We start from the raw sequence: 1,147,148 nt of genomic DNA on the forward strand, positions 1-1,147,148 counted from the left end.
GGATGGCTCCAAAGAGTTCCCGGACCTGCTGTTGAGTGATGAGGCCAAGGGATTCTGGAACTTCCCTCAGGCAGAGTATCCCGAGGAAATGGAGCGACTCAAGGGACAAGGTACTCTAGGGAAAGGGGGGAAGGAAAGAGCCCAGGGGAGCCAGACACCCGTCCGGCTGCGTTATGGCCTCTAGCCGGGTCAGTGCTTTTCAGCTGGAGCCCTGCTGACCCAGCGACAGGACAACCCATCACAGCCAGGGCCCTGGGCTGGGACGCAGTGGAGTTGGGTGGGCCTGTGTCCCCCTCCCCTTTCCTACCTTGACCTAGGGGTGATCACCCTGCTGAGGGCTAGAGCCTGTTCCCTCCTGCCTGTCTTGCCCTGCCTAAGGGCCGGGACATTGAACTGTTTACTCTCCCTGCTGAGGGCTAAAGACTGTTACCCTTCTGTTAGAACGCCTCACAGTCTGCAGGCACCGGGAGGTGTAGCCCCCCCTCAGAGACTGATGTTGAGGGAGGGCTGCCGGCCCTGCCCATGACAGGGGACATTTACACTTGCCAAATGTGTTACTCAGGGCTTTAAACACAAAGTAGTGGTAACTTAACTGTTTCACTCCTGGCGGTGTCAGGAATAAATCAATGGGAACACAGCACTTCCAGCTGATGAAAGATTGATACAAACAGGGGCTCTTATCTAAAACTACTATTTATTAGATTTAAGCACAGACAGATATAAGCAATAGGTTTAGAACATCCCAAATAATTACCTACAATCTGAGATGATATCGTAATTAACAGCAGGTCAACGATGGCTGGTTGCTTCCCCACCCAGGAGTAATGTCTCAGGACAAAGCCTCTCAGGATAGCTTCAGAGACCAGCTCCAAAGTGCACTTTATTATCTAATCTTTTTATAAGTAGCTTTGACAAAACACATACTCACAATGCCCCTATTGAGTCATCACTTCCCCTAACTTCAATAAACTACTTGTCAATAAAACATTCCTAACAGTCTTAGCTATAATAAACGTCTGTATCAAAGGTGCCCAAACTCAAGTTCTCCTTCCACTTAGTTTCTTTCAATCTCATAATTTGTTGTCTCTTCTCTCCCCTACTCCCACGCTGATTAGCGGAAACGGCAAGCATGCAGCTAGTATTTAGCCTTGCCTCCAAAAGCTCTGCTCGTCCAAATTAATCCTTAACTAGGTGATGTTCTATTTATTAATTAATAGTGGCTGAATACACACAATATGGCTGCAATTAGCTTAATCAAATTCTGGGGTAACACACCCCTCAATTCTGGGGTAACACTCAGACCCTCTGAGGTTACCTACATGGCATTTCTACCTTGCTGGCATTATGTGAAGGCCTAGGTCCATAGACAAAAGGCAGCCAGGGATATCAGTGCAAAGTATTATTATAATAGCTTCTGTCAGCAGCCACTATAGCTAAGGCTGAATTTCAGCTATCAGTCTATACCAGGCCTTTTAGGATAAAACTCACTGAAAGCAAAGTGTGCTGTGCAAGTGCTAAATATCATTATCCCCTCTGTCTATCCCCCCGCCCCCCCAAAATCATGAGGTTTTTTTAAAAAGAGTATATTTGTGTCTTTGGTCTGGTCTTGATTTTTTGAACTCCCTCTGCTCCTCCTCAGTGTGTGTGACAACAAGTCATTGTCCACTCTCCCAAATGTCCTGGGAGAGGTGAGTTTGGCACTTGCTACAGGAGCTCTCATCCCCAAATCTGTCTGCTCCCTGCCCAGCAATTAATTCTCCCCTCCACTCCCCCACCCATCAGTTCAACCCCGCCCGCCCACCCCCTTCTGTTAAGCCCCCTGCCATCTCAGCCCCCATCAATTCTGCACACCCTAGCCTCACCTCTGCTCCTCCTGGGTTCTTCACACCCCTCTCCCAGGTCCGGGTAGGGCTGCAGCAGGGTTCTCCGTCCCTGGATGAGGAGGGGCGGCTCCAGGCGTGCTTCATCCCCCACTGCCCCTGCCCAGGAAGGTACTGCAGGGGGGAAGGGAGCAGAGGAACCATCCTGTCCCCCCCAAGTTGCTCATGGGGGGCACTCAGAGCAACTGAGTTCCCCCTGTGAGAATGGTTTTGGTGGCTTAGGGGAAGGAGAGCGGGAAAGAGAGAGCTTTCTTCCTGCCACAGCTCTGATTGGTTATTCTGCCCCAGGAGGTGGGCCACTGTGGCAGGCAGCCAATGAGAGGGCTCAAATTCACTAGCAGGCTGGAGCTTCTGGTACCATTGCCCAGGGCTCCAACCCAATCAAAATCACCTCACGAGAGTTGGCGAGGCTGGTTTCTGGGCCTCCATTCCTCACCCGCTGAGAGGGGATAATAATCCTATCCCTGCTGCCACCTCTGGTCTCTCTTGCCTACTTGGGTTATAAACTCTCCAGTGTGGGGACTGCCTCCTACTCCCAGACTGTGCAGAGCCTAGCGAAGTGGGGCCTTGAGGTACACCTATAGTGCAAAGAATGAATAACAATGCTCATCTACCCATCCTTAGATGGCCTGCATCACCCATGTTAGCAGCAGGTTGGCAACTATCGTCTGAGTTACTTGCTGTGGGGTTGGGACTCCTTGGACTGCAGAGCTTGCATATCAAAGGGGCAGCCTCATATCCCAGGGCACAGCATGCTCCCTCTGTGTACATCCACCTCTACTAGCCCAGGGAGTAAATTTGCAATCAGACAGCGGGTAGGACAGAGAGCAGTCATTATTCCAACAGTCCAGGTTTCACATAACTGAAGCCAGTGGATTTCTTTTCCTCATGGAGAACAAAACTCAAATTGTATATTGCAGGTAATGTTCTCTTGCTGAAAGCTAAACCCCCTGCATTAAATCAGATCAATACACATATGCAGGGGGAGTCAAATCATCAGATATTTTTCTTTTGTTTTGTGGTGGGAAGAATAAATAACCACACACAAAATGTTTGAACAAGCCTGAGGGCACTTTATAAACCAAATGGGCAGTGAGCAGGATTTCTGCAGTTCCTAACAATTCAGTTAGACCAGCAAGATAACGATGCAAGACATACATACAAGCTGCAGCAAGAATGCTTCTACTGCTGCTATTATCTCATGTTACCTGGAATGTGCATGAACCTTGCAGTTGTTTTTTTTACTAGGACAGAGACATAATGAAAAGAATTAACTGCTACTGTACAGTGCATGTCAGTTCATAAACACAAAGGAAACCGAAAGATGCCCCTTCTATCCTCCATTTTCTAGCTCTGTTCCAGGCAGGTGCAGAGATTGGAGAATATTTAACATATAATGATTCATGGTGCAGGCAAGAAAAGATAACAGACACAAGGCCTCCATTGACGTGAAGTTCACTGGATAACAAGTGATAACTGAACACAGCTTTAACTTGTTTGGGGATAAAGCAAAGCTGTACCATCTTCAAGTATAAATCCCTCTGGAGCCATCATCATGCAGCCCTAAACGCATGAGCCTGCTGGTTTTGTAAGGGCACAAAATGTGAAACAAAGTGTGTATCATTTTCAACATATTTAGGGCAAAATCGTAGTTTTGTTTTTACTCTTCAGTGTGTGTTGTTGGCCAGGAGATAGGGACCACTAGTCCCCAACAAGGGGAGGGAAGGATCCTCGTCTGAGGAGTAAGGGGATTGATCTCTTAGGCTGAAATTTATAGAGTAAAGGCAAAGAAATCCAATGCAAGAAGGCCCTGTCAATGCACTAGTCTAGTTGCACTTGTGCAAACCCCCAAAGTAGGCAAGCAAAGGTACAATAGCCTGTGACAGGCACCAATGCAGTTTACCCCAGCTTCCAGCAGCAGTCAGCTGCACCTGTGCCAATTACAGGCTGTAGTGTTTTACCCTGTCTACACCTGGAGTTTGCTCTGGGGCACCTACCCCTAACCAGTCTGAAATCCTCATTGTAGACAAGGCCTAAAAACAACCTGGTTTTCAGAGGCATGTAGCAGCTGAGCTCCCTGCTCAGCTTCTTTGACAGTCAGGACCTCAGTTGCAGATCCTGTGGCCTGGCCCCTTTGCACCACTAGGGAGTGGTAATAGCCGTTTTGTTCCTGAGTGCACCAATCAGGCCGGGGCTGTCGAAGAAGCTCTGATTACATTGTGATGAGTGAGGGGATTGTTGGAATCATGCCCTGCAGCACAGCCAGTCTCAGGGCTACCTAAAGAGTGCAGCTGGTCTATCGTAGACCGCCTGACTGGCTACGCCGCCTGTCTGTTAGGAAAAGCCAGCAGACAAACTCTTGAGCCCAGCAGCAACAGCGGTTTGAGGGTTGCTCCGAGCACTTGCTCATGGTCGTGGTAGTGTCTGTGTCTGCTGGTTCCCAGCCTGGCTCTGGCCTTACTTTGCTCTGTCCATTGCCTCCGATTCCTGACTTTGGTTCTGGCATCTGGCTTCTGACTCCAGCTCTGATCCTGGTTCTTGCATTCCTGGCTACCAATTCCTGCTCTAACCACTAGACAACACTTCCCACGCCCCAGTCCCTGATAGGGATAAAGAGATGAATTAGATTAGCTAAAATAGAAAACTTGTTTCCAGGGTTACCAGACTGGTACGTTTCAAGTGCACCACATTCAGGGAGAGAAATCGAGGCCTGTAGAACTGGCAGGAGCAGCAGCACACAAGCCAGAGAACAGGGACATCTGAGTGGAAATTCTGTTGCAGAAGGGAGGAGGCATGCCCCTGCTCCTTAGGGGCTGGGAGAGTGTTTTTGTGGGTTTTTTTTTTTTTTTCCAGTTTGCAGAGGCTGTGCTGGCAGAGAAGCCAGGGGATGGAGCTTCTCTGATTAGGGGGCCTATGAAGGCAGCCAAGCAGCCAGCCAATAGCACAGGAGCCAGTGAACAGAGGAGTCGGAGTGGGAGTCCTGCTGGAGAAGAAGGGAGGAGACATGCCACTGTTCCTCAGGCCTTGCCAGCACTACAGAGATACGTCGACCCGTGTTAGGTCGATTTCCAGCCTGGCATTACTTACTGTGGTGACTGATGTCCACACTCCCCTCCCCCCCACACACACACACCCGGGTCTGTGGTGTGCTTCCTCCCCAGGAGCAGTTCCGCCGACCTAAGAGGGGCCGTGTGGGGAGCTGACAGCCTGGACTCTCAGCTCCGCTGGCAGTTCCCTGCTGGGAGCCCGGTTGTCCCACAGGCTCCTGATGGGCTGCCTGCACCCACCCCCATTCCCTGAGAGGAGCCGGGGGAAGCTGCCCAGTGCTTCTCGCCACCTGGGAACAGGGTCCAGCTGCCCCAGTTTCTCACTCCCCCACCCACCTACTCCCCAGTAATTGACAAGGCTGCCCTGGCTCCTGGCAGGGAGCAAGCAGAGAAGCCGTCCGGGGCTTCTCCCATCTCTGTTCCCTGCTATTTCTTCCCTCCCGGTTCCCCACAGGGAGCTGGAGGAAGCCACCTGGAGCTTCTCCCCTCCCTACTCCCCATCAGGCACCAGGGAAGCCCAGTGTCTACACTGAGGCCTGGTCTACACTAGACTATTTTGCTGACCAAAGTCAGCTTTTTTCGACAAAACAGTAAACACTGCACACACCCCTTCCCCCCAACGACAAAACTGCTCTGTTTTTTTGACAAAATAAAACCACCGCGCTGAGAGGAGTAGAGCTTTTTTCACACAACTTAAATTGAAAAAGCATCTGTGTAGATGCTGTGGTTGGTTATGTCGTGGTAAACAGCCTCTGGAAGTGTCCCACAATGCCCATCCTGACCACTCTGGCCATCAATTTGAACTCCGCTGCTCTGCAGCCATCCACCTCTCCCCCTTTAAAGTCCACTTTGAATTCCACTTCCCTCTGGCTTGGCACGGAGAGCTCACATCTCATCTTCCCAGCTGACCATGGCGGCTCCACTCACCAAACACTCTCCACTTGGAGCACACCAGAGCTTCTGCATCGCATCGGCATTTGGGAAGAGTTGGCCATGCAGTCCCAAATCCGCTCCAGACTTCTACACGCCACAGTGGAGAAGGGCTTTGGTCAGGACACACTGCAGTGCCGAATGAAAATCAAAGAGCTGCGGCAGGGCTACCAAAATGCCAGAGAGGCAAACAGTTGCTCTGATACACAGCCAAACACCTGCCACTTCTGTAAGGAGCTGGAAGCCATCCTCAGTGGCGACCCCACCTCTACCCCCAAGACACCCAAGGATATCTCTGTGACCCCAGAGGCAGCAGACACTGGACTGGACCCTGACAAAGAAGTTGTTGACAAGGAAGTGGAGTTGGGTGAGGAACCGGAGCCGGGCACCAGGTCTTTTGGTGACGTGGGGAATCAGGATCTCTTTGCAACCCCGGAGGGTTCCAACCAGTTCAAGCCCTGCAGCTCTGGTGTATGGGATGCAGGTGAGGGGAGCTCTGGTAAGAGTTGACGCTGCTTGTTTACAAGAGGCACTGATGTCCTTTGCTTTACTAAATGATAGAAGTAGTTCAAAGGATAGAAATGCACAAGAGTAGCTATGTCTCCATGTGCTTCCCATCTCTTGCGCTGCTAGGCAGCACAGCTAAGAAGCATGTTAATGCACACTAAGATTTCACAGGTAGCCTCCAGTGAGATCTCTAGAAAATTTTCCTGGAGTTACTCAGCAGTCCTGTGCCTGTGATTCCTTGGTAGACTGGCTTTGTTTCTTCCCCTGTTGTAGGATACTTTCTTGCACCAATCGGCAATCACTTGTGTGGGGACCAAAGCGGTGCAAAGGTGAGCAGCATAGGAACCTGGTTTGAAGCTGCTTTCATAGAGGAGAGGCACCCTAGCAACCCTGTTTACTCAGGAGCAAGACATTGGCTTCTATGGACCCCGCCTGTGGAGAATGGTGGCACAATTTGAAATTTTGTCCCTATGTACTTGCATTTATGCCCCAAACAACCCCCCACCTAGAACCTCTTCCCCAGTATGATGGCCCACCCCCAGTCCCAGAAAAACTCACTATGCACAGGCTGATCATGGAGCTGTGCTCTTCCCAGGGAACAGTGAGAAAGAGATGTCTTTAACAGTAATGCATCTATAGTGTTAGGGCACCCACAATAATGCTTCTGTTCATTGTTTCCTGTGCTTCTACAGATGTGATATTTACAGCACAACCCCACACACCAGCGGAACACCTCTGGCTGATAAGGACGCGACCACAGAGAAGCAAAACGGAGATAATCCAAGAACAACTCCAGTCCTCTGAGGTGGCAAAAAGAGAAAGAAGGGCATGGAGACTGTAGTGAGGAGGTGTGGCCTCCCTCCATGACTGACGGGGACCAACAGGCTGGGCCTGTGGGGGTGGAGCCAGAGACTGCCTGTCTGCCAAACCGGAAGCAAGGGGGTGGGACAGGAAGTACAAAAGAGAGGCCCAGGCACTCAGTTGGTGGCCAGCTCCTGGAGGGGAAGGATGTCCCTCCTGGCTCTTCCTGCGGCCTGGTACCCAGGCTAGCTGACTGAGACTGGGTACCCAGGGAAGCGGACCAGGGCCAGCATCTGGGTGTCAACAAAGGAGCAGCAGGAGACCTGGGGCCTAGTGGTATCCCCGGATCCACCCACCCCGTAGGACCCGGTAATCCCGAGGGGCAAAGACCTGGAGGAATTGCCTGATGCGGAGGACGTGTCCCTATTGGGGCCAGACCTGGAGGGGCTGCCCCTGGAATTGGAGAAGGACAATGGTGAGGCGCGAGCACTGACCAGGCCAGACCTGCAGGAACAGCCCCCCGCAGATGGCCCTGAAGAGCTGCCTGACCTGCCACCCCCGACAAGAGCGAGGGGTTCTACAACCTGCCCCTGGGCACCTACCCTGACGAGGATGACTGGACGGCAGGATACCAGGTACCCGAGGGACAGGGGAAAGGTAGTAGCCCAGGGGAGGGGCCACATGCTCCAGGACCCGGGGAGCAGCATACCCTGCAGACCCTGTGGCCGACCCTTCGGCCACAGCTAGGGACCTGGGCTGGGTTGCAGTGGAGTTGGGTGGTCCTGTGTCCCCCTCCCCCTTCCCTGACCACCCTGGTGGCCTTTAGACTGTTTGCTGCCCCGCCCGGGGACCTTTTGAACCAGCTACAGCTCGGAGACTGTTACCCCAGCCCAGAGCTGGGACTACCCCTGCCGAAGCAGGGTAGTGAGGAGGTGTGGCCTCCCTCCAAGACTGACGGGGAGGGACGGCCAACCATACTACAGAGACAATCTATGTACAAAAGTCAGAAAATTGATAGACAGAAAAGGAGGGAAAATCCTGACCAGCTGCTAGCAGGTTGTGAGTGTAAGATCTAGGCCATGGAAGAGCACACAGAGCTGTTAAAGATAATCATGAACCTGCAAACAGAATTCATGCATGCTCACCCACCTCGCAGCCACTACAGAACTGCTTTGAATGCCCTCCACAAACTCCCCCCACACAGTCCTATCAAACTTCCAGCCCGGCTCATTACCCCTTACGCTCCACACCTTCAGACAGCTACGACAGCAACAGCTGGACTTATACCAACCTATCATAGCTCACACTGCCCCTCGATGCTTTTTTACCTTCTAGCCCAGTGTTTTGTTTGTGTTGTAAACTGTTTTCATTTAATAAAGCTGTGAGAATAATAAGCACTCTTTATTTGTGTGTTGCACACAGTACTTTCACCTGTCACTGATACACAGCTCAAACTGGATAGCAGTCATAGCATGGCATAGCGGTGTACACAAAAACATCTTATTGGTTCTCATTCTCAAAATGGGTCCTCCATGCCGCCCTGATCTGAATGGCCCCCTGTTGTGCCTCTCTAATACTTCTAGCATCTGGCAGTTCATATTCAGATGCAAGGCAATCTGCCTCACCAGTCCACTCAAGGGCAAACTTTTCACCTTTAGCTTCATATAAATTATGGAGCACACAACAGGTGGCAATAACCATGGGAATATTGTCCTCATTTAGGTCTAGCCTGCCATAAAAGCATCTCCGGCGAGCCTTTACTCTGCCAAATGCACACTCAATGGTCATTCGGCACTTGCTCAGCCAGTTATTGAAGCGCTTCTTGCTCCTATACAGGTTGCCCATATAAGGCTTCATGAGCCATGGCATTAAAGGGTAGGCTGGGTCTTGCAGGGTCACTATGGGTATCTCAACATCCCCCTTTGGAATCTTTTGATCTGGAAAGAAACTCCCTGCCTGCATCTTCCTGTACAGGCCAGTGCTCTTGAAGATGCATGCGTCATTCACCTTTCCTGACCAACCCGCTTTCTATGATGAGGTGACTGGCTCTGTGGATGTAGGGAAGGCGGTGGATGTGATATATCTTGACTTTAGCAAAGCTTTTGATACTGTCTCACACAGTATTCTTATCAGCAAGTTAAAGAAGTATGGGTTGGATGAATGGACTATAAAATGGATAGAGAACTGGCTAGAGCATAGGGCTCAACGAGTAGTGATCAATGGCTCCATGTCTAGCTGGCAACCGGTCACAAGCGGAGTGCCCCAGGGGTCGGTCCTGGGGCTGGTTTTGTTCAACATCTTTATTAATGATCTGGAGGATGGGGTAGATTGCACCCTCAGCAAGTTTGCGGACGACACTAAGCTGGGGGAGTGGTAGATACCCTGGAGGGTAGGGATAGGGTACAGAGTGACCTAAACAAACTGGAGGATTGGGCCAAAAGAAATCTAATGAGATTCAACAAGGACAAGTGCAGAGTCCTCCACTTAGGAAGGAAGAATCCCATGCACAGCTATAGACTGGGGACCGACGAGCTGGGCAGCAGCTCTGCAGAAAAGGACCTGGGGTAACGGTGGATAAAAAGCTGGATATGAGTCAGCAGTGTGCCCTGGTTGTCAAGAAGGCTAATGGCATATTGGGCTGCATTAGGAGGGGCATTGCCAGCAGGTCGCAGGAAGTGATTATTCCCCTCTATTCGGCATTGGTGAGGCCGCATTTAGAATATTGTGTCCAGTTTTGGGCCCCCCACTACAAAAAGGATGTGGACAAGTTGGAGAGAGTACAGCGGAGGGCAACCAAAATGATTAGGGGGCTGGAGCACAAGACTTATGAGGAGAGGCTGAGGGAACTCGGCTTGTTTAGTCTGCAAAAGAGAAGAGTGAGGGGGGATTTGATAGCGGCCTTTAACTACCTGAAAGGGGGTTCCAGGGAGGATGGGGCTAGGCTGTTCTCGGTGGTGGCAGATGACCGAACAAGGAGCAACGGTCTCAAGTTGCAGGGTGGGAGGTCTAAGTTGGACATTAGGAAAAAGTTTTTTACTAGGAGGGTGGTGAAGCACTGGAATGGGTTACCTAGGGAGGTGGTGGAATCTCCATCCTTAGAGGTTTTTAAGGTGAGGCTTGACAAAGCCCTGGTTGGGATGATATAGCTGAGGTTAGTCCTGCTTTGAGCAGGGGGTTGGACTAGATGACCTCCTGAGGTCCCTTCCAACTCTAATATTCTATGATTCTATGATTCTATGTCAGTGAAACACCCACGGTGATCCACAAGTGCCTGCAGTATCATAGAGAAATATCCCTTTCTATTGATGTACTTGGTCACAAGATGGTCCGGGGTCAAAATTGGGGTATGTGTGCCATCTATCGCCCTGCCAGTTAGGGAATCCCATCGCTGAGAAGCCATCCACTACTTCATGAACATTTCCCAGTGTCTCAGTCCTTCGTAGCAGAATGCGGTTAATGGCCCTGCACACTTGCAAGAACACAGTGCCAATGGTGGACTCCTTGACTCCAAACTGATTAGCGACCAACCGGTAGCAGTCTGGAGTTGCCAGCTTCCACACAGCAATCGCCACGCCCTTCTCCACCGAGAGAGCAGCTCTCATTTGTGTGTCATTGCGCTGCAGGGTAGGGGTGAGCTCCGCACAGAGTTCCATGAAGGTGGCTTTGTGTATTCGAAAGTTCTGCACCCACTGCTTGTCATCCCAGACCTGCATAATGATATGATTCTCCACTCTGTGCTTGATTCATGCACCCAAAAGATGTGGTGCACTGTGTGCAGATGCTCCGTGAGTGCAAACAGTAATCCAGCATTGTTTTTTTTCATGGCATACAGCCGGTCAGGCGCCTCAGATTCCAGTTCCGATTGTGAGCTCATGACATACTGCACGACCAGCTGCGATGTGTTCAGAGCACCGACAGCAAGTGTAGAGCACTGGAGAATCCATCCTTCCAGATAGAGATGGCCAACACTCAGAAAACAGGGGAAACAGGAAACGGGATTGTTGAAAAATGCTGCGAAACACAGTCAGGAATGATGGGACAGAAATCAATCCATCATGGGATGTTGAGCCTGCACCCATGATGCACTGTGAGCCTCTCCATCTTCCCACAACTCCTAGCGGCACAAGGTGGACAGAGGACAGTTCTCATGAGAGGACTCCACCTGAATAGGGAGGGAAATAGACTTCTGGGATGGAAGTTGGCACAACTCATTAAAAGAGTTTTAAAATAGGAACTCTCAGGAGATGGTTGGGAGATGCTCATGTAATCTCCATATCTGATCCTAACATTAAGCTGGAGGAAAATCAAGTCAGAGAGGATACAGCAATGGAAAGAGGAACAGCATTGGATAGGAGCATAGACATTAAGAGGAAAGATAGCTTCATTGGTATCGGCACCAACAGTCAGGTAGGCGACACTGGCAGTAGAATGACTGTGCCCAGTTGGGCGAGGAATATGGGTGAAGCCAAGCAAAAACAACTAAGATGTCTGTACACCAATGTAAGGATCCTGGGTAACAAAATGGAGGAACTTAAACTACTGGTGCAGGAAGTGAAACCAGATAGTATAGGGATAACAGCAACCTGATGGAATAGTAGTCATGACTGGAGTACAGGTATTGAAGGGTATGTGCTGTTCAGGAAAGACAGGAATAAAGGCAAAGGGGGTGCAGTAGCATTGTATTTTAATGATGAGGTAGAGAAATTAGAAGTGATGAAATGGATAAGACAGAGTCTGTTTGCGCCAAAATCACTTTGGGGAGGAAAGCTACCAGAGGTTCCTTGGGATAGCGCTTGGAGTGTGCTACAGACCACCAGGATCCAAATAGGATATGGATAGAAACCTCTTTAATGTTTTTAATGAAACCAATACTACTGGAAATTGTTGTAGGAGAGTAAAGCATTAAAAGCTGGACAAGTGTCCAGGCCTAAATTACAGGGAACGGGGTCAAGGCAAGGGCAAACTTTGTTTCTGTTAATTAGTGTGAATTTTAGCTAGAGTCTGTTATCTCTCTTCTTCTCCTCCCTTCCTGGCCATCTGCACAGGGGATGAGTCTATCACTATTTCTGTGCAAGGCCTTTTGGTGGGAAAAAAGTATTATCTTCCTTCTCCCCCAGGCATGCCTTTACTTCAAAGAACGTTAGTGTAAAATGTATAGGTTTTAAGGTGATGTGCCTGACCTCTGTATGGTAATCCTGTAAACAGCAAACAGGGGCAGGTATAATTATATTCATTAGGTAGTTGTTAATATTTATTTTATAGGTGTCAATGTAACCAAATAATGGTCTATGGGGAGTTGCTGGAAATGTATATGTTTGCATACTGTTATAAATAAAAGAATTATAAAGAAAGCTCTCATTGCTCACTTGCTGCATCGAGGTGGAACGAGCAGGCAATAAAGGGTTCCGTCTCCCCAATCCACCCCCGGGCCGACCTGTTTAGTTATTTCTAGCATCTGGCACCACGAACAGGATCGAGAAGTGTCTGATACCCATATCCATGGCGATGGATGGTGATGTTGGGTGGGCCCTTTATAGTAACCACGATTAGGGAATATATTAAGTTGGTAGGGAAGTTTGGGGGGCCGGATGGGGTGCTTCCCAGGGGAAGTCAGGACTGGCCAGCCATCCAGGGGTGAGTGGAAGCCTTCCTCCTGTCCAGGTTTTCCCAGGATAAGGAAAAGACTATTTTGGTGCAGGCTCTCTGGGAGAGCTTGACTGGGTTATGAGAAGTTAAAGTCTGAGAAACCTGGTTGAAACCTTGCAACAAACCATGGAGGAGCAGTGCACAGTGTGCTTGCGGTTAGCATGGCTGAGAGCCGTATGGAGGATTTTAACTATGTTAAGTCAGAGAACCTGGCCCTGAAGGGTCAAGAGGATGCCTTAAAGCAAACTTCTGTTACCCCGTCCCCTCTTTATCCTCCCCTTCCGTTTAGTCCCTGTGCCCCCCCAGCCTATGAGGATAAACTCGGTCACAATAACCCTGTTTGTCCTATCGTGATTGTTCCCGATACCCCCCCAATGCGGATCTTTTCCGCTGGTCTGGTATCCAACTTCCCACTGGTCCCCAATTGGACGGAGAAGAGGGTATTTCCAGTAGAGATAGGGAGGTGTTAGTACCATTATACAAGGCACTGGTGAGACTGCATCTGGAATACTGTGTGCAATTCTGGTCCCCCATGTTTAAGAAAGATTCATTCAAACGGGAACAGGTGCGGAGAAGGGCTATTAGGATGATCTGAGGAATGGAAAATCTCCTGCCCTAGTCCCTACCTTCCTCATAACTCCTGACTCTGACCATTGGTTTGTGTCCTGACCACGAGTCTGGCTCTGCCCTCTGAGTCTGCTCCATCCACTAGGCAAGACTCCTGTTCTGACTACTAGGTTACATTGCCTACACTCCACTGTTTGACAAGAACCAGAGTGAAACCTACCTGATGTGAGCATGCAAATCCCTGTCAAATCAGTTGCTTTATGAAGGTTATCCCCAGCCCAAGTACATACAGAGATACCATGGAGCAGTTTCTAAAGACTGTTACCTAACCACAGTTTTAGTTTTATGTGCTGCCTGCTCCAAATGATCAACGTTAATAGAGCATTGAGCACCTTGCTCACTTACAACCTGTTTCCACACACACTTTCTGTCCCCAAAGTCTGTGGTCCTTTAACCCAGAGATCCCTTGCTACATTCTGCTCCAATACTCTCTCTGCTGGTGCTGACATAACACTGCATCCCTGGATGGCTCATTAGCATCAGGCTGTGACATTCCCTCTGGATTGGTGTATTGCTGTGTCATCCCAATCCCTCACTCTTGGAGCCTGTCTTACTCTGCCCTGCCCTCTCCTGGGTCAGCCCATGCACAGCCTATAGCAAGCAAGCTGCTCTCAACTAAGTGAGTGAGTGCCTGTAGCCAGCCACTCTTGGGATTATGCAATGGTATGACCCCAGCCACCAACCCCCTGTCCCAGATGCAAACCTAGAAACTGCCATTTTACAATGTTCAGTGCTGCCCACTGAACCCTGCAAATTCATTGGTTCATCAATTTATCAAAGAAATTGATATGCACCAGTCTTGTCACATCAAACGGATTCTCTACAACACCTTAAACTATATGCAGTGCTGTAGATAAAACAAACAAACACATTTATTAAGTATAGAAAGATTTTAAGTGATTGTAAGTCAGAGGAAAGCAGGTCAGATTTGATCAAACGTAAATAAAAGGCAAATCGCATTCTAAACTACATTTAACACTTTCAGTAACCTTACAGTCTTAGATGGTTCTCACCCCAGGCTGGCTGGTCTGCCTCCAGCTAGGCTCCCCACTGGGTCAGTACTTCAGTTGCTTGGTGGTGTTTGTAGATGGAGGTGCGGGAGAGCGAGCGAGTGAGTGAGCAAGCAGCAAAATGTCCTTCCTTTTAAAAAAAGTTCCTTTGCCCCCCCTTCCCCTTCAGAGTCCATTGACAAACAATGTCCGTGTATAGTTCCCTCCATGCCTTGAGTCACTGTGGTCCTTTGTGGATTTGTTTGTTGATGTCTGGGCCAGTCCTTTTTTTCTGGAATGCTGAGCTGGGTCATTATATACAAGTCCTAATGCGGTGCGAATTGCTTCTCAGCTCTGTAGAGTTTTGCCTAGATCTGTCTCAAGCCCTGAGATGCATATTTGGGAATATTACATAGCGAAGCCTCATAACCATACCCATGACATTGCAACAGACATATTACTATAACAATAATGTTCAGTGTGCCATGAGCATTCCAAAAAACATCTTACATAACATACATTGCATTACACAATTACACTATAAGGGTGAACATGGGTGCAGTGTGTCACATAGGGATTAAACCAGAGACCAATGTATCAAAGCTCAACTGCCCGGGCTGGGAGATCTAGCTGTGTTAGCCTGGGCAGAAGCAAGTTCATTTATAGGGGGACAGCGTGCCCCCTTCACTCTTTTGTCAGGTAATGGATTTCATAATGTAGCATTCCAGCAGGTCCATAGGCAGGGCCAGACTTAGGGAAAATGGTGCACTGGGCAAATTTATAATTTGGCACCCTTTCTTTGAGTTTAAGCATGTTTACTGATCCACGTGCAATTAACAATATCTAGTATTAGTAAACAGTATATTACAGGTATGTGTTGCTCTACCAAAATTTTTTCTCTCTTCTTGTTATAGATTGCTCAAAGAAAAAATATGATTTCCATATTCCCCAATATTTGTACAGCTTTCCATTTTTTTAATGTAATGTTCATAGATTTGTTTTTAAATTTTCAATGGTAGTTTTCTCTGTTGTATTTCTTACCTTCATACTTGTCTTCAGATTGTACTGCCAATATTACTTGTATATTTAATAAAAAAAATGATCCAATTTTTTTTTAAATTTAGTTTCCTTTTTTCACTCTGTGCAGAATCAATCTTATAAGAAAGTGGGTGTAAAAAGTATTAATACACTTGTGCAATTATTTCACAGTATGACAGGAAATGTACCATTCAAATAAATTCACAATTTTCAACATATGCTTATAATTTTAATGATACACTTGATTATTTTTCCTAACAGTACGTAAATATCACTAGAAATTTAAATCAAACAATTTCCCATGTATATTTATTTTACTTAACAAAATATGGATTACATATTTTCCTTCAAAGTGCATAAGTATCATTTTTAAAAATTTAGAAAACAATATATCCAGTATATATTAAATTATTTAACCATGCACTGCATGCTAGATTTTCTTAGCAAATATGTTAATATTGCATCAATATCATCACTAGAAATGTATCAATCAAATAGATTTGCTGTGTATCATCAAAACAGCATGCCAATATCATCATTAGAAAATCAGCAATCAAATGGATCTGTAGGTGTTAACCATGTAACAAAGAACACAGAAAGACGTTCTTTAGCATAAGTTTATATTAGTTCATAATCACAAGAGCTATCTTGATACCATCTTTTACAGGAAAGCCTTTAAAATACTGTTTCTTTAAACACAATATGATACAAACCTTTTCTATAAACTCTAGTAATAGTGTATTAGGATTCATGAAAGTATCATAAAACCGTTTGTGAAACACTGATAGTATACTGCCTTTAACTGCACAGAATAAAGCTTTGATTTGGGAGTATTCTTAGTACTGTGTACACATATGCAATTATTTATGACTAGTTCCTCTTTTTGGTATAAATTATATAAAAGGTTTTTAAATACGGTCTCTATTTATTTTACCAAGCTTTACCCCCCATCGAAGCCGCCGCAGCCCTTGGGGCAACGAGTGGCCGGGCCCCGGGCCCCTGGACGCCCCATCCCCAACTGTGGGACGGCTGCCCCTCATCCACCACTGAGGGTGCCGGCTCGGCTGTTTCTTCACAGAGTCCCAGAGCCACAGGCACTGAGACTCCCGAGCCCAGCCCCATGGAGGACATCCCCACACTGCCTGCCTCTCTAGCTCCCGGCCCCGATCAGGAGGCACTGCACCCCGCTGACCCGGTCGCCAAGGCCCCGGACCCCACCCCCGATCCTGGCCCTGAGCCCTCCCCTGCTCCTTGCACTGACCCTTCCCCTGCCCCGGCTTCTACCCCTCTACCTGCTCCCAATCCCCTTCCAGTTCCCACCCCCGTCTCCGACCCTTCCTCTCCTCCCCTCGCCACCTGTACCTCTGCCTCCCGTGGAGTTGTCTCTTTCCCCCTTGAGAGCTCCCAGGAGGCAGCTTTTGTTTTCACCTCTCCCAGCCCACTCGGGGCTTCTGTCTTCCCTCCCCTGCCACCCCTAGCTCCCGTCCCATCTGGCCGCAGGGCTGCTGCAGGAGCCGAGATGGAGGATGACCCCCCAAAGCACTGCGCGATGAGCTGTGCGCCTTTCTCTGAGACACATGTGCCTGGACCAGGAGAAGGCATTCGACAGGATGGACCACGGGTATCTCCTGGGCACCCTGCAGGCGTTTGGCTTCGGGCCCCATTTTGTGGGTTTTCTCCAGGTGCTGTACGCTTCCGCAGAGTGCCTGGTCAAGCTCAACTGGACCCTGACCGAAGCGGTCAGCTTCGGGCGAGGAGTGCGCCAAGGCTGTCCGCTGTCAGGCCTGCTGCAGGTTCTGGCCATCGAGCCCTTCCTCTGTCTCCTTCGCCGGAGGTTGACGGGGTTGGTGCTCCATGAGCCAGATCTGAGGCTGGTCCTGTCAGCATACGCTGATGACGTACTCCTCGCAGTCCAAGACCCGGGCGACCTGGTGTGGCTGGAGGCCTGCCTGGCCGTCTACTCGGCCTCCTCCACCCGGGTCAACTGGGCCAAGAGCTCTGGCCTGATGGTAGGGGCCGGGTGGCAGGCGAGCTCCCTCCCACCCGCGCTTCAAGCCATCCGGTGGAGTGTGGGTCTGCTGCTCTATCTGGGCGTTTACCTTTCTGCCACCCATCCCTCCCTGGCGGAGAACTGGCAAGACTTGGAGGACATGGTGACTGCGCAGCTGCAGAGATGAACGGGACTGCTCTGGTGCCTCTCCTTTTGGGGGAGGGCACTGGTGCTACACCGACTGGTCCTGTCCATGCTCTGGCACCAGCTCAACACCCTGGTCCCGACCCCAAGCTTCCTGGCCCACCTCCAGAAGACAGTTCTGGAGTTCTTTTGGCCAGGACTGCACTGGGTCTCTGCAGGGATCCTGAGTCTCCCCCTGGAGGAGGGCGGGCAGGGCCTGTGCTATCTCCACAGCCAGGTCCACACCTTCCGCCTCCAGGCCCTGCAGAGACTCCTTTATAGTGCAGGTAGTCCGGCGTGGAATCACTTGGCGCACGCCTTCCTCCGCTGCCTCCGAGGGCTCTGAGAAGAGCTGCCGGTTGTATATCTCCATCCGAGAGGTCTTCCACGAGACCTCTCCGAGCTGCCGGTCTTCTAACAGGACATCCTCCGGACCTGGAGTCTGGTCTCGGCCTCCAGGCCCCTTGCAGTCACCGAGGGGGAGGATCTCCTCACGGATCCCCTGCTGCACAACCCCCAGCTCCGTGTGCAGTGGCAGAGACCCTCTCAGTGCGACGGAGTCTGGTCCTGGCAGAAGTCACCATGATCAGAGATCTCCTGGACTATGACCGGCGGGACTGGGCGGTTCCCCAAGCGCTGGCTTGGTGCATGGGGCTCTCCACCCTTCGAACCCCCGGGGTGTACGCCAGGAGGTGAGGGCAGCCTTGCCTCCCGCTGCTCAGGCTTATCTCGAGTGGGTCTTGGGAGAGGCCGCTCCCCACCCCGCCGTTCTCAGTCCCGGCCCTCCAGTGCTTTCCACTGGGCCCTGGCCCTGCAAACTCCTCTGGCCTCCCTCTTCCCGTGCATTGAGCTGGCTGCACGACCTGCAGCTGGTCCTCTTTCAAACCGCACCGAGGGACCATCTCTACACGCTGATGCTGCACACCCTTCACTTCCTCGCCCTCGTGTCCCGCCCTGACACCAAGTGGCGGGACCTGTTGCCACCTGCGGAGGGCGAGGGTCTCCAGTGGACCAGTCTTTACTCCACCTTGACCCCCACGGCCCGCAGAGGACATCAGTTGGCAGCTCCTCCATGGAGCCGTGAGCACGGATGTGTTCCTGGCGCGGTTCACCCCTCGCCCCGACACCTGCCCCTACTGCGGCATGAGGGAGACCCTGGCGCACATCTACCTTGAGTGCGCCAGGCTGCAGCCCCGTTCCAGCTCCGCCAGAACCTCCTGCTGAGGTTCTGGCTGCACTGTTCCCCACACTTGTTTTTATATGCGCACCCCGTCCATGGCCCCACAAAGTCGCGGGACCTCCTCGTCAACCTCCTCCTGGCCCTGGCCAAAGTGTCCATCTATAACACCAGGGAGAGGAGGTTGGTTGGGGGGCGCCCTGCAACTGTGGGGGCCTATCTCTGTTCCTCCGTCCGTTCACGCATCCGGATGGAGTTCCTCTGGGCGGCGTCCGCTGGCTCCCTTGACACCTTCTGGGAGCAGTGGGCACTGTCCGGGGTTCTCTGCTTGGTGTCCCCTTCCAATTCCCTCCATTTGACCCTTTGACCCTCACGCACCTTCCTGTTTTCTCATTTATTGTCCCACACAACCAGTTGAGGCCTGGATCCAGTGGCTCCTCCCCTTAGGCTGGGAGAGGGGCTTTAGCAGTGGGCGGGCTTGAGTCCGCCCACCCACCCTTGACTCAGATAGTAGTAGCACTCTCCTACCGCCCTCTGCCTTTGCTATATCACACAGCACATACCCTAAGAGGCATAAGTTACCAAAAGCTGTGAAAGACCTTCCCCTGTAGTCTGCGTCCAGTCTTACTTCCCCTATGATTTAGGGGCAGTTATACCTGCATTGTGCTTTTTAAGTGATTCTTCTTTTTGGTCCACTTCCTCTTATCTTAGGCTATTTCTGAAGTTTCCTGTTCTATTGCAATTTGTTTCATATTTTGGGCTAGTACACAAATACCTTCAACAACATTTTTCAGACTATGCTAAGGGCAACTGCTTCGTAAAATTCCACCCTCTAAAGTACCATGGAAATCTGGCTCCTCGGCAAGCATTAAAACCTTTTGTGGCTTATCTTAAGTGTCAACAGCAAAGCTAACTAACTAATCCTCACGACAACCCAGTAAATAAATATTGTCATAGTCACATCATAGAAGGGGAAACTGAGGCAGATAGGGTAAGTGACTTGTCCTAAACCACAACGACAATTGGTGCATGTGAGCACAAAGATTTAACTGAGGAGTCCCTAGTTTCCTAGCCCATGTTTACTCCGATAGACAATACTGCATCTTCTTACTACTGTTCTACTACAAGTAATGCTCATTGTAGGACGCACGCTGGCTAGTCTGTTAGTTGGATTCTAATCTCACACCTATCCTACACTGGCATAACTACTGACTTCCCTCGTCTTGCCCCTAACTTACATCTTTGAAAGAATGAGATCCTATGTGACTAACTACATATGTAATAAAAACAACCAGAGTCCTGTAGCACTTTAAAAACTAACACATTTAATTTCTGCAGGCATCAGCCTTCGTGGGCTGCAACCCACTGGGTCAGATGCAAGAAATAGAAATCAGACAGGGGGTCTATATATACATCCAAGGGTAAGGAAGAGCAATGGGGAGGGTAGGTGTTAGCAAAGTCCATTCAGTTTGAGTAGATGAGGCCTGTTCACAACCGTTGATTAGAAGGTGAGAATGTGTGAACGGTGACAATTACTTCTTGTCATGATAATGTCCTTTCAGCCCGGTGACTATGTCTACATGCAATTGGAGTCTTGTTGGTGACACACTCCAGTGAAGCAAATAGCTATCAAGGAGCAACATTATTATTTCTAAATAATGACTGGACGGGAGGGCAATAAGCCTCATGAGTTTAACTCCAGTGGCCCATTAGTTCCTAGGAAATGTCCAGTGCTGCAGTCGCTGCTAATATAAATTGGAAATTGAAGATGAATCCATCCCAGGTTTATGGATTCCATTGTGACTGCTGCAGTTCTGGGTTGTTGAGCTCAGCCCTCAACGTTTCAGGGGTAGCAATGAACTCAGGGTGTGGCAGGCAATTAGCCTGAGTGAATGAGATGCATTAGAGAACGTATCATCCCACTGAAATGAAGAGCCAAGCGAATGTATTATTGTTATTTGTATGACAGCAGAACCTAGACGCTCCAGCCAAGATCAGAGCCCTGCTGTGCTGGCCACGGACACACAGTAAGATACAATCCCTTCCCTGAAGAACTTACAGTCCAAACACACCAGCCAGCCAAAGGCAGGAAGAAAGAATTACCCTCCGCATTTGACAAATAAGGAACTGAGCCACAGAGGGGCTAAGGCTAGTTCTACAAAGGGATTTGGGCGCCTCACTTTCTGCCAGTGGGCATGCACAAAACATATGTGCTGACCCGCCAAGTTGCTCAGTGCCTAAGCTGTGGCAGGGTCCCCCGGACAGGTGTTCCCCTGAGTCCTCAGAGGCTGCTGTCCAGATTGCGCCCCACCCAGACCAGCAGAAGAGGAGGTACTCCCTCCATGTACACAGCAGCTCCCTGGTTAGGGTGTTCAGTGGGGGGGAACTGAATCCACACAGCGGGGGACTTGAACCCAGTCTAACCACTGGCCCCTAGGCTAAGAGAGGGACATCTACCACAGCCCTGGAGTCAGAAAGGGCTGACCTGGCTTCAGTGCTTAACTCCAGGAGAGGCTATGGGGGGGAGGAGGTTAGGGCACAACTCTCCCTTCTCCTTCGTGTTTCCTACTGGCTGATTTAGGCAGTTCCCCGCTCAGTGTGCTGGCTTTTGTGAGACCTCTCCCCTGGCATTGTACGGGGCGGCTGGGGATCCCACTCGGCAGCCAGGTGCCTAAGACTTAGGAATTACATCCCTGACTCTATGTACCCGTTTCCATATCTCGCCCCCAGGGACTTCCGCCCGTGCTGACCTCCCAGTGGACCCCAGGCTGGGGCAGCCACAAGTCTCCCCATCAGGGGTGTTACATGAGCTATTTGGCATGATTAGTGGCTGCTGAACGGGACCCAGGATGGAAACAGCAAAGCAGAGAGGGCGCTGCAGGTCCAGAGAGGGCGCTGCAGGTCAGGACAGAGGTGACCTGGCAGAACGCTGGGGAACAGCAAAGAGGGGCATTGGCAGGCCTGCGAGGGGAAGCTTGCATAGCCCTTGGCTGCGCTGTGCCTGGTTCCCATAGCGCAATAGCCCCTCGCTGGTGCCTGTGTTACGTTCACCCACCTTATTTCAACCCAGCAAGAATCAAAGAAAACAAACAGGTTCTAAGTCTCATTATAAACCTGTCAAAGAAATGGAGGGATGGGGGGGTTCTTCTGCAAATGATACTATTGTAAGCTGACATGCTCCAGAGAAATGTCATCACAGGCACAGAAAGAGACCTGCCTGTTAATAAACATACGGGGCAGGATATGCCAGAGAGGTGTGGCAGGCAGACTCTCTATGGCAAGTAAAGATATTGCAGTCAGCGAGACCATGGGAGGGGAGGAGGGGGGCTGATTGGCTGAGTAACTCTGGACGTGCGATCCACTTTGTCCAGCTGCAGAGTTAGATTAAAACTTCGCCGTGTTTACTTGCCAACAGATTCTCCAGCAGCGTGCTGTCAGCTCGTGGAGGGGGCATTGTGCTTCCCAGCACTGCTCTGCGAAGGCAAAGGTAAGCCGAGATCCTCCTTCTCTCTTGCTGAATTATATCTGTGGTGTTTTGCTATACTGCAGCGCAATAGAGAAGTGACCTGCTGTGTTCAGGTGCTTGAGCGTTGTGGGACTGGGTGCCCAAGGATCAAAGCACAGACCCAGCATCCCGCTGAGTTCTCACCTGTGGAGGGTAGGGGGGGGGGGGATTCTACAACACCAGGAAGCTGCATTTCATTGCCTATTTCTCATCCTAGGGCTCTGTAGCATGAATACAGTGGAACCCTCTTCTGGGGGAAGCCATTTTTATCTCCAGATAACTTCTAACCAAATAACGGAGATTCTCCCACAGCAGAATTTCAGTCTGTGTGGTGTGACACAGTGAAATAACTCCGGGCGTTTGTTTCCCTTCACTTACCCCATTCATGCTCCCAGAGAGCCTTTCCAGCAACTTGGAGATGCTGGGGTGTAGAAGTGTTTCTCTCCTTCCTGGAGCAAAGTGCTGTGTAAAGAAGTCTGTCCTCCCCGTGGTGTCCTCTTGTCTGGTCTCCAAGCTCACTTGACCGGGACAGTGCCCAGGTCACTCTCAGGGTGTAGGCTGGAGGTTTGAGGGGTAGTTACCATCAGCTCCAGTAAAGGGCTCTGGTTCCAGGGCAGAGCGCTCTGAGGCCAGAAGCTAGTTAACAGCCAGGTGAGGAGCAGACCACTTGCCTTGTTCTCGCTGCATCCTGAGATGTTAACAACTAAGGGTCAAATTCTGCTTGTGGGTGCCTGGCTGGCTCCCTGGGCCGTATGGGGGAGCTGCAACACACGTTGCCAAATAAATAAAAAATACAAGGGCTCAATTATGGTGTTTAGACACAACCCTGGGTAAGGGGCAGGGCAGAACCAAGCTGCCCCAGGGAAACATGGAGGGTTGTGCGTCAGCGACCTGCTTGCTGCCCAGGATGGCACATCCTGCACCGTCATAGTGCATCCTGCTCCCGTCACCCAGCACACTCCACAGGCTGCCGTGCAGGGGTGACTTCTCTGGGTCTCCACCCCTCTGAGAGAAGTTACACCCCACCCCTCTGTGCCTGGAGGTAGCAGCCCCTGGTCCCCATTGACTGTGATTGTCCCGGCACTCTCATCGAGTTTTGTAGGGCACGTGACAGGGACCCTGGCCCCTCATATCCACCTCAGGCCTGGGACCAGCAGCCCCACAGGAAGGAATGTGCTCTCCTGAGAGCAAGGTTGGGTTTTTTCACTCCGGCACTAGTGAAGTGAGCAGTTCCAGCTGTGAGCCCCCCCCAAACCAACCGCCACAACAGAGAACGGGGCCGTTAGTTTGTGCTAAGAGACAAATGCTGAACGGCTTGGCCCCGATCCCACATGACTCTCAGGTAGCAGTGGCAGAGCTGACTATTAAATCCTTTTTAAAGAGCCGCGATTTCTTTATCAGAATTCTTTATCGAAAGTGACCGTGTGTATCAAAGTGGCAGTGAACCAACGCAGGCGATTATAATGATGATCTTGTTACTCTCTATATCATCTGGTCATCTAGCTCGCCTCGCTTCCAGCAGCCTGCCTGTACATGCTGAGGCTGGGACCCAGACTAGAACTACTCTTACGCTGCCTGGGAATGTGGCCAGGCAGCGCCCAAATCCTCTTGCCCTAGAAGCTGGCACTTCCCTGGGAGATGCCCGCTGTTCGACGTGGCTGCACCGGGCTATGGTGGCCAAGTGCTAGGTCTGTTTCAGGGAAGGTGGGGGTCGGAGTTTGGGAGGGGAGGCGGCCAGACAAGGATCCTTAGCTGCTGACTCAGGTGCTCCCAGGGAATGTGTGTAATTATCTAAGACAGGCTGCGCCTCACCTCTCCGTACTTTCTGCTTCCTGACCCTCTAGACAGGCGCATCCCGGCCCTTGCTTGGCTTTCCCTGAGCTGGCGTTTGCAGTGGGTGCATGTGGCATGGGATAAAATGTCAGCTCCAAACACGTTATACTTCTTAACCTGGGGCTGCATTTGGTGTTCAGGGACCCATGGTTGGTGTAAGGTTACAGGGATGTGGCGGCTGAGGACAAGTCCAGTCCCCGAAGGGTTTCGTTACACAGTCTGAGTAGCCCCAGGACATCAAGCCCAAGAGGCAAGGGCTGCCCTGTGACCCCAGTGGTCATGCTGAGGTTCACGTACCGGGGGAGGGGCAGGAGCCATTACATTGTTAGAGGTTGGTTTTGCTGAACCCTCCTTTTCCACCCATTTCCCCACAGCCCGTGTGTGTTAGTAATCGGCCTGCGCCTGAAATCCAAAGATCCCTGATCTTTGCAGGGCACCAAAACCCAGGTGCTAACAGTGGGTGTTGGGCTGAGTTTAACCACAGGGAGAAATGTGCCCCCATGCCGGGCTGCCCAGTAAACCCCAGGGGGTGGAAGCCGCCTCTGAAGGGATGTCCCATGCAAACGGAACACGGTGGACCTGTTCCGACTGCTTTGCACCCTCTGCCGTCATCTCCATTTGCACAAAAGGGTGTAAGACACCAACCGCTGAAGAAAAACGGCAGCGTTTTACACTCACTGGGTGCTGCTGAAAATGATGACTTAGTCCAGACTCACGTCCAGTGTCTGTGGAAAATCTCTCGATTGCTGGAAAAGATTCAGCTTAACTAGATACTTCTTTGGCATCAGGCAGCGTCCTGCATCTCCAAGGGCTGGTCTGACTTGGGGGGGGGAGCTGGAACTCAAGCAGGGCTGGCAGAAAATCAGCCGCATTCCCCCCGCAGGCATGCATTAGAGAACAAGTCTCTTTGTCTCCTCCTGGAAATGTAACGTTAGCACTGAAAATACCCCTCTGCAGAGACGTTCCAGGGGGGCAGCCGTGTTAGTCTGTATACAGCAAAAACAACCAGAGTCCTGTAGCACCTTAAAGACTAACAAATTTCTGTGGGCATCAGCTTTCGTGGGGGGCGACCCACTTTGTCAGCTGCATGAAGACGAAGTGGGTCGGAGCCCACGAAAGCTTATGCCCACAGACATTTGTTAGTCTTTAAGGTGCTACAGGACTCTCCTTGTTTTTCCTCTGCAGAGATGTGAACAGGTTCCACTGTGCAGCGCAGCCCCAGTCAGCCCTGCTCACGCCAGGCTCATCCAGACAAAGCAGCTCTACATTCAGCCCTGCAGGGAACAATCTTGTGTGGGGTCGGAGGGGGGAGGGGGACTCAGTCAGTCTTGCCAGTTTCTGATGTCTATCATGCAGACCAAACCAACCAGCTAAGATGCAGCAACTTTCAGCCTCCTCGGAATCTTGATTCAGTGATTCCCTGTGTCTAGATGAAGGAGTGTTTAGCCCATTAGAAAGCTAGAAGGCAGCTATTACATTCGGATCAGGAACTGGGCTTGGATTTCAAATCTCATGGATGTTCCAGGGTTGGGGGTCGGGACTATTTTTATACAAATTGGTATCCCCTTCCACCACCAAAGAAACCCACTCAGCACCACGTTCCCCCACTCGGCACCACGTTCCCCCAGTCAGCACCACGGTCCCCCACTCAGCACCACGTTCCTCCTTCAGCACCACATCCCCCCCATCAGCACCACGTTCCCCCTCTCAGCACCACGTTCCCCCCATCAGCGCCATGTTCCCCCACTCAGCACCACGTTCCCCCCGTCAGCACCACGGTCCCCCACTCAGCGCCACGTTCCCCCCATCAGCGCCACGTTCCCCCAGTCAGCACCACGTTCCCCCCATCAGCGCCACGTTCCCCCACTCAGCGCCACGTTCCCCCCGTCAGCACCACGTTCCCCCCGTCAGCACCACGTTTCTCCTTCGGCACCACAGTCCCCCGCTCAGCACCACGTTTCCCCTCTCAGCACCACGTTCCCCCCATCAGCGCCATGTTCCCCCACTCAGCACCACGGTCCCCCACTCAGCACCACGGTCCCCCCCGTCTTCTCCGAGATCACATCGTAGCCCCCCCTTCACTTCCCCACCTCCCATAAAGTCAATCACGTCAAGTCAGTGGCTTATCAGGGAGCTGCAGTGAAGGCAGCTCACTTGCAGAGCCATCAGGACACGAGAGGTCAGCATCGCATCCCGTGGCCTGTGCCTGCCCTGCCCTGCCCTGCCCCGCAGGAGATGGCCTTTCAGTGTCAGATTAGACAAGACGCAAACTCACGACTTTCAGGAGCCTGAGAGGCTTTGGGCTAAAATTGCAGGTGGGCCTGAGCTACAGGTGGGGCACCTGAGGAGGAAAGGGACCTCGCTGCCTGTCAGCCACCACGCTGTCTCCTTGATGCCTGGGTCAGCAGGGGCCAGACTCACTGTCAGCCCGGCCCAGGGGGTAGCGTAGTGTAGTGCAAAGTGTACTGGCTCTTGCTAGCCAGAGAGATGCTCTCCAGAGATCAGACGTCTGTGGCTGAAGCAGACATACCTCCCATCCTGATGAGCAGAGGAAGCATCTGAGGGCACTGCTGGGACAGGCCTCAGGTCAGAGCCTGTCCCCATGGAGAGTTAAAAACCACCAGCAACGGGACACCAGAGATCAGCTTTCGAAAGGAAAGTCACTGAGGCTCCGTGAGGCCGTGCTTTATAATCAGCTACAAAGCAGCCTGACTGCCACTTCGCACATCCCCGGTCCTAGGGACCCCAGGCTGATTCAGCATTACTCATTCTGCTATAGCTACAGCATCAACTCCGATAGCTGGGTGTCTGCCTTACAGCCCACAAACTAGACCCCCAGGAGAGGGGGTGACTCTCCCCCTCTTCCTCTGGCTGGGGGAGGTGGGTGTGAGTGTGTCTCTGCATAGCCAGGGTCCGGGCCACATCGGAGAAGGACACCTGCTTTGGTTTATTATTTGTTTATGTGGATTTCTCCCACCAGCAAAACAGGCAGCCAACTGCTCAAATTACCCGCCCCTCAACAATTCCCGGCACTCACATGCTCCATCGTTTTCAAATGCCTAGCAAAAAAGAGCAGGACCGTAGTGTGCCTGGCAGGTTGTCAAATTCAGGCTGTTCCTGATGGGGGAGCTAATCCCTCTGCCATGGGTGCCCCACAAGAGTGTCCTGCAAATAGCACCTCTGGTTATACCAGCAGGGAACTCTCTTGCTACACAGTTCTGGGGTAGTCACTGCAATTGTTAAGAACCATGATCTGGCAGATGATGCCCTATGCAGAAACTCAGGAGCTCTGGGTTCGGTCACTTCCCTGTGACTTTGAGTGAGTTACTGAACTGCTGCTTCCTTTTGTCTGGTTAGACTGCAAGCTCTGCAGGACATGAACTGCCTCTTACCATGTGTTTGTACAGCTCCTAGCACGACAGAGACCTGATCTCAGTTGAGGCCTCAAGCTGCTCTCCTGATATGATTACAATAGCAAGGCCTGGGGAGAGAACGTGGTAGCCACATTAATTTACACATCATTACTGTGCACTCAGAACCTTAACTGATTAATGGTCATACAGAGCCCACAAGGATGCTCCATTAAGCACACCCATCTGGCAGATGGAGAAACTAAGGCAGGGAAAACTGATTTGTCCAAGGCCACGCAGGAAATCCATGGCAGAGTCTGGATCAATCTCAGGAGCTCCTGGCTGTTAGCTCTGTGCCTTCAAAAGCAGTGTTATTGAAACACACAACACCCACTAAGGGGCTGGCAGGCCTGGCCCCTCAGTGCCGGGGTTATGGAGGAGGCACCAATTGAGCTTGAAATGAGAAGAGGCTTTTCCTCTGGGTCCAGATTGCCAAGTACTCAGCACCTGTAATGGGGCCAGATTTTCATGTGATCTCAGCGCGAAACATGCACAGAGCATGCTGAGTGACTTGGATTCTGTGGTTGCAGGTGCAGGTGCAGAACCTGGCTGGAAATTCCTGACCCAGCGTACGGAGAGTTTCCTTGAATCTCAGTTTCCTTGTTCAGCATTGTTGTGGTTAAGAACATAAGAACGGCCAGACTGGGTCAGGCCAATGGTCCCGCTAGCCCAGTATCCTGTCTTCCAACAGTGGCCAGTGCCAGGTGTCCAAAGGGAATGAAGAGAGCAGGGCAATTATCAAGTGATCCATCCCCTGTCATCCAGTCCCAGCGTCTGGCAGTCAGAGGCTAGGGACACCCAGAGCCTGGGGTTGCCTCTCTGACCATCTTGGTTAATAGTCATTGATGGACCTGTCCTCCATGACCTAGCCTCCACTTCTGTTCATTTTAAACCTGCTGCTTATTAATTTCATTGGGTGACCCCTGGTTCTTGTGTTAAACTTTCTCCTTACCACTCATGATTGTATAGACCTTTATCGTATCCCCTCTTTGTCACCTCTTTTCCAAGATCAATAGTCCCAGTCTTTTTACTCTTTCCTCATCTGGAAGCTACTCCATACCCCAAATCATTTTGTTGCTCTTCTCTGGTTTGGCGTTGACAGTAACACACAGTGAGGCTGATATGGAAGGATAGCACTAAATTTGCCCCAGAATGAGAGGGAGGCATGTCTCGCTTCCTGGCTCAGTGCATGCAATCTTGGATCCCTCTAAAGCTGCTCCTAAATCAGCAAAGTCTCCTTGGTTAGCTCAGTAGGCGGGTTGTTGGTATAGGAGCTGAAAAGCTCTGGGTTGAGTCCATCCTACTGAATCGGTGCTTGTTATTTGTAGCAAATGCACATTTCCTGCCGTGATCATTTTGACTCCTGGAGCCCAGGTTCCATGTGGACCGTTTGGTGGGAACCGAGTCCGCCTTGTGCGTCTGTTTCAGGAATACAGTTTGTGACTCTCTGGCCTCTTGAGTTGCTGTTTGCAGAGGGTTAGTAACTCTGGCAGCTGCCCCATCGCCCTTGTTGAAAATGGAGGTGGGTTGTTTTGTTTGTTCTAGGTCGTTATTTTCTTTACACATGATAGAGAAAGCAAAGCAAAGCATGGGAAGATCTGTTTAACCCAGCAGTGGCCGCAATTTCCCGATTCAATGGGTGCACAATACTAAGGAGCAGGGGGCTCAATAGGTCAGAGAGGGCCCAGGCCTGTGGGATCATTGATCTCCCCTTGGGTATGGGGAGTCTGTGCCCTGCTTGTGGCTGGGGGCTGCTCCCTGTTCCACCTCTCCTGAGCTCTGGCCCCGCTGCCAGTGGGAGCATTATCCCCAACCCCACTCCTACCTCCAGGCTCTTGGCCTGTTGGGTCACCTCAGGCCAAGACAATGATGCCAGAGGCAGCAACGGTGGGATCTGAGCACAGCCAGGGCAGGCGTGTCACTCACCGCACTAGCAATGGCAGCACCTGATGTGAACGCACTGCAATCCCGTGCACCAGCCCGCCAGGTCTCTCACTCAGCTTTGGCTCAGCAGCCCTTGCATCACGAGGGATGGCTGGTCACACCTGCGGGATGCTGCGACCCTGCACCCCACACTGCAATATCCCACACTGCCGGGCCAAGCTAAATGGTGCTGTGTGTTCTGCTGGTGCAACTGAACCCATGCTACAGCCCCCAAGCGTCAACCTGGTATCGCTCTGAGTCATGAGAAGAGGATAATGTAACCCATATCAGTGTGTGCAGGAGGGGTTATTGGCATGGGTTATCTGCACCACTGATCAGTATCATCACTGTTCAACCCAGGCCTATCACCATGGATGGGTTGCTATTATCTACCAGATGCCTCCTTTTGCTACCAAATCCAGGCCAGGCCTCCTACCGTTCCTTTGCTGAGCACAGCTTGCACTTGCACAGTTAGACAGAAACAAATCTTTGGCTGAAGCAACGCCATCAAAGATCCTGTCTAATCTGCAGTAGGCAGGGTCAGGAAATTCATTCCCTACTAATTGCCTCCATTTCTCACATTCTGTCTGTGACTGTTGCAATCACACCTGCAATAACAAGGAGAGTCCTGTAGCACTTTAAAGACTAACATTTAATTTCTGCAAGCATCAGCTTTCGTGGGCTGTAACCCACTTTGTCAGATGTAAGGAATAGAAATCACATAGGAGGTATATATATATGCCTGCAAAAATTTAATGTGTTAGTCTCTAAAGTGCTACAGGACTCTCCTTGTTTTTGCTGTGTACCGACTAACATGGCTGCCCCTCTGGAACTTTACACCTGCAATGTTGCCCGCTCGTTCAGCAGTCCATGCTGTAACTGCTGTACCCCTCATGGGGCAGAGGAGACAGGACTGAGTTAGAATGAATATGAAGTGGATTTGCTATTGAGGCTGCTGGACTCAGACAGAGCCTGTGGGTCGCTCACTCCCAGACTAAATAAACCCACCTGGTGATGGTTAATGTTACCATAGCAGGTATTTTAAATCCTGGCCTGGATTTCCAGCCAGAGACGAGGTTTCTCACTGTGTTATGGTAACATTTAGCCTGAGTTGGGCTGGTTTCTTCCAAGGGCTCCCAGACCTTTTACTGAGGCGCCCCACCACCAGCACTGTCTGTTTGAAGGACCACTCTTCCACGTTGGAATGAAGTTGGCCATGTCCAGAGGGCCCCCATAGAGCCAGAGGTCACTCTGCAGCATCCCACCTCTCTTCAGGGGCTTCTCAAAGAGACTCCACACAGTCTTGTCCTGTCCCTTCACCATCCTTTCGCAGGGGTCCAAGATTATTCACATAAATAAAGCTCCAAAATAAAATTCAAAGTTCTACAACCCAGTCCCCTGTTTTACCCTTTCGTTCAGTCCCACCCAGGTTTTTCCTGCCTGTAGCCTCCGTAGGGAAACCCCACATGCCAGCCTGCTCACTCCAGCCATCTCACTGCTGCTTGCTAGGAGCTTCCAGGCTCCTGCAGTCCCAGCCAGCCCCTCCCACTGGGCTGTCCACTCTCCGCCTCTGGCCACTTCTCTGCACTGCTGCTGCCTGGATGCAGTTCCCTACACCCCTGCCTGCTGCCTGCTGCCCCAGACCAGTGGTCATGCTGCATTCCTTCTGGAAAATCTCAAGCTGATATTTGGGCTATTGCCTGCCATGTGTCCCACATTTTCAAAAGAATTTCTATTGCATGGTGTTTTTTCTCTCTCTCTCTCTCTCACTCTCTCTCTCTCTCTCTCGTACAGGGCATCATGTGCCAGTCAAACAAAACCAAGACTAGTTCCGATTTACATTATATTGATAACTTGCATGGAGTTGCACTGGGAAACAAACGCCAGCAAAGAATAGATTGATAGATTCCAAGGCCAGAAGGGACCATTGTAATCATCTCGTCTGACTCATGAATAATACAGGCCAGAGAACTTTCCCCAAATCATTCCTTTAGAACTAGAACATATCTTTTAAAAAACATCCAATCTTGAGATCCGATCAGATAACCACATCTGTTGTAGGGTCCTGTCCCCTTACTGGTGTATGGGCTCTGGAGTGTGTCCCAAATTCACATGAGCTCTAGCTTCATATCTCTGGATTAGCTGACAGATCTTTAGAATCATACAGCAGACAGACAGCTTCCTCAGGGCTATTATCTGCACAGGCTCCTACCCTTGGTTCACTCCAGCAGGTATTCAAAGTGGGGTAGGTTTATGAGAAGTTGCTCAGCTGACTCCAGTGGAACCAGCATTTCTGGCCAGCTGACTAAATGACCCCTAGGGCTGAAACCTCTCCACATCAGGGATACCACAGCCTTTTTTTTCCTTAGTATATTCTAGCAGAGATGCCTCGGACATGCTGCATCACAGTCCTAATGTGCCTTTTGGAATGCAGGCAGCCCCACTTTGGAGGCTGTTATGCCTGCATGAATCTGCGCTTAGAAAGGAGCCCGAGAACCGGACTGATATCACCAGTTTGTTTCGTACTACCCATCGCAAGGCAACCACTTTCATGGGCTACTGCATGGGTCAGCTTTGAAGCAGTGCCTTAGAAATGAAAAGCTCTGCATCTCCTTACCAGTCCCCATTGCTATCCATCCCCATCACCCTCTACTGGACTTTTCTCCCCTTTCTGTCTCTCACACATCTTTATTTTCTTTACCTCTCCCCCCCACCCATTATTATCTTTGGCAGTTTCAGTTCCAGAAACTAATGGAGAGGGAGGATTTTCCTGACTTCAATTAAAATATAAAAGTGGGCACTTCCTGAAGTCCCAGCTGAACCGCATCCTGAAATGATGGGTCAGTGGATGATCAGAACTGATCAAAGCGTTCAAGCCAAAGGAGAGAACCTGATAGTATAGATGTGTGCACCAAACAGAATCCTGACATGAGGCGTGGGGGCAATAGAGATTGGTTATCTTGGGTTAGAAACACTCCCTTATCCTGGTACACCCGCCTGGCTTCCTTTGCCTGGTCAGATCCTGCCATGCAAAAATAACACCTCTTCACCTGAACCAGGAACAGCAGATTAGCCAATAGCCTTTGTTTATCTTGTTGCAATCTACAGCATATTTAAAATTATTCGTGGTTGAGTCATGCTATGAAACCTGCAAGCCTGCCAAGAGCAACACCATAATCCTGTTTCTACAGAAGTAACCTCATGCAGTGCATGGTGACGTGTACAGCTGGATGTGGAGTCAAGCAGCCTGTGATGTCACTACAGCGGCAATAGCTTAGAGTTCATGATGCTCAACAACCGTGGAGACATCTCTGTCAGCTTCCCCAGAATTCTGCTCTCCATGTCCCTTTTCCATACTGTAATTTATCTTAATAAAATCCTGTCTCACAGACGTGGCTAATCTAGTTACGTGACACACGCACGTAGCTCACCCAAGCTGTTCAGGGTGTTGACATTGGGCAAAACTTTGTACTTTCACTTTGCAAAATGTTAAGGCTGAGATTTTCAAAGCTCGCTCGGGTATTTGCGTCTGTGATTGAAAAGGGAGCTGAAAAGCGACTAGGCATTTTCTTTTAAGTAGAACAAGACAAAAAGCCAAAATCTATTGGTTTCCCTTTACATCTGAAACTATTCCTAACACCTAAGCTACAAAAAATCAGAGACTGTAAATCCTTATCCAGTCACTGGTTCTCATTTTCCTCCCCAAAAGCGGCTGCATTTCAGGTGGTGGAGCTCAAGTAATTTTTTTTACATTAATAATTGATGCAGCAAGCCTTGGCTGGGATGATTTAGTTGTGGTTGGTCCTGTTTTGAGCAGGGGGTTTGACTAGATGACCTCCTGAGGTCCATTCCAACCCTAGTCTTCTATGAGTCTATGATTCTAAAGGAACTTTCTGTTACTTATTTTAAAGACCAGAAAGAGAAATACAGTCTCTGAAATGAAATCTCACACTTCTTCTCAGGCCTGCTAATCCTGGGATTGGGGAGAATCTGTCCATGTGGCTGGTCCAAGTGTCTGGTTACACTTCATGGGTTCAATAGCTTCTTTGATGGGTTCAGCAAATTCTGAGCTCCCCCATCATGATCTCAGTTTTAAACCTGGTTTCCAGGAAATGTTGGAGAAGGCAACCCTCTTATTTCTATGCATACTTGCCAGATGAGTTCCCAGATTTCTGTTCTCTTAATTTCAATGTTCAGTAGTTGGTGGCAGGGTTAACAAATTTCTCTGATAATTTTTTTATTGATGCTTTTTATGTGTTATTCATTTCAAGGATTATATTTCTCTATTAACTCCAACTATTCACTGGAATTCCCCTTTGTTAAGCAATTTCTTTTAATATTTCAAAGTTATACATCAGTTAGATGCTGTTATCTTTCAATATTCCTTTTCCTTCTGGTGCTGCACAATTCATATCCCTTCTAGAGTACAACAAACATTTAGAAAGAAAAACCAACCAAATCCTTTATCGTTCCTCTAAATTTAGTGGGCATAGTCCACAAATTCTTTGATTTTCATTGTACACCCGGCAGGGCTTAGAACAGGAGAAATTACAAATGCAGGAACAAGACTGATCACCCACATATGAGAAACATGTATCTGCTTTATAGGGCAAACAAATGTACAGTTACTAATTTGGGGTGAAAGATATATTGGAGATATATCTCTATATCTGTATACAGGGTCCCTTTATATAGGTATATCAGATATATACTTTTTGAGGGATGAGGGAGTTTGACCCATTTAATCTTCATCTTTCTGTACGTCACCCAACAAGTTATTCTTACCCAGTATGAATTTGTGGTTCTCTGCCCTTCTAAAACTTGATCAACTTACAGGAAACAATGGCTCACTCTGCGAAGGCAGACTGGATGTTGCCCTTATTTGCCAACCTCTGGGGTGTTCTTTTTAGCTAGACAGAGGGAGGGGAAGAGACCATAAATAAATCATCAGAGACTCTTGCCCAAGGCACTCACAATAACTTGAAGATTTTATTTGAACAGCCCATTTCCTATTCCTGGGGGAATAGCAGTGGGTAAACAAGGGTACATCTTATGATCTTGTCTGTGTCCGTATTAGGGGAATAGAGTGATAACTTTTTTGATTTAAGGGCCAGAAAGGGCTATAGTTATTAACAACAGATTCCAGGTGTATTTGATAGCTATGCATTTCACATAGGGAGTAGGAAAAAGAAAGAAGGTGAAGAGGAAAAGTCTCTGCTTGTCACTGGCCCAGCCATGATCCTCAGAGAGGCTTTGTAGGCATCACACTAAGGGCCTGATTCTCCTCTCAGCTACATTGATATAATTAGGACTAATTGAAATCACACTAGTGGAAAAGCCATGTTCAGAGAAGCGCCTCAGGCCCTCTTGCTCCAGACACTCGCTTGATATCTCGGCTTTCTCCCGCATAGCTTGGACTCTGCAGGCTAACAGGCATGAGTCACAGGGAATTCCTGGAACATTTATACTTTGGTAAAGTGTAAATACAAAGGGTCAAGCCTGGCAGGTCAAGCTGCTAGAGCTGTACTGAAGAGTAGCCACGACAGCACTGCCCTCATCAGCCTTTGGAGAAGAGTCTGATCCCAGAATGCTAACAGAGAATGCAAAATGCTGGGGGGTGCTGGAAGGACTTCAGAGCTTCAGGCCTGGAATGACCGTACTAGTCGCACATGGTGGAGAAATGAGCAAACTCTGCCGGCTGTTCCCAAAACCTCTGCAGCAGTCTGAGGGTTACGCCCAAATGCTGCACAATCCATCATTCCCTTTGCAGCTGGAGGTTGACCTGTTTTCCCTTAGGAACACTGAGATGAAACTTTAGCGGTCAGTGTTAGTACAGCTTGTGTACAGCTAAACTAACACTAAGATGATGCACATCCCTGCGTTTAATTACCCAAAATAATGCCAGTGCTTTGAGCTTTGTTTAGAAAAACAAAGCCCATTGGCTAGTATCATAGTTGGCAGATTCTTACTGGACAGTAGGAAAATTATTTAAGGTTGCATTTTCATCAGCATGATAATCACTACAGGTAAGTTTATATATTTTTAGAGACATCGGTAGGTTACATACCAAATATGTGTACACACACACACACACACACACACACACACACACACACACACACACACACACACACACACACACACACACACACACACACACACACACCAACACTCTGTTAAAAGAAAGTTATTTCTGTGGCAAAAATCAAGCATTCAGAATTTACCGTTGTCCATGCAACCTTAATTTGACTCCCTTTTGCATCCAACCTGCTCACTAAATTAGGCAGAAGTCCTGTGGAAAAAAATAACATGTGCTCATATAATGAAAGGCCGTAGCAGAATTCAGTACTCCAGCAGGCAGAATTAAGGTTCCTGGGACTACTCAAAATCTGGCGTTTCCTAAATTTCAAGTGCTTGACTTTGGCACCTCGCCAACCTAACATAGCAACTTTCTAGCGCCTTTTTGATGGAAAAGAATATGTACACCCACATCAGCACACTTTGAAACTTCAGAACAGATTGTGCTCACTTTAGCTACAGGCATAACACCATCAGCTAATGCCAAAAGGAGGCTGTTTTCTCAGGGGCGAGAATGGACTTCTGGGTCCAGTTGCTGGGACTCAGCGGAGTCCAACCTAGCTAATCACAACTGGCGTAGCAGCTAGCAAGGGACGTGAAGGATAACAAGAAGGGTTTCTACAGGTATGTTGGTAACAAGAAGTAGATCCGGGAAAGCGTGGGGCCCTTACAGAATGGGGGAGGCAACCTAGTGACAGATGATTTGGAAAAAGCTGAAGTACTCAATGTTTTTTTTGCCTCTGTCTTCACAGACAAGGTCAGCTCCCAGACTACTGCACTGGGCAGCACAGAATGGGGAGAAGGGAGCAGCCCTCAGTGCTGAAAGAACAGGCTGGACATGCACAAGTCCATGGGGCTGGATGCAATGCATCCGAGGGTGCTGAGGGAGTTGGCTGATGTGATTGCAGAGCCATTGGCCATTATCTAGGAAAATTTGTGGCGATTGGGGGAGGTCCCGGATGATTGGAAAAAGGCAAATATAGTGCCCATCTTCATATTCATATTCTGTAAGGGGCCCACACTTCCCCTGACCTTCTTCTTGTTGCGAACATACCTGTAGAAACCCTTCTTGTTACCCTTCATGTCTCTTGCTAGCTGCAACTCCACTTGCGCTTTGGTCATTCTGATTTCACTCCTGCATATTATAGCAGTATTTTTACACTCCTCCCTAGTCATCTGTCCAAGCTTCCACTTCTTCTAAGCTTCCTTTTTGTGTTTAAGCTCACCGAAGATTTCTTTGTTGAACCAAGCTGGCCACCTGCCATATTTGCTATTCTTTCTGCACATCGGGATGGTTTGTTCCTGTGCCCTCAGTAAGGTTTCTTTCTTTCTTGGACTCCTTTCCCCCTCATATTAGCCTCCCAGGGGATCCTGCCCATCAGCTCCCTGAAGGAGTCAAGTCCAGGGACTGTATCCTGCTGTTCTCCTTTCTTCCTTTGTCAGGATCCTGAACTCGACCATCTCATGGTCACTACTGCCCACGTTGCCACCCACTTCTACTTCCCCTACCAAATCTTCCCCATTTGTGAGCAGCCGGTCAAGAGCAGCACAGCCCCTAGTTGGTTGCTCCAGCACTTGCACCAGGAAGTTGTCCATAACGTCCTGGATTGTTTGTGCTCTGCTGTGTTGCTCTCCCAGCAGATGTCAGGGTGATTGAAGTCCCCGATGAGAATCAGGTCCTGTGTACTGGAAACTTTCCCTAGTTGACTGAAGAAAGCCTCATCTACCTCGTCCTCCTGGTCTGGTGGTCTGTAACAGACACCCACCATGACATCACCCTTGTTGCTCTCGCCTCTAAACTTAACTCAGAGACTCTCAACAGGCTTTTCTCCAGTTTCATATCTGAGCAGTCATAGTGCTCTCTTACATACAGTGCAACTCCTCCACCTATTCTCCCCTGCCTGTCCTTCCTGAACAGTTTATACCCATCCATGACAGTGCTCCAGTCATGTGAGTTACCCCACCAAGTCTCAGTTATTCCAATTACATCATAGCTCCCTGACCGTGCCAGGACTTCTGATTCCTTCTGCTTGTTTCCCAGACTTCTTGTGTTCGTGTACAGGCACCAGCAGCAGAAGTTGGAGAAGCTCCTGCCCCATGTGGAAACCCCCTGAGAGGTGCATGTGCCGCTGGTGCCATATGCTGAGTCTAGGAAGTGGCTCTGTTAGCTTGGTCCAGATGTTTCTCTCCCCCACACTTGGAAGTTATGACAGCTGGCACCATATGGTACCCCCAGGGCTGAATGAGGCTGCTGGACCAAGGGTGGTTTATGGGGATCCCAGCCCCGCCCTCTTTCCCTTCCTTTTCTGCTGCCACTCAGGCAGGTCCCTGGTGTGTCCTGGGCAGTGTGCGCTGCTGCTTTGTCCATAACCTGTGCCTGGCCTTCAAATGCTCGTGCTTTGTTATTCTGCTGGCAGGCTGCCAACATTTTGGTGAGGAACAGAAGTGAGAGAAGGGAAATGGTGATTTTTAACAGATTCTGTCTCAACAGAAACTGAACCGAATCCGATGGGCCAAAGCATAAGGCATTTCTTGAGTCCAGGGCGTTTTCCTCTTAACAATGGTGGTGTGAAAGCCTCTCAAAGAAAAGGCTGCTTTATAATGGAAAGTGTTAGCTAACCAAAGTATAGAGGTGCCAACCAGCTCCCCATCTTGTGTGTCTGTGTGTGTGTGTGTGTGTGTGCATGCGTATGTGAGTGTGTTGTTTTTTATTTGTAATTTTAGTAATATCAGAAACAGGAGAGCGGGACCCTTCAGTGTTTCTTTCTCTCTCTCTCTTCGATGAGCAGATGCTGCCATAGGCAATGATTTGACCTGGCAGGTCAAACCAGGCAGGGCTTGTCAGTACTTAGGAGAGTTTCAAGGAAAACCTGAAGGAAGCAGTGCGATAGAAGGTGGGTGAATCAGTACGTGGCTCTCTTATCTATGAGTCAGTGCTTAGCCAGTACACCAAAGCTTTAGGAGGTGCAGTGTGCTGCGGATGCTGATTTGCATCTGGGACATATCGCCTGATCCTAAATCACATGCTATTCTAAACCATCTATTCTATGCTGCATCGGTTCTTATACCACTCATCACCATAGTATCCAAGTGCCGTCCAGCAAAGCGACTTGACTAACACCTGTCTTGTGCTTGTTCTCTTATCCTCCTCATCCTTGGCAAAGGAGGAGAAGCGTATGCAGTGGAGTGTCTTGTTTTAGTAGGGTTGGGCTGGATTTTTTGGTTTGTTTTTTGCATGTATAAGTTGTTCTGTGTTTCTGTTTGAGAAGGCAGGACAAAGACATGCATGTTGCACTTGGAGTGGAATGTGGGGAGACCTCCTGCACATCACAGACCACAGAACCTCACCCACCCACTCCTGTAATAGGCCCATGACTTCTGGCTGAGTTACTGAAGTCCTCAAATCTCAATGTAAAGACTTCAAGTGACAGAGAATCCACCATTTAATTCTAGTTCAAACCAGAAAGTGACACATGATGCCTCATGCTGCAGAGAAAGGGGGAAAAAAACCAAGGTCTCTGCCATTTGACCTAGGGGAAATTTCTTCTCAACCCCAAAACTGGTGATCAGTTAGACCGTGAGCATGTGAGTGAGACCCACCAGCCAGACAGCTGGGCAAGAATTCTCTGTAGCAACACAGAGCCCTCCCCATCTAGTGTCCCGTCACCGGCCGTTGGGGATATTTAATAGCAGTCATAGATAGGCCATTTGCCATTGTAGGCAACTTCATCATACCATCCCCTCCATATACTTAGCAAGCTCAGGCTTGAAACAAGTTAGGTTTTTGCCGTCACTGCTCACCTTGGAAGGTGCTTCCAGAACTTCACTCCTCTAATTTCAAGCTTAAACTTAATCCTTAGTTCCAGTCCTGGTCCTTAGTTCCAGTCCCAGACCGGGACCCGAGAAAGGTCTGTCTTCCACATGGACAAGGTTTACCTTTATTGTAGAGAGGTCCCTTGTGCCAGAGGAAGAGAGTTGTTGCCCACAGGCTTCATTGTGGAACATTAGGTGGTCTTTTAGATATCCAGCAACACTGTTCACAAGCATGGTAATGCTGTGGCAAACTTGGGTAGAATAATTACTAGAGCATTCCCCTTATTGGTGTCAGTGCAGAGAAAGTCAGTGCCCTGACTGAGCCCACCTTTCGAGGCAGTGATATTCTTTCAGCGTCACAGAAGAAAGTGGAACTATGTACAAGTTTATAACTGGGTGTTAGGTGGTATAGGGGACTGTATGTTGGCTACTTGCAGAGGATAAGAAGTGAAAACATTGTGTTCTCGTTATTAGAATGTGAAAGTGGAATAGAAATGAGATAAGTGATCATGGGGAAATTATGGTATAACTAGATTATCAAGGGAGACTGAATTGGAGAAAGGTCTATGGTCAGACATGTAGCAAATATATCGTGGAAGGGTGGTTCTTGTAGAAGTCTGAGTTGGGTGTCATATCCTGGCAACTGAGCAGAGGTACAATGCATGGGTGATAGGGTCCCCCTGAATTAAATGGAGGGTTGGTGAGGGGTATCAGGGAGCTCAGGTTATTTGTGGGGCCATAATAGACTTTCAAATATTAGTGAGACAAGGTGTGTGACGTAATATCTTTTATTGGACCAACTTCAGTTGGTGAGAGATCCAATAAAAGATATTATGCCACCCACCTTGTCTCTCTAATATCCTGGGACTGACATGGCTACATCAGCACTGCATATTTTAGATATTTCACATTTCATTTTCACATAGAATTTCCTGGCTTTCAAACCACTTTCTTTTTAATATCTACAACTTCCTTATAAGATCATTTTCGCAGTACATTTTACAACCCTAAACCTTTTGTAACAAAGTTTTTGTCTGGGGGAATTATCATCCTAGAAAAATTATCAAGACATTTACTTGAGCCTGAATATACATTTAGAAGTTTTACCAGCATAGCTGTGTCAGTAAGAAGTATAAAAATATCACCGCCCATCTGACATAGTTATGCCATCAAAAATCTTAGTGTAGATGCAGTTATACCAGCAAAAAAGTCCTTTTGTTGGTATTGTTACCCAAATAACAAATGCCACAGGATCTTTTCAGGGGATAAGGCAACAAGCCACGTTTATTGTGAACACAGAAACTTGGTAAATAGTATTAAAGGAAAGAAAAGTATCAACACTGTAATAACATCAATATTGTGCTTTACTTAGTGAAATAGCATTAATAATAATGTAAACACTAGGAAAACAGTATTACCATTATATCAAATTACAGAGACACGTTTCAATTGATGCTTTCATTCACACTCACAGGCAAACACAGACAGGGAGACAGACAAACATACACAGGGATCTTCCAGATGTTATAGTTACCAGCCTCTTGGTGCTCATGATTGTCACTGGCCAGGTGACTAGAGCATGAGGATGAGGAGCATGGTTCTGCCGATGCACATCGGTATTCCTGGCTGATGTGATGATGTTGTAGACCCGAACCTCCAGCCTTTATCTTCTTTGTCCCATTTTATAGGGAAAGGGACCCCATGTAAGTCTATGGGTTTTGCATTGTCATGCTGCAACTGCATTCTTGGTGTGATTCTTAATCACCCACATTCTTGTAAGCCTGATCAGATTTTGTCCTTTGAAATGTGCTGGCTCCAAAGTTATCAGGGTGGGTTCCTTTTCAGCTATTTGATCATCTTTGCTCCTTTCTTCTTTCCTCAAGCGTTTTAGGTGAGGCTGGTGTTTTCTTCATGTCTGTTTCGATATCCCTTACTGAGACCAATTGTTCAATCACTCTTCCTGTCTACACCCAACTCAATTGTTCAGCCATTCACACTTCAATCACTCAGGGCCAACTGCTAGCTGAAGAACTTACATATTATTTTTAAAGCAAACCTTATTTCATTTTTGACAGTGTCTTTCACAATTGAAAGTGAGTAAAAATGAACAGATAAAATGGTTTTCAAACAAATAGACTTATAGAAGGTAAGTGAACATTTAAACGGGTAAAACAAGAAGAGTTAGTTGAGGTTTTAGCTCTTTATTAAAGTTACAGTGTGTCAGGCTGAAGTGCCTTTTGGTAGGAAGCAGGGGGGTGTTTTTGGCTCTGTTCTTTCATGTATTTCGCAAAAACAAGATTGGGCCAACATTCGCACTTCTTTAATTTGGGGAATTAATGTAAGCTGCATTTTCAGAAACTCATTTATGCAACAAAACTATGTTTTAAATGTCCTGCATTGCATTCAGATATCCAGTTTGTATTGTGTGTGTGTGTGTGTACTAGATAGATAGATATGGTAAAGTACCTGTCTCTAGTATCTCAGACACCCCAGTGCATCTTGAAATGAATAAATGGCAGAGTTCAGAGTTGGAATCATAGTGAAGGCAGATCACTGTAAGAAGCTACTGAGTAGACTGCCTTTCCATGTGCACGCTGAGATCAGCCTGGGAAACTCCCTGTCACATGGGCAAAGTGTCAGGTGATCTGACAGGCTTTTAAAAGAGGATGGGCTGACTGGCCAGCACTGGCATTGTTCTGTAGAGATGCAGAATGTGGTGTACTTCACCAGGGAGAAGCAATCACCAGTAGGTGTGTGGAAGGAATTCACCCCCCCTGCAAAACCAGCTAATACACTGTGAGGACTCTTTACTATCCTCTGACCCATCAGCGATCAGCCACGGCCAGAGTCAGGTTGCTGCTCTGCTGCAGGTGATCCAAGAGACGGATGAACGGTGGACTGCAAGCTCCCCTCACACACATCTCTCCGTCCCATGGCTTCATGCGCTCCCCTGGTGTGCACTTGCCACCCATCTGTAGGAGTTTCCTCAGGGATAGAGCAGCCAGAGGAGCCTGGTAAAACTGGTTCTGCTGCTTTCATCTATGTGAGTCTTTTTAACATGCAGAACCACGCCTTGATTTAAAGGAAGGGGGGCTGGGGGCTAGGGGCTGGGCTCCACACAGCAATGTCACTTGACCTCACTGTTCAGGCCAGAGCTGAGAACACTACCTGGGAAGCTGAACACCACTAACTCAGCTCCGTGGTGATGGGCTGCATGTGCTCAGAGGGTTAGTTTCCAGTAGCTACCTCTCCAGACTCTCACTCGGCGTGGCCAAGTCCCAATAGTGCATGTTACTGACTGGCTTGTCCATTGCCCAGAACTCTGCAAGGGACTGTCCCAGCCAGTGAGAATACCGGTGGGTTTTCAAAGCCATCCAGGGGATTTGGATGCCCAGTTCCCACTAGTGTTACTGGGAATTGGACATCCAGATCCCTTCAGTAGCTTTGAGAATCTCAGCCCGGATTTTTCCAAGGTTTGTTCAAGACAGGAAGGAGTTAAATGACTAAGCATCTCTATTCAGAATTACAACTCAACAGAGCTGGGACAAAGTGACAGTGATAACTCTGGGTGCAGCATCATGTGACCAAACACGTCGCTGGCTCTCAGGCCGCTCGGTGTTGCTTTGGTGCATTGGATGCTCATCCTGTCACTGTGCTTCACCTCAATGCTAGCAACATCAAAGGAGGCGAGTAAGTCCCTCCAAACCATCTCTCCCGCTCGCCCCCACCTTTAAGGAGATGGCACCTCGCGCTGTGATCTGATCAGCTCTCAAAAGCCAAACGGAGTTAGATCTTCCCAATACTTGAGTGGGAGAATTCCACAGAAACCCTTTAGGAAGGGGTATGGATGGGTGATTCAGTGGGTGGTACTCGTCCCAATGCCTCAGTGCTGAACCTCTGCCCCATACTGCTGGGGGATGCTGTGCTGCTGAGGACGAGTCACGGAATCTGGTTCCTCTAAGGGGCTGCTGAAAGCAGCCTCTCAGTCTGCAGGTAAATTGTGCCTAGCCAGGCTCTTGCATGTACTGAGCAGGCTTGTCCAGCATGTACTGTACTGGGCGTGGACTGGCCAGCACATCCAGGCCAAACAGGGGCCAGCTGCTCCAAAGCCCCCAACTGCGCAGTACCCAGGGGAAGTAGGAACAAAAAATGTAGGCCCACATACAGGCTGGGGGACTCTGTGACTCTGAAAAAGATTTTGGGCTTGAGACAGATAATCAGCTGCACATGAGCTCTCCAGTGCGACACTGCGGCCAAAAGGGCTAGTGCGATCCTGGGGTGCATGAACAGGGGAATCCCGATAGGAGCGGAGAGGTGGTTTTCCCTCTGTGTTTGGCACTGGTGTGACCGCTGCTGGAACCCCGTGTTGTGTCTGGTGTCCACAATTGAAGGAGGGTGCTGATAAACTGGAGAGGAGTCAGAGAAGAGCCACACGGATGATTCAAGGATTAGAAAGCCTGCCTTAGAGTGACAGATTCTAGGCGCTCAATCTATTTAGCTCAGCAGAGAGAAGGTGAAGGGGTGACTTGATCCCATTCTTTAAGTACCTACGTGTAGAACAAATATTTAATAATGGGCACATCAGTCAAGCAGAAAACGGTCTAACACACGCCCATGGCTGAAAGTTGAAGCTAGAAAAATTCAGCCTGGGGACTAGGTGTTCATTTTTAAAAGTCTGAGTAATTAACGACTGGAACAATTTACTAAGAGTTGTGGTGGATTCTCCATCACTGACAACTTTTAAATCAAGCCTGGATGTTTTTCTAGAAGTTCTGCTCTAGGAATGATTTGGGGGAAGTTCTATAGTCTGGGTTATCCAGGAGGTCAGACTAGAGGATCACAATGGTCCCTTCTGTCCTGGGAATCTATGAATGAGTCTATGAATCCCGAATATTGATCACAGAACAGCCCACCCTAATTCTGGAATTAGCCCATATTGTGCTAAGGTAAGTTTGTCCTGTCATAGAGCTGCCAGCTGATCACCAAACAAGCCCCTCAGGGCTGAGCCTGGCAAGTCTGGGAGCTGTAATAATCCAGAGATGGCATCTCCGAGCCTGCCGAGGGCAGAAAGGCTCTGGGTGATCCTGGCTGTGTCACACAGGACGTAAGCAGTGGGTCTCTCTGACATTTGAAAAATGCTGGCTGTCTGTACTAGAAAATTAAAGGTAATCATTACCTGCTTTTATCACCTGAGATGTAATTGAGATGTTATCATTTAACCTCTGGAATGTACAGCTCACTTTACAGGGACCCAAAGGGAGTTTATTGGAGGAAATGGAAAAAAAACCAAACAATTCCCATGTCTTCCCATGAAGTCATTATGCAAAAGTCAGTGGGTTCAGTACACAAGAAAGCTGCCCTTGCAGGAAGCTTCCCTCCCCATTGGCCTCTTTGGCCAAGGCCAAGTGCTGTAGCATAATCACAAACCCACTGGAGTTCAGGGTGAAGCTACATCCCTCCAGGTGATCCCTGGGACCAGCTCTCAGAGCAGCCAGGCATGGAAATTCCAAATCCCAGAGCTTGGCAAACTCTCACCCCCCTCCAGTGGCGACTGTGAGAGTCAAGGGAAGGGATGTTGACTGGGTGACAGTAATAAGACGGGGTGTTAAGGAGTCACCTGTAGTACACTGTAGGCAACACATTGCTCTGTGGCTGCAAAGACAAGTCGTGCAGGGAAGGGTGTGTCAGCCCAGGTGCCGGATGCCATGCATCCGAGGGTGCTGAGGGAGCTGGCTGATGTGATTGCAGAGCCATTGGCCGTTATCTTTGAAAGCTCGTGACAACCAGGGAAAGTCCCAGATGACTTCTGAGGAAAGGCTGAGGGAACGAGGCTTGTTTAGCCTGCAGAAGAGAAGAGTGAGGGGGGATTTGACAGCAGCCTTTAACTACCTGAAAGGGGGTTCCAGGGAGGATGGAGCTAGGCTGTTCTCAATGGTGGTAGATGACAGAACTAGGAGCAATGGTCTCAAGTTACAGGGGGGGAGGTCTAGGCTGGACATTAGGAAAAACCTTTTCCCTAGGAGGGTGGTGAAGCACTGGAATGGGTTACCTAGGGAGGTGGTGGAATCTCCATCTTTAGAGGTTTTTAAGCTGAGGCTTGACAAAGCCCTGGCTGGGATGATATAGCTGAGGTTAGTCCTGCTTTGAGCAAGGGGTTGGACTAGATGACCTCCTGAGGTCCCTTCCAACTCTAATATTCTATGATTCTATGATCAGCAGGGATTTGGCCACTTTAGAAAGAGCTCCGTACGTCTGTGTGCCCAGGCCCCATGCTGACTGTGAGACGTGGAATCCTGGATGCTCTGTCAGGTGGCCATGGCCCTTGCCCATCCTCCATCTGTTAGACTCTATGAGAGCAAAGTGTTATTCTCCTCCTGCCTGAAATGACATACGCCACACCATGGAAAACGCCCCTCGCTACCATGCCGGTGGTAATAAATAAATAAATGAAATATCTGCCATCACGAGGCCTCTGTAACAGTTCCCACTGGGGTCACCAAATTGTTCCCATAGATCCTCCATGGGTGACAATGGGCAAAATTTCACTCTGTTGCTATACAATTGCCTTTGTGCCGATGGCCTCCCCTGTGGCTTTCTCCTCGGAATAAACCCAGCTACTGTCATCAGCATCATCTGGCATTTGGGAGCGGATGGATTTACTCAGCACACTCTGTTTCATACCTGGAGTTCCTTGGACAACGTTACAGATCTTCTGCCCCTGTCTCAGTCTGGAAAAGCTCTGAGACCCTCACAAGACAATATCGCTGCCCTTCAGCCTTCAGCTGAGCTGCTTGCTTGTGGGTGCAGGGGAAGGTCTGAGTCTAGCCCTTCCTTTCAAGGTGTCTAACGAGGTTCCCTTAGGTGCATCTTTCTTCAGGCCACACTGTATTTGAGATAAGGTAGCTGGAAGCTGGGAAACCTTGGCCGCTCTTTCCATAGTATTAAGTCTTGTGATAGCTCTGGCTGTCCCTTTTGGGCACAGGAAATGAAGTGCTGCCATTTCATCTGAGAACAGATCCATGTCCTGGGCTGATAAGGCGTATTCAGGCTTCAAGCCGTTAAACCTTCTGAGAGATCATTTGCTGCCTTTAGTGCAGGTGGAGGCATGGGACAAACAGCCGTGAACACTGCCCCTTCCAGTACTGCGCACAAAACCTGCCACACGGGCAAGGGCAGCACAACCTTCACCCATGTCCCTCCCGCCCCAATCGCCAGGCCGCTGGCTACGTAGTCCATGGTCACAGGGGAAGGGGAAGTTTAGCCTCCATTGAAGCAGCCAGCTAGTGCCAGTTACAATGGTAGTTTCTGCAGGCATTGATTTGAGGTTAAAGTCCAACTTAGCAATGGCCGGGCAGATCACCGGGTTCGGGGCCAGGGATCAGATTGGACTTCTCAGCTGTATGTCTCCAAAATGTTCAGTTTCAAAAACCTCAAATGTAAAAACCGTCTACGGTAAATGGCAGTAATGACTACCTGGGTCTACAGCCTGCTTGGAAGAGACGTGTGAACAGCTGTCATTCATCTAAATAGAGGGTTGACTCTGAAACCTAATAATCTTTCCCCGAGTGAACATTCCAACAGGAACCTTTGCCGTATGAATTCCATAAACATCTGCCGAGACTGTTTAGGATTTTTGTCTATATTGATAAGAATGCAGCTAGCATACCTGACAGTAAATTCTAACCTTTCCCTACATCTTAGTGCATGATGGGGCCCCTGCAAAGGGTGAAGATACTGGACTGGTATTTGTCAATAACTGACATCTAATGGGGACTAAAATTATGGGAAAAACTTAATTATGGCTATCTGTAAATTACCTTTTGTAACCCTGGACAAAAAAACGTGGGGTGGATCTCACTTAGCAAGCAAGAACTGTCTGCTGAGCCAGGAAGTTAAGCATGTGACAGCAAGCTATTTAAGATGGGTTTTTTTCCAGCCTGAGACAATCTCCCTGAAGCTGGGAAGAAAGCAAATGTTGTCTGTCTGTCTTTAAAGGACCACTTGGGGTCGAGGCAGGACACACAGAAGGGCAGGGAAGATAATGAACTCTTGAAATTAAATCCTGGGTCAGGACTGCAAACCAGGGCCCAAGAGACACAGTGAGGGTGTGGGGAGCAGCAAGGGAGATGCTGACCTGTGAATGGCCAGAGGGGAACATTGCTGTTGAGAGACAATGACAATCCCGAGCTGTTCTACAGCACTTTGCATCAAAGCGATTTACAAAGCAGGTCAGTGTCATGATCCCCAGTTTGCAGATCGGGAACCCTAGCTGTCTGTTAAACAGTGATGATCCCCAGTCACCGCTTCCAACCAACCCTTTGAACTGCCCTTCTACTTTTCTGCATGTGTGTGTGTGTGTGTTTGCAGGTCACTTTTACAAAATGGGCATCGATGTGAGACGCTACATCCCTGCCATTCTGTTAGTGCTAGCTGTGTCTTCACTGATCGTCCTCATTCTCAGCCTGGTGAAGATCAAAAACGTTTCCTTGCCACCAGAGAACAAGGTGAGTCCCTGAGCTACAGAGCACAGGCCAGTCGCATTGTATGGGTGTTTGTTTACCAAAAACGTTATATGTTAATATGTTTTAGTTACAAGCAAAAGTGCAGTGCTAGAGCTTTGCAAGTATCGACTTCTCAGTCTCCCTGCACACCGAACAGAAAGTAAAATACAGGCAGTGTGAAAATCTGGGAGACTTCCTTTTCGGAGGCTGAGGGGGTATAGTTGCATACATCAGACAAAGCCCCAATAATATCGAGACATCTGTTCACCCTAAGCCCAGCAGGACTGCCTGGGTGTAAGCTACAGTAGAACATGACCATATCTACTCTGCTAGCACGTTAGGGGAGGTAGACATTCTGTGTGAGATCGTTTTCTTTCCCTCCAAGATTTCTCTCGCTTTCCACTTGATTCTAGAACAGCAATGCTCCAGCTGCCGACTGCAGAGACTTGCTGGTGGCTGGAGACAGCTGGCTGTCCATGTGGCTCTAAGTCCCCTTGTTTCCAGCCGCTACAGCTCGACATACATCAAAACTGGGACGTTGAGAGCTCTGCGGGAGCCGGGTGCCCAGCCGCCACTAACTTTCAGTGAGGTTTGGCCACCCGAGCCCCTTATGCCTCTTTGGAAATCCCAGCCTGAAGACTTTCCTAATGTTACTTTTTCATGCAAGCAATTGTCATAGTTGCCATAGAGCCATTATAGGCTCATGAATGGGAGGGGGCGTGGTCCCTGAGACAGCAAATGAGAGATCAGCTGGCCTGTGAGATTGTGAATCGGAGGATACGTGTCCCTGAGGCAGGCTTCCAGAGGGGCCAGTTGTAGCTTCTCAGGAGGAGGGAGAAAAAATCAAACGCACAATTCCAAATCAATTTAATCCAGTGGGTGCCACACTTTTTAAGTAGCGCCCTTCCTTACCCCAATGTAATCTGCCTGTGTCCCCCTGGGAGCAACGGTCGGGAGCCAGGGCTGGGAGCAGGGCCGCGGTCGGGGCCAGGGGCCAAGGCCAGGGCTGGAGCAGCGGCTGGGACTGGGAGAATGGCCAGGCTGCAGCCAGGAGCCACAGCCAGGCTGGGTCTGAGGCCAGGGGCGAGGCTGGAGCCAGGAGTCAAAGGCAGAGCCGGAGTTGAGCTGGAGGCAGAGCAGGGTGACATTCCCTCCCCACCCCCGTAGGGGCTGGCTCTGGCCCTGCTGCACCCCCCCCCAAAATTCCTCCGCACCCCCTTAGTGGGGTGTGTCCCATAGTTTGAGGATCCCTAGTTTAATATTTTGTGGTACTAAATATACTAAAATATCTTCATCATAATCCTATAGATAGTGCATGGTGTCACATAAAGGCAGAGTTAAGGTTGTGTGGGTTCCCTCATTGTGCATTTTCATACTTTAACATACCTTTAAGTGTATCCTTAACTCCGAACTTCCTGGATCTATAATGCTTGGATTCGGGAATAAATACACAGTCCCTGTCATGTACTTTACCCTAAAGTACTCATATGAATTCACAACCTTAACTCTGTCTTAGCACAGTGTTTGTCCGGAAATCTCTAGTAAGTTGTGACCCATGCTTTGAAAAGTTCTGAGAAACCCCAGCCCTACAGCAAAGTCCTAATGATGCAGCATAAAATCAGAGACTTGGAGGCCTGGAAGGGACCACGAGAGATCTTCTAGTCCAGTCCCCTGCACTTATGGCAGGACTAAGTGTATCTAGACCATCCCTGACAGGTGTTTGTCTAACCTGCTCTTAGAAATCTCCAGTGATGGGAGATTCCACAACCTCCCTAGGCAATTTATTCCAGTGTTTAATCACCCTTAGTTTGGAAGTTTTTCCTAACGTCCAACCTAAACTGCTCTTGCTGCAAATTAAGCCGATTGCTTCTTGTCCTATCCACCGAGGTTAAGGGTGCCTCTTTACATGCCACTGAGACAAGATTGCACAGGTTTGAGTTTGTGATGCTGAAAATCCTGCCTGATGGAAATGTTGGTGCAGTCACAGAAGGAAAGATGGATTGTTATGGTTGGATTCTGGTCTCAGTGCGCATATGCGTTTGTTCCCAATGAGCGCTCAACCCCCAGATATGTACAGGGTGGTGGCCCATGGAAAGGTAGCAGGGCAGGAAGCTTACGTCATCATAGGCTGTATTCTTGGAAGAGAACTCTTCAGGCCCTAGGACTGTCAATATGGCATCTTTAAACCACATTAAAGAGCATTAAACCAGCAAAGACAATAAAAGATCATTAAAACCGCAACAAAGAAAATGCAGTTGCTCAGATTTTATAAACTGGCTTCACTCTGTGGATCCGTGAATAAAACTATTGACCTCAGTTGAGTTATGCCAGTGTACGCCAGCTGAGGTGACATGCTCAAGGGACCTGCCTGTTTCTCCTTTACCTTCAACGGAGACCCAGTAGGCGAAGGAGCAGAAGCACGGATGGTGGAAGGGCCTAGTTCCTGCTCTGTCTTACCTGACCCGTCATGTCTTGGTTATTCCTTCCAGTACGGGATGGTGTTTGATGCAGGCTCCTCCCACACCTCACTGTTCGTCTACCAGTGGGCATCTGACAAAGAGAATGACACCGGAGTGGTCAGCCAGACACTATCCTGTAATGTCCAAGGTCAGTATTCCTGTCCCCTCTGCAAGGGGAACATCAGGGGCTCAGTGATCCCGTGAGTTTTCTTATGCAACAGGGCACCTGGGTGGTGGAAATGTTGGACAAAGCGTCAGAGTCTAGTGGACAAATCTCTTCTACAGAAGGAGATCGTGGCCTACTGACACTGGGGAAGCACAGTGGTCACAGCAAGAGTTTCTGCAGCTAGGTTGCCTGAAATCCAGGGATTCCTGTTTCCAGTTCCTCCTTGGCACCATGCACAGCCTTTGGCCACTGCAAACCAACCTGACCTTGGGCTCTGGGGGCACCTTTCTGGGCAGCCTCCAAAATCTCAGCACTTTGTGGGGCACCAGAGCTAGCGTTGCCAAGGTTCTACAGACACAGACAACTCACCCAGAGAGATGAGTCCACAGGGCTTGTCTCTCAGTCCTTGTCTGGATTCACTTCTAGCGGGAGGGACAACAGAACCCACCTCTAGTGACACTCCGTTTATTGTGCGTGGAAGCCCAGAGTGGCTTCATAGCATCTGTGTTTTCTCACGCCTCTTACAATGAAGGGGAACACCACCAGAGGCAAGACCCACTGCGACAACTGCCTTGGAGTGCAGGAATTATCACTGCGTGCTGCATTCCAAGAGGGTTCTCAGATCCCCATGCTCCACTGCTCTGACTGAGCAGGGGCTAGGAACATTGCCACTACCCATGAGGAAAGAGATAGGGAGGAATCCCTGGCTTGCACTCTCACTGGAAATGAAGCTCTGGCTCTCCAGAGGCCTCCAGTGGCTTCCCCCTGCTGTGTTCATGGCACACACACAGAGCATGGAAGGTTACTGGAAGGTTGCATGCAACACTACTTTGTTTCTTAGAATTCAGAACAGTAACACACAAGAACACCAGAACGAGAGGACGAAAGCAGGCTGATCCCTAAGGCAGAGACACGACTCACCCCACCTTTCTGGGAGGCTGAGTTTTTGCAGATACACTGCAGACCAGATTGCATACTTCCTTACAGAGCCCCCTAGGCTGCAAGCAGGACCAGGAAAACCCCGGAGGATTAGAAGTGATCGCTGACAATTTTAAAACAGCTTTCAATACACCACTCCATCAGTCCCATGGGCAACACGGCAAGATCTTTTGCCAGACAATCCCTCTCCTGTGTCAATGTAATTGGCAGAGCAGAGCTCACCCACTGCTTCAGGGCTGTTTAGTGACAAACCCCCTGCTCTGCAGTAGGACTCTCACTGTGCAATAATTTCCCAGGTTAAATGAGGTCTCGCTGATGTCAATTTTTGTTCAAGTGGCAGAAGGAAATGCAGTGGTGCTGGGGAGGGGGGCTGAGTCAAGCAGAAATCCCAGGCTTCGCTGCAGGCAGAGATAGGTCATGGGTTCTTTGCTTGCTCACCTGTTGCTGAACTTATCCCCCATGTTCTTGATAAACATAATTCAACAGGTTGTTCCGGGGGTGGATTGGGGAGACAGAACCCTTTACTGCCTGCTTGTTTTACCTCGATGTCCCGAGTGAGCAATGAGGGGGTCACTTTACAATCCTTTTATTTAGAACAGTATGTAATTGTATACATTTCCGGCACCTCCCCATAGACCCTTATTTGGTTACATTGACACCTATAAAATGAATATTAATAACTGCATGATGAATACAATTATACCCGCCCCGTTTGTTGTTTACAGGATTATTGCACAGAGCGCAGGCACATCACCTTGAAACTTACTAACATTCTTTAAAATATATTGTATGCAAAAGAGGGAAAGAAGATAATGTATTTCCACCAAAGACCTTGAACAGAAGGGAGAATAATTATGTATTAGTTTTATTTCTTGCGCAAATGGCCAGGAAGGGGGGAAAGAAGAGAGATAACAGACTCTAGCTAAAATTTACACCAATTAACAGAAACAATATTTGCCCATGCCTTGACCCCGTTCCCTGTAATTTAGGCCTGACCACTTGTTTAGCTTTTAATTTTTTACTCTCCTATACTTCCCCACTTTTTTTTAAAGAAAGGCCCAGGCGCCCATATTTCCCGCACACTGGCCAGTGCGGCACTGGTTCAGGAGGCCCTGGCTTTAATTAGCCCAATGTCTTGATTCACCAGTTATGCTACGGGGAGATGAGGGAGGTGGGTTACTGACTGGACAACATGCCTAAAATTACAGGTATGGCTTTCAGGGAGAGGCTAGGATGGTACAAAATTTTAAACATTTTATAAACATAATTAAAAAAACAACTATCGTATTTCCCCATCTATAAGATGCTCCCATGTATAAGACGCACCTTAATTTTGGGGCCCGAAATTTGAAAAAAAAAATGTATTACGGTACATCACCGGCAAAGCTTCGCAGGGGTGGGAGGAAGGGCCCATTCGGCGGCGGCGGCGCGCGTACCACCCGGCCCTGGGGTAAGTACCACTGTATAAGACACACCCAGTTTTTAGACCCCAAATTTTTCGAAAAAAGGTGTGTCTTATACATGGGGAAATACGGTAATATGAGTAATATTCCTAGAACATGAGTAATACGACCGAGGTGCAAAGGCGAGTCTGTTAAGCCTGTTCGAAGGGCACAGGCTACATTAGTTCAAACACAGTTAGCAGGCAGTTCAGCAACTAGTTGGAACACATTGGTTTTTTGGAGGGCCTGGGCTTTTAAAACCTGCATTCTGCATTGCTCAATTTGGAGTTGTTTTAAAGCTGTGTCAGGTGGTCCCAATTGATACAGGAGGGTTTTGGTACAGCCCTAGTCCAGTTCATTGGAATTGTTGGGTGTCCTGTTATATTGAGCTGTTTTATGGCCGGTATGCGGATTTGATAGGTGGAGTTTCCTAATTGCAGGGAAAAGTTTCCTGGTTTAAACCGCACCCGTTTTACACACCGTCCATCCTTTAGCCCCTGACCATTTAGCACAGCTGATTTCTCCCAGCAGATTTTATTTCCTTGTTTTACCCAGTGCTGAGGGGATACCGGTTTTATACATTGTAATAGTGGTGGGTTTTGTGACCATTCCTCTCAAGTGTTACTTTGTTCTTCCCAAATTAGTCCCATTTGTGGATAGTGTACCTCTGGCCCAACCAGAAACCGTGTGTCGTTTGTTTTAACTCGCACCTGCCACACCGGCTCTTGGGACCATTTCCATTTGTACTCACTTCCGAAACCTTCTTGCAGTAGGGTGGCAGAGGTCCAATTTCCTTTAGCTACTTCTTTTCCCCGAGGGTTGTTTGCCAAGTGGCTTTGAAAGGCCGAATGATTTTGACAAAATGATTTGTTAACAAAATGATTTGTTAAAGTTTGCTGACTCTGGTTACAAGCCTTTTTTTATAAAATAGTTTTGACACTTTCCACCAAATTTGTCATAAGGCTTTTGGTGAGGTTTTCAAGGGTTAAAATAACAGTTCCCAGCAGTTGGTTAGTGGAGCTCAGTGCAGATCTCTGCATATCCTTCCTCTGTTCAGCAGTCCCAGGACATGTTCCAGGCATTGGACTTGAGCTGCTGAGTTAGATTCCTGTAAAGAGTTTCACCCTTTCCCACAAATAGTTAACTACATCCTGTTGTTTTTTGGAGATTAACCCTGCTGAATTTGTAATTGCCCACAGCAGCCTTTTTTTTTTTTTACTTTGGTAAATTATGGTGCACCCTCCCCTTTACACACCGTACCCCTCCCTCCTGCAGCCACATGCCCTTTGAGGCTTTATACTTTAATCCCGGGGGGTTGGAGAGTAGCATTTGGGTAACTCCGCCCCTTCACCACCACTCCCCCCTACTTTTGTGGAATTGTGATTCCCAATACCAAGCAAAACGGAGTATATTATTACTCTGAATTACCAACCCCACCCTGCCCGATGATTTTTATTGTCCCCACCAGCCCTTTCCTTCCACTGCAATAACTGGGCAAATAGATCCCTTAGCCCCCCCAACACCTGTGAGAATTTCTATTTACAAACAGACATATCACATCCCCCTCCCAACATGGTCTATTTTGTTCTGTGTGAGTCTGTGATAGTTAGTCCATGGGAAGCTGAGTTCATGCGTATGAGAAAAGAGATCAATGTGGCCTGCATCAAGTGACAGTGGGCCATTGTTTGTGCTGTCACGGTGAGCTGTTTCACTTTAATGACTTCCTGGTGGGTTTTTACAGTGAGGTTGAAAATTGCTTGATGAAGTTGGTTGGCAATGTTGGTAGTATACTGAACAGCTTTACCTTCGAGATATAGTAATGAGTTTAATGCTTGCAGCAGAATTGGGGGTAGGAACTTTAGATACACAGACACTGTGCGCTTGGTCCGGAATGGGGTGTTTACGATAAACGTCCAAAGGCCTTTGGCATATTGGGGTTTCCAGGTTGCGCAGAGCGACACGGTATGATCCATGTTTCAGTTCTGGAGGTCTGAGCAGAAATTTGTTACTTGCTCTCTCCCCTCTATCTTTCCAGGTTCACGTTGCGAGCAGTTAATTACCCAGGGATGGTTCCCGTTTCTGGGCTGTGTAACTACAGCCAACTATTAGCCATATTAATTGTACAGCCCCGGAGAATTATAGCATTACAGAATATTAGAGTTGGAAGGGACCTTAGGAGGTTATTTAGTTTAACCCCCTGCTCAAAGCAGGACTAACCTCAGCTAAATAATCCCAGCGAGGGTTTTGTCAAGCCAAAGCTTAAAAATCTCTAAAGATGGAGATTCCCCCACCTCCCTAGGTAACCCATTCCAATGCTTCACCACCCTCCTAGTGAAAAACTTTTTCCTAACGTCCAACCTAGACCTCCCGCCCTGCAACTTGAGACCATTGCTCCTTGTTTTGTTATTTAGTACCATTGAGAACAGCCTGGCTTTATTTTACTTGGAACCCCCTTTTAGGTAATTAAAAGCTGCTATTAAATCCCCGCCCCCCTTTTTTTTTTGGCAGACTAAACAAACCTAGTTTTTTTAGCCTCTCATAAGTTTTGTGCTTCAGCCCCCTAATAAGTTTTGTTGCTCTTCACTGGACTTTTTTTTATCTTGTTTACATCCATTTTGTAGTAGGGGGCCCAAAACTGGACACCATACTCCAAATGCAGCCTCACCAGTGCTGAATAGAGGGGAATAATCACTTCCCTTAATTTGCTGACACTGCTTCCCACAATGTTAATAGTTAAATGGGGACCCACTGCCCGGGTACCATGGACACAGTGGCCCAAGGAAGCCTCCTTGAACCATGCCAGTATTAGCGTAGCACTTTGAGAAGCCCCTGCCAAAATTATGTTTTTTTGTTATTGAGGTATTTAAAAAAAATTAAATACTTAATAACAAAGCCAAGCAGCACTAGCTGTTTGTGTTTGCTTAATAATTTTACACTAACATTTTTTACACACTTATACTTAAATTTTTATTTTTTACATTTAGAAACAGTTAAATTTTAATGGAAATTCCTTTTTTTTGTTTTGTTAATTAGACCAATTGTTTAGTAAGTAAATGATTTAAATTAGATTGTTTCATTGCCTGCTGCCTACAGCAGTTATTTTCAATTAATTGTTTACAGACGATTCCTTTAGGAAAAGGGGCCATTTTCCTTCAGAATAGCTGTAAAGGCTCCTGGGGACAAAACATGGTGGTAGTCACTACCTGACCCCTTTGTGTAATTTGTTTAACTATTAGGTTTTTACGCAATGTGACTGTACCAAATTACACATATATTTACTTTATTGAACATTATTAAACTAAAACATTTGATAACACTATTACCCTTTTACCATTTTTACAACTATTACTTTTTAACAATTTTACAACTTCAAACTATTTAATTGTTCTTAACCCTTGTAGTCTTAATTTTTACAAAAGCTACCTTTATTTTTTTTTTTTCACTTACCCCTGCATTTAATTAACCATATTTTAGCTTTATTTTATTATTTTTTTACTGTCATAGCTTTAACACTTTACCGGCAACATAGTTCTGTGATTTAAAACCTTTTATTTTTTTACTATATTTATGAGACACTGTTTTTACTGAGCCTCATTTTTAAGGTGGCATATTGTACTTGTAAAATCTGTGCCACCAAGTACAATTTTTGCAACACAGCTACCTTAGTCTGTGCTTTATCAAAAACTTTTTACTTTCAAAGTATATTTAAAATTCCCTTCGCTAAAATTTTAGAGAAACAAAAGTGCAGAGGGGAGGGCGGGGGGTGAAAAGCAACCATTTAGTTTAGTGAAATTATTTTAAAGCACAGGCTAATCGCACTAATATTTCTTAACATTTTAACTGCGGCATTAGCCCTTAGCTCTTAAACAAGAAGAAAAAGTAACAGGAAGGGAAGTGGGGAGATGAAGCAGGGAAAAAGAGCGGGGGGGGGGGGGGGGGGGTGAGAAAGAAAAAACAGAGAGAGAGAGGAAGGGGAAGGAGGAGAAGAAGCAGGAAAAAAAAGTGGGGGCGAGAAAGAAAATGCAGAGAAAGACTTAGGAAGAAGAAAAACCTAAGCCAAAAAAAGGTACAGAAAGCAACAGAAATCAGTGGGGCCCCTTGGAAGTGGGGCTCCTTAGAAACTTACTCCCCTAAGCCTTTATTCTGGCTTTGAGAGATGAGTGGGAGTTACTGCCACAGCCACCGGAGTGAAACTGGGGGTGTCAGCGATCCTTTCCAGCCATCCCACGGCTGTGCTCCAGGATTTTTCTGCTAACATTTTTTGCTGATTTACTAGCTCCTCCAGATGAGACTGGCTGTCCCTGTTTTCACGGATGGTGGGGCCCTTTTTTTTGTCCAATTGGAGACCAATGGGAATTTGGATACCAGACCAGTGGAAAAGATCCACATCAGGGGGCAGTATTGGGAACAGTTACGATAGGACAAACAAGGTTATTGTGACTGAGTTTATTCTTATAGGCTGGGGGGGCACAGGGACTAGATGGAAGGGGAGGATAAAAAGGGGACGGAGTAACAGAAGTTTGCTTTAAGGTGTCCTCTTGACCCTTCAGGGCCAGGTTCTTTGACTTAACACAGTTAAAATCCTCCATATGGCTCTTAGTCATGCTAACTGCAAGCACACTGTGATGATTAACTGTGCACTGCTCCTCCGTGGTTTGTTGCAAGATTTTAATCAGGCTTTTAAGACTTGTAACTTCGTTCCATAACCCAGACAAGCTCTCCCAGACAGCCTGCACCAAAATAGCTTTTTCCTTATCCTGGGAAGACCTGGACATGAGGAAGGCTTCCACCCACCCCTGGATGGCTGGCCAGTCCTGACATCCCCCGGGAGGCACCCCATCCGGCCCTCCAAACTTCCCTACCAACTTAATATATTCCCTAACTGTGGTTAGTATAAAGGGCCCATCCAACATACCCATATCCATGGCGAGGAGTGGTGATCAGGCAATTCTCTACCCTGGGATCCTGTTCGTGATGCCAGATGCTAGAAATAATCAAGCAGGTTGTCCCGGGGGTGGATTGGGGAGACGGAACCCTTTATTGCCTGCTCGTTTTACCTCAATACCACGAGTGAGCAACGAGGGGTCACTTTACAATCCTTTTGTTTATAACAGTATGTAAATGTATACATTTCCGGCAACTCCCCATAGACCCTTATTTGGTTACACTGATACCTATAAAATGAATATTAATAACTACATGATGAATACTTATGAGGAGAGGCTGAGGGAACTGGGCTTGTTTAGTCTGCAAAAGAGAAGAGTGAGGGGGGATTTGATAGCGGCTTTTAACTACCTGAAAGGGGGTTCTAGGGAGGATGGGGCTAGGCTGTTCTCGGTGGTGGCAGATGACAGAACAAGGAGCAACGGTCTCAAGTTGCAGGGGGAGGTCTAGGTTGGACATTAGGAAAAAGTTTTTTACTAGGAGGGTGGTGAAGCATTGGAATGGGTTACCTAGGGAGGTGGTGGAATCTCCATCCTTACAGGTTTTTAAGCTGAGGCTTGACAAAGCCCTGGTTGGGATGATATAGCTGAGGTTAGTCCTGCTTTGAGCAGGGGGTTGGACTAGATGACCTCCTGAGGTCCCTTCCAACTCTAATATTCTATGATTCTATGATTCTATGAATACAATTATACCCACCCCTGTTTGTTGTTTACGGGATTATTGCAGAGCACAGGCACATCACCTTGAAACTTACTAACATTCTTTAAAATATACTGTATGCAAAGGAGGGAAAGAAGATAATGCTGTATTCCCACCAAAGACCTTGAACAGAAGGGAGAATAATTATTTATTAGTTTTATTCCTTGCACAAATGGCCAGGAAGGGAGGGAAAGAAGAGAGATAACAGACTCTAGCTAAAATTTACACAAATTAATAGAAACAAGGTTTGCCCGTGCCTTGACCCCATTCCCTGTAATTTAGGCTTAACCACTTGTCCAGCTTTTAATGCTTCACTCTCCTACAGTTCTCTTGGGGGTGACATACCCCGTTAGCTCTGCTTTCTTCTGGGCACATTTCCTCTTTCGGGCTCCATGAACAAAGGGCTGCAAAGGGAGCCCATGAAAGCAGTTGCCTGTGCTGAACTGTGACTCTGCAGCCTGTATCTCTACAGAGAGCTTCCTATGCAGGAGTTTGGGATGCAGGTTTGGGGACTGTGCTGGCATCACGAGAAGCACTGAAAGGTTGGGGTGCCATGAAGGCACAATATGGCCCCCTAGGATCTCACCTCCTGGTAGAGGAGAGTCAGGGCTAGTCTGGAATGGAAATAAAGAGGCTTCTGAACACAAGCAGGCCCCGTGATTCTGCCTGGCTGTCTAGCTCTCAGACTAGCCTGTGCTGCCTGGTGCCAACATGCAGGGGGTCCCTGTCTCCTGGCCTGGTATAAGTCGTCATTAAAGAGACAGCCCACGACAGTGCAGCCTGCAGGGCACCCGGCTCCTTACACCTCAGGATCGTGCCCCGAGCGTTGAAGCAGAGAGCTGAGTGACACGGTTACTGCGGGCTCCCGAGGGATTCACAGGCAGGTTACCCATATCGCTACCATGAGGTATCCGGCTTCTGCCCTAAGTCCTCTCATGTCACCCTCCCCCTCGCCTGCCACTCTTATCCCACACCTCTGTTCCAGGACCCGGGATATCAGGCTACGCCAATGACCCACCCAAAGCCGGCGAGTCCCTGCGCCAGTGTCTGGAGGAAGCATTGAAGGTCATTCCTGCTGAGAAGCAGAGGGGGTACCCACTTACCTTGGAGCTACCGCTGGCATGAGGCTGCTGAGGTAACGACACAGGGTGGCTGGGGTAAACAAAACACTGCCTGGGGTGAAACAGGACAACCCCAGCCCAGCCCAGCCAGGCTAGAACTGGCTCAGCCCTTCGCTCCTGTTCTGAGACCACATCCACACTGGGTGCGGAGCTCTCTGGGAAAGCTGACCCTGACTGGGGATGCTGAGCCCTTGGACCTCTAGCCCTGGCGGGAGAAGTTCCCTGGGCTCACTCAGGCACGACGCCTCTCAGAGCTGCTGCTGGGGGTGTGCAACTCCTCGCTGGCTTCAGCCTGGAACTCCGCTTTCACAGCCCCATAGAGCCCTCTGCCATCTCGCCTCCTGCACCTGCAGGGCCACGGGAGGGGCCAGAGATGTCCAACGGGTTCTTCTCTCACTGGAAAGTGGTCGTGATACCACCCATCAACACAAAGTCCCTCTCGCTGGACAGCCCCATACGGTGCTGGCAGGAACGGCAGGATAGAGGATTTTGTGGAACCTTAACTTTGAAGTTCTACTTTCAAAGCTTTGTCCTTAATTTTGAATATTGTACGTGACCCCCGTTCTGCACTATGTGAGCATCTCACAATCGTTAACGTATTTATCCCCACTAGGCAGGGCCATGCTATTTCTCCCATTGTACAGATGGGAAACTGAGGCCCAGAGAAACACGGTGACTTGCCCAAAGTCCCACAGGATAGCTGCTGTTGTGGAGTGGGAAATTGAACTGAGGTCTCCTACGTCCAAGGCGAGCACCCTAACCACTGGACCATCCATTCTCTCGTAGTCTTGTATAGCCAAAACGTTACAATGAGTTTGCTGTCTTTGCAGTCTGCCCTCTACCTTCATGATTTTGTCGGGGACTAGATAGCGTAATTATAGGCTTTAGCTAGTTCCCCTTCAGATGGACAGCACCCTAATAATAGTCCTGGTACTTCCTTCACACTGTTACTTTTGTCACAAAATCTAGGTCCGAACTGGGGAATAAGTGTCTGCTCCTGTGCGGCACCTTGGTTTAGCTTTGACACGTCAAGAACAATTCAGCAATTCTGGTAACGCACATTTTTACATGAAGACAGGATGTGTCATTACAGGATACGATCTAAGAATTTTTTCAGGCAAGTTCCAGGGCCTGTGTTAGAGAAGGTCATCCTATAACTGTAACTTGAAGTCTTTAAATCATGATTAGAGGGCTTCAGTAACTCAGCCAGAGGTTAGGGGTCTATGATGGACTGGGCGCAGGGCTGGCCTGAGGGAAAATGGCACCCTGGGCGAACCTGTATTTTGGTGCCCTTTCTGTGAAATAAATTCTGACTGCACTGCAACAGACATCACAGCCTAAAGACTGACAAATGATTCAACGCTGCAGCTGAAGTGGCTCCACGGACCCAGCGGGCCCCCCTCAAGGAGGGCTAGACACTGTCAATCAGGGAGCATGGGTAAAGTAACAGCAGTGGGCAGTTCCAGCTGACACTTCACTCCTGGCGGGGGCCATGTTTAATGTGGGATCGCGTGGGGAGCTGGGTAGTGCGCATCAGCCCGGGGCAGTGGCAGGGGCAGCGGGGCAGAGCAGAGCAGAGCAGAGCAGGCAGGTGGGCTCACAGCCCTTCTGCAGGGGCAGGCACAGCAACAGCTAGGCAGAGGCAGAGGGAGCCAGGCTGCCTTTGCTGGGAAGATTGGGGTCTGATGCAGGGCTCCTCTGGCAGGACCACCCCCACAGCCTGCAGCAGCGCCCAGCCCCTGCGTGGCTGCATTCCTCCTGCACGGACTAACGTTACTGAGGCCCTCCAGAGACACGCTTCACTGCCGTGGGGTGGGGAATGGGCAGCTTTCCGTAGCACGGACTCATTGAGGGCTTGAGCTCACTACGGGCTGTTCGCAGAGGGAGGGTGCATTTAACACCCTCTTGACCACATTGCCCACCCATGCGGCCGGCCCTGTGGCACCTCTGCTGGGGCAGATACATGGGAGTCCCTACACCCCTGACAAGATGGGTGTCAGGGGGCCCAGCCACTGGCCAGAATGAGTGGCTATGTATAGGGTGGGAGGCTGGAGTCTGCAAGAACAGATAAGTGGGAGTCCATCTTCTGGGCAGAGCACCACGGGTGGAGAGTGCCCTGGGGTGGGTGTACTGGGGTCTATAGTGTATCCCAGGGTCCCTGGGGCCTGCTAGGGTAGATTTCTTTAATCATGCCATGTGTCTGTTTGCTCTCCGGAAGCCCACTTCAGGGCTTTTACCTCCGTGACACTAGATGGCCAGCACTGGATCGTTGGATAATAATTGGATAATACCACTGGCGCTACCAGGACAGACCAAATCCTCCAAAGTCTGTTATTTGGTCACCAACTGAGATCAATGCTGGGTGTGTCAAAGGACGAAGGCAACAGATTGGGCTATTGAATACCAGGGACGGGAATTCATTCCTGACCAATTGGCACCCCCTGAAATGAGAATCCGGCGCTCCCTGGCATTTTATCCGAACTGCTGTCACAATTCTCTGACGCGCCGAGAGCCCCAGGAGCTGCCAACATAAAGCCCAGGTGTCTGGTCGGTCAGACACGCTCAGGTGGGGGCGATTTGATTCCCTTGCGGCGATTGATCGCTATGGGGATCGCTGCAGACGCTGTTGTCCTAAAGCTGGGAGTGACGGTGCAGTGTGAGCCCGGCTCCTTCCCAGGGACGGTGACTGGAAGCCCAGCGGGGCTCCCTGAGGTTGGCTGCATTGGCCTAGACTGCTCCGCGCCCCTCGCTTCTCCTTTCGCATTCCTCTTCTCCCTGCCGCAGGCCCGGAGAGCCTTGGGAATCGCTGGGCTGGGAGGCTGCTGTGCTGCCCTGAGCAGCACTGAGCCAGGTACCCCACTCCCTCTCTGGCCCCGTCTCTGTCCCCGTCACTGCTTTGATCTGAGCACCCCCTGCCCAGCCCCCACCCCAGCCGCGGTGGCGGCTCCGGAGCTGCCAGTGACTTGCCCTGACACTCAGTCCCTTGGGGCTCGGCGTGAGCTGCTCCACAGCGCCCTCTTGTGGTGCCTGGCGCTCGGCCAGCGGCTCAAGGCAGGCTCCAGGCTGAGGCTACTTCTTGCCTTGGCCATGGTCCTCCCTCAGCTCTATGGCCACTCCCGGCTCCCCGTGTGTACCGCCTTTGGTGCCTCTGCGGCGTGGAGTAAGCACGGCGCTCCTGCTGTCCCTCACTGCTCCGAGCACTCCCCTGCCCGCCAGCAGCATGCCCCTCTGCACTGACCATGGCACCTCCCTGTCCATGGGCAGCCTGGGCAGCCACCCACGTCACCCACCCCTAAGGCCAGCCCTGCATGGGTGGTGAGGTCCTGTGGCCTGCTATGTGCAGGAGGTCAGCCTAGGTGAGCACAATGGTCCCCCCTGGCCCTGGAATCCATGAATTTTCCATCACTTGGAGCCTTTAAACCAAGACAGGATGTCTTTCTAAAAGAGGCACTCTAGTTCAGATGCAAATTCCCAGCCTAGACGCAGGAACCGGTGAGGATGAAATGCTAGGACCTGTGCTATGCGAAAGGTCACGCTAGAGTATCATGAGTCTTTCTGGTCTTAAACTCTATGAAATACTTAAGGCAGATAAAGACAGAGATGGTATGAAACAAATATACAGAACCTGGGGTCAAGCTGCTATGAAGAAGGAGAGCAGTGATATTTTTACTACATGATTCCAAATCTAGACAAAAATGCCGTTTGGGGTCAGTTAGAGATGCGTCACACCACCAACCTCATTCAGTGTGGAATGTTTGCTGCAAAATCCAAAGTCTCCGAAAGTGAGTATCTTTGTGTGTTTTCAGTGCTTTTGATTCCTTTGTTCTGGTGACTCTTTCCCTTCGCACATCCTAGCATGGAAAACAAACCAGCTGCAGAGCAGGTGCTGAACGAAGTTGCTAAGACCATCCGCCAGTACCCTGTGAATTTCCATGGGGCTCGGATCATTACAGGTGAAGAGGAAGGAGCCTATGGCTGGATCACCATCAACTATCTGCTGGACTCCTTCACCAAGGTGGGGCCAACGAGAGATAGAAACACCCATACCTGAGCATGTTATTATTTTAGATTCTTCCATTTAAATTCAGGCCTGATCGAAGGTACTGGATTGACAGCAGCCCACAATTACAATGACTATTTCTCTGACATGGCCACAAGCCCAGGAAGGATTGGATAGAAACTATCAACTCACTTTGTATGGAGGCTACTGCACCAAGCAGCGGTCAGACGCGTTAGTGCTAGTAACAGTATCAGCCCCCAAGCCAGCCAGCTCCCTGTATTCCGGCGTAATGTATTATCATTCTCAAAGGTTGTTATTGTTTAAAAACCCCATGGCCAATAAGCCTATTGACTCCCTGGGACAGCAATCACCCCAGAGACAGTATCAGGTGACACAGACACAAACAAACATATCATTATTAAGCCTACAGATGAAAGAAGATAATTTATAAATCAATTTCCCTTTGAACGCGAAGAGGAAATCAAGGATCACTCATGGGTGAAAATAGATCAAATTTCAGTTCCAAACCTTTTCAAAGGCTATCTTTTCAGATTTTGTAGGCAAGCGAGCTTTGCTATGTAGTTAACCCCTTCTGTTTTAGTCTATTTGACTCAATTCCATTTGATTCTATACAGTTCTTATACAGCCCTCATCACTGCAGGATCTGAGCACTTTCCACTAATGAATTAATTAGCATGACTAGCATCTGCCTTGCGGTTTGTTCTCCCGCTCATCCTTGCCCCAGCAGGGAAGCTGTGAGAGCAAGCCAGTGTTTTGTTTTTGTAGGGCTATTTCTGCTTATAAATTATATGTACACTGTTTATATTAGAAGAACCAGGTGTAGAAATGCACCTTGCACTTGGAAAGGTCTAGTTTGTGGTGGTTATTCATTCCAGTGGGTGTTCATTTTACAGTCTTGGACTAACCCTACGAAAGCTCTGTCTCTTGCAGAATTGCTAATGCCTCAGGCCATAATTTTCACGCAAAGAACCACTCTGAATCCAGTTCCAACGAGTGACTCCTTCTTTTCATCCTCCTCAGTGAGCCACAACAAATGTTCCATCCCTCCGATGTAATAGTCGTGGGGGGTTATGGGCCCAATCCAGCTCCCTTTGAAGTCACCACTGGAAATTATTCCATTGACTTCAATAGGAGTTCGATCAAGACCTATATTTCTTCCCTATCCCGCGGCAGGAAACTACTGTTATGTGCTGAGCACTAGACAATTCATCGTAAAGAACAGTTTTTCTTTGGGGCAGGGAGAGAGACTAGAGAAACTAATGGGCCAAGCTATTCAACTTAAGACACCTTAAAAGGGTCCTGATTTTCAGGAAGAGCCAGTTCTCTGAAAGTTGGGCCCCTTTAAGGTGTGTCAAATTGGACACACAACAATTATAGGTATTAGTAGTCGCTTTGGAAAATCTTGGCCATTGGCCATTTCCATTTATAACCTCTGTGACGCTTTGAAATCAGATCGCTGGCCTGTTCTGCACAGATGCCAGTGATCCTGCACATAAAAAACAAACCCAGAGGAAACTCCTGGGTGAAATCCTGACCCCATCAAAGTCGAATCTCCTACTGATTTCAGTGGAAACAGGATTTCATCCCATATGAGTGAGTCAAGATGGGAGTTGTGATCCCTGGTTTGTCTTGGCAGTACTCTCCCAAACAACGCAGCTGGATCCATCCTCAATCAGCCAAGATCCTGGGAGCCCTGGACCTTGGAGGAGCATCAACCCAAATCAGCTTTATCCCCATCGGTCCAATTACCGACCAGACAAAAGCCTCTAAGTTCAGGCTCTATGGGTTTGACTACACTATCTACACACACAGCTACCTCTGCTATGGACAGAATCAGGCACTGAGGCAGGTGATCCAGAAAATAACGGAGGTGAGAGAACGTTTGGTGACAATTTGACTCTGCCCTCGTTCTGTCTATGGGGGCTCGGGGCCTGCAGCAGGCTCCCCAGTGTGTTGTATAAAGCAGGCCTTGTGAGGTGTATGGGAGGAAGCAGGGACCTGTTTCAAGGTATCCCTAGGAGGCAGGAGCAGTGGGGAGAACAGGAGGGGGTTGACTGATGCTGCCCTTCTGAGCTGTGGAAGGGAGGCGGGGCACACATGGCTGCAGAGATACCTACGCTCCACGGGAGCCCTGAGCCAGGGCCATGGGTGGCAGAGGCCCTGCACAGCTATGGGGCTTGCCCAGGCTGCAGGCACTGGCCGGTTCCAGGGACGCTAGCATGCCCCACCATTCGGCCTCCTGCTTTAGAAGGGCTCTGTGAGGCCCACGCTCGCCTTAGAGGCCATGTGGCCATGAGGGTTTGTGCGTGATGCCGATGGATCTGAATTGCTCTTCGCCAGAGGAGTAGGAGAGGCAGTGGGATCCTGGCAGCTCCTGTAGCACTGAGGAGCCCCTGTGCTCTTCTCCCAGGCAGCTGAGAGGTCAGACAGAGCCGCACGAGGGTTGCATTAGAGGGTGAGCAGGAGGCTGCAGACACAGAGCTAGGTCTGGGTCTGACAAAGCCAACAAAAATCTGATAACACAATTCCATGGGAGAAGCCCCCAGTGGCTGGACCAGTGGCCTCGAGAGGGAAAACTCTCCTTGAGCTGCCTGGAGTCCTGTCTGACTCCCAGCACGTTCCTACCCTTGTGCTGTGATGCCCCATGGGGTTTAATGAGGGCAGGGGATAGGAATGAGTTTGCACTCTGTGAATCACCATGTGATTTTGCTGTTCCCAGAGTATGAGCGCCCAGCGCTCTGTCAACCACCCCTGCTACCCCAAAGGTTACCAGGAAACCACCACAGCAGCTTCCATTCACGGAACCCCCTGCAAGACCTCTCCTGCACTGACCCCGTCCAATGCCACCTGGAACGTGACGCTGGAGGGCACGGGGAATGCCACGGAGTGCCGCATGGCCATCAAACAGATCTTCAACTTCACAGCGTGCGGCCAGAGACCGTCCTGCACATTCGATGGGATCTACCAGCCCCCAGTCAATGGGGAGTTCTTTGTAAGGCAAATCCTCTTCTGAACAACCTCTAAACCCTTCTTCTGTTTGGGTGACCCTTTGCGCCCCATCAGAGAGGCTGAGCATGCCTTCCTCCCAGCCCCGAATTGCCCTGGGAGCAAAGGGCTGAGCTCTGATGCAGCAAACCCCAATCCGCCCTTTCAAACAACTGTGTACAGCTGATACCAGGGTGAGAGGTGCGCGCTTCGCACCCAGCGGGATGTCAGGCTGGCTGCTGCCCTGAGTAAAGGGCATGTAACATCCCGTTTGCCAGCCAGATGGGTAATGTACATTGCAAGACAGAAACCATAAGGCTTTTCAGAGTGGAGCGGTGGTGACCTTTTATTAGCAGTGGTTGGAAAATGAAGGGGCTTTCCAGGAAAAGTTTCAACTTTGTGTTGAAAAACTCCCCGGGTTATGGGGCTTTTGTTGGTTTGGTTTATTTGACTTGTTGATCACAATGAAATGTTTTGTTTTAGTTTGTGGAAGCAAATTTAAGTATTTCATCTGGCTCGGTCAGCATTAAACCCCGTCCTCTGGCGGCAGCCACTCGTGCAAATTGCAGTTCAGGTGCCTCCTGCCCCATTCTCCTGTCTGAGCTGGGCACTCTGGCTGGACTACATTTCCCATCCTGCCATCTCCTCCCCTGGCTGGTGCATCATGGGAGTCCCAGGGAGGTATAGGCCAGCTGGATTGCATGGCCATGGAAGAGAAAGGGGATGAGGTATCTGAACTACGATTCCCATGAGGCACTGCAAATTTCCAAATCAAAATTGCCAGTTTGTGCGTGTTTGGTTTTTCAACAAAAAGTCAACCTTTTCCCTGGAAACCAAGGAAAAACCTTTTCATGAAAAACGGTGTTTAGTCAAAAACCCAATTTTCCATGGCAAAACATACAGAACGAAGATTTTCAACCACCTTTCATCACTGTGAATTCGGAACACAGCTCCTTCTCCTGCGGGCCCAGTAATATTTAGCACTTACAGAGCAGAGCTGCGAAAGCACTTTGCATACGAACACGTGCTCGGTCAGCCCCGCATTACCCACTGGGGGACAGGCACAAACAGGGATGGGCTTTGCCTGAGGTCGTTAAAGGGAGAAGTGGGGTTGCCAACTTTCTAATTGCTGAAAACCAAACATTCCTGCCCCACCCCCTTCCCCGCCTCTTCTCCTGAGGCCTCACCCCTTGTTCACTCCTCTCCACCCTCCCACCATCGCTCACCTCCACACCCCCCCATCACTCACTCCCCCACCCCCGGGACTCACACGCCACCTGAGAGCCAGGCTGTGGGGGGCACTGATGTGGAGCCTGCCTGCCTGCCCAACCAGGGCTGGGGCAATCGGGGCATGGTGAGCCGGGGAAGGGGGGCAGACAGGATTCCTCCGCCTCCCCCTCCCCCTGGGCGGCAGTGCTGGTACCTACCTCTTGGAGCCCGGTCTAGAAGCAGCCCCTGCTCTCCATCAGCTGCAGCTGAGCAGAGCCCCTCCCACAGGTAGCTCCAGCAGCAGCTGCTGCTCATCCTACCCCCAGTGGTGGAGGCCGGTTACTGCAGCTAAGAGGATGCTGTCCTTTTCGACCGGACTTTCCCATTGAAAACCGGACACCTGGTAACGCTAGGTGCAGAGCCAGGGCTAAAGCCCAGCTTGCAGGCCAATGCTTTGTGCACAGGCTCATACTCCCCAAAGTCAGCCCGACCATGGAGCCCAACCTCAAGCTTCCCAGTGACCTATTGGCCTCTTGGTTTTCAGGCCTTCTCTGCCTTTTACTACACCTTCAACTTCCTCAACCTGACCGATGGGCAGCCCCTGGCCGTCGTCGAGGACACCATCCAGCAGTTCTGTGCGAGAGACTGGACAGACGTACGTGCGGCGAGGTGGGGTGGAGGCTACAGGGAACAGACAGGGGCCATCGGTGGGGCCCAAGAGCGGAGGGGAAAGGGAACTCTCCCCAGAGAATCCCCACCAGACAAAGCAGGCCAGGATTATTGAAGAGATACTTTAGGTGGTATCATCAATCCCAGTGCTCTGCTAACAGCCAGGGGGCCAGTTATCTCTGCTCGGGGCTGCCCATGAGGGTGCAGGCTCAGTTCCTAGGTCAGCCGCTCTCCCCAGGATGGCAGGAACCCAAATCCCCATGGTGGAGCATGCTCCTACTCTGGTGGGAAGCAGCGCATCCTGTCACTCCATGGTACCTTTCCTGGCAGCCAGAGGCCGTGCTGATGGGCTCCCAGCTGGCCACTGTCAGGAATAAAATGGTCCCAAGTGATCAATTTAAATCAAGGGGAGGGGACACAACAGGCCAAAGCACCATCTCCCAGCCCCAGAAAATGTCCTGCAGCTTCCTCGGGGTGCCCACTGTCACCCGCACACCGGGCGTGGGAACGGCCCCATCAGCACCAGGGGAATTTTCTCTGCTGAGTCACACACGCCCAGCTGCTGTGCTGTAAAACGCTCCTGCCCCGACTTGGTGCCCAGAGATGATCCCAGCACAGACCCAGCCTACAGAAGGGGGGCGCTGTTGGGGGGGGTGCACTTCCCTCGCAGCACCATGGCTGGGGCGAGCAGGCAGTGCAGATGCAGAGGCAGAGGGGACATGAGACCCACTGGGGACAGTGAATCAGGTCAAGCCTCTCCACTAGCCGTGCTGTACATGCTGAACGTGGGGGGGGAGGAGACCCAGTTGCCCAATCACAGCTCGTTCGATGAGGAAATCTCTGCCCAGGCCATAAGCAAGCAGCTGGCTCTGTACCTTGGAGAGCCAAGGACCAGCGATCCCTCCCACCTCACCGGCCTGCGGGGAGCTGCCCTGCCCCTGCTGTAGGTTCAGAGCTGCCGTCTTGCCCTGCTGCGTTAACATCCCTTTTCTCTCTCCCGCTGATTGTTTACCCCCAGCTGAAATCCAGCTACCCCAAAGAGAAGGAGCAGTGGCTGCGGGAATACTGCGCCAACGCCAACTACATCCTGGTGCTGCTGCTCGACGCCTACAAATTCGACAAAACCAGCTGGGGCAGCATCACGTTCCAGATGAAGGTAAGCGAGGGGCCAAGTGCCGAGGCTGGGAGGAGGAATCGCACGTCCTGCTCTGGAGTCAGCCAGGCTCGGTTGGTGGCGCTCTCATCCCTGGGGCCAAAGGGCCAAACCCTGCTCCTCTGCAGCCGTAACGATGCATGGCAGTGACTCTGCCCCTGTTCTTCCAGCCCGCAGCTCTGCCAGGGCCCCTCAGTCCTGACCTGCCTGCACTTCTTGCCTTTCCGCCCAGTGAGTTCTGCCCATCCTCCTCCCTCCCTGCTACTCCAGTCCCTGCTGCGTGTCAGCGAGTGCTGACGGACTGTGCGCAGCGGTGGCAGACATCATGTGGTGGCTTTGGGACAAGAGGGGGGTTCAGACTCCTCCGGGCCTTGCAACCTAGGGCAGGGTTGGAAGCCAAGGTCTGGGAGGATGTTTTGCTGCCACAGTCTGTGTTCTGCTGTGGTGCGGAGAAAGGACAGCCTCAGCTTCTGTTCCTTGTGCCCCAGAAGTGCTTCTCAGGCCCTGCACGATCCAGGCAGCTCACCCTGCAGGTCAGGAATGCTGGGGCCCCTTGATTGCGGTGGGAGTTAAGGGTATTAGTTGCTCACCGCTTTTAGGGACTGGTCACCTCCTTAACAGCCAGGTGCTCTTCCCCTGGGCAGGCAGCGAACACGGACATCGGCTGGACCCTGGGCTACATGCTGAACCTCACCAACATGATCCCTGCTGAGGCTCCGGACCAAGTGAAAGGGCAACAGGATGGGCTCTGGGTTGCGGCCATCTTCTTCATCGTCCTGACTCTGGCTTTCTGCCTCGTCGCCTTGGTCATATACATCCTGTGGTAGGAGCCGTTCAGCGGGAGCCCACGGCTCCTCCGCTAACGAGTGGCCTTAGACAACCAAGTTCATACAGGCTTGAGGGGTGCGCACCCACGGAACAGAATGAGCCCACGGCAAGGTTAAACCCAGGCACTATAGCACTAGGAAAGGGAGCCGCTACCACCTGAGCTGCAGAACCAAGGGCTGGAGTTTTCAAGGTATTTAGACACCTGAAGATGCTGCTAGGCACCTAGTGAGATTTTTTTCAAAAGCATCCAAGTGCCTAACTCCCATTCATTTCAGTAGGAGTTAGGGGGTTTAGGCACTTTTGAAAATCCCATTAGATGCCAATTGCATCATCAGGTGCCTAAATACCTGTAAAAATCTGGCCCCAGTGCCCCTAGCTGCAACCAGTAGCAGGCTTACAAACCTCTTGCATGAACCGACCCCTAGAGGGAGCCAGAGCAGAGCTGGGCAATATTTCCCAGATGACTATCATTTATTCGCTGAAAAATCGATCCAAAACTATTCGTGAATTTGACAGAAATTTGCTGTATAATTTTGGCCAAAAAAAAAAAAAAATCAGGCTGGACCCGACTGGGCTGAAGCGCCATTTACAAAACCGCTGGCGAAGGTGGTACCCTCTTGACACCTTTGTAGTGAGTGGTTTGAGCACTCCCCTGCAACGTGGGAGCTGCAAGTTCAATTTCCCACACTGCCTGATGTGCAGTGGGGAAGGTACATGGAGCTCCCACCTCACTGATGAGCACCTTTACCACCAGGCCACAGGATACTCGGGGGTGGACCTTTCACAGTCTCTGCTGTTGAAACGCTTTCACTTTGTGTAACGTACTTGAATAGTCAATAGAGAGACACCACCGCAGAATGACTCCGGAGCCCTGGGGTTAGGGGACTCACCTGCGATGGGTAAAACCGACGTCTCTGCTCCAATAAATATTTATACACAATGGACAAGGTTCAGCATCTGCTACCTGGAGAACCATTGGCTGGTGGCTAGGGCCCTTTCCTGTAAAGGGGGAGCCCTGAGTTCAAATCTCTTTTCCCCTGCTCAGGTGGAGTGGGGGTGTCAGACACAGTCTCCGACATCCTAGCTGAGTGCCCTAGCTCCCGGGCTAACAGTTACACCACCGTGTTCTCCTCCTCCTCTGGCCACTTGGTGCATCTGGCCCGTTTAAAATGCCTGGAAACGACGCATGCTAGGTCGAGCAAAAAAGGACATTTTTTACTCCCTGAAATGTTTCCGAATTTTTGGATCCGGTCGGTCCAGAACTGACTTTTGGTTTTGTTTTGTATTAACTGTTTTGGAACGTCCAGAGCAGCTGGAAAAGAAAAACAGTTTTTCCCCGAGCGCTAAGACAGTGCCCCACCCTCTCCTGCAGCAGGCTACGTAAATATATTGTCCTGACTGGAGCCTTGAATGGCTCTAGCTGCTGGTTTTTAACAAACACTTTTGGGAGGGCCAGCCCTGAGAACCCATATCTTTCCCTCTGCTCCCACCTGTAGGGACTGGGGACTGCCTGAGGCTCTCCCGCTGCTAGCCTGCCCTTGCTTGATGAGTGCATCATTACAGGGTGCAGTTAGTCAGGCTAAAAACTACCCATCGCCATGCCAGGACTGACAGCTAGTGCAAACCCACCCTCACCCTTTGCAAGGCATCGCCTGAGTCTGCGGCTGGCCAGTGAGTTCCAGGAGCTGGTCTCTGGTAAACTGAGAGCGGCCAGCTGCCCAATCCTGCACTCGCTATACATTTACCATGTGGATTTAATCAATGGCATGTTAATGAAAAGGCTGAGTGAGTGGTAAAGCGCTGGTGAGGACTAGCAGCTATATCAGAATGCCAGCTGGCATCTCCCAAAGGGCAGCTGTTCCCATCTCAGTCCCCAGGGGGTTTTGCTGGGAGCCCATCTGCGGGAGAGGAGATGAGAGATGGGGTAATGGGGGGATCCTTTCTGTGGTCCCTCGACTTAGAATCAAGTAGTACTTGGTTCCACTCGTGTGCATGAGCCAAATCCCGTTCATCCCCAATAGCTTCACTCCCAGGCTCTGCTCTCTCCCCCAAGTGGAATGGTGAGGTGAGGACAACCCCCCCCCCCCCCCCGCCCCAAATCTTTAAATGAAGCAGTAATGCATGCCCTGGGATTATTGCTCTTGGGTGGGTATTTGAAGGCTAACCTGTTTGACAGTTCCAGTGGGAGAAATTCACACACATACACCCTTCCCCCCCCCCACACAAGGTTTCTGCACCCATGAAATCCACCCAGGGCTTAAGTGGGATACAAATCTTGCCCTGGCCCTAAGCACCAGAGTACATTTCATCCTATTTCCTCCGCCTGCAACACTGTCTCTATCCCTGTCTTCCATCCTCTTCCTTCATGGTCTTTGATTTGTTTCCTAATCAGTATTTCTACTGAGAATTCTAGGCACCTGGCAGTGAGCGCCTGGGTTTTACCTTCTCTGGAGAAAGCGCAGCGACTTTGCATTTATTCCTACTTTAGTTCATTGTCTAAGTAATTGTTACAAGACGCAGAGAAGAGAACCTGTGAACTGGTCGGTGAAAGCAAATGCCTGTCGTTCTGCGGTGTCAAAACGTGAACCAATGTATCTGAAAGCTGCGAGATGGCACCCCTGGCTCAGTCTGAAGTCTGGACCACAGGCACATAGCTGGGTGTCGTGAACTGCTGCTCTCACACAGACTAGCAAGTGTTGTGACTCCAAACCCACCCGGGCTAATCAGAAGTGGAAGCTTATCTTGCCAAGGTCCAGAAGCTGCATGTCTCCAGAGCACTGTACACAGCTGCAATGTGCCAACGGCTCAAAAGGAAGCCATCTCTGGAAACACCATCCAATGCCAGACTGGGTTACGTCATATGCTGTGTTACCTGGGCCAAGATATTGATTCCAAAATCATTTCAATGCCGAGAAAAGCTGCCCTGCTCCCTTGAGGAGGTCAGGGCCAGCTCCTTCTGGTTGACTACACTCCTTGCTAGAACATACACGCTGCTGCTACCATTGTATTTTGTCGTTTGTGTGGACAGTTGTTTGTTTGCAAGATTCCTTTGCAATTGCTGCACAGCCGTGTGCCGTTACAGTGTGTGTGTCCGCCATGCAGCACAGTTCAGTCTGTGCTCGATTGCTGGGAGCTAAACACGGGAGGTTGCTAAGACGCAATCCACTCAGTGCTAGCCCTTCTAGCAAGGCCAGCAATACTGCGCCACCACATTCAAATGAGAGAGGAGGTGCATGACCCCGGACAAAGAACACTGAATTCCTGGTGGGAGGCTGGCAGGCCGGGGCCCCTTGGTAGGTCACTACTTTGTATCAGCAGCACCCACTGGCTGACAGCTCCTGCTCCGCCACCCTAAGGTCACGGAGGTCTGGGGAAGTCACGGAATCCATGATGTCCGTGACATAATCTTATCCTTAGTCATGCTATTTACCCAGAAGGTGGCATGTAATATGCCATTGGGAAACTAAAAACTCACCCAATCCCTATCATTAATATTCTTGTATGTCTGTACGGTCAACTCACAAAAGCTTATATGGATGTGCTCGAATCATAACTCAAATGTGTTTAAACCAGGCGTGTCAGGGGGAGTTAATAAACAGGTCCCCTCCCCCCCGAAAAAGGAATGTGGTTCCACCCATCTGAATGGCTCTCCCATGTAAATGGAGCAAGGTGTGACCAAAGACACAGAACAGCACATCTGCATGGCAGGCAAACAAAGCCATCAGAACGCAAGTAACAATCTCAGTGGGAAATAGAGCCTGCACCCCCCAGGAAGCCATCTTGCCTCTGGAAGCAGGGTCCGTGTGCTGTGAGAAAGATACTTTTCAAAGGTTTACTGGCCTATAAAGAGAGGGGCAGGAACCCCTCAGTTAGCCTTCACCTGAGGTGCCAAGGAAAACCAGCACATGGCACTCTGGGAGATCCTGGTTCACAGCCAGTCACCCACTGCTGGAAAAGGAAGATTGGTCCGGAAATCACCTTGAACAAAGACCGTAGCTTGTTAAGACAAGGCTGAGCTGTTTGTGACGTTCTCTATCTTTATCCTTTATACTTGAACTCACTTAGAACCTCACTTTTTAATTGAATAAACTTGTTTTACTTTTTATCTAAACCAACCCAGTGCTTTGATTGAACTGACGGGATTCTGAACACCAGTTAAGATGACAAGCTGCTGGTTCTGTCTGTGTAGGAGCAGCAAATGTAAGAGCTGGGGTGAGTGATCCAGGGGAGGGCTGGACACCGCAGGGAAACGGGTTGGGAAAATTTAGGACTCTGCAAATACTAACTGAGCTGTGACCTCCATGCTTTGTTGTTGGGGGTCCAGGCTGTGAGCCACAGCAGCAGAGCATTGGAAGCACCCAGAGTTGCCAGGCAGGCAGTGACACAACCCGTCACTGGTCTGGGTTGAACCCCAAAACCTCACAGAGGCTGTGTTGGGAAAGACCCTGAGACGTCTACAGACTGTTGAGACAGTTAGCAGAAAACCCAGCCGTGCTTCTCAGTATTGCTGTAGCGCTCCAGGACTTGGGCATGCGGTGAGAACCTGATCACAAGGTACAGTGGAGCTGTCAGCAGGGGTGATGGGCTAGACGTGAGCTGAGCTATGCACCCAGCTTTGGGCATCCTCTGACCCCTCTCTGGTACTGGCAAGGAGGAAGGGGGCCCTTCCTGCCATCATGCTAAAAGCTGGGGTGCAAGGGAGAGTAGACACACCAGGGAACAACCTCAGCATCAGCCCCCTCCTCCCAGAAGAGCACTGGGATCTGCAAGGGGACCTGGGCCACTGGTTGTGAGTCTGGTTTTATCCTCAGCGTGGCATAAAACTTCCTCTCCATAGTGAAGGTGAGGGAGCAATGAGCATGTGCAGCTGCCCCTTTCATAGCACCCAAGCAGCAGCAGGAGAGGAGGAGATGCTGCTGCAGAAGTAAGCAAAGCCTCACGTTTCTGCTTCCTGGAGCCCGGGGAGGTTAATGACTCCACAGGCAGCAGCTGGAAACTGTAACACACTGTGCATGCATCAGCCATTACGGTCACACCTTAGCGGGCCACGGCCCAGAGCTTGGCAGACCCACCTGCACTAGGCCTACGCTGACAGCTGAACCCAAACTGCTCCAGCTCCCCCAAGTATCACCTCATCAGGCCGTCCCATCACTGCCAGCACCTAACCGACCCCGGCCCGTGACTCCCACTGGCACTGTTGGTTACCAGCTCCAAACACCTCAACCGTACAGTTCAGAGGTTCAACGCCAGGGCTTTGACACACGGCATCCCTGCTGCTTCAGCCTCCTGTGGGGCAGTACCCACACACCACAGCCACTGGGCTGAAAGTCCCTGCACCCCAGCCTTGGTGCGTATAACAGCATTTGGGGGACCCAGAAGGACTGAAGAGCGCAGGGGTTTGATTTTACTGACAATCAGGGTTAATGAGTTTCCAGCAGTGTGTCATGGGGGCCCGCCTGCCTGGAGCTTCCTGTGCAGAGCCATAATTACATCTCTGCCTCAGTTTCCCCTAGTGGGCTTTCAGCAAGGCTAAAGAGACTTATGTATACTGAGCAGTGCCCCTTCCGGGATCTAGTTAATAAGCAAAAGGCAAACCATTAACCACACAGGCCTGCAGGCAGCATCCTCGCTGTGGCAGGAAGGAGCGAGTCCAACAATCCCCCTCTGGTCCAGGTCCCTGGCTACTGATTCAGAGCACTCATGTGGAATCAGGGTCACTTGTCATCAGATGGGGGAGGGTCTCGATCCTCTTGGGTCCAGGGTCCCCACAGAGGTCAAAGCACAGTGCCCCGTCCTCGGAGCAGCATATAATTCCTCTGATCCGGGGCACCTGCTGCTACCTGGTAAAGTCCTTCCATGGACACAAGGCGTTGCTGAGACTTGGCATTCATCTCTCTTCTCTTGCAGAGCCTTTCCCACCTGGGAAAACTCTTCCTTGGTTTGGGTGGCCAACCCTCCGGGACTGTGCCGGAGTCTCCAGGAAGCAAAGATTATGTCATGTGATGAAAGCTCCAGGAAACACCCAGCTAAAACTGACAGCCCTACCCTTGGTTTCCTCTCCGGCTGCGCTCCCTCATCAGCTCCCCATCTCCCCCAGAAGCCCTCCCCTTAGGAGCTTCTCTTTCTGCACTCCTCTCCCCAGAGCCTCCCTTCCCTAGGAGATGCCACCAGGAGTCGCTTCCTCGCCAGCTCCCCGCAGTTCTTTCCCCAGGTGCTTCGTCTTGGTGTTCTCTGCTGCCTGAGCCCACCTCACCCTTTCTAATTAACGTGTCCTGCTACTTGGGCCATCACTTACCCCGAGCTGGATCTGGGCAGGGCCCCCACTTTAGCCGAGCCTGGCACAGATACCTGAGCGCCAGCTCTCCTGTCATCTGCCGGTCTGCCTGGGTCGGATGGGAAATGGAGCTCCTTGGGCAAAGCCCTTAAGCCGAGCAGATGACAACTTGCATCCAAGCCCCTTTATGCACAAAATTAAGTAACAGTAAAACGGTGCTGAACCTCCTTCGACTGGCATAAGACAGAGGGTGCTGCTTGTTCCACTAGCCACCGCCAGAGGACATCAGGAGAGGCGGTTTGCTACAAGTCTCCCCCTCTGAAGGGCAGGCAGGTCAGGATTTGCTCTGTAACTTTCCCGAGGGGCCCATCAGCTGGCATCACGCGTGATGGGTGCTTTGCCCTGGGAGGCACTAAGAAGTCAAGGTTATCCCTGGTTAGTGGCAGGGAGCAGATCTCTCACCCCCGCTGCTCCAGGCGCTCTAGTGTTAACACTGACGTTGGTACAGTAGCTTCTTGTGAGCTGGGTGAGGTCTTCAGATCCCCACCTGCCAATGAGGGAAACCAAGGCAGAGAGAACCTGGTTGACGTTTTCAGGAGCAGGCAGTGATTTGGGCTGCCTCCAGTTCTTGGAGCCTAACTCAGGCCACGTTGGTGTCTCCAATATCAATAAAAATGGATGCTCACAAGTAAGTGGCTGCTTTTGCAAGTTGTGCAGTTACTAACTCCAGGTCCCACAGGGAGTTTAGGTGCCCGGAGCAGAACTCGGGGCTCCTGATTCTGGCCTGGGCCCTACCTGCTGATCCACCATTCCTGTGTACCAGTGACAGGAGCCTCCCAAAATTATGCATGAATTCATCTCATCACAATGAACTGGAGGCCCCTTTCTGCACCTGCCAGTGTGTCCTGCACTGCCAGCCCACCTCATAAAAATCAAACCCTTCTACACGCCAGCTCAGAGCTGCTTCTGAATGGGCTCACTGCCTGGCGGCCTTGTTCCTGGATCCTTCGATCCAGGACGTCACATGTACAGGAAAAGGAGAGTGGGATAAATATCTTTGCCCCTCTGGGAGCCGTGCAACTGTGGCCTACCTCTGTGGAGAGTGAGAACCTTGTGCTGTAGATCTGGGACCTCCGGAGGGCTCGCTGGTTCTGTGCGGAGCTGGCGCACGGGCAAATAGCAGCACTGCCTCACTTGCCTGCCTGGGTGGATTTCCCACGCGGCACCCGTCCCTGCCGCTCCTCTCTCTTATGCACGGATCAGCGGGTGTAAGAGGAGATGCTGACCCCTGCCACGCTAAGATTTAGTGACCCTGCCCCGGGCGGGTGTCTGGAGTGAGCACCCAGTCAGTAACTGCCACTCCTGGGTGGCTCACCCAACCCCTCGTGTTCGTGAAGGCCAAAGGGGACGTCCCTGCCACCAGCAGGGCTGCTGCAGCTGCCTCTGCATCCAAGCAGCGCAGAACACGTTGGCTGGTGCTCCCCGGACCAGGAGGAGACTCAGTCACTCCCGTCCCCTCCGCCTCACTCTGGCTGGCCCTGGAGCCTTCCGGCACCCTCCCAGGCACTGCTTCCTGCTCCAGCAGCCCCAGCCCCAGCCCTGGTAACCCCCCTCCCACAAATCCCTCCCAGTCCCCTCCAGCTTCCCCCTCCCCCAAATCCAGCACGCCCCTCCCCCCACTTCCCCCCTCTGCCCCCCGTCACCTCCAGCTCAGACAGGCACAGCCGCTCCACCCCCTCCATTGCCACCCCCCAGCATCCAGGCTCTCCCCCGCCCAGCGCCTCCAGGCCATGCACTGCCCTCACTACAGACTAATCCCCCCACCCCCCGTTTGGGCCATTCCCACCGAATCGGTTGCAGCAGGGCCCTCCTCAGGATGGACCTTGTTTGCACAGGGGCCCTTGCTGACCAATGAGGGGTGGGGGCCGGGAAGAGAGCACAGCTCGCGGACTCAGATTTTACTGCCAGGCGCCGAGAGGCAGCGCTTGTTCTGCAGACCAGACATGCACACCCGACCCTGCCTCTGGCTGCGGTGGGGGGACACAGATGGGCCATGTGTGTGAATCCTCCTGGCAGCGCTGGCCGGTTACAACATAGTCTCGTAGTTGGCAAAGCGCCTCTGATGGCTCAGAGCTAGGAGTGTCCAGAGGATCATGGCCAGCGTGAGGCAGGCGGTGACCACGGCCACTGCCCACAGGTCCCACTGCAGCCCTTTCGCCCAGCCGGGAGCCTCCAAGGGGATCGTGTTGGTGAGGTTGAGCATGTAGCCCAGGCTCCAGCCCACATCCGCCTTAGCCACCTGCGAGGAGGGAGAGAAAGAGACGCGTTATGGATGGACAAAGGCTGGCTCCCAGGCAGGCATTGCTGGGCGGGGGAGGAACAGAATCAGAGCCTTCTTCCATGAATTGCAGCAATACAGAGCGCATTGGTTATTAGTCAGTACTCATTCTATGGGTCCCCAACCCCGGAGCCCCAGAACCCACCCCCGAGCCCTCGCCCAGCCCTGAAGCCTGTCCTGCGGCCTTTGCCCAAACCCAGAGCCCACCCATGAGCCCTCATCTGGCCTGGAGCCCACCCCGAAGCCATCGTCCGGCCCCAGAACCAGCCCCGGAGCCCTCACCCAGCCCCGAACACTCGCTCGGCCCTGGAGCCATTGCCTGACCCCGGAACCCACCTCAGAGCTTGCCCTGGAGCCTTCACCCGGCCCCAGAAACCACCTCAAAGTCCTTGCCAAACCCAGAGTCCTCTCCTGTCCCTGGAACCTGCCCTGCGGCCCTCGCCCGGCCCCAGAACCCGCCCCCACTCTCCAATGCTGTGGAATTGTGCTCTGAAATCGAAACTCGCAACTTTAACAACTAAAAGACGTTTGTCGCCCCCACAGTTGGAAGAAAACTGTGAGGCGTGTAACTGATGGTGGCTTTGAGCCCGCACACAGCCCACGATAACAGCTATGAGCCATGAATTGCCTCGTTCTTCTCAAGGAGGTTGTTCATTCTGAAACCTAAGGGTGGCACATTAAACGTCAGCAATTTCACCGTGGAGCATTTCAAGAAGCACCCAGCTAATGTGCTTCTCCTACAACACCCACGCCTCTCCCGCAGCCTCTGCTGCCGTGTGAAAACTCCCGCCCCGCCTGGCAGCTTCGAATGCAGCGCTGCCCTGGCCGGGCCAAACTGCGTGGCTCACTGAAAATGGAGCCAGCATCAAAGAAATGGAATGGAATCTAAACAGAGCCGGGGGGCGGGACTGAGTTACTGATTCTCAGCCTTCATTCGTACTGTCTCCAGGAAGCTGTCTCAGAACAGAGCACAGGACGTGCCAGACTGGATCAGCGTCAACGTCCACGTGGCCCAGTACTCTGTCTCCAGCAGTGGCCAGCACCCGACGGATCAGAGGAAGGGACAAGAGCCTGGCAGTAGGCAGCTGTGGGATATTGTGCCCTTTCCTCCAACACACACACAGTTCATCCTAGTCTCTAATCTGCCTGCAGGGAGGTTGCTGAACACCCCTTCCCTGCACTCGTTCATCGGGGCTGGGTTACTAACCCGATGGACAGTGCTCCTCCCATCAGCAGGGTCTTCAATCCAGACCGGCACGACTTGGAGTCCTGCAACCTGACTGCCTTGCGTCCTCGTGTGTTAATCTCACCCACCCCACGGCTGGATTTACGGGAAAGCGAGCGTAACTGAGGGACAGGCGCTGGGCTGCTGCACCAGACTGCACAAACAAGCTCCCATTGACGGGACAAACCTGCACTGGCTGCAGGGGAATTGGGGCAGGCAGAGTCACTCAAGTGCCCTTTTCAGTTCCTAATTTTTTTGGCTATGGGGAGAGAGACAGACCCAAAATGCCACTTCTTTCCAGACTGACACCATTGCATTTGGATTGTGCAATGTAGCGGGTCAGCCACTAGATGGCAGCAGTGCTGCAGTCCAGAGAACCCCAGCAGGCCACACTGCCCCAGTGGGAGTGAGGAAGGCGAGAACCTCTCCAGACTGTCCCTTTCCGGGGCCTGACCTGTCCTGCGTGCCCCAGGTTCCACCTCGCTGAAAAGCGACGGGTTTACAGAGTCAGACGCAGAAGCGTTCTGGCCACGGCTACCAAACCGTGGCTTCCTGTCTCATTTTGACGGCATCGTTCCAAAAGCAATCGGCCGGGATCTCGCGCTCAGACCTGCCCCTCCGTGCAGCCTGCAGAGCAGTGTGAACAAGTCCTGCCGTGGGACACGGTAGTTCGCACTGACTTCGCGAGTGCTTTTCAGGCAGCCTGTGGTGGAGCTGGGCAACCAGCTAGATACGCTGACCTCTGCGCACCCTGCCCCTGGCTGAGACCCACCGAGCTCTGCCATCGCCCACTCCTGGTGGGCTGGAGGAGCGGGGTGAAGACTGCACCCACCGGACCTTTGTCTCCACTTCCCCCATCTGAGCGCTGATGGAGCAGATGTCCCGCAGGGGCAGGGAGGGGGCGGCGGCAGGCTGGGGACAGAGCCGTTTCAGGGGCGCGTGACCCAGGCAGCGCGCGGTGGAGCGTGCCAGGGAAACGTCCTACCTGCTTGCGGAAGTGGATGTTGCTCCATGTCTGGCTGTCAAAGGAGTAGCCCTGCACCAGGAGGGTGAGGATGTAGACGCTGGCAGCGCAGTAATCCCGCAGGTGCGTCTTGTTCACCCCAGGAAACGTCTCCTCCACCTAGGGACATGCAGCAGGAGGGGGGTTGGCTCAGGGCAACCCTGTCGTTCCCGTGTCGGGAGCCTGCCCCTCGGTACCGTTACTCTAGCGAGTCACACGTCAGCGAGGCGCCGTGCCCCACCGGCCCTACCCACACACCTGCTAGTTCAGCCCCACGCCAGGCTCACAGCAGAGGCAGCCAGAATGCTCTAGACTCCAGTGGGGACAGATTTCAGTCACTGCCAGATCCAGGCTGGGGATTTCAGCAGGGGCAGCGCACGCACTGATCCCTAGGCATGCAGCCTGCCACCCTCGCAGCTCCACCCTGCACTCACTGGAAGGAGCCTCTGCTCTGCCCGCTGGCAAAACTGGCCGAGGCCCTCAGGCCTTGGGGCCCGGCAGAGTCTCCCCGTGGGAGGGCAGGGGAATGATCTGCTACCCAGGTTGTGTGTGAGGAGAAGCGCCAGGCCACAGGGCTTCTCCAGGGGAGGTCTCTCCTAGGGCTTGCTTACCCTCGCAGCTTCCAGCCACCAGCAGACAAATCTCTGCGGCAGTATCTCAGATCCCTTCACAACACAGAGACTCAGAGGGGCCTGCCCTCCTCCTTCCCCCAGCCCCCCACAGACCCTGCGCTACGGCATTGGGTCACCCACACAAGTAACCAGGCTCACGGAACGAGTCAAGGTGGAAAGTGGCTCCTTTTATGAAGCCAGCACAGTCACTGCCGGCGCCAGCTCTGTGGCCGTTGGCTTTCTGTCTCCTCTCCTTGCTATAGAAAGGGCTTTGCAATTTCCTCTCCTCTTGCTCTCTGCAGCTCCCGCTGCTCCGTCTTCTCCTGCCCTCCTCTCAGCTCACTGTCCCCCAGCAGCAAATCTGAGCAGGCTGAATTTACACCTGCGCCAGACAGTGCAAGAGGCACTGAGAGGAGCCGGGGTTTAAGCCTCTGGAAACCTAGTGAGAGGCATGACTGCTTGGAGAGGGAGAAATAATTCACCACTGCAGCAGGCGCAGGTGCACACACCATCGGGACATGCTCTGCAGACCACTGGTGAGCAACACGCCAGCTGGACTTCAGCAAACCCAGTGCTTGGGGTGAGAAATGCCAGCCCAATCTGGAAACCAGAAGCCTGCAGATTTGTCTCCCATCTTTCTGCCCAAGCGAAAGCTCCCACTGCCTTGCAGAATACTCCTGTGCTTGGGAGGGGTTACCCCAGTGCAAGGAGAACCCCAGCCTGCTAACGGTACCCTGGAGCATCTAGCTACCCTATTCAGGCCTGACACGACACCGCTGGCGACTGCTAATGGGGGTCTCACCTCCTTCCAGCTTTTAGCACAGAAGCGCTCGATGGTGGCATTGACGTCACCCAGGGGCTGCCCGCCCGTCAGGTTCAGAAAGTGGAAGATGGAAAAAAATCCGGAAAAGGCCTTGGGATGTTTAAAACAAGAAACAAAGTGGGTTAACCAAGAAGCCAGCCCTCGGCGACCCTGTACCGCAGGCTCCCTAAGCCAGCTTCCAGCTCTCCCAACCAAAAGGAGGCAGCAACAGAAAGTGATGCAGGGTGTCTGGGGGATTCTCCCACCCTCCTCTGGCCATGCAAATAGTGCCAGTGATGCAGAGCGATGGACCTGGGGACTCTCCAGCCCCAGCTGGCAGGTAACTAGCTGGGGATCTGAACACACTAGCTGAACCACTGTCCGGCTGTCCCAGGTAAACATGCTGTTCTCACCAAGAGCTGCTGGGCAGAGAGGACAGCGCAAGCTTCCTAGGGTCTCGCTTTGTGATTCTCTTGAGCTCAGAGAACTGAGCCCAGAGAACCCCACGAGTTCTCCAATTCTTTCAGCGGGTTCTCTTGCAACACCCAGAGCTGTAGGTAAAATCTAATGACAGGGGTTACGTGCATGCGATGCAGCCTCCACCTCACACAGGCAGTGCTGGACTAGAATCCAACGGGTGCGTGGGTGGGCAAGAGGAGAAATGGGCATGTGTCTGTCCAGCTCTTCCAGAATCTCTGAACAGCTCATGCTGCACGGGTCTGATCTGGGAGTGGGAGCTGGTGAGCGGGGCAGGAGGGGTTCAGCTGAGAGCAGGCAGGGACAGAGGCACCAAGCCACCGAGACGCCGAGCAGAGGGAACACTGGCATCCGGAAACACGCACTAGCCTCTCCCTAGGGGAGACCTGCAGATCAGAGAGGTTTGGGACTGGCGTGGAAGGGGGCAGTGGAGCCTGGCTTTCACGCACAGCAGCGTTCACACCGGGGGAGGGAGGGCTATTGGTCCACACCCTCTGGGTGGGAGCCATGTGAGCACCGTGCTTGGAAGCCTCCCAACAAGAGGGGCGCTGGGCCGTCGCTCAGGACAGGCGCCAGGCCAGAAACGTCCCTGGGACCTGCCTAGCCACACGCCCACACCACGTCTGGGTGGCACCAATGCTGCAAAGCGGGAGCCGCTTCCTTGCCTAGATGGGACCCATCACACGGTGGGAACTGAAACGGAGCTGGCTCAGGGGACACCGGCTGCAGGTTAAGAGACGATTCCTCATCAATGTAAGCTAAACTGAAAACCAGCCTGGTTTACCCACAGGGGATGCCGGAGGAGGGACCGGGGCTTAGGCAGGTTTACCCACACTAGCCTGGCTACAAACAGCAGTGTAGACGCAGCAGTGGGGTCCAGCGCAGGCCAGCAGCACAGACCCCAGGACCCTCATCTCCATTAGCACTAAGAGGAATTTCCCCAGGCAGCACCCTCCCCCAGGGTATCCGGGGCCCGCAGCCAGCATGAAGACTCAGAACATGGCTCCCGCCCTGCGGTAGCCGGCTAGAAGGGATGGGAACGCGCCCTTACAAAGAACTGCCCGTGCGCCGGCGGCTGGTAGACCCCGTTGAACCCGCACGTCCTGTTGGCCCCACAGGCTGTGAAGTTGAAGAGTTTCTGGACGGCGCTCCTGCACTCCGCTGGGGTCCCTGTGCCCCTCACCGAGAGGGTCTGACTGGGGCCGTGTGTAGCCGGCGCTGGGACGCAGGGACTGTCATACAGGGCAGCGGCGGTGATGTTCTCCTGGTAGCCACGCGGGTAGCACGGGTGGGATATCTGCTGAGAGGTGAGGTTCTCCTAGAGGGAGGGGAACCCATTAGCAGCGCTCAGGCTTGGGAAAACAGCCAACCCCCTTCCCCCTCACCTCACACACCAGCCAGACCTGTTAGTCTGGGACATCCCACAGAGGAGAAAGCAGAGGCTAGCGCCAAGGTGCTGCCTGTCCCTAGGTGCTCTGGCTTTTCTCCTGAATCCTGCTGGGGGGAACGTTCCCTTCCCGTTCTGGGCCCATTCAGAGCTGTGATCTCCCCTCCCGCAAGAGCACTATGCGGCTGCAGGAATTAGACTGTTGGATGAGGAGGAAAGAAATCAAGAAGGGTCTGAACAGCACCCCCTGCTCCGCTCTGCCCCTGTGGGTCTACGCACAGCAGGAGGAGGGCTGGCTTGGAACAGCCCCTCGACATGAATGCGCTGCATTCCTCCCCTTCTGCACCCACACAATCACTGCCCTGCACACCCCGGCCTGGCTCCGTGAGGAGACTGGGAAAGGCCGGGGCAGAGTTCCTGTGGTACTCTATGGGTGACCATGCAGCTTCAGGACCATCCAGACACTCCTCAACGGAGCGAGCAGCGCGGATCCTAAGGCAGGGGCAGCGCTGGCTTTGCCATGGATCCCGCGGTCTGTATGTGTGCAGTTGAATGGGCAGTCTCATGCAGGCGCCTCTGTCCTGTCAGGTCACTTAGTGCTAGAGTCGCTGACTCAAAGGGGGCAGCAGGGGGAGAAGGCGGAAGAGCCAAAAGCCAAGGGCAGGCCCGGATCCATTCAAACAGTATTCTGCACACTCCGACATTTTGCCCAGTGTTTCTCATGGTTTCTTCACCCAACTTGTCAGAGGAACAGAAGCCAGCAAGCCAGGCACAGCTCGTGGGCTGGCTGCGTCAGATAAAACCCACCAGCCGCAGAATTTCAGCATCACCTCAGCTGGCCGCATCCCACACAGACTCTGCCGCACCTTCCTGAAAGCGAGGGCCTGCTGGCAGTATCTCCTGCCGAGGCTCTAACCCAGCCCCTTCAGGGGTCCCCTGCAAGGCCTTTGGCTGCCGGCTGCTAAAAGCCCCTGCTCAGGCCCTCCCCGATCCGCTGTCTGTCCCCTGACCGAGCAGGCTTCCTCTTACAGGAAACGCTGCCGCTGAGCGGCCACAGGAGCTGTGGGCAGCCGGAGGCCAGACTAGATCACAATGATCCCTTCCGACCTCACAGACTGTCAGCTTCTGCTGCGCAACCGAAGCCGTGCCACGGGGCGCTGGGTCCCATGCACACGCCCCAGGGCCAGTCTCCAGTTACAGAGAGCCGCTGGTACAGACCGAAAGGACATCTAGTCTCCCTGCGCCTCTCCCCCATGCAGCGAGCCCGGCACAGGCTCCACGCGCCCTGCGGCCCGCAGACACTGCCTTGGAAGTTAAACCCCGCAGGGCCATACAGAGCCTGCCCCGCTGATGTTATCCACGGAGCTGGGTACAGCTCAGAGCTGCACACAAATCCCTGCCTAGAGTAAAGCGCCACGAGGACTCAAGCTCAGATCCCACCTCAGCCACTGGCTCCTCCAGGAGCGTAGGAGAAGCCGCTGGGAGCCGACACTCACACACAGCCCCTATGTTTGGGGCCCAACCTGAACCACCCTCCAGCCAGGCCTGCAGAGATGCCTGGCGCCCCCAGTCCTAGCTGAAGTCCAAGGGAGATGCAGGTGCCACTCATCTCTGAAAACGAGGCCAGAGGCACCTCCGGCTGGGTACTGCAAATCAGAGGGAATGTCTTCAGCTCTGCCCTTCCTCTCAACCTGTGTCCCTGCTGCATGCACAGGGCTCACACGTCCCTGCCCCGCGGGGAGCAAAGGGGAAAGCAGCCGACCGGCACAGCTGGGATTCTATGAAGGGCCAAGTTCTGACGAGGTTTGCTGGACTGCCGGCCAGCGGTGCCGTAGCCCTAACGGCCACGTGCAACCCATTGCAATCAGGGAGCCCACAGGGGTGGGGACGAGGGAATGGGCAGGTTAAGCAGAATACCTCTCTGAGGGAGGCCATCAGCTTCTTCAAGGCTTGGCTTGCTCCGTAGCAGAGGTAGCTGTGGGTGTAAACCGAGTAGTTGGTCCCATACAGCCTGAAGAGGACTTCAGTGTGGTTGTCCTCAATGGCACGACCGGGGTGAAAGGTTATTTGGGTCGAGGCTCCTCCGAGGTCCAGCGCTCCCACAACCTCAGCTGCCTCTGGGTGTATCCAGTGCCCTGTGAAGGAGAACTGCCCCCACCACAGGAGGAGTTAATTCACCACCGGCTCATGGATCTACGAACAGCAGCCGGGGAGAAGCGGGGGAGGCAGCATCACAGACTGAGCAAGGGAGTGTGTGTGTGTGAACAGGGTCCATGACTCTTGCGCTAGGATGGGGGGCCTGGGAGACCAGCTCCCATTCAGGGGGTCTTTTCCGCCAGGTATCTAGACTTCCTGTCTCATCCAAAGCAGACGGCTGGCATGGGACAAGGCCTCCTCCAGCCCCTCTCGCCATGGAAGTGCTGCTGACTGCAGCTGAAGCTACTGGAAGGATTCCCCAACAGGGAGAGACACCAGCGCGCCCCCAGGAAAAGAACCACCAGCTCTTCTTGCGAGGGATTTGGTCCCATGTCAGGGGTGTCAGGGACCCAAATTCCAGCTTCCAGAGCCCTGGATCCACCCCCTCCCCCCACAGCTGAGATGATAAGAGCCAGAGAAGGGAGCAGGTCAGGGGAATGAGCAGGGCTTCCCAGAGCCATCGTGTTGGCTCCGCATTGGACCCATTTCCCCTAGAAAAGGAGCAGCCCAGCCCGGCCAAGGTTATTCCTTCCCCTTTCCCTGTCTGGCTGACCTTGACGAGCGTCTCCAGCAGGTAGTTGATCGTGATCCAGCCAAAGGATCCTTCCTCATTCCCAGTGAGGATCCGAGCACCACGGAAATCTACAGGGTACTGCCGGATGGTCTTGGAGACCTCTGCAAAGAGCTGGTCGGCTTTTGTGCTGTTCTGCTCCCTGTGAATGGGAAGGCGAGAGATTCCACTGGGCCGCTGATGGATATGGCGCGGCATGGCACGAATCTAATCCCATCCCAGAGGCATAATAAAAAACCCTAAATGTGAGCCTCGTCCCGATAAGTGCGAATTGGGGGAGTGAAGGGACACGCCACCAACTCCGCAGCCAGCTCTGCCAGGAACAGAACAGGAACGTGGCTGATGCTTAATGACAGGTTTCTAGCGCTTACACTGAAAACGTCCACGGCATCTCCTCCCATCGCCCCGGTGAGAAGAGCCCTACAAGCACCTAGACAGGCTGATTCTGACAGACCCCCAGCACATGTATCGGTGCTTACACACCTCTGGCAGGCAGCCCACGCGGGGGTGAGGGAAGGCAGCAGGGGCACAGGCTGCAGGAGGGTGAGTTTAGCAGTGGGAAATGTTCCCATCTGTGCAGGGCAGTGGGCTGGGAGCTAAAGACTCCGCAGACAGAGCTGCGGTGCGTGACCTGGGCGGGGCGAGGCGCTAGGTCGGCCCTGCAGGGTTTGAACTTGTGCTGAACCTCAGGCTCAGCCCCCCAAGCCATTGCTGCTGTCACCAGTCAGCCCCGCAGGAGGCCCGTGCGGCTGTCACTAGAGAGCAGGCCTGTGCGCCGGGGGGAACCGGCCTCTCCCTGTGCGGAGCTGCCGTCCTCAGTCACGCCGGGTACCTCAGCAGCCGCATGCCCGCGGTAGCGCCGAGGTAGGTGGGCGTTTCTCTCTGGCGCTCGGCGGGGATGATCGTCATGGCCTTGTCCAGACAGGCCGTCAGGCTGGCTCCGGCCTTAGCGGGGTCGTCAGCATAACTGGAGATCCCAGGTCCTGGAACAAAGCACCCGGCCCAGTGAGAGCCAGATGGAGCCAGAGCCGTGAGCCAGCGACTGGAAACGCTCCCGGAGCCCTGGCCCGGCTCCCTGGGGCTGGAGAGCTCGGAGCGAAGCTCACGTCAGCACGCAGGGAAGAGGAGCAAGGAAACAGCTGCTAGTGCGGGGCTCTGATGCGGGGCAGCGACCAGACACCCGTGACCTGCTGCTGGCTCCCTGGGGGCTGGTCAGTCTTCAAGGGACCGTGCCGGGCTATGTCAATACTAACTCACTGGACCGCACTGCCCACTTGCAGGATGCCCTACGGCCAGAGCCAGGCACCTGCTGACCTGCAGCGGGGCCGGCACCTTCCAGGCACCTCTGCCCATTACACCTGCCTCTGTGCCCAGCTGTGGGGCCCTGTCAGCACCGGGACCACGCGTGGCGAGGTTCAGTTCTCGCGGCGGCCAGTTAATCAATCTCTTCTCTGCAACCCACGGAAAGATGCAAGCCTCCCAGAAGCTCACACTTCTCTCGGGACCAGGCCTGACATGTGGAAGTCATCGCCAGGGTGCACAGAGCACCCAGAGACACAGCCGGGCTGCAGACAGTCCGGGTGCCGCGCCATGCCACCAGTGCCCAGGTCTGGCCTCCCTTGGCCATCCCTCCTCCCTGCTCCAGGGCTTGCCTAAGGCAAAGACATCTGCCAGGGGCCCCGCAGCATTGGAGGCTGCCCCATTGTGCCTCCATGACTGAGCAGCCCCTTTCTGCCTCCTTTAAGCACCGTGCATCCCCCGCACGGCCTGCAAGCTGCCTCCCCCTCTGCAGCGACAGCGCCCAGGCTGGGCCGAGTGGAGGGGCAGGGCAGAGGGATAGTGGAAAGGAAGCTCCAGACACCAGAGTCTGCCAGAAGGGATCATGCTGGAGCTTTGCCGGGGGCCTCCTGTCACCTGGGGCCTGTTGTTGTCCATCCGCTTTCCCAGCTCTCCTCCCTTGCGCGTGCTGTCTCTCACTCCCAGCCTGGGGGAGCATGGAAGGTGTTTCACACAGCACAGGCACAAATCCCTGCCGGGCCCCAAAGCCTTGTCCTGGCCCACACCCAGGTCCCAGAGCGGCATGTTCCCAACCCTCCGCCCCACCCTGGGGAGTTCGGGGTCGCGGGAAGGGCCACAGAAACCAACCCAAATCTCATGCTGAGCCACTGAGACTTGTCATGGTGCCCCTACCTCTGTGTTTCCGGGCAGTGGCCAGGACTGGGTGCAGGTACCAGGGCAGGGGTGTCAGAGGGGTGGGGACACGGTTGTGTCAGCACAGAGAACATTACCTGTATACCCTGCAAAGTCGGGGGTGCGGGCAGTGAAGCGTACAGACCTAGGGAAAGTCGGTGAGGGGCAAAGCAAGGTCTGGGGGGGACTGTCCTCCTGGCCCCTTAGGAAATGACACCCCTACAGCAGAGCATGGTGAGAAAGGCTGTTCCTGCCTGACAGCTGGGCAACAGGACACCCGTCCCTCCTGGGCTTTGCCCACCACCACGACACAGAGCTTGAATGCAGCCAGGCCTTCCCCAAAGCCTGCGGCCGCGTTTGGGCACATCTCGCTCCCCTCTGCATTTTACAGCACAGCTGGGGTCACTCCTGCTCTCTGCCTAGCAGAGTCTAAGGGAGGGGGGAGGTGTCCCGGGCAATGGGGGAGCATCACACTCACTCCTGCCCTGTGGCACCATTTTGGATTTTGCAGGTCTGTCCAGGGCCCAGAGGTGTGGGGACAGTTCAGCCTCCACCTTGCAATCGTGGGTCCATGGCGCTTTATTGCAGGTAACTAACGGAGCAAAGTCCACCTGCAATAAATGAGTGAGTGCCCCACCTAGAACGTCAGTGATTAAATTCTCCCCTGGGGCAACTCACCAGGGATGAATGGGGCCCTGAGAACACAGAGGTGCAGACAGAAGGGTGTAGTGCTAGGTGTCAGGGCTAATCCAAGTGCCTGGCCGTAAACAGCACAGCAACCTTTGCCCCTGGCAGAAGGATTTCCACACACATTTCTCTACACACGAACACACAGCCAAGGGGAGGGCATAAGGGTGAGAGAGAGAGGGAGAGAAACAGCTGACTGACCTTGTACCGTGCAGGCCTCGACCTGGCTCACAATGCCAGTGCTGTTCTCCTTATCCGCCGGCCACTGGTAGATGTAGAGAGCCGTGTGCGAGGAGCCGGCGTCAAACACCATCCCGTACTGGAGGAGGAGTCAGGAGGCGACAGGGGTCAGAGCGCGCGCACGGCAGCACAAGGGTGCTGTATGTGTTCTTAGCTCTTGCGTACAAAGAACCGCACTGTCAGGCTTCAACTTCTAACCTGGCTTTAACCAGGCCTTTGTTTCTTTCCCTTGGGTTTTGCAGTTAGAGAAAGTTACAAGGTGGAAAGGGAAGTGAGCTGTGAAACAGCAAGTCTCACGCCCCTTCAGTGAAATTCAGGAGTTGGGAGACACCCGTGAAATGGCTCAAACCCGTGGACCTGTTCACAGATATTGGAGGCTGGAAAATCAGGAAGTGGTAGTTTTACAACAGTCATCGAAAAGCAGGGATGAAAGAGACAACTAGGAAGGAACGTGAAACCGCGGGAAGAAGAACAGAGGAGAGGAAACATACAAGATGCTCAAGAGTTCTGAAAAGAGAAAGGAGAAATAAAGGTCAAGAGAAACGAATTTAGTCACGCAGCAGAACCACTATAGACAGGATGACACAAAAAAGGCTGGGGGGATGCAAAAGGATGTGGCTTTATTTCTAACGGGCTATCAAAACCCACACAGCTAGCAGAGCTCTTTGTATCATTCACTGCAGACCATATACTCGAGTCTAGCAACTGCACCTACCTTGGTTCTTGCAGGTAGATAAACATCCTTCACTTGGACCAGGATGAGGATGAGGGTAACTATTCCTGAAGCTGCAGCCCCTGCGAGAAGGCACTTGGCATCCCACCTTAACGGGTGCTTTAACATTTCTGCGCCAATCTGTGAGCAAAGCAGAAGCTGTGTCAGGACAAACACCCCCCATCCTCCTGCTTTCCAGCCTGTTCCCAGAATTGTTCCTAGAGATAGTTCAGGACAAGGGTGGCTAAAGCATCCCATTAAGCCTATCACTGCTCCAGTGAGTCTGTTTCCAGCATCACAAGCATATATAATCATAGAATCACAGAATCGTAGGACTGGACGGGACCTCGAAAGGTCATCTAACCCAGTCGCCTGCACTCAAGACAAGACCATCCCTGACAGGTGTCTGTCCAGCCTGCTCTTAACCTCCAATCTCCACAGCCTCCGCAGGCAATGCAGTGCTTACCTACCCTGCCAGTCAGGAAGTCTTTCCTAATGTCCATCCTAAACCGCTCTGGCTGCAATGTTAGCCCATTGCTTCTTGTCCTGGCCTCAGAGGTTAAGGAGAACAATTCTACTCCTGCCTCCTTGTAACAACCTTTGATGGACCTGAATTATGTACCTACATATTATTTGAGCAATTGTACATCTGATGGCACAGAAAACAAGATGACCCTGGCTGTGTGCTTTGGTGCAGAGAGGAGCAGCGTAGTCTCAGAGAGGAAAGAGCTCCCATAACAATAAATAATATAATACACAGGCCCGGCCCGGCCCAGAGAGGCTGCACCGTGATTGCTACTTCTGCTCCATGCCACATGGTGCACAGCGGAGCTCAAGTGGCGTTCGGTCCTTGGCATAACAACTTGAGCAGACCAGCCAATCGCAATGCCACCCCACTCCCACTGTCCACCAATTTCATCATCTCTGGACCCTACTGCAGGTTCTGCTCTCCAGGTATCAGAGAGTCTCCACCCAGCCTGTAGCCCAAAGTCCAAGTGCAAGACCTTGCAACACTTCTAGATTCATTTTCCATGCCATAGCCCTCCCCCTCCCAGACCAGTAGAGCTGATGGGTCTGGTGAGAGAGAGGGCAAACACATGGGATCTTGGGCTATGAGCTGGGGAAGGGATTGATTTTTGTTTAAAATATATTAAATACAGAAAAAGAGAGAGGTTTGTAATGGCATACGTGCAAAGAAAGCATTTGACAACATTCATGACTTAAGACGCACACACAGGCAGTGTGGGGAGAAGGACCCTCATTTTACAAACGGATACAGAGATTAAGCATTCCAGGCCTCAGAAGGAACAGGTGAACCCAGGAGTTCCTGGCTCTCAGTCCTGTGCTCAGGTCAAAGAGTTTTCACATTAAGGATGTCAGGGGCTGTCTGGGTGGGTGAGAGCAGCAAGCTTCGCTTTGCCGTGTGACACTGTTTAGAACTGACTGGATTAATCGACAGCTGGGGGGGCTTTTCTTTTGAGATGTTATGCCCAAAGTAATTTTGTTATTACTCGACCCACTCTGGTCTTTTTGTTCTCTGCCCACGGCAACATGCCAACAGAGCAAAAGGGAGGTAAGGAGAGTACTGGAGAGGGATGTGATCAGGAAGGGAAGAGAGGGAACAAGCAATTACAGATGCATGAAGGGAATATTCATTATCTGAATCCAGAAGAAAATGAAAATGTTTTAGAACCAATTGTCCTTGTTCCTGCCATTTGTTTTCTAATGACCCCGCCTCCTCGCTATCAGCCACACCTCCCATGTCTACACTGCTATTTTTAGCAACTTTTTCCCACTGCCTCCCCCTGCTGGAGCCTTTCGCTCTTGCATGTGGCTATCCACCCCAGTGACAAGTGTGGACGCAGCCTGCTTTCACTGCCGCATGAAGCTACACATGTAGCGCCTGTACCCTACACATCACGGTAAGTGTAGACAAGGCACAAAAGTGGGCGGTTTCCTGGTCCTGCTTGGAGGTAGGAGGCTCTGTGGGGAAGCATGTGATCAGTCAGTCTGAAAAGAGAAAGGAGGGGTAAATTGTGCCTCGCTGCCCCAGGGAGCAGCCTGCTTTGTCTCTCTCTGTTTTAGGTTACTCTATGTTGGCCCTCTGGATTCTAAGAATAAAAGTTGTGCTATTCTGCAACCCTCCAGCAAGAGTATTTGATGTTTTTATTTAACTTCTCTATGTGTTCGCCTTGAACATAACAATGTCGAAGGCCAATTTCTCTTGGGGTAAGAAAGAGCAATCACATAAGATCCCTTCTTCCAAGGCCTTGCATATGAGAAAGTAAACAGATTTCAGATATGGACCTTAGCCAAAATCTTGGGTCCCAAATGTGACTGAATCCCTCTCTCCCACCTTCTGCGTGTCAATTGCCCTTGCAGGGTGTAAGATTTACAGGTCTTACACTTACATCTTCCTCTGTGTTTGTACAGTACCTGGCACAACGCAGCCCCAATCTGGACTGGGCCCTCCTAGCACTACCACAATCCAAATAAATATCCCCCAGACTTTGGGGGAATTCTGATTGCAGTCAGAGCTGTGTGACTCGGTCGTGTCACCAATCCCAGCTGGCAGCATTAGAAAGCCAACATTTACCACACTCATAGCACAGCAGATCCAAACCACTGCAATGGTCTCCCATCTAGTTAGACCCCTGGGCTTCCCGAGTTAAGGCTGAGCAGGAGCTATTGGGAGAAGTCACTTTTTCTCCAGCACCCACTGTGTGTGGGGCCTGGCAGAGGTATCGTACCAACTCACAACCCAGCAGCTTCCGTCAGCCTGACCCAAGCCCACGGGAGTGCCCCGGCGGCATTGCACGGGCCCTGGAGTCCCCAGCCATGGCCAGGAGTGTGAAGTGGCGGCTCAAGTCAACAGGAATGATGTCACTCACTCCCGGGCTGAGCTTGGCCCTTGCTCTGCTGAGGTGCTAGACAGCTGACGTACGTGGGAACAGGGCCGGTCCGAGATGTTTTACCGCCCAAAGAGGGGGAAAAAACCAAAACTGGCCAAACGATAGGGCAGCTCCAGATGTCGGCATCTGCCCTGGTTACCCACCCCAAAGCCAGGCCTTCCTGGGAACGGCAGCTCTCAGTGACGTGTCTGAGCCTGGCCCTGGTCTGAGGTAGGTTTGGCGTGTCCGAATCCTCCTCACCAAACCGACCCCCAGAGCTGGCAGCCGGAGGCAGCGCAAGCACAGGCAGAGTCTCCACGTGCTCCTCCCATCGCCCACCCTGCTAACCTCCCCCAGGAGGAAGTGAGATGCTGTGCAGGGAAACAAACCGGGACCCTGAAAACTCCTCTCCCCGTAACCGGAGCCGGAGCCTCCCTGGGCGCTAACGACGCCCCCTGTGACAGAGGGCAGGGCGTGGGTCGGCGAGCCTGCACACCCGTCAGCGAGAGGCTAAGCAGTGCCCCAGGAGAGGCTGGTGGGTAAGAACCCAACCGGCCCCATCAGCCCCGGGCTGGTAGAAGAGGCACCGGAAGGAGATGCAGGGGAGAGGGCAGGAGGGAGGAACAGGGCTAGCGCAGTCTAGCCGTAAGAAGCCTTAGGGTGGGGAGATCTGTTCCCTTCGGGTCCTGCTGAGAGGGCCTAAACCTCGGCAGTGAGCACAGGAGGCTGTGGTGATACTGGAGAAGGGAACTGAAATAAAGCGTCATGGAGAGCACACCCAGTGGAGTCCATGCAGCTTCTGCTGGGAAGAGGATGGAGGTGGAGACAGGACCCTGTGAAACGCCCAAAGCAAAGATGGCACCAGGAGAAGTGGTGTGGTGCCGTGGCCCAGCAGATCTGGGTTTGGGGTGTGATCTCAGGGAAGGAATCTGCTCCCACCCTGCGTCTGTCTGGTCTGTTCCGATTGTGAGCTCTCTGGGGCATGGATTGTCTGACTGTTTGTACAGCTCCTAGCACAACGGACTCCCTATCCTGGCTAAGGCCTTGAGGTGCTGCTGTGGTACCTACAGATAACAACAAACAACAGCCCTCTCTCCTTCCCACCCCACCCCTAGACATTTACCACTCGGGCAGTGACCTTGCAGGCTAGGAGACGCCTGACTCCAATCTTCGTTAGACAACCTGCAGGATGCTGGAGAGCCGGGGCTGCCTTTCACTGATGCCTCTGAGTGGTCAGAGGAGTTTAGGGTGAGAGGCAGGAGTGTGAACAAGTAGGGGTATGGGCCTCCCAACAATCCTCAGGGGCACAGAACTCCTCCGGGGCCACCGGGGGAGAGTGATTTCCTTCTGGGGCAGGGGCCAGGGCCAGGATGGAGGGAGAGCAAGCTCCTCTCGGGGTGTTGGGGGGGGGGGGGAAGAGCGAGAATGTGCCCCTCCAAAAGGGGTCAAATTTCAGTTCCTGCACACGCCCCTGAGGAGAGGTATAGATAGCGCTTTCCTACGTGGGGGAGTCCGTCTATTATTTCTTGGCAACATGGAACGGCAACGTCTCCGTGTCCTTTCCCTGCACAGCATGGCTTAGCACCCTCGCCCCTTGACCTGTCAACCCTGCATGTGCTGAATAGTTGTTTCTAATGGGTGCTGGGTTCGCCTTCACACTGCTGCTCCTGGAACCAGCTATTTCTTTCAGTCTCTGCACCCGTTGGTCCAAGCAAAGCTGTAAAGTCGCTGTGTGGATTCAGAACCAGAGAGGTCTCCCAAGGCAGCCCCACTTATTTTGAACTTTCAAAGTAGATAGGACAAGGCACTAAATGGTGAATTATCGAAACAACCCTGCACTGGCCCCAAGGAGATAGATGGGATGATCTAAAGAGATCCAGGCTTGAATGTTAAATTTAACATAGGCTAGGTTAAAAGGTGGCAAATTCAAAACAGACAGAAGCAAACACTTCTTCACACAGCTGGCCTGTGGAACTCACTGCCACAGGAAATTGACACGGCCAGGTTCCTTGGATTGTAAGCTCTCTAGGGCAGAGACTGCGTCCTTCTTCTCTATTTCCATAGGGCCAGGCACTCTGGGGCTCCTGGGTGCTAGCACAACTCAGACAACACCACCACACAATTCACAGGGGATCGGCCCTACACAGGCTAACACAACATTCCCGTTACAAGAGCGATGCAGCGCCGGCAGGACAGGACAGGACAGGACAGCCTGGGCGCCCCCGCCGGTCCGGAGACAGGCGGCCCGCTGTGGGGGCCGAGCACCCCGGCTGCCCACACACCCGGCGGGGTCCCGGTCCCGCCCCTCCGCTGGATGCAGCCGGGCCCCGGGCCGAGCCTGTCCGGCCGCCCCCACCCGACGGGGTGTGCGGGAGCCGAAGGGGGCCGGGCCCGCAGCTCGCCCCGCATCGCGCCGGGCTGCCCCGTCTGCTGAGATGCTGGGAAACGAGCGGCCCCAGGCACCGACCTGCCGCGCCGCACGCCTTACCTGCCGGCCACGTGCGACTGCGGAGCCGCCGCCTCGCCTCGCCTCGCCTCGCCTCCCGCGGGGATCCGCAGCGCCGCCGCCGGCCCCGCTCACCCGGCCCGGCCCGGCCCGGCCCGCCAGGGGCCCGCTGGAAATCTGCTGCAGCTCCGCTCCGCGCCGGGCCCGGCCCCCAGACAGCGGCGGCGGCTCCGAGCGGGCCTGGGCGGGGCAGGCGGCTTTGCGGACCGCCGAGGAGCGAGGGCTGGCCCGGCCCCGGCCCCCCTCCCTCGACCCGGCTCTGCTCCGCCGCTGCTTCCTGCCCTGCCGAAGCAAAGCGAAAGCGGAGCCGCTGCCAAGAGTCAGCCCCTGCCCGGGTTTCCGGGTCCAAACATCTGCACGGCCGGTTTTAGCCCGAGTCCATTGCCCCGGCCTGTGAGATGCAGCGCCGAGGGTTTTTCTGTGCAGTGTAAACGTGCCTGACCCGAGCCGCCAAGTTCTCTGCTCTTTTCCGCCTTCCCTTCCCCTCCCCCGCTCCTCCTTTTGTAACCATTGTCTAACAGTGAACAGAGCGTCCTCACTGGCAGAGAGCAGCGCAACGTTTGGGCCAAACGTCCTGGAGTTCGGTGCTGATGGTTCACTGGACAGCCTCAGAGAAACTCCCCAGCAAACACCCAGACCTTGTCCAGGCAGGAAAGGTTTGTCAGGCTGTATGGGCAAACCCTCCTCGGGCAGATAAAAGCCTAGTTTCCCTCGCAGCCTATTTCATTCGGGGAACTGGTGTGAGCTGTGCCAGCAAAGGGACTTCTTGGAGGCAGAGCTGTGTCTGCGCTAGGGCTTTTGCTGGCTGAGTTACACTGGCAAAACAATCATCATCATCACCCCGTCACCAACACAGCTATGCCAGCAAACGATGGGGCCTAACCCCAAGACAAGACACTTCTAGAGGGGAAAAAAAAGAACCCACCATAGGCACTGTCAGACACAACTAAAATCCAGAGCACCTTCAGTCAAATTCCCTACAGCTGAAACAGCAGCAGGGTGAGTGGCAGTGTGTCTTGTAGTGCACAGAAGTGTGTGATGTTGGGAACACCCCTTCACCTCTCCAGAGTTGTTCGCCTTCCCAGCCCTGGTCGGTTTTGTCTGCCTGGAGTAAGGTGACCAGATGTCCCGTTTTTATAGGAACAGTCCCAATATTGGGGGCTTTTTCTTACATAGGTGCCTATTACCCCCGACCTCCTGTCCCAGTGTTTCACACTTGCTATCTGGTCACGCTAACCTAGGGGAGGGACTTCTCTTACATATCCTGAGTGGGGCTGGTCAAAGGCATTTCAGCCAAGAGTGGCTTTTCCAGTGAAAGTAAAAATTGTATGGGAAATTTTTCTGTTTCTTTCTAAAATTTTCCAATTTTTCATCAAAATGAAACAATTTTTTAAATTGAATTTTAACAATTTCAGTTTCGCGGGTTTCCCTCCTCCTCATCCCTCTTTGCCAGGAGAAAAAAGGAGGGAGAAGGTATAAAAATCCTGGGAAGGGATGGAGTAGATCCAAACGACCACAACAGTTTCATTTTGCTTTCACAAAAAATGGGGAAACTTTGTTTACAAAATTGATAGCATTTCTTTCAAAAATGTTCACGGGAAATATTTATTTTCCAACCAGTCCTAGTCCTGAGAGCCAGGATTTTAGCCGGTTAAGGCTGCAGCATGCGCTGTCTACACGACCACTTACGTTGGTGTAACTTATATTGCGCAGGGGTGTGAAAAAGCCACCCCTTGAATGACGTAAGTTACACCGACCTAAGCACCGGTGTGGACTGCGCTGCTGGCAGGGGCTGGGTGGTTAAGCTGAGCTCTCTCCCGTTGGCTTAGCACGGCTACACGGGAGAACTTACAGTGGTGCAGCTGCATCACTACAGGTTCTCTAGTGTAGACATAGCCTTAGAAACATAGGACTGGCTAAGCTGCTGGCTTCATCTCTCATGGCTGGCAGCCAACCCTGGGAATTCGCACCCCACGAAGAGGCTGAACCCCACTTTCCATGCAAAACTCAGCCCAGGATCCACCCTGGTGCTACTTCCCGTGGAGCTGAGTGGCAGCGGGTGGGGCCTTCAACAGAGCTCTATCCACTCGAGTTGAAACACAGGCCTTCAAACTGGCTTGTTGTAAATTGCCCTAGACAATAACCCCTGCCATGAGCCAGGGCTGCACAGCCAGTCCCAGGGCGCTGCGCCAGCGTGGCTGCGTTTCGGATTCTGCCCGTGCAACGCTCACATGCACATACACTCCCACAAGGCAGGCAGTGAGACGGCAGCGAGCCTTCCTCCCGAGACATGGGGGATGAGGGAATCTCCCTCATTGGACCAACTTCTGTTGGTGAAAGAGACAAGCTTTCGAGCTGCATGGAGCTCTGCTTTCCCCCAGACCCAGCACAAGAGCAGCAGGGGTGGGACTCCCCCCCTTGGCATGTCTCACAGCTGAGTGGGTGTCGGGCTGGTTTTGCTGGTTCTCATCCCCGGCCTGAGGCAGGATTTGTAGACCCTAGCACAGGAGAGATCAGCACAGCACAGCACAGGAGAGATGAGCACAGCACAGCACAGGAGAGACCAGTGAAACTTTTTCAACACAACAGTTTTCTGACAAAAAAAGGCAGTTTTGTTGAAATCGTAACATTTTATGGGAGCATGTCAAACCTGACCCAAAAGTCTAACTGAATCCTTCTGACTCTTGGTAAGGTAAAGACGTTTAATTCTGATGTTGTCATTTAGACGTATTACATGAAAATATTAATGGTAATATGATAGTTAATATGTTACGGTATCTCTTTAATATTTTAATAGAATATAGAAGTCAAAATGAAACAAATCGAAGCAATAGAGTTAAAACAATATATGGGTTTACCTTGTTGAATGAAACATTTCAATAATCTCCAAAAACCAGAATTTTCATTTCACAGAAATGGCTTTTTGTTCCAATTTGGAACACAATTATAATCATAATAATTAATAAAGTCCCACCAAACGGGAATTCCGGTTTCTGATTAGTTCTGTTGCCGAGCTGGAATAGCATCTGAGAACTGAGTCCCCAGCTAGCAGCTTACTCTGCCAGTGAGCAGGGTCTGTAATGCGCCCTGAGGATGGTAAAAGGTGGTGGTTGCACACACACATCTGAGGTGTGGTGTGCTGAAAATGATAAGACATCGCTATACATTCTGTGTCATTTCCCTGGTCCTGCCTGCAGCTACGGAGCTCTGTAGAGGTGTGTGCAATCAGGGTCGTCCATCAGCAGTCTGTCTACAAACAGCCAACCTGGAGCGAGGAGGGGCAAGTGGTGCCTCTTTTCTACAGAGAGCAGCCTGCTTTCTCACTCACAGTTTTTGGTTCTTGTGTGTTTGGGTTCTGGACTCTAAGAAATAAAGCAGTGTTACACTGCAACTTCCAGAAGGAGTATTTGATGTTTTTAATACAGCTTCTCAGCTTGTCTGCTGTGAACAGAACATGAGGGTTAAAAGAATCCATGAGGACTGATAAAAGAGATTTAAGAGTTAGATCTAGTGCTGGTGCTCAGTCTTGTTTCTTATCTTTCCCTTTGTCAGCTCCTTAGCTCCCCCAGTAGAATGGCTGGGGCACCATGTGTTTCCCACAAGAATATGGGGGGTGATTCCTTTCCTTCCCCTCTGAATGCTACTAAAATAAACAATCAGCAACAAATGTCTGAGTGCTTAACTACACTACAGCACAATTTCACAGCAAAAAGGTCACTAAGCCATAGTGGAAGAGTTTGTCTAACCACAGAGTGTGAAGCGACATCTAGATTGTGTGTCTGAATGGCTACCAGAGAGAGGTTTAATACCAGCCACTGTTGGAAACACTTGCTGCTCACTAAATAGATTTTTTCCCCAGAGAAGTCTCAAATCTTTACATTTTTGCCAATTGTCTTTGAAACTTTTCAGGTTTTTGCTGGAAAACCATGAGGGTTTTAGAGACATTTTTTGTGCAACGTTTTGAAAAGCCATTTCCTGCCACACATTACAATGGAGAATCCTTGACCAGTTCATCTCTCCCCCCTACTTCCCCCCAAGGAGATTTCCTTTAAAATGTTGAGATTTTAAAAACAAACTTTTGTCCTTTTTATTTGCTTTCTGGCTTCTTAGCTTCCGGGGAGTGCTTGCTTCATGGTTTCAAGCTTTTCTCTGCAGCTGGCTGGGCTAGAAACCTTTTTTTTTTTTTTTTAACAATGAAAAGCTGAGATTCTGAGGTAGTGATGGATTGCAGAGTGAGAAACCCAAATAGCATGGGACTTGGCAGTGCTGTGTCTGGGAGTGGGAGCAGCGCTCTGCCTCAGAGTTGCTCACTATCAGAACTTTCTTACGAGCAGTTATAATACTGGGGGGGGGGGGGGGGAGAAGTGGGGGAGAGGGGCAGGATCCTCACAAATTGCTGATTTCTGCACTCAGGCTTGTGAAGTTTTGCCCTTATCCAGGATGGCCACCATCTCCCAGGAGTGTCAAAGTCAAAACCACAGGCTGTCCCAAGAACAAATGGCGACCACCATCCATTGTTCCCCTTGGGCTGAAGCTAGGTTGCCCTCAGGTGGCCATTTAGTCATGATGAAAGGGCCAGTCAAGAGGGGGCAAGGATGGGCGGGGGCAGTCAGAGAGGAAGCTGTGACGGATGGTGAGCAGGAGGCAGCCTGAGAGCAGCTGAGGAATGTGGTGTGGCAGAGGGGAAGAATGTGATGGGTAAGAAACAAAAGGAAGAGGCAGGTAATGCAGTGGTTGAAGACCTGACTTGGGAAACCTGCGTTCAATTCCCTGCTCTCCCCAGACTCCTGTCTGACCTTGGGCACCTCACTTTGGTCTGAATTTCAAAGGAAGTTAGAAGCCTGAACACCTTTGAGGTGCTGAGCCTTAGTCTCGCTGTGTGAAGGTCCCAGCTGTAACGAGGGGTCACAGCCCTGCTGCCCGGGGGTTGGAGTGGATGAAATATGAGACAGAATGTGAGGTGCTCAGATACTCTGGTCATGGGGCCATGTGACTATGAAAACATGGGGGTCAGGTATGGGGCAGGTGATTGGGAATGGACAGAGAATGGGAATGGGGCAGCTGTCCACTCTGTCTAGATCAGGGGGACAGGCTGGCATCTCCCTACCTCACCCCCGGTGCCAGGAGACCCCCTCTGAGCAGGGACACTGCATCGCTCCATGTGTTTAACTCCATGATCACAACCAGGGCTGGGCAGCTCGCCTCTAATGCGGCTTCCCTAGCAGGGCAGTCACAGGCATTCATTTTTTAACAATGCTGATTTTAAGATGCTCTCCTGCTTTTTGAATGCTTGGGTGCACAAGCGGGATCCCCACCCCAGGTCAAAGCCAGCCCAGCAGATTCCCCGGCCCTTTCGGAGACAGGTGTGAAATGCTCTGTGAGGCTGTGACCTGCACGGCCAGGAGGTGGCGCTCGAGTAGCCTTTATAAATAGCAGGTAATGGGGAAGGTGCATTCTGCCTGAGCACTCAGCCAGCCAGCCAGCCCTGCTGAAAGCCAGGCCCTTCCATAGGAAAGTAGCGCATTTGCTCACAGGGGCTCCCCGGGAAGGGGGGACGCCCACTTAGTACAGATTCAGCTCCACACCGGAGCTCTCCCTTGCGCTGAGACCTGCCCACCCTGGGCTCTCCGCACAGTGAACGGGATGTGATGCTACGTGCTTACCAGCACTTCCTGTCCCTGCTTCCTTCCCTGCAGGCTGCTGCCCACTGAGCTCCAGCTGCCGAGCAGGGCAGAGCAGGGCAGGGGCCAGGAGCCTGGTGGTGCCCCGTATCTCTGCTCTGCTCTGGAGGGCAGTCACTGGGTGGCACTGAGCAAGGTGCGGCTCCCGAAGGGACGGAGCGCTGGGACAGGCCTGCCGCCAGCTCTGAGGTTGCAGTTCTCTGCATGCCAAGCAGCGATGCCAGGCGGCTTGGGCCTGCCCTGCACAGCAGGGTCTGGGGCGGGAACGCCACCTCCAGCCCCCGACTCACCCCAGTGGGCCACCCAGCCTGTCTGGGTCAGGGAGGTGTAACCAAAAATTGCAGCGTCACTGCAGAAGAGAGATCTCCCCTTCCCATCAGAAGGGGCTGCCTCACAGCCACCGACTCCCCGAGCAGGCAGCAGCTAGCCAAGGAGACACCCACGGCTCTGCCCTGCTCCCCCAGCACGTCAGGGAGCAGTAAGGCGCAGGCACAGCCATCTTCCGCCTGGTACCTGGGAGCACTCCTCTCCGCTGTCGTAAAGCAGTGCTGACACACCTAGACTTTGTCAATCAGTTTCTCAGCTGGGGCTCCACGATCAACACTGCATTGGGAAAGGGGTCCGTCAGCAAAACATGGGCGAGCAGCTCCGCTCTAGGGGGAGGCAGCTGCTGGGGAGCTGTTCAGGCCAGCACCCCCTGTAACGATCTTGGGGACTCATTAAAGCCCACCACTGAATGGGTGAGGAACAGAACTTCAATAACACAGACAGGAGAGATTCCCAGGTGTGCAGCTGGGAGCAGCCATGGCAGCTCTGATGTAGGGCACGTCTCCCAATTCACACAACACTGTCCCAGGCTAGGGAGCGTCTCTAAATCGCAATCTTCTACAAGCATCTCTCTCCACTTAGAACCCGCTGGAGAAGCCAGGCCTGCCTAGGCTCCAATCCCAGGGTGACAGGGCTTCAGGGAAGATGATGGGTGTGCAAGCAGAACTGTGGTTTGAGATGGCCTGGTTCTCTATTCCCCAGTGGGCACAGACCCCTGAAGGGGAGAAGGGCAGGTGCCAAACCCGGTCAGACATGCCGGGGAAGCCCGGTTCCTATCCAGGGGACAGTAGCCCAGGGCCTGGTCTAAGAGTGGGAGAACAGGTACAGAGCCCAGTGAGGGGCAGAGGTGCAGCTGGCCATGTAACGAGGACAGGGAGAAGGAACGCGACGATATTTGACGTGCTCTGAGCATGCAAAGCACTAGCTGAGCAGAACTGTCATGTTTTAATCACTAGGCCCTGATGTGGGGAAGCCACCTCCCAACCTCGGCAGTGCCTGTGAGTCCCTCCCACGCCAGCTCCTCCAACCAGCTCTTCAGAGAAGCCAGAAGCTTTGCAGTTACGGCTCCCGCTCTGGGATTTTGTCTTCACTAGAAACGCTGCCTGCAGCGGCACCGCAGGGGCAGGAGGGGATCTCCCCTCACCTGCTGAGAGGCAGGAGCTTGGCCAGCAGAAGAATTCTTGCATTGACCTAGCGCTGTCTGCAGCAGGAGATAGGTCGGCTTGACTACCTCACCGGGGGGTGGATTTTTCACCCCCCCGAATGTGGCTGGGTGAAGGAAACGTTTTCCTGTCGACCCGGCCTGAGTCTGCCAGACGCAGCGAGGAAGAACCCCCGGCTGCCGTGGGAAACACAGCGGAGCTAAACTACCCGCCAGCAGCACAAGGCCCAGTGCTAAAAAGTGCAGCTCAGCCGGGCTCTGCACAAGCGCACCCACCACTGCTACGTTCACTAGGGCACAGAGCCAGAGCTCTGAGCGCAGCCACAGCGCCCGGGAGCGAGCAGCAAGACGATGGGCATGACACAGGGCATTAGAAAGCCGAGCTGGGCAGTGGGAGAGAGGTCAGCCCCTCTCCTCTTCCTGGCTGTGCAGAAGGACTGGTGGGACAATGCCCAGGAGAACAATGCTGGGCCGAGTGACACATTGACCATAGCTCCTGATATAGAGCAGGATTCAGCTAGGGCCCGAATGTCCTCACAGTTCCCTCCCTCTCCTTAAAGGCAGGCAGCAGGCTGGATTCAGGGCGACGCCTCCAGCCAGCAGAGCGACCCGCCTGGAGCCCAGTCGTTCAGTGGGCACAGCAAGCAGGGAGCCCAGGGGGCAGGGCATCTTGCTTGGCCGTGAGGCATGGGTACAGCTGCTGTGTGCATGCCCCTTGGCAAGGACTCTCTAAACTCTGATGGGGGGTCCGAGAATCAGGCCCCAGAGCCACAGCTACTGCACGGCTTTGAGCATGTCACAAGGTGCTGAAAGCCTTCTCAGAAAGTGAGACTGGAGAGTAGGAGGCGGCAGACCAAAGTGCCCAGAAAGGGGCCTGGGGAGACTGTGCGTGTGCGGCGCTGATCCCAGAGGAGCATCCTCTGAGCTTTTTCCTTGCAGCGGGAATCTCGGCCGGTTTTCGCAGCATCTCCTGGTCTGTCCAGCAGACGGCTCCCCTCTTGCTTCCAGCTCATTGTGTCTCTTTTCCTAAGAAACGTTGTTTACTGCACCCGGGCCTGGCGGGTCGGACGCTTGTTGGGGAATTCCAGGCCGCCACCCGGAGCAGTGAAGCCGCCACCCCAAGGACAGAGGTGCTGGTCGTCTGCACCGCTGGCCAACGCGCAGAGTCTGGGCCGAGACGGGGACTCCTCCACCCTGATCTCCTGGGCAGGCAGCCTCCGTGGCTGGGCTCCTGGAACCCAAATGTGCTTGGGCTGGGTTGTGCTTCCCGCGGAGTCACTTCTTCCAGTCAGACCCATGATGCCCACTGCAGCTGTGTGCCCAGCTTGTGCCCAGAACATGGCATCCAGCCCGGTACTCGCATGGCTCGCCCCATGCCCCAAAGCTGCCCTGTACCCCTCTGCCGTCCCAGCGCCTGGCGCTCCATGTAGCCCAGAGCAATGGAGCAGGGATATGGAGCCTGGCACTCCTGGAATGCTCAGAAATTTGCTCCAGAGCCGCCGCCACCCTCCCCGCCCACACACACATGCACTCAGCCAGCTCCCTTCCCCCCCACCCCACAGCTTTGTGGGCTGAGATGCACGGCTGTGAGAGAGACCAACGCCCACCACCTCCAAGCAACACTCTGCGTGCAACATGGCCCCGAGTCGTGCAGCCAGAGGTGACATTACAGCTCATGCGGCGTCAGTCAGCGTCACACCTATGGCTGAGCAGCGACAGCATTGAAAGCCTCTCGTGCTGGAAGTCTTACGGTGAGTGGAGGAACCTCTCCACCCTGCCAGGAGACAGGAGGGGTGAGAGCTGAACAGCAAGAGGTGCCAGGCCCCCTCTCTCCCAGCCCGGAAGTTTGCAGAAGGGCCCCATGGCAGTGATCAGATCTTTGCTACACCACAATCATCCTCACTGCCTGCAGATGTGCTGGGAACCGCTGGCAGAATGTTCCTGCAAACGCACCAGCATGGGCCAGGAAGTAGAATCCAGCAGTGGAGGGGTTAAATAAGCGGATTTTTGCAGGGTGGTGCTTGGTTCTAGCACAGCTTCCTCCCTCCTTCTTCCCCCCAGTAACTCAGAAGCAGGAGCTGCTGGGATGAAGCTGCCTCTTGAGTGGCTAGCAGCCAAGCCTGCAGGCTAATGGCCAGGTGAAGGGGCAATGACTGTATGCTCTAGGACAGGAGCTGCCGGGATTAGCAGTGACAGTGAGATGATGGCCCCATTGTGCCAGACTCTGCACAGACACAGACAGTCCCTGCCCCGAAGAACTTGGTGTAAATAGGCAGGAGAAGGCAGAGAAAACATGGCTTGCCCGGGTCACACAGCAGGTCCATTCCTTGAACCCAGGCCTCCTGAGTCTCAGTCAAGTGCCCTGCCCCCTGGGCCACACTGCCTCAACCCTCTAGCAGAGCCCCCGGGGAGATCTGTGCAGGGCTTGCCACCGAGAACGGCCCTGAGTGCAGCACGTGGTGCAATCTCTGAGCAAAGCCATGGAGTGGAAGAGCCAGGGAGCTGCAGGCTGGGGTGGTGGGGCGCTGACAGGACGCGTGTTGGGGGCGAGAACAGGAATGGGACGAGGGCTGCAGCCGGCAGCTCAGGACAGGAAGACATTGACCGGCCTGGAACAGCAGCTTGGGACTGAGGGCTCTGACTCCGGGTCCATCTCGCTATCTGCACTAGCAGCAGCAGCAGATCAGCTGGAGGGGGAAGCTGACCTGCCCCACAGGTCAGGAGGATGCCCTCGTTTAAAGCACTGAGCCTGCCAATTCATTTGGCCTGAAGAAGGCCCTGGAATCCCAAGCGAACGTTGTTCCCACGTGGTCTCCCTGCCCCTGTGGCTCTGGGATTCCTCTCGTTGGCTGCAGGGTGACCTCCCGCTCTGGCTAGCACATTTCCCACCCATCCAGGGGAGAGCGATGCTGTTAACCCTTTCACTGCTGTCGGAAAGTGCAGGGACCCAGGGAGCAGTTTCCGCAAGAACATCCCCGCTAGCGGCAGGGGAGGCTCTGGTCTGTATCAGGCATGGCAGCCTCCCAAGGACACAGTGAGGTTTTTGACCCTGCTGCCCGGCCCCTCCTCCGGCAGTGAAGCGGTTAACACCAAAGCCCCATGTCTGTGGGTAAGCCATCCAGGCACCCCCTCACCTGCTGCGTCACCTTGGCCTGACAGGGAGAGGCTGGCTGGGCCGCTGGCCTGCTTCCAGGGGCAGGTGATTGGTTGTGGGCCACAGGGAGGGGACTGTCCCTTGGGGTGTGCTGTGTGCCTTTGTCCCACCCACAGCTCTGTGCCTCCCCAGGATGGATTAACGCAAGCCAGGAGAGAAGCGCACTGTGAGCCCCAACGTCTCCCTGCCGGCGGGACCGGTGCAGGTGAGGGGGGTATTTTCTCTCAGAGTCGGGCGGCTTGGAAGGAAGCTGACATAAATGGCAGCTCTGGACTGAACAGTGCTTGTGTGCAAACCTCCCCTTCTAGCTCAGCCGACCTGCTTCCCGCGCGTTTGGGAGTCCGACCTTCGGGACTTTGCTCTCAGGCTAACAGCACAGAGCCAGCCGGGCTCGGGGGGAGTGCGCGTCCTGCTCCCTGTTGTGTGTTGTCGATGGGCTAGCGATACTAAGTGCGGTCAGTCCCCCTGTGCAAAGCGGCCCTCGCCCCATCGCCGGGTGTGGCCTGCAGAGCCCTGAGTGATGCGGAGGCTGTGAGAGATGGAAAGAGTCTAGGAAAGAACTCGGCTGACAAGTCAGCTGGGTAAAAGACCCTGCTGAAATGTGCCCGTTTACTCCAGGGGCTGTGCTCTGCACACACTGGTCCTTCCTGGCCTTAACATCTGAATTCTGGAGATCCATGCAATGGGAAAGGTCTGGCTAGTGACATCCTCTCTTTCCAAGAAGTCCACAGGAAAAACTGGCACCGGTACGCTGGTACTGACTGCATGTCACATATTTTAAGGCCATCCTCCTCCAGTAAAATAGCACAGCAGAATGCGCTGTGCTTCGCATCCTTTTGTGCAGTGAAATGTTGTGTGTGTTCAGTAAAGAGCTAACGCAAACCCACAAACCCGGTAGGAACAGCTGTGAACTGCCCAGTAACGCAACCTATTGGCAATCGCTACTTCTGGGCTGTGCAGTGTTAGATTTCACAGGGAGGCGGATCTGCCCTCACCATGGTCACTGAGCACCTTGCCATCAACGGGGGGCAGGGGGCACTAACCGCTTTGTACAGAGGCACAGGGTAGGCCCAGGGCATTTAGGAAGTCCGTGGTCAGCTGGGAACTGAACCGAGGGGTCCTATGGGCTAAGGCACCGTGCGCTCCACTAGAGCACCCATTTTGCTTGCTGGTGTTTCTGTTTCTTCCATCCCAACTCCTGATCAGACAGAACCTACCCAGCACTCTGGGGGGGGAGATGCATAACTGTGTCTTTACTCACCTGCTGCACGTGTAGGGTTGGCCATTGCACAGGTAAAACCAGACTCTGGCTTGTTTTCTCGCATTGGTTATACTGCTGTGATTTCTCACTGAGGTTTAGGTCCTGATCCGAAACCTGATCCTGAGCACCCCCTGCAGTCAGTGGGAGGTGCAGGTCCTTAAGATTTCCTGGGGGCTCTCAGCACCATGCTGGATTGGGCCCTGGATGTGTATGAAAAGTGTCTCGTCGCACAGGTCCAGGTGCACGGTTAACGTGACCGGGCAACCCTGCCCTTGTTACCGCACGTAGCGCTTGGTGAGCCATGAGGTGCCTGGGGGATGGGTGCTGATACCAGCCTGCAATTGTCTGAGGCATGTCACCCTCCAGGAGGGAGGAGGATTATCTTGGGAGGCATAAGGGAGAATGGGCCTAATTGTCTTCCAGTCTGACTCTTTCTAGTTACAGCCATGATCGTCCTCTTGAGGGTAACTCAGTGACCCAGACAGGGCCACCTTCCCAGGCTGGCTGGGGGACCAGCCAGGGGTTAGCTCACAGTCGAAGGAGCTCTGGCAAGGCTGGGGCCAGGCCATTCTCAAACCAGCCCTGCATCCGGAACATTTAAAGCTAGAGCAAGCAAAGCATTGCAAAGGGTTGCCGCATGGGCCCTGAGTGGAAGGGCAGGGCCATGATGGCCTAATGTGTCTCCTCCATTGCTCCCCGCTCTGATCCATTGGTTCTGCCAGGTGCACACGAGGCTGGGAACCCCAAAAGGCTTGGAGAGTAGCTCAGATGGGGGCTCGTACCCGGGCCCTGCTTCTCGGGGGGGTTCCTGGTTGATTGATAGAGCTGAAGTGAGAGGCTCTAGTCAGACGGTGCGGGAGGGGACGTGAAGGGGCAACAGGAGTGGGGGTGGGAAACACTGGCCTAGAAACATCAGACAGTGACGCTCCTGTGTCTGGTGGCCTGCGAAGTGGGAGGGAGGGTGCGTCTGCCCACACGCTGCACAGCCTGCAAGAGCAGCGTCTCCTAGGGAGAGCCAGTGCTTTGATGAGCTGCGGGTAGCGAGTTCAAGAGCATCTGGGGATGTCACCCTCGTGTGGAGCTGCGCACGCCTCTGCCTGGAAGGGCATGAGACACTAACAACAAGTCTGTGAGCAAGCAGTAGAAAGGCGACTGGGAGGTTGTCCAGCTGGGGCAATGCTGGGGGTACCTGCCAGGGCTGGGATTAAAGACGTGGCCGAGATCAGCCGGGCCATTCTCCTTGCAGGTCGCAATGGGAAGCCGTTCGAAGGCCGTTGCTATCGGGTGTCTCCTGGCAGTCATCGTCGTCTGCGGCCTCATTGCTCTCATCCTGGTGGTTGTGGGAGTGAAGGATGTTTACCTGCCTCCAGGCACCAAGGTAGGAGCAGTGCCTGCAGCTCAGGGACCCTGCCTGAGTGGCATCTGGGCCAACGCCACATCAAGAGTGAAGCTAAGGCCTTTACAGAAGGCCTGGGCACATGTGGTGTGTGCTGGTGAGCTGGGTACGATGCCTGTACGCCGCCCTCATGCCCGGTTTACAAAATCTTCCCCTGGCTGAGCACCCACGGAGGCTGCCCCGTTATCTCCCGCGGCAGGGGCCTAGCCAGGCGTCTCTGGCTTTTCTCTGCTGCTGCCTCCCGTGGGGTCTTTACGCCGCTGCTGCTGGCTAGTCTCTGCCCTCGGCCTCTGAACTGCTGCTCCCACAGCCCCTGCCGGCTGCCTGCATTCCCCTGCAAGGTGAAGCTGGGTCCCAGCTAACCATCCCCCTCACGCTGCCTCCCTGGGGACAGCTGGGCAGTCCCCAAAGCCTGTCTGTAGCACCCAGCGCGCTCTGACCCCTGTCGCCTCCTGACTCCTCCTCCAGTACGGGATGGTGTTTGACGCCGGCTCCTCGCACACAGCTCTCTACATCTACCAGTGGCCGGCGGATAAGGAGAACGGCACCGGCATTGTCAGCCAGGTCGAGGCCTGCACCGTGCAAGGTCAGCATGGATACGTTTCTCTGTCTCCTCCCTGAGCCCCCCTCAGGCTCTGTGCTGGGAGCATACGGAGGGAGGGGAGAGCTGGCTGGGAAGCCAGGCCGTGATTTGCTGCTGAGCTCTGGCCGTGACGCTGGAGAAGCCATCCTTATTGTCGGAGCGGCTAGAGCAAATGGAACGCTTTACCCCCGGTTATTTGCACACACACAGACACACGCGTGGAGGAGGGCAGCAGGACGGGCCTGGCTTTGCATGTGGCTGGGTTTATAAGTGGAAACGAGTTTGCTGGTTCTCAGTCCCAGCCTCATCAAGGTTTGTTCATACCCCAAACCCACTGTTCAGCGTTGACACAATAGTCAGTCTGGACTTGAGGGGCCGGGGCTGGAATTGCAGGGGGGCTGCAGATCAGGACGGAGTGAGGGGCATGTGCAAGGACCCAGCAGTTGCTGCTCGTTAGGACTGAGATGTGCCAAGCAGAGCTGGGTGGGGCAGAACTGGAAGAGGAGGTGCATTGCCATGCAGGGGTGAGGGGTTGCAGCACAGGAACCTGTGAGAAGCTTGGCGCCAACTTTGTCTTTAAAGAAGAAAAAAAGGTTGAGCATTAAACAGAAACCCTTGGGTGGGGAGGGGAGCGCGGGGGCGTTTGCCCAGCACTCTTGGCTGGCTGACTAGCTGCAATCAGCATGGATCATGCCTAGGGCGTGTGGAGGGAGCGACGTGTGGGCCTAGTGAAGCCCAGGCAAGCACTACTGAGATCAGTGAATTCTCTGTTCAGAGCCGTGGCTAAAAGATGACTGGGTGCTAAGACGAGGCTCCGAGGCCGCTGGGAGCCAAGCTATTGGTTCAGCGAGTATCAGACCAAACGTCTGTGGGTGAGAGTGAGCCTGAACCAGCGGGAGTGTTGACCTAGCCAGCTCCAGTCTCAGCCAGTGGGAGCGGCTGATCTATGGGCCTTGAGATGAAATGCCAGAAATCATGGAACTCTAAAACCAGAATGAGATTTTAATTGTAGCACGTGGTGCAGCCACGTACATCGTGAGCCCAGCGAGATGTGTCTGTGCGTGTTTACTCTGCACAGTGTTCCCTGCAGGGCTAACGCCTGCTCTTCTCCTCCCTATATAAACATGCAGACACCCCAACAAGTGCCTTCATCTACCGGAGCAGGAAGCAATGCAGCCAGTTGCCCAGGCCCCCAGTTCATGCGCAGGTTAATGAGCGTGATAATCCGTCCTAGTTTCACCCCCCCGGTCCCTCCTCCAGGGTGGGGAGCTCTGTTTTGTGCTCTTTTTGGTTACCTGAGGTCTTCTCAGGTGCCGGGACCTGCCACCCAATCAGCTTTGAAAACTGCCTCATTGAGCGCGTCCCTTGGGCAGGAGTGGTACCAGCTCAGAGCTTCGCCAGCCAGCGGGAGAGCTCGTTGGACTCACTTTGCCTGCTGGAGAGAACGGGACACAGGTGTCACCGCCAGGCAGTGCTCCTGCCTTGGTTACCCCAGAGCTGAATTCAGCCCCGCCACGGGAGGGGACAAGGCTGTTGCTGGCGGTCCAGCTCTGCTTGGGAGCTGTGCTGAACAATCCAGTGTTTCCAGGGTGTGAACCTCGCTCCGAGCTCTCCAGCCCCAGGGAGCCAGGCCAGGGCTCTGGGAGCGTTTCCAGTCGCTGGCTCACGGCTCTGGCTCCATCGGGCTCTCACTGGGCCGGGTGCTTTGTTCCAGGACCTGGGATCTCCAGTTATGCTGACGACCCCGCTAAGGCCGGAGCCAGCCTGACGGCCTGTCTGGACAAGGCCATGACGATCATCCCCGCCGAGCGCCAGAGAGAAACGCCCACCTACCTCGGCGCCACCGCGGGCATGCGGCTGCTGAGGTACCCGGCGTGACTGTGAGGAGGGCAGCTCCGCACAGGGAGAGGCCGGTTCCCCCCGGCACACAGGCCTGCTCTCTAGTGACCACAATAAATACACGCCAACCAGGGCAATGGAGCTGGGCGTGAGCGAGGGGCACTGGGAATTCCTGTTCCAGGGGTTCTCAGATGCGGGGTCGTGACCCCTCGGGGGGCCGTGAGATTATTATGGGGAGAAGGGGGTTGCGAGCTGTCAGTCCCCACACATGCCAGTAAGGGTGGCATGGCATGGGGGGGTCATCCCAGCCTGAAATATATTCAAAGGGGTCCCAGCGAAAAAAGGTGAGAACCCGTCCTGTTCCCATGCAGGGGTGGTTCTGGCAGAGGCCTTCCTCCGGGGCAACCAGCAGCTGTAGGAAAGGAGAATGGGGGATCAACAACGTAGAAGGGGCAGGGTACGGCAGTGAGCTTGAGGGAGGAGGTGGCCATGGTTGCTAGCTGGTAGATTGACCATTCCCCTCTTGATCCACGTACAAGCCAACACTGCTCAGTGGGCCTGTGAAGGGCATGCCCTGACCGCTCTATTGTCAGTGACGCGTGATTTGGTGGATGTTGCAGATACTCTCCCCCCCCGTGTTCCTCCTGTCCTCTTGAGCAGAGCCGTGACCAGATGGAGGCAGGGTCTCACCCTTCTCCTGAACATCCCGCTGCTTTGCGACAGCCATTCGCATCAGTAGCACTTCGAAACCGCAACGTGTGCCATATGAGATGAGCTGCTCTTCCGCCACTGCAGCCACCCTGCGTGCAGCACCGTATCGTCAGCGGCCAGTGGAATCTCTCGCCTTCCATTCGCAGGGAGCAGAACAGCACAAAAGCCGACCAGGTCTTTGCAGAGGTCTCCAAGACCATCCGGCAGTACCCCGTAGATTTCCGTGGCGCTCAGATCCTCACTGGGAATGAAGAAGGATCCTTTGGTTGGATCACGATCAACTACCTGCTGGAGACGCTCGTCAAGGTCAGCGACTTGGGCAGACGGGGGAGTGGAGGGAATGACCTTGGCTGCTCCTTTTCCAGGGGAAACGTGTCTAACGAGGAGCCAAAATGACAGCTTGTCTCAGCCCAGCTCAGTTCCCAGACATGGCTTGGCCCAGCTTGGCTCCAGCTGGGAATTCCTACACCACATGGTGAATCCAGGGCTCTGGAAGTTGGCTTCCTGACATGCCTGGCATGGGAGCAAACCTCTCACAAAGGAAGCTGGCATTTCATTTGACAGGAGGGCTTTGGTGTCTTGCCACAACAGGGAAACCTTCAAATACTATAGCGACAGCTGCAGTCAGCACTGCATCCATGGGGTGCTTGGACCCAGAAAGGTCCTGTCCTGTGCCAAGTCCTGGTCTGTGCGTAGGACAGAGACGGTTTAGCCAGATAACTGGAGGAAGGTAATGCCTCCTGAATAAACCCAGAACCCTGGTAGCTTTGCCTCCCACTCGGCCTAGTGCAGGCACCACGGTTTGCTCTTTACAGACATATGTAACACAATCATGCACTTTGTTTTCTTTTTAAACTTTAGACCCAGAGGTGCTTTTCCTCTCAGTCAGTTTTGAACCTCACAGATTTGGGGACGTAACATTTCTGCTCCTGCATGTAGCCTTTGCTGCTGCTTTTGCCTACAAAGAAACCATGCCAAGTGACTTATGTGGGTGCTTTCGTATGGCCAGATACCAGCTGGTGTAAACTGATTTTGCTCTTTGGGAGTCAGTGGATCTCAGTTGATGTACAGCAAGAGGAACTGGCCTGCAGCTGAGAACCTAGCCCTGTATCCCTTGGCTTTGCATTGAGATCAATGCCCTGTCATCGAAGGTGTGGCCCACATGTGGCTAAATAGGAACGTGGCAATCAGGGAGGTCAAAGCTGCTTTTACATGCAGAGTCTGTACTAAGTGATTATAACTTGGATTTTCTTTAGCCTGAATTAATTTGTGGTGTGTCTGTGGGGGCAGTTCTCCTTTGCAGGGGAATGGATACGGCCTCAGGCAGCTGAGGTTCTGGGAGCTCTGGACCTTGGAGGAGCCTCAACCCAAATAACCTTCCAACCCAGTGGTACCATTAAGGACAACAGCACATACGTCCTCTTCAGGCTGTATGGGACCAACTACTCGGTTTATAGCCACAGCTACCTCTGCTACGGCCGAGACCAAGCCCTGAAGATGCTGCTGGCAGCCCTAAGGAAGGTACAAAGAATTCTAATTCGAGGCACTCTCATTTTCCCCTTCACTTTCTGCAGGTCACTTTCTTATAGTCAACCCCAGAATAGACCCTAGGGTGCAATTTTCAATCAAAATACATTTTGTTGATGGAAAATGTCTTTTTGATTAAATGAAACATGAGCAAAAAAAAATTGCTTTTGTCAAAAAATTGGAGGCTTTGCTTAAAAAAACCCCAAACTGATTGTGGTCAGTTTTCGGCTGCTACAAACTGAATCAGTTTGGGGAGTTTGGTTTTTTTCAACCAAACCTGAAAAATATTCGTTTTCACTGAAATTTTTCACAGGCCAAAAATCGATCCCCAATCTGTTCTCTACCCCATAGGAGTCTTTCTCCAGTCAGGCACATGTGACACATGACTTCCTGCTTCAGGGCAGTAAGTCACCTGAAACATGAGTGGTAGCGGAGAATAGCTGAAGTGCCAGAAGAGTCTGCGAGGGAGGTGCACACCTGAGAGCTGTCAAACCTCCAGGTGTCCCTGTGAAATGCCCCGGAACTGTCTGGGTAGAGCAGAATGAAACACACATGCCATGTGGGTACAGACAACAGCTATGTCCCTGCAGCGCACACCGGCTCCACCCTGCAAATGGACTGCTAAATGCATGATGTCAACACAACAGGTGCAGGGCAGGCACTGCAGAGCCCTCCGTTCAATGTTTAAAAGTTGCAGGATGACATGTACTGAAGCTGGACTTATCAGACAATAGGTAACGTGCGACTAGTGTGTCGTGGCCTTGCCCTGCTGTTGTCTGTGGCTCACTTTATTCCTTGGCCCACTAGCTTATCCATGGAAATGTTTGGGAAATGCAGCAGTTTCTCAAATTTTAGCCACAATGATTATGCATCTGGACGTGTGAACCACAGACAGCCTTGTTGGTGATTCCCATTTTCTTATCTACCTGTTTTTAAATCTGTCATCCAGTCAGGGAGTTCGAAAAAAAATACCGTGGGACTGCCGTGACCAATCACAGACTGCAAACTGATTGTGATTAGCCCGTAGGCTGGAGTTTGTTTGCAGGAGCTGTTTGGTAAATACTTGTGCATAGCGAGCGCAGGGTGGAAATCGCAGTTGGTTTGCAAACTACTGGCAAACCGAAAGGAGGGGGAAGGGCCTGCTTCTGTGCAGTATTTACGCACATTCTGAAAGTTAAGCTTATGCTTAAGTCCCATTGATTTCAAACAGAATTTCAATACTTAAAGTTAAGCACATGCCTATGCACTTTGCTGAACTGGGGTCCAAATTTGCAATTAATATTATTCCCAGCAAATAACTGGACCAGCTACAAAGTGTTTTAAGTCAGGGCAGAGGAAAAGCCTATGTACTGGGAGAGAGTCTGTGCTTTTGTAATAAGTGGATATAGAATCATAGACTCATAGAAGATTAGGGTTGGAAGGGACCTCAGGAGGTCATCCAGTCCAATCCCCTGCTCAAAGCTGGACCAACCCCAACTCAAACCATCTCAGCCAGGGCTTTGTCAAGCTTGGATAACCAAATTATAAATGGCTCTGACCTGCCAGAGCAGAGTTTGAAAATCTCTGAGAGCATCAGAGGATCGTCAAGTTGGGTGGACAGGAATTCTTTGCTCACATCTTTTTTTAGGATATAGAGAAGGAAACTCTGATCAACTACTAGAGAAAAGCCCCAGAGAGGCCAAAGCAAGAGATGGTTTCCCTTCTTTCTTCTATGCCCTGGAATCTCCCAGAAATCACAGATGAGGGTGTGACTCTGAATTGCCAGCTCATATTTATTTGATTTATTACTCCTTCCCCCCCCCATCCCCCTTCTGGCTAGTCCTTGGACTTGACACTGCTAACAATCTCCAGCAGCACCCTGTGGCATGATGGGAAAGGGGATCAATAAGGGCGGCTCCTGTAATCCAGTCAGCTACACAACTATGCTCTCTAGGCCGTGAGATTTGCATTAACCCCTCACATGCCACAGTAGCTGCATGGTGCAGCCAGCAATGGGGAAACTATATGGGTTGCAGCAATGCGGGGTTGGATTTTCCACCGATACTCTGGAAGATGACAGCCCCACCGTGCGTCACCTTCCTACTGCTGAAGTCCTTTTCCTGACAGCCTGGCCCCATCCTGGAGTTTCAGATGAGAGCAGCGAGAAGCCATGGATGTTACTTTACTTCTTTTCTTGAAACTTCCCTGCTGGGGAGTGCACTGGTGTCGGGCTGTCCCATGCTCCCCCTTGCCCTGACGTCCAGGGCTGTGTCCAGCACAGGGCAGGTGAGGAAGGCTGTGCAGACACATCCACACAAGAAGTGACAAGCAGGGCAGCCCAGTCCTGCTGCTGGGTGGTTACCGGTTCCTGCTGCCTACCAGGAGTGAGGCCCAAGGAAGAGGCCTGACAATCAGGGCCCCAAGATGAGCATTGTGCTTTTCTTCTTACCCTGCGTAAGGGAGCTACTGTGCAAGGGGTGAAAACTCACCACTGCTCCGTGCACAGGCCCCAGCGAGGGTTAGCTGGCTTGCATTCACCCCACCCCTTTGCACTGAAGCACGACCGCCCTGAGCTCCCTCCTGTGTCCTGTTTGAGGACTCTGTGTCCTGACGTCTCACAGACATCTGGGAGGTTGTGTCCCAAAGAGGCATGGCCTTGGATGTGCTGGGGAGGGTTGGGGAGTGGAGGTGGGGGCCAAAGCTCAGCTTGGCGTGGGTGGGTGTGGGGGGGGGGGGGTGGGGGCTGCAGAGCTCCAGGAGGAGCATGTGACACAAGCAGAGTAGGGTGAGATGCCGAAGGGGCAGTAGCTTTCTCACCCTGTCTGTGTGACGTCTATCTCTGCAGCCAGGCAGTTACTGGCCTGACACTACTGGGGAGATGGTCAGATACCCAAACAACCCCAGAGTGGGGTTTGTATGGGCTTTGTGACCCCCCTACATCTTCTATACCACGGTAGGGTTTGCAGTCTCTAATGCAATGGAATGGATAAGAAAACTCCTAGGATAGTTCTTGTTTTCTTCTAAATCCCGTAAGACTTTCCTATAAGGGTTGAACAGCCCTCTCTCAGCAGCGCCAAGCTAATAGGCTGGTGGGGCTGGGGGTGAAGATGGGAGACGAAGGGGGTTGGCTGTTTTCCCAAGCCTGAGCGCTGCTAATGGGTTCCCCTCCCTCTAGGAGAACCTCACCTCTCAGCAGATATCCCACCCGTGCTACCCGCGTGGCTACCAGGAGAACATCACCGCCGCTGCCCTGTATGACAGTCCCTGCGTCCCAGCGCCGGCTACACACGACCCCAGTCAGACCCTCTCCGTGAGGGGCACAGGGACCCCAGCGGAGTGCAGGAGCGCCGTCCAGAAACTCTTCAACTTCACAGCCTGTGGGGCCAACAGGACGTGCGGGTTCAACGGGGTCTACCAGCCGCCGGTGCACGGGCAGTTCTTTGTAAGGGCGCGTTCCCATCCCTTCTAGCCGGCTACCGCAGGGCGGGAGTCACACTCTAATGCCTTGTCACAAGGGTACTGAGGAGATAGATAAAGCAACCGCTAAGTACCACCCATAAAACTGGGAGGGAGCTGCACCACTGTGTGTGCGCGCGCACGTAACCCCAGCTAAACCTGGCCTGGGATAAATGCCAAGATCCCACTAGGAACCATGACGCTATGGAGGAGATGTTTGAAAACCCTGCTCTGCTGGGCCTATGTGCAGTGGCTGTTCTCCCTGGGAGGGGAGGACAGGCAGAGTTAGACGTTGCCCCATCTCAGCTCTACGTGCCATTCCTGTCTGTTAACGTAGTAACGCTGCCTTCTCCCTTCCAGATGAATCCTCCCCAAGGGGAGTCACTCCTGTGACCTGCCCTGGGCAAGACTCATGCCCCTGAGGGGTGCCCAGGGAGCAGTGCCAGTGGCATGACATACGGGGGCTAGGCACTGCCAGCAGAGGAATGAGAGGCATGTTCAAAGGAAACGTGCAGCTGCCCCGGTTTTGTGCTAGTCAAGGCTACCTGCACATGCCTGTTTGAAGCTAACCATGTTGAAATAGATGCATCTCCACGTATGATAAGGACATCCAGGGCGCTCTGCGTATGCATCGGATACACCTTTAATTGTTACTGGGTTAGTTATTGTCACTGCATCTCCACAGTGCTCATCTCACCGGCACCTGAACGTGACACTGTTTTAATGTCCCATCACACTCTTGGGTGTGATACAGGGAGCATCGTTCGTGTCAGTGTGTGATCAGGCACAGCTCTTTTCGTTTTCTTTTTCCAAGTGAACAGCAGAAGCAAAAGCAAAGGAAATTCCATGCTAAGCGATGAGGATTATTGCAACTTAGTGCTTAGACCGGGGCAGGGAAGAGAGATCAAAATCAATTAACTTAATGGAATCGAAATCCCACAGCCTTCCCTGAAATCCAAATACTGCCTCTGGCTTTAGGCCAGCTCCGGTTGTAGATCCAATTGTGAACATTTAAATGCATTTAAACAGAAACCTGGCTCAAGCAATGTGATGGGCTAGTTTAACCCAAGATGCACATAGGCATGGGCAGCAGGAGGAAAGTTTGCACGTTGGCTTTCCGTTCTGTACCCGCCCTATGGCTACGAAGAGAACTCCAGTCTCTGGTGCTTTTGATCTCAGACTACATTCACAAATGCAAAAATAATTCAGCTGTGATGTAGCCCTTCCACTGAACCCTGCCATCCGACATGACCAGACTGCAGAAGCATTAACGTAGCTCTGCACCTACAAACACAGAATCCGTATGCATCTTAATACGTTGTACTGTAGATTACACACCGACGCCAATCCAGACCACAATGGCATTGCTGGGCAACTTTCCATTGACTACTGTAGGCACTGGGTCAGGTCCGGAGAGCCCAGTCCTGTGCGCTATCCTTGGTTCTGCCACTGACTCTCATTGTTACCTAGGCCAAGTCACTTCACCTCTCTCTGTGCTTCAGTTTCCTCGTTCGTTTGTGAAATGGAGAGAATAAAGCTGGCCTGCCTCAAATGGGGAGTGAGGATACATTCATTACTGCCCAGGAAGCACTTTGGGTTTCACCGTGGCTGAAGGGTTTTACAGAAGGGAAAGCTAATGATTGTTGTTCTCATCCTCTGCAGTGTCTTCTGGAAGGAGCCGGTTTTAATCCCTCCTCTTCTTTCATAGGCCTTTTCTGGATTTTACTACACCTTCCACTTTCTGAACCTGACCAGCGGGCAGCCCCTGAGTGCTGTCAATGCCACCATCTGGGACTTCTGCACCAAAGCTTGGAAGGAGGTGAGACGCTTGTTGATAGGCGCCAGGAGCTCAGCGCGTGTTTGCCTGCTATCCTGTGAAGCCCCAGAGTTGCATGACAAGGCGGGCAAAGCAGAGGAGCTCTGAAGGCCCAAGAGCAGGTGGGAGTCACACTCCTCGCACCCTGGCCGAAAGGCTCGTCCTCGCAGTGATGGGTTAGGAAGTGGGAGGGGAAGAAGCGCTGCGGGGCTCTCAGATCTGAACTGCAAAACGTCCAACTCAGCAAGCCAAGTCCCAGCACACTGCTAAAGAGGCTCTTGGTTCTGGGTTCCCTGCTCCAGCTGCGGTTTCTCCACCAGTAACTGGGGGCAGTGTGGGCTGCTGGGTAAGCAATGGGGAGACACACCAGCTGTTTCCTAGTTCCAGGGAAGGTGGGATTTTTGCAGGGCCCTTGCTAATTGCTGTCCGCATTGTCTGCCCCAATGACTCTCTCAGCTGGAGGCCAGTTTCCCGCAGGAGGAGAGAAACAGACGCCTACACAACTACTGCCCGTCAGCCTTTTACATCCTGACATTGCTACAGGAGGGCTATAAATTCGACTCGCAAACATGGAGCAACATCCATTTCCGCCAACAGGTAAAGAGCCTTGTTGCTCTGGCTTCTGCAGCTGCCTGGCAGTGGCTGGCTCTCTGGAAGCTAGCAGGCCATTCCTCCCAGGGCCACCGTCTCCAACCTTGGTGTCAGTGAGCACTGTGCAGTGTGAGAATTATGCCCAGTATTGTGCATGGCTATTCACCTGTGCCTGGTAACCAAGAATCTGACCTGCCAGGTCCTGAGTGCCCTCCTGGTTTGCCTGGGAGTCGCGGGCACTCAGCATCACATAGAAGGTGGTTGCATCTAGTAGGACTGGCTCCTGAAGTGGTGGATTCTGGCTACATCCTGCCTCCTGGCTGTGAGAGGCAGAGCAGATCTTCGGGTAGCAGCAGACGGCCGCGCACTGTTATGGGAAGGTTCTGCGCTGTCTAACTGCTGACACCTAGGGGCCACATGGCTTCACTGCATGCTCCTTAGAGACCTCAGGGCCACATCCTGTTTTCCTTTACACTGGCGTAACTCCAAAGGAACCTCCTCGACTTCACTGGAGTCACACAGGTGTAACAGAGCAGGCTTCTGCCCCAGAGCTGGCTGGTGTAGACCAGAGGCCACAGGAACATTGTGGGGGGATGGAAATATGGAGAATGAGGCAGATTTTTAAGGGGGAAATATAACTAAATCATCCACCAAAGGGGTTACTGCAGGGCCAGGTCTGCTTCCGAACACTGTAATGCTGCCAGTCCCAAGGAATGTCACTGCTGGGGGAGGTCATAGCTTGTGACCCCACGGCCCCGAGCCCCTAACGCTGATGAGGGCTGGCTGCCATTGCCAGTTCGGTGTACAGAACGGGGCGGTTGCGGGGCACTGGGCGAGCTGCACTGGGGCGCCAAAGCAATGAGTGTCTGCATAGGGCTGAATCTCTCCTGGGAGAGGCGCTTCTACTGGCCCGTAGGGGTAAGGGAGCCCGAAGGGGGTGCCCTGCTCCTGCTGGCTGCCTTTGCACAGGCCCCTCAACCTCCGGCACAGCCATGGGAACGGCACTCCTGCATGGGGATAAATCTTGGACATGCCTACCAGAGAAGCCAAGCTCCAAGTAGGCAGGCCAGGCTATACTGGTCTCAGGGCCCAGAACCTGCACTGAGCAGCACCAGAATTTCCCCCCCACCCACACACGCTGGAGGAGCAGGGCTCAAAGCACTTTGCCAGCACATTTCAGTGCTCTCTCGCTCTTTCCACAGGCTGCGAATACAGACATCGGCTGGACCCTGGGCTACGTGCTGAACTTCACCAACATGATCCCAGCAGAGGCCCCAGAACAAGTGAAAGGGCAGCAGGGCGGGCGCTGGGCGACTGCTGTCTTCTTTATTGTCCTGACCACGGCAGTGGGTTTGGTGGCCATTCTCATCCAGTGCCTCTGGAATCCCACTTAGCTGCTTGAATAATGGACGGAGAGCTCCTCTCAGCAGCTCAGGAAAGGGGACGTGGCATAAGTGATGGCAGGTGTGGGGAGGACTTCAAGTCATTCTCCATCTCTTCAGGATACCTGCCTGGTTTACCTCGGCAAACACCGCCCTCCAAAAGAAGGCTAATGGTGATTTGATCAGCATTTCTAAGCATCTCCATGCAGGAAAGAGCTCTGATAATAGACATCTCTTTATTCTAGGAGACAAAGGAGGAATGAGAGCCAATGGCTGGAAGCTGAAGCTAGACAAATTTGGACTAGAAATAAGGCATTTTTTTTAAACAGGGAGGTGACTAATCATTACCTAAATATATGGTGGATTTTTCCAGCTCTTGAAGTCTTTCAGTCGAGATTGGCTGTCTTTCTAGGCATGCTCTGGCTCAGCGAGGAGTGATGGGTACAGTGCTGGAGTCAATGAGTGTGGTGTGATGGCATGTGTTACACTGGAGGGCAGGCTGGATGATGATAATGCTGCCTCCTGGTCTCAACATCTACAATTGTCACTGCTGAATCGGAGACAGACTCCTTCAGGCGCAGAAGGAAGGCCAGCTACACATGTAAGCACAGATCTCTAGTGCGAGGAAGGCATGTGCTCTGCCAGATCGTGATAGTGCCCTGTACCTTCAAGTCACGCAGCCTGTTAGCCCTTGCAGGTCCGTGGCAGCTCTCTGGTGAGAAGACAGCAGCCTTCCCACGCCTTGGCCCTCCCCACGCTGTGGCATCAGCTATGCCTGCCTCCTTTGTAGGACAGAAGCCTATTTTCCTTGCATGTGTTAGGCAGTATCTTCCCACACCTGCAGAGGAGCTCTGTGCAAGCTCGAAAGCTTCTCTCTCACCAACAGAAGTTGGGGCGGGAAATATTTTTCATTGGACCACCTTGTCTCCCAGGATCGAAGAGTTGGTTATCTCAGAAATGTTTATTGGCATGTTACAGAAGAGAAAATAATAAGCGGCTGATCTGAACACTTCCTCCAGCCCTCTATTGATTACACATTTGATTTAAATACCCCCCCCACCCACGCACCAAAACCGCAGCTCTAGGTGCACGAAAACCCTTCACAAAAACACTCCCTCCACCAGTATCACTGGCCCCGGCACAACCAGACCAACCTGAAGAACCAGCCAGGAATTCCCAGCAACAGAGAACCTTGCCTCAGCCCAGCCAGCCGCCGGCTCAGCCCTCGTGTGCAGTGGGTTTTACAGCTCCTCCAAAGGTGGCTGGATTCAGGTTTTCGGTTTAGGGAGAGGAACAAGTGCTAGAGACAAGCAGCCCTTGTGGATAGGACCCTGCTGGCAGCTCGACTGCCTGGACTAGCCATGACTATGGCAGCAGGACATGGGCCAGACAGGCGATGGGCAGGCAGCGTACTGGCTGGCTATGCCTGCCCAGTGGCCCCGGGAGTGAGTAAGGGTTTGAGGCACCCACAGAGGCCTAGAACAAGGAAAGGCCCTGCAGGGTGGAGGGGAGGAGTGCCCTGCCCAGCCTATGCCAGGTAAGCACCCGGCAGTGCTGAAAGACTGTGTCAGCAAAGAGCCGGTGCCTTGCGGAGGCAGGGGCAGGAGACAGAGCCACTGCCCAGAGACCTGGGCCAGACAAGGGCTCCATGGGGATCCCAAAGCCTGTGCCAGCTGAGAGGCTGTGTGAGCTCACCGGGCCCTAAGCCAGGTGAAGACTCTGAAGGAGTAATGGGCTGAGCAATGCCCCAGCTGAGAGCCAGGCAGGCAGAAGGGCCAAGTGAGCTTCCTGAGGCCCATGCACCAGATGGCTGATGGACCAAGCGAGCCCCAGGGTCTGGTACCCAGGAACCACCCTGCAGTTACTGGAACCCATTTTGCAAAGCAGAGACCCTGGGCCACCGCCTCTCCCCCGCACAGTTATTTTTACCCCCTTCCATTAGTCCCATTTTCTCCATCTTCATCGCCTCCATTGCTCATTTCAGCTCCTTTTACCACTGCCAGCTCCTGGCCTCCATTCCCTGATCCCCCTGGGCTTTGCTGGGTCTGTTCTCTGGGTGCTTTCCCCACAACGCCTCAGCTCCTGGCACCTGCCATCTCCCCCTCCCAGTTTTTATCCGCAGTCCCTGCATTCCTTCCCTGCACCCCAGTTCTCAGCCCTCAAGGTCTATTTTCCCGCTGGGGCCCAGTTTCACTGAGCCGATGGGGACACAGGAGTGTTCACCTGAACAGGGACAATCCCCACCACCCGCAATGTCTCAGCACAGGGTCTGTGTATGAATGGCCCTTTGTCTCTGGCAGATCCATGGGGCTTGGAAGGGCCACACACCCTGTGCCTGGTTCAAGGGCACACATTTACAGCAGTGCAAAGTGGGCGTGAGAAGCTCCCACACCAGAACAGGGGTGTTTTTACACTGGGCAGGGCCCCAGAGAATCAGGCCTGCCTCCCTTTCCTTTGTCTCTTTGGATAGCATGTTGCCTCCCACAGTCTGGCCTCAATGGGTAGGTCACACTGCAGTTAGACAGCGGGGCAGGCCCATGTCAGCTGACTCAGGCTTGGGCTAAGGGGCTATTTAATTGCCCCGACCCAGACATCTATACTGCCATTAAACAGCCCAAGCCAACTCGCACGGAGCAGCCTGGGTTTTTAGCAGCAGTGTAGACATATCCAATGATGGCAAGGTCCAGCTTCCCCCACTTTTTATCCAAGCTGGTGGGAAGTGGGGATTAAGGCCTAACCCTAACTTCTTCCAGAGGAACCTGCTCTTCTTACTGCTTACGCTGCACCTTTCAATCCCAAGTTCTTGCTGCAGAAACAGCTGGTGGCTGGGTCTGAGACGGGAAAACTCCAACTGCTATGTCAGCACCTCTCACGGTGTCCTTCATCATTAGACACCCAGATCCCACCTCACCCCACTGCCCAGCCCATACCCGCTCTGTCTCTTTCATTACTGGGAAATAGTGAGGCCAGAAACAGGCCATAGAAAATGCTATTTCTGCTACAGACACAAATACTGCAGGGTTTCTGGATAATGGGGTCCCACACTGGGAAGCGCCCTTTGTAGGCAGCTGCATTAAATACCTAGCAGGACTGGCCATGGTCAGAAGCGAATGAACTGGTGCAAGCTTCTCTGTACTGTGGAAGACATGAGTAAGGTTAGGTGGGATCCAGAGCCCAGCAGGCTTCTTGCGGAGTCTGCCATGAAGAAGCTCTTCTTCTCTAATGGAGGGCAGCCCCATGGCCAGCCTGAGCAGCAAAGCATTTGGGGAAAATGCCAATGTTGCCATTGCACCGGCCTTCAAGCCATTCCTCGTTCACTGGGAAAACAGAAAGGAACAGGGTAAGGACCTAGATATCCCTTGAATTGTCTAACTGGGATTAGGCAGGCCTTGCTAAGAGGGACGTTCACCCCTACGCAAAGGTCCAGTGCAGGCCCATGCACATATCATCCCCCATAAGGCCTACTGGCGTGACTGTCAGGAGTCCTTCTCTCCTCCAGCTGCCCCGTCCCCTCCCTGCAAACAGACCCAGCGAAGAATTGCAGGTGGAGCTAGCGCGCTACCTTCAGAGAGAATGTCCAATGTGTCTCCTTCGTTGAATTCCAGATCCTCTGGCCTTTGCGCCGTGTAACCGTGGTGTGCTACCATCCTGTAGAGAACGGGTCTGTCTGAACAGGAACCGGTGTCCTATGGGACAAGGCCATTGTGTAAATTGCACGGCAGAGCAGAGATTATACCCGAATCGAGTGAGGCAGTACAGCATCCCAGAGAGGCACATACCTGGCACCAGAGCATCAGCCTCCCATCTGTCACCTGCTGCCACATCTTCCCAAGCGCCTCTTCTCCCGAAATCACAGTTAACTCTTTGCTGCCTGAAAGGCTGTAGCTGAAATGATTTGTAAGAGAGAATGTACCAGGGCCAACCTGAGACATGCTCCTACTACTTGCACCTTCTTCTGGCTCCCTACACATGTAAGTCGCAGGAACGCAAGAGTCTCTCTATGCCGCAATTCTCAGGTCAGGTACACACACCCACACCAGCCGTGATCGAGCTCGCATGCTAACAGTAAACGTGTAGATGCAGTGCCACAAGCGGAGGGAGGGGCTAGCTGCTCTGAATATGTAGCTCGGGTCTCAGACAGGATTGCACGCACAGCGTTTAGGCTCGCTCGTTCTGCCGCTTGCACCGCCATTGCTGCGCTGCTTCTTTTCCCACACACTAGCTCGATGTCTGCTCAGACTGGAAATCACCCCTCTAGCTCCAGTGGACAAAACCTCAGTCTCCTTTCGACTTACACAAGACCTCTAAATTGGACACTCAAAGTGCAGCGGAGTTGAGCCGGCTGTGCCTTAAATGTTGAGCTGGCTGGGAGAAAATCATATCTCGGTCAGAGGTGTCTACACTAGCATTCCTCTTTAATAACATTCCCCACTCTGTCACTACCACTGTTGGGAGAGGGGACACTGCACTCTCTTGTGAAATGCTGCTATGGCTTCCTGCGCCCTGCAAGGAGAGCAGCATGGATGGCAGACACAGCCTTAACACCTAAATCCTTGGGCAAACACCCCTTTGGGGAATTGCAATGACTTTCCTGCAATGGCTAGAGGAAAGCCGCAGCTCGCCGGAAAGGAGAAACTCCGACTCAGCCTTTGGCACCAGCTGAGTGTAGCCAGAGTCCAACCCTAGTTGCACGCTGTGACACAGCCTACCTCAGCTTCCCAAGCTCTGCCTGCTGGCTGAACTTCTCCCTCAGCAGAGACCTGAGATCTGACAGAGACAGGCCCTGGCTCACTTTAACTGTGTAGCCACAGTGGGCTTGTAGTAGGATGGAGCCGTTCAGGCTGGAGGATGCTTTGTCCTGAGCCAATGGGACCTGCTGACAAACAGAGAGCAAGGAGAATCTGCTTTGGTGGCTTGATTAGAACGATTTCACCAGCAAATAGTGGAATACTAACAAATATACAATTCTTATATAGTGCTTCTCCTCCCGAGCTCTCACAGCACATCACAGGCTTTTAATGTGTTAATCCTCAACATCCCTGTGAGGCAGGGAAACGTCATTATCCCCATTTTACAGCTGGGAAGTTGAGGCACAGAGACATTCAGTGACTTACCGAGGTCAACACAGGAAGTCCATAGTGGGGCAGGGAATTGAACACAGATCTCCCACATCCTCGGTCAGAGCTCCGACCACTAGCCCATCCTTCTTCACCCAGAGTCAAGAGGGGGCCTGAACCCAAATGCCAAACTCAGTGCCACCAAACTCCATGTGGAATAGAATCTGAGCCAGGATCCAGATGCAAATTTCACATGTGGAGCCCACTTCTCTAATGGGCAACTCAAAACCCTGGATCCAAACACCTCCTTTTCCCCCCCAACATAAGTCTGGATCTGAGTCCTCTAACTCAGACACATCTCTGCTCAGTGCGGGAAGGGAGTGTGTTATCATGGGTTAATAAAAACAGGTCCACACCGTGATGCTGCCAGGTCCCATCATTTCCTGTGGAAATTTCAGCTGGCAATCCATGCAGCCTGGCACAGCATTGACTCCAAAATCACAGGCAGTCTAGTGGCTGTGCCAAATGAAGTGGGGCTACTGGTGACCCGACCAGCAGCTGCCTCTGACAAAGAAGGGTTTTGTGGGCACACGTCCCACATGAGGTAGGAAAAGGATACAGAGGTGACTTCACTGACCCCACAAATGCACGCTCTCTGTGGTAGAACACAGTGGTTGTTAACAGCACACAGCAACAGTCTGGGCCAGAAAAGGCAAAAGAAGAGGAGGAAGATCAAGGACTCAGGAGTAATAGACAAAAGTCCATCTGAGAGCCCCAAAGTTTTGGGGTAGCTGTGGAGTTTTGGTGGAACTGGGCTGAATCCACCTTTACCTTTACCTTTGAATCAGTGATTTTATAGCTTTAATGGTTTGTGACATTGGGGAACATCGTACCTTCAAGTCCGCTTGGAGATCAGCATCGTGTGCAGTGCTGTCTTCTCCCTCAGCAGGTCCTGCAGAGCAAAACGTTTCCAGACAAAGTCGTCATGACCATGCCTGGCCAGCTGGGTTGGGCCTCTTTGGTGGAGATGTGTTTGGACAGCTTTGGTGGGGTGCCACTGATCCACATCTGGAAGGACTCCAGGCAGATTGTGGAGCCACAGGTTTTATTGCCTCAGCTGTCCACTCCTCCCAAAGTCAGCCAGGCTCTTCCTCGCCTCTCAGGGAGTGACATACAGAACCCCGTCTGTACTCTTCATAAGTCATAAATGGCCACAGCTGCATCTATTGGGCACCTGCTCTGAATCACAAAGCGCCACTGCTGCCAACCAGGTCATTTCTGTTTGGACCCCTGTGTCTGTTCAGAGCAGAACAAGTGGGCCACAGCTGAGCAAACAGTGGGTGCAGTCATCAGTGACACAAGAGATCTACCCTGCCACCAGGGTGCTCTTGGGTTATACAGTCAGTCCTTGCAGGGGAGCCACACGCTGCAAGTCAGGAGCTAGCCCTGCTCGCATTGTATGTTCCCCAGAGCAATGGTGTTTTGGAGCACTGGGGCGATCCCACACAACTCTAGGTAGGATCCTTACCCCCACATGCCCCTTCAGTCCCAGAAAGCAGAATTTACCTGGCTGCTGCTGGCCGATTCCCTTCAAGTGGGGTCGGTTGGGGGGCACTTTAACAGGTGGCAGGGGGATCCCATTACCAACTTTCTGCAAGAGAACAAAATGAAACGGAAACGATCAGACACTCGAGGAGAGACGGCCGAGGCCAATGTCAAGCAGAATAGTTCAAAGGAACTGGGGCTTTGGGAAATCATCTCCCCTGTTCCCCTCTGGCCAGAAGGGGCAGGTGGCAGCTGGTTTGCTTCACTGGGTAGATTGCAGGGTATGACTTTAAGGAGAGGCCCTGGGAGGGCAGAACCTCAGGGATAGCTGATTCATTAACTCACTGTATGAAGGGGAGCGCTCAGGCTCCTGAGGCTTTCCCAGAGGGTGGCTACATGGGTCTATTTTATTTGCTGCACTGTTCGCGCTGTTCCCCTCTCTGGGATCCTGACCCCACACTGGGTCTGGGGATTGCCCCCTCCCCACCTGAACAAAAATGGAATCAGCCCCCCTGGGATTTCCATGGCTGAACCCTCTGACTGAAGGCTCATCTCCCCCCACTCAGCTACAGGGTGCACCAGGCCAAGTGCCTGTGCGCCAATGGTGTAAAGCGGGGGACGCTACCAAACTCAGCGGGGGGAGGAGGGAGGTGGTGTTACATGAAATGGAATCAGGCCTAACGAGCCAGTTTCTCATTTGCTAGAGGCCACTAGGAATCTCAGAACTGACGAGAGCTCGGAAATTCCCTAACACTGCAGTGGGAATGAGGGCTTGAGTCACAGCTTGTCTGCTGGGGTATCAGGTGGAGACAGCCTTCAGACAGGACAAGCCATTAGAGCAAGGCTGCGTTGGTTACGATACGGAGGGTCCGAACAGTCAGGAGGAGGGGGCAAAAGAAATGGATTTTTTCCAAAATGGAAGCTTAGACTTTGCATGAAACAGATCAGAGCTATGGCAAAAATTCACCTTTTGCTTGGATTTCCCATTGTCCCTGGTTGAAAGCCCTTGACCTACTCTTGGGGTGTGTCTGAAGAGAGAGCCCACTGCCTCGCTTTGTCCTGGCTGTATTTTCTCTCCCTTCCCCATCCCGTAGTTACAAGATTGTCATCTTACCCACTTATCAGCCTTTGGGGCATGAACAGGCTCCAGGTAAGAGGTCGGTATACGCAGTTTCTGGGGAGAAACAAAGCAGAACAGAAAACAAGGTGAGATCTGTCTGCACTGAGCAAATACAGCCTCTTCTACCCAATGCAGGAGATTCTCTTCTCTGCCCTTGTCAATCCCACCTTGCCCCACTTAGTCATTCGAAACCTCGTGGCAGAGATCATTTCCTGGCATGCTGCTTTGACCATGTGGCTCCTCCCTAGACATCTCTGCTGGCTCAGCCTTCTCCATCATGACAAACACAAACTACTTGTCATCACTGTCAAGGCCCTTCACAGCCTATCCCCACCTACCTATCATCTCTCATGTGCTATCAGGGGGTTGAATCCCACCTCTGAGCTGCCCGTGATGCCAGCCTTCTTCACCCAGTTGTTCACTTTTAAAGAAGCACTTTGTGCTTCCTGCCATGCTGCCCCTCACGCAGAGGAGGTGCTCCCCGTCCATGCTCACTAAGCTACCTTTTTGCCTCCCTTCAGTTTCCTCTTTAGAACCCTCCCTTGCTGTGATGCCTACAAAAAACTGGACAATGGTTAGGCTGCTGATGTGCCAAGACCACTGCCCGTCTTACCTCACTGGTCTGTCTGTTGTGCTCCCCGTCTGTCTGTTGTACCCACCCATTTTCTCCTGCCTTATATTAGATGGGAAGCCCTTTGGGGCAGGCATGGTCTCTTTATTCTGAGTCAGTCCAGGTCATAGCACAAAATCCTGCTGCTGTGTGGAGCCACAGCAGCACGTCTCTCTCCCTTATGAGGATGCTGGTTTGCATGCAGCAGTCGCAGGCCGGCCACTGAATGACCTCTCGTCACATTCTCTGCACTGTGCTCTGCAGAAGGGGAGGCTGTCGCTGGTGCGAACTGTGCACCCGCTAGGGATTCCCACCGGACGTTTCTAGTTACATAATCCCCATGCAGGGTCCACGTGTGTTGGAAGGAAAAAGGATCAGAAAAATCTCAGGGCTGCAGTTTGCTAGCCAATGGAATTAGGGAGGTGATGGGGAAAAGTTAATGGGATCTGAACCGCCCTTAAAGGCTGCTGCTCTTAGTGGCCAGTCAATGGAAGTGAACTGACAGTTTCAGAGAAGGTGCCATCACATCCCACCCTCCTGGCTGCTCCAGCTCCTGACAGCTACCAACGGAACAGCCTATTAAAGCCTCACACGCCCCAGCTGGCAGGGAGACTCTACTTCCCATGCTGTGCTACAGGCAGGAGCGCGAGCCTGCCCGTTCCACATACCTGTCCGTCATAGATGGCTGTGGCCCAGCCGTCTGCCCCTTTCCTTAGTACAAAGAGGATAGTGCTGTCCTTCACTGCCATCTCTTCAGAGTCCTCAGGGTAATAGTGAGCCAGGACTCGATAGTAGCCTGAGTCGCGGTCTCTGGAGAGAAAGAAAAGGACAGTTTTACTAAGCACCCTTGGGGGTGGACACCACTGGGTTTAATGGGATTCCCTTCTCGTTGTCCCTTTGGTCACCCTTCTCAGAGACATTCAGGTTAGGAATGGGCACTGCCTCCATGTGCCTTTCCACGCTGGCTCTTCAGTCAAGGCTCTTTAAAACACAGCGACGGACCGGTCACACATTCCCTGCTCCTCAGATGCCAATGCACCCGGAACAATGCAATGCCACTTGTCTCTGGGGTGGAGTCCCCGCTGCATTTTGCTAGAGGACCCGTCTTTTTACTGGGGTCTGAGGAAAGCCAGGCCTTTTTACTCTGTCCATCTAGGTACTTACATGCCTCCCTCCCCAGAGTATCCAAGCAGCTCCAAAATATCAGTGACGGTCTCCTCCCCACACCCTTGTGCATGAGGGGAGTATCATTACACCCATTTTACAGGTGAGGACAGACAGCAGTAGCCATGGGCTGTGCCTCCATGGTGCAGTTACCATGTCTGTGGTCTGATGGGTGATAATCCACTGACATTTGAAGAACACCATCACAGGATGATGGGACGGACTGGTGCTTACCGAGGTCCATCTTTGCCTTCCAGCCACTTCTGAGAATTCCCACAGTTTATTGCAAAGCCCTGAAGCCATATCACTGTGCAAACTAGTAGCGTATAGCACTGAGTCATCCAGTCAGCACAGTTTTAACTGTCAGCATCACTTTCTAGTGTGTGAACACTAGAGCTGGATGGCAATTTCCTGATGCAGCATTCTTCCCCCAGAAAATCCCATTTCATCAAAATAAAAACTTTCCAGCAGAATGTGTTGATTTTGACAAAATTCTCTTTCAAAAGAATTTTGCTTAAAAATGTTTCAAATAAGGTCAACATGATCAGAAAGGAATATTTTGATTTTTCATTTTGAAATGGCTTTTCATTTAGAAAGGTATTTGAGTTTATAGTCTATTATAAATTGTAAAATATTGTAAAATAAAAGGTTGGAATCAGAATGAAACATTTCAATTTTATTTAAATGGAACTTTCTGACTGAGCCGAAACAAAACATTTTTGAAGATTTTGTTTCACAGGAAATTTAGATTTGGACTGAAAACCATTTTGAAATGTCGGTGTTTCCTGCTGAATGGAAAGGTCGAGTTTCGACTAGCTCCAGGAATCACCTTGTAGTTTTTCCCAAATGCAAACAATGGCGTATTGGCGGCACAAACCTGGTGAGGTCAATGGAACTGCACCTCCTTAGACCAGGGCTGAATTTGGTCCCAGGTACAGATCTGCAACAAGATCTGGCAGATCAGGTGAGTGGCCCTCCATATGAACAAAGTAATTAATCATTACTCTGCCAAAGAAAGGCACCCTGCAGCTGCGTCAAAACTACCGGACTATGAGTTTCATTAGCCATCCCAGCAAAGTGATGCTGAAAGTCACATTCAACAGGTTGAAGCCACAAGCGGAGAATATCATCACTGAAGATCAGGCTGGCTTTCGTGCTGGAAGAAGTACCATAGAACAGATTTCCAATCTTCGTGTTCTATGTGAAAAGTATTTACAACACCAGCAGGACATCTACCACGTCTCTGTTGACTTCAAGAAGGCATTTGCTAGAGTATGGCACGAAGCTCTCTAGGCAACCATGAAGCAGTGCAATACTGGTCGTAAGCTTATTTTTACCAATAAACAACTGTATGCCAAGGCCAACAGTTCTCATTAATTAACAGTTCTCATGAGTGGCACAATAGGAGAGTGCTTTTACACCACTGTTGGAGTCCAGCAAGGCTGCCTTCTTTCGACCACACTGTTTAACATCTACTTGGAACGCATAATGACTGATCACATATGCACACTCAGTACTGGAGGGCGAACAATCTCAAATCTTCGGTTCGCTGATGACATTGATGGCCTAGCAGGTAGCGAAGAGGAACTTGCTAACCTTACGAAACAATTGGATGAAACCTCTGCATTCATTTCCATGCCGTACTTTGCAGAGAAAACCATTTGATGACAAACAAATGTGGCGGGATCAGCTCATGCATCACTGTCAGTGGACAGGAGTTGGAGACAGTGAAACAGTTCAAGTATCTGGGGGCAATCATCACTGACGAGGGATCAAAGGCAGAAATTCTGGCAAGAACTGCACAAACAACAGCAACACTGGCAGATGTAAAGTCAATTTGGAGGAATAAGAACATCTCCTTGAAGTCCAAACTGAAACTGCTGCACGCACTGGTCATCTCCATTATTTTAGATGCATGCGAGACATGGACCCTTACAGCAGAACTTGAATGGAAAATACAGGCAGTGGAGATGAGATATTTCTGTAAAACCTTGGGCATATCCTACCTCGACCATGTCACTAATGAAGAGATTCGTATCATTATCACCCAACGTGTTGGGTCACATGAAGATCTCCTGATGACTGTGAAGATGTGCAAGCTGAAGTGGTAAAGCCATTTAACAAGATCATATGGCCTATCCAAGATCATCCTCTAAGGGACAGTACAGGGGAAGAGAAGAAGAGGTAGGCAGAAGAAGAGATGGACTGACGACATAAACGAGCGGACAGGAATGGACTTCGCGGAAACTCAGGCACTCACACACAATTGTCAGGAGTGGAGACAGGAGTGGACAGGAATGGACTGACAATTGGTTCATCAGTGATGGTGCCCCAATGACCAGTGCGATTCTGGGAGTGATAGCAGTAACAGCACTGCTGATAGGAGGCATCTGGAAGCCTTGTGTCCTGGGGGCTACAGCCAGGAGACTGGGTGTCCGTAGTTGTAGGTTTTAATATTGGCTCAGCCACTGACTCACTATGTGGCCTTGAACAGGTCACTCAACCTCTCTGCCTCTGTTTCCCAACCCATGACATGGTATTTATCTACCTCACAGGGTGGCTGTGAGGTTTAATCAATGTCTGCAAAGGGCTTTGAGATCCTTGCATGAAAGGTGCTAGAGAAGTGCCAGGTGTTATTATGGCTATCACTGCAATGGCTATGACAGTCACACAAGCCTTTCACACATGTAGCGTTTTCTCCACAATGATGGGTCCATGGGATTGGGATGCTAGAGTGTCTTCAAACCAAAACATTTGGGGACAAGACAAGATGCCATGAATAGAACTAGTGACAGAAGAGCAAAGCCAGCTGGGGTGGTCACTTACCGCACAGTATTGACGCTGGGTTCGTAAAAGCCCTGTCTCTGTGGAGAAACAACAGCATCTATGTCAGAGAACCAAAGATCACAAGCCAGAAAGGACTATTGTTATCCTCTAGTCCAGTGGTCCCCAAACTGCGTGGCGTGGAGGAACGTTGGGGGGGGGGGGTGCGTGGCCCGCACGGAGGGCAGGAAGGGAGCGCCGCCCAGCCCTGCTCTGCCCTCAGATCCAGCCCCAGCTGCAGCTCCACTCTGTCATCCCTCCTCCCCCCACCTGCTGTGCCCACTCCACCTCCAGCCCAGCTCTGCCCACCTCATTCCCTCTCTGCCCCCAGGCCAGCTCCACCTCTAGCCCCAGTTCTCTCCCATCCCCCACCTGCCCTCCCCCACTCCTCCCATCAGCCCAAGCTCTGCTGCTGAGCCAATTGTGCAGTAATGGGGGAGGGGTAGACAGATGGTGGGGGGCACAACAGGAAACGTTTGGGCACCACTGATCTAGTCTGACCTTGTGTATAACGCAGGCCACAGAACTTCCCCCAAATGATCTGTAATAGCTTGTAGCCAGGCAGCGATGCAGAGGGAGTTTCAGCCTCTGACATTTTCCCTCCTATTCCCCTGCCTGTGCTTGTCATGCAATCATCCAGGGATAGTCGACGGGGACAGAGACACGCCAACAGGGACAGTCACCAAGGCCACTCCATGCTGCGGAGCAACGCTGGCAGCCCCCTCTTCTGTGTCTGCCCCATCTGGTGCAGACCAAACTCCTCCCACTCTCCCACTCCCAACGTTGACATGACAGTGCAACCCACGGCCATGGAGGCACCAGGCTCACGGTGATAGGTCTGTCGCAGCGCTTGGCAAGTGAGTTAAACTTACAGAGACTCTGCTGCAGTGGCTTTAATTCAGTGAAAGGAATGCTCCTTTCAGGGGGAGAGACTCGTGTGCCTCATCTGAGCCTGCTCTGGCCAACGACAAAGCACTGCTGAGGGGGCCTGAAGGGTGGAGGGGTATCTGCTGTGATATGGCCTTTGAGGTAGGAATTGCTAGGTAGAGCGAGATGTGTGAGACTCAGAGCCGCAGGGAAACCTCTCAGCTACACTAAAACGTTGTGGAGGCCAGCAACAGGTTCTCATCCCGATGGACTCCTCGGCTGGGGACCCCACGCGGAGCTGCATGGCAGCGATGCCATTACATGAGCTTGGCATGCATAAATCAAGTTACCATCAGTTGTGGCGTTGTCTCACTCACCTGTGGCCTGAGAGGCTCAAACCCGATGTACTCATCATTGGGAATGACGGAGGAGATCACCTGCCAGAAGACAGATCAGATCAGACTCTAGACCACATGAAGGAAGAGCTGGACCCTGTTAAAACTGCCTATGGGAACCAGCCATTCACCCTGGTTTCCCCATGAACTCCCCAGCACCATAATGAAAAGTCACAGAACACACTGGAGAGTGCAGAGCAGAGTCCAGGCACTAACCCAAGCTACTCCAGAGGGTGCTTTTCTAGTTCTTGCCACGCTGGGTTCTCCACGTGTCTGAGAGTGAATCTGAGAGCACAACCATTCACTTGCTCTGCACACAAGAGGTTCCTGGCCTGAGAACTTACATAAAGGGTGAAGAGTCACAGAAATGAGAAGAGAAATCTTCTGATGACTTGCTAATATTCTCCTAAGGCATTAACCAATTAACAAAAAAGTCATCCCACAACAAGTGGGAATCTGCTACAGCTCCGAGTGTCAACCACTGTGGGAGTGGGTTAGGTGAACCCCCGTGTCTTGAAAGAGTCTTTTTTCAGCATAATGACAAATCAAAGGATTTCCAAAGTATTTGATGAGTGCTTTCAGAGGATTACAATCAGCAAAGACACAATGATATCAGCACATAGAGCACTGCTCTATTTATGGAGGGCTAGATCGTGCCCCTCACTGTGCACAGGTGCCAGGGGGGAAGGAAAGAGCCCCTTTGCTTGTTGCTCATATAGCAGGTAGCAATGTAGGAGGAAAGCAGTTCCCCTTTACACACAGGTGCGCAGGAGTGAGCGGGCAGGGGTGGGGAGTAGGCATCTCCCTGCAACATGCTGGCCAGTGCTGCAGAGCCAGGTCAAAGGAGGTAGTAAGCTGTGCCAGGGAAAAGGCTAGTGCAGCTCACTTTTCCCCCAAGAAGGGAGGGGGAAGCAGGGGCTGAATTGTGACTGAGGGCTTGTTTTCACTACAGTGCTACAGCATAACTCAAGTGTTGCCCCAGCCCAACTCTCACCCACACACCCTAATCTCCAGCGTGAGTTAAGGCAAATGGTTCTTTAAGTTTGAGTTCGTTGACCTGTCGGTGGGTGGGTTGAAACTGGAGTGCTACTGATGCTAGGGCTGGTAATGAAGTGGGGACACAGCAACTCGAATTACAACAACCCATTGACTGCTAATCCAGTCACTCCGCTAACCAGCAGGGTATATCTACACTAGGAAGACTATAATGGCATAGCTACAACAGCATAGCCCCCGAGTGTAAACACAGCCTGCGCTGACAGAAGAGATTCCTCTGTCAGTATAGGAGCCTTACCTCCGCAAACACAGTTAGTGATGTCAACAGAAGACCTCTTCCTTCGACATAGCTGTGTCTACACTGGGGGTTTTGTTGGCACAGCTGCATCAATCAGGGGTGTGCTTTTTTCATACCTCTGACTGACGGAGTCATTCAGCATAGACCAGGCTGTGCTGCTAATACATTCACCCTGTGCAACTTGAGTGTTGTTTTGTAGTGTGATCACTCTCACTCGGAAGAGGCTGGTCTGCACTACAGAATTTTGTCCACAAAATAGTGGTGGTGCACACACTGAAATGCTCCTCCCACCCATGTAACTCCCCTGCTATGCTGACATAATAAAACCACCTCAAGGAGAGGCTTAGGGCTCATGTCGGTGTAGTTAAGGCGATGCAGTGTCAGTGTAGATGCAGCGTCAGTGTAGATGCAGTGCAGTGTAGATGCAGTGTCAGTGTAGATGCAGCGTTCCTTACATCCGCTGTTGGCTGTCATTCAGCGGAGCCCTGAAATTGAAAAGGAAGCCCCCTGCTTCCCTGGAGAGCTGAGTGGCTGGGAGCTGGGGTGAGAAGCCCAGGTGGCTAGACCCTGCTTCCAGCTGGGAGCAGGCGAGAAGCCTGGGCTCTTCTCTGCCTGCTCCCTGCCAGGAGCTGGAGCAGCCTTGTCAATTTCACGGCTGAGCCTTGAAATTGACAAGGCTGCTGGGCTCCTGGCTGGAAGGGGTGGTGGGGAAGGGAACAAAAAGCCAGGGCAGCTAGATCCTGCTCCCTGCCCGCGAGAAGCCACTGGCACCTTCCTCCGGCTCCCGCCAGAAACGGGGAGGGAGGAAGCCCTGGGCAACTTCCCTCAGTTACCTTCGGGCAAGGAGAAGGGGGGGGAAGGGGCAGACCACTGGGAGCTTGTGGGGCAGCTGGGCCCTGGTGGGGAGCTGCCAGCAGAGCTGAGAGACCCGACACTCAGTTCCCCATGCTGCCTGTCTTAGGCTGGTGGAAGTGCTGGTGAGGACGCACACCAGACCCAAGGGGGAAGTGTGGACATCAGCCACCACAGGAATTAATGCACGGGCTGTAAATCGACCTAACATAGGTCAACTTCTCTTGGTAGTGTAGACAAGGCCTAGGCCAAGTGGAGTAATTGCACACACTAAATCAAGCTAAATGTTGCAGTGAAGACAAGACCTTAGTTACTATTTAGCCCCTGCTCTGCCTTTTACTAAGGGCAGATGGCAAGATTCCAATCTACCCATATTCCCTACAGCATCCTTCCACTCACAAACTGTCCTGCAACTTCAGTCCCATCAGTTTCCCTATCTGTAAAATGGAGAGGGGTAGAGAACTAATGTTTGTAAAGCACTTTGTGACATACTACATAAGGGCAAGATATTTATTTAGTATTTCATCTGAAGAGAAGTTTCTCCTGGATATAAAATACCCAACCAGTAAGGAGCACTTTCCTTATGGAAACAATGCTTCCAACAGATCCCTAACTATTCCTCTCTGCTTGTGACAGTCACCTTGCTCCAGGCTAAAGGACAGATGGTAGGAAACCACACAGAGCCAGAAAAATGACACAGGAAAACCTGAAGGACTGGTTCCTAACGACGGAGCCATTGCACTTATTGGCTAAAGAATCTCAGGTGGTATTTCCCAGGCACTGTGGCTGGCAGAGGGCCCTGGCAGTAATGCTCTCAGGAGCAACCAGTAACCATTGCTGACCTTAGTCATCAGGGCACCATGCCAATATTCCTACACCAGGATTGACCTTTGTGTGACCGCATTGGCCTTACCTTGGGTTTACCCAGGAAATCTTTTGAATCCAGCTGCTCAACTTCCTCTTTTCGTGGTCTGAAAAATTCCCTCAGGGGAACATGTATGGGCTCCAGGAAGAGATGATCCTACAGTGAGTGGGGAATGGGCGGGAAGATCAAGCCAAGGACACCAGACATCATTAACCACTGAACAGAGAAAAATAAATATTGCTTCCCCCATAGGGTGAGGTCAACCTGGGGAATGCAGTATGGCACAAATTATGTACTTAGACTTGAAAAGGTGTGACCTGGACTTGACTAATGCGTAGAAGCTACATTCATCGCACCCATAGTTCACACTTCTGGGCATAAGCCGATTTCTGGAGCTACCAGGGAGGGGTGAAAGAAGAGCATGAAATAAGATTTGTTAAATATATTTCTAATCTTCTAAGTTGATCTTCCTCAATTTTATTGTTCTCTGTAAACAGTAAGTAGGGCCAGCACTCAGATTCCAATACAAGCAAATAAAATTTTACAAAGCACAAAGAATGGGATGAAAATAATACTGAAAATAGCATAATGCCATTTTGTGAATCAATGGTGCAGCCTTCTCTGCAATATTAGGTTTACTTCTGGTCACTCTAACTCATACAGACCATGACAGAAATGAAGGTTCAGGAATAGGTGTGAAAAGTCATTAGCAGAATGGAGAAAGTTTTGTACAAGGAGAAATTGAAAAGACTGGGACTGTTTCCTTTAGAGAGCAGATGAGTCAAATGAGACACGACAGAGGTATACAAAATAATGAACAGTCTAGAGAAGGTAAATCAGGAGCTCCTATTCACTGTCTTTGATAATACAAGAGCAAGGTATGAAATCAAAAGGCAACACAGTTAAAACAGATACATACTGTAAAGCACGAAAGGATTCTTTCCCCAAGAATCAAGCCACACAGACAACACTGAAGGGAGAGATTTATTCACGATACCGGGAAGTCTGCTAAATCAGCTTCAGCTTTCTGATGTTACAGTGATAAATTATATACCCTTTCTTATCGATTACCTAATACAGTTTAAATTCTTTATCTATTCATTTACAAATACAGACATTGTCCCATCTACAGAGAACAACCGTGATAATGGTCGTTAAATACATACAGAGACACTTTTAATCACTCCACTTACATCCAGACTGCTAAGGTTACACTTGGTGGAGGGGGGTAGGGTGGAGGGAGAAGGGGGGGGGGGAATCTTTACAGATAGGTGGCAGACAGACAGAAACACAAAAAGCAAATGTGGTGTTCTTATCGAAATTAGAATCACAAGAGGACATCTGGCTTCCCTGATCATCGGATGTTTGCATGGGCCATTGTCCTTGAGGATTAGCCATTTACATAAGTTTTAATGTACAACTTGTTAGCTGAAAAGTCTCAAGTCTTACAATACAAATAAAGTGCTTAACTGGTGAATTAACCAGTAATTAACCTCTGGGGCTCATTGTCATAAGATATCACTAAAGTAAGATATCACTTAGTAAGAATCAAAAAAGGATTAACCATTTTTAAGGACAGCATGAAGGTCCAAAGTTGCATTAGACAGGGTTTTTCTAACCATTTTATAAGGGAGCTCACCATCGTGCTTTAGATCACAAGCAAATCCCTAACTGGCAGCAACTAGGAAGAAACTTTCCCTATGGCCAGATTATTCCATAACTGTCCACTATGGTATTTCTTGCCCCTTCCTCTGAAGCATTTGGTAGTGATGGAGACAGGATACTTGGTTAGATGACAATTGCTCTGATTTCTATGCTTCTCAGGGAAAGGCACCTTAGAAATGTCTGAAGTACTGTAGTGAGGTGAATAGGCAGGTTGGTAGACAGAAAAGCTGGAACGTTCCAATCTTGGCATGCTCATAGCCCAGTTGAAGACTTTTTAACTTGGGTTCAAGTTTAAATGTATCCCCAGGACTTAAATCCATGACATTTAACCCTGTGTAGTTAGTCTCACCTGCACCTGCTCAAGGGCAACACTCAGGCTTGTGGTTCTTCCTTCAGGCCTCTGTCTGATCGCCTCCTCCAGCGTTATTCTAGCTTCCTGCCACTGCCCAAGTCGGCACTGCACTGCTGCAGTGTTGTACAGAACCTAAGACAAGCAACAGGGCAATGAGGAAGAGTTCTCAAAGGAGGATCATCTCTGACAACATATGAGGCACTATAGTCTAGTCCAGTGGTTCCCAACCCATGGCCCCAGGGCCAAAAGTGGCCCGCAGGGTCTCTCAAAGTGGCCCGCAGCTCCCCTCCCACTGACTGCAGAAGGGAGCCGCTGCCTCAGGACCCAGGCAGAGCGTGTTGCCACTGGGCTGCAGGACCAGGGCAGGCTCCTTGCGGTACCCAAGGGGATGGGAGATCTGCGCTGCCATCCACTGGCTCCAGCAGGGAGCAAAGCAAAGGGCTCTGCCTGGGTCTCCAGGAGCTGGAGTTCCAGCTGGAGCCAGAGGCTGCAGATGGGAGCCACCCTGGTGGAGCGCACGGGGCTAAAGGACGCTTGCGGTTTCCCTGCTGTAGGGGGATGGGAGATCAGCGTGGAGGCAGACTCCTTGCTGAGCTCCTTCCGTCTGGCTGGCTGCAGTGAGGGGGGGAAAGGGGGCTGCTGGCAGAGCAGCCAGGACCTACCATGCTTGAGGAGAGGGGCAGGACTCTAAAAATCAGGGCCTTCCAGTTTGGCCTGCACTTAGCAGGGCACCACTGTGACTCAGCTGCCAGGCCATGTGCTTCAGTGTGTAGCGACAGTCACTCATCGACACTAGTGCTTTGACTGCGAGTGTGCGACATACTGTGAGTAATTTGTAGGTGTAAAATAGTGAATGTCAAAATGAGCACAGTAGCATCAAAATGTTTCCTTTAAATATGTAGTGATTTGTAGTCCTTCATGGTGTTATACACATCAATACATTTTTTATGAATTAATAGACTCATGGCCCTTCAGGGTTGTAAAAATGATATTTGTGGCCCTCAAGCCAAAAAGGTTGGGAACCCCTGGTTTAGTCCCTCTTTAGGCACCAGTGGGAGGGAGCTTAGGAGATGTCTGTGTGGCAGATGCTGGAGCGGTGAACTTGTGTGGGGAAGATAAGCACATAACCTGAGATGGGTCATGGTCTACTGGTCCACATGGTCTATAGGACTAGGAGCTAGGAGAGATGGGTCCTAATTCCTCATTGTTATTGACCCAGGGATAATAATACTTACCTAGCTCACAGAGGTGTTGTGGGGATTAATTAAGGCTTATGGGCCAATGGACTTCAGTGATAAAACTCTCATTAACTTGTGTGGGACCTGGGTTTAGCCCTTATGTTTGGAAAGTTCTTGGAGAGATTCAGATGAAAGCAGATTAGAGCATTTATCACAAATGATAACTGATCACCATCACCACTGCAGGGGACATGTACATGTGTGCTAATGGTGAAGTTCTACAATGGGATTTTGTTTTCGGATTTTGCAAAAGGTGACACCTCTTCAGAGGACATTATAGGGTCAGCACAGTGCGAACACACACCTTGCTATCTTCCAAAGAATGCTGTGTGAATAAATGTCTGTGCTTGCCAGTGTGTGCAGCAATCATTCCCCCAGCCACCCTTCAGACATGCCTGGGGACCTGCACCTTCAAAAGGCATACCCATTGTTTTCAAAGGCATGACAACAGAGGGGAAGGAAGTGCAGGGAGAGATCCATAAAGTCACACTACTGCCGTATAGAAGCTTTAGTGAATTGTATTTCTCAAGGCACCGAAGATGTTTAAAACCAGGTTTGAGGAATGCCAAGGACACTGAGTACAACCTCCCTGCATCAGATATAAGCAGCACATGGATGAACAAAGTTGCCTGACAGGTTCTGGGACATGCCTGACTGAAGAAACACAATGTCTCCTTTCACATTTAAGGGAGTCTAAGTATTAAACTGTCCCATTTCTCTACCTGATTTTCAGTGCATCCAAACAGACTCAGGACACAGGAAACAAAGTAATGTAAGGAGACTAGCTAAAATGTGCCCCTGTAGAACACCTGCATCTCTGTTCAAAAGGTTTTCACTTCTCAAAACCCCTTTGTCACAGACACTGGTCTGTGACCTCTGTCCCTTAATTCCCAAGAGAGGTGTAAACAGGAATTCACTGTACGTATGTGTGTGTGCACACAGCTGGGGGAAGTCACACCAACCCATCACATCTGACATATGGGACAGAAGCCCCATTATACAAATTATATACACTGAGTAAAGAACATACACAGATATTAAGATTATTTCCAGTGTTGTGTGTAAGTTGTCTTTCTTTTATATAGTGCAGCAGTAATTTCTGTTGTGCTTGCACTGTGAGTTTAAAAGGATGTGTCCAATAAAACTACCAATTGCAGACCAGGTCTTGTTCCCTATTACATGGGATTTGCTCACCGTTTGCATTCTTCGGGCCATGTCAGGCCCATGGGATGCATGAAGTGGGAATTTTCTGTCCTATTTTTGGAATCCTACGTGTGCCTCAGTTGCCTTCTGTACATTGCATTGCTACCCAGTGGGTGCAAAAAGGGTAACATTGCTAGTCCTGGAACAGTGCAGGAGATACGAGGTATGTGTGTCACTTCGCTCTCCAGGTGTAATGACGGGTCATTAAAGAAGTGGTTGAAATCAATCCAGGTCAACAATGGAGCTGAAGAGACAATGAAACCCTCCCCCTCCTGCCCCGCCCCAATGACTGAACAGTTGACATCCGCACAGGCAGGACACATGAACTCAGCTGGAGAACAAAGGTGAAAAGATGTCAGGTGGCTGGAATAAGGGCTACCCTTTGGAGGGACTCAACAGCTCTCACCTGGAATGAAGGCAAAGAGCCAGAGCCAGAAATGGAGTTGGTAACAGCTTTCATTGCATTGGCGTGGCCAGAATAGACTATGGCTTAACTTTTATTTTCCTGTGCCAACCTCAAAACTTTCAGATTCTGCAGCCAGGTGACTAATAAATCGTTACCTTGTTTTGAAAAGGCTGTCCGTGTCGCTGCAAATACTCACTGAAGGGATACAGCATCAGCCTCCCACAGAGGTCTGGCTTGGCTGGATTTGCTGAACACAGCCATGGAAAGAGACAGGGACCACTGGTACCTGAAGGCCCAGTTTCGGAGTCTGGGAGGCCACAGCCTGCCCTATGGAACAGTGTGGTTCCTGGGGGCCTGGCACACTGAAGGGGTCACTCTCAAGGGACTGGGTACAGGTTGGGGCATACACCAGACCCTGTGAATCCGTGACAGAGTGGGGCTGTGATAAGCAGCAGATAATGTGACATTTCTGTTGTGGTTTTTGCTCATACTTCCATTCTCAAAGTTTCTGCACAACGCAGGCATTGGCCTCAAGGGATCTCTCCATGGACTGTGTGACACTGAGCCAGCAAGGGTTAAGCAACCAGCTGAACTGAAAGCAACCTTTAAGGACATATTAGAAGAGCAATGATATGGTAAACAGGGCCATCCATTATAGATAGTTAGCAAAGTCACGTTAAATAGACTAGAGTTCAGGAAATGTAGGCCTGTGTTGTTAGAGGATTTAGAATAGATATTAACTGTTTTTGTTTGTGTTTACATATATCATGTTAGAAGTTAACAATGTAACCAGATTAGCTTGTGGATGCTAATTGCCTTTCATGTCTCAATTACATTATATTATGCATGCAGATGGTTCAGTTAACCTTAAGATCAAAGATGTGAGATACTGCAAGAAATAATATTACTTACATTGTCTTCAGCTTCAATTGTCTATGCCATAATGGAATACCTTGATAGTTTGAATGGCTAATTGCCTTATGTTAATTAATAATACTAGTGTACCTGTGTATACATAGGAAATAGAAGTTTAGCTTCAAAGCAACAAAATACACTGCCTATTCATCTGGGAAGGCCCCTGCTGGGATGTCTGCTTTCAAGATGCTATCAGCCTCCTAGAGAACTATAAAGGAAGCCTCAGGCCTGATCCTTACTATCTCAGATCTGCTTAAACTTTGTCAGGGAAAGTTTTAAATCACAATACTGAGGTCTCCAGGTCTACTCTGGATTACCCTGCAGATTCTCATGGAAGAATGTGTGAACACACTCTGCACATGGACTGCTGATTGGACTATAACCTATGGAACTGATTCTAGAAGGACTTTTACAAATCATCAGCCTCACCATCTCTGCTATGAAACTGACCTGAGAACTTTATTAATATCTGTATGTATAATGATCTTTTAATCACAGTAACTCTCTTTCTTTTCTTTTTTAAATAAATCTTAGATTTAGTTTATAAGGATTGGCTATAAGCATGTAGTTGGATAAGATCTGAGATATTCATTGACCTGGGGGGTAATGTGCCTGATCTTTTGGGATTGGTAGAACTTTATATATGGTGAATAAGGTTTTAAATAACCCTCATTATATAGACTTGGCTGCCTGAGCCAAATGCTGGATTGCTTACAGGGACCTTGATAACCAGTAAGGTAAGGTATTACAGAAGCTGTTTGGTTACTGGCTTCGTGAAATCTAATGATAGAATAAACCACCAGTTTTGGAGATTGTTTGCCCTATTCTCTGCAATTTGCCCTGGTTGAGCATTCTCAGAATAGCCCCTCCAGCGACCATGCTCACAGACTGTTATCTGGCCAAAGATGGCATCTTTAGCTCATTGCAACACTGATAAGGATTCTACAGGGATGAAATTTAAGGAAAAACCCACATCTTTCAGGAACCACTCTCTACTCTTTAACTGGATTAACTGCAACTCAACAACCTAAGCAGCACTAGAGAGAGGAAGTTGGGTGGTCTCATCTCTGTGCACATAGCCTGTACACATTTCTTTTCAGCTACTCACTCTCTCAGTATAAAAATACTGTTTGAATTTTGGAATTAGGCCACTTTCCCCAGGATAATGGGTAAGACTCAATGCATTGCAAGTTGGACTGGCAGCACATTGCTATGCTCACATAGCTCTGGATATCAGGGTTTTACTGTGAAACACAAAAGTCATGATGGACACAACTTGGAAAGCATCTGGTGGTTGGCTTTCTATTGCCAATAACCTAAGACATATCTCCTACCTACCCTCCCCACACACACACTCACCTCCCAGGCATAAAGCATGTGTCTCAGTCCCAGTTGTTTGTAGTCAATGAAGGGGTTTTGCCTTAGGTGAGTGAGGGCCATGCTGCAGTCAGACAGAGCTTCCTCGTACCTGCAGTGCAAAAGGGTACAGATGAAGATTAGAACTGAATTCCCAAATTTGCAAGGGAAAGCATCAAGTTCTGGAAGCAGACTAGCAAAGAGGATTCTCACGGGTTAACAGCCTGGGTTAGAGGAATCATAGAATATTAGAGTTGGAAGGGACCTCAGAGGTCATCTAGTCCAACCCCCTGCTCAAAGCAGGACTAACCTCAGCTATATCATCCCAGCCAGGGCTTTGTCAAGCCTCAGCTTAAAAACCTCTAAAGATGGAGATTCCACCACCTCCCTAGGTAACCCATTCCAGTGCTTCACCACCCGCCTAGTGAAAAACTTTTTCCTAATGTCCAACCTAGACCTCCCCAATTGCAAATTGAGACCGTTGCTCCTTGTTCTGTCATCTGCCACCACTGAGAACAGCCTAGCCCCATCCTCCCTGGAACCCCCTTTCAGGTAGTTAAAGGCCGCTATCAAATCCCCCCTCACTCTTCTTTTTTCCAGACTAAACAAGCCCAGTTTCCTTAGCTTCTCCTCATAAGTCCTGTGCTCCAGCCCCCTAATCATTTTTGTTGCCCTCCGCTGGACTCTCTCCAACTTGTCCACATCCTTTTTGTAGTGAGGAGCCCAAAACTGGACACAATACTCTAAATGCGGCCTCACCAATGCTGAATAGAGGGGAATAATCACTTCCCGTGACCTGCTGGCAATGCTCCTCCTAATGCAGCCCAATATGTTATTAGCCTTCTTGACAATCAGGGCACACTGCTGACTCATATCCAGCTTTTTATCCACTGTTACCCCAAGTCCTTTTCTGCAGAACTGCTGCCTAGTTCGTCGGTCCCCAGTCTATAGCTGTCTATAGCTGTGCATGGGATTCTTCCTTCGCTGAAGAAACATGTGGAATCTCTAAATTTAGATTATTGTTATCCTCTCCTCCATGGAGATCTGTTCTTATTACACAGTCTGAATCTGTTCATTTTTGACATCCAGCATGCAGTCATGATACCGAGGAGAACAGACGGGAGAAAGTAGAAAGGTTAACAGCTCCTTGTTAACTCTAGAAACTGTTCCCATGATGCTAGAATTATGGGAATTGGGATCCCCTGTCATTTTAACCGAGCTAGTATCATTGCAGACATTTCAGAGGAAAAGAAAGTGCTTAAGGATGGAATCATAGAACCATAGGCTTAGAAGAGACCACAAGGGTCATCTAGTCTAACCCCCTGTCAAGATGCAGGATTTGTTGTGTCTAAGCCATCCAAGATCGATGCCTATCCAGCCTTCTTTTGAAAACCTCCAGTCAAGGAGCTTCCAAACCTCCCTAGACAATCTGTTCTATTGTCCAACTGTTCTTACAGTTAGGCAGTTTTTCCTGAGATTTAATCTAAATCTGCCATGCTGCTGTTTGAACCCATTGCTTCTTGTGGCAATATTTCCCTGTGGCAAGAGAGAACAACTTTTCTCCATCTTTTTTATGGCAGCCTTTCAAGTATTTGAAAACTGCTATCATGTCCTCCCTTAATCTCCTCTTTTCCAAACTAAACATATCTAGTTCCTTTGTCGCTCACCTCTGGATCCTTTCTACATCCTTTCTATACATTGGTGACCAAAACTGGGCACAGTACTCCAGCTGAGGCCCAACTAGTGCCGAGTAGAGTGGTACTATCACCTCCCGTGACTTGCATGTTATGCCTCCATTAATGCAACCTAAAATTGCATTTGCTTTTTTTGCAACAGCACTGTATTGCTGATTCATGTTGAGGTTGTGATCCATCAAACTCCCAGGACCTTCTCAGCAGTGCTGCTGCCAAACCAGTTATTCCCCATTCTGTATTTGTGCATTTTTGGTTTTAATTCCCTAAGTGCAGCACCTTACATTTGTCTTTGTTGAATTTCATTTTGTTGTCTACAGCTCAGTTCTCCAATTTATCCAGGTCCCTCTGAATTTTAGCTCTGTCCTCCAAAGCGTTGGCAACCCCCCCAGCTTTGTGTCATCTGCAAATTGGATCCGTATGCTCTTTATTCCTAGATCCAGGTAATTAATAAAGATGTTAAACAACATCAGACCCAGAACAGATCCCTGTGGAGCCCCACTTGAGACCTCCCTCCATTAATAGTTACTCTTTGTTTGTGGTTGTTTAACCAATTACGTGTCCACTGAATGGTAGCTTCGCCAAGCCCACGTTTCTCCAGCTTACCTATCAGAATATCATGGGGACTGTGTCAAAAGCCTTGCTGAACTCCATTTATATTATGTCCATTGCATTCCCCCATCCACCAAATGAGTTACCCCGATAATATCATCAGGGTAAAGCTCATATTGGACAACAGTTTGAAACTAAAGGGAAAAAACCCCTGGCTGGGCCATGCCAGCTGATTTGGACTCATAGGTCTTGGGCTGCAGGGCTGTTTCACTGCTGTGTAGACTTCTAAACTCAGGCTGGAGCTTGGGCTCTAGGACCCTGTGGGATGGGAGGATCCCAGAGCTCAGGCTCCAGCTTGAGCCCAGAAGTTTCCATAGCAATGGAACAGCCGTGGATTTTTCTTTGCTGTGTAGACATGCCCTGAGAGTCAAAAATTGTGAACAATGTGTGTGTAAATCCAGAGGAACTCCACTGATGACATGGAATTACTCCGAATTACAGCTGTGAGGAGAATGGAAGCTCTGTTTGGAGAAGGAATTTGAGATCTAAATTTGGCTTCATTTGAATTTGAAATTCTCTGCAAAGGAATTTTTGTTTCATTTCAATTTGATTAAAATATTTCTAGACAAAATTTTAAAATTTACAAACATTTAAAAAAAAATCAGAATGAGTAGTCATTTCAAAATGAATTCAAACGCTTTGTTTTGACATTGTCTAAACTCCCCCCTGCCCTTTTTATTCTTCCTAAATGAAATTCTGGTGACATTGACCCAGCTTCATGAAGCATTTGGATGTCATTGGAACTGTAAATTCCAACAGGAGATGGTTCCATTTAAGTTCCTCCAGCCAGCTCTGTTCTGAATTTACCCCAATGCTGCTCAGAGCAGAACTTGGCTCAGTCAATTTAACCAACAGAAATGACAATGGACCCTCTTCAATAGAGGGGAGGAGCCATAGAGACACAAAGGTCACCTAAGTATGGGGGACAACCAACATCATAATAGGAACGGGGGGAGGGGAGTGAGGTCTATGACACTGGCAGGCCAGGTGCCAGCTCAAGTGAAGGCCCCAAGGCCCCACTGAACACTGACAAAGAAATGGTACAAATCATAGGACTGGAAGGAGCCTTGTGAGGTCATCTAATCCAGTCTCCTGCACGTACGGCAGGACCAAGCACCATCTATTCTAGACCATCCCTGACAAGTGTTTGTCCAACCTACTTTTAAAAATCTCCAATGATGGAGATTCCACAATCTCCCTAGGCAATTTATTCCAGTGCTTAATTACCCTGTGTAACATGCTGTATCCTATGTACACCCTTACGGTGTGGTTTGTGTATCATTCATGTTCACCCTTACCATGTAACTGTGTATTGTCTGATGCAAAGTATGCCATGTAAGGTGTTTTTGGAATGCTCATGGCATACTGAACATTATTGTTAGGGTAGCATGTTTCCTGCAATGACATACACATGTACAGATATCAAACTCTGCTGTGTCATATCCCCAAAGGTGTGTCTCACATGGTTTGAATAGAGGCAGACAAACACAAAGCTGTGTTTCCACACCCTGCAGAGGCATGCATACAGGAACAATGGAGCGGCCTAAGAACCCGTGGGCACTTTGGCCAAATGGAAGAAATCATGCCCATTGCCGAACAGGGCCGATCACCTGACCCCAGGGGGTGTTAGGGAAACTTGTTAAAAGCTGAGGTGTCTTTGTCTCTGGGCTCTCCCCTGGAATCCATCTTCTAAGCAACTCCAAAGACTGAGAATCTACCCACAGGGGGTGAGAGGAGCTGGTCACAAGAGGCATCACAACCAGCCTGTGTGGTAAGCTGAATACAGACTGACATGTTAATCTTAGGTTAAGATGCGAGTTATCTTTTAGTTAATTGTGATTAACTCCTTGACTTATTAATAATCTGACTTAGATTCACTTAAAATCTTGCTGTAGTCAATACACTTATTTGTTTGTTTTATCTAAAGCAGTGCATGTGGATTGAGTGTGTGCAGAGACCTCACTTAGAGTGACAGAGCTGGTGCACATCAATTTCTTTGATAAATCAACAGACAAGTGTAAATGACCTGGCAGTTCCTGGGACTGCATCTGGGACTGGGGGTTTTTGCTGGGGGTCTATCCCATGAGTGGCTGGCTGGACCGCTCCTTCATTAGGTGAGGGACCAATTACACGCAGGAGGCTGGGCGTGGGCCGACCCCAGGAGTGGGTGGTTCACACAGCAAAGTGGTCCCAGGAGTGAAGAATTGGGGTGACACAGCTACACACCAGTCTGGATTGCAGGGGGAGAACACCACATCCTGACAGTTAGGAAATTATTCCTAATGTCCAATCTAAAGCACCCTTGCTGCAATTTAAGCGCATTGCTTCTTGCCCTGTCCTCAGAGGTTAAGGAGAACAATTTTTCTCCCTCTTCCTTGTAATAACCTTTTATGTACTTTAAACTGTTATCATGTCCCCCCTCAGTCTGCTCTTCTCCAGACTAAACAAACCCAATTTTTTCAGTCTTTCCTCATAGCTCATGTTTTTTAGACCTTGCATCATTTTTGTTGCTTTTCTCTGGACTTTCTCCAATTTGTCCACATCTTTACTGAAATGTGGTGCCCAGAACTGGACACAATACTCCAGTTGGGGCCTAATTAGTGCAGAATAGAGTGGAAGAATTACTTGTTGTGCATCGCTAGAAATCAGTCTGGCTCACCTGTGGCTTAGTACTGTTAAAATAGACATTAGATTTATAAGAATGTGTTTAGACTTTATGAATGCCTGTAGAATGCTGCATGTATTAATCTTAGTTATAACAACATCTGTATCCCTTAAGGGTATAAGGTTATATTAGGTGTTTGCATTGTAATCCTCTGTAATTGTGTAAGGGCTGCTCTACACTAGAGAGCTTTGTCCACAAAAGTCAGCTTTTGTTGTCAAAATGTGGAGATGACATCGGTGGGAGGAGCATTTTAGTCTGTACATTTCCCTCAACGAGCAGCTTATGTTGGCTCAATTAGGGCGACGTAGTGAGAGTGGGGAGCAGGACAAGAAGCCCAGGCAGCTGGAGTGGGGTGAGAAGCTCCGGGTGGCTTCCCCTTGGGAACAGGTGGCTTCCCCTGGCTCCTGGTGGGGAACAGGGAGGGGGAGAAGCCTAGGGCTGGCTCTTGGCAGGGAATGGGGGAGGGGAAAAGGAGTAGCCCACCGGGAGCCTGGAAGCCCCTAGGGCACCCAGCAGGGAGTTGAGAGACCGGGCTGTAACCTCCCCATACTGCCCCCTGCCACTCTTAGGTCATTGGAAGTGCTCCTTGTGAGGACGCACTCCACCAGCCCAAGGAGGGTAGTGTGGACATCAGCCACCACAGTAATTACTATGTTAGGTTAAAACAACGAGAGTCCTGTAGCACTTTAAAGACTAACAAATTTAATTTCTGCAGGCATCAGCTTTCGTGGGCTGCAACCCACTTCGTCAGATGCAAGAAATAGAAATCAGACAGGGGGTCTATATATACATCCAAGGGTAAGGAACAACAATGGGGAGGGTAGGTGTTAGCAAAGTTCATTCAGTTAGAGTAGATGAGGCCTATTCACAACCATTGATTAAAAGATGAGAATGTGTGAACAGTGACAAATACTTCTTGTCATGAGAGAACCATTCCACGTCCCTATTCAGACCCAGTTTGATTGTGTCAAGTCTGCGTATGAGTTCCAGCTCTGCAGTTTCTCGCTGAAGTCTGTTTTTGAAGTTTTTTTTGTAGAAGTATGGCAACTTTCAAGTCAGCTTCAGAGTTTCCTGGGAGATTGAAGTGCTCTCCGACTGGTTTATGGATGTTACCATTTTTTATGTCTGATTTGTGTCCATTTATTCTTTTGCGTAGTGACAGTCCAGTTTGACCAATGTACATGGCAGAGGGACATTGCTGGCACATGATGGCATATATTACATTAGTAGATGTGCAGGTGAATGAGCTCCTGATGGTGTGGCTAATGTGGTTAGGACCTGTCATGGTGTCACTAGAGTCGATGTGCGGGCAGAGCTGGCAACGGGGTTTGTTGCAGGGATAGGTTCCTGGGTTAGTGTTCTTGTTGTATGGTGTACAGTTGCTGGTGAGTATTTGCTTCAAGTTGGGCCAGCTATACACTTAACCCAGCAGAAGAGTCCGTCTTATCTCGGAGACAATCTTTCTGCCCCAGAACCCCCACACACGATACAATTCTGTGGTGACCTGGAATCCTACTTTCGCTGTCTCTGACTCATCCCATTAGCTTGAACACTGGAGGAAGGGAATAAAAATCCCTGACAAGAAGGAAATGTAACTCTATGCTGCTTGAACTCTGGGGGGTGAAGATTTCTAAGCATAAGCAAGGGATCACAAGCATTTTGGCCTGAGTTAGACCTAGAGCACTTATAGAGATTGCATATTACAGCAGCTTCTATTATCTATTGGAACCTAAGACAGTTACTCCTTTGTGTGTGTATGTTTACCTGCTTTAACCTTATAAATAAGGCTCTTATTTTTTCTTAGTTAATAAATCTGTAGATAGTTTACTATAAGATTGGTTACAAGCATTGTCTTTGGTGAGAGATCTAGGGTGCAATTGACCTGGGGTAAGTAACTGGTCCTTTGGGACTGGGAGGAACATGCATATTGTTGTGATTTTTGGTGTAAGGGGCCATCTATCACAAAGGCAGGCTTGCCTGGGTGGCAAGATAGACTGGATTCTATGATTCTATGGAGTGCCCAAGAGGAATGTCTATGACTCCATGTTAAGGCTGTTATAGCGTCTGAGGAGTTCACACTTGATATTTGGTTGGTGAACTCCAAGTATAGAACTCACAAGTTTGGGGTCCATGCCCTGCTTCTTCACAGTCTGCCCTGAGGTTGGTACTCACAATCGTGAGCCACTCCAGACAGCTGGGCAAGGTCAAAGGGATAAAAGGAGAGATCCAGAAAGCAGATATCCAGGGAGTCGTGGACATTGCCCAGAGGAACTCTGTCCAGATGTCTAGCATTAAATATGTCCATGGAAAAGGGACCCACAGTCACAGAGGGGCCTGTCTCTCCCTAGACTGATGAATAGCCATTTTGGCTAGTATCTGGAGGAGACTGACAAGAAGGGCCACAGACAGGATGTGTGAAGAAAGAGAAGATGAGAAGGGCAGCCAGAACCTTATCAAGAATCAGAATTCAAGAACCAGGGACCCTCACCCTCAAATGGAGGTAGGAGATCATGCCAGTTAGTGGTGTTGTAAAACATGAGGACAAAGAAATACACAGTGTGGAAAATGAGCATGTATAAGCTATTCCCAGGGCACAGTTTGGAGGTAGACCAGTTGGATCTCATGCAGTCTACTTGGGTGGGGTATTGAAGGCAGCCTGAGGGGCTCACAGTGCAGGGGGCATGACATCTCACTCTGGAGGCCCCGAGGATGTGGGCAGGTGGCACATGCTCAAGATAAGGGAGAGAGGCAGCATGGCCTTCCCCTCCTCAAGGACACAGAAGACAGGAGTGGTAGGTAATCCCATCCACAGCGTGAGCCCAGTGTGGTCCATCTCTTTCTGCCAGCCATAGTTCAGGAGGTCTCAGCCATTGCTGAAACCAGCCACGACCAACCTCCAGAACACCAAGGGGGATTCTGCTGCCTTTGCATAAAGAAATTGTGGCTCTAAACAGGGGCTCTAAAATTAAGTCTTCACCCTTGACTGCCTGATGGCTGAGAACATTAGTCTCAGAACTGACTCACAGATAGCAGATTGCTTTTAACCTGTCCCATAATATGAGAACAAGAGGTTAATTTGTGAAATTAAGTACTGGAAAATATAGAACTAAAAGGAACCAAAATAATTGAAGTTGGAGGTGAAAAGACCTATGAGCTCATCCAGTCCCTCTAAAAACACAGTGCCCCACTCTAATCTCATTGATACTGGCGTGAATAAGGAGTAAATCCAGTGCGTGAGGTCAGTGGAGTTACACCCGTGTAAAACTGGTGAGATGACAATCAGGCCCAGAGCACAGCATCACCACCTCTGGAATTCACGGCCAGTGGAGGTCAGAAAGTCAAATACCATGTGTGGGTTTTAGAAAGGCCCAGATAGTTTTGTGACAGTCACATCTATAGGCATGCGAGCTATGTGTAATCAGATCTCCTCCTCCGGGACATAAACTGACTGGCACAGTCTCAGGGCTGATTTTTCTTCCAGGTGTACTGAATTGCACGACCGACTTAGTTAATTTTTCCTCACTTTACTTGGAAGCCTCATATGTAAATAGCCATTCCTAGGAAGATGGAATACCAGACTCGACAGATCAATTGTCTGATTTACTATGGTGACGTCTATGTTTCTGGTCTTTGCTCAGTGGCTGGAAGATCCCAGATGGACACAGATACAAGACTTTTAGAGAAGTTGTGTGCGCTATGGCTATGTGTTAAATGCCATTTACGTTTTTTAACTTTTTCCTTCGGGGTGTCTGAGTGCACATATAATGCAGTATGGTTATCAGAGTCTGTATTCTATTCCTTGCTTATGCCACTGATTTATTGAGAGTCCTTGGGGAATTCACTTCCCCTCTCTAAGCCTTGGTCTACACTTACCTGGCGATTAGGCAGCAGTCAACAGGAGTTACACAAGCTACGCCGAGTAGCTTGCATAACTCCCGTCGACTGCTGTGCTTCCCTTCTGTGCGGCGCCTTCACTGCACTGCGCCAATGGTAACCGCGTTCCCATCGATGCAGAGCTACACCACTTGAGGGGGTGGTTTTACTGCTTCAACTTCTGGATCAACTGAGCGAGTCTTCACTGACTGCTCAGTCGATCCAGATAGGTCGATTTGACGACGGCGACTTTGCCGCCATCAGTGCAGACATGCAGACATACCCGAAGCCTCAGCCTCCTCAGCTGTAACACGGAGATAATATTAACCTACCTGATCAAGATCTTTTGAGGGTTAACTGACGTTTACAAAGCGCATTGAGAACACTGGACAAAATGCACTTCAGAAGGATAAAGTGTCATTAAAGCAAGAGAGGCAAAGAGTGAAATGGACAAGCATTACACTTACATTTCTAACTGCAGACAGACAAACCCTCTTTGAAAGAAGCCAACAGCTAGACGGTTGTCCTTGATAACTGTTTTATCAAAGGCCTAAGGAGAAAAATACAGAGACATGCCACAAGTTAGTTAAACCACATAGTAGAGCTAGTGTATGACAGATATGATTGCAAGGCATTTGTTTGAGCTATGCAAGGGCATGGTGGCTAAAACCCAGGAGCAGTTTCTGTGTGGAGGGGAATAGAGCCCTGAGTGAGCACCTCAGGATTTGGCCTTTGTGAACCATCAGAGTGATATGTTGCTGATTAGAACCAGTACCAGGAGAAAGTGATGGAATGTCCCTAAAAATAACCCTGTTGGAAATTAGGATTGTGGAACACAACTCCAGGCACCTGCGATCTGAAGGACTATTTCCTGGAGCATAATTCACTCTTCACATCTGAAAGTGCTTTGAACAGCCTGTTGCTGGCCACTGCGAGCCAACACTGGTGAGCTATGGGAGAATCATGTTGGGTACCATTTGGTTGGAGAGGGGTTCATTGAAAGCAGGTGGCGATGGGGTGGAGAGTGGGGATACGAAGGAGAAAATGGAAGAATTCCTTACAATGCACATCAAAGTCAGTATTCCTGCTTATATTAAACCCACATATGGGTTTAAGGGATCCATTGCACAGATGTGATAAGCTTAGTTCAGGGCAGCGGGTGTGAAGCAGAACCATGCAGGAAGGTTATTTTAGTTAATATGTGGTTTTGGAAGGTAAGGGATGCATCTCCTTTACCATGATTATAAATAGGTGAAATGCAGATGGGAAGAGACAAGGCCAGAAATCTTGGATTTTCTACCCACTGTTTAGGCTTGAGCTGTGTGCATTTTAAAATGGAACACTATCAAGGCTGGTGAAAAGCACAGACCCAGGCCAGACTATGCCCTCACCCTACACAGAAATATAAGGGCAGGAAGGCTCCTTGTGCTCTCTCTCCCCTGAATTTGCATACCCATGTGGGGCTGTCAGAGGGTCACTGTGGTTCACCATGGAATGCAACTGCTGTGCCTCAGTTTTTCTTCCTGTGCCCTTGAGGTGATTCAATTAACATTCCACACATAGCTGTATTAAGCTACAAGAAGAAAATATCAGACATTCACTTGACCCACACAAAGTACAATCAGTCACTTCTGTGGACTGCAGGATTTCATGCCTCTATCCATCCACCCTTCCAGGACTCACACAGTCCTTCCAGCCTGGTTTCTCCCTTCGTTGGACTAAAATAGACCTTTGCCTCAAAGAGCATCACCTCACAGGCACTGTTCTCCCACTAGAATCATAGAAGATTAGGGTTGGAGGGGACCTCAGGAGGTCATCTAGTCCAAACCCCTGCTCAAAGGACCAACCCCAACTAAATCACCCCAGCCAGGGCTTTATCAAGCTAGGCCTTAGAAACCTCTAAGGATGGAGAGTCCACCACCTCCCTAGGTAACCCATTCCCGTGCTTCACCACCCTCCTAATGAAAAAGATTTTCCTAATGTCCAACCTCGACCTTCCCCACTGCAACTTGAGACCATTGCTCCTTGTTCTACACTACACTACACACCTCCTTCCTCTCTGCATTTTTCCCCAGCAACTGACTTTTTATAGAGAGTGGGAGGAGCCCACCCCTTCCTTCCAGTTGTCTCTACCCTATTGTGAGTGCTCTTGCAATCAATACAAACAGATGTGATCCTTCCTTGGGCAGAAGTCTAGATCCTTCTCCGCTAAACCAGGGACAGGGTCTGTCTGCGCATCCTGTCACAGGGGCAATTGACAACCACAAAAGGGAATGCAAACACACTGCTTGTCTAGACTCTCCATGACTTTCCCTTTTTACCTTGCATTGGCCTGACAAACTAAGTTCGCTCCAGGGAAGCGCACTGTTCACCTCCAAAGAGTGACAGAACCCCACTTCAGCTGCTTTTCTCAGAAGAAGTTTTGCTGAGTCAGGCAGAATTCTTTTTGGGACCTGTGCTGCTGCAGGGCTCCTTCTAAACACATCACTAACCATCCCAGAACTGCATACGCTTACACAGTTAGACATTTAGAACAAAATAAACTTGGTTGTGGCCAGGAGACCTAGAGAGAATCCTTCTAAAAATGCAATGTTCGTGAAATGATTCCACTGGAGAGCATAAAAGACAAACTAACATTACGGTGACACTGATAGATCAGCTAAGATCAGAGCCCTTGGGCAATTCACTGATGGGGGACTTCAAAGAAATGTTAAAAGGTACTGCTGTGTATCTAGACAATTCAATTTTAGAACAGATTAAAAGGAAATGTTAAGCTGCTAATATATGATTGTATTAGTCTTCATCTATCTACATCCTGATTTATGTATACTAGCGTAACTAAATTAACTTGTTGCTGCTATATTCTTTTTCATGTCCTGAACTCTGTAATTACCATGATATTATGTATGTGACTCTACTAACTAACATTAGGTCAAAAGGCCTGTATTTAATGTTTAGGTGTGAATTTAGACAATATAGAAGGTAATAAAGAGGTACTTCTGGCTATCCCATTATGTACTCTCCAGGAATTAGACAACCTTGGTTTAAAGTGTGTTAGTTTTAAGAATGTATTTGATGTGAAAACTTCATGAAAACTGCCTCAGAACTGTAACGGAGGAAACATCCTGATTTCAAACCAAGGGTTGTCAGTTTGACAATGGAGATTCACAAACGTTTACATTACCTATTTTTTGTTAAGAAATACACATGCTGTGATAAAAACACCTGCCAGATTGCTTTCTAGGGAAAACGGCTATAAAGAGAAAAACCTTGGGAGCGATCCTTCAACTCTAATCCATCCGAATGCTGACAGGGGGGTTCCTGATGCAAGACGGAGGTCCCCAAAAGCATCTTGGGAAACCCTAAGGAATTTATGGAAAACTAGCAGACATTACATTTCTGCATCATTTGGACTACAAACTAATTTACCTGTAATGTATTTTATCTGCCTTAACCTCTCAATAACTCATTTATTTTTCTTAACTAATACATCTTTAGTTATTTAACTCAAGTAATTGGCTATCAGTGTTGTCTTTGGTGAAATCTGGTGCATATCTTGACTTGCGGTACATGATTAGCCCTTTGAGCCTGGAAGTGTGCTGTGTGTAATGTGTGGTGAATATTGGTTGTAATAATTTTTCATCATTAAATCCAATTTGTCTGGGTGGTAAATTTGGCTAGAGAACCTAAGGGTGACTGCCTGTGGCTCCATGGTGAGACTAATACAGTAATCCAGGAGTACACATTTGTTACTGGCTTGGCGAAATCTAATTATAGAATATACCACCAGTTTGGGGTGTCTGCCCTGTTTTCTGACAGTTTCACCCAAGATTTGCCTCTCAGTTGTGACCCACTCAGGACACCATGACAATCACATATATTTACCATTAATGAGCCACTTTAAATTCCCAGTCACATCGGAAAAATCACCAGTATTTTACTTAGATGTGCTATCACACATAAATTTAAGACAGTTTTCAAAGATCAAGGTCTTTAGTGACTGAGGTAGGGGGAGAAAGAAAACGTAAGAGAAACTGGCATGCTTCAGACTCATAAGCAGGAACAGAACTAGTTTTGTCCAATATCAGGCAACCATAAATTCCTCTGAAATATGTACTATAAGCTTTGTTCAGTAGCAGAGTATCCTTCTCTGTTTCCCATTCTATCTGCGCTATAGTAGTACAAATAATAAATAAATAATAACAACTGGAAAATCTCCTAGGAAATAATATAATTGCAGATTTCCACATTCCATCCTGCATTTATCATCCTTTCTCTTCCCGAGATACAAGTAAATACAAAACACAAGATTCCCTTCCTATAATTTTGACTCGCTTTACTCTTCTTTCTCGTGCTCACCTGCAAGGCTCCCTCAAGGTTCCCTGTTAAGAGATGAACACAGCCTATGTTGAAATGGATCCTGGAGGACGGCTCTTCGATACTGGAGAAGATTTTCAAGGCAGAGTCCCAGTCTCCCTTTTCCATTGCCAGAATTCCTTCATGCCAGCCTCTCACTAAGTCTCGATATGCCATTGTCCCTCCGTATACACAAATAAAACTGGTTCCTCTCTAAACCTTTCAGGGTCTGATTATCTGGGCAGCTGCCTGAAGCCTCACACACTTCTTTACTAACAGACAGGTGCACCTGCCTGGAATTCAGGGCTAACAAGGAAGTTCTGCAGTCTCTAAATACTTTGCTAAAAGCTCCCTTCATTACTCAATGGTTCAGAAACAACAGATTTCAAGGAAATGAGCAAAAGTAGGAGGAGTCAACCTAAATATTGGCAGAGGAGACTGCTTAATCTCTGTAGGATACAATGGTGAGATTGCCAACTCAGCTGCACTTGTGTATAACTGAAACCAGGTCTGGCCTCAAATCCGTATAAAGCATATAAAACATAGATTTGTTCACCTATTGCACTATACTCTAAGTCAGTGGTTCTTAACCTTTCCAAACTACTGTACCCCTGAAGCCTGAGTCCCACCCCCACGGGGCTGAGGCATGTAACTTAGTTTCATGGCGCCCCTGTGGCTCCAGGCAATTGCCTTTCTTGCCACCCCCAATACCAGCTCTGCGCTTGAGACCCCTCTAAAACCCCAGGTTAAGAAACACTGCTCTAAGTATTTCACTGTATTTCACAAAGAAAAGGTAGAATACCTAAAATTAGATAGGAAGCACTTCTGGGCAGGTGTTCTGCCTTTCACTGTGTTCTGTGAAGAGGCTGGCAAGCTTTTAGGCACAGTCAAAAATAAAATAAATCATATTAATATAATACAAAAATGTTATGGCCAAATGACAACATAGGATCCTAAATTTCATCCACAAAATATGTTCAAACTCTGCATTTCACATGCAAATGTTGGATTTATATTCACAATGTAAACATTAGGATTTTGGCTGAAACCCAATAGAAATGCTTTCCATAGCCAGTTAAGGTTGTTAAATGACAACAGTATAGTTACCTATTACATAATTTAAGTGCCAAACACTTAAAAGCAAGAATCTGAATAGTTAAGGACTCTGAAATCTCATGCTGCCCACATAATAAAGGAATCTGTTATTCCTATCCAGTATAAAAAGATGTTGTATCACAACACAACAACCTCCTTCAGCAACATAAGGAGAGGCAGCTAAACAATTACTAAGCCAATTCAGCATAGGAGAGGTAACTCGCTACCCAATCTTCCTCTCTGGTACTTGGACCAGACTCCAGCAGATGACAAGTCATGGCTTCTTTGCTAGTTTGGAGTCCTTTTCTTACTTGGTGAGGCCCCCACAAATCCTAAGCCTGGCCGTGCTACATCCACCTGGAGTGTGTGGTCATAAAGTGTGGGTACATGCTCTGAGTAACGAAAAACCTATTGGATTAGGGACAAAGGAAGGGTACAAATAGGTGTCCCTGTTTGTGCACCTTTTTTGTATTGAATGGTGTAGCTTAGTGTACCAGTGGGTTCCTTTGCTTTGTGTTTTGGAATGACAGTCTAGTTCAGTGGTTCTGAACCTATTATCCACCATGAGGTGCATATGCAGCTCTCTGTGTTATGTGGGCTGCATCCACACCATGTATATACTACCTTATGGCCCTGAGGGTGGCCACGATCTCCTCCATGGGCTGCAACTGTGTGCTGACTGAGCCACAAGTGGCCCGTGGGGCCACAGTTTGAGAACCACTGGTCTAGTCCCTCTTTCTGGGGATATTAGGGTTGAATCGCAGTAACAAGGGCCTATCTACAATTAATAACCATCTCCATTTTCTTTTCAGGGAGAGGAAGAACAGCTCTCCTCACATGCCGCTTGGAAAGTTTCTTTCCTGTGTCAGTAGCAACAGGTTCTGTCAAACCCCGCCGCGGTGATTTTCAGAGCCTATAACCAATTGAGGGGGCTCAAACCAGCAATAGACATTCCCGCTGGGCTGGCATCTGCTCCGAGCCGCTGGCTTCTCTCCCAGCTGCAGCTGGGACCGTCTACACTGCTGCTTTCAGTCCAGAGGCAGGAGTCTGGCAAGCCCCAGGCAGTGGCCCTGGGCTCGGGGCCGGGCTGCGGTGGGGTTTCGGTGCAACCGAGATGCGCTGACTGAGCCGGGCAAGGCGGTGAAGAGGAGGGCAGAGTGAAAAGACCAGGCTGTGTCCAGAGGGGACGGGACGGGACGGGACAGGAGCCGGTACGAAGTGCACGGGGGGCGGGGCGGGGCTCTCCTTCCCCAGGCCGCACAGCAGGATACGGGGCTCCTGCGCCAAAGGCCGCCCCGCCTCAGCCCGGCTCGCTCGTGGCACCTGCCGCCCCCAGAGTTCGGCGCGGGCGGCCTCAGGCCAAAGCCCTCGGCGCCAGGGGGCGGGGCGGGGCGGGCGCACAGCGCCGCGGGGCAGGCTCTTCAGCCAGGCCGGCAGGGGCGGGGCGGGGCGCGGCGTGTCACAGGGAATCCGCCCCCGCCGCTACTGCTGCTGCCGGTTTCCAAGTTCCGCGTTGCCAGGTGAGTGAGGGAGTGAGGGAGGGAGGCCGGACACGCTGCGGAGCGATGTGATGAGATGCCGCCGGCCAGGGCAGCTGCCGTCCCCACAGGCGCGGGGCCATAGGCCGGCGGGGAGGGCCCGCGGGGGGCCAGGGGGACGCGGGGCCAGGCCTGGAGCCGGCGGCAGCGCACGGAGCGGATCGTGGCCACCCTCGTGTCTAATGCGGTGCCGGAGGCGAGGCCCGGCCCGGCCCGGCCCGGCCCGCGGTGGCTCGGAACAGCTCGCTGCACTACGAGACCCGGCGCGACCCTGCGCTTGCCGCGGGGCGATTCCAGGCGAGGCCGGGGCAGTGCTGGGCTCCGGCAGGGGAGGCTCCAGCCCCTCCGACGCCGCTGCCGTCTGCAGTGCCCGGGGTGCGGGCACCCGCTGGCTGCAAGGCCTGCCTGCGGCCGGGCCGGGCCGGGCATTGCCCGCCCCGGGGCTGCGTTGTGGGCCTGGCAGCCGGCTCCATCTTCAGCCTGGGCCGGGCCGGGTTGGCTACGCTGCAGCCTGCGCAACGTTCAGCACCTCACAGACTTTCCGCAATACAAACCCGAGACTCGCGGGGGGGGGGCGGCGGCAAACACGCACCCACCAGCCCGCCCGCCCGCCCGCCCGCTGTCTCTGAGCACGCCCCGGCGGCTGAATGAAATGTCCCTGGTATTCCTGGAGACAAAAAGCAGCTGCTCGGGAGACTCAGTAGGCGCCAACTTGTGCCTTTCTGGGGGTTTTGGGGGGTTTTGGTTCTACAGAAGTGAGACTCGGGATGCCTTCCTGGAACCGCCCAGGCACTGCTCTTTGCTAACAGGCTACCTCAGTTCGTGGCGTTTCCTATTCTCACAGAAAGCCCCTAATGGCGAATATTTTATGTCGTAATCTCTGGTTGGGTTTATTATGACCCGTCCTCTGTAAGGTGCTATTGAAATAAAATGATGGAAATATCTCTCTACCGTCAATCCCTGGCACCTTTCAGTTGTGGTGGGAATTTGCCCTGCTGTTAGATGTCAGTATGGGACTAAGGAGCTGGTAGAGTGAATGGAACATGCTGTAAGATCACATGCAATTCAGTGTTTATGTAGCATCCTTCATACACAGCATCACAAAATGCTTTAAGGAGAAGAGAAAAGGAAGATTTCCAGCTGGAGTTTAAAACAGAAATTGCCTCAGGTGAGAGCAGTCCAATTAGTTGAGGCAGAATAAGTAGGAGTTCATACAGGCAGTTTTATCAGAGGAATATTATTGTGCTAATCACAAACTGCAGGGGTTTAAACAAGAAAAAAGTAGAATTAATGACACATTGCAAGATTTAAAGGAGTGTCCAAGTGCTGAAATTGAGCAGTAGATGCAAAGAAGCTGTTCCGTGATAGAGCTTTTATGAACTATGTTGAAATCCCTCAAATAAACACATCTGCCCCTTTCTGATCAATGTATAAACAATGGTCATGACAAAATCCTGTCATTGCTGAAGAACAGTATGCAGTGTCGCACATTATCTTTTCTGTGCTATCATCTCCAAAACTGGGAATAACCACAGTCTCAGAGATAGAGGAATCTTGAATGAGGCATGTGGAAGTCTCTAAAAATTAAAACGTTGATTTTTTTTTAAAATGCCATTGGGCCAGACCTATGTTTTTTTTATTAAAAAAACATATTGGTTTCAGTGACTTTTATTAGTAATAATACTTTGTCCTTTTATATAGTATCTCATGTTTCAAAATGCTTCACACTTGTTCTGCCAGGTATTCTAGATAGTTCATGTTATCTGCTTTTTACTCTTTGGGAAGTGACTTGCCCATGGTCATACAACAGGTAACCTAGGACTTCTGATTCCCAGTGCTTTTTCTAACCAGTTTCTCACAGACAACAAGAAGATATTCCAATGTATAGTGATGTGCCCCCCAAAATCCAATGTATTCCTCAGTATGAGTCCCTCAGAAAATCTTTTATGGATGGGGCGACAGAATCAGCAGTAACTGGGTGCATAAGAAGCAGCCATATTGTTACAAAACTACCTGTGCAATCACTTTTTGTTGTAGTTTTGCACTTGCAACAATTTAAGAAAGGAAGCTATTAGTGTTTTTATTCTAAGCCATATTTAGTCACAGACTAATTTGAAACTTCATCAGACTAACGCATGACACACAGCTCATTTGTGAGTTCAGAGGAGCAAAACTAAAACCCCATAAAGTTTTGTTGTGTGGTTTGCTTATCTCTGTGCCACAAAGTTTCTTTTCCAAAGATAGTTAACAGTATTTGTTGGTCCTTAAGATGAACTATAAGGTGAACTACAAAGCTGAAATGAGCACAGCTCTGGAAAAAATGTTTCACTCCTACTCCAAAGAGGGTAGGGTAGAGGTGCTGTCATCTGCCTCCCTCTTTTTTACTTAGTGACTTTTGGGTTCTTTTTGTTACTGTGTAATTTCTCCAAGCTTTTCACAGTGTATATAACCAGATCACGATACAGAGATTCTCTGTAGATATCTTTTCTCTGATTCACAATTACATACAGTTATTCCACCTGTAAAAGGGACTGATAATACATGCATGTCTCATAAAATGTGTGTGATAGGATTAAGAAATATTAGATTTCTGAAATGTTAGCTCATGCTAAATAGTGGTCTTGTTAGCTGTAAAATAGGGCAGTTTGGGGGTTTACACAATCTTTCTTTTTAATTGCACTTTCATACAAAATCTGAAACCAAAGTTTCTCACTTCTCAATTTTATTTTCCCATTTAAGAAGGATTGATATCTCATCCTGAGTATCAGCTTTAGGAAATAAGTAGGCCCAGGTGTATAGCAAAACTAAAAGAAGATAGAACGTTTTGGAGTGAGTCTGGCTATATCAACATAAACTGAACCTCTTCCAGTCTCATTCCCACATAATTCTGTAAAGTATTCCCCCACCTGCATTAGTGTCTAAGACAGGCTTTGCCAAATATGGCTTGCAGATAACCCTCCTATTTAATCTGAAGATATGGCCTATGGAGACTACAAGTCACAGCAGGCAATGCTTTAGCATTTGGGCTTCTGCTAATGTGACTGTAAATGGCTCAAAGTTGGGGTGCCCCCCTTAAAACTGTAATAGTGTGTGTGATGGGAGGAGGTTTACGAAAAGCTCTCAACCAAATAACTTTGCATTCTCAATAAATGATAAAATGGTATCCTCTGTGCATAGGAAAGAATATGGTACTAGAAATTATTGCCTTATATAGGATGGATATTAGAGGCAGTAGAAGTACTATGTTCACTTAAAAACATGTCAGTGTGAATTGCCATCATAGATAAGCTGGGCCTGATTTTCTACTCTCACCCATTTTAAACCATTGTAATTCCATTGATTTCAGTGGAGTAACTCCAGTGAGATCAGAATCATACCTGCTGTTCTCCGTATATATCACATTAGAATTCTGATGATCATGATGCTTTTAGAGATTACCTAGAATAGAAAAGCGATAAGCTGGTATTTCACATATTTATACATATGCTCCTTGGCTTTTAATCAGCCCCTACCCTTCATTATGTAACTGTGCCAACAATGTAACCGGAATATTGACCACATTATAATGTAAATGTGTAGCTACTGACGTAGAGCAGTTCCTTTCTTGTTAACTTATGCTCTCATTGTCATGTTCTTTTCGACTCTTACAATGCAGTTTATTCTTGGACATTGTTGACATTTGTGTAAACCTAGCACAGAGTGCTTCATATCTGTGCAGGTATGTTCTATTGCTGTACTATAGAGTAACTAGGCTAGATGCATGCTCCATTGAACCTCCCTACTCTGAATTTCTTTCATGCATGCCTTGCTCTTTCATCAGTTTATCAGATGAGAGGAGCAGCTGGTAAATAACGGTCTCCAAAAACTCACCAGGAAATGGCGTGAGGCTGTGGTTTCTCTGGTAGTGACAGTTAAGGTTGCAAAATGTTTTTTTTATCATCCTGTGTTTTCTTTTGCTCATATTTTCCTCAAAATTCTCATTCTGGACTGAAACTTTCCATGCTTGGCATGTTCTAAGGTGATTACTTAAAAAAAAAAAGTTTCAAGTAAATTCCTTCAGTCATGTTTGAGTTATGTGTCTGTGAAAGAAAAATTCCCACTTTAAAAACATTTAGGAGATTGTCTTTCCACTGCTGAACTTTTAAAAGTAGTCATTCTTAAGGAAGGAGTAGTTAAGTCAGGAAAAGGAATTGGGTGGAAAATAACAAAATGAATGTGAGATTGAGCACAGTCGGAGTTTTGCACTGCTTGCAAAATGCACCATTTAAATGTTTGCTGGACACAACTAACTCACTTTGGTTTTTGTCAGATATAAAATTGTTTATAACTTTTGGGAATTTTGGGATTATTAATAATCATATTTATTATGGTAGGTCCTGAGGGCCAACCCAGTAATTGGGTCTCAGGCTAAGCACCAGACAAACACAAAGTAGGAGATGGTTGTATCCTTTTGGAATTGAAACCTCACGTTTTTAGGAAATAAAGAGGAATTTTCTTGGAAATAGATTGAATTAGCTTTTTGAGTTACGGGACAAAATTGCACTTTTTCACTTTCATCTCTGAAATTATCAGTGTTGCAAACTCTATGTAAGAGCATGTTATAGCTAGCCCTCAGAGGGAAACAGACCTGTGAGAAGTTGGATAAAAATTGGTCACATAACTGAAAATTATTTTTTCTGTTAAGCAATTGCTGCAGAGTGGCTAGAGGGACATTACCTGAGTGTGAATGGGAGGGGAGATGTCCTCAAAATGATCTGTGCTAAGTTGTGGTCCATGTGGGATGTGGAAATGTGGCACAGTTAACATTGCTTTTAAAATCCTTAATTTTTACATTTCTCACTCTTTTTAGTGATTTTAACTGGGCAACCCTAATGTTACATTAGTGGAGATTTTGCATTTAATGAGTAGTAGACATGTTAGCAAGTGTCTAAGATCCCATTTCCGGAAAGCAATTAAGCATGTGCTTAAGTTCATCTCTATTCTGGTTAATATTTAGGTACATGCTTAACATTATGCACCATTTAAATGTTTGTTGGGTACAACTGTATAACTTAACATTAAGCATGTGCTTAAATTCCATTGACCTCAGTAGGACTTGTGTACATGTGCTTAAGTGCTGTCCTGAATTAGGGACTAAACATATAAAGAAACGAGTAAACTCTAATTTAATTAAACTCTGTTTAATTCTTTTCAGTGGCATACAGAGGTGGAATTATTCTGTCATCACTGAACAGGCAACACATGCACTATCCTCCTTCTTTGGTAAGTTTGCTGGCCCACTAGACCCAAATCTATTTAAGTTAATGTTGCTGGGTAGTTCTGCATACTGGATGGCTCTGTTTTCACAGTTAGACATTGAAGTTTTAAAAATAAACTTAAACTCTGCTCTGAAGACAAATTGTATCATGACTTGTCCAGTGCAGAATTTGTTTGTGACCGGGACTGCACCAGATCAACAAGCATATGGAGCATGTTTGCAGGCTGCTGTACTAGCATATTCTGTGTATGCAGGTGCATTAAAGCAATCCTGAACATATGCAAAGTCCCAGCTGTGAAAGCTTGTAGCAAGAACTGGCTCACCACTGTTACTGCTTACATGGCCGTTCTTACTGGTGACACCCTTTCGAACAAGCCGTGCTTATAACATAGCAGTCATATATGGGAATAGATTTGGCGGGTCTCTTTACTTTTTGTTCCGTGGACTTCAGACGTAATCCCCATTGGAATTGGAAAGGTTGGATTCATCTGTGTCCCATGTCATGTCATTTCGTTTCATGGTCCAGAATGTTAGAGTGACTTTCCTTATTTAGTACATTCAGACTCCTTCAAATGGAGTAAGAGTCCAATTAGAGAAGACTAGAGGATCTCACGTGTCCTTGTGAAGCAAATAGGATATCAGTTTATAAGGCATCTTCTCAAAGACCACCTCACCCCAGTTCCTCATAGACATAATACATTATGTAGAACTCAGTTTATCTACCTAGGAAGGGTGGCACTGAACTATCTGAGCTTTGGTTTCAAGTGTGTATGTTTATGTGTGGTTCTAGGCGTTTTTAATCTGACATTTAGATAACAAAGCCATCCACTTAGTAGGGCCTGTGGATTAAAAAGTAACCTAAAGACATTTGCAAGGGAGTAATTCACAAATTAGCTCTATTTGATTTATTTTCCCCTGTTGTCCAGGTGGGAATGAATTGTGGCGTAGTTATTAGAAATGCCAAAAAAATTAATTCCCTTCTGAGCACAATCAACACTATACATGTTCTAAAACTTCACCTTTAATGTCACTAGGGGGCAGTCTTTCATAATAAAAATATTTGGATTGCCACATTGGCAAGATTATGTTTCTGTTAGTCAGAGAGAGAGATATTGATGTAAATGTAATTCTTAATTTGATGTTCTGCAAGGTAGAAAATTTAGGGTCTGGGATACATCAAACTTAATACATCATTCATAGTCCATGTGGGAGATACTAGCAGTCTACAAGCTATCACACTTTCCTAACTATGGATTTAATTACCTAAATAATATGCTTTCATCAGTGTTGTCACACCATGGATTGGCATGACCTATAAATGTGTTCATCTGAGTGCTGGTCCAGTCCCTTTTATATTTTTAATGCTCCAATAATAATTTCTTTAATTAAAAAATCCTCTTTAAAAATAGAGCACCAAAAAACACCCCAGGAACTCTTGGGTTCTAATCCCATTACTGACTCCCTCTGTGACCTTGGGCAAATTATTTAATGACTCTTCTTCAGATTCCCATCTATAATATGCAGGATAATAATTCCTACCTTACAAGAAGACTGTGAGAATGCATTAATTAATGTGCAGAAAGTGCGTTGAAATTGAAAAGTGTTTATATAAAGTGTTAAGTATTATTAAAGTGCTGAGAAAAGTGGCAGAAATCAGGAAAATCAAAAGTAAGACTGGTGCTCCCTGCTTAATTCTTACCACTGAGGGTTGTGATTTTGTTTCTTGTTCTGATAATACTTTAAATTAAAGGCAGGTTATCTGTTTTAGCTTTGAATTTCCTGGCTATTGTTAGTTTGTCTCATAAGACCAGCTTTATTTGCATTTAGGAGTCATGGCTTATCTGTGAATATACTCTTGAATTTAACTGACATACTGATGTTGATTTAAAAAAAAAAAAATAATGCCAACCCAGTTTAATTTGATACAGTTTCTGAATAATCACGTTGGATCATATCCAGATTGAGTAGTCTTACTTAAGTAAAGGACACTTAATTCATATACAGTTGATCGGCATGAGCAGAGAAGGGATGGAACTGTGTCCCTGTTCAACAGGCCAGCTGGACATCACTGCAAAATGGAATTCTCCTACTTCGGGCAATGGAAGGCCATGGCCAGGGCTTTAAAGCATGTGTTTCCTGCAGTTATTTTAAAGGCTTCGGCTTCTGAACTCATAAACAGTTTCTTAGCTTCATTCCAGAGGTGGCTGCTTGTCAGTGACAGGCAAAATGATTAATAATGTGTATATTGTTCTGAAATGCTTTGGGATGTTCCAGAATGAAAGGCAGTGTCGGCAAGTGAACGTTAGATGGTATTATCACAATCATCATTGTATCTTCATCTTCTAAAAGAAATATTCTTTTGTGCCAGAAGGGCAAAGGTGAAATGGAATAAGCATGGATTTTTCAGATAGGATTCTGAGTGACATTTTTTACAGCATATTCTCACTTAGAGGTGGGAAGGGGGTGGTTTTAACTCTTTTTGAAGGGCTTTACTCTCATGATTCATATCAGTGATAATAAAATTTGAATGACAAAAACTTGTATCTCAAAAATTCGCCCCTTCTTGCATACTATGCCATGCCACACTTACACTTGTCTCCTTCCTACTTACCACACACACAAGGTGGGCATTGTGGAATAAAATCTTGGAGCATGGTTCTCTGAATAAGCTGGTGAATGGAAGCCCCTGATACTTGTATGGAATCCTTTTCTTCTCAGTGGAGTACTGTCTCCTACAATTTTTTTCTCACAGTTCAGTTCCACAACCTAACTGGAAAGGCTAGTTTAGTTTTATGGCACAGTTTATATTTTAGTTTGCATCTTTCTTTGAAGATTCATCTGAGTTGTATAATGACATGTTTGCATTTGTTAGCCAATAACTTAACAATGACATATGGGTGTTAAATGTCATTATTACACGCCAGCATCCTCTTTGCTTGAGGACTGGAATTGGTTCCAGGTATCGTCTGATTTTTATTTAAACAGACTGCTGCAGCCTTAGGTCCCATTTGCAGTTACGTTTCAGTATTGTGCTTAGAGTGCTCTGCCAAGTCCTTCTCCTTATTTTTAGTGTACATCAGCAATGGTGCAACCTTTTAAGATCTAGAGAGCAGAGGGGATATTTTCTGGTGTTGTTCCAAGGATGGAGTAATGATGGTGACTTCTTGAGCACCTCTTTAAAGTTACTGGGAGAACCAGTGCCTAAGGATTTTGATTCTGATGTGATTTTTGTTGGTTTCAGTACAAACTGCATGTTAAGATGCTGTGCTGCTGTAGGCATGCAGTGAGTGGCAGCCACTGCACAAAGTTTTCTTTATAAATAAGAATGTATGTGTGAAAAGAAAACGTGCTAAAAGCTATTTGGAAGACGATAGGATGTGCTAATAAAAAAGGGGAAAAGAAGAACGAGAGAAAGAGAGGGATTGGCTGTTGGTTAGAAGAAAGCATGGACTTTAGGTCAGTCCTTCATCTGGATTAGTGCAGGAAAATGCAGTGTCTAATGTGATAATGCAAATGGAGTGAGCTTTCTTGTCACCAGCAATGCGCCTTTGGAGTGAGATCTAACCCCCGCATTGAGCAGAGAGGAGCTGTTTAGATAAGACCTCAATGGTATTGGCAGGCTGACATGGAGTAGATTAAATACCAAAGGGTAAATAGCTCTAAGCAGAGCAAATGCAAAACTTTTGGGAAATACTTTCAAAAAGTAAAATAAAGAAATAATTTTGTGTACAGTGTCCAGAGTGATTTTAAAACACTCTTGTTCCCTGTCCAAATAAATGCTTATTTCAGCCAAACAGAACTCTTTCCCTTTGATTTATTACACCAGTTTAGATATAAGCCCTGTGTGCAGAGCTGTCAGTTTAACAGAACAGCTTTCTTTCTCCTTTCAGATTTAATCCACATGTTGTTATATCAACAGAGCCTTTGTCTGTGCACAGTTATGACTTACCACTATTTTTTTAAAGCGAAAAATATGTGATTTTTAATAGTCCCATTTCAGAAAAGCTAAGGATGAGCTCTATGGCCGTGAATACCAAATTACAACTTCACTGCTTTGCTAACATGTAGGTTGTGATGCAAACTAATCAGTCAAAGACGGGCTTTTCAGCCTCTACTCTTTTTGCCATTGTGGTGAAAGGCCAACAACGTGACGTGAGGACACAGTGTTATCCTTAGCTTAGAATTTTCTAGCTTGTCCCAGCTTTTGGAGTGATTCTAAGCATAGCATTTTTACTTAAATCTGATTTCCTCCTTTTTACAAAAGGACCTTTTGTAGGAGCTTATAATTCACATTTCCTTCTTTCCTACTCCTCCCGAGGGAGGGGAACAGTCCCCATTTGCAGCCTTATTGCTTACCCAGAAGAGGAGAATTTATCAGTTGGATATTACTGATATTCTTTTTTCTTGAGTACATATATATTTAGGTAGCAAAGGTGCAGCTTCTTAAAACATCTGTGTGTGGATGCAAAACTGAAAATTAGAGAGAAACAGTACTCTCTAAATTAGCTGTGCCCGACCATTTGAAACCTAGAACTGGCCTTTCTCTCCAGCAGTGCGAGGGGTCACCCGATCAACCTCCTATAATGGGGTAGCATGGAGAAGTTCAGAAGTCCTGCTTCTCTCCTTTCCTCCCTCCTCCTCCCCAAGCTGTCAGCTTGATGGGGTAGATGCAGTCAAAGAAGGAACAGATGCAGTTTCTGTCTCAATGGTGTCAGCACCTTTCCTTCCACTTCGTGCTGTGCTATTGGCAGCCCTCAGCATTTCCTTTGTTTCTTCCTTTGATGGCAGTGCGGTGGATCCTGCCTAAAATGTTGAGATAAAGTGTGTGTGCTGATGTGTAGAGAGGCCAGAATTAGGCCTTGTTTACCCTAAAAATGTAAGTCGACATATGATATCATAGAACATTAGAGTTGGAAGGGACCTCAGGAGGTATCTAGTCCAACCCCCTACTCAAAGCAGGACTAACCTCAGCTAAATCATCCCAGCCAGGGCTTTGTCAAGCCGCAGCTTAAAAACCTCTAAAGATGGAGATTCCACCACTTCCCTAGGTAACCCATTCCAGTGCTTCACCACCCTCCTAGGGAAAATTTTTTGCCTAATATCCAACTTCGACCTCCCCCACGGCAACTTGAGACCATTGCTCCTTGTTCTATCATCTGCTACCACTGAGAAAAGCCTAGCTCCATCCTCCCTGGAACCCTCTTTCAGGTAGTTAAGGCTGTTATCAAATCCCCCCTCTTTCTTCTCTTTTGCAGACTAAACAAGCCTAGTTCCCTCAGCCTCTCCTCATACGTCTTGTGCTTCAGCCCCCTAAGCATTTCTATTGCCCTCTGCTGGACTCTCTCCAACTTGTCCACATCCTTTTTGTAGTGGGGGGCCCAAAACTGGACACAATACTCCAACTGCAGCCTTACTAATGCCGAATAGAGGGGAATAATCACTTCACTTGATCTGCTGGCAATGCTCCTACTAATGCAACCCAATATGCTATTAGCCTTCTTGGCAACCCGGGCAGACTGCTGACTCTCATCCAGCTTCTTATCCATTGTAACTCCCAGGTCCTTTTCTGCAGAACTGCTGCCTAGCCCATCGATCCCCAGTCTGTAGCTGTGCATGAGATTCTTTCGTCCTAAGTGCAGGATTCTGCACTTGTCCTTGTTGAACCTCATCAGATTTCTTTTGGCCCAATCCTCCAATTTGTCTAGGTCACTCTGTATCCTATCACTATCTACCACTCCCCCCAGCTTAGTGTCATCTGCAAACTTGCTGAGGGTGCAATCTACCGCATCCTCCAGATCATTGATGAAGATGTTGAACAAAACTGACCCCAGGACCGACCCCTGAGGTACTCTGCTTGTGATTGGCTGCCAGCTAGACATGGAGCCATTGATCACTACCTGTTGAGCCCGATGATCTAGCCAGCTCTCTATCCATTTTATAGTCCATTCATCCAACGTGTACTTCTTTAAGTTGCTGATAAGAATACTGTGGGAGACTGTATCAGAAACTTTGCTAAAGTCAAGGTATATCATGTCCACCACTTTCCGCACATCCACAGAGCCAGTCACCTCTTCATAGAAGGCAATCAGGTTGGTCAGGCATGACTTGCCCTTGGTAAATCCATGCTGACTGCTCCTGATCATCTTTGTCTCTTCCAAGTGCCTTAAAATGGATTCCTTGAGGACCTGCTCTGTGATTTTTCCAGGGATTGAAGTGAGGCTGAACGGTCTGTAGTTCCTTGGATCCTCTTTCTTCCTTTTCTTGAAGATGGGCACTAGATTTGCCTTTTCCCAATCATCGGGGACCTCCCCCAATTGCCACGAGCTTTCAAAGATAATAGCCAATGGCTCTGAAATCACCTCAGCCAACTCCCTCAGCACCCTCGGATGCAGTGCGTCTGGCCCCATAGACTTGTGTATGTCCAATCTTTCTAAATAGTCCTGAACCTGTTCCTTCAGCGCCTCCCCCTGTGTAATTGACATGGCTGCCCAGGTGGGGAGCAGGTGGAGAAACTCTCCGACTTCTGGCTCCGGCTCCCAGCTGGGACCAGGAACCAGCAGCCCTGGCTTCTCAGCAGTGAGCAGGGTGAAAAGCCTGGGGGCTGCTGCAAGGTAGGGTGGCTGGTTCTCAGTCCCGGCTGGGAGCAGGGCGAGAGGTCAGGTTGTTTCTACACCTGCTCCCCACTGGGGCAGCCATGTCAGTTGTCATGGCTGCCAGTTCTAGCCCGGACCAGGACTTTAAACAGCCCATGGCTTGCCCTCCAGGAGCCGGGTTCGCAACCGCCTGCGGCTTGCCTGGTCCCGGCTTGAAGCCAGGATCCATGCTCCAGCCACCTGTGCTTGCAGCAGCTGAGGCTTCTCACCATGCTCCCAGCTGGGAGCGGGAGTGGCGAAATTGACAAGAATGACAGCCCCTCCACTGATGTAAGGGGATGCAGGGTTAACATTGACACTGTGTCGCCCTAGCTATGCTGACAAAAACCCTACGCCTCTTGTTGAGGTGGTTTCATTTTGTTGAAAAAACAGGGCAGTTTTGTTGGCGGGGGGTAGGGAGTGATCGCAGTGCGTACACCAGCACTGTTTTATTGACAAAAGCTGACTTTTGTCGACAAAACTCTCTAGTGTAGACCAGGCCTTAGTATGGGTCCCAAACCACAAGGAGTCCCTCTGGTGTTTAAAGAATCTGAACTGCAGTCCAATTCCATATGGAAGGGTTATTCTAAACAGACCAAGAAAACGGCCTGTTTAGGGATTAGACAATCCATGGCAGGAAAAGCAAGAAGCTATTGTCCATCTACCTAAAGCAAATGCATGCATTTTAGGTCTGGCAAAATGCACTGTTGTCCCAATGGAAGGGGACATCTTCCCACAGATCAGACAAACTATGGGGCAGTATGCTTTTCAGGAAGAATACTGAGTCCTTGGCAGCAAGCATGCAAACATTAATCACAGAATTTACATGATCCAGTTACCTTCAGAGGACTGTTAAAAATACGCAAACAAGTGAAGTCTGTGCTAAAGGAAGCTGTTTCCTTCATTTCCAAGACATCACTGAACACTGTCAAATGCTTCTTGCACAGACCAACTGTAGTTGAGGATGTGAAAGGCAGAGAGCCAGGCCTGCTTTGTTTCTTCCCTTTATTTTCCTGAATTTTCCCATCTCTGCCTAGGCCCCTTTCCCACAAGCAAAGAGTATACCTTTAAAAAAAGTAATAAAACAGTGAATTTTGGAAAACTGTTCTCTTCAAACTCCCCAGACTTTCCATCAAGTCTTCCTTCTTTAGATCACCTCTTAACAAAATTACCTCCTCCAAACATGGTTAGTGGTGGATATTAAGATTAGATTCATTCATTTACCAGCTGGCCACTATTGTTATATGGCCATTATTATCTTTATCCAAACAAATAAAAAAATTACAACTCCCCAGAGCAACAATAAATGCAATGCTCCACTGAAAATGGTCCCCCTTCCTCTTTTAGTGTCTGCCCTAATGCCTAATTGCTTTCATTATCAGGAAGCGTTTCCTAAAGTCTAATCTGAATTTTTCCATTTCTTTCTTTAGGGCGAGGTCATTACTTCCTATGCCAGTACATTTAGATAATGGGAATAATCCACTTTTCTTTCTTGTAATACTTGACTGTCACAGTTCAGGGCAACTGCACCCATGTTCCCTCTCCATGGTTCAGCCTGGGTAGGCTTCTGGCTTCTCAGCCATCACTTCTCATGGGTGGAGACATGTGTCTCTCTCCCTCCTGATCAGGGTTTCTCCAGGCTGCACAGTTCTCTGCCTACACAGTGTGTTTCTCAGCAAGACAGGCCAGTGTCTCTGTTTTGCTTTCTCTTCTAAGACTACGAACGGGGTAATTGGCCATGCTTTTAAGTTACCACACAGCTTTTTCTAAGCAACCACATTTATTAAGGTAAAAGCACCACAGAAAAAAAATTAAAAACAATAAAAGAACCTACATGCATGCTAATAAAGTTACCAGAGATCACCCCTCATCTCCACAAGGGCTCTGGTTGTATCATCCTTCCAATCTTCCCTAAGGACTGTGGCCCTCCCCTCGACAGGTGGTCCTGTCTATTTGCTGGATCTGAAAGAAGGCCCTGAGTCAGTTTAAACTCAGTCTGTTTATCCAAAAGTCCTTTGTCTGTTGGTCTCTGGAGAACCCAGTTTGAACTAGTATAGGTGAGCCTTCCCAGCGTGTGGTACCCCTCTGAAGGTGTTACAACAACCCTGAGTAAATTAGGGGCTTAGGTTACTCTTCCCCCTAGCCTATAGTGATACAGAAACTTAATACATTAAAAACTCCCAAAGATATTGCAGGTAATTATCGTATCTTTCACACTGAAAACTCCTTTGTTCCCCACTATGGGCTTGATTCCCTTTGCTGCTTTAAAAACGTGTTATAATATAACCTTCAAGCATGCCTGTAGAGAGCTTAGGCATTAAGTGGTAATTACCTTTCACCAACATTGTTTTCAGGGACAGCTTACAGGATTAACTCTTAAAAGTTTATGATATTCCTCACAGATCTTCAAACCTGCTTTGGTTCTTCTAAAATCTCACTCTTCTTGTGGGGAAACATAAAGGGAAGAGGGACCTTTTTATCATCTAGAATTTATGTGGTTATATTAATTTATTTTATTTTGAGGAAGAGTGAAGGAAGAATACATTGAGATTAAAACAAAAAGGATTTAAAGCCTTTTGTGGCATTTGGCCCCTATTCATCAAACCACATTAACACATGTTTAACTTTAAGCACGTCTTTAAGTCAGAAAGATTTGAAATTAAGCACTTGCTTAAATGTCTTGCTGAATAGCAATGGACTTAACCACATCCTTAAGTGCTTTACCAGATCAGAACTAGTATGTATAAAGAGGGAACACTGAAAGTTTGTTTGCTTGTTCGGATTGTATTTTTATTTTGAAGGTGGGGGTAAGGTCTCTGTCTCTCTCTTTCACACACACTCACATAATGTAGCACATGTGTACTCATAACTGAAATTGACTAGCACATGTGTACTCATAACTGAAATTGACTAATTTTGTATTTCATGCCTGCCCTACCTTCAGGCTTTGACCTCTCTGTTTAGATTGTCAGCATGCTGCCAATTAGTGTGATTGTGATGTGGACACTAAAGAAGTCTAACTCATTTCATGTAGGTTACCAAACAGCTAGCAGATGTTAAGATAATGGTTTTGGGCCACTATCAACCTGGTTTGGATTTCAACTTAGAGGTGAAAGGATCTGTTTCTATCCCATTACCAATCCCGCCTGGGCCACACAGTTCCCAGCATCAAAAATTCTTTAAACTTACCCAAGAAGACGATGTAGAATTGTTCTCTTTCTTTAAATGTATTCTCACAGTGTCTTGTATCCATTTTTTTTAATGTTAACTTGTCCTCTTTTGTATTCAGTATTTTATATTGATGGAATTTCTTTTTAAATAAAATGAAATGCTTTAAATGTTAAATAAAGCACATATTTTGAGCAAGAGAGGACTTACATGGATACATGGGCAGGGCTCTAGTGCCATTCCTGTTCTGTACAGGCAGTTTGACGTCCGCAAAGCTCCTTGACAGAATTACTGCCCTGTATGCATCCCAGGACTAATTTTTACTCTTTCCATTGTGTTACCTCATAATAGAGGATATAAAATGTGGTAATCTTTGGCCTGCTTGGTATTTTTGTTTTCCTTTGTTCTCATTGCTGAATAATACATATCTCGTTTGTTGTACTCAACAAACATGTAGAACAATGTGCTGCTATAACAACATTGATAGAACTGGCAAAATGAATTAAAGTCACTCTGCAGTTCGCTGTTAAGTATTAATCACTTTACCTGGGCACTTTGCAACAGCAAATAGAAAGTTACAGCTCAGTGAACAAGAACAGAGTTTATCTTGGAATGAAAAGCAATTTTTCCCCCATGCCAAAACGTGTAGAGATCATTTAGAAACTCTTGGAGCCAAAATTCTTAATATTTGGATACATTATTTTAAGGCCACCATTCCCCTGTTGCTTTTGCCAAAACCATTCTGAATGTGCTTCGTATGTGCTCAGTCAGTGCTCAGCTGGCTGGACAGATGCACACATCTTTTAAAAATTGACAACATTTGAATTCTGTTTGTCCATTGTTTTCCTCCCTAGCTTTCCTACTGCTTTGATGCAACAAATTGTGATACAGCTTCCTTTAAAATATGTATTTTGGGTAAAATTCTGGATCTTTCAATTTTCCGTGATGGGAGAGAAGAAATGGACTGAGGGCTACATTCCATCAGCCATATGTTAGCCTCCTCCACCTGTTTGGGGCTCAGCCTACGGCCTTTGTATTTGAGATGAGTCATGTTGACTAAGAAATTGAAAGTTTTCATAGCTTCTTTGATTTATGTTTTGATTTTATCCTTGTGAGAGTCTTGTTCTGGTTGTTAATCAGACAAAGCCAGATTTCCACTGATACCATGACAATAGTCAGTTGGTAATTTCAAGCCTTTTCAGCGCTTCTTTCAATTGTTTTATAAGTTTAGTATCTCTGAAGAGTTCATTCCTTTTGAATTCTGTGTTTTCACAAATTCATTATTGTTCAAATGTCAACAGACTTTTATGGTAGTTAGCTATAAATGTAGAGACCTCATCTTTCTGAGAATTCCAACAAGTGTTACTGGGAATCTGGGGCCTCAATTCTACTTTTTATGTTAGCCAGCCATTAGGCTTAAAGGTAATTGTAGAAGTAGTTTTGAACTTGGCCAGTGTGTTCTAGGATGACAGGTGGTGCATCTTTCTCAGGGAGGTTTAAAGTTTAGGATGATCTACCTGAAAAGTTATTTAATCTTTTTCATTTTATTTTCAATGACCTAGCAGATAGCAAAGGCCTCTTTGCCATACTTTACTCTGTATTGTTAGATAGCACCTTCAGAAACTGGGGCAGAGAATATTCTGGGGTTTTTTTTTTTCAGATGGAAAAACAATAACATTAAATAGATACCTTTTTATTGATGCTTGTATCCATTATGGAATCATTTGCCATGTTCTGCCAACTAGCCTGTGTTAATATCAGGGTTGATTCTTTTAATTCTTCATTTACATTTCCTCTCTTCTTCTTTCATAGGCTCTCACAGTTGACCTGTGAGTTTGTCCTGTCTGGAAGAGTATATCCGGGACATAGTGTTTCAGTCATTTCTTTAAATGGCTAATCTTGTGCTACATTGAAAGCGACGTTGTTGGCATAACAGAAGGCTGCAAATTTCTTGTTAAGTGTATCTTTGTCTTGCAGTTATTGTCATGGCATGTTCGCAAAATGATCTTTGCTATTTTTGGGCATCAGAGATGATCGGAGACAGGGTGAAGAACTTATGGAAGGCTTTGAAGAGGGCCTAAAGTTCTCTCTTCGAGTGATTGCTCATATGCATTCCAATATAGGTGAGTGCGCGCCCCGTGCACGAGCCTCCGGAAGCTTTTCTGCCCCTAGCAACCCCCTGCGGGTCGGCTCCTGCGCCCCCTGGAGTGCCGCGCTCATGTCGCGGTATATAGGGACCCTGCCGACCCCGTGGCCCCCAGTTCCTTCTTTCCGCCCGTGACGGTCTTTTGGAACGCTGCCCCTTGCTCTTCGCAAGTAGCAATCTCCTTTATCTTTTTCCTTACTTGTAGTTAGCAGTTAGTTAGTTTTGTTGTTAAACGTTAATAGTTTAAAAAAAAAAAAAAAAAAAAAAGAGTTGTTGTAGTTCAGCGTAGTTAGTTAGCCCTTACGGGCTCCGGGCGCCATGCCGAGCACTTCGGGATTCAAAGCCTGCGCCGAGTGCTCAAAGGCTTTCCCAATCAGCGACCCGCATGATCGCTGTCTCCGCTGCCTGGGTGAACTTCATAGGAAGGACAAATGCCGCATTTGCAAGTCCTTCAAGCCCAGGACTCCCTTAAAGGACTCCCTTAAAGGACTCCCGGCACCGCTCTCCTTCTCAGCACCGATCTGGCTCGCCTCCGGAGCCGAGACACTTGGAGCATCCACGCGAGCGCCGCTCTCGATCTTCGGTGCACAGCTCCCGGCACCGAACACCGTCGCCTAGGGATGACCGGCACCGATCCGGCTCTCGGCACCGTTCAGGCTCTCGGCACCGATCCCAGTCAAAGCCCCGCCACCGGTCTAGATCCCCGGTCCGGGCCCGTGCGGATTCCCGGGACAGTCATCGTTCCCGATCCGCGGGTAGCCGTCGGGGTCCGGCTGATTTGGAGCCTTACTATCACCGCTCACCATCGGCGAGGACCTCCAAACACAGCCCGGCGCGGCCCTCGGCACCGCATGTTTCGGCACCGAGGGATTCTCCGGGGCAGCGGAGAGGACATAGCCGCGGGCGAGACCGCTCCAGGTCGCCGGCAGCTGACCGCCGTAGAGCCAGGAGGTCCCGGGGGAACTCGTCCAGCTCCAGCCGTCCGTCCCGTGTCTAGATCCCCCCCCCCCCCCCCCCCGGCCCGCCGTCATCGTAGACACCACCGCAGCCGCTCCCGCTCCTCCCGGAGCAGTTCATTGCCCGACCGTGGCAAGGATAAAGGGAAGTGTCCTAAATCGCGCAGCCCGGCACCTTGCGGGCCTGCAATAGCTGCGGCACCAGGACCGGTACCGACGTGGATGCAGGGGCCCTGGCAATGGCCCTATTGGGGGCCATGGCCTCAACAACCCACTCAGGGCACAGCGTCGGCTCATTCAGTGGCTGTCCAACCCCCGCCCCCACCTCCCAGTCAGGACAGACTGGACACCTCTGACGAGGAGTCTGACCCTCTGGAGGGTCCTTCCACGGGTCCCCTTCGCCAGTCCTCCTCCTCCTCCCCTCCGGACACTACATCCAGGGACCAGAGAACCCCCCTTCCTGATTTTAAGACCCATCAGGAACTGCTGAAGAGGTTAGCTGGTAACCTACAGCTCGACTTAAAAGAGCTTTCAGAGGAGGAGGATCCTCTTTTCGGGGTCTCAGGCTCAGCAGGCCCCTCCCGGGTCGCGCTGCCAGTCCATGACAGGGTGCTGAAGGTGGTCAAGCCCCTGTGGGAGACTCTGGCATCAGTGTCTGCCACCTCTAAAACGGCTGAGCGCAAGTATTATGTTCCCTCCCAAGGTTTCGAATACCTGTACAACACCCCCTCCCCCCCCCCGGGGTCGTTGGTTGTAGATGCCGTTAATCAACGGGACAGACAAGGGGCCCAGTCGAGTACTCCCAAAAATAAAGAAAACAAAAAATTAGATTTGTTTGGGAGGAAGATTTATTCGACTGCAGCGTTACAACTACAGATCGCAAACCACCAAGCGCTCCTTGGCAGGTACAATTTAAACCTGTGGACTTCCCTCCAGAGGTTCCTCCGTGCATTACCATCAGACATGGCAGAGGACTATAATACCATCTTGCAGGAGGGAGTGACGGTCGCTGGAGCGGCTCTCCAATCCGCGAGCGATGCCACCGACGCGGCGGGGAGAGCCATGGCATCGGGAATCGTGATGCGCCGGTCGGCGTGGCTGCAATCCTCCAGCCTGTCGTTGGAGGTGCAACAGGCCATCCAAGATCTGCCCTTTGATGGCATAGGCCTGTTTTCGGACAGGACAGACACTAAGTTACACGCCCTCAAGGATTCTCGGGCTACCCTTAAATCGTTAGGCCTCTATGTGCCACAGGCCACAAGGTGCCAGGGCAAGCAGCGACCCCAACGGCAGCAGCAACAACAGCCTGCCTCTAGACCGCCTCCTCGACCCCCTCCACCTAGGCGAGGTCGAGACTGTTTTCGGCAGTCGAACCGCCGAGACCGCCAAGGCCCTGCAGGGGGCTCCCAGCAAGGCCAGCAGAAAAACAATAAGCGGTCCTTTTGACGGGACGCTCGAGGGCAGCTCTCTGACATTCTCCATCCCACTGGATTCCACCCTACCCTTTACGGACAGACTGCATCCCTTCCTCCAAGAGTGGCAGGGGATAACCTCGGACCGCTGGGTGCTCAGCGTAGTGAAACGAGGCTATGCTCTTCAACTCTCGGCGTTCCCACCGGACTCTCCCCCTACCCCGTCCCTCTTCAGGGACCCATCTCACGAGCTACTCCTCGTCCAAGAGGTTCACTCTCTTCTCCACCTGGGGGCGGTAGAGGAAGTTCCTCCTTCGGAGAGGGGCAGGGGGTTCTATTCCCGGTATTTCCTTATCCCCAAGGCAAAGGGCGGCCTGCGGCCTATTCTAGACCTTCGCCGCCTGAACAGGTTTATCAGACGCCTCAAATTCCGTATGCTCTCCCTAGCCTCTATTATTCCCGCTCTGGATCCAGGGGATTGGTATGCTGCCCTCGACTTAAAGGACGCCTACTTCCATATTTCTATCCTCCCTGGGCACAGACGTTTTCTTCGTTTTATGGTAGCGGGTGCCCACTACCAGTTTTCGGCCCTACCCTTTGGCCTCTCCTCAGCACCCAGGGTTTTCACAAAATGCATGGCGGTGGTAGCTGCCCACCTCCGGCGCAGAGGCGTCCAGATCTTCCCCTACCTCGACGATTGGTTAATACGGGGAAGATCCAGGGTTCATGTACAGAACAGTCTAGCCCTAGCCTGCGCAACTTGCACCAGACTGGGCCTGCTCATCAACGAGCAGAAGTCCACACTTACCCCAGTGCAGCGGATAGACTTTATCGGGGCCACCCTAGATGCAGTCCAAGCCAGGGCCTTCCTCCCTCTGGCCCGATTCCAGACCATGACCGCCATCATTCGGGAGTTATTCAGGTTCCCCACGACGACAGCCAGGCGCTGCCTTCAGCTGTTGGGACACATGGCGGCATGTACATATGTGGTGAGATTAGCTCGCCTCAAACTCAGGCCTCTCCAAGGTTGGCTGACTTCGGTGTACACCCCATCCAGACATTCACTCTCCAAGGTGGTCACCATCCCAGCCCAGGTCCTAGCGTCCCTCAACTGGTGGACAGACCCGAGGGAGGTACTTCGGGGGGTTCCCTTTGCAGAATTAACCCCATCTGTGACGCTGATAACGGACGCTTCCGACGTGGGCTGGGGAGCCCACATGAGCCGAAACCTCAGCACGCAGGGTCTATGGTCGCCTCACGAGCTACACCTTCACATCAATGTCAGGGAGCTACGCGCAGTCCGTCTCGCCTGCAAGGTCTTCCTCAGGTTCCTAACGGGCAGAGTAGTGCATGTCCTCATGGACAATACAGCAGCCATGTTTTATATAAACAGGCGGGGGGGGCACGCTCCTCCACTCTGTGCCAGGAAGCCATACAGCTATGGGACCTTGCGGTGAGGCACGATTTTCACCTCTCTGCCTCTCACCTCCCCGGGGTCAGGAACGACGAGGCAGACCGCCCCAGCAGGTCGTTCTTACCCCGCCACGATTGGTCGCTCCACAAGGAGGAGGTGTCTTTTCTCTTCCACAAGTGGGGCACTCCCTAACTAGACCTGTTCGCCTCTGCGTGGAACAAGAAGTGCCCGAGGTTCTGCTCACTCCGGGGACGCGAGCAGGGCTCCCTCTCGGACGCCTTTCTAATAGACTGGACGGGGCCCCTAATGTATGCGTTTCCCCCCGTCCCATTACTCCCCAGAGTGCTCCTGAAAGTCAAGAGGGACAAAGCGAACGTTATTCTCATTGCACCAGCCTGGCCCCGGCAACACTGGTTCAGTATGCTACTGGACATGTCCATTGCCGAGCCAATACCGCTTCCGAGGCGTTACGACCTCCTCTCCCAGGATCGGGGCCGTCTTCTACACCCGGACCTGGACTCCCTCCACCTGACTGCATGGAGGCTATGTGGTTAACAGAGGGAGAGAGAGCCTGCTCAACACAAGTACAGCAGGTTCTCCTAGGGAGCAGGAAGCCTTCCACTCAGGTGCTGTATAAGGCTAAGTGGAAGCGCTTTACCTTTTGGGCGGAGTCCCGGGGGATCTTACCTAGCTCATCGCCCATACAGGCAATCCTAGAGTACCTCCTACACTTAAAGATGCAGGGCCTCGCACTAGCCTCCCTGAGGGTACACCTGGCGGCCATCTCGGCCTTCCACTGGCCGATGGAAGGGAGGTCTATCTTCTCTCATCCTATGTCCTGTAGGTTCCTGAAAGGGATAGAGAGATTATATCCGCAGGTTCGCGACCCGGTACCTCTCTGGGACCTGAACTTGGTTCTCTCCATGTTAACGGGACACCCATTTGAACCCATGGCTACATGCCCTTTGCTAGTCCTGTCCTGGAAGGTGGCCTTCCTAGTAGCCATTACTTCGGCCAGACGGGTCTCCGAGTTGACAGCGTTGACCTTGGAGCCCCCTTATACTGTCTTCTATAAAGACAAAGTGAGGCTGAGACCCCACCCAGCATTCTTACCTAAGGTGGTGTCTCAGTTTCACTATAACCAAGACATTTTCCTCCCCGTGTTCTTTCCCAAACCACACGGATCGGAGGCAGAGCAGAGATGGCACTCCCTAGACGTCAGGAGGGCCCTGGCCTTTTACATCGATCGTACAAGGCCATTCCGAAGGTCAACCCAACTGTTCGTCGCGGTTGCTGAGAGAATGAAAGGCTTACCTGTCTCTTCTCAACGCATCTCTGCGTGGATTACCGCCTGTATACGTACCTGTTACGATCAGGCAAAGGTGCCGCTTCCCGGAACAGTGACGGCACACTCGACCAGAGCCCAGGCCTCGTCAGCGGCCTTCCTGGAGCGGGTGCCCCTGACGGACATTTGCAGGGCAGTGACCTGGTCATCTGTCCATACCTTCTCATCTCATTACGCCATCGTACAACAGGCAAGAGACGACGCGGTTGTAGGCAGAGCCGTCCTAAGAAGGGCTACTCGACACTGACTCCTACCCGCCTCCATGGTATGGCTACGTAATCACCTATATTGGAATGCATATGAGCAATCACTCGAAGAGAGAAAACAAGGTTACTTACCAGTAACTGTTGTTCTTCGAGATGTGTTGCTCATATCCATTCCAAACCCACCCTCCGTCCCCGCTGTCGGAGTCAGCAGAAAGAAGGGACTGGGGGCCACGGGGTCGGCAGGGTCCCTATATACCGCGACATGAGCGCGGCACTCCAGGGGGCGCAGGAGCCGACCCGCAGGGGGTTGCTAGGGGCAGAAAAGCTTCCGGAGGCTCGTGCACGGGGCACGCACTCACCTATATTGGAATGGATATGAGCAACACATCTCGAAGAACAACAGTTACTGGTAAGTAACCTTGTTTTTTTGATATAACATATATTTGAAAATATTGTAAACTTCATGTAACAATTTCAGAGTTACACAGAGATTCAAAAAATGGGGGAAGAAAAAAGAAAAATCATTGGATTGGTTTTTCACCCAGGCAAAAGGGTGAAGAATTTCTTTCTCTTGTGCAGTGACTTGCTAGTAGAAGCGCTAAGGTATGTTTCCTATAAATCTTCTTTGTTATGTTATGCTGGCTAACTCCATTTATGATCCATTTGCTGGATAAAATAAGAGCTGAGAAACCCAGCGGGTAGTGAAAAAGAAACTAGAAGACCTGATGGAAGAGTTTATGAAGTGAGAAATTCTCCAAAGAACACATCACGGATCTTTTAAGTATACCTGCTAGTTTGTTTTATTGTTTTAATTTATAGCCAAGGTTTTTCCTTTGTTTGTGCAGGATTGTGCTTTCCTGAATTTTTCCCTCATATATGATGGATGGAGTTTGTTTCATTTTTTAGTTTACATGTACTTTGCTATTTCTTACCTGCCATAATGCAGCCAACTACTTTCAAAAGCTTCCTCCCTCCCTCCTTGCCCCCCCATGAAAGGGAGAAATGGACTTTGTTTATAAGCTAAATAAGCAACTTTTTGCTGACAGTCTTTGTGAAGTACACTGTGCTGCTATATATTTAGTTGAGTCTATTGTGTTTGACTGTAGACCACTTGGACAGAAAATGGAGACATTTCCTAAACATTTCCATATGTTGACAATAGTATCTTTGTCCACATAACATCATTAGTAACAATAAGAGTTTTAATGTTTTGATGTGTCAGTAAAGGGTTAGCACAGTAATGTACACAGGCTAGAAAATGCACAGAGTCAGTCTTTGTCTTCAAAGCTGTGTCATATTCCACTAGGTTCTAAGTAAACTATTCTAGAGCTTCGTCTCCATGGATTTGGTGCTCACTGAGTTGATCCCTCCAGAATACCTAGTTGAACACGGTCCTAATGACATTTGAACATTAAAGAAGACTTAAGAATGTTAGGAAATTTTCCATTTGTGAGTGAGTTGTTTGTTAAAAGTGCAAAGAACAATGTAAGCTTTGCCAAGTATATGCTAAGAGTATGCAGTCCAGCTGGCCTCAAACACAAATGTGTTGTCAATTTTGTTTTTATTTAGGGCAGATTTGCAAAGGCTGATATGCTGATAGAAACATAATGGGGTGTGTGATAAGTCTTGTCTGTGTAAACTCTGCATCCTATAAATGGTCCTGTACAGCTGGGACTGTTTTATACTATGGTTTTTAGTATGCACTTATAAACTGGAGTAACTGGGCTTGGGAAGCTGTGCTATATTAATTTAGTTACTGTGAAAGTCTAATACCTTATTAAAGTACATTTGCAGCCTTCAAGATGCAGTGGATTTAGGAAACAATGGATAATTACTTTTCCATTTCATGGTTTAAAAAGATAAATTAGGTTGACCCTTAGACTGTGGAAATCTGTTTTGCAGAGCCTAAAGAATTATTGCTAAACATATTCTGAGATTTGTTTTAAGTTTTGAGAGAATGACCACATTTTCATAATGAAGATACTTTTCACAAGGTGAGAAGGGAGGAAGGGAATTCAGGGGATGGCTTTGGTGGGCATCAACTGGTGTGTATGGAGTGTGAGTGAGAGAGAAGGGTGTTGACATCTCCTTCTCAACAGTGAAGTCACCGCACTCCTTCCACTTTCCTCCCACTCACAATATATGACAGTATCTACACTATTCCCACCATTGCTTCCACCAGTGGAGTGTATCACTCATTATCACAGGTAAGGCTTGAAGTCAGTGCTGGGATATTAAACGTCATCTCGTGTGAATAGATTTATACAATAGTTAACACTCAGGTGCCTGCTTTTGCCTTGTTTACACTTATGCTCCTACCATGGCTTCCACCAATGGAGCCGAGCAGAGTAGAAACAATGGGGGACAGAGTTTAGGAAATAATGCTAGTGTAGACGAGGCTTATGGCTCTTAAGTGCAGAGGGTGGGGGAATCGTTGGGTGCTCAGAAAGTCTGTTGTCAATTTCTGGTTAGGCTGGCCAGCAGCTCCATTAAATGGTTACAAAAACCACCTCTGCAGGGGTTACAAAACCAGAGCAAGAGACTGTTTTGTAAAACTGTCTTTGGCACAGGGGATGCTCTGAAAAGAGAGAGAATTCTGTTTTTCTGAGATATATGGTCACCCTATGTTTTTACTTTCAGAACATCAGTATGTCTAGGTTGGCTTCAGAGAACTGAGGTTGCAAATACTAGTACCAGATAATAATATAATAATAAATTGAGAACCACTGATCTAGATTGAGACCAAAGGCATGAGCTGTCTCAGCCTTATTGCTAACATCGACTGCCATTAACTATGTTTATTATGTCAGTTAGGTAAATTGAATAACACAAATTTGGAGATATAGAGGAACTTTCCAGAACTGAAATGAAAAATGTCCCTTAGTAATGTTTTTGGGAGGCCCTATAAGATTAGGCCCTGATTCTGCAAAGTTTAAGCATATGCATAAATGTGTGTAATTTAAGTGTATGTGTAAATTTTTGCAAGATTAGGTTTTAACTCATTTTTCTTTAAGTGGAGTGGTGAATGAAAGAGGTTAAATTGAAGCCCAACTATTTCAGATATAAGTATGTATTATATTAGACAAATCCATTCGCATGTTCTTGCTGTTATATGATAGGCAATAAAAATATTTCTAATCTAAAGTAATACCCATTTACTTGGAGATCACAATACATTCTAAGCAATCAACCCCGACAAATGAAACCTTGCTAAAGAGAAAAGCATTGCATATAGAACTTTGTGGAGATTTTGGGCTGAGTTCCTGGAGAACATATTTTTAGTTGATTTGCAAACCTGCTAAAAATAGAGAATTATACTGGCAGTATCTGCAGACCCTTCACTATGGCAGCCCCATCCTGCTATAATAAAAATGCTAACATAAGTCTCTATTAATTTTTTTACAGCGTTTCCTCCCAAGGGATAAAGTAAATCAACAATGGCAGCTAGGTGCTCGGATACTGTACTGATGGGAGTAGTAGAATGTTTTAGATAGATAGAATTACATACATTTGGTTTCTTTAGAGGAAGGGGATTTGGGTGGTTTGGAAGAACACCCAGAAAGGAAATATTACTTAAAAGCTGTTTATTAGACAGTAACAGAATAAGAACTCTGGCTCAGATGGCAGCACTCATATGCCAGAACTAAAAAGAAACAGGTTCAAGTTCTGTTTTTTCTTAGGACTTGCTGATACATGTGCTGCACTTCCAGTGGGGAGGAATAAGTTGGGTGATACTTTGTAAGAGTTGCCATCCTTTGACTGAGGCATAAAGTAGAGATCCCCTTTGCTCACTTACTGGTTTGAAGTCAGAGAGATGCAGCACATAAGGAAAAAAAGGTTAGCTTCAGTGTATGGCCAACATTCCCTCTTAATAAAAATGCTTCCAAAGTATGAGCTATTGCTGTGTAATGGCTGCCATGTTTCCCTGCAACCATCACTCCATGCTCAGTATCTAATCATTACTTTAAGCATTTTAGCATGCAGTATACAATTTGCATCAGGTAAAGCTTTACTATAGTGCTTACGCAATAGTGACTGCTATAGCTGAGGTTACAAATAGTTTCCAGGTTTTTTTCACATTTATAACTATGAAAAATTCACCTTTGGCCTTCCATTTTTCATGCTTAGACTTAGCTCAAACATGTAACTTTTTTTGGTGAGTTTTGAGCTAATCCTGCAGCTTTTTAGGGTGTTTAAAAAAAAAAAAAAAAATTAAATCTACACACTTTTTAGAGAGGCTTGCAGCAAAAATACCTGAAATTGGAAACTTGTCCTGGACTCAGCCCTCTGAGGGGATTACTGCCTTTGCTAGGTTTGAGGAATACTGCTTTGGATTTGAATAGATTCATAGATTTTAAGGCATCATTAAGATCATTCAGCCTGTCTGAGCTACAGTATGTGTTTTAGAAAGAGATTCTCTCTGGGTTTAAAGACTTACTTTTACTTGCTTATGATCATTTTAATTTTGTATGGTAAGCATGCACAAAAGCATGTTACGCCGCTGGAACTTGATCCACACTGGCTCTCTGTCCAGCTGGACCCAGTTCAGAGGTCTGGGGCTGATTTACAGAGCCCTAATAGAACCTGGCCACACTGTCTCATTGTCTCAAAGACTGTTTCTTCTTCTAGGGCTATGTCTACACTGACAGCGGCAAAGTCGCTGAAGTCAGATCGACTTTTCTGGATTGACTGAGCAGTCAGTGAAGACCCGCTCAGTTGATCAGGAAGTCAGCACTATTAAACCACCCCCGCAAGTGGCGTAGCGCTGCGTCAACGGGAATGTGGTTCCTGTTGGCACAGTGCAGTGAAGATGGCGCGCAGAAGAGAAGCGCAGAAGTCAACGGGAGTTATGCAAGTTCTTTGTGTACTTTGTGTAACTTCCATCGACTGCCGCCGAATCGCTAAGGTAAGTGTAGGCCAAGCCTAGGACCCACAACACTTTAATACATTATGTCTAGCTAGCATTATGTTTATTGCAGGCCAGGAGTAAACCCAAGGGAGCCAGAGGAAGAGTTGTTTCCATATGAGGTCCAGGATTCTAGGAGACCAGGAATAGTTCTTCCCTCACAATCTTCAGATTGTGCTGTAAATCTTCCCTCTCCAACAATCTCTAACAATGCCAGCTTCAAACACCCATTTGGCTACTACTTCTTCTAGTACCTTCAGCCTTTCTTCCATGCTGCCCATATGTAGAAAAGGCTCTCGCTCAACTACTCCATAAAGTTACTCCCCATCCTTTTAAAAATATGTATTCAAGATTAATACACTGACTGGAGACCTATAGTAAATTAGGAACAGATCAGGAACGTGGTCAGTAGTGATCACTGATTTAATAATATATTACACACAAAATAACCATGTTAAAAGAACATTATTAAAATTACAAAGTCAAGCACTCAGCAGTTAGGAAGTGCCAGCATTAAGGTGGTCCTCTAGCCCCACCTATAATTTGATTTATTTATTACTTAAAACTAAAATAAAATTGTGACTTGAAACCAACTAATTGTTCACACAGCTAGTCTATGTAACCACATTTCCCTGTCATCATTAGCCTCCTCCTTTCCCTCCATTTGTTTGTTATACATTCTTGTTGGGTCTTATCTGAAATTAGAGCCCAGTCCTGCAGTGTGCTCCAGTCTGGGCAGACCTCTGCACCTATGTGGACTTCAGTGGGTCTCTGTGGATGTAGGGGTTTGCCTGCCTGCAACTTGTTGAAGGATCAGGGCCTTAGATTCTAATCTCTTTGAGGCAAGGACAGTCTCTTTGTGCCTCTTTGTCTTCGTGCCCTGCCTAGCACAGTGCGGCCTAGATCCTGATAGGAGCTTCTGGGTGCTGCACTAATAGAAATAATAATAGTAAAGGACTAAATCAGAGAAGAAAATATTGCAACATAGTCCACACGAGAAGCCAATGACTAAATTCGAAAAGCAGAATGGAAATTTACTTATTCTATATGGACACAAAAATATTGCTACTGAATAATTCACCAAAGTGTTTTAAAGGGACAAAAATTCTTGAGACCATACTGATCTTCCCATATTTATTTCTTTTTATTGGCTTCTATTTCCTGTACAATTGTTATAGTTGTTTTCCCAATGGGGATTTAATGTGCTTTAAGGCACTTGTCAGAAAACCTATGGTCAAAAGGGGAATGTAAGGCAAACATTTTCCACTTCTCTTGTGGCCTCCTCCCACCAAAACCCACAAGGATGCATCTGTACAGTCCTGTACAGGAACCAGACAGCATCCCTGGATATTTCATTACATTTGAGAGTGGATGGGGGATACTCAAATAAAGCAAGATGCTGAAAATATGGTGAGTTAAGACCATTTTTGCTGGGGAAGCATGCATTGTCTAATAAATTGTTTTGCTGAAACTGGTCAGCAGGTGGACATTCTGGATCTGTTTAAATGAACCTACAAGCTTTTCCTGTTGAAGGATTCATTCCCCCCCCCCCGCCCACTCCTCTCCAGTGAATTTGTTAATACAGCTTTCAAGAGCTCTACATAAAATTCTGTGAAACTAATTAACAAATCCGAATCTTAGAGGAGGCTTGCTTTAGGCTGTTGGGTGCATTTCTGAGAAAAGGCTGTTGAATCAGGAAATGCATGTCAGGGATGCATAAAAACAGCTATGAAACACAACTTGTGCTACCAATCCTTTTCTTACCAGCCAGAAACCATTATGCATCTAAGTGCCAGAGAAATGTGTTTTTAAAAAAGCAAATACATTTCTCTCTTGCTACAGAGAATGGAAAGGCCTTTATCCATGCAAGGACTACATTAATCTGGTTTTATATGTATTGATCTTTTTTCTTAATTGCGCAATTTTTTTTGCATTCACAGAATAATGTTTCATTGGCTCATGCAGAGTTTGTAAATAAATATATAGAAAGTTTAAGACTGATGAGAACTGTACACCCTTCCAACATCCTTGGGGCTGGAAGAGAGGTCTAATGTTTTTTATTTCATCCCTTGGCTTAGTAACAAAACCTATGTAATTCTTCCTAAATCTTTCCTACTGTAGCAGGTGAGCCTGGCGTCCAGCAGATATATCCAGCTATATTATCACAGGTTAAAGAAAATCCAGTCTCTCTCTAAGCACAACAGTCCTACCTGTTTCCTTTGTCAAAGGTTATATAGAATACATTTGGGATGGGAATGAGAAGAGGGATTTAAAAACAAATTAATTACCACCTTAACGCAAAAGAGAGAAACCTTTAGGCCAGGTATACACTCAAATGTTAAGTCAAACCCAGATATGTCACTCAGGGATATTAAAAATCCACACCCTGGAGCAGTGTAGTTAAGCCGACCTAACCCCTGGTGTAGCCAGTGCTAGGTCAGTGGAAGAAATGTTCTGTCAACCTAGCTACTACCTCTCGGGGAGGTGAATTAACTATGCCAATGGGAGAACCCATCCAGTCGCTTCAGTAAGAGCCTACGCTAAAGTGCTATAGTGGCGCTTTCATTTACAGTGCTGTGCTGCTGTAACATTTCAAGTGTAGACTAGCCATTAAATCCTCTTAAAGGGACACTTAGGTTCTTTGGACCCCAACTTTGACCCAGTGAAATAGTTTTCTAATGAAGAATGTCATCTAGATTTGGGCCTTGATGTAGCAAAGCACTTAAACGTGCTTAACTTCAAGCATTGACATCAAGTTTAACTTAATAAGTTTAAAATTAAGCAAATGTTTTGCTGCACTGGGATCATAAAGAAACATTGGAGCAGTAAATGTTTGCCAGTGCCGTTTTTAAGTCAAGTGAAACTGTATGATAGCTACTAGCCAATACGTGCACGTTACCAAGTCTGTTTTGTATATTCCAGGTCAGTGGCTCTCAGCCTTTCTAAACTACTGTACCGCTTTCAGGAGGCTGATTTGTCTTGCGTACCCCAAGTTTCACCTCACTTAAAAACTACTTGCTTACAAAATCAGACATAAAATACAAAAGTGTCACAGCACACTGTTACTGAACAATTGCTTCCGTTCTCATTTTTACCATATAATTATAAAATAAATCAATTGGAATATAAATACTGTATTGTACTTATATTTCAGTGTGTAGTGTATAAAGCAATATAAACAAGTCATTGTCTGTATGAAATTTTAGTTTGCGCTGACTTCTCTAGTGCTTTTTATGTAGCCTGTTGTAAAACTAGGCAAATATCTAGATGAGTTGATGTACCTCCTGGAAGACCACTGCTTACCCCCAGGGATACATGTACCCCTGGTTGAGAACCACAGGTCCAGCTTTCCTAAACAATAAAGTGGAGAACACAAACCTACTTTCTTAACCCTTGGTTGCAGAAGATTAAATACATTCTTGAGTTTCTGTGACGAGGGAAATCTTGGAATAAGGCCTTTGTGTGATTCTTTATTCACAGAAATATTTATTCTTTCCCCATCCGTATTGCTGGATACATGTTAATGCAGCTTCCCCTGTTAATCTGTTTATCTCATTGTCCACTTCTCTGTAGAATTCTCTGGAGAGCCCTTGGCCAAACAGCTGAGGGAGGTTAAGAGTATTTCACTCCTCTAAATCCTTCCCAGGCACATGCTTCCATTGTTCTCTTAATTGGAAAGGATTTAAATGACAATCCATGTTGGTGGCATAGGCACAGCTCCTCTATTCATTTGGCATTTATTACCTCCTTTAGAAACAAGCATTCATTTTAGAGGAATCGGCACCAGCATGCACCTCAACATCATAGGCTGAGGACTCTTTTCCAAACTTTTTGGTAATGATTTAAAAGGAAGAATAAAAAGGTATACAGAGGCTCAACAGCTGTGCCCTCTTTGTACTAATGCTATCCAAATGCTTTCACCGTTCTCTTTCTTGACTGGAGCAGATGTCCTAGAGAGTAATGCTGTTAGTGATAGCTGCTAAGATAAAATGGTTAATGATAGCTAGCATTCTATCAGCAACTGAACCTTCTCCATCTGTTAAATAACTAGTGCTAAAATTAGCATTGTGGGGGATGGGGAGAGAGTGGCTGCAACCTGCACCTTATCTGGTTTCCCTTTCTGCAATCCTGTGAGCCAGGGAAACCTTCTTTGGAAATACAGATAACCTTCTCCCAAGCCAAACATCTGTGTGATTTGAGAACGCACACCAATTGTTTGGAGAGCTACCCAGGTCCAAATTTCATTCAGTCAGAAAGTCAGATTAATTTGCCCATTCAGAACTGTGCATACAATTTTACAAAGCTAACAGCAACATTTATTTATTTAATGTCACTAAATTGTGTATTTAATGTGCCCATTATATGTTTGAAGGCACGTGTACAAAATTTTCATAGATTTATAGATTCCAAGGCCAGGAGGGATCATTGTGGTTTAGGAAAAGCATTCCAATATCTTTTCTACTTTAGAAGCCTGAGGAAAGTAAAGGATGTTTCCAAAAAACCCCATCTACTTTCATAAAGCTGAACCTTTCACTGTGCCCTAAAGTGCCACAGACCAAGGCTCTGGTCCACCAAAGGGACCACTCAGAGAGATTCCCAGGAAATCGCTAGGGAAAGGTGTAGGCAAATGTACCCTGTCATTTTTTTCCCCTTTCTTAGTACATCAAACATTTATTGTTTTCATGAGACGCAATGAAGTTTCCCTGTCAATAGGAAGTCACCAAGTTGACCATGGAGGGGACAGGGTGACAAACTCCCAGGAACAGAATATACCTCAAAATACCTCCCTAATCATCCCCTTGCAGGATGTGATTGAGCAATCTCACTGCAACTAAAAAAACCCCAGTATTACAAAATATTTACATAAATCAATCAAAATGGAACATTAAAAACTTAATGACCAGGTGTAGGTGTGAAAATGTTGCCAACATATTTCTAGTACCTCAGGAGTTTATCCTAGCACCCTACCCAAAGCATTCAGGAGGTGAAAAGGTTCCAGTGGGGGTGCCAGACACACTCGTCTTTCAGTACCACTGTCCCACAAAATGGAAGAAAGAGCCAAGAAAGGTTCTATTGTAGCATCACTTCTGGTTTTTAGTCTCTTCCCACAAAGAAGACAGAAGTGACAATTCTGGATCTCAAATGAAGGCCCCATCAGAACCTGTGTGCAATGGTCTCTATTCTGAGCCTCTCGGTAAGTAGCCTGTGTGTAGGTGGAATATTCCATCACACAACCCTCCTCCCCCCATACACTGCAAATGGAGCACAGGGGTGGTCCATGCTAGGCAAGAACATAGCCTTTTGAAGTTTTGCTTTGAGGGAAGGGACCTTTGTCGGCTGATCACCTGTTACATGAGGTCAAGATCAGAAACCCAAACCGCATAAAGGAGTGACTCTCAGATTCGTGGGTGTGCTTGTTCTGAGCCCACGGCAGTTATCAACTTGTAACCACAGAAAAACTCCTTACTGGTGTTTGAAGGACTGACTCCTACCAGGCCCTTGCTGGAGTTGGGGTGATCTCTGGTAAGCCTATTAGCAGTGTGCAGATTCCTTTATTTTTTTAATGTTTTCTCTGTAATGCTTTTTGCCTTAAGAATCAACATGCTTGCTTAGAAAGAGCTGTATGGTAACTTAAAGTGTGGGCAATTACACTGCTAATAGCCTCTGGAGAGAAAGCAAAGCAGGTCTGACTTACTGGAGAATTCACAGTGGAGGCAGGGAATTGTGCAGCCTGGAAAAACAGCAGTCAGGAGCAAGGTGGATAAAAATGATTTTTTTTTTAAATTTAAATCGGATTTTTTAAATTTTTTTAAAAAATCATCAATAAAATACTAAATTTCTCTCTCATTTAAAAAATAACAGTTACAATTAAATCTCATCACAAACATGCTAAACCTACACTTACAGTCGCATAAAAATGAATTAATGGCTCTAGTCTATCCAGCCTAATTACCAGCTTTTGCTTCTTGAAAGTTCTGGGCTTTCAGTTTCAGTTTCAGTTTCTCAGCAGACTAAAGTCACATCTGCAAAGAAAGACATAGGCTGGATAGGATTGTTGTTGTTCTGTGCTTATGTGGTGGTGGAGCTGGGCCGAGCAAGGCAGAGGAGTTAGAGACTGTCTTAAAGACAGAAAGACAAAGGACAGAGGCAGAGTAGAAAGGAACTGAGACTTGGTGGAGTAACTCACACAACTGGAGCACTGTCATGGATGCGTATAAACTGTTTAGGAAGGACAGGCAGGGGCGAAAGGGAGGAGGAGTTGCACTGTATGTAAGAGAGCAATATGATTGCTCTGAGCTCCAGTATGAAACTGGAAATAAGCCAGTTGAGAGTCTCTGGGTTAAGCTTAAAAGCAAGAACAATAAGGGTGACGTCGTGGTGGGTGTCAGTTATAGACCACCAGACCAGGAGGACGAGGTAGATGAGGCTTTCTTCAGTCAACTAGGGAAAGTTTCCAGTTCACAAGACCTGATTCTCATGGGGGACTTCAATCACCCGGACATCTGCTGGAAGAGCAACACAGCAGAGCACAAACAATCCAGGAAGTTTTTGGAGAGTGTTGCAGACAACTTCTTGGTTCAAGTGGTGGAGCAACCAACTAGGGACCATACTTCTCTTGACCTGCTGCTCACAAACAGAGAAGATTTGGTAGGGAAAATAGAAGTGGGTGGCAACCTAGGCAGCAGTGACCATGAGATGGTCCCGTTCAGGATCCTGAGAAAAGGAAAAAAGGAGAACAGCAGGATACGGACCATGGAATTCAGAAAAGCAGACTTTGACTCCCTCAGGGAGCTGATGGGCAGGATCCCCTGGGAGGCTAAATATGAGGGGAAAGGAATCCAAGAGAACTGGCTGTATTTTAAAGAAACCTTATTGAGGGCACTGGAACAAACTATCACGATGTGCAGAAAGAATAGCAAATATGGTAGGTGTCCAGCTTGGCTTAAGAAAGAAGTCTTTGGCGAACTTAAACACAAAAAAGAAGCTTACAAAAAGTGGAAGCTTGGTCAGATGACTAGGGAGGATTATAAAAATACTGCTCGAACATGCAGGAATGAAATCAGGAAGGCCAAAGCACAATTGGAGTTGCAGCTAGCAAGGGACGTGAAGGGGAACAAGAAGGGTTTCTACAGGCATGTTACCAACAAGAGGAAGATTAGGGAAAGCGTGGGCCCCTTAGAGAATGAGGGAGGCAACCTAGTAACCGAGGATGTGGAGAAAGCTGAGGTACTCAATGCCTTTTTTGCCTCTGTCTTCACAGACAAGGTCAGCTCTCAGACTGCTGCACTGGGCGGCACAGTATGGGAAGGAGGTGAACATCCCGCAGTGCTCAAGGAACAGGTCCAAGACTATTTAGAAAGTTTGGACATACACAAGTCCATGGGGCCAGATGCAATGCACCCGAGGGTGCTGAGGGAGTTGGCTGATGTGATTTCAGAGCCATTGGCTATTATCTTTGAAAGCTCGTGGCAACGGGGACGTCCCTGATGACTGGAAAAAAGCAAATCTAGTGCCCATCTTTAAGAAAGGGAGGTAAGAGGAGCCAGGGAACTACAGACCGGTCAGCCTTACCTCAATCCCTGGAAAAATCATGGAGCAGGTCCTCAAGAAATCCATTTTAAGGCACTTGGAAGAGAGGAAGGTGATCAGGAGCAGTCAACGTGGATTCACCAAGGGAAAGTCATGCCTGACCAACCTGATTGCTTTCTATGAAGAGATGACTGGCTCTGTGGATGTGGGGAAAGCGGTGGACGTGATATACCTTGACTTTACCAAAGCTTTTGATACTATCTCTCTCAGTATTCTTATCAGCAAGTTAAAGAAGTATGGGTTGGATGAATGGACTATAAAATGGATCGAGAACTGGCTAGAGCATAGGGCTCAACGAGTAGTGATCAATGGCTCCATGTCTAGCTGGCAGCTGGTCACAAGTGGAGTGCCCCAGGGGTCGGTCCTGGGTCCGGTTTTGTTCAACATCTTCATTAATGATCTGGAGGATGGGGTGGATTGCACCCTCAGCAAGTTTGCAGATGACACTAAGGTAGGGGGAGTGGTAGATACCCTGGAAGGTAGGGATAGGATACAGAGTGACCCAGACAAATTAGAGGATTGGGCCAAAAGAAATCTGATGAGGTTCAACAAGGACAAGTGCAGAGTCCTGCACTTAGGACGGAAGAATCCGATGCACAGCTACAGACTGGGGACCGACGGGCTAGGCAGCAGTTCTGCAGAAAAGGACCTGGGAGTTACAATGGATAAAAAGCTGGATATGAGCCAGCAGTGTTCCCTGGTTGCCAAGAAGGCTAATGGCATATTGGGCTGCATTAGTAGGAGCATTGCCAGCAGATCGCGGGAAGTGATTATTCCCCTCTATTCAGCATTGGTGAGGCTGCATTTGGAGTATTGTGTCCAGTTTTGGGCCCCCCACTACAAAAAGGATGTGGACAAGTTGGAGAGAGTCCAGCGGAGGGCAACAAAAATGCTTAGGGGGCTGGAGCACAAGACGTATGAGGAGAGGCTGAGGGAACTAGGCTTGTTTAGTCTGCAGAAGAGAAGAATGAGGGGGGATGTGATAGCAGCCTTTAACTACCTGAAAGGGGATTCCAGGGAGGATGAGCTAGGCTGTTCTAAGTAGTGGCAGACGACAGAACAAGGAGCAATGGTCTCAAGTTGCGGGGGGGAGGTCTAGGCTGGACATTAGGAAAAAGTTTTTCACTAGGAGGTGGTGAAGCACTGGAATGGGTTACCTAGGGAAGTGGTGGAATCTCCATCTTTAGAGGTTTTTAAGCTGCGGCTTGACAAAGCCCTGGCTGGGATGATATAGCTGAGGTTAGTCCTGCTCTGAGCAGGGAGTTGGACTAGATGACCTCCTGAGGTCCCTTCCAACTCTATGATTCTATGAACAGTGGAATGGACTGGAAAGAAAAAGGGAAGACATTATTCAGTACACACACAACTTCCTGTATTCCCCCACACTATTGCTGCAGAAAAACTGTCATGGCTTCTGGGCATAAGAGAGACTCTATCTGGGAATATTTTGAAGAAATTCCTTCCCTGGGTAAAAAGGGAAAATGTGTCAAATGTAAGCAGTGCAAGAAGGAGATGCAGGGCCTAGTTGCAAGAATGAAACATCATAATGAAAACTGCTTATTGGGAGAAAATGATGTGGATGAAGATGTGGATATGTCTGAAGAACAATGTGGATCAACTGGTTAGTAACATAAATAATTCACTTTGCAGTTCATCATTCTTCAAGACTCTCTCTATGCAACTCAGGAGACTGCTGCAATTGCAAATGTGAAACGTTTATGTAACATTTAAGATTTAGTTTAATAAAATACAAGTGCTATTGTGTGTGTGTGTGATTTAGTTCTTACCGTTCCTAATGCACTGCTGCTGCATCTGCAGCTTGACACAGGTAATGAGTATTATGTACTATTTCCTAACTTGCTTTTTATTAATTTATCTAAAAAATTACACAGAGTGTACCCTCCTAGATGTTGTAAAATGCTGTACTGAGTTGTAAATTAACATGTTTTAGTGATCAGATTTGCCCCATTGTTTAAGAAATATGTGAAGAAGCATCAGTGGGAAACTTGATTTAAATCAATGATTTTTCTCTTGGTGATTTAAATCATGATTTAAATTGTCATGATTTAAATCAATTCACCCTGGTCAGGAGGAAGAGAGACATGCGTCTTTGCACAAGAGAGGTGGAGGCTGAGGAGTCGGGAGCCTAGAGTGGGAGCCTTTGCTGGACTGCAAGGGGGAAATACAGGTGCACTTGCCCTGAACTGTGACAGCATATTCACTCAAAGTCCAGAGCTGGCCTTATCAGCCAGGCAGCTGACTGGCATAGAGGTGAGCCTTAAACCCAGGACCTCAGCCATTTAATAATGTATATGCTGTAGTCACCACCGGGAAGCAAACAGGAAGTGAGTGCATTTCTTTGGAAACAGTGTAATTATGTTCTGTGGCTCATAGTATCTAACAGGTGAGCAGCTGCATTCTGGCTGTCTGTAGCTTCCAAGTGGTCTTCAAGTGTAGCCCCATACAATAGGTACAGTAGTGCAGTCTAGAAGTTGCCACAAAGGCATAGATAGATAAGGTGTGTATGCAAATAAAGAGATGACACATGCTTTGGTTACTGACATCAAGTGATAGGGGCTCATTATATTGGGTACTGGTATCTCTGGGTACGTCTACACTGCAGTTAGACAGCCGTGGCTGGCCTGCGTCAGCTGACTTGGCCTTACGGAGCTCGGGGCTGTTTCATTGCAGTGCAGACTTCCAGGGTCCTAGAGCCCAAGCCCAGACGTGTACACTGCAGTTAACTGCCCCGCAGCCTGAGAGCCCAAGTCACTGGCTCTGGCCAGCCGCAGGTTTTTCATTGCTGTGCAGACACACCTTTATCTAGCCCGGAGCTTTGGCACCAGCCTGGAGCAGCCAAATGAAGATATACACCTTTTTTTGAAAATCTCTCCTGGGCAAAGTTAATCTACTCCCTGCGCTTTCTGTGACGGACTGAGTTGCATTGGAGAGGCTGTTAAATTCAGTGCGATACAATCTGCCATGTTGGGACAAACATTCTTTAGAGATGCGGGTGGCAAGGGCACTTCAGATGGGATTGGATGCATGTTTAGGATGGGCTAATCTCCAGATTAAACAGTGTGTCTGTTTGTTGCACTCCTGTTTACTTGAATGCTGTGGCAACTCTCATAAGGTGACCAGTGAAATGGAAGCGCTTGGCCTTGCATGCTTTTCCTACACTTGTTTCTCACACAGCTGTTCTGAATTCAAAGTGCTAGGTACATAGCATACCTACAATCAAATCAGAGGCGGGGAGGAACAGACATTGTATTCCTGTGTTACAGCTTCTGGGGAATCCACCGACAGGAATGGCTGTTGGCACTCCTGCTATAGTTTGATTAATTGGACTCAGCATTACAGTTTGCGGTGTATTTTTCACACTGGAGTAAACTGGGAAAAGCTATGTACACTCAAAGCAATTTGCTCAGCCAGTCATTTTCAGTATTTTCTTTGCTGCCATTTCAGATATTTGTGCTTGGAGGAGAGTCTCCTCTCCCCATTTTGTTTTTCGAGTCCTCCACCCTCTTCCTGTCTGTATCAAATTCGGACTTCCTGTCTTCACCCACAAACTCAGATCCATCTCCCATTACCATTTTCATTGCTTACACTTCTTGATGCCACCAATGAATCCTACCTCAGGGTCCATGAATGTAAACTCACATAAGCCAGCCCATCATTATTAATGAAGAGATGCTCCTAGATGCCTCCTGTTGTATTGGGGTTGTCTGCCATGTTGGGGTTGTCTGCTATTAATCCTGCTTGTGAGGGACTCTGGGCTCATTAGGACCATGCCTATCAGAAATACCTCAGTTCCTCTGGATTCTGCACTGAAGTCATGATCTTTCTGCAAAAATTAGAACTGGAAATTGTTTTACTATGGAATCTAATCCATTTCCTTCCCTTTGTCTGAGTTTTTCCTGCAATACATGGCCTGGTGCTATTCCAGTCTCATTTCGAATAATCCAAGCAAAAGCACTTAGGCTATTTCCCTTGGGGATGAACCCACATAATAAACCTCACTCTTTAAGGTTTACCCAGATAGTCAGCCTACATATTCATGCTTTCTTAATTTCATCCCAATCACTCCTAGTTACCAATAGAGCCCTGTATATCACCTTACACAGATCTTCTTCCTCCCTTCATATCTCCACTTCCCGCAGACCTTCTTTAACCATTTTGTACACATTTATCCTCTTTAATCTTCCCTTATAATTCAATACATCCAGCCCTTTGGTCATTGCTGCAGGAGGTATTTGCTCAAGTCCTTCAAATGTGTCAATGTCTTGCTGAACTGAATGCAATGTTCCAGGTGTAGATGCACCATAACTAAAATAGAAAAGGGACTGTTACCTTCCTGCTCCATGAAATGATGTCTGCACATGCAGGCCAAAATCGCATGGCTGTTTTTATTGGATTATCTAAATTGTGGTGAACTGTGTGCAGCACCTCAGGTCTCTTTGTACATAACTGCTTTCTCATTTACTCTCACCCAGTGAAATCTGTGTAGTATTTTTCTCTAGATACGTAGCTATCCTGCTGTAAGAGCCTAGTAGAGACATGGCCCAGGTAGTTTTTACCACAAAGTAGCAAGGCGAGGTCAGGACTGTATCCCCTGCCCAGGGTTCACCTTGCCTGTACCTAGGATACATGGCACTAAAACTGCCTGTGCCATAGGCCCTTAAGATGAGATGTGATGTACACACACTTAGATGAGAAGCAACTCATCCAATCTAATGCTTCTCTCAGACGTGCCTCTGGCTGAATTTGTCTAAGCAGGTGGGCTACAGTCCCCGGCTGAGGATTTGGCGTGGGCTGAAAGCATGTGTGACTTAATTGAGAGCTGGGCATACAAGGACAATCCATTTTATTTAAACTAAACTATTAAGACTTTATTGGACCTTATTTTCCAGGCTGCCTACCTGTACAGGGAGAACATTGTCTGTCTCTGACTCGGATACACTGGTGTCTTCTGTGGAGTATCTAAAATGGTGATTAAATATAAACCACAGGGAGGAGGAACTTTCCTTTGACTCCTCAGTCAGTATGAGATGTGCTTCCTTGGTGCCCTGGACTGTGGCACTTATACAGGGAGGGTAGTGTGCCTGGTGTTTTTCAGATTGGAATTCTCCACTCAGAACTTATTGTCAAGATGGACATTTCTTTCCTGACTATGGTTTGGGTCAATCAGCTGCCATGGTGGCATCTTTAAAAGAGAACTGTAAAACGGGAAAAAAGTGCTTTTGCCTTTTACTGACCTGATCTGATATTGGGATAAAGATGTCTTCATAAAGTTCTAGACCATAAACACACCCTCTCCCCGCCGCTTGTTAATTAGAAATCGGGTGCTGATGGTCTTCCCCACTTTCCTCGATGCTGTCTTTAAAATGGTGATGATGGGCCCCCGCCACAGCCTTATTGCTTACTATAAACATTTGTGTTGAAACTGGGTACGTATTGCTCCTATCTATGAAACAATGCTAATTTGCTCCATTTTAAATAAATAGTTAGCAATTACTGTAGGACTGGGAGAGTCTCTAGCCTTTATTATGCATACAAATGCTGAACAGAACTTCCTTTGTCACAAATTGTATCTGCAGAACATTAAAATGGCTGTTTCTTGCTGCTTTAGGCCCCAATCCTGCAAAGAATTATGCATATGCATGACTTAAACTATGTGGAATGTTGCCAACTAAGAGCTTTCCAAAATCTCCAAAAGAGACTATTTGTCACACTCTTCCCAGGACCTGAAATAATTTTCTTCATAGCAAATCTTCAAAAAAAATTTCAGGTAACATGATGTTCCCTAAGCCTAGGTCAGTAGGTTTGTACAGTTTTCACCAACAATCTGAATAAGATCCTTAGAGGCCGTCACTGTCTGACAAATTTGAATTATCCAAAATGCTTTTCAAAACCCTGTCTGGAAAAATCATTTCAGGACACATTGGAATGTATAGTGTAGAGGGGTCTTCATGGATCTGGCATTAACAGAGGAAAAAATACTGGCCTCTTCTGAGCTAATGTCCTAGAGACCATAATGCTCTTTTTCAGAAGACGACCTTTTAAAGGACAGCTGTTTCCTGGCACCCCGTTATATGTTGAGCAAACTGTGAATTTTAAAATAAAAAAAAGATTCAAGTCACAATGCAAACCTATTCACCTCAGTGTTTAAACTGTCTTTCAATCCTAGTCAGAAGAACCAAGTAACGGAGCTGAACTGTTGACTAAAGAGGCATTTGACATCTCTTCTTTCACTAACCTCTTTTTCTTCTGAGTTACAATGTTTGCATTAAAAATTACCTTTGTCTCTGGAGGTATGCTGGTTATTGATGGATGGCTGTCTTTGCTCATCAGCACTGACATGACAAAAGTATCGAGGGGAAGGTCTCTTCCTGCCAGAGGTCTGGTGACAAAACTCCTTCATTTGTCCTTGTTCCATGTGTGTGGCAATTGCCTCTGTTACTAATGAGCTATTTGCATTTTTGAAGTTCTTTTCTATTCATCATAAAGTATAATGTAAATTCAGGGAAAACAAATCTGGAGGCTCAAACTAGATCAACACTTACTGCTTAGAAATCCTTCTGCAATTGCTGTACTTTTTTCTGATCTTTTAAAAACATTCTCCCCATAATCTGCCTCCAATCTGTAAAAGGTGTAAAATACAAGGTGGAACAGTGTGTTTAGCATAAGTAATTAATATCCTGGGACTGACACAGCTACAACAACATCTGTGTGAACCTTATGATGATAATGCTGACAAAAGCACTATCTATAGTCACCATTACATGCAGTGAAGGAATAATTTTCAGAGTAACTGGTACCAGATAATTCCCTCCTCCCAGCCGTTATAAATGTGTTTTGTTTTCACCATCATTATCATTAGTGTAGTAGTCAGGAGAAGGAGAAGAAACAGGCTAATGTCTGTACCGTTAGACAACTTCTTTCCTTCAGCAGGTGTGTGTGTGTGTTTTTTTTCCCCCCCATGCCTTATCCAAGTAACCTCTGGCTACCTGAGGGTTATATAGATCATGACTTCCCAGAACTTTACTCATGCTCCAGTTACATTAAATGAAATCTAAGTTGCTTGAATGCTTCATGGCTCTTTAAAACGGCCCTGCTGTTTAAGAATTTTCTTTTGTGCTGGAGGTTTAGAGGGATGCCATCCATTTGCATAATACAGTTGCAATTTATCTCAGTTAATGATTATTTGCCGCTGCTAACTCCATCTGGCAAGGAAGGAGAAGCAACCAGTATAATAACGTGTGGTCATGGTGATCTCTTGGAAGCACTTGGCAGTTTGCTGAGGACTCAAAAAGTTTGTACATTTCCTAGGTTTTTGGTTTCATTTCAGCTGCCTTTCTATTCTCCCTCCCCTTGTTAACATGATCTTGAGAGGGCCCTGTTATTGTCAGGGTAAGCTCATACTTTCTCTAGCATCATTGCCATTGTTTCCATTCAGTAAGGAATGTTTATAAGAACTGCACCAAGCTGCTGTCTGGGCAAACCGTATCTTGAAATAGCTGGTAATTACATTACATGCTGATTCCACTGGTGAAATTAAATCTCCAGATCTCTGGGATTCCTACTGCTTCCTTTTTGTTTGGGTACCCCAGTAACAGCCTTGAATTTATTTACTTGCTGTAGAATTGACCTTAGTCATGCTCAGTTTTTAGATGTTATTAGGTGGTAAATTAACAAAATAAGGCTGCGCTGAATCAATTGAAAGGGCCTGCATGCCTGCATTGGCGTTCACTCTGATTACACAATACATATAGTTCACTGACATTATGGACTCCGTGATGCAGATAAGGACGAAGGGTAACATTTTCAAAAGTGCCTTAGTGATTTGCGAGCCTAAATATCTTAAGTGCCTACTTTGCTTTTGAAAATGGGACTTTGGCTCATTTGAGAATTTTACCTTTGAACGATGAATTCTCTCTCATCACCCTTCAAACCACATTTCTACATCATAGTAAAGAAATACAGACTACATAAAAATAGTCACACATGATAAGGCTATAAATAATAGAAGTAAGATAAATGATCTAACCTAAACTACCTAATATTGCCATAATTGTCTAATCAAAATCTCACATATGCCACTATTAATAAAATACATTGAGTTCATGTGTTATCCATAATCTGCCTGACAGTTCACTGGATTGCTGAACTTCAGTCAATGCACATATAATTACTTCAAAGTTGGAAAGATAACAAAAAAGGCCATGTGTAATATGCAATGTACAAGTGTTACATTAAAACTAGAAATGTAAGTTATTTGTGTAAATAATTGTATTATACAATCATCATGATTACACAAATTAAATTTCTAGTCAACACCTAGAACTGATCACAGTAACGGAGCTGAGTATTTAATAGTTCTTTTCATCCAAAGCACAAACCCAACCTAACCTCCGGCACCTGCTAGTGATAGAAATATCCCCCTCACCCTTCGGTGTGTTGGTCCAAATTAAGAAAAAGAACAAATGTCTTTGCATCACATGCTAAAACTGGTCAAAATTGGGCTTTGGCAAATTTCCAGAGGGAGGTAATTTGAGGATGTGTAGGATGAGGGGTGCTATCCACCCTGAGAAGGCCAACTCTGGAGAAACACGTCAAGAGCATTGAGCCTGTGGTAGAGCACAGTGAGAGAGGCAGTCTGAGAGAGCCAGGTTCTAGGCTTTTTAGGGCTTTGTAGGTGATAGCCAACACCTGGAATTTCACCCAGTGCTGGAATTAGAGCCAGGCGTAAGCATTGAGCACAGGTAGTGCTGTCTCCCTGGCCCACTTAAAAGTTGATGTGTGTGTGTGTGTGGGGGGGGGTGCATTCTGTAAGTCGGTGCAATAGAAATAACGGTGATGATAGCTGAACATTATACGTCGTCTTCAAGGGTAGCGGTAGGCAGAGTGCTTTCTTTCAGAGAAATGTGGAGGATAAGAAGTAAAGTGTAAAGACATATACATATCAATGGCGTAAGGGAGAGTAAAACAGTAACGTTCTGACTGCAAAATCCAGACAGTGACAGTAAGATCATCCACAATGAAGATTGTTTCTCACAAGCTGTCTTCCTGTACCTGCCTCTCCGAAGCCTTGATGATGAAAAACAATGCATGTTGTTATACTCTATTAGAGCTGAACCATGACAGTGAGGAGAAACTGGAAATGTCCTTTTGTATAGTAGCTGCAATATTGCCAGCATTAGGGAAGTTGTAGACAGACTGCAAAGTTCATCCAGCGCCTCTTCCCTAAACTTGTTCACTCTCTGTGAACCAGCACATGCATCAGCGTACCCTCCCATTTGTTTCAGTGGACCATTCTTCAGTTATCAGCAGTATCCTGGAAAGGGGTACGTAGAATCATAGAGTTGGAAGGGACCTCAGGAGGTATCTAGTCCAACCCCCTGCTCAAAGCAGGACTAACCTCAGCTAAATCATCCCAGCCAGGGCTTTGTCTAGCTGGACCTTAAAAACCTCTAAAGATAGATGTTCCACCACCTCCCTAGGTAACCCATTCCAGTGCATTACCACCCTCCTAGTGAAAAACGTTTTCCTAATGTCCAACCTAGACCTCCCCCCCTGCAATTTGAGACTGTTGCTGGGTTCTGTCAACTGCCACCACTGAGAACAGCCTAGCTCTATCCTCCCTGGAACCCCCTTTCAGTTAGTTAAAGGCTGCTATCAAATCTCCCCTCATTCTTCTCTTCTGCAGACTAAACAAGCCTAGTTCCCTCAGCCTCTCCTCATACGTCTTGTGCTCCAGCCCCCTAATCATTTTTGTTACCCTCTGCTGGAATCTCTCCAACTTGTTCACATCCTTCCTGTAGTGGGGGGCCCAAAACTGGACACAATACTCCAATGTGACCTTAGGGTAGCCACCTGAAAATGCCAAGGTCAGGACAGGCTGTAAAAGGAGAGCAGATTCTTCCAGCACTGGTGGGTGACACTGAAGTCAAACTTCCCAACCAGCCACAAACAGTGCTTCTGATTTCCCACACTGGTTATCAAGAAGCCAAAATAAAAATATACACAACCCCCTTTACTGCATTCCAGTCTCTGGCTCCCAATCGGCCATTAGGTCCAGTAAAGAGATCAGTTATTTAGAGCTCTATGTTCTTTACCAAAAAGGTTTCTCCTAACCCCAAAGGGTCAGCCACAGCACCAGATCAATATAAGTTTGGATCTTACCTAAAATACCACGCTGCCAGCCAATCCTTTAGTAACTAAAAATATAATATAATATATATATATATTATATAAAAATAAAGAAACAAACAAACTATAAGAGAAATGTTAAAGGATTAAAGCAATCAGATACATACAAATGCTTTGAAAGTCCATATATATCAGGTTTCTAGAATAATTGTGGAGTTTGCAGGCTTGTACAGTCCCTCTGGTGTACATCCAGTACTTGGATAGGTCTCAGTTCTTGGTTTCACAGGTTCAGTTCAATTCAGTTGTAGATGAGTTGATCCAGAGGTAGACAGTAGACTAAAGACAGAGACTGAAAGACAAAATGGATGTTGTGCAGCTGCCTTTTTTGTCCTTTGGTCTTTGCCATGCTGCTTGTGGAATTTTACAGGAACCAGATGGAATCCAGAGTCACATGAGCAAGTCCCGGTGACTCATCACGTATATCCCTGGCTTCTCCCCCTGGCCTCCCTGTACCTGTGAATTTCTTAATTGGCCATTAAGCAGGCTAGTGTTACAGCCATCCTATCTGGGGTGTCGCCCAGACACAGCACAATTTGAATTACAGATAAATCAACCATATCCATAACTTCCATTACACATATAACACATGAACATAAACATCATCATCTTTCTTAGCACATTATAGCCTTTCTAACAGTACCTGACATGTCATATGAATTATTATGATTTTGACACACTGTTGTTAAATAATATAATAAATGCCGCCCCCCCTCCCCCTCCAAATCCGGCCAGCGTGACACCCCCAACGTGAGATTGGTGTAAAAGGGAGTAATCAAAGCTCCTGAATACACCTCAAGGGTTCCCCTCACTCCCCCCCAATCCAGCCAGCATCACAGGGTATTTAATGATGATTTTGTGCAGAAAAAGAGAACATTTGCTTACCAGCTGGGCTAAGGGAAGGCTTCTAAAAATTCTGAATAGGCATCACTTTACAAAAATAAAGTACAATGGATAAATAGATGCTATACTAATCATTTTAATAGCCATGTCCCCATAAAGAAAAGGAGTACTCAGCTCTGTTCAGAAGAACCATCATTGCAAAAGCTGTGGGTTTGGAGTGGCCAGAGGTGGCATTTGGTAATAGTACATGGCGGGGGGATTCTTACACCAATAAAAAAAATCCCATTGACTTCATTGGGCTTTGAGTCAAGCCAAGGAAAGCCTAAACTAATGGTGTTCCTCCAAAGCACATTTATTTATGCCTCCACCAAGCTGAGAAATATGTAGAGGAATTTATTGACTTGGTAGGGCTACAGCATTACTAATATTTAGTCATTTCTCACACCAGTGGTTGTTATGTCAGTACCTCCCTCATAGCGCTACTAAACTTTTACTGCTTCCTACATCCATGAAATGGGAGTAGAGTGAAACTCACTGTCTTAGTAAAAATATGGGTAATTTGTCTGGAAAACACACCTAATAGATTCGGTGGGAGATTTTGGTAGGAAAAGAAAAGTCTGCATGGAAGTAAGTGCCAACAAATGAGAAGAGGGAGAACATTGCCTCTTTCACAAATATGCTTCCTGAAGTACTGTTAAACTAAATCCCTCACACCATGACCACCTAACACAAGGGAGCCAACGTGTTGAACAGGCTGACACTGAGTTCTCATTGTTACAGCTATACATCATCTAGGGGTGCCACCTCCAAGGCACAGATAAAACAGCTGATCTGTGGGTGGAGCTGGAACGAGGACTCCGGGCTGGGGGCAACCACAGGGAGGAGCTCAGTTCTCAGAAAGTTATGTGGAGGGATTGAAGGACAGGACTAAGGTGCCACTTCCCCCTTGGCTGGTGTCTGCCCCTGGCATGTTGCACGCACACAGAGGAGGATCCAGGTGCCGGCCAGGTGGCTGCAGAGCACTCTCAACTGTGACATGCGCAGCTGACAGTTAAGATCACTGCATGCATGATCCATCTCGGACGGAAGCACGAGGTGAGTCAAGTTGCACTTTGTTTTCAGTTGCCGTGACTGAGTTATCTGGGCCGAGTATCAACCTTATGCTGAACTGTTCATGAAAATTTCAGCCAAACCAGTTCTCTGTTCCTGAGAACAGGGCTCGGGAAAAATATGTTGTTTTGCCTACATTAAAAAATTCTGGCAATCTTTTTTTGAAAAGCACTAGCACTCCCATGCTTTGGAGCAAGGATTTGATATTTGGCGTGGTCAGAGGGTGGGAGATGACCTTTGTGTCAGGGAAGTATCCTATGCCATACTGGTGAAAATCCATCCAGTTTTGGACAAGTGATAAGTCTCTCTGAAAAATCCCAGTTCACATATGCTCAGTAGAGACTTCTTAGAATTTAGTCGGTAAAATCTCGGAAAATTTCATCCTCACTTAGCAAGCTAAAGTCAATGGAATCATTCTTCTGTTGATCTAGCTATGCCTGTCAGTGAGGGTGGATTAAATACACCAATGGGAGAACCTGTCAGCTGACTGGGACAAGGGTAGATTAGCCTAGTAGTTGGAGCACGTCAGGCCTAGTGGTCATAGCAGGCACAAGAACCCAAGGACTAAGGTCAGAGCTGGAGTCAAAAGCCAAGTGTTGAACAGGGAGGACAGGAATTGGCATGAGCAGGGGAGCAGGCGAGGGGTTCAAGGTAGGGGCAGTACAGAGGCAAGGCTGGGTGCAAAGCAGGAGCAGCAGGAACAAGATAATGCAGGAGCAGGCACAGTGGTGGGCATGAGCATGGAGAAGCCACCGAGCTGCTGCTGCTGGGTTAGGAGTCAGCCTGATGGCCCCTCCAGCCAATCAGGTCAACTGTTTTGATGAGGCTGCCTGGATAATTAGCTCTGCTGCAGGCCCTGATTCCTAACAGTACCCTCCACCCCTGAAGAGCGCTGTCAAAGGGCTTCGAGGCCTGGTTTCTCAGGGCAAGCGTGGTGAAAGGTGTGCAGGAAATCCGGGGCATGGATGTGTTCTTCAGATTCCCATGAACATTCGTCTGGTCTGTACACATCCCAGACAATTAGATATTGAAGTTTTCCTTGGACCCAATGAGAGTCTAGAATCTCCCAAACTACATATTCTTCTTGGCCCCAAATAGTTATATGTAGAGGAGAGGGAGTAGTACGGAGTGGGAAGAGATTCTTCACCAATGCTTTTGGAAGAGAGATGTGGAAGACTTCATGAATCTTGAGGGAACCTGTTAGCTGTAACTTGAATGTAACCAGGTTTTTCTGCTTTATGATCTGGTAAGGTCCCAGGTACTTATGGTCCAGCTTTGCGGTGGGGCAAGTCAGATTCCAAGCAGACAACCAAACCTTATCCTACACCCCGAACCCAGGTATTGGCTGGCAGGACTGGTTGGCATAGCGTTTATAGGTTGCCTTGGTGACTTCTAACTACCTCTGGAGTCCTTGGCGCATTTGCTGGATGTGAGCCATGAGTTCAGTAACAGCGGGGAGTCAGCTGGATACAGGTGTGTGTGGCTTTGTTGTAAGCAAACTTGGTATGAGGAGTTAGGGACAGCCAATCATCTTGATGATAGTTTAGGAAGCAATGTACTTTTCAAGAACCTAGTTGACCTACTCTGCCTGCCCATTAGTGCTGAGTTGCTGTTGAAGTTAGGACCTTGACATTCAGATGGCATAGAAATTCCTAATAGAAGTGGGAAATAAACTGGGATCCTTGGTCAGATATCAAGACTTTAGGCAAGCCGTGGAGACAAACGATGTTCACAAGTAAGCGGGCCATCTCCTGAGCAGAGGGGAGGCCTTGACGTGGAACAGAATGTGCCATTTTGATTAAGTGATCAGCCACCACTAGAATGGTAGTGTGCCTTTGGGAGTGTGGTAATTCCACGATAAAGTCCCAGGCCGAGCTGGTGTGGTTAAGGGCTGGAGGAGACCCAACTCAGTGGTCTTTAATGGGGTGTCTTGGTTCAGGTGCAAAGGTCATAGGAACTTATGTAGGATGCAACAGAGGGGCGTATGGCAGGTCACCAAAAGTTCCTGGACACCAGGTCTTGGAATAGTCAAAGTGGCCTGCTCGGGAAGCGTTGTGGCAGAGTTGTAGGACTCGAAGCCAAGTGGATCTTTCAGGAACATAGATGCGTCCCTCATGTTATAGCAACAAGAGTCTCGTTGTTTTTGCTGTATACAGACTAACATGGCTAACCCTTTGGAACTTTTCCTCATGTTATAGGATATAGTCCTGGAACATGAAGATTGTAGAGGACTGGTCTTGGTTATGACCTAAGACGGATTTGGATGGCAAAGAGATTGTTAGGTAACTGAAAAAAGATGGAGGATAACAGATCAGAATCTGGGGTGCCAGAAATTAAAGTTTTGAGGGCTTGAGACTCAAGGATATAGTCTCCTCACCAGGTTTGTAGTATTCATCCTTTTGAGACAATACATCTGCTTTCCTGTTCCTTGTTCTCAACTGGTAGGTGACCATAAACTCAAATTACATGAAGAAAAGGGACCAGCATGTCTGCTGCTGGTTCAAGTGTCTGTCCATTTGTAGGTACTGTAAGTTTTTATGATTCAAGTTCTGAAGGATCAGGAACCTAGCACCATCCAGAAGATGATGCCATTCTTCAAAGGCTGCTTTGATGGCGTGCAGTTCCTTGTCCAGGATGTCATAATTCCTCTCAGTGAGAGTGAATTTTTATGAGTAAAAGTCACAGGGTGAAGCTGGATCATCAGGAGCCAGTGGTTTGGGAAAGGACTGTCCCTAGTATGAAGTGTCCACCTTGACTGTAAAAGTTTTGGCGGGGTCTGGGTGGATCAGGATGAATTTCTGTCTCAAATTATTAAAGGCAGCCTGTGATTGTGGGGACCATATAAACTAGGCTTCCTTTTGCAGCAAAACTGTGAAAACTGGCCAAAGCAAAGAATCTTGGGATAATCTGTCTATAAAAATTAGTAAAACCTCAGATGTGTTGGATTCCGTAGACATCCTTCAAGTGCCATCCAATCCGTGCTTGGTGTCCATTTCCAGTCCTTGGGGTGGGATGATATATCTAAGAAATTCAAGGGTGCCTTGGTCAAACTCATATTTCTCCATTTTGGCATATAGATAATTCTGGTGTAGTCTTGCAAGATGCTGGTCATGAAGAGCTGGGTCTTCAGAGAAAATCAGAATGTGATCAAAGTAGATAATGACAAAGTGCTCCAGCATATCTCAGAATATATCATTCATGAAGTGTTGAAAGGTTGTTGAAGCATTACATAGGCTGAATGGCATGACTAGATATTCATAGTGGCCATATTGAGTACAAAAGCTTTCTTCTATTCATCTCCTTCATGCACATGCAACAGATTATAGGACCTGCAGAGTTCTAACTTTGTGAAAATGTAGGCCGTGTGTAGTTGGTCAAAGAGCTTGATGATAAGGGGGAGTAGGGAGCGATTTTGTATCGTCACCTTGTTCAGGGTCTAGTTCAATCATAGAATCATAGAAGATTAGAGTTGGAAGGGACCTCAGGAGGTCATCTAGTCCAACCCTCTGCTCAAAGCAGGACTAACCTCAGCTAAATCATCCCAGCCAGGGCTTTGTCAAGCCGCAACTTAAAAACCTCTAGTCAATACATGGCTGTAAAGAGCTGTCTTTTTTCCTGAGAAAAAAGGTTGGAGTGCCTGCTGGGGATATGGATGGGCAGATTAAACCCTTCTGAAGATTCTCCCGCCAGTACAGGTGGAGAGCTTGAAGTTTGGGTTCAGAGAAGGTGTATATATGACCAAATAGGGCTCAGCTTTGGGCTGGAGATAGACTGGGCAATTTTAAGTCTGATACGGGGGCAGGATGTTTGCCTTCCCATGGTCAAAAACGTTGGAGAAATGATGGTATCTGTAGGGGAATCTTGGTCACGGCAGACAGAGCTGCAGGGGGCACTGAGGGTCCTAGTGGTCCTGCTGTCTCAGAGTTGGGATCTTCCAGTGGATGATGTGAACCACCGAGTGTACCAGTCTGTTTCTTGGATCCTGGGAGGCAAGATAGCGGGCAATGCCAAGAGTAAAAGTGTAGGGTTCCCTTCTGTCACTGAATGTGAGGCTCTTGGATGGTAAACCAGGGCATATTTAGGATGATGGAAGCATGAGGAGCCCAGATTAATCCAAAATGGAGGGTTTTCTTGTGCCTCCGAGGGTGATAATTGTTATTGGCAAAGTCTGGTGGGTTACTGGTCCTGAGGAGAGAAGAGAACCATCAATAATGATGATGAGATCTGGAGAGTCCTTGCATGTGGTGGGAACTGCATGGGTCTAAGCAAAGTTTAAGGCCATAAAACTTACCTGAGGCCCCCGAGACAACTAGGGCTCTTGGGGAATCTCAGAGCTTACCGGCAGTTGAATTAAAAGAGGTATTAGGAGTTGCAACAGAAATTGACTTGGGGGGTCCTGCTATGCCATGTGTGGCTCATGGGTATTGGGAACCACTGGAGGAGGAAGAAAACCAGCTTGGCCGAGACCCGTTCCTCAGGGCTGGTGACCTGGCATATACTGGCCCCAATTCCACTTGGACATATCAAGGTTCCCTTCAATATAAGCACAAGCCTAATACCTGGCATTGGTGCTTCTCTAAGTGTGGGCAAACCTGGCTGTCTTGTATGAGGTCTCATGCTAGAAAAGACCTGTGTGTTTGGGGTGTCATGGGTAAGATGAATGATGGACTCTGGAAAAATCAAAGTATATTCATGATGCCACTCCATGAGGTGATTGCCGATATTAATGCACAAATCAATCAGATTGTTCAAACTGGACAGAGGCTCCACCCATGCAAACTCGTCCTTTATATCCTTGTTTGACCCCAGGTGGAAATGGTGGCACTGAGCTACCTCAATCCACCTCACATCAGAAGCTGTATGGCAAAATTCAGCCATATACATGGCAATTGGCTAGCCTTGCTGTCGTAAGGTCTGAAGGGTTGCCTTGATAGTCCACACACGATAGAGGTCGTCAAAGATGACGGACATAGCTTGAATGAATTCCCCTAACTGTTGTAGGAAGGAGCTGGACGGTTCCAGGAGTGGGGAAGCCCAGGCCAAAGTTTCCCCAGTCAATAAACTTAAGATGAAACCCACACAGGCCTTGTCCGTGAAGAATGATTGAAGGTGTAGAAGGAACTGGAGCCGACATTGGTTCAGGAACCCCCAAAATTTGTTCCAATCTTCATCAGATTTGTTGGGCAGTGGAACCTTCAGCTCCAGGAAGGGTGGAATAGGAGGAGCCAACAGAGCAACCTGAGCCTACAGGGCCACGTTCTGTGATTGCAGGGCCTTTACTTGCACCTGCAGGTTCTGGATGGTGTCCACCAGTTTCGCTGCAGTCTTAGTAGGGACCATTCTAATGCTGAGGACCCTTCGCTCTAATTTTAAGGGTTTCTCAATCAGTCTAGGCAGGGGGAGGACAGAGGCAAGGTTGGGTGAAAGGCAGGAGCAGCAGGAAGAAGATAAAGCAGGAGCAGGCACAGTGATGGGCACGGGCATTGAGAAGCCAGCTAGCTGCTGGCTTACAAGCCAGCCTGCCGGCCCCCGCAGCCAGTCAGGTGGAGTGGTCAGTGAGGCAACCTTCTGGAGGCCAGCTGTATTGATTAGACTGCCTGGAGGTTAGTTCTGCTGAAGGCCCTGATTCCCAGTGGAACCTCTCCTGGAGCTGTGCCAGTGTGGCTTTTTAAGTGGAGACAGCCAGAGATGAGGGTGAGTTGGGCTGAGGGGTACTTATAAAAGCTGGCCAGGAAAGATTTATGTGTAAATGAGGCCTTTTATTGTTTTTACCTTTGTCTATGTGCTTCACACTTTTGGGTGATGAATAAATAGAGGCTGTGTTTTAAAGAGGTTGTTTTTGTGTTGCTTTAATCATAGAATCATAGAATATTAGAGTTGGAAGGGACCTCAGGAGGTCATCTAGTCCAACCCCCCGCTCAAAGCAGGACCAACCTCAGCTCTATCATCCCAACCAGGGCTTTGTCAAGCCTCAGCTTAAAAACCTCTAAGGATGGAGATTCCACCACCTCCCTAGGTAACCCATTCCAATGCTTCACCACCCTCCTAGTAAAAAACTTTTTCCTAATGTCCAACCTAGACCTCCCGCCCTGCAACTTGAGACCGTTGCTCCTTGTTCTGTCATCTGCCACCACCGAGAACAGCCTAGCCCCATCCTCCCTGGAACCCCCTTTCAGGTAGTTAAAAGCCGCTATCAAATCCCCCTCACTCTTCTCTTTTGCAGACTAAACAAGCCCAGTTCCCTCAGCCTCTCCTCATAAGTCCTGTGCTCCAGCCCCCTAATCATTTTGGTTGCCCTCCGCTGCACTCTCTCCAAATTGTCCACATCTTTTTTGTAGTGGGGGCCCCAAAACTGGACACAGTATTCTAAATGCGGCCTCACCAATGCCGAATAGAGGGGAATAATCACTTCCCGTGACCTGCTGGCAATGCCCCTCCTAATGCAGCCCAATATGCCATTAGCCTTCTTGACAACCAGGGCACACTGCTGACTCATATCCAGCTTTTTATCCACTGTTACCCCCAGGTCCTTTTCTGCAGAGCTGCTGCCCAGCTCGTCGGTCCCCAGTCTATAGCTGTGCATGGGATTCTTCCTTCCTAAGTGGAGGACTCTGCACTTGTCCTTGTTGAACCTCATTAGATTTCTTTTGGCCCAATCCTCCAGTTTGTTTAGGTCACTCTGTATCCTATCCCTACCCTCCAGGGTATTTACCACTCCCCCCAGCTTAGTGTCGTCCGCAAACTTGCTGAGGGTGCAATCTACCCCATCCTCCAGATCATTAATAAAGATGTTGAACAAAACCGGCCCCAGGACCGACCCCTGGGGAACTCCGCTTGTGACCGGTTGCCAGCTAGACATGGAGCCATTGATCACTACACGTTGAGCCCTATGCTCTAGCCAGTTCTCTATCCATTTTATAGTCCATTCATCCAACCCATACTTCTTTAACTTGCTGATAAGAATACTGTGCGAGACAGTATCAAAAGCTTTGCTAAAGTCAAGGTATATCACATCCACCGCCTTCCCTACATCCACAGAGCCAGTCACCTCATCATAGAAAGCAATCAGGTTGGTCAGGCATGACTTTCCCTTGGTGAATCCGTGTTGACTGTTCCTGATCACCTTCCTCTCCTCCAAGTGCCTTAAAATGGATTCCTTAAGGACCTGCTCCATGATTTTTCCAGGGATTGAGGTGAGGCTGACCGGTCTGTAGTTCCCTGGATCCTCTTTCCTCCCTTTTTTGAAGATGGGCACTATATTTGCTTTTTTCCAGTCATCAGGGACGTCCCTCTGTTGCCACGAGCTTTCAAAGATAATAGCCAACGGCTCTGAAATCACCTCAGCCAACTCCCTCAGCACCCTCGGGTGCATTGCATCCGGCCCCATGGACTTGTGTATGTCCAATCCTTCTAAATAGTCTTGGACCCGTTCCTTCAGCACTGTGGGATGTTCGCCTCCTTCCCATTCTGTGCCACCCAGTACAGCAGTCTGGGAGCTGATCTTGTCTGTGAAGACAGAGGCAAAAAAGGCATTGAGTACCTCAGCTTTCTCCACATCCTCACTTGTCATTGGACCCCAGAATGAAAGGACTTACAAGTGCCAAATGCAGCAGGGCCTGTTGTATTAAACATGGTTGGGAAGCAGGCGGACTGCAGACCAGAGACCCAGTGCAAGAGTAGTTGGACCACTGGGTTCTGCCCGAAGTGAGAGGCAGAGGCCAGGCCTATCACCTAACAGCTGCACTCAAGAGAGACTAAAAGGGGTCTAAAACTGCTGTTCACCCAGTAATCATGACACCAGTATATCCTACCAGTTGTCTGGTTCAGGCCCTCAGTTCCTTTTCTATTATTATTTGACTAATATTATTTAATTATACTATACTTTAATTATACTATACTGTATACATTCCTGTAGCTTCATCTTTATTTACTTATGCATCTTCTTGTTTCATCATTAAATATTTGTAAATGTTTTAATCAGCCAAAAGGGGCAATTAGGCTTTGCCATCTCCTGGATACTAAATACTCTCCCAGATACTAGATGGGGTGTCAAAGAAAAAACAAGCAAAGGTGGAGAAGGTACTCAAGGAATCCATTTTGAGGCACTTGGAAGAGAGGAAGGTGATCAGGAAAGTCAGCATGGTTTCACTAAGGGTAAATCATATCTGACCAACCTGATTGCTTTCTATGATGAGATGACTGACTCTGTGGATGTGGGGAAAGTAGTGGACGTGATATACCTTGACTTTAGCATAGCTTTTGATACAGTCTCTCAAAGTATTCTTATCATCAAGTTAAAGAAGTATACTTTGGAAGAATGGACTATAAGATGGATAGAAAGCTGGCCAGGTCATTGGGCTTAATGGGTAGTGATCAACGACTCGATGTCTAGTTGGCAGCTGATAACAATCAGTGTGCCCCAGGGGAACATGCTGGGGCTGGTTTTGTTCAACATCTTCATTAATGATCTGGAGGATGGGGTAGATTGCACCCTCAGCAAGTTTGCAGATGACACTAAGCTGGGGGGAGTGGTAGATACCCTGGAGGGCAGGGATAGGATACAGAGTGACTTACACAACTTAGAGGATTGGACCAAAAGAAATCTGATGAGGTTCAACAAGGACAAGTGCAGAGTCCTGCACTTAGGACGGAAGACTCTCCTTCACTGCTACAGACTGGGGACTGACTGGCTAGGCAGCAGTTCTGCAGAAAAGGACCTGGGGGTTACAGTGGACAACAAGCTGGATACGAGTGAACAGTGTGTCCTTATTGCCAAGAAGGCTAATGGCTATTGGGTTGAATTAGTAAGAGCGTTACAAGCAGATTGAGGGAAGTGATTATTTCCCTTTATTCGGCATTGGTGAGGCTGCAGTTGGAGTACTGTGTCCAGTTTTGGGCCCCCCACTACAGAAAGGATGTGGACAAGTTGGAGAGAGTACAGCGGAGGGCAACAAAAATGATTAGGGGGCTGGAGCACATGACTTATCAGGAGAGGCTGAGGGAACTAGACTTGTTTAGTCTGCAAAAGAGAAGAATGAGGGGGGATTTGAAAGCAGCCTTTAACTACCTGAAAGGGGGTTCCAGGGAGGATGGAGCTAGGCTGTTCTCAGTGTGGCAGATGACAGAGCTAGGTCTCAAGTTGCATGGGGGGAGGTCTATGTTGGATATTAGGAAAAAGTTTTTTACTAGAAGGGTAGTGATGCACTGGAATGGGTTACCTAGGGAGGTGGTGGAATCTCCATCCTTAGAGGTTTTTAAGATGCAGCTTGACAAAATGCTGTTTGGGATGGTTTAGTTGGGTTTGGTCCTGCTTGACGCAGGGGGTTGGACTAGATGACCTCCTGAGATCCCTTCCAACCCTAATCGTCTATGATTCTAGGCAGTGCTGTGCTGATGCTAGGAGGCTTGAGAGGAGTGATTACTTAAAATAGCTGCCACCACCTGGTGTTTTTCATTTTAAGGATTTGCAAATCGGAGATCTGATTTGCTGGAATACGAATGAGAAATTGTGACACTGATGTACAAATGAAATCCAGAGCAAATATTATTCACAGCTATATTTTAAAAAATTGATAAATATAGAAAGAGTTTCTTCCATCCTTCTTAAAAGCTAGTTTTTAAAAGTAGTCAAGTTTTTGATATACAAGATCTTGCCTAGCAGCCTTTATCTAAAAGGGAATTTTTAGGAATTCCCGATAAAGAAGTTGTTTGAACAACTAATTTGTGCAATTAGTGCACAAATGCTTGTTTCTCACGCACAGCTTTCTACAGAGGGTGGAGTCTACAGTGTATCATACGCTTCTGGAATTCATAAGATACAAATTGAAGAAACACACCAGGAGCTAAAATGAGTTTCTGAGAATAAAAACAGCTGGTAAAGAAACAAAAGCCAAAAATTCTTCCTGGCTGCTTGCTTGCCTTTTTAAAAAAATTTAACTTAAAACAAAATGAAAAAAATCTGCTTGGAACCCAACTCGTCTCTAACTAAAAATGTGGTGTCTAGCCTAAAAACAGAGGCTGCTGGACATCATGCCAATATGAACAGGATTCCCATGGACCTGGTGTTTCTCAAGCCGTTAATGTGGTTCAACTCAGGCAAGTGGTTTTAGGATTCCCAGTTAAAAATCTGCAATCTACATCTGCAATTCATTGGAGTTTCTTAATTTTTTTTTATTTCTTCAACCAATGCCAAATCATTTTCTGAGCCCATGCAATCCGGTAATAATCAGTTACTCATCCTGCAGGAGTCCCCATTTCCACTTCCTAAGAAGAGCTCCCTTGGCACTGGTTGTCAAGACGTGCATTTCATCAGCACTGGTTTGCCAGAATCAAACACTACCTGATAAAAGTAATGAAAATGCTTGGCAATCTAGCATACATAATTATGAGACATGGTCTGGGAAAGACAGGGACAGAACTTTTAGCTTGGTGTAGTACGAATCATCTCTCCAATTTCCTACGAGATTCTAGTCACATTATGTTTAGAGGGGGTTCTTATGTTAACAAGGTTATATAATTATCTGCTTCAAAGAGAGGTGGCTTAGAGCAAATGATTTTTAGTTTTATTTCAAAGAAGATGTGGAATTTTCATCTAGGTGCTGGGAAGAAATTGCTGTGTTTGAAGCAGCAATGGGAATAAACTTTCAGTTAAATGTACCAGTAATGAGGCACTCAATTGTCGGCATTACTTGTCACTGCACATCCAATCTGCTGGATGCAGTGCTAAGAATTTGTGCCAGTTTTGCTTGTAAATCTCAAAAATTATTTTGTGGGAGCAGGATAAGGTTTACTATTATTTAGTTCTCATAAAACACATTACACGATCAAAGTGGTGTAGCAAACAGAACCTTCACATCATTCCTATGAGGCAGGTAAATAATAATTCATGTCCCCGTGTTAACCATTCCAATCTTCCATTGTAATGGAAACCAAAGTTGTAACATTGTGAGAGTTAGAGGTATCCATTGCAAACTGTATATCTAAAAACAGAAGTCCCCCTAACACATTTAAAAGAGATACCTACACTGACTGGAGGATTAACCTTAATTTTTTAGGCATTTTTATGGTGCTTATCCCCTGAGCATCTACGTGACACAGAAGGAAACCCTGTTGTGTGGTATATAATGTGTCTTTACTGCGGGGCTCGACAAACCCCGGGTGCCAAGTCGCCATGGTGCCTAGTATTTCTTCCAGTGAAAGGCTGGGTCCCAGGGGGAGTGGCTGCTGCGCTCCGGCCAGGGCGTCCCACCTCTGGTCCCACGTTGTAGGAGAGGGGCGGGCCCAGGAGGGGAGAGCAGCTGCTGCTCTCCGGCCAGGGCGCCCCACTGCTGGGCCCATGTTGTCTGGCTCCTTAATTTCTGGGCTGGCTCCTAGCTACAAAGCAAAATTGTCAAGCCCTGCTTTACTGCCCTGTCCATCCTGTGTAGAAGGCAAGTTCCTTAGGGACGAGACCATGTCTTCCTAGATATTTTGTCTAGTGCCAAGTACACTGCTCTGGTTAAATAAATTGTCATAAGACTCATAACTAAAATACATTTGGGTAGGAGGTGAGAAGAGTCCCAGTAGTCAGAAAGATCAAGCTAAAGGAGACATTCCCTCCCCTTTGTCCCAGTTTAGACCAAGTCGTACCTTTATGGGAATTTTTTTAATTTCCTTATATTGCTTTGCTGCCATCACTCTTGACTTCCCTAGTAAGCGTCACTGTCCCAGCACACGATATAATCTCAACATGAATTCCACCATTGGGGCACTGTAAGATTTACAGGGCACGGATTGTGTTTTCTTATATATCTGTATAGCACTTAACCTATTTAGAGCTCTTCCATAATATACTGATGCCACCAGTCATGAAGTGTTGCTGACTCACCTATGAACCTTGGTGGGAGTGGATCGCACTGCCCTCCAGTGTCTTGGTTCTTTCCTCTTGGACAAATTGCAACGGGTAGCTGTGAGCATCTGCTCCTTTTCCGGAAGGGCTCTCCAGTCCAATGTACTATTCTGTCACTTCACGGGATGCAGTGATTTCTGTGGGATGATGGCACCTAACTGTATGTCTCTGATTCTGCACCTTGGACAACACTGCAGTTCAGCACTTCCACCAGTGTCTAGTTAAGACTGAGGCATGATTGAGAGCAAGCTGGCTGAAGCTCAACTCAGCAAGACTGAGGTGATGATAGGTTGGAGGAAACAGCCAGAGGAGATGGTGGAGGTAACATCAGCCCCTTTAACTGAGCCACTATTTCTCCATGGGTCACAAAAATTCTCAATTTAGGGATGATTTTAAATGGAACTAGTCAGGAATTTTCAGTCTGAATGATTTTCTAATAGAAAATGCAGTTTATACAAAATTTTGCCAAAAATTGTTGATGCACCCATCCTCTCTGGCACCCAGAGTTATATAATTCCTCTGATGCGTCACGTAGTTCAATCAGTGGCATCCATATTGCAGTGTGGGAGATGTAGTCCTCCAGGAAGGCCAGCCCGTGGAAGAGAATGGGGGAGACAATGGGCTTTATAATGGGTCAGTGGGGGCTCAAACTACACCTCCCATATGGTAAGAGAAAAGCAGTTTAATGCTGATTTGCTCTGAAACAAAGAATTTTTGATCAATTCAACAAAACAAAACAAAACATTTTGATTTTAGGAATGTCAAAATGTTTCATTTCAATCGAAAATGTTGAAATGAAACATTTTGACATTTCTGAATCAAAAACTTTTCAAATTTCTGTTCTGTGAAAGATCTCAAAATTTCAACTTTTCATCCTATTTCAGGACACACACAAATGTTGAAATGTCAGAAATTCCCACGGAATGGAAATTCCAAATTCTGCTCCGCTCTAGTTTTAAATAAGAACATAAGAACAGCCATAATGGGTCAGACCAATGGTCCATCTAGCCCAGTGTCCTGTCTTCCAAGAGAGGCCAATGCCAGGTTTTTCAGAGGGAATGAACAGGGCAGTTTAAAGTGATCCATTCCCTGTTGTCCAGTCCCAGCTTCTGGCAGTCAGAAGATTGGGGCACCCAGAGCACAGGGTTGTGTCTCTGCCCATCATGGCTAATAACCATTGATGGATCCATGAACTTACCTAATTATTTTTTCTGAACCCAGTTATAAAATCCAATTGCTGTTAGATGATCATATTACAGCAGTAACCATGACAGGTTTTTCCATCCATATCTGACTAGGAGAATGCGACCTTTTCTTTTGTAGATCTCCCTTGATGCTGTTCCCCATATCATAGTCACTTCAAGATTATGTGGTGCACTACTGCAATGCACTCTATAAAGCGCTACATTGTAAAACTGTTGGGAGATTGAAGCTGGTGCAGACTGCAGCATCTCGCTTATGGTGCAGGACATACCATGGAGAGTATATGGCACAGTGCACTGCCTGCTATTGGTCTCCAGGTGAAGTTTAAGGTGTTGGTTATGACTTATAAAACTGTAAATTGCCTAGAACTCATCTACCTGAGGGATCATTTCCCTCCCAGCATATTGCCACAGCTGCAGTCTGCAGAGATGGTCAAATTGGATCCTCTTATTATAGAAGATGATGGCAGGGCGTTCTCGGTGAGGGCTCTGAGATTGTGGAATCCTTCCTCCCCTCCTCCCCCGACCCCAACGCATGCACGAACACGTGATGACATTCTGGGCATGATGCAAAAGCTATTTATTCGACAGGGTTTGGGTGGTAAGAGTCAAATAAAAGGTATAATCCAAGAGGATTAAAAGGGATGTTTTGTATCTTGAATTATTTGCTGACTGAGTTTAATTTTTTATTTATATATGATTATTTAATGCTACTGGGTGGTTATGTGCATGTAACTCTGAACTATTAGGGCACATAGAGCAATTAGTATGATTGCGTTTAAGATTGCTACTTGTCTAGAGCCAAAATAAAAATGCTAGGTACCACAAGGGGGGCAAGTCAATACAGTTGAACTTTGATTCCCAAACTTCATATACCTGAAACCTCATTATTTGAAAGAGTCTCATCCCCTGATGTCAGCTAAGGACATGACTACTTCAGAACAGATGGTTTCTTTTCAAAGAGTTAATCACATAGTGTGTCCTGGAAATTATACTTCTGCTTCCAAGTACCACAGATGTTAGGTTTTGCCCTGGTGATGCTCCTAGGATCCACAACAGTGAAGCACTAGAGACACTCCCTCTTCCAGAAGCCATGCTCTTTGGCTGGCAACCTCTACCTCAGGTCTCATTACCCTCTTTCCTACAGAGAAATCAATTGGGAGACTCTGAAGTCTGGACTGAAATTTTTTCCCCAATTATCTAAATATTATGCATCTCCAGAGACCTTCAGATGATTGAGGTTACACTGTAATCATCCTGAAGTTTCAGACAATAGACTAAACAAAGTCATCACAAGAGGATGAGCGAGTTAATAAAAGATTCTCCAAGAATCCAGAGGATAAAAACAATAAAATGGCAATCACTTTGGTCTGGAATTTAAAATGCTGTTGGTTGAGTTAATCCCATACACAGAGGGAAGGGAGAAATTACTTTATTAAAATAGGATGTATATTAGTGAAACATGTGCAAGTCATCAGGAAGAGAGTTATCATTTGTGTATTCCCAAACTCTTCAAAGGAGAGATGGGTTAGAACTGGCCTGGGCCTTTGCAAGCAGATGTCTCCCTAAGGGAGCGTTGAAGATCATAGGCAAGTGCCAGAAGGAGACCGCTTTTGCTTTAAATGGAAAAGGTTCTCAGCCGTGCTTGGGAGGAGCTAACATGAAATATGCTGTCATTGCATTTGAGTGCTGCATCCTTAGGACTTTCCTTCAGTAATTTATTTATGTCAGATTCAACATCTTGTATTTTCTGGATGTTTTCTCTGTTGAATAATCCAAAGTGGTTGCCTTAGTTACTGTCTGACATCTTTGAGTACAGCAATGCCCCTGTCTCATCTACAGGTAGAAAAAGGTGATTTATGTGACAGATTGTTTATTGGTCACAAAAGAGAGAGACGAGGGGCAAAACTGAGAAGCCAGAAGACATAGCAGATGCAGTTATCATTAGGTACCACCACAGACTTAACTGACTTCCAGCTTGTTTAGTATCTCTCAAAGATCATAACAGCATCTACTCAATGTTTCAAGAAGGGAGGAATTTTAACCAGAAGAATGACACGTGAGCATGTCCCAGTGCACCCTCTTATTCACATATCAGAAACCTCAGCTATTCAAAAGTAAATCTGGCTTTAAGTTGGGAAAGCATGACCATCAAATAAAATGCATGATCAGTCAGAAGCACAGGAGGAGGTTAATCAATTTTCCTTTGGCTGGATCAGTGAAAACTTCATTACTGCAAACATGCACTTACATTCTGGGCTCAAGTTTGATGGCTTGTGCCTCTAGCATGGGTGTATCTTAGTTAACACGGACCACGTTAGAGCTTTGGGGACTGCTCATTTTCCACATCAGAATGTAGCAGACATGAGGCCTTGAAAGCCTTCCAACTGACTAATGGGTTGCGTGAGCTAGTGCACTATATTCAAAAGGTAGGCATACCCCAGGCTAGTCCTTTCCTCACTAGGGCTACCAGAGAGAGCACATTACTAAACAGAAACCCACAAGCCCTTTACAGAGTGACAATGATGGATTCCCTATGATGGATGTTATTGTGACATGGGATTTTTGGGGCAATAGAATCAAAGTCTATAGCTGGCAATAATTATGGGCAATTCTAAAGACTTATGTTTCTGGCTTGACAGGGTGGATAACCTGTTTCTATTTCACAGAAAGCTACAATGTTCAAGGGACCTTTGGGGAGAAAAATTGAAGGCTCCTATTTCTCTGTCTAGGTCATGTGACACAACTGATTTCCTAATGATACATCTGTTTTGGATTAGGAGCTCCTATCGAGCGCTGTCTACACCAGAAGTTTGGTCAGTATAACTGTTGATCAGGGGCGTGGAAAATCTCTGAGCGATGTAGTTATACCAACATAAGTCTGTAGTGTAGACCAAGTTTTATTTGCATAGGTTTTTAAAAAATCATTGCACTCTAAGGCATTAGTGCTTACAAAACTTGGATAAAATTGTGCATATTTTTAGAGCACAGGAGATGGAATTCATTCTGGATCTTTTTCTACGTAGTTTTAGTTTTGGTTTATGATTGCTTTTAAGTGCTATATTGCGTTCATATTACTCTAGCAGCCAAGAATGGTGAGGTATGAAAGGGGAAAAATGCACTACTAAAAATAAATCTCTAATAAGGCATGTCTTCATGATGGTTAGTTTATTAGAATTATTCTGTTCCCGTTGGTTATGTAACCTTCTTGTTGTTTATGTGTATAGTGGATTTTGATGAGATTTATTCTTCCTGGAGTACTTCAAGCTCTTTACCTTTTTAGCAAGTCATCTACTCCTGCTTTCTTTGTCCAAAATATCTTCTGTTTCATATTAGATCGCATCACATGGGAATAATTATTACTGAGAGAAGGGAAAATTTTGTTTGTTGGATGTCAGACAAGCCTGTTGTCAGTTTTTAACTTCAGATTCTTTATTCATTGTGAAAAACTTCCTCTGCCTGTAGAAAAAGTGTTCAAAATAGTTGAGACATTTCAGAAGGCACTAATGAAAATGTTCGATTTTTGTCTTAATACTCAGCCTGATGATTGCTTTTAACTACTAATTGGTTATTATTTACCTTTCCCTGGTGTTTGCTCAATATGCTGTTTAGGTGGATGGCTGCTTTTATGTTAAAAAGTATAGCAGTGTTCAAGAGAACATTTGCCAGACTGGGTATAGAGTGACTTCTCTGGTGAACCAGGCCACCACCTACATCAGAGTATGTTCAACTTCAGTGGAGTGCTGCAGCATTGTCCACTGAATGGATGATTGCTTCTGGGAAGCAGAATGATTTGGAGACGTGATTGGTTCTTTGTTTATAGAACTAATTTCAGTGCCTACCTAAAAATTCTGGTTTAGTGTTTCATTTATCACTGAATCTTTTGTATTGATGACTCAAGGTTCAAATGAGAGGTCTTCTGAGTGTTTCTGGACGGTGTTAATTATGTAAGAACACTGTCCAAAGTACATTGAGTATAAGAAAGCGCATTTAAAAAAAATCTTGTTTCTTATACGATATACATGAAATATAGCTGAGGACAGAGATTGTCAAATATCACTGTTCTTGTAACAATAATCATGGAATATTGTGGATGTGAAAAATGATCCTTGCCTCTACACTTGTCATTTAATTTCTGATTTCTGTGACCCCAGCATCATTTTCATACTAGTCTGAATCAGTTTTGTGCTTGAAATCTGCATTGGTCTGTGGAAGGTATATTTGGACAGTGTAAAAAGAAAATTGAACTTTTTGTATTTATATTACAGAAAAATATCTCTTTGTACAGAAAATTCAGCAAAGTTATGTGATGACCGCTCCTTCTCCCATCTCCCGCATGTCCAGCTCCCATGATTCAGAGCTGATTAGGTGGTTCAATGACAATTTCCTGAATTTGGGATAAGGAAGTGCAATTCATTATATATATGAATGAAGTCACTGGCCCTGAAAAGGCTGTAGTTGGATCAGAATACAGCTGCTTGCCTTCTAACCCTGGCAGGCCATTGAAAGCATATGACCCCAGTGCTACATTCTTTGGATCGTTTGCACTGGAAAATAAGCACAGCCTCCCTCTATTCAAGCGTGACAGTTCACAACAACTATTTTTCATTGGAACTATGAAACTCTTAGCCCCGAAGGTGTGACTCATGAGTGTGAGGGAGAGAGGATTCCTGGACCATGCTGGAATGAGAATGAATCCTGCCTTCCTCAGAACAAGACGCAAAGCTCACTTATCTGATTTACAATAGTAAAGGAAGGGGAGTGTGGCAGAGAAATTAAGATATATGATACTTGTAAAAAACAGATAGTGAAGGAAAGATCGCATGATAGGAGAACTGTGAGAGATGGAAGTGCTTTTCTCCTAACAAATACTAGACATTTACTTTTACTAGTTGTCAGTGGGCCAAGTTACCTGAGAATGTGTCTGTTTGCTGCTCGTTTTTACAAACTTGGGGCATACTCATTCAGTCTTTAATCAATGAGAGTTTTTCATAAGGGCTCTGGGACAAGGTCAGATGGTTAGATATTTCCTTTATTTATGCTTTCTGTTCTGTGTGCTTAACATGCCACTACTGTAAAAGGGACTCTAGCTTTTTACATGGCAGGTCACTTTTGTGAGGATCAGCTCATAGAGTGAGTGAGCGGTGCACCTTCTGTAAGTTTCTACAAAGCCTTCTGTATTTGTGTCAATTTTAAATAGATGTTGTGACCCGTCCATGCCTAGGGTAGCCACCTGAAAATGCCAAGGTCAGGGCAGGCTGTAAAAGGAGAGCAGATTCTCCCAGCACTGGTGGGTGACACTGAAGTCAGACTTCCCAACCAGCCACAAACAGTGCTTCTGATTCCCCACACTGGTTATCAAGAAGCCAAAATAAAAATATACATAGCCCCCTTTACTGTATTTCAGTCTCTGGCTCCCAATCAGCCACTAGATCCAATAGTGATCAGTTATTTAGAACTCTATGCTCTTTACCAAAAAGGTTTCTCCTGACCCCAAAGGGTCAACCACAGTACCAGATCAATATAAGTTTGGATCTTACTCAAAATACCACGCTGCCAGCCAATCCTTTAGTAACTAAAACTAAAGGTTTATTATAAAAGGAAAGAAACAAACTATAAGAGAAATGTTAAAGGATTAAAACAATCAGATACATACAAATGATTTGAAAGTCCATATATATCAGGTTTCTAGTAGAACTGTGGAGTTTGCAGGCTTGTATAGTCCCTCTGGTGCACATCCAGTACCTGGATGGGTCTCAGTCCTTTGTTTCACAGGTTTAGTTCAGTTCAGCTGTAGATGAATTGATCCAGAGGTAGACAAAATGGATGTCATTCAGCTGCCTTTTATGTCCTTTGACCTTGGCCATGCTGCTTGTGGAATTTTACAGGAATAAAATGGAGTCCAGAATCACATGAGTAAGTCCTGGTGACTCATCAGGTATATCCCTGGCTTCTCCCCCTGGGCCCCTTGTACCTGTGAATTTCTTAATGGGCCATTAAGCAGGCTAGTGCTGCAGCCATCCTATCTGGGGTGTTGCCGAGACACAGCACAATTTGAAATACAGATATATCAAACATATCCATAAGTTCCATTACACGCATAACAAATGAACATAAACATCATCATCTTTCTTAGCACATTATAGCCTTTCTAACAGTACCTGACATGGCATATGTCACATGAATTATTATGATTTTGACACACTGATGTTAAATAATATAATAAATGCTGCCCCCTCCCTTCCCCCCCAAATCCGGCCAGCGTGACAGATGTAATTTCTTTTTATGAGAAGAAAGAAAGGTGCAAAACATAGGGATCTATTGCACCCTCAAATGGGAGAGCACATCTTTCTGCTTTGCTCAAGAAGGAAACAATAACCTGATATTTCTGTTCGCATATAGAGCTTTCCCATAATTGGCATCTCCTTCAGTCTGCAACATAGAATTTGAACCACTGGGGCCAAATACATTTAATATATGCAGTTTGGGATGAATGCAAGTCTGTTTATAATCTGCTGTAATTTGAAATGAACTTTGATTTCTTACCATCTGGAAAATGTACATCAGGAAAAACAGATATTTGTTTAGGCAACAGTTTTTTGAGCATTTTGATACTTGCAAAAGTCCTCTGCTTTTTGCAAGAGATTTGTATTGTTCCATAAATCTTTAAATTTGGAGAGGAAAATGTATCTCTCTGTTTTTCCATAACTGTTTCATTCTTTCCACAACATGGATGTTCTTTTCTTTGGGCAGCAGGGGGGAAGAAGTTGACACACTAGCCAGTTTGAAATTTTTTACATTTTTTTAAAGCAGTACAGCCTGCACTAATAAGCATTTCGAACCCTTCCCTCCAGAGTGCCCTGGGATACCATGTGGCCTCATTAATTTAGCCATTCCAGGAACAGACTGAAAGCTGCTTTTCCATGTGTATTGTTTAAAACTTGGCTGTGGCGATGAGGCTGAGGCAGGGATGTGGAGGAGGGGAGAGAGCAGGAAAAATGGCTTTAAGGCTAATTTCATAGGCTGCTTTGTTAAAAATATGGACATTTTTGTAATTATGTTAGGATCACATCATGTTGACTTTTCTTTGGTAGATTTCTTTTGGGATGTCTTCTGTACACTTGTTGAGTTTAACTTGGATTGAGATGAGGAACATTTACTAATTGTAGCATAGCACTATAATCTCTCTCTTGATGACAGACTAAAATAAAAACGTTTACAGCACTTCTGCAATTTTTCCTGCAGCAGCCCTAGACTGGAAAGGGAAATACTGACTTTTTTACTTTACATATTTCCTTCTGGACTTCAGTCTGTCTTCAGTAAAAGACACATTTGTGCCGTGTCCTAGCACAATGCCACTGTATACATCCCTGGTACATCCTTGAATACTGTGTGCAGTTCTGGTCGTTCCATTTAAAAAAAGATATATTAGAATTAGAAAAGATACAGTGCAGGGCACAAAAATGATTTGAGGTATGGCACAGCTTCCATATGAGCAGAGATTAAAAAGACTGTGGCTGTTCATCTTAGAAAAGAGATAACTAAGAGGGAGCTATGATAGTAAAATCAAGAATGGTGTGGAGAAAGTGACTAGGGAAGTGTTTTTTACCCTTTCACATAGCACAAGAACCAGTCACACAATGAAATTAACAGGCAGCAGGTCTAAAACAAACAAAAGGAAGTGCTTCTTAGAATTATAGAATCATAGAATATTCGAGTTGGAGGGGACCTCGGGAGGTATCTAGTCCAAGCCCCTGCTCAAAACAGGACTAACCTCAGCTAAATCATCCCAGCCAGGGCTTTGTCTAGCTGGACCTTAAAAATCTCTAAAGATGGAGGTTCCACCACCTCCCTAGGTAACCCATTCCAGTGCTTCACCACCCTCCTAGTGAATTTTGTTCCCCTAATATCCAACCTCGACCTCCCCCACTGCTACTTGAGACCATTGCTCCTTGTTCTGTCATCTACTACAATTGAGAACAGCCTAAATCCATCCTCCCTGGAACCCCCTTTCAGGTAGTTAAAGGCTGCTCTCAAATCCCCCCTCATTCTTCTCTTCTGCAGACTAAACAAGCCTAGGTCTTCAGCCTCTCCTCATAAGTCTTGTGCTCAAGCCCCCTAATCATTTTTGTTGCCCTCCGCTGGGTTCTCTCCAACTTGTCCACATCCTTTTTGTAGTGGGGGGCCCAAAACTGGACACAATACTTCAAATGAGGCCTCACCAATGCTGAATAGAGGGGAATAATCTTCACACAATATACAGTTAACATGTGGAACTCATTGCCAGGGGATGTTATGAAGGCCAGAAATATAACTGGATTCAAAAAAGAAATAGTTATGTTCATGGAGGACAGGTCCTCAAGAACTATTAGCCAAAATGATCAGGGATTCAACCCCATGCTCTGGGTGTCCCTTAGCATCTGACAGCCAAAAGCTGTGACTGGATGGATCACTCATAATTGCTCTGTACTGTTCATTCTCTCTGAAGCATCTGCACTGGCCACTATCAGAAGACAGACTACTGGGCTAGATGGACCATTGGTCTGACCCAGTATGACCGTTTTTATGTGCTCTGTAGAGGATGTCATCGTACCTGGTATGGGTCAACACAGAGAATGCCAAATTCATGACAGCCTGCAAGAAACAGGGCAAACATCCCAAAACTGGTGGTTTAATCTATAATCAGATTTCACCAAGCCAGTAACAACAGTGAACTCCTGTATCATCACAATGGTTAACAAGAAGCCAAAACACAGTCCCCTTGCATTGCAGCATCTGGCTTACCTTCCAGACAACTTAACTTTTGTGATAAATGATTATAAAAACCAGAAATCACATATAAAATTCTTCCAATCCCAAAGGACCAGCCATTTCCCCAGGTCGATATATGCTTTCAGGATCTCACCAAATACCACGCTGCAGCCAATTCCTTTAGTAAACAAAAAATGAAAGGTGTATTAATCTAAAGAAAAGAAGAGGGTTGTTAAATGATTAAAGAGAATCGTATACATTACAAGTGATTTCAGAGTCTGTAGATCAGGATCACAGCAGTGCTGGTAATCTGCTAGCTTGCAAAAAGTCTCTCTGGATCACCCAAAAGATTGAGGGTCATCAGTCCTTTATTAAAAGCTTCCTTTTGTTAGAGATTGTAGTTCAGAGAAGTGGAGCAGGATTGAAAACAAAGAAGTGATGTCACAGTCTCCACTTTTATAGCCGCAGCCCATGTGCATGGAAAAGCACTGGGTCAAATATGGAGACTTGGATCACATGTCCTTACACGCCATGCTGAGTCATGAAGCATTCACTGCCTACATGCTGCCTGAAGAGACCTTGGAAGGGGTCCCTGGAAGAGCTGATTGTCCTTAATGGGTCATTGAGCAAGCTGGCTAGCCTGGATGTAAATTTGTTTTAGGGATGTGTGATCCATTCCATGCCTAGGATAGCCACCTGAGAATGCCAAGGTCAGGGCAGACTGTAAAAAGGGAGCAGATTCTCCCAGCACTGGTGGCTGGCACTGAAGCCAGACTTCCCAACCAGCCACAAACTGTGCTTTTGATTCCCCATACAGGTTATCAAGAAGCCAGTACACAAACACACACAGCCCCCTTTACTGCATTCCAGTCTCAGGCTCCCAATCAGCCCTAGGTCCATTAAAGAGACCAGTTATTTAAACTCTATGCTCTTTACTAAAAAGGTTTCTCCTGACCCCAAAGGGTCAACCACAGTACCAGATCAATATAAGTTTGGATCCTACCCAAAATACCACGCTGCCAGCCAATCCTTTAGTAACTAAAACTAAAGGTTTATTATAAAAAGAAAGAAACAAATTATAAGAGAAATGTTAAAGGATTAAAACAATCAGATACATACAAATGATTTGAAAGTCCATATATATCAAGTTTCTAGAAGAACTGTGGAGTTTGCAGGCCTGTATAGTCTCTGTGGTGTACATCCAGTAATTGGATGGGTCTCAGTCCTTTGTTGCACAGCTTCAGCTGCAGATGACTTGATCCAGAGGTAGATAGGTGCTGGAAGCTGAACAGGAATGATGACCAAAACGGATTCCAGGCTTTGCCTTATATACCCTCTGGTCCTTTCCATGCTGCTTGTGGAATTTCACAGGAACCCAAATGGAGTCCAGAGTCACATGAGCAAGTCCTGGTGACTCATCAAGTATATCCCTGGCTTCTCCCCCTGAGCCTCTTGCATCTGTGGATGTCTCAATGGGCCAATAAGCAGGCTATTGTCCTGCCGCCACCCTGTCTAGGGTGTGTCTCAGATAGCACAATTTGAAATACACATATATCAAATACATCCATAACTTCCATTACATATATAACACATGAACATAAGTATTATCATCTTACTTAGCGTGTCATAGCCTTTCTAACAGTACCTGACATGGCATATCTTACATGAATTATTATGATTTTGACATACTGATATCACATTATATAATAAATGCTTCCCTCCCCAATACAGCCAGCATGACACCCCCAACATGAGACTGGTGTAGAAGGGAGTAATCAGAGCTTCTGGATACACCACAAGGGCCCTCCGATCCAGCCAGTGTGACAGGGTGTTACCCAAGAACACAACAGTTTTGTGATACAAACACATAACTAATATTTATAACCAGAGACAATGATGATACATGGATTTACACAGGATAGCAGATTATAAATTTTCCATTGATACCTTACATTGATACCACCTGAATTCCTGGCTCATAAGGTTCTCTTGAATGAAATCATGGAAACCACCAACGTGGAGAGGCAGTCACTCTCTTAGGAGCCAAACTAGAACTGGATTTAATGCATCTGTGATGTTTTGGGGTTCAGCTTAGACAAGTCAGAGGTTGTGTCACTGCCCACCCTGAAACCATGGGTGCTTAAATGCTCTGCTGCTGTGTCTCACCGCCCGGACACCAACAGCCAGCAGACAAGCATGCAGTTCTCTGCGGATATGTGTACGCTGCAAAGAAAAATCCATGGCTGGCCTGTGCCAGCTGACTCGGTCTTGCAGGGTGCAGGCTGCAGGCTGCAGGACTGTTTCATTGCAGTGTAGACTTCCAGGCTCAGGCTGCAACGTGAGCTCTGGGGCCTTCTCTATCTCACAGGGTCCTAGAGCAGGGACTCCAGCCCGAGCCCAGAAATCTACACTGTAATGAAAAGTCCCACAGCCTGTGCCCCATGAGCCTGAGTCAGCTGACATGGGCCAGTCAAGGATGTCTAACTGCAGGTTAGACATACCCTGGTGTCTGCGTGCTGTGGAACCCGGTTCAACACCCTGACCCCAGCAGCCAGCCTACAACCCAAGAGCTCCAGCTTAGTCTTCACCACCTTGTTACTAAGTGCAAGCTGACTCCCGCGCACTGCCAGTTCCAAACGTTCCCAAACTGTCTGCCCTGGAGTGCCCAGCCCTCTCCTGGAACACACAGCTTTATACTTTCATTGGAGCTAACAGTCACTTCCATTCAAACACAGCACGGGGTTGGTTTTGATTAAAGTAAAACAAGCTTTTAACATAAAGCAGTGGTTTTCAAACTGAGCAGTGCGGGCTCTCGGCAGAGGGTATGGAGGAAAATCCTGTCATAGCGGACAATATCCCTTACAGACCTTTTCTTTCTGTTTTCTTGGGTGTATTATGGCCCTATCTCAGATGGGGGTATGCAGTAGACTACATTATTTGGAAAGGGGTACTCAGCTTAAAAAGTTCGAAAATCACTGACATAAAGGAGAGCTTTTAAGTGAGTTCAAGGGATAAAGATAAAAATGATTACAGCCAAACAAAAGTAAAAATAGGTCTTAGCCATTAGAAAGCCTATCTTAACAAGCTGCAGTCTTTGTTCAAGGTAGATTTCTAACCAATCTTTCTTCTCCAGTCATGGCTGACTTTCTGTCAGGACCTTCCACAGAAGTACACGATGCTGGTTTCCCTTGTCACCCCGCATCAAAGATGCCAAAATGGCTCTTTGTTTCCTGTTATGTGTCTCAGTGTTCATTGACCCTGCTTCAGATGATGCCTCATGCTGTTTTTGCTTCCTCTGGACTTTCCATCCACAGCTGATTCATATGTAAATTGGGCTGCCATTGTTTTGATTCCAAAATGCTTACTTTACATTGGAGATAGGGTAGATAGCTCCCTTTCCTCCTGTCTGGGGGAAAACCTGCTTCTCCATGTGTTTGGTCACAGACTTTAAGCATAGCATCAGTGAGTATTCATAATTCCTCATATAGTGTTAATGCATACATTTGACAATGATATTCGTTGTCAGACTGTCACAGGCTTTCATAACAGACATTACTCAATACACTTTACAATCCAGTAATATTGTATGCAATCAGTTGATTCAACTGCTTATCAATTAAGGGTCAGATCCCCTCAAGTGGCTTTCTCTCCCACTCACTAGATTGATGGCTTTGTTTACTTTTTATATAAAAGTACCTTCATTGTCTGTACCTGATGACCAGACTGGTCAGATAAACAAATACACACGCCTTTGTCTAGGGCAGACTGGGCTTGCACCCTGCTTGCCAAACGTATTTAAAAAACATAATTCTAGTACATATCCAGAACTCTTTGTACATACTGTGTACATACATCATGCAAAATATTAGTTTTCCAATAATATATTCTATGCCACCTTTTGGGTATATATCATGACAACAGTCTGTTAGGTGTACTGAGCATGTCAGGCCTGACAAGAGTGGCTGATACAGAGCAGTGAACTACCAGTGGGTCTCTGTGTCACAGCATCACAACTGTCAGGTGGCTTGGATAGCTCAGACTTGTCCTTCTAGTGGTATATTGGCATCAATGGATCTGTTATAGGATAAAGTTTTCTCCCTCCATTGCCTTACCCTTCAGATTAGTGTGCTAGTCACAAACTCAGCCTGTGGAGATAAAATATGTGCTTAGTTTGCTTGGCAGAGCACAGGGGTAACTTTTTGAAACTTGTCTGTCGTGAAGGTAGAGCGAGTCAGGTGAAGAAGGAATGAGCTGCAGGGTTGCACTAAACCTTTCTCTTCCAGCTTCTTAGGCAGTGACTACACTACGGTCACGACAGTGGCACAGCTATGGTGCTGTAGTGCCATAGTGTAGATGCTTCCTACAGCGACAGATGGGGTTTTCTGATTACTTTGTTTTGCTCACTCCAGGATGTTTTGCTCATCTCTTCAGATACTAATTGATCTCCCCTTCATTCTCTGTTTATTTTTCATACAGAAGTTTTGGCTCTTTTGCTATAATAAAACCTGCAGACATTGGAGTTGATATATCTTCTGGTTTCATATGCAACTATTCTGATTGCTAACAGAGACATATGTTGTCATCGATACTACTCTCTTGGGAGCTCTGCTGCAGCCGGCAAGTGGTGAGCAGAGGTTAGCTTTAAGAAAGAAATATGCAGACTTTGCACAATTCCTACTTCTGGAGCCTTGAGGAATGAGAGTCTGGGATTCAAAAGAAGGCTGTCCATCCCTGTTTTGGACCCCAGACTCATTCCCCAAGACTCTGGAGGTGATAGTTGTGCAAAGTCTGCATATTTTAAAAGTGATGTCATTTTGGTTTTGTAACACTGAGTTTGGATTTTCAAATTCCAGATACTTGTATACTTACATTTCTTGCTGGAAACTCAATCTGCTTTGCTCTTTATGTTATTACCTTGCTATAGTGAAATAGAAAACCAGAAACTTTCCTGAAAGCTGCTGTTAACCAGGACAGCTAATAGCTGTTACCATTATTATTTCTACATATGAGAAACAGTGGTAATTGAACTGTGACAGCTGGAAGCCAGTGGATTCCCTCAGCAAGAGTAACCAAAGGCAGAATTTTCACAGGATTTGCTGAAGAGGGAGGTGATCTGCCATGTGTAAGCAATGTGGTATGCAGTGCATCCTGGCAAATCTTTAAACTTTCAGGCTGCAAGGAAGTACTTTGGTTTGAAAAGAAATTTCCCAAAATGATCAGTAATTTTGAGTAATGTAAAATGGGCCCTGTTTTTCAGAGGTGCTGGACACCCAGAGTTCCTGGTGAAGCCAATTGGAATTGTGGATGATTAATGCTTCTAAAAATCAAGCTTGTGATGGCTGACATTGGGCACCCACAATTAGAGACCATCTTTCAAAATGTGGCTCTTTAAGTCTGTAACAGTTGGCTAGTGACCGTAATGTTGTAACAGCCAGCCATGCAGGTAGGACAGTGAGCCTGGAGCCATCACATGTAAAGGCTTTTGCATTTATCATTTTAAACTTTTTTCTTACTCCTTGATGGTAAAGTCAAAAGCATTTAATGGAAATGCTTGTATTTTGCACCCTCCCTTCCAATTTGTAGATCAATGCAGCCTTCATTCCGTTCCCCTTACGGGAACCACATCTTCTTTCCTGTTAATTGTTCTCTCAGCTCCTCAAAGACTGAGGAACTCTTTAGTGGCTTGGTAACAGATTGATGGCTTGTGTGTCCGAGGCGTTATTGTCTTCAGCTTGGCTTCTGATGCTGCTTGGAGCAACAGTGATCTGTTGGACAGAGAAGAGTAACAGATGAGTGGAGGCTTCTTGTTGGGCAGGGAGCGCATCACCCAGCTGTTTAGAGGAATTGGAGAGAAGGGAGAAAGGCAGATTATCCATTATGTTTACAGAGCCCTAGCCACACAAACAATGACTATCCCCTTTGACAAGAGGATTGTTTAATTAGTCAGGGATTTGATAAAGGGATGACTTAACACTGTGCTCTGAAGGCATCTGCTTTTTAATACTGTGTACAGTAGCATGGTTCTCTACTGTAGTGTTTTCTTTCCTCTGCTGTCTCCAGCGGACACTTCCATAGCTCTGTTCCAAATATCTGAGGTAGTTTACATGAATAATATTAACACTAGACAAAAACTGCCATCTGGAAAACAAAATTACGCCATTGCCTGAAAATTGGCTCTGAGCTCCCATGAGCACTCACTAGCTGTATAGCTATTTGAGAGCTGGGGTCTCCACCCCTCACTTCCCTTCCTCACAGTTAATAATAGATATTTCTTCAAATGATGGTCCCTATTCTGTTCCACGGAGGGTTATGTGCATGCACCAGAATAGTAGTGTCTGTCGGTCTGCACATGCGCGCTTGCATTGCTTCATGATTTCGTTCCAGGTGATAAAGGGCAGGGCGGACCCAACCGCCTCTTCAGTTCCTTCTCACTGCCACATGGTACGAGTTGGAGCGTCTGCCTTTACTCTCGTCCTTCGTGACACACTTTCTACATTTTCCAGTAAAACAGTTTTTATTCTTGTATATAGTTCAGATTTTATTGATTTTGTAGTAGTTTTAATGTTCTTCTTTGAGGCGGCCGCTCCACTTTAGGTGTCCCTGCGACTGTAATCAGAGATTTATGGTAGCAGTGCCTGGTTGGATCGCCTGCATTGTCGCTGTATCACGCTGCCTCAGGTGGTTACATAGCGCTAAGTGACCCACCGTCCCTCAGTTCCTTCTCTGTCACTTTTGGCTGGAGTTGGGGCTCTCAGCAGAACCTTTTCTCTCCACTTAGTATAAGATACATATAGTTACCAGCTAGTTAGCAGTTAGATAGTTATTTCTACCCTTCCTGTTCACCTTAATTTTTCTTTTCCTATGAAAAAAATGTTAATTACTATCTCATTAGGAAAATAGGTTTCAGTTTTTCCTTTCCCTCTTAGTATAGTTTTCCTTGTCTCTCCCCTCCACATCCCCTCAGTTTGGGGCAGAAAACTCTCTGGCATGCCCAGCTTTCCAGTATTCAAGCGCTGCCTGACATGCAGGGTGTCAATACATATTTCAGTCGGACACGCACTGTTGCCTCGGCGAGACACATCCCACAAAAGTGTTCGCATTGTTGTAATCTGAAGGCAAGAGATCTCCATCTTAAATCCCTTATGCTGTAGAAATCCCTGCGACACTGAGTCGAGGACCCCACCCTCCCACTCACCCCAGACCAATGGATGCCATTGGCAGCCTCTGATAGAGGTCCTGCCACAAAAGCTCCTACTAAGGAACTCTTGGCCAAAAAAGCTGTTTCAAACTTCGCTGCCAAGACAGCCACTAAGACCATATTGGTACCATCGGCACTGAGTGCGTCGTACTCCGAGATGCCAGAACCATCCAGTACCACTGGTACACAGGAAGCAAAAGACCTTAAGCAGGCAAACTCTGATAAAGGTTCAAAGAGAAAAGCAAAACCCTCAGCCTCAGTACCTACAGAACCAAAGGGACACTCAGCACCGCGCAGCTCAACCTCATGGCAGTCAGTGACGCCACCTGCTGTACCTACAGTGCATAGCACAAGACAGCACTGGTGACGACAGCTCATACGTTGGGTACCACCAGTTACACTGACATCGGAACCTTCCCTTCCAATACTACAGCAATTCCTGAGACAGAGAGACCTACTGGGCTCATCCACTCCAGAATCCCTGCTCATTGGTACCACCGTTACTCGAACCCGCTTGGTACCGAGTCGCCAGACCACTCCATCTACTTACCTGTGTTTTTTTCCAAAACCTCATTCAGACAAAAGAGACAGCACTCCACAGCTTGGACATCTGAAGAGCATTAGCCTTCTTTATGGAGAGAACATAAACCTTTAGAAAAATCACTGAAACTGTTCGTCTTTATAACAGAACAATCAAAGGGGAAGCTATTTCAAAACAGAGGCTATCCAAATGGATATCAGGATACATCCACTTCAGTCATCGAAAACATCAGTTACAAGCCCCAGCAAGGACCCACACACACTCTACTAAAGCACTTTTAACGCTTTCTCAACAATGTCCCCACTATGGACATTTGCAAAGCAGCCACTTTTGGCATCTGCCCACACTTTCACAAAGCACTACACTATAGAGCAACAGTCATCTTCAGATGCTCTGTTTGGACTCGTGGTTTTAGTAACCAGCATGAGCGTAACTCTGAAGCCCCTTCTTTCCACTGAGGGGCATTGCTCAGCAGTCATCTAAAGTGGAGTACCCACAGGGGCACGCCTCGAAGAAGAGAAGGTTACTCACCTTATGCAGTAACTCAGCTCATTCAGGATGATTGTCCCTGTGGGTGCTTCACTACCCTCCCTCCTTCCCTCTACTTCGGAGTTTATGCAACAGACATTCCGTGGTAGAGAAGGAACTGAGGGACAGTTGGTCGCACAGCACTATGTAACTGCCTAAGGTAGTGTGAGATGGTGACAACACGTGTGCAACCCAACCAGGCACAGCTACCATAAATCTCCGATTAAAGGCGCAGGGCTCACGGACACCCAAAGTGGAGCAGCCACAGGGATGACCATCTCGAAGAACCTCAGTCAACGTGAGTAATCTTGTCTTCATATTAATTTTTGTAGGATTAAGGACTTTGGGACGCCACTTTGTGGGTTTCCCCCCAAAACCCATATCTGTGTATTGGATTATGTCGAAGATACTGGGATTCAAGGTCTGGTGTGTATCCTGCCCTTGCTCATTTTTGCTCAGCGATGAGCACCAATGTTGTCTGTACTGCTTGGGGGAAGCCCACATCGTATCCAGGTGAAGTATCTGCCTCTCCTTCCCTGCCCATACCTGGAAAGGCTGCCTACACCTTAAGAAGCACCTCATGGAGGAAGCCATGGTGCTGTGGTTGGATCCTGGCTGGTGTTACCAGACTTGCCCCTCATCTTGGGGTATGCTCATTTATTAGGGTTACGTTCCTGGAAAGGGTGTGTGTGATTCTATTAATATACTGCTCATGTTACTTGTGTGTTCATATGGATACAAGTCCCCTCCCAATAGAGCTATCCTGCAGGACCTAAGGTTTTCAGGGCTGGGTTCTTCCAGCCCCAGATTCAAATAAACCCCCACAGATACACACACACACATTCCAGATTAACCGAGTGCGTCTGAGCGGACTGGGCTGTCAGCGCTCTCAGCTGACCCCTTATATGTCCCTGAACTCAGCAGGCTGGGTGACACAGCACTTTCAGCAGCCACCCTTATATGCCCCTTTGCACCGCACCAGAATAGAGTGCACTTCTGAGCAGGCTGGGTCAGACAGCACTTTCATCTGCTACCCTTATATGCCCCTGGACTCCGTAGGCGAGGCAGAGCAGCACTTCTCAGCTGCCTCCCCCCTCATGCTACTATTGTTCTAGCAGTAACCCCCTTGATGAGCAAACCCCATAGGATTTTTGGGCACTCCAGAGATCTTTGGCTTAGGTAAAAGAAGCGTTGCTGCAGAGCAAGATAGGGAAGCCAAGAACACAAAGGAGTAAATGAAGTTGGGAGAGAGAGACTGGCAACCAGCTTGATTATAACAGTTAGTTTCTTGCCAGGTATATAAAACTTATGATACTAATACTGATACCATACAAGGAGAGAAAAACAATCAAATGCTTACAATACTACACAATTACAGTTGGGGTATTGGAGAAAGCTATCCCAGGTTTGATAACAAAAGTAGAAAGTTATACCTGGACTAAAAGTGAGAGAGAGAGTGTGTTTGGGGGGAAAGATGAGGGGGTTTCACCACTCCGTGCAGCTCAGAGGTTCCCAGGAGACAGGCTGTTCAGCTTAGGGTCCAGAGCGCTTGAGACAGGCAGAGCCCCCAACATGATCAGTCAGGAAAAGTGGGAAGTTCCAGTGGAACTGATGCAGATTTTGGATCCAGGAATCAGAACCAGGGTTTGAACTTGGGTAGGAGTTTTTGTAGACCACTAGGTTTGTTTATGGGAAAACAATGTCTCAAGGAAGTATCCCAGAGTGGTTTTCTTTGTGCTGGACACTAGGAGCTGATCATTCCTGGCTATGGGCAATGTTTCTTGAGGGAGCTCACAATGCAATCAGGCAGATTCAGTGTTTTGCATATCAATAACTAGAATGGTCTGATAACTGCGGAGCTGGGTGTGTGCTGGTGTGGGTTCATTTACATCAGGAGCAGAGATCTCCCATCATGCAGTGCGTTCCTGCTTTGCCAATCCCAGAGTTCAGTGCGGTCCCTGCTTTGGAGTTTGGTTCTCCATACGCTAGGCTAATTCTTGTTCCATCTTTGATGTAGATGAGGCTTCTGTTCTTCATTCGATGTGTTAATTGAGATGCCTCCTTTTTACATCTTTGATGTAGATAAGGCTAGGGGAGTTGTCTTAATCCTATCACCCTTGTTTGGAGGGGTTTAGTTGTGTCTCCCACTGCCTTTTCATTGCTTTTGATTTCTGGTTCGAGGCGGGGGGGAGGAGGATTCAGGTGAGCCAGAGAGAGTAGGGGTTTTGTGCCCTGGTTCTCCAAGAACACAGAGCTGCCAGGTAACACTGGGGAACCCCCCCGTACATAGTCTTGGGAAGTCCAGAAGCACACCTCCTTCCGCAGAGTCCCAGTCTGGATCTGCCAGTACCAGCTTTATGGACTCCATGCTGGGGCTTAGCCATGAAACACAGACGCACACTCATAAGCATGGCAGTAAGTCTTCCTCCAGATCCAAGAAAGAGGCTGCACTGTCCATGAGTTCTGATCATGGAGACAAGAGCATCCCACGGGCCGCAAGAGTGAGAAGACGTCATATCGTTCACCAGATCCACCGGTCCCGTTTCCTGAACTGCACACCCCTCGTGCATCAGCTCCACTGGCACAGTGTGAATTGTTGGTACCGAGGCAGGGCCCCTTACTATCCTTGGGTTCATCTGTGGACTGGGGATCCCATTTCAGGGATCACTCTCACAACTGTGTTCTTACCTTAGAGGTGGACTCCCTTCTGCAGAGAGGAGCAGTGGAACTGGTTCCTGCAGCCTTTCAGGGCACAGGGTTCTATTCCAGATATTTTCTGGTGCTCAAAAAGAAAGAAGGACGGAAACCTGTCTTGGATCTCCGACACCTCAACTGTTCCATTCACAAACCGAAGTTGCGCATGGTCATGCTCATGGCCACCATACCCTCGCTAGAAAAGGGCATGTGGTTTATGGCTGTAGATATGCAGGATGCTTACTTCAACATTGACATCCACTCAACCCACAGATGGTTCCTGAGATTCATGGTGGGTCCACGACACTTCCAATACAGGGTCCTCCCATTTGGACTCACCACTGCTCCATGAGTCTTCACAAAAGTTTTCTCCATGGTAGTGGCTCACCACCTATGGCAAGGAGTCTTTGTCTTCCCTTACTTAGACGACTGGCTTCTGGTGGTGTGATCCAGAAAGGAAGCTCGGAACTCCTCCCTAGGGAAGAGTGAGAGTGTCGAAAAATCGACTTTGCACCTACACGGTCCCTGAAGTTCATCAGAGCGTGTATCGATGTGGCCTCCTCACGTGCTCACTTGCCGAAAGACATGTTCTGGTGTCTACTGGACCCGATCGCTTTTTCCTCCTTGGCCACATGGCAGTATGCATGTATGTCATGGCCTTTGCTTGCCTGTGCCTGTGCTTCCACGGTCTACAACCATGGCTGCAAGGAGCTTACTCCTCCATGTGTCAGCCGTTCTCACCATTCCAGCAGAGGTCATTGCCTCCCTCTGATGGGAGACATATCTGCTCCAAATCTGCTCTGGAATGCCCTTCCTCCAATCCTCACTGAGCATGACAATCATGACAGATGCCTTGCTCAATGGCTGGGGAGCACACATGGGAGATCACATGATGCAAGAATCTAGGACTGCTCGAGAATCCAAGATGCACATCGACATCCTGGAATTTTAGGAAGTACGTAAGGTATGCCATGTGTTTTTATCATCCATCCATTGTCATCATGTTGGACAACACCACTACAGTTTACTATGTAAACAAGCAAGAGGCACAAGGTCCCCAGTGCTATGCATGGAAGCCGTGTTCCTCTGGAAATGATGTATTGCACACTGTATCCTCTTGTTGGCAGCCTACCTCCCTGGGACCCAGAACATGATTGCCGATGCGCTCAGCAGGAACTTTGCAACCAACCATGAATGGGAACTGCACGACATGGTAGTCACGGAAATTTTTGATCAATGGGGAACTCCGATCAGGACCTCTTTGCATCTCACAGCAACACCAAATGCATTCAGACCTGCTCAGGGGAAAGACTTGGTGCCCATTTGCAGGGTGATGCTCTGGTCATTCATTGGTAGAACTTGGTCAACTACGTCTTCCCTCCCTTACCGCTCACTTCACAAACTCCGATGGGAGAGTGCAATGGTCATCCTGATCGCTTCATTCTGGCCTCGCCAGTTCTGACCCCTGTGCTTCTCTGCATGTCAAAACATCCTCCACTCCTGCTCCTGATATTCCCGGAAATGCTCACACAGCACAACAGCAGACTCAGACACCCCAATCCACATACGCGTCACCCAACAGCTTGGTTTTTGGATGGACACCTCCGCTAGTGTGAGAATGTTTGTCGGCAGTACAAGAGATCCTCTCCAATAGCAGGAAGGACTCCACAAGATGATCCTATTGAGCTAAGGGGCGCGCTTCATTTCCTGGGCCCAAAGGAAAGATCTTGCCCCTGAGGCTACTGGCATCCTGATACTCTTGGTGTATTTTCTCTGTCTGAAGGCATTGGGATTTGCTCTCAACTCCATCAGGGTGCATGCAGCAGCTATTAGCGCTTTCCACCTTCTGGTGGAGAGTCATTTATTTTTTACCCATCCTTTGATTGCCTGGTTCTGGAAGGGCCTTGTATATAAATATCCGCCCATCCAACCTATTGCTCCTCAGTGGGATCTCAGCCTAGTCCTTACGTCATTAATGAATTCTCCCTTTGAACCTTTAGCCTCCTGCTCCCTTTCTCTTCTTTCCAGGAAGGCAACCTTCCTGGTGGCTATCTCCTCTGCAAGGAGGGTTGGCAAACTGGGAGCCATGAGGGCAAATTCCCCTTTCACCACATTTCATAAAGGATGAAGTTTCTCTGTGCTTGCATCCCAAATTTCTACCAAAAGTGGTTTCCCACTCCCACCTCAACCAATCCGTATGTTTGCCAACCTTCTTTCCCAAACCACATGCCTCAAATGAGGAACAGTGGCTTCCCTCAATGTCCATAGGGCCCTGGCCTTTTAGCTACAGAGGCTGAAGCCCTTCTGGAAGTCTCTTAGACTATTTGTGGCCATAGTGGAGAGACTTCAGGGCCAGGCCACCCCCACCCAGAGAATCTTGAAGTGGGTCTCAGGGTGCATTTTGCTCCGCTATCAACTATCGGGACTGTCCCCACCTAATGAGGTTCAGGCCCATTCCATGAGAGTGCAGGCATCAGCTACCGCTGCGCACCATGACATGCCCCTTGCAGACATATGTAAGGCAGCCACGTGAAGTTCGGAACACACCTATTCTTCTCATTATGCGCTAGTGTATGATTCTGCAATGGACATCTCAGTTGGCACAGCAGTTCTCTGTTCGACGGTTCCTTGTAACCTCTGCCTATCTAGGTACTGTTTGTTAATTACCCTCAGTGGAATACAGTGGGGACCATCATTTGAAGAAGAAGGGGAGGTTACTTACCTGTAAGTGGAGGTTCTTCGAGATGTGTGGTCCCTATTTGTATTTCAATCCCACCCTCCTTCCCCTCTGCTGTGGATCCGGTAGATCTGTGGTGGAGACAGAACTGAAGATGCGGTCAATGCACTCCATCCTTTATTGCCTTGGGCGAAACCCCGAGGTAATGCAAGGGCGCATGCATGAACCAACGGACATTACTACTTTGAAAAGCTCCAGCTCAGGAGTATGGCACATGTGCATAACCCTCCGTGGAATACAGAGAGGGACCGCACATCTTGAAGAATCTCCAGTTACAGGTAAATAACCTCCCCTTTTGCAATGGTGGGGCTGTGAGTGCCACTTTCTCTCCTGCCTCTAGTTCTCAAATTTTCTAAGGCGTCTCAAGTTTTCCTCCTTGATTCTTTGCTGGTGCAGATTGGGCATATGTGCTTCTCTCCCACCCACCTCTGCCCCTGCCAGGTTCTTGCATTTGTGTGTATTCATTAGGCAGCCTCTGGCACTGCTGCTGCTATTGCCTTTATATGCATCAAAGGAGTAGTGTTATTTCAGGGCATGGAAAAGGACTCCACTCCCAAATCCAAGTGGGATCTTAGTTTAGTTGCTGAGCTTAGATTTAGACCTCCATTTCTCACTCCTAGATTGCCTAACGTACTCTGAAGCCCTGAATGAATGTACAAAGCACAAGCAATTCAGAAGGATGATGTAAAGTGACATAAATTAGCTAACTTTAATTGCATGCACAGTCACTTACCTATTTGTACAAGAGTCTAAGCGGGTGTAATTTACAGGTCAAGAAGTGAGGAGGAGGAAGTGTAGGTTAAAGCTGGGAGTGGTATTCTTTAATTTATGCATTCTAGCATCCTCCCTCCTTTTAGCTCTCTTTAGCTATTTTTCTAGCTGAATTTCTGACTTCTGGCCTTTTAATGTATGATTGATATCAGCTTAGATTGAACTCACTTAAACTCAGTGAGCTGGACCACATTGCGAGGTGCTGTGTACGTGGATAGTAAGTTGCACGTAGCTAAATGGGTGTGAGTCTAATGGTATGTTGATACTGTGATCATGGAGTGTGGTGCAGCTTGGGTAGACAAACCCAGCTAGCTTTAATCTAGCTAGCCTGGGTTCTGGAGCAGTGAAGCTGCAGCAGCATGCAGTGCCATGGAGGCTATATAAGCCTGCCCATCCCCAGGATAATTACACACAGGATTAGCTTGTGCTGAAGTGAACGCTGCCATAGCTCTACTGCTTTGGAGCTAGCTAGGTTGTGTCTACTTGAGTTGTAGTCACACTCCAGTCTAGGCATACCCTAAGGAGAGTCTCAGTATAACATTATACCTAGAGAATTCAGAAGAAGATGTAAATTACACCCAATTTCCTCTGAATTTTCCCAGGGATTCCATAAACCCTGGCGTGAAATTTGCAGGCCTGGTCTGGTCTGTTTAGTGCACGATGGAGGGATGTTCTTTTCAAACATCTCATTGCCCAGATGTATGCTTGCTGCAGAAATGAATTGAAATAGGACATCGAAATGGTGGCATTAACATAGATTTTAGTTCCTATGGCTTCTAGTAACAAGGAATACAGAGAAGAAGAACCCTTGTTCAAGAGTGCCATCTGAAAGCAGGACATTAAAAGCTTGTATTTTTTAATAAGTTTTTGTTTGTAAATTGCTGTCTTTTGGAGTCTGTTCATAATGCTAGTATTGGCTGGAGTAACATCCCTAATCTTGTGTTTTAAGAAATAATTTTGTAGCTGATATGAATACTGGATTTTTCATGAAAGTCTGCTAAATTCTTTTATGTTCTATGCATTGTTATATCTGATAGTCACACCATCTATATTAATTGTCATATTTTCTCCATCCTGTTGTTTTCTCTTGTATGCCTGTAGTTGTCATTTTATTGTTTATTTGTGACCACACTACACATACCTTTAAACTAATTACCAGAGAGTTTGTATCTCTTCAGATACTGTTCAAGGAAATAGGCAAAGCATTGTAGGTTTGGATCATGGTTGTAAATGGTGTGAATCATGTATTTTAATTCACTTCCTGTGCTGCATTTCAAGATTAGCTACTCCAATATTGGTGAGAAATTTTAACTTTCTTTCCCAGTTGTTAATCCTAGCATTTGTAAACTTCTTCTTTGTTTGCTGGAGTTGTACAAAGCAGCTCGTCCATGCCATGGTTCAGTGTCCTCCTTCATCCTAATGATGGACGAAAGTACATTTACCCATTGCATGCTGTTGGGGGAGTGGGCGGGAAACAGTGGTAAAACTCAAAGCATTGATTAAGTGTAGGTCAGAAATCCCTCTACTAAACATAATTGTTTATTTTCCCTCAACATTCTTTTTTAAAATTGCTCAGCAGAGGGGTTGCCAGTGTAATGTTTCCACCCTCCCAGAGAGTGGGTGACCAGCGGCCTTTTAAAAACTCACTTAAAAATAGCCTGCCCCATCTCCTTTTCTGTACCTCCTAAGACCATATTGGAACTTAGGACCCCATTACATGTGCCCTCCTACTTTTACACAGCAACTATGTGCTTGGTACTATACAAGACACAAAGTAGGGAGCTGAAAAAGGGTAGTGGAATGCTTAAAACTAATCATGGCTCCATGTGGTTCTTGAAGGAGCCTACACAATCCAATCCGGGGTCTCAGTTGCTAAGTGACTATAGCTGTATATATAGAGAGAGATTTTTGTAAAAGTCCACCCATTAAATGATCAACAACTCTTAAACTACTATTTTATCAGTGGTCAACTTTCACTCTAGCATTGTATGTGTGAGACTCAGAGATGGCCCATCACAGATTTTCCCCAATCTTTGTGTCTATATTTTTACCTTCAAGAAATTGATAGACTTTAAAAGATTGCAAAGAGAGCTTTGAGAGAGATTCAGATCCACTGATCTAACTAGCACAGTTTGCTGCTTCATGCTTACATACCAATGAAGATCAAGTATCTCTTGAGTTTTATTTGTAAAGTTGACCACCCAGAGCTTTGAAAAAGAACCTTGTTGCAGCCATATTTTAGAGATATCTGGAGCATTAGAGGAGATTACTAAATTATTAGGAAGTTGCAGCTTTCCATTTCCAGCATGTTGCCTTTGATTTCTCTTCCTCTCCTACGAGGCTGTTAGGCACCACAGAAATGTCTTGTGGAGGAAAGAATCAGAAGATTTATGAAGAAAATAATCTCTGCAACAGTTGCCCCCAGTGTTTCTGCTCAACTTTGAATTAGTTGCTAACTGTCCAGATGCCAGATAATTTGATGGAAATAACTCAACCTATCCCCACAGGAGTATAATATGGTTATATTAACTTTTTTTTTTTATTTTATTTTTTTTTATCATTTTATGGTTAAACTTATCATAACTTGAAGATCTTTCAGAAGGTAGTTAAACAGTAGACATAAAAATGTTATTCTCTCTGAAGATGTAACAACTACAACTGCAATTAATTAAATCCTACCTATCATCCAATTTTACAGGTAGGCTAGGCAATCTTATGGATTTTACAGGTAGGCTAGGCAATCTTATGGATGCATAATAATTCAGGCCATTAGAAGAATCTAAAATTAAAAGGACCTTCCAAATAGCCAAGATAACTGTGTTGTATGGCATGGAGTAAGTTTAGATAGTCAGATAGTTCCTTTCTGCCCAGTAAGCAGATGGAAATGGTGTCAGAGTTGCCAACCTGAAGCACTCAAAAATAGCGAGTTGAACAATAAAAATCATCAGTTTGACTTAGAATTTATCAGGTTTTTACAATAATAAATGTTTGTGTTCTTTATTTGCCTTCTGGTTTCTAAGAATTTAGATTTCATATTTTCCAGCTTTTTTCTATAAAGGCTAAAAACTTCTTTATTATTTAAAAAAAAAAAAAAAAAAAAGAATGCTGAGATTCTTGCATAATCACATGACATCAGGAAAAAATCCTATGCCTTTAAGGAAAAAAACCAAATATCGTTAGAAACTAATGATAAAATCCTTCTTTCACTAGCACTGCTTTGAAAGGCTGCTATCACTTGGAAAAGCATTCTCAGTATTAGCATGCAAATTGGCCTCCTCATACCCTCTTCATTACACCCCTATTGGACTATTGCGTTATGCTCTTGAGCCCCATCATTAAAAATGTGCCCGTGCTGGCCAGCCTCGCCTGGAAAATACCCTTGTTCATTTTAAATGGCGCTGTGCAGTGGAATAGCCAGGCAGCGTCTGAGGAAAAGCAGGGTGCTTTACACTCAATTCAGATGGGAGATATATGCAGTAAGGTACAAACAAGGACCCAGGGTAAAATAGGGTGTGTGACAAATAAAGCAGCCTTCTGGTCAGAAAATAGACATAGTTTTCTAAGGCTATGTCTACACTGGAGACCTTACAGCGGCACAGCTGTTCCGATGCTGTGAGATCTCCCCTGTAGCTGCTCTGTGCTGACGGGAGAGAGCTCAGCATAATTAAACCACTCCCAGCAAGTGGCAGTAACTGTGTGGGTGGGAAAGCACAGCACTGTCGACACCAGCATGTCTGTTGGTATAACTTATGTCGTTTGGGGGGTGTTTTCACATCTGTGAGCGACATAAGTTGTACCGACAAAAGTGGAAGTGTCGACATAGCCTGAATAAATCATGTTGTGTTGAACATTTTGACAAAGGAAAGATACTGATGAAGAGTGTAAGGAAAACCTCATCACAGGTGCCTAAAGAGAATCTTAGACACATCTGAAAACTGCCACTTTCTTATTCATGATGAGATCCACAGATTGGTGACATTGGGTCCTTTGCTCTATGCAAAGCTTTGGAGGCAGACCACACGTATCAATCAGAGGCAGGAGAGGTGTGGATGTGCATCAAGTTTTTTTTATGGAATCTTACTTGCTTCTCATTGCTATTACAGATGCTTTATTTGAACAACTTATAGGAGACTCTTTATGTTCTAACCATTAAAGTGGCCTTTTTGATAGCCATCTTGTCTGTTCACACGGTCTCTGAGTTGGGAGCTCTTTTTCTGGATCCTCGCTACTGCATGCTAAATAAGGCTAAGGTGATATTCAGAACCCGACCCTTTCTTTATACTACAGATTAACTCCAGATTCCATAAGCACAGAAAATTGTTCTTTTATCATTCTGCTCAGATCCATCATGTTCCAAAGATAAATCATGGCATTCATTGGATGTCTGCAAAGCTCTCAAAGCATTTTCACCACACAGCTCAGGTCAGAAAGACAAACGTGGTGTTTGTACTTTGTTATCCCATGTCAAATGGAAAGAAGGCTTCAAAATCCTCAATGTCCAGGTGGCTGAAGTCCTGCATCTCAGAAGCATCTATGTCAAATATAATAACTTCATCTTCCAATATCAGAACTCACTCCCTCAGAGCTGTGGCAGCTTCATGAGCAGAAAGATCATATGCGTCACACAAGAACATCTGTAAAGCTGCTACCTGATCATCTGTTCATAGCGCCTTCAAATTCTACAAGTTGGGCATCAATCGTCATCTGATGCTGCCTTCAGTAGACAGGTCCTCCCTGCTGTAGTATCCCAGTAACAGGCAGGAAAGAGTTATCCCCTTTTGCATCTGTACATAACTGTATATAGTTCCTGCCCGCACTGGATACTGGTGTAAAACTTGCAGTATCATGGATCTGTGGACCTCACCTTGAATAAGAATAGGAAATTCATATTTTATCTGAAAATTTCTTTCTTGGAGTAATGAGTTCTACAGATCTAACCCACCCTGAATTGGGTGTGAATTAGGAAAAATTACTGAATTATTTATTGGCGTTCAAAGTTTGGTATTCATTTAAACTTTGCTCTGCAGGAGGGTTGTTCTGTTTAGTCTTAATGCTTAATTTTCCTTACTGACAGAGTGCTTACTTTTTCCTAGGCCATGGATGTGTCTCACTTGGTGGTTTCTTAAAGGCAGAGCCCAAACTCCCCTGCCTTCGATTGACAGGTTTGGTCTGCCTCCAAGGCTGCAAAGAGCAGAATACCCAATGCCATGGATCTGTGGAACTCATTGCTCTAAGAAAGAAAGTTTTCAGATAAGACATGGATACATGTTCCTGTTCTCTTCTCTAGCCAGAGCCTTTTCTGAACATCATACTGGGGGAGTTTGCTATAAAGCCCTTCCCTGAGCAGATGGGCGTGATGTACTTCTGTTTAACTGATCCTTCCCACACCACCGCCTCTTTCAATTCAGTGTATTTGTGATAGTCTTAGTTTTGGAAGAAAATGTAAATATCTGGATAATTTCTGTATTAAATACAGTCCATTATGATAAGCGTATGTAAATAAATGTTTCAAGCATATGACAAAGGAGCATTAGGGACTCATATCCTAAGTGAGAAATTTGAAGAATAATGAAGGAAATCTAAATCAAGCCAGAAAAGATAATCCAGAAATCAAAATTCCAGGAGCATGGGACTTTGAGGAAAGTGATGAGAGAGGTATATTTACCAGATTATAATATTGAGAAAGGGACACAGAGATAACAGCAGACTGACATAAAACATGTGACACCTGTATAAACAACAGACCTGTTGCCTTCATGGCAAGAGTGGATAAACTCATGTCAATTCTGATCCAGGATGACGCTAGGGGATCACCTAGAAAGTTAGGAGCTGAGGGATGTTGTGGACTTACAAAAGGGAGATAATGTCCAATAACACTGAGAATGACCAAAGTAACAAATTATGTGAAATATTGCCAGCAAGAAGTCCATTGGACTTATTTTGCCTTGATTCTGGTAGCATTTTGCATAAAACAGTTATGTAGAAATCAGCATAGCCTGGAATGGGCTGCTTTTAATGGATGCAGCCCAGGGTGGACGTTAAGAGAGAAAAACGGAGTGGAAAAAGTTCAAGATGGAGAGCATTTATTACATATAGTAAGGATCCCTCTTGGGTCTAACCTTGAGCACTTTGGGAATGATCTTGTGAAGTGCTGAATACTCTCCCATTGAATTCCATGAAAGATGAGAGACCTTAGCATCTCCCAAGTGTATTGGTGATCTTAATATGTTAGAAATTCACTGATGCAAAGCTGTGCAGGCCAACTGCAGAGGCTTCATTAGAAATCTGAAAGAATCCTCAGATGTTCTTTTTTTTTAAATTACTGAGCAGAAAATTAATAGTGGATAAAACCTTGGACATATTGCTGAACATTTATGCCAAAACCTCTAACCACAATACTGGGGTGCAAACATAAAGATTCTAAACAGGTCAACGTGAAGCTATTCTGGCACTTTTTTAGGAAGTAGTAAGGTCACATTTGGAGTATCCAGTGCAGTTCTATTTACAGTATTATGTAAAAGTCAGGAAATGGAAATGAGAAATAAGAGAATAAACAAAGAGAAATCAGAAATGGAACTCCAAAGATCTTGAATTATCAGCATTTAAAGAAACTAGGTCTGTACCCATTAGTAAAAGAGGGATACACACCTTAACATTAAACACACATATTAGGTGGCTCTTGGGCTTCTTAAAGTTGTTTTCTGTTTAACATTTTATATACTGTTGTGATTGTCAGTAGCGACTACTAAACAGTAATTATGTTTGTAAAATGTTTTCTACTATGGCTCCTTATTTTCACTTGCTGAGAACTTTCAGAACATTTTTTATTTGAGCTAAACTTTTGCAGGCATGGTCTCTCTCCAGAGCTTAATTGTTTGTTTTTTAAAATGTCACTTTGAAAGTTAAAAATGTAGTCTGGACTGAAGCCTACGGCCTTTGATAGGCTAAATACTGTTTGATTTTGAGCTCATCAAGTTACAACTATTTGAAATGCCATTTGGAACATGCAAACAGAAACAATCCCTAAGCCTATAAGTCAAGTCGCATTCTGGCTGATTGGTGCATATTAACTGGAAAACTGTGGGCTTTATTTTTCTTTTTCCTTTCTCTCCCTAAACCAATAAAATAAAAATCAGTGAAAGTAACTTTAAAAAAAACGAGTAACAGTGTAAAGGCGGAAAAATCAAGCACTCCAAAGTAAGCAAATTCCAGAAGCTCAGGTTTCTATTGCACAATGGTGTGCACACAGTATATTCTCTGTATCCCTTGTTTAATGGAAACTTTAATGTATGATGTAAAATATTTAGGATGTACTATATTACTGAGTATTCCAGCAGAAACGTTCACTTTTGGTATCTGCTGACTGCTGAGTGCTTGATTTTTCCTCTTCACAGTGGTTATTGCTGGATGTTTGTATTGAATCATATTGTTGGTTGGTGTCCATGCTGTGTATTTTATGCTTAATAGTACTCTGCATCCTCAGAACTAATACTAAACGACGAGAACCCTTCCCTGATGTACACACATTTCTGAAAAGAAAGGAAGAGAATAGATGCCACAAGGGTTTTTTTTGAGCACAGGGGGTGAGTAAAAAAAGGGATAAGGGGGAAAAAAGGCATGAGGTGTAAGGCTAAAGAAGAGATGAGCACTGGATGAATCATAGAAATTTAGGGCTGGAAGGGACCTTAAGAGCTCAGGTCCAGTCCCTGCACTGAGGGAGGACCAAGTAACTCCAACCATCCCTTACAGGTGTTTGTCCCTCCTATTCTTAAACACTTCCAAAGATGAGGATTTTACAACCTCCTTTGAAAGCCTATTCCAGAACTCCACTGCCTTTATAGTTGGAAAATTTTTCCTGATATCTAATCTAAATCTCAGTTGCTGCAGATTAAGCCCATTACTTCTTGTCCTCCTTCAGTGGACCTGGAGAACAACTGAAAAGTCTAGCGAAAGGTTGAGCGATATAGTGTAGTGTAGTTAATCTATGGATTGAAACACCAAAGACAAGAAGGGCTATCTGTGATTATGTCAGTTTATAGGAACGGTTGGGCAAATATTTGAAGAAAACAACTTTGAGCGATGCAGCTGTTCAAAAAAGAACGGAAGGTGTGGGAAGGTTAAGGAGAGATGGGCCTTTCTATTCTAAAAGTTCTTGTACTCACTGTAGGTGTTGGTTTAATGGATTTTCTAATGTGAGCAGTGTCTGTGATATGTAGCCAGAAGAGGGTGCTGGAGACCAGCATACAAACACTGCCCCTCTGCCTCTTTCCTGAACAAAGAGAGATCTGTAATGCAGTTCTGCAGCTCGTGGTCCAGAGCTAGCATCCTTTCTCTGTGTTAACACAGGTTAAGAAATGGCTGCCTTGGACTCTGAGAAAACATCCTTTTGTGGTAAAAGTGAGATCCTGGAACATGAGGCCTAGTATAACAGGCCGGGGGTGAGGCCTGAGCTAAAGTGCTAGTTGGGCCCTGCTGTTAGAAAGCTAAGTTAGCAGAAATCAGGCTATGTACCTGCGGGCAAGTTCACAGAATCTGGCAAGAACAGAGCTGGTATTGCAAAAACACACACTTTAAAGAAGTACTCGGCACAGAACATTCAGATAAGCACATTCCAGAAAGATGGTGCCAGAACACCCCAAATACCAGGAATGGTACAGGCTCACTCCCCAAAGATAACAAGGACACACTGACCCCTCTTAAAGACAAGGTCAGGATGACAAGGTGTTGGATAGAGATGTCCTGTACAAGGTGAATGGTGGTGTCTCACCTCCTCAGAGGGGAACTACGTAACTTGTTCGTTTCTGCGTATAAAAGAAGTTCTCCGAGGGAGTGTCTTTGGCTAGCTTGGGGAGGAATGGAGAATCCCGCCGTTCACTGAGCTGCTCCACTGTCATGGGCATGGAGGCGTTAGTGTATCTGTAACCATTGAGCCAGGGCATTAGCACTGTGCTTCGTCAACAATAAACCTGACCAGGCGCCTTCGCTGCTGAATTGGGTCCGTGGATTTGTTGCGCAGTTCGATCAAGGTCTGCTATACTGGCTACTTGGTGAAAGCCAGCGCTGCACACTGGAACAACACACACACATAGCCAACTCTTGACAACATCTCTGACTTAGGAACATTTCTCTCTGTCTCAGCTGATCCCCTTCCCTCAGTTCTACTTGGTATTCCCAAAGCAAACGTGCCAAGGGACCAAGTCTGATTAACTTGAAAAAACAGCAAGATGAGCAAGATGGTCTTTGGAGTGTTCGGGGTGTATCTGCTTGTGCTGCTGGCAAAGTGCTTCACAGGTTCTCCAAGGAAAGGGAAAGGTAGAAGGCTGGGACCTGAGGCTGCATCATCATCTTTGCCTTTGTGGCAAGGCACAAAAATTTCATTAATTCAGCTGGGCGTATGCATCCCCCTGCCCTGATGCTGCAGAAGCCTCTGTATGGGAACTGGGCTCCCATGGCAGGGGAGGTGTTTCCTGAACAGGGACTGCCTCCATTTTGAGGTGACGCTAGGTGAAGGTCCTTCAAAATTAGCTCAAATTAAAACCTACATCTGAGGATGTAGAAGAGGTAGGTGTTCCCTGGCCAATGGCAACTTCCTTTTCCCTTGGTGCAAATGTCAGCTCTTAAAAATGAGTTCCAGGACATGAGCAATAAAACTCTCATAGGTAGCTCTAAAGCAGGGTAGTCAATTATTTTTTGTCAAAGTCCAAATTTCTTGGTCAAGGTACAGTCAGGACCCAGACTCCAGAGAAAATAATAAAAAAACCCAACAACAATAATAAATAAATAAATAGGATTTTGGGGTCCGTTCAAAGGCATCTGGCTGTTTGGCCTGTGGTCTGCCTATTGACTACCCCTGATCTAAAGATTGGTGTGTGACACGACTTGAAAGGCAGAGACAATGTCTGCTTCTTGCTCAATCACTGTATTTGGCTGTTCCTGGCTGCCGAGGAAAAAGGGCCTAAACTAATTTTGTCGAAAGATCTCAGGTAGAAGTTGCATGGGAGCAGATTTGCTGAGTGAGAGGGACAGCAGAAAGCATGCTGTGTGATACATGGTCTAGCGGGTCCTTCCATTACTCACTCATGCATCAGGAGCCAGAATTTACGTTGAACCATAGAGCTGATGAGGAAGAGATTGCTGAGGTTTCTATCCTTCCAGCCATGATGGCTCTTCCAGAAGTTGTCATTTTAGAGCATTTTCTGCTACTGGCGTCCCAGCTGGGAAAAGATTTATCTTTTGAGAGCAGGGCTTTTCTCATCTCAGAAAAATCTGCTGGGTCATCTTTATCAGTAACTCAACTGCTTGGAGTGGGTCATACAGCATTTGGCTGATGTCTTGTGATCTGCAAAGTTAATTACAGATTCTGAATGTCTGAATGGTCAGATGTGAACCTCTGCTAGACTATTAGGCAGTGGCATATGTAACTGAAGAAGTTGTTTCTGTAGATTTATTATTATTTGTTTATTATTGGTATTCTGTTGACACATGCTAGGCATTCTCCACACGGGCATGAAGACACAGTTGCTTTTCCAAAGAGCTTGCAGCAAAGTCTCAGATTTAATTTATTACCTTGATAGCACAATAATTTGTATATTCTTAATGAATGTTCCTTAGAGAGTGCATCAAAATGGTATAATTCCACTGACTTCCATCACACTTAGTCTGTTTAGTGCAGGCAAGACACAAGGAGTTCCACTGAATCCTGTCATAAATAACTGGTAATTTATGTTTCAAAACAATCCAAAACATAATTACTTAAAAAAAAAAAACAAAAAAAAACCCTGTATGTATAAAACAGAGACAGAGCGTGATGGATCTGTCCATTGGATCACTTTGTAATAAACTAAATTATATGTTTAATTGATACTGAAGTAGTCCTGCTCCATTTAGTTTTAACAGTTCTGGCATTGCATGCTCTCACTAATAGATCAAGTGCGTCAGACTCAGCTATGCTGCTGTGTTCTGGAATGCTCTGCAAGCTGGGTCCAGATGGGTCAGAGGTGAGCATCTCAGCCAATCCACTGTGGGCCAACGAAGTTCTGTGGGCAGACAAGTAATATTTCAGGCCATTGATAAAGAAGTGAAACTATCTGAGGCTCCTTCTGCACAGAATTCAGACCGTGTTGCTTTCAGACTTCTTTTTTTTTCTGGTGTTGATAGTTGCCCTTCTTCCTTGCTGTCAAGAAAGTAAGTGTAGGGTTTCTGTGTAGTTTGAAGATTTATGTATAGATGATATTGGCCAAGCGAGAAGAGTTTGAACTTGCCTTTTGCGTTTCATACCCTTTTTACAATGAAAGGCATAAATTATACACTCCCATATATTTCTGATGAATAAAAGTGACCGAAGCAATTGCCTGGAGACAGGCTTAATATACAGGTGACTAACTCTACTGACATACCAAAGGAATGTGATGACATTCGGAGAACTACAAGAATGAAGCACTATGACATAGGGCATGATCCCAGAACTATTGAAATCAATGGAAAGACCCCCATTGACTTCAGTGGACTTTGGATCAGACCCATAATGCCTTTGCCAGGACACTTAAAGACATGCACATGTGTTGCTTTAACCAAAATGGACTTCCCACCCTCCATATTTATGGTCCAGTGCTTTCTAGGATGTATTGAGTGGTGCTGGATGCCTCTCTTGCTCCATATCCTTCCTATGTTAGGTGGTGATGGAGCAGTTAAAGGGGAACTGAAATGACTATTAACAATTAAATGTTTAATTCCCAACATTGGTACTTGAGTTTACGTGTAGATGTAAAAAATGTCAAAGAAAAAGTAATACTTGTTTTTCTCTGCCTGTCTCCTGTATCCGTCTGGCTCCTGCTGGTGGCCCCACTTGCACTGATAGTATTGAAAAGAAAGCAGGGCCTTCAGTCTGCTGTATGGTGTTAGTTATGACCTCAGCTGCTACCACGGCCTGGTCTCCGCTACAGTTAGGTCGATGTAAGGCAGTTTAAGTTGACCTAACTCTTTAAGTGTCTACATTACAATGTAGCTCCCACCGATGTACGTCACCCACTAAGTTGCCTTAATAACTCCATCTCTGCAAGAGGCGTAGTGCTTAGGTTGATAGAGCTAGGGTGATGCAGTGTCAGGCCTTGTCTACACTAGTGTAACCCTTCTGCCAGGCAGAGCCGGCAGCAGCAAAGGGCCAGATTCTATATCTAGGGGTTCCTGTCAATGATACAACACCAAACCGGCTCGAGCCCTCACCCAGTCACCTGGGAAATCACACACTATCCCCTGGGTGCCCCCAAAAGGCAAAACTTCCCCTCTGGTTTGGGAAAACAGTGCAAACAGAATTCATGCACACAATGAGCTGAACCCACCCCACCCCAGAGTACGTGGGGCATGTCCTTAGCCTCTCCCTTCTTGCTTTCCCCTGCTTTCTCCTTGCTTTTTCCCTTCTTGCTTTCTCCCCCTCTCGGTTGTGGGGCTCTGCCAGTCATCTCTGCTAGCTCCTGCCACCGGCCAGATGCGGGCTTGACTGGTCCCCTCTGCTGCACCTGCCGCCTGCAGGCTCCAACCGCTGTGGGCTTCTGCCACCTGCAGGCCCCCTCCACTGCTGGCTCCTGCTTCAGGCTCCAATCACTGCTGGCTTCTACCACCTCTGGACCTCACCAAGTCCCCTCTGCTGGCTCCCAGCAGTTTCTCAAGGTTTGCCAGTTCCTTTAGTAATTTCAGCTCTTAGTGAGTTCAGTTGTCAGCTTTCTTTCATGGGAAAACCTTCTACTGACACAGTAGCAATGTCCCTGCTCTTTTAGCGAAACAAAAGATTCCAAAAGGAATAATTAATTCTACCTTTTAACAGTGGGAGGAGATACTCAATCCAGGCCTGAGGGCAGCCCTTTGTCAGGCTAGTGCAGCCTTAGCAGGGTGGTGACCCCATTCCTCTCTGCTTGATTTTTCAGTCTCTGGCATCCAAACACGTCCTTTGCTGAGTTCTGTTCAGGTGAGAGCGAAACTTTCATCAAACCAGACTAAGCACAGCTCTGCTGCCATTTGTTTATACAATAGGGAAACAACATTTCATTACCCCTGCAGTTAGCACTCCAGTGATTTGTAACCTCATAGCAGCCAAAACTGACCATTTCCCATCATGCTGCTCAGCACCTCGGTGTGTTTATGCAGATACAGAGCCCATACAAATAAAGTGCCCTCCTTTTCAGCTGGCTGAGCCAGGGGAGGGCCACTCAGCCCTTGCTTACACAAGCACTTGTGCCGGCAAAATGTGTGTTGCTCAAGGGGTGTTTTTTCACATCTCTGAGTGACAAAAGTTTTGCCAGCATAAGTGCTAATGTAGACAAGGCCTCAGTGCAGACGCTGCATTACTTACATCACCTGTTGGCTCAGCCCCGTGCAGCGCTCACAAGCGGTGCCCTGCTGCCCCGCCCTGACAGCTCGAGCTATCAGCTCTGTGCGGAGCTCACAGCTGGAGCCTCCCCCTCACCTGAGGGCTGTCAGTCCCCCACACTGTCTCACTTAAGTCGGTGCAAGAGCTCTTGCTGAGGACATGCACCACCGACAGAAGGAAAGTAGTGTGGACATGAAAAACTGCAGTAATTACCGTGGTGACTGTACATCAACCTAGCATAGGTTGACTTAATTTTGTAGCATAGACAAAGCCTGAGGAAATATGATCATGAATTCAAGGTTTATGAGGTTAAAAAGCCTTTCGATACACCTGAAACTTAGTTTAATTTTGAGGTTGTTATAAACAGTGAGATTAGTAGAGGGGTTGTGCTGTCAGAGGAGAACTAGACATTCATTCAGTTGACTTCAGGTCATTTGTATTCTGCGAACTGATTGCCATAATGAATTTCACAGTAATTTAACCATTTTGGTTTTTAAAAAACCCAGAACGAAACCTATGTCATTGGAGTGGTCTCACAACCATGAACTATAGGTCTCCCAGTACCAACAGAACTTCAGGGTAAGAGTTTCTTGGTAGCTGCCAGTGAGATACTTGTTGGAGAGGGAAATCATTGAAACTGAGGAAACTGTTTGTGGAACACTTTTCCTCTAACTGTCCCATATAGGTTTATTTATAGAGAACTTTTTGAAGACACTCGAACGCAGTATGTACAGGATGACATTAACCTGTTTCTAATGTGTCATTATTAACCACTGCAAAACTAGTGAAGTCTGTTGGAGCTGAGCTGTGTGGAGGACCAAAGACATAGACATTTTCCTCCTTTGGGCATACTAGGCTGAGATCTTGATTAGACTGACCCATTGTGCACAATAAAACTCAAGCCTGAATGTAAAAATAGCAGACATGCAGTGAGAAATGGGATAATACCTCTCTGCATGGAGGACAATTGAACTAAATTTAACATCCACTCCAAAGTTACTCTAATGTGATGTAAGAGAGAGAAGTTTTTTTAAAAAGTCTCAGGCTGAAAGAAACCACAAACAGAAGAGAAATTGTGATTTTTACCGTTCAACGAAAATAGAAGCAGAGCCTCAAGGTTCTTTGTTCTGCCAAGAAACTTTCACTGTAATGAATTACGGGACATGTCCGTTTAATGCCAATGACTTGAAAAACTGCAAACGGCTGCAGAGGGAAACTAAAAACAGGTATTGTACAAAAAGCAGTGTTCCCCACGCTAGCATGGTAGGGAAAAAGGAGGGCAGTGCCATTAACAGCATAGCTTCTTTGCACTAAAGGTAAAAATTGCAAACATCACATTATGTCTGGACACCTATTCTCACTGTGTGCAGCCTGAATGTGAAGAGTTTGTATGTTAAAAATAATTTCTTACATTATTGTTGTACTAGGCTAGATTCTCAGGGCTCTATGCAATAAAAATAGTCCAAGCAGAATATGTAGAATGACAAGTTCCATCCTAATTCACATAGTTTTGAGGCAGTAGCCAAAATGGAGCTATGAATTGCCTGCTCTTTTTGAAAGTATTCAAGGAAAAGGCACTTTCCACAAATCATCACATCCACTAGTTGTTAATGGCAATACCTGACCCACAGAACAATGGGATTTGATTTTGCTTAGTGCTAGTGCTCTGCATTGCTATACAGATGCCTGACTCAGTTCCCAGGCTGTTTCTTCACACACTGGCAATGCAGCAGAGGCAGCGTGGTCAACTCCCGAGTTAAAAGGAGAGACATGTTTTTCTCAGTAGCAGGCTATATGGCTATAAAGCAGCATCAGTATGAGTTTCCCTGGGGCCTTGGGAAGGGAGACGGAAGAATGTGAAGTGGAGGGCGGGGTATTCTCAGGGTTCTGATTAAAATAGAAGTAGTATTTGTGGGGAGCAGAAAATGAAAATGTCATTTTAAAAGCTATTCGGTAGATCTCTGAACGTGATTCCTGTCATTGTGTGCAATGGTCTTTCCTAAAATGGCTGCTCACTGAAAGAATATTGCCAATAGGTAAGAACTGTTACAGAATCGGCCTTCTGGAATTACCCAGCTAAATTCAAAAGGGAGTGTGAAAGAAATCTTGTTAAGAGTTCCGAAAATCTGCCCAAGTGTACGTGTTTGTGCCAGTGACTGTGGTCCGGATCTCATGAGTTAGCAATCTGAAAAGCTACTATTTACAAACAGAGAAGTTCTTCTCCTTTGCCTCTGACTGCTAAATATGGCCATATTCCTGGGAGGGTCCTGTGCCATTTCCGAGGGTGAGTTTGCTTGGACTGGTCAATAATATATGATGTCACTGGTTTCTAGAGAACATTAATGGGATGCTCGATTTGATAGGTTTAAAATCTTCCTCCCATCCTTGCATTCTTTTGCTGCCAACATATTTGGGGGTCACAGAACCACAGTAGGGAGGAGGAAGTCACATCTTAGTGACTTAGTGACTATTAATGCAGACCCATTAGAATAATAGAAATGTAAGACAGGAAGTGACCTTGATAGATCATCTAGTTCAGTCACCTACATGGAGGCAGGACTAAATATTATCTATTCCAGTTAGGTGTCTAACCCGTTCTTAAAAACCTCCAATGATGGAAACTCCACAACCTCCCTAGATTATTTGTTCCAGTGCTTAACTATCCAGACAGTTAGGAAAATTTTCCTGATGTCTAATCTGTATCTGCAATTTAAGCCCATTACTTCTTGTCCTGTCCTCAGTGGCTGAGAAGAACAATTTATCACTCTCCTTTTTATAACAACCTTTTACGTTCTTGAAGACTGTTAACATGTCTCCCCCCTCCATCTTCTCTTCTCCAGACTAAACAGTCCCAGTTTTTTCAGTCTTAACTCGTAGGTCATGTTTTCCAGACCTTTAATCATTTTTGTTGCTCTCCTCTGGACTTTCTCTAATTTGTCCACATTTTTCCTAAAGTGCGGTGCCCAGAACTGGACACAACTGAGGCCTTATTAGCGCTGAGTAGAGTGGAAGAATTACTTCTCATGTCTGTCTTGCAACATTCCTGATAACACATCCCAGAATAATGTTCACTTTTTTTTTTGACTCTCATTTAGCTTGTGATGCACTCTAACACCCAGGTCCTTTTCTGCAGTACTCCTTTTTTAGGCAGTCATTTCCCATTTTGTATTTGTGCAGTTGATTATTCCTTTCTAAGTGTAGTACCTTGCATTTATCCCTGTTGAATTTTATCCTATTTATTTCTGACCATTTCTCTGGTTTGTCAAGATCATTTTGAATTCTAAGCCTGCCCTTCAAAGTGCTTGCAAACCCTCCCAGCAGGGTATCATCTGCAAACATTATGAGTGTACTCTCTGTGTGTGCCATTATCTAAATCACTTATGAAGATATTGAATAAAACCACTCTGGACCAATTCCTGCGGAGCCCCTCTCAGCATGCCCTTCCAGTTGGACTGTGAACCATTGATAACTACTTTGTGAGTAGTTTTCCAACCAGTTGTGCACCCACCTTATGGTAGGTTCATCGCTAGTCTATATTTCCCTAGTTTGCAGATAAGAAGGTCATGTGAGACAGTATCGACAGTCTTACCAAAGTTGAGATATATCACATCTACCACTCTCCCACGCCCCCCTCCCCCCCATCCATGAGGCTTGTTATCCTGTCAAAGGAGGATATTAGGTTGATTTGACATGATTTGTTCATGTCAAATCCATGTTGACAGTTACTTATCATCTTATTATCTTCTAGATTTTTACACATTGATTGTTTGATTATATGCTTCATTATCTTTCCAGATACTGAAGTTAAGTTGACAGGTCTATAATTCCTGGTTATCCTTATGCCCCTTTTCATAGCTGGGTACTATATTTGCCCTTTTCCAGTCCTCTGGGATCTCTCCTGTCCTCCATGAGTTCTGAAAGATAATTGCTAATGCCTCAGAGGTCCCCTCAGCTGAACATTAAGTATTCTAGGATGTATTTCGTCAGGGCCTGCCAGCTTGAAGACATCTAGCCTGTCTTAGGCCTGGTCTACACTAGACTGTTTTGTTGACTAAAGTCAGCTTTTTTTTGACAAAACAGTGTTGGTGTACACACTGCAATCACCACCACCCCCTTCCTCCCTCCCTCCCACTGATAAAACTGCTCTGTTTTTTCAACAAAATAAAACCACCTTGGCTTGCAGTGTCAATGTAAAGTATTAAATTTCAGTGAAATTGACAAGAAAACCCACCAAGCAGCTGATCTCTGCTCCTGGCTGGGAGTGGGGTACAGAGAAACCCAGGCGCCTGAACCCCTGGATCCCTAAGCTGTGAAATTGACATGGCTGCCCGGTTCCCTGCAGAGAGTGGGGAACAGAGAAGCCCTGGGCAGCTTCCCATGGTTCCCTTCGAGGAATGGAAAGGGGACAGCTGTGAAAAAGCTCGGCTGTGAAATGGACAAGGCTGCTGGCTGGGGGGGAAGAGGCAAGAAGCCGGGTCAGCTAGACCCTACTCCCAGAGGCGAGACGCCCTTGGGAATGGGGAGGGGAGAAACCCCAGGCAGTTTCTCCTGCCCTGGAAGGGAGAGGGGAGAAGCTCGGGACTGGCTCCTGGCGGGGAACGGGGAGTGAGGTGGCAGGGGGCAGCCCACTGAGAGCCTGTGGGGCTCCCCACATGGCCCCTTTTAGGTCAGTGGAATTGCTCCTGGTGAGGATGCACACCACCGACCCAAGGAGGGCAGTGTGGACGGCAGCCACCACTGTAATTATTGCGCTGGCTCTGAGTCATCCTATGTTAGGTCGACTTATTTTTCTAGTGTAGACAAGGCCTAACTAATTCTTAATTTGTTCTTTCCCTATTTTAGCCTACAATCCTACCCCATTTACACTGATGTTCACTATGTTAGTTGTCCAATCACCACTAACATTTTTGTGACATCCGAAACAAAAAAGTCTTTTGACACTTCTATCATTGCTGGGTTTTCTGTTATTTTTCTGTTATTGTCTTTCCTTCTTCATTGAGTAATGTACCTACCGTGTCCTTGCTTGTCCTCTTGCTTCTAATGTATTTGTAAAATATTTTCTTGTTTCCTTTTATATCTCTAGCTAGTTTGATCTCATTTTGTGCCTTGGCCTTTGTAATTTTGTTCTTATGTGCTTGTGTTATTGTTTTTTAATATTCATTCTTCAATATTTGACCGAGTTACCATTTTTTGCATGATTCTTTTTGAGTTTCAGGTTGTTGAAGATCTCCTGGTTAAGCCAGGGTGGTCTCTTACCATACTTTCTATCTTTTCTGCACATTGGGATAGTTTGTTCTTGTGCCCTTGGTGATGTGTCTTTAAAAAACTGCTAACTCTTCTGAACTCTTTTTTCTCTTATATTTGCCTCCCATAGGCTCGTACCTACCAACTCTGAGTTTGCTAAAGCCTGCCTTCTTGAAGTCCACTGTCTTTATTCTGATGTTTTCCCTCCTACCATTCCTGAGAATCATGAACTCTATCATTTCATGATCACTTTCACCCAACCTGCCTTCCACCTTCAAATTCTCAACCAGTTCGTTCCTATTTTTCAGCATCAAATCTAGAACAGCCTTTCCTCTGGTCGCTTTCTCCATCTTCTGTACTAAAACTTGTCTCCAGTGCATTCCATGAACTTGTTGGATAATCTGTGCCCTGCTATATTATTTTCCAACAGATCTCTGAGCAGTTGAAGTCCCCCATCACCACCAAGTCCTGTGCTTTGGATGATTTTATTAGCTGTTTTAAAAAAGCTTCATCCACCTCTTCCTGGTGAGGTGGTCTACAGCTGACTCTGCCATGATATGATGGTTGTTTTTATTCCATTCACCCTTACCCAGAGACGTTCATCAGCTCTGCTTCCCACTTCTATCTTCATCCCTGTGCAAGTGTTTCCCTGTGTCCTTTCTTTGTGGACACGCTGTGTCCCTCTGTACCGATACTAAATCATGTGCATCATCCCACCAACTCTTCGTGAACACGGTGTCCCTCTATACCGATATTAAATCATGTGAATTACCCCACCAACTCTCCGTGAACAAGCTGTTCTCTCTGTACCGATATTAAATCATGTGAATCATCCCACCAACTCTCCGGGATGCCAGTTATGTCATCATTGTGATAATTCACTAGTATTTCTAGTTCTTGTTTTTTCCCCATCTTTCTTGCAATAGTGAACAGACATCTAAGATATTCATTAGATTTCCCTTTTATATTCCCTCTGGTCTCTCCGTGCTCCCTACTTTGATTGTCCATATTCTGACCCTTCACCCAGGTCTCCATGTTGTGGACTCACCCAGGGGCTTTTGTCTCCTGACCCTATAAACCTAGTTTAAAGCTCAGCTTACAAGCCAGTCTGTATCCAAAGATACTCTTCCTCTTCCTTGATGGGTGGATCCCATCTCTGCTCAGCAGTCCTTTTTGGAACAGCATCCCATGGAAGAGAATGCCAAAGCCTTTCTAGCGACACCATCTATGCAGCCAGGCATTCACTTCCAGAACGTGTTTGTCTCTGCCTGGACCCCTACCCTTGACTAGAAGGAATGATGAGAACACTACTTGCGCCTCCAGTTCCCTCATCCTAACTGGTAGTCACTTCTGATCTGACCTTGCATATAATCAATGCTCACATGGATGAGCAGCATGGGATAGTAGTCAGAGGGCCAGATGATCCTCAGCAATCGTTCAGTAACGTCTCAGATATGGGACCCTGGCAGGCAGCACACCTCCCGTGATGCCGAGTCAGACCTCTGTCCCCAGGTATAGAAGATATACTGTATCTGTTTGTGTGGAGTAGCTGAATCCATCTGTGCTATAGAAGGCTATAATTTTATTAACAGTTTCTGGTGCCCGTGTAAACTCTGTGAGTGACACCCTCAAAGTGATGTGTACATCTCACTAGAACCCTGGGGTAAGCCATCTTCTAGAGTTGCATATTGTCCTCTGAAGTGCACGTGAGACTACCATTCATTGGCATGGATCGTATTTATAGCACTCAAAAAGCGCACATACCTGAAGAAAGCCTTTAACATATTATCCAATAACTTAAATACCTTGTCTTTCCTAATAGATTTGTATTCTTCTGTGCATTGCTGTTAGCGAGAACATTAAATCTGGGTATTCTTGGGGGATTTCCTTCATGCCAAAAATCCTTTAATGGGACTCAGCAGGAAGGATGTGTGATTAAGGCACTGGACTGGGACTCAGGAGACCTGTGTTCTATTCCTATCTCTACCACAGCCAAAATGTAACACATGGGGAGGTGAGCAAACAAGGGGGTGGGGCAGTGTAACAATGAAGCAAACATGTTTTTGTATCAACAGTTGGCAAAATTGGAAGGTTATGTTGGTTTTTTTGTTTTTGTTAATGGGGCAAATAAACAGATAACATTCAAGATGAAGCTTTGATTTACACTGAGGTCTGTGAAATATGAACCTAAAAGTTAATGCTACATTGTTGTAGAAGTCATGCTGCGGTGTTGAATATGCAGGAATAATTGAGATGATGTGCTCCGGTGACATTGTGCTGTCTCCCACTGTGGGTTTAGTTGAACAGTTCCTCACACAGGGTGTGTCTCACATAGCTGCCGGAAGGTGTGATTCCCAGTGTGGCTAGACCACATGCACTGGCTCTGTTTGAGATAGTGCCTAAAAATAGCAGTCTGGTCAGGGGCGGCGCTGGCTAGCTGCCCGAGTTTGTACCAGGGATGTCAGGTCAGATGGTACCCAGGTGGCCAACCTGACATGCTGCTTGGGTCACTGTGGCCACACTACTATTTTTAGGTGCTAGCTTGAGCAGAAGTAGCATGAATATGTCTATGCAAGCAAGGAATTACATCTTCCAGTTGCAGTGTAGACATTCCCGTAGGGCCCCTTCAAGCTGTGTGCTGGAATTTCTATGAGAAATTAGATCCCAGAGCACTTTCTCCCCCGCTTTGCCGTGGGTCAAACACCCCTTGTGGAGTGCCAGCCTAGAATTTTCTCTGTCACACTTGGAAAGGTCTCACAGGGCAGTAACTCTGTATTTTTTCTTTCAGCCTTGAGAGCATTAACTACACCCGTTTAGCGCAACATTTAAAGTTGGTGTCCATCTAGAAAGGATGAATCAGGAGAGCAATGCAAGTGACTGCACTGGTGGTGAGTTTTTTGCCTGTCCAGGCATTCAGATCTATCTATTATGTTTTGGTCAGCAAGATTTGCTTTGTGCTTGTTTTACTAATTTTTGGAGTGTCAGAAAATTAAGCCACAAACAGGAACAACACAAAAACAGTGAATCAATTGCTGAACTAGTCAAATGAATCTTACAATATGCCATGACGGTGACTGGACCTTCAAGACGCTCTGTGACTGCTCAGCTGTCAGAACACTGGGAATTAGATGCTGATTTTAAATTTTTTTTATGACAGTTGTACTGTTTCAACAACTCTACTCACAAGAATATACGGTTTTAATTACAATGCATTACACAAGTGATCATTCAGTTTTATCCATCATCTAGTTTTTTCTATTATTCAGTCATATGTCAGCAATTATTATCTTCTAATAAAAGAGTTCCTATTTAAATTATGAAGTAATATGCAGCACATGTATCGATGTGTGTATGCATGTGTGTGCGTGCATGTGTAATAAAAAACCAGTGACATCATGTCCCAATTCTGTACGGCCCTAGTCTGGTACTCCTTGGAGCAGAGAGTGAATGAGCAGGAATTTACCACCTGCTGTACTTTGGACTTGCCACAAATCTGCTCTCGCTCATTATCATTTTACTTCTGTAAAGACTGCCAGAATGAAACCTGCTAAAGCTACATCTCCTAATGGTCTCTGCAGGAGAGAGGGACCTGAAAGCCATGTTAACTCATGAATAATTAAGCACTGCAACAGTTTACCAAGTGAATTTGCTGGAAATTTTAAAATCAAGATTGGATGTTTGTCTGAAAGATCTGCTCTCATTCAAACAGACATTTTTCAGGGCAGTTCTATGGCTTGTGCTATGCAGGCAGTCAGGCTAGATGATCACAGCGGCCTTTCTGGCATTGGAATCCATGAACCTAGAAGCAGTGTCTATAAAGTGCCAGGCTGCTATTCAGCTGTGCACTTATTTTGACGTGTGAAGAGCTGTTCTTATGCTGATGTGAGGGCTATTTTTTCATGGTTTCCATTGTTTCCTATTATTTGTGGATGAGGCTTTTTGTTTTTTTGGTCAGATTCCTTTTTCAAAGTAGAGGCTGTTGTGAGAGCTCAGTTTACTTGCTACTTTGGTTTTTCCTTGAGAGGAATAGTGACTCTGTTTCTTTCTGGATTTTGTTTAGGTGGGTTTGTCTGTCTCTAACTTTATCTAGATGAGGAAGTTTTGCTAAAGTTTTCCTATCATTCTGATATTGACAGTGAAAATTCTCATGTAGACGAGGAGCTGATGGCCACTACCAACACTACATCATGCAGACCTGCAAGGAGTAGGGGAAGTCAACATGGTGCTTAAAATTCTCGTGGCTGCCTGAGCCCTGTTTACATTAGTGCTCCCATATCACTGGAGCTGAACTGGTAGTGCAAGAGTGGGAAATTTTTGAAAAATTCCATATTGGTTGTGGAGGAATAGTGAGAGATCCCCTTCCCCTCTTTAGTATGCATCCAGTTTTTGATCTGGGTGAGTGAGTTTTCCCACTCTTGAGTGTCCTCGGTGTGTTTTTGTTGATGAGAAGGGAAGATGGCTCCATGGCAGGAAGTTATGAGGGAGGATGGATTAAGTGTGTGAGGGAGCACAGTTCAGTGTCTTTGACAATGCCTGTTGGGATGGCTCTGTGCAAGGGAAGGCTCCTGAGGCAACCCTTTTTTGGTCTCCATTGAGAGAGAAGTGGAACAGTTGGCCAGAATGCTCCTGCGTGGTTCATTGAGGCCAAAAGCTTAACAAGATTTAAAAGGGTGTGGATATTTATATGGATCTCAATAATGTCCAGAGTTGTTATAATTAATGACAACAAAAATTGGGAAGGGATATTGAACCTTGTGCTTCAGGGTTTAAGCCAATCTCTAACTAATAGAGACCAGGATGAATCCTTCATAGGCGGCATGATATCCACACTTGGGTGTTCTTATGTCTCCCTCTGAAGCATCTGGTGCAGCCACTGTTAGATACAGGATACTGGACTTGATGGACCTTGGGTCTGATCTATTTTGGAAATCCCTGTGTTCCTGTGGTTTACCAGCTGTGTTGCAAATTAGACTGACATTCTATGTGGAAATCTCTGAAATTTAATCTCCATTTGTTCAGTTTCCAACACCTGATTCTGCTTCTACAGCTGCCTTGCAACTTGTAGAACCTCAATACAATTCACTGTCTAAGCCCCACTGAGCCTACCACTTAGGTAGGAATTAGAGGAGAAGGATACTTTAATCTTTTGAAAGATTAAAATATTTTTACTGTAATCCAGATGGAATGGTAACACTTTTCTCATGGTCAGAGACAGCCAAGTTTTTTCCCTGTTCCCTCCTCCTTTCGTCGACAGGAAGGAAGTGCTGGCAAGGGCCCTCTCAGCTTCCTGTCGACTTCTGAGCACATTTCCAGACACAACCTTCTCTACCATCCATCACCCAGCTCAGCAAAACAATTACTGCAGTGCGACAGGAAAAACACACGTCTCACATAAACACTTCGGCGGCTGTATGATCCCAAACCACTGGAATTCACATACAAGCTAGATTTATCTGTGAGTTACATGTGACAGGAGATTATTCAGTACTTTCTTCATTTCCTTTTGTAACCAGATGTCTCAGTCACTAAAATTCTCCTTTAAAGGATACTTAAAAAAAAGAAATAATATTTGTTTAATAAACTAGTTGCTACATTGGCAAATGTCAATAGAATATATAAAGCCTTAGGCCAAGAAAATGTCAGAGTTTGGATTCTGGTCAGAGGCACGATGGAAATGGTGCATTTGGCCCCAGGGGTAGGAGGTGGCTGGTCAGTATCATCTTACTGGGGCAGATGTCCCTGCCAGGTGTTCAAGCAGTAATATTAATGGGTTCCAGGGCAGGGCAGTGATGAGACCCAGTGTGTGTAAGGCTGAAGTGTGGCATCTTAAAGGAAGAAGGAATAAATATGATGAAGAACCTCAAGTTCCGTCTCCTCCCTTTAATTTAACCTCACTCACGCTGGGTATGGGGGCAGTGGCTCTCTTTTAGAAAGAGAGGGGAGAGTCATTCATGAAACTCTGTGTCATAAAAGCTCCATATTTCTAATTTGGTCTAAAAAATTGCATTGCAACATTTAGCTACATTTCTATATACTATATCTTCTCTGTACTTGCCAACTTTATACTGGGAATTTCATCCCAGTTTTGATGTCCACCTCCTCATCCACAATGTTCTTTTGTGGAGATGTTAATAAGATAACACCAGCGACATCCTGCAAGGTTGTTGCATGACACTGTCACACACTGGTGTGTGTCAGGAAGTGTAAGTGCCATTGAAACAACGTAGAAAAGGTTTGTCACATAAGTATCCCTTTTGGGGCAATACAGGTCTCCAAATCAAGAGATGTGCTTAATCAAGCCAATGCTGGGGGCTGCTCAGGAAAATCAAGAGAGTTTGGGTAAGTCTAAGTTTAGGGGGAAAACTACTTTTAAAATATATTAAAATTTCAGCATCTGTTCTTAGTGTAGGAGAAAAGAATTCAACTAGAAGGGCCTAACTAATTACATCAACTACAGTGTCTTCCATATATTAATCAGTCTTTCCATGATACCACTGAATGTTAGTTGATCATCAGTCTTTGTTCTCTCTGAAAGAGCCATCATTACTTCAATTTTTCAGTACAGTTCTATTTACAATATTCCCAATGTTACTGTCAGCAGTAAAATCATCTGAAGGCTGAATTTGGCTAAATAAGGCTAAAAATGTGAATACATGCTGTAAACTCCAAGAATGGGGTCATCATTTTAATGAGACAGTTTCCAGGTTAGACTCATGGAAGGCAGCTCATGAAGGGTGTACATTAAAGCCTTTGTAAAGGTCCCCTGGCGTGGGTGGCTCACTGTCAATCTCTGAGGGAGGCCACACCTCCCAATGCTTGCGCCCTGTGGGGAGTTCTAACAAAAGGGGGGACAGTCTCCAGCCCTTAGTAGGGTGAACAAGCAGTTCAAGGCCCCGGCCCTTAGGCAGGGTGGGCCAAGCAAACGGGGACAGTCTCTAGCCCTCTGAGGGCGAGTAAACTGTCCAAAGCCCTGGCCCATAAGCAGGATGAGGCAGACAGCAGGGAACAGATCATTGCTAGGTTGGGCTAGGAAGGGGGAGCGAGGACACAGGCCCACCAGACTCAACTGTGTCCCAGTCCAGGGTCCTGGCAGTGACAGGTTGTCCCATCACTGGTCAGCGGAGCTCCAGCCAAAACATGCTGACCCGGCTACAGGCCATAACACAGCCGGACGGGTGTCTGGCTCCCCAGGGCTTCTTCCTTCACCCCTCTCCCTAGAGTACCTTGTTCTCCGAGTCACTCCCCATCTCCTCGGGATTCTCTGCCCGAGGGAAGTTCCAGAATCCTTCGGCCTCGTCACTAGACGGCAGGTCTGGGAACGCCTCAGAGCCGTCCGCGGAAGGCTGCTCCTCCAGGTCACAGGGTCCTGGGGTCTCCTCTGGCTCGCAGGGGGCTGGCAGCTTCGGTAACTCCTCCAAGTCACAAGGTCCAGGGGTCTCCTTTGGCTCGCTGGGCTCAGGTAGCTCCGGCAGGTCCTCAGGGCCCCAGGCAGTTGGCAGCTCCGGCAGCCTCTCCTCAGGGTAACGGTCTGGTCCAGACCCAGGCCCCGGCACCAAGGGAGAGATGTCCTTCTCCCTTGGCCGCCTTCCCCTTACTGAGCAGGAAGGCCTGCCTTTTATACTTCCGGCCCCGCCTTTCTGCTGCCAGTCAAGTGGGGTTGTACTTCCGGGCTCTGCTCCCCCAGAGTAGGTTTGGCTTTCCTTCGCCATCAATCTCCGAGGGAGGCCACGCCTCCCGGCTACAGCCTTGTTATGTATTATTGAAACCTGAGTAGTATAGGAGAATCCTGCCTCTTCTACTCACTTGCCTAGATAGAGTCATAGAGTTTAAGATGAGAAGAGACCATCAAATCACCTAGTCTCACCTCCTGTATTTCACAGGCCACCAACACCACTGAGCACCTGCGCAATAAACCCATCAACCAAAATTAGATCAAAGTATTGCAGCCCATTACGTTATAATTGTATGTATAAAGTGTCCATGCCACAGCTGAGGAGCTCAGGTGGTTGTACACAATAATAAACATATAATGAAAAGGCTCACGACTTTAAAAAGCAGTAACAGTAGCTCAATACCAACTTATGATATATCATCACTGCATAGTTCGCCTTGGCTAGCTAAGCAAGGCTAGTCTGGTACTGGTGGGGCATCTCCCTGTAAAGCTCTGCCCATGCCAGACCTGGATGGCCGCATCTCACAGTGATGCTGTACTAGCTGTGTGCTGGAATGGATTTCTAGCAGGATATCCCAGAGTTCTGAAGCGGTGCATAACTGGGCCACTCTGTAAGTTCATTTGCAGTGTATTGTGGGAGAACATGCCTGTCCTTCCTGAGCTCCAGTGCAGTGATATCACACCACAGCTTTACCAGAAGGCTGATGTCAGCTTCTGGCCAGCTGGCAGCATGGGCAAATGATTTCGTGGATTGCATTTCTTGGATGGCATCATATGCTGTGGAAGTGCAGCTGAAATAGAGCCCACAAATATGGAGATAACATACAGTGTGGAAAAAGGCAGGAATTAGATAAGAAAGTACAGCCCAGATGGAATTGTGGGATAGCATTGGAGGACTAACAGCACCTGGGCTTGACAAAGCAGGTGCGTTTTCAGCCCAGGCTGAAGCAAAACCTGAGCTCAAGCCTGTATCCTGCTAGTTCAAGCTTAAAGGACCCTCAAGCCTGGTTTAGAGGTTTCTATAGGTGGACAAGAGGAGAGTTAGGGATAACATCCATACCAGAGCGTGGGCTAACTCTGCAGTGAAGAAATACCCTAACTGTGCACCCAGCTAGCAATCTGTTCCTGTCACTGTTAATCTCATCCACTCTCCTGCATTCGTTTCTTTCATCTCCTTGTTGTGTTTGTCTTAGGGTATAAGCCCTTCGGGTCAGGGACTGTCTGCTACTTACATTGTGTCTGTACAGTGCCTAGCACAACAGAGCCCTTATGCCGATTACGGTCTCTAGGTGCTGCTGCAGAACAAATAATAACAATAATATATTTTTAAAAATCCTCTTAAAACACATACAGATAGTGCAGATTAAGAGAGTACAGTAAACAAAGAAGAGGCTAAATGGTTTCAGATAAGGAAGAAAGTGAAATATATCATCAAATAATTGTAATTTAAAAAAAGTTCTGAAATGCCAAAAGAATCTCGAGGTGTTTCTTTCTTTAGTGCAGGAAAATGAACTGAGACAGCTGTTTGGGTGGAAGAGCAGTGTCCACACCCTGGGGCCCTCAGCATCAACATCCTAATCATCTACTGGCCTGGAACATAGCAGTAAAATCCCTAATATATAGAGGCATCAGAGCATGGATAAGTGTGGATAGCCATGAGGATGAAGGTTGAGGAGGTGGTTAGAAAATAGCCAGAACCCTCACTGTAGAGTCTTCAGGGCTGTAAGGAACGCTGTGTCAGTTTGAAATCATGTCAGTTTAAAAACTGAGTAAAAAGTATTTTCGGGTCCTACTCGGTCCCAAGCCCCTTGTCAATTCATGTTGTTTTACTGTCCTGTTTCCCTGTTGTGTAAATGTTTTCATCTCCCTGCTTTATGAAGCTGCTTTCATAAAGGGGAAACTCTGAAAACAGACAATACACAAAATACTATAATTGCAGAAATCTGCCTGCTGTAGAGATTCTTAAACCTCACTCAGAAGTATCTGGTTCTGGCTAGTCTTGAAGACAGGATACTGGGCTAGATGGACCTCGAGTCCCATCGACTCTGGCAGTTCCTGTGTTCCTAAATAAAGTGAAAAAAAGTTTGTCTTCATTCCCTTTCAGGGACAGTTATCGAAGTATTACTTACGATAATAATGGGTAAAAAGAAGCCAGTCAGAAATGTAATTTATTGGCAGTGTCCCTTTAAAACAGCATTGCCAACTTGAAATCAGTCCACCACATTCTAGCTGAGCGATGTGAGGAACACAGGGCAGGAGTCGTATGATCATAATTTTTCAAACCACTGAGCCAAAGGACTGCTGGATTCTGAACAAACTGCAAGCAACAGAGATGCACTGCCTCAGGGGAATGACAGTCACCAGTTCTCATGGTCACAAAGTGAATGAAAGCAGTGGAGAGTTAAGCCCTTTTTAATAGCAGTTATGGGTCATCATCCTGTTTAGACAGGATGCCTCACACCAATAAGAAACCACTGAAATCCATGGGATTCGTTAGTCTCAGAGGCCTTGAAGAAATATACTAGCTGTTGTGCTAATGCTGATGTGCAATAGGCCATGCACTGAAACTCACCAAATGACCGTCAGTCTAGCCAAAAGGTCTGTCTGATTATGTTCAGAATGTGTCCAGAGACACAGAGCATAAACCACCTGTATCTGAGAATTCCCCCATGAATATCCTTACATTGCCTGGGGCTCTGCGCAGCAGCAGGACCATCAGCTGGCTACCTGGTGCATGGCAAAGGTAGCTAAGATGAAAGACCACAGCTGCTCTTCCCATTCTGATTCTTCTGCATAAGACTAGTGGATTTCAGAGTGCTTGGCTAAACCCAGCTGCAGCAAAAAGGCCTTGAGCAGCATCCAACTAGGTCCAAATTTACTCCCCTCTGGACTGGGAGAATGGACTGTAAATTGGGGTGATGCTGTGTGTGTCAGCGACACTTGCAGCAATAAACTGGACACAAGTAACTAAACAGTTAGAACAGTTGGTGCAGTTTGGTCATTACTGACAAGGGCCAAATTTGAACCAGAAACATATCCTTGTACCACACCCTGAGATTGTTAGTCCTCGTCAGTGGCTATTATCAGCACAATAGCTTAACAGTTAATATGTCTGCTGCTCTGCATCTCTCCCTGCTCCGTGGACCTACTCTACAAGATAGGCTGCAACTTGTTCAGTTTAAAAAGAATACGGGGCTCTTTGTGCTCTGTAGGAGCACCGGAAAGTGACTGTAGCAGCCAGTTTCAGATGTTTACATGTGAGGTATCTACACCCAAATAAAAGTGTAGTAGAATAGGAACACAGTCTCCATCTGTACTTGGAGCAAGGAGAATCATGCTGCTATAATGAAGTTTTATTTTGATTTTTGTAAAGAACTATGAGGCCATAGAAACACAACTAGTTCTGTCCAGGTTCTAAGCCAATGTTTGCTCTTTTGTGTGTATGTGATTATGGATTTTTTAAATGAAACTATTTTGCAAGCACTTCCTTCCTGCATTTCTGAGAAGGAGGGAGGGGAGTACGAAGAATGCTTAACTGCCTTTGACGGAGGAGGAAAAGCCGAAGAAAACAAGAGATGCAATCCTAAATAACTACTGACCTTTTACTTCAGACTGTTGATGTTTTTCAGTGGTAGAGCCTCCAGGGATTAACAGCATCCTCCTTGCTATTGTACTGCCTGCCCGAAAAGGGGGCTAAAGTTCAGTTTTTATGATGTTCTCACTCTGGGCTTGTGGGAAAAAAGGCCACATTCCATTTCCTAGGTCATATGAGTCCAAAAGATGACTGAGTTCTACAGTCTAACTTCAGGGCATTTGGCCAGATCAGAGTGAAATTGGGACAGGCAGACAATTTAGGTAAATATGCAGCCAAATCTTTCCCCTTACAGAGATTTGCAGCAGGTGGGAGGGTGAGGGTGCAGGGTAGTTTACACTGTTAAATAAAAAGTACTGATTTATTTTATGCTGGCATGTTGCTTTTTCATAAAAATGTGCTGCTTGTCATTACGCTCTCATGCTTTATTGTTCAAAGAGTCTTTTCCGTAGTGGACTGCACTTGCTGGAAATGAATGTGATTCCTCAAGACAAAAACCAATAAGCATCTCTAATGGTGATAGAGTTCTTCCAGTTAATATTCCCAAGTGAATCTTCCCCTCTGTCCTGCAAGTCACTCCTCTTCCGTTTGTTCTCTGATAGGGGCTGAATGGACTTTTGTCTCCCTGATTATTTGGGTGTGTTTCACTGGGCCAGCTAGGCGCCCTACGTGGACGGCCTTCTTTCACTGACTATTATGCCTGTGCTACAGCCATCTTTTCCATTGCTTCCACCACTGGGCAGTGAACCTTTTTTCCAGTAAAAATTCCCTTCATTCTCATTGTGTAAAAGTCACTAGATATAGCTGCTCAGTGTTTGTGAATATGATGATTCCTGCTATGATAAAATGGAAACATCACGTGATGGGGCCCCCAGGGTGCAACGTGGACTGTGGGGCTGCTGAGCCCTCTAAGCCCATCAGCCTAGGCTCCTTCTCAAACTGTGATGCTGATGTAGGGACACAGGTGACTGAGTTACATGAATGGTCTTCTAGCTACTCATGAGCCATCAACAGAGAGGCTCCAGCCAATTCCCCCAGCTCCAGCTCTATACCCCACAGATGTACCGTCTTACACTGCTTAAGGCTCCTGTGGGCACTGTAAGTTCATTAAATAGTTCGCCACTCCTTCAGTGGGGAATGGAACCACATCAGCCTTTGTAATCTGAGTTGAGATTTCCCAAGCCTTCAATCAAACACACTGTTTTAGGTAAAATATAAAACAGATTTATTAACTACAGAAAGAGAAATTTTAAGTGATTATAAGTAGCAGGCATACAGATCAAAGCAGGTCACCTCAGAAACAAAAATAAATTTGCAGTCCAGTTCTAACTTAAGCAGACAAAGCAAGATTTGAAACAAGCAGTGTCTCACCCTAACTGATGGTACAAGCAGATTAGTTACTCAATCCTCCAGCCTGGATCCCCTCACCAGTTCAAAGTCTTTGTCTTCCAGACACGCTTCCAGGTGTTGAGATGGGGATTGAGAGAAGTCAAGGGATGATGTCACTGTCTGTCTTTTATGCTTTCTTCCAGTTTGCTGGAAAGATCTTTGCTGTGATGTGGGTTAGTCCGCTCCAGTGGCATATATGCCTTTTCCGAGAAGTCTCTGGGATAGCGGACTGGGTGTTGATGAGCCATTAACACCCATCTGGCCGGTGATGGCTATGCCTTTGTTGTAACTGATCAGCTAATTGTGGGTGTTCCCAATCTCACAATATATTTCAGTAACACACATAGGCCTTGTCTACGCTAAGGGTGTTGTCGACACAAGTTACACCAATGATCAAAAAGCTCTATTATTACAATGCTTGTGCCTCTTCACACAGCACTCATTGTGTCGCTAAAGCGCGTCCATATTTGGTGCTCTAGCATTGACAGTGAGAACAGGGCACTGTGGGCAGCTATCCCACTGTGCAGCTCGCCACCTACTGCTACTAGGAGTTGTGGGAAGGCATGATGCAGTGATTTCCGTTCCGTCATTCCATGGGTTTCTGACTGCATTTTGCGGCATTTTTCAATGGCCTTCCGTTTCCTGTGCACCCGCCATCCGTATCTGAAAGGATGGATCCTACAATGCTGTCCACTGTTGCTGTCAGCGTCCTGAACACATCACGGCTGGTCATGCAGTATATCATGAGCTCCCAATCAGAACTGGAATCCAAGACACCTGACCTGTTGTGTGCCATGCAAAACAAATAACGTTGGATTACTGTTTGCATTCACGGAACATCTGCACATGGTGCACTGCCACGTTTGGGCATGTGAGACAAGCACTAAGTAGTGGGATCGCATCGTTATGCAGGTCTGGGATGTCGAGCAGTGGCTACAGAACTTTGAAATGTGCAAAGCCACCCTCATGGAACTCCGTGTGGAGCTCACCCCGACCTGTGGCACAAGGACACCAGAATGAGACTGCCTTCTTGGTGGAGAAGCGCGTGGCAATCGGCGAGTGGAAGCTGGCAACTCCAGACTGATACTGGTTGGTTGCTAATCAGTTTGGAGTCGGGAAGTCCACCATTGGTCCTGTGTTATTGCAAGTGTGCAGGGCCATTAATCGCATTCTGTTACGAAGGACTGAGTCTTGGAAATGTGCGTGAAATAGTGGATGGCTTCTCAGCGATGGGATTCCCTAATTGTGGTGGGGCGATAGATGGCACGCATATCCCAAATTTGGCCCCAGACCATCTTGCGACGGAGTACATCAGTAGAAAGGGGAACTTCTCTATGGTACTGCAGGTGGTTGTGGATCACTGTAAGTGTTTCACTGACATCAATGTGGGTTGGTAAGCAAAGGTGCATGACGCACGCACCTTCAGGAACACTGACCTGTACAGGCAGGGAGTTTCTTTCCAGACCAAAAGATTTCAATGGGGGATGTTGAAATCCCATAGTGATCCTGGGAGGTCCAGCCTATCCCTTACTATCATGGCTCATGAAGCCTTTTACAGGCAACCTGGATAGCATAGAATCATAGAAGATTATGGTAGGAAGGGATGTCATCTAGTCCAACCCCTTGCTCAAAGCAGGAACAACCCCCATCCCAGACAGAGCTTTGCCAAGCTGGGTCTTAAAAATCTCTAAACATGGAGATTCCACCACCTCCCTAGGTAACCCATTCCAGTGCTTCACCACCCTCCTAGTGAAAACATTTTCCTAATATCCAACCTAGACCTCCCCCACTGCAACTTGAGACCATTGCTCCTTGTTCCGTCAGCAGCAAGGAGCACTTCAGTAACAGGTTGAGCAGGTGCCAAATGACCGTTGAATATGTGTTTGGCAGATTAAAAGCTCACTGGTGATACCTTTATGGCAGGTTAGCTCTAAATGAGGAAAATATTCCCATGGTTATAGCCGCCTGCTGTGTGCTCCATAATATTTGCGAAGTTAAGGGTGAAAAGTTTTCACCTGGGTGGAGCACAGAGGTGGATTGCTTTGCAGCTGACTATGAAGAACCAGATGTCAGGGCTATTACAGTGGCACAATAGGAGGACCATTTGAATCAGGGAGGCCTGGAGGAACCATTTTGGCAATGAGCACCAATAAGGTGTCTTTGTAAACAGCACTGTGCTATGCTATGCCTGCTAGCCAGCTTGCACTGTGTATTAATGTAAGCTGCAACCACTGTTGCAAGAGACAAATAAAGATTGCTTATCCTTCACAGAGTATGTGAGTATGTGGTTGTTATTTAATAGACATACTCTCCAATTGGGAGAGCGTTTGGTGTGTGGAGTCGCCATGATCAGCTGGGAAGATGTGATGTGAGCAAACCTTCATAACTTCACATATAATGATTGTACATACAGTGGGAAGATGTACCATTGGACAAGATACATACATTGTGTGTACTGTGACAGGATCAGACTAGATGGCTACTGGAGAGTGCTACTATTTGAGTCCTGGGTGGGTAGGCGGGTGCAAGCCAGCCACCACTAAAGGCCCCTCCCCCAGCCTAAGGGGAGGAGCCACCGGATCCAGGACTCAACTGAATACGGGGGACAATAAATGAGAAAACAGGAAGGGGTGTGATGGTCAAAAGGTCAAACGGAGGGAACCAGAAGGGGACACCGAGCAGAGAGCCCCGGACAGCTGCCACTGCTCCTGGAAGGTGTCAAGGGAGCCAGTGGACGCCACCCAGAGGAACTCTGCCCGGATACGGGAGTGCACAAGGGAACAGAAGTAGGCCCCACAGTCGCAGAGCGCCCCCCCCCCCCCGCCAACCTCCTTACTGGAGAGTGCTAGCAGGCCAATATATCAGCCCCAGGATCGGCAAGTCCCTTGCCCCCTGGTAGCTGAGCAGGGGTTACTCCAGGTTAATTAACACGCCTGGAGCCAATCAAGGCCCTGCCCAGGGCTTGTTAAAAGCCTCCCCTCCATAGAAAGGGTGTGGCTGGAGTTGTGAGTGAGGTGAGCTCCCAGAGTGTGAGAGCAGGCAAGACGCTGTCAAGAGCCAGGAGGGTTACGGAGAAGGAGCAGAACGCTGGCAGGAGAAAGCCCGGCAGGTACAAAGACTGGGGGAGGGGAAACCCTGCATGAAGAGGGAAAGGATCTTTCCCAGGCCTGGAGGCCTAAGGGAAGAGACCTTGCCAGAAGGGGAAGTTTGAACTGGACATTTGGTTTGGACATTATCACGCACAGTGGGGCTGTCAGGGGTCAAGAGCCTTCCCTGGCAAGGAGGCCAGGAAGGGTGCCTGTCCGAGCAGGATGCGCACATTAAGTCAAGGGGCATGGGGCGGTAACCCAGGGAAGCCAGCAGCTTTCCTGAAGCCACAGCATGAGGCTGCTACTTGCAGGGTCTCTGGGTTGGGGCCTGGAATCGAGGGTGGGATCGGGCCTCCCACCCCCTACCAGCCATTCACTGGAGGAGCAAGAGCCTCAGCGAAGAAGCAAGGGCCTGTGAGAACCAGAGACAGGACCGGGAGCCAGCAGGGAGCGGCCATCTTAGAGTGGCTGTGTTACCCTCCCCACCACTAGCGGGTGGAAGAACATTAAAGGGTGAAGCAGTTCCCTGACCTACCGCTGGAAGGAAGCGCTGGACCCACCGAGGTAGAGGAAGAGCTTTGCCACCTTACATACATTGGAAAGATGCGATGTGAGTCATACTTCATAACTTCACATACCATGATAGCACATACAGTCCATCAGGATATTAATGTTCAACAGATCAAGCCTTTTAAAATGAAACCTCAGAAGGAATGCATTGTATAAAATATGTCATAATCATATGACAGTGGTGAATGTGAGGGTTCCAGTGTGCTACTTTCAGTTGCAGAGTGTCACGCATCTCTTCAGGGGGTGGGATAGCATTTTTGGGGCACCATTGTATGCAGAAGGGGCCCCCAACTTAAAGGGGGTTAATATTTTACAGCTGCTCAGAGTTTTCAAATTTTCTGAAACAAATAGCTAAAAACAAAAATGTGGATAACCTTTAAAAAAGGGAACCCATCAGTTTGCACCCTTCTGCAGTGCTTGTGACTTTTACTCCTGGTGTGAGTGCTTCAGCACTTTTGTACAGCCCTCTTGTGACCCGCACAACCTATTAAGCGGTGATACTGAATGCTGACCAGTACTGTGTAATGGGCCTATCTGGGGAAATAAGCTCCCTTTGCAGCTGGAATGTCCCTGTTGTATTGAGACGAGCCATTCACTTGAGTATGTTGTGTTTGAAAACTATTGTTAGCACATATGAGAGACCCTGTGCTCTGGACTGTAGAATACACAAATATAAAGATAGTCCCTGCCCTAACAGTTTACACCTAAAATATAGATACATGGAAGGCTTTACACAGTGGGAAATGCTGAAGTGAGGACAGCTTAGGTGTGCGGTTTTTTGGTTTGGTTTTTTTTGCGGGGGGTTGGTTGGGGGGGAAATGGTGATTAGTGCTGGCATGAGGAAAAAATTTCAGCCAGCAGCAAAGAGATTAAATATCTCCAAAGATGTTAGTTCAAACACACTTTGAAATATGTAACAGATGCATAAGCGTACCTCTGGATGAATGTTTTATGAATACAGGACTGCCAGCACTCCCCTAGCGATGACATTTCCACCTTCTCATGTGGTATACACCTGTGGCATGCCAGAAGTGCACATGGTTGTGGTGGGGAGATGGCCGGCTTCAAAACCACAGATTTGTTTCTTAATGTCAGTTTTTGTCCCAATATTTTTGTGGCTTTTCTGTGCTCCTAGTTCTATCATATCAGTAGCATCTTTACAGCAACTCACTTCCTCCCCCAACCCTCAGATTTGGTAAATACTGTGGAAGTAGAAATATAGAGTTGCTAGGGTGGCACGAGCAGAGGTTCCTACAGACTGTGTAAGTAGTGCACTTTGAAGAAGTCTGCACACTTAGTACTGAATTTTGTAGGTAAGAATTGAGAAACTCGCTGGGTCACTCAACCCTATGTCTGACATTTCCATTTTTCATAAAGAATTGATGCAGTGTTACTTAATGTCAGATGCATATGTTCAGAGGTGATGTGGAAATGGGAGTCAGTCATGTGACTTGGTTTGCTACAGTTCAAACCTTAAGTTTCTCCCAGAGAAGATAAACTGAAAGGGCCAGTGTACAGCTAGTCAGATTGCAGAATTCTGACAGCCACCTAGGACTTGCCCCCACCCCCTTTGTTCCACAATTTGATTTATTACCTGAAATAAATCCCATTACTCTCTTATATCCCTCTCCTCTGAGAGAAAAATGCATCCCTTCCAGCAAAGAATCATATTTCTCTTGGCTGGCTCAAGACTTGCTGTTTGCATATATTTACTTACATATTTACATGTTTTCTTCTTCCTGTATTTATAAGAGGAACCATTTTCCTTTGGGGGGGGGGGGGGGTGTGTGTGTGTGTGCGTGTGTGTGTGTGTGTGTGTGTGTGTGTGTGTGTGTGTTAGCATTTACCATGCTGACATTTCATACCACCGCTATAGCTACCATGTTCCAAAGATACACTTTAGGAGCAAGGGAAAAACCATGTGACTAGGCATGTGGTGATGACTTGGAGTCCATGGGCCAGAGCCTCAGGTGGGGTAAGTCCCTTGATTTAAATGGAGCTATGCCAATTTACACCATCTGAGAATCTGCTCTGTAATGCATTTCCCTCATTATATACTGGTGCATCTGATATTTTTAATTTTAGGAGGAGTAAAGAGCTAGGTATTATTATTATTATTATCCATTTCCATTCTGTTCTTGACACTCCTTTCAGTCAGCTAACCAGACATTATGAGCAAAACTTTTAAAACTATTTATTTTTCCTGGGCAAAATAAACTAAAATATGCATTATCATCTCTCTTCATTCTATATTGTTGTACCTCAGAAAAAATTTGCACAAGTTAGTTTTCAGGTTTTGCTGCAATGAATGGAGCAGGATCTTAGAAACATAGCACAACAGAAGTTCAGCCAGTTCAGAGTTTTCATGTTTACAGTGAAGCTTTCCTTGGGAATTTTTGAAACCTCCTAGTCAAAATTAAAAGAATTCCTCAGCAAAGAAGAGAGCAAGCTGGGGACTGTCCAACAGATGTAATCATTCAAGCAAAACTTTGTTTGGCTTGGCTGAGTCTCTGCTTCATTCTCCTGTCTTTCATCCGGCCGCCAGTCTTTGTCCTCTCTCTTTCTCTGTGTCTCTGTTCACCCCACATCCCGTTGTAGTATGGAGCAACCAGTACTAAACTGGCCACTTCCAAGACAAACAGCAAATCAGATTGAAAGAAGGGGCCTTTGGCTGTCATAAGGACTTGTGGCCACTCAGTTCCTAGAATTAAAGGCTGGGAATTGAGCTGTAACCGAGCCAAGCCACAGATATAGGTTTCCATTTTGTGCCTTTAATAAGAGACCTAAATACGTGATCCAAATGGGAAAACAAAGTCTATGGCAAAATAATAGAAATCCACTTTCTCGTATGGGTAGGTCCTTCCCTCTTGAGGTGCTTTTTCTCCTCTCACCAGTTACCGAAGCACATTTTGCTTCTTCATTAGTAATCCTGAGGTGAGGTCTATGCTGTGGAAGGTCAATTTGTAATCTGTCAAAGTAGTAACTAACTCTGTACTGTGTCTAGTGGTTACAGCAAGGAACTAGAAGCTGAGGTTCATGGGGCTTGATTGTGATCTCTCAGCTGAATCAGTAAGGAGTAACTCCATTGAAGTAAATACAGTTAACTCGTGCAAGTCTGGTGTGAGATCAGAATCAGGCACTGGTCACTCTTCTCATTTCTACACCTGATTTACTGCATGACCTTGAGCAAGTCACTTAATTTCCCAGGGCCTCAGTTTCCCCATTTGTAGAAGGGGAATAATGTTTACCTGCCTTGGAAAGTTGTTGTGAAGCCTAATTATTCTTTACTTCTTTTTGGATTTGTAAATTAAAATACGTGTGTAGTGTAATAACAAAAAACATAATTTACCTCAGGTTTTACCTCTTTAGAGGTCTATCATCCCCTCAGCAGGGGAAACCCAGAGCAAATGTAGGGATTGCTATCACAGTCTTCACAATAGTTTGTGTTGTTATCAAGTGTTGTGACATATCTTTTACTAAGTACAGAAACTTCTGGGAATTTCATAGTAATGATAGTGACCGGCCGAGAAAAAGTTTTAAGTGTTAATGACGATCACTGTAAAGGCATTGTGCCAAGAAGGTCAACAAATTCTAACTCAACATTATGCCGCAAGGGTCAGATCGGTTGGGAAATCAGGTTCCAAAACCCAGGACCTTCCAAACCCTCCCTCCTGCCAGTTAGAGTGACTGTGTAAGAGTGCTGGAAGTGATGCCTGCAGCATCTTATGGAGAGAGAAGAGAGAAAGGAGGTTTTCTCAGATAGCTTTTGTGTAGCGCTTTGTAAAGCTTGTCAGCTCCATGAGTTGGACCACAAAAGAAGCTAATATGGACTTCACGGAACTAATGTCATGCTCACTGCAGCAATAGCACTCACTATGACCTTCGTCCTATATTGTGTTCCCTCATGACAGTTCCCTGCATCCATGAGGAGTCTTTTGCGGGTTTGGGGCCTAAGCAGCTGCCTGGTTTTGCCCCGTCTAGAAATAATGCTCATGGGTGATTTGAGATCCTTGGATGGTAAGTTCTATAGAAGGGCAAAGGATTGTTACAGTCAAGTGTTACGATTTCAGTCTGTCCTCGCATACCACCTCCCTGTTGGGGATCCCACCATTGTGTTTTAGGATAGCAGGCACTTGGGTTAGGGCCTTTGTTCTGCTGATCCCTAGTATATGCAACTTGCTTCCCCTTGGGAGCTGCCTTAGTCCATCTTCCTCCTCTTCCACTGTCCAGCTGTTTTAGCTATCTCTATTGCTGGCTCCCCATTTATACCTGTTCCTTGTGACATATAGTTCTGTTAATTCTGGATTTTAAGAGGGTGTTTTTATGTTCTCCGTTATCATATTTTAATCGTGTACATCATTTGTCAAGTCCATGCAACAACGAACAAGTACTTTGGCAGTTGGTTCTTTATCAATCATATTACATGTTTAGATGAAGACTCAGTGCCTAATAGTATACAGTGAAAATATGGTGTGATGCTCCCCAGGGGTGTCAGGCATCTCCCCACAACCTGCTCTTAGCAGGAAGCAGTCTTGTCTGTTGCTTGAAACCACCAGCCTCTGGCAGCACAAGCACTGCCTTCCTGGCTTCCGCAGGCCTCGCGCTCTGTGTAAAAGTAGAGATAGGCACACTGCGGCCCCGGAGTCCTCGGAGCACGTCTTGCAGTGTCCTGCCCATTATGCACTGAACGCTCACAGAATTACCATGCCTTCTGTTCCCAAAAGAGCATACATATCAGCTTGTGAGATTCAAGTCAGGACTAGCACTTTGCTTAACACCACAGCACTGAGATATACTTATAGTGAAAACAAGAATAAGGTTTTTATCAAAGAACAGAGATTCAAGTAATAGTGAGTAAGAATATTGGAAACAAACGGTTACATATAAAAGAAAACCATAACACACTTTCCAGAGACTAAACTTTAACTAAGAAGTTACTTTCTAGTCTAAAGAAGCTTAGCTCACCCCAGATTCTCTTGAGCATTGTACCTCTCTTTCAGATTTCTCTTAGGAGATAGCTATCTCTGAGGTATCTGTGTTAATCTCATTCCCTGCCCTTGAGAAAGGCTTATTTCCTCTCTTTGACCATGACTAAATGAATTATGAGTTAATATTGGGTTAGATGAGGATAGTCCAAATTTAAATTAGCTGTTTTATCCACCTGCATTATTACTTCATATGCTACAAAGCCAGTTTTGTACCTTGGAGTTTCTAGCCAATAGTGTTGCCCATAAATCACATGAGCAGGTGAGGAGAACGTGGTTGCTAAGGGGTGGCCCAACGGTCCTGTACATCTGCTGTCAATTTATTTTCTTGGCACTGACAGCTTTGAATTTCAGCAGGTGAGCACCTGTCCCCAACAACAATACAAAGGAAAGAGATAAGGAGTAGTGTAGGGGAGGTGAGACATGGACGGTGAAGCATGTTCACTGCAAGTGGAAGCAAGCCATTATAAAAGCACCAGCACTGTAAGACTAAGTGTGAGCTCAAAGGGCTGTGGGTACCTAGTGTTCTAGGTTTGCTCAGAATGTCTTAAGATGATTTGTTTGTAATACTCAGTAAGCCGTGACCTGTGTGCAGTGTTATTTGCTTTAGGAAGATGCAAGTATCAGGAAAGCTGATCTGCCTCTGAGAAGTAGAACATCTAGGACAAGAGCAATATTTTTCAAAGCTAAGCCGTGTCAGTGCATATCTGCAGTGTTTATACATTAATGCTAAGCTGCCTAATTTATCGTTGAAATTATGGCTGAGATGGTAAGGGCTGTTCCCAGTACTGAAGTCTTTATAAAGTCTTATAAAGTCTTTATAAAGTTCCTGTGGTGGTTGCTCAGATTAAATGAAAGTTTCCCTGCTTCCCTCCCCTTTGGACCAGTTCCTGCAAACAGTATTGCGTGTACAATGGGCTTTGCTATCATGATAATCGTATTGGGGTGCTCTGGGCATTGAGCACAACAGCAGCAGTTTTGTGTCACCTTACTCCAGTGGTCCCCAAACTTTTACTGTCACGCCCCCCTCACCCATAATGGAATCTGTCTGTGCTCCCCTCAGGAGCTGCGGTTGGGAGCTGGAGCTGGGAGTGGGGCCGCAGTTGGGGCTAGGGGCGGGGACGGGAACGGAGTGGAGCTGGGGGCAGAGTGGACTGGGTGGCGCTCCCTCATGGGAGCTGACCCGGGCCCCACCACGCTGGGCACTGCCAGGCCCCCTGCAAACATTCCTCTGCACCCCCATAGGGGATGTACCTCACAGTTTGGGGACCACTGCCTTACTCACACTGGCTAATACCTTACTTCTCCAATAGTCCCACTGAAATCAATAAGACTTTTGGAGAAGCAAGGTACTACTCAGTCTGAGTCTGGCTATCACAATCTAATCTGGTGTTCGCACTTCGATAAGAGTCGCTTAATTCAGTGTCACAAATTTTCTTGTGAAGCAGTCTGTGCTGTGGGATATTGTGAGAGGCTTTGCCCAGTGTTACCACAGGGTCTAGGATTGTAATCTCCTCTAGAAGTGAAGTACATACAGACTTTGCTCTGAAAACCGATTTATTTTCTTAGAAAAACCCTTAATAAACAGGACTGGACCTTCCTGGAGAAAAATCTTAGAATATCTGCATATTATAGTCTAAACCAAAATGCTTTTATTTTGTAGTAACAGCCATGGTGCTCGTGGATCATATAACATTTACTGAAGAGTTTCTTGATAGTTAGTGGGGAAACTATGATTCCATGCTTTATTTAATAACACCAGAAAGTTTAGCGCTGGGGGAGGGAGCGTTACCCCATAAGTGACAGGGAGCTTGCTTATCTTGTTCATTCAGATAAACACCTCTCAACATCCTGTTTTTGTCATATGAACAGGAAAAGAACAATTGTTTGAGATGTGCGTCAGTCATAATTGTAACCAGGCAGTCACATAACCCTCCCCATTTACCATGGCAACCAACAATCCTCTTAGAAATGTGTCAGTGGTATGCTGACAGGTATCCTTTCTTTTGTACTTCAGCTTCCAGTACGTGGGCTGTAACTTGACGAGCGTCATGTGTAGTGTGCCCTTCAGAACTTTCCAATTTTACCTCAGATAAAGAGGTAGACATGTCAGTTTAGCTTTGCATAAATAAATGGATGTTGCCATTTTTACCTGACCTCAGTGTCCTGGGCCTTCTGAATACTCCCCTGTACCTATTATCAGGAATCCTGAAAATTCAGAAGCAAGTTATTTAGTCATCTAAGGCATTAGCAAGTTGGCAAATTTTAGCCTGAGTTATTTGTAATGCACACAACTCATATTAGAGAAGGGGTTGTTTGAGCCAACTGTTTGTGAAAATGAATTTGGCTGTTGGCTGAATTACTTGAAGGTGACCTGGAATGCTTTGTATCTGCGCAGATCAGCGTCAGGGTTCTCTGGGCTTCCTGTAGCAGTTGCTGACATTCCTACCACATAAAGGCGAGGTAGGTCCTCAACTCCCACTGCACTTTTGAAAATCCCACCCAGAAATGGCTCAGGCAGCAGTATTGCCCATAGCACCTGGTGTGCGGTGGTGTCATTCCTGGTTGCAGGGGAAGATGGCAATCTTGAAATAGCATTCTGGGTGCAAGGAAGTAGAGGAGGAAATAATTTTCCAATATTTTCTTTTAAAATACAATGATTTGTAGTGTCAGTCAGTGCTTCAAGGGCCTGATTCTCACTTATGCTGGTGTAACTCGAGGTAATTCCATTAGCAAAACAGAGAGGGAAACCAGGCCAGAATCTGGTAATAATTTGGGATTCTACTGTGGCAGGCAGATGGGCTGGGCAGCCTAGTAGGTCTTTTCTATCTTCAACTTTGGGGATTTTTAAATTCTTTTGTCTGACCCTTTTGGTTCCCCTTTCCCATTATGGAAATAAGAATCTGTAGCTTGTTGGGGGTTGAAAACCTTTCTTCCAATTAAATTCTTCCCTTAAAAGGAAATGTGGTGCTTGCTTGGGTAAGGCAACAGGACTCTCTGCAGGAGTGCAATGCCCTGACTGTCTGCAGATGTGCCTTCTCTGGGAGAGTGAAAACCTGCCACATTCTGACTATGGCGCTTTGGCTTGGGAAGGGGGAGAGCAGATTACCCACTGCTGTCTAGTTTGGCATTTGTCTCAAGGATGATGAGGGAGGGTGCTTTACACACATGGTGGAATGGTGTTGGTTAATGACAATCTGCAGTTCTGAAGGTTCAAGGAGTAAAATGGCAGCCTCCCAACAGACTTTTGGGAAAGCAGGCAGAGCAGTCTGTGGGGCACAGGCAGGCATGGTGAAGGAGATACTTTGATACCTGAGAACGAGAGATGCAACATTGCTGGTTATCTTATGTGCCCTCCTTTTATCCTCGCCCTCTGGTTTAGATCAAAGTCACTGAATAAATAAACAAAACATAATGTTTTCTGGGGAGAATGGTAATGCAGAAGCAGTTTGCCAAGTACCGGGCAGCAACATGCTTGAAAACCTAGCAGCACCACACCTCAGACATTCTGTTCAGCATCTCACCACAAAACTGGAGAAGAATAAACTGAAGTATCTTCCATTCCTAAAACTTCATTTGACACTAGTTAAAAATATGAGCCATATTTCCATAACCCCCATAACACTCCCCTATATTTCTGTTCCTATACATTTGTATTTAAAAAAGCCCATAAAGGTAAAGTACGAGGAATCATCCATTTAAGTTTTCCAAGACTTTTCCCATAGCAAATTTCCAAGCAAAAAGGTATCTTTGATGGACTGGAGTTAAGATTGTAAATATATTTCTTCTTCAAGTGTTTGCTCATGTTGATTCCAAGTAAGCATGTGTGGGCTGCGTGGACAGTTTGCTGGAAGGTTTTTCCCCTTGTAGTACCCATAGGGTTGGCTCTAGTCCCCTGGAGTCGTGCCTCCATGGCACTCTATATAGGGCCCTGCTGACCCTGTGCTGCTTCAGTTCCTTCTTGCCGTCAGGCTCCGACAGTAGTAGGGTAGGCGGCAGGGTAGGCGACAGAGTAAGTGGATGGGTCTTGGAATAGATGTGAGTTCCTTCTTACTACCCGTGACGGTCCCTGGAACATTGCTTCTCTTGCATTGCAAGCTCTTTTTCCATTGTTCTGTTAAATACCTGTAAATAGTTAATTAGTAGTTAATGTAGTTTTAGGTTAACAATAGTTTACTCCTGCTTATTGGTTTGTTTGTTTTCCCCCGGGGCATGCCTGGCTTCAAGACTTGTGGATCCTGCAAGAAGCCTATGCCCAGGGACGACCTGCACTCATCCTGCCTTAAGTGCCTAGGGGAGTCACGTCAGCGGGATTGTTGTAAAATTTGCAGAGGCTTCCATCCCAGAACACATAAAGAATGAAGGCAAAGACTGAAATTCCTATTGATGGAATCTGCCCTCCAACCGGTGGAGCAGAGGCTGTGCACCTCAGCATCAGTGCGGAGTGCACTGGTGTCGGTGAAGGAAGCGATGCCGAGGAAGGACTCTATACCTAGAGAACCTTGGCACTGGCACACTTTGCCACCACTGAAGGGCTTGGCATGCAGAGAGCAGTGGCATTGCTCCCACCCTCCGGTGCTACAGAAAAGACACAAGGAGATGGGCAGAGGGTGCTCATCGATGCCTAAGTCATCAGTGCACAAGGAAGTGAGCAAAGTGCGACTTGCACCGGACCACTTGAGCTCTGAGCCCACAATTACAGCACTGTTGACTCCGGCCCCGTGGAGGGGTTCATTGAGTCCAGGCCCCTTGGACTCCCTGCAGAGGGAGAGATAGGAGGAGGACTCCACGCCAGAGAATTTCCCCTGTATGCCAGAGAATTTCAAGGAGACGAAGGAGCTTATTGAGGACACGGCTCCACCACCCCACCTTGGCGCGACTGGGAACAAGAACCAACACCAAGAAGGGCAACGATGCCCATCCAAGGGCAAGCCTGCCATGATGGCCGGGTCTCACTCTCCTTGGCACCGCAGACTTTTTCTGTCTGGTCTTCACCATCCAGCACCACACCTCTGTGATCTCCAAGGAGCAAGCGGTTCTCCTCTGACTCAGAAGTGGAGTCATATGTTTCAAGAAGGAGCCGGCACTGCAGTAGACACCAGAGGGTAGATGTGGTGCACCCCCTCATGATGCCATGGCCCCCTCAATGGCAATTGCCATGGTAGTGGCCGTTCTGCATGGGCGCATCGCCAAGCACAGGGGTCTCACTCTGGGAGGTCATAATCACTCTGGGGACCTCAGGCCCTGTCCATCCCAAGCTGTCAGGAATGTACCGGAGATAAGCTCTGACATGGCACTGGAGATAAGCTCTGATCTCAGCATCAGGCCTGGCACCGAGGAGGAAGGACCGGCATTGCGTGACCCTTCGGGGCGGAGGGTCAGAATACGTTGTCGGTGCCAGTTAGGGTGTCACCCAATGAAGCTGTGGTGGGAGTTGTACCATAGCCTGTAGCAGATGATAGCAGAGCTCATCAAGAGCTGCTTCATAAGGTGGCTCAGAGTATGGGCCTCCAGGTGGAGGAGGCTATTGAGGGAACAGACCCTTTGGTTGACATTTTGGCCCCGGAAGGTCCCTCTAGAGTAAAGACCATTCGTGATAACACGATGGCATTATGGCAAACACCTTCCTCTCTATGTCCCACTGCCAAGAAGGTAGAGCGGAAGTACTTTGTACTTTCAAAGGACCATGAGTATTTTTACACTCACTCCCACCAGGGTCAGTCATGGTGGCAGCTGCCAATGAGTGTGAGCTCCAAGGACAACAGAACCCCATGCCAATGGTTAAACATGCTAAGAGGTTGGATCTCTTTGGCAGAAAGTTATATTCTACTGGGGGGCTTCAATATCGTATAGCAAATCAACAAGCCATCCTTATTAGGCATGCCTTCCATTCATGCATAGAGAAGTTTGCAGAGTCAGTACCATCGGACTCCAAATCTGAATTTACTGCCCTAGTAAAGGAGGGCAAGTCAGTAGCAAAGACCTTACTGCAGGCAGCCTTTGACGAAGCAGACGCCGCAGCTTGGACTATGTCTTCAGATGTAGTGGTGAGAAGAAGCTCCTGGCTCCAAGCATCAGGCCTCCCTCATGAAGTCCAGTTGACCATACAGGACCTTCCCTTTGAGGGTCCAGCCCTTTTCTCATCACAGATTGACTCAAAGTTACATAGTTTGAAAGACTCCCGGGCCACCCTAAAGTCCCTTAGTTTGCACACTCTGGCACTTCAAAGGACGCACTTTAAGCTGCAGCCTATGCTCTGTTTTTACGAAGGCACACCTAGAGAAGACACCAACTGGGGAATGGGCAGGAATAACAGAAGGAGATCTCCACAACCCTCCTTTAGCCAGGGCTCTGGGCAAACGAGGCAGACCTCAGGGACTAAGAAAAAATTTCCAAGGATGTGTCCGAGGATGGTACACCAATCATTACATCGGATTCACCCCTTTTTTTTTTGGATTGACTATCTTACTTCTACCATGTGTGATCCTAGGTCATCTCAGACCAATGGGTCCTAAGCATGGTGAGACTGGGATACTCCCTCCAGTTCTCATCTCTCCCACCTTCCCACTCCCTCTTCCCCTCCCCCTCCCTGTTCCTCTTCAGAGACCCCTCTCATTAACAACTTCTTCAGCAGGAGATGCAACCTCTCCTAAGAGTAGGAGCAGTGGAAGAGGTTCCCTGGGAGCTCAGCAGTAAGGGTTTCTACTCCCACTATTTCCTAAGTCTGAAAGCCCAGAGGCCCTTTGGCCTATTCTCAACCTGTGGAACCTCAACAGATTTATTAAGAAGCTGAGATTCCTCATGGTCTTTCTAGCCTCCATTATTTCCTCTCTAGACCTGGGCAATTGGTACAGTGCGCTCGACTTAAAGGATGCGTATTTCCATGTGGCTGTCTCCACGGGCCACAGGAGGTTCCTCTGATTCATAGTCAGACACATTACCAGTTCACAGTCTTGCCCTTTGGACTGTGTGCGGCTCCTCAGGTGTTCACCAAATCTATGGTGGTGATCGAGGCATTTCTGAGAAAGAGAAGAGTACAAGTGTATCCTTATCTCAATGACTGGTTGGTCAAAGGGTGCACCAGAGAGCAGGTGGAGGCAGACGTGAGCCTGATAAAGGCTACTTTTGACAGGTTAGGCCTTATGATCAATGATCAGAAGTCGATATTCAGACCCATCCAGAGGATAGAATTAATTGGGGCTGTGCTGGACTCTGGTCAGGCCAGGGCTTCCCTCCCAGAGCCTCATTTCCTGGTCCTTCGGGGCTTCATAGAGGACCTAAACATTATCCCCATACCATGGCCCGGAACTGCCTAAAGCTGCTGGGCATATGGCATACAGCAGTGGTTCCCAACCCAAGGCCTAGGGGCCAAATGTGGCCCATGGGGTCTTTCAAAGTAGCCAGCCACTCCCCTCCTGCTGGTTGCAGAAGGGAGCTGCTGCCTAAGGACCCAGACGGAGCGCGGTGCTGCGGGGCTACAAGACCAGTTCAGACTCCTTAGTGCAGCCAAAGGGACAAGAGATCAGCACTGCCCTCCCCTCGTTCCAGCAGGGAGCACGGCAAAGCGCTTTGCCTGGGTTCCTAAACACAGTGCTGCTGGAGTCCCCTGTTGGAGCCAGAGAGAGGGGAGCACTGATCTCCCTGGCTGCAGAAGGGAGCCACTTTCTAGGGATCCAGGTGGAGTGCACGGGTCTACAGGACGCGTGCGGTTTCCCTGCTGCAGCCAGGGGCATGGGAGATCAGCAAGGAGGCAGCCTCCTTGCTGAACTCCTTCCATTTGGCTGCAGTGAGGGTCGGGGGGTCAGAGCAGCCAGGATCCACCTTGCTTGGGAAGAGGGACAGGATTCTAAAAATCAGGGCCTTCCGATTTGTCCTGCACTTAGCTGGCCACTCACCATGACTTAGCTGTCAGGCCACGTGCTTCAATGTGTAGTGACAGTCACTCATCTACACTAGTGCTTTGTGAGTGTGTGACGTACTGTGAGTAATTTATAAGTGTAAAATAGTGAATGTAAAAATGAGCACAGTAGCATCAAAATGTTTCCTTTAAATATGTAGTGACTTGTAGTCCTTAATGGTATATATGTCAATACATGTTTTATGAGTTGATAGACTGGTGGCCCTTCAGGGTTGTAAAAATTATATTTCTGGCCCTCGAGCCAAAAAGGTTGGGAATCACTGGCGTACAGTATGCAAAGCTACGCCTCAGACCTCTACAAGCATGGCTAGCCTCAGTTTATGGTCCAGCTCAGGATGACATAGACAAGGTAGTCTTGACCCTCCTCTCCCCCAGTGTTAGAGACCCTAAACTGGTGGTGCAACCCTCACATTGTATGTGCAGGAGTTCCCTTTTTGGCCCCCCTCCCCTCACTATGTCTGTTGCTTCAGTGTTGGGTTGGGTAGCTCATCTAGGGAAACTAAAGACCCAGTGCCTTTGGTCTCATGCAGAACTCTTATACAACATCAACGTAAGAGAGCTGAGGACAGTATGTCTGGCCTGCCAGGCCTTCCAAGGTCACTTGAAAGGCAAGGTGGTATTGGTCTTAACAGACAATACAACAGTGATGTTTTGTATAAACAGACAGGGTGGAGCTCGCTCCTCTCCCCTGTGCCAGGAAGCCCTCAGACTATGGGACTTCTGCATTGCTCAATTGATACACCTGGAAGAATTCTACCTTCTGGGAGTTCAGAACACCTTGGCTGACAGTCTCAGAAGATGCTTTCTCAGTCACAAGTGGTCCATTTGCTTGGATGTGTTGAGCAGCGTCTTCCATTGGTGGGGTGTTCCCCAGGTGGACTTATTCACCACAAGTCTCAACAGAAAGTGCCTATGGTTCTGCTTCTACCAAAATCACAGTGCGGGGTCCATCACAGATGCCTTCCTCATCCTGTGGATGAAGCAGTTATTCTACATCTTCCCACCTACCCTGGTCATCCTCAACATCTTGCTGAAGACCAGTCAGAAAAAGTCCGTGGTGATTCTGATAGCCCTGCCTGGCCTCAGCAGCACTGGTACACCATGCTCCTCAACCTCTTGGTAGAGACCCCACTCACTCTCCTGCTACTCCTGGACCTGATCACTCAGGAGCACGGAACCTTCTGACATCCCAATCTGGAGTCACTTCATCTCATGGCAGGGAAGCTCCAAGGTTGAACCCCCTGGAACTGGCATGCTCAGAATCGGTCAGAGAGGTACTCCTTGGCAGTAGGAAACCCTTTATGAGAGCCACTTACCTAGCTAAGTGGAAGAGGTTTTCGTTTTGGGCTGTCCAGAAGGACATTCAGCCCACATCGACATCAATCCTGTCAATTCTGAACTATTTGGTACATCTCAAGCAACAAGGCCTATCTGGATCATCAGTCAAGGTCTATCTGGCAGCCATTTCAGTGTTCTATCCCACGGAAGCAGACTGCTTGGTCTTCGCTAACCCCTTGGTGGGGCACTTTCTGAAGGGCCTAGACAGATTGTACCCTTCTGCACACCAGCCAGTCCCCCAATGGGACCTCAATCTCATTCTGTTGAGACTGATGGAACACATTTAAGCCCTAATGACATGCTCCCTTCTCTATCTGTTGTGGAAGCTAGCCTTCCTGGTGGCTATAACTTTGGCCAGGAGGGTACCCGAACTCAAGGTGCTCATGTCAGAGCATCCGTATACAACTTTCTTTAAGGACAAGGTACAGATTTGTCCCCACCCAGCTTTTCTTCCGAAGGTGATTTCCCAGTTCCATGCAAACCAGGATATTTTCCTCCCGGTCTTCTACCTGAAGCCACACGATAACAGTCTGGATTGCATTTGCTGGATGTCAGGCATGCCTTGGCCTTTCATATCGAAAGAACCAAACCATTCAGGAAGACAATACAGCTCTTTGTAGCAGTGGTGGACAGGATGAAGGGGCTTCCGGTTTCCTCTCAAAAAATCTTTTTGTGGGTCACCTTGTGTTATGACTTATGACTTGTTATATCTGGTCTTGGTTATGACTCGGAGAATGTGCCTGCCCCAAAGTTAACGGACCATTCCACTAGAGCACAAACGTCATCTGCAGCTTTTCTAGCCCAGATACTGATTCAGGACATCTGTAGAGTGGCAACATGGTCAACTAATCACATCTTCGCCATCCACTGTACTATTACCCAGCATGGCAGAGATGATGCTGTATTTGGCAGAGCAGTGCTTCAATCTGTGTGACTCTAAGCTCCGACCCCACCTCCCACAAACTGGCTTGGGAGTCACCTACTTGGAATCGACATGAGCAAGCACTCAAAGAAGAAAAAATGGTTACTAACCTTCTGTAACTTGTTCTTCAAGATGTGTTGCTCATATCCATTCCAAGACCCACCCGCCTACTCCTCTGTCGGAGGCAGCCCGCAAGAAGGAACTGAAGAGGCAGAGGGTCAGCAGAGCCCTATATAAAGTGCCATAGAAGCGCGAATCCAGGGAGCACTAGAGCCGACCCTACAGGTACTACTAAGGGAAAAACCTGGCGAACTGTGCACGTGGCATGCACACAGCTACTTGGAATGGACATGAGTGAGACATCTCAAAGCAAAATGGTTACAGAAGGTTAGTAACCATTTTATCTGTTGCATAGTGGAATGAAATAATGAAGTACGTTGCAGTGGAAGGGCCTTGTGAAATCAGGCTTCAGCGAGCATTGAATCAGACTGTGAAAGGCGCAAAGCCCCACAAATACTGGAAAGCTGGGACATTCAAAGTTAGATTAATGTTTAACACACAACACAAGCAATAACTATGCAAGGTTAAAGTACCGCCAAACTAATTAACTCCTCTCCAGTAATCTACTGCCATGCATGCTCTCCATGACATGCATAGTAGATGGGATAGAAAAAACACCATGGTTTTTACTAGGAAATCTAGTTACAACCTTAACTCCAAAGTGATTAATGTCTCTCCCTAATATCTAATGTTAATGGGAGATTATTCTCACAGGTTACGGTTTTGGCCTTTGTTAGCCTACTAGTCTATGTATTAAGAAAAGGACAATAATTGTTATGATGATCTTTTTCCAGGAAGAACAAATACCAGAAAATCTAGAAATATTGCATGTCAGAATCAGAATGCTGCAAGTTTTCCATTTTTTAAAATGATAAAACATCTGGATCTGGCCAATTTACTAGAAACTATAAGACAATTTGTTTTTTAAAAACAAACCCCAGATTAGATGCTCATTATGCTGGTCATACAGGTGCAATGTGGATTCCCCCTCTCCCTTCACATAACTCCAAATGTCATCCTAGCCTGACTGTGCTTTCCAGTGGTACAACGGAGATTGTATGCTGGCAATGTTTTAAGTGAAGACAAACCCTTCAAAACAGAACCAAATAGCATCAAATCACTGATTAGGAGTCCTCACTATGGATAGTTTGTTTTACACAGAAAAATCAATATTTAGGTTAAACCAGTTAAAGGCTATTAGTGTTAGGATTTGGGCATTTCCAGAGATACTTGAAAGACAGGAACTTGGTAAACTGTTTTAGCTTTCTGAAGTTATTTTGCATTTGATCCTTCCCTCTGAACTCCAATGTGTTTAGGATACCTAACTGAAAGCCAGAAAACTTAGTTCCAGTCTACTGCTTTTCCTTCTGTCCCTTTATTGTGGTGTTCTCAGCACCATTGACTATGAAAAAATAATACGTTTAGGATAAGAAAGAAAACTTTTCATATATTAATTTCCTGATCTTTACCCGGCTTCACAGGCTTGCAGGAAGATACTGTTCGTTTTCTATAACTGGCCTGTGTTTTTCCCTTGTAGTTTTCTGTGAAACCATGATTAACGAAATAAAGGAACATTTATTTATATTGTGATTAGGATGACTTCTATATTCTTAGATTTTTGGAGACTCAACAAGGCTTAGCAAGACACAGTACTGCTGAGGTTAGATGTAGCTCTGGGTATTTGGATAGCCCATCCTTCAAACAAATAGCCCCATCTGTTATTTCAGAAGTATAATCGGCCATCCCACTCCTCCCTCGGTCAGCATTGTCATTCAAGGGGCATTTGCAGCAAGAGAAAAGTTTTCCCTTTTTATTTTCTATCACTTAAAAAGTATCATTGGAAAAAGTCACTAAACTCAGAGTTAAAATAAGTAAAAATGGCACTGCTATATTCTTGCTGGGACTTTCTGAAGCAACAGTGGGTGTTTTGGAAAGTGTAGTGCCTTTAAAAAAAGAGTTCTTACTGAGGCATTTTTTGGTAAGGTTGTTACCTTATGTAAAAAAAGATGAGTTTTGCAGTTTATTTATGAAAAGATTAAAGGTGTTTTTAGGGTAAAGAATGTCTGTTTCATTGTATTAATTTGGACTTTAAACATAAGAAACACTTCTCCAAAAGCTTGAGAGGCCCTTGAGCTTTGGTTTTTGTGTGGCTTTTAAAGGTTTGAAATTGTATGAAAAATAACTGTACTTTTCTTTGAAGGTATTCCCTTCATTGACAAAAATTTCATTTTGGGAGAGCAGTTCTGAATTAGCCTTTAATTTTATGTGAATAGATTTTATTTGAGCTATGTTTTTAAAAAAAAAAAAGAGTTTTAGCCATTTTGAAAAAAAAAGATAGTATTTTTAAAATCAGAAGCATATTTGTCTTTTATTATTTTATGTTTGCTATAAATATATATTTATTATTTAATAAATAACGTCTCCATTCCCTTTCCATTTAAAGTGCGGAGGTTTTTTATAACTGGGATGTTGCATTAGAAAAATGTGAAACTTCTGACTCACCAAGAACTAGACATTTATTTGCAAAATTCTGAGGTTTGCCATTTTACTTTCACAACTTGCATTTTTGAAGGGTGGAGTGTATTTTGCCTGAGTAATAGACAAGTTTTTCTTCCATTGATGAGGAATGGATTTTTTTCCCCAGGAAAGATGAATTTTGGTTTCAAATATGTGCTTTTAACAGCTTTGTCTTTATAAGAAGCTTCTCCCTTGACTCACTCTCCCATATTTTCTCCCCTTCTAGCCCCTCCTTCTTTTACTGATACTATGGCTATGTTCAGACTTTTGCCGCCGCCAGATCGATCTTTCAGAATCGATTGAGCGGTCAGTGAGACCTGCTCAATTGATCAGGAAGTTGACTGAGTAAGTCCACCCCTTCAAGTAGCGTAGCGCTGAGCCAACGGGAACAGCTCAGCGCAGTGAGAACAGCACGCAGAAGGGAAGCAGAGCAGTCGATGTCAGTTACGCAAACTACTCTGCGTAGTTTGCATAACTCCAGTCGACTGCCGCCAAATCCCGCAGTAAGTGTGAACCAGCCCTATGTTTGCCTTCTTCATGCTGTCTTTGTTGTTTTGCAGCTTATAATAAACATTTAGGGGCAAGATACAGCTATTCTGTACAATTCAAACTATTCAGGCTCCTAGTAACTAGCCTCTACTGACGTTGGGGAATTTGGAAATATTCCTTTAAAATTACCTGACACTCAGACCTGGCAAGCTACTGTGCATACGTTAGGTGATTATTACATTATAGACAGCAGAGGGTCTCCAGCTTTTGGTGTGTGGGCTACCTCTTTGTAGAAAGACTGACCCAGAGACCATCTTCTCTTTCATTCATGAATGCGTGGCCACCTCCTTTCCATCCCATTGTATCTACATAACACCTCCATGGCAATGAACCTTTATTGATGCCTTTTTAGCTGTGTGTGTGGTGGGGAGGCAGTTTTTGAAATATCCCAAACAATAGAAAGTGGGAAAAGGCGTTCACAGGAGGGGGGGGGAATGCATCGAAACCAAACTACAGACCAACCCTCATACACAACTATACCACATAATGCCCTGTTGTAGTCAGTAAAGCTCCCTGTGAGTTGTCTTTTCAGGATAACGAACAGAATGGAAATATTAAAATTAAAAATAACTGCACAGTTGTAGAAAATGAACAGTGGTGTTCTGTGAGCTATGCTGTTGTGTGTCAGTATGAATGCAAAATAAGCAGGGGTTGCATTTCACTGTGAATAAAGTAGGAAATGTGATCCTGGCACTGTTTGGAAAGTATGTGGAAATTATGGCTATACCATTAGATGTCATTTAAAACACATGTCCCTAGGAGGAGAACAGATAGTTGATTGGTATGAAGGAGATGGAATGGTAGTAAAAACCCACTTCTCAGTGCTGTAGATTCTCTTAAATCTTGTTGGGCTAAATCATTGCCTCTGAGAGATTGAATTCCGCCTGCTTCTATTGCCTGTTCTGATTTACTGATTGCCTGGCCCCATTCCTTCCTCTGCAGTCAAAGAAGCTTTAAACCCAAAGAGGGTTATTTTAGCTGTCCGTAAGTCTGATTTTTAATTGGATGCACCTAGTGCTGAAACATGACAAGTTTTGCAAAAGAAAAAGGAAAAAGCCAAAAGCAGTCCAGAATCCCCAGCTCTGGGGAACATGTTTCAGAGCTGTTGGACAGTGGGTGGTCTCCTTCCTTTGAATTTCTAGCTGTTTTCTGAGGGATTTCCGCATTTAGCTCCTAGATTACTCAGGGACCTCCTCTCATGCTCATACTGCAGCTAACAGAGGGTTAAATGAGTCTTTTGGGAGACAGTGAGTCTTCAGCATAAAGCAAGGGGTGTGTGGCAGGATCCAACAGTGTTGTAATAAGACCCTAATTTTATAAATCAAGGAATGATCCAAACTATGAGCCTTTTGGGGAAGTAGCCATAATCTCTAATTGATATGTATTTCCATGCTGGCAATGCTTTTTCTTTTTCCTACATGTCTCAGTAAAACCTAGTAGTAGTGAGTTGTTTAATAAGCCTCCTGTAAAGCACAGGAAGAGAAGCACTCCCTTCTGCATTCTTATATCCATATATTCGTACATTCATCTTTTCTCCGCAGTCTCTCAAACTATCTGAAATTCATCTACCACTTGTTTTGCCGCTTCTCTTAGTCAGTGTTTGCGTTCTCTTAGTGAGCTCTTAAAGTTAATTATGTTGTAGGGCTTCAAAATGCGTATTTGTGAAGTTCATTGCTGGTTCTTAAAAAATTGCCCAAATATTTTTAAAATGTCTTGCTTCAGGTGTTTGTTACATGGATTTATTTGATGAATGAATGAATATATAATTACAAAGAAATGTATATAATTCACAGTGGCAAGAGAAGTTCCCTGTAAAATCATATTCACAAGCTCAAAGAATCTCTTTTAACAGTGTATTAAGGCTAGAGAGGCTAATTATTCCAACCAGCATGTGGTTAAGTTGTTTATGTTAGATGTCCACATTAAGAATAGGCATGGCTGAAAACTTTAAGGTTGTAAATATTTACCAGTTATCTGTGGAGGAACTTTGTATCTATTTAAAAAAAATCCCTAAAATGTTAGTCTGGAAATTAATGGTACCTTAAAAAACAATATCTGATCATCAGAAAGGCTAGAAATTTACCTTTAACGTCACCCAAACAATATTAACATGGTCCCTGATCCCACTAACCTCCCATTCCATGTATCCAGGTCACCTTGCATGTCAGAATGCAAATATAGCGAGAGTCCTGTAGCACTTTAAAGACTAACACATTTAGTTTCTGCAGGCATCAGCTTTCGTGGACTGCAACCCACTTTGTCAGATGCGACAAAGTGGGTTGCAGCCCACGAAAGCTGATGGCTGCAGAAACTAAATGAGTTAGTCTTTAAAGTGCTACAGGACTCTCGTTGTTTTTGCTGTATACAGACTAACACGGCTACCCCTCTGGAATTTTTCATCAAGGATGCAGATGTTTTGCTGCTGGACTGTTGACAAATCAGGTTTTGATAAAGACTTCAATGAATCTAAACTGTTTATTACTTTGCATGTGGAATCAAGGCAGCTGAGACCTTGGTTTTGGTTTTGTACATTTGTGTCTGTGATACATGCAAGTAATTGCCCACAACCCTGTACCTCCTAGCTTGTTAGCTACCTCTTTCTTTCATTCTTAGCTGCAGATATGCTGCTTACATAGATGTTCAGCTTCACTGTATGATGATGTTCAAATATTTGAAACCCTTCTTTCTTTTATGGAATTGTCCCAAATGATCATTCTGATGCACTGAAAATGTCCATTGATAAGCTTGTTTCCTGGGTTTTAGTATTATTTTAGGCAAAAGCCACAGAGAGAGTTAAGCTTGTTTATGACTTAGATGATGGCTGGCTTTGGTTTGGCAATGATTATATTTATTATCTGCCAATTGTTAGACCTGGTAATAAAGAGTTAATATTTAAAAAATGAAAGCCTTCCCATTTTTCAGGCTAGAGACCTGAGCTAACATCACTTTAGAGAAGGCCTGAGCATTGACAAATAGAACTTGACCTTTTCCAGCTATAAAGTGCAGCTGTAATTGACTGTTTGGCTGATGCAATCCCAAGTTTCAATCACATTATCTTCTTTCTTTTACTTTCAGTTTCTTTTAATTAGCTGACCATAACTCTTCCAGGCCTCAGGCTGTGTGGCGTTTATTGGCTCTTGACACACACACACACAAAAAACTACCGAGAGATTTTTCACTGGCAAATTTCTCCTCTGGGATTTGATGTCGTATTTCCCCCTGCAAGATGCATGAGTGACTTTGGTTAGAAAATGGATTTCTGTTGCCAGTACATTTCAGCAAAATTGGTGAATAATATAATTGAATTTTGAAACGGCACAAGACCAAAACCATTATTTTACTTCACCAGCCTGTGTGTTCCAGTTTTGTTGTGATCACAATGTGTTCTGAATGATATGCAAAAAGTAAAAAGAGAATGAAGAGAGAGAAGTTTCTGGCTTTCTTCAGAGGCATTTTTCCAACTAAAAAATATAAACCCTGTGGTTTTCATGGTTTTTAAATGCAACCGCAGACATTGAGAACTGGAAAAGACTTGGTTTACAGTCACCCCCTTTTTATTACTGGACCAAAGAAAATGGTTTATTTTCTTAACTAAAAATGTTGAATGCTATTGAATTACTGTCAAAAAATTTTTTTAAACATGAATGTAGTGTTTGGGGAAGAGGCCAGGGGGTAAGCCAGGGCGTTTGTTACTGCAATAAGCAGGTGCAAAGTATGCTTTTTTCCTAGGGCTCTACCAAGGTATGTTAGTCTTCTTCTGAGGGCAGAGGGACCTCTTCTAGCGCTCAGAAGTTTTAGAGCTCTCTCAGACCTTGGCAGTTCTGCAGAGCCTGCCGATGAGGATACAGATCAGTACCTGTTGCAGTGATTTTTTTTATGTAATATGGACATCTCTGTCCTGGAAAGTGAAGTGAGATCACCAATCCAGTGCATGCTCAGGCTTTTGAGCACAAACTCACAAATTGTTGTTGTCACTGGTGCTGCCCACTTCTTTTATTGGGTGCATGGTTCAGAGGCTAAGAGTGCAGACCTCCTCCACACAATCTTCTCACACCTGTTTGTTGTAGGTCCATCCCTGTGTCATTTGTTTATCTACTTCCGGGCTAGAAAAACCCACTTGCCAGTTGTTAGTGGGGAGCTTTCCATGGAGAGCCATCAGTTTCTCTAGAATGTAACTTTTTGAAAAATGGTTCTAGCTCTTCTGGTTCTAAAGAAACCTGAGGTAATGCAATGCATCTTCCTGAGTTGGTAGACCACCAGCTCCAGTGCTCCTGCTCCCCTGGTGCTGCTTACAGCACATAGCAGAATGAAACTGACAAGACCCGGGATGGATAGTTACTGACAACCCCCTGGCAGTAGCAAAACTGTGAAGAATAGTGTTGATTTCATACTGCTGCTCGTAAAATCTACGGGCTGCCGCAGGGACAGGCACTGGAGTTATTTTCAGAGGAGAAGGGCCAAGCCATGGAAGGAGAGGGAACATATCAAAGACATTTTTCCATCCCCCACAGCAGCCAGGGAATGAGGGAGAGACCTGCCCCCCCACCCCGAGGTTCTGGTTGGGGAAGTGGAGACAGACAGCCTCCCTTCTACTAGCCAGAGAGGTTGGAGCTTCAAATTTATATCATGTTTCCTAGCCAAAAGCTGATAGGACAGATGAGTGTCCAAGTAGAGTTCAGTACAAACTCCAACCCTCTCCCCCTTTTCCTTGTGAACATTGCAGTGGGCCTGGGCAACACATGGGTATTGCCTGTAGCTTCATTGGTGCCCCCCAGCTCCCTACAAATCTGTGTTTGCATCTGCCCCTGGCTAGTGTATGTTATATTCACCAGACCCTGATCGGGTGTTCTCATAGACACCCCCAGGTCTGCATGAGGTTGTAAAGGGGACAGTAGAGGACTGCTGCTGAGAATTAGGATTTGTGTAGTTTACTTACTATTCCTGTACATGATGCCTTTATAAATGAATAAGGTAAAGTGTTTCTTTCTTGGATGTAGACAGGCCAGCAGCCAGGTGGGGTGTGGTTGCTTTCCAGGGGAGAATCTGTAATTTTGTTTCATTCTCACTGTTGTGCTCTCCCACATACACACACCCTGTTCATGCTTCTTTGTCTGATCCCCCTCCCCATTTTCCTTTCCTATCCGATTTGCCCTGCTCATTCCTTCTGCCCCATTGTTTTTCCCCAGTTCTTCCTGCAGCAGCCAGTGCTAGCCTCCACTGCCACTTCTTTTTTCTCTGTCAGCAGTGTGGAAAGACAGGACATGCAAGGAAAAATAGCCTGAGTGCCTTGAATTTTGTCTTAACAGCAGCCCTGGACAGCTAGGAGAACATAAGAACGGCCAGACTGGGTCAGACCAATGGCCCATCTAGCCCAGTATCCTGTCTTTCAACAGCGGCCAATGCCTGATGCTTCAGAGGGAATGTACAAAACAGGTCAATCATCGAGTGATCCATCCCGTCACTCAGTTGTAACTTCTGGCAGTTGGAGGTTTAGGGAGGGTTACATCCCTGATCATCTTGGCTAATAGCCATGGATGGACCTATTCTCCATTAGCTTATCTAATTTTTCTAAGGAGGAGTAATTGCTAGGTGCACGGGTTCCACCAGAGCTGTGGGAATGCAGGAGCAGGGTAGATGGGTAAATGTGGGAGTGATAGTGGGTGACACTTTGCTGTTGTATATGCCCCATTTAAAATTCATTAATTGTTTTGAAGTTGGTTTGCACTTATGATTGCATTGTGGCTTTTATCCTGCATCTGGGGAGATGAGCACATATCCTTCAGAAGAGCTGGTGACAATGCTGAGTCACTGGAAGTGGTGTGAAGAGAGAATTACTGTTCTATCCTTGTATTAAAACAGTTGTGAAATTTGGGTGGGATTTTCCTTCAACCATGGAAAGATTAGGGGGGAAAAAATCACCAAAGAAGGAACTTGTTTTGATGACAGAGGTCTAGAAAGCTTGTAACAGGTTTAACTATTGACCTTATGTGAAGTGATAACTTAGTTTTCCTATGTCACTCCAAAGTGTCCACACATTATTAATAGTTCAGATTTGCAATGAATTCTGTTAAACACTTTGGGCTAAATATTGACTTTTCATGTGTGCACAGCTCCCCTTCGAAATCAGTGAGAAAGGTGTGTGCGTGCGTGCATGTGTGTAAAAGATGCATTTTTATTTTTGCAAAAGGACAGGCAGTGACTCAAAATTGTTGGGGAGCTTGACTTCCTAATGAAGATGTAAAGTATTATGTAATGAATTGTAAATATGACTGAATCAAGCTGATTGTGGTAGTTCCTAGAGGGATGAGCATGGTAGAAACACCTGAACAGGTGATAGAATGCTGTTAGTTCAACATGCAATCTACTGGCTTCTGACAATATTCTATAATGATCACACTTTATATTGTAGCTGAGTTAAGGCAAAACTTTTGTACTTGAGGTTGCTTTTCTGTGGGCTGAAGTGGCATTCTTTTGAGGTCAGTTATCCATGTTTTATATATAGCATACAGGGGTAGTTTAATTGTGGATCTTTTTCAAGTTTAATTAATTAACCAATAACCTTGAGCCTATTTTTAATTAGACTACATTCTAGACTTCAGATGTTAGCAAAAAATCTGCCCCCTCCCCATTCTGACTGGTTTGATGCATAATAAGGGATATTAATTTAAGTTTTCAACTAGTTGCAAAATCTGCTTTTAAAACGTTCTGACGACTCTTTTTATCAAGATCGCTTGAAAAGTTGCTGTGATTATTGGTTTGGTTTGTAAAAGCAGTGAAGAAGCCCAGATGAATTCCCCATAATTTTGGTCTGTATTGAATTTGTGGGTTTTGTATGTATCATCCTCTCTCATCCTCCAATGAATTGTGCCTTGCCAGGATCACCGTAAACCCTGGGCCTAATCTAATAACACAAGCCAGTATAGCCGGAGCACAGCAGCCTGGCAATTACTGCCAACTGTCAGAGTGTCTCCTACAATTACCAGCGCGGTTTCCAAACAAATTCCCCCACTCCTGTCTCTCATTGAGTGCTGGGATGCGGTCCAAGCCCAGGTCTATTCCAGTGAAAGTTTCAGAAAGCATTGATAATCCTTTCTAAACCATGCAAGAAACTAACTCTTCTAGGACTGTACAGTTTTTTATTTCAAAAAAGGGAGAGACCAGCCCAGTCAGATTTGCTGAAGAGTGGTGACATGATTTAGTTGTAAATACACCCCGAGAGCTTTTCACCAAATAAGCACTTAAGTGTGTGGGGGTGTTTAGTTAAAGCTCTGCATTGATGATGTCTGTTGTGAGGGGTTTTAGCACTTTAATCCTGAATGACAGTTGGAAGGTTGGTGGTTTCAAACAGTGGCATGGAGGGGCCTATTTCTCTTCAGCAGAACAATGCCCCAGTGTATCTGGGCTGCCTAGACAGAGCACTAAATCTATTTTATTTTGTTTTTTTCCCACTTCCCTCTCTGTCCCTTTCCCCTCTCTCCTCTCCAGGCCCAGCCTCACTCCTATTGCTGAAAACCCTTCAGTCCCTCTGGACAAAGAAAGAGATGAACAAGGTAAGGCTATATAGTGAACCTCTCCTTCACACTGGAGCTAATAACGATATGCAGAGCATGTCCAGCCTCAGAGCGCTTGGGTCAGACCCGTAATTCTTCATGATTGCCTTCAATGCCAGTACCTAGGGGAAGGACTTACAGATCTGCAGTGTGAAGGGAAAATAAAAGGCAGCCCTGTCCAATGTGCAGCAGCCGTGAGACACACATACAAAGGCTGCAATACACAGGCTGAGTTGTTAAAAAAATTAAAGATCATCTTTTCTTTTAAACAATGTTTTGTCCAATAAATGTAGAGAGTGAGATATCTGAAGATTTGAAGTTCCCTGTCATCCTTAAACCTGGCAAGGAGATTGTTGAAATCGCCAGCACATCTTCCCATGGGGAGGGTGCTCTACCTAAGTGGATCAATATTTAAGCCTTCATATTTCATGGCGTCTTTTCCATTTTTTATGATGGGAGTAGTGTGTTGCAGTTTTTAAATTATTTGTATATTTTTAAACAGCCCTATGTTTTCTAGGTGTTATGTATAGATTTCTCAGAGGGAGCTATACATACTTCATCTAAATTTGGGAACTCAGAAATCTAAACAAAAATAACTAGACATAACTGCGTAGCGTTTAGCTTCCCATGCTTAGCAGTCTCTGTTTTTCAGGCAGGCTAATAGCATAAAAGTTTTCCTGAAAGATCTGGGAACTTGCAAAATATTCTATATGTATGGAATATGCCTGATTGACTGGAATTACTAGCATGCCCAAAGGACCTTAGTCTGCGTGCTGCATCCTAGTTGTCTGAATTGCTCATTCATCATACTTGACTGGTGCATTTAGACCTTCCGCTTGTCTGACTTTCAGTCCCCAGCTGTAATAATTAAACAGCTGGAAAGACAACAGTCAAGAGGTATCTTTCTGATCAATTACTGACACAGACTAGAACTCAGCAATTATGAAGTCTGGGCCTTTCTATCAAGTTAGGCTCTAGCAAGAGGAAAACATTAATTGGTAGGTTTTGAGAACAGTTCATTCCACCAAAACAACAACAGAGAAAAATAAACATCAAAATCCATACACCCTGCAAACTGGAATTAGGTGGATTGCAAACCAAAATATTATGAAAAAGAGAGAGCCTCTCATCAAAGTGTCCTGGGAGACTGTACCAGAGCTTTTTTATAGCAGAGGGAATAACTTAAGGGTCTTCTTGACTCACACCACCCTACAATGATTATTCAGCAAGTCTCTCACACTGCATCATCCCAGGAAAGCATGTGATTTCAGGTAATTTGCTACGAACTGCTCCTGAATTATTCTAAAGGGAGGCAGACCCCTTACAGAGTAAATGTTCATCATACACAATGTGCAGGTTCATTACAAGCATGCACTGCCACCAGGATCCCGTGCACTACACTGCTCTCCATATCTGCCAATGCAGGTGAACCACTTCTCTTTGAAACTGAAAGATGGGCCTTCAGACCAGTAGAAAAGTCATTTGCATAGATGAGGGCAAGGCCTGTGGGAGACAAGGAAACATGTCAGTGATAGCGAGGGGGTAAAATGACTCAATGATTCTAATGTGGGGACTGTACTCTTGATATCTGCACTGATGTATGATATACACATACTTTTGTCCCTCAGCTGTCATCAGATTGCTGCCAGGCAACTGTACCAATCGGTTTTTAGGGGTATTTCCAATCGTCAGATATGCAGTTGTGTCCCATGTTGATGCCAAGGAGAACTGCAGGCGTTCAGCTGAGAACAGAATAAGGCCCTGAATTTGTAGCTGATCACCCAAGCCCATGTGCCATTTAGCATCATCACTGTTCCAGACAAAATAATTTGAAGCAATGTGACCCTAATCTTGAATTTACAGTAAATGAGTAAAGTTAAAGGTTAAATACATTGATTTCGTTAGCGCATCTCTTACTTCAACCTGGTACAGGCCAGAATGATTTATGTATGTGTTTCCTGTTAATGCTAAAGTGAGTTAATCACTTCCATTAATCACCCCCACTTCTTCAACCGTTGAACGCTGATAGAAGAATAATCTCTAGAATCCCAATTCTGGAACACAGTTTTGAGTGTTCAATGACTTGTACAAAGAAGAGAAATAAGCTTAATTTTGGGGAGTAATGCAGCAGGATTAGCAGAAGGTTTTTGCATTATAACTTGGAATAATGGGCTAAAATAAGCAAAAGAAAATAGGCTGGACATCACCAAAACGTTTCATAACCACGAGGTTTATTAGGCTGTGCAATAGTCTCCCAAGGAAGCCCTGTCATGTGAATCATTGAAAACTAGACTTGCCATATAATGGCAAATATACTGCAGGGAAGAATCCTGCACTGGCAGAGTGATGAGCAAGGTGACCTAATAGGTATTTTCATCTCTGATTGAGGATATTCATTCAGGTACTACTTTCTGTACATTGCGTACCATGTATCACTCCCCTCGCTCGTTATCAGACTTTAAAGAGGGATTTTCCCACTGCTTAGAATATCTAAGTGATCCTTAATCAAAAATCAATCCAGACACATTGTCATTGCTGCGCTTGCCAGTTTTGCAACTGCTCTGAGACATGTGTGTGTTTGAACGAGGGCTTGCTCTCTCACAAGGCCATTGTGTTCTGTAGCGCATCCTGCCAAAGCTCGGGTTCTGACTCCAGCCAATGGAGATTCTGAGCTGTGTTCAGTCCCAAATGTGCTGAAGTAGGGCTTTGAAAAAAGAGACCATTTATGCATAGTGCAGTTTACTTGGCTAGTCGCTTTGTTTTCCTTTGTCTGATGTGTCAGATATTTGTGGTTGGGTAAGAGTTTGTTCCACTGTAGCCTGGCTTCTTCTGCTGAATTTTGCAGTGAGGTTAGAATCCTGTGTTTGACATCACGATCTCTTGCCACAGTGAAACATGCTTAGGGAGAGAGCAGACTTTTATCTAAACACACATCTTTGTTAGTCATCAGCATTGTTCTTGATGTCGTTGATAATCCAGTAAAGAGAAACAGATTTATATTTGTGCTAGGTCTCAAGATTTTCCCAACATTAAAGGAGATATGGAAAATTACTGGCAAATCACACTGTATTCCAGTACATACTTTAGAGGAATAAAAAGGAAAAAAACCTGATGCCTATTTTCTCTGTATGTTCTTTTGTTTTCCATCTCATTCTTCAATATTTTTTGTACTGTTTCCACTGGAAGTTGCAACTGGGACTATCATGTAAAGTAAATCTGTAAAGCTAGCTGCAAGCAGGAATCAGCATCCTTCAGATTCTGCTTCTTAGCCAGAAAAAAGAGAGCAGCTGCTTTACTGAATTCTTCTCTTCTGTCTCTGCTCTCCCATTGCTCCATGCCAGTATATGTTCCATGTGGTGAAAGGTACTTGTGGGGCTACTGAAGGATGCCACTTCTTCTCCTTGCCAACCCTCTGAGCTCCTTGGAAACTACCTTCTAATGCAAACATTATAAAGATATTGCCTAGCACTTCTAATTTATCACCTTTACCAGATGGGTAGTAAATTGCCTATTAACATTCACAAAGTGAGCGTTTAGTTCCTTCACTTTTCCAAACAGATCACCCTAAAATTTCTTAGATTTATAGCATATTTTTTCCACATTCCAAGCTTTTCAGCACTCCATCTTATAATTTTAATGAGATGTCCACTATAAAATGGCAATGGTTAGTCTAAACCAAGTACCTCGTCCTTCTTTGGAGAAGGGGAAATTGGATTTCAAGTAAGATAATTTGTGTTTTCAACAAGTCTGATGGTAAATGTTTTATTCTTGTGTTTAAAACTCTAACTGTTTTGTTCGAAGGGTTTACCACTGTAGTGTAAGGTGTTGCATAATTGTGGTTGCAGCAGTTATGTGATAAATGTGAAAGTTTGCCGTACAGGAATGGAGAGTTGGTCTTTATCTGTATTCTTATTTTTAGGTATGTTAGAAATGCAGATAACTGGGCTTGCCAACCTGCCTGCCTTTACCATCCCCGCTTCTCCAATAACCCCTCCCCCCCAAATCCTAAATCTCTTTGTCTGTGCTGCAGAACAACTTCTCTGTCTTTATGGGATAATTAGTGTGGACAATTGCTGCTTTCCCATTGGGTTTGAGGTGCAGTGGGCCATGAAGAAATCTGTAATGACATGAAAAGTCACTGGAAGCGCGGATGGTGGCTGAATAGCAGCAGTTACCTCTCTGAATAGATTACATTCAATAATAAAAACAAATCTTTGTGTTGAGCTGGGGGAAGGGAGGATTCACTCATTTATTTGTACATGACAAAGTGGTTTTGTCTCTCAGCAGCTCAAGGAAGAAACCAGGCGAGGCTTTGCAGTTCTGGAAGACCCATTGGCAGGACTCCTGGACATGCTGGAGAGCAGCAGTGATTGGAAGGGGAAAGGGCATTCCCTGGGGTATTACATCACCAATGAGCTGCAACTTTGGATAAAGGAACATCCTGGTGTTCAACAGGTTAGAGAAAGAGACAGAGACAGAGCCTGGAGAAAAGAGACAGAGCTTTTCATGCCCCCAAAGTGACTCCTCCTCCTCCACTCACTTTATTCCATAGTTCAATTCCTTTCCACTAGTGCACCCTGCGAGCACAATGTGACCTGCTGGCAGAATAGATACCGAGGCACTATGTTTCACTGAGGCTGGCCTGAAAGTGAAATGACACCAATGGTGCTAAAATACCTTCCCGTTTCCTCCCACAGCCTGAGATTTCCATCTTCCCACATCATGCTGCCTTGCTGGAATATGGACCTTTCAGTTTTTCCCCTGGCTGGAGGCTTTCCCATTGGAAATCCCTGCTGTCAGCATTAGTCCACTCGCTGTGTGCTCTTCCAGTTTTGCAAATAGAAGACAATTACTGTGTGATTGTTTAACTCTTGCCATACGGTAGGAGCTTCTATCACCCAGAGAGCTGAAAGTGGTAACAATATGATTCTTCCCAGTAGCTGAGTGATCAAGCTGAAATTGTAGGGTCCACAAATTAGATCCCTTAATTCATCCCATTTCCTATGAGCTTGAGATTTTCCTCTCTGTACGCTGCTCCCTATGAATTTTTAGATGACTTTGTCTTTGGACTGTTTTTTCATTTTTTTCCGAGTGCCTGTGTTTGAGAGTTCTTCTCCATTCAGAGCCCTCAGATCTTTGTTTTCTGCCATTACAGTCTCTTGTAGGGAATTAACATAGGACAGAGAATCAGGAACTCCAGAGTGTTAATAGAATGATCATGTAGGAATGTATGCATTAATTGTTGTGTTCCTGTGTCATGATGCTATCCTTTCGCCTCAAGGCCGCTCCAGGGCCTGGGAACAAGACTGGGAATGAAACTGCGTTATCATGCGTGACAGGGAAGGGCTCTCTGTGGAGAGCTGGTGGGTGCAAGAGCCAGGGGGTGATATTCTGCTGTTGGACCCCCTGTTACCTCTGTCAAACTCCCTTACTGAGCTGGAGGTGCAAATCCTGCAAGTAACTCTGTTCCAAAAGAGCCATTCCCCCATGCCCAGATACATTTTTGCACAGGCCCCACCAACTTTTAATGTGTTCTTAATTGGCCACTGTGAAGGGATGTGTGTAGTGTGTTGTCCTAATTTCTGTGTCAAAACTCCAAGGGGGAAATGGAGAACCCTTTCCCAAAGGTTTGGCTTGGCTGTTGTTTTCAAATGCTACATTTTGGACTGTCGTTGAATTCTATTGGTCCTTACGAAACCTGTGTTTGACTCTGATTTCTTAGTCTGGCTTGAGGCTGAAGAAACTCCAGGCCCGAGTGTTCAGAATACTAGCCCAGAGCCAAGTTAATCTCCTTGACCCACTGATCAACATTTATCAGCTACATACAGCAGACCGGAACTGTTTGCTTGGACATGTCAGTCATATTTACCACAAGGGCAAGTACAAAGAGGTGGGTCTTGACTTTCAGCTTGATTTGCACACTGAGAGCTCTGATGCTGTGTTAGTGTCTGGGCCTGGTTTTCATTATGATTTTGTATAAATTCCATTTCATAGCAGCAGCAAGGCCCTGTGTGTGGTGTAATTTAGCATGGTCATTGCATTTGGTGATACTTATTTACTCTTCCTTCAACCTCATGCCTCATAATGGGCGAACATGCAACTCCAGTCAGACCCAACCCCCTTTGTGAGCTTTGAAAGAATTGGTTAATTTTTTGGGTGCTTTATGTTAGGTGCTTAATAAAACAAAAAATTATCCCCTTCCACGTGTCCTTCAAGCATTTTGAATTGGAAAGCTCGAAATTATTTGTGAAGCTGTTTGTCTAGGGTCCTTTCCCTGACTTGAGCACCCCTTAGCAGGAAGAGTTAGCTCCGAATCTTTTTTCCTTAACAAGAAGAACCAAATAAGGCATTGTTTTCTCTCAGGGGATATCAGAGCTATTTGATTTCCATTACCCATATCTTCCTCCCAATTTTATTGCCATCAGATGAACAAGTGCAGGTCCTGGCCTGTGCATTCCAAGACAGACTGGGGGTAATGGCATGTGATAAAAGATCCTTTATTCCCATGAAGGTGAAATATTCCTGTGGACAACATACATAAAAACAACCGTGAAATAGGGCCTCGCAGTAGGACTGTGAGGCCTCTGCTGCAAGCCCTGGTGAGAATGTCTACATTGTGTTGACCTCTCATAGGCCTCCCTTTAGATGCGGCCATATTGAACATTCAGTTGTGAGCCTCTTGGTCCCCTTCTGTGTCCCACCTTGAGTCTTCAGACGGTTGAAATCCTTGTAAATGTTTGATATTATTCTTTGCTTTCTCTGTCCCACTTCTTTAAGCCCTGATAGTTATCTATAGAATGGGGCACCAACATTTCAGTCTTTACTCTAGAGAAATACACTCCCTTTAGCCCACTGGACATATTGATAGAGCCCTGCAAATCTGTGGATATCTGCTTTATATCCACGGACCATTTTTCCGGATTACAGATCAGAAGCAGATACAAATGTTGTATCTGCACAGGGCTCTGCATATTTAATATTCTCATCTGAACAATGCACAGTGCCTATGTGTCCCACCTCTCACAAATTGCGTAAGATAACAGTGACTCTGCAGACAATGAAGTCCCTGATGTTCCTAGAGACTGGTGTGCTTGTTATTTCATTTACTTCTAAAGCAGATCTGATCCCTCCCTCGGCCTTCAATGTTGGAGCCACTCAACGGCTGAGCCAATTTGTCAGTCAGAAGAACAGTAATTTATGCAGCTGAGCCAAGCATTCTCTTGGGATTTATGAATTTGTGTTGTCACCTCCAGTGCCAATAGACCCACTGACGTGAGCAGTGGGAAGATAAGTCTTGACTTCTTTGGAGATAGCACCTTTGTTGGCAGATGCCACTGGTGTGAATAATTCCTGCTACTTTTAAATAGTAGTGACAGGTAATAGATGCATTCTGTGAGGCACCCTAGATGGAGGGGAAGGTGAAATGAGCCTCGCTGGCCACTGGATGGCACTACTGCTCCCAAGACATAGAGCGGGAGCTTTGTTTTTCAAGGTGGCAGTTAAGTAAAACGGCAGAAGCGGCCATGTGGTAAGTGGCTGGATGTGGATCCATTCTGGTGTGAATGCAGTTGCTTGCAGCTGCTGGTGGAATACAGTACTGTAGTGTTGACAAAAATGGGTTTTAAAGCTGACAATTAGAGCGTACACTATTGTTTGGTAACGGGGCTAGTATCTAAGCAGAGGGATTTCAAATGCCTATTTATACAGTTCCAGCTGGGGTGCCTTCACGTATATTTCCTCTCTCACGAGCCAGGCATAGCTGCAAGGTGGGGTTCAGTAGTCATCCTAAACCATACATTGAGCTATCCAGTGTTAGTGTATTAGACGGTTTTGTGTTCAGGCTCAGCCTGGACAGAATGCTCTGCACACCATGTGTCGTGCAGGACTCCAAGGCGCTGAGCGTACTGTAGCCTTTCAGGGCTCTTTTTCTTGAGCTCTCCGTTTCGATGTTGGTGAATGGCTTTATGAAAACCAAGATGGCCGCTGGTACTTTTTAAACAATGATGGAATTCAGCAGACCAGAGGCTAATATAGTGCGATGCTATTCTGTGAAGAGACACTGAATAGGCCAGGCTGTGCTTTAGAAGAATGAGGGGTAGGCAGAAGGCAAGCTAGTGTTTCATGGTCATCTTATGTTACACTTCAGCCTTTCAAAGAGTGTCTGGGGCTGGTTGAATGAACCTCTCTTGCACTCCAAATGCAGGAATCTAAAGACAAAGGAGACTCTTGTCACTTGCAGGCCCCTTTAGCGAATAAAAGCCATTGTCACACGAACGGGGCAGTCTGGCAGGCTGTGCATGCTTCAGGGCCCCATGATATCGCTGAGTCTCAGCAGAAATCACATCCAGGGCCCTGTCAGCTTTGATTAGCGGGGTCTCATGACTTACTGTGCTGCGATATTTCATGTTTAAGGATGGCGGCCGTCTTCTGTGGGATGAATACCCTCTATTGTCCACTGAGTTATTTTATTTACATTTTTTTAAACAGCTTATAAAGGTAAAAAGATAGCTGTGCTCAAAAAAAAAAAAAAATCAAATTCCTTTGCTTGTGGATCCGTAGTAAGTGCTTCTAGGGTCATATACAGTGAAACTTGTTTTCACAATCACCATCAAAGTTCTGGTCTTGTTTAACAGCTTTATATTAAATTCTGAACAGGTGGCAGTGGAGCTGGGTTTAGGAAGGAAACAATAAATAATCTTTTTAGCCTCTGACAAGCAGAAATATTCCTGGGCTTGAGAGAACTCCGACTCAAAGCTCTATGCATTAGAAATCTAGGGACTTTTATTTTCTTCTGCTATTTTTTATACAAGAACATTGGGCCTAAAGTTTAGCGAGGATGGGGAGATCATTTGTTTTTGTTTTTAACAAATAAATGACATTCTGTTTCGATGTTTATATGTTTTCAAATATTAGCAAAGAGTTTCAGGGATTAATACATTTTTGTACAGAAAATTGATTTAATAAATATGTTGAATTGAGCTAATATTTGCTAGTTTTCAATAAAAAAGACAGATTTGTTAATTATCACTAGAGCTAATTGCTAAAATTAGAAATTAGGTAATAAAGGACTTAAAATATCCCATTTATTTATTTTAAATACGTCCATCTTAGAGTTTCCAAACAAAAACTGCATTAACATAGGGCTAGGGTACATATCAGTAATTTAGAGCAAAATACGTTAGTGGGATGGTTTAATTATTCAAAAAAAACAAGCATGAGAAACCCAGGAAATTCACAGTTAGGGTTAAACTGAAAAGAAATCCAAACATGCTAAAGTCTAGCAATTCACATTTCAGGCATGCAAGCTACCTTAACTCAACCCTCTAGTGATGCCTTGCACTAATATGATTATGGTTAAGGTGTGTTCATGTTTGTAGTCTGAAACTGATTAGATTCAACTGATGTTACACTATACATTGTATTGTTCTTTGGCTATGGTGTCACTGGAGCCGTATTAAAGCTGTGTGGGTTAAAGCTGTGTTAAGCTAACGGAATTTCCAGTTCTTAATATATTTGCAATACTTTTAAGTTTAACCTTAACTCTGAATTTCCTGGGTTGTACTGTGGACAATTAAAACATCCCTGTAATGTATTTTACCCTAACTCACTAATATGTAATCAATGTTAACTGCATTTCAATGTAGTTTTTGTATGGGAATTTCCTGGTTTTTTAATTGAAAAGTAATATGCGATTACTAAATAAGAAACTCAGAGGATGTTATGTGATAGTTCTAATTTGAAGAGGGTAATATCAACCTTAAATCTTTTTATTTTCTAATTGTATTTTTAGGGCCAGATTCATAGATACACTCTGGCTGCTTTATGCAACTCAGGCACATCACAAAGTAGCCTGGCCAGACCAACTGGCTAGTTAAACTGGGTTTAAAGCTGCATTGTGTCACCAGAACAGCACAGTGTTCAGTCCAGTTTCCCCCTTCCTCCTGTCTTCCACATGTCAACGTGCTTATGTGTATGCATACACACTTCCAATGCAAATTCCCTGTCCTTTCTGTCCTCCTGTTTCCTCTGCACACCCCCAAAATCCCCGCTTCCTGCCCCCCTTACTTTCCTCTGCACACACCCCTGATTCCCCTATCATGTTCTGCACAATTCCCTGCACATACACACACCTGTTTTCCTGTCCCTCCTGTACTTTGCTTTGCATTACCATGTGCAGGTGCTCACACACATGCATGCGCACATCTCAGTTCCCTGTCTCTTTGAGTAGATCTGGTATAACGGATAATATCTGAAGAGAAATGCTTGTACTTACTGGTAAATGTTTGCAATTTTTTTTAAGCTGGACGTTTTCCCATCAGTAAAGGCTAACACACAAAATCTTCGTCAGATAAATAAAAAAACTACCCTCTTCCAAAATGTCCCCCCACCTCTTATTATTCCTAATGGGGTGAAATCAAATTGTGTTCAGGGAAGATGCTTGCTCTCTTTAGGAGGTGGAGAAGAACACTATGAGGAGTAGGTAAAAAGAGTCATCTTTGCCTGTCATCCCAACCACAGAGAACCATAGAAGGTGGTAACCATTTTAAGAAGAGTATCTTAACTGAGGGCAAGTTGTGGCCTCAGTTGGATTGAAAGCAATAGAAGGTGGCCGCCATTTTCATGGACTCCAGTTCTCTGTGGAGTTCTTTGTTATAGAGCATTATTCTGTAGCTTCTGCTGAAGGAGAAACTTTCAGGTATGTAAGATAATAGCAGACATGACCAGTAATCCCAACCAAACTCACGGGACGGCGCCTGCACACACGATTTCAGTGAGTTAGAACCAAATGGAAATTTTAAGGCGTGTGTGTTATTCTGTTATTGAGATCACTGGGGACAAGAAAAAGGTCTGGTACAGGTTGCCAGATTTTTTAAAGGACCCATTTTAAATTAACTTTAACTCATAAACTAATTGATGGATTTATTTGTATATTCTCAGATAATTCATTCTGTTCTCAGAGTAAGTGATGTAACTTACTGTATTTTTCATATATAACCAAGATGTTGAATCCCTGTTTTAAATGCAAAACTCAACTCATTTGTAACTGTGGAGCATCAAAGGGTGCTTCCATAGCATCAACCCTGCTCTCCTTGGGAACCTGAGCCATTGCATCCAGCTGAGGGATAGTTACATGGTATTTTTTAATTTCTAGATTAACTTCTGTTGTTCTCCCTCACATTTAGATATATGTGCACACAGATTCATTCCTCCTGCCTCCCCCAATTACTTTCTGCCCCGAACTTTCCTTTCCAAGGTGTAATATCAGTCCAATTTCTGATACAGCCTCTGTTGGGGAACTGTATCCTGGCCTTGTCAGGCTGGTTCCGTGTTATAATAGCACTTTTGCCCTTTCAGTTCCCTGGATATGTCTGGCTAAAGCAGGCAAATTCCAGTTCAGGTGGTGCACCTGCTACTGGCAACTCTAAATAGTCCCCGTGCCAGACAGGAGAGCATGGTTAATGCTAGAATCCAGGCCAGAGGTGAAGGTCTGTCGGAACAAGCTTTGGACATGATCCATTGGGCCATGACATCTGGGCGGTTGTTGTTTCAGGATGGGATACGAGAAAGAAAGTGACGTGTGAGCAGGGTGGATTGATTTCAATCAAGGTGATTTAAATCTTCAAGAGAAAATCATTGATTGAAATCAAGTTTCCCATTGATCCTTCTTCACATATTTCTTAAAGAATGGTACAAATCTGATCACTAAAACATGTTAATTTACAACTCAGTACAGCATTTTACAACATCTAGGAGAGTACACTTTGTGTAACTTTTTAGATAACTTGAATTTAATTAATTTAGGAAATAGTACATAACACTCATTACCTGTGTCAAGCTGCAGAAGCAGCAGCAGAACATTAGGAATGGTAAGAACTAAATCACACACAATAGCACTTATATTTTATTAAACTAAATCTTAAATGTTACATAAATGTTTCACATTTGCAATTGCAGCAGTCTCCTGAGTTGCCAGCTGACAGCTGTCCTTAAACTTTTTTTTTTTTTAATTTTCAGATTTTATTAACTCTAACAGACAAGTCAGCACAACAGTAAACGTACACTGTCCTTAAAACTTCTACAACTAGCTTTCATCTTCCCCACTCCCACTGTCATTTTTATTCATAGACTGAAACAGAAATATGAGTGCTCCTGCTTTTTCAATTCCCAGTTGACTTCTTTGAGTGAATAATACTAAACGATGAAAATATTCTCTTTGTGCCTGCAAAGGAAGCTACTGCTCTGAAAAATTGGCTTAGCAACTCAAGGAACTCTGTTTCAAGGCTAATTATTTCCACCAATTCAGGAGAGCGACTTTGTTCAAAACATCATCAGTAAACATGTACTGTTTAAATGGTTCCACTCCAGCCCTGAAATTTCTTATGACTGGCATAACTGAGGAGTGATTTTGAGATGCCCATGCCATGGCAGCAGCATCTTCTTCAGAAGTTAGGCATCTACCTTTATATCTGGGGTTGAGAATGTTCGCAAGAAAACGAGGTGGAGTTAGTGCTTGATCTTTATTGCCTGCAGTTTAACTTTCTGGGGAGGTATTTCTTTCTTCAATGGCTCTTGAAGTGCCTTCCAGATTTCAAGAGCATCAGCAATGCAGCAACAATTTCTCTGAAGTTTGTGTAAGGCTATGGCTATATGTTTCAGTACACTGAGCATATCCTCTGCATTCCTCTTTAATCCAATGTTAGATACTCTGGACGAGATACTTCCATCTATTTTATCACGGTTTTCTTCACAAAGTTTTATGAGAATAGGCCAGTTCTTAATAAATTGTTCAAAACAATCAACCACAGAATTCCATCGAACATCTTGAGGGAGAATTAGTTTGGATCCTCCTGCTTTCTTCAGTGAAGCTTGAAGCAAAATGGTTGGTACGGAAGTATTTTGCGACTTCAACACCATTTTCTTTTATTCCTGGAGAAGACGTACTTAAGTCTTTGGCTAAAAGATGCATTAAATGGGCACTGCAACCATATGTTATTAAGGAGCATCCTTCTGTTTCTTCTTCTAAGTATCTTCTCATCTTTGTTATGTTTGAAGCATTGTCTGTGACAAAACTGCGCACGTGACAGTTGAACTTTTGTTCACAGTTTATTACAGCTTTCACTGCCACTTCTTTTAAATATTCTGTTGTGTGAGTATTTCCCGATGTATCTGTTGTTTCTGAAAGATATGCAACCCCATCTTCTGTTGTCTCACAGGCACATGTTACTGGATCATTGTGTACATTGCTCTACCCATCGAGGCTTAAACTGGCACATTTCCCCTCAGTATTTCTTGCACACTGTTCAAGTTCCTTCTCATACACTGTATCTAGCAACCTTCCACCAATGTCTGCTCTACCAGGTGGACTGTAGCCTGATTGTAAGGACTCAGCCATGTCAATGACAATGCGAAAAGGAGAATTTGTGGCATAAATGAATTGAGCAATCTTTTAATCTACGGTGTCTTGTTGGTATTTGCTGGTCCTTACTACAAACCCAGCCATGGTGGTGGTTTTACTGGATGATTGAAATCTTTTGCTTGCTACTAGAGCCATTAATTCATTTTTATGAGACTGTAAGTGTAGGTTTAACACGTTTGTGATGAGATTTAATTGTAACAGTTATTTTTAAATGAGAGAAATACAGTATTTTATTGATTTTTTTTTAAAATCAAAAACTGATTTAAATTAAAAAAAAAATCTGATTTTTTTTATTTAAAAAAAAATCATTGATTTTTATCCACCCTGTGTGCAAGTACAAACCCACTGAATGTCAGTGGGGCTTGTGCTTCTCTGTCATGTAGGCGCTTTTGAAATATGCCCCTTCCCCACCCCCGGGGCCCATCTCTGGAAATGAACTGCTCTGGGAAATCTTATTTTCGGCTGTTTTCCAAAGTCCAGCAATCTGCTGCTACTTTATGAAAACACTTGTGTGTGTGATGCACTCATTGAAGACAACAAAGGGCACAGCTTTAGGCCATGCAATGTGTGGTAAGGGCTCCCACTCTCTTAGGAGAAATTGCTTTTTCACATGTATGGAATTATAGTGATTACTGCAAACTGGGCCGAAGCGCTCAATGATTAGTAATTAGTCTCTGCCCCTTCAGACTGATGTTTATGTCTATTGTAATGCACATAACTTGGCTTGATTTCAAGTTTTGTTACTTTATTTTGAGGAACTAGTGATACTGTGCTCTCTAAAACACGTCCAGATGTGCGCTATGAAGCTATGCTTCTGGCCTTGCCTTACACTATGGATTTTCAGAAATTTCTCCTGCTGTTGGCCTGTTTCTGGAAATGCTACTGAAGACCAGGCATGCATAGTTCCCAGCTGGACATCTGACCTTTCTCAGGTCAGAGTTAGTGATGATAAATACCTGTGGCTGTTCTATTCTAGTGCTACCACCATTGCTAGTAGCAGTGGGAAAATTGCCTAAAACACTCAGTGTAGATACAGCCCGGGAGTGCGTGGCCCTGCAGATACAGTCTTTCTGAGCCTTCCTGCATTTCTTGCAGAGAGGAAGGGTGGTCCAGGGCAGCAGCCTAGGACTCGGGGGACATGGGTTCAATTCCCAGGTGACACAAACATTCAGTGTCACCTTGGGCAACTCAGTCTCTCTGTCCCTCAGTTATCCATCTGTCTAATGGGGATAACAGCACTGTTCTACCTCAGAGAGGTGTGTGAAGATAAATACATTATAGATGCGAGCTGCTCAGATCCTATGGTGGTGTGGGCTGGGTAACTACCTTAGAGATGGAAAGTGCACGTGGTATGGCAAATCTGGAGGCTGGGTGATAATATTTTGGTGTCAAAGGGACACTCAGAATGGGTGGCTGAGGGGCAAGGGGCAGTTGTTGGTGAAGGGCACTATAGGCTTGTGTGTCTGCCTCAAAACAGCTGCTGCTTTGCTGGTGGACACTGCCATTCCCATGATCCTGTGATGGTGCGTCTGGGTTCCCTGCTCAGCAGGCCTTCCCCCTTGCCTGCAGCTTGTTCAGAATGCAGCAGCCTATGGGCTCACAAGTCTGAGGAATCCTGACCATTTTAGGACCTGCTGCCACTCTTCACACTAGTTTTCTATGCAGTAAGTTTAAGTGGCTCTGCCAGGTTTTAAACTCTTACCCGCATGGACACTGAGGGCTGGTTCACAATGGCTCCATGTCTAGCTGGCAACCGGTCACAAGCGGAGTTCCCCAGGGGTCGGTCCTGGGGCCGGTTTTGTTCAACATCTTTATTAATGATCTGGAGGATGGGGTAGATTGCACCCTCAGCAAGTTTGCGGATGACACTAAGCTGGGGGGAGTGGTAGTTACCCTGGAGGGTAGGGATAGGATACAGAGTGACCTAAACAAACTGGAGGATTGGGCCAAAAGAAATCTAATGAGGTTCAACAAGGACAAGTGCAGAGTCCTCCACTTAGGAAGGAAGAATCCCATGCACAGCTATAGACTGGGGACCAACGAGCTGGGCAGCAGCTCTGCAGAAAAGGATCTGGGGGTAACGGTGGATAAAAAGCTGGATATGAATCAGCAGTGTGCCCTGGTTGTCAAGAAGGCTAATAGCATATTGGGCTGCATTAGGAGGGGCATTGCCAGCAGGTCGCAGGAAGTGATTATTCCCCTCTATTCGGCATTGGTGAGGCCGCATGTAGAATATTGTGTCCAGTTTTGGGCCCCCCATTACAAAAAGGATGTGGACAAGTTGGAGAGAGTACAGCGGAGGGCAACCAAAATGATTAGGGGGCTGGAGCACAGGATTATGAGGAGAGGCTGAGGGAACTGGGCTTGTTTAGTCTGCAAAAGAGAAGAGTGAGGGGGGATTTGATAGCGGCCTTTAACTACCTGAAAGGGGTTCCAGGGAGGAGGGGGCTAGGCTGTTCTCGGTGGTGGCAGATGACAGAACAAGGAGCAACGGTCTCAATTTGCAGTTAGGGAGGTCTAGGTTGGACATTAGGAAAAAGTTTTTTACTAGGAGGGTGGTGAAGCACTGGAATGGGTTACCTAGGGAGGTGGTGGAATCTCCATCCTTAGAGATTTTTAAGCTGAGGCTTGACAAAGCCCTGGTTGGGATGATATAGCTGAGGTTAGTCCTGCTTTGAGCAGGGGGTTGGACTAGATGACCTCCTGAGGTCCCTTCCAACTCTAATATTCTATGATTCTATGAGGTTGATTTAAAGTCCCCTATATCGATTTAAGTACTTCGACGTTCACACTGTCACCACTGTTAAGTCGACGTAAGGTGCTAGTAAAATCGATTTAATAAGACCACCTCTGCAAGTGGCGTAGTGCCTAAATCGACTTTGTAAATTCAAATTTGTGTTTGTGTGAACGTAATGGAGCTAATTAATTAATTAGAATTAATTAACCTCCGGAATGTATCCCATTATGCTCCATTTTCACCTCTCTGGCCAATCATAGAATCATAGAGTTGGAAGGGACCTCAGGAGGTCATCTATTCCAACCCCCTGCTCAAAGCAGGACCAACCTCAGCTAAACAAATCCCAGGCAGGGCTTTGTTAAGCCTCAGCTTAAAAACCTCTAAAGATGGAGATTCCACCACCTCCCTAGGTAACCCATTCCAGTGCTTCACCACCCTCCTAGTGAAAAACTTTTTCCTAATGTCCAACCTAGACCTCCCCCACTGCAATTTGAGACCGTTGCTCCTTGTTCTGTCATCTGCCCCCACTGAGAACAGCCTAGCTCCATCCTCCCTGGAACCCCCTTTCAGGTAGTTAAAGGCTGCTATCAAATCCCCCATTGCTCTTCTCTTCTGCAGACTAAACAAGCCTAGTTCCTTCAGCCTCTCCTCATAAGTCTTGTGCTCCAGCCCCCTGTGGTGCTCTGTGGTCACAATAGCAGGTAAAGTCCCCTCCTCTCAAGCCCCGGGAAGATTTGATTTTCCTGCTTGTTTGGGAGGGGGAAAGGCATGCTGGGGAAGGGACATCTGGTGAGTTCTCTTTCTTCAGTTCCAGTCTCTGTGTGTGTGCTGAATGCAAGCAGAGAAATCCAACACCCCCACAACCCCCGTCTTTCTATCTGTGAGGGTTTGGAATGCAACCAGAGAAAGCAACCCCCCCCACACCTTCCCCACCCCGATCCTGTGTGTGTGTGTAGAATGCAAACAGAGAAAGCAACCCCCCATTCCCCTCATCCCGATCCTGTCTGTGTGTGTGTTGAATGCAAGAAGACAAATCCAACTCCCCTACAACCCCCGTTTTTCCTATCTGTGTGTGTTTTGAATACAAGCTGAGAAATAACCCCCCCCCCAAAAAAAAAAACCAAACAAAAAACCGATCCTGTCTCTGTGTGTTTGTGTTGCCAGCCGATTACCCCCCAGCCCTCCATGCGATCTGCATTAGAAAGTCACTTGCTACATTGTATAAAATCATAATTATGACAACTGAAACATATGTCTCTTCTTACTGTTCAATACACAAACTAAAGGCAACATTGTATCACACCATCATTGCTGAAATTAATCAATAGATACATTCATCCTAACTTTAAAAACTGTGTCTACATTGTATCCAAGCATCATTAGTTCAAAATCTTACATATGTATATTGTTCTTCGCTAATTTGGCTGTGGCTATCTTGTTTTTTTTTTTTTCATTCTGAAGACACCTCGCCAGTGGCCGAACCATTAGTCAGTGCTGCACATAGACTGTCTCAGATTAGGAAAAGGAAGAAACTAAACACCCTACCCTACCCCTGGAGAGAGTGAAGAACCCTTCCCCCACCGCTTCACCCAAGACATAAATAAATACAATTTTGCATCTTTTCAAAATGTTTCTTTATTAAAGGAAATCTTGTTCATGAGAGATTTGCCGGGCACAGATCTGGCAAGCAACAAATGGGAGGGGGGGGAGGGGGTGCTGGGTGGATGAGAACAGGCAAGCAACATACAGGGGGGGCATGAGAAAAGGCAAGCAACATATGGGGTGATGCTGGGTGGATGAGAAAAGGCAAGCAACATGGCGGGGTGAGTGCATGAGAACAGGCAAGCAACGGGTGGGGGGTGGGGGGTGGATGAGAAAAGGCAAGCAAAATACAGAGGGGGGTGCATGAGAAAAGGCTGGCAACATACAGGGACAGAAATCACTTAATGCAGCACTCATTCATTGCCTGCAGCAACTGGGAATTGTTCTGCTGGATGTCTTGAAGCTGGGCAGCCGCAGCTGCTTCACCTTCTTCCTCTTTTTCTCAAGTACCCTATGCTAAGCCGCGAAAAGCAATGGCGAAATCAGGGAGCAAAAAAACCGGCTCAAAAATCCTTTTCCTGTTTGTTTGGGAGGGGGAAAGGGTGGGGGAAGCAGCGATGCATCCTGGGACGATGCTACAGCCTCCGTCGGTAGTTGCCCTGTGGGATAGCTACCCAGATTGCTCTGCTTTCTAATTCAAATTAAGGCTTGAATGTGTGAATGCAAGAGACCAGCTCAAATAGCATAGTGAGAACAGTCTGCTTTAAATCGGCTGCTGAAAGTCGATTTAAGCTAATTTGAATTAGCGCTGCAGTGTGAACATAGCCTGAGTGTATTTGAGACTTCCTCCTCTTTGAGCCTCACTCTTAAAGGCACACTTGTTTTTTTAGGGATGGTTCGTTTAGGTCGGCACTCAATCATGCTGTTGCTGTCATGTGCCCTCAGGTGTGGGATCTCTCTCTTGGGCATCTGTCCCCATGTGGACAATGCCTTTTTTGATTCTGTTTATTCTGAGCCCTGATTGAACTGTGAAAAGGACTCAGTGTCTTCAGTCGGCTTTGGATCAAATAATTGATTATCACCTTTTCTGCCTATCTTACCCTTTTTCCTGGAACAGGCACCCCTGTTAGCACACAGCTCTCATCACATACCTGCCCTCCACAGGCTTGAGAAGGGAAATGGAAGAAAAGCATAAACCTTTCCCATGCTTCTATTTTGTTCCACTTTGGAAGTAAGCAGGGCAGTAGGGAGTTAATTTAGCCCAAATGTTTTTCCGTGTTATTTCTTTGCTGTTATTTTTATTCATACTGGGAACTCTCTATATATGGGATGTGTTAGTAGGAGCCGAAGAGGCAGTGCATGCTACTACTCAGGACTGTGAGAGGCATTTTCACATGTGGGTTCTGTTGGTTTCAGGGTGTGTGTAGGGGCTTTCCTAATAAAGTGCACTGTGTGTGCATTGAAGTGTTCTTGGTTTCCTGGGTAATGTGCTGAGGGGAGATGATTTTTAAAATATCGTTTTTGGTGAAGGCAGCTGGGATTTGAGATTCCTATTGCCTTGCTGATCCAACTTTGATCTGAGGCTTCTAGAACTAAATTAACATGATTACTAGTTTCCAGTTACTCTGGCTAGTCTCCTGGTCCAGTGTAACGTATGCACAAAGCTGCGTGTTGGAGAAATACTCAGTTATTGTGGTGGGGTGTATCTTAATGTATCAGCTAAAGCATGTCATTATATATTCTAGTATTTGTTATCGGACAGCAAAATGAGTCTCTGAATGAGTTGTTGCATCCCTGGAGATCTTATCCTTTGTTAAAATAATATTAAAAATGGGGTCATTTTATAGAAATCTTTTTTGTGGGGTTGAACAATACCAAACATCACAATAACAAAATAAATATTAAAATAGATACAGCAGCCAAGTCAGTCTACTCTTTAGTTTCGTTAGGCTTATTTCTTCTTTAATTATTCATATTGTAAACATGCTGATACTGTCTAAAGTTGTCCTTTTTGTTCAAAGAGCTTGACTCTGTCCGTACGCCCTGCAGCATGGCCTTCTGTTTGTTTCCAACTCTGGTAGTGATAAAACGAAGAAAAGCATTTCAACAATGCTTCAACAGATCTTTTAAATATGTGCTTAATTTGAAACTTAACTCACTGAGACTTAAGTGCATGCTTAAGTGCTTTGCTGAACAGGGATGGGCTTAAGCACGTTTATGAACCTTGCTGAATCAGAGCCTTCAAGAGCATGTTTTCACAAAGCCCAGGCGGCATGGTATGTGTGTATTGATTTTGAAGTCATGAGCCACGATCACAGAAGTATAGGATTGGAAGGACCTCAAGAGGTCTTCTAGTCCAGTCCCGTGTCCATTGTTTTGTATCACCGTATTGTAGTAGGGTGGGAGTTGCACCTAGTACAGGAGGGACACTGAAGCCAGTGCGGAGGCAAGTTCTTGGGGTGATAACATAGGATGGAAAAGCAGAAGAACTTGGTTCTATTCCTGGCTCTGCTACTGACCACTTGCGTAACCTTCCTCAAATCATTTTGCCATGCTGTGGCTCACTTTTCTCATCTGCAAAATTAGGATATCGATTCTGATGAAAGGATTCTGTAGGGATTACAAGACTTCGTTCATCAAAGTTCAGAACACAGTGTAAAAGGGCACAAAATAATTATCGTCATTTTTTAATTTGTGATGAATGTGATTCATAGCATCTAGAATATGTGGAGTTCTACGCTGAAGTGATTGGAACTAAAAATCTGTTGATTTTAGTCGTATTCAGATTTATGAATGAGATGTCTTCACAAAATATAACTGCATAGCAAAATTTAAAAAACAGCAAGATTTGTGTTCAAGTTAACTCACAAATATCCTTTTATGTTCAGTTTTTAAATTTATATTCCTGGAGAAAATTAACTGTCTGTTGAGTCTTTCCAAACACTGGACTAGAGACTGCTTTTTCTCTCTACATTTTTTTTAACAGAATGCTTGATCTCAATATTTTTCTTCTGAGGTTGAATATGTTTAAAAGATGTAATGCCACTGCTGATGTTTTTGTGGATTTTTAAATGAAATCTGTGCTGCCAAATGCATTTCATTAGTATGTTTGATTCTTTTTATTGTTATATTTCTTTCTATGAAAAATGTGAATAAACTGTCTGTACTTCAGTTAGTAACACATATGTTTATAAGCTCTTCCAAACATACATTCTCCACTACAGCCAGAAATATTTTCTACCTTTTGTGTTTTTCTAGGCAGCCATTCTGAGTATAAAGCTAAAATTACAGCTGGATCTAGATGTGGAGAAGGTAAATCTGTTTCCCCTGTAGTTTTCTCTATCATCAGATGTACCCTTTGACAACCAAGACTCACAGTCTTCCACAAAAGTGGAAGTTATAAACCAGTACTATAAACCAATATCTCATTTGCAAGAAGTCGCTAGTGAACTGCTAAAAATGATGTTTCAGTCTATGAAGTGACTGAAAGATGTTTTTATACCACATTCTAGCTTAATAGAATATTTTTCTAGCTCTCACCGCTGGAATGTGAAACTCCAGCTGTGTTCATTCTGTTTTGCCTATTAATGTTTCTGTAATAAGGCTTATTACATTTTAAAATAATCCCATCTCCTCCCCTGCTCTCTTTGTTCAGAATAATGGGTGTAGGAAGATAACTGGGGTATTTTCTACCTAGGTGGTACTAAGAGATGGTCTGGGTTTAATAAATTCTAATGCCGAAGATTTGTAATATTATAGCGAATATTTATGATGAAAATGCGGTGTAAAAAATTCCCTCTAGGCACATTTGAATGTAGAAATATTTTTCTAATGTCTAAGTGATTAAGAACACTTTTCTCAAGCACTTACACACATCAGTCTAGCAGACTTCGAGCCAGAGTGTGGCCCATCCTGCGCACCCTGCAGAGATATAAGGCTCACTGCCCACATTCTGGGCAGCAGCAAAGTGGGACTGCTCCTGCTCCCATGCATGTAGGCTGGGAACGGATGGAGCCGAGGTGCTGCTTCTCCATTGCTCTGCCCAGTGCTGTTGAGCTAGTGGATTGGGAAGCAGTCTGCACCAGGTAGAGATCACAATGTCTCTGTAATGCTTTCCAAATGCAAAACTTTATTTTTCTTCCTAGATGTGCACTCCATTGCTACTTCAAGAGAAAACTAACCTTGTGGAGGCTTATGTGGCAGAATATCCTGATCTCCAGTGCAAACTCTTACAGACACTGGATATCTGGTGTGAACCCAGTTTTAATACTAAAGACATCTCAAGGTAGAAGATTATTCTATTTTCCAGTATTTTGTCCTCCTTATTTCCAAACAGCATACAATATTATATGACACTATGAGCAGGTGCTTAAATGGCTATCCGGTAAGGACAATATGTTCTCTAGTGTTCTTTTTACAATCAATAATAGCATGTTGAAGGCCATGGAGTAAATTACTAAATGTTGTATATTCAATTCCCATCAGAGAAGGGAAAAATTCTGGTAACTGAAATTTGGTCTTACCAGAGGACTTACCTTTGCAACACTGAGCACCTACCATTCCCATTGATGTCATTGGAAGTGGCAGGTGCTGAGCACTTTGCGTGGGAGGCTGAAAACAAAAACATTGCAGTAGATCTTATCCAGGAGACCTCAACAGCCTGACTCTGGTGCTTTGCTGTGGAAGGCAGTGAGTCGCAATATCCATTTTGCATATCTGGTAATGAGATGTGGGGATGGAAAGAAGGATCATCAGCTGGTAACCTTGGAACTGAAAATTCCCTTTCCATGAGCTTCAGATCGCAGTGCTAAGCCAGGAAATGATGTAGTTTTGAGGGAGCCATCTGCAAAGAGCCCTAGTCAAAGTAAAAAGTCTCTGCATGCAGTCACTCTATGCGTGTGTGTATGTGTCTAATATTCCCATGATACAATGGCAAAAAAACAAGAAATGTATCTGCTTATGATTCCTTTTCCAGTGAAATTATCGGGGCTCTTTTTAATTTATAAATCACTTCTCACCAAAGTGGCTTATGTCAAGTCAGCACTAGGGGTGCAATCAAAATATCAGCATACATTCAGCAGATATGATGCTAGTAAGAGCAGAAGAGCAGGGTGGGTCTCACTTACCAGGTTTCTGGAAGTCAGGTACCTAGGTGAACTCTTAAAGCCCGTGAATGGAGAATCAGGGACTCATAAAGACATGAACATCAACTGATGGACAGAACACCACTTACCTTCAAGTAACCTGTCCATCTTGCTGCTGTCTCAGAAGCTGTGTTTTGAAGGTTTAATTGGACAAGAAGATGGCTTTACTGGCTAGGGCTTTTCAGCCCTAGAATGATCAGACCAGTGGTCCATCTAACCCCAGTATCATGTCTTCTGGCAGTGGCTGATACCAGGAGCTTCAGAGAGAATGAGCAGAACAGGGCAATTGTTGAGTGATCCATCCCCTGTTGTCCACTCCCAGCATCTGGCAGTCAGAGGCTTAGGATGTCTAGAGCATGAGGTTGCATCCCTGATCATCCTGGCTAATAGCCATTGATGGACCTATATTCATGAACTTATCTAGTGCTCTTTTGAACCCAGTTATAGTTTTGGCCTTCACAACATCTCCTGGCAATGAGTTCCACAGGTTGACCGTGTGTTGTGTGAAGAAGAATTGCTTATGTTAGTTTTAAACCTGCTGCCTATTAATGTCATTGGGTGACCCCTGGTCCTTGTGTTATGTGAAGGAGTAAATAACACTTCCTGATTCACTTTCTCCATAGCATTCATGATTTTATAGACCTCGGTCATATCCCTACTTACTTGTCTCTTTTCCAAACTGAAAAGTCACATTCTTTTTAATCTCTCCTCATACGGAAGTGTTCCATAGCCCTAGTAATTGTTGTTGCCCTGATTTTTTTGAGATGAGGTGACCAGATCGGCAAACAGTATTCAAGGTGTGGACAGACCATGGATTTATATAGCGGCAGTATGATATTTTCTGAATTGTTATCTGTAGCTTTCCTAATGGTTCCTAACATTCTGTTAGCTTTTTTGATTGCTGCTGCACATTGAGTGGATGTTTTCAGAGAACTATCCACAATGACTCCAATATCTCTTACTTGAGTGGTAATAGCTAATTTAGACCCAGTTGGAGGAAAGAATGGTATCAGCTTAGCTGATGATGGAGGGAAAAGAAGTTGTCACCACCACACAGCAATAGACAACATCCCTACTATTAAAAGGAAGAAGTATCTTGTCTACTTGCATTATGTTTCTTTCTTGTTTTGTTTGTTTGGTTTACAGGCAGTATGAAGGCTTACGTCCTGACAAACTCAACCACAAAACGTTAAGCAAACTGGTGTTCAGGCTTCTAGAACAATATAACCTAGATCCAGGTATGTAATATTACACTAAATCATTTAATCACCTTCCCAGTGAACAACTGATAAAGCTAATCTGTTTTCCCCATGTCTATCACGGAATGTCTGCTGTAATTTGTCATTTGGAGATTAATTAATGTTGTATAAAGACAAAGGCCATAAACTATGGAAATTTTGTTGAAGAACTCAATGCTGGTGACTAATAGACTATTTCTTCCATGATATGACATAAATCTTGGCTTCAGAATGGTTCTACGTAAACATGTGATGGTCAGCTTTGAGTAATGGCTCCATCCTGCTCACACAAGAGGCCACATGATATTCATCTGGGGATTCTGGCTTTGAGAGTTACAAGCCCATCAGTTTGGAAGAGAGAACTCCTGGGAAGCAGGAGGCACAGAACCCCTTGCATTTTTCCTGTAAAATAGGGGTAGCTGCCATTAAGCAGCTTACTGCTGCTGCCATCCTGTCTGGGGAGTCGCCCAGAAACACAGCACAAATTGAAATACAGTTACATCCAACATACCCATAACTTCCAATGCAAACATGACACACACAAACAATATCATCATACTTAGCAAATTGTAACCTTTCTAACGGTACCTGACATGGCCTGTCTCATATGAATTATTGTAATTTTGAAACATTGATGTTAAATAATATCATAAATGGTCCCCTAATCCAGCCAGCGTCACATATGGTTTCCTCCATGTCCTGAACAGTGAGCATTATCTCACTGTGGCTCCAAAATGGCCAAGGGAAGGGAGGTGACTCCCTTGAGAGTCCCATTGATTCTCTGTTGAGGCCCAGGCCAGTCCTTTGTTCCTGGAAAGCTGAACTGGATTTGTCCTATACACACCTTGATGAGGTGTGATCTGCCCCTCCCCTCCTGGAGAGTTTTGCCTGGGTATGTTTCAAGCCCTGAGGACACATCTTTGGGAATATTACATAGCAAAGCCTCATAACCATACACATGATACTGCAACAGATATATTACTATAACAATAGTGCTCAGTACGTCATGAGCATTCCAGAAACATTTTATATGACATACTTTGCATTAAACAACACACGATTACACTGCAAAGGTGAATGTGGGGTTGCAGGGTGTCACGGTGACCTTGAAAAGAGGTTGTGAGGGTACAGCAGATAGGTGAAGGTGGATCAGGCCTTGAAAGAAACCTGCAGTTTGAAGGATTTGACCTTGTCTAATGGAACTTCCCATGTGGAAGATAGGAGATATCTCTGGAACCAGTGTGCGAGCTTTTGTACAGGTGGGACTTTAAATGCACTGTCCCAGTGTATGTTCATATTTCCAAAGGTTTTCCTCCATGTGGTACCTGTAATGTGAAAGGCATTTGGTCACCAACTTGATCTGTAACACTGTTATTTGTATTATTGTTAGTGCAGGATAATAAAAACAATGTCTCAGTTAAAAAATTCAGCTCCTGAATTTACCTGCTGGGTGTTTACATACAATGTATCTGCAGAATTAGTTTGAACCGTTGATCGACTTTCTTTTTATTGTAAATATCAGTACATCCTGAAATTCCACGTGTACGTTCAGGCTAATGTTGCAGAGAGAGCTCCTGCTGCAAGTTGGGACACATGTTGAAGGTGTTTGCTGTTTTTGAAGCTGTGATTCCATTTGGTATAAATATAAGACTCGATTCACCTCTACAAGTTGCATCAGCAGATACCTTTGCTCTCAGGAGGGCAGGCAGCTGTACCACCACTGCTAACTCAGACGTTCCACCTGCTGAAAACAACATTAAACTCCACTTGGCTGGGACTCCACAGGAGGCTCCCCATGGGAGGGTCTGTTGGAGACGTGTTGAATCAGAGCATCTCCTGCATGTCCTGCCCCCCTCTGCCAACCCAGTGTATTTTGTGCTGCTTGCATTTTTGCATCAGGCAGACCTCTCACTCCAGTGGCCCTCAGTCGTTCTGCTGATGGAACTGGATGGGGCCAATAGAAACAAACTCATTTTGAAGTTGTTGGTTGCCAAGCAAATGTGACATGCTTTTTCTGGAGAAAATCAGTCAAGACTGAGTGCTACGTTCTAGGATAGACAGTCTCTAGGAGGAAATGGAAATGGTTGTGTTTTCCCAATTTTCCCTGTAATTCAAGCCAGGATGTCATCATGTGCCAGATTACAGGGCCTGCTCTAATCACCTTCAGAATGGCTCTGATGGAGTTGAACACAAATGAAGATAATTTCACCATTAGAACCCTAATGCTGAGTCTGCTTGAATCTGAAGGGAGTTAACATTGGTTCCCATTTGCCTTCTCCCCTCTCTCCTGGGCGTTCCCTTCTGTCTCCCTTGCTGCCTTTAGAGCTGATCCAATTTCTTTTATTTTGATTTTTCAAAAAAATTTGGGGGGAAGGGGAGTCTTGTGACTTTTTGGGGTGTCTGTTTCTTTTTTTGACCAGCTCTAGGCTTGTGTAAAACTCTTGCACATTCCAGACAGGAGAATGAGGCCCACTTTCCTAGCCCCATGGCCTCATCCGCCTGCCTACTGGTCCTGCTCCACACCAGTCCCTCTGCTGCTGCCTGTTCCGTCCCATGCACACCACCTGTCCACTGCTGGTTCTCTGCCTGTGAAAGCGGCTGAGGCCAGAGCAGCTAAGGGAGGTTGTTTTTGGTAAGGAAGGCTGGAGGAGGATAGGGACTCCTGGCCTGGGAAAGCAGGGCCATCTGGGTCTCAGTTCTAGACTGGTCCCATTAGCTAGAAACTCACTCTTCTCCAAGTGCAGTGAACCCCACTGACCCCAAGCAAGATTTAGAAGCTGGCCTGTCCTTAAGGTGCAAAACTTCTTTTGTTGCTACTGAACCTAAGGTTTATGAGACACCAGAGAGGATTCAGTATATCAGCAGATAGGGGTCTAAGCAGCCACATGATAGTTCCATGTATGTTAGTTTGTTGTCTTCCTCCTCTGCCCTGTGCACGCTCCCTCTTCTTGACACACAACTGAGATGCACTCATGACTGGTGATTTTGTTCTGGGTCCCTTAGCTTTCCCAGTAAAGTGGCCAGTTTTGTTTAATTAGCTGTAGTGGGGAAGGAGGAAGAGGATGGGCATCTGCCTGAGAGAAGAAAAGCTATTTATTTGTATAGATCTGGTCCTCACACATAAAGGGAGGGTCAGTAAGATCTGGTGTAACAAGTCTGCTCACCATTGTGGGAGGTTAACTGAATAGCCTTTGGAGATCCTCTGAGACTGAATTAGCTGATTTACAGATATTGCTATTGAAAATTTCTGTGAAATCTTGTGTTTGGGTGTGAGAGAGCAGAGTGTAACTAGGTTTGAATTAGTTTATCTGCTCTGGTATTCCATCCTCTCCCCAAACAAAGAGTTCATATACGGAGGAATACGATATGGAAGCTGAGTAACACACACAAAGTAGAGCTAATCTCTCACATTGGACCTGATAGTCCATCTGTGGCAGTGAGGGATTCACTAAAGCAAATAATAATAATAATAACCATAGTGAGAATGAATATCCATTCCTGTTGCTGCTAACTAGCTAGGGAAGAGATGGAAATTGCTTGTACTGCCAGCTGAAAGAGGTTTATAGATTTTGCCCCCTTGCAGCATGATAAATTAACTGAAAAGCCTATCTGCTTAACACCTTAGCCATGAACTTTTACCTTATCCTGTTGAATGGTTTCTAAGCCTAAATAATAAGGGCTTATTTTTTTGTTAGTTTTGCTACCAGCTTTTCCCTTTGATTTAATCCTGAATTGTATTTTGTACAAACCTTTAAGCCCTAGAGATCACAGTATATAATATATATGGACAATTATTATTCTGAAGTATTTAAACAGTAGAGGGCAGAAGTGGGCTGCTCAGGAATCTGTGAATTAATTCAGGTATGTCACCATTATGCGTAGAAGCTGCGAGAATGCAGTGCATACCAGAGGACAGCCACCACAGGAAGCTCCACCAGTACTTCACAGGAGTTTTTGCGTTAAGTATTTTCAAAGGATGTTACTCTGGAGTCAGGTGAATGAATGTAATATTAGAACTAGAGAGAAAATGCCTAATCTTTTGGAAGATGATAAGCAAAGTAACTTTTAACATTTGTTCCCACAAATGTCATTCAGTCGTGTGAAGGCAGAGGAGAAGGATACTCTGTGACGTTACATTAGTTCACTTGGGGTTGTAAAGCATTTGTTCTTACCACTTTGCTGCTGATTTTCCTGCTGCACGTCTCAGCCCTATTGTCAAATATTGGTGCAACATTGTCTGTGAAAATTGCCTGTATGAATTCACATTGTTAGAAGATGTCAGCATCTGTCACACAAGGCCAGGAACTTCTACCTGGCAGTGACCACTGACTAGTGCACCCACCTTTCCCCCATGAGGATATAAAATATAGCATAGGCCAAATCATTACTTCAGGCTGCTGAAGGAGAGTTGGGCTTGGAACATGCCGGAGTCCATGGCCCTTCCCTTGCTATTGTCCCTGGTTTTCTAAAGAACTGTGTCTCTGCCCTGTGACGTCCAAGGCACTGCTGAAGATGACCCTTCAAAGGCCTTAGTTAATCTTGGAAGAAGACAGAAGTGTGACAACACTGGAGCAACCCAAAGGTCTCTGGGTTCTGTACTCTGTTGGGGCCAAGCCCACACTTCCCTTCTCGTTTTGAAGTGGAGTTTGCCACATCATCAGATGAGCCAGAAGCCCACCCTGTGACACTTGTTCTTTAGGCTCTTATCTAAGTGCTCACACCAGCATTGTGTCCCTGCCTTCTTGGGAGGCCCAGCTGGTGCTCTGCACTACAAATTTAATGGGATGGTCAAGAGCCTTCAGTCAATCTGTGGGGGTTTGCTCCTTTTCCTGTCTGGGGACTACTTTTCCTATTCCCTGGGGCCATGGAATGAAATTATGTAAAATCAGTGGGTCCTGGACATTACAATAAAAGGATATTCTATCCAGCTGCACTCTACACCACTTCACCCTAATCTGCATTAGGAACTCTTTTCTCATGAGGAAGTGCTACGGGTCTAAAATATTTCCCTCCTGTGAATAGACCATCAGTATTGCAGAGGGTAGAGGCTCTAGTTCTATTGCCTTACATCCAAAGATTCAGATTCGGGGGGGGGGGCTGATTCTCATTTACACTAAGGCCCCTTAACATTGCAAGAGCAGTGTGAACTGGAGTTAGTGCAAATAAGAATCGGGCTCGTGATGTAATGTAAAGACAGGATTGGTTGGGACTTAACTGTGAATCAGAAGAAATGCGGTGCATTATCAGAATTCTACAGTCAGTCACCTCATCTACGCAACTGAAGAACCATATCCCAAATGACACCCACAGACCATGTAACACCAGTGCAATGAGTGTGTCCATTTCAAACTCTGTAGGTGAAGAACACATCACATCTGTTTTTGCTTTCTGGCTGTTAGTACCAGGCTTCCTCCCTACCAAATCATTGTGATGGGTGGAATTCCTGGTTCCACTTCTGTGTCTTTTCCAAATGCAAAATCCAATCCAGACTAGATTCCATTACCGTGCTACTGCAAGATTTTGAAATAATACACATCCAGTGAGATGTTTAGAGCGAGGCCATCTCCTAGTACTATTATTGTTTATTAGAACCATAGAAGCACAGGGTATGAAGAGACCGCAAGGGTCATCCAGTCTAATCCCTGCCAGGATGCAGGATTTGCTTTGTGTTAGTGTGTAGGAGCTCCAGCCATGGACCATGCCCAGGACTGTACAAACATGTAATGAAAGAACAGCCCCTTTCGCAAAGCACGTACAGTAGATTGTCTTACATTATCATGAAGAGGACACTGGGAATCAGGAGACCCGAATTCAATTCCCTGCTCTGGCACTGATCTGTGTAACCGTGGGCAAGTCACTTCACCTTTCTGTGTCTCAGTGTCCTCATAAAATGGGGATAATGCTATTGACCTGCTTGACAATCTGCTGATGAAAAGTGCTGTATAACTACAGGGCAGCCATTTCAGACACATTTCTGAGCACCAGGGAGGAATTGGTTGCGAATCTGAAGATGAAAGGCAGTTTGCGTGAAAGTAATAATGAAATGATAGATTTCATGGTTCTAAAGAAAGGAAGGAGTGAGAAAAGCAGAATATAGACAATGGCCTTTAAAAAAGCACACTTTAACAAACTCAGAGAACTGGTAGGTAAGGTCCCATGGTAAGAAATTCTGAGGGAAAAGGGTATTCCGCAGAGCTGGCAGTTTCCCAAAGAGACACAAAGGCACAACTACAAACTATTGCTATGCAAAGGAAAGATAGCAATAATACTAAGAAGTCAATATGACTCCATCAGTAGCTCTATAATGTCCTGAAAATCGAAAAGGAATCCTACAAAAAGTGGAAATGTGGACAAGTTGCTAAGGAGGAGTACAAAAGAATAGCACAAGCATGTAGGGACAAAATCAGAAAGGCTAAGGTATAACAGGAGACATAAAAGGCAATATGGAGAGATTCTTTAAATACATTAGGAGCAAGAGAAAGATGAAGGAAAACATAGGTCCTCTAGTTAATGAGGAAGGAGAGCTAATGACTGATGAAATCAAGGAGGCTGAGGTATTTAATGCCAGTTTTGCTTCCATCTTCCCCAAAAAATTATTGATAACCAGATGCTAAACACAATTAATATTAGCAACAAGGGGGAAGGAACACAAGCCAAAATAGGGAAAGAACAGATTAAAGAATATTTTGATAAATTAGATTTATTCATGTCAGCAAGGCCTGATGAAATTCATCCTAAGGTACTTAAGGAACTAGCTGAATCTGAATCTCAGAACCGGTAGCAGTTATCTTCAAGAACTCCTGGAGGACGGGTGAGGTCCCAGTGGACTGGAGAAGGGCAAACACAGTACCTCTTTTTAAAAGGGGTAACAAATAGGACCAGTGAATTATAGACCACTCAGCCTAAAGTTACTGGAACAAATTATCAAACAATCGATTTGTAAGCACCTGGAGGATAATAGGGTTATAAGAAATAGCCAGCATGGATTTGTCAAGAAGAAATCATGCCAACCCAACCCAGTTGCCTTCTTTGCCAGGGTCGCTGGTCTAATGGATAAAGGGGAAGCAACGGATGTGATATATCTTGATTTTAGTAAGGTTTTTGGCAGTTCCATATGACATTCTCATAAGCAAATTAGGGAAATGTGATCTAGATGAAATTACTAAAATGGGTGCACAACTGGTTTAAGAAATGTACTCAAAGAGTAATTATCAATAGTTCTCAGTCAGATTGGGAAGGGCATATGTAGTGAGGTCCTCCAAGGATCAGTCCTGGGTCTGGTACTATTCAATATTATCATTCATGATATGGATAATTTAGTGGAGAGTAAGCTTATAAAATTTGTGGATGATACCAAGCGGGAGGGATTGCAAGCACTTTGGAGGACAGGCTTAGAATTCAAAATGAATTGACAAACTGGAGAATTGGTCTGAAATCAACAAGATGAAATTCAGTAAAGACAAGTGCAAAGTACTTCACTTAAGTAGGAAATATCAAATGCACAGCTATACAATGGGGAATAACTGGCTAGGCGGTAGTACTGCGTAAGAGGATCTAGAGGTTATAGTGGATCACTAATTGAATGAGCCACCAATGTGATGCAGGTATGAAAATGGCTAATATCATTCTGGATGTATTAACAGGAAGATCCTATGTAAGACATGAGAGGTAAATGTTCCACTCTACTGCGCACTGGTGAGGTCGTGGCTGGAGTACTGTGTTCAATTCTTGGGACCACATTTTTGGAAAGATGTGGACAAACTGGAAGGAGTCCAGAGAGGAGCAACAAAAATGATAAAACCTGTCCTGTCAGGAAAGGTTAAAAAAATGGGGCATGTTTAGTTTTGAGAAAAGATGGGGGTGGGGGGTGGGGGGAGAAGTGACAACAGTTTGCCAATATGGTAAGGGATGTTATAAGGAGGAGGCGGATTGGTTGTTCTCCATGTCCACTACAAGAAGTAATGGGCTTAATCTGCAGCAAAGGGGATTTAGATTAGATATTAGGAAAAGCTTTCTGAGTATAAGGGTAGTTAAATTCTGGATTAGGCTTCCAGGGGAGGTTGTGGAATCTCCCCATCTTCGGAAGTTTGTAAGAATAGGTTGGACAGACACCTGTTGGAGATGGTCTAGGTTTACTTGGTCCTGCCTCAGCCCTGGGGATGGACTAGATGGTCTCTCTAAGTCCTTTCCAGCTCTTCATTTCTGTGATTCTATGAGAGCTAGGTATTATTATTATTATTATTATTTTATTATTAATAATAATACTATGCTAACTTAGCAAAAAACATAAAGAGCCACCCTCACCAAATAAATTACCCTTTATGGATAAAATGTTTCAGCAGGAAAATTTGGCCCAAAATGCTGATCCTAGTTTAGATTCTGGATAACATTTTCAAAAGCGCTGTAGTGATTTAGGAGCCTAAGTCACATTGTCAAGGTGATTTATGACCCTAAATTTCATTGAAAGTCAGGCTCCTAAGTCACTTGGGTGCTTTTGAAAATGTACCTCTAGTCTTTACTGTTTTGTATTAGCTGGTTTTTGCTACTGGAAGCTGTCTGTAGTGTATCTACTGCAAATTAATGATTTTCTGCTTGGGGTGTTGGTAATTCTATTTTCTTTTGAATTTGTTCTTTGAATCTTTGCTCCCAGCTTTCAAATTCTTCTATATTTTCATATATATTGTAATGTGTCCTTGATATTTAGGATATATGTTATGTCCAATGTATATATCTCTAAGACTTAAATGATCTTTCTCATCAACCCCTCAAAAAAGAAGAAGAAAGCTGTGCCTATTGTAACACATGCCAAATTGCTTGTTTATACTACAAATGCTTATCTCATTTTTAAACACAATTAACAGTTTTAACATATAGGCAAAGCCAGGATGTGCCTGGCCCTCTTTGTTTCATGTTTGGATAATGTATCTCTGTGTGTGCATCATTTAAGTTAATTTTTATGTTGGGAGGAAAAAAGTACTGTCTAGAAAAGAAAACTTCAAGGAAGTTCAGATGTCATGTCTACTTAAAGGCCTTTCTTTTGTTTCAGCTCTCTGTCCGAATGTCATAAATCAGCGACACCTGGGCTCTCTGAAATATCTTTTTTACAAGAGGTTTGTTGAGGTATGTTTGGATGTGTGCGTGGATTTATTTTTGTTGTGATTTGAACAATATAATAGAGATACTGGAAATGTAAGCAGAGTGCAGTCATGCTTTAGTGATACAGAAAGTCACTGAGACTCAGAAATCTGTGCTGCGAGTACTTGAACTGAGTATCATAGACTGATAACTCTAGTTCAGAATTATGGGTATATTTTATTATACCATAATATTTATTATATGGACCAGTCCTGCAAAGCGCTGAATGCCTTCCACTCCCATTGACTTCAGTGGCAGCTGAAGGTGTTCAGTAACCTGCAGGAGATGCCCTCCTACTCAATGGGTTGGGTCCCAAGGAGGTCAGAGTTGATCCACTCTGTTTGCAAGAGCCAGTGCAATCATCTTAGGTTCGTTAACAAAGAGTATGTCTTCACTGGTGGCGGCAATCAGATCGATTTATCCGGATCGATTGAGCAGTCAGTGAAGACCCACTCAGTCGATCTGGAAGTCGACACAATAAAGCCACCCCCTCAAGTGGCATAGCGCTGCATTGACAGGGACGCATTTCCTGTCAGCGCAGCGCAGTGAAGATGCCACGTAGAAGAGGAGTTACAAAGTCGACGGGAGTTACACAAGGTACTCTGCGTAGCTTGCGTAACACCTCTCGATTGCCGCCGAATTTCCAGGTAAGTGTAGACCTGGCCAAAGACAAGGCTGGTGTTCAGGGGAAAAGTACCTTCCATTTGTCCCTGTGCAAAGCTCATTAGTTCCCTGATTATAAGCACACCCATGTTTTAGAGGGCCGCCTCTCCCTGGTACTAAAGTGAACATTTTTTGCAGTATTCAGTTGCTTACCAAAAGCCTACACAGGCATGGAAGCTTCTCCTGTGTTTCTGGGAGATCACATTGGTTGTGCTAAGGACATCATGAAATTGAAGTATTCTATTACATTAGACACTGGTTCTTTTCTGAGTTCAGCAGTGTCTCAGTTTTCAGCAGTCCTACCTGCCTGTTCAGTTGGAAGTTATCTGTAGTTTTGCACCCACTACAAAGTAGATCAAGTTGGATTATCTCTATTTTATAAAGTATATGAGAGCTTCAGTATGATCTGGATAGGATTCTGTGTGGCCTTCATATTGTAAGTGCAGATTGAGGTTTTGATAATAGTCTCATGTGCTGTACTCTAACATTTGTCTGAATTAACTAATCTAAGCAGTATTTTTCTAATGTGTCCTTCATGGTGATATATGAGAACCCAGAGATTTTCAGTGCATACCAGATTGCATTCCTGTGTCATAAATGCTGCCAAGGTGTAGGACTGTGTGTTAAATTTCTACTTGGTGTGTTTAATATGCTTTAAAAAACATATTTTAGAGAATTTTTTTTTTTGCTTTTCAGAAAACCATGACTCAGGAGAATTGGGTTGATCATGTTCAGGTGAGTGTGAAATATTCCCTTCTCAATTTTTTAGGTTTTGTCTGTGTGGGCCTCATTATAAGACTATTTAAAAATATCCCACTCTGGTGAGAAAAGAATTTGCAATATGTTACACTGTTGGAGCTTTTTCACTTGGTCAGAACAGCCTACACACGTGTGTCACAATTGTGCCTGTAGGGGTGTGTGTATGTGTCTATAATTACAGCATTGGCTCTTAAAAACTTACATTTTTACCTAGGGTAAATAGACAAGATTATTATGGTCTTCTCTTGTGATTCTCTGTACTTAACTGTAGGAAACACCTTGAACACTGCAAGTACTGAGGTTATCTCATTACAAATATTTATTTAATTATCTAATGCAACTATCAAGGGCCACCATTAAACATAGTCAGAAAATCATCTTCTTTGTCCTCAAAATTTTTAGTAGGTTTGCTATTTAATTGTAAGGTATTTGTGGTTCCTGTGTCCCGTGCTACAGCAGATAGTAATAATTCATTAGTATTGACGTACCATTATATGGGTTTATTATGCTGATACAGAGCTGAGTATCAATACTGAATGGGGCTTCTCTTTGGAGTGCAAACAGGAGCATTCAGGGACACGTTTTGACCTGATATTGTAATTAAATATATATATGTAATAGTGAAGTACTAGGAAATTCCGTGGTGCAAAACCACTGCTCGTATGATTTCTGATGTCCACAGAACATCCCTAGAGAAGTACAATGTTGCATTCATTGCTCACTCCAAGAGAAATCCTATCCTCTCTCTCTCTCTCTCTCTCTCTCTCTCTGTCCTGCTGTCATTAAGAAGCTGTGACTCTGCTTGCCGTGGTTTCCCCTAAAAATCCTACCTAAATGATCAGCACCGCCCTGCTGAGGGGTGCCAGAGGCAGATACTTAGGAGTGTAGACATCTAGCTGCTAAAACACTTCTCTGGTTTGCTCGGAGGTTGAAGGGAATAGGCTGGCAGTCACTTAACGAGCAATTAGCATGAGTTTGGTACATGTTTGTGTTTTAGGCATGAGAAGACAAACGGTGAACTCTTTCTTTCTTTCTTTCTTGGGTTGGCTCTCTTTGCTCATAGAGAAGCAGGAGAGGGGAGGAGCCTGGGGGGGGGGGGGAAGGGCATATAGTACCTTTTACACAGGGCTTTCTTCAGGATCAAAGACAGGACAAAGCAAACTGGTCAGCATCCCTCCTCGTTAACTGTTAAACACTACCTGTGTGTCTAAGATTACCGGTGTAGACTGTTGTCCATAGCCCTGAGAAGATCTGTTAGTATAACTAGTGCCCTAGGCCAAATTGTGTGGGGTGTAAAGATATGGTAGATGGAAAGGAGCAGCTAGAGTTTCCCTGCCTCCACCATTTCAGTGATCTTATCTTGTAATGCCCTCATTCAGCAAGGTACATAAGCACGCACCTAGTTTTAAACATCTAAGTGTTCCCCTTTATGTCAGTGGGCCTGCTCAGATGCTGAAAGTTAGACGCATGCTCAGATACCTTGCTGAATCAGGGCCTGATGAAAGATTAGCAATGGGTTGGTAATTGTCATCATTGCAACAACCTCTGAATGTACATTTGTATTTGAAATAAAGGTATCTTCAGTGATACTTGTTAAACCCGATATTATTTATCCTTTTGTTCCCATTATCTGACACTGACGTATAAAAAAAACTGGTATAAAATTACAGACTATATCAGCCAGTTCAATGAAGAACGCGTGCATTGTATATACAGTCTCATTGAAAGACTGTACCCACTCCAGGAACTGGGACACCTACCAGTACTAGAAACCATAGCAGCTTCTATCTCTGTATGTCAGGAGTTAAATAAGGCCTTAAATGATGAACGTAGCCAGAAGTTCCTTTGTATTTCCCTAAACTAGAGTGTGTGCAAACGCTGCAATGTCTGAATCTAGAAGGAAATGTATGCATTAGTGTCTGCAGCCAATTTACATCTTTCTGACAACTATATAATTTTCACAGCAGTACTGATTAAGCTTGCCTGTTATCAGCTCTGACTCTTACTGCTATCAGTGATTATTGTCTTTGGCATCACATTAAAGAAGCTAGAGTGTGTACCCGTACATCTGAAGGGAAACTTAAATAATCCCACATGTAGATATGCTCCTGCTTCACTGTGCCAGCAACATGACTGCACTAAACAAAGGAAAGGTCAAAGCAGCAATGTGCTCTGTGCAGGTTTCAGAAATCCTATTTTTTGTATTATTATTCGCAGGAGATTTTTCAGCACAAATTCTATAGTTGTCACTGGCCTCTTTTCTAAAAATTGGATTTTTGACTAAATGAATTTTTTCACCAAAAGTATCTGCTTTCCATGGAAAATTTTGACTTTTTGTTGAAAAAACAAACACACGCATACTGAAAATGTAAATTTGAGAATGTCTCTGCAGTGCTACATGGGACTTGTAGTTCAGGTGCCTCATGTTCCCATTCTCCCTTATTTTTCACTGAGAAGCTGAAAGTTTCCATGGGGTTAAAAGCCATTTTTTGACCAGTTCGATGCAATGGCCATGATCTAAACCGAGAGTCAGAACTGTGGAGCTCCCTGTCCTCATGGTGCTGACACTATATCATGTTTTTGTGGTCGGGTGACATAGCATTTCTATGCTGAATAGTTGAATTAGGTTTATGTTCAGCCAAAGAAGCACAATAGAGCTTCGTGTGCCTGCTCTGTAGGTTGAATCAAAGGTGTGACATTTGTAGCCTCTACTGAAGGCAGGGAACCTGTGGTTAATTAGGAAGGAGAGATACAGTTCTTCTCACCTTCCCCATACATAGATGCCTGGAGGGTGCAGGAAGGGGGAAGAAGTGCTGTTCTTGGTCAAGTGTAGTGCATCAGCTTGCCTTACTGATTCACAAGTAGCATGGAAAAAGACAAGGGAGAAAAATTGTGTCCTGTCTTTACAAATACATGGTAAAGTGTGCTTTGGTGTTGGATAGGCAGAAAAAAATAGGAACAAAGTCCAGTTGCCTGGGTTATTGCCCCTGCTCCTCCTCTGTGATAGAGCCAGACTGAAGGGAAATGTTGGTTTTTCTTCCCTTTGGCATAAGGAAGGACACACATGCATCATTAACTTGTTTTTAAAAATCACTTTGATCGAATGTGTATGGAAGAGGGAATGAGTAGTGGAACCAAAGTGGACTCATGGACTCTTCCAACCCTGATGTTTCCCACCCAGGAGGAGTGTCCCAGAAGCATACTATGGAAATTACTTTGCTGAGGTTGGAAAACATGCACTATAATTTTCAGCCATTTTACTGATTTTAAAAAGCGAACACATTAAAAACGTATGAAAATATTGTATAAACTGAAGGCACAATAGAAGGCTGTGTGATAAGGGACATTTTCACTTATTAGGGATGAGTGAGCCCTTCACTGTGAATCATGAAAGGTCATGGCTGACTTATAGAAATATTCCTGATGTCACACTCTCCCAGTCTCATGTAGGTTCATTATAATCGGAGTGCTAACAATAACTAATTCAGCTTGACCAGGTGTTTCTCTTGTGTTCAATGACCTATAACTTCAAACCTGGCCCAGCTCCACTGAACTAACTAGAACTGTGCCCGTTTACACCAGCTGTGAATTTGGCCAGGCCATGTTTGAGGCCTGGCTCTGCCCCCAGCTGAATATTTTTGTTATGTGAAAGTTTGGCTAAGAAAGGTTGAGCTGTTTTAAGTATGTAGAAAGTGAAGGGGGAAGAAAAAATAAAGCTATCCCCCATTAAAACCACAAAACCCTGTGTCTTTTTTTAAGCCATTCTAGCACGTAAGCAAGTGGGTGTAGAGAACTGAAACTTGGCTGGGGAGGTAGTTCTAGTGTCTTTAAGCATTCCAGCAACAAACAGCTTGCATTTGGCAGGACTGTGAGCTACATAGATGACATACTGCTATGTTCAGTGTGACTTTTTAAGCTGTGCATTGAATTAGTCCAGAGACTTCAGGAATATATGTGAGTGTCTATATAGATGTGTGTAAAAGTTTGTCATTTATCCATTCATGAAATCCCTTCATCTGTGGAGTAGAATGCTGTAAGTTGATATCAGTGCCCAGCAACACTACCTGTCTATTTAGGACAATACTAAAAAACAGCATTGTATGCAGCTGAAACTAATTAGTGTATTGAATGTTGATAGAATATAATTGTCCAATTTGGAATGTAGCCAGGCTGTCAAGGTTGCAAACAGTGTCCTTGCATGTTTTATGACCTCAGTTGATCAGGACTTTTTACATTACGTCAGAAAGATGTCCTGCACTGATTGCTAGAGAGATGTGTACATGGGAAAGGACATTCCCTAGTTTCTCAAAACCAAAACACCTGCAAAATTAATATTCAGACCATGAACTGGAATTTCTAAATTATTTCACTGATTTATTGGGCACCCATTGTGAAGCTGTAGTTCATCATCCTTTCCTCTCTTAGGTTAGCTAATGCTTGGCAGCGCTGTGTACTTCAGCTTGGTATGCACTGCTGTACTATCCCATTGTACCTACAAGAGTACATTTGTTCGATCTCTGATTTGCAGACATTCCGCCTACCCCAGCCTGGTGTTACAGTAATGCAGACTGGACTCTGGAGCCAGCTGTTAGCCAGGTTCAGCTCTGGAAGAAGCCGCAGCTAATCAGGTCTCCTTTTCCAGCTGTGACAATGAGAATTTATTTATTTATTTTAAAATTTCTGACCATGAAAATCAAACATTCTGAGCTCATAAGCCTTGTTCTCTGAGGGCCCTGGGGTCAGATGCTAGTAATCTGCTGCAGTTGTATAACTCTATTCCCACAAAAATTCTAGGCTTGTTACTAATGTCACTTTACAGATATAAGGTGACCACAAAATGTAAAACAAAACAAAACAGAATGAAAAACACCACCAAGAACACCAAGATCTAGACAATATGAAATGCTATTCCAAGAGAAGTCCTCAGATAACATTCAGAGAGACGCATGCACTATGCACCCTCCTTTATCTAAAACACTCTTTACTGATTGTCAGAATTTGACCATGGGCTTAAATTGTCTTAGATTATGGCTTGGTCTACACTTACCCCGGCGATTTGACGGCAGTCGACGGAAGTTATGTAAACTATGCAGAAAACTTGCATAACTCACATCGACTGCTGTGCTTCTCTTCTGCACGCCATCTTCACTGCACTGCGCCGATGGGAGCTGCGTTCCTGTCGACGCAGCGCTACACCAGTTGCGGGGGTGGATTAATAGCATCAACTTCTGGATCGACTGAGCAGGTCTTCACTGACCGCTCAGTTGATCCAGATAAGTCGATCTGATGGCAGCAACTTTGCTTCTGATGAAGTGGGTTGCAGCCCTCGAAGCTTATGCCTGCAGAAATTTGTTAGTCTCGTTGTTTTCATTCAGAGAATAGTTACCATGTTATATATTTGTCTTTCTATCCCTGTCTGTTTAGCTAATCTGTTTTTACTCTGTATTTGAGTGAACTATTTATCTAGAGACAAGGTAGATTCTCCATCACTTGAAGTCTTTAAATCAAGCTTGGGTGTCTTCCTGAAAGGTAGAAACCAAAACCAGCTCAAACTAGAGGTTGAGTGCTTGGTGCAGGAGTCACTTGGTGCAGTGTTATGACCTGTGCTATGCAGGAAGTCAGAGTAGATGATCAGAATGGTCCCTTCTGGCCTTAAAATAAATGGGATAGATCCTCCACTGGTGTAAAGTATGTAGCTGTGACTAGAGTGTGTCTATGTGACAGCTGTCAGTCACCTTCGACTGCCTTGCATACACTCTGCCTGTTAATCCATCTGCAGCACAACTGCTTTAACATTCCAAAACTTGGAGCAGCTTTTAAACAGCTGCCATTTTTAAAAAACACGTGGAAAAAGGGTTTTCTTTCTTCTTCTCCCCTCCCTTGCAAAAGAAATGACTCCACCGCATTGCAGAATGGACAAATAGTCAATCCTGGATCTGTGACAGGTTTAAAGTCCAAAATCTCATGAATTTAGGAATGAGGTAATTGTTCTATACCAATTGAGAGCTGGCAGTGTCTCCCCTTTCCCGGAGGCTGTGTTTCAGGTTTCCCCTTGCTGCTCCTACTACTCTTATCATTCTGCTTCCTGCCTTTCATGTCTGTCTTGTGACACTGTCATGAACTGACCAGAAGCCCAGTAGTGGAGGAAGTGTGGAAAGAGCCACAACCATGAAGATCTCTCTGCTTTTGTTTGTTGCCTCTCATTTTGCATACATTACTCAGTATGTATGGAGCTAGGAGCTAGACAGAAGTCAGTATGTAGGGAGTCAGGCACTAGAGAGAAGTCAGGGGAATGGAAGTAGCTGAAACTTTGGTATTATAGAGATTTCAGAAATAGTTTTCTTTCATTTTTCCAGTTAAATTTGGTGAGTAGTTTCATGTCTTTATTTATAGCTTACATAACATCACCGGCATTGAAAACTGACAAAACTTGCTGAGCATAGGGCCTAGAGCTGATCTGAAAAGCCAGCCCATCTGCAGATGCTGCACCCATACTAATGATGTTAGTGTTATTGGTCGAAAGGAAACTGGACCTTCTTATTCAACAAACATGAAGCTGTTTGGTGGAAAATACATGGAAAAATTTGGACATACAGCATATTCTGCCCACCGAAAAAAGATTGGGCAAAGCATGATTTGTGTCACCAAGTGTAAATACCAAAACATACCTGCTGTATGGCTTGATGGGGGATTGCTTATTAAAATAATTGGAGAGCTGGCAGTCCTAATTGTAATGGTTTATTTTTGACAGCAAAGTAGCCATTTGCAGAGCAGTCAGTTGTCATGAGGCGCAAATGAATTAATGACTTGACGTGACTTGAATTAATGACTTGACATAGGAGGTATCATTGAACATTTTAAGGGAAAATTGACCAACATTTTCAAAACTGAGTGTCAAAAGTTAGACTCCTGATTCCATTCTTTCAGGGACCTAAATAGGAGTGGGGTGATTCTCGGAACTGCTACAAACCCCATTGAAATTAATGAGAGCTGCAGCTGCACAGCATCTTTGAAAATCGACCCTCTTTTATTTAGAAGCTGGGATTTTCAATGGGAATTAAGCATCCAACTTGCATTTTGGGGGGATATTGGCACCTAACTCCCTTAGGCGCCTTGGAAAGTCTAAGCCTCAGCTTTGAAAACATTGGCCAAAGATCCTTAATCCATACATCCATTAGCACTTAAGAGTGAGAGAAAGGAGAGCTGGAGAGAATGTGCTGCAAATAAAAATCCCTTTAAATTGTTTCACAGTGTTTTTTTTTGTGAGGCAACATCAGCTTTCTAACCCTAAAACCTCTAACCTGACAGGGCTAGGTTGCTGCTAAAGTGTATTAAGGTTTTGATCTCTAAAAAATATTCGTTTGAAAGCACATCTTCATCAGAAAGAGATTTTGTACTGAATAAAGAAGAAGGTAATTGGCTTATGACTGCAGGTTCAGTAGGGTCAGTATTTAGATTAACAAATGGGATTGTAAGCAAACTGTTAAACTCTACAGCAAGGGCACATAGGAACTTGTTAGATAGCTAAAAATACAGAGCACAATTACTGTGAATTATACAGTACAAAGTACCCCAGGACTTTCAGGATGATGTGAAATAAGCTGAAACGTACTGAGGACCAAGGGCCATTAAAGCCAAATGTAGGATCTCATGAATGTATTAGTTTCCGCATTGCCTATCACCTCCTGCTAACTGCAATGGCTAGAGGAATGTGTCAGTTACAGTTATAACCAAAATATTAAAATTAATGGGCAAAAAACCCTAATAATCCCCCATTTTTGGGGTATAGGACTCTGCATTTTAAATAGTAACCTGTACTAGACATGGAAACTGGACTCCAACTAACCCGTGAAGACACAGCAGTCCACAGATAGCATGCCTGAAGAAGCCCAGTCTTTGTGCTCCCTTTGCACCAAGACTAAGGGAATCTAGAAGTCACAGTGATACCAGACTCCCCAAAGGAGGCAGGAAGATACACACAAGAGACTGGGGGACATGGGCCTGCTCAGCCTTCCATACTGGCCAATGCAGAGTAAAGAAAAAGTGTTCATTGAACCCTGTCAAAATGTGGAGCAGGGGCTACTGAGGCTTATGTTTGTCCCTGGAGCTCTGGAGGCATGTTGCACACCTCTTAAGCTACCTCCCAGTTTGGGGAGGGGCTTAATACTACACCTAGTCCTTTATAAATGTATAATATGTGCCCAAAAGAGGCACTCGGATATCAGAGCTACCTTTGCTCAATGTTATCTACGTTTTAAATCTCACGCACACACAAATCTCCCCTGCATTCTCTTTCATTCAGCAGTAAAACAATCCAGTCATCCAATAATCATCCTGGATTATTTCATAGCCCTGTAATGGATCACTACCTGTCTGAGTGCTGCTGCAAGAAATACATTGGATTGTGAAGGGACTGTGCAAATCATACGCATTTCACAAAGAGCTTGGGCTATTTGCAGTTGATAGTTTGGCTCTATTATACTTCTAGGCAAGATTACTTCACCAGTTTGATGCCAAGAAGAAAACCACATAAACAGATGATTGTTTAGAAGCAAGCAAAAAAAAAAAAGTTCCTCTTGACAGAAAAGTCATATAAGTGGGAAGAAACAGGAAACTAATCTTTACTTGTTCGCTCTGAAAGAATTCATGTCTCTGAGGAATGTTGTAATTATGGATTTAGGAAATCAGTCCAATTTGCCAGGGTGTGAATTTCAGAGTTCATTCAGTCTGCCCTCTCAAGCATTCCTTCCACAGAACAAAAAGCACCAGGAGTTTAAATGCACCAAGAGAGATTAAAGAAAAAAAAAAGCACTGCGGATCCTTCCATTTGCTAAAGATCCCACAAACTTACTTATTATAGCCCTGGCTTCCTGCCACGTGGGCTCCTTGACTGGTGAAATAAAAATGAGAAGTTGTAACCCAAGTCTTGGTCATTAACATAGGATTCTGTTTTTCATAGCCTGCCAGTGACAGGAGTCAGTGCTATTGGGTAAGTATTTTCCTCTTCATTATTTTATTTAAGCATTTTGAAGAATTTTCAAAATAGAAGATGTCATCCAGTGGGAATCCCATTTTAGCATATTCTTGGAAAGGAAAAAGTCTATAGCCAAGTCCCAAATAACATAAAGCATGAAAGGGGAATCACAGTGATAATATGAAATAAACATGCTGCCTAATACAAGTGTGAATTTAAGGACACCTGCTCTGTTGTCCAAATTCCACACTTTTTCACCATATAAAAATGAGTTCTCGCTAGGTGACTTTTCCATGAGCAGGGGCTGTAACACTCCCCATACACAAAGCTCTGTCGTGTCAGTGGGAGTGGTGGATGTGGATTGAAGAGACAATAGGGCCCTAAAGAATTAAGCAAATAGCATGTACTACACTCTACCAAAAACTACCTGGAGCAGAACCTTGCGAGGATTGAGCTTCAACTCTCAGAGGCCAGCTGAAGTGAGAGGCAGCTAATGAAGAAGACTGAATAAATGCTAGGAATGAAGGGAGCTTGGTCTGAATAGGGGCTAGCACCAAAAGGTGGTGGACCTCAGAAACAATACAAGAAGCACAAAATTAGCTGCTTTGGCAGCAGACAGAAGAGTTTTTGAATTAATTATACCTGAGAACTTACAGCTGTTTTTGTTGGGATAGTGGTAAGGGTGAGAACATGTTGCTTATTGAAATATTGCCAGTAGAATGCTGTAGCTTAAACGTCACCTCAGTTCTAGGGGCCTTTGCCATGTGTTATGAGAGTGACACTGCTGATGAAGGGCAGATTCTTCTATCTTTGGGAGTCGAGATCCCTGTTAGAAGGGGTTTCTGAATTTGTCAGCAGATAATTGTTGAAGTTCAGCTGCTGGTGGAAGATGCAGGGACCCACGATTGAGTTATATATAGTGTGATTCGTGGTCCCATCATTTGGTACCTGAGCTGAGAGAGTGGGGAAGGTGGACTCTGGAAATGGTACGGTGCCTGAAGAGAAAGGAGGCTGCCGAGCACAAGGGCCTACCCACATGCAGGTCCCCCTCTATGGTCCGTGGGTTAGAGTTCAGAAGGTCTGCACCTACTATGTAGAATAGACGGGGTCAAGACAGATAGCTGGGTTGTATTTAAATGGTGAGCTGTCTCATCTCTGTTGGGAGGGTCCCCTGAGTAAGCACAGTGGGGTTCCTAGTCTATTTGGAAGGCAGACTGAGTTGTGAAGGATGTGGGGCTGTGGTATATTGTTTATGAATACCATATGGAACTGGGTTGTGGGAATATTTCCTGTGTGACTATACTGGGTTAATACACTGTATGCATATGTTGGTTTCATTTAATAGCAGGGCTGTTAGGAAACAGGCAGGATGGTAACACAATGGCTCCAGATAAAACAGTTCCTGTTAAACAGGTCAGGAAGTTGAGAGAGAATACCTGAGCTGTTGGCTGTGAGGAGGAGACTTCTGGGCCCCAGCCAAAGGTACACATCAGTTTTGCCAAGTCTGGGACTGACTGTAAACAGGTAAAAGCTCTCTCTTTGTGAGGATCAGACGGCACAGACCCAGTGGGAGGGTCTGAGTCAGTTAGACCTTGCCTGCGTTTCCAGGGGGGTGGTAAGCCTTACGTAAGATAGACGTGTGTGCAGATGTTTTGTTAGTTTAAGACCCTTTTTTCTCTGTGCTGTGTTCCTACTGTTATATTTCAATAACACTGTTAACACAAAACACGGTGGGTTTATGTCACTGTATTCACCACTGGTCACAGCTCCCAAAGGACAGCTTGGCAGGTGTTGAACCCAAGTGGACCTGCTGAGAAATCTCAGCTGGTATACAAGGTGCTGTAGCTTGAGAGCCAGCCCAAGGGTGGGAGAAGTAGGGGATTCCACACTAAGAGAGGTGACGGCCTGACACTGGAGGGGGGACAGGACAGGACAGGACTGGCCCCTGCCAAGCTGGCCTTAGCCAAGCAGTAACTCCTGGCCTCTGCTTACCCAGTACCTATGCACGGTTCTGTGTATGCAGCCCTCTGTGCCTCCTTTAAGCATCTTTATACAGTAGTTTCAGTACCAGAGTTCTTTCCTATGCAATTATATTTGGGTCCAAGGACGTAATCATGGAACTTTATTTTCAGCTGGACCTCAGCATAGCCTCCTTTTGCTATAGGTGCAATGAACTCTGGACAAAAATCAGGTCTTTAGCCATCCGAATACCAAGGTTTGTGCACACAATTAACTTAAAGTGCAAAATACGCTGGCACAGGTCTTTGCAAGTGTAATTTCACCTGCAAAAAGTAGGTAACTACTGAACATTTGGAGCAGAATGTCCATGGAAAGCTCATAAAATATATGAAATATTTAGAGGATGTAATAACAAAGAACTTCTGAACATATGGGTTTGGGTGTATGTATTGGGGAGTGGTCCTATGAAAAATGCAAAAAATCAGTACAACCTCAGATCACTAATTTACACAAACAAGTTCTCTGGATTTTACATTCTGGGTTCCTCTGGTACTCAATAATATTTTACAGCACCTCCTGCAGTGGGTGAGTGGCACTTGAATGGCAGAAACACTGAATGGAGCAGTACCATTAGCAGAAATGTTTTTAACAATGTTACCAATTTATCTTACGCAGCAGAACAATTTAATTACAGCAGATTAACTGGTTCTAGGACTGGTTTTCAAACTCTCCTTTAGGTGTTCTGTAAGATAACTCTTTTCCTAGATTCATTCATAGAGATTAAGGCCAGATGGGACAATTAGATCATCTGGTCTGACCTCCTGTCTAACACAGGCCATTACATTTTATCCATTTACCCTGGTATTGAGCCCAGTCACTTGGCCCGGACCCTCAGTCAGTGTCAATCAGAGAAGCTCCACTGAAGCCAGGGCCATTCTATGAAGTCCAGGAGCTATGGCAATTTAAACAAGATGAGGATCTTGCCCACATTATCAGTTTATCACCTTCCAGCTCCAACTATCAACAGCCATCATTGCATCTGTGTCTGACCAGGAGGGGAGAAATGGCTGCCTGCTGTGAAGAGGAGCTATCAGCCCGTCTGTCCATGGGTCGGTCATGCTCTGACTCCAGTGATGTCAATTCCATAGAGACTAAGCATGGATATTTCACCCTATCTTCATTCCTGTTTGTTCTCAGTCTGGGAGGCATTTACACATCCCGATCAGTCCTAGCTGTCAGGCTCCTCTAGAACAGAAAAAGACAGTGGCCCAGTTCTCGCCTGCATTCACTCTCAGCACTGCCCAGCAGCATTGCTCTTTGACACCTTGGTATGGCAGTTATCACAGCACATTGCTGGGCCTTGGTAGATCAGGTGGACTTTCTGGAGCTGGTTCTTGTGGTAAAAATGTATGCTCCTTAAATATGTGATCAGCATGTTTTCTAGGTAGAGTCCCATATTCTGATATTAATCCTTCCAGAACTTTTAATGGGACAAAAAAGGTAACATTTTCCTTGTGAATACACCTCAGATCTCAAGACACAAAACAAAATCAAAGTATGTTGGGGTGATGTTTGTATTGTCATTTCTGAAGACACTTTAAAATGTTACCTGTGTCACTTCCCTTTCGTACAGTGTCGTAGTAAGAGAGTTGTTGTGCTTGGTCCATGTTTCAGGGTTTTGTGTCAACACATTGGGGTGCCACACAATACTCCTCCCTTTGAAATCTGGTCATTGAACAATGTATCAGCCAATGTATTAGTCTTCGTAAGCACTGTTCCAGGGGGGTAGCCGTCTTAGTCTGTATACAGCAAAAACAACGAGAGTCCTGTAGCACCTTTAAGACTGTTAAAGCACTTAAAGCACTGTTGCTCACGTTTTGCTAACTCCTTCCTTCTCCTGGATATGTGCTGGCCCGGGGAAGGGAGATGGTGTTGGGAACCTTATTCCCTCACACACAAGCAGGGTGGCTGGTTCTCTGATAAATACTCTGGTGAATACGGGAGGGCTGGCTAATGAACCATCTCACACATTGATCCCCTAGGGATGTGGTCTGCTGTTTGCGGGGCATGGTCTGGAGGAGAGTGCAGGCTAGGGAGGTGGTGTAATCTGGTGGAATCACAGAATCATAGGGTTAGAAGGGACCACAAGGGTCATCTAGTCTAACCCCCTGCCAAGATGCAGGATTTGCTGTGTCGAAACCATCCAAGACAGATGCCTATCCAGCCTCCTTTTGAAAACCTCCAGCGAAGGAGCTTCCAAACCTCCCTAGACAATCTGTTTCATTGTCCTACTGTTCTTACAGTTAGGAAGTTTTTTCTAAGATTTAATCTAAATCTGCCATGCTGCAGTTTGAACCTATTGCCTCTTGTCCTGCCCTCTATGGCAAGAGAGATCAACTTTTCTCCACCTTTTTTATGGCAGCCTTTCAAGTACTTGAAGACCATTATCATGTCGCCCCTTAACCTCCTCTTTTCCAAACTAAACATACCCAGTACCTTCAGCCTTTGCTCACATGGCTTGCATTCCATCCCTTTGAACATCTTTGTCTCTAGCCTCTGGATACTTTCCAGTTTCTCTAGATCCTTTTAATACAGCGGTGACCAAAGTTGGACACGGTACTTGGCTGTTCTCAATGGTAGTAGATGACAGAACAAGGAGCAATGGTCTCAATTTGCAGTGGGGGAGGTCTAGGTTGGATATTAGGAAAACGTTTTTCACTAAGAGAGTGGTGAAGCACTGGAATGGGTTACCTAGAGAGGTGGTGGAATCTCCATCTTTAGAGGTTTTTAAGCTGTGGCTTGACAAAGCCCTGGCTGGGATGATTTAGCTGAGGTTAGTCCTGCTTTGAGGAGAAGTTGGACTAGATGACCTCCTGAGGTCCCTTCCAACTCTAATGTTCTATGATGAGTCATCTATAAGAGCCCAAGCGTTGGCAACGGTCTTCCTGGTTCAGGTCCCGATACAGGACATCTGCAGAGCTACAACATGGTCGTCTCTCCATACCTTCGCTTCCCACTATACCATTACTCAACAGGCCCAGGACGATGCAGGCTTTGGCAGAGTGGTATTGCAATTGCCACGTCCATGAACTCCTGACTCACCTCCAGAGGCACTGCTGTGAGTCACCTAACATGGAATGGACGTGAGCAAGCACTCGAAGAAGAAAGTACGATTACTGACCTTCGTAGCTGTTGTTCTTTGAATTGTGTTGCTTATGTCCATTCCACAGCCCACCCTCCTTCCCTTCTCTCGGAGTCTCGGCAAGAAGGAACTGAGAGGAAGGGGGCTGGTGGCACCCTATTACCGCCACAGGTGTGCATAACTTCAGAGGGCGCTAGAGCTGGCCCTACAGATACCACTGAGGGAAAAATCTCCAGCATATGGCATATGCAGTGCATATGGCGCACACACACCTAACATGGAACGGACATGACCAACACATCTGGAAGAACAGCAGTTATGAATGTCAGTAACCATTCTTTCCTCGTCTACCTTAGTTTCCCCATTTGTGAAGTAAGGATACTAATGATGATGGATGTGCCCTCATTGGGGGGGGGTTATGAGGATTCCTTCGTTTGTTTACAAAGTACTTTGAACATGTGGAATTCTGTTTGTGAGCTGGGAGATTGCTGGTTCCTATTTCCAGCAGCAAAATATGCCCCAACAGTATCCCCTAGACCTGTGTGAAGGCTGCCCACAGCAGCAAATGTTTTGAAGAAACACACACTTCAGCCAGTGTTCTTGCGCCAGTCCCCAAGGGAGGACTGGGATCTTAGCTGTGAAAGTTAGGTGCCTGACCGAACTGAATGAATGAGAGTGGATACCCCTGGAATCATTCTGATGGGCGGTGCTACCATTTGAGTGGATTGTTTCTGAAATGACTTTGCCATACACTGATGTTATCAATTCCTGCTGTACTGTGGAACTCATTTGTGACCGTGAGATTTTGCAAGTGTGTGTGATTCCTAATGGCAAGAAGCAAAGAAATGAACACTACTGAATTCAGCTGGGAGCAGAGGGTTAGCCAGTTTGAGTTCAATGTGCTGTGTTATTGGGCTCAGACAAGCCATGTACTGAGAATTCATGTGTTACTTTGAGGTCTGAAAAGGTATGGCTAAATTCCCCCAACTCCTTCAATGCCATATTCACCAAGGGCTGGAATACCACTATAAAATCCTCTGCTCACTGCATCCTCTCCCTCATGCTACAGGCCCAAGAGGTGTGAAAGATTTGTATAAGTATCAACTTTGGGGGGCTTATTTATTCAGGGCAAGCTTTTGGTGTTTTGCTGATTACTGCTTTCTTTAAGGTCCAGTGATGCCAGAGCTAGCATGGGGTTTGGCTGGACTGAGGTCAAGGGATGCCTCGGATGATAATACCAGCAGGCGTTCGCAGGAAGAAGCACATGTCTTTGGAACAGAATTCACACTGAACTGGAACACCAGGCTGAGGAGGAAAAAAACTGAGAACAGGCATTAGAGATTGAGAGACAGCAGGGCCAGAAGGCAGCAGGAGGGTAATCCTGTTTGCGTTCCTGCCCACTGGTAAAGGCCCCTCCCCCAGCCTAAGGGGAGGAGTCACTGAATCCAGGACACAATTGAGTTCGTGGGGCAACTAATAAAAAAGCAGGAACAGGCGTGGAGGTCACAGGGTCAGCCGAAGGGAACCGGAAGGGGACACCGAGCAGAGAACCCCAGACAGCTCCCACTGCTCCCGGAGGGTATCTAGGGAGCCAGTGGACGCTGCCCAGAGGAACTCTGCCCAGATATGTGAATGGATGGACGAGTGGAAATAGGTCTCACAGTCACAGGGTGCCCTCCCAGCCAACCTCCTCTTCCTGGTGTTGTAGATGGCCACTTTAGCCAGGGCTAGGAGGAGCTTGACGAGGAGGTCCCACGACTTTATGGGGCCACGGATGGGGTATGCGTATAAAAGCAGGTGTGGGGAAAAATGCAGCCACAGCCTCAGCAGGAGGTTCTGGAGGAGCCGGAACAGGGGCTGCAGCCTGGCGCACTCGAGATAAATGTGTGCCAGGGTCTCCCTCACCCCGCAAAAGGGGCAGGTGTCGGGGAGGGGATGAACCGTGCCAAGTACACGCCTGTGCTCACGGCTCTGTAAAGGAGCCGCCAACTGATGTCCCCAGCGGGCTGTGGGGTCAAGGTGGAATAGAGACTGGCCCGCCGGGGGTCCTCGCCCATCGCAGGTGGCAGCAGGTCCAGCCACTTGGTGTCAGGGTGGGATGTGAGGGCGAGGAAATGAAGGGTGCGGAGCATGAGTGTGTAGAGATGGTCCCTCAGCGTGGTTCGAAAAAGGACCGGCTGCAAGTTGTGCAGCCGGCTCAGTGCGTGGGGAGAGGGCGGCCGGGGGGGCTCGCAGGGCCAGGGCTTGATGAAAAGGTCCGGAGGGCTGGGACTGAAGCAGGGGGTGGGGAGCACCCCTTGCAGTACCCACTTGAGGTAAACCTTAGGAGCGGGGGGGCAAGTCTGCCCTCACTTCCTGGAGTACGTGCCGGGAGGTTCGAAGGGTGGAGAGCCCCATGCGCCGAGCCAGTGCTTGTGGATCCACCCAGTCCCCCTGGTCGTAGTCCAGGAGATCTCCGATCTTGGTGACTTCTGCCAGAACCAGCCTCCATCACATCAAGGGTGCCTCCACCACCTGCACACGGAGCTGGGGGTTGTGTAGCAGGGGGTCTTCCTGGAGGAGGTCCTGGTAGAAGACGGGCAGCTCGGAGAGGTCTTGCGGAAAACCTCTCGGATAGAGATAAAGGAGCTGCCGGTCATATCGGAGCCCTCGGAGGCAGCGGAGGAAGGCGTGCGCCAAGTGGCTCCACGCCAGACTACCTGCACTGTAAAGGAGTCTCTGCAGGGCCTTGAGGCGGAAGGTGTGGACCTGGCTGTGGAGATAGAACAGGCCCTGCCCGCCTTCCTCCAGGGGGAGACTCAGGATCCCCGCAGAGACCCAGTGCAGTCCTGGCCAAAAAAACTCCAGAACTGTCTTCTGGAGGTGGGCCAGGAAGCTTGGGGTCGGGACCAGGGTGTTGAGCTGGTGCCAGAGCATGGACAGGACTTGCTGGTTGAGCACCAGCGCCCTCCCCCGAAGGGAGAGTCACAGGAGCAGTCCTGTCCATCTCCACAGCCGCTCAGACACCCTGCCCTCTAAATTGTGCCAGTTGTCTGCTGGGGAGGGATGGGTGGCGGAAAGATATACGCCCAGATACAGCATCAGACCCGCGCTCCACTGGATGACTTGAAGCGTGGGTGGGAGGGAGCTTGCCCGCTACCCGGCCCCTACCATCAGGCCAGAGCTCTTGGCCCAGTTGACCTGGGCAGAGGAGGCCGAGTAGACAGTCAGGCAGACCTCCAACCACTCCAGGTCGCCCAGGTCCTGGATCATGAGGAGTATGTCGTCGGCGTATGCTGAGAGGACCAGGCTGAGCTCTGGCTCATGGAGCACCAACCCCATCGACCTTCGGTGAAGGAGACAAAGGAAGGGCTCGATGGCCACAGTGTACAGCTGGCCTGACAGCGGACAGCCTTGATGCACTCCTCGCCCGAAGCTGACCGGTTCGGTCAGGGTCCAGTTGAGCCTGACCAGGCACTCTGCGGAGGTGTACAGCACCCGGAGAAAGCCCATGAAACAGGGACAGAAGGAAAATGCCTGCAGGGTGCCCAGGAGATACCCGTGGTCCATCTTGTTGAACCTTCTCCTGGTCCAGGGACAGGAGGGCGAACGACGGACCATCCCTACACCCAAGCTTGAAGGGAGAGATATAAGTCCCAGAATGATCAGTGCCTTGTTCCCTGTGGACTGAACAGGGGTTTCTACAGGTCAGTTAGGAGCACCTGAGGCCAATTAAAGCCCAGCCAGAGACCTGATAAAAACCCCTGTTCCAGAAAGACGGGAGAGAGGAAGGAGAGCTGGTGGGAATGTTGGAGGAGCGTGATGACTGAGGGCGAGACCAAAGAACTGGGTGAAGGGGAACGCTGGGTGTGAGGCTTCCCTGCCAAACCCCTGGCTTAAAGCTACAGAGGCCAGAGGGGGAAAGGACCCTGCCAAAAGGAGAGGAACGGGACTGAGAGATTCCCCCTGGCAGGAGGATTGGAGAAGTCCCTGCCCAAGAGGAGAGGGGATGCAGAACCCCAGAAGCTGAAAAGGCAGAGGGGGAAAGTAGCCCAGGGGAAAATTGCAGCCAGAAGCACTGAGAGCAGTGCCTAGCTGCTATTATTAGGGCCCCTGAGCTGGGACCCGAAGTAGAGAACAGGTCCAGGTCCCTTCTCTCTCCCCCTTGCCCCACTGGGCATTACCAGGCTGGCCAACGCCCAAAAATAGGAGCAACAGGCGGCACCCTGACCGTTTATGAGAAAGAAAGGTGCAGAACCGACGGCAGCAGAGCCGGCAATTTGACACAAGACTGAAACTCAAATCCTCCAGGTTTCGGGGTACAGGGATCCCAGCAACACAGTAGCACAGCAGTGCCTTGGCACACTTAAGAAAGAGATGGGCATGTCTTGAAAGTGATAAAACACTCCCTAAACTCCTGACCCTTCTGCTGAAAGTGCTGGTTTCAAATGGTTAAAGAAGTCTACCTGTCTGCAGACAAAAATCTGACATGGGAGAGGTGGCTAAGGGGAAGACACTTCCATGCTGTTCCCAATGCCAGAATATCGGCTTCATTTTTCTGCTGAAGCAGCCAGATAATCCCTTTCTATTTGGCAAATGAAAAACCTGAATGCAGAGTAACCCAGTCTTTTCATCTGTTGGTAGGCAGGAGGTTTTGCTCTCTTCCCACCCCAATTCACTCTGAAATCCAAAGATTACACCAAACACTGAAGATGCATCTCTGTGAGATTAAGTCTAAAGCACTTGATCAGAAACAAAGTATAAATGAATTAACAATGGAAATAATAATAATACAATTTATTTGGTGGATGTCTTTCACATAAATATAGTTAAAAGCTCTGTCATGGTTTTAAAGAGACTGCTGTTATCTCCCCATAGCTAAGGCTGAGACAATAGTAATTTTACATTCAAAGTCCAATTTTGACTTTATCCCCCCTTCCAAGGCTGGGTCTACACTACCAACTTGCATCGGCGTAGCTACACGGCACACAGATGTGAAAAATCCAAACCCGTGAGCAACACAGTTATATTGACCTAACCACTGATATAGACAGCGCTGTGCCAACGGGAGGGCTTTCCCCTTCACATAGCTACCGCCTCTCATGGAGATGGATTAATTAGTAGTGTCTTCACAAAGTGCTACAGTGGCACAGCTGCAGTGTTTTAAGTGTAAACCTGCCCTTAATTTGCCAAATCTCAATCTCCTTGACATTTCTTCTCTGCTGGCAGATAGGAATGTTTCTGGGGAACCGTGGAGAGCAGGAGGAATTGGCCAAGGCATTCATGAGCTAATTTATAGTCTGCTATTGCGAACACCCATTGCTTTACTTGCACAAATAACCCTGTTGGACAATTCTGCAAAAAAGGTGCCAGGGGAAAAGTGGGGAATTGTATTTAGCATTTAGCATTTAGTATTTAAACAGACAAATGAATGGACCAAAAATAGATAAAAGACAAAAGGAAACTAAGGTTGAAAGGAACAAACATACACTTGGTTCAAGAGGATAAATTGGATTTTATGCTCTTATTTGGGGTCCACTCTAAAGCTTGTTGATATTGAGGAAGGACCCTCATGGACTTCAGTGGGCTTTGGATTGGCGCTTTGCTGAGCTCCTGTCTGCTCTGGTTGTTCCCAGCACAGTAAAGCATTCATTTGAGGCAAGAATAGGATTTACCGGTATGTAACCTGCACTCACAGGTTACTGGTGGTGTAGGGAATTCTTGTGTGTAGCTGTGGGTTAAGGGTAGGATAATGTGTCTAGGATTCTGAAAGGGGTGTAAACCTGTCTTGCTGATGTACAATTTTCTCTGGCTCGGAGGAATAGTGAAGCAGGGTGTTGTTGACATTAATCAGAACAGAACCATTGTAGTCTGGTTTGCTAATAGACCCATGTGAAAATACCTGTTTTCTCTTCAAAAGTCTTCATTTACAGAAACTGAAATATTGGTGCGTAATGGCAAATGTCATTCGGGTGGTATGTTCCCATGTCCATCAAACATCCCCAATATAGTCTCCTGCAAAGTCATTCATTTGCAAGCCTTTGACCTATATGGAATTGTTAGTTTTGCCGCAAATGCATTTTTTTTTTCTGTTGACCAAAGCTACTTTCCATTTCATGCAGATTCAAAATGTAGCATCTCTGAGGAAATTTACCGTCTCTCACGAGCCGCTGTTGTTGCTAAAAGATTAATTCTGTTATCATTAAAAAATAACCCTCAACCCTCCCAGATATAAATCACTGAAACAGTAATGTTTATTCCTTAAGTACTGACTATGTGCAAAGTAAAGACAGTCCCTGGTCTGAAGAGCTTACTTTGTGAATGATGGACGGAAAGATGACAGGGCAGATGTTGGGAAACCCAGAGGAGGGACTGACTTTGTACAGGGCCCCCACATGGAGGTGTGGGGGGGAAAGGTACGCTTTACCAGGGCCCAGAGGCCAAGAGTGCAACCCCCATTACGTGTGTGGGAGGGGGCCCGTGTTACAAGTTTGTACTGAGCCCGAAAGAATTCTGCTTGGGCCCTGACTGTGTTCTTCCTGTGTCATTAATTCATTGCAAAAGAGGTGAGTCTTCAGGAGGTACTTCGAATGAGGATAAGGAAGTGGCTTGGCACACTGTGATGGGGAAGGGATTCAGGTCCTAATTCAGGAAAGTGCTGAAACCCGTGCTTTAATGTCTCCTGAAGCGGGCCTTCATTGCATAAGGTGCCATAGAAGAAGGCACAAAGATGGGTGATGGACAAAGCATCCAGACTAGCATGGTTAGTAGGGGAGGTGTGGAGAGGGAAATCAGTTATTAAAAATAGCTAAATCAGAAAGTCATGGCTATGAGGCTACAGAAATGATCGCTTTATGACAAGGTTGGTCTTCCACGTGGTGAATAGGAGCCAGATCCAGTACCTATGCTGGTCAGTGGAAAGACTCCTATTTACTTCAGTTGGTGCTGGAACAGGCCCTGTGTTCAGGCTAATCCCGCAGGGAGTTCCTGTTACACTCCGTCAGGTTCATTGCTGCTCTTTCCAGCTTTATTCAGAATTGTTTCCCATGTGCATGATCATTGCGGGATTGTTCTCTGCCTTCTGACCATGGCACCCCTATTTATCACCAAACAGCATTGCCTCTCCCAGCCACAACGATCCCCATTTTACCCATTTTTGCTCTCCTGGACATCCTGCCCGCTTTCTGTTCCCTCCTTCCTTTCTGTGCAGGAATATGCAGACATTTCAAAGAGAGGATTGACAAGACCTACTGTCATCTCCCATCTCCTCCATCACTCTACCCTCTAATGCCCTCTCCTCCTCCTTTCCCAGGACAGACACTAAGATTCCTTGCTTGCTAATACCCACACCTGCCCCTCCGATCTCCTGTTACACCAGTCTTGCGTCTGACTCTTCCTGCATGTTTCACCTTCACTTTAGCAACAGGGTTGGAAATAAAGACACCATCATGAGAACAGAAATGCTTCACCATTTGGCAGAGCCATGGAAATGCAACATTAGAGTTTAGTCAGTGATGCTTGCAATGAGGCTGGCTTCATGCAGCCTTTTCTGTCCTAACTCATGTGTGCCACCTGCAAACACTGTTCCTCCTTTTCTTTTTTTCCCAGTCTCTACCTCCTTTACATCTCTGTGTTTTTCTTTTTCTTAATTTGAGCCATCAGCAGATTTATTTCCTGACCTGAGCAGGTGTGTCTGTTTTGAAGACTTCTCACCTTTTTCTTGCTAAAAGAATCTCAAGAATGAGGCCTGATGGCCCCAGCAGCATTCCACATGTTCAGACTTTGTTTGCACATGTACTGGATGAAACAGCAAGGTACAGAAAATCCCTGGGAATGAATTCCGACCCTGCAGACACAGTTTAGGTGCAGCTGTGCTACTGGGCAGGGATCTTTGTTGTACGTGCAGAAGGAACATGGAGCTTTCTTATAAAATGCACATCTGTATGTTTAGCTCCTGTGGCCTTGTCTGCGCTAGAAAGGGTTTGCCAGTATAGCTAGTCCAACAAACCCTTCTGGTGGAAGTGCAGCTCTTTTGCCAGTATAGCTCATACCAGTTCCCCAAACAAAATAAGCTATACTGGCAAAACACTGTTTCAAAACACTAGGGCTTTTGCTGGCTTAGTTATTTGGTTGGGGGCATGATTTTTTCACACTCCTAACTGACATAGCTGTGCTGGCAAAACTTTGAAACACAGACCAGCTCTGTAGGATATGACCATTTGCACAGTATTTTAGTTCTTTGTTATAAGCACCATGTCTGCAGTTATGAAGAGAGCATCAGTTTGCAGACGACACTAAGCTGGGGGGAGTGGTAGATACCCTGCAAGGTAGGGATAGGATACAGAGTGACCTAAACAAACTGGAGGATTGGGCCAAAAGAAATCTAATGAGGTTCAAGAAAGAAAAGTGCAGAGTCCTCCACTTGGGAAGGAAGAATCCCATGCACAGCTATAGACTGGGGACCGACGAGCTAGGCAGCAGCTCTGCAGAAAAGGACCTGGGGTAACAGTGGATAAGAAGCTGGATATGAGTCAGCAGTCTGCCCGGGTTGCCAAGAAGGCTAATGGCATATTGGGCTGCATTAGTAGGAGCATTGCCAGCAGGTCGCAGGAAGTGATTATTCCCCTCTATTTGTCATTGGTGAGGCCACATTTAGAATATTGTGTCCAGTTTTGGGCCCCCCCCTACAAAAAGGATGTGGACAAGTTGGAGAGAGTCCAGCGGAGGGCAACAAAAATGATTAGAGGGCTGGAGCACAGGACTTGTGTGGAGAGGCTGAGGGAACTGGGCTTGTTTAGTTTGCAAAAGAGAAGAATGAGGGGGGATTTGATAGCGGCCTTTAACTACCTGAAAGGGGGTTCCAGGGAGGATGGAGCTAGGCTGTTCTCTGTGGTGGCAGATGACAGAACAAGGAGCAACGGTCTCAAGTTGCAGTGGGGGAGGTCTAGGTTTGGACATTAGGAAAAGCTTTTTCACTTGGGGGGGGGTGGTGGTGAAGCACTGGAATGGGTTACCTAGAGAGGTGGTGGAATCTGCATCTTTAGGGGTTTTTAAGCTGAGGCTTGACAAAGCCCTGGCTGGGATGATATAGCTGAGGTTAGTCCTGCTTTGAGCAGGGGGTTGGACTAGATACCTACTGAGGTCCCTTCCAACTCTAATATTCTATGATCAGTGTTACCGCATGTAATGTCACCACAATAAAGATGCCATTCCACTGATGTTGTCTCTGGGGTACTGATGCTATAAACCAAATGACACACCTTCAGGATGGCTCTGGTTCCAGCAGGGCGAGTGCAGGGTGACACAGTTGTCCTAACTGAAACTGTTCCCTTTTTGTTGTAGATGCCCAGTCTTGTTCTGAAGCACCAAGAGGTGCTGCCAGTCAGTAGCTGGATTCCCTTGGCAGTGCTTTGCTTGCATGTGCCTTAGTACGTAGTAAACCCTTTTAAACATCTGGGAATAGCAGATGTATGTGTGTCGCAGCTGTATGGGAACTCATAACAGCTGCGGCGCTGGGGATGTTGCACACATTGGTGTTAGGAAACGATATAAAATTTCAAATAATGGAAGAATTGAACACACCTCCTAACATACAGCAAATTAATCACTTTGGCTGTGGATAGTGGAGTGCAGAAAGGCACCCATAAACTTCCTAGTGTTTATGAAGACAGGCAGTTCCTTGCCAATGCCAGTTTAATTCAGAAATTAATTTACTGCATGCAGAATTGGGATTCATTATGTAATAGACATCTTTTGCTGTGAATCTCCATAATGAAATGTTACCGGGATTTTTAAACCAAGCTAGCCAGTTCTGTGTTGAGGACAGTTATCACAAACGGATAATGGAGGTTTATGAGCTGGGCTGGATAAGGCATTGACTCTATTGCTCCCTGCCAAGGGCCTCTGCTCCTGAAGTTGTGTGATTAGAACAGAATCACCATTTTCATTTGGTAAGTGAGTTTCTCGACCTGGTGATTTTAAAGAAAAGCTTGAAGACTTGAAGGGAGTAAAGATAATGCAGTGACATTTGCCTGAGTTTGCAGATAGCCTGAAACAATAGCTCTGAGAGGGGTGAATTGTTCCGTTCATCTCAGTGGGGTATTATTAACTCCAAGGCTCTTTGCTATAGGAGGGACCTTGCTGTCGCCTCCCAGCAGGACACTGTGTGTTGCAGGAGAAAAGTGCAGGCCCGTCCACTTAAACAGATGTTTCGAGGAGCCCCATCCTGCTATCCCTCCCTTTCTGGGATGGGAAGAGAGCCACCCTGCTATTGCCTTTGTCAGTGGGGGTAGGGTCATGGTGAGACCACAGTGGGCCCTATGTCATGGTGTGCCTAGGTCCAGATTGCCTTAATCCAATCCTGTTTCAAACAGCTAACAGACTCTAAAGGCCTTTGCTCTCTCTTTGGCCAGTTTTAAACTGACTTCACTTTATTTTGCCAGCCTGTGAGATGAACTGGACATGCTGCTCATCACCCAGTCTAAATTGCATTGTCCTTCAGTACACTGGTAGCATGTGCTCCTCTCTTTGCTCTGTCCATGGTGTTCAGATGAGGTTGAGTGCCCGGGTCAAATGCTTTCCAGGAGCAGTCCCTCTGCATGGGAGCCCAGTAGGCCTGAATGGCGGTAAGCCATATCAGTCTGACTCATTTGGGCCATCGTAGGCTCACTTGTACCAGATGGCCACGGACAGAAGAACTAGCAGCAGTAACTGGACTCAAAAAAAGTTACTTCTAAAGTGGGAAGGACATTTTCATTCTTGCTCCCTGCTTCGCCAAGCAGCAGGGAGTCAATTCAGGCTGCCAGTTCCTGTCCTGAGCTCTAGGGTTCCTCAGTTGGGACACCCTGTTGTTGGAAATGTGAAGTCATGTTCTGCAGATGGAACCTGCACCAACAGATTTTGTTACTCTTGGTTCCTTGCAGAACACAGTTGGGGAGAATCGATGGCTACAAGAACAGCTGGTCCAACTGCTAGTCAGTTACTGTGATCTGAACACAGCAGCCAGGTGGGCTCTCCGCTACAGCTTACCTGAGAAGACCCTGCCTTACGGAGTGGTGGATGAACTTCAGAATCTCAAGGTCCAGGAGAGGTAAATATCTTGGTTTATCATAGAATCATAGAAGTGTAGAACTGGAACAAACCTCCAGAGGTCTTCTAGTTCAGTCCCCTGCAGTCAAGGCAGGACTAAGTATTATTCTGTCACCCTGACAGCTGTTGGTCTAACCTGCTCTTAAAAACCTCCAATGATGGAGATTCCACGACCTCCCTAGGCAATTTATTCCAGTTCATAACTACCCTGACAGTTAGGAGGTTTTTCCAAATGTCCAATCTAAACCACCCTTGCTGCAATTTAAGTCTGTTACTTCTTGTTGGATCCTCAGAGGTTAAAGAGAACAAATTTTCTCCCTCCTCCTTGTAACAACCTTTTATGTAGTTGAAAACCGTTATCATGTCCCTCCCTCAGTCTTCTCAAATCCAATGTTTTCAATCTTCCCTCATAGCTCATGTTTGCTAGATCTTTAATCATTTTTGTTGCTCGTCTTTGGACTTTCTCTGATTTATCCACATTTTTCCTGAAATGTGGTGCCCAGAACTAGACACAATACTCCGGTTGAGGCCTTAACAGTGTGGAGTAGACGGAAGAATTACTTCTCATGTCTTGCTTACAACACTCCTGCTAATACATCCCAGAATGATATTTGGTTTTTTTGCAACAGTGTTACACTGTTGACTCCTATTTAGCTTCTGATCCACTATGAACTTCAGATCCCTTTCCTCAGAACTCCTTCCTAGGTAGTCATTTCCCATTTTGTATGTGTGCAACTGATTGTTCCTTCCTAATTAAGGTACTTTGCATTTGTCCTTATTGAATTTCATCCTATTTACATCAGACCATTTCTCCAGTTTGTCCAGATCATTTTGAATTCCAACCTTATCTTCCAAAGCACTTGCAACCCCTCCCAGCTTGGTATTATCCGCAAACTTTATAAGTGTGCTCTCTAGGCCATTATCTAAATCAGTGGTTCTCAACCTATTTACCAGTGTGGGTTACATATGCAGCTCTTTGTGTGTTATGTGGGACTGGTATGGCTCTGAGGATGTCACATGGGCTGCAGCTGTGTGCTGGTTGGGCTGCAAGTGGCCTGTGAGCTGTGGGTTGAGAACCACTGATCTAAATCATTGATGAAGATATTGAACAGAACCGGACCCAGAACTGATCCCTGCAGGACTCCACTCAATATGCCCTTCCAGCGTGGCTGTGAACCACTGATAACTACTCTCTGGGAACAGTTTTCCAGCCAGTTATGCACCCACCTTAGGCTAGGTTGTCTTTCCCTAGTTTATGAGTTCATGCAAGGAAATCCCAGCCTGTGGCTAGGGCATCCCACAATTGGATAAATGACCTACTGCAAGTGATTTACGGAGCTCCCGTACTTGTTAAATCCATAGTATAAAGTTAAATCCACCACACATGGTGAAGAATCCGTGTGCAAATGTCTGGGAACAAACTGCAGAGGAGCTAGTTAGTGTGGTGTTCTTCTTCGAGTGCTTGCTCATATCCATTCCCAATTAGGGGTGTGTATGCCACATGCACCGGTGCTGGAAATTTTTCCCCTAGTGTTACCCAGATGGCCAGCTCTAGCGCTCTCTGCTGCGGTGCGCCTGTGTATAGGACACTGCCGGTCCCCCTCTCTCTCAGTTTCTTCTTACCGCCTGTGACGGTGCTCCAACTTTCTCTTGCTTCTGCAAGTTCTCCTTCAACCTAGTGGTTTTTCGTTGTTCTAACTGTTTATAGTTAGTTTTAAGTTAGCAAATGACCCAGGGATGAGGCATGCCCCAGTCACCGGGTTTTGAACCCTGCGCTTCATGTAAGAAGCCTATGCCAGTGAATGACCTGCACCAGAGCTGCTTGAAGTGCTTAGGAGAGGCTCATGGAAGGGAGAGGTGCAGAATCTGGAAACATTTTCCGGCCTCATAGCACGAAGGATCGGGACATTCGATTAAGAGCCCTCTTGACGGAGTCGGCATTCAGGCCTCTGTGGTAGCCAGGTTAGTCGAACTCGGCGCCGAGTACGTTGGCTTCAGCACGGATGCTTTCCCAGCACCATTGTCTTCCTGGCATCAATCACCATCTCTGGTGCCAAAGAAGAGGCTAAAGAAGACGGGCACCAAACAGGGGCGCTCACCGGTGCTAAAGAGGGGTCCTCACCAGGGCTAAAGGGTTTGAATACCTTTGCACCCACCCCTCTCCGGGATTGTTGGTAGTTAAAGCGGCCAACCAAAAAGACAGGCAAGGCAGGTATGCCTCAGGCTATTGGGTCACATTGCGGCCTGCACTTACATGGTTCAGTATGCCAGGCTACACCTCAGCCCTCTGCAATATGGCTGGCGACTGTGTATTCCCCATCCAGACACCACTTGGATACGATCCTCATGGTTCCTCCACTGATACCGCTAGTTTCACATGTCTCGGAGCTAGGATGGGGAGCCCCCCTCAGTACCCTCAGGACCCAAGGTCGCTGGGCCAGAGACGAGCTAAAGCTACGTATCAATGTCAGGGAATTCAGGGCAATCCGACTAGCCTGAGAAGTGGTCCAGCTTTCCAGCAAGGTGGTTCAAGTGCTCATGGACAGTACGGCCTCAATGTACTATATCACTAGGCAAGTAGGGCCAGGTCCCCAGCCCTTTGTCAGGAAGCCATACATCTGTGGAACTTCTTTGATCTGTGGAACAACATCCCCCTGGAAGCGGTGCACCTCGCGGGGGTCAAGAATACATTAGTGGACCACCTCAGCAGATCCTTTTGCTCTCACCATGAGTGGTCATTGCACCTGGAAGTGGCCAGGCTTATCTTCCAGAGTTGAGGCAGTCCCCGAGTGGACCTCTTCACCACCAGGTGGAACAGGAAGTGCAATGATTCTGTTCCCTGCAGGGTCTTGGCGATGTCTTACTGACCAATGCTTTTCTCATGTCATGGTTGTGTGACCTCGTGTATGCCTTCCTGCCGATACCGCTGATCCACAAAGTCCTCATAAAAATCAAGAGAGACTGGGCACAGGTCATGCTGGTAGCCTGCATGGCCACGCCAGCATTGATTCGGGATGTTGCTTGGTCTGTCCGTAGCCCGGCCTTGGGCACTCCCATCGTGATCGGACCTTCTCTCCCAGGACCATGGTCACCTGCTTCATCCAGACCTGGCCTCCCTGCACCTGATGGCATGGATGCTCCATGGCTGAGCCTGAAAGAGCGCTCCTACTTGGCGCAGGTCCAGCAGGTCCTGTTGGGAAGCAGGAAGTCTCCCACTAGAGTGTCACACCTGGTTAAGTGGAAGCGCTTCACCTATTGAGCAGCTCACCGCAAGATCTCCCCAACTAAATCACCTATCCAGGCTATCTTGGACTACTTGCTCCATCTAAACAAGGAAAAGTTGGCCTTCTCGTCAGTTAAGGTACTCCTAGTGGCCACAGCAGCCTTTCATCCCTCTGTACAGTGAGGAATGGTCTTCTTGCATGAGCTGATAGCCAGATTCCTCAGAGGCCTGGAAAGACTCTTCCTGCCGGTACGGGACCCAATCCCTCAATGGAAACTGAATCTTGTCCTCTCACGGCTCACTGGGCCACCCTTTGAGCCCTTAGCTTCCTGCTCTCTTATGCATCTTCCTGGAAGGTCACGTTCCTAGTGGTAATCACGTCAGCGAGGCAGATCTTGGAGGTCTAGGCCCTGATCTCTGAGTCCCCCTTACACAGTCTTCTACAAGGACTTGGTCAAACTACGAGTGCACCTGGCTTTCCTGCCAAAGGTGATATCTCACTTCCATGTCAACCAAGATATTTTTCTACCAATCTTCTTTCTGAAACCTCCCAATTCCAACAAAGAGAGGTGTCTCTGCATTCTTGTCGTCAGGAGAGCTCTGGCTTTCTACATCGATAGGACTAAACCTTTCCGTCAATCCATGCAACTTTTCATTGCAGTGGCCAAGTGGATGAAAGGACTAGCGGTGTCATCCTAGCGAATCTCATCATGAATCATGTCCTGCATACAAGTTTGCTATGAGCAGGCGGGAATTGCGCCTCCAGCATCCCTGATGGCCCACTCAACAAGGGCCCACGCATCATCTGTGGCCTTACTGGCTCAGGTCCCAGTACAAGACATTTATAGAGCCGCCTCTTGGTCTTCAGTACATACCTTTGTGTCCCACTATGCCATTTCGCAGGAGGCCCAAGAAGATGCTGGCTTTGGCAGAATGCTGTTGCAAATGGAAAGTCTATGAACTCCTGCCCGCCTCCGGGGATACTGCTGATGAGTCACCTAATTGGGAATGGACGTCAGCAAGCACTTGAAGAAAGAACGGTTACTTACCTTCATAACTGTTGTTCTTCGAAATATGTTGCTTGTGTCCATTCCAGAACCCACCCTCCTTCCCCTCAGAGTTCTGGCAAGAAGGAACTGGGGGAGGGGGCGGCAGCGCCTTATATATTGGTGCATACGTGTGCTGTTGCAGAGGGTGCTAGAGCTGGCCCTACGGATACCACTAGGGGGAAAATTTTTGGGAGCAGTGCATGTTGCACACACACATCTAATTGGGAATGGACATGAGCAAAACATTTCAAAGAACAACAGTTATGAAAGTAAGTAGCCGTTCTTTCCTCCTCCTCTTGCTTCTTTCTTGAATCTTACTCTTCCTGTCCCAACTCATGCCTCAGAGTATATTTTAACCCCTTATTTCAGGTAATACATGAGGTATTTCATACATAGGCAATCAACAGAAAAAGTTCTACTAGCCAGATCTTAGGGTGGGGGCACTAAGATAAAGGTTCCAGAAGTTGCATGATGCTGGTAATATCACTTACTTGGGGGCACTCCCTGCCTGTTTCCTCTGGCATGTAGGATATAAGAGGCATTAGGATGGTGGGGTTATGCTCACAGGAGGGAAGCTTGCAGAGGATCCGTGCAGTGGTGTCCATGACTCCATTGGAAGTGAAAATGTGTCCAAGGGGGCTCAAGCCATGAGAACATTGGGAGATATTTTGGATATGAGCCAGGCTGGAGGAGGCACATGTGTATATGGCCAATGGATCCATACACTCCTATGCATGTCGCAGTGGTCATGGATGTTCACCAGCCAGATTCCTGCAGGAGTGCAGCGTCTCAGTGAAGTCTCTTGCAGTCTTCTGGTCTTGCAAGAAGCTGCTGGTGGCTCTACCAGCCCACTGCAGCCAAGGAAAGAGGTATTCTTTCTCTCATCAAGCACCCTGTGCAGAATCCAATTCCATGTACTTGGACTTTGCACAAGGAAGAGGATCTGGCCCTGCATGATTAATACAAAGCAGGAGAGCTCTGGGCTCTGTGGCTGAGTGCTCTGCAGGACAGAGCCGGATCATTCTGATGCTGACGCACATGGCAGGTAAATGGGTAAAGCGTGTGTCTCAACAGCTGCCATGAGGAACCAGGGGAACAGGAAGCAAAGCAAAAATGACAAAAAGAAAAAGAAACCAAACTGTTTTCTCTCAGACGCTGTGGAACCCTTACATTCAGATGCCTGCAAATCCCCTTTTTCCAGAGTGCCACACTTGCCGATACCTCCGCAGTTTCCTCCCTCACAGCTCTGCCATTGAAACACAGCTTTGCATTTGGTGATTGGCTTTTGTTGTTCAGAAATGGGTGGAGATCAGAGAAAAGTATTGGGAAAATCCTGGATACATCCGAGGCTTGTATGCCTCATGCCAGTTCTTTTTAAGATCTCAGTTGATGGCATAAACCCGAAGTTACTTCTGCTGTTAATGTTGCTTGGGTAATGTCTCTGAGGAGAGAAAATCCAGTGCTGATCCGCTAACTCTGCACTGCTCTGAGTTTTCCTACTGTAGAGATAGAGAATGCTATAGCACCAGCCTAGACTTGTGGCATTTCTTCATTCCTTTTTATGTAATGTATTCCTGCTGCAGCAACTCCCTGCTGTCAGTCACATACCACATTTCTGCACATTAAATTAAATATTGGGAAAGACCTGGCCCCTGCCTCTCTGAAAATATAGGTCTTGTCACAGCTAGATAGGAAAATCCATTTAAGAAGAGCAAAGCAGAGATCTAAGCGGCATTACCAACTCTCGCAGTTTCATCATGAGTGTTGAGGTGTTCAGTGGTGGTCTTAAAGCCCCAGTTCCTGGAGTCAGGTGATTACATGAGAATCTCAGCTTTCATTGAAAAAACAAGGTATGTTTTTAGCTATCATGGTTGTGGGAAAAGTTTGAAAATACAAATCCTAAAGCCACAAAAAAACAGAAAGCAAATAAGTCCCCCCACCCAATTTACCATCTTTGAAAATCTCATGACTTGAAGCCAATATCCTGTTTTGGGGGGCCTGACTGATGATTTTTGAATGGTTGGCTTGTGGAACACCGTTGACTTGATTCTGCCCCCATAGGAGACAACAGCAAACTCCCATTACCTTGAGTGAAACAGGATCAGGGAATGTGCTGTTACTCTCCCAATATTGCCTTCCCCCCCCGTGCCTGCTTGTGTTAGATGAGAGCTTTTCAAATTGTGGGGCGGAGCAGCAACATCAGGCAACTCAGGCTTCAGCCCGACACAGTGGGGCTCGTGCCACCTCTACCCCCAACTCACCTCTTCTTGTCTGGGTTGGGGGGCGCAGTGCAATCAAAATGTATAATTCAGAGGGAGGGGCTCAGCTCCCAAAAGTTTGAAAACGGCTGTTAGACAATGCATGGCTCCTTGCCTGGGGGTGGCTCATGCAGCAGAGGGAACACCAGCCCATCCAGCACATGATCCTGCCTGGCTCTCATGTGAGTGCATGTGGGGAGAGAGAGACTGGGCGCTATGGCATGCCTCGCACTTGGGATTATCAATCCTGCAGCCGCTAGCCTCTGCAAAGGGATACAGCCATCGCCGGCCCCATCTCCTCACCGGCCAGCAGAGGCACAGAGCCCAGTGGATGTAGCCCCGTTAGAAAAGGGAGCACAGCGGCTGTGCCCAGGAGACACTGAAGTCTGCGCCTCAGGAGACTGCCCCTAAGATGGGGCAGTGCCCTCAAGGCAACACGTGACCTTTAATGTCCAGACCATTCTTTGCATCCAACGTAAGCCCCCAAACAGTGGCAGGTGGAGACCATGCCTGCAAGAGAACCACACATTCTGGGCATGCACTGCGGTGGGAAATCAACAGCAGAGCACAACGTGTTAGTGACCTCACTTCATCTGCATGTGCCAGAGAGGGTGGAGCAAGGGATGGGGAGTCATGAAACCAAAGGTTTCTGCCAGCTCTGCCAGTCTCAGTGTATTTGGATGGGTAAATGAAGCCCTCTATACCTCAGTGTTCCCACCTGCAAAATGGCGATAAGTAATGTGGTCACGTGCTCTGCAGTCCATGTAGCCTGGATCCAAATGCAGCCATTTCTGTTTATTAGCAACTAAATAGTCTAGCAGCAGGTTCCCACAGAGGGCATTCACGCTGCAAGGGAAAGAGATGGTATCAGAGTGCAAATGATGACATCACCTCTGCTGCTGGTCACACCATATGCCCCTCTTGATCTGTGCAGATCACAATATTCCCAGAGACATGAGATTTCACACCTTCATTAAATATTTTACACAAATATTGACTTCGCCGTGCACACATACCGTCTGCACGGGAATGTTTGCACAGCACAAAGCTGCTATGCTACAAAATTAGTCACACAGTCCCTGAAACACAAGGTTAGTAAATATTTTCTCAAATAATAAACCATTTAAAGTCTCTGTGGGAAAGAGTCTGACCAGAAATTCAGGATACATACAAAATAGCTGGATTTTTTTATTACTCTTATTTTCCTCCGATTGCATCATCTGGATGGGACACAAGAGCAGAGCTGGCACAGCATTTACAAACCTATTTCGAGAGCCTCTGTTGCATTGTGGAAAGAACTTGTGCTGTGTGAGATCCTGCTCTACAAAATGAGGGATAACTCACAAAGCCCATCTCCCTCCCAGTGCCAGGGTGTTAATGCAGTCACATTACACCTCTCTGGGGCAATGTCTGAAGCCTAGAGTGGGAGAGTCACGCAAGTCAAGATCTCAGTCTGTGTGCGGGTTCAGCTTACCACCGTCCTTAACACCTATCCCCCAAAGTGCAGGGAGGAGGTGGAGTAGAGTTAAAACCTTCCAGGGGCTTTTTTCCTTCCAACTCCATGGAACGGAGGGACAGTATTCTTGTGCAGCACATGCAGATGCTGTACAGGAAAAGGGCTGGGCTTGGGGAAGCTGGCATAGCAAGGAGAGGTCAGTGAAGCCTTTATGAACCATTCCACTCTCAGCTCAATGCAGGAGGCCTTGTGAGCCAGAGGCAGTGGCCCCTAGGTGGTGGAAATCCTACTGTCGGTGGGGCAGCCTGTGATTCTCTGCATGTTCCTGTCTAATGAGAAAAACCTGAGCAGAGGCAGCCTGTCCAGGTGCATGGGACCCTATCAGCTAGAAGTTTCCTAGGTTCATGGTGAGGGGCTGGAATTCGAGTACTCACAATGTGCTATCCTTGAATCTGGAGCGCACTTGCTGGTCGTCAGGTCACATCAGTTCTGGGAATGGGAATGGAATGTGAGTCATGCATGATGGGAAGTTTGCGTTTGGGAGGCTTTCCTGGTCTGGAGGCTACTTCCAATGTGTATGTGTTATTAATTAAATGAACGTATGCGCTGAGCTTCCATTGCTATCTCTCATGCACTAGACATTTCTGTGGTGGATTGATGGGGGGAGGGATTCGGGAGAGAAGGTGGGTCAAGGTTGAAAGGGAAAGAGAGAAAGAGAAAGTGAGGAGAGGGTCAGAGAAGGTGGAGAGAGAAGAGATATCGAGTGAGATGAGGTGACAGAGGGATGTTGGGGCAGGCGGGTGAGGAGAGGGGCTTCAGGATTTTCTGTTGTCCCTTGGCCCCCGAAATTCCCAGGATGGCCCTGTTAAAAGCGGCTGACTCTTGTTCTATGCAGGGTAGAAGATGGTGAGAGAAGAGCAGATGATTATGAAGAAGATAGGAAGAAGGATTATTACCAGCTCCCCATTCCCAGGGAGAACATTCACTTCCTGCAGACCTGGGAAGCAATGCAGAGGTGTAGGGAGGCAGTGCTCCAGGTAAGCATTCCCTTGCGGTGGGGTTTTTAATGTCAACCATGTAACATGGGGTGGAATATTTGTGACTTTCATCATCAGATACATGTCAACCTGCCCCAGGAGCATCAAGAGCATGCTTGGCACTTCCTGTAGGGAATCCCTGAGCCCAAGAGGCTTGGAGATTGACTGGAATAGCTCTTGTGGAATAAGCTATTGGGAAAACTTCCCATGTGACACTTCTGGATACAAGCCACTTTATTCCACAGTAATTACAATACATTTCCAAAGCAGAGTCATTATTCTCAAATAAAGTCCCTCTTCGTCCGGAGTAGAGTAACCAGGGAGCTATTCCACAGTTGCCGTTCTAGTCTATTTTCCATGTAGACAAGCCCTGAGTAAAGAAAGCCTTTTGTGTGTGCTGCAGCCCGGCCAGGTTGTTGGCATTGACATGGAGTGGAGGCCTTCGTTTGGTGTGGTGGGAAAGCCACGTGTCTCGGTGCTGCAGATTGCTGTCAAGGAGCAGGTGTTCCTCCTGGATTTGCTGCAGCTCCTCAAGCCAGATGAGATGGAGGAGCTTTCTCATTTTGTCCAGACACTCTTCTCAGATCCAACCATCATTAAATTAGGTAACTGCAGCTTTCCCCTATGCTCTGCTTTCCACTGCAGCTAACCCCTGTCAGGAGCTGTTCACATACATAGAACAACAGGGACTTCGGTGCCAGAACCCATAGCTCTTTGGGTTAGTCTGTCCAGTACCAGAACCCATAGCTGTGTGGGTTAGCCTGCCTGGTACCAGAACCCATAGTTTTCTGGGTTAACCCACTGAGTACCAGAACCCAGAGCTGTCAGGTTAGTCTGCCTGGTACCAGAACCCATAGTTTTCTGGGTTAACCCACTGAGTATCAGAACCCAGAGCTCTCAGGTTAGCCTGCTCTGCAACAGAACACGGAACGTTTATTTTTCTATCTGTGTGATTTGAGGCTTTGTGTCTACAGGTTACGGGATGTCCGGAGACCTGCACAGCCTAGGTGCTACATGTTCTGCTTTTAAAGAAATGGAGAAGCAGGTGCAAGGCGTACGGGACCTGCTCGCAATAGATAAACAAGTGAGGATGGGAACCTGAAGATGTGTAAAATTCCTTCTCTTGACTGTGCTGGAAGATAACTGTCATTATTTCACAGCATTGTCTTTCTGCATCCTGTGTTGGCAGAGAGGCGGCTAGCTGACCTAATAGGTCTTTTCCATCTCTAGTTCCTAGGATGATGTGATTCTTTAGAGAGACACACAAGTATTTAGATTTGATTAGCTAAAAAGACATGGCTGGGCATTTTAATAGCTCTCCTCTTTACCTTTATAAAGTTTATAAAAGGAACTAATATGGAATCGGAGGTCCATTCACTTCAGGCTTTTTGAACGCAGCAATCACACATACGTGCTAAGAGCAAAGTCGTATAGAATGAGCTTTGACTTATAAAAGTTTCATTATTCTAGCATTTGGTAGCATCCATAGAGTTGTTATGGATTTAACAGACATAAAGAGCAGGGAGCTGTAGAGTCAGTGCAGTACAGGATTTTGATTCACCTGCTACTGAAATGTAGCTGGCTTTGGGTTAGAACTCAGTAGCAGTGTGCAGTAATTTTAGTAAGAAAATGAAAAGTTGCATCAGTTTGAAATTGCAAGGGGCATTTAAGGAGGTAGGTTGAGAATTAGCCAAACTCCTGGAGTCCTCACCTAACTTGAGGAGTGCTGGGGAATCTCTAGTGCCCACAAGTAGTCATGGTCTTACTTTTATCCAGACTGAGTGAGGCACTTCCAGAATTGTCATTGTTTGCTCTAATCCCCGGGCACCTTTTCTGTTCACACAGTAGCTCAGAAAACCAAATGGGGAGAAAGATGCTGGGGTGCTGATATTATTATTTATTTGTATTGTGTTAGTGCCCAGTGACCTCAGTTGGATGAGTGCCTCTCTGCTCTGGGTGCTCTGCAAACACATGAGAAGAGACAGTCCCTGACTCTAAGAGCCTTGCTAACATCTCAGAAAAATGCTCCAGGAGAAATTTGGTCACCATTTTAGCATGCTCAGAGGAGGAGGACTCCACAGTCAGCAAGCCAGATTTTTTTAGCCAGGTTCTTTGAAGATGGACTTGATCCTGACTTAGTCATAGGTAATGGACAATGTAGCATGGTAACATTTTAATGTAACTTGGCCTAATAAAAAATTTCAAATAAGAAATTTCAAAAAAGCACTCAAGGTATGATGCAGTCAAGCTAGGTTGTTGTTTCCCTTCCATGCTTCCGTGCTTTGAAACCAAGTTCCTTTCCAACAAGTGTGTCTGTCAAGCAAATATCCAGTATCTGTTTGGGAATCCAGTTAGCCCTTGTCTGAGATGGCAGGGCTGAGTGTACCTTTACTGAAATGAAAGGTGACTAATGTTACTCCCTGGCCACATTCCTTCATTGTACTTTCCACCCCGCTGCAACATGAGATATTTTCAGGCTCTGTTTTGAAATTTGTTTGTTTTGTATCTTTCTCTCCCCCGTCAGTTGCAGAAAAACCGCTGCGGCTGGAAGAAGAGTGGCCTTCGGGTTGACATGCTATCACAGGACAGCTGTGGAGACAGAGGGTTCAGGCAACCGGAAAAAGGGCTCAGTCTGCTGGTGCAGCATGTCCTGGGGAAACCGCTCGATAAAACCGAGCAGCTCTCCAACTGGGAGAAACGGCCGCTGCGGGAAGAACAAATCCTCTATGCAGGTCTGGTCATCACATTACTGTAAAGCAAGGTGCTATTGACAGCTCTGTCATGGGGCCACATTTGACTAAATGTGTAGATGTGGAAAAAATGTTAAGTAGCAGAGGGGAAAATGGCATTGCAGATTAGTTCCTGTTCAAAGAAGCTAGCACATGTTTTGTTTATCCTTTTATGGACCTAGTTTTAATGGCTGGAGCGTAATCTGTCCAATGAATCATTTCTCTGATAAAAGAATTTCTTTACCAATCAAATCCGTCTGATGAAAAGTAATCTCAAGGGAAACTCCTCTGAATAGTTGAAAAGGAAAAAAAGTCCACTTCCTTCTGCCTCATTTCACTGCACATGGCTTTTCTGGGAAACCACTGTCATGTCCAGCGTGTTACAAGGATGCACTCATTAGAGCAGAATTCAAAATGGGCATGGATGGCGTTGGGAGCTATACTACAGAGGCCTTGGTGGGGGTGGGTGTCAACGTGAACCATAAATATAAATCTATGGATGAGTCACAGTGAGACAGAGGAACTCCACAGGGTGATAAAACAGTCCAGCAACTCCCACTCAGGTCAGTGTTTGAGATTTGCATAACTGACTAGGAGAGATAGCCACACAACTCCCATTGAAATGAAGTTAGAATTGAACGTCTCAACCACTGGGAGTTGCAGCTCCTTTATGCCAAGGCTGAGCGGGCTCTGTGTCTTTGAATTCTGTGCGGGGAATGATAAAACATTGTGCTCATTCTGAATTGATGAAATGGCGTTCTGTGTGAAGCCTGTTTGATTATTATAGTTACTGAATCTATACAAGAGTATAAGATACAATGCTAGATACCTGCAGCTATCAAAGGCAATTGGATATAGTTGCATTTATATAGGTGAAGACCCTTTTCTTCCATCACAAAAGCCTCTCTTTCTATTTTGGTCAAAGCCAGGCTGATGGGCATATTTTGTTTTGTAGCTTCTGATGCATACTGTTTGCTGGAGGTGTATAAAAAACTATGTGAGGATCCGGCAAGCTTTGGTCTGAGTTCAGACCTCACTGAGAGCCTGGTGGGGAAACCTAGCACAAAACCCAGGGCAAAGAAGCAGCTGAACCAACAAGAAATGCCATTGCCTTCCAAGCAGGTTTGTAAACATCTTCAAAGAACTGTACATTGCTCCAAATCTCAAACTATCCATTGGCCTCACTTCTCAAGCAGACTATTACCCGAGCCTTTCTCTAGACCTGGGATAGCAAAAATCCTTCTCACTTTCCTGTTTTACTGGGCAAATGTGTTTAACCCCCTTGGTTTCAGTGCCCAGGGTTCTCTGCCTTTACTTTCTCTGCTGGAAAATGTCATTTAGCAACATGAAGGCCGTAGTTAAGCTGCCATTGCTGTTAGCACCTTTCCATGTGCACACGGGTTTTCAGCAGAATTTATTGGGCATCCTAAACTAATGAGAATATTGTAAATTTAAACATATCTGGGCTGCTGCTGTGGCGAAGGCTGCTACCATAAGTTCTACAGGCATGGACTTCCTTGTGAACTCAGGAGCCATCCTTGTCACCTCGACAATCCAATTAATTAGTCAAGTTACTGTTATTGATAATGCTGTTTATTATGGTAGTGCCCAGGGACCCACTGAGCCCAGGGCCCCATTGTGCTGGTACTGCATGAGTACAAAGTGGGAGAGGCCCTGCCCCAAAGAGCTTCAAATCTCTCTGAGCAAAAGCAGCAACACAGATTTAACGGTATAAATGTCTTCCTACTGTGTCCCCATTGAAAAGAGCATTTACCCCGAGCGACCGCCCGCTGGTGTCAAAGATACTGCAGCAATTCCTTGTTCTAAGTACAGTCACCACTTACAGACTGTAAATATGTCTTTCAAACGACCCAGCCTATTAACTTGAAAGTAACTAGAAGCAAAGCTGAGCAGTGGAGGCTGTTTTGGGGCTATAGTCCCAATTATCCTGAATAGGTTACCTGCTACATTAATACAGCTGCTCAACTCCTGGGAACCTCCCAAAGACGGGCTGGTATCTCCGGGGACTCTCCAGGCAGCAGACATTTGAAATAAAATAAACAAATATCAGTCATTCCTGAATGTCTGTTTTTTCTGTAGCAAGCCAAAGTGATTGGCAAGGAGACCTTGAGTCCCACTCCTTCCATCTCCCCCAAGGAGCTCAGCGTGGTCTGTGATAACATGCTGCAGGGACTTGGGCGTCACCTTCGCTGCCTTGGAGTGGACGTCCGCATGCTAGAGAACGATGACGACCATAGAAAAGCTGCTGAGGTCAGTGCGGGGTTGGATCGCTGTAGCTGTCTCCATGTAGGGAAAGCACAGTGTTTGCACGAATGTGATTTCAATTGGGATTAATCATTCCCTGGTGCCCAATGAGCCTGGGGAGCGTTGCCTCTACACACTTACCCACTGCCTGTGCCGACACACCATTGTCTGTCTCAGACCCCAAAGCCCAGTGCTGTTACAAGTGGTCCCCATAATCCTTGCCTTTATAATTTTAGCTATGCTTTCCACTTCCCGGAGAGAGCGAGTGGAGCTCTGTGACCTTGAGGCTTGTTCATAACTGTGCTTTTCTGTCATGGAGAGCAGGGCTGGGAGATACCAAGCAACTAAGAGAATAAAATTACACAAGATGGGACCAATAGTTTACAAGCATTTATAATGGTGCAGTATCATCATGGTTAGAGCAAAAGACTGGGTCCCGGAAGGCATTTGGTTTATAATGGGATAGAACCACATGGAGGGAAATAATTTGCCTGGCTTGTTCCTTAGCTTGTTCTTTGTTCCTTAGGAACATATCAAAGTAGGACTTTGCTGCTTGGGAGTGAAGACTTCCAGGATAAAATACCAGGAAACTTCCTAGCTAGCTAGCATGGGGCACATGCAGCCTGGCTAAATGACTCAAGGATGTCTAGAAATGAATCAGAATGAAACATTCAAAAAGGAAGAACCTGTAAAATGTAATGGAGTTGCTAGCTCTGAATCTGGACTCCCATAACCTCTCTATCTGACCCTTTGTGTCTAGAAGGAAAGAGACACATGCTCTTTCATTTCACACATATTTCTGCTATGACAGAAATGGATTAATCAAATATGCAGTGATGACCAGGCCTAGTGTACAGGATATTTCCTCTTCAGTTGTCTGCTTGGCTGGAATCCTGAGTGGTCCTTAACTTCTGCAAAAAGAATTAATATCTCATCCCTGATTTACAAAAGTCATTTAAACAAACTAGCTACCCTTCATTCCTCCCACACCCTGTCTCTTCTCATCCTGGTACCTTATCATGTTGTGGACAGGATGTTTCAGATTGCACTCTCTATGGTGACCGGACAAACATCCTTTCGCTATCAAAAGCTCTAGGAGAGTTACTGCATTGCAGAGGCTTTGATGTGTGCTTGGATAGTCCGAGATAAAAATGGATATCTTGGCTCCCTTTATAACTGAGAATCCTGATTTAATAGAAGTCTAATGCTGAACATTGCACACACAGAAAGTCAGCAAGCAACTCTCCCAGGGACAGGAGAAGGGTTTGAATAGTGATCAGGGTCTGGTGTGTTTGAAAGAGGCTATCACAATAACAAACCAGCGTCAGCAGGACACACAGCATGCACAGGCAAAATTAGATTCTGTTTCTCCATTACTTACTCCACTTACTTTAATTATATTGTTAATTACACATGCACACATGTTCATCTTTTCTTGCTCTCATGTTGCAGAGGTCACCCTAGCAACTCATCTGCCAAGCAAGGCCGCTTGAATAGCCTGGCATTTGCTTCCTACTGTTTTTCCAGCACCCGTTGCTAAAGCAACTGTGAATATCACTAAGTGGATGGTCTCACCTTTTGAATTTTATCTGAGATGTTGCTTAAAAGAAAGATGTAAGCCTGCAGCTATGGGTTTGCACTGTACCCTCTTAGAATAATGTGTATGCTACTGGTAGAGCAATAGCCCTCCTTTTGTTTGGGAAATACTGCTCCCAAAATCCACACCAAACTGTGTGTGTGCTGAGTGGTGCTTTGTAGTCTTCTGTAATTATCTGTGGAGTGTCTTTGGGATGGCTGCTATCCTGGCAAGACTTGTCTCATCAGACCTGTAGTTTCAAACCTGAGGTGCTGCGCTGAATGTGAGAGTGAATTGATTTGAACCCTTTATTCATAAAGAAAGAAGCAGTAAATCTTAAAAAATGTAGGGGAATTAGAATTTCTTGTATAAATCTTTTTTTCAATTGAATCTGCTCACCATGGGAAGAAAGGTTCTTCTTTGAGGAGTGTGCCTGTGGGTGCTTCACTTCAGGTGTCGGTGCGTCTCTGCACCTTTGATCGGAGAATTTCAGCAATGGTGGTCATGTATGAACTATGTAGCATTGCAGGACCAGAGCCCCCTCAGTTCCTTCTCAATCATCTTTGGCCTGAGACGTAGCTCCTGCAGTGTTAAGACTGACAGCTGTACTTAATGTATAAAATAGTTTAGAGTAGTTTGTAGTACCCTAGTTATGGTTACTTATCCCTTTCTCCCCTGGATTTTCTTAAAAAGAAAAAAAACTTTTTTTTCCTTTTCTCTTTATATTCCAAGTTTGAATACCCTTTAGCATAAATAGTGTTCACCATTAGATTTGAACTGCTATAACTTGTGCAATGCCCGGTTCACCAGGCTTCAAGCACTGTCTTTCCTGCTGAGAGGCAATCCCAGTCTCAGACAGACATTCTCAGTGCATCCGGTGCCTAGGGGAGACCCAAGTTCCTCAGAGGTGCTCTCACTACACCAGCCTAAAGCCTCATGCCAGGAAGGACAGAGACCTACGTCTCAAACTTCTGTTAATGGAGAAGCCTCTGTGCCCAGCATCCGAGCCCAGTCTGGGCAATGGTCTCTGGCAAATTCACCCAGCTCACAGCGGAAGGCTTATTCCTCCAGAAAGGTAGAAGAAAAGAGCTTCAACTTCTCCCCTCAAGGAGCTGCCAGAAAAGAAGCGATCTCCGTCCTGCTCTACATCCTCAGTACCAATCGCACCGCAGCTGAGTACTTACGAGGCCCCGGGATCCTCTGGTACTATGCATATCATCAAATGGGCACACCTGGAGTCAAGGGGCAAACAGAAACCTACCTCCTCTGCTACAGCACTGACAGAGCCACCTAAAGATGCGACACCAAGACAGTCCACACAGGGTCGGGCACCGCCTCTTGTTCCAATAGCGCAGAGCACTCAGATGTCGGCATCAACAGCCTCAATTACAACAGCATTATTGGCACTGACCACTGGCAGTGCACCTTTTTCTACATCATGCAGACCTGCATGTTTCATTGACACCGGAATCACCTCTCTTCAGCAATGATGTTTCTCTGACACGCACAGCACTGTCAGCACACTTCACCTCTGGCCGCTCCATTCTCTAGCAAGGAGGAAGATACTGAAAAGCAGGGTGACTTTTAACATAAGAACATAAGAATGGCCATATTGGGTCAGGCCAATGGTCCGTCCATATCCTGTCTTCCGACAGTGGCCAATACCAGGTGCTTCAGGGGGAATGAACAGAACAGGTAATCATTGAGTGATCCATCCCATCACCCATTCCCAGCTTCTAGCAAACTGCAATCCTTGCCCATCTGGCTACTAGCCATTGATGAACCTATCCTCTATGAAAGTATCTAGTTCATTTTTGAACCCTGATATAGTCTTGGCCTTCCCAATATCCTCTGGCAATGAGTTCCACAGGTGTGAAGAAATACTTCCTTTTGTTCGTTTTAAACTTGCTGCCTATTAATTTCATTTGGTGATCCCATAGGTTTTGTGTTATGAGAAGGAGTAAAGAACATTTCCTTATTTACTTTCTCCACATCAGTCATGATTTTATAGACCACTATTACATCCCCCCTTAGTCGTCTCTTTTCCAAGCTGAAAAGCCCCAGTCCTATTAATCTTTCTTCATATAAAAGTTTTCCATACCCCTAATCATTTTTGCTGCCCTTTTCTGTACCTTTTCCAATTCTGAAATATCTTTTTTGAGATGAGGTGACCACATCTGCATGCAATATTAAAGATGTTGGCATACCATGGATTTATATAGAGGCAATATGATATTTTCTGTCTTATCCCTTTCCTAATGATTCCCAATATTCCGTTAGCTTTTTTGACTGCTGCTGCACATGGAGTGGATGTTTTCAGAGAACTATCCACAATAACTCCAGGATCTCTTTCTTGAGAGCTAACAGCTAATTTAGAACCCATCATTTTATATGTATAGTTGGGGTGATGTTTTCCAGTGTGCATTACTTTGCATTTATCAGCACTGAATTTCAGCTGCCATTTTGTTGCCCAGTCACCCAGCTTTGTGAGATCCCTTTGTAACTCTTCGCAGTCTGCTTTTGACTTAACTATCTTGAGTAGTTTTGCACAATCTGTGAATTTTGCCACCTCACTATTTACCCCATTTTCCAGATCACTTATGAATATGTTGAACAGTACTGGTCCCAGTACTGACCCCTGGAGGATACCACTATTTACCTCTCTCCTGAAAACTGACCAGTTATTCTTACCCTTTATTTCCTATCTTTTAACCAGTTAGTGATTCAGGAGAGAATCTTCCCTCTGATCACATGATAGCTTACTTTGCTTGAGAGTTTTTGGTGAGGGACCTTGTCAAAGGCTTTCTGAAAATCTAAAGTACACTATGTCCACTGGATCACTCTTGTCCACATACTTGTTGACCCCCCTCACAGAATTCTAGTAGATTGGTGAGGCATAATTTCTTTTTACAAAAACCATGTTGGCTCTTCCCCATCAAATCGTGTTAGTTTATGTGTCTGATAATTCTGTTCTTTACTGGAGTTTCAACTAGTTTGTCTGGTAGTGAAGTTAGGCTTACTGGACAGTAATTGCCAGGATCGCCTCTGGAGTCTTCTTTAAAAATTAGCATCAAATTAGCTATCTTCCAGTTATCTGGTATAGAAGCTGATTTAAATGATAGATTACATACCACAGTTAGTAGTTCCGCAATTTCACATTTGAATTCCTTCATATCTCTTGGGTGAATACCATCTGGTCCTTGTGACTCATTACTGTTTAATTTATCAATTTGTTCCAAAATCTCTTCTAATGCCACCTCAATCTGAGACAGTTCCTCAGATTGTCACCTAAAAAGAATTTCTCAGGTTTTTCATCTCAGCACTCGTCTCCCATCTAATCTTCTGCAGTGTTGGTCCACCTGTGCAGCCTAAAGTTCATCACAGGGCTGACAGCTAGACTTGTTATGGCCATGGATGCCATCGCCTGTGCCATTCCCCACTCAGTGGTTCTACTGGGACCCCTGAGGGGCATATATAACTCAGTACCCCAGACCCTCAAGCCCATACAGGGAGAGGCTAAATCTCCCCCTTTTCCCTAAATGACTTCACCTTCAGAGCCTCCTGAGGAATGCTTTGAAGAAAAAGGGGAGGCCATGGAACAGGACACAACACCAGTAACCAACATTCCTTCCTCATCCCCACATGAGGTCATAATGCCACAGCCACCCACAGCGGTGCATGATTTCAAACATTTTCAATAACTTTCTAAAAGAATCACTGATACCCTAGAGATTCCTCTAGAGGAGGTCTCAGAGTCCCAACACAAGTTACTGGACATTCTCCATACATCCTCCTCCTCAAAATTTGTTCTTCCCATAAATGACACATGGAGCCAGCTAACAACGTAGCCCACCTGGAAGAGAGTGGATAAAAAGTACTATGTCCCCTCTAAAGGACTGGATTTCTTATTCTCTCACCCCACACCCAGCTCCTTAGTAGTTGATGCTCTCTACCAACAAGGGAGGCAATAACAACCCAGATCACCCCGTACGACAAAGAGTGGAAACAATTAGATCTCTCTTGCCGCAAGGCCTATTCATCAGCCACTCTAATATGACCACACAAATTACTCCAAACTTGCAGGATTTATTGACATCATACCAGAGGACAAAAGACACCAATTCAAGTTCATCATTTCGGTGGTGCCTTTAGATGCAGCTGATACAGCGGCATGCTGCATGGCCAATGCCATAATTATGCGCTGGGCTTCATGGCTCCACCTGTCTGGCTTCCTAAGGGAGGTACAATTCACCATGGAAGACCTCCCTTTTGATGGCCAGAAGCTGTTCGTGGCAAAAACTAATGTGTCCCTTCATACTCTGAAAGACTTGAGTGCAACACTTCGCTCCCTGGATATGTACAGACATGCATCAAAAAGAAAACAGGGTGAACAATGTACCACCCAGCATGCAAGGTCTATTCTGTACACCTGACAACAGAGGTGCTGCAACACGCAAAGGCAAAGACAGAGGCCTCCAAAGCGTCGCCAGCCTCTAACTCAATCATTGACATTCCACCAACCCTCTGCAAAACAACAATTTTGAGGGTTTGGTCAAGGGCCCAAGAGACCTCCCCCATTCTTCAGTGCTGACACCATCACTCACCATCCCCCGTTTTGGGTACGGCTGGCCCCTTCCTACCCAGCATGAAAAACTATCACCATGGACAAATGAGTTTTAGAAATAATCCATTCAGGCTATCCGATACCATTCATCTCCATCCCCCGCACTCATCCTCCCTCACCGCCCCTCTTCAGGGGCCACTCTCAGGGACCACCCTGAGGGTGCCGTGGAACCGGTACCATCACTACACAGGGGAAAGGGTTTTTACTCCCACTACTTCTTAACCCAGAAAAAGAATGGAGGATGGAGGCCTGTTCTAGACCTCAGAAAACTCAACAAATTCATAAGGGTCCAGTGGTTCAGGATGGTCACATTAGCATCAATAATACCAGCACTGGAACAGGGGGACTGGTTTTCAGCCCTCGACTTCCAAGATACCTATTTTCACATAACCATATATCCCATGCACAGGAGGTTCTTCAGATTTACTCTGGGGATGGAACGTTATCAATTCAAAGTTTTGCCTTTTGGCCTTTCAGTAGCACTGCACATGTTTTCCAAAGCTCTCATGATAGTGGTGGCACACCTCTGCAGAAAGACAATTCTTCCCTACTTGGATGATTGCCTATTAAACGTACCCACTGGGCAGATGCCATAGACATGACACCCAGGACAACTGCCCTCTTCTCATCGCTGGGATTACAATTATACATACAGAAATCAACACTGACACCTGTGCAAAAGCTGGACTTTATCGGGACACATCTAGACACTATATAGGCCAAAGCATCACTACAAACGAACAGATTCGTCACTATAGTCTATCTGATTTCCACTGCACTGGACAGTCCACAGATTATCATGGACCTGCCTCCCAACTATTAGGCCATATGGTGGCAACCACATGCATGGGATGACATGCACGTCTTCACATGCCTTCAGGGATGGCTAAGAAATATATACATACCACACAAACACAGCCTAAACAGTCACCTCATAATGCCGATAAAAATCAAGAACGAGCTACATTGGTGGATGCAACCGAACAATGTGTGCGGGGAGTTCCTTTTACACAAACTCCATCTTCAATTATTCTCACAACCCTCCTCCTTGAAAGGCTTGGGAATCCATCTCAAGCACCACACAATTCAGGGCAGATGATCTCTGTTACATATAAATCTCCTGGACTGTGTGCAGTTCGCAAATGTGCTTGCACTTCCTGCCGTTGATCAGGAACAAGACCAGATGGGTAATGCCGGACAACATTGCTTGCATGTTTTATGGGAGAGTCAAGGTCGCACTTCCTATGCACCAAAGCCATGAAACTATAGAACTGGTGTATCCAACACAATGTCAGCATATCAGCCTCATTTCTCCAAGGACATCAAAACATCACAGAGGATACACTGAGCAGGGAATTCTCTCAAGACCACAAGTGAGAGCTAAACAACATGGTCCTGCAAAGCATATTCACACAGGGGGTTCATCCATCCATAGACCTCTTTGCGAGATCTCAGAATTACAAATGCCCGCAATTCTGTTTGAGAGCAGGGTTGGGCTCCCAATCCTTGGGTGACGCTTTTCTCCTCAAATGGGATACGCTTCTGCTGTACGCACTTCCCCCATCTCCCTACTATCAAGAGTAACACACAAAATAAGAGACGACAAGGCCAAAGTAATCGTGATAGCCCCCACATGGCCCAGACAAAAGTGGTACTTGTACCTGTTGAGGATGGTGGTATGTGCACCATGCACACTTCCGCTCTTGCCAAATCTTTTATCGCTAGAAGCCGGACATGTTTACCACCCAAACCTGGAGAGATTTCACTTGAGGGTATGGTTCCTACATGGCTTCAACACAATGAACTCACTTACTTGGAACAGGTGAAAGACATATTAGTGAACAGTAGAAGGACAATCACATGTAATACTTACCTGCATAAATGGAAGAGATTTTCCATCTGGTGCCAAAACAAATAGCTTGGCCTGTTACTCCCCCTTACCGATGATTTTAGGATACATGCTAGAACTAAAGAAAGTTGCAGCTGAGATTGGCTCTGCTTTGAGCATGGGGTTGGACTGATTCTATGAACTCTGGCATATCCCTTAGCTTGCTTAGAGTACAATTCTCCGCTATTACTGCTTTTCACCACAAGGTGGATGGGATATCAATATTTGCCCATCCTATCACTACATGCTTTCTTAGGGGTATCAGAAATGTCTACCCTGAGATACAAGTACCTGCTCCGCCTTGGAACATGAAATTGGTACTATGTTGTCATACAGGGGCCCCATTCGAACCATTAACAACATGCTGTCTAACACATCTGTCAATGAAGGTGGCATTTTTAGTCGTTATTACGTTTGCCTGACAAGTGGGAGAGTTAGGGGCCCCGCACGGCACATGCACCATATACCAACTTTTTCAAGAACAAGGTCACTCTAAGACCTCATCCAAAATTTTTATTTAAAGTTCCCTCCTCTTTCCACTTGAAGCAGCCAATCCATCTTCCCTCATTCTTCCCCAAACCTCACGGGAGCAAACAAGACTCAATATTACACACTGTGGAGATCAGACGTGTATGAACATTCTACCTTGAGAGAATGAAAACGTTCAGAAAGTCACCAAGACTTTTCTTTCAACTTTGGAACGATCTAAAGCTTCCGCCATTTCCGAGCAGAGACTGTCCAAATGGATTTCTGGATGCATTCACCTTTTTTTACTAACAGCAGGGTATACAGTCCCCACCAGGGGTCTGAGCCTACCACACCAGATCATTATCAACCTCAGTAGCTTTTCTCAACATCATACCAGTCATGGACATATGTAAGGCAGCTGCCTGGACGTCTGCACACATGTTTACGCAACACTATGCGATAGAGCAGAGTTCAGGATGGGATGCATTGTAGGACTTACTGTACTGTCATCAATTACCCACGCAACGACAAAGCCCTTTCCATCCATCATGGGGCACTGTGTGACAGTCACCTGAAGTGGAGCACTTCACACTTCCCCACACACAGGAATGCTCCTTGAAGAAGAAGAGGTTACTCACTCTGTGTATTAACTGAAGTGCTTCGAATGGTGTCCCTGGGGTTGCTCCACTACCCACCCTTCTCCTTTCTGCTTCGGAGTTCAATATATGAACTCAGTGGTGAAGAAGGAACTGATGGGGGGGTCAGGTTGTGCAGTGCCAGATAGATGCTGACGACAGCATGCACAACCCAGATGAGCACTGCTGCTGAAATTCTCTGATCAAAGGCGCAGGGATGCACTGATACCTGAAGTGGAGCACCCATAGAGACAGGGTGAGTAACCTTCTCATCTCATAATCTGATTTTAAATGAATAAATCCTTTCCACCTTTCTTGGCTAAGCCATTAACTTGCATGGAAACAACTGTTTTGTGCTAGAGTGTGGGCATCAGATAATTTTGGAAATCCTCTAATTTTGTGGCTCTGCTGTGCAAGTGTTGGACAGTAGCAAATATCTCCAACAGCCAGCTGGTGATAGGACATTAGATGGGGAGGGTTTGAGTTACTACAGAGAATTCTTTCCCATATGTTTGGCTGGTGGGTCTTGCCCACATGCCCAATGTCTAAATGATCGCCATAGAAGGAATTTTCCCCGGGGTCAGATTGGCAGACTCCTGAAGTCTTTTGGCCTTCCACTGTAACATGGGGCACAGGTCACTTGCAGGTTTAAACCAGTGTAAATGGTGGATTCTCTGTAACTTGAAGTCTTTAAACCAGGGGTTCTCAAACCCCACAAGGAGGCCAGACTAGATGATCATGATGGTCCCTTCCGGCCTTAAAGTCTATGAATCTATGAGTGTGTTTATACTGTGTGTCTAGAGGTCTAAGCCCAGATCCTCAGCTGCTATAGAGCAGCCCACAATGCAGTTTGGCAGAATAGATTAAAATGTGGCTCTAATCTTTGCATGTCCTAATCCTAGGCGAGGTGTACGCTAGGTTGATCTCTTGGTTTAACATAGAGCAGCCTGGAGGCCCCGAGAAGTCTTCGAAAGCAGTTGGGAATTGATGAGGTGCAAAGAAGTCTTGACCACAAATGCCGTCTGTGTGAACTGGGTGGGAGAGCCCATTACACCAGTTCTGCACCACTGGTAGATCCCAGCTTCAGGAATGCTTGCACTAGTGGGCACAGAGCAACCCTTACACAAGGAAATCCGAGCCTCTGTATCGCTAAGGAATGCATAACACGGTAGAGATAGGAATACCAAAATGGGAATGCACCTCATTGGAAGGACTGCATGCTTTTGAATATTATTTAGGAGGCGGCTTTGAACTCTGTCTTGAGCCCAGTATTAATTTAAAATACATCTCCACGCCTCTTGGAATAATGCTCCTTTCCTCTGACTACATGGCCCTGGGCTCCACCCCCCTTTGAAAACCAGCTAGCCCACTTCTTCCCTGCCTGGGAACAGCTTACCTCAGATAAGTGGACTTTGGAGGTGATGGATGTAGGATGTTCTGTCCACTTCCATGCTATTTCCCCCTCGACCCTCCTTTCCCCATCCCTCTTCAGGGACCCCTCTCAGGAAGATTTCTCAAAACAAGAGGTTCAGTCTCTCTTACTCTTGGGGGTGGTCAGACTGGTTCCCCCAGAGTTCATTGGAAGAGGATTCCATTTCAACTACTTCCTATTTCCCAAGAGGGGCAAAGAATGGTGGCTGATCCTCGACCTCAGAAACCTGAACACCCTGTATCCTTTCACAGCACAGCACAGTGGTGACACTAGCAACTGTAATCCCATCCTTACATCTGGGAGATTGGTTTGCCACCCTCGACCTTCAGGATGCCTACTTTCATGTAGCTATTCACCCTTCCCACAAACATTTCCTACACATCATAGTAGGCTCAGAATACTACCAGTACAGCTGACAGTAAACCAGTCCTTGCTTTCAGCTTGGTTTTCAGTAAATGTGTTTTGTTCCTTGGTCTAGACACTCTAGTGTTGCCAAATTCCTGTTTCCCCAATATGTGGGTTGTACTATTTTTTCTGTTGCAAATTCTACTTTGCAGCCCATTAAAACTGGCTCCTGAGTGAAACTTGCCTCCTGATGCAGATCACCCCAGAATCTCTCTGATCCAGACAATGACCTTTGGTGGTTCATCCATCACCCTATTGTTGGCAGCACTTGCTATAGGTGTCACAGTGCGATCCATTTAAAATGGAGCAGGATCTCACAGGAAATTTCCATTTGTCCCCTGCAACTCCAGCATGTCAGGGGGATGGCCAGGATAGGTGGCTCTCTGTGGCTGACCTAGCTCTCAGCCAGATCCAGGATCAAGGGGCACAAAGGTAATCTCCTCTGTCACTGTGTTGAGTAGAAATTGGCCAGACCTGAGTATCAGATCTGTAAATCTGATCTTCAGCTTTGAATTTCTTGTCCTTTTTTGGTTTAAACCATACTCTTGGTAGTTAGACAATCTTTTCTCCATTGCACCAATCCAGGGAGAATATAAACAGAGCAGACCAGTGGAGAATTGAAATAAGGTCTGAATGTCAATGCTTAGCCTCTGGGTGTAGCTGGAGGGGACCCAGGAAGACCCTTTCATCTCTAGAAACCTTGGTACAAATGAGTTGGGTGGTTTTAGTCTGCTCAATAAGCCAGTGTTACAAAACCACTCTCATGATTTGCTGCATTTGGTCATTTTCAGGAATGTCTGCTTAGGAAAAGTCAAAGATTGGAATAGCAAGAATATAGCAAATACACAGCGGATCAGGACTAAAGAGTATTTATAGTTTAAGGCTCATGACTGTTGCTGGCCAGGATGAGATACAATTTCAGAGCTATGTTGTGATCCGGGCCTGCCATAGCAACCAGGTGCAGGTTTGGATTGAGATGCATGGACAAAGCATACAGAGAAGCCACCGCACCTAGGTTGTGTTTTCATATTGAAGAACACTGTACTTATTCCATAGCTAATGCCACTGACAGGAGCTCCACAGCAGGACAGGACAATGCCTTTGGAATGTTGTGCCCTTTTCAGTAATAAATAATAGTGACTATCACTATACAGCACTTTTCCTCCAGGGAGCTCAAAGCGCCTTGCAAAGACTGGTCAGTGTCATTATCCCTGCTCTACGGAGCAGGAGCTGAGGCTCAGAGAGGTGAAGTGACTTAGTCAAGGTCACCCCTCAGTTTCCTGGGAGAGCTGGGAACAGACCATTACCCCTGACTCCCAGACCAGTGTACTGGGTGCTGGCAACGCTCCAGCTTGCTGCTACAGTCTGGAGTTTGGTGTCTGTCATTTTACGTGACTCCTGGCCAGTTAGTACCAGAGTTACACTTGGTGATCTCTCTCTTAGAAATAGAGAGGAAAGAACATGCTCTTCTCCTTGAATTATGTTTCCCGTCGGTTTCCGGCTGATGTGTGCTATCTTACGTGGCTCCTCTGATTGTGCACTTCACCCGGGCATTGTTACAAAGGCCGACAAACATTTCAGGAAAAAATATTACTTCTCTTATTGTTATTTTATGTTACTTGCCTTGTCTTTCCATTGCCATTTAGATAAAGGGCTTTATCAAGCTTGAACTAATTAACCCTGGCAGCAGGATGCCTGAATGGAGTGTTCCAGCTGTGAAATCCTCAGACTTCTCTTGAAATACACTTAGGACTGAAGGAATTTAAGAGATTTCTTTTCCCTTGTTGGCAAATCCCTGTAATTTAATTGAGCAATAAAGATCCAGCAGGGCATGCACTAATGTGCCATAAACTCTAGCAGTGATTCACTAGCAGCCAGTTGCATTCTGGATTTCCTGGTGTTGGTTTGTAACACTCACTAAACAGAGCGAGTTGAAGCTGACCTGGTGATCTCACTGCCATGGCCCCAGTTCCTCTAGAGACATGTGCCTTACTAAGAGAGTAAGCTTGTCATTGGTGGTGAGAGCCATCATCCAGCGTGTTACAGGGTGACCTTGAGTTCTTCTTCGAGTGCTTGCTCATGTCCACACTGTCGCCGGAAGCTTTTTCCTAGTGGTATGTGCCAGGTCAGCTCTGGTGCCGCCTGGAGTGGCACCCTCATGATGCGGTATATAGTCAGCTGCCGCCTTGCTGCCACTTCAGTTCCTTCTTTCCGTAGGTGTTGGTCGCTGGAACGCTGTTCTCGTCTTGCTCTGCAAGTACTATTCTCAGTGGTTGTGCCTGTAATTAATTGTAAATAGTTAGCATTCGTGTGTAAATAGTTAGATAAGATTGATTAGGTACTTTGGGGTTATGTTCCCTGCCCTGCGGGGTTAGCCTGCCTGGAACATCAGGCATGCCGTGTTCCAGGGCTACAAACAGTGTACAACCTGCCATGGAAAAATACCAGTGAGCAACCCACATGATAGCTGTCTGAAATGCCTGGTAGAGGGGTGTATACCAGAGAAGTGCCGTCACTGCAGAAACTTCAGGCCTAGGACCAAAAAAGATAGGGACAGCAAGCTGAAGTTTCTTTTGATGGAGGCTGCACTTTGCCCAGCGTCGGAGCATCAACCGGACCAGGTGCCAAGCTCCTCCTCAATCAGGAGTGCACCAGCCTCGGTTACAGAACCACAAAGAGGCAGAGTGTCCCTGGCACCAAGACTCCCTCAGCACCATGATTCTTCTGACACCCAGATCGTCAGTACTGTGGGAGTGGTGCCGTTATTCATCTCCAGTGCCAAGGAAGGGATTGAAGAAGTTGGACCAGGGAAGATCTCCAGCTAAGAAGAGCATGGAGAAGGCGAGGCCGTTAATGGCCCCCTCTCAGGCAGTAAGCAGCCAACTTGTGCCATTGACTCCGGCCCAGCAAGGAGTACCATTGAGTCCAGCACACATGAACTCCCAGCCAAGGGTAAGTCAGGAAGGCGATTTGACTTTGGTAGAGCCATCCACGCCAAAGACGTTTGAGGCAGCGAGAGTCTCGTTCCACTCCCAGCACCTCGGCCTTCTCCATCTTGGGGCCTGCTACGCGCAGTCCAACCTGAGGTCACCATGCGGAGAATGACTCCCGCCCTGGGCACACCAACAATGATGGCTAGGCACCAAGCTCACCTGCCTGGGCTTATGAGCCTCGACACCCTGACACTCTCCTGCACAGCATAGGTTATAGTCCTGCCACTGACTGGAATCACGGCACCATTCGCTATCAACACAACGCGAGTCAGTGCTGCTCGAGATTCCAGTGCCGCTCAGGGTCAAGATACCGCTCATCATCTCGACGCCGCTCCCAATCCAGGCACCGCTCGTCACCACGATGCCGCTCACCATTGTGGCACCGATCTCCATCGTGGCACTGCTCATCCCCTTGGCACCGTTCAATTTCCCGACACCAGCATGCGGCACCGTGGTCACTCAGGAGTGATTCTTTGGCTCAGCATTCCAGGCAGACTCTCTGGGATTGCGATGGAGTAAATATTGTTTGGACCAGAGGCACGAGACATCAGCCCAAGGACAGGCTATCCCAGCATGGATCCCAGCACAGTGGCCAATGTGGGCACCTTGGATGTCCCAGACCCTCCAGAGCTCCCATGCAGCATCCCATGTGATGGCACACCCTTCCCCGCGACCCGTTTGGGAGGGGTTCAGTGCTGGGAGTGGAAGCAGCAGGGTGTAATGTGACGCAGCTCCAGGCTCCAGTTGTCTGGCTTGCCGTATGAGATGCAGACGACTGTACAGGACCTGCCATTTGAGGGGACATCTTTATTCTCTGAACAAATGGATGCACAGCTACCCAGCCTAAAAGACTCACGGGCCACCTTAAGGTCTCTGGGCCTGCACACACCGGCCCCAGCTCGGAAGCACTTTAAACCCCAGCCTTTGGGCTGCTTTTGCCCTCCTCATCAGAGGCTTGGCTCTGGGAGACAGCGTAATAAGGGCTTCAGGAGAAGATAGCCGCATCACTCTTCATCGGGCCCCACGTCTACGTCTGCTAGAGAGACATCAAGACCTAAGCAGAACTTTTGAAGGTGCGGTCGAGGACGATGCACCGGCCGGGACCTTGGATCCTTCTCAATGCTTTGGGGATCGTTTATCCCACTTTTACTGTGCATAGGCTGACGTCACATCAGACAGTTGGGTACTGCACACAGTGAAAGTGAGGTATGACCTCCACTTTACCTCTCTCCCTCCTTCCCACCCTCTCTCCCCATCCCTCTTCAGGTACCTTCTCACAAAAGACTTCTAGCACAGGAGGTGGAGTCCCTCTTATGAGTAGGAGTGGTGGAGGTTGTTCTGATGGACCAAGGGCTCTGGGCACCAGATGAGTTGGATCTCCATATCAATATCAGAGAATTAAGCATGTTCCGCTTAGTGTGCCAGGCTTTTCAACCCCATCTATGGGGCAAATGCATATCTGTACTCATAGACAACACTATGGCTATGTTTTACATAAAGAGGCAGGGGGCGCTTGCTCCTCTCCCCTCTTTCGGGAGGCGGTGCACCTATGGGACTACTGCATAGCCCAGTCCCTTCATCTGGAACCCTCCTACCTACTGGGCTCTCAGAACAAGCTGGTGGACTGCTTGTGTAGATTGTTCATCAACCATCATGAATGGTCCATCCATCCAGATGTTCTGGGCACTATTTTCCAGAAGTGGGGGTTTCCCCAAGTAGTTTGCCCCCAGGTACAACAGGAAATGTCCCCAGTTCGGTTCATACCTGGGATGCAGCCCAAGATCCCTAATGGACACTTTTCTCCTTCTGTGGGGAGGAGGCCTGATGTATGCTTTTCCTCCTATGGCTCTAATCCTCAGAGTGCTACTCAAAGTCAGGAGGGACAAAGCACAGATCCTTATAGCCCCAGTGTGGCCTTGGCAGCATTGGTTCTCAATCCTGCCACATCTCAGAGGACACGCCCACCAGCTGCTGTTACTCCCGGACCTAATTTCCTAGGATCACGGCCTCCTCCTTCACCCAAATCTCAGGTCTTTCCATATGATGGCTTAGAGACTCCATGACTGAGCGAGGCAGAACGGTGCTGCTCAGAACTGGTTCACGAAGTTCTCATGAATGTCAGAAAGCCATCAACCAGATCAGTGTACCTGGCTAAGTGGAAACAGTTTTCACTGTGGGCATCACAGAAAGGGGCATGACCGAGTGAGGCACCCCTTCCTCTTATTCTGGACTTTCTGCTCTATTTAAAGGATGAGGGCATCTGAGTTCACCTGGTGGCAGTTGTGGCTTTCCACCCAGCAGTCTCTAGCCATTCAGTCTTTGCAAATCCAGTTTGTTCTCAGTTTTTGAAAGGTCTGGAGCAATTGTACCCCCAGATGCTTCAGCCTCTGCTGCCCTGGGACCTCAGCCTGGTCCTGTCAAGGCTTACAGGTCCCCCATTTGAGCCTATGGCAATGTGCTCCCTGCTTCACCTTTCGTAGAAGGTGGTGGTCTTGGTTGCCATCATCTCTGCGAGAAAGGTATCAGAGATCAGGGTTCTTACCTCCTAACCACCATATATGGTTTTCTTTAAAGAGAAGGTGAGACTCTGTCTGTACCTGGCCTTCCTACCAAAGTTGGTTACGCATTTCCACAGCAATCAGGATATCTTTCTTCCGGTTTTCTATCCCAAGCTGCATGCTAACAGGGAGGACCAAAGGCTTCACTCTTTAAATATGATACAGGCCTTAGCATTGTACTTAGAGAGGACCAGACCATTCTGTAAGACCACCCAGCTCTTCGTGGCTATTGCGGAAAGGATGAAGGGGAGTCCATTCTCCACCCAGAGGATCTCCACTTGGATTACATCATGCATCTGTATGTGCTATGACTTGGCGACCATCCCACCTCCTCAACTGACAGCACACTCCACAAGAGTGCAGGCCTCAACAGCGGCATTCGTGGCACAAGTTCCGGCCTTAGACATTTGCAGGGCGGCAACCTGGTTGTCCATTCATACTTTTACTACTCATGATGCCATCACCCAACAGGCGAGAGGTGACGTGGCCCTCGGTCAGGCAGTCTTACAGTCTGTGTCCATACCAGCCCGGAGCTCTGACCCTGCCATTTAGAATACGACTTGTTAATCACCTACATGAGAATGGACATGAGCAAGCACTCCAAGAAAAAAAACCATTACTAACCTTTCTGGAACCCAGTGGTTCCCAACCTTTTTGGCTCAAGGGCCACAGATATAATTTTTACAACCCTGAAGGGCCACCAGTCTCCACCAGCAGGCCCCCTCCCACTGCAGCCAGACGGAAGGAGTTCAGCGAGGAAGCTGCCTCCTTGCTGATCTCCTGTCCCCCTGGCTTCAGCAGGGAAACTGCACATGTCCTGTAGCCCTGTGCACTCCACCTGAGTCCCTAGGCAGTGGCTCCCTTCTGCAGCCAGGGGGAACAAGATCAGTCCTCCCCTCCCTCTGGCTCCAGCTAGGATCCCAGTGCTTAGGGACCCAGGCAGAGCACTTTGCTGTGCTCCCTGCTACAGCCAGGGGGAAGGGAGCGTTGATCTTCCCTCCCCTTGGCTACAGCAAGGAGCCTGCACTGGTCTTTTAGCCCTGGGTCCTTAGGCAGCGGCTCCCTTCTGCAGTCAGCGGGAGGGGAGGCACGGGCCACTTTGAAAGCCCCCGCAGGCCACTCTTGGCCCCCAGGCCATAGGTTGGGAACCACTGTCGTAACTGTTGTTCTTTGAGATGTGTTGCTCATGTGCATTCCAAACCTGCCCACACCCGCCCACCTGCCCCTCCGTCAGACTAGCTGGCAAGAAGGTACTGAGGGGGTGGCGGGGCGGCAGCTGCCTATAAACCGCATCAGGAGGGTGGCACTCTAGGAGGCACCAGAGCTGACCCGGCATGTACCACTAGGAAAAAGCTTCCGGTGACAGTGCATGCGGCGTGTGCACACCCACATAGGAATGGACATGAGCAACACATCTCGAAGAAGAACTATTATGGAAAGGTTAGTAACCTGTTTTTTCTCTCTTAGCGTAGTGGTGGTTGCTAGTAATTGTACAAAAGTAAGAATAAAAAAGGCCCCCTTGGCAAGACAGATTCAGAACAAAGCTCTATATAGTCTACCCTTAGCATGCTCCATGTGAGGGGGAAGGTCCTGCTGATATAATAATAGTACCTAGCTAAATTGCACATGAATTAGCTGCAAAGGGAGAGTCTGACTTCAGGGAGTTCTCTCTCCTAGTGTGTTCCTTTAAGCTGGATGGGCCCAAGAAGAACATGCAGTGATTGTAGCTGAGAGAGATTTTAAGTGGTTTTAAGAAACACACAATTTAATTTCTAAATCTTTGCCATTCCTGTCTACACTTAGTGACAACCCAGCTCACTCTGGGGTGAAAGGAAAGAGACTGCACTGTATTGATTTTCAGGCATTTCCTCTTGCCAGCGTAAGGACTGTTGATAGGAACAAGAGGAAGCTTCCCAGACTCCTAACCAGAGGAGAGGCCCCAATGACATGAGGTTGGATACAGAGAGAGAGAGTAGGATCTCCAACAGAACACAGGTCAATGCATAGAGATAAGAAGTAATGCCATTCCTAGTTCGGAGTGCAGCCTCTCTTAGGAGTGAAACTTAAATCCATGTACATTAGCTAAGGGGGGGTGCTGGTTTTACATCGGAAGTCTTCTATCACTATAGCCCCCCAAATATTTACATCTACTAGAGTGGGGAATTGTGGGGATGCTGCCCTATCACAGAGAGATCAGGCACATTTTCATCTTTGTGGAGAATCTCGGTTCCAGATTCATTAGCCTGTTTTGCTACCAAACCATTCCAAAATAAACTTACCAAATCATGCAGATCAGGAGTATGGCCTGTGGACACCTCAATCATTCTGTGCAAATTCTGTGCTAGAATGGTGGTCTTGTGGTTAAGGAATTGGACTGGAAGTCATGAGATAAGCTATGCCACTGACTTCCAGTGTCAGCCTGGACAAGTCACAATTTTTCTGTGTCTTTGTTCCGTATCTATAAAATGGGGCTAATAGCTCTGCCCTACATCCCAAGGGTGTGCAGATCATTTCATTAATGTTTGAGGTGCTCATGAAATCTGTATAAGTGCTCTCCTAGAGAGAGACTCTGTGTCCCCAAATGTGTTTGTTTTATAATTTGATCTGTTCGGGAGGGAAAGTTTGAATTCATTGGTATTTTTACCCGTGTTAATTATGGCTTTTCCTTCATTTTCAGATTGCCAGGCAGGAAGGAAGGGTCATTTTAACCTCTGGACTCCCATATCAGACAGTAAGTGCAAAGTGGTTCTGGCATTTCTCTTGTGTTGTGGCATTTCACAGATTGGGATGCACAAAGTGGAAGAGAGGAAAAGTCAAATGTGAAAGCAACAGCTGGACTGACTTTTTCATCTGTTTCCTGTACTGAAAGCCATGGATGTGTAAAGGGTTTTGTGAGGCTTGTTCTAGCTCTGAATGTTAGAGGGTTGAGAATAAGTTTCCTTTACACTTTATTTTCAGCCAGAGGCGAGAGCAATTGCTCTGCATCTCAGAATGTAAAGTAAAGCAAACACATCCCTGAACAATGTGGCTCTGTGTGGCTTATCTGTCATGATGAAATGCAATTCACTTCCCATCCATTTCACCAAGGAGTAAAAAGAGATTCCTGTTTCTTGGCTGTATCAGTACTGACAACACTATCTGCTGTTTTAATGCTCTGAGGCTTTTCTTTGGGCCTGGAGGAGATAGGATGGAAATGCCAAACACAGGCCCAGTTGGAAGCTCGAGTTCCTATGTATGCATGGAAAAAATAAAACCAGCCCCTGCACTCAGCCCCATAGCAAATGCCCATATCCCTCAATGAAACAAAATGCAATTACCCTCCCAAATTCCATTAATGCAGTGTTGGAGGAATATATTTAACTATAGCAGTCAGTAATTGAAATGATGCAACACCTATTGTCGAAGGTCACATGCCCTGTCTTGTGACCCACAGATTCATTTAGAGCAGTAAAACCTGCTGGGAATCTTGAGGAACATGGGTCCTGCACCTTCCAGACTGCAGATACAAAAAGGTGCTAATTATCTTCACTGCCTGTTTGTAACTGGAGCTGGAGTGATCATAGAACCTACCTTGCGCATTAACTAATTAATAGGGTTTGTTTCTGAGTGTGAGAGAGAGCCTTTTAAATACTTAGGCCTGGTCTACACTACAGACTTTTGTTGAAAAAAAAAGTCAGCTTTTTGCACCAAAACAGTGGGGGGTACACACTGCAATCCCCTGATTTTGCAACAAAATAAAACCACATCAATGAGACACGTAGAGCTTTTTGCACCAAACTTTTAGTGACAAACTGTCAGTGTGGATAATGTGCTTGGCTATGTCGCGGTAAATGGCCTTCAGAACGTGTGCCACAATGCCTGTCCTGACCGCTCTGGCCGTTGGTTTGAACTTTGCTGCCCTGCAGCCAGACGCCTCTCCCCCTTTAAAGTCCCAGGAATTTTTTAAATTCTACATCCTGCTTGGTTGGCATGGAGAGCTCACATCTCATCTTCCCAGCTGACTATGGTGGCTCCACACACCAAACACTCTCCCGCTTGGAGCACACCGGAGCTTCTGGAACAGATCAGCGTTTGGGGAGAGTCGGTCGTGCAGTCCCAGCTCCGCTCCCAGCCAAAGGAACTTCGATACAGATGGTCAGATTTCTCATTTAATGGTGGAGAAAAGCTATGAACAGGAAACGCTGCAGTTTCATGTGAAAACCAAGGAGCTGTGGCAGGGGTACCAAAAAGCTGGAGAGTCAAACCATTGCTCTGGTGGAGAGCCAAAAACCTGCCACTTCTATACGGAGCTGGAAGCCATCCTCAACAGCAACCCCGTCTCCAACACCAAGAGACCCGTGGATACCTCCGCAGGCCTGGAGGCAGCGGATGCCAGACTCAACCCCAATGAAGATATCACGGACGAGGAGGATGATTTGGAGGATGATGTGGAGCAGGTGACCAGGTCATTTGCTGACATGGGGAGCCATGACCTCCTCTTGACCCAGGAAGTTTGAGCCAGTCCCAGCCCTCCAGCTCTGGTGTGCAGGATGTAGGAGAGGGGAGTTCGAATAAGTGATTTTTTTGAACTGATGCTGCTCATTTACATGAGGTACAGTTGTCCTTTGCTTGGTTGCATTATATAGCTGGTTGAAGGGATAGAAATGCACAAGAGTAGCTCACATGTGCTTCCCATTCTCCTGTTCAGCTAGGCAGCATGGTGGAAAAGTCTGTTAATGCACACCGAGATTTCATAGGAATCCTCCAGAGAGATCTTTAGGAAACTTTCCTGGAGGTACTTGCCAATCCTCTGCCAGAAATTCCGCGACATAGCTGCTTTGTTTCTTTCCCCGTTTTAGGAAACTTTCCCACGCCAATTGGCAATCACTTGTGCAGGGACCAAAGCAGCACACAGATGAGCAGCATAGGAATTGTGTTTGAAGCTGCTCGCATGGAGAAGATGCACCCTGCATCCCTGCTTACTCTCAGGAGTGAGATATCGGCTTCTATGGCTCCCGTCTGTGGAAAATGGTGTCACAATTTGAAATTTTGTCCTTAAGTACCTGTATCAATACTCCAAATAATAACCCAGAACCTTCTCCCCAGCTTGAGTACCCCCTCCCCATAGGCACAATTCACCATGCCCTGGGTGATTGTCGAGCTATGCACCTGCCAGGGGACAGTGAGAAAGAGGTGTATTTTACAGGAATGAATCAATGCTGTTATTACACTCACAATCATGCTTCTGTTCATTGTGTTCATTGTTCAGATGTGCCCTTCAAGGGAAACCCCTCCACACCTGCCGAGCACCTGTGGCTGATAAGAAAACGACCACGGAGAAACAAAGAGTCTATGTTCCAAGAATTCGTCCAGTCCTCTTAGACTTGGAAAAAAAGAAAAAAGGACATGGAGACACACTGTGTCCGAAAATCAGAAAATTGATAGGCAGGAGAAAAGGGAAAACCAGGAGCAAGTGATAGCAGGTCATGAGTGCATGATAAAAGCCATGGATGAGCAAATGGAGCTGCTAAAGTCACTAATAATGCTGCATACTGAATTCATGCATGCTTGCCCCCCCTTGCAACCAATACAGAACTGCTTTCCATCCCTTCCCCAAACTCCACCCACACATTCCTACCAAATTCAAACAGGTTCCAGAACCATAGCTGGACTTACACCCAGCTGTCATAGCTCACACTGCCCCTTGCTGCTTTCTCTCTTCCCGCCCATCTTTTTGTGTGTATTGTGAATAATTGTTATTTAGTAAAGACATACTTTGAAGAATAAGCAATCTTTATTTGTCTCTTGCACATGGTGGTTGCACCTCACAGTGATACACAGTGCAAGCTGGCTAGCAGGCATAGCATAGCACAGTGCTGTTTACAAAGACCTTATTGGTGCTCATTGTCAAAATGACTCCTCAAGGCCTCTGATACGAATGCCCCCCTGTTGTGCCCCTCTAATAGCCCTGACATCTGGTTCTTCATAGTTAGCCACAAGGCAATCTGCCTCTGTGCTCCATCCAGGGGGAAACTTTTCACCCTTAGCTTCACAAATATTATGGAGTATACAGCAGGTGGCTATAACCATGGGAAAATTTTCCTCATTTAGGTCTAACCTGCTATAAAGGCATCGCCAGCAAGCTTTTAATCTGCGAAATGCACATTCATGGTCATTCGGCATTTACTCAGCCTGTCATTGAAGCGCTCCTTGCTGCTATCCAGCTTGCCTGTATAAAGCTTCATGAATCAAGGCAGTAAGGAGTAGAGTGGGTCTCCCAGGATTACTATGGGATTTCAACATTCTCCACTTGAATGTTTTGGTCTGTAAAGAAAGTCCCTGCTTCCAGTTTTCTGCACAGGCCAGTGTTCCTGAAGATGTGTGCATCATGCACCTTCCTTGACCAACCCACGTTTATGTCAGTGAAATGCCCACAGTGATCCACAAGTACCTGCAGTGCCATAGAGAATTTCCCCTTTCTATTGATGTGCTCCGTCGCAAGATGGTCCAGGACCAAAACTGGGATATGCATGCCATCTATCACCCTGCCACAGTTAGGGAATCCCATTGCTGTGAAGCCATCTGTCACGCTGGCTGTATTGGGGTGGGGGGCATTTAGTATATTGTTTGACATCAGTATGTCAAAATCCTAATAATTTGTGTGAGATATGCCATGTTAGGTACTGTTAGAAAGGCTATAATATGCTAAATAAGATGATAATGTTCATGTGTTATGTGTGTAATGGAAGTTATGGACATGGTTGATATATCTGTATTTCAAATTGTGCTGTGTCTGGGTAACACCCCAGACAGAATGGCTGCAAGGATGGCCTGCTTAATGGCCCATTAAGACGTTCACAGGTGCAAGGGGCCCCGGGGGAGAAGCCAGGGATATACCTGATGAGTCACCAGGGCTTGCTCATGTGACTCAGGACTCCATTTTGGTTCCTGTGAAATTCCACAAACAGCATGGAAAGGGCCAGAGGACCAAAAAGGCAGGTGCCCAGGATCCATTTTGTCTTCAGTCTGTCTTTGTCTTTCCCTACCTCTGGATCATTTCATCTACAACTGAACTGAAGCTGTGAAACAAAGGACTGAGACCCATCCAGGTATTGGATGTACACCAGAGAGACTATACAAACCTGCAAACTCCACAATTCTACTAGAAACCTGATATATATGGACTTTCAAATCATTTGTATGTATCTGATTGATTTAATCCTTTAACACTTCTCTTATAGTTTGTTTCTTTCCTTTTATAATAAACCTTTGGTTTTAGTTACTAAAGGATTGGCTGGCAGCGTGGTATTTTGGGTAGGATCCAAACTTATATTGATCTGGTGCTGTGGCTGACCCTTTGGGGTCAGGAGAAACCTTTTTAGTAAAGAGCATAGAGTTTAAATAACTGATCTCTTCACTGGACCTAGTGGCTGATTGGGAGCCAGGGACTGAAATGCAGTAAAGGGGGCTGTGTGTATTTTTATTTTGGGCTTCTTGATAACCTGTGTGGGGAATCAGAAGCACTGTTTGTGACTGGTTGGGAAGTCCGACTTCAGTGTCACCCACCAGTGTTGGGAGAATTTGCTCTCCTTTTGCATCCTTCCCTGACCTTGGCATTATCAGGTAGCTACCCTAGGCACGGAAGGGTCACACCATCCACTCTTTCATGCACATTATCAGGACTCTCAGTTCTTCATAGCAGAATGCAGTTAATGGCCCTTCACACTTGTTATAACACAGCTCCGATGGTGGACTTCTCGATTCCAAACTGATTAGCAGCCGACCGGTAGCAGTCTGGAGTTGCCAGTTTCTACATAGCAATGGCCACGCGCTTCTCCACCGAGAGGGCAGCTCTCATTTGTGTGTCCTTGTGCTGCAGAGCAAGGGCGAGTTCTGCACAGAGTTTCTTGAAGTCAGCTTTGTGCATTCGAAAGTTCTGCAGCCGCTGCTCGTCATCCCAGACCTGCATAATGATATGATCCACCACTCTGTGCTTGTTTCATGTGCCCCAAAGTGGCGGTGCACTGTGTGCAGATGCTCCATGAATGTAAACAGTAATCCAGCATTGTTTGTTTGCATGGCACACAGCAAGTCAGGCGCCTCGGATGCCAGTTCCGATTGGGAGCTCATGATATACTGCACGACCAGCCGTGATGTGTTCAGAACGCTGACAGCAACGGTGGAAAGCAGTGCAGGATCCATCCTTTCAGATAGAGATGGCGGGTGCACAGAAAACTGGGGCTGTTGAAAAGTGTTGTGAAACACAGATGGAAACCCATGGAATGATGGGCCAGAAATCAGTGCATCATGGGATGTTGAGCCTGCACCCATGATGCACTGCGATCCTTTCTGCCTTCCCACAACTCCTAGCAGCACAAGGTGGCGAGTTGCACAGTGGGATAGCTGCCCACAATGCACGGTTCTCACTGTTGATGCTGGAGCAGCGAGTGTGGATGTGCTTCAGCGACACAATGAGTGCTGTGTGGACAGGCGCAAGTGTAATTATAGCGCCTTTTGATCGTTGCTGTAACTTGTGTCGACAGCACTTTCTAGTGTAGACAAGGCCTTAGCCTGGCTATTTAGGGCTCAATGCTGCAGTCATAAAAGAAGTAGATCTTCCATTGACTCTACTTTTAACACTTCTGTCTCTGTAGATACTTCACAATCAGACTGATTGGTAGGAGGCAGAGTGAGGGAACTGCAATAGGAAAATAACTACTTCAGGATGTAGAGTATTGTATTGGAAATTGGCTGCTACCATTTGATACATAGCGTTTGTACACCCCTTGTGTATGTTACAAAATGACAGCATACACTAGACTTGTTCACTAAAGTTAAATGATTGCCAATTATCTCAAAGTAGTTAACACATTTATAAAGGCTAGTCTGGACACTCCCCAGATGTGTGTTCCAGGATACAAACCTCTGTGCTAAATCTGTATGTGGAACACACATATGGGGAGTGTACACATTCACTACCCAAGCTAAATGGCAACCAGCTAACTCGAGGTAAAAAGGTGCAGTGCAGCTAAACCTAGAGAGAGTGAGTGGGGCCAGGCTATTGCCAAGTGTTAGCTCCTCATTTCTGAGCTTGGTTTTTCTCCTGTCATTGTACGATCTTCCAGCTGGGCTTGGTATGAGAGCAGTGTTTACATATAACCCCCCATTGTCATGCTAGAGAGCACCACTCCAGTTGCATATCTAAGTTAAAGGGGAATTCAAACTGGCTATCATATTTGGTATAGTCTGAACATTATATTCTTGACAAAGGTGACTAAGGACTTGTCTACACTAGCACTTATATCAGCAACTTTTTTGTCGCTCAGGAGTGTGAAAAAACACCCTTCTGAACAACATAAGTTTTGCTAGCATAAGCGCTCGTGTGGACAGCATAGCTACAGCTGCATATTGAGCTGTTTTATTATGTTGATAGGAGACCTCTCTCATGTTCATAACGTGGCTACACAAGTGCTTATGCTGGCAACATTTATGTCACGCGGGTGTGTTTTTTCACACCCCTGAGTGACAAGTTTTGCCAGCATAAGTGCTAGTGCAGACGATGACTGTGTGTTAAATTACCTTCTGTATTTTTAAATTTGAATTTAGTGAGTTAACCCAATAACATCAAACTTTGTTATTAAAACCAAACCTTACATATAAGAATGAGCCCAGATGCCAGCGGTGTGAGTGCATTTATTTGTCATCTCTTTGGTGTGTGATTTTGTCTTTTGAAGCTGCAGTCCCAGGTAGGAGAAGGAAGGTGTTTCTCTGTAGACTGCTCGGAAAAAGCAAAGGAGCAAGCCCTCCAGGTTCTGAAGCACTTCAATGTTCAAGTGACCCTAGCAGATGTCTTCAGCCGTTGTCAGGTAGGACACTTCCTTTCTGAATTATCAGTACTGCTTATTTGATATCTGTGCCCAGCAGACACCATTGTAGTACTCAGGTTTCATGTCAGTTGGTCTTGCTTTGAGTTCCCAGGATTCCCACCTGGACTTAGGAAAGGTTTCACAAAGGAGTGTATCTTTTGGAATGTGTTAATGTCCTTTAGAAATGTTGGTGAACAAGTCTGAATAGCACAGATGCCCATGAAGAGTGTTAGCATCTGGTTTGGGATCTTCTTTTAACCTTAATGCTCACAGATATAGTATTGTCTTTGTTCCGCCTTTCTCTGCCTAGCACGTGCTATTTTAATGATAAAGCATGGTTAATTATGACTCTGTTGTTCTGATAACTATTGATTACACTGATGGGGAAGGGTCTTTGGTTTTGAAGGCTAGGTTATTTTGTCTCAGAATCTGTTAGATTAGTTCACTTCCTTGCCAGCTGATAGATCCAGATTGTGTTTGCCACTGGATACTCTTGGATTTTTTTTTAAAAGTAATTCTTGATTGTGGCAGGTCTGAATCGTCTCCATACTCTGATCTCTTCCACTTACACTGTTTCAGTCATTACATTAACGCTGAAATCAATTCCTTTGAAAACTGTAATATAAGCCGTCTTGTGACTTGTAACATCTCTTACCTTATTAGGGTTTAAAAGAGAGGAAGAGAAGAAATATACAAACCTAAGTAGAAAGGGAGCATTCCTTGATGGGTAAATGAGCCAAGTCTAGCGTTTCAGTATCTTCTGTTTCATTCCCTCTAGTAAATAGCTAGCAGGGTCTCCCAGCACTGTGTAACTTGCAAATTTTGTCCCGAAGGCAATGAATATTGGGAAAGCACATCATTGTGTGCTTTCCTAGAATTCCACTTATATCTGATTTCAAAAACTGTTGAAACAGTATCTGTAAATCTCAGAAAATGAGTGGTCCGCAGATGGTGTGGACGTAATCTGGGTCAGCTACTGCATCAGGACAAATGGGGTATTCAGATATCCGATGATGTACTCGTTCCTGGGGTTTCATTTTTAGAATAGATTTTAGTATTTTTCTAAAAACAGAGGCAGGCTTCTTGGTTACTTTTCTTCTAACCAGCCTTGTAACCTCTAGCAGTGGGATTGCTGAGAATTCCATAAAACCTGGAACCTAGTAAAAAGCCATCAGAACAAATAAAGGCTATTAATGCTATTAAGGCTATTAATGCTGCAAACTCCTGTTAGATTATCTTTAATAACTGCAGTTGGGTATGTGGCTTATGGTATAAAACTGACCCCCGAGTTTATGAGAGAGACAAGGTGGGTGAGATAATAACTTTTATTGGGCCAACTACTGTTGGTGAGAGAGACCAGCTTTCAAGCTTACATAGAGCTCTTCTTCAGGTCTGGGAAAGGAACTCCCAGCATCACAGCTAAATGCAAGGTGGATAGCTCATATTCCAAGGGACCATTCAAGGCAGAGTGGCTCGTTAACACCTTTGCACCACCTAACCTGAACCGTCCCTTAGAATATGGTGCTAACTATTTATGCTAAACAATTGGTTTCACCTTGCATTTTGCTGTGACTCAGGGAGTACCTTTCCCAGATGTGAAGAAGAGCTCTGTGTGGCTCAAAAGCTTGTCTCTCTCACCAGCAGAAGTTGGTGCAATAAAAGATATGACCTCACCCACCTTGTCTCTCTAATATCCTGGGACCAATACGGCTACAACTACACCCCAGTTCCTGACACAGATGCTGGAGCTGCTTAACTTTTCAGTTCTGTAATTTGGGCTGCTCTTCAATCATGGTTATTTATGTTGTAAAAAGCAATGCATAATCCATGATGTATCCTTCTCGCTCCGGAAGAAATGCTGCCCCTGTATGTTATGAAGGTGAAAGAGCTGCATTTATACACACACATTTATGCCAGGGGACGGGCCCTGCTTTTGTGTCCAACTGGTTTGTATTTTTGAAAAGATATTTACAGGGAAGTGACCGGTAAATCTACATATAAAATCGCGAGGTGACATACAGGTAAGGACTCCAGCATGCGGAGATGCAGCATCGTTCTCTATAAAAGGCTGCCTAGATAATGTTGCGGTATCTTGTTATACACGGATATGTCTACAGGTTGTTATACATTGTTATCTTGTCATACATGGATATGTCTACATACATGGATATGTTATACTTTGATGTGTCTACAAGTAGTTGCTGAACTTGTGTAGTTTTAGCTCAAAATCTTCTTTGTTTGTTGGATGTTACAAGTAGCTTATTGGCTTACGCCCTACTGCTTCTCTGCTGCTGCCTTTCAGGCTGTCTAATCCACCCTGTCGATCTCGTCTATCTCTTGTGTTAGATTCAGCCATATTGTAAGGATGTGGTATTTCAGTGCTGACTTGTACACAGGACCGAGAAGATTCAGATGTCTCTGGGCTTGTATTATTAATTTAAATTTTATAGTATCTTTCCTCCCAATGGGAACCCAAACCCCTTTACAACTCTATGCCTGCAGGAATCACTTCATCACTAGCTATTGCCTGATTTCAGTGGGAATTGTGGGTGCTCAGGGCCTCTGAAATGTAGGCTACCAGTGCAGATCATGCTGCACAACAGTGTTGGTGGGGCATTTTTAACAATCCCCCTCTCAAAACACAAGGGCGCAAAACCCTGCTGTTCCTTGGGGTCTTTAATACGAACACAGAGTATTCAAAACTTCATTTTTAAGATGTTGTCTGAAAGGGCCCACAGCACTTCCCACAGCAAACTTAATGGCATTAATTGTGTTTACTCAGGATGAATGAAGGACAGACTAGATCTTAAACCATTCAGCCATCCCTCCATCCCCTCCACATTATGTACTCTCACTCTGTCTTGACAGGCTTAAGGACCATGGCCTTTGAATATGAGCTGGCTCTGGTGCTCCCCTGGCAGGAGAGCTGTCACTTCTGCAAGGAAGTATCTACTGCAGCTGGGCAATCGAAAGCTTTCTACTGTCCTTATAGCACAGAAATTCCCTTGGCAGCCTGGCCAAGGCTAGTGCAGAGATTTCCAAGTAACAAATGGCAAAGCCCAAACTCTGTATAGTGTTTATTCAGTAGGGTCAGCTGGGCAATATGGCTTTCTGACCTGTGTCACCCTCCTTCCTTGTCTTCATGGAGCTCAGCTTAATGGCCTCTGAACCACAGGCTCTTGGATGAAGAAAGTTTCTGTTCCACTGCCACAGAGCTGGAGGTTCATTATCAGCTGTGATAGTCAGTCACAGATAAGTATTGTCTGTGTGTTGCAGGAAGCAATGTGCCATCCTGCTTGACTCCCTGTCTTGCAGAGCAGGGGCTAGTTTTGTCTCTCAGATTCATATTCTGTAAATGATTTGATAAGTGTCAGCAAATAATGTCACTGTAACAATTAATGCATGTAATTCAGAATACATTAAAAATAGCCACTAGTTCACTTTGGTATCCAAGATTGTTATAAAGTGCACTTCTTCTTATCAGCTCCCTTGGCATGGATGGGGGATCTCTCTTTGGAGCTGAGAGGAATTGGACTTGCTTTGTTCCTGAGTCATGAGATCAAATCTTTCTCAGTTAAAACAAGTGCAAATGCTAGTTACCTCTGTGTGACTTCTCCCTGCAGGCTGAAGGAAAGGTTCACCAGCAAGCTCTTCTTCCTCTGCTCTGCTTTGTGTTTTGACTTCTAAAGGATTTATTGTTTTGTACAAATGATTGGACCTCATAAGGTGCAATTCACTAATTGCCCTGCTGTCTTTCCCAGTGTAACCATTGCATCTCTGTTGAGAACTGCATCTTCAGGCCTCTGTAGTAAGCCTGGATAACCATCAGCATTCAGTATTGTTAGTGAGGTCTGTTCTATGGAAGGCTCTGCCTCTGGAGGTGAAGGGATCTCCCTCAGTGAACTCCCCTTTAGAGAAGTCCAGATGGCTTCTACTCAAGGCCCATTCTTTATGCATGAACAGAGACCCGCAAGGATCTCCCCATTTTTCTGTTTTACTCCTGACGCCCCACTTCAGAACTGGAAACCAGATACCTTGCTTGTATAAGCAGAAGCAACTCCACTGGTTTCAGTTGAATTCCATGTGTTTACACCAAATAAGAACCCTTCTTCCTCAAAGCTCATTAGAGATAATCCACCAAAGGCAGCAGTAGTGCGGTTGGGGTTGGTCCTGCTTTGAGCAGGGGGTGGGACTAGATGACCTCCTGCGGTCCCTTCCAAACCTCATCTTCTGTGATTCTATGATTGCAGTTAAAATGTGCTATTTACATACATTTGAAAAGAGGCCATCTGCTGTACTCCATATTTCTGAGCAGTCCTGTCTGTACAGCTTGCTCTTCTCTCAGATACACATGTGCATCTGAAGTGAGTGGAAGTGGTGTGCATGTCTCTGAGATTAGAAGATGGACCTTAGATTATGTAATCCATATGTGGGTCCCTGTGCTCATCTCGAAAGGCCTAGAGAAGTCTTTAGGAGCTGCCTGGGGACTTCTAAGGTCAGTTACCAAACCAGCTTGATTGGGAGACTTTATGAAGCGCAGGTTGTAAACGTCTATCGGTTACTAAAGATATGGCTCAGCGGAGGCATTGTGTGTGGGGGGGTCTGTCTGTGTGTGTCTGTGTGTGTGTGGGTCTGTATACACACACATACATTAGGTTGAAATCCAGGAAATTCTAAAGTAATTTTAAAATTTGAGACCCCCCCATGTCAATACCCATCTCCACTTTTACCAGCACTTTTTGTTGGTGGGCTTCCCGAGCGCCTTGGTAGGTGAGATTATTGCCTGCTAGGCATGGAATGATCTCTAAAGGGAAGCAGAAGAACCCTACTGCTTGGACATTTAAAACTAGTCTGGCTACAGCACTAAATAGATAATGTAGGGAACAAGCCTGTGTTGGCAGAGGCTGATGATTTACTAGGCCCTGGTCTGCACTTACCTGGAGATTCGGCGGCAGTCGATGGGAGTTACGCAAACTGCTGTGCTTCTCTTCTGCGCACCGTCTTCACTGCACTGCGCCACGCTACTTGAGGGAGTTGTTTTACTCAGTCGACGTCCTAATCGATTGAATGGGTCTACACTGACTGCTCAATCGATCCAGAAAGACCGATCTGGCGGTGGCGACTTTGCCGCAGTTAGTATAGACATACCCTAGGTCTTTCTTCTCTGCCTCCTGTGGTTCTATGAAATCTCTCCCAATAAAATCTCATGTGAACTCTAGTGAAGCAGCCGGGGATAGTTCCATTTCCATTTCAAACAGGCGTTCTCAAACTTTTTTTGCTGGGACCCCCGTTGAAAATATTTCAGGCTGTGATGATCCCCGCAAAAAACATGATGACCCCCCCATGCCATGTCACTCTTACCATCATGTGTGGGGGTTAACAGCTCGCAACCCCCCAATAATAACCTGATGACCCCCTGAGAGGTCATGACCCCAGTTTGAGAACCCTGAACTATATAGTGCTGTGTTTGTTTATTTAATGTTCTTTTGCAATGGGACTGAGGTTCAGGACTCTCATTTCTTTTTTCTGGCTGGAGTATGATGTCTGGACTAATCACATTTTTGCCAGTGAAAAACCATTTGTGACAGTGGAGCTATATTCAGGACATGGAAATAGGAGCATTGCCAAGAGATCGAGGGAAGTGATTATGGCCCCTTATTTGGCACTGCTGAGGCCACATCTGCAGCACTGTGTCCAGTTTTGGGCCCCCCACTACAGGAAGGATGTAGACAAATGGGAGAGGGTCCAGTGGAGGGCAATGAAAATGATTAAGGGGCTAAAGCACATGACTTATGAGGCGAGGTTGAGAAAGCTGGGCTTGTTTAGTCCGCAGAAGAGAAGAGTGAGGGGGGATTTGATAGCAACCTTTAACTATCTGAAAGGGGGTTCCAGGGAGGATGGAGCTAGGCTGTTCTCAGTGGTGGCAGATGATAGAACAAGGAGCAAAGGTCTCAAGTTGCAGTGGAGGAGGTTTAGTTTGGACATTAGGAAAAAGTTTTTCACTAGGAGGGTGGTGAAGCACTGGAATGGGTTACCTAGGGAGGTGGTGGAATCTCTGTCCTTAGAGGTTTTTAAGGTGCAGCTTGACAAAGCCCTGGCTGGGATAATTTATTTGGAGTTGGTCCTGCTTTGAGCAGGGGGTTGGACTAGATACCTCCTGAGGTCCCTTCCAACCCTGATCTTCTCTGATTCTATGAGACCTTCCACTGAGAGTAATACTGCTGTATGCAATATCATATAGGCAATGTTACAGTTCCAGTGGTGATGAACTGAAGAGATATGCAATGCAAGATATTAGCTTCACAGCTCTGGTAACCTTTGTACTGCAAGTGCGTGGTCATTGTGATTGAAAGAGAAAACGGATGGCTAAAAAGTTATTCTTGTTATGCAAGAACACAGTCTTTATGGGCTTATAACTTGTCTGTAAAATTCTTGCTGGCCTGAGGGCCTGCAGACACATTCTGAGCCAGGAGTGCCTGTCCATCTCGAGATGTGCTTGGTTTTGTTCTACTTGGATACATAGTTCAAGCTTCAAACTGGAATGGCAAAGTGCTTGTGAGCTGATGTTTGAACATCTGGTGTGAAATGTCGCTCTTCCATTGAACCTAGAAAGACTTCTTCCCTACCTGCTTGGAAGGCAGGATTGTCCAGTGGATAAATCACTGCACAGAACTCAGGAGATCTGGATTCTATTCCTGAATCTACCACTGAGCTCCTGGGTCACCTTGAGCAAGTCACTTCCCCTCGTTGGGCCTCTGTTTCCTTTCCCACCCTTTGTCTGTTGTGTCTATTTAGCTTCAAAGCGATTTGGGTCCATGGCTATTTCCCGCAATGTGTTTGTACAGTGCCTAGCACAGCTGGGGCCCTGATCTCGGTTGAGGCTTGTAGGCACTACTGTATAACAAATGATGATAATACCCCCTCCAAAATCAAACATGCAGAAAAGAAAAACACATCTCTGAACCATTTCTTCATCTGAACCTCCCTCTGTTTCTTGTGACTATCTACATAAGTTCAGTTTCTTTCACTTCACTGAATCTTCTGATCCCCAGTGAGCAAATCATTTCATCTTTACTGATGTCCTATTTAACTTATAACCTCTGCCTAAGTCTTACAGGATGTGAGTTAGCTGCTATATTTCATTGTCTGGAGATCTGATATCTAACTTTCTTTACCCTTTCAGTTTCAAAGCCACTTCTCCAGCCTTTTTGAAAGACATTAGTGTGGGACTGGGGGTGAGAGGAAACCACCAAGTTAGAAGCTGAAATGCCACAGCAGTTTCAGCAAATGTTTCCATCTCTGTGCGGTTAAGGTAATAACCCTCATGGCTGTGAAGCTCATCATGTGAAAGCTCTGATTTTCTCAGAGTGAGCATGGCACGGAGCAAACCATTCAGCTGGGGCAAAGATAAAGGCTTTATGATTAGATGAAAAATTCTGTGCTTGGGGCACTTTGCAAGAAGCTTTGAAGCCAGCCTGGGAACTCCAGCAATATTAGTTGATAAATTAATAATATAGATCCTTCAAGCTGTTGTTTAGGTTGAAAATGTGCACGTCTCTCGTGAGCTTCTGTCAAAGCAAACTGATCAGCAGGCTTTTTTGTCCCTTTTATGTGGGTTGTGCTTTCGGTCCAGACGAGGATGAGAACTTCCAGCCATCTCCTTTCTCACAAACTTGTAAGCTGAGTAGTCGTCTCCTCGTTTTATCGTGTCTTGGAAGCGGGACCAGAGCAATTTTGTTTTGTGGTCCCTTTTCTGAGCTTGTGAAGGCCTGACAAAAATTTAACAAAAGAGCAATAATCATGGGGTTTTAATGTAACTGTTGTGCTTTCCATTATGCTCTGCACAAAACCTGGAAGATTAAAAAGGGCCGTATTGTATAAGGTCTTTCTTCTTCCCCAGAGACAGAGGGATTTTCCCACTGGGGCTGTGCCACCTCTTTGAAATAACATTTGTCACTCAGTTACCTTTTTAACTACAGCATGACTCACAAGATCAGCAGAGTGTAAAAAACTGAAATTCACAGGAGCCACAACATTGTAGCTATAAAAGACCATTGGGCCTGTAGCGTTGTGTCTCCAATTCCTACTTCTTGGCTCTGTAATCTCTCTGGGAAGGGATGTGTCTTGCTGTGTGTGTGTAAAGCAACTAGCGCTATGTACATAAAGAAATAACAAGGACCATATGCAGTGTTTTTTACCAGCTTCATTACTTTGCGAAACGTAATATCACTTTGAAACCCTCTGTGGTTTAATAAAAGGCTCATCCATTGGATGCAATTTGTCAGCACCTGCAGGTGAGGAAAGACCTATGATTAACAGCATTCATGGTTTTCCCAGATGTGAGTTAGCTGCTTATTGCTTCCACCCTCTCACCCTGAGATGAAAAATCAGTCTGATGCTTGTCCACTGTGGAGCTTTTGATTTCTTGCTTCGAAGTCCAATTGTTCAACACAAAGGGTAAAACCCTCTTAATCTTAGCGTTTATCCTGGGCCTTGCAATTTAGATATAATCTGCAATTTGTATCGCTTAGATTCTGACTGGGAAGTAGAGCTGGTATTATTCTCTCTTTCTAGGGAGCTGAAGGAGTGAATTGACCTCAAAAGATACTTGTCCATGGGATTGTTTTGAGTTTGAGCTGGCAGGCTTCATTAATGATTATACCTAGCAGTTACATAGTGTTTTCAGTTTCAAACTCCATATGGATGTCTGTAAGAGGTGAGTCTCCCTTCTAGTGTCAGCAATTTTGCACAACATTGTTTAATCATCAGCAGGGTTTGTACTAATTTATCAAGGGCAAATTGCACTTCTTTAGTATCTTAATTTGAGGTACTGTATTTTTTGTTCTCAAGTGGTTGACAATCCTTAAGTCTCATAACAGGCAGGTATTGTTCATATCCATTTTATAGATAGATCAACTCATGCATCCAGAAGATACAAGCCTTGTCCAGGGTCAGATATTGAGTTAGCTGCAGGAATAGAACCTAGAAGTCCTGACTCTCAGTCCCATTTTAACTACTAGAAACTGCCCAGTCATGAGTACAGATACCCTTGTTCACATGCTGTAGCATATCCGTCATTCTAATAGGAATCACTTTTGCCAGCTCTTCCAGAAATGGTGCTCACTTGAAGCTGAGTGAAGTCAGGGACAACTCAGCTTCTTTCTGGGATATTGGGAACATGTTCCAGTAATCTTTATATGTAATGAATAAAGATTCCAGTCAATGTAGCCCTATGACGAGTGTAAGAAAGCCACTTTGGCAGGGCCGGATATCTAGTTAGGCACAGTAGGCACGTGCCTGGGGGTGCTGGTGTTCTAGGGGTGCCTAAACAGTGGCAGATTACTACACAGAAGCTGGAGCCCAGGATCAGCATATTCCCCCCACCTGGAACTTGCCAAACCAGTCGTCCCAGCCTCTCTACCCCCCCACCCCTGTGCAGAGTTGACCCGGCCAGCCCCTCTCTGCCCCATCGCCCTCCCCTCTCACCTGTGTGGAAAACCTGAAGGTCAGCAGTAGGCTGGGGAGGAGAGGGCGGGGGTGCTGAAGATGCTGTACCTAGGAGAGTGTAAGGTGTAAATCCAGCCCTGCACTTGTGGTTCCTTGTTTATGTTACAAAATCTCACCTGAGTTGTAAGCAGCACACATGGCTTAAATGAACGACAATTAGACAATCTCCATTTAAAGGTTTCTTATTCCTCATCATTTATGAGCACGCTGCTAGAAAGGTGATGACATTCCAGTTGCGACTGGCTGTAAATAATAAGCTTCCATCCTGGGTAGAACCTGTTGGATCTAACAGCTCTGCGGTGGGTAGCAGTGTGCATGTCATAGGGTCAGCTCTGACTCAGTGGGAACTACTTCTTCAAGTGCTTGCTCCTGTCGATCACTTTAGGTGTGTGCACACCCACATGTACAGCTACTGGAGACTTTGCTGTAGGACTGGCTCTGGAGCCCCACGCTCATGCACTGGTATATCAGGCGCCGCTGGCCCTGCACCCTCTCAGTGCCCATTTCAGTTACTGGAACTCTCTCTCTCTCTTGCGGTTGCAACTGCTTTGTAGTTGCCTTATAGTTGTTGTAAATTAGTTTTTTGTATCTAGTTAAAAGTTAGAAAACTAGATATTAATGGTCCCGCTAGGGACGTTTGCCTTGGGATGGGGCATAACCTGGTCCCTGGGCTTCAAGCTGTTCTGTCTTCCACAAGCCCTTAGTTGCTTAAAGTGTTTAGGGGAGATGCACAGAAGAAGTAAGTGCAAGATCTGTAAGGGCTTCAGGCCATGGACTAAGAAAGATAGGGACATTCACCTGAAAGCCCTGTTGATGGAGGCAGCATTTAGACCAGCCTCAGAACCATCCCACTCCCGCTGAGTACATCAGCATTGGTTCAGACCACACCACTGGCACCAGGTCCTTTTTGACTTCACCCATACCGAAGAAACGGTAGAAGAGGTCATTCTCCCACGCCAAGAAAGTGGGGTCGGGCAAAGGACTCTTGTTGGGCCAATTGCCTGAATCAGAACGGCAGGAACCGGCTTCTCCACCTAGGATTTCAAGCCCGTTGAGGGAACCACCTCCGATTCCCGGGAGCGGAAGGGGGCCCCTCCAGCTAGTGGTGCTGTTGACGCCGGAGGTCTTTCAGGCAGCTAGGGACCTTATGGCCCTATCAGTGCCCCCCACCCAATGGGACCTTCCCTCCACACCGGGGTCGGTGAAGCCTTCTGTGTCCAGGGGAAAATCCATGATGGGACCACCACAGTGGACACTTGACAGGCGCTGCTCCCCTGAATCCTGGCACCGGTCCATAACGCCCTGGTCCCCTGCTTGATGAAGGTCTCCCCCTTTGTGGCACTGGTCTCTGGCAGTGCGCTCCCGGTCCCCAGCACCAAGCCACGTGTCTGCAGTGGGGCATCACTTATCTTGGTTGCACTGGTACTGGTCTTTCTCCTCTCAACACTGGTTGCCGATGATGTGGCAACAGGCACCGGCCTCCTGGCACCAATCCCCAGCACCCCATTTCCCGACGCGCCATTCACCACACTATCAGCGCTCCTCACTAGAGCAGCACCACTCCCAGGCCGCACTGCGCCGACTTCCCTCCCCGCGGCATCATTCCCTGGTACCACATTGTAGCCAGGTTGAAACACTGTCTTCTCCACGTTGGTCCCTGAGGGAAGATCCATCCTCCTCGGACTCAGAAGGGAAACCCAGCTCCCAACCCCAAGAGCACCGACCATTGGATGCACAAGATTTTGGTGTGGGTTCCACGGTGGCAGGCTGGCCCCAGAGACGATAGCCGGTCCAGTGGCCGTGCTGGAATTCATGGAGGATCCCCGTGGTACCAGGATTCTACTTGTACCAGTTGTCTGAGAAGTGGTCCATGGCACTGACTGCCCTGGTGCAGGGTCAAGATTCGGCTTCCAATCCCAGCACCGGACCAGAAGACACAGTGACAAGGGCAGTCCTCCTACAACAGGAGGAAATGCCACCCACTCCCCTGGTGTGCCATCATCTTCATTTTCCCTGGATGAGGTGGTTGCCGGCCTGCCCCCACAATCTGATTAAATGACTTTCAGGCCCATCAGGAACTCCTTAAAAGGGTTGCCTCAAATTTGGGCCTAGAGGCTGAGGAGCTAATGGAGCCTTCAGACAGCCTCTTCAGTGTGCTCCTGCTCTGGTGCCGGGTAGGGTTCCATTACCAGTACATGAAGGGGTGCTTAAGGTGGTCAAGGTCCTATGGCAGAGCCTGTCCTTCTTGCCACCAACACCAACTTAACGGGCTACACCCTGCAGTTTTCCTCAATCCCTCTCTCCCACCCCCATCCCTGTCCCTCTTCAGGAGCAACTTCTAGTGCAGGAGGTGGAAACCCTCCTGCGGTGGGAGCCATAAAGGAAGTCCCTCAAGACATGAAGGGGAATGGGTTTTACTCCCGTTACCCCCTTTTGCTTTCAGGGTAAGAAAGTATCAGACCTATCCTGGACTTGCACAGCCTCAACAAGTATCTCCAGACGTTGAAGTTCTGCATGGTCTCCCTAGCCTCCATCATCCCTTCCTTGGATCCAGGATACTGGTACACGGCCCTCGACTTAAGAGATGCATATTTCCACATCTCAATTTTCCCCAGCCACGGGAAATTCTTCCAGTTCATGGTAGACCAAAGCCATTACCCATTTATAGCGTTGCCCTTTGGCCTTTCATCCGCCCCAAGGGTCTTCACAAAATGTATGGCAGTAGTGGCTGCTTACTTGTCGTTGAGGGGTACAGATCTTACCAGGACAATGGGCTCATCAAGGGCAGGTCGCAGCCTTGATCTGGTAAGGGCCACATGTCAGCATCTGGGCCTACTCATAAACGAGCAGAAGTCAACTCTATCTCCAGTCCAGCGGATAGAGTTTATAGGTACAGTTCTCGACTCCACCCACTATCCTACTGGAGCCTCGGTTCCGAGCCATGACAAATCTCATCATGCACATTTGAGCCTACCCTCTCATGACCTCCCAGACATGCCTCAAGCTGCTGGGGTACCTGGCAGCCTGTACTTACATGATATGATATGTGCATCTCTATGCCTCAGATCTCTACAGTTGTGGCTGGCCTTGGTATACACCCTGAGCAGACACAGTTTGGACCGTTTGGTCACAGTCCTGCTGCATGTCTTGTTATCCCTGAATTGGTGGACAAGCCCACATTCAATGATGGAGGGCATACCCTTCAAGGGATTATCCCCCTCTGTGACACTGGCCTCAGATGCCTCAGACTTAGGTTGGGGAGCCCACCTGTACTATCTCAGCACACAAGGCATCTGGTCACAGGAGGATCGCTGCCTTCATATAAATGTCAGAGAGCTCAAGGAAATATGTCTGGCTTGTCGGTGTTCCTTCCCTATGTGACTGGCAGAGGTGTCCAAATCCTGACGGACAATACTGCCGCGGTGTTCTAGGTCAACCAGCAAGGCGGAGCCCATTCATCAGCCATATGCCAAAAAGCTCTCCGCTTGTGGAACTTCTGTGCTGTGATGTAGCGAGGGCAAAGGGCAGTAGGAGAGTGCTCGAAGGGAGGTGTGTAAGCCCCAGAATGCTCAGGGCTCTGTTCCTGGAAGACTAGCCAGAAGTCATTAGGGGGCAGTTAGGAGCAGCTCAGGCCAGTTAAGGCCCTGCCAGGTGCTTGATAAAAACCCTCTGGTCTAGATAGACAGTGCGTGAGCCGGGAGGAGTAGGAGTGCCGTGCCGTGCCGTGCGGAGGAGGAGGAGGAGGAGTAGAGCAGAAAGGAGTGCCGAGAAAGGTACTGGGCCTGGGAGGGGGAAGCCTGCCCCTGGCAGGACTGAGTTACTCCCTCAGGCACGGGGGCCTGGGTAAGGAAGCCCAGCCCTAGGTGGCAAGAGTGCAAGACTGGAGGAGCCAGAAGGACAGAAGGGGGAAATTAGCCCAGGGGAAAGACTGCAGCTCTGTATACGGTGCCAGCAGCACAAAACTGCTACTCATAGGGCCCCTGGGCTGGGACCCGGAGGAGCGGGCATGCCCGGGTCCCTACCCCCTTCCCTGGGGAGTCAGGAGAGCTGGTGATGCCCAGGCCCACTACGAGAGGCAAAAGCGTGAGACCCACTAGGGTGGAGCTGGCCATTTGCCACCGTGTGCAGAACGACATTCATGCAGTGGTTCCACATCTCCCAGGTCCCAGGATGACACTAGCAGACCTTCTCAGCAGGTCCTTTCCATCTTGCCGCAGGTTGTCACTCCACTCGGAGGTTGTGAGCATTATCTGCCAGAACTGGGGGACTCTCCGAGTGACCTTTTCATGTCCAAGCAGGACAGGAAGTGACACCAGTTCTGCTCAATCCATGGTCTTGACAAAGGCTCCCTATCCAATGCCTTCCTTCTTCCGGGATCACTCATGTAAGCCTTCCTGCTAATACCACTGATCCACAAGGTCCTGATAAAGATCAAGCGTGAAAAGGCGAACGTGATCCTGGTAGCTCCTACATGGCCACAACAATACTGGCTTGGCATGTTATTGAAGCTATCAACAGCAACCCCACTGGAACATCCACTATGGCCGGACTTCCTTTCCCAGAACCACACCCATCTTCTACATCCTGGCCTAGCGTCCCTGCACCAGACAGCACAGTGTTTGCATGGCTAAACACAGACGAGCGGACTTGCTCAGCTCAGATTCAGCAGGTCCTGGTGGGCAGCAGTGAATCCTCCACCACAGCGACATATCTGACCAAATGGAAGAGATTCGCCTGTTGGGCTTCAAACCAGATTCTCTCTCCTTACCAAGCTTCGATTCAGTCTATATTAAACTACTCATTGTATCTTGAACATCAGGGTCTGGCCCTCTCATCGTTAAAGGTTCACCTGGCGGTCATTTCGGTCTTCCACCCTCCGGTCCAAGGTAGATCAGTCTTTTCTTACGACATGACGATCAGGTTCCTAAAAGCCCTGGAAAGAGTTTACCCTCAAGTCAGGATCCTATACCTCCTTGGGACTTGAACCTAGTTCTGTCAAGACTCACGGGTCTCCCCTTCGAACATTTGGCTGCCTGTTCTCTGCTGCTGCTCTCCTGGAAAGTTTCCTTCTTCGAGTGCTTGCTCATGTCCATTCCCAACTTAGGTGTGTGTGCGCGCGCCACATGAACCAGTGCTGGAAAACTTTTTCCCCTAATGGTACCTGTATGAGCCGGTTCTAGCACCCCCTGCAGTGGCATGCACATGTGTCCGCATATAGGCACTGCCGGCTCCCCCTCCCTCCCTCTCAGTTCCTTCTTGCCGCCAGTGACAGTGCTGGAATGTCTCTTGCCTTTGCAAGTTCTCTCGCTAAACATAGTGGTTTATTCTCTTTTCTAGTGTACATAGTTTGTTTTCTTAGTTCTAGTTAGTTGTTAGAGTCCCAGGGTCGGGGCATGCCCCGTTCCCTGGGATTTAAACTCTGCGCTTCCTGTAAAAAGTCTATGCCACACAGCGACCTGCATCAGAGTTGTTTAAAGCGTTTGGGTGAAGCGCATGTTAGTGAGAAGTGTAAAATCTGCAAAAGTTTTCACCCATGGACTAAGAAAGACAGAGATATTCGTCTCTGGGCTATCCTGATGGAGTCGGCACTCAGACCAGTGTCAGAGCCCAGCAGATCGGACTCAGCACTGAGCACAAAGGCTTCGGTGCGCAGTGCGCCTCTGGTGTCATCTTCCTCCTCTTGGCACCTGTCATCATTTCCGGTACTGAAAAAGAGTCGGAAGAAGAGTCGTGCAGAACGCGGTCGCTCGCCCGTGGAGAAAGGCAAAGGGGATCAGGCGAGACCCATGTTGGGCCGCCACTCCTCCCTGCCTCAGAAGGGTCCCTCGCCACTGCAAGTATCGACCCCAGCACTGGGTCCTCCTCTGATTCCTGGTAGCGGTAGAGGCCCTCACCACTTAGTGGTGTCATTGACACCTTCCAGGCTGTGAAGGACCTGCTGACACTGCCCATGCCACCAATGGGTAATGTGTCAAGGGACAGATCAGCTCGACAGTCTCTGTCTTCGAGACACCATTTGCCGGTGCATACGCGCTCCCTGGAGTAAAAACCAAGCTCTCTGGGTCAGGATAGCGCCGGACCGGGCTCCCGCAGTCGGTTTCTGGAGACCAGGTACCAGGCTGAACACTGAAGGTCACCTGGTCCAAGACATGTTTCTCCGGCACCAGGGCCCTGCTCGTCTAGCACTTATAGGAAGCCTATGGGAGTGTGGCTGCAGGGACAATGGCCCGGTCTGTGGCCTTATTGGTGGGGTTTTTGTGTGGGCATGCCGCAAACCAGTTCCAGGAGAGGAACATCGGCGCCGCACTCCTCCATTCCCTAGATTTCGGCACTGCACCTGGATTCAGACTCTGACCGGGATGGCTCACATGCATTGAGCCTGGGGGGAACCACCACACCCAGGGCAGAGGTCCCTCCCCCAGCCCAGCTGCTGGCCTCTTACTCATCATCTCCAGACGAGGTGGTCGCAGGACCCTCGGCTGCAGTGCTGGTAGATGACTTCAAGGCACATCAGGACTTGTTGAAAAGGGTCGCCCCCAACTTGGGCCTCAAAATAGAGGAGGTGGATGAGCCAGTCAACAAGCTCCTTGGAATTTTGGCCTCGGCAGTCCCTAGCATGGTGGCCCTCCTGGTCCATGAGGGAGTTTTTCAACTGGCCAAGGCCCTGTGGCAAACTCCGGCCTCTCTGTCCCCCACCTCTGAGAGGGTAGAGAGAAAATATTATGTACTGGCTAAAGGGTTTGAATATTTTTATACCCACCCCGGGCCGGGGTCCCTGGTTGTCACATCCACCCTCCTTCCCCTCAGTCGGAGTTCCAGCAAGAAAGAACTGAGAGGACTGAGAAACTGGTGGCGCCTATATGGGGGCGCATGTGTGCGCTGCTGCAGGGGGTACTAGAGCTGGCTCATACGGATACCACTAGGGGAAAAAGTTTTCCGGCACTGGTGCATGTGATGTGCACACACACCTAAGTTGGGAATGGACATGAGCAACACATCTCGAAGAACAACAGTTACAGGTAAGTAACCATTCTTTCCTGGTGGTGGTGACTTCAGCAAGAAGGGTCTCCAAGATCAGAGTGCTCACTTTGGAACCGCTATATACAGTGTTCCATAAAGACAAGGTCCAGCTGTGACCCCACCCAGCCTTCTTACCAAAGATGGTGTCACAGTTTCACAACAACCAGGACATATTCCTCCCAGTGTTCTTCCCAAAACCACACAGATCTAGTGAGGAATGTTGGTTGCACACCCTGGATGTTAGACGAACCTTGGCCTTCTACTTCGAAAGGACTAAACCCTTCCACAGGTCAATGCAGCTCTTGGTTGCAATGGCAGAAAGGATGAAAGGCCTGCTGGTCTCCTCCCAGAGGATTTCCTCATGGATAGCCTCTTGCATCAAGTTCTGCTATGAACAGGCAAAGGTACCTCCACCAGAGATCATTACAGCCCACTCTACCAGGGCTCAAGCCTCATTGGCAGCCTTCCTGGCACAGCTGCCGATCCAAGACCTGTGAAGAGCAGTTACCTGGTCCTCGATCCACACCTTCACATCCCATTTCGCCATCACCCAGCAGGCCTGGGACAATGCCTGCTTCGGCAGAGCAGTATTGCAAACAGCACATCCATGAACTCTGAGCCCACCTCCAGGGATACTGCTTGCAAGTCACCTCACGTGGAATCGACATGAGCAAGCACTTGAAGAAGAAAAAACACTTACTAACCTTTCGTAACGGTTGTTCTTCGAGATGTGTTGTTCATGTCGATTCCATGACCTGCCCTCCATCCCCACTGTCGGAGTTGATAGCAAGAAGGAACTGAGGGGGTGCAGGGCTGGCAGCATCACATACACCGGTGCATGAGCTTGGAGCTCCAGAGGAGGCCACAGCCAGGCCTACGGATATCACTAAGGTAAAAATATCCGGTAGCCGTGCACATGGGCATGCACACACCTAACATAACATGGAATAGACATAAGCAACGCATCTCGAAGGCCAACAGTTACGAAAGGTTAGTAACCATGATTTGTTGTTGTTGGTATCTATTGCCAGCCTTCAGTGCTGGGTAACAGGTGCTATACTGGCGCAGTGCACATGGGCTCATTCTGCCGTCTTGATCCTGGTTGGAATTAACACCTGACGCTAGCACAGAAGGCAAAGAAAAAAGCATAATGTCCTGACCAGTTCTGCAGTGTGATATACAAGTAGAAAAAATGTCTTTCTGACCTCTGCAGCCAGTCAGCTTATGCCCTGGAGCACGAGGCCTGAATAATTTCCAGCATGAAACTAGCATTCCACTGCATTATCTTACATGTATAGCACAGGGCACACAAAAAAAAAAAAAAAAAAGGAAAGAAAGAAAAAAGCTTGACTGGGCCTAATTCTCAGCAGCGAGCCTGCACAGTTGTGCCTGGTTCCCACAGACTGTACACTTTCCTGCCAAGATTTCAGTATCTTCAGAAATCCAGTGGAGCATGAAGGTCACAGCAAGGGAAGAGTGACAGCCTGGGATTTTTTTCCCCTTTCACCAGCTAGGAGCAGACTGTTGTCTCTCTATCATGTTGACTGTTTTCATAGGGTTAGCGTGAAGTTTATATTTTACACAGACCAGAAGAAGTCAAATATGGGAATGCAGCTGATCAGCTGTGTTTCTTCAAGGAATACGATCTCATGTTGCAGATTTTCTTTTTCAGTGTCTGCAAAAGCTTCCCTTCAAATTTCCCATTCAAAATTTTGCCTGGAGATCCTTTTTGTGTGTGTGTGTGTGTGTGTATGTAAGAACTTCTCCAGGTTCTGGTTTGTGTACTGATATATCTTTTCTCATTTCACTTGCAAAGCTATAGGTGAATATTAAACTTTGAAAAAATAGCATTGGTTATGAAGTTTGCTGTATTTCACAGTGCCAAAACTGATAAAGCCAAATTAGCCATTAACATTCAATTGTCCTCAGCTTACAAAGCAAATGTTTTCATTTGAGGATTGTTGTCCTTATTTCTTGGAGCTGTACTAGTCCTGCTGCACTGAATGAAATCAAGGTATGGACGTGCATTTTTTTTCCTGGAGTGCAATACCAGCAAGCAATATGCTGGTTTTAGCCAATGGAAACAGAGGCAGCGAATAATATCCCAAAGTGAAAATGGCACTTGTATTTAGATTAGCATAGGAGAGAAGACACAATGTAACGCAAATTAAACTTCCTTTTATAGAGCTCTGTAGGAGGCTTTCCCCCTTCGCTTGGTTTTGGACTGATCAGTGAAGTGTATTAGTCAGCACTGATTCTGGTGCGCTGGGAGAAAGTAAGGAAAGGTCATAGGGTAGCAGTGATAGAGTAACTATACGGAAAATGTAGAATTCTCAGTAGAAGGCAGTGACACAGCTATAACTCCCATGTGTCCAAAAGAAACTGTCCCCATGTTTTCTCTCCAATGTCATGAGAAAACGGGATTTGTAGCCAATTTAAATTCTGTTGGTTTGTAGTCCCCTGTGCTTCTTAGGGGTCAGAGTTCAGTATGTTGACTATGTCAAGAAGTCACAATTTCTATTTCTCTTTCTGTTCAGTAAGATTTAGAGCTTTTCTTTTTTTGTCCATTGTTGCCCTTATCATGTTTATTATTCACACTCAGGTCATATTAATGATGCGGTGCTCAATTCTGCCAGTGTATATAGTACAGTGTATCATGCCTACTGATTCCAGTCGTAGCCTTTGTCAGATCCGTCATTTCTTGCCAACATCAAGTTTACATTTTACATTTGTTCTGCAGTGCTGCTACTTTGGACTTGCATAGCAATGTTCATCTGGGGATCTTAAACACTAACCCACACCTGTCCAGAAAGGGGACAATTTCTGCCATTTATATGGTTGGTAGTATGAAGTATATCACACCCAACATCAAAGAAACCCTTGTTGCTATGGCCAAGAATTCAGAGTAGTTCGTCTTTGGTGCGGGAGCAGTGCTGTTTCAGCTGTCGATAGGAAAGCATTCTCCGTCAAAATCTAATAGATGGGGAAGTTAGTGAGCAACATATACAGGACTTGCGCCTTTCAGGGAACTTTACTCCCCCGAAGGTGCATGTGCCTGATGACAGTAAAATAACATGTTGCACTTTTACAGCCCCTTTCATCCAAGGATCTCAGTGTGTTTAAGAAACAGAAACAGGTAAAGCCTCATAATACTCTGGTGAAATATGAGAAGAGTGGTCTATAGCATGTTAAATGACTTTCCCAAGGACGCACAGCAAGTCAGTAGCAGAGTCAATAATAGACTCCAGGCGTCCTGATAAAACCAAACTAGGTAACAATGCTTTAATGCAGAGCAGGTTTATATGTGACTAAACTGAAATGTTGTCTTGGAGTCAGTCGCTGGCAATAGTAGCTCAGGCTAAAAGTGTTGTTTCCCTCCCCACGCTTCCCAGCTCCTCTTTTATAACCAACTTGGCTGAAGCAGTGTGGGTCTAGAACAAAATCCCAGCAGAAACATAAGCTTCTGTTGAAACGGAAGAACATAAATAACCTCTGATTTCCCATGATGACATGAACGATGTGGCCAAGAGAGAAAAAAAATAGAGTGAGAGCACACGCATAAGAGTTTTGGCCAAAATGGAAATGAAAAGATCAGCTCATGGTTCTTGGGGATGATAGTGAGGTTTTAAGAAAATTGGATTTGGATAAATTTCCAGTCTAGATACAGTCTTTGTTGCCTATTTTAATTCAATTTGGAATTCACTGGAGTGTCGTGACTTGACATCTGGAACAATGGAGCCGTGGGGGAGAGAGTAGAGGAAGGCTACTGAGGATGGCAGAGAAGTCATGGACCTAAATCAGCTGGAGATCATGGAGGGCTAGTGGAAGGGAAGAAGATGGGTTGGTGGATGGACAGAGGGACCTCAGCAATGGAGAGATCAAGGGGCAATGTTTAGAGGAGACAAAGTCAAGTGAGTGGCCATCTTGATGAGAGGGAGTATTGATCGAGGTGGGAGAACAACAGGCAGGTGGGATGTCAAATGGAAGCAGAAGTCCTGAGAATGAGAGAGGGATGTTGTATGGAAAAGGACTGTAAAAAATCACTAAGGCCAAACATGGTGATGTTTTGTTTTGTTTTTGCACATTAGAGTAACCTGTGATTTTATTTAGTTTGCTGCTGCCGCCGTGTTTTCTCACACTCCTCCTGACTTTGACTATTTAAACAAGTTGGGTCATAAACCAAAAGTAAAAAAGCACAATGAATTTTTCACCATTCAAAGAAAAAGACTATTGAATGATCTAGCTTGCCCTCCCTATAGCAAACCCATGCGTTTACACCCTGCATTACCCCTTCCCTGTCTCTGGCAGATCTCACATTGCACCAAGTTCTGGCGTTAGGTCATTCCTCCCCAAAAGAAGGCCTTCCCTGTATCAGCAGCGGTTAGTGGCTTTTACTGGTAAGCTCATATTACCCCAGTGAAAATAATCGGTTATGCAAAGTTACGCCATTTAGATTAGGTTTCTTATTTGTGGCCAGTGAGGTGTGAAAGTGAAAGCTAATCTGCACTGCAAGCCCTGGGGTCATCTGGTGTATGCTAACTCGTCATGATACCTTTACATTTGGCTCATGGGGACAGAGCAGGCCCTGCAATACAATTCGAAGGAAAACAAAACACAGATAGTCAGTTTACATCAATGCACTGCAGCTTGGTATGTCAGCAGAATACTGCTCTGCAATCTTAACAGGTACAGAATGGTCTTAACAAAGAAGAAACTACCAAACAAAAGGAAGTGGTGAGGCGTGGGCCTGGCAGTTGGCCCAAGGACTTTCCTAGAGACTAATGCTTGTCGGACCATTATTCACGGGGCCCGGCACAGATTAGACCCCTGGGTCCAAAGCAGTGTTCACATCAGTATTACCTGACGGCCGATGGTTTCTCTTACAGGCTCCCCTGGCTGCCCACTTAGGTGAGCAGTACAAGCAGCAGGCATTGTTAAATGCTCCTCTTTAGCATGCAGATTCCATGCAGACAGACTGAGCGGGTTTGATTACAAAGGCTTCTTTCTTTCTTCCTTTCTTTCTTGTTATAACCTTCCCTATTGCCGCCACTTCACTGCCAACCTCAAGATTTTAGTGTGGGGTCAGAAAAGGTAGTCACTCTTCAGATCTGCCCCCCAATGTGTCTGCATCACATGGCTCATTTCTCTGACACTAACATGACTTTTCTTCTGTTACTCTGGTAGAGCCAGTAAGGTTATAGGCAAGAACGTGGCAGTCTGTTGTGCCTCAGGCATCCTCAGCAAAACAGTCAGCTCCCACACTTCACAGAAAACCTGTTTGAGCAATGTTTTAAAAACTATTTATTGTTTTCTTACCCCTCTAAAGCCAAGTTGCTTTAGTGCCATGAGTCAAAGAGGCTTCAAAGGGAGAGAGAAATGATAACAAATACATTTACAAGACTCAAAAAATTACTCAAAAGAGATTTCATATACACAGTGTCAAGACCTTAATGCCTGGTGTTGCGTAATCTGTTAGCGCTAGCAAAAGATCACCTTCTACCATAGGGCAGAAGGATTCCCAATTCCCCAAAAGCAGAAAGCCCCCATTTCTAGATCTGGCTGTTCTCAAAATACTTTACCTTAAACCTGTCACTAGTGCCCATCCTGTATCTCAAAGAGAGGAGAAAACAAATTATGTGGGTTTTCTGCTTCTTCAGTGGCAGATATTTGAGATGTTCAAAAGAGTGGCATGATAGTTGATGGATTATGGACAGAGTGCAGGTGATATGGTCAAAGGTGAAGGATATATGTAAGTTATCACATGGATGAAATCCAGACTAGCAAGACTTCACTGAACTGAGCTTTCCAACTCTTTGGAGAGCTTTCTGCCCCTTTAGCTTCGGGAATTGTTAGTAAAATATTTGTTCTGGTTTGTTATAGTGCTTAGAGCAGGGGACAGGAGTCTGGATTCCTGGGTTCTGCCTGTGTCTCAGCCATTCCTACACGGGGTGACTTTGGGCAGATCACTTCATCTCTCTGTGCCTCTGTTTCCTCTGGGAAGCGGGGTAACAAGAGTGATCAACCATCACAGGGACTGTTAGGCTAACCCATAGTAAATGCTTTAGGATCTCTTGATGATAGGTGCAAGGGAGGGGTCAAGTTCTGTTAGATGGTCACATAATTTCCAAACATGAAGAGCACAGTCATGGTAGTACAACAGGCATCACAACAGAAATAATAGACATATATTTGAAAGGCAGTAAAAGCTCATGCCTTCTGTGTTCTGTGCCTTTATAAAGTGTCATTCATGTTCAGTTTAGTGTCACAGACAATGCTTCTTATTTTTTAATAAAAAACACATCATCAGTGACCCTTTAAAGTCCTCACTGAGAATTCCAGTATTTTGTTATCGTTGATTTGAAGAATCCCTGCCTGTAACAGGAGCTTCTCCTGATAGCTACCTCTGCTGAGCTTTGTAAAACTCTGCAATTCAGACCCATGCTATAGATAGTTTTAAATGGCTAATGATGGGCCTCCTGGAAGATTTCTGCCACTCTTAAAGACCTCCCAGCTTTAAAAGTTGCAGGATGTCCTTTTTCAGTGCCCAAGGGCAGGAGGAATGTGCAGAGACAGATTCTCCAGCTGGATAAGGCTGGTTATTTTTTCAGTTACAAGCAAAGAATAATTCACGTGTCTATGCCTTATTACTTAGCAGAAGAGAGAGAGCTGTGTCAATAGGGGATATCAAATAAATGTACTGAGTTGCTAGAAAGCAGATTTGGGCAGAAATCCTTAGATGATTTGAAGTCATATTACTTTGAAAATGTGTCAGTGTTACGCTAAATCAAACAAACAAACAAAACCAAAAGAGCTTGAATAATTGGAGCTGTCGACTATTACTGAATGTATGTGAGAGCTACAACAATATTTATTTTTTCCAATGGTGTAACAATGGTGTGGCAATATCTATAGACTAAGAGTAACATTTTCAAATATGTCTGAGTGACATTTTTCAGAAGTGGTGTAAGCACTTAGGAGCCCAAGTCTTATTGAAAGTCAGTGACTAAATCACTTTGGAAAATGGGATCCAGGCTCCCAAGACACTGAAGCACTTTTGAAAACGTTACTCTCAGCTCAGTTTGTTCCTGTCATGGCTTTCACGAGAGAGGATTTTTTTCCTTCTGTTTGGGTCTCTTCTTTCCAATGTCTGTATTTTGGTGGCCCTTGGGGACAGTGAATATTGTCACTCTCTTGCCTAGCTCAGGTATTGTTCAGGAAATCCCTTAGATGTCAAACAGCCAGCATGAGAGCAGGCTGACTCCGAGCAGTTTCTGCAGCTTTAATTCGATGAGCATGGGGTGTCAGAAGCGTCGCGCCCCAGGCCAGTGTTTTAGTAAGTTAGTTAACGTGAAATATTTTTAAAACGTTAAAGAAAACATTTCATGGTTAAAGTTGTTTGTGCCTGACAGATCCGCATGTAAATATGGTGGGCCCTAGTTTGCAGTCATTTCCAAAGACCGTGTAGAGAATGGTGGGGCTCAGCGAGCACTACTCTTTCCTCCTATTTTTCCCTGTGCCAGACCTGTAAAGGGGTGCCCCTCCCCCCTGGACAGCTGGACCTATGCAGTACACCCCCTCCCCTGGGCCATGTGGGCTTGGGGGGAATTTTTGGGAGGAGCCAGAGAATCTAAGGGTACATCTACACTAACGGTGACATGTAGAGTAGAGACACTGCACAGCCAGCTAGCGCAGGTATAAATAGCCGTGTAGACAGTGAGGCACAGCTTAGGCGAGCTGAGTGCCCTGCATGCTTGAATCCTTGGCTTAGGGTGTGTGTCCCGCATGGCTCTCTACATGCCCAAACCTCCCCCCGCTGCCTCCCCTGCTAGAGCCTTTCCCTGATCCCTGCAGCTGTGCTTCGCCGTGACAAGTGTGGACACAGCCTGACTTACCCTGCCCTGCCTGGCTACACGAGTAATGCCTGTACCCCACAGGCTGCCCTAAGGGTAGAGATGCCTGCAGCATCCTCAGCAGGGATTGGTCCACATTCATGTGTCATCAGAGAGCTTAGCACAGTTTGATTCTTTCCCTGTGCTGATTGGCTGTTTGCTCCCGACCCGTCCTACACCATCCCTCACCGTCTCTTGACCGCCACCCGCCCTCTTTGCTCTCCTCCTATCTTCCTCCCCACTTCTGCCCTGCCCCGGTCCCCTCAATCCCCCTCCCTTCAGTGTCCCCTCTCCCCTCCTTTTCTCTCTGTTTAGCTCGTTGATCAGGCTGCTTGTGTGCTGTCTGCCCTTCATCACTGACTTCCTTTCTCTTTATATTGAAGCTTTTTACCATAGGGACTGTTTCTTACTTGTGTACAATGCCCTGCACCAGGAGCTATGCCCTTAGTCAGTCCTTGGCACTACTGTAACACAAATAATAATGGAGGAATGGCCCCCACAACGATAGGCTTGGAATGTCACCAGCTTACCAAGGTGGGCCAAATTCAGCCCCAAGTGTCCTGGGGTAAATGGAGGTAGCTCCCATGGGAGCCTGTTAACAGTGGTGTAACTTACTCATCATGTTGGTCAGAAGGCAGCTGTAAGTGGAATTAATGTAATTAGCATTGATTTGACAGTCAGTGGGTGTGCAAAATGAATGTAACTAACACACCATTGGTGGGAAGGAATTGCAGCTAATGTGGCTTAAAGATGAAGCAACTTACCTGCAATAACATCCATCGTACCTTCCCCAGCACTCAGAGGGACAAATTCAACGCTGGCATAAATCCGTCAGCTCCTATTGCATTGACATCTGATATCAGTGAGAGTTACACCAGCTTAAGCCAAGATGTGAAATCAATCCCCAAAGATTTATAAATTGGTGTAAATTCCACATGGGGAAGGGCTCCAGCAATGGCATACACACTGCGTGCCAAAAGTGGGTGGAAGTTAGGCTACCTTTCACATCTGTTTTCTGATAATCTGATGTGTAATTGATGTGTAATTTACAGAGACAAGGTGGGTGAGGTAATATCTTTTATTTGATCAACTTCTGTTGATGCGAGAGACAAGCTTTCGAGTTTACACAGAACTCTTCTCTTGGGCCACCTGAAGAAGCATTCTGTGTAAACTCAAAAGCTTAACTTTCTCACCAACATAAGTTAATTCAATAAAAGAAATTACCTTACCCACCTCATCTCTCTAGTATCCTGGGACCAACACGGCTACAAGAACACTGTGTAATTTGTAGCAACTTCTGCATCACTGGTGAATATGGTCAATAATCATTAAACACATTGCTCGGATGGTTCATGCTGAGAAGGAGTCGTCCCTTGGATTAGAATATGTATTCCCACAGGGAGCTGAAGGTTCCTTACTAGACCTTGTAGGAGACAACTATGCAGGATTTATTCACAAATACAATGGAAGTCCAATGGCCAGTATAAATCCTTGTCCCCATTTAACTAAAGAGTCACTCTTTCACTCCCAAAATCCAATAATTTAAATATTTATTCCTCATATGCAAAAAAAATTGTCATTAAAGAAAAAATGGTCAGTTACATCTAGGCACCCCTTTCCCTGTTCTGCTGTTGTACAAAGTAGTTAAAATTTTCACAACCTAAAGGTAAAACTTGATGTATGCAGATGGAGAGAGGAAGCTAGTGGTGGATGATTTACTTCAAATGCCCTACAGCTACCAGGTTATAAATGAGGAGGAAGAAAACCAAGAGCACACAGATCTGAACCAGAGGAAATGCATGAAGCCTTGACGTGACCTTATGTAAATTACAAATGATGGACATAACTGAGCCCCTTTTTGTAGGCGTTGTAAACACCAGGATAACAAAAAGCTAGAGCTGCAACGACCTCCAGATAGCACATATTGTTAAATGGCTACGTTCAGCTAAAAAGCAGGTTGGGATTCCGTGATCTGCCCAGCCCAGAAACCAGACATTGTGCTTCTTCAATCAAGATTTTGGTTTTGAAGTTGTGGATTCAAAACTCTAGAATTATTTTTTTCTCATTTAAATTGTGATTGTTACAGAAGGAGCCCAGCAGATTACAAAATGAAGGATTCCCCTCATTGTGGTTACTGTGCATTTGTATCCAGATTAGGGGCAACGTTACTAACCACAATTTGTTTTGTTTTTATTTTGCAGTTTACTTTCAGTTTCTTTTCGCTTGGCCTTGAGTCTTTTCTCTCTTTCAGTAGCGTTTATAGACCAGGCTCATACCCTTCCAACATAATTCCTGCAGACAGGACTTTCTGTTACCCCAATTTCACCCCTTTCCAGTGAGTCATCCTTGAAGTCTTTCACCTCCAGGTCATTGGTTTGTATCTGGATAGCCACTAGTGAATGACAGCCATTATCATTTGATGGTTCTTCAGTAGCGTGGTTTCAATGAGTTGTTGGTTTCAGTTTAGTTCCTAATGGACAAACGCCTCCTTTAAAATACCCCCACCAGACTTGGCATCCCTATCCAATGGCAGCTTTGGCAGAGAGGTCAAAGATTGAAGAATGTGTGAGTCCTCTTACCTCTTGAGATGGTTCCTGTACTGTGAAGAGCACGTGCTGCCCCGATACGTCTGTAATATAGATGAATGCCTTCACTACCTAGCGTGGTCACCCCAAGCCTATTCAGTGTTTGCTATTTGGCATGTTGATATTTTGTGTAAACGTTTCTTTTGACGGTACCATTGAGAATAAGGTTCACTGCCAGCAGCACATTTTCCTAGTGGAGGAAAAATGTTCATTTTTGCCATTTTTTAAACTAACGATGGTCTGGACCACAAATGTCATCTGTCGCAACAGGATGAATGGCATCTCCCAGCCCCAAGAGCTGCACAGAGCTGCAAATGTGACACTTTGAATGGAGCTGCTTCAGGACACAGCTACTGAATCTCTGAGCTCTCGCCACCAAAATATATTTTTCAAACTGGAAGCTAATGTATGTTTCTTGCAGCAACTTGAGGAAGTCTGATGTGCCTTCAGATATTAACAATGAGTGGACCATTTATGCCACCATACAGATGGGAGGAGACTGGCTCATGAAATGAGCACGTGATTTCAGCCCAGCTCCTACTGGGGAAATGTCCCTGTTGCACTTTCCGTGATCCTGGTATTACCAGTGAGTACAAGGAAATCAGCTCTCCCTGGGAGTCTCCAGCCCAAGCTAAATCCTTTCTTGAAGTTGGTTCCTGTCCTGGAAAGGGTAAAAAAGAAGGAGCCTCTTTCTTAGTGTGTTATACTGTGGCAGAATCCATCATTGAAACGAGGGCCTCGTGGGCAGAATTGCTGGGCCATTTTGACAAAATGAGATTACTCCTGCATTCCCTCCACAGTGTGTGCACCTCAAGCAGATACTTTCCTTCTTCACATTAATTTACTTCCAATAACAATATGAATACAGTGATTTATATCATAGAATCATAGAACATTAGAGTTGGAAGGGACCTCAGGAGGTGTCTAGTCCAACCCCCTGCTCAAAGCAGGACTAACCTCAGCTAAATCATCCCAGCCAGGGCTTTGTCAAGCTGCAGCTTAAAAACCTCTGAAGTTGGAGATTCCATCATATCCCTAGGTAACCCATTCCAGTGCTTCACTACCCTCCCAAGTGAAAAAGCTTTTCCTAATATCCAACCTAGACCTCCCCCACTGCAACTTGAGACCATTGCTCCTTGTTCTGTCATCTACCACCACTGAGAACAGCCTAGCTCCATACTCCCTGGAACCCCCTTTCAGGTAGTTAAAGGCTGCTATCAAATCCCTCCTCATTCTTCTCTTCTTCAGATTAAACAAGTCTAGTTCCCTTAGCCTCTCCTCATAAGTCTTGTGCTCCAGCCCCCTAATCATTTTTGTTGCCCTCCGCTGGACTCTCTCCAACTTGTCCTCATCCTTTTTGTAGTGGGGGGCCCAAAACTAGATACAATACTGCAAATGCAGCCTCAGCAATGCTGAATAGAGGGGAATAATCACTTCCCTCCATCTGCTGGCAATGCTCCTACTAATGCAGCCCAATATGCTATTAGCTTTCTTGGCAACTAGGGCACACTGCTGACTCATATCCAGTTTCTTATCCACTGTAACTCCCAGGTCCTTTTCTGCAGAACTTCTGCCTAGCCCATCGGTCCCCAGTCTGTAGCTGTGCATGGGATTCTTCTGTCCAAAGTGGAGGATTCTGCACTTGTCCTTGTTGAACCTCATCAGATTTATTTTGGCCCAATCCTCCAATTTGTCTGGGTCACTCTGCATCCTATCACTACCCTCCTCTGTATCTACCACTCCCCCTAGCTTAGTGTCATCTGCAAACCTGCTGAGAGTGCAATCTACCCCATCTTCCAGATCATTAATGAAGATGTTGAACAAAACTGGCCCCAGGACCGACCCCTGGGGCACTCTGCTTGTGACCGGCTGCCAGCTAGACATGGAGCCATTGATCACTGCTCGTTGAGCCCGATGATCTACCCAGCTCTCTATCCAATTTCTTCCCAATTTGTGATTGCTCCAACGAGAGATCATTATCATTCTTATAGGGCTGTCATTTTGTTTTTTCCAGTGTTAGTTATTTGATTTTGTTGGGCTGGGATTTTCCAAGAAGCCTACAAGAGTTAGGTGCCCAAGTCTCATTGAATTTCCATGGGAGTTGGGCACCTAAATCCCTTAGGCTCTGTTCAGAATCCCAGCCTTGTTTCCTTATTGTGATGTGTATAAAGAAGGGAAAGGAGGCCCAGATGCCAAAACCAGAAATGAGCAGCCAGCCACTGAAGATGAACCCCTCCCCCCAGCCTGGAATAATGCAAACACAGCTTTACACATTCAGCTGTTTGTTAGTCCAAGTGCAGCTCTTTGTCGTTGGAGTAGCCTGACCGAAGAAGTGCATTCTGAAGCAAAGGAGACAGTGCCTGTTTGCAAGTGGTGGAGCCCGGCTGAGCTGCTTTGTCAGAGGAACAGCCTGCTGCTGCAGAGGACAATCTGATGGCATCCTTTGGAGACTATTTGGGGGGATTTCCTACCTTAGACCAAAAGCCCTAACTTACCTGTACTCATTCAACAACAAAAGCAAGCAAGAAACCGAATGTCTATCCCTTTGAGAGAGGCTGGAAAATCTTCCGTGTATTTAAAGTTCCCATGGCTGCAGTTTGAAATTGGCACAGAGTTGGCCAGGGGTTATCTCAGGTCACGTACTCAAATAGTTGTAGATAAAACTAGGGCCTGTTTGGATTGCAAATCTCCAGAGGGCTTTTCCTCTGTGAGCGAGGTAATGATATTGCAAGAGGACATGAGCCAAAATAAAGATTCGACTCCATGTGCAGTAGCTTAGTAGAATAAAATGAGTGATGGGAAAAAAATGAGATTGTCTGTTTTCATTACATGTTATTTTTCTGAAGTTGCCATTGGGATGAAAGAATTACACTGAGGAGAGGGAATCATGCAATGAGTCCACATCCAAGACTCGGTTTATCATGCTGCCACTGGATGGAAATCATACTAGCTGAAAGAGGAGGAGAAGAGGGACCCAGTCTGGAGCTTGTAATAACCACTCTTTGCATCTATTTGTATGTCCCTGTGGGCTGATATCCGAAAGTGGACATGCGCACCATTTGTGGCAGTGCTGAGCTACTGCACTCCCATAATGCGAAGCTCTCTGAGCATCATGGAGCGGTAATCAAGTGCTCAGTGTTCTGGGTCCTGCTTGAAGGGGTTTTCCTTTGTCATCTGTTGACCCTCCATTTCCAATAAAACCTTATCAGTTGTGGCAAATACACAAAGAAAACCGTTACATGGTTTTTGGAGGCTAAAAAGGGACTATGACTCAGCCAAACCCTTCTGCAGACCCTTGGGGCTTTTATGGGAAACAATTTATTCACTATACAGGCCTGGACAATAGATAGAGCACATTAGTACAAAAAGTGCCTGCCAGTATTTTTCCGAGTTCCCATTAGTGAAAAATGTATGCTTGTAATAACAACTTTCTGCCTTACAGCTCAGCTGCTGCTGTGTTGTCTGCAGTTTCATAGTTGGTTATCAGGGAAATAAATGAAATTACAAACACAAGACGGCAAAGCAGGGAGGAAAGTTGGATGTTGGGGCTTCAGCTTCCTGGGGCGCTCTCAGACACCACAGCTGATGGGCACTGCTATACGAACATTAATGGACAGGTTGAGAATGAGCGAAGTAGAGAGCAAGAGGCAAGCAGCCCTCAACACATACGTTGTCACCCCTCCATATAGCATAGTGAGGGGTTCAGTGCTTTGAAGAGCTGTTTACTGAGCACCTGCACCAGAAGCGCTATCTTTTGGGAGACTGAATGGAATTCCTAATTTTGGCACATGAACTTCCAGCCTGTGTCCCTTCCCCCACCTGTGACAGCATGCAGTGAGATTAACAGCTGAGGCTGATGTGGCAGCGCTTCTCAGGCCTCAGAGGTGACCACTTTGGGATAATCTGCACAAGCAGGCTGTGGTGAGCCAGTCCTCTTGTACGTTGGTGGAGGCTCTTCCTATGTTGCTGCGTATTCATTACTTGAGCTTTTAGTTCCGGCATATAGTAAAGTGAGAGGAATCCGTCTGCCCCACCTTTAACATCTATATCCAGAGTGGCTGGGCAATCCTGCAGACCTGCAGGGTTGTGGTTGTGTACTTCAGATTTTCTTTGTGATGGGTGGCACATAGGCAGTGTTACATGTTTTATGATCAGAAAGGGGAGGAGGTTAGTGCTAAGTGATCCTATTTTAGTGCCATAAGGGATATTGTCTGACTTCCATAGGGACACCAAGAGTTCACCATAGACTTGCTCTATGTCCTTCAGGATGTTACACTGAAAATTAAAGTAAGCAAATAATATACTTTATGAATTTCTCTTCTGATTCTTGTCTGAAATTGCCTGCAAATTGCTTACAGTTTTCCTCCATTCAGTAATTTATTTCTGACTTGAAGTTACTTGCTGAAGAATTTCAGTCTGGGATCTTTGAAGGCATCTGAGAAAGTTCAGAGCTCAATTCACACTGCATTTCAATGGGATTTGTGCACAAAACTCCTTTAGGGTCTTTTGAAAATCCCAGTTTCAGTCAATAGTGCTTGGCGTGATATTAGCCCAAGAAGTTCATTGGAGTATTTTGAAATTTGACTTGCTGAATTGTTTGATTGGTATGTTTCTGTTCCCTTATTGGAAAAGGATGACTGTTCCCCGATTGGTTGAGAAGAACTGTTAGAACCAGGTTTCCAAGGCAGATTCTCATATTTACATCTTCAAAAGTCAATTTCTGTGAACATTCCCCAGAATTTTCTTAAAAAGTGAATTTTTTAAAAAAGGAAATCTCTATTCAGTATTCACACAACTCCTCTTGTTCTGCAGATCATCACCATAATGGCAACTCAGTACATGATCCAGCTTACACTTACATATAAAAGTATTGTAGAGGAATTCTTTACTAAGCTGGGAAAACAAACTTAGAATTTCCTGGTCACCTTGGTTAACGACTATCTGTTTCTCCTAGGGTTTTTCTAAGAACTCACTGCTACAAGATCTGAGTGCTGGACAGACATAACATTGCGTATTTCTTGATGTATTTGTTTTAATACTCTCATCTCAAAAGGCAAATTGCTAATAAAATATTTTAGATCTATAATCCTCCATCAAAAGTACTTATGGACCACTAAGGTTCTTTCCTTGAATGCGGGGGCATACTGAAAACAAATGCTAAATTATCACTAAGGAGGAGAGAGACTAAAAATAGAATACGTAACACTTGTAAAGTTCTTTATGTCTTCAAAGTGCTGTGCAAACCTTAGCCTTTTTTCATGGGAGACTTGTGTGAAAATCCTTCTCTAAGGCTTGGTCTACGCTTACCCCGGCGATTCGGTGGCAGTCAACAGGAGTTACGCAAACTACGCAGAAAACTTGCGTAATTCCCGTTGACTGCTGCGCTTCTCTTCTGCGCGCCATCTTCACTGCACTGTCCCGACAGGAACTATGTTCCCGTCGACGCAGCGCTACACCACTTGCAGGGGTGGATTAATAGCGTTGACTTCTAGATCGACTGTGCAGGTCTTCACTGACCGCTCAGTCAATCCAGATAAGTCGATCTGACGGCGGCAACTTTGCCGCCATCAGTGTAGACATAGCCTAAGTCACTGGAAGGGAGGAGTCTGAGTCCCATACTTATTTCCTTTTATTCCTCACTTTAGCACATTTGTTGGTCACTGCTCAAAAGGGACCGAGGAGTGGAACAAGAGTTGATGTCACAGGTCAAACTTGAGGTGGGAGAGATATTTTGCTATCTAAGGAAAAGAGTAATTAATTAATTAAACTTACAGCCTTTGAGTGGTTTAGTATGGAGGCATGTCCTGCTTGTTTCATGCCCAGTGTAAAGTAGAACTGATCAGAAATACTCTGAAAGCATGACTTGTTTATAACAATCATAAAGTTATACACCCACAGGAGAGGGAGGTCAGATACTGCGCCCGCCATCAGCTCAGCCTAATAGTTAATTTACTAACACATTCAACTGGCTTTTAACTTTTCACTGGAGACTTTCTGCATTTTTGCTTATGGGTGACTTGTGCTAATTTGGCATCTGCTCCCAGGGCAGTTTTAATTTTCCTTTCAGCACAAACACTTAGCTACAACAATAGGAAAACGCCTGTGCTTTTATGGGGGGTGCTGGTGAAAGTAGCTCAGGTAGGAGAAGTGTGAGTAGGGGCAGCTGTTGTCTTTGGCTCAGAACACATGCTGAAAATCTACCTCAATTAAACCCAGCTTCTAAAACCGCAGATAAATGGAAAGGCCAAATGTTCAGCTTGAGTTGGTTCAGTTCTTGCTAATAACTATGACTACAGAGCTATGGATGTGGGTGACATGCTTCCCAGCCTCAAGGGACTTTTAGGCAAACACAGGGTAGGTTCTAGTCTTGTATCACTCCACTGAGTTAGAAGATACTACACAAGATAGTTAGAACTTGGGGCGGTAAGAGCGCAGAGCTGACCACCTTTCATCCCTACATCTGAACTGGGAATGATGCTCCCTCTACTTGTAAAGAGGGTGAACTTCAGCCTATTCTAAAACCATTTGCATCAAGATTTGCTCCACAGTAACTGAGAGGGTTGTATAGCATAAATCCTAGTTTCCTGGCATCTGCCTTCTCGATTTGCCCCAGTTAGGGGTTTAGTCAATGCATTTGGTCCTACCCCATTGAGGTCAATGAGGGTTTTGCTATTGACTGAAAAGGGTGCAGGACTGGAACCAACATGTTGGAGCATCAAATATATCAAACAAACCTGAGCCCTGCTAGTGCATTGTGTACGACTGAGCCCAAAGAGCACACAAACATAACCACCCCAGAGAGACTAGCCCAGAATGAAGCACACCAGTGGGCCTAGAGGTACATTCCTGCTTGTGCAGAATGGGGAAAAGACCTGCATCCCCAGCACAGATACCGATGAAGGAGTTTTTAAGAACATAAGAACGGCCACACTGGCTCAGACCAATGGTCCATCTAGCCCGGTATCCTGTCTTCTGACAGTGGCCAGTGCTAGATGCTTCAGAGGAAGTGAACAGAATAGGGCAATTATCGGGTGATCCTTCTCCTGTCATCTAGTCCCCGTGTCTGATATTCAGAGGCTTAGAGAGCATAGGGTTGCATCCCTGATCATTTTGGCTGATTGTCATTGATGGCCCCATCCTCCATGAATTTACCTAGTTCTTTTTTTAACCGAGTTATACTTTTGGCCTTCACAACATCCCCTGGCAATGAGTTCCACAGGTTAACTGTGCGTTGTGTGAAGAAGTACTTCCTTTTCTTTGTTTTAAACTTGCTGCCTATTAATTTCATTGGGTGACCCTGGATTTATATAGTGGCATTACGATACTTGCTGTTATGTTGAATTCCTTTTAATTGCTCATATTCAGAGAGAGAAATCAGCACAGGATCACAGAGAGATGCAACACAGGGAGCATCTTTATTGAACTTAACACTAAAACCAGCCAGGACTGGCTGAGCTATCCACTAATAGTCTAACTCTATTGCTATGGCAACAAGCTAAGCTCTGTTGCTATGGCAACCTAGGCAATTAGGCAAGACACAAAATACACAACATACTCCTCCCCCCTTATTGAAAATGCCTATTTAACAGAACAATCATTAAACTAGGGAATGAGAGTACACTGCCCCATTTCCTGGCTGAACCCCGGGGATTATTCTGCCCCGTAACGTGGGTTTGCCGTAGCTAAAGATCCAGCCGTTGAGGAGGCCTTCTCTCTCTAGGTGGATTTTGGCAGACTTCTGGGTTCTTGCACTGGAAGGTGTTATTGGTGCGGGTCTAACAATGGGCTCAGGACTCGTAGCTCGAACAGGTGAGGATGTTGTATCTACTCAAATGGGAGGGGCTGTATCTGCTGCAGAGGTGGATGGAGAAGGGGAGTCAGGAACGGGTGACTCGACTCGAGGGTCTCACCTGTAATGGTGAGGTCAGGCACTTCAACTGCAGATGTGTACTTGGAACACGTATGACCTGGAACAACTGATCTACATGCCGCTGCCAGGTGAGATCATCTGCAGTCTGGACAGTGCAGGAAACAGGCCCTGTCTGGGCGATGACTGTAGCAGGGACCCATTTAGCTCCAGAAGCAGAGTTCTGAGCTAGGACAGGCTGTCCAGGACTAAAGGTTTGGTCTTTTGCTCTGGGTGCACGTCTGATGACTTGGTTTTGCTGTTGATGTTGCACAACTTGTGCTTGGTGGGTTTCAGCAGATCAAAGCAAGTGCACAACTGTCGTCCCATCATTAGAAAGGCCGGGGACACTTTGGTTGTAGCATGAGGTGTGTTTCTGTAGGATAGTAAGAAGATGTCCAGATGCTTCTGAATGGACGAATGTCCCCTGGCAGATCTTAAAGCTTGTTTTATGGTCTGCACAGACCTTTCAGATAATCCACTGGTGGATGGATGATATGGTGCTGAAGTGATGTGATGTATCCCATTTGCTTTCATAAAATTTTCAAACTCCTGAGAGACTCCTCAGTCTGTTGTCGCTCATAAGATGTTCTGGCAGACCGAAACAACTGAAGATTTCATGCAGTTTCTGGATAGTACTTTCAGCAGTCGTGGACAGCATAACAGAGACTTCTGGCCATTTAGAGCGGACATCTACAACAACCAGGAACATGCTTCCTTCAAATGGGCCAGCAAAATCAATGTGAATACACTGCCATGGGTTTTCAGGCCAGTCCCATGAGTGCAGGGGTGAGATCTGAGAGTCTCGTAGAGATGTTCCATGCATCACTAGGTCCATAACTTGGGACAGTACTGGGTCAACGTGAGTTGCCTTCCTTACTTGAGTAGCAGTGATGGCTGTGTTCTCTACCTGTTCAAAGTAGAAGATTTCTTTCTGGCCGATACCTTGATGTTAACTGGTAAAGGCAGCCTTGAGAGACCATGTGTGGGGATCTCCCCCACACCCTTTGCAGTGAAGACCAATGCAAAGAATTCTCAGTGGGGAAATGGGGAGTGGGTCTTAACTTTTCAGGTCTCTGCCTGGAAGACTGAGATCGTGATTCTCTGCTGCCTTGTGCCTAATATCATCATTTACACTGGGGCCCACGTGGGGTGAAACGTGACCAGGTCGCCAGGGTAGTATTTTACACCCATTTTGCACAGGAGTAAATGACAACACAGGGTGCAAGGTGTGGTAATCGGTGTGTTGGTCACCGATGTTTATCAGTGTAGGCTGCGTGCGTGTGTCCCTGTGTAGATGCTGTCCCAGCCTTGTCCAGGAAACTGAGACGGCTGTCACGATAGAATGAGTCGACACGACCACGGATTAGCTGAGCAACGAAGGCGCCCAGGCCAGGTTTATTGCGTGCGGCACAATGAGAAGTGACTTACAGAATATCTCTGGGTCAGTTTCGCATAGGAGGCGTTACAATGGTCTCGGCCCAACGGCGGGACTTTCCGTTATCCCCTAGACCGGACGCCGGTATTCCCTCTGACACCCTCTTCTATACACTGTTACGTACACTTTCGTTCTGCCCCCTTTGATGTAGGTAGTTGCCACCCTCCTGATGTAAGCTAATATCACCTTTTTCCGTTGATTGGCTGATTTGGGCACCACCACTCCATGTATCATTTCTATCCATAAAAGTGTCATTTCAGAGAGTTAGTATCTTGGTACCTCTTATACCTACTACATATTTTAGTAATATTTTGGCAGTCTTACAACCTTGCAGAATCAGTACTTTCCTATACCAGTCTCAGTTAACTTGAGTGACCCCTTATACTTCTGTTCACTCGGCTTTTTCCATTTAGGCCTTAGCCTGTTTTACAGGCCTTAAGCTCTCACTTCTTACTACATTCCCCCGCTTTTTGTCTTTTTATGGGGAGGATGTTTACCCATCGTCCCGGAAAAGCATAATGCATGGACTTAAAGGTAACCCAGTGGGCTAAACACTGTTATGTGGTCACCTCCTTTGTTGCTATCCAAACATTCATGCCCCATCTGTCCCTTAGTCTGCACATTCCCTCGTACGACTGATGGACAGATTTTATTCCCAATTGTTTTTGGTCCCTTATGGTGGGCCTGGGAATGTTAGGTCCGAGACCATTTTTATTTAGTGGGGTTCAGTAGTTCATGCTGTTGTTATAGTGCTGATACTTTGTGTTAAAATATACCTCTAATAGATATATTAATTACTATAACCATGAGTATATGAAATATGATATATATGATAATGTATGATTCTGAACCTTATGGCATTTGATATGATAATATTGTTATGACAATGAATATATGAACTATATGATATATGTGATAATATATGATTATGAACCTTATTGTATTTGATATGGCAATGTTGTTATGGCAGTATTGATAGCGAGTTCCATACCTCTTTCCACATGATTTTGGAGGATGGCTGTTTGGTGTCGCATATAGCAGCACATGCCCACCAAAGCAATGACTGTTAATCCCTGTATTACCATCAATAATACACTGAGTGTTCGGACTATCGGGTGTAGAGTAACGTTTTCTGGGATTGCCCACCAAGGTGTCTGTAATGCACTTTGTACACTATCTATCTCATCCATCTGTTGTTGAATGAGATTGGCTATTGGTATTAGAGATTCCTTACTTCTTGCCACTAAATCATGTATATCTAATTTCAAATGTTCTATTGGAGGGAACATTTCAATTAATAAGCTTTGGACATGTCCCGGAGGAGGAACAATTTCAGTCAGAGTGTTCACACTGCTGGTTGACCAAAAAGCATGAGTTCTAATTTGGATAGTGCTGGTTATTGGCACACAGAATCCTGTCTCCTTTCCAGGGCACGAGTACCCATGTATAGTGCATTAACCAGTTCCTTTTGTACCAATCGGGCCCAGCCTTTTTTGGTGTTATTGGTGTCAACTGTGGCATAACATTCACAGAGCCACCAGCCATTATGTTTGGTACAACAGGCCTGGTCAATTTCTAGACCTGTGTCAGTTACCAATCTTACAGTAGGGTAGTATTGTATATATGTATTGTTCATCAATGTTCCCACACTGTTGGCGTAATATACCTTGACTGGGGCCTGTATCCATTTTGGGATGGCCATCATGATGCTCAGGGTTTTCCTATCCTCGTGCTCCCGAGTTGGTACTCTTATCAAATTTAGCAAACTGTAAAAATACTGGATTTATGTGGTCCACTCCTTGCTTCAGTATTTGTTTTAGAATGGTTGTGTGACTTAATAATCATGGGCATTCCTGCAGTTTTAGTTGTAATAGACTTTGCTGAATTATTTCTAGCACATGATTTCCATAAGCCACACAAGCCATGGCCAAGGATCCATCATTTCGTTCTATGCTATTAATTATTGTAAGTATTGTTGCATTAAGATGTTCAAACCCTTGGCTATGAGATGCATATTATCAATAGTGATTGCATGTTGGTCCAACAGTAGGCTACTGATACCTCCTCCTGTTTTCACTGCCTTTCCTATTCCACTCACAATACTATTTATTTTTAAATTAAGATTTTCAATATCTGCTGAATTCCATATGGACATGCCAAGACCTGAGCCTCCCAGTATAGTTTTTGCAATTTCTCTTTTTTTTCCTTTGTTTCCATAAGGGATTTTGTGACCCTTTCCAAAATTGTATTTGCATTTCCAATTCTAAATTAAACCAATCTTTAGTCTGTGGAGGGCATTGTTTTGGCATGGTCATACCAGAAACATTTAACTTCAGGGGTACGTAACTAATTACTGTTTCCCCTCCTTTAAACCAATTAATCCAAACGTCTATTTTTTTCTTTAGTGTATGGGTGAATGTTACATTGCAAGGCCAAATGTTCTCCTTCTAATGCTGTAATATGGTGTTCCATTACTTGTTGGGTATTGGACAGAACTTGTGGTCAGTCCAGTACTTGTTCTTGGTCCCTGATTATCCTGGTCTTATTCTCCACTGATATTAGATTCTTGCTACTAGAACTGATGCTAGAAGGAACAATAAAAACAATAACTTAGTCACAATTAATAACCTCATCCACTTTCCAACAACAAGCATACTCCCCCTCTGTGTCTTTGGTTAATGTTAATGTCTTTTCAATTTTTTGTTGATTTGTCCCCATCTTCTCCACACGGACGTGTTTAGTCTGGCTTATTCCTGCAACAGTCCATCCCCATGCCATCTTTATAAGAAATGGTGAAACTTAGATGGTGTGTTGCCTTCCTTCTGATTGGCATACCAGTTTTACAACAGTTTTATATGGATGACTTTGTCTTCTTGCAGTCAGTGTATCAGAGGGGTTGTTGGAAATCTCTGGTGAGAGATTCCTTACCACAAGGTGTGTCTGGTTCAAATTTTTGGTATCCAACAACCCGATTACTTCTTGGGTTAGAACCGCCACAAGCAGCAATCTCCATATCCAGACCAGGTTTGGGTTCATAATCTATAAAAACAAAACACAAACAATCGCTTCTCTCTCTTTTTTTTTTTTTTAAAGCTTCTGAATCCTAAGGGCAGTGCTTCCAGCAATTCACCCTTTCACTCCTGTCTGGGTCTTTTTAAGACTTTTCAGTGCTTCTTCCAGTTTTGGGTGCCCCCACACAACAGAGCCATGAATCCACCTTAACAGAAAATTTGTAAACTGCTGAGGTATTACTGACACCCATTCACTATCAGATTTGGCTACGATCAAGCCCTTTTCTTTTTTTTTTGAGAGAGAGAAACTCCTTGCCAAGAGGAAGGACATTCCACAATCCACGGCTGGATTAACTCATCCTTTCCCTGTATCTCTTGTAACATTTGTAATTTTTCAGTTTTAACTTGGTGTTGTTTCATCTGTGCCTGGGTAGTTATTGCCATGGGCAGAATTTCCCAAAGGGTGCCAGTTATTGCTGCCTCTTTAGCCAATTTATCAGCTTGTTCATTTCCCCGCTGCAATGGTCCTTTTCCCTTGCGTGATTTTATTTTAACCATTCTGATTTTTTTTTAAATTTTGTTGCCAACTCCTCCATTCGTTGCCAGAGGACTTTGTGTTTAATTTCAGATCCATCTGTGCCCACGAAATGCACGGTAGCCCACCATGGCAAGTAAACGGTGGTGCCTTTATACACATAATCCGAATCAGTACCAATCACTATTTCAGACTGTTTGTTTTCCATTCTTTTTAATACCTCAACAACTGCTGATACTTCTGCTGCTTGAGTTCCTCCCTTTGTTAATTTAAATTGGAAGGAATACACAGCTTGCATGCTCCCTGTCAAACAAACTCCGGCAAAGCCTGTGACCCCTGTACCTTCTTCATAATATGAGCTTCCATCTACAAACCAAATTGTTTCTCCCAGCACTTGGTCTATCGGGGTTGCTTTAAAAATGGGGCGAGCTTTAGACTTTGTTTGGGGTTTACAGATACGTTCCTGACCTGGTATAGTTAGACCCCAAACAGATATTTCAGGCTCTTTCAGGATAATTAATTGAACATTCTCTGTCATGAGAGCAAAAATCTATTGAATAGCTTTGTCCACCCTTACAGTGCCTTTAAACAAATTTTCCTGACTCAATAGTTTTTCTAGGGCATGGTGGCTTTTAACAATCACCTTACTTGCCCCTTCCTGCTTATACTGCTCTCACTTCTTACTACACAAGGCAGCCCTGAAATGGTTAAGAATAGATCCCCCATCCACTTTCTGAACAGCCCAGGAGGGAGCTAGCATCACCCCTAGATACACTGCAGGGGAGGCAGGCAGTGTGCGCCACTAGGCCTTCCTCACAAAAGCAACAAGAGGAAGAGAAGACTGGACCTGGGCCTGGACTCCTGGAAACCTTTACAGGCCTCCTCCTCCAAGCTGCTGAGCCTGGCCACAGTTTCAGGTTTTCAATAAAAACTTGAATGTGGGCAAGTTTGTCTTGGCCTTAGGTTTCATCACCCCAAGTCTGCACAGCTCTTCTCCAGCAGGTAAACGTTAAAGATTTGTCAGCGTTCCCTACCTGCTGTCTCAGGTATCGGTCACTGCGGTAAAATTTCATCTCCACCTGCAAACTCACAGCTCCCTTCTGCTCCATGCTGCCTGTTGGTGCTGGTGGGAAACATATAGCCCAATAAGTACTGTGCCTGAGAGTCCTCACCTGTGTCTTTTGGAATATGGAGTCTTTTGATAAGGCCCTCTTATAGCATGCCTTAAAAAATAAATAAAGCTCAACTCCAGTAATGCTGCAGTAGGGGAGCAAAAGACAGATGCCACTGTGCTGATAAAGCCCTGCATTGCTATGCCCAGATCTGAGCATGGTATGCAGAGGGGCCTGCTTTCCTGCACGCTCATCCTTGCTTTCTTTTCTTTGCAGCAGGGCTGGTTTTGTAGGTTTGGGGGAAGAAGGGTGTCTGCATTTCTGTGGGTGTGCCCATTCCTCCTCCTTTTGAAAATTTGTTCCCAAGGCCTGTCCTAAACTGAAAAGAAGCAAGAAGCCTAGAGCGGTAGCCCCGAGTGCTCTGGCTGTAACACCTAGCAATGGCATGTTGGAGGCTGTTCGAAGTGCAGGCTGGTGCTGTATCGGCCAGGCAGCTCACAGTCTGAATTCTCCTGCACATCTCAGAAGGCCAACTTATTTGTGGGAGATGAATATCATTAATCAGCGACCCCCTCAAACATTCTCCTGGGTGTTCTGTTTTCAGTGCCTCTGCTATGGCATCTCAGCCTGGCTTGGTTGGGTGGGGTAAGCATTCAGGTGGCTGCCACTTGCTTTCGGAGTTGGTGGGCGAGTGCTTGTAGAAAGCATTTCCCAAGAAGAAAGCCTCCCCTCCCCCGCACATCTTTGTGTAGCCCACTTCTGTCACTTGTTTCCCATGGCAAGAAGTGTCTAGTTCAGAAAGCATCAGCCCCAAGCCTTTGATCTTTTTTTCTCTAGAGAAAAAGATTAAAAAGAGACAAGAAGTTAAGGATTTGCAAGGGGGACTGAAACATGAATAGCTAATTCTGCGGTGGAGGTCACCTCCCCCCTGCAGCATTCTTCCTGTGTGATCAGAGGGACAGTGGGGTGTGGAAAGGGCACCAGGGAGGCCTATTGGTGCATCACAAGGGGGTGGGGGGAGAGAATTGGGAGCAGAGGAGTGAGGGCTATAGTGGTGAGCCCTTCTAAAGGAACAATGGCTCCAAGCTTCTCCATTGTTAGGCAGCCTTTTACAGAGAGTGCCATGAATACAGGTTATAAATTCTTTTGCCATTGAGATAGCTATCCAAACCTGACTTCATCCTGCACTAAACCAGGCCATGGTATGCCTCAGCCCTATCAGTTGCATAGCAATGAATTCGTTTACATCTGGATAATTAATGTCCAATTCACTTGGCGGTTTATCTCACCCCTGGAAGAGTGAATGATGCAGCTCTATTGTGCTGAAGTCAGTCTGTAATCATCAGCTAGAGAAGCACTTTTCTGTGCACACCAGAGACGAGGAGGGTGGTTATAAGATATCTTGCTTCTGAAAGATGTAGTTATTAGATCGAGGCTTTCACCACGGCTTTACTTATTCTTTGATTTTGGGGGGTTTTACCATTTGCTTCCTCAGAGTCTGGAAAAGCTGTCTAACTATATCCCTTTTGTAGGTTCAGTCATTAAATATTGGCACAAGATGTTAGAACCTTGCTTAATATGTTCCCAATATAATTCGCAAATACAGAGTGATTTAATAGTCCACAGTAACATTAGAATAAATGGGTGTGCAAAATGTGCAGATGGGGCAGCAATGGGGAGAGGAGGATTAATGCTGCAGGGGAAGCGTGGGTCGGGATAACAGAAGGTGTGACCCATTTCAGGAGGTTGAGCAAGAGTAGAATACGGGTGGGGAAGGGATGGCCAGGGATGCAGAGGACAGAGTTAATGGTGAGAATTCCCTGGTTTATACTTTAAATCCCAACTTTAATTTCCCATTAACAGTATATGTATGTTTGATTTGGGTTGTGCATAATCCAAGGAAGGCCACTCTGGCCACAGTGTCCATCTGCTTTTATCTGGAGTGGATAAAAGCCTTTAGAAAGTTCTTTTATCTTTTGGTTTCCTTCAACTCCAATGCAATAGGTTCTGCTCTTACCAGAAATCATATCTGGATGGCTTTGTTCTGCCAAACCCAAACATTTAAAATTAATGAATCAGACTCAAAGAATCGGGAGATTTGCATAAAAAATCAAGAAATTTCAAAAATAATATTTTTGAGCTTTTACAGGCCATATTTTCAAGCTATTATCCATAATCACAAAGGCTGGAAACTTACTGTTTTTTTAAATGAAAACAGAGTATCATAAAGGACATGACTTTAGGAGTTGGAACTTTAAGAAAAATGCCAGATATTGTGAGACAGGCGTTATAACCGCAAGAGTTGGGGCTCTCTGATTACGTCACTCACTGCCATGGTCTGGCAGACCTGCGGTGTGAAGGTCATGTGAAGGCTCATCCTGCTTAGGGCAGAGCAGCTTTGGCTGCCTGTCTCACATCTCCCTCAGTCTAGGACTTTTGCAAAGCACCCACATAATCTTCTCGCTGGTGGTGGCACAAGCAGTGGGAGCGGGCTGCCCCAAGCATAAGCCTGTCAGAGACCCTATTTTCAGTTATTTATAATTTTACCAGGCTACAATCATCTGGGTGGAAATTTTCCATTCCAAAGTTGTGCTTCAGGTTGAATTTTCAGTAAAGTTTCAGCCAAAATGACTCAGCTCTTTCCAAAAACGAGGCTAGGAAGTAATACATTATTGTCCAATATAAAAAAAAATGGTGTGACCTTTTCTATGAGAAGCCCTAGTGCCCCCATGCTTTGGAGCAGGGATTGATATTAGTTAGGGGCTGTACTGTTTGCTCTTCCTGTGAAAATCCGCCCTAATTTGGGACTCTGGCAGGGATCCCAGAGGGGAAGATTAGGACTGTTGGTTGGACAAGGAGAATGGCATGGGCTGAAAAGCCTGAGAAGTGGAACTGGGTAGGCAAGGCGAGTGGGCCTGGGGCCATGTGTAGGGACAGTGAGAGGCTGGCAGGGACGAGCCAGAAGGGGTTAAGCTTGTGGGGAACAAGCAGAGGCAGGAACCCAAGATTCTTGAGTGTCGTCATTCCTCTGCTGCCAGCACAGAGGTTTGAAGCCCGTTGGCAAAGTGTGTATCTCTCCCCTTCTGTTGCTGGGCCACAGAGAGCATGGCAAGCTGTTACTGCTATACGTTATTACTCCATTCAGTCAACAGCAGAGGATCTACAGGGTCCAGGCCTGCTGATGACCCATGTGGATGTCAGTGTGATGCCACATGATGGAATTTCTGGCGGGGAGGGAGGTTTCTATTTGCATTTTTAACTACGTAGGAAATTACACACACAAAAACATGAAAATAAAATGATTAATGATGTAATTAAAGCATGTGCACAAGGGGGATGAAATAAGGTTGTACAGGTAACCTTCATTCTGGCATTTCCTAACTCCTGAGTGTTTGACTTTGCAATCGTAATAATATTTTTAATGTAGTTTTGTGTGTGTAATTTTTCTATGTAGCTTCAGAGAACAAGAGTGATAGGCAACTCCTTTTACTGGAATGAGTGTTGGGTTGGCAGAACCTCTCTACACATCAATATGCACATTGCCAGAGCAATTTAACATAGTATTTAACTGCTGAATGATGTCTGAGATACCAGCTTCTTCTGACAGAATGCATCTTCTGGTCTGCCTAGTGTCTCCTAGTTAACCCTACCCCCAGAAATGTCTAACTCTGGCTAAGTAGACACCCTGGCCTGGATCTGTGACTAAATAATCTGTCCCTAACTCCGTGGTGTTTAAGTGTATTGCTCTTGTCCACAGTCTGTTACTGCAGGTTTCTTCCCATTTAGGAGCTGACCCAATGATATGGGAGCAATGATGGGTTGTTCCCCCTATGATGGGTTGCAGTCACTTGTTATTCACTCCCTCTTTCCAGTAGGAGGTGGTGCAAGAGTTTAGCTGCTAATTGATCATTTCTTTGAGGCCTTTTTGCTCTCTCTTGGTATTATTCCCAGTGAGGCCTGTGAAACCAGCAGCCTAAACCAGTGTGGAGTATCTTTCCCCACACTGGGGAACTCACCCGTAATGGCCCTTCTCATTGACCCTCCGTAAAAGGTGGGAGCCCAAAATGACACTGCAAAGTCAGAGAACAATGCTGCCAATCAGGTTGCAGAGGAAGGGAATGCCCTTTGCCCAGGTTACTGCACATGCTGTCAGGAGCTGTGCGGCTTGTCCCCTGCTCCACAGAACACTTAGAAGCTAGGAAGATCCAACCTGCCACCCAGAAACATGCTAACAGTTGCTGAACTCCACCAGAGATCTCTGATCCTGGAACCTGATTGACAGAATGCTGAGTGTCCTGATTGGTCCACAGGTTCTGTATAAACCCAGCACAGGAACAGAAAGGTGTCTGTGCAACTAGGATTCACCCTGCTCTGGACTGTGTCCTTCCCGTTCCTGCGGCTTGACTTCCTGGCATCCAGTGCAGCTTGACTCTTGGGGTGCGGCTTGTGGTTCCGATTTCTGGTTCGTCTCATGCCTCTGACCCCCTGGTATTCTGACCTAGCCTGACTCTGGTTACTGATTTGTGGATCTGCTCTTAAGTTTTTCTCTTGCTTCTGATCTCTTGGTATCCTGACCCGGCCAACTCTTGACTCCCGTCCCATGACTTGTCCCCCGGATCTGACCACTGGATCTGGTTGCCCATGACCCGGCTGGGACACACTCACAACTCGCTGCTTTGAAAAGCAAACCACTCAGGCTTAACGATTGCAGGGCTTGCGTCAGTGTCCGAGCTACCAGCTGACCAGAATCTTCCATCTTCACGGAGAAAATCAAGTTCCCTTAATTCAAATGAAAACCTGCAGTCTGTGAAATGCAGCTTGGGTTTAGCTGGGGCTTGGAAGAAGGGAAGTTATAGTCTGGTGTGAAATCCTGCTAAAGTCCCTTTGCTGTTAGCCAACAGCCTCACCAAATGTAAAATAATCCGAACCTGGGACTTTACTGGCATTGCCCAGGGAAATAATAAGCAGTGCTTTCCCATAGCTGTATTACCCGGGCGAAGTGGTAATGTGAGTAACAGCTGTACCTCAGTCAAGGTTGAGTAATGCTTTTAACCCTGCCCCATTCCAAGACACAGGTCCCTGTGCCCTCAGGACCAAGGTCCGAGTTCACTAACAATGTCATGGAGTTGGAGCACTCTCCGTGCAGCCTGCTGTGGAATGTCATTCACCCATCCCTCTGCCGTTTGGCCAGGTGTGACTTGAGAAGTTGCTGCTGCCACTTCTGGGCTTCTGCTCCCAAAGAGACACAGGCAAGCAAACAAGGAGAAAAATCTCCCAAGAAATGATGATATGGGGAGGAACAGAGGGAATTTATAAAGGGAGAGAAAACAGAGGTCAGGAATTAGGTCCAGCTTGTTAAAGGTACAGGGTGAGTGAGAAGCAGTGATATGAGTCCAAAGGGAGGCCCCGCAGGACCTTCCATAAAGCAGCATGCTGAGCTTTATCATTGGATACCGGTTTCAGCACAAGAAAACGCAATGGCATGTTCCAGTGTTAGATAACAAAACTTCCACCCTCATTTACTTTTCTGTCCAGGGCACATTGCTGTCACTGATTGAACCTTGGCCATTAACTTACTTGAACCTGTGATCCTGATCACTTATGGATTATGCACACTCAGCGAAATGCCAGTGTTTTGTAGATTCATATTATTATCTCTGTGCTGCCCAGATCCATGTGCTATTCACTAATGGCAGCTCTGCGGCTATGCACTAGCAGGAGGCTGGGAACACAGGCTCACTCCAGTGAGCCGTCAAGTCCAGCACCCTGTCTCCGACACCCACCAGTAGCAGGTGCTCCAAAGGAAGGTGCATGAGAACCCCCTAACAGAAAGTGATGTGAAAGAGGAGGTCATTTCTTCCTTGCTCCTGCCAGTTCCTGGAGCAGGCTTTGCTGACTGACTGCGAGGGCTGCGTCTGTACTCAGCTGGTTCTGAACACTCCACTGAAGAGGAAGCCCCGGAGCAGCTTCCAGTGGTGTTAGGAAATGGGTGCAATTTTCAGAAGCTCCGTGCAGACAGGGCTAATATTTTTCTAAAGCAAACTGTTAAAGGGGACGTAAACAGAGACGGGCTACTCCTGCGGGAGACAATGGGGAGGTTCAAATGTGGGTTTAAAAAATCCCGTGAATAGCATTTGTGGCTCTTTTTTCAGGTTAAAAATCTATTTTGAAGATGGGGTTTGTGCTGGGGAGGGGCAGGCTGCAAGTTTTGAAGTTAATCATTTCTCCATGTTCACTTTTTAGTAAAACGAGCGGACAGGCATCGTCACATCAGTGTCTCAGCACAGGCTGTGAGCTCCGTAGGAGATCTGATGTTTTACTCCAGCGGGAGCAGATTCAAGCCCCAGAGTAGATTTTGTCACCTTGCTTCCTTCAGGGTCTTCACTAATTCTTAACAACGTTTACACACAGCTGGGGGGCAATCAGGAGCTGGCAACTCCTCATCAGTAAAAGCAACAGAAACTCAAATGGCTCCTTAGGCAACAATGTTTTTGTCAGTGGCAGCAGGTTCTGCAGTTGCAGAACCACTGCCATTTGCACTCTGGCAAACAGCAAACAGCAGGGCCCAAGCATAATGTTTTGGGGCCCAGGACAAACTTGTAACACGGGCCCCCTCCCACACACATCCCACAACCCCTCAGCCCAGACACACAATCTCATGAGCCATGAACATTTTTTTCCTCATGGCAATGTGGTTGCAGCCTGCGCCGGACTCCCCAGCGCCGCTAGGCCGGGTAAGGTGTACCCTTTTCCCCCCATGTGGGGGCCTAGAAAACAGCCCAGGGAAGATGGCACTGAGCCACACAGGGAAAATTTGAACTATCAGGGGGAGATTAATTTTGATACTTGGATTCAGGGGATACATCTTCTTTTTTTTTTAAAGGGGAAGGGACAAATCCTTCATTAACTTACTGTTGAAAAACCGCACTCTGCAAGGTGCTAAGTGCCTTGAGTTCTCATTGATTTCACTGGGAGATGGGTGCTCAGCACTTTTTGGGACTGGACCTTCAGACTGTAAACTCCCCTGAACAGGGACTGTGTATAGCACCAGGTCGTCCTATAGAAATGAGAGGTGGGTGTTGGTTGAGCATGGTTGCGGGGCTGAACCTAGGGTTCGCTGAGATAAGCAAATCTTGCTGTGAGGTGTGATATGGAAATGCTGAATACTGCTGTGCTCACTGTGCTAGCTGATTGTGGCCGCCTCTGATAGTTTGGTGTGTTCTGTACCTCTGTAACTATGTCAAATGTAGGGTCTTCTGAAATCAGTGGCCTGTTTGCATGAAGACAGCAGTCCCCATTTACTAATGCAGCCATCTCTGTTGAAGTTCCAAGACTTAGGGTTGCCAACTTTGTAATATTTAAAAACCGGACACTCCAGCAGGAGTGCTAGAACCTGCTCTGCCCCGCCTCTTCCCTCCCTTCCCCCTGATGCTCTGCCCCCACCGCACTTCACCTCTTCCCCCCAAGGTCCCTCCCCCATTCGCTCCTCTTCCCCCCGCCTCTCCTTGTTGCTAGCTGCTTTTCCCTTGCCCCCCACCCCCGGGTCAGGAGCGACTTGCCTGCGGAGCCAGGGCTGGGAGCTGAAGCCACCCAACGCAGGCTGGCACGGATGACGACCCGGTGCCTCCCCTGCTCGCAGGAACCAGACGTTGGGTGTCCAGTCAGTGAATCTGACCGGATGCTGTCATGTCCCCTTTTTGACCGGAAAACCGGACACCTGGCAACCCTTGATCATTCATGCACAACAGTGGCCTAACTATTAGCAGTTACTCTGCATTTTCATTGTGCTGCTGGAACCTGTTAGTCAGTGAGAGTGCTGTTTTGTCTGAAGTAATTTGTTCCTTCTTGCAGAGTACTGATCTTGGGTCACAATTCCTTTACCTTAGCTAGACTCCCGCTGCTGCGTGATCCACATATCAATTCTGCTTCCTGTTGCAATGGGATTAATGTGATGTCACCTGAGCCAACCAGCTCTGAGAAGCATGTGAGTCATTTACATACAGAATGAGCTCAGCAATCCAAGGCTCTGTGGCTTGATTTCCAAGGCTGTGCTATAGGCTTACAGAACATTCCCTTTCCCACGTCACCAGGGTATGGTTTCTAAAGGAATCAGCCACTAGGACTGGCATCATTCCTTCCTTATTGATCTATCATTATGTTACTTTATATAGACAATATCACCATTAATTATATATGCAAGAGGCCTCTTATAGAAGACCAACCTTTGCACACAGAATAAAACATGAAGAGGCCTATTTTTGTGTTCACGTCTTCAGTTCAGAAGAATTTCTCTGAGTGGTTTATCTTTCTCTTTTTATGTTCAGTCAACATCTGCTATTAGTGTTTCCACCTCTGCACCTTTGGTCAGTGGGTGCCTCAGACAGGGTGGAATTTGCTCTACTTGGCGCATTCAGGCACTTTAAAAATAAAGTTGTTTTAGTCATTGTTAATAACAATAAATTAGTTGTTACTTGCCAGCTCAGCTTTCTAATTCATTTACTTTTCACTGCACTGAGTGCTCTTTTCACTGGTTTCTTCCTGAGCTTGTTTTTCGTATTACAGAGATTCATTGCATTTCTCCACACATTTTGAGTTGGTGCACCATAAATGCATTATTTTAACTGACTATTTAATACCCCAAATCAGTGACAATAGGCTTTGAAAATTACAAAAAAAAGAGTAAACAAGACGTGTTCGTTTCTCTTTTCTTTACCTACCAGGACATGACTTGTGGATGCCATGTTTTCCTGATAGCATAGCTAATGCCAAGAATCATTTTTAGGTCTATGCATTTTGTACTGTACATTCTGTTACTGATTTAGGATCTTAAGTCTTTGTTTGTTGTCACATTAATAAATGTACCTTTCCACTTAGACACGTTGTAATATTGCAACCAAATACGGTCATTTAGGCTGCAGTTCAGCAAAGCATTTAAGCGCTTGCTTAAGTATCATTGACTTAAAGTTAAGCAAATGTTTAAGTGCTTTGTCTTGGAGAACAGACCTTTTATAGGAGTAAATCCGGCACAACTAAGAGTTTCCTGATGCAGTACCTTCTGTTCTCATATAACAACAAAGCATCCCAATGAACTTTACATACCTTATTGAACTGGATAAGTTATTGAGGAGGATAGATGTGTGGTGTTAAGGGAGAGAGGACTAACTCGGTTTGATCAAAGAAAGAACTGCAGATTGAAGGGGCACGACAGCTAAAGCTCAAAATCCAAGGGTTTAGAGCTTGTTTCTAGGAGTCCTCAAAAGACTAGCATTGCTGGAGCTCAGCGAAAATCATAATTGTTGTCAATGGACAGAAAGTCGCTAAGATACTCAGGTCAGGGAGCTTTCATGTTATCAAAACAATTTTCAGTGCAGTGTAAACTGTAATGGAAAGCCAGTGTAAATACAGTAATGTTGGCTAAATAAACTGATAAATCAGTGTGTGAGACTCTCTTGGGGCCAGTGCTTTGCACCTGCTAATGTCTGTGGAGTGTTTTGCCTGTTACTCCATAAAGTGAGTCCATAATCCAGCTCAGAGATTTTCTTAGCTCCGAAGGGTGGTTTCTCCTCTCTGCGTAGGTTACATACCGTGTGGGTGATGTTTCAGGGATGATAACAGGAGATGCCTACAACATCAGTATAATCTCTCTCTTTCCTCTGGTTGTCTAGATTTCCATTTGTGTGGTACAGTCGTGGGAGTATAACAAAGACTTAAAGATGTTAATTAATTAATACAGGTACTGCAGATACTTCCTCCAGGTTGAAAACTACACAGCAGGTGTGCCAGCTCCGCCTGACCTTTCCCGTTGTAAAACCACAAGGAGAGTATTAAAGAAGACACTTGGATGGCTTACAGGCCTACAATTACATCTCCCAGCTGAGGGTTGGTTTGTGTGCCCGCCTGCTCTCCATCAGCTCTGCAGAGATAAAACATCCTCATCAGAAAGCAGAGGCAGGTCTACTAGCCTGAACAAGCCAATCAGACATGATAGCTGTGGCATCACTCATCAAGGTCTGTTGTTGTGAGGCAAGCGACAGAGATGTTGATGTACTAGCAGATTTCCATCCTTTGTTTTTGAGATCTGCTAGCAGGTTCTTCTTCTGCATGATAGGCAGGCAGGTTTATGTCCTCCGGAGGTAGGATTACATATTGGGCATAGCAGCCTGTTAACAGTGTCTCTTTAAGAAGCGAGACAAATTCGGATGAGAAATAAGGCACACATTTTTAACAGGAAGGGTAATTACCCATTGGAGCAACTTAATTAGGGACGTGGTAGAGTCTCTCCACCCCTTGCAGTCTATAAATCAAGACTGGGTGTCCTTTTAAAAGAGAACTTCCGTTTCATCAGTAGGTGTGGACTCGATGAAGAAATTATTGGCTGATGATCTGTGTCCTGTATTATGCAGGAGGTTAGAGCATTTCTTGCCTTTAAATCTGTAAAGAATTTCAGAGTTTGGTGTGTGACTTCATTTGGTTTAAACAAGCAAGGTTGATTTGTTCAGTTGGGTTTAGTGTGCAGGTGCTGGGTGGGGTTGGTGGTCTGTGATGTGCAGAAGGTCCGACTAGATGATTTGGCAGTCCCTTCTGGCCCTAAACTCCATGGCTCTGTCAGAGTGTAATTGGGATCTGATACTTAACCCTGGCGATTCTTGCTCACGTGCACAAGTTTGGAATCCTCAGCCAATGGGGAGTTGGGAAGTGTGGCACGGACCATGGGATATTTCACCTACCCTTGGGAGCAATCGGTATGAATTGTCTATTGTTGTTAGGCTGTTTCCTCCCTTAAGACTGATATCCCTCAGTTATGGGGGTCTTGAGCATTGGTAGACCTTCTTGTTCTGTGACAAGTTTTTACTTTACAAGTCCTTCATGTCATTGTTTATCATAGGGGCAAATTCCTCCTTCTCCTGAACTTGAACCAACATCTGGGGACCCAAACAAAGAAAACTATGAATAAAAAAGGCATTTGCTAGCTATCTGATCTGGCCTGTAGTTTGTATTTTAAAAGCTCTCTGACACAATTTTTTTACTCTTTCCTTTGTATGTGCTTGAAATAGAAATACAATATATTAAATGCTAAAATAACATTAATGCAAACATTATGGTTAAGATTTAAAACACACACAAATCAGGAAATTCAAAATGGTATTTTCTACAACAGCTATAACTAGATACCCTCTTTTATGCTAGACTTTGTGTTACTTGATAAAGTGATAAATATGTGCAATGTGGTTTTGTTACAGCTCCTGTCAAAATCATAACTTGAATTTCTTGGCATTCATTCATTTAAAATCTTACTTATGATGTCACACTAACTTAGTTGCTTGGATTTAATTTCCTTAGATATTTTTTAATAAAAAAACCAATCTTTAACTGCACATTAAATAAATGCTTGAGTATTGAATTAAATAAACACAGCTGAGTCAGTATATAAGGCAGTTCACAGCCTGATAAAGGGTTAGAATTTAAACACTTATGTCATTATTTGTAAATGATATCAGACGTGTCAAAGGCTTGGTCTACACTGCCGGCAAAATTCAGCGACAGTCAACGGGAGATACACAGGCTACGCAGAGTATGCGCTACGTAGCTTGTGTATCTCCTGTCGACTTCCTAACTTCTACCTATCGTGGTGTCCCCACTACACCGCGCCAACGGGAAATAGCCTCCCGTCGATGCAGCGTTACTCTTTTTGTGGGGGTGGATTAATGGCGTCGACTTCCGGATCGATTGAGCGGGTCTCCGCTGCCGCTCAGTTGATATCGCAGAATCGATCGTCAGTATAGACATACCCAAGACTCCAATCCTTACTGAGGACTAACTCCATGCCAGGGTGGAAGGTTTATGTTTTGGGTGACACAAGGAGTTGCTTTTAGCTGTTTTTAAAGCAACTTTTAAGTTACTCAAGCACAAAGGATGCATCTGGAAAATGTCTTTGATGAGTAGGGCCGTCCCTCCCTGTCAATTGCAGAGGGATGCCACACCCATTCACTACCCTGCTCTGGCAGGTATTGGCCCCCAGTGGGGCAGCAAACAGTTCAGGCACTCCCGAGGTAGTTAGGGAAGGGGGAGGGGGACGCAGGCCCATCCGACTCCACTGCGTCCCAGCCCAGGTCCCTAGCCGTGGCAGAGGGGCATGCCACGGAGTCAGCGGGGTCCCAACTGCAATACACTGACTCACTTTCCGGTCCCCCAGTCCCTGGACCGGGTTTCCCCTCTCCTGGGCTACTTCCTGCCCCCTTTCCCTCGGGTACCTGGTGGGCCACGACTCATCGGGGTAGTCACCCAGGGGTAGGTTGTAGAGCCCCTCGATATCATTGGGGGGCGGTAGGTTGGGCAGCTCATTGAGGAAGTCCAGGCCTGTCAGGGCCCTTGCCCTGTCGTGGGCCTCTGGCAACTCCTCCAAGGGCAGCTCCTCCAAGTCTGGCCCAGTTAGGGACCCTCCTCGTCATCCATGTCCGGCAATTCCTCCAGATCCTGTCCCGTCTGGATCACCAGGTCCTCAGGAGTGCGCAGCTCTGGGGTTACCTCTGGGCCCCAGGCCGCCTGCTGCTCACTTACCAGCGCCCGGGTACCAGGCCCCGGTTTGCTCGCCCGGGTACCAGGCCCCAGTTTGCTCACCCGGGTACCAGGCCCCAGTTTGCTCGCCTAGGTACCAGGCCCCGCTCGCCTAGGTACCAGGCCATAGGCAGCTCTGGAGAGTGGGGAGAGACATCCTTCCCTTCCAGGAGCTTGCCCTGGACTGAGCTCCTGGGCCTTCCTTTTATACTTCGTGTCCTGCCCGGGTGGGCAGACAGGCAGTCTCTGGCTCTGCCCCAACAGGCTAGGCCTGTTCCTCCCTGTCGGTTTCAGAAGGAGGCCACACCCACTCACTACAGTCTTAATTAACTAGTGGAAAACACAGCATTTTTATGCTCTGCTGTCTCAAAAATAGTTATACAGGATTGTATCGAACACTCTCATCTGGATGCATGTTTGTCAGTGTTTAGGTACTGGTATTACTGTAATATTTACTCTTGAAATTGAGCCATTGCTCCTTCAGCATACAGTGACTTGGCAGTGTGTTGATTTGTATGGCTATTATCGTGCAATGCACTCGAATTTCTCTTTTATATTGTATGTACCCTGGCTGAGAGTTTTTGTGAATATTGTTATTTTGCGTGGCAAAAGCCAGATAAATAATGACTGTTTCTTCTGCTATTGAACTTTCCAAAAGAAATTCAGCCTGGGTTAAGAACAAGCACAACAAATTGCAGCCCAGAAGCGTTTGGGGTGTTTTAAGTTACAAGCCATTGAAAGTAGGGACTTCTAATGGAAAATGTCTCCGCTGCCATACTACTAGTTTTTGTCAGTGCCGCGCTGCAACAGTATATTCTGTACAACTGAAAAAAATTGAAACCTTGTTTATGCCTTTAGCTATTACAGCAATTATTCATACATAAGTGCCAGATGCCGCCTCTCTGTCTGTTTACTTGGTGTGGATTCAGCTACCAATCAATATAAAATAACATTCCTTTATGCTGGGGGGTGTAAAAAAAAAAAAAAAAAACCCCACAGGTGATCTTTAGACAGTAATTATGTGTAGTCACTTTTTTGAGAGAGGTGAAGTACAGGACACATGGCTAGAAGAAGCCACCAGCTTCTTCAAGGGCTTTAAATCTGAACTGAAACAAAACCAAAGAGATAAAATACACCTTCACCAGAGCAATTAAGATGGCTTTTCTTCCATCACTCTCTGTGTTTTGTATGTTCCCATGTACTCTTTGGAGGGCTACATAATGAGTGAGAGCAGCGCTGATCCAGAATGGAGATGTGCAAACAGCATGGAAAGTGTTTATTAACTGCTAACTCACCCATTCAGCAAGGTGGGCCAATTCATGTGGCCTTCTCTCACTTCTGAATGAGCCCCTGGGAAATAGCTTTTCTATAGCAGGCAGGGTAGGAGAGGAGAGGAGTTTGTCTAGGGGGTGAAAGTGGCCCCAGACGACGTACCCCTATCTATTCATTGATGTGGGCGTCTCTTTTTCTTTGCACTCCCCTCTCGTCTGTTCGATGTGGGTAGACCAGTGCCCTGCCCTGATGCCACAGACAGTGCATTCTCAAAGCCACCACAGGAATCCATCTGGATGTACTTTTTGTTGTTGTTGGAAACACGGTATCATTTTCCCAGAAAGCCCAGAGTTAGCCCTGACCTTCGTGCGAGACCATTATTTCTGCATGTTTCCCTGGAAGAGAGCCTCTATTCCCAGGAGGTGGGAGAGAGGCTGCTGTCTGGAATCCCAGCACTCACAACCAGCTGGGGAAAGTGGGGGGAAGAGATGATGATACGGGGATTGGTCACTCGGAATATGAGAATAATGGTGCCCTTGCTGAACCATAGCCAAGCAATGGCTACAGCTGTCTGTGGTCTAGGTCACGATACAGAGCCCAGCGTTATTGTGGGCAGAGGACCACAGAGCAGAGAGAATATGAGAAATGGGCAGAAGGCTGAAGAGAAGAGGACTTTTTTCTGTGCATCCTGGGAAGTCTTGATAGTAACAGAGGACTATTGGGCCACTTTGCTATTTTACAGTGTTTCTGAAAATGTAACGTGTGGTGTGTGTGTTTGCATGTGTTGCAAGGTATACTTGTCATTTCAATCTTTCAGAAAGTATAAAGTAGTGCTTTCTAGTATAAAAAAAAATAGAGCTAGCTCTGAAATGTTCTCCTCCCACTTTTAAATAGGAGGGAAATTGCTGACATTTTAAAGGAAAACAAAACAGTAAATGTCATGTACTAACTATTTGAGCTGCTTTTCCCCTCCAGGATCATTCCATTTTCTGACAAAAATTTCTCAGTCCGTCTCAAGGTGCATCTGTCAGTTTTGACTCATCAGTTCCTAAATCTTAGTAGTTGGAAAGGTATATGTAGCCCAGAGACAAGGCTTTGGTGGTGTGATGTTGTGAATGTCTCTCACTTCTCCATTCTTATTGACAGCCATCTGAGCTGCCATGTATGGCAAGTTAAGAAATATTAACTTTGTATGTGTGTGTTTTAACAGATGTACTGGCTTGGTGGTGGTGTTGCACTGATGCGTAGGAACTTGGGTATGGCCAGCGGATCAAACCCAAAGTCCCTGTAGCCCAGTGTCCTATCACTGACAGTGACCAGAACCAGCTGCTTCAGAGAAAGGGATAGGAACCCCACAGTAGAAGGCGTAGGAGAAACCCCCCATTAGGTTTCAGCCTGATCTCTAATAGTGAGAGACAGGCCTAAACCGGAAGCACGAGGTTTAAATTATTTTTGTTATCATTCAGCAGTTTGAAAGAGAGGGTAGCTAAAGAAAATAGAAGTAAACAGTAATTGGGATAAAACAACGTGGCTTTACAAAACATACATCATGTCAGACCATCCTAATCTTTTTTCTTTGAGAAGATTTTGTAGATAAAGGAAAAGCAGTAGAACTGACCTACTTGGATTTCAGTAGAGCATTTGATACAGTTCCACATGGGAAATTATTAGATAAATTGATGACAATGAGGATAAACATGAGAATCGAAAGGTGGATAAGGAACCGTTAAAAGGGAAACTACAATAGGTCATGCTGAAAAGTGAACAGTAAGGCTGGGGGGAGGCTACTCATGGAGTTCCTCAAGGATCAGTCTTGGGAGCAATGTTATTTAATATTTTCATTAATGACCTTGTGAGTATGTGCTAATGAAATTTGCAGATGACATAAAGTTGGGAGGTATTGCCAATATGGAGAAGGGTCGGAATATTATACAAGGAGATTTGGACAACTTTGAAAACTGGAGTAATAGAAATGGGATGAAATTTAATAGTGCAGTGTGCCAGGTCATGCATTTAGAGACTAACAAACAAGCATTTTTGTTACAAACGGGGGACTTATCGGTCGGAAGCGATTGAGGAGAAAGACCTGGTTGTGTTGGTCGATCACAGGATGACTATGAGATGCCAAAGTGATGTGGCCATGGAAAAAAGGCTAATGCACTCCTAGGATGCATCAGGTGAGTTATTTCCAGTAGTGATAGGGAAGTGTTATTACTATTGTACACGTAACTGGTGAAACCTCATCTGGAATACTGTGTGCAATTCTTGTTTCCCAAGTTTAAGAAAGAGGAATTCAATCTGGAACAAGTGCAGAGAAGGGTTACCAGGATGATCAGAGGAATGGAGAACCTGTCTTACAAGAGGAGACTTAAGGAGCTTGGCTTGTTTAGTGTAACGAAACAAAGGTTGAGGGGAGATATAATTGCTCTCTATAAATACATGAGAAGGACAAACTCCAGGGAGGAAGAGGAGTTATTTAAGTTATATCCAAGAACAAATGGATATAAACTGACCATAAACAAATTTAGGCTTGAAATCTAACAAGGTTTAGATGTAAAGTTCTGGAATGGTTTTCCAAAGGGAATGGGGGCAGAAACCTAACTTGTTTAAAGACAGAGCTTGGTAAGTTTATGGAGGGATGGTATGATGAGTTGCCTTCAGTGGCATATGACCCATCTGCCACTGCTATTAGCAGATATCTCCAGTAGCCAGAGATGGGACACTAGATGGGGAGGGCTCTGAGTTATTAGATCATTCTTTTCCAGGTGTCTGACTGGTGGGTCTCACCCACATGTGAGGGTCTAACTGATCACTACATTTGGAGTTGAAAAGGAGTTCTCCTGGTCAGACTGGCAGAGACCCTGGGGGTTTTTCGTCTTCCTCTGCAGCATGGGACACGGGCCACTTGCTGGTTTGAACTAGAGTGAATGGTGGATTTTTTGTAACTTGAAGTTCTTAAATCAAGATTTGAGAACTTCAGTAACTCAGCCTGAGTTACTATTACAGGAGTGGGTGGGTGAAGGTCTGTGACCTGTGATGTGCAGGAGGTCAGTGATGGTTATGATGGTTTAATCCTCATGCATCCCTGTGAGTAGGTCACTGTCATCCTCATTTTAAAGATGAGGAAACCAAGGCAGTGAAGTCAAATGACTTGTCCAACGTCCCATTAGAAAGTCAGCGACAGAGCCAGAATTAGGTCCTGGAATCCAGACTTGAACCACTGGTTGGACAAATGTAGTGCTGGACCAGTGTTGTAGTTCTAGTCTGAAGTAAACATCTGGACAGCAAGTCAGACAGCTGACAGTACAGAAGCCAGAACCCTAACATTGCCTACAAGTGCCTTAACTGCAACTCTGAGGAGATAAATCTTGGCTGATGAATCTCTTAAATGAGAATTCTCATCAAATAAGTTAGCTGCCTTCTCACTAATAATAGGCTGTTTTGAAAGTAACTTTGTGAAATGTATTGAGCTGGAAGTTATCAAAACATTCTTATCCAAAGGAGTCTCCTGCATTGAACTTTGATTTACAACGTATATTTTCTGATAATCACATTTGCTTTATCAAGAGTAGAAATAGAACATTCTATGTCTATCTGCCCCAGCATCAGGATAGCTCTACGTGATGGAGAGCCCTGAAGTTCTCCCATATCACTTTCCATTCATAGATGATATGGCCAAATGGGACCTTTGTGATTCCCTAGCCTGTCCTGCTGCATAACACAGGCCATAGGACGTCCCGGCATTGATTCCTGGCTGTACTGCAGCACATCTTTTAGAAAGCTATCCAATCCTAATTTAAAAATGCCAGTGATGGAGAATTGTTCCAGTGTTAATTACTTTCACCTAATCGGCTGAGGACTGGATAGGACACCCGTGACAGCCCATTAACAACTCTTTTAATGGCCTTGAGGGGTCCCTGCTGAGGGATAAAAGCTTCGCTTCCTGGGGCTGCCGTACTCCCTGCTCCTGTCACCCTCAGGAACCTGGGGGATCAGGAGACCTGCAAAGTGATGCAAATTGTACCACTGATTTAAGCTTCAGACACACGATTTGTCATTGAGATTTACAAACCTTATGGTTTTTATGCAACCAGTGTTTCCTGATATTTTAACAAGTTCTCCTAAGTAATTCCGATGTCCAGTCTCTAAATATAAACAAGATTAAAAGATAACTTTTCATAGGGTCATCATAAATGTTTGATCATAGTTCAACATCCTCTTCATTTCCCCCCTGATTTTTGTCCATGACTATTATGAAGAGTGTCCCTACCACCACCTCATCTTCCATAACTGGGTCCCTTTGTACAAATTCTGCTAAAAGTCATTGCTGGCTAATTGGCTAATTTCCTGCATGCTGGTGTTTGAGTGGATTCATTGTGCTGGCACACATCTCACTGTGCCTAAGAATCATCTCCACTGGTGAAGTGTGTCAGCTAAACCCCGGCATGTCTACAGGTCAGCCCTTGAAATACGCTTGCAAAAGCCAAATCTTCAAATGCACTGTGTTGTCAAACTACATTATTGTACTAACCCCATCCAGTAGAAAGGAAATGTGTGCCTCATTGATTTATGTAAAGACCATCCTTAGGGACGTCATTAGAAAAATTCCAGAAGTGGCTCAGATTAGATTGCTGGGTCCAGCATTAGGTAACCATGGAAAAATGCAAATTTGACTTGGAGTCCAATCTCCTGTATGTGGAGTCTTCTGGCACCTTACCTCTCCCTCCTGAAAAGCTGATATTTTTAGGTTTACGCTAGATTATTTTCACTGCTCAAGGCCATAAAGCTATTTTCAGGGAGGCTGGGCTTCTAGGTTCTGTTGATTTATGAAATTAAGACTATACTGAGAATTTGGTTTTGTAAGGTATTTTTATTAAAATTTGCTACATTTTAGTTCCAGTTCAGCACATAACTTAAGCACATTGGCTTAAAGAAAGCAAGTGGGCCAGAGGGAAGGTGAACAGGGTTTAAAGTGAATCCGAGAGTAGAAGTGGTCTGATTTGCAGCAGTGATGAGCGTTGTTGGCTTCCATTGATAATCCCTTTCAGCTAGCATTTGGAGGTCATTTCAAAAGCGGTTGCAGTGGATGTGCCAGTTGGCACCCAGCTGGGCTATAAATTCTCTCAAGTGCTACCAGGAACACAGAATCTGTATCTGCTCCTGATTTGGCTAAGAATTGTACACATCCAATTATTTTTGCTTTTGTTTCCCTGTTTTCCCTGCTTCCCACCCTGACCCACTTGCTTGTCTCATCCACCTGTTTGTCTTGTCTCTTAGACTGTGAGCTCTTTGGGGCAGGGCCTGTAACTGTCTGTGTTTGTACAGCACCTAATGCAGTGAGACCCTGAGCTGGGTGGTGTCAAGGCATGACTACAATATAAATGAGACACAGTGGGTGAGGTAATAACTTTTATTGGACCACCTTCTGTTGGTGAGAGAGACACGCTTTCGAGTTTATACAGCACTCTTCTTCAGATCTGTGTAAACTCAAAAGCTTGTCTCTCTGACAACAGAAGTTGGTTCAATAAAAGATATTACCCCACCCGTCTTGTTTCTCTAATACCCCAGGATCACCACAGCTACCAGAACACTGCATGCTACAGAATAAATGTTAAATTAATAATAATAATGATGTAGGATAAGTTACCAGGTGCTGAGGATAACGCTAAAACAATTTGGATTTGAGAAGGATGAACTTCAGAGTGGATGTGGTCCTGGCCTGGGATAGTTCTATAATAGGAGTGTCAAGAAAATTTGATTCCATCATTATGTTGCTCCAGATTCTTCACGATCCATACTTTCAGTCTAGATTTTCTCTCAGAAATTTCTCAGGGGCTATCTGGAGGGAAAGCTATTTCTTACCATAACAAACAACCAAAGCCTTCATGGTTAAAAAAAGGAAGTGCTAACATGGTCCTAAAACAAACCTCTTTATCAAGTCAGATCTGTTTAGATCACAAAAAATGATAAGCCCCCAATTTCTTTCTGTTCTCAGAGTAAGAAAATGGACTGTCAAACTCTTGGATAAAATCTGCATTCAAGCAAAGTTACTAAATATGCTTGTGACAGAAGCCTCCTGTGTTTTACAAAGATAAATTAGATTCAGTTGCTTATTTAGGCAAATCCTGAGCATGATTCTTCTCTCACTTATGGTGGCATGAGTCAGGGCTAACTCCACAGTCCAGCTGCACTGGTGTAAAAACAAGGTGAGCAGAGAAGGCGGCCTGCTAGCTAACAAAGGATTAATTTCAAGCTAGCCTACTCTACGGTGAAACTACGTTTCAGTAGTTAATTCCAGAACATAAACCCCTTTCCTAAAACAACCACACACCAGTAACTTTGACAAGTCACTCATGAAACCAAGAAGATTTACAAATAATAAAATTTGAAGCTTCTGTGGTGCTTTTAATGAGATAGTTGCAAAGCATTTTACAGTCTAGTAATAAAGGTAAGACCATAAGAACAGTCATATTGAGTCAGACCAATGGTCTATCTAGCCCAGTATACTGTCTTTTGACAGTGGTCAATGCCAGGTGCTTCAGAGGGAATGTACAGAACAGGTAATCATTGAGTGATCCATCCCATCACCCATTCCCAGCTTCTGGCAAACAGCAATCCCTGCCCATCTGACTAATAGCTATTGATGGACCTATTCTCCATTAACTTATCTAGTTCTTTTTTGAACCCCATTATAGTTTTGGCCTTCACAATGTTATCTGGCAAGGAGTTCCACAGGTTGCCTGTGTGTTGTGTGAAGAAATACTTCCTTTTGTTCATTTTAAACCTGCTGCCTATTAATGTCATTTGGTGACCCCTATCTTTTGTGTTACGAGAAGGAGTAAATTTCCTTATTTACTTTATCCACACCAGTAATGATTTTATAGACCTCTATTATAACCCCCTTAGTCATCTCTTTTCCAAGCTGAAAAGTCTGTCTTATTAATCTCTATTCATATGGAAGCTTTACCAGTCCCCTAATAATTTTTGTTGCCCTTTTCTGTACCTTTTCCAATTCTGAAATATCTTTTTTGAGATGGGGCGACCAGATCTGCATACAGTATTCAAAATGTGGGTGTACCATGGATTTATCAAGAGGCATTAAGATATTTTGTCTTATTATCTATCCCTTTCCTAATGATTCCCAATATTCTATTAGCTTTTTTGACTGCTGCTGCACATGGAGTGGATGTTTTCAGAGAACTATCCACAATGACTCCAAGATCTCTTTCTTGAGTGATAACTGCTAATTTATACCCCATCATTTTGTATGTATAGTTGGGCTTATGTTTTCCAATGTGCATTACTTTGCATTTATTAACGTTTTGCCATTTTGTTGCGCAGTCACCCACTTTTGCAAGATCCCTTTGTAACTCTGCTTTGGTCTTAACCATCTTGACTATTTTGTATCATCTACATATTTTGCCACCTCACTGTTCACCCCTTTTTCCAGATCATTCATGAATATGTTGAACAGTACTGATCCCAGTACAGGCCTCTGGAGGAACCACTATTTACCTCTTTCCATTCTGAAGAGTGACCATTTATTCCTACCCTTTGTTTCCTATCTTTTAATCATTTACTCATCCAGGAGAGGATCTTCCCTCTTATCCTATGACTGCTTACTTTGCTTAAGAGCCGTTGGTGAAGGACCTTGTCAAAGGCTTTCTGAGAATCTAAGTACACTATATCCACTGAATCACCCTTGTCCCCATGCTTCTTGACCCCCTCACAGAATTCTAGTAGATTGGTGAGGCATGATTTCCTTTTACAAAAATCATGTTGGCTTTTCCCCAGTAAGTTGTGTTCATCGATGTGTCGGAGAGTTCTGTTCTTTACTAGAATTTCAACCAATTTGCCTGGGACTGAAGTTAGGCTTGCCAGGCTTTCAATGCCAGGCCTGCTTCTGGAATCTTTTAAAAACCATTGTTCCATTAGCTACCCTGCAATCATCTCTACAGAGGCTGATTTAAGTGACAGTTTACATACCACAGTTTTAATTTATCAGTTTGTTCCAAAACCTCCTCAAATAGCACCTTAATCTGGGATAGTTCCTCAGATTTGTCATCTAAAAAGAATGGCTCATGTGTGGGAATCTCCTTCATATCCTCAGCTGTAAAGACTGATGCAAAGAACTTAATTGGTTTATCTGCAATGGCTTTATCTTCCTTGAGTGCACCTTTAGCATCTCAATCATCCAGTGGTCCCACTGGCTGTTTAGCAGGCTTCCTGCTTCTGATGTACTTAAAATATAATATATAATTATAATGCGCTCATTCTGTCACTTGCACACTGTATACTGTTATACACATTTTACAGATCCATAAACAGATGCACAGAGCAGATACCATAAGTGACTTGCTGAAAGCCACAGAATGAGTCAGTGGCAGAGCCAGGAATATGCACAAGCTGAGTCCAGGTTTGTAGAACAAACATTTTTAAGAGTAAAAACATTATGAGTGAAATCTTGGCCCCTTTGAAGTCCAGGGGAGTTTTGCCATTGACTTCAGTGTGGCCAGGATTTCATCCTGTATGTGGAAACAAATCTACTGCTCTTTTTTGGACATCATATCAAAAGGAGATCCTCTCTCTTCCTTTGCTCCTGATGCATGTTTCTCACTTGAAATTTTAACACTCTGTGGTGCACCATGGACCAATATTTCAAAAGTAAATTTCTGGAATATCCTCGGCTATTGATTCTGATTCAGACAGCAAATAAGCAGCAAGCACAGATATACTCAGAAGATATGAAACCGTATATTCATGCAAATCACTTTCCCTTGGAATAATGCGGAGAAGAGAGAAACAGACAAATATGTATCAGCAAACCGCTCTCTAATTACAATGCTCCTCAAAGGTCTCCAGGAGATGCTTTCAGTATCAGACTAGCACTCTGCCTTTATCAGAGGGGATGATAGTTCGTTGAAAATCATCAAATTACCCATGTGACTGGTTTTGAAATAACTGATCTCCTGGAGCAAATCTGAGAGAGTTGGTTTGGTAAGAAAAAGGTGCAGCCTCTGAGAAATGAGGCAGACGTATGGATGTAATTACAGTGATAGTTAATTTCAAGAATCATGGTACAGAAGAAAAATGAGAGTGGTTTGTGTAAACACATGCAGACAACTTGCTCAGAGTTAGTGTCACATTGGAGACCCAGGCACAGTGTAAATAACAAGGATACTGAAATATATTTAGCTACATCGGGGAACAGAGTAGACAGTTCCGGGGAAATATTTTAGGACAATGACTTATCACCTTTTTAATGTTAAATATCTCAAATACAGCAAAGCCTCTTTCAGTATATCCACACAGCTGCTGAGAGCAAGTCTCAGAACCTGGGTTGACAGACTCGAGCTAGCATGCTAAAAATAACCGTGTAGACATTGCTCTGATGTTTGGGCTTCAAAGCTTACCTCCCTTCCTAGACTTCAGAGCTCGAGCTCCAGCCTGAGCTAAAATGTTCACATTGCTATTTTTAGTATACTAGCACGAGCCTGTCTACCCGGGCTGCCAAATTTGCTCCCACCAGCTGTAAATGGAACCTACGCTCCCCAAGCACATAACTCTGCCAAGTGACTTTACTCACTCATGAATGTCCTTTGGACCTGATACTCTTGTCATATATGCACTTGCATGGACGAAATGTACAAGCAATTGAGTGCATGATTTTTGCATTCAGTTACCATGATGAGTTCACATGTGAATTAGGTATTTGCTCACACAAATGGGCAGAGGTGCACATTATCAGGGGGCTTCTGAATGCAGATACCCAGTTTATGCAATAAATCAAGGTAACTGTGTGTGTAAATGAAGTATGCACTTGTGTGTGCATTTTGAAGCTGTGTTTCTAAGGAATGTGGATATTTCTTGATGTGAAACCACTAAGCTCTTCTGAATTCCTTTTTTTAAAACTATAGTTCTGAGATTACTGGAAAAAGAATTACCCATTCCTCATTATCCTTTCTTATTTTGAACACCCATATATTCAATGTCATAAATCTCAGCCATACAAGGAAAAGAGGATGCAGAGAAGGAGATGAAAGTGCAAGAGAATCCACAAAACATGTGCTCTTATGGTGGGAAGGGGATGCTTTGTTCCAGGCCAGCCACAAACGGATTAAAAACACTATGGAAAATATCCATTCATTGTTCACCAGTAATCTTCAATCCTGTTTTTTGTGTCATCAATGTTTCAGACCATAAATTGGGTCCAAAGAGGCTGCAACTCTCAAGGCAATGACATTTAAGTCTTCTGAGCAATATTACAAGACTTTCACCCACCCTCCTCCCCTTGGGCTATCCCGCCAGCCTTTAAACTGCATGTATAGAACATTATCATGGGCGAGCCAACAATTTTTTCAGCTCAGGTGTCCATTAGAGGCTTAGAAACATAGGACTTCCTCTAAGACAATTGATCCATTCATTATGTCTGATATTCAACTTCTCGCAGTGGCCAATAGCTGATGCTTTAGAGAAAGGTGAAAATCCACACATTGCTCCAAGCCGATTGTGTAATGCTATGAGAAGGGGCAGGGGACCTTCCTGACCCTGTATGGTTATCAGTATAGCCCCTGGAACAAGGGAATTCATTATTAGCTTAGTCCCCTTCCCATCTTCAGGCCTACCTCAGTGAGTCTGCATGTGAGAACGAACTAAATGAAATTTTACAGAGCTGTGTCAGAGTGTTGGGCTCTGTGAGCAGAGTGTTGTGTGCGCATAGCATATTTTAGATGTCTTTGGGTTTCTCCATTTTCCCTCCTATTGCCCCAGGGTGTAGTGTAGCACTCCCGAGAAATTACTGTGGGAATGTCTCAAGGTAAAAACTGTTCTGGAATGATGTGCCTACCAGGCATAATGTAGCATTAGAAGAAAATATTGAACTCAAATATGTCACTTCTTGGTGACATGAGCTGTCAAAGCAAGAGAAGAAATGTTTCTGAGAGCAGCTGTTGTTGCAAAGAAGTTTTATTATGGCCTTTCAGAAGTGACAGAAAAGGAGATCTTACATCAGGTGAATAGGATATGGGAAGATGAGAAAATTTGACAACCCTTAGCTGATTTATGGTAGGCTATAGATTCTCATCCTCACCACCTCTTATCCAACAAAGCTTGGAGCCAGTGTGTTTCAATGGCCTTCTCTTGCTGGTATTTGGTATATTGATGTTGGGTTGGCTGGTTAATTTGTTTGTGGACTGTGTTATGTTTACCTGCCATGTTACATTTGTCTAGATGTTTCTCATCCTCCCATCAGAGCTAAGTGCTCAACATCCGTAGAGCACATAGAAGCTAACATCTACCAGCACGCGCATTGATTCATGTTTGTGGAGAACACACTAGTTAATATCTGTACAGCAATTATCTGCTATTTTGTGTTTTGCCTTCCATGTCTTAGTTTAATATCCAAGTGGAGAGCAACTGGTCCTCAAGGCTAGTGCACGCTTGGGTGCTGTCTCTGCACAATTGGAAGGCAAAAGCCATGTCTTTCCCCATGCAGCTGGCCAGACATGAAAGGGAATGTACACTGCACCCTTCAGAAAGTTGTACAGCACTCAGCACTACCACCGCTGCTCTGGGCTGGGCCTTAAGGGCACAAATGTGGGTGTTATGTAAAGCAAGGTTAGTATAAAGTGGGGAAGTTGTCATTTGTAGTCATGAAGCATCTGTGCATTTCAGCCTGACAGGAAAGGATCATAGAAGATTAGAGTTGGAAGGGATCTCAGGATGTATCTAGTCCAACGCCTGCCCAAAGTAGGACTAACCTCAGCTAAATCATCCCAGCCAGGGCTTTGTCTAGCCGGGCCTTAAAAACCTCTAAAGATGGAGGTTCCACCACCTCCCTAGGTAACCCATTCCAGTGCTTCACCACCCCCCTAGTGAAAAACTTTTTCCTAATATCCAACCTAGACCTCCCGCACTGCAATTTGAGACCATTGCTCCTTGTTCTGTCATCTGCCACCACTGAGAACAGCCTAGCTCCATCCTCCCTGGAACCCCCTTTCAGGTAGTTAAAGGCTGCTATCAAATCTCCCCTCATTCTTCTCTTTTGCAGACTAAACAAACCTAGTTCCCTCAGCCTCTCCTCATAAGTCTTGTGCTCCAGCCCCCTAATCATTTTTGTTGCCCTCCACTGGACTTTCTCCAACTTGTCCACATCCTTCCTGTAGTGGGGGGCCCAAAACTGGACACAATAGTCCTAATGTGGCCTCACCAATGCCGAATAGAGGGGAATAATCACTTCCCGCGATCTGCTTGCAATGCTCCTACTAATGCACCCCAATATGCTATTAGTCTTCTGGGCAACCTGGACACACTGCTGACTCATATCCAGCTTCTTGTCCACTATAACCCCCAGGTCCTTTTCTGCAGAACTGCTGCCTAGCTCATCGGTCCCCAGTCTGTAGCTGTGTATGGGGTTCTTCCGTCCTAAGTGCAGGACTCTGCACTTCTCCTTGTTGAATCTCATCAGATTTCTTTTGGCCCAATCCTCCAATTTGTCTGGGTCACTCTGTATCCTATCCCTACCCTCCAGGGTATCTACCACTCCCCCTATCTTAGTGTCACCTGCAAACTTGCTGAGGGTGCAATCTACCCCATCCTCCAGATCATTAATAAAGATGTTGAACAAAACCGGCCCCAGCACCGACCCCTGGGGCACTCTGCTTGTTACCAGCTGACAATTGGACATTGAGCCATTGATCACTACCTGTTGAGCTCGATGATCTAGCCAGCTCTCTATCCATTTTATAGTCCATTCATCCAACCCATACTTCTTTAACTTGCTGATAAGAATACTGTGAGAGACCGTATCAAAAGCTTTGCTAAAGTCAAGGTATATCATGTCCCCCGCTTTCCCCACATCCACAGAGCCAGTCACCTCTTCATAGAAGGCAATCAGGTTGGTCAGGCATTACTTGCCCTTGGTGAATCCATGTTGACTGTTCCTGATCACCTTCCTCTCTTCCAAGTGCCTTAAAATGGATTCCTTGAGGACCTATGCTCCCTGATTTTTCCAGGGATTGAGGTGAGGCTGACCGGTCTATGGCTTTTCTATGGCTGGGAAACCTGTGTCTGCACAAAGAAGAGAACCTGGTCAGAGTGTTCCAGAAATGGGAACACTGGAGTCCAGAAGTAAGAGTTAGACGCAGGCGGGCATGTCTTCCCCTTAGGCAGAGACATGCAGTATCATTACTTGTTTACAATCCTCCTTGTGATTTTGTCTCCCAGTTCAAATGGCTTGGTTGCTTTTCCAACAGACTGGCCATGCTCTTTGAATGGACTCACACCAATTCAGAAGGCTACTTTTTTTGGTTTGTTTTCATTTTAATTATTCTCATAAGAACACAGTGAAAAAAATCTCTGCCCTGATAACCCACTTTTCTATATACAGAAAAATGTCAAAGTCCAATGTCTCGGGATCCTGCAGGGCTATAAATGGGAGCTTTGTCCTGTGGAGAGAGGGCTGACTCCCAGTTCGTGCCAGAAAGGGCTTGGGATCCTGGAATTTAAAGGGATGACATCTTTAGGTCTAGAAAAACTATTTTAGTTTGTGCCGGGAAGTATATTGCATTTATTGGCTTTATCTGATTTCTCCCCCTTAGCCCTGCACAACTAACTAAGGCACTTAGCTTTATAGGTGGAAGGATACAAGAAATAGTCACAACAGAAGTTTATAAATACTTCTAAATGTTTTTTTTCCTGTAAATATGCAGCATATACACAGTGTGCAGGGCATAAAGGCTTTTGCTTAGATGATCTTCGTAATTCATGCGGCTTCACCATCTGTGCATAACTTGTCCCAGCCCAGCTCATGTTGATAAACCTCATCATACTCCACTCACTCTTGTTTATTCTAGACAGACACACAACACATGTAGCGGTTATATCCAGGGGACACAATGTATTTATTAGACCCCTTTTACCACCTCAACTCCCCTGTGTCCACTAATCTGCCCTTCCCAGCATTCCCAGTCTTGGAGCAGCCTTAGACGCAAACTCCTTTTAATTTGTGTTTTATTATTTAACTTAGGTAAATAAAGTTTTTGCGTCATTCTCTGAAGCAGTATCAAGCCTCATGTCTTGTAACCACCCAGAACATGCTCTGTAAAATCATGCAGCAAGCACCCAGCCTGCCGAGTCTTTGAACAGACTTTCTCTCTCTCATTAACCAGTGGATAGTCTGTTTCATTGCCGGGGATGGAAAAACTAACTCCTCAAAACTAAGATACATTCAGTATCTATCTAGGTATCCATATGGCGTTCATCCACATAGTATCTGAGCACCTCACAATCATTAGTGGACTTTGTTCTTAGCACTGCTGTGTGGTAGGATCCCCATTTTACAGATGGGAAGCTGAGGCACAGTTTAGTTTACCTGATTTGGTTTCACAAGAAGTCTGAGGCTGATCTAGGAATTGAATCCAGGTCCCCGGAGTTCCAGTTCACTGGCCTATTCACAAGACCATCCTTCCTACTTACACAAAGAGAAAAAGCCATCAGTAAAATCAACAGTATAGTAGATTGTTAATGGAGCTTCTGTCAGCCTGTTGCCCACAGTCATAACTTCCATGAGCCCTGGTTTCCAGAAGAGTGGCATAAAAATGTTTGTCAGTGCTAAGGGAGCCTCTCTTTGTTTATGTAAATGTATGTAGTCATCAGAAATTACTCTTACAACTGGTTAATAATGAGGGGGGTGGGGCATTTCCATGGTGTTTTGGCAGAAATCTGGATACCAAAAAATTTCATTCAAAAACGGAAATATTTTGATTTAGAAATGCTGCCATATTGTCTCATGGGAGTTGCATTCAGGTGCCTTATTCTCCCATTTTCCTCTACAGGTCAGGCTCCTTGGTTGTACTACATCTCTAGAGATAAGGTGTGGTCTCTCCTCTGGGAGACGGGAGGCAGTGCATCATGGGGTTCCTAACCGTGGTGCATCCTGGGAAATTTACTCAGGCCTGGGAGCCCAGCCCATAGAGGAGATTGGGAACATGAGGCAACTGAACTACAACTCCCATAAGGCACTGTAGCAAGTTTGCCAAATTGTAAAGGGCAGAGAGTCAGTCAGCTGTCTAACCGGGCTCCATATCAATTCCAGTTGACGTTAATGGGAGTCTTTTCCCTGACTTTAATGGGAGCTAGGTCAGGACGGAAGATCGGAATATTTCCCAGGGGGTGCATGTCCCACATGTCCTCTATCTGACCCCTGGAACAAAGTTAATGTCAAACAACCCCTTGCTCTCTTTTTCTTGTTACATGAGTTTGGATGCAAATCTGTAGATGTCATTGTTATTGCCAAGGAAGCTAATAGGTTTTTTTATAGTTCTGTACAGGCTGAGATACACAGTTGGGGTGGGTGAGTGGAGAGTAAGACTACTAGAAACCAGTAGAAATCAGTTCTTAGCCCATCTTAGGCACCATACCAGGAGCCTTAGCTGGAACTGAACCAGGAATGGTTAACCTACAGTACATGCTCTATGTCTCATGTAGAGTCCTAAACTATGTGAAATTAGATGTGAGTCTAAAACAGGTGACATTTTAGATTAAAGATAGTAAAATCACATGTAATGGGATAGCTTCCAAAATCTAATAATACCAATGCAGAGCAGATATTGGATGTCAAATCCTCCTTTGGAGGTTAGGACTCAAGTACATATGGTGGCCTGTTAATTCTTTACCATAATTTACATTTTAAAAGATGATAACTAAGCTGTATATCTATGGGAATTGATATAACTAGAGTATAAAGTACCAGGAGTGCACCACACTTTACATACCTTAAAAATGCTTCCAAGCTTTCCCCCAAAGTCCAAAGGAAAATTCATTCCCATGAAGCTTTCATATTCTACCTCAACCCATTCCCTCCCACCTTGCACGTTGTCTGAGATCCTATGATATCTTTATGTTCCACCAGTCTCCCACCTTTGGCTCATGCACTGAAACCCATTATCAAAATACTGAACTGTGACTTGGAGGCGTATGAATTTGAGGAGTTAATCACACAGAATTTCTGAAACCATGCCTATTGCATTCTCCAAGTATATATTACAAAACTTAAACAAGCCGTGAGATCATTTTAAAAGAAAAACAATTTTAAAAAGTAAGAAAGCATCCCAAATTCCAACACAAAGCTCTCCCACCAGCCTCTAGCCCTGCTATGACACAGAACTTTATGGCCTCTATTGTTGCCCTTGTTAAACTCTGCTTAGGGTTTATGGAAACTAATGCTGAGAGGCCATTGGCAAACAAACCAACCCTATCTCGAAAAGACCATGTCCTTGCGATAATTCATCAGTGGAGAACATAGTGCATTGTCCCAAATGTGTTGACCTGCAAAAAAACCCAACTCCCTTTTTTGAATGCAAAGCCTATTTCATGTTACTTAGAGAAGGAAAAACCTGAGGCTATTGAACTTCATCCATGAAATTGTGCAATTTACCATGGGTTCATTTACATATTTGGCAGCAAAAAGTAGAACAGGTAGTTTATAATCAAGGATATTCACACAAAAAATGGATTCCTTGAGTCTATAAACAGTATTAGATTTTGAGATGCCTTTTAAATTAGCATTTTAATAGTATGTTAGAATTACAGGAATTCCACCAACTTAAAATTCTTGCCTCTGTCTAATCATTTTTAACTACTTATTTTGATTTGTAACCCCTACGATATCTATAACTGAAAGAGATTAGAGAGGAATGTTTCTCTATTATTTATTTTTTAATTTAGGCATTTAACAGCACTTTGGGTGCAATCACTTTCACTGTTCCCCTTGATTAATGTTAGGCAGTTTCCCCTGTTCGTTTGAATGTTTCACACAGCACCAGGTTAGAGAAAAACATACTATAAATTAAATAGGAATATGTAAATGTAAAACAAAAAAAATCCGGCAAAGGGAGTTAGGACAGATGTAGTAGTTGATTTTTTACAATTAACTAGATTTCAAGTTCTCCCTGTCATTGTAAAGAATTATGCATTTGGTTGCTTTTAAATATTGATCTTAACTTAATATTCAGCAGTAGGAAATCCATGTACAAAACTACAAGTGTTTCTCTCTTTGCCTAAAGATTAGATACTGCATTTAGAGAAACAAAGCAATTACTGCAAATACATGTTATGCAAACACCTTGATAACACAAACAGCATAACTTGCCCACAAAAGACAACCAAAAACAACGAGAATTTTTTTTTTTAAAAAGCATTTTTATGAAAGTAGCAAATAATCACATGCTTTTCCAGACAGCTTAGTGTAGCAAAGAGAACCAGTTTTGCATTCCCTGAAAAGGAACCAGAAGGATATAAGGGAAGTGAAACTGTGATAATTCATTTAGTCCTAAACAGAGTTCTATGATTGGGCACAGCGTTGTCACATGACAGGCGTGGGAGAATGCTGAAAAGTTGGTTATGCTTGCATTTCTAGTGTCAAAAATAGCAAGAGAACCAGACAGTTACTTCATTACTGAGGAAGCTGCCATGAAACAAACTGACCAGAGGGGTCTGCAGAATTCCATTATGATCTTCTCAGGCAGCGTCCCACATAGTACAAAGGATCAGGACAATAAAAAGTAAGTCCTGCACCTCCCATAGAGAAATTGTCCATGACGACACATAGACCTGAAAGCCAGACAGTGAGGACTAACCACTTGGCTAGAATTACAAGTCAATGGAAGGCTATGGTCCAAGGCATCCAGATGAACAAGGTATTTGCCAATTACCTCATCCAAGACACCCAGGCAGTGCTGACTTTATCAATTAAATAAAACCAGACACTAATTACACTGATTCTAAGAATAAAGTTGAACAGGTGCACCCTGCTACAGTTACCCAGGTGTATTCTATTTACTGCCATAACCCCTACAAACTCTGAGCTGTAAACAGACCGTGTTATGGAAGGGACTGGTCTATAGATTTAACCACTGGTTGCAGGTACTTTACAGCTCTGTCTTACTTCCATTGCAGTCAATGGAAAACTGTCTTCAACAGGCAGCAGGATCTGGCCCTTAGCAATCCAGGAATCCCTACTTGCCAGTGGGGTAAAGCAGCTGTGTCTAGCCTGGATGGGTCACAACATTTTAGACTGGTAAGCCTGTCTCTGATTTAGAACTGAATATTGGCAGTTCTGCCCTTCAGCTGGAGCAGTTTCATTTGCAGAGAGGGAAATTCCATACTGGGGGGAAGGAAACATTTTACTGAAAGATAATGTCAGCTGTGGGAAGGCACACGGGGGCCACACTGTTGTTCGTGGGCCGTGTGGAGAACAGAGCGCTGGTGCCCTGCCACACATCATCAACTTGTAAAGCTGATGTCCAGCTCCTGACTGGTAACTGAGCCTTTCTGACATACGCACACATGCACAGCTGAGTGTCATTTCCTGTCTCAAGCAGCCCAGATTGTTCCTCCCTGGCACTTGGGCTTGAACAATCCGTTTCATTCTTATCTCTAGTTTATTTCCTTTGACTCTGGAGCTGTGCTTCGTAAATCTCCTTATCGCACAGCATATGAGAGACACTCAGCAGGTACTGCAGCTTTCTTTATTTGCTGACCGCCTATGGGGTGCGCTGATACAATCATGCGGAGGGGGTGTTCTGGGAGGGTCAGTGTTTGTGCCAAGCCTCCCAGAGCTCTGGGCAGCATGGTTCCAAACATTGGGAGCACCAGCCCCTCCATAAGCAGCCACGTCCATGGCTTAATTCGAAAACCAAGACAGGGGTGTGGAGAAAGGACCCCACAGGGCTAGAGAGCCTGGCCCATGACTAGGGCTCCTAGGTACTACAGAAATACACGTGATAAAGAACCTCTGCCTCTGAGGGGAGGATGACGTAAGTCACCAGCCTAGTCTGGGTGAACTGAAGCAAGTGGTTTAAAGGCTTAGTGGGAAGGGAAGGGAAGGGAAGTCCCTTTGCAGGTTGCTTGCTCCGATTCCAATTCCTAGCATCTTTGGGGCATGCTGAGTGAAAAATCAGTTGCAGCAGCAACAGCTACTGCTGGACTCAGCCAGCAGCAGCTGCAAACATTTCTGACCGGGAGTTTAGGCTGTCCAAACAGAGCCGCAGCTGCAGATGTTTCAAGCCAGCTCTGTCTGCTTGTGTTTCTGAAGGGAACTCTCCACTTCGAATCCTCTCCAAGGCAATTTGATATTAATTAGAAACTTCTGGCTTCACTATCTAACTCCTCTGTTTATCTTTTGTCTGAATTAGTTCTCTTCTCTTCCTGTTGTTCCTTCTTCCTGAGTGGGATGGGGACCTTGCAGACCCTCTCCCCACATCCAGCCCGGTCACCGTATTGTGCAGGGCCCATCCAGACTCCTTCCCACTCCATGTCCATAAGAACGGTCATACTGGGTCAGACCAATGATCCATCTAGCCCAGTATCCTGTCTTCTGACAGTGACCAGTGCCAAATGATGCTTCAAAGGGAATGAACAGAACAGGCCATCATCAAGTGATCCATCCTCTGTCATCCAGTCCCAGCATCTGCCACTCAGAGGTTTAGAGACACCCCAGAGCAGGGGTAGCATCCTTGACCATCTTGGCTAATAGCCACTGATGGACCTATCCTCCATGAACTTATCTAGTTCTTTTTTGAACCCACTTATAGTTTTGGCCTTCACAACATCCGTGGCAACGAGTTACACAGTTGACTATGTGCTGTGTTTGGCCTTTTCACTTCATAGATTCATAGAGTCCAAGATCAGAAATGAACATTGTTATCATCTTGTTTGATTTCCTGTGTAACGCGGACCACAGGACTTCCCCAAAATAATGTGTAGAGTAGATCTTTTAGAAAAACATCCAGTCTTGATTTAAAAATTGTCAGTGATGCAGAATCCACCAGGATGCTTGGGAAATTGTTCCCATTGTTAATTACTCCCATTGTTAAAAATTTACACTTTATTTCCAGTCTGAATTTGTCTAGCTTCACCTTCCCGCCATTGTATCATGTTATACGTTTCTCTGCTACAGTGAAAAGTCCAATAGTAAATATTTGTTCCTATGTAGGTACTTATAGACTGTGACCAAGTCACCCCTTAACCTTCTCTTTGTTAAGCTAAATAGATTGAGCTCTTTGAGTCTTTCATTCGAAGGCATGTTTTCTAATCCTTTATGTAGACTCACCAAAAGAAGTAGGTGCAATAAAAGATATTATCTCACCCACCTTGTCTTTCTAATCCTTTCATCATTCTCATGGCTCTTCTCTGCACACTCTCCAATTCATCAACATCCTCCTTCAATTGTGAACACCAGAACTGGACACAGTTTTCTAGCAGTGGTTGCACTAGTGCCAAATGCAAAGATAAAATACCACCTCTACTCCTATTTGAGATTCCCCTGTTTATGCACCCCAAAATTGCATTAACTCTTTTGGCCACAGCATCACAATGGGAACTCATGTTCCACTGATTATCTATAACCCTGAAATCTTTTTTCAGAGCATCCTTCCTAGGATAGAGTCCTTCATCCTATAAGTATGGCCGACATTCTTTGTTCCCAGGTGTCTGTATTTATATTTAGCTCTATTAAAATGCCTATTGTTTGCTTGTGCCCAGTTTACTAAGCAATTCAGATGGCTCTGAATCAGTGACCTGTCCCCTTCATTATTTAGCACTCCTCCAAGCTGTGTGACATCTACAAACTTTATCAGTGATAATTTTACATTTTCTTCCAGTTAACTATCTTAACTAGAGTATGGCCAAGAAATGATCCCTGGAAATATACCCTCTTGATCATGATTCCCTGTTTACAATTACATTTTCAGACCTATCAGTTAGCTAGCTTTTAATCCATTTAATGTGTGCCATGTTAATTTTACATCACTCTGGTTTTTTAATCAAAATATCATATGGTACCACACTGATTGCCTTACAGAAGTCTAAATATATTACATCAACACTTTTACCTTTTTCATCCAAGCCTATAATATCGTCCAAAAAATGATCTATTTTCTATAAGCCCATGTTGATTTGCATTACATTACTCTCCTTTAATTCTTTATTAATTGAGTCCCATATCAGCCATTCCATTATCTTTCCCAGGATCAATGTTAGGCTGACCAGCTTATAATTCCCCGGGCCATCCAATTTACCCTCAAAATTGGCACAACTTTATCTTCTTCCAGTCTTCTGCAACTTCCCTGGTGCTCCAAGACTTATTGAAAATCAACATTAACATCCAGCGTGTTCGTCAGCCAGCTATTTTAAAACCATTGGAGGCAAGTTACCTGGACCTACTGATTTAAAAATGTCTAACTTTAGTAGCTTCTGCTTAACATCCTCCAGAGTCACTAGTGGAATGGAAAGAGTATCATCACTGTGTGATGAGATTATATCATCTGTTTTTCCCCAAATAGAGACCAGAAATATGTATTATTTATTTATAACCCTTCTCTTCTGCCACCGTGTCTGTGTCTTCACTAGGGAAAAGGTGAGTTTTTAATTCTGGTGAGCTCCAGTGGATTATCTAACTTGCAGGACAATCCTAAGGAAGATAAGGCTGTAGATTTCACATGAGCTCACAGCTCGAGTTGAAAACAAGGGCAGAGCCTAGTCATTAACTCAGCCTGTTGACTTGGGTGAAAAGTGCCTTGTCTGCACTAGGTGTGGACTGTGGGTTAAGAACATACCTTTTTTCTTAGCAACAACAAGGCCTAAGTGCTTGGTCATTTCCTGATTTCACTCCCTTATATTATGCTGTCCCGACCTGATAACAGGTGTCTCCTTAAAGCATTGCTCCAGTTCTTTAGTGGATAGCTCTGTGCTCTGCATATACTGAAAACCGTGTGTGTGAGCAACCACTGTAATCAACCAACTCGGTAAAGCCCAGCTGCTGTTAACGTTGCTGGAGATGGGACAGCTAAACCCAGCCTACTGGGCCAAATTAATCCTTGAGATAAATCCCCAAACTTCAGGGAAGTTACACCCGCGATAAATATGGCCCACTCTGCTAAAACTACCCCAATTTAAAGCCAGCGGGTCTGCCTCAGTAAATGTATTATTTAAGCCCATACACACCAGGAAGCAGCAGTCATGAGTAGCATAGACACCTTTGCTCCCCTTGTGGAGAAGGTGAGAGGCTTGGTTTAGTCCAGCTTGCTGTGAGGCTGAGGGGTACCCACCTTTTCAGAAAGACAGTAGTACCCAGGGCCTCCCTCGTCGAGGCTCCAGTGGTTGTGCCCTGCCCAGGGACATCTCTAACTAGTGTTCAGCAGAGGACACAGCATAGAGAAGCCAGAGTGAAACTACTGGACATAACCTATCAATCCAGTAATCAAAGCACCTGCCGTTACAGGGCAGGTGAAATAAGATATTGAGCAAAGAAAGATCCTTGCTTTGCAGAGCAATTTATTCAGTTGAACGTGACCCCCAAATCCACGCAGACCTGTGCACTCAGCTGTTTCTTTTGGGATTTCCACCTCATGAATTAAACTGCCTACTCGCAACTGGGCAAAAAAAGTGCTCTGAGGCCCCCATGCAGAATCGGCAGCAAAGGGAGTCCTCAAGTTATAGTCAGATATTTGCTGGCGACTGTGTTTACAGGAATTGTTTCTTCTCTCATAATGCTTCTGTTCTGGTTCCTCTGTCTTGGTTCTTTCTTAACCCTTCCTCACAGAGGATGGAACACTCCCTCTACACACATCTGGGCTAGACTGGACTCAGTCTATATTAGTCTGTCTTGAAGTGATGGCTGCCCTAATAAAGTCTCCACCAAACCTTGGCTCCCTTTTGGCCAGTTCCTTGTGGAAATCCCTCCTGCTCTCCTCTGCCAGTTGTCCAGTGCAGCGTGCAAGCAGATGGTTTCTGTTGCAGCTGTCACGCTGCAGCTGTGCTGACTGAACCTCGGGAACTCTAAACAGTAGCACACGTAGCATCCTGCTCACTCAGCGCTGTGTCATGTTTCCAGGATGACTCTTTCCATTTTCCCAATCTGGCCATCACACAGGTGCCATGGGCTCTTCAAGCTAAAAGCCTGAATAAACAGGATGGGCCAGATTCTCCTCTCCTTTACACTGGAGTCTTTCATGGAGTTACTCCAAATTTACACCTGCATAGCAGAGATTGGAATCTGGCCTGATGTGTGCAGATTAGTTTATAAAATCTAAACCCCTCACCCATGATTTTAATCTTCAAGTCATTTTGTATCATGCTTTGTAGCTCTCTGCCACTCATGCCTTTCTCTAGTGACTGATGAGACACTGACCCCTGGCCCTGTGGATAGGTTTGCCACCCTTCAAGATTTCATGGGGCTGTCCCACAGACTGAGCATTCTAAAGGGCCTGAAGCGTATTCGATGTGATGATGGTATGGCATGGAAGGGGAGAAAGGAGGACAATGTCTCAGGGAACCTTCTCTCTTCCTCCAGGGAAAAAGCAGATTTAGAAATACCCAGCCTCAGTGTGTAATGGATCTACTGGAAAAGGCAGCAACCTGATAAAGAAGTCGGTTTGATTCCTGTAGCCAATCATCTGGGTCATATATAGGGGCAGGAGTCTGTCTGTGAAACTAATGTTTTCCCCACCACCCAGGGTTTCAGGTCAAATGCTGCCTCAGAAATAGACCTCTGTTCTCTTTCTTTTTCCTTTTGCTTTTTTGTGTTAACACTTTTTGGGGTGATCCAGAATTTCCTTTTCTCATTGCAGGCCTGTAAAATGCAGAGGACAAAATTATAGCCATTGAGGATTGTTTGAGATTCCTTAATTAAGTTCCTCACTGTTTCTGATCCAATCCTGAGCACACAAACAGGAATGTGCATGTCGCTGTCATCCAGCTAAATCATTGGAGAGTAACTCACTGAAACCTTCCCAGTCCAGGGTTTTCCTGCTCTCATGACAGAGGATGCCCCACATCTTCCCTGCAGGGAGAGAGAAGCATGGCTATTCCTGTGTTATAAACATGGAACAGGTTCCATCTCTGTAGAGGGGACTACAATCATCCTGAAAACTGGAGCACTGGAAAGCATTCCAGCCAAACCAGGACACTGACCTGAACCTGGTCCCATGGCAGATGCCCCTGCACTAAGTGGATTGTGTGTCCTGGCCTCTTGGAAAGTGATGAGCAGAGAGAAAGGGGGACCTGCATGATCCTTACAGAGGAGCCAGTCCACATTAACCCTTAGTTCTCTCTATTGAGGGCTGGATCTGGATTTACTTTTCTCTAGCTCCTCTCCCTTCTCACTTGCAGGAATCTAGCCACATAACCTTCAATCATACAGGCCTTTTCCACATTCCTGGCTCCTCTGCCAAGTGTGAGGACAAGCCCTTCTTCCCTGAACTGGACCACAGCCTTGCACTTAAATCATCACTGGTGATAAAAGGGTTGAAATGGCCCCATCCCTGGCAATTGTGTTGATGATGCACAGAGCAGTTCAAACGCAGCTCACCTTCTCCCCATTGGATCATTTCTGCCTACTGAAGAGGACACAGGCCTGGCTATAGCCAGTAAAGGCTTCGGTTAGGGCTCAAGGACACGCAGAGGGCCTGTGGTGACAGGTGCCATCTCTGCAGTTACATTTCTGACTGTAACTGTTGTCTAGAATCATCAGTACTCATTGTAGGGTCATCTGGCTCAAATAAAAGGATAGGTTAAGAAAAGGGAAGGACAACTTGCCAAGATGTGTCATTTTTGACCTGAGCTTTAATGTGTGCACCAGGCTAATAAACAAGCAGTGAAAAAAATAATTACAGGGCTGAAGCCATAAATCTGGCAGGATTGATGTGTGAAGCTAAAGCCTTCAGACAGCTCGGTCATTATCTTTCTTGCCTTTCTGATTTGTCCAAGAATCTCTTTCCCTCAGTCAGGTTTCTCACCCTTTGGAAGGCTTAGCTTTGTCCATTGCATCCAGAAAGTTACCCAGCAATAGCTGCTGGAAGACAGTGTAATCCAGTGGTTAGAGCTTGGACTTAAGGGTTCTGGCCCAAGATTTACCACTGACTCACTAGTTGACCGTGGGTAAGTCACCTCTCTGTGCCTCAGTTTCTCCATTTCTAAGATGGATGTCATACTATTTTCCTATTTACTGTTGTGACACTTGATTAACTTTTATCCATACCATTGAAATCTTTGGTTGAAAGACACTGCCAGTGACCTTGGCATTTTATTAGGATTCATTCATTCAAATGTATTTTTCATTCCTACACTGTTGCAATTACTTTTGTGCAAATCAGAAGTCTCACTGCAGCAGTTTGCAAGAAGCCCGGAGATTTGGCATTTTGTTCTCATCCTGAAGGCTGGTATCCCACACACAGGTGTGAAGAAAATAAAGCAAACCTTGTAAGAGAAAATGCGGAGCTGGCTCTTGACACAGCCCTCCCGCTATGGCTTCATCTAGCAAACTGTTACCTATGATTAAGGGCCCGTATCAATCTTAATGTCACGAAAATCCCACAGACCATGAAATCCTCATGTTCAGTGTGGAACTAGAACATTGGATGCATTTTTGTCTGAAATGCGTTAAATCTGAGTTTGGGAGGGGTGCCCCAGGCCCTCTCAGCCCAGAGGAATAATGTTGTTTCACTCCCTTTCAAAGCAGAAATCTCAGATTCACAGTAATTTACAACATTTTCACCCCCGTTCATCCATGACAAACTGTAAACACTGGGGAAATTTTGCCATGACCAGCCTATGAAATCAACCTCCTCTTCTAGGGATTAAGAAGGGTCTCTCGCCATGCTACAATGGGCAGTTCGCTGATGTACCGAGCTGTGATGCGCCCCTCTCTTGTCAGCTGCTGGCAATAGCCTCAGTGGGCAAGGTGGCGGTTTTCTTACCCCAGCTATCACAGCACACGGTGTCCTGTTGGTCATGGGGACACAAAACCAAAGAACAATCATTGAGTAGAAGAGCAATGTGTCTCCTATTCTACTAAAAAGCCATTGGTTAACGGGAAGGAACTTCAACGTCTCATGGCCTTGTACCACCTAATCAGTTGGATCATTGAAACTAAGGTCAGCCAGAAGCTCCTTTCCATTTTCTAGGCCAGAGCCACAGCTGGCGTAAACCAGTGTAGCTCCATTGAAGTCAATAAAATGACACCGATACACACCAACTGAGCCAAGGGGCTCTTCCAACAGCCAGCGATTTCCAAGGTCAGGGATGCTTTGCCCCATCCTCCTTTCTCTGGGAAGACCACCTTGTATCTGGCTGGGAGGGTGAGAGAGATAGGAATCATTACTGGAGCTCTTCATCACTGAGGAGCCTGCAGTGTACAGGGGTCTGCAGCTTTGCTGGCTTTACCGCTGCTTTGTTCTACTGGAGTGGGGCTCAGGACCTGGCCCAAAGACTTTTTATCTGGCTCAGTTGCCTACAGGAGATGCTACAAGTACTCCCAGGTTTGGGACCCTGGTTTAAATCTCTCAGGAGTGTTTTTCCCCTGCCTTCCCACATGTGCCCCAAACACAGCTAGTTCTCTAGTGTTTCCCACGAAGGGAGCTGAGATTGGGATTGTCTGAAAAGGGGCATTTAGATGAGTGCAGAACTGGATCCATTTCTGAGCGCAGCAGCCTGGCAGCATTTGTTTGTGCGAGGTAGGATTCTCACGCTATAAATATACAGTCTGTGATAAGGGAAGGGAAAAAGCCCAGCATGGAAATATTCCTTCTGTAAGAGAAATAATTTTGCTGCTGCTAAAAATATATGTCCATATTATTCCTCCCTTGGTCTCTAGCGTGATGGGAGAGAGTGCACGCACATTGCCCTCAGGGGATTCGAGTACACTGCACATACCTAAAGCATTCAGAAAGAGGCCATGTGTCCGCAGGGGATGGAGGAGGTAGAGAGAGAGGGAGGGAGCAAGGGGGCTGGTCCCTTTCTCTGGCTTCCTCCCCTCTGCTCTGTGTTATCATCCTCATCTCTTTCAAGGCAGTAAAGTCTTGGTACCGGGTTACCCACTAAGGTCACAGAAAGCGACCTCTAAGCAGGTGCTGACAGTGGGAAAGGAAAGTTATCTGTTGTGTTCTCACAGCAGCTGGGAAATCCTTTCCCAGCCCTGGCTGTGCAAAGAGCCGCAGATGGCTTTGTTCAGAGGAGCACACAGTTGGAGAGGAAGGGTTTGTGTGATATGTCTAATTCCCTCCTATCTCATCCCCAACCATTCTGGGCCTGATATTTCCTTCTTGATTGACTCTTCTGGTATCTTAATTCTGATGTGCGGTGCTCTCCTGGCTTTCTTGGGAGGATGGTGCAGAGCCAGATGTTCCGGGTGACTGCTGTGAAGCCAGTGAGATGGTAAAGGTAACTTGTGCTCACCTTTTCTCAACTCTCCATCCTTAAATAGAAAACCAGTGGGGTTTCTGCTAATCCATAATCTGAGAGCTAGATCCTCAAGTATGACTCAGCATAGCTCCACTGATGTCAAAGAAGCCATGCCAATTACACCAATGGAGGGTCTCTCCTCCTGCCCTCAGTGGAGCTATGGCACTCTGGACCAGAGAGGGATCAAGCCCTGGGTAGTTTTTGTGAGGATAATCCCATCACTGCTGGCCACTGTTGCACCTTCTTTGAAAAATCTCTGGTGGTTAATTTTGCATCATGTGCCTGGTAACCCGCATAACAGTAGGTCTGGGTGTTGGGAATGGGCTTTGTTCCATTTAGCGCTGGGTGTGAAATCTCAGGGATAGAAACATCTGGAAATCATGACTTATCCAGGTAGTTGTCTGCCAGGTGGTACACACACACACACCACTGTTATGACGCTGGGCAAAACCTTGAGGAGGTATTTCTTGTGTATTGGCAAAATGACATTATTGGATATTCAGGGCAGAGATATTCAGAGCAGATCCATTTTCTTCTGAACCTCTGTTTATGTCCAGGAAGTTGAGGGCATCTTTCATGAGGATCCTTGGCACCCAAAGTGACTGTTTTTTCTCTCCTGTATTCCCAATGTAAATCACCATGTCCTTCTTCTCCTAGGAAAGCCCTGGTTCAATAAACTGGCCTGTTAGAAAGGGTCTTAAATATTGGGGAGTTGTCAGAGCTGTCAGACTGTAAAGCATAACTTTCCCCGTGTTTTCTAACATCCCTCTCTTCCCCCTCCCCTCATTGCCTTATGGACTAGTTCTAAGCCAGTCCCCTCTAGCTGCTTGATCCTGGAGTGAAATCACGATAGTGTATTTGTGATTCTGCATTCACTTGTGATGGAAAACGGCGAGGAACGAATTCAGCTCTGGATCCAGCAGGTAGAGTAGCTGGACTGGGAGGATGTGATAAATAGTAACAAAGACAAATATAAAAGATTCTTTTCTCGTGTATATTCTCTTCTCAGGACTCTGTGCAGCTTAAACATTCAAATAAAGGCAAAGTAGCCTTTACTAACCATGCTCAGTAGAAGAAGGAAAGGAGACAGATCCATACTGCTGGAAGACAAAGGCATCAGGCTAATGCCATGATTTTTAGCTGATTAAATGTATTTCTTGAACCACTCCTGCTGTGGCCTGGTGAAGCTGATGGAGAGCAAGGTACAACACTGTCTCCAAGGGGAGCTCAGAACCCTGACTGGGTTTCCACCAGGGCAGCCGGATCCAATGGACCTCCGTACGTGCTTCCTTCATACAGTGTGCCAGTGTGACAGAATTTGTCAGAGAGCATCTGGCATACGCTAAAGAGAAAGGGAAGATTTGTATTCTTTTTAAATAGAGTAAACATTATCTGGGAGGAAGGTGCTGGACTGACAGCCCTGAGGACCACAGTCCTCTAGTTAGCCACCCCACATGGGCAGTAGCAGTGCAGGGGGGACCGTTTTATGAAGAAACTGCCTGTTTGGCTAATGCTGGGTGACTGAGTCAGTGCCTTGTATCGATCTTAGCAGCAAGCCTGTCAGTTTCCTTCTGGTCTCTGAGCAGCGTGCTGTTAGGACTTCGCCTTCTCCCAGGTGGGACATTCGCTCTGCTCTGCTATGCCATGGTTCGATTTGTCTAATGTCCAGCCTGGTGCAGTGACAAGAATGTCTGGGTGGTGGGAGGGAGTGGAGAATTGCTGCAGAAAGGAAAGGGAAAAGCTGCCTCCTTGTTTTTCCAACTCCAGACCCTCTCCCATTTCCATTGCTGGGAAAGGCAGGGTTCGGCCCAGCTCAAGGTTACATCCTTCTGCTGCCTGGCCCCGGTTCAAAAAGCGTGAGAGAGAGCTAGGCACAATAACAAATATGTCAAACGTGCAATCACTTCCTCTCAAGGGTTTTTGTGCAAGTGTATGGGGGAGGGAGGGTGGAAAAGGATTAATGGAATCAAACAGGAACTGTGCTGGCAGTAGGGTTAGAGTGTGTCGAAAATATTTGCCCAAAGAGCCTAAACCGCAGGGAAACAAGATTCATAGAATCATAGAATATTAGAGTTGGAAGGGACCTCAGGAGGTCATCTAGTCCAACCCCCTGCTCAAATTCCGGGGCTTTGTGTGTTTGTGGTGGCGAGAAAAAAGGACCATTCTTAGATTCCCACCTGTTACGTTTCTCGGTGGCTATCAGTTGTTTTCCATGGAGAAGCTGTTTTGAATAGTGCTGGATTTAGGAATAATTGAACCTTTCTCTAGTTTTGCTTTCAGGTATGTTTGTTATAAGTCTGGCAGGCAGGAAAAGCCCCTTAGAGAACTGGTCAGAATTTTTCAATTTTTGAATCACATCAGGGCAAAAAGGGAACAAAATTTCCTGACCAGTTTTGTAGAAAGCATTTCCTGCGACTCTCAGCTATGCTCTGAATTCCGCAGCCACCAAGAATAGCTCCCTGAATAGATAGATGTGTAAAGCCCATTGGCATGTCTGGTCCGTTACCAGGGACAGTTTGCATTTGGGAACCATCCCTTGTTTCCTGCAATAGGCATTGGTGCAATGGACAGGCAATTGTTTTTATTTAACTCACTTTTCCTCGGATGTGAGACTGATCTGTCAGAATTTAACCTTATGGGCCCATAAGAGATTTAATTCCTTCAAACACCCTGACCCAGGCTGTGTCCAACCCAGACCATGCTGCTGAGTGCTCCAGCTAATGTCTGTTTGAGACTGAGACATGGGTGAAGGCAAGCTGTCCAGACAAGACTGATGAGTGATAAATTGAAGAAAGCAGCCAGAAGAGGTGGCAGAGGCTGTATCTGCACCTTTGGTGAAGTGTGTTTGTCATTGGCCAGCTGAACTCACCACTTAGCAGTGTCCGTGGATGTTGGTATCGAAGCAGTAGCTAGGGTTTCTCCATCTTGATTAGGAGCTTGTGGTTGTTTCCCTCAGCTTTGGAACTCATTATTTGTCTCCATACCCTTTGTCCCCTCAAGATCACACTAATGCTGTGTGACCTGCATGGGGTTGCACCTTAAATCCCCTGGATTAGAACTGCTGTGGAAGGTGGCTGCTTGCATTTTACACTGTGGATTGTGCGCAGAGCACTTGACCCTTGTGCTCTGGGACCTGCATTGGCTGCCTGCTGGTATCTGGGTGACGCTTAACGTGTTTTTGACTTATAAAGGAGCCTTTAATCATTAAAGGGTTGGGATTTGCCTACCCGAAAGATGACTCTCTCTGTGCCATACTGCCACAGCTGGAGCTGTATAAAAGAGAAGGGGCTGCTGGTAGGTCTATGAAGATCCCTTGCTCTGCAAATCACTGCTTCCAGGCCAGAATTCCATGAATACGTTCATCTTCCGGACACTCTGCAATGACTGTTGGTTTGGGCTCTGCGGAGGCCTGGCAGAATTGGGGTGGATTTGATTTTTTCTTTGCTGGGGTAGGATATTTTTATGTTATTGTTATTACTGTAGACAGGGCCCCATTGTGTTACGCACTGTCCTGACATATAACAGAGACACTCCCTGCCCCAAAGAGCTTGCAGGGTAAGACCAGGGCAGCAAACATGTGAGGACAACAAAGTAACAGTGGAGGTATATTTTGCTGCTGTGGCTTACTGCCAGGTCTTGTTAATTTTGATGTGTGTGTGGTTGGAGAGGGCTGCTGGATGGATATCCGGGTAAAGATGCTTCTTTAAATAGTACCAGGGATCCCCATCAAGCACTGGTGCCTGACTCAGTAATATGGCTGAACTTGCAGCTAACAAATGACAGGCATTCGGCAGAGGGGAATGCCTGAAAAATTCAAAGCAATTAGAGGTCTGTGATATTAATGTAGACCCTGAAAATAGACATGTCGCTTCCCTTCCTCTGCCTTTTTCCTAACCCTCTTTACTTACTTGGTGTATTATGATGAATCTGGTATTTTGGTATATTGGTTGTATTTGAAAAAATAATAAAACAAATTTAAAAAAAAATATTGCCAGGGCCCTCGAGCTACAGAGAGGGCTCCTGTTTTGCAATTAAATTCAAAGACATCTAATGAAGAAGCAACATGAACAACACCGTTACCCATTTCCATCAGATGCTCACTTTAAAAGGGGCTCCCTTGCATCTCTACATGGTCTTGTTTTTAATGCACAAGAGATTTTGTTCTTTGAAAAGGCTCCTGTTGTTCACTACTGTAAGATGGAAATAAATGGGAAGTGGACCTAGGCCTTGTCTACACTACAGAGATCAGTCAACCTATGCTAGGTTGACTTACAGCCACGGCATTAATTCGTGAGGTGGCTGAGGTGCACACTCCCCTCCTTGGGTCTGTGGTGTGCGTCCTCTCCAGGAGCACTTCCACCCACCTAAGAGACGCAGTGCAGGGGGAGCTGAGGTCTGGTCCCTCAGCTCCGCTGGCAGCTCCCTGCTGGGAGCCCGGCTGCCCCACAGCCTCCTGGTGGGCTTCTTCCCCTCCCCCTCGCTTCCCCCTTCCCCACCAGAAATGGGGTCCAGCTGCCCACGTTTCTCCTCCCAGCTCCCAGCTGCCCAGCTCTCCAGGGCCGCGGAGCCTTGAAATTGACAAGAATGACAGCCAACAGCCAATGTAAGGAACACAGTGTCTGCACTGACATTGTGTCACCCTCACTACACCGACACAAGCCCTACGCCTCTCGTTGAGGTGGCTTTACCATGTCGGCATAGCAAGGACATTAGATCGGTGGGAGGAGCATTTCAGTGCTTTGTCAACAAAATTCTGTAGTGTAGCCCAGGCCCTAGGTTTAAAATGCAAATGTTGCCAAGTTTAAGGGCCATACAGGTATACAGTTGGATTAAAATAGTTCCTAAGAAGGTTCAATATTGCCCTCAGCCTTTGGCTCCAGACAATTCAGCACCATCAAAGGAACATTATCTTGCTCTCCTTCTCAATCCCAGTCCGTATTTGCCTTTTGGATATTTTGATTTAATGAAAAGTTTGGAGCTCTGTGAAGGACCCCAACACAATCAGAACATGTGTGGCAAACTCTTAACCTCTGCACCTGAACTGCTGGCTAGCACGCCAGCCCCAGGGCTATAACACACTAACACACACTGAACTGCTGGCTAGCACGCCAGCCCCGGGGCTATAACACACTAGCACACACTGGTTTTGGTCATTCGACCATATGTCCATTTTTTAAAATACTCCTATCTTGTTTTACACACAGGGAATGTATCTGAATGTATGGCAGTGCAGAAAGAGCTGTTTATTGGCACCCCTTTATCATTACCTCATTACTTGCCTCATCACAGAATTTATCAGAGAGAAGAGCTTCTGTAGGGGTTCAGAAACCAAGTGAACTTGATTGTTGCTCCCGTTTCCTTCTCCCTCCGGTAAAGTCTTGCTGCCTGAGATGCTATGACAAAATGTTATAATGTCTTATTGGGGTGGAGCTTGGGTTTAGGGGGTGGGGCTTGAGAAGAATACAGCCATTTCTCCCCCACCCGTTCCATTCCGACCATGTGTATGGATAAATCAGTATTGTACCTGGATGACTCATTTCCAACATTATCAAAAAGAAGGCAAGGAGACAAGATGGCAGGTGTTCAGGCAGCAGGAAGTCGGAGATGTTTGGTAGGTGAGGTAACTGGCAGAAGATAGTGGAGTAGGTGAGTGAAGTGAGGGTTTTAGGGCAAGAAATTTCTAGAGATTTCTGCCATCTCAAATTCTGCTGAAAAGCATTTTTAGAGAATAATGTTTTTGTTAATGTTATTCGTGCTGTTTTTGTCTTTCTGCTCCTATGAAATTTTGTTTCCTTAATTACCACGAGTTATAGAAATAACCTGTGGTCTGCCCACAATCCCACAGTAGCTGGTTGATCTGCTAAAATGATCAGCAGTAAAATAGGTGTCAGTTGACATCATTGGTCTTCAGAGTTAACAGCCAACTGAGATGAATGTGTCAGTTCACACCTCTCATAATGCTTAGTGTTTTACTATGTCTATCTGCAGACTCCGGCAGGTCACAAATAGATGGTTTCCTTCACAGCCATATGAGTTAGAAATTTAAATCAAATGTTAAATGCTGTAGATTCTGGTGGAGTCACCACAGCAGGGCTGGGGACTTACCAGCCCAATGGGTGTAATTACACTGTACATTGTTTCTTTGTGGTGTGTTTGAAATAGCGCTCACTGAGTACAGTATGTACCATACTGACGAGCACAGAGTCAGAACGGTTGTTTTTGGAAAAACTGGTACTTTCCAGGGTATTTCTGAGTCTCATCCTAGAGTAAAAGTCACCACGAAGAAGACTTTACGCTTCAAAACTGGTGCTTTCTGCACTGCGTACTGTTTCTAAAGATTTGCACCCTGCCTTGCTGACAGTTTGACATATTTTGTGTGTGCAGCTCTAGCTCAAAGGCAATAGCGACAAAACGTGCTTTCTCCAATACATCATTTTATATTTACTAGTATTTGCATTGTGGTAGTGCCTAGAAGCCCCAGCCAAGATTGGGGACCCAGTGTGTGATGTGCTAGACACATAATAAGAGATAGGACCTGCCACAAAGACCTTACAATCTAAATAGATAAGGCAGCCAATGGGTAGGAGAAAGGGACAATTAATATCCCCATTTTACAGATGGGAACCAAAGCCCAGAGAAATTAAGCGACACAGGAAAGCTGTGACAGGGGCAAGGATTAAACCCTGATCTTCTGAGTCCCAGTCTAGTGCCTGAGCCGGCAGGCTACCCTTCCTCCCTGGCAGTGAGCTAGAGGATTAAATTTCATTCATCTCTTTCACAGCTTTTAAAAACTCTTTTGTCAGAATGTTTTCATATCAATCCAGCTTGAACTGGAAGATCTTACTCTGCTGACTGTCTCAGTGCTTTACTCCTGACTCGCAGCACCCAGCTACTCCAGTCGTGGGTCTCTTTCGAACAGTGGCTATCAATAGCACCACACAGTGTGGTGGTTTTGTGATTGCAATAATTCAGGGAGTAAGGCAAGATCTAGCAAGTACACGTGACATAAGGAGGATTTAAACCCCGGTCCCTAGCCCTGTTCACTGATCAGTCTTTATCACTGGGTGGATTCAGTCAGATTTGGTATAACAATGTCACTTTCAGCAACACTCAGTGAAGTTAAAGTTCTGACGCTGATAACTAAAGACTGCTATTGGGAATGCTTCCCCCAGGTGCATGTCTTCATTACAGCAAGGGGGGCTAAAGTTCTTTTGTCCTGGAGTAATCCTGGCCCCAGGGCAGAGTAGTTGGAGCCTAGGTAAAGCAGAGTTAATGTCAGCGATGTGATGCAGTGCGTTTCCTGGCCCAGCGGTTCGTGTCCGGTCGTTAAGGCTGCTTGGCAGTTGAGCAGAGAGGAAGGCTGTAAATAAACATGGCACTCTTGGATCAGCGGCTGGGAAAACCAGCGAGGGGCTGCATGGGATTGCCGTCTCCAAAGCCTTCTTGTTTCCTCACCTCTCAGACACATGGCTGCCTGTCAGGGAAGGCGCACACTGCTGAGCTCCAGGGACAGCGCTGTCACCAGAGCAGCTCTCTCCCTCTGGGCCAGCGCTGCTGACAGCCATTCCTTCCCTGGGCTCTCCTGCCCTTTGCTTGCTGTTCTTCATCCCCCTTGATTCTGGCAGGGTTTTCCAAGAATCCCAGGGGAGCTGGAATCCCAACTCCAATTCAATTTCAGTGGCATTGGTGCACCTAACTCCCATAGGCCCCTTGCAAAACCCCAGCCTGTATTAATTAATTAATTAGACCTTAAATACACAATAGCGAATGAATACAGAAGCAAGGCTTTGTCCTTGTGTGTGGCCATGGATGGGGTGATCTGTCCTCCCCAGACTGTGCCTGCCTTCCATTGGTTTCAGTCCTTACTGTTCGGTCCTCATCATCTGTACATGTTGAGGCATGGATTGTTCTGATTGTGTTTGGTTTCCAATGTCCATGTTTCTCATCTTTCCCATCTCCTCCCATTTGAGCCTGAGATTTGCTGTGAGCAATTCCTGGGGTTCCTTGGAATCAATCAGGTTCTTCCCTGGGGTCAGAGCAGCAGGAGAAGAAAATGCATTTCTGGATCCCAGACTTTTGGGGGTCTGGTAGGGAGAAGTCATCCCCAGTTTTTTAAATAGCTCAGTGCAGTCATTGAAGATGATTTGATGTTTGCTGGGCTAAATAAGCAGAAGAAGCACTAACAGGCCCTTAATCCCCATCTCCTCACCCCTCCATAGGACTGTCCCTATGAGAAAGAGGATAGGAGCAACACTGGCTGTACAGTGTGGAGATGTCTGCACTTGATCTGTATATATGGTGCCTATCGCAAACTATCTAGGCGCTCAGTGCACCTATGCAGTCATGATCCCTCATTGAGGTTTTGTTCTGCTTTTACTGTAAAATGGGAAGGCATGTGTTTCTAGTGGTTTCTGTCTGGATTTATGCAAACATGCAAGCTCCTGGTTCAATTCTGGAGAATCAAAGGTATTAGTACAAGTAACAGGAAAATACATAACAAATGGGGGAGGGGATGTTCAGTGTGCTAGATGGCTGAGCCACAAAGATCCCCAAATCATGAATCTATTGGTCTGATTCTGCTGTGCTTTATCTGGGTAGAAATCAGGTGTGTACGACAGAGGAGAGAAGGTGGCATTTTTTAAAAGGCTCAGTTTTGAAGTGGAGTAGCTAGCTCTGTACTATGGAAAAATTAAAGAAAACTTTGCATTAGTCTTCTTCTGCCTCTCTCCCTTGAGGCCTGGCTGAGGCTCACATCCTTAGCCCAGAGCTGTTGTTCACACTGCCCGAGTGGCTGTAAAGAGAAGGAAGGCAGTCACTCAGTCTGACTCATTGGAAACACACTTAGTTCCATGGAAGCATGAGATAAAAGTTAGAAACCTGTTTCCTCAGCCCAGGCTTTCAAATACAAGGTCACTGAATGCAAAGTGCATCAGATAGGATGGCCCCGGGATCCCACTCACAATATTTTCCACTTCACAGTGTTGTTTTGAAGCATTTCTGTAGCTGTGGCAATCACTGGGCTAATACCAAATTGAAATTGATCATGGCATCACTGATCTGCAGCGTGGTCTCAGACTGCTGTTTAAACATTATCCAGAAGGTGAGCTCACATTCGATTCCTGTCGTGCCTCACTTGGGTTTCGCGTCTCAGTGGAGAAGAGTGGTTGGCTGGCTCCATATCCCAAGTGTCTTCACTCTTTTTGTTTCCCCAGAATTTTCCAGGCTTTCCTTGAAGACATGTTCAGTATGCCAGGCTCACCCTCTCATTTCCTGCTTGCACCGTGTCTCTCTCAGTTCACTGCTAGATGTGTGAGAAGCCATTTCACATTCCTCTGTAAACAAGCTGGAAGCTTAGAATTAGGGCTTCAACTCTGGAGTCTGCGACTGTAGGACACGAGACACCATGATGATGGGTGCCCTAGAAATGTCTCATAATTATCAGCCCAGAAAAGCTGGCACCTGAACCGCTCAGAATCCACATCTAAAGCGGGCAATATGTAGCCTGCCGAACACTGGTGTGTCAGGTTATCCACAGCATTTCTGGTTAGTTATTGTTCAAAGAAGGGGCTGGTTTATTTTCCCTAGGGCTGAGATGTCCAGCATGGCCAGAGGAAATTATGCTCTGGTAAAAACTGAGCTCTGATTCTGCCAATCACATTAAAGGGATTTGTTTTGTGTTTGGGCTCTGCTATTGACATATGTTGGTGGTTCTCCCATTTAAGCACCCTTAGATTTTCACCATGCTAGAGGGATTTCTCCTTCACGACTAGGCACTGCATGTGAAATGGCAACACCTGCTCTACTCACCTAGTGTCTCAACCCTAACAGAACTGCAAGCATGGAGGGTCTGGGGGCATCCAGGATCCAGTGGCTGGAAGTTAAAGATAGATAAATTCAACTAGAAATAAGGCACCTGTTCTTCTTCGAGTGCTGTTCTCTGTGTTTATTCCTCTAAGAGAAACATGTGCTCCATGTGCCCGGAGCCAGAGAATTTTGAAAGCTGTGTCCATTGATCTGTCCTTACCCCTGCACAGATTTTAGATTTCCACAGCACGTCCCTAAATTCAATCAAGGCAAGGGCTTGTCTTCCATGGACATGTTCCAGGTGATGAATGACCTCATAGACCAAGTCATAAGCAATCCTTGAGCACCTATCAATATCTGCCTTTCCCTCCTGGATCATATGTTTTCATGCACTTACGTCATGCCACTTGCCCAGACTCCATTTTCGTTGCCTATAGGTGTGGCTTAAACACTGTACTCTCCAGGCCAACAGTCCATGAACGCCATAGTAACTCTTCCTGCCAAAGTAATATCTCTGTATGGTGGAGGGATCCCAACCAGGTATGCATGGGCATTCCCTTTCTTCTCTCCACACTGGACAAGGCAATCATTATAGACATCTTCCTCCTAGGTTAGGGAGCTCACATGGACAACAACATGCACAGGACAGCACTCTTAGACATTATGAGAGTCCAGAATGCACATCAATATTTTGGAATTGTGGGCAGTCCAAAAGGATTGCAAGGCCTTTCTCCCGTTCATTCAAGTTCCCCATACCTTCAGAATGTTGGACAATATCATGACCACCTTCTACACCAACAAACGGACGAGTGAGATCCATCCCCCTGTGTGCAGAAGTGCTCAGTCTGTGGAACTGGTGCATCAACGATCAAGTTGGAGCAACCAGCTAGGGGCCGTGCTTCTCTTGACCTGCTGCTCATAAACAGGGAAGATTTGGTAGGGGAAATAGAAGTGGGTGGCAACCTAGGCAGCAGTGACCATGAGATTGTCAAATTCAGGATCCTGACAAAAGGAAGAAAGGAGAACAGCAGGATACGGACCATGGACTTCAGAAAAGCAGACTTTGACTCCCTCAGGGAGCTGATGGGCAGGATCCCCTGGGAGGCTAATATGAGGGGGAAAGGAATCCAAGAGAGCTGGTTGTATTTTAAAGAAACCTTATTGAGGGCACAGGAACAAACCATCCCGATGTGCAGAAAGAATAGCAAATATGGTAGGCACCCAGCTTGGCTTAACAAAGAAGTCTTTGGTGAACTTAAACACAAAAAAGAAGCTTACAAGAAGTGGAAGCTTGGTCAGATGACTAGGAAGGATTATAAAAATACTGCTCGAGCATGCCGGAATGAAATCAGGAAGGCCAAAGCACAACTGGAGTTGCAGCTAGCAAGGGACGTGAAAGGGAACAAGAAGGGTTTCTACAGGTATATTACCAACAAGAGGAAGATCAGGGAAAGTGTGGGCCCCTCACAGAATGGGGGAGGCAACCTAGTGACAGAGGCTGTGGAGAAAGCTGAGGTACTCAATGCCTTTTTTGCCTCTGTCTTCACAGACAAGGTCAGCTCCCAGACTGCTGCACTGGGCGGCACAGAATGGGAAGGAGGTGAACAACCTGCAGTGCTGAAGGAACAGGTCCAAGACTATTTAGAAAGATTGGACATACACAAGTCCATGGGGCCAGATGCAATGCACCCGAGGGTGCTGAGGGAGTTGGCTGAGGTGATTTCAGAGCCATTGAAAGCTCATGGCAATTGGGGGAGGTCCCTGAGGATTGGAAAAAAGCAAATCTAGTGCCCATCTTCAAGAAAGGGAGGAAAGAGGATCCAGGGAACTACAGACCGGTCAGCCTCACCTCAATCCCTGGAAAAATCACAGAGGAGGTCCTCAAGGAATCCATTTTAAGGCATTTGGAAGAGAGGAAGGTGATCAGGAACAGTCAACATGGATTCACCAAGGGAAAGTCATGCCTGACCAACCTGATTGCTTTCTATGAAGAGATGACTGGCTCTGTGGATGTGGGGAAAGCGGTGGATATGATAGACCTTGACTTCAGCAAAGCTTTTGATACTGTCCCTCACAGTATTCTTATCAGCAAGTTAAAAAAGTATGGGTTGGATGAATGGACTATAAAATGGATAGAGAACTGGCTAGAGCATAGGACTCAACGAGGCTCCATGTCTAGCTGGCAGCCGGTCACAAGCAGAGTGCTCCAGGGGTCAGTTCTGGGGCCGGTTTTGTTCAACATCTTCATTAATGATCTGAAGGATGGGGTAGATTGCACCCTGAGCAAGTTTGCAGATGACACTAAGCTAGGGGGAATGGTAGATACCCTGGAAGGTAGGGATAGGATACAGAAGAACCTAAACAAACTGGAGGATTGGGCCAAAAGAAATCTGATGAGGTTCAAGAAGGACAAGTGCAGAGTCTTGCACTTAGGCCGGAAGAATCCCATACACAGCTACAGACTGGGGACCAATGAGCTAGGCAGCAGTTCTGCAGAAAAGGACCTGGGGGTAACAGTGGATAAAAATCTGGATATGAGTCAGCAGTGTGCCCTGGTTGCCAAGAAGGCTAATAGCATATTGGGCTGCATTAGTAGGAGCATTGCCAGCAGATCGCGGGAAGTGATTATTCCCCTCTATTTGGCATTGGTCAGGCCGCATTTGGAGTATTGTGTCCAGTTTTGGGCCCCCCACTACAAAAAGGATGTGGAGAAGTTGGAGACAGTCCAGTGGAGGGCAACAAAAATGATTAGGGGGCTGGAGCACAAGACTTATCATAGAATCATAGAATCATAGAATCATAGAATATTAGAGTTGGAAGGGACCTCAGGAGGTCATCTAGTCCAACCCCCTGCTCAAAGCAGGACTAACTTATGAGGAGAGGCTGAGGGAACTAGGCTTGCTTAGTCTGCAGAAGAGAAGAGTGAGGGGAGATTTGATAGCAACCTTTAACTATCTGAAAAGGGGTTCCAGGGAGGATGGAGCTAGGCTGTTCTCAGTGGTGGCAGACGACAGAACAAGGAACAATGGTCTCAAATTGCAGTGGGGAAGGTCTAGGTTGGACATTAGGAAAAAGTTTTTCATTAGGAGGGTGGTGAAGCACTGGAATGGGTTACCTAGAGAGGTGGTGAAATCTCCATCTTTAGAGGTTTTTAAGCTGCGGCTTGACAAAACCCTGGCTGGGATGATTTAGCTGAGGTTAGTCCTACGTTGAGCAGGGGGTTGGACTAGATGACCTCCTGAGGTCCCTTCCAACTCTATTATTCTAAGTCACCCTGCTGGCACTTTACCTTCCAGGGAAGCAGAACTTGCTAAGGGATTTCCTCAGCAGCCATTTTGCTATCTACCACGAGTCAGAGTTACCCGACTCTGTGTTGAACAATGTTTTTGCCTTTAAAGGGACGCCCACAAGGGACTTGTTCACCTGTGCGATGAACAGAAAATGGAGTGTATACTGCTCCAGAGAAACCCTAGGACATCACACTCAGGGCAATGCTCTACTTATTCAAGTGCTCAGATTATCTGAACTACGCCTTCTATCCATTACCACTCCTATCTCAGATCTTACAGAATATTCCTCAGGACAGGGCATGAGTCATCCTCATCGCCCCCAACTGCCCAGGCAATTTTAGTTCCTGAGCCGTCTCCACATAGCATCGTGACCACTGATCATCATTCAGCCCTTTTCCAATCTCCTGACCCAGAATCAAACCTCCCCACCCCTCACCACTCCATCTCAGAGTGTAGTTTTTGGATGGGCAGCACCCTACAGTGGTCATGTTCTGAAGCTATAGGAAGCATTTTTACTGGTCTTAGAAAGGAATCCACTAGAATATGTTGTTGAGCCAAGTGGAGGCATTTCTTTGCTGGGCAGAGCTGTGGAGGTTATTTTGGACTATCTCCAGTTACTATAAGGTAAGGAAGTTTCTCTTTTTAACAGTGAGGGGATTAACGACTGGAACAACTTACCTCTGGGTGTGATGGGTTCTCTATCCCATGAGGTCATTTTCTCTAGGATCTGCTCTTCAACTGGAAGTTACGACTTGATTCAGGAATCACTGGGTGAAATCCTTTTGTTATGTGTTATGCAGGAGGTCAGAGTAGATGATCATAATGGTCTCTTCTAGCCTTAAAATCTGTTAGTCAGCGGTAGTTTCCCTGTGTGTGATCCATTTGCTTATTGCACATAGACTATCGTACAGCAAAGCTTTTTGGTCCCTAAATGTCTAGCCCTCATGTGACTTGGTGGCTTAGAGAGAGTGAAGGATTCTGCCGTCTGTGACCCAAAGCCCTGAGTCAGTCAGGCCCTCAGCTTTGTCTGTTGCATTTCTGTTTAGCATCACTGCAAGAAACAGTTTGAAAGAAAAAAAGACAAAAAAAATCCCACCCAGAATCCTGAAGGTGCTTCTCCAAAGAAGGGCCCCCCTGGCAAGGGACTGTAGGGAGCCCGGTGAGCTGGAGCAGGCAGACTCCCTTTCTTCTGGTGAGCAGCTACAACCAGATATTCAAAGCCTTCATGTGGCAAGGGTGCAGGGCAGATTCAGATCCATTCCTGTGGTTTTGATCGAGTTTGAGTCCTGCTAGTAGTGATGTGCATGCAACAGATGCCTCGCAAGAGCAGCCGTTCGTGTCACGGAAATACTCTGGGAACGGCTGAGCTCTGCAATTTGTCAGGAGTCTGCTCGAACCGGAATCTGTAGTTCTGAGTTGTCGGAAAGGTCAGCCTTACCTGTATCAGTGTCTGAGCCCCACCTTCTGGGCCCATCCAGTCCAAGCCAAGTGTGTTTTGCTGGGAATCTTGCCAGGCATGTGACGTTTAAATGAAATGTCTGGAGACATTTGTTTTTCATCGAGGTGCATTAAGCTTGTTTTCTGAATCTGCTCATAAAAGTCTCCACAGGTGTCTGCCAGGCAGTTTCCTTCTTGTTGCAACGCGCACACACTCGCATGGATTCACGTGTCTAAATGCTTACTACCAACTCAGGGACACACAGCACTGGGTCTTTCTCTGCAGATTAGAATGGGCGGACAGTGGAGTGACCAGTACTGAACAGTTTCTATGTGACCCACTTTGGAGGGAGAAGCTTGTGTGTGTGTGTTTGGGTGGTGGGTCTTCTGCTTCCTTTGCTCAGAAAATGGAGGGAGGAATGTCAGTAGCAAAGCAGCTTTCAGGCTGTGCTGTTTAGATCTTTAATTGCAGTGGATTTCAGTCCCTTCCCTCTTCATTAAACACCAATTAGCTGGAAAGCATCTCTCAACAGGGTCAGTAAGTGGAGCCTGAAACCTTCTGTGGCTGGGCCAGGAAAATACACCGCTGATCTGTGTCCCTCTCATCCCCTTCACACATTTCTTTGCATATTGTTCCCCCCGTTGCAGAGCCCTGGGGTTAAGGGAAATCCGGAGAGAAAACAGCTGTAATGTGAGTGCCGTTCCAAAATGTACTCATCCGGCACACTGTTTGCTGTGCTAAGTGTTAACTAACTTAGCTGATCATTGGGTACCAAACCTTAGCCTTTCTCTGGTACCTTCCATCCGAGGAAACTACTTTCCTAACATCAATCAATCATCTCTCACAACACCCCTGTGAAGCACATGATTCTGTATAATCCCCATTTTGGAATGGGGGAAACTGAGACATATACAAGATAAACCATCTGAGATCACACACCAGGTCTTTAACAGTGCCAAGGTTACAACCAATATCTCTTGACTGTTAATCCTGAGTTTTACCCATTAGACCATAACTGTTTACTAAGAGGGTGAACCTGATTGCTTTGGGTAATCATCACAATAAAAATAATATATTGTCAGACTTTCTAGTTCTTTCCTACCCATCCTTGTGAATTCTCCCTTTGCATGTTGCAGAATAGCTGCTTTGCTCAGCCAACCCACCAGAGTAGGCCTCTGAATTTAGGATCAAACTATCTCAAAGGCCACTGAGATTTGGTAGTCCTAGCTGAACTGCAAGGTGAAATGCATGGCACTAGGTTACTCACAAAGTAAACATTTTGCTAACTGGGCAGAGGGCTCGGGCAGTGGGTCTAGAAGAAGGCCTCCCTCCCATGAATGGGGAACCATGGAATGAAAATATCGGAAGAGAATGGGTGGATTAAGGATTTTCTGCAAATATCAATGCTTTTCCATCTGCCTATATAACTGTGCTGCTAGTGTTTAGCTGGTTTCCTTTGGAAAGCATTTTGAGCAAGGACATTCCTATATTGATCCCATTGATTTGATTCTGAGAGAAATGGCTTAGAGCAGCAGAAGCGGTGTGGAAAATGATCAGTATTGGCTGACAAGCAAAGGAAATGAAAATGACGTGTGCTTGTCACCAGCTACGTAGGGGAGGAGTTCCTCTCCTGAGCACCCGAGAAAGGAAACCAGCCAGCCATTAAACACAGTGTACCTCTCCTGAAGAATACCCATTTGGTGCAAGCTGTCAACACCTGGGCCATGGCAGTACTGCTGATGTTCCCCACCCTGACTCCCTACCTGGCCTGCTGGCACTGCCAAGCCAAGAGATGGAAGACTGTTCCAATGTACAGAGGCACTGGGGAAAAGGGAAAGGCTGGAGTGCAGTTACTGAGGCTAAGTGTGTGTGAATAACACAACTGCTTGATCCATGGGCCATCAGGCCAGGCTCCATGGGAGCACTGGTGGCCTCTGGAGAACCATCACCTTTATCGTTTAAACAGAAAGAGCTTTTCAAAGACAGGCTTTCTTCCTGCTTTGCAGGCTGGTTTTGCTTCAGTATGTCAGTAGCACCTGGAATGTGCCTCTCCTAAGACGGCACAGCCCTTAGCAGATGAAATCCCTCTATTGTTACATTGGTCTGGCCTGTTCTTGGCTGCGGTGGGAGTTGGGAAACACTCCCACTATCTGCCACTCATCCAGCATGCTTCTGTTCCACAAACTGTTGGAGAATGCTGTTCTGCTCCCCACCCTCTTCCCCTCAGAGCCCCCCAGCTCTGTCTGCTTCCTGTGGCCCTGGTTCCCAGCCGCTGGCACGGAATCTGTCATGTGCAGGGAGTGAGGGACACTCTCTGATTTGGCTGTAATTGTAAATAGAAGGAAGTAGCAGAGACTTGAAATCTCTGAATATCTTCCAAGGGGACTCCCATCCCTCCAAGGTATGTCTCAACTTCCCAGCAAAGGTTGGATAGTTTCCAAGAGTTGGGATGTTTTATGTCTTCTTCTGAAGCACATGCTTTCCTTTTCTACCCTTCACTGCAAATCTTCCAAGGGAGCAAAGCATAGAATCCTGGGCCCCATCTGACAGCCTGTGGCTAAGCATTCTCATGCTGTGCTATAGCTGACTAATAAGCTCCTGTGGTGTGTTACTGCTGTAAGGAATAAATGGTCTACAGCCGTGCATGCTAAAAGATGTTCCAGGAGTGACCGTATGCAGAGTTAAAGGGTTCTGAGTCCTGACAACCCCGGTTTGCACACTACTCAGGATGAGTCTTTTGAATCTGTGAGCCAAAGAAGGAACTGTAGTGTGTAACCATCTGGCACCCTCTCTGTACTGTGGTGGTTGTGGCACTCTGCACACCCTTCCTCCAGATAAGCTATGCTAATGGAGGAACAGATTCCTACTGGTCAGCTCTGGGGAGCTCTCTGGATCTGCCCAGGATTTGTGGATGTGCGTTTTATTCCCTGAATTGTGGAGCCAAATGAAACCCTAATGTGCTTAGATATTTCCTGCAAGGGAAAGAAGGGTCTAAATGGTGTTATTATCCCAGAGTCTAAGTCCCATTTAGCTCCAAGAATCTCATCTCTCACTGGACACTGCATCAGTGCAGCCAGAGAGCAGAAACCTGACTGACCTGATCCATACACCTGTCCAAGTTACTCACTGTGAGGGAACAGGCTTAGAGGGCTAGGAGATGCAGGGTGTGAAGGGGCTGGGAGGCTTTGGTTATGGAGCACATTTTTTTTAAAGGGGGCCACTGATATATCTGCCATTCTCATTGGCAGATCCTGTCTGTATTCCCTTTGCTTGGACAATAAGATCTGAGTTTGAATAAGGCCTTTCTCTTTCCCCTCCCAGCTCCGAGGTAATATTGACATTACCAGAGGAATCCTCACAGCCCCTTGGGAGCTAGGTAGGACAGTACCATGGTGCAGCGAATCTGGGTGTGTAGCATTCCCCCATCTCCCTGAATGTGAATATGAATTCAGTTTTCAACGTCCTATAGGACTAAGTCAGGGAAGGAGTCAGTTGGTGAGGAAACGCCTTGTTTAAATATTTAGTTCCCCAGCTGCAGGCCTGGCTTTGAATCCAGACTCAGGAGTGAAAATGAGTTAAGGGCCAGTGCAGGAGCACAGCACAGCAAAGCCTGTGCACTCTTGTGCAGCCACCCCGCCCCTTACAGTAAGTCCACGGTGCAATTACACCCGGGGATGGCCCGTCCCAGCTGATTCGGACTGGCTGGGCTCAGGCTAAGGGGCTGTGTAATTCTGGTGTAGACGTTCAGCCTGCAAGCAGCCTGAGCCGGAACTGCAATTAAACAGCTCTGCGTGCCCGAGTCAGCTGGCAAGGGCCAGCCTTCAGTTTTTAATTGCAGTGTAGACGTCCCCCTTGTCTCACGCTCCTTTGGCAAAACAAGATTGTCCTGCTGAAGCCTCATCACCAGCATCCAGGGGATCATGCTGATTCAACAGCATCCCCCTCCAGCCAGTGAAAATCTCTGTCCCATTTTCCATGGCTGTATTGCAGAGCCTCAGAATCTGTCCATTCCATGGAGTGGTTAGTATGTCAACAGAAGGGATACAGAGGGTACTGGTTTCATGCATGTCACCACCAAATCCTAGATAAGGGAGAATGAAGTCTGCCCACTGTCTTTAACTTTGCTCTTGTGAGTCAAGGCATCATGGCACATCTGAATGCCCTGCAACATTTGAACATCATGGGGAGAACACAGGCGCTCTGATACCTTAGTGATGGGCATGGAATGAAACCCTTGATGGATGGATAGTCAAGGATGGAGAGTGCCTTAATTCCAAATTTTCTTTTGCTTTGTCATTAAAATTAGAGCTTTATGCTTGTGAATTCATGTTTGCTGCATACTGATGTGGGGTTCCGCAGACACAGAGCACATTTCTGTGAATTTGTGCATTGCTTAGATTGGAAGCTCTTTGAGGCAGCAACCAACTTTTTGTTCTGTCTGTACAGCGCTGAGCACAGTGGGTTCCTGACCCAAGTCTTGGACTCCAAGGCACTATGGTAATACAAACAATAAATAGTAATAATATATCCCTCCTTTCTTGGAAAATATGCCCTGACTGCTATATTGAACTGAGGTTTTGTGATTTGTTTAATATAACAGCAGTTCGCGCCAAGCCCCCAGCAGCTATGTGCGCTGGCAGAGTATGGTAGAAAATTGACAGTTTGAACATTTTTTTTTTTTTACAGTGAATAATCCCATAAAGGATTATTTTGTGTTGCAACACTGTGGATCACCAGAGGCTGCAGAATGGTGAGAAAATCTGATGATTAAAATGTTCAAGCTTATTTAATTTACAGACAACCTCAGATGACAGTTAGGGAGTGTTAGGTCTGAGTCATGCTGTCCTGCGTGTTTGTCGCAGCTCATTGCAGCAGTGTTTGACTGAAATGAAACCACGTCGATATAATTGGAGGAGATAGATTCATTTTTAGTAAAGTGTAATGCTTCTTACCTGAAACATCAAAGGGTCGGTGACCTGGCAACCTCTGATTTGAGAGTGTTCGTGAGAAACCCAAGTCCAGCCCCTTGATTTTAAACACAAAAATCAGTGTTTGATTGTATGTGGAAAAAACATTAAGGAATTGCCAGAGTCCCTTTTATCTGCAGTGGGAGATATGAAGCTTTTTAATATCCAATTTATCATTATTCGGTGTAAATAAGAACAGATATTAGCAGTGTTTGCATCCTCTCCTATCTAAAGTACTGGTGAAAACCCAGTCCCTTCCTAGTAAAATATTGGGAAATTAGCCCATTCATCATAAACCACTGTCAAGGATTTTTTCAATCTGTTCTTGTTCAAGCAGCGTGATATCAAGGGGATAATTGCTGTTTGGATTTGATCCCAGAAGAAAAATCATTCAGTTCTTTCTTATCAGGTCTTCCCTGCAGAGTTAGATACCCACAGCCTTCATCTCCCCCTTCAGCATTGGCCTCTAATTACTATTTAAACAGCTCATTAGAAAACCTTCATTAAAGTGTGATAGCTGAGGCTGGGAATAAATTAAGGATTATGCTGCTGTAAACTGCTGCCCTCCTACACACAGATTGGTGCCATGGTCATGCCTCATGTGGATGTAAAGAAGGGGTTATAGCATTGTAGGCACCATAGGGTCACACAAGCTTGTAATGTCTCATTATGCAGAAGGGGGTCAGTTCTTTCTGAAGCACATACTGACACCAGGGTTCCTTGTCTAAAAGCCAGCTACACTCTTAACTGTTCTGGTTGCATCATGGCATGACTCCAGTATGTGCTGGAAATATACTAGGACTATAACTACAAATTCAGCCCCTTTCCATGCATAACACACTATTTCAACAGCTGTGAAGCATTGCACAGTTATGACTAGAGTGTAGAGAAAATTAAAAACCATAGCAATCCCATTTTAAAGAAAAAACTATGTACATGGGAAGTGTTTTATATTAATTTGGTGCTGGTGGAATGTTCCTGAATGGCTCTGTTTATCTCTAGACTAGGGAGAGTCAGTGTCAGTGTAAGTTTCCCCCCACAAATGCATTTCAGTCCTGACTTGGAGGGATCACAGTGATAATAAAGGAATGGACATGCAGTCTCTCTGTTTTCACAAATTCTGGATTCTTGTCAGTTTCACCCAAGAGTCACTCTTTGGCATTGCTCTTTTGCAGGGTTTTTTTATCAGGAAATCCACAAATGTTTAATAAATATCATTGCAAAGAGTATGGCAGCCAGCAAGCATGTGTGTATGCACTCTGGAATGTTGTATGGACTTGGCAGAATTTGGTCCTGCAAATATTTTCACAAAATTCATAACATTTTAAGAAATGTTTTTCATTTCCTGCCAACTTGATTCCATAAAATGAGAAGCCCAGAAATTGTGTACAGCTCTGCCCCCTACCTAAGGCAGCAGTTTCATGCATCCTTTGCACAATGTAACAGAGGGCTTGTCTACATGGAGACATCCAGGAAAATTAATCCAAATTAATTTAAAGTGTGAATTTGAAGTGCTTTAGTTAATCCTCATTAAATCCTTGTTTGGATGCTATTATTCAGAATTAAAGTGGCCGTAATTCAGTTTAGTTTAATTCATATTAGAAGGTAACTCTATTTCTGAATGAAGGTGTTCACACAAGGATTTAATGCAGTTTAAATAAACCACTTCAAATTCACATCTTTAGTTAATTTGGATTAATTTTCCTGGATGTCCCCATGTACACAGGCCCAGAATGATCTGTTCCTTAAGTGAATTTGCTGCTGGCCCTTGAACAGCACAGAACAGCTATAGCATGGGCTGCTGCTTTGCAAGATTCCCCACAGTACTTCATCTGTGGGCCTGACCCGTGACCTTTTTAGCATCCATTTTGTGAGCACTGCAGAATTACTACAAACACCAAATGTGTCACGGCTGAGTTGGACCCACCAATCACCAGAGTTACTAGTAATAACCTGCCATAGCGGCTGTTAAAGTAATAAACTTGCTATATAAGCACCTTTATATGGGAATAAGTATGGCTATCCTAGGGAGATGCACAGATTTATCTACAGCAGTTTCCAAACTGTGCAAGTTTTCTACAACCTCACTTCTGAGACTTCTGAGATTCATTTGGCCCAGACAGTTTTGGTTCCCAAATCACCTATGACTGTCATCTCATCTGATAAGCATCCAGTTCTTTCCCAATCTCTTGACACAGAAGAAGGGCATGATCAATCATCCCAACCCCAAAGCCCTTCATCTCATGGCTTGGTTTTCAGATGGGTATCAACACTAGAACGTTCTTGCTCCGAAGCTGTACAAACCATCCTTAATAATAGTAGAAAAGATTCCACTAGGAAATGCTATTCAGACAAGTGGAAGAATTTTTCAATCTGGGCACAGAAGCACATGTATCTCCTGAGTCCACAGATATTCCCTTTATTTTGGACCAGCTTCTTTCTCTCAAAATGGCTGGACTTTCCCTTAATTCTATATATGTCCACCTGGCAGCCATCAGTGAATGCCATCCACCATCAGAGGGTCATTCAGTTGTCACTCACCCATTGACTATCATATTCTTGATGAGCCTACTCAGAACCTTACTGCCAGTAAGGAAACCTACCCCTCATTGGGACTAAAACCTTGTACTTTGGCACTCACTATCCCTCCCTTCGAACCATTAGCTACATGTTCCATGTCTCACTTCTCAATGAAAGTTGCATTCCTTGTGGTCATTGCCTCCACCAGCAGAGAAGGTGAGCTGGGTGACCTAATGGCAGATCCAGAAGGACAAAGTCTCTATATCGCTACATCCAGAATTCACTCCTAGAGTAGTTTAGGAGTTTCACGTAACCCAGCCTATCCACTGATTTTTTCCCCCGAAGCCACATGCATCGCAGGAGAAGAGACTTAATTCCCTCGACATGCAACATGATCTCACCTTCTACCTGCAAAGGACAAGGTCAATCAGAAAAATCACTGATACTGTTTCTTTCTGTAGCAGAGTGAGTCCAAGATCAAGCTATTTCCTCCCAGAGTATCTCTAAACTGATCTTGGGCTGTATCCTCTGTTACCACTTGCTGCATCTTCCTCCACCTCATGGTGTGAGAGCTTATTCTACAAAAGCTCAAGCAACTCAGTGGCATCACTTCAGGAAGTACCTTTACCTAACCTTTTCAGGGCAGCAACATGGACTTGCAACCACACGTTCATGAGACGTTATGCTATAGTGCAGAACTCCTCTGCTGACAAGTCCTTTGGTGCTGCCATCTGCATCTTCGCACTCTCCTCCTACATGAGAACTGCTTGTCAGTCACCCACCATGGAATACACAGAGGGACTGGCATTCGAAGAAGAGGCAGTTACTTACCTTGTGGTTGGAAGTTCTTCCCTTTTTCTTCAGATCTTTACTGGATTTCTGGGTAGCGAAGGAACTGGGGAAGTGGTTGGTCCACTGCTCTTTATGCCCTCAGCTGGAAACATGAGGCAGGCAGTGGTGCACGCATGGACAACAGACACTCTTTGCAAGAGTTCTCTGGCTCCGTGTGCATGGAGTGCTTGCAGGCACCCACAGTGGAACACAGAGAGGGACCCTGCATCTCGAAGAGGCTCCACTTACCACAGAGTAAGTCACTGCTTCTTTCTGTGGAAAGCAGCTTTTTGACATGGAGTTTTTTGTGGAAAAAAATCTGTTTTTGTCCAGAAATGTGGGTTGCCGTCAAAAAAACAAACCTCCCCAAACTGAAAAAAAAAAAGTATTTGATAATTTAGTTTGTCAACAATATCCCCAAAACATTCTGAGGAAAAATATAAACAAAATTGAAAAAATGTATAATTTTAGTCAAAATGTTTCAAACAGAAAAAGTATCATTTCCTAACCAGTTTTGGACATCACACAGTTCATCACTAATGAATAAAGTATCTCTCTGAGCTAAAACTCCAGAGCACCGTCTGAGATCCCATATCTAAGAGGCTTCCAGCCCCAGTATTCTCTCAAAAGTACATTTCTGGGGCAATATATCTATTTATACTTTGTATTATGTGATTGATTGATTTATTATTTATTATATTAGGAGCAATTTAAACAAGAAATGAGTAATTTCCGAGTGCTAATTCTATGCCATCAGCATCATGAAACAGCGTTCGGCAGTTGCATCAGAAAGAGAGGATCTTTTTCTCCCATTGAACTTTCTCTGTTATTCTTAGGGCAGCTGACCAAGGTCATCCACAGCCAGAGAAATGAAGTCTGGGTCTTGTGGAAAACTGGGACCCCAGCGCCACCTCCTATTATATAGATATAAATGGAATGGAAAATTGTTTCAAATAAAAGTGCACTGCCCTCTGCGAAATGTTCTCACAGAACCGCTTCTGAGAGCTTCGGAGCTGTTTGTCATTGTAGAGAACCTTGCCTTGGGGAGGGGGCTCTCATACAGCAGCGACTAGATGCTGAGTTCCAGGCAGAGAGCAAAGGGTATTCCTGAAGGGCTGCCCAGTGCAGCTTGCCCTGTTTGTACAGCGTGTACTGTATCACTCACAGACCAGCCTAAACACCAAACTAGGCTTGGTGGGCCTGGCTGTCCTCTCCCACCCCTGGTGACTTTAGTGTCACTCCTGATGTACACCAGCGTCACAAAGAGGAGATCAGACCCACTGGCGTCCCGCCTGGCGTATGTTGTGCTGAATGAGAGGACAGTCCATTCCACTGGTTGTAGTTTTCTGTGCAAAACGTGATTCCCATTTCCTTAATCCACACCCAAATTATTTTTATTCCAAACAGACAGACAGACGGACAAAAAGCACTTTAAAAGGAAGCCACAGGCTCACTCCTTGGCGAGGTGTAAGTAAACTGAGACACTAACCATAGGGCCACACTAAATACACTATTCTGCATTCACTCATCCATTCATCAGCAGTTACCCTGCTCAACCAACTCATGGGTTCACCTCATTGCACATGAGGGTTAAGTGATCATCCAAAGTGACAAACACAGAGAAACAGCATCATTCTCCTCTCAGAATCACATGGCCTATCTTGACTCCAGTACATTTGTCACAGTTCAGGGCAACTGCACCTGCATTCCCCCTCTGTTATCCTACCAGGGCACCTACTTTAGGCTCTGGCTTCTCAGCCATCACCTCTCTTGGGCTGAGACATGCGTCTTTCTCCCTCTGGACCAAGATATTTCCAGGTTGTCCAGCTCCCTGCCTACACTGTGATATCCCCAGCAGAAGTCAGGCTGCCGAAGCCGGCTTGTTTTGCCTTTTCTTCAGAGACAATTGACAGTGTGATTACCACAGTCACTCTACCACACGGTTCTTTCTAAGCAAGCATGTTTTATTCTTAAGGTAAAAACAATACAGAGACAACACGATACAATCAGTAAAAGAACCGACACACATGCTAATAAGTTTACCAAAGATCACCCCAACTCCAGTGTGGGCTCTGGCAGGTGAGCAGTCCTACAGACCCCACACGGGGTTTTCCACTGGTTTCAAGTTAATAAAACCCTTTTCTCAGAACAAGAACTCTCATTACAAAGTTTAGTCCACCCTTTATACAGTTTGGGGGTCTTTGATCCCAAGTTTCCAGGAGCAGGTAATCAGTAGACAATGTGTTTCTCTCCCCAGGGCTTAGTTTCTAAAGGCTTCCCAATTACCTCCTAGGAAACTCACTTCACACGTGTTGTCCCAAACAGTGCTTTGATGTTCATAATGCTCCCAGAGATTGCATTAATCATGTCTTCCTCCTAAAGAAGTTCCATACAATTCCACAAGAATACTTAAACATTTGCATTTTGAATACAGTGAACTCCTAAACTATTTAAACTCAATTCAGTAAGGCTTAACTTAATTCAATGAAATCTGTCCAGACGGTTGCAGTAGATTGCCCTGCTCGTCACAGCGTTGCTGTGTGTATGAATGTGGAGCTGAGTGCTGGAAACAGAATGTTCCTGTTGAGATGTGCTGTGCTTCCCAGAGATGGTGTAGTGGCTAACGAGGATGGAAGTGAAAGAGAGAAGGTGGCCAGTGCAATACTCGGTTGGCCTTTGACTCTGTGACTTGGCCTGTGGAAACATTTCTCTATAGGAAGATTGAATTCAGGAGAATGAGAGGAAAGGCTGAGTTGTGTGTCAGTCCCACCGCTGGGGAAGGCATGTGGGAAGGGAGGAAAAGCATCCCAGAGATAAGGGAGGCTTTGTCTTTGTTTGAGAGTCTACAGGAATTCAGTAAGACGCTGACGTGCTTATCTGCATGATCCAAACTACACATGGTCTCTCAGACTGCATCCCAGCATTGCTCCTTGAAGTTGTGCTACAAAGAGAGGAGCCTGTCCTCGTTTAGATATTTTAAAGGCAGATGCATCATTTGGTGATCAGTGATACCCGCAGTAGCTATGAAGGCTACGATTAGCACACTCAGGTCTCATGTTGCAGCACTAGTCAAGAAGCTCACACACATCCATACAGCCGGGCACAATCAATCATGTATTATTGTGTTCTGTTATTTTTTGTCTGTCTTCCTCTGACATTCCAAGCTTAGGCTTCCATCAGAGGCAGGATACCGGACTTAATGGGCCATTCGTCCAATCTTTTGTGCCATATCCCATAGGCCTACTAATCTATGTTCTTCTTAAAATGGATGGTGTGTGCTGTATCTCCCCAGGAAAAAAATTCGTGGTGGTGAGTTTTGATAGAGGAGTTTAATCGTGTAGATAAAATGGCTTGTTATTCTGGATCACTTACTCGGGTGACAGTTTGGCTTCTCTGGAGTCATTGGTGAAAAACAATGGTGCAAGAAAGAAAACAAAATGCCTCTTCCTAGGCTTCTTTGTGTCTCCTTTGGCAGAGGTTGGCACTCCTTTGGGGAGGCCAGCCTGACAGTATGAGAAGCACTGATCTATACAGCTGGGATTTTCAAAGGGAGTTAGGCACCCAGGTCCTGAGAGTCAGTGGGAATCTTCCACTGAAAGTCAATGGAAGTTGGGTGCTTAACGCCTTAGGCCCATTTGACAACGCCAGTTTAGGTGTCCATTCTGTCAATCAGGCCTTCTGAGTCATAGGTGGAAGCAGAGAAACCATGCTCTGAAGCTATATAAGTAGCCCAGAGTCTTCCAGGCTCATTAGGCATTTGACTAGCCCAAGGCACACATGGTGAGCACCTAGACTTTGTCTCTAAGTATTTATTGTATGTTCCTTTCAGTTCTGAAGAGGAGAATAGATCATTCCAAACATGGGCAGCTCTGTGAGTTAAGAAACACCTCTCACCTTAGATCTGTGGGCATGTTAGCATGTGATGTGTGCTCCTGTTACTGCTTTCTGAGATGGCTCACGTGCTAAGGCAAAGAAGCAGCATACCGTAATGATTCATGTTAAGTGGTGGTGATTTTATCACTGGAATTGTTTTTAAGTTTTAATTGTTATTAAGCATATATTTATTTATTAAACATTAGAAAGGAGGATTTTAAATAAATAAAAAGCAATTATTCAAAAATACAAGTACTAAAATTAAAAATGAATATCCTTAAACTCAGCATGGAGGCTACTTGAGAAATTCTAACAGAGGCCCAGAAAGCGTACGTACGCTGACCCAAAGAAAGAACCAGGAAGGAAAGAAAATACAGGTTGATTACAGGTAAGGTTCAAGAGGGTTAACCAAGCCAAACAGGGAGCCTGCAGAAAATGGAGATCCAAGCCTAGTGAAGCCAATAGAAAGAAGCATAAATAATGGTTGAAATGTAAGAAGGAACATGAAGACAGTGACATTATAAGAATCATGTGTATTAGAAACAGAAAACCTGTAGGAGATTCAGCAGGTCTGCTGGATTCATAGGGAGGAAAGGAGTAATTGAAGACCATAAGGAAATTCCAGGGAAATGAAATTATTTCTTTGCATCAGTCTTTATCAAAGAGGATGCTCATTCCAGTAACAAAGACCAGGCACTGTCAAATTCCAGATTTGTATCTACACAGGGTGTAGGTACCTAGCATAAAAATTGGGCTATAATGAACAATAGCTCCATCAGAGGTATTTTTCCACTTCCTCTCCCCACCAAAGGACTTCATGCTTCAGACCATCTTTGCTGGGTAGTTTAAATTCTTGGAAAGAAAGTGAGCCAATACCTGCCTGGCAATGAGCCAATGGTATAATCGTGATAGGATCAGTCTAAATAACTGTAGTAGACAGATAATGCCACAGAAAGTCAATGTTCATCATGAATGATTTGTCAGAGATCGAGGAAGCACAGGGGCATGCCCCCTCAGTAAATATCTTGTTAAATACAGTACCTGCTGTTTTGGCACCCTCCAAAGCATTTATGCTTCAGCAGCATATTTATGAGTCAGAGATAAAGTCCCCCACTAAAATCTTTATCTCCCACCCCAAGACTGCTGAATTTTCAGAGCAGTCTCTTGTGAGGGCCTCTTTGACAAAACCTTTTGGGAAGTATGAATACATTGTATCAGCTGCTATTTTGTTGACATGTTTGAAGAATTGTAGACTAAAGAGGCATGAGTTTCATGTGGAAGCCATGCTGACTTGTTCCTGTCAAATTACACTGAAACTGAACAGTAAAAAAGTGTTTGCATTTTGCAGATCAGTGCATGTGTAAGTGATGAACATCAAACAGTGACAGGTAACGCGCTTTTTCTTCAGGAGGAGGTGCTAAAGCTCAGAGCCTCTGGGTAACTAGTCTCTCTTAATGAAATGTGCCCAAGAATGGAGGGCCCAAGCATTTTAGAGATCATGGTGCCAAGCGGGCTGTTATATCAGGTTGGATTACTGTATGTACTAAATACATTGTCCTGAAGTGGAGTCCAACTGTATTCAGAGGGCAGTGAGGTAACAGTGATTCCTCTTACTCTTTTACTGTTTGTCAAGTGCCAACAGTGCTGGACCCTGTAAAAGACTCAGTGTGGTCCCTTCCTTGAGTTAATTTGCACTGGATGGCATAGGGCATGGGCCTGTCTTAATGTTTTGGGAAAAAATCAACCAAAAATGGTGTCGTGTAGCATTTTGGCTGATGTGGATGAGCCATGAAGGCTTGGAGCGAGAGTGGATTTTAAGGAGAGATTCGAATGAAAACTAGTTGGTTCCTGGCAGACTGAGAGAAGGGAGTTCCAGGAGCAGGTCAGTGGTCTGCTTTTGTCTGCTCCGAAAGAGCCCAGTGCAGTTCTGGTTCGCTCCAGGTTTAACTGCTTACCGCCATTGTTCTCCCTCCATGGGGATGTTATTGCATGTTCAGCTATCACACTTGCCTCTGAATGAAGCAGCTGGTCACTGTCAGAGACAAAGAGGCAAGATATATGGGCCATAGATCTGATCCAGTTTGTGAGTTCTAATGTTCTGTGCAACTAGATGATCAGAAGCAGCACAGGGTTTGCTTTATGGTGCAGCTGCTTGGTAAGTTTTGTCATGCAAGTCTCAGTTAGTTTTCTGATCCCATGGCTAGCTGGTTTAATATAGCATGTAATGCAGAAAGGCAGTGGTTGGAAATGTGTCTATAATGTGTGTCAAAGCCAGTCATAGGCTTTGAACCTGGAGCATCTCCTGAGGACTACTAGCCAGTACGCTTAGGGAAAGCAATACCATGCTATGAGAAAGTGACACTGACGGTGGTTGTCTTTATCTCACAGAAGGGTGGCTCTGGGGGAGGTTTTCCCAGTCAGCTGGTTTTTATGCCTGTTTTTATTTTACATTTTTTTTAAAAGTATAACTCCCATTGCCTTTCCCTTTGGTCATTAACATCGACTCCTGGAAATGGTCCCTGCTCTGCAGTCAACTTAATGTGCTCAGCTTTGCTATGAGAGATTAACAGCAGCTGGTTGCCTACTGACCAGTTAGTACAAAACAAAATCTAAGAGTGGCCCAGTGGCTGGAAAAATGCAGGGCCACAAGGAAGGCCTGCATGCCAAATCAACCCTGGGAGCTCACTTCTCTTCCAGCCTATAACCCAGAGCACGGACGGTCCAATCCCTTGGGTCCCTGTGGTCCCTGAGGGCGGCTGGGCACTAATCCGAGTATATTGCGCACACAGAGACACACCAGCAAGTGACGAAGAGTATCCCAAGAGGAGTTCTGTCCTCCCACTCTGCTAGGTGAGTGCAAGCAGCAGCTCTGGAGAAGAAGATAACATGGTGTAAAAGAAGAAGAGGTGTGACAGAGAGGGTTCAGGATTTCCCAGTGGTACTGGCTACATTTTCTGAATCATGGCCTAAGGTTGGGACAGGGAGGAGCCTTGGTTCAGATGCTTAAGGGTTTTTCTGATAACATCTTTCTAAACCCTCCTGCTACGTTCATCTTTTCCTGTGTATAAACACAGTATGTGACAGTGCAGGAACCAAACAGGTGAGCCTGCACTGACCACTCAGATGTTAGAGTTCCCCTTGAGAAAGCTGACAGAGGTCATTCGACAGTCAGGTTGGCTGGATGGATGCGATAAGGAGCCAATTAACCCATCAGCCCAAGGCTGATAAGGAGGCAGAAAGGAAATCCCGTGGGGGAGAGAGAGGGGATTAAGGCTGAGTGAGCCCAGTTACACAGAGGCCTTAGGAGAGGAAGACCTCTGTTCCCCTCAGGTCCTGGGGAGAGGGCCAAAAAGCACTGTTGGTGAGCCCTCCATTAGCACCCTATTTGGCAGAAGAAGCTCAAGTGGCCTACATGGCCTTGGGTGACAAACAAGCCAAGGGCTAAGATGCGGTTAAGGCAGCCGTACTAGACTGAGTGGGCCTGTCCATGAGAAATATCAGCGGAAGCATTGGGCTGTTAGATGGGCTGGAGATGTACAGCTCAGGGCGTATGCCCAAAGGTTAACTGATAGGATTACCCACTGGTTAAAACCAGGTATGCAGACTGTGGGCAAAATCATGGACTCCATAATCCTGGAGCAATTTCTACAAGGCCTCCCGGAGAACACCCATGACACAATAGTGCTGGGATAGTACATGCAGCTCCTCTTTGAGGCAAAGGGATGCACTCCACATGTTAATGATATAATGGCTGAGTAGGCACCCACTTCTCTTCTCAGCAGTCTGAAGCGTGTCTTGGAATGTCACCTACGGCCTTGCACTTCTAATGCAGTTCTCTGAGTAATGCAACAAAAGGTGCAGTATAAATGCAGGGAGTGTTGTCCAGTGGTTAGCACACAAGGCTGGTGGTCGAGATTCCTAGGTTCTGTTCCCAGGTCAGCCACGTCTTCAGTGCTTTGTGAAATGCTAGTCTTTTGGAGCAATGAATTCTAACACGTGGAAGACAAACTCCATGTAGGGTCCTGTGTGTAATGCCCAGAATCTGTATGCGAAAGCAAGAGCTGCTTTTCTAAGGGTTGGTCTACACTGCCATCGATGGGAGATACTTTATCTCCCATCAACGTACTTATGTGGATGTACCGTAGCATCTACACAGACTGTTGACGGGAGATGCCCTTCTATCGATGCAGCCTTACTTTCAGGGAGGTGGACTAATGGCGACCTGCTCAATCGATCCCGCTGCATCCGTTGCTGCGAAGCCCGCAGTGTAGACAAGCCCTTAGACACACAGCCGTGCGTGCTCACACACTGGAGAGGACTTTCAGCCTTTGGCCATTATCATAGCTTTTCTTCTTTCAAAGGCCATCCCCAGTCTCAGAACTTCCACTGATGTGAATAGGAGAGTCTGGGTCCAATTGAAATAAGACTGTGATAGAAATACTGAGGAAGCAGTTTGCTCTTCCCCCTTCATGTTAATCTGAACTACTCTGAGCTGTGACAATCAAATGGACTGGCTGCCGAATGCAGTTGAAAGTGCTCTTTTCCCAAGAGGATTACGCAGCCTTTTACATTTTGATTCCTCCCCCACCACCTCTCCCTTTCCTCTGATATTTTAGTGCCATTCCCTAAGGGAAACCTACTTAGCTTGTACAGTGTTCCCACCAGAAATGCTAAACATCCCCCCCCTTTATTGCGGGAGGGGGGGGGGGGTTAATGGTAACATGTCCCATGACAAAAGAAACATCAATCTCTACGCTGTCTCCTTAGAGAGTCCTTCTCCAGGGCTAGTGCAGACTCTCAGGCTGCTCTGACTTAGGGCCAGATTCTGTCATAGTTCAATGATGTCTCCACAGATGGAAGGGAGGGTAGAATTTGACCGTTTCTGTTCCAGATAAATTCCAGCTCTGCCTCTGTCATGGCAGTGGGCTAATCTAGTAATGACATTTGTTCCTGTGTGTGGGTGGTTGAGGGAAGGAAGGCAATTTGTATAGGTACCAGAGGCCTAGTATTAGAAGCACAAGTTGCCATCTAGAATTGGTTGCTTACCATGTTCCACAGAAGAGGAAAATCTTACCTGCATACATACTCGCGCCCATCCACATATGTGTATATTTGGAGATGCTAGTCATGGCTCCATATTTACAGTCGTGTTCTGAAATTAGCTTAAAATGGAATATAAATCCCTACCATTCCCCACATGTAGCTGACATTTTTAGTGTGAACTTTCACACAATTTTAGTTTTCAAGCCTCCAAGTTTCTTCTGTCATTTTTGTTTGGTACGGTGTTAAAAATGTTTGCTTGGAAGTGTTAATTAGAAGATGCCAATGCATCTGCCTGAAATTCATCAGGCTTTCTCATGTTTTATTGCCAGTGTGTACCTTTAAGATTGCAGAGGCAAATCTCAGGTAGATCTAATACAATTATTTATTTAAAAAGAAATATTTATGATTAAGCATCATTTTGCCATTCTTCACAACTTACCATTTTGCCTTCTCCAGAAGTGGAGGCATAAAATCGTCTCCTTCTCAGAAACTAGCATAGAATGAGGCTGTCTGCATGATTGCCATTTCCCTACAACCTGTACTGAAGGAAGCTTAGGCTGCCCTTAGCAAAGATGGCCTCCATCTCTTATTGTCCCAATCGGAGTGAAGCCAAGGAAAGATGACACCCTCGATGCTGTCAGGAGTCAGAGAAGGGCACTGTAAGGAGCAAGTGAATAAATGGTGGATGGGGGAAAATATGTGTGGGTGTGTAGAGGAATGTAAGGGGATGCAGGAGAGAGCATGAGGGGGCAAGAGGGCAGCAGAGGCAAGTAGGGCAAATATTGGGCATTGGTTCACACGGAAGACAGGAGACGATGCAGGGAGAATATGAGTGAGATGGAGATTTGAGACAGGGAGGGGAAGGGGACAGAAGTAGACTAGTGATAGCAGAGGGAGATGGTGGGAGAGAGAATGTTGTGGCAATACGACCTGTCAATCCAGCCCTAAATTCACTTAAAATTACTGTGGTCACCATTAAAAAGTCAGTTCACCAACAACTGCTGGACAGTGATGTCTGAGAGACCACAGCTATTTTTTGGTCGCAGTAGCAGGGGAATCGGCAGTTTTTCACAAACTACTAATTGGCAGCTGTTGGCAAGAGTTGATTTTTCAATGGCAATCCTTATATGAAAACATTAGAAAACAAATAAAATGCCTAGTAACCAATGGGGTTGAATTATATCAAAAGGATCTATACCAACAGGAACAAAAAGAATGGGTACATGTAGAGGCAGTATATTTGCTCATTCGCAGAAGATGTGCATTGCTGTATGGCTTATTATTTATTATTTGTATTACAACAACTATGGGCCCCGGTAGAAGTGGTTAAAATGTTTTGACCAAAATGTTTTCCTGATGAAAAATGGGGTTTCATTAAAAACTTTTTCCACAGGAAAACAGTATTTTTTTCCTATGGGAAATTGCTAAACAAAGCAAAACAAAATGTTTGTTTAATTTAATTTCAAATTGAAATTTTCATTTTATTTTGGTTTTTGAAACCCAATTTTTTTTCTACATTTAGAAATTTTGAATGTGTTTTCCCCTTCCCCTCTCTTTTTCCTTATTTGCCACTGAACACAGTAGAATGAAAGACATGCAGACTTCAGGCTTAGGGGTGTTTTCCCATTTGTTTCCTTTTTTAATTTTTCCTTTTCCCGCTCAGTAACTTTTCAAAGTGGAATGCTATCACTTTACCATTCTGTAACTTTTCCCAAATTGGAGAAGTGTTAAAAAGTTACCAAGTGGGAAAAAGAAAGACAAAAAAAGAAAAGGTGGTTGAAAAAGCTGAACCCGAGACATCGTTTATTCTAAGAAGAAGGGGAGGGGAGCAACAAATATTCAATAAATAAATAATGTTTTCTTTAAAAAAACAAAAAAAAATTATTTGAAAAGAATCAAAACCCAACTTTTGTTTTGTTTCAAAATTGTCCCTTGAAAAATAGAACATTTCAAATGAAAATATCTTGTTCAACCTTTTTCATAGAAAATCTTTTTTGACCAACTTTGACCCTCAACTGAGTTTGAGTCCCCATGTGCTAGGTGCTGTAAACCCACCTAGTAAGAGCTAGTCCTGGCCCAGATTGCTTACAGTCTAAGCAGAAGAGGCAGACAAAGGATGGGACTAGGGATACAACATACTAGCAGAAAATTGGAAATGGTGGATTGTGGTGGATATTTTGAAAGGGAGAAAGGACAGTTGGGCAACCAACTTCCACTGAAAGTGAAAGGCATTTATGCCTTTAAAAATCTCCCTGTAAGCCAACTAGAAGTCAGTGATGGAGGCAAGAATAGAACCCAGATCTTCTGGGTCTCAGTCCAGTGCTTTAACTACAAACCATCATCCTTCCTTCCCCATTTATTTCCAAAATGGCATTTTTACCATAAGGGGAACCCCTCCTATCCAGTACATCTTAATATATGACTTTCTCAGCTCTAAGGTGTGCATGTGGGAGTGAGAATTCTGGAGCATGGGGAATACAATTTTGCTGGCATGCAATCTGTTGAGAGCCTGGATCATCTATCAGGAATGCCATTGTGAAGGGGACATTCCAAGTGTTTTTCAGCATGGGAAAATATGTTATCAAAGAAACTTGGAATAAAAAAAAAATCTAAACATGAACCCTTGACACAATGCCACATGCTGGCTATTTTTAATTTGCTTCTTGATCATTCCACTTGTTCTCATCATGGTCAACTCTTAGAATGATGGAATTAGTCACCATATATGAGATGAAGTAAACAGATAGTTCATGGCTGCAAACTGAGCATGAAGTTAACTCTTCAAGGGGAATTGAAAGTCATGGTGGAAAAACACTGAGAGCCACATGGATTCACTATAGAAAAAGCAAGATGGATCATGGCTGTGTTTCCATAGAGTCTGTTCTTCTAACCATGGCCACTGGGATATAGAGAGGCCACATCTGCAACAGTCTATTGCAGACAGAAATCTGGAAGACATTTATTACTATTACTTACGTTTTTGTAGCAATAGTACCCATGCTCCAGGATAGATTCATAGATTCCAGACGGAACCACTGTGGTCATCTATTCTGATCTCCTGCATAGCATAGGCCATGGAACTTTCCTGAAATACTTCCTGTCGTGTTTAGAGCAGATCTTTTAGAAAAACTTCCCATCGTGACTTTAAAATGACCATTGATGTGGCTGGTGGGACTGGGTGCTGTGCAGACACACAAGAAGACACAGTTTGTCCCCAAAAACCTCACAACATAATTTGCAGCACGGTACATGAAGTAAGCAACAGTGGAAAGAGAGGGGAGTGCCCTTATGGGTTAGTTCAGGGAAGGTATTTCATGTGTAAGGACCAGCACAGAAGAAAGCCCAAAGATGTTGATGGGAGTAGCCAATGAACTGCACTCTACCTCATGATGATTTCAAGTTTCAGAGCAGGTAAATGCCAAGCCGTACTACTCATGAGTGGCAGGTCCCATATGGTGGGACACCGGTGGAAAAGACTGGGTTTTAGAGAAGAATTAAATTCCAAGTCATGAATTATGTGCAATAAGGCACATGGAATGTGTGCTCCTGTTAAATCAGGCTGGAGTTGTGTGCTGCCCTGTGCTATGCCCAGACTGCAGAAGCTGGTGATACAGTAACTGCTGTAACTACACTAATTAGAAACATTGCAAGTGTGCAAATTCCATTCACTTTAAAAGAAGTAGCGACTCTGGAACTGCAGATTACTTAGTAACTTTCCTCCAAACTCTCTGGCTCCTGAGTTTCTTCTCATTATACTTACCTGCACTATTAATATATGAGATGGTCCAATGTGTTGCTGGGTCTGTATTTGCTGGTTTTGCTGGACAGAAGGAAAGTTAGCTGGCCGATGTCTTGGCTGTAAAATATTCAGCAATATTTTCCCTGATGTGCAAACCATAATTTTCCGATAACAATAATGACAGTAGTTATAATAATAAAAAATAATACATACCATTTACGCAGCACTTCACATTTTCAGAGCACTGTACAAACATCAGATAATCTCTATTACTAATCTCTTAAATGTATCCCTTGAAGTTCATGGAAGTTCGTGGAAAGCATTAAAGAGGCATGTTTACCCCCGAAAAACCTTCAGAGTTGGTTTTGGATAACACCTGTTTACTGAAGAGTGGCATTGTATTTCTTGGGTTTTAGACAACATCTGATTAATATAAAATATGATGATGTTGTTTGTAATTTAACCCCCTAGGTCTGTTACATGACTCGCCTGCTATCCTCAGAGCTATAATAACGAATGGTTCCCATTTGCTGAAATGCTAAATTAAACAATTTAATATCCAATTAGGGCACTTATTCTAATTATGGCATTGGCCGTTACTTTGGAAACATAAAAAAGCAATGTTTAGGTAAGTCAAAGGAGAGTTACGCGAATACAATTTTTTGATGAATACCCTAAATATCTATTGGCAAAATCCAGTGGAAAGGAAAAGAATAAACCCATTGATTATGGAGAAGTTTGTCTGAAAAAGTGGCAGAGCTCCATTCCAAATGGCTTTGTGTTCTGTTTTTTTGAATGGAAGATCTGTGGTGGGAGGACTCGGGTTTCAATAGCACTGAAAAGTGTAACTTCCATTTCTTGATAAAGAAAGCAGCTACTAAAATCCTGGCAATCGGATTTCTGGAGCCTTGCTCCAATTCTGAGGCGGCCTGTCCTGGAATTTTATAAAGAATGATTAAATTAGCATCAGATTATTTAAAAAGACCAAAACAACCTATTGCACATAAGGAGCATGTCCTCCAGTCAGCAGCACGAAATCCCACACAGGCCTACGAAGCTGCAAACCATGACAGATCACTCTTTTTTCAGAGAGTGTCATTGTAAGGCCTTTGCATCTCTCTACGTTTCTAGTGCAATGGCAGTTTGGTGGGGAAATATTCATCATGATCTCCTGGCAGAGTCCGGTCTGAACCAAAGAAGCTGTTTAAAAATGGGGAAAATTAGCACCATTTGCTGCTAGGGTGGAATTCACTTCACCCGCATTTGCAGTCTATGCTGGGGAAGTGCAGGGCAGTTGGGAAAATGAAAGTCCTCAGGGGCCAGGCACAGGCCACCCCCTACAACTGTTTCCAGTCTGTGGGATGAGTAGGTACTGCCCCTTCAAGCAGATTGTATCAGCTACTGGGTCACTGGATCCACATACATGTGGTGTTCACCCTGGAACACCCCCAGTATGATTTTCGACACTGGCGTGCATGGGGCCGTCACGGAGATTCTCAGAACAGGCCCTATGCAGAGCTTAAGTCATGTGGACGGTTTTCATCAGCCCTCTTCCCTGCTGTGCTGCTGATCTGATGCGTGCCCTTGGGCGAATCACTTGACCCCTCTGTTCTGCTGTTTGTCTATTTAGATTGAGAGCTCATTAGAGTAGGGTCTGTCTCTCGCTCTGTGTCTGTACAGCACCCAGCACAGTTATTTATTATCGTTATCGCGGTACCAGCTAGAAGCTCTAAGCCTGGCCCAGTGCCCAAAGGGCAGTGCAGTACAGAGAGACAGTCTTTGCCCCAAGGGGCTTGCAGTCTAAAATAGGACAAGAGAGACCAGATGGAGACGGATAGGGGAATGCAAATAAACAATGAGACAGTATTGGTCAGTATGACAGGTAATGGCCCCTGCCCACCAGCAGCCTAATTGTTGTCAGGTTTGATATAGGCACCATGGCAAAGGAGAGCTCTGAGGAGAGATCAGGAGGTGGCTAAGGAGGTCATTTGGCAGAGGTTTACAGGGAGCACCTCCCAAGCCTGGGGGTGGTATGGGAGAAAGCACCAAGGTCCTTGTTTGAAAATGTTACAAGTCAGCAATGGAGGTGGGCATCATGGGCCAATTGGAGACAAGCGCCAGTAGCAATCTCTCAACTGAGACCTCTGGGTTCTGCCATAATATTACTAATAATAAGTACAAAACTCAACTCATGCTTACCTATGGGGCTGCAACCAGCACTTATTCTGCAAGGCAAGGCAGGGCAATCTATGCTATGAAGAGCCTGCCAGTCACAAAGGGCTATGTGAACAAAAGATTTCATGAGCTGCATTGTGCCTTGTTCTCATTGCTCCTGACTACTCCAATGGAAATAAAGTGTGGAGTGTTGGATCTGCATCTTCTAGCAGCAGCTGGGGCTATGCCATCCCTCAGCCTGTGTGGCATAGGGTACGTCTACACTTTGAGCTGAGGCACTCAAGGAGACATGTCTGCGCTAGCTCTGATTGAGCTAGTGCACTAAAAATAGAACAGTGGGCAGGGCTAGCTGCCTGACTGTGTGCTAAGCATCTCCAACAAGTATGTAGTTGAGGCACTTGGCCCCTCCCCATGTTTGTCTTGAGCTGGGAACTGCACCCTCAACTCAACATGTAGACATACCCAAAGAAGCATTACACATCTGGGTCTGCTGAGAGGAGATGGGAAAAGAAAGTATGCTGGATTTTATCTGGACGGAGTGAGAGCTAAACTGAGACACTTCATTGCATACAGTTTTATGTGATGAAATCCAGTGCTTTCAGGAATCTGTATTGCTTTTAATATACCTTTACACCAGTATTTTAAAGGCATTTTCTAGACTAGAAAATGAGTTTAACTTAGTAGTACATGTATTAGAGTAAGTAATCTACACACTAGAAAATAATACATACTAAGAATGCTACAGCTGAGAAATGCAAAGCATTAAAAATATGGAAATGATCAATTAAAACTCTATAAATACAGGTTTGGCCTTACTTTATGCCCATTGGAGGCAGCGTTAGGCCACTGCTGCACTCTTTTAAAAATACTCCCCAAAGTTTCTCATGCCTTTGCAGCTCCTGCATTCCAAAAATGCAGACGTATGAAAACTCACATACCGCATATTGCAGTAACAGCCTTAACTCTGACCTTCCAGCTGGGTCTGACATCCTTAGGTCCTTTTGGATAAAAGAGACAGATCCTGAATACCATTTTAAGAAATACCTTAAGGCCAGATGTGTAAGGATATTTAGGCACCTAAAGATGAAGACAGAATGGGAGTTAGGTGCTGAACTTACTGAGGTGCTTATTGAAAATCTCATTAGACACCTGTCTGCATCTTTATGCTCCTAAATACCTTTGAAAATCTGGTCTTTATGCACTTAGGCCCCGATCCTCGAAGGTATTTAGGCACCTAACTCCCATGGAGGATCTGGGTAAAAGGTGTTTGAGTCCCTTTGGCTTTAAAATGAGGTTCCTAAGTGCTCAGGTCATTTTTGGAAATGGGCTTTGGTAACTTGGGCTTCTCTGTCACAAAGGTGCTCTTGAAAACGTTAGCACCAGTGTCTAAATGTAAGCCGTCGTTCTGTTACTTGGTGTAGTACATCGGGATGTTCACTACATTTCAGCAGTTGGTTCTTTATTAAGCGTCAAAGTCAAACTTTACTGAGTGTCACAGGAAAGGTTTGAGCTCAGATTTTGCATTGTGGTACCCAGGTCTTGGGTGGTAAAATTGGGTTTCACCACTAGGGCTGCAGTGCTGCAGAGACACCCATTTACCTTTGTGCACATGAGCAGCACCTGTGACTGCAACCGGCCTGCTCACGTGAACAAAGCTGCGCAAGGCACAGGTCTGCGTGGGATCGAGGCTTAGGACTGTTGGCTGCTGCAGGAAGGATCGTCCCAGTTTGGTCCGTGTATTATAGGTGCTACATTTTAGGAATTAACAGAGAGAAGCTGAGATTATCAAAGCCAAATGAATGGGAATTGGGTGTCCCAGTCCCTAAGCACCTTCAAAATTTTCAGCCAGAGTGACCACGGCAACTGCCATGAGAGCACTTTGTATTTAAATATATTCTTCAGACTCCCCTGATGTTACCGAGCCTTGTTGGGATAGGATTATATTCATCTTTGATTCTTCGATTTAGTGTGTCTGTTTGTTTACTAATCTATGTCAGACCTGTGTGTTCCACGGTATTTCAAGTGTGCAAGGAGTTGCATCCAGAGCAGAACTGCCTTTGAAACTTGTCTGAGGTGTGTTGGCCATGTTTAATGGGTATGTCATGAGAGGTGACCAGTGTCAGCCCTTATGGGAATGGCTTCTGTTTGGATGTTTCAGGAGGGAGAGAAAACACTATCTTTATTTTTACTATTTGTAACTCTGATCTATGCCCCAAATGGAAAAGCAAGTGAGAGGAAGGAGCTAAAAGCAAGCAATATTCCAGCAACCCCTCTGTCTTCCCAGCCCCCGCTCCTCCTCTCGAAAAACTCAAGCTTGAACTGTTTTCACATTGGCTTTTTTTTCCCAGACTTGTTCTCTCTTTTGTCAGATACCAAGGCCCGCAGAACAGTGCAGGGTTCCCTGATAGACTTCGTTCCCACACTCATAATTACTGGGTCACAGGAGACACAAAAGGCGCTGCTGTGCTCCTGGGACTTGGGGAGGGGAGGGAGGAGGAGAGGGGGAGGAGCACAAGACTTTTTTTTTAAGCTGGCTCTGCTGGCGTTACCTCATTTCGTTCTCACTGAAGATGACCTTCCATTTCTCCATGGCTAATCCCCCTCCCTTTAATCCCACTCCCCTCTCCTTTTCCAGGTCAGGGTCTTTATCATATTTTTCCTCCTAAGTGACTCTGTTCCTCCTGGTGGTTTTGAAGTTGAGACCCAAGGTCCAGCTGTCTCCATCATCCACACAAAGTAGCACCTTCCTGGGAGGCAGGGGCCAAAAAGTGTTGTCTGAACTTTAAAGGTGCTGCCAGGAATTCAGGGCTCTGCTCTTCTGTGGCATGTGTGTATAGATAGGTTAATGTGAATTATACACACACACATACAGGGACTTCTGAACCCCTTAAGGAGGGGGGTATGAACAGAAACACAACTATAGGATAGGTTACATCACCTATATTTGTACAGACAAATATTCATGCAGGCTGGTTAACCAGCCCGTGTTAGAATTAACCAGCTCTGATTGCTGCCTAGCATCAATTGGGGCTGATTAACACCAGAGTACTGTTTGTAACCTGGGAAGTGGGCGGGCTGCTAAAGGCCCCTCCCCCAGCCTAAGGGGAGGAGTCACTGAGCCCAGGATACAACTGATTAGGGGGGACAACTAATGAAAAAAATCAGGCAGGGGTGTGGGGGGTCACAGGTTTAAACGAAGGGAACTAGAAAGGGACACCAAGCAGAGAGCCCCAGACAGCGCCCACTGCCCCCGGAAGGTGTCAAGGGAGCCAGCGGATGCTGCCCAGAGGAACTCTGCCTGGATGTGTGCGTGCACAAGGGAAGGGAAGTAGGCCCCACAATCGCAGAGCGCCCCCCCTTCCCCCACCAACCTCCTCTCCCTGGTCTTGTAGATGGCCATTTTGGCCAGGGCTAGGAGGAAGTTGACGAGGAGTCCTTCTGCAGCAGTGTGCTGTATATGATTTCTTATTTTCATGAGCAATTCTTGTTCTGTGGTGTTAATTGCAGAAGGGTGTATGCTCAGCTAACTGGCCAGCAGAACAAAGCAATCACCCTCACTGGATAAATGCTGAAATCACAGCTGGGACCAAGCCAGAACTTCCGTCTGAACTTCTCTCCATGTATTTTGTTGGCCTGGATGAAGTGCCCTGAACCACTCTTGACTTTGGTTTAGTAATATTCAAACCTGATTCATGAGGTTTGCTTATATTCAACCCCTCTGGCCTGCCCAGTACAGGACTGGACAAAACCTGCAATGTAAGCGTGCACACACCCTGAGTTTGGGGGTTGGATACAGTGGGATCCTGATCTGAACCATTCTTGGTTGCAGGTCTCTAGACTTCAGCCCCTCTCTAACTGAAAGGAAAAGACTTAAAAAAACCACAATTCCATGCACTGCTACTGTAACTATAACTGCCTTGCGTCATGTGATGTGAACAATACCCAGAAGATCTAGTGCACACACCTATCTACCTGCAGATTACTAACATTGTGACTATTGAATTACATGTGATCAGACAACAAAGAATGCGGCTAGGCATCTAAGGCTGATACAAAACTAAAACATTCCTTCAGTGACTCTTTAGGTCAAAACTTTCAACTTTGGCTGTCCAAAGTTAGGGATCTAAACCTGGGATTCTCAAAAGAATTAGGCACCCATTATTTCTACTTAGGTTGGAAGCGCTTTGTTCTGTGTTTGTCCGGCACCTAGCACACCGAGGTCCTTGTCCATGACCAGGGCTCCTAGGTGCTAATAAATAATTAATAAATGAATAATAATATCTAGCCACTTTAATTAGAATGATCTGATTTTCAGGGTAGTTAGTGCCTGCAGTTAAAATTGACTTCAGTGGGAGCGCCTGGTGCTCAACACCTTTGCAAAACAGCATACTTTTATTTGGGTGACTAAATATGGATTTAGTTGCCTGACTTTAGATACTGAAATTTGAAAACTTTGGCCATAATACCTAAAATACAGCACTACTTACATTATTAATCATCTTTATGCAACTGACTTTTTGTTCTATATCAGAACTATAGACAGAAGACTCAGCAACTGTGGTACATAAAGGAAAAAGGGGGTCCGAATTGTTACTGGACATCTAATATTAGTGTTCACGTGTCTAGATTATTATTAGCAAATTTATGAACTGTAAGGATAGTCAAATATGCATACACATAACCTTTATGCATTTGCATTCTTCTTAATGGTTATGTTTTGGTGGGGTTTTTAACCCGTAATGAAATTCTGATAGTACTTACTGTCGCAATCTTAGGTATGTTAACAATTTTTGTCTGGGTTTCAATATTTATAGTTCTGATGGGCTATCATTCAGCATATATATTTATAGTTATTAAAATGGTTTATTAGCTGGTCGAAAACTGATTGCTGTCCTACCGTTGTTACTCAGGCTTGCCTCCTGAGTCCATGAAAGGCTGGGGGAGCTGAAAAGTACTGACAGCCCCTGGCAATCTGAATGCAAATATCTCTGGGCTTTTAAGAGGTGTTTGTAAAGCTGCCTATACGTTTACTCTAGCGAGATCCTGTCACTTCATGGTCTTTTGTGGCACACACAGAAGGAGCTATCAGAGGCTTGATCACAATGCACAAACACAAAGCACCTCAGCCTAGTGCCTATCTTTTTATATCAAACAAGCCAGTGGGGAAAAAAAAGAGAGAGGCTATGATAGCGCCAGGGATGGGAGATAAATTCTTCCTGTTTTCCAGAACACGCTAGTGTTCTTATCTGCTCGTCAGCAAATATAAAACCTGGAGTTGGAGAGTCTGAGGGCCACAGAACTTGGAGGGCTCTTCAGCATCTGTTTTCACTGCAGCTCCATTTTGTGTAGAGGGAGATGCTAAGAAACCACCACAGGGCACTGGCCCTATGAACCCTGAAGGGTTAAATGTCAAAGTGTCATGCAGAGAGTTAGGGGCACAGCTCACACTGAAGTCACTCACACTGCTTCCTCACAACATTTCTCATGCAGGGCTTTGAAAGTGTCCCCTACATTACAGGACTCAAGAGAAGAATGCAGGAGGGGTGGGAAATGATCTACCACTGTGCAAGAGTGCTCTCGGCTAGGATTCTAACTAGCCATTTTGGATGATGCTGCATCTGAAAAACCCTACGCTGTTCAGGAGGTGCTATTGCTCTGTTATTTCATCCACTCGTTGATCAAATCCCTCCTGGTTTTATTTTTTTCTCCATCTTCTGGATGCTGAGGAGACACGTACACACAGCCAGGTTCTATACAAATCAAAATCCAGAGTAACTCCATGGACTCCAGTTCAGATACTCCAAATTTACACTAGCATCATTGAGATCAGAATCTGGCCTGCAGCCTCTTAAAGCCTTTTGCTGGCTGACAGTCTGGAAAATACCAGCATCCTCGAGGTTAAAAGACACTGTAAAGTTATCTGATTGAATTGGTTTGACCTATATTCATTCTCTTCTGTCTCTGAGTTTTCATGCAGCAGTAGCAGCAATGGCACTTCTAGAGTATCCTAATGCGTAACCAGCACTACCAGCCCCATGTGTTCAAACATCATGAGTCAGACCTCAAAATATCATGAGATGGGCTTAAAAATCATAAGGGGTTTTTTTGGTTAAATTTTAAGTGTTTTTTAAACCAGAAGACAAAAAAATGTCTTCTGGTTTCTGACCCTTTAGAACACAGATGGCTCATGTTCTCAGGCTTTTCTCTGCAACCAAAGAGACTAGAAACTTACTTTTTTTATTTTCAGTGGAAGCTGAGGTTCTCGGGTAGTTAGTTACTTGACTCCAGGAGCTAGGCTTTAAAAAAGACACCAATATCACAAGACTTGTGATACAATCGTGAGGCTTGACAATATTGCATAATCTTTGTGCTTGCTGCTTTGCTCAGTTGCAGTAACTGGACAAACACACCCAGAATGCATGACAAAAATGGGGGGGCATGTGTTTTCTATGTAAACCCATCAGAAATTATTTGTTTTCATCTTCACTATTACCCTGTCCCGGCAGTATGTAACTGTACCTTACCAGGAACCTGTGTGGTTTGTTGTCACTTCTCAACCGAGTGACTGTTAATTAACAACTGAAATGGGCAAAAAGTCAGGGTGCTTTTGGTGTTGCAAAATCTCACCAGACGGGTTGGTTTGTAAATCCCAGGGGCAGTTTGAATCCAGGTTTTATTTTATCTGAACCTCTAAAGGTCCTGGGGAGGAGGTTCAGATAAATGGCTCCCGGATTGACTAGTCTGCCATTAGCTGTGATTAGCATCTCAGTGCAGTTAGCCCTGAACTATGCTCAGTAGTGCAAATGTAAAATACTAATGAGATCCACAAATTAAAGGGTTGTCACCGTAACTGAGTTAGGTTTTACGCCAATGAGGAATTGGCAGGGGAGAAAAGGTGATCGTGTTTGAGTGGCCTGATTTTACAAGGGGAGAGCATTACTACAAGCTTATTTTTTTCTGTCCCTTTTATCCCACCATGTTAGAGCTTTTAAGTGTAACAGTGCAGAAATCTCGAAGCAGCTGTGCAGACTTTAAAGGTATCAAACCTTTGACTTGTGTGAAAGAAGCAGGGAAGGAACTATTCCCTTTTCCACTGGACTCAGTCCAGCTTGGCACTCCCTGCCCCATTAGCAGCAAAAGCCAGTAAAGATGCAGCATGTGCAGCTGGGGCTTCGCAGTGTTCTCAAAGACCCCATCAACTCTGCTGGTATTTTCCTTTCAGTCACCATTCACTAGCAAACTAAACACGCTTGATTCTCTCTCCCAGTAGAAATAAACTTGGGTGGAATCGGAACCATTTCAGAAGGGAAAGGTCGGCTGTTGGGTCTGTCCTACATCCTGCTCGTGAATGGCAGGGAACGTGCCTGGAACACAGCTGCTGAGATTTGTCTGTAGGCTCCCAAAGTGCTTCAGCAGGAGGGTTGGTCCATATTAAATCTACCCAGACCTGAAGACCCAATTGCATCATCTTCTGTGATGGGAGTTAGATTTTTCTTCATTCAGCATCAAAGGAAATGAGGAATGTAGGTCTTCAGACTGGGCTGCTTGCACCTGGTGTTGAAATTGCTCAGGCAAGGGGTAACCGCAGCTGGGTGTGTCTGTCTGGTTGTCTCTTTAATAGATAAAATACATTCTTTATGAATAACAGAGAATGTTGCTCCTGGACTGTTGCTTTCAAAGTAGTGTATTGATTCTGACTCTCGGTGAAAGCCACAATGCTGGGGGTGGGATGGTGCAGTCTATCCATTTGGGGTCAGGGTCTGATGCTCTAACTCACGTTTGAACATCATCTTTCTTCCAGAATAGTCCCACTGAAGTCAATGGGGCTGGAGCAGGGTGCTGCTGATTCTGATTAAAGTTCCAGAATCAAGCCTTTATTGTTCAAATACAAGCAGTGCGAAGCCTTCTCTCATCCATGGCTGACTCCTCCGCACAGAGACTGGTTCCTTCTTATGAAAGATCTAGTCTTCCTCCTGTCTCTGGTGGGTTATTAATTGTCTGCTACCTATCCTGCAATGTCCTCCCTCCCTTGTCTTTTCCCAAGATAAGATACCGGGTAGAACGTCTAAGGATTTATCACTTCTCTTGGGCCTTTTATCATTAGTTTAGGTGAATCTCCTTTGTTCTCTGGCCAGAGGATGGATGTGATGATCTAGTGGGTCTTTTCTCTCTCTAATGGGTATGAATTTCTCAGTGATCAGCCAACACCTGAGCATTGCTCAGTTTCAGGGCCTCATTGTGCTATGTGCTGTACATACACTTAACAGAAAGTTGGTTCCTTCTCTAGAGACTTTTCAGTGTAAGAAAGAAGGGAGCTCTGGATACACGTCTAGCACTATGAGGTCCTGATCCCAGTGGCATGTCTCTAAGAGCTTCTGTGAAGCAAATATTATCTAATCACCTGGGGGGCAGGATCTTGGGGATTTTCTTTTTTCAACACAATACAAAAGAGCTCCCAATGGTCTGATCCGTCTTGGGGCATGAGAACAAGGGATCAGCCCAGCCCAGCTCAGCCCCACCTGGGACTATGGGCCTAAGCCAGAGTCCCAGGTCATTAGTGTGGCAGCAAGAGCAAAGCTTGCTGGGCCAACACTCGAGCTATACCTGATCCATACAGAAATGAAGTCAGCTCCCTACCCAGAGCTGACGGTCAGGCACTGACCACCAGCACTACCAGGCACTAGAGACAGTGATTTCTTCTGCGTAAGAATGAGTGTAGAGTTAAATGCTGGAAGCTCTGGAGCGCTGCTGACGCTAGTGACAGTGCTTTGGAGCTGCGTTTCCCTCCTGGGAGCCCTGCAGAGATAACACAGCTTTGGAAAAGAGAGCTGGAATCTGTCCCTTCTCAAGTGTCAACAGGATTGTTTGCTAAGTTCCAGTGAATTAGCAAAGGCCGTGGGGTTGTACAGGTGTTGCTGAGGGCAGGGTTTGACCTGCAGAGCCTTTGAATTAATGATGTTGCTCAGGTGTGAGAAGAAGAGAATTCTTAGAGCCCCGTCTGGCACTGACTGCTTCCCTTGGAGTGCTGGGCCTCTCCCTGCTCTTTGCTGGATGAGTTGCCCCTCAGAGCAAGCAAAGACCAACCAGTCTTTGCTCACAAAGGCTGCTACTGTGCCCTGGCCTTGTATTGGCTGTGGCAAGGGCAGAGAAATTTCTTGCATCTCCTTCCTCTCTTTGACTCCCCACTCCGCATACCTGCAGAAGGACAGATCACAGTCTGGCCTGTGGAAGCATGGGGAATTTTTCCAGTGTCCAATAGAATCCCAAGATACCATCCATGCTTTAATGACATGGGCCCTGGAATAACTGCCAGTGGAACCATACCTTTAAATCATAGAATCATAGAATGGTAGGTCTGGCAGAGACCTCAAGAGATCATCTAGTCTAATCCACCACACTGAGACAGGATTAAGTATACCTAGACCAACCCGGAACCCAAATGGTCAATTTCACTAGCATCAGTAACGTCTCAGCAAATGCCTGGTAAGGAAACAACATCTACTTCCTATTACACACCCATAGTAACTCTCGGAAGTGAAGGGGAGGTGAAGCAGCCCATTAGCAAACTCCTAGCACTCAGTGTGAAGGTCATTGACACTGAGAAACGATTCAGTCTACTGAGTCCCATGGTGTGCTGGAGCTGGTACAACTGATCAGATCCCTGAGTCAGGCTGTGATGTGAGCCACTGGCTATGCTGCGTGCCACACGCTGAACCAGAGAGGGACAGGACTGCAGAACATACCCCATTGCACACCAGTGCTGTGTGTGGCAACGGGCACGCGCCGTGCCCAGCATACAGACCTGTCATCTCCTGGGAGCAGCATTCCTTAGGGCAAACAACAAGGATGATTTCTTTTTGGTTCTTCATTGAACCCTGATCCACCTACCTCACTGCACCTGCTGTGTGCAGGATGGTGGGTGATGTCCCATTTTACCCTGGGAGGAGAAACGTTTAGTGCAGTTGAGGGCACATGCTTCCCCTAGCTAGCTAATAGCTCGGCATTATATCCCCAATCAATAATGCCATCAGTTCAAGGACTCTGCTATGTGTTTCTGACCTGCAAAGGACTTTTTAAAATATATTTTTCATGCAGTCTAACTGTCTGGTAGGGCTAAGTCATTATTACATGAAGAGGCCCACACAACTCTTTTGCTTAAGGTTGTAAAACTGTGAAAGCTGCTAAAAGTAGAGATAAAAAGACAAATTATTTGCTCGTTAAAAAAAATCCCCAATAAATCCTTTTAAGATGATCCCATAAATCCCTCTAAGCATAATTAAGGTCATTTGCCTTCAACTCTTATCTTTCCCCCAGGGAGGTTTTTATGGGTCTACAAACACCATGTTTTCAGGATTTGTATCTCAAATAAAATGAAGGTTTGATGAGGGCATCTATCAAAGGTGACCCACTGTCTCCGATGGCAATAATCAGAGAGCAGCAGACCCATGCTGGGGGAACAGATAAAGCCAATGCCTTTCAATCTCCCATAATACAGGGAAAGAAAGGACTCCGTTCTCACATCTTCGGCAGTGATCACTATTATCAAGCCAGGCTTCCTAGAGGACATGTCAACACCCAAGGATGGCTGGCTCAACGTGCTGCAGAAGGATTGCATTGAGCTTGTACAAATGTTTGAGTTCAGTTTGACTCTGCATGCAGCCAGAACTGGTCTCCTGAACTGTACCAGTACAATGGCACTTTGTGCACAGGTCCCGTGATATTTGCATATGAGCAATATTTGCATGCATGAGGGTTCTCCATGCGTATGACGTGCACTGTATTTTGTAAATGAAGTGGGATTTGCATGCATATGTGTTGGGCAGAGGAAAGTTATACCATGCATATCAGCATAACAGATGAGAGGCATGGTTTCCTGACAAGGTTAGTTTAACAAAAGCTGACTTCTCCTAGCACTTCAACTTCCCCAGTTCTTCTCTTTCTGTCAACTTACACTGAGGTCCAGGTAAGGGAAAAAGCAAATATCTGAATAAGTGTTCTACTGGTTAATTCTGCGAGGGCAAAGCAAGGCCTGTGAATGATCTCTCAAAGGAAAATGAAACATTACCATCACCATATTAGTCCTATTTATTCAGGTCCAGACCAAGATGAAGGCTTCATTGTGCGACACTGTACCTACGCACACAGCTCACTGTCTGAATACACAGGACAGACAAAGGGTGGGAGAACTGAAAATGGGGAGGGATCCGAGGCACAGAGTTGCTAAGGGCATGCCTTCAGTGCAAGCTTCGCTTAGGTGACTGAGCTGGCCTAGCCAGGGGTGAGCAGCCACACTGTAAATCTCTCTCTGAATTACTTTGTCCTGATTGGTGCTGTGCTCCCTGTCTGTGTTGCTGGGATGTCTGGGGGATATCCCATGATTCTTTGTGATGCAGTGAGCTGCACCACTCTATGATTCCTTCCCAGTTAACGGTGGGCTGTCTTTCTGGGCACATGGAGGACTTATGGGAAGGCAGAGGAAGACACTGTGCTCTGGAGTTGGTTCGCCTGCAGCCTCGCTGCAAGGTATGCCAGCCTGAGTGAAAACAGCACCTGCACCCCAAGGCCAGCCCAGCTAGCCTGGGTTTAAATCACCACCAGACTCAGATGAGCGGGTTTGTGTGTGGACGGAGGAGGTTAGGAGCAGCATCTGAGTAAGAACCTGAGTTAATTCTGCAGTGAAGACAGGCCTTTTGGGTATATCTACACAGCAATAATAACCCATGGCAGTGAGTCTCAGCACCTGGGTCTACACACTCAGGCTCATGGGTCTTGTGCAACAGCACTAAAGATAGCCAGGGGGATGCTGGGCTGGGCTGGAGCTCAGGCTGTGAAGCCTGGGGTGGGGGTAGGTTTCACATCTCAAAAGTCATCACGGCTATTTTTAGCTCAGTAGCACGAGGCTATGTTGGTAGACCCAGCCTCTGAGACTCCCTGTTGCTGGCGCAGTTTTGCCATGTCGACATCCCCTAAGTGACTTGGCGATGGTCACACAGGGATACTGTGGCAGTGCAGGAAAGTGGTGTCAGCTCTCCTGAGTCCTCATCCATGGCTTGACCATGCACCAGTCACATCAGAGGGAGTTGTCCATTGACTTGAGCGAAAGCAGGATCAAGCCCATAGACCCTTAAACATAAACCTGCCCTTCCTGTCATATTCAGATCTGCATTTTAAGTGCTGTCTGGGTCAATACAGGCCCTTCACAGGTGAGTCACGCCACCATTAGCCACATAGCCCTCCTTCCATACTGTAGCTGTGAGGAGGGAGGGCTGGGGGACTCCAAGTGCAAGATTTGACTCCCCAGAAGTTGCAGACAAGATTTCAGTCGTTTTACCAAAATACCCGATGTCCCTATTTCAAGGTAGTTGGAAAAGTACTAAACAGGGAGCAGAGACGGCAAGCCTGGAAATGTGCCGCTGTCAATGCAGACCCCTCGCCTGGGTGCTTTCTAGAGAGCTTAGATCTGTGGTGAAAAAGGCTTTTAGGCTCTTGGATCTTGGTGGCTGGGGCGTTGCTCAAGGTGACTCTGTTTCAAGTGCTTGTTTTCATGTCACGCCCCACAGAGGGAATGTTTTATTTTGCTTTGCTTTGTTTTGTTTTTACTTGCAACCTTCTCTTTACCTGGCAGCTAGCCCTGCCTTGTTCTGTCTCTCTCCAAAACAGCTCGCTGCCATTCAGAAGAGCCAGTAGCAAAGTGAGAACTGGCACCCCCAGAACCGGCCCTGTTAGCAGAACAGGGCTGATTTTAACCAGCCAGTTGGGCAGAGCTAGGTGGATTATTTGTATCTATCTCTACTAGCAATGCAGGCTTCAGCTCCCATTTGTCAGATTCTCCAACAAGCACCTTTATCATGTTGTTACATTAGTGCCTAGGGATCGGCCAAAATTGGGGCCATGTTGAGTTAGGTTCGGTACATACACTGAGTAGGAGATGGTCTTTACCCTAAAGGGCTGCCAATTGAAATGAAATAAATAATCTTTATGCTTTCTCTCACGTCACCCCTTTTGTGTGGGAGGAACTCCCTGTAAAAATCTGCAGGGCCATTACATTACCCTCCTTTAAATCTCTTCTCATAGCCCACCTGCGCCACGATGCCTACGGCACACTCGATGTGGTGTGATCTTTGCTTATCACACTAACCATAACACGCTCACTGATTCATTGTGCTCCCCCCGTCTGGTTGTGGTAGCCACATGTAGTCTCTTGTCTCATACTGAGAGTGTAAACTCTTTGGAGGCAGAGCACATCTTTTCATTATGTGTGTGTGCAGCACCTAGCACTGTGGAGCCAGGGCCCTTGACACTACTGCAGTACAAATCATAACTAATAATGGTTCATGTTTCTGGCAATCAGATCTGCAGGGAGGAAGGTAGGCTCAGTGCTTAAGGAACTAGCCTAGGACTTGAGGCCCTGATTCAGATACCTGTTCTGCCACTGACTTCCTGTGTGACCTTGAGCAAATCACTGGTCTCTCTGTGCCTCAGTTCTCCATCGATAAAATGGAGCTCATAGCACTGCTCTACTTCACAGTTTAAAATATAGCCAGGTATGCCTCAATCCAGCCAACTGATCCATGTGGGAGGACCTCTGTGGAGCCCTGCTAACATTAACAGGACCATTCTGAGCGCCTGTAATATGATTCTTAGAGACCATCTGCCCACTGGGCTGGTACCAAGTACTGGGGAGGATGGGATCTGGAGGGCAAAGAGCCCTGGGACCTGGGCTGGTACCAGGTGTTGGTGAGCGGGCTGAGAGGTGCAGAGCCTTGGCTACTACCAGGGAGAGGGGAGAATGTAGGGAGGTTCCTCCTCTGAGGCTGAAGGGTCTCCATGGGAAGTGGGGGTCAGTGTGAGGCCCTGGGCTTGCCCTCTTCCCCAGGCTCTCTCCTGAGTTCCCTGTCCCATGCATTCCCACCAGCTCCTGAGGATCACAGCAGCCCTTCTCAGGGAACCTCAGTGAGTGTGGAGGGGGGACAAAGCCCTTCTCACTCCCTGGGGGGAGCATGCACCTGGGCCTGCCCGGGGGAGGAGCTGTCTGGCTGGTGGCAGGAGCTTCACAGTGTCTCTGTGGTGACATTCCCCAGGGGGTGGCATTAGGCAAGTCCCTCCTCTGTAACCCTTGTTTGATATGCGGGGAGATGCCTGGGGAGCTTTGAACCCAAGTGGTTAATTCTGCTAGGAAGGGAGAAAAGAAACCCGTTGTGGGACCAACGGATATTACGGATTTTGAGTTTTTCTCTACAGCTGTGAGGGCTAGAAGCTATTTTTTAAATGGAACAGCTGGCTCTAACAGAAGCCATGTGAGACTCATGATAAAATCATGACAATTTGCAACCCTGTGAATAAGGGAGTGTGTGTATGCCAGAAGTTAGTGCCCCAGAACACATGCCGCCTTCACTATGGAGCAGTGACTGGCATCTCCATAGTAAATAAGCTAGGACTGGACCAACTTTTAGAAGTAATGACATTGTGGTAATTGACTTTCTGTTCCAACCCAGTGTAATGCCACATTTTAGGCAGTGTCGCCTAGTGGACAGAGCACTGGACTAGGACTCAGAAGACCAGGGTTCTGCTCCTGGATCTGCCAATGGCCTGCTGGGTGACCTCGGGCAAGTCACTTCACTGCTCTGTGCCTTAGTTTCTCCAAGTGTAAAATGGAGATAATAATCATGACCTCCTTCGTGAAGCACTTTGAGATGTACTGGTGAAAAGTGCAAGGTAAGAGCTAGGTGGTATTGATTGATTGATTGATTATTTAGGTTAGGGGGAGATTTTCAAAGCACATGTGGCAGACAGATACCATTGATTTCCAATGGGAGTTGGATGCTGTTTGTCCCTTCATCTGCAGGTTCCGATTTAAAACCCAACAGACACTAAATGAAAAGCTCCTGCGTTTGGTGCCCGGGTTTTGTTATGTGATAGGCACTCTGGGAGGAAACCCATTGGAATCCCAAGTGCTGAAGGAGGCACTGCAGCCAAAGGAGTCTGTTTGCAGCATTCAGTTTCCTGAGTGCCATTCCTTGCTGAGAAGTGCCTTGATGAGATGCCCCTGTCTGCAGAGTTCAGGGGAGCCGTCAGCAGTATTTAAAAGGTGGTGTTAGTTCCTCGATTACTGTAGCGCTCTGCAAAGGAGAGACCTGTGTTGTCTCTCATCACAGCCCCACGGTCTCCTCTCCCCCATGTAAATGATGATGATTATTTTATTGTATGTAATACTTACTACCTGAGCTGCCTGCACTGCAGGAGGCCTGGCAGTCACGCTGCCTGATTTCCCAGAGATCTTAGGGCACCGTTTCTGTTGACTTTCATCTGGATGTTTGTTCTGACTCCTAGAGCTGGAGATGCTAAGATCAAGCAAGATGTTTGTCTTTTGGAATCCAGCTCCAGTGAGCTGGGCATTTTGCCCCTGGCAGAATGCATGGAGATGGAATCGCGTTAGAGCTGCTGTCTTCTCCAACTATGACTGTACCCTCCGAAGCTGCTGCCATTAAGAGGCAGTGGCTGTGAGCATTTCCACTGTAAAACCTCATTAGCACCCTGATTTGAAACTGACAAAAGGGAGATTCAGATTTAAGGCTGAGGATGTCCTTGGCTTACCCCCTTCTTTCCTGCTCAACCTGTAGACACAGACATGTTAAGTACTGTGCTGAGGCAATCTTCAGGAAGTGCAAAGGGAGATGGGGATGGACTCTGAATGTTCTTGTTCTTACTGAGCTGAATGCGTCCCATGGTTAGAAGTTAGCATTTGCACAGCTAATGTGCTTTCTCTATATGAGATTCCCAGCTTCCCTTGGTACAGAAACACAGTCAGAGCATTTCAGCCATTGCAACTCTTGTATGCCCCTAGCATTGAGAATCCGTATCAACGGACTCCTTTCGAGTGTCATCACTCCATCCAAAAACATGCAGATGCCAAGAAATTGTTTATATTGCATCTCAGCACATCCAGAGCCCTAAGGCTGGGCAAGGATGTAGGCAACCTTTGATGTTCTGAAGGACTGTAACGGACTCTTCTCTTGCCCCCAAAGTACTCCAGCCAATAACACCACTCCAATAGGAACGCAAAACGTATTTTTGTACTGGGGGTGATAGGAAATTGTAGGAGTGAGAGGAGACCAGACTGGAAAGATCCGTTCCCTGTTATGCGAGCACTAGTGCAGTAGGCTGGGCGTCCAGACTCCTGGGTTCTGAGAAGGAGTGTTGTTCAGTGGTGAGAGCAAGTAGCGTGGAGTCAGGAGTTCTGCATCTGCCAGGGATTCTCTGTGAGATCTTGAATAAGTCACTTCCCCTCTCCGTGCCTCAATTTCCTCATCTGGAACATGGGCAGAATATGGGCCTACACCACAGGAGTGGGTGGGGGCTTAGCTAATGTCCACAAAGCTCTGTAAACTCCTCAGGCCAGAGAAGTGCTGGCCATTGTTGTAAGCAGACTGGTCCCAGTGACAATCATGCCAAAGCTTTCGTATTTAAACTAAAATAAAACCTCCTCAACCTTGGCCCACAGCAGCCCCCTTCCCCAGTACAGAGATAGAAGCACCCCCAGTGCCAGTGGCAGCTGCTTTTCATCAACGGTGTTGCAGTGCTGGAGGAACCCTTCTCTGGTGAGAGGCTGAGCTCCTGCAGCCACGCCGAGGAGCGCTCTCTCTCTCTCTCTCTCACACGCGTGCGCTCGCTCTCACTCTCTGTCTGTGATGTGGCTGCTAAAGGATGTGGTGGCAATAAAAGTGTTAATATGATGAGGTGCTGATGTATGTGAAGCAGTTGGTTTCCTGTTAGCACCAGCTCGACTTTGAGTGAATTGGTTCCCATCGGTCTCTCTCCATCCTGTTCCCTGCACCGCAAGCTCCATTTACAGTCATTTACTAAAACAACACAGTGTGTGAACTCCCTTTGGGCCAAAACTAACTGCTGTCCCATTAGCTCCAACTGTTTGTTTGTAGATGAGCTGTCCTCCTATCTCAGCCTGTGTCCGGGGAGGCTGAGCAATGGGAACTCTCACCAAGATTGCTCTTAGCTGCCTTAGCTGCCTTTCCCCCGTCTGAGTAACAGCACTGCGACTGGCCGATGAAATACTGTCTGTTCCTGGGCCACCCGGGTTTTAATCCGGTATGAACCAAGTGAGCTCCTTTCTGTTTGTCTTGGGGAAAGACTTTTTTGTGATGAGTGAAATGTACAAAATAATTGCAGCCAAATAACACCCAGCACCTCCTCTTCAATATGCATGACCTGCCCCGTCCTTTCTTTGCCCTTTGACTCCCTTGCCTTCTGGTAGAATGGCTGGTGCATTAATTGTAACATTGCCTCATCTTGTTGTCTGGCCCCCTCGGCTGAAATATGATTTGTACAGCCATGCTCAGGGAATCACAGCTAAGATCCCAGTGCCTCCAGTAGCTATGAAACCTTAAGGGAACACGACCAGCAATCACAACTGTTAGGTGTTAAGCTGTACCTAGATGACGCTAAGGGGAGTTTCCAGTCCTGTTAAACTAACTCAGTTGAGCTAATTTCATTTTTAAAAGCACTTTTTCTCCTTGTGTAAACAGGGCTTCTGAAGCCTGGATAGTTGGACTCGTAGGTTTACAGGAATTTTGCTGGAGGAAGGATACAAAAATGAATGCCAATAAGATTTTCAAAACTCAGACCTTTCTAAAATACTGCCACTGTGACAGATGTGGCATACAGAGCACAGGATGCTGTGCTGTGATGGAAGGGTTATAATGACTTTCATGTGGAACGTCCAGCATATGGCTCCCTCCCGAGTATTCCCGCCATCTCACACTGCTTCTGCAATGCTCTCAATTGCATACTCCTGGAGTGGAAGTCACTAACATATGTGCATCCTGGCTGTGCCTCCTAGATACAGAAATACAACTGAGATGGAGCTACTATACGGTGGGTGCATAACTAGTTGGAAAACTGTTCCCAGAGAGTAATCATCAGTGGTTCACAGTCAAGCTGGAAGGGCATATCAAGTCGGGTCCTGCAGGGATCAGCCCTGAGTCCCGTTCTGTTCAATATCTTCATCAATGATTTAGATAAGTCAGAGAGAGTATGCTTATGAAGCTTGCAGTCAATAATAGAATCATAGAATCACAGAGTTGGAAGGGACCTCAGGAGGTCATCTAGTCCAACCCGCTGCTCAAAGCAGGACTAACCAGGACTAACCTCAGCTAAATAATCCCAGCCAGGGCTTTGTCAAGCCACAGTTTAAAAACCTCCAAAGATGGAGATTCCACCACCTCCCTAGGTAACCCAATCCAGTGCTTCACCACCCGCCTAGTGAAAAACTTTTTCCTAATGTCCAACCTAGACCTCCCCCACTGAAGCTTGAGACCGTTGCTCCTTGTTCTGTCATCTGCCACCACTGAGAACAACCTAGCTCCATCCTCCCTGGAACCCCCTTTCAGGTAGTTAAAGGCTGCTATCAAATCCACCCTCATTCTTCTCTTCTGCAGACTAAACAAGCCTAGTTCCCTCAGCCTATCCTCATAAGTCTTGTGCTCCAGCCCCTAATAATTTTTGTTGCCCTCTGCTGGACTCTCTCAACCAGGGCACACTGCTGACTCATATCCAGCTTCTTATCCACTGTAACCCCCAGGTCCTTTTCTGCAAAACTGCTGCCTAGCTCATCGGTCCCCAGTCTGTAACTGTGCATGGGATTCCTCCATCATAAGTGCAGGACTCTACACTTGTCCTTTTTGAACCTCATCAGATTTCTTTTGGCCCAATCCTCCAGTTTGTTTAGGTCCTTCTGTATCCTATCCCTACCTTCCAGGGTATCTACCACTCCCCCCAGCTTAGTGTCATCTGCAGACTTGCTGAGGGTGCAATCCACCCCATCCTCCAGATCATCAGTGAAGATGTTGAACAAAACCAGCCCCAGGACCGACCCCTGGGGCACTCCGCTTGTGACCGGCTGCCAGCTAGACATGGAGCCATTGATCATTACTCGTTGAGTCCTATGCTCTAGCCAGTTCTCTGTCCATTTTATAGTCCATTCATCCAATCCATACTTCTTTAACTTGCTGATAAGAATACTGTGAGAGACCGTATCAAAAGCTTTGCTAAAGTCAAGGTATATCCATGGTCTGTATCCTGCCGTTCTCCTTTCTTCCTTTTGTCAGGATCCTGAACTCGACCATCTCATGGTCACTGCCGCCCACGTTACCACCCACTTCTACCTCCCCTACCAATTCTTCCCCGTTTGTGAGTAGCAGGTCAAGAGAAGCACGGCCCTTAGTTGGTTGCTCCAGCACTTGCACCAGGAAGTTGTCTGCAACACTCTCCAAAAACTTCCTGGATTGTTTGTGCTCTGCTGTATTGCTCTTCCAGCAGATGTCAGGGTGATTGAAGTCCCCCATGAGAACCAGGTCCTGTGATACCAAGGTGGGAAGGATTGCAAGTGCTTTGGAGGATAGGACTAGAATTCAAAATGATCTGGACAAGCTGCAGAAATGGTCAATAAAGACAAATGCAGAGTCCTCCACTTAGGAAGGAACAATCAATTACACACAAACAAAATGGGAAATGACTCCCTAGGAAGGAGTACAGCTGAAAGGGAGCTGGGGGTTATAGCGGCTCACAGGCTAAATATGAGTAAATCGTGTAACATTGTTACAATAAAAGCAAACATCATTGTGGGATGTATTAGCAGGAGTGTTGTAAGCAAGACACGAGAAGTAATTCTTCTGCTCTACTCCATGCTGATAAGGTCTCAACTGCAGTATTGTGTTCAGCTCTGGGCGCCACATTTCAGGAAAGATGTGGACAAATTCAAGAAAGTCCAGAGAAGAGCAACATGGCCTATGAAACATGGCCTGTGAGGAAAGATTGAAAGAACTGAGTTTGTTTTGCTTGGAGAAGTGAAGACTGAGGGGGGACATGATACCAGTTTTCAGGTACATAAAAGGTTGTTACAAGAAAGAGGGAGTAGAATTGTTCTCTTTAACGTCTGAGGACAGGACAAGAAGCAATGGGTTTAAATTACAGCAAGGGCGGTTTAGGTTGGGCATTAGGAAAAACTTCCTGTCAGGGTAGTTAAGCAGTGGAATAAATTGCCTCAGGAGGTTGGGGAATCTCCCATCATTGGAGATTTTAAGAGCAGATTAGACAAACACCTGTCAGGGATGGTCTAGATAACACTTAATCCTGCCTTGAGTGCCCGGGTTCGATTATAAGACCTCTCAAGGTTCCTTCCAGTCCTATGGTTCTATATGGTGCTTTAAAGTATGCAGTCTGCATTGGAGAAATACACTTAGTAAATATAGACCAACAGTCATCCTTTTGTACATAAAAAAGCAATCAGAGATGTTTGTAGCACAGTCATAATTGCTCTGCGTGTCATCAAGCAAGTCTGCTTTCACTTCTCTATTGCACCGGCTCCTTGTGATGATTGCTCACTGGAGTGCTGCTGCCAGCCATGCCAATCCCATCTAAGCCGTTTTTTATTTCTGGTTTGTTTGTTTTTTAAATCGCACTTTATAGCATGTCAGGAGGTAGCGGCTGGGTCCCTGTGCACCGTACAAGTATGCAGCACAGAGGAATGCTGTCATCAGGAATGTTTTGTCTTAGCAAAGGCCAGTCTGAGGCTCTGAGTCTGCAATAAGATCTGTGTGGGTGGAGCTCTCTTAACTTCAGTGGGCTTAGGCACAGGTTCCACCCATTTGAGGCTCATTGGGGGATCAGGGCCACTGTTCCAACAAGAGAGACCACCAGGAAATAGCATACACATTGGAGTAACCTACAGCTGCAAGGAAGGTGTGTTTTTACATCAAGACAGCTATCGTGATGCAAAATCCTAGTGGAGACAAGTCAAAGGTAGTTTTTCCCTTGATGTATGCAGTTGAAATCAAGCTTATATCCCTCCCGTGGGATTTTCCTCTACTAGCTAAAAACTACAATACCATATCTCAGTGGGAATTTATTGAAAAAAAAGAAAAGACTGATTGTCTCATGATGTAGCCAACTCTCCACGTATATTTCACTGACAAACACCGATAGCAGAACTGGTCAAAATAGTCGGTATTTACGTTTTTCATCATTTTTGGTCATTCAGTGAAAAAAAACCACAATGGATTTTTCACAGTTTTCATGAAAAATTCATCCTGCTTTTCAGTCTGCTCTGGAGTTGGTGGAAAAATGTCATGGGCATGTGCAGGGGGGAAGCAAGGGGATGAATGTTCTGCAACAAAATGTCCCATTTTCCCCCAGCACTACTGCCTTTGTGATGGGGTTTGTAGTCAAGTGATACTGATGACCTCTGGATGGCCAACAGCAACAGGTTGTCCAACCACTGCAGTAAATGCCATCGGTATTTGTCACTAAGGGGGCAAGTTAACTTACCCGTAATCCATATGGAGGGAGCTCTTTGTCCATTCAGTCTCTCTGGGAAGAGTACTCCTTTTCCAAGTTCTGCTGATATAAAATGGCTGTGAAGGCAGTGAATCTTAGGAATTTGAGGCAAATGTGTAAACAAGAAGTAGGTGAAGAGAGAGGAAGAAAGTGTCTTTATTCTGTCATTGTTTTGACTTTCTTACTGAGATAACTACACATTGTCCTTTGGGTTAGACACTTTCTTGGGTGATCATTTTGATTCTAGAGAGACAAGGTAGGCGAGGCAATATCTTTTACTGGAGCAACTTCTGTTGGTGAGAGAGACAAGCTTTCACGCTTACAGAGCTCTTCCTCGGGTCAGCTCTGTGTAAGCTGGACAGCTTGTCTCCAAATGAAGTTGGTCCTGTAAAAGATATTACTTCATCCACCTTGTCTCTCTAATATTGTGGGACCATCATAGCTATAACAATAGTGCATACAAACGTTTGATTCTGACATGTTTTCCTCAATTATCTGGGAGCATCAGCGAAACCTTATGAGGCTCATTTGTTTAATCTCTTTAGATACACAGGCAATGGCATGCCAACTGATGAGATTCTGATTCCCACTGTAGCCCTTTCCTGCCTGGATCTTTGTGTCAGCCTCTCCCCTGGAGTCTGCCATACTTTTATACTCTGTTCACAGCTCTGGTGTGCATTTCGGCTGAGATTTTCAAAGCCACTGAGGGGATTTGGGCACCCAGTTCCAATTAATTTTAATGTGGGCATCAGAATCTCTCCCGCACCTTTGAAAATCTCAGATTTAATTCCTTCCTTTCCCACAATTCTCAAGTTACTGCCCACTCCAGGATTCCAGTGCACCTGAGAATTACAGGAGTTCTGTGCTGTGCCTTCAAAGAACTATATTTCACACTTCAGTATCTTTATGTCTGTGTTCCACTTTTCCCTCTTTGCTTGCTGTCTAATTTGCTATTAGTAATGTTGTCTACACTGTAGGCCATTTCCTGAGACCAGCTCTCCAAGCATTCTTAGCCCCTAGTGCATGTCCTCCATATGGTGCCACATTTATATAAGCAAACCTCTCTTTTTATAACTGATTTGAATTCTTCTCTGCTTTCATGTTATGGCAAAGATGCAGATGTAAGAAAAACATGGGCAGAACTTGAATTAAAAATATGGGGAAGCCACATCCCATTCAACAGTCCATTGAGAAGAGATTCCTTTTGTCTACCGTAATTTGGGTGTAGTCTGCATTTGTGTTTGCTTTACAGCTCCTTGAACGTTTTCAGTTCCGTTCCAAAGGGATTTGCAGCATGTTTCAGATTGGATATGGGATGCATGTGGTCACAGGCCCACAAGTTTGTAAAGCCTCATTCTCCTGCGGTTGAATCCCTCTGTTAGCCCACAGGCCATCCTAGACCTGCTGGATTGCTCTACCTCCAGCCGGCACTAGCAGATATACAGGAAAATCCTACATGACTTGCCTTATGTGGCAGCTTTTCGCTCTAAACACAGTTAAAATTCTGCATGCAGTGGCAAAGAGAACCCACACAATAGGGCAGATGATTTTGAGCCTTGGAGCTTCCATTGCCATCCAGCTCTTGGCCTCTCTCCTGGGACTGCCAACCCGGGGGCCATAATGGTCTGTGCAATAGAGATGTTTGTCCACTACGAACAGACTGAAAACAACCAAACTCATTTCATTCTGACTGCTGAATAGCTGTCAAATGGTAATTTTTGATTGCTGACATCCTTAGTTATATTTGAGCCAGTGATCTAGAGATGGAAGACTCTGTATCCCATTTCCGTGCCCTAAAACATTCAGGGCTAGATTCTCAACTAGTGGAAATCAGCTTCTCTCCATCACAATCAGTAGAACTTCATCGATTTACAACTGCTACAAGTATGTCCTTGGTCTCTGAGATATTGTGTCTCAGTCTTTGTGTGGTTCCCCTTCCTGGTAACCCATCTGCACGCCCCAACATACATTTCATCAACTAAACAAGGGAGCAGGGTTTTTCTGCTGGCATTAATATACTTTTTATAATATCTGGCTGTCCACAGGGCTGGACCTCTTTGTCTAATGTTGCTTGGCAGGACTGGAAGCTGTCCACACCTGGGTGCACAATTCCTGGTTTCAGATGCCTAGATTATGAATTAGATTGATTAACTAACATCATGCTAGGTAGCGGTAGAGTACAGTGGTTTGTGGGTGTCTCATACGTTTTTCGTACTTTTGCAATATATTGGATCACATATATGGGGAATGCTTGTTATTTTCCATAAAGCCAATTTTAATATTTCAGATACAGTGTTCATGAGTCTGTGTAGGTTGGTGGCATGGTCAGCCAGCGGCATCACGATCCTTCCTCAGGCCCAGGCTCCGAGGAAGGCCACAGCGCTTTTGTCGAGGGGAATAAGCTCCTTGTTTATGAGTCTGTAGCCCTGGCCCCCAGGTGGGGCGGGCTTCCCTGGCAGTCTGTGGCCCCCTGCCCCTCACGTAGGCAGAGCTGGTAACAGGTCTATGGTTCCCCAGCCTATCCAGTCACTAGGGTCCAGCGGCCCTTTCCAGTCACATGTGCCCAGCAATCCAGGCAGGCTTTGGGGGCTCCGGTCAGTGGGGCAGTTGCTCCAGACAGCTGCAGAGCCTGGATCAGGCCTAGACCGTAGCCTCTAGGAAGACACGTCTGCCTCCAGCAGCAGCTTCCCCTTGACTGAGCTGCTGGGCCTGCCCTTTATACTTCCCTCCCTGGCTCTGGCTCCGCCCCTCTGCTTCCGGGTGGCTTGGCCTGCACGGCTCGGTTCTGTCCAGCAGGGGTGTCATGTGACCCTTTCTCGGGCCCAGGCTCCGATACGACTGGCAGCTCCTTTATCTCCATCCGAGAGGTCTTCCGCGAGACCTCTCCGAGCTGCCGGTCTTCTACCAGGACCTCCTCCGGGCCTGGAGGCTGATCTTGGCCTCCAGGCCCCTTGTGGCCACTGAGGGGGAGGATCTCCTCGCAGAACCCCTGCTACACAACGCCCAGCTCTGTGTGCAGGTGGCAGAGGCCCCCTCGGTGCGACGGAGGTTGGTCTTGGCAGGAGTCACCAAGGTCAGAGATCTCTGGGGAGACTCGGCGCATGGGGATCTCCACCCTTCGAACTCCCCCGGCCCATACTCCAGGAGGTGAGGGCAGCCTTGCCCCCCACTGTGCAGGTATTGCAAGAGGGCTCTCCCTGCACCCTCCACCCCCCCGTCCCAGCCCTCCAGCGCTTTCCATTGGACCCCAGCCCTGCGAGCCCCCCCGGCTGCCCTCTCCCCCCGCCCCTCCTGTCCCAGCCCTCCAGCACTTTCCATTGGACCCCAGCCCTGCGAGCCCCCCCCCGGCCGCCCTCTCCCCACGCACCGAGCCGGCTGCACGACTTGCAGCCGGTCCTTTTCCGAACCATGCCGAGGGCCAATCTGTATATGCTCGTCTCCACACTCTCCATTTCCTCGTCCTTCCGTCCTGCCCTGACACCAAGTGGCGGGACCTGCTAGCACCTGTGACGGGCGAGGACCCCCGGTGGGCCAGTCTCTATTCCACCTTGACCCCACAGCCCACCGGAGACATCAGTTGGCGGCTCCTTCACGGAGCCGTGAGCACAGGCGTGTACTTGGCGCAGTTCACCCCTCTCCCCGACACCTGCCCCTTCTGCGGCACAAGGGAGACCCTGGCGCACGTGTACCTTGAGTGCGCCAGGCTGCAGCCCCTGTTCCAGCTCCTCCAGAACCTCCTGCTGAGGTTCTGGCTGCACTTCTCCCCGCACCTGTTCATCTATGCACACTCCATCCATGGCCCCATAAAGTCGTGGGACCTCCTCGTCAACCTCCTCCTAGCCCTGGCCAAAGTGGCCATGTATAACACCAGGGAGAGGAGGTTGGCTGGGGGGCGCCCTGCAACTGTGGGGCCTACTTCTGTTCCTCTGTCCGTTCACGCATCAGGGCAGAGTTCCTCTGGGCGGTGTCCGCTGGCTCCCTTGACACCTTCCGGGAGCAGTGGGCACTGTCTGGGGTTCTCTGCTCAGTGTCCCCTTCTGGTTCCCTTCATTTAAACCTGTGAGCCCCACACCCACTCCTTTTTTCATTGGTTGTCCCACGCACTTAGTTGTTTCCTGGGTCCAGTGACTCCTCCCCTTCAGGGGGAGGGGCCTTTAGCAGTGGGCGGGTTAGCACCCGCCCACTTCCCAGGTTACAAATAGTGCAGTCTGTCTATCACTGAATTGAGTCTCAGGGTTAGAGCAAAATACTGGGATTCAGGATTAATGAGTTCTAGCCCAGGCTCTGCCATTGACTCACTGTATAACCTCACAAGTCTCTTCATCCGTCTGTCCCTCCTTTCTGTAAAGTTGGATGACATTATTTATTGTGCAGAGTTATTAAGAGACCGTGTTTGCAAAGCACATTGGAATCTTTTGATGGAAGTTGCTGCGTAAGTGTTGTTGTTATTTTATTAATAATTCACCTTAAATGCAAGTCCGGTTCAGAATTATCCACTCCAGAGTGCAATTTTTTATTCATAGGGTTAACAGTTGGACTTGGCTGAGAATTTATATTTTAATGCACAAGAGATGTGTACCAAGAAATCACTTTTTTGGAACCGTGAGCTGTGAAAGGATTTGGAGGTAATTGTACGACAGATCCCCAGGAAGATTAATTGACATGACTGATGCCCTGCTGCAGTCTATTCATGTTTTCTATTCTGCAAGGCACAGAAATATATAATATTTCTTTTATATTCAGAGGAATTTTCTTTTAGTCAGTTTCACTTACTCTTGAAACTCAATGCGGATCTCAGCCTTTTCTTCTTTCTCTCTCTTTAACTCAGCCCTGCACTTGAAGCTGTAGGGTTGGATTTTCAAAATTGAGCAGCACTGGTCTAGCACTGCTCCTGTTCAAGCTGAAGGGAGCTGAGTTTAGCCAGTGCTGATTGCTTTTGAGAATCCAGCCCATACTGCTCAGTCTGTGACACCTCAGACATCCCTCAGAGCAGACACTAATGCTATGAACACAGCATCTGGGCTTCACTACAGGAAAGCAGCAGGACTGTTGGGGCAGCACGTTCTACCCAAGTACAAATATCTCAGATAGTACTGAACAGAGATCGTTACAGGCCAAGTGACCAGTTGTGCTGTAAATGTTCCCTGCTTTGCAACTCCACCACAGCCAGAAAGTCCCTGTTTGCCCTGTTCCGTGGTTAAAGAGAACAAAGAAAGGTAAGTATTTTACAAAGAGGAAGGGAATATTTTGTTGGTTTGGTCAACTCTTAGCTGGAACCATCAGAACACTTCTGCAGCGTGGGCTATTCTCAACCACACCTACGTGAAGTCTCTCCACCTCCCCAGACCACGCAGTCTTGATCTTTTCAAAGCCTTCTCACAGTACGTGCAATGGATTTGATAGACTGATTGGTAAAAATCAAACTCCTTCAACATTACTGAGTTTATTTAGATCTCTGTGTGTGCATGATTACATTAAAACGAGCGAGTTGGGTTCTGCCAGGAAATGTGGTACAAGCAGTAATATTCTGTGTTTCTACAACATCTGTCAACTGGGGATTCCCAAAGCATGTTACACCTCGAATGGGGAGAAGTGGTATATATACAGTCAGGAGGGTCTAATTCTGCCCAGTTGTGCATCTGTGTGTACGTTGTTGGAAAGGCGTTTTTGATCATTGGAGGAAAGGTATCAGTTCTTTGGAATGCTCTGAGGGTCTGTCTGCACTGCAGCTGGGAGCATGCTTCTCAGCAAAGGTAGACAGACGTGTACTAGCTCTGTTCAAGCCAATGTGTTAAGTGCAGTGTGGCTGGGGCAGCTTGGGTGGCGGCTTGGGCTAGCCATCTGAATACAAACCTGTCTGGTCCCCCTGGGTACGCAGGCAGCTAGCCCACGCTGCCTCTGGCTGCATTGCTATTTGTAGCACATTAGCTCGAGCAGGGCTAGTGTGTCTGTCTATCCCAGCTGGCTGACAGACTCCCAGGAGCTACAGACATGCCATGAGAGAAGGGTCAGGCCATGTGTCTAGATGATACTTTCTGGAGGCGGATACTGCTGCCAGTGTCAAACAGCCTCGACCAAAACCCTCCCACACCATTTGAGATCCACTTTGTAACCAACATAAAGCATCGTTTCAAACTCCTGTTGTTTTAATAACTGTCTTGATGCATTGCCCTTCGTAAAGCAAGGGTAGCAGCTCTGTCTGGGAATGCAATGGACCTGGAAGAAATGTTGGGCAGTGCGTTGTTCAGGTCCTGTAAGTGGAAAGATGCAGTATCAAATGGTTAGCCTTCTCCTGGCAATGGTGAGCGGAGGTAGTCAAAGCATTTCCTTATTGTTACCTGTTCCTCTGTGGCCAGAAAGGTTAGAGAAACATCTGCTAGGAATGGTCTAGCTATGCTTCAACCTGCCTCAGTATGGGGGAGAGGGGATCCTAACCGGCCCTTTCCAGCCCTATAGTTCTCTGACTCTGGGACTGAAATGGCGCAGGCTGCCTGTGCTGTGAATTGGTGTTCAGGAGCATTCCGTTTCCACTGGAGTGTTTGAAGGAGGAGGCTGTAAAGGTGCCAGAACCAGAAACTGAACTCCCGGTTCCATAGCGGGCAGCAAGAAAACCGAGATGTTCTCTTTCTGTTTGGTGTAGCTGGAAGACTCTGTGGTTTGGGTGCTCATTTGTGCAGATACAGCAAACATGGTTCAGACATTTTTCACTTGACCTTGCTGAAATGTTTATAGTTGTCACCAAAGTGACTTCCAGTTTCAGAGGGTTAGTTCCAATATTTCTCTCCTCTTCTGACAGTTCAACATTTTTCCCACCAAGCCAGCTTCCTCTTACATGATAGATGATGATGATTTCTTACTGCAGATGGGAACTCCTCACCTTTTTATTTTACAGACTGTAACCTTCTCTGGTTTTAATTCGGCAAGTCTCATTCTTTTTCTTTGCAGTGAGATGCAAAACTCTTTCAAACCATGAAAAAAATTATTTCTAACTTCTTTTAGGTCCAACTGAGACCTAGCAGAGAACTTTAATAATAATTAAAAAAAAAAAAAAAAAAAAAAAGCATCCCATTTGGAAACAATCCTGCCTATATTGTAAAATGTGAAATCTACACCAAATCTGTACCGGTCTTCCCTAACAACAGGCTGAATAGAGCAAATTGCATTTCACAGTCATAACTTTCATAACCTCTTTCTGAATGATGTCACTCATTTGAATCCCAAAATTCTTACATGATATTATACGTTTACGAACGGGGTGATATCATGGGGTTGTCTGCACTTGACTCAGTGACCAGCAGAGCCTTTCCAGCGTATGTTCCTATTTTCTACACACATTTGGTGTCTCCCTCACTTTTATTGTCAAAAGTGGTTTGGGTCAGAAATCTAATAGAAAGTTCTTTACACTAAAGTAATATGATTTTAAATTTTCTATATGAATAATATTTGGTGTCCCTCATTTTTGTCTTTGTTACATATTGTAACACACATTTGAGCCTTGGCAAATTCAGAGATAATTCACAGGATCCATAATCCAGATTTTATGGCTGATGGTTGAGTCTACATTTGCTCTATTAGTTCAGTGGGAGAATATAACACAATGTCTTTCCTGCATTTTCCCCAATATATCATGGAGTCTATCTTACATGGAGTCTCACGCTTGCTTTTATGTTTTTTAGAACAATACTGGAATATTTGCATGAAAACAGGATCTTTAGGAATTAGTTCTTCTGTGGCTCTTGCTCCATGTTTCCATCATCCACTCTGATGTCATTATCAGCCCCACAGCAGGTAGCAGTGATGCACTATTACAGACAGGATGGTAACTATTCCCTGGGATTAAGCAGTTGGCGCCAGTGAATTATTAGCATCAGCAATCATGTTTTCATGCAACTCTTTCAGATCTCCATGAAGTTATCTGCCACATCTTGAATGCCCAGTTTCTGGGATGACTATGGTGGGCTCGTTACCAATGTTGTATCAATAATGATCAGTGGCTTTTGAATTGCATTTAATTTACAACCTGAGCAATCCTACCAGGGCTATAATATAATGCTCTATTTGGTATGGATCACAGGAATTGGTTAGCCAGTTCTGTCTTTTCATTAGGAGCACGCCCTGCCTAGTACCATTATGATTCCAGCAGCCAGACAAGACATAATTCCAAATGCTGCATATTATCAACTGGCTTCTTGGCTCAGCCAGAACTTGTTATAGAGTAGGAGCTCAGGAATGGACCTGAGCTCCTACGCCAAGTGACGACAGAAGCCAGGTCTCTTTCATAGATTTGGTGTGGGCCTGTGGGATAATGGTACAAATACAAAGGTTCCATGGTGTCTTACTGGCTCTTAGAACTGCAGTGGCAACAACTATACAGAGTTACTCATTGACCACAGATCAAAAGGAGAGGAATCCAGGTGGTAAACAGTGGAAGAATGGAGCAAAAATAGGTCATCTGCATCGATTGATTATGTTTTTGACTATAGAAGGAGACAGAGTATTTCAGTGTGATCCACTGAGGATGCATCCAAGAAAAAAATCTGGTTTGGTTTGTCAGAGCTGCCTTTTTATTTTTTCCGGCCAGTCTGTATAAGCTGCTCGGAGGGAAACAGTTTATGGATTTTGTTTCTCTTCCCCTTGATAATGTTGGCAAAGGTGAAATCAGCCTGGTGGCATCAGCATGGGCCATCACTGCTGCACCGGATGCCTTATCTGTGTGCAATGTGTGTAGTTCAGTCACAATTCTCCATCTAGCCCTCTCACTTGTTCACTTTCTGTTGGAGAAAACGGGTTCTTGTTTTGCTCTGTTTTTTCCATGAAGGCTCATCAGCTGATGAGGTCAAGCCCACAAGTCTGTGATTGGTGTTTATTTTAGAAAGGCGTTGTGGGATCTGTCACATGATATTTTAAATCACCTTTGATAGCTTCAATAAACAAAACATTGCTTTTCTCTGTTCCCTCCCCCCACCCTCCAAAAAAAAAAAAAGAAAGAAGGAGAAATTCTCGTTGGCTGTTATTTATTATTTTTGTTCTGTGAGAATTTTCCCAGCCGGGAAAGCAGAAGTGGCCTTTTTGAAAACAACGTTGACGAACGGCTTCTGAACAGGAGAGAAGCGCATCGGCAGGCAGCCTCTCTGCAAAGACTAATGCAATGTGGCTTTAGGAATGGGGCAAACAACGATTCTTTGGTCCAGTTTGACTCAACAGAGTCCAGTCAAGGAAGTCCAGTCCAGCTACCCCACAGGGATTCTTTGTAATGTCCACATATCTTTGACATGCTCTTGAAGAGGGGCTGGCTAGCTCATAACTGTGCTCATAGAATACAGAGCCAGGACAAGTGCATCCCATGCTGGCAATGGCTCTATGTTATTACTGTAAGATGACTACTTGGTGGCCTGTGTAAAATGACTTGGTGGTCTCCATGCAGTCCCCAGTGGGAAACTCTTCCCATTAGAACAAGTGCCGTTCTAACGCTGCCCCTCAATGGCATTCCCAGCAGAGAGGCCAAGACTGAGTGAAGCATGGAGGGCAACCTCTCAGCTCTGCAGCTGGCTTTTCTAGGATGGGTGTGAGATACCTTAGCTTGGTGAAGAAGCTGGCCTGGCCACTGCCTGTGCTGTATTTGTGTTGAGGATATAGGCCCTTCACTACTGAGGCTGTCAGTGGTATACCTTTGTACAAAAACTTTATTACAAAGAATTGTAGCCACTGAATTTCCTGTTGCTGCAAGCAGGAGTCCACAGACAAGTCTGAAGGTCTGAGACCCTCATAGTGGGCAAAGGAAGTACTGGGGCATGTAGTTTTTATGAGACCTGCTGTGTATAATTATTCCAGGCACATGGGAGTACCTTAATTGTCCTGTAAAACACAGCAAGCCAATGAAGATATTTGCTGAGCATCAGCATTAGCTAGGATTCAGGAGCTTTTGGAACAGTTGTTTGCTTTTTTCCCAATTGAAGGGTTGTGTGACAGCAGCAGAGGGTTGTTGTGTTAGTACAAATGCTGCTCGTGCTGTTTAAAATGATGAAGATCAGCATTTATCCAGAATCAAGGCCAGTCAAGCAAAGATGATTAACAGAGGATTTCTTGATCAATAAATAGACAGAGAGCTGATTACAAAGTAGCATGTTCATTATTCGTTTCATTGGCCATATGGCTAGTTAAGTAAGGTCATAGGCCCCAAGAATCCATGCATATTTAAGGTGTAGTGACTGATACTTTGTTTCTGTAACAAAGCAGTAATAATACAGCATCATATATGTAAAAAGGCAAAGTACTCAGATTGGATGGATGAAACGTCTCATTTGACTCCTCCTGTAACTTGCTGCCAGTGGTTGGGATACTTTGGATGACAGCAACGACTGAACAGCATTGCTCACAGTCGGGATCCTGGCGACATTTCAGGTCCCTAAGATCACATGAGCCAAGCTTTACCAGTCAGCCAACATTTCATTCTCCCAAGACTCAAATGCAGCGATTATTGCACTCCGCTTCCTCTCTCCCAACGTGTGTTGAGCTCCCTACGAAACAGGTTCCAGCTGCTCAGGAGGGTGATTTGCTGGAAAGTTCAGTCTCCCTTTGTATAAAGACTAGCAGCCCTGTGTCCGGAATGGTGCGCCCGCTGTCAGTGAAACAGACACCCTCACTCCAAGAGCCACCCCATCACCACGTCTAATGCTCCATGGCCTGATCTCACCAGGCTATGCATGGGAGCTTCTGTTGATGCTAGGAAGCTGGGTGCTGGTGGGATTGGGTGCCACGTTTGTTCCTGGGCAGATAGGGTTTTTAAAGAGATTTCATTCGTTTGATAGTGTGCTTTGTAGAACAAGTCCTCTGCCCTGATCGTGGCCCTTTATGCAGCCCCACCCCGTGTCTTTGAGGAGGATGGCTGATCCCGTTCATCCCCTGACCCACCCATGTCCTGCTCATACCTATGGAACTGATCTCGGTGATGCATCAGGAAAACCCGACACGGTCCCGGCTTCTTGCCTTCAGTCCCCATTCTGCCATATCAGCACCTCTTCTATGGAGTCTCTGTGTGTTCTGCCCTAAATGCAGGACCTCTTGGTATGAGTGGCCAACTAGTGCAGTCTGGTGAGTGTTCGTCTGCTGGAGAATGAAGGCATGTAGCTGCCCAGGGAGGCAGGAAGCTAGGGACAGTACAGATGGTTACACAAGAACCTTCCAGTGCAAGAGTCAGAGGCACAGCACAAGCAGCATGCAGTCTGATGATTATTTGGTCTCCTCTTTTTACCAAGACTCCCACAGTTTCCTGTTCAAGGCAAGAGAAAGAATAATAATCAGTGTCAGCAGAAAATGAATCTGATTCCGCATCGCTGGATCTGTTTCTATTTGTCTGTGAGCGAGCTCATTGCTGTGAGGGGTGTTGGACTGGCAGCCCCGGAAATGGAGGCCAACCACTTAACAGGCAGGGCCCGGCTGGCAGCCGTGCACCACCGATGTGACTAACCCATGACCCAAAGGAGAATCTGTGCAACCAATCTCATCAGTCTGCCGTTCTGCACCCACCAGCTATGCTGTGCGTTGTGAGGATGGCATTTTGTGATGTCACCTGCCGTGACATGGGCTGAGAGCTCCAAAATCACCTCACATGTGGTACTGAAAAGCCAGTGGGTGGCAACAAAGCTGGTTTACCTCCCCGACAAATCTGGGCTGGACTCTCACAGGCAGTGTAGACATGAAAGACGCCCTATCCCACTAGCATTCTCCTGAGCCAGCTAGTCAACCTTGAAAAGCCTTTTAATACACAAATTATAAAACACATATCACAAACTGCTCTTTTCTTAACAGAAATGCATTGATTGAAACAGCGCCCAGTGATGGAGTCCAACATCTTCACACTTGAGTGCCCAATATTAGCCTCCTTGGTCCATATTTAAGTGTTTAACTGATGCCATCGAGGCATGGGAAATTTGGTCTCCATGCACATAACATCCCTGGTAATTATCATCCTCCTTTTTTGCTTTGTAGGGTAGCTGGTGACAGTTCTCCTTTTTATGATGCTCTCACACCAGCGAGGTTCTCCAGAAGGTCACTTCTGCTTTCCCCTCTGGGAAAATGTTCACAGACAGAAAAATAATCAATTAAAGAAGACATGATTTCTATGTTTTAGAGCTCAGAGGAAAAGGCAGTGTTCTGTTTATTAAAGATAACGTAGGTGATGGAAATTTATCATGTGGAACAGGCCACACCTGATTTGATCACAAATGTATCGTTTCCATGGCCTCCAACATTTCACGGACAGTGAGGCAGAGAAATCGGAAATGTTGGAGTGGTGTTTATAGCAGAAATGGGCCCAACCCAAATCCTGGGATCCCGCACTCCTGGCCTTTGCGCAGCCCCTAATTCTGTAACGGGCCAGACCAAAACCACTGACCCAAACCTCCTGCTGAACGTCTTTTTAATGCAGAGGAAGTTTGAAATCTGAACTGGAATTGTGTTGCTCGGGCAGTGTACGGGCCTCAAGTTGGTTCTTTGCATTCGAAGCTGCAGACCCCTGTGTGGATGAAGGAAATTACCCCTTTATGGGCCTAATCCTGCTGCAGTTATTATCAATGATAAATTCCCAGTCACATCAGGGCAGCAGGACTGGCCCCTGTGGGTTGGAACTTCTACTGAATCTTCTTGTTTCATTGTATCTCATGCATTCAAAGCAGCGGTGAGAATTTTGTCTGTAGAAAAGCATATTTTAAAGACAATGTAATACGGAATAGGTCGTTTAAAGATGCTGGTCTCCAGGAAGTGTGTGTGCGTGCACCTACTCATGTGTGCACATTTGGTGGGTATATGTGCATAGGGTCATGTGGGTGTGTAAAAATAAAACCACGTGGAAGTGTGTGTATATCCATACCTATGTGTATATCCACACACACATACAATTGTAGCCTTCGAACTCCAGCTTCCCTTATCTGTTCAGCTCATCACACATCTGATAAGAATTCTTGATAAATATTTTTCGCTTGATTCCTGCTTCCCATGAGCTGCCTCCATAATGGACTTGTGGTTTGGTGCCTCCACAGCGTGGTGGAAGGTCAGTGATATAATGGGTGGACGCAGGCATACCCACTCTGCCTGGGAATAAATGCTACCTTTTGTAGCCTGTCCTACTGACATAGTTTCAGGTGTTCTGAAAAAGTGGAAAAAGTCAATTATTTCTGCCCACAACATGAATGCAAATATATAATGCAGTGTCTAGTCTCTGGCTGTGATCTCATCAGAGCCGTTGCCTGGAATGGAAAATTTCTAACCAGTGTGGCTCCCGCCTGCGTGTTCATATACTTCTTGTGGCAAAACTGGTCTGCAAAGATAAGGGCATATCTTACCATTTAGTGAGGCTTCTGTACTGCTGGAAAACGAAATGCAGTGGCACGACTTCACATACGTTCCAGGCATCGAAGACTCCTCTGGGTGCGTGTGCGGAGCTTTTATCAGTGTGAACTGAGGTTAAATGAAGACTAGATCTCTCAGCGGCGTGGGCTTGCTCAGAGTGCAGATGCATGGAGGCTCACTGATTTGAGCTACTGTGTTGTGATTCTCCTACACCTGTCCTGGCTCCTTACAGTGGTTGGCTTTAAGGAAGATCTTTAATAGTGCTGACGCTAACTTCATTTTCAGTCTGCTCCTTGTGCCTGGCCCTGGAGAATGTCTGAGCTCACACCACTGAACTGCATTTATTACCGTACTCTCCAGTCTCTTTCTTTGCATTTTAAACTTTGAACCCTTGGTTTGTTTTGATAGGTTGTGCTTTAAGAGGCTGCAACTCTCTCGTGTTTGTTTCCGTTGTGTTGTTTGGCCTCCTAGGCCCCCTGGCAGGGTGTAGAGAGGATGATAAATATATACACACACCATGACTATTAGTTATTTATTGTTATAACCCTGTAGGCCCCAGCCCAGGTTCTTGGCACTCCACCCACTGAATCTCTCCATTTCGTTGTTCACACATCTCTCTGGACACAGCAGAGGAGACGCTGCTTTTTTACATCTCTGTTTGTTTTGAATGACGAGGGAGACTGTCAGATCCCAGCCGAGACCACGCTGTGACTGCTGCTTGGAGGTGCAAGACAGTGTAGTGTCAGTGACTGGTGAGAAAAACTCACGCTGCAGCAGCAAAGCCAGACATCTGCAACCACCAAACCATTCCTGTGGTCGCAACTGCTGCTGGTGCTGAGAGAAAAATATGAAGCAAAGTGGGACTGCAGCACTAGCCCAGTGAGTGCGCAGTGCTTCAGAACCCAGCTCCCAGCGCAGACGGAGACCAAATGGACAGGAACAAAATGAACAGAGATATTTTTAGCTATGCAGACCTCCTGACTCCTGCAATTCTGCTGAGCCAATCACGATGGAGTCTCATATGTAATGCCAAGGACAGAAAGGCCAGTGATTTATACATTTGATTCTGCAGCACTAGAATAATGGCAGTTCTGCAGATCTGAGCAGCTAGAAGGGCTCACAAGAGGCATGGGGAACAGTGCCGGATTTGTGAATGCAGTTGATCTCAGAACAATTTGATGTTGGTTAAATTGATGGCTGGCAATTCACCAGGCTCTTCTAATGCCATAGAACTCAGCCACCACACAACCGTCTGCTCTAGGCACATTTGTAAACCTTCACCATCAAAACTGTGCGGTGTCTGTTTTTGGCATGCCAGTGAGATGAGCCATGGTCTCCGAATAGGAGGTGTTGTGAAAAGAAATTGAGACCCATTATTTTGGAGCCCTGGGTAGGTGTTAGGATGGAGTAGCCAGAGAAGAGAACTGAGCATGGGAGAATGGAAGATGTCCATTCTTTTGTAGTTCTCAGTATACATCATTTCTGATTCATTCAGGTATTGAGTGAATTCAGCCCTGACTTAAACTAGGTTTCAGTGGTAGCTGTACAACAGGCATGGATTGTGTCACTGAATTTCATTCTCTGGCATGTTCTAGATGACTTTAAATCAGCCTGGAAGATCAGTTCTGGGCAAGCCTCATCAGCCCCTTGCTCAGAGAAACACGGCAGCATCTTTTACTCTTTGTTTTACAGTCACACCAGGGAATTCAATGCCAAGCACAGGGGCAACCACACATTATTTTCCTGTGTCTTGTAACCAGCATAGAGCACCCCTCAAAATCTCTGTCTGAGCGTGTGAGCACTCGCCTCTCACCTGATGTCTCTGGAGCCAATGGTTGCCCATGGCAGGTGCTCTGGTCTCCGTTCCTGTGATCCTTTAGCACCGGCTTGCAGGCTGGGCATATTCAGTGAAGGCTACTTGGCATGGAACACCTTCATAAAGCGGATCTCCTAGAACCCCTGGTTGCTCAGCAAACCCTGTATCTCCCAGCTGGCCTTTCCTTGGCCATTTCTAGGGCCCCCTCCCTTTCCATTCCCAGTTCTTTGTATATCATTTGGAAACAGACCCCATTTGTAGGTGTACCCTACACGCTGTCTAACTGGCTGTATATTTAAGATGGTTGGTTTTTTGACTGATTCTTAGCGGTTTCTGCTTTGTTCTGTATTGCTCATGAACTGAGCTGCTTTGTCACAGGTTCCCTCTACATCAATCCAACAATAAATAGAAATAACACAGGGCTGAGAATGTGCCGCAGATACAAAAGGCAGGAAATTCAAGGCTGTGACTCCTTCCACAACTGTAACATGGGCAGCGTGCCCAGATAGCAGCACTTTGCCCTGCTACAGCAGCATCCATCTAAGGATCTCAAAGTGCCTTACAATCATTCATTATTTAAACTTCTCTTCTTCAGCAAGAGGCAGGCTTGTTTAGTCGACAGAGCACGGGGCTCAGATTCAGGAGAACTGGGTTCTGTTCCCAGCTCTGCCACTGACTTCTTGTGTGAGCTCAGGCAAGTCGCTTCCACTTTCTGTGCACCTGTTTCCCCTCCCACCATTTGTCTGTCTTGTCTACTTAGAATGCAAGCTCTTTGGGGCAGGGACTATGGCTATGTATTTATACAGCACCTGACACAGTGGGGCTCTGATCTCACTTGGCGACTCTAAGCACTACTATAGTACAACTGATCAGTAACAGTACATATTATCCCCATCGTATGGAAGGGGAAACTGAGGCATGGAGAGGTGACTTTCCCAAAGTGACACAGGAAAATGTTTAGAACCAAAGGTCTCCTGACACAGTCTTGGGCATTAACCACATCCTTACTCTCAGGTATCCATTTCACAGTATGTGCAGAATATACACAGGAGAGGAAGTTACAGCTGCGTGGGAATCATAGCTTTGAGTATTTAAATGATCAGTCATAATTATGCTTTCACCTGTTTTCTCCATGGATACATTCCCACACTCACATGAGCTCAGAGATTACATTGACACTGGTGGATGAGTCAATGAGAGTAGCTGAGGAGCACCCCAGGCAATGACAGCTCCTCAGGGGCTCATCGTCACAACCCAGGCTGCTGAATAGCGCTTGCCTCTGACCCCGTCGCTTGTTCTCTCTGGCTGAGATCGAAAGAGCAGTGGAGGCTGGAGCTCCCTGCAGGTACCATGCAGGAAATGCAATCCCTTTTGTCCCCAGAGCAGGTACCAAGATGAGGAAGGGAAACTTAATGCCCGTTGCAGCTGCCTGCCACTGCTAACCCAGCATCAGTTACTGTGGCGTTGTCTGTAGTGTGTCTCTACACGCCGGTAACTTCAGTGGAGCTAAGCCAATAGGCCCCAGCTGAGGTGTATCAGCCCAGTCCCCTAGGCCTGGCCCTCTGACTGCAGCTGAGCTGGGGGTTACACCATGTTTGTCTCCTGAACTGGTTCTAACCCAGTTAATGGTTGTTGTGTAAACAGAGTCTAACTGTGTCCCAATACTGGGGTTAAACCCTGCATAGTCCAAGGCTTTACCCCTCACGGGGACATGGGTTGGGTCCCGTCTACACTCCATCTTTGTTCTGGAACTCGGTCAGGTCACACTTGGGTCCGCTGAGTCTTGTAGAGCTGCCGTGTGGAGGACATGATGGTGCCCAGGGCAGGCGCTCCTTACAGCTTGCTAGAGGCAAGGGGAAGAAAGGGGCTGAGCGACGAGGGGCGGAGATGTGTGTGGCTAGGAAGGGGTTCCATTGGATTTGGTGAAGTGAACTGAAAACCAGCAATGGGATTGGTAGAGTGAGAGAAAAACCAGAGGGATTTAAAGTAAAGCCAGTGGCTCTTCGTTACTCCCTGTGGGGTCCCAGAGTCTGAAATCACACCGCTAGGGAGTCCCCCAGGGTCCTAATGTCTCTCATTAGCTAGCAGTGCTTCTGTCACTTTCACAGTGTTCCTTCTTAGCCCCAGGCTGGGCTCATAGCTGTTTCGATTCCCAGCACAGGCTTGAGTCGCTAACAAGCTGAGGGAGAAAAAACAATTCCTTATTTCTCCCACTCCCAAATTACCGGTGTGGTGAAGCGCAATCACGCGTGGCTGTGTGTGCACACGGAGACATTGGGAGCAAGGAGTAGGCGCTGCAGTTAGGAGGCAGTGCCAGCCCTGCCTTGTAGCATCATCAGGTTTCACTCTTCCCCGCCTGCTGACTAACCTGCCCTTGTCCTTCCCACCAGAGCTGAACGGAGCTGCTGTGTGGGGCAGGAAAACCCAGCCCAGCACCTTTCCTATATAGATCCGGGCAGAAAAGTAAAAGCCACAGAAGGTGCCCACATTCTTTAACTGGTATTAGCACAGTCTCCCCTCCAAGGCATCCTTTGTCAGCCAAGATGACAGATGGACAGCTGTCAGGGGTGTCATGCTACAGGTGCCAATTCCACTCTCCCCGTGGACGCTGCCCAGATAGCAGTGTCAAAGTCGAAATAGTGTCGGAAACTCTTGAAAACGTTTCGCACCAGCACACTAGGTTTGCAGGACTCCTAGGGATCCTCTGGACTGTAATCCAGCCTTTGAAGGCCAGGGTTCAGAAGGGGAAAAACAGCATTTTATAGCCAAAGAGCTGTAATATTTGTCAGCTAAAACACAAAGAACAAGTGGCTTAGCAATACTGCCCAAGCAAGATTTCTTCTGGGATCATTTGCTCCCCCGTCTAGTTCATATCGGAGCGGAGCTGGCTAGAGCCTTCATTGCAAAGGGGAGAAAGACAGTAAGCCCTGCAGTATCTTCTGCAATGGGGCATGTCGTCCATGTCAGCCTGTGGACACTTAGATCAACAGGAAACATTGCGTGCTGAGACCTCTAGCTTCCATGGCTGTGATTCCCTAGTAAAGATGAGGGCAACTGCAGTCTAGTTCCGCAGCTCGCCCTGGGTACCATGCTGCCCTCCAGCTCCTGGCACCTTTCCAGTGCGGCTTTCAGGTGGGCAAGATTTGCGCTCCCTGCATGTCAGCTGGGGAGTGGGTTATAGTCTCTGCTGCGGGGAGGGGGGGCGGGGAAGGGAATTGAATGGTGCCGCGTTACAGGCTGTTCCTAGGCACAAAGGTGTTGAATCACCGAGGCAGAGCTCCTGCCTCAGATTTTACTCAGCCCTCACTCCCATTGGCTCCAGGGCGAGTGTGCCTGCATAGGGACCAGTCAGGACCTCAGGATTTGGCCTTAATATTTGAATGTCAGTTGTAAAACTGAGTCACTTGGGTAAGATCAGCCAGGTCACTTCACGTCAGACGCTTGGATTACCATGGCGATGGCTGCAGTGAGATCTGAACTGAACAGGGCACAGCCAGGTGAGTGCAGGAGACTGGAAAGGAGCCACGGTCATGGGCACCTGTTGGCGTTAGCAAAGCAAAACAAAAGCCCTAGTAACACGAGAGCCTGGTGTTCCCCTTGGAAGCCTGTCTCAATGTGAAACATCAGAATCCTACCACCTTCGACGGCATCTCCTTAATAGCCATTGATTGGGGGGCTGGAGGGCTGTATGCTGAGATATGCTGGGGTCATTGTGTCCCATGCTGCCCAGGGGCTGTGGTATATTGTAGTACACAACAGGGACCGACTAGAGCCTAAAAGCCATTTTCTAGCAACACCTATTTGTTTTTAGGGAATCAGAAATAAAAATGCTGCTTATATGCTGGTCATCTGATGCCTTGGCAGTGCCGGAGTCAGACTCATCAGAGGCTGTCTCGTACTGGAGCATTGAACAGAGAGAGCTCCCCAGGTTCTGTGAGTGAAGTGGTGCTGCGTCCCTTCCAGTGAGCGGCAGAGGAGTTGTTTCCTTCTGAATCTCTTGATTGCTCTGATTTGATCTGAGTCCCCCCTCTCCCAGCTACTATGACTCACATGCTCTGATGTAGTGCTGCGCGCGCACAAACAAATTCCCAGCCTCAGCCACTCCTTCCTGCTCTCTCAGGCTGTTTGTTTCCCACTGCCTTTACTGTGACTAAAGCCAGTCTGCTTGGCCTGCCCATCCTCCCACTTTCCCACACTGCTTAGCAATCAGCAGGTTCTCACACTCGGCTCCCATGGGGCCACGTCTGCTCTCAGGCAGGCATGTCCGCCTAGCCTATAACTTCCCCTGAATCTGGGAACTGGGCCTCACTTTCTCTCAGTGTAGGACAGAGCTGACACTTTGCTTTTCTGTCCCTCCCGATGAAAAAGCAAGAGAGAAATAATCGGAGCAGCAGCTTGAGCCCTTTATGAATGTCTCCAAACTTCAGGATTCAAGGGACTGGGGATGGGGCAGAGAAGACACGATGTGCTTCTGCTTCTGTTTGTAAAAAAAAACTCAAAGCCTTTGGGGCGTGGGAGGGCTGTGGGATGCAGCCCATGACACCGAATTAGAGGCTGCTTGCCTAGCCAGGTGGGTTTTTCTCTTGCAGTCATAATCAAGTGCAGGAGAGGCAGGGAGTGGAGCCTTCTGCATAAGAGACACACCCGCTGTCCCCTAGTTCAGGAGCACAGCAGCAGAGTTACCGATTGTTTGCAAAGTGCATTCAATTCCACTGATGGCTGGACCTAAAATCCCCAGACAGGAGCAGTCCAAACTTTGTGGCTCAGACTGGACACTAAGATTTTCTAAGTTAAACACCAAAATAAGTGGCTTGATTTTTAGAGCAGAGCTCTGGTAGCTCCCATGTGAGCTCGGGGCCATTTAAAATCAGGCCAGCTCTGCAGGTGCCGATATATGGATTTAGGTACCGACGTGCAGGCGCCCACATTTCAGTATTTGTCTCTGAGAATCCATTAGGAACTCAGTGTTGCTACGTCCTTCAAGGGACACTTCTGAGGCTGGTCCTGGCAGGGCCTGGGATTCCAGGCAATGGACATTCCCATGCAGGTGTCACTCCATGGGAGCACAGGATTCTTCGAGCATCCTTATGGCTGGAGCGGGCCGAGTAGAGGTGTCTGCATTTGCTAGCTCACCTGGTGTCCCTGCAAGGCAGTTGGTGCCGCCTCTCGCTGAGCAGGTGGAAAAGTAACACACTCGCAGGAAGGACTGGCAGGTTGTTCAGGAGGTGCTCAGGCTGTTTGCTGCTCTTCTAGGGCCTTCGGGGCTTGGGCCTGTCGCCCTGGGCTAAGGGTTGCCATTATCACAGGCTTGTCTGGTGAGACAAACTATGAGTCAGGATGTTTGTGGGTCACTGCAGTGGCCTGGCAGGTTATAGGATCGCCGTCCACAGTCAGAACAACTCTGCAAATCCTGGGCTGGGCTGGGCAGTTGCCCTGGCTCGGCTCTTTATGCGAACACGGCATCCATTGCGAACCTCACCCTTGGCTTTGTCTGTCGGTTCCTGGGACAAGCTTGATGCTGCTCTGACCCAGCAGCGTTTCCTGGGATGAGAGCATCACAGGGCTGTGATCACCTGTGAACAGGCCGCATGCGGCGTTGGTGTAGCCCTGTCGGTCCCAGGATGTGAGAGAGGCAAGTCGGGTGGGGTAATATCTTGTATTGGACCAACTAGTAAAAGTTATTCCCTCCCCCGCCCTGTCTGTCAGACGGTCCGGACTAAGCATATCCTCCGTGTGGCTGGGTTTATTGCCTTGTAGCCTCTCACATGCTGGGCCAGGCTCCCCTCTGCCTTACACAAATGGGCCTGCATGTCATAGCCAGCTCTGGGAGAGAGTGGCACGCTGCTGGCCTGAGCAGTGGCCTGGACACCAGGAACCAGGAGACCCACTGGGTGTGTCTGCACAGCAAGCAGGGCCCCGAGGCAGAGAGTCTCAGAGCCCGGGTCCATGGACTTGGGCTCGTGCTACAGCACTTAAACCTGCATTAAAACCTCTGGGCTCGGCTCCGAACCCCAGGGAGGGAGGTGGCTTCACAGCCTGAGCGCCAGCCCAGGTGCCGACACAGCCGTTTTTGCCTGTCACGTGAGCCCCTGAGCCCGGGCGGGGCAGGAGACCCATGGTCTGAGCTCGCTGCTGCAGGATGCTGTGCTGTGTGGATGTACCCAGTGTGGCCATGGGTAAGTCGGGTGACTTCACACTCCGGAGCCAGGGGCAGTTACAGCCCCGCTACTCTCCTGAGAACCAAAACTGCTCCCTGCTGTCACCTTTGGAGGGCAAAGCAGACACACTGGGGGGAGGGGGAAGGTGGCCAGCACTGGGCGCTCTAGAAGAGTCCTTGCAGCAGGCAGACTCCCCAAGGCCTGTGCCTTAAAAGGAGAGACTGGCTCTTTGTCTTCTCCCACCTCCCCAACGGGCAGCTCCTGCCACCTTCGCTGCAGATCCGGCTTGCCCCCTCCTCTGAGCCCACTGGCGTCCCCACCTCTCCCAGAGCCAGGCACCCACGTTAGTCTTCCCGTGCTGGGGAGCAAGGTGCTGAAGATTTCTGCCCCCATGCTGGCTCACTCCTGCAGGAGACACTGTGTGTGTAAAGAACTAGACTCAGACTCAAGAGGCCTGGATTCTATTCCCAACTCCACCGCTGGCCTGCTGGGTAACTTGGGCAATTCGGTTCCCCGTTCAGTGCCTCAGTTTTCCCCTCTGTACAATGGGGATAAGGATACTGACCACCTGTGTACAGGAGCTTTCCGATCTACTGGTGAAAAGCCCTGGATAACAGCTAGGTATTATTGGTCTCCATCTGGACGGCAAACCTAAGGGACTCCTTTGGGGAGTGGCCCTTTGGAGAAGGATGCTGTCCCTGAAGGGCTCAGCACTTTGTGAGAGAATGGCAGGGCATGGGGGCCCGCCCACAGCATGAGAGCTGAGTGGCCTGGAAGGCCAAGAGGAAGATGTGGCTGAAGGATAATCGCTGTTCTCCTTGTGGTTCTGCAGCTCTCAGCATCCTCTGCCGGCTGTTTGCCGTGAGCTGGCTGAGTTTGGGAAGTAGTGAGGGATCAATGAACCGATCAGGGGAAAGTCCAACACCCCCCTCCCCTCCCCCGCCCCAAACTAACCCTTTCTGAGCTGCCTTTCACTTCTGCCTTGGGCCAGGCCGAGAAGTGAATGCACTGACACAGAGGCCTTTCTCACGCCTCGACCACCCCGGTGGAGCAGCCGTGCTGCAGATCTAATGTGAGGGCCTGTCTCACTGCAGAGTCGGCTGGGCTCACCTTACCCAACAGACTCTGACTCACTTCTGAACTGTAGGCTGGGATTTTCCAAGCCTCCTAGGGAAGTTAGGTGCACTGGTCCTATTAACATGAATTCATGGGAATTGTGTGTCCAGATCCCCTTTGAAAATTGCAGTCTTAAGGGGCCTGTAGGAATTCAGTTTCTGAGCACAAGGAGATGCAGATTGCACCTCCCTGTGCTCCTCAGGGGAGCTGCACCCTTGGCATGGGGGTACCCTAGGACCCTCCCCCTGAGGCTCCTCCCAGGGGAGTGGCTTTAAAACTGGCTGGAGTCCCCCAGAAGCCCTGCCTGTGGAGACATCTCCCAGCCTGCCTTGTGTCATCCCCACCAGCAAGGCTGGGGACAAGGCAGGGTGGGGGTTATTGGCACTTTGTGCTTCAACCAGCAGCCTGCAACCCCTGTCCGGCTGGCAGGATCCAGGCCAGGAGCTGGGCCCACGTGTAGTAAAGCAGTTTGCCTTTCATGAAGGTTTTGCCTGCATGCGGTCGGTGGGATTTGCCCCGTTATATTACCTGAGTAAGGCTGCATGCGGGCAAGCGCCATTTGCTTGTCCTGGGAGCTGCAGGCTGTGTTGAACTGGTGCTGGCCCTGTGCTGCTGAGGCTTTGCGCGCGTGGCTCTCAAACAGGGTTGGTCTCATACTAAATCAGCAGCAGCATGTTTGTCATCTCAGGGCCTGGCCATCCCCTCTGTACACCAGCACAACTCCTTAACAGAGCTAGTCTCGATGTAATCCCGGGCACAGGAGAGCCACGGCAAATCCTAACTAGGGTGGATTATTTTGGTGGCTCTCCAGCCAGGCCCTCCCCACTCACGGCCAGTCCCGGTGGCCAGCCCTACCCTGTAACGGGAAAGGCACTCTCCATCTGGTGAACCGCACTCCTTGAGCAAGGTATATTTGCGGAGTTCTTTGCTGAAATGAGCCTCTGGCTTTTTTTAACCGAGTCTTCATCCCACGGTGCCCTTCATTCAGTACATTGGTCTCCCAGTGTTACTTTTACTGGACCTTGCTGGAAATGGGACCTGGAGTCATGGCACACGGTAGCTTTATTCTGGAGAGGAAATTACAGCAGTAAGTAAATCCCTAGCCAGCGTCTCAGATCCCCACATAAGGGTCTGAGCTCGGAGCATTTGTTCTAACTCGACTTTCTGCTCGCTTTTGTAACACAAAGACCGAAGCTGCCAGTTTGCCCGGAATGACCTCTGGTGCCCTGCAAATCTAACCCCTTCCCAGAAAAGACAAAAATCCCATTGCCTTATAGCTCCATCTGTTTAGAGAACAGTGGAACCTAACAAGATTAGCATTTGGGATTGTCTCTTCCTCTTTTACTTTTTTTCCCCTGCCGTTTGCAAAGAAAACAGCACTGGATTTAGGACAATGATTGAAAACCACTCATTTGTAAGTAGCACAACCCATGGAAACTGTTTTGTTCCCAAGTTATCTTGGGAAGGGCTCAAAGATCCTCTGTTAATGCCAAGGAGTCAGCAGAGGGGTTGAAGTGCGGGAAGGAATGGGGCTAGTTGGAAACTAACATGGGCAGTGTCAAATCAAGCATCTGGCTGTGGGTCAGTCTGCATGCGGAAAGCCTTTTCTGGGGGCAGTTGTCCTGGCTTCTGAAGCAAGAAATGTGCTCAGCAGAGATTGTGTTAGCAAGGCTGGGCTGTGGTCTAGTGATGAGAATGGGAATGAGAGCTAGGCACCTGAATCCACATTTATGTACCCGGGTACAAGAGGCGTGATTTTTCAGAGATGCTGAAGCACATCATTGGGAGTTAAAATATGCTGGGCTCTGAAAAGACACAAAAGAGATTCTGAACTGGATGAACCTGTGAGAAAGCAGCTAGCATTGTTTGTTAAACACAGCCTGGAGTCCAGCCACCGGCTGCTTAGATTCCTCCTGGCTTTGTTCGCACAGGTTAGCTCTACAAACAAAGGTAAGGGCCTGAGAGTCCGGCAGGGAATACCCAGGGAAAGGTAAAGGGTTTTAATTCCTTCTCTGGGACTGGCTCTCCTCCCCCCTCCCTTTTTTGCTACATTGTACTGAGCTTGAATCAGACCTTCACAAAAGGGATTAGAGGATCGTTGCTGATAAATAGAGGAGCAGGTTGGAATCCGTGGGAACCAGTCATGGCACACAGTGTAAAGGGACATTCTTCCTCCAGAGGGCCAGGCAGTAGCAACAGTCCAGGCTAACCCCAGGTCACGCTGGGGACCCCAGCGCCTGAGAAGATTTGTTCGGACACTGGCTTTTGTTGTGCAGAGTTCCGTGTCAGCGCAGCGTGTATCTCGATCTCTATTGAGGATGGGGAAAGCGCTATTGTCACACTTGAAAGGGCCCCTCTTTCACTCCTCTCTCTTGGGTTCTCCCAGCTACGTCATGGCAGTACATGGGAACCAGCATCCCAGAACACAGCACTGGCCTGGGCCAGGGGCCACGTAGGAACTGTCACTGGGATCCTCACAGGCGCAAGCTGAGATTCCCATTCGGCTTAGGGTCCGGCTGACAGACGTTGTGCTTCATCAGTCCCACCTGAGGCTGGAGTGTTTGCTGATTTACAGTCTGTACGCAGAGTAGCCTGTTGGGCATCAGGCAGAAGCCTGGTGAGACACGGCCTATAGCGCTGGTGAGAAGCCAGCCTATAATGCACTGTACAAAAGCAATCGGGAGTGGGAAAGGCTGGAGGAGCAACCCCAGAGCAGTGAAGGGAACCTGCCGAAGTCAGAGGTTCCATTCCATGTGGATGAGGACTTGAATTTGGGGTGCTGATCCACATCTCTAGGGGCAGCCTGGGCTGGGAATCGCACGTTCTTGCTTCTGGCCCCGGCAGAGTTCTTCCCAGAACAGCCTTCCTGGTGGCCTCTCCATTGGACACCCTGGAAGCAGGAAGCACAGATTGAAGCAAGTGAAATGAAAAACAAGTGACTCAGACTTTAGCAGCCCTCCAGGAAAGGCCTGAGGGAAGATTTGATCAGAGGCTTTGTCTTTTATCCTGGCTGTTTGACACATCCTGGGTGCAGTAACATTTCCCAGACAGAGAGGATGGGGCAGGTTCACTCCCTGACAGGTGTTGTTTTCCTTTTCCTTTACAGCAGGTCCTCAGAAACGCTCGCTCAGACAGACCTGCCTGGATCTGGAGCTGTCACTGTCTAGTAGTGCTTCCAGTTCAAGCCAAGGGAATACCTCGGAAACCTGTGCTCTCTACAACCAGAGCGGGCGGGGGAGGGATCAGCACTGACTCCTCCATCTGCAGGGTTCAAGCCACAGCACAACACAGACTTGGAAGGGAAATGATTTATTTTCAGCCTGCTGCCTTTGTGGGGGAATATTAGAGAAATGCCCGAGAGGTTGCACAGCTCAGGTCAGGATCTCAGTTTAATCAAACTCCAGGTTCTGATTTTGCCCATTCTGGGGATCGGAAGCAGGCAGAAAGTTCAGATGCAGATCAGAGTTTCCCTAACTCTCTTAACTTAGCAATGAGGTACCACAGACATAGAAAGTGCACATCACACAAAGTCAGGCAGCATTAAAACCCCGTGTGCATTTGTCTAACTAACCAACCAAATAAAACCCCAAATCAGAGTGAAGTTAAATCGAATTCAGCTACCTTTGCATCAGACTGTGATGATTGCTAGGATCTAGCAAAGCACCCAGGGCAGCAAAGTCCCTTAACTAAGTCCTGCCACCAGTCATGGAGTGTTTAATCCCCCGAGGAGCAAGAACCCCACAAGCAAACTTAAACTCTGCACAGAGTTCTAGGGCTAATAATGGAGGGATGCTTAAACATTTCTGTTAGGAATATTGTGTTTATTGTGTTTCATCCAAAAGGATACAGTTTTCTGTGTGTGTGTGTGTGTGTGTGTATACACATACACTTATGTACACAAAGGGATTACTTCATCAGCATTGAAATGCATCCATCTTTGGAGTGGAACACAGCCAATGTTTGCAGCTTGCAGCAGCACTTCACGGCAGTGGGACAGAAAGTGAAGAACATTGTATCCCTTTGAAGCCACAGAGGGAGTTCAGTGAGGCAGAACATACCTGGGCACCAGGACCAACTACTCAGACAAAAACCGCCTTGGGTCCTGGATTTATATCTCAGTCAACAGGTGACTCTGTAGGAGACGGGTCCTGTCTCTCACCTTTGCTTGTACTCCTGTTGTGGGGGGCTGAGTCATTCTGATTAGTTATATTGCAAAGACTTGCCTAGATGTGAGATGCAAGCTTGCTTCAGAGCCGCTCACTCTCCGGATCAGCTTGGTGGCTCTCAGCACAGCTCCCAGTAATGTCTCACTCCACGGTCTTGCCCAGCTGAAGCTGCAGTACAATGAAAGCTCAAATGGATTAATACCTAGGTCAGGTGCGTGTGTGACCCCAGGGCTTTGTGGTAGCTTTCCAGCAGTGAGATAGATGAGGGGGGGAGTGACAAACACGTTTGCTGCTGCCCACCCTCTGAGTGTGCTTCTCCAGGTCAGAAATGTCAGGAATGAAAAACAAAAGCTACATCCAAGAGTCAGGATTACCCTGGAGAAACACGGCAACTTGGTATCGCAACTGGGACAGCAGGGAATGCGGTCGTCACTGAGACGCCCAGCACAGCACAGTTCACTAAGGAGACACGTTACCCTCTCTGAGAAATCTGTGTGGGCAGCAGTCTAAATATTCTTAGAGGCCACTTGGGAGTCTAGGAGCTGAAGAGGCAGCTTAGATCCATTATGGCTGGGCAACAGCCAGTTCTCTAAAAGAGCTGTGAAAGAATCGGGCTAGACTTCCGAGAAGCAGGATTTCAGCTCGCTGGTGGGTGGAATAGAGAGTCACCACCTGTCCTGATTTTCAGGGCAGCTCAAAAGCTGAGTCAGGGCTTCTGGGGGCCATAAAGTGCCCCCCTGGGTTGCAATTTGGAAGGGGAGAAGCCAGCCTTCTGAACCGAGAGTGACCGGACTCATTTGCTGTGTGCCACCACCAGTGACTCGGGAGAGATGACAGAGCAGGGAGCGTGATAGGTGAGGAGTCAGCACTTGGCAAGCGTAGGAGGTGCCTAGTGAGCTGCTGAGTCATGGGAGCAGAGGAGCACTCAAACTGCTCCACTCACTGAGAGCAGCCGAGCTGGGGCAGAGGGCGGCACAAAACTTACTAGTCAGTTTAGCTGAGTTGCTGGAGCTGGCCGGGATGCAGGAGCTGGGATTCTGCATGTGCTAGCAGCTGATGCTTCAGTCAGGCGTCCACCCTCTGCTTTAGGTACAGCATGGTGCAGCAGGGCAGCCAAGAGGTGGCGGGGACATGACTGACCTCAGCTCAGGCTGCACCTACTCCAGGGAAGGTGTTCCTGGGCATTGTAGCTATCTGGGTGCTCAGGAGTGTGAGGATTCCAGTAGGGCCATCTAGGCACCATCTGGGGGTTGCTGGACAGGTGCCCTCACTAGTGGGTGGGGCCCAGCTTTCTGCCATTTCCTCAAAGTGCTTCCTCCCAGGCAGTCTGCGGGGTGAGGGCACCAACCCTGGGTGTCAGTCACACCTGCTGGAAGGGCCTCCACTGTCTAAGCACATCACGTTCTGCCTGTATCACCCAGCCACTGAACCACACAGGCCCTGGCATCTCCCCACAGCTCAGCTGACCTCTGGATTAACCACATGGTATTGGACTGCCTCTCAACCCCCTGCTGCTCCGAGGCCTCCCTGCAGACCCTCCCAGGGGAGGGAAGGAGGGAGGGAAACGTTGGCTCCCTCACCACATCACCGGAGTGTTTACTTTCTGTTTGATTTTCTATAGGAAATAAATTGTGCTGGAGCAGGAACTTTTTTTCCCAGGCTATCGGAGTCACAAATTAGTCCGAGCTAATCGAACACAGCTGTTTCCTGCTCGCTCAATAACAGCTAATGCTCCCCTCTCCTCCTGCAGTGTTTATTTAAGTAGGTAAGATCTGGGTTTCCAGAGCGAAAAAACAGCATCGACCCTCCTTAACCAGTTCAGCTCTGGCTGTCTCCAGGCCTCGCCCCCGTCAGCCCTCCCATCCTTTCCTTTAAGGCTCTTCTGCCGATGACTCACTGTGGCGTTAGGATACGGAGTAACAAAAATCCCAGGCCCTTGCAGGGGTATCCATGGCGGCAGATAACTGTGTGGTCTATTTCACACCTTTATTCCCTTCCTTGCACGTGCCACATGCACACCCACCCACCCCTCCATCCACACACACCTTGATCTCCATCCAAGAGATGTGCAGACTTGTCACTCTAAAGCTGGGGCAGCTCTGCTGTTCCTCACAGCCAGAAGAATGAACCTTTTAACAGTGTCTCATTCAGAATCTGCTGCGCTGGGGATAAACAACGGAAACTGGTTTCAGATAAAGGCGGAAGCAGGAGCCAAACTGGAAATGGATTGAAAAAGTGCAGGCGTCCCAAGTGACCCTCTCCAAGAGGGGGAACTCCCTGCTTTGTTTGTTTTCTTTAATTCACTCCATCCCTCCACAAAGTTCATGGAGCCCAGTGCATACCAGTGGCAAACAAAGGCAGGTTTCTCCTCTTCCCCAACCACTCCCCCCAAATATGTCCCTGCCTCGTCCTCTGCTCCCTGATTGTCCTGGATAATTACTCTGGAACTTGTGGAACTTGGGGCGGGGGGAAGGGTGAAATGACGGGGACCTCTGACTGGTCAAGTGGGACAGCTCTAGCATTGCCCCAGTGGCTTGGAGTTTCTTGAACTGCTGTTCGTTTACTTCAACAGCGCGAGTCATCATCTAGCGCGCACATTCGCGTGTGTGTGTCCGCGTTGTGGGGGAGGAATCTCGGAATAAGCTGGCCAGGCCAACTCACTCAGCTAGCAGTCAGAGAGGTTGCAGTGAGAAAACTGAGTCAGAACCTGAGCTTCAGTGACTTGGCAGGTTACCCAGACTCTGCGTAAACTAGACTTTCTTCTTCAAATTCCCCACATGGCAGTCACCAGTCGGGAGAGCGCTAGTAAATTCCAGCTGCTGGAATCTCAGCTTACGTGCCACTGACCCTGTCTGCGCAGGGCTAGATGAACTGGCAGTTAAAACACCAGGGCTTCCTAATGCCCTGTTCACAAATGCACTCCCACCAGTGCCTCCCCCAGTGAACTGAGCTGCTGGGCCCAACAGTGCAAAGACTACAGTCTTCTGCAGTACGTGCGTGGTGGAGGTGGGAAGAGAACGTGGGCAGGGGAACTGGCACGAGGGGAAGAGGTATGTCAAGTTGAGGATGGAACGAGAGAGGGTGACAGGGAAAGGACTGAGAGAGAAGGAGAAATAAAGGGAAGAAAGAATGGTGGAGCAAAGTGTAAGGAAGAAGAGAGAGCCATTGTCCCGGGTAAAAAGAGCGAGAAAGAGGCAGGCCAGCTGAGAAAGCAAAGAGATGCTATGAGGAAAGCAAGTGGGGGTGGGGCAAAATGGGGAAGGCCCCCCATCTCCCCTTACAGAAGGATGAAAACTGTTGGGAGATTAGCCTGCTGGAAACAACCAGAAGGAGTGGAGAAGAAGCTTGCCGGAAAAAGTAGAGGGCAAGGTGAAGAGCAGAGAGCAGAGGCACTGCCCCGTGTGATAGAGAAGGAGGCTGGCAGGAGACGGTGTCAGTCACTGATTTGGTTGACGAGAGCTTGGCTCATCATTGCTTTGAGTCTGTTCTTGGCTAAAAGGTTGGGTATTTGCAGCAAAAGCACCCAAGCAGCAGCACTGGCTCAGCAGATCAGACCCTGGTACAAAGTGGTCTCCAAGTTTCTTCCCAAGCCCCCTGCATTTGCAGTGTTGGATTGGGCCCTCTGCTGTAAACGAAGGCAGCAATTGATTGGTCACAAACTGTTTTTGTCTAACCTGTTTGCGTTCCCTCCTGCCTGCTCCGGTGTGCCTACAGCCCAGTGACACAGCCCACTCTCCTGCTCACCGTGGGGTCAGCCATTGTGCCTTGCACAGTTACATCCATCCCATCCACTCCCTGTCGCGCTACTGACGCCCAGCTAACTTCACATAGTGGGGGTACCAGATTGTTCCGATGGACAACATTAAACACCTGCCTTATGCTTGGTAACTGGGCTGGGTAAAACTGGACTGGATCTGCTGCATCACACTGATGATGCCAGGTCTGAGCCAGCCCAGCCCAGTGCAGCATTCGTGTTTAACAAGGTCTATAGGATGGGGACAGTAAGGGCTTGTTGTCAGACTTCGTTACTAAAATACTGCTGCCCCTGGGGAGAGCGGCACGGTCTGTTACTCAGGGCACATTCTCAACTCCGTGATGTCTCCGGTATCTGCACTAGCTCCACTGAGTTATTCTAGTTTGACACTGGTGTAAATGAGATGAGAATCTGGCCGTGATGTGTGTTGCAGAGGCAGGTTGACTTACACTTTATAAAGACAAGCTGGAAGCGATTGTGGAGGCTAAGTGATTGAGGAGCACAAATCCCATTGACTTTCATTGAGGCTCCTAAGTCACTTAGGTGCTGTTGAAATCCCATCCATTGCATTTTCCCCAGAGTCGGGGGGTCTGGAACCATCAGTCGCACACACCCTCACACACAGCCTGTCATGGGATCCAGCCAGGTGTATGTTTTGCATTCTGTCGCAATCCCTCATCTCCCTCTTGCTTGCCATTGGATTATAAAGGGTTTCATCCCTATTTTAAGAGCTCATAGTATTCTGTTGACCGTGTGTTCTCTTCCCACCTCTCTGGTGGTAGCTGTGGTATCTTCTGTTCTTAGATCTGTGAGGGTCCAGCCTGCGCTGGATCCTGCTTTGTCATCCCAGCCTACATTTTGATTGTGGTTTGAGTTTGAGTTTGGGGCCCCTTGGGGTTTTCATGCCTCCAGTGTGACTGTTTGATCTTGGATACTGGCCAGGGAGCCCTCGCTGCTGCGGTGAGACTGTGCTGCTGGCACGTGCTGCCTATGTTTGCATCATTGACTCTTGCAGCCTTGGTCCTGCCTTGTGCTGAACCAGCATCTCCCCCCGTCATCACTGCTTCGGCACCCCTGTGCAGACCTGCTCCAATGTCCTGCTCTGCGTCTAACCATGTGCACCGTTCCCATGGCTTTCCTCTCCCATCTGCCTTTCCCCTTCCCGTCTCCTTGTTATGCTCCCACCAACTCTGCCTTCTCCAGTTTTCCCAACACATCCCCTCTTGTTAGGGCGGGGCCCTCATCTTACTGCGCTGAGTTTGGTATAGTCCTATATAGATCATGAGAAATGGTCGCACTCACTGGGGGAGTCTCCCCTTCCTAAAGGAGGCAAGTGCAGTCGCCGACGCCTTTGGTCTTTCACATGTGGCTGATCAAGAAGCAGTTCTCCCTTCCCACCAGCTGCAGCACAGCATGGTGTCTGAGAGACCTTAGCCCTGGAGCGTAGAGAATGGATGACATGCAAGGGTATAGCAAGAGCAGATAGGCAGGTGATAATACGGTACCTGCCCTCCCTTCTCTAGCCTCTTCCTTTGGAGGATCTCAAAGCACGTTGTGAGTATTGACTACTTTAGCCTTACAATACTGCCATTGTGTGGGGAAGTATAATACAGCCAGGGAGACTGAGGCACAGGGAAGCCGATGGTCACATAGGGAATTATCAGAGAGCAAAGAGTAGAATGCAGGAATTCTTACTTCCAGTACTTTTCATTATGCACAAGATCATTCTGTGTCTCTTCAAGGTGCAGCAAAGGTAACACGTTGAATTCAAGTCACCACACACTGTGCTAGCAAGCTCCCAGCAGCTGGCTGTGAATTAATACCCTGTGCTGCCCACCAGTTCAGAGTCCCTTACGCTGCTAAAGAGTATCAACATGTGGAAATGCTCTGCTGGTGGAAGATGTAGAGTTTCAGACTGTTTGCTGAGTCGTTGTTAATTTTATTCTTATTTATGCGGGTAGATGTAAGAGCTAATGAGAATTCTGGCTTCTTGTTAAAGAACTGGCAGCTTCCTGTGGCTAGTGATTTGAAGACTTTACTGCAGAAAGGCTGACGTTTTAAGACTGGGTTCTAATTCTCCAGGAATTGTTGGGCACTGGAAGGAATTACTGGTGAAATGATCTGCCCTGTCTTATGCAGGAGGTCAGACTAGATGATTATAATGGTCTCTTCTAGTGTGAAAATCTGTGCATCACCTGATAATTCTCATTGAAAGTGGCCTTCCAAATCTATCAGCCCAGGTGCTGGTCCTGCTCTTACTTAGGTTGGGTTTTACATCAGCGTAACTCCATCCACATACGTGGAATTATTAATGATTTACAATGGTCTAGGTGAATCCAGAACCAAATCCGGCGTCTTCTTATACTTCACAACAGCAGTGATGGAAAGAAAGGCCAAATGTCCTTAGCTAGAGCTCGGCACCTGAGCCTGTCTGTGAGCACCACAGGAAGAGGGCCAGATTCTTGGTGTCTGAGCACCTTAAGCTTATGTTGACTATGCTGAATATAGGCCCATGGTTGGTTTCAGGCGCTGGCTCTGGCCTGTGATACGTTCATTCCTCACACTTCGGAAGCTGTTCCTTGCAGATGAGCAGTTTCGCGGAGTGACCCAGACTGAGGAGAACAAATGGGGAAAGTGGTGGTGTTTTGACTACAAGCCATTTGGTCCCAGAGGTTGTTCTTCAATTAGCCACCAAGGTAAGGTGGAAATCACAGGGGCTGTTTACAAAGAGTGAAATGTTGCTGCAATCAGAGAGACGCTGCTGTGTGGATTCTCACCTCCTTACAGTTCGTTCAAGATAAAAGGGCCACTTGCTCTTTCACATGAAAGAGTCGGCAGGCAGCAGGGCTGAGAAGTGCAGAGGGGATGAGAGAGGGCGAAGCTCAGCAATCTCCGCCCTGGGGCTCTCAGCACAGTGTGAAGGTAGCGCCTGAACTTTGTACTTTCCCAGGGTAGCAGAAGTGGCTTCCTCACTGTGTGTAGCACACTTGCTGCTCATACCGAGACAGGCAGGGAGCAAACTGCACCAAACCTACTGAGGCTGACACTCCGCTTCAGCTACCACAAGCAGCAAGATACAAAGTTGTGATAGCTCAGAATAGTTCTTTCGGCTGCAGAAGGAGGCCTGTGACATGCAGGCCTGGCCCTGTAGCGCAGTCATGTGTTGGCTGAAAGGGTGTAAATCCCCAGAGTTGTTCATTCTGTACAGCACAGAGGCGGGTTGGTGCAGAGCAGAGCTCCTGCATGAAGGGGTCAGATGGGCCCCATGTTTCTTTGGCAGTACTCCATGGGGGTCCCTGCAGGGTGGGTTTTCTGCACATTTTATAAACCCAAATCACCTTTACTGGGCTTTTTTTGGAGAGAAACATACCTAAAATTCCTGTAGCAGCCCCATGACTACATAGGATTCTGCATACTGCACTCTGCTGCATGCCATGGCCACTCAGCACATCACGGTGGCAGGTGGGAGAGAGAGAACTCAGGTTCTCCTGCCCCAGCAGCACAGGCCAGGATCACTTGAAGTAGGAGACTCTTCCCTAGCTATTAACAGTGTACAGACTACAAGCAGAGAGGAGTGATACACACACGTGCATGCACGCACACACAGAGTACAGTCAGGAAAAGGTTTGTGTGTTGCAAACAGATTATAATGAAATCTTGCCTTAAGATATTGGTGAAAGGAATTTATACAGCAGTTATTGTGACCTGATGTGAGCCTTGGGTAAAGTTCTAGCCATTCATTTCAGCAGGAGGGTGTGGTCACAAGGGTTTGCTGATCTCCAGCAGAGCTGTACAGAGCAGTGTTTCCCAACCGCTGTGCCGCAACACACTTGTGCGCCGTCAGGCCTGAACAGGTGTGCCACAGAATTTTTTGGAAAACTACATGAAGAGTTCTAAATTGGCTCATGAAGGCTGCGAGATAACTCTTCCAAGATAACTCTTACGAGATAACTCTTCCAAGCCCTCCCTCCTATTTCAAACTCAGATTCGCTCAACAAAACACATTCTCCCAGTGGCTTTTCCCCTGGTGACTCCACTCCCCTCTGTTGTTTAATCAAATTCCTGCTCCGTATTTGACTGCCATGCCCTGCCGCTGCCTTTACCGCTAGTGCATTATGGGGGAGGGTTTGCCCTGGTGGTAAATGGTGTCCCAGAAGCACTGCACCCCACCAGTTATCCCTGGGGTGCTGGATCTCTCTCGTGTCTGGTTGGCTCAACAGCAAGAGTGCCCGGAGTTTCATAAAGCAGATTGGAGGCCCTAATCAGAAGGGTCTGTGCAGGGAATCTGAGTGGGTGAAGGAAGAGAGGTCACGTTGGATGAGAGGAAGAAAAATCCAGGTGGGCCAAAAAGGAAGGAGAAGATGTGAATGTTGGTTGCTTTCCTGTTCTCTAAAATGGAAATGGGAAGACTGGCTGGCTCGTGGATTAGTCGGGGGATACAGACCCTTTTACCCATCCAGCTCTAAGACCCCAACTCGTCTTGCCCAGGGTAGTAGTGCCTATAAGATGTTATTATCTGGTGGCTGTTTAAAGGCTGATGTGAAATCCGCTGGTGATATCAGCCCAGTTCTCAGTGAACATTAGAATGGCCAGACTAGGTCAGACCAATGGCCCATCTAGCCCAGTATCCTGTCTTTCAACAGCGGCCAATGCCAGATGCTTCAGAGGGAATGTACAGAACAGGTCAATCATCGAGTGATCCATCCCCTGTTGTCCACTCCCAGCTTTTGGCAGTTAGAGGCAAGGGATACCCAGAGCAGGTGTTACCTCCCTGACCATCATGGCTAATAACCATTGATGGATCTGTCCTCAATGAACTATCTAGTTCTTTTTTTAACTCCATTATAGTTTTGGCTTTCACAACATCCCCTGGCAAAGAGTTCCACAAGTTGACTGTGAAGAAATACTTCCTTTTGTTTGTTTTAAACCTGCTGCCTATTCATTTCATTGGGTGATCCCTGGTTCTTGTGTTATATGAAGGAGTAAATAACACTTCCTGATTCACTTTCTCCACACCAGGCATGATTTTATAGACCCGTATCATATCCCCCTGAGTCATCCCTTTTCCAACCTGAAATGTCCCAATCTAAACTCCCAGATTAAAAATCTGTCTTCATATGGAAGCTGTTCCATACTCTGTTCCATTTTTGTTGCCCTTCTCTGTATCTTTTCCAATTCTAATATATCTTTTTTGAGATAGTGTGACCAGCACTGCTCACAGTATTCAAGGTGTGGGCGTACCATGGATTTATATAGTGGCATTATGATATTTTCTGTTTTATTATCTACCTCTTTCTTAATGGTACCTAACAGTCTGGTAGCTTTTTTCAGTGCCGCTGCACAGTGAGTGGATGTTTTCAGAGAACTATCCACAGTGACTCCAAGGTCTTTTTCTTGAGTGGTAACAGCTAAGCTAGACCCCATCATTTTGTATGTATAGTTGAGATTATGTTTTCCCATGGGCATTACTTTGCATTTATCAACATTGAATTTCATCTGCCATTTTGTTGCCCAGTCACCCAGCTTTGTGAGATCCCTTTGTAACCTTCGCAGTCTGCTTTGGACTGAACTATCTTGAGTAATCTTGTATCGTCTGCAAATTTTGCCACTTTACTGTTTACCCCTTTTCCCAGAACGTCATAAAACCACACTCAAATGTTGGCCCTTTGTTGGCATTCTCCACAGAGAGGCCAGGCCAAAAGCAGACAGGATCCTGTACACTGAATTTCTCTTTCCCTCAAGAAGTTGTTCCTCCTTCCCCAGATTATACTTGCGGTGGGGTAAAATGAGGAAAGCTCGCACTGCCCCAACCGCCACCATTTCTGTTCTACAGAGAAATGCAGGGCTTCATTCTCCACAGCCATTAACATGCAGCACCTTTCACCAGGTTTCAGGTTTAAATAACAACAATAACTCAACACTGTCCTTTAATGGCCCACTGGAGAATCTTGGAAGCTGCATGGGGAGTTTTACAGCTGTAATTTTTGCCTTTTACTCAGCACTGCGCGTACATTTTATATGCTCAGTTAACAATGCAGAGGCTTTTTTCTCAGTGAATCACTTTATTCATTATGAAGGCTTCTCTGCCTTCATTTCTTCCTTGCTTCCAGGTTGGAAGCACCCCAGAATCTCCTGTGTAGAGAATGGCTGCAGTCAAGTTAATGGAGCTACCTGGGGTGATGTCTTGCCTGAGATACTTGTGAGGCATCCCAACAGGGCAAGTCACGTGTGCTGGTTGGAAGGGGCTTGACAATCAGAACTGGTGCCTAGACGCTGCATGGGCAGCTGATTAGCAGAGCCAAACCTTGACTGTATTTAGACTGCTTTTGCTAGTTTTCCCAGTGTTGTTCTCACCGGTTCAACTCCACCAATGGTAACACAGCTTCGGCGCGCTAGCATAGGCAAGGGATCAGTAGCCAGCTGTGTGTGCAGCTCTGTGTCATGTAGTGCTGCTGGGAGTAGTGTTCGGTGGTTAAGTAGTGTTAAGATAGGGCTGACCAAACAATATTCTGTAGTCTGTTTTCAATGAAAAACCAGCTTTGTGGCTAAATGAAATTTTTCATGGAAAATGTCTGCTTTCTATGGGGAAAAACTGATTTTTTTTTGTTGTTGTGAAACAAACACCTGAAAACCAAACGGCTTGATTTGGAAATGCCCCTGATGTGCCTGATGGATGTTGTAGTTCAGGTGCCTCAGGCTCCAATCCTCCCCCAGCCAGACTACATCTCCCATGATGCACCACAGCAGTTCTGCAAGATGGGAGACATCAGTGCATCCTGGGAGATGTAGTCCAGCTAGGGTCTCCAGCCCATAAAAGAGAATGAGTGCATGAGACACCCAAATTACAGTTCCCATGAGGCATCACAGCAACTCAGAAAGACACAGTGTCATAGAGCATTGCTGCCCCGTAATGTCCCTGTTGGCTAAGCATGGTGTGTCTGCCACTCCCTGCCTCAGTTTTCCAGACACTGATCTGTGCTGTAGATGTAGCTTAGCCCTCTGGCCAAGAGATAAACAAACATAACCCCTTTCAGGGTAGCAAAAGTCCAACTAACAAATCCCAAACAAACAAAAAGGTTCCTCTGCCCTTCAGGTCTTTCCTCCAGCTTGCTTTCTGGGCCTGTGGCCAGCCCCTGCTGGGCTACCTTTGAGAGTCTTTCTCCTGCTCTGGTATAGAGTACTTTCTAGGCTCCGTTTCTTGCATCCCTGCTCTGGTATAGAGCACGGGGCCCCCAAACTGGCTCCCCTTGAGCAACCAGCCAGCAGCAGAGTTGTCTACTCCCTTGGCCCACACTCAGACTGTGCTCTCTCGTCCTTAGTGCTGCCCAGTCAGACGGGGAAGCATCTAATTAATTATGGCATAGCTGTGGCTAGCCCCATTGCCCTGTGACACACAGTGTAACGGTGAACAAAGTCAGAACTAACCAATATTTCTGTTTGGTTCCAGATGCTGCAATGAGCCATTTCTATGCAGTGTCATTTAGAGAGAAAATTTCTGAACCAAAAGTTTCAGGTTTTGGTTTATCTATAAAAAGTGCAGTTTTCTCACAAAAAATAGGTTGTGTATTTTTCTGACCAGCTGTAGTTGAGGCTGCCCTGTCTACACTAGCAGACCCATCGTGGCACCACTGCTGGAGCAGAAGCGAATAATCATCTGGCTGTGGAACGGGAAGCCCAGCCTGACTATTGTACACATCAGATTTCTGTAGCCGGGTCACAAGCACCGCAGAAGAAAAGGAAAAACGCACCCGAGTGTGATATGTAGTGGTTGCAGCTCCTATTAGTGAGGAGGTTTGGTTCACTTTGCGAGGACCCTAGAATTTCAGATGTGTATGTGAATTTAAGATCTGCTGGGGCTGGGGATGTGAGACTGAGGCTTTCCCACCTGGTGTTCTCAGGGCTAGGACTCGATACTCTCGCTAGAGCCTTTCTGTGCCTCAGCTTCCCTTCATGGCCCAAACCAGGAAGTGGGGAGTGTGTGAACCCTTAAAATCAGCGGGACTTTTTCAAGCTTTGTGACAAACCACTTGCTAGAGTGTGGCAGGGGGGAGAGATGCCGGCTCTGAGGCTGGGATTCCTGTGCTCTAACTAGTCATTAAGGAAATAAGTGACTACAGGGCAGCCTCACAACCACATGAATGTTCACTGGGAGACAGGCAAAACTTGTGTTTCATTCCAGATGCAGAACCTAGCCCAAGCTCATCAAGAGGCCAGGCAGTTTCAAGGCAATCTGGGCCAGTGTGTGGCTCCATGTTGACAGTGAGAGAACCTCGCAGCCTTGCTTAGTTGTGAGAGCAGGCAAAACTTGGCAGGTTGGGCTGAGCTGGGCTGTGGATTCACACCTCAGTCAGAGGGGAAGGGAGAGACTGGAACCCCCTGTGTGGATCATGATCCAAGAACCGCAGTGGCCAAAAACCACCAAATTTCCCACGGCCCTGTCATCATTCAGAGCCAGGGAGAGCTCAGTGCCCAGGAATGAAACCACATGCCTTGGCCCCAATATATGCCGAAGCCTAAGCAGCAGCATGTGCAAAAGTCTTTAGATTGAAGGGCTTTGAGCATGGGCCAGACAGCAGCTCTGGGAATGTGCATTGGATATAAGGGCATATTTAAATCAGTGTTGCTTGGCTGCTGAACTGTGTTGAGACAATCTGATATTGGAGATGATATTGTCTAAACTAACCGATCAGGTCAATGGGCCCATGTAACTGGTGAGCGGTGCAAACTGTGCATGCATCCACTGCACCAGCATAGCCCCACGTTTGCACATATAGATCAGGTAACTACCGGTGCAGCCACATGAAATGATTGATTTCCCTGCACAACCATGGGACTTTCTGGAAATAATATATGACTACCTGGCATTTCTGTAGCCCTTCTCTTCCATAGAGCTCCAGGTACTTTACAGAGGTGGGTCACTATCATTATTCCCATTTTACAGATGGAGAAACCAAGCCAATGGAAAGTTAAGTGAGCTGCCCAAAGTTACACAAGTCAGTGGCAGAGCCGGGGTAGATTACAGGGCTTTTGATGCCAGCAGGGTAGCTTATGTTGGCCATAAAGGGCATCTGTGCATTTTGTCAGGCACACCCATTGCACAAGGCACTGAAAGCTTTCCCCAAGCATCAGGGAAGTGGATAAAGTTTTCGCTAAGATTTTTCTTGTTGTCACTCTCCTAGAAAGAGTTTTGAGTTTGTTTCTGCTAATGTCAGGTCACCAGCAGAGGAAATTGCAAATCTGACTTTGTGGAATTAAATGCCAAAGTATATTATACTGCAAGGTTACCAGCATTGTTATTTATGTAAGGGGTTTTTCGAGTCCCAGAGCATGAGCAAAGAGGTGTCTTGGCAGCTGAGCAGCAATGAAAATTCACAGTTGGCAGCAGTTGCAGATGGAGTTTTGGCTGCAGTGCGCCATCTGGTCTTAGTGACTTATTGCTGTTTAATTTATCAATTTGTTCCAGACCCTCCTCTCTTGACACCTCAATCTGGGACAGTTCCTCAGATTTGTCACCTAAAAGGAATGACTCAGGTGTGGGAATCTCGCTCACATCCTCTGCAGTGAAGACTGATGTAAAGAATTCATTTAGCTTCTCCACAAAGGCCTTATCTTCCTCAAGTGCTCTTTTAGCACCTCGATTGTCCAGTGGCCCCCCTGATTGTTCAGCAGGCTTCCTGCTTCTGATGTTCTTAAAAAACATGTAGCGCTAAGTTTTTGTGTCTTTGGCTAGTTGCTCTTCAAATTTTTTTTTGGCCTGCCTGATTATACTTTTATACATGACTTACCAGAGTTTATTCTCCTCTCTGTTTTCCTCAGTAGGATTTAACTTCCAATTTTTAAAAGATGCCTTTTTGCCTCTAACTGCTTCTTTTACTGTGTTGTTTAGCCATGGTGGGACTTAGACGCACAGACTTTAAGGCCAGAAGGGACCATCGTTATCATCTAGCCTAACCTCCTGCACAACGCAGGCCACAGAACCTCACCCACCCACTCCTGTAATAGACCCCTAACCTAAGGCTGAGTTAGTGAAGTCCTCAAATCATGGTTTAAAGTCTTCAAGTTACAGAGAATCCACCATTTACACTAGTTTAAACCTGCAAGTGACCAGGCCCCGTATTGCAGAGGAAGGCGAAAAAACCGCAGGGTCTCTGCCAATCTGACCTGGGGGAAAATTCCTTCCCGACCCAAAATATGGGGATCAGTTAGACGCTGAGCATGTGGGCAAGACTCACCAGCCAGACACCTGGGAAAGAATTCTCTGTAGTAACTCAGAGCCCTCCCCATCTGGTGTCCCCTCTCTGGCCATTGGAGACATTTGGTGCTAGCTGTCACAGATCAGCTACATGCCGTTGTAGGCTGTCCCATCAGACCATCCCCTCCATAAACTTCTCAAGCTCAGTCTTGAAGCCAGTTAGGTTTCTTGCCCCCACTGCTCCCCTTGGAAGGCTGTCACAGAACTTTACTCCTCTGATGGTTAGAAACCTTGGTCTAATTTCAAGTCTAAACTTCCTGATGGCCAGTTAATACCCATTTGTTCTTGTGTCCACATTGGTGCTTAATTTAAATAACTCCTCTCCCTCCCTGGTATTTATCCCTCTGATGTATTTATAGAGAGCAATCATATCTCCCCTCAGCCTCCGTTTGGTTAGGATAAACAAGCCAAGCTCTTTGAGTCTCCTCTCATAAGGTAGGTTTCCCATTCCACTTTTTTGGTCCTCTTACTATGTGTTTTAATTTGGGTATACATTTAATTTGAGCCTGTATAATGGTGGTTTTTTAAAGTCTCCATGCAGCTTGCAGGCATTTCACTTTTGTGACTGTACTTTTTACTTTCCATTTAACTAGCTTCCTTGTTTTGGTGTAGTTCCATTTTCTGAGCTTAAATTCTACTGTGGTGGGCTTCTTTGGTGTTTTCCTCCCCACAAGGATGTTATGCTATGGTCACTGTTACGAAGCGGTTCAGCTATAGTCACCTCTTGGACCAGATCTGTGCGGCATTTAGGCAAGAATTGCCTCTCCCTTTGGGGGTTCCAGGATTAGCTGCTCCAAGAAACAATCATTTATGGTGTCAAGATACTTTGTCTCTGCATCCTGTTCTGAGGTGACACATGCCCAGTCAATATGGGGTTAGTTGAAATCCCCCATTATTACTGAGTTTTCTATTTTTGTAGCCTCTCCAATTTCCTGGAGCATTTCTCAGTCACCATCACCATCCTGGTCCGGTGGTCGGTAGTCCGTCTCTAGTGCGAGGGCTCTGTGGCTGTTGCTGTGCGGTGCGTGAGAGACTAATTCCGAGGCCCCTGTGTTTGGGAAACAGGCTGAGAGTTCCCTGAGGGTGCATTTGTGTCTGCTGGCTCTCGGTAGGTAGCGTACTTCGAGGATTGGACAGTGGTTTTCTCTCTCTGATGCCCTTTCACAGACAGCTTGTCTTTGCTTCACTCCCCTCGGTCAAATCGGTGACTCGGCTGGGAGGTGTGGGGGGAGTTTTCCAGGTCCCGTCACCAGCCCTTCCCTCCCCCCAATGCCCTGCAGCCCCACAGCGGAGCAGCATTCACCAGCCGGGTAGACAGTATGTGACTCTCTCAGCAGCCATGTTGCATCCAGGGTAAAAGCCGCCAGCCCCTGGCTCTTCCTCCCCAGATCTCCACTGAGTCAGCAGGGCTAGCCTGATGCGGGCAGAACTCTGATCATGGCACTCAGGGACTTGGCGGTGTGACCGTGAGCAACTCCCTTCGCCTCCTTTTCCTTCCTCATCAGCCCCATGGGGATGATGCTAGCTACCTGCCAGGGGCCTGTGACGTGTAGTGCAGTCACGTCTGTCAGGCACTTCAGATCCTTGTGCAAAGACACTGGAGCTGGGCTGAGCGTAATATTAGTTATAGTTAGCAGTGGAGTCCATCTGAGCCGTCTGCATTGCCCAGGCTGATCCTGCTGAACTGCTTGGAGATTCTCAGAGATTCTCCAGAATGCCTTGAGCATAAATGGCTGCCGTATCCGCTCCTGAGCAATGAGCCAGTCTCTGCTTGAGGGTGCAGGTGTTGGGCTCGCTCCTTGATCCTCCCAGCACACGTGTGCAGCTGAAGTTACGGCATGTGCTTGGACTGAGTGCATCCCTCCGAGGGCTGGTTCGCACTGACCGCGCCATTCGGCGGCAGTCGACGGGAGTTACGCAAACCACGCAGACGGCTCTGCTTCCCTTCTGCGCGCTGTTCTCACTGCGCTGAGCCGACGGGAACACGCAGCGCGGCGCTACTTGCGGGGCTGGGCTCACTCAGTCAACTTCCTGATCGATTGAGCGGGTCTCGCTGACCGCTCAATGGATCCTGAAAGATCGATCTGGCGCCGGCAATTTTGCCGCCGTCAGTGTAAACGTAGCCTCAGCCACTGCAGCCTTCGCAATCACGACCCAGGAGGCCACTTGTCGAGCTGCCCCTTTGGAGCTAGGCTGTCAACAGCTGCAGCCACGTCTAAGGCCACGAGCCATGGCCAGAAGCCAGTCTTCAGGACCAGGCCCCAGTGCGGCCAGTGAGGGACCACATTTAAATGCCTGGGGTTGGGGCAGCGGTACAAGACAAATATTTGTGTCCGTACCATGCACATGTACATTCCAGGACGCCTGGCCGGATAAAGAGCAGCAGGAAATTGGGATCCCTGGTGGACTAGCCTCAAATAAGGACATTTTGCTCAATCCACTCATATACAGAAGGCATGAACAGTTCGGACCCCAGCGGGGCTGCGGGATCCGGTCTATGGGCTTTCAGCACTACGGGTTATGTCAGCATAACTTATGTCACTCCGGGTGTGAATCAGCCGCTCCTGAGTGAGGTGAGTTACACCCACCTAAGTGCAGGAGTGGACCGCACTATGTTGGTGGGAGAGCCAGGGTTGCATCTCACTTGTGGTGGGTGTCCTAGCCACTGCCTCTTCTGTGCAGGGTGTAGCGTGGCCTGCGTCCCTCCCACAATGCAAGCTTGTGCGTCGCTGCCTGTTCCCCTGAATTCCTCGGCTGCATGGTTGATTAGCTAGTGCAGGAAGGCACAGCATCTACCCATAGGTGGGGCCCTGTTACGCATCCCCATGAAACCCCTGGACAGAGCAGGGAGTAGGAGAGAGGAATCTCAGCTGGTGTTGTGCCCAGCCAGCTTCTGGAGCTTGCCTCTGCTCTGACTTACATCAGCATAAATCAGAGGGGTGCTAGCGAGGTCAACAGAGGCCCATGGTCTGCATGGCTGACAGTTCCCAAGAAAAGCTCCCGCCACCCTACCCCTGTTGGAGTTAGAACTGGGGTTCAACTCTGCCAGACAGACACGTGTCTGAGCTTCCCCAGGGGCCTCGCTGCTGTCACTCCCAAACTGCTGTCTCTGCTTTAGGCTGTACCACCACACTCGCCTGGCTCAATGATTGAGCTAGCCTGAGCCCAGTCAGTACAGCCCAGCGTGGGCTCCTGCTCTGGCCAGGGCTGGTGTCAGGGGTGGCGCTCCCCTATAAGGAGGCATCACACAGTGCTTGGCACTGGATGAGGGAACTGGAGGGCGCCCGTCAGCACTTGGCCATTGATCTCAGCAGAATGCTGAGCGGGAAAACCTGCCTTTCCCGGAGCCCCAGCTCAGGATTGTTGGTCTTCCTGGGAACTGGTGCCTGGGAACTAACTCTCAGCTTTTGTTGGAGGACAGACTGTTGCTTTCATGTGAAAAGGTTAGTGCAGTGTGTTGGTGCCTAGGGAGGAGATAATAGGGTCTGATTCCCATACCCCAGGGCCTGCAAGGTGACAGCAGCCCATGGAGAGAAGGGTTTGAACATCTACTCCCTGGGAACCCTTCCTTTCCAGCCAGCATTCCTCCTTCCACATCCACAGGACAGGAGGGCAGGACATTTCAGGGCCTTTGTCTCAGTTTCCTTTTCTTTCTTATCCCCGATACTCTCTTATCAGGCGGGAGCTTCCTCAAGACGGGAGAGAGGGGGCACATGGGCAGGCTGGGGAAAAGCCTGAGAAACAATTGGCAAGTAAGTCAGCGATCCGCCTGCTGTCACCTGATCTCCCGAGGCCTGCGGCAGGACTGTTAAAAACAACCAGCGCTAGGATGAGGTGTGCAGAGAGAAATACATGAGTGAAGTCACTGGGTTTTGCCGCATGGCCACCAGGGCAAGCTGCCCCGAGCGGGAATGCTGACACATCCGCCCACCATGTGCTCTCCACCTAGCTGGTGGGTACCTGGCACCTGTCGGCGCTTGACATTCAGCCAGTGCAGCTGCACACATGGACATTGCCTTCTCTCGACCCCAGTTGCACTCCAGCACGGCCAGGGGATTCTGACCCTCCCTGTTTGCTCCCCAGCATCTCAGTCAGCTTGTGACTAATGGGTGCAGAGGAGGGGAGAGTGACTCTTCGACACTGGGAAGGTAACCGAGTAGACAATAGGCTCCCCTACATTTGCCTGGACTGCTAGCACGAGCTTACAGAGTCAGAGATTCTGTGATCAGCTAGTCTGACCTCCCGCATGGCACCGGCTTCCCTAAACGCATCCAGTTTGTACCAGAGCAGATCTTTTACACCCTGTTAACAGTGGAACAATGGAGGGTCCCTTGGGACTGCTCCTGACCCATGGCAGAGGGAAAAGGGGGAGTCAGGCACAGCTGGGACCATTTGCAACAATAACACTGCCACTTAGCACTTAACAATTGCCTTTTTATCTGAGGACCTCAAAGCGCTTAAGAGAGGCAGATAAATGTCCCTAGCTGTTTTGTACAGGTGGGGAAACTGAGGCACAAAGATCACCCAAGGTCAGTCAGCAAGTGTGTGATAAAGCTGGGAACCAGCTCCCTTGATTCCCATCGCTAGGCCCCAGCCACACAACTGCAGTAACTGCCCTGTGCTTTCAGGCCCTGGCCGAGGTGAGATATTCTTCTGCAGCTCAGTCCAGAGCATGTTGAAACAGTAGAGTTAGAAACCTCCGACCCCTGAGGAATGGGATTCAGGGTAGAAGCTGCATCTCGCTGTCCCTGCAGGCCTGAGGGGATGCAAATTAACACAGAATACTAGAAGCCAGCCTTGGGGGAGATCTGTTAGGTTCTGTATGGTCCATTCTCCAGGGCTGTGCCAACCGTTCATCCTCCAATGATTTGCATAATCTAGTTCTCAGTGGCCCATGCATGGGGCGTCCATCTCCCTTCTCTGGGGAGAATGTTCCAAAGCCCTGATTTGTGTGTGACAACGTCTCTACGGGTGAGGTTGAAATTAATCATTATCCACTGCTTTCCAGTGAGGCCCACGTTGGTTTGGTCACCTTGACAGTCTGAATGAAGGATATGCACAGAGCTGCATAGTGAGAGAAATGACACCTGCAAAGACAGAACTTGCAGCTTCCAAATAAAGATCTGGCCGGTGGCTCTCCACACTGCATTGTTATTGCCAGCCATTTCTGCCGTAGCAGCTTATTAAGAACATAAGGAGCCCTGTGACCCCTTGTGCAACTGCAAGGAACCACTCCACGGGCTGTTTGCAATGATTTCTTTCTGCTGCCCACACAGCTTGTCATGGATTTAGGTTTGTTTTTCTCTTTTTCTTATGTGAATCCAGCACTGGTGAAAGATGTCAGATTACTAGTGCCATAGACTGCAGTTTTGAGTGCACAGAACAGGTAGAGCGTGGATATCAGCAGTGCAAGAATCCTCCAGTCCCTCAACAAGTGTGTCTCAACTCTGAACGGGATGGAGCCTCTCTGTGGGAGGGGAAGTTCTGCTGCACCTGGCCTGGCCTGTTGTGCCTGGGCTGCTGCTGTGTGTTGAAGCAATAGTTAAAAAGTCAAAAGGTGAAATAGAAAAGAACAACTGTGTGTATTAGGGGAGTTTAAATCCAGCTACACAAGCAAGGAGGATGGAATGTTCTCAGAGCTGGAGAGACCAGTTCCACAGAATTCCACCCACCCAGGACACTAAATTAAAAGCATTGCATCCCCAGAACAGACTGTCACTGTCTGATCTATGACCCACGGGGCAGGACAGTGTTCCAGTGCCTAGCAATTTTGGAACAATGGATTTACATAGTAACTCTTTCCAGGGGGGTGCTGGATTAGCTGTAATGGTGGTTTTTATGACATGGACATCTGTGCATGAGGGTATGGACTGAGACCTGCAGTTTATTTCACGTTGGCTAGCAAAGAACTGTCTAGTGAGAATTACTTTGGTTTGCAAGCTGGTCCAGAGCTGATCCAGTCATCTGCAGATAAAGGGCACCATACCACATCCTAGGATTAGTGGAAGGTTTCAAGGATTTTCCTCATTTTTTGGTGGGTTTAGTTTTCATAGAGAAGAGTTCCAGAGGGGTAGCCGTGCTAGTCTGTATACAGCAAAAACAATGAGAGTTCTGTAGCACTTTAAAGACTAAAAAAATTTCAGTAGCCATAAGCTTTCGTGGGCTTCAGCCCATTTCCTCAGATGCAGTTGGTAGAAATAATACAGCAAATATTGGCAACATATATAGGAGGCAACATATACCTATTTCTACCAACTGCATCTGAGGAAGTGGGCTGAAGCCCTCGAAAGCTGATGCCTGCTGAAATTAAGTGTGTTAGTCTTTAAAGTGCTACAGGACTCCGGTTGTTGTAGTTTTCATGCTTTCTCATCACATTGCAGTGGTCACTTGTGTCATATCATTGGGAGCCACCAGATGGCGATATCACAAATAGTCTTAGGACTTCTCTTCCCTGCTGCGTTAGCTCCAGGTTTCTACGCTTTAGTTAACGTCTCTTGAGTTAGCCTCGCTGGAGTGAGAGCGCCACCTGCAAAGCAGCCCTGGAGCTGCACTGGGGATTGGATTAGCAGCACAGAGCAGTGGGGTCCCCAATGCGTTAGTAGCGCTAGCGTCAGTGGCACCACCCTGCCCCCAATGAGCCAGCCAGCTTGAGTTTAAACCACCCTTAACTCCAGCGAAGGTTGTTGTGTGGACAGGAGTTGGGTTGGGGCAACATTCAGGTTTTACCCGGAGCTGCACTGCAGGGAAGACAAGCCCTGAACAGTTCTGCTTACCTCAAGCGACCTCCACACTTAGAGCTGGGGTATGATTCCCAGCGTGCGCAGACGTCCTTGCTGTCTCATCCACCAGTGCACTAAACACAGCCATGGTAGCACAGGCAGTGGTGAGCGATAGCACGGGCTGGCTGCCCCGTGTACAAACCCGCCTGGACTCTGGGGCACACACTTGAGGTCACAGCTTCGCTAGTATAGCATGAGAGCTTGATGAGCGCTAGCGTGCCGCCAGCCCGTCTGTGCGAGCTGGGAATCCCACCTCCCGCTTGCAGTACATAGGCACGTACAGCTCTTGGAGAATGTGGTGCTGTCATGGAAGCCGTGCGGCAGCTCTCTTCCAGAGGTGGTAAAGTTCAGTACAGTTGGCTCTCTTTGCCACAGCCTCTTTGACTGAAACACGCCTTAGGTGCAAAGCTGCTCCCTTCAGAATACACCCAGGCAAACAAGAACATTACGTAGTGCCAAAACATTACAGCTCACAGCTACTTACCCAAGGCAGGTCAGTGGAATGTTATTGTCTTTTTAAAATGGCAAGAACAGGTACTGGAAACTCAGGCAAAAATTAGCTCAGCAAAACAGCAGTTTGGGGGCACAGCTACTTTGGCCAACAAAGTGGAGATGCAATTTTTTATGTGGATTCAGCCTGTTATTCTTTACAAGAGGACTTTTCGAGACATGCTTTGCATAGTATTATAATTTAATCCAGTAAAAAAGTGAGTAATATAGACACAATATGGACATGTGAATTTAGCTGAAGTCCATGTGAGTTTTTGTGTTTTTATTGTCTCTAAGTGCCTGGGAATAGGTACAGTGATATATTATTGCAACTAATATTCAAGCCCCCACCTGTGTTTAATAAATCTAGAGAGCTGTACAAAAAACATCTGGAGAGTTGGCAGTTAGATAGGTGATGGTTTCTCAGATGTTTTGACTCTTCTTTTCCCATGTGTTAAAGGTGACCTCCAAATCAAATTAAAAGTATTGGGGCTTCGCCATTTTTTTGTTTCCTTGTGGATAAAAAAGCACTGACCCCTTTCCTCCCTTGCATTTTTGTTTTGTTTTTTCTGCTTGTTTTTTTTTTAACCTTAAAAACATCAGGTATGTCAGCTTTGCTCTTGCCTGGTTTTTATGAAATACTTGCCTAAGGTTGTATGTTCTTAGCAATCACACCTTGATTAGAAAGTGGAATTAAATCTTTAGCAAAGACTTCCTTTCTTCAAAGTGATAAGTAGTTGTTGAAGTAACACAGGCATTAAAAACAGAGGTTTGAACAGTGTGAGTCAAACCCCAGCTCATTGTTATCTCATCTTTCACCTCTTGCTGTGCGATCATTTCACTGGTTCTCCAGTCAATGTGATCTTAAAGTCTAGATGAGACCTAAGGTGACATTTTTCAGAATTGACTCATTGTTGGCCTAACTCTGTCCCCATTCAATGCGCAGTTCTGCACATCACCGTAAATGGCAGGCAGTCTCTCCCACTCCGCTGAGCCGGGGGCATTTTTGGTTAAAAAACCACACCCTACCTTTCAGGGTCCCTCTGTCCGCCCTGAAGAGCAGAAAAGGGGCACTTTGTTTTATCTGAACTTGTCAGGAAATGGTGAAAGGAGGTTGCAAAGGGCGTGCGAAAGTGGTCATGGAAACTGTTTGCTCACCATTAACACTTTGTTTTGAATGAAAGGCTCTAATTTATTATTATGATGATGATGATTGTTATTATTTGTTATAAATAACCCAGAATTGCCTAGAAGTCAGGGCCTCACATGTCAAGGGCTGCAAACACTACAATTATATCACAGATCTCATGCTATTTGCTGCTTCCCTTGAAACCCCAGCTTCTGGAGTCTTGTGATTATGTGAGAATCTCAGTTTTCATTTTAAAAATATCCAGTAAGTTCCAGCCCTCCTGGTTATGGAGAAAAGTTCGACAATAAGACTCCTAACGGCTCCAGCTCCAGAAGGCAAAGACAAAGAACCCAACGCTGATTTAAAAAAAAAATCTTATGATTTTAATGTCAGTCAGATGATTGAGGAGGGGCCGACTCGTGATTTTTTAACATTGGAGGTTGGTGATGCAAGGGTCAGGACAAGGTACAGGCCTTGTGACTACACAGTCTACAAATGATTTGTTCACTAGTTTGTATCAGCAGTTCAAAGAAAGTATCTTTTTGTTCTGTGTTTGTACAGTGCCACAGAATCAGAGAAGATTAGGGTTCGGAGGGACCTCAGGAGGTCACTAGTCCCACCCCTGCTCAAAGCAGGACTAACCCCAACTAAACCATCCCAGCCAGGGCTTTGTCAAACTGGGCCTTAAAAACTTCTAAGGATGGAGGTTCCACCACCTCCCTAGGTAACCCATTCCAGTGCTTCACCACCCTCCTAGGGAAAAACTTTTTCCTAATATCCAACCTAGGCCTCCCCCACTGCAACTTGAGACCATTGCTCCTAGTTCTGTCATCTGCCACCACTGAGAACAGCCTAGCTCCATCCTCCCTGGAACCCCCTTTCAGGTAGTTAAAGGCTGCTATCAGATCCCCCTTCACTCTTCTCTTCTGCAGACTAAGCCTAGTTCTCTCAGCTTCTTTTCATAAACCATTTGCCCCAACCCCTAATCATTTTATTGCCCTCTGCTGGATTCTCTCCAATTTATCCACATCCTTCCTGTAGTGGGGGGCCCAAAACTGGACGCAATACTCCAGATGTGGCCTCACCAATGCCGAATAGAGGGGAATAATCACTTCCCTCGATCTGTTAGCAATGCTCCTACTAATGCAGCCCAATATGCTATTAGCCTTCTTGACAACCAGGGCACACTGCTGACTCATATCCAGCTTCTTATCCACTGTTACCCCCAGGTCCGTTTCTGCAGAACTGCTGCCTAGCCCGTCGGTCCCCAGTCTGTAGCTGTGCATGGGATTCCTCTGTCCTAGGTGCAGGACTCTGCACTTGTCCTTGTTGAACCTCAGTGCCAAGCACAATGGGGCTCTGGTCCATGCCCAGGGCTGCTAGCTGCTCTCGTAACACACCTCTGGCAGAGTGCCGGGAGACAGCAGCTCTGCTCATTTTGGCACTGTTGGTTTTCCCAGAGCAGTCAGATCAGGAATGGAGTGTAACTAACTGATCAGGCTGGGTGACCTGAAGAGCCCATCAGCTGAACACTGCTCAGGAGGGCAGAGGATGAAGTGAGGGCCAGAGGAGCAGGGCTGGCTGAACCCAGTCTCAAGACATCTCTGTTCCTCCCAGGCTCTGGGGAAAGAGCCAGAAGCTCACGGGAAGCTGTAGACAGCAGTGCTGCCCAGGACTGTGAGGGGAACAAAAGGAAGGGCCAGGTGTGATACCCAGCCAGTGGAGTCGGAGCGCTGTCTGTGGGGCTAGCAGGCAGGATCCTGCTGCACAGCCTGATAAGAAATGTACAGGCGCCCTGGGCCAGGACTGGGGCTCGGGCCAGGGTTTGCCAAGAGTCCAGCTGAAACGGGAACCTGGCAGCGTCCGCTCACGCTGAAAGTCCAGTTACACGACGTCACCAGCCTCTGCCACCGGGGGCCAGGGAGAGCAGCCGCCGGAGCCTGGAACACGGAAGTGCTCAGCTCCAGTGGGGAGAGGTAACGGCGGCTCCCCCATCCTGCCCCACTCACCCCCAGAGCGTGGCTCCCCCTCGCCCACCCTTCCCCCGTTACCCCCTCCAGCATCCAATTTTCCCAATTTTGAAAGTTGGCCACCCTACTCTGGGGTGCTACCGTAATACACCTAATAAACCATGTACAGCGCCTAGAGCAGTGGGGTGGTACACATCAATAACACGCCCTAGTGCAGCTGCTAAAGCTCTGTTGTATAAATGGTTACAGGTGTCGATTGGATAACCAGGAGCAGAGCTTGTCTTGGCATTTGTTACCCCCTCCCCCAGCACGACAGGTTCCCACCCATCCCCCGATCATTCCTCTGTGCACAGGCCCCGTGGAGGACTCGCTGAGTTTAGTGTTTGGGTCAGATCAGTGCCGAAAGGCCCCATGGCCCCATTGCGCTAGGTGCTGCACAAACACCGAGCGAGGCAGACCCTGCCTCGGGTTGCTCACAGTCGGAACAGACCAGAGAGGCAGTGTCATTCGCCCCGTTTCACAGAGGGGACCCGAGGCCTGTGGGTCGGGGTTCACGGAACCAGCTACCACACCGCTGCCTTTGTCCACACTAAGACATTTTCTACCCGGTGCTTTTTCCAGGACAGACAAAGACTCAGTGAGTCCAGGCCAGAGAAGACGTGTGTGTAGGTGTGAGCCTAGAGGAGGCTGGCGTCATCTCCGTGCGGAGGGGGGCAGGAGATGTGCACGGCACCTTGTTAGGCTGCGTTAGTCCCCTGGGAACGTGGCCTGAGAGCTGGGCTAAGCTCAGGCCTGGTGCCCGTTCCTTCTCTGGGGTCTCCTCTCACAGAGGCCGATGCCCTGCCGTTGCGGGTGGAGGGACCCGGCTATTCTCTCTCCACCTGCCTGGCGGCGTCCCAGGTGGGGGTGTCGGAAGCAGAGCTGGGGAGTGGGCGTGTGCGGGGAGCTGGGGGAGCCTTAGAGAAGGGTGTACAGCAGGGTTGGTGGGAGAGCCACTCCTCCCGCTCGCCTTCCCTTCAGCCTGGGGTGGCTGGTGTGAGCATGGGCCGGGAGGATGGAGGGGCACTGTCAGGAGAGCACCTTGCCTGGCAATGACGGGGCTGCTCCTTCTCCTCTGCCCCTCAGCTGCCGCCCTACCAAGCATCTCGCAGCCGGTGGCAGGTGCCGCCCTCTCCGGGGGCTGCTGCGACGGCGTTCCCTCCTGCCGCCCGGGCGCAAAATCCCCCCATTCCCTTCTCTGCACCGGGCATGTCCTTGCTCCCTGGAAACATGCACGAGACATGGCAATGGCGTGGAGCTGGGAAAAGGCTGCTCTCTCTTCCAGCCCCGTGTCAGCCCCGGGCTGAAAGGGCCGCATCTATCTGGCCCAGTGTCCATGCGAGCGCCTCTCCAGCTGAGAGCGTCTGGGGGAGACGCAGACGCCCGTCGGCTTGCGCGTGCTGAAATGGTTCATTCAAATGTAACAGCAGCCTGGGAAAGAGGTGTCTCGGCATATTTCTGGGCTGTGTTTGTGTTTTGACTACTAGCCCGAGAGGGCCCAGCCGCACAGTGAGTCCTTTATGTGCCTATTCCCATTGCCCTGCCCACCCCCTGCACGTTCCCATGAGTTGCTGTCCCTGTGCTGGATCTGCCCCGGAGCGCGCATTGCTCTGGAGCCGGGATGGGTGGGAGGCGTTGCTGTTGAGTGGTATTGTGGGGAGGGCCCCGTTGGTCGAATAGGAGCGCCACTGTCTCCCACTGCAGGAGCTACAGGCCCAGAGATCCCATTAGTCTGCAAAATCCCCTCCTTCAGAGCAACGCATGGGGCGGGGTGACAGAACCCCCGTAGCCCATCGATCCTCCCCACCGCTGCCTGGGGACAGCGCTCCAGGAACGCTGCTGCTGGGCCTGCCCCACCAGCCATGCTGCGGGATGGGGACTCAGTGAGGGGTGCTCTTCTCTCCGAGCTGCCTTTCGGGGAAGGGGGAGGCCAGTGTCCCCGTTCCCTCCTGGCCAGTGAGGAGCCTGCAGAGCTGCGTGGCCAGGGAACGGGTGCTGGCTCTAGTGCCTGGCCAAACTCCACTCCTAGCAGTCGGTCCTTCCTGCCTGAAATTCTCAGGTGGTTCCCATTGGCACTTGCTGCCTTAAAGCTCTGTGTGAGTCGCTGTGTCACAGCCGCTGAGCAGTGCGGGAGAGGTTTCCTCCAAACCGAGGTGCGTAGCGCCCACTCCACAGGGTAGCTATAGCAGCTTCGTAACCTGGTTCCCAGACATAATCCCTGCCTACACTGGTCAGGAACACTGGGCCAGAAGCCAAGCGTGTTTGAGCGAGGTCACTGCTAGCGCAGAGCAGCTCCCCGGGGGTGACATTGCTGGGCTCTCCCGATGGTGGGAGCACGGGCTGTCAGCAAGCCCTGGGGCTGCCTTTAGGGCAAACGAAGTGCCAGGCTTCGGCTCTCTCAGAGGGACTTAGCCGTCCCAGCGGAGCAGAGATTCTCTTCCGGGAAGGGGGACCCAGAGGTCAGCACCAGCAGCCAGCCCCTGCCTTGCCCCGAGCGGTTTAACTGGAGCCAGGCAATTGCAGAGAAACATTTAACGGGGTGGAAGCAGGACGTCAGGCCACTTCCTAATGGCTGCCCAGTGCTGCTCTGTCCTGTGCAGCTGGGCAAACCCATGCCGGCCATTGCCTGGCTTCCTGCCGCAGAGCCCCAGCCTCCCCACGGCAGGGCCTGTGACAGTGCCCGCACAGCGTGTGCCTGCATGGCCAGCCTTGGGTGGGCCGGGACAAGGAGCAGGGAGCCAGGCAGCTGCTGGCGTGGCCTCTGCCAGCTGCATGACACGTAGGCTGTGGCGGAGCTTTATGCGGACGAATACATTGCCACGGTGAGCACAGAGGCTCACTGGAGCACCCTGGCGTTTCAGGGGGTTGACATCTCTGAATTGGACCTGGAGCCTGTGTCCTCGCTGTGATTCCAGCCATGATTGTGACGGACTCCGCACCCAGGTCGGAAAGCTGCGCTTGCTGGGCTGAGTCCTGCGGCTGCTAGGTCTGCAAGCCAGCAAAGTTCCCTTTGAGTGCAGTGTGTCACCTCTGGGGGGCCTGCAGGGGTGGGGCTGATTTGCTCCCCCTGCCGGCCTTGATCGTCTTCCATCCCTCCTCTTGCTGCACAGGCTGTGCTCCCAGCCCCTCCCTCCCTGTTACCCACCTTACGCTCTCCAATGCCATGTGGGACCCAAGTACCCGCGGGATGCAGAGTGCCCGGGGCTGGTGGAAATGCAAACACGTTCCTCACTGCCTGTATCCAGGCGCTGGTTGACATTTTTCATTTGAAACTTTCCGGTAACAATAAATGGGATTTTCGCAGAAAGATTTTGTGTTTTTCAAAAAATTCCGATTCTTCAATGGAAATATGAAAACTAAGAAAAATGAGGTTTGGCTTTTTTCTCCTTTCCCACATTCCTTTTTTCCAGTTTGCCACTGAAAAGGGGCAGGAGAAGGAAGAATGGGGGAAACACTGAAAGCTAAAGACATGTAGTTTTCAATTTTTGTCCGATCAAAAAAATGTCAACAGGTGCAGAGAAGGGCGGCTAGGCTGCTCCGCGGAATGGAAAACCTGCCTTATGCAAGGAGACTCACAGAGCTTGGCTTGTTTAGCCTGACCAAAAGAAGGCTGAGGGGAGATAGGATTGCTCTCTATAAATACATCAGAGGGATAAATACCAGGGAGGGAGAGGAATTATTTAAGTTCAGCACCAGTTTGGACACAAGAATTAATGGATATAAACTGGCCATCAGGGAGTTTAGACTTGAAATTAGATACAGGTTTCTAACCATCAGAGGAGTGAAGTTCTGCAATAGCCTTCCAAGGGGAGCAGTGGGGGCAAAAAAACCTAACTGGCTTCAAAACTGAGCTTGATAAGTTTATGGAGGAGATGTTCTGATGGACAGCCTAGTTTGGCAATTGATTGATCTTTGACTACTAGCGGTAAATATGCCCAATGGTCTGTGAAGGGATGTTAGATGGGTGGGTTCTGAGTTACTACAGAAAATGCTTTCTTGGGTGTCTGGCTGGTGAGTCTTGCCCACATGCTCAGGGTTTAACTGATCGCCATATTTGAGGTGGAGAAGGAATTTTCCCCCAGGGCAGATTGGCAAAGGCTCTGAGGGTTTTTCGCCTTCATCTGTAGCATGGGGCATGGCTCAGTTACTGGTGGATTCTCTGTGCCTTAAAGTCTAAACCATGATTTGAGGACTTTCGTAACTCAGTCATAGGTTAGAGGCTTATTACAGGAGTGGGTGGGTGAGGTTCTGTGGCCTGCGTTGTGCAGGAGGTCAGACTAGATGGTCATATTGATCCCTTCTGACTTTAGAGTCTATGAGACACCAGCAGAATAAGCTTGCCAGCTGTTGTGTATTTAGCCATCACGAAACCCCAGAGGTAAGGGGGGATCCAAATAACTGTTTATTCACTCTACACAGCATGCCAGGCCTAGCTACACACACTGCCTCGCTGCTGGGCTCCACAACACAGATCACAGTGAGCACCACTAGAGACTCTCAGACTATTTAAAGAGATACCACACAATTGCTATACACTACGCTGATAGTGCCCCACCATTGTGACTTAGCCCTCACCAAGAGCAGTTCAGTCTCCAAAGCCTGATCAGGATCTCTGATGAAGGTGTCACCAGTTAGTGCTAGCTATGGTGGTGTTTTGTGCTACGGACACCAACCATCAGTGACACTGGAGTCACCAGCTCTTTCCACCACACAGCTGGACAGGGGGTCATAATGTTTGGTTACTGCCAACCTGGGCTTGATTTGAATAAGTCCTTATTGCACTCCTGATCCCTGGAGCCATTCAATGCTCCTTTGCCTGGAATCTGATCTCCACTAAAACTGATTGTCCATAGGGTTAAAAAGAACAACAACAAATCCACCCCGCTGTCTCTGAATTAAAAACAAGGCAACAAGCACTGTTTCTGGATGACCTGCATTGCTCTGTGCCTGACGCCTGCCATGCCAGCATAGGGACAGCACGTTAACTCTCCTCTCCCTATTGCCAGGTGCAGGGCGAGGCAGGTTTCAAAATGTTCCTGGCAAGATAAGCACCAAGGCAGGGCCAAGCCAGGCAATTGGGAGGCCTGCAGCCAGCCTGAGTTGCCATGTGTTCCCTCTCTTCCAGGAACCAATCATCTGCCTCCTCTGAGTCCTGTAGAAAATGGTTGATTGCTAAAGCTTTTTAAAGCCTTTCGGAGGCTGTTGTTTTTCCCAGTGAAGCACATTTACCCCCTCACAGGAGGCACAAGCATAGCTTCAGGTAGAGCCTCCAGGAGCTTGTGCATCTCAGAAGGGGTGCCGGTACCAACGCTCTTCTTCTATACCAAGCACTCTCCCCTCTCACCGTCCTCTTACTGTTAAGGGCAGCATTAGCTCAGCTCTCTGGAGCTTCCGAGAGCTGCTTGGCATTAGACGTTCCTGCTTGAAGTCTCTGCGTTTTCTAAGGGTTTCTCAGCAGAAACATTTGACAGTTCCTGGCACCTGGGCCTTCGGTTCAGCATGGGCCCTAGAGACGGCTCCAGTCAGAGCCATCCCAGGAGGTGTGCAAGCACATCTCCAACCCAGCAGCTGTCAGCAGGCTGCATACGATGGAGAGCTCCTTTGGCTGCCTGACTGACAAGTGCTGCCCCACTTGAGGCAGCTCCTCCAAGCGCTGTGCCCGAAGCAGGAGGTTGATCTGCCTGGGGAAATGCTGGGGACTCCTGGAGCGGGAGCCGTGGCATGTGAGCAAGCCCAGGAAATGCGGAAGGAAGGAATTTGGTTTCTTCCCTGCAGAATCCTTTTCACTTACAATTGTGCCTGGTCAAAGGTCTCCACAGGTCTGAATGGGATTAGACACGTGTGAATTGAGCAGCACGTGATGGGAGCTGAGAGACATTTTCTCCATGGCTCGTTGGCAGGGGGCGTGAAGGTTTCGGTGACTTTGCAGTGCTGAGCAGGGATGAGTGTCTGCTCGGGCTATCAGGGCCTAGCGACCCGGTACATTCCCTGTGTCTGCCGGGGATGGGGAGGAGGCACCTGGGTCCTTTTTTTCACTGCAGTCAAAATCTTTGATGATTTGATGGTGGGACATCCTGTTACCCAGTTTGGGTGGTTCACTAAAGCATTGGTGAAGCCATAGTGAGCAGCAGCACCATACTGTGCAATAGTCCCCTCATCTGACAGCTGCCCAATCCCAGACTGGATCTGCGGTGCAGACATTACCTTTTCAGACGGGGTTATGCAGAGCATTTTCCGAACAGTGGAAGATCTGTTACTAGAACTTGGATCCCTTTGAATTTTTCTTGCTAAAAGTTCAAGCTGCCATTTGTCTGCCTTGCTTGAAATGGTGTTTACACAGTGCTGCTTACAAACCAGTGTATGGCGTAGTGGTCGAGCAGGCTAGCCAAAGGCTGCCTTGGATAGCCTCTCAGTAACTCCCATGTATTATCAGACAAGCACATTGCCAGGGAGAGTTGTTTGCCCCGATTTCTGCCTGCAGCCTAGTTCCGAGTCACTGCTGCTGACTCCAGAGTGCGCTGAGCGGGTCTCGCTGGGTGCTGGGTGCTTTGCTCACTCACCCTTGCACAGCGCACGGCAGGGCTTGCAGAGGCAGGCATGCCCCAGGAGGCGACCTTTTTCAGTGGCCCGGGGAAATCTCTTTTCTCATTAGTCAAGCAGTCAGTGAACCGTTCTGAACACTCCCTGGCACAAGTGAACCCAGCCAGGGTGGAAAAGCTGGGCTGGAACTGGAGCGTGCTGGGAATTGTAGACTCCTGCTGCCGGCCATTTCCAAGGAGAAGTTGCTCAACCTGTCATTACATTAGTCCTGTTATTATGTACGCATCTGTATTGCCACAGCACCTCAGGGCCTCAGCCATGGCCCAGTCCCCACAGCGCTGAGCACAGACACAGACAGCCCTTGCCCCAAAGAAATGACAGTCTAAGTATCAGACAAGAGAAAAGGGGGCGGGGGGAGCACAAGGAAGCAATGAGAGGCCATCCATCACCGCTCCCTCCTGCTGCTCTCCACCAGCTACCCTGCTTACCGGCACTTCCCACGCTGCCCGGCCAGAGCAGGAGCTGAGCGCTGGGGAAGGTTCCCCTCCTTGCGCTGGTTGACACCTAGGAGCGCTCCTCCTGTCAGTCCTTGGCCTCCTGCTCTGTCCATGCCTCCCAGGCTCTAACAAACCACGCTGCTAAGGCCTGCAGCCATGTGTGCATGTCTCTGGAGTCAGTGGGGGAGGGAACAGGCTGGCCGGATACCTGGGAAACGCAGATCATGGAAGGGAGGCAAACAGGGCAGAGAGACTAATGCACGTCTCTCCAGAATTGCAATAGCGCTGAGCAGGGCAGCAGTGCATCGCTGACGTTCCTGGGGCAGGTCGATTCTTTTCTCCCAAATGGCTGCTGTGTGGCGTTGGGAAGTAGGATGTAGTGCTGGTGGAGTCGGCGTGGTGGGCAGAGTGCAGGTGATCACAGTATATCACACGGATACCAGCGTCACGCAGACGGGCTGTGTGATGTTAGGGGCCTGCTCTCAGTTCTTGGTTCGCTGACAGAAGCGGAAGTCCAGAGTTTAGCAGCAGGGGTTTATTGGGATAATTACGCAAGCATTAATTCCAATTCTTCACACCAATAATTCCTTCCTCCCATCCCCCCTCCCCCCCCTTTCTGTTTGAACTCAGTTTTTATAGTGTATTTTAATGAATTATTTTCTTTAAAATATTACAAGGTAATTTTTTAACCAATTCTAACATATTGTAACATAATTTTTAACCAATTATATCCCACCACCTTAATTGATTACAGTTAGTTATGGGACAGTCAGCAGTGCCAATTAAAGAATCAGACAAATTATCAGCTACCATAATGTCCGAACAATCCGAAGTGCAGATTTTACAATGAGAACTGTTGGCAAGTGTTTAAAACCCAGACCGAATGCTAGCAAACACCGTTTTCTTTACGCATTCTAGAGCCTTTTCTTCATCTGGAGGCTAACATTAGACTGTGTCACCTTCTAAACAGCCTGGGATTACTTGGTTTTAATGTCATTGGTTTAAAATGTGTGGATGTGACTGCACGCTTGCCAGTTTGCTTTTGCTTCTGCTGCTTTTGGTTTTGCTTAGCCAAAGTACCAGGCCCCAGACTGTCACAGTGAGAGAAGGCCCATAGCCAGGCAGCCTGTGCTTTTCATTTTTTTGTTTTATATCCCTGTAACTAGCTAAGTGATAAGAATATATTTAGAAATTATAGGCCTTTACAGGCAGGCTTGACTATCTGTATCTAATGTGTATCTGCAGACACTCCACCGGCTTTCTCTGGCTCAGGGATTAAAGAGCAAGGACCTAATGGAACCATCATTTTTACAGGGTCATTGAGGGGTTAGTGGCTTCAGTGCACTAGCCTCAAGTGAAAGCCACTTCCGGTGTGTGGGAGGCAGGTGCCGATAAACAGAGAGCAAGGAAAGGGGGTTAGCAAATAGGACACCACACAGCAAATGCCAAATTCTAGGCTCCCAATCGACACGTCTTGTCTTTGTTACAGTCTATTGCACGTCTCTTGAGGCATGGCCAGGGTAAAGCTGCTCCAAGGGGAAGGAGGGTAGATTTTGAAATGTCTTGGGAGAGGGTTTTTAGCGTAAAAGTAGCTCAGGGGCTTCGCAAAGTGATCACAACATTCCTCCTCTGCTGATGGCTTTATAGAAAGCTCAGAAATTCGTCTCTTGCCTCTCACCGGATCCCTTTACCTTTGGCGTTCGCTGCACGGGGGTGCCCACACACCGCACCCATCAGTGCTCTGGCAGTGAATGAGGAAGGAAGTTTTGCCCGGCTCATGGTGGCACCTCCAAGAAGAGTGGGGGCTGAACCGGAGAACACTTCCTTCCTTCTCAGCCAAGCCACAAAAACCCCCAGAAAGTTCGGCTAATAGTTGTTGGCAAACTGTGAGCTTTGATCTCCCTCACTCCAGGTCAGTTACTGCAAACTCCTCCGCTCACTAATTAGTGTGTGTAGGTGTGTGGGGGGATGTTTACACAAAGGTAGCCAATCTAATGAGATTAACAGCCCTTGTCCTGTCTGGGATAAACCTCCTGTTGCAAGTATAATGTGTAGTGAAAGGAGTCGTGCTGAAGTGTCTGAATGGTTAAAATAACCATTTTTATGGAGCAGAGAAAGGGCTCGATCCTGCAAGGAGCTGAGCACCATGGCCCCAATCTAGCAAAGTGCTTTAGCAGGGTCCTAACTTGAAGCACCTGAAGAGTCCCATTCTGCACATGCACGTGTGAGTGTGAATGAGTCCCGTGCGAGCCCATGTGTGCGCCTACGAATGTGAGTGCGCCTGGAGAGATTAGATAAGAAGGGAGAAAGCGCTAACGGACCGACAGCCTGAGCCTCTTCCCAGAGCAGGGCTGGGGAGGCAACCCCCCCAGGGCATAATCCCCCCCCCCCATGGTCATAGCCTCATTCTCACCCCACAGATCCAAGGGGTCAGTTGCGCCTTGTGCTCTTGTCTCTATATGGGATCTACAGGGCATGGAGGTGGCCCTAGGTAATAGCCCCTGTGTGAGGGAGTCTCCACCACTCCCAGCCTTGCTCCTAGCCTTGCACTGGGACTGGGCAGTGACATGACTGGGGCACATTGTATTGTCCAAGGCTGCTCTGACTGATGCTGGCCGACAGGCAAACCTCAGACAGTCCCAGAATCCGGGCGATTTCAAGCCATCTTCCAACCCACTCTAACTCCTTCATCCATCACAGGGACGGGGAACTTGAATCTCAGGCTGATATTGCTCCTGTCTTAGTCTCAAAGACCTTGGAGGTGGAAATATCCCTCCTAGGCCCCATGTAATCCACCCGCTGGTCGTCCCTTGGAGAACGTTTCTCAGTGCATCGTGATGCCTAGATTTAAATGCCCTTAGGAATGGCACTTGCCCCATTCCTGCCGGGTAACTTTAATGCCCAGCTGGTGGGCTCCAGCCTGGAGCTCTGCCCCCAAGCAGGTGGGAATGTGTCACAAGATCATCCCGGCCAGGCGTCGGCAAATCACACACACACCAGCGGGCTGCCCTGGGGAGCTCTGCAGCTCTTTGGTCCAGTGCCGATTTGGTCCCCATCTTGTGGAAGATCCCAGGTGTGGGAAGAAAAGTGAGACCTTTAACTTCTGCAGCTGGATGAGCCCAGGACATCGGCTCCATCTAAAGTGTCACAAATCCTGAGTGCTGAGCTGTTTGTCTCTGCATTGTCCCAGCCCTGCCAGACGCGCCGTCCGTTTACAAACAGACAGTCGGTTTTACTAGCTTTCCAGACGGCTGTTTAAATGGGCAAATGAACCGCCTTCTTGTCAGGACAAATTGGCAAGTGTGCTTCTGTTTTGTGAGTAAATAGCATTCTCCCCATGGGCCCAGCTCCTGGGCGTGGGGAGGAGGTTGGGGCCAGTGGGGAGCATCATGAGAAGAGGGTAAATAAGCAGGGGGAGAGAGTCATTCACTCGCATGAAATCTGTTGTTTGCAGTCCCTGAGTTAGCACCGAGAGTGTGCGCGTTTGGATGGGGAAAGGGAAATGTACAGTAATGAGCCTGATGGACATGCCAGATCGCAGAGAAATTCTCCTTTTATTGAGCTGACCTCTGCTGCTTTGCTGGGGGAAATGACAGTAAGGGGAACAGAGTGTAAAAACAGTCCCCGTAAAAATCAGGGCCAGTCCAGTGCACAGGAAGAACTTTGCCTTTAACACATAAACCAAAACCGTGCCCAGCCTCTGGTGCTGGCCTGTGCGGTGGGTGAGAAATCACGTCGTTTGCTGAGCCCCTGCCATGCTGCACAAGGTTCCAAGCCTGTTCTTCTTCGAGGGCTCGCTCGCGCCAATTCCATTCTAGGGGTGTGTGCGCCTCCGTGCATGGTTACCAGAATTCCTTTCCCCTTAGCAGTACCGGTAGGGCCAGCCCTGGTGCCCCCTGGAGTCCCACGCGCATGCTGCGGTACATGAGGCGCTGCCAGCCCTACGCCCCCTCAGTTCCTTTTTTCCACCACTGACACTTGCTGGAACCTTGCTTCTCTTGTGATGGCAAATACTTCAGTTCCCCTGTTCTGTTGGAAAAACAAGGAGAGTCCTGTAGCACTTTAAAGACTAACACATTTAATTTCTGCAGGCATCAGCCTTCATGGGCTGTAACCCACTTCGTCAGATGGTACAGCCCACGAAAGCTGATGCCTGCAGAAATTAAATGTGTTAGTCTTTAAAGTGCTACAGGACTCGCCTTGTTTTTGCTGAATACAGACTAACAGGGCTACCCCTCTGGATCCGTTCTTCTGTGGTTAGTGACTGGGTTAATGAAGTGGTTCTTTGGTCGTTAAGTGCTGTTGTTAGTAGTTAGTTAGTTTTTAAGTGTTAGCCTCCCGTAGGGACTTCGACTTGGGAGCGGGGCATGGGCTTCAAGCGCTGCACAGTTTGCAGCAAGCCTGTCCCGCACAGTGACCCCCATGAGAGTCGTCTGAATGCTTGGGGGAGTCACACCAAGGGACAAGTGTCAGATCTGCAAGGGCTTCAGGCCGAGGACTCCAAAATAAAGGGAGATCTGCCTGAAAGCCCTTCCCATGGAGGCGGTGTTGAGACCAGTCTCGGAGCTGCCACGTTCTGCCTCGGTGCCGAGCACGTCATCGGTGCCGAGCACCTCACCAGCACTGGAAGCATCTTGGCACCGGCCTTCTTCTCCCCCATGAACGAGGCAGAAGAAGCAGCGCGTGGACAAGGATTGCTCCCCTGAACTGAAGAAGAGCAGAGACGCAGGGTCGAGCGAGGGCACCGCTTCGTTCCAGCTGGCTGTGCTGGGGCATTAGGAGCAGGACTCACCCTTTAGGGCTCCGAGCCCTCTGAGGGAGCCACCCCTGTCTCCAGGGAGCAGAAGGGGATCCCTCCAGCTCACGGTGTCATCAACGCCGGAGGCGCTCCAGGCAGCGAGGGAGTCTGTAGCTCTCTCCCTGCTGCCCACTCCTAAGCCCACCCCAGTGCCAGGAAGAGATAAGGCGCCAGTCTCAAGGGGGAAGCCCGCAATGGGACCCCCTCACTGGCTGCACCGGTCACCTGAGCCCTGGAGGGTGTCACCTCAGGACAGGTCACTGAGGAGAAGGTCCCCGCCGTCGAGACGCAGGTCCCTAGGGTCTCGTTCCCTGGCACCGGTACGGGTTGATTGCTGACGGTTGAGCAGCACCACGCGCGTCGGTCTCTGGCCAGAGGATGTGGCAGACCCCGATTGCCGGCACTGAACCCGCTCTCCGACACCGAGATCTCCGAGGGAGCGGTGCCGTTTCACCTCCCCAGCACCGAGTGTCTCCCCCTCGATGACCAGGCGTCGAAGCCAGTCGCCATCGGCAACGGTTTCACCTAGACGCGGCTGGCACCACCACAGTTCCCTGGCACCAGCGCTCTTCCACCTCCTGGTGGGAGGCCCCACAGTGCCGCACTGCACAGTTGGGGCACCTGTCCTCGAGGTCGCGCTCCCTGATGCCCCGCGCAAGCTGCCATGCTGCTGACTGTGATAGGCCCAATGCATCGAGGCACCGGTCACCGTCCCCCAGACGCCAGCGAGAATCACCAGAGGACAGCAGGAGAGAGGTGGAAGCAGCCCCTCTGTGGTCCTCAGCTAGTGACTCTTATTCGTCGGAGGAGGACAGATCGGCTGCCCACTCCAGCCACCGCTGTGTCTCAACAACCCGGGAACAAGGACCAGGACCCTCCCCTTCGGGTTGGCCCCAGGGGCGATGGCCGTATAGGAACCCATGGGGGTTCCCTATGGTGGCAGGCCCTCATTCCGTCCAGTCATCGGGAAAGAGATCAGCAGCCCCAGCAGCGCCAGAAAGGGTCTGGGACTCGGGGTCAGATGTGGATTCAGACCCAGTGGAGCCGCGGGAAGGAATGCAGCCGTCCACCGTCCCGGTGCAGTCATCCACCTCATCTCCGGACGAGGCAACTGCTGCAGGCCTGTCCGTCCATCCCACTGGACAACTTTAGAGCCCACCAGGAGCTCCTGAAGAGAGTGGCGTCTAATCTGGGGCTAGAGGCAGAGGAGTTCAAAGAGACCTCGGATAACCTCTTCGATGTCCTGGCAGCCGCGGCACCGGCCCGGGTCGCCCTGCCAGTGCGCGGTGGGGTTCTCAGGCTGGTTAAGAGCCTGTGGCAAACCCCGTCATTGCTGCCACCAATCTCCAAAAGGGCAGAGAAGAAATAGTATGTGAGTTTCTCTTCACGCACCCATCACCAGGCTCCTTAGTAGTGGCAGCTGCAAATGAGCGGGACAGGCAAGGCCAGTCCAGCTCCATGCCAAAAAATAAGGACTACAAGAAGCTAGACTTATTCAGCAGAAAGATTTATTCCATGGCTAGCCTGCAATGTAGCATTGCCAACAGCAGGCGCTGTTAGGAGATATCATTGCAATCTCTGGGACTCCCATAAGCACTTTGGTGAGGCGCTACCCCAGGAGCAGGCACTGGATCTAACAACAGTCCTGCAGAAAGGAAGGACAGGGCCAGGGCAGCCCTGCAGGCAGCCTCAGACGCAGCTGATTCGGTGGCAAGAGCTATGTCTCCGGTGGTGGCCATGTGGCGGTGTTCGTGGCTGCAGTCCTCAGATCTGTCCCAAGAAGTGCAGCAATCCATCCAGCACCTGCTGTTCGAGGGGTCTGCACTCTTTTCGCACCAGACGGACGCCAGGCTGCACGGTCTGAAGGACACTAGGGCCGCCCTCTGTTCGCTGGGTCTCTACATGCCTCAGGCCTCGAGGCGGCAGTTCCGCCCTCAGCAGCAGCAGCCCAGATATCAGACCCCGCGTTTCGGTGCCTGTAGGAGGAGGGACAGAGACGGGAGTTTCAGGAGGCGTCGACCCACCTCCTCGTCAGGCCAGCAGTAGGGCCCCTCGCAGCGCTCCGGCGGGCAGCACCAGACGTTTTGATGGTGCGCCCAAGGACAACCTACCAGCCTCCAATCAGGATCCTCCCCCCTGCAGTTCATGAACCGCCTCGCCCACTTCCTTCCCGAGTGGACTCGTATTACATCGGCCCGTTGGGTCCTCGGGATCATCACAAGGGGCTATTCCCTGCAGTTCTCTTCCCCCCTCCTTCAACCTGCCTTCCCCATCCCTCTTCAGGGGCCCCTCTCATGAGCAACTTCTCGGGCAAGAGGTGGAGAGCCTCCTCATTGGGGGCAGTGGAGGAAGTTCCGCCAGACAGGAGGGGGAAAGGCTTTTACTCCTGGTACTTCCTCATCCCAAGGCAAAGGGGGGCCTCAGACCCATTTGAGACCTACGAGGGTTGAACAATACCTCAAAAGGCTCAAGTTCCGCATGGTCTCCCTAGCCTCCATCATTCCCTTCCTGGAGACGGGGGTGCCGCCCTCCACCTGAAGGACGCATATTTTCATGTTGCAGTCTTTCCTGGGCACACAAGGTTTCTCCAATTCGTAGTGGGCCGTTCCCATTTCTAGTTTATGGCCCTCCCCTTTGGCCTTTCTTCCGCCCCAAGGGTGTTCACGAAGTGCGTGGCGGTCGTAGTCGCTCATCTCAGACGACAGGGCGTACAAATCTACCCGTATCTGGATGACTGGCTAATCAAAGGCAGGTCCCGGTCTCAGGTCCAGACCAGCCTCAACCTAGCGAGGGCCACCTGTCGTCGCCTAGGCCTAGTGGTGAATGAGCAAAAGTCCACACTCGTGCCAGTGCAGAGAATAGAGTTCATTGGGGCCATTCTCGACTCTACACAATCCGGGGCTTTGCTACCACAGCCTCGCTTCGAAGCCATGTGGAGCCTTATCAGACACCTCTGTGCCTATCCCCTTACAATGGGCCAGGCCTGCTTGCAGCTGACGGGACACATGGCAGCCTGCACGTACGTGGTACGCCATGCATGCCTAAGGCTCAGACCGCTCCAGTCATGGCTGGCTCGGTGTATGCCCCAAGGAGACCCTCCCTGGACAGAGTGCTCACAATGCCCCCACAAGTCCTCTCCTCTCTAGACTGGTGGCTGGACCCCTGGGCGGTCATGCAGGGGTGAGGATCTGGTTCCCTCGATCACACTGATGTCGGACGCCTCGGACCTGGGGTGGGGGGCGCATATCAGCTCCAACCATGGTATACAAGGGACCTGGTCGGAGGGGGAACGGGGACTGCACATAACATCAAGGAGCTCAGGGTGGTGCGGTTGGCATGTGGGTGTTCCTCCCCCTTCTGAAGGGCAGGATGGTCCACATTTTGACAGACAACATGGCCACGATGTATTACATCAACAAGCCGGGGGGCCTGCTCGCCAGCCCTGTGCCGGGGGGCAGTGTACCTGTGGGACTTTGCCATGCAATATGGTATGCAACTGGTAGCTTCCCACCTTCCCAGTATAAAGAACGCCACAGCGGAGCATCTCAGCAGGTCCTTCTTACCCCGCCACGAATGGTCGCTTCACCCGAAGGGGGTCGACATGCTCCTCCAGTGGTGGAGGTCCCTAAGTGAAGCTCTCCGCATCCGCGCTGAACAGGAAGTGCCCTCACTTCTGCTCCGTTCGCGGGCTGGACAAAGGGGCTCTGTCCCATGCCTGCCTTCTTTCGTGGTCGGGCACTTACATACGCCTTCCCGCCCATACCGTTAACCCACAAGGTTCTGCTGAAATTCAAGAGGGACAAGGCGGACGTTATTCTCCTAGCGCCCGCCTGGCCACGGCAGCATTGGGTCACGACACTGCTGGAGCTGTCGATTGCCCCCCGCTAGAGTTACCACGCTGGCACCATCTCCTCTCCCAGGACCGGGGACAGTTACTGCATCCGGACCTGGAGTCTCTGCACCAGATGGCGGGTAGGCTCCATGGGTAAAGCCAGAGGAACAAGCCTGTTCATCTCAGGTGCAGCAGGTTCGAACAGGTAGCAGGAAACCTTCCACTGGAGCATCGTACCTGGCCAAGTGGACACGGTTCACCTGCTGGGCGGCGTCCCAGGGAGTCTCAGCCCAGCAGACCTCAATCCAAGCGACTTTAGTCTGCCTGCAACACCTTTAGCTGCAGGGCCTAGCTATTGCCTCCCTGTTTCCACCATTCCCCGACCCCCGGGCAGTCGGTTTTTCCCATGATAGGGCAGTCAGGGTCCTGAAGGGCATTGAGAGGCTCTACCCTCAGGTGAGGGATCCACTTCCTCCCTGGGACCTACATTTGGTGCTCGCTAGGCTTTCGGAGGCCCTGTTCGAGCCGTTAGCTACCTGTCCCTTGTCGCTATCCTGGAAGGTGCCTTCCTGGCAGCGCTCACCTCGGCTAGAAGGTGTCTGAAGTTAGGGCACTTACCTGAGGGGAACCAGGTGCTTTGCTACACTGGGCAGGGGTGGCCGCAGGAAAGGCGGCTGAAGTGAGACCGCGGGACATGAGAGGTGCCTGCAGAGAAGACCCTGAGCGCTGGGGAATGGCTCCCGCTAGGTAGGGCGGGGAAGGACTCAGACAGGGGAGTTGGGCTGCGCCCGGTGAAGGCTGAAGGGAAGATGTTTGTGTTTAGTTCTGAGCTTTAAGTTAATAAATCTGCCCTTTAGGAAGGCTGCTGAGACTGGACTGGAAAATTCCTGTGAGGAATTTATTTGGGGGTCCCAAATAAGAAGGGAAACTGAGGTGGAGGGCTGTCCTGGGGCCACTAGGGGGCACAGTGAGCAGCCACACATCTGCAGGCCTGAGATGAGGGCCCAGTTCTGCCAGTTGCTGGGTGCTGTGAGTCAAGGGTGCTGAGCTCCCGGCAGGACCTCAGGCTGCACTAACCTTTATTTAGGTGCCTGCAGGAAAGTGGCCGGATTCTGAGAGGTGCTGCGCATCCCCAGGCTGGGCTCTGCAGTGAGTCTGACTGGGCCCACGCAGCGGGTAAGGGGACAGGAACCCCTTCCCCTGTGCAGGCTGTCTGCATCACCGGACCCTGCGTGGAGGGAGAGCTGCCGCCTCTGTGCTGTCACCCCTTTCCTGGTGACACTGGACAGGGAGCTGGCTCTGCCTGCCCCAGGCACCCGCTGACAGGACAAGACAGCCGAGCTGGCACAGAGCGGGCAGTAAGCACCAAAGGGCTGGTGCAGGCCCCGGAGCAGATTGAGCCCCTCAGAGTCACCGTATGGTTGCTGCGCTGCTCCTTGGTGAACCTTATTTCCATTATAGCCAGCGGTAGCTGCACAGCACCTCAGAAAATCAGCCACTTGTATTCAGGTGCTTAAATATGGATGCAAGTGCCTAACTCCAGTGTGAAAACGTTGGCAGGATCGGGCCCTGCGGGACTTGGTTTTCAAAGCTGCTGTGCACCCACATCTCCTACAGCGTGGGAACCTCGCTAGGCACCCGCATCACAGACCTTCCCTGGCCGTGTGAGTAACAACAGCCTTGATTATCCCAACTGGAAAAGTGCTGCCACGCGAGCATGCGTCGGTGCGGCCCTGCTGCTCCTGGCTCTGTGGCTTTCTTTCAGCTGGAGGGGAGAAGCAGCCCCGATCGGTTTGCAATCTGTTGAGTTTCACTCTATGTCTGTTGTCAGTTTCGGGCGTGGGTCTCAGTGTTGTGGGGTTTGCCTTCCCAATCTGCAAGGGGCTGTTTCAATCCCAGGGAAAGCCCCATCCTAAGCCCATGCAGAACACTGCTGTGCAGATCCTTGTGTGGGGAAGAGGCACAGATGGGAGTTAAGTGCTCTGTGCCCAGTGACCTCCAGCAGGAATGAGACAGCTGCCTGCCTGGGCTGTGTCTCAACCCAGCCTTCACGTGGCAGCCACTCAACCCAGGCTAGTCCTGCTCCATCCATTCATCGGCAAGTGGAGTGCAGCATCTCCACTCTGCTCTCAGCTGGGAGCCAGTGACACTGGCAAGGGGTGTCTTGATCACAGTCCACATGGGGAACAGCTATCTAATACTGGGCTCCTCAGGCTAGCAGAGAACGGTGTAACTCACTCCAGGGCTGGCAGTTGAAGCTACACACATTCAGACTGGAAATAAGGCGTCATTTTTTAACCTTGAGAGTACGGAGGCACTGGAACATTTTACCAAAGATTATGGAGGATTCTCCATCACTGCCCATTGTTAAATCAGGACTGGATGTTTTTCTGAAAGATCTGCCCGAGGAATTATTTTGGGGAGGTCTGGCCTGTGCGGTGCAGGTCAGACTGTGATCGCAGTGGTCCCTTCTGGCCTGTGACTACACCCTCCCTTCCTCCTGCCTCCCTATGCTGCCCACCAGCTTTCTACTGTGTCCTTATTTAATGTGGGGGCGAGGTGCAATGTGCAGGTGGTGGATGCTTGTGTGTGAGAGAGACAAGAGCAGTCAGAACTGAACTGTGCTTGGTGGAAACCACATACAGACTTGACATAAAAGGAGCCAAAGGGCTCTTTTCTGCTCTCCACGGTGAATCCGGAGCGACCCCTCTGCAGGCAGTGGCGTGACACTGGGGTAAAAGTGATGTCAGAGAGAGCAGAATCAGACCATGGAAGTGAATCCTTCTCTCCCAGCCGAGGTAGCAGTCCTAGCATGAGCAAACAAGTAGAGTCCCAGAGAGGTGGCTCCATCCCTAGATAGGTCCTGGGGACAGGTATAAAAAGCTCTGTTGGTGTGGTTCTCCCCTGGCTAGGTCTCAAGGCAGGGGAGGGCCCCAGGAGATGATGGCTTTGCAGCACCGTGGTGGTGTACTTTGTTGCGATATGCTCCAGGCTCCAGCGCACAGGGACAGACCCAACATCTTCCCATTAACTTCAATGGCATTCGCATCAGGTCATGGGTTGGTCCCTGAGCAAGGCCAAGCCCAGCAGGTCTGTTTGGCAGAGGTTTGCTGGAGACCAGGGTCTCAGTTCCCTTCCCCAGCCTAAATCCCTCCATATTCCTACTCCCAAGTCCAGCCCCAGCCTATGCAGGGCTGTGACCAGACACTGCCCTCTTCTTCACCCACCTACAGCAGCCCAAAATGCAGATAGCACGAAGCAAGCGGAAAGCTGCTTTTTCCCCTGCTCCTCCCAGGCTCTACCTTCTGTGCCACGGCTCACAAAAGCTGGCTCCGGCATGGAAAGCAGGGATGTGAGCTGCATGGCGTCAGCCCTAGAGAAGTCAGAGGTTCCCAGGAACCCAGCAGGCAGAGAGGCGGATGGTGACTGAGTGTCCAGGCCACGGGGTAGATTTTGGCTTCGTTGATTGCACAATCAGAGCTGTATGGTTGGGTCAGCAAGACAGAGAAACAACATGTTTGTGTTGAGCCTTCAGCTTTTGCAGACATGTCTGCTGCTATTGTCATGGATTGCAGCCATGACCTCATCAGCTGAGCATCCCTGCCTCTAGAACAGCTCCTGCCCTGAGAAAGGACAGCCGGACGCCAGGGATTCCCAAACATTGTCAAACCAAGGGCTGGAACAGCAACCTCTGCAGGCAGCGTACACTGGCCCTGCCATGGGGCACAGAGGTATGAGCCTTGACCTGGGTCATGTGGCTGTGGGTAGGAAGCCAAGACCGGTCTGCAGTACCAGCATTCCTGTGTTACAGCAATGTTACACGGCATCACGTGTAAACGACATCTCTGACAAAAGTGAAGCAAAGGAAGCCAGTCGAATCTCTGTCTGGAAGGGAACCTGGCAGAGAATGGGAGCCCGTGGCTGCAGCCCAGCCAGAGTAGCATTGAAGGGAAATCCAGTATCGAGAACTGCACCAGTTCACAGATCACAGCAGGCTCACAAAACCGACAAGATTTTGAAAAAGTCACACGTTTAGGTTCTGCTCATTTGCCTCCTGGGTTTGAGCCTTCAGGCCTCATGTTTCTAAGCTTTTCTCCACAACCAAGGGAGCGACAAACTTTTTTCTAATGAAAATGGAGATTCTTGGGTAAACATCTAACTCCACCAGAAAATGCCAAATGTCATGATAACATAATGTGAATTGGCAGCTCTGGATTGGAGAGGGTGAACTTCTCTGCAGTGCCACAGATAGCAGGTCCAGAGGCGTTGGAGAGCGTAGCACATCCATGGGGGCAGGAAGGACTCTGCAGGCTGGCTGGCAGAGTCATTCAGAAGCCTGAAAAGTCCTGAGATCCACACAAGGATGTCACGTGGAAAAGGCCTGTTTTCTTCACAAGAAACAAGGTGGTAGGTAAGAATGTTACAAACCTACGGAGTAACGAGAAGTGATGTGAGTTTGAACAGTTCACAGAAGGTCTGATGGGAGAACTAATTTTGTTGTGGCATACCCGATCAACAAGGTCTAAGGAAGGTTGTCATGAGAAAGAGGACATGGCTTTGGAAAGAAGAGTGAATATTTGGAGAACTTGGGAAAACGGCTTCTTAAGTGAAAGCGTCAACGAGCAGCAAGAGAACTGACGTGTATCTCATTGAAAATGCATCCCCAGGCACAGCGATAACATAAGGGGAAACAAATGGTAGAGAAAAGATTAGCTTGCACCAACTGTGAAGATGATCACAATATAACACAAAGCTCTGTAGCACACGGGGCTGAGGTGAGATATACAGTAAAAGCAGCCCTTTTGCAAGAGTGTCACTCACACAACACATTGCAAAGAAATCCCATCCTGAAGTGTAGTTCTCTGATCCAAAAGTTCTGGTCACTTGATTAAGGGGAAGGATTGCACGCTCGAAGCTGTAATCTCCGTGCATTAAAGTTGAGGTTGGCCATTTGGCCTGACCGGCACGCTTTAGCCAACACCATCTTAAGGAAACTAGGAGCATTTGATCACTGTAAGTAAAAGAGGCTTTTGAAATGGAGATTCCAAACTGAGATACAAGGGTCAGTAAATGGGAAGCACTCCATGTTAGGGCTAGTCTATCCTTAAAACTTACAGCGGCACAGCTGTGTCGCTGTAAGAGCGCTTGTGTAGCCACGTTATGTCGACGGGAGAGAGCTCTCCCGCCGACATGATAAACCACCTAGACGAGCCGGTGGTAGCTATGTCTCCCACCGACATAGCGCTGGCCACACAAGTGCTTGTGCTGGCAAAACGTCTGTTGCTCAGGGGGGTGGTTTTTCTCACACTCCTAAGCGACAAAAGTTTTGCCAGCATCAGTGCTAGTGTAGACAAGGCCATAGGGTAGCCAGCACCGTTCTCTGAAATGTGATTGCATGCAAATGACATCTGCTCACTCAGTTGGCTCCTTGTCGGAATCAGGGCTGTCTGCTGGCTTTCCTACCTGCAGCAGCTTTGAACCCCTCTTAGCACTGCAGAGACAATAGCTCGGTTTTGGGAGAGGAAGGTGGGTTTAATTCCAGCTCACTGAGCAAGACGTTCCGATTGGAGACTCTTTATTGTTGAGGATGCGTGAGCCGGAAAGAGCCCAGCTTGTCTCAGATCCCCGGCTCAGTTTGGAGGAGGAGCAAGTAGAAAACCCACGAGCTGAGCAGAGCTGACCTGGGGTCACTGACCAATACGCATCGAACCCCCAATGCCAGTGATGCAGTGACACTTTTCAGAGGAAAACTCCATTTTAAGGCCTCTCTGTGAATTGTTCCCAGCCCCCAGCGTTTTCTTGTTGGCCTTTTATTCTCCTTTTGATGGGCTGCCTAGAGTGCATCTGCAACCCCTTCACTCCGCCTCCGTCTTTAGAGAGCCAAGGCATCCCACTTGATAGTGGCACCACGAGTCCACAGTGCCCTGCTGAGAAAGAACGCCCCAAAGAGCAGGTGAGATGGATCACGTACCCCATCCCACACAAGCACCGTTACCCCCGTCATCTGTAATGGCCACTTGGGTTTACTTCGGGTGTAGACCTCATGCACGTTAACATGCACATGAGTGTGCAAAATACATGGCACTAGCAGGCTGCCGGCAAGCTGCCTATGGAGCCCACAGTGTTGCAAATTTGGGATCCCTGCCCTTGGATATTTGTTCCTTCAGTAGCGGAAGGGCTGAATTCGGATGTCAGGTACCCAGGTCAGGTATCTGCATGTGTCTTGGACATGCTGCAGACACACAACAGCTGATTTACACACTCAAGGTCTGCGTGGCCAAGATTTCAAGCCCGCTGTAAGTTATCTGTAAGCACTAAGGTGGGCAGGTTGGGATCAACAAGAATATGCAACCATGGAAACTTCAGGCTATCAAGATGCTGGTGCCAATTATTTAAAAACAACCACCCACTCTGGACAGTCGTTTTGCTGTTGTATTCAGACAGGTATTTCGAGAATCCAGGGCCCCCTTTGTTGGTCTCTGAGAGCGAGAGAGTTCTGCCTCCTGGAAAGCCGACTCAGCATGATGGGAAGCAGCAGCCCAGCTGCAGTGCTCGGAGTGCTCCCAGCGTGTCAAAGCAGAAGAATCTGCAGGGAAGAGAGCTACAGCCTCACCCTCTCCTGAGCCTCAGCAAAACCGGAGCAGTGAGTGTGGAAGAAGAAGCAAACCCCGCTGTGTGCAGAGAGCTCTGCCTCCTGGCTACTGCGGGGTTACTGTCCCAGAGAGGCGAGGTGGGTGAGGTAACAGAAGTTGGTCCAATAAAAGATATTACCTCACCCACCTTGTCTCTCTGATGTCCTGGGGCTGACACGGCTGCAACAACGCTGCATGCTGTTTGTGTGGCAGAAGGATTTTTGGGTAGTGCTGAACTCTTGCTTTGCCTGGAACAGACAGAAGGAAGGATTAGGACTGTCCCTTCCTGTGCTGATTATATCAGCTCACTGTACATGCAGTGCATGGGGACCCGAAGGGCAAACTCAGCTCAGCCTACGGAAACATGATGTCATTTCACTGTCTGCAGATTGATCTGACTACCCATGAATTGTCTTTACCTACCTGAACCAATCCTGGAAAGGGACGCAGATCCCAGGGCTCTGCCTTAGAACCAAGGAAGAAACATTCATGAATACCGCGAGTGATGGCCACCGCTCGAATGCAGGAGGACCCAAAGGCTGGATGCTAATGGCCAACGGCCATTGAAATCAACAGGATCAGAAAAGTCCCTGCAGAATTTTGCAGATTGTAATGTTTTGTACAGAGTCTGAGCTTCTCTTCTGAAAACGAAAGTCTCTACCCCTTCTGGTTGCTGAGATACCATAGCGTACATGAACCAATGACATTTGGCTTCACTCTGGACTGAAAGGCAGAGGCCATGAGATGTAGTGGTTAGCACAGGGGGCTGTGAGTCAGCACGCATGGGTTCTGTTCTCAGCTCGCCCAGTGACACCCTGTGCAACCTAATGTAACTCCTCTCTCCTCTCTGGGCTGCAGGTTCCCTATAAAAGCCGGGATAGTAATGCTAACAACTGCCTAGGAATCTCAGTGTGAGGGCCAGGGCTGATCTGCTGTGGAAACTGCTGTAGCAGAGGGGCACATGATTGCTCCTGGCTCCTCCTCAAGACTGTATAAGCACTGAGTGAGCAAGCCGTGGTGCGCACTGCCTGCTGGAGAGAATCCCAGGCCTAGTCAGCCAGCCAGGACTGTGGAGAACTAGGGGATCCGTTGATCTGACTTTCTCAGGCGTCTATAGAGCACCAGACCTCACGGTCTGTAAGTGCCAGCTGGCCTGTAAACTCACCACTGCTGGCATGGCCTGGCATTGGAATTAGAGCAGAGAGTGGCGATATTTGATGTCTGGCTAGAGGAATCCTCTCTTCTCTCTTGCTTTTTTGACTGCTTCCTCCTCACCATGTGCTAGAAATCCCTATGGCAGCCAGCTATCCCCCTGCGTTATGGACCCCAGAGCTGAATTGGCGATGGTATTGGCGGGGAAGTATCCCTAGCACAGACATGGCCAAACAGCATCCACTTGCTATATGAGTTCCTGGTGAGTGCTGATGAGACAATGCCAGGGAGGAAGGCATTTCGCACGGCTCCCATTTATTGGAGCAGTGGGAATCCTGGCGTAATAACCGGCAGCCTGGATCTGAAGAGGAGGTTGAGACATTTCAGGGCACAATCCGCCCTCCAGTAATACAGATGGCATCAAAAGAGCCAGTCCTTCCTCTAGCCCCGCCATTGGCGCTCCGATCCCAGGGTTCTGGTGGTCAGTTGTCTGGTTGATCTTCTCAGGTTCGTGGCTGGTATCACAACAAAGAGGGAATCTGGGCTTTACTCATGCAACAGATTCTTCCTTGGGGACCTGTTGCCTCCTTGTGTTAGAGACGAGGGCACCTGCACCGGGCTCCGTTGCAGCCTTCGGGCTCTGCAGAGTTAGCGGTGCCCTCGGTGACTGGGCGACGCTCGGGCAGTGCTCCTGGATGAACAGCAAGGCCCCCTGGGGAAGGGTAGTTAGTTCCCTGGTGTGAGGCATTTGTTACAGCCCAGCTTGCTAGGCCGTCACGCTGCACTCAGCACACGCCACGGGAGCTCCTCAAGGTGGTGTCTGTGAACGGGAGCGACTGTTAGCCAATCCGTGGGGCTGATTGGCTGGTACCCTAAGTATATATTAACGGCAGACATAGTCTGTGTCCTGACTGAGCCGTGAAGAAAAAACAGACCAAGTAGGTAAACCCAGTCACTGAGCTGGCAAACAGTTTATCCTCTGCTGCCTGCTGTTCCAAGAGGACCCTGTTGGCTTATGTGTCATGGAGGGACAGTGGACAGAAGGCCTGTGTAGTTTGTTGGTGGTGATTTCTGAAACGTGCTGAAGAGAAGACACGCCTCGCCCCGACAGTCCAAACCCCCCTCATCCATCGGAACTCAGCGGTGTTAGAAGGCGTCTCCCTTTCCATCTCCCCAAAGGCTCATGCTAGGAGTTAGTTGTTAATTCAGTCAAGCAGCAGATAATCTGCCTTGCCTGGAAATCCATCCCAAGATGGGGCCAGATGCTCAAAGGGGGCCAGCTCCTATTTAGGCTCCTAAATCAGAGCAACCTTTTCAATGGTGCTCAATGCCCGACACATGCACGCACACACATGCACACAGACACACAAGCACATATTCACACACACACATACATGTACACACACTCTCCCCAGGAGCCCCTGAAACTCTGATCCCTTATATAGGTTCCTAAATGGGAGCTGAGCTCTTTTGACAGTCTGGGCAGGCAGGGACTGTCAGTGTCTAGCCCCTGCCTACCAGCCGTTTCAGGTCAGACTCCCATGACAAGTGGCGTAGGAGACGTCTACACAGCGAAAGAAAACCCGCAGCAGCAAGCCTCAGAGCTGGGCCATCTGACTGGAGCTCGCGGGGCTCGTGCTGCAGGGCTAAAATAGCAGTGTAGCCATTCTGGGGTGGGTTGGAGTCCAGACTCCATCCTGAGCCCAAATGGCTACTGCAGCTGAGCCAGGCTCTGAGACTCACTGTGCAGCGTTTTTCCGCTGGGCAGACCTACCCTTCAACACGGGGAAGCCTGAGGAGCACCCCTTCTCGCGGCTGCTGCCTGACACCCCAGCTGCGTAGCCAGTTTGGGAAGTGGCTGGGGGCGCCCCTCAGTTCTGCCGTCTGGAAGGCACATTCGCCATGCTACCCATCTTGATTTCACATGGGCCCCCGGGGACGGGGCGGGGGGGAAAGCGTTGCCCTTAGCAGCTTGCAGGCTAATAATCGTCTTGTTGTTTTGCAGTGCTTGAAAGTGCACTGGGTTTGCCTCTCTATGCCCTCCCCCCTCCCTCTGCCTGCCTATTCTACCTTGTGTGTAGGAACTGGTTTTTCTTCCCGGGCTATTGTTTCTGCTGGATTGGTTACATCGCTTCGGGCCTGGCTCAGATTTCCTTTCTCACGCTTTTTTTTTTTTTTTGTAATTCCCATTTTCTGCTGCAGCTTCTGTTTAAGTCTCACTAAAAAATGCAGAAGCTGAAACATACCTATGTATCCTGGAGCTCGGGGTAGGTGCGGTTCCTTGCTCTGCCCTGATGCCATCCATCCCGGGAGAGCCGAAGGCAAATGGTTACAGGGTCACCAAACTGCAAGCCTTCAAAGCTCATGAGATTGGCTTTAAAATTGTGAGATCATAAAAATAATCAATGTTGGGTGCTTGTTTGCCTTCCATTTAGTCGCAGTAGCAGTATTTGTAGTGCGGGAGTAACTGGGTGCTAGATGCTGTACAAACCCAGAACAAAAGAACTGTCAGTCTGGGAGAGCGTCTGGGCTTTGAGCCTTTACGGTTTATGTCACTATGTTCGGGACACAGGGGGTGAGTGTGGGTGTTGCCTAAACTTTGCCCAGCTAAGAGCCAGGATCCAGAGGGCTGCACTTAATTTACCTAGTAGCTGTCCTCATCTTGGCTACAGCCGATGGAGACTGTACGTCCCAGCATGTCTTGCTCTCTCTGGTTCCTGTCTGGGGCAGCACCTCCTGAATAAAGAGGAGGGTGGCCACGGAGTGCACTGCTGGAATACAGTGGCCTGTGCTTTGAGCCGTCTCTGTGTTGGAGTGAAGGGCTCTGAGCACTGTTGGAGGCCTGCCAGAGCTGAGCAGAGCTGATACTTCAGATCAGGGGCACTGAGCATGGCTGGATCTGGCTGTTAGACTCCAGCACCGATGGGTGCCGCCTAATCCATGGCCTGCCCTACGTATTGTTGTAGGCTCCTCTGCCTTGCCTGGAAGGATTTTCAGTTTGCTCCTTGTTTGCAGCCTGATTCCCCATTGCCCTGCACCTTGAATAGTCATTCACACCCGTGTAAAGTGGGGGTGAAACGCTGCCAGTCTGATCTGGGCTCAGCCCCTAATGTCACACCAGAAATGATGGTGGGAGAGGGGACATGCGCGGGATAGCAATGCTGCTCCTCAGCAGCAGCTGCCATCACCAGGGAGCGTGCCGGCTGAGGTGGAAAGGTGAGCCTGGGGAGAGCTCAGCTGGTATGCAGCTCCAAACACGGGGGCAGAGCTTCCCCTCGGACTCCATGTTGCACCACACAGGAGCTTGGGTTCTCAGCTAAAAACAACATCTGAAACATGGCTGCTCCTCAGCCAGCCAGCACCTGCGCCTTGCTGTCCCTCCAGACAGGTGGCTGAGCCAGCAGGGACGCGGCTGTGATGACTCAGGTCGAAAGGCAGCTGGGCTCTTCTGGCAGGTCCACAGCACAGGAGCATTGTGTAACTTCGCAGATAAAAGCCATTTGCCGGTGGGCAGCTGAGACCCTGTTCAAACAGGAAGCTCTGAACTCCGCTGGGCAGTGCCTGTCTAAAGAGAGCGTTAAGAGGGGCCGATGGGAGGACCAGGTGCCTTTCTGGAAGACACAAGTCACTGGCTCTGTACTGGGGTCCTGGGTGACATTCTCCTGCCGGGCCTGGGCAGGAGGCGCGACTAGTTTTGAGTTATTCAAGTCTGACAAAAATCAGGGGTCTGCCCTCAGCTCCCATTGGAAACGTTCCGCCCCGAAAACTAAAACACAACCTAAGCCCTCACGAAAAGCATTGAGGTTAGCTTGTTCTGCAGATCTTCCTGCGACCACACGTTCGAGACGGCTGGGTGCAGGGGTGCACCAAGGCAGAAATTCCAACCGTGAAACTTGTGAGTGCTGAGAAGCAACAAAGCTCTGTGTTTTATGTCTTAAAAAACAAGAAAAAGACAAAAAGAAACTCCCCCGTATTATTAATATTAATAATATGTATTTATTGATACAACAACAACACTGCAAAGTTCAGGACATGAACTGGAAATATCCGATAATTCTAAAAATGAAGACTGAATTATCATCCTTAACTCTGGTTCATCAAACAACACAACCCATGATACAAACAGAAATCGAATTTCCAGGCTGCACCCGCATTGCTGATGACCATGTATACAGACTGTGCCTGTGCAAACAGTCCCAAAAGCCAGGCCTCTTTGTGGGCAAGAGGTGGCAGAGGTGTAGGATTATCCCACGGGGAAGCTGTTCACAAAGCCGGGGTGTCTCCAGTGCAGGCACTGGATCAGCCCTTGGAATTGTGGGGTTTTAGAAGGCAGAGTTGTCTTTGGTGCTGCATTGTTTGCAATGGCTAGCTCCCTCATGGACAGCAGAGTGATCTTTCTCTATTAAAACAATTTGTATCCTTGGTTCTGCTCCTGCTCCTCTCAGGCTACGTCTTCACTGACAGTGGCAAATTCACCGCCGTCTGATCGATTTCTCTGGATCGACTGAGCGGTCAGTGAAGACCCGCTCAGTCGATCCAGAAATGGGCGTATTAAGAGCACCTTCTCAAGTGGCGTAGCGCTACATCGAGGGGAATGCAGCTCCCGTCGGTGCAGTGCAGTGAAGACGATGCGCAGAACAGAAGCAGAGAAGTCAACGGGAGTTATGCAAGTTTTTTGCATAGCTTGCATAACTCTGGTCGACTGCTGCTGAATCGCGGAGATAAGTGTAGACAAGCCCTCAGTTTCCTCTTTACACTGCTTTCCAGCATGCCTGCCTGCGGCCTCCCTCTGTGTGGAAGGGCTGAGACAGCCGGGAGCTATCATGGATTCTTGGCTCTTTAAGGGCCCATTAGATCATCTAGTCCAGTGGTTCCCAACCTTTTTGGCTTGAAGGCCACAAATATAATTTTTACAACCCTGAAGGGCCACCAGTCTCTGTCAGCAAACTCCCTAGCCCACCTTTGCTCCTGCAGACAGAGGGAAGGAGTTCGGCGAGGAGGATTTCCCATCCATCTGGCTGCAGCAGGGAAATCATGCACTCCACCTGGGTCCCTAGGCAGCGGCTCCCTTCTGCAGCTAGGGGACGGGAGACCAGTGCTCCGCTCCCTTTGGCTCCAGCAGCGAGCAAAGCGCTCTGCCTGGATCCCAGCATTGGATGGTGTCATGTTGTGCATTCACACACAGAGGAAGGGTCCATCCTGTCCTGGGAGGTGTATGGCATCATGAAGGTGCCTCACTGACCGCAGCATGAAAGCGACATGCTGAGCTGGTGCAAGGCATGTCATGTGCCTGGGCAGGGTGCAGCCAGCTGCAGCAGGAATGAGAATGAAAATAGGCTGGTTTCTTTTTCTCTAACCAACTGCTGGTTCTGGAGGGTTAACTGCTTCATTGCTGATGGCTGTGCCGCCAGGCCTGTCCAACAAAGCCCTGAGTGCCAGGTCCATCACTGCATTCTCTTAGGAGCCAAGGGGATGTTGGCCCATCCATGGATTGCAGCGTGGCATTGTTGGGGATGTGTGGGTCAGGCTGTGTGTGACGTCACAGGCTGTAGATGAGCATTGGCAGTGCACGCTGGGGATGTGCCTGGCTGGTGCAGTCTGTGGGTCCAGGTGTGGGTGGCCTGCACTGTAAGCCCAGGAATGTGCTGCACACACGTGACGCATGCAGCTGGTGCATGCTGGAAATGGGATGTGCGGCAAGCGCCTGCCGTTGTGCGTTCATGGTGCACACTGAAGCAGTGGGTGTGTGCCACAGAAAAGGAAGTGCAGTGCGTCCCGCTTGCCTGTCCAAGAGCAGGTGCTCCCAGCTCAGGGGGTGGGGCAGCACCTTGGGGCTACAGAGGGTCGGTGAAGGTGAGCGTAGGAGAGTCAGTGAAATAGAGGCCAGGGGGAGGTCCCAGGGCGTCAGCACAGACTGATTCAGCCAGGAGGGGCAGGTGAAAGCCGGCGGAGACCAGGGGACTGGAAGAAGATGGATCCTGGGGGAAGACAGGCAAGCAGCAAGAGGGGTCTGCCGGCTGGCGTCCCCAAGCCAAACAGCCAGGGCTGGAGAGGGCTAAGCAGAAGCAGCAGCAGCAGGAGTTGCCCGCTGGCAGTAAGCTGGAGAGCTGGTGCCAAGGGCCAAGGAGGGTGAAGACACAGGAGCAGTGGGGGAACTTACCCACTGCCATCTCCAGGGCCAGAGAGCTGGACCAGGGGAACAGCAGGAAGCCAGGGAGATCAGAGGCTGTGGGGACTCAGGCTGGGAAGAGCCAGCTTGCGCCTCAGTTGAAAGGGCTGGGGTGACTGCACTGGTACCAGGACAGGGGAGGACTGACAGCAAGTCTGGGGGTGGTCAAGGCGCTGGTGTGTGGTAGGTAGGGCATTGAGGGACGAGATGCCTGGTGTTCTATTGACTACTTGCACTGGGGTGAGGAATGGACTACAGCTTTTGTTGTGGACTGTTTGGACTATGCTGTTGTAATAAGCAGCCCCAAAGAGGGGTAGTAATAAGACAAGAAAGCTGAAGTGAAGTTATTGGGTCACCAGAGAGGGGAAACCGAGGCAGGTGTGCCTGTCATGCTGCAGCCTGCTGCAGGAGGGTGCGCCTGGCAGGGCTGCCCTATGACAGCGTGTATCCCAGGCGGTGTGCACGCTGAGCAAGGACTGTACATGTGTGTCACAAGGTAGGGACAGATGTGTGGGTGTCACGGATCTAGAGTATGCAAAGAGCGCTACGCTCCCCTGAGGGCTCAATACCACTCCCTGCCCTCTCGGAGCACTGGAATATTTTGTCATTGAAAGCAAAGTTCGCTGATGTATTTCTAAAGCTACCAGAATCAACCTCACGAATGACAGTAGCATGGGCGACACTAACTGAGGGTGGGATCCAAGTAGCTGCTCTGAGCGTCTCCTTTAGCACGTGCAGCTATACCTAGAATAACAGAGGTGTGCTGGAATTTATATCGATTGTCAAACACCAATAACTCAGCAAGTGAATGAACCAGCTGCCTTGGCCACTGGATTCTCATAGCACAGCTGACTATGGCAGCCATCACTGCCAAATACTGCAAGGGGTTGAGCACTTTCTGGGTGGCGCTTAATGCCCTCAACTCCCAGAGGTCATTTCTGGTCTGTTCTACCCAGGTTCGTACACGTGGCCATCCCCGTGGTATCTGAGCTCCTGGGGGCTGTAGGGCCCAGAATATTAACTTCTTGGTACGGGCAGCTGTAAGAAATGTCTGCACAAAGCAGGAGGTGCCTGCATAGGGGCAATTCTTCAGTGGCTGAAAGTAACATGCAGCTGGGCCTGGTGCCTTAAAGTCACCCAGCATGTCTTGCCTTCAGTTCTCGCCAGTTTTACTCTGACCGTCAGTGACCTCCCTCCACTGTATCTCCCCAGTCTTGGGGTCCCAGAAGCTCCTTGCTAATCTGCTGGCTTTGAATGCACTATGATTCGTGTTTCATGCTCCAACCAAATGAGGCCCTTCTAGCTGTCAGATGAGCCTCTCCCACTGCTATGCAAATGAGACTAATTAAAGACATTCCTTATCTGTTTGATTTCCCACACCTTTTGCCTCCAAGGGGGATAGAAAACGTCATGTTTCAACTCTGTATCTCACAGTAGCTGGATTCGCAGCCTAGGGAAAGCACCGGGAAATGCTAACAGTGGGTCACTCACAATAGGAGTACTTGGCTGATATAAGGGTTGAAACACTTTGTCATGCCTGAGAAACCTTCCAGAAACCTATGACTAATAGCAGAGCAGGAGCAGCAAAAGTAGTGGGAATGCTGTGTTGTCCTGGGCTGTGATCCCGTGAAGTTTACCGGCTGAGCAGAATTGGGCTAGGTCAGTACTTGCAAGAGAGACCTCAAAGGAACACCTGGGTGTTGATGGGGGAAGTGACGCTGATGATCAGGGAGGGATGTTCTTCCTTCTTAGTAAATAGCGTGCCACGGCCCCAGCACGATTCCAGGGCTGCTGTCCTGCTGGACGCCCCATTTCCCAGTGACGGGCAAGGACCTACCTCTTATGGCTGTAAAAATACCAGAGTTCCTTGAATAAATGGGGGGGGGGGGGGTTAGACTCTGAGTCCTGGCCAAATTCCAGCTTAAGACATTACATTCTGCCTCCCTAAATCCCCCCTGCAGATTTAATTTAGGACTAGAAGGGTCCTCCTGGGTCACTGAGTCATGGCCCCTGCTCTCACAGGCCTAACTAGCGTTGTTGTGTGCCATCAAAACCTTTGCTGCTTTTCCGTGGTGGGCTAGCAGAGCCTGGTGTGTGACTTGCTGATCAGTTAGATGGAGGTGTAGGGCGCATAGGGATCCTTCGGGGGTAGTGGCTGGCAAGATGTAAGATCACTTAAAAAGCAGCAAGAGAAAACAAGAACAAAGAGCAGCATCCCTTTACTGCCCCACCCTTGCCTACAGTGAGTGGTACTAAATCTTGCCTGCGTGCCATACGCTGACACCAGCCGTCGAATGCCCAGCGACCTGCATGTCAGTAGCTCAAGATAAAAGTTGCCTCGTGCAAAGGGGAAATAGAAACATCCCAAGCTGCTCAGAAACGTGTTGTTCTCTGAAACCAGGGCTGAGTGCTGGCGATTCTCTCCAAGGGAAGGCGTGGCTGTCCATAGGGCTGACTATCCCTCCTTTGCCCCTGCAGGTGTCATTTACACTGGTGTAAATGAGACCACAAGGTGCACGGTAGCAGAGAATCAGGCCCGGTCAGCTCACAAGAGCAAGCTGGAGTGTCTGTGGGTCAGAACTGTCTATGTCACAAGGAGGAGCCAGAGACTTGGGAACAGAGTGATGAAAGATATAAATGTACACACAGGTACACACAGAGACACACACTGACCCAAACACACACACAGGCTGGGCAAACCGATCCAGAGCAAAGAAAACCAGGCACAAACCTTCAACCCAAACTGAGACCCCATCACAACAGAAACCTTCGTTTGAACTTTGTTAATGCTCATTACCCTTCTTTTGACTTTGAATTTGTTCTCACATCTCTTCACTTCTTACTTTTGGCCACATCTCAAGAGAAAGCCTTCCTCTCCCGATATCTCTCTGGTGGTGGAGGGCAGTCTGCTCTGGGAAGTCAGTAGGAGGAGGAAGCTTAGCCATGCTTTTCAGGGCCATTTCATTTCCATTCTGGTGAACTTTCTAATCTGGATACACAACTGGATTAAACATCTGGATGCCCAGGGCCATGTGTTTAGTGGCAGGCCCATTGATTGTAACCCAGCTGAAATGAGACCCGCAGTCTGCATTCAGCAGAGAGTGGCCCTTTCATGGTGTCGCCACCAGGTGATACCTGTCACAGCCAGATAGTGATGATGGGGAAGGAAAAGAATGGAAGAGGCTGATTGGAAGGTGAGTAGCAAGAGACATGCTGAGTAAAAGATGCCTGTTGTGTTGACTTACTGAGGGTTTTCCCAGGCCTGAAAGCCCCAAGGGAGCAAGGAAGTGACACTTCACCTGTGTAGACGCAGCCAAACCAGGTTCTCACATTCAGCTCGCGTTCCATATGATGGCTTAAACAGGCAGCATGAGATAACGAAACCACCTCTGCAATCATTGGGCCAAAGAGAGGTGAATTTTCTTTTGGACATTTTTATAGCCACCTAAATTACTGTGTTCAGAGCCTAAATACCAGGGTCGTGGCCCTTTTAGGAATACCCAGGGGGGCAGATAAAGGGCTGAGAAAAAATGTTTTTGTTTAAAATATGAACCGCCAGAACCTTCACCTAAATCTGAACCGGCCCTTCCGCCAAGCTGGTCCTTGCCCCGAGAGTTTTGCAGAGTTCCAGAGAGTTTGGCTGTTACAGCTGTGCATCATACGCTTTTCATTAAGCCTCCTGGGCTGGAGCTGGGAGGGAAGCCCAGAAAGAGGAGCAGTGCCCCTGTGAGTCTGACAGGAGCTGGAGAACTCACTGAAACACGCTCCGAATTCCAGCTCCGAGCATCCAAAGCCGGGAGCCCTTTGAGGTTCATCTGTCACTGGCTCAGGCATTTAGCTCTGGAAAGGGAGGGATGTCATGTGGTTTGCATCACTTCCCCTATCTGAAATACCCAGTGTGGTAATTCCCCACCCAGGTGGGAGAGAGAAGATAACTATTGTTCTGCACAAACAAGATCCAAAAGAGCCACCACTGAACCAGCTCCCTAGCTGGCCCTGCTGTTCCAAAGGCTCACTCACCTGCAAGCTCCTCCCTGTCCAGTATAGTCAGGGCAAAGCTGACCATTGGGTGTTTCCCCGGCTCAGTTTGGCTGATTAATTCCCTTGGGCTGTGTCATGTTCAGTATGCACTAACCGGGGCAGTCCCTGCACTCAGCTCAGCCTGAGTCTGCTCAGTCTTCTGGAGCTGTCTAGGTTTGCACTGGCCATGCTTGCAACTTGATCCCTGCCCGTACAGATTTCAGGGAGCTCACAGCAGTGAGCACGGGGCCGTGGCCTTCTGGAACCTCCAACATGCTCCAGCCAGCCTAGGCAAGGATGCGAACCGCATGACACATGCCAGGTGTAAGACAGCCGCTCCTCCTGCATGACTCACTCTGTGATGTCACAATCCAGCGCTGGGGACATCACACTCACCAGCACCCCAGTGTCCTAACCTCCGAACTGGGACATCCTGGAGCAAGCAGGTTTGGTTGGAAAAGGGAGAGATTCTACAGGAGGAGGCTGACAGGCGGTGGTGGGGCAGAGGAGAAGCCTTTCATACTCTGGCAGGAGAGGGAGAATGGAAGGCTTTGGAGGGCAGGAGAGAAATAGCCATTGCCCCATTAGGGACGTATGTCCCCAGCCTGCTCCACTTCCCTCCCAACCCTCCTTCCCATTAAATGCACCCCAGAGTGAGGGTCCTGCTGCCAAAACGTCCCACACCCCTAAGCCTAGAATATGGCGCGGCTGTTCAGAACCAGGAGGGGAGAACAGTGGGAGAGTTAGGAGGGCAGAGCATAGGGTACCCGGGCTGGACTTGGCTTTGGACATGGGGGCTAACCCTATGGTTCCTGCAGGAAGTGCCCAGGAGATCTTGAATGGGGATAAGTGGCCAGGACAGCAACTTTCCATTTCAGCCAAAGGACACGGGGCCAGCATCATGCAACACCACAGAATTGTAGACACGTCAGGACACTGGAAGGGACCTTGAGAGGCCATCAAGGCAGGACCAAGTAACCCTAGACCATCCCTGGCAGTGTTTGTCCCACCTGTTGTTAAAAACCTCCAATGACGGGGATTCCACAACCTGCCTGGGAAGCCTGAGAGTTAGAAAGATTTTCCTAATATTGAACCTAAATCTCCTTTGCCACAGATGAAGCCCATTACTTCTTGTCCTCCCTTCAGTGCACCTGGAGAACAACTGATCACTGTCCTCTTTGTAACAGCCCTTATCCTATTTGAACACTGTGATCAGGTCTCCCCTGAATCTTCGTTTCTTGAGACTAAACATGCCCAGGTTCTTTAACCTTTCCTCATAGCTCAGGTTTTCTAAACCTTTGATCATTTTTGTTGAACACATTTGTTCACATCTTTCATAAATGTGGTGCTAAGAACTGAACAGAGTACTCAATCTGATGCCTCACCAGAGCCAAACAGAGCAGGACAATTATCTCCTGTGTCTTATGTAGGACACTCCTGGTCATGCAGTCCAGGATGATATTAGCCTTGTTTGCAACTGCATCACATTGTTGACTCGTATCCAATTCGTGACTCACTATAATAACCGCCAGACCTTTTTCAGCAGTACTACCAGCTACCAAGGCATTCCTCATTTTGTAGTTGATTGTTCCTTCCCAAGTGAAGTGCTTTACACTTGTTTTTATGGAATTTCATTTTGATGATTTCAGATAAATTCTCCAATTCATCAAGGTTGTTTTGAATTCTGATTATGTCCTCCAAAGTGCTTGCAACCCCTCCCAGCGTGGTGTCATCCACAGATTTTATAAGCATACTGTCCACTCCATTATCCAAGTCATTAATGAAAATATGGAATAGTTTCAGACCCAGGACTGGCCCCTGTTTGACCTCACTAGATACACCCTCCCAGTTTGACAGAGAACCATTGATAACAACTCTTTGAGAATGGTCTTCCAACCATCTGGGCATCCACCATATAGTAATTTCATCTAGATCACATTTCTTAGTGTGCTCATGAGAATGTCATGTGGGACTGTGTCAGAAGCCTTCCTGAAATCAAGATACATCACAACTCCTGTTCCCCAGCCACTAGGCCAGTACCCCGTCAAAGAATCACCTCCTGGGCTGCTGGCTCAGCATGGACGTTCAGGAAAGCCTGCCAGCTCATGGATCGGCCACGCTTTCAGAGCTGTGCCCTGTGTCCTGTAGGTCTCAAGAACACATTTCTTTCCCCGAGTGATTTCCCACGCCATCTCACTCTGCCTACTCTCAGCAGGATGCTGTCACAGACCACAGGGTTCACCTGTTGTGCACGTCCGTGCTCGTAGACGTCGCTGCTGGCCATTCCTCTGTGTCCTCCCATCAACAGCTTGAAAGTCAAAGCCACTCCTGCTAGGCAGGCCCTTTTCTGAGCTGCTTCTCAGACCGTTTGCTCCAAGTGGCTGTTCAGCTTTGAAGGCATGGGCTGATGCGGACAGGTGGCATGGCGCACACCACACCACCTCCCCAAGTAGCTCTGCCGAGGAAGACTCCGAATGTGCTTTGCCCTCCAGTTAATGTGGAGAGCATTTCAGTCCAGTCTTGTCTTCATCGGGGGGTCCTTTCGTTGAAGCCTTTGCCCCCTCGCTCACAATGTTATTCTCGTACTTGTCGTTCACATCCCCTGCCCAGCCACAGAATCAAAGCACTGGCCAAAGATGAGGCGTTTTGTCCCCATTTAAACTAAGGCCTGGCAGGTAATGAGACTTGCTGATGGTCTGACGGTGAGTCAGTGGCAGAGTCAGGAGTAGGAACTGGAGTCCTGGCCACCAGCTCTCTCCTCTAAACACCGTTGCCTCCAGCTGCCAGGCACCCCTGTTTTAGCTCTTTCTAATGAGCTGGAAAGTTATTCATTCCCCCAGTCAGCCTCCCAGCCAGGAAACTTGGCTCTCCTGGCTTTTGATCCAGCCCTTGTCAGGCAGCCGGGCCATGCATGAGATGCCTCTTTCTGTGCCCCATGGAACTAGCGCCGTGCACTCTGCCTGGCCTTTGTGCCTAGGAATTGGCAGCTGGGAGCAGGGCTGCCGTGGGAACACACACCTGCCACGGCTCCCGAGGTCTGGGATTGCCTCAGCAGGGGCGCAGCCAAGATCCATTGCACAGGGGGCAGAGCGAAGCTAGTCTGGGATTTGCCGGTGACTAAGCATGAGCTGGCAAGGTCTGCCCTAGCGTGAGAAAGGGAGGGCTCCTCCTCTGCTCTGTGCTCACCTGGAATAAAGACTCTGTGGTGACCTGCATTTCTCTGCCCATGCTTGGTGCCAGCCCGCTCTCTAGGTCCTTCTCTGCCCTACTCACTCACATCCCAGACCCAGAGGCCTGTGCTCCTGGGCAGCTGCGGGCTTTGAGGCAGAGCTTTTCCCCGCTGGCCCCAGCTGGCAATCGCAGAGACTGAGCCAACCCAAGCATGGAGCAGGGGCTGGGGCACCTGGGGCGCCTTTCCCTGCTCTACGGGGAAATCCAGGGGCTTGTCTTTATGGGGCATTAACTGCCCTTGAGATGCTTGGCATGGAGGGAGAGGTGAGCCATTGTCTGCTCTGCTCCTGCCCATTCGCTGGGCATGTGCCGGGGTTTGGAGTCAGCAGGTCGGCTCATCGCTGGGTGCTTTCTGCACGGCTGCTGCTGAGGCTCCCTGCACCCTCCTGAAGCAGCTGCAAGCTGAAGCAGGTGTCTCGTGCACCGACCGGGAAGCCCAGCAGCCCCTTCCCATCACTGTCACATGCCCAGGCAGCTCTGATGGACGCCCTCTTGCTGCTGCTCCAAAAGAGACGTTGTCTCTCCCTTTGCTACCTGCTGAACTGCTTGCCTGCCCCTGTTCAAATGCAAGCCCTTCCCAGTCCCATTGGCTGTGGGAAGTCACGTGGCTGAGCAGTTGTAGCTGTCTCAGCCCCTCTGAATATTTTCCCATAGGAACTGCAGGTCTCGTGCTAGCTGTGTCATCATCATTACAGGCTGAAGAATGTTCCCATGAATTTTGGCTTTAATTATATCTGCACCACCTTTTCTATGCCCTGGTTTTTTCCTAATCCTAACACACCAGGTCCAGGGAAAACAGACGTCACCTCTGCGAGGAGGGGATCAGTCCTTTTCCCGTCAGGGAGGCTCATTCCTTCGCCACCAATATGCTCTGTAAAAAATCCACATTACAGAGCTCAGGCTGAGAAGGCTGCTTTGGGAGAACCTTGCCAGCACAGCTGTCTGCCCCTCCACACCCCCTGGGCAGGGCAGAGGCCATTGGTCCGAACTCAACTCGCCTGGCCCCTTTGCGGGAGATGGCTGGCACCGCTCTGGTCAGGAAGGCATTCCTGGGGGCAGGCTGCCTCAGCCATCGGATTTGTTCCACCTTGTTTTGGCGGGATATTCAAAACCGTTTTTAACTGAAAGTTTTATGATGACTCCCTGGCTTTGCCACGAAGTGGTCATCTGTCTGCTGTGTCCATGCCACTCCGCTGGGAGCCGGAGCCTGGGCATGGCTCTGTTGGCCATGATGTTACGGGCCCAGGAGGCGAGAGGGTGTTGCAGGAAGCAAGAGAGGGTCCAGGGCTAGGAGATAAACCTTATAAACCTTATTATTAAACAAGGGCATCCAGTTGGTCTGTGTCCGAGCTGGGGAGAGAACCCAGGAGTCCTGATCCTGTGGCCTGCCCACTGGAGCACGCTGCCACACAGCAAGTAGAGATTTGGCTTGATTTTGTGTGCTGGCATATCCCCACAACAGGAACAGCGTCAGCCCCTCCTCCCACCAGCATGCTTCAGGTCTGACCACATCTTGGGGCTGGAGGGCAGTTATGCCCCCATGGCCCATCCAGCCCTTGGCCTCTTGTTGAGACTATTAAGAATGGGGAGCAGCAAGTGCTGGTTTGAGTCAATAGACAGTGCACTGGACTGGGAGCCAGGAGATCTGGCCTCTTCCCGATACTTTCCCCTTATTCCTCCTTCGTCTCCTCTTCCCATCGTCAGATCTGTGACTACCTCCTCCTGCAAGACTCACTCATCTGCCAAGAGCCTTTTTCTCTCCTGCTCTCTGAGCACCCAGTCTCCTTTTTTCTAGACCTTCAGCATCAGTCCCTCTCCTGAGCTCTTCACCTGTGGAATGGCTGAGGCTTGCTTGTCTTATTTACACTGTCAGCTCTTCGGGGCAGGGAGCCTTTCCTTATCTGTGTTTGTACAGGGCTGTGTGCACTTGTGACATTACATCATGTACTGATGATGGAAAACACACCCAAAGGCCTGACTGTTTGCTCTCCCAGGAGCAGAGCTGGGTCAATCACCTTCTAATCCCTTCTGAACAAATACAACAAGGTGCTTTTCCTTCTGGAAGGAGCTGGGCGCTGTACAGTGAGGGAGGCTGCCTCATGCAGACTTTGGCACAAGCTTCCCATTGTGTGACAAGGGAGGGAATGCAATAAACGCTGCCAGTTCACCTTTGTCTGCCGTGTTGCAATCCAATAAAATGCATAAGGCACCTTCCATGCCAGACGTCCCAGGGCATCTCGTGAGACAAACAAGGACTTTGGGTAGGTCACAGGTGCACGGCAGAGCAACCCGGTTAGCTCTGTTCAGCATCACGTGCGAATCTTGCCCAGGAGAAAATTTCTCAGCCTACAGGGGGCAACGTGACCCAGCAGAGGCCTCGCTCCAACAGGTGCAAGTGGAGTGTGCAAAGGCAGGAGAGGCACACGTGAGAAGGCATAGACCCGTCCCAAAAGGGGTCTGCTCTCCCACTGCAGGGAGGAGCCAGTTACAGCCTAACTCCCAGGAACCCGAATGGGAATTGGGAGAGGACCAGTGTCTAACCCATCAGTGGGAGAAGAGGTCTCCATTAGATGTGATCTGACCCCGTGTTATATCCAGGAGTGTCAGAGCGATGCGGAGGGTAAAGAGGGGTGAACTGCTTTGAAGAGCTCCTGAACGTCTCAGGAAAGAATCGGTAGGTCTCTGCCCTCGGCGACTCAGGAGATTATCCTCAGCCCTGAACCTCCTCAGGAGCTGAGCTTCAGACAGTAAAACCCTTACTGACCATCAGTCAACCCAGAGCATCTGTCATCCAGAGCTTGTAACTCAGCACTTCAGCTGGGCTCCGAGCACCAGTACAGAGATGTGCAACATTGACGGGAATCCATGTGGCCTCCCAGCTGTGCAGACAGAGCTAGTGATCAGTGAAAGGAGAAACAGTCAAAACGTGTGCCTGTCTTTCTCAAACATTGTTCAGGGCATTTCAGTAAATAGGTCCCATCTCAAACCCACCTGAAAATCACGCAGAAGCATTTCTAAGTTTCTTTCTAAAGTCCTAGCAGGGTTACACCTAGAGAGATGCAGTTAAAATGCAGGAGTGGCACGGCAAATAAAAAGTGAGACAATCATAAGATTTCAGTTCCTTGTTTATTCAAGACAGTTAAACCCTGAGAAGATCAGATCAGATAACCTCCTTAAGTTATAATTTAACCCTGCCTTTTATTTGGTTCCTAGGGAAATCAGAAGTGACATCTCCCTTATGATTATTCCTGGCTTCTTGGAGAATTCTGGTTCTCCCAGCTAGGTTTTCCCCTGAGTTTCAGACAAGCGTATTCAGTGTCACTTTTTCATTGGTTACATCTTTTTTTTAAAAGGGATTGAAGGAGGAATGTTTGTTTTCAGTGGGGCAGATGTGGTTCCTTGGAACTCAGGCGTTCACTGGAATGGGAGATTTGCAGTGATTTCTCATGTGACGCAGAGCTGGATGCAGATTTGACTCCTGTTGGTAATCATGAGCATGCTCAGCTCTGGGGCTCCCCATGCATTTGCTGATGCCTGAGATGGCCGACATTTCTTGAAATGTCAAGGAAGAAAAGACAAAGAAATATCGACTCGGGAACGTTTTCAAAAGCGCCTAGGGCCCAGATTGGCCCATTGAAATCAGTAGAAGTTAGGAGCATAAATACCTTTGAGGATCCGAGTCTAAGTTACCTAGAAGCCTAAGCACCACTCTCAGAAGTGACATAGGCATTTGGTGCCTAAGTCTCATTGACAATCAGCGGGGTTTGGGTCGCGAGTGCCTAAATCACTTAGGCCCCTACATCATTTAGGCTAATTTGAAAATGTTGCCCTACATTTTTTGCAAAGATCTTTTGCCCTTTTGACCCAGCTGCCTCTGCACCGCTCCCTCCCTGGGCTGTGTGTGTTTCCCAGACTGTGGCAGGAGCTCTGTGTCCTCAGAGGAATGGAACGTCTGAACGTTTGTGTTCCTACCGCTTGGGCACCATCCACCGCACCAAATTCATCACATTAAAATGTCCAAAACACCCAGTGAGCAGTTGCAGATTTTTCAGGAAACGAATGCTTGGGAAAGGAACAAAAGCTGAATCTGGCCTCGTTTCTGCAGCATCAGAGAACTGGAATGATTGGGAAGCCTCATGTTTTAATACAGAGCAAATAACAAAACGTGAGGAATCACATTGCAGGGTCCCTTCTTCCCACATGTGCTGACAGCTTGCAAATCATGTGGCATCAAAAAGCGACCATGGCATGGTTGATTAGAACTTGTGCTTAGGAGGGGAGCAGGCCTCTGAATCTATCTAATTATCTGTCTGTCTATCTGTCTATCACCATGTTGCTCTCTCGCTCGCTCGCTAATGAAGTACTGTGTGTAGGCTACGAATACTTAGTGACATCAGCCTGCAGAGGTCTCTTCCGTCCCCTACTCTTGGAATCACATGCCATTACTTAGATTTCCTTCTTTCACTTCTTCTGTCTCCTTTCTCCATCCTCAAAGCCAAGCCAGTGCTAGCTGTGGGGGTCAGGTTGTGTGAAAAGGGAGGTCTTACACTGGGTGTTAAGTGGGGTCTGGTTTGAGTCCAGTCTGATTTCCACTGGTGGGAAGCTGCACAGCTGAGGGCCTTTCCCTGAGAATGTTCTGCCCCACAAACCCGACAGTTTCACTGTGGGCTGTGGTCTGGAGAACAGCTGGCTCGCAGATGTGGAGGCATCCCAGAGATGCTGTAGCTAGGGATGTAAAGCTTCAGAAAATTCTAAAGGCCTGGGAAAAAATGTGGGTTTTGGGGGGTTTTGAAAAAAAAACAAAATTTGAGGAAAAATGGAAATATCTGCAGTAGTTACTTGCTTATCAAAACTAAACTTTCTTTACTTCTTTTACTGTACAGTTTAAAAGTACCTTCCTTTTAAATGCTTATTCTATTAGAAGGGCAGAAGTAGGAACATTGTTTTAAACACTATTCTAAAAGTTTTCACTGTTCATTCTGAGAGAAAATATTTTATATAACAGTTTCTTTTCAATTTGTCCCCAAATTTCCAATTCTTCCATACCGGGCCTCGGAAAAAAATGAGGGGGAAATGTTTTTTTCCCCCACAGAGTTTCTGTTTTTTCCCTGACCCCTCACATAGAATCACAGAAGATCAGGGTTGGAAGGGACCTCAGAAGATATCTAGTCCAACCCCCTGTTTAAAGCAGGATTAACCTCAGCTAAATCATCCCAGCCAGGGCTTTGTCAAACCGCAGCTTAAAAACCTCTAAAGATGGAGATTCCACCACCTCCCTAGGTAACCCATTCCAGTGCTTCACCACCCTCCTAGTGAAAAACTTTTTCCTAATGTCCAACGTAGACCTCCCACCCTGCAACTTGAGACCGTTGCTCCTTGTTCTGTCATCTGCCACCACTGAGAACAGCCTAGCCCCATCCTCCCTGGAACCCCCTTTCAGGTAGTTAAAGGCTACTATCAAATCCACCCTCACTGTTCTCTTCTCAAGACTAAACAAGCCTAGTTTAGAGCAGGTCCTTAAGGAATCCATTTTAAGGCACTTGGAAGAGAGGAAGGTGATCAGGAACAGTCAACACGGATTCACCAAGGGAAAGTCATGCCTGACCAACCTGATTGCTTTCTATGATGAGGTGACTGGCTCTGTGGATGTAGGGAAGGCGGTGGATGTGATATACCTTGACTTTAGCAAAGCTTTTGATACGGTCTCTCACGATATTCTTATCGGCAAGTTAAAGAAGTATGGGTTGGATGAATGGACTATAAAATGGACAGAGAACTGGCTAGAGCATAGGGCTCAACGAGTAGTGATCAATGGCTCCGTGTCTAGCTGGCAACCGGTCACAAGTGGAGTTCCCCAGGGGTCGGTCCTGGGGCCAGTTTTGTTCAACATCTTTATTAATGATCTGGAGGATGGGGTAGATTGCATTCTCAGCAAGTTTGCGGACGACACTAAGCTGGGGGGAGTGGTAGATACCCTGGAAGGTAGGGATAGGATACAGAGTGACCTAAACAAACTGGAGGATTGGGCCAAAAGAAATCTAATGAGGTTCAACAAGGACAAGTGCAGAGTCCTGCACTTAGGAAGGAAGAATCCCATGCACAGCTATAGACTGGGGACCGACGAGCTGGGCAGCAGTTCTGCAGAAAAGGTCCTGGGGGTAACAGTGGATAAAAAGCTGGATATGAGTCAGCAGTGTGCCCTGGTTGTCAAGAAGGCTAATGGCATATTGGGCTGCATTAGGAGGGGCATTGCCAGCAGGTCGCAGGAAGTGATTATTCCCCTCTATTCGGCATTGGTGAGGCCGCATTTAGAATATTGTGTCCAGTTTTGGGCCCCCCACTACAAAAAGGATGTGGACAAGTTGGAGAGAGTCCAGCGGAGGGCAACAAAAATGATTAGGGGGCTGGAGCACAGGACTTATGAGGAGAGGCTGAGGGAACTGGGCTTGTTTAGTCTGCAGAAGAGAAGAATGAGGGGGTATTTGATAGCAGCCTTTAACTACCTGAAAGGGGGTTCCAGGGAGGATGGGGCTAGGCTGTTCTCGGTGGTGGCAGATGACAGAACAAGGAGCAACGGTCTCAAGTTGCAGGGTGGGAGGTCTACGTTGGACATTAGGAAAAAGTTTTTCACCAGGAGGGTGGTGAAGCACTGGAATGGGTTACCTAGGGAGGTGGTGGAATCTCCATCCTTAGAGGTTTTTAAGCTGAGGCTTGACAAAGCCCTGGCTGGGATGATATAGCTGAGGTTAGTCCTGCTTTGAGCAGGGGGTTGGACTAGATACCTCCTGAGGTCCCTTCCAACTCGAATATTCTATGATTCTATGATTCTAGTTCCCTCAGTTTCTCCTCATAAGTCTTGTGCTCCAGCCCCCTAATCATTTTTGTTGCCCTCCACTGGACTCTCTCCAACTTCTCCACATCCTTTCTGTAGTGGGGGGCCTAAAACTGGACACAATACTCCAAATGCAGCCTCGCCGATGCCAAATAGAGGGGAATAATTACTTCCCTCAATTTGCTGGCAATGCTCCTATAAATGCAGCCCAATATGCCATCAGCCTTCTTGGCAACCAGGGTACGCTGTTGACTCATATCCAGCTTCTTATCCACTGTAACCCCCAAGTCCTTTTCTGCAGAACTGCTGCCTAGCCCATCGGTCTCCAGTCTATAGCTGTGCATGGGTTTCTTCCGTCCTAAGTGCAGGACTCTGCACTTGTCCTTTTTGAACCTCATCTGATTTCTTTTGGCCCAATCCTCCAATTTGTCTGGGTCACTCTGTATCCTATCCTTACCTTCCAGGGTATCTACCATTCCCCCAGCTTAGTGTCATCTGCAAACGTGCTGAGGGTGCAATCTACCCCATCCTCCAGATCATGAATGAAGATATTGAACAAAACTGGCACCAGCACCGACCCTGGGTTATGCCTGCGCCACCCATGTACTTCTCTCTCAGGCCCTGTGACCGCCTGGACGACAGCCTTGTCTGAGGCTGCTGAGAAGGAGAGGTGGAGCTGCAGGGCACCGGCAGTCTGTGTGCACTGGACTGCACACAAGGCCTCAAGTAACCAGAGCGCTCGCCCGTCGTGCTGCTCTGTGATCTGCCCACAAGGAGCCAGTGAAGCCAGCCTGGCGCTGCATTGTGCCTTTCCCACAGCTCTGGGACATGGGTCGCTTTGCAAACCAAGGCAATTATCGTGATCTGTAGAGCCATTGCCATGGTAGGGAGATGTTTGGGGAGCCCTCATCGTCAGTGGATGGGAGGTTCCCTGCACCGGGCCTCCAGGGCACAGAGGTGTGGTTCCTACATGCCTTTTTTGAGCCACCAGCTGGTGGAGAAAGGGGTGTGGTCATGGGCCACCCTTACTCAGCCACCCTGCCTTGGGGTGTCCAACTTCAGTGGCTGTGCAGTGCTCCCCCAGTGCACTCACTTGGGGTGAAATCCTGGACCTGTTGAAGTCAGTGGCAGCTTTGCCACGGACTAGGTGTGCAAGGGAGCTCCCTGCTCTCCCCCCCACCCCCCAACCGGGAGAATCCCAGAATCCCGCCTAATCAGCTTTCCTACTGAAGGGTATAATCTGGGTCCAAAGGGCAGCTTCCCCTCCTTCTTCAGCACTGTTCAATGGACCAGCAACCCTGGGGGCATTCGCCTTCCTTTGCAAAGGTTTTGGTCACTGCCGGATTCCAAATCAATCTGATCTGATCATGCACTCAGGAGGCAAGGGGGGAAATGGATGTTATTGCATTCAGGCATCTCGTACTCTGCAAAACAGCCGTGCAGGGCTGGAAGGAAGTGGCTGATCAGAGAACTCAAAGCATTTGCCACAGTGCGTGGAAAGCGAGTTCTCGTCCCTGATTGCACGACCATCTCTGAGGCTTTCCATTTCACCCACCGTCTCAGGCTTTGCTGGAGGTGCAGCTCCAGAGAGCGGAAGACAGAGGCCTTTTACAGTCTGAGTCATTTGCAGGCTGGGGTTTTTTGCCTCGTTTCTTGGAGTGCCTGGCTGCCGAGTTAGTGTCCAGGCTGGGGACAGTTCTGCCACAACTCTGCGTGTGGTTTGGGGTGTGGGTGTCTGAGCTGTGATTGTGTTTTTTTTCCTAACAAATAATTGTCCCACTTTCCTGTCTGATTCTCCCACTTGAGGGGAGGGGAGCCATTGCGATGTCTCTGCCACTTCCAGTTAGTGCTCCACAAACATTTCCGAAGCACTAAAGACCTGATCTGAAGCCCATTGAAGTCAGTGAGACTTGGGATCAGACTCCAACCAGATGACGTGCTACATTTAAAACGTATGCACCATCCGAATCGCTTTGCTTGGCTGCAACTCTTTCGAGGAACTGGTCACTTTGAAATCTAGTCCTCTGAGGGTTTTTTAATGCATTTCAGGTCACTTTGGGTATCACACCTGAGTCCCCCTGTACATTTTTGTGGCATTCGTCACATCCTCTCATGTTTTTTACATAGCTTTTCTCTCCCCTGTTGCTGTGTGAAAGACGTACGCTAACAACAGGGAACTTGCCCATACGAGGGAGAACAGTGAAACGATGGAACGGAGGGCCATGCCCTGGGTGAAATCCTGGCTCCACTGAGGTTAGTGGGACATTGACCAGACTTCAGTGGGGCCAGGATGTTTGCTCACAGTCTCAGCCAACTGCAAAAAAGAGAGAAATCTTTTTTTCTCCAGTCTCAGTGCTAGGAGTCTTGGCCTACATTTTCCAAAGTGCAGAGTGACCTGGTGGTGGCCAGTTCTTGAGGGCCCAACCTGGGCACACCGTGAAGGGTTGAGATTTTCATAGGCCTCCGCACTTCCTGAAAACCAGGCTCCTTTATGGTGTCTGAGGCTGGGACCCCAAATCACTAGTCATTCTGGAAGATGTAGGCCCTCTTGTGTTATGTGTGGTAAGTAAAACCTGCCCCAGAGAAGTGATTTGTAAGGCAACAGTGCAAAAGCTCATTACCTCAGCGAGCTTTTCAGTTCTGTGCGTATTTATGCAAATAGGAAGAGCCGCAGAGTGAGTTTCAAAGCAGTAACTCAGTCTCTTGGGGTCTGCTGACATTTACAGACAGTCTCAGCTTCTGGTGCTTTATGGCAGCATCCAGGTCCCAGCTGAGCCAGCTGTACCCGGTAACGAAGCAGCAGGTGTCTGTCCTCCCACTGCGGGGCTGGGCTGGAGTTGGCTGGCCATGAAAGGTTTTTATTTGGGGGTGGGATGGGGATTCCTAGAGAGCACTGCTGGATTTGCCACATTAAATTATGGGCTCTTAATGAATGAGCCTTATCATGGGCTTTTAATGGGCATCTCCGTTGCCATTGTGCTTTATGGGAGCATTACACAGGAAAGCTGGGCAGCTAGTTTTTCTCTTGAGACTCTGACCCAGGGTTCAAGCTACAAACTGGGTTTGCCAAGGAGTGGATCAGATGCTGTAAGTGACTAGCTGTGGAAGAGCCCCTCCCCCAGCAGCCTCTCTCCAGACCCACATATAACCCCCACTCTTCGGTTCGAGCTGGCTGGCATCTGGGCCCTTGAAATCCCTGGGGCTGCGCTGTCAGATGAGTCAAGGGTTTGCATTCCACCTAGCCAGCTGGCTGCGGAGCCCATGGCAGAACCCAGCAGGGCGCAGGGCACAGCTCAGCTCTGTGCCTGGCGCTAGTCTGGGCATGCGATGTCTGCAGGGAGGGGTGTGTCGCAGCCCTGTGGCCCGGTCAACAGGCTGGGGGTGCCACCCCAGCTGCGTAGCCAGCGTGAGCAGCAATGAGTTGGGGTGGGGCGTTGCTTTTTTCCCCTTGATCTCATATCTCTCTTGTGGGTTTTTATCACCCCCTACTACAGGAAGGAGGGTCAAGGCCTGGGACTCCAGAGGTCAGTGTCCTACCCCAGGGCTGTCACTGCATCACTCTGCGAGCTTGGGCAACTCATGTTTCCCTGTGCCTCAGTTTCCCCAGCTGTAACATGCTGATGACGCTGACCAACTTCAGAGGGCCATTGTGAGGCTGAATTCATTGGTTTGCGAAATGCTTGGACAGAAGATGCTGTAGATGGGTAGAGGATTCAGCTAGCACCTCTTTCCAATTCCCCTCTCTTTTCCTTTTGCCAGGTGTGTAATTGTGACAAGTACCTGAAGGTCTCCAGAGAGCAGATGAGGCAACTGATGCAACTCAGCGGACTCTCAACAGATGAAGATGATGCAGGTAACAGACTGGGCACCTACCAGGTTAATGCAGCCTGGCCAGAGATTTGCATTCCTGCCTGAGTGGCTGGGAGGACTCTGCTCCTGTACTGGGAGCACCTTTTCACTCTGGTGATGGGATTTGCAGTAGCTGCCCAGGTACCAAGTTCTAATTAGTAAAATGTCTCAGGATCCGGACGATCTGTGGGCCCGGCCTGTGGGTGGTGTAAATCAGTGTAGCTCCATCAGCTGCAGGGCACTGATGTCAGTACGCACCAGCTGAGAATCCAGCCCTGTAATGACTGATGGAGGAGGACTGTGCTTAAAGCTGGCATTTTATAGCAACTTTTTGTGTGTGTGATTTGTTGGTCATTTGACTTCAGTGCAAAAATAAGTTACAATGATTTAGAGCATTGGTGCGTAGATGGTGTTCAGGTCTGGAGGTGCCACAGGTGAATTCAGCAGCATGTTGCAATGACTGTAACATCTTTTGCACCGTTGTTTGTCCCCAGAGATTTCCATGCAACTGATATTGCAAAGATAATAGTAATAGCTGCTCCTAAAACACATTCTTTGTATTGCCTTTTTAATTGAAGGGCTCATTTCCAGATTCCTGTTACAGAGATTACTGCTCCATAACATGTAAACATTGCAGCTAGTACTACTGCTGGGATTTCCAAAAGAAGTTAGGGACCCAACTCAAAGGCAACGGGAACTGGGGGGGCTAATTCCCCCTTTGGAAAAACCCAGCCACAGACAATCCTAGCCCTTCCTAGACATGAAGGGTCTGATTCTCCATTCTGCACCTTGTGGTGTGGAGTGTAAAATATTCCCAGGTGAGATCAGAGTCTCTCACATCTCCTCTGCGCTGGTGTGCCTGAGTGCACAAGGTGCAGGGCGATGAGGATCAGACTCAAACAGCAAAGCGCATTTTCAGATCTACTGCAGGTTTGCCAAGGACTTGCCTCAAAGACAAGGCCCTTCTTCTAAGCTTGCAAACAAAGGTCCTGATAAGCAAAACGCTGGGACCTGTAAGCACAGCTGTGATAGTCCTGTAATAGTCCTGTAATAGGCCTGTAATAGTCCTGTAATAGACCTGTAAGCACAGCTGTGATAGTCCAGCCACACTGATTCTTTTCATTTGCACTATGATTTAGAAGACCTTGTCCACTGTATTGGGAGAGGATTCGCCACGTTGGGTGGAGTGGGCTATGTTTTGAATGCTGGGTGCAGTGACTTCCCAGCAGGTGGTTTAGTTACAGTCTAAGGACTTTCCCACCTAACTCTCTGCAAATTATGTCAACCACATGCTTCACAGTGGCTACTCATTGCTACTGTCTCTAATGCACCGGAAGCTGCCTCCATGGTAACTCCTAAACTGGGTCAGATTGTAGTTGGAGTAATTACATTCTGCCGAGCGAGAAGTGCTCTTACAGACATGGTGGGGAAGGTGTTCTTCATTTCCTGACTTAAACTGCTCTCTCATGGTGTTGTCTACCACTGCTGGGCTTCACCCCAGTCATGGCAGCATTTCAGTGAGCCACACAGAAGCAGTTTGTCATGAGAGACAGTGTGGTCCAGTGGGCAATGCATTAGAACAGAGAGCTGGGTCTCAGATCCATCGCTGGCTCTGCCACTAACCCACTGCACAGCCTTAGGCAAGTCACTTAACCGTGTGTTGCCTCAGTTTCCCCGTCTCTGCAGTGTGTGGACAATGATCATCGCTTTACTTTGTGAAGCACTTTGAGCTCTCATCTGGAAAGCATTCTCGGTGTTTACGAGGGATGCAGTAGGTGTGCGACTGTCCTTCCCATTCCTCTGCCTGGCTGCGGGAATTGTCTTTTTATCAGTGCCTTCCCTGCTGAGAGCTGTTCCTCTTTGACTGCAGCCCTGGCTGGCCCAGCCTGCTCAGCCGGTTTCCACAGGATTGGATTGGAGAACAGAAACGCCGTGTGATAGGTGCCCCCTTCCCCCCAGACCGGAAAGCACTGGACGTGCGATGTGACTAGCGGGTCTCACACTTCATTGCTTCTGCCAGCCGAGCTCATTGCACAGCCCTGGGCTTACTGCATTCCCCCTCTCCCCGACAAACTGCCTGCGTCCCACCCTCCCCTTCCCCTCTTTCAGGGACTCGCTGCCACCACCCCCACCCCACCCCTCATGCCAGAGGCTCTGTGTGTCCTCCATGTTCTCCACCCCATAGCCGGTGCCCCCCTTCCCTCCATTCTTCTTTTATTTCTTTCTGTCTGGGAGATCAGCCAGTCAGGGTGGCCCCGTTTCTCCCTTCTGCTTTCCTGTCTTTTATCAAAATCAATGGGGTTCTGCCCACTGGTTCCCAAAACACTCCCTGAAATGCTGGAGTTGATCAGATGCAGCGTCCACAAGTCATTGCATTGCATCCAGGCAGGCAGAGAAATGCCACCCCTCACGCAGCAGTCTGAGCCGTATGCCAGCAATTCTGGCTGAGAGATTTTAGGGGAGCATCGATTCATGGACTGCAGGGCCAGAGAAGGCATGAGGCACCAGCTCGGCGCCACGGCAAGGTCACCTTTCAACTGGGGCAATGCTCCCTGGGTTGCATTTGTGGCCAGATTATGCCGGCAGCGCGTCATAAAGCAGCCGCTCCGCACTGCAGGAGCCAGCCCTTTGCATCCCACCGTCACTTGGAAGGAGAACCATCTCCACAATGCCCGTGCATCTCCTCCGGCCTCGCCGAGCTAGGCTGGGGCCTGTCTCCTCAGATGTTTTCAGCGATCGCCTTTGCAGGGTGTTTGGGAGGACACCTGTGACTACTTGGGAGTGAACAGCGAGGTAACGGTGTATGTGATGCCAAAGCAGCTGTCTCTCTGACTCACACATGGATGGAGACCACGCCTGAGGGACTGAAATGCAGCTAACGGCTGCAGCCAGCACGGTTCAGACACTCTGCACCCAGATGGGCCTGAAGCTGAAAGAGCCATTTGCTAAGGCTGATCCCTTTGCGGGGAGGCCGGGGTGGTGAATGACAAGAAGCACATGGAGCTTGCCATGTTGGAAATGTCTCGAGTACGGTATTTTTCTGTGCCGTTCTGTTTGACTTGTTTCCATTCCTTTTTATGGCTGGGCTTGTATGTTATTAAAGGACGATTAATCCTTGTATAATAACTCATTTGAATTTTTACCTAGGGCCTTGTACAGGTTTCCCAGGGTTTGGGCACATTTTCCAACCCAGTCTGTTTCGGGCTTATCCAGATTTGCCAGAAATTGCTCACAAGCCCAGACAGATCTGCCCTGGGATGGAATCCCAGCATGGGGGGAGTTTCCCAGGGGTAGTTGTGCACCCCTGGCAGGGACAGAAATGAGCAAGGCAGTTTTGGGCTGGTGAGTTGGTGTCACATGGAGCCGTAACCTGCTCTGAGCTGGGCGCTGCACACTCCCACCATGGCTGCGGAGGATTCTGCTGCAAAAATGAGTTTGCAAAATCAAGACTGAAATTCCGACACCTACAAATTATATGGGATGTAACATGATCCTTACCGGGACGACGTGGTCCAGGCAGCACACACTCACACCTAGCTCGCCACATTTCCAGGGATGTCACAGAAGAGCATGGGCTCTTAAATGCCACCAGCTGGCCAACCTAGTTTCAGCCACAGTGTGGAATTGGAGACCATCGCATACGTTGTTCTAACCAGGACAAGGACATAAAAAATATTGCTTTCTGGACTCACTGTAATGGGGGCCAGCCCTGAGGCTGTGACAGAGGAATCAGGCAGTGTGAGAACCCAGACACAAGCCAGGCTTGGGCACCTTAGATTCAAAATTTGAATTTTTTTTTTTTTTTTGTGAAAAATTGTCACCATTTTGGCTGACTTTTGTAGACACGCCTGGCTGTGTCCATTCTATGCCATGCACTCAGATGCATTCGTGTCTGACTGCCTTCATCCTGGCAAGCTCTGGTAATGGCTTGACAACAGATCAGGAGAAATCCTAAATAGCCAGCCTTGTTCTGCCTCCCAGCAGCATCTTTTCATGGGCTTCGATATTTTTCTTCCTTTGAAAACATGCTCTAGCTCCACTGGGAGTTATCTCACCTTGTTACAGGAATTGATGTGGGAAATTCTAGGTCCTATGTTATGTAGTTGGTCAGACTAGATGATCAACAGATCGCTTTTGACCTTAAAATGTATGAGTCAACTTTCCTTACTGCCCCTGTGATTTTCCTATGCACGCTCTGGCTCCTTTTGCCATTCCAAGCTAGGGAATGGCAGAGGATCAGATCTATGAAGCTAGGACATATGAGGAGGGACCAGCCGGTTACCTTGGGATGCCCTGCTGTGCACAGTGCTGCAGAGCTTTGCACTGTGGCTGAGCCAGGCAGTGGGCACTCTGGGATGGATGTGTTGTGCGTTACTTTGGATATCAGGCTCGTAGCGCTTTCATATCACGCAGAGCTGGTATCCTAGATCTCAGAGCAGAGTGCAAATACTTGAGCATGCTGGCGTGTGCAGAAGTTTGGTCTCACATGGTAGCTGATGTGCAGTTTCCAACTCGCATTACAATCTTCATCACAAGAGGTTGCCACATTCAGAATTTGCAGTGGCTCATATGAGATGTGTGGTCACATGGCTTAGCCAGGGGACTGGGAATCTGGAGCCAGCTGCAGATTCAAGCTCTGATGCCGGCTACCTTTAGGTAAATCACTTGACATCTCTGTGCCTCCATTTCCTTGTCTCAGAAATGGGTATAATAATGGCCTGCCTCACAGCGGCTGGGAGGTCCGGTGAGCCAAGATTTGCAAAGCATGCTGTAGATGTAATTAACCATTGGAACAAATTACCCAGACTCATAGTGGATTTTCCATCCCTGGCAATTTTTGTATCAAGATTGGATGTTTTTCTAAAAGCTCTGCTCTAGCTCACAAGGAGTGGTTTGGGGATGGTCTCTGGCCTGTTCTATGCAGGAGCTCAGCCCAGATGATCATCGTGGTCCTTTCTGGCCTTGGAATCTATGAGTTTCTGGATCTATGTGACACGCTCGTCTAAGCAAACTGTGAAGGATTTGTAACAATAACTTACTGTGTGACCTTTTCACTGTCTTGCCTTGTGACTGGATCGCTTCAATCCCAGCTAATCATGGGAGTGAAACGGGTGAGAACTTTCTAGGAGACCCACCTACACCCCCAAGCTCATCCAGCTGGACTAGAACAGTCTTGGCAGCAACCGTTGGATTTCTGCCTATCACACCAAAGCGATGCGACTCTCGCCTTGCTGGCCAGGTGACGGATCTGACCTTACCGCCATGGTTGGCCCTGCCAGGGATGGCTGGCCTCGGCTAGCTCATCCGCCCGTGTCTCTGAGCCCTGTGGCTGTGACATAAGGCGCGTCACTCACTGTCGGGTGTGCCCCAGAGAGAAAAGTCAGTCGGGGCAATGTGGGGCCTCGTTCTGGGGGCTGCAAGTGCAGGGGGAGGAAGAGGAGATGGCAGAACATGGCTCTTTCCCTCTCCCTGGGATGGCGACCCCAACAGGAAGGGGAAGATTGCGGCTAAGGCTCTCGGCCCTGGGATTTGCTCCTGACAGGTGGGATTTGCTCCTGACGGCCCTGGGATTTGCTCCTCTCTAGGGCAGTAGCAACACAAGCTTGTTGCCCTCGTCTCTAGCAGGTGTTTCTCCACCTCGCCTGCATGTGCCATGGTTCCTGCGGCAGGGAGGGACCCTTTGCTGGCGGCTCGTCCAGGCGTGGAACAGCTGGGGCGGCAGGGGAGACAGAGAAGTGGGGCAGAGCTGGCAGAGGCGGGCAGTTGCAGGTCAGGATGGCAGGCACGGACAGAGCTCCGGGTAGCCCAGGTCCGAAGTGCATTGGCGGAGGCTGTGGCGCTCTGACACGAGACAAACAGGGATATTTCATCTCAAGATTGAGGCGCAATTTATGGGGCCCCAGGGCTGGACTAGCAGAGGACGCCGCAGGTCGAGACTGAGATTCCTGCACTGAGCCTGACTCAAGCTGGTGCTGTGGATCCTCTCTGAGCACTAAGTTCACCCACACGTTTCCTTCCAGTCTTCCCAGAGTGCACCATGCGGCAGCAGAGCTGGGGAGACTCCCTGGAGAGACCCAGGGCTGTTGGCTGACAGGCCGGCTGGCTGTGAACACAGCGCTGGGCAGTGCGGCGGTACAGAGCTGGTACGCCCCAGAGGCACCGCACCCTCGGCGTGTGTGGGACAGTGCAGACAGCAGGAGGAGGGATGGAGGAGCTCGTCTGTGTCACACGAGCGGCGTGGAGGAGAGGAATGGTGAGAGGGGCTGCTGTGGCTGTGTGTGCAGCCCGGGAGGCTGTGACCCTGGACACCTGTTTCTCAGCTCATTTCCCACTCGCTTGCCTGCAGAAGTGACTCAGTCTTTCTTTCCCTTCCTCCCCACAGCTTCATTCTTAAGGTCACTCTTCACTGCGCCGCGGCTGATTACAGCGTGAGAACTTTCTCAGCCCTGCACGCTGCGGTGCGGCCTGTGATCTCGGTCAGGGGGAGGAAACAGCCAAACGGAAAGCTTCGCAGCGACCAATTGTTCTGTGCCGAGGTTTAAGCCCCATGTGTCCCAGAGCAGAGCTGGGGGCTTTCTACTCCCCTCCCTTCACCACCAGAGCTCTCTGGGGCTGGGAGGTTGCCAGGGCAAGGCACAAAACCTACCGGCACTTCCTCACCACTTGGGGAGCCCCACACCCTCCTCAGGTCTGCAGCCAGGAGGCACCGTCTGGTTCAAGCCAGCACACAGTTCACCTTGAAGCTGGGATGGAGCTGTCACTTTCAAACAAGGCAGGCTTGAGATCTCACGAGAGGGCTGCAGAATCTCCTGCCTGCCCCTTGCACGCTACTTCGGCTCACTCCACTGCAAGGCTCAGGACCCAGCACTTCGGCCCGTACTGAATGTGGTGCCAGTGCTATTGCCACATAAGGATGGACATGCAGTTAACACAACCCAGACTTCCCCGAGCACGGACAGTGGGCTGAGGGTGGTGACTCCACGGGCCAGTGCTCAGGAACGGCTCTTCCTTGCAGGCATCTAGCTCTTTTCACCTGTCGTTTGCAAATAGGAGTGAGCATTATTATCCCTACTTTCCATGGGGAAACTGAGGCACACCTAGGCGATGGGGCTTCCATGAGGTCTGGCAGCAAGTGAGTGGCAGAGCCCGGGGTAGAAGCCAAAACTCCTGATTTTCACTCCCATACTCAACCATTGGACAACACTGCCCCAGAAAGATGAGCAGTTAGTGCAAGGTTGAGTTGTACACTGGGAAGAGCAACACCACAACCCTAATGCGTTGTTCTTAATTAATATTATTTATTACAGTCTCACCTAGAGGCTCCAGTTGAGACTGTGATCCCATTTTTTCTATTTGTTTTGTACAGCCCCTAGCACAATGTGGTCCAGACCTGTTTTAGGCCTCTAGGCACTACCACAATATAAATATCAAATAGTAATGGCAATAAACTGTGCCGGACACTGTACACAGACAGTGAGAGAGTCCCTGCCCTGAAAAGCTTGCAATCGAAATAGACAAGCAGACAAAGAGTGGGAGGGTAAACAAAAGGGAAGTGACTTGCCGAGATCACGTAGGAGGTCGGGGCAAAGCTGGGGGGTCCTGAGTCTCGGTGACAATGTCTTCTAGAGGCTGGAGGGTCATTAGAAATGTCAGCCACCTTGTTTATTTGCTCCAGTCCCCCATGTGGCTCAGATACCCTGACAGGTAGTAGCCGTGGGTTCCCCGAGCTGTGCAGATAGCTGCTGACATCAGTGTTATACAGACGGTGCACAGAGAATAAGCAAGAGTCAACTGAGTTCTTTGCTGATGCAAGAGTAAAACCCAGCAAAACAAAACGTTGTGCTCACTTGTGGGAGATAGCTAGGGGGCCATGCAGGGGTTTGGGGCAGGGCTGGAGGGAAAGCAGAGAATGCAGCAGGATTCCCTTTCCATGAAACCCCCTAGGGAGCAAGGAGTGTCTTTGACAGCCTTGTGTCAGTTTTGGCCTCGTTGCTCTGCACCAGCAAGGCAAAGGGGGGGCGCAAGGCTTAGCTCCCAACCTCTGTCCTACCCAGCTCCGAGAAAGCCCTAAGAACTTGGCCGCTCCTGCGTTGCCCTGGTTGCATAATCCAGAGTCCTTTGTCCTTTGCTTATCACGGTTATCTGGAAGGAAAAGATAACCAGGCATCTTCAGGTCCCTGCAATCGAGTGTGTTTCTCAGGCTCAGAACTCCTTATCAGGAGCGATCTCTCACCAAGGGAAGGTTTCCCAGGGACCTTTGTCCTCCAAGAATGCTCCCGGGTGTGTTTTCAGACTTGGGCAAAGTCTTTATGACAAGTGCTTTCTTATTTGCCACTGTAGCGAGTGTGAGTGAAGTGCTCACAACGAGCGCTGTGAGAGCCGGGCGTGGCTGGGACCGGCAGAACTTGGGGTGGCTCAGGATATAGCAGATGGCCGTCATTCCTCGAGGGGTGAGCGTAGAGGATCTCACTTCCACAGGGACCTGCTGCTGCTCCCCAGCTGTACAGACACAAGAGCATGGGCCCGAGGTCTAGGCTCTGCCCTCCCCTGTGGGAATGCACGCTGTCTGCCACGGAGTGGCAGTGTGCCAGGAGCTGGACCCCTTGTTGGGCTGGTGTTAGCATTCCTGCATCCCAAGTGGGACGAGGTTAATAGCCTCTGACTAGATCTGAGATGGAGGATCCGCCTGCCCTGTCTGGAACTCACACAGCTCTGGCACTGTCTGGCCTAAGAAAATGTTAGGGGGTCGGGGCTCCCCAAGTGCCCATGGGCTCAAGGGCCCCAAGCCCCAGTAAAAAATCCCACCCTGGAATACCACCTTCCCTGCACCTGGTCCCTTGCTCACCCCACCTGCACCAGGCATTGCCCGGCCCCGCGTCCAGCTCAGGGCTGCCGGGCGGGGCGGGGGATCCCGCTGACCTGCTGACAAAGGAACCCACCCAGCTGTGCAGAGAGCCCCGTAGTGCATAAAGGACATTGGGGTCACCACTGTGGGGACCAGTCAGCTCATGCCTTCCACTCCCCGAAGCTGCTGACTCCCCTTAACGAGGCTGGGGAGAACGTCCCACGTTTGTATTTCTGCCGGGAGAATTCATTGCTTCTGGTCACCAGCCCTTCCCTGCCAGGCTCTGTCTCCCAAACAAACCCCTCCCGCTGGGCCAGCCTCCACTCTGGGCCTCATTAGCCACCGCTTGACACGGAGGGCAAAGAGCATGGGATGTGAGCCTGGGGCTTTGGGGTCTGCTCCCAACCTGACACTGCTGTGCCATATTCCTTTGGCAGGATACTTAACCTGACAGGGCCCTGGCTCCCCGTCGGTGCAGTGGAGTGACTGACTCTGCCCCGCTGTGGCAGAGAGCTCTGTAGATGGAGAGTGAGAGGGGTGGGTTATTTATGTGTTTGTCGGGGGGGGAGCCTTCATTCAGGGAGACAGCAGCTCCGAGGGGCGCTCCCTCACTCCACCCTGGTGAGCAGGACAGCTGGACTTCCACCACCATTGTTTCCCCTGCTTTGGATTTTTTTCTGTTTGGGGGGGGCCTTGTTTCCCCAATAATGACTCTGATCGATATCAGAACAGCAATCACCTTTTCTCTGTAATCAGAGCTGCCTGGGCATTCAGTTGTCCTCACAAGGTATAAAGACGTTCCTCTCTCCAGAGCCCCGACTTCTCTTCCTGAAGATTAGTTGACTCCACACAACAGTGGATTTATCTCAACAGGCAAGAGGTCCCATTTCACCCCGAGTAGCACAGCGTTACGCACTGCTGCCGGTGTGAAAGGGAGGCGCTGGAACAGGCCATGAAAGTTGTTACCGTGGGACCTAGGAAACCAGCCTGCCACCGTCTCTTCCTGCGCCACGTACCTCCTGTTGACTGGCTCCCAATATCAGAACCATCCCAGCAGCTTGACTCATCGGGCTTCTATTCACTAGCTACAGCTGCTGTCGTGGAGACTGTCCCGTCATTCCAGTGCCACCCTCAAATGCATATTTACTGCTTCTTCTAAGGGACAGGGCAGCTGCTGCAGCTGCATTTGCATCCTGGAACCCAAGCCTCAAGTTGCAGCCCTGGCAGAGATCGCCACCACTGACATCAGCTAGTCGGTTGGGTGGGAGAAGCTCTTAGCTAGGGAGTAGAGGGAAGGAGGCTTCTGGTCTTGTCAGTGCCTCTTTTTTCACGGGCATAGGACAGGCCATTGCTTGGCTTCTCTGGTTTCCTAGGTTGAGCCAGCACTATCAACAGATGTTTGCATGGTGTGTGCGGTGGGGCAATGAGACCCCCACCACTGGGTGTGCATGAAGGAGTCTGCTAGAGTCCAAGCATCTCCGGAAGTAACCTGCATCCTGAGGGGGGAAGGTCAACGGTGCCTCTGAAGTTGCGGCACAGGGAGCATGGGGGAGGGGCGTGCATATTGCGTATGAAGTGTGGGTTGGATGAATGGACTATAAGATGGATAGAGAGCTGGCTAGATCATCGGACTCAACGGCTAGTGATCAATGGCTCCATGTCTAGCTGGCAGCTGGACACAAGCGGAGTGCCCCAGGGGTCAGTCCTGGGGCCGGTTTTGTTCAACATCTTCATTGATGATCTATAGGATGGGGTGGATTGCACCCTCAACAAGTTTACAGATGACACTAAGCTGGGGGGAGTGGTAGATACCCTGGAGGCAGGGATAGGATCCAGAGTGACCTAGACAAATTGGAGGATTGGGCCAAAAGAAATCTGATGAAGTTCAACAAGGACAAGTGCAGAGTCCTCCACTTAGGACCAGTGGAGGGCAACAAAAATTATTAGGGGGCTGGAGCACAAGACGTATGAGAAGAGGCTGAGGGAACTAGGCTTGTTTAGTCTGCAGAAGAGAAGAATGAGGGGAGATTTGATAGCAGCCTTTAACTACCTGAAAGGAGGTCCAGGGAGGATGGGGCTAGGCTGTTCTCGGTGGTGGCAGATGACAGAACAAGGAGCAATGGTCTCAAGTTGCAGTGGAGGAGGCCTAGGTTGGACATTAGGAAAAAGTTTTTCACTAGGAGGGTGGTGAAGCACTGGAATGGGTTACCTAGGGAGGTGGTGGAATCTCCATCCTTAGAGGTTTTTAAGGCCTGGCTAGACAGAGCCTTGGCTGGGATGATTTAGCTGAGGTTAGTCCTGCTTTGAGCAGGAGATTGGACCAGATACCTCCTGAGGTCCCTTCCAACTCGAATATTCTATGATTCTATCTTGTGAAGATCTGTGCAACCTGCTGCATGTAGCATCTCGTTTTGGCAGCTCCAATGGGCGGAGCTTGGTTTGTGGGAGGAGTTTGGAAGAATGCCTCTGCTTGTTACTCCCCGGTTCCACCCCTGCTTTTAGCATCCTTCTTAGATATTTAAAAGCAGGGAGATATCTTCTGCCCAGCAAACCCTTGGTTGGCTATCAGTCATACCCAGAATAAAACTGCAAAAATCCCTTTGCACAAAAGCTGTTGGACTCTGTGACCCAAGCAGTGGGGGGGAGGACAAGGGCTGTTTCATTGAAAGCTGTTTTGTAACGGGGTTGTTGGTTCCAAAGAGGGCTTTCCAACTGATTTGCTAGGGAACGGAATTCATTTCGGCCCTTGAGAGGGCTCCAGTGGCAATCCAGGCACTGGCATGACTGCCCACAGCTTCTTGAGAATGCAGCTCTGCGCCCCGCCGGCACCGTTGTAATGCCCCTCTCACGCCCTTCGGCCTCATCCTGCCCCATTCCCAGCCTTGCCTGCGCTCCCTGAGGTGGGATTTCATTCGTGTGACGACAGCTGTCTCACATCCATTAAGGGCACTGCCCCCGCAGCCCACTGCTGCACCCCTCCCCCCCGGCCGTGTCTGCGGGTCAGGCTTGCCACACTGCCCGCGTGCTGCCCTGCCTGGGCTGTGCCAGCCTGTGCACAGACACAGCAATTGCACGGTACCAAGCAGCTTGTAACACCTAAGACTTCAGATGGGTTCACCCAGCAAAGGAGCTCATGGTTAGCTTTCGTCTCCCTTTGAACTAGGAAAGGTGTGTGCACCGTGCCCAGCCCAGTTTGCCTTGCAGTGAAGGTGTGGCGCTTTGTTTCTGTGCGTTCCAGGAGCCGCAGTGCAGCGGCCCGTGGTCACAGGGGACCCAGAACTCTCTCGTGCGGGGCGCCCCTGGCTTAGCTCGCTCACAAGAGAAGGCAGCCCTATTTACCCTGCTTGAGGAAAGGAGGGGGAGACAAATCCCTCCTTAAAGAAATCTTCCTCTCTCCTCCCCAGCCCCTTCCAAATGCAGCCCTTTCTCTCCAGAGCCACCACGGAGATGACCTTTTCCCAGCGCCTTTTTTCGAAGGTTGTTTGCCGAGTTGGCACCCTGCTTTCTGGCTCCCAGTGGCCTTTTCAGCCAGGCTGCCACAGGGACAGGCATCCTCAGAAGCCTTTGAAACGAATTCCTCAGAGGATGGCGGGGAAGCTTTACAAACTCCCATTCAAAAATCGTTACTTTGAAGTGATGTTGCATTTTCATCCCTTTGAAGTGCCACAATTAAGAGGGGGCCGGGGCCGATCTAAAGGCAAAACGCTGGGTGTCACAAGCCTTTCTCTCCTTCTCTTTGTAACGATGACACCCCCCCCCCCACCAGCTACATCCCACGAGGGGGGCAGGGGAGTGGCGAGCAGTGGGGAGCTGGTGACTTCACGCTTTACAGGCTGCGTTGAGGAATTTTTTTAAACTCCACACCCCGTCCGCTGTGCCGGTGGGAGGGTTGTGAGAGCTCCAGGGCTGGCCATAGCGTATAGACAGGGAGGTTTCCGAGGAGAGGGGGGATGCCAGGCATTCCTGGAAGAGCACAAAAGCTCAGCAAACTATCAATAAAGCCCACATGACAGTTGGGTCCCCGCTTATATTTAACCAGTTCAGGGCCGAACCTGCATTTTCAAAGACAGAAGAGGGGCGCCAGCCCCAGCACTGGAGCAGGGTGAATTTGGGGGCAGATAGGACATTCTGAAACGTTGCCTTGTTCAGCCCAAATGAACCTTTTGTGGGGTTTCATTTCAGTGAGACAAACTGACTAAAATTCTGTGTCAGTCATTTTGTTGGATTTTCCAGGTTAGCCACGCAACTGAAGAGTCCCCAGCCCAGGGTGATCACTGCTGCGGGCACCACACTGCTGCGTTTGACGTCATCATTATTACTGATCATTATTAGAACTAAGAATGGCCACACTGGGCCAGAGCAATGGCCATCTAGCCCAGTGTCCTGTCTTCCAACAGTGGCCAATGCCAGGTGCTGCAGAAGGAAGTGAAAAGAACGGGGCAATTATCGAGTGATCCATCTGGCACTCAGAGGCTTAGGAAACCCAGAGCGTGGGGTAGCATCTCTGAGCATCTTGGCTAATAGCCATTGATGGACCTATCCTCCCTGAACTTCGCTGCTGTTTTAACCCAGTTAACACTTTTGGCCTTTACAACATCTCTGAGGAGTGTCACAGGGTGACTGTGTGTTGTGTGGAGTACTTCCTTTTGTTTGTTTCAAACCTGCTGCCTGTTAATTGTCATTGGGTGACCCCTGACTATTTGTATTACAGAGCTTAGAGGCTCCTCCCAGGGTCCAAGGCCCTGCTGTGCTGGGCACTGCACAGACACATCGTGAGAACCAGTCTCTGCCCGTAGGAGCTTACAGTCTAAATAGGCAGGACAGAAGAAAGCTGGGCAGGAGAAAGGAAGGATTATTCTCTCCATTCTGCAGAAGTGGAACTGAGGCCCAGAGAGAGTAATCACTTGCCCTGGGTCACACAGCTACTCTGTGTTAGAAGTTTAGCTGTCAGACTGGAAATAAGACATATGTGTTTAACCGTCAGAGTAACTAACCACTGGAGCCACTTACCAAGGTCCTGGTAGATTCTCCATCACTGGCAATTGTCAGATCCAGACTGGATCTTTTTCTAAAAGTTCTGCTCTAGGACGTACTTTCAGGAAGTTCTGTACCCTGTGTTACACAGGAGCTCAGCCAGATGACCACAATGGTCCCTTTGGCCTGCGAATGCCTCCCTCGGCTTTGTCTGTCAAACAGGCAAAATAAACCACAAATTCCCTCCCTAGATTTGCAGATTTTAAAGCCAGAAGGGACCGTTGTGATCATCTAGGCTGAGCTCCTGCATGGCACAGGTCCGAGACCCTCCCCGCTGACTCCTGCACTGGACTTACCAGCGCGCGGCTCCCTTAGAAAGACATTCAGCCTTGATTTAAAGCCTCCAGGGGCTGGAGAACCCACCTATCTCTGACTCAATGTGAAAATAGGGGTGACAACGATGTGCTGCCTTAAAATGTCCCATGTGGTGCCTCCGCAGTGCGAGTGTCGACAGCAGCTGCAGGGGTCGTTCCAAACCTTGAGGGTCCAACAAAAATCACCAAACTTTTAAATTGGCATAACTGTGTCCATGCAGCCGGCTGCCTTCACTGGAAAGGCCGCGCTAGTTAGAAATGTGCAGCCTTCAGATGTTTCATGATCCATTAGCAGTCAAGGAGTTAACAAAGCTTGACCAAAGGACCGTTTACTTAATCCTTACTCAGGCAAAACTCCCATTCAAGTCAGTGCCTGAGACAGGCCTTCAGGCTTGGCCAGTAGTTCCTATGGGCTGAGTAAATTGGATCTGTCTCATTGTGTGGAGTTGGCACATTTGTACATATGAACTGAGCATCTGAACCATTTGAGGTTCTCCACTTCAGGTCAGATAAACACCCAAGCCAAGATTCTCTGAAGTGACTACTGATTTTGAGAGCCCTACCTGAGACTTTCCTTCAGGGACCTCATTTTTCACAGGGGAGGCGCTCAGCTTTTTGAATTCTCAGCCCAGCAGTTTTGCTGCCCACCCCAATCTGCTGCAATGCACAGGGTAGGCTGTCTCACACGACTTCCTGATTCAGAATGGGCCAGAAATCCTACAAGGAGAGCCTTCCTTGTGGCCTTTCGCTCATCCCATTCCAGCCCTGGTCCAACCCCAGAAGAGTAAATGTGGAAGAGAATGGGAAAATTGAGTTAAAAACAAATACACTCTCTTAAAAAATGTCTTGTTAATTTCTAAAAACATTCCAAAATGTATAGGCCAGAGCTGGCCGTGGGTTATCATTGGTCAGATGCTGATGTGGTGTCCAGCTGCTGGTGGGATCCATCTCTTTGTTGTTTTGCCTGTGAAATATCCCCGTTGTCTTGGATGGATTTCTGAGAGGTTAAACTTTTCGTTGCTGATGGAAGGTTCTTCACTAGCGTTATTTCAGATGTATACCAGAGTAACAGACAGCAACCTTAACCACTCAGACTTCAGCCTTAACTGATCTGCTTGTGGGAAGGGAAGATCAGAAAGTGCTGCAAGTTGAGAGTGGAGTGGGACACAAATGGACATGACCACAACAAGCTAGGGACAGAGTTTGTCATAAACCAGCCGTGAATTGTGCCCTGAAATCTTCCTGGGTGTTATTGGTTTGAGTGACAGTTTACATTTTGGTCAGGGTCTGTCATCCCTTTTACCCAGTTCTTTGTTTCATTTCTGTGGTGCTCTTCGAGTTTAGAAAAGAGATCCCAGATGGCATGTTAAAAAGGCATATGAGACATTCACAGGGTGTTCCCATCTTACTGGTCAGCCTGGGTTGGATCTTGTAACAGTGTGCTTAGACATGGTAAAATGTATCAGCTAACATGGTAGCTGTGTCCATGGAGGCTCTCACACACCTTGGGGTCAGGATTATGGACACGTGCTGAGCAATCCATGTTATTTCAGAGTAATCCTACATGAGCCTTCTACAGTACCTTCCATCGCACAATGAGCATGTACTTTATACGTTCATTTGTTAAGCCACTGAGTGCCACAGTGAGATAGGGAGGGAGGGATTTTACAGATGGGGAAACTGAGGCACAAGAGAGGAAGCGGCTTGTCCAAGATCAGCTATATCAGAGCTGGAACCAGGCGCCTGGTCCCTTGAGTGCCAGGCCTGTGCTTTGACCACACGGCCCCCTTCCTCTGGTTTGATAGCAATTCACAGCCTCTCAGCAGAGGTGTAAATGAGCACCCATGGTGCAGGCACTGCATAGCCAGGTGCTCAGCATGTGCTTCACAGCGCCCTTGGGTTGGGAATACACCTCTAGTGGGTGGGGCCTGAGCACAGCACAGTGGAAGCTGAAACACAGAATGTGGGGCTCAGTTTTGCAGGGTCACAGAGCGCTGTGGGGGAGTCAGTCGAGGACTCTCCCCCTGCCATGGAATGAGACCAACCCGAAGCAAGGCCCAAGGGCTGGTTCTGCTCCAGCTCCTGTGTCCTGTCTGCGGATTTCCTGGGCACAGGGGGAGCAGGAAGTGGCAGGGGTAAGATTCCTTCAGCACAGGAGCCGTGCAAGACCCCCGCAGCTTGTGGCTTAGGGCACGCTGGCCCCAGCAGGGGCGTAGCCTAGCGCTGCGTGCCAAGGAGGCGTCTGGGGCTGCTCTGATTTACAGGGGCCCCACAGCAGCACAGAACCTGGAGAGTGTGAACATGGTTTAAAGCTCCTCATCTTCCCGTCCCCTCCCCTGGGCTGTGCCTCCCAGGAGGATTTCAGAGCCATTTCTACAGAAACACATTACATACGTTGGTTTCAACCCTAGGATATTTCCCCAATGACACCCCCTGTGTGTCTCCATCCACGCGGGGCGGTGTGGTCCAGTGGCGGAGTCACTGGCCTGGGAGTCAGTCCTGGCTCTGCTTTGTGACCTCCATCACTTGCCTCAGGTCCTGGGTAACGGTATGGACCTTTCTGTGCAGAGTGCTTGGAGATCTAGGATGAAGAGCTACGTGGGATTACTGTATTATTCCATTTCACTCCCTGGAGCACTGAGGCTCCTCCTGATTGAGCTCTCTTCTGCCTTGGAGAGGAACAGCTTCGAAGCCCCACTGATGTCCTGAACCTGTTCTTTCACCACTGAGGCCTACTCACTGCTCTGCCTCTGTCTTCACAGACAAGGTCAGCTCCCAGACTACTGCACTGGGCAGCACAGAATGGGGAGGCAGTGAGTACTGCATCTTTTTCCACATCATCTGTCACTAGGTTGTCTGCCGCATTGTGTAAGTGGCGAAAGAACAGGGTCAGGATTATTTAGAAAGGCTGGACATACACAAGTCCATGGGGCCAGATGCAATGCATCCGACGGTGCTGAGGGAGTTGGCTGATGTGACTGCAGAGCCATTGGCTATTATCTTTGAAAGCTTGTGGTGACTGGGGGAGGTCCCAGATGATTGGAAGAAGGCAAATCTAGTGCCTGTCTTCAAAAAAGGGAAGAAGGAGCATCCAGGGAACTACAGACCGGTCAGCCTCACCTCAGTCCCCGGAAAAATCATGGAGCAGGTCCTCAGGGAATCCATTTTGAGGCACTTGGAAGAGAGGAAGGTGATCAGGAACAGTCAGCATAGATTCACCAAGGGTAAGTCATGCCTGACCAACCTGATTGCTTTCTATGAAGAGGTGACTGGCTCTGTATATGTGGGGAAAGCGGGGGACATGATATACCTTGACTTTAGCAAAGTTTTTGATACAGTCTCCCACAGTATTCTTATCAGCAAGTTAAAGAAGTATGGGTTGGATGAATGGACTATAAGATGGATAGAGAGCTGGCTAGATTGTCGGGCTCAACGGGTAGTGATCAATGGCTCCATGTCTAGCTGGCAGCCGGTAACAAGCGGAGTACCCGAGGGATCGGTCCTGGTGCCGGTTTTGTTCAACATCTTTATTAATGATCTGGAGGATGGGGTGGATTGCACCCTCAGCAAGTTTGCAGATGACACTAAGTTGGGGGGAGTGGTAGATACCCTGGAGGCAGGGATAGGATACAGAGTGACCTAGACAAATTGGAGGATTGGGCCAAAAGAAATCTGATGAAGTTCAACAAGGACAAATCTAGAGTCCTTCACTTAGGACAGAAGAATCCCATGCACAGCTACAGACTGGGGACCATGGGCTAGGCAGCAGTTCTGCAGAAAAAGACCTGAGAGTTACAGTGGACAAGACACTTGTCATGAGTCAGCAGTGTGTCCTTGTTGCCACGACGGCTAACGGCATATTGGGCTGTATTAGTAGAAGCATTGCTAACAGATCGAGGGAAGTGATTATTCCCTTCTATTCGGCATTGGCGAGGCTGCATTTGGAGTATTGTGTCCAGTTTTGGGCCCCCACTACAGAAAGGATGTGGACAAATTGGAGAGAATCCAGTGGAGGGCAATGAAAATGATTAGGGGGCTGGAGCACAAGACTTATGAGGAGAGGCTGAGGGAACTGGACTTGTTTAGTCTGCAGCAGAGAAGAGCGATGGGGGATTTGATAGCAGCCTTTAACTACCTGAAAGGGGGTTCCAGGGAGGATGGAGCTAGGCTGTTCTCAGTGGTGGCAGATGACAGAACAAGGAGCAATGGTCTCAAGTTGCAGTGGGGGAGGTCTAGGTTGGACATTAGGAAAGTTTTTCACTAGGAGGGTGGTGAAGCACTGGAATGGGTTACCTAGGGAGGTGGTGGAATCTCCATCCTTAGATGCTTTTAAGGTGCGGCTTGACAAAGCCCTGGCTGGGATGGTTTAGTTTAGGTTGGTCCTGCTTTGATAACCTCCCGAGGTCCCTTCCAACTCTCACCTTCTGGGGCATGGCAGACACACCCTACACTGCCTTCTGTCCCGCCAAGCCCCTGGCTAGGAGCAGGGGGGGGCAGTGGAGCCAGGGCCTGGGCAGCTGTGCACACGGCTGCGGCTGTTCTGCTTCGCGGCACCAGCGAGGCTGCTGTAACGGGGACCCTGGGTGAGTCACGATTTATTATTTGAGAAAATTCACGATAGTGTAAATGGCAAAAGTCTTGAATTTCACAGAGGTTCCAGAATGGAACGAAGTTTACAACTGACGTTAATCAATTTCAAAGCATGTGCATGGAACGAATTTTACAACTGACTGCAAATGGGTTTTTACAGCTAAAATGTGCAGCAAACACCAGCGTCTGCAATCCCTTGAACGCTCACCTATTTCTCTTCCTATTTGTGATTTAAAGTTAAGCATCGTTAGTCGCGTCCCTGTTTCTCGTTCGTGGATTGCCTGCACACGTCACCTCTTGAGTTAGATACTTTATTATAGACATTTTCCTTTAAAAATATCTTGTAACTATCCCGGTTTGGGGGCATTATCACACTTCTTGTGCCCTCCACGAAATCGTGATTTACACATAAGGTGTGTCTCAGAGACTCAGAGACTCTAAGGTCAGAAGGGACCAATATGATCATCTACTCTGACCTCCTGCACAACGCAGGCCACAGAACCTCACCCGCCCACTCCTGTAATAGACCCTGACCTATGACTGAGTTATGCAAGTCCTCAAATCATGGTTTAAAGACTTCAAGGCACAGAGAACCCACCAGTAACTGAGCCGTGCCCCATGCTGCAGAGGAAGGTGAAAAACCCCCAGATCCTTTGCCAATCTGCCCTGGGGGAAAATTCCTTCCTGACCCCAAATATGGCGATCAGTTAAACCCTGAGCACATGGGCAAGACTCACCAGCCAGACACCCGGAAAGAATTCTCTGTACTAACACAGAACCCACCATCTAACATCCCTTCACAGGCCATTGGGCATAGCTACCACCAGGAGTCAAATGCAAGGGAAGGTGTGATGTAGCACAGGTCATCTCAGCCAGGCTAGCGTTAGTCTAGCTAGCACTGGTGGCCAGGGCAGTGGCATGGGCTGGCAACCAGTGCACAAGCCTGCTAGCCAGCTGGGTACGTACATGGGTTTCTAGCCTCCTCTGGAGTGTGTGTCACTGTGTCTTCACTGCTGTATTTACCCACGTCAGTTAGATTCAATCTAGTGTGGTTATGTGTACCTGCACATCAGCCATAGCTTACCTGGCAATGTGGACAGGCCGAGCCAGGACCCTGGCTATTCAAGCGGCTAGTCCTTGCTGCTGCGGCTTCCCTGCTGTTATCAGAGCTAGCGGGAGTCCACACCTCTGACTGCACTACAGGCATTCCTGGAGCTTAGCGCAACCTGCAGGTGCCACGCTGGCCTCTTACAGTCTTCTCAGCCCTCCACCTCTGGCTCAGCCCTGGCTCCTTGGGTGGCTGATGAACCAAGAGCAAAGGTCACATGGCGGGGCTGAGGTTGCTGAGCACTAGCCCAGCTCATCACACCTGGTACTCAATATTCAGGGTCTGTTTTTTCTCTCCTGTTTCCACAGCTTGCCTGGCCAAGTCTGAAGAGAAACCGGAGACAAACCCAACATCTGACACCTCCGAATCTGACTCCCTGCAGCCAGTTTACAATCCACACTGCCAGTGGCTACAGGAGTCTGACCTCAACGTGGAGACCCTGACGCTGGCCACGGGCACCGCCCTGCAGCTGGCAGCCATCCCGCCTGGGGTGCTGGCCAAAGCAGACCTGGCTTTCTTCTACTGTTGCACCCAGTGTGGCAAAGTCTTCTGGGAGGGGTCGCACTTTGGGCGAGTGGTGTCTCAGTTTAAGGAGGCTTTGGGCCCCACTGAGGGAAGCCAAAGTTTCTACAACCTGAGCTGAGGCAGGGCAGGGTAACCAGCAAGGGCTGGGAATCTCGGCTGGATCCTAACTCCCCAATGAGTGGCTGTGGTTCAGCTGGAACTGGACTTTGGGTTGCTGTTAAGGGCTGGGAGTTTGACTCCTGGGGGGAGCCGTGGTCCAGGGTTTGGGGCAAAGGATGCTCGCGATTGATACTGTAATGGGCCGTGATTCGTACCGGCCTGAGATCAAATGGCCTCCAAAGAGATCATTAAATCTGAGACGTTCTGGGATCGATCCCTGGCCTCTGTGATACTGGTGTTGCTGCGGGAGGTGTGTCACGCACTAGCAGCCATGGAGGCACTTTCACTCCTCCCACGAGGAACCTCCATCCTCACAGCCCTCCTGCCACAGTGCAGCTCCCGACAGGGGCGCTTGAGTGTGGCCTGAGGATCTCCAGTGCCTCCAACACCTCCCAGCGTGGCGGGCTCCGAGCCTGCTGCCCCCTCAGTCCCCAGGCTTCAGCTGCCTCTCTCCTTGGGCCTGATCCTGAGAGGCACCAAGTGCCTGCTGCAGCCAGGAGGCACTGAGCGCCCCCCATGAGGTACAGAGCATCCCCCTGCTCCCAGGAAGTGCTGAGTGTAATTCTTTGTCTCCCCGCAGCAGGCATAATGCCCAGGCCCTGCCCAGCCAAGGACCCCTTTGGCAAATTGCCAGGGCCCCCGGGCTTCGCCTAGCTCATGTGAAATGCAGACAGTTGTGTCATCTGTGTCCGAGGCTGGCAGCGCAGCTAAGAGTGGGGCGCAGATGCTGAGCCTCCCAGGTGTGTGGGCAGGACCAGGGCTGAGCCTCTGGGGCTCCTGGCGAGGCTGTTCATCAGGGCGGGGGAGAGGTCAGGCAGCAGCACACCCGACTGGCCCACATTAAATCTGGGCATCGCCCCAAACCGGGCAGCACCGGTGCCAAGTGTGACGCTGTCTGGAGGGATCACAGCTGTGAGAGCCGACCTCGGGGCAGACTGTCAGCAACAGCAGCCCCCCCACACCCCCCAGCGCTGCTGGTGTGCTCTATAATTAGCTCTCACCAAGCCAGCACCAAATGGGAGCTCTTGGATCACTGTGCCAGGCCCCTCGGGTTCTCCCAGCCGTCCTGCCACCCAGGCAAGCTGAACTTCATGATAAAAGGTTCTTTAGATCCAAAATCACACCCCAGCAGGTTGCTCCAAGTCCCAAGAGTCACATACCCCAGATCAGTTGGTGCTCCAGATCTTACACAAAGACGACGCTGGAGCCAATGCTATAGTAAACGAACTAAAGGTTTATTAGCTAAGAAAAGAAAATGAGCGTTAACTGAGAGGTTAAAGCAGGTCAAACATATGTACAGGTGAGTCACAGTTTGTAACTCCAAATGCTGTTAGACCTGCCAATCTCCCAAAGGTCCGCAGATTGTCTCTGGGGATCTCTGCTTTACAGCTGGTCCCCTTCCCTGTAGGTCAGAGATGGAGGATCTTTCTTTGAATCCATTTGTATATCTTCTTCTGACAGAAACCAAGCTGACAGTGTCTCTGCCCACATGGGTTTTTCCTCTGATGACGGTGAGTGAGGAATGCACTGAGGGCTGGTCTACACTGGCACTTATGCCAGCAAAACTTTTGTTGCTCAGGGGTGTGAAAAAAATACCCAGCTGAGCGACATACATTTTGCCGGCATAAGCATGAGTGTAGCCAGCGCTAAGGCTGCAGACGAGCGCTCTTCTGCTGACATAGCTACTGCCCCTCATTTAGGTGCTTTTATTATGTCGGCGGAGGAGCTCTCTCCTGCTGACAAAGCACAGCTACACTGGCGCTTATGCTGGCAAAACTGATGTCGCTCAACGAGGTGTTTTTTTCATACCCCTAAGCGACAAATGTTTTGCCAATATAAGCGCCAATGTAGACAAGCCCTGAGTCTTTGTCATCCGACCATCACACAATGGCCATTTGCTTTGAAACTAGCACTTTTCTGTTAAAGTATTTATGTCCTTCATTAGCTTGTCACAAAATTTCTTTGCTGGGCTATTTAATTCCACGGGTCAACACACTGTACATGTTTGCTATTACATTATACCAGGAACAGCTAAGTGAAAACAATAGCAGTAACATGCCACTAGATTCCATGAAGTTTAAGCACCTGACTACACTCTCACAGTCACACTCGTTTCAGTCTATACCAGGACACAAATGACGGGGCCTGTGGCCCTGATCTGCCCTGCTCTGCCACTGTCACACCAATAGTCAACTGTGGCCAGACGCTGTGTGGTGCCAGGGCTCCTGCGCTACCTTACCCAACAGAGTGGCCCATTTGATCCTGCCCCCTGGCAGAACTGGGCTCCTGGGAGTCAGGGCAGGGCATGGTGGAAAGCAGGTCCACAGGGCAGCCAGGCAGTGCAAGTGGATGTGTGGAGATGGAGGTGATGGTCGTAAGCAGGGGTGGTTAATACCCACTCCAGAATTGAAGGGCAGGCCCCCATATCCCCTGTCCCCCTGCTGGCTCCTCCCGTGTCTGAGAGATGGGTGGGATGAGGGGCATGTGATTCGCACCAGCTGCTAGACGAGGGACTCCAGCTTTCCCCCCAGCCTGTGTGGTGGTGAGGTTCTCGGTGACTGCGCCCTCCTGCCTTGTTGGAGGGGGGTGTCAGCCTCTCGGAATGGCTCCCACCCAGCATGGAGCAAAAGGCTCCTGGCACAGCCATTTGGGGCCCAGCTCCCGTTGTTCTCAGGCTTGTCTACCTTCAACGGCCATGCAGAACAATTGACCCCAGGCCTCTGTGTAACAGCTCTTACCGTATTTGACGCTTGTTGTCAGGTTCCCCTCCCCCGCCCCCCCAAGTCGTCTGGTCACAAAACTAAATATACCTGGGTTTGTTTGTTTGTTTAAATCTTTCCTCATTGATCCAAGTTTTCTGAACCTTTTCTCATTTTTGTTGCTCCCCTCTGCCCCCCCCCCCTCCAGTTGAGCCACAGCTTTCCTAAATTGTGGCAATGGTACGCCAGCTGGGCCTCATCAGCACGGAGTAGCCTGGGCCAGTCACCTCCCACGGCTTACACACGACACTCCTAACACGCCCCAGACTGATGTTAGCCTCTTTCCCAACTGGTGACTCATAGTCACTTTGTGCGCCACAAGAACCCCCAGATCCTTGCCAGCAGCTCTACCGCCTAGCCAGTGATTCCCCAGTCTGTAGCTGTGCATTTGAGTTTTTCCTTCCTAAGTGACGCACTTTGCACTTGTCATTATTGAATTGCACTTTGCAGAGCAAGTCTCCAATTTGTCTAGGTCATTTTGCATTCTAAGCCTGCCCGCCAAAGTGCTTGCAACCCCTCCCAGCTTGGTGTCAGCTGCAAATTTCATAGCAAACTCGCCTCTCCTCTCCGCTCTGCAGTCGGTAATGAAAACAGTGACTAGCACTGGCCCAGGACTGAGCTGCCCAGTTTGACAGCAAACCATCTAGCCAGTCTTTGAAAGTGGGGGCTTGGGGGTGCCAATCCCACACATGAGAGGGTGGATCCCCAGAGCAGCATGCTCCCAAATCCACTGCACTCAGGGCCCTGGGAGCCCCCTGGTCCTGTGCTAGTCTGAGTGGAGAGACATATGGCCAGCAGTCTGCTCAGCTTTGCAACATGGAGAGTTACAGGGGCCCTGATAATGGCTGCTCAGCTTCCCAGCGAAACCCTGCAGCCGGAGACGCTGCACAGCCAGCGCGAACGGTGGGCGTTGGAGCGCTCCCTACACACGAGGAGGTGCGGGGACCCCATTCCCAGGCGGCTTTGCAGATGTTTGGCCTCTGGCTCTCCCATCCCAAACTGGATGAGTAGCAGCCAGAGCCTTCGCCTGCACCAGCCGGTGCCGGCTGGCCAAACAGGTGCGATTGGAGGGGGCATGGGGCTGGGCAGCTGAATGGGAGGTGGCCAGTGGACTGGGCCACATTACAGAGCAGGACTGGGGGGGGGGGAGGAGGAGGAGAAAGGCAGCGGCACCATGGCAGGCCCCTTGTGCGCTCATCCCCGTTGTGGGGGGGGGGGCGGCTGTGCAGGAGCTCTGCTCCATGGGGCTGGACTGCGGGGACGCAGCCATTTAACGCAGCACGGCCCGCTTGCCGGGCTGGCTGCGGAGTGCCAGCGCTCCGGGGCTGTCAGACGGGCAGGTGGGAGGCACCGGCTACACAGCCAGCGGCAGCGAGTCTCCCGGTGCAGAGCCCCAGCCAGGCTCCCGCGACCCTGCTAAAACTAGCTGTGCAGCGAGTGTGTTGCCGTAGCGGGTCGGGGGCTGAAGCCCACAGCGTGGGAGGGGCTCCAGAGCCCATGCTCCAGCCCAAGCCGCGATGGCTACACAACTGTAGCATGTCCCGCGAGCCCTCGGCTGTTGACCTGGGCTTGGAGGCTCGCGGCTGCAGGCTGTGTAAACATCCCCTTAATGGCTGCATGGTGACCCCTTAGAGCTCTGCCCAGCTGGGGGAACACTGGGGCAAAGGGCACTCTGCGTTGGGCCCCCTGGGACTCTAGGGGACTCAGCCCTCCTGGGTTTTGGAGGCCTGAACCCCAGCTGCTCTGCAGTAGCTCGGCCCCACTCGTCAAAGGGCAAGAGGCAGTGGATGTGCAAGGCGGTGAAAGCCACTGGCTGTCTCTGATGAGCTCCCCCCGCTCCCACCCGTGCTCTTTTTCCAGCAGGGCTGGCTGACGTGGGGCTGCGGGACAGGGACTCATGCACCGCGCTACAGCCCCTTGCGGGCCCATGCAGGTGCCCAGAGCAGACACGGCGCCACTGGCCTGGAGTCGAGCAGCAGATTGCGAAACCAGCCTCAAAGCCAGATGGAAACCACGTCGCAGGTTCTGACATTCACCTTCTGGACATTGCAACCTCCCCACGTGTGCCCATTCCAGTTAGAGTATTCTAGGAGATATCTGAGCCATTAATCTTCAAAAAGTCACGGAAGATGGGCGAGATTCCAGAGGACTGGAAAAGGCAAATATAGTGCCAATCAACTTAACTTCAGTACTTGGAAAGATAATGGAGCAAATAATTAAGCAATCAATTTGCAAACACCTAGAAGATAATAAGGAACAGTAAGCATGGATTTGTCAAGACCAAATTGTGTCAAACCAACCTGGATAACAAGCCTTGTGGATGGGGGAAGTGGTAGATGTGCTATATCGCGAGTTTAGTAAGACTTCTGATACTGTCTCGCATGACCTTCTCATAAACAAACTAGGGAAAGACAACCTAGATGGAGCTACTATAAGGTGGGTGCATAACTGGCTGGAAAACCGTTCTAGAGAGTAGGTATCAGTGGTTCACATTCAAGTTGGCAGGGCATATTGAGTGTGGTCCCACAAGGATTGGTTCTGGGTCCGGTTCTGTTCAATATCTTCCTCAATGATTTAGATAATGGCAAAGAGAGCACACTTATAAAGTTTGCGGATGACACAAAGCAGGGCAGAGTTACAAGTGCTTTGGAGGATAGGATTAACATTCAAAATGATCTGGACAAACTGGAGCAATGGTCTGAAGGAAATAGGATGAAATTTAATAATGACAAATGCCAAGTGCTCCACTTCGGAAGAAACAATCAGTTCTCCACTTAGTTCAAAGTACTCCCCGTGCACCTGCAAACTACTCCACACAGGAAGGAACAATCACACATACAAAATGGGCAATGACTCCCTAGGAAGGAGTACTGCAGAAAGGGAGCTGGGGGTCATAGTGGATCACAAGCTAAATATGAATCAACAGTACAACACGGTAGCAAAAAAAGGCATCACTCCGGACTATATTAGCAGGAGTGTTGTAAGCAAGACATGAGATGTAATTATTCCACACTACTCCACGCTGACACGGTCGCAACTGGAGTGTTGTCCAGTTCTGGGTGCCACATTTCAGGAAAGATGTGGACAAATAGGAGAAAGTCCAGGGAAGAGCAGCAAAAATGATTAAAGGTCTAGTAAACATGAGCTATGAGGGAAGATTGGAAAAGCAGGGTTTGTTCAGGCTGGAGAAGAGCAGACAGAGGGGACAGGAGAACCATAAAAGGTTGTTACAAGGAGGAGGGAGAAAAATTGTTCTCCTTAACCTCTGAGGATAGGACAAGAAGCAATGTGCTTAACTTGAGCCAGGGCAGTTTAGTTTGGACATTAAGAAAGACTCCCTAACATCAGGGTAGTTAAGCAGTGGAATACATTGCCTGGGGAGGTTGTGGAATCATGACTGGAGATTTCTAATAGCAGGTTAGGCAAACACCTGTCAGGGATGGTCTAGATAATGCTTGGTCCTGCCAGGAGTGCAGGGCACTGGACTAGATGACCTCGCACGGTCCCTTCCAGCCCTATGATTTTATAACAGTTATGCAGATATGAAAACCAAGGTTGAATGAGATAAGATAGATCACTGAAGAATTAGAAAATGTTTAACCAAGACTTTGTGAGGGCATCATGCTCCACTCCTAAGGAAGTTGAACCAAAGCTTGCCAGCTCTTGGACGAGTGCAGGAACTGAAGCCATTTCATTGTTTAATTGTTTTGCGTTTAATGTTAGAGAAGGAGCTGACTAGGAGTTTGGCTTTAAAAAAATTGCGGCATTCTATTTACCCAAAAGAGATGCTGCATTGGAAGGATTTCAGTGTCACACACGAGAGGTTAGCAGCCAGAGGTTACAGGTCTATTACAAGAGTGGGTCGGGTGGATGAGGGGCTGTGGCCTGCAACGTGCAGGTGGTCAGACCAGATGATCATGATGCTCCCTTCTGACCTTCAAGTCTATGAGGCTATAAAAGCTTTGCCATACCAGGTCCTAGGGGAGGGGTGGGTGAACAGGTATTCAAACCGCTTGGCTGGGTCATAATATTGCTTCTTGGCTCCTTTGGCTGTCGGGGCTACAGAAGAGGAAGTTTGCCACAAGGCCTTCACTATTTTGAGCACCCTTCATGCACAGGGAGGGCCACCCGAGCCGGGGCAGCCGCTGGTAGGACATTAAAGAGGAGACACCAGCCACCCCCCAAGTTCCTGCTCAGCCCCTCAGCAAGGGTCACCTCGGCGGTCAGGCAATCAAAGGAGGCCCTTTTGATGGTGCGCCCTGTTTCCTGGATCCCTCTCACCCCTTTTTAAACCACCTAGCTCCCTTCCGATCCGAGTGGGCCAAAATTACTTCGGACCACTGGGTCCTTGGCATAGTTTCAGCGGGCTATGCCCTCCAGTTTGTTTCTTCCCCTCCCAACAACCCTCCCCCTCCATAGGGACCCCTCTAACGAGCAACTCCTCATTCAAGCGGTGGAGACCCTCCTCAGCCTGAGTGCGGTGGGAAAGGTCCCTCAGGGCATGGTGCGAAGAGGGTTCTACTCGAGGTACTGCCTCATTCCCAAAGCAAAGGGGGGTCTAAGGCCCATACTAGATCTGCATCACCTCAACAACTACCTCAAGAGACTCAAGTTTCACATGGTCTCCCTAGCTTCCATAATCCCTCCCCTGGATCCAGGAGACTGGTATGCTGCCCTCGATCTCAAGGACGCGTATTTTCATATATCTACCGTCCCCCGCCACAGGCGCTTCCTTCGCTTCCTGGTGGCCGGCTCCCCTACCAATTCACAACTTTACCCTTTGGCCTGTCCTCAGCCCCGAGGATGTTTACCAAATGCATGGCAGTGGTGGCTGCACACCTGAGGCAAAAGGCGGTACAATTTTCCCTTACCTGGACGATTAGCTAACCAGAGGCAGGCCCAGGTCCCAAGCTCAGAACAGCGTGAGCCTGACATGCGCCGCTTGCTGCCGGCGGGGCCTGCTGATAAACAAGCAGAAGTCCACGTTAACGCCTGTGCAGCGCATAGAATTCACCAGCGCAATCCTGGCCGCATCCCAGGCCAGAGCCTTCCTGCCGCCCCCCCCCCCCCCCGCTTCAAGGCGATGTCCTCCATTACTGCCCGCCTGCACCAATGCCCTACGACAACAGCCAGGCATTGCCTACAGCTGTTCAGACACATGGCGGCCGGCGCCAATGTGCTGAGGCTGGCTCGCCTGAAGCTCAGGCTGCTTCAAGCCTGGCTGGCCTTGGTCTACGTTCCAAGCAGGCACCTTCTGGATCGGGTGGTCACACATCCCAGCCACCTTGGACTGGTGGAGGACCCCTCAGGCAGTGTTAGGGGGCGTTCCATTCGAGGAGCTAGTTCCCGCCGTTACCCTGATAGCAGATGCCTGGGACATAGGGTTGGGGGGGGCCCATATTAGCGCCGACCTCAGCACACAGGGGGTCTGGTCGAGGGAAGAGAGGCACCTGCACATCAGTGTGAAGGAGCTGTGGGCCATTCGCCTGGCGTGCAGAGTGCTCCTCTGCTTCATTGCGGGCAGGGTGGTGCAGGTGCTGACAGATAACACATCGACAGGCGGGGGGAGCCGCTCCTCAGCCCTCTGCAGGGAAGCTATCCGCCTGTGGGACTTTGCAGTGAAACACGATTTCCACATGATCGCCTGTCACCTCTCCGGTGTGAGGAACGATGAGGCGGACCGCCTCAGCAGGTCGTTTCTACCCCACCACGACTGGTCATTACACCCAGAGGTGGTGTCTGTGATCTTCCGGAGGTGGGGCTCTGCCTAGGTGGACCTGTTTGCATCAGTATGGAACAAGACGAGCCCACAGTTCTGCTCTCTCCGTGGCCGAGAAGCCAGGTCAATCTCCGGCGCTTTCCTCTTGCAGTGGTCAGGGAGCTTCATGTACGCGTTCCCGCCCATTCCCCTCCTGCTCAGAGCCCTGCTGAAGTTCAAGAGGGACAAAGCAAACGTTATCTTGATCACTCCAGCCTGGCTGCTACAGCACTGGTTCAGCATGCTGCTGGACCTCTCAATTGCCCCTGTTCTGGAGCTCCCGAGACGGCACGACCTCCTGTCCCAGGATCACAGTCGCCTGTTGCACCCGGAGCTGGACTCCCTGCACCTCACGGCGTGGAGGCTCTGTGGCTGACCAAGAACGAGCGAGCCTGCTCGGCACAGGTCCAACAAGTCCTACTGGATAGCAGGAAGCCTTCTACACAGGTCGTGTATCAGGCTAAATGGAGACAGTTTACCTGCTGGGCGGAGTCCCGGGGTATCCCGCCTAGTCTTTTGAGTATTTACTACACCTAAAGCTCCAGGGTCTGGCGCTGGCCTCCCTGAAGGTTCACCTAGCAGCTATATCGGCCTGCCAGCAGCCGCTAGAGGGGAGATCCCTGTTCTCCCACCCAATGACGATTACGTTCCTGAAAGGGGTGGAGAGGCTCTATCCGCAGGTCCGTGACCCGGTGCCTCCCTGGGATCTCAGACTGGTCCTTTCATGTCTCACAAGGCCCCCTTTGAACCCATGGCTTCATGCCCTCTGCTCCTCCTTTCCTGGAAGGTGGCCTTTCTGGTGGCCATTACCTTGGCAAGGAGGATCTCCAAGATTAGGGCACTGACCTCAGAGCCCCCCCTATACCGTGTTCTGTAAAGATAAGGTTCAGTTGAGGCCACACCCGGCCTTCCTGCCCAAGGTGGTTTCTCAATTTCATTATAACCAAGATATTTTTCTCCTCGTGTTTTTTCCCAAACCGCACGGTTCAGAGGAGGAGAGAAGGTGGCACTCGCTAGATGGAAGATGGGCCCTGACTTTCTACAAAGAGCAAACAAAACCGTTCCGGAGGTCGACGCAGCTCTTTGTCGCAGCGGCCAACCAGATGAAAGGCTCACCTGTCTCTGCCCAGCGCATCTCCGCGTGGATAACTTCCTGCATCAAGTTCTGCCCATGCAAGACATCTGCAGAGCTACCACTGGTCATCAGTACACACCTTCATGTCCCACTACGCCATTGTCCAGCAGGTGCAGGAAGACACAGGCTTCAGCAGAGCCATGTTGCGGGCAACTCATCGGTAACTCCAACCCACCTCCAAGGTACTGCTTGTGAGTCACCTACAATGGAATGGACATGAGCAACACACCTGGAAGAACAGCAGTCACTGGTGAGTAACCCCCTTTCATAGAACACTGCCATTACAACAAGGCTTATCACCGGCACCGTTGCTATTTAACAGAACGTTTAGAAACAGATGAGCTCGGTTTTTTTCAAGAAGGCTATAAGGAAAGGACTGACTCTCAGTTAAGTTCATATCAACAGAATTATGGAGATAGAGGATCACATAAAGGGCCTTATTGGAAACCGGATGATGGCGGGGGTGTCTGTACTGGTAGAAATGGGCTCAGAGAGCCACGTTCAGAAAAGAAATAGCAGCTCTAGCGCATGAGGTCATGGCTACTAATGGCCAAGTGTACAGATGAAATCAGAGACATTGGGGATTGTCACCTCAAGGCTAGATGCAGCGGAAAGAAGAACTGACACAGCAGAGCTCAAAGGGCAGCAAGAACTGAAAACGCCGCCATTCCTCCAAGTGCTGAGAACAGCTTCAGTAACACAGCGAATAGAAAAGTGAGCTGGGCAGTGTGGCAAAGACAACTCGTAACAAGACTTACAGCGAGCGGTTCAGAGAATTCTATCGATCTGAATAAATGAAACACAGGAGCTGTGGAGTTACTGTAGCTTTAAGTGAATGACTAGATTCTCCAGGGTGTGGGAGCTGACCGTGGGAGGAAGCTGTTGGGTTGAGATCCCGGAGTTAAGAAGCTCTGTCTAGATCTAATAAAGACTGTCAAGTTGCTAGCAATGGATTACTAGTAAGACTAATGGATTACTTGACTAGAAAACACACACCAGCATTTCCCACAGTGCGGGGCATGCCAAGCCGGCGTAGGACGTGCAGGCCTTTAACCACATGTGGCAGGACTGAAGGGCAGCACAATTTTCTGAAGCAGGGCTCAGCTTGGGAAACACTGACTAAGACAACCTGAACACTGAATGTCCCTTTGCGTGCTGCTCTACTCCTAGAGCTCACAGGATGCACCAAATCACACTGGCCAGGCCTTGCGTGGAACCACCAAGAAACACCCAAGGTGCTGCAACGAGCGGAGTTCATGGTACGGCAGAACAGGCTGCAGGTAGTTGTGATGCTGGAGGTGCCATTTTGGAGATAAGACGCAAGCTCCAGGACCTGACCGGTTGTGATAATGGAAATCTCCTGGCACTTTTCAGGACGGTAGAGGTGTGCCTCAGCGTCCTGGCTGAATTCTCACCCTGTAATTCCATTCGCTCTCCCAGCAGTATCAAATGCATATAAGATTTGTCTTCGCTTCCAGCCCACCACTGACCTATTATGTAGTGTTGCCATGTGCTGTTAAGCAGCTGCTGTGCTCCACCCCTGAGATGGCGGCTTTTCAAATGGTGGGTGAAGTAATCCCTACCAGTAATACACACTTCAGCTTGCTGGGTTTGAAAAAGGCGTTAGAATGAAAAGTGCTTGTCGGCTGGTGGCACGGTCCAGCCGGGGCTTCGCAACCCTTCCAAGGAAGGCCACAGCGCCTTGGTCTAGGGGAATAAGTGATGCCGATTACAAGTCTTTAGCCCCAGCCCCTGGTGGATCGGGCTTCCTCCCCAGTCTGTAGCCCTCTGGCCCTCACATAGGGCAGGGCTGATAAGGAATCTATAGCCCCGGCCTTCCAACAGGCGGGGCAGGCAAAGCAAGCCCCCGGCCCTCAGGCAGGGCGGGGCAGGCAAAGCAGTCTATAGCCCCTGGCCCACAAGCCAGGCAGAGCTATGAGGCAGGCAGCAGCCCATGGCCCTCCAGCAGGTGGGGCGGGTGAAATAGTCTGGAGCCCTCAGCCTTGCAGGCAGGCGGGGGTAGCAAGGCTCGGTGTCCTCTGGGATGCAAGCTCCGAAGAAGCCCCCAGCACCTCACCACAGTGCTAAAGAAATAATCATCATCCCTAGCTCTTACAGAGTGCGTTATTCAGTCGCTGTCACAGCGCATCACAATCTTTCATGTCTTTAGCCTCCCTACACCCTGAGAGATAAGGGAGTCTTATTATCCCCATTCCTGCAGATGGGGAAATGAGGCACAGAGAGGCTAAGTGACTTGTCCCAGGACACACAGAAAGTCTGTGGCAGGAGAGGGGACTGAATGGAGTTTCCCAGGTCCTAGGAGGTGCCCTAGCCTTCTGAGAAGGACTGCCACAGCCCTGTCTGACACTCGCCTGGGTTTCCTTGGAAGAGCTCACCAAATGCCCAGGCTAGCCCTGGCATGCCATGGCCAGTGGGAAATGATGCATACCAGCAACCAGCTGTGATAAATCAGTTGCCTGGGCGAAAGGTACGCACAGCACATGCCTCCCCAGCAGAGTCCATGGAGGCCAGCCTGACCCTGCTACAGTTTGTTGAAGAGTTGAAAATCGCAGGGTTGAATTTGTCCCGTTGCATGAACGGGTGGGATAAACACTGGGACTCCCTCCAGTGCCTGCTGATCAGGCAGGACGCCGCCCATCTCTGCCAGCTGGCCAGATAATTCATCCTCTCTGCCGTGCCCCTGAAGGAGAGCTGGTAGCAAACGGGTCTCCCTTGCTTCCTCTGCCTACACCGAGCGTAGTGGGCCGAGTGCTGTTTGCACGCAGCGTTCTGACGTGAGCTGAGTGGACGTGCAGTGGCACCCAAGGAGCTGGCCCGGAAATCTCCACGAAGCTAGTTTTTATAGGGGGCAATTCTTGGCCCCTCCACGTGCTCTGCAGCAGAGCTGTTGGTCTGGCTACCCTGGGGCAGTCTACAGGCTCCTGGGGAGGGGGCGGGGGCTATTATCCACGCTGAGCAGCCTTTGGTCTAAAAAAACCCTCCGGGCGCTTTCACCCTGCAGCCTGTTGTGTGACCCTGGCCAGAACTGGGGGCAAGAGGTTTGTAGCTGCCACCCCTGCTGGGCCTCCCAGGCAGTGCGACGGTGCTTTCGGTGCAGAGCCCTACGTGTGGCTTTTCTGCTTCCCAGAGCCCCCGCAGTGGGATGGGGTGGTTGTATCCCAGCCATTCTCTAAGCCTTCTTATCTGAGGCTAGGTCCTGGAGGTGATTATGGGATTGCCCTCAGCGCACGTGCAGACTGCCCAGCCGTTTGACCGCATCGTCATCAGCCAGGGGCAGCCGGCAGCCCGCCATCGAAGCAAGTCGGGGCACGGGGTCAAGGATCTGCAACAGTTTGCAGGTGACCGCAACTCCACAGCGGGTCGGCAGAGAAACCCCATTTACAGGCTTGGCCGCACAGTTGCCCTGTCCTGTTCAAAACCAGGGGTGAACACAGGCGCCTCAGCAGATTGAACCGGGTGGGCGGTGGTGGAGTCAGTGACGAGGAGTGTGATTAACGAGGGTCGTCGCTGCCCACTCGTTACGCCAAGCAAACTCCACCCTCGTGTCCCACGGTGACATAAGTGACCCCACCGGGCAGCTAGCGGCCAGGCCAGCCGGTGGGGATTGAAGAGGTCTGCCTACAATGGCAGGGCGCTGTTCTCACGGATCTTGGCGAATAGGGGGCGGGACCACGTTACTCAGTATCGGTAGCCATGGCAACGGAACTGCCCATGAAGTCCCGGTAACGATGCGCATCGCCTCACGTGAGTCGAGCGGCACCCGGCAGGCGCGCTGTGCTCTGTGCTGACTCGCAGAGGGCAAGGGCTGATGTTCTGCGCCGCCCGCCAGGTTTCTGAGCAGGTTGTTCTGGGTTGTTCTGACTTCGGCCGCCGTCTTCCTCCCGTGGCTGCGGGGCGGCAGTGGCCTCTCCAAAGTCACGCCGAGATGCCCGGCATTGGGTCGTGCTGACCTTGGCAGCTTCAGAAAATAGTTAACTTGTGGCTGGGGCGGGGGGGGGCGGGGAGGCTGCACTGGCAGCAGAAAGTTTATGATGCTCAGCTTTGGGGTTCCAGAGGGTAGGACTCTCGTTTGGGGTTGGGGTTTTCACACAAGCCTAAGGGAATTAGGTGCCCAATGCCCACAAACTCCTAGTGGAACTTGGGCATCCCATGCCCTTTGGCTCCTTTGAAAGTCCCCCCACCCAACCCCACTGCACCATGGCTCCTGAGCCTGGGGCCCTGGCTGACTGGGCCTGCGGGGCGCATCCCGTGCAGGCTGCATGTCACTTGCCTGTCCCGCAGGCGTTCCCAGCGCTGCCACTCACGAGTATCCACAGAGCAGAGGTGACGCGCGACGCCTGAGTGATGCCCTGGAAACTGCGCCACACTCCTGATCCAGCCCTCACCAGAGATGGGTCGGCCCCTGAGTGGCTCAGGGAGAGCTGGGCCGGGCAGGGCCTGCACAGTGAATCTGCCGTGGTTCCCAACCCTGCCCAGCTGGTCCGTCAGGCGAGAGCGTGCGCAGGGCTGCTGCCTGCGGCCAGAGATGGTGAGCTGGGGCTTGACCCCTGGCCAGCAGCTGAGCGTGAGTCCTCGGGGCTGGCAGGTGGCTCGTGTGAGTGACTCCACAGGGTGGGCGGTGGCAGCTCTCCCAGCCTGGGACTGGGCAGGCCTTTGCTCAGAGCTGAAAGCCTTGACTGGCCGACTCGTCTCATTGCCTCCAGGCCTGGCTGCAGCTGGGTATTGTAAAGGGTTAACCACCAGTCACTGCGCCATGTGCGCGCCAGGGGCAGCACAGCTGGGCCAGACTAGCCACTGCCCACGTGACTGCACTGTCTGAGCCCCCTCCAGTCGTGCATTAACCAGCGTGACTCCATGTGCTCGGTGCTGTACAACCACACAAGTGCGCACACTGCAATAAGCAAGCTGGACGCCGGGGAAAGAGGCAGCACACACAGGCAGCGTGGAGCCACTTCTGGCACCTAACGAACAACACAGGATGACAATCAGCCCCTAGTTTATATTCCAAGATAAGTACATCCACACGTGGACTGGCCCCAAAATAACTGTGTAGGCCGGTGGTCCTGTCCGGCCGAGTCGCTGCGGCCCTTCCTCGGGTCCAGACTCTGGGGGGAGGTCACAGCGCCTTCCTGAACGGGGAACGGTTAGTGCTTGTGCACGAGTCTTAGCTCCAGGCCTCGGGCAGGGCGGGCAGACCCAAAGTCTATAGCCTTCCAACCCCAGGTGGGGTGAGACACGCAAAGAGTCTATGGCCCCGGCCCTTAGGCAGGGCGAGGCAGGCAGTGGGTTCGCTGTTGGTAGGGGCAGGGGAGAGCACGTTCTCCCAGGGTGGCTAGGGGAGGGAGGAGGGGGACACAGGCCCACCCATCTCCACTGCGTCCCAGCCCAGGGCCCTAGCAGTGGCAGAGACGTTTGCCACTGAGTCGGCGGGGCTCCCGCTGCAACACGCCGACGGGGCCTGGCCCCTGACTCAGCCACGGCCTATGGCTGTCCCTGGGCCACTTCCTCCCCGTATCCCCAGGTACCTGCATCCTCCGTGTCCTCGGGGTCGCTGGCGTACGTGGCACGCGGCAGGCTCACCAGTCCCTCTTTGTCAACTGGCGGCAAGGCGGGGGGCAGCTCCTCTAGGTCACAGGGCTCCTGGGGTGCTTTGGCATCAGGCAGCTCTTCCAGGTCCCGCCCAGTCTCAGGGGGTACCTCCCATCCAGGGGGCTCAGGATGCTCAGTCCAGTCACCGGAGCCTAGTGTCCTGGTCCAGTCACCGGGGCCCGTGTAGGTCGGGGAACTCTCGGGGCCTCTGCTCTGGGAGGCGAGCGCCCCTAGCATCAGCTCAGCTCCAAGCCGGCCTAGGCCTCAGCCAGCATGGCAGCACATCTGCCTCCAGCAGTCTTCTCCCTACTGACCTACGGGGCCTGTCCTTTATACTGCCCCTTCCTGCAGTGGCTCCGCCCCTCTTGCTGAGTGGGCTGGTCGGTCGGTCCTATCACGGTCCAGCTTTTCGGTTGCCGGGCAGACTGGCCTGCTGGGTCTGTTTCTGTCCGGCCGGGCTGCTGCGGCCCTTCCTCGGGTCCAGACTCCGGGGGGGGCCACAGCACCTTCCTACAAACAGGGTTCGTCTGGCGTACACTAAAGTGCAAGAGGATACTCTGGCCCAAAATACACGTGTCCACACCCAGCCTGGCACTGAACTGACGGCAGATGTGACGTGCCCTGGGGGTGTTACTGAAGTGCCTCTCTGCTTGCACACTGGCCCTTCGCTCAGTCCTTCCAAGCTGCTCGTTTGCGGTAACAAAGCAAAGCCTTGGATGAGGAGCTGCCAGGCACAGACCCCAGCGTTCGGCCCCGGGCACGGGGCAGGCACCTGCATCTGTAAGAGTCAGGGACCCTGTTTCCTGCAGACAAGCTTTGTCTTCATTAGGGCAAGAAGGGAGGGAAGACACATCCCCAGAGGGAAGTCGGTCGTGGAAGTGCTGGAAGACTTGCTTGGCAAACCAGCTTGGTGATTCTGGAAGGAAATGCTCTTCATCTTCCTCAGGACAGAGAGCTGCATGGCAGGGCCGGATCCTGGCCTCAGAGCCCTTGCTGGGAATCCAGAGGAACCTTCTAACTTGACTGCAGTTGCTCCAGACTTACACCAGCAGAACTAGGGGTCAGAATCGCTCCTACAGGCTTTTAGAGGCAGTTTTTACTGGTCTCTTGTTGAGGCTGATCAGGCCCAGGGCTGAATTAAGGTCCCCTGGGACTCTAGGCATGCCATGACACAGGGCCCCACCCCCACCTCATGGTCCCATCCCCCTCTTGAAGCGGCAGGGGGCTCCCCTTTTCTCCCCAGTCATGAGAGCAGGTACCCTCTCCTCAGCAGCCACAGCAGGAGTCCTCTCTCCATCCCCAGAAGCAGGGATGGCAACAGGGACCCCCAGTACTTACCCCAGCATAATAGCCAGCGCACAATCTGGGTGATGGTACAACATCCACAAAGGGGATGGCAGCATATTTTCCCATCACCAGTTATACCAATAGCTGAAGTGGACGCGGCCCAGGCTGTGATCTGCAGGTCGCGGGTGTGCACCATCTGAAAGAGCATGTAGAGAAGGGTTAGTGTAAAGACCCTGGAGGTAGCATTGCTGTGTGTGGACATGAGTTCTGCTTTAGAAGTGAACTGGGGTGTGTTTGACTAGACTCCTGCTGGTTGGAGTGAAAGAATTCAGTGGGGTGAACGGGCTACGTGCAGCGCCTCTGCTGGCCTGGTTTGTTACTGCAGGGTCACTTGGAGCTGGCTGTGTACCAGATAACTTGGCTTCGCATCCCCAAACGAACACTGAGACGCATGGCATTTGTCAGCTGTCAGAACAGAGCAGTGGAAATGGGGAGGCAGGTCACATGTCTGGCCTCCCTAGGGAGGAGCATGGGATGCAATTCCCCTGGGCACTGCTAAGTCCCCCTGAGAGCTGAGTGGGAGTTGGATGGTGCCCAAGCCTTGGGCTTGCCCCCTGCATCTGTTGAGTTTAGGAGCCTGATTGAATCATGATGCCAAACCTGCTGGCCTTGCCCAAGGCCCATGGGCCCTTGTCTGCTGCTTCAGGCTCTGGCTTCTTCTGTCCCATGCTGTTCAGTTCAGTCACCTTTGTGGGAAAGCCCCAGGGCTTGGGTGTGCCCTGGCTGAACTCCACGCCCAGGCCCACTTGCAGTTCCTGGTTCCCTTCAGGTTGGGGGTTCATGGGTCTGGCTTTGTTTGTTCCCCATCCAGCCATTCCACAAAGCTGCTGGAGCCAGAGCCAGCTCTACTGCAGGCCGGCTGTGTGCAAACGGGCCCTCCCGTAGCGCTGCCTAGAGTGTTTATAAGACCGGCCATACCAGAGCAGGCACTGGCCCAGCGATTCTGGGTCCTTCCTCCAGCAGATGCTTTAGCGGAAGCTGAAAAGTCCCTATAATACATCTAGCCAACCAGACCTGGGAAACATTCCTTCCACCAGAGATCGAGCCACCAGCACGGCACTGTCCTTTGGAAGAGGGATGAGTCAGGTGCCTGGATTAACTTGTCAGTGTGAATTCATTTCAGCCAGCTCATCGTCCTTCCCGCTGGCTTTGAAAGAAGGTGTTTATGTGGGAGGAGGAATCAGTCACTCCGGGTACGTCTGCACCGCAGCTGTGCGGAGCGATTCCCAGCACGGGCAGCCAGCGTCACACTAGCTCTGTCCACGCTAGCACACAGAACTGATCGGCAGGGACATTGCTGCATGAGTGCTGGCTCCCACGAGCCGCCCACGCTCAGCCCCAGGTGGTCAGGGGCAGGCTTGTACTCGGCTGGCTAGCCCAAGCCACTGCATGCGCAGCAATGGCCACACTGCTGGTGAACCTGTTAGCACCTGCAGAGCCAGCGTGAGGCTGGCTGCCTGCACGGGGCGTCACACCCCCCAGTTGCAGGATGGACACACTCTAAGGTCTGAGCCAAAACCCACTGACGGCAACTGGAAGATCCCACTGGGTGTCAACGGGCTCTGACTTCGTGCCCAGCGGACGGCCGATGCAGCAGCAGCAGGGGTCCCTGCCAATGCCTGTTCCCTGCCCAAGCACCCGTGCGCGTGCTCCCCGGGGCTTGCTTCCACTCGGCCGCCAGCTCCACGTTGCTGTGCACCAGGGCGAGGCTGCAGACGTAATCTGCGTGCCAAGCTTATCTCGAGCAGTAAAGGTGGATTCAAAGCCAAGCTCCTTGCGGATCCGGCCTTGAGCAACAGCCAGGAAGTCATAAATTGTCCTGTTTGAATGGCGGGGAAACATCAAAGCGAATTAAACCCAGCGTCTTAATCAGACAGAAGTATGGCTTGCCTAATCGGCGGCTTTCTTTAAAGCCATTGTCGCTGCCATACTAACGTTTAACAGTTATTAGCACAGTACCGAGCCCTTCCTCGCGCTGCTTGAGCCCATGTGCCAAGGGCTGCCCGGGCGTGCTAGGCAAACGTGGCTCAGAAATGAAGGCGCAAGGTGTCAGGAACTCGGCTGAGAGCCGTGGGATGCCCTGGGACTTTTCCCTTGCTGGCGCCGCTCTTCGGCCTGGGAACTGAGGATGTTTTCCTTGAAAGGCCCCTTTGTAAAAGCTCCAGTTCACACTCCTGCTTGGTCCTCCCCCCCCCCCCGGCGAGCAGCAGTTCCAAGAATAGCCTCCCCTCCTGTAGAGCCTTTTGTGCAAATAGCTCAAGGCACTTTCCAGTCCAGGCACCCAGGACTGGCCGACCCGGTTCAGCTGCTCCCACAGCCCGGCTCTGCCTGTGCTTAGCGCTGGGGGGAAGATGCAAGGACTGTGCAGGAGGCAGTGATGAGCTAAGCTGCCTCTGAGGGACTCGCTTTGCCCCCCGCCCCCGGGTGAGGGCAGTTCAGTCCCTGAAGTAGGAGGCTGGATAGCCACTCCAAAGAGCGAGGCTCCTGTCGTGCTGTGCAGCAGGGCAGCCTGCGGAGCTCGACGGGCCTCTGAGACGCTCTGGTTCCACCATTCTGCTGCTGGACAGGCTTGCCAGCCAATGGCCACTCTGGTTTGGAAAGCTGCTGACGTCTTGGCTCAGTGGCGTGCTGGCAGTGAGCTCCCCGGGCTAGCTGTGTGCTAGTGCCGCTGCAGGGAAGAGAGAGCTATGCAATGCTATTTGTTACCGACGGGGAAACACAAGCCCAGAAATGGGACACAATTTACCCAAAGACACAGCCAGCAGAGAACCAGTGTCAGCGCATCCCAGGCCTGCGCTGGATCCACCTGATCGCATGCTCTCCTTGGCATGCACCGAGCGTGCAGCTTGATTGCTCAGACATCCCCTTCGGCCTGGCTGGTTTTCAGTCCAGTGGGGCAGCGGCACCAGGAGAGTTAAGGCTCACACTAGCTTACTGTGGAGCTGCTGATTATTCGAAGTGCTCTGAAATCCACATGCTGCCATGGGTTGTCGGGCTCTGGGCAGGGTTTGTGGTCCGGGTTTGTTTTAGAACTAAACTCGGTTGTGTAGCACTCAATGCTGTCACTGAGCGCGCCATAGCTGGATCCCTTGCTTTGATGACTACAGTCTGCCCAGCTGAACTGCAAACATGGAGCAGTGCATGCTCCTTCTTACATTGTTCGAGTGCCATTTCCCCTGGTGTGTTCCTTGCATAGCCTTGGGAAGTTGATGGGGACAAGGTGTTTGGCACTCCAGCTAACTTCAGTTTACAAATGAATATATAAACACTATTCCTCACCAGCCAGGAATGTGTTTCCCTCTCCTCTCCCCCCCACCTCAGCCCCATCCCCTTCCGAGCTGACTTCCTTCCTGGGGTAATCTGGAGCGGAAACCATGTTGCATATTTGACTGGCTCAGCGAGCAAGCGGCTTAGCTGTCCATGGTGTGACTTTGTGGCTTGAATTAAAAGCAGGCTGCAGGGAGGTCAGCCCCAATGCACTCAGACCCATACTGGGGGGACAGGTTTACGGAGCAAAGGCTTCAACTAAGCCCTGTTGTCAGGAGCCTTCTCTGGGTTCAGAGCGCAGAGCAGAGGCAGCGCATATAGCTACTGAATTCTGCTTCCTTTTCTCGGGCTCACGGCTGAGTGGCTAGCTTCAGGGCTGCCCTTCGGGGGCTGTGAAGGGGGATTGGTTACACCCAGAGTACAGGAGACAGCCTGACCTTACGCAATGACATAGACACACCACAAGCCTGGCCTGGACTTCCTGAGCATGCCCCTGGTGCAGACTAAACTCCCCAAGTCAGCCCCAGCATGCACTGGGCTTACGGCAGAGCCTGGGCTAGAGATTTCAGGGGAGACCGGCCTGGCCAGGAGTCGAGATGAGGCCCATGAAACGGATTCTGGCCAGGCAGGAATTGTAAAATATGGAACTAACTAAGCAGTCTGTGTATGAAATGAACAATGTCTGGGGCGTGGATGGCTCAGAAGACCACCCGGTGGTAGGGATACAGAGCCCAGGCTTGCATTTGACTCCAGCCCTGGTGGGTAGTGACAGAAAGTTGTTACCATTTGATGTCCATAGAATAGCCCCTTGAACATGTGTCCCAGGCAGCAGAGAGTTGCTGGAGGCTCCACTGAACACAGCTCCTAGCCAAGGAATGAGGGGGAAGATTTCATCATTTGTAAGTGTCTTAAAACCGTGAAACCCGCGCACCCATTTCCTTGGCAGTATTTTCCTGCTGTCAGATCGCAGGTTGCCATTATCAACCTTTACCATTAGGGACTGAGTATTAAACAGGCCATAAAATTCTCCTCAAACTAAAAATCTGGCATAAACTCCAGCGCAAATAAAAACACGAGTCAGGAACCTTTGCTCTTAAATTTATCCTGGTGCAAATTGTCCCTTTTTACCATTTTTGACAAATGTCTTGGACTGCATTGTTTGCCCGAGCAGGCTCGTCGCATGGCCTGGCGACTTTGGATTTGTGAAGGAAATGGAAACAGCTGCTGTACTAATGGAACGTCAGACTGCGGTGCTCCTCTCTGGGGCTGGGGGAGGTAGTTTGTACCTAAGGCGGCAATATGGCGGCGGGAGCTGCACAGCCATGCTCTGTGCTCTGCAGACACCTGCCTGAGCTTCATGGGATCCCGTGTAGGCCTAAGGGCTTCCGGCATGGAGCCCACTGCAGGATCAGGACCTGTGGCACCTGCTTATCTTTATGCCCTGTGACTAATCGCACTGATGGCAGTGGGCGAGGGAGTGTGAAGCAAGTGCATGAGTCTTCCCAGGCTCAGGGCCTGTCTTTGAACAGGCTCTCTATGGGTTCTGGGTAAACAGGAACGTGCAGTTGCTCATTTTCCATGACACTTTCAAGGGCTGAAGTTCCATTCAGGCAGCACATCCGAACAAAGCTGCCATGTGCTCCCCTCCCACCTCTGTGTGCATGAAGGGGTTAACAGCAGGAGTGTCAGCCTGACTCCAACACACCAGCTTGCTGATTGCCTCTCCCTGATTTCTCCAAGCACTTGTTAGGCTTGTAAGGTGCTGAGCATCCCTCAGCTCCCGCCAAAGTTAAGCACGTGCAGAAGTTCTGCGCTGAACTGGGACCTAACGCACCCCCGCCCTGGTTCTGAACTCGCACTCCCTGACTCAGTCACCAAATCCCGAACCTGGGGATTGGTCCTGAAAATTCTTCCTCCTGTGAATTGTCTTTCCTCCCTGAGTGGCCCCATCTGCTCCCATGGGCCCTCGTAGGTAAAGATTTGCTGAAAGGCGAATGGTTTCCCTTCCCTGTCCACTCTCTAAAATCTGCCTTTGGCAGTGGTTATTTGGGGCTGCCCCAGCTAGAATAGGCTTTTGTGCAGCAGGACGCACTGTGCATTTCCCTGCAGGGCTGCGAGATGATTGGTTTATAGGCTGGTGAAGGCACGTTGGGTGGTGTGTAAATGTGATGCTTGGATTGAGACCATGGCAGCCATTACCCTTCTTGGTATTCACCTTTTCAGGCTCCATTGGAACCACTGGGCATTGGGGGCCCTTGGCAACTTGCAGGGTAAACCCCTGGGTTTCTAAAGCCATAGCCAGCACTTGTCTGTCTCCCCTCATGCTCCCCATCTCTCGTTAGTTATATTGTAAGGGTGCAAACTGCCAGTATTACTCGGGAATCCGGATCTGGTTTCTGCAGCTAACAATGATAATTTTTTGCATTTTTTTTTTTTTTTGTAATCACAAGAAAAAAAACAGAAGCAAAAGAAAATGCCCAAGAGCTCAGCCCAGGGCAGCCAAAACTGCCTCACCCCCTGTGCCAGGCCGTCCCACTCAGAATAGGTCTTCAGTCACAAGTTCTGATTTATTATAATGTGGCTGCTTTAACGACTGATTGGCTGTGAAGGCCAACGCCAAAGGCCCATCCTGCCCAGTGCTTGTCTGTGGCAGTTCCTGCGCTAGGCCCAGCGCTTCCTCTCCGCTTGCCCCAGCCCAGCATGTTTGTTGTTTGATCGCTATCCTCTCTCCCTCTCTTTCTCCTCTTGCGCTGGGAAGAAAAGCTCTCCTCTTTCCCACGCTCTCTGACACATTTTAATGAATTAACGGGGGGCCACGCCCCCTCCCTCCTTGTATCTGGCCCCGCCCCCTTGGTTCCTCGGCTCCCTTTAAGGAGGCGTCTGAGGGTTGCTGGGCTCTCTTGTGCCTGTCCTGTGCTGCTTTCCCCAAAGGACACTGACTGGCTGCTTCTCTTTGCTAACCAAAATCCAGCCGGCCCAGTCCAAAGCGCTGAGTGCTGTAAAGCACATTTAATCCCAGTGATTCAACACATTCTCATTCAGTGCAACTGGGGACTAAGGAGCAGCCAGGGGAACATCGGCCTCTGATCTCTGGCACTAAACTTTTCTAACCAGGGGAAATATTTTCTTCATCTCGCTCCCTTTCTTGTCTTTGCTGTTGGTTTGCATGATCATTTGCTAAACATATTACGGTTCACCCCTTGCCCTCCATTCCCCCATTCCTAGACCATAACTGATCAATCACTGGGGGCGACTACTGGTTTTGCAAGGAAAACCCAAGCACTGGGGGAGGTGGAAGGTCTGTTGGGGCTTTTGAAAAAGTTATTGCCACCAGTTTCTCTACACTCCTAGCTCTCAACCTCAGGCTGTTAGCTCCTGAACCGTGAACTGGGGCCAAAAGCTGACCTGGAGTTGGGCAAGACACAGAAACACACGCCCGTTTGGCTGTAATTAAAAACATCGACATTTCAAATACAGCTTTGTGTTAAACTGGAGTTTTTTCCTGCCTCCTCTCCCAGTAATTAATATTGTTGTACTTCTCTTTCCCTGCCTGATCTGTTCTGTTGCTCACCAGGGTAACCAGTGAATGCAGTAATACTCCTACAGTCAGGGCCCAATCCAGCAAGGTGCTAAGCACCCCCTACTCCATTGTTCACCATGGAAATTTGAGAGTGGTCAGCACTTCACAGGATTGGGCCCCTAATAGGTGCCCGGCTTAATTGTAGCAAAATCAGCTGATCTGGCTTATTTAAGGATGGGGCAGAAAAATAACAAAATGGGGTAAGGTCAGTAGATGATTGGCACAGGCCTAGAAAGGAGCTTATCGTGGGCTCGATTCTGCAACCTTTGGGCCAGATCTCAGCCACCCTGACTCGAGTAATGCTTTACCCTATGAATGGCTTCAAGGGGACTGTTTGAGCAGTCGGGTGCTACTCAGCCAGAGAAACGGGGCAGAATTGGCCCCTTGCGGAGCAGAGGGTCTCCTTGTGCTGGGGAATTCACAGCTTCAGTGGTTAAACTCCAGCTCACAGCCGCTGCAGCAGGAAGAGGACAGTGATTTAATATGTGAGGTTTGTGGAATTAGCAGGTCCACTTTTCCCACACCGGGTGTCACAGAACGGCCTTTGTTTGCTCACCCTGGGGCTGTCACAGCGCAGAGGTGCACAACAAAGCCATCTTTCCCACTTTGTCCAGCTGTTGCTTGCTGCCTCCTGAAAGAATGGAGCCACGTTTCTGCTGGGTAAAACCTTCCTGGGCAATTTGCTGTTTCGAGGAGTTCCCTTTAGCAGCCGATCTGCCTTGAGAGCGGCAACGCGCTGCGCGCACTGCTGGGTAGGCAGAGACGCGCTGAGAGCCACAGTTCAATGATGCAGCACTTCAAAGGCGGAGCTGAAGCACTGCCAGTGCCAGGCAGCTCTGCCTCCATTAGCCGGCACTGTGGGCTGGCTCGCTCCATGGCTTGCCTGGTTTCATGGACTCCTGTGGGCTAAAGACTCGGTCCAAACATTGCAGTTTGGTTTGTTGCAGAGGTTGGGTAGGAAGCCTGTAAACAGCCCCAAGGCAGGGCTAGCTTGGCCTGACCCAGGAGACGTGAGTCAGAGACGACACCCCCCCCCCCCCCCCCCCCCCCCCCCCCCCCAGCAGCAATTTCCTCCCTGGGGCAGGGGAAGGGAGATCAAATTTGCTGCTGGCCTGTACCGTCAGCACATGAGAGCAGCCAGCCCATGCTCCGAGAGGCTGAGTCTCAGCTGCTCTGCGCTCCACCACGTCGTTCGCCTGCGCCTGAGCTTCCGCTGGGGCACCAAGTCACAAGGTCCAGCTAGTCCACAGCAAGGTGTCCTGGGAATGCTTCTTCCCCATTATTCCTGTGCAGAGGCATATAGTCCAGGTCACAGTCTAGCCCTAATCATCTTGGCTCTTTCCAGTGGTGGTGGGACCCTGCGTGGCCAAAGGGAGCTCGTTCCAAACACTGCTATGCACACTGGGGGGGCCTGGGATTCATCCAGGTCCAGACGTGCATGTCGTCAATTCTGCGCATGTGGCATTAGGTCACGTATTTTACAAGTCTTCAGGGAAAGCTCCTGTGCGGAGGCACCGGTGGGAAGGGCACAACCTGAAATATCTTTTTACGGGCTTGTGTGTGTGCACGCAAAGGAGCTCGGGTGCTTGTGCCGACACGGGTCAGCCATGCTGCACGTTCTGTGCTGGAGAAGGAGAGCGTTTGCTAAGGGCTCGTCTACGCCTGCCCTGGCACTGACAGCACCAAACTGGCTGTAATTCACACCTTTGCCAACATGCTGAATCAGTCACGCCTTAACTCGTTGCAGTTACATCGAAACAGAAAATCCGGACAGAGTCCACACTCAGGCTGGCGCTGAAATCACAGATCTGATGTACTCAGTTTGTTCTTTCAGTGCCCGGCTGTGTAAGCTGTGTCGTTCTATTACACACAAAAACCACATTCAAAGAACGTTATTAAGGTTACAAAACTGAACACTCAAAAGTGAGGTAAGGCCAGTGTTAAGGTTGCCTGTGTTGCCTTCATGTGCTCCCCTTTGTGTGTGTGCATTATGATACAGCCTTTAATTATATGATCACATGCTATTTTTGTCCACGGGTTCTCGGCCCCATTCTCTGCACAGGCTGGACGGTGCTCACTTAAAGAGCAACTATTTAATGTTTCATTTTCTCCTCATTGTTCAGTGGATGGCCCCAAGACTCGTTTACTGCCCACTCTTCAACCCATCCTCTCAAGACAGATTTCCTCACGGACTTTGCTCTGGTGCTCACCACGATGGTATTGGAGTGCTTCGCAAGCGTTAATGAATGTGCTTTCACAACACCACTGTCAGATGAGTGGCTATGATAAATGGGGAGCTGAGAGATGTAGGTAAAAAAGCATCCACAGGTTTTGGTTGCTCAATTTGAGACGTCCAGGACCTGATTTTTCAGAGTCCTTCGCATTCCGTAGCACTGCCTAGGTTCACGGCCCCAGCTCCCAGCACGGCAAGTGCTCAGCACTTCTGCAATCAGATCCCAGGGTCTTAGCCTGGGTACCCAGAAAACTGAGGAACACACAATCAGTGACCACCTGGGAACAATCTGGTATAAGAGACTTGCCCAACATCACACAGACGCTCTAGGGCAGCGGCAGAACCAGATTCTCCAGCGTGGCTATTAAATGCCTTAACCATGAAACCATCCTCTTTCTTCATGCACTCCCCTGCTTCATTCACCAGCTGTCTAACTTCTGCAACAAATGAAACCAGAGGTCCTACATGCACCAGCTACCCTCAGTACTCAACCCTGTGCCACCGCCAGAGCAGGTGGAAAATAATGTGTGTGATTGTGTAACTAGACTGTCCCATAATGCATACACACAAAGGGGGGGAATTAAAGCTGCCCAGGCAACCTTAATTGTGTCATTTCCTAATTTTTGAGTGCTTGACCTTGCAACCTTAATAATGTTCTTTTCAAGTCCTTTTCCGGTGTCATTTCTGAGGTTTTTAAAAAAGCAAACTGAAAAAATCAGAAATTCCATCATGTGGCATCGTAGTGACACCACCGTGGGTCACCAGCAGGGCTGCACCCTTAGCTCCACTGCAGAGATCTCTGCCACTTGAGCGAACGTAAGACCAGCCAGACGGGGTCAGACCAATGGTCCATCTAGCCAGGTGCTTCAGAAGGAATGAACAGAACAGGTAATCAAGTACCTCATAGCAGTAGTAGATTGTTATCCTCTCTGTGGACCTTAGAGGGGGATGGGACACTTTGCTAGCGGGTTTCACAAACATGTGCTGACAGCACTGCAGAGGAATGGGTTTCATTCCAGGCTCTGGAAGGGAGCAGCGGGCAGAGACTCTTTTGCCCATTCCCTCACAGGGTGACTCTGTCCCCTGCAACCTGTCCCTGTCCCAGTCCTGTCTCTTCTCCACCTCTGGATCCTCATCCCAGTCCCATTCTCCTCACTTAGCCAGTCCCAGGATCCACCCCTCAGGCTTCTCATCCCAGGCTCATCTCCCTTCCCCCCCTCATCTCCCCCCCGTCTCCTTTTCCAGCTTGAGGCAGAGATCCAGCATAGAACATTTCCGCTTAAACAGTTAAAGTTGGCCAAGTTATAAGCAGTTTATGATGGGAAATGTCCAGCGACCTTACCAGTAGGTGGCCCTGCCAGCCCTTGTCCCAGCCAGTCCTGCGGGATGGGATCAAAGGGTCCTGGGGCTACTCCACCCCTTATTTCTATCTCCTTCCTCTTGCTGTCCATTGCATTTTCTCTCCTCCTCTCTCTCCTCCTGTCTCTTTTCACACCCAGTGAGGGAGAGGCCGTGTGGAATGGGCAGAGGGAGTGTGGGACACAGCAGATGGGGAGATAAAGGGGCTGGGGCCACGGTGGGAAGGAGACAGGAGTGGATGAGGCTAACCCTAATTGTTCTTGCTCCATAAAGTGTTGCTGTTTCTAAAGTTGGTGGCTATCCTGCTCAGACGACTATGGCACTGGGAACACTCACATTCTTTGCTACTTAGTGGGCCCCATTACTGAAGTATCTGAGCACCCCACAACCTTTAACACACTTAGCCTCACAGCACCCCTGTGAAGTAGACAAGCGCAATTACCCCCATTGTACAGATGGGCACAGGGACTCTAAGTGACTTTCCCACGGTCACACAGACCAAAGCCCCTATGTCCTAACCAGAGCCTCAACCACAAGAGCATCCTCCCGTCCATGCACCTTTAGCTGTGGAAGGATGACTCTTGTCTTCATGCAGATCCTGGGGCTCATTCAGCTCCTATAATTCCTACATCTTCCAAAATGGACTGGCCAGGCTCCTCCTGAAATCCTGAGATTGGTGGAAACTCACCCTCTGGCCAAGCTTTATGAAGCCGCAATGAAAGGAATCGTTTCTCGTGCATTAGCCTCACACGGGGGACCCTGCCGCTGTGGGCAGCCTGGCATCTTGGAGCTGAGAACAATATTGTCAGCCTCAAACCAGGCTGGAGAAATCATGTCTCAGTCTCTCCTGAGCTAGACACAGGTCTTCTGGGAACCCGAATGCCTTCCGGAAGTATTTCTGACTTGGTGTGTGTGACGCTGGCTGGATTAGGGGGGCCCTTGAGGTGTATTTGGGAGCTCTGATTACTTCCTTCTACACCAGTCTCGCGTTGGGGGTGTCACGCTGGCTGGATTGCTGGGGGGGGAGGGGAGATTTACTATATTATTTAACATCAGTGTATCAAAATCATAACGATTCATGTGAGATATGCCGTGTCAGGTACTGTTAGAAAGGCTCTAATGTGCTAAGTAAGATGATGATGTTTATGTTCATTTGTTATGCGTGTAATGGAAGTTATGGATATGTTTGATATATCTGTAATTCAAATTGTGCTGTGTCTGGGCGACACCCCAGACAGGATGGCTGCAGCACTAGCCTGCTTAATGGCCCATTAAGAAATTCACAGGTACAAGGGGTCCAGGGGGAGAAGCCAGGGATATACCTGATGAGTCACCAGGACTTACTCATGTGACTCTGGACTCCATTTTATTCCTGTAAATTTCCACAAGCAGCATGGCAAAGCCCAAAGGACATAAAAGGCAGCTGAACTACATCCATTTTGTCTTTAGTCTCCAGCCTACCTCTGGATCAACTCATCTACAACTGAACTGAACTTAAGCTATGAACAAAGGACTGAGACCCATCCAGGTACTGGATGTGCACCAGAGGGACTATACAAGCCTGCAAACTCCACAATTCTACTAGAAACCTGATATATATGGACTTCCAAATCATTTGTATGTATCTGATTGATTTAATCATTTAACATTTCTCTTATAGTTTGTTTCTTTCCTTTTATAATAACCCTTTAGTTTTAGTTACTAAAGGATTGTCTGGCAGCGTGGTATTTTGGGTAAGATCCAAACTTATATTGATCTGGTACTGTGGCTGACCCTTTGGGGTCAGGAGAAACCTTTTTGGTAAAGAGCATAGAGTTTAAATAACTGATCTCTACTGGACCTAGTGGCTGATTGGGGGCCGGAGACTGAAATGCAGTAAAGGGGGCTGTGTATATTTTTATTTTGGCTTCTTGATAACCTGTTTGGGGAATCAGAAGCACTGTTTGTGGCTGGTTGGGAAGTCTGACTTCAGTGTCACCCACCAGTGCTGGGAGAATCTGCTCTCCTTTTACAGCCTGCCCTGACCTTAGCATTTTCAGGTGGCTACCCGAGGCATGGACGGACCACAGCATGTACATAGAATCATACACATACATGGCCTGTAGTGGGACAGGGATCATATGGACCAACTTGGAGAGGTGCTGTCTGTATCTCAGTGGATGCAGAATCCTATTTCTTGGCTTGCACCTGATCTGCTACTATCTTCCCAACTCACGGAACTCCTTTTCTGGGTGGTTTTGTAGACAGCCCCTCCCAGGCCGTATCATTGTATAGGACGTCTGTTCTGAGTAGCACACTGTCATCAAAAGCTCAGTATTGGCAGGTCCAGCTTATAGGAATTTCACTGCAGAGCTTCCCTTCCCAAGAGGGCATAGCTAGTGGAAATCCTGCTCTAGGGACCTGGAGCATAGAGAATCCACATTGCAACTGTGCCCATGTCACCCAGTGCCCACTCTGGGTAGTTTTAGGTCACAGAAAAATAACGTCAACTGGTTCCGTCTTGTGAAAAGCCCATTCTGGGTGGCTTGGGGGAATGGAAAGGCAGTTTGAAGTGTGTTCTTGTCTTTGGAGTGGTGATATAGCATCAGCCTGTGGTTTCTAGGTGCCAGTATATTTTGTCCAAGAGATTTTGTTTGGTTCATTCAGGCTGGGGTTTGATGTGGTTTTTACTGTACCTCCCTTACCCACAGAACCTCAGCAGAGCATTGAAAAATGCCCTCTCTGACAGCAAGCTGCAGGGAAGCAGGCTCACCTCACTCAGTGCTGTCTCTGCACTGATGCCAGAACAGGAAAAGCAGTAGGGTTAGCGCTATGCTATCTTTCCTGGTATGATTTTATTGTGTATTCCTGCATTTGGATGGATGTATTTTTATGCTGCATGCTTCAGTGGACACACGTGCCATGAAAACGTCACACCCAGCATTACTAATCTGGTGGCCAGTTTTACATTTCCCACCCAGGTTTTACCATTTGCTGTAGGCCTGGGCCAAATGGAACACATTAGACTATCTGATCCACAGCACAGCGGCCAGATGGAAAGACACAAGGTGGTGTTTTGGGTGAAGCAGTCATTAGTCGTCAGAGGTGAATAACGCTGGGAATCAGAGGAGCTTGGGGTGTTTTGTTTTGGGAAGTGACATGGTGAGAACAGGGACAGCCTTTGTAAACCAGAGATACATGCCAAATGAATGAAATGCCAACACACTCAGACATAGTTTTGTTATCCAATATGATGTAATATTTTAGGTACATTTCCCCCATGCTTTCCGTCCATGTTCAGTTTCCATTCTTGCAGGTTGTCCCAAGAAATATTTATAGTCCACAATTCCTGCACTTTTCTCCTCAGCAATTCAATCATTTGCTTTGAAAGAGATTTGATTCTAGATAGAACAGGTTGTGATGGTCCTGAGCAGGCAGCTCTGGGCAGGGTGGTGGTCTGGGTCAGCCACCATGTTCACCGGAGAAGACAAGCAGCCTCTAAAGTGAGTTTAGACCATCTCTGCACAATATAAATCACACTCGCAGCTTTCAGACAGGCCCAGAACACACTTAACCAGCAATTAACATTCCCGAAGGGGAGGCAAGATTCCACTGGGCTAAAGTATTCCTGGTTTCTGAGCCCACTGCCTGCCTGTGAGTCTTTCTCACTTGTTCAAAACAGTGGACACGATAATCCAAAGCATCCAGTTGTGCAGCTTTGCTGGCCCTGGAGCCCAAACAGCGGCAGATATACAAGGAAGGATCATTCACCCAGAAATAGTCCACACTTAATGCCGGGTTCTCCTCTGTGCAGCCAGGCAATGGTCTCTAGTTCACCCAGTGCTATAACGAAAAGGCTGTGTCTGCCCTGGGCACTGTCCACACTGCACAGCCTTTAGTAGGTCAGTTACCACCATCGTGTCTAGCTGTGTTCAGAGCAAATTCAATCACCTCGGTGGTGAAAAAGCCAGCCCGTTCTCTACACTCACATACCCCCACCATTGCTACCAGCCAAGGAGCTGATCTGGTGGCAGCAGAAAGCTCAGTGTAGACAAGTACACCTAAGTGCACCCATGTTTTCCAGCTTACTCCCTTTCCTTCCCACCTGGCAGCACTTCCCTGTCCACTAGCAGCTCTCACAGGACTAGTAGAATCTGCCTCCCATCAACCCCAATGAGCCAGAAAGCCAGTAGCCACTGTAATGTGTACGATGTTCCCTTGCAAGCACAGACAGATTCCAGGTCCACTACCCTCCCCAGGGGCCCTTTACAGTTAGAGATCTAGAAGGAGCTGCCAAGGAGCTCCGGGACAGATACATATGAATGTATTCATGTTATGTTCACTGCACACACATAGAGAAAGTAGATAAAAACATAAAATACTCTCTGGAAGTTGCAACGTAACACAAATTTATGTCTTCAAATTCAGAACTCTAACGCACAAGAAGCAAAAACAGAGAGACACAAAGCAGGCTGCACCCTACGGCAGAGAGACACAACCCACTCTAGGCTAAATCTTTGCAGCTATGCAGTGCATGCTTCTCTACAGAATCCCCTACACTAGAAGCAGACCCAGGAAACTCCTTATAACCTGAAGTGAGAGCTTGTAATTTTAACAGTTTTCAGTACACCACAATACACATTATCAAAGCTGGATTCCAGGGTATTTAGCCACTTGCCAATTATTTCAGATACATCCAGGGAGAACTCAGCCGCTGTGCAGCTAAACATTCTGCGTATGTCAAGGCACCTATTTATTTAAAGATATTACCTGTTCTTTTCTTACAGTGTGGGCGGGGGACTGGATTTAACCACACACTGTGACATCAGCTACCTGAAAACCCAAGGGGGTTTCCACATACTTTCTCCCACTCTGTGCTGAGCCAGCCCAACTGAAGGGGTTTGTGGCCTTATGGAGAGACACAAGGTGTTGTTTTGGATGAAGCAGTCACCAGAGGTGAATGATGCTGGGAATCAGAGGAGTTTGGGGTGTTTTGTTTTGGGAAGTGACATGGTAAGAACAGGGACAGCCTTCATAAACTAGAGGTAAAGTCCCAGAATAGTCTTACTAAGTATTATAAACTTGGAGGGGCTAACTTTCAAAAAGAATGTAAACACTCAAAGCAGGGTCACCCAATGAAATGAGCAGGCAGCAGGTTTAAAACAAACATAAGGAAGTACTTCACACAATGCACAGTTAACCTGTGGACCTTGCCAGGGGATGTTGTGAAGGCCAAAACTATAACTGGGTTTAAAAAAAAATTCAGAGTATCCCCGTCCGGCGGGGCGGACAGCCAGAGCCCAAGTCCTGCCGTCCAGGGCTGAAGTAGTGGAGATCACCTAAAATCAGGGAATCCATTACCTCCCCATGATCAACTCGCAGCCTTACTTATTATCTGTCCCTTTCCTAATGGTTCCTAACACTTGGTTAGCTTTTTTGATTGCCACTGCACATTGAGCTGCTGTTTACAGAGTGACTCCAATGACTCTTTCTTGAGTGGTAACAGTTAGCTTAGACCCCACGGTTTTGTACGTATAGCTGGGATTATTTATGAAAACTGACCATTTATTTCTACCCTTTGTTTCCTGTCTTTTAACCAGTTACCGATCCAGCAGAGGACCTTCCCTCTTAACCCATGACTGCTCACTTTGCTTAAGAGCCTTTGTCAAAGGCTTTCTGAAAGCTAAAGTACACTATATCTGTGTGATCAACCTTATTCACAGGTTTGTCGACCCCCTCAGAGAATCTTAATAGATTGGTAATGCCTGATTTCCCTTTACAAAAGCTGTGTTGACTGTTCCCCAACACAGTGTGTTCATCTACGCCTCTGATAATTCTGTTCTTTCCTAGAGTTTCAATCAGTTCGCCTGGTACTGAAGTTAGGCTTATCACCCTGTAATTGCCAGGATCGCCGCTGAAGCCTTTTTTTAAAATGGGCTTTACATTTTAAAGGCATGTTACAGAGGCTGATTTAAATGATAGGTTGCATACCACAGTTCATAGTTCTGCAATTTCATATCTGAGTTCCTTCACAACTCTTGGGTGAATCCCATCTGGTCCTGGTGACGTATCACTGTTTCATTTATCAGTTTGTTCTGAAACCACCTCTCTTGACATGGGACTGTTCCTCAGATTTGCTACCTAAAAGGACTGGCTCAGGTGTGGGGATCTCCCCCATACCCTCTGCAGCAAAGACCGATGGAAAGAATTCATTTAGCTTCTCTACAAACAGCCTTGTGTTTCTTGGTGCTCCTCTAACACCTGAATCGTCCAGTGGGGCACTGATTATGTGGCAGGCTTCCTGCTTCTGATGTACCTTTTTAGAAACTTACTGCTAGCTTTTGGGTCTTTTGCTACTTGCTCTTGGAATTCTTTTTTGGCCTGTCTAATACTTCCCTTTTACAATGAAGCAAAATCCTAATAAACTTGCATTACGTTAAAGAAAATCCTCTGCAGCAACATTTCGCCTACTGAAAGCCCCATATAAAATACCCTACCTAGATTAGTCTCACATGAGCCCACCAATATAGCTCCACGGCAGGCCTGGCCTGTGCCTCCTGAATTATGTTTGCTGTAAGCTATGTCTGCATAGAAATGCCATATGACCGTCAGGTTTTGTTCACTGACTCTATGTTAACTAGCACGGTTGCAGGCTGCTAGCCCATATTATCCACCTGGCTCTAAAGCATTGAGGGAAGCATGGTCAATGTCCTGCATGTATCTGTCTTGTCTCCAGCTCCTGGCTTTACTGGTGCTGTTCATTTGTGGGAGGCTCTGAATGGAGAGCCATGCTTGCAGGCTGCTCAGAAGTGTATGCAATCATCAATGTTCTTCCCCTTTCCCTGGCTGCAGCCCCACACTGGAAGCTGAGAGAATTCCCTCACCAAGTTGAATTCCAGCAGGATTGTTTCAAAGGGGACACAAGTTGTAACATGCCATTCAATGTGAGGATGTGTATCTTGCGCTATAAACTATCAAGATTTTTTTTTTTTTAATTTCCAGCAACCAAAGGACAGGCCATAAATGATAAAAAAAACCTAACAAGGAAACCTGATGGTGGCTAGAGCTTGCTGCTGAAAACTGTATTTGAAAAGGAGCAGTCATCAATTTAAAAATAGGAGGCTAGATTCTGCTCTCGGCTACACAGGAAGTTCATTGAGTGTTCCTACAAATCTTGATCCTTGCCCACAATGGGAGTTTGGAGAGCGTAGTATCTCCCAGGACCAGGCACTTACCCAATCTTACCACAGTCTGGGTGCAGAACTTGACCCAGGTTTAAGACAAAGGTACCTCTCAAAATTGCCTTTGCATGATAAACGGAGAAGTGTAATCTTTTATTTGTAGAGAAGGAATGAGACTTTTTAAAGCATTAAACAAATTGGTATCTAGCGAGCTGTCTGTCATTGTCAGAAGAAATGAGGACATGGCTTTCTCACATTTGTGCTAGCCTGCTGAGGTCTTCCTCAAACTAGCTGCATAATCTCCTGTTTCCCCACCCCCAACACCTCTTCAGTACCATATTCTTAAGGCATTTTTGCTTTTATTAATATGATCAGAGACCTCACAATCTCCAAGGAAACCAGAGTAATCAGGGGATGCTACTGTATCTTGTGCAACAGCCTATCCAGACTTTTCTGGGACTGAGAGTTTCATTACTTTTAGTCTCCTTGATGACAAAACTTCAGCTTTCAAGAGATTGTTGGCTTTGCAGGGTTGGGAAGTATTTGTAGTAAATTGGCAGCGATTCCCTAGTTTTATTCAAGTCCCTGGTTTGAATCTGACTGGTAGTCAAGGCAGCCTCCCCTTTCAGAAAAGACTGGTGGTTTTTGACTGTTCTGGAGGTTATGACAGGCAACAGAAAGAAGCAGCAATCCCCCCTCTCCTCTCCCAAAGACAGAGTAAAAGCAAAGGTCTGTGGTGAAAAGGAGCCCATCGCCTGCAGTGATCAGCAGAGGAGTGGAAAGAACAGATTGTCGTTTTCTAAATAAATGCCCCACCCCATTTCTGTATGTTGCAAACTGTAGACCTCATTTAGAACCGATGTTGTGTGTCACTTACAAATCTGCCCTATATTTATTTAGCACTGGGAGTGGGGAGGGGTGGGGAGAAATATTACAAAGCCTCTCGATGCTTTACAAAGGAAGAAAAGCAGTTCGGGGTCCTGGTCCTAGTCCCAGTCTTTCGCCTTTTCACACTGTAGAGAACTGACACCGAGTTACACTGCTTATCCATTTCACCCTTCGGAGGCTGTTTCCGAGAGGCACAGAAATCTAGAGCCCCTTGGTTTGCATTTTTGTCCACTAGCGACCCCTGCCTCTAGAAAATGCAATGACCATACACGGCTGGAGCAGTTCTTTGCAGGCTTGCTTCAGATCGAGTTGTACCGGGCAGTTTCCAGTACATTAAACAACGGACCCTTGGCATGAGGGGCACAGCACTAGACGGAGAGCACGGCGCGCCGATCCGAACCCTAACGGGGCTGCGCTCTGCACCTGATGGCTACACGCTTCCCTTCCAGCGCCGCGCACATGGAGCCGAGCGAGACGAGGGATGTCCTGCGCTGTGTTTCTGTCCCAGCCGGCATCTCCGGCTGGTCCCAAGCGGCCACGGCAGCGAGTGGACAAGACAGGAGCATTGCACAGAACCGTGTGCACCCGACCAACGCCTGCCCTCCCCCATCTCAGCTCCCGCCGGGGTCCTCGGAACTGGGGGGCGGGGGGGGGGGGGCTTGAAATGTATCAACATTCCACGACTGATCGCCGCCCTTCCCCCAGCGTGGTCGGGGAAGGGGTGGGCTCCGCCCCCTTGCAATGTATCACGTCCCGTCGCCTATTCCCCCCCTTCCCCGCTGGATGCAATCCAATCACCGTCCTCCCTCCCCGCCCCCGTGGGTACGGGGAAGCGTCACAGACGTGCTATTGTTATGCAAATAAAAGGCTGCCTAAAAGGAGCTGCCCAGCGCATCCTGCACTCCAGAGACGCCCAGGGAAGTGGCCGTGGGGGGTTAGCCCCGAGGGACCGCCGCGGAAAGGGGGCGGGCGATCTGCCGCCAGACAAGCGCCCCTCTCTGGGCTAAGCGCGCAGCGGCTTCTCCCCTCGGCTGCGGGCACAGCGGCAGGGACGGACCCCGGAGTCCAGCGCCACCTCTCCCCGCCAGCGCCGCCGCTCCCGGGACCCTGCAGAGACGGGCCTGCCGCTGGATGCGCCGCCGGGGAGGGTAGCGGCAGCAGCGGCCGCGGCAGGGCGCTTTGCCCGCCTCCAGCCTCTCGCACCCTGGGCGCCGCACGGAAGGTGCCGGAGCGCGCTGCGCGGGGGGCGCCGGGGGTCGCGCAGCCGTGCCGCGGGGCAGCTCCGCTCCCAGGGGGTCTCTTCACCCGGCCCGGCCTGACCGGATCCGCCAGCCGCCGAGCTGCCCCGGTGCCCGGCCCCCTGCCGCCGCCGCCGCCCTCGGATACTTGCTGCTTCCCATGAGCATCCGCGCCCAGGGCCTGGTCCGCAGGCTGCGCTCCCCGCCGCAGGGCGCACCGCTCGCGCACCGGGCCGCCTGCCCCTAGCTCCGGCCTCTCGGCGGCGCCCGTGCCGCGCTGGGGCCGGCCCCGCGGAGCCCGCCCCCCTGCGCCCGCCCGGGCTCGCCGCGCCCGGACCCCGCTGCCCGGCCGCAGCCATGAGCCAGACGGAGCTGTCCACCTGCTCGGCCCCGCAGAGCCAGCGCATCTTCCAGGAGGCGGTGCGCAAGGGCAACACCAAGGAGCTGCAGTCGCTGCTGCAGAACATGACGAACTGCGAGTTCAACGTGAACTCCTTCGGGCCCGAGGGGCAGACGGCGCTGCACCAGTCCGTCATCGACGGCAACCTGGAGCTCGTCAAGCTGCTGGTCAAGTTCGGCGCGGACATCCGCCTGGCCAACCGCGACGGCTGGAGCGCCCTGCACATCGCCGCCTTCGGGGGCCACCAGGACATCGTGCTCTACCTGATCACCAAGGCCAAGTACTCCTCGGCCAGCCGGTGATGGCGCCGCGCCCGGGCCGGGCCGGCGCTCCGTGGCGGCGGGCGAGCAGTGCACTTTCCCGGCGGCGGCGTGCGGGGCCGGCCCGCCGCCTCTGCCCGCGCTGGGAGCGGATACCAGCCCAGCCCCCGCAGAAGGGGCCAGACCGGGCCGCTGCCCCCCGCTGCTCCCGGGCGGCTGCTCCGGGGGAGTCCGGCAGGCAGAGCCGGCCCGCCCGCCCGCCAGGAGAGGGGGCACCCGCCCTTCCCGAGTGGAGGCCGCTAAGACGGGCTGAGCCCCGGCTCTGCGCGCCCTCGGCGAGGGGCCCGGCTCCGGCCCCGAGGAGGGACTGAGCCGCCGGGGGAGCCGCGGGCGGGGCTGGGTGGGTTTGCGTGTGTGTTTGTGTTTAAATGACAAAGCTGCTTGGACTCCATGTTTTTGCAAAGAAATCTGGGGCCCCACAAAGATACTGACCCCCTGTAACTGCCCGGAGGGCTCCTTCCCGAGGGTTTCCCCGCGGTGACTGGCTCTCCGGTCTGTGTTGCCATCTACCTCGGCTGCGCTCAGTGTTCACGGCTCCAGTCAGACCTGCTCCATGCTTTAAAGTGCTCGCCCGGCCCGGCCCGGCCCGGCCCGGCCGACGGGGGCTCGTCCCTCCCGGGGGCTGCCCTGATCGCAGCGCGCTGGCTCGGAGTGAATCGTGTCCGCACTTCTGGGCAGATCGAAATGTTACTTTACAACCAACCGGTGCTTCGCTTCGCTTCGCTTCTTGGTGCACGTTCTGCCCGCCTGGAGCCGGAGCAGGCTCTGCCTTGGGGGGGGGAGGGAAGAGGGGGACGCTGAACCACATTCCCCATAGCAGAGTGTAAACCTGTTTCTCTTGCAGGCTCCTCCCCTTGTTCTGCACAGTGACTGATCTTGATTTGTGAGCCGTCTGTCTGTCTGTCTGTCTGGGAATAGGACAGACACTGCCCCTCTCCGGCTCTCGGCGGGCGGGGCGGGGCACTTACACTTCTCCCCAGCTCTGACCCGGCCGAGGCTGGCTGCCCACCCGATCCAGCACGCTGAAATCACAGGCGAGACGTCGGATCCGCTCCGATGTGTCTGTTCAGTGCGATGCTGGCGGGACTAGCGAACCGAATTAACCCGACCCAATGCAGTGACATGAGACTCGAGAGCAGAGGAATTGCTTTTGCACAGAAACAGAGTGTGAGCGCCCCCTGCAGTCTAGGAGGAAAGTTTCAAGAACAACCTGAAAACTACTGAGAAATAGTTTGGGATTGTGTGTGTGTGTGTGTGTGTGTGTGTGTGTGTGTGTGTGTGTGGTGTGTGTGTGATAGGAGAGAGAGAGATTTGGATAACCCTTCTTAATGCAGAATGATTCCATCTGACTTCATATAAATGAAAGGGAGGAAGAGGAGGAACCCACCTTAAACTGCATTTGGAAGTGACTGCACGTATAATTGCAATGCTGCTTTTTATGGCCATGGCACAATAACATCCATTTAAAAAAAAAAATACAGAAAATTTCAGAAGTCTCTCTTCCACAGTTGATCTTCTATCCCTCTGTTTGTCTGCACTAAACCCTTATCACTGCCATCTCCTTGCTAGCCTCTTATTCCCCTTATCCAAACCATTACAATTAAAAAAAAGTTATCTACTGTTTTTGGTTGTGTTATAACTATTTATCATATATGTATATATTTGTGGGTGACATTTGTGTGCCTGGTTTTATTTGAAGCTATTTGTGAGTGGTTCAAGATACGGTTTGGAAAATATGCATTTTTTTCTAGTCTTAAAACTAAAAACTTGAGTCTGCCATGTTTTTTTTTCATTGCACTGAATATTCTGCTTTGTCTATGATGGTTTCACCTGCAGTCTTTTCTCTCTCAAACAATTGATATGATTAAAAAGCTCCAGATTTTTTTTAAAAAAAAGCCCTTTTGAAAGTGTCTATTGTTAATGCTGTAATTTACAAGGAACGTCTTGTTTGCAAACTTTCTCTGTGAGCATTGAGGTTGGTGTTAAGCACTTTTGTTGGTGCTTCTCTGTTATAGTTATAAGGGGGAACAATATCTTTTCTAGTGAGGTTTTATTATAGTTACCAGATGGTTGCACATTTTTTTAAATAAATGGATTTGCCACAATGATATGTCATAACATTTATGACATAATATTAAAAAAGTTAGTGTATTTTAAAGCCAAGTTCTAGATTGATTTTTTTAAAAGAAATCTTGGTTATAACCCAGTTCTAAAGGGAGTTCTGTCCAGTGTTGTAAAGACAACATAATGTAACCCATATTTATATTTTTATAAAATGCCTATTAAGACTGTGAATCTCTTGTGTGAATTGCTGAGTGAGTTTGAGAAGTATTGTTCCTCTTCAGCTTCTTGGAGCTTTAGGCATGATTAGAATTTGAAAACTGTACATTGGGGAAGGGGGTTTGCTCTGAAATTGTGAGTTGATGTATTTTTGCATCACTTTTTTTTTTTTTTTTAAAAAAAAATTTATTTTACTGAAAAGCTGCTGCCCTTCCTAGTCCCTATAGTTTCAATTTTCTATGCAACCCCACAAACCCCATATATATATCTATCTATTTTGTGATCCTGAGAAATAAAAGGGATGCTGATTTATTCAAATTTAAATGTTTTTCCCCTGACCCCCCCCCCCCCTCTTGTTTGGCTCATAGTGCTGCTGACCCTTCATGCCAAAATGGGGAGTACAAGAAGAGACAGGATGGGGGAGGCTCTTTTGTGCATGACTGGTCACCTTTTGGCAGTCATCTTTTCTTATTATTTTTGTAAGAAGAATATATTGATAATGTCAGTGAAATAAGCAGACATTGAAGCTGATGCACAGATTGCTCCAGAAAGGAGTTTTTCTGTAGATTTTTTTTCTCTAGATGCAAATACCTTTTTTAATTATGTTAATTAATGTTAAGAATTTTTAGGCTTATATTGAAGCTGTATGTGGGTCACTATATGATCATTTCTAACTGGATAAAGTCTGTACAGTACAACATATTCCTGAGTGTATGATATAGACTTGTAGCCCCGGAGTGAGAAATTTATAAATAAATTTTTCATTGATCTTTTTATAAAAAAAAAAAAAAAAAAAGTGGCTTTTTGGTTTGTTTCCCCTCTGTACATCAATGAAATTACAGCCCTGGGAGCATGACAACTCCTCAGGGGCCTGGGACAAGAAAGCAGTTGGCTGCATTGCAAAGGTATTGCTCCTGTCTAACGTTAAAATGTTGATGAGGAGCTTGTGTTATCCATTGCCTTTCATCCAAGTGTCCTTGAATGTATTTGAAAATGTGGAACAGGGAAAGCCACCACATCTGTTGAACTCTGGAGTAAATAAAGATTTGTGAAGTGTTTCCAAGCAACACGGAGTGGAATAAGTCTCAGGCTTGTAAATGCCAGAGGACTGTACTCCCAGTGTCTGACACTCAGCTAGTCTTTCCCTTTTAATCACGTTGCATTTTCCTCTCTGCTAATCATTCCTTGAATATGCTGGTTTAGATCAGGATGATGAGCAACTGCTGTCTTCCTTTAGCTGTGGCTTCAATACAGTTATAGACAGGGGAGTTTACATCCGTAGGCTAAGTTAGTAGACTTCTGTTTCTTCATTTGTATAGAAAAATAAATACAGCAGCCTTTTTGCATCAAACAAACCCACACGGTTCAGTCACTGGGTTTCAAGGCAGTGTTGTTCAATCCCAGCCTGGAGGCTGTGAGCCTGCGAGGTGCCACTGCTGGGCATCCTTAGCTCCCACTGTGAAGTCTGGGGGAGGTGCGGCTAACTGGCACTGATTTTCCCCATCACGCACCCAGGATCACAGACACCATGGCACCCCAGGCTGAGTTGCTGAGGATGCTCTAGGTTACACGTTGAGTTGCTCGGTTTGGGGACTTGATGTCACTTTCTGACTAGAGAGTTTGAGGTTTAGTGGGCTGAAACTAAAATGAAATCATAGCACCCTAGGGGTGGGAGAGACCTCAGGAGGTATCTAGTCCAACCCCTGCCCAAAGCAGGACCAACCCCAACTAAACCAGTCCGGGCAGGGCCTTGTCAGTGCAAATGGGAAAACAAAAGCTCTGTGGCAATGTGGGACCTGTCTGGCCCCTCTGGCTCAGCCCTCCCTAGCAGGGCCCTGGGCCGTTCTGGAACACTTCTAGTTACAGGCTCTTGTGACATCAGCTGTGTTCTCCGAGCTTACACCCAGTGCCGGCTGGATGTTTTGCTGTGGATTTCGATGGGAGCAGGATCAGGCCCTACTTCATGCAGCACACAGGAGCTTAGTCTGAACATTGCTGTGCATGGGTGGAGATTAGCTCCGGGGCATAACTGCCCAATTCTGCTCCTGTCCAGGGGAGCTGTGCTGTTGGCTTCAGGGGGGGCCCAGGTAACAACACGCAGGCTGGGGAGAGAGCTGAGCTCTTCCTGAGGTGCTTTGCCGAGCCCCTGGCATGGTTTGCCAGAAAGCTAATGCACACGTGTATTTACTGCAGCAAGCTGCCTGCTCAGCTGCACTGGGAACCATTCGGCGTGGTCTGGTTCATGTCGGTGATTGCAGGGTGGGGGTGATACCAGCCTGGGCTGATCTGCCTGATGGACTGTGTGTTGTCTTTAGAAATAGATTTCAGTTCAATGCCAGGATGGGGCTGAAGCTCCCCAGCTCTCCCTAGACCGATGCCCAGCCCTTGACTGCAACAATGGAATGATTTTTATTTTGAAAGCTGCTGAAAACGTATTGCAGCCCAGGCTTCAGCCTGGAGCAAATGCAAACACTTATGAACCCCTGAAACCAGTCAGCCCTTTAACCCCACTGCTTCGCTCCCAATAATATGGGGGGCTCCTCGTAGGCTGTGATGGTGTGGGGCTGGGTCTTCTTTGGGCAGTAGGTGTGGAGAGAGCAGCAGTCATTTCAGGTCAAAGTTGCTGGGCTTTATTCCCGAAGCCCCAGCACGTGGGAGGCAGGACCCTACGCTGCTCGTGCTGTGTGCTCTTGGAGCTTTGCTCAGGCAATGTTCAGAGGAAGCTGAGGGCAGGTTTGGCTCCATCAGGAACAGGCCTTTGCTTTTTGAGCATTTTTTGTTTTATCATAATTTTAGTGGCACTGAAAATGCCCAGTTACAAACCTCTCAACCCTTACAGGAGGAAACTAGCTGTGTCCACAGGTAACGAATTTCAGCCAGAGCTTCTGTTCTTGCATTGGCTCCAGCGGGGTATCATCTCCCGAGCTCTTGGGAAACGGAGAGATGCTGGAGAGCAGCAGAGAAAAATGCCACAGCTGATTCCAGCTGGGGACCTGGAGTCATCTACAAACTATTAGGGCCCACTCCTGCTTCCATTGAAGCCACCGGGAGTTTAGCCAACAAAGTCAGTCGATGGTGGGGCAAGACTCTAGCCAACTGCAGCCTGCAACAGCCTGGGAAGCAGTAGGTGAGGCGGGCATGCCGGTGTGACAGCCGTTGCAGCTGCTGTATGTTGTTTGCACACACGCTGCCTGCGGATACAGCCCTTGTGTACAGCTTGGATGGAGGAGCAGCACATTAATAACTCCTCTGTTTTTAGCAGGAAAAGTCCTGCCAAAAACATCAGTCATAACATTGGTCTTAGTTATTACATGGGGCTCCGCGCAGCAGCCGGGAGTGGGTGGAAAGGCCAAGTCTGTGGGGTCAGTGTTTACAGACGGTAACTGGAGCGTGAGTGCGTGGGAGGCAGCAGCAGTGGCTAGACTCAGGCGCTGCGCTGCTCTCAAACAACATGTCCAGCAAACTGCCACTACCAGCAGCCCCTCCACCTCCCCTAGCAAAGAGACAGAGGCTGGGCTTGTGCGGCCAAGCCTAGGCGCTCCAGGACAGAGCCGTCTCCAGCTCCAGCCTTCTAGGGGCAAAATGCTAAAGACTCCAAGCCCCTGGGGGTCGTGTGCGGGAGACGCAAGTGGCGTGTGGCAAAGCAGAGGCCAGGCCGGATGATCTGATGGCCTCCTCTGGCCTTAAACCCTATGACTCTGACCCGAGTCCCCGTGTGATTTTGAAACTTCAACAAATCCAGATCCCTAAGGGAGCCACTATCACTAGAGCAGCCTTGTCTGTGGGAACAGGCCTGCCGCCCTCCAGCCCAGAGCTCCCACAGACTTCACCCACACTGCCAGGGCTGCAGCCCCTGCCCAGTGGCTGCTGTCTTTGGTCTTAGGTGAGCCGCTTTCTGCGAGAGAGCCCGAGACCTTGCCCCAGAGTCTATGCAATGGGTAGAGCCTGTTCAAATCCTGACACCAGTGACACAAAGGGTGTCTCTCAACGAACAGTCCCCCGTGGAGGCACAAGGGGCATCTTCCCCGTTACAGCTGGGGAACCAGCGGCACCCAGAGGCTCAGGCTCTGAGCACCCTCAGCCCACCCTGTAGTAAAGACTCTAAATAACAAATCCAACTATGAGACGCCTTCACTTCTGACAGACCATTTAGAATGCAAAAGGCCAACGCGCTGGTGTCCCTTGCGCAGTGAAGGCATGTGCCTGGTCTGGGAGCGTATCTGAACCTGCCACGGTCACTATCCGGTGCCAGCCAGAAACTGACTGTGAGTGCCATAGCTAGGGTCTAGCGCCATGCTGTTCAACCCTTGTTCATTAGCAGACCCTGAAACATTCACTGGAGGTGCGGGCCCCTTTGGAAATCTCAGACGGGCCCGCAGAGCACGAGCTGAAAACCAGTGCTCTGGTGTGCTGATAATAGGACCAGCTCGAATCCAGTCCTGAGCTCCCTCTGCAGCCTAGGGCACCACTACCTGTCCAGGTTCTTTAGCCTGGCTTCTCGTTACCAGCTATGGTCACTAACCCATCTCCTTTGCTCTGCCCTTACTTGTTCCTCTCTGAGTGGCACAGCTGGCCTGGGTACACTCGGGCAAGTCCATCAGAAAAATCATTTTACAAACCAATGCATCCGATAAAACCAAACACTTGGGGCCAAACCCAGCAGTGGAGTTATTGACACATTGGTGGGGAGTCTCCGCTGCGGTCTTTTCTATGCTGAGCAGCCAGAAGGTGTTGCTAGTGCAAGCAATGGGTGGCCTATTTTACCTTCCACCTTCCTACTAGTTGCTTTTCCTGCAGTTCCCCCGCTTCTCAGGTCCCTTGGGAGTTACTCTGTCAACTGTAATGGGGAATGGATTGGGCTCGAGATTCCCCTGCACCACATAACTCATACAACCTTAAATATCGCCTCTGAAGCCAGCACCTTATAGCTCTACAGCCGAATCAAGATGGTAACGCTCAGCTGTTCGGTGTTGTAGTGTGTCCGATCCTGCAGCCCTTACTCACCCAACAGCGCGAAACAGGCGAGCAGGATGTGACCATGGACATAAAAAATCTTTTCGGGGGAACACTATTAGGCAACGAATATGAACCTGGCCCAAGTCTGGCTCCAGGCTCAGTACATGATAAACGATGTCACATCTGCATTTGCATGGGCAAGAATTTCCAGAGAAACTCACACGGCTTCGAGAATGTTTGCATCTTGCTGTAGAGATGGCGATAGAAGAGAATTCAATGTTATCACAATTGCAAGAGAGTGAAGGAAATGGAGGTTGTTTTCTGGCCTACATTGCACCACTTTAAGGAAAAACATGAGCGGGTGTCATAAAAGATTTGCCTCCAGCAGAATGATTAGCAGAGGTTTCACACGGCTACATTGCTCTGTAGCTCTCTGCTCCACAGAATCCAAAGCCAAGAAATCTAGGAACTCCAAAAGGGTTTTTTTGCTTTTCTATTTTTGTTCCAAAATGTCTTTGTTTTGTGTCGTAAGCACATTCTTCTGACATTGTTGTGCTTCCCTGGCTGCATGTTATTGTCCGCTGGCCACATTACGTAGGTTCTGCTGTTCCAAGAGAAACCAAAGAAAGAATTTGAACTTTCAAGTGTTTCCTGCCATTGTCTCTTGCTTTTGTTTGTACTACCGACTCCAAAACAGATGGAGCAGTCTCCCCTCAGTCCACAGGGGTGATGAGAAGTCAACATAGCCCAGAGAAGTCTGACAGCTTTGTCTTCTGTTAGATTCCCTTTCATTCGTCAAGCTTAGACATCAGGGTTGAATCAAACAACACATATGGAGGTGGGGGAAAGGGAGGTGGGATTGTATTTGAATTTCAGGGAGCTTAACACAGTAAGTAATGAATGAGAAAGAAAGACTGTGAGCAAGAGAGGAAGGTCTGTAATCAAAATTCAGCACGTTTTAAATAGCGGCTTTGTTGGGAGTTTGTCTGACTATGATAATGCACCAGCCTGAAGCACAGAATAGGAGTTACCTTTTTGAAAACACAATTGCCTACTGTTCAGGGCTGGGGGAGGAAGCGGGTTTAAGTCGAGAAGTTCAAGGCAGCTATGTTGCCAGGCTCAGTTTTTTGCCTCTGCTTTGCTGTGCCGTCAGCAGTTAATCCCAGTGCCTGGGGAAGTACCGGCCATGTGCTCCTAGTGGGAAATGTGATGGTTTGCCAGGGAGCTGATATTAAAGGGAGCCCTACGGCTCAGGGGCTGGGACATTCCACTTGGCGCGCCCAAGGATGGGTTCAGAGTCCGTGTCAGGACCTCAGTGAGCTGAGCTGGGCTGGGTTCATCGTAGGCCTCGTTTGCACAGAGCCTACAATCAATTCCGAACGGGGCCCTAGCTTTCAGCGCTGCTGCAGACTCCTCCCTGAGAAAGGCCCAAGACCAAACTAGGCCGTGAGTCCTGCGAGGAGGAACACCCACCGGGACGCCCTTGCCAGTTGCTAACCTCACCAAAACATGGAAACCCAGCTGCAGACAGTCCAAGAGACGCCTGGCATCAGAACGTCCCTGACACCCAGGCCTGCCCAGTGGGACATCCCATGCTGCCCCCCAGTGCATGGACCCCCCTCGCAGTACCAGGTTGCCACACCACAGCCTGCTCCTCATTCAAAACGTCTGTGCTGATACAAGGCCATCCACAAGTTTAGACTTGAAATTAGACCAAGGTTTCTAACCATCAGAGGAGTGAAGTTCTGTGACAGCCTTCCAAGGGGTGCAGTGGGGGCAAGAAACCTAGCTGGCTTCAAGACTGAGCTTGAGAAGTTAATGGAGGGGATGGTCTGATGGGACAGCCTACAAGGGCATGTAGCTGATCTGTGACAGCTAGCACCAAACGTCTCCAATGTCCAGAGACGGGACACCAGATGGGGAGGGTGCCGAGTTACTACAGAGAATTATTTCCCAGGTGTCTGGCTGGTGGGTCTTACCCACATGCTCAGGGTCTAACTGCTCACCAGATTTGGAGTCAGGAAAGATTTTCCCCCAGGTCAGATTGGCAATGATGCTGGGAGTTTTTCGCCTTCCTCTGCAGCGTGGGGCACGGGTCACTAGCTGGTTTGAACTAGAGTAAATGGTGAAGTGCGTCTCTGTAACTTGACGTTGTTAAATCAAGATTTGAAGATCTCAGTAACTCAGCTGGAGGTTATGGGTCTATTACAGGGGTGGGTGGGCGAGGTTCTGTGCTCTGCGATGTGCAGGGGTCAGACTAGATGGTCCCTTCTGGTCTGTGAGTTTCAACAGTGAGCTCATTTACCGTTAGCTTCAGTGTGCCTCGAAACGTGCACCACCTCAGCTATGTGACCATGTCCATCTGAACGCCCCTGTGCTGCCTCGCCCCAGGCTGGCATTCTCACCCCTGGCTGCATAGCTCAGGTTAGACTGGAAGCTCCTTGGGGCAGAGATCAGGCTCCAGGCTTGTTCTGGGATGGGTACAGCACCTTGTCAGGATCTGTCTGAACAAGAGAGAGATGATGGTGCCGTGAGGCTAGGCTGGGCTTCCCAGGCTGGGAGTGAGAGCTGGGAATGAATTTGGAGCCCAAGAGCCGCAGTTATTTCTCTGCCCCCTCTTGCTCCATCAAGAGAATGGAAACATAAACGCTGCTTGGCACCCTTTTCATTCTTTGTCATTCAAGGTCAAAGTTTCCCTTCCTGGCCAGGTTTTCAAGGTATCGTCTCAGAGATGGGTTAGCTGGATGTTTCCCAGGGGATCTGGTCTAAAACAACCGACGTGGTGATGTGTGAAAACAAAGCACTGGGGCTCTGAGCACATGGGCATGCTGCGAAATGACCTGCTTGGGAAAGAGGTGCAGGAGGCTCCAAAGCAGGGACCATTCAGAACCAAGCAAGACCCAGGTTTACAAAACCAGGCATCTCAGCCCAGCTCAGATTTTTCCAGGCAGGTGTGTGCAGTGTCTATGTCTGGTTCGAAATACCCTGCTAGGCTACTGCTCGTTCTTAGGCCTTTTCCATCGGTCTGGCCCCAAGCCTAGGTAGTTAGGGCCATGCAGCTCTTGGCTGTCTGGAGCCGTGAAATTGACAAGCTTCAGGCAGGCGCACAGCATCTCTCCATAGCCAGGAATGGTTCCAGAGGGTCTAGTGTGAACACGCACATTTCCCTAGCACCTGCTATTGCAGCTCTCGGAGCAGCTCCCTGCAGGGTCTGTGCCCTGGTGGTGCTGGAGTGGCTGGTGCTGTGTTTCTGGGCAGGCCCTGTCTGTCACTCAATGCCCTTGCTTGTAGGCATGCTCTGGAAGTTGCAAACCCTTTCCCCACTGCACATGCTTGTTCTTTAGCACCTGGCCTTTCCCTCCGATACAAGTGACTGATCCAGCAAGTCTCAGGTGTGCTGAGCAGAGTTCATGCTTCTTGTGAGAGCTGGACTAAGAAACATAGACAAGTCCCGGCTATCTGCACTCTCTTGTGTTGGCACAGTGCCAGCATGTAGGGCCAGATTCCCTGCCGGGCCAAGTTTTGCCATAGTATAACAGTGGGAACTGGGGACGTTGGGGAGCCAGTTACAGCTCCCAGGTTCTCTGCACATTTTAGAATAGCCGGGGAGGGAGATGGGGAGAGGATCCTCCAAAGGAGCAGCTGCCACCTGAGAATAGGTGGAACGCAGCATGCCCCACCCGGGCCTCCACACCGCTGGGCTGTGGCCCTGGTGACCCCTGCACCAGGGGCGCTGGGGAGGGAGGTGCAGGTGCCAACTATGCCAGCTTGCCATCCTTGAGGCACTTCAGTGCAGTTAGCCCTGAGTTGCACTGGTGTCCGTGAGAGGACAAGCAGGCCGTGATCCCAGGCTGCTTGTCCGCATGCAGTATTGTACTGCCCCAGGGAGGTTCTTCTTGGAAAGGTGCCTAACCAGTGTGCGTCTGCGGCTGCTTTCTGTTTGCATGTACATATTGCAACTCAAGCTGTTTGCCGCTGCAGCTAGCTATGTATCAGTGGGCTAGGGTGGCACCTGCTCTCTGGATCTGCAGACTCTGCGCCGACCAAACGTGGCCTGGGGCTCCACCGCCAAGCCGAAATCGAACAATACGAGCAGTGCCCCAAGCACGTCCATGCTCTGCAGCTGGGAGCTGGCTGGGGCACTCAGGCCCTACTCATCTAGAATCATGCACAAGAAAACTGTAAGCTGTGGTCAGTAGGGTCCAGAGTTAGTGCAAACATGATTAACTATTTCAGTGCTGTTCATTGCAACAGAAACACCCAGCAGATGTGCTTATCCCACGGTTTCTAGCTGCCTCTCTCGCCAGCCCATCTACCAAACGCTCCATCTGGCCCTTCCCAGCTGCCCCAGTTCAATGATGCAGTTATAGAATCATAGAACATTAGAGTTGGAGGGACCTCAGGAGGTATCGAGTCCAACCCCCTGCTCAAAGCAGGACTAACCTCAGCTATATCATCCCAGCCAGGGCTTTGTCAAGCCTCAGCTTAAAAACCTCTAAAGATGGAGATTCCACCACCTCCCTAGGTAACCCATTCCAGTGCTTCACCACCCTCCTAGTGAAAAACTTTTTCCTAATGTCCAACCTAGACCTCCCCCTGCAACTTGAGACCGTTGGTCCTTGTTCTGTCATCTGCCACCACTGAGAACAGCCTAGCCCCATCCTCCCTAGAACCCCCTTTCAGGTAGTTAAAGGCCGCTATCAAATCCCCCCTCATTCTTCTCTTCTGCAGACTAAACAAGCCCAGTTCTCTTAGCCTCTCCTCATAAGTCCTGTGCTCCAGCCCCCTAATCATTTTTGTTGCCCTCCGCTGTACTCTCTCCAACTTGTCCACATCCTTTTTGTAGTGGGGGGCCTAAAACTGGACACAATATTCTAAATGCGGCCTCACCAATGCTGAATAGAGGGGAATAATCACTTCCCACGACCTGCTGGCAATGCTCCTACTAATGCAGCCCAATATGCCATTAGCCTTCTTGACAACCAGGGCACACTGCTGACTCATAACCAGCTTTTTATCCACTGTTACCCCCAGGTCCTTTTCTGCAGAGCTGCTGCCTAGCTAGTCGGTCCCCAGTCTATAGCTGTGCATGGGATTTTCTACCTAAGTGGAGGACTCTGCACTTTTCTTTGTTGAACCTCATGAGATTTCTTTTGGCCCAATCCTCCAGTTTGTTTAGGTCCTTCTGTATCCTATCCCTACCTTCCAGGGTATCTACCACTCCCCCCAGCTTAGTGTCCTCCGCAAACTTGCTGAGGGTACAATCTACCCCATCCTCGAGATCATTAATAAAGATGTTGAACAAAAACCGGCCCCAGGACTGACCCCTGGGGAACTCCGCTTGTGACTGGTTGCCAGCTAGACATGGAGCCATTGATCACTACTCATTGAGCACTATGCTCTAGCCAGTTCTCTATCCATTTTATAGTCCATTCATCCAACCCATACTTCTTTAACTTGCTGATAAGAATGCTGTGAGAGACCATATCAAAAGCTTTGCTAAAGTCAAGGTATATCACATCCACCGCCTTCCCTACATCCACAGAGCCAGTCACCTCATCATAGAAAGCAATCAGGTTGGTCAGGCATGACTTTCCCTCGGTGAATCCGTGTTGACTGTTCCTGATCACCTTTCTCTCTTCCAAGTGCCTCAAAATGGATTTCTTAAGGACCTGCCCCATGATTTTTCCAGGGATTGAAGTGAGGCTGACTGGTCTGTAGTTCCCTGCATCCTCTTTCCTCTCTTTTTTGAAGGTGGGCACTATATTTGCTTTTTTCCAGTCCTCAGGGACCTCCCCCTGTTGCCACGAGCTTGCAAAGATAATAGCCAATGGCTCTGAAATCACCTCAGCCAACTCCCTCAGCACCCTCGGGTGCATTGCATCCGGCCCCATGGACTTGTGAATGTCCAATCCTTCTAAATAGTCTTGGACCTGTTCCTTCAGCACTGCGGGATGTTCGCCTCCTTCCCATTCTGTGCCGCCCAGTGCAGCAGTCTGGGCGCTGATCTTGTCTGTGAAGACAGAGGCAAAAAAGGCATTGAGTACCTCAGCTTTCTCCACAGCCTCCGTCACTAGGTCGCCTCCCTCATTCTCTAAGGGGCCCACACTTTCCCTAATCTTCCTCTTGTTGGCAACATGCCTGTAGAAACCCTTCTTGTTCCCCTTCATGTCCCTTGCTAGCTGCAACTCCAGTTGGTCTTTGGCCTTCCTGATTTCATTCCTGCGTGTTCGACCAGTGTTTTTATAATCCTCCCTAGTCATCTGACCAAGCTTCCACTTCTTATAAGCTTCTTTTTTGTGTTTAAGTTCACCAAAGACTTCTTTGTTAAGCCAAGCTGGACGCCTACCATATTTGCTATTCTTTCTGCACATCGGGATGGTTTGCTCCTGTGCCCTCAATAAGGTTTCTTTAAAATACAGCCAGCTCTGTTATATACTGTCAGTGCAGAAATCTGCCTCTTGATTACTGAGAACACGGGCACAGCACTCAATCAAGGGGCCCGAATGTCAGACTAACCGGCCCTGCAGCCATTGTCCTGAGCACAGGCTCATCTTCATATTTAGTCTGTTCCCAGCCTCCACTTTGACACCGGAAACGACCCTCCTGCACAATTTCCCATTGGCCATTCTAGGGCATCCCACACCACAGTGACCGGTGGGAGATCTCAGTCCAGCGTGCCACCGAGTATGCAGGCCTGGACCGTGCAGGTCTGGGCCCAGTGGAGCAATGGCCAGGAAAGTCCCGCTGGTGCACGATCTCTTCACCCACTGAATGCTGGCAGACTGCAGAGACATTGCTCCCTGTCCCCTGTTGCTCGCTACCACGGGCAACCTTCTCTGAGTCACAGCTGCTCCCGTGCAGAGGAAGCCCCTGGATGAAATGCTACAGAACTTGCACGGTGGATCCCGGCAGCGCCTGCGCCCCTGCAGGGCTCGGTCTGCCTGGCGACGCCTTTCCTGCGGCACGCTCCGGAATGTGTGTGCTCCGTCCCCAGGAAACATGCCCGGTTTTAGAGCTGGCCTTCCCCAGAGACCCGCCCCGCGTCGCGCTGCCTGCGTAGCCGCCGTCGTTAACAGGCAGCCCTCGTTCTGGCTGAATGGCCCTGCGGCTCCTTGCCCTGTTCCTGCTTCCGCGGGGAGGCTGCTTTCACCTGCCGGACGCCTGGGCCTGGTCAGGAAGCAGGGCCAGGTGGGGTGAGCCAGGCACAAAGCGTGTCCTGGCAGCTCCACAAGGGGCGGGGGGAAGGGAGGGGACCTGGTGCCGGGGCACACATGCTGCAACCTTTGTGGTGCTCGTATAGAGCCTGCACTCCCCAGGTGCGCTAGGAGCACCTGCTGGGACAGTGCATCTACTTGCTAGAAGACACCCATCAGCACTGCCATCGCCCTCTTCCTCCTCCAGTGTGGGCTCAGAGGGAGACACGTGGTGAGTGGCCTGATCCCCAGCCAGCTGGCCGTGTCTTTCAGGCGTGCCAGGCACCATGCTCCCGGGAGATGCTGGCGTGGGGAGTCTGGTAGAGAGCTGTCCCCTTCGGAGTGGACAGAGCTGAGACAGGCCAAGGGGCTGGGGCTGGTACTGTGACGTGTGCAGTAGAAATATCTCAGGGCTGGGCTCCTCTATCAAATTAGGTCATCTTAGCCACAGACCCTGAGCCATGTGAGTACGTTGATGAAAGCTCCGGCGTAGGCAGCAATAGGTCAATGGACAAATTCTTCTTTTGACCCTGAGCCTGCCCCTCTGAGAGGTGGAGTCACACCAATGATGGAAGGGCCCCTCCCGTCACTGGAGTAAGAGTCTGCACCATAGCGCAGCAGCATTTCTAGCATGCACATCCCCCAGGGCTGATACAGAGACATGTGCAAATCAACGCAGGGCCCACGCAGAGACGTCATCACCAGCTTTATTATGATGATTATTATTCCTGCAGCACCACAGGTGTTGCATTTTACACACACTTGTCATTCCTGGGCGTATTTTATACACAAATACCAGAAGCCTCAGTGACGGGTGTTTTAGAAATATGATAGAGTAGATTCAATTCGATTCTCTTTGCACTGAAATCTATCCACGTCAGCAGGTGCAGGATTTGGTATGTATTCTCTCTTCATGCCATAAACATCAAGCTGCTCCAGTCTGACATTTCACCCACGAAACTCTTCTCCCGAGCCCCAGGACTCCACTAGCTCATCACTTTGTTTTCGTCAGCCAAGGAACAGCTCCCCACCAAGTACTATTAAAAAGTAGCACAGTCAGATACAATGGCGTCGGATTAAACAGGCCCATTGAAGGCCCCACCTGCTCAACTGGATCCGCGTGGGCAGAGCCTTGAGTCCCACACAGGAGCCAAACTCTGCCCACATGGCTTTGTTTGCAGGATTGGTAGGGATCTAACGTGGGAATCACCTTTGATACAAATACGCCCTCTCACTCCTTCTGCGTCCTGCCAGCCCCAAACGCCGCCTAGGTTCCATGCAGCCTTCCCCAGCTGAAACTTTGGTGATTTGTTTAATTTATTTATTCATTGGTTTCACTTGAGATTTAAACCCACCAGCATTTCATTCTGTGAACTCTGTTAGTTAACATTCTGTTAATCGCCATTTCTCTCTCCCAAGAAATCTCAGTAAAAAGCCAATGACAAAAATAGACAAAAGAGAGACAATATATTTTTCTGTAATATGTTAAAGGGACAATATCAAGATTAAAATAAACCATAATATTAAAAACAAAATCCTACCTTGTGTTGCTAACACGTGAGTTAAGACCAAACAGATTTTACTAATCTCCTCCACTTTCCACCATTTACTTTTAGGGGATTTCACTCAATCTGGACAGTGAACGAGATTGGTCAGGCAGTCAGGTCATTTTCATGTTCTGCATTTCCTCCATTGCATTTTCCGTATTTCGGGATGCAGTTGTGTTTAGGTTGCAGACAAAGGATTAAACAGCGTGCGGAGAGGGGGACGGGTTAGACCTATCTTCACTCAAAACTTATATTTATTTACTGAAAATATTCAGATGAGGTTCTCCAAACTCCAGACTAGCTTTGTGGCTGGTGTAACTCAGCCTAGCTCTGTTCACACCAACCCAGGCCCTGGCCCCTGTTATTTTGGTTTAGTTACAAAAAATAAATAAAAAATAAAAGAAAGAAAGACGACAAAGACAACGACGTGACAGTATCCTCCTTAATAAAGGGGAGCTCAGCCAGGCTGGCGTTGGTATGCTATAAATACCCAATGGACAGACAGACAAACAGATAGCTTAGCTGGAAGAATTTCATGAAGCTATATTGAAAATGTACATGACTGTGGAGAAGACACGCCCTGGAATGATTCCCTCGGCTGATGCCCCCTTGTTCACACCCCCACCAGGAAAGAGGAGATGAGGCCAGGCTTTCCCAAGAGCTCAGAGCCAGATTTCCAAGGGCTCAGCAGCCCCCGTCAGGGCCCAGGTTTTGGCGAGCTCAGCACGGACGGGCACGCTTTGAGAAGCTGGCCCTTGGTGGCAGTAAAACCTGCCAGGAGGCACTCTGCTGCCACAGAGCTCCGCAGAGCAGTGCTAGTGAGAGCACAGGACGCGTGGGGCACCTTCCATCCCGGCCCCAGCTGTACAGGGCAGGGAGTGATGGGAGCAGCAGCTCATTGGTTACGGAATCATGTGACAAACCTCCCCTTCCCATGAAAATACCCTGTAAATGTCCCATGGAGAGAGCCTGTTCTCCACTGCAGCCCAGCCCAGCCAGCACACACAGCGAGAAAGAAAGCCGAGCCCTTGCAACCTTCCAGCTGGATTCTTTCCTCCACATTCACTACCCTCTCTCATCAAGCACTTCCCGAGAATGAATTCTCTACGTTCCGAGACCTGACCCTACAGATAGTCACACTAGAGTGCTTCCTACCGGGCAACCAGTTACTGACTATAACATCCCTTTTATCACATTCATATGAGAAAGCAAAATTAGAAATGAATACCATAACCTGCTTAACTTTCAATTATATCCCCATAAAGAGAGAGGGGGGAGTGTGTGCACGGGCATATAACATTTACCACAACTTAACACCAACTGTTTTTTTAAATGAACTAAACCTTGACTTTCTTGGAAACCAAGGTATTGTCCTCTGGGCCTGGCTGGGTTATTCTTTCATGTCTTTGTATTATACAGTCTTGAATGTAACTTGCAGACAGTTTAACATTAGGTGGGACATTAGGAAAAACTTCCTAACTCTCAGGGTAGTTAAGCACTGGAATAAATGGCCTGGGGAGGTTGTGGGCTCTCCGTCACTGGAGATTGTTAAGAACAGTTTAGACAAACAGCTGTCAGGGATGGTCTAGTTAATACTTAGTCCTGCTTGGAGTGCAAGGGACTGGACTAGATGGTCTCGCAAAGTTTCTTCCAGCCCTATCGTTCTTTGCTGGAGCAAGCATGAGTCTTTCTTCCGATGCTTTGCACTGCTTTCTCCTGACGGGGTGGTGTGCTGACAATCTGTTCCAATATTTGTCAGTCCATCGTCTGCCCGGGTTCCTTCTGGGCCCAGCTGATCAAGTCTCAGCGGAAGACGTATGTCATGGTCTTGTGTTCAGAGTGGGTGTGGATATTTGTGGACTCTGTAATACATGCCCTTCCTCTGTTGCATTATATAAACCAGGGTTAATCTGTTCAACACATGGAGCTTGCTTCCGAGTGCAGGATTTGTCCTGAGGAAATAGTTTGATACCGACAGGGTCTCCCCGTAGTTCTGGGAGGGTTTCAGCTCGTCAGTCACAGGCATTGGTCTTTGTGTTCCTCTCTGCTTTTTGTCTGGTGCGCTGACCACCGCGGTCACTCACAGTCATGCTGGGGCGATTGGCACAATACTAAGGTGGGAAAAAGCAACCGCCCCAAACCCAGAGGCAACCTGTGCCTCTTGACATCAAGCATTGTACTGGCTATTCATGCCTTCTCTAGGAGTGTTTCTCCATTCAAGGATGGCCATGCATTTTCTTGCTTTTTGCAGCTTTAAGAGAATCTTAGCCATTTTCCATTTGGCATTGCCATTTCATTGGCCATGGTATGGTGAGGAAGGGATAGAACTGACTTCCCATCCTAAGGTAAATTGTACAAACTCACTGCAAGTCAGCTGGGGTCCGTTGTCTGAAACAACACAGTTTGGGACACCAAGCCTGCTGATATGCTGCGTTGCTTTGTGCTGCAGTAGTGTGACAGTGCGTCTAGTCACCAGAAGTCTGAATGGTCATCTACAGTGATGAGATAGTCCCTGTGGCTTGTGGGGGAAAGGCTGAGGATCTAATATTCTTGTTCAGTTGCTGTATTTTCATGCAACAGCGCTGCTCTGGCTAAGATGTCAGCTATGTACATTTCAGTCCCTTCCTTGTAGCATACAGATAAGATGTAGCATTGCAGTTTCAGTAGCATGCACTGAAGATGCTCTGGGGTTACTAGCCGTAGTTTTGTGGTTTATTGGCACTATCTACTCGAATAGTTTCCCATCCTGGCCTGGCTGAACTGGTCACATCCAAACACTGTTGCACGACATTCCTTTTCCAGTTGGGTGTTTCTTCGTTCCATTGGTGACAGTGACTTTGATGAGAAAGCTACCAGCTGTCCCTTTCATAGGAATGATGCCCCAAGCCCCGTCATCCTGGCATCACATTGTATCAGTTGCCACTTCATTCGTACTGCAATATTTCAGGACGAGATAGTTTGTCACCAACTTCTTGATATGTGTGAGGCTGCGTCATTTTGAAGTAACCATGTCCACGCTGCATCTTTGTCCAGTGGTCACCTCAGGAATTCGCACACATCTGAGAGCCTTGGAAGAAATTTTGTCAGAGAGTTTAAAAATCCTAATAGTGTCTGAACTGATTTAATATCTCTAAGTATGGGCATCTGCTGTATTGCTGTTATCTTTGCAGGGTCAGGTCATAGCACGTGGAAGGTAGCAAGTGTCCCACGTATGGGACTGCAGCCCATCGCGATTTCATCTTGTTTTCGTTCCATTTGAGATATACTTCTCCGGCTCTTTCTAGCAGACAGAGGAGGTTGTGGTCGTGATTTGCCATCGCTTGCACCATGCTGCCTCCACATCCATACACCAAAGTGTCATGAGCTATGAGGCCAATCCCTGCAAGTCCTGTTCGCACATCTTGTTGGTGTTGTTGATATTCTTCCAACACAGGCTGGATCCCACATGGCATTCTCGGTCACCTGTTCTACCTGCTGGTGTCTAGAATGTGGTGAGACAGCTGCTTTCTTTATTCAGTTGCACTTGCCAATATCTGTCTTTGGCTTCAGAGCTGACAAGTCAGGTAATAGTTCTTCAATTGTAGGCATTTGGTAGTGATCACCTTTCTGCGCTTGGTTTAAATTGCTTGAGTCCATGCAAATACACAACTTGCTGGGCTTCTCAATAGCTACTATGTTGTTTATCCAGCTTGTGGGCTCTGTGACTTCTTTTTCCATTTGCTTTATTGCTCCCATTCTTTTTTGCTCTTAATGCAAACTCTGCACGGCAGGTTTTGTCCTAGCTGGGTAGTTTTATCTATTTCTACATTAATGTTATTAATGTAACATTACTGGAAGGCATCCCAGTCCTTCAAGACATCATGGTAATCTTTTAGCAGCTTTGCTGCAGGATGCCAAAGTGCATCGTCTGATCTGAGTATCTATTTGTTTTGCTTGTGTGTCTATAATACAACCACAAACAGAGTAACTATGAATGGAATGATGTCAGATTGGAGGGGGGTCTCAAGTGGGGTTCCACAAGGGTCTGTTCTAGGTCCGGTGTTGTTTAACCTCTCTATTAAATACCTGGATCTAGGAATAAAGAGCATACAAATCCAAGCTGCAGATGACACAAACTGGGGGGGTGGTTGCCAACACTTTGGAGGACAGAGCTAAAATTCAGAGGGACCTGGATAAATTGGAGAACTGGGCTGTAGACAACAAATGAAATTCAACAAAGACAAATGTAAGGTGCCGCACTTAGGGAATTAAAACCTAATGGACAATTATAAAATGAGGGGTAACTGGCTTGGCAGCAGCACCGTTGAGAAGGATCTGGGAGTTGTGGTGGATCACAGCCTCAAGATGAGTCAGCAATGCCATGCTGTTGCAAAACAAGCAAATGCAATTTTAGGTTGCAGTGACAGAGGCAGAGCATGCAAGTCATGGGAGGTGATAGAGCCACTCTTCTCGGCGCTGGTTAGGCCTCAGCTGGAGTACGGTGTCAGTTTGGGTCACCAATGTATAGAAAGGCTGTAGAGAAACTGGAAAGGATCCAGAGGTGAGTGACAAAGATGATCAAAGGGATGGAATGCAAGCCGTGTGAGCAAAGGCTGAAGGCACTGGGTATGCTGAGTTTGGAAAGGAGGACGTTGAGGGGGACACAATAGAGGTCTTCAGAAACGTGAAAGGCTGCCTTCAAAAAAGATGGAGAAGAGTTGATCTCTCCTGCCACAAAGGGCAGACAAGAGGCGATGGGTTCAAACTGCAGCATGGCAGGTTTAGATTAAATATCAAGAAAAACTTCCAAACTGTAAGAAGAGCAGGACAATGGAACAGCCTGCCTCGGAAGGTGTGGAAGCTCCTTCTCTGGAGGTTTTCTACAGGAGACTGGGTGGCCATCTGTCGTGGATGGTTTAGACACAACAAATCCTGCATTTTGGCAGGGGCTTTGGACTAGCTGATCTTTGTGGTGTCTTCTAACCCTATGATTCTCTGATTCTATTGTAAGAATTGTCTGTCCAAAGTTTAGTAATTGCTTTAGCTGAATGCGGTGTCTTCTGTGTTGTCTGTGGTACCTGACATTTCAGCCTGTATACTTTGCCTTGATATTCTGCTTCTCATGTACATTCTCTCTTAATGGCATTCCAATCATTCCACCGTCTAATTTCAATTTGGCTTTGCTTGGTTGCAATTTTGCTTTCTCCTCTTGCTGAGGAAGTCTTTGTAGCCTCACACATTCCTGGATGCCCCGCTATCTGTATGGCATTCAATTTCCTGTTTGTTGTGGACTGCTGCCTTGTCTTTGCATTTGGTGCTAATTCTGAACTTTACAAGCCATTTCTTTTGGCTTTTTTGTACTCTATTAATGTCATACACATGCAAAATCTCATCCTTTGAGTCACCATTTGCATCCTCAGTTTGGCGCATTTTTTCTTTGCTTTACTTGTCTGTAAGCTTTAGCATAATGATTTCTCTTGTCACAATAAGTACATATGACCCCATACGCTGGGCATTTGCCAGTATCATATTTTTCTCCACAGCACACCCAGGTCTTTCTTTGCATTTTGTTTATTTTTGTGCATTTGCTTTTGCACATCTTTTGGAGTATTTTTATGCTTTCTTTGTGCTATTTGGTGAATTCTTTCTGTCACCCTCCATTTATGCTTTGCATTGGGATGGGAGTTTGTTCACGAGCTATGCATGTCTATTGCTCTTGACAGAGTTAGAGTGGGTTTTCTAAGCATTCTTATTTCAGCACCTGCATCTTTCGTCCCTATTACTAATCTGTCCCGAATCAGTTCTTCTTTTAAGATTTGATAATCACATGAGTCAGCCATTTCACACAGTTTGGCAGTACACTGCTCTGTTGTTTCTCCAGATTCCTGATTACAATTATTAAAAATGTCCCTTTTGTACATGACATCTTTTGTGGGTTGAAAATGGTTTTGGTGCACTTCTAGGATTTGACATGGGTCCTCCCGATCTGCCACTGACATCGCCAGTTGCTTCTGGAGCACGTGACAGCCTTTGCCCATCCTTGCTAACAGTGCGGCTGCTCTTATTTTCTTTTCCTTTTTAGCCAGCCTTATTGCAGGTTTGTAGTTTTCCCTTTGTACTCTAAATACTGTCCAGTTGCTGAACACATCCTCTTTCCTGTCCATCTGCTCAGGGACAGGGATCTGGTTTGCCAGCAGGATCATTGTTTGCTTTTGGGGGATATTTTGTTGTTGTTGCAATATTGCTAGTTTCACATGCCCACAAGAGCCGACTCTGTGTGTGAGCGAAGACAGTGCAGCATTCTACCTTTATCCCTGCCCGCCACAGGTACCAGGGTCCTAGACGTGACCCTCCACAAAAGAACACGATAGCGCCCTCTGCTGTGAAGCTGCCTGGCGTAACAGCACACCGCTTTAGGGGGAATTGGGGCAGGAGCAGGCTGGGGGGAGCTGAGGGACGGAGGTGGCCAAAGGACACTGGCTAAGGGTGCTGAGAGAGGAGGATGCCATGCAGGCACACTCCTGTCCAGCCAGGTTTCAACACCTTCCCCAGCTGTGCAAACCCTAAACTGTGCAGGAATGGAGCCCGGGCTGGGCCTGCAGGTGCGCCTGTTGTGATCCCCACGCTCTGCTCCCCAGGGTCAGAGCCCCTCCATTCTGCCCCCACATGCTGTTCCACGGGCCCTGATGCCCCCTCCCACTGCTCTCTAGCTGCTATTCCTGCTTTCCCCTGCCCTCCAGGAGCAGTCCCTCTGAGGGGGAGGGGGCACCGGCCCCCCATCCATGGCTGTCCCTTTGAGAGCGCCCTCTCATTTCGCTCCGAACAAATTCAAAGCTACAGCGACATCTTTCAGTCCCCCCCCTCCCCCCCCATTCAAAGCTTCTGTCCTTTTAAGATATTTTCCCCCTATTCATTCCCAGGACGCCTCGTCCTTTTCTCTTGACTACCCCCTCTCATGGAGCAGCTGCTATGCTAATGAGCGCGAGGCAGAAAGGAAGAGAGCCTCTGCGAGGGGGAGAGAGAGACCCCGAGCCCTCCAAAAGCTAAATAAATCCATGGCTGGGACGGCATTCCCGAACAAAGGGGACAGCCCCCTCCTTCTCCGCTCGCCCTCTCCCCAATCTCCCCACCTTTTCACATTCAAATCCATTAAACAGTGAGCAGAAAGGCCCTGGGTATTCATAGCACTGCATAAAAAACAAACCAAACCAAGCCACGCCGCACATCTCCACCCCAAATAAGGCAAAAGGAAGGGCTCCCAGACGCCGGGCTTCATGGCGCTGGGGCTGTGTCTGCAGCAGGATTTGTAAATGCCACACTTCCCAGCCCCTCAGCCGAGCAGGAGGGGAACAAAGGGCCCCTGGCAGCCCCCAGGGAGATTATTCTCTTTCACCTGTGTTGCTAATTTCATTTTTCTTTTGTGGCTGAGATCTTTACTCCTCCACGGAAATTTTGTCCTTCCCAGCGTTCAGGTTTCCGCAGAGCGGCGTGGGCAGCTGCTGGTTTTGTTAGCAAATCAGATGTAAAAACTCAGGCTTTGCGCTGGCTGGAGCAGAGTGAGCAGAGGAGCTGGCATCTGTGACAGAGCTCGTTAACAAGCTCCCCATCGCCTGCACGCTGGAAGAGTCACTGCAGTGAGGGGCTCCGTTCTGTGCTCGTCAGGCACCAGCTGAAGTGTCTGTCTGTCTGTCTGTCTATTGTTCAGAGCTTTCAGTGGGCCAAATGGGGAACAAGCAGCCCCAGAATGGGGAACCAAGACCCAAACTAGCAGAGCAGAAAGGCTGACGGGCACGAGAGATGTTAAGGCCAGAAAGGACCATTGTGATCATCTAGTCTGAGCTCCTGCATGTAGTACTGGCCACAGAACCTCGCCCGCCTTGTCCAACAACCACTGAACTAGGCCTGGTTTACCCCATGTTTGTCCTGGTAGAACTGCGGCGGTTCGGGCTGGGATTTCTTCCAGCACTACTTACACTAGCAGAGTTAGAGATCTAGAACAACCCTTAGGGTGGATTCCGTTGCTCCAGGATAAATGTGCTTTACACTGGGATAAACTTGTCTACTGGTCCAACCAGGGCCCACGCTAGGGCTGGTCTGCACTTACAATGTTAGTGGCACAGCTGTGTCGAGGAGGGGGATGTTTTACTACCCTAGCTGTGTGGCTGAGATGCCGCTGGTGAAATGCAGGTATAACAGGGTTGCACCAGTAGCTAGAGCTGGGTGAGGGAACGGGTAGAATAATTTTTAGGTCTGGTCTACACCTAAGACTTAGGTGGCCCTACTCACATCGCTCGGGGCTGAGAAAACCGTTCCGCCCTTTGTGCCGTAGTGAGGGTGACCTACTCTCCCGCGTAGACACAGCGAGGTTGATGGAAGAAATCCGTTAACCAAACTACTGCCTCTCGAGCGATGGATGACCGACATTGACAGAAAACCCCCGTGTCGACTTAAGAACAGCTACACAATAGCACTTTGCTATCTACATTGGGGCGCCATAGCTGTATTTGCTGGAACGGAGACATAACCGTGTCCTGACAGAACTAGGTCCACAGTCGAAGTTTTGCTGGTTTAACTGCATCGGTATAACTATAGCAGCAAAAGCCTCTCCGTTTTGGCAACGCCTCGGGGAGGGATTGCTTTTTTAACTCTGTCCATACGCATGCTCGCAGACAGGCACATGGACTTCACTTCTTGAATAACAGAGGGGCTAAAACCAGAACTGCAAATCCAGCTGCTCCCAACACCCAAATAAAATTCCTTCTCACTTCCGAGTTAGCTTTGCTCTCAAGTTCTCCTACAGTAGGCCAATCCTGCAACGTGCCGATTGCAGATTGCAGGACAAAGCTCAGATGCATATGAAATGCTTTATCCACTGGAGAACAAACCGACGCATGGAAACACTGACGTTCGTGTATGTTTTGAAAATCTTTTTCCCCCAGCGAAGCCTTGTTTGTGAACACCAGCTCCCTGGCAGTGTCTCTTTAAGAGCCAGATGTTCACAAGTGATCAGCACACGAGGTGCTGCTCTTAGAAAGCTGATTGTCGGCGCCACGCACTTGAACATCTGGCTTGGAGCTCTGCTGAAAATCGGGCCCCATGTGACTTGCCCACGTGCACGCATCCATCGGCAGAACTGCACTTCAGAGGCAAGCGTCCTGATTCCCAGGGCGCTTCGTGAGGCCCCCGTTCAGCAAGATTTGTAAGCGGAGGCACCACTTTAAGCATGCGAATAGCTGCAAAGACTCATATGCTTAAAGTTGCGCACATGCTTAAGGGTCATGCTGAATGGGAGCCTTCCGCACTGCCTCGCTCCCCTGAGGCTGTATGTTCCCGGGCACAAGGAAACTGAGCAGCCGGGTTTTCTTATGTAAGTAATTTCTGCAATGGAGTGGGATAACACCCGGTTTGTGTGTGAGAGACGTGGATGTGTGGGGGGTGTAGACGAGATGGGGGTGTGCAGGAGACACGTATATGTTGTGCACCTACACAAAATGTGTTCTCTGCCTTCGGCTTTAGAGACATCGCACAGCTCTGTGCCCGCAGCCAGCCCTGGATGGAAATCCTGCTGCGAGAGGGGAGAAGTGACCGTAACCTCTCCTTCGCCAACAGCCAGGGGCCTGCTCACGAGACCGGGACGAAGCTATCAGGCTCTTGTCAGGGACTGGGATGGCTCCCCTTGCTCCAGCCTTATTACCTTTGACGACTGCGTCTGCGAGGTGCCCAGCTGGGCGTCTGCCCCTCACTCAGTGCACATTCCAGGGCAGCAGAGTGGGTGCTAGGCCCCAGCAGGACAGTGTCTCCTCTCCTGATCACGTGGCGTGTCCATAGGCTGCATCCTAGCCATCAGCTAGCGCACAGACGAGAACATGTGACCTCAGCACCCGAGGCTGGCCACGTTAGCACCTGGCCCTGACATGGGCCATACGTCGGCTTTGTAGCTCTCAGTCACCACAGGCACCGCGCCCACACGCAGGGGAGAAATTCTGATCCCACCCAGCCGAGGGCAGGCGCGCACATTACGCCCGTCCAGCCACTCTCTTCCCAGCTGCTGCCGAAATTTTCAAAAGTGGCTAATGGGGTTGGGCCCAACCTGAGACACTGGCTCTGGGGTCCAGAAGCGCTGAGCACTCGCCCTTTCACTACAACTCACTCATCAGTCTGGCACCATTGCTTGTGACTTTTTCTCCATTCTTCACTGGTGGCCCGGCAGTGTAGGCCTGGAGTCCAGCCACGGGCCACCAGGGCCTCCTCTGAGCTCCACAAAAAGGAACATGCAGCCAGTCCTGCTAGTGAGATTCCCAGGAGAACCATCCCCAGAGGATGATGAGCTGAGATTCGCAGTTACTGAAGGGCCGAGCACACCCAGTTCCCACTAGCGATTAATATGAACAGAGCAGCTAAACCTGTAAGGCCGCTTCAACCGTTATCTAGCGTGTGTGGGACAGCGTGCGCGTACGCCTGTGTGTTTACAGCTCTACAGGAACCCGCCTCACGTTAAAAACCATGTAACTCACATGGGATCTGTCGCTCTCCCCTCTGCTCCGTTTGCCTTCTATGTTGTATCCTTGCCCTGCCCCTCCCCCTCAGCCTTTTTTCTTTAGCTGATAAACTCTCAGGGGAAAAGGGAGGGGGGGCTCTCTGACCATGTACACCAAGCACTTGGCACCAGAGGGCCCTGATCCCAGCTGGCTTGAATGGGCGCTACCACGACACAGAGTAACTGGGCCATTGGCCTTGGGTTCCAGCCACTCACTGGGTGTGTTGGGTTCCCGGGTTTGTTGTTGGTGCTACCTGTCTCAGAGGGTCTTACTGAGTCAGTGCTACCTTCCCAGCGTTTGCTGAGCTTTGTGGGATATTTCAATGCTCATGTTTCTAACCCGCCATTTCCCTGCCAGCTAGGCTGGTCAAAAAGTCTTGGGGCTAAAACACGGCCTTTTCTGGCAATGGAATTTCTCATGAGAAGCGATCGACGCCCACAGTCCTCGGTTTTTGATACCATCGTTGGGCCTTTTTTCACTACAGTTTACAAAAAGTTTAGGAACATTTTCATTTGCCAAAACCCCAGGTCTGGTCACGTTTGCGGTAAAAACCCTGGGGGGAAGAAACTGAACGAAAAGATTAAAAAAGCAAAAAGGGGGAAATGGGCTTGTTTGGAAACCCAGGAAACCGAAACGACTTTGAAATGACAAAACCTTGTGTGAAACCAGTTCTCCATTTCTCAGCCAGCTCGTCGGTTCAGCCAGCAAAGCGCACCCCACCCTAGAGAGGCTGCATGGCAATGGAGGGGTGATTGCAGACTATAGTCGCTTGACTCTAGCTAGTGGGGCTAAAGGCAGCAGCCAAGTCCCAGCAGCACAAACGGCACAAGTCCCCACTCACACTGCTCGCCTATGCAGCTGCATATGTAGCAGCACCAGCTCGATCCCAGCCAGCCCGAGTCAGTCTCACCCTACCTGCAGTGCAGCTCCCCTCTCAACGCACGTACTCCACCTCTGGCGTCCCCTGGGCACTTGGTGAAACCCGGGGCCGTTAGCATGTGAATCACGAGCTCTTCAACCCTGGAACATCACAACTGGAGCTGGGCAAGCAAGTGTCCCCAGCCAGTTGCTTCAGATTAGGGACTTGAAAATGGGCCTTCTCCATTACAGGTGCTGTCTCTAAGCACCGGCCTACTGGCAAGTCTGGGGTGGCTCCGTCTGTCTGTCTGTCTGAGGTTTTGACCAAAAAGCTCAGCCCTGAGAAACCTTCCTGCTGCAAGTTTAGCTGAACTGATCCCCTCCCACAAGGCGTTTCAGTTGAGAGGACTTACTCGGCATTTCCCGACCAGCACCCTGGACTCTGCCCGCTCTGTGGGGCTGCGGGCTGTGCAGAGCCCAAAGAGCTGTGGACTGCAACTCGTTTTCGCCAGCCTTTGGGGGTACTTTCCTTCAAGGAGTTAACGAAGGGCTCGTCTGCATGGTGGCAGCTGGGCTTGCTGGCCACACAGATGCACCTGCGCTGGCTGCCATCTAGCTCGCCTGGCTCCCGGGAGCAGCAGAGCTGTGACGTCCAGTCTGCAGCGCGGGCTAGTTCTGTGCGTCATTTCCCAGGCGTGGGCAGGCGTGTCCAGCCTGCGCTGAAACCCAGGCTGACCCAGCATGGCCAGGAGACCAGCTGAAATCTAGTCTGGGGGGCACCTCCTCGAGCTGCACCACGCCTGTGGTTGCAGTGCAGACACACCCTGCCATCGGGAGACCGGCGTGCAGGCTGCTTTTGCCACAGCGGGCGCTCTGGCACTGGGGAGGGCGGCTGGCTGCCCTTGGGTGCACAGCTCTGGCCCAGCTTTTCACATCGCTTTGGGCTGAACCCTCAGGCTGGGATTTTCACAGGAGTTGGGGAAGGCTGGTGGGAGTTGGGGGTCTGGCGCTGAGCCCCCTTGGATAGTCCCAGCCCTGGCCTGGGCGCTTTCCCCGTCTATCATGGGGGACATACTTGCCCCCAGTCCGGGGTGTGTTCGTGGAGGCTTGAGCGCACAGGGCACCACAGAAAGGCAAAGCATGGTCACTGCTGCCCAGGAATGGCTCCTTCACCTCAAAACCAGCCGGCGAGTGATGCGAATGCCCGTGGCCCGGCCGCTGAGTGGGCGCTGTGGCCTCCGGCAGGGCCTGGCACCTGCAGACACCAGCGTGGGAGGGGGGCTGTTAATGTGGGCGCCGCGCTGAGAGGACCTCGGCGCACCGGGGAGCCAGAGCCGGATCCTGCTGGTGGGCAGCTGAGCTCCTCGGGGGGGGAGGTGGGCAGAAGGGGGCTCGTGCCCAGCCTCAGCCTCTTTGTGCCCCGTTGGGGGGCAGGTGTGAGCACACACAGGCAGGCTTCACCTCTCGCTCTGGGCACAAGAACAGGGGCGCCCCGCTTTCCCCACCATGAAGGCTTCGGGGGCTGGGCCGGGGTGGGGACAGGGCCCTGCTGCTCAGGCCCAGGCAGGTGACCAAGGTGCAGCCCGGACCAGCCACAAGCGCCAGCCGTGCGGGACCAGGGCTCAGAGTCAGGGGAGCCCAGGCACTGTAGGGCTCGGAGGCTGAAGGTCTGGCTGCCTGCGCACACGTGGACACCAGCGCTGGAGGTTGCAGAGACTCAGCACTAGTGTCGCAGTGGGAGCCACTGAGCTCTGGGGAACCTGGCGCCTTGTGATGGGTCCTGTAAGAGCCCAGCCTGAGCTCCTGGCTCCCAGCCTGCCGGAGCACACGGCCTCCCGCTTCCCAGGTAACAGCACAGCAGCACGGGGGTCGTCTGCAGACGCCATCACTCCCGTTCCCGAGCTGAGACCTACAGGCAAGGCCTCCCTTGGCATCGCTGATGGATCCAGAGTCCAGCAAAGGCAGCGCCATCCCCTGGGCCACGTGTCTCCTCCTGGCCCATGCTGGCTCCCACCACGGCGCTGGGCTCCCACGGCAGAGCCCCGGCGACAGCACTGGTCTTTACTGAATTTCATCTGGTCGATTTCAGACCCTTCTCCACTCTGACAAGGTCTGTTCTTGCCCCCACAGTGGTAGCAACCCCTCCCAGCACGGGGTCAGCTGCAAATGTTCTAGGCCTCCTCTGCCATCCACTATCCAGCTCACTGAATAGCACAGACCGACCGCACGGTCTGCCCAGCCGCCGGCGCAGAGCTCCTGCTGGGCAAGGCCGCTAGGCTTCCCCTGCCCCACCCGAAGCAGAGTGACTGCCCGCAGGCAGGGGGTGCGGCCCCACACCGAGGGGTCACCGTCTGAGCAATGGGGAGGGCAGCTATTCCTAGCCAAATTTCTTTGCTCCTTTTCTTCCTTCCCCTGCTCCCGCTGACGTCTCCCCAGCACCCACCGTGCCTGGCACCGACAGCTAGACCCAACCCCAATGGGCCCAGGTGCAGTCAGAGCAGAAAGGAGCCCTGCCCCCACCCTACCTGCCATGGCAGGTGCACTACAGGGCAGTCCTGGAGCTCGCCGGCCTGGCTGTCGGGAGAAAAGGCCCTGCTTAGCGATGCAGGAATGCAGGCAGGGCTGAATGGGGGGAGGCGAGCTGATCTGGTGCCCCACTGAGCCCCCATTCTTTCCCAGCCGGTGCATCTTGCATTCAGGCTGCCTGTTACTAACCAATGGGCCTTTAATCCTGCCCTTGTCTCCTCTGTTCCCTTTCAGGCCCTGGCCAATGGCGGAGGGGCTGAGCACTGCTGCCCAGGCAGCGCTGAAAGCGGGAAGGAGGGGCAGGCAGGGGAGGGATGGAAGGGGAGACAATCCCCGAGTGGAGGTGCCAGTCCTGGGCTCTGAATGGCCCCATTCACCCTGCCCAGCCACACAGAAAATCAGGGTCACCAGGATCCAGGCCCTGCCTGCAGACAACTGTTGCTTTATTCTTTTTAATTGCTGGAAAATGCAGCGAAGTTCCCTTGTGTGTGGTTTGATTGAGTGGGGGCTGGGGGCTGGGGGCGAGGGCGGCGCAGAAGGAAAGGCAGCAGGGTTAGAGCTCAGCCTGGGACGGGAGGCTGGGCCGGAGCCATCTGTAGGGCCAGGGCAGGAGAGCAGCGCTTCGGCTTAGGGCTCTGCCCAGCCTGGGGGGGCGGGGGGTCAGGCAGTGCTCAGACAATACGTGCAGTGGGGCTCTGCACGGGGGGCGCAGAACAAGGAGCGCCTCGGCCTCCTTAACAGCCAGACAAAGAGTCACCCACACACACGCAGACACAGAGAGGGGCACTCACACACACACGCAGCCAGACATGCAATGACACACACACGCAGCCACACAAAGCACTGACTGACACACACTAACAGACTTACACTGACACACACCAGCACACCAGACAAAAAGATGCACACACACACACTAACACCTGTGGACAGACAGCCACTGACACACAAACACACCCAGACAGACATGCTCACTCTCTCTCACACACACACACACACACACACACATGCTCCAAGAGACGAATGACACAGACATACACCAACACACACAAATGCACCCAGACAAAGAGACGTACTCACATTCTCTCTGTCTCTGTCTCTGTCTCTCTCTCTCACACACACACACACACACACACACACACACACACACAGAGCAGCAGGCCAACAGACTGACACAGCAGGTAGGTGTACACTCGGCTCTGAGGGTGGCTCCTCTCAGCACACGCTGGCTCTGGCCACGCTAGCGCACTACCGGTGGCCACGTTGCGGGGGTGGCAGGATGTACTGGCCCCTGACTAAGCACCTTGGGGCCCAGTTGAGCTCGTACGTGGGGTGATGCATGTACAGCTGCCCACGCTGGGAACTGCACTTCCGGTGCCAAGTGTAGACAGACCAAACCAGACACACACACACACACACACACCACCCTTGCCTTCTACAACCTGCCGAGTCTCTTGCTGCTCTCCTGTCAGCTCCGGGCGCCAGCGTGGCAGGGGCTCCCCTGGTTGCACCGGGCTGTGGGCAGGTCACGCTCCTAGTGGTCAGGAAAGGCGATCCCCAGAGACAGTTTCTCCCTGTTCCTCTCACTGCTGTTTTAGCCGCTCTGTCTCCCACTGGCCCCAGCCACACATGGGAGTGGGCTCAGAGGTGGGTTCTGGCCCCATTCCTCTGTGTCACTTGTGGGCCTCTGGCGTTGAATCCCTCACACTCCTGAGCCCCTCCTGTCAACCTGTGAGCGCTGTGGGGCAGGGAGAGCGTGTGGCAGAGGAGCCCTGGCAGGGTGCAAGGAATAGCCCCTCTGGTGTGAGTGCGACTGTCCCTGGCACAGGGCTGGGGCTGTTCTCACTACCCCAAGAGCTTGGACTGAACAATGAAGTGACGCCCTCGGCCAGACGTCAGAACACGGCAGTGGGACGCTGCTGCCCGGTGCCCTCTGCAGTGCATGGCTACAAATAGGTATCGAAGCGTGTAACTTCCCTGGCAGCTGTTGGGAGAATGTCACAGCAAAACATACCACGTCCAGCGAATTTTCAGCATGTGCTGGGACACCTTTCTGTTTCCCTCAACTTTCTGAATCAACGTGGGGTTCTTCCATTTGGGATCCGGTTTTGACCGCCAGGGATGAATTCGTTGTGAATATGAAGGTGGCTGGGAAATTGGGAGGAAGTGATTATAATCTGATAGAATTCAAGAGAAGGAAAGGAAGAAAGAAAGGAAGACATGGGAACAGCAAAACCAGGACAATGGAGCTCAGAAAGGCGGATTCCAGCCGACTCAGAGAAACAGTAGGCAAGGTCCCATGGAGAGACCAATTAGGAGGAAAAGGAACCCAAGGGGGCTGGCAGTTCCTGAGATGTGATCCTGGAGGCTCAGCAGTCAGCTACTGCGACGCACAGGAGAGAGAAGAAGGGCCAATGTGGCTGCACAAGGAGCTTTTTGGCTCTCTAAAAACCAGAAGGGAAACATACGGGGATGGAATACAGGAGTGTCAGGTCTCCACGAAAGCACAACGCGAGGGTGTAGGGACCAAGCCGGGAAAGCCAGGGCAGGAATGAGTTACAGCTGGCAAGGAACGTTAGAAGCGCTTCTTCAAATACGTCAGACAAAAAGGCAAGCCGAGGGCCGGTGTGGGTGCTCTGCTCGCGGAGAAGGGGCTGGTAATGGAAGACGTTAGGACGGCAGAGCTGCTCAGCGCCTACTTTGCTGCAGTCTTCTCATAAAACGAAGTTATCGTAGACGATACGGGGGAAGGGCTGCAGATCTGGATAAGTAAATGTAACCCTTCGGCCAATCCGAGTCAGCAGCAAAAAGGGCCGGGTTCCATATCTAGGGTTTTCTTTCCAACACTACAACACAAAACCGGCTCGAGCCCCTGCCCAGGAACCTGGAACAATTACACATCACCTTCCAGAGGCAATACTTCCCCTATCGCAAGCACAGAGACACAGGCCTGGTCTACGCTGCTGTCGACTGTTGCTCACGTATCTCCCGTCACCTTACTTACATTCCCTGACCGCGGCGTCTCCACTGCGCTGCGTTGATGGGAGACGCCCTTCGCTTGACACAGCCTCGCTCTTTTCGGGGGCTGGATTGACGGCGTCGGCTGGAGAGCGCTTCCGGGATCGACTGAGCACAACTCCCCAGCCCACTGAATCGATTCGTGCAGCCCCAGCAGTGTAAACATACCCTGAATGTAGAAAAGATACTTTTATTAAAAAGGGGAAAGGGATCCTGGAGTCACTGTGGATAGTTCTCTGAAAACATCCACTCAATGTGCAGCGGCAGTCAAAAAACCCAACGATCATAGAATCACAGAAGATTAGAGTTGGAAGGGTCCTCAGGAGGTATCTAGTCCAATACCCTGCAGAACCAACCCAACTAAACCACCCCAGCCAGAACTTTGTCAAGCTGGGCCTTAAAAACCTCTAAGGATGGAGATTCTACAACCTCCCTAGGTAACCCATTCCAGTGCTTCACCATCTGCCTAGTGAAAAGGTTTTCCCTAATATGCAACCTAGACCTCCCCCACTGCAACTTGAGACCATTGCTCCTTGTTCTGTCATCTGCTACCACTGAGAACAGCCTAGCTCCATCCTCCCTGGAACCCCCTTTCAGGTAGTTAAATGCTGCTATCAAATCCCCCCTCATTCTTCTCTTCTGCAGACTAAACACGCCTAGTTCCCTCAGCCTCTCCTCCATGTGCTCCAGCCCACTAATCATTTTTGTTGCCTTCCACTGCACTGTCTCCCATTTCTCCACATCCTTTCTGTAGTGGAGGGCCCAAAACTGGACACAATACTCTAAATGTGGCCTCACCAATGCCGAATAGAGAGAAATAATCACTTCCCTCGGTCTGCTGGCAATGATCCTACTAATGCAGCCCAATATGCTATTAGCCTCCTTGGCAACCAGGGCACACTGCTGACTCATATCCAGCTTCTTCTCCATTGTAACTCCCAGGTCCTTTTCTGCAGAACTGCGGCTTAGCCAGTTGGCCCCCAGTCTGTAGCAGTGCATGGGATTCTTCCATCCTGAGTGCAGGACTCTGCACTTGTCCTTGTTGAACCTCATCAGATTTATTTTGGCCCAATCCTCCAATTTGTCTGGGTCACTCTGTATCCTATCCCTACCTTCCAGGGTATCTACCACTCCCCTTAGCTTAGTGTCAGCTGAAAACGTGCTGAGGGTGCAATCCACCCCATCCTCCAGATCATTAATGAAGATGTTGAACAAAACTGGTCCCAGGATCAACCCTTGGGGCACTCCACTCCATACCAACTGCCAACTAGACATTGATCACTACCCACTTGAGCTCAACGATTCAGCCAGCTCTCTATCCACCTTATAGTCCGTTCATCGAACCCATACTTTAACTTGCTGATAAGAACTGTGGGAGACCATATCAAAAGTTTTGCTAAAATCAAGATATATCACGTCCACTGCTTTCCCCACATATACAGAGCCAGTCACCTCTTCATAGAAGGCAATCAGGTTGGTCAGGCATGACTTGCCCTTGGTGAATCCATGTTGACTGTTCCTGATCACCTTCCTCTCTTCCAAGTGCTTCAAAATGGATTCCTTGAGGACCTGCTCCATGATTTTTCCAGGGACTGAGGTGAGGCTGACGAGTCTGCAGTTCCCTGGATCCTCCTCTTTCCCCTTTGTGAAGATGGGCACTAGATTTACCTTTTTCCAGTCATCTGGGACCTCCCCCAGTCACGAGTTTTAAAAAATAATGGCCAATGGTTCTGCAATCACATCAGCCAACTCCCTCAGCACCCTCGGATGCATTGCATCCGGCCCCATGGACTTGTGCATGTCCAGCCTTTCTAATGACTCCTGAACCTGTTCTTTCAGCACTGAGGGCTGCTCACCTCCTCCCCACACTCTGCTGCCCAGTGCAGTAGTCTGGGAGCTGACCTTGTCTGTGAAGACAGAGGCAAAAAAACACTGAGAACTTCAGCTTTTTCCACATCCTCTGTCACTAGGTTACCTCCCCCATTCTGTGAGGGGCCCACACTTTCCCTGACCTTCTTCTTGTTGCTAACATGCCTGTAGAAACCCTTCTTGTTACTTTTTACGTCCCTTGCTAGCTGCAACTCCAATTGTGCTTTGGCCTTTCTGATTTCACTCCTGCATGCTCGAGCAGTATTTTTATACTCCTCACTAGTCATCTGTCCAAGCTTCCACTTCCTGTAAGCTTCCTTTTTGTGTTTAAGCTCACTGAAGATTTCTCTGTTAAGCCAAGCTGGTCACCTGCCATATTTACTATTCTTTCTGCACATCGGGATGGTTTGTTCCTGCGCCCTCAATAAGGTTTTTTAAAATACAGCCAGCTCTCTTGGGTTCCTTTCCCCTCATATTAGCCTCTCAGGGAATCCTGCCCATCAGCTCCCTGAGGGAGTCAAAGTCCGCTTTTCTGAAGTCCATGGTCCGTATCCTGCTGTTCTCCTTTCTTCCTTTTGTCAGGATCCTGAACTCGATTATCTCATGGTCACTGCTGCCTAGGTTACCACCCACTTCTACTTCCCCTATGAAATCTTCCCTGTTTGTGAGCAGCAGGTCTAGAGAAGCATGGCCCCTAGTTGGTTGCTCCAGCACTTGCACCAGGAAGTTGTCTGCAACACTCTCCAAAAACTTCCTGGATTGTTTGTGCTCTGCTGTATTGCTCTCCCAGCAGATGTCAGGATGATTGAAGTCCCCCATGAGAACCAGGTCCTGTGAACTGGAAACTTTGCCTAGTTGTCTGAAGAAAGCTGCGTCTACCTCGTCCTCCTGGTCTGGTGGTCTATAACAGACACCCACCACGACGTCACCCTTGTTGTTCTTGCTTCTAAGCTTAACCCAGACACTCTTGACTGGCTTTTCTCCAGTGTCATACTGGAGCTTTGAGCAGTCATAGTGCTCTCTTACATACAGTGCAACTCCTCCACCCTTTCGCCCCTGCCTGTCTTTCCTGAACAGCTTATACCCCTCCATGACAGTGCTCCAGTCGTGTGAGTTACCCCACGAAGGCTCAGTTATTCCAATTACATCATAGTTCCTTGACTGTGCCAGGACTTCCAATTCCTCCTGCTTGTGTATCAGGCTTCTTACGTTTGTGTACAGGCACCTAAGACAATCAGCTGTTGCACCCTTCTCCTGTGCTTCCTTCCGGTATCTCATTTCCCCACGTATCTCCATACTAAGGTCCCTGTCCCCTGGCGAACCTAGTTTAAAGCCCTCCTCACGAGGTTAGGAAGCCTGCCTGCGAAGATGCTCTTCCCTCTCTTTGTTAGGTGGATCCCATTTCTTCCTAGCCATCCTTCTTGGAACAACGTCCCATGGTTGAAGAACCCAAAGCCCTCTCCCGACACCAGCTGCGTAACCAGGCATTTAATTCTGCAATGTGACGGTCGCTACCTGGGCCTTTTCCTTCAACAGGAAGGATGGATAAGAACTTGCGCTTCAGCCTCCTTTATCCTTCTTCCCAGAGCCACATCTTCTGCAGTGATCCGCTCAAGGTCATTCTGGGCAGTGTCATTGGTGCCCACGTTATAGATGTTATAGATATGGCCACCAGCTTGCTGAGTTCATGCTAGTCTTTGCAATCCCAATGAACAAAATATTTTGCTGCAGCATCTTGTGTCTTTTAGCCTGGGCCTCTTTTCCACAATTTCGTCAGGACGTTGGCCTTCCGTATTAATTAAATGGCAATGGACTAAATTCTCCAATAACACCCACCTAAGGAAATCAGGGTGAAAGCCATATTGTTTTTAATGAATACGATTTATTTGATTCCTGCGGTTTTGATCAGATCTGTTGGAGAGGGGGTAAGTGTAAACCCTGGAATAGAACTTGATTAATATTAATGGCTATATCTTATAAAGTGGTGCTAATAGAAATGTGCTGATTTGTACATCCCCCCCCCCCCCCCCCCATCTAACACCTTTAAAGCAAAACTGGGTGTCATTCTAAAAGACTTGCTATCACCCAGAAGTTCTGGGCTGGATGCAGGGTATACAGAGGGATTGGTCTAGATGATCATAATGTTCCTTTCTGGCCTTGAAGTCTATGAACCCCTATCAGCATGGTATGCAAGCAGCAAGCCATGAAAAGGCAATAAACGGGCAAACCTTTGTCAATAAAACACCAAACATGCTGTTAGTGCTACATAAATACTAAATAATTATCCTTAACTCTGCCCCCGTGTGTACAGCCAGGGCCACCTAGTGGCTTCTTGAATACAGAATGCGGGGTGCATAGACAAGGGTGCCTAGGTGGCTTCAGTTTTCTGCCCATCCTTCTGAAAGATTCAGGCAGCTGAGGAATAAAGAGGTAGCTGGCTGCTGCTCAGTATTTGAACTCCTGTTGGGGGTGCCCTACGGGGCTTGTCACAGCCAGCACTGCAGCACACTCGTTCATTAATACACAATCACAGGCTCATTTGCAGCTAAACTCATCAGGGCAGAGGCTGTAATTTATTATACCACTGTACAGCACTTAGCACAATGGGAGTTGGGGCTGTCTGGCCTCTTGGTGCTATCAGAATATTCTGTTGCTAATAATACACGATTCCGAGGACTCACCCAGATCACAAACCTGGGGGTTATTTTAACTTGCCACAGAACTGTGCTCCAGAACATGATTTCATGACAAATTAAAAGGCCACTTTCTCAGGTGCCACTGCAGTGGATTCATGCCAATGGTCCTAGATTTCTAGCCCTTACCCTTGCAAAGATAACACCCCAACTCTGAACCCAACGTAAACAGTGAAATAATGGCTGCCTGAGTCTGCAGCCAGGCTGAAACAATAGCTCTGGGAGCTGTGAACTGCCTCATTCAGCTCATGGGGAATCTGAAGTCTCATGGCTTATGTTAACTGCTATTACTGCTGCTGTTGACCATGGATGCAGAAACACCAGCTAGCAGTCTGCTCACTGCTGGACACCAAGACCTAGCCGGTCTGGGCACTGTGCCTCTCAGGATCCTTGAGTTGGGGAACAAGGAATCCCTCACAGGGAGAAGGGAAGCAGAGAGGGATCAACTGCCTCCTCCATACCAACCCCCCAAACCATCTCCCATGGTTCCCCAGCTGCCTCCAGACAGGATACCTAGACCTCCAGCCTCCCCTCCCCTGCAACCCAGTGCCAACATCTGCATGGCCATCGCTTGTTTGTGCAAAACGTTGCAGCACGTTGAACATTTAGAATTTGGCAGCGGCATCCGATAATTGCATGTAATACTGAAAACACCGACCAGCAGAATCCTGCGCCGGTTGGCCTGCAGGGGGTGCTGCGAGGAGGGGGCGAGTGGACAAGGCAGTAATTCTGGCAGCCCTGCGGCATGACATCAATGCATTGTCTCACATGGACACAGGACTCTGACCAGACCTGGGTCGTACAGAAGGAAACTGTTGGCAGATGTTCGCGGCAAGGAGGGGTCCCAGAGAGGACACCAGGGAGCTGTCTAAGGGGCCAGCCTGCAATGCCATGGAAGCTCTGCCCTCAGAGGAGACAGTTGATGCCCCATGCTGAGATTTGGCCACCTTCCTCAGGCGCATTTCTCTCTTCCTGCTGCTGTTCCTGGGCCTGCCACTGCTCCTGGCTGCAGGGACTGAGAAGCCAGGGATCAGGGCCATCTGGTCTGCAGCTGATGAACATGCTTCAGCCCAGGCTACTCCTTGGGTGGGGTCCCTGGAGCTACTCTGCTGGAATCCTTCTCTTCTCCCCCCGTAACGATCTTGGGGCTCATTGAAGCCCACCACTGAATGGGTGAGGAACAGAACTTCAATAACACAGACGGGAGAGATTCCCAGGTGTGCAGCTGGGAGCAGCCACGGCAGATCTGATGTAGGGCACGTCTCCCAATTCACACAACACTGTCCCAGGCTAGGGAGCGTCTCTAAATCGCAATCTTCTACAAGCATCTCTCTCCACCCCTCTTTATGGCAGGCGGTTACATAGACTCTGAGACCCTACTCTCTGCTAGGCCAGCAGTGACAGAGGCAGGTGGATGTCCCTTCCCTGCAGACGTGCACCTTGTGGTTGCTTGGGGTGCAGTGCAGTTGTCGTTTTCTTCTGGACGTGCAGCCCGGTGCCGGGGCCACTGCAGTCTCACAGCTGCTCTGCATCCCACTCAGACTGACCCGTGTCCTGGGGATGCAGAACCAGGAAGGGAAACCAGCCATCAGAGCCCCGGCAAGTCCTGCAGAAGCTCAGAGCGAGGCCAGGTTTGTAGTTTGGCAAAGGACTTCTGGGTTTCATTCCTGACCCTACCGCAGCCTCACTCTGTGGCCTTGGGCAAGTCACCTAATCAGTGGGCCTCAGTTCCCCTTCTCTAAAATGGAGACTATTGTATCCCTGCAGTGAAACTGCAAGCTATTAATAAATAATCAACTGCAAGGAAGCCAGAGAATCCCGCCAGTGTTCCTGTGCACACCGCTTCCTTCGCTGGCACGGCGTGCGCTGCAGTCTCAGGAGCAGACACACACCCCCCCGGAGAAGGTAAAGTTGGCTAGCTAGTCACTCTGTGCCACAGAAACCGTTTGGAAAAACAAAACCAGTGAGACACGGCCGGGGCGGGGAGGAAGGGAAGGGAAGGGAGAGGCAGGGCTGCTCTAAAAGGAAGGCCATACAGTGACTTGGGGATCTCATGAAAACGTCTCCTTCAGCCCCGCTGGGCAGAGGAGCCTGCAGCTAGCCTGTCGTTAGGGCCCAGTTCTCCACAGACCCGCCCAGTGAGCATGGGGCTTGTTGCCGGTAGGAGCAGGGCCTGGCCCTGGGCTCCCTCAGCTGTGGGGCGTTTGGAACCCTTTGGATTTTCCGCAGCTTTGGTTTAGTTTCTCGCTCTCTCTTTCTAAGAGGAAGGGTTTGGATTTGGGCTCCTGGGCAGCCCAGCCTTTCCCTGCCTCCCAACACAGACCCAGACAATCGGGAGGAAAAAGAATCCAAGGGGGCTGGCAGTTCCTGAGATGTGATCCTGGCGGCTCAGCAGCCAGCTACTGCGACGCACAGGAGAGAGAAGAAGGGCCAATGTGGCTGCACAAGGAGCTCTTTGGCTCTCTAAAAACCAGAAGGGAAACATACGGGGATGGAATACAGGAGTGGCAGGTCCCCACGAAAGTATACGTGGCACAACGCGAGGGTGCAGGGACCAAGCCGGGAAAGCCAGGGCAGGAATGAGTTACAGCTGGCAAGGAACGTTAGAAGCGCTTCTTCAAATACGTCAGACAAAAAGGCAAGCCGAGGGCCGGTGTGGGTGCTCTGCTCGCGGAGAAGGGGCTGGTAATGGAAGACGTTAGGGAGGCCGAGCTGCTCAGCGCCTACTTTGCTGCAGTCTTCTCACAAAACTGACGTGACCGGACGACTAGCGAAGTGAGCACAGACAATAATGGGGAAGGGAGGCAGATGAGGGTAATTAAAGAACGTCTTAGAAATCTTGTGACCAACTTGAATGAATTCAAATCAGCAGAGCCAGATGCTGTTCACCCAGGGTTCTGAAGGAATTAGCTGGAGAAATCTCAGAGCCACCGGCACTAATATTTGCAAACGCATGGATGACAGGAAACTTCCTGGAAGACTGGAGAAGAGCTTTAAAAGGGGGGAAAGGAGGAGCTGGGGAACTATAGACCTGTCAGCCTGACCTTGATACCTGGGAAGCTACTAGAGCAATGAATCATAAAATCAGAGAATATTCGAGTTGGAAGGGACCTCAGGAGGTATCTAGTCCAACCCCCTGCTCAGAGCAGGACCAACCCCAGCTAAATCATCCCAGCCAGGGCTTTGTCAGGCTGGGTCTTAAAGACCTCCAAGGATGGAGATTCCACCACCTCCCTAGGTAACCCATTCCAGTGCTTCATCACCCTCCTAGGGAAAAACTTTTTCCTAATATCCAACCAAGACCTCCCCCACTGCAACTTGAGACCGTTGCTCCTTGTGCTGTCATCTGCTACCACTGAGAACAGCCTGGCTCCATCCTCCCTGGAACCCCCTTTCAGGTAATTGAAGGCTGCTATCAAGTCCCCCCTCATTCTTCTCTTCTGCAGATTAAACAAGCCCAGTTCCCTCAGCCTCTCCTCATAAATCTTGTGCTCCAGCCCTCTCATCATTTTTGTTGCCCTCCATTGGACTCTCTCCAACTTGTCCACATCCTTTCTGTTGTAGGAGGCCCAAAACTGGACACAATACTCGAAATGCGGCCTCACCAATGCCAAATAGAGGGGAATAATCACTTCCCTCGATCTGCTGGCAATTCTCCTACTAATGCATCTCAATATGCCATTAGCCTCCTTGGCAACCAGGGCACACTGCTGACTCATATCCAGCTTCTTATTCACTGTCACCCCCAGGTCCTTTTCTGCAGAACTGCTGCCTAGCCAGTCGGTCCCCAGTCTGTAGCTGTGCATGGGATTCTTCCGTCCTAAGTGGAGGACTCTGCACTTGTCCTTGTTGAACCTCATCAGATTTATTTTGGCCCAATCCTCCAATTTGTCTAGGTCACTCTTTATCCTATCCCTACCCTCCATGCTATCTACTGCTCCCCCTAGTTTAGTGTCATCTGCAAACGTGCTGAGGGTGAAATCCACCCGATCCTCCAGATCATTGATGAAGATGTTGAACAAAACTGGCCCCAGGACCGACCTCTGGATAAAACATTTAATTTGCAATTACCTGGCGGATGAAGGGGTGATCACTAGAAGCCAGCATGGATTTACCAAGAACAAATTATGGAAACCAGCTTGATTTCCTTCTTTGATTAGGTAAGGGGTTTGGTGAATCGGAGGAATACACAGGAGATAATATACCTGGACTTCATCCCACATGACATTCTCATACGTAAACTGGAGAAATGCAGGCTTGGTGGAACTACCATTAAGTGGATACACAGTTGATTAAACAATTGCAGAGAGTTAAATAAATATGAATGACAGAATGTTGGATATCGATGCTGAAGTAGACTGTAAAGAAATTAGAAATGATGCAATGGATAAGACAGAGTCTATCTGAGCAAAAATCACTTTGGGGAAGAAACTACTAGCACTTCCCCTGGGATAGTGCTTGGGGTGTGCTGCAGACCACCGGGATCTGATTTGGATATGGATAGAGACCTCCTTAATGTTTTTAATGAAATACATACTACTGGGAATTGTGTGATTATGGGAAACTTTAATTTCCCAGATATAGACTGGAGGACAAATGCTAGTAATGATAATAGGGCCCAGATTTTCCTGGATGTAACAGCTGACGGATTCCTTCACCAAATAGTTACTGAACCAACAAGAGGGGATGCCATTTTAGATTTAGTATTGGTGAGTAGTGAGGACCTCATAGAAGAACTGGTTGTAGGGGACAACCTTGGTTCGAGTGACCATGAGCTAATTCAGTTCAAACTAAATGGAAGGATAAACAAAAATAGATCTGTGACTAGGATCTTTGGTTTCAAAAGGGCTAACTTTAAAAAACTAAGGGAATTAGTTAGGGAAGTGGACTGGACTGAAGAACTCCTGGATCTAACAGTGGAGGAGGCTTGGAATTATTTCAAGTCAAAGTTGCAGGAACTATCTGAAGCCTGCATCCCAAGGAAGGGGAAAAAATTCATAGGCAAGAGCTGTACACCAAGCTGGATGAGTAAGCATCTCCGACAGGCGATTAAGAGAAAGCAGAAAGCCTACAAGGAGCGGAAGATGGGGGGATCAGCAAGGAAAGCTGCTTCTTGGCGGTCAGAACATGTAGCGAGAAAGTGAGAAAGGCCAAAAGCCAGGCAGAGTTGGACCTTGCAAAGGGAATTAAAACCAATAGTGCAAGGTTCTCTAGCCAGATAGGCAGGAAGAAAACAAAGACAGAAGAAGTGGGACCGCTGAGCACTGAGGATGGGGTGGAGGTTAAGGATAATCTAGGCGTGGCCCAATATCTAAACAAATTCTTTGCCTCCGTTTTTAATGAGGCTAATGAAGAGCTTAGGGATAGTGGTAGGGGGCTAACAGGTTTGAGGATATGGAGGTAGAAATGACCATATCCGAAGTAGAAGCCAAACTCGAACTGCTTAATGGGTCTAAATCAGGGAGCCCGGATAATCTCCATCCAAGCATATTAAAGGAACTGGCACATGAAATTGCAAGCCCATTAGCAAGGGTTTTGAATGAATCTGTAAACTCAGGGCTGTACCGTATGACAGGAGAATTGCTAACATACTTCCTATTTTTAAGAAAGGGAAAAAAAACAATCCGGGTAATTACAGGACTGTTAGTTTGGCCTCAGTAGTATGCAAGGTGTTGGAAAAAGTTTTGAAAGAGAAAGTAGTTAAGAACATGGAGGTTAATGGTAATTGGGACAAAATACAACATGGCTTTACAAAAGGTAGATCCTGCCAGATCAACCTGATCTCTTTTGAGAAGAGAACAGACTTTTTAGACAGTTGATCTAATTTACTTAGATTTCAGTAAGATATCTGATACGGTCCCACATGGGGAATTATTAGTTAAATTGGAAAATATGGGGATTAATATGAAAATTGAAATGTGGATAAGGAACTGGTTAAAAGGGAGACTACAACAGGTCATACTGAAAGGTGAACTGTCAGGCTGGAGGGAGGTTACTAGTGGAGTTCCTCAGGGATCGGTCTTGGGACCAATCTTATTTAACTTTGGCACAAAAAGTGGGAGTGTGCTAATAAAGTTTGCAGATGATACAAGTTGGGAGGTATTGCCAATGCAGAGAAAGACCAGGATATCATACAAGATCTGGATGACCTTGTAAACTGGAGTAATAGAAATAGGATGAAATTTAACAGTGGAAAGTGAAAGGTCATGCATTTAGGGACTAATAACAGAACTTTTGCTATAAGCTGGAGACGCATCAGTTGGAAGTGACAGAGCAGATGAAGGACCTGAGAGTATTGGCTGATCACACAATGACTGTGAGCTGCCACATGATGATGAGCTATGTGATGTGACTGTGAAAAAAGCTAATACGGTCCTAGGATGCAACAGGTGAGGTATTTCCAGTAGAGATAGGGAGCTGTTAGTACCGTTATGCAAGGTGCTGGTCAGACCTCATCTGGAATACTGTGTGCAGTTCTGGTGCCCCATGTTTAAGAATGATGAATTCAACTGGAACAGGTGCAGAGAAGGGCTACTAGGATGATCCGCGGAATGGAAAACCTGCCTTATGAGAGGAGACTCACAGAGCTTGGCTTGTTTAGCCTAACGAAAAAAAGTTGAGGGGAGATATGATTGCGTTCTATAAATACATCAGAGGGATAAATACCAGGGAGGGAGACAAATTATTTAAGATCAGCGCCGATGTGGACACAAGGACTAATGGATATAAATCAGCCATCAGGAAGTTTAGACTTGAAATTAGATGCAGGTTTCTAACCATCAGAGGAGTGAAGTTCTGTGACAGCCTTCCAAGGGAAGCAGTGGGGTCAAGAAACCTAGCTGGCTTCAAAACTGAGCTTGATAAGTTTATGGAGGGGATGGTCTGATGGACAGCCTAGTTTGGCAATTGACTGATCTTTGACTACTAGCGGTAAATATGCCCAATGGGATGTTAGATGGGTGGGTTCTGAGTTACTACAGAGAATTCTTTCTGGGTGTCTGGCTGGTGAGTCTTACCCACATGTTCAGGGTTTAGCTGATCGCCATATTTGAGGTGGAGAAGGAATTTTCCCCCAGAGCAATTTGGCAGAGGCCCTGGTGGTTTTTCACCTTCTTCTGCAACATGGGGCACAGCTCAGTTACTGGTGGATTCTCTGTAACTTGGAGTCTTTAAATCATTATTTGAGGACTTCAGTAACTCAGTCCTAGGTCAGGGTCTATTACAGGAGTGGGTGGGTGAGGTTCTGTGGCCTGCGTTGTGCGGAAGGTCAGGCTAGATGGTCACGATGGTCCCTTCTGGCCTTAGAGTCTATGAGTCTATGATGTCGGAGTGGAGGGAGGTCTCAAGCAGGGCTCCACAGGGATCTGTTCTGGGTCCGGTGTTGCTTAACACCTTTATTAATGCCCTGGATCTAGGAATAAAGAGCATACGGATCCAATCTGCAGATGACACAAACAGGGGGGGAGATGGGGTTACCAACACTTTGGAGGACAGAACTAAAATTCAGAGGGACCTGGATAAATTGGAGAACTGAGCTGTAGACAACAAAATGAAATTCAACAGAGACAAATGTAAGGTGCTGCACTTAGGGAATTAAAACCTAATGGACAATTATAAAATGAGGGGTAACTGGCTTGGCAGCAGCACCGTTGAGAAGGATCTGGGAGTTGTGGTGGATCACAGCCTCAAGATGAGTCAGCCATGCGATGCTGTTGCAAAACAAGCAAATGCAATTTTAGGTTGCATTGACAGAGGCAGAGCATGCAAGTCATGGGAGGTGACAGAGCCGCTCTACTTAGCGCTGGTTAGACCTCAGCTGGAGTACGGTGTCAGTTTTGGTCACCAATGTATAGAAAGGATGTAGGGAAACTGGAAAGGATCCAAAGGCAAGCGACAAAGATGATCAAAGGGATGGAATGCAAGCCGTGTGAGCGAAGGCTGAAGGCACTGGGTATGCTGAGTTTGGAAAAGAGGACATTCATGGGGGACACGATAGAGGTCTTCAATCAAACAATTGAAAGGCTGCCATAAAAAAGATGGAGAAGAGTTGATCTCTCTTGTCACAGACGGCAGGACAAGAGGCGATGGGTTCAAACTACAGCATGAAATCTCAGGAAAAAAACTTCCTAACTGTAAGAAGAGTAGGACAATGGAACAGACGGCCTTGGGACTTTTGGAAGCTTCTTTCCTGGAGGTTTTCAATCAGAGTCAGGATAGCCATCTGTCTTGGATAGTTAGACACAGCCATCATGTGCCAGCAATGCCCCTCTGCCATGTACATTGGCCAAACTGGACTGTCACTACACAAAAGAATAAATGAATAAATGATCTGGAAGATGGGGTAGAGTGCACCCTCAGCAAGTTTGCAGATGACACTAAGATGGGGGGAGTGGTAGATACCCTGGAAGGTAGGGATAGGATACAGAAGGACCTAAACAAACTGGAGGATTGGACCAAAAGAAATCTGATGAGGTTCAACAAGGACAAGACAGAGTCCTGCACTTTGGACGGAAGAATCCGATGCACAGCTACAGACTGGGGACCGACGAGCTAGGCAGCAGTTCTGCAGAAAAGGACCTGGGGGTAACAGTGGATAAGAAGCTGCATATGAGTCAGCAGTGTGCCCTGGTTGTCAAGAAGGCTAATAGCATATTGGGCTGCATTAGTAGGAGCATTGCCAGCAGATCGCAGGATGTGATTATTCCCCTCTATTCGGCATTGGTGAGGCTGCATTTGGAGTATTGTGTCCAGTTTTTGGCCCTCCACTACAAAAAGGATGTGGACAAGTTGGAGAGAGTCCAGCGGAGGGCAACAAAAATGATTAGGGGGCTGGAGCAAAGACATATGAGGAGAGGCTGAGGGAACTAGGTTTGTTTAGTCTGCAGAAGAGAAGAATGAGGGGGGATTTGATAGCAGCCTTTAACTACCTGAAAGGGGGTTCCAGGGAGGATGGAGCTAGGCTGTTCTTGGTGGTGGCAGACGACAGAACAAGGAGCAATGGTCTCAAGTTGCAGTGGGGGAGGTCTAGGTTGGACATTAGGAAAAGGTTTTTCACTAGGAGGGTGGTGAAGCGCTGGAATGGGTTACCTAGGGAGGTGGTGGAATCTCCATCTTTAGAGGTTTTTAAACTGCAGCTTGACAAAACCCTCACTGGGATTATTTAGCTGAGGTTAGTCCTGCTTTGAGCAGGGGGTTGGACTAGATACCTCCTGAGGTCCCTTCCAACTCTAATGTTCTATGATTCTATGACACAAATCAGACATAAAAAATGGTAACATCCATAAACCAGTCGGAGAGCACTTCAATCTCCCAGGACACTCTGTAGCTGACTTGAAAGTTGCCATACTTCTACAAAAAAACTTCAAAAACGGACTTCAGCGAGAAACTGCAGAGCTGGAACTCATACGCAAACTTGACACAATCAGCCTGGGTCTGAACAGGGACATGGAATGGTTCTCTCATGACAAGAAGTAATTGTCACTGTTCACACATTCTCACCTCCTAATCAATGGCTGTGAATAGACAGGCCTCAACTACTTCCCCATTGTTGTTCCTTACCCCTGGCTGTATATCTATACCTGCCATTTGATTTCTATTTCTTGCATCTGACGAAGTGGGTTGCAGCCCACGAAAGCTGATGCCTGCAGACATTAAATGTGTTAGTCTCTCAAGTGCTACAGGACTCTCCTCGTTTTAACAAATCCTGCATCTTCGCTAGCTCTGCTTGTTGAACTTGGAGCGCTGCAGAAGTGACTGGCTCACACCTTAGCCTATTTCACCATCTAGTGGTTTTGAGGGGTATTTATCATTTTTTATTTTCTCCAAACCCACAGATATCCCAAAATACCAGTTCATCATGATACACAGACTAAGCAAAGAGGGTTACGATAAAGGGAGGGGAGGGGAAGCGATATGTCTATCTTCAGGGTCCACATTAATCCTAACCCTATAAAAGGCAGCCCAAATCGCTTTGAATGTTTCCGGGACTCCCCTTCTGCAGCAGGGCAGTGGTTCGTTAGCTGCGTGGTGAGCCATCACTGCGCCAGGCATCAGTGTTGGGTGCAGACCAACTTTGCCAGTCGTGCAGGATTACTTTTAGTCACCAAAGCGGCACATTGGAACCAGGTCACCACCAGGTAATCAGGAGGGCGCCATCTAGTGTTGACCACAAGCAAGTGGAGAGAGAGAGCACGGCTCAGAAGGCTACGACCCTCTTGTGAGCTGCAGCTTCTGGGGGCAGGGCAGGGGATGGATTCCATGATTCTAAGTAAAGGAAGGAGCAAGCAGCAAAATAAGGACAATGGAGTTCAAAAAAAGCAGACTTCAGCAAACTCAGAGGGGCCGGGGAGGTCTGAGAATCTGAGGGATAAAGGAGTTCAGGAGAGGTGGGTTGCTCAAGGAGACAATATTAAAGGCACAACTGGAAACTAACCCAATGTGAAGGAGAGAGAAGAAGAAGAGGAAGGCCAAGATGGCTCCATCAGGAGCTCTGTATTGACCTGAGCATCAAAGAGGAATGATGCAAAAAGCGGAAAGGAGGGAGGCTAATAGAACAGCACAAACCCAGAAAGGCTAAGGCACAAAATGAGCTACACGTGGCAAGGGCTAGAAAGGCGATCAGAGGGTCTCTGAATACATTCGGAGCCAGAGAAAGATGAAGAAAACGTAGATCCTCTACTTAGTGGCAAAGCAGAACTAATAACTGTGAAATCAAGAAGGCGGAGGGGTTTAATGGATGGTTTGCATCAGTCATCACTAAAAGGGTTACCAGTGGGCAGACACTCAACCAATAATATTGACAAGGGGGAAGGAGCACAAGCCAAGACAGGGAAAGAGCAGGTTGAAGACTATTTGGACAAGGTTAGATGTAGTCAAGACAGCAGGGCCTGGTTAAATTCATCCTAGGTACTTAAGGACCTAGTTGAAGCTGAGCTTTGGGACCACTTGGGGAATTCCTGGAAGATGGATGAGGCCCCGGAGGGAGGAGTGGAGAAGGGCAAACATAGTGCCTAGCTTTGAAGAGGGGAACAAAGAGGACCTGGGAATGATAGACCAGTCAGCCTAACTTCTATGCTGGAAAGATATTGGAGCAAATGATTAAAGTCAATTTGCAAGCACCTAAAGGATAATAAGGAATAGCCAGCATAGATTTGTCAAGAACAAATCATACCAAACCAACCTAATTTCCTTCTTTGACGGGGTTACTGGACCTCTGGGTAGAGGGCAAGCAGTAGATGTGATATATCTTTATTTTAGTAAGACTTTTGACAGTCACAGTTTACATTCTCATAAGCAAACTAGGAAAATGTGGTCTAGATGAAGTTACTATAAGGTGAGTGCACAACTGGTTGAAAGATCGTACTGAAAGGGTAGTTATCAATGGTTCACTATCAAATTGGGAGGGCGTATCTAGTGGGGTCCTGCAGGGGTCAGTGCTGGGCCTGGTACTATTCAATATTTTCATTAATGACCTGGATAATGGAGTGGAGAGTGTGCTTATAAAATTTGCAGAGGACACCAAGATGGAGGGGTTGCAAGCACTTTGGAGGGCAGGATTAGAATTCAAAATCATCTTGACAAATCAGAGAAATCGGTCTGAAAACAACAAGGTGAAATTCAATAAAGACAAGTGCCAAGTACTTCACTTAGGAAGGAAAAAAATCTAATGGGCAAGTACAGAATGGGGAATAAGTAGGTAGTGCTGGTAAACCAGTCTGGGGGCTATAGCGGATCACAAACTGAATATGAGTCAATGTGATCCAGTTGCAAAAACCAAGAAGGTAACATCATTCTGAGATGCATTCACAGGAGTGTCATGTGTAGACATGGGAGGTAATTGTCCCACTCTGCTCAGCGCTGGTGAGGCCTTAGCTGGAGTCCTGGGTCCAGTTTTGGGCACCGCACTTTAAGAATGATGTGGACAGACTGGAGAGAGTCCAGAGCAGGGCACCAAAATTGATAAGATTTCGAAAGGCTGACCTATGAGGAAAGGTTAAAAAACTGAGCATGTTCAGTCTTTAGAAAAGAAGGCTGGATGGGGTTCTGATATCTGTCTGCAAACCTGTGAAGGGCTGTTCCAAAGAGCACAAGGATCAGTTGTTCTCCATGTGCATTGAAAGCAGGACAGGATAAATAGGCATAATCTGCAGCGAAGGAGAGTTCGGTTAGACAGGAGGGACAACTTTCTAGCTTTCAGAGTAGTTAACAGGAGGCTGTGGAATCCCCATCACGGGAGGTTTGTAAGAACAAGTGGGACAAACCCCTGCCAGGCACGGTCTAGGTTTACTCCTTTTACAATGTAGAGCAGGCCCCACTGTGTGAAAACGCAGCTGCAACCCTAGAGGGTCGAGGGGAAATGGAAGAGAATTGCCACGGGGGGCGTCCCTTCCCTGTGGGCTGACTGCTGCGGACAAGGTTTTGGGGAGAGTGTGAAGGATTATGGGAGTTTTGAAATAACTCTGGGGTGCTCTACAACCAAACAAGAGCTGAGTAAACAGCTCTGTGAGCAAGCCGAGAGTGTTGCGGGGCACCCCAGCGAACGGGCCGGCGGGTAAGAAACAAACACTACTTCGGCACTTGGCAGCTTGTCCCTGGTTGTGTAAATCAACAATAAAAGGTTTAACGAGGTGGGTGGTGATTAAGGAGTTAAGCCTTAGTCCATGAGAGAGCTCGGAGGTTTTAGCCCTCGCTGTGGGGTGCCCGCAGTAACACTGAATTATCCCATTAACCACAACACCCCCCTGTGGGCTGTTCTCAGGATCACTCCAGGGTTCAGAGGAACTCCCGCTCCTGGACTAATCGTTCGATTCCATGGAGTGGACGCGCCCCTGCCCCTACTGTACTCCAGGTCCCTTTCCCTTTGACCCTGTGGCTCATTCTTGCTGATTGCCGAGACTGGCGATGCCTGGCCTTGCTCTGCCGTGACAGAGCACAGACACCAGGTGAGCAGCTTGGAGCCACGCAAAACGGATCCCAGGAGTCTCAGCGCCTGGCCCTGGGCTCAGGAGGCAGTCTGAGGCTGCCCAGTGACGTGGGCACAGGTGGGGAAGGCAGATTGCCCAGGGCAGCATCCACTGAGTACCCAGGTGATTAGGGAACAATGGAAGCAGGGACCAGTGTTCTGCCTCTTTTCACGCCGGGAGGAGCCATGTTCTCTAGGATCACATCTTACAGTGATGATTAATGAGAACGCGCGTAGGCAGCCGGGCAAGTGGGGCAGTGACGCGGAGTCACCAGCAAATCATTTCCATTAGCCACTGACTCAATGGCTGCTAAAGACAACCCCCCGCCCCCCGCCGTGCAGAGATTGGGTGGGAAGCTGAGGGCTGGGGCTCAGGTCTGCCTTGGCCAGCAGAGACCAGCCTTGTTAACCCTGTGGCCATGCTGCAACGTGCAGTGAGGAGAAGTAAACAATGAGCTTGGAGTCAGGGCTGAGATTAGATAGGTTTCTAAAGAGAGCATTTTCCCCGGGAGCTGGGTGAAAGCCTGCACATGCCAGGGAGCACAGCCGGCTGGCTGTGGCAGGCCCATATTTCACCTCTCAGCCCCACGCTCACGTCACACAGCCCAGCCAGTTCCGACCTTAACCCTCACCCACAGCACAGGCTCAGCTGAAGAAGGAATCGAAATCTGTGACTGTCGTGGGTTCACAGGAATACCTGGCTAGGTGGCAGTACTGCTAAAAACCATCTGGAGATGACAGTGGATCACGTATGGAACATGAGTCAACAATGTGATGCAGTTACAAAAAAAACCTCCTATCACTGTGGGGTGCATTAAGAGGAACGCTGTGTGTAAGACACGGGGGTGATTGTCCTGTTCTACTCAGCACCGGGGAGCCTCAGCTGGAGTCCTGTGTCCAGTTCTGGGCACCACAGTTTGAGAATGATGTGGACAAACTGAGCCCAGAGGAGAGCAACAAAAATGATGGGAGGTTCAGAAAACCTGAGCAATGAGGAAAGGTTAAAAAATGGGGCCTGTTTAGTCTTGAGAAAAGAAGACTGAGCGGGGACCCAAGAACAGTCGGCAAATCTGAGCACAGGGATCGACTGTTCCGCATGTCCGCTGAGGATAGGACAAGACGGAATCAGCTTGGTTTGCAGGAAGGCGGATTTAGGTCAGATATTTGGAAAAACTTTCCAGCTCTCAGGGCAGTTCAGCTCTGGACCAGGCTTCCCAGGGCCGTCGTGGAGTCCCCGTCACTGGAGGTTTAAGAACAGGCTGGACAAACACCTGTCCCGGCTGGTCTACGTTTACCTGGTCCTGCTCGGTGCGGGGAGGGCAGACTCAATGGCCCCTTGAGATGCGACTTCTCAGGCCTAGCACCTTTCAGCTGGCCATGGAGCTGCTCTTCATGGAGCTCCCTGCTCTGCACTGCTCTGCTGCCAGCGCTGCAGGCAGACTGCTCAGTCCCACCTTTCCTTCCTCCCTGAGGAACCCACCTCCGGCTGCTCCCGGGTCAGCGTCTTGAGGCTGGGTGGAGGAACCCACCTGTCCGGCTGGCTGTCTGTGCCCGACCCTGGTTTATAGAATCATAGAATCATAGAATCTTGAGGCTGGGTGCTCAAAGCAGGGAGGCTCAAGGGAAGGATGGGCCATGGTAACCCATTCCAATCACTGTAAAAAACTCCTCTGTGCCCATGGCTGCTCTGGCTGTCTGTGCCTTTCGACTATCAGCCCTGCAGACTAAACAAGCCCAGCAGCCTCTCCTCATAACTGTGCTTAATCATTTTGGTTGCCCTCCGCTGCACTCTCTCCAAATTGTCCACATCTTTTTTGTAGTCTGGACACAGTATTCTAAATGCGGCCTCACCAATGCCGAATAGAGAGGAATAGAGAGAATAGAGAGGAATAGCCTGGCTCTGCCCCGTCCCTCCTCGTCATGGTCAGTGGGGCTGTATCCAGGGGCTGGGGCTGTGTGGGTGGGGACGGAGGCAAGGGGTCTGGGCAGGAGGGGTCATAGTGCCAGCGCAGTAGATTTGGAGGGACCCTTTAGCACCCTGGCAGGCTGCCTGCTTTCTAGAGGTTCAAGGAGTCTTGGAATCTGCTGGCTGGGACAAACTTTGCCCACTTTGTTCTAATGGGAAATTCATCTCTCACCATTTTTCCAGCATCTGTTTCTACAGCTGCATTCCCAACAGGTGGAGACTGCCCCGCTGAAATCCTGTGCCCCTGCTGTCTTCTCAGGTGGTCTTAGGAGTAACTTTGGGTGTAGTCCTGGGACCCGACTGTATCCTCTACACCACTTCTTTTATTCGAGTCTGTACCATATGGGGTCCCTCCCATGGGCTCCTACGCCTACGATTGGGGAACCTGACCAAATCCCCGCTTTTAAAAACTTCCCCATCTGGCCTTGCACCATAAAGTGTTTTCATTTGACCACAGACTATCCTCAAATGTTCTCTAGCAAAGGTATGTGCACCTTCCGTGTGGGAGTGTAGGGTTCCCATGTAGCCCAGATTCTCTTATTCCTCTGCTGGAAGCCCGTGTGCGAGGTTTGCTGGGGTCCATGGCTCATGCCCAGACATGAGGAACGCTGCAGTTCTCTTTGCACTGCATGGGATAGGTTCTTTGGTGCTACAAAGGCAGCCAGCTCAACCTCCAGATCCTGCCGAGCCTTCCCACCATCCCACCATCGGAGGTGTGCTGGGCTGGGGTAGGGTTTGTTCCTCCACAGACTCTCAGAAACCTGCTGAAACACTTTGGAGTCAAGGTTTTTCCCTTGATCTGTGTGTGGACCCCAAATCTGGTGAAGAATTCAGTTCCCAGGACCCCTGCTACTGTCACAGCCTCGGGGTTTCCTAGTGGCTAAGCCTCAGGCCATTGGTAAAGCAGTCCATGGCCACCAACAAATATTGATTTCCAGCCTGAAGCCCAGGGAAAGGCCCCTTCCGAGCTGTGCAAGCGTGATGTCTCCTGCACCAGTTTGCTGCATCCTGCCCGGACCTGACCCCATAGAAATTCTCTCCTTGCTTGGCCAGGGCCTGTGTAATCCCAAATGTCCTGCAGCCTTCAGCTCAGTTTACAACCTCAGAACCTCCTTTTCCAATGTGTCGGGTACAACCTGGTACCTGTGCCCACCACCCGCTGGGCACCGCCATCTCCTCTACAATAGTTCATCTTGAAGTCTAAAGCCATCATGACCAGGAAGCTTTTCCTGTGATATTCTGTGGGGATACCACACTCCAGGGTGGCGGGGTTTGCCACCTGGTTTTCCAGGCACACATTATTCTGGTGTCAGGACACTTTCTTTCCCTTTTTCACGCTGTCTTTCAATTTCTCTGCCATCTCTCTACCAAAGACGTGGATACTGCACACGCCAGTGGAGCTCTCTTGACCTATTTTAAGGACAGGGCAACGGATTCTCTTGTATGTGAGGAACCACCCCATCTACAACATGGCTGGACACATAACAAGGGCACCGAGGATCCAGGGGAGGAATGGATGAGACAGGCAGTGAATGGGACTGGCCAACTGCTGCAGATATTCCCTGCGCCATCGCAAACTCTGGAGTGGCAATGCGGGGCCCGTGAAATAAGTACCAAGATGTGAGATCGGATTGTGATGCAAACGTGGGCTGACCAGCTGGGGCTACAGCGCTTCTGGAGGTGTGCGCTGAGCGTGCCCCGACCCTGCCACGTAAGAGCGGCTCTGCTGGTGGAGTATGGGCTGTGATTGGAAGCTGGCAGCCGTCTGTGTGCTGCTCCATCTGTGTGCAATCAGTTTGGTCTTGGAAAACCTACAGCGAGGTATCCATGTCTTTGGTAGAGAGATGGCAGAGAAATTGAAAGATAGCATGAAAAAGGGAAAGAAAGTGTCCTGATACCAGAATAATGTGTGCCTGGAAAACCAGGTGGCAAACCCCGCCACCCTGGAGTGTGGTATCCCCACAGAATGTCATCCAGGTGTGCAAGGCCAGGAGACTGCACGGCACTGGGACACTGGGCAATGCAGAAGATAATGGACAGCCCGAATTAAATGGGCTTCCCTCACTGAGGGGGGCTGATAGAGGGGATGCGTACCTTGATTCTGCCCTCCACCCCCACCCCACCTTGCCTCTGAGGGCGTAATCAGAAAGGGGTGCTTCTGGCTGTGTTGGCGGATCACTCTGGACGTTTCACTGACTGGTCAGGCCGGGCACGTCCCTGGTGCTGCACCTGCAGGGCGACAGGACTTTTTGACAAGCTGCCGTCAGGGAGATTGTTTCCAGACTGTCCTATTGACATTGGTGGGATTGCGACGCCCTTGAGCCTCAGGAACCCAGCCTGCCCTTTGCTCTCTGGCTTAGGAAGCCGTACACTGGGCAGCTAGACATCAGCAAGGAAAGATGTCGCTCTCACTTCAGCAGATGCAGGATGACCATGGAGTGTGCCTCCGGCAGGCTGGAGGGCAGGTAGAGATGTCTCGCAACGAGGGTCAGGCTCTGCGAGCCAGATATTCCTGGGGTTGTTGCTGCATGTGGTGTTTGGCACAGCTTCTGTGAAGCCAGGAGGGACAAACTGCCCCTCGCGGGGAGGGGAGAGGTGGACAGCTGGCTGCTGGTTTTCATGGCCTGACACAAGGGCAGTTCCTGGAGCCCATCGCAGTTGCAGGCCGCGGGGGGAAGCCTTACGAGCACACTTTGCCGAGGCCAGCATGTTGCGCTGTGTTATTTCACACATAGAGATGGGCTGGTTTACTCGCTGGGTTTTGGAGAGGGGGCTATGGATTCGGGGGCCTGCATCTCTGTCTTGTAAGGCAAAGAAACAATCCTGGTTTTCACAAAATCGAACTTCATTGTGCAGCAGTAAACGACAAGGCATGCTACCAAGGCAAGTGCAAGGGCTGGCTGCTCTGAGCTGCGGGACAGGTCCGTGTGCTGGGCTCAGAGCAGTTCTCCTGATGGGGATGTGTGGAAGGGGCACTGCAGCCAGGAGTGCTGGGGTCTGGCCCCGTGAAGAGAGTTTTGCTGTCCACACATTGTATTGGCTCTGCAGTGTTGCTCTTTGGGGGCTGCATTCCTTGATGCATTCACGCACCCGTGTTTGTTGTCTGAGGATGTCTTGTTGCACCGCTCAGACCTTCTGTCTTTCATCTCAGTCTATCATCCCACTATTCCTAGGTCTCATAGGCTCCAGAGGCAGCAGCCTGAACCAGTTTTCTGAGTATGTCTTCTCCTATCCATTTCTAATTTCCTCCTCATCACACTACGTCTCTCAGCAGATGAACAAGAGACAGTCCTCCAAGATACCCCAGGCAAGGTCACTGTGACACTACCAGACAGAGCCATTTTTTATTTTAGAGGTTAGAGATGGATGCTGGCATATATATCATAGAATCATGGAGTTGGAAGGGACCTCAGGAGGTCATCTAGTCCAACCCCCCTGCTCCAAGCAGGACCAACCTCCGCTAAATCATCCCAGCCATCATATCGCCCAGGAGGGTATCAAAGTCCCAGGGAATGCAGCTATCTGAGAAGACACATGATCACCCAAGGCATCTGCTGCTGGCTTCTTGGCAGCCAGGCCCTGATAGAGTTTCATGGGAGGTGTCCTACCATGGCTGAATAACACAAGCTGCTGTGCTTAGAAATGTCCCGGCAAAGATCAGACACAACTTGCTCCATCAGTTTGGTGAAACTGTCCCTGCGGACTGGAAAGCAGAGAGCGGAGAGCCCCTCTACCTACCATACAGCGAGGTAAGTTTGTCCAAATCAATCCCCCGCCTAATCTCGCCACACACCCTGCTTGGAAACCTGCATCCAGATTACAGTGCGTTTTCTGCAGAATCGAGTAGTTTGAAACTTCACTTATTGGTTTGTGTGTAGCTTATGTAGCGCCCCTCCACCCTGTTACCTTCTTTAATGCAATCTGCTTCTAGGTTTTGATGGACAGGCCTGGCTTCTTATGGATCCTGCCACCCACTCGGCAGGGTGTAGCTGCTTTATTTTTTTTCCCTGTGAATTTAAATTGGCAGTGCCTCCACCCCCTCGCTCCTTCCTGGCAGGGTCACCGGGGCAGCTTGGGAAGAAAATGCTAATACAGGAAAACTCCTACGGACTTGCCAGATAGTTGGAGACTCCCAAGGAAGAACTCCAACACGTACAACAGATTCCACACGGCCATTGTGTTAGACAGGAGATAAATAGAACATGACAGGGTACAACACGATACTTAGCATCACCAGTCACAAGACCCGAAGTAGCACTGGTAAAGTTACTGTCCCGTTGGTAGGTACTTCGATGGGGCCCTTGGGGACCTGTGGCCACAATCTCTTCTGGGCAGCGGTTTAGCATGTGGCTGACTGGGTCCAGCACCGCCCAAAGGCTCACAGTTAGGACATGGTGGCCAGTCCCTCTGCAGCAGATGATCAGAATCCCCAAATCCTCACGCCCTGGCTTGTGGACGCCGTGCAGGGAGTAGGGGTCCCCCAAACAATTTCCCTGACTACCTAACGACCTTTGTACGGGCAGTCGTGGCTCAGCGATCTACTAGAATTCTTTGAAGGGCTCAAACCCACGTGGCTGAGGGCGAGCCAGTGGCCATCGTGTACTTGGCCTTTCAAACAGACTTTGAAAGGTCTCTCCCCAAAGGCCCTTAAGCAAAGTGAGCAGTCATGGGACAGGAGGAAAGGTCCTCTCCGGATCGGTGACGGCTTACAAGGCAGGAAACAAGGGTGGGAATAAATGGTCAGTTTTCACAATGGAGAGAGGTAAATAGTGGGGTCCTGCATGGGCAGCACGTGACTCCTGCCTTTGGGGAGGCTGGATGGGGGCACCAGCATTTGGACCATGGCCCCGCCCCTGCTCTGCCCCCTCCCCAGACACCCGCCCATGCTCCCACTCCAGTTTGGCCTCTTTCCCCAAGGTCCCCCCCACCCACTGCTCGCGCCTCTTCGCCCCTGCCTGCCCGCCGCTTGCGCCTTGGGAGAAAGGTGAAGAGGAGCAAGAGGCAGGTGGGAAGGGGACAAGGGGAAGGGGCCATTGAGGAGTGAGGCCTGGGGCAGAGGGGGTGGAGTGTGGGCAGGGTGGAGAGGCGGAGCAGGAGCTGTAAGGTCCTGCAAGGGTCTGTACTGGGATCTGTGCTGCTCAATGTATTCATAAATGAGCTGGGAAAGGAGTAAATGGAGAGGTGGCAACATTTGCAGATGATACAAAACTACTCAAGATAGTTCGGTCCAAAGCAGACTGCGAAGGTTACGAGGGATCTCACCAAGCTGGGTGACTGGGCAACAAAATGGCAGCTGAAATTCAATGCTGATAAATGCAAAGTGATGCCCATTGGAAAACATCATCCCAACTACATTCTAAAATGATGGGCTCTAATTTAGCTGTTACCTCTCACTGAAAAGATCTTGGAGTCACTGTGGATAGTCCTCTGAAAACATCAGCTCCATGTGCGGCGGCAATCAGAAAAGCTACCAGACTGCTGGGAATCCTTAGGAAAAGGATTGATAAGACAGAAAACGCCTCTATATAAAGCCATGGTACGCCCACACCTTGAATACTGTGTGCAGTTCTGGTTGCCCCATCTTATAACAGATATATTAGAGCTGGAAAAAGTACGGGGAAGGTCAACCAAAAGACCAGGGGTATAGAACAGCTTCCATGTGAGGAGAGATTAAAAAGACTGGGACTGTTCAGCTTGGAAAAAAGACAACTGAGAGGGGATAAGATAGAGGTCTATAAAATCATGCCTGGTGTGGAGAAAGTGAATAGGGAAGTGTTATTTACTCCTTCATATAACACAAGAACCAGGGGTCACCCAATGAAATTAATAGGCAGCAGGTTTAAAACTAACATAAGCAAGTATTTCTTCACACAACGCATAGTCAACCTGTGGAACGCCTTGCCAGGGGATGTTGGGGAGGCCAAAAGTATAACAAGGTTCAAAAAGGAAGTAGATAAGTTCATGAAGGATAGGTCCATCAATGGCTATTAGCCAAGATAGTCAGGGACACGACCCAAGCTCTGGGTGTCCCTAGCCTCTGACGGCCAGAAGCTGGGACTGGATGATAGGGGATGGATCACTCGACAAATGCCCTTCTTTGGTTCGCTCCCTCTGAAGCACCTGGCACCAGCCACTGTCGTAAGACAGGCTATGGGCTAGATGGACCATTGGTCTGACCCAACATGGCCGATCCTAGGTTCCATTCCCACTCCAGGTTCACCCGCCTGTGTAGACCAGCTTTGGGGATGCTGCCCTTTGGGTCAGAGCCTGAACCAAACTGCTGGTTGCCAGTGGGCATCATGTGGAAGTTAAAGGCCCCAAACACTTACCGCTGGGGCCTACCACTCTCTCCCCTCTAATGCACCTGCTTCACAGCTGTTTGCCAGCTATTGCTGTGCTGACCGGGGTGACTCCATTTCATTACAGGCATCGAGCCCTGGTCTTCGTCAAACACCTCCAGACCTGCAGGTGTAACAGGCTAGGAAGGCCAGGCTCCAGCAATGGTGTCCTGTCTCCGAGGCCTCCATCAGGCTGAATTGGCCCGTGCGTCAGGACAGAGCTTATCTGAACGTGGCCACGCAGTGGCCTGCCATTGCAAGCAGCCACTTGTTAACCCAGGCCTGGGAGAGACGCTCTCAAACGTTTGTGGCTGCTGTCCCAGGCCCGAACACCATGTCAACGCAGCGTCTCTCTGCGGACAGCCACGCTCAGGCTCGCTGGTCTTCTGGCCCACTCTTGGCAACACCCAGGACATGCCCAGCTTTACTGTCCAGCCACATTCTCCCAGGTGGGGGAAGCCCCTCTGCTTCTCCAATGCGAGGCTGTGACTGTGTGGGAAGGGGCAGCCCTCTAACCCTGCACACCACAGGGGGCTGCGCGGGCTCCCAGGCACAAAGCTGCATGTCTCCCTCTGGCATTGCCGGCCTGGCCAAGTGAAATCCAGGAAGCCAGCAAACAGCATGCCAGGTGAAGGCTGAATTCAGGGTTTCAACATCCTTTCAGCTTTCGCCTGCCCAGGTGCTGGCGGTTACAAAGGTGAGGGGCTGTTTACTCTTTCCTCACTCAGGCAGAACGCCCGTTAGCTTGGAGAGTGGCAAATTCTGCAGGGGGAGGGCACGGCAGTACGGGGTTTGCAGCCGCTCTCTTGGTTCTGCGCCTCTATTTACGGATTTTGATTTTGCCCTTTGCTCTGTTTGCAGTTTCCCTCTGACTGTTTGGTTTGGTTAATCAGTCTTTGAACACAAACAGGCCTGGGGAGCAGCCAGGGGAACATGGCCTTGCACGACTGGTCTGGTTAAACCCTTTTCCTTAGTACTCTAGGACAGCGAAAGAGCCTCTGTGGGGCTGGAGGTTAATGGTTCGCTGTCAGTCGCTAAGATTTATTGTGCTGTGGCCATGCTGACAGCAGGAGCGAAGCAGAGAGAATTAGCTACACTATGGCTTCCAGGTGAGTCAGAGAACAGACTGCAGCGGGAAGGGAATTAACGCAAACACGTTTGTTGCAGCCTCTGATTTGTATCTGTGGAGGAGGAAACAGGAAGTTCAGCCTCTTGTTGATCACAGAAACCTATCAAATCAAATCTGAGTATAGCTCCGTGGCCACGCTGTCTGTCTGTCCATTCCCTACGGCTTCTAGTAACCAAGGGAGAGAGCAGTGACTTGTCTTCTGCTCTGATGATTCCTTTGTTCACTGGATGCTGGGTTAGTCCTGTGGATTAGTCCTGGAGAAGGAAAGTCTCATAGTTAAACCTCAGGATGGAGGATTAAAAGACCCCGAGATCTGTTCCCGGCTTTGCCACAGACTCACTCTGCGACCTTAGACAAATCACTTCACCACACTGAGCCTCAGTTTCCCCATCCAAAAAGCAGACACTCTGCTGTTTCCCTGCTGTCATAACATACAGAGCCCCAAACCTTCTTAAACGATGGGCCTTTAGCTGGGAGCAATGAGCCACAGACAAAACGAGAGGGCTTCTGGCATCATTCCTGGAGACATCTCCCTTTTCCGGAACCCCAGGACGGCACTGAGGCATAGAACAGCTGAACGGCGTCGCTGCACACCTGTCCTGGGGCAGGGTCATTTGTCTGAGGCCGTGCTCAGGCTTCTGGCGGGCGAACGCAGTGTTATTCTGCACCAGCCTCTTACGTCAGCACTTGGACATTTATATTCTGTCTCAGGGCTCAAACCTAAATAACACTGAGGTTCTCCTTCTAGCCTCTAGTGGATAGCGGTTCAAATCCCCGACGTTTAACATGTGGCAGAGGGCATGTCTACACTACACCCGGAGTCACCCTCGCTTAGGTTGACTTACAGCCACCCGGTGATGTCTACACTATCCTCCTGCTGTCAGTGGAGCACGTCCTCACCCTTAGAGCCAGGGCTGTCAGCTCTGTGCAGCTCCCTGCTGGGACCCCAGCTGCCCCCGACTTCTCGCCTCCAGTGGGGAGATCCACACCTGGCGGGGAACTGAGAGCCTGGGGGCAGCCAGGCTCCGAACTGGGAGCTGGGGGGAAGTTGCCTGGGGCATCTCGCCTCTGGCAGGGAGATCCACACCTGGCGGGGAACTGAGAGCCTGGGGGCAGCCAGGCCCAGAGCTGAGAGCCTCGGTACAGCTAGGCTTCCCTGCTGGCCTTGGGAGCCAGGACTCCGGGGGGCAGCCCAAGCCAGGAGCTGGATGGTGCTCCAGCTTGGAGCGGGACCTGCAGCAGCCTGGCTGGGGAGCTGGGTTTTCATCTCAATGTCATGGCTCCAGCCAACAGGCGATGTAAGTAACCCGCACTGTCTACACTGACACCGCGTCGCCCTGACTACACCGACACACGCCCTCTGCCTCTCGGGGAGCTGGGGTTACGATGCTGGTGTCGTGGGGAACTCACTTGGGCAGGAGCAAGACTCTGACATAGTGAGGTCAACATGAGCTGCCTGGCATCAACCGAACTGTGCAGTGCAGAGCAGAGCCCAGTCTGTCAGACAGGCCCAGCGCTGGATGGTGGTGGGAAGGGGCTGGCTGTGGGTCAGGGCTGGCTGTGGGTCAGGGTTGGCTGTGGGGCACTGGCGGAGCTGGGTGTGTAGAGATCCCAGGGCTGGAAGGAAGGGCACCGGCAGAGCTGGGAGGAGAAAGCTTTGTTCTAGGCAGGATCACCAGTCCCTCCTTCTCACAACACTTGCATTCGCACAACGCGGCTGGAAAGCGACTGCTGCGGACAATGCTGCTGGCTGTCCTGCCCTCACTGCTGCTCTGCCAGGGAAACCAGCCCATTGCCACTTTGCAGCAAAATATCCTGCCCCGCAATGGGAACGGCTCGGCCCCCTGCAGGCACAAGCAGTTCTGTGATGCCGCGAGTCCCAGCGTGGTCCAGCAGTGCCCGGCCCCCAGCCCCGCACTGTCAGGATTGGCTGCCTGTGATGTACTCAGCCAAGCTCTGCCCACCCAAGGCCGTTCACCTCCCGCCGTGCCCAGGGGCTCGGAGTTCACAGTTCCCCACAGCCAGGAGAAAAGCAGCGTTCACGTTCCAGGGTTGAGTCCGTCATTCTGAAGCTGAAGGGCACAACCGACCTCGGGGCCATGAAGTTCCAGGGGTTCCTCTTTCTTCCCTTTCTCGCCCTTCTGCTCACGGCCAGAGGGAGCCCGACTGGGAGCCACACCCAGGACATCCAAGTGCAAGAGAATTTCGACCCTGACCGGGTAACGACTGGCCAGCGCTCACATTAACACTCGGGAGCCGGTTAGAAAAGTGAAGAGCGTTTTGTCAATTGTCGTCTCGGGTTCTCTCCCAGCGAGAGATGGGCAGAGCTGGAAGGGTCCCACTCAGACCATGTCAGTTCGGGGCGTACAGAGCCAGGGTTCTAGTGAAGGCTCAGCTGTGCTGAATACCTACTGTGATCTCGCTGCGAATACCCTGATAAGAAGAGCTTAAGTGTGTGAGGGGGGAAGTGAACGAGTGAGTTGTGTGTGTGACATCTGTGATCCCTAACCTAACAGACGCAGAGCGCCCAGGCACATGGCTGTGGGAGTGTGGGGCTGTAGGAGTGGTACCAGACAGGGAACAACTGGGGAGGTGGAAAAGAATCAGCATAGGGTGCAGTGGGAACAACCAGCCAAGAGAATTTGGGGGGATATCTGGGGACAGAGCTGGTGCAGGTCAAGGGGCTTCTCGTCAGATTACTTTTAGTGGCGTTTAATAGAGGAGCCTTTGAAAATGAAGGAATCCGATTGCTGAGCAGCGGGCAGGATTTTAGTAACTGTGCATTGCTGTCCTTGCATGCAGAGTCCCAGGACATTGGAGAGATAAGGTGGGGGGGGGTCATGTTGTTTATCAAACCAACTCCTGTTGGGGGAGAGAGAAGCTTTCGAAGCACAGAGCTCTTCTGCAGGGCTGGGAGAGGCACTCCCAGCGTCTCAGCTAATGCCAGCTGGATTGTTTAGCGTAGGCAGGTAACTCATGTTTGAGGTGAAGAGGGAGAAATGCTGGGGGAGGAGCGGGGGCTTGTGGGCTCTCGACTGCCCTCGTGAGCCCGTGTCTGGATCAGTCCGTGGTCGCTGTCCTTGGCATTCCTGGCACCCATGATCTAACTGCCCAGTAGCCATCACAACCAGTGTTTCCAAAGCGCGGAGTTAAACAGGTATAGCCGGCGCTCTGCAGAGCACCCGGAAACGCTAACGATGTGGAATCCATCCCCGGCAGGGCCTATCCCACGGAATTTGTCTCTTTAGTTGATAGACTTCTTCCCTCTTTCTTTGACAGAGCGCCCCTGACTGCCGTCTTTTCCTAAGAATACTAAATTAGCACTTATCCGCCACGTCTACCTGCTCTGTCTAACTAGGCTTCTCAGCGCCACTTCCGACGTGTCTCGCTAGGCTCTGCACCGTGCAGTAACTACTTCGTCTTCTGCTTTCTTCAGCCAGAGATGTGGCTGTTGGCCTGGCCCAGCTGGGCAGTGTGCAGCGATGTGACAATACTGGTTTGGGGCTGAGTGCGGCGGGGAAGGAGCAGCTGGCATTCAGCAGCAACTTGCCCTGCTGCCCCCCAGCAGAGTCAGGAGGTAGCAGAAGTGCATTAGCCAGGTGTCTCTGGACAGCCAGCAGTGAAATCGTTAACGATGTTAACATTTCAATGGCAATCATTAGGGTTCAGAATTCCTACCCCTTGGAGATGAATGGGGTAGCTCACCCACCTCGGCATTGTCATTGGTTCAGGCTGTCTGAAGACTCAGGCAGCTCCGGCCTGGCTCCCGCTCACAAAGCTGGCTGTGCAGCCAGAAGAGTTGGGACCTGAGGTTGACAGGCCTGCTGAAGTCAGTGGGATTTGTAGGGCTCAGGCCCAGTCCCGCAGAGGTATTTCAGCACCTGACCTGACCCTCGGAGCGCTGTAAGATCAGGCTCAGCATTATTTTGCAATGAAAGTTGAAACTCTGCAGAAAACCCTGAAAATTCCCCAAATCCTCAGGAGAGGTGGAATGTCCCTGGTCCGTATTTCCAGGGCACAGGGCGGGGCACTCACAGGCTGTGCTTTCCTTTCTCCTAGATATACGGCAAATGGTATGACATTGCCATCGGCACAACATGCAAATGGATGAAGCAATACAAGGATAAATTCAACATGGGCACGCTGGTGCTGGGACCGGGGCTGTCTAGTGATCAGATCAGCACCACCACCACCAGCACCAGACTCAGGTAGGATCCCAGGAACTTGTGCCCCACTTATCCGAAACGCAGGAATACAACACTGTGAACCCAGGAAACTCAGAGCTGCACTCCCGCTGCCCCTCCGTGGGCCTGATATCAGAGCTGTTTGTTGCCCCCTGCAGGTCCCACTGGCTTCGTTCAGCTGGCCAGGCCTGAAAATGAGGCCCATTGTGATTCAGCATCGCAGGGGGTTCTCTTACATGCCGCCTGCTGCAATGCTGGGCACGTCACTCTCCCGTCTGTGCCTGACATTCGCCATCTGCAAAATGGCAAGATCAATAAAGAGCCTCTTCCCTGAAAGCCTTTGAGATCTGGGAGTGAAATGAGTGAGATTCTGGGCAGAGCGGGAAGCAGAAATTCCCTGTGAATCCCAGGCATCTCTTGGTTGGAATTACAACCGGGAAGGAGGGGACGGATTGAAATGGAAACAGAAACATTCAAAACCCACCCAAATGATTGCAGGGTGGTCCCTGAACAGCCCCACAGACCTGCTTACCCTACTCAAGCAGAGGAGCAATTCCAGGTTTTGTTACTGGAGGTGCCTGGGACATTCCGACCTCGCAGCATCAAAAGATATTTGCATTGGCTCCTCCCTGCTCCCAGCACCAAAGACTAAAAGCCATAAAATGACACTACAAAATAAAAGGCCGAAAATTGCTCGGTACTGTCCCACTATACTAGTCATGCAGGGCCACAGCCTCATCTGTGGAGGGCCCAGGTCCAGAAAGTGGGGAGAGTTGGCAGTGTCTTGTGGTGGATGTTGGGGAGGGGGGATAGGGCCTATGCATCCACAGCCATGGGGAGCTCCAGGGCATCCCCTGGCAATGACTAAAGAACTCCGGTGGCCCGTGGCTGGCCCTGGATTTTAAAATACTTAATAAGTGGACTGGGTATAGCTGCATTTATTAGAGATTTTCTCTCCCCTTCCCAGGCAAGGTGTCTGCACGCAGGTTTCTGGAGAGTACCAAAACACCGACATACCTGGAAAATACACCTACTATAACCCCAGTAAGTGTGGGAGGGACAACTCTGCTTTCCTCATAAGGGTGCATTTGCGGAGAACCATTGGATGCCGAACTTGATGTGAAAAGGGAAGGGATGCCAACGCAGCTAGGAGTAATGGGAAGGAAGGAAGGGAAGGAAAATGCACCCAGCAATCTGGGAAGCCAAGTCTAAGCTGGAAATCTAGTAGAGGCTGTGGAACAGTCCCCCAGTGGAAGTGGTAGAAGGTTGGTGGCTTAGGATATTTAAATCCAGGCTTTGGGATAAAGGCCTGGAGAAAATAGTGCAGGGGACAATCCTGCACTAGATCTCTTCCACCTCTAACTAGGAAGATCCTAGGGCTCTGATCCTCCAGCAGCAGTGGTGATTAAAAGAGCCCTGTCCGCTTCTCTTTTGAATCGGTTTAAGTTGTTTGTTTATCGTCCATTGTTTTGGCAGGTTCTTAGACACAGTGAAGTTAGACGGGTATAAAATGAGAGTAATGCAATGGCGACTCCTGCCCAGCGTTCAGGTCATGTCTAGCGGTGCTACAGATGGATTGCTGTCCTGCCCTCGGTATTAAAGGTGGCCAATGAGTGCTGGGCCAGGGCATGCACTGTGAGGGAGCCACGGGCTCTGCACCGCTGGCACGTTCTCCCTGCAGTGAGGCCAGTTTAGCTCACGCGGTTTAGGCAGAAGCAGCCAGTTTCAGCAAATACCACAGGCGGGGACCCTGGCCTCGCTGGCTCACTTCAGCTAGTCCGTTTTCAAGTGCCGGGTTATCCCCTATTCACACCCCTTTAGAACCCCCCTCCCCCCCAGCGGTTGTGGCCGTGATGTTCTGTGCGTTTCCTTTGATACAGGTTGGAACGTGACCATCGACTCCTATGTGGTGCGCACCAACTACGAGGAATACGCCATCATTCTAATGCAGAAGAAAAGCAGCTTTGGACTGACCATTACAGCCAAACTCTACGGTATGTGTGCCGGTGGCAGTCGCCAAGCACTCAGTCCCTGCGTCCCCCACCCTGTTGCGTGAGCTGAGCTGTGCGGGGCTCACCACCTGTTCTGACCGGGAAGCTGTGAGCTCTGGAGGGCCAAGCCCAGCCAAGCTTTGGGCACAAAGAGGCCACGCCAGACAATTGTCACCCAAATTGGGGTCATTTGATCTGGCTGGGGCAGCGTCTGCTCAGGGGAGACCCGGGGCGAGGCTGGGCTGGCAGGACTGAGCTGGTCCTGATGAGCACTAGGACACCGCTGGACAGGACAGTGGAGCGAAGGTCTGACCCGGTTTGCTACCCGGGGTGCTCCACACACACACACAGCCGTGGGGGAAGCTTGCACAGCGTGCGCCTGCCCCAGACCTGGCTCCAGCTGCAGGAGCTTTGTGGGAGGGAGGTGGGGGGGCGAGTTCAGACCCTCTCCCCAACCACGCCCCGCACACACGCCTGCTGAAGGCCCGTTCTCTCCTTCCACTGGCCAGGGAGGAGCCCGGAGCTGCGAGAAGGCCTCCTTGTGGATTTCAGGCAGTTTGCTCAGGAGATGGGGATTCCGGACGACTCCATCTTCATCATGATAAACAAAGGTAACCCGGCAGTGATCTCTGCCCCTGGGACGCCTTGTTCTGGGGCCTCCCGCTCTGCCTCTCTCGCACTGTCCCCTCCACCCAGCCGCGGGGAGGGAGGGGGGCTGCAGCATGGCTGGTTGGAGGGGCAGGGCAGAGCGGAGCCGTCAGCCAGGGGCTGGAAGGGAACAGGAGAGAGCACAAGGAAGGGAGAGATCAGTGGAGGGTAAGAAGTGGCGGAGAGGAGCTGTGTGGGGACAAGGCGATTGGGCCATCTCTGAATGGCTCAGGTCCCAGGCCTGGGCTCTCGTGAGCCCCATTCACCTTCAGTTCCAGTCCAGAACAGAGCCACAGCGATGGGCTCTAAGGTGCCGGATGCCGCGGGGCCAGGCATAGTGCACCCACCGACAGCGGGAACCCCGTCACCGCCCCTGGCCCTCCACGGCAGGTGTGTCATCGCCCCCACGCTCTGCAGCTGTGTCATCGCCCCCACTCGCTGCCCGGCTCCTGAATGCCAGCGGGAGTTCCTCCCACGCCCCCCGTGTGATGCTCCGTCCCAGGGAGGTCTCGTGCCTTTCACTGACGGACAAAGGAGGCAGAACGCCCTCCGCGACCTCATGTTCTGACTGGCCAGAGAGTCCCAGGAATGACAGATGCTGCCCACACCCCTCACTGGCTTAGCTCATAGCACAGCAGTGCTGAGCACCTGGGCTGGCCGAGGAAAGGGGCAAGAACCAGGGACCGAGCTGCCCACCCGGCTGTAGAGTGCGGCTCACCCTGAAGGACTGGAGAGCTGGGGCTAGCCGCTGGTTGCAGGGCGGGGAGGGCGAATGCCTGAGGAGCAGCAGGAGGCTGCAATGGGGGAAGCTGTGGGCATGTGATGAAGGGCTTCTGCACAGAGGAGCTTCGGAGCAGGGCAGTTGCCCTAGGCAGGGAGCCTGGGACAGGCCTTGACTGCAAAGGGCCCAGGCAGGAAGGCCTGGGAGGAGGAAGAGAACCTTGGCTTGTGTGGCCGAGGCAGGGACTTTGCTGTGGATTGTTTCATTTTACATCTGTGAACCCAGGCCCAAGGAGGGGCACTTCTGGCGAGGGAAAGCCTCGGTGACATTTGATTTGAACGCCCCAAGAGGGAAAGCTGAGGCGGCCGTGTGTGGTGTGATCCTAGGCCACGCTGCCACCTCCAGTGCCAGGCTGCTCCTGTGGCACATGGTGTGCAGGGCGGGCCTTGCGGGAAGAGGCAGGGCAGCGGGTGGAGCCCTGCGGGTCCCGTTACAGCCATTGCAAAGGCGGCAGCCCAGTCCCTCGCTGACAGTCACGGGCTGGGACGCTCCTGGAGACGCAGAGGGTCACTGCCTGCTCTGCGCAGCGCTGGGAGCGCCCAGCTGGAGTGCTGCGTCCAGCTCTGGGCACTGCACTCTAACAATGATGTGGACCAACTTGAAAGAGTCCAGAAGAGAGCAACAGAAATGATGCCAGGTTAAAAAGAAGTGGGCCTGCTTGGTGCTGAGAAAAGAAGAGTGAGGGGGAAGCGGTGGCAGACTTCAGCTGTGCTGGGCTGTCGTAAAGATCGCAGTGCCTGCAATGGTCGGACAAGAAGTAATGGGCTAAATCCGCAGTCCCGGGGGTGGAGGTTTGACGTTTGGGAAATCTTTCTAACGCTTCGGCTAGCTAAGCGCTAGCCCGGGCTACCAGGGGTGGCTGTGGAATCCCTGCCTGCCTTTGAAGGTTTGTAAGAAGAGGTTGGACAACCCCTGCCAGGGCTGGTCTAGGGCTATGTGGTCCTGCTCAGCGCAGGAGGCTGGACTGGATGGCCGCTTGAGGTCCCTGCCAGCCGGACGTCTCGACGGTTCTCTAAGCTGAACCGCCCCCGCCTGGCCCTGCACAGCTGTGGCCCTGCGGATGGGTTTGCAATTTCAGGGTGATGTGATGCGAACAAAGTGTAAGAAAGTCAGGTGACTGATGGGTGAGAAAAGGCCAGGAGAGGAGCGGGAGGAAAGCCTAGCCTGATGGAGGAGGGCAGGGGAGGTCTCAGACTTTCTGTTCGTGTGTAATATGGGGACAGGGCCGTCTCCAGGGTGGGATGGTCCAAGGCAGCCCTGCTAGCCCATTCCCTAGCCATGCATGGTAATACAACCCTGGACGGCCTGAATGTCTGGCCCTCAGGGTTGGTGGTGGTGGAAGAGAATCCAAGGGCCTGACCAGCTACACCTACCCATTCCTCCTGCCACCAGCTCCATGGAGTTCAGACCCAGCAGAGCCCCCCAAGGGGCATGGTATAGGGGGCGGGATTCCCAGGCTTGGCTCTGCATGCAGACATGGGGGGGAGTGTGGAGCCTCCTATTGGGTAGTGTTTATCCCGGCAGATGGAGTGCACGAGCGTGTGTGCGTGCAAGCACGAGTGTGTGTGCGTGTGCAAGCGCACGCTGTCTCAGGAGATGAGAGAGGCACACTGGCTATAGCTGGGCAGGCCCGCTAGGAGCTGCCTTTCTCTGACAGCAGCTTCCGACTCCCCTCTCCACCCTGCTAACACTCATTGCCTGTCCCTTGGCGCAGGTGAATGTGTTCCCAGCGAGACCCAGACTGAACCCAAGGTGAGTTGCTGGGGCTGGAACCTCATGAGCTGACTTTCCTGGGTCTCCGAGTGCCGCGTCCCCTCCAGACAGCGCTGGCTGGATCACCATGGCCCTGCTGGTATCTGGGATGCTGGATTAAGGGGGTGTGCGCTGTCCTGAAGGGCCCAGCCTGGCTTTCTCAGCCACCCGGGAGATGCACCTTCACTGCGCGGGTGTCTCTGACGAGCTTGTGTCCGCGGTGACAGCAAACCGTGGAAGGGGCTGAGGGTTCAGTGGAAAAACATGGGCACAATGGCTTTGCTTCTAAGCAGAGGCAAGATCCCAGAAAGACGCCCGTTTGTTCCGTTTGATTTTACTTTAATGCTCCATGATTGGTGCAAGTAGCCAGCTCTGGAGGTGGGAGTCCTCTCTGCTCCCAGTACAAGCTCCCCCTCCACCCCCCAGCTGCCCGTCTACCCCATCTGGACTCAGAGGACCCCCTTCGAGGAGGGAGAAGCCATGTCAGTATCTATCTCCTGTTCAAACCTTAGGGCCAAGCCCTCTGCTGGGGTAAATTGGTGCCAACAATTAGTGTCAGTTGTGGTGGAGGTTATTTGTGAGACACTTGCTCACTAGGAAGTGGTCTGAGACCACCAAACTCATGACATACAGGGGCTATCAAATGGCCTTAACTTTTAGATGACACAGAGGTGAAAGGCCCCATGTCCCATTACCTGTCCCAGGAGTCCAGTTCCTGCCAAGGTTCAGGATGACCTAGCACACTTTTTCACACAACACATACTTAGCCTGTGGAACTCACTGCCACAAGATATCGTGGAGGCCAAGAGCTGAGCCAAACTTCAGTGAATAGCACTGTGATGCCAGGTCATTCCACTTGGTTTGGGGGCCCTCTCAAATGGGGCACCCAGCACACACTGCAGCTTCCTCCTCCCACCACAGCCCTGGCAATCCTGGTGTTCCTTGGGGTGCACATGCTCCTGTGCCTGATGGATGACAGTGCATCCGAGTGATAGCCGTTCACTCCCTCGCTGACCGGTGCCCTTCGGGTTTGCTGGGAGAAGTGGGTACCTCCATGCAGCACACCCTCCGTGCTAGCCCGGCTTGAGCCGAGAATAGCAGTGTGGCCACTGTGGCAGGGACTAGCCGCCCGATCCCTCGGGTATGTACTCAGCCAGCTAGCTGGAGCCCCCCAGCCCTGAGCAAAGCTAGCACTGGGACACCTTCCCTGTGGGGATGACCCCCCGCTGCGGTGTAGATGTTCTCAGGGTGTGAAGAGGAAGTGGAGCTTCACACCGCTGCAGGTTTGGAAAAGCAGAAACTCCGTTCGAAATCACAATGATTTCACTGGCCCCTCCTCCACTTGGGAGAACGTGTTACACCCTCTTGGGCCTGCTCCTGCTCCTGGGAGGGGCTTTGGGCGTCCCTCATATTGCAGGCCTGGAGCGTCTCTGTGTTCTCTGCCATCTCCCACCAGTTAGGAGAGAGGCTGGAATTTGTGGCCCACAGCTGTTCACTGCATTATGGATGGTGACAAGGCGACTAGTTCACCTAACCGGCGGCTCTTTCTCTGTGCAGAGGGATCGGAGAGCTGTCCTGCCCGAGCCAGAGGGCTCAGCGGCAGGCCCCCTGCCGACACATGGTGGCAAAAAGGAAGGTACGTGCTAAGATGGGATCACCACGGGGTGGGATGGGGCGAAGAAAGTTGTTATCACCAGGCTCTTGGTGATCTTGGGTCCTCCTGACCCCTCTCCCTGGAAAACAAATGACCAGACGGTGCACAGACCTCAGCGGGGGCAGAAAAGTATAACGCATTCCTGGTGAAAAGCTCGACTTTTACCTACAGCAGCTTTTCTACGGATCCTTCTGCCTTGGGACCTTCCAGGGCTAGTGGTGACTGCTCGGTGTCCCGTCAGAGAGCTGGGACTCTGCCTGTTCCTGCGGGACACAGCTCCCTGCCAGGCCGGCAGGGGTGTAAGATGTTATGCTGCAAATCTGCCCCTCGGCCAGGACGGACCATTGCTCCTCCTGCCCCACAGCGCTGGGTGACCTCCACAGGAAATCCACTGCTCCTCCTGCCCCACAGAGCTGGGTGACCTCCACAGGAAATCCCACAGGTGGGGGACAGAAGCACATGGCTCTCAGCCGAGAGGGTTGCTGGAAATGGCAGCGGTTTGAACCCTTTGGCGGTTTGGGGGTTCGGCCGTGCTGGGCACATGGCCATGCAGCCCCTGGATGTCACCACCACCCGCACTGTGGTTCTGTGGGTGTAAAATGCAGCTCACTAGGATCGACCCGCTTGATGTCCGCAGATTTCTGCCGGCTGAATAAAGCTGTGGGCCCCTGCATGGGGATGAACATTCGGTTCTTCTACAACTCCTCGTCTATGGCCTGCGAATCCTTCCACTACGGTGGCTGTATGGGGAATGGGAACAACTTCCGCTCCGAAAAGGAGTGTCTTCAGACCTGCCGCACTGAAGGTAAGGTGGGCGGGCAGCCCCTTAAAATCCACGCAGCTTCCTGTGCCTCGCACGCCCACATTTTGCTGTCCCTCTGATCTGGGCACCCTCGGCTTCTTATGCCTGGTCGAGGCTTCCTGCTTCAGGGCTCTGTCCTGGGGGGCGGTGGGAAGGTGACACGGTCACGCCCAGCCCCTGTGGAGGGAGAAGGGCGCAGCGGGGACGGCCCTGAGAAATCAGCCAGGTGCCAGAATGAGACACGGCGCGTCCATGCCCAAGGCCTGACTGCATGAGGTGACGTGAAAACGGAGGGCGGCTGCAACTGGCTGAGTCACTGACATTTTTGATTTAGGGGCCAAAGCAAAACCAATTGGTTTTGGGTCCAACAAAACGATTCCTTTGACCCAAAATGACATTATTTTTGGCGTTTCATTGTGGGTCATTTGGGGGCTTTTTCACCTTTTTTTAAAGTAATAGCTACGTTTCTGAATGAAACACCGTTTGGCAACAGACGTCGAAATGTTTCATATTGAAACGACTGAAACAAATTGTTTGAATGTTTTCCAAAAAATGTCCTTGTTCTTTTCTTTTGGCTGAAACTATTCACTGAGTTCAACCCAAATTTGCAAGTTTCAGTGCCCCCCAACATGCATTTTTCAGTGAAATTTACTGTTTGCCAAAAAACTGTCACCCAACTTTATGTCTGTTTGCCATAGAAGAACGGAGCCAGTGAACCCCTCCGCTCACTTCTCTGCCGTTATCCCGGACACTCAGCCAAAGCTAACACAAACAAGCAATAGCAAATCCTGGGCTTGGTGCGGGGAGCAGCAGATTTGTGTCTGGGCAGTTGGCACAAAAGTCCTAACCACAACAAGCCCAGGTGCGAGCCTGTCGAATGGCGGACTGCACGCAGCAATTTCTGGGCTCACTGTGCTTTTTCTGCCTCTCCAGCCATAGCTCTGCATTTCAATGCCCCGCTGCTGCCCTGCTGGGGTGTCTTTGTACCCTTCCCTCCTCTCTGCCCTGAGCTGCTGTGCTTGTCTTGGAGCCACTGCGGGGAAATCAGTTTAGTTCTCTCTGGAGTGAAATGAGGGGTGGAGAGAACATGCCTAGATACTACGGTGACAGGATCTCTGGAAGGGCTCAGGTCTGGTCTCCACTCAGCGTTTGCCCCGCTAGAACTATGTTGCTCAGGGGCGGCTTTTCTTACTGGTATTGGTACCACCCATAGTCAAGGCCGTTTTAAGACCTTCGTAGGCCCTAGGCACACTTGCCTTCGTAGGCCCCCCAACCAAAATAACTCATTTGATTTTAAGCTATTAATTTAAGCACATTCACTGCGAGGTTTTGTGGCCCCTAGTTTTGCCACTCTGAGCAAAATGTCAAATAAAAATTGTTCAGAATTGAAACCTGCATGTCCTGCATTCCCTTTGGCTAATATTGTGACCATATTCCTTCAAAGCTTAGAAAATTGTAAATCTTGTCACAGAATTAAATTTACACTGGATATATGTGATAATAGAATAGTCATTTGTACCTTAGATAAATAGATTGAATTTAAGAAGATATGGATTTTGATTTCATCGTTTGCTTTTCAAATTTTCGGATACATTTTATTTTAGTTCACAACATTTTTCGTAGGCCCTGAAAGGTTCGTAGGCCCCAGGCACTGCCCCTATTGTGCCTAATGGATAATACGGCCCTGCCCATAGCGTGGCTGGCGTTACAGGGAGATAATGTGCTATGCACTGGTACCGTGAGTCCCATTCCCAGACCACGTTTACGCTACTGATGTTGCCAGCAGAGCTATGTCCGTTAGCAGGGGCACGCGCAGAAACGTCACTTTGACCCCTTGTGGGGGGCACGTTCTGTGACCCCGCCCTGGGAGGAGCTCACACTCTCCCCCCCTGCTCCAGCCATGGGAGGAGCAGCTTGCTTCCCCCCCCACCCACCGAGCCCCCAACGATTACTGGGGAGGCCTGTGCCCCTTTGCTCCCCCGTTGTGCACACCCCGTCCGTCAGGGGTGTGGATGCAACCCTTCTGGGCAACAGAACCCTTTGGCCACTCTAAGCTCTACCAGGAGCTTTGCTGGGCTGGTAAATTCCTCACACAGGAGCAGCTACGCCAGGACAAACACACGTAAACCCGGATAACTGCTTCCTCGGGGAGCAGGGGGTATTGTACTGGTGGAGTTACAGCGCCACCCCTTGGTGCAGACAAGCCTTTATGGATGGGGATTTCTGGACAGAGCTCAGAGAGCGACTCCACACCGAGCTGCCCCGGCAGCCCCGCTCCCTTCCTCCACCCAGCAGCTATTCCAGGGTGCCGCTGCCCACCCGCTCACCTGCCTGCCTGCCCAGCGGGGCAGGTTGCTGTGCGCACATTGCACCTATCCTTTCCCTTCCACTGGCTCCCAGTGCATCGCTGGGGGGTGGCTCCAGACCTGGGGCCTGGGAAGAAAGATACTCCAGTTTCTCCCCTCTTGTCTTTCTCCCAGCGGCCTGCAGGTTACCCATAGTGCCAGGGCCCTGTCGGCAGCTAGTGACGCTCTGGGCCTTCGACGCAACCCAGGGCAAGTGCACCGCCTTCAAGTATGGAGGCTGCCAGGGCAACGGGAACAAATTCTACACGGAGAAGGAGTGCAAGGAGTACTGCGGGGTCCCGGCAGACGGTACGGCTCGCCCGCTGCCATCACAGACCTAACCTGCCTTCAGCATCCAGCCGCTCCGGCCCTCTCGTCCCACCCGCGTTTGCAGCTCGGGGGCGTTGGTGACGTGACCCCACAGCAGACACCCTGTCTCTCTCCCCTCGACCCTGCCCCCAGGTCCTCTCGCTCCCGCACGAGTCTCCCCTGGGGTGAAAGTCCCCCCACTGGGACCCCCTTTTCTCCTGTCAGTCCCCTGGTGTCTCTTGCTGTGCCTGTCCCCTGCTGGTGAGTGAGCAGAGACAATCCTTCCAAACCATCACAAAGCACGGCGTTTTGCACGAATCTTGTGTCGGTGACCAGGACCGGGCGGGATGTGAGCGATCGGACCCTTTGTTTAGCGCGGGAGTCAAGCCTAGTGGTTAGCGCAGGAGTTGGCGCCCAGGGTCACAGCCAGCGGGCAGGGGCCAGAGCCGAAGTCGGAAGTCAGGAATCGGAGCTGAGTCAGGTTCGGGGTACCTGGAGTGAGAAAGGCAGGAGCAGGGTTGGGAATGCACAGGACCTGTCACAGCCGGCAGCGAATGCCAGTATCTCCCGGCTGAGCTGGATGGGAGAAGGACTAGCTCTGGGTTACAGCCGGCTCTGTCAAAGCAGCACCATTGAAATGAGCTGGGTGGGTCACGGTTTAATGAAGCCGTGTGTGTGATGGAGGGGAGGGGCCTGCAGCTCACCGGTTCCCCACTGAGTGCACCTGGGGCCGGATGAGGGTTGCAGCCACTGGAGAGCGGCTGTGCTATTGCTCAGGAGTCTCACATGCAGAGTGGCTGTCAGCCTCTGTTGCTGTTGCCTTTCTGCAGGGAAGGCCCAGCCACTCAGGCCTCCCACCGCTGAGCTCAGAGCGTCTGTCTGAGCAGGGAATGTAGAATCCCTGCGCTGGTACCTGGGGAGGGGCCCGCTGGGAGCTCCGTAGACAGATACAACGATGAAGACGTTCCAAAGAGTCCAAGAAGCAAACTCTGGGCCAATGGTCAGGCTGTCCTCGCTAGGCAGGAGTATTATACTCAGGGTACGTCTACACTGCAGCTGCAACCGTGTTCCCCGCACGGGCAGCAGACGTGTGCTAGGTCTGATAAGAGCAGTAGATCCGGGGTAGTGGCTTGGCCTTGCCGCCCGTGCACGTCGCCGGGCTCCGGGCAGGTTTGCAGTCAGGTGGTTAGCCCGAGCTGCTGCCCGCACCACCCCTGGCGACGCTGCGAGGGAGCCCGCCAGCCTGAGCCGAGCTAGTGCGTCTGTCTACCCAGGCGGGGACGCGCTCCCAGCTGCGTGCAGACATCCTTCGGACAGGTGACCCGCTTCCTGGCAGCGAGGTCATCTTGCTGCTGCTGAACTAAATGGTTTCCTAGTTCTACATCTGTGTTAGTTGAACAGCTCTGGTGTTTGTGAGACTGCCGTCCGTGCCATCTCCCTGGCTGTCCGTCCCACTGTCATCTCAGCACTCCCACCATGCCCATCGCCATGGCCTCTGGGTGCCTCACACTCCACGGGACGCCTGCGTGCCCAGCTGCATGCACGGCCTGTGTGACACGTCTTCTCTTTTCTTCCAGGAGATGAGGAGTTTCTGGGTTTGTCGAACTGAAGGCTGCTCTGGGCGTGACAGCTGGAATGTAAGCCAGCCCCAGCCGGGACCCCTGCTCGGAGAGCATTTGAATAACATTTGTGCTGATCTGTGCACATCGGTTTCAGTAAAGGTCTTTCAGATGAGCAGTGATACATGAGTGGAGTGTGTGTGCACATGGCCCCGGGCTTTCTTTGTTTTCTTCCCCTTATCTCATTATCAGGGTGCACAAGCATCCGCCACCTTCACCTGTCCGAGGCAGCACTAAGTTCCACCACTCACCATCTTCTCTGGTGCATCCATCCTCCCTTCCCCGGCTTTCCATGGGGTCTCTTTCCCACCATGCTCTTTTCACCAGGTCCCTGCATGCATCTGAGCCAGCAAAGTCACGCTTCCTGGTCTTTGTCTAACTAGGCCTGGTTTGTTCTCCTGCCCTGCGCAGCACTTGATGCGTCCTGGAGAGTTGGGGTAAGATTTTGTTTCCTGTGTCTCTTCTCTCACCCTGATGGAACTGGGAACATTAGCATGAAACCAGGAGCTGTGTTTCTGAACAGGGCCTGTGCCCTTCTGGATTCTGGCTTCTCCTGGAACCCTATTCCCCTGGTCCCTCACTGGGATGTTCTAGGCAGACCGTTCTGATTTAATAGGCCCCAAGACCCCACAATATTGGTTTTGGAGAGAACTCTGATTAGACACTTGACGAACTAACAGAAATGGAGAAAAACACAGAAAATGTGGATCAGAAGCTGAAATTTTGGAGCAAAAAGTCTTGGATCCCCCAGTTCACCAGCTCCTCCTGAGTGCAGCTTGGGTGGTGTGAGGTGCTCAGGAGGGCCAGGTGCACAAGGAGAGTCACCCTGAGCCATTAACTCTCCATGCTTAGTGCCACTGTGCGGCTGAGCCCCGCCGTGTGGGCCTTGCTATGGGACCGGAGACGTGGCCCCGCGTACGGGATGTGGAACGTTTCCCACGCCATGGGGAGCAATCCTCTGGACTACGAAGCAATATCTTCTCAAGCTACTGCGGAAGGAGAGACTGGGGGCCAGATCCCCACAGGGACTTTAGGGCCCTAATAGCCAGCTAAGCCCAGCATTACCTGCCGCTGGCGTTCAGGCACCTGTCGCTGTCCTGGGAGGTTTAAGAACAGGCTGGACGGACTCTTGTCAGGGCTGCTCTTGGTTTACTTGGCCCTGCCTCAGCATGGGGGGTGGGACTGGATACATGCTCAGGTTCCTTCCAGCCCTTTCTGGGGTTCTCAAAACCGCCTCACCCTGCAGGCCCCTGAGTTTCCACTGGCGGACATGCACAAAGCGCCCAACTCCTGCCGCTGCCCCAGCCAGCTCGCAGCCCCCGGACTCACTGGCGCCCCAGCGGCCCCGAAGCAGGATTCTGACCCTCTGTGTGGGAATGCAACTCTTCTGGCAGGGCCCGGGTTTGCAGAGCTGTGATGACTCTAGGGGGACAACAGACCTCTCGGCTCAGCCCCTGGAGAGGTCTGAGCCAGGCCAGTGAAGCCAGTCATGAGGGCCAGGCTCTCAAAGTCTGATACTGAGGGAGACAGGACCAGGGTTAGGAGCAGACCGTCGCAGTGGCATGTGAAGACATGGGTTTGTGTTCTGTGACGGAGGTGTGGCTTGCAGAACGATTGTTCCCAGCGCCCATTGGTGGCTTTTCACCTAGACCCCCCAGCGTGATGTCCGGGGAGGAGTGAGCATTGTCACCCAACTGTCACAGCGAGGCCCAGCGAGGGAGAGACTGGCCCAGCATCACACAGTGAGCCAGTGACAGGCAGTCTTGGAGCCCAGGGACCCCCATTCCCACTCCCAGAGCTGGGAATAGAACCCAGGAGTCCTGACTCCCAGCCCATGGGGGAGGGGGGTGGGTTGGGGATAGGGATGGAGCCAGGGTTTGGGCTGGAGAAGGCAATAGGACTGGATGGGTTTGTGGATGGTGATGGCCCCGGAGGAGGCGGGGGGGAAGGCTGGGGATGGAATCGGGGCAAGCAGGGGTTGGGAGGGCGGTGGAAGGGGGCTAGGATTGGGGTTGCCGGGTGGGTAGTTCCTGGTTTTCAGAAGCTTGTGGAGCTGCGCTAATGTGCTGAGGGGCACACGGTGCTGCCATTCAACTCGGTCTCTGTGTTAATGAAGTTTTGGGCAGTGAATTTTAGCTCTGGCCCCCAGCCCCGGCTGCCTGGCTCCTGGGAACCCAGCCCGGAGTATGCAGTGTAAACCAGTTAACGCCCCCTGGTGGCGAAATCTGGAAAGGCAGCAGCAGGCAGATCCTGGCAAGGGAGGGAGCTGGGAAAGCAAACCCAGGCACCCGGTGCCACAGGGACAAAAATGTTGCTTTTCGTGGCATCTTGGACTAATCCCCACCTCAGCGGACACAGAATCCCAGAGTCCTCAGGGCAGGTGACACCACAGCTATTGCTCCAGGCGCCCTGCGCACACAGCAGGTCTTACCCCCGCGGCCCCTCAGCAAGGGTATTTGTACCCAGGACGCTGAGAATGCCATGGGCAAAGGCCCCAAGAAGAGGGAGGAGAGTGGCTCTGTGGCGCGGGTAGCTGCGGTGGGCGATGGGCAGGATGTGGAGCACGGACTGGCAGCCCTGTGTGGACACAGTTGAATCAGTTCAAGCGTGCTGTGCAGCGATCTAGCTCGCCAGGCCTGGGAAGTGCTCCATCCTCACATTAAACAGGTTTGTTCTTTTCAGCGAGCAGCGCTGGGCTGGGTGCCAATCGCCTCCCAGCAGGGAGAGCAGAGATTTCGCTGCAGGCCTCCTTTCTGTTTTCACTCCAGCCATGCTGTCTTCTGTCCTTCCGTGGCCAGCAGCAGGGCATTACCGTGCCCAGCGCCTGTCTCTCGGGGCTGAGCGTCACTCTCCAGGCCTGGCCAGTCAGCGCCTTTCGCCAGCGCTATGGGTGCTTCCAGACAGACGTGCATTGCACCGTGGGGCCACAGCCACTGCCGGGCCACTAGAGCACTAATGGGAGGAGGGCAGGGGCTCAGTCAGACACAGGGGAGCAGCAGAGAGGAGGAATTCAAGACAAAAGAGAGGAAAAGGCCGCACGGGAGGCAATCCTGAGCAGAAATAAGGGGCAGGTGCCCACCCAAAAGGCCTTGTCAGTAACAAATAGGCGCAGCACTGAGGGTGGCAGAGGTGGTGACAGATCAAACCTGCCTGGAGACAGTGGCGAGGTGTCCCTGGGGTGTGTTGTACACCGGGGACACCTGCTCCTGTCAGTCAAAGAGGCAGTGCTAGGGCTTCATCTGAGACAGGCATGGTGGGAAATGAGGCTTGGGGAATTGCAGGTTTCTTTTCCCACCGTGCTGTTCCTGGACGAAGCACTCGCCCTGCCGCTACGCTGCACACGTGGCAGGACAACGAGGCTCAGGAGATCAGGGACAACAGGAGTCCAGGCTCATCCGCGCAGACGGCAGCCGAACTGACGCCCCTGACTGAAAGTGACATGAACTAGGAGACGCTCAGGCTGAGACAGGAGCAGCCACACACTGACTGGCAGGGGCGTGACTGTGCAGGTGACGCTCCCAGGAGCTGATCAGGTGAAGACAAGCTGGAGCTGGGCCACACCCATGAGCTCACCATTAATTCTACCCCCTTGCCAGGCCTCGCTGGCTACTGCCTTGTCTCCAGCCTTTGCTGGATCTGCCTTTCAATGACCCTCGCCCCACACCGCGTTCCTGGAGACCATGCCACCCTCCACAGCAGACAGGGGAGCTCCCAGCTGTTCACCTTACCTTTCCGTCTGTCCACTTCCTTACAGCTCCCCCTGCTCCGTGCGGGACCAGAGGAGCTGCCACTTGGGTTTCAAAATCAACCCGTTTGGTTTGGGTCTGGGCTCTGCTGGGTCCAGCCCATGGACGCTCCGAGGGAGTGGAAATGGGGGTGTGAATGTGGTAACCGCGTTGGTGCCATCTCTGTAATGCGCAGACTGGGGCAACCTGGGCTTCAGTTTTGCAAATTACTAATACTTCTACGGGGCTTTCCAGCAGAGGCTCTCCCAGCGCACCCTGAAGGATGCCCTGTGACAGGTACAGCAAACTAGGGCCCAGTGCAGGGACGAGAACCTGCCAGCTGAGTACAGGGGCTGGGCCAGACGGGAAAGACCCCACAGCCTGGGACCAGCTAACAAAGGCAACAGGTTTCTCAGTGACTCTCTCACCCCTTGTCCCTGGATTCATCCCAAAGGGGAGCACGCAGGACTCAAGGGGTCTCTGCTCTCTAGTGCCTGGCTCCCCTGCCTGGCTCACCCGGCAGCCTCTGCTAAAACACAGTGGCCAGCCCAGCAGTGGGCTGTGTGCGCCCAGCCCAGAGCAACAGGAGCCAGCTGCTCCTCCAGCAGGAGCAGTGCATGTGTAAATGGCAAATGGGCGAAGGCAGCTGTTTTGTTTTTTCCCAAACCCAACCCAGAGCATCTTGGGAGGCAGGTTCCCTTGCATCAGAGCCCCCCAGGTTGTGGCTGGAGGGCCAGGAGGGCAGGGACAATTTGGGCAGAGGGTTTTTAACCCAACCTTAATATTTCTAAAGCTCTTTCCATGGGAGGGTGTCAAAGAGCTTTATAAAGGGTGGAGTTAGCTCCCATCTCACAAACGGGGAAACTGAGGCATAGAGAAGTGGCGTTCTTTCCCCACGGTGACAGAGTGAGTCAGTGGCAGAGGTGAAAACAGAAAGGGTCTCAACGCCCAGTCCTGTTCATCAACCTCTGAACCACCCGGCCTGCCTCTTTCCCCCAAAATCCCATTGGTCTGATTTTGCAAAATCATGCTGGGGTGATTTGGTGCTGGCTGCTGTTTTATCCAGAGCCCGTCATTTGGAACTGGGGGGGCAGGATACAATGCTCGGGGGTTGGCAGTTCTCAGACTGGCTGGATGGGTCCTTGCAGGGGCTGCAGAAGGGAAACTTTGGCTCCCCAAGCAGCGAGACGGCGGGGGCGGGGCGAGACGGCTCTAGGAGATGATGGTCTCACTCTCTCTCTCATCTCCAGCGTTGAAAGGCTGGAGGCACTTTGGTTTCCAGGACATGCCAGGGATGTTCAGAGCAGTTCAGAGCCTGCAGCGACCCTGCCTGCCCTGCCTGCCCTGTGGAGCTCAGCTAAGCCAGGTGGATTCGAGGTACAGGCCCATGGCGCCGGTGCAAGTGTAAGCGGGGGAATGGGCCCGCTACTGTTCCTGGCCCACACGCTACCCCGGTGCAGTTGGCTAGCGACATGATCTGAGTCCTCGCCCCCACTCCAGTTACCCAGAGGCCGGCCTGACCTCGAGGGCTCCCCTCCCACTCTCCTGCGTGGCGAGATCCCTGTAACCCCGACCAGGCTGGACCCAGGATTCCTGGGGCTCAACGCCCAATCCTGCCGTGGTCCCATAGGACAGGGCTGGGGTGTCCCCACTGCGGGGGGCTCTCTCCACACTGGGGGCTTCCCTGACCCACTGATGGATGCAGACAGCGCAAAGCAGAAACGATTTAATGAACAACAATCCATCTTAAAAAATACAGAAAAGAGGAGAAATGTTAGAAGAAAACACCCAACACTGCCCCCTGCTCCGGGCCCCCCCAGCGTCTGTGGAAGGGAAGGTCAGTCTGCTTTCCACCCCACACTGCCCCCTGCTCCGGGCCCCCCAGCTTCTGTGGGGTATAAGGGAAGGTCAGTCTGCTTTCCACCCCCGCAGGCCCTGCCCAGGCCTGGCTGCGCTGCAGAGATGCAGAGTCAGACACTGGCTCTGGCGGTGGCCACACGCCCCAGGCTCTGGGGGGCAGGGCCCTTCTCCCCCATGTCTGCCCCCAGTGTCTGGGTCACGATCCCCTCCAAGGGCTCTTGGTTGGTGGCATCTCCCTGCAGTAAGGGTCCCCCTCGCACTCCCCAGCTGCTCACCGCACCCAGCCCCAGCCCCACTTTCATCAGTGTGGTACGGCTCAGCTCTGCTCTCTGGGATGCTCCTCGGGCCGCTCTGGCTCTGCTGCCGTGGCTCGGCTCGGCTCAGCTCGGCTCCCTGGCCTGGGCTTCTTCTCTCACCTCCCAGCCGCCGGCTGCTCTGTCCTTAGCTCGGCCCCGCTCTGGGCAGCTCCAGCTCACATGGAGATCTCCAGATCCCCCTGCTCTGCCTGCTGCTCGCCCCGCTCTCAGCCCAGGACCCCTGCCCTCCTGGCTCCCTCGTTGGCCTGCCCGCCCTGTCAAACACACAAGGATGATTGTTGCTGACGCGGGGCTCAGCAGGGTTTGCAGGAAGGAAGGGAGCTGGGTGCACGGCCGGGGCTGTTCCTAGGCATGCCCAAGCCGTCAAGGTGGAGATGGAGGGATCACTGGAGTGTGTAGGAAGGACTAAATCTGCAGGAGCAGAGCTGCTTGCTGAGCCAGACAAGACCAAATGTGGCAGGGCTGAGCTACCAAGAGCCATTCTCCCAGACCCAGAAACCAACTCTGTAGGGCCCAGCACTGTCTGCACGGAAAGCTGCCAGAGGCGTAAGCAGTGTCACAGCCGCTGAGGCGCTCCGCTGCGGGTATATTGCACCTCCCCTCAGCACTGGTGTGCAGGGAAACCTGCAGCAGGTAACAGAGTGATAACAAGGCCACCTAGCTCTTATCCAGGGCTTCTCATGCATACATCTCAAAGTGCTTAACTCGGGAGGGTGGTATCAGGATCCTCATTGGACAGCTGGGGAAACTGAGGCACCCAGTAAGTCAGTGGCAGACCCAGGAACAGAATCCAGCTATGCTTAGTCCCAGTGCACTGCTCCACCCACTAGAAGCTTGGGAAGGTTTGCTGTTTTTAGTAGGAAAAAGAATCTGAATGGGGACAGGCAGGGGGCTCCGGGCAGACAGGCATAAGAACACAAGAACGGCCAGTCTGGGTCAGACCAATGGCCCATCTAGCCCAGTATCCTGCCTTCCAACAGCGGCCAATTCCAGGTGCTTCAGAGGCAATGTACAGTACAGAACAGGAGATCCACCCCTTGTTGTCCACTCCCAGATTCTGGTGGTCAGAGGCTAGGGACACCCAGAGCAGGGGTTACATCCCTGCCCATCTTCGCTAATAGCCACTGATGGACCTGTCCTCCGTGAACGGATCTAGTTCTTTTTTGAACCCCGGTATAGTTCTGGCCTTTACAACATCCCCTGGCAAGGAGTTCCACAGGGTGACTGTGCATTGGGTGAAGGCGTACTTCCTTATGTTCATTTTAAACCTGCTGCCTATTCATTTCATTGGGTGACCCCCTGGTTCGTGTGTTATGAGAAGGAATAAATGACACTTCCTGATTCACTTTCTCCACCCCAGGCATGATTTTATAGACCTCTATCCTATCCCCCCTCACTCGTCTCTTTCTAAGCTAAACCACTCCAGTCTTTTTAATCTCTCCTCACATAGAAGCTGTTCCCTACCCCTAATCATTTTTGTTGCCCTTCTCTGGATCTTTTCCAATTCCAATATATCTTTTTTGAGATGGGGCAACCAGAACTGCGCACAGAATTCAAGGCATGGGCATACCATAGATTTATACAGTGATATGTTTGTCGTATTATCTATTCCTTGGCTTTCCTAATGGTTCCCAACAGTCTGGTAGCTTTTTGGACTGCTGCTGCACATTGAGTGGATGTTTTCAGAGAACTATCCACAGTGACGCCAAGGTCTCTTTCCTGAGTAGTAACAGCTAAGTTAGAGCCCATCGTTTTGTATGCGTAGTTGGGATGACTTTTTCCAATGGGCATTACTTTGCATTTGTCAACACTGAATTTCAGTTACCATTTTGTTGCCCAGTCCCCCGCTTTGGTGAGATCCTTTGTAACCTTCGCCGTCTGCTTTCAGCTGCACTATCTTGAGTAGTTTTGTATCGTCTGCAAACCTTGCTACCTCGCTGCTCATCCCCCTTTTCCAGATCATTCATGAACATATTGAACTGTTCTGGTCTCAGCAGAGATCCCTGGGGGACACCACTATTCACCTCTCGCCTTTGTGAAAACTGACCATTTAGTCCCACCCTTTCTTTCCTGCCTTGTAAGCAGTCACCGATCCGGAGAGGATCTTCCCTCTCCTCCCATGGCCATTTACTTTGCTGAAGAGCCTTTGGGGAGAGACTTTGTCAAAGGCTGTTTGAAAGGCCAAGTACATGATAGCCACTGGATCGCCCTTGTGCACATGCTTGTCGACCCCCCTCTGTAGCAGGTTCACACCAACCCCCCCTGCTGCTCAGGTCCTCTGCCCCCCACGCCGTGTGCAGATCACAGCTTCATGTGCCCCTAGTGCTCTTTAGTCATGGGCTTTTCCCACCACCAATTATTGACAGGCATAGTCCAGGCTCAGCCCCTCACGCAGCGCAGCCCCCCCTACAACCGCAGCGCAGCACTGTGCTCTGGTAAATCCCTGCCAGGGGCCTGTCTGTGAGCTTTTCTAGGGCTGGATTAATGAGGGTAAACAGCTGCTCCCTGTTAGCCCAGTCCCCGCAGGCTCACTCAGCTGGCTCCACTCCCCCTTTGATTAAGGTTCCGGGGCAGAAGGTGTGGTGCTGTCTGAATGAGGGGGGCCCTTGGGGTGTATTCAGGAGCTCCGATTGCTCCCTTCTACACCAGTCTCGCGTTGGGGGTGTCACGCTGGGTAGATGGGGGGGGGAGCATTTGTTATATTGTTTGACATCAATATGTCAAAATCATATTAATTCATGTGAGAGATGCCATGCCAGGTACTGCTCGGAAGGTTATAACATGCTAAGTCAGATGATAGTACTTATCTTCATGTGTAATATGTGAAATGGAAGTTATGGATGTATTTGGTATATCTGTATTTCAAGTGGTGCTGTCTGACTAACACCCCAGACAGGAGGGCTGCAGAACAATAGCCTGCTTAATGGCCCATTAAGACATTCCCAGGTGCAAGGGCCCCAGGGGGAGAAGCCGGAGATACACCTGATGTGGCACCAGGACTGGCCCATGTGGCTCTGGACTCCATTTTAGTTCCTGTAAAACTCTACAAACTGCATGGCCAGGGGGTATATAAGACAGAGGCCTTGGGAATCCATTTGGTCTTTAGTCACCAGTCTTTCAGTTGGGACTCCCCTTCAAACACCTGTCTACCTCTGGACCAAGTCAACTGCAACTGAAGCTGTGAACAAAGGACTGAGACCCATCCAATTACTGGATGTGCACCAGAGGAACTATGCAAGCCTGCAACTCCACAATTCTTCTAGAAACCTGATGTGTATGGACTTTCAATCATCTGTATGTATCTGATTGCTCTAATCCTTTCACATTTCTCTCATGGTTTATTTCTTTCTTTTTACAATAAACCTTTAGTTTTAGTTACTAAAGGATTGGCCGGCAGCGTGGTATTTTGGGTAGGATCCAAACTTGTATTGAACTGGTGCTGTGGTTGACCCCTTGGGGTCAGAGGGAACCTTTTTAGTAAAGAGCAGAGAGTTTAAATAACTGGTCTCTTTACTGGACCTAGTGCTGATTTGGGAGCCTGGAGCTGAAATGCAGTAAAGGGGGCTGTGTGTAATTGTGTACTGGCTTCTGTAGGGATTCAGAAGCGCAGTTTGTGGCTGGTTGGGAAGTCTGGCTTCAGTTCCACCCTCCAGTGCTGGGAGAATCTGCTCTCCTTTTACAGCCTGCCCTGACCTTGGCATTTTCAGGTGGCTACCCTGGGCACGGAAGGGTCACAGAGGGCTGGCTCAACCTTCAGTTCTCAGCCAACCCCCGTCACACCCTCAGAGAATTCTAGTAGGTTGGTGAGGCATGATTTCCCTTTGCAAAAGCCACAATAACTCTCCCCAACTAATCCTATTCATCGATGTGTCTGATAATTCTGCTCTTCACTATCGCTTCAGCCAGTGAGCCTGGCACTGATGTTAGGCTACTGGTCTGGCATTGCCAGGCGAGCCTCTGGAGCCGCAGGAGGCAGGCAGGGGTGCAGAGGCAGCAGGAACTGCTGAGTGGAGAAGAGAGCCTGGAGCAGGGGCCTGGTGCAGTGGTGTACCGAGGGGGGGCCAGGTCCCCGGGCACCGGCCTGTGGGGGGGTGCCGGGCCATCCCTTCACGATGCGCAGGGGGTGGGGGGCGCAGGAGGCTCTGAGAGGCAGCTGAATGGCAGCCGCCCCTCACAGCCTCCTGCACCCCCCGACCCCTGCACGTCGTGAAGGGCCGGCCCAGCACACCCCCCCTCAGGCTGAGGGAGAAGCCACCCCACCTGAGCCAGAGAGAGGTGAGTGGGGGGATGGCCCTGCAATGAGCAGCAGAAAGATCCCCCCTCAGGAGGAGGTAAGCGGTGTGCCCCCCTGCAGGTACAGACCCCCGCCTCCCCAGGGCAGCTGGGGGGTGGCGCCTTCTGGTGGGAGCTGGGGACCTTTCCTGCCCTGCATGCGGGGGGCGCAAATGCAGTCTTGGCCCCTGGGTGCCGGAGACCCACAGTACACCACTGGCCTGGTGTAGGGCCTGTGGCCTGAACCAAACTCAGCAAAAGCCAGGCTGCGAGCAAAGGCAGGCCCTGTCCTAAACCAGACGCTTGCTTAGAAGTTCACTGTCCCGTCCTTGAACTCGGCAACGTCCAGCTAGCATTGCTAAGACACAGGCACTCCTGGGAAGTCCTAGGCACTGGGTATTCATGCAAACACCTTCCAGAAGGTGAGCAGAGGTCCACCCCAGCCTGGTATATAAACACAGTCCTGGAGCTGGTCCAGGAGTCAGGGACACACCGAGCCCCGTGAGACAAGGGGGGGAGAGAACAGGGTAAAGGATGGGGCTGTTTTGTTCAAATCAGCAGGTACAAGGTATAGGGTTGGAACTGATGTCAGGCGCGTGACACTGAGCTGTGTGGACATGTCTTAGTGCACCTGTAATTACAGAGCCAGGGTGCTAGGGCCGTGCTTCATCGACAATAAACCTGGTCGAGCGCCTTCGCCACCAAACCGAGTCTGCAGCGTTCTTGAGGTTTGCTGGGCCGGCCGGGGCCAGCACACACACACCCAACTGCCAGCTCCCAGAACCCAGCGATGTAGGCTGGCATCACAAAGACCCTCCTGACCTCACAGTGCAAGGCCAATGGAAAAGCTGATTCCAAAGGCAGATCTCTCTCCTTCCCAGCGGCTGGTGGGAGGGCAAGGGCTCCGAGCGTCTCCAGGCAGGGACCCAACGTCTGCGTGGCTGGGGCGGGATATTCTGCCACCATGAAGTTCCAGAGGAAGAGGGACATCAAGCAGCAGATCCGGGAGCTGCGCTCCATCATCGCACTGCAAGGTGCTGCTCTCTCTCGGCTGGGCCGGGACAGGCTGAAGTGAAAAGCTTTCCTGAGCTGCTGGGACCCGGGACCAAGCACAATCCCAGGCAGCGGGGCCGCTGAGGGTGTAGCTGTTTGCAGCAGACTCCAGAGGAGGATTTAGCTGAGATGGGGGAAGGAAACCCACTGCCATTGATGGGGGATGGGCATAGAGTTCTAGTGACCAGCAACTCTCAATGATTCCTGGCATTGGAAGCCTTTAGAAATAGGGGTCCAGTCCTAGCTGCCTGGCACTTACGGGCACACGCCAGGAGTCTCCGGGGCAGCGGGAGGGCTAAACTTCCCAGAGAGGCTGCATGGCTGGCCCTCAGTGACAGGATCGATCAAAGGGCGCCCCAGAGTGGAGCCACCTGCCCACAGTTGGGCAGGGGCCGGTGCATGAGGCCGTCGAGCAGCAGCAGCGTAGGCAGTCGGGGACACAGAATTTGGCCTCTGCAATAGAAACCCCCAGACAGATCATATCCCTGGGGGGAGGGAGACGTGGAGCCAGAGCCTCAGCTGGTCACATCAGGGACAGGCCATGGGCACCAGTGATGAGACGGTGAGGGCAGAGAGCAGCCCTAGGCCTGCCCTGTCAGAGCCCTGTCAGCGGGGGAATGACCGGTTCTGCCCTTGGCCTGAAATCCCCATCTTACCTCTAGAGCAAGGGAAGAAGCTTTTTGCTCATTCGACGGAGGAGAAGCTCAGTCAGAACAAAGGGCTGATCAGCTTCCTGCGCGGGAATGTGCACGGCGAGATGTGCACGCTGGGCGTGGCTCAGAAGGTACCTGCTCCCCGGGCCGGGCCATTGCGCTGGCCTGTCTGCCAGTGTCTGGCTCTGCCTCCCACAAACCCTGCCCCACACAGCACTCAGGGGGCCCCAGGCTAGTCTTTCATTTACCCCCTCAGTCTCCGCCCTCCCACGCCTGGCCTGCTGCACACAGGGTTAACGAAGTTGGTCCATGTCAGCCTAGGGGGAATTGAATCCCTGCCAGCCCCCGGCCCCCTTTCAGAGGGGCTATTTACCCACCCAGTCAGCAGTGACTCCGTCTCGCTGTCCACTTGGCTGGGTCAGCGCCCGGGCAGCCTACGCTGCGTTCTCAGGCCTCGTTACTGTATTGGGGGAAGGTTCCCAAGACTAACGAAGGAGAGGCTGTTGCAGGCCAGGATTAAGGTGAGAGCATCAGACAGCGGGTGCCTGGCCTCTAGCCGGGCTGGGGTTATACACAGAAGTTCTCTCTTAGCTGCCGTTCAGACGGATTGATCCGGAGGGAAACGCTACCCATTTGTGATGCACGGGGCCCGGCACATCCAGCACTGTTTGTGCCTCCCCTCAGAAGGTCACGCATCCTTCAGTTCACCCGTTACTGGTTTTCCAAAGCAGGAGGAGGGGGAGGGGACCCGGGGATCAGGGAGCTGAACAGAAAATGTTCCCGGTTGAGTGTAAGTGCTTTGGGGCAGGGACCATATCTGTTCAGTGGCTCACAGTGCATAGCGCATTGGAGTCCTGGGCCATGACCAGGGCTGCTAGAGGCTGCCAGGGCGAGTTACGAGACACCAACCCTCTGGTGGCTGTTGCTAGGCACTGGGGACAGCAGCAAGCTCCAGCCAGGGACCCACAGCAGCGGAGCGGCCTGCTGCAGCGGGGTGGTGGGAGGGCTGGGATGCAGGCCTGAGCCCCAGTGCCCCAGTGCCCCACGCTGTGCGGGTCCGAGGGGATTTACCTGCCGGTGCTGCCCCGGGGCCAGCAGGAGAGCAAGGGACACATCATCCAATACTGGATCCCTCCTACCCCACCCCCCAGCTGTGCAGCCTCCATGTCGCCTCCGACCCCCTCCCCCCCCACCTGCTCTCCAGCCTCCCCAGATCCTGCTCCCAGCCTTGGACTCCCTCAGCTGCCTCGCTCCTCTCGGCCCAGCCAGCACTGCTGCTAACCCCGCCCCGCCCGTCCATGGCACTGGCTTCCCCAGCCCCCAGCATTGCCTGCCCGGCTCTCCTCCTGCACCCCCCCCCCTTGCCCCTTGTCACGTTTGTGCTGCCTTGCAGCCCCCTGCGCCCCGTGCTGCCGCCCCAGCAGTGGCCCCTGCCCTGTGTGCTCCCTGGGTCTGAGCTGCTCCCCCGGCTCTGCTCTGCCATGTAAGCTCCGTGGGGCAGGGCCTGTTTTCTCATGGGCCAGTTCTGCTCTGTGGGCCAAACAGCTCGGCCACTTGGCCACTGAAAACCGGCTGCTAGTCCGAACAGAGCTGGCTTGTGAGGGGCAGTCTGGCCTAGCGGTTTGAGTAAAGACGGGGCCCAGGAATTCCTGAGTCCTGATCCTAGCCCTACCATGCTCACTTGCTGTGAGACCTTGGACAAGAAACCATGGCATCGTTTGGAGCACCTGCGTTTTGAGCCCTGAGGTGAGACATGCTGGGCCCGGTTTCCAGAGCTCTGAGTGCTGAGAACCCCCCTCCAGTAGGCCAGGGTCATGGAAGCTCAGCCCCTCTGAAAGGCAGGGCCCAGCTGGCTCTGGATGGGACGCCAAGACTGGAGGCTCCCAAACTGTGTGGACACCTTTGCCTCCCCCTGCCTCGCTTTGTGCAGTGAGCGAATGAGGAGGGGTCAGCCGGTGACTGGGGAAATGCATGAACGATCACCGTGTGCAGATGCAGCCCCAGATTAGTAGTAGCAGAACTTGGATCCCATCACAGGTTTCTCTCTGTCCTCTCCTGCCCGCAGTACGACCAGGTGACGATTTCCCAGGCGTGCTGGGAGCAAAAGCACTTGAAGATGCATTTAGCCAGGAGCACCGTGGAGGTAAGTGGCAGAGCACACACCCAGCCTCTCTCGCACTTCCTGCCCAGAGGCAGAGCAGAGAAAAGGGGGGTGGAGCGGCTGGAGGGGGCCCTAAAGGAAATTCTCCCCCTCAGGGATATGTCAGCAAATCTCAGCTCCAGGAGTCTGTGCTGTAGTGAGTTGGGTAGCATGTGCATGTGTCTCCCCCACTGCCCAGTGTTGGATGGAATAAAAACTGCTCAGCTGTGTGCCATAGGCCCCATATTGCTAAAGATTAGTGGAGAGTCTCCTCTAGCTCAATTGGCAGGGCCTTTGTTTCTTGAGCAGGAGGGTCTGTGCTGTTGTCGCCGAGAAGATCTGACCCGTGGCAGTGTGCAGCAAGAGACACCAGGGCAGGCTCATGTGGGTGGGTCTGTCAGTCACACCAGCTGCTAGCAGTTGCAAGTCTGGTCCCTGGGCAGAACTGCCCCAGTGTTGTCCTCTCCCGAACTGGCCCTTCCCTTCCTGCTGGATTCAGGACATGTCCAAGTTTCACATGGGAGAAGCAGGGCTCTGCCATGCAGGGCATCAGGAATTGCCTTCCAGCTCCAGTCGCCCTGGTTTCCCTGGGCAAGGGCAGCCCCAAGGAAAAGGGGGGGGGGGTCTGTGGGCACAGGCACATGCCCCTGGTTTCCAGGCTTGGCTGGGATTAGAGCATTCGACTCTTTCACTGATGTCGCCCCAGAGCAGCATTCTGCAAAGCGCTGGTGTTAATAGCAGAGCTTACATGGACTGCAGTGACTGAGACATGCTGAGGGTGGCACTGTTTACACTGGACCAAACTCACACCCCAGAGCCCCAATCTGCCAGCCTGCACCCCCAGCACTGTGGCTGGAGTCTCTGTCTGACTGTCTGTCTTAGGGTTTACCCTGCTGCCTGTCACCGTGGTATCTGGGCACCTGCCATGTAAAATCAGCAGCTCTCGTGGCATCACCTCGTCCCTGGCTCCTCCCTGTAGGGTGTCTCTGCCTACTGACAGGCTGTCTCTGGGCTGGCTGAGTGGGGTGGTCCAGAAGCTCACTTAGGGCCATGCCCTCTGCAGTGAGCCCAGCCCCGTGCCCCTGGAATGCCGCTGTGTCCCTTTCAGGCCGCCCGAGAGAAGCTGCAAAACTACATCTTTGACCGAATGAACGTGCACAACGTGCTCCTGTACGAGGTGAAGAGACGGGGCGGGATGCTGGAAGGGCTGCAGAGGAAGCTGCAACACCTGGCAGACATGGAAGGAGCAGACAAACAGGGCCAGATACAGCTGCAGGTGACAAGGGCTCAGCTCCAGCAGAAGTCTGAGCATGCCAGAAATCGGTGTTAGCAGCAACGGGCCAGGTCCTGGGAAGGGCTGAGAACTTGCTCTCTAACTGACCTCAGCAGGACCTGCGGGGCATGGCCATCTCTGGAACTGGCCCAAGACGTAGTGTGTTTGGAGCAGGGTAGCTCCAGATGGTCCCCGTGTCTTTCCCAGTTTGCACGGACACTCGTGTACACTCAGACACGCTCATGCACGTGTACACTCAGCCCATCAATGCCCATGCACGCACCTGTCTGTGCACCTTTGCATCCTGAAGGCCCCACACCACAGGGACCTTGTTCCAACTGCAGAGGACTGGTGAGCGCCCCCTTCTCCAGTGCTCGTTCAGCCAGACGGGGGGCCACAGAGTGACCCCCAGACCCACCCTGCCTGCAGAGACTGACCCCACTCCTTCCCTGCACCCCTGGAGCTCTGCAGAGGAAGAGAACCTGGGCCCAGTACAAACCAACCTACTCAGGCTATTGGGCAGGAGCAGCAACAGAGCACATGAGAGGCAGGTCTGAATTCGGAAACCCCATTTCCTGGGCCCATGGACCCAGGAGTTCATGGGCTAGCTGCCCTGTACCGCACATCAGCAGCACAGGGCCTCCCCACCGCCGCCCCTAGCGCAGGGCTCGACAAATTTGCTTTGTAGCAGGAGCCAGCCCAAAAATGAAGGAGCCAGACAACATGGGCCCAGCGGCGGGGCGCCCTGGCTGGAGCACAGCGGCTGCTCTCCCCTCCCAGCCCCGCCCCTTCCCCCTGCCCCTCTCCCAGAACATGGGCCCAGCGGCGGGGCGCCCTGGTCACAGCGTGGCAGCCGCTCCCCCGGGACCCAGTCTTTCACTGTGAGAAATACTAGGCACCAGAAATACATTCCTAGGTGCCATGGCGACCTGGCGCCCAGGGTTTGTCAAGCCCTGCTCTAGCGGGGATCCCCGATCAGCATCACTCCCCTCCCCCTCTGCTCTCCGGGAGAAAAGAGCTAACAGGCAGTGGCCAGGCATGGGGAGATGCTGGGCTTCAAACCCATGGTGATGGGTTATGCAGCCTGGAGGAACCCTGGTCTGCCGGGAGCCCTGGGGCTGTGTCACACACATTTGAAAGGAATGTAAATGTCACTGGAGCACCAAGCTAACCGGCCCTCCCATTGCCCAGGAGCCCCAGCCTGCCAGCCCCAGGGCTCTGGTTGGCCCATCTGACTCCAGGAGCATTCTCATGGCCCAGGCAGCACAGCCAGCTACACAAGAGCCTTCTCTGTTGCAGGTGATTCGTCAGCTGGAGAATAACATAGAGAAAATGCTGATGAAAATCAGAACTGGTGAAAAGATCTATTACCTGTACCTGAAGATGGTGGATTTCCTGAAGGATGTGAGCCTCCTCCCCCGTATGATCTCCCGAGGCTAACCGTCTGCCTCATGCACCAAATCATAGAATCATAGAAGATTAGGGTTGGGAGGGACCGCAGGAGGTATCTAGTCCAACCCCCTGCTCAAAGCAGGACCAATCCCAACCAAACCATCCCAGCCAGGGCTTTATAAAGTCAGGTCTTAAAAACCTCCAAGGATGGAGACTCCACCACCTCCCTAAGTAACCTGAATCTGCAGTGTGTGTTATTGCAACATGGGTCAGGCAATGCTGCAGTGAGAAAGCCAGGGGTTGTTGGGGGTGTGATTTGCAGTCTGGTGGCCAGTGAGAAACCTGTGGCAGGTGGGACGGAACAGCGGATGACTGTCCTCTTCTGTTCATTCCCGGTGAAGCACCTGTCATTGGTCTGACCCAGTCTGGCCGTTCTTATGTGGTGTGCAGTGCTGCGGGGGAGAATGCTCCAAAGAGAAGGCAACAAAGCATGCTGTGTGGGCTGTCTGGAAACCACAACTGTATTTTGCAGATCCTTGGGCTAGTATCTCAGCTCCAGTTCTGTCCCCTTTGCACCACTGCCGGGCAGAGACAGCTTATTTATTTGGAGAGCGATGGAGAAGGATTAGAGCTAAAAATAATAAAATCATAGCTGGCGATTCTCACTCTGACATGATCCCATTATTGTAGCAGGGCTGCCCTGAGCACTCAGTCTGCTCTCTGGAGTCCAGGAGGGACTCTGAGGATTGCTGGATGTCCCTTTTCCCCATGGGGTGTCAGCTAGCTCTTGCAGTCAGGAATGGGGAAGGTTTCTCCTACATAGAATCATAGAATATTCGAGTTGGAAGGGACCTCAGGAGGCCATCTAGTCCAACCCCCTGCTCAAAGCAGAACTAACCTCAGCTAAACCATCCCAGGCAGGGCTCTGTCTAGCCAGGCCATAAAAACCTCTAAGGATGGAGATTCCACCACCTCCCTAGGTAACCCATTCCAGTGCTTCACCACCCTCCTAGTGAAAACGTTTTCCTAATATCCAACCTAGACCTCCCCCACTGCAACTTGGGACCATTGCTCCTTGTTCTGTCATCTGCTACCACTGAGAACAGCCTAGCTCCATCCTCCCTGGGAACCCCCTTTCAGGTAGTTAAAGGCTGCTATCAAATCTCCCCTCATTCTTCTCTTCTGCAGACTAAACAAGCCCAGTTCCCTCAGCCCCTCCTCATAAGTCTTGTGCTCCAGCCCACTAATGATTTTTGTTGCCCTCCACTGGACTCTCTCCAACTTTTCCACATCCTTCTTGTAGTAAGGGGCCCAAAACTGGACACAATACTCCAAATGCAGCCTCGCCAATGCTGAATAGAGGGGAATGATCACTTCCCGTGACCTGCTGGCAATGCTCCTACTAATGCAGCCCAATATGCTATTAGCCTTCTTGGCAACCAGGGCACACGGTTGACTCATATCCAACTTCTTATCCACTGGAACCCCCAGGTCCTTTTCTGCAGAACTGCTGCCTACCTCGTTGGTCCCCAGTCTATAGCTGTGCATGGGATTCTTCCTTCCCAAGTGGAGGACTCTGCACTTGTCCTTGTTGAACCTCATCAGATTTCTTTTGGCCCAATCCTCCAATTTGTCTAGGTCACTCTGTATCCTGTCCCTACCTTCCAGGGTATCTACCACTCCCCCCAGCTTAGTGTCATCTGCAAACGTGCTGAGGGTGCAATCCACCCCATTCTCCAGATCATTAATGAAGATGTTGAACAAAACCGGCCCCAGCACTGGCCCCTGGGGCACTCCGCTTGTTACCGGCTGCCAGCTAGACATGGAGCCATTGATCACTACCCATTGAGCGTGATGATCTATCCATCTTATAGTCTATTCATCTACCCCAGGCTCTGGCTCCTTTCTGGCTGGGAAATGGCTCAGCAAGCAGGGCCTCCTCTTTTTGGGAGGGGGACTTCTGAGTGCCTGGGTGAGCCCCCCTGTCTGTGCTTCTCCCCCTCTCCCTGCAGCCGGGCTGGCACTTTCCTTCCTTCTCTCTCCTTCAGTGCACAAGGGCTTCGCATCCTCTCTCAGAAACAGGTCCAGCTAGTGGCCATTCCCAGAGCCTCCTGACTGGCTCTTCTCTGCTTCCCTCCCTGCGCAGAGTGGCATGTGCTCGTTTCACAAAGGGATGGGGGAGGCTAGGCCAGACGTCGTAGTGCCCACGATCCTTCGCCTGTCCTTGTGCAGCCCTGGCCAGGTCCCATCATGCCTGGGGCACAAAGGGCTCCAGCTGCCTTCTTGTCACAGGTTCTGGCGGAGGGTCACGGGAAGAGACCGAAAATGGCGCTGGGTTTGTAGAGGAGCGGGGCAGCAGTACTGGGCCGAGAAGGCCTTGGACCCCCTCCCCCCCCAGCTGCTGGGCATGCTCCCTGCGGAGACACAGCTGGGCAGGGCGCCCTGGCAGCCGGGCAGGGGAGCGTGCGTAGGCGTGAGACTGGCTGCCAGAGAGCAGAGCCAGTGCCGGGAAGGACGGGGAGTGCAAGTCAGACTCACCCTGCTCCCCTCACCCGCTAAGGGGGGCAGCTGGACTGCAAGGGTGAGCCGAGACACATCCCTGCCCCCGCACCCCAGCTCAACCCTTGCTGTTGTGTATTTTGTGTCTTACCTAATTGCCTAGGTTGCCGTAGCAACAGAGCTTCGCTTGTTGCCATAGCAATAGAGTTGGACTATTAGGGGATAGCTCAGCCAGTCCTGGCTGGTTTGGCTGGTTTTAGTGCTAGTTCAATAAAGACGCTCCCTGCCTTGCATCTCTCCGTGTTCCTGTGCTGGTTTCTCTCTCTGAATACAAGCAATTAAAAGGAATTCAACGTAACAAAAGTGGCGATGGAGGCTGGGATCGACCAGTGCTGCACCAGCAAAAAAGTAAAAGTCAGTGTAAGAAAAAACCTGTTTGCTGTTTTGGGGGCTGGGCTGTTTACACTGACGGTTCAAACTGAAACTACAACAGGCTCTGCTTTGTTCTGACTGAAGTGAAGCAGACAGAAACAAAGCAGTGCTAGTGAATGGAAATCACCAGCAATTGTGTGTGAACGACCCCAACACCCATGAAAAAACGACTCTAAAAGACAAGAGAAAGAAAAAGAAAAAAAAAGAGGGGCAGCAATGGCTACACTTACGGAGCCCCTGGGACCTTTCGATGAGACTCTAGAGGAATGGAACTTATGTACTGAGCGTTTTCAGCTTTTTGTTATTGCAGATGACATTACAGATGCAAAGAAGGTTCCCGTTTTCTTACGTGTTGTAGGAGCTAAAACCTATGCTGTATTGCGCAGCTTAGTGCACCCTGATAAGCCAGAGACAAAATCTTACAGTGACACTCTGAAAATCCTGGAGGCACATTTTTCTCCAAAACCACTGGTAATTGCAGAGATTTAGGTTCCACAAAAGGAATCAAGAAGGTGAAACAATTGTGCGATTTGTCACAGCTCTGAAGAAGCTTGCTGAGCACTGTGAATTTAATGATGTGTTAAACGACACCCTATGTGACAGGTTAGTGTGTGGTCTGCACAATGAAGCAATACAAAAGCGCCTATTGACAGAGGCCCAGCTCACCTGGCAGAAGGCCATTGAAATTGCAATCTCCATGGAGCTGGCCGCAAAGGAAGCCCAATAGCTGAGTGCATCGACCAGAGTGCATAAAGCCTCACAAGAACCTACCCAGAAGACAGCAGGGAGCTGGGAATGTTACCACTGTGGAAAGCCGGGTCACTGTGCATCTGAATGCTGGTGCAAAGGCCTAGTGTGTCAACAGTGTGGCAAAAAGGGACACAATGAGTGTGCCTGCAAACAAAAGAAAGACGAGTCCAGCAGAACACTCGCTACCGAGGCTGTGCAGGCAGAAGGCTGGGGCCATGCCCCAAAGTGAAGGGAAGAGGGAAGTGGCCCAGGGAGGCTGAGCGGGAGTGGCAGCCAGACGGGACTGAGCCACTCCTGGCCTCCCCCTTGGGCCCTCGGCCGGGAATGGGGGAGAGGGAGGGACCAGGTTCCTTTGTCCTTCCTTCCTGCTTCCCCGGGCCTCCTGGGATGTGGGGTGACAAACAGTGCCATGAGGTGGGTCTCTGGCGCCTGGGGGCCAGTACTTACATTTGTGTCCCCCACCCCCGTCGGCGCAGCTCCCCGCGAGGTGGGGGTGTGCAGGCCATTTCCTGCTCTCCTCCACTCCCAGCCCCCGCTGTGGGGCTGGCAAGGATGGCAGGGAGCAGGAGTGGGGGAGAGAGAGAAACGGGCCCGCAGACCTCCCCGCCCCCCACAGGGCAGTCCTGCCGACGGGGGAGGGCACAGATGTAAGGATAAGGGGCTGTCCAGCGGTGGTGGGGGAGTGATGGGCTCTGTCCTGGACCCCGCCTTTGTCTGCCTGGCCCCTGCATGGCTGGGATCCCCACAGCTCCCTCCTTGCACCCAGCACAGGGGCGGAGGAGCTGGGTCTACGCGGCCGCCAGGCATGTCAGCAGGGGGTGGCTTCTCTGAGGAAGGCCCAGCCGGCGTCCGGGGGCATGGCCCCCCCGCTTTCCCCCTCGGTACGCCACTGGTGACAAACTGTGGCTGGAAGAGCTGCCTCAAGGCTCAGAGAGACGCTTTGGCTGCTGCCTAACCACTAGGCCTGCTGGCCCCTGAGCGAAGCCTCTACAGCAGTGTTTCTTAACCTGGAGTTTTAGAGGGGTCGCAAGTGCAGAGCTGGTATTGGGGGTGGCAAGAAAGGTAATTGCCTGGAGCCACAGGGGCGCCATGAAACTAAGTTACATGCCTCAGCCCTGTGGGGGTGGGACTCAGGCTTCAGGGGTACAGTAGTTTGGAAAGGTTAAGAACCACTGCTCTACAGTAACCAACAGATCAGGTGCAGGCTTTTTCCTTCTTCCGCCTGCTTCCTTCTAGACTGGTCTCTAGCATGCAGTGACTCTGAGACTAAGAGGTCAGCTAAAGGTTTCATTTTTCCAGAGGAGATTGTGGCTTTGTCTGCACTAGCACTTTTGTTGCTCAGGAGTGTCAAAAAAACACCCCAAGCGACATAAGTTTCGCCGGCTTATGCACTTGCGTGGACAGCGCTGTGTCGGCGGGAGACACTCTCCCAGCAGCATAGCTATCGCCGCTCGTCTAGCTGGTTCTATCGTGTTGGCGGGAGCGCTTTCTCCCGTTGACATAACACGGCTACACAAGTTCTTATGATGGCAAAATTTATGTTGCTCAGGGGTGTGTTTTTTCACACTCCTGAGCAACAAAAGTTTTGCCGGCATAAGTGCTAATGTAAACAAAGGCTTTTGTGGGTGTGTTTCAATTTTGCAGGCCTGTGCATTCTCACTAAGTGAGCGGTGACCGCGTGAAGTGCAAAAACAAAGTGGATATTTTCAAGGCTGAAATGAAATCACCTAAACCAGGAGGAAACTACGCTTCCAGCCACAAGGGAATCAGCTCCTTCTGGTTGTAGAACTAAGCTGTCTCGCTATCATCTGGAACACAAACCAAATGCCAGTCGCTTGAGGCTGTTAGCATCAGCCATAACATAAGTCTTCCCTGCAGATCACTTTGGGAAAACAAGCCATTCTCTCTGCTCTGGCTGAATGATTTTCAGTGGCTGGCTCAGTTGACATTCTTGGTTGATGTTCTTCCGAAGCTCCCAAAGAATGCTGGGTCATGCAAAGTTTTCAGCACTCGCAGAAGAAAGAATAAAACAGAAGGATCCTAATAGAAATACTAAGCTGTACATGGTATTTTGCCAGACAAGGACTTTCATTGCAAGACCAGCATACTGAGCAAGCTGAAAAGGGGCCTTTACCTGGAGAGTTCAACTGTGGCTTTAGTCAGCTGCTTTGCTTGCAGGCAGACTGTGATCCTGGTATTTCAAAGGGGCTGAAAAAGAGTCAAGACAAATTCCCAAGCCCAGTTATTCAAAATGAGATAATGAACATGGCGGCTCTTCAAGTCACGAGGGACGTTTCTGAGAGGCTTTCTGGGCAGTGGAACACAACGATGATGGATGAAATAATAGATTCTCCGACAAAGAGCAAGTGGTTTTACGCCTACAGTATGTGCGTGATGAGACCAATGAGCATGAAGAGTTCAGTGGATTGTACAATGTAGCCTATACATTGGCAGAGGTAATGGAATCAGTTATTAGAGGTATTATTGTGCCTAAATCGGATGATCAACAGCTGTCATTGTGATGCTGCCATTAATATGGCAGGTTGTGTCAGGTGCTGCAACCAGATTGCAACAGGAGGAATCCCAAGCATGCCAGGATGCTATTTAAAATAATACTTGTTGCAGTTTCAGGGGTAACTGCACCCGTGTTCCCCCTCGAGGGCATCCACTTAAGGTTTCAGGCTCACAGCCATCACCTGTCTCTGGGCAGGGACCTTGGTCCAACTCTCTCTGCCTGGGGGATTTTAATGCTGCACAGTTTCCTGCCTTATGCTGGGATATCCCCAGCAAGCCAGTCTGCCTAGAAGCCAGTGCCTGTGCTTTGCTTTGTCTCTGAGGGCTGTGACCAGTGTATTGCCAGCAGATACAAGTCACCACGCAGCTCTTTCTAAGCAAGCACCTTTGTTCTTGAGGAAAAAGCATCACAGAGAAAACGTATAAAAACAATGAACGTATGTAAAGACTCACTGAACATACCAGGAGTCACCCGCCAGTCTTATGGGGCCCTAGCAGGCCAAAGTCCTCCCAACCCCCCAGCAGGATTGGGGCCCCTTGGACCAAAGTTCACATCCATTTGCTGGATCGGAAAGAAGGCCCAGGTCAGTTCAAGCTCATCCTTTCATACCAAAAGTTCTTTCTTTGTTTTCTATTCTGTAGAAAATCCAGCTTGAGCCAGTCTATTCAAACCACCCCAGTGGGGTGCTTCTCTGGGGTTGTTTCCAGTCCGCAGAGTAATTACCCCCGCTGTTTTTAGTTCCTGGAGAAGCCAGGGTCACCCTCCCTCGGCGTAGGACACAATCATACAGAAACCATTTGTACGTTGAACACAATGGGCCCCAAAGATACTGCATGGAGTTGCAAGGTCTGTCACAATCCTGTCCTACAAGATACTCTTGAAACTGTTGACAAAATCACAAAATGAAGTAAAAAATCACTCCTGCAAGATGCTGTACTTCAGGACATAAAACATGAAGTATTCATACATCACCAAGCATCTGTGTCCTGTGTCCAGTGACAGATTATTTGTGCAGAAGCATTGGCTTCATCGGACAGCTACCTTTCACTGTGGGCAATGTGAGAGGTTGCGAAGGATGCAATGAAAGATCCTGAAATTAGAGCTCACATTGGTGGCACAGTAGCTCAAATGGAAAAGTTAAATTTCCTCTTGGTATTGAGCTAGGTTAAGAGGTCCTGAACACAGTAAACAATGTGTCACACCCTGCAAGGGTCAGATGTTTCAGCAAGAGAAGGTCAATCTCATATGAAAATGACACAGTCCATCCAACCGGCTGAAAGCTACAATTTATTCTGGGAACAAATCTGCCAGAGAAGTTTGAAATTGGAGATGGAAGGCCTGAGCTTCCAAGGAAAAGTTTCTAAGAAAATGTAACTTGGAGCTGATGAACCAAATACAGCAAAGGAATTTGATAAGCACATCTACTTCAAAGTAATTTATTTTACAATGTCTAGGGTTCAATCAAGATTTGAATAGAGAGGCTACAAAATTATTTAAAATATTGAAATGCTCACAACAACTCAAAATGTAACAGAAATGCAATTTCAAGACATGCTTCAGGTGTACGGTTCCAATTTCGACCATGATCAACTGGTTACTCAGCCTCACCTGTTTCAAGCCATCTGTCAGCTTACAGAAAGATCAGTGAAAGCTGTTAATAAATATCTCAGCTTGCTCTGACAGACCGAAGTGGTGAAGTTGATATACACGATTTTGGTGGAACAGCAACCAACCGTGTAAGTGAAGTAGTTTCAGCACTCTTCAGCATATTGAACCATGGCTTTGTCCACAATGGGACAATCACTGCTCAACTGATGTGTGATTTGTTACATGTACACAAGGACAAAGCTGTTGACTTACAGAAGTTGCAGAAGAAGTCACTGCAAGCAACACAGGGAGATGATCCTTGTTTGTAACTTTTTCACATTTGTAAGCTGTACTTGTTTACTTCTGTTTCATGCTTTCATGAGCAGTTTTGTGCCAACACTAAATTTGTGAGCTAAGTGAGCTCCTGTTCCAAACTCCGGGCCACCTGAATTTATTAACGCAATCCCTAAATTCTGGGGAGCTAAAAACACCCCAAGGCCCTGTTCTCTATACGCAAGACCTGAGTGGTACCAGGGGGGGTATGATCTGGCCAGCTGAGAATTTCTTTGGAGCTGGCTCTGCCCAACCAACATAGGGGGTGTGTCAGGAGAGAGAGGAGATGTAATGGGAGAGGGGGAAGGCAGAGTAGGATGAGGTGAAACTCTGCTCTCCTACAGTTGTTCTTAACTGGCCTATGGTCCCTTAGAATCCAGTGCTCCCCGCACCTCACTTTGAGCAGATCTTTGTGCAGGAGAGAATCTGGCCCAGGATTTTTGCCATTGAGTTCCTTGTTGATCCAGAGGTGTTTCCCCCTTTCTCCATTATGCTGCATCTCGCTGGGGAAGGGGGTGGCACAGGGTTGTACTGCACCAGAATGTCCTGTAGGTGATGAGAATTGCTGTCTGTGTCTCTGTGCCCTAGGAACTAGCCCAGCTCCCTTTGCAACTGAACGTCCTTCAGCACATGGTAGAAGTCTACCAGGTGGAGCTGAAGGGCATGAGACTGATGGCTGTGGATGCCACCGAAGCGACAGAAGCAGCCAAGGTGAGAACCCTGCTTGGGAATCAGGTACTGGGCTTGTTGGGAGAGGTCCTGGCTCAAGAGCTGCTGTGTCTGTTGCATGCAGGGACCTTCCAGGAAGGACCTAGGCCCCTGCTCTGGTTCATTTTCTTGCCATAAAGAGCAGAACAAACTGTGCTGGAGATTCCAGTGCCCACCAGGCTGCCCTGCTCCTGGAACCCCCCCACACCTGGGTGCTGGGGGCAGCCTGCTGAAAGCACTAGGTGGGAAATACTCAGGTTCAAATCCTGACTGCTTCAGCATCCCAGGCAGTTTATTTTGTGTAGGGTCTTTTGGAAAAGACCTTAAAAGCTGAGGCTCTGCCTGCTCTGCATAGACACTACAGATCCCAGGGCACAATTCATAGGGTGTAGAGGCTTGCCTAGGCATCCTTGGCCAACATTTCCTTCTCCCCCCACTGCTGTGCAGTGCCCTATGGGCCAGTCGTCTGCCATCCTCTGCCCCAGAGATGGCTGCATTGCAGCAGTGCTGGGGGATTGCAGCTTGTGCAGTGCTTTGGTGTGGAAGGGGCTTTCTGGGGGTGCTGATTGTTCTTCCCTTTCCCGGCTGTGCCGCGCTGCAGGCGGACATGAGCACTATGGAAACCGAGTTCATTGCCGAGAGAAAGTTCCGGGAGAATTCCCTGACCTTCCAAAAGAAGCAGATCGACAGGATCCGGGTCAAGGACGCAAGCGAGCGGCACAGGAGAGTGGTGAGTCCAAGTGAGCTGTGGGCGGGCGCAGAGGGGCGAGGGAGCTCAAGCTGCGTGCCTGGCTCGGGGATCATGAATGGGAAGTTCGCCCCAGCAGGGGAATGCTGACCTTCTCGACCCCACAGCCCCTAGCACGGGACGCCGTTGGGGCAGCCACAGCTGTGCAGTGCTCATCAGTTCCTGTGGCTTGGTTTGTGAATCCAGGGCAAAGTGCAGCCTTCCGCTTTGGGCCAGGTTCTTGTCGTCTCCCAGAAGCCAAGCACAGCCAGTGCTCGGGTGGCAGAGCGATCGCCACGGAGGCCGAGGTGCTCCGGGAGCAGGGGGTGATTTAGTGCCTGCCCTGACTCCAGCCGCTGCAGATGGGCTGGGCTCTCACAGGCAATGCTCTCCTTTGGAGTCACTGGAAGTGGCTGTTTGGATGAGCCATAAACCCCAGGCCTGGCTATTTGTTACAATCATCCTTTGCCCCCATCACTCCTTCCAGCCCAGCGTCTCCAGACACTTTACAAACATGAACAACTGAAGCCTCTCAATCTCCCATGAGGTAGATCAGTACCATCCCCATTTTACAGGTGGGGAAACTGAGGCACAGAGAGGGGCCGTGACTTGTGCCAGATCACAAAAAGAACCTGTGGCAGAGCTGGGAATAGAACCCAGGAGTCCTAGCATTGTACTATAACTGCATGACCATCCTCTTCCTCAGACAAGAGATGAGCTGTTATTCTTCGGTGCCAGCCAGGCCCCAGATGGGGAATGACATTCACCCCCTTGAGGCTCCCCTTCGGGGTCACTTGGAGAAATTGTCCTTCTTTCCCTAACCAGAAAGCTGTAGGAGGTCGCTGGTGCAGGATGGGTGCTGTGTCCCACCCCAGAGCTGGCCGCATGACAGCATTGGCTCAGTGAGTGATGGCCACGTGTGCTGGGCCTGATCCCTGTGACCCTACACCTGTGTCATGGCTGAAGCTGGGTGGAGTGGGTGTGAAACACAACAGTGGTGTTTTACCCCACTCTGCCCTGGCTGCTCTGCCCTGGTGTCAGCGACCATGCAAGGTGCAAGGCTGGGGCATCAGGCCTGGAGGCGTCGGTGGAGTTACTCTGGAGTTACGCTGATGGACATGAGATCAGTTCAGAAGGGAAGGATCATCCAGTGGTCTGGGTGCTAACCTAGGACTTGGAAGGCCTTCATTCACCTGCCTGCTCCTCTAGACATCCCCTGGGCCTCAGCTGTACAATGGGGACAAGAGCCCTGCCCTCCTGCACAGAGGTGCTGGGAAGGTAAATACATTAGACTGTGAGGGGGCCATATATGGTGGTGATGGATGGGGGCCAGCTAAGCATCTAATCTAGCCAGAACCTGGCCCCTGTGTGTAAAGTGCTTTGGGGCCTACCTCAGCAGAGGGGGGCCACATTACTCTTGGGTTGGCTATGCCCTGAGGCCAGCCTGGCTTGGTGCCTGATTTCCTCCCATGCTTTTCTCTGACTCATTTGGTTGCTTCTAATTGCCTTACAGCAGGCCAGGCGAGAGCTCAACGTGGATTTCCCAGGCCTGATATCGCGCGAGTCACTGAAAGGTGAGCCTGCATTTTGGCCAGGGCCTGCTACCGGAAGCTTCCTCCGCTGTGTGTGTGCGGATGGGGATGAGGGACTGGAGCCCGGCATTTGTAACTCTGGGAGCCTGCTGAGCGCTCAGACAGCATCCCATGTCCTCTGCAGCAACGGGCGTTGTTGCTGCCTGAATGTCCGACTTGGAGATGGGCTGTCCTGGTTCCTGAGTGTGGCTATATCTCTCCTGCCTGGGGGCTGCTGCTTTTCCCAGAGAACACACTCAGTGAGCACTCACCACTGCCAGCTCCCCGTGGGTGGCGTCTGCTCCCATGTGGCCTGATCCTGCTCTTGTGGAGGACAATGCAGACAGCACTGACCCCAAGCGCGGGTGAAATTCAGCCCTTCCCTAGGCTGCCTGCACCACTTAAGCCTCTTGGTGAGGCAGCACTGTGTGGGGGTGTTATGCTCATGGAGCACACACGGAGAAGTTAGATAAAACCCATCAGTGCTCTTGCTGGAAGTTGTAACATCACACGACTTTATTTCTTAAACTCCAGAACAATAACACACCAGAGCCAAAAGCAGAGAGAGATAAAGCAGGCTGCTCCCTGGTGTTACCAGGTTTGTCCATCACCTTGGGGTGCACTCATTTATTAAGGTTACATTCTGGGGTCTCTGTAACTTTATCCATGTGCTGCTTGTGTCACTTGCGTTTCTATATGGAGCTCTATTTCTCCCTTCTGCAAGTCCCTGCCTCCCAGTGGAGCTACCCTGCAGGGCTTAGTTCAACAGGGCTGGGTTCCTCCAGCCCCAGAATCAGTTGAACACACACACACACACACAAAGTGCACGTCTGAGCAGGCAGGGTCAGTCAGCACTTCCAAGCTGATACCCTCATAGGCCACGGACTCCGCACAGAACTTAGTTCAGCAGGGCAACAATAAAACACAGTCCGACACCCACACACAGATTAACAGAGCATCTGAGCAGGTAAAGTCAATCAGCACCTTCAAGCTGACACCCTCATATGCCCAGACTCAGCACCCTTCCCCCACCCTTATGTCACACTTGTCCTAGTAGTAACTCCTTTGATGAGCAGCCCCCCCAGGATTTGTGGGCGTTGACTTAGGTGAGAGGAGCAGATAGGGAAGGGCAGAACACTGAAGAGTCAATGAAGTTAGGAGAGAGTCTGGCAACCAGTGTGACCATAAAAGTTGTTTTATTGCCAGGTTTATAAAACTTATGGCACTAGGAGTAATAGCCATACACGGAGAGACAAACAAACCAAACAGTTACAATATTACACCATTGCAACTGGGGACTGGGGAAATCTAGCCCAAATTTGATTACAAAAGTCAGGTTTAGAAAGTTATACCTGGAGTGAGAGAGAGAGAGATCCAATTAGGTCTGAGGGGGAAAAGGTGGGCTTAACCAAAGAGAGAGAGAGAGAGTTGGGGGTCTCACCACTCAGTGCAGCTTGAACCAGTCGAAGGTTCCCAGGAGACAGGCTGTTCAGCGTAGGATCCAGACTGCTTGAGACAGGCAGAGCCCCCAGCATGATCAGTGAAGGTATTTCAGTCAGAAAAAGGTGAAGTCCCAGTGGAACTGGTGCAGGTTTTGGATCCCAGCACCAGACCAGGATTTTGAACTGGGGTAGGGGTTTTTAGGGAAGCAGCAATGGTTCAAGGGAGATCACTAGATTTGTTGATGGGTAAACGATGGCTCAAGGGAGTATCCCAGAGTTATTTTATTTAGGCTGAACAATAGGAACTGATCATTCCTGGCTATGGGCAATGTTACTCCAAGGGAGCTCACAATGCAATCATGCAGATTCAGTATTTTGGATACCCAAAAAGGATTCATGACTAGAATTAGTCTGATAAATGCTGAGCTGGGTGTGTGCAGGCATGGGTCCATTAGCATCTGGAGCAGAGATCCCCCCTCATGCTTCTCTGCTCTCAGAGTTCAGTGCGGTCCCTGTCTTGGAACCTCTGTTCTCTGCTCTGAATGCTAATTGAGGTGCCTTCCTATCCCATCGTTGATGCAAATGAGACTAGGGGAGTTGCTGTAATCCTGTCACCCTTGTCCAGAGGGGTTTAGGGTGTGTCTCCTACTGCATTTTCATTGCTTTTTATAAGTCTTTCTTTTGATCAGTTCTGGTTCAGGCAGAGGTGGGGGGAGTCCTTCATGAGTCAGACAGGCTGGGCACTGTACCAGGGTTTCCCAGGAACACAGTGCTGACAGGTAACACTAGGGCAGAGAGGCACAATTTACTCCATCTCACTCTAGGCTGGCTGGCTGAGTATTGACTGCTCAGGGGCCAGATTGCACACTTCCCTTGTTCAGAGCCCACTTAGCCTAGCCTGCAAGCAGAACCAGGAAAGACCATACAACTTTAAAGTAATACTCTGTCCTTTTGACACAGTTGTCAATACATCTCAGGGAGCTGCTGGCAGAGCCTGTATTTGTGGCGCTACCTGTGGGCCTATGCCCATCAGGAAGGGATTTTCTGCACTGGCCCTACATGGGGACGGCGTGGAAAGATCTGGCTCCGTGGTGGCGCTAATGTGGGAGGCAGGTCAAGTGGGTCCCCTGCCATCCTGCTGTAGAGTTTGGGGGGGGCGCTTTAGGGAATGTCTCTCTTGCACCTCGGGTTCAGCGCAGCTCTTAACAGAGTAGTTCAGCTGTTATTTTATACCTTGCCCATAGATCTTCATTCCTGCTGCACCAGCCCCTGGCTGATGCTTGCATGTCATTCCGTAACCGCCTGCATGGCCTCCTTGGGCCACCAGGCCTGCCCCAGGTTGGGGAATCTAACTCTGGGCTTCTCTCTGCTGCTTCTTCTCCACGCTTAGGTGCAAGGCTGGAGGCCTCAAAAGCCCAGATTGAGTATCAGGCCCAAGTGACGTCTGAGGTGGACAAGATCAAGTGTGCAGTGCAGTGCTCACACCTCTGGGTAATGCACTCGGGGCTGTGTGCCTTAGGGCGGTTGCTTCTAGGGAGGTAATGCCGGATTGTCAGCCTCGAGACCGAAAGTTCCTGTCCCACATGGACAGCTTCCCCCATGCTCTGTCCATGTGCCCGTCCTGTCCTGGAGGGAGCCCTTCTGCAGGCCAGAGATCTGCTAGGAGCGTGGGTATGCCTGTGCTAAGGACATGATGTAATATTCATACCAGCATGACTCTGCTTATGCCCGTCAAGGGGTCAGCATCCCCAGAAGCCTTAGCAGACTCGCATTGAGCTGAGTGCTTGCCTGTCCTAACAGCCCTGACTACTGAGGGCATCCCGATGACTCCTTCAGGCCATCCTGCATGCTGGGAGTTGCTGTCTGAGTCCCCGGCTGCCACGCCATGGGGGGACTGGATGGATGCTTCAGCCTGGAAGATGCTCCTCTTCCTTCCCCATTGGCTCCAGCCCACCAGAACATTCTGATTTGCAGAGCTAAAGAAGCAGCAGACTCGGTGTCGTGAGGGGCCGAGACCCTGGGGGTGTCTGTGCGCCAAGGGAAAGGCGGCACCAGGGAGACGGAGCTGAGCACCTGAGAGCTCTTTATTGGAGCTTCTGCCTGATTAAGGACTGAGTGAGTCCAGTGCTCAGGATCTGGCCCCTGGTGCCGGGCCCCAGTAGGCAGGGATGGCCTTAGATGTGGTTAAGGAGCAGCTGGCACATCTAAGGGGCTTTGCTGAGGTCTAATGTGGGACCCCAGGTCACAGCCTGATGCTGCACTGCTTCTCCTGAGGAGTCCTTTCCTGTGCCCATCCCCCCAGTGAGCCCCCAAGTCAGTAGGAATATCCCTGTAACTGGGCACAGGTGTGAGCCTGTACAAGTGCCGGGGGTGGAGCTGGGATCTCATAGGTCCTGTGTTTTCCTGGTCTGATGCATTTTGTTTTGATGCCTCCTCCTCCTCCTCCTTCCTGCCAGGACATTGCTGGGAGGTTCCTAGCCCAGCAGAAGACGGGGGAGAACTTGCAGCAGCAGATCGTGGAGTGTGAGCAGAAGCGCCAGGAGCTAGAGGCCAATCTGAAGATGCTGGAATTGGAACGTGCTGAGCTGAAATTCCACCAGACCCCAAGCTCCATAAGGTACGGATTTACCCCACACTGCCCTGGGTGGGCTCCGGGCTGCCACCATCTGCTCCTGGGGTTTCACCCTGATGACAGGAGGGCATGTGTTGCAATTCAGGCTCATAGGGTGCATTTTCCACCATGGTTGGTGCCAGCCCCGTATCTACTGGTGCCTCGAGTGTGAGGATGGAATCTGATGTCCCCTAATGCATCACAGCCTGCTCCCTTCCATCCAGCCCAGCTGCTTTCCTACTGGAGTCACTTCCTCCTCTGCATTTTTGCAGGGCACATCTTTAATTCCCCTAGACTCCTGTGCACTGTTTGCAGCAGTGCTTCAAAGGAGATGACACGGCATCCGGGCCAAAGATCGGAGACCCAAAAGTGCCACTGCACAGAGCTGTGCAGAACCAGGGTCCCTCTTGGAGGCGGCAGGGCATTCTCAGCAGCAGGCCTTCACTTCTGCAATTTGCCCCTCCTGGAAACACATCAAAGCCAGGCATTGTAGGTTGCATTTCAGGGCCCAGGCTGCCCACCAGCTGTGGCTCCAGAACCCCGGGCATGGGGCCTGCTGGGTTGATTTCCCCATTCCTGCCCTTTAGTGTTGCCATGCTGCAGGGAGCTGCGGCGTGTGTGCTCCCATACAGCAGGGCCCAAGCATAATGTTTACGGGCCTAGTGCAAACATGTAACATGGACCCCCTCCTACACACATCCACAACCCCTCGGTCCAGACGTACAATCTCATGAGCCATGACAAATTTTCTTCCTCCTGGTAATGGGGGTTGCAGCCTGGGCCGGGCCCCCCAGGACCTCTGGGCCCCGGTAAAGTGTACCCTTCTCCCCATGTGTGGGCCCTGCCATACAGCGTTTGGGAACGGTTGTTAGCACTCACCTCAGCCATGCAAAGAGCATCCAGATGCTGTGCAGATGGGCTTCCATAAGTGCCTACAATAATGATATAATCCACATGACTGACAGCCTCCCCTGGGCTCTGTGTGTGTGTGCATGCACCCTGCTAGCTCTCGGAAACTGGAGGAAGAACTGAAGAAGACTCTGGAGGAGGAAGAGGTCCGACTGGACCAGGTGCACACCCAGATGCTGAAGAATCAGGAACTTCTGCTCAGCTTTGAAAATGGCGTTGACAACCTCCTCATTCGCCTGTGCGGAATCACTGTAGCTGGCCATGTATGTGCCCCAAATCCCACCTTCCTGCCCTTCCTGTCACAGCACAGAGCAGAACTGAGCCGGAGAGGGTGCACTCTGCTCCTACCTCTTCAGCAGCATGTCACTGGCCTTGGGAGCTTTTACGGGGCTCACCACCCAAACCCACTGCATCATCGCCGCCGTGTCATTCCCACAGCGAAGCACGGCTTGCTCTCACTCACGGGCACTGCATTGCACGCTCTCTCTGGGGGAATCCAAGGCCTGCTGCTAGAGCAGCCTTCAGAAAGCTGCTGCCACTCCTGGCCCAGCTCTCAGCATCAGCCTGGTGTGCCGTGCCCATGCCTTCCCCCTTTCCTGGGCTCCCACTGTTCCTCCACTGGGAACAGGCTCTGCCCCCGTTGCAGAGTGGGCCATCCCTAGCCCAGCATTGCTCTGCTCCCAGCCCAGTTCAGGGTGGGGCCTATAGACCCCGCCACACTCCCTCACTCCGACGCAGCATATTGTGTGCTCTCGCCATTTCCAAAGGCCAAAACTATAGCAGGGTTCAAAGTTCCTGGTAAATATATGGAGGACAGGTGCAGCAATGGCTATTAGCCAAGATGGGCAGGGATGTAACCTCATGCTCTGGGTGTCCCTAGCCTCTGTTTGCCAGAAGTTGGGAGTGGATGGCAGGGGTGGGTCATTCGATGATTGCCTGTTCTGTTCAGTCCTTCCCAAGCTCCTGGCTTTCGCTCCACCACTGCTACTGTGGGTACCCCGCTATTGATCTGTGTGCTGGCTCCATGAGAGCTAGCCTGAGAACGTGTACACACCGCTCGCTCGTAGTGCAGACATAGCCTAAATGGGCTTGCTTCCCGCCCCTCAGATAGAAATTACCCCTCCTCTCAGAGCGCCGGCTTCATGCTGGCTGGCTGCAGACTCAGGCAGACCTCACTGCGTCAGTTTATGTTTGGTTCATCCACAGAAGGGTTTCTCTGCAGCCGGGAGGGCGACAAGCCTCCTGTGTTTTATCTGGAGGCTGAGGCTCTGGAATGCAGTCGTGGCAGCTGCAGACACTCCCCAGAGAAGGCACTGCAACCTTTGCATGGCCACATAATCTCACTGTACGTAGCCATGGCAGAATGAGCTTTCATTTCCCCTCTGAACAAACAGGCGAGGCCAAAGGTCCTGGAGCGTCAAGGATCTCAGCAGAGCCTAATGCTGGAGCTGGGCGGCAAGTACCCCATTCCCCTTCTCCAACATGCTAGTCTAAACACACTGGGAAAGACACTTTATAAATGCTTCCAGCCTGGGCAGGCAGTTCCCCAACCAGCCCCTCCCAATTGCCGGTGCCTCCTCATCCCCTGTGCTGAACCTCATTGGTCTTTGTTCCCACTTGCTGGCTCTTTCCCTGCCCCACACACTGGCCCTGGAATGCGTCCCTGGAGGCGGGGCCATCTTCATCGCTTTGTCTCCTTGCCCCTAGGGTGACATTCGCGTGGACACCAGCGACACGTACGACAAGCTGCAGTTCTGTGAGGCGAAGCTGCTGCACTTGACAAAGGTCATGACCAACCTCCCATCCTACAACTTCAGCAGGGAGGAGAACAATGAGGTGTGCTATTCCTCGCTGCAGGCCTGGAAGGGAGCCTTTCCCCGCAGGCTAGGCCCAGGCAGCAGGACAGCTGGGAGCAGGTAGCAGGTCTCCTCTCTCTAACGCCCGGAGGAGGCCACAGAATGCAGTCATGCTGATGGTTTAGAGAGGCCCAAGCTCTGCCCAGCCATAGGGGCTGCACTGGAGCTGCCCTCACTTGTTCCATGTGTGTATAAACCCTTGTCCAGCAGCATCTGAGCAGTAAAATAGTGCAAAACAGTGAAGCCAAGCCGTTGTATCTAACAACTAGAGACCACTTGTCCCAGCGTGGATTGCTCCACCTTGATCCCAACAGCCGCCTGGAACTCTCACAAATCTCTCAGCTGAGTTTAGTGGGGCTTTACCCCCAGGTTAGCTGACCCCGCCTGGGGTACAGGCTAACGCTAGCCACGCTGAGTACACGCCTCATGTCTCGCATGGGACTGTGCTGCTGTGGCTGGCCTCGCCCACTGCTTGCGCCCCTGTGGCTTCGCTCCATTTTGAGCACGCTAGCTTGATCAGAGCAAATATGGGTATGTCTCCTGGGGCTGGAAAGGACATCTTCAGCTGGAAATGTAGACACACCCCTTGTCCACGGCCCCTCCACCGCGGTAGTTAACCAGAAGTGATTTTTGCAGACCTATGTGAAAGTTAGGAATTTCCTGGAGGAAAGTACAAGGAATGAGCATCAGAATCTGAAGATTTCTTTTGAGGATGAAGAAGATGCCGTTAGAGGTAGGAAGATCTTGGAAATGAAACTGAGGACCTGTAGTTAGAATGGGGATCCCAGCCAGCTGCTGGAGGGAGCTTTCAGCAACATTCACAATGGCTGCTCCACCTTCTGTAACTTCGGGGTCCCATCAACTGCATTCCACTGAAGGGTCAGGATGGATGCCGATTGGCTGACACAAATCCAGTGCTGGTCTAGACATCAGGAGTTGCAAGTCACTCCACTGGCTCACAGGGAGTGTGCATGGAGCCACATCCATCCCTCCATGGCCAAGGCTTCTCACTTCAGTCTGGGGACTCTCAGGTTGGCAGGGGAGTAAAAACTGTGGGCTGCTCCTCTGAACCCTCCATCAGCAACCTGCAGTCAAGAGGGTTTCTCTCACCTTTTATGTCTGTCCATCCTCACTCTATGTGATTCTCCCACCCATGTACAGCACAGCCATCCCCATCTGCCTGCCAAATCAAGAGTCAAGCCTCCAAAGACAGCAGATTGGCTTAAACCTCATGCAATTTTAAAGACTAAGCCATGTTGAAGTCTGTGTATTCACCCTCTGCTGTTAGAGCCTCAGGTTTCTGGGCTTTATTCTGCAACCACCACAGCTAGAAATTTAGGTTTCTTTTAAATAAAAGCTGAGATTCACCCATAATCCCCTGGCTCTGGGAGCTGGAGCTTTATAAAAAACACCAAGTGGCAAGACAGTTGGCAACACTGCAGCTGAGTTCTAACAGCTCTGAGGCCCTGGGAATGGTAATGCATCTTGCAATGAATGTACTGGCTTGTGAGCACCACTGTGCTCTGCTGGGTAGCACCAGATTTCCTCAAGCAGGTGTGATTATGCTGCCTGCTGCTGTCTTGAGGCCTACATAGATGCTATAAGCCCCAATACTAGTGACCTTTCCTGGGGATTGAGCCCCCATGTTTACCACTGAAAAGCAGCAGCTGCTCCAGCTAGGTGCTTTTTCTGTCTGCTTTGTTTCTTTTGCAGATGCCTTTGATTTTGCTGACATTGACCACAGCTACGTGCCCAACCGGGATGAGATCAAAAAGCAGAGTGCACGCCTCATCGAAACCATGACCAAGGCTGCCAAGAAGAAGCAGCGAGGAGGCCGGAAAGGCGCTTGAGGCTGCAGTGCTGCCATCTCACGTCAAAAGCGACTTTATTTCAGACTCAATAAAGCGTATCACTTTCCTTGGCTGGCCCTGCACTATCCTGAGCCACCGGAAGGCATCGGGCTGAGCTCTGTCATGCACTGGCCCGGCCCGGCCCGCTACAACCTGGTCTAATGGGGGGGAGTGGTGGCCATCAAGCCCCCAGCCCTCCCTCCTACAGGGGACCGCTGGGCGGGGCTGGGGCACTTCGAGGGGCGGAGCTAGTGGGGGTAGGGGTGGAGCGTGCAGGGCTGGACAGTTCGGTGGGTGGGGAGTGGGGAGCTGGGCTGAGCGCGCGCTTAACTTTCTTGTCCCGCGCGAGTTCCTGTAGCGGCGCTCTCAGCGTCCCCCTCCCCCTCCCTTGAAGCGAAAGAACCAAGATGGCGGTGACGTGGGGGGCTGAGCGGTGCTTCTTGCCTCAGCGGCCGGCGGCACCTGGGAGGGCTTGAGCCCGACCCCGACCCAGGGGAGCGTGGAGACCCGGACACGTCGCTCTCTGTCCCGGGGCCGGGCAATGCCGCGTTAACTCCCCGGGTCCCCCCGCACCGGGCCCCCAGCGCCGCCCCCCCCCCCCCCGGCTCAGCGCCGGCCCCCCCCCCCGCCCCCCACCCGGTCCGTGAGGGGAGCGAGCCCGGAGCAGGGCGGCAGGTGCTGGGAGTCGTGCCGGGGTTGGGCAGATCGCTCCCCGGGAGGGACGCGGGATTGTGTCTGGTGCGCTCAGCGCCCCATGGCCACGTAAACGGGCCCCGGGCCTGGGCGCTGCCCTCCGCGGGGCTGCTGCGGAGCGCCGGCGGGAGGCGCTTTTCTCGGCGCTGCGTCCAGGTCTGCGCCCCGCGGGAGGGGCCGGCGAGGAAGATGTTCTCGGCCCTGAAGAAGCTGGTGGGCTCGGAGCAGGCTCCGGTCCGCGACAAGAACATCCCCGCAGGGCTGCAGTCCATGAACCAGGCTCTGCAGCGGAGGTTCGCCAAGGGGGTCCAGTACAACAGTGAGTAGGGGCGGGACGGTTTGCGGGCGCAGAGGTGCCGGGGTGGGCAGCAACCTCTCGGGGTGAACCGTGCGTGCCTGGTCCTGCCGGGGTGCGGAGGAATGCAGTGACCGGACGGTGCGAGCCCTTGGTCTGTGCGCTGTTGCTCTGGCAGTCTGTTCCTGAAACAGTGACATAGCTCCGCTAGAGAGAGAGCGACGGAGCTGGGGGGTAGGCAAGGGAGAGAAATCTCTAGTTGAAAGATAGGAGGGAACTCAAATCCTTAACGCTTGGTTTGAAAACTTTTCCTGTTTTAGGGGCTGGGTTGTTCTGAATGGCTGCATCCCCCCACTGACTTCATGGGGAGTTGTGGGAATGCAACACTTCTCTAGATCACTCCATTACAATGATAGGAAAATTTCTCTTTTCTCCCACGCACCCAATCTTTGGATGGTCTTTGCCACGTCTGAGGAAAATGGTACTTTCCCATTCAGTGCTAGTGGCTGTTTGTTAGGAGGTGAATATTGTGGAATTCTGCCTTCCTAAATGTTAGTGAAAGGTGGAGAAGGTACTGTACTTAGTTTTATTAGGTCCGTTGGTCTCACACTGGATATCAGTGTATGCAGGTACATTTTTTAAAATTATTTTTCAGTAGGCATTTTAATGATTTTTTCTCCTGTGATAATTGGGCTGTTTCTTTCTTAAATCAGCATCTCTGCATCTAATTTCAATTTTAATTAAAATTTTAATTTCAAGCTTAGACTTGTTTAGAATGTCAAGTCTAAACTCCCTGATGGCCAGTTTATGTCCATTAGTTCTTGTGTCCACAGTGGCACTGAACTTAAATAATTCCTCTCCCTCCCTGGTATTTATCCCTCTGATGTATTTATAGAGAGCAATCATATCTCCCCTCAGCCTTCTTTTGGTTATCCTCTAAGGCAGGTTTTCCATTCTGCAGATCATCTTAGTAGCCCTACTCTGCACCTGTTCCAGTTGAATTCATCTTTCTTAAACATGGGGCACCAGAACTGTACACAGTATTCCAGATGCGATCTCACCAGCGCTTTGTATGATGGTACTAACACCTCCCTATCTCTACTGGAAATGCCTTGTCTGATACATCCAAGGACTGCATTAGCTTTTTTCATGGTCGTATCACATTGGCAGCTCATAGTCATCCTGTGATCAACCAATACGCTCAGATCCTTCATCTGCTCTGTCACTTCCAACTGATGTGTCCCCAGCTTATAGCAAAAGTTCTTGTTGTTAGTCCCTAAATGCATGACCTTGCACTTTCCACTATTAAATTTCATCCTATTTCTATTACTCCAGTTTACAAGGTCATCCAGATCTTGTTGTATGATATCCCGGTCTTTTTCTGTATTGGCAATATCTCCCAACTTTGTCATCCGCAAACTTTATTTGCACATTCCCACTTCTTGTGTCAAGGTCATTAATAAAAATGTTACATAAGATTGGTCCCAAGACCGAGCCCTGAGGAACTCCACTAGCAACCTCTCCCTAGCCTGACAGTTCACCTTTCAGTATGACCTGTTGTAGTCTCCCCTTTAACCAGTTCCTTATCCCCCTTTCAATTTTGATATTAATCCCTGTCTTTTCCAATTTAACTAATAATTCCCCATGGCACTGACGACCTGCAGCAAAACCACTTCTGCCCTGGCACTGCAACCCTAATTCCAGTGCAGAGGAGAGGGCATTCAGGGATATTGGAGACCGAGCCTGTGCCACACTTACCCCCACAGCAGCAGTCCTGTCCCGTGGGGCTGGACTTGGCTCTTTGCTCCAGGCATTGTGACCTGGTGCATGGGATTGCAGTGCCATTCAGGTTTGGTCCAGCTGTGGAGGAGTGGCAGGGCCAAACCTGAGGTGCTGCAATGCCATGTACCAGGTCACAATGTCCAGAGTGGGAAGCTGGGCCCAGCCCTACGGGATGGGAGCCACCACTGTGGGGTGAGTTCAGGGCACGCTTTCCTATCAGCCCCCGCCCCTCCACACCAGGCCTGCAACCCACCTAAACCTTCAAGTGACTCAGTGGTGGGTTGAGACTCACTTTTGGGAAGCAGTGACATAGGGTGATAGTTATATCATCCTTTCTGAAAACAGACACACACCAGCTCATCTGTATGGGTCTGTGTAGGTATTACGTCAGTGTGCGGAAGGCTGAGAGGAGATCAGCAGTATGGAATAATAGGTCTGATTTGTAGATGTTGGACTTGAATAATTTTCTCTATAGGTATGCACATCTGGGGAGATGAGGGGGAATAGAACCCAAATCACATCTTAATTTGAAGGCACAGTTGAGAGGAAGGAAGATTAGAAATGTAGAAAGGGTATTATTGTGGTCAACAGCGCTTCTGAGCTGATATGTGTGTGAAATTCTTTTTAGCAGAGAAAGCATTTGGTTCATTTATCCTGATCACATCAGTTAGACATACTAAGAATAGTGCATAATTCAGAATGTGTAGCAATTGTGTGGAGCTATATCCATTTTTAAGATGAAGACAGCTGGGCCAAAAATTCAGATACTAAAGCTACTAAGCATAGTCCTATTGATTCCTTAGCAAGTATTTCCATTTTAACTTTGTCACATTGCTAAAAACCTGCGGAATGTTTTTGTTTGGTACCTTGACTTGACAGTACTTGTGTTCCAGTTGCTGTTTTAATATTGATGATAAAACTGCAGCTTTCTGTCACTGCCTTGGGGGAAGCTTTCCAATCTCCATAGTAACTCTGCTCTCAGTATTGCTGTTATATAATATTTACAGAAGATGCAGACCAGCTTGTGAAAGGGCTTGGGAGGCAGCCCACTAAGACATGCATAGTGTATTTATTTTTGAACATCATGCATGTGTGGCCCTTTACAGGTTGGACAGGTCTTGGCATGAGGAGTTTATAATTTGAGTTGAATATAGTAAGGGATGTCGACAGAAAGGGTGTTACTGTGGGGAAGATGAGGCTGTATCTCTTGCTTTATTTCCACAATGCTCAATGCACAATGTAAGTAGTACAAAGATGAAATTCAAGGGGGAAATATAAAAATGCTTTTCAGAGCAGTTGTATACAAATAAATGTCATGCCTTTAACTCCCTTTTTTCCTACAAATCTAAATTTAGGGCATGCTGTCATGGCTGTTTTTACAAAAATGGACACTCACTTTTTTGCTGATCCATTCAAAACATGAAACTGAAATCTGTTTCCTTACCCCACATTTATTTAGCTCATAGACTGACTTCTTGAAGGACTTAAGAGTTACAGCGAATGGACTGGGAGCCAGGAATTCCTCTGTTCTAAATCTGGCTCTGACACTAATTTGTATAATTTTGGGTGAATCATTTCATCTTTGTGCCAGTTTCCTTATCTGTGTAGTATATTTAAGAAAAGAAAACCCTCAGATGGATAGTATTTGAACTATAGTAAGTGTTAAGTGTTGTTCTTATGAATTCTGGGCAACTGGCATCTGTTAGAAAAAATGCATTGATGCACTTTGTTGAGGGAACCCGCCCCTCTCCCTGCCAAATCATACAAAATTTTCAAACAGAAAAGAAGAGGTTGGGGTCTTTGTAGGGTATGATTTCAGAAGAGAGCAAGGCCTAATAGCAGTCTTAGCAGCAACCGCTAGCATTCAATGGAGAATCATATTTCAAAATATATTTTCATACTTTTATCTTACCGCACGTGGTTTTTCACAATACTCCTCATCCACACTGTCCCTTGTGGCCCCACCATCATACTTGGCTGTTTAGTACCAGAAAAGAAAATAAGCTCTAAGCACTGACATACTACAAACAAAGTTTATATAAGGTGGTGATAGGCTGAGAGGGGATTGTGGCTGAAGGCCTTTCTGAGATTATATGTCTAAGAGGATTCCCTTGAAGCTACCCATTGATGGCAACTGATCAGAGCAAAAGATGTGGGGCTGTTTGAAATATCCAGTTGTCATGTTCTCTTTCTTGCCTGGAGATGGTGGGAGCCTGTTGTGCTGCCATCCTCAAAACTGTTTGACAGGGCAGGCACATCACAAAACAAAGAAGCCTGTGTGTTTCTTTCAGATGATTTTGGACGTAAGTCAGTATAATACTAGCAAATGCATGCTGTGTGGTCACTGCCTAAAAATCACCCGCTAGTAGGAAATATCAAGGCCAGTGGTGGCCCTGGGAATCAAATATTCTGTCCATCTTTTGCTTTTCTCCCCTTGAAAGTAGAAAAATGGTCTCATGGATATATTGTATCCTTTTATGAAGTGTTGAAACCTGTTTTTTGTTATGACGATTTATTATTTGTATTACTCTTGCACCTAGGAACCCACCTCATTTTGGTATTCTGGGTGTTGCTTTAATTTAAACCAATGTTTACGACCAAATTAAAGCTGCAAGCCTTTATCATAGGTGGTAGTACCTGTATGTATCTTACTGATGCTCGTCATTTCAAATTTAGGAGCATCCAAAAGGTTGTTGGCCAGGGACAGTCAGGTAATCATGAGTGGCTTGTAGTGGGTGTTGAGTTACTGGTCATATTGCATGTCATTTTTTTTTAATGATACCTAGGACCTTATGGGAGTTGCATTGCAGCAGTAGCAAGAGTGTTTGACATATGATAAATGAAGTACTAGAGCAGCCTTTGCATATAAAATCCTACCTTATAATGAGAGTGTGACTGTAATTAAAAAAACAAAGGCAGTGTTAAATTCACCCTATTGTTACTTGCGTGGTCATTCTGTGTGTGTTGGCACAAGTTGTATAGCATAAGAATGGCTGTACTGGGCTAGACCAACGGGCTAGACAAGTATCGTATCTGGCCTCAGCCACTGTCAGAAGACATTTCAGAGGGAATGAATAAAACAGGGCAATTTTTCAGTGATCTATCCCCTACTGTTACAAGCAGTAGGCACCACAAGAGAGATAGGAATGAAGTGATTGCCCTTACCTTAACCAGCCAGTGCCAGATATTTTTACATAAAGGTGTCCTCCTCAACTTAGTGTAGGTTTCAGATGTAGGTTTTTGTGTTTTGTTTCAGAAATGGCTCAGAAAACCTGACTTCTAATAGTTTAGTTCCAAAAGCTTTTTTTCTGTTTTAACATACCTCTGAAGAGTTAACTCAAACACAGCAGCATAGTTCAAGAGAAGCAGAAATTGACACAGATTATAAGCAAAAGTGAAACTGACCAATGTAATTATCTTGTTCAAAGGGAGAGAAATGTGGGAGCAGCATAAATGGTGAAAGACACATCTGACTTAGAATCATAGAGTTGGAAGGGACCTCATTCCAGTGCTTCACCACCCTCCTAGTAAAAAACTTTTTCCTAATGTCCAACCTAGACCTCCCCCACTGAAACCTGAGACTGTTGCTCCTTGTTCTGTCATCTGCCACCACTGGGAACAGCCTAGCCCCATCCTCCCTGGGAACCCCCTTTCAAGTAGTTAAAGGCTGCTATCAAATCTCCCCTCATTCTTCTCTTTTGCAGACTAAACAAGCCTAGTTCCGTAGCCTCTCCTCATAAGTCTTGTACTCCAGCCTCCTAATCATTTTTGTTGCCCTCCGTTGGACTCTCTCCAACTTGTCCACATCCTTTTTGTAGTGGGGGGACCCAAAACTGGACACAATACTCCAAATGTGGCCTCACCAATGCCGAATAGAGGGGAATAATCACTTCCCGTGACCTGCTGGCAATGCCCCTCCTAATGCAGCCCAATATGCTATTATCCTTCTTGGCAACCAGGGCACACTGCTGACTCATATCCAGCTTCTTATGCACTGTAACTCCCAGGTCCTTTTCTACAGAGCTGCTGCCTAGCCCGTTGGTCCCCAGTCTGTAACTGTGTATGGGATTCTTCTGTCCAAAGTGCAGGACTCTGCACTTGTCCTTGTTGAACCTCATCAGATTTCTTTTGGCCCAATCCTCTAGTTTGTTTAGGTCCTTCTGTATCCTATCCCTACCTTCCAGGGTATCTACCACTCCCCCCAGCTTAGTGTCGTCTGCAAACTTGTTGAGGGTGCAATCTACCCCATCCTCTAGATCATTAATGAAGATGTTGAACAAAACCGGCCCCAGGACCAACCCCTGGGGCACTCCGCTTGTGACCGGTTGCCAGCTAGACATGGAGCCATTGATCACTACTCATTGAGCCCTATGCTCTAGCCAGTTCTCTATCCATTTTATAGTCCATTCATCCAACCCGTACTTCTTTAACTTGCTGATAAGAATACTGTGAGAGACCATATCAAAAGCTTTGCTAAAGTCAAGGTATATCATGTCCACCACTTTCCCCACATCCACAGAGCCAGTCATCTCTTCATAGAAAGCAATCAGGTTGGTCAGGCATGACTTTCCCTTGGTGAATCCATGTTGACTGTTCCTGATCACCTTCCTCTCTTCCAAGTGCCTTAAAATGGATTCCTTGAGGACCTACTCCATGATTTTTCCAGGGATTGAGGTGAGGCTGGACCGGTTTGTAGTTCCCTGGATCCTCTTTCCTCCCTTTCTTGAAGGTGGGCACTAGATTTGCTTTTTTCCAGTCCTCAGGGACCTCCCCCAATTGCCACGAGCTTTCAAAGATAATAACCAATGGCTCTGAAATCACATCAGGCAACTCCCTCAGCACCCTCGGGTGCATTGCATCTGGCCCCATGGACTTGTGTATGTCCAATCTTTTTAAATAGTCTTGGACGTGTTCCTTCAGCACTGCGGGTTGTTCACCTCCTTCCCATTCTGTGCCGCCCAGTGCAGCAGTCTGGGAGCTGACCTTGTCTGTGAAGACAGAGGCAAAAAAGGCATTGAGTACCTCAGCTTTCTCTACATCTTGTCACTAGGTTGCCACCCCCATTCTTTGAGGGGCCCACACTTTCCCTAGTCTTCCTCTTGTTGGTAACATACCTGTAGAAACCCTTCTTGTTCCCCTTCACGTCCCTTGCTAGCTGCAACTCCAGTTGTGCTTTGGCCTTCCTGATTTCATTCCTGCATGTTGGAGCAGCATTTTTATACTCCTCCCTAGTCATCTGACCAAGCTTCCACTTCTTGTAAGCTTCTTTTTTGCGTTTAAGTTCACCAAAGACTTATTTGTTAAGCCAAGCTGGATGCCTACCATATTTACTATTCTTTCTGCACATCGGGGTGGTTTGTTCCTGTGTCCTCAATAAGGTTTCTTTAAAATACAGCCAGCTCTCTTGGATTCCTTTTCCCCCTCATATTAGCCTCCCAGGGGATCCTGCCCATCCGCTCCCTGAGGGAGTCAAAGTCCGCTTTTCTGAAGTCCATGGTCTGTATCCTGCTTTTCTCCTTTCTTCCTTTTGTCAGGATCTTGAACTCGACCATTCTTAAATTCTCTCTTCTTTCTAATAACCTAAACTTTAATTTAATAATGGACATGGATTTTTAAATGACTCTTTGGGTATGGCCTAGCTCTGAGACAGGAAACCTGGGCTTCTGTCCCAGCCCTACTGCTGACTTGGTGCATGATTTAAGTAAAATAGGCTAATTTTTTTTTTTTTTAAGATAAAGCATTCACCTCTCTGTATATGTTACTCCATCTGAAAATGGGGATAATAATAATCTGTAAGGATTCTGTCACATCTATGGCTGAAAAACACTATAAGTACTACAAATTATTTTAACCTTATTTTTGATCTTTTAAAGTTATTTATTATATAAACATTAATACCTCTCAGGAAATACTCCAAAAAGAATAGCAACTACTAAGAACTATAATTTTTTACTAACTTTTTTTAATGGCTGCTTGTATATTGTACTCTATTTAAAATATTTAAGTGAATGGTACAGACATCTTGAAACCAAGCAATAGCAGTACTCTACTTGTCTCCCTTTGTTTTAGATACACTAAGAATATCGCTGAGTTTAGATGGCAGGCTGCCTTTTGTTATTAGTCTACTTTGGCTAAGTGACACAGAATTTAATGTTAGTCAGTTGTTTCACTTTGAGGGGTCAGAAATCAGAGCAATCCATTTCCTAATGAGGAAGACGTTCTCAGTCTCAAACATGATCTGTGAAATCCTGGCCTCACTGAAGTCAATGGCAAAACTCCCATTAAAGAATCATCTGGTATAAAAATTAAAAAACCAGATTTGGCAAATGTCTAAAAGAAGAAGGCCATGATGCTGAAGGTGAGAGCAGGCCTCTAGAAATAACACCGTTCATTGCAGCATAGTTTACTTATCTTTCAGTTGTTACGGTCATGTGCTGGATGAAGCTGTGGTGAATCCCACTTATATTATTAGTTAGCTTTTCTGCACAATGTTTTGAACACTTCCTATCCTTATGAAGTATGTGGGTTTTTTCTTCACACACAGTTAGAGAGAGTGTGCGCGCGCGTGTTAACTACCTGAAAGGGGGTTCCAGGGAGGATGGAGCTAGGCTGTTCTCAATGGTGGTAGATGACAGAACAAAGGGCAATGGTCTCAAGTTGCAGTGGGGGAAGGTCTAGGTTGGATATTAGGAAAAAGTTTTTCACTAGGAGGGTGGTGAAGCACTGGAATGGGTTACCTAGGGAGGTGGTGGAATCTCCATCTTTAGAGGTTTTTAAGCTGCGGATTAACAAAGCCCTGGCTGGGATGATTTAGCTGAGGTTAGTCCTGCTTTGAGCAGGGGATTAGACTAGATGACCTCCTGAGGTCCCTTCCAACTCTAATCTTCTATGATTCTATGTGGTCTCAGTCTGCACTAGGGCAGCACCTGGTAGTCTATGCAGTTGGTTACCAGTTATTACAAATGCATTTGAGTATATTTGGATTTGTCTCTTTCAGGCACATATATCTTCCACAGTGAGTCCAGACTGTCACAACTTGGCTGCCAGTTTTTCTGTATTACTTTGCTGAGCACCATTGCTATGCTCTGTCCCTAGTAAGAGTATAATAGAAGATATGGTCCCTACTGCAAGGCATTGCACTCAAAATGAGAGATGAGACAGGGCTTGACTACACAAGTAAGCTGTGCTGATTTAATTTAAATCAGTGCAAATCCCTGTGTGGTATGCTTGTTTTTAGTTTAAACCTGTTCCTAATCAATTTAAGTTAAATCAAAATAGGCCATGCTTAAACTAAAATGTCCACACAGCCTTTTGCACCAGTGTACTTCTATCAGTTTAAATGCACACCTTTAATTAAACTGGAGCAACCTTCTAATGTAGGCAAGCCCTCAGACAGTATAGTTCAGATATCCAAGCTGATGGGCCAGTTTCACGGTGATTCAGATAGCTTCAGGAGATCATTATTTTTTGAGGATAGGAAAACTATTTAAGGAGAAACTTGAATAGTAGGGGAGAGCATTTGGCATGTGAGGAGGAGCAGGAGGAGGATGCAAGCTCAAAGATAAGTGTAGAAGACTTGCTTAAATGTGAGCTGGCGTTAAGGTAATCTAGGGTGCTGAGGAGGGACTGCAGCAGAATGGGAACTAGGCAGAAATGAGAGCAGAGGCACAGACAGAGTGAAGTTGTATAAGGCCCCGAGGGCAAGGATAAGTGGCTTGATCTTGATGTTGGTGCTTCCTGCTAAACTAGATTGTGCAGCTGAGTATGCAGGAATGTGAATGACTGTTGCTCATATCTTGTAATGAAATACCATGCATGTGTAACACAAGAGCTAATTGCATCAGAATAACACTTTCAAAATATTAACACTGTTCCCAATATTCCCAGAATTTGTTTTAATCAACTTTATTTTTGTAATTGCTCTTCTCCCCCAGTGAAAATTGTTATCCGAGGGGACAGGAACACAGGGAAAACCACGCTCTGGCACCGACTCCAGGGGAAGAAGTTTATTGAGGAATATATACCTACTCAAGAGATCCAAGTCACCAGCATCCACTGGAACTATAAAAGTAAGAAGGGAGAAGGAATGAAGGGTGTCTGGGGGAAGGAATAGTCTTTCACTCAGTAATTACGTTACCAACCATTTAAACAGATGTCCTCAGTAGTTAAAAATGAAAGGAAGAAATTTTTTAACAAAACATGAATATGAATTGAAATGTTCATGATTTTTTCTTGCTGTTTCAGTGAAAACAGATTTTATTATTGAAATGTGCCCCTGCAGGGCTGGAAAGTGAAACACAACAGTACTGGGTTAGTACATTGAGTACTAGCAGTGAAATGGATCATTCTAGTCTCACTGTGCAATCGGAGTGTAAATCCATATTGGACATGGTGAAAAGTGAATTACATTTTTAAAATGCTTGTAGTTCTAATAATCTTAGGTGGAGACAGTGATATGCTGTCTAGAATTTAAAAGGTCTGGTCTTTCCAGCTGTTACTCCTGGGAGAATTCTGCACCACTGCGCAATGCAGAATTTGTGCAGAAAAAAGTTCTGTACAGAATTTCATTTTTTCCTGCAGAATTGGTGCTGCAGAGCTGCTGGCCGCCACTAGGGGCTGCTCCCCAGTTTGCAGTGCGCTGCGGTTCCCAGGTTTGCTGGCCCCACTCGATCACATGGTGCGGCTGGGCCCCCTCCTTGTTCAGCTGCTGCGCACTTGGAGAGGCAGGAGCAACAGCTAGCTGGGAGCTGGAGGGAAGGGCTGCTGCTTTACGAGAGGGGGGGCTGCCAGGGATGAGGTGTGACTCAAGCTGTTCTGGGGACAGCTGACCTTTTAAATTGTGCCCCCCACTATCAACAGGTATGAGTCATCTCTGCCTGATGGGACAGTAATGAAGTTGTCTTCCCCATTGTTAGACGTAACTGCTGATAGGAATTTTGAAATAAATTACTCAAATAATTGAAACTAGTTGATTATATTGTGGTGTTGTGACAAAATATGCAGAACTTTAAAATATTGCTTGCAGAATTTTTAATTTTTTGGCACAGAATTCCCCCAGGAGTAAGCTGTACAGGGATGAGGAACCATTCCCTTCACTGTTGGTAGTGTAGTTACAAACAGGTGTGGTGAATAGCTGTAATTCATTGTGGACATAAAACAAACTAGGTGTGTTCCTGGTACCGTGCCAGCAGATATGCTTATTTCTGGCAGTTGTTATTATTACACAGGATCTGAGGCTTAGCTGATCCTTTTGAATAGATGTATTGCATATTTTAAGATGATCTTTGAAGTGGATTCTCTTTGTATTTGTCCATGATTCAAAGACTAATCTAGACTAGTGTCCTCTAGGTTTTCTTCTGTTTTCCCTAAGCACCTTTAGTTTGGGGGATCATCTTTCTTTTTATCCTGCATCAGCTGGCACAGGGTATTTACAACACAGCTGTGCAACTTACACTGTCCTGCAGCTTCTGCAATGCATGTAGGCTCTGCTGGCACCTTATTTGTGTCAGGTAGAGACCTGCCATTTAGCTCTCTTCCCTCTCTGACTTCTTGGATGGTCAGTCTTATTGTGGAGTGCGATAGACTTCTTAAGTTTTTGGGATATGGAAATTTTGTCCAAAATTAATTTTGAGTGCTGCCCACTAGGTTACTAGCAGTGCTAGAAGAGATCAAAATAAGAAACAGAGAAATTCTTTTTTCCATGGTAGGGGGCAAACCTGAAGACAGTTAACATTCAGATGGTGGCTACATCTGTTGATGCAGTTATTTTCAGTGTTTTGGGTAAACAGTGTGTGATTTTTAGCCTTCACTCTAAGCAAAAGGGATAATGCATGTACTATTCATAAATACAGCAATGGAAACTGAAGTCTGACTTTAGAAACAAAAACAGCCTAATTTATACCACCAGTTACTTGCTTTGTGCATATAGTGGCACTAATTAGGCAGTCAAATTACATGCACAAAGATGTTTGGACACTGCTCCACAAATAGAGAGAGATCAGGCAGGCTGACTGTGCTGTTTGCAAATATTGGATTGCATCTATACTTGACCAGTTGGATCTCAGGTTCCATTTTTTTCCAGTATATAGGCAGTCCATCTAGCAGGCATCTTTTGCTGGTAATTTAATTTTTGCATAAGAGACAGAGCATACAACTTGTCAGCTCTTTGTAATTATTCTGAAGTCTCAGACTGCTGGCAAAGACTTGACCTTATTAGAGGGATGTAGGTTTTTTCTTCTGAGAATGAAACAACCTGTTTCTCTGATTCATTGTTCTCCTGTCTGTGGAATTAGTAAGCTTTAATCATGAGTTTGTGGGGTTTTTTTTAAGGAAGTTAAACAATCCTAACGATCGACTTTCTGGATTCTACTGTACAATTATTAAGATTACGTGATCCTCATCAGATTCATTCTGCTCCTGACAGTGCCACAAAGAAGCCCACATGTAATATTAACAAATACTGCAAGATCTTTGTTAGAGAAGCTTGAGTATTCATGCATATTTGGGGTAACAGAGCCACCGTGCTTTGTAGATTTTACAGTCCAAAGCATGTGAAGTAGCTTGTCTGGGGTGTATAAGTCAGTCTGTCTGTCTGTCGTAGACTGGGAGTCCTAGGTGATGAAGTCAATCAGTAAATGGGTTATTCTTTATAATCAGAGGCCTTAATGACTTCCCCTCTACCCTTTCTCTGGGAGTGAACAATGACACTGCTGTGGAAATGGCTGCAGAATGCTATGCCGAATAGCTTCTTGAACAGAGATATTTGAGTAGGTTTGAGCCACGCTACGCTTAGGTTTGAAATACAGGACTATTAGTTTCAAATTTGTGATTTGGATTAACCTGTGATCTGACACTATTGATCAGATACTTGCCTTCAGAAGCAGTTTAGGTGGAGCACTGCCCATAATGTCTTGTGTGTCATAAAGGCTAACCCAGCAGCGTTAAGAGCTAATCATCTGCTGGTATATTCATGATACAGTCAGGAATGCAGTTACTGATTAAAAAATAGACTACTTGTTGGGTGTAACAATTGGTATAACTACTGTTCATTTTTAGCATAAGAAAATAACATCTAACCTAGTAAGTACAAGGGAAAATGATTTTCCCTTGGATCATCTGTATCCCAAATGCTTTTCCATTTCCCTTTTGGTTCTAGGTACCATGCCATTCTTTCCCTACTGCTTCCAAGGCCCCATCAAAAAGGATTGAAAGTTTCTCTCCTTTCTAGACCAGTTGGCTTGCTCTTACCCTAGCTTGAAGGGTTAATGTTGACTTTGAACAGGACTTGAGCAATTAATGCTAGGTGACTTAACCTTGCTAGCTGGAGGTAAGTACATGATAAGAGTAGGAGAGTGGGGCTCATTGGTACCCAGGGACAGCGTCTTGTTGAGAAGTCCAGCCCCATTGATACTTTAGTTAATGAGAAGCAGAAGGGCACTGGGATTTGTACCTGGATCCTGCTGGGGTTGGGGGGTTCCATCTTGCGTTTAGCCTCTGGCTAGTAGTTGGCTATGAAGCTCAATTCCCTCCAGCTCAGTGGTTCTCAACCTGCAGCCCACAGGCTGCTTACTACCCAATCAGCACCCTGCTGCGGCCCATGTGACATCCTCAGGGCCATACAGGGTAGTAGTGGATGCGACCCACAATGGTACATTGGTTGGGAATCACTGGTTGCTGGAAGTGCAGTTTCCTCTCTGCCCTCCCTCCCCCCAGAGCCTCTTGCCTGTTGAGCGGGTGGTGGGTCTCACTAGCTTTACCCCTCTGGCAAAGCATCTTGGCTGCTGCATGAGGCAGAGGCTCTCTTTCCTCTCCGTCTTCTGGCTGCTGGAAGAGTGTTTCTGGAGACAGATTTATGCTGTGTTCCTCCTAACTCTGGGCAAGTCTTGTGTGTTTTCTCTAAATCACTCCACTGACTCCATAGCCTTCTACAGGAGTGTGAAATTGACACAATTATATGCAGGCTGGGGATTCTGGTATTAAAACTGATCAGTCTTGTTAATTTCACTCTGGTGCTGGTTGGCTGTAACAGGAACAGAGTCTAGCTCTGTCTGCAGGCTCAAGACAGTACCGTGTTAGTCTACATTTGTTTTGTGTCTGCAAGTTTATTTTGCTAAATGTAAGGACATGGGGCCAGATTTTCAAAATCATAGGCCATGGAACCAGGGGGACCACCTGGACCATTGTCCAACTGCTTTTTTGCCTGGGCCAAACCTTTATGGCACCATGACCACACGTGCCAGGTTGCATCACCACTCCCTAAAATTCCATCCAGTTTCCCCTCCATAATGATGGAGGAGCAAATGGACCAAATTTGAGTGAGCAGTGTTGCAACCTGGTAGGGTTACAGCAACACTCAGGTTTGGCCCGGTGGCCCCTTCATTGTGATGGAGGGATAGATTAGCCAATTTTGTGTGAGTAGTGTTGCAGCCCTCTGAGCCAGGTCATGGCGCCATTCACTCACATTTGAAGGAGTTGGATGTGGGGGCTATTGGGTTGGGGCGGTCAGGCTGCTGGGGGGTTTAGGAGAGGCCTAGAGTGGGAAAAAGGACAGTCAGGTGGTGGTGGGGAATCTATGCCCTTCCCCGCCACCACACTTTAAATGGTGCTCCACAGCCCCTGTTAAAAGGTATTTAGGTACCTAAAGATGCAGATAGGTAACTCCCATGGAAAATCAGTGGGAGTTGGGCATTTAAGCTGCTTAGGCACTTCTGAAGAGCTCACTAAGTATCTGTCTGCATCTTTAGGTGTCTAAATACCTTTAAAAATCTGCCTCGAGTTCCTTTTTAAAAAGTGCAATATTACCTTAAAAATGTCTTTCTCTGATTCCACATCAGTTTGTTCAGTTTACAAGTGCAAAGATTATTTTTATTTATAACTGTCAATTTTGTGAACTCACCCTAGGCTCTTAATCAGGTTGGGTTCTTTTCATCATGTGCCTCAAAAAGAAGAAGTTCTGCAAGTTATACCCTCACTGACACCTCTGAAACATCCCTGTCTTTGCTTTATGCCCCCAGTAAGGGTTTGCACAAGTGTCCCTGCTGACTTAATTTGGCCTGCAGACCTCTTCATACTGGTGATGGTGTGCAAGGTTGAAAGAGCCTGGATTGACTGAGACTCCAGGGTGAGTTCACAGAGCTGATGATTTATATAAAAAAAATCTTTTTCCAGAAACCTCAACTGAGTTGATGTGGAGCCATTGAGACCATGAATGTGGAAATCCATGGTGGTATTGCTTCTCCGGGTAGAGATGCACTTTATGTGAGCTTAAGTTATGTAAAATTTAAATGGCCTTAGATCTCCCACCTCGACACTCCAGAGGATACTTCCCTCTCGCCACTAGCAAGCAGAAGTTTCAAGTACCAGCTGCCTAGGTGACACTGCCAGTACTAGTTATGGTTAAGAATTTGGGACCTGAAATTGAGCTGGGTTCTCTGGTGCTCGCCATAAGCTTACTGTCTGGTTATTTTTACCATTCTTTCTCAAAGGCATGATTCTTTTGTGTATGTGTGGGGTGAAGGGGGGGGGTAGAGTATGTACTTGAGCAGGCCCCCAGCACAATGCAGATGGTGAGACATGGCTTACTTGAGTAGAGTACAGATACATGTGAATGGTGTGAGTATGTACCTGAGAACCTACTCTACACAGCTCTCTACTCATCCAAGCCTGCCTCCCCATCTGCACTGCTGCTTTTAGCTTTGTAGTGTCCTTCAGCCTTCTTGCTGCTGGAGCCTTTCTGTGCTTCAGGGAAAGGCTCTGGCAGCAGGAAAAGGCGCTGCCAGCTCCCTGCTGCAGGAGCCTTTCCCCATTGCAGATAAGGACCGCAGCAGTGGGGAAAGACTCTCTGGTAAGGGAGAGACAGTGAGGAGAGGCTAAACATGGGTAAGGTAAGCCTTTCCCCACTGCCTCCCCCTGGCAGAGCCTTTCACTGACACATCTAGCTACACACTGCAGTGTAGACAGCTTGTTTTTCACTGCAGCAAGTAGCTGAATAGCCTACATGCTGCTGAAAGGAGAGCGTAGTCTAGATGTAGCCACAGTGTGCAGTAGCTTACTCTGCAAGTAGACTTGTTGATTTGAGTTGAACTAATTGTGGAGTAAGAGTGGAAGAATGTGGCCTTATGAATGGATGACTTCAGAAACGTTCTGTGATGGAGACGAAGGACTGTATTTTCTAGTGGCCCAAGTAAAAGGCTCACAGCTCAGAAGATTGTGGTTTTTTAGTCCAGCTGAACCTGTGACACATTGACTTTCCTGAGGACTGGAAAAAAGCAAATCTAGTGCCCATCTTCAAAAAAGGGAGGAAAGAGGATCCAGGGAACTACACACTGGTCAGCCTCACTTCAATTCCTGGAAAAATCATGGCGCAGGTCCTTAAGGAATCCATTTTAAGGCACTTGGAAGAGAGGAAGGTGATCAGGAACAGTCAACATGGATTCACCAAGAGAAAGTCATGCCTGACCAACCTGATTGCTTTCTATGATGAGGTGACTGGCTCTGTAGATGTAGGGAAGGAGGTGGATGTGATATACTTTGACTATAGCAAAGCTTTTGATACTGTCTCTCACAGTATTCTTATCAGCAAGTTAAAGAAGTATGGGTTGGATGAATGGACTATAAAATGGATAGAGAACTGGCTAGAGCATAGGGCTCAACGAGTAGTGATCAATGGCTCCATGTCTAGCTGGCAACCAGTCACAAGCAGAGTGCCCCAGGGGTCGGTCCTGGGGCCGGTTTTGTTCAACATCTTCATTAACGATCTGGAAGATGGGGTAGATAGCACCCTCGGCAAGTTTGCGGATGACACTAAGCTGGGGGGAGTGGTAGATACCCTGGAAGGTAGGGATTGGATACAGAAGGACCTAGACAAACTGGAGGATTGGGCCAAAAGAAATCTGATGAGGTTCAACAAGGACAAGTGCAGAGTCCTGCACTTAGGAAGGAAGAATCCCATGCACAGCTATAGACTGGGGACCGACGAGCTAGGCAGCAGTTCTGTAGAAAAGGACCTGGGGGTAACAGTGGATAAAAAACTGGATATTAGTCAGCAGTGTGCCCTGGTTGTTAAGAAGGCAAATAGCATATTGGGCTGCATTAGAAGGGGCATTGCCAGCAGGTCACGGGAAGTGATTATTCCCCTCTATTCGGCATTGGTAAGGCCGCATTTAGAATATTGTGTCCAGTTTTGGGCCCCCCACTACAAAAAGGATGTGGACAAATTGGAGAGAGTCCAGTGGAGGGCAACAAAAATGATGAGGGGGCTGGAGCTCAGGACTTATGAGGAGAGGCTAAGGAAACTGGGCTTGTTTAGTCTGCAAAAGAGAAGAATGAGGGGGGATTTGATAGCAGCCTTTAACTACCTGGGAGGATGGGGCTAGGCTGTTCTCGGTGGTGGCAGATGACAGAACAAGGAGCAACGGTCTCAAGTTGCAGTTGGGGAGGTCTAGGTTGGACATTAGGAAAAAGTTTTTCACTAGGAGGGTGGTGAAGCACTGGAATGGGTTACCTAGGGAGGTGGTGGAATCTCCATCCTTAGAGGTTTTTAAGCTGCAGCCTGACAAAGCCCTGGCTGGGATGATTTAGCTGAGGTTAGTCCTGCTTTGAGCAGGGGATTAGACTAGATGACCTCCTGAGGTCCCTTCCAACTCTAATCTTCTATGATTCTATGACTTTGGGCAAGTCACTTGATTGCCTTGTGCCTCAGTCAGCCAAGCTGGAAAAATGGATGTAGAGCAGGAATTGCTTTAAAAAACCAGACTCTGCATCTGATCTTTGGTTATCTGCATAAGTTGAAAGAAACCTCTCAGGAAAGCAGATAATCAAAAAAAAATTTCTTTATTTGCACTGGTTACTCTTTTTATAGGATTTTCACACTTACTAGCTAAACCAACAGTGCATGGTTTCCTGGAATGAGAATCCTAGTTGGTTAAATTCAATCACTGTGTGAGAGGAGAATATTTTTTACTTTAGCCCATTATCTTCCCATTCAATTGCTGTGTGCTCGCAGGTGTTGCCAGTACAAATGATTGTTTCAGTACTTAGTTTGTCACTACTCTGAAAAGCAACTCTCTAACAGAGGCATTGTGGGGCATCTGTGTTACATATGGTATCAGATCACTTACTCAGAATGAGTAAAAATATGGCTTTCTAACTGCAACTGCTTAGCCTACATTATGAAGCTGAGCTGAGCTGTTTCTGTCTCCTGCATGATCAGTAATAAAGTTTCTGCAGTTGGAACTTAGTTACTAAATATGAGGCAGACTAAAATCCAATTTACTCTCCTATAGCTATTGGCTCTGCAGTGCTTTTGGGAGTAAAAATCTTATTTTTTTCCTCCGAGTAAGCCAATGTGACTTGGAATTCACACAGGAACAGACCTTGTGTATGACTTGTAGGGTGATACATGTTTCAATTCCTTTTTGGTGCATTTGTGTGAGTGTTTTTAAAATGTTAACAAAGTTGATCTCCCTTTGAATAGCGTTACTCTGATGTTTTCAGTCACAAAGATGTTGGTTACAAATCAATCTTTATTCTCAGTATTTAATGAACTTCTAGTCTTAAAAAACAATGTGGCAGCTCTCTGTAGGATACAGAAAGGAATCCAAAATGGGGGTTTTGAAGAGCTCATGAAATAATGTTTTCCAAATCTGTAACTTAATTTAAAAAATTGTCCATACCTTTCACTTCTATTACCAGGGATTTTCAAGGGATTCTTTAAAGCGTGCAGCATTTGAAGTACATCTGAGAGAGGGAATGCTATGGGGGTTTTAAGGCTTTTTATGATATTCTGGGTTTTTTTCTTTTTGGCTTTGTAACAGATTTGCTTTGGGTTAGGTTTTTTTTTTTTTCTTTTTTTTCCTTTCCAAATCTGTCTAAAGTTGTGCATCCTTCTTCCACTTCTAGCCACTGATGATATCGTAAAGGTTGAAGTCTGGGACGTAGTAGACAAAGGTAAAGATTTACTGTTTCCTTTCTAATGCTACTTACTTCCTTTTAAAAAAACAAAAACCTTAAATGAGAATTTATGTGAAATTCAGAAATTATTTTTTTTTCTTTTCTTTGGTAGAAATGTTTGTGTTCATTTCCTGAAGTAACCTGGCAGGGCTGGGAATTCTGTCTCATTACCAGAGCTCAGATTTGCCATCTTTAACTGCAGGGTGAACAGAGACTTTAGAAGTAGTTGCAAGAAGCCTATACTTCTTACCAAGTTGGCTTCATTCATTCAATGATGGACCAAATGATTGGGTTTCTTATGTGTTTGGGAAATTTCATTTCCTCTGCCTTTCCAAAGCCACTAGTTTTTTCTATTTATAGTAGTACCAACTAATGTATCTTTTTGAAGGAATAATCTTGTTAAAATGGTAATTTCACTGTACAAAGTAGTGGTGGGTTTTGTTTTTTTTTGTTAAGTGTCTTAAATCCTCTTAAATGATTACATTTTCTGTGCGCTAATCCAAAACCTTTTTATAAAATGCCTACTAGGAAATCAGCATATGTTTAAAAAATATTTACATTTTTTGACAGTCTTTGGGAGCCAGATATTTACATCTGATGACAAAATGTAGCTTTTAAAACATCATAGCATATCAGAAAAAGAACTGTATATTTTTGGTTCTTAGGAAGTCAAAAACTGTACCAAACACCAAGTTGGAAGCTGTTGGCAGAAAAGAATGGAATTCATATGTAAATCTCAACAGCACGTTCTTTTGTATGAACTGAAGTTGTTTTTGGCGTAGGTGTTTTCTTTGAGAAAATGACTTGGACATATATCCTGTTTATGGTTAGAAAAATGACTTTGTAAATATAGCACCCCCTTACTTTGCAGGTTTGCCCTTTGTGAAAGGTGATCCGGGTCAGATATGGTGACTAATGATGGAAATTTACACTTTATCATCTTACTCCTGTTTCCCTTTCTGCAGAGCCCTTAGAGACTTGAAAGACTCAACTGGAATCTGTTCTGGCTTTGGTACCCTCAGCAGAACCATGAACTTAATCCCAAGAGCCCTGTCTTTTATTTAAAAGTACACAGAATTGTGCAACTCACATGTACTTTAACATCATCTTTATTAGAGCTCAGTTGGATCAGGGATACTGGTGAAGTGCCAGCCGGATTCCAGCTTGACTTTCGATAACTTACCCTAAGCATGCAGGGCTGGCATCCAGGAGGTCCATCTTTTTACTTACCAGTAGACAAATCTGGTATCAAGTAACTGAGACCATGAATGAGTGACCCTGTGATACCAGTATTTTATTTCATTTTAGTTACTTCTCAGAGCAGAGCTGCACTTTATGCTCCAGAGATTTGTCATCCTATTGGCAAAATAGGCTGTCAACTTGGCATTTGCAGAAGTTAATAAGAATTCAATCTTCTGGGTGGAGTGTGCCTGAAATTTAAAGGGACTGTCCTCTTCCATCCCACTCCCAGAGGAGGAAACATGTTGTTCTGTTAGAAATCCTGTTTATGGAACAAACAAAATCAAGTCTCTTATGTAGTTACAGATTTATGGGCCTACTTAGTGCAGTGGAATGAAGTCCAGATCAGTATGATGATGTACCAAAACCAAGTCCTCTTTCAACTCTGATATTAGTGCAATTCTGTGATAAATGCACCTCAAGAAAAAATGCAACTAGCCTTTAAGATTTGTTCATATCTCACTGTTTCATCCTTAACATGATCTCATTTAATTTTTTTTTTCTTTTGTGCTCAGGCCAAAAAATCCTCCTGCGTGATGCTTTGGGTGAGAGTGACCTTAGTGTAGACTGTAGTCTTTTATTAGCAAAGCATCCAGTGCTTTTGCAGTTTAATACTGATAGTATCAGATCCTTGCTTCACCTTCTCTAAGAAGATCCTATCTAATGTGCAGACGTAGAGTTGTGCATTGTGCTGCATTTGAAACTGCCACCAACTCATACATTCTGAATGTGGCATTTCAAAGTTGTATGTTGCTTCCCACCTATAATTATAACTTGCACCCCCAAGCCTGAAAGAAAGAAGTCTGTCTGCTTTCTAGGGGACAATCACACACAAGATTAACACGTTAACAAATCTCAGCTGAGCAATGGGGATGATGGAAAATATGGTCTTTTCTTCCTTCTAATGGTCTGTGGGCTCTTCAGATAGGCAGACAAACTGTGTATTGTATCTGTAAGTAATGTGAACTCTCACTAGCACTAATGTTTTGCACAGCATGGGCTGCACCCCTGAAGGAGTGGGGAGGGACAGGTACAGGCGTCTCAGGATGTGTGTATACTAGAATTTTTAACTTGAGTTAATTGATTGCCTTTTTATTCAAATTAGCTAGCCCACTTCTCCATGCTAGTTTGGACATTCCACACCTTTGTGGTTTATAAGAATGTTAGCTAAATTGAGTTAATTGCAGTCTGTTCACTAGAGTTTAACTCAAACGTAGATAAATGCTCAATTCTTCTCCAGCATCTCAGCTTTCATTTGTCTCTAGCTGCTGTGATTGTAGAGCAAAATTGTAACCAAGACAGTTGGAATTTGCAGAGGACCTGAAACAATAGCTCTGAGATGTGAGCTGAACCATACATTTGAGTGGGTGCTAAATCAGATGCCAGTGGTGATGCTTTAAATGTCAGCATTAATGGAAGAAAGGAGAGAAAGAATCATAACCTAAAGCTCTCCACAATCTGTTCTGAGTGACCCTTCATTTTGGTGCCACGAGTCGGAGGGTTTGGAAGATACTACTTACTCTTTCCCTTAGTCAAGAAGGCGCCAAACCCAGCAAGGCATCCAAACCCCACAGATAGCAGCTAAGCCCAAGGACCCAGGCGAGTGAGATGTTTTGTTAATGAAAAAATTAATGTTGCCACTTAGCTATAATTATTTTTTAAAAAGCATTGTTAAGAAATATGACTGTAATCTTGCAGCGCAATGTGCTATTTCAAACCTTTCTTAACATCCAGTATGAATATACAGTGTTCCTAATAATTTTGACACATTTTAAAATACAAATTAATTTCATTTAATAATTCTAAAAGTTATCCAGAATTTAACACCACATGGTGAGGTTGAAGGGTAGCACGCTTAGTTTAATTTTCCTGAAGGAGAATTCAGCTTTCAAATGTGGGGGTAATATTGGTTTAACTAGGAACATTACAGGTACTTTCTCTCTCCCTAACAATAAATGCCTTTCTCTCAGTATACCTCTCAGTGTAGAATAGAATCCAGTGTAGAATAGCTTTTCTGCCTTAAATTCACACACTGGCTTATTTTGCAATAGTGTCCATGTGTAGACAAGCCCTAATGCTCACATTCCTCTCAGGATACATGCAGCAGTTTTAAAAACATTTTTTTAAAGTGAATATTGAGAGGGTGGAAAGGGGTAAATTCCTGTAAGGACCTTTTGTGCATTATCCAAGACAGAAAGAAGCAAAAAGTGTATTTCAGCAGTACTCTCTAACTTCTCTGACCTTCAAAAAGAAGATTGTTGGATCATCTAGATTAGCATTTTGCCAAAGGACTGAAGGACTGGCTTTTGGTAGTACATTTTCTAGTTTTTTGTCCAGTCGAATTCTGAAATGTCTCGAGTTCTGGGTCTTCCCTTCTCTTATGAGATGATCCCACAGTCCAATAGATCTTTGGTCTTGTCTAAACTCAAAATTAAGTTGACCTAAGTTATGTTGATGTACAGTTTCATGTCCACACTGCCCTCTTTCTGCTAGAGGTGCGTGTCTTCACCGGGGGTGCTTGCATTACCTTAACTACATCAACCTAAGCGCTACGCCTCTCGCGGAGGTGGAGTTATTGGGTCGGTGTAGTGGGTGACTTACATCAGTGGGAGCAACATTGTAGTGTAGACACTTACAGAGTTAGGTCAATGTAAGCTGCCTTACATGGACCTAACTCTGTAGTGTAGATCAGGCCTTGCTGTTAAACCTTTTCTGCTTTGTAGCTTAAATGGACTGTGCATGCTTCTAGAGTGTGTTCGTGTGTCCAGAGCTTATAAATTGCCATAAGATTCCCTTTGTGTAAACAGTCTCTCCCCAGCCTTCTCTTCACATATTGTGGGATGTTTCTCCTTCTCCCTCTCCCCACCACAATCATCCTTTCGCTGAATTGCATGGTTTCAGCTTTTGTCTTTCCTTTCTTCCATTTGCCTCCTAGTCATTATGATTTGTTAAATTCACTTACAGAAGTTCAAATCAAAGCACTTAATGGACTCACTAAAACCACATAATACTGTTTGCTTCAGGTTTATGCACTAGAACTGAGCTTTCATAGACCTGGTCTGTACTAGAGAGTTTTGCTGACCAAAGTCAGTGAGAAGCCTGAGTGGCTGGTTCCGGCTCAGGGCTGGAACAGGCAGCCATGCCAATTTCACCGCTCAGCCCTGTAAATGACAAGGCTGCCCTGGTGGGGAGGGCTTTCTGCAGCCCAGACTTCTGGTTCGGGCTCCCAGCTGGGGACAGCTGTGCAGCAGCTGTGCTTCTCGCCCCGGCTCCTAGCTAGGAGTGGGGCGAGAAGCCCAGGTGCTGGTCTCTGTTCTCGGCTGGGAGCCAGGGCCAGAAGTCTAGGTGCTTCTCCACCTGCTCCCCGCTGGGACAGCCTTGTGAACCGTGAAATTGATATGGCTTCCCAGGCTCTCAGCTAGGAGTGGGGGGCAGCCCGCTCTCAGCTCCCCACACTGCCCCTTAAGTCAATGGAAGTGCTCCTGGTGTGGACATCAGCCATCACTGTAATGCGGTGGCTGTAATTGACCTATATTAGGACAACTTATTTTTAAGTGTAGACAAGGCCATTGTCTCTCCTGGGAAGGTGGCATGCTGAAATATTTGCCTTTTTGCAGTTTGCTATCTTGTGCAATTCAGTTGTCAAGTATTGTTGCACTGTGCTTCTCCAGTGCTAGCAGGAACAAAAGGTGGAACAGTCAGAGCCACTCTTCCTTTCTTTATAGAGAACAGACCCCAGGCGTTGTTCTTTTGTTACTGTTCGTTTACCACTAATGGCTGCAGCAGGCTTTCCTTCTGTTGACCTTCCTGTTAAACAGACCTGATGGTATTTCCCCTCAAGGTCCACTGACTCCTGCTCTTCCAAGCTTATCAAATGAAGTGGGGCGGTTTTAAATGTAGGATGCAAAACACTGTGTTCTGTCCAAGGACACCTCCACCTCGGGAAATCATCAGATGCACTTAGTCTACTGAGGCTGCCTTCACTGGAAATGCTGCAGCTGCGCAGCCGTAGTGCCTCAGTGTAGACACTCACTACATCAACAGGAAGTGTTCTCCTGTCGCAGTGAATTCTCCCTTGACTTAACACTGTCTACACTGGGGGTCAGGTTGGCTTAACTGCGTTGCTCAGAGATGGATTTTACACACCCTGAGCGACATAGCTGGGTTGACCTAACTCTTAATGGAGTCCTGGCCTGAGGACCATTACACCAGTCAGAGTGACTAGGTGATGCATCCTACCGTGCATCAGAGTGCAGTTCCCAGATCTGGCTCAGTCTTGCAAATCCATGAATCTCTGGGGGGGGCCCCATGAGTGACACGAGGGTCAAGAGTCAACTGGGGAATGCTCTACCCAATTTAGTGCATTTCTTCCATAACTCTCTTCTTTCTCAGGAAAATGCAAAAAACGTGGAGATGGTTTGAAACTGGAGAACGACCCTCAAGAGGTGAGCCACCTTTGAGATGCAAATATCTCCCTGTTGTTCTTGTTAAGTCATTGCATTTTGTCAGCTGTCAGTCTCTTGTGTATAAGTTCTGATGTAGTTTGCACTCATATCTGCATTTGGGTAATAAGGCTGCCCCAGCATATTTTTTTCTGTCATTGCATTGCACTGTTAGTCTGACCACTACAGCAATTCTGCTACTTTCCACCCTCTCTTTTAGGGGTGAAATTCTTCCATTGTTCACCGTGTGGCCTTGTATCTGCTCGGTTATGGTGAGGAGGGAGGTAGTACCAGAACAGGGAGGACAAGGCTCCTTTCCAGGGTTCATCATTACTCACTGTGTGATTTGAGGCAAATCATTTAGTGCGATGCCTTAGCTGATTATCTATACAACGGCGATATGATCACTCACTTTTTTAAAGCATTTTGAAATCTCCAGGTGAAAAGGGGAATAGTACTACCAAATATTATAGTGGGAGCTCATTGAAGGGAATATGTGCCCGCTTGACTGCAGCATTGTTTTGTGTACAGACGTGTATACACACATGAAGTTTCTGTTGTAGAACAAAGACAGAACATGTGACGTCTTCCTTCCCAGACTGCATTTTTGACCCCAGATGCACTTACAGAGCTTCTTTTACAAAAATCCCATTGTATTCCCCCTTCAGGAAAGAATGGTTTGAAGTCTCTTTCTCTTTTGTAATTCTTTAAGTGCTTCGTTGCACTTGGTCATGTGATGGTGCTCCTGCAGGGCCCAGTTAATGAGCAGTATCCCACTTCATGCTCTGTAATGTGCAGGGCTTCTCAATGTAATGTAATGAACAGGGATTCTCAAACTTTTTTTGCTGGGACCCCCTTTGAAAATATTTCAGGCTGTGATGATCCCCCAAAAATGAGGACCCCCCCAAACCATGTCACTATTACTTCTGTTCTGGGGCATCACTGCTTTCAGAACTGGGCACCAATCCAGTGGCTCTTTGGCCACCCAGCTCTGAAGGGCTCAGGCTGTCAGCCACACGCATAGCTGACAGCCGGAGCCCCGGCATGCGTGGGAGCCAACAGCTCGCAATCCCCCTATAATAACCTGCCGACCCCCTGTTTGAGAGCCCCTGCTGTACCCATTCTGTTGAAATCAATGGACCAATCTGGTTGGTGTACAGAGGGGCTTAATTCTTTCCCACTCTAGTGACTTTTTCCTGCTAGCACATAGGTAAAGAGACTCCTGATTCAGGTGCTTCTCCCATGAAATGCCCAGTCATAAATTCTGAGCCCACTTTCCAGTGTGGAGCTACATGTGGAAGCACACCGTACAGCTGCGGTGCCATTAGAGTGGAAGGTAATTGCATGTTCAAATGTAGCCATGCTGCAGGTACCAAATTGCAATGGGACCCTGCAAAGTTACAATTAGGACTGGGGCCCTCTGTAAATACTGAATTTTGCAAACAGTCTAATGTACTATTGACAAAAATCAGGACTGCTGCTAGAAAATGCTAGCATCACTATGTGACGGGAGGGACATTCGGCAGAATAGAATATAGAATATTAGAGTTGGAAGGGACCTCAGGAGGTCATCTAGTCCAACCCCCTGCTCAAAGCAGGACTAAGCAAGACATTCCCTGGCTATGCAGATCAGCAGTGCACAGCACAGCAAATATTCAGGTTTGGAAAGGAGCAAAGAAAGGGACTTGTTTTACTCTAGATATGTTTTGCCTGTTGTATCAGGAATCAGCTTGTCGAGGGGATCAGGGTGGTGGAGGGGAGAGGAGAATGAGATTGCAAGTGCTAAAATACTCTTGCCTTTTTTAATCAAAATTTGGCTTTCCGCAGAACACTGGCAGCTTTCAGATCCTGCTCACGCAGGCAGTGTAAACAGTGAACTATTTGAGAAACCTTGTAAAATCCAGTCCGTGCTCTTTTGTGTGGAAATGCTCCCACTGCAAACTTTGCAGCAACTCATTGTACCAGTTGTTTCCCTTACAAATGTGAAGCTGTGAGAGCTCAAGTATTTACGGTTTGTGTACCTTTCCCTTCCCAGGCAGAGTCAGAGATGGCTCTGGATGCGGAGTTTCTTGATGTGTATAAAAACTGCAATGGAGTAGTGATGATGTTCGACATCACCAAGCAGTGGTAAGAGGAGCAATGACACATGCAGCTTGAGTCTCATTTGTTGAATCAAAACAAATGATCTTTAGATCCTGTGATTCCTATACACATAACAGTCCAATGAGCTGAAACAGGTTCCTGACACCTAAAATAATGGTTCTTTATTTTCTGGCCTGTTTTTAATCTAATCCTCTGTTAAACACAGTGTAGATCTGTTCTAAAGTAGCTACAACCCCTCATGTCCACTGACCTGTAATTCCTGCTGTGCAGCAGTCTGACAGAAACAACTAGAAAATGCCTTTTGCAGAAGTTTGCAGGGTATGGTGGGTACCTCACAAAGTAGATGACAAAGTCCCTGTTCCAGAGAGCTTCCAGGCTAAGTCTAGGCACAATATCTAATGGAGAGGTGAAAGCCACAAGCAGTGGAGAACGGGAAAAGAGCCCAAGGGGAATGGTGAAATGTGGGATTGTAAGTGCTCCATGGACACAGCTTGGGGGCCTCGTTTGTTGGACTGTTTTTATCCCCTCTGCTTGGGGAGTGGAAACATGGAAGCAAGGATGGGCAGGGAATATGAAATTGAGATGTGCAGGGGTGGAAGGGAACTGGGGAGAGGAAAACAAATAGAATAGTCCTGGTGTGTCAGGGACTTGGAGTGGCCCAAACAGCAGCCACTGGTGCTTCAGCTTATAAGGGAGAATTGCTGCCCTTTGGCTGAAAAGGTGCGATGAACCTCTATAGGCAGTAATACATGAAGCCCCCAGTGGGGAGGGAGTTACCAATGGCTGGAACTCTGAGAAGCCTCTCTTCTATAGGCCTCACGTCTAGATGCAGTGTTGTTTGCTCTTGGCAGACTACTGCACTCCAGCACTTCAAAATAAATGAAAGACCGGCTCTAAAGCTATCTTATTCATCAGTATAATGGATCAGCCTGTCGAGATTGGGATATAGACCATGCAACTTTAGCCACTCTGTGTTAGTGCAGCATGTACTGGCTTGTATGTCTGCAAGGCAGGGATACTTAACACAATTTCCTTAGTAGGACTAGACAAGGTGGGCCCAGAGTTAAAATGATAACTCTCAAGTGGATCAAAGGAAATATTTCTATATGCAGCATATAACCTGTGGAACTCTCTACCACAGGAATTGTCAAGGCAGATAGCTTAGCAAGCTTGTTGGTTCTACATATAAGAATTGCGCTTATACTAGCTTGGATGGAAATAAGGGCTATAAGGGCATTACTCCAATCACCAACTGGGGGGAGGAGAGTATTCTCCTTCCTGTCCCCACACAACAGTGAAGAGCTTAGCCTTCTCCTAGAATGTTTTACATGGGTTCCTGCTGGAGGTACGGTACTGAGTTGGTTGGACTGTTTGCTTCTGAATGACAGTCTCTACGAAAAAACAATATTATCTCACAGAATGCCTCTCAGCGTTGGCTGTATGTGGGCTTCACAGAGGGAATGCCCTTGTGAGAGTCATACTTTGGATTTTTCTTCTTGCTTTGCAACTTTTCTGGCTTCTATTTGATAGTTTCCATTGTGTACATGTAAACTGTAAATATAGTAATATTGCTTATAGTATAACTAACCCATCAGGTCTGCTCATGCTATTTGTTTTGCCTCTTATTTGGTAAAGGACATTTAACTACATATTGAGGGAGCTTCCTAAAGTGCCCACCCATGTTCCAGTGTGTGTGCTTGGGAATTACCGAGATATGGGGGAGCACCGGGTCATCCTGCCCGATGATGTGCGGGAGTTCATTGATAATCTCAACAGGTAAACAGGGCTGGCACCACACTGGCTTTATGGGAGAGAAGTACTCCCCTTGTTTTGTATTCAATCCATACCCAGGTAACGGCATTGCTGTTCTCTTCCAGACATGTGTACCATTGAATTGCTCCCTTCCCTGACCCCCCAAACCCCTTCTCATTCAGTTAGTTTTAATGTCCCTGTATATTGTCGCTTTGTATTGGAGTTTCTGCTCATACGATGGTATTCCTACTGACTCTAAAAAGCCTGTATTGAGAGGGCGGGGATCAGGTCCCAGAGGCAGCGAATAGCAGAGAGAGCCCCTGTGGTGCAGGACTTTCAGAACTGCTCTATCCAAGTGGAATTCTACAGCCCTTCCTTTTGGGCTGCCTCTTTTTCTTATCTGTTACTTCCCCCAACACAACTGTTCCATGAGCACCCGTGCTCCAAGAAACCAGCTTAGTACTGCTAGCTTTCTCTCCCCCTCTCCTGCACCCTAGAAATGGAGAAGCCTGGTCCCTGCCAACCTGCATTCTCCCCACTGCCTGGATCAGGCCAGGAGGTGCTCTCTCTAATTGCGGATGTTGCCCTTGCTGGTCAGGGATCAATAGATCCACCACATCCTGCCTTTCTCCTGCTGAAAGTGGTTTTTACAAAAGCATTTTTGTGTAACAGGTTTTCTTGCCAAGCCTCTCTCACTCATGCCTGCATCAGATCTGTAGAAGTGAAATCGATCACAAGGAATGGCTTAATACCAGTGCTTTTACAGCCATCTTTACTCATGTTATAGACAACATTATCCAAGGTGAACTCATGTAATTTTAATTCCCAGTGCTGAGGTTTTTAATAGCTTAATTTAGATCCATTTGTGGTGTTAAAAATAAAAATCCTGTCCAAGAAATGCACTTGTACAGCTATGAAATACTCAGTTCAGTAAGCCATTGGCCCAGTGTCCCAGCAGAGCAGCTCAGACTGTCAGTTGCATGAGACTATAGCACAGCAGCTTCACTCAAGCCTTTCTCCATCAGCATTCAAAAGGGGAGAAGAGTTAATTTGGCTCCTTTAGAGCAGTAAACAAAGTAATGAGCCCCTAATGGGATGAACTGTCAGCCTAAATCTTGGGGTTGAAGATTTGCCTTGGAGATGAGGATTGCTCATGGTATATAAGTCAGTATGTGCCTCTGCTATACATGTAGTCAGTCTCCTCTGTGTAATTCTCTTCTCTGCCCATCTGATTTGGAACAGACCTCCTGGCTCATCTTATTTTCGCTATGCTGAGTCTTCCATGAAGAACAGTTTTGGGCTCAAGTACCTGCACAAATTCTTCAACATCCCATTCTTACAGCTGCAGGTAAGAGCTAGGGGATTTACATGGGGCAGAGTATGGGGGTGGGGAGAACTACCCTTTCTATCGGAACTCAGGTGGGGATCCTTTCCTCTGATGTTCTGCTTTTCATTCATTGAAGGAACCTGGACAGATGGTTGCTTTCAGGAGAGTGTAGTTAACAAAAGTGACTGTGCATTTTGTTTCCCTTGATTGAAACGTGTCACTGTTTGTGAAATGGGTGCTGTTCCTTATCTACCTAAGCATCCCCTTATCTGTGTATGAAGGTCCAAGGGTCAGTACCGTGCAATGAACAGGATGTGCAGAAGTAACTGTACGTTGCCGTGGTAATAGGTCAACGAGTCAGAATGGTATCTAAACTGTTACACATGTATGTATTTTGTTAAGATATAAACTTTTCTTAAATGCAGCCACTTAATTAAAGCTCAAGTAAGAACATATCCACCAGGAACTGAATGGCTGATGGGGAAGGGCTGAAGAGTTGTTTGTTTCCTGGTTATCAATTGAAATTAAGGCCACTTTGGTGGTAGCTACAGCTCTTGATCCCATGGCCCGTCTGGTTCCTTTCAACAGTACCCACATCTCAGAAATCTCCCCTGTTCCCCAGCTGCTCCCCCTTGTTGGCAATCTCATCAGAGAGGCAAGGACTAAATGGGCCATGGTGGGTGAAATACCTTGTATTACACAGGGACTGTGGCCCTGCTGGCATAGTGAGGGGAAGTGTGTGGTATGGGTGCACTGCCTGTGCTGGACCCTCTCCATGGTCTGAGGTCTTCAGATCGCACTCTAGCATCTTTCATCAGCACTAAATTCACTTAAAGAACCCATTTTGTGCACGTGTGTTTTTTAGAAGAACAATCATAGCTCAAATGCTATGGTCCAGACTGACTAAAGCTCAATTAAGATGTCTGTCACCAACTCAGTGGTCCATAAAGCAAACAGAGCAAGGAAAGAGAGTCCTTGGTATAAAAACGCACTGAAATCCAGCTAAATAGTAAATTCTTCAAGCAGAAGCTATACAAATCTAACACCTGCACTCATCTCTGCACTCAGTAGACAATGTCCAAATCCCTAAATCTACTGGTTGGGTGTTACAGATATTTAGGGTTTACAGTCTCAGTTTCTACAATAAAGTCATCCTGCAGAAAACCACACAGGATAACCTGTCCCCACGTTATTGCTGGAGATGCACTCTTACAGGTCTCCCCTTTCTCCTCAGGAAGATATGGAACACCAGCACGGGCTTCCTGCTAGCCGCACTGGGCTTCTGATCACAGTTTATAATGATGCTCTTCACTGTCAATATGGCTTTACCAGAAAGTACTCAAGTGTTTCGTGGCTTTGTGTCTGTGATTAGCAGCAGCTTTAGTGAGAGAGGATCTTAAAGGATCTTTCATTTAAATATGCTGAGAATAAACAAACCCAATGTACATGATTTATGTAACTGAGAATTAAAGTAAATAAGACTGCTTAATAATCATCTTTAAACAATCCAGTGCAGTGGTTCTCAATCTGTTTACCATTGTGGGCCCCATATACAGTTATGTGGGCCGCATCCACACAATATATATACCATCAGTATGGCTCTGAGGATGTCACATGGGCTGCAGCTGTGTGCTGATTGGGCCACCAGTGGGGCCGCTGCTGATTCAGTGTAATAAAATAACTGAACCAAGATGCCAGGTAACTTCACAAAAAGGCAATTAATGTCTGTTTACATGGAAGCTCAAAGAATGTGACTTAGTCAGAGTCCCTGTGGTGGTAAGATTGAGTGGCCATTGTTCAGATGGGTGATGTACCTGAAATGACCTACTTGTGTTCAGAGTCTCTTCTGTTCACTAGAGATGTCATCCAGTACAGTTCAGTGAATGTGGTGCTAAGTGCAGTTGGCTGAAGCACTACCTTAAACACAAAACCAGCACTAATGTATGAAGAGATGAAACAAGCTGATGCTTTACCAGCTACTCTGGGCTCTTAAGCTGTTAGGTTCCTGTAGTGGGCAGGAGGGATTTCAAACAAGAGCCTGCTCTGTCACATGGGCCCTGCAGGGGCAGTAGTTTGACTGGCATACACACTTGCATCATTGTTAAGCAAAAATGCATGCAGATATGTTTTCATCCTGCAATAAAAATCTGCAAGCTGATGAGCTGTGACCTCTCCCTATCATTAAAAGGCTAAAGTGGACAGACTCCAGCAGATACAATGATACAAAATACTTGGAATGTCATTTCCCTTAGCCTTGAATTTGCTTCTTAGTGCTTGTCAGAAACTGTCAGGCCATTGACATGCTCTCCAGCCACCTCTCAAACATATGCAGGCTTTTTAGTGTGGCACTTCCTGTCCCAGAGCTCAGAAGCCACACAGTGAATGTTTCTTGTGTCCTCTGTATTTGTAACCAGATCTCTTGGGAAAGCGTGGAATCATTCCAAAACACCACTAAATTGTGCAGTTCAGTCACTGTGGGCCTCTGCCTTCTCCTGCTGTAGTCTTGCTCTTGGATTCAGTGGGAGCAGGAGTTAGCCCTTTGGGGCTCACTACAGAGAGGAAGTACAGCATGCTGAAGAACAGTGCACGGTGAGTGTGCGCTAGCCGTAACCCTCAGTGATGCTGCTCTTGCTTTCATAGGGACTTATTTTATTAGTGACTTTGAATACTAACTGCCCTTTCTCCACATACCATTTAGTCACCATCAGACAGATTGGCTGACTAGTTTCTCCATGTATGTAAACACAACATCGCCCAGCTCTTGGTGGGTTGGTTAACTGTATCTGAGATCCCAGGTTACTCTGTCACAGTGCCAGTGTTCTCCATCCAATCTGTGGTGGTGTGGTTTAGTTTTAAGTTACACATCCCTGTCTTCATCTTACTCATGAATCTTGCATCAAGAGAGCGGAGGATGAAACTCATACTCAGAATATAATGTAATTCCCCTCCAGCAGCTCAGTCTCCTCACTTATTTATCAGCTGTCTGCCATGGGCTGGGCTGATTAACAGTATCTATATCTACAGTCCCTGGCACAAGTGGGCCCTTATCCATAGGGCTACTACCATGATACAAGTAATAATCAGGCCATGTTTGTGCTTAGGCATAGATGGCCACTTTCTGCATCTCTTGGTCCCTAGCTGATGGGAGATGTGGGTGGTTCCATTCCCGAATATCGTGGCTCTTGTTGTCATCATAAATCTGTGTAGTTTGTTGCGTGAATTCCTGCTCACTCTGAGCCTTCCCAGGAGGCCTGACTGTATATCAGAAAGCTACTTATGAAGCCCATGTTTGAACAGTCACTATCAAAATCTAGCCCAGTATAGTGTGCTTTTGGTTGATTTTTGTTTTTATTTATTTTGTGAGGAGAAGCGAGCAGGTGGTAGAATTTTGCCATACGGTATGAGTCAGAAGCTGAAGGTTTTAGCATCTAGGTATGGGACCGTTGAGGCTTTATCCCCTGCGGAGGCAGTCTAGGATTGTTCACCAAGCACATTAGCGAGATATTTCTTCTAAGAAGTCAGCAGTGAAATAGTTAATATGACAATTTAAAATGTCGGCTTTCTGTTTCAGTGCTAAAAACCATTGGGTTAAGTGGTGCTGTTCACACCTCCAAGCCACTGTCTCAGGCTGTCTACAGTCAGGAAGACATTCCATTGGTTTAGCCTATTGCCAACCCCAAATGTTCAAAATGTGAACCAGGCCTCAACATTCATGACTGGATTAAAAATCATGAGAATTTTTAATACATACATGTTTGGTTCTTTTTTCTTTGCCCTCTGGTTCTTGAGGTCACAGTTTCAATCTTTTATCTGCATCCATGGGGGCTAGATACTTTTTATCCTTTTTCGAGTGCTTACTTATGTCGATTCCATGTTAGGTGTGTGCGTGCGTGTGTGCGCGCGCCTACGTGTATGGCTGCCGGAGATTTTTTTGCCTTAGCAGTATCTGTAGGGCCAGCTCTGGCACCCTCTGGAGCCCTGGGTTCATGCACTGGTATATGAGGCGCTGCCACCCCCATGCCTCCTCAGTTCCTTCTTTCCGCCAGCGACTGTTGGACTACCTATTACACCTCAAGCAGCAAGATTAGCCCTCTCATCTCTGAAAGTCCTCTTGAAAGCCATTTTTGCTTTCCATCCTCTAATCCAAGGTAAATCAGTCTTTTCCCATATTATGGTGATCCAGTTCCTGAAAGGACTGGAGAGTCTTTACATTTAGGTCAGGGATCCTGTACCATCTTGGGACCTGAATTAGTGCTATCAGGGCTCATGGGCCCTCCTTTGAGCCGTTAGCTTCCTGCTCCTCTCCTGGAAGGTTTCCTTCCTGGTGGCAGTTACTTCAGCACAAAGGGTTTCAGAGATCAGGGCCCTCCCCTCAGAACCACCTTACATGATGTTCCATAAGGACAAGGTCCAGCTGCATCCCCACCCAGCCTTCTTATCAAAGGTGGTGTCACAGTTCCACAATAACCAGCACATATTCCTGCCTGTGTTCTGAAACTGTACAAATCCAGTGAGGAGCGGAGGTTGCATGCTCTGGATGATAGATGAGCCTTGGCCTTCTACATGGAAAGGACTAAACCTTTACTCAAGTCTACGCAGTTTTTTGTTGCAGTGGCAGATAGGATGATGGGCCTGCCGTCTCCTCCCAGAGGATCTCCTGGTGGATAACCTCTTGCATTAGGTTCTGCTATGAGCAAACAAAGGTGCCTCCACCAACAATAACAGCCGACTCTACCAGAGCACAAGCTTGGGTGGCAGCCTTCCTGTCACAGGTGTCGATGTAAGACATCTGGAGAGCCGCTACCTGGTCTTCTGTCCATACCTTCGTGACTCATTTACGCCATCACTCAGCAGGCCCAGGACAACACTGGCTTCGGCAGAACAGTGTTGCAAGCAACACATCCATGAAGTCCGAGCCCACCGCCAAGGATACTGCTTGAGTCACCTAACATGGAATCAACATGAGCAAGCACTTGAAGAAAAAATGGTTACTAACCTTTCATAACCATTGTTCTTCAAGATGTGGTGTTCATGTCCATTCCATGACCCACCTTCTGTCCCTGTTGTTGGAGTTGATGGCAAGAAGGAACCAAGGAGGCACAGGGCCATCGGCATCTCATATACCAACACGTTGGTGTGGGGCTCCACAAGGCACCAGAGCCAGTCCTAGGGATACTACTAAGGCAAAAACTCTCCAGCAACTGTGCGCGTGAGCACACACACCTAGCATGGAATAGACATGAGCAACACATCTTGAAGAACAGCAGCTATGAAAGGTTAGTAGTAACCATTTTTTCAATGAAAGCTGAAATTCTTAAGTAACTTGATTCCAGGAGCTGGGGCTTTAAGTAAAACATCAAATATTGTGACTCTTGTGATTAAAATATCAAGAGTTGGCCACACTGGTTTACACTCAGTTTGTGTTTACAGGGTTATCTTAACAGCCATGTTGATTAGAAACATACCTTTCTAAAATCTGAGCTTTGATTCTGAAGCACTGTTCTGTGGCAAGGGTTGGAGTCTGTGGCAGTTTGCTCGGCTGCGAAATACATAGGGCCCTGACTAGAAAACAGAAAGGCCAGATAGATGCTGGTATGGCTTAGAAATGAGCCTTTCCTTAGGCAGCCGTTATGTCTGTTGTAAAGGCAAATAAATTCCTTGGTGTCAGTATCTTCAGTGTGTCTATAAACTAATCAGAGCAACGTTCTTTTATACTCATCCATTTGGATAACTGACAAGTCCCATTAGAAAGAAAATGTGTCCCCCACTTCACTAGCTGAGTGCTGCCTCATGGTGATCATGTGAGACTTCTTGTATCCAGAGAATCTACAAACCGTATTGGTGCAAAGTAGTGATGTCACTGATGTCCACAATTTTTTGTGAATTTTTCTCAAAAGGGTCTTCTCAGCAGTCTTTTATTTGGAATTATTACATTCTTGTTCTGTAGCCTGTGAACGGTGCTCATTTGTGAACAGCACTTTTCTACACACAGTGCTGTTCATGTCACACACACATCCTTGCAACAGAGGATGCTGACTTTCAGAATTAACACCTGGTCTCTGCCCCTCGGCTTTCCATTGTATTTTTTTAAGTTCAACACCATGCTGGGCGCCTTCGTTGCTGTTTAATTCATTACAGTGGGTGGAGTGGTGACAAGTGTGCTGATACAAGATCTCACTGTACCTGAAAGTTCCCAGAGATCTAGTACAGTGACCTTTCCGGGTCAGACCTCTGTTTTATTTTCCTTTCTTCAGAGGGAGACGTTGCTACGACAGCTGGAGACGAATCAGCTAGATATTGATGCGACGTTGGAGGAGCTCTCGGTGCAGCAGGAGACAGAGGACCAAAACTACGAAATGTATGTCATGGAGTCCTCTTTTCTAACCTCTTTGCTGAAATCTGTATCTTTTGCCTGTTAAGCAGCACTACACTTTCCATGGGCCCTGGGAAGTCCAAGGGATATCATTTAGTATTTGTTTGGATCGTTCATTTAGAACCTCATGTAAAATAGGAGTTTCTTCAAAGCAAAGCTTGCTCTTTGGATTCCCAGCTGTGGCTCTTGTGCCTTCAAACACGTGACCTATGGGAGAGGAGGAAAATGGAGGTGGAGCTGAGTAAGATGAACTGGCAGAGCACTACTGAGGTGGGCAGCACGTGCTGCAATGATTATAAAGGAGTATGTCACAGCCTCTAATGGTGCAAGGGACTACTTACAATGCACTCTAGCGCTGCAGCAGGGAAATGATCACATTCTTTTGGCTGTAATCTTGTTGTGTGTGTCTTCTGGTTAATTTCTTTAGCTGACACTTTGTCTTTGAGAGACTAGGATATTGATCTTTTAAATAGTCCTAGAAACTTATTAAAGTGTGATCATACTTCAGAGTACGGTTACCTGCACCTGGTGCCTGTGTATTCACTGCCATAGCCACTTATTTCACTGCCTGGAGTGAGTTTCTTCTCCTGCTGGCCTTGTAGAGCCAGTACAGCTCTGAGGGAATGAGCTGGATTTTGTTCTGATTTGGGCATATCAACTGTTGTGTTCAGTAACTTCCAAATGCAGGATGTTTATTGTGGTGATGTGCAAGCCAGACAGAACCCAGCTTGGCTTTCAGGTTCTGGAATGAATTTGAAGCCCTGGTAGTCAGGAAAAATCTCTTGTAAAACAAGCAGATTTATTTGGAAATCCTGGAGACAATAACTATGGAACCTTCCACTATGCCACTTGACAGCTGTTTCTCACAATAGACCCAAGATTTAAGTTCCATAACCTTGTTCAATGTTTTTTGTTCCTGCTTGTAAAGCACTTCGAGTCACCTGTATGCTTATAAAACAATATTATTTCCCAAATACTGCATTCCTGTCACAGGAAAAACCCGTGATGCTGAATGACTGTACCCTTCGTCAGTGTAATTATAGGTAATGTGACTTTGAAATGTTTTAACCAATAACTGGGATTTCTCAGCAGTTTTTAGTGGCTCCTCGTGTGAATAAAATACTAAAAGTAAAATAATCTCTTGCTATGATTCTGGATTAGCAGGTAAATGTATATGTAGCTGGCCAAACACTGCTTTCATTGATATGGGTGTAAATCCAGAGTAATCCACTGACTTTAGTTATTCTAGATTTACACCTGCGTGCTGTGAACAGGATTTAACCCTTCACTCTTCGCTTTGGGAAAGTGCCCCTTCTTTTAAACTAGGGTTTTGAAAATGTCCTTCGTTGCTGCTGGTTAGAGATGCTGAGCTACTGATCCCGAAGTGCAAACATTATGGCAGCCCATGCCTGAATGCTTCTACCCTGCTAATAAAAGTGTAGCAATGTTGTAGGATTTGTCTGGGCTTTCTCTGTACTGTAGCTGTGACACTGAGGCCCCTGCCACTGAATCTCTTGTTGCATCAGTGGCTCATATGGTGATGGTACAGGAGGAGCCACAGTACCTTCAGTCCTAGGAATATGAATTTCAGAGGCTGATTTCTGTTAACTTGCTGTCAGCATTTGCTTACTCTGTGCAGTATTGGGCGCTGGAGTAATTTATTCTTAGTTCTGTGTCAGATAAGTGTGACCAGTTTTGCATGGCAGGGACTCTCAGCCAATCAGATTGTTCTCCATTTCAAAGTATTTTATAATAAAGTACTTTCAAGCAGCTAATTCTTGCCTTGTATAGTTCCTAACTTCACAACCATCTGTGACATGGGAAGCTGAACAGATCAGCACTGCTACTGATGTGGCTCCTCGGAATCCTTACAGAATCTCATTCAGCAGCTCTCCTCTTGTGTCACTTTCAGCACATTACCACTAACCCCTTTTGTTAAAAGTGGGCTCTTGGTGTGTTGTCCTTTCCATAGCTGCCTTGTTAAAATAAACAAAGCTGGCACAATGCAGCTGACACTTGGCAGATGTAGACACATCATACTGGTAACTTGAATGCAGTAGGTGCATGAATTTCTACAAGGTCATTTGAGTTGAAAGCTGACAGTGAACTTGGCTGGCTATTGAAATTGACATGACTAAGGCTGTTCACTGAGAGATGTTGCCAGGTACTGAAATTGATGCAGAGGTTCTATTACTATTAGTGTGTCTCTGCAGTTGGATAGCACCGAGTTGACTTCCTTTCACCTTTCTACTTCCACGGTGTAGATGCTGTGGATGAACAGGTGTCTTTGTCTCTAAAGAGTCAATCTGTATATCATAGTCAGAGCCACAATGGTAGCAGTGTTTGCTGAAATCTCTTAAGTGGCCACATCCCAGCTGATTTTCCCCCCTCTATGTGGTGGGTATAAGCTATGGGATCAAGAGAGCTGAAAATGTGTCCCTTCCAAAGTGCACAGGGCCCAATGGTACTAAGTAACTAAGTTTTGTCTGTATTGATGCACTTCATGTGATTGGGGACAAAACAAATGACCCCTGCTCAGGATGATGCAGCTATTACTCCAAAGAGAACACAAGGTGGAACACAACAGACTTATTCTGCTCCTGACACCGAATGGCTGTGACTTATCTGATAAATGTGTATTTGCATGTCTCCCACTGTCCTGTTGTTAGTGCAACAACAGACAGAAAAGGGACTTTCTCCCCACCGTGCTACCTCTTCATTGCTTTCTGACTTTACGCTGCCCCGTACTATAGGGGGTGGATTTAGCCCCTTTTTCTGTTCCTAAATTATCTTCAAAAAGAAGATTATTCTAAATTTGTTAAATTGAATAATAATGCAACATGATCTGCATATATTTCAGCCTATGGAGTGCTTGTGGACTATTTGCTGAGTCTTTGAGAATTGGCTATTTGCATTGTGATTAGCCACTTAAGAAACATGGATTGTCTGCTCCTTCATTGGATGACTCAAACACCAAAGAACTTTCAAGATGACGGTCAAACATGTTCAGAAGAAATTTCACATCCCGTTTCTCTTTCTGTGAACAGTTTGCTCACATGAGCATTTGCAGAAAGCAAGAAGAGGGGTTGCAAACACCATCCAATCAAATCTGACATTGGCATTATGTTAGACTACTTTTATGCTGTATTCACCCAGCTTTTCTCACAGGGAACAGAATTTAATTATAAAGAGTAGAGGAAAATCCAAACGGTCTGAATTAGGCCTATATCAAGTTAACTTTTCTGATGATTAAATATAAATATTCCATATGTGGAATATTTAGGATGATTTTTGTGGTGACCCCCTTCTCCTCCCAACACAAAGTTATGGGGACTATAATAATAATTCCTAGCTCTTATCTAGTACTTTTCATCAGTAAATGAAGACCAGGAGATTCATAATTTTGGGGCACAGTGACTGAATTAACCTCCAGATTTAAAACTGAAGAATGGCAAAGCCACCAGTCTGGATGACATTCTTACTGAGCAAATCAAACACTTTAGACCAGCAACAAAGAATTAGTTACCCAAGTTGTTTAACACATGCTCAGCCACAACAAAGTACCTGAGTTCTGGCAATAAGCATGTGTTACAGCATTCTGGAAGCTGGGGAAGGACACAGTGGAGCCAAAGAACCTCAGGCTTATCACTGCAGTGTCACCTCTGCAATCTGTACGAGCGTCCAGTCTTAAACTACCTATCACCACTCACTGAAAAGCTACGCCACTTGTGGGGGTGAATTAATAACGTCGACTTCTAGATCGTCTGAGCAGGTCTTCACTGACCATTCAGTCGATCCAGATAAGTCGATCTGACAGCAGTGACTTTGCTGCCGTCAATGTAGACATAGCCCTAGATAAACGATGGTGCTGTAGAGTATTGTACCAGAATTCATGCCAGGTTGCATATTAATATGATTCTCCTTTTTAACAATTGTAAAAAAAGCACTTCTCACCATGAAAAATCTGTTTGAAAAACAGCTCATGATATGTTAGAACCAAAGAGCAGAAAAGCCTGACTACTCTCCTATTCAACTGTGAATAAACAATTTACAATTGGAAGTTTTAGGAGGAGGGTGTTAGGCCCTTCTGTTCTGCTCTTAGCTTGCTCTGGACTTAACTGTTGCTTTGCTGGCAAAGTCCTGTTGCATTTCTGTTCCCTGCAGAGACCGCTCCTCTTTAAAGTTGCATAAAAGCCCAAATTTCTCATCAGGCCTAATGAACAGTGAGTTATTCAGGACCAGCTTTTTGTTGGAAGATGTGGACGTGTTTATCCAGGCCAAAACGGAAGGCTTGAAATACAGAAGAGGAACCCACGGAAGAGCACAAGGAATTTGACAGATATATCATGTACTAGAGAGAATCTCTCCCTTGCCAAGTCACATCTCAAATAGAGCAAATGTACTTCAAATCCTAGTTTGTATTCACTCTGTTAAGATATCTTGTCTTTACTTTACTTCTAGATAGTTTGATGTTAGGGTTTTATGAGCATAACTTCAGGACAGCTGCTTGAGTGAGAAAGGAGAGTGAGAAGAGAAGCAAGGGCATTGTGGTGATGTTGCAAGCAAAACCAAAGGGGAGTGGTGGGGTTTTTGGCTCCCTGTAGCTCTGAAACAGACAGGTTTACACATCTACAAGGAGCATGTGCAGAGCTGTAGAGAGACAATCATCCATGGTGCAGCTTCTTAAAAATAGGGACAAGAAATGCCTTGTTGAGTGTCTCCACCCTGGAAGCTGGTGCTGACAGTCTAGTGCCTACACACTGGTGTGGAAAGTTATCCCGATCAGAACTCTGGCATGGAGAGCTTTTCTCACCAGTGTAATGACCGGAAACACCTTCTGCGCATACTGACTCTTCCAGCTGCCACTCTTCTCCCCAGACAGACCCATGTCCTGCTTCCTGGTCTGCATCCCAGTTGTCCCAAGTATTTTCTGCATGTCTCATATCCTAGGGGCTGATTATCCAACTTGAAAGCTCAGCAGACCCAGTCTGTGCAGTGCTTGTAAGGCGAATGTGAGACCATGCCTGGCTTTCAAGCAATGCATGGCTCTCAGCTTTACATTTGCTTTGTGGTGGGGAGGCCTGTGTGAAGTGGGATGGTGGAGGACCAGGCACCATTCAGTTCATGCGCATAAGCTCTCAGGGTGAGATAGCAGCACCTCAGTGAGCTAGGAGCACAAGTCCCATTGACTTTGTTCATACTGTGTCTTTCACATCTGTGTGCTGAAAATAACGTATGCATATACTCTTGGTATAGTGAAAAGACTTCAACTATATATATGTGAACAGTCACAAGCGTGACCTATCCCCTCTATAGCCAGGGAACAGACAAAAGTGAGTCTTATACTTAACATCGTCTAGCTTTTTGTGCTGCTTTTAACATTCTTGTGTTTGTGGAGCAGAAACAGATGATGATTTCAATCCCTCCTCTCTGATGTCCCTCTGGAATTGGCCTCTTGCCCAGAATGAAGCCGGCTGATTCCAAAATTGGCAGCTTTAGCAGTACAACATAGGGTTTTATATACCCAGGAAGCATAGACAGCGTCCTGTTCTTTCTCTGGCATATCATCTTTTTTAAAGTTCTAATTGATTCTAATGTTCTGGATCCTCAAATGACTCTAGTTTCTCTGAATGATGCTTGTAACGTCTTAGATTCTTCAGCAGCCTGGCACAGAAACTTCCAACTTTCCTGATGTGTGGGGCCAGTCACCTGATCAAAGGCTCTCAGATTTTTCATTGCTGTTGCTCATGGTGCTTTGGAGGTGTTCCAGGTGCTTATGCAGACAATATATGCTCTGCTTAACTGTTCCAGAGACTCTTCTTCTCAGAGGCTGTCAGAATGCAGAGATCCCAGCCTTCACCTCTAATACAGTTCCAGCCCTAGTCTTCAAGCCCTTCCCAGAATTACTGATTTTTACTCCTGAGAGAATTCTGTGCCAAAAAATTAAAAATTCTGCGCACAGTGTTTTAAAATGCTGCATATTGTATTTGTAAGAATAACAATATAATCACGCCAGCTTCAATTATTTTGGTAATTTGTTTCAAAATATCTGGCAGCAAATATGTCTGTAACAATACAGACAACAAAAAAGATTCAGGACATTTTTTTGACAAGTCGATTCCTCATTTGGTAACTAATACCCTGCATTTCAGTTATAATCCTGGATTTTCATTGTTTCAAAGTTGATTTCAGTAATGTAAATGCAGAGGTGCATTCCATCCTAGAGGGCTCACCCTCAGAAGTGTTCGGGGAGAGCCCAGAGAGTGCTGGACCAAGGCGCAAAGGGAGGAGATGGAAGTGGTCAAAGTGGAGTGCCTCTAACATGGAACTGCCAGGCTTCTGATCTTGCAGTGTTGACAGCAAGATTTTTAATGGGTCTCACAACCTGCTGTGGGGTGCTGCTCTTTGATGGCTCCACTGCCCACAGGGGAATTGTGCGCATCTTTGTGGAAGTAACAGGATGTGAATTCAAGTGTTTGTTTCGTTTGGCTGGCTCTGGGATAGGTTCCCGCAACCCATCACCCCATCCTCACTCCCTGCATTTCATAGATACCATACCCTGTGATGCTGAATTGCATTTGTTGGGACTCCTCCCATTAGGGAGGGAGGGTGTCCATAACGACTTGGTGCCTTTGGAGCAGTAGGGGAGCTCTAGCTAAAATATGTTACATTATTGTTGTGTCCACAGCACGCTATATATGCACTGTCCAAGCAGAAGGTGTGATCCCTGCTTAGCCTTGGATGTTGCGCTTCTGTGTCTGGGAGGGGCTGTTAAATTCTGTTTAGTTTTTAATTCTGGTGGGTCCACATGAAGTGTAACTCCTTTATTTCATAACTGTATTGTTTTCACAGTTTATCCAAGTGGTTCTGAGGGGAGAAAAATGCCCCTAGAATCAGAGCTCAGTTCTAAGCTCTAAACTCCCCTATGATTAAAGGAGTGACGTATCCATTTCAGAATCTACTTCTTTCTCTCCAGAGGCTCATGTGAAATGAGTGAGCTGGCCTTGTCCCAGCTCATAAGAGGTATCCAAACAGCCACCACAGAGTGACACTAATTAGCCTCCTTGACATCAGGCTCAGCAGAGGCAATGGATTTCTGAGCTCAGGTGACCAGCCTGCCTTTTCACCTCCAGAGGGGTGGTTCTGCTCAAGGAAAGGTGGAGAGACACTAGCAAGGCACTGGGGGATCTTGCCCTGGTGCTGCCTTGTGGGGTGCCTGCTCTCGGGCTAAATGGAGAATGTCAATCTTCAGGTCTATCACCCCAGCACCTTTTGCCTAAGCAAAATTTGTGTATGCCATAGAATCCTTCCACCTTGCAATGTAGGTTTGTGTTTTGGTGCTGCCTGTGGTTATGTACCTCTCCACCCACCTCTGAGATTGGGAGCACTTCTCTTATTGCTTAGAAATAGACCTCATTATATATGAGGTTAGTGGCACTTTATACCTCCCATGGGACGTACAGTGATTGCCTTACCAGAGGGTTTCTGAATGTTCTTTTATACCCCAGATAGCCAGCTGCCTGGGCCATATGGGGCGGGGCCGGGCAGGTGCATGTGTTTGCATGCACAGGATTTTTAGAGGGCATCAGTTTCCTTTAAGTCAGATAGTGAGGTGTCTCTTATGTTTCTTTTAAGGAATCCCCGCCCTGCCCCAGGTTTGTTGTGGGGCCCAACTGCACAGGTTGCTGTTGTACATGTCAGAGGAGCCCCCTGCTTACTGGATTAGTTTCATAACTGCGGGAGGCTGTCCGTGCCGAGCTGCCCAGCTCCTGGAGATGAAGCGCTCTTGCTCTAGCACAAGCTGGAGTGGTGCTCCCTCGTGAGGCAAGCCTGTCCTTTGCTGGTCAGTAAGGCTGCACAGCCGCTGGTCAGAAAGCACGGGCTCTCGCTCTTGACACCACTAAATCCTCCCTTCAAAGGGGCCTGGAGAGATTTTACATCAAGCTGCTCTTTCAGAGCTGGGAATATCTCCACTGGAGAAGGCAAGCTGGTTTGGGTCTCCCAAAAGACATGGTGATACTGCTGTGTCAGGTGGTGTGCGCTGACTGACTGTCTGCACGGAGTTATCGCTCATGTTCAAAGGAACGCATTTAAATTCATAGCTTCTGCACGTGAGACCTAGCTAAAACTTAGTGAAAAATCCGCAGTGCCCATAGCATCTCCTGGAACTCCCAGGTGGGAGTTCTCATTCAGGGATCCTGTTTGCATCTTTCTGGTTTACATGGTGTTTGCTGCTCTATCTTATTCTGAGACCGTTTCACAGGGGAGCAGGAGCTATTGCCATTTCTGTTAACATCGTGTGTTTTGATGTCTGTGTGAACTGAAGGAGTCAATAACCAGCCTGACTGTGGAGCAAAAGTACAGCAAAAAATTGGCATTTGCTTTGTCCCTTTTCTACAGGGGGTGAGGCTACAGCTTCTCTGATGCTAAGAGCTTTAGGGTTCTGCTGCCGGAGACCCAAGTAGGACAGCAGTTTCTTTACGGCTTCTGCTCCTCAACGCCAAGGGGTGGGGGAAGGACTGCATTGTATCTGGTGTCTTATGGATGGGGGTGAAGGGAGGACAGTTCCAAAGAGCCTCTGTGTGAGTGCCCTGTGCTGGCTCTTATCCTTAGGTGAACATTCAAATGTTCCCCTCCCAGGCGTGCTTGGTGCTGCAAATGGAGGCACTTTATGCAGTGTACAGATGAGGGTGTGGGGGTATCCCACTGTCCTAGCGCAGTGTTGCCTGACTGGTGTGCCACCAGGCCCCAACAGGTGTGCTGCAGAGTAGGGAGGAGGTAGGAAGCTGCCTTCTGTCTCACTGCTCCGCCTCCTCCAGGGGCAGAGCAACCAATCAGAGTTCAATCTCCCTCTCCTCCTGTGAGCATCCTTCTGCAGTCACCCGCTAGGGGTGGGGTGAGGAGCCTGGAAGGGGAGCGGGGACCCTGCTGCAGCCCCCAGGGTTGGGAGGTGGGAAGAACCTTGGGAGAAGCAAAGGTGAGGTGGGGGCGGTGGAGGAGCTGGGGGGCAGAAGTGGGGTGAGGTGGGATCTGGACTAGTGGAGGGTGGAGATAGTTGATGGGGGGCTAGAGAACTGGTTTGAAGACTAGAGTCACAGGATTGATTTGGAGGTGGGGGGGGGGGCAGAATTCATTACTGGGCAGGGGACGGGCAGATGTGGGGGTGAGAACTCCTGCAGAAGGGCCAAAATCCTTGTACCCAATTCATTTGTGAGTGTGCATGGGCAGCACACTCACTGTCTCTGTCTGCCCCCAGGGGCAGTTCACCAATCGTTCGACAGACTTAAAAAACAATATCATCTCTTCGGCCCCCAAAACATTATTTACAGTCTTCTGATTTGTTGAGATCCGACTCATTTATTTTTTGATCTCCTGAGGTTGGCACACTCTGGGACTTAATTAATTATATTGCATTTAAAAACAGTGGAGAAAATTAGACACCCTTGGAAAGACTATATTTTGGCAATGAGAAGAAATGATTAATTATTGTTTGTCATCCCAAAATATTATTCTGAAGTGCATGTCACATTCTCCACTGAGCATGCTTTTGTCCAGAGTTCTTATATTTAGCTTTAATGTTAGTTTCCACTGTTGAAAACGTTAATTCAGGCACAAAAGACAGATCGCAATCTACTGTTAACCACCATGGTGGTTTTGATTTTTAATCCTACTAGCCTCATTTTGGATTGACTCGTGAATATTCATGAGTTAATTTGAAGACTCTGGTGGTGTGCTTCAAAATAATTAAAGGTATCAAGGTGTGCCATGGCAGAGAAAAGATTGGGAACCGCTGTCTGAGAGTGATGTGACTGTTGGAGTTGCTGTATAGGGCTCCCTCCTGGAAACTCGTGCCAAAGAACTTCCTGTACAAACATGGACTGATGACCAGCAGATACTAACCCTTTGCCTACATTGGTGCCTTCCACCCAAGCAGCTCACTGTATTTTCTCAAACACTGATTAAGCCCTGGTCCCCATTGTGAGCTAGATTTGCATTTGGGGTAAGTTAAGCACAGAGAGGTAAAGTGACTTGTCTAAGGTTGCCCAGGAAGTCATTGGCAGCACTGGGCCTGGAACCCTCCTCTCCTGGCTCCTGGTGCTGTGCTGTAGCAGAGAAGCACCGTGGTGTTCGTTAGAGGCTCTGTGGAGAGTGCTGTTGCATTCCTTACGACTGCAATTCATGTCTTTCCTGCAGCTTCCTTGAAATGATGGAAGCCCGGAGTCGAGGACATGCATCCCCAATGGCAACTAATGGACAGAGCCCTTCCTCTGGCTCTCAGTCGCCCATTGTACCTCCAAGCTGCGCATCAACAGACAGTTCCAGTCCTGGTACCCCACAACCACCACCACCACTTCAGCAACCACCTGCCAACACAACATCCCCTGAGCCTTCATCATCCTTGTCACCACTGCCTCCACTGGAGGCTCTGCCGCCACGTGCACCATCCCCAGCTACAGCCTCCCCAGCAATGCCTGTTGCAGTCCCGCTGCAAAAACGCAGCATTATCTCCCGCCTCTTTGGAATGTCTCCGGCTCCAGAGACGTCTCCTCCGCAGCCAGGTAGGTGCTGATGCAGAGAACAGATGGACTTTGCTATCGGGTAGCGGGTGCATGGGCATGCTTGCAATATTGCCCTTCCCCACTGTCCCTCTTTGTTTGCTGTACCCTTCTGTCCCCTCTTGGAGGCAGAGCAGGCAACCCTCCTGTCGTAGCCGTGCCAGGTATATGTTTGTTCAGTATAAATCCAAAGAGAGTGTGCACTTGCGTCATTCTTTTCTTCCAGGTGCTTTGCTTGATTTGCCTTGTGCCTCTGACAGCGGTTGTGCTAGCTCCCGAAAGGGACTCCTTCCGTCAGCAAGCAGGGGTGGTGTTGAACTTCAAGGCTGGTGGGGGTGAGATGTAGCTATCTCATGGAGAAAGTAATAAACTGTCAGCTTGTGAGCAGGATGTCTTTCCCCACTGCTGGGCCAGTGCCACTCACCTAAAAAAGGTCACAGAAACCCACGCTGCCACTGCCTGTATGTAAGCGTGGCAGCTGCAAAGCGCACTTGCCTGTTAACAAAGAGCAGTCTAGTGCTTATGTTTAAGGAACGGGATCAGTCAGACAGAAATTTGAAGTGGGCATGTGATTGCAGCACTGCTGGCTCTGCAGCAGATTCTCCTCTGGGGAAATATGCACCTGCAGAGCTAGCATGAGGAGGAGAGTGGCCCCCGGTTATGGTCTTGCTATCAGTAAGCAGCGGCGCAAAGTAAGGCAAAGGTCACAGAGAACCAGTGTCAGACAGACCAAGTCCCAGTGCAGAGGCATCCAGGGCTGTTCATTGCTTTCATTTCTACTGAGCTAGACCTTAATTTGCCCAGCACATTCACTTGGCTTACAAAACTGACTGGAGCTGCTACTGACTACTACAGAAGTCCCCACACTGTGGGGCACAGGTGTGGAGGAAGCTCCAGAGACGGAGGGGGCATGGCGAGCCTGGGCCAGCGCCCACAGAGGTGGGAGGGAGAGAGCCAATCAGCCCCGCTCTGCCCCCAGCCTCAGCTCCTGCTCCTGCTCCTGTCAGTGGCCCCAGCTCGCGATCGTGGTCCCAGGCCCTGCTCCCAACTCCAGCTCCCGATTTGCGGCTCCTTGGGGGTGTCAGACCAGGTAAGAGGGGGGTGCGACTCCAAAAGTTTGAGGTCCACTGGCCTAGTGATTATTACCATTCCATGGGTTTGCGTCACTCTTTGCTAACCGACCTCCTCCTTCAAACTGTCACTCTGAAGAGTTCATAAAGCTATCAAGACACCCACAGAGAGGGGGAGGTGCTCGAAATACACTCAAGTTTCGACATTCAAACACTGTTCAGTTTTAATTCTGTATATGATCTCCTAGCTCTTGAATCTAGTATCAGTTGTGACAAAACCCACCAATTTCAGGTTTGTAACTCTTCTTACCTGGGCCAGTTCCCTGGAAGAAGGAAATAGGGAGAAGGAAGGAAAGTAGGGAAACTCCTGATCTGCAGGTCTTTTTATGCTTTGTCCAAACAAACAACCAAAAGAAAGTCTAAGACCCAGTAAGTGGAAATGCAAATGGACAGCAAGATGTGGCCAATCTGCTTCACAATTTATACTGGAAACAAAATCTCATGAAACTGAATGCAGAGAGACAGTGGGTTCACTAGGAAAAATTGACACAGTCCAACCCCAGTGCTATAAGCCTTTTATCCATTGCTTCATCACACAGTAACTTTCAGAAAGCCACTGTGTGTGGTTTTTATAAGGTCTGCAAAAGGAAGTTAGAACTACACATAAAAGTGCTGCTGCAGTAATTTAAGAAAAAGTAAAAGTTATTCCCTGATGTCTGTGATGCTGTTACCCAAGCAAGGAAGTGAACAAAAAGCCACATTAGACTCTGTTCCATTAGGGAAAACTTGCACTAGGGCAATCAGTGGAGGAGAAAAGTCTTTGTTCATTTTAAAGGATGCAGTAAACAAAAGTAGAAGTAGTCACACTTTTTTTGGTTTCCTGTTCTGTTTAAACACTGCACTTCTTCCATGTTACTTAAGAATCTGGGATAAAGATTAACCTAGGAGAGGAGTAACAATAGTTCTACAAATAAAATATATTAAAGCAACTCTTATTTTGTGTAACACCTACGGGCACTGACCTGTTTCAGGCTTCTTGCTAGATACCTTATGAAGGTAAAGTAAGTGTCAGTCCTTGCCCCAAAAAGTTTACAATTTAAATAGCAAGATCACATGTGTGAAACAAGCTGGATGAAAGACAAGGGAACAGTAACAGGATGACTTAAGATAGACTAGCTTCGTGCACAATTCATGGGTGTAAAAAGCCCGTCCTAGCAGTAATCACAAGACGTTCCATATTATCAGCTGGCAGCACTCTCTGGTTATAGTGGCACAGGTGAAATGTAAGGAGAAAAACAAAAGCTGAGTTTGGTACATGCTAAACCATCAGTAGCCAAAATGCAGCTCATGGCTCCTTTCATGAGAAGCAGTTGATCTGAGTAGCCTGTTGCACTTCTTCTGCTACACAGCACATGTCCATGGACGCAGGACTTTCGTGGCTGTTAGCTACATGTCTGCACACAGAAGTGGCCCTATGCAGGCCAGAGGAGCACTGGATTTGAGATGCTTATGGGGGATAAATTCTCTGCCACACCAGCTGGGCATCCTTTGTGCCAAACTGTTCTGTTGTGTGTAACCTGATCACTTCTTCCATCTACAGATGTTGCTAGCACTCCCCCCACCGACACCCCTGCCAAGGTGCAGAGTGTGGAGGACTTCATTCCTGATGACAGTCTGGACCGCAGCTTTCTGGAGGATCCGACCCCTCAGAAAGACAAGGGGCTAGCTAGGAGTAAGGAGCACAATGAGAGCGACAGGTAAGGAAGAAAGGAAATGGGGGAGGGCAGAGGAGCGGGATAGAAATAGAGCTTGGAGGTGCACTCGGGGTGACTGCAGGAGCAGGTGGAACTCCTCAGCATTTTTCTTTAGCTCTGGGTCCTTTATGCTTTTACACACAGTGTGCAGCACAGAGTGCAGGACCCCCAAAGGATGGGTGGCGTGGCCCATATCTATCACAGGAATGGCAGTCTCACCTCGGACGCTTTCTCTTCCCTTTCCAAACGCCCAAGGAATGGAATGGCTTTGCGGCATGCCGGGAAGCTGTGGAGGGTGAGGGCACTCAAGGAGAATGCCCTGCTAGCAATGCCTGTCCCCATCACATCGGAGAGGCTGCCAACTCCAGCACTTCTGCCAGCTGTAATTACAGCACAGCTCCCAGGGGGAGAGGGCGGGTCACTCTCATTAGCCAGGTCCCACAACTGCTTAGAACCAGTGTCATGAACTACCCCCAGGAACTTACTGTTGTCCAGAGCAGATGAGGGAAGCAGTGGTTGAGAGTGAATTATATAACTTACAACCCCTCCCCGCCCAACCACTTCTCCCTAATTGCTTTCTGGCCTTCTCCTGCTATTCTCCTCTGTTAGCACTCAGTGTTAAATGGCGGCTGCTCCTCTGTAAATTGCCCTGGTAGCAGATGCTTCAAGAATCCCAGTTACTACATTAGCAGGATGAGTTTGTCATTGGCAAAAAAGTATTCTTCCTGACACTCTTTGATGCCAGAAAGCTGTGGCATCAGCAGTTCAGCCCCATTTTTTCTGGTTTTGATGGTGTTTCCCAAACTGAAAGGCTGTAGCACTGTGTGACTTGAACTTACTTTCTCATTGAAAGAAACTTTCATTACATTGCATTGCAAAGCTTTATTCCCGTCGACGCAGCGCTACGTCGCTTGAGGGGGTGGATTTACTGCATTGACTTCTTGATCGATTGAACTGATCTACACTGTCTACTCAATCGATCCAGAAAGATCGATCTGACGGCAGCGACTTTGCCGCCATCAGTATAGACATACCCTGAGTCAAGATCAGATGTCTTCCGAAAAGATGTCTAATGCTACTGCAAGTTATTAAAACTGTGCAGTAATTGCTGGGGGAGATTCTCTGGCCTGTACTGTGCAGGAGGTCGGACTCGAATCATCTTTTCCGATCTTATTTATCGAGATGTGGGTAGCTGTACACTCAGTGAAGTGCTCAGTTTTGACGTTTTATGGTGGATTCCGAATGTCTGAAACTTTGTGCATGTTCGTATCATAGGAACATCAGGAATGCCAAATCTGGCCTTCCTAGGGTTTGCTAGAGGTCTTCTGAGATGGCCTCAGAGTTATTTGGAATTCTTGCATCTTTAATTAAAATGGTGTTGAATCTTTAACAAATGCTTTCTTTCTCCAAAATGTTAATTAGTCACTGGAATCAAATAGGTATTTAAAACTTTGGTTTTTATATATTTTAACAGTCTGACAGTCCCCGCTCCTCTCAGTTGCTCAGCCCTCTCTCTTGGCTGTTGATGTCCTCGTTTCATGAGGTCCACTGTCATGATGATCTTCCAGGGTGGACAGCCACCTGAATTTTAAATGTAAAGAACAAGCAGGAAAAATATACATCAGGCTGCATGGCAGGAGCTCAATTAATTTTCTTCCTTTAAACTTAGTGGTGGCCATATACAGTTTCATGACTGCAACGTCTCATTATAGGAAGCTACAACATCAGTTCCTAAGTACTTTCCCACCAGCATGGCCGAAATTCCATTTCTGCCTTGGTTGCTGGTCGCTTGTCCACCTTCCCTGTTTACCTCTAAGTCTGAAAGTTGCACTACTAACTAACCAACCAAGAGATGGCCTCCACAGCAGAGTGAACCTGCCAGAATCCAAGGAAGCGATTCATGCTTCTATCCACAGCCCACAGTGCTTGATTTATCCTGCACGCTAATTATGAGGCTGTAGGCCATGCCTATGGATACGATTTGGTCACGGAGATCACGGATTCCCTGACGTTCTGGGACCTCAGTGATTTCTGCGGCAGTGCTGGAGCAGCTGCCAACCCCGGGCACCTCCACCACCCAACAGCTAATTGGCTGGCTGGCCCTGGGCACCGCTGTCCAGCAGCTGCCAAGTCCCAGCAGCTCCGTTTTCCCCTTTCCGCAGGGGATGTTTAGTAAAAGTCAGGGACAGGTCACAGCTTCTGTGAATTTTTGTTTGTTGCTGATGACCTGTCCCTGACTTTCACTAAAAATATCTGTGACAGAATCTTAACCTTAGCCGTGTCTCACATTGATAGCAGATATTTAAAAGGGTCTCAAAAGAATCTGCCCCTAATAACCAGCAGTTCTACTTCGAGTGATTGCTCATATCCATTCCACTATAGGTGTGTGCACGCCAGCATGCACGGTTCCTGGAATGTTTTTCCCCTTAGCAGACCCTGTAGGGCTGGCTCAGGCGCCCCATGGAGTGCTGCGCTCATGCCGCGGCACATGAGGTGCTGCCGGCCCCACGCCCCCTCAGTCCCTTCTTTCCACCCATGACAGTTGCATGGAACTTGAACTCTTTGAACCATTCCTCTTGAACTCTTTGTTAGCGAAGTACCCTAGTGTAATTTTAAGTAATGTTAAGTAGTGTAGTTAAATAGGAAGTCCCTGAGGGACTTAAGGTGGCCAGGCTATGTCCCAGGCTATGTCCCTATGTCCCTGGCCTGCCTACGCCACCTCCGCGCCTCCCCCTCTGCTAAGGGAGAAGGGACTGGTGTCCCGGGGCAAGCCCGCGTGGGGTCCCCACGAAGGGCGGTGGAGATCCCTGGTACGGGGAGGAAGATCTCCCGGCCACCGGTGGTAGAGTGGTCCCCAGCACCGGAGGCAGTGCAGGCCATGGGGCGGCACCGGTTGAGATCCACCAGGCGGCGCCCGAATGGCTCCTGCTCCAGATCCCCGGCACTGAGGAGTTCGCCCGCACCGAGGTAGCACAGAACCCGATCATCGTCGGAGGCCTCGGCACCGAGGGGTTCGCCCGCACTGAGGAGGTGCGGAACCCGGTTGCCATTCGCAGACCCCACACCACGCAAGCCCCGACGCGGACCCTGGTTGCCGGAGTTAGGCTTGGCACCACGGAGTTCAGAGCGGCACTGGTCTCGATCACAAGGGATAAGCGGCGCCACAAACGTCCTCGGTACCGAGGCTCAGTACCGAGAGTTCTTCGGAGTGCACCTCTGTCCCTGGGCATCGCCCGTGGCGACAGAGGCAGTCCTCATTGTCCTCCACGTCAGAGGCAGCGAGAAGTCGGTCCCTGGTGCGGCACAGCACCCGGGACCAAGGACGGCCACGGCACCGCCTGTCTTGTAGGTCAGGGTCCCACAGGGGGAACAGTCATCGGAACAGTCGACGCCCCCACAAGGCGTCAAAGCAGGTGGCAGTCATCCCAGGTTTGGCCCCAGGGTCAATGGCCTCATTGCACTCCATGGGGCACCCAGATGGAACCAGGGCCCCCAATCCACCCTGTCATTAGGGGTGCAGTCCATGCCCCTGGCACAGCAGAAAGCCCGCAGTCACCGCTCCTCGGACGAGGAGTTGGACCCCATTGCCCGGACGAGGCGGTCTCCAGGGACCTCATGGCGGCTCTGGAGGGTTTCGGGGCACACCAGGAGCTGCTCAAGAGGGTAGCCTCTAGCTTGGGGCTGGAGGCCAAAGAGTTATTGGAGGCCATTGTTACCCTCTCCAAGGTGCTGGGGGCAACTGCCCCAGCAAGAACAGCCCTACCAGTCCACGATAAGGTCCTCAAATTGTTAAGGCCCTGTGGCAAACCCTTTCCTAGGTCACCCCTACGTCGAGGGTGCTGAGGAAGAGTATCATGGCCGGCCGAAGTGTTCGAGTATCTATTCACTCACTCAGCCCCGGGAATCCCGGTGGTGGGCACAGCCAACCAGTGGAATGGGCATGGCCAGCCTGGTGCCATTACCAAGAACAAACACAACATAACTTTGTGGAATTGTGTTTTTAAAAAAAAAAAAAAAAAAAAAAAACATGTACATGACTCCACAGTCAGGACTGCCAACCATCAAGCCCTCCCGGGGAGAGAGAATCGTAACTTGTGGGATTCCCTAAGGCGGTTTGCTACGGCCCTGCCGCAGGACCAGGCCGCCGAGTTCACCTGATGAAGGAATCACGGCAGCTAAGGCAGCGCTCCAAATGTCCAGAGACGCTGCCGACTAGCGGATAAGGCCAGAGCATCCGCCATTTCCATCAGGAGGTGCTCGTGGCTGCAATCCTCGGGCCTGTCCCAGGAGGGGCAGCAGTCAATTCAGGACCTCCCTCCCCTGTGATGGGTCGGCTCTCTCCTCCGATCAGACCGATGCAAGGCTGCACGGTCTGAAGGACTTCAGGGCCACGCTTCGCTCCCTGGGCCTGTACATGCCCCAGGCGTCCACGCAACAGTCGTGGCCCCAGGCGCAGCAGCAACAAGGCCTCTGCTTAGGCCCTTTCAACCCTACAGGAATAGGGACAGAAATAAGGGGTTTAGGAGACGAGATTAGCCATCCCTGGCTCATTCTCATCCCCCAGCAGGGGCCCCCAGGGGGTTGGGCAATCGTAGGAGACAGTTTTGATAGTGTGCCCGAGGGTGGTGCCCCTACTGCTCTCCTGGACCCGCCCTGTCCTGCCCTGAACAGGTTAAGGCCCTCCCATCCTGAATGGGCGTCCCCAAAGGGAGGCGGTGTGGCCTCGTGAATAGAGCACTGGACTCTGACCCAGAAGACCTGAGTTCTAGTCCTGATTCCTGCTGGGTGACTGTAGACAAGTCATTTAAAAAAGCAGAGGGGGGTCTGCAACCCATACTTCCTGGATCCAAGAGACTGGTATGCCGCCCTCGACCTCAAGGATGCATACTTTCATGTGTACATCCTCCCCAGCCACAGATGCTTCTTCCACTTCACGGTGGCTGGCTCCCAGTACCAATTTACAGCCCTGCCCTTTGGCCGTCTTCCAAGGGTGTTCACCAAATGCATGGCGGTAGCGGCGACTCACCTGTGGCAAAAGGGTGTACAAATCTTCTCTTACCTGGACGATCGGCTGCTCAGCGGCAGGTCCGGGTTCCAAGTGCAGGAGAGCATGTCCCTCACGTGCTTCACGTGCAGCAGGCTGGGACTGCTCATAAACAAGCAGAAGTCCATTCTAACCCCGGTGCAATGCATACATTCATTGGGGCCACCCTGGACGCTTCCTAGGCCACAGTCTTCCTACCTCAGCCACGTTCGAGGTCTGGTCTCTATCATCTTCCGGCTACACTGATGCCTCACAATAACAGCCAGGCACTGCCTACAGCTGTTAGGCCATATGGCGGCCTGCACGTACGTAGTGAGACTAGCTCACCTGAGTCTCAGGCCGCTTCAGGCGTGGTTGACCTCGGGTATATGGGCCAAGCAGACACCCACAGAATTGGGTGGTCACAGTTCCCCGTCCGCCCTAGCCTCCCTAGACTGGTGGAGATCCCCCAGGGCAGTGTGGAAGCGTGTTCCGTTCAGGGAACTGGTCCCGTTGGTCACCTTAATCTCCAACGCCTCGGATGTGGGATGGGGAGCCCACATCGGGGCCAACCTGAGCACTCAGGGGCTCTGATCGGGGGAGGACAGGCGCCTGCACATCAACATGAAGGAGCTGAGGGCTATTCACCTAGCGTGCAGGCTGTTCCTCTGATTCCTGGCAGGCAGAGTGGTGCAGGTGCTGACAGGCAACACCACAGCTATGTTTATATAAACAGGCAGGGAGGGGTGTGCTCCATGGCCCTCTGCGAGGGAGCTACCTGTCTGTGGGGCTTTGCCGTGAGACACGACTTCCACTTGACTGCCTCTTACCCCCTGCGGGTGAGGAATGACGAGGCAGATCGCCTCAGCAGGACATTTCTACCCTGCCACGACTGGTCGCTGCACCCGGAGGTAGTGACTACGATCTTCCAAAGGTGGGGTGTTCCCCAGCTGGATCTATTTGCGTCGGCTTGGAACGCGCAGTGCCAAGGTTCGGCTTGCACCGGGATCGTGAGACTGGGTCGATTTCAGACGCGTTCCTCAGTGACTGGATGGGGACCCTCAGGTGCGCGTTCCCGCCCATTCCACTCCTGCCCAAGGTCCTACCGCAAATAAACAGGGACAGGGCGGATGTCATATTCACTGCTCCGCCCTGAGGCGGCATGACCGTCTCTTCCAGAACCACGGTCATCGGTTGCACCTGGACCCCCTGCAGCTCACGGCCTGGAGGCTCTTGGGCTGACGGAGGGAGAGAGAACCTACGCGGTGCAGGTCCAGCAAGTCCTGCTGGGCAGCAGGAAACCTTCTACACAGGTCATGTACCAGGCTAAGTAGAAATGGTTTACCTCTTGGGCGGAGTCCCGGGGCATTCCGCCCAGGCTCTCGCCTCCGCAGGCGATTCTGGAGTATCTGCTCCAGCTAAAGCTCCAGGGTCTGGTGCTGGCCTCACTGAAGGTTCACCTGATGGCCATTTCGGACTTCAATCAGCCGCTAGAGGGGAGATCCCTGTTCTCCCATCCCATGTTGGAGGTTCCTCAAGGGGGTGGAGAGCTTTATCCTCAGGTCTGTAACTCGGTGCCTCCCTGGGATCTCAACCTGGTCCTCTCGAGACTCACGGGGCCCCCTTTGAACCCATGGCTTCATGCCCCCTGCTCCTGCTTTCATGGAAGGTAGCCTTCCTGGTGGCCATTACCTCAGCCAGGAGGGTCTCCGAGATTAGGGCCTTGACCTCGGAGCCCCCTTAGACAGTATTCTATAAGGATAAGGTGCAGTTGAAGCCGCGCCCAGCCTTTCTGCCCACGGTGGTTTCCCAATTTCATTATAACCAAGATAAATCTCTCCCTGTGTTTTTCCCAAACCGCACGGTTTGGAAGAGGAATGGAGATGGCATTCGCTGGACATGAGACGAGCCCTGGCCTACTACATCGAGGACAAAGCCGCTCCAGAAATCGACACAGCTCTTAGTCGCGGTAGTTGACCGGATGAAAGGCTCACCTGTCTCCGCCCAGCGCATCTCTGCGTGGATCACATCCTGCATCAAGAGCTGCTACGAGCAGGCGAATGTGCCGCTTCTGGGTGTCATCACAGCGCACTCAACCAGAACCCAGGCCTCCTCTGCGGCCTTCCTGGAGAGAGTGCCCCTGCAGAACATCTGCAAAGCCGCCACCTGGTTGTCAGTGCACAGCTTCACGTCCCACTACGCCATCGTGCAGCAGGCGAGAGGGGACGCGGATTTCAGCAGGGCGGTGCTGATGAGAACAGCTCACCGGTAACTCCTACCCACCTCCAAGGTATGGCTTGTTCATCACCTATAGTGGAATGGACATGAGCAATCACTCGAAGTAGAAAACAAGGTTACTTACCAGTAACCGATGTTCTTCGAGATGTGTTGCTCACGTCCATTACACACCCACCCTCCATCCCCGCTGTCGGAGTTGGCAGAAAGAAGGGACTGAGGGGGTGTGGGGCCAGCAGCGCCTCATATACCGCAGCATGTGCGTGGGGCTCCAGGGGGTGCCTGAGCCGGCCCTACGGGGTCTGCTAAGGGGAAAAAAGTTCCGGGAACCGTGCACGCTGGCGTGCACTCACCTATATTGGAATGGACGTGAGCAGCACATCTCAAAGAACAACAGTTACTGGTAAGTAACCTTGTTTTTCTCTTGTATTCTACTGGTTACGAGGCAGTTGAGGCCCAGCAGACCAAATGTAGTTCTGGTCCAAGGAATTTAGAGTTCTTTTCGGAATCCAGCCGAACCCTCTCTGCAGACCTTTCTTTAAAGCAAACAACTTAGAAGCTGCTTTCCTTGTTTCTAAATACACAAAAACAAGCTGAGAGCCTAACAGAGCATACAGGGCTAGGTTTCATGTTACACGTACATTATGTGCAGACATCTCTGCTGCGTTTGTGTTACCACTAGGCACAAACAGTGCCATGTTTGCAAATACAACAAGATAATATCTTATTGTGTTACAAATTTATAACTGCCTTCTTAACTAACCAGAGTAGAATGAACATAATTGTGGATAGGTTTCTCACAGGAGCAAGCAAGGTGCTGTGTGTAAGCGATGGTCCCATAGCCCATTTAAGCAGCTGTGTGCTAGTAAGTAGTGGGGATTTCATTGCAAATAGGATTGGTTAGACGCCCATCCTAGATACAACGGAGTAGGATCTCTTGTAACTGAGCCCTTCCTGAGACTTGCTACTGTGGTGACTTCATTCAGAAGAACACTTTTGCTTTACCTTGGCATATTTTCTTTCTGTGGTATAGCAGCGACGTCCTACTGGCATTAGGATGATCAGTGGTTTTTAGTTCCAGAGGGGTAGCCGTGTTAGTCTGTATACAGCAAAAACAAGGAGAGTCCTGTAGCACTTTAAAGACTAACACATTTAATTTCTGCAGGTATCAGCTTTCTTGGGCTGTAACCCACTTCGTCAGATGTGGTTTTTAGCTATATTGAGGGTTCTCATGATTTCTGTGTTGACCACATCTTGATTGTGCCTTATGGACCCCTTCCTCCCTCTTGTGATCCCATAATATCCCTTTGGCCATTACACCAATTACTGAGGTGGACAAGTAATATTAGAGCAATATCTTGTCTACTTTGGCAGTCTTGAAATGCATCCTAGCTGCTGGAAGTGAGCCAGGACCGTGGGTGGTTCAGGACCACAGGCTGAGAACAGCTGACCTATATAATTCCTATTAAAGTCCATTGGAATCATATGGCTAGCAGCCAGCATAGCTCTTTAAAGATTGAGGGGTTGAGTCCTAACCTCCTGCTGCTTGTTTTTAAGGCCTGTTTCTATCCGTTAGTGTGCAGGAGGGAGAACTCGTGAAATGTGTTCCTTGACCAGCTCATTAGGACAGTTAGTTGTTTCCTATTTCCCTGCCACACGGCTTGCGTGGCTTATCCTTCGTCTGATGCACTGTGCCAAGGTGTATTTGAAGGATATTAAAGAAGCTTATCAGACTCAGAATAGGCATCCCCATTTCTTCTCTGTTCCAGGCCTTGCTGTGGAAGTAGCTAGGTTATACCAAATGGATCGCATACGGGGCATTATTAGAAAGGTGAGTTCTGTGTGGACCTGTGGATCTGGTTTCACCACCTCACTAGACTTTTATCTTTACTAGCCACCTAATTAGCTTTCCTTATCCTTAAATCTGCATAATCCCCCATCCCACCCAGGCCTTCATGGACAGCTGCTTCAGTAGTTACCAGCTGTGCTGAGAGAGCAAGTGAGGGGAACTGAGGACAGGGTTTCCTTCACACTGGGGGGCCTCCCCTTGTCCTGGCATGTGCTCACACTACCCGTCTCCCACAGTACAAGTTCCCTCCAGCTTCCTTACTGAACTAGATTTCGGTTTCTTCTCCTCTGTTTCTCTAGCTCCTAAATTAAATTGGCAGGAGGTGTGTGTTTCTCCTCTCTGTAGGGTGAGGTATGTTAGGGAAGATGCTAGGGATGATCAGTTTCTTCTGATCTGAAAGCAGTTCAGAATACATTCAGAATTCTGAAGTGGAGTTTGCCCCTACACACCACTGATCCTCAGGATTGGGGACCTCACCTACAATGTTCTTTATCTTAATGTTGTCAGCAGGGATCACTTTAAATCACATGCCTCTCAAATTGCAATCCTTACTTAGTGTGGGGTGCCCATGTTGGGGACCACCTTAGCTCAGGCTCAATGCAGGTTTGTCAGCAGCTGGGGCAGTATGCTTATTTTTGCATGCTTTGTGAGTTCCTTCCAGCTGGAGCCTCAGTGCCACAAGCTGATACTAATTTTGCATTGTCAGATCTTGTTTGTATTGCAGCAATGATTTTCCTGACGTATATTCGCTTCATTGCTTTGCTGTTGAGCTGCAGCGAGGTAATTTGTGTAGAAGCTAGAGATAGAGGCAATCTCTTTACATATACACTGCATGCAGAGATGACTCACTTTGTTCATCTGTGTGTGTACATATATGTTCTTTCTATCCAGACTAAGGACGTTTTAAAGATCTGTGCCTTAGTCTAGTGTGTGCGCCGATTGATGGGAGGATAATTGCACTAACAGCAGTTGATAGCTACAGTTGCATTACTTAAGCTACTGCTTCGTATTCAAGACCGTAATCTCGAGTGTGAGGTTTCTAGAGCATGTCACAACACCAGTAGCATTTTAAAATAAAACCACCCCGGCATCGTTTCTTTTCAGTGTATTTCAAGAGGAAATCCACTCAAGTTCTTTTTAATCCCCAGAAACCTCTTAAAATTAAAATAAAATAAAAAAGCCCCCAACCCCTGTGACATGTTTGAACTAGTTTTTGTGGGGCTAGTCTGGAGTGATGCTGTGCCCTGTCCTATGGGAGATAAGGGTCCAGTCTCTCGTTCACTTGTCTGGTATGGGCTGTCAGGGCTGCCTTGGCAACGCACTCAACCTGGGAGCATGTCCCTAATGCTCAGCAGCCAGCACCTTTTGGGTTCATTGTGGCAGCAGCAGTGTTGGGCTCCAAAGAGAGTCCTGGGCAGTCTGTCTCAGCTGGAGTGTTGGTGGCTGCAGTGTAGTGTCTTGAAAGCAGAGGGTCTTCTTAAGACTCCAGGAAGGATGCAGAGGAATCGCATGTAAAATCTGAACGTGGCGCAATGATCTAGGCCAGTGTTTCTCAACTGCGGGCTGAGTTGAAGGGTTCCGTGAAAAGCAGAACCGCGCCGCCGAAATTAACAGAAATCGCACGCCGCCGAAAAGGGGAAGATTTCCTGGACTTGTCGGCGGAGGGTATGGCATGGCCGTGCAAGGGTGCTGCGGCGAAATATAATTGAGAAACACTGATCTAGGCAAACATCCAGTTGAAATCATCTTACTGCAATGTCAAATTTGAAATGAGCTCTGTCCAGCATTGTCACCGTGCCTCAGTGGGTCACAGCTGAGAGCGCCAAATTCAGGTCAAACTGCTGAGAAATAGGGCAGCCTCATCCCTAACTGGTGGTTATTCTATCATTAGATTACACTGGGCCAGTAACATATGAACTTCTGTCTCCCCACACTGGTTAACAAGGAGTCCAAAATGCAGCCTCCTTAGGCAGTCCAGTCCGTGTCTTACACCCAGACACTGACTTTATGATGAGTGGTTACTGAAAACCGATTTAATCAGATATAGGATCCTTCTAATCCCATGAGTTCAGCCACTTAGCCAGGTCAATACATAACTCCGATCTTACCCAGTAATCACGCTGCGGCCAGTCCCTTAGTAAGTAAAATCTAAAGGTTTAATAATAAAAGGCAAGAAGAGGAGAGTTAATAATGGTTAATAGAACATATACATACAAATAGTTGCAGGGTCCTTAGATCAGGCTTGTAGCTGTGATGGAATAAAGTGCTGGCTTGTAAAGTGTCTCTGGTAACTTCCAGAAGATGGGAAGCACCTCAGTTCATACTTGGAAAAGCTCCTTTTCGTTATAAATATACAGTCCAGAGAATCGGGGCAGGAAAGAGGCAAAATGGAGATATCTCAGGGGTCTTTTATATCCTTTGCCATGTGCCTGAAGCTTTACTGTCTCTGTGTGTGGAATGTTACAGGCCTAAGATGGAGTCTGGGGTCACATGAACGTAGCACATGGCTTCATGACTCACAGGGGCAGTCATTGCCCATTTCCTTGCTATGGCATCCACAGGAAGAGCAGTCCGGGTGGAATGAGTTTCTTCTGTGGTCTGTTGTGAGAGCTGAGTGTCCTTGATGGGCCATCAGTACATTGCCGTCTGGCCTTAATGCAGATTTTAACTGGTGCATGTTACCCGGAATACAACACGTCTGTATTATGCCAGTACATAGCCCATATTCATCACTTCAGATACAAAAATGGTACATGCCTATAAACAGGATAATCATAACTTTTCCCTGGGCACCTTGCATGACATACTTTGTGAAAGATTGGTCGCAGTTGTAGAACAGTGGCAGTACCAGTGATATGGTCATATTCAGTCATACAGCATCACAGTCCTGCACACTCTGGAATGTAACCTGTAGGTAAAGGTACAGAATCCTTCTAAAATCCACTTGGGAATGATAGCCTGTAAAAGTCCTTTGAATGTCCTGTTCCTTCAGCACCCACGTGTGGCAGCTTCTACCGTCCACATTTGGGCCGCCTCACTCTGAGCGTTGGCCAGAGGGGTCAGAGGGATGATAGGTGCCTACTAGAAAATCAGATCTGAAGCCTGAGAAAGCATCAGACAGACCCAGCTCCTTCCTTTTAACCGTCTCCGGTGTTACCCGTGACATGACCCGAATGTCATTTTTTGTATTTGGAAGTAAATGAGATGAGTTTGTGTAACCTTTAGCAAGGCATTGAAAGGAAGGTGAGTGCTGTGTGTGGGTTTGACACCAACATAATACGTTCACATATCAAGAAGCAAATGATCCTCTCTGAATAAAAGGTATTGACTAGAGAGAGCAGGCAGGAGAAGGGAAGGTGATAAAAGCCTCCTGAGTCTGTAGTGTGAAAAAAATCTCTATTCTTGACATGAGCAAAGCTTGGGGAAAGCATTAAAGTGGCAGGTCCTGAGGAAATCAAGCCAAGAATTCGCAGTTTGTAATTCTGCAGTGAAACTCCCTATCAAGATGTCTCAGAAGACATAATCCTGTTAAATCGAGGGAGCCTTAGGGGCTCTCACATTCTAAAAGTGTGTCCTCAGATTAATTTCATTTGGGGAATGTTAAGCCTTGTTGTGGTATCTGGTAGCTGCCGACTTCAGGGAGCACCATAGACGAGAAATCGCACAGAGGAGCCACCAGCTGAAGGTTAATTCCTGCCACTGTGCCAGTGAGAATACGGTTGAATCACAGGACGTGGGGATGAAGGCATGCAATTCCTGTTGTTTTTAATTGACTACTCCCCTGCACGGTGTACTGGAAATGTTCCCAGAAAGCTACTCTGCAGCAGTGAGGCCTCACCTTGTCTGACAACTATCCCAGTGTCCCCAGCTAAGGGCTTGGCTGTACTAACCACTACTTGCTACCCCTCCCCCGTGTTATAATCCACTGTGCCAAGCCCTTGGCTCTGGTGATCAGGCATGGCCTGAGCTCCATGGCAGGTCAGGGAGTGCAGTCAGGACACGGGCAACTTCAGCTGGCCAGGGCTAAACACCAATGGCCCTCATTAAGGTAGGGAAGAGATCCTAGAACTTCAGTTGCATTAATCTGGCACATGTAGAAGTAGGAGTGTACACACCCGAATGCACTCTGAGGGGCTCTGTCTAACACTTGTGTATCTTACAGTGATGGGGAAGCACTTGGAGGGAACCCCATGGTAGCAGCTTTCCAAGATGATCTGGATCTAGATGACAAAGTGCTCAGCAAGCCCTCACTGGCAGCAGAACTTGTACCAAGCAAAAATATTACTTTGTCAAGTGAGGAGGAGGTGGAAATGGAGGACGCTTCGGTCACCATCCTGGCTAATGAAGATATTGACATGGACCACGAGACACAATGGTATGAAGAAGGATAGTCTAGAGGCTAAAGTACGAAACTGGGAGTTGGGAGATGTAGGTCTTTTTCAGCCCTGCCACTGACTCACTGTGACCTTAAGCAGCTCTCTGAATCTCACTCAACCTGTTTCCCTACCTGTCCAATGGGGTTATCTGTGCCTCACAAGGCAAGGCTGACTTTGCAACCGTTCACAAATTGCAGATTCTCTGATGGACGGTGCTATGGAAGTGCATAGTAGTATTCCTAAACACCATCCATATTATTCAGTTTGGGGAAATTGTAACACACAAATGCCACCCAAGGACTAACTTGGTTGTGCTAACAAGCAGTCCTTTCAGAGTGAGCCCCTCTTGATGAGAGAGCGGCCCAGCCTTCTAGTGTTTGAACAGGAGGCGTTGGGGAAGCTGTTGAGCACATTCGCATAGAGGGCGTGGGTGGGTCTGAAGCCTCCTTGCATAGGGCTGAAAGCGCTCACGATGCCCTCTCTGTGCACCAGCACAAGCAGCACTTCGCATACAGGGATGGCATTGCTGCTCTTGCTGGAGAATGGAGCCCACAGAATATGGTGTGAGTTGCATGGAATGCGAAGTGTGCTCACATAAATAATGCAGCAGGGTTTGGCTCACAAGCAAATTTGTTGATCTCAAGTATCTATGTCCTCAGGGATAACTGGCTATCTTTCAGCATTTGGCTTACTGCCAGAAAGATTTCCAGGGCCTGAGTGCTGCATATAAAACCTATAGAGCCTCATCACTGCTTTAGGTGTAGGTTAGAGAAATCTCCTAGAGTAGGTTCAGTTAACTGGCTAGTTACCATTAGTCACTTTGCTTCACTTGTGCAATGTGGGAGATGAGGCGAGGGACACAGAAAAGTATAGGGAAGAGGTGGAGTGTCTCGGTTTCCCTCTAACACTGTCACTATCTGAGTGTCATAAGAAAGATAACACATGTTGTGTTAAGATACCTCCATAGGGCTCGTAGCTAGTCCTGGTGAAAGAGCATGCAGGAGAAGTGGTTTGGCATGAGACCACAGGACCAAAGCCAGGGGCTCCAACTGGCTAAGACTGACTGACTGTATAAATCCCCTGCTTTTAATCTGAAGAAGGAAATATTCATCTGTATGAAACCAGTTTCTAACAAAATCAACTAGTTCTGCTTCCCCCTTTCCATATGATTAGGGAGACCTCCTTTGTAATGGAGACCAATATTAGCCAAACATTAACACTCCAGTGTCCCTGCTGGAGTCTGGGAGATGCCAACATCTTCCTTACTCCAGCAGTCCGACCCTCTGAACCAGCCCATTGCTTTCCTTAGCTGTGTGGCAGGCCCACTCCTGATGGCAGACATTTTCCTCTTTGTTTCCCCCACACCTGGCTCCTTGTGACTGAGTGGACTCCCAGACCCTGCACAGCAGGGGCATGAAGGGAGGGCTGCAAGCTTCACCTTGCCATGGCTGTTACGGCGTTGTAGCTGACAACTTGTTTCCTTTTTTCAAGGTCTTCCAGAAATTCAGTGAAACTACAAAATGAAGCAGCTTTCACCAAAGCACCTGACCAGCAGCCTCCGGGCAGCGTAGCTCTGCATTCTGGCTCTGAGAAAAGCAGCAGCACAAAGCGCCCCACAGATCTGCCAGCCACTGGAGCTGCTGCTCCTACAGCATCAGTCCAGGAGCAAAGGACCACTTTCCAGAACAAGGGCTCAGCTTCCAAAGCGAAGGGAAGCAAAGAAGAGAAGCCTGAGGAGTCTGATAGTGATCAGGAGGGACCGATAGCCACCCAGATGCTCTCATTTGTGATGGATGATCCGGATTTTGAAAGTGAGGAGTCTGACAGCCAAAGGAAGAAAGTGGTAAATAACATGCATGTGTCACTGCTTTTTAGCTCAGTCTAGAAGCAGCAATGGAATGATGAGAGCTTTCTCAACAGCAGCAACTGCAAGATAAATGCTAAACAAGCTGAGGAGCATTATTGTTCAAACACAGGCCACTTCTGTCCTTCTCACTGGTGAAGCCAGATGGCAGCGTGGTTCCTGTTGCGTTTTTCAGCATACCAATTATTCAGTAACTGCAGATAAACTCTGAGCTCAAACAGCCACATGGAATGTATGAAACCCAACGCTGAGGTTCTTTTCATCAGTAACTTAGTGTACTGAGCGTGTGTGCGTGCGTGCGGATTCCCATTTTTAACTCAAGAATCGAAAGGCCATGGTGAAGTTCAGTGCTGAATCCTTCCTGGCCTGGCAAAGCCAGTATTGAAGCCCCAAATGCCCTACAGGGGGGCAATCCAACAAACAGCTGACGTTGGTGAATCCGTGGCATTCACAATATAGGCTACAGCTGCTCAACTTTAGTATAGATGCAACCTGCAAAAGGCTGCCCAGCTCAGAGCGGAGCTGGCATCTCCCCATGTTAAAGATGAGCGAATGAAGTGAATCCTTTGGGATCCTAGCAGTTCAGTGTTGTGGCCTTTACCTGGGCAAACTCCGAGTGCCCCTGCCTTTGGGGGTCCACAGTTAGAGCCATTAGGCCCATCTGTACAGAAACAACTAACTATGATTGTGTGTGCAGTTAAGTATTGTATACTTCCAAGTGCCAGAGCCAGGTTCCTGTAGAGTTACTTTTGCTGGGCTCACCTGGCACCAGGGTTGTGTGTGGAGAGTCCCCCTCTGAGTTGGTCCGTGACCTTGGCCGTGTGTCATGCTGGCCTCATTCAGTAATACTCCCTTCTCTTAGCGTTGCCAGTGCCCACAGTTCCAAGCATTTCGCTCTAAAACCAGTGGCTTTCTGAGCAAGGTCATCAGTCCTTGCACCTGATTAGGCAGCAGGAGCTGCTGGGAAGCTCTGCATTGTAGCAGCGCCAGGGAGCTGTCCCCCCACAGAAAAACTCTTCAGTGCAAAACGTGTTGGCCAGGTTAAGCCGTGAAAGGAGCTGCGTCCCCTACTCTTACAGGGAGAGGGCTGCATACAGGACCAGCAAGACAGCTCAGCAGAAGAGGCTGGTTACGTTTGGACTAGTGCTAAGAACATTGTAAAAGGAAGAAGTTTAACTCCTTAATGTCAACTAGCAAACATGGAGAGGTGTCTGTGCTCCAGGACCAGGGTGAGAGGCAGGGTGAGAGGAACCTTCTGGCTTTACCTGTCCCTGGCAGTTTTCCAGCTTTTAGGCTCTCTGTCATGGGAGATGCAGCTCCCTTTTTCCTTAAACAGGGGGGTTTGCTCCAGCACCATGAAATGCTTCCCCTGGATGCATGCTGCCTTTTGACCCCAGGATGGCACGATTCCCCTCTATAACACTGACAGGGCAGGACATAGGTTTGAGTCCCTTGTATTTGAAGGTTTTCCGGTATGGCAGCGCCCCTTTAGTGCAATTGGTAATCCTAATGCAGCCGGAGATCATGTTTTGACCCCATTGCACCCACAGTCTGGTCTTCTGAGCACAAATGGTAAGCACTGCAGAGCATGTCATAGCAGAGTTCCAGTTCTGGTGCTATCTGGACACTTCCGGCATGGCATGAAATAGGTAGCACTGCCTTCTGGATAAAGCTGTGACAGGTTCTTGGAAATAAGTCTGTTCTTCCACCGCCTGCTTTTCTTTAGACAGGGAGGGAGGTGAGGCTTTTGCTTGAGCAATCAGTTTAGATTCCTTGGTAGCTAAGATTGGGTCCATGATGTGTCTGCCTTTCATTCTCTAGGGTGAATTCCCAGTGCGAGAAGACCCCTCTGACATCTCTGATGAAGACACTTCATTGGCGAAGCCTCCACAGCCCATGAAGCCTACAGTCTGCTCGTTCAAGCCGAAAAATGACTCTGATCTCTTTGGCTTAGGCTTGGAAGAAACAGGCCCCAAAGAGAGCAGTGATGAAGGTAAATGTAGGAGACTGTGTCTGAGCCGCTTCTGACTGTGATTGTCAGGCTGCTGGGTTTTTCACTGCCCTGAATAGGTCCAAGGTTAAGTAAATCAATTTTGCATTAAGTAAAACACCCCTAACTTCACACAAAGCTTTGTGTGAACATTTAATGATCTTTGGCAAAACTTTTTCCCTTTCTCCCACCCCTGCCTTTACTAACCTCAGCTGGGGGAGCATTTGCTGATACCATGGGAGAGAGTACTATGCTTTTTCCTGCTCAGCTTGAAGCAGGAGCACGTGGCTGCTTCCTACCGATCTGCCTGGGAAGTAACCTGGAATGATGGGACATGAAAGACTCTTCAGGGGTGGGGGGAGCTGTAAGAGATGAAGAAAGGATTTGACATTTATTAGTTAGTCATGATTTTAGAACAAGACATCAAAGCCCATCCAAGCTCTGTCAGCCTGTCACCATCTGTACCTGCGCAGCCCAGCTGGGTGGGAATCACTCTACAGAGGCCTTAATCAGTGACTCTGATTTCATTTAGCATTGCTATTAATCTGACCTGGTATTTTCCTGCCCTCAACTACTGAGGGGAGTTAAAAAATCCTGTATCTTGGCATTCAGTCAGATTGCTAGGTGGCTGACTGATCAGCTGATTAAAATATATAGATAAAACATTAAGCCATCAAAAATCAGCTTGTGAAATTGCAATGTAGTCATAAACCTCTGCATTTTGAGGGACAAACTGACATTCTTCTCAAGAACTCTTCTCACAGCCAATAAAGCTATTAAATGGTAGAGTCAGCAGCCATTAGCCTTCAGATGTTCATTAGACAATGATTCAGTTTGAGAGAGACTATTGCTACAGGAAAAATAGTCATTGCAATAGAACAGCATCGCATGATCAATGCCTTGGCTTCACATTGACACTTGTTCAATAAATGGTTTCGGCAGCAGAGATCATTTTCCTGTGAGGATGGTCTATTCATTTCTGGTTGTCTGTTCTAGCGGGACTGCTGACTGCATGTGGCATTAATTCCAGTTGTCAGAGATGCTCTTTTCTTTGGAGCAACAGTGCGGAGCCCAAGTCACTCTTGTCAAATCTGTGATTTGTAACCTCACCGTGAAACTTGAATTTCACTCTTAAAGGTGGCTGTCAATATTTTCTCTGGAGATGAATAAATTGCAATGTGTTACCTCCCTGTTTTCGGTTGACTGGTGTCAAGTCAACCCTGAAGCCACCTGCTGTCCTTCCCACTGCCCTGTTGTGTCTGGGTCTAATAGATACTGATAACGACGGAAAAAGGCCAGGTGTCAGCAACCTTCAGTGCTTACCAGTGAGGTGGAAATGACGTCAGTGACTTGGTTCTCTGCTCGGAAGCCCCACCCAGGGTGTTCACATGGGGTCCTTTCGGTCAGTCCTTTTGTTCAAAGCATCCATGATGCCAGAAGGGCAGAGAATTAAATGGTTCAGACTGTAGTGCCATCAATATACAGACATGGCTCTTCAGTCAGACCCAGACCATGCAGTTTAGCTGCTTCCCCGGTGTCTAGCCGTGAGACTGGTGGATGAGAGTGAGTTAGTTGAAGTTCTGCACAGAGGGGATGGGGGAGATGTTGGCAAGTATGGCAGCAGGTTTGGTGTCAGTCCTTGTTAGAGAGTAAGCACAGTATTTGTCCTCAGCTTGAAATCTGTAAGCAGTGATCTTTCCTGTCCTCCTTAATGTAGGTCTGACACTGTTATCCAGACCTTTTTATAGGCCAGATTACTACCAATATACTTTACATGGACTGCCCTTGACGGCCATTCTAACACTTCAGCTAATGCAGGATGGGCCTCTTTGGCAGTGATGGATGCAGAAGACTTGTTAATTTTTTAAGTCTGCGCTGGCTTTCAGGTCACTTCCAGGTGCAATTCAAGGTGTTGCTTTTGCTATCTAAAACCCGAAGTGTTTTGGGTCCTGGCTACCTTAGAGACTGCTTTACTCCTTATCATAGAAATGTAGGGCTAGGAGGAACCTTAAAGTCATCAAGTCCAGCCCCCTGTACTGAGGTAGGATCAGACCATCCATGACAGGAGTTTGTCCAACTTGTTCTTAACAATCTCCAATGATAGAGATTCCACAGCCTCCCTTGGAAACCTAGTCCAGAGCTTACCTACATTTAGTCAGACAGTTTTTCCTAATATCTAACCTAAATCTCCGTGGTTGCAGATTAAACCCATTACTTCTTGTCCCTCCTGGAGTGAACAATAGATCGCCCTCCTCTTTATGACAGCCCTTAACATATTTGAAGATTGTTAGCAGGTCCCCACTCAGTCTTCTTTTTTCAACATTAAACATGCCCAGTTTTTAACCTATCCTCATAGGTCAGGCGTTCTAAACCTTGTATCTGTTTTTTTAGTTGCTTTCCTCTGGACTCTTTCCTAAAGTGTGGCACCCAGAATTGGACATGGTGCTACCAGCTGAGGCCTCATCAGTGCAGAGAGGAATAGGACAGTTACCTTCTGTGTCTCACCATACAACACTCCTGTTAATACACCCCAGAATAGTAGCATCTTTTGCAGCTGTGTCACATTCAATTTGTTATCCATTATAACTCTCAGATCCTTTTCAGCAGTATTCCTACCCAGCAGTCAGTCCCCATTTTTGTAGTATTGCATTTGATTTTTCCTTCCTAAGTGAAGTACTTGGCACACTTACCTTTAGTGAATTTCATCTCGTTGATTTTGGACCAATTCTCTAGTTTGTCAAGATCAATTTGAATTCTAATCCTGTCCTCCAAGGTGCTTGCAACCCTCCCACCTTGGTGTCACCCACACATTTTATAAGCATGCTTTTCACTCTTATCAGTGATTAATGAAAATATTGAATAATAATGGACACAGGATTGGCCCATCTTGGACCCCACGGGATATGTCCTCCCAGTTGTACAGCAAACCATTGATAACTACTCTTTGAGTGTGGTCTTTCAACCAGTTGTGCACCCACCTTATAGTAACTTCATCGAGACCAGTGGTCCTCAACCAGGCAGAGGAAGAACTAGCAGTGGTGTTGGCAACACACCATTTTCTTCCCATTGTGCGTTCTGCCTTGTAGAATACTTGCAAGTTAAGGAAAGGGTATGGGGGAGGAGGGGAAATCCACACAGATCTACTGTGACTTTCTCCTCAGGGAGCCCAGAATCATAAGCCACTGTTACCTCTCTGCCTGAGCAAGAGAGAGAGCTTTGCTGGAGCTTAAACTGCCCACCAGCAAACTCCTTGAGACCCTGCAGCCTAAAACGTTGCCTTGCCGGTAACATTCAGTGAAACCTGCGTTCCCCAGAGACGTCTCCCTACAGTCTGGGCCCACTCACAGAAATGACCAAGGAGACAGTGCACACTCCAGCTTGTTAGACTAGCTGAGGACCCACACCCGATACACAGCACTGAGATTGCGTATGGTAAAACTAAGAATAAGTTTAATACTAAAGAACAGAGATTGAAATTATACTAGGCAATAGAAAAAGAGACAGGTCTGGTTACAAACCAAACAGAACTAACCCACTTTCTAGTATCTAAAATGTAAACGTTAGCAAGCTGCAGTCTTTGCCTAAGCAGCTTTCTCACTTGCATCCAGCCACCAGCATCCCCAGCCCCTGAGGCAGGAGGATCCCCTGTTCACAGAGCCAGAGGGTGCTTTGTCCTCTGAATGATGGATAACAAAATGGCTTTTTACTTTTCCTTCTGTTTCCCAAAATACATTGATTTGTCCCCAGAGTCTGGATGGCCTCTGCTGTTCTTCTTTTCCTGTTCACATCCCATCTCCCTGTAGACTTGTATATAAATGGGGCTTCCATTGTATGGCTCCACAATTCTTAATTACGTTAGAGACAGGGAGACAGATGCCTTCCCGCCTGTCAGAAAGAGAACTTGTTTCTCCCTTGGTTTGGTCTTAGACTTTAAAGCATAATATCCATAAGTATCCAAAATGCCTCATGTAGTGTTACTGCTGACATTTCACACTGACATTGATCAGTGTCATCAGCTTTCATAAGATCTTGCTCAATACACTTTGTATACAATATTATTTACTATAAATCAGGTGATTCAATTGCTTATTCTTTGGGGTTCAGACCCCCTGTCGTGTCAGGACCCTGTTTGTCATCTGCCTACCTGCCTTCCTCCACTGGTGAGCTCAGCTGGCTAACTCCCTTAGTCTCTCAGCTGCCTTCATCCTGTTGTGATAGTCCAGATCAGCTGGAATGCTTCTGCCAATGGACCCTAGAGTTGAAATGAATGTCTGGAGGCAGAATGTTCTCAGCAGCTGCCCCTTTACTAACGAATTTAACTGCAATTTGTCTGACTTGTAGGCCAGGTGGGTAGGGCTGATCTGATTGCTCTGGCTTTTCTAGGAGGAATGCAGTGAGTGAGTGTGTTGAAGTTCCCTTTAGGTGACCCCGGTCAACAAGTACATGCAGATGGTATTTGAACATGTGTCCAGAGACTTAGTAATGGGCCTAGTTTTATAATTGTAAAGTAAAGAGCAGCCTCACATTTGTAGTTATCATGCTAAAATGCCTGAGTAATCAGCTAGTTTCTGAATGGTTCTCAGTGCCATTCAGTTTGGTGTTGCAAATCGGAATTTCCCCTCCATTCAGCTCTAATGCAGTGTCCTCCTTAGCAGCAGGAGAGCAGGGCTTTTTGTGGAAAGTGCATTGTTAGCCATTTAAATTTGCTAGATAACTTTTTTTGGTTTTGTTTTTTTTTTTAAACAGATAAAGAAAAACACTCTTCCAAGGAGAAAAAGAAGAAGAAGAAAAAAAAAAGCAAAGAGGTATAGCTTCATTCCGAAGTGTAAACTCCATCAGTATGTTCTCTGCCGGTCATCCAGAGGGGGGTCTGGCATTCTCCAGGAAATTGTCTGGCTCTTCTAGTTTCTCGTCCATATTCCTGCCTTTCCGGGGTGGGAATATGGAAGAGAACCAGTCAAGGGGATCTGCAGTCCCCATGTCTCCAGGCTTTTAGCCATTTTACTGCTTAAAAGCAAACTTGTAAAATTGAAGTTCAGAAGTTGAAATCGGAGAAGTAATGTTGTATAGGGTTGGCTTGCATAGAGCATCGTATGAACAGACAGCATGCGTGCAATCTAGCAAGAAAATTCTCTCTCAATTGAGCAGTGTGTCCAAGAAAGAATAACCAGAGATCATCAGGAGGTTTGTTGTTCAATGACAAGCATCAGTTCTAAACGTTCCCAGCGCTGCAGAAGAGCTCTCTGTAGACCAAACACTTCTCTCTCACCAACAGAAGTTGGTCCAATAAAAGAGAGTGCCTCATTCCGACTAGCCATCTTTATCTGACAGGCCTGCTGGTGTAACACGTTCCCTGTCGCTGAGAGCAGAAAGTCCAACCTCACTACACTAGCCCCACCCCTCCTAGATACTGGGCTTTAGTCCTTCAGTATAATCCCCACACTAGGTAGACTTTGTCCCTAGGGTCACACTTTCAGGATGATGCACGATGGGTTACTGGTGCCATTAGAAAAAAGCTTTCTTAATTGTCATCTCATCTTGCAGGAAGAAGAGAAGTCTATGAAGAAGAAAAGCAAACACAAGAAGGGCAAGGAGAAGGAGGAGAGCAAAGATGAGAAGAAGAAAAAGAAGAAAAGAAGCAAGGAGACAAACAATGAGCTCGATGAACTGGAAGCCTTTCTGGGAGGCGGAGCTAGTGCCAACAAGCAGCAAGGGGGCGGGGACTACGAGGAGCTCTAGGCCTGCAGTGTACAGTCAGCAGACTGCACTGGTGGCTGCCACCTGCTCTCTGTGTGAGCCACGCCAGGACGGGGATAGATGTGTGAAGCTTTGGCTGTCTGCCGTAGGTACTATCGAAACAGAGATGGGGACAAAGAGCTTTACATCTGTGCGCTGTTCTGGTGCAGTCATTGCGTGGCAAGAAAACACAGCCATGGTGTACTTGAGGGAGGAAGGTTAAAGGTCACGGGATGCTACTGTGGCAATGTGTTACCATTCCCCCCACCAGTGTCTAGCCCTCTTTCCTTTCTCCAGAGAGCTCCAATCTGGTGGTTGGCAGGGTGTCTGGAGGAAAAGGTGAGTGGACCTGCTCCCACACCCACCCCCAGCATATTCCACTGCTGCACCCCTGAAATTGCTCTTTTAACAAATAAATGAATGCAGCAAAACATGCCACCTGAATGCATTGTGCTCTCCCCTTGTGAATAATCAAGTCTTTAACTTTTTATCCTTCCTGTTTTTTACCAAGAAAGGTATTACTGGCCTTTGCCCCATAAGGCAGTTGACAAGCTTTAAATTAGCAAAATATTTTCTTGTGCAGCCCATAATGAAGCAGCTGCAGGGCCTGAAATAAGAGAGTATAATTTTGGAATCCTTCTGTAAAGTATCTTTCTGTACAGCAGCGTAATTAGTTGGTGCCGCTCTTGGAACCCATGAAGCTGCGTTGGTTCCCATGGCCCCAGTGTCTGTCACTGCACGTAAGCTGCTGTGCAGTTTGGGAAGACAACACAAACTTATCTTTTTAGAAAAGAAATGAAATTGACCCTTTCGCTTATTTCCCACCCCTGTCTTGAATTGGAATATACTGGCAACCCAGCCCACCAGCACCTCTCAGGGACATGACTGCTGAATTTCATGAGAGTCTACAGAAATGTGTGAGCATGGCCAGGCTTTCGCTTCTCAGGTCATGCTGTAGAATGATAGCTGGGGAAACCACTCGAGCTGGGAACTGCGTCCTTCCTTTGTTCAAGTTCTGCAGACAATGAAAACAATGTTTACTAGGCCACTCCGCTGAGCCGTTAGTGTAGGGCCCTTCCTTGCCCGGATTAGAGTGCAGCACCTTGGCTTGTCTCAAGTTTTGGAAGCCTTTACATTTTGGCGCTCATCTCAAAGAACCATGGATCAGTGCATGCTTGGCAGCACAGGTCATGGATGGTTATTGAAACCCTTTGCCCTTGCGTGAGTGCCTCTCCACATCTTCAAAGAGCCTATTAATACTCAATCCCCGGTTGTGTTGTGTCCTCTCCAAGGCCCAGCCCTGTGAAGCCCATTCATATTTTTGTGCCCTATTGTGTGTGAGTTGTTTTTATCCCTTCAGTTATAAAATGTGGACTGTCTGTAGGAAACAAGATGAAATCCAAATTGGGGTTTCCTTCCACTTCCCCATACAGCGGGAATACTGCTTTGGATCCATCCTCCACTTCAGAGTTGCCTTGAACAATAGACAGTTGCTCCATTTTTTTCTGAGAAATGCACTTGTAACTTTCTATATACAACAAACGGGGGTCTTGCTGCATGAGCAGGGTATCATTGCAGGCACATTTCCATTAGCAGTTGCCTGGTTCCAAACGTTTTGTTTCATGTGACACTTTGGGGAATATGCATGGGACATTTCACACTTCACACCAGGGAGGAAAACCGGAATGCAAACCAGTTTGCAGCCTCTTCTCCAAAATGGAAACAAGACGTTTGCTCTGCAGCTGGCCAAGTGTTTTTGAAAGTGTTTCTGTTCTGTAAAGATTTTGGTTCCTGTTCCATTCTGCACTGGAAAGCCTAGTGCACTCCATTCTGACTATAAAGCTCTCTATTGTACACAACTGCCTCTGCACATTTTCTTGTGTGACAATACTTAACCATTGTAATGCTTGCTTGTTTGAATGCAGAAGACTGCATGACCTTCCAGGACAGCTTCACAAGGGGCCAGTACTTTCAGTCTTTCCTGATGACTTAGCAACTGTTTTCTTAAAGGAACTCTGTCAAGGAGAAACCATAACTTAAAAAAAAAAAAAAATTAAAAAAAAAAATCGAGGTTTTCCCAAACGTTGGCCCAAATTTGACTGACGTGGTCCCTGTATGTCCCCGACAGCCAGGATTTCTCAGCGCAAAACAGTCAGCACTGGAGGGGCTGGAACAAAGAACAGTAATGGGTGTCATTGCTTCCCTAAACATGTCTTTAAAGAGAAAAGGGGCTTTCAGGATGCTTCCCCTTCCTCCTCCCCCGATATGCACACCCCTTTGAAGTAGCTTGGTGGAAAGCTGTCCTTGTGGTTCAAGAACCGAACTGGGATTTGAGATTGGGGTTTGGTTCTTGTCTGTGCTGCAGATTTGTGTCTTTGGCAAATTAGTCTGAGCCTCGGTTCTCACTCTGCAGGATGGGATGATAGTTCTCTCTGCCCTGGTCTACACTTACCAGGCGATTCGGCAGCAGTCGACGGGAGTTATGCAAGCTATCCAGAGTAGCTTGCGTAACTCCCGTCGACTGCTGTGCTTCCCTTCTGTGCAGCGTCTTCACTGCACTGTGCCACTCGAGTTTACTGCGTCGACTTCGATCGACTTCTGGATCTACTGAGCGGGTCTTCACTGACAGCTCAATCAATGCAGATAGTGACTTTGCCGCTGTCAGTGTAGACGTATCCTCAGAAAAGATGAGATCAGTTCTCAGCACATGGGGCCTCAGGAATACTGGGATGGCAATAATGAGGATAGCCCTGCTCCTCTGAGGTTGTGCGCTTGCATTAAGTGGTCAGCCAGGGAATCCTCACCAAGAAACTGCCTTGCTGACGAGATTGTTCCACTCTAACAAGATGCAGTGGCCTGTGTTGATCCAGAAGACACTTGCTAGCCTGTGATTGACTTAAATCCCTCTCCACTAGTTCTTGGAGTATGTGCCTAGGAAGTGCCCCGGCTCGCAATGCTGAGCATATAGGATTATGCCATCGAGAGCTAGTCAGAAGCGGTTCATCTGTGTTGTCTTGTGGACGTGGCTTTCTCTTTGAAAATTCATTTCTGCAAGTTTATAGGTAGCATCTCCAGTCTGCAGCCTTTTGAACAAGTCGAGCATGGAGCAGCTGTTTGGGTTAGTGTGGAAGCGTCTGCAGGAGCACATTGACTCTGTAGCTTTGTTTTTATATTTCAGGAGGTACCAATCCACTGGATTTTTGGATGGCTGGTAAACATGATCAGCCAACTCATGGCTGGGAGAAACAGCAATTTTGTGGAGTCTAAGCCACCACAGGATGCATGTGGATCGTGTTTCTTGGACATTGCTGTAGGTTCATTTGTTAAGCTATATGGTATCACTATATTTTTGTAGTGTGTCAGTTTAAAAGGCAAATTTTCCAAGCAGAACATCAGCTGTTCTGGACTCGCACATCATAACACCTTACTCAACACCCCCTGCCCTTAGCGTCACCGTTGAAACTGTGGGGTTTGACACACTATATTAAGGTCAAACCTTGGTCTCCACTGAGTAACTTGAATTACTGCATAGGCACACGGTCAGATAATACAGAATAGAGGTTAGGGCATCTGGGCATAAAGTCCTACATAAACAAAAGATGGGTGCTTTGTTCCCACTTACCATAGCTTCCTAGTCAAAAGGGGTCGAGCCAACAGAATGATTTGTTCTTTTGGCTATGTGAGCTTCTTCCAAACAGTTCTAGATGATGCGTGAGAATCAGGCATCTGAAATACTGTCTCAGGATGAGATCAGTGACCTGAACCTCTCGCCATGTTCCTTGACCCTGTCAGGTAACAAGGTGAGGATGCACTTAGACCCCCAAAGGGCAGCCCAGGGTGGGTCAGTAGAAGCTGTCGTCTTGGTGCTGCTGAGGGGCATTGTGCTACTGAAGATGCTCTTTTGGGGTGGATTTAGAACCAGTGTCCTGGATGCTTTGTCATTAAAGACTCCACAGCCCTTCCTGTAAGGGTATGAGTGTTGGCCTGCAGTGACCTGTCCAAACCCCACTCACATTCTGCCTCCTCATGTCATTCTTACAGTTTCAATATTCACTTCCTGCCCTAAGCGTGTGTGTGTGTGTTCACCCCACAGCTTGCTGCATTTGAGTAGCAGAGGCAGTGATCCCTGTGTAACTTGTAAAGCTCTCTGGCATGAATGGTGGTAAAGAAAATAGGAGAGCAAACATAGAATCATAGAAGATCAGGGTTGGAAGGGACCTCAGGAGGTCATCTAGTCCAACCCCCTGCTCAAAGCAGGACCAACCCCAACTAAATCATCCCAGCCAGGGCTTTGTCAAGCTGCAGCTAAAAACCTCTAAGGATGGAGGTTCCACCACCTTCTCAGGTAACCCATTCCAGTGCTTCACCACCCTCCCAGTGAAAAACTTTTTCCTAATGTCCAACCTAGACCTCCCCCATTGCAACTTGAGACCGTTGCTCCTTGTTCTGTCGTCTGCCACCACTAAGAATAGCCTAGCTCCAGCCTCCCTAGAACCCTCTTTCAGGTAGTTAAAGGCTGCTATCAAATCCCCCCTCATTCTTCTCTTCTGCAGACTAAATAAGACCAGTTCCCTCAGCCTCTCCTCATAAATCATGTGAAAACCCCCTAATCATTTTTGTTGCCCTCCACTGAACTCTCTCCAATTTGTCCACATCCTGTCTGTAGCGGGGGCCCAAAACTGGACTCCAGATGTGGCCTCACCAATGCCGAATAGAGGGGAATAATCACTTCCCTCAATCTGCTGGCAATGCTCCTACTAATGCAGCCCAATATGCTATTAGCCTTCTTGGCAACCAGGGCACACTGCTGACTCATATCTAGCTTCTTGTCCATTGTTACCCCCAGGTCCTTTTCTTCAGAACTGTTGCCTAGCCCATCGGTCCCCATGTTTAGTGCACTCTAAAAGCATGGTCAGACATGGAAACCTCTTAGCAGCTGAAGGTTGCACTGTACCTTTGGGATGCTGATTGTCTTAGACTTGCAAAAAGGTTTCGTCTTTGAGTAGTTTTCCTGCACTCTCCATTCAAGTGGTGTTTGTTTTACATTAGCCACCTTGGGATTGAGGGCCCATTGTACTGCTGGCCTTACAAATGAACACACACGTCACGATAGTCCCTGTGCTGCAGAGGTTAGACAAGGAACTCCGTTGGGAACATGGTATATCATAGAGACAAGTTAAGATGTGGGGTAGATTGAGGGAGACTGGTCAAAAATGGAGAGGTATGTCAATGAATCATCTGCATGGGGCATGATTAAAGCTATGGGAGTGGATCTGATCCGACCCTTAAAGTTTGATGTAAAAGGAGGAGGCAAGGGGCTGCTAGGAAAACCATTTTTTGTGACTTGCTTTAATTTTTTGCATTTACCAAGTTTAAACCCAGTTTTGAAATAGTACCTTACTCATCACTTGATACACCTGTTCCTCCGTGAGTATCGCTTTCACGAAAAGAATCCTGTGTTTTGTATCTTCCACCTGGACTGAATCTCCCCTAGAGAACCTGGTTCCTCAGGGATTGTGATGAAGGTTACGACTGTAAAAGCTAAGGAATGCAGAAGTTGTTGATCTCAGAACAGACTGAACTCTTCCCTGCACTGTGCATCCAAGACCCAGTTTTGCCGTCTTACATGTGTGCAGCTCATATCGAAACCGAACTGGAATCCTGCGGCTAGAGTGCAGATTCTGGTGCAGTGGGGGTCAAGGTGTAAATTTCCCGGCATAACTACTAATTCAGAACACTCCATGGGATACAGCCTTGGGGGAGCCAAGGTTACCATGGGAACCTTAATTTCAATTCCTGACTTCTGGCTTGACGTGATTATTTTGACAAGATTTTGCATTTAAACCTGTTAAGAACAGATTAAAATCTTCTGCATGCTGTGCGGCAGGACAGCATGTGAAAGAATCAGAGGGCAGTGCAGGGGAGACTGAAGAACGGGAAAAAATTGGCAGCATGTGATCTCCAGAAGAAAGAGAAGAGCCCATGACCCCCGTGCACACAGAGGTAAGCAATCGTTTTCAGGCTCTCTGCACAGGTACTACAGCAGAGAATGGTTTGGAAGATTCATCTGAGGGAATGGATCAGAAGAAGGCCCCATTGATCAGAAGACAAGGGATGCGTTGTCCTAGGGGTGGGGGTTCCATGACCACTCCCAAGAGGAAGCGATGGGTGGTGGTGCTCGGGAACTCCCTCCTAAGAGGGACGGAGTCATCCATCTGCCGTCTGGACCAGAGACTCGAAGTGTGCTGTTTGCCTGGAGCTAGGATTCAAGATGTGACGAGAGTCTGCCAGGCTTGTCAAGCCCCCAGACCACTACCCCTTCCTACTTCTACACGTGGACACCAATGACACTGCCAAGAATGATCTTGAGCGGATCACTGCAGACTACATAGCTCTGGGAAGAAGGATAAAGGAGTTTGAGGTGCAAGTGGTGTTCTCATCCATCCTTCCTGTTGAAGGAAAAGGCCCAGGTAGGGACCGTTGCATTGCGGAAGTAAATACCTGGTTACTCAGGTGGTGTTGGAGAGAGGGCTTTGGATTCTTAGACCATGGGATGCTGTTCCAGGAGGAAGGATGGCTAGGAAGAGACGGGATCCACCTAACAAAGAGAGGGAAGAGTATCTTCGCAGACAGGCTTCCTAACCTCGTGAGGAGGGTTTTAAACTAGGTTTGCCAGGGGACGGGACCTATGCCCGGAGGTAAGTGGGGAAGTGGAACACCAAGAGAAAGCACAGGGAGGAGGGTGCAACAGGGGAGGCCTCCTGATTCGTACTGAGAAAGTAGGGCAATCGACTGGTTATCTTAGGTGCCTGTGCACGAACGCAAGAAGCCTGGGACACAAGCAGGAGGAATTGGAAGTCCTGGCACAGTCAAGGAACTATGATGTAATTGGAATAACTGAGCCTTCGTGGGGTAACTCACATGACTGGAGCACTGTCATGGAGGGGTATAAGCTGTTCAGGAAAGACAGGCAGGGGCGAAAGGGTGGAGGAGTTGCACTGTGTGTAAGAGAGCAATATGATTGCTCAAAGCTCCAGTATGACACTGGAGATAAGTCAGTCGAGAGTCTCTGGGTTAAGCTTAGAAGCAAGAACAACAAGGGTGATGTCGTGGTCGGTGTCTGTTATAGACCAGACCAGGAGGATGAGGTAGATGAGGCTTTCTTCAGACAATTAGGGAAAGTTTCCAGTTCACAGGACCTGATTCTCATGGGGGACTTCAATCACCCGGACATCTGCTGGGAGAGCAATACAGCAGAGCACAAACAATCCAGGACGTTTTTGGAGAGTGTTGCAGACAACTTCCTGGTGCAAGTGCTGGAGCAACCAACTAGGGGCCGTGCTTCTATTGACCTGCTGCTCACAAACAGGGAAGATTTGGTAGGGGAAGTAGAAATGGGTGGTAACCTAGGCAGCAGTGACCATGAGATGGTCGAGTTCAGGATCCTGACAAAAGGAAGGAAGGAGAGCAGCAGAATACAGACCATGGACTTCAGAAAAGCTGACTTTGACTCCCTCAGGGAGCTGATGGGCAGGACCCCCTGGGAGGCTAATATGTGGGGAAAGGAGTCCAAGAGAGCTGGCTGTATTTTAAAAAACCTTATTGAGGGCACAGGAGCAAACCATCCCAATGTGCAGAAAGAATAGCAAATATGGTGGGTCACCAACTTGGCTTAACAAAGAAATCTTCGGTGAACTTAAACACAAAAAGGAAGCTTACAGGAAGTGGAAGCTTGGACAGATGACTAGTGAGGAGTATAAAAATACTGCTCGAGCATGCAGGAGTGAAATCAGAAAGGCCAAAGCACAACTGGAGTTGCAGCTAGCAAGGGACGTAAAAAGTTACAAGGAGGGTTTCTACAGGCATGTTAGCAACAAGAAGAAGGTCAGGGAAAGTTTGGGCCCCTCACAGAATGGGGGAGGTAACCTAGTGACAGAGGATGTGGAAAAAGCTGAAGTTCTCAGTGGTTTTTTTGCCTCTGTCTTCACAGACAAGGTCAGCTCCCAGACTACTGCACTGGGCAGCACAGTGTGGGGAGGAGGTGAGCAGCCCTCAGTGCTGAAAGAACAGGTTCAGGAGTCATTAGAAAGGCTGGACATGCACAAGTCCATGGGGCCGGATGCAATGCATCTGAGAGTGCTGAGGGAGTTGGCTGATGTGATTGCAGAACCATTGGTCATTGTTTTTTAAAACTCGTGGTGACTGGGGGAGGTCCCAGATGACTGGAAAAAGGTAAATCTGGTGCCCATCTTCACAAAGGGGAAGAAGGAGCATCCAGGGAACTGCAGACTCGTCAGCCTCATCTCAGTCCCTGGAAAAATCATGGAGCAGGTCCTCAAGGAATCCATTTTAAGGCACTTGGAAGAGAGGAAGGTGATCAGGAACAGTCAACCAAGGGCAAGTCATGCCTGACCAACCTGATTGCCTTCTAAGAAGAGGTGACTGGCTCTGTGGATGTGGGGAAAGCGGTGGACGTGATATACCTTGACTTTAGCAAAGTTTTTGATACGGTTTCCCATGGTATTCTTATCAGCAAGTTAAAGTATGGATTCGATAAATGGACTATAAGGTGGGCAGAGAGAGCTGGCTAGATGATTGGGCTCAACGGGTAGTGATCAACCACTCCATGTCTAGCTGGCAGCCAGTAACAAGTGGAGTGCCCCAGGGGTCGGTGCTGCGGCCGGTTTTGTTCAACATCTTCGTTAATGATCTGGAGGATGGGGTGGATTGCACCCTCAGCACGTTTGCAGATGATACTAAACTGGGGGAGTGGTAGATACCCTAGAAGGTAGGGATAGGATACAGAGTGACCTAGATAAATTGGATGATTGGGCCAAAAGAAATCTGATGAGGTTTAATAAGGACAAGTGCAGAGTCCTGCACTCAGGACAGAAGAATCCCATGCACAGCTACAGACTGGGGACTGACCAGCTAGGCAGCAGTTCTGCAGAAAAGGACCTGGGGGTTACAGTGGACAAGAAGCTGGATATGAGTCAGCAGTGTGCCCTGGTTGCCAAGAAGGCTAACGGCATATTGGGGTGCATTAGTAGGAGCATTGCCAGCAGCTCGCGGGATGTGATTATTCCCCTCTATTCGGCACTGGTGAGGCCACATTTGGAGTAGTGTGTCCAGTTTTGGGCCCCCCACTACAACAAGGATGTGGAGAAGTTGGAGAGAGTCCAGCGGAGGGCAACAAAAATGATTAGGGGGCTGGAGCACAAGACGTATGAGGAGAGGCTGAGGGAACTAGGCTTGTTTAGTCTGCAAAAGAGAAGAATGAGGGGGGATGTGATAGCATCCTTAACTACCTGGAAGGTGGTTCCAGGGAGGATGGAGCTAGGCTGTTCTCAGTGGTGGTAGATGACAGAACTAGGAGCAATGGTCTCAAGTTGCAGTGGGGGAGGTTTAGTTTGGATATTAGGAAAAACATTTTCCCTGGGAGGGTGGTGAAGCACTGGAATAGGTTACCGAGGGAGGTGGTGGAATCTCCATCCTTAGAGGCTTATAAGGCCCAGCCTGACAAAGCCCTGGCTGGGATGGTTTAGCTGAGGTTAGTCCTGCTTTGAGCAGGGGTTGGACTAAATACCTCCTGAGGTCCCTTCCAACCCCCATCTATGATTCTTTATCTCTGCTGATTTCATACTTTCCACCATTGCACCCAGCCATGCCTGCATTGTTCCAGTCCCAGGGACAGCACCATAATGAGTCAGGCAGCCCATGGACCACCTCTCTTTGTCAATTGTAGAGAACTCTCTCTCTCATTCTGTCAGTCCTCACACATTTCCCCACCCCCTTTGAACCCTCGGGATGGCTTTGTTTAAGGTGGCAGTTTTAGCTGCAGGGCCAGACAGACGTAAGAACTGGGCTCACTCTATCCCCACTCTTCCTCACGTGACATTCCATCTCGCACCAGAATTCAGCCGGAAGGTGAACGCCCAATTGCACTTGGGCCCTCCTGTCCCAGCCCCCCTCCTCCCTGCGCTGGGCACTAAGAGTGCTGCCGTTCGATGTGTTCTCTAGGACGGTGTGGTGGTAATCTGGTGTAAAGCTGCATTGCAAGAGGATAAATCACTCTGCTTCCTCGCTGCAGGTGAGCCAAGAACTAGAGTCCCCGCAGCACAAGTGTCTCCAGCTGAGCTTCCTGCTTTCCACCCCTGTTCCTAGGGTGCTGCTCTCTTCTCTTCCAAGCATGCTGCCTTCCCTCCCAGGCCTCTCTAGCCTGGGCAAGCTGTGCTGCTGCTTCCAGCTGCTGGTAGGACAGGAGAGAGGGAGGGGGGCTTATGCCATGGGCAAGCCCCTCCCGTTTAATTCTCTTCACCTGTCCTGCCCTCCTCCCCCCAGAGGAGAGGTGCTGCATCCAGCCTGGCACGTCCTTCGCCCCTTTCAATGCTCTTTGCCACCTTCTCTGTTGGCAGGGAAGGGCAGACTGGGCCATGGCTCCTTTGCCCCTTGTTTTGTTTCCTGGTAGATGGGAGCTGTAACACTGCATGTCCTGAGCGGTCCCTGGTGCTCGGTTGTGCCAGAAGCAATTCCCAGTGAGTTGTTCAGTTGTCGTTATGCAAAGCTAGTTACCAAGCAAATGCACCAGTGGTTCATGGCACTGTACAGAGCACGGGGAGGCCTTGCTGAAGAACGCGACACAGGCAGGACAACAGTTCAGTGGGAGAGATCAGCGTGAACACTAGTGTAGGACAGATTCACGGCAGCAGGGGTTGGAAGGAAGGATCTGAGGAAACAGAAGGCAGATCCATGCAGCCCCTCTGAAAAATAACCCTTTGTTGGGCACTGCTTCTAATGGACACACTCCCCAGCTCCCCCAGGAGCCCAGCGGCTGCCCTCTGGTGACAGGGTGCACTGACGGTTCACTGGAGTCATGGAGCAAGTCTGTAGTAGACAAGCCTTCGTCTCCCAGCAGCTGCACTGCAGAAGTGCCTCTTCTTACCTGGTGCCAGCTCATCTGCTAGTCAAGGAAGCCATGGCCCCTAGTTTGACTGTTTTAACTTGACTTGCCTCAAAAATAATTGCTCGAGCATCTCCCGTTGAGTTGCAAGCTGCGAATGGTCTAGTAGCGTAGACCCTCAGAGCTACAAGCACCAGAATTACAAAGTGACCAGTTAACCGCACACCTGATCTGGAACCAGAAGGACGCAATCAGGCAGCAGCGAGACCATAACACCAACAACAGGCAAATTCAGCACAGCACTGTGTGAAATGCAAACAACTTAAAAAAGGAAAAGCAGCATTTTTTCTTCTGCTTAGTAAAGTTTCAGAGCTGCACTGAGTCAGGGTCCTGTTGTAAACTGCTGGAAGAAAAGCCATGGCGGTTTGCTTCGAGTTAGTTATAAACAAGCTCCATTCCCGAGGTGTTTGTAACTCTGCCCTTCTACTAGCTGTGATGTAGACTGAGCATCAGCGATGTTTAATGCTTCCATTTCAACCAGCCTACATGGAAGCTTTTGAGGCAAGAAAATAACCCTTTCTTACAGCTGAACTGCTCCTGCCTTTAAACCATCATAGCAACTGCCCCCCTCCATGGTTCAGGCTGTGACAAGTGGCAGGAAAGATCCAAGGTACCTGGCTGCCATTTCACACAACAGTTCAGCTGGCAAGTGGGAAATCTGTAGGAGGGAGGGTGGCTGCATGGGGTGATGCTAGCAGTGCCGGGGGGGGGGTGCTGAGGGGAAACTGCAGCAATTCAAGCAGAGCTGGGCCATTCATTGATTTTTTTCAGTCCAGCTGCAGTTTTGGAGAAAAAAATGGGTGTGGGAATTTTTGGTGAATTAAAAGTCCCTTTTGGATCTGTTGTAGATCTGAGCTTCACGGGTGGTTCTCCTCTGAGCCAGGTGAGAGCCCTGCCCATTGGGCTGCAGTTATAAAGAGGGCAGCAGCGCCTCCTTCTCCACCAGGCAGTGTGTGAAAGGTCAAAACTACTTTGTTCAACTAGGGAATAGTTTGAGTGACCACAACTGCATTTTTCACCAAATAAACTATTTGTCTAGCTACAGCTCCAGCCAGGGGTCCTGGGTGTTGGTTACCCTGGGAAAGGGGGCACCATGGCGTGACTTCTATCCAGGCACAGAGTGATTGGTGCTGTATGTACCTGTCCTTGCCAAAGCATTCTCAATCCATCACCTACATGGGGTGCAGGGAGACCTGACTCTGCCAATCCCCATTGTACAGTCCGGATGTTTGAATAGCTGTGTCCTCTCAACCCTCCAACCCGGGGTGCCTTTTGCACTGCTTTGCTGTAAGAACAACCCCCCTCCTTAGCCTGTTCTCACACAGCCTCTAGCATGCAAAATCCCTCCCAGCTGCGTGATAGCCCTGCCTACCAGACCTGTCCCTGGTAACGTGCGTCTGGTACTGCCCAGCTCATTCCTGCTGGGTCGTACCAGCTCATAGACCGTCCAGCATCGTTTCAACCCAAACACACACGGGTTCAGATACAACCACTTCATTAACGCCAGCGAGAGATTTTAGGTGATTACAAGTGATGAGGCATAAAAGTCAATTGGTCACAAAGCAGTAAAAGATCGAATGCAGAGCAATACCTCACTTAACAAGCTACGTGAATTCAAAGCGAACATTTCTCTCACCACATGTTCACAGCAGTGTGGCCGGATCTTTCAGCCAGGGCCCTTTCCCTGGTCAGTGATGCTTTCTTTGTCTTTCAAACGTTGATGGGGCCAAGAGAGGAGACAGGAGATTTGTGTCCTCTGTTCTCCCTTCTTATGGCATTTCTCTTTGAGAATCATCTCCGGCCGGGGTTCAAGCTCACACCCCTTTTCCTGCCCCAAAATGGCTGCTTTCCCAGGTGATAATCCAGTTGATTTTGTTGACACCTGCCTGAGGCATCCATTTGTCTTTTGTCCCCGAGGTCTGGGCTGTTTCTCCAGATTTGCAATATCCCTTAGGCTACGTCTACGCTGCTGTGGGAATTCGACTTTCTTTAATTTGACTTTCAGCAGCTGATTTTTAGAAATCGCAGCAGAGTGTACACACTACGCTGTTTGCGCTGCTCTTGCGTTCACACTGGCCAGCCTTAATTTGAATTGCAAAGCAGTGCACTGTGGGTAGCTATGCCACAGCACAACTAGCCACGGTGGCTGTTGGGATGCGTGTCTTCGTCCCAGGATGCAACGCTGCTTCTCCTCTTCCCCCGTCGCCCCCCCCCCCCCCCAACAAACAGGAAAAGGATTTTCCTGCCTTTTTTTACTCCCCGCAATTGCCATTGCTGCAGAGACATGGAGCCAGCTCAACTCTGCACTATTATTGTGAGCGTGACAAATACATCACGGCTTATCATGGAGTAGTTTAGAAATAGAGCAAGAAGGCGAAGCAGATACAACACCGGTGCCACCGAGGCTGCCCTGCTACACGCCGTCGAGCAGAACAATTACCGATTGCTGCAGGCTGTAACGAGTCATCTGCAGTCCGTGGAGCGCAGGTTCTGGTGCAGGGAAACAAGCACAGACTGGTGGGACCGCATCGTTTTGCAGCTGTGGGCTGATGATCAGTGGCTGCGAAACTTTCATACGCAAAAGGCAACTTTCCTCAAACTGCTCGGAGCTGGCCTCGTCCCTGAAGCGCGTGAATACTCGCTTGAGACCAACTCTGATGGTGGAGAAGAGAGTCGCCATCGCTCTCTGGAAGCTGGCAACCCCTGACTGTTACCGCTCGGTTGGGAATCAATTTGGAGTCGGTAAATCTACAGTGGGCACTACTGTGAATCAAGTGTGCAGGGCCATCAATAGATTTCTGCTACGAAGGGTAGTGACTTTGGGAAATGTGCAGGACATAGTGGAGGGGTTTGCCATGATGGGCTTCCCAAACTGCGGGGGGCATCGATGGGACGCACATCCCCATCTTAGTGCCTGCCCACCTAGCAACCGAGTACATAAACTGCAAGGGGTACCTTTCCATGGTCCTGCAGGGGCTTGTGGATCACAGGGGTCATTTCACAGACATCAGTGTGGGGTGGTCTGGGAGGGTGCATGACGCTCGTGTATTTCATAACTGAGGGCTGTTCTCTAAGATGCAGGTGTGCACTTTCTTCCCTGACCATAAAATTGACATCATGGGTGTGGAAATACCCATAGTGATCCTGGGGGGATCCTGGTCACCCCTTGCTCCCTTGGCTAATGAAGCCGTACACCAGGCACCTTGACAGTGACAAGGAGTGTTTTAATAACAGGTTAAGCAGTTGTAGAATGTGCCTTTGGGCGTTTAAAGGGCAGATGCAGGAGTCTCCTCACTCGGCTGGATATGACTGAGAAGTACCTCCCTTCGGTGATGTCTGTGTGCTGTGTTCTTCATAATGTGTGTGAAGCGAAGGGTGAGAGGTTCCCCTAGGGTTGGGCTGTGGAGGCAGAAAGACTGGCCGCCAATCATGAGCAGCCAGATGCCAGCACTACGCTGAGAGCGAACCGCGGAGCGCTTTGCATTAGGGAAGCTTTGAAAACCAGGTTCTGCAATGAGATGCAGGAGTGATTTCTGCTCCTGTATGTGGTTTGCCTTTGGTGAACCCCCCACTTCCCCACCACCCCCCTTCGATATCTGTGCCCGACAAATCCCTCCTGAACAAGAGACGAAGAAACATTTTGGGATGATGCAAAACTTTATTTTTTAACATTCAAGTCATGGGAGGAAAGCGGGGGAGGGTTCATTCACTGTCTCCAGGGGTAGGGTGGTAGCTCACTGGCCATCTGTCAGCGTGGCCACCACAGCTTTCTGCTCGCCTCCAGCGAGGTGGAGGAGAGCACATACTGCATCCTGGCCAATCTTCTCTGAGATCTCTTGGGAGCGGGGGAGGGCGGCATAGCCCTCGGTTGAGGAACATTATGGAGAGGCTGCAGCGGGACTCTGTCCTGCCTCCGCTCCTCCTGAAGCTCCACAAGACACCGGAGCATGTCTGCCTGGTCCCACAGGAGTCGCAGCATCTCCTGCGTGGTGCTGCGATCATGCTCCTCATTTGTCCCATGTTCTGGGACAAGGTCAGCCACCTCGCTCTTTGCGGCTGCTGAGGCATTCATGAGCGCCGCAAACATGTCATCTCTGCCTTTTCCCCCCCCTTTTTCTAATCTGAGACAGTCTGTCCGCAGCATATTTTAAGGGTCTGTCCACTGCTGAGGTGGCTACAGAATGAAAGAAAAACAACAAGGTAGCCACAGTTAGCATAGTGCCGAACATGATACAAATGTAACATTTTAGATAATGATCCCATGACACAATGTAGCAAAGGATTTCCTCTCTCTGCTTGTATTTTAAACCAAGACAGAGAGGGACGGTGTCAGGGGAGGGGGAGGGAGGGACTAAGCTTAAAACACATGAAGCCATGATGCTGGCTGCCTTGATTGCAGAAAAGAATCCTACCGTGGAGGGAGGAACAAGGCAGCCCTCCCCTGACAATTCAAGGCGAGGGATAACAGATTACATACACTGAATTTTCAATGTGATATCAACTGATGATAAACGTAGCATTTCTCATGACATAAAAAACCTGATCCCTAGGTAACCCCCCAGTACAGTCAACAAAACTCCTGAGATCCCCTTTGTGCCTCCCCCATCCAATGTACAAGGACAGAAATGATAATAAGCAAGAAAACTCACCAGCTGTGCCTTCCCCGGGATCATCTGTGCTGTCCTGTGTGCTGCTGGACTGCTCGGGGGTCAGGAATAAGTCCTGAATTTCAGGGAGAACGGGCACCCCACTCTCCTGCACCCTGCTCTCCTCAGCCTCCTCCTCCTCCTCGTCCACGGAGTCTCCCTCATTGACCATGGACTGTGACCTAGCAAAGGTATCGATGCTGTGGGGTGGCACCGTGGTGTGATCACCACCGATAATTGGGTGCACCTCATCATCGAACTGGCATGTTTTGGGCGAGGAGCCAGAGCGGCTGTTAGCTTCCCTGGCTTTCTGATACGACTGGCGCAGCTCCTTGATCTTCATGCGGCACTGCTGCGCGTCCCTGTTGTGTCCCTTCTCCAGCATGCCCTGGGATATCTTCACATAAATGTCCAGATTCCTTTTGCTGGCTCTGAGCTGAGCCAGAACGGACTCCTCGCCCCACAGCCCAATGAGGTCTAAGACCTCTGGTGGACTCCATGCTGGAGCGTGTTTGGGCTTTGCAGTAGCCATGCGGAGAACAGTGACAAAGCTCTCTCCACGCCGGCAGCACAGGAAATGAACATTCAAATCTTCCCGGGGCTTGAGGGGAGTGGACATTTCCAGATAGCGTGACCACAGAGCAGCACAGCGCGACTGTCCAGAGCGGTCACAATGGGGCATTGTGGGATACAGTCCAGAGGTCAATTAATTCGATTTAAGTCCTGTTGTGTCTACACTGACACTAAATCGATTTAACAAATTTGAATTAGGCACTATGCCATTTTCAGAAGTGGTCGTATTAAGTCGAGTTTACAGGCAACTTAATTCGAATTAACAGTGGCACCAGTGTAGATGCGGGTGTAATTAAATTGACTTAAGGGAGTTTGTCGACCTAAGTCACCAGTGTAGACCAGACCTTAGTAACCTCCTACAGGGGAATCTTATAACTTTGCATACAGCATGTCCATGCATATTTTACCAGGACGATACTGATCAGTGAATTATGAGTTTTCAAATGATACCTTGGTGAACTCGGGGTACAGGCTGGCATGCTGATGTTGTCTGTTTATAGAAGATGCAACCCACAGTTTATTGCCTGAACTCTCAAAGTACCAGCAGCACCGTGTACCCTGAAGAGCAAACCAACCATTCTCTCAGAGGGTAGTCCTGCCGGGCAGCAGTTTGTTCAGTGGAGATGCAGGGAAGACTATTCCAGGTGCAGGAGCAGTAGATTAAAGGTCAGAAAAGCATTTCTATCAAGGGGCTTTACCTTGCTCTGCAGATCTGCCGCACAGTGATTATGCTTGGCCCAGAAATGGAGCCTAGAGAGGAGAAGATGATTAGAGGCTCTGCTCACACCTGTGCTGCAATGTGAACTTTCCCTAAGCCACCAGAGGGAGCCTGCTGTTTATGAAAAGGGCCCCCCCACCTCGCTGACTTGTTTTCCCCACCACCAGTGCGGTGGTGAAAGCAGGCTGGCGATCTCTGCGGGCGTAACTCCTACCCTGAGGCCCAGGTCTGTCCAGTGATTCAAAGGACCTGGGGACAGAACATCGGTCTCCCTGTAACTTGGAATGGACCACATCTGCGTGACTGATCTCCTGCGGACTGAGGGAGCTGTGAGGGTGGAGGGGCTCAGATTTCAGCAGCTCTTGCCCAGTGGGGTGGAGAACTACTTGGGATGGAATAAGATCCCCTGAACCTTTGCCCAAAGCGGTAACTGAGCGCTCTGGGAGCAGAGAGGAACAAAGCATGTCTAGGCAAAGGGTTTAAAACAGTGCCGACTGCACACCTCTAGCTTCCCCGTGCTCCCCCGCTAGCCTGGCCTCTTTGCACACCCAGCGGCTGCCTGGGGTCCTGCTCTGGCTCCTTCAGGTGCCTCCCCCAACTCCTGAGCGTGAACCTGCCAGAGTCCTTTCGATCCCTGGCATACACGGGCCTTGTCCTGGCCTCCCTGGGGTCTCTTAACAGCCTCCAGGGCTCCCTGGGACATGACTTATTGGAGCCATATGTTTCCCAAGAACCCCCTACTAGCCTGACCCATGGCCGTGGTGCAGTGACAACCCCTCAGCCAGGCCACGCGCAGTGCTCAGAGCTGATCGCTCAGGCCGCTGCCACACTGTTAGCGACCCAGTCCTCGAAATCCCTTTTGGCTCTTCCCGTAATGCTGGCTCCAGCGGCAGGGGGTCTGGGCTGGCCTAGGCTGTACATGTCCAGTGCCCAAGCGAAGGGAGGTGGAATGGGAGCCGGGGGCGCTATGCGCTGGCTGTGTGTGGAGTGAGGGGCGGGTCCCTTCCTGTCGGAGTCCAGGGGCTCGTACACACAGGCCAGGGCGCTGCAGCTGTGTGTGTTAGCTCGGTACCTCCTATAACACCTTTGGGAGCCCGGCGGTGGGAACACAAGCCACATCCTTCTGCTCTAGCCACTGCAGTGTTACCTGCACACTCTGGAGCACCCCGCTGTTACCCCCAATCCGTCAGACTCAAGGCATAACCCAGATCAGGCACCCCACCCTTTCCCAGCCTGCAGGGCCCCAGGGAAAGGCACCTACCGTTACCCCGTTCACACTCTAGGATCAGGGCCTCCCATACCCAATTAACAGGGCCCAGGCGTAACCTGCTAATTTACATACCCCCCTTTCCAATTCATAGGGCTCCGGGCGAAACCTTTTGCAGGCTTTTTCCCAGTGAAGGAGCCTTCCACATGGGTGGCGTCGGTGCTTGCACTCCCCCTGTGGGGAGGCCAGCCCCCTGCCCTGTCCCTTTTGCCTGAGGCCCTATCCCGCCCCTTCTGCCCGAGTCCCATCAGCAGAGCCCCAGCCAGCCTCTCTGAGCCCCAGCTGGCACCTGGCCAGAGAGGAGCATCCCCCCGCAAACCCCGGCCAGCGCACTGCAGCCCCGAGCCCTGGCCAGCGCCCAGCTGGAGCAGCTCCTCTTCCCGCCGAGCACCAACTAGCTCCTGGCCAGAAGCAAAGCAGCCCTGAGCCCTGGCTGGCATCCGGCTGGCATGGAGCAGCCCCTCCCGAGGCCCGGCTGGAGCGGAGCAGGCCCCGGCCAACCCACTGGCACCTGCAGCAGTCCTGGCCAGGCCAGCCCGCCAGCGCCTCCATTACACACCGCCCACCCATGTGGGATGGGATGAAGCAGTCCCACCATGGTCCATGCGTTCGGCGGCACGGTGGCGGTGGCTGCTCCAGGGAAGGCTTACAGGATACACATGCTAAGTATACAATGCTCACCACCCCAATACGGCAGACAAACTTCTCCTGGTGGCCAGTCAGGATTAGATCATCTGGGGACTCCAGCTGCACAATATGGTTGGCAGGGGGCTGGGGTCTGGCAGCTCCGATCTTGGGCTGTGTCCCGGAGTTAGGTTCCAGAGAACTCTCTTTTGGACCCCAGCTTATATAGTGAAAACGTGGGACCTGCTTAGCTGTACCTCAGCAGTCATTTACAGCTACAGACACCAATCCTAGCCCATTACAGCAGTCCTGTAACCAGTCCGACCCCACCACCATCGCCAGACACACACCACACTACAGACACCAACCATAGCCCATTACAGCAGTCCTGTAACCAGTCCGACCCCACCACCGGCGCCAGACACCACACCACACTACAGACACCAACCATAGCCCATTACAGCAGTCCTGTAAGCGTCGGTGATTGAATAGTGCACATGTAGTTATGCACAGACAGAAACAATCAACGACGCAGACAGAAATCACACCGGTAAGCAATAGAGAGGTGGGAGCCATCAGACAGAACGATAAGAAGTGTCGATTGACACGCACAATGGTGGTCAGTGAGTCCTTGCCAGACAGAATGCTACACACCGTCTCCTTTGAACACCTTGCGATCTGTTTCTTTACCTGGTGGTGGCAGGTTCTACTGGGACAGCAGCACCTTCGTACCAGCTGCTCTGACTGTCTGATATGACTCGGATGGGATGTGAAGATGTGACCACAGGGTTTAGCTCATGGCTGCTGTCTCTCCTAGTGTGGCTGCAGCTGCTTAGCCAAAGAACCAGGCCTCAGACCTTACAACGGAACCTCACCCTTGAGCTAACAGAGCTACTCTGCTGCAGCAGCCGTAGCGGGGCTATGACACACAGCTGAGCGGCGCTAAACTCACTGACCAGAGGCAGAGATTGCCCTCTCCTCTAACACGCTGGGTTTGAGCTGCTCCAGCCTGGGTAGAGCCAAGGCTCGCTCCTGGGGCTGCAACAGAGTCAGACCCTGTGTGGATCAGCACAGCAGGGCCCTGGAACACACTCCCCAGGGGCTCGCACACATGCACTAGCCAGCGGGTCCCCCTCTCCCTCAGTGGTGCTGGGTGATTAAAGAACCTGCCAGCCGATCACACTGACAGCTGCTGACAAGCCCTCCTAGAGAGTCTGCTTTTAGAAGCTGCTGTATTGCTGATGGCTCTTTGCTCTTCCCTTGACTTTTGCAACTGCTAGTCCCTGCCCCCCATTCTTTGCAGCAGAAGTGAATGGATGCCCTGGGTGGGTGGGCTGCCCCATAGACAGTGGGCTAGCCCTGCCCCATTTTGCTGAGTCGGTCTGGGCTGGCTTTGCTCTCGGGTTGCTAAGTGTATTCGATTGTGACAGTTTTGCTACAGCACAAAGAACCTGGCAAACAACTAGCGTGATCCCGCCGCAGAGAAGTCATCAAACCCCAGGTGGTCCCGGCTGTTCTGTCAGGCACCGGTGTGATCCCTCCTCCGGGGGCTGGAAGCATGAACGAAAACAAAAGCTGCACCACAAAGACCATCCTCGCTAGGGCCAGGCAAGCCCTCGCCCGAGGGCCCTGTGTGCTCTCCCGCTCAGATCACCAGCCCCACATGTTACCCACAGAACGAGGCGCACTAAAGCCATGGGGATTTGTGTCTACCAGTGGACTGGCAGTCAGAACTCCTGGGTTCTCTGCCTGGCTGTGGGGGGTTGGGGGCTAGGGCAGGGGGAGACTAGGTGGCTTGGGACCTTCCCCTGCTCTACCACAGACTTACTAGGTCACCTTGGGCAAGTCACAGCTCCTCTGTGACTCAGTTTCCCTGGCTGTAAATTGGGTCTAATGACACCCACCTCCCGGATGTGGCATGAGGCTCAATTAATTAAAGGCTGTGAAAAGCTCCGGGATCTCAGGTTGGAAGGGGCCAGATGCTGAGTAATGGCTCAGCCTTTCCGATAACCGGCACGGCACAGCCCGGCACAGAGAGCTCTGATCCAGCAGGCTGGTCTGGGACAGAGGTGACCCTGGGTCTCTCACCAGCAGGGGCATTTGCAGGAGTCTCTGTTCACTCTCAGCTTCACCTCCTCTGCCCACCCAGTGGCTGGTGATTGTGATGCGCAGGGAGCTGGGTGTGGGCGTTGGAGCAAACCAGCTGCATCCCTTGCTGCAAGCCGACATCCGCCAGCACAAAGCAGCTGCGGCTCCTCTGCTCTAGCACACCCCAGCCAGGGCCCCTGTCCTTGGGGCATCTAGTTAGAGGGTGAGGGGCCCAGCAGGCGGGTTCTGGAGAACCCGTGTTCTGACCCTGCAATCCCACATGCCCCAGAAATATCACCAGCCAACCTTCACCGCCAGCCCTCGTGGGGAATCTGTGAATGATTAGCATGACTAGTTAAAGCTACACCCAGAATAACAACCCAGGGCCCGTTGCCAGCCCCAGCACCACACAGCGCTTTGCAGACACTAATGAGTTCAGCCTCACAGCCCCGGGAGAGCAGGGTGAGGAGCATTATCCCCAGATGGGGAAACTGAGGCACGGAATAGGGCCATGACACACCTAAGGACATGCAGTGAGTCCATGGCACAGTTGGGCATCACAGCTCTTCTGGCTGTCAGGCCTGGTCCTTAACATCAATCACGTTCACATTCACGGGTATTCACCTCCCTTGGTTTCCCTCCTGGGCCTGGCACCTCCGGGGGCACTGGGGGCACTCCCTGCGTGAGCGCAGCACAGCATGACTTGAGGACGTCAGTAACTCAGCCCCAGGTTGGGGTCCGTTACAGGGGTGTGGGGACGAGGGGCTGTGGCCTGTGATGTGCAGGAGGACAGACAAGATGGGCACGATGGTCCCGTCTGGCCTTACAGTCTAGGAGTCTGTGCTGAGGCTTTGACATGGCCTGTCGAGATGCTGCAGACAAGGGCGACCCAGCTGTTCAGCCTGCACTGCCTGGGCTAGGAGCGCATCTCCCGCCTCGGGCGCTGCGTGCGCCTCAGCCATCCTACCCAGGAAGGATCGCCCATGCCTGTCACTCACGGCGCATCATCTGCTGTGGGTCAGCGCAAGCCAGTGGGGCCACGGTGCATGTGGGGCAGCAGAGAGACCCCCAGTGTGGGACCCTGCTCTGTGCTAAGTGGAGCGAGGGTTTCGGACGTGTAGGTCTCTGTGGGGCGAGGCCCAGGCTGAGAATCACACGACTGGCTGGCGGGGCTGAGCAGGCTCATGCCCCGGGCAGCCCCTGGCTGGAGAAAGGCCCTGACGACAAATCCAAGCCATGTGCTCCCAAGCCCGGTTCACCCGGGCACCCGGCAGCTCCGCACTGCGGCCGAATGGTGGCGAGCCCCAGCCCTTCCCATGGAGGCAGCAATCCCCGGGCTGCCCTGCAGGCACCGCGTGCAGAGACCCCCGGCTTCCTTCTAGCTGAGCTGGGCATGTGGGGACCAGCCCCTAGTCGCACAGCCAGGAGGAGTCAGCTGCTAGGGGCCCAGGAGCGGACTCCCTCGGGGTGCCCTCTGTGCACAGGACATGCAGCGCTGTGGGGCTATAGGGACATCCCAGCCACAGAAACATTCCCTCTGCCCCCTTCCACCGATGGACACAGGCCTCGCCCTGGAGAGCAGCTGCCTCCCAGCAGTGGCGTATGGAGGGTCTCCAGTGCCCGGGGGCCAAGCCTACATTTGCACCCCTGTCTCATGCCCACCCCCACGCAGGGCAGGAAGAGCCCCGGCACTGCCCCCCAGCTGCCCAGGGGAGGGGGTCTGTACCTGCAGGGGGGACGTGAGGCATGGGGGGGGGTGCAAATATAGGCCATCTCCCCGCACTTACCGCCACCTCGGCATGCCACTGCCTCCCAGACCCTCAGGGCTACTGACAGGTCCTCTGGAGCCTTCCCTGCTGACAGCACGGCTAGCGCTGGGGGACGGGCAGTGACCGGCGAGGCCCCGCTGGACACAGGGCTAGAGAGGCGATGGGAAACAGCTGGGGCTGGGCCTTGTTCTCTCTTCAGGACCGGAGGAAGGCCCCAAAGGTCTATTCACATGTCCTGGTGCTCCCTGTCTGGCTGGTGTCTCCAGCTGGTGTCTCTCGGCTCACACTTAGCACAGCAGCTCTTGGGCTGGGACCATGTGTCTGGCCTATGTTTGTACAGTGCCTGGCCTGGCTTCTTGGCGTTACCACTGGCTCCAGGATTTATTTTCTTCTGCTTGTCTTTCCCGGGAGAAAGGTGGCTCATGTCCAAGCCCCTCTGGTGAGCAGAGGGGCTGAAGGGCGGCGGGCAGGAGAGTGTGGTACCAGACTGCTGGAGGGGGCTGGGTTGCTCAGAACCTGTTTAGCGCCGGGGCCCAGTGGACATGCTGGAGAGGGGAAGCCGTTGCTGAACCTCCCACCTTCACCTGCCATAGAAGTGTAGCAGCGAAGGTCCCTGGCATGTCCCCGGCGGAGGCAGAATGCAGCGGCCAGCCCTGGCAGGGCGAAGTTAAAACACGAGCGGAGAAGGGCTGTGTTAAACAGCCACTCCCCTGGCTGGCTGGGGCAGCTGCTGGGTCACAGCGAGATGCGCTGACGGTGACCCATGCCCTGCTTGGCTGCAGCAGGTTGGCTCCTGTGTCTCTCGCGGCAGGCAGCGCCAGTCCTGCTTTGCCCAGGTGCTTTCTGGGGCAGGGAGTGGGTGGCTGGCCGGGCTTTGCAGGCACCTGTTTGCATCGTGGCACCTGGCCAAGAAGTTGCCAGCTGCTATTGCTGATGAGAGGACATGTTGCCCGCCTCCCGTCCTGCCGGTTGGCCAGGGACAAGCCTGGGCTCGCTGTCGCCAGGGCTCAGGGCCCAGCAGGAATCTCCCACTCTGCAAACAGGCCCCTGGGGTCACAGCCTGGACAGCCTCACCCCCCAGGCAGCTGCTGGGGGCAGCATCTGCTCTCCCTGCCTGAGGCCTTCTGCAAACAGCCCCTGGCTCCAGGTATGGCATCCTGAGAGCCCAGAGAGCTGGCAGAGCCGGGGGCCTGGCCAGGCACCCCTCCTGAGCCCTCCCTGCTGAGTTTAGAGCTGGCGACCAGAGGCAGATGAACCTTCCTGGAGCATGACGTCCTCTGCTTAGCCAAAGAGCCAGGGCTGCCCGACACGCCCGCAGCAAGCGCCGAGCCAGCTTGGGCTTGGCAGTCCAGCTACTCCATGGCTTCTCTGCAGAGGCTTCTAAGGAGGGGCCCAGTTAACACCAGCCAAGGTGCTGGTTCCTTTTGCGGCTGGCACCTGTCCAAGTGGAACAGGGCTGAGAGCGCCCAGCCCACTGGGCAGCTGTCAGGCAGCAGTGCCAGTTATTAATGATGATAAGCAGGATGGTTACATTAACGATGGACACTCTGAGGGTGCTAGGAGCCCCTTGTGCTAGGTCCCCATTGTGCTAGGGGCTGTACAGAGGCGAAAGAAGACAGTCCCCGCCCAGCGCGTGCACAGTCTGCTGCTGTGCCTGCTCTCTTGTTAAAACAAATGAGAAATGGAACCTCATGGTCCCTGGACTAAGAAAAGCTCTGGAGATTGCAGCCAAAACGGGGCTCCGCCAGGGCGGGCTGCTGGTGGGGAAGCTAGGACGCTGAGTCCTGCGGTAGGGAACTCTCCAGCCAATGCCATGAGGCTGTGCTGGGGTCACAAGGGGCTAGCAGGAGCCTGTTGGCCAATGCCATCAATCTGTAACATGGTCTTACACAGCCGGGGGCAGGTTGGGCCAGTCCCGTAGCTCCTTTCCCTGGCACAAGTCTTGGCTGCCTGTGACGGGGGGGGGTCTGTTCTGGGGTGTATTGAAAACTGTGTTACCATGACAAGCTGTCGCTGGAAGAGTGGGGGATTGCCTGGTCCTGTTGTAGGCAGGGGGCTCGGCAGGCAGGGCCGGAAGTAGATCCCGGGGTGCCGCGCTCTGGGGCTGTTTGTGTTGTTGGTGACAAACGGGCACATTGACTGTTTGAAGTAAAATGTTTCAGGTATTCGGTGTGTGGATCCATTGTCACTGACGACCTCCTGGAACGTTCTGGACCGTTTAGAATCTCGTGGAACCTTCCAGACTTTCTGAGAACTCCATTTTCCACGAACCCTCTAGAACATTGCCAGCGGGTATATACGGGGCGGGCGTCGCTAGTCAGTCAGTGAGATCTAAAGTGGAGTGAGGTGAAGTGAAGTGAAGTGAAGTGAGCGCCCAGCTGCGATAATGTGAACCTTGTGTGAGCAAGGGCTGAGTGGCCCTGGCCTGCTCCGCCAGCTGACAGGGAGGGCACTCTGTTTGCTGAGCGCCGTATCTGCGGAAGCACACCTAAGTTGCTCAGCATGATGGGAACTGGTCGGTTTGGCTGGTACTGGGTTACAAATCACTGGAGTGTTAACTGCAGGGGAAGGAAAGGCTGCCCCTTATTGCATGAACAGATGGCAGCAGAGCTGTGCTTAGCTTGTGCTGACGCAAGATTCGCTCCCATCCGAACAGAACTCCGCAAAGGAGGCGTTGGGATGCTACAGCGCTGTGCAGGCAGCATAGGGCATGGGGTCTGCCTGTTGAGGCTGCACCAGCCTTGGCTAAGGGTTGCCATCAAGCATGGATTGACTATCTCCTCTCACTGTTAAAAGGTAGAACTAATGATTCCTCTGGGAGTCTTTTGTTTTGTTAAAAGCAGGGACACTGCTCCTGTGTCAGCAGAGGGCTTCCCATGAAGTCACTGAAGGACCTGGGAAACTTGACAGACTGACAGCCAGCAGAAGGGGCCAGCACACAGCAGAAACCAGCAGAGGGGCTAGCCGAGCCCCGGGATGGAGAGCTGACAGTGCAGCTACGGGGGTCGGGTCGGTAGGGCAGGGGAAAACGAGCTGGGGGAGGCGAAGGATATGCCCCACGTACTCTGGGGTGGGGCAGGTTCTGCTCATGGTTGTGGGTTTATCACTCTGCTTGCACTGTGTTCCAGTGCTGTGTTACTGCCGTCCTTTTATTAAAGGAAAAACAACGAGAGTTCTGTGGCACTTTAAAGACTAACAAATGTAATTTTCGCAGGCGTCAGCTTTTGTGAGTCTCAGCTCACTTCCTCAGATGCAGAGGTAGAAATGATACAGCAAATAGGAAACATGGGGCATCATATACAAGTGCATAGAGAACAATGCGGGAGGTGGATGAAAGCCGGGTACTTGAGGCCTAATGACAGTCATTGAGTAGGAGGTGAGAATGGGTGAGCAAAGCAATTTACCTCTTGTAATGAGAGAGCCATTCCAAGTCTGTTTAAACCCAGTTTGAATGTGTCAAGTTTGCAGATCGTTTCTAACTCAGCTGTTTCTCTTTGAAGTCTGTTTTTGGAGTTTTTTTGGAGAAGCACAGCAACTTTCAGGTCAGTGACAGCGTGCCCTGGGAGATTAAAGTGTTCTCCCACTGGTTTATGGATGTTATTATTTTTTATGTCTGATTTGTGTCTATTTATCCTTTTGCGAAGTGATAGTCCAGTTTGGCCAACGTACATGGCAGAGGGGCATTGCTGGCACATGATGGCATATATCACATTAGTGGATGTGCAGGTGAATGAGCCCCTTATGGTGCGATTGATGTGGTTAGGACCAGTGATGCTGTCACTAGAGTCGATGTGTGGGCAGAGCTGACAGCAGGGTTTGTTGCAGGGATAGGTTCCTGGGTTGGACTTTTTGTAGGGTGTATGGTTGCTGGTGAGTATTTGCTTCAGGTTGGGGGGCTGTCTGTAAGCCAGGATGGGTCTGTCACCCACTGCCTGAGCGAGAGACAGATCATCTGCTAGGATAGGTTGTAGATCTTGAATGATGTGTTGGAGAGATTTTAGCTGGGGGCTGTAAGTGATGGCCAGTGGGGTTCTGTTGTTTTCTTTGTTGGGTCTGTCCTGTAGTAGGTGACTTCTGGGTACCCGTCTGGCTCTGTCAATTTGTTTCTTCACTTCTCCAGGTGGGTATTGTAGTTTTAGGAATGTTTCACAGAGATCCTGTAGGTGTTTGTCTCTGTCCGAGGGATCAGTTTACTTTCTACAGTCAGTCTCTGTGCTTGCGAGAGGGGAAGTGTTGCCCTTTGGGGCACCCAGGGGGTGGTGTGTGATTTCCCAGGTGACTGGCTGGGGGCTCAAGCAAGTGTGGTGTTGTATTATTGAGAGGAACCCCTAGATATTGAACCCAGCCCTTGCTGCTGCCAGCTCTGTCTGGCAGAAGGGTTACACTTGTTTTATTGTTTAATTGTGAACGTGTACTTGTGCTTTAAGACTTGAAGAGTGTAAGTAGCGACTAATAAAGCACATATTTAATGAGACACCAGCGATATCTATTGAACCCCTATCTACGCAGCAATATAAAAGAAATACTGTTACTTCATCTACTGTAACACTGTTTAATACTGGTCCACCCAATGTTGGAGCACAGTTCCATTTCTTGATGTTAGTACATTTCAGTTATTCTTAACATTTCTTTTAAAAGTTTCTATAAGCTTAGAGGAAACAATTTTTTTTATTCACTTATATATGGCATGCATAAATACAGATTTACAGATCCTAGTGTGCAAATGTATCATCTTATATGACAGGGATAAATCATGCATGCAAATAGTGCATCAAAATCATGAAATGTGCTACAAATGCAATACAAAATAAGGTATTCAAAACTTTAACAAATGAAGGGGGGAGCCAAAGACACTCCTCGCCTGAGGTGCCAGTTGATCTCGGGATGGCCCTGTCTGCAGGGAAGTGTGTGATCACACTCAGACTGGAAAGAGCAGCCAGCCTGGAACAAGGAGGTGTGAGTTGGGGATCGCTGCTGAAGAGAGCAGCCTGCTTTGTATCTCTCTGGTTTTGGTTCTTGTGTGTTATCAGGCTGGAGTCTAGGACAGACAGCAGTTACAGGGCAGCCTTCCAGCAAGAACATCTGATGGCATTGGACTAACATCTGTGTGTGTGCGGTGAACACAGCCCCGAGAATCACTGAGTACCAGACATCAGTGCGGACATGGAGGAAGGACCTATTGCACTTTGCTCTCCAGCACCACCCTGCCCTCTGCTTTGGCCAGGGGTGTGTGAGCTCAGAGTGCCATAGCTGCAAAACTCAGCTTCTTGCCTAGGGCAGCTGCTGCAGGGGCCTGGCCAGCCTCCTGCAAGGGCATCTGGCCTGAGCGGGTGGCTGTGTCCTTGGGACGGGGCCATCAGGCTGTACTGCAGGGAGCAGCCTCCAGCTGCTCACAGAGAGGACGCGGGTTCCCGCCAGCAAAGCAGGCACAGGGCCAGCGAGGCCACAGGGCCAGGCAAGGCAAGCGAGCACAGGCCAGGGTTGCCTGGGGTTCGGTTTTTTGATCGAAAAGGAACCTGGCAGAGCCTGGTCAGTTGTGCTGACCAGACACTGGGGGACGGGGAGAGCAGCAGCTGCTGCGCCAGCCACCTGGATGAAGGGCTCTGCTCCCCTGGGATTCTGTCTGCCCCTGCCATGCCCCAAGTACCCCCGCCAGTGCCTCCTACCATCCCCCAGCTGACTAGATGGAAGGGTCTATTAGCCTCCTACTGAAACTGAGCAGGTCTCTTTGGTTGGCATCTCTTGAGGAAGCAGGGCCCTGAAACAGACACAGCCCCAGGGCCAGTGGGGAGAGGCCAACTCAGGTCAGCCTGATTGACAGGGTGGGCAGGCCACTGAGGGAGCCAGGAGGGCAGGGGGGGTCCCGTCCTCTGTGTGAGCTGGAGCTGCCTGGGCCTAGGCCTGGACCTGACTGGGCAAAGCTGGGCTGAGCTAAGGACAGAGCAGCTGGTGCTGGAGGGTGGAGAAGAGGCCCAGGGAGCTGAGCTGACCCACAGCAGCAGAGTCAAAGGGCCACCCAGAGAGCTGAGCCGAGCCGAACCGAGCCGAGCCGAGCCGAGCCGAGCCGAGCGCAGGTGCACTGAGCAGAGCACAGCTGGGGCTAGAGCCGTCTGGAGCCGGGCTCACTGAGCGGCTGGGGGGAGCGAGGGGGACCCTGGGCAGGGCCCGGTGCAGGGAGATGGCCCCAGCCCAGAGGCCGTGCAGGCAGGACTGAGCAGGGGTCGTGACCCCGATGGGGGGGCTGACGCTGGGAGAAGGGCCCTGCCCCTAGCGCCTGGGGTGTGTGGCTACCCCAGAGCCTGTGTTCAACCTGCAGCGTCCCTGCAGCGCAGCCAGGCCTGGGCAGGGGCCTGCGACGTATGAGATACAGACTGTGAGCGTCCCCCACATGCCACAGATGCTGTGTGTGGGGCCCCCGGGCCAGGGGCGCGTTGGGTGTTTTCCTTTCACTTTTCTCCTCTTTTCTATTTTTTATTTGATGTTTGGTTGCTGTTTGTGTAATAAATTGTGTTGCTTTGCACTGTGTGCACGGATCAGTGGGTCAGAGAAGCGCCTAGTGCAGCGTTAGTACCTCAGGGTGGGGACACCCTAACCCCTGCCCTAAGGGACCATGGCAAGATTTGGGGGTTGAACCCCAGGAATCCTTGGCCCAGCCTTGTCGGGGTTACAGGGACCCCACCACACAGGCCAGTGGGAGGGGAACCCTCGAGGTCAGGCCGGCCTCTGGCTAAAGGGAGTGGGGGCAAGGACTCAGATCCTTTTGCTAGCCAACTCCACCGGGCTACTGTGCGAGCCAGGAATGTTCCCCACAATAGCGGGCCCATTGCCCCGCTTACATAATTGGCATCACGAACAGGATCCGATCCATAGGATCCACCCCATTGGTTAACTGTTTGAGTTCTGGTAGTACGGTCCAGGTCTGTTTGAGAGCCCTACCATGGCTGGAATTGAAGAACTGCGAGCCCAGTTTGCTGAACTCCAACGCAGATTTTCAGACCAAGCTGAGACATTACAACAAGCCAGAGATGAACAGAGAGAATCCTTATTGCTGGCTAAGGCAGTAATAGACCAACAGAGAGCAGAAGCTAAGAAACCTCCTACCATTTATATCCCATGGGAGCAGAAGGTCGCAGAATTCAGCAGCTTCCCGACCAGACCAGGAGACAGTACGGTGAAGGAGTGGATCAAGTCTGTGAAGGTGGCTATGCATGTGCTACGAGTACCTGAAGATCGCATGGACTTCATTGAGGACCACCTTAAGGGCCAGGCCAAGGCCACAGTAAAGTTCATGGCACGGGCAGACAAAGCAGATGTGGAAAAAGTGTTTGAACTCCTCCTAGAAGTGTCTGGAGACAAGGGACCTATTGGAACCTGCCTAAAGGAGTTCTTTGAGAGAAAGCAGGAGCCCGGTGAAACTGTCCAAGCACACGCATATGATCTGCGGGAGAAAATGAGCAAAGTAGAGCAGCGAGACCCTCGACGAGTTCCGGACCCGGATCTGGTTCTGAAAGAGCAGTTAGTGCTGGGCTCTGAGATGACTCCCTCCACCGGGAAATGAAAAGGAGGTTTAAGGAAGAGCCTGGTAAGACATTCCATGAACTAATGCAGGCTGCTATTACAGGGTCTGAAGAAGAGGAAGTTCTGGTGGAAGAGACAGCCAAGCCTAACACCCGTACATGAAGTGGGGGCCTAACGAATGCAACTACTGCGGGCAAGGCCCTGCCCCAAATACAGTTAACACTTGAAAGTTTAAGTGAAGCAGTCTAGAAACTGACAGTCCAGCTGGGGGAGATGCTGAAACTGATGACCGAGGTGATGAAAGGAAAGACCCCCGCTAGCATACCAAAGCATCCCAAGGCCTCAGGGCCCTGAAGATCCCCACTGAAGGAGAAGCTCGGAAGGTACATTTGTTACATTTGTGACATGTCAGGACATACTAGCCAGGAATGTCCACTGAGAAAGAGACTGGGGCCCCAGGCGACTGAAACCCAAGGGGCACCAGGAGCAAGTAACCCACTGTCAGGGGAAGGCCAGGTGGGAGAGAAGGGTTTCTACGGCTGTCCCTAGGAAAAGGGCAGCGTGCCAGCAGTCAGGAGGAAGATCCTGATGATGCTAGTGTGTTCGATGACTTCTGTGGTTAAGCATTTGGAGACTGCTTGACAGTGGCGATAACCAGAGCAGGTGTGAGGACCTGCTGCTTGATAGACACTGGCTTCCAAGTCACCACTATTTCCAAATCCTACTTCCAAAGTTACCTAAAGGAGAGTTATCTAACCATGCACAACACCCGATTTGTACAGTTGATGGCAGCTAATGGACTAGCCATCCCTGTTGTGGGGTGCCTTGAAGCTGACATAGGGTACATGGGTCGACTGATTCCTGGGAAATGTCTCTTTATCCTCAAGGACACAGCTTCAGAAAAGACTTTAATGGAGAACAGGGTACCGGGAATTCTCGGGATGAATATTATCAGAGAGCTGAAAGAATTACTACTGATAGGAGAAGGGACTCAGGAGATGAACCATCATGGGCAACCTAAAAAGGATGCTACGCTGAAGTGGGTACTAGCCCAAGTGGAGAGACAGGGCTGTTTCCCAGGTCCCACAGCACAAGTCGGCTATGTTAAGGTGGCAGGGAGACAGAAGGTGGTTATACCTCCCTGGAGTGAGAAGATTATTGATGGATGCTAGCATACCAGGTGTCTTTACCCAGTACCAAGTGATTGTTAAGCCAACACTTGGGGCCAGTCTCCCTAATGGGCTCTTGGTTGCAAATGTACTTGCTAATGCCAGTAAAGAAAAAGTGCCAGTCAGGCCGTTAAACTTGAGTGAGACAACCATAAAATTGTGTCCCCGGACCAGAGTGACTGGGGTACACCGACCTGAAGGAGTGGTCCCCCCAGTGAGGGTGACTTTGGAAGAAGATGGGGAGAAGCTGCTGGTGACAAAAGTAGAAAAGAGATCACAGTCCATATCACTGCAAGTGGCACCTGATGGAGAGCTACCCATTGCAGTTCAAGTGGACCTCCAAAGCTTAACTCCTACACAAGCTAGTCATTTGTGGGCACTACTGGAGAAACATCAAGATGTCTTTTCCAGAGATGAGCGAGACTTTGGTTACACCACCACAGTGACACATCAAATACCCACTGGAGATGCTGTCCCGATAAAGCAAAGACACCGAAGGATCTCACCACAAGTGTTCCAGGAGGTAAAAAGACCTAGTGAAGACCTAGTGAAGACCAAGACCTAGTGGCCCAAGGTGTCCTTAAAGAAAGTCACAGCCCCTGGGCATCACCTGCAGTGATTGTAATAAAAGAGGATGGTGGAGTGCGATTCTGCTGTGACTACAGGAAACTGAATGAGGTGACGAGCAAGGATGTCTATCCGCTACCCCGCGTGGAAGAGTCATTGGCTGTATTAGGAAGTGCAAGAGTGTTTTCAACCTTCAGTCTAACTGCTGGTTACTTCCAAGTGACAGTGGAAGAACAAGACCAGGGAAAGACAGCGGTGAGCTCTGGGACACAGCTAAGAGAGTCACATCAGACTGCCAGAATACAGAGCATGTAGCCCAGACTGGTGGTGTGGTGGTGTACTCTAGCATAAGTTGTCACCAAGCCAGTAACAAATGTGGGCTTCCAAAATACTACACTAGTTATTGTTAAGCCACAGGCAGTCCCCGTCAGGCCCTCTAGCCCCTCATCCACACCCAGACAAGCCAGACTTTATGATGAAATGCCACTGAACCCAACATTCATCACATATTAGGTTCTTCCAGTTGCAAAGAACCAACCACTCAGCCCAGGTCAGAGTATACTTCAGCTCTTACCCCAAAACCAGGCCGCTAGCCAATCCTTTAGTAACTAAAAACTAAAGGTTTCTTAATATATAAAAAAGAGAAGAGAGCTATTAAAAGGCTAAAGTGAATCATAGATGATTTTAGAGTTTGTAGATCAGAACAATCGCAGTGACATTAAATCTGCTGGCTTGGAATAAGTCTCTCCGGTTCATCCCAAATATTGGGGTCCTCAGTCCATTGTTCAAAGCTCCCTTTCTTAAGAAATCACAGGCCGGAGATATGGATCAGAAATGAGGCCAGGAGATGATGTCACCCTCTCCAATTTGTGCTGGGAAAATACTGGCTCAAACGTGGAGCTACACCTCACATGTTCTACCTGCCCTGCATCCATTGTCCATATGCTCTCTGAGGTGTCTTGGCAGAGTTGATTCTCCTTAGTGACCCATTGACACATGGCTGCTAGTCTTGATATAAATCTGTCTTGTGGGTATTACCCAGGAACACAACATGTTTAGAAACAACATGCAGTTACATTTCATAACCTCATACCCAGTGATGGTACACGCATTTCATCGAGATAGCACTGTTCCACAGATTGCAACTTTTCCAGCGATACCTCCCAAGGCTCACTTTGTATGTGATTTATCACAATTGTGTAACATTGGTGACAACATTGGTGTAGACGGTCACCTTCTTCTTTCTACGGCATCACAGGGGCGCAGTGCGGTGACCACAGGGAGGCTCACAGCTGCTGAGACTGGTGTGAGCTAGTCCATCTCTTCTGACTCTGCAGGGGCTCCAGAGCAGTGATTTTTTCCCCTGATTTGTATTTTTAACACAACCCAAAAGTCCATCAGCCCCATGCAAGCCCCTAGGTGGAGAGCACCTCCCTGTGCACCCTGTGACCCGTCCCGTGCCCAGGGTAGCCACCTGAAAATGCCAAGGTCAGGGCAGGCTGTAAAAAGGGAGCGGATTCTCCCAGCACTGGTGGGTGGCACTGAAGCCAGACTTCCCAACCAGCTGCTAACTGCACTTCTGAATCCTCACAGCAGCCAGTACACAATTACACACAGCCCCTTTACTGCATTTCAGCCTCTGGCTCTCAATCCAGCAGTAGGTCCAGTAAAGAGACCAGTTATTTAAACTCTCTGCTCTTTACTAAATAGGTTCCCTCTGACCCCAAGTGGTCAGCCACAGCACCAGAGCAATATAAGTTTGGATCTTACCCAAAATACCACGCTGCCGGCCAATCCTTTAGTAACTAAAACTAAAGGTTTATTGTAAAAAGAAAGAAATAAACCATAAGAGAAATGTTAAAGGGTTAAAGCAAATCAGATACATACAGATGATTGAAAGTCCATGTACATCAGGTTTCTAAAAGAATTGTGGAGTTACAGGCTTGTACCGTTCCTCTGGTACACATCCAATACCTGGATGAGTCTAAGTCCTTCGGTTCAGTTGCAAGTGAATAGATCCAGAGGTAGGTGTGTGTCTGTAGCTGAACAGGAACAAAGACAAAATAGTTTCTGTGGCTTGGCCTTATATACCCTCTGTCCCTGTGGAATGTTACAAGAACTAAAATGGAGTCCAGAGCCACAAGGGCCAATCCTGGTAACTCTTCAGCTATGCCTTTAGTTTCTTCCTGGGCCCTTTGCTTCTGTAAAGGTTTTGATGGGCCATTAAGCGGGCTGTTGTCCTGCTGCGACTCTGTCTGGGGTGTTGCCCAGGCAGCACCATTTGAAATACAGATATCTCAAATACATCTATAACTTCCATTTCACATATTACACATGAACGTAAGTATTATCATCTGACTTAGCATATTATAACCTTTCTAACAGTACCTGACATGGCATATCTCACATGAATTAATATGATTTTGACACATTGATGTTAACCCATATGTTAAATGCCCTCCCCCCGCCCCCATCTAACCAGCATGACACACCCTCTTCCTGTTCTGAACCTCTTTCTATTGAGATCCTTGCAGGATCTTCCTACACACTCCAGAGCCAGAGCCAGAGCCAGAGCCAACCCCTTTATTGCTACTGTCTGCTGCAGCCTCCGAGCAGCAATAGAATATGCCAGAGCTGCTCCAAGGGTGATGCACCTGGTACATAAGGCAGCACTGGGGATGCAGATTCGTTCCATACAGCACCTGGCACCCAGCCCATTCCTCTGTGAATTTCCATTCGCAGGCACAAGGCCCTTCTTCCTAGTGTTTCAGCAGCATCCCCAAGAGCACTGAGACAGCACAACCTGCTCGCTCTGAGGAGAGCTTGACCCATACCCCGTTGGCATCTGATCCTGGACACGGCGCTGGGAAGGCTGGCGACTGGGAGCAGCAGCAGGCAGGACAGATGGATCAGAGCAGCATGGGCTACAGGAGCGGGAAGCAGTGAGAAGGCCGAGCAGCAGGGGTGACCTTGCTGGCAGTGGGACGGGGACTTTCAAGGGGAAAGCAAATGAGAGCTGGGAGCCTGGCTGGAGGCGCCTTGTCTCTCTGAATAGTGCCCAAGCTTTACAGTCTTCACAAAGGGCCTCACAGCCTGGGAGATGGGGCAGGAGCGTTACCCCCTGCAGGGCCCATGGGCAGCAGGGACATCCTCTGCCCCTTTGCTTTTGAAAAGAAGCTTGTATGTACATTAATAACTGACAGCAGTGCTCCCTCCCTGTCCCTGGCTTGTATTGCAGGTTATCTCCCAATGCCCTCACTTTTCTCCTCAGGTCCCTGTATACAAGTGAAATGAGTTTAAAGTTCTCAGCTCAGTCCCCATGTCAGGAAAGTGCCATACACATCAGCACACTTAGGGTGTGTCTACACTGCAGTGTAAACCCAGGTTCAAACTCAGGTTCAAGACTAACTGCACCCCGTTTCCATCTACACACAATTTGCACTAACCCAGGGCTTGGGTCCAGAGTCTCAGGACCCCCCAGGGGTGGTGTGTCTGAGCCTGAGTCAGGCCAGGATCCAGGGTTCAAGCCGTGTTGCTTTGCAATGTAGACACAGCCCCCTGGATTTGTGCTCTAGGAATCAGCCCAAAGTAGCCCATGATGCCATGGGCTGATTTTCTTTGAACTCTAGACAGTCAGGTTTGCTGGACAGTTGAGTTTTCCCACCCTGCATCACAAACAAAGGGCTAGAGTGGCCACATTTGGGAGGGCGCTAGAAAGTCTGGGGAACGGGTGGTTGGGGCTATGCCCACATAATGCAGTGCAGATGCTAAAGCCCCAGGTTGGGACTCAGGATTCAACCATTCCTAACCGGGGTTACAAGTGAGTGTAGACGGTCAAGTCCTAGGTAACAAACCCGGGTCTGCTAACTCAACTTCTACTGACTCTGGCCTTACATTGCAGTGTAAGCAGACCCTTCGCCATCGCCAGCGTGATCTAGCACAGAAATAGCAGTGGGCTGCAGGTGGGGATTACGGGGCATCAGCAGAGCTGTGTGTGGGGAGGCCAGGACTGAGATGGCAGGAAGTGCGCAGGTCATGACTGAAATGCTTTGAGAGAGCTGGATTGGGGCTTGTAGTGAGGTGGAGTGGCCTCCCTCTGAACTGGAAAGCAAGGGACCGCTACATTCCCCCGGTGGGCAGAGCCAGACCTGCTCCGCCCCCTCACAGGAAGTACCGAGCAGGGTGGGAAGTATAAAGGGAAGGTGAGGGCCCCTGCTGCTCAGTTGAGTGGGAGCCATTGAAGGAGACAGACATCTGCAGTCTGCTGCGGCACTCTGGAGCTGAACCCGTGCTGTGCAGCGCCCTGCCCTGCCCTGGAGGAGACCGAGCCTGGAGCAGGGTTGCTGGGACTGCTGTCCACAGGGTATGCTGAGGAGACAGCGGAGCCTTGGATTACGGAGCCCCCTGCCCAGACTGTGGTAGGAGGTAGCCCAGGGAAACCAGACTTTAGTCCAGTTCTGTTGCCGGAGTGTGAGTCAGTGTGTTTTGGTGGGACCCCTGCTGATCCAGTGGCAGAACCATTTGCCACTGTTAGGGCCTGGGCTGGGACCTGGTGGGTTAGGGTGGGCCCGGCTCCTCCTACCCTCTGCCGCCAACCTCGCCTCCGGGGTGGTGGCCTGTGCACCCGTAGGCTAGAAGGCCTGTGCTTTGTTTGTGGTTTGCCCCAGCCAGGAGACTGTGGGCCCCAGACAGGGTGTCTGCTGGCTGCCTGAGCCAGGAGGCCTAGGCTAAAGCCTGCTCTGCCCTGCCCCGCGGGCCAGAGCTTCCCTTCTAGACTGCTGACTGCGCCTGCCCCAGCCAGGAGGCAGTGGGCTAAAGACTGCTCAACTTGATTTGTGCCGGCCCCTCGGCTAGAGATCGCTGCTGCTCTGCCCCACCCCGCAGGCTAGAGCTCCAGACTGTTAATGCTGGTTTGCCCCTGCTGGGGCTATGGGCAAAGGACGGCTTACTGCTCGGCTGCCACGGAGACTGGAGCCCAGCTGCTGCTGCCCGGTGCAGTGAGGCAGTGCTCCCCCTCCCCACCTGAGAGTGAGGGACCACTGCAGGGCTGAACACAGGCTTCGCAGGGCGCCTTGGCACAGCCGTGCGGGATTGAAATAGCAGGGGCTGCAACAGGTTAGGAGTCCAAGGCACTGAGGGAGCTGTGTGTTGGCAGCTCACGCTGTGCCTGGCTCTAGCCAAGCAGTTCATCTATTCTAAGACATGCTCCCTGTGAACTCGTGATGCTCCGCATTAGCCCAGCAACAGCGATCTCCCTACATTCAATGGACTTGTCTTTGGTCAGTAAGAATCCGCTGCACTGCTCACATCCCTGAGACCCCTCCATTGTGCAGGGGTTCCTACAGCTTTTTCCTTACCAAGAAAACCAGCAGTTACTGTTGTCCCTGGAGCAGTTTCCGATGGTGGGCTGCTGGGGGTGTTTCTCTCAGAACTCCGGGAGTCCTGGATACAAGAGTTTCTCTCTCCTAAGAGATCTGAGTAAGCAGAGTTGAACATTCGTGCATTGCTCGTGGGGGCTCTGAATCTCACTCTGTACAGACTTCGCTTCTTCAAAGCAACACGCCCTTTTGAAATACGGTGTTGATTTAGCCACGACTGGGCTGTTGGGGAATTTAGTAATGCTCTAGGGACCACGTGTTCCTGAGCAAGGCGAGCCTCCAAGCTAGTCCAAGGGGATCCATCTATCAACCACGCCATTCTGGAGAGTCAGTTCCTGTTTTCCTTCAATGTGTGGTGTGTGGGATTTGGCTGATAGGATTTCTAATTAGCACTTTGTGCCCAAGCCAACCCCCCTCCGAGAATCACTAAACTGAGGCAGCCCATCCGAGGGCATGACACACTCCAGTGGCATTTAGCGGAGCCATGGATTGTTTTCCATCAAGAAGGTGGCTGAAGCTGATTATTTATTTCCAGCTCCCAGTTCTTTAATCAGGGCCTTGTTCAAAAACAGAGGCTGGAGGCTTCCCCCCAAGCCAAGCAGTGATATTGTTAAAGCAGCACTATCAACTTACATTGGAAGTATGTATAAATCATGCTGGAGATTTTTAAAAACCCCTCCGGGATTTGGACACTTCATTCCAGTTAATTGTAATGGAAATTAGGCACCCAAATTCCTCTAGGCAGCTTTTAAAGTCCTCAGCCCAAAGTTTTATGAAATTAACACCCAATAGAAACATTCCCATGTTAGTATTTTATTATTATTCCAGTGAAAACCATTGTTTGTAAATAGCTCTTCCTCTGCTCTCTGTTGTAAATGCAGAGATGCAGCCAGGCCATTAAAAGGTGTAACTGGTATCATAGCAGGAAGTAAAGATGTGTTTGTTTACAACAGATGATTTTTTAAATTGACACTATCCTCTTAAACATGCACCATGCAAAGGGGAATGGAAGGAGATAGTTCATCACACTTTGTTCTTATTCACATCCCCATAGCTCACTCTCCACACTGTACATAGTAGGGCTGTCTACACTAGAAAGTGTCAGTGCAAGTTACAGCAATGATCAAAAAGCGCTGAAATTACAACGCTTGTACCTGTCCACACAGCACTCACTGTGTCGCTGAAGTGCGTCCACACTCGCTGCTCCAGCATCAACAGTGAGAGCCATGCACTGTGGGCAGCTATCCCACTGTGCAACTCGCCACCTTGTGCTGCTAGGAGTTGTGGGAAGGCAGAGAGGATCGCAGTGCATCATGGGTGCGGGCTCAACATCCCTGATGCACTGATTTCTGGCCCATCATTCCATGGGTTTCTGACTGTGTTTCACGGCATTTTTCAACAACCCCAGTTTCCTGTGCACCCACCATCTCTGTCTGAAAGGATGGGCCCTGTACTGTTCTCCACTGTTGCTGTCAGCGTTCCGAACATATCACAGCTGGTCATGTAGTATATCATGAGCTCCCAATCGGAACTGCAAATTGAGGAACCTGACTTGCTGTGTACCATACAAACGAACAACGCTGGATTACTGTTTGCGTTCACGGAGCATCTGCACATGGTGCACCGCTGCTTTTGGGCTCATGAAACAAGCACCGAGTGGTGGGATCGTATTGTATGCAAGTCTGGGATGATGAGCAGTGGGTGCAGAACTTTTGAATGCACAAAGCCACCTTCATGGAACTGTGCGCAGAGCGCGCTCCTGCCCTGCAGCACAAGGACACCAGTCTGAGAGCTGCCCTCTTGGTGGAGAAGTGCATGGCGATCACCGTGTGGAAGCTGCCAACTCCAGACTGCTACCGGTCAGTCACTTAACAGTTTGGAGTCAGGAAGTCCACTGTTGGAGCTGTGTTACTGCAAGTGGGCAGGGCCATTAATCACATTCTGCTACGAAGGACTGAGTCTTGGAAATGTGTGTGAAATAGTGGATGGCTTCTCAGCAATGGGATTCCCTAACTGGCAGAGCAATATCCCAGTTTTGACCCCAGACCATCTTGCGACCAAGTACATCCATAGAAAGGGGAATTTCTCTATGGTACTGCAGGTGCTTGTGGATCAACATGGACGTTTTACTGACATCAGCGCAGGTTGGTCAGGGAAGTGCATGACACATGCATCTTCAGGAATGCTGGCCTGTACCAAATGCTGCAATCAGGAACTTTCTTTCCAGACCAAAAGAGCCCAGTGAGGGATATTGAAATGCCCATAGTGATCCTGGGAGACCCAGCCTAGTTCTTACTGCCATGGCACATGTAGCATTATGCGGGCAACCTGGATAGCAGCAAGGAGCACATCAATAACTGGCTGAGCAGGTGCCGAATGACCCGCTGAATGTGCACTTGGCAGATTAAAAACTCACTGGCGATGCCTTTGTGGCAGGTTAGACTAAATGAGAAAAATATTCCCATAGTTTTATAGCTGCCTGCTGTGTGCCTCATAATATTTGTGAAGCTAAGGTAAAAAGTTTCCCCTCGGTGGAGCACAGAGGCAGATCACCTTGCAGCTGAATATGAACAACCAGATGTCAGGGCTATTGGAGGGACACAACAGGGGGCCATTCAAATCAGGGAGGCCTTGCGGAACTATTTTGACAGTGAGCACCAATAAGGTGTCTTTGTAAACAGCACTGTGCCATGCTATGCCTGCTATCCGGCTTGCACTGTGTATCACTGTGAGGTGCAACCAGCGTGTGCAAGAGCCAAATAAAGATTGCATATTTTTCAGAGTATATCTTTATTAAATCACTATTATTCACAACACACATGAAAAACTGGGCTGGAGGGGAGAAAGCAGTGAGGGGCAATGTGAGCTATGACAGCTGGGTGTAAGTCCAGCTATTGTTCTGGAAGCTGTCTGAAGGGGTGGAGTGAATGGGGTACAGAGATGGGCCGAGAGTTTGGTAGGAATGGGTGGGTGGAGTTTGGGGAGGACATGGAAAGCAGTTCTGGATTGGCTGCATGGGGTGGGGCGAGAACTCATGAATATTCAATTGGCAGCGTTATTAGTGACTTTAGCAGCTCTGTTTGCTCCTCCATGGCTTTTATCATGCGCTCATGACCTGCTATCACTCGATCCTGGCTTTCCCTCCTCTCCTGCCTATCAATTTTCTGATTTTCAGACAGTGTGTCTCCAGGCCTTTTTATTTTCCTCCCCCACCCCCCACCTCTGAGGACTGGAAGAGTTCTTGGAACATCTCCTCTTTGTTTCTCCATGGTCATTTGCTTATCAGTCGCAGGTGCTTGGCAGGGGTGTGTGTTTGTGGGTGGGGCTCCTCAAGGACACATCTGTAGAAGCACAATAAACAGTGAACAGAAGCAGGACTGTGAGTGCAATAACAGCATTGATGCATTACTGTCAAATGCACCTCTTTCTCACTGTCCCCTGGCAGGCGCACAGCTCGACAATCACCCAGGGCCTGGGGGGAGGGGCACTCAAGCTGGGGAGAAGGTTCTGGGTGGTTGTTTGGGGTATTGATACAGGTAGATAGAGACAAGTTTCAAATTGTGACACCATTTTCCACAGGCGGGGGCCATAGAAGCCAATATCTCGCTCCTGAAAGTAAGCAGGGATGCAGGCGCATCTTCTCCATGCGAGCAGCTTCAAACACGGTCCCTATGCTGCTCTCCTGTGTGCCACTTTGGTCCCTGCACAAGTGATTGCCAATTGGCGTGGGAAAGTTTCCTACGATAAGGGAAGAAACAAAGCAGCTCTGCTGAGGAATCTCTGGCACAGGACTGGTGAGTATCTCCAGGAAAGTTTCCTAACAATCTCTCTGGAGGATTCCCATGAAATCTCGGTGTGCATTAACACACTTTTCCATCACACTGCCTAGCTGAACAGGGGAACGGGAAGCACATGCGAACACAGCGACTCTTGTGCATTTCTATCCCTTCAACCAGCTGTATAATGCAACCAAGCAAAGGACAACTGTACCTCATGTAAACGAGCAGCATCAGCTCAAAAAAATCATTTATCCGAATCCCCTCTCCTGCACACCAGAGCTGGAGGGCTGGGACTGGCTCGAACCTCCTGGGTCAAAGAGGTCCTGGCTCCCCATATCAGCAAATGACCCAGTCCCCTGGTGTGCATTGTCCTCCAACTTGTCCTCTTTGTCCAAGACTTCTTTGTTGGGATTGAGTCTGGTAACTGCTGCCTCCGGGCCTGTGCAGGTATCCATGGGTCTGTAGGTGGTGGAGATGGGGTTGTTGCTGAGGATGGCTTCCAGCTCCTTATAGAAGCAGCAGATCTTTGGCTCCGCACCAGAGCGATGGTTTGACTCCCTAGCCTTTTGGTACCTCTGCTGCAGTTCTTGATTTTTCACATGGCAGTGCAGCGTGTCCTGTTCATAGCCCTTCTCTGCCATTAAAAGAGAAACTTAACCATACTTATCGAACTTAACCATACTTATCCTCTGGCTGGGAGCAGAGCTGTCTCTCCCCAAATACTGATCAGATCCAGAAGCTCTGGTGTGCTCCAAGTGGGAGAGCGAGTGGTGTGTGGAGCTGCCATGGTCAGCTGGGAAGATGAGATGTGAGCTCTCCATGCCAACCACGCAGGAAGTGGAATTTCAAAAATTCCCAGGACTTTAAAGGAGGAGAGGCGTATGGCAGCAGGGCAAACTGTTCAAACTGATGGCCAGCGTGGTCAGGGTGGGCATTGTGGGACACTGCCTGGAGGACATTTACCGTGACATAACCAAGCACATTGTCCACACGACACTTTGTCACTAAACGTTTGGCACAAAAAGCTCCACACGTCTTGTCAAGGTGGTTTTATTCTGTTGCAAAATCAGGGGCGTTTGGGGGTGGGAGGGGGATTGTAGTATGCACACCACTGCTGTTTTGGTGTCAAAAGCTGACTTTGGTCACTAAAGTCTCTAATGTAAACTGGGCCCTAGTCCCAGAGCTGTATCCTGGGCAACATGGAGCCCGGCCCGCTGAAGTCAGGCTCTCGTTGATTTCAGTGGGCTTTGGATTGGGCCCCAGAACACCTAATATAAATATACTACACCACTGTAGGGCGAGCGGTGTTTTTAAATGAATCATTTGAATCCTGGAATAAGTAGCCAACTTCAGCCTCTTAATACGAGGAGTTGGATCCCATCCTACTTCAAGACCTGCAATAAATGATCATTTCAGCCTTGTCTACTGAGGTGCATATTTCCAGCCTGCAGGGAGCTCTCCAGAGAAGCACTGATGTGAAATCAGCCTGCGCGGCTGCAGCAGGGGCAAGAAATCTTTTGCGTGTATCTCTCTCAATCTGTCAGGAGCATAAGGGGCCAAGACAGAATAGCCTGGTGCGGGGATGTCACATTCTGAAAACCTCTGAATAAATACAATATTAATAATTAATAGTAATTACATTTATAACCACTGCTCCAGCCACTCAGGGAGCAGTGCAAACAATGGTTGTGCAACTGTCAGGTTGCCTTAAGACCAACATTTTAAGAACAAGGTTTTACCCAATTGAAGAGTACTTGAATTATTGCTGTGATTTTTTTTTCTCTTTCAGTCTATTGAAAACAGCCTTTGTTTAGAGGTAAACATTCCCCAGCATTGTCTGCAACCTGAGCATTGCGGAGTGAGCCCCGAAATGGAAATGGCTACCACCAAAAAAAAAAATAGTGAAACTGGCTAGCTGATTTTCACTGATCAAATTCACCGGCCTGGAACTAGCAAAGCCATGGCACTAGTGAATTTGGAGAGGAAAGGGTTGGGCTGACATTTTTTCGTTGTTAATAATTGATGGCATTATTAATAAAACACACAGATATTTTTGTAACAGATCATTGTCAACCTGCTGGGGTCTCTTTAAAGTAGAACTAATGGAAAAGAATCCATTAGCACCGTTCACCAGTGGATTGCAATGTTCTTCACAAGCACTTGTGAACTGAACTTCACCCCCAGGCTGTGAGGATCACCAGCTCTATCTCTATCCCCAAGGTCCTGATCCTCTCAGTTATTTGAACTCTTGTTTTCCAGTGAAAAGAATGGGAGCAAGGAGCCTAAATGCCTTTTGAAGATCTGGCCGGAGAGGATAAGGCCAACATCTCCCAAAGGGGGGGGCCCTCAAGTTAGCCTCTAAGTAACTGGCCTGGTTGCTGAGGGTGCTCAGCACCCCCAGACCTTGCTGAAGGCTTTAGGAGCTGCCACTGCGCTCTTTAGTGGGGGGCTGCTGTGTGCACCTAGGTGCCTGAGTGGAAATAGGCAGGTTTGAACAGGTGGGCCCCTCCCATTTTCCCAAGGCCACCCAGGACAAGTGGGGGGCCCAGCCAGGCCTCAAAGCTAGATCTTCCCATTATGCAAACAATCTCCTCCCCCCAAATAGAGAGCAAGGGGGAGGTGGAGGGCAAGGGCGACATGTTTCAACCATTCTAGGGGATTTAGACACATTAATGACAATGAACGAAAGTGTCGGGATCCTTTGGGGATCTGGGAAAGACTCAGCTATAATCTAGGGGCGCCCCTGCCCCCCTTGTGCTCTTCCTTCAGGAAAGGGGGAAGGGAGGGTCGGAGGGAAAGGCCTGGATAAGAATCTCGCTCTGAGGCCGGCCCCGGAGCAGCCGAGAACCAGCCCCTGCAGCAGGCTGAGAACTGGGGGGGTCGGACAATCCTGGCCGGGGCAGGCTGAGAACGGGGGGGGGTCAGACAATCCTGGCCGGGGCAGGCTGGTGGAGTCCCGCGGGGCACCTGCCAGTGGAGGGGGCCGGGGCCGGTGCCGGGCACGGGCCGGGCTGTCCCGGCGGAGCGAAGGAGCTGCGGAGGCGGTTCCGTCAGGCACGGAGGGAGGCTCCACCTGCGAGGCGCGTCGCTCGGTGCCGGCCGGGCAGGAGCAGGGGCCGCTGTCTGCGGGGAAGGAGCGGGGGATCCAGCGGCCGGCGCTGCCTCTTTAAGGCTGGCGGAGGCTGCTGCCCGCGGGGGGCGATGCGGAGCCGCTGGAAGCCGGCGCGGAGGCCGGCGCAGCCTGACAGGTAGGCGGGAGCCGGGCGCCGGGAGCCGGGAGCCGGGCACGATCCTTGCCGGGGCGGCGCGGGATGGAGCCGGCCGCGGGCTGGGGCCGGAGCGGGCCGGCAGGAGGCGGAGGTAGGGTCGGGGCTCTGCAGCGGGGGGGTCCCAGCTCCGGCCCCATGCGGGCGGCCGGGCCGGGCCGGGCCGGGCCGGGGGTCACTGCTCAGCGCGGCGCTGGCCCTGCAGCCGGGCTCCCAGCGCCCCGGGGCCCGCCCGGCCTCGCCCGGTCAGGGCCATGGTTGTCCAGCGCCGGGGGCAGATACTAGGACGAGCCCAACCCGCGGGTGTGCGAGGGGCTCGGGCCGTCCGGGGGCCGCTTCCCAGAGGCTGCCGCCCCCCGCTCCCGCCGGAGCCGAGCCGGCCCCTTGCAGACAGGCTGGTGACGGTGATTTATTAGTGGCCTGCAGCGAGTCAGCTTAACCCCAGCGAGGGCTGGGCCGCCTCTGCTCCCGCTGCCCCCCTGCGGCCCCGATCCTGCAACAGGATCCACGCAGCTGGACCCAGCCCCCCACGGATGGCGCCCCAGGACTGGGGCCTGGGGCTGTAGGTTGAGGTGGACTCCCTGTTGCACAGCAGGACTCGGCTTTCCCGGCGGGTGCAGGCCAGAGGTCTCTGGCCCGGCCCAGCTGTGCTGGGGGCTGCCTTTCTGGCTTGGGGCAGGTGGCATCAGGGCATGTGGTTTGTGTCTCTGCCATGCGGTGCCCTGGAGGGGCTCGACAGGTCCTTGGGGCTGGCACTGGTGGCAGGAGCAAAGGGCCTCTCACACCGTCCCAGATTCACCTCCCCCCACGTGGCTGGGCGTCTGGGAGTGGGACGCAGGCCTGGCACAGAGCCGCTGACGGGACTCGCCCACCCCGCAAGCCGCCTGCACTGTTCCTTCACTGGGGTCCCCTGGCTCGGTGAGTCTTGGTGGCCGAGGGGCAAATGGATGGAGCTCCCAGGGGCAGGTGACACCCCACAGAGATCTCGCTGCATCCTCCCCACCGCTCCTTGGGCAGGCGGGGTCTGCGTGCCCAGAGCCATGCCAGGCTGTGGGGTGCTGGAGATGATGGGGCTGGTAACAAGCTGCACAAGTGAATGGACTGAATTGCATGGATTGGAGAGGGTCTAACAGGAGCTGTTCACAAGCCCCCTGCTCTCCCCTCTCAGCGCCTCCACCACCACACGCAGATCCGGCTTTCATCCCCTCCTGCTGCCTCTCGGGGGTCTGGGCCCTGCCCTCCCCATGCTTGGAGGGAGCTGTTTGCCTCCCATCGCTTGGATCTATTCACCCTCCCCTCCTCGGAGAGATCCGTTCTCCAGTCACTCTCCTCCTAGCCTCTGGGCAGGACCTGCCGCCCCACAGCCCCCTGCCTGCCACACGCTCCTCTGGGTCAGCGCAGGCTCAGCCGCTCGTTTGGTTCGTCAGATCCAAGCTGCCAGGCTGAGCGGCTCAGGGATGAGCATCCTTCCCCCGCTGAAAAGGAAGATGGGGCCTGCCATGAACTGCTGAGTCAGCACCGGGGGGCTATTGCCCAGGCCTGTGGCCACTGGGCTCCGCGTCCCCATGTGCCTTGCGCACAGCGCTGGCCCCGATGCGCTTGGCCCCGCGGCACCAGCCTTGAGCCAACTCCGGGGTCTGCCTCATGTCCCTGAAGCAGGAAAGTCCTGAAAATGTAAGTAGGGGAGAACTCCTCCAGGACAGGAGATGCTCCCAGCTCTGATCGGGTTCAGCATCTCCTCTCTGCTCTGCATGAGCGCGGGAGAGACAAGGTGAGCAGGGAAACCGAGTCACCCGCATTTTAGATGGTGAACAGAAAAAAATTAACCCAGCGCAGCTGTGAGCGTGGTGCCTGGAATCTGCGGGGGGAGGGGCAGCTGGGCGTGGGTAGGTTGTGTGTGTGTGTGTGTGTGTGTGTGTGTGTGAGAGGCAGAGTGTGCGTGTGCGTCTGTGGGTGTGTGGCTGCATGCGTGTGTGCCGATGTGTGAGTGGGTGAGTGCAGAGTGCGCGTATCCCAGCACAGGGCGTGTGTGAGAGAACGGGGGTGGGGAGGTGAGAGCATGGGGGGGGTGGGGTGAGTGCAGGAGGGTGTCTGGGGGGTGACGGTAGGGGTGGAGGATAGGGCGTGGGGGTGAGTGCATGGGTGTGGGGGAGGATGGGGTGTGTGGAGGTGGGGGGCTAAGTGTGTAGGGTAGGAGTGAGTGCAGGGGGAGGTGAGTGGGGGGACATGGGGGCTGGGCATGTCATCCGTAGTAGAGGTGGGTGCTACATCTCTCTTTCCCCACTGCACTAGGTCCGTTAGGACAGTAAGGGGTTCTGCTCTCCACGGGCAGGTCCCAAGGAGGAATGGGGTCTGTGCCAGGTTCACACGGGGAGGGGGCTCCCGGGGCCGGGGTAACAGGGTCTGTGCTGGGTCGGGTGGGGAGGGGGCTCCTGGGGCCATGCTAGCTCCTGCACTGCAGACGCTGGGAGCTGAGGGGTTGCTCCCCGCGTTGGCTCCCTGGGGAGCACACTGCCCTGGGGTTTGAGCCCCCCTGGACCTATAGGGAAGGCTGGTGCAGGCCGGCAGGATCTGAGCACAGCGTTTCCATGGCATGGCCTCGCCTCAGCATTGCAGCCAGCCCCAGCCAGCCCCCTCCCCAGCCATTCCCAGCCTCCTCTCCCTTAGGCCCCCAGGGTGGCGCTGGGCAGAGAAGAGCCTCGCGCCCTGGCAGGGGCTGGCCCAGCACTGAGGTTTGGTGGGGGCTGGCAGCAGGAAGTGGTGGGATGTGCGTGGCCAAGGGCCGGCTCCGGCAGCTGCAGGGGCCGGGCAAGGCGACTAGCCCAGCTGTGAGGAAGGAGCCAGCAGCGAAGGGACCCTAGCACTGAGCTCCTGTTCCCCGGGCAGGAGGGGCAGGGCCCTGCCAGCATGCGTGAGGCCAGCCTGGATCTCCGGGCTCCCGGTACCCCAAGCCCTGCCCAGTACACAGGAGCATGCTGAGCCCGGCCTGGGCGATCCTGTGAGGATGTTCTAGGTCTCATCTGCGCCCAGAAGAGTGATTCCCTTGAATGACCCTGGCTGGGGTGTCTGGGGCCAGGAACCTGTGGGGCCAAGGGCCTGTGGGGGCAGTTCTCCATTCCCTCGCTCCTGTATGCTGCCCCGTGGGAGCCGTCCCTCTTAGTCAGAGCTGCCAGGCTGGCGCTGTGCCCCGGTGCGGGGCGGGGAAGGACATGGCCAGAGCCTGCTGCACACCTGCTATTCTCAGCTGTCAAGCAGCCCCGTGGCCACGCTAACTTGCACCAGAGGCCGGACAGGAGGCTCGAAGCCGGCCTCTCTCTCCGCCCGCCCAGCTCAGGCGGCTGTGCGGCATATGCCCCTTACGGACAGGCTGTGTGCTGGGGGGGGGGCTGGTGGGGAGAGCCGGGGTCGGAGGTCCCAGGGCTCAGTTTAGGAGCCGTTCAGCAGAGGCTGGCGTGGCTGGGAGCAGGGGCTCATCAGAGCCAGCCTGGGCTCTGCACGGGGTGAGAGGAGAGAAAACTTGCTTGTGACCTTTGGGGTCCCAGACCCTGCCCAGCAGTGTCAGCCCCTCCCACCCCGCCCCGCGGCACCCCCTCCGTGGCAGTGTCAGCCCACCCCGCCCCGCGGCACCCCCCTCCATGGCCCCGCCCCTCCCACCCCGCCCCGCGGCACCCCCTCCGTGGCAGTGTCAGCACCCCCTCTGTGGCCCAGCCCCTCCCCCCGCCCCGCGGCACCCCCTCCGTGGCAGCGTCAGCCCCTCCCACCCCGCCCCGCGGCACCCCCTCCGTGGCAGTGTCAGCCCCTCCCACCCCGCCCCGCGGCACCCCCCTCTGTGGCAGTGTCAGCCCCTCCCACCCCGCCCCGCGGCAGCCCCTCCGTGGCAGTGTCAGCCCCTCCCACCCCGCCCCGCGGCACCCCCTCCGTGGCAGTGTCAGCCCCTCCCACCCCGCCCCGCGGCACCCCCTCCGTGGCAGTGTCAGCCCCTCCCACCCCGCCCCGCAGCACCCCCTCTGTGGCAGTCAGCCCCTCCCACCCCGCCCCGCGGCACCCCCCTCCGTGGCAGTGTCAGCCCCTCCCACCCCGCCCCGCAGCACCCCCTCCGTGGCAGTGTGACCCCCGGCCCATGCTGCCCTCTCTCTCTGTGGACCAGCTGGTCACTGAATGAAGCCCCCGAACTTGAAGGGGGGCAATGGAGGGGATGAAAGTGGGTTCTGCAGTTTGCAGCGTTGGGCTCATAGCTAGTCTGGGCCCTTCGCAGGGCTGAGTCTCAGCAGTGGAAGAGCCTCGGGCTGGCCGTCCGGCTGAGCCCCCGGGGCAGGACAGGGCATGAAACAGCAGAATCCCTGCTGGGTCCCTGCCCATCGTGTGTGCGCACGCCCACCCGCCCGCGCGCACACACCCGCACGCTCATGCACATTCACATCCGCATGCGCACGCCCCCTGCATGTGTGCGCACACTCATGCACGCACACGAGCACACACACGTGCACGCGCTCCCATGTGTGCACTCTCACGTGCACACGCACACAGGAGGCAGAGGGCCTGGCTCTCTGGGGTGTGTGGAATTCCCCCCCCCACACACACTGTTCCTCCTCGTGTGCCCGGAGCGGGCTGTGGGAGGGGGCAGGGGCTGGCTGGGTGTCAGCTGTGCGAGGGGGACGCCTGTGTGTGCATTTGTGTGTGTCAGGGCACAGGTGTTGGTGGAGATGCGCGTGTATATTTGTGTCTGGGATGGGGTGGGGGTGCGTATCTGGGTGTATTCTAGTCTACACTGTGCGGGGGAAGGGATTGGTGTGAACGTTTGTGCAGCTGGTGTCCAACAGGATAGTCCTGCTTTGCCCCAGCCCCTGAAGAGCTGGCTGAGCCTGAAGCTGGAAACCTGAGCGAGGTGACAGGGCCTGAAACGAATCACTCCGGACAGTCGGTGGCGATCTGGTGCCAGCCGTGCAGCGGGCGGAGCTGCCGCTCGCCAGGAGGGGGTGGCCCTGGGCAGTGGCGGCAGGCACAGGACAGGGGGCTCCGTGGCCGTGGGGCTGGAATCATGCTTGGCAAACAGGCCAGGCAAGGGAGCGTGTGCTGGGGACAAGGCTGGGGGCTTGCATCGGGCTGGCTGGACTCACCCTGCCAAGGCCAGAGGAATCTCCCAGCAGCTTTCTGCAGTGGATGGGGGCGGGGCGCGCCCGTGGGAGACCGGAGCCGGGAGGGTGTGGGTGCGTTGGGGGGCAGGACGAGGGAAATGCCGATGGGGAGCTGTGCTTTGGGCATGGTGCAATGCCTGCGAATGGGGCAGCAGGGAGAGTGGTGGGGGGCAGCAGGGAGGGGGCGGGGGGAGCAGCGTGAGAAGGTGGGGGTGGGGGAGAGCAGGGGGCGGGGGGAGCAGCGGAGAAGGTGGGGGTGGGGGAGAGCAGGGAGGGGGCGGGGGGGCAGTGATGGGGGCGGGGGGAGCAGGGGTGGGGGCGGGGAAGAGCAGGGTGCGGGGGCAGGGGAGCGTGTAAGGGGTGGGGGGAGCAGTGAGGGGGCAATGAGGGGAGCTAGTGTACCCCAAGTGACTGGCAGCCGGCGAATCGAGCCGTTGAGGGGGCCGTGCGGGGCTGCCAGCAGAGCTGGCCTGCAGTCGCTGGTGGACTCAGGACATGGCGCGTGTCCGGGGCAGCTCAGCCGGGCTGGCGGGGTGGGGGCGGGGGCAGGCCTTGCTGGGTGGTTTGAGTGGCAGGGGCTCCCCGGGGCAGTAGGTGCCATTGACCCGCCGCCCCGGGCAGAGGTTGCAGGCGGAGGGGCCGGCAGCCTGGCTCTGCACCCGTGGCCGCGGGTTGGCTTTTCCCAGCAGGCCCAGCCTCGATGCTGCCCGGAACCCGCCCGCGTGCAGTGCTCTGCGGGGCCAGCTCCAGGCCAGGGCTGCGGGTCCCTGAGTCGTTCCTGGCTGCCTCCCTACAGGCGGCTGGGCCCCCAGCCCCCCACGTGTAGCTGAGGCCATGGCATGGGCCAGCAGGGAGCAGGCCGGGAAAAGGCTTCACAAGGGCCAGGGAAGCGGGAGTCTCCCGGGGAGCAGGTGACTCCTCCACCCACTGCCTGCCCCACCCCCTCCCTTCTGCTTAACCTTTTCCCCTGGTCCCCATGGCTGACAAACCTGCCCCTCCACCCCCCGCCATGCCCTCCCCATTCCCTGGCATGCTGGCAATCCGGCCCCTCGCCCATGGGCTCAAAGCCAGCTCTGGCCCCGCTGGAGGGCACCTCAGACACTGCACCCCTTCCTCCCAGCTGGCAAATGCCCTCAGCACCCCCGTGACAAGACCCCTACCTGCCAACCCCCCACAGCCCCTTTCATGAGCCCACACCTGCCCCCAGCACACGCAGAAGTCCTGGAACACGAGCCCCTGGTCAAACTATGTCCATTGCTGGCCTATCACTTGTCCACGGCCCCGCACGCTAGCCCGGGATGAGCCGCCGGGCACGGTCCTGCCTTTCGTCGCCCGGCGTCTGCACCGCCTGCCGCTCGCTGCCGCGCTGGTTTGACAGGAGGCGGAAGGATCTCGCTCAGGCGAAGCCGCCCTGGACTCGGAAAGCTGCTGCTCTGCGCGGGGCAAGCCTTGACCCTTTACCCCGTGGTCTGCCAGGTCAGTTCCCCAGTTCTCCTTGGACTGGTCACCCCAGCCCGTCCCCTCGAACTGCCAGCCCAGCCCTGCACTCCTGTAACACTAGCCCCCGCCCAGCCAACCCCCCGTAACACTAGCCCCTCCCCTGCCCCGCCCAGCCAACCCCCCCGTAACACTAGCTCCCGCCCTGCCCCAGCCCAGCCAACCCCCCCGTAACACTAGCCCCCGCCCCGCCACTCCCTTGCCCCCCATACTGTGAGCTGTGGCAGGATAGTGGCAAGGCGAGGGGCTGTGCTGGTTGCCAGCCAACCCCCGCGTAACAGGCTGGCGGAGCTGGGTGGCTCCTTGGGCGTTTGCCCTGCCCGGTTGACCTGCCTGAGTGTGGGCAGGGCGGGACCCCTGGTCAGAGCCCTGCTCCTGGGCATCATTAGCCTTTGCTGTGCTGGAGCAGGCAGGCTGGGGAGGCCCCCAGAGCCCACGGGAAGGTGGGCAACCTTGGGTCAGCAAGTCAATGGCAGGCTGGGGCTGTGCTGTGGGGTGTCGGGGGGTGGCAGGCTGGGGGCTCATGTGCTGTGGGGTGGCAGGATAGTGGCAGGCTGGGGGCTGTGCTGGTGGGGGGGCGGGCTGGGGGCTGTGCTGTGGGGTGTCTTGGGGTTTGCCCTGCCTGGTTGACCTGCCTGGGGTGTGGGCAGGGGGGTGGCAGGTCTGGGGGCTGCTCCTGGGCATCATTAGCCTTTGCTGTGCTGGAGCAGGCAGGCTGGGGAGGCCCCCAGAGCCCACGGGAAGGTGGGCAAACTTGGCTCAGCAAGTCAATGGCTGTGCTGGGGGCTGTGCTGTGGGGTGGCGGGGGGTGGCAGGCTGGGGGCTGTGCTGTGGGGTGTCGGGGGGCGGCAGGCTGGGGGCAGTCTGGGAGCTCGTGTTAAGGGATGTAGCTGGTGGCGAAGTGATGCCTGTCTTACCCTATGGCCAGATCCCGTCACCCCATGTGCCGCCCCCAATCTCTCATTCTCCCCCTCACGCCCTGCCACAGTCCCCGTCACTCCTAGAGCGGCTGCTGCACTGTGTGGCACCTTGTCTCTGAGCCAAGCCCTGCCCCGCAGCCTGGCACTGCCAGGGCAAAGGCTGCCACGCCGGCCCGGGGCCCGTCCCTGCCAGGCTGCGCCGCCCGGCTTCCAAGGCGCAGGGTAGGGATGAAGATTTCAAGTGTTTGTGGCCTAGTTGATAGGAGGAGGGGACTGGTGGGGCCCTGAGCCAGGTGCTGGGCATCTCTGGGCACATCTCGCCCCTCCCCATCTGTGAAATGGGGTTCAAGATGCACCCGCCCCTTTGTGACAGGCTGCGAGGGGGCTCAGAGTGCCCCAGTGGTATCCGTGCGTCTCTCTGCCCACGGCCCCGCTCCACACAGAAATGTAAAGCCATCGCCGTGCCCGCAGCACAGCCTTCGCCAGCCAGCCCCAGGACCACTCCAGCCCACGGGCCACAGCAGGGAAAGCCCCTGATGGCCTCTGTCCGGCGAGGGCATTGTCAGCCCCATCCCCCAGGGACCTGGCCCTCTTCCCATGTGGGCAGCCAGAGCCTACGGGCCCGGCAGCGCAGCTGGGTGACTTCTCTGAGCAGCTGAGACTATTGATCATTGCCATGGGGCCTGGCAGGCTTGGGATGGGCCAGAGAGCCAGCCCGGCCCATGTCCACTGCCCAGACAGGCTGGCCAGAGAAGCTCTTTCAGGGGCCAGGTGCCCTGAGCAGCAGATCCCAGGCCAGCACTCGGGCATCTGCCTAAGCCAAGCCCCAAACCATAGGCAGGCTCAGCGCAGTGGCAGAATTTGATCTCCCAGGCCTGCCCCGGGGCAGTGGCATGGGCTGGTCCAGTGCGTGGGGCTGCCTCTGGCACTGGCCAGGCCGTCCCCGTTGTGCAGTGAACACAGAGCTGGGCCCCATGGCGCTCCGGCACCTGTGACTGCAACACAACCTCCTGCACAACACCCCCGCCTCTCCTCCCACGCTTCCCGCACACACTGCTCCTCGCGGGAGCCAAATAGCGCAGCGAAACCATGGCAACTGCATGCTCCAATAGGGATGCCAGCACCATGAGCTCAGCGCTGCTGCCCGGAGGAGCGCAGGCCCGGCTGGGCTGGGTGCCACCCACTGACCTTCGCCAGGCTCTGCTCAGCCCCCTGGCAGGGGAGCTCAGGGCCTCAGTGCATCAAAGCAGAGACCCTGCTGCAGGGAGATTGCACTTAGCTCCATCCCAGCCTCGCCGAGCCAGCGGGGTGATCTGCAGGGCCGCTGGCACACGTATCCAGGCAGGGGCTGAGTCGTGGGCGCTCGCTGGCCCTTGGTGATGAGGGGCTGTGCCACACTCCTCAGCCCTTTCTCCGAGCGCTGCGTGAGGGCTTCCCCCCTGCAGTGCTAGCCTCCAGCACTAGCCGCTGACTAGTTACCCTGACTACGCAGGGCTCTCCCTTGGCTAGGACACTTCCAGGGAAAACTCCCGTGAGACACTGGGGATTCTGTAGGTGGCGTTCCCGTCATGGAGAGCTGTGCTGCGCTGCAGGAGATGCTGTTTTCCATGTGATCAAGGACTGGTCCCCAGAAATCTCCTGGCACTTCTCCCAACAGCCTTCCAAATTCCAGCTCACTTAGATTCCCTCTCCAGGAAGTTCCTCTGCAATTCCAGCTGGTTAACATGACCACAGCACAGCTGTGAAACAGCTCCTGTGTTCTGCCCCAGAGGTGGCTGCCTGATGTGACAGCTGACGGTGTATAGTTTGCAAAGCAGTCCGGAAGCTGCGGGGAAGAAAGGTGTTGTCAATGGAGCTATTTTCCCCAGCAGTGTCACCCAGGAGAGATCCAGCATAGACGTGGCAGGAAGGGCAAAGGGATGCAAGCGCAGATCTCCTGGAGTCAGGCATAGGCCAAAGATGAGGGAAGAAGCCAGCAGCTTAACCCACTGCGTGGGAAAGGAAGAAGGGGGTGTCTAGTGAGACCGAAAAAGGCCTCAGCATTTACCCCACCCAAGGGAAACCGTGATTTGCCCCCATCAGCAAAGGTCTCTGACAGCCCACCATGAGACACTAGCCAGGATAAGAACCTGGGCTTTCCAACACCAAAGGGACAAGCCCCCGTCCCTACAGCTGTTGGGGAAATTCCTCTGAGTGTGAGCAAGTAGTAGGTTGTTATCCTTTATGCTGGCTGTGGCCCCTGGAGGGAGACATGCTCTCACCACTTACTCTAACCAATGCTCTGACTCCTGGCAGGACGTTGGCCACATTGCTGTGACCGGCTTGGTCCTCTCTCTGCCCCGAGGTGTCGAGAGCTGCAGGATTTCCTGTGTCTGTGCAGATCTTCCAGGGAAATGCAACATGGACCCGCCCAGAGGAAGGGCCCCAGGCTGAGCTGGGCTAGTGCTGGGCTCAGCAGAGAGGCGCACGGAAGGCCCAGCTCCTGCTTCCCCACAGCTGAGCAGTAACGTCCTGGATTCACTTTGATGTGTTTTATTTTCCAGCCCCAGAATGGATCCCAGCATGGAGCTGACACAACAGCCTGTGCCAATGCGCACCACTGCCACCAGACCAGGTAGGAACTTCCTGCTCCAGAAACATTCCCAGCCTCAGCTCCTTGGTGGGTTTGTTTCCTTTCATCCCCCTAGTCCCAGACCTTCCTGCCTCCCCCGCCACCAGTAGCAATGGGGAGAGCAGAACTGAACCTATCATTCAAACCTTGAGCCTGGCTTCAGGCCAAAGACGTTCTCTGGAGTTTAACACAGTCTACGCTGGTTTCCTGCCCCCGCTGTTCCCCTGGCACTCCCCACACTGTCTGCAACCGGGGCAAACCTGGGACCTTCGGCAGCCAAAGCACTGGCCCGACCCTTGGGCTCAGCGAGGACTGGCTATAAGGGGCAGGTGGTGGTAGCAGTTGCAGGGGCCAGACATGCACCCACATCATACCAGTGCATGGTACATATGGTGCTGCTCCCTGGAGGGACAGAGCTCCCCGGTGCATTATGGACCCAGGCTGATTTTCTAGAAGCCCACTGCATCCTCAGGGACAAGATTTTAGACACACGTGCCTGTGCTTAATGTGCGTTGTGTGCCCAGTGCCACCCTGGCGCCGTGCGATGTGTGTAGGCACAGTGGGTGTCTTGACATGCCGAAATGCTGCCGTTCATGCAGAACACACAAATGCAGGCATCTAACTGCATGTGCAAACTACGCAGCTGGGTGTGAAAAGCAGGTGACTTTCTGAGCAAAATCTGCAATGGGGCGCCCCTATTTTGCACATACATTCTCCATTCAGCCACCTGGGTCTGAAAATCTGGCCCCTGGGATGTGTGGAGAGAGATTCCCCTGATTCCCTGTAGCAAGGGAGAACGTCTGCATCCTGTGGTATCCCTGCCAAAAACATTGCGGAAATAAAACCCGGTAAGTGTGTAGCAAGCCAGGGACCTGCACTGTACTGGGGGGCGTCTATGCACTTGGTGTCTGGTGCATGCATGTGTGATCTGGGACACCCCTCCGCCAGACTGGGTACAGTCTGCCCTGCAGGGTTGTGCTGGGGCCATCTTGTAAGCTCTGTGGGGTGATTCTTGGGAGAGGTAGGACCAGGCTGCAATGACCAGGAAGCTGATTCTTGATCTAGTCCCTGTGGTTCTCTCTGGCTCTCTCGCTTCCAGGCAAACACAGTCTGTGCTGCCTAGTGCCATCAGCCAGATCTCTAAGCCCAGGCCGAACGGTCAGGACCACTGACTGCACCACCAGCCCTGCATCTGAGTCAGCCAGCCTGGCTTTGACAGGACCTAGAGAGCTTAGAGCATGGGTGTGGTGACCCATGTCCCACAGAGCTGACGGGTCTGACACTACTTCACTGCGGGCGGCCTAGGTTTGTATTAGCATATGCCAAGCCATGCTCCCCCCATTGCTGCCAGTCGTGCCCTCTGTGTGGTTACTTATCTCGGGCGTGCAGATGCTGGCTGGCACGTGCCAGTGTGGGTCTGTACAGAGCTGGCCAGGTAATTGGCTGCAGAGAAATGATGTGCGGAATTTGCCCTTTTCTTTTGGTGAGTGGATTTGATGAATCCCTGCCCTCTGCTCAGCTGGCTCGGGCTGTCTGCAGACTCTTCACTTTGACTCGCCAGTTTACTGGTGATGTGCCGGTGTTATTTAAGTCACATGGTGCTGTGGCTGCTCTCTGATTGGGCGACTGAGACTTGCAAAACAGGAGAATAAGGAATTGCTGCTGCTGTACATGAAGGGCTTGGAATGTGCTTGGTGCTGTATCGGCACAAGATCCACTCTTTGCCCCCATTGCCCAGAGCTCCTGGGTGCAAGGCTGGCCCGGCTTGGACTCGGATGGGTGTAAATCAGGAGTAATTCCACTGTGATCCATGCCACTCTGTGGTGCAAGCAAGGGGAGGATTGGGCTCAGAGGAGGCTGGCCAGAGCCAGGTAGGGAGCTACCAGGATGCAGCCTCTCTCTTTCCATGATTCTTTTTGTTCTGGGTGTCCTGTTATCAACTCCCTCCTGGTGGGCATGGGGAAGGAACAGGTGCTAATAAATCATTCCCCCTGCCTGGGAATTTTCTTTCTTTCTTTCTTTCTTTCTTTCTTTCATGACAAGTGCACTTTCTGAAATATTGACATTTTCCACAAGACGTTTTTAATTTAGCTGAAACTTTTCAATTTTCTTTTGGAAAAATCAAAATAAAGTATTTCCTTTTGGATCAGTTTGATGTTAATCTGTGTCTCATGTCCCCCCTTCTCTGTGGGTGAAGTTCTCTGGCTGGACTACGTCACCCATGATGCACCACAGTTTCCTTCTGCTTGAACTGCTGTGGTGCATCATGGGTGTCACATCATGGGAGGTGTAGTCCAGCCAAGGAGTTCAGCCCACAGAGGAGGATGGAGGCATGAGGAACTGCGACTCCTCAGACACAGATTAATGTCAAACTGAGCTGAAACAAAACGTGGCGACATTTCTGAATCAAAACTTTCCATTTGGCAAAAACTGTTGATGCTTCAACTTTGTTGTGGCCCGATTCAGAATGAAACAAATGTGGGAATAATGGAGTTTCCTGCAGAATGGAAATTCAGATTCTCGGCCCTCTCTGTAAATCCTGAGCCATGCATGCTCGTGGATATCTGGTATGTCTATGGCCTCTGGCACTGCAGGATCTGAGCACTGCATCACCTCGGTCACAAGCAGAGCAGGCACTTCTACAGGAATGGCCACCCCCAACCATTCATGTGAATAAGCCTTGTTTTCATGAATTCTGAACTAGGCCTTGGCCATTTGGAATTCCCCATTGCTGTGTCTGCACCATTCGGCCAGCTCCAGTTCTTACCCCAGCATGGGCACTTTTGCACATGCGCCCACTAGACTCAACTCCAAGCATTCCAGAATCATGAGTCCAGCACCCAAAATCACGAACTTGGCTAAAAATCAGGAGCTTTTTAAAATAAGCTGGGCTGGGTCCTGTGTCTTTGCCTCCAGGATTTTGTGCATTTGGGGTCATGTTTTCCACTTTTTCCTCACAGCCCAAAGGGCTAGAAACTGGTTGCCCTCTTAAACTGAGACCCCCCCTCCAATCCCTTGGCTTCAGGCGCTGTAAGAAAAACCTCCCGTATCAGGAGACTTGCGATCAAACCACAAGAGCTTCTGTCTGGAGAGGACCTCTCCAGAATCTGAGAGATTCAAGGCCCCTTCTCTCTTCTGTTGCAGGGCTGGTTGGCTTCCCCTGAGATGATCTGAAGAGGAGCTGGAGAAAGACGAGCTAGTTTAAGATGACACGAACCGACCCACCTGACATACTGGTGTCTACGGTGTATCAAGACCTAGAAGTGAAGTGCCCAGCGTCTGGGGATTCCGTCGTCTGCCCACCACTGACACAATGTGACGCCTTCATGTCTGCGTTTCTGTCGCGCGACCCGCAGCCCTTCAACAAGCGCCACTGCAGGAGCTTTGACTTTCTCGAGTTGCTCGACGAGCAGCCGGCCCCTGCTCCCGCTATGGAGCGCCCCTGCCGGCACCCAGGCACCCCCGAGCCTTCCTCAGGCTCTGGAGGAAGGAAGGCGCCTCCCAGGTCGGATGTTCATAACACCAGGCCTCATCCCCATGGAAGGGAAGGCCCCAAGGAGCCATTGGCTTGGACAGAGCCAAAGAGGCGAGCCAGGTCCAAGAGCGCCCCTCGGGTGAAATCCACTTTCACCCCCGTTCCCATCCAGTCTCCCCCACCGCCAGCCAGGCGGGGACGGGAGCCCGTGCGTGTCTCCCGGGAGCCTGTGAGGGCAGAGCCATCCCCGCGCAGGGAGGGCGGCTATGCGCCCATGAAGGCCCTGGTGAACGAGGTGCACCCCATCAAGCTGCAGCCCCAGCGGAGCAGCACCAGCCGCATCTCCCCACTGTGCGTCAGCAGCAACTGCCCGGAGGAGGTCCCGGGCAGGAAGCCGGCCCCGATCCTGCACGTCAAGTGCCGGCTGGACATGAAGCCGGACGAGGCGGTGCTGGTGCATGCGGCGCACAGCCTGAAGGCCTCCCAGAGCAGGCTGGAGGGGCCGTGCTGGCCAAGGCCGCCTGGCGCTGGCTGGAGCCTGACTGTCCCGAGCAGCAGGCAGGTGTCCATGTCCCGCACTCCCACCCCCAGCGACTCCTACAGCGGGGAGCACAGGCTGCTGCCCTACCCCAATGAGTACTATGAAGGTGAGCCCCGGGGCCGGGCTTACCAGGCCATGCCTTCCCCGCGGGACTATCCCGAGAGGGGCTGCATGACCTTCTCCACCCCGAACGTGCCCACCAAGTTCTTCTACACGGAGGAGCCAGCTGGGCCCAGCATCCCATTGAAAAGCCCTGGCTGCGAGGGATACCCTCGCCCTTACCCAGGGCACCACCTCCCTCCACAGCCCTTCTACACAGAGGACCCAGCCAAAGGGACCGTCCACACCGTCCCACCCAGGACTTTCTACGTGGAAGAAGCTCGGACCTACCCCATCCAGGAAGCTCCTGCCCGCACCTTCTACGGAGAAGACCCTCGATTCTATGCCTCGAGGGGCATGCCCACCAAACCCCTCTATGCAGAGGACCCCAGGGCATACCCCACTCTGAACGCCCCCTCCCGGGTGTTCTACACTGAGGACTATGGCAAATACCACGAGAGGGAAGCCATTGCACGGACATACCCTCATGTCCACAGCACCCAGCCTTTGCAGTTCAGTGACTGGTACTGCCCGGAGCGGGGCGCGCTGCCTTACCAGACCTTGCAAATGTCCCGCTTTGCACCTCACCCTGCTGGGCATGAGGCCTTGCTTTCCTCCTGGCACGCCGGCTATAGCGCCAACCAGCCCCGGCTAGGCACAGACAGCCGGCATTACTCCAAATCCTGGGACAACATCCTGGCACCCAGTGCCCGCAGGGAAGACCCTGTGTTCCGCGGGCGCAGCCACGAGAACCTGCTCGCCTGGGAGCAGCACCGTGCCTTATCCCCTGACGACCGGCGGCAGCCCGTGGTGATCAACCTGTCCAGCTCCCCCAAGCGCTACGCGGCGCTCTCCCTCTCAGAGAGCTCCATCACGGAGAAGATGCAGGCAGATGGCGGGCGATGCCCCCTGGGCCGCTCCTGGTTTGTCACCCCGGAAATCACCATCACCGACAATGACATCAAAGCCAATGGGCTGGGCAAGAACGAGAAGCGCTCAGCCAGCTGGGATGTGCTGGATTCTGGGCGGGATGGGTGCCACCCCCACCCCGCGCACTACCACTCGGCCTCCACTGCCATGGAGAACGCCCAGGGCAGCGCCGCCCGCCAGCGCAGCCTGGAACAGCTGGACGAGCTGATCACAGACCTGGTCATCGACTACAAGCCCCCGCCCAGCCATCGCCGCCCCAGCGACGGGGACAGCCTGACAGACCAGCTCAAGAGGCTGATCACCAATGGCGCTCCCGTGCCCGTCAGGAAGCCGGAGGCCAGGAAGCCGCTGCCTTTATTGGTGGGGGAGCCCAGACCCACCAAGGAGCAGCCGGGCCCAAGTTCCTTCCACAGAGACGTCCGCCAGGAGCAGGGGGGCCGCTCGCTCGCCATGTCCGTCTCCAGCAGCAGCTTCGAGAAGCAGCAGGCCGACTGCTCCCCAGAGCTGAGCGCTGACGAGGACGACATGATGATGTGCTCGAACGCCAAGTGCCGGCGTACGGAGACCATGTTCAACGCCTGCCTCTACTTCAAGTCCTGTCACAGCTGCTACACGTACTACTGCTCCCGGAACTGCCGCCGTGAGGACTGGGACATCCACAAGGAGAGCTGCGTCTACGGGCGTATCGGGAGCATCTGCCGGCACGTGCTGCAGTTCTGCCGGGAGAATGGTGAGGTGCACAAGGCCTTCTCGCGCATCGCCAAGGTGGGGTTTCTATCCAGGGGGCGAGGGGTGCTGTTCCTGGGCTTCCCCAACTCGGGCTCGGCAGACAACTTCCTCCAGTTCGGCTTGGAGAGCTTGCTGATGTCTCCCACTTACCTGTCCCTGCGGGAGCTGGAGGGCTACTCGGACAACTTGGGGGACTATGCCCGGGAGCTGGGGGAGGCTGGCAACCAGTATGACCCTGATGAATGTTTCCTCTTGAATGTAACTGTGGCTGTCGGACAAAAGGTGCCTGTGAGGCCATCCCCCAAGATCCAGGTGCCAACGGTCAGGAAATACGCAAAGGTGGCCTTAGCCTCCTCCAGCCCCGAGAAGAAGATCCTGAAGAAGGAGCGAGATATGGAGACCTTGATCCTGACCCCTCCGCCGGGCACGGCAGACATCGACAAGGAGGGGGAGGAAGGGCGGAAGGCCCGGGAGGTTTGCTTCATCAACATCCAGCGGGAGCTCCGGATCCGAGGCGTCTTCCTGCGCCACGAATTCCCCAAGATCTACGAGCAGCTGTGCAACTTCGTGGAGAGCAACAAGCGCTTCACGCCCACCACCATCTACCCCATTGACAAGAGGACTGGCAAGCAGTTCATGTGTATGATCATGGCCGCCTCCGAGCCACGGACCCTGGACTGGGTCGCCAGCCCCAACCTCCTGGACGACATCATGTGACCAGCGCTGCCGCGCCTCTGCCGCCGACACACAGGCCTCCTATTTATTGCCCTTTGTAGAAGGTATTTTATTATTGATGCACTAAATTGGTCGGTCAGTATCTTCCTATCGTTTCTAGCAGAGAAGTGTCGGTGCCAGGTCCAGGGGAGGCCTGGGCAGGATGCTGTCCTACCGAGGGGGCGACATCCGGGGCCACCTGCCTTTGTGGCCACTGGCTAGTCAGGCAAGAGCTGCTGAGGTCTCTAGATCCTGGGGTGGGGCTGGTCCTGCATGAGATTTGCCATGATGAGCGAGCTGCCGCCACAGGGTAACTCCAGGGCCATGAGTCTGCCTCAGCCAGGTTCTTTTACTGCCGTCTCGTTGTTTAACCTGCTTCCCAGCTGGGCTTGGCCAAGGCACAGGGCAACCGGCTCCCCTGCAGCTCTTCTAATAGCAGCTCAGCAGCCCTGCCTGTTCCTGCTCCCCGGGTCTAACCACTAGACAACATGGCTACCTCGAAGCAAGTGTGGCCAGAGCAATCCTTTTAGGCTCCCTGCCAGGCCCGCTCCATCCTGCTGCCTGGACGCCAAATTGCCGTAGCTGCTTCCAAGCAGCCAGCTCCCCCTCCCCCTCCTGGTTAACTCTGGGAACAGCCGGGGGGGCAGGTTTTTGACCTGGCCTCTACAAGGGGGCCCAGGGTCGTGGCGCAGCGGTTCCCATTTGTCTGCAGGGCTGCGTACTCGGCCGTGGAAGGGGGCCCATGGCCATGCCATGGCACCTGGGCGTGGGTGCAGAGGGAGCATGCTAGGGCCTTTGGGTGGTGCAGACACAGCTGTGGCGCTGTTTTGAAAATGTGAGCTCTGGACAGCGTGCCCCTCCCAGGGGCTCCATCCGGAGCAGTCTCTCTGCAGCGGGTGCTCTAGGTGGTCTCTGTACCGTAGGAGGCTCTATACGCTGTGGATCCTCTGTGGTCTCTATACAGCATGAGGCTAGTCTATGTGGTCTCTATACAATGGGCATTTCCTCCCCTCAGGCCCTGGCCCAGCTGCCCACCTGCCCCACGTGCTGTTTCCACTTGCCAAAATCCCCCTCACCCTCATCCAGCCCCTCCCCAGTGTTGAGTCAGTCCAAGCTGCCAACAGAAGGGCCCCATCCTGTGTGGTGCTCAGCCCTCCCTGCCCTGTGGGTGAGAGTGGGAACCTCACCTCCTGGGCTGCCCTGACCCTGCGAGTGCCGTCTGGCTGGGGCACGACCGCTCTTGCTGTGCCAGGCCAGCGGGTGAACGATCACCCGCCAGTGCCGGACTTAAGGCGGAGGCCACAAGGGGTTAAATGTCCAAGGCACCTGATGCACTTTATCTGTAGCTGACAATAACCCACTTCCAGGCAAAGCCGGCAGCGGCAGCCCCCAATTCGCCCCCCAGCAATAAGGTCCAGGCCCACCTCCCTCCTCACCCTTCCCCAGGACACTCCCACCCCCCCGGCATAACTGAGGGGGAGCCTGTACCTGCCCTGGCCCTGTGCGCACAGCCAAGGACGAGCTCCTAGGGCTACGCTCCAGGGCCCCAGCTCCTCTGGGAAAGGAGGGGGCGCAGACCCGGGCAGGGCGTGGTGCTGGCTGCTCCGAGTTCAGCTCTGGGTGGCGCTCTGCCAGGGCAGCGGGGACTCTGGACGGCGGGTGGCTGCAGTGGATCCAGGGCCAGCCCATGTCCCAGCAGGATCTAGAGGGAAATGGGTCTGCATTCTCCCAGGGAATAACCCTCCCGAGACAGGTTCAGGATGAGAGCCACTCCTGGCCCACCAGCTGGCCTCGGTTACACCTCAGCACCCCTTGCCCAGGGAGAACCGCAGCAGGTGGGCTGTTTTTGGCCACGTATACACTGGTTCTCCTCTCCGGGCTGCGTTTTCCATGCCATCCCCAGGCCGCCTGGGGCCCCCGAGGGCTCAAACCCAGCCACTGTTGCACCATTTGGTTTCACTTGTGGAATTCACAGCCACGCTGCTGCCTCCTGCTCCTGACCATCACTGCCCACGTTAACGAGCCTGGCGCCTAGTGCAGACCCGGGGGCTGGGCAGGCTCTCCTCTCACACTGGTGTCTCCCTTGGCCTCGGGAGTTACACCAGTGTGAAAAGGGGTGAGCCAGAGCAGGATCAGGGCCTTCCTTTGGTATCATTTAACTAGGCTGATGTCAGAGCCTGATGGATCCTGGGCCCCGTCATCATTTACTCTTCTTCACAGTGGCCAAGGAGGGGCCTGAATCCCAGTAACTGGCCCAAGCCAGGACTAAGTCCCAGCCATGGCCTGGGATCTGAACATCCCCACAGCGTGGCCTTCTAGACCCAAGGTCGCTCCTTCTAACAGGACAGGCCTGCCTTTCCCGTAGGGAGGCTGCTCTGCTTGGAGCCCAGCCAGCCACATGCGCACCAGGCTTGTGCCAGTCTGCCTGTAATACCGGGCTTGTGCCAGTCTGCCTGTAACGAGCCCCTGGGGCTGAGCGGCCTCCCCCTGCAATGTCCAGGATTCGCTGGGCCCCCGTCGCTGGGGCTGTGCCAGGCTGTAAGGGGAAATCACATGGCTTCCTTGCGGGCGTGTGAGGCCATACCCTGAGCCTTGTGGCACCAGGGCAGAGGCGGGGGCACTGCCTGGCATGCAGCGACTCCGGGTGTCAGTGAGCTCAGACGGGCCCCAGGGCTGCCTGAATGATCCTGGGACTGTCAATACGCCCAACTGCCTTCCTGGGGCTGGCTGGAGATTGGGTGCAGGGCTGGATGTGCCCGCTCAGCCCCCTTGTGCCACGGATCCAGAACCAGCCCCTAGGACGCTCTGAGCCTGGCCTTTCTCCTTGCAGGGGATTGCAGGTCCAACCCTCCCTGCCCTCCGGGGCCGCATCCCCTTTGAGGTCTTGCACTGGATGGCCAGGCCTGCCTGGGCACTCCGAGTGTGAGCAGGGGATGGGCCCCCTATTGTGGGGAACGTTCCCGGCTCACACACGACCCTGGTGGAGTTGGCTAGCGACAGGATCTCAGTCCTTGCTTCCCCTCCCTTTACCCAGAGGCCAGCCTGACCAGGAGGGCCCCTCCCGCTGTCCTGGGTGCCAGGGTCCTGTAACCCCAACATGGTGGGGCCAGGATTCCTGGGGGCTCGACCTTGTTGTGCTCACTATGGGCAGGGTTCAGGGTGTCCCAGCTCCGGGCTGCTCTCTGCACTGGGCGCTGCCCTGCCCCCCGGATCCTTGCAGACAGTGCAAAGCAAACCCCACTGATTGAACAGCCGCCAAGTAAGAAAACAAGGGAAACATGGGAAAGGAAAACACCTGATGCCAGCCCGGGGCTCCCGGCCGCATCGCTGGGGCGTGGGGGACGCGCACAGGCTGCGTCTCACCCCTTGCAGGCCCCTGCCCAGGCCTCCCCCGCTCTCCCAGCCGGTCCCCAGCCCGGCCCCACGGCTGCTCTGCAGCTCCCTGAACAGCTCCCCTGCTCTGCGGACTGGCTCCGGTCCTGCCCGGCTCCAGCTTCTCCTTCGCTCCGCCCTGCTCTGCGCGCTCACACAGAGCCCCGCCTCATTGGCCTGTCCGCCCTGTCAATCAGGCTGACCTAGCGCATTGGCCTCTCCCCACTGGCCCTGGGGTCTGTCCGTCTCGGACCTGGTTCCTCAGCCCCCCTCCCTTGCACTATGGGGCTGGGAGATGCCAGCCCAGCACCCGCCATGGGGAGCCAGGTCTGCGTTCAGACCTGAGCCCGGTGGCTATGGCCTGCCCCCAGCAGTGCCCCGTGCAGAGGCAGCTCCAGCAGCAGAAGAGGGGCACGGCTCATGGGGAGTGGGGAGCGCAGGCTGTGCCACACCGGGGGGCTCTGCCAGCCAGCACCAGGCAGCCGCTCTCCTCTCTGCAACATGCAGGGAGCCAGGCCTTTGCCTCTTCCCGCCCTGCCCAGACATTGCCGTCCTCCGCTCGCTTCCCTGGTAAAGAAGCCAGCGTCTGCTCGCCGGGCCCAAGGCTTTATCCCTGCTGCTCGCCAGCCCCTGGCTCAGCAGCTCTCCGGGGGGCCAGGCCTTCCTGGAACAGCCTCTTCTTCCCGGCGCTGCCCGGCTGCCCTGGGGTTTTTGGGGGGCCATGCAGAGAGTGAGCAGGCGCTCCCCGTCCCTGGGCCCCTCTGGCCCAGCCTGCACCTTATGCACCAGCCTGCTGCAGGGACAGCTCCGCTCACCCTGGCTTGCATGGGGGGCGGGCCCAGGTATCTCTCTGCCCAGTGAAGGGGAGTCTGCGAGCTTTGCCAGGGCCCCGCTCCTGAGTGACGGCAGCTGCTCACTGCAGGGCCCCAGCCCCCAAACAAAGGAGCCCAGCAAAGTGCAATCCCAGGGGGCAGATCAGAGCCCTGGGGCAGGCTGCTGCAAACAGTCCAGAAAGTTCGGGGTTCAGTTAACCCCACCATGCGCCTGTGCATCTCTCCATGGGTCAGTTGGGCCACCCTGATGCCCTGGTGTCAGATGGCCACAGCGCCAGCTGGGGGCTGTTTTTCTGAGTGTGCCAAGGACCTGTGCCAGCGGGACACCCCCTCGGGTGGTGCTTTGCTACAGCTGCCCTGGTATCAAAGGGGCTAATGCTGTGTTGGGGGGGGGGTCCTGTTTCGGGGGTGCACACGCCTGGGGCAGGTGTTTTCTGGAGAAAGCCAAATGCTTTCTGTTTACACAGCGGAAGTTCAGCAGAGCTGTGGGTGGGGGAGGGGCGGGCAGGGAGCATGGTGTGCGTGTGCAAGTGCCTGCGTGGTGTGCGAGGGGCAGGCAGGCCCAGTGCACACTTGTAACATGGGCCCCGCCCACCATCCCTCGTCCCAGACAGACAATCTCAGGAGCCAGGACACATTTTTTCGTCCTGGTAATGGAGGTTGGGCTGGGCCTCTGGGCCCCAGTGAAGTATACCCTTCCCCCCATGTGGGGGCCCTGGGTGCAGGCAGGGGCTGGGCGTGGCCTACGTGTGTTTGTGGGAGAGGTTTGGGCCTGCACACGGGGGGCACCTGGCTCTGTGTTTTGCAGGAAGCAGGGACAGGCTGATGGGTGTTTCCTGCCCGTATGCAGCGCAGTGGTGGGCTCAGCCGGCAGGTTCCCTGGCAGGTTCTGTGCTTGTGGGGGGGCTGGAAATCAGCTGGGCCTAGTGGAAATCAGCTGGGCCAAACCCCTGTGGGAGCCCCCTGCCCCCTGCCCCCCATGGGGGGCATCCCCAGAGCTTCCTGCTGGCGGGGGTGGGAGGCCAAAGCTCAGTGCAGGAGCAGCAGCGAGCTGGTGCAGAGCAGCCTCTCCCCGAGGGGGCAGGAGCAGGAGCAGGGTGCGGGCTGAGCACCCCCGTCTGGCTGCGCGGCCTTGGCTGTGCTGGGTCCCTGCCAGTCTGGGCAGCGGGTGACGCCCACCAGGGTGCTCGCATCTGCTGCCAGCTTTGTGTCTCCTCTGTCCGTGCAAAGGAGCTTGGCCACCTGCCAGCGTCAGATCTCTGCCCATCGCGTCCGCTCCTGCTGGCAGCTGGCCCAGGCCAGAGGCTTTCCTTTCCCTCACGCGGCCGCAGAGCGCCCGGCTCCCTGCTGTCACTCCAGGTATCAGGAGAGGGAAGGCTGAGGGCATGGAGGTCTTGGGGGGCCCCTCCCTGCAGCCAGGGCAGGTGTCTCTGGATGGGTCCCTTAGGACTGATGAATTCCTTGAGGCCCAGCCGCTCTAACCCTCAGGCCCTGCCCCACTGCGGCACGGCACTGTCCAGCCGACCCACTGCCCCAGGACTGCCCCCCCGGCTGACACGTTCGTTCAGAGCCCAGGACTCTGGTAGCTCCCTTGGCCGCTTCTCCCCTGCAGCAAAGGCAGCTGCTCACTGGCTTCCCAAGGCCTGGCCGGCTGCCTGGGAAGGGGGGTGTCCCACCGGGGCCCCCAAGGTGTGAGCATGTCTGTGACACCAGCCTCGCTGTCCCAGGGAAGCACCCAGGCTGTGGCAGTGCCCTTGGCTCGGAGCCAGGGAGAGGCCCGTGAGACAGTCTCGAGTCCAGGGAGCTTCTGCTCAGCCCAGCTGCTTCCCGCCAGAATCCAGCGCTGCCCCAACGCTGCCAGCCCGCTCTGTGGCTGGGGTGCCCCAGGGTGTTGCCCTGCCCCCAGCTCCAGAGCCAGGGGCCGGCAAACTACCCGCTGGCTGAATGCTGTATTGGAGAGGGGGAGAGGGAGGTGGAAGCTGCCCAGAGCTACCTGAGCATGGCTGGGGAGAAGAATTTGCGGGGGCTTCTTGAAGGGGTGCAGGTGCCCCCGGCTATGCAGCCAGGGAGGCCCAGGATGGGGCAGTGGAGCTCCTCATCCAGTCCCAAAGGATCAGCAGAGGCCCTGCCTCTCCGGCCCGCCTTCGGCCCATGGCTGCACCGTGTGGGCTGGCAGCGGCAGCAGACTGCCTGGGTTTCCTAGTCCACAGCAGGTGCCCCTCCCCATGCTCCACCTCCAGCAGAGGGCCCACCCTGTCCTGTGGGGCTACGGCCACTGGCTCCTGAGCCTAGGGGCTGGGGGCCACCAGTGCCAAGTGCAATGGCGGGTTGGTGGTCTCCAAGCCCCCCCATGCCCCAGCTGGAAGCAGCTGAGAGCCTTCCCTGCCCCTGCTTGTGGCTGGATCCTGCCCCAGGCTGTCCCCTAGCCGTTTCAGACAGGGTCTCTGCAGGGTCTCATGGCTCGTCCTCACGCCAGAGGCCGAGCTGGGTGCAGCTCCATGCACAGATGCGGGGGCCGTTAATCCATTAGACAAGGGGAATGACTTTTATGAGCTTCGGTGGCTCGCAGGTGCCAGCTGCCCAGCGCGCTTGCCCAGAACCATGCACATCAGCAACAGCCACTGCCGCTGCTGCAGAGTCCGTCCGGAGGCATTCGCGGGCTGGGGGCATGGAGTCTAGCCTCTCAGCTGGGCAGTCACCCAGCAAAGCCACAGGGCCATGCCAGCAGCACTCCCTTTCCCTGGCACCTTGCCTGAGGCGATCTCCGCTTCTCCGGGTGTCCGGGGCCATGGTGGCGGGGGGGAGGGGGCTCTTTCACGCAATGTGACTCCGATAACCTGGGTGCGATGGCTACGGTGCACCATCATCCGGGCTTAAAACCAACCCACCACCTGCCCCGACTGCCCCGCTGCTGGCAGTGACGTGGCTGAGGGCTGACTGGCTCACAGAGGCTGGATTGCCCCCCTGCCCAAGGGGGGGGGGCCTGTGGAACAGCATCCAGGTGCAGATTGGGGGTGCAGCCTCCAGGGCTGTCAATCTCAGTGCGCTGCAAACCCCGCCCCCCACATTTGCTCATTCTGCGGCTCATTTTGTGACTCCACCCCCTCAGTTAAGTGGGCGGGGCCTTTTGTTCTGGGTGGGTCCAGGGCCATACAGACCCAGGGGTTCTGTAGGCTGGGGTGACCTATCCCCCTCCCCCGTTTGTTTATTCTTTCGCCCACAGCATCAGCTGACTTCTGGGGCCCTGCCTCCCCGGGGGGGGAGGGGGCTATTGGTTGCTGGTCTAGAGTGCTCCGCTCTCCCCCCCGGGGTGTCAGTGGCTGTGTGCCCAGCCCCTGCCATTCATTCTTTGCCCCCATGACTGGTGGCTGGCTGGCTGGCTGGCTCCTGTGGCCCGGTCACTGAGTGAGCATGGCTGACATTGCCTTAGACAGCCCCCACCAGTCCCAGTCTCCATCCCCAGCGAGCTGCACGCTGCTCCCAGCTCCCGCGCAGCCATGCCGAGATGCCGGGCCATTGCACACAGCTGAAAGTGCCAGCCTTGGAGAATGCAGTCTCCCTCCATGGGCCAGGCGAGGCCCTGGCTGTGCAAACTTCCTCCAAAACTTCATTTTGTAATGACCCCCCACTGCCCCTCTACGGGGTGTGACCAGGGGCCAGACAAACAGGACCTTCAGATTCAAACCACAAACCCCACCCACTGAAACTGAGGAGTAGCTCCATTACCACTAGCAGCAGGAGGCTGTTATCCTCTAGTGACCCGGTCAGCTTGGTAGCGGGGGATGTGGTTACACAGCACGGAGTGGTTGCTGCCACTCTGTACCTGGCTTTATCTTTCTCCACAGTCGCACGAATGCCCCAGGAGGATTGTGGGTGATGGAGTCTACCAGGCACTGGCTGTATTTTTAGAACTGCCACTAGCGAGCACGCCGAGCAATATGTGCGCACGCTGCGTCACACGCCAGGTGCCCGGATCCCATGCCATTCCGGCTGGGTTCTTCTGGCAGGTCGGGCCTGGGGTAAAGCCACACTAACTGTGCTAGCAGCAGCTTTCCTAGAGCAGGATCATTCTTGTGACTCCCCTTTCTGGTGCATGTCTGAGCTGAGCAAAGGGGAGCTGCTGATTGGGCTCCTGCTGGATCCACTCACTCCCTGAGCTCAGGATCAGTGAGCACCCAGTGTTCTGCCCCAGCCTGAGCCAGCTGGGAGATGACAAGGGTCGGCATCTGGTGAGCACCCGCGGCTGGGAGCAAAGCCAGGCGCAGGAGGCTTGTTATGCAGCAGCAGCAGTGCCAGGTGCTGGAAGCAGGTGCAGTTCCCTTGCCTCCCGTGGCATTGAGCTAGCTCCTGCTGGTGTGAACTGGCCTGGGACTCGTGAGTGAGATGGAACGAGTGAGGCGCTGGGTGGGCTCCAGCGCAATGGGAACTGCTGCCCCTTTGCTGCTGGGAGCCACCTTCTGCCTCCGTGAGGTGCTGCTCTAGAGCAACGTGCTGGCCAGACGCAGGGTCACCGGCTCTGCTCCCCAGCCCATGCTGTTCTCTGCAGACAGCGCGCCTGCACTTTGGCACCATGGCTGATCCTCAGCCAAGCTACTAACTGGGGCTGTGTGAGCAGCAGGAAAGGGCGGGTGAGACAGAGCCAGGAGCTCTGGAGTTCTAGTTCTGAGCTGAAACTGACTCACTGCGTGACCTTGGACAAATCACTTAACCGCTTGGTGCCTCAGTTTCCCCCCATAAGTTGGGGGTAAAATCACCAACCTACCTCTGAGGGGAGGCTGCACAGATCTGTTCATGTTTGCTTGTGCTCTGTATTAGCAATATTCTTGGGCTCTAGAGCTTGATTTCTGAGCGAGGGCAGGAGAGCAGTCCCACTTTTTGGTGCTGCCCCAGCCAAGAAGAAAAGGGGTCAATGCGTTCTGCTTCCTTTACAGCGCAGGAGAGATGTGAGCGCAGCACAGGGAATTTGATCAGCTGCCAAACACTGGACACCAGGAGAAGGTGCCCAATTCCTGCGTTGGTTCAGGTTAGAACTCATAGCCCATCCGCTCAGCTGCTCTGCGTCAGTGTGGCTCTGTTCAGGTCGCTGTAACGTGAGTGACGTTGACTTACACCAGATGATGAGCTGCCCCATGTGCCCGTTTCCGTGTTGGAGAGGACACGGGAGTTTTACCTGCAGGGAATTGGAAGCTTTCACTCTCCATAGTGTTTGCTTCCCTTCTGCACAGACAATGGAGCTGGCTGGTCAGTCAGTTTGCATGCTGTAGCTGAGGGCTGTTGTGTTTGGGTTGCCAAGGAAATGCAAGGGCCTTTGCAGACCAGTCCCTTTCACTGGCATTCCTGGGCAGGCCCCGTTCCCCTGCCACCTGCTCAGTGCTCATTTCTCAACAGCCCTGCTTTGTGGCCAAGTTTGACCCAGCCAAGTCTGATGACTCCTGCCTACGGGACTCTGATTGTCAGGGTTTGACGCCAAATCTTGGAGTCTCAGGTGGCCTGGGATCTGTGCCTGGAGCCTCCCTTGAGAACGGGGGTTGGGGTGGGCCATAGGCACCGTTTGCCACGCAGAAGGGGGCAGGGAGTTTGAGAACTGACAGGTACTGACTGGGGGAGCAGGGGGAAGAAATGACCTTGCTATGGAGGGCAACAGGACTGTTCTGTCCTTGACCACATGGAGCCACCAAGCAGTGCTGCCAGCTAGAGAGATGGGCCAGAACTGCACCCCTGGCCCAAACCTCCTCTCTCTAGAGCCAGGCAACCAAACCCTGACCAAAGACGGAGGGTCCAGGTGCAGATCCGAAAGGAACCCACCCCCAGTGGCAGGATGCTCAGGGTGGGCCGTTAGAAGGAGACAGCCCACGGTGCAGGCTGGTCCCTGGTTTTGGTTCAGGCTCATCTCCACTTTGAACTCATCAGTCTAGGATTTTGCCTGTTGACCAGGGGAATGGAGTTTCTTTGTCTGACCATGCACTAATGTGAATGCACCAGAGCCACGTGAGCAGCGAGTCTGGGCCTGCCCAGCGTCACAGGATCAAGTCAAAAACACCCAGCGTTACTAACTAGCCCAGCTCCAATGCCCGGCCAGCTGGGTCTGCCAGGGTCATCCATGCCACCAGCTGGGAGGCAGCATCCTCTAGCACTGGCATGGGTAGGTGCCGCCCCACGGCACCACCTGGAGCTGCCCATTAGCTGAGTAGGTGTGAGCACTGCTGTGAACGCTGAATAGTTGGGGCACAAGTGAGGGAGTCCTACCTATCAGCCGGCTAGGCGGAGTTTCTCCCCCGCAGCACTGCACTCAATGGGACTTCCCGCCTTCCACCATAAGACCAGGTGGGCTTTTCTCCTCCACGCCATCCCAGTCATCGCAAGTGCCCTCCCCCACTCACCCGCACAGCTGTGACTTCCTCCTCGCGTGGCAGCAGGGGAAGCCGGGAGCATCTTTGTCCTGTTATTGTAACCAAGCATTTCTTTGCACTGCCTGGGAGCCTGTCCATGCGTTAGCCATGGATCCGAACAGCTCCTCCAACTGCACAGCTTCAAGGGAACCGTGGATCCTCCTAGCTGCAGCCTGGCTGCTCAGTTCTTCCCCCTTCCTCATCTAACAAAACAAGAAATAAAAAGACAAACTGCAGCTTCTCAGTTGGGCTCCCACGAGGGTTTTACTGAACCAGGACAGAATTCTTTGATAAATGCATGTTCTATTTATTTCCTTTTTTAATGATGCAACATACTAAAGAGTCGGATCCCCTCTCTCCTCTTGTGCAGAGCAGAACTAGGTCTGTATTTTCTCACGTTTCGTTGTATCATTCCTGCTGGTGTCCATGGCAAAGTTTCTGAGGTAAACTTATTATGAGAGATCTATTTCCTTTGAATATCCATAAAGTATAACTTGAATGTACAGCACCGCTGTCTGCCTTTACTGTCTCGACTGGACAACGCTGGTTTTGTGGGGAGGTGCTGAGCTTGGTGGCTAAGATGAAGACAGTGTCTTCCTGGGGCCAAGGGCCGTAAATGGAATGTGATCCACAGAAAAGAAGCTGTGTTAGAAGTCCTGGGACACTGGAAGAGTGATGGCTGGGGATGGGTGAGTGACCATTTGGAGGTGTAACAAAGTGATGTGCTGCAGACAAAAGATAGCCAAGCCTGGGGAGCTGGGACCAGGGCCCACATCCTTCCACCCCCAACCCTCTGCTACCTGAGTAAGTGGTAGAGCAGAACCTCTCTGTGGGGCAGCCCTTGGAGGGCAGCATCCCCCAGACAGACAGACGCCGAAAGCACCACAGCCTTCCCCAGGGACGGGCGATGCCAGGAACTAGGGCATGCACGTGGCAAGAAAATCCGGCGGGGAAAGCAGCTCAGCGCCAGTCAGCCCTAGGCCGAAAGCGTAAGTGATGCTTGGCCAGTGCAGAGGGGCACAGTTCATCCTCTGCGAGGTTTGTGCTAGGCCGAGCGACAGAGGCAGAGACAGACCCTCCTCCCGGGGCCAGGGGAGCCAGGCTGGCACCGCCCCTTTGCCCCGTCCCGCCCCACAGTTTCATAGCGCGTTAGGGGCCCTCGACCAGCCGGTCTGACCTGTGGGTCACAGGCCGCCGACCCCACCCAGCCCTAGCACCCGAACCCAGCAGCCAACGCCAGACCGCAGGGACCGGCAGTGGCCCTAGAGCGCTCTGCGCCGCAGCCGAGGCCCGCAGCGGCACGGAGAGAGCGGCCCCTCTGCCGGGATCCGACGGGTTCCGAGGCCCGCAGGCTGCGTTGCCCCTGCTGCGGCGTTAGGGGTCGGAGCGAGTCGTGCGGCGCCCCTAGAAACGGAGCCTAATCCAGGGCGGGGACACACGGGGCTCGTCCTGCTCGCGCCCTCCCCCGGGGCGGTCCCCTGGCGCAGGACGGGTCCGTGTCTGTACAGCGCCGAGCGTCGCGGGCTAGGCTAGGCTAGGCTAGGCCACCCCACCGCGCTAGCGAGCTCAGCGCGGAGTCCCGGCCGCAGGGCAGCGCTGAGCCCGGGCTGCCTCCTGCCCCCGCGGCCGCGCTGTAGGGCCGCGCTCCCGGGCAGCCTCCTACGGGCCTCCTCCTCCGCGGTGCGGTGCCGGTCCGCGCCGCGCCGCGCCGCGCCGGGCCGGGCCGGGCCGGGCCGGGGGGAGCTAGTGCACCGAGCTCACGCCCTCCCCTTTAAGGGTTACAATTTTGGCATCCCCTTTAAGAAGCCTTCGCTTTAAGTGGCCGAGATTTTCCCGACTCTGCAGCGTGATTGGCCGTGGCGCTGCGCAGTTCCCGCCCCCTTATTGCCATTGGGCGGAGGCGGGTGACGTCACTGGGAGTCCCTGGTGCCGCAAGATGGCGGCGGAGCAGCTGAGCTCGGGCCAGAGCCGCCAGATCCCGGCCGTGGACATCGACCCCGACGGCGTCTTCAAGTACGTGCTGATCCGCGTGCGGCCGGCGGCGGGCGCGGGGCCCGCCCGGGACATCGTGCGCGGCTACGCCTGGGCCGAGTACCACGGTGAGGGGCGGCGCCGGGCCGGGCCCGGGACCGCGCGGGGTGGGGCGGAGCCGGCAGCGCAGACAGCTGGGCCTGGGAGCCGGGACCCCGGGTTCCGTGTCTGGCTCTGCCCCGAACTCCCATGGGCCGGGCCCCGTTTGTCACGGGGGAGCGGAGCGTGGCCGGCCCGGGGCTGTCGAGTGAGCAGCGCGCTCTCCTCCGTGCCCCGCATGGCCGAGGGCTCCGTGGGACCCTCCCTGCCCGCTCGGAGCGGCCCGGCGTGCAGCACCTGCCTCCAGCAGGCTGCCAGCGTGTGGCGGGGCCCGGCCCGGCCACTGAATGCAGACCGCGGCCCGGCTGCTGCGAGCTGAGCAGCCAGGTCAGCGGCAGCGGGGTGGGCTGGGGTCTTCCCAGCCCGGGGAGCACGAGGACCGGGCTGTTCGCAGCTGGCTCCGTGCCACGGGGGCTGGAGGGGAGACCTGTGAGCAGGGGGCCCCTGGGCCGGCCCGGGCCGTCAGAGCGTGGTTCCTACCTATCTTCAGTCCCTTTAGCTGAAGTGGAGTGGATGGAGCAGGTGTGTGGTGTGCGGGGAGCACGTGTGCGAGTGGTGTGTTACGCACGGACCACGACTGTCCCAGGGAGGGAACTTCAATCGACTGTGGTTTACCTTCATCGTACAATGTCTCCCTCCCAGCTGATATTTATGACAAGACTGCAGCAGAAATCGAGAAGCAAGGCTGCGAGTGCCAGTGCTTGGGCGGGGGCAGGATCTCCCACCAGAGCAAGGAGAAGAAGATCCACGTTTATGGATACTCTGTGGTAAACAAGGAGCCATGGGAGGGTGCTCGTGGTTTGATTGAAAAATTTGTGACCAGTCTTGAGGGGATTGGGGTGGGGAGGAGTCCTTTTCACTTATGCTGTTATCTTTGCTGTCTGAGCAACGGCACCAGCCTAGACGCCCCCCCCCAACACACACACACACACACACACACACACACACACACACACAGAGTCTGTGCCAATTAGACAATGGTAAGATGCCAGCTTCCATGTCAAACGGGTATAAGGTAGTGAGGCTTTAGTTAGGCTGGTAACCAGTACCCTTTCTGAAAGGCTGGGCCTGGAAGGCCATAAGAATGGCCATGCTGGGTTAGACCAATGGTCCATCTAGCCTAATGTCGTGTCTTCCGACAGTGGCTACTGCCAGAACTGGCAGTTGGAGGTTTAGGGAGAGCCAAAGCATGGGGTTGCGCCCCTGATCATTGTGGCTAATAGCCAGTGACAGACCTATCCTCCATGAACTTATCTAGTTCCGTTAGGAACCCAGTTATAGTTTTGGCCTCCCCACAGCCGATGGCAGCGAGTTCCGCAGGTTGACTGTGTTGTGTGAAGAAGCACTTCCTTTTGTTCATTTTAAACCTGCTGCCTGTTAACCTTCACGAGTACAACTGTGTCACTTAGGGGTGTCACTTTTCTGCTGATCTAGGTATGCTGGTACAACCTTGATTGCCTTAACTCTGTTGGTCTAGTGAAAGCAAGACCGACCCCTGGTATGAAGGCAGAGATGCCTGTGTACATGTATAGCTTATTTGCTCTCTCAATGGGAGTAGCTGTATCGGTGCACGCACAGAGTTGTGCTTGTGTCCCTGCTGGGCATTGTGCTCCTTTAACTGTAACCACATAGTTAAAGCAACACAACTTCTGTGTATACACAAGGCTTGTGCTTTTGCCTGCTCCCATTTTGAGAGCAATATCCAGGCAGCCAAAGAATGATGCCAAATTGGGATAAATTCATGGACTGCTGCTGATCATCCTGGGCACAGGTCTTACCACAGAGCAGCAGCTATTGCCAAGGAGGTGTCAAAGGGCTAGCCTTAGCCTGGCCATCCTCAGTAGCCACATGGCAATGTTCTTTCGTGGAGTAAGAGAGCTGTATGGGTCCCAGAATCTCCCTCCTGTGACTCATTCTGCACCTTCTCCCTTCACTTCCTGTGCCAGAACCATGCTGGATCCCCAGGTAAACCCAGTAAGAGAGGTACCTTGTGTGGCCCAAGGATGCTGCCTGTCTCCAGAGTCACAGGGGTAGGGTTGGGCCGGGACTGCCTGACCCCGAAGCTGCACTCCTGGTGTCAAGCTGCAGTGTGTTCAGCATGGATTGTTGCCAGGTGTAGATGGGGCCATTTGGGATTTTTAAACAGCCCTGTTGGCCTCTTCCATCCCCCTGATCATCCTCTCAGATGCCCGTCTGACTCAGGGCTCTGTCCCCAGGACTCTGCCTGAGCCCTTCGCAGTTCACAACGCTGCCTCTTTCCTATTCCAGGGCTTTGGTCGAGCAAAACACTCCGTGTCCACAAAGATACTGAAAGCTGAGTATCCAGACTATGAGGTCACCTGGGCTGATGAAGGCTACTGACCTGGCTCTGCTCCGACAGCAGCAGTGACTCCTAGTGCAGAGCTGACATTGCTCCCTTTTCCTACAACTGAGCAGCCCAGGCCATGGCGGGTTTGTGGGAGCAGAGACTGCACAGGCCAGTGCTGTGCAGCTGCCTGGGCACTGCTGTTTCCTTGTGCCTGGAGCTTCATGGAAGGTGCGAGTTCATTCTGTTGGGAAGCTTCTGGCAGGGGGACGAGCCTGGAGCGTGGGGGAATTCACCAGCCTTCACGTCTTTTGGATCCGTAAACTGTCTCGGTGCTGTGGGCTTGAGCCGCACCTGGTGAAGGGCAGCAAAGTCTGTGGTGGCTCAGTGGAGCCAGGACTCCTCCCTGAACGCTGTCAGTGAAAATTAAACACATTGGAGAGAACGTGTCGTGTCGTGTGTGTGCATGACCTCCTCGCTATTCCCACAGCGCTTCCTGTCGGCTGGGCCCGATCAGTGCCCCATGCTCCATATTTGATTTGGGGCTCAGACCCTCAGTACTAAGGCTGCTGTTTGAGGCCCAGACAAACACAGTATTTCTCCAGAAAGCTGCAGGTGCTGAGAATGCTGTTGTCTTTCCCAGATAAGAGCCAGCGGTTGTTCCCCAGATGGGGAGGGAGTGGAGAGGCAGGGGACTTGGATGGGCTCTAAACTCCAGGTGTCTAGGAGATTTGAGAAGGGAGATGGCGCTTGGGCTGTAAACAGCTTGTCTTATTAACAGGAAGTATCAGTCTAGGTAGGATACTCGAGTCACTGAGGCAGGTGGAGAGAGCTGAAATGGTGCTGTGCGTCTCGCCTTGAGTGTCGTCTACCTGTGGTGGTGCCCAAGGTTGACCTCCAGAAAGGATGTGGCCTGAGGAATGAGCTAGATACAGAAGAGGACGAGCACAAGCAGGAATTATGAGAGGTACCACAGCGCCAAGACCTAGCAGAGGAACCCCTGAGCTGTCTAAAAGGGAGTAGAAAAGGCATGGCAAAAACAAGGATGCTTAGAGTCTAAGGCCAGAAGGGACCATTATGATGATCTGATCTAGTCCAGTCTACAGAACCCCAGCCAGAGACCCTCCCCAGTGATGACTGCATTGTACCCACAACTTCTGGAAGAGCTAGAGCAGATTTCGAAAAGAGCCATCCAGTCTTGGTTTGACTATTTCAAGTGATCCACCACATCCCTGATGAATTGTCCCAATGGTTAATTCTGCTCACTGCCTCCTGTTTCCAGTCTGAAATTTCTAGCTTCAGCTTCCAGCCACCGGATCGTGTTCTAGTCTGCTAGATTAAAGCCATCTACTATCAGATCTCTCCACCATGTAGGTACTTGCAGACCGTGATCAACTCACCTCTTCTCTTCCCTTGGATAAACTAAACAGACCAAGCTCGAGTCCCTCACTGCACAGCAGGTTTTCCAGATTTCAAGTCACCTTTGTAGATATTTTTCCTGAGCCTTTCTGATTTCTCAGTATGCTTTTGAAGTGTGGGCATCAGAACTGCAGATGTAATAGCATCTCCCTACCGCACTGATTCCCATGCGTATATATCCAGGGATTGTGTTAATCCTTGGAGCTTCAGCACTGCGCTGGGAGCTCATGTTCAGGTGGTTTCCTACTGTGCCCCCAAGACCTGCCTTGATTTTATATTTTTTGAAAAAACTTATCAGAATCTCATGCCTGGCTAAGTGATGATACACTAAGTATAAGACCTATAGTCCATAAAACCATGCTGATTGGTCTTTTCATTCTTTACTGATCACCTCCCATATCAGCCTTTCCAAGACTTTTCCTGAGCTTGATGTCAGGTTAACTGGCCTCTAGTTACCCAAGACATCCACTTACCCTCTGTACATGTCAGCCCCACAGGAGCTTGTTGCAGGCTTGTACAGTTCCTCTGGTGCACATCCAGTACCTGGATGGGTCTTAGTCCTTCGGTTCAGTTGCAAGTGAATTGATCCAGAGGCGGGTGTGTGTCTGTAGCTGAACAGGAACAAGAGACAAAATGGATTCCCAGGGTGCCGCCTTATATATCCTTTGGCCCTGGCCATGCTGTTTGTGGAATTTTACAGGAACTAAAATGGAGTCCAGAGTCACATGAGCCAATCTTGGTGACTCATCAGGTATGCCTCTAGTTTCTTCCTGGGCCCCTTGCTCTGTGAAGGTTTCGATGGGCTGTTAAGCAGGCTATTGTTCTGCTGCCACTCTGTCTGGGGTATATCCCAGCCAGCACAATTTGAAATACAGATAAATTAAATATATCCATAACTTCCATTTCACATATATATAACCCTTCTGCCAGACCGAGTCGGCAGCAGCAAGGGCCGGGTTCTATATCTAGGGGTCCCTGCCAATGATACAACCCAAACTTGCTCGAGCCCCCACCCAGTCACCTGGGAAATGACACACTATCCCCTGGGCGCCCCCAAAGGGCAATATTTCCCCTCTCGCAAGCACAGAGTCTGAATGTAGAAAGAAACCTTTTAATAGCAAAACAGAGATAACACAGCCCTGGTTTGGGAAACAGTGCAAACAGAGTTCATGAACTCAATGAGCCCACACCCATCCCAGAGTACGGGACGTGTCCTTCGCCTCTGCCTTCCTTCTTCCCCCTGTACTGACCCTCGCAGCTGCAATGTCCACCTCTCAGGTGTGGCTCCGCCCACTAGGCCGCTCCTGTCCGACACAGGCTTGTCCAGGCCCCTTCTGCTGCTGTCTCCTACCGCCTGCGGGCCTCGCTGAGTCCCCGACCGCTGGCAAGGACCACGCCGGTCTCCCACTGACCGCTGGCACCAACCACACCTGGCTCCCACTGACTGCGCTGGACTGGCACCGATTGTGCCGGCCCCTCTGCCGAGCACTGGTCTGGCTGGCACCGACTGTGCCGGCCCCCTTCGCCGACCGGACTGGCACCAACTGTGCCGGCTCCTCTGTTGACTGGGCTGGCAATGACTGTGCTAGCCTCCCATCAGAGTTACCTGTTACCCAGTCAGCTCTGTTAGTTGTCAGGCGAAGTGTCCCAGATTCTCTACTGGTTCAGCTCTTAGGTAACCTTTTGCTGACTTTCATTAATTCTACCTTTTAACAATGGGCAGAGAGAGAGAGTCACTCCATGCCTAGGGGCAGCCCTTTCCCAGGGCCACTGCAATCCCAGTAGGAGGCTTTTCCAGGTTGGAACATCGTTGGGGAGTTCTGTCTGGTTTACGGTGAAGTATTCTATCATGACAGACTAAGCACAGTTTTGCTGACATCTGTTCATACAATTCAAGGGCAACATTTCATTACCCCAGCAGTTAACACAAAAGTGGTTTGTAGCCCAAACCCAGCCCTGCCAACCATTTCCCATCATGCTCCGCACCTAGGTAAGTTATGCTAAGTACTTAATTGTACTCATGCAGATACAAAGCCCATGCAGATAAAGTGCCCCCCTTTACTCAGACACTCAGACCTTGCTTTCATCTAACAAGAACATAAGTATTATCATCTTACTCAGCACATTATATCCTTTCTAGCAGTACCTGACATGGCATCTCTCACATGAATCGTTATGATTTTGACATATTAATGTTACACCAGACAGTAAATGCCCCCACCCTCAAGCCAGCCAGCGTGACAGGCTCCATGACTTGTTAAAATCCAGACAAGTGGTTCAGAGAGCGCCCTGGCCTAGTCTCTTAATATTGCTGGGTGCAAATTATCCAGTCCTGCTGATTTTAAAAATGTGCAACTTTCATCTTTGTTCTTTAACTTCCTTCCTACTTCCCGATGGAATACAAAGTGTTTCCTTATCACTGGAAGAGATGAAAGTCTCACCTTGCAGTTTTCCAAATACAGAACAGAAAGATTTACTGAATGTTGCCTCTTCTGCATCATGATTAACGATTTTACCCTCCTGATCTAGTATGTGACTTACACAATTCCCAGCAGTGAGTTTGTTTGTAATAAACATATTGTTCTTAATCCCCGGGCCAGAGTTTTTGGGGTTTTATCATTGACTGTTTTCCAGCTGCTGATATGCACTCACTGCTGTTAACCTCCCTGGGTTTTCAGTTGTGTGTATTGGGATTTTTTAATGGCTACTTTCCCGTCCCCTCTTACTCAGGGTGTTGGCAGTGAGCTGGGGGTAACCGGATGCCCTCTGAGGTGCGAGACTAGGGCAGTGTTAAGGACCATGGCAGCTTGGCTGAACCGGACCCCATGCAGGAAGCAGTCTGTGGCAGGACCGTGCTAGGTTACCCCTGCCTGACCTGCTTTCCAGGCCACCTGGAATAAACGGTTCTGGACATTGCTCTGACAGGCTCTTTAACTTCTTTTCTAGAAGCTCTTGTCATTCAGTTCCTTGGTGCTGGGAATCAGAGCTCCCAACCCTCCCGGCCCCAGCACAGTCCCCCTCCATGTGTGAGGGGGGAGCAGGCATGGCAGAGCCAGGGCTCCAGGATCATCTCGATAGCTGCTGTGTGACCCTCTGCCGCTCAGTGCCTCAGTCTCCTCCCCTCTCAAATGGGAGGTGTGACCCCGCCTGATCTTTCTGGAGTGTGTAGAGAGCTGTGAACGTCCAGCAGCGTGCTCTAGCTGGGTCCCCCGCTCCTCTGCTCTGTTCAGTGTGGTGGGGCTGCTCCCCCATGACTGGCGGCCGACCCTTGCCAGGAAGTGGCAGCTGTAACCAGCGGTGCTCTGTACCGACCCGCCTTGCTTTCCTGTGTCAATGCTTGTCCTGCCCGAGGGCAGAGAGCGCAAGATGGAGCCTTGCTCTCCGCTCGTTGGTTGAGGAGCGGCCCAGCTCTTTTACAGGCAGGCCAGCTCTGTGTGCAGCAGCCAACAGCAAAAGCTGCGGCGTGTGCGAGGACCTGGGTGCTCGGACCCTGGCCCTGGCCTGCGCTGGGGGGCGGAGGGCTAGTGGAGAGCGCCTGCCCGGCCAGCACGTGGCCTGTACGAGTGCAGAGCCCGCTGATGGCGTGCAGTGTCAGCTAGTGCAGGTCTCAGCAGGGGCCCGTCACACACGAGGCCAGGAACCTGGAAAGGCCATCACGGTCCAAGCTAAGCCCTCTGGTGCGTGAGCGCTGGGCCCCTTCCCTCGGCAGCCCGCAGTCCTCACTGTTGGGCCCTGAAGAAACTGGCCTGGTTCTCCCGAGCTGCTGGCTCGGCTCTTGCCACGGGAGTTGCTATAAATGAGCAGGGAGGGGGCGGGATGATGGTTGGAGTCTGGCTGTCCGTCAGGCGCTGGCGTCTTGCTGCTGCCTTCTGTGAGAGCAGCCGGCTATGCCAGGGCTGACGAGGGGGCAGCCAGCATTGCCCATGGAGCCGGGGCTGCATCTCTCTTGCTGAAGGGAGATGTTTTCCACTGGGATCCCCAAACCCTGCTCAGCCCTGGCTGATGGCCTCAAAAGGGGGAGAATGCAGGCGAGGTGCTCTGCAGAAATGAGTCCACTAGTGTCTTCTGGGACAGGGCCTGGCCTGTGGGGGACGGCTGCCCGGGTAGCCAGGGGCCTCTGTTTTTGGTCCTCTTCTTCCTGCCCAGGGGGAATCACTGGACACTGGGAAGGGAGCTGGGAAGCCCTGACTGCTTGTCTGACGTGGGGAGACGGCTCTGTGGGGAGGGAAGGAGAGGGCTGTGACCATGCCCCAAACTGAGGCATGCGCAGGGGGGTTGGACGTGGCCCGGGGACAGTTGATCTAGGGTTTCGGCTCGAGGGGACAAACCCTTTGGCCGGGATCACCCTGCCCTGCCCTGCCCTCCCCCCGGTCTGACTGGGCGAACCTGACGGATAGACTGAAACTGGGCCTCCAGGGCCCCAGATTGCCCCACAAAGCCAGCCTAGACTTTGGGGACCATGGAGCTTCGTCTGCAGCCTGCCAGCCCCTCTGTGAGCCCCACCACACACTGTGACCAGCGAAACTCGCTGCGTCCTCTGGAGTTTCAAGCTAGGAGTTCCCTGAATTCCTGGCTGTGCTGCGTGGCCTGGTCGTGCTGCCGTCTACGCCCCAGAGCCGTTCACAAGGGGGAGGACAGGCATCCTTGGCCGGGGGGCGCTGACCTGATAGGCCTGCTCCCGGTCGGCCACCTGCTGGCGTGGGTCCTGTTCAGAGTCTGGCCGGAGGAGCTGCTGCTGCCCTTGTAACATCTAGGCCTGAGGTTTGAGATGTGGGTGAGCCCAGTTCAGTTCCCCCCCTCTGCCTGCTGGGGGCAGAGGGCATGAACAAGGGTCTCCCACCTCTCAGCAGAGTGCTCCAACCTCGATTCCCTCTCTGCAGGTTGTGGGTAACTTACGAAAGACTGATAGGAACAGGGTCTCCCACCTCCTGGGGAGCTAACCAGTGGGCTCGAGTCACTGTCCTTATTTATCCAAGGTGAAACTGAGGCAGCCCCAGCTCAGGATACTCCATAGTCCATGGGTTCGAACCCTCTCCTGGGGGGGGCTCTTCAAATCCTCTCTCCCCACAGGCAGATGGGGGAATTGAACCTGGGTCTCCTAGCTCGGCTCTAAGCACTGGGCTAGAAGTTACAACGTGGGCAGTGTCACCACCATCTCCTCTGCCACAGCCCTTTGTGTGGGGTGCAGCAAGCGCCTAACTCATGTCTGCAGCAAATGTTTTAGGCTCATGAGCCCCCTGACTCACGCCCGTCACTACGCAGCGATAGGCCCTGATCTGGCCTTCCATCTCTGGGGTAGGGAGTGGGGGGGGGGGGATTAGGATGCTCTCCTGTCATTGACATCTCCTAGGGGCTAGTGTATGAGGCTCTGCACCTAGCATACTGGCTTTGTGGATCCCACTCTTACGGCCCTGTCTACACTACAGCCTATTGTGTGAATATTCCACCCCCCTGAGCAACGTAAGTTACGCCACAGATGCTCTGGTGTGCGCAGACCTGTGCCAAGAGAGCTTCTCCTGCCAATCTGGTTACCGCTGCTCGGCGGGCTGTAGGTTTTTTATGCCGACAGGAGAGAGAGAGAGAGAGAGAGAGAGAGAGAGCGTTGAGCACTCAACGTGTAGACGGCAGAAGGTGTCTACCGCTCCCACTCAGTGTGTAGAGTGTGGCTGCTTGTTCGGCCGTGGGCGATTGCGGTAGTGTTGCTGTGATTTTTCTGGGCCTCTAAGAGTTCGGTGGTGTGCTGTGCAGCATTGCAACGCCTAAGCCCCTTCTTTGTAGATCTGGGCCAAGCGCTTGGGAGGCTCCCTGACCCCTCGAACTGCGCCATGTTCCTAAGACGGAGGCAGCAGGTTCGAACAATCAGCAGCTGGCCAAGCAGCAACTACAAGGCTGGGGCACGGCAAATGGCCCTGGTAGCCTCCCCGGCGGGGAAAATGGCTTGTCTGCAAAACAGAGATCACTGCCTACTGGGGCCCAACGCGTGCTTTCAGTGGCCAGGTAGAGCACTGGATGTGCTGCAGAGACTGCCCTGTTCACATGTACCTATTATACAGGCTTCTGCCACAGGGCGCCGAGCCAGAAGATTGCTGCTTAACATTTCATCTGTCTCAACCGATCATTCCTGGGTCTTGCGGGGTTGTATAGGTCATGGCAGGAGTTTTAGCGGTCACCTTGCAATTAAGAGGCAGTGATCTCCCTGCAAAAGACAGACACGTGGCCTCCACTGAAGGGGAAGTAGTGAGCAAATGTCTGGTTTTTTAACAACTGACCTCAGGGAGCTGAGGCAAAGCACAAGAGTTAGGTGCTGCACAGCGTTTTGATGAAAAATTAGAATGATATTAAATGGATTGAGAATGGGCTAACTGCTAGGTTTCAAAATGTAATTGTAAATGGGGAATCATCGTTCCCCTGGGGTCCTGCAGGGATTGTTCTGGGACCTACTCTATTTAACTTCTTTATCAGTGACTTGGAAGAAAACATAAAACCATCACACTGAAGTTTGCAGATGACCCACAAGTTGCAGGCATGGTAAATAATGAAGAGGCCAGGTCACTGACTCTCAGTGATATGCATCACTTGGTAAACTGGGCTCAGTCAATATGTGTTTAATACAGATAAGTGTAAATGTAGACGTTGAGGAAGGTGTCAGCCATGCTGACAGGACGGGGAGTAGATGTGGGGGTGGTGGTGGATAACCAGCTGAACGTGACCTTCCAGTGCGACTCTGGCTAAAAGAGCGAATGTGATCCTCGGAGTCTCGAGTAGGAGCACAGAGATTATTCTACCTCTGTTTGGCACTGGTGCAACTGCTGTGGCGCTATGTTCAGGTCTGGTGTCCACAACTCAAGAAGGATGTTGATACATTGGAGCAGGGTCAGAGAAGAGCCACAGCATTGATTAAAGGATGAGAGAACAGCCAAAGGTTAGGGGTGACTTGATTACAATCTGTAAGTATCTACATGGGGAACAATATTTAATAAGAGGTTCTTCAGTCTAGCAGAGAAAGGTATAATATTATCCAATGGCTGGAAGGTGGCTAGACAAATTCAGACTAGAAATAAGGGGTACATTCTTAAAGGTCTGAGTAGTAATTACTGGAACAATTTACTAAGGCAGAGGAGTCTCCATCACTGACAATGTTTTAAATCAAGATTGGATGTTTTTCTAAAAGATGTTCTCCAGAAATTATTTTGGGGCAATTCTCTGGCCTGTGTTACACAGGAGCTCAGACTAGATCACAGTGGTCCCTTCTGGCCTTGGAAGCTATTAATTAAATCCTGTTTCAACCCATAGGGGGACTGACTTAAACCTTGTCCCTGTAAGTTGTGCCTAGACTTTGTGTTGGCGCCTCTGCACTGCAATGAATTTCATGCAAGACATATTAGGGTCCAAAATCCCTAGCCCCACTAACGGTCAGCAGAAATCTCCACACCAAAGACACCATCAGGTCAGATTTGACCCCACAGTGAGGTGGTGTAAAAAATGACCCTTTTACAATGCAAATGGTCTAATGATTTAAACTCCAATGGAAACTATATTAAAAGAGCTCAATTCTCACCCTGGCCGCAGCTGCAGCCCTGGACTTGCACATGATGAAATTAACTAGCCATGAAATGACGCTGACTCCTATCATCCCAGGAGCTGAGAGGAGTACAGAGTAACCAACCAGCAGAAAGAATGACCAGGGCATTAGACTGTAAAATGCTTCCCTTGAATCATCTCAGCTGGGCTCCTGTTTTGCTTCTCAAAATAAGAATTGTAATCTGGCAGTTTCCCTTTTAAAGCATGGATATAAAGGCCTGACAAAAGCATCCTGCCAGCAGCTGGCTGGTTGAAATCTGGGCCAATACCTCTCAGGCTCTCATGCCATTTCAAAACGTCCTACACAAGAAACATAATAGCTCGACGCTAAGTGTGTTCCCAGTCAGCGCAATCCCGACCACTCAGTGAATCCCTGTGAACGTCCACCCGGACCAAAGCTCACGTGTCTTCCCTACCGTCCATCAGATACCCACATACACTCACTCCACAGCAACCTCCCACTCCAATGCACTCTGGTTACAAGCATACACCTGCCTTATCTCCAGCCACGTAAAACAAAACATCAATTTTACCATTACACCTGTCTGAGTGCAGGGAATAGTCAGTCTGCTGAGCACAGACTAAACACAGCAGAACTAAACCACGGTGTCGCTTACAGTTCTGCAGTGTGTCAAGCCAACCAGCCAGTGCTAACTGCTACTAATGAGATGTTTGTGTGCTGGCTTCTAATCCTGGGAAACAACCATTCAGACGGTACCTGCTGTGCTGTGCCTAGAGCCTAGACCATAGCGAGCTATGGGCCAGCGGGGAGCGTAATTGATAGTGAGGGCGGGTAACTTGCTAGTCAAGTGCGGAGCGCACAGCCAGTGTTCTCCGATTCAATATGCCGGAGACTTGCCTTTTCCGTGACCTTGTACTCCTGCTCGGGGAGGAGGGGATTGCTCAACCAGAATTTCCAGTAATGGCAGGCTCAGGCCAGCATCCCCTCTGAAAACTCAGAAATGCACCCGCCCCTGCAGGCTGGATTCTGCTCTCCCGTACAGCGCTCTGCCAACAGCATTGATGTTGCAGAGCCCCCGACCTCCACCAGTGTAGGTGAGAGCAGAATCAAACCCTTCATTTACGACTTGATTGCACCAGGCTAAGCCTAGTCTAGTGTCCAAGGACATCTCCAAGGAAGCAGACGGTACGTGCTGCTCCCTGCACTAGGACTTGGGCAACAGAACCATGTAGCGGTTACTGCTGGGTGCACGGCCTGTGGGGGTGATGAGGGCGTATTGCTCCATGCCGCGTGAGGGAGTCCGAGCCCTGGGGAGCATAAGCTGGGGATGGTACTGCTAGGAGAGGTGTGCGCTGGCCACCAGATCAAATCCATCCTGGAGGGACAGAGAATTATTTTTATTACTAGTACTAGGCACCTGCCTGGTTCACCGCTTCTAGGAAGCAAGGCAGGCACCGGTCCCACCATGCTGCATCAGTAGCAGGCCAGTCCTCAAGAGGTGTCACATCCAGACCTGTGAGTGTATGGGACATGTACAGCAACGTTCCCACCTCTGGAGTCTGAGGCTGTGGAGTGCTGGCAAACCGTCACCAGCTGGGGTCTCTGAGCCTGCACTTGGTGCATGAGGCTCTGTGTGCTGGAGTCTGACCTGCACGTAACCATTCACCTGGAGTGAATCTAGTGTCGGCAAACAGCTTTGCACCCCTCCCCTCCCCCCATGTCACAGCTGTGCAGAAGCCTCAGACCAAGAACTCTTCATGTGCAAGCCTAGGCGATTGCAGCCCATGCTGGTGGTAATTGTAGCATAATACCTAGGTCTTATATAGCACTGCTCATCTGCAGATCTCAAAGCACTTCACAAAGGCGGTTGGTATCATTGTTCCCCTTTTACGGGTGTGGAGACTGAAACAGAGAGGGGAAGCAACTTGCCTAAGGTTACCGAGCAGGCCAGTGGACAGCCAAGAATAGAATCCAAGTCCCCATCTACTGCTCTGTCCACTAGGCAACACTGCTTCCCAGCACTATCCCGTTTGGTTCAAGCGGTTACGCCATTATTCAGGTTAGTTCCATTAGGAGGGAAAATGGGTGCCACAAGGCAGGTATGTCTGTGGTGCTGTCCTGTTTCTGGCGAAGCAATGCACACAAAATCCGGTTTCTCCAATGCAGCAGAAACAAGCAGCAATGGGCAGCTTTCTTCTTCACAATTTCCAAGCCTGCCTCTCCAGCTGGCTGTGCCCCCAGGTGCTCTGTCTCTCACTTGTCCGCGTCTCAGCTTCCCAGACTTCTTGCTTGAATTCCAGTCTTCAACCCCAATTTCCCCATAGTGAGGGGATGCACATTCCCCAGTCCTGGCTCTGTTTCAGACCACAGAGGCAGCTGATAAGGGGTCTGGAGTGTGAACCCCCGGCAGGACCCATTGCTCATCAGCAGGGATTCTCAGGTGTGTACCATGAGGGCTAGTGGAGCTGCTCGGTTAGCTAGAAGTAAGTAGCAGGCTCCGACCCTGCCTGAGACAGCCACTCCCCAGATATGGGCGCACACCTCAGCCAGCGCCACAAGCACTGGGTGTGACTCAGCAGCGGCTCCCTGGCAGACCAGCGCTGATGGCCTCGGAGTCCCCTACCTGGAAAGATGGTGGAGTTGCATGGGGGTCTCAAGGGCATCAAAGGGTGCCAGACCCAGGCCTTAAGGGTGGGGAGGGGGTAAAGTGAGAACAATTGAGGGCTCCTCAGGTGCTGGATGGGGAACCCATAAGAGACCTCTCTTCTCCTACCCCGCCCTGCTACTGCTGGGAGTCAGTGGTTCCCTGCTCACTGATGAGTGACACTGGCGCAGCCGAAGTGCTGCAATTCTGCTCCACCCCTGCCTGTCCCTGGCTGCAGTGTCAGATCCACGGGGGACTGCGCTGCAGATAAAACCTGCTCCCCTGGGCTGTCATTGCACTGGGATCAAGAGCTCTGCAGCACGGGGAATAGCTGGGGCTGAAGTCCAGGTTCCAGCTTTTCATTCTGCAGCACAGCCCCTTGGCCGCACACCTGCCCTTCCACACCGGCTCGGGAGATGTCAGCGACGCTTTTCCTCTTGGTTCTGGGGCTCTCCGGTAAGTTCTCCTCGCTGACCCAGCATCCAGCAGGCGATGGCTGGGCAAAGGCGGGGGCCACTGCTTGCTATTTCAGAGCCAACCTCCACATGTCATTTCTCTGGGTCCCATTTGGGGGGATTTCAACCTACCGCCGTGCGAGGGCTTTTAGGAGACGTTTTGTCCTGAAACAAGAAGCTGAGGATAGATTGGCTTTGATCACGCCAGCGGGTTAGACTGAGTAGTTTCCTTGGATGAGTTGCCACAGAGCAGAGGGTACTTTGAGCCTTGGATGACGCCACAAGGAGGGACTGGTGGTTAGCGCATGAGACTGGCACACAGCGAATCTGATGTATATTCCTAACTTTGCCACTGATTCCTTAGATGATCTTGGACAAGTCACTGCCTCTCTCTGTGCCTCAGTTTCCCCTTTGTCATGTCTCTTTAGACTGGGCTCTTCAGCACAGGGTCTGTTTTCTCACTGTGTGTTTGTACAGCACCTAGCACAATGGGAGCCTGATCTCAGTTGGAGTCTCAAGGCGCTACTGAAATACAAACACTAGAGCTGGTGTTTTCTGCTGGAACAGTTTTCCACTAGGAAATGCTGATTTGTGTGAATTAAAATGTTCCACTGGAACAGATTGAGTTCCTCACAATCGTCATGGGAGATGACTGGAATGTTTTATTTCAGCTGTAGCATTCGGCCACGTTTAATATAAGATACAAATTACTGTTGTGTTGTTAGTTGCATTACCACAGCACCCAGGAACTGTCATCATGGACCAGGCTCCCTTTAGGTGCTGGACAAACACAGACCCCCCCACTCCAAAGCGTTTAACATCAACAGACCAGTGAACATGCAGTTGGAATGATAGTCTAAAGGAAAAAATCTGATAAAATCAAAACAAAATATTTTCCAAATATTTCATTTTCCAAAAATGCTGAGATTCCAAATTTCCAAATCTCAGAACTTCCTGCAGGACAGAAATTCCAAATTTCGACCTGCTCTAACATACAGCTACCTCGGGGAACAGAGAATGCTGGCCATATTTACTTCTACTTCTATTCTGGAAAGCAGTGACTCTGAAACAGATTTGAGAGCTGTGGTGGATAACCAGCTGAACAGGAGCTCCCCGTGTGATGCGGTGGTCAAAAGGACTAATGCAATCATGGGATGCATAAATGGGAATCTCGAGTAGGAGCAGAGAGGTTGTTCTCCCTCTGTATTTGGCACTGGTGCAACTGCTGCTGGAATATTGTGTCCCGTTCTGGTGCCCACAATTCAGGAAGCATGTTGATACGTTGGAGAGGGGCCAGAGAAGAGCCATGAGAATGATTATAGGATTAGAAAACCTGCCTCAGAGTGATAGATGCCAGGAGCTCAACCTAGTTATCTTAACATAGAGGTCAGGGGGTGACTTAATCACAGTCCTTAGGTATCTGCAGGGGAAGAAATATTTAATAATTGGCTCTCCAGTCTAGCAGACAAAGGAATAACACGATCCATGGCTGGCAGGCGAAGCTAGACAAAGTCAGACTGGAAATCAGGCATCAATTCTTACAGGTGAGAGTAATTAACGAGTGGAACAATTTCCCCAGGGTCGAGGTGGATTCTCCATCACTGACTCTTTTTAAACACGACTGGATGTTTTTCTGAAAGTTCTGCTCTAGGAAGTATTCTGGGGCAGTTCTCTGGCCTGTGTTACACAGGAGGGCAGGCCAGATGACCACGGCGGTCCCGTCTGGCCTGGGACTCTATGAAATACTAAATAAAACAATACAAACCTATCAGTAAAGCACTTTGCGGTGCGAGAGGCCAGGGGATAGAGACGAGCCCAGTGTTCTTGTGACCGTCTGTAATCGGGGCTATTAACCTCTGGGGGAGGGGAGGACTGTGAAATGCATTTCACAGCCAGACCCTGGCTGGATTTTTTGCCTCAGTGTCCCCTGGCTAATAGCCTCCCTCCCAGAACATGCTGCGGGATCAGGGCCTAACCCAGCAGCAGCGACAAATCCCTTCTCTTCCCAACCTGTCCTGGGGCCTGCAGTGTCTGTGTGGAGCAGACAAGAGCTCTGCTTAGAAGAGGCTCAAGGAAGACCTGTCCACAAACTGCACCCAACTCCCTTCCCCCATCCCCCTCCCTCCGAGGAGGAAGGGCTGGGTACAAGGGTCAAGGGAGGTGGAGGATTTCAAACCTGAGCATTAGGTCCAACCCCTCCAGGTTTGGATGTTAATGCTGATTGGCTGCTGGTGATGCCATTCAAATGGCAGCAATGCCATCATTGCTCAGGCTTTGACTCTTCCTTCCTTGGGCACAAGTTCATTTCATAACACGAGCAAGAGCCTGGGGCGCTGGTGACTCTCGCGTGCCTGAGCGGCGACTAACCACGAGAGCTGTGCAGGACAGACATGCCAATTCACGAGGTGTGACCCGTCCGGGCCTAGGGCAGCCACCGGACACTGCCACGGTCAGGGCAGGCTGCAAGAGGAGAGCAGATTCTCCCAGCGCTGGTGGGTGACACTGAAGTCAGACTTCCCAACCAGCCACAAACAGTGCTGCTGATTCCCCACACTGCTTATCAAGAAGCTACAACAGAATACACACAGCCCCCTTTCTGCATTCCAGTCTCTGCCTCCCAGTCAGCCACTAGGTCCAGTAAAGAGACCAGTTATTTAAACTCTCTGCTCTTTACCAAAAAAGAACAAGAGTTCTTACATCCTTGCATCTGACGAAGTGGGTTGCAGCTCATGAAAGCTGACGCCTGCAGAAATTAAATGTGTTAGTCTTTAAAGTGCTACAGGACTCTCGTCGGTTTTGCTGTATACAGACTAACACGGCTACCCCCCTGGAACTTTTTATCAGAAAGGTTCTCCTGATACCCAAGGGCCAGCCACAGTTTCAGATCAATATAAGTTTGGATCTTACCCAAAATACCACGCTGCCAGCCAATCCTTTAGTAACTAAAACTAAAGATTTATTATAAAAGGAAAGAAACAAACTATAAGAGAAAAGTTAAAAGATTAAAGCAATCAGATACATACAAATGATTTGAAAGTCCATATGTATCAGGGTTTTATTAGACTTGTGGAGTTGCAGGCTTGTACAGTCCCTCTGGTGTACATCCAGTACCTGGATGGGTCTCAGTCCTTTGTTTCACAGAATCACAGCTTCAATTGTAGATGAGTTGATCCAGAGGAAGGTGAAGACTGAGAACTAAAGACTGATTGCAGACTGACAACTTCACTGAAGACAAAATGGATGTGGTGCAGCTGCCTTTATGTCCCTGGCCTTGGCCTTTGCCATGCTGCCTGTGGGAATTTACAGAAATAAGATAGAGTCCAGGGTCACGTGAGTGAGTCCTGTTGAGCCATCAGGTAGAGCCCCTGGCTACTCTCCCTCGGCCCATTATACCTCTGAGTTCCCTTAATGGGCCATCAAGCGCTGCTGCCATCCTGTCTGGGGAGTCGCCCAGAAACACAGCACAAGTTGAAATACAGACACATCCAACGTATCCATAACTTCCAATACACATGACACATGCACATAAATAAGATCATGATACTTAGCAAATTATAACCTTTCTAACAGTACCTGACATGGCCTGTCTCATATGAATTATTGTAAGTTTGACATATTGGTGTTAAATAATATCATAAATGGTCCCCCAATCCAGCCAGCATCACACAAGGAATTTTGAAATGGCTTCATTCGGAATGGGAATGAAAGCACAATTTTGAAAGTCACCATGAAGGAACCTTCTAAGAAAAAGTTTCGTTTCAATTTTGACTTTTTAAAAAAAGATGTGTTCTAGTATTCTGAATTAGTGCTAGTGTATTATCCTATAGTGTAGAACAGAACACAAAACCAAACTGAACCAGAGCGCTTCCAAACCGAAACATTGAAATGTTTCATTCTGCCGACTTGACTTAACTTTGATACCCAGAAAGATACAGGAACAAATTATTAAATAATCAATTTGTCAGGCTAATAGTGGTATAAGGAATAGCAGCGTGGATTTGTCTAAAACAAATCATGCCAAACCAGTTCAATTTCCTTCTTTGCCAGGGTTTCTGACCTAGTGGATTGGGGGGTTGGGGGGAGGGAGCAGAAGTTGTGATATCTCTTGAGGTCAGTAAGGCTTTTGACGCACATGACAGTGTCATAAACAAACTAGGGAAATGTGGGCTAGATGAAATTACTATAATGTGGGTGCAAGATTGGTTGAAAAACTGTATTCCAAAAGTAGTTCTAAATGGTTCACTGTCAAAATGGGAGGAAGTATCTGGTGGGGTCGGTCCTGGGGCTGATACTGTTCAATGGTTTAATTAGTGACGAGGATAACCGAGTGAGGTGAGTAGGCTTATGAACTTTGCGGCTGACACCAAGCTGGGAGAGGTTGGAAGCACTTTGGAGGACAGGCTCAGCGTTCAAAACTAGCTGGACACATTGGAGACGGTCTGAAAGCGACGAGATGAACTTCACTAAAGAGAAGTGCAAAAATACATCACTTAGGAAGGAAAAATCAAATGCGCAGCTACAAAATGGGGACTCACTGCTGGAAAGGAGCTGGGGGTTCAGAAATTGACTGTGAGCCACCAGTGTGAAGCAGCTGTGAAAAAGGCTCACGTCGTTCTGGGGTGTATTAATAGGAGTGTCGTATGTAAGCCAGGAGAGGTAACTGTGCGTCTGTCGCTGGCCCTGAGGCCTCAGCTGGATACTGTGTCCAATTCTGGGTGCCCCACTTTAAGAAATATGTGAACAAATGGAGAGAGCCCAGAGGAGAGCAGCAGAAAAGATCAAAGGTTCAGAAAACCTGAGCTCTGAGAAGTTTCAAAACCTGGGTGTGTTTCGTCGTGAGACGACTGTGCGGGACCTTCAAATCTGCCCAGGGCTGTTGTACAGAGGCTGCTGATCAATTGTCCACCAACGGCCGCTGTGGAATCCCCATCACGGGAGGTTTGGAAGAACAGGTGGGACAAACCCCTGCCAGGGCTGCTCTAGGTTTACCTGTTCCTGTCTCCGCGCAGGGGGCTGGACTAGATGGCCTCTCAAGGTCCCTTCCAGCCCCACATCTCTATGACTCTATGGCAATGTCAACATGGGACATTTCTACACTGGTGGGACTTCTTTTGTTTTGTTTTGTTTTGTTTTTTTCTGAGGTCAAATTCCAGAGCAACCAAGGGTTTTGTGGCATGTTCCTCTCTTGACAGACTCCCGTTCCCATGCACTATGGTCTGCCGTAGCTGTTCCGGCCAGCTGCCCTGGGCACTGCAGTAGGCACTACCTAGGGGTGGGCGGAATTGCCATTTGGCTCATCGGCAGCTCTGCCAGGGACATTTCTTCACCTGGAGAAACCCATCAGATGGAGATGTGATCTCTGCCCCACAGACAGAGCCAGCTGGCCCTGAGGCAGGGTCAGTGGAAGGGATTTTGGGATAAAGCACGTTCTCAACCAGCTTTGAGGCCCTGGGGTTTTTTCACCTTCCTCTGAAGCATGGTGCAGAGGATTCTTGCTGATGGATTCTCTGTACCTTGAAGTCTTTAAATCATGATTTGAGGACTTTAATAACTCAGCTGGAGGTTAGGGGTTTATTACAGGAGTGGGCGGGTGAGGTTCTGTGGCCTGCGTTGTGCAGGAGGTCAGACTAGATGGTCATATTGGTCCCTTCTGACCTTAGAGTCTATGCGTTTGTTTATCACAAAGTCCAGTTTGTCTGGCAGGATAGGCTGGAGAGTCTGTGACTCCATGGTAAGACTGGTACAGTGATCCAGGAGTTCACATTTGTTACTGGGTTGATGAAATCTAGTTATAAAACACACCACCACTATGGGGTGTCTGCCCTGTTTTCGACAGTCTGCCCTGAGCTTGGCACTCAGTTGCGAGCCATTCCAGACAACGTGACAAATATCCCATAAATAATAATACTATTTTGTGACGCTCCCAACAGTGATGCAAGAATGTGAGTGCCAACTTCAGGACAGACTGTTACATAGCAGGGCACCAACCCCCGCTGGGCTATGAGTGCTACACTTGGATCTCACCAACCCACTGCACCAAATGCAAACTCCTCAGGCATTTAAACAGCCTTAACATGGCGTCCCAGACAGGCCCCTGGGTGCTCCAATCTGCTTTGCCACCCAGATGAGCGTATCTCTTGTGGTAGATGGCCCCTTACACCGAGAATCACAGCAACATTCAGGTTATTTCTGGTTCCCAAAGAACCAGTCACTTACCCCTAGTCAGTTGTGCTCTAGGTCTCACCCCAAAGACAACACTTGTAGCCAATCCTATGGTCAATTATATGAACATTTATTAAATAAGAAAAGGAAATTAGAGTTATTTGCAAGCCAGCAAACATAGACCCATGAATGAGTGACAGGCTTAGGTTGCAAAAGGTAATCCGGGCTTCTGTAATCAGCAAGCTCTATATGTCCACTAGGGCTAATTCAGGCTAAGCGGCTGGGGATCTCTTGCTTATGCCTAGAAATACTTTGTGTCAGCCCTGCCCCTGAGTCCAAGCAGCATTGATCCTTAGTTCCTTTTATTTGTGTTGCTTTGTGCTATGAGTGGCAAACTCAGCTGATGGGAGGTGTCCATGCGTGTGATTCATTTTTCATGGGAAGGGGAGCAGACTGACAACACCAGGCCTTTTATTGATGGTGTCTCAATCCAGATGTGGGGCGTTTCCAGTTGTAAGAACCAGCCAGAGCCCGTCTGGTATCACTGGGTCTCCTCTTTGGGAAGTCGGCAGTTAATGTCCCTCTCCTGTCTGGTGATTCAGACAGGCATGGAGGCTCACAACACGCCCGCTCAAGTGTTACCTTACAATACGGAGCACAGACATTACAGGTCAGATTTATGCAGGCGGCAACTCACAAGCATTCAACAGAGTCAAGACACTAAACACATTTGTATAATTCTCAGACCTATCTTATTGCTATTAACCCAACCAGTGCAGACAGATGCAGCTGTACGTGTCCAGTTGCAACACAGGGACATGGCGTGAGCTGGTACCTGGTCTCTGGTGTTCCATATTTATCTCCAGATCTCAAGGCACTTTATAAGGATGGGTCAACATCATTATCTTCATTTTATGAGGGGGAAACTGAGGCATGGAGTGGAGCCATGACTTCCCAAGGTGTCGCAGTGCATCAGCGGCAGAGCTGGGAATAGATCTCAAACCTATTTCTCTGCTGTGACCTGCTGTCTCCCAGAGCTGGCACTATATCCGCCAGCTCCCGCCCACCCTTGACATACAACGTGTTTTAAGTGGTGTTTGGGAGATGCCGCTGGACGGCAGGACAATCCATAGCTCACAGCAGCCCATGGCTCCTCAGATCCAGCTCCTAAGAGACCAGTGAGTGTCCAGTCTCCCAGCCCCAAAAGCTGACGGGGCAGATATCTTAGCTTCTCTTCAGCACATGGTGGCTTTCCAAGGCTTCTATACACGGGGATTTTGCCTCCATTGTGTTTAACTCTCTGACCCATGAATATTGGTCAATGACTTTCCCAGAAGCCACCATCTTCCTCCTGCAGCCACAGGCTGACGCGAACAAGAACCAAGCCCAACTTCAGCCCAGCTGAAAAGAGGAAGCCCCTGAAATCTGCCCTGCAGCTGATTCTCAGGCGCTCCCAGCGTAGCTGTGCAGGGCTGAGGCTGGGGTGTGCAAAGGGGACTGGGAACAGCCCAGGTGCAGAAGCTCAGAGTAGCTGCTCCCCACCTGTCAGGCCTCCAAGCCCTGAGATTCTGTGACCCCGCCAGTCAGCCAGCCCCAGCAGGGACAAGAGCCAGGGACAGGGCTCAGTGCGGCCTGGGCTGGCGGCCCTGAGCTCTGGCCCCACTCATGCTGCGTTTCTCTCTCTGGCAGCGTGGCCTCACCCTGGCATCCAGTCCATCTTCATCAACAGGTGCGGCCGTCCCGCCCAGCAGGTGTGCGACTTCACGTGCGACTGCAGGGACTGCTCTGATGAGAACCAGTGCGGTAAGTCCCAGCTGCCTTCGGCTTCCAGCTGGGTCTTTCCTGAACAGCAGCTTTCTGGGGATTTGCAAGCCGCAGCCAAAGAGCCTCGGGTTCCCCAGGGTTCCTGGCCCCTGAGCCCGGCTCCAGGAGAAGAGCTGGAAACCCAGAGCTGCTGCGAGACCTGTCGGCATCAGACAAAGCCGGGCCAACGTCCCGGAACGGCCAGAGGCACTGCAGGGCGACAGCCTTGTCGTTTCCCTGCTAGCTCTGCCTGGCACCGGGGCCCCAGGGGAGTCACCTCGGGTTACCCACGTGCCACTTGCCCACCCACCTACGTACCCACTCGCCTCACCCATCTCCACACCCAATCCCACTCACCTCCTGCTGCCGGAAATGATCTGTCCTGGGTTTTTGTCAGCAACCGAAACCAGTCCAGCCCAGCCCGCATGAGCAGGATCCCAGCACTGGTCACTCTGCTCCCATCAGGTTACCACAAAGAATCAGCCGTGCTGGGAACTCCCTTCACCTGTGATTTTGAAGAGGGCAGCTGTGGCTGGAAGGATGTGAGCACCTCTACCTACAGATGGGTCCCGGAGCGAGCTGGCGTAGCCACGTGGGGGCCGGGGCCCAGCACCGATCACACCCGGGGCACCGATCTGGGTAACCGCGTCGCATTCCACTGGGCAGCCACTGTCAGTACCTGTGCGCTGGGGTGTCAGGCTGGAAAAGTCACCCTCCCAGTAGCAGCTGTAGCTGCGGAGCGCCCGGGGTAGGGAGCGCTGGGGTGTTCAGAACAGATCCGCCTGTGACCAGCACATGTGGCTCTGCCCCGGGCCCTGTCGCTTTAAGGCTGGGATTAAAAATGCACAGGAGCCAGGGTATTTGGTGGGCAGTTCTGTGTTGGCCAGTGCAAAGCTGGTGTGAACTACACTACACCAAATGCGGGGGGCTCTGTGCAAATGGCTTCCCGAGAGGAGGGTGCTGGGGCATCCGGCCCTTGGAGTTCTGAAAGCCCAGCAGTCACGACTCCATGGTGCATGGCAGCATTTGGTATTTCTATAGCTGGCCGCTGCCTTTATTCCTGAACACACGCGTGCTGTCGCTCTGGGCATGTCTCACTGCAAGAAAACACCGAGCCATGTCGGCTGCCTTGGACGTGGGGGTCCAGGGCTGCAGGGCTGTAAAATGGCTGTGTGGACGGCCAGGCTCAGATTGGAGCCATGGCCCTGGGACCCTCCCCATTCACACCCCTGAGTGGCCCAATTAGGTCAATCTACATTTGAAGTGTAAACCAGGCCTGAGAGCATGGCCAAGGCATGATGGAGGAAGTCAGAGATTAGGAGGGCTGTGAAGGAGCTGGTGGGAATGAAGAGGCAGAGGAGCAGGGCTGGAGGAAGGCTGCTCCAGGTGCCAATGGCTGCGCACAAGGCTCTTGCACAGGTAATAGTGACTCAGTTCTCAGGCGTACCTGGAATCACGCATTCAAATGAACCCGTGTAAACGCTGCCTGAAGAAGGAGCCATGTGTGCACGGGATGCTGCTGCTATTTGAAATATTCCCTCTGGGCAGGGCCACGTGCAGAAATGTAACTTGGACTCCCTTTGGAGGGGCATGTTCTGTGTCCCCCAGGCCCGGGTGGAGCTCGCTCTTCTGTGCTCCTCTCCCCGTCCTGGCATAGCTTGCACCCCTCCCACCCCGCCACTGTGGCCCTGCGGCTGGAGTTCTGTGCCCCTGACGATTATTGGGGGGGCTTGCCCCCAGTGTGCACTCCCCTGCCACTGAGGGAAGCATTCCGCCTGCTGGGTTGGGTTAGACCCAAGATGTGGCGCCAGGTTTTCGCATGCTGTGCTGTAGGGGGGCTGCTGGTGAGCGCACACACGGCATTCGCGCTGGGTCTGGTCCCACAGAGCTGAGCTGCAGTGGAGCGGGGAAGGACGGGTCTGTCTCCTTCTCCACTTTGCCCTGGCACTGGGAACCATCATCCCCATGCATGCTCTCCCCAGGCTGGTACATGGCTGCAGAGACGCCCCGGAACACCTCTGCTGCCATCGCTAGGTTAAGGTCCCCTGTGATGCGCCAAGCGGCAGCCACCTGTGAGATCCACGCGTGGTATCACCTGTGGGGAGAAGGTAAGGGGCACACGCTGCCCTGTCTGCTACACCGGTGCTGCGTCGCCGGGGGGTGACGCAGCCTCTCCTGCCCCTAGCACAAGCTCTGTGCCTGGTGTTCGAGGGAGCAGTGGAGGGGACGCTGCAGCGGGTGTGAAGTGGGATCAGCTGGCCAGGACCGCTGGGAGGGTGGGGCTGCTCCCAGCACCTTGATGCAGTCTTGCCTGGTACAACGATGGGGTGAGCAGCGGTCACGTGACCTTGCTGGAGACAGGAGCCGGGCTTGATGGAGCCCAGCTCTGCTCCTGTCTGGGAGTTCTTATGTTCCTCGTGTAACGGCCTTGTCAAAGTTTCAGCAGCCCCAGACACCACTGGTATTAATAATAAATACACTTTTGCCCACCCCTTGCCCATTCCTTTCCAGGGGCCAGGAGCAGTTTACAAACATTTCTGAACCCTCACTGTCTCCCTGTGATGTGGGGAATGATATAGTCCCCATGTTACAGCTGGGGAAACTGAGGCACAGAGGGGGAAAGGCCTTGTCCAACATCACCCCGTGAGTGCCTGGCAGAGCAAGGGATAGAATCTACCCTGCTCTGGGTGATGGCCATGGGCACAGAGACCCTTTCAGCTGCTAGGCCGCCTTATGTTTGCCACCAGAACTGTCTCCTTCCGGCGGGGTTAAAGCAGAGCCCTACAGAACCCAGGTGTCCTGGCTCCCAGTTGCCTAGAAACTGTAACGCACAAGCTCACAAAGGGCTGGCTCAGCGCAGGCTGGCCTGGTGCCCAGCAAAAGGCTTGGGTGGGGGCGCCCCGGTGCCCTAGCAAGGATGAGAGGCTGGTGCTGGCTGGTGCCAGGAGCACCTGGAGACTGGGCAGGTCACGCTGCGGCGCTCGGGGACCCTGGGCGGGAGGAGAGCCCCTGTGCTCATGGCGCCTGGCTTCCTTGCAGGGCTCAGCGAGAGCGAGCGGCCGGGTCTGTGGGTGGAGCTGACGCGGGACAATGAGACCCTCGCGCTGTGGCAGAGCCCAGAGGGCAGCGGCCATGCCTGGCGGGAGCTGGTTGCGTACACGGGCCGGGTGCCAGGGGAGTTCCAGGTGAGAAAGCAGCCGTCGGCCACTGGCCCCAGAGAGCCTGGGGCGCACGCAGAGCCCGTGCCAGCGGAGGAGGCACTCTGGTCTGTGGCGGGCCGTGCGCCCACCTCGCGAGAAAGGCAGTGCTGCGAAGGCAGGGAAGGGGCGCGGCTGTGGCAGGTGGTGGCCCCGAGATGGTCACTCGGGAACCGCTCAGCCCAGGGGCTCAGGGCACAGGTTTGCAATGGCCCGTGGCATTAGCATCCAGCGAGGCTCCTGGCCAGGTGTGACAGGCTGGTGTCTGCAGCCACCCGGGAGGGGCTGGCGCTCGGCGCGGGGAGGGCCCGAGGCCGGGAAGGGGCATGCACAGCAAGTGCAAGCTCTGCAGCGCCTGCTGGCGGCTCGTGTCAGCTCCACCCGGGGTTAGCTGCCCCCCCGCCGGTCTCTGCCCCTCCCCTGGGCAACAGCCAGCCCCATTCTCGGGGGGCGGGGGGGAGGGGAGCAGGAGGAGCCTAGTGGCTGGGGGCAGGGTTAGGCTACACCAGCCAGGCCCGCACCTTGAGCCAGGCTGGTGGTGCTGGCGCCGGTGCCGGTGCCTGAGCCAAGCCCACCCGTGGCTTCCCTTCCCTTGGCAGATAAGCCTCTGCTCGAGGCCCAGCTCCGTGCTGCAGGGCGCCGTGGCTGTGGACGACGTGGAGTTCAGGAACTGCGGCTTGCTGCGTAAGGCTGCGCCCCTCTGTGCCAAGCCCCCCAGGCTGGGACAGAGCCTCTGGCAGAGCGCACGCGCCCCGGGAAGGCTCCAGCTGCGTGGGGAAGCTGCCGCTTGCTGCACTGTGGCCAGCTCCTCTCTGCCGAGGTAGCGGCAGCCCAGAGGCAGGCTGGGACTCCAGCCCCTTGGGCTGCCTGAGCCGGCGGGCGGGCGGGAGAAAGCCAGCGCTGCCTGTCTGGGGCGGGCCGGGCCCCGCAGTAGCTCCATGGCCCCAAGCCTGCGCCCAGAGACATCAGTGGGAACCAACCGCTCGGTGCTTGTGTGTGACCAGAGCCAACCGCCTCCCTGGGGCTGCTGCCCGGCCCGGTGCTGGCGTCTGTAATGCACTCGAGCCAGGCCCAGCCACTTAGCGCCCGCTGGTGCAGAGCCCCACTGCCCCCTTCCCGCCCAGCGCCCAGCCTAGCTGCCTCCCACGGACAGAACCGCAGCAAGGGTTGCCTCTGCTCCCTGGGGCTGCCCAGCCTGGCCGTGGGGACCCGCCCTGCAGAGCTGGGATTTGCCCTGGTTTGCCAGGCTACCTAACCCTTTCCTGCCGGCACCCAGCGTCCCTGAGCCTGGCATGTGGGCCAGAGGAGAGGCCGTGCAGCCATGGGTCATGTGTGCAGCTGGAGCAGCTCTGCGACGGGACCGACGACTGCGGGGATCTGTCAGACGAGTCCGCCCCAGAGTGCGGTGAGTGTTCCTGGCCGGAGCGCACGGGAACCAGCGAGTGCAGCCTGCTGGAGTCAGGTGGATGGAGCCGGGGTCTTTCCCAGTCCCCCCGGGGGAGAGGCTAGGAGTGCCGAGGGGGCTGTGCCTGACTGGCTCCCAGGAGCTCAGAGTTTGGCCAAATGCTGCTGGGTGCTACCCCGCTGCGCGAGCCGGGCCGGGCCAGCTCCAGGGACTCTGGTGTTGCTGGTTCCAGCAGGATGAGGAGGCATCCCCCAACGTTTGCTGGGCACGTCCCCCAGGCACACAGCCCTGCCCCTGGGGTAGAGGGCCTAGGACATGCTGCCAAGCAGCTGTGGCTCCTCCTAGAGAGGGCGGTGGCACATGTGCCCCCAGCCAGCTCTTCAGGGTATTTCTGGGGCTGGGGCTGGGGCTGAGCCAGCCTTGCCCGAGTGGTTCCTGGGACCCGCCCGTGTTGCAGCCTGCTCTTGGCCGGGAGGTGGCCTGGTTTCGAGGGCTCTTTGCTGTGCAGAGTGGGGAAAGCCCCGGGGCGGCTGGGGGGGCAAAGGAAGCATCTGCCCCTCTGCTCTCCTGGCTGCCAGGGCCAGGGGGACTGAGTCTGATGCCCCCTGTACCCACTGAGCAGGAGGGGAGAGTGCCCGGCGGTGGTCACAGGGGCTCCTGCAGCTGTTCTCACCCCACCCCCAGCGGGTGTGTACAGGATAATGAGGGGAGTCCCCAGCCCGGGGATGCCCTGCAGAGCCTTCCCCCCTGAGGTGAGGGGAACCCCCATGTGGTGTCACCCCACTGTTGCCTTCTTTCCCCTGCAGGATCGTTCAGCATCTGTTCCTTTGAGGAGGGCTGGTGTGGCTGGGACGCTGCGCCCGATTGCCTGACCTGGGTCAGGAACACAAGCCTCCACCTCACGCCTGGGGCCCGCAGGCCCACCCGGGACCACAGCAGCAACAGCAGGACAGGTACCTCTCCACCCGCGTAGGGCTGCTGGGTGCCTGGCCCGTCAGGAGTGGAAAGCCGGGTCCGGGATACCCGAGGGTCGCTGAGGGGCTGGGTTGTTCTGCTGTGTATGTCTGGGGCCGAGCCGCCACGCCAGTCTGACTGTTCCCTGCCCCGCAGAATGTCCTCGCCTGGACTGGCGTGTGGGGCCAGGGAACTGTGGCGAGGCCTGGGGGGAGCAGCTCGCTGATCCCACCTGTTCCTGCCCCTCCTGCTCAGCAGGCCACTGTGATGTTAGGATCGGCTCACCTCTGCTCTCACCGCTGAGCGGGCTCCATGCAAAGGGAGGCTGGGATTTCCCTGGGCTAGTCCCGGCCCTGGGCCCTGGCCTGGCACCGCCGGCTCACAGCCCAGAGCCCACGCCAAGCTGAAGCTTTGCTCGCTCACTTGTTGGTCACTGACCGGGTTCGGCTGGGCTCTGGGATCACACACAGCCAGCCGTGCTGGAGGCAGGTTCCCACGGACAGACTGCCTTCACTAGCCCAGCAGGGACGTTCCCACCGTGCACCTCCGGCCCGGCCCTCACGGGTGGCTGGATGGAGCAGACCCCAAAGCCCAGGGCTGGCGATTCCCACCTGTTTCCAGGCACCCTGCCCTCCGCCGAGTCCTTGGCCGCTGGTGAGGACAGACGGATTGTTCTCCTCCAAGGCCTGGCCTGGGCGCTTGAGAGAGGAGCTCTTGGTTGTTGTGCGGCACTGCCAAGAAAGCAGAGCATCCCACGTTAGACATTAACCCCTGCTGCCAACACACCTGTGACAGGCCGGGCTGGCTGAGCCCTTGCGGGGAGATACACACAGCCTGACCGTCCTGCTCCCAGAGCTGTCCCCTCGGACGCGGCACTCTAGAATGACCTTCGAGTCTGACACGGCGTCCCCACACACCCGCTGTTAGCGCAGCCCCCTGCCGACCCTTCCAAGCTGCCATGCCCTGTTCTCCTGAGCAGGCCTTAACGACCGGGTGGGTATTAAAGCCAACTAGGGCCAGGGTGCTGGGTGCTGGGCATGCATCACCTGAGGTGATCTCTGCCCCTGTCAGCGCAGAAGGGGGTGTGGGGATGAGGGCCTACGCCACGCCCTAGCCACGGTGCCACTCTGCTCCCCGTGCCCCAGCTTGCTCCTTTCTTTGACCGGGTCTGGTTTCTCAGGCGTCACAGATACAGTTTAATTTGCTCACGTCTGGTTCAAACAGCGTCTTTGTTCCGGGGCTGGGTGAGGGCAGCAGAGGTCAAGACCGATTTACTTCCCCAAGGTCAAGTAGCTCTCTTTGACCTTCAGAGAAATCTTACCAGACCGTCGTCTGCCTTCCCCCAGCCAAGCCCCCTTGTGTATTGCTTGCCTTGCTAGTGAGTGGAGCATGCTAGTGAGACACAAACCAGCAGCTCACATGGGAACCTGCTTGTGCAGGGAAGGTCACAACATTAAAAACCAAACGTTCAAGTGCGTGGCGTGGGCCCGTCTGCGAAGGTGTCGGCAGTGGGAGTCGGGGCACTTCTGAAGCTGAGCTCTCACTCCAGGCAGAGGTTTTCCCTCTGTGCCGTTTGCCTGTCTTCATCTTTCTTGCTAGGGGAGCTTCTTGGTGGCGGAGTCACTGGGCCCGTCCAGCACTAATCCGCAGCTCACACAGCGCTATTCATCAGGAGATCTCAGCTCCTTTCCCAATGGAGGTCGCTATCATTAGCCCCATTCTACAGCTGTGGAAGCTGAGACATAGAGCAGGGAAGTGACTTTCCCATGGTCCCACTAGAGCCCACAGGCCAGTCCAGGCCACTCGAACCCCGCACCCCTCAGGCAGGCAGAGTTCCCAGTCAAAACGTGCAGAGCCTGGGTATTGTTAGTAACAGGCAGGGACAGGTCGCGGGCAATAAACAACAGTTCATGGAAGCCGCAACCTGTCCTTGACTTTTACTAACAATACCCTGGGGTGGGGGGTGGGGAGGGGAGCGGAGAGAGCTGCAGGGGCTTGCAGAGCTCCCACCCGCTGCTTCAGCTGGCTGACTGCTGATCACTGTTGAGCACCCGGGACTCGGCAGATCAGCTGTTCTGCTCTGGCCCCAGGGCTGGCCAGACTCTGTGACCAAATCATATCCTCAGAATCATGCCAGCTTGGGGCTGGAGGGGACCTCAGTAGGTATCTAGTCCAACCCCCTGCTCAAAGCAGGACCAACCCCAACTAAATCATCCCAGCCAGGGGATGGAGATTCCACCACCTCCCTAGGTCACCCATTCCAGTGCTTCACCACCATCCTCGTGAAAAACTTTTTCCTAATATCCAACCTAGACCTCCCGCCCTGCAACTTGAGAGCATTGCTCCTTGTTCTGTCATCTGCCACCACTGAGAACAGCCTGGCCCCATCCTCCCTGGAACCCCCTTTCAGGTAGTTAAAGGCTGCTATCAAATCCCCCCTCATTCTTCTCCTCTGCAGATTAAACAAGCCCAGTTCCCTCAGCCTCTCTCAGAAGTCCTGTGCCGAGCCCCCTGCTCCTTGCCCTTGCACATCGTGCATTGGTCTCTAAAGCCGGCCTGGGGCTCTGTAGCAGAAGCTACTAAATGTGCTGGTGATCTCCCACAGGATTTTTCCTCTACGCCAGTAGCAGCCCGGAGGATGTGTGCAGTGGTGCGGCCAGACTGACTAGTCCGACTTTCCAAGCACCCACGGCCAACTGCTCTGTAAGTCGCTCCTGGGCTGAAGGTGGCTGTCAGCGTTGCCAGGACAGCGCAAAGTGTGGGGTGGCTCCTCTGCAGTGTCTAGGGAATGCAGGCAGGGCCCCGCTGCACCCACAGGCACCCAGAGGGTACTACTGCGGGGAAGAGACCAGCCCGTCAAGACTTGATGGAGAGCATTGAGCTGTGCCCCCCCGGGCAGCTCGTGCCCAGCTCTCCGCACCCAGCAGCGCGGGAAGGACCACGCCAGGTGCTCATTTTATGGCAGCCTCAGCAAATCTTTAGGCTGCAAGTTCCTCACCTCTGGGTTTGAGCAAGTCAGAGAGCCCCGGTCACCCCCATGGGGCAGGAGGCAGACTGACCTCCTGGCCAGCCAGTCAGGAGTCTCCCTGCCAGGCCCACGCAGGGCGGTGGGTGCTGACTGGCGGCGAAGGGGGTGCTGTAAGCTCTTTGGGTCAGGAGAGCCGTGGGGCCTGGGCACGCTCCAGCCAGCGCTCAGCGGGACCGGCTGGCTCTGCTGTAGCTGCTAGGCTAAGAGCCTGCGCTGCCCACCTGATGCTGCCTCTGCGTATGGGTTGTGCCAGCACCGTGCGGGGCCCTGGGCCTCCTTCCCGGTGGCTGGCTGCTCTGGGGCACACAGGGAATCGACCCTGGCGCTGAGGAAACTTTGGGGGTTGGCAGAGCCTGGCACTCATCGTCTGTACGCTTGTTCCGGGTCCAGCTCGTCTTCTACTCCCACCTCTCGGGCTCCGCCGCCAGCAGCCTCAACGTCTACTGCCGAACCCAGGCCGGCACGCAGCTCCTGAGAGCCAGGGCTGGGGACCGGGGCGATTACTGGTTCAGGGAGAAAGTGGACTTCAATGTGACCGAGAACTTCCAGGTGGGCAGCAAACCCCCTGTGCCGCCCTGGGGCTGGTCCAGCATGGGGCTGGGCCCATCTGTCGCCATGGAGTGGCAGGGCCATGTGTGTCCTAGGCAAGGGTGCAGGAAACAGGTGACATGGCACAAAGCCACCCCCACAGCTCACTGCATGAGCGGCTGCACCCCTCTGAACCGCAGGAGGGGGCCTTGAAGGGGGGGGCACCCTCGGGCATGCCACGGCCCAGGAGGTTCCTTCCTTGGGAATCACAGAGGCTTTCAGGCTCCAGAGATGCCAATTCAGCCCCTTTCCCAGCCTGACCTTGTGTCCACATGATCTCATTCCCCATCACCCTCCGAAATCACACTGTGCCCGTGCCCCAGCGAGACAGGCCTTGACCAGCACTGCCCCAGTGCCAGGGGCACAGGGCATGGGGCAGGGCCAGGGGGAGAGCTTCCACCCCCCATGCAACACAGCCATGGGCATGGCCCAGGATCCGCTTGTGCCTCTCACACCCCAGCTGGAAGGTGGATTAAAGAGCAGGACCAGCACTGAGATCAGCTGCTGCAGCTGAGCCGAGCCTCCCTAGGGGAATGAATGACAGCCTACACCCTATACACACCTACACCCTACACACACCTACACCCAGCCTACATACACACCTACACCCAGCCTACACACCTGACCCACACATCCACACACCCTATACCCATCTCACACACCCACACACCTACACTATACACACCCTATCACATACATCCTATACACACCCTACACTCGCCTCACACACCCTACACCTGCCTCACACACCCTATACACACCCTATACACACCCTATACCCAGCCTACATCCTATACACACCCTATACACACCCTACACCTGCCTCACACACCCTATACACACCTACACCCAGCCTACACCCACCTCACACACCCTATACCCGCCTCACACACCCTACACCCGCCTCACACACCCTATACACACCCTATACCCGCCCTACACCCAGCCTACACCCTATACACACCCTACACCCGCCTCACACACCCTATACACACCCTATATCCACCCTACACCCAGCCTATACACTGACCTGCCTCACACACACACACACAGACCCACATCGCCCGCATGCTGTCCCCCCCCCCATATTAAACGCACATGCTCTGAAACCCAGATGCTCCATCTAAGCCAAGTTTTCCCAGGGAAACAAATCCCCCCAGGATCAGCCTTGCATCCCCGCCCACCCCTCGACTGTCCTTTGCCTATAGGTGATGGCCCGTCCACCCTCTGTCGTGCCAGGACGCCAGGGCCTGGCAGCTCCATTGCTGGGTGCCTGCTGGGCATGCTCGCTGGGCATGCTCGCTGGCCGGTGCCTTGTGTTACCTGCTGCTCCTTCTGTCCCTGCAGATCCTTCTGGAGGGCGTGCTCAGCAGAGGACACAGAGGTGGCATCGCGCTGGATGACCTGGTTCTATCTCCGGGCTGTGTCCGGGCTGCTGGTGAGTGGGCAGATGGTGCCAGCTCTCTGTGCCAGCTGGAACTGTATCCCTTTAACTCCCTCTTCAGGCTATGTGCCCTTCTGGACAGGGCCAGGTTAGTCCTGGGGATGCCCCTAAACCTGCCGCTGCTGGCAGCAAATTCAGGTCACCATCAGAGCTGCGAGGTCATCCACTACCGACTCCCTGCCTGCCGGGAAGACACAGCATGGCTTCATACCTATGTGTCTCTCTCTCTTTCCATCTAGCACTCTGTCCGTCTGTCTGTTCCCAGACACTCCTCTAGCCATAGCCTGTACCTGCCGCCCCGCCACGTTTACTCCCTCAGCAAACTTTGTTCCAAAGCAGGCAAGCGTTGTCCCATCAGCATGCCTGGAGCTAGGAAATCCCCACCTCGCCACCAGACCCTCCTGCCCCCCCAGCCGTACAGCGTCGCTCGGACCGCAGCTGCCACTTACAGCCACTGCCCTGGCTCCCCATGCGCATGGCACCAGGGGAGGCAGGCTGGGAAGCTGGGCTGGAGGAGGGATGGAGGGGAGCATGGCTGTGGCGTGGCTTCAGGAGGAGAAGCCTGGGGGCTGTGCTAGCAGGCCCAGGACCAGCGCCGAGGCCCCGGAACCGGCTGCGGTCTGGGCAGCGCTGGATGGTCACATGGTGCTGGCTCTTCCGCACGGCTTCCATGTGCTGCATCGCGGCTAGCAGCACGTGGCACGCGCCTCGTGGCACTTCGCCTTGGACGCACCCGGTGCAGTTGCCAGCAGCGTGCGATGGGGTGGCAGAGGCAGGGGAGGTGGGGCTGGGAATAGGAAGGAAACTGTCCATGCCTCTCTTAAAATGTGCTCCCTGCTCTGAAGAGCTGAGACAGGCTGAGAGCTTCCCATCGGCCTCCGCACTCCTCAGAGCCCCAGTGGGCTTGTGCTAAGGAACCTGCTGAGGGGCCTTCGGTGCCCCGGCTGGGGCTCTGTTTGCACGCAGTCAGCTGGGCACACGGGCCCCCCGGAAAAATGGCCCCTCTCTCGCCCTCTCCAGGCAACCAGAGCTTCCCTCCCAGCCCTCCCTCCCCTGCCCCCACCACGCCCTGCACCCCGGAGGAGTTTGCCTGCGACAATACAAAGTGCATCAGTGCGGAGCTGGCTTGCGACTTCACAGAGACGTGTGGAGACGGCTCCGATGAGAAACACTGCGGTAAAGAAACACACCGGCTCTTTGGGTGGGCGCAAACTCCATGGGGCAGGGGTCTGAGCATGATGCTCAGGACTGAGAGCATCAGCTCGAGCAGGCAGCTTGTGAGCCGCTCTGCCAACGCCGCTGACTCCTGACCGGCCGTCCCTGCCACCGCAGCCCTGGATCCCTGCACCCACCGCTCTGCCCACACCCCTCGGGCCTGCTGGCCCGGCCTCGGATTCCCCCCTGCTCACAGCTTTGGTCGCGCAGTGCTGTCGTGATGTGGAACGTGCACAGTAACGACCGCGCTGAGCCCACTGGCTTGGCCTGGCACTCAGCGGTGACAGCCGGGGGCAGCGACACAGGCCTCTGGTTCCAAACCGTGGCTGGCTGTCCAAACCGCTGTGCCGCTGTGGTTTAATCCTGATCCGCTGGGGGCGCCTTGAGGCCTGCTCCATTGTGCTAGGTTCCCTGCAGACAGAGCTAAACGTGGGCCCTGCCTTTGGAAAGTCAGCTGGGCACGCGCCAAGCCCAGGTGCCAGCAGTGGGCATGCCTGGAACAGGGCAGGGGCACCGCAGGGAAGGCCCCGGGCACTATACAGCAAGGCCATCCACAGCTCCCAGGCTGCGCGGGTCTGCCGCGTTCAGGGTAATGCGCTGGCTTCCCCCTCGCCAGGGCCGTAGCGCGCATGATCGCGTCTCCTGGCTAGGGCAGCCCACTGCTTCCCCACAGCAACTGGGGGCTGGGAGCGGGAGCCGCGGTGCTGCTGGGACGGTCCAGATGGGCCAGGAGCAGTCGGGCTGTTCCGTGCGGTTCCGCCGGCTCTGTTGGCACCGCCATGGCAAAAGGCTTTGTGCTCCCGGAGGTGGTTGCAGGGGCCCAGACACGGCTAGTGAGAGCTGGTGTGTTCCAGGGGCATCGACCTTTGAGGGAGGGGCTGGGGGCTGGCAGGACGCCAGTGTGGGCCAGCTGCAGTGGGCGAGGGAGAAAGCCAGCGCGGCCCTACTACCTGGGACAGACCACAACAGCGCCCTCGCTGCAGGTGAGACTCCTGCCCCCACCCCGACCCCACTGCCCCATGCCAGGGAGACCTCCCTGCCGGGGAGACCCTCCACCCCGACCCCACTGCCCCATGCCAGGGAGATCGCCTTGCCCCCCACCCCGTTGCAAGGGAGATCCCCCATCCCTCACCCCTCTGCAGGGGAGACCCCCCCACTCACCAACCCTTCTGCAATGGAGACCCCTCCCTGGCCCCTAGCGGTCTTTCTGCAGGTGACATTCCCCATTTATACCCCCTCTGAGAAGAACACAGGGGAAGGGGGGCAGGCAGTGCCTGGGGCAGTGGGGGAGGGGAGGAGAAGAGGGTTCGAGGGTGCCTGGGGGCAGTGCGGGGGAAGGGAGGGTTGGTAAGCGTTGCCTGGGGGCAGTGCAGGGGAGGAGAAGGGGGGCAGGGGGTTCCTGGGGCAGTGGGGGAGGGTAGGAGAAAGGGGGTAGGGGGTGCCTGGGGGCAGTGCGGAGGAGGGGAGGAGAAGGGGGGCAGGGGGTGCCTGGGGCAGTGGGGGAGGGAGGAGAAGGAGGGCAGGGGGTGCCTGGGGCAGTGCGGGGGAGGGGTGACCATTCCTGTGTTTTCTGCCCAGGGAGCTACCTGAGTGTGCAGCCGGCTGCGGGCCAGATGGTGTCTGTGGCGAGGGCTCGTACCCCGCCCCTGGGCCCCTCGGGGCTGGCCTGCTCCCTAGAGATGCGCTACTGGCTGCACAGCGACCCCCAAGGTACCCGGCTGCGCTCAGCCCTCCAGCACAGAGGGGGTTAGGTTCCTAGGTCCCATTCCCCCCATTTGCCTGGGTCGCAGCACTCCTGGGGGGCACCCTTCGGCCCAACAGGCTCCTCTCGGGGCCCCATGGGGAGAAGCCAACCATGCTCTGCCTCTTTGCCCTGGGGAAGGGGTTCTCTGAGCCCCAGCTGAGTCTGAAGGAGCCTTCCCCCGTCATGCCACTCCCAGCCCCCCGCGGGACGTGCCCCCCAGCCCATCGGGGCAGCAGGCAGTCAGCCAGAGGGTCCCGGCAGCGCCAGCCCCTGCCAGGCAATGAACTCGGGTGCCTGGTTAAGAGCTGCCCCCCCGGCACAGCTGCTGGCACTGGGCCCTGCCATGCTGGGCACCCGGGGTGCTGCCAGGACGACGGACTAGGGGCAGCATCTCAAAGCTGGTTGAGCCGGAGGCTGCCCCTGCCATCCCCTCGCTCTCCCTTCGCTAGGGTTCATCGCACTCAGCATCGTGGATCGTGGCCTGGGGACACGCAAGCTGGCTTGGCACATGCAGGGCAACGCCAGCACCGAGTGGAAACACATCGCCGTGCCTCTTGGAGAGAGACCCAGAGCCTTCCAGGTGTGCACAGCAGCCTGAGCTCACCCATCCTGCCTCTGAGGGGCACCTGGCACAGAGCAGCAGCGTGGGCACCACCTGCTGGGGGTGCTGCAGCCTCAGGAGCACCGAGCTGAGCCAGGAGTCAAGCCCGGAGGTTAACTGGGACGAGGGACTGGCTGGCTCGGGCCGGGGATAGAGAGGAGCCCTTCAGCCCTCGGGTGCTGGCTCCAAGCCAGCTGGGTGGCGGTGCCCACATTCAGCCCCATCCAATGGCTGGAGGGCAGCCTGTCACCCATCTCCATCCTGGGGGGGTGGAGGCAGGGTCTGGGCAATCACTGGCCCCTTGTCAGCTGCCAAGGACTGAGCGGGGCCTGAGTCTGCACCCCATCTCACTCCTGCAGGGTGGCAGGGCTGGTGTGGGGGCGCACTGCCCGTTCGGGGGCAGGGCTGGTGTGGGGGCGCACTGCCCGTTCGGGGGCAGGGCTGGTGGGGGGGCTCACTGCCCGTTCAGGGGCAGGGCTGGTGTGGGGGCACACTGCCCATTCGGGGGCAGGGCTGGTGTGGGGGCACACTGCCCGTTCGGGGGCAGGGCTGGTGGGGGGGCACACTGCCCGTTCGGGGGCAGGGCTGGTGGGGGGGCACACTGCCCGTTCGGGGGCAGGGCTGGTGTGGGGGCGCACTGCCCGTTCGGGGGCAGGGCTGGTGTGGGGGCGCACTGCCCGTTCGGGGGCAGGGCTGGTGTGGGGGCGCACTGCCCGTTCGGGGGCTGGAGGACATCCACTGCCAAGCTGCCACGCCAGCATCTCTTCCTTTGGTGCTGAATTCGGGGGTCCTGAGGGTGCGGAGGGGAATGTGGGGCCAAGGCCGGGGCATGGGTGCAGCTCACTGGGCCTGTTGTCCCTCTCAGGTGGAGCTGACTGCCCTGGTGAACGTGCGAGGCCGCGGGCAGGGTGCTGCTGTGGATGACGTTGCGTTTGTGAACTGTGAGCCCCGCTTTACCCCTCAATATGCCTCAGGTACGTCGCCCCGGGCGCAGCAGGACCCCAGGAAATGGGAATCGGACACTGAGATGCTCTTGCCCCGAGGGCGGCTCTGCTGACTGCCTAGCCCTGAGCCGTCCTGCTCCGGGGTCGGTTCCATCTGGTGCTGACGGGCCTGGCGCAGGATTTGTGTTAGTGGAGAGCAGCCTAGCGACATGGTATTGAATTTGGTGCCCATCCAGGAGGGGGCAGGAACCCCACCGCCCCATAAGCTGCCCATGTTGGGCACTGAGTTAAGCTGGGTGATGGAGGTGCCAGGGTGTCTGCATGCTCATTCCAGAGCCAGTGATCTCCACCTTTCCAGGGAGCCCTTCCCACAGGTTCTTCGAGTGCTGGCTCGTGTCGTTTCCATTGTAGGTGTGTGCACGCCCCTGTGCACGGTTACTGGAATTTGGTTCCCATTAGCAGTACCTGTAGGGCCAGCTCCGGTGCCCCCTGAAACCCCCCACACATGGCGCAGTGTATGAGGTCCTACGCCTTTCCACCACTGATGGTTATGGGAACTGCATTCCTTGCTTGCTTCTGCACATGCCTCTTAGCACTTTAGGCTCTTAGTCAAGTGTTCATAAGCAGCTGGTAAGTAGCAGCCGTTAGTGCGTCGCAGTAAATGGTGGTTAATAGTTTAGTCGTTAAGGGTTAGTTCCCTTAGGGACCTCGGCCTGGCAGCGGCCATGCCCGATCCCCGGGCTTCGAGCCCTGTAAGTCTTGCACAAGCCCGCCCCGCTTAGCGATCCCCACGACTGTTGTCTGAAGTGCCTGGGGCAGTCGCACAGGACGGACAAGTGCCGCATGTGTGAGGCGTTCAGACCAAGGACGCAGAAGGGGAGAGATTTGTCTGAAGGCCTTACTGATGGAGGCTGCTTTAAGACCTGCCTTGGAGCTGTCTCGGTGTTGAGCTCCACGTCGGTGCAGAGCGCCCCTCCGGCACCGGAACCTCCACGGCACCGATCTTCTGCTTCATCGTCAAAGAAGAAGCAGCGTCCGCAGAGGGGCTGCTCCCCTGCACCTAAAAAATCACGGGATGCAGGGTCGAGCGCCAGACCATCGCAGGTGCAACAGGCTGAGCAGACTCCGCAAGAGCAAAGCTCGCTGCCTGGGGCCCTAACTCCTCCAAGGAAGCCAACTCCGGGGAGTGGAAGAAGGCTTCCAGGGATTGGGGTGCCGTCGACGCCGGAGGCGTTTCAAGCAGCCAGGGATTTAATGACACTGCCCTTGTGCCCCGATGCCCATGTCCCGGATGGAGCAAGGAAAAGGAAAGGCTCCGTTGTCGAAAGGGAAGCCTCTGATGGGACTCTCCTGATGACTGCACTACTCTCCAGCGCCTCGGCATGCCTCCACGCGTCCCAGGTCATCGGGGAGAAGATTTCCTCCATGCCGGCACCGGTCCCTGAGGGTGCACTCACCGTCTCCGAGCAGATCACCAGGGAGGGAAAGCTGACAGCGCAGACCCTCAGCGGTGTCGACTTGGCACGAGTCTTGGGACAACCCCTAAGACCTTGGGCCCGGCAGGGCAGCACCGTTCTAGACAAGATCCGGCAGACGTTTACCGTCGGGGAGTCGGCACCCCAGCACTGTCGAGTTTGCCCATGCGTTCACGGCGCAGTACTCGGTCACTGGCACCAAGACGTTCCCCTAGGGAGGAGCGGTGCCTGTGTCGATCCCCGGCACCGGGGCACTCACCTGCGGCGCAGCGACATTCCCTATCTTCATCCCACCGGAGGGCTTCTCCCACTCGGCACAGATCTAGAGAGCGTTATCGCTGGTCATCGGGCTCGCGCTCCCCATCACCGTGGCGTCAGTCATCGGAGCACCAGAGGTCTCAGGAGACCAGATGCTGCTCCCGCTCCTTCCGGCACCGCTCCGCAGGACAGGGGTCAGGCTCCGGCCAACGTTGGGCGCCAGGGACTGAGTCTGGCTCCTCATGGGAGGACAAGTCCTTGGCTCCTCCCCACAGCCAGCCCCGTCACCTGGTGGACCAAGAGCAAGGCTCCTGCCTGACTGCACCAGGATGGCCTCAGGGACAGTGGCCAACCTGCTGGCCCTTTTGAAATCCCTGGGGTTCCCCGTGGCCACAGGGCCCTTTTCCCTCCAGTCATCGGGGAAACGGTCTGCAGCCCCGGCACCCCTGGCCGAGAGTCTCAGCCCAGTCTCGGAGGTGGACCCGGTGGAGGTGACATTATGGCAGTTCCACAGCAGCTGGGGGAGGTGCCGCCACCACCCCCTGTGCAGGGCCAGTCGTCTTCCTCCTCCCCGGACGAGGTGGTCACCACAGGGTCATCAGTCCCCCTGGATGACTTCCGTGCCCACCAGGAGCTCCCCAAGAGCGTCACCTTGAACTTGGGCCTAGAGGTGGAGGAACTCCAAGAAACGTCGGACAACCTCTTTGATGTGCTGGCAGCTGCGGTGCCAGCCCAGGTCACCCTGCGAGGCCACGAAGGAGTTCTCAAGATGGTCACGGCCTTGTGGCAAACGCCTTCTTTGCCACGTACTTCTCAAAGGGTGGAGAAGAAGCACCACGTCCCCGCTAAAGGGTTCGAGTACTTGTTCACGCACTCTTCTCTGAGCTCCCTGGTGGTGGCAGCTGCCAACGAGAGGGCTAGACAGGGGCAACCTGGCACGACTCCCAAAAACAAAGACAGCAAGAAACTTGATCTGGTTGGGAGAAAAATGTATTCTACGGCAAGCCTGCAATTCCAGATCGCTAACCAGCTGGCACTGCTAGGGGGATATCATTATAACCTCTGGGACCCCCTGAAGCGTTTCGGTGAGGCCCTGCCCCAGGAGCAGGCACCAGACTTTAACACCCTCCTGGAGAAGGGCAAGATGGCGGCCAAGGCTGCCTTGCAGGCGGCGTCAGATGCAGCTGGCTCAACTGCAAGATCGATGGCTTCTGTGATTTCCGTGTGCTGGTGCTTGTGGTTACAGTCATCTGGTCTCTCCCAGGAGCTGCAGCGATCCATCCAGGATCTGCTGTTCGATGGCAATGCAGTCTTCTCGGAGCAGACCGACACCAGGCTCCATGGGGTAAAGACTCAAGGGCCACGTTTCTCTCGTTGGGCTTTTATATGCCATAGTCCTCGAGGAGGCAATCCTGCCCACAGCAGCAGCCGCCGCCGAGGTACCAGGCCCAGCGCTTCAAGACCTATTGGAGAAGGGACAGAGACAGAGACAGAAGTTTTAGGCGGCACAGATCAGGCCCACCTTCCTCCGCAGCCAATCAGCCAACCCACTCCAGGCGCTCAAGTGGCCAGCGCCAATCGTTTTGTTGGCGTGCCCAAGGACGGCCTTCCAGTCTCGCTCCAGGATCCTGCTTCCCTGCCATTTTGGAACCAGCTTGCCTCTTTCCTCGCAGCATGGACCTGTAGAACTGCGGATCGCTGGGTTCTAGGGACCATTGCAGTGGGCTATACCCTGCAGTTTTCTCCCCCCACCCTCCAAATCTCCCCCCATCTCCGTCCCTTTTCAGGGACCCCTCTCATGAGCAGCTCCTTTTGCAAGAGGTGGAGAACCTCCTTGCACTAGGAGCTGTGGAGGAGGCTCCGGCGGACAGGCGAGGAAGAGGTTTTTATTTCCGCTACTTCCTCATTCCCAAGGCAAAGGGGGGTCTCAGGCCTATCTTGGACCTGTCGAAGTTAAACAGGTACATCAAAAAATCAAAGCTCTGCATGGTCTCCCTAGCCTCTATCATCCCTTCCTGGGATCCAGGAGACTGGTGTGCCGCCCTTGACCTGAAGGATGCATATTTTCATATCTCAATATTCCCTGGTCTTTACAAAGTGTATGGCGGCGGTGGCCGCATATCTCAGGTGCCGAGGGGTTCAGATTTACCCTTATTTAGATGACTGGCTCCTCAGAGGCAGGGCACGGGCATGGGTCCAAGCCAGTTTGGACTTAGTTTGGACCATCTGTCACCGGCTAGGTCTGCTGGTGAATGAACAAAAATCCACACTGATGCCAGCACAGAGAATAAAGCTTATTGGAGCTGTCCTCAGTTCTACACAGGCCAGGGTGTTCCTGCCATGGGCTCGATTCGAAACCATGTCGAACCTGATCAGGGGCCTGCGAGCCTCTCCTCTTACAATGGCACGGACTTGCCTGCAGTTGCTGGGGTGTATGGCGGCATGTACCTATGTATTGTGTCATGCACGTCTGAGACTCGGGCTGCTCCAGCTGTGGCTGGCCTCGGCGTACGCCCCGAGCAGGCACCACTTAGACAGAGTGGTCACGGTGCCAGCACAAGTCCTAACCTCCCTGGGACGGTGATTAGACCCCCAGTAGTGACGGAAGGGATCCCTTTGCTGACTTAGCCTCCTCGGTGACTCTCGGATCGGACGCATCGGACTTGGGGTGGGGGCGCACATCACCTTGGGTCACAGCACGCAGGGGATCTGGCCAAGGGAGGACCAAGGGCTGTACATAAATATCAGGGAGCTCAGGGCGATCCGCCTGGCATGCGGAGTATTCCTTCCTTTCCCGAGAGGCAGGTGGTCCAGGTTCTGAAGGACAACACCGCCGCAGTGTATTATATCAACAGGCAGGGCAGGGCCTGCTCCTCAGCCCGCTCTCAGGAGGCAGTGAGCCTGTGGAACCTAGGGCATGATAGTCACCTGCTGGCTTCACACCTCCCAGGTATCAGGAACTCCACAGCGGACTGCCTCAGCAGGACGGTCGTACCTTGCCACGAGTGCTCTCTCCACCCGCCGGGAGCCGATACGATTTCCTGGAGGTGGGGTTTCCCCAAGCAGATCTCTTCGCTTCCAGGATCAACAGGAAATGCAGTCCAGTTGAGGGCTAGATGACAGAGCGCTGTCAGACGCTGTCCTGCTCTCATGGTCGGGGAGGCTTATGTACTCTTTCCTACCCATTCCGTTGATTCACAGGGTCCTGTTGAAGACCAAATGAGACAAGGCACATGTCATTCGTATCGCGCCCGGGTGGCCCAGGCAGCACTGGTTCACGACGCTCCTGGAGCTGTCGGTTGCCCCCTCGGGAGCTGCCGTGTTGGCACAACCTGCTTTTCCAGGCCCAGGGGTGCCTTCTGCAGCCAGACCTGGAGTCCCTGCACCTGACGGCATGGAGGCTGTCGCTGAGCCTAGAGGAACGTCTCAGGTGCAGACTATACTAATGGGTATCAGGAAATCTTCCACCAGAGCGTCATATTTAACCAAGTGGAAGCGATTCACTTGCTGGGCCCAGCCCAGGTGGTCAAGCCCCACCAGGCATCAACCCAGACAGTGTTGGATTACTTGTTGCACCTTAAGCTCCAGGGCCTAGTCACTGCCTCGTTGAAGGTGCATCTAGCTGCCATCTCAGCCTTCCATCCGCCGATTCAAGGCAGGTCAGTCTTCTTTCACGCCGTGGCGGCTAGGTTCCTGAAGGGTATCGAGAGACTTTACCCGCAGGCTAGGGACCCGTTACCCCCTGGGACCTGAACTTAGTCTTCTCCAGGCTCACGGATGCACTGTTCGAGCCTTTGGCTACCTGCTCCCTATTGTTGCTTTTATGGAAGGTGGCCTTCCTAGCGGCCATCACCTCGGCTAGGAGGGTATCAGAGATTAGGGCACGTACCTCGGAGCCGCCTTACACGGCCTTTTATAAGGACAAGGTCCAGCTGAGGCACCACCCGGCCTTTCTCCCTAAAGACACATCTTCCTGCCGGTGTTTTTCCCAAAGCTGCATGCCTCAGAGGAAGAATGGAGGTGGCATATGCTGGATGTGTGCAGAGCCCTGGCTTTTTACATCGAGAGGACGAAACCGTTTCATAAGTCCACGCAGCTGTTCGTGGCAGTGGCTGACAGGATGAAGGGCTTACCTGTCTCTTCGCAGTGGATCTCCTCTTGGATAACCTCCTGCATTAGGTTCTGCTATGAGCAGGCGAAGGTTCCTGTGACCCGTCCGGGGCAGCCAACTGATAATGCCAAGGTCAGGGCAGGCTGTAAACGGAGAGCAGATTCTCCCAGCACTGGTGGGTGGCACTGAAGCCAGACTTCCCAACCAGCTACAAACTGCACTTCTGAATCCCCACAGAAGCCAGTATATGAATACACACACACACACACACCCTTTACTGCATTTCAGCTCCAGGCTCTCAATCCAGCAGTAGGTCCAGTAAAGAGACCAGTTATTTAAACTCTCTGCTCTTTACTAAAAAGGTTCCCTCTGACCCCAAGGGGTCAGCCACAGCACCAGATCAATATAAGTTTGGATCTTACCTAAAATACCATGCTGCCGGCCAATAAACTAAAGGTTTATTGTAAAAAGAAAGAAATAAACCATAAGAGAAATGTTAAAGGGTTAAAGCAAATCAGATACATACAAATGATTGAAAGTCCATATACATCAGGTTTCTAGAAGAAATATGGAGTTGCAGGCTTGTACAGTCTCCTCTGGTGCACATCCAGTACCTGGATGGGTCTCAGTCCTTTGTTACACAGCTTCAGTTGCAGATGACTTGATCCAGAGGTAGATAGGTGGCTGAAGCTCAGGATAGAAGGCAAAATGGTTTCTGGGGTTTGATCTTATATACCCTCTGTCCCTGGCCATGCAGCCTGTGGAAAGTTACAAGAACTAAAATGTAGTCCAGAGTTACATGGGCCAATCCTGGTGACTCTTCAGGTATGCCTTTGGTTTCTTCCTGGGCCCCTTGCATCCGTGAGTGTCTTAATGGGCCATCAAGCGGGCTATCGTCCTGCTGCCATCCTATCTGGGGTGTGTCCCAGCCAGCACAATTTGAAATACAGGTACATTAAATATGTCCCTAAACTTCCACTACGCACATAAGACATTAATATAAACATCAGCATCTTACCTAGCACCTTATAGCCATTCTAACAGTACCTGACAGGGCATACCTCCCATGAATTATTGTGGTTTTGACATATTGATGTTAATCAATATGACAAATGCACTCCCCCATCTACCCAGCATGACAGTTCCCCTTCCGGGAAGCATCACAGCTCACTTGACTAGAGCGCAGGCGTCTTCTGTGGCATTCCTGGCGCAAGTGCCTATTCGGGACATATGCAAAGCCTGCTACATGGGCGTCGGTGCACACCTTTTCATCCCACTACGCCATTGTTCAGCAGGCCAGGGACGACGCCAGCTTCGGCAGGGCGGTGCTGCAATCAGCTCATCTGTGAACCCGCCTCCAAGGTACTGCTTGTGAGTCACCTGCAATGGAACGGACATGAGCAAGCACTCGCAGAAGAAAAGACGGTTACTTACCAGGAACTGCTGCTCTTCGAGGTGTGTTGCTCACGTCCATTCCATGACCCGCCCCCCCGTCCCCGCTGCTGGAGTTGGCAGAAAGAAGGGACTGAGGGGGCGTAGGGCCAGCAGTGCTTCATATACCGCGGCATGTGCGCGGGGCTCCAGGGGGAGCTGGGACCAGCCCTACGGGATCTGCTAAGGGGAAAAAAGTTCCGGTAGCCGTGCACGGGGGTGTGCACACACCTCTAGTGGAATGGACGTGAGCAACACACCTCGAAGAACAAGAGTTACAAGGTGAGTTACCTCCCATCTCTTAGGGATGGTGGGTACAGCCCAGGCTAGCGGGCACTAGGGAAGCTGCTGCCCTCCAACTGGCCACAAGGGCTGTCCTTGCAGGAGGCCGGGGACCACTGGTTTCAGTGGGAGTTAGGCACCTAAATGCCTCTGTGGCTCTTGGCCCAGAAGTCTAGACCCAGCCCCCTAATCTCACCCTGTCAGATTCACACTCCATTAGCCTTTCCTAGCAGCCATGCAGGGCTGATGTTGGGAGCGTCTCCAGCACCACACGACCAGGGGAAGGGCTGGGAACCCTGGAAACCCTTTCTTCTGATCACCGCCCAGTGACTTTCCTTCCTGCAGCCACCACTCTGCCCTCTGAGCTCCTCCCCACCCTGGGGGGGGGGGGGGAGCCTGATTTCTCCAGTGCCTGCCCAGTGCTCACGGCTCCCACCAAAGGGGCATATTCCTTATGCAGCTCAGGCCAGCGTGCCGAGCGCTGTGTCTGTCTCAGTGCACCCGAGGCACTGGCTGGGATCTCCTGGCACCTGCGCAGTTACTGGGCTAGGTTCAGTCTGGCGTCTCTGCCCGTCAGCTGCTCCTGTGGCCCCAGGCAGAGATGCTGGGAGAGCTATTCTTCCTCCCACAGGGGGCTCCACCTCCTTCCCTCTGAACAGCTCAAAGCACCTTACAGACAGCAAGGCGCTCACCCCAGCCCCAGATGGGGAAACTGAGGCATGGGCACATTAAAGGTCTTAGCCAGGGTCACACAGTGAAGCAGTAGCACACCTGGGGATAGAACCCAGAGTCCTGACTCCCAGGTCTCTTGCTCTGACCACTAGACATCACTCCCTTTCAGAGCAGCGTAGAACCCAGGCATCCAGTTTCCTGCTCCTTTGCTCTGATTGCTAGACCCCCGCCTGTATCAGAGAACACAGGAGCCCTGACTCCCAGTTCCTTTGCTCTGGGCAGCCACGGGACCTAAGAGCTCTAGGGATTAGTGGGGGTGGGGTAGGGGTGGACCACAGCAGCAGTAACATGGCTCCCATGAGGGGGGGCTTAGCAGCAGCAGGGAGCTTGGCCTGAGAACGGCCGCCCCTGGCTCTTGCCCTGCTCTCTGACTGCAGCCATGGCTTGGCCTGTCTCTACACAGAGCTGGCTTGCAATTTCGAGACAGGGCTCTGTGGCTGGTACCAGGATCAGCGCGCCGACCTGGAGTGGGTGCGAGGCCCCGGACTGGGCCTGGGCTCTGACCACACCACCGGCACAGGTAGGGGGCATGTTTGTGGGCTTTCCCCAGGAACTGCTTGGCGTGGGGGTGCAGAGGGCAGGTGAAGCAGCAGGGTTGAGGTCCGCCCCATGGAGCTGGTCTTGGAGCCGTTCCAAACTCAGCCCCGAGCAGGAGAGCTGAGCGCCAGGAACGTTTGGAGGCAAAGTTGAGCCCCTAGCTGGGGGGGGGGGGAAGGGGCAGGCCTGGGTCCGGGCCCCTGGCTGGGCTGTGGGGCTAAGTGAGGGCTCTGAGAGGGGCTGGGTTCGCTCCTGTCCTGTCAGCTGCTTTTGCAGCGCACAGCAGTTGCCGATGCACCTGGGGGTGAAGGGCCTGGTCGAGGTCTGTGAGGCTGAGGGAGTGACAAGGCCTGTGGCTGTAGCGAGCTGCGCTGCGGCAGGTAACCCAGTGCTGGGTGCAGGGAGGCCTGGGTGGGCGTCTGCCCGCCCGCCCCAGCTCTCACGGTGTGTTTGTTTCTGAAAGGCTATTTCTTGTCCGTGGATCTCTCCGCCCAGAGGGCCTGGGGCCTGGGCGCACGTCTTGTCACCTACCCCCAAGACCCCCCCACCAGAGAGCAGTGCCTCTCCTTCTGGTACCGCCTGCACGGCCCTCAGATCGGTAAGTCGCACCCTGCTGGGGCTCCCAGCCAGGCAAGGGGCGCGGGTGTGAGCCGAGGATTGGAGCTGCTTTGCAGAGGGTGTGTGGGTCGCCCTGGTGCATGCTGGGAGAGAGTCACCCAGCACAAGGAGCACCTCTCTTTCTGGTGCCCCACAGGGAAGCTCAACCCCCTGCACTCACTGACCCAGCCCTGCCAAGACTCCTCCCCCCGGCCTGTCACATGCTGGTCCAGGGGGCTCTGTTTTACAGGGGTCCCAGCAACTGGGGCACATGGCCAGCCTGAGGCTTCAAGCCCCCAGACTCCCCAGAACCACAGGTTCCATTCCCAGCTGTACAGCCCAGCCTCTGCCACTTCTGGGGGCACTGAGCTAAGTGCCCGGCACATTTCTCTTTGGGGCCGTCAAATCCCGGCTCCTATCCGCTCTGCACAGCAGAAGCTGTGGGGTGACGGGGGGTCACAGATGTGCAGCCTGAACCTGGGGTACCACTGAACCTCCTCACTCTTGTGGCTTGGGCAGTACTTTATAACTTCACACACTACAGTAGCACCTACACCCCACAGGATATTCATGTGCAGCGGATCAGGTCACAAGGTGTGCAGAACACATCAGCATTTCATGACATGGGTGAATATGGGGTTTCTGGGGTGTTGTTCTCAGACCCAGGGTGTCACACCTCCCCCCTTAGTGTTCCACTGGACATTACTGCTGACTAATGCGGAGGCAGTTTGCCTTTCCTGGGTTGCTAGAAAGCGTTTCTTTGTATCTGTAAAGCATTTCTAGGGTGTAGCTGTCTTGACATTTAGCCATTAAGGCTACCTGGTGGTGTGCCTCAGTTTCCCCTTCCACACAGCTGACCAGGTTCGTTATGGTTTCTCTGCTGTGACAAGCTTTATGCCTGTTTACAGGTATTAGCTGAGAAGCAGCATTGTCATAGGGCCTCTTAACACAGGGTGTGTTCTCATTCACCCCTCTTCGCATGTACAGAAGCTTTTCCCAAACATCTTGCATGGTTCACCTTTCGATGGGATTTACCATCAGTACCAAATGCTGTGTCATAAGGGTTACCATTGGCATCAAACTCTTCATCATGAGACTTAACAGGAACACCAAATCTTTCATTGCAGGGAGGCATTTCCAAGTATCTTTATTATACCACACCTTCTGTTTAGTCATGGAAGAAGATTAGAGTTGGAAGGGACCTCAGGAGGTATCTAGTCCAACCCCCTGCTCAAAGCAGGACCAACCCCAACTAAACCATCCCAGCCAGGGCTTTGTCAGGCTGGGCTTTAAACACCTCTAAGGATGGAGATTCCACCACCTCCCTAGGTAACCCATTCCAGTGCTTCACCACCCTCCTAGTAAAAAGCTTTTTCCTAATATCCAACCTAGGCCTCCCCCACTGCAACTTGAGACTGTTGCTCCTTGTTCTGTCATCTGCCACCACCGAGAACAGCCTGGCTCCATCCTCCCTGGAACCCCCTTTCAGTTAGTTGAAGGCCGCTATCAAATCCCACCTCATTCTTCTCTTCTGCAGACTGAACAAGCCCAGTTCCCTCAGCCTCTCCTCATAAGTCTTATGCTCCAGCCCCCTCATCATTTTTGTTGCCCTCCACTGGACTCTCTCCCATTTGTCCACATCCTTTTTGTAGTGGGGGACCCAAAACTGGACACAATACTCCAGATGTGATCTCACCAGTGCCAAATAGAGGGGAATAATCACTTCCCTCCATCTGCTGGCAATGCTCCTACTAATGCAATCCAATATGCTATTAGCCTTCTTGGTAATAAGGGCACACTGCTGACTCATATCCAGCTTCTTATCCACCGTAACCCCCAGGTCCTTTTCTGCAGAACTGCTGCCTAGCCGGTCGGTCCCCAGTCTGTAGCAGTGCATGGGATTCTTCTGTCCTAGGTGCAGGACTCTGCACTTGTCCTTGTTGAACCTCATCAGATTTCTTTTGGCCCAATCCTCCAGTTTGTTTAGGTCCTTCTGTATCCTATCCCTACCTTCCAGGGTATCTACCACTCCCCCTAGATTAGTGTCATCTGCAAACTTGCTGAGGGTGCAATCCACCCCATCCTCCAGATCATTAATGAAGAGGTTGAACAAAACCAGCCCCAGGACCGATCCCTGGGGCACTCCGCTTGTTACCGGCTGCCAGCTAGACATGGAGCTGTTGATCACTACCTGTCAAGCCCGATGATCTAGCCAGCTCTCTATCCATCTTATAGTCCATTCAGCCAACCCATACTTCTTTAACTTGCTGGCAAGATACTGTGAGAGACCCTATGAAAAGCTTTGCTAAAGTCAAGGTATATCACGTCCACCGCTTTCCCCACATCCACAGAGCCAATCATCTCATGATGGTCAGGTATGATGTGCCCTTAATGAATCCATGCTCACTGTTCCTGATCACCTTCCTCTCTTCCAAGTGTCTCAAAATGGATTCCTTGAGGACCTGCTCCATGATTTTTCCAAGGACTGAGGTGAGGCTGGCCGGTCTGTAGTTCCCCGGATCCGCCTTCCCTTTTTTTTAGCCAGTTTGGTTTGCTCAATACCCATTGTGTCTTTCAGCCCCTTCCTGAACTTCAGCATGTGTTCAGTTACAGGTTGCGTCTTCTCTGCAGTCAGTGTTTCCTTCAGTATTGGGCCTCAATCCCAGTGGCATCTTTGAAGTCTTGGGATTCCAGGATCCGGCGAGGCAGGGATGTAAAGCCCCTTGTGGTGCTGTTTCCCAACCCCAGGGTTGTACCCATGCAAAATCCATCTCCCCTCTTGGAGTTACCTGGGCATCTTTACTCCCAGCATTGGGACCCTCCCTCCCCCGTTTTCCCTCGTGGGATGTGAATGTGATCTGTGCTCTCTGAGCTGAGAGAGGCACCTTTTTGCAGCAGCTCCCCCAGCTGCTTGTTGTGTCTCACCAGCCTGCGGAATTCCCTCCTCCCCTCTGGTGGGTTCTTTGCGTTTTCACAGGCAAGCATTCCTGCCGGAGGAATTGCATCCTGCCTTAAAGAGAAAGAGTTGATTGCCACAAGCATAGCCGTGCTGGTGTCTTGACAAACCGCGACCTGGATGGGGACCCCTGTCACTTCTTCCTCTGTCCCCGAGAGCTCAGCTGTCTGCCTGCTCCCCTCCCGGAGGTTAGTCACAGGGCTTTCTCTCAAACCCTGCGTCACTGGCTGGTGCCTCAGCTCACAGATGCTGCACCAGCCATGCTATCCTGGGCCTCCTTTTCCAAGTACCCAGTGGAGAAACATTCCTGAACTCCCATTGTTCCTTCCCCAGCGTCCTCCCGCTCTGTGCTTTCTAGAGTGGGATGTGTCCTGTCCAGCTGGGAGGGGCTCACCGCTAGCAACCAGGACAACAGCCTGCTTCACTGCCAGGCAAGACACTCTCCTCCATCCCCCAGGAGACGCTGCCTGCAGCTGCAATGCAAGCGTTGGTTTTGCTGCTCTCCCTGCTGCAAAGTTAGAGGAACCCTCACCCACCTCCAGTGGTGTCTACGATTCCCTCATCCTTTTCTGGGCTGCCCTCTGGGACATATCTGCCTACGCTCCCCAGAGCGGGATCAGTGCCTTGTCCAGCTGCAAAGGGCTTGCAGCTGACAAGCTGGCCAGGTGTCTCACTGCCAGGCACGGCACCCCCTCCTTCCTGAGCTGGGTGCCTTCAGCCAGGAGACTTTCTTCCACTCCTTCAGCACTTCCTGGAGTCTCGATTATTCTCTCCCCCACACCCCCAGGATCCCAGCATGATATCTCTTCTTGCTGAGGGTAAACACCCTCCCAAACTTAGCTGTACGGAAAAAATCATTCCCAAGAATCAAGTCAAACGGGATGTCTGCCATCACCCCACAGTTAAAAAAGTTACCAGAGGTTCCCACCCAGCCCCACAATTTCTGCCATTTAACCAGTTGTGACCCATCTGTGCCTAGGGTAGCCACTGGACAATGCTGAGATCAGGGCAGGCTGCAAGAGGAGAGCAGATTTTCCCAGCACTGGTGGGTAACACTGAAGTCAGACTTCCCAACCAGCCACAAACAGTGCTTCTGTTTCCCCACACTTGTGATCAAGAAGCTACAACAAAATATACACAGCCCCCTTTACTGCATTTCAGTCTCTGGATCCCAGTCAGCCACTAGGCCCAGTAAAGAGATCAGTTATTTAGAACTCTATGCTCTTTACCAAAAAGGTTTCTCCTGACCCCAAAGGGTCAGCCACAGCACCAGATCAATATAAGTTTGGATCTTATCCAAAATACCACGCTGCCAGCCAATCCTTTAGTAACTAAAATCCTTTGTTTATTATAAAAGGAAAGAAACAAACTATAAGAAAAATGTTAAATGATTAAAGCAATCAGATACATACAAATGATTTGAAAGTCCATATACATAAAGTTTTCAGTAGAATTATAGAGTTTGAAGGCTTGTACAGTTCCTCTGGTGTACATCCAGTACCTGGTTGGGTCTCAGACCCTCCTTTCACAGCTTCAGTTGCTGATGAGTTGGTCCAGAGGTAGAATCATAGAATTATAGAGTTGGAAGGGACCTCAGGAGGTATCTAGTCCAACCCCCTGCTCAAAGCAGGACTAACCTCCGCTAAATAATCCCAGCGAGGTTTTTGTCAAGCCGCAGCTTAAAAACCTCTAAAGATGGAGATTCCACCACCTCCGTAGGTAACCCATTCCAGTGCTTCACCACCCTCCTAGTGAAAAACTTTTTCCTAATATCCAACCTAGACCTTCCCCCCTGCAATTTGAGACCGTTGCTCCTTGTTCTATCATCTGCCACCACTGAGAACAGCCTAGCTCCATCCTCCCTGGAACCCCCTTTCAGGTAGTTAAAGGCTGCTATCAAAGCCCCCTCATTCTTCTCTTCTGCAGACTAAACAAGCCCAGTTCCCTCAGCCTCTCCTCATAAGTCTTGTGCTCCAGCCCCCTAATCATTTTTGTTGCCCTCCGCTGGACTCTCTCCAACTTCTCCACATCCTTTTTGTAGTGGGGGGACCCAAAACTGGACACAATACTCCAAATGCGGCCTCACCAGTGCCGAATAGAGGGGAATAATCACATCCCGCGAGCTGCTGGCAATGCTCCTACTAATGCAGCCCAGTATGCTATTAGCCTTCTTGGAAACCAGGATATACTGTTGACTCATATCCAACTTCTTATCCACCGTAACCCCCAGGTCGTTTTCTGCAGAACTGCTGCCTAGCTCATCGGTCCCCAGTCTATAGCTGTGCATGGGATTCTTCCGTCCTAAGTGCAGGACTCTGCACTTGTCCTTGTTGAACCTCATCAGATTTCTTTTGGCCCAATCCTCCAGTTTGTTTAGGTCCTTCTGTATCCTATCCCTACCTTCCAGGGTATCTGCCACTCCCCCAGCTTAGTGTCATCTGCAAACTTGCTGAGGGTGCAATCCACCCCATCCTCCAGATCATTAATGAAAATGTTGAACAAAACTGGCCCCAGGACCGACCCCTGGGGCACTCCACTTGTGACTGGCTGCCAGCTAGACATGGAGTCATTGATCACTACCCCTTGAGGCCTATGCTCTAGCCAGTTCTCTATCCATTTTATAGTCCATTCATCCAACCCATACTTCTTTAACTTGCTGATAAGAATACTGTGAGAGACCGTATCAAAAGCTTGGCTAAAGTCAAGGTATAAGGTAGGTGAAGAGTAAAGACAATATGGATGTGGTGTGGTCGTGCAGCTGCCTTTTACGTCCCTTGGCCTTTGCCATGCGACTTGTGGAAATTTACAGAAATAGAATGGAGTCCAGGGTCACGTGAGTAAGTCCTGGTGACTCATCAGGTGTAGCCCCAGCTTCTCTCCCCGGGCCCATTGTACCTGTGAGTTTTCTGAATGGGCCATTAAACAGCTTATTGCTGCTGCCATCCTGTCTGGGGAGTCGCCCAGAAACACAGCACAAGTTGCAATACAGATATATCCAACATACCCGTAACTTCCAATACACGTGACACATGCACATAAACAATATCATCATACTTGGCAAATTGTAACCTTTCTAACGGTACCTGACGTGGCCTGTCTCATATGAATTATTGTAAGTTTGAAACATTGATGTCACATAATATGATAAATGGTCCCCCAATCCAGCCAGCGTCACACCAGGTAGATTGCTGGCCTCGGGGAGCACACTTTGCTTGATCAGGGAAATCTGTGGCCCTGTGTCCTTCCACCCCAGATGCTCTTTACCATAGATTTCAACACCGCAGCATGCCCCATGTCTGGCTCTGCAGAGGCCAGTCTCACAAAATGCCATTGCCTGAGGGGTGTGTGTGCACCGGAGAGCAGAACTCCCATAGGCTGCTGGCTGCCCGCTTGTGCCAACACAGGACCCGTGTTTTCAGGTGCCCCATGGAGTCACACCTTCTGGCCAGGCTCCTCGTTTTACAGGAGACTTGGGACGCTGATTAAAGGAATGGGTTTGGGGAGATGAAGGCCCAGCCTCCCAGCCACCCCCTTTCTTCCCTGTTTCCTACCAGATTTAAACCCCTCTTTCTGGGATTTACTTACAATCGATGCCTGGATTTGCTCAAAGGTATCGGCTAAAAAGCCATTTCATCGACAGTGTGTACACTTTTATCTCACAGACCCTGTCTCACATCATGTTTACATATGTTTAGGAAATGCTCTTGGGCAACAAGATCAAACATGCCTTCAAAACTTGTAACAACTTTGCCCCCACCCACTTTGCCATCAAACCCTGGAGCTGGTTGATATATTCCCCATTACTCATGTTAACATCTCTTTTACGATTTCTAAACTTCACATTATACATTTCAGGGGTGATCTTAACTTGTTTTAAAACCATTTCTTTGAATTTATCATAATTTGAAGCATCCTTTAATGGCATCTCATTGAAGATACCCAGAGTTTTACCAGTTACTTTTGCAACCAAAGTGGGGATTTTCTTGTCATCAGAATCACACACAGCCTCTCAAAGCTTGTGATGTACTCTGCAATATCATCCGTCTTGTTGTATGCAGGACACAATTTTTCCCATTTGTGGATTTTTGGAGAGGTGGGAGTCAATGGTGAAGAAAGGTTCTAGTTCTGCTTCTCTAGCAAGTCCAGTTGATGTTTTCTCGTTTTCTTTCTCCATGGCTGGTTTTCGGGCCTCAATTTCTTTGGCTTTTTGTTCGAGAGCCTGCAGATGACCTAATTCCATGCTTGCTTCTGGGCTTCAGCTTCTTTTTCTTCCTCTTTTATCTGCAGTTCTCTCAGTTCCAAAATTCTTTGATGTTCTTTTTCCTTTTCAGATGCCTGAAGTCTGAATAATTCCAATTTCGCTACAGCCTCACTCTCACTCATTTTTCTGCTTTTTCTGCCTCTATTTCCCTTCCCTGAAATAAGCAAACAGCAAACAAACCAAACTGGTAACTTTATCTGTTTTCAGCCACACTTAAATTTCACTTAAAATCTTTACACCAGTGTATGAAGTGTACACCTCAGAACAATACGCTGTGCATTTCACCCTGTTTGCTGTGCCACTGTCACGGACATGCAGCCTGCTGCAGCTTGAATCTGGGGCACCGCTGAACCTCCTTATTCTTGTGGCTTGGGCTGACCTCCAAATATATGCCTGCTGATGATACACAGAATCCCTCCAGACCCTGTTATCATTTAACACAACAGGAGGTTGTGCCCCACACCCACCTGAGTCATGTGAATACTCTGCCTGAGCCACTCATGAACCCACCATAGAGCCAGGTGACAGCCAGTAACCTCTACAGACCCCAAGCTCTTCACCATCCAGGACTGCACCCCAAGAAAATACCGGCTCATTAATACAAGCTCATTAATAAGTCCTCTCCCCCCGCAAAAACAAACTGGTTAAGATAAAACATTAAACAAGTTGATTAACTACAGAAAAATAGATTTTAAGTGATTGTCAATTGTAAATGTAAAGAGACTAGAAATAGTTACCTAAAAAAATAAAAAATAAGAATGCAATCTAAATTTTAACAGGTTTTGAATCTAGAAATGTCTCACCCTGAGAGATAGTAGAAGCAGGCTACAGATCTCCAATTCACAGGCAAAGACTGCTTTCCCCACCTGCGACTCCCCTCCCCCAATCCACAGTTCTTTGTCATTCAGTCATTTCTTCAGGTGTTGAGCTGTGTGGGCGTGAAGCCAAGAGATGATGTCACTCCTCTTCTTTTATAGTCTGTTCCAGTGTGCCAGTGATGCCTGTGACCTGGAGGGTCATCCTCATTGGTCAGTCAGCATCCCATTGTGTACATGCTCCTCTCTGTGAAGCTCCACTGTAAACAATCCCTGTTAGTGGAATCTATCCTTGAATGGGTGAGAGACCCATCAGTGCTGACTGGCCAATCCATGGTTGTTCCTGAAAAGCTGTTTGTGGGAGTTTCCCACCTTGCAACATGTTCTAGTAGCATGGGCAGCAATATTTTATAACTTCACACACTACGGTAGCACATATATTCCAATAGGATATTAATGTTCAGTAGAGCAGGCCTTTTATAATAATACCACACAAGGCGTACCTTGTATAGAACACATCCGAATTACATGACGTGGATGACTATGGGGTTGCTGGGGTGTTGTTCTCAGACACAGAGTGTCACACAGATGCCATAGGAATGCTCTGTGCCCGTCCCTGTCAGCTGCTCGCCTGCCCATTCCCATGGGCTCCCTAACCTTCAGTTCCAACCCAGGTACGCTGAACCTAAAGATACAGCATGATGGAGAGCCGGAGACAGTACTCTGGACCACAACGGGAGCTCATGGCAGCATGTGGCACCTGGGATTCACAACACTCAGGCGCCAGGCTCTCCAGAGGTACCGGGTAAGGCCCCCTAGACCAGGGGTGGGCAAACGTTTTGGCCTGAGGGCCACATCTACATATAGTAATTGTATGTCAGGCCATACAGAGGGGTGGGGGGAAGGGGTGGGGCTGTGTGGGAGCAGTGGCTGCCATGCGTCGCTGCTTGGGGCCAGGAGTGGCTCCAGTCAGGACACCACTGGGCCCATGTGGTGGGAGAGGGGTGGGGGGAAGGGCAACCACCGGTAGAGCTGGAGGGCCTGATTAAAAGCTCGGATGGGCCGTATGTGGCCCGTGGGCCATAGTCCCCCTAGTGCTTAGGGCTCTCCCATGGCATGTGGGGAATCACTGTGGAGCCAGGGGAGGACTCAGGACTTGCTGGCCCTAGTGCCATGCTGTGCTCACTGCCAGCCCCTTCCTAGTCTGTTTCTGCCCCCCAGGCCTGCACAGCACCAGGCACACTGCTGGCACTGAGCAGGGAATAACAGAGAGGCAATCGCTGGACCTGAGCCTGAGAGACCCTGAGACAGGGGTTGGCCTGTCCCAGACTCCTGAGCACGGGGCAGGCTGTACGGGCCATGCCAGCTCCATAAGGTTTGTGCAGCTCCCGAGATCACCCAGCCAGGGCACCTGTCAGCAGCTGGGGGCACCTTGGCCCAGGGTATTTAGGTACCTAACTCCATAGATTTCCATGGGAGTTGGGCTCCTAAATGCCTCTGAGGACCCTTTGTCGCAGTGACATGGCAGCCTCTGGTGGTGAGCATGGGCAGAGGCGGGGACAGTGGGGCGGTGCTCAGTGCTGCATGCCTCCCTCCTTGACAGCTGGTCTTCGAGGCTCTCCGTGATGGGTACCTGGGGGAGATGGCTCTGGACGACATCACCGTGAGAGCTGGCGCCTGCGGGCCGCAGGAGTCCTGTTCCTTCGAGGCCAACACTTGTGGCTTCTCCTCCCACGGGCAGTACACATGGGCACGGCAGAGCAATGCCACCGGCACTGCCGCAGCTGGCCCTCCTGCCGACCACACCGTGGGGACAGCCAGAGGTAACGCAGCCGCTGTGCTCCTGCTGGGCTGGGCCAGCCCAGGCGATAGCAGCCTCGCAGGGCTGGAGGGCTCTTCTGCCTTCCTGGGGCCTGGCAAACAGCCACTGCATGCCGCCAGCAGCACAGGGCGCTGGCCAGCTGCAGAGGTGCCATGGGTGCAGGGCACTGTCCTTGTGTGGTTCTGATTGCAGAGGCAGCTCCTCCACGTGCCTCCAGGGCTGATGGTCAACTCCATGGAAGTGCCTGGCTCACTGAGCTCTGCGGAAAAGCCACTCCCCAGCCCTGTGTGAGCCGCTGGGGAGCAGGACATGGGAGGCGATGGGTGAGCAGGCAGCCCCTGTGGCACTGCCAGGTGGGGCTGAGCCAGTCCGTTTCCAGGGCACTCCATGGTGGCCTTGCTGATCTCCTGGGTCCCAGCACATCCAGGGCCCCCAGTTCCACTGAGCCAGTGCAGTCAGCCAGGGAGCTGTGCTGCGAGCTGCCCCCTTCCCAGGGAGTTGGGACCAGCTGCACTTGTGCCGCCAGCTGGAGGGTGGAGCTAAGACAGGTCAGGCGCTAGATGAAGGGACTCCTGGGCTTTAGAGAAGGATGGCACTTGAGTCACTCGGGAGCTGGCGCTGCAGGGAGCAGGCAGGGCTGGGCCTGGCAGGAAAAGGGCACCCAGGGAACCAGCGGGGCCCCAGAGCTTTGCACAGAGCCGGGGGGACGTGAGGTGCAGAGTGCAGAAAGGGCTGGGAACGGGGCCGGGAGGGGGTGGAGAAGTCCTGAAGGGCACAGGAAATGTTTTGTTTGGTGGGAACATTTTTGTTTGGACTCTGGGATTTCTCCTCCCCCGCCCCGGGGTTATGTTTGTCGTGCTGGGGCCGGAGGGCTCAGCCACGTCTCCACCACAGACGGTTGCACAGCGAGCTGAGGACACACCGTGGGAGGAGGAGCTGAGGCAGGGAGTGCGGGCAGTGCCATGCTAGACCAGGGGAGCAATGGAGAGCCATGCCCCATGACATTCCCAGTGTCGGGAACTCTCGGCGGTGCCAGGCCATGGTGCCAGGGCGACTCTGCCTCCAGGGCCCTGCCAGCCCACGTGGTCGGTGCTGGTTTGAGTGCACTGGAAGATGCAGCTGTTCTCTGGCTTTTCCTTACTGTGGGCCTGTGGCCGGGTCCCTTCTTGGGGCTGGCAGGGTCTGACCGGAAGGTGTTCCATGGCTGTGCCCGGTGCCTGGGTTCTCAGTTCTGGGCCCAGGGGGAAGAAACAGATCTCTCTGCCAGGCTGTTGGGTTTTGTTTTCCACAGGGCATTACATGATTGTTGACACCAGCAAGGGCTCCCTGCCGCGTGGACAAGCTGCCACTCTGAGCTCTGGGCCGTACCGGCCCCTGACACATCCCCAGTGCCTGGTCTTCTGGTACCAACTGAGCAGCAGTGACCCAGGTGAGCCTGGCAACCCCACGCCCTTCCTTCCCCCGCTCGGGCTGGCGGGTGCTGAGGCGCTGGGCAGGCAAGAGGCTGGGAAGGAAGGCAGGTCTGCAGGAGAAGCCAGGCCTGGGTTCTGGGCTCGGCTCTGCCCCACATTTGTGGGTGAGCCACGTCCCTTCTTGGCATCTGGCTCCCTTGCTGTGAAACGTGTGTTACGCCCCCCGCCGGCCAGCCTCACAGGGAGTGGGATTCTGGGGAACTGGGACCCTGCGGGGAGGGTCACATGAACAAATCTAGCTGTCTCCTGCTTGTGCCCTGGCCGCAGATGAATTCCTTGGGCCCGTGGACTCTGCCAGCTCCTAGGGAGACTCGGATTAGCCATGTCGGCCCAGGGCTGTGGTCCATGCAGCCCGGTGTCCTGGCAGAGGCTGGGGACACCTGCCCCATGGTACTGCTAGTGACCGAGCCCTGTGCAGGTCCCTCAGGGCCATGTTATCAGCCCCCTGGATGGGGCCAGGCCCAAACAGTGTGTCCAGACTAGAACCCAGGAGCCGTGAGGGCCGGTACCCTGCTCTAACCACTAGACCATGTTGCCTCCGGGGTGCTTTGGAGGCAGGTCTTTGGACTGACTGACTGACAAGCTCCTGCAGTGGTGCTGCAGCTCCCTGCTCTCTGCCGGGGGAGATGCCGGCAGCGTCAATGGCTTTTGCTAGGTTCGCTGAACGTGCACGTGGAGGAGACGGGGGTGCGGAGGAGGCTGCTGAGTGTGAGCTCAGTGCCGGAAGCTGGCTGGCGCTATGGCAGGGTGACGGTCCAGGCAGCTGAGGACTGGCAGGTGAGAGCTCGGCCCTGCCTGGCGTTCTGGCACGCCGGCAATCCAGAGCCAGGACAGGGTGCGCCGGGGGCGCTGGCGATGGCTCAGAGCAGAGCCTGGCACCTGCCCCAGAGCCCTGGGCCATTCCTCGGAAGCCCTTCAAGCAGAGCCGGGCTCGCGAGGGAAACCCCAGCCCCAGACACTCCCTGGGCAGAGTCTGCTGCAGGTGGAGGCTGGCGGCTCTGCAGAGGGGGGTGGTGGGGTGGGGTGGGGTGGGGGAAGGAAGGGGGAGTCCCGGCCTCCCTCTGATGCAGGGTTCCCTTCTGGTCTAGGAAGGCTTTTATGCCAGGGACCTGCCAGCAAAGCAGCCGAGGCTAGTCCAGGGGACGAGCTGGTGACACGTGGCTGAGTCCCAGGGTCCCTCAGGCACTGGCCCGGCCTGTCTGAGCAGGAGGGGCAGAGCATTGGCACAGGGGTGCCTGGAACCAACTTCCAGCCACCGCCTCCCTCTGCTCCGGCTTGGGCCCCCTGTCTGACCCATCCCGGCTCTCTGGCAGGTGGTGTTCGAAGTGCTGGGCGCTGGCGGAGAGCTCTCCTACATCGCACTCGATGATCTGCACCTGAAGGACAGCAGCTGCCCGGAGCCAGGTACGAGACTATTCACGTGATCCCGGGGTGCCGAGGGCCCCACTGTGCCAGGCGCTGTCCAGACGGGGAGGCGGGCCGGGATGGTCTGCCTACAGCCAGCGCTGGCTGGGGAGGAGGACTGCGCGGTGAGGTGGGGCAGAGTGATGCTGAGGGGAGGACGGAGCAAGCTGCCAGTCAGCATCAGGCAGAGCCTGGAGCACCCCAGGGTGCCTGCTGGAGGGCTCTGGCTGACTTCTCACTGCAGCTCCTCCAGGACGACCTGGCCAGTTGTGCTGGGGGTGTGTGGGGCGCGGTCAGGAGGTGTGCACGAGGCAATGGCCCAGCTCCCTGCCGGGGCGGGCGGGGTCAGACAGGAACCGACCCTCCACAGATCTGAGCCTGCTGCTCTGCCCCAGGCTGCGCAAGGGGATGGATAACCAGCGCTTTAGTGACGGGAGGTGACGGCTCCAGCCCCAGCCCATGCCCCACATCGCTCCCGCGCCTGGCATTGCGGCGCAGGGATTGCCCTGGCCAGAGCTCCAGCCCTGCGGGCATGCGGGAGCAGCCCTGGCACGGGGCTCAGCTGTCCCACCTCGCTAATCGCCCGTGGCAACCGGCAGAGGTGGGGGGCAGCCATACTGGGCACTGGCCTCAGAGGAGCCACCCCCTGTTGTAGGCAGCCAGGGCACCTCCCGGCCCCTCCGGCCTACGCTGGGCACCAGGAGGGAGCCACGGGGACCAGAGCCCATCACGCCCTCCCCCCGCTGGGCAGCCCCCGCCGCCCTCCACAGCAGGGAAAGAGCAGGACACGGGCCCACAGACTCCCCCTGTGGGGCACTGCCGCCGGTGGGGGGCCCCAATGTGCGTATGGCCCCTGGGCGCCGGAGACCCACACTAATCGCAGCACGCCATGCCTCGCCTCCCGGCTCTTGGGCAGGCTCAGGAGAAGCCACGTCAGCTGCTGCTGTGGGGCCGGAGCTGAGGGCTGGGGGGCTCCCGTCTCCCGTCAGGGTAGCACGAGGCATTGGCTAGGTCAGGGGAGCTGCTGCAGTGCCACAGAGCGATGGAGATGTACATTGCAGGGGTTACAGCACCCCCGGCATATGGGACCGGTCATTGCTAGAGACAGGTCCAGGCTGGATGGGCCGATGGGTCTTCCCAGCATGGCAGCAACAGCGTTCCCAGACACTGTCCCCATAGTTACAGACGCTGCCGTGTTAGCCTGTCTGGCGCCCCAGGCTCCAGCTTCTCTGTCCCAGGCGGTGGGGCTGCCCCAGAGAGGTCTTGCCAAGAGCCTGCCCCATTCTCCTCACTGAGTGCAGGCCAGGGCAGCGCATGCCCGCTGTCCCATGTCCCATGCTGCTGTAACAGGGGCCAGGGGTCTCTTGCTGGCAGGTGCCTGTGATTTTGAGTTGGACACTTGTGGCTGGACCAGCCCCGCAGATCCCAACTGGGGCAGCTATGCCTGGGGCTGGAGGAGCGGGGCCAGCCCTTCCAGATCCCCCGGCCCGGAGGTGGACCACACGCTGGGCACGGCGGCAGGTGAGTTGCTCCTGGCCAGGTAGGCGTGCGGAGGGGCACAGTACGCAGAGTCAGCTGCAGCACCACACGGGACGCTCTGGGACGCCGGGCTGGGAGCGCGGATGGGGCCACACTGCTGTCTCCAGCGTGCTGCCCTTGGAGCAGCCCCGGTTCACACTGGCTGCCTGGCAGCGCCTCTGCGGCGGGGCAGAGCCCTTCGGTGGCTGGCGTAGCTGTGAGCCGCCCCAAAGACCAGACCCAATCCTGCGGGCAGTGCCCATCCTGCCAGCCCTGAGACAGCTGGTGGGTCTGCAGCGAGCCCGACAGAGACAGGAGACAGGAGCTGCGCCCCATTTGGCAATGTTGGGGTAACTGAGCCCTAGGATTTGGGGGAGCAGAGCGATGCTGCCACGACTCAGAGGGCCAGAAAGGCCAAGGGGGAGCAGCCACCCATGGCAGTCTGGTCCCAGGCTGTGATGGGGGAGGAGCACCAGCCCATGGCAGTCTGGCCCTGGCAGGGGCACAGGGCCCACAGCCCTGCTGTAGTTTTGACCTACGGTTCCTAGCTTGGGCTGGGGCCTGCCGAGGGGGGTGAGACGCCTCCCACCCACGGCCCCTGGGTACTGCACCCCGCTGCGTCTGGCTGGGCTCGCTGGCGCCCTGCTGGGTGGGCTGGTTTTTCACTCTGCAACAGGAGAGAAGATCAGGGCCAGGCTGTGATGTGGTCGGGGCTGGTGCCACTGGGGACGTGCCCGTCAGCTTGGCAGGCTCTCAGTTGGCCAGTTCCCTCTGCCGCTGCGACAGGCCTGGGACCTCCTGGGAAAGGTGCAGGCTGAGAGGTCTGGAGTCTGACACCCGGGCTCTGCCCAGCACCAGCACGGCTCAGGAAGCAACCGTGCCCCATCCCTGCCCTGCTGCACCAACGTGCCTCACCCCGGCCCTGCCTGCGGGGACACTTAGGGGTAGGGACCCCATGGCTGCCCCGGGTGCTGGGCTGGGGCTCGCTGTCCCCGGGAAGGGGAGTGTCCTGGGCCGCCAGTAGCTCCAGCCTGCAGAGCCCCCTCAATGGGCTGGTGAAGCAAAGCTGCCTAGTAGCCAACCAAAGGGGCATGGGCAGGGTTGATCCTGGAGCGCTGTGTCCAGCGCACAGGGCAGACGAAGGGCGGCAGACCCCCCCCCCCGGCCTGTCAAAGGAGGCTGGCCCCTCCACTCCTGCTGCTTCTCCCCGCAGGTCACTACACTTACTTCGACACCAGTGTGCTGGGCGCCGGGGGCAACACCGCCTGGCTGCTGAGTGAGCACCTGCCCGCCACCACGGGCGCCTGCCTTCGCTTCTGGTACCACATGGACTTCACAGAGCACTTCTGTGAGTGCCGCCTGCAGCCCCGCCAGCCGGGGGTGTCCCACCACCAGCCCAGCCCCCCCGGCCATCGCCAGGCCGCCCTCAGAGCTGGCAAGGGGGATGGGCAGAGGGCTGGAGCCAGCTGTGGGCGGGGGTCCACACTTCAGCAGTGAATTGGGAGGCTCCCAGGCCTGGGTCAGAGGGAATTCTCTCCCCTGGCCCAGCGCAAGGAGCAGCCGGCCCACGCTTTGGCCAGGCCGGTCTAGGAGCCCTGGGGCGGCCCCACCCGGCCAGCAAGAGCCGTCTGCCTCAGCTGGCCTTGTCCCCGGCTGCGGCCCTGGTGCCAGCCAGCGGAGCTGAGGCTGCTGGCGATGGCAGCAGCCGGGCAGCAGTGGCGGGGTGGCGCTGCACGAGAGGCACGGTGCAGGCGTGGAGCTGGGAGCCAGGACGCCTGGGTCCATCCCCAGCTGGGGCACTGCCTGGCTGTGTGAGCTGAGCATGGCACTGCCTGACTTTCCCTCTCTGGCTGGGGTGGGGCAGACTCAGGTTTAACTCCTAGTGTCTGAGCTGCTTTGGGCCCAGGGAGGGGTGGTGCTGCGGGCCCGCACTGACCTTGGGGTCCCCTCGTCTCTGGAGCAGCCAGCGGAGAGCTGAGGGTGAAGCTGTACAGCATGGCGGGGCAGCTGACGGTGTGGAGCACCAGAGGGCATCAAGGCCGAGGCTGGCAGAGCAGGAGCGTCCCCGTGCAGAGCGCTGTGGAGTTCCAGGTACCGGCGGGGCGCGCACAGGCAGCTCTCGGGAGAGCGTTGGCACGACGCTGCCAGCAGCCGTCCTGCTGCTGCCCATGCAGTGGGTTGAGTGCTGGGAGCGTCCCAGCACCGGGGGAGAGGGGCGCTGAGCTGGGCAGTCAGCCCAGGCCACCAGCAGTTCCCCGCTGACGTGTGGGCAGTGCACGCTGAAGCCAGCCTAGTCCAGGGAGGGGCGTGAGAGCAAGTCCCACATGTCCGCGTTTGTGAAGCAGGGCCCTGCGGCTCCTGGACGCCGCCCATGCGGCTGGTTGGCAGAGCCAGCTCAGATGCCCAGGGCTCTCTCCTCCCTGCAGTCAGGCCGTAGACACCCCCTCCCTGGCCCACCGGCTGCTCTCCTGGCTGGGTGCTGCCCCAGCGACCCGTCCTGTGGGGCTGAGCAGCCTGGGCTGGGCGCGCTGGGACTCCCGTCTCGCCCTGCAGATCGTCTTTGAAGTGAGCAGGGGTGCGTGGCCTGCCGGGGCGCCCATCGCCGTGGACGATATTGCCTACAGCGCGGGCGAGGGCTGTGATGGCGACCAGCGAGGCCAAGGGGAAGGTGAGGCCGTTTCCAACCCAGCCAGAGGTGGGCCCAGCCCCCGTCTCTGCAGGCCCCGCGGCTCAGCCCAGCGGCAGCGCCGCGTGTACGGGGCAGCGTGGGGAGGGGAGCGAGGTGCAGCAGACTGTGAGTCGCCCGAAGGGGGGTGCAGGGCCTCCCTGCCCTTGGCTGCGCACGAGGACACCAGGGTGCCCTGCTGTGTGCACGCCTGTCCGGCCTCTTGGCCCCTCCTGACAGCTCTGGGGCAGGCCCCGAGGGGAGGGCAGTGCGGCGGGCACAGGCTGGGAACAGCAGGGAGCTGGCGCTCACTGGGCGGGCGAGCGGACAGGGAGAGCATGAGACGCTGCGTGCAGTAGAGGGGAGCTGGGCCAGGCCTGGGGCTGGAGGGTAGCGCCTGCTCTCCACTGCGGCTGTGTCCTGGGGGAAGGGACGGCTGCCCTCCGGAGGCAGCTCTGCCCCTGCCGCGGTGCCAGGGAAGGTGAGGAGTAGCATGGCCCACGCGTGACAGACCGAGCCCTGGACGCCAGGTGCTGGGGCCTAGCTGAGATCTGGCTGGTGGGGGAGAGGAAGGGGCCTGGCCTAGCCCCCACCTCCATTGTGCTCCTGCTTGCAGACGGGCGCGCTGCCAAGGGCTCTGTGGCCGCTGTGGTGACTGGCGTGCTCCTGGCCGCGCTGCTCCTGCTCCTGGCAGCCGGGGGCACGGGCTACTGGCTGAAGAAGAGGGTGTCGGGTTCGCTGCCGGAGGCGAGCGCCACCAGCCAGGGCTTTGACAACATCGCTTTTAGCGACGTAAGGAGCCCCCGCTTGCTCGGGCTGGGCTGGGCTGCAGGGGGGGTTGTTAAGTGAGGGGCCGTGAGGGGCTGGGCTTGTTTGTCCAGCTGCTGCCTTTAGAGCTGGAGCAGCAGCGTCAGAACCGGTCCCTGGGGGGGCGAGAAGGTGCACGGCAAAGCAGGGCCTGGCCAAGTGCCACGCCCAGCGCGCATTGCCTTTGCGTGGCACTTCAGCCCTGCCCTGCCCTGCCTCGGGGGCCCTGCGGGACCAGCATTGCAGGTTGGCTGGACGGGGCAATACGGCAGCCAAAGTAGATGCTGGAAGGTTGCACCAGCCCCCTGGTGACTGCTGGCCACTTGGCAGCTCATGAACACCGGACCCCTCCTCTTTCCTCGGAGCAGGGCAGGCGGGGATGCAGCCCGCAGCCTCGGGGAACCCTGGGGGCTCTTCACCCAACAGCTGGGGGGCTGAAGCAGAGCTTGGCTGCTCCATTGTCCTGCCCTCTGGGAGCTGGCTGCCCGGGAACACGCCCTCAGGCTGGGCTGAAGCTAATTGCAGCCCATTCATGCTCCCCTTCATTTCCAGGACAGGGTCACGATCACACCCTCGCCTGAGGATGGGGCAGCAGAGCAGCTGTAACCCGCCCCCACTAGTCCCTGCCTGTGCGGGAGCTGGCACATACCGCATGGAATGGTTTCTGCACAGCCTCATGCTCCTCCAGCCCCGTTTGTCACAACTTTCACGTCAAAGGTGGCTCCTGGAGTAGTTTTGCTCATCGACGCTTTAGTGGAGACTTATCCAAGGTCAGCTGACGGGAGAAACACAAGCACCTTGTGCTCTGCTGCCTTGTTGAACTTGGCGAGAATTTGAACATATCCTGTCCCCCTCACCTTCCGGGAGCACATGCAAGAGTCCTGGAGATACCGTCTCAGACACAAGCAGGAAGCCTGTATTTAAATGAAGACAGACACAGCTACAGTGACAAGGCCAGAGCTCAGGCCTGGCAGGGGCTGGCTTGACAACAGTTTTTATCATTTTAAGCCTCTTTTTATCAGTGTTTAGTTTTCAGTTGTGGACAATGGGAGGGGGCAGCCCAGTGCTTCTTAATGACACGTGTTGTAAGTCAAAGAGTTACGATTTTGCAACCATTAAAACACAGACTGTCCCCAGCATGTGTCAATAGCTACCAACTAAAGACCCTTGAACTAAGTTCTCATGCAGCCGTTTTCTTTCTTTGCCTCTCTGTAAGTTTCTGTTACTGCTGGCAATGGTCACTTTGGCTGGGCCTGGTCTAAGTGGCATTTAATGATCAATCAAATCCTTCCACACCGTGTCCCGGGTAACTGCAGCAAAGCAGCGGTGAGCATGCACTTCCTTCCCCTTCCAGGAGGGGGGAGAATGGCCCTGCTTCGTAGCAGCTCAGCACATCTGGGACTGGGTTTTGGAATAAATACAGCTATGAATCAAACCAGTTTCTCCCTTTAACATCACAGAAGCTAATCTACCAACTCGCTATTTAAGAAAGGGTCACGTTAGGATCTAGTCAAACACTCTAGAAACTTCCCTATGGCCGCATTTAGCCCAGTGATCTGAAGATAAACGTGCTGGTTATGAAAAGCTCCTGAAGTCAAGGACTGGTCCAGGCAGTGACCTTGGAGCAGGATGCTCCAATAGCTACAGCCATGCCCTCTGCCCCGGAGCTGTGCACGCCCTGAGCAAACCCCTTGGTACCGCCCCCTCCCCTCACCCTCCACAGGCAGGCTGAGGCTAAAGCAAGGTTTGTTCAAGGGCTCAAACAGTGGCAAAGGGGCCCTGTAAGTGAAATGGTCACATTACATAGTATTCAGAGCACCAGCTAAACTCCCAGCATGCTCTGGGCTCCAGATCGCATCAGAGAGAATGAAGAGTCGGGTTGTTACCCACAAAAATCTAGGGCAGCCTGCCTATACTCTACCAAGGGTTCACGGTGTGACCTGGTTAATTTAGATGCCCCCCACCTTTCCCTACTGGGGGCTCAGGGTGTAAGGCACCTACCCTTATCCACAGGGCTCAAGGTTTTACAGGTCTGCAGGGTCTTTTCCCAGTGAAAGAGCCTTACACAATTGTGTTCTAAGCATCTCTTTATTAAGCGCACACCCAGAATACATGCACCAATCAAATCGGTTATGCTCCCCACTCCCAAAATACAGACAAACTTCACCCACAAGCCAGACAGGAACCACTTGTCTGGGGTTCCCAGTGATGCCGCTGCACGTCACCGCTTGTGCAGAGTGGTAGGAGTTTAGCAGCTTGGTGTTGAACTGCAGGCCAGTGATGGCTCCCCCAGAGTATTGTTTTTCATTTACATTGTACAGGTAAAACTAGCAACTTCCTTTAACTTTACTAAGCCTCTCACATTATCCAGTACCCCCAGCTAACAACATTTCATCACTCACACACCAGCACGTTTTCTCCTCCCTGCTTAAGTCTCCCCCCCCTTTTTTTTTTATGCCCAAATTGTAACTTACGATCTTTTGTTTGTGCAGTGTACTTTTGTGTACTGCTCAGAGCTTCTCTTCTCTACCTTACCCTTTGCTGGGTCTTTCTGTATCCTCCCAAACTTCCCAGCGCCTGGGTGTGTCTACTTGACAACCCTCCATGTTATAACTTGTTAGGGACATTCCTGAGGTGGGGTGCTTTACTAGCAGTGGAGGTTTTCCTTGATTTTAGTGGTGAAATCCCGGAGTTTCACCCACGACTGGTTTAATATGGGGCTGAGTTAAGTCCCAGGCCTATAGGGTCACTGCAGAGTCCTGCTGAGGAACACGAAGGGTAGCTCCAAGCCCCAGCCAAGTTTTCCACGCTGCTAAACCAACAGCTTTTGAAGATTAGACGACACCAGCCCAAGTTTCCTATTTTACAGGCATGATTTTTGTACAGCTTCTTTTCCCACAAGCCCCTGCTGTAGTTGTAGACACTCAAGTACAGCATCATTTCAGCATAACAGGAAGCCTGCAGCCTGAACCACCAAATCAGGGCTAAATACTTGTGCAAAGGCAGAACCAGTTGGGCTAGCGGCTCAAGTCCAAGCATGTGTAGTGCAAGTCTAGCTTCTCCAGAGCCGTAATTAGGAAAGCTTGGTTGAAGGAATTTCAACCTTCCCATTTCAGGATAGGAATGTGCAGACTTCATCACTAAGTCTTCTCTTGCTTTACTATCTAGAGGTGGTAAGATGCAGCGCTCAACACGCTATCTCCATGTCACGCTACGTTACACTGAGCTGTCATCTCTAGCAAGAGCCCTGGCCAGCTCAGAATATTTGCACCCATTCTGGTTAAAAGAAGTTTGTCCAGTTCCATTGGGAACGACTGACTTGGTACAAAAGAGAACGATGCTGGGTAGTGTGACCCGTCCCGTGCCCAGGGCAGCCACCTGATAATGCCAAGGTCAGGGCAGGCTGCAAACGGACAGCAGATTCTCCCAGGACTGGAGGGTGGCGCTGAAGCCAGACTTCCCAACCAGCCACAAACTGTGCTTCTGAATCCCCACAGAAGCCAGTACACAATTACACACAGCCCGTTTACTGCATTTCAGCTCCTGGCTCCCAAATCAGCACTAGGTCCAGTAGAGAGACCAGTTATTTAAACACTATGTCTTTACTAAATAGATTTCCTCTGACCCCAAGTGGTCAGCCACAGCACCAGATCAATATAAGTTTGGATCTTACCCAAAATACCACGCTGCCAGCCAATCCTTTAGTAACTAAAACTAAAGGTTTATTGTAAAAAGAAAGAAACCATAAGAGAAATGTTAAAGGATTAGAGCAAATCAGATACATACAAATGATTGAAAGTCCATACACATCAAGTTTCTGGGAGAATTGTGGAGTTGCAGGTTTGTACAGTTCCTCTGGCATACATCCAGTACCTGGATGGGTCTAAGTCCTTCGGTTCAGTTGCAAGTGAATTGATCCAGAGGTAGGTGTGTGTCTGTAGCTGAACAGGAACAAAGACAAAATGGTTTCTGTGGCTTGGCCTTATATACCCTGTCCCTGGCCATGCTGTCTTGTGGAATGTTACAAGAACTAAAATGGAGTCCAGAGCCACATGGGCCAATCCTGGTAACTCTTCAAGTATGCCTTTAGTTTCTTCCTGGGCCCCTTGCATCACTGAATGTCTTAACCGGCCATTAAGCGGGCTATTGTCCTGCCGCCATCCTATCTGGGGCGTTGCCCAGGCAGCACCATTTGAAATACAGATATCTCAAATACATCTATAACTTCCATTTTACATATTACACATGAACGTAAGTATTATCATCTGACTTAGCATGTTATAGCCTTCCTAACAGTACCTGACATGGCATCTCTCACATGAATTACGATTTTGACACACTGATGTTAACCAATATGACAAATGCTCTCCCCCCATCTACCCAGCATGACACCCCCAATGTGAGACTGGTGTAGAAAGGAGTAATCAGAGCTCCTGTATACACCTCAAGGCCCACCTTATTCAGACAGCGCGACAGGTAGTGGTTATGGTTGATTAGCTGGAGGTTTCCTGGTTTAGTCTGAGTCACTGTCTTTATGATGACCTTGCGCTTTGAACCCACACCCACTGCACTAGACTGTGGCTCTATCAACACTGTGACTTGGTTCAGAGGGTTCAAGGCTGCAGTCGCAGTCCATGCAGGAGAACATGTAACATTGACTCTTCCTGTGCTCTCTGCCTTTAGAGCTTCAGTGGTGTCCTCAATGCTCTATGCATTTGCCACTATGTGTAGTTCCGAGCGCTAAACAGGTGCTGGGGAGGTGAGCCATCTCCAACGGACAGACCCAAGAAATGATCACACCAGCCAACTGACGGCTAACAAACTTTATTGTACATCTCTTTAAAACAGGCTGGAAGGAACAAACAAAAGTCATTCCAATATAGTGACCAATTGCCACCCCTTTCCAATACGGACTCTGACCAACCCCCACCTCCCCCAACTCTTACAACCCACCTCCCCTAAAATTGCTCCAATTAAATGATCCTACTTCAGACCACCCCAACTGTCTTAGTAGTTCGTTCTAAACACCAAGACACATTTTTCTGGCAAAATTAGATGCAGTATTTATTGGGTTTAGTTCCTCAATCTCTGGAAAGGAGGAAGAAAAAACAAAATCAGGAAAAATCACTTCTTAAGTTTGCCTTTTTTACAGCAGGTAGAAATTCCGCAGGTTTCCCCCCCAAGCAAGTCTGAAACCCTCTTGTTCTGCTTGGCAATATGAAGAGAGATTCTGGTGGTTAAGGAGAACCAGTCAGAGGAGATCAGTCTGAACAAACTGATTTCGAGGCTTTGTTTTCATTTCCCTTTTGGACCAGCCTCAAGTGGTTTTCCAATATCCCTTCCACGTAGCTTAAGGCCTGCAATGACACACAAAGGAGACAACTTTCAACAGTTTGACTTGAATCCTCCCTTGGTTTTTGGTTTGTTTTTTTCCCCCTTTTTTAAAAGGAAAAACAGGCTTTATACATAACCGAAAAGAAACTGAACCAGGTAATTGGAAAAACTGACCTTTGCCCAGGTAACTTACAGGACATTAGCTGCGTCACTGGCCTAAGAATACTACTTGGGAGGAAAATGTCACAGGAGCTAGAAGGATCGCTCTGCTGACTAAGCATCATTGCAACAGCCATTTCAGATGTATTCGCAGCAGATATCCTAGCCCATTACAACTACCTAGAAATCCAGGCTTTGTATACCTAGAAAGCTGGGCACTCATCCCACTCTCAATGGGGCAATGCATTCATGTAACCCTTGTCACCTACAAATACTCCACTATGGATTTACATCAGGCCTTCAGGTGTCTGTCTTGCAGGGCTTTTTTTGGATGGTATCGAGCAAGTCCCAGACACTGAACTAATGGGAGTTTTCAGTCCCTGCAGAGCGCTGAAAACTTAGAAGTCCCTGCTTCTGAATCAGCAAAAACTTGGTCTTAATGCTAGGATTCAACGCGACACCCCACAGGGGAACCCATGAAACAGCACTGACATCAACCCCCAAGTATCCTATTGTTGGAGCAACACATTCTGTTGCCACAGAGAAAGCTGGGTGAAAATGGAAGGGAGTTAAATGTACGTTCATCAGTGATGGCAGGGGCATCCTCTCTCACAATGAAGCGGTTTTAGATACACACTGCAAGTCTGACACTTACCAATGGCTCTTTCGATCTTGCCCAGGACCTGGTTATTGGGGATTGCCCTTCCGCATTCGTAGTCAGCAATAACTTGTGGTTTTTCATTGATTTTCTAAAAAGAAGATGTGCTTTAAACACATCAGTTCAACAAACAGTAAACATTCAGAAACACAAACCCCAGACATCCCACATTACACTAACGGCTGCATCTTTTCAGAAGTACACAATGCTTGAAAGAGTGAATCTAGTCTGTACCTTCTCATTTGTTTCTTCTGCATGAGTGCTATCATGCAGATAATAGTTGTACTGTAAAAAGGTCTGCCTCACTCTCAAGAAATCTGACAAACGATAGCGGCGAGTGGGAGAAAGCCTGAGTAACATAAGCTAGAGCAGTCCAATAGCATGGCAGAGACTTTCGCTTGAAAGCTCAGATACAGACAAGTCTTCAAAGCTTTACAGCAGTAATTACTATGCCAGGGCTAAGTCAGTTAGAGAAAGGAAGACATTTTAACCCTTGCCCACACACCCTAATATTGTTCACAGTTCTTAGAGTGTTCACAGGTACCAGACACAGGTCCCTGGTCCAACTCCTCAGCTGCTACCTAACCCAGACCTCTGAAAAGTTTTGAGGTATTCTATTAAGCATTGATGATATCACCTCATCACCTCGCAGTCAGGAGGCTAACCTGACATCATTACAACCCAGCTCCCTCACACCCAAGAAGCCTGGCTGAGGAAAAGCAGGAATAGAGACCAAGTGAGACTGATAAGTACTTACTGTGGCCAAATCCTTTTGTGTCAGGCCTTTGCTCTGTCGGCCCTGCTGGATTACTTTGCCCACCTCAAGGGGGACTCTGTCATGGTGCAGCTCCTCTGTCTCCCGATCCAGCTTAGCTGTGTTCTTAGTGATAGAATGCTGCTTGTTTTGGCCCGCGGCCCCTAGCATTTCAAACAAGAAGCGGCACGTGTCAGAACTGTGCTAGGATAAAAAGCATTGGGATGAAAGTTACGCAACTTCCCCAAGCTTTATAGAGTTTTTAGCATTCAACACAAACCCTTCAAGTCACCATTAACCTTAGCCAGATCCCTGTGCAATCTGTGGTTGCAGAAGTTACCTTAGAATCAGTCATCAGAACCTAAGCTTTTAATTTAAAAAATTCAGCTCTGATGATTGCAAAGAAAGCCTTCCAAACAAAACAAGCAAAACTGGGGCAGAGTCACCTGCAGACAGCCTGAAACGATATCGGAGAAAGACATTAACTGCTTTATTAATCTTCATGGGCTTGACTCTGAACCCTATTGCCAACAATTTAACCAATACCATTGACTATTTCACTGCTGGCCATTTTACCAGAAACCCAGCTAATGTTTTCTCCCACAACTGCCGAGCACTCCCATCTCCCCTACCGCCCGCCCCCCACTTGAATGATGGAATTGTACAGTGCAGCAGCTTGGTGCATGCGAGAAGCAGAATAAAACAGAACGCACTACCAAAGAAAGACCACTGGATTATTGGCTTTCAGATTTCAGTTTAAAATATGAAGTTGACTTTGAACTACTACAGAACTTCCAGTCTGCCACATAATTTAAGTCTAGTTCACTATGGAGCATGCCGGGACTTCTTTTTGTTTTAAAGCTGTTACTCAATACAATGTGCATAGCCTAAGAAAAGTGAAAGTTAAGTCATTTGAGGGAAGGTAGGTAAGTACCCAAATACTCTCAACTCAATCATATGAGATATCACACTGCATCATCATGCAACAAAGCGAATTCCATCCAAACCTCAACCTATGCACCAGTAAACTATACGCCCACATGTACTTCCAATTCAGACTTTCTGTAGAACTACTTTTCACTTGTGGCCAAGGATTTCAGGAGTTTCTAGTGTTGTCAGATGGATGGTTCAGGCGGTTTTTCAAACATGCAGAATTACCTTCCTCTTGTGCATGTGACGTGGAAGCACACTCCAAACACTGTTCATTCACTTTAATGGTTAAAAAAGCCAGACTGCATTTCAAACTAACATTCCTTCATATACATCTTTTAATTTCAAAGGTGACCTGCAAATAATTTTAATAACTGTGCTTGTATAAAGGACTGAAAGGTTTTGTTTTATTTTTTTAAAAATGGGATCAGTGTCAACTGCAGTTTCCCTGGTTTTACCAGAAGAACTGTTGAAGGTCTGAGAGGATATGCTGTTAGTTCTCTCCCCACAATCTAAGGGGCAAGAGCATTGACTCTTTAACAAAGACGTCCCTTCTCCAAAACGTTAACCACTACAGATAATTCAGCATGGACAACAAAAACAAAATTCCAGAAAGTTTTAAGAAGCCTGAATAAAAATCCCTTCCCCCTCCAAGTTTTCGCTCTTGATGGGGAGGGGTGTGTGTGCGCGTAAGTGTGTGTGAGTGAGAGAGAGAGATCGATCGATCATCTGTTCATTTGATTTCCAGTTATCACAGAGTCTCCCAGGCTAGAGGAGACCTTAATTTCTAACACCACAGACAGAAAAAGAAGCAACACATTACGAAGTAGCAAGAAGAGCAGAGTATTTTTGCCTCTGTACCTAACAGTTAGTGATAACCCAAAACCTTAAAGTTAAGAGTTTTGTCTCTGTTTCCTTGTTTATTTAGAAACTTTTGGGGGCAATGTGGAGATCTGTGGGGCAGGGGTGGGCTTTGGCCACCCCAAAATTTGCCTTGGCCCCCTGTAGCCAGCCCTCCCAGAGCAAAGGTCAAATGGGCTGAAGCAGAACCAGGGCTGGAGCTGTGCCCGCTCCCCAACACAGGTGGCCCCCCCACCCCCAGCAGAGTGCAGATGCCTGGACTGCGGGGCACAGCGTATCCCCGGGTGGCTGTTTATGCAGCCACAGCCCCACCAGCTCTGTCCTCCACCAGCTGGCAGTGGCACAGGGATGGGGTGAGTGGGCCAAGTGGGCAAATGAACAGGTGCTGGTATCTCAGCTTAGTAAGCGGGGGGGCGCGGCAGGAGACTCGCTTGGTGGGAGGCAACTGGGTCTGTCTTGCCTTGACTGAACTCACTCCAAACTTCAAGGCCCTTGTCCAGCACAGGACCTGACACTTTTCCCACAGATGGTGAGTATTATTATACATTAGTCACACCTATTTTATTTTAGGTTTGCATCACCATATCAAATTACATTTTCAGTAGTGATACAGTTTTAACAAGTATTTCATAGTAATTATTCATGATTCTTTTGCTTAAGGTGGGTGTGTATTTGTTACTGGAAAGACTTGAATCAAAGTTAGAGAGAGTTCAGGTGTACAAACTTATTTTCTTTCAAACTCTTATATTAATATTAAATAAGACAAAAGCTTGAAAGTTTCAAATTTGTTCATCTATCTATAGATGGCCTACAATAATTTTATGTATTTGACAAAACCAAAGTTAATACTCTTCATAAACTCAAAACAAATCCAAATTTAACACAGGTATTGGAAAGTGTTTTAATGGTAATATTTGCATCTGACATTTTATCTAAGTCCTTTTTCAAAGTCTCAGGTGTAATTTATTACATCTTTCTTGGAGGTTATTTTTAGATTATACTGTGGTTTGATTTCATTTAATGCGCTAACAATGTAAGTAGTAGGCCCTGGGTACATTACACAGCATTGTATGTGTTTGTTGAACAGGGGCACTGCGGTGTGAAAAATGTTTCTCTGAAGTCTGGACCTTGACTATACCTTGCCCAAGAAAACTGGACCTTGACCAAAAAAACCAAAAACAAGTGACTACCCCTGATCCTTATTTCTCCTTTGTTTTCACACAGATTTATATTTGCTTTCAAGTCTGATAACTACATCTAACTAATTTTACTGGAAGAGTATACTTTAATGAGCTAGAGATAGCAATGCAATACTGAAAAAGAAAGCTATTACAATCAACATCTAGAAAGGAAATGCATCATTTAAAATCAACATTCACCATTCTTCACTTCTCCCCTCTTTTCTTAAACGTGCCCCATTATCCTTAACTACAGCAGAACATATGGTATGTATTGTCACACCCTCACCTGAGACTTCTGCAAAACCAAGAGTTCAGGATTGCTGTGAGTTTTAAGATGTCTTAAACATTTGTTATTTTCTCTTAAGTTTTGTAGGTGGAAATCCACATGAAGAATTGATAGAACAGTATGTTATGTGCTGAATCATTACCCTGTATTATGTAAACATGTGTACACGTTTTTAAAAGTGGGTCCTATGTAAATGTTTAAGAACTTTAAATACTCAGGTTGTTAACATGATAGGCTGCAAGAGTTCCAACATCGGTAACAGAATTAAAATGAGTGCAATAGCTCTTTTTATATATCTCACTTCTCGTATTTTGAAAGCGTGAGTTTAAGAATGAGTTTATTATTTCAGCTCAATTGCGTAACAGTGCTGCTATGGTTAAAGGCTCTGTAACAATTCTATTTTATATAACAACCATTAGGATCTTATCTTTTAGGCACAGATATTTGCTCCGGGCTGCATTTTTGGATTACTGAATCTTAGCCCAAAGATATTTTTGGTAGTTTCTCAAAAAAGGCTTTATCTGGTTTTAGATTTTTGTAACGCAAAAACAGAATACATACATGAATTAATTTACCTAAAAAGTTTATTTTTTAAAAATATGGAATTCGTTTCTCGTTTACACTAAGTCCTTTTCCCACAATTCAGTCAGCATAACAAGGCCTTGATTTGGGAGTAAGAGCAGTGTCAAAGGGCCCTTCATATGCAAGTGAGACTCAATCCCTAAATGTTTTCATGTCATCTGACCATTATGTGGACTGGTGTATAGGAGTAATTACTTTTTAAAACAATAATTTAGTATCAGTGTCTGCCCTTGGATATTGATATGCTCCTCCCTTTGAGTTAAATAGGTGTAACAAGAGTTCACCCACCATCAGACTTTGACCCTTAATAACAGGCCTTTATACACCTATAGTTACTTGCCAAATCCTGTCCCTTAGATAGAAGATGTAAATTGATCATCCGTCCTTCAGAAACTTGAGTGTCTGTTGGTCTGTCTACTGAGGTTCCAAATGGGCCAGACTGTGCATAGATCCCAGAACCGAGAAGGAATTCATACAACACTTTTCTATTTGGGTCAGCTCATTACTATCTTTTTCAATAACTCTTTAGTTGGTTTATTTTTATTTTTTAAGAAAAATTAGAGTAGCTATTACCTGGCCCTGTTTGCACCAGTTTTATTTTAATGATTGATGTTATAGGACTCAATTCTACAAGATGCTGAGCACTCTCGCCCTGCTCCACGAAAGCACTTAAGCATGTGCTTATCTTTAAGCATACTTTTAAGCACATGTATAGTCAATGGGGTGACTTGTTCTTAAAGTTCTGCAGAGTTTGAAGTATTTCCTGGATCAGTGCTAGAGTGCTCAGAAATGGTTTGAATTTTCAGATTGCATGGATTGGATTGAATTGAATTGCAATGGAAATATGGGCTCCTTTGGCTAGGGAAAAAAGGTGTACTTCGTTTTGGTCAATTTATTTTGCTTTAAACAGTAGTGTGTGTGTTTCATTTTCTTTGGGTGCGCAAATGGCTAATTTTAAAATACAAATACAGTACATACTCTGATTGAAAGTAATTAGCTATTAGTATTATTTAATCAGTACTTTTCCCCCCAGAAGTTTGCATTTGTTTATTTATTATTATTATTAGTAGTGTTAGTTCATTTATTTGCTTAGGTTTCTCCTGTTGATTTTCTGTGAGTAAATGTTGCACCAGTGAGCTGCCACAGATGAAGTTCAAAACCGTATATATTTTTATTCTCTTTTTGAGGGTAACATTTAAAATGCATACTGTTAAAAAATAAATTAGTACATGTGTGTACAACGTGTATAGCACAGCTCCCTAATTTTCTGTCTAGCCAATCTCTACTTTACCCCCTACCCGGAAGAGCTGCCTCTGCTTGGAGACTCTGCAGCTGTCAGCCTTACCTCTGTGACATCAGACACAGATCAAAATTTCAGATTAGGCAATTTGATCATTTGTAAATCAAAAAATGGCATCAATTTGAAACTTCCCAGAAAATGTCTTTGCTTTCATAGGAAGCCTGGCAGTTTTCAGATCTACTAAAAATATTAACATTGGCTAGGAGGAGACAGAGGCACCATAGGAGTGATTAAAAATACTTCTTATCACTGAACCCTGGTTACAACCTAAGCTATAAACCCATGAACATTGCTCCATAGTACTGAATTGTACTAGTCAGAAAGATAACAGCTAAAGCTTCCCAGACAGAAACAAAACCATTCTAAAAGACTAGCCTTGACTGAGGTGTTATTGTTTTAGTTACTGTGAGAGAAAGCAAAAATGTTAACACAGGGTAGTGTGGTTAAATGAGAACACTCAGCCATTTTGCATCTTATTTTGCCCTGTTTTACCTCAAACAGATCCCAGGATTGGAGATTAAGGTATGATCTGTACTATTAGATCATTTAAAAAACAAAAATAAGTGAAGTATAAGTGGACTATAAGATGGATAGAAAGCTGGCTAGATCATTGGGCTCCACAGGTAGTGACTAAGAGCTCGATGTTTAGTTGGTAGCCGGCAACAAGCGGAGTGCCTCAGGGATCGGTCCCGGGGCCAGTTTTGTTCAACATCTTCATTAATGATCTGAAGGATGGGGTGGATTGCACCCTTGGCAAGTTTGCAGATGACACTAAGCTGGGGGGAGTGGTAGGGATAGGATACAGAATGACCTAGACAAATTGGAGGACTAGGCCAAAAAAAAAAAAAAATCTGATGAGGATCGACAAGGACAAGTGCAGAGTCCTGCACTTAGGATGGAAGAATCCCACGCACTGCTACAGATTGGAGACTGACTGGCTAGGCAGCAGCTCTGCAGAAAAGGATCTGGGGGTTACAGTGGACAAGAAGCTGGATATGAGTCAACAGTGTGCCCTTGTTGCCAAGAAGACTAACGGCATAGTGGGCTGCATTAGTAGGAGCATTGCTAACAGATCAAGGGAAATGATTATTCCCCTCTATTTGGCATTGCTGAGGCTGCACTGGAGTATTGTGTCCAGTTTTGGGCCCCCCACTACAGAAAGGATGTGGACAGATTGGAGAGCGCCCAGTGGAGAGCAACAAAAATGATTAGGGGGCCGGAGCATATGATTTATAAGGACAGGCTGAGGGAACTAAGCTTGTTTAGTCTGCAAAAGAGAAGAGTGAGGTGGGATTTGATAGCGGCCTTTAACTCCCTGAAAGGAGGTTCCAGGAAGGATGGAGCTAGGCTGTGCTCAGTGTTGGCAGATGACAGAACAAGGAGCAATGGTCTCAAGTTGCAATGGGGAAGGTCTAGGTTGGATATTAGGAAAATCTTTTTCACCAGGAGGGTGGTGAAGCACTGGAATGGGTTACTTAGGGAGATGTTGGAATCTCCATCCTTGGAGGTTTTAAGGTGTGGCTTGACAAAGCCCTGGCTGGGATGGTAGTTGGGATTGGACCTGCTTTGAGCAGAGGGTTGGACTAGATGACCTTCTGAGTCCCTTCCAACCCTAATCTTCTATGATGCTAAGTATACTGGAGGTAATGTGCTTGGGGTCATGCCAGATATTGCAATCACATGCACATATCTTTGGGCACCATTCTGTACTAAGTTTATGAATAATTTATGTATCACTGTGGGTCGGGGACTGCATGCAACACGGGAGGAGGAGAGGGGGAGAAATAAGTTACCTGCACAGCTCCTCCAGGAGCTAAGAACAGCACTGGGTGATGAAGGTGAATCATTCAGGACCTAAATACATCCAGAGACACTCTGCCCCCTGTGGCGGTTTGCATATATTGGTTCAAATGGGTTTTCCAGAGACCAACAGGCAACAAAAGGGTTTTTGGCATAAAACAACTGGGATTAAACAGACACAAGGTCTTCTAATTCAGCAAATGGACATGATCTTCTGTCCAAGAGAGTGGGAAGGGGATGATGGAGCAGAGGGGAGAGACACACCTGGCAGAAGGGTTGGAAAGACTTTGGCTTACTAGGACCCTCTCAGATGGAGGAAGCTTTTGGCATGTATATGGGAACGTTTATTTGTTTAATCCATTTTCTCTGTAATGCTTTTATTCTACAAGTAAATTTAATTTGCTTTGTAACTAGTACACACCATCGTAACTCCTGGAGCAAGGTTAAACAGTGCTAGAGCCCAGTCGGCCTGCTGGGGAAATCACAGAGCTGCAGAAGGACTGCAACAAGCCTAAATCATCAGCTGGGGGGGGAGAGAGATACGGGTCCCTGCCCAAGGCAGCTGTGAGCCTGAAATCTGAACTGGGCAGAGGAAGACTGAGGTATGTGTGTGTTAACCCTAGAACCATGACAGGGGTTACTATGAAGTTAAAGGAAACCATGAACCTGGCCTTCCCTCCCTAGCCTCCAGAGAGAAATACCTACATTTCTTGGAAGTCTCTACATCTTCTCCTCTTCTCTGAGCTGCCAAGATTGCCTAAAAATAAGAAAATTAATTTTATCAAGATTACTTCCATTAACAACATAAGGTACATACTATTTAAGCACTTTAACAAAGAATGATTTATCACCCACAAACAGTCAAGCTGCTAGCATGAAAATCCTCCCTGAGCACATAACCAGGCAACCTGCAAAAACACAGCTACCAAAGAAGGGGGAAGGAAGTAGCCTGCACTGGCAACTGGAGAGGAGATGTATTAGTTCTGAGAAGTACATTGGAAGAGCCCTCCATTTTAATGTCAACATTTTGGATGTTCTGGAGAAAAAAATTTAGGTAATGTGGATTTTAATCTTCCTTCACCCACTGTTCTATAGTTCCCTTCTCAAAATATTTCTATTATTTTGAGAAAGCAATCTAAAATGTGCTACAATATAGGTCTATAGTATGTCTACACTGCAATTTAAGGGTAAGGTTTGAACTCAGGCCAAGGCCAAGTCTCCCTTCCATTTACACACAAATCATGCTAACCCAGGGCAGGGGCACCATTTCAGATTGGGGGAGGGGAAGGGCAATTTTAACTGTGATTCCAGGGACTACTTAAATCCTTACCTTTTTTTTTTTTTTTTTTTTTTAATATAAAGATAATTTAGAAATTAGCTGACAGGGCACTGTATCTAATTCCTATATAAATAAAGAAACAATATAAACATAAAATATGGTTTTAATTGGTGTTTGTATATATGTACGTTTAAAACAATCAGGAGACAATACAGCAAGATATTCCTAATCCCGGAGGCAGTTTTGGAGCCTTACATAGGTATCAGAAACACAAGTTTGATACTTTGTACATTATCTTTAGTAGATATAAATAAGTAAAATCTGTTTACTTTCTCTAACACACAGTGTTACCGCTATTATCTACTCTATATTGGTCAACTGTTTTTGACTCCACTAAAACATATTTAATTTTAACACACACAATTAAGTTTTCTCTCTCTTTTATTAAGAATGGGAAATTATTTCTCTTTATTTTGGCATTTATGTTTACTGATCACAATCATATACGCGACTAACATTTGACTCGCTCATTGCTATTAGGATCAGACTTGGAACCACATTTATCTTCATACAAATTTTAAGTTATTTTACAGATATAACCAAAAATACTTTCTGAAAATAAGTTACCTTAATTTGCCAAGTGACTAAAGTTACATGGTTAGCTGATTGTTTTGGTTTTGAAACTGGCACTACTAAGGTGAGTACAAGCTAAACTGACATTCTAGAAGGATACTATTATTTGATTGTACCACTTTAAATAATGGCAAAGCTCAATATGGTAATGAAAGTAATAATGATAATTACTCCAGTCAGAACAAGTTCAGCGTTTTAGAACTCACTACTCAAAGAATTTAAGCATAAGAGAGAAATAAAATTATGAAATGCACAGACCAGTCAAAAACTAAAACAACAGCACAGACAGGCTCTCCGTCCTCCACCCCCAGCTCAGCAGAGATCGGGGACACCCCGACATCAGCCCCCGCCCAGCTCTGAGCAGCAGATCAGGAGGCAGACTCCCAGTCCCAAGCAGCTTGGCCAGCAGAGGCTCCATGGTTGGGGAGAACAGGGAAGGGGAGCCTGGGTCAGCGCTGCACTGCAGCTGCAGCCTACAATGGAGCAGGGCAACGGGGAGGAGTAGCAGCATCTTCCCTCCTTAAATGGCACTGCTGACCCAGGACTCAGATCCAGGGTCCCAGGACTCCGCGAGGGTGGCGAATCTGAGCCCGAGTAAAGCTGGGACCCAGGGTTCAAGCCCTGTTGCTTTGCAGTGTAGATGCACTCCCCTGGACTTGTGCTCCAGGAATCAGCCAAAAGTAACCCATGATCCCATGGGCTGATTTTCTTTGTCCTCTGGACAGTCGGGTTTGGTGTACCATCGAGTTTTTCCAGCCTAGCCCTTTGTTTGTGATGCAAAACAGTCACATTTTGGGAAGGCGCTAGGAGGTCTGGGACACGGGTGGCTGGACCTGGGCCCGCATAATGCAGTGCAGATGCTGGAGACCCAGGCTGAGAGCCAGGTTCAATCATTCCTAACCTGGATTACAAGAGAGTATAGATGCTCAGAACCTAAATTAACTAACCCAGAGCCTGTTAACTTTAGTTCCACAAGCCCATGGGCTTACACTGCACTGCAGACAGACCATATAACTGCATCTATCTGAAGACACGTGGTCTAGACTCATTCACTCACGTTTCATTGAGGTCAAAATTTATTTTTTTTTAAATCAAGTATTCTGCCTAGTTTAAGAGCAACTGTCTACAATCTTGCCAGAAAAAACTGTTTCAAGTCATACCCAGAAATGCTCCTCTATGCCTTTTCAGGGTTGGATAAGACAATGTTCTGGTACCTGGCTATTTCTCCACTTGCTCTCCTAACATAATTAGACTATAGCTGATTATTTTTGAAATAGCCAATAAACAAAATGCAGCACTAACCATTAGCATTAACACAAGCTCAAACTAAGTACAAGTTAATGTCTGACAAGTACTTATCTTCACTGATACCAAAAGGACATGCTCCAGTTTCACCCTGGATCTTTTAGAGTTACCTAGGAACAAACAGATGATAAGCAAATGTGTCAGAACTTGGTATTCACTAGTTATATCACAAGGGGCAAAAGCATCAAGCTGACAGAGGATTAGGAAACAGCTCAGAGACTGCTATCGTACAGGTTCCTTGCACAACTGTATGTGGATGGACTTTTGTCAGTTAGAAATTCTGTGTTCATTTTTACTGCCACCCAACAGTAGTTGCGGCTTTGTTTTCAGGGAGTGAACCCACATGTGATATAAGCAACACGCACGTGGGCAGTTCACAGCTTCTTCCCAAAACTGTTGTCCAGACACTAAAATCCTTAAAAATGAACTAGACAATAGGGAACTACAGTATCAGCAGTGGGTCAAAGGCTCCTTCCAATGGGGCTTGGGCAGGACACACACCAGATGAACTAAAAGTAGTTTATACTTGTAGGCTCCTCCCCATCATGCTGCATCAGCCAGCTTCTTTGATACAGAGCAGTTTTGAAATATTCTTTTTAATATACAGTAAGTTAACTATCACCCTATTAAAGATAGAAAAGATCCTTGAAAGCCATAGCATGTACAAACGCACACAAGAAGAAGCCAATGCAACACTGGAGAAGCTTAAAGCCTGGTCTACACTATAGAGTTTTGTCAACAAAATAGTCCTGGTTTACACACTACAATAACCCTTCTGTTGACAAAATAAAACCGCCTAGACAAGAGGGAAAAAGCCTTTTTGGCAAAGTTTTTGCAAAAAAGCATGCCTCTAGACACTGTCCATAGGTTATATCACTGAAAATAGCCTCCTGATTATTCCAGACTGCCATCCTGAGTGCTGCTCTGCAGTTTGAGCTCGGCAGCTGTCCGCCTCCACCCCTTTCAAAGGCCCGGGAAGTTTTCAAGTTAACTCACTGTGGAGCTCACTGCACAGAGGCAGCAAACACAGTCCTGCCTGCCCTAAACTACAGGGGAAGTGTTTAACTCCTGATGTGCTGTGCAGAGCCAGAGGCTATGTCCCCTCTCCCCGTAGGTCTCTGCTGAGGGCGGTGGGAGAACGGGGGATGCCAACTATGAGCTGTCTGTGCAGCAGCTTGTGCCTTGGGATTAGTTGCTTCCAGCTGTTTCTGTCTGAACTTGAGAGACAGCAAGGAGTACAGCCACACTCACTGTCCCCCAACACACACACAGTCTGTGTGTGCGCACGCGCGTCTCTCTCTCTGACACACACCCCACCACCTGCTCTACCCCACTTCTGTGGGCTTCTTGCATTTGTGTTCAGCAGTGTCAGCTTGGCTTTAAAAGCAGCTGTCAAACTAGTAGGATGCCCCTGGAATGACGGGATTCAGACACCTGCATCCTGTGCCGCTGGGCCTGTCCCGTGAGGCAGTGCAAACCCTTCCCAAAGCACCCCGCCTGTGCTAGCTGCCCACAGCGCACTGCTCCCTGTGTCCAGTGTGAACGCACTGCACTGCACTGACAGCAGACAGCGAAGAGGCACATACTTTTGTCCACAAAACTGTCTAGTGTAGACAAGGCCTTAGAGAAAGACTCTAAAAACCGACCTGATTCCAACTGGAAGTAGCGAGCACAGCGCCAAGTCCGTGCCCTGCCTGGCCAAGAGGGGCCAAGCCCCCGTGGCAATGCGGCTTTTCGGAGCGCGCCGAGCAGCGTCAACTCAGCAGCTACTAGACAACCACCGAGGCGCTGCCCTGCCAGCTACACGTGCCGCGGGGCACAGCGCCCGGCCAGCCCCACTCCCGCTGCAGCCTCGCTCTCCGAGCCGGAGCCAGGGCAGGGCAGGGCGGGGCGGGAGGAACACGCGGCGCCGCTGCAGCAGGGAGCCGGCCTGGCGCCTGCTTCCCAGCGGGTCCCGGCCGCCGAGCGTCGCCAGGCCCCTGACGGGGTCTCAGGGCACGGGAGGGACGCGACTCGCCGGCGCTGTGACGGGCGGGCGGGCCGCCGGCCGGGTTCAGAGCCGCGCCAAGGGCGGGGCGGGGCGGCGGCGACGCTGCGGCTGCAGGTGCGAGCAGCGCAGAGCCAGGTCCGGGGCCGGGGCACGGCAGGGGGCGGGCAGCGAGCAGGACGCGTCCCACGCGGCCGGGGCCGGGCCGGGCCGGGCCCTCTGACGCGGCCTCCAGGCTGCTCCCCCGGCCCTGGGCAGCGCCGCGCCAGTCGCAGCAGGGGAGACCGGCCCGGCCCGGCCCGGCCACGCTGCTCGGGCTCTGCCGGGCCGGGCCGGGCCGGGCGGCAGGGAGCGGAGCGGAGCGGACCGGCCGGGCGAGGCGGGCGCGCTCCCTGGGGTGGCCCCGCCCCTCACCTGTTTGGACTTGGCCTGGGCCGCGCTCGGCCCCTTCTTGCGCAGCACTGTGACCGTGTCCCAGTCGCTCTCCGCCATGGCACCGACCTTCTCTGCCTCTCCTGCCGCTGCGCCAGCCGGCCCCTCGCCGCTCATAGGGCAGCCGGCCTGCCACTCCTCGGCCACGTGCGGAATGATTGGATGAGAGAGGCGTTCCGGAACGGCAGTGCTACGTTCTGCGCGCTGATAGGTTCACATTCACGCCCCTCATCAAACACGTTACCTTACTGGGTGAGATGGACGCCGTCAGGAGGGTGGGTCTTTGGCATAGACAGGGCTCGGCGGCGCTGATGTGCTGGCGGCCGGACCCCGTGCGGGCGGCACAGCTCGGGGCTCCCCGCGGGAGGTGTCCGTCCCCTCCAGCTGCGCCTGCACCTCGGCTCGCGACGGACGGGCTCAGTCCTGCTCGGCGTGTTGGGCCCCCCGCCCCGCCGCACTCGCTGGCTCCGCTGTTCGCTCGGGGATTTACCAGCGCCCGCACACCTCTGCACCGCGCCGTACACCGTGCAAAGCGATGTTCTCCCAGTGTGAAGCACCAGTGTCCCAGCGTCCCCATGGGCGGGGCGCGGCGGGGCGTGTCACATCGCGGCATCCACACGGGTGTGGTTCACAGTCTGGTGGTGGTGGCAGTCTCCTCTCTACACCACACTCCGTAGCATCCTCCTCACTGCACGGCAGCGAGGAATCAGCCCTCTGATGTTGGACTAGAGTGAACAGGTCTCAGGAGCTGCGTGAATCCGCATTAGTGAAACCGTTTACAGGGGAACCTCAGCATTCCCAGCACCAGCGTTAGGAGCTGACCGCTCAACCACACTTCCCGCATTTGAACAGAGGGTTGCAATCAGGCGGCAGCAGAGACCACCTCCCCCCCCCAGCAAATACAGCCTGGCGCTGCGTTAAACATAAACTGCCCACAAAACAAAGGGAACGTTTAAAAGAAGATTTGACGAGGTAAGAAAACCGTTTCTGTGCTTGTTTTGTTTACATTCAGATGGTTACAAGCAGCATTTCTCTTTTGCATAGTATGGTTTCAAAGCCATATTAAGTCAAGGTTCAGCTGTAAATTTTTGAAAGAACAACCCCAACGTTTTGTTCAAAGTTACAAGCATTTCAGAGTTACAAGCAACCTCATAACTCTGAGGTTCTGCTGTATATCTCACCGTGCTATTGTAACACCCAGGGGCCAGGGTCAAACCTGGTATTGCTGGTCAGCTTAACGCATCCGCCTTTACTGTAGGAGCGTAAAGACACATCTCCATTAGCTAAGGCGGGAGCAGGCTCCTCCAGCTGCCACTAGATGGGGACGAAGTGCCACACCAAGCAGGCATAACGCTGTAGTAGCAATGCTGGAGGCGACCCTATCATTATATGCCTGTTTTCAGACACACATACATTCCCAGAAAAAGTAACCCTTTGGGGATCCATTTCCCCCTGTTTATTCCCAGGTTCAGATGCTAATATGTTCTTTACTACTCGCATTCCATGCTGCATCTGCATGGTGTGGAGTGTGAGCTGTTTGGTCCTGACTGGGCTTGGAGGAGACTCACAATGTTTCCCTTATCCCACACCCCAAGACTTGCTCACATTTTCCCAGGGAGAGTTGTGTGCCTGAGATGGGTCCCCAGCAAGCAGGAAGCAGTGTGTGCCTTCTGGTAAAGCTGTGGATTTTAATAGGAGTTGCTTAATTAGAAAGTTCACTAAAGGTTTGGGGGTTGGAGTAGCACCCAGTCCCTTTCCAGAGGCATACAACAATTCTCACCCCCCACTCTGCAGATGGCCTCATGAGTGGTGGGCAGCCCGGGGGCCTGCTAGACCACTCCTGCGTGTTTGGGGAGGAGGGCAAGCCTGTACTCTCCTCTTGAGTCTTTGGAGGCAGCTTCACTTCCCTCTCTTGCAGTGGACGGGGCTGTGGTATTCTCCGCTTGGAGGCGCGGAGATTTGGAGCTTTGCCACCTCTCTGTATCCCCCTTATACCAGCCCTCTATCCCCCTAAGTTCCCTCTCTTCCTGACTCCATGTCCCCCATCTTCCTTCTCCTCTGCCCTTCCCATCTTCACCTCTCTCGGTCTGCTCCCTTCACACTGGGGGGAATGAGGCTGTCCTGTGTAGATGGGTGGTTGTGGGGAGCTGGTGGAGGTTTCATACACAGAGAGAAGCTGAATGCAGATTTAGTTGAACAAATAGGACTTTATTAAGGTCTGTGCACTGCTCTGCCCATGTGGTGGTGGTCAGGTCTGCACTACACCACAAACTTACAAGAGGAGTGAAAAATCCACACCTTGAGCGATGTTGTTCTACTGACCTAGCCCCTGGTGTAGCCAGCGCTTTGTCAATGGGAGGGCTGCTCTCCTCAACACAGCTACTGCCTCTCCCGGGGTGGATTAACTACTTGTCAGTGGAGTAGTATCTGCAATGAAGCTCTACGGTGGTGCCGAGCTGCGCCTCTGACTGCAGTGTTTTAAGGTAGACCTGCCTTGAATTGCTTCCGGCACAGCTCCCCGAGTCCCCAGCTTCCCTGGTGTGCCATCCATTACTCCAGCTCCACTGATCACTGCACAGTAGAGAGGCAGCTGCTGCCTGGTCTCCCTGCCTCTGCCCTAATCTGCAGTCTTAAGTTATGTCTACACTTGGAGCTGAGGGTGTGACAGACTCCCACTAATTTTCACTGAGCTAGTGCGCTAAAAATAGTAGTGTAGTCACAGTAGCATGGGCAGCTGTGAGCAGTGGCACGAGCTAGCTGCCCTGAGTATTATCCACAGGGTCCAAGTGGGTTTGTACTTGGGGCGGTTACCCCATGCTGCCCCTCACTACCACAGCTACACTGCTGGTGTTAGTGCTCTAGCTCCAGGAGAGCTGGGGGGAGGATGTCTGCGCCAGCCAGGCATCGCACCCTAGCTCCGAGTGGGGCTGTACCCTTGGATGATGGCAGGAGGAGAGCAACTGAGGCAGGGAGGGCAGGCTGGAGCAGGGCAATAGCTGCGCAGCTCTCCATGGAGACCCTGCATGATGGGTGGCCAACCTTTGTTTTAAGACCAGCTGCCCAGGACTTGGGAGTGCATTCACTCAAGGGGGTCAGCCCAGCCAGTATGGCATGCTGGGAGCACGGAGCCCTGGCTGAGGCTCTCCTTTTTAACAGAAACCCTCCATCCACTAGTCCCCCAACTCACTGCACAAACACCCCCAATTCTGGCGGATCTCTCTCCCTGTGTCTACCAGTTCGCTCCATTAGAGGCCTGCTACCTGTGCTCCCCGCACCAGCTGGCAGCTGGGGAACAGGTTGCACACTGAACCCGGGGCTTTGTGGGAGGCCCCAGAATGGCTTGACCTAATTTTACAAGAAGCAGCTTTTCTCAAGAAGCTCCAGAGCAGCACACAGCCTCCTTGGATGCTGGAGGAGCTGTGGGGAGGGGAATTCACTCCTGCTCTGGACTAAGCCCCAGTGTGGGGACCAGCAGTGCCTCCCCAGTGCCAGGGCTTGCCAGGGGCCAATTCAGTCCTCAGCCAGAACTTGCCCCCTACCTGCAACTCCCCCTCCCCCAAATGAGCCAATCTAGCTTCTGGGAATAACTGTGGCGTAGATGCCCCCGGCACTGGGGGCTCCCAGGTGGGCAGTGGTCTAGATCTGACTGTGCCAGCTCAGTGCCTGCTGGGGACTCTCCCTGGGGAGAGGGCAATCCGGCTACTTCACGCCCCACCAGTGCAAAGAGCGCTGAAGACCTCAGACCTGTGGCACTGAGATGTAGCATTCTTGGGGGTGGGGGCACAATCAAGAGACCCAAGAGCCCTTTGCACTGCCCGAGAAGGACTTGGATTTGCTAAGCTGTATGAAATGATCTCTGGGAGGCGGTTAAGGAGGCAGGCAGAACAGAATGATCTGCTTTGAAATGTACGTCAGTCTTTGTAAAAGTCACAGCAAAAAGTCTTTTGGCCTGACTTTTAGCAGAGCCAAATTCCCCCTGTGAAAGCACCTCTGGGTGGACATCGCTGGCCTGGAACTGCAATGCTGATTTTCAATTCCCTTCTCCTCAGTTCTTATGAAAACGAAGCTCCAGCCTCTGCTGACTCTCCCCTCGACGATGTGCATCTCACTTCCACTTTCTGTTCTAAGCAAACAGCCCAGCCGAGAGCCCATCTCCGAGCTGGTGTGATCAATGGCACTCTACTCAAAGGTAAGGCTGCTCTGCTGATTTGTTTAAAGAGCCTTTGGAGGCCACTTCTCATCCTGGGGCTTAGCTCACATGCCTCAGAGTGGCTGCAGATGATCTGTATGGCATGGAGAGGATATGCATTGCTTAGTGTTCTTAGTGGGGAGCCTTGAGTGGGGGATGATTGTCTTACGCTGAGGGAAATTCCCCATGTACCCAACTAACGGGCACAGCATGGGCAGCAGCATCACTGATGCAACACAGATGCCTACACAGATAGATTGGATAGAAGCTAAGCTGCCCTGCTAAGCAGCTTGACCTCTAAAGACCACCTGGAGGGAGGGGTACTTTCCATTGCCCATGCAGTCTGGGGCCTCTCTGCTGAAGCTGCCACCAGGAGCAGTTGATGACGGTGGGTTGTGTGGTGCGGGCTGAGACCAGAAACTCAGTTCACAGGAGTCCCTGATTTTGAACCACTGCCACACAGGGCTGGATTCGCCCTGGGAACCTTGGGCTGAAAGGCTTCAACTGAGCTTTTCTGACCATCTGAATTCATTGGAAAGGTCTGTTTGGAGGGTTGCACATATGCACTGGTGGGGTGACATCCTGGCTCCATTGAAGTCAATGGCTCAGGATTTTACCCTAGGGGATTACAGAATGAGCCTGATCCAAAGTCCATGTGAGCCTTCCCATTGGTTTCAGTGGGCTTTTTGGTAAGGGTCATGCTGTTCTCAAATGCGGAGTAAATGCTGTGGGCTGTTGCAGATGGTATGTTTAGTAAGCACAGCACAGGGCTGGCAAACACAAGATGTAACTTCTATTCCCAGCTCTGCTGTTGACTCTCGGTTTCTGTAAGATCGGGGTCAGTAACACTCACAAGCTGTTGTGAAAAACTTTCATTCTGTACCTTGGGAATGTGCTGAGATCCTGCAGTGATGAGGCTGGGATGGATGGAAGTTCCCAGATGTTCTTTTGAGTCAGGCTGTCTCAGATAACAAGAATACCTCATTCCCCAAGCCAGCATCCACCAGGGAATTGAGAAATGAAACAGAGACCTCAGCACTCACTTTCATTCTGCCTAGTGAGAGGTTTCTCTTTTGAATGCTGCTGGGAAGAGCTGTGGTGGCCACAGCTGCCCCAAGCCAGCAGAAGTGGGGTTTTGCAGGAGGTGTCTGATTACGGTAAATGCAGGAAGCGGAATTTCTGTGATTCTTTATTAACTTGAAGCAAGCGAGGGGGCGTGCACGGAAGGTGCCAGCAAAGAGAGACTGATTGAGGCTTTTGAAAAGCTTTATTCATTATTAATGTCGTAATATTGTTTACTTCTGCGGTGCAGGGAATGTGCATGGCATTTACAGCCCAGGCCAACAAAATGACAGGTCCCCGCTCTGAGCAGCTTACAAACTCTCTCTCTGTGTGGGGGGAGATCATCTCTGGATGTGTGGGAACTGCTGGACTCTCTGCATACAGCTCTTCCCTCTCCTCCATTCATAGATTCAGAGAGTTTAAGACCAGAAAGGACTATTAGATCATCAAGTCTGAGCTCCTGTCTAACACAACCCATTACATTTCACCCCGCGGTATTTAGCACATGGAAGATGGCAGCACCGTGCACACCCCACGGGGAGTCCTCTTTGAGACTGGAGAGTTGTGAGTGGGAGGCAGCAAGCTGAAGGAGGGATTTATATCATCCTCCTAAGAACCTCCTATGTGTTCAGAGGAAGGAGGGGTAGAGAATGTGGTACCTGGGAGATCTGGGGAGATCACTATGATCTGCATCCAACACCCTGAGGGATAAACCATGAGGTGCAGGGGGATTGTGTTGTCCAGCCAGAGGACAAGGCTTACAACCGTGAAAGCTAGTGAGAGATACTCAGGGTTATGTGGATTTGTAAACATATACAGGAATTGTAATACAGCAGTGTGTGTGGGTGATGGGCATATGGCAAGGTGGGCGGTGTCTTTATTTTAATATTTTCAGTGACCGAGTTAATTTGGGGTGATTTTTTTACAAGAACTGATCACCCCTGAATTATCTGCCATCTCTGTTAGCCTGCAGGCTGCCTGGGGCAGAGGCCCTGCTCCAAGATAGCATCTTAAACACCTAAGTGATAGGTGCCTTGCAAATACTATACCGTGGAGGGGGGCAGTATGGTATGCTCGATTTCCTAACCGGTGCCTTTCCTTAGACACCTCAGCTCCTAGCTCGGGCTCCCCAACACCTGGGCTAGCCACTGCGGAGCCATGGCTTGCCCGAATCACCCCGTGTAACTGGCTGTACAAGGGGCGCGGCAGGGACCCGGGACCTCTGCTCTCCGGGCTCCCGCACTGCCAGCGGGCCGGTGCGCAGGCACGATGGCCAGGCCTGGCTGGCTCTTTCCTGCTGTCTGCCACACCCCAGGAGGCGCCTGCCCCTCAAGGACCCCGGAATGTCCCTGCTCCGCTCCTTTCCTATTGCTCCCCCGCTCGGCCCGGCTCCGGCTCCTGCCGCTGAGGGGTGCCACAGAGCGCCGGGCCGGGCCGGGCCGCGCCGAGCAGGGGCACAGGCTCGGGAGCCCCATGGCAAAGCAGCGGAGGGATGTCAGAGGCTGCCATTGGCTCAGGGCCCTGCCAGGCTGTCGGGGGAGCCCAGGTGTCGTGCGGCCCATGGGGGGCGCCCTGGGCCCGGCGTGAGCATTAGGGGGTCCAGGGCCCGGAGCAAGTCGAGGCTGCCGCGCGCACGGCCCATTCAGCCCCGCCCGCCGCCCCTGTCCCTCAACCGCCCGCCAACGGCCGCTCAGCGCCCCGAGACTCGAGAGCGCAGGCGAGGGCGGGGCGGGACGGGGCGCAGCCTCAAGGGAGGGGCGTGGCCTGGGTAACGTGTGAGGTGGGCGTGGCTTGTGGGGCTGCTTCCGGTGTGGCGGGGAGCGAGCGGAGCGAGGCTGCCGGTAAGTGAGGCGGTTCCCGCTCGCTCCAGTCCAGCCGGCTCGGCCCGGGGCTCAGGCGCGCCCGGCGCCCTGGGCGGGGGAGGGCCGCTGGGTCACTGGGCCGGGCCGGGCTTGGCCTGGCCTGTGCGTGCGTGCGTGCGGCAGCGGCCGGGGCGCCCCGTTGGCGGAGGGAGCGGGGCCGGGGCCGGGCCGTGCAATCCCAGGCTGCTGCCCTGGGGCGGGGCCTGGGCGAGGCTGCCGCCTCGTGCGGAGCGGGCTGGGCCCGACCCGTCCGCGGAAAGCCCCGTCCGGCAGTGCCCGTGCTGGGCTGGCCGAGCTCCGGGGCGGCAGCGTCGCTCTGGGCGCTGATTGGTGCCGGCCGGGCCGGGGGTGGAATCGAGACGGGAAGTGCCGCCGGCCGGGGAAATTCCAGGGGCGAGCAGCCGCTGGCGCCGCCGGCTGGAGGAAATCCTCTCCCGGGCTCTGTCGCGCTGCCTCCATGGCCCGTGGGAAGGTCTTTCACTGTGGCCTTTGCTCCAGGTTTGGTTGTGTTTCGAGACGAATGGTGCGCTTGTGTCACATGAATAAAGACAGGCAGGGCTTGCTGCTCGCTGTCATTGGGAGCAGAACCTGTGTCCCGGGAGAGCCCTGGCTGTCACGGAGCAGGTAACCTCTGAATGCAAACCAGCCATCAGTCATCAAATGCGCTTCTTGGCAGTTGCTACAGCAATGTGGTCTCAGCAACAAAAACTGATATCTTGGCCATTTCTTAAGGCTCCTACATGACTCACGCTTGCCTCACATCCTACTTAACATTGCCCAAAATGCTGGGGAATATACAGAATTACACTTGTCAAAAGCTGGGCCACATGTAGTTCCTGACAACCTTAAACAGGGGGTTTTTAAACTTAGCGGGTGACTGTCAGTCTAGTTCCCAGCAGGTAGGAAGAGGCATTGCAAAAGCCTTTGTGGAAAACATTATCTGGCATCTTGTTGGCATGCTCGATAGAGTGGCCATGGGTTAAATTATTGTGTCAGCGGTTAAGCACAATGATGGGGATCCTGAACTACTGCTGTCCTGTGGATACCTGGAGGGATTCAGCCTTCAGGATTTTCAAGTATGAAATTAATCTGAAAACAGTTAAAAATAACCTGCTTCTGTATGGATTTTGGAGTCCATGTTCTCAAGAGTTATCATTGTTCAACCACTTTAGGCACATGAATCTGTTGGTGTAATAGGGCTATGCTCTTATTAATGAGCGCTTATTTTTCTTGCAGTTCTACAGACCCATAAAGTCTCCCCCTCACATGCCACACCACTGTTTTGTTTCCTATGCAGCTGTTGAATACTGTACATAAGTACTGTTGTTAACAGGATCACAGTGCTTTTAGCAAAAATAACTCACATTTTTGTGAGTTACTTTGTCCATAAACGGCACTACAGTTACAATTAAACTAGACCTGAAAATAAAAGTGTGTGTGACTTAAAGTTTCCGTCCTTGTCTTTAAAGCTTTTCATGGGATGGACCTAAGCTACTTGGGGGACCATCTTGCCCTCTGAGACCATGGCCTTCCACTCTAGCTATATTCCATTGGAAGAAGGGGGGTGGTTAATAATTGCAACTGTCAATCAGCAGAGCGAAGTTCAAATATGAGACTGAGTTTTCTTAGTACTTGGCCCATGATTGTGTGAACTTGCTCTTAGAATTAGAATTAATGCATGTCTTGCTGTCATCTGATTGGCACGCAAAACCTGCTTTGCTGACCTAGTCTTTCCATGATGATAACTGAGTGGGATGTGGAAAGAAAGATACAGCTACCATAGTGTCTAGGTAGGCATAAAATGAATGAGGAACAAAATGTGCAGGTCTGTTTATTTGTAGTTACAATGCCCCACAGGTGTCCCTGTATTTATTTAAATTGAACACATGAGACTGCATTCCCTGGGCTCATTCTGCCTGCTCTTTAAGCTGGCCTTGTGATCTTAAGCAATGAGGATCTTTTAGGTCTCAGCTGACATGTAAAGTGCAGCACTATGTGCTCTACCATCTCTCTTGGTCAGGGATGGATAACTTTAAGGTAGTAGAAGGCCACAAAATCCACTAAAATCTTTTGGCTTGCCAGGGTGTGTGATGTGGGAAACTGGAGCTACTTTATGTAGGCCAGGTGGGATTCTCTGCTTTTGGTTATGGTAGTTTTATTGGGAGTAGAGGGAAGGAAACCAACGGTTTGTTAGCCCATGGGGAACAGGGAAATAAATAATGGTCTCCACATCTTATAGAGCAGTGTTTCTTAACCTGGGGTTTTAGAGGGGTCGCAAGTGCAGAGCTGGTATTGGGGGTGGCAAGAAAGGCAATTGCCTGGAGCCACAGGGGCGCCATGAAACTAAGTTACATGCCTCAGCCCCGTGGGGGTGGGACTCAGGCTTCAGGGGTACAGTAGTTTGGAAAGGTTAAGAACCACTGTTATAGAGTGCCATCCAGCAATGGACTTTAAGACACTTTATGAACATTGATAAATTAACCCTTAGGATACTCCTGTGAAGTAGCTAAGTATTAACTCCATTTGATGGATGGGGCAGCTGAGGTGTAGAGGGGCAATGATTTATCCAAGGTCAGGCATTCAGTCTGTGGCAGAGCCAGGAATATAACCTAGACTGCTGACTTCCAGTCATGAACACAAACCTGCAGGTCAAATTGTGGCCGTTTGGAACCTTTTAAATATTTTTAAGCATATCTTGTTCTGAGATCAGCACACTTAATTTTTCATACACTGATTCCTCTATGTTGGGAACATTCCCCCTGAAATTTTACTTTCTCTGTAATTTACTTGAAAGTTGCCATACTTCTATAAAAAAAAATCTTCAAAAACAGACTTCAAAGAGAAACTGCTGAAATAGAAATCATCTGCAAACTTGACACAATCAAACTGAGTCTAAATAGGGACTTGGAATGGTTATCTCATTACAAGAAGTAATTGTCTCTGTTCACACATTCTCACCTCCTAATCAGTGGTTGTGAATAGACAGACCTCATCTACTCTAACTGAATGGACTTTGCTTATATCTACCTTCCCCATTGTTGTTCCTTACCCTTTGATATGTGTGTATATATATACCTCCTTGTGATTTCTGTTCCTTACATCTGACGAAGTGGGTTACAGCCCACGAAAGCTGATGCCTGCAGAAATTAAATTTCTTAGTCTTTAAAGTGCTACAGGACTCTGATTGTTTTTTCTCCAGAGACTCTGATTATTCAACTCTTGCTACGAATGTCTAATGCTGTCTGTGAACAAGAGCATTTTTGCCTGCCATGATGTCAGTGCTCTTGTCAGTGAATGTTGGCACTAAAGTTATGGCATTACATGCACAGCTTTGCCGTTCCTCTGGGCTGGCTCTGCATAGTTGCATGCAATCAGAAGGAGACCTTCTCTCGCTCTTTCTCCCCCACACGTGCCACTCGTCCATAATTTGGCTTGGCTGCTGTTGTTGACAGTGTTCACTGCCCATAAAGTTGGAGGATGTCAGATTAGGGCAAGAACTTGGGTTGGTGAGAGGCACTATCCAGCAATCTCCTCCTTATTACCTGTGGAGGTGCGATGCCTCCTGGCATTGCTGGTTGTGCCTCCTTGCCTTCCCTAAGGAAGGAGGCCCACCCCCAAACCAAAGCACCCTGAGATCCCCCAACTCTCCAGGCTTTTGCCCTAAATTGGTTTCATCTCTAGATTCTCTGGGTCACGTAATGATTCAGTTATGTATCATGCATTCTTTATTGCGTACCTTGTTCCCAGTGTTCTGGATACACTCACCACCTCACTCCATATCTTCTCCATGGTCCAGGTACACTTAGTTGCTTTTGTGCCATTGGACACTTGTGGAGGGAGAGATCATGCAAGATGCCCTCAACTTTTCTTGGACTAGTAATTTATCTTTCAGGGAGGCATTTTTACAATCATAGCAGATAGTCAATAGCCAAAATTTACACCCAGTTACTTCTCTTAATAGATATAGACTACATTAAAAACATCTAGTTACATTCAGCCATCAGACAACACAATGACTCTAAGGCCTGGTTTAGGCTTAAATATTAGCTCAATTTAGCTACATTGTTCAGGGCTGAAAAAGTTTCCACCCTGAGCGCTGTAGTGAGATCGACCTTGTCCCCAGTGTAGACACGGCTAGGTTAACAGAAGAATTCTTCCATCAACCTAGCTACAGTCTCTCAGAGAGGTGGATTTAAACATTTTATTAGGAAATGTTTAAGCGAAAAACAAAAAAGCAATGGTCAGGGTTTACAAGGCACAGTAATACAATATCCAGGGATGGTATGCAGTGGGGTGATTGGGGGGTGAGCGGGGATCAGGGGGTGGCAGCAGCATGATGAGCTGTGGCCCCATAGGAGGGGCTGGAAGTGTGGGACTTGAGGGTTGCAGGGGGGTATGTGGGGAGAGGGGGACGCTATCCAGCGTGGGGGGAGGGTCCCTGGGAGGCATTTGCCAAAACTACATTGATGCAAAAACCCCTTCCATCAGTGTAAGAAGCATCTATGCTATGGCACTACAGCTGCAGCGCCATAGCTGTGCCAGTGTAGTGGCTATAGTGTAGATATGGTTTAAGAATAAATCAGACCTTAAAGGCCAAATGCTTGGGACTCAGTCTAACCGTGGCTTACAGCCTGTTTGGCTATTTTGATGCAAAGGAACACACGGAGGCAACGCACCTTTCAGTCTAGTCTCTACATGGCAGTATTGGGAGGGAGGTCGTCTGAATGTCACACGCAGTAAAACAAACCACCAATCTGCCTTTCACTCCCAGTATATTACTTCTCTGATTAGATTATACCATTTTGCCTCTTCATTTTGCAGACTTTCAAAGAAACCTGGTAGCTTTCAAGGAACTCTCAGACAGCTGGCTACATGTTGTCTGCAAATCTTGTGTCTCAGCTGTTCAAACGGGCTCTCTCTATAACTCAAATGAGACCACTGGCCTTATATAGAATCACAGTGCATTTTGATAACTGATGGAGATGGAAGTATGTGACGCTGGATCATGGCTGTGTCACTTGATGTGCTAGAAGTTTTCAACAGGCTGGGCTGATCATTTGTTTATTCTCTTGATCAGTTTGACTTTAGGCCAGTATTCTTCTCTTAGGTCTCTGTTGTCTTGGACTGGAGGCAGCAATTTGTCCAAAGGTTCTTTTTCCATAAGTAAGGTGGGCAGGACTATGCAAGGATACCCCGCCCCATCTCCTTGTTTCAGATTTAATTTTGGAGCCTCTGCTCCTGACAAGTGTCAGAAGACACAATCTGCCTAGGTAAGCTGTTTCACCAAAAATCAGTGTGTCTAATACACTGTGCTTTGGAATAACAAGTTTAACTACAGTGGTAGCTTCCAGGTGTTTGGTATAACAGGCTATGGTAAATGCAGTTACGGTAGTGAAAGGTGAACCTTGCCCAACTGAGAACATGATAATCAAATGGGACAAAACATTTTCTTTTTTCAGGAACTTGAGGCACATCTGGGGTTTTTGGTTCACATGGCAGCAGCAAACTTGACTCCACCTGGTTCTTTGGATTTAAACCAGCCTGGATTTTCAAAGGAGATACTGGGGACTAAGCTGGAGGGCAAATACCTCTGCTCTGAGTGCAAGAATATTCTGAGGAAGCCATTTCAAGCTCAGTGTGGACACCGCTATTGTTCTTACTGCCTGAAGAAACTTATAAGGTAATTTATCCCTCTCCGGTCTGAAACAAAATGATCAGAAGCAAAGGAAAACAAAAAAGGAAATACAGTCTAATTTTCAGTGGGTTGTGAGTGAGCGCCATGTTTTATGTCTCTTAATTTCAGCACCTGGTCCTGTTCAGGCCCAAGAGAGTATGTCTACACAACATTTTGCAGTACACAGGAAGGAACCCACTTTGGGTCAATGACTCGGGCTATCTTGTAAGTTGCAGCTCAGGCTGGAGCTTGGGCTCTGAAGCTCACTCCTCGCCCCAGGCTTCAGCGCTTGATTTTCAGTCCAAGCCAACTTCAAAGCGCTTCTTCTACATACATATTTTTAGAGCACTAGTGCAAGTCCCGCTAACCCAAATCTGTTGACCCTGGCTGGGAGGCTCTCTCCCACCGGCTCCAAAATGCTGTGTAGACACCCAGAGTTTCCTGAGTTTGTTGTGTTGTTCAGCTGGTATGGTTAAGCCGAAACCCAGGAGATTACTGGGAGTGAAAAAGACCAGGTTGTCCATCTAGGTTGGTCTACTCTTATTAAGTGCCATTGTAAGTGACTATTAGGGCCGTATAAAGAATTTGCTCCTTGGAGGTCCCTGCTTGGCAACAATGTACATGTGCGAAATGTAAACGTACATTTTATACTTGCAGAAGAAGCTTCAATTGATCTTTTTAATTTCTCCATCTTCACTTTAGGGCATGGGGGAAAGTTAAATATAAGAACAGCTAATCATGAGAGGAAAGAAAACTAGAATAAAGATCAGTACAATGAAGAAATAACTAAAATATAGCAGAAATGTATATCCTTTAAAAGGATCAATTGATAAATGCAAAATGTATGTTAGTAAAGGGTTCCTTTGTTGTTTTAAAAATATACTCGTAAATAAACCTTCTCTGGCTCTGAAGGGATCTCTACAGAAGCTCTTTTGACACTGAATCACAAATTCAGCATGAATCTTTATTTTGTGGCTAATTTTTTTCCCCATCCCACATTAGCTCTGGGCCTCAGAAGTGTGCAGCCTGTATTCAGGAAGGAATATATGAAGAAGGAGTTTCTATTTTAGAAACAAATTCGGTAAGTAAGACCTTTCCAAGGCAGAGAACATTGAAGTCTGTCATAAACGTTTCCTATTTTGGTTTACGATGAGAGGCCAGAGACTGTACCTAAGAATGATGGAACAGGCGTGAATTCAGTATCCTGAGTGTAATGCTTAGTACTGCAATTGATTCTCCAACTTCTAAAATTCAGGACATCTTACAACACAGATTGCTTATTTAAACACAGCAATAAAGATTTGTCATGCTGTCTGAACTGGTTCATGACCATGAGTGCCTACCTCAGGGCACACTATCAAAACCAGGGTACTCACCCAGTACTGGTGGTATCTTCTGTAATTAGATTTCACCAACCCAATACCAAATGTGAATTCCTGGATCATTATACCAGTCTTAGCATGAAGTCACAGACAATCGCCTTTGGCTCTCCAGTCTATCCTGCCACCCAGGCAAGCTGGACTTCGTGATAAAGGGTCACGTATGCCAGAAATCACAAAATACTCAGGTTGCGACAAGTCACTTACCCCAGATCAATTTGTATCTTAGCTGTCACACCAAAGACAATGCCTGTAGCCAATCCTATAATAAACTAAGTAAAGGTTTATTAATTCGGGAATAGAAATAACAGAGTTATTTCCAGGTTAAAGCAAGCAAGCATATACACACAAATAACTTATCTATGGTTCCCAAAGATGACAGAGCTACCCCCGCTTGTGGGGGCTGGAGTAATTAAGTCGACTGGAAAGCTCTCTCCTGTTGGCTTAGAGTGTCTGCACTAGCTGTGGTGCAGCTGTACTGATACGGCGGCGCCGCTCTAAGCTCTGTGGTGTAGCCGTAGCCTGAGGGCTGGTCTACACTACAGAGTTTTGTCAGCTTTTGGCAACAAAACAGTGGTGGTGTACACACCACAATGCTCCTCCCGCCGACAAAATAAAACTACCACAACGAGGGAGCTTTTTGCCGCAAAGTTAGAGCGACAAAGCGTTGTTGTAGACACTGTGTGCCGTAACTGGCCTCCAGGAGGTATCCCACAATGCCCACCCTGACTGCTCTGCTCACCGTTTTGAACTCCAGTGCCCTCCATCCAGTTACACAGGCATGTGCCCCTCCCCTTTCAAAGCCCCAGCAAGTTTTGAAATTGCTCAGTGTGGAGAGCTCACACAGTGAAGCATGCTGGCTCCCAGCAGCAAACACACTTCTGCCTGGACTATAGGGGAGGAGGTGGATCTCCTGGGTCTGTGGGGAGCAGAAGCAGTGGGAGAACTCGGAGGGAATCAATCCTGCTCTCCCCTGGCACTAGGACTGCAGTGGCTGGCAGGCAGGCAGGGTGGACTGCTGGTGGGAGGGGGAGAGACAGAGCAAGGGAGGGAGGTGAGGGCTGATGTTGTGGTGTCCCATCCCCCCTGCCGCTGTACCAGTCTCCTCTGAGCTGGGGTGGGGCACAGGGGGACACCAGCTATCTGTGCACCAGTTTATGCCTCATGACTGGTTGCTTCTGGCTGCTCTCTGACCTTAAAGAGACCGTGTGGCCACACTCACTGTCTCCCAACACACATTCTGTGTGTGTCTCACACACACACACACTCTCTCTCCCTGTCCCACTTCCCCCTCCTCCACTCACACATTTCTGTGAGCTTCTTGTGCTTGTGTTCAGCAGTGTCAGTGTGGCTGACGGGGCAGCTGAAAAGCAGCTGTCAATCTAGTAGGATGCCCATGGAACGATGGGATTCAGAAACCTTCATCAGGTGACACTGTGCCAGCCCCAGGAGGCAGTGCAAACCCTTCCCCACGCACCCTGCATGCAGTTGCACAGTGTGATAGCTACCCACGATGCACTGCTCCCTGTGTTGATGCAAGAGCTGGTAGTGTGGATGCACTCCACTGACAAGAAACTTAGTGTGGACATGCAACAGCGGTTTAATTACAGCGGTGTCTGTATGCCGGCATAACTTGTGTCCACAAAACTTTGTAGTGTAGACAAGACCTAAGGGTATTGTGGACAACAAGTTTGGGAAGACTGTTTCTTAACAATGTTGCATGAAGAATCAGGAGACTAAATCAAAGCTGCAATCCCAGAGTAACTTGTCTTTGCTTTTTCTCATTTGAGGCTTTCCCAGATAACGCAGCTCGTCGGGAGGTGGAAAGTCTGCCGGCTGTCTGTATTAACCATGGCTGCACATGGAAAGGGACTATTAAAGAATATGAGGTAAAGACTAGAGTGTATCTCTTCATTGTGCTTTCTCCTTCCTTGTGCATGTGACTGGTAATGGGCAAGGCACTGGGAATTGAACAAGTTCCTGCTGGTACTATCCATCAGCAGCTGAGCTTTCAGCTGCACTAAATCAATCCTATATAAGCTCTAGTCTCCTGGAGCTTTCAGAAATTTCTGGTCTAAACTAGGTGTCTGTGTGTCCTAATGAGGTTATAGACTGACTGGAGAAGCTTTCAAATAGTTTGTATGATCCCTCAAACCAACCATTTTTTCCTTCCATGACCTCCAAAATCACCCACTTCTTACTTCCAATTCTTCATATCCCAGAATCCTTCTTGCTCATCAGCCCCTCACCCCCTAAAAAGACCTAAAAAATTATAATCATGGACATATCGGGCTATTGTATGAGAGTCTATAATCATAGAAATAAGGAACCTCCAGAGGCCATCTAGGTCCACCATCTGTACTGAGGCTGGACCAAATAAACTTAGATCATGCCTTGCAGGTGTTTGTCCAACCCGTTTCTAAAAACTTCTAATGATGGGGATTCCACACTCTCCCTTGGAAGCTTATTCCAGAGCTGAACTATCCTTATAGTTTGCAAGTTTTGCCTAATATCTAACCTAAATCTCCCTTGCTGCAAATTACTTTGATTCCTTCTTGTCCTACCTTTGGTGGACACAGAGAACAATTGATCACTGTCCTCTTTATAACAACCCTGAACATATTTGAAACTGTTATCTGGTCCCCCCTCGGTCTTCTTTTCTCAAGACTAAATATACCCAGCTTTTTTAATGAGATTTTCTAAATCCTTTATCATTGGAGAGAGTCCAGAGGACAGCAATTTGTCGGTGTCATATGTGGACAAAAGAGGCATTTACCTTCAGGCCGGAATAAATGGATTTGTTTGAGGTGGTGAAATAGATATAGTCCTTGTCCTATCCACTGCTCTCTTGTATCCAGGGCTTATAGTAATTGGGAAGGTGAGGCCACCCCACAACACACAGGAGGCCTGGCCGGGAGGTCCATAGAGTCAAGGATTCAGTGGGTGTGCCCCCAAATAACTCCTCCCACCAGCTTGCTGGACAAAATGGCCTCTGCACCGCATCTTTTCCTTAGCATCAGAACCTCACTAATTCTGTGGTCCGCGCCATATGCAGTTTTTGTGTGCCCAATGAGTGTGACCATTAGCACATATATAGATACATTCCCATGGAAAATGTCAGGAATGGCACATTTTCCAGCACTAGTGAATAGCCTCTACTGCAGTAATTTGCATTCCAAGGATTTATTTGCAATCAGATGGGTTAGGAACAACTTAAAAATATAAATATAAAAGAAAACTTAGTCTGCTGGGAAATTTTACAACTCTGGGGAACACTGGAATCACAGCCCAGAAGTTGAGAACCACTGAGTAAAGGGAGTGAGACAAGAGCAGCAGATTTTTTTCTCCAGATATCCATGTTAGAACTAAATCTAGTGACTCCTGAGGGATTGGGGATGAGGGAGTGATCTTTTTTCCTGACAAAGCATTTAACATCCGTCTGTGTAGTCTGACATCTTGATTCTATTAGCAATGCCATTGTGGGGAGGCAGGAAGAACTAATATTACTTGAAGCTGTCTGAGTCCTCTGGCTAGCCTTCTGTGTCCATTAGTAGAGCACTTTATCTGCACTTTTGGGCTCTAACTGGCCAATATGCTAATACTTCTAGGCTGGGATTTCAACCTAAAAATTCAGTGGGAGTTGCGTGTCTAGTTCCCTTAGACTGCTTTGAAAATCTCACTCCAGATCTGTGAGTGTCATGGGGGTATGTATGCAATTGACTGAAATAAATGTTAAATTCAAGCTCTAAGCCCAGTGCATGTTGGTAGTTTACAGAGATGGCAGCTTCAGGATACCAGTGTTGGCATTTAGCATTGCTGATGCCTGAAGATTGCTGGGTTCAGAGTTCAGTTCTGTGCTGTATGATTGGCAGCTGTCAGCATGAAGCTTTGTGCCCCAATTTAATACGTTGGGTCAAATTCACCCATGGCATAAGTGAGCCCAGCTCAGTTTGAGCCCCTTCACTTTAAACAGCTACTAATTAGTTTGGAAATACATTTGAGGGACTATTTGAGAGCTTTAATTCCATTGGATTTCCAAAAGAAGGCTGGAAGGCAGTTTCTCCTGGGCTGAGGAAGTTTCCTCTGCAGCCATATCTTAATGTGATCTTGTAAGATTTCACAGGTTAGACAGGATTGGACTCGGTCACTACTTGGATGGGATGGGAGATGTCCAAGGATAAGGTGCCCCAGGCCAGGTTGTTGGTGATGTATGAGATAGCATTTTCCTTGCCAGTCAGTGCTGGACCAAAGCCTTGCATGGTAAGAGGTATTTGCCGTTTGAAGTAACCTCTTTATGCATAACATTAAATTGAAGAGCTGGGCTCTGGTAGCCATTTAAAAATCTCATAGCATTCTTGCAAGATTAAGGGGAATAGCCTTCATGTCCTGGTTAAATTCCAGTTTGAGTAATCACATTCTACATACTTAATTCCTTCTTGCTTGTGAAGGGGGATATAGGATTCTTCTTCACTTCCTGTCCTAAACTATTCTGTAGTATTGCAGTGCACTGTAGATAAGTACCCACTTTACCTCAGAGGGGTCTGCGCTCCAGTAGTGAGAGGAGCTATGCGTGTGGGAGAGGGTGGGCACTTTGGGATCCTTCTGACTAGAATGTGCTGTATGCATGTGAGCTGTGAGTTGACAAGCACTAGCCTTCCTCCTGACTCTGTTCTTAGCAATCAGAACTCACTGAAGATTATGTTGCTAAACTAAAGTCAAGTCCGTCTGAGACAGCCCAGTGGGAGCGCATTGTGCAGCTGGGAGCCTGGAACCCTATTTCGAGTGACAAGCAGGAACTGTGGGCATATGGTAGCAGTGTTGTCTGTAGGGAGCTGGGGAGGGATTATGGCCGCTATAGTAGTTGATTTATCTGATGCCTCATTGTGCCAGGGTGTTGTATTGAATGCTAGTGAGTGTGTTGGACTGATGTTAGGCGCTGGATCCTAATCCAACCTAACTATTGTGGGTATGGTGGGGAGCTGTTATGTGAAGGGAAGGGAATAAATATGGCAAACCAGGACTCTAACCAGCATAATCCATCCCTGGGTAAACTGCTGGCTAGTACAGGCACAGTCATTAGGTAAGCAGGGGTGCTGTGGTGTCAGCTCTTCTGTATAGTGTGCCTAAGGTTGTTCTGTGTTGTCTGAAAGCAGCAATGTGTGTTGCCGCCTGCAGCAGCAGTGGCACTCCCACCATGGAAAGTCCCTTGCTGTGCTATTTCAGAAACACCATGGAAAGTACCTAAAAGATAATTCACTGTTTATTCATTTTAAAAGCTTGCAGCGCTGGTATGGAGAGATGTGGAGAGACGTTCATTTGGCTGCCCTTTGATTATAAATTAGGAGTCTATGTCACTGGTATTTTAGTAATTTCACAGAGGTGGGAGAGGAAGAGGACCAGCTCCTGCAGCTGAAAAATTTCAGCCCTTCCCCCTTAAACTCCTTCAGCAGCTCTCTGTTTTGTTTTCTGCTTAGGCTACCAAAGGTCATGTCTCAGAGGCAGTATATTTTAAAACCTGAGTGGGCCAAGTTCTTGCCGTCTCTTTCAACTCTTCCTATTGTGAAAAGCTTTAAAATACTTCAGTACTGTCAGAAGAGATCTGAATTTTTAAATACAATTTTCTTCTTACTGTGTTTTGAATACCCAGGGAAATGCTGGGAACATGTGGACGGTATGCCTCAGGAGAGATTTTTTCTTTTGTGCACTAAAAGCTGTTTCCCTATGAAAGCTCACTGATCAGTATGTTTGTGTATATAGAAAGTGTGCTGTGGTAAAGAGCTTTTAAAAACAGATGCTTTACATAACAGGGAAAAAAATGACAGATGAGAGATGCAAAGACTGTTAAGTAGGCAGTTGGAGCAAGGGAAATGACCAAGAAAACATCCTCGTGACTTCCAGGTGCTCAGATATGATGGTGATAGAAGCCAAATATGTACCTAGAATAGATACAGACGGACTCTTAAGGATCATCGAAGTCCCCAACTCTTCAGACAGCAATAAAATGGCATTTTAAAAAGTACAGGAAATGTCACTTCTCTCCCACCTTGCAATCAGAGTGATGAGGGAAAGAGGGAAGCAAATGTCCTTCAGCTGCTGGGAGACTCTCTTAATCATCAGCAGGATTTTAAAGTAAGTTGACAGGGACATAAGGGCTTGATTTAATTCTTCCTTGGGAACACAGGGTCATTTGAAGACTAGGGAGAACTGAATGGTTCATTAGGATCTGCCATTCTAATCCTGAGAGCAATATTTAAATGGACTAAATGAGAGGTTGGATTAGTCTGCCAGGTAGTTCTGTGGCTGGTTGGTCTGTTTTCAGATAAAATCAAGGCCAGGAGGGAGAAACCAGTAAGTTGGTCTAAAAGAGAATCAATCTTCCTTGTCAAATGAGTTCAGCTAATAAGTATAGATGAGTTTTCTTGTCTGATGGGATCATAACCTGTCCTGGTCCAGATTCAAATTGTTTCTCGTTACCACCCTGGTCTTTGCATCACTAACAGTTTTGTAGGCCTGGAACCTTTTATCGGAGCTCATCCTATCCTGTGAAAGAGAATAAAATAAATCCAGTGGAATATCTGTGTGGGCAGGAAAGAGTCCCCCTCCAGAATGCAATTAAATCGGTAGAGGGAAAGCTGACGTCCCATCTCTCTCCTACAGGGTTCAGGCTTCGGGATTACTTTTTGAGGTTTTGTGTTATGCTGCTAGAGATGCTTCAGTGCTGTGGGTGGATTCTTAGGTTAATGGTCTTTACTTGGAATGTAGTATAGACCTGCTGCCCTTGGAGCTGCTTCACCTCCTTTTTATATCCTCCTTGGAATTTCATACTGAAGGTTTTGCAACACTGTCCGTGTTTGTTTTGGGAAGATATTGCATCTAAAACTTGGTGGTTGAAGTGCTCTGTGATGTTGGATAGGAGACCAGGGTTCTGTCCTTGAAATTAAGAAGAAACTTCTGTTGTATTTCCCTGTTTGAAGCTTCTGGCTCCTAATTGTATTATACCATTGTGCCACCATTTTCAGGCAGTTCATAGGGCTCCCTTGATGAAAGTTTTATGCAAGAGAGTCAGATCCCTCTCTCCTGGAGATGTTTATTGCAGCACCCTGTGCTTAGAGGTTAGAGATGGCCAGAGGCAGTCCTCTTTTGGAGACAGTCTCCTCATTTGATATCTCTGCTCTAAAGTTGGGGTTGAAAACCACAGATTTGGAAACTGGCCTTCCTTAAAGTCCTAGAGGTAAAGGCTGTATAGTAGGTTGTCTAGATTTAGATTGTTTCCTGTCCAACCTGCTGTGTAAGCTACAGGGAGTGCCAGAAAATGTGTGTGGGAGGGGATTGGAAAGCCCCATCTGAAAGGGTCTGATCTGTCAGTGTTTGTTTCTCAAAACAGTTCAGTGATATTGTGGTGGCTCTGCTAATTAACACTGCTAGCATGACCTAGGCTTGCCAACTTTCTAATTGCTGAAAACCAAACCCACCTGCCCTGCCCCCTGCCATGCCTCTTCCCCCAGGCTCTGTCCTACCCTCCACTCCTCTCCCAATCCCTCTCCCTCTGTCGCTTGTCCAGAGCTGGGCTGGGAGGAGCTGATGTGGAGCCTGCCTGCCCAGTTGGGGCATGGTGGAGTCAATCCTGGAGCGAGGGGCAATCGGGGCACAGTGGGGCAGGGGAAGGTTGGTCCCCGGAGTGAGGGGCCGGGGCAAACGGGGTGGGGCAGCGGACAGGATCCCCTTCCCCCTCCTCCTCGCCCTCCTGGGCGGTGGTGCTGGTACATACCTCTTGGAGCCAGGGTCGGGAGCCAACCAGTTCTCTCTGTGAGGTGTCTCTTTTAAAAAAAAAAAAAAAAAAAAAAAAGGTAAACCTTTTAATAACAGAAGGGAAGTAACACAGCCCTGGTTTGGGAAACAGTGCAAACAGAATTCATGAACTCAGTGAGCCCAAACCCATCCCAGAGTACTGGGGTGTGTCCTTCTCCTCTCCCTCCTTCGTTTCCCCTGTACTGACCCTCGTAGCTGCAACATCCACCTCTCGGTTGGGGCTCAGCCAATCCCCCTCTGCAGGCTCCTGCCAGACACAGGCTTGACTAGGCCTCCTCTGCTGCTGCCTCCTGCCATCTCCGGGCCTCACTGAGTCCCCGCTGCTGGCTCCCACCATGTGCTGGTGCCAACCACTCCTGGCTCCCGCCATCTGCTGCCCCCCCCTCTGTCTACAGATGCTAACCGATCCTGGCATCTGCAGGCGCTGACCACTCCTGCTGTCTGCTGGCGCCAACTGATCACACCATCTGCTGGCATTGACCACTGTTGCTCTTGGTGTCAGCAGGTGAGCAGAGCAGTTCCTCCAGCACTGCTTTTACCACTTCCCAGTGGCAAAGACCAGTTACTGCGGCAGCTGGACTTTTAGACTCTTTTAGATCCTTTTTAGTTCCCTTTTAGACCGGACTGTCTGGTCCAACACTGGACACCTGGCAACCCTATCTGGCTCTGTGAAAATGTAAAAGTATAATTCAGTATACTGGAAGTTCAGATCAGTCACATGCCTCTTGTAGAGCTTTGATGAACCCCCCCTTGCAATCTTAGTTTGAGTGCAGGACCGTTTAAGTTTTCAAGCAACATTTAACAGTCAGTTGGGAATTGAAATTTTTGGACTCTGAATTTCAGAGGAGTGCACATACTTTTGTGTAAAAGCTGATGGAATTAAATTGGTGTTTTTGGTTCATGTCTGAGAAACTCAAAAGATTGAGATCTAAAGTAAATCCTGTTTGGAAAATCTGCACCAAACCAGGTTTTCCCCAGTGTCTAAAGGGAGTCCTGACTACATTTGCATTTTCTTCCCTCACATATTTCCTTTCCTGAAAGTCCTCTCCATCCTCACACTAAAGAAAGAACAAAATTAACATGTAGTGTCCAAACTCCTGTACTTTTGGGACACAGATTTGGCTGATTCAGATTGCCCATATCCTTCCCTAAAATCTGGATGGGAGAAAAGGTGGGAGCTGTGTCCTGCCAGGGCTGACCAGATGTGGTGCACTGAGTTCTAAGGTATGGCCTGTTGGTGACCTCCCCTTTCGAATGAAGGTCAGACCAATAGAGATGAGCTCCAATTTGCTCTAAGTGATAAGCAGCTTCAGACAAGATTGAACACGGCCTGCTGGGACTGTAGTATCCTCTGGCCACAACAGTGTGTAAAAGAGGAGGGCTGTCCCTTTATGCAAAGCAGGCAGTGCTGTTGGGCTTCCAGCGAGTTGACCGTGCCCCTTCAGAGTTGCAGTATTTGGGTGCTCTGAAGCTGGTGGAGATAACCATTGGACACTGAGCTAAAACCAGAACGTGGCAGTGTGTGAGAGCTTGGTGCTGTCAGAAAAATCTTGGGACTGGAGTGTCCTCATTAGCAACAAAAGAGAGTCAGAGATGGTGCTCTCCAAAGAACTGTGATTGTGGCAGTTAAATGTAACCATGGTGATGGACTGCAGAGCAGATGCCTTTAGACCAGTAGTTCCCAATATCTTTGGTTGGAGCTCCTTAGGTGGAGGGGTGCTATGTGTTATGTCCTGTACCCAGGGCCTTGGGTACTCTGTGGCTTTGATTCCTAGTTTCCTTAGCAAGGTTAATTTAGTCTTTTGCCATGAAGTGAAATTCCCTGTATCTGAAGCTGACTGTGAAGACCATGCATGGGCTCCAGCTGGTACAGAATGCAGCACCTGCCTTCTCCATTTAGGCACATCAGGCCCATGCTTAAATCCCTTCACAGGCTTCTAGTCAACTTCAGTTTAAGATTTTGTTCCTAAATTCAAAGCAGTTCATGGATTAAACTCGAGCTAGTTCAAGATCACATTTTGATCTATGAACCACTGCAACAGCTGCATTTCTCTGGGACAGTGCAGATCACAAAGCTCAGGACAAAGGACACGAGAGCTAGGGACAAAGCATTCTCTGTCAAGGGGATCCTAGTTTGAATGAACTTCCACTGGAGATTAGGCAAATCCAGAGTCTGACCAGCTTTAGGAAATGCTGCAAAACCCATCCTCTTCAAAAAAGGGCTTTTCCCTGTGAGAATGACACTAAAGTGCTGACACTCCTTTGTGCCCAGTAAGCCCCGACCAGCCTAAAAGCTGATACCAAAAGTCAATCTAAAAATAAATAAAATCTTAAAAATTAAAACCAACCTCCCTCCCCAGTCAGAGTGTCTACCCCAGAAAGGGAGAGCCGGAGACTCATGAAACTCACTGGGGATTTTGCTGTTGCTATGGCTGTTACATGGATGGCAGTAGTAGGTGGCAGTGTAAAATCCTGCGATAAAGTCCCATTTCTATCCCCCACCACACACGGCTCAATATAAAACTAATCTCTGATACTTTTTGACAGTGATTCATTTTGAGGATGGTTTATTCCTCATGCCCTGTCGGTGGCCTGGCCCAGAATCTCTTTTCTCTTAAGTGCCCCAGGGAAGGGAGAGCTGGTTGCTGGTATCAGCTGCTGTGCTGTTGTTCTCACCAGCCCCACTCACCAGCAACACTTCTGGCCGCAAGCTGGGTGCCAGCCGCCTGCTGCCAGGCTCTGCGGAGCAGTGCAAGGAGTATGCACTGTAATCCTGTTAATACCCACCTGGGAGGAAAGCTGGAGAGGTGGCTGCAGCAGGGAGGGAGACAGAACAGAAAGTATCAGGCTCCTGGCTGCAGTGGAATGGCAAATTCTGGGGCAAAAATGCTGATTTTTTGGGCATCTTGGGAAAAATGTCAGACTCCATAGCCACAGAATCTTGCAGTCCTTGGAGCCTGATTGCAATGAATGGGGCTGGTCCCACCTTGTAGAGCTTGTCCTGCAAACTAAGGCAGACAACTGTCTATAGATTATACTGGGCACCTCTTCAAGATTTTTCTCCATAACCATATGGACTAGAAACATATTTTTGTAAATGAAAGCTGATATTCTCTTTTAATGCTCTCCCTCTCATGGTGGTTTCTCCTTGTGCTGTCTGCATTCCCCAGTCTCTCCACAAGGCCTTGTGGATGTGGCCTCTAGGGTGGGGAGGAGGCTCTGTGGGGCTGGGCCACATGTAATCACATGGCTGAGCTGGGGGAGCAGAGAAGAGCCTGCAGCTCTGTGTATGCAACCTGTTCCTGTGGCCAGCTGCAGCAGGTCACTCCAGGGGCAGTGTGGGATGGCGTTCAAGGAGCAACCTGCAGCTTTGGGAGAACATTTGCAGTGGTGTTGGGGATTATGCAGCCTCCTCCACCCCCATTACTCTGCTGTGTCCATCGTGTCTCTGGCAGCGTGTCGTCTTCTCTCTCCCCCCCCCCCTTCCAATAAAACACTTAGTGGAAACAGGATTAAGCTGTTAGTTTCCTTTGCCCTCTTTGCGTAGGTCAAGCAGAGCCTTTCATCCTGAGGTCCATTAGGAAATGGTCTTTACGTGTCTCAAAGCATCCGCATCCATTTGACAAAACAGCCCCCCCCACCCCCCGTGTGTGGGGTTTTTTGTCTGGCTGTATTGAAATGTGCTGCTCTTGTTGTCACAGAGCTGCCATGAAGGGAACTGCCCGTTCATGCTGATTGAGTGCCCGGCTTGTAAGGGAATGATCAAACTGAATGAAAAGGAGCGCCATTCTGAGCGGGAATGCCCTGAGAGAAGCCTCAACTGCAAATACTGCAAATCCCTTTTCTACTTTCCTGAAATTAAGGTATGAGAGTCACAGCACAAGCACATTTTAGATGTTCTTACAAGGAGACCCACTTATATGCAAGTGAGCAAGTGTTGAGTACTCTCCATCAGCACTGTGTTATCATTGTAGTAGCACTTCTTGAGAAAGGCAAGGATACCTTTAGTCCAAAATGTATGGTCCTGTTTTAACTAGCTGCTAGGATAAATCACAAGTGTTTGTGTCCCAAACAAATGTTCATAGAGTGACTAGATTGGCACTTCCAAGGGTGTTGTTTACCCTGGGTGACTTGGCAATCAGTTAAGCTAAAGGACGATCACAAACCTTTAAGTGGCTTGTACAATGGAGCAATCACTGTGCTGTTTGACTGTTGCAAGGAGCTAGGTGTTGTTTGTATGGGAAGGGAAGGAGGAGAGCAGCTCTCAGTGCTGAAAGAACAGGTTCAGGACTATTTAGAAAGGCTGGACATGCACAAGTCCATGGGGCCGGATTCAATGCATCCGCGGGTGCTGAGGGAGCTGGCTGATGTGATAGCAGAGACATTGGCCATTATCTTTGAAAACTCGTGGTGACTGGGGGAGGTCCCAGATGATTGGAAAAAGGCAAATCTAGTGCCCAACTTCAGAAAAGGGAAGGAGGGGGAACTGGGGAGCTACAGAGCAGTCGGCCCCACCTCAGTCCCCAGTAAAATCATGTAGCAGATCTTCAAGGAATCCATTTTGAAGCACTTGGAGGAGAGTAAGGCCTTGTCTACACTAGAAAGTTTTGTTGACAAAAGTTTTGCCGGCGTACAGCCACTGCTGTAATTAAATCGATGTTGTGTGTCTTCACTGTCTCCTTCTGTCAGTGGAGTGTGTTCACACTATCAGCTCTTTTGTCGACACAGGGAGCAGTGCATTGTGGGTAGCTAGCACAGGCGGGGTGCTTTGGGAAGGGTTTGCACTGCCTCACGGGACAGGCCCAGCGTCACAGGATGCAGGTGTCTGAATCCCATCATTCTATGGGCATCCTACTAGTTGACAGCTGCTTTTAAACTGCCCCGTCAGCCATGCTGACACTGCTGAACACAAACACAGGAAGATCACAGAAGAGGGGGGAGAGTGAGCGTGTGTGAGAGAGAGACAGACAGACACACGTACACACGGAGAAAGACAGACAGACAGCGTGTGTTTGGGGACTGAGTGTGTCTGCACTCACCCTGTTTCTTTAAGTTCAGACAGACTATAAGGCAGATAGAAACCTGGCTGGATTGTCTGGCTCAATAGACAATGTCTTGATGTCTAGCTGGCAGCCGGTAACAAGCGGAGTGCCCCAGTGGTCAGTCTTGGGGCCAGTTTTGTTCAATATCTTCATTAATGATCTGGAGGATGGGGTGGATTGCACCCTCAACAAGTTTGCAGATGACACTAAGCTGTGGGGAGTGGTAGATACCCTGGAAGGTAAGGATAGGATACAGAGTGACCTAGACAAATTGGAGGATTGGGCTAAAAGAAATCTGATGAGGTTCAACAAGGACAAGTGCAGAGTCCTGCACTTAGGACGGAAGAATTCCATGCACAGCTACAGACTGGGGACCGACGGATTAGGCAGCAGTTCTGCAGAAAAAGACCTGGGGTTACAGTGGATAAGAAGTTGGATATGAGTCAACCGTGTGCCCTGGTTGCCAAGAAGGCTAACGGCATATTGGGTTGCATTAGTTAGGAGCATTGCTAACAGATCGAGGGAAGTGATTATTCCCCTCTATTCGGCATTGGTGAGGCCACATCTGGAGTATTGTGTCCAGTTTTGGGCCCCCCACTACAGGAAGGATGTGGACAAATTGGAGAGAGTCCAGCGGAGGGCAACAAAAATGATTAGGGGGCTGGAGCACATGATTTGAGGAGAGGCTGAGGGAACTGGGCTTGTTTAGTCTGCAGAAGAGAAGAGTGAGGGGGGGATTTGACAGCAACCTTCAACTACCAGGGAGGATGCAGCTAGGCTGTTCTCAGTGGTGGCAGATGACAGAACAAGGAGCAATGGTCCCAAGTTGCAGTGGGGGAGGTCTAGGTTGTATATTAGGAAAAGCTTTTTCACTAGGCGGATGGTGAAGCACTGGAATGGGTTACCTAGGGAGGTGGTGGAATCTTCATCCTTAGAGGTCTTTATGCTGCGGCTTGACAAAGCCCTGGCTGGGATGGTTTAGTTGGGATTGGTCCTGCAGGGGGTTGGACTAGATACCTCCTAAGGTTCCTTCCAACCCTCATCTTCTATAATTCTTTACAAGATGCTAACTTTACCAGTGTTGTCATTATACTGTTGGTGTTGTTGCATTCTTAGGGTGTGATTTTGAAACCACTATGTGTGTTGTTTTGCCACTCACTGGTGGGAATTCGATAGCTACAAGATCAGCCCCTTAGGATTTAAGCAAGACGAAAATCTGTTCTCTTGAATTTTCCCAATCTGCTTACAGGACGATAGTGTAATGGGAAAGGAGACTTTGTTGTTACGCAGCCCAGTCACAGAGAGTGATGGTTCCACTGTGGCAAGCTGCCTAAAAGGGATGGAGATGAAAGCATGAACATTCAAGTTAAAAAGACAGATTTGCTCTTGTGGGGTTGGAATGTAACACATCATTCTTGAATGACATCCCCCTGCTTCTTTGACCCAAGGGTGGGGTGGTTTCCTTTTATAGGAAGTAGTATCTAGCTTTGCTTTGGACAGCTTTTCATGGTTCCTGTGCTGGGAGCAGAGAAGGATGAGCAGGGGGAAAACCACTGGAGAATCCAGAAAAGTTTTCAAATATTTGTATGGAAATTTTTGGAAATGTGCCTTTCAAAGCTAATATTGGTAGATGTCTTAAAGAGATATTGCACGCCATCAGTGCAGTTTTATTTACATCATAACAGCAGATTTGTGCTCAGTCAGTACTTGCCTTCCTGCTGTCACAGACACACTGTATCTCTGAGTGCATATTCAGTAGATTCTATCTGCTGATTCTGTTTAGAATATAAATGTTCTTTCCTTGATGGAAGATAAACTCTGTGCACAGCCTTAAGATGGTTGAGAGCTGGGGGTTCAAAGAGGGGGCTAGGAAGGGAGGGTGGCTGAAGTGGAGAAAAGGTAGAAATGAGACTATTGGCAGACTAGAAGGTAGCTACAGCCCGATCCCATCAGATCTTTTATTTTTTATGCTCTCCCGTTTGAAATAGTTGCATCTGAGGTCAAACCCTCCTCCCTTTTCTGAAGTGAAGTGTGTGCTGGGACCAGGATTTTATGGAACAATGACAGGAATAAGGAAGTTGTCTGGAGTCCTCCTAGGATAAGAACAATAGCTGGGTGGGGAGGAGTTGAAATACCACCCGCCCCAACTTTTACAGAATTCCACTAATCCTTGGTATCCACGCACACAGTTACCCTTGCCTGTTTGAACTGCAGACTGTAGCATTCACATCTCCAAAGGCATTTCAGCACCTCTGTTGGATCAACTACTGTTCCTTTAACCTATGGAAGGGAGAGAGTAATTAATGAAACAGGAATCTGAGTTAGCAAACGGATTTCTCTTTTCGGTTTCTGATGTGGTGGTGGTTTAAAAATAAAACAAATCTTTAAGGGTGTGAGTTTGTACAGTGTGAACATGACCAGCAAAAATTGCATATTTATAAAAGGAAGTTCATTAAAATGAATGTTTCTAATGCCAAGTGAACAATCCTATATATTTAATCTGTTTTAATCTGATTTGCAATCTATGTATAAGCAATAGAACTCCAGTAGAGTATCAGAAAGGTGGCATAATCTGGCCCATAAGAAGAGTAGTAAAACACATTGTCTAGATTTCAATTTTGGGTAGGAGATTTTAATTTAAGCACAATCACTCAATCTTGTGTATCATAGAGCTAAATGTAGAAAGAGAGGATTTCTGCACTACAGGAATGATCTGAAAAGAAGAGAGGAAAGTGTTAGAGTTTCCTTTTTAATGTTCACAGGAAGTTTTTTTTATCTGTTGAGGGATCAAAACATCATGTTTCTAGGGTCATTTTTGTGTCTTCTCTGTCCCTGCCTAAAACAAACATGGTTTGTGCTCTTACTGCAGAAAAAGCTTGGGCGTCGGCATGTGCATGTGTGTGGGTTTTTTTTGTTTTTTATTTTACAAATTGTTCTCTTGGATTGTCTGGCTGGCTGGCTGATTGAAAAGCGTTTGCTTGCTGGACTGATGTGGACATGGGAGGCAACATTGGAAAGCTCATGATCTGTACCTGTCAAGCTCATGTTTTGTACTTTATGGCTGTGGGGCTTTAATTCAGCCAACTGGTGTCCGTCCCGAACATGCATTCTCCTGGCAAAGCCACAAATATAGTTTCCTCTTGATTATCTCAGGTCATCAAAGAAGTAATTTGATTGTTCTCACAATTAGTATGAACTGAAACTAGCAGCTCTTAAATCAAGGTTGAATACTTGGAAAGGCACAAAGGCAGCCAAACACCATAACAGCCTGGAAACGGAAATGTAGAAACACAACTTGACGTGCAGAATCACCGTGACTAGGCCAGGATTTGATTTATGTGCTATCACATGACAGGCCCTTTGCTAGTAAAAATGTATTCGTAATGACATATTTGGTCCATTGAATTGCATTCTTCACAGTGGCCTTATCAAAGCTGTTTTAGTGTACAGATACCCTCATGTCAATTCTTTTACAGGCTCACGATGAGCTCTGCCCTAAGTTTCCACTGACTTGTGAGGGCTGCGGGAAGAAGAAGATTCCAAGAGAGAAGGTATTTGAACATTCTTGTTTCATAACACACCCTGCGTGTGGTTTGAGTTCTGACCGAATGCGACTTGAATTCTGTGAGCGAAGAAGAGGAACCCTTGGGTTAGCCCATGAGGATGTTCAGTCTGTATTGAGGAGTGAAGGAAAACAATTAAACGCATTTAATTTTGAGAGGCAGCTGCCTATCACTCTCAGTTACAAATATTCCATAAGGCTCTTAGCATTGGTGTTGTCTCAATTTGTGATGGACTGTAATTACTCAGTGTTTTTCCATGAGTAGCGAGTAACGCCACCTAAATCAGACTCTGCTTAATGCTATATTTGGGTGCTAATCACAATTACCAGAGAGACTCATTCTTCCTAGCCTAGTGGGTAACTTAGCCGAGGTAAACATCTTTTATTGGACCAACTTCTGTTGGAGAGAGAGACAAGCTTTCAAGCTTACACAGAGCTCAGAACTTGTCTCTCTTACCAACAGAAGTTGGTCCAATATTACCTCACCCACCTTGTCTCTCTAATATCCTGGGACCAACATGGCCACAACAACACTTATCCTAGGTCAGAGAGTTACATTAGTTGCTGTAGATCCTGTAGTAGGGAAAGCACGTCACTATCCTGCTAAATGAAAGATCTACAGCCTCCAGACCTAGCGCTGGACTCCACATCGATTGCCCAGAGACTGACTCTTGGGACTCTTGGGAGGCACCAAAGTTCTAAAATCCTCATTGTGCGTCACCTTGGAAAAGTGCATCCCTCTGTCACTCTGCCATCTTGTCAGGGGACGACTGAAATAGATGGGCTTCCCCTTGGGAACAGGAGAGAGTCTGAAAAGTTGGGCAAAGAGGCTTCAAAGTGAGCAGTAGCAGTGGCCTCAACTCCTGTAGCCTTGGCACGGTGAGCTTTGGACGCTGATCTGCCTGAGTCTGAAATTGGAAACCATTACAGCTGACCCAGACTTGTACCAACAGGGAATGGGTCTTGCAGCTATTAATGTTTTAATTTCCTCTCTTTCCTTTCTCTCCAAACTTTTTGTTGCTCTGCAGTAGACATTGTTCCAATGTAAACCCTGCTTCTGTGTGTAACTCAGAGAGTAACTTGAATTACAAAGGATTAGAGGGATGTACATTCCAGCGTGCACGAGTCTGTTGCACGGACCCTGCTGGCACACACTAAAAGTTCCCAAGGTCATATTAAGGTGCAGTACTACATTAGTATGACCTAGGGAACCTTTAGTTGCACTAGAGCGCTTTTAGTGCACACCAGTAGGGTCCCCACAGGCCAGTTAGTGCACTAGAATTACACTCCTTGTACTGACTAATGCACCATGTGGACGAGCCTTAAGTAAGTGAGTCAACTGGGTCTGGGAGTAATTGTCAAATTAATCAAACCCCTTTTCATTTCCACATAATGAGATACGTGGCTGTGAAATGGGCAATATGGCTGTCGCCCCGTATAGGGCCAGCACATCTAACTGGTCAAAGGAAGATTTAAAAGTAGGATGATGTGTGCCAGCCCGTTAGTGCTAACCATACAGCACGTGAGAGCCCAAACAACTCCACGCTCCGGCGTCAGCAGTTGGCACTTCCCTCCAAAGGGTATGTAGCCAGCAGCCTGGCTGGCTTGATGGTAGCTGCCAAAAAGCCATTGCCCTGCTGAGAAGAAGCAGATTTTGGTGTGCTTGAGGTACAGCATTTCCTGTGTCCACAAAGGATTATTGGACTCAGCAAGAGGGCACCTGTTTGCGGCAGGGTAATTGCAGTAAGGACTCAAACGGAACGAGAGCACCCTCCTAGTTCTTAAGTGTTTAACGCTTAAATAAAAATAGCAAACTGTGATGTGTACTCACCCCACGGCACTAGGAGCTGGAGTTGTATAAAGTCACCATCTCGAACCACCCCCGGCACAGTTACACCATCGGGCAGTGCCAAAGAAATGAACTGGAAAATGGGGGGCCTGGGGAAGCTTTAGGACTCCCATGGCTTCGTGCAGTGCTTGCAAGCAGCAGCAGGACCACTAATGGTGGAATGTCACCCGTACTCTTGAAACCTCCTTGCTTTCATTAGCTTATCACAGCCATGACTCTGTTTTATTGCTCACTTATGTGACTGTAAAACCTGCATAAAGATGAGTGAATGTCCATCTGTCGGGGGGAACAGTCATTTTGGACAAAGCTTATGGGCTTGCCACATGGCATCACTTTGAAAGGATGTGCTATGGCTCACTCTAATTTCCATTGATCTGGCACATTTTATACGTGCTTCTGGGAAGGAACAAGATCTTGCAGCCATATTTTTTAAAAGGAGCTTCATTTCCTATCTTATCTGGCCACTTAAAAGTAACCCCAGGGCTTCCTGCACAACTTTGTTTGGCTTGTAGCACCAGTCTCTGCTAGGCTGCCATGCTTGTCTGTTCCCTTGGACAGTCACTGAAGACAGGTTTTCTTATGCAGGCGATGTTCAGTTGTGTCTTCACTAAGGAGCAAATGCACAAGTGGCAGGTGGGATTATCCCTGCTCCCCCAGGGCCCTGCCAATTCCTGCATTGTATCCTGTGTGGTTGGGGCACCTAAAGAGGAAGTGCCCAATCAATACCATTGGGCGAATTGACTCTGGCCCTTAAGCATGGTTGGATCAGCTTCATGGACTGCAGCTGTGTCATGATCAGTAAAGGGTCAGTTATCCTCTAGTTCATCTTCACTTTCCTGTCTTCTTGTGGGTGTAGGACGTGAGTTTCTTGGGGTGTGGAAGATGTAAAAATTAGACTTTTATTTGACACGTTATTTTTCCCTTCTCTGTAGTTTCAGGATCATGTGAAGACTTGTGGCAGATGTAAAGTGCCGTGCAGATTTCAGGTTGTCGGCTGCACTGAGATGGTAAGGCCAGTTTCTTCGTATTTGCCTCGGCCTTGTCTTCGCTGCAGCGTGAGCTTTTGGTATAACTTGAGTGTCGCCTCCACTCAACTCTGATCCCGACACACACACCTCTTTAAACCCACACTAGCTGGCCTGTGCGCTGATGCTCTAGCTAAGCCATGGGAACACAACTTGTGTCTAAGATTGTTTCTGTCTGGTATCCAGAGCTGGATGTATCTGGAGGATTAACCGTTTTGAAGTGATTGTTTCCTCAGAGCAGAACAATACCTGCAAGCAGAACGGTATGATGTCGAGAAAGCAACCTCTCCTGTGCCCAGGGTCTGCCTTGTAGACCATTTTGTGGGGAGGTGTGTCCAGGCTTCTAAGCTTGGCCATTGAAGGCTAACAGTCACTCCTGTCTCTGGATGCAGGTGTTGTGGGGCATGGAAGAGAAGCTATTCAGTAAGCTCTCCAGGGTGGTGAATAGCAAAGTCCCCTGCTGGAAATCAGCCTGCTGATGACAGATGCCAAACCAGGCTGATAGTCGGCCTTCAACAACTGTGAGGCTGTGCCCAGTGGGGCTCTTCTCTCTGGGAATACGACACATTTTTCATTCTGGGCCTTAATCTGCAAGCACTTTGCACACGACCCTCCTGGTGACTTAAGCGGAGCATCAGGCCCTCCGGTTGAAGGGTTTTAACACTTTGTGGATTCTGGACTGTGCACCTTAATTTTTCATTCACAAACTTTTAGCAGTCCAACTGGAAAATGAGAATGTGGCTGTGGTTTCTGTCTACACAATTGCAAGTAATTTCAGCCTGTCTGTAACTCAGTAGATCCAGGTCCAGACAGCCCAGCAGCTTTTAGGAAGCTGAAAGTGTAGATCAGCTTGAGAGCAGTAAAGGAGAGTTCCCAGATCAGTACCAGGATTGGTTTCTTAGATCCTTTTGGTGTTGGAGCCAGAACCCAGAGGAGTGCTTTTGGCATCTGCCTGCAGTAATTTAGCTGAGTGGTAGTTTCAGCTGTGCAGTAGCAGGCCATAGCACACTGCTGCTAGCAAGTACCAAAGGAGGTTGATAATGACAGAGGAGTAAACCAAGCCGGGTGCGTGCGTGTGTGGGAGGAACGGAAACAATTTCATAACTTGGGCTCTTCAGCCAGTGAGGATCGGGGCAGTGAACACCTCCATTCAGAACATACTAAAGGGTAGGTCCCAGGTGACTTTCATGCAACTCCTGTGTAGTGGGGAACATGGTGGTTATTGCAGGTGTGTTTTTATAAATCAGAGAAGATGAGGGTTGGAAGGGACCTCAGGAGGTCATCTAGTCTAACCCCTGCTCAAAGCAGGACCAACCCCATGTAGTGACTTCTGATTCTGTGTGATGACTGTGCTTATGGTTAAAGCACAGGCCAAGGAGTCAAGGGACATGGTTTCTGTTCCCAGCTCTACCTGCTTCCCTTTGTGTCTTGGGGCTAATAGTAATACATCCCCTCCTAGGGCTTTAGAGAGCTTTCATTCACTAGTGTTTGTAAAGTGTTTCCGAGAGATCCGGGGACCGAAAGTCCTATAGGAGGGCAGCATCGGGGTGAATGTTAAACAGCCGTCATTGTATAAGATTAGTATTTTCCTTTAAAAAAATCTGCTTGCTGTTGGCCAGTTTGTAACAGTGTCTTTCTTTGCATTACCCTTTGCTTATATCAGTGAAAGCTTCTAACCTGGAGGGGATGACTCTGTCCTGTGGAGGAATCTGTCTTGATGCCACAGTGGGAAGTTGACTGCTGTGAATGGGCATAAGTATTTCTTTTCATGCAGGTGGAAAATGAAAAGCTGCTGGAGCACGAAAGCAAATGTGTTGGAGAGCATCTGTATCTGTTGCTGGGCTTCGTGCTCAGCCTCAAGGCTGAGCCGGGCGACTTAAAGCACCTCCCCACCTTTGCGTCAACGCAGGGCAACTCCACACACCTACCAGCCAACGTGTTGTGCTCCGAATCAGAGCTCTCCAGCTCCTTGGAGCTGCTGGGGAGATGCGAGGCCCTGGAGAGGAAGACAGTTACCTTTGAGAACATCGTGTGTGTGCTGAATCGGGAAGTGGAGAGGGTGTCTCTGACTGCTGAGGCATATAGCCGGCAGCATCGGCTGGACCAGGAGAAAATTGAAACACTCAGTAACAAGGTCTGTAACCTCTGGCTTTGGGCTTCTGATGCTGTGAACATCTTTCAAATCATTTAGTGCAGAGGTGATGTGTGCATGGGTGTGAGATCTGACCTCACGGCTATTGGAGCCAAGTTCTGAGCATGTCTGAGATGCTCTGAGGACACGTACTCCCATGAGATGTACAGAGGAGGCAGCATTTCAGCTGCCTAGGTGCTGAACGATTCCTCCTGAATTTGTATTGACTCCTGAGTCTGGTCAGCTCCAGCCTTGTCGTGGGAGAACCTGAATTTCTGCAGTCTCCCCTGCATCTCTGCTTGTCTACGCTAGGAAGTTTTGCTGCTTTAACTGTTCCAGCCTAGTTAGATGAGCAACCCTCCCACTCCACTAGTGTGGGTGCAGTTATACTGGGACAGCTTATTCTGCTTTGGGAACCAAAATAATCTACACCAGTAGCAGGCATCTTTCTACTGGTAACTGCACCTACACTAGAGGTTATATGGCTGTAACTATATTGGTAAAACTCACCTCTCCAACTGACATGGTTACACCAGTATAACTTCTTGAAAGTAGACTAAGCCTTAGATATTTCTAGGATGCCCATCAACCTTGTACCTAGGTGCCATCTCAAAACCCTATACGTTAGAGCAGGAAAAGACCTATTATCTAGGCCCTCCTAGCACAGAACGGATCGCCTGCGGTGCCCTCTGCAGTACTTGGACTGGCTCTTGGGGGCATTCACATTGTACTCCAGTCAGTGTCCCGAGGAGCTCTGCAGTCGGTAGCACACCTGTGTCTCCAGAAATAGGATCTCACACAGCAAATGCTGCTATACTTGGCAGCAGCACATAGCTCTCGAGAGCGCTGCTTGACTCCATTTGTTGGTTTCTCTGTCTCAGTTCAGTTTTGTCACAAACGTTGATTTTCCACCCCACTCCCTTAATGTTCTTAATGGAGTGGAGACCACCATGTCATTCTTCACTGACTGGATTCTGCCATGCACAGCTGGAAAGTGGCCTGCTCTGGAGGTGAGGGGAGGTGTGTTAGCTAACTGTTTGTTGGAGAGCTACAGGGTGATCTCCAATTATTTTTAGTGAAGACAATGAGTAGGTATGATGTCCATTTGTTTGCAGTGGTGGATTTCTTCCCTCTCCTGGCCACCATCCCATCTGGAGAACATTCCCCACCAAAAATCTGTCCTGAATGAGATTCACAGGATCCCTTGACTCTCCTGCGTCCCTTAGTGAGTTCTATTTCTAAACAAGCTGCACTGTGTATTCCACTGATCAGGTCCGCCAGCTGGAAAGGAGCATTGGACTGAAAGATCTGGCCATGGCTGACATGGAGCAAAAGATCCGTGACATGGAAGCTTCCACCTACGATGGTGTTTTCATCTGGAAGATCACAGACTTTGCCAGAAAACGTCAGGAGGCGATAGCTGGCCGCTGTCCTGCCATCTTCTCTCCAGGTTGTTACCTAGAAATTAGCAAAATACTGCAAGGCTTTCCATGCTCCATCTATGCCCAGTCATTTGAGTAGTGTTGAAATTGCCATGTGACATGCAGTGGTTGTTCAGAGATTTTCTTCTCCTCCTCCCCCTCCCGCATGAATGCAGCAGCCCGGTTTTTACAGGGAGATAAGTGACGCTGCATTACTAGGAGACATCCTTTTTTTCCCTGCATGCAGAAGACTCTTCTTTCCATCACGGGCAATGCAGCCCTCCTAGGCCAAGAAACAGCCCCGCACAACACCCCCTTTTTACATAGCACAGCCCAGATTAGGGCCAGCAGGGAGCTGGTAAACAAGGGAAGGAATCTAGGTGTCTAGAGACTAATGTGACAATGTCCAAAAACTGAACCGTGTTGCTACGCAGGGATCAAGAAGTGTGCGTATCTCCAGCAAGGCCCAGGCAGCTGCCTGCTCTCCAGAGAACAGCAGAGCGCTCGCCCCAGCCAAGCAGCACTCCAGATGTTCTCGAGGGAGTCTCCACATCACTACCCATGTGTTCTTGTCTGAGCTGGCTAAAGCAGCAGCGTTCCAGCGCTCCATATGCCATCTCTTTGGAGGACGTCAGTGCTAAGCGAGCTAGGTCTATAGCTGGGGGCGGTGGAATCTGTGTCTATGCCAACAGGAACGACTCTGGTTCTAAACCAGCGGCACATTCCTTTTTAAAACAGCCAGTCTTCGGAAAGGCACATAAGCCAGAGACTAGTTTAAACTGACAGGCTAAAGAATTGTTTTAAAACTCCAGGCAGGATTATTTTTGTATTGTATGGTGTATTTTTATTCTCAAATACGTTTTTGCCTTGAAAAATCCCTTTTTTCTTCCAATTTTTCAATGGAAGTGAAGCTTAACCATAACTGTTTGTGCTCAACTAATGCTTCACTTTCTAGGGGGGTCAACTCTGCCCTTCGTATTTCCGAAGCAGGCAAACTCAGTTCCACACCATTTGAGATGAGACCTTAAAATCTTACATCCTGTCTGCTTTCTGGGCATTAAATTCGTACAGCAGTGGAGGGGTTTGACCCAGTTTCCTTGGCCTAAATGTCTCCTCTCTCTCTCACTTCCTTTCTTACGTAACATGCTATATGCTGGCTGAGTCCTGTCCTTTTCCCTAGAGGCGGCTGCATTTTAGTAGTGCTGTATGGTGAATCACTTTAAATAGCATCTCACTCCAGTATATTAATTCTTACATCCTGTGTCACGTCATTATTTATGAGCCAGGATCACTGATGATCTCTCAGCTGTGAGAATAGCGTGTTTTTAAATTGCTGCAACAAAGGGAGCATAAACATTTGTGGATCCTGCGGTTTTTTTTAAGCCCCAAGGCCCACTGAAATGCAATTTGGTTTGAAAGAAACTGGGAGGGGGAGAGAGGTCTTTTCACTGGAACTCACTTGAGAAGAGAATGTTTATAGGGAAAGAAATCTGCTAGCACCAGAGTTCAAGGGTTTGTGTTTCCTGCATGTTACTTAGACCCAGCATGGGGCGGGGAGCTGCAGTCCTGCTGCTTCTTTAGCTATGAAGAAACGCGGCAGAGAAACAGGGGTTAGGAAGTGTTAAACATTGCCTCATGGGTGTGTAGTTTTCCTTACTGAGCTAAATGGACCCTGCATGCAGACTTCTAGCATGGCACTTTGCTGGCTGGGCTGTCTTCACCGGAGCCATCCTTGCACTTTGCTCAGCTGTGCCTCCCCCTCTTCCTTCAGTTTAGTTTTGAATTATGAGCATCACAGTAACATTAGAGGCCCCAGCTGAGATCAGGTCCCATTGTGCCAAGCGCTGTGGAAGTGACAGCCTCTGATCTGAGGAGCTTGCTCTTTAGACAGACAGACAGACGGTACAGTGGGGAACAGAGATGAAGTGACTTGTCAGTGGCAGAGCCAAGAGCAGCAGCCAGCTCTCCTAAGTCCCAGCACAGTGCCTGACCCACTGGACCACACTGCCTCTGTGCAACCCATCGTGACAGTGCCCCCCGCCCCTTAGGGAGGTGCCGATCCCGTTACCCTGCATGTGGTCACGAGCGCCTCCGCCCACTCTCATTCTGACAGTGTCAGCAGGTTGGAATATCTTCCTGGTGCGTTGCTAGGAATGGGCAGTTCAGAGGCACGGCACAGCCAGAGCTGCGCACAGTGTGCTCTCCCCTGACTGGAGGAAAAGGAGATGCATAGCTTAAAGGAGGCGGTGGCTGAATGTAAACCTCACCGCTGCCGTTTTGAAGTGACGTGAGTGTCACTGGCCCGGTGGCGCGGTGTTGGGGCTGGGACTCCAGGGCAAGTGTAGTTAGCTTACAGATCCAGAGCTGTCGGGGGAGGCGGTTCTGAGATCTGAGGTGCAGTTTGCTTGTACCCTCATTGCTAGTAATGAAAGGGCCTAGGAATTTTTAAAAAAAAAGACTGTATATTTATTTAGGAAAAGGCTAGGCCCTCTGTGACACTTGTGCGACCCTGCTCCCTTTAATGTGACTGGCCCTGTCACTGGAACTCGGGCAGCAATGGGACTAGGCTCCCAGGCTCTGCAGAGCCGGAGAAGTGTCAGGGTTAGCAGTGTCCTGGAACGGTGGGCACGTGTTAACTGGGCCTGGCGCCTCCTGTGCCATCGTTTATCTGCACCCAGCGGAGCTGCTCCTAGGGGACCCCAGCTCAGGGAGCCCTCCCCTGCCAAAGTCACCAGACAATTGGAACTCTTTGGGAAGCACCCGGGACTCTCCTCGCCCTTGTTCTGCACAGCTGTTTATTCGCTGTGTTTGCATCACTTTGTTAGCCTTCTACACAAGCAAATATGGCTACCGGATGTGCCTGCGCGTGTATCTAAATGGGGATGGCACCGGACGTGGGTCCCACCTGTCTCTCTTCTTTGTGATGATGAAAGGACCCAACGATGCGCTTCTGCGATGGCCCTTCAACCAGAAGGTAGGTGCAGGGAGTGAATGCAGAGCCAATCTCGGGCCTGAAAGGCCTGCCTGGGCCGTTGATGTATTTCCCTTGTCTTTATCCCCATTGGGCCTCTCAGATGCCTGCTCTCCTAGACACCAGAGACCTGGCATGTCCAGTGAGCAAAGGCAGAGAAAGCAAGCGTTTACACTAGCCATTTGGGGGAGCTGTCCAACATGGTTAAAGCCCAGGATATTACAAGAGAGGCCCAGAGGCAAGGGGAAGGGAGACAAAGATACAGTCAGGAGTGGAGTGTTGATGTTTTTGGAGAATGCCCAGAACTTTCATAGGAAGCTCCGGTGTTCCAGGGACCCTGAATTGTGCTCTGGGAATCTGAGCTGTCATCTTTGTTTCTCAATTAAGTTTCTAAACCTGTGCACTTGTCAAGAAACCCCTAAAAATAAGAGCCAGGTGTAAAGTGATGCGGTGGCAGGTGTCTGAATTTGCAGACAGACTGAAACTACCCACTGGGGCAGTGCAAGCCGCTGGTTTATCTCAAAGGGACATTCACGCTATAGAGTAGGTCAAACAAACCAAATATCAGCCTCCCTAGGTGCTGGCTGCCCGGCTGCTGCGCTGGCTTCATTTGTGCATCGACTTTCGCAAGGTCTCCAGTTTTCAGTCCATCTGAACCAGGTGCAGAATTTCCCTTGTGGCACAGCAGAGATTGGCAGGAAGCAGGAGCCCACCTGCAGGGTGTAGGTCTAAATGGGGCTGGGCAATGACCCTGAATGCAGGCATTTTCCCAGCTTGCTGCCATGTGACTGCCTGAGGGGGTGTCTGCATCTTTCAAAGGGTTAAAATGAATGGGAGGTCCACAGAGGAGGTTGCCTGTTTGCCACCTTTCTTCATGCACTTGCTCTTGTGTATTTACCTCTAGGTGACACTGATGCTGCTGGATCAGAATAACCGGGAGCACATTATCGATGCTTTCCGACCCGACGTGACGTCCTCGTCCTTCCAGCGCCCTGTCACCGAGATGAACGTTGCCAGTGGCTGCCCGCTCTTCTGCCCGGTCTCGAAGATGGAGGCCAAGAACTCTTACGTGCGTGACGACGCCATCTTTATTAAAGCAATCGTAGATCTCACGGGCCTCTAACGCCTCCGCCCCACCAGGATCAGCGAGCGCAGTGCCAGTCTCACCCTCCCTGTGCTGCACCCGGTCCCTCAGCATACTGGTGGGAGGGGCAAAGTCCAGATCTGGCCCTATACCCTAGGGAACCTGCTCCACTCTGAGTGGAAATGCAGTGCCTGATGGGAAGCCTCCCTAGGTGTGGAAACACCAGCCGCTCTAGTGCAGATCTTCCTTGAGAAGAGGCTTGTGCTGAGGTTAGTCTGAGTTCGACCACTGCTAAATGGGGACTGGATGATCCCTGCAGGAACCAGCTACCGTGGCTCCCTGCACCTGGTTTTCAAGCTAAAAAGAATGCAGCTCTTTTGTACTTGTTTGCTGCACAGCTGATATCCCGCAGCGCAGCGGAACAGGCACTCTGCTGCCCAGAGCACATGGCCCTAGTAGATCTCGGTGTTAGAGGGAGCTGGTTTCTCTCTGGTGGTTTTGCTTAAAGGTTCTGTAATTCTGTGCTGCCGGTTGGTTTGTTCTTTGACATAAGGGTGTGAGGGAAGACAGGTGATGCCAGCAGCAGCCACGTGGACTAGAGGTATGTGGGCTTAGCATGACATAGTTAGTTCTCTGCTCTCAATGGGAGGGAGGGAATTGCTGAGCAGGTTAGCACTGTCTCACTGGCCCTCTTTGGCAGATGATGCTGCAGAGGCACTTTGAGTGGGGCCGTATGGCAATAGGGCAAGAGGGAGCTGCTCCCAGGGTCCTTTCCTGCGTGGGCTTTACCTGCCAGTGATTTGATGGAAGGGAATTGTCAGCCTGCCGCGGAATATTTTTGTTTTTCATTCATGTAGATGTCCTACAGATCCTCCCTGTCCTGGGCTCCAGGTGCCTTTGGTGAAGCTTGTGGTTGGAATCCTGTGACAGCAGAGTCTTGTAACTCTTTGGAGTGGGTCTTGACTTAGCAGACAGATGCCTTAGACTCTGTTAATGGGTAACTGCGAGAGCTGGGCTTAGGGCAGGGCAGCCTCGGTTCCCGTGTGTGACTGGTTGGCGCCCCCGGAATGGGCTCCTCTGGGTTTAGCTGAAGGCAGGAGCTCATTAGCTACTTCCCGCCAGTCTCATCCTGGTTCTTAGCATCTCTCTTCGTTCGGTGTTGCTGGCGGGCCCCGTCTGGTGTTCCCTCGGCTTGGCATTGGGTCTCCCCCCCAGGCTGCAGCGAGTCTGGAATGTGAAATCTTGGGCTGGCTGCTGTCCCGGGGTTAGTAGTTTACAGGGCAGGGGTCTAACAGCACTGCAGCCCCGATCACTGCCTGCTGCTCTCTCCCATCAGCCCCTTAGTGAGTCTGCAGCTGGCAGAAGGCTGTTTCACTGTCCACTCTTCCCTGGGCTCCTTGCCTGCTGGCCCCCATGGAGAGGGCGCGCTTGCTGGCTCACTGGCTGAGAATGGGCTTTCTATTTCGTGGAGAACGGGTCCCTGTAAGTGTGTTGCCATTGTGGCTAACTGGCCCTTCAGAGTCACTCCGTGGTGGTCACCTGTAACTCTAGAGTGGCCGTTAGCCACTTTGGATCCTTATTCTTTGGGGTTTTCAGTCTCCTGTCCCCATGGGCCTGTTCTCTGCCATCAGCACAAACCTTCAGGTTCTCTTTGGCCAAAGCAGCCCGCTTGCGGGTTTTTTGAAGCCATACTTCAGTTGTGGTCCCAGCTCTCACCAATGCTCCTCTGGCCTGGAGTACAGGCCGGCCCTGCTGCCACTGCCATAGGTGCTCCCAGTGGTTTGCTGGCGCCCCAGAGAGCAGCAGCCCCACTTCCAATTAGCATGTGACCCGCTGCCTGTGTGCAGGAGAGTGAATTCTCTCTGGACGGGGAGCAGCAAACGTGAGGGAATCCAGAGTTGTGCGATTGTGGCACTCTCCGTGGAGGAAGGCCCGTAGCCCCGCTGCTGCGTCCTCTACAGAAAGAAGGGGCACGTTCCCCTCCCCTCCCGGCTCCCGAGGCTGGGCAGAGCTGAGGCACTTCTGCCTTCCCTTGGTCTACGCTAGGACAGAGACGGGCCGTCTAATCGGAGTCCGCTCCCAGGCCTCGGTGAAGCCTGCTTCGCACCTCCCCTCCCAGCCCTTCCTGACACCACGCCGGGGTCAGAACCCCTCAGTGGAGATGGGCTCTGGTACCAGGCTAGGGTGGCAGGACGACAGGGGCAGGTATGAGGTGTCCAGCATTGCGCTGCTCCCCCGCTGAGCGACCACTAATGTCGAGCTGTTACTTCCATCTCCCTTGTTTCTGGCCCAGGCTCAGTGGTGGGGAGGACGGGGTGGGAAAGGGTTGTGTGTGCGCGCAGAGCTGCCCAGTGAAGGAGGGGTCCAGGTGCTCTGGCTGCCAATAAACAGAAGTAAAACAACTGCCCGGGAGTGGGAGTGAAAGGAATTAATCCAGCCCCGTTTAAAGAGTGACAGTCACTGGAGCAGCCTTCCCGCAGGCCAGGGTCTGAGTCTTGTCTGTCTGGGATGCTGCATCGCCCCTGAGCCCCAGCCTGGCCGTACAGCACAGCCTGCTGCACGAGTCTCTCTGCTCTGCGTGGGCTCCAGGCACCCGTCCCATGCTGCGGTGTGCCCAGGGGCTAATGGGCTGGTCAGTTTAGGAACCTCAGTTCCTGAGGAGCTGGGCCCCATCTGGGTACATCTTCTTTAGCTCACCCTCCCTTAGGAGGCTCCTTCTCTTCTCTTCTCTTCTCTTGCGCACAGTCCTTCTCTTCTGCATGCTCCAGATGCCCCCAGCTCTCCCCTGCTTGCTTTCCCCCTTGGGTGCTTGAGGTGAGAGGTTTCCCTGCCCTGTCTGGCAGAGGGGTGTCTAGTGAGGAGGCTGGAGACCCCGCTATTAGCCAGGCATGTCTGGAGACGGAGCAGCAGGGGCAGCTTAGGTCCCGGTGCTGCAGCCGAAGGCAGGGGAGAGGTGAGCTCTCCCGTGCTGTGTGTCCAGCCTCCCGGGCTGGCTCTTTGAGAAGCACGTGTCACTGCTAGGCCTGTCCCTCCGCAGCAACCTACAGGGCTTCAGAGAGCAGCTGCCTTTGGGTTGAGGGTCAGAGGTAGGCTCTTGTCAGGCAGTAAGGGGCACATGGAGATTTCTGGATGAGGGGACCCGAGCCCCAGGGGTAGGAAAGGCCTAAAGACCTAGCTGCGCCCCCCCAAGCTTTGAAAGGTCTCTGGCACAGCCTCTGCTGCATTTCGGAGTCTGGTGTCTGGGGTGGAACCCAAAGCCAGCTCCGAACACTGCTTGTGGCAGGAGAGCCCCAGGCGCGGTGCTAGAGGGGGCTGGCTCTCCCTCCCTGTGGAGAGGTGCTGGGGGGAGTTTTTAGCCGAGGTTCAAAGCCTACCCATGGCGCCTGGGGCTGGGGCTGCAGGAGCAGCCCTGGTGTATTTCCTGGGGCGATACACGTCCTGCCACGCAGCGCTGGGGAGTTCACAGCTGCCCCGGGAGCTGCCATCGAGCAGTGAGGGAAGAGGGCTCCCACGAGGCGCAGCAGCCAGGCCTCTGTGGCCTGCTGACCTGTTGGGCCACGTTTAGCGCAAAGCGTGGTGCTGATCCTGCCACGCTGCACTGGGGAAGGTTTGCAGGCCGGGCCGCTTTTAGTGGAAGCCCCATTGTTTCCTGGGGGACGTGCTCATTGTCACTTCTGGATAAAGTCCCCAAACACCCTGCACTGGCTTCCGGCTACAGCCCCTCTGCTCCCTTCCAGCCACATCTGTCCCACAAGCAGCCAGCTGTTCTAGCCGTCTCCTAGAAGCCCGCTCCAGCTGAGGGCACATGGGACTGCTGCCCATGTGAGCACAGCACCGTGGATGAGGAGAGAAGGGGGCTTAGTGTCTGAGAAAGTCACTTGAAAGGCAGGGAAATGACTTGCTGCTTTTTGTGTTGCTCCCGGGCACCTTCTAGCTGTGCTAAGGATGAAGGCTTCCTCCCCTCCCCCCCCCCCATTTCCCTGCAGCCTACTCCCCTCAATTGCCTTCAGTGGCATGGACTGGCTGACCCCTGCTGCTGGCTATGGTGCACTCAGCTGCAGCAGAGTCTGTCCACAAAATCCCCGTGCGCAGAGGCCATGCAGCACCCACTTTGTGGAAAGGTCGGGGCTGGAGAGCTGGGGGAGGCTCAGCTCTCTCTTCCCCAGTGCTGCTGTTCAGTGGATGGAAAGTCCATGCAGACAGGTGGGTGGAAGGGAGCGAAGGCTTGTGCTGCTGCAGCTGCTGCGGGGCTGTTTTGTGCATGCCAACTTAACGTGCTGTACGTGCAGCTCCCAGAGCCAGCCATGGGCACCTGCTGCTTTGCGAAGAGCCAGAACAGAGATCGCAGGTGATCCTAACCACATACAAAACCCTCCTTCTCTGCTCCTTCCCCGTGCAGCCCTCATCTGCCAGGGGCTAGATGTATTACAGCTCCAGCGGGCCGTTCCACACCAGCAAAGCTGCCTGGCCAGCACCCTGTAGGTACTTACGTGAGTCTTTTGCTATGCCATGCAGGGGAGATTCTGTCTGGTAAAAATCAAGGCTCTTTACCCACAAGCTGAGGGAAAGAAACGTTGGGCCAGGACCCGTCCCTGGGGAGAGGAAGCGGTGCTGGGGGTTTGTGGTAGGGTTGCTTTGGAGCAAAACTTCCAAGCAATCAAATCACCCCCAAGGTTAACCCAAATGGGTGCAGGTCAGGTTCCTGCCTGAGTGGCTCAGCTGTTCCAGGTGCTGAGCGCCTCAGTGGAAACCCAGCTGCCTGTAGGCACCAGCGTATGGGCCAAGGGTAAGAGGATGTGGCCTTCTGCTGAAGGAACAAGTTTGGTGAGAGGGACTGTTGTGGCGCTAGCACTACAGCGCCAGAGCATGAGCGGCTGCTGCTCTGCTCTGCGCGCTTTACCCCGAGGACTGGCACACTTCTTTCCTGTGGACGGCAGTGGTGTGAGCGGCTCATGGGAACGCTGCCTGCTATTAAGATTGCCCAACCCTTCCCATGGTTATATGTACAGCTACAAGAGAGGCTCCAGGTTCATCATCGTAGATTTCCTTGCCCCCAAACTGTAGCTACAACAGATGGAGTTTGACATCTGCACCATGGCTCCGGTGCAGTGTGCCCACCTTTGGTTAGAAGACGGGCGGAGGTTGTTGGGCACGTGTGGAAATGCATTTTGTTTTAGGGAGCTGCTGAGTCTCTTTCAGGGGCCTGACCTGGCTGGCAAATGATGTTCGTTCCTGTAACAATATTTCCTCCATTAGCAGCTTTGAAACACCTGCCCTGGAGTGAGTGCTAGGGTCTGCCCCATCCTGGCTGGGGCTGAAGAAACCTCTAAGGAGCAAATTGTCAGAGGCTATAAATGTGAAGTGACTTTTTCTCTGTGCTGTTGTATGAGCGAGCCCGTTAATAAAGTATTGGAGCGGATGAGAAGGCTGGACAGCAAGAAATGGGCCCCAGCCCCAGCTCTGTGACACGGGTGCTGCAGGCCTGGACAGCAGGAGCCTTGTGGTACGCAGCCCCAGTTCCTGCATGAGGGGGGCTGGGCCCTCCAGCCATTTACTCTGCTGAAGAACACACGCCTCTTCCCCCCTTTCCGCCTCCAGTAGCACAGCAGGGCCCTGAGGTGCTGGGAGCGGTTCAGCTACAGGCCCTGTCCTGCCGAGGTTACTTAATTTGAAATAAGGAGCAACATACTGACTGTGCTACCCAGAAGCCATCCCTCTCCCCTCAGCAGCCCTGCAGGGCCTGGGATGTGCGTGTCCCCTTCACCCAGGGAAGCAGGCAGAGCCCAAGGTCATGCATCTGGCCCTGCGGGAGCCAGAACAGCTCTGACTCCCAGCCCCTTACGGTGCCTCAGGCCTCCCAGCTCCCCCACCCCGCTCACTGCGCCAGCCCTCCCTGCTGGTCACACAGCAGCACCCGCTTCTCTCCTTAGGTGCCTAAAATCGCAGTCTTGGCTCCCGGGCAATCGGCACAACGCACACAAACACCGAAGGTGCTAAACGCAAGCTGTGGGACGTGTGGCCTGTTGGCTCCCTCGGGGCCTGGCTGCTGCCTGAGGGCCACAGCAATCCAGCACCCAGGGGAGTCCAGCCCCGTCTGCGTGGCTGCAGGAGGAGCAGCTGCTCCTCCCCCACCTGGTTAGTGCATGTGGCTGGGATAGAAGAGACCCAGGGTGAGTTCCCTGCACACCCATACCCCAGAAATCCAGCACCCCCCCGCGGGTGCATCGATCGCTCTAGTTAACGGGGAGAGGGAGCCTGGGTTCCTCACCCACGCTTTGTGGATCCCGGGGAGCGACACTGCTCTGATTTTTCTAGGCAGTGCTATGCCCCAGTCCTTTGTGGCTCCCAGCCTTGGTTCCTAAGGAAGGCTCCACGTAGCAATTGCTGCAGTAAATACGAGGGGACCTCCCCCCTGTCCTCGAGTTACTGGCTAGTGCTTGTCAGACAGATCTGTGGGGTTGCACCTTGGCTGGAGCTGAAGCCATGTGATGGCCCATTCTAGCTCGAATTCTGTGGACTAGGAAGCCACGCTGCAGCGCTGGCAGAGCAGACAATTTATTCAGTGCTGTGGTGAGATGCAGACTGTTTGAACAAACGGAAACCTCCTAGCTTTGCTCAGGGCCAGGTTGCCCAGAGGCGGAGCTGGTGGGGTTGTGTGCGCTAAAGCCCAACCAAGCAGAGCACGAAAAGGCTTCACGCAATCTCAAAGCTGTTAAAAAACCCGCTGAGGGTGAGTGAGTTAATTTAGTTTTGTTAATGGGCAGACAGCTCACAAGGAAGCAGCCGGGTCTTTGGCCCCAGTTGCAGAAAAAACCCACCCTGCTCTCTGGGGCGGTCACTGCTGCTAACGACCTTAAGGCAAATTTCAGAACTGGGACTGCACAGTTGTGTGAAGTGGGTGGGGAAAGCCCTCAGAGCTTGCTGCGTGGGGGGGGTGGGGTGGGTAGCAACACCCTTACTAATCTCACCAGCCCCCAGAAGAGGAATTCAACCCTACGCATTCACACAGTGCAGAAGCCTGCAGCTCCAAGGACTAGCAGAAAGCAGAAGCTCCATTCAGTTTTACTTGTGCCACTGCATGATCTGAAAGGGGCTAGGGTGAGATTCTCCACCCCCCCTTCTGTTTTTTACATTACAGCCACTGCCTAAAAATTCAGGCCAACTATGTGCAAAGCTGCTGAGCGACCTGCCCCTTGAAGTCAATAGGAGCTGCAGGGTATCAGCCCCTAAAAACTCCAGGCCTGTGGATTTAGACACCAAGTTAAAATACTCGGGGCAATGTTTTCAAAGACAAAAACAAGTTCTAAGTCACCATGCTCCATGAAAAGCAACTCGTCACCCATGAGGGATCTCAGCTTAGAATGAGCCAGGCTCAGCTACTGGAAGTGACTGCTACTCATTTCCCATCAGCTCCAGCTGTATCTTCAGAAAGCCCCTCAGCCTTCCCCAGGCTGCCTCGCCCACGCAGCTCCAGGGGCCTTGAGTGAGCCCCCGCGTGCAGCATTCAGCACACAAATACTGACTCATGGGTTCGGGAGCTGTGGCTAGTGAGCAGTTCATGGGTCAGCTGGGATAGCCCAGTGCTGCCCCCTGCAGCGCCAGTACCAGGAGTCCCCAACTGGCCCAGCACGAGCCACATTCACACAGACTCATCCCCTACGCTGAGCTCTGTGGCCACCGCTGCAGGGACTGCCTGGAGAACACCCAGCAACGCCGCTGGAGCCTCTTCATGTTACCGAGCAGCTCAGCAAGGAAGTGGCGCCTGCACCTTGCGACTCGCAGCTCTCCCCGGCCGCAGGGTGGAAGCCAGCGGCTCCCAGCTTGTGGAAAGCAGCGACGTGGAGCTTGCCTGGTGCTGGCTGCAGCCCAACGGTGGAGACGCAGGGCACAAAGTCAGACTGTCGCTAGCTGCCATCAGCAGCGTCAGTGCTGCCGAGCCAGCACCCAGCTACATGATGCTTTGCATTTTTAGAGCAAGAGCTTCTTTTCAAAGTCCCCTAGCTCCCCAGTTCGCATTTGGGGTCTCCTGCAGAGGCTCATTGATGCCTGTTTGTCCCAACACACCTATGAAACCAGACCCATCCCGCCACGGCAGGGCAGCGCTGCCCTACTTCCCTTGGGCCGATGCTTTGCAGTCAGCAGCTCAGTGAGGCTAGATCCCAAGTTCATGAAAAACTGATGCAAAAACCAGCCGCCACAGTCTGTGCTGACCAGTGACCGAAGCGTGGCTGTGATCAGCGTGACCCCCAGCAGTGCAACACCGGGGGGGTTCCCCTGCAGGGACGAGCCAAGACCACAACCCATGCCAGCCCCAGCTGGCAGGCAGCGTGAGCCATGCAGTACCGGGGGAGTTGGACTTTAACAGCGGTTGGATCCTTCCAGGGCCTGGTGCCCACCACCCCTCCCACTGCCCAAAGCACCATGAAGGGCACAGCTGGACTGAGGCAGCAGCGTAGGCAGATGGTTTGGTTCAGCTCTTCTGGTTCATGAGCCAGGAAAAGAGCAGCTTCCTGGGCCGAGGTCTCCTGGCCTGGCGGATGCGCACGGTGCGGGGAGAGCGCCACACTTTGATGGTGGTGTCATCGCTGGCTGTCAGGAGCAGTTCCTGCTCCATGGGGCTGAATGCCACGGAGTTGACCACATCGTCGTGCTGCAGCTTGGCCAGGCAGATGTTGTAGTGCCGGTCCCAGATGTAGCCATGACGATCCTCTGCCCCGCTGCATTGGCCAGAAGACACCAGTAAGAACCAGCCCGGCCAGCAGGAAAGGGCCGACCCCCTCCCCTGAAAACCTCACCCGTGTATGGAGGAAACAGGTGTCTCTGCTCTAAGGCCCGGGGTTACCTCCAAACTACATGAACCAGTTATCCAAGCAGCCCAGCCCTCGCAGCTGTGACGAGCCTTTCCAAACAGGAGCCCAGGGTAATCGAGGCAGGGTTTGGCCGGGGCTGCAGCCAGGCTCACACAGCAGTGCTGAGGTGTAAACTGCACCGCTCACTTCAATGGCCACCCACCAGGGGCATCTTTAGGGTTCAGAGTTAACTGGCCTGCAACATGCTCCTTCCACATTCCCAAATTGCCAGAAGCGCTGACTTTCCCCTCCCCAGATGCCATCCTCCAGAACCCCCCCACCCAGTCCCGCAGTGTCAAATCAAGAGCATGGGGACAGCGTAACATACTGACTCTGCTACCCAGACGCCCAGCCTGTGACTGGCAGGCGTCCCACTGGTACAAGCCTGCAGCCTTTCGGGGAAGTCCTGCTGCTGCAGGAATTGCCACCTGCTGCTCCAGAGCGCCTCAGGCTGGGCCTGGACTGCAGAATCTACCCCAGCTCGGGCATTGGCCACGCTCTACAACCCCCCTGGGGCCCAAGTAGCACAGTCCATGGGTCAGGAACTCGGCTTCTCTCCCCTTCCTCCCTTCCCAGCAGCTTTGTGGCCAAGAGAAAGAGGCCCACCGAGCACCTGGCTACGAAGTCCCTGCTGACATCAAGGAAGATGAAGAAGCACTCATCGTTGGGGGTGTAGGCCCGGTGTGCACGCAGGGCTCGCTTCACCTCCTTCATCGTCTTCAGATCAAACACGTGCAGGTCAATCTCCTCTGCGATGGGGGGTGGCTGCATGGGATCGGAGATCACACAGTCCCGCGGCCAGGACCGGCTGTTCACATACAGGTACCTAGGGCACAGGAGGGCAGAGGTTGTGCTGCTGTGTCACTGCTCTAGATGGAGGCTCCAGTAACTCAGCTTTACTGGGTCACTTTCTGTCAGCATTACTGTCCTGTCTAGAAAGGCGCTCAGACGTTACTGGGCTGGGTTCGCTGCCTGGCTCTCCGGCCCACGCTCACAGCCATTGTGTCTGGGTGACATGCTGGAGAAGTGGTTCTGGCTAGAGTTTCTGTAAACAGCCCAATTATGGGAATTATTTGTAGGATTTGAATGACCTTTTCCATCCCTGTTCAGGTCCGCCCGACAGAGCCCCACCGTAAGTGCCTGCTGGGGGCCTCTAAGTACCAGCTGCTGGGAAACTCCAGGAGAGGTCAGTTTATGCACCAAGTTCCCCAATCTGAGCCAGCTGCTCAGCGGGCCTGACCCGGCTAGAGCCAGAGCACAGATAGGAAACAGCCCCCACATGCACTTACCAGAATCCACAGCTGCCTAGTCCCCGTTCCATTCCCAACCCTTCCAGCCAAGATGCATGGTCCCCGGAGGGATGCTACACCAAGTGCCCTTCCCCCGTCTTGGGTGGCTCCAGGTCCCATGCCCCTTTGTGAAGCGCACAGGAAAGCCCCGCAGGGTGAATATACCCACTCAGGCTAGAAACAGAAACATGCAAGACAAGAGGAGAGACCAAGCTCCCCAGGCCCCTGCATTGGCAAAGACCGGTCAGGAAGGCTACACCAGCTGACTCTCACCTCCACTTGCTTGAGTGTGGGATTCCTTCCTGACCCCAGCTCCTGAGACCAGTTCAACCCTGTGCACATGAGCGAAGCACCACCACGATTACACACCAGAGTCACTGACACTCCTCTGGGTCCAGCGCCCTCTGAGTGCAGCTCTGGTGTGGCACAGCTCACACATGCCGTTTGCCTGCAGGGAGGCATTCCTCTGCACAAGGCTGCAGATGGCAGCTTACAGCCCCAGCAAGGCCAGCTCAGCTCATCCTCTTTCTAATGGACACACTAAGTCCTGTGCACTTTACTTTGTGCTATAGGCTGGGAGAAGAGATCTCAAATACCAAGGCCCCGTCTACTCTGCCATGTACAGGCCTTCATGATTCCACAGGGGCAGGGGATAATCCCTGTGCTCTTCTCATAGAAGTCACCAAGCTCTGGAAGCCCCTCACCCCCACTCACTAACCACACCTCAAAGTGATCAGTGGGCAGCCAGGAGCCCCATACCCACGGTGGAGCCCCTGCTTGCTGGCCTTGCGTCCTGCCACACCCACCTGTGGTCAGGGGAGAGGCCCATCCCAATAATGTGACCGTGGATATCAATGACGTGATCCAGCGAATCAAAGAACTCATCTGAACGTCTCTCCTCCCCGAGCACCGGTCCAGCAGTTGTCATCTGATGAGGCAAGATCTGCTTAATTCCTTTAGGGGAAAGGGAGGCAGGAAGGGGGATTAGTCCGCTCTGCAACATGGCGATGCTGCTGCCTGATTTGTAGGTAACATGCAATAGCCACAGGACTGAAGAGAGCTGCCCAGGCTCCAGAGCAAGGCGTGCCTCTGAAATCTTATTACAAGCTGCTAGGAGAGAGGAAGCCCATTTGGGGGATCATGACTGGGAACAGACTCCGTTCTGACAAGGCTTAGGTGACGACAGAGCCGTGACACAGTACAGGGCTCCAGTCCCTTAGCACACTCCCCTGCTGGCTATTCCTGTGGCACCAGACCAAAGCATCACTTGTGTCCTTCTCTGTGATGGCTGCAGCTTGGATGGGGTATTTAGTGCCTTTAATCCCACGTTTAAAGGCAGAGCAATTCCAAAAGCTCTTCCCTTCAACAGCTATAATCTCTTTGGCACTAGGTTTAACTGTAACCATCTGCTTAATCACAGTGGTGGTCTCCCAGTGCTAGTACACCCAATGCCAATGCCCCACCGCCCAGCCCCTACCCCTTCCCCTCTGCCCAGGAACAATGAAGTCATTTGCGATAGATTTCTCAGAGGTGTCCTGAAAAGGCAACGATAGCAGGCAAGGCCAAGTCCCTGCATGCAGAGAAGATGGGCGAGGGGGGGGGGGCGGGGAGGGAAACGGACTATTAGACGTTTGGTTTACACCTTTTTAAACTAACACTCGAGAGAGAAACTTTGTGCTAAGGGTCTAGCACCAGTCCTTGCAGTTATCGGCAGAGAGCTTGATCAGTCCTGGGAATATCACGTGACCCCGGACAGGTTTCAGGCAAACACACGTCAGGCCTGCTAGAAACAAAGGCCCAGTCTACACTCGGAAATTCGATCAGTGTAACCACATTGCTTAGGGGTGTCGCAGTTACAGTGAGCTAGCCCCGGTGCAGACAGCACTAGGTCAGCAGGAAGGGCTCCAGGAGGTGGAGACCGACCCTCGGCAGGTCGTGGCTTCACTGAGACGCGACGGCTGCATTTTGTGTGTAGAGAAGCCCAGAGAAGCATGACAGTGCCCCACTCCCCAGCCTTTTCAGGCCATTTGTCTAGTTTGCTCCCTGTGGAGGTGACAGGGACCGGGGCTGGAAAGTGCTTTGGGATCTGCTGCTGAAGAGCCCTGGAAGAGCTGCTATTATTGAATGAGGGGCACTGGCTGCGCCTGCTGATTTTCATGACGATCAAGGCCATTTACAATCCCCCAGTGACACAGCTCACAGCGCAGTGTCCTGTGGGCAGGACAGCAGGAGTCACAGGAATGGGCTGCGTTGCTTCTCTACACCACAAGGGGGCAGCACAGGTTCTCAAGGGCTGTTTTACCCCAGGAGCGCAGCACCGTGACAGTGGAAGAGCTGGTCACCTACCTTCGGTGACTGCTCTTCGAGACGTGTTACTTGTGTCCCTGCCAAGCAGCTGTGCACGCCGCATGCTCGGAAAGATTCTCCCTGAGCAATACCGTCGGGTCAAGCCAGGCACCCCCTGGAGTCGTGCCACTATCGCCAGCTCTGCTACCGTCGATCCTGTGCTTTTCCTTCTCATGGAAGGTCAGGGCGCCGCCTTTTGCCCCAGTTTCTGTAGTGCCCAATGGGGAAGGGGGAGGTACCCAGGCCTGTCCTCTACTCCGGGTCCCAGCCCAGGGGCCCTAATAAGAGCAGCTAGGCACTGCGCTCAGTGCTTCCAGCTGCAGTTTTCCCCTGGGCTACTTTCCCCCTCTGCCTTTTCAGCTTCTGGGGTTCTGCACCCCCTCTCCTCTGGGCAGAGACTTCTCCAATCCTCCTGCCAGGGGGAGTCTCTCAGTCCCGTTCCTCCCCTTTTGGCAGGGTCCTTTCCCCCTCAGGCCTCTGTACCTTTGAGCCAGGGGTTTGGCAGGGAAGCCTCCCGCCCAGCGTTCCCCTTCACCCGGTTCCTGCTGAGGTTCTGGCTGCACTTCTCCCCACACCTGTTCACCTACGCACACCCCATCCGTGGCCCCACGAAGTCGTGGGACCTCCTCATCAACCTTCTCCTAGCCCTGGCCAAAGAGGCCATCTACAAGACCAGGGAGAGGAGGTTGGCTGGGGGACGTTCTGCGACTGTGGGGCCTACTTCCGTTCCTCTGTCCATTCACGTATCCGGGCAGAGTTCCTCTGGGCAGCGTCCGCTGGCTCCCCCACTGCCTTTCAGGAGCAGTGGGCGCTGTCTGTGGTCCTCTGCTCGGTGCCCCCTTCTGGTACCCTCTGTTTCACCCTTTGACCCTCACGCTCTGTCCTGTTTTTTCCATTAGTTGTCCCCTGTAATCAGTTGCATCCTGGGCTCAGTGACTCCTCCCCTTAGGCTGGGGGAGGGGCCTTTAGCAATGGTCAGGTTTGTGCCCACCCACTCCCTGGATTACAAATAGGATCCCCCTCCTGCTGCTTTCTGGCCCTGCTGTCTCACACGCCATATATAGGGCCCTGTCGACCCACCACCTCTTCAGTTCCTTCTTGCTGGTTGACTCGGACAGAGGGGCAGGCGGGTGGGGTTTGGAATGGACATGAGCAATACATCTCGAAGAACAGTTACGAAAGATAGGAAACCGTCTTTTCTTTGCGTGCTGCTCATGTGGATTCCACGTAGGTGACTCCCAAGCTGGCCCCAGGAGGAGGGGTCGGAGTTCACAGAATCGCTGCTTTGCCGAATGTCCCCTCAGCGTTGGGCTGTTGAGTTATGGCTGAGCGTGAGGTGAACGTGTGGACTGATGACCATGCTGCTGCCCTGCAGATTTCCTGAGGAGGGCCATGAGCAAGGCAGGCTGCGGAGGAGGCCTGCACCCTTGTAGAATGACAGCGGGGGCAGGTCTTTTTGCCAGGTCCTAACAGACCCTAATGTAGGATGTGATGATGAAATCCTGTGTGAGGACACCAGGAGTCCTCTCATTCTGGTTGCTACCACATCCAAGAGTTGGTCTGATCTGTGAAATGGTTTTGGCCTTTCAATGGAAAACACCAGTGCCCTCCTGACCTCTAGGGAATGGAGGTTTCCTTCCTGATTATTAGCATGAGGTTTAAGGGAAAATACAGGGAGGAAAATGTCCTGGCTTGTATGAAACTGGAACACCAACTTCAGGAGGAAAGCTGGATGAGGGTGTAACTGGACCTTGGAACCCCCATACAGTGTTCCATAAAGACAAAGTCAGGGCTTTGAGTTCAGAGATCCTCCTGGCTGAGTTTATCACCACCAGGAACGCCACCTTCCATGAGAGATAGAGAAGGAAGCATGTTGCTAAGGGTTCAAAGGGAGGGCCCATCAGCCTGGAGAGCACCAAGTTGAGGTCCCAGGCTGGTATTGGGTGGCTAAGTGCCACTAAGGGTTCTTTTAGTGATGAGACTGCCAGGCTTAGCTGCTTCAGGTGCAGCAAGCGGTCCAAGATAGAGGATACTGATACCTGTGTCCAGGGGGTACCTGTGTCTGGGAGTACCTTCTGCACGACTAGTCTGAGAATCTCTTACACTTGGCCAAGTACGTGGCCCTAGTGGATAGCTTCCTGCTGCCAAGGAAGCCCTTTCTGACCGGTTCCGATCACGCAGATTTTATGGTGTTTAGCCATGAAGCTTCCACGCTCTAAGTTGGGATGCCACAGTGGAACCATCACTCTCTGTGACTGGGCTGCATAACAACATTTCCCATTACACTATCGTCCTGTAAGCAGATTGGGAAAATTCGAGAGAACAGATTTTCGTCTTGCTTAAATCCTAAGGGGTTGATCTTGTAGCTATCGAATTCCCACCAGTCAGTGGCAAAACAGCACACATAGTGGTTTCAAAAATCACATCCTAAGAATGCAACAACACCAACAGTATAATGATAACACTGGTAAAGTTAGCATCTTGTAAAGAATTATAGAAGATGAGGGTTGGAAGGAACCTTAGGAGGTATCTAATCCAACCCCCTGCAGGACCAATCCCAACTAAACCATCCCAGCCAGGGCTTTGTCAAGCCGCAGCATAAAGACCTCTAAGGATGAAGATTCCACCACCTCCCTAGGTAACCCATTCCAGTGCTTCACCATCCGCCTAGTGAAAAACTTTTTCCTAATATCCAACCTAGACCTCCCCCACTGCAACTTGAGACCATTGCTCCTTGTTCTGTCACCTGTCACCACTGAGAACAGCCTAGCTCCATCCTCCCTGGACCTCCTTTCAGGTAGTTAAATGCTGCTATCAAATCCCCCCTCGCTCTTCTCTTCTGCAGACTAAACAAGTCCAGTTCCCTCAGCCTCTCTTCATAAGTCTTGTGCTCCAGCCCCCTAATCATTTTCATTGCCCTCTGTTGGACTCTCTCCAATTTGTCCACATCCTTTCTGTAGTGGGGGTGGGGGGACACAGTACTCCAAATGTGCCTCACCAGTGCCCAATATAGGGGAATAATCACTTCCCTCGATCTGTTAGCAATACTCCTACTAATGCAACCCAATAATGCAACGTTAGCCTTCTTGGCAATAAGAGCACACTGCTGACTCATATCCAGCATCTTGTCCACTGTAACCCCAGGTCCTTTCCTGCAGAACTGCTGCCTAGCCCGTCGGCCCCCAGTCTGTAGCTGTGCATGGGATTCTTCCATCCTAAGTGCAGGACTCTGCACTTGTCCTTGTTGAACCTCATCAGATTTTTTTTGGCCCAATTTTCCAATTTGTCTAGGTCACTCTGTATCCTATCCTTACCTTCCAGGGTATCTCCCACTCCCCACAGTTTAGTATCATCTGCAAACTTCTGAGGGTGCAATCTACCCCATCCTCCAGATCATTAATGAAGATATTGTACAAAACCGGCCCCAGCCCCAACCCCTGGTTGGTTGTTAACTGGCTGCCACCTAGACATTGAGCCCGACGATCCTGCCAACTTTCTATCCACCTTATAGTTCATTCACCCAACCCATACTTCTGTAACTTGCTGATAAGAATATTGTGGGAGGCCATATCAAAAGCTTTGCTAAAGTCAAGGTCTATCACGTCCACCGCTTTCCTCACATCCACAGAGCCAGTCACCTCATCATAGAAAGCAATCAGGTTGGTCAGGCATGACTTGCCCTTGATGCATCCATGTTGACTGTTCCTGATCATCTTCCTCTCTTCCAAGTGCCTTAAAATGGATTCCTTGAGGACCTGCTCTATGATTTTTCCAGGGATTGAGGTGAGGCTGACTGGCCTGTAGTTCCCTGGATCCTCTTTCTTCCCTTTCTTGAAGATGGGCACTATATTTGCCTTTTTCCAATCATCGGGGACCTCCCCCAATTGCCACGAGCTTTCAAAGATAATAGCCAATGGCTCTGAAATCACAGCAGCCAACTCCCTCAGCACCCTCGGGTGCATTGCATTTGGCTGCATGGACTTGTGTATGTCCAATCTTTCTAAATAGTCCTGAACCTGTTCCTTCAGCACTGCGGGATGTTCACCTCCTCCCCCCCCCATTCTATGCTGCCCAGTGCAGTAGTCTGGGAGCTGACCTTGTCTGTGAAGACAGAGGCAAAAAAGGCATTGAGTACCTCAGCTTTCTGCACATCCTCTGTCACTAGGTTGCCTCCCCCAATTCTGTGAGGGGCCTACACTTTCCCTGATCTTCCTCTTGTTGTTAACATACCTGTAGAAACTCTTCTTGTTCCCCTTCACGTCCCTTGCTAGCTGCAACTCCAGTTGTGCTTTGGCCTTCCTGATTTCATTCCAGCATGCTCGAGCAGTATTTTTATAATCCTCCCTAGTCATCTGACCAAGCTTCCACTTCTTGTAAGCTTCTTTTTTGTGTTTAAGTTCACCAAAGACTTATTTGTTAAGCTAAGCTGGACGCCTACCATATTTGCTATTCTTTCTGCACATCGGGATGGTTTGTTCCTGCGCCCTCAATAAGGTTTCTTTAAAATACAGCCAGCTCTCTTGGATTCCTTTCCCCTCATATTAGCCTCCCAGGGGATCCTGCCCATCAGCTCCCTGAGGGAGTCAAAGTCCGCTTTTCTGAAGTCCATGGTCTGTATCCTGCTTTTCTCCTTTTGTCAGGATCCTGAACTCGACCATCTCATGGTCACTGCTGTCTAGGTTACCACCCACTTCTACTTCCCCTACCAAATCTTCCCTGTTTGTGAGCAGCAGGTCAAGAGGAGCACGGCCCCTAGTTGGTTGCTCCAGCACTTGCACCAGGAAGTTGTCTGCAACACTCTCCAAAAACGTCCTGGACTGTCTGTGCTCTGTTGTATTGCTCTCCCAGCAGATGTCAGGGTGATTGAAGTCCCCCATGAGAACCAGGTCCTGTGAACTGGAAACTTTCCCTTGTTGACTGAAGAAAGCCTCGTCTACCTCGTCCTGCTGGTCTGGTCTATAACAGATACTCACCACGACATCACCCGGGGGGAGGCCGAACACCTGGAGACATGAGTTTCTCCTCATGGCAATTGCTGAAGGACACTGTCCTTGTGGCCGAACCTGCCACATCTAATGCAGTTTGTAATGTGGTCCTCACCACCACCTTGCCCTCTTGAATGACGGCAAGACCCATACGGCTTAAATCCCTGGGATCAGGGGATGCCCTGATTCCCCGGGGAAGGGTAAAGAAAAGAAGGGGGGGGGGGGGGGGAGAACCGCCAAAATGAAGCTTAACTATGAAGTCTTACTAATTACTAACTACTCTATTTCAACTATTACAGATAACTGTGAAACGAAGATCACTAGGGGGATCGTTTATCACAGCAAGAGAGAAGAAGCTCCAACAACTGTCATGGGGGGTAAGAAGGAACTCAAGAAGCGGCAGGTCAGCAGAGTCCTATATACGGCACCATAGAAGCCTGGGTCAACCTGATAAGTGCTGCTAGGGGAAAAACTTTCCAACAACTGCGTACACGGCATGCACACACCTACTTGGAATTGACATGAGCAAGCACTCAAAGAAGAATTCCAGCTTTCAGACCCTGTCTATCTGGGAGGTGGCTGGGAAAATCCATCCCAGCAGCCAGAATGAGACCCAGCTGAGTACCTGTAAGAGAGACCCCGAGTCACAGCTGCATCTGGATCCCAGCAGGGAAAGGAAAGGAGATGACCTTTTCCCCTAGCTCTTGTGATGTGTTTCATTTGAATATGAGACTAAGGAAGTAGCACATTACCTGGATTCAAACCTAGGTCTGACAGAGATCCTCGAGCTTGGGAGGAAAGGGCTGCCACCAAGGCAGCTTCCAGAGAGCAGCACAGGTCAGATGAGCGAGGCGGAGACCCTTGGTAGCAGGACTGAACACTGTTCTCACGGGCATCAGTGACACTGCAGTGGGGTGTGTACGACACACCCAACCCATTGGAGCGATGTGGTCCAAGCATGCTGTAAGTGAGTTGCAGATGCAGGAGGCCTGTTCTACACACAAACCTATCAGCAAACATTCTGTGATGACTCTTGCTGGGAGAGGAAGGAGCTAGTGGTTTGCCCCTGCTAGAAGATCCAGCTCTCTGCTGGAGGCAGTAGCTCCAAGTGAAGGAATCACTTTAATTCAGAGGCACAACACTTTGACCCATAGAGGGGCCAATGCTGGCAGCTTTACAGGAGCCCAAGGACAGCAAGTAATTTGCATTTACCTTCCGTTTTTAATATGGTGCTTCAGCCTATGGAAACTACAGGTCTCAGAATGCAATATTCAGCTTTGAGCCAAGGAACCTGACTCTCCCATCCAGATGGAGCACGGTGTACTGGGACTTGTAGCCACCAGGGCCCTGCTTTATGTGGGCTGTACTTTTATCAACACCAACACCAGGCTGCTGGCAGATAGTGACCCCCTGCTGGTAGTGGTGGCGGTGGTATCTAGAGATGGACATGATGATTTACAGTACATAGGGAAAGTCTCAAAATGCACAGGCTAGGGTTGAACACCTGATCTTAACTCTGCCCCTTGTGTATATCAGGCATTAGGAGTCACTCTTCATTGTATGATCAAAGATTATTTCCCAACTGGCTCCTCTTAACTGTTTCTACAGCCTTCCCCTATGGCTCAGACAGACACGATCAGATCAGGTTCAGGAGAGCTCCAGCAGCAGTGGCAGGGGATGGAGGCTGCATAGGGGAGCGCAGTAAGATGCAAAGCTCGCTTCACCTTGGTGGCTTCACAACAGATGCAGAGCAGATTCCTCTCCTCCCCTTCTGCTTGTACTATAGCTGCTTGTTCCCCCTCGGCCTTGGGCTCTGTTTCTTAGGAACCTTTTCAAAAGAAGTTGGAGATCAACTGTCCCCCCCACCCCTTTCCTGGTGGGGACACTCCTCACAGCTCTAGCTTTTGCCCTAGCCCCACAGGACTCTTCCTACGCAAGGGTCCAGCAGGGGGACCGAAGAGTGGAGGGAAAGCCCTCTTCCAAAGAGGCAGTCACCTAGGACTCTGGCTGCCAGCCCCCCAGCAAGTGTGGTGGCTGCTGCTCCATCTCAGTGAGGGATGGGGCAGGGGCTGGGAATCACTGAACTTTCTACAAGAGTGTGGTTTATGGGAATGCTTTAAAATGAGCATTGGCTGACTGTCCAAAGCCCTAATGCACTCAAAGTCTGAGCACTTAGATACTGAGCTGATCCTCTTCCAACTTGAACTGACTTGAGTCTCAATGAGATTTACCCAACAAGCCAAGCTGGGAGAATCAGTGACCTCGTAGGTGTCAGAACAGGCAAGCCAGTTCTGCCAAGAGCTCCCATAACTGGTTGCACATGCATGCAGTGCTCTATGCACCACTTAAAGAAAAAGAAAAATATCTGTGCTGTGCTGTATGCAGTTTGCAGACACTCAGAGTCTTAAATCAAACCCAGCAAGGACACCAGTCCCCAGACAGGCCCATGGCCACAACAAGATTTACATTTCAAACCCAGACATTTTTCCTCTGGCTGTGACTAAATAAAAGGGTGGCTAGACTTTTATGATTATGATTATTGTTATTAAAAAATCCAAGAGAGTTGGGTTTTTTGATCTCAGAACAGCCGACAGGATTTTGCACAAACTTCCCAGAAAGTTTCACTTCTGACCAGAGACCAAGCCTGGAAAAATACAGCCGGCTGGGAAGTGTTTTGGAAAGGGGTTATAAGGGAAGCTGTTTTGCAACCTTAACTACAACAGGCACCGAACAGAAATCCACTGTCCTAAGAGGTGGCCAGACCCCAGTTAACTTACAGTGAGTTAGCACGTGGACAGTCATTCCCAGATTCATCCCAGAGACTGTGCTGTGAAGGTCAGAGCCCAGCAGGAGCCAGAGCAAGGCTGGCTCTGCAACTTACCTATCTGGTGTGGAGAGTAGGTGAGACATCCTGTGGTGAAGATTAAGTATTTCTTCTTGTTGCTGCCCTCCATGGGAAGCTGGGTTAGCTCAGGTGGTTTAGTCCTGTTCCTGGCAAGCAGCTCTGCCACCTTCGTCTCCAGCTCTCTCTCGGTCACAACAGGTCTCATGTGGCCTTCGAGGATGTCGTCCAGGAACTGCTGCAGCCCGTCCTCTGCTGGCCTGCTCCCACCGTCCGGCAACCTCTGCGCCACTGGCTCTGGCATCACTTTCTGCTTGGGCTTCACCTCCTCTTCCTCACTGTCACTGCCAAGATCGAAGACCTGGCAGGTAGAGGCGGCAGCAGCAGCCAGCTGCTCCTTGTAGTCTAGGAGCAGGTCCGGAGCATCGTAGCGGCTGCAGTCTGCCACCATCACTGTGCGGATGGTGCTGGCGTTCAGGTTCTGGATTTTGAACAGTCTCTTCACTACGTTCACGTTCTCAGACTCTATGCCCTGTTGACAGAGGGGAGAGGGTGAGCAGGTGCCTTCTCATTGTGACCCAACGGTGCCCGCCTGGGAGCACAAAAGGGCTCAGGACTGACACTTCTACAACAGATTTCGCAGGAGCCCCAAGTCCTCTCAGAACTGCACTGTGCCCTTCAGGCTCTTTCAACAGAGACTCAAAGCATTTTATACGTGGTAGCGAATGGAGCCCCCTGGAGATGGGCCAGCATAGCGGTTCCCATCTTACAGGTGGGGAAACTGAGGCACAGAGCCAAAGTGACTTACCTGGGATCACACAGCCAGACAGTGGCAGAGCTGGGAGTAGAGGCCAGGAGTGCTGAGCCCCAGCTTTAACCCTCCAGCTGACACTGCCCAACATTAACAAACAGAAGTTCAGGAAGGAGGCTTCTATCCTGACCACAGGTCCGGCACGACTGGCACGGGCCAGCGGATGGCCATTCGAGGAGCAGGAATGTAGGCATCAACACGCTTCCTAGACTTTGTCTCTCCATTTCCTTCCTTTGGGAGGCTTTCACTGAAGTTTCTCCACCCTGCGGCTGCTCCATCTCGCAATCTGCACTGACTTAGGGGCCAGTGAAACACACGTGCTATACTTACCTGAGCATGCAAACCGGCAATCACACTAAAAAAGGAACACAGTCTAATGGCAGAGAAAGGACTTGCAGGGTCTAACTCCTGGCTCGGGATGACCCTGATCTCCCTATGTCACCAATGAGGAAACTGAGGCACAGTGGATAAGTGAATTCCACAGGTCACTGCGAGTCCGTGACAGCGCAGGAACTGGCGCTCAGATCCTCCTCACTCACAGCCTGAAAAGTGCAAGACAGTGCTTCCTCCAACAAGTCACATGACATTCACTTCCCCCATTGCTCTAGCAAGGAGGATTCTTTGGCCCAACTGTGGCCATGTTAATTCCCTGTCCCGCAAGCTCTGGTATCCCATAAGGCCGAGCACCTGGATATGATGGCAGGTGGGCAACAGGTGCCAGACTTCAGCAGCCCTAGGCACCCAGCTCTGTCCAAGACCCTGAAGGAATCCAATGACTCTTCACTCACCTGCCCACTGTGGCTCATCCTCTGTTCCTGTCTGAAATGAGACCCATTGGCCATTGTTCTGTGTTGGGCTCCAGTCTCCACCCACATTAACATGACAGGAGCGCATGGAAGCAGACAGCACAGAGCCACATGGGAAGTGCCCACTGCAATGGGTGTTGTGCCGGGAGGGCCATGTTGAGTCAAGTCCACCATGAGTCTCAGACCCCCACTCATCAACCTTCTCCCAAGCTCATGCTATCCCTGTAATTGCTCCCAGAAAAGAAGACATGAACATGGGAGACTCCTCTATTCCTCACCCCTGTTGGCAGCACCCCAGGGTTCTCTCAGGCATCAGCCCTCAGGAAGGAGCTTCAGCCATGACAACAGAGAGTCAGAGATTCAGTGTCTCACATGCCAGACCCAGCTGATGGGAACTGTCTGGACTATTAAACAACCCAGGATCTGGAGAGGCCTGGCCCTGGGACGCACCTGGAAGGCATTGTTCAGCCACAGCACAGAGCAGGAGGTGATGTGCCCAATTCGATGCAGGTTGCCGGAAATCAAGTTAGTTTCATTCAGCCAGCAGCCAAACACGTCATAGGGTTTATTCCTCACTCTGGAGAGGAGGGTGAAGTTTTCTGTGAGGAAAGAGAAAGGGGGAGGATAATATAGCTCCACAAATATGACCCCAGTGAAGCAAAAGACAGGACCTCTGGGACAGGGATTGAAGTCAGAGACCCAGCTGATCCCTGAAGCAGAGCTGACATGAAGATGACTGGTCCCTCTCACAGCTGATTGTCAGTGAGGATTCCCATCATTCTCTACCTATCAGTGTGCTACCATAACTAGCAATCAATGTATTCCCCTACGGCATATAGGGGCTGCCTCTCTTTCCTGCTTCAGTGAGTCCTATTACTGATTTAAACAGGTGCCCACAGGTTGAGGCAATCCATCCCTTTAAGAAGCTTCCACTTGGGTAGGGAACCCAGGACAGAGACAGCAGGAGGTACGATTAGCAGGGTCCCTGGACTGGAGCGGCAGGAGGGATGTGCATCAGCAAAGCTGTGTGTGCTCACAGGAACATGGATGATACAAGATGAAATGAGCATTACCCAGACTAATGACAGCAATCTCTCCTGACGAGGAGTTGCGAGGCCCCACAAAGACGCCTGACACCAGGAGGAGGGAGTCATCGGAGTTGAACTGGGAGAACTGGGTGTAGCTCCAGTTGTACCGCCTCATGTTGGAGCTGTGGAGCAGAGAAATGCCCAGCTCGTTGTTCCAGATCTGAGGACAAATGGGATAGGGCAGGCTGTTAAGTGGCCTGCAAACAGTTTCACTCAGAGCATCTGTCATTAGATGACCAGGATTCACAGAGCACCAGTCAGGCGCCGGGGAGCAAACGATGGAAATGTGCGAACCCTGCCTCACTGCCTGAAAGCCATTCGGGAGAGAATTGCAGGGTTTGCAAAGTCACTGAACTAAAGCTCCTCCATGAATTTTGCACCTTCCTCCCCATGCACTGCTGAGAAAGAACCTTTGGTACGGTCGTTCCCTCAGCCTCAGAGGACCAGGGTTTGCCGCACCCAGACCAGTTGTTCCTCTGACAGCCTGGTTTGGCCCCGGGTTCATTTGACAGGTGCCTCCATGGCTGGGGGAGGGGCCCCAGGACCAGGCTCATTTTGGACTGTGCAGCAGCCAGCAGTGAGGCCACTTTCCTGACCGGGGCCTCTGGGCACCAGTGACTCGGGGATGGGTGATGGCCACAAGGCCCTTCAGGCTAGGTTAGCAGCAGTCACTGCGATCTGCCAGGACTGCCGGGGCTCCTGGGAACCGAGTCAGTGTCTAGAGAGCGACTAGTGTCCACTGCGCCAACCTCCCCATTGCCACTGGCAACCGCAGCAGCCTCAGCTTTCGCCTAGGTCGGATGTCACTCAGGGCCCCCAGATGAGGCACAGGAGGGGAAGAGCCTCACCCAAGGGGACAGCGAGTCAGTAGCAGAGCCCACAAAACTGTTCACACTATTTGTTTACTGGTCCCCTTCCTACTCTCCCAGGCCCTGCACATTCATTCCCCCTGCTGGGATGACAGCACGTGGCTTGGGCCTAGGTCAGAAATCTCAGTGAGAGAGAGCTCAGGAGAGGGAACTGCATTGGGGTCTGTTACAAGAGGCGCGGGTGAGGGTCTGTGGCCTGCGATGCGCCGGGGGTCAGACTAGCTGATCACAATGGTCCCTTCTGGCCTTAAAAGTCTGTGTATCTAGAGACTGCTTTGTAAAGTCACCTCCAACTCTCCCTCACTCCCCAGCCACACCCTCGTCCCTATGCAACCTGCCCACAACCTCCAGAACATCTGCGCCCCTTTGCTGATTTCTATGTACCTCTGTGAGCCATGAAACTGCACTAAGCCCTGAAAAGAGAACAAAAGAGCTCGACTAATGAAGGTTACAAGGATAACCAGCCAGTTGGAGAAGGGCCAGACTGAGCACTCCGGATGGCCCAAAGCCCCACACACAGGACTCACAACCTTCTGTGCTTTATAGACACTAAGACGTTTCAGACCCAGAATCCTTCCCCACAGCTCCTGGCTGGAAGGCCTTACAGTTCTAGACACAGAGGCGGAGGGGGAGAGTCAGCGTATCAGAGCTCAACGGAAGATTTTCCCAGCTGGAGACTGAATGGGGCCCATCCTGGGTGAGTGAATAAACCCTCCAGAGCAAGAGCTGCATGCCCTTTACCTTCACAGTGCAGTCCTTGGAGCAGGATGCAAACAGGTAGCCAGTGTGGGAGAAGCTGAGGTGTAAGACTTGATCATTGTGCTCCGTCAGGGTCTGCACTTCAACACAGGGGATGGTGTCATAGAGCCTCTGGAACTCCTCGCACCAGGAAACGGCAGCTGCAGCACAGGCAGGTAGGAGGGAGGAGTCAAAGCTCAGCATAGGTGGACACCACAAAGCCACGACTTGTCTATACCAGGAACTTAAGATTTCTCACCAGCATTAGCAACGTCAGGAGCCCTAGTGTGGACAAGCCTGCCATGGCCGCAGCCATTGTTATTTAGATTTGCTCTATGCAGCTTAATAAACACAAGGAAACACACTGGAAGGATTTTAACTCGGACACATTGCTGGGTTCTAAGCCACCTGTAACCATACAGCAAGATGCAGGGCATCACTATGGAGAGCCCAATGAAAACCGCGGCTCAGGGCTCAGCGGTGGGCAAAGGTGCAAATCAGATGTTGTGATGCGTAAGGAATGGGAGAGAAGCTAGTGAGAATATTACACCATCATAGAATCATAGAACCAGGGTGTTAGAAGGGACCACAAGGGTCACCTAGTCTAACCCCCGGCCAAGATGCAGGATTTGTTGTGTCTAAACCATCCAAGACAGTGCTCTTCTTACAGTTATATATGTCAATTGGAAATCCTCATCTGGAATGCTGAGTTCTGTTCTGGTCCCTCTGTCAATGAGAGGTCCAGAAATGATCTGTGCTCTGAAGAGGCTTCTACAGTAGTCACTCATTAGTAACAACATATTGGTGCCCTTTTGCTATGCTGCTCCTAAGCGGCTCTTGCTATTATGGAGAGTGTAGACAATTCACAGTAGGGAAAGCGTTCCCAGCGGAAATGTTGCTTGTAAGCGGCGGTTGCTCTTACAAGATGTTGCTGCAAACAAGCATCTACTGAATATGAAGTGAGATTGAAAAGAAGAGGACCTGTTTAATTTAGATAAGAGATGTGACAGAAGTACAAAAATACATCAGCAGCTCTTCTTTAGTCCCTCAGAATACAACAGCCGGGGACATTTAGTGAAAATGAAAGGCCACAAATTTAAGACTGAAAAGGAAGATTTTTTTTTTAATATACAAATGCATAATAAACTGGCCTGCAGAACTCACTGTCACAAGAGGGCCGACGAGGCCAAGGATTCAGAAGAGGATTCGACATTTATATGGGTAATGAGAACATCCATGGTTATGTTGGATGGAAGTTCAAAAGTTAGGAATATCAACTCTCCTGCTGCAGGGTATAAAGCAGCCACTGAGGGCTAGAAAGAAACTCATGGGCAGCATATTCCACAACTGTTCATTAAGAGAGTCTTCCACTTTCCTCTGTAGTACCGAGGCCCAGCCCCTGCTCGACAGAAGAGTGGGCTAGATGGGTCACAGCTCTGATCTGGCCTGGCAATTCCACTAATGCCCCGAATAGCAGCAGCCCATGGATTCCATTTACTGAGTCTACAGACATGCTCCTCCTCCCTAGGTTTGAAGTGAAGCCCTGAGATTGTAGCCCCTTGTCAGCATAGGCAGCCTGACGCAGGCAGACCCACCTACTGATCAGACGGTGGGTCAGGTGGGGGGGGGGTCTGCTCCTTTCCATCAGTTCCCTACTTGTATGATCTCTTTGCAACTCCAGTTCAGCCATTAATTTTGTTGGCGGTGTCCTTTGATACCGGTGTCTTGTCACAGGTACGTCACCTGGACAGAGCAAAACAGGCCAGGACACCAAGTGCTCCAGCTGTTTTGTTTTCAGTCCCCTGCTTGGAGAACACGGAAAGTACCCAGCCAAATTCCTGGACATACTCTACTGCACTAGTGGGTCAAATGAGAGAACAGCACCTAACAAACAGGTTTGCCAGCTGTGGTCAGAGAGTAAACAAGAATTAGAGGAGCACATGTACGAGTCAAACAAAACAACCCTGGAAATACTAAACACACCCTCATTTTGGATTAATTTATGCAGGTCACAGCTAAAACCCATTAGCCAAGGGTCTCGAGTGACACAGGAAACCTCCAGGTCACTAAGGGTCCAGATAACAGGCAGCTGCCCCACTCTGGAGTTACACATCCTGAAGGCTGCAGAGTTGAAGCCAAGTGGATTTTTGCAGCCATTGTTATTTTCCCTCCCCTGAGAATGGGTTCTTTGCTCACTCACTCTTCACAGCAGGACTCTCCTGCCTCACTCAGCTGGAAGGCGGTCAGGCATTCTCTGTCTCTGCCCACTCTCTTTCATGGTGACTGGAACTGACTGCTGTACATGCTACATGGAGAGGAGCAGGGTGCTGCAGAGGCAGGATGAAGCCTTCGCCTCCCTCCAGGGACTTGTAGGCACCTTGGTGATGCCCAGCCCGAGTCCTCTCAGCAACAAAGGTCCATCTAAACTAGAAAAGTGACCTGGTGGCAACAATGGTCCTTAGCCCGGGGTCTTCCTTGGCCGGTCCTCAACCAGTGTTTGAAGATGTTTGGGTGCGAGCCTAGACAAGGCCAAATTGTTTCCAGCACCTTTGGTGAGAGATCTGATGTCTTCTAACATCTCTGTAAAGCATGATAAACACTGGTCCCTTCCCTGCTTTTCCATTTACACTGGCAGCCAAATGGTTTTCAACCCCAGTAGAGAGTGGCCATGCAGGGCCTATCATTGTCACTGTTACTAAGCTGTTTTCCCCAGTGTGGATGGATCCCCAAGGTCAAGTCTGACCCACACTTGAAAGCGGATCAGCCATAACACAACAAAACCATAAACATGAGCTTCATTTTACCTGCTTATTCCCTTTTTAAAGGGCCAACAGCCACCCAGCACCCTGCTCTAAGCACTGTAACAAGCCGAGTGTCATTCTGCAGAGGCATTGCCAAATCTTTAATTTAAGAGGTGGGGAAAAAACAAATCTCTGAATTTCCTGCAAATTCTATTCCACAATTTTCAACAGCGCCTGGTGGGCAATAGATCCTTTCACCTCTAGATCACTATCTGATGGCTGATGTGACGTGAACTAGGGATTTCAGTCCACTTGAACATGGAGAAGTGTCCATATCACATCTGAGCTATCCAAGAAGCCAAGGAGTAAATAATCCACTGGGAGCTGCATGTCCCTCACGCAGCTGGGTGCTTAGATAGTCCAGGGATTGGCCCCTATAGAATCCCATCAGTTAGACATGGGGTCCATACAGGTCAGGGTGGAGCACACTGGCAGGGCTGCATGGAGGAAATCTTGTACTCCTGCTGCTGCCGCTGACCATGCTGTTTGTTTTGTGAATTAACAGGACTGTGGTCTACCTGGCAGCTAACCCAGCCCTTTCCAACAGTACCAAATGGAGAACTTAGTAAACGTAGTTACAAATACCAGACCTGGATGTCGTGGCACTTCCCGAGAGACCTTGTAGTATCTATAGAACAGCTCCTTCCACAGGAATTCGTCCCGGGCCACCGCATGCCACTGCTGACACACCAACCCCACTGCGAGCACGTCTGTGTGGTCCAGGTACAGGAAAATCTCATAAAGAATGCTGTCTGGGAGAAGGGGACTACCCCCAACATCCATAGTGTCATTCTGTCACCAAAGGGCTCTGAAAACAAACACGGGAGAATTTGGTGTCTGCTCATCACAGAAGGTGGAAACGTCCCAGTTTGGGGGCCTGCAAGATTCTCCTGTCAGAGCAAGTTATTCAGAGTCATAAAGGAAGTAACAGCAGCTTTTTACAGGCAGCAGCAAACACATACATGGGTGAGAGATTTTTCAAATTCACATAGCCAGTCACTGGTGTTTATACCAGAACAATATTGGGTGTGTTGTGGTTTGGTTTTTTTAAATTCTCTTCCATTTGATCCTTAATGATTTTCTACTATTTTTTGTCTCCAAACAGAAAATGCTTTCTCAATGAATTTTCAACTTCTATTTTTTAAATGTAGCAACTCTTTAAAGATAAGAGTACTGAGACAGACACTAACATTTATTATGAAATTGTTCACATGTGGGAGATCAGCCACACCAAACAGATGCCCCTATCCTGCAAATGCTCACACACAGGCCTAGCTTTATTCATGCACACACAGTGACCCCAAGCACAGGCTGTCAGCAGCTTTGAACCTGGGACTTTCAGCATGAGAGCACAACCCCTAGTACTCCAATAAAGGACAAGGTCTATTAGCTGGCAGACAGCTACACTCTGTGTGGGCCACCCCAGGTGTGGGTGGTAATGCATGTCACTTTACAAACTTGTAGCACAGCTATAGCTGTGTTGGTCCCAGGATATTAGCGAGACACAGCTGTGTGGCTCAAAAGCTTGTCTCTCTCATCAACAGAAGTTGGTCCAATAATGCATATTACCTTACCCACCTTGTCACTTTACAACCTTGTTCTATACCCTCCCCAGGGAGGGGTCTATGTTTTGACACTGAATGTCCTGGGTTCAACCCCAGCTATTGCCCCAAGGTGGAAGCTATTATAGAACTGGCACCTAAACAGACCCGAACTCTAGGACAGCTCAGACACTCACAAAAGGCTTACCCTGTGGGGAGGTAACATATAACACATTTGTAAAGGGTGCTGTGTGTCTTGCTCTCTGGGTGGTCCACAGAAGACGCATGGCCTACTACTGCTGATGATTAACAGACCTAGTCCTTTAACTCAGGATGCTCCAGGTTTAACACTGCTGATGGCTCATCGTGGACTGTGACTTCAATGGAATACTCACATGTAGTCAGAATTTGCTGCTACTTCTTCACATTTAGGGTCTGATCCTGCTTCCACTGAATTCACCGGGAGGAGGGTTAAGCCCTGAGTCTTTTTCAATTATCTGCTTTACTTTAATAACACTATGCATGCCTATAGCACCTTTCATCTTGGGATCTCAAACACCTTTACAAACATTCATTAACTCTCACCCCCTCCTGTGAGACAGGTATGTCCATTTTACAGCTGGGGAAACTGAAGCACACAGCAGTGACTTGGCTAATGCCACACAGTGAATTAGTAGCAGAACCAGGAAGAGAACTCAAAGGAGTTCTGAATTCTACTCTCCTGCATTGATGATATTCCTTCTTTGCTCTTTCATCTTGATGGACCAGAGTTGTATTTCAAAGACAACGATATGGACTGTAGAAGGCCGCAGCCAACTGAGAACTCTTTGTAATCTGGAGTAACTGGTTACACACAAAAACAACAAGAGTCCTGTAGCATCTTAAAGACTAACAAATTTCTGTGGGCATCAGCTTTTGTGGGCTGCAACCCACTTCGTCAGATGCATCCCACGAAAGCTGATGCCCACAGAAATCTGTTCGTCTTTAAGGTGCTACAGGACTCTTGTTGTTTTTGCTGTATACAGACTAACACGGCTACCCCTCTGGGTAAACACACACATTTTTACTCACACCTAGTAACAGCCCCTCTAAAGTTTGAAACTGCAGTTAGTTCTCAGTGACAGCTCACCTTCTCTACTGTGTGCGCCCGCCCTACCTCAGACTGGCTGCACTGCTCCTGGGGCTGGGCTACAGCTGGAAAGAGAGAGCCCCTCCTGTGCCATTTGTCTAGGCTAATGATCCCAGAGGCAGACTGCACGGACTGGGCAAGATGAAGGCGCCCCAGAGCCCACCTCTCCGCTGGGGGCTGACACACGCTTCCCCGTCACCTCAGCTGCACCGCGGCTCGGGCAGTAACCCCACCGCAGGTTGAACGGAGCGTGGTGAAAAGCCCCCGCGGGCAGCGCCTTGCCCACGGCAGGGCAGCCCTGCTCCCAGCGCCGGCGCAGACCGGCGGGTCTATGTCTCGCACAGAGAGCGAGGCAGGCCAGACATCAACCCCGCCGCCGCGTGCTGCCAGCGCCGGGCACGTACCGCGCGTGGCCATGCGGGGCGGGCGGGCGACTCCCCCCGGGGGCACGGCGCGGGGCGGGGGCACGGCGGGGGCAGCGGGGCTCGCCTGCCCCCTTCTATTAGCAGGCCCGCCCCAAGCCCCCACCGCCACAGCCAGCGCCAGCGGGACCCCAGCCCTGCCCCGGCCACGAGCCAGCGCCCCCCAGCTGCAGGCGCCCCGCCCGGGTAAGGGTCCCCCCGCCGCAATCTCCCACCTCAGCTCTACTGCTCCAGGCCTCGCCTCGCCGCGCCGCAGTCGCTTCCGGCCCTCTCGCCGTTCGCTTCCGCTCCGGCCGCTCTAGCCCCTCTCCATGGTCCGTTCCCGTAGCCACACCCCCAGACCTCCCCAGGCCAGATTGTTCCATCCCAGACCCTGCCCAGGCCCAGGCCTGACTAATGGAGCCCAGCATCATCCATGCCGGGAAGCCGCCTCCTGGACGTGGCTGTCCCACTGCTGCGCTCCCAGTCCGTTCCCTGCTGGCCCTGGGTTGGCTGAGCCAGGCCTGTCCTCTGCTGCTGTCTCTCGGCCTGAGGGTCGGGCTGAGGCAGAGGGAGCAGGCTCTGAGCTGCAAAAACCTGGACAGGTGCAGCCCCAGGCCCGTCATTAATGCAAATTAATGTAGAGTATGCAAAACAATGACATAATTTGCATGGCATTAAACTAACAAGCAAAGGGGGAGGTGGGCACTCAGTCAGCATAAAATCATGGTGTCAAGAGCAAAATTAATCAAGCCAGCCAGGGCCGAGGTGTGACAAAGCTCTTTAATTGCCTGGACGCCAACTCTGGGGCCTGGCAAATAAACCTGTGAGAGGCAGTCTAGGCTAGTGGACAGTGAATTCAAGTGGGACTCAGCAGAGCTATGTTATTCCTGCCTATAAAGCAGGTACCACTGGCCTGCTGGGTGACCTTGTGCAAGTCACTTTAACTATTCTGTGCCTCAGTTTCCCCATCTGTAAAATGCTACTGACCTCCTTTGTAAAATGCTTTGAGATGTACAGATAAAAAGCATTGAGCTAGGTGTTATTATTTAGGAAAGCTCATGGGCAAAAGAAGGGGAGAGGTAGCAGGTACCTCTTGGAAGTAAATGATCCTCAATGCTAAACGTTCTATGGATAAACGTTCTAACAAATAAAGCACAAGAGGGGGTGTCACGCTGTCTAGAATGGCTCACAACTGTGTGCCGACCTCAGGGCAGACACCGCAAACTAGTGGTGGTTCTATAATTAGATTTCACCAAACCAGTAACAAATGTGAACTCTTGGGTCACTCGAACATTCTTACCATGGAGTCACAGACATTCCCCTTATTAGACTCTCCCATCTGTTTTGCCACCCAGACAATCTGGACTTAGTGATAAATGGTCACTTACACCAAATGTCATACCACATTCAGGTTGCTTCCACTTACCCCAGATCAACTGGTATCCTAGTTCTTACACCAAAGACAACACCTGTAGTCAGTCCTGTAATAAACTATCTCACAGTTTATTAACTAGGAGAAAGGAATAAGAGAGTTATTTACAAGTTAAAGCAAGCAAACATACACACAAATGAGTTACCATCTAGATCCTGAGAGTGACAGAGTTGTAGGGAACTCAGTAGGCAGCCCCAGAGGATCTCTGGCCTTTCAGAGTTCAAACAGCCAAAATGATGTCAGGGATTTTCATTCCCTTCTCCCAGAGTTCAAGATGATGAGAGACGTTCACATCTTCTCTTCATGGGTGGGCAGGGTAGCAAGTAACAATGTCTTTTGTTCTCTGATGTTCCACAATACTTTGCCTGGTTTTGTTGGGCCTTCTTTTGTTGGGCAGGTGCTAACACCTCCTGTGGCAAACTAGCATTTCATACTTGGGAACGTGTCTCTCCGGACTGGGAGAGTTTACAGTTACAGATCAAACACTTAAATATTACCTTGTAACATGGGATATCAGTATTGTAAGTGAGATTAATACATGCAGCAACATAAAAGCTAAACACTAGATATATTCTTATCAGACTAATACCTATTCTGAACAGAACTAACGCATGGGTGAACTGGTCTGGTCTCCAGCTACAAGGTTGTCAGTTCTTAGCTAATGCCTGCAGCCAGCGTCACCAGGGGTACTAGCTGGTGTCTGCTAAAGGCCATCAAATCATACTAGTGAAGAGGACCTGCTTTTTAAGCTAGGGTGGCCACCTTTTCAAATGCAAAAACGGGACACATGCAGGAGCCCCACCCCCTCTGTGACCCCTCCTCTGCTCCTTGTCTTCCCCCTGACTCCCTGCCCCCGGGCCAGAAGGTGGAGCTGGGCTGTGGTAAGAGCCATCCAAGGAGTGGGCTGCTGTGGGGAGCCCCAGACCCTCCATCTTCCCTGGGCAGGGGGCCGAGAGTAGCCCCGGCCCATGTGCCCGCTCCCCAGGGCGCGCTGCTCAGGGCAGGTGAAGGGTCTGGGACTCCAGGGCTCCGCACAGCAGTCTGGGCTCTCTGATTTCTGGCCTGGCTCTGGTTTCTGGCTGGGCCGGGGATGGGGCAGGGCTTTACGGGAAGAGGAGGAGCAGGGGCAGGGCCTCATTGCGAGGAGGGGGCTAAGGCCACCTAAGCTTCCCCCACCCCATCAGGTAAATACTGATGCTGTTCCTGAGCCTCTTGGGCAAGCATGGAGTGGCACCTCAGGGAATCTGGGACGAATGCTGGCTCAGAGTAATTCAGCCTGGGACTTGAAATGTACATTTCAGGACTGTCCCACCCAATTCAGTGTGGGTGGTCACGCTACTTTAAGCACCTATCTATAATGTGTAGAGAAAAAAGCTGTGTGATCGTGGAAGCTTTAAGCTGAGTACGTATGGGGGAGGTCTCATGCAGACAGTACTAAAACTCAGAATTTCTAAACATTATAGATGACAATTTCCTAATTCAAAAAGTGTTGCATCCAGCATGGGGGAGTTCTATATTAGATCTTGTCTTGGGAGATAAAGAGGAATTTATCACAGAACTAAAAATTAGTGGTAGTTTACATGCGAGTGATATGACTTGATTATATTTTGTGTAACTAGAATAAAGTCTAAACCAGTAATACAGATATTTGGTGCTTTAAAAGAGCCAGTTTCACAAAACTGAAAACAATTATGAGCCAAATAAGGTGGGAGAAAGAATTTAAACAAAAAGCTGTGACTGATAATTGGGACTGTTTAAAATCATTTTATTAGAGACCCCAAAAGCCACAATCCCACAACTAAAAAAGAAAGCTGGACTGGTTAGAAAGCCAACCTGGCTTAAGAGGGGAAATGAACACAGCTATAAAATATAAAAAATAACAAATATCAGATGAGGAAAGGGTAGTTGATTACAATGAATATAAATTAGGAGGTAGGAGTTGTAGAAAAATGGTAATGGAAGCAGAGAAAAAGGACAAAAGAAAAAAAAGTCTATGGCCAGCAGAGTTAAGGACAATAAAAAGGAGTTTTTGAAGTACATTAGGAACGAAAGGAACCCTAACAATAGTCCTGGTTCATTACTGGATGGAAATGGTGGAATTGTCCATGCAGAACAAACAGAACGTTCAATAAATATTTCTATTCTGCACATGGGGAACCAAATGATAGATTCATGTAGCATATGATAATGATGATGAAATACTTTCCACTTCAACAGTAACTCAGGCAGATGTTAAATGGAAGCTACTAAACTTAGATCAAGAGTTTTTAAAGAGCTGGGTGAAGAGCTCATTGGCCCATTAATGTTGATTTTCAATGTCTTGGAACATTGAGGAAGTTCCAGAGGACTGGGAGAAAACTAATGCTGTGCCAATGTTTAAAAAGAGTAATAAGCAGGATGGCCCAGGACATTATAGACCTGTCAGTTTAACCTTAATCCTGGGCAGAGTAATACTATATATTATATATTCCTGCTACAGGAACTGACGAATAAAGAATTAAAGGTGGTAATATAATTAATACCAATCAACATGGGCTTATGGAAAATAGATCTTGTCAAACTAACTTTTACACGATTACCGATTTCATTGATAAAAGTAACAGTGTTGATTGGATAGACTTAGACTTCTGTAAGGCATTTGGTTTGGTACTGCACAATATTTTGATTAAGAAACTAGAATGATGCAAAATCAACATGGTGAATATTAAATAGATTTAAAAGTGGCTAACTGAGAGGCCTCAAAAATGTAACTGTAAATGCGGAATCAAATGGGAATGTTTCCAGTGGGGTCCCTCAGGGATCAGTTCTTGGCCCTATCCTATTTAACATTTTTATCAGTAACCTGGAAGAAAACATAAAATCATCACGATAAAGTTTGCAGATGACACAAAGAATGGGGGAGTGGTAAATAACGAATAGTACAGGTCATTGATACAGAGCAATCTGGGCCACTTGGTAAGCTGGGCACAAGGAAACCATACACATTTTAATATGGCTAAATGTAAATGTGTACATCTAGGAACAAAGAAAGGGTGGTGGACTCTACCTGGGGAAGTGGTAACTATGAAAAAATACTTGGGGATACATGGTGGATACTGATCTGGATACTGGTGTGACATTCCCCCCTGCAATCTGGACTGGTGTGTAGCTGTGTCACCCCTAGGCCCTGACTTACTCTGCTTTACTGTGTGAACTACCCACTCCTGGGTCAGCCTACGCCCAGCCTCCTGTGAGTAATTGGTCCCTGACTTAGTGAAGAGGTGCTTCTGGCCAACCGCTCATGGGATTGACTCCCAGCAAACACCCGCAGTCCCAGATGCAATCCTGGGAACTGCCGTCTTACAGCGTTCAGTGCTGTACACTGCACCCTGCAAGCTCATTACCTTATTCCATCAATTTATCAAAGAAATTGATATGCACGAGCTCTGTCACTCTAAGTGAAGTCTCTACACGCACTCAATCTACCTGCATGGCTTTAGATAAAACAAACAAATATGTTTATTGATTACAGCAAGATTTTAAGTGATTATAAGCCAGAAAAATATGAATCAAGGTTTGATCATAATTAATTAAAGAATAAATTGCATCCTAAACTAAACTCAACACTTTAGTGGCCTATCAGTCTGTGATGCTCGCTTACCCCACCGGGTGCTGAAGCCAGCCCTCCTCCCTCCCTGCCCCGTGGGCAGTCTGTCAGTGTTCTTGATGTTGCTTGCTAGATGGATTCCAAAGGAGTGCTCCAGAGACAAAGATGCCTCTGCCTTTAACAAGTTTCCTCGTCACCCCCTGGGGTCAGGTGATTGGCCATGTGCGACAATGGGCAAGATTTCCTCCACTTGAGCCATATGAGCATCAGGCCAGTCCATTGTTCCTGTATGTATGCCTCTGCCAGGCGTGATCCTCACTCAGCTCTGTGTTTGCCTGGATCTATTCAAGCCATGGGAGACACACATTTGGGAATATCACATAACAGAGTTTCATAACCACGTATGTAGGACATTGCAGGAAACATGCTACCATAGCACTAGTGTTCAGCGTGTTATGAGCATTCCAAAAACACCTTCCATGGCAAACTTTGCATCAGACCATACACAGTTACACTGTAAGGCTGAACATGAATGATACACAAATCACACTATAAGGGTGTACATGGGGTACTGCATGTCACAGCTGGAACATGAGTTCCAAGTGCAATGCAGGGACCAAAGGACCTAACATGATCTTGGGATGCATAAACGGGAATCTCAAGTAGAAGTAAAGAAGTTACTTTACCTCTGTATCTGGCACTGGTGTGACTGCTGCTGGAACACTGTCTCTAGCTCCAGTGCCCACAACTGAAGAAGGATGTTGAAGAATTGGAGAGGATTCAGAGCAGAGCCAGAAGAACGATTAAAGGATTGGAAAACCTGCCACAATCTATTTCACTTAACAAAGGTGTGACTTGATCACAGGTGTATGTACCTACATGGGGAACGGAAATTTGATAACAGACTATTCTTAAATCTAGCAGACAAAGGTCTAGCACTATGCAATGGCTGGAAGTGGAAGCCATACAAATTCAGACTGCAAATAATGTACATTTTTAATTGTGGGGGTGTGATGGGATCCCGGGCACAACCTGGCACTGTGGGACCACTGTGCCCTTAGCTCCAGCCTGGGCTGGCTCCCACAGTGCCCATGCCAAGCACAAACCCCTCCAGGTGCTGTGATCGCTCAGCCACCAATGTGTGGAGACCCCCACCCAGCTACATTGCACGGATGCTCCTGGAGCCATTCATGACTCACATAGAGAGAGGCACCAGCCAATCCCCCAGCCCCCTGCCTTGCACCCCAGAAATACACCATCTTACATCTCTCAAGACTCCCTTGCACATTGCAAGCTCATTAATTAGTTCACCACTCCAACAAAGGTAGTGGGTGTGCAACAGCCCTTAGTAACCTGAGCTGAGATTCTCTAAGCACGTCAGCCAAAACACACTGTTTTAGGTAAAATATAAAACAGATTTATTAACATGGGTGGCACGTGAACTGCCCATTCGGGGAGGCTATCTCCCGCCCCGCCCCTTTTGCGTGAGGCCCCATCCCTTTTACTCCTCCCCCACCAAAGCCCCGCCCTGGAGCGGCCTGATCCCCAAGCTGGCCGGGCGGCCCCAGCCCCAGAGTGCCAATCCACCCTGGCCCTAGGCTGAGTGGCCGACCCCCCAGGCTAGTTGGCCCACCCCAGCAGCACCAGAGTGCCGGGCGGCCTGAGCCCCAGTGCCAGAGCACCCCAGCGCCAGAATACTGGGTGACCTGAGCACCCCAGACCACCGCATCTCAGCAGCAGCCTGCCCTGACCCGGAGCGCAGCCCCACCCCAGCACCGAGCCCACCTCAGCACCAGAGCTCCGGGTGGCCAAAGAACCAGGCTGGCTGGGGGGGCCTGAGTACCACCCCGCCCCAGTGCCAGAGTGCTGGCCCAGGCTGCCCCAACGCTGGCCACCCTGGCCCTGGAGAGCCGGGCTGGGCTGGCCCGCGCCAGCCCCAAAGAGCCAGGAAGGTGCAGGGCTGCTTGGTGGAGAACCTAGGGACAGCTGAGTTCGTAGGGGATGGATGGGGGCTTTGTGGGTTTTGGGGAGGTGTCTCTGGGCAGATTGGGGCAGCTGGGTGGATCTCCACAAGGCTCGAAGGCCAGGTATATAATATCACTCAGGGAAGGGGCAGTTCTAAGGGATAGAGCACTGGACTGGGACTCGGCAGATCTGGGTTTTATTCCTCGCTCGGCCACTGACTTTCTGGGTGACCTTGGGCAAGTTACGTCCCCTCTCTGTGCCTCAGTTTCCCTATATGTAAAATAGGGATAATGAGCCTGACCTCCTGTGTAAAGTGAAAGTTGAAATCAGTTGATAAGAAATGCTAGATAAGACTGGGCATTGATCCATAGCTGAATTTCATTTATCATTAATTCATATCATTTATTAGGATTTTTTTTTTATTAATGCTGACGTGCTTGGGCCAGCACAGGATAAAAATACAGGCGCTCCGTGACCTGAGGCTGCAACGTCACAGTAAAATCTCACATTCCCTTCGCTTCGTTTTTTTCCTAATGCTGTTTCTGCTTGATGTGGCAGACCCCAGTCCACAGGTTTAACACAGACCAATAATAATCCCACACTAGGTCTTTTATTTACAAACTCTCCAATAACAGTCTCTTCCTGGGTCCTGTATCAGTCGTCTAGAGGCTGGAACGCAAACGCCACCGTGTGGAATTCTGGGGTAATCATAATAACACTGCACCTTTAAGCCAGGGTAATCAAAGCACTTTGCAAAAGCAATCAGTTCACTTCTGGAAAGCACTGGATTGCAGTCATCTCTGGAGTGGAATACAGGAGCTGTTTAACAGCACACAGAAGCACTATGCAATACTGTAAAACAGGACATTCACAAGCATGCCGTCTGCTACGGAAACTACCGGGGATTTAGGGAGAGGAATACTATTACAAGCACTTCTGTGAAACACGCAGTTATTAGCACTCAGGCCATAGCAGAGCTCCAGCAGCAACGGAATGGAGCCTTAATTCAGGAGAGACACGAATCACCAGCACCGAGGTGAGGTCTCCTTTCCACCTACTGACCAGACCCAGGGCAACTTATCTGATACATTCTAACTACAGCGCAGGGCAAAGTGCTGGGCAATGTCTGTAGTGCCCAGGCCTGCTGGAGGATCACACAGGATGGACCATTCACCAGACACATTGTAGGAGTCTAGAGTTCTACGCACTACGGCCAGGATACACAGAGCTGGGCATGACATCTGGTAGCCTATCCCCGTACATCCATTTTCAAAGTCTTGCAAACCACTTCTTCTGGGACCAAGCTCAAAAATAAATTGGCTAAAATTAGTGAGAAGCATCAATAATAGTGTTTAAATCAGCCATTTTAACTAAGCGTTTCTCTTTTTAGCCACGGATGGGGCACTGGGCTGGGAATCAGAAGATCTGGGCTCAATTCCTGGCTCTGCCATTGAGCTCCTGGGTGATATTGGGTAAGTCATTTCCCCTTGCAGAGCCTCTGTTTCACCTGACGCTTTATCCGTATTGTCTATTTAGACTGCAAGCTGTTTGGGACAGCGACTGTCTTTCTTTCTGTTTGTACAGCACCCGGCACAATGGGGCCCTGCTCTTGGCTGAAGCCCCTGGATGCTACTGGAATAACATTAGATAGTGCCATTGTAAACCTCAGCCACTAAATCCCCCAGAGTGTACCTCCATGGCAATAGCTGGATCCATCCCATCTTCCATGTGAGAAGTGTTTTGCTCTCAAGCTGTCATCATTCTCCATGGCTCCGAATCCCGCATAGCTCAGTATTTTCATTAACAACTTGGATAATGGAGTGGAGAGGATGCATATAACATTGCGAATGACACCACACTGGGAGGGGTTGCAAGCACTTTGGGGGACAGGATTAGAATTCACAATGACCTTGGAAAATTGATCTGAAATCAGCAAGATGAAATTCAGTAAAGACCAGTGCAAAGTTCTCCACTTAGCAAGAAAACAATCAAATGCATGTTCTGGTGTCCTGCCATCACTGAGAATGATTTTGATCAATAGGCGAGCAGCCGACACCCCACACTTAGCATACCCTCTCTGTACACTCATCTCAGACATCATTTGGAAGCCTATTATATCTACTTTAAGATGAACTATGATATGGAGCTATCAAGTGATGCTGTTACCATAGAAATGGGGATAAACAGTGATGCCATCAACACATTAAAATGACCACTTGGAAATATTCGCCTTGGTTTCTGTTAGTTTAATGACTCTCTGTATTATTTCAAGACATAAAGTCAGATTTCTTTGTGAAATTTGTAAAGGTATTATTGAAATGCAGTAGTGCTGGTGGCAATTCTAGTCCATATTGTTCTCATCATCTTGTCCATCAATATAATCCCTGTCGAGCTCTGGGTGGATGGGTGAGTTACCACAGGCTGCATTGCCTTGGCATGGACAGTTCTGTGCAGAGCAGATTGTTCTGACCACAGACACAGCTGAATGTGCAGTGACCCCTACTGCTACAGGCACAAAGAAAGTCTTGGAAAAGCTCAGATAACATTGGGCTCTTGAAGAATCCAGGACATAGCTCCTCATCTCCACCTTTCCAGCCATCTGGCAATGGTGATCCAATATCTGATTTACCTATGAGCAAAGACATCCAAATCTTGCTCTGCCCAGATGCTCTTTTGACATGCTCTTCAAAACTGTCCTCACATGATGGGAATTTGGCCAGTGATTTGTCCTTTCTGATATCTAGATTGAGGCACAAGCAGTTCAGATCTTTGTGGGTGTACTTTTCTTTCTTGCTCTGATCATACAGCCTGGCCACTGACTTCCCTTAAGCAGAAATTGTGGCTTGTCCGTCCCACTCTCCCAATTTGGCAAGATCTCTGAAGTGGTAAACTCCCTTTATTTTGGCAACTTTAAACACAGATCGTTTTTCCCATACCAAATAGGGACAACGCAGAGTCCTGTTAGCATGTGTACAGCTGGAAGTAAGTTATCAAAGTCAGGAGTAACCACATCATAAATAGCATGCACAGGTATGAAGCGCTGATGGTAATGGTGCCTATTTCATGTAGATTGGAAAGTAATGAGCAGCCAGGACCAAAACATCTGTGGCAGGTTACCTAACTACTATGGTCCTCTGATACCAAGAGACCCCAAACCAGTATTGGCACACACAGCCTGCAGAAGCATCTTTGTGTCCACTTCTTCTTGAGTGATGTACAAGTCTTGGGATTCTTCAACAGCTGTACTGAGGACGGTCTTTGCTACTTCACCACTGCATGGCGTGGTGGGTCCACTCCTCAACTCTCAGTGCATTCTGAGCCAGAGATTCACAGAGCAGTTTTACAAGGGGCTGCTTGCTGGATGTCACATTTAGAAATTTTTCTCAGGGAGGCACAGGGCATCCACCAAATACCTGGGCAGAGTGACTTTTCTTTCTCATACTTCAGTGACTTTTTTTGTCATGCTGGACTACCCACAAATGGTTCTTGACATAGCACTCAAGCCATGGAATGGAGGGACTTTTTCCACCAGTGATCTCTATTCTGATGTCTATATTATCATCTCCTTCATGGATGAGATTTCCACCAGCATGAAGTGGTAGGATTCCATCTGGAATGAACACAGAAGCCTTCCTGATTCAGTGTTTGCAGCACTCGCGATGAACCACCTTTGCTCATCGTAACTGATGCAGAAGCTATGAAGGTGCAGGATGTAAATTGCAAGACCCTAAGTCATGGTATAGCTGTGCAGCAAAGCCTATGTGCAGTGGTGTGATGACTTTGGAACTGTTAAATATGATGCAATCTGCAGTTCAGAGGCACCTTCTTTGAATGTCTTCTGAAAGATGATAATCATTGGTGGCTGAATTATACACCTCTTTATCTGTCAAGCAAAGGACAGACTCTGGCACCAACTGGAGCACAAAAGTAATCTGTATCTCTGTAAACTATAATCACCTGGCTTTGGATAACATCCTGCAGCTTTCATTTTGTCTATTTCAGGCGGAAGGATTGAAGAGGCATTATACAAAAACCACTTGTTCATTTGAAAGCTGTTCATCAGGCTCACCTGCCAAAAGAAAATTCACTAACCATTTGGATGACTTAAATGCCTGTGTCAGATTACTAGCAGTTTGGACAGCATCAACGAATGCTGCACAGAACAACAGCGGAGGTGCCTTGTCCATGCTGTGCATGTGTGAGCGGGGGAATGGCCCGCTATTGTGAGAACATTCCTGGCTCACACGCTACCCCAGTGGAGTTGGCTAGCAAAAGGATCTGAGTCCCTGCTCCCATTCTCTTTACCCAGAGGCCCACCTGACCTTGAGGGCTCCCCTCCCACTCTCCTGTGTGGTGGGGTCCCTGTAACCCCGACAAGGCTGGGCCCGGGACTCTTGGGGCTCAACGCCCAATCTTGCCGTGGTCCCGTAGGACAGGGGCTAGGATGTCCCCACTGCGGGGCACTAACTCTGCACTGGGCGCTTCCCTGCCCCACTGATCAGTGCACACAGTGCAAAGCAACACAATTTGTTACACAAACAGCAACCAAACATCAAATAAAAATAGAAAAGAGGAGAAAGGTTAAAGGAAAACACCCAGCACTGCCCCCTGACACGGGGACATCACAAACAGTGTTTCTGGGGTGTGAGGGAGGTTCACAGTCTGTGTCACACGTCGCAGGCCTACTATCCAGGCCCTGGCTATGCTGCAGGGATGCAGAGAGTCAGACACTTGCTCTGGCAGTCACACACGCCCAGGGTCCCCCTCACTCTTCCCAGCTGCTCACCGCACCCGGCTCCAGACGGCTCCAGCCCCAGCTCCTGCTCTGCTCTGTGCAGCTGTGCTCAGCTCGGCTCTCCGGGATGTCCCTCTGGCTCTGCTGCTGTGGGTCAGGTCAGCTCAGCTCCCTGGGCTCCTTCTCTGGCCTCTGCACCCAGCTCCAGATGGCTCCAGCCCCAGCTCATGCTTCACTCTGCTCAGTGCAGCTGGGCTCGGCTCTGCTCGGCTCAGCTCTCTGGGATGTCCCTCTGGTTCTGCTGCTGTGGGTCGGGTCAGCTCAGCTCAGCTCAGCTCAGCTTTCTGTGCTTCTCTTCCAGCCTCCCAGCTGCTGGCTCCTTTGTCCTTAGCTCTGCCCAGGCATGCCCAGGCAGGCAGCTCCAGCTCACACGGAGGGTGGGTCTCCCCCCACCCTCCTGGCTCCCTCATTGGCCTGCCCGCCCTGTCACTCAGGCTGACCTGAGTTAGCCTGTCCCCATTGGCTGTGTCTGCTTCAGGGTCCTGCTTACTCAAGAGATGCCAACCAAAAAGACCCACTCAGTTTCAGTAAGGGGCTAATAGACCCCTTACACATGGAATGAAATTGCAGAGCCGTCGTGTTTTTCTGATCTTGCCTGTAATTTGCTACTGGAATGGCTTGCCGTTTCTGCATCTGAGGGAGCAGGGCTTTATACATTTATAGCAGCTTGGACAGGAGAAAAGCCTTCTTCTTGTACATAGGACCATTGTCTGGCTCTTCAACCAGATGATAAAATGCAATCTCATAAAGTGACTGTATTATTGCTATGTAACTAGATGGTTTTGCTTTAAGGTTCGTTTTACTCAAGTAGGAAGAAAGGCGTGGTGGTGAGTGATAAACTGCATTCTTAGCAGTCAAGTTTTCCACAGATGTTCTGCGCAACGTGTGGTCATCTCAGCTTTGACGTATGGCCTCCCTTTCTCAAATGTTTCTATTTTATGAATGGCACGTATGCAGACAGCTGCTAAATTAGATCTATAGGTTAGTATCAAAATTGCCCCTTTTGTTCTGTGAGCCCTTTGATTGTAGCCCACAATGAAGCTGTCTGTTGTCATCTCTGACACTGATACTGACCTGTGCAAAAGTGTCACTGAATCACAAAGCTAGTTTCTAGAATAGTTCAAAGGCTCGTACTGCAGGCATAGGCAGTTACAAATTAAAACCTTCCACTAGGCAGGGCAGGTGCTACATTCTGCGTACAAAAGCTTACACATGGAGAAACATTCCATTAGGATTTCATGGACATTTATATCTACCCACTGTGCAGCATAAACTATGGGCCTGTTACTCTGCTGCTCCTCGTGCACAGCCTTCAGTGTGAGACGGAGCTGGTGAGCACATCGCTACTGAAAACGTGGAAACTGATTATAATCACTTGTGGGGCTCTTCGGCAATTTGCAGTGTGAACACATTTCGTGGTAGTACAACGCAGAACATTGATAGATGGCATCTTTGCCACCTGCTAAACAGCATCGTCATTTCTGTGAAAAAAAAACTTGCCCATGCAAAACCAATACAAATCTTTGAATACGTTGTTGTTTGACAGCTCTGATCAAGACACACCACGTTAAGGTGTGGAAATGATCTTAAACAGTGAAGACCGACTATGGTCAAAGTCCTCTTGCAGTGTTTCTGGACCTGGGCAAAAGAACGACCCTTTCTCATTTTGGTTATTGTTTCACCTCACCTACAGGCTGACAGCAGACCTAGCTGTGCCACGTCATGCTTCATCGCAACATTCATAAAATAAGCTTGATCTCTGATGCGGGGCGGGGAGAATGGGTAAATTCAACTAAAAAAAGGAGAATTGCCACACTCCTATGAGGTTAAAAAAACACAGTGAAAGCTTTCTGTGCCAGAGGTAATCAGTCAAAGCCCTGGCAAGGGAACCTGGGACCACGATTTGTTTGCATATTCAGACAGATTATCTCCTTTCTCCACCGCCCAACAGGAGGTCTTTGCATGTTCAAGGCTTTTAAGGAGGAGAACTTGGCAAAGGCCAAAAAAAAAAAAACAACAGCCAAAAAATGGCTTGGGAGCTAGTTTATCTTCAAGTAAATGAGGTCAGCCTGGCACTGGTGTTCTGCTCTACCGTGCCCACAGAGGTCTGGGGTCAATCTTCAGCACACCCCCATTTCTCTCTCCCTGAGCCCACAAGAGTGGGAGATGCCACGTGGCTACTTACCTACCGCCTTCTTGTTAACCTGGAGAACTCACTCCAGCAGGAAGGTGATCAGGAACAGACAACATGGATTCACCAAGGGCAAGTCATGCCTGACCAATCTGATTGCCTTCTAAGAAGAGGTGACTGGTTCTGTGGATATGGGGAAAGCGGTGGACGTGATATACCTTGACTTTAGCAAAGCTTTTGATACGGTCTCCCACAGTATTCTTATCAGCAAGTTAAAGAAGTATGGGATGGATGAATGGACTATAAAATGGATAGAGAGCTGGCTAGATCATCGGGCTCAACGAGTAGTGATCAATGGCTCCATGTCTAGCTGGCAGCCGGTAACAAGTGGAGTACCCCAGGGGTTGGTCCTAGGGCCGGTTTTGTTCAACGTCTTCATTAATGATCTGGAGGATGGGGTAGATTGCACCCTCATCAAGTTTGCAGATGACACTAAGCTGGGGGGAGTAGTAGATACCCTGGAAGGTAGAGATAGGATACAGAGTGACCCAAACAAATTGGAGGATTGGGCCAAAAAAAATCCGATAAGGTTCAACAAGGAGAAGTGCAGAGTCCTGCACTTAGGATGGAAGAATCCTATGCACTGCTACAGACTGGGGACCACGGGCTAGGCAGCAGTTCTGCAGAAAAGGACCTGGGGGTTACGGTGGATAAGAAGCTGGATATGAGTCAGCAGTGTGCCCTGGTTGCCAAGAAGGCTAATAACATATTGGGCTGCATTAGTAGGAGCATTGCCAGCAGATTGAGGGAAGTGATTTTTCCCTGTATTTGGCATTGGTGAGGCCGCATTTGGAGTATTGTGTCCAGTTTTGGGCCCCCCACTACAAAAAGGATGTGGACAAGTTGGAGAGAGTCCAGCGGAGGGTAACAAAAATGATTAGGGGCTGGAGCACAAGACTTATGAGGAGAGGCTGAGGGAACTGGGCTTGTTTAGTCTGCAGAAGAGAAGAATGAGGGGGGATGTGATAGCGGCCTTCAACTACCTGAAAGGGGGTTCCAGGGAGGATGGGGCTAGGCTGTGCTCAGTGGTGGCGGATGACAGAACAAGGAGCAATGGTCTCAAGTTGCAGGGAGGGAGGTCTAGGTTGGATAGTAGGAAAAAGTTTTTTACTAGGAGGATGGTGAAGCACTGGGATGGGTTACCTAGGGAGGCGGTGGAACCTCCATCCTTAGAGGTTTTTAAGATGTGGCTTGACAAAGCCCTGGCTGGGATGATTTAACTGAGGTTAGTCCTGCTTTGAGCAGGGGGTTGGACTAGATACCTCCTGAGGTCCCTTCCAACTCTATGATTCTATGATATTCTAGAGCAAATAGCTGAATGTGTTTTAAAACACAAGTTAGACCTGAATGGGGACAAATTCTGTTCTCACTCACACTGAAGCCCATGGGGTTATGCTGAATTTATACAGGTGTATTGAAGATCAGAATTTGAACCCATACCAGTGATACAAAGTAGGATAAAAAGTCTCAGGTTAGCAGGTCTCATGCTTCCTGGCATAAAGCTGATCAGGTGTCAGGACACAATATAGACAAATACCAGGAAGAGTAATTCAGGGAAATCCAGGAAGGCAGAGCAACATTTGCTTTACTGAAGTTGAGGCTAGAAAGATACCAGTCAGCAAAACAGTCTGATTATCTTCAAGGTAAGCACGTGCTGACTCGGGTTGGATTTAAGCATGTGCTGACGCGCTTTGCTGAATTGGGGCCTTAAGCATTATCGAATTAAACCCAGTTTATGGCTTTGCTAGGGGAGCCCCTGGCCTTTCCCCACACCGTCTGTCGGGTGTGCACTCAATGCCAACTCTCCCTGGCCTGGCCCGGCCCCTGCGCGCAGCTCGCGTGGTATCCAGTCACTGCCAGCCCCCCTCCACACACAGCGTCAGCTTCCCTTTGCCTGGTCTCTAGCAGAGCGCTGCACAGGGAGGGGCATTATGGGATTTTACCCCGGCACACTGGGCTGGACAGAGCCTGAGCTGTGACCGAGGCTGGGCGAGCTGCCTGGGCTTTGTAAACAGGTCTCAGTTCAGGGACACCTGGACTGCACCGCTGTTCACATGGGCGGGGTGAGGGGGACTTTAGTAACAGGACCACCGCCCCCTCTGTGTAAACTGCCTAGAGCTTTGCTTCTGGTCACTTCCAGTAAGGGCAGCAGAGCGGCTTAATAAGCAGCCAGCCTTGCCCGCCCACCCCTCCCTGGGGCCTCATCAGACACAGCCAGGTTCCCCGCAGGAGGGGCTCAGACTGTCCTGGGGACAGACCATGGCGTCCACTGCACCCATCCTGCTCCTCGTGCTCCTTCTCGCTTCACGTGCTCCCGGGCAGAGACGACAGCGGCCCCCAGCCCCTGAGAGTCCCTTGGAGAAGGTCGCGATTCAGGAGAACTTTGACCTCCAGCAGGTGAGGGGGGGGGGGGCTCAGGAGCTCTGGGCACAGCTCCCGGGGGACCCTCCATGCAGGTATCTGGCTCTGCGCTGCTGCTCTGGTGCCCAGTCCCAAGAGAGGGGCTTGGGTGCTGACTGCTGTCTTGGCCAATAGCCCTGGATTGAACCGGAGACCTACGGAGCGAAATGCATGAGCTGCTACAGCGCGTGCTGAAGAGGCCGGGATGCAATCTCCTCTGGGAGGGTGCAGCCACAGGGTGCAGGGGTGGGGCCCAAGGCTCCTTGGAGCTGAATGTTGCAGAACTCGCAGTGTCCTGCAGGTCTCACTCCAGATCCCTACCAGCAGCCTCAGCCGAGAGGCCAAGAAGTGAATGGGCCGTGGGGGGCTGTGGCCAGGTTAGGAGGGAAGCTCTTTCTGCTGTTGCTTGGGGTGGGCCCAGTCTCCAGCACTCCTGATCCTGTGGCCATGCAGGGGGCTGGCCCATCAGCCCAGCAGTAGCCAACCCTCCGGCCACATGTATGTGCCCCACCCACCCCAGCCTCTCTGTGCTATGTGGGTGTTACCTGCCCCATGCAGCACAGCTCTGCAGGGCACAGGAGGTGGGCACCTCCGCCTGGCCCCTTGGCAGGGCCCTCCGCCCCCCTCCCCGCCTTGGACGGTTCTGCTGCTGCTCAGGCTTGGGGGAAGTGGGTGGAAGGGGCCAAGTTGGGGCTGTTATTAATTATTTGGGGGGTTGCTTTTCTTCTTGGCACAGCAAGACATGATGCAGTTTGGCTCTAAGGCCCCCCCTGGGCCAGGGCCAGACTAGATCATCGTGCTGCCTTCTGACCTTGGCACCTCTGCCCAGGAATCAGACAGAAGAACCGTGTGCCTGAGCCAATGTCCACCTGCTCCGCCAGTTGAGTGGTTAGACTGGCCCAGCTCCTGTGGTCAGACCCTTGGACGTGTCTGGACCCCATGGCTCTGCCCATGGGGATCCTGCTGCAGGATCGAGGCCCTTGCTCTTATTATTGAGTTGTTGCTTCTGGGTGGCAAAGTTTGGACAAGCTTCCCAAAGTGTCCATGGGCTTGTGGAGGAGGTTCTGAGCGTCCCCACTCCCCAGCCCATGGCTTTGTCCCTTTTCTGCTTAGCCCTTTGTCAGGCCACAGTGCAGTGTTTGTTGTGGCCCTTTGCTACGTTCTTTCATGCGCTACAAGCCGCACAGCAGCCTCCCCGAACAAGTGTCGCTCAGTAAGTGACTCTGGCTGGGCCCAGTCCCTGGGCTGGGGCACTGGGGGAGATGAGACGCACCAGGAGGTGGGCCAGAAAGACGGTTTTTATTTAACTTTAAAGACAGCTGAGAGCTGACAAGCCAAACGACGAAGACTGGCTCCCACGCTCTGTGCCGTGGCATGATTCATGTACGGATACGCTGGCCCTCCTTACAAATACGCTCTTGCTGTCAGTTGTTGGCGGCGTGTGTGTGCTTCCCCTGTGTATGTTGTCCCAGCTCTGTGCAGGTAACCGAGACACCACTCCACAATCGAATCATTCGACACGACCACAGATCCGCTGAGCAATGAAGGCACCCGGCCAGGTTTATCGTGGGCAAGCACGGTCCCAGTATCCTGTAGACTCTGCAGGACCCCTAACACACGTATGCTTGTTACAGTGGTACTGGCTCAGTAAATGGTGGGACTTTCCGTTCCCCACACAGCCAAAAATGCTTCCTCGGAGACCGACCCCCTTTCATACATTGATGCTAACAAGTTGTGCATTGCTCCTCTGACGTGTGTAGTTGCCACCCCCTGAGGCAGCATGGTACTGCCCTTTGACGTGGTATGATACCATCCATTACTTACACTGAATGGTTCGGGTCAAAACATCTCTATTCATCGTATTAACAGGACATCTCTATCCATTCTAGTGTCATTCGGAGAGGTCGGTGAGCCCTCCTTATCTCCGGGGTATTGGGATGTCCTGGTACCTTTCTGGAATGTGCTTGTGTGTTTGTTACACCTGCTCTGTCTTTGCCAGTCACTGTGAGCCTGCCAGCGTTCACAGCCTGACTCATGCTAGCTTCGCTGTCTAACACACTTGACCATTGGTTTAGCTCAGGCCTGTTGTACTAGGCCTCATGTCTCAGGCTCTTACTTTCTACTACAGTTGTCACTGCAGTGACACCAGGCACGGATTTCAGTCCGGTCACTGCCCAGTAACACCGGAAACTGGAGGCCGCGTGCTCATGTCAGAAATTCAGAGGTGAAAAAACTCCCAACGTACAATAACTTCCTCTTGCAAATGAAGCTGTGACTGGGCTCCCACAGGGCAGGCTGGGAGGAGGGGCTCTGTGAGCAGAGAGGGCACAAGCGGTAGGTCCTTGGGCAGACACAGGACTGTGGGGGGGTCGTTCTGGCCGGTGGCACTCAGGGCTGTGCTCTCAATGCCCAGAAGTCCCTTGCTTGTATTCTCCACCCAGAGGGCCCAGTTCTCACTCAGCCTCATTTATTATTGCTGTTTATTCCAATGGCACCCAGGGGCCCAGAGGAGATCAGAGACCCTTTGTGCCAGGTGCTGCACAGACATAGCAAGAGCCAGTCCCTGCCCCTAAGAGCTTACAATCAGACAACAGGCGCAGGGGAAATGAGGCCCGGAGAGAGGAAGTGACCTGCCCAAGGTCAGATGGCAGATTACATATTTTTAAAGGAAGCATCAGGAATTAAGCCAACAACAAACCTGGGTTTGTTCCTGTCTCACATGCTCCAGCCAGTCAGTGTCCTGTGCACCATCCACTGGTTAAAAGCCCGGCAAAGAGCTTTAACAGAGCTGGCATCTAGGGGGATCTCTGTGCATGCGGCCGAGCCAGGGGCTTTGGTGCCACAAGCTGCTGAGTCAAATATTGCTTTGGCTAAACGCTGCCCACTGGGACAGCTTGTCCAGCACCTGGCGCAATGTGGGCCGTGTTGATAGCTAGGGCCTAGGTGCCGTGCTGAGCAGGCCTGTCTTACAAAGCAAACTGGCTTCAAGCAGAGGTTCCCAAACTTTTTTTGCTGTGCCCCCTTCTCCGTGGGAGTCTGCATTGTGCTCTGCCCTGTGACCTTAGTCAAGTCTTGTCCCCGTTTTCCCCTTTGCCGGAGTGTGATTGCTTTGGGGCAGGGATTGTCTCGCCCTGTGTGTGTGCAGCACCTTGCACACTGGGGCTCGTCTTAGGGAGAGTGTCTGGGTGCTGCTGTTGGACAGATGGTACTAAAAGAAGAATCAGAATGTCAGGTCCATACATTTCCTTTCTGTTTAGAGAAATGGGTGAAATGTAGTGGAAAGCTTGCACAATGGTGCTTTTTTGCTCAGAATCTGGTCATTTCTGTAGTAAAAAATAAAACATTTCAAAGGACATTTGACATTTCAAAGGACAGACTTTGAAATTGTGTTTCAGTGTCCAGCATCATTTCCACATGCTGTGATTCGATGCCAGACGTGTCACTCCATGAGCACATGGTGGGAGGATGGGGGACCAAAATTTGGGGGCCTGCGAGGTAGCCAGAAACATAACTATAAAATATACTTTGCAAATTTCACCCCGAAAGAATGCTGCATTTTTGCCCAGCTGTAACCAGCCCCCAATCCAGTGATCCTGGTGTAACTGACCTGGCAGCTGGGGGTTCGGGAAGCAGGCACTTGCTTAAGCCCCAGAACATATGTCAGAACTCCAGTGCCTAACACAGCTCCTTGTGTGTGGGGCTGAGTTGTGGGGCTGTAGGTCAGCGTCTCGCCCCCTGGTGGCTAGTCACAGATTCAGCCATGGGAGGGATTCCTCCAGCTCAGATGCTGCAGCTCCTGCTTTTGGATGCTCAGTTGGAGACCAGCAGCAGCTGCCAGGGTGGGGCGGGGTGAAGGAGCCTGTAGTGTGCCTCACCTCCTCCCTCCTCTTGTAGTTTGCAGGGAAGTGGTTCCTGGTTGGCGTGGCCTCCAAATGTGACTACCTGAGAGAGTATAATCACCAGCTGGAAGCAACAACCATGGTGGTGTCTGCCTCTGAAGGGACGTCCCTGGCCGTCAGCACCTTCCGGAAGCTGTAAGTGGCCCGCTGAGCCCTGGTGTTGGGCTGGAGCCTTGGCCGCATTGCACTGTGTGTTTGCTGCGTCCAGGCAACGCCTGTGATTTGCTTTCTGCTCCCTGGGGCTCAGCTTCTGCAGCCCTTCCTCATCCATCTCCCCCCCCCAGCAGGGTCAAGTCCCCAAGTGCCAGGCCTGACTCCTGGGTGGTAGCGTCCGCAGCTAAGCGGCGCCGTGCCACTGTAGTGCCCTGTCTCCAGGGCACGGCTGGTCCATGCAGGACAGGCGCACCACAGCAGCGTATTCTCCTCCCAGTGAGCAGCTCCCGCAGCACCCCCTAGTGTTCTCAAGTATGCACTGCAGGTACTCTCACCTGCTCCGTTCAGGTACTGCTAGACACACGGCTCCCTCCTCACCTAGCACCGGTGCCAAGGACAAACTGTGAATTGTGCTTGAAAAGAAAGCTCTTAATTCCAGGCGGCGTTTCTGAGCCTCCTGCAGATGGCGGTGGCTTTGCAGTGACGAGCTCTCGCTTGTGATGTCCGCAGTCTGGGGGCCCCATGCCAGGCCCTGCAAACAGCTTCTCTCCGGCTCTTCCCAGCGGAAATCGCAGGCCAGAGAGCAGGGCTTGGCCAGCCCTAGCTGGCCCCACAGCAGGGAGCTCCTTGTTCAAGGGAAAGAGGAAGAGACCGGAAGGGCGGGTGGCTCGGCTGCGACGTGTGGCCCTGATTCAGCACAGCAATTAAGCACATGCTTGACTTCAATGGGCTCAGGCACAGACTCCGAGTCACTCCCATGGCTAAGAGCTGTGCTGGCTCAGGGCCCCCCTTAGCGAGCTGGCTGAAGAAAGGGACGTGGTGTCACTGGCAATGCAGAGTGCGTATTGCAGCCCAGAGCGCTGGGCCAAGGTGTTATCTGCTTCCCACCCTGCTGAGGCCAGACTGCCCCCCCGGCTGCTTTGAAGTGGAGAGGACAATCTGTCACTTCCCAGCCCCTTTGCCTGGGATGTGGAGAGAGAGACAGAACAAACCCTGAGCTGGGAGGGAATGCTGCTGAGCCCCACTTCTGCAGCTTGGGGGCTGAAAGATGCTGCCCCTGTGCACAGACACACACACATTGCTAGCGAAAGGCCCAGGCAAGTGTGGGGCACGCCCAAAGCAGTCAGCTCCCTATCCTTCCCCCACAGCCCCAGCCTGCCCCAGCTGATGTTGGTGGGCAGGAGTCAGGCCTGGCATGCACACACAGGCTCTGCAGGCCAGATCTCACCAGTGCTCCGGCGATCAGGGGATTGCTCATTAGTTCCTGGCCACGTCCCCTTTCCTACCGCCTCGAAATGTTCCTTTCTCTGACCTTTGCTTGCGTGCACACTGCCCTGCCTTGGGCACTTTCTGGCTCACTGTCAGAGCTGGCGAGCCAGCCAGAGGCCAGGCAGCTGCTGGCTTTGCATTTGGTCTCTCCTTGTCCTGGGGTGTTGGCTGTAAGGCAATAAAAACAATCGCTAAAGTCCTGGGCCCACTGAAGTCAATGAGAAACTCCCCATTGAGTTCAGTGGGGCCAGGACTTCACCCAAAGGCCAATCCCTTGTGCATATGCTCCCTAGGCCATACTCGGGTGATCCTGACGTCCGTAGGAGTTTAGCTGTACAGCTGTGGGGGGTGGATTTAGATTAATTTAGAGCCAGCTACTGTATGACTTGCTCGGCCCTGAAATAGGACCGATTCCCCTCTCTGTCACCGGCACCTAGCCCACCCCCCTTCCCAGTGTGTACTGTGTGTCTCAGACGCCCTGGGGCCAGACTTACATTGGCGCTACCCCCTCTCTGTCGGCTCTTGAGGTCCCTTGCCAAGGTGGGGGAGGATTATCAGCCCCTTTTACAGATCAGGCACATTCTCAAAAGTGGCCTCTCACGTTGGGTGAGTTTCGAGGGGTACCCGGGTGTATCTGTAAAGCTGGAGCCAGGGGCGCCAGATTTCAGATCTCCGGGTCAGGTTTTCAAGTGCTCAGCTGCCAGCAGTTCTCACAGTGACACTTACAGCCACATTTTCCAAACCGCTCAGCACCCAGTGTGAAGCTCTGGCCCTGCGTAACTTACCTGAACTCCCACAGCACAGAGTCAGTATTAGAACGCAGAGCGCGTCCCTGCATTGACCTCTCCCCGTACCACATTCTGAGTGTGTAAAAAGAACCCCCCAAACATGCAGTGCATGAAGCAGGGTAGCAAAGGGAAGAGCAGCATTCTGCAGCCAGGAACGTGGAATGCATCACATCTGAATCCTTTGCTCTTTGCTAGGCCCTCGCCAAGATGTGGCTTTTCTCTGGCTGGCTCAGAGGGATCTAACACACATGCTGTCTTTCTCTCTTCACATGCACAGGGATGGGGTGTGCTGGGAGATTAAGCAGCAATACCGCTCCACCAAGGCCCAGGGGAGGTTCCTCCTGAAAGGTGAGTGAGGGGCTGGGGTTGGAACAGGTTAGTGATGGGCATGTTCAATGCCAGACACCCCCTCCGCCCCCCGTGCTCCTAGGCAAGATTTGGAAACAGCCAAGACAGCGGCGAGGCCCGAGCTGGTCGAGCTCCCAGACCTGAGGCTGGCGAGCACAGGGTGATTCTGCTTCGCCAGTCCTTGTTTGTCCTTTTATTGAGGTTTGCTCCTGCAGGAAACTCAGCTGGTGATCAGGACATAGCTAGAGGATAGAGAGGCCAAGTCGTTCTTCTCCCGGTGTTAAGTCTTTGGCCCCCATCATCACAGTATGTGAGCATCTCACAGTCTTTAATGTGAGAGACAAGGTGAGGTGGTGAGTGGAGGAACGGCCCTACTGGGTTAGCCCAATGGGCCGCCTCGCCCAGTGTCCTGGCTTCTGCCAGTGGCCAGTGCAGACGCCCCAAAGGGAATGAACAGAACAGGGCAATTAGCGAGTGATCCAGCCCCTGTTGTCCGGTCCCAGCATCTGGCAGTCAGAGGCTAGGGACACCCACAGCATGGGATTGCGTCCCTTACCAGCTTGGCTAATAGCCACTGATGGACCCATCCTCCATCCACTGATGGACCTGTCCAGACAAACTTTCGAGCTCCAGTAAAAACGATCCTTGTCTCTCTCATAACCCAGGGCTGACATGGCTACCACTCTGCGACAGTCTGTAATGTATTTACCCTCACACGCCCTGGGAGGCAGGGCCGGGCTGTTATCCCATTGGACAGGTGGGAAACTGAGGCACAGCAAGGCTAAGGGCCAGATTTGTAGAAGTACTTAGGCCCTACCTCCTACTGTGCCAGGGCACACAGAGTGTGCAGGGGGCAACAAGGTCTCCTCGGCACCTGCTGTAGCCAAGAGCCATCCTTTCTTCCCCTGACAGGCTTCCTGGGCTAGCTAGTCCCTGCAGATAGTACAGACCTAGCACGCTGGGGTCCTGCTCCCTGCCTGGGCTCCCTGGGCACTGCCGAGAGGCCAGTACATAATCCGCTCTCCAGGGCTCTGGTTTCTAGGCCGTGGCAGCAGTGTGGACGTGGTGGTGGGGGAGACAGACTACAGCAGCTACGCCATCCTGTACTACCAGAAGCTCCGGAAGATCTCCATCAAGCTCTATGGTGGGTGTGTGGGTTCAGGGCCCTGCTATTCGCCACCCTGGGGAATTGCCCCCTGCCGTGGGGGGCATGCAGGCACGGTGGGGCAGGCTGTCAGACTAGGGGGAATGGTTGGCCCCAGGGGGCAGTAGGGCCCTCATGCGGCAGGTCCCAGGCAAACTGCCTCAGCGTTTGTTTGCTGACAGGTTCGATTGGGGTGACTCTGCTGGGGTTGATCCACCTGGGCATGGCACTGTGCGGAGGGGCAGGACTCTGCTGTGGGGAGGAGTGAGGGCAGTGAGGTTTTGGGGCTGCGTGTTTCTCACGTGCGTGGCAAATTGCCCGCCCTGCTACGGCGGGTCCCACGCTAGCTCTCGTGTGGTGGATGGGGGCACCACCTGTTGCCGCTGTCTCTGGACATCAGTGCCCCTGTAGTGCACAGCGAAGGGGGAGGAGGGAGGGAGCCGGGTGACCTGGAGTGGCTGGAGGCCTGCCTGGCTCTCTACTCGCAGCCTCCTCCGCCCGGCTCAACTGGGTCAAGAGCTCTGGCCTGACGGTCGGGGCCGGGTGGCGGGCGAGCTCCCTCCCACCCGCGCTTCAAGCCGGCCGGTGGAGTGTGTGTCCACTGCTCTATCTGGGCATTTACCTTTCCGCCACCCGTCCTTCTCTGCCGGAGACCTGGCAAGGTTTGGAGGGCAGGGCGTCTGAGCCGGACAGAAAAAAACTGTGGGAAAGTTTCAATGTCACCAACTCGGCATTTTCTGACCAAAAAATCAATGCGTGAGCGGTTCCTGAGTCCACTCGCCAGTCACTGGGGTCCTGGGGCCAAGCAGAGGGACTGACACTGGATTTGCTTTATTTCAACCCTCCCGAAGGACGCAAAATCCGGGTCAGTGACGCCATTGTGAGTAAATTTGAGCAGCGTGTGACAGAGATGAACATGAGCGAGGACTTTACCTACTACTTCCCCACGTACGGTGAGTCGTGCAGGGCGCTCACCGTCCCCTGCAGCATTTGGCACCGGCTAGTTGCTGGGTTAAACTAGACGTTTGAGTGAGGGTCTGTGGCCTGTGATGTGCAGGGGTCAGACTAGCTGGTCATGATGGTCCCTTCTCACCTGAAAGTCTGTGAGTCTATGAAGAGGGGCTTGGCGCGCTGGGCCGGGGGCTGCATTCTGCCCAGTCCGTCCTGCTGGGTTAGCTCCTGCCCGAGGAGCAGCTCTCCCGGTGCCATCAGTCTGGGCACAGTGGCGTTTACCAGTGGCATACCGAGGGGGGGCGGGGAGGGCCAGGCCCCCGAGCGCTGGCCTGTGGGGGGGCGCCAGGCCAGCCCTTCATGACATGCAGGGGGCCAGGGGCACAGGAGGCTCTGAGTGGTGCACAGCCTCCTGCACCCCTCGCTCTCCGTGAAGGGTTGGCTCGGAGCGCACTTAACCGCAGCTCAGATGGGGCGGCCTCACCTCCTGGCCTGGGGGGGCGGGCAGGCCCTTCACGACGCACCGAGGGGGGGGGGGCGCACAGGAGCGGATGCAGGAGCAGCTGCCCCTCAGCCTCCTACACCCCTTGCCCTCTGCCTACCGTGAAAGGCTGAACCGGCGTCCTGCCCAGGCGAGAGGGGTGAGGCCGCCCCTGTCTCAGCCAGCACCGAGCTGGGTTGGAGTGGCAGGTAAGTGTAGTGGGGCAGGCATGCCCGGCCGGCCCTTCGTGACAGGCGGAGGGCTGGGGGCACAGGAGGCTGAGGCGTGACTGCTCCCGCTCTGGCACCCCGCCTGCGTGGCATGATGGGCCAGCCTGGCCCCCCCATCCAAGCCAGCGCTGGGCTGCAGCGGTGGGTAAATGGGAGGGGGGTGCCGGCCTGGTCCTTCAGTACAGGTGAGGGGCAGGGGGCACATGAGTCTCTGAGAGGCGCCCCTCAGCACCTCCCCACCGTGCATTGTGAAGGGCTGGCCCAGCCCCCTCTCCCCAGGTCGTGGGGGTGAGGCCACCCCTGTCTGAGCTGGCGCTGGGCTGCAGCAGCAGGCGGGTGCCTGGTAAGTGTGGTGAGTGAGGGGAGTGGGGGGCAATGGAGCCAAGCCTGCATTTGAGCCCCCCCCATGTCTCACGCCCCCCGCAGGTACAAACCTCCCTCCCGGGGCCACTGGGGGGCAGCGCCAGGACCCCTCCTGCCCTACACCAGGGGGGAGCATGAGGCGGGGGGCGCAAATGTAGGTTTGACCCCTGGGCACCAGAGACCCTCCATATGCCACTGGCGTTTGCTCCTAGCGGGTGTAATTGGTGTGGTAAAGTCAGGCCAGATGGCCACAGAAGGGCGTTCCAGGGCCGGGATGTGAGCCCAGGCATGCTAGAAGCCCTTTTCCCTGCAGGCAGAGGAGAGATTGCTGCAGGGCAATTAGAGACACCCGGACCCAAGGAAGGGCGACTCCAGGTGTACTTAAACCTGCCTTCCCGAAGGGGCGAGCACAGGAGGAGGAAGCTGCCAGGAGGCTTGGGGTAGTTGGAGGAGAAACTTCCCCTGAGCTAGAAGACCGTGTTTCTCTGCAGCCAGAGGAGCAGACAAAGGGAAAACCCTTAGCCCCAGCTGGCAGGAGGGAGTCAGAGTAAGGTACCTCCCTGGGGAGCTGGGGTAACCAGTGACTCCCTGGCCCCCTACAAGGGATGGACATGTGAGACCCACTCGGGTGAAGCTGTCTGTTTGCACATTGGAGAGAGGTGCAGCTCCGCCCTTGTCCCCCCTTTACCTTTTCTTGCCAGTGCTGCCTAGCTGAGCGTGGCCACCTGCAGCCTGGGCGGCTGCGAACCCCAGAAACGCCCTGTGAAGTGCCCGGGGAGGGTCGGGCTCTGTTGTGCTGGGATCTAGTAACACAGGTTGCCAGAGCTCCCAGTCCAGAGCAGGGGAGGATCTGTGGGCCCTGTGTTCACTCAGTGCAGATTTCCACGTCCCTGTGGTGCTTTGGGAAGCTAGAAGGGGAGGATTTGGCAGCTGAAGGGGGGCCCTGGGGAGATGGTCATCGCTGGGGGGTTGGAGGCATCTTTCCAGACAGAGGCAGGAAGGAGGCTGTGGCAGGGGAGCTGGTGGGGGAGTTGGGAGGCAGGTTTTAGGCAGGGCTGGTAAAACTGCCCATGGGCCCAGGGCCCTGAGCCATGGCTCGAGGGCTGCTCGGGGCAGCATGGTGAATTCCAGGCAGTGCCAGGTCAGTGGGCACAGAGGCTGCCGGGAGCGTGTGTGAGAGCCTGCAGCGGGGGCTCCGCTGCGGCGCGGCTAAGAAGCCCTGGCACTCCCGGCAGGGGTGGGCAGGAATTCCAGGGGACAGGCGCTGCCGAGTGTGCCCGAGCTGCAGGGGTGGGTGCCCACGGGCGAGAGGGAACTCCCTGGTGCCTTGCCTTGTGGACTGTATCAGGAGTTGAACTCAGTCCCCTGAGCTGACAGCCCAGTGCCCGCGTGTCCCGCGGTCCAGGTGTGAGTGGACGTAGCTGGTGTCCAATGACGTGCTGCCCGTTCACACCAGCAAAGGGAGCCGCCTGCCTGCCTTGGGGTTGTGTTGTGCTGCGGGATGGGCAGGGTCTCCGGCACTGACGCCAGCCTGTCTGTTGCAGGGTTCTGTGAGTCGGCAGATCAGTTTCATTTGCTTGATGGTGAGTTGCAACCTCCAAAGGCCCAGGGGCATCAGGGCCTCGTGGAGAGGATGGGGGTGAAGGGATTATGCAGCTCCCCACTCAGCAGGGAGAGGCAGGACTGGGGGGCAGAGGGAGGGGACGGAAAAGTCTCCTCCCCATCATCACAGCCGCTCTCTGCGGAGTTGGGGCGGGTGATGCTCTCCTGGGACATGTGAAGCTGCCAGACGGAGGCGGCTTGTCCGTGGACCATGAACTGGTGTCTGACGGGACTCTCTGGGGCATGGAGGACAGGGTCAGATGGGGAGGGGCTCCTGTGGGGCATGAGGGCTGGGGACAGATAGGGAGGGGCTCCCTGGCTGGGGGGGGGAAATGGGGTCTGTGCCAGAGTGAGGCAGGGCAGGGGCCCATCCCCTTCATTAATGTTTTGGGATAAGGAGCTCTCCAGCCCCGGCACTGGGTCTGGGATGTTCATGATCTCATCAGAGAGCGGAAGGGTGGGGGGTGGCAGCCGTGGCCCTTGGCAGCGCCCAGGCAGTGGCTGCAGAGCCACGGAGGAGCTCGGTGCCCCTCCCGTTAGCCCCTCCCTCTTCGCTTTTCAGAAACGAAGATCTAGGCGCAGAGGGAAATGCCAGAGACCCCGGGAGCAACCACCATGTCTGCAGCCACGCTGGCCGTAGCCTGGCCTGGGAGCCACCAGTGACTGCCCCTGGACCTCTGTGGCCCTGTTATTGAGCCAGGGCTGGGCGGTTCCAGGTGGACACTGGGCCGGGGGGTGATGGAGGGGTGGGATTGGAGTCTCCTCTGTAGCCCTAACCCTAGTGTTCACCCCCAGCTTTTGATCCCCCTCACTCCCCTGGCTTCTGTCCCTTCCCCGCGACACCCCCGCACCGTCCTGCCGGATCCCCTGCCCCGCTGCCCCTCACTGCTCCTTCCCCGCTCCCCTTACCTGATTCAGCAGCTGCTCTGGTTGCTGTCCCCAGGGGGTAGCCCGGCTCTCCTGACACTGACGCAGTGCTGCAGTGCACCCCTTCCGCTACCTGCTGAGCACTGCCCCTTTCAATCCCCCAGGCCCGGCTGTGCCCGTTGTGCCGGGCACAGTGCAGGCTGGCATGGAAGAGATGCCCACACCGTGCTCTCCCTCTCGGATGCCACAAAAAACACTGCCCAGGCTGGGAAGTGCCCTGTGCTCTTGCGTAGGGGAAAAGGACACAAGAGTGCCAGGGGGGCTGGGCTGGTGGGATTTCCCCCCCCCCCAGGGGTGCCCATACGGTTCCAGCCTCTGTGGTGAGCGTGATCCGTCCCTTTAAATATTCCTTCGGCCTTGGCAAGGCATTCCTTGGAGGGTGTAGTGCCAGTCACCCCCCAGAGTAGGAAGGGTCTGACAGGGCCAGGGCTGGGAGCAAGTCTGCAGTCCTTCAGCAACAGAATTTGCTGGAGATGCCTCCATTGCCCCTTGGCCGTGTGGGTCCCAGTCCCAGCCCTGTCCCCTCATCACTGCCTCAGTCCCCATTCCCTGACCATGGCTGAGCTTGGGCACCTTGTGCTTCCACCGCACTGCCTGGAACAGCTGCGCTGGGGTTTGCAGTCACTCGGCCACAGTCCCATGGGGGGTTAAATACCAAG

The 1,147,148-nt window shown here is 49.5% G+C and overlaps 15 protein-coding genes, 1 long non-coding RNA gene and 1 pseudogene across 27 annotated transcripts; 13 read left to right on the forward strand and 4 right to left on the reverse strand.

The window, feature by feature from the left end:
- Nucleotides 1-47,758: 47,758 nt before the first annotated feature.
- LOC137161942 (ectonucleoside triphosphate diphosphohydrolase 8-like) lies at nt 47,759-70,512 on the forward strand (annotated as a pseudogene).
- An 8,119-nt stretch (nt 70,513-78,631) lies between these two features.
- On the reverse strand, nt 78,632-96,699 carry LOC137162014 (ectonucleoside triphosphate diphosphohydrolase 8-like). Its single transcript, XM_067561569.1, has 10 exons — nt 96,606-96,699; nt 91,230-91,367; nt 90,476-90,593; nt 88,230-88,380; nt 87,380-87,539; nt 86,548-86,778; nt 84,295-84,561; nt 82,767-82,877; nt 81,336-81,473; nt 78,632-79,086 (listed from the first exon to the last, which is right to left on the reverse strand). The coding sequence occupies exons 2-10, from the start codon at nt 91,353-91,355 to the stop codon at nt 78,874-78,876; spliced, it is 1,515 nt and encodes a 504-aa protein (XP_067417670.1). The 5' UTR covers nt 91,356-91,367; nt 96,606-96,699; the 3' UTR covers nt 78,632-78,873.
- Nucleotides 96,700-107,075: 10,376 nt separating this feature from the next.
- Nucleotides 107,076-121,517, forward strand: LOC137161943 (ectonucleoside triphosphate diphosphohydrolase 8-like). The gene is made up of 10 exons (XM_067561433.1): nt 107,076-107,152; nt 109,455-109,586; nt 110,073-110,190; nt 111,902-112,052; nt 112,884-113,043; nt 114,028-114,258; nt 117,419-117,685; nt 119,408-119,518; nt 119,972-120,112; nt 121,309-121,517. The coding sequence occupies exons 2-10, from the start codon at nt 109,461-109,463 to the stop codon at nt 121,498-121,500; spliced, it is 1,497 nt and encodes a 498-aa protein (XP_067417534.1). The 5' UTR covers nt 107,076-107,152; nt 109,455-109,460; the 3' UTR covers nt 121,501-121,517.
- Nucleotides 121,518-123,450: 1,933 nt separating this feature from the next.
- On the reverse strand, nt 123,451-158,671 carry NOXA1 (NADPH oxidase activator 1). Its single transcript, XM_067561434.1, has 15 exons — nt 158,416-158,671; nt 154,524-154,606; nt 145,219-145,327; nt 140,095-140,229; nt 138,129-138,236; nt 135,052-135,111; nt 133,811-133,848; nt 130,489-130,630; nt 129,205-129,264; nt 128,112-128,196; nt 127,439-127,497; nt 126,198-126,364; nt 125,268-125,373; nt 125,051-125,174; nt 123,451-124,805 (listed from the first exon to the last, which is right to left on the reverse strand). Exons 1-15 carry the CDS (start codon nt 158,587-158,589, stop codon nt 124,708-124,710), a joined length of 1,548 nt encoding a protein of 515 aa, XP_067417535.1. The 5' UTR covers nt 158,590-158,671; the 3' UTR covers nt 123,451-124,707.
- Nucleotides 158,672-161,014: 2,343 nt separating this feature from the next.
- EXD3 (exonuclease 3'-5' domain containing 3) lies at nt 161,015-666,329 on the forward strand. 7 transcript variants are annotated; one of them, XM_067561577.1, is made up of 21 exons: nt 161,015-161,027; nt 166,240-166,307; nt 265,941-266,040; nt 305,239-305,303; nt 309,588-309,758; nt 311,026-311,193; nt 326,258-326,311; nt 327,145-327,284; nt 329,290-329,381; nt 338,428-338,501; nt 339,876-339,914; nt 364,915-365,081; nt 373,962-374,103; nt 374,507-374,708; nt 375,078-375,187; nt 376,628-376,835; nt 377,788-377,954; nt 378,933-379,103; nt 398,354-398,407; nt 405,390-405,521; nt 532,539-532,571. In XM_067561577.1, the coding sequence occupies exons 3-21, from the start codon at nt 266,004-266,006 to the stop codon at nt 532,542-532,544; spliced, it is 2,199 nt and encodes a 732-aa protein (XP_067417678.1). In that variant the 5' UTR covers nt 161,015-161,027; nt 166,240-166,307; nt 265,941-266,003; the 3' UTR covers nt 532,545-532,571. The 7 variants fall into 7 exon arrangements, with proteins under 7 accessions (XP_067417678.1, XP_067417675.1, XP_067417677.1 ...); XM_067561574.1 differs by lacking the exon at nt 532,539-532,571 and adding an exon at nt 517,101-517,133; XM_067561576.1 differs by lacking the exon at nt 532,539-532,571 and adding an exon at nt 511,275-511,406.
- A 35,441-nt stretch (nt 666,330-701,770) lies between these two features.
- NRARP (NOTCH regulated ankyrin repeat protein) lies at nt 701,771-705,263 on the forward strand. Its single transcript, XM_067561578.1, has one exon. The coding sequence runs from the start codon at nt 702,450-702,452 to the stop codon at nt 702,792-702,794; it is 345 nt and encodes a 114-aa protein (XP_067417679.1). The 5' UTR covers nt 701,771-702,449; the 3' UTR covers nt 702,795-705,263.
- Nucleotides 705,264-764,667: 59,404 nt separating this feature from the next.
- Nucleotides 764,668-778,873, forward strand: AMBP (alpha-1-microglobulin/bikunin precursor). The gene is made up of 10 exons (XM_067561579.1): nt 764,668-764,885; nt 766,726-766,874; nt 767,818-767,894; nt 768,731-768,844; nt 769,351-769,452; nt 771,985-772,022; nt 773,580-773,658; nt 774,314-774,481; nt 776,959-777,132; nt 778,710-778,873. The coding sequence occupies exons 1-10, from the start codon at nt 764,766-764,768 to the stop codon at nt 778,739-778,741; spliced, it is 1,053 nt and encodes a 350-aa protein (XP_067417680.1). The 5' UTR covers nt 764,668-764,765; the 3' UTR covers nt 778,742-778,873.
- Nucleotides 778,874-789,889: 11,016 nt separating this feature from the next.
- Nucleotides 789,890-815,460, forward strand: CCDC183 (coiled-coil domain containing 183). Its single transcript, XM_067561581.1, has 14 exons — nt 789,890-789,959; nt 790,641-790,762; nt 792,697-792,774; nt 793,880-794,047; nt 795,344-795,448; nt 804,141-804,263; nt 804,862-804,990; nt 806,501-806,561; nt 809,391-809,491; nt 810,457-810,617; nt 811,618-811,783; nt 813,228-813,356; nt 814,013-814,109; nt 815,090-815,460. The coding sequence occupies exons 1-14, from the start codon at nt 789,890-789,892 to the stop codon at nt 815,224-815,226; spliced, it is 1,647 nt and encodes a 548-aa protein (XP_067417682.1). The 3' UTR covers nt 815,227-815,460.
- Nucleotides 815,461-815,960: 500 nt separating this feature from the next.
- RABL6 (RAB, member RAS oncogene family like 6) lies at nt 815,961-890,494 on the forward strand. The gene is made up of 15 exons (XM_067561580.1): nt 815,961-816,238; nt 825,931-826,065; nt 834,896-834,943; nt 840,578-840,630; nt 842,663-842,754; nt 844,366-844,506; nt 845,725-845,830; nt 852,064-852,167; nt 862,377-862,741; nt 865,409-865,565; nt 878,832-879,044; nt 880,537-880,888; nt 882,731-882,902; nt 887,646-887,704; nt 888,444-890,494. Exons 1-15 carry the CDS (start codon nt 816,109-816,111, stop codon nt 888,636-888,638), a joined length of 2,322 nt encoding a protein of 773 aa, XP_067417681.1. The 5' UTR covers nt 815,961-816,108; the 3' UTR covers nt 888,639-890,494.
- Nucleotides 890,495-929,512: 39,018 nt separating this feature from the next.
- LOC137161945 (uncharacterized) lies at nt 929,513-932,321 on the forward strand. The gene is made up of 3 exons (XR_010922229.1): nt 929,513-929,706; nt 931,108-931,196; nt 931,951-932,321. It is a non-coding gene; the product is annotated as an uncharacterized lncRNA (long non-coding RNA).
- A 310-nt stretch (nt 932,322-932,631) lies between these two features.
- On the forward strand, nt 932,632-952,745 carry AJM1 (apical junction component 1 homolog). Of its 2 annotated transcripts, none has more exons than XM_067561582.1 (3): nt 932,632-932,939; nt 943,053-943,123; nt 946,265-952,745. In XM_067561582.1, exon 3 carries the CDS (start codon nt 946,327-946,329, stop codon nt 949,609-949,611), a length of 3,285 nt encoding a protein of 1,094 aa, XP_067417683.1. In that variant the 5' UTR covers nt 932,632-932,939; nt 943,053-943,123; nt 946,265-946,326; the 3' UTR covers nt 949,612-952,745. The 2 variants fall into 2 exon arrangements, with proteins under 2 accessions (XP_067417683.1, XP_067417684.1); XM_067561583.1 differs by lacking the exon at nt 932,632-932,939 and adding an exon at nt 933,028-933,051.
- An 8,117-nt stretch (nt 952,746-960,862) lies between these two features.
- PHPT1 (phosphohistidine phosphatase 1) lies at nt 960,863-965,082 on the forward strand. The gene is made up of 4 exons (XM_067561584.1): nt 960,863-960,891; nt 962,048-962,301; nt 962,975-963,099; nt 964,601-965,082. Exons 1-4 carry the CDS (start codon nt 960,878-960,880, stop codon nt 964,691-964,693), a joined length of 486 nt encoding a protein of 161 aa, XP_067417685.1. The 5' UTR covers nt 960,863-960,877; the 3' UTR covers nt 964,694-965,082.
- An 11,577-nt stretch (nt 965,083-976,659) lies between these two features.
- MAMDC4 (MAM domain containing 4) lies at nt 976,660-1,027,532 on the forward strand. Its single transcript, XM_067561443.1, has 29 exons — nt 976,660-976,699; nt 984,550-984,663; nt 985,129-985,302; nt 986,646-986,771; nt 987,703-987,848; nt 988,460-988,544; nt 989,137-989,265; nt 990,072-990,218; nt 992,825-992,922; nt 993,638-993,796; nt 995,183-995,273; nt 996,300-996,455; nt 997,349-997,477; nt 998,073-998,204; nt 998,688-998,818; nt 999,705-999,813; nt 1,008,476-1,008,592; nt 1,009,073-1,009,207; nt 1,017,913-1,018,043; nt 1,018,842-1,019,061; nt 1,020,352-1,020,489; nt 1,021,188-1,021,309; nt 1,021,846-1,021,936; nt 1,023,311-1,023,457; nt 1,024,668-1,024,802; nt 1,025,418-1,025,545; nt 1,026,008-1,026,122; nt 1,026,736-1,026,911; nt 1,027,479-1,027,532. The coding sequence occupies exons 1-29, from the start codon at nt 976,660-976,662 to the stop codon at nt 1,027,530-1,027,532; spliced, it is 3,675 nt and encodes a 1,224-aa protein (XP_067417544.1).
- Nucleotides 1,027,533-1,031,734: 4,202 nt separating this feature from the next.
- EDF1 (endothelial differentiation related factor 1) lies at nt 1,031,735-1,046,527 on the reverse strand. Its single transcript, XM_067561585.1, has 5 exons — nt 1,046,390-1,046,527; nt 1,041,477-1,041,528; nt 1,033,835-1,033,995; nt 1,033,075-1,033,168; nt 1,031,735-1,032,283 (listed from the first exon to the last, which is right to left on the reverse strand). Exons 1-5 carry the CDS (start codon nt 1,046,522-1,046,524, stop codon nt 1,032,222-1,032,224), a joined length of 504 nt encoding a protein of 167 aa, XP_067417686.1. The 5' UTR covers nt 1,046,525-1,046,527; the 3' UTR covers nt 1,031,735-1,032,221.
- A 780-nt stretch (nt 1,046,528-1,047,307) lies between these two features.
- Nucleotides 1,047,308-1,088,394, forward strand: TRAF2 (TNF receptor associated factor 2). 3 transcript variants are annotated; one of them, XM_067561588.1, is made up of 12 exons: nt 1,047,308-1,047,379; nt 1,050,457-1,050,596; nt 1,058,980-1,059,200; nt 1,060,197-1,060,275; nt 1,062,364-1,062,462; nt 1,072,084-1,072,245; nt 1,076,901-1,076,975; nt 1,079,768-1,079,842; nt 1,081,635-1,081,994; nt 1,083,264-1,083,441; nt 1,086,238-1,086,386; nt 1,087,288-1,088,394. In XM_067561588.1, the coding sequence occupies exons 2-12, from the start codon at nt 1,050,579-1,050,581 to the stop codon at nt 1,087,504-1,087,506; spliced, it is 1,635 nt and encodes a 544-aa protein (XP_067417689.1). In that variant the 5' UTR covers nt 1,047,308-1,047,379; nt 1,050,457-1,050,578; the 3' UTR covers nt 1,087,507-1,088,394. The 3 variants fall into 3 exon arrangements, with proteins under 3 accessions (XP_067417689.1, XP_067417690.1, XP_067417691.1); XM_067561589.1 differs by lacking the exon at nt 1,072,084-1,072,245; XM_067561590.1 differs by lacking the exons at nt 1,047,308-1,047,379; nt 1,050,457-1,050,596 and adding an exon at nt 1,053,462-1,053,499.
- A 5,216-nt stretch (nt 1,088,395-1,093,610) lies between these two features.
- On the reverse strand, nt 1,093,611-1,118,269 carry FBXW5 (F-box and WD repeat domain containing 5). The gene is made up of 9 exons (XM_067561586.1): nt 1,118,199-1,118,269; nt 1,115,482-1,115,699; nt 1,112,094-1,112,251; nt 1,110,469-1,110,643; nt 1,109,846-1,109,994; nt 1,107,818-1,108,310; nt 1,098,412-1,098,559; nt 1,096,930-1,097,142; nt 1,093,611-1,096,184 (listed from the first exon to the last, which is right to left on the reverse strand). The coding sequence occupies exons 2-9, from the start codon at nt 1,115,672-1,115,674 to the stop codon at nt 1,095,938-1,095,940; spliced, it is 1,776 nt and encodes a 591-aa protein (XP_067417687.1). The 5' UTR covers nt 1,115,675-1,115,699; nt 1,118,199-1,118,269; the 3' UTR covers nt 1,093,611-1,095,937.
- Nucleotides 1,118,270-1,133,956: 15,687 nt separating this feature from the next.
- C8G (complement C8 gamma chain) lies at nt 1,133,957-1,145,799 on the forward strand. Of its 3 annotated transcripts, none has more exons than XM_067561592.1 (6): nt 1,133,957-1,134,331; nt 1,138,229-1,138,368; nt 1,140,721-1,140,791; nt 1,141,834-1,141,935; nt 1,142,787-1,142,888; nt 1,145,505-1,145,799. In XM_067561592.1, exons 1-6 carry the CDS (start codon nt 1,134,194-1,134,196, stop codon nt 1,145,738-1,145,740), a joined length of 789 nt encoding a protein of 262 aa, XP_067417693.1. In that variant the 5' UTR covers nt 1,133,957-1,134,193; the 3' UTR covers nt 1,145,741-1,145,799. The 3 variants fall into 3 exon arrangements, with proteins under 3 accessions (XP_067417693.1, XP_067417692.1, XP_067417694.1); XM_067561591.1 differs by lacking the exon at nt 1,133,957-1,134,331 and adding an exon at nt 1,134,363-1,134,711; XM_067561593.1 differs by lacking the exon at nt 1,133,957-1,134,331 and adding an exon at nt 1,134,725-1,135,953.
- The last annotated feature ends 1,349 nt before the right edge of the window (nt 1,145,800-1,147,148 follow it).

The sequence above is a fragment of the Emydura macquarii genome, unplaced genomic scaffold (genome assembly GCF_026122565.2).
Source record: "Emydura macquarii macquarii isolate MOO-44397 ecotype Brisbane River unplaced genomic scaffold, CSIRO-AGI_Emac_v2 contig_2417, whole genome shotgun sequence".
Taxonomy (NCBI): Eukaryota; Metazoa; Chordata; order Testudines; family Chelidae; genus Emydura; species Emydura macquarii.

Excerpts from the sequence above, each read along its gene's own strand:
- LOC137162014 (XM_067561569.1), bottom strand. The coding sequence starts at position 91,355 with ATGTTAAAGCACCCGTTAAGGTGGGATGCCAAGTGCCTTCTCGCAGGG. Across the intron at positions 82,878-84,294 it reads CGGCGCACGGGCAGTTCTTT|GCCTTTTCCGGATTTTTTTC; the intron begins GTAAGGGCGCGT and ends AAACATCCCAAG. Across the intron at positions 81,474-82,766 it reads GTGCTAAAAGCTGGAAGGAG|GTGGAGGAGACGTTTCCTGG; the intron begins GTGAGACCCCCA and ends GCATGTCCCTAG.
- LOC137161943 (XM_067561433.1), top strand. The coding sequence starts at position 109,461 with ATGGGAAGCCGTTCGAAGGCCGTTGCTATCGGGTGTCTCCTGGCAGTC. Across the intron at positions 110,191-111,901 it reads CGAGGCCTGCACCGTGCAAG|GACCTGGGATCTCCAGTTAT; the intron begins GTCAGCATGGAT and ends GCTTTGTTCCAG. Across the intron at positions 117,686-119,407 it reads CGGTGCACGGGCAGTTCTTT|GCCTTTTCTGGATTTTACTA; the intron begins GTAAGGGCGCGT and ends CTTCTTTCATAG.
- NOXA1 (XM_067561434.1), bottom strand. The coding sequence starts at position 158,589 with ATGGCATATCGAGACTTAGTGAGAGGCTGGCATGAAGGAATTCTGGCA. Across the intron at positions 130,631-133,810 it reads CCCAGCGTCAATACTGTGCG|AGACCGCGACTCAGGCTACT; the intron begins GTAAGTGACCAC and ends CTTTCTCTCCAG. Across the intron at positions 127,498-128,111 it reads AATCGGCCAGCAGCAGCCAG|GACCTGCTGAGGGAGAAGAC; the intron begins GTAAATTCTGCT and ends TTTGCTCTGCAG.
- EXD3 (XM_067561570.1), top strand. The coding sequence starts at position 266,004 with ATGAATCAGGAGAGCAATGCAAGTGACTGCACTGGTG. Across the intron at positions 377,955-378,932 it reads TGCCATTGCCTTCCAAGCAG|CAAGCCAAAGTGATTGGCAA; the intron begins GTTTGTAAACAT and ends TTTTTTCTGTAG. Across the intron at positions 379,104-398,353 it reads ACCATAGAAAAGCTGCTGAG|ATTGCCAGGCAGGAAGGAAG; the intron begins GTCAGTGCGGGG and ends CTTCATTTTCAG.
- NRARP (XM_067561578.1), top strand. The coding sequence starts at position 702,450 with ATGAGCCAGACGGAGCTGTCCACCTGCTCGGCCCCGCAGAGCCAGCGC.
- AMBP (XM_067561579.1), top strand. The coding sequence starts at position 764,766 with ATGAAGTTCCAGGGGTTCCTCTTTCTTCCCTTTCTCGCCCTTCTGCTC. Across the intron at positions 764,886-766,725 it reads AGAATTTCGACCCTGACCGG|ATATACGGCAAATGGTATGA; the intron begins GTAACGACTGGC and ends CCTTTCTCCTAG. Across the intron at positions 777,133-778,709 it reads CTGCGGGGTCCCGGCAGACG|GAGATGAGGAGTTTCTGGGT; the intron begins GTACGGCTCGCC and ends CTTTTCTTCCAG.
- CCDC183 (XM_067561581.1), top strand. The coding sequence starts at position 789,890 with ATGAAGTTCCAGAGGAAGAGGGACATCAAGCAGCAGATCCGGGAGCTG. Across the intron at positions 789,960-790,640 it reads CTCCATCATCGCACTGCAAG|AGCAAGGGAAGAAGCTTTTT; the intron begins GTGCTGCTCTCT and ends TCTTACCTCTAG. Across the intron at positions 794,048-795,343 it reads AGGGCCAGATACAGCTGCAG|GTGATTCGTCAGCTGGAGAA; the intron begins GTGACAAGGGCT and ends TCTCTGTTGCAG.
- RABL6 (XM_067561580.1), top strand. The coding sequence starts at position 816,109 with ATGTTCTCGGCCCTGAAGAAGCTGGTGGGCTCGGAGCAGGCTCCGGTC. Across the intron at positions 840,631-842,662 it reads TGGAGAACGACCCTCAAGAG|GCAGAGTCAGAGATGGCTCT; the intron begins GTGAGCCACCTT and ends TTCCCTTCCCAG. Across the intron at positions 880,889-882,730 it reads ACAGCCAAAGGAAGAAAGTG|GGTGAATTCCCAGTGCGAGA; the intron begins GTAAATAACATG and ends TTCATTCTCTAG.
- AJM1 (XM_067561582.1), top strand. The coding sequence starts at position 946,327 with ATGACACGAACCGACCCACCTGACATACTGGTGTCTACGGTGTATCAA.
- PHPT1 (XM_067561584.1), top strand. Across the intron at positions 962,302-962,974 it reads CGCCTGGGCCGAGTACCACG|CTGATATTTATGACAAGACT; the intron begins GTGAGGGGCGGC and ends TCTCCCTCCCAG. Across the intron at positions 963,100-964,600 it reads ACGTTTATGGATACTCTGTG|GGCTTTGGTCGAGCAAAACA; the intron begins GTAAACAAGGAG and ends TTCCTATTCCAG.
- MAMDC4 (XM_067561443.1), top strand. The coding sequence starts at position 976,660 with ATGTCAGCGACGCTTTTCCTCTTGGTTCTGGGGCTCTCCG. Across the intron at positions 1,020,490-1,021,187 it reads ACTGAGCAGCAGTGACCCAG|GTTCGCTGAACGTGCACGTG; the intron begins GTGAGCCTGGCA and ends GGCTTTTGCTAG. Across the intron at positions 1,023,458-1,024,667 it reads CACGCTGGGCACGGCGGCAG|GTCACTACACTTACTTCGAC; the intron begins GTGAGTTGCTCC and ends TTCTCCCCGCAG.
- EDF1 (XM_067561585.1), bottom strand. The coding sequence starts at position 1,046,524 with ATGAGCGGCGAGGGGCCGGCTGGCGCAGCGGCAGGAGAGGCAGAGAAG. Across the intron at positions 1,033,996-1,041,476 it reads TGTAGAGACTTCCAAGAAAT|GGGCCGCGGGCCAAAACAAG; the intron begins GTAGGTATTTCT and ends TTGAAATGCTAG. Across the intron at positions 1,033,169-1,033,834 it reads CACAAAAGGATTTGGCCACA|AAAATCAATGAAAAACCACA; the intron begins GTAAGTACTTAT and ends TCTTCTTTTTAG.
- TRAF2 (XM_067561588.1), top strand. Across the intron at positions 1,079,843-1,081,634 it reads TTGTCGGCTGCACTGAGATG|GTGGAAAATGAAAAGCTGCT; the intron begins GTAAGGCCAGTT and ends CTTTTCATGCAG. Across the intron at positions 1,083,442-1,086,237 it reads TCCTGCCATCTTCTCTCCAG|CCTTCTACACAAGCAAATAT; the intron begins GTTGTTACCTAG and ends TCACTTTGTTAG.
- FBXW5 (XM_067561586.1), bottom strand. The coding sequence starts at position 1,115,674 with ATGGATGTTGGGGGTAGTCCCCTTCTCCCAGACAGCATTCTTTATGAG. Across the intron at positions 1,098,560-1,107,817 it reads CTACTCTCCACACCAGATAG|GAATTAAGCAGATCTTGCCT; the intron begins GTAAGTTGCAGA and ends TTTCCCCTAAAG. Across the intron at positions 1,096,185-1,096,929 it reads AGCAGGGACTTCGTAGCCAG|CGGGGCAGAGGATCGTCATG; the intron begins GTGCTCGGTGGG and ends TGGCCAATGCAG.
- C8G (XM_067561591.1), top strand. The coding sequence starts at position 1,134,502 with ATGCATGAGCTGCTACAGCGCGTGCTGAAGAGGCCGGGATGCAATCTC. Across the intron at positions 1,141,936-1,142,786 it reads GATCTCCATCAAGCTCTATG|GACGCAAAATCCGGGTCAGT; the intron begins GTGGGTGTGTGG and ends ACCCTCCCGAAG. Across the intron at positions 1,142,889-1,145,504 it reads CTACTACTTCCCCACGTACG|GGTTCTGTGAGTCGGCAGAT; the intron begins GTGAGTCGTGCA and ends TGTCTGTTGCAG.